Source organism: Equus asinus, chromosome 20, assembly GCF_041296235.1.
Source record: "Equus asinus isolate D_3611 breed Donkey chromosome 20, EquAss-T2T_v2, whole genome shotgun sequence".
Lineage (NCBI taxonomy): Eukaryota > Metazoa > Chordata > Mammalia > Perissodactyla > Equidae > Equus > Equus asinus.
In genome coordinates this window covers 31627174-32780606 of record NC_091809.1, presented here as the reverse complement: position 1 = coordinate 32780606, position 1153433 = coordinate 31627174, and the positions used below count along the sequence as shown (strand labels likewise).

General features: G+C 44.0%; 1 protein-coding gene, 1 long non-coding RNA gene and 1 pseudogene across 8 annotated transcripts; 2 read left to right on the top strand and 1 right to left on the bottom strand.

Annotated features, from left to right (window-relative positions):
• Positions 1 to 117354: 117354 nt before the first annotated feature.
• On the bottom strand, positions 117355 to 128180 carry LOC139041203 (uncharacterized). The gene is made up of 3 exons (XR_011496021.1): positions 128045 to 128180; positions 125309 to 125362; positions 117355 to 117851 (listed from the first exon to the last, which is right to left on the bottom strand). It is a non-coding gene; the product is annotated as an uncharacterized lncRNA (long non-coding RNA).
• Positions 128181 to 207164: 78984 nt separating this feature from the next.
• NTM (neurotrimin) lies at positions 207165 to 1121348 on the top strand. 7 transcript variants are annotated; one of them, XM_044752719.2, is made up of 10 exons: positions 207165 to 207559; positions 733201 to 733285; positions 948904 to 949136; positions 1009237 to 1009362; positions 1099690 to 1099824; positions 1101771 to 1101891; positions 1106269 to 1106420; positions 1109588 to 1109623; positions 1114986 to 1115018; positions 1119982 to 1121348. In XM_044752719.2, the coding sequence occupies exons 1-10, from the start codon at positions 207478 to 207480 to the stop codon at positions 1120080 to 1120082; spliced, it is 1104 nt and encodes a 367-aa protein (XP_044608654.1). In that variant the 5' UTR covers positions 207165 to 207477; the 3' UTR covers positions 1120083 to 1121348. The 7 variants fall into 7 exon arrangements, with proteins under 7 accessions (XP_044608654.1, XP_070346006.1, XP_070346009.1 ...); XM_044752723.2 differs by lacking the exon at positions 207165 to 207559 and adding an exon at positions 626399 to 626537; XM_070489905.1 differs by lacking the exon at positions 1114986 to 1115018 and having other exon boundaries at positions 207191 to 207559.
• LOC123279227 (U6atac minor spliceosomal RNA) lies at positions 222235 to 222346 on the top strand (annotated as a pseudogene).
• Positions 1121349 to 1153433: the final 32085 nt, after the last annotated feature.

Genomic DNA, 1153433 nt, shown 5'->3' with positions numbered 1-1153433 from the left:
CAGGTCATTCCTCTGCTAACAAGCTTCCAATGGCTACAGCACACTAAACACTCTGTTTTAAACTATCATCTAGTGGCTCAAAGCAGTATTATAGACTGAATGTTTGTGTCATTCCAAAATTCATATGTTGAAACCCTACCATCTGGTGTAATGGTATTAGAAAGAGGGACCATTGGGAAGTAATTAGGATTAGACGAGGTTATGAGGATGGAGCCCTCGTGAATGAGGCTAGTCAGCAGACAGCTTGCTTCCTCTCTACCAGGTGAAGCATAAAGAGAAGCCAGTGTCTGCAATCCAGAGGAGGGCTTCACCGGAACCCGACTGTGCTGGCTCCCTGATCTTGGACTTGCAGCCTCTCCAACTGTGAGAAATAAATTTTGTTCATTTATAAGTCACCCAGCCTGTGGTATTTTTGTTATAACAGCCAAAGCTGACTAAGACAAGAAGCAACCATTTTTTACTATGTTTCATGATTTTGTGGGTCAGGAATCCAGGCAAAGCTGAGTTAGGTGATTCTTCAAACATCGACTGGGATCACTCAGTAGGACTCATTCTGAGGCTGGTCTGTCTAGAGGTTCCAAGATGGCTTCACTCTCATGCCCAGCACCTTGGCAAGGAGGATTGAAGGGCTGGGCTCCACTGGGTGCCATTGGGCCCCTCTCCTTCACCGTGTAGTCCCAGGCCTCTCCAGCAGGACTTCTACGTGGTAGCTAAGACCAGAGACCAGACTAAAAGCTGGCAACTCTCGTAAGCCTAGGTCCAGAGCTGGTTCAGCATCACTTCTGCCATAGCCCACGTGGCAAAATTGTCTCAGGACAGCCCAGATCCAAGGCGGGGAGAAACATACCACTCCTCTCAACGGGAGGGGTAACAAAGGATTTGTGGCCACCTCGAATCTACCATGCTAAAAATGCAACAGATTCCTTTTCATGGAGTACAATGCCCTACAGGAGCTGTCTCTGGCCACCGCTCTAACCTCACTTCCTCTCCTCATTTCACTCCAGTCATTCTAGCTTCCTTGCTGTTTCTAGAATATTTTTCTGATTCAAGACATTTGCACTTGCTGGATAATCCCCTAAATATGCACGTCAGTCTCCTGTCTTCATTCGGGCATCTGCTTGAAGGCCTGGCCTTTGACGGCTTCATTCAGGCCTTCTTTCACCCCGCCTGGCCTGTCCGTTCCTGTGAGCCATGTGATTGCTTGGCGCAGTCCTAGTCATCCCCCAAGCTACAGTACCCACAGTTTGCTCTTTCCACTGGGATGGAACATTTTCTGTTTTGCTCACCATTGAATCCTCAGCCCCTAGAAGAGTGGAGGACACTTAGAAGGCCCTCAGAAAATGCTTGTTAAATGTTGAGGAAATCAAGCAACGCCTCTGCCTTCAAGGAGCTTCATCGTGAAACGAGGAGGCGTGGTGGCAATACGGTTGCTTTTATCTTCCCAGGCTCCTCGTTAGAAATGGCTTAACTTGGCTCGTATTTATTTCCTGTGATTACATGTGGGAAGCAAGGGAAGGGAAAGTCCCAAATGCAGGGCTAGAAAAGAGGCTCCGGAGGGCCTTCTTCCGGTCACTGAAGCTGGCAGCCCCCGGTGCTTTCTGTTTGGCTTAAGTACCTCAGTACAGTCGAAGCATATGCAGGGCTAGAATTCTGGGTTTGCAAATACTCTTGTCTTGAAACGGTGGTGTGTGAGTTGGGGTTTAATGTTCAGTCGGAGTGAACACTTCCTACTGAGACTTCCAGGAGAAACATGAGCTTAAAATACTATGGCTCTGCCAGCAGATTCATTCTTCTTTAAATTCCCAGCACAGAGCCTAGTGCCAGTCACATAATAGACACTCAATAAATATTAGTAAAATAATGAATTCTATTCAGGATGACATACGTGGCTTCCATTGAATTCAAATGTGAGACTCGATGCTATTGATAAGGATCCTGGCCGACTCTGAGTACCACAAAGCCACTGGCTGGAGGCAAAAGTGTAAAGGAGGTTTTCTGGAGAAGTCTCACAGCCCAGCCTGCCTAGGCCTCTGTAAGACCGTAAGATTGCTGTGGTTGAAAACAACAGAGACCCAATACGAGCCAGCTAAAGCAAAGTGGCCACCATGACGGAGGTGCCTTGGGGTATCTTATAGAATCCGTGGAGTCTGAATATCAGGTAGAGGTGGGAAGGCCAGGGAGGCAGCTGGGTCTCAGGAGGAAGCATAGCTGGTGCTTGAAATGCTGGCAGAAGCCTCTTCATCCTGCATCTCACTTTTTCCCTCCTGCATGTTGGCATCTTTCTCGATGCTGGATGTCAGTTTTATACATATGGTGTAAAACATGGCCACCTACACCATTCAAGATTTATGGCTTTGGTGAAAAGAAGGAGGATCATACGACTCACATAGACTCAACTTCAGTAATCGAGGAGAAGGGAATTGTTGGTCCAGATGGTTATAGGTGACATATCCTGAACAAATCAACTGTGGTCAGAAGGTGGAGTAGGTAAGAACATAGGCTCACATGGAACTGTAAAAATTGGGGGATGGGAAGAAGGCTCTCACAGAAGGGCAGGGCACTATGAGCAGACAGCCACATATCTGTCTGCCGCAACCACCTTGCAGGTGAGGCTAATAATCCCTTCTGAGGAACAGTAGCCATGCTTTCCTCCAAGTGGGCACACCTTCTACCTACAGATGCCTTTGCCCAAGGGCGAGACATCCATAGGCTTCATAACTTATGCACCAGTCCAGAAGGAAATATGGAATCTGATTAGATTATTTTCTAAGAAACTTGGAGCTAGTAAAGTTGGAGATTAAAGGAGTTAATAGTGGGAGCGAAGCAGAAATGGTACACTGGGAGATGACACAAGGTATATTTGGGCTCAACAGGATAGCCAAAGCCACATGCTGCTCAAAGTTATGAAGAATCAAAAGCCATATATAAGCACGGAAGGTGCTCAATGGCGTAAGGCTGGAACTGATACACAGGCAGAAGCTGACTGCCACGATAGAGATGAGGTATGCCGGGTGAGAGATGTGACAACTGAGAGAAGGACCAGCAGGTTATTCTCAGAGCCTCCTGGATTCCTATGGCCTTCTGGGTTCAGTCTCAGTCCACTCAAAATGTTAGAGTGAACTCTTTGATGGAAGTAAGCTTGAATAGGTCTTTGTTCCTTGAACCAAAGAAGTTCGAAGAAAATTTTGTCCTTATTGTTTCCTGAACCACATCTCTGGTTGTGCTCTCTGCCCCCTGCTCAGGCTGGGTTCTAGAGAACAGATTAGGAAATTAAGGGACTGGGTACTCACAGAGAAAGTTAAGAAGAGGAAGAAGATTTTTCCCAATTTAATAAATGAGGAAACTAATGATCATCTATTTGGACAACCAGCTGGAGGTTGTACTATGGCTGAAAGATTCCAAATCAGGTCCTTTAACTCCAACTCCAGTGGCTTTCATCCCATCACAGTGGCCTCACCTTTGGTTACTTGCACCAAAACCAATAGGGTCCTAGGACTCTAATAGATCTAATCAAATAACGTTTGCAAGAAGAACTGTACAGAAAAAGTGCAATTTTACTTAGGCACTAATAAATGCAGCATCCTGCATCGTGAAGTTTAAATTTACCTGATATGAGTCAAACACACACACATGCACATAGCTCAAGAGGAGAAAAAGTACAAAGTTCTACATTAAATCATTATCGCCTTCAAAAATATGTTTCTATTAAGACAAATTATTTTCCCTTCAGTGATTGATTGATTGACTAACTTTAATTAACACTATTGGGAATACAATTTAAAAAATTATCCTTTGAACAAAATTTCACCATTTCATTTAAATTTAACAATCATTGCTTAATCAATACCTGCAGTGGGTTGAATGGTGGCCTCCCAAAAAGATGTATCGTGTCCTAACCCCCAGAACCTATGAATGTGACCTTATTTGGAAAAAGGGGTCTTTGCAGATGTAATTAAGTGAAGATTTTGAGATGAGATCTTCTGGATGATCTGGGTAGACCCTCAATCCAAAGGCAAGTGTCTTTATAAGAAGCAGAAGAGAAGACACAGATACAGAGAGGAAGAGGCCAAGTGAAGACAGGGGCAGAAATGGGAGTTATGCGGCCACAAGCCAAGGAATGCCTGGAGCCCCTGGGAGCCGAAAGAGGCAAGGACGGATTCTCCCCATAACCTTCTGGGGAGCTGGACCTGTTGACACCCTGATTTTGGACTTCTGACCTTCAGAATACATTTACGTGCTTTAAGCCGCTTAGTTTGTGCTAATTTGTTACTGCAGCCACAGGAAATGAACACAGTACATGTCTTTTTTATTTTAAGAAAATCTTGACTTTCTTTTGCCTCTATTTCCTCAAGCTAATTCAAAATACTCTCTTTGTGATTTGGTCGTATTTTTAATAGCATTTATTGAGTATTTACTATGTTTCAGGCACTATGTCAAGCGCTGTACAGAATTATCTTCTTTAAACTTCACTACAAACTTGTGAGTCTGTAACATTACGATCCTCCTTTTATGTGCAGGAAACCTTTGTTAGAGATGTTAAACTATTGTCCAACAACCACAAAGCTGGAAAGTGGAATGATCAGGATTTGAACCCAGGCCATCTGAGTCAAGAGCCCACGAGGCACACCCTCCTTGCTTTAGTTTGCATCTAAAGACCTGCTCTAGCAGCTTCGAGGCTGTAGAGACTTAGGCATTTCAGGAAATCCAAGTCCGCCTCTTTGGCTAGTTACTTGCTCTCCTGAACTAACCTATAGAGGATGTTACCCGTTACCTGTCCCTTGCATCCAGGTACCTCCCTTGCTGCAAAAGAGCCACCTTCCTCCATGCACCTTCTCTCAGCATCTCAGCTTGTTTTCAGCTCACTTCTGTGACCCAAGCCTTTGCTCTCTTCTGAAATTGCATGAGTGGTGGATGTGGAGATGGGTCCAATGTGACACACACTGCCCATCTCTTTCCAGTTAGATCACAGTTATAATACAGCAACCAGTCGTCTAATCTCCCTATGAAGTCGCTCCTCTCAACTGACATGATAACACCAATTGTTATGGCATTATTACTTTTTGCATACAATACTAGAAATCATCCTTTAGATTCTTCAGTGAAAGGCTGCTGGCAATTGTATTAAAGGGTTAGGACAAGGCTTGCTCTTTCTCTCTCTTAAATCTATCGACGATTTAAAATGGAATTTGAGTAAAGGGAAACATTTGTCAAACACGCTTACACAGCAGTTTTCTTATATCAAACTTGGCTGGTGAGGATGAATTCTTAACTGATTGTTTTCTTAGCATAAGCCATTATTTCTCATGCTAAGTTGATACGAAGATGAACAGAGCAATTAAATTGTACCACCGCTTCCCTGGGACTCTTCCGGATTTGTTCATATATTTGTGCTGCCTAGGGACCCCTTGGCTGTTCTTGTCATTAACAGTTCCCTTTCTGCCAATGCCCTCTCAAGTGATATAAAAGATATTTGAAGACAACCTAACAATCTCCTAAAACATTGAAGAAGCAGGAGGGGAAAGTGGGCATCGTGGCTAATGTTAGCTTTAAATTAAAAACAGCCTACCGGCTCCTATCACACACACACACGCAAATTAGAAAAAAGAAGAAGTGCATATCTAGTCAAGGATTATTTATGTAAATGCTTTAAGGAATAGGCCTAAAGAGATTTTTCTTTTCAGCAGCCTTTTGAGCAGTTTCTATCTTTTTCATCTGTTTTCATCTAAGCTATACTTTAATGTCTTTTAACTGTATGGTTTTATGTGTCACCACTGATGCTAGTCGCCAGATAAATACAGCAGAGTGCTGGCATAGATCTTCTTTATGGGGTATATATATACAAAGTTGCTTCCACATTTGTACACGTGCTCCATATTTTTGGAACCTGAAGCTGACAGGAGAAATAATAAACCAACTTTGTAAAGTATCAGATTCCCAATAGTTTAAGGCATTGAAGAAATCTTGACAACCCTCTTTATTATGATGTATAGACAGCATTCATTCAGCAGCAAACATTCATTTCGTTGCTACCAAGTTCTAGGCACACTGCTAGGCATCAGGACCGCACCACGACCAAAACATGGGCCGCACTCGAGACTTTGAAAGCCCTGAGAGGCAGGCATGGGTGTAAATGAACTGGAACAAAGCAGTGGGATAATTTCAATAGAGCACCTAGGGAGCACAGAGGAGAGAGCAACCAGCATCTTCCAGGAGAATCAACAAAAGCTTCAGGGCACAACCTGAGAGCAAAGAGTTAACCGAGGCAGATGCGATGCTGAAAACAGCGTACCTGAAAAGATAGGACAGTAAGTGGCTGACAAATTGCCCTATGTTTATTTTTGTCTTAAGAAATGGAAATATTACAAGCCACTGTGAACAATTTTTTCTGCTTGTGGGAGAAGAAAATAATGAAGAGTAGCTATGAGAGCTGCCCTCAAATATTTGAGGTGCTGTCACGTGGAGAAAGAATAACACTTGCTCAGAGGTCCTCCAGAGGGTCATGGCTGGGACCCAAAGGCCACAGTTACAAGGAGGGAGATTCATGTGAGAAGGAAAACTGCCCCCCATGGGACTGGCTGCCTGGTGGGGCACTGAGCTCCCCATCACCAGCAGGATTCAAGCACAGCCAGATGATCATGCCTGGAGGAATAACCAAGCTCAAGTTTCTTCTAATCCAATGCTTTCTTCGTTGGATACGTGCATTTGGGCTGGATTAGGGAGCAGAAGGAGGTTTTGGGGAAAGAGAGATGCAACAAGGCACAACGGTGGCGTTTGGGACAAAGGGTCACTTCTTCCTCAAGGACTCCGAGTGGAATAATCTAGCTATTATCCACTCAAACTTCTTCACGTCTCTGGAGTGGAAGAGGTATGAACATTATCATTCCATCCTACCGCGGAGGACGCCTCTAACCTCGGTAGGGGTCAATCTACCTTCCATTAAGGTAGGAGCATGAGGCTTATTTCATTATAAGACGGCGGGGCTTGCAGATTCTCAGAAGAAGGGAACGCAGAAGGGCAACATAGTGTTTATTTATGAAGCCAGGTTTTGCATACAGTGCCCGCCAAGGATTTAGTGCCGTGCTTCAAGTGAATAAATCCCTCCCGTGTCAGAGACATGAGACATTGTCAAGCTGCCTGTGAGACAATGTGATCATAAAGTCCTAGAACTGAAATACCTCCAGTCACCTTGGTAAGAAAACAATCCCCTCTCAAGTGATGCTTTGCAGTTTAATGGAGTTCCTCCCTATCTAGTAGATGAAATCTGGAGCTGGCGGTGCCAGTGGTGTGCTGCTGCAAGAGGGGCTGCAAAGCAGAGGAAGCGCGTTCTTTCTGTCTTCCTCGGAGCCCTCCCCGGCTGACCGCAATCTGCTTTTATAGCTCTATTTCCCATCACTGTCCTACAGGAAACATATGCCTCACCCCAACCTGTCTACTCAGCCTGCTCAGGAAGGCCAGGGAGAAGAGTTCAAGCCAGAGGAACTACCTGGGTGGGGCAGGGAGGGCCCCATCTCTTGAACATGGGTTTGGTTGAACAGGTAGGATACAGTTAAAATGAAAGCCAGTCTGGATTTGGTTAGGTAGCCAGAGATGGACCCAGTAATCAGAAATGCATCTGGTCAGGTGACCAGGGATAGGAGCCTGGTAGAAGTGCCCCATCCTGACAGTTAGAGCCTGGCAATGTCACAGTTGAGTCCATGTGGTATGGGGAGTGGGACATGAGGAGCATGGCAATTAGTCTGAGGTCAGGAAAGGAGTCTCAGAGGCAGGAGATGGTGCATCAGCAGGCCCAGAGTCCGTGGCAGTCATGGGACTTATCCCCAGAGAGAGGAGATTCCCTGAAAGAGGCTTGCAACCAAATGCCATTTCAACGTGGGATCAGCCTACAGAGGACTAAGGCTCATTAAGAGAACATTCTGTGCAGAAGTGAAGGGCACATTCGGTCCTGTCGTTGCTGTGTGACAGAATCTTGACTCCAATCATAGGGAACGTTCTGACCTCACGGACCTGGCAGTTCTATATAACAATGGTCGGAGAGATTCTTTAACGTGGAGCTTTGTGAAGGTGACAAAAGGATTTAAGTGTGACAGAACTTACAACATGTAACGAGAACTATCCACAGTTCATTTTACATCGCTATATAGAGCAAAGGAAGAACAGGTGTTCAGTTTCTTTTCAAGAAGGAATCGACGATAATCCTTACTGTGGTTCAACCCAGTTTGCTCTGGTATAGTCCAGATCCCTCTTGAGTATTTCCCATATTGCCTTTAACTCAAAATATCTGTGATAGTATAAATAGCCCTTGCTTAAGGAGCTTATTTGCCAATGTACCTTTTCCAAAGGACAGTTTTTAAAGCCTGATTCATTATTAGCTGAGTTTTTTGGAAAGTTACGTTCCTCAAATAGCTGGTTGTGCTGACATGTCTCTGAGGTACACTCTAGCTTGAGCACCCTTTGACCCCTCCCTGAGATGGATGAGGCTAGATAGGTAGGACCAGATCAGAAGGGGCCTGTTGAACTATATGGAAAGCCTAGCATTGAGCTTTATACTGTGGGCAGTGGGGGTCATTGAAGACTATTAAGCAGGGCAGTAGATGAGTCTGGAGGCAGAACATCGAGAGTGGAGGGCAGAGAAAATAAGTCCTAGGAAACTATGGGCTTGTTATCTGATTTCTCTCTCTTGAGTCTGCACCTATTACACATATCCTCCAACAGGAAGTCATCTTTCAGGCAGAGTGGGATGATGATGGAAGGTTTGAGATAGGGAGATCTACTTAGACACCATGGGGTGATGCAGACAAGAGACGATGAATATCTGAGCTAAGGCCTTGGCCGCGGGCCTGGAGAAGATGAGAATGATTCAAAAATTAGAAAGTACAATTGGTCTGACTTGATGATTTTGTTAGTCAGGGTTCTCCAGAGAAAGAGAACCAATTGAGATATATATAGAGAGAGAAGATTTATTATCAAAATTGGGTCACGTTATTATGATGGTCGAGAAGTCCCATGATCTGCTCTCTGCAAGCTGGAGAACGAGGAAGGCTAGTGGTATAATTCAGTCAGAGTCTGAAGGTCTAAGAATTTGGGACCAATGGTGTAAGTCCCGGTCAGAGTCTGAAAGCCTAGGAACAAGGAGCACTGACGTCTGATGTCCAAGGGCAGGAAAAGATGGGTGTCTTAGCTGAAGCAAATCAACTCTTTCTCTGCTTTTTCTTTTCTATTTGTCCCTCAACGAATTGAGTGATAGCAGACCTCATTGGTGAGGGTAATCCACTTACTCAGTCTACTGATTTAAACGCTAAGCTTTTCCAGAGAGACCCCGACGTGCACACCCAGAAATAATGTTTACCAGCTATCTGGGCATCCTTTGGCCCAGTCAAGTTGACACATAAAAGTAACCATCACAGCGATGAATTAATATGAAAAGTTAGTTAGAGGGAGGAGACAAGGACGACTGCCACGTTTCTGGCTTGGATGGTGGGCCCATTAAGCAGATGACGGAACAATCAATTATGACAAGAAAATTAGGCAGAGAAGATAGTTTTGGGGAAAGAGGGTCTCTCATTTTTAGAAATGCTGAGTATGCGTTACTGTGAGACGAGCAAGATAGATATCCATCTGAAGCTATAGTAAGAAGTCAAGGCTGGAAATTTGGATTTAGTAAGATGTTAACTTATGGGTGGCAATGAAGATAATGAAAGTGTATGTGTTGGCTTAGGGAGGCCTTAAGCACATATGAGACAGGGGCATATGGTGATAGGGTGTTGTGGGCTTTGGGGATGCATTCCTTCCCTATTTCGACAGTTCAGCAAGATGCCAACCAGACAGCAAGATGCCAACTACCCTGAGTTAGTTCAGTGGAAGGGGCTGATATCTGTGGCTGAACTTCAGAGACTTTCTAATGATGCTATTTCTTTGAAAAGGAGGTTCCCACTGTTAAACTGTTGACTAAATGTTCCCTGCCCTCTTCTCAACTCTCCTGTAAAGGTGTAGGGTAATACAAAGTTACACGAAATGACGGGGTCTCTTTCTCAGAGGTCTTTCCACAGTGCATCCAGCCATGTCTAGCCAAAACATAGCCCTTTGTGGGAAAGCAACAAGCTGCATGTGCTCTGCCACTTTCCTCTCGTAGGTTTTTTTCTTAACTCTTTTTAAGATTTTCAATGCGTGACACTGGTGGTGGTGGTGGTGTGTGTGCCTGTGCCCCCTTTGAATGGCATCTATCCTTATCTGACTTGGGAGAGTGGACTTAGGTCAATGAAATGACCTGAAAACCAAGGTTCTGGCTAATATACCCAGGGCTGTCACTGGGAATTAGCTAGAAAGATTAGGAGCATGTGATTTATTTCAACCAGATGTCAGTGCAGGATTTTATGCAAGAGAATGACGTGGCTTTCAATTTTCTTTTAGAGTATTGGCATGAAATTCCATAAAAAAAATAAAGACCAGACCCTATAAGGCTGACTTTGAAAGGAGAATCTCATGGCGAGGAAGAGCTCCTGGAACTCGGGACACTGATCCTTCCTCTAGAAGCTCCTTTTCCTAAGTTTCTTCCTGACTTCTACTGTCTTGGACAATTTAAGCATGACGGGGACGTTTAAGACCCTTCCCTTTATACTTCTTTGATATGCCCCTGCAGCAAGGCCCAATGTTTTCATTAATTATTTCAAAATTTTATAAATGCTCAGTAACTCAAGTGAGACTTTACGAAAAGAGTTTTTTTAATGACAAATATTCTATAGCAAATAATTATTGAGTGTTTACTCCATGCGGCAATTATCCAGAGCGCATTACATGCAATAACTTACTGGATCTTCACAGCAACCCCAGGAGCTAAGTCCTGTGATTATTCCCATTTTAAAGATAATGAAGGGAAGCAGAGGGAGAGTAAACGACTTTTCCAAGATTGCTCAGCTACTTAGTAGTGGAGTTGGGATATGAATGAGAGCAGTTTGCCTCCAGGGCTCTTGTCCTTAACTCTGAGATAAAGCCTCCTAGCAGTAAACAGAGAATAGCACACAGCCAAGGAATCTTGCAATCTATGGCATGCCCTCCCAGGTTTATAGAGTCCTCTCCATAAATAGTCATGGCATGTGGGGAGTAATTCCTCCCTTTTTGCTCCTAGACTAGTCACTGGTTCTAGACATCAGTTCCACACCCACTGCCCAGGGGTACATACCTTGACCTCTACCACTAGAAGAGGGCTAGGGATCGAAGACCATAGTGACAGTTAAAAGGAGTCCTTTCCTCCCTGAGGCCTGCTTTCTATAGTCTGGAGTTCTGCCTAAGGCATCTGTTCTGTCTGGGAGATAGTCAACAGGAATTATGTCAGTTTTCTGTGTTGACCATACCTCCCCAAGGGAGCAGGTCCCAGCTCTGTATTTCCATCAACAGAGCAAATCCAAAATACACATAGGAATCGCCCACTAGTACCACCATTGGTGAGTTGCTGTGTGAGGTGGTTGGTGATTTCCTGATTCTTCTAGGTGGAACTCACTGCTCTCTCTGTGTCTTTGTGTTGCCATTGTAAACTGTTCCTGATCTAATCGTGGTGCCTGCTCTGCTTTCCTTTGGCTGGTCTGCAGGCCCCTTGAGCACAGTGATTTGCCCTCTGTTTCTGTTCCACCTGACTCCCACTTGCACATGGTGAATTCAGACAAAATTTGTGTGCGATGGACGAGTGAGTGAATGAGTAAACTTAATGTAGTTCCATTCTATTTTTTAGCATCAAGTCTCCTGCCTTCAGGTCCCTCTCTCAAAAGGCCTCCTGAATTTTTAACCTGTCGAATAGGTTTTAAAAACTGATCACAAATTCAGTGGTAACTTAATATATTCCTCCAGAATCTTCTATTAATTAACTTAGTGATTTAGCAACACTGGACTTTCTTGTCATTTTATGGGCTTTGCTAATACTTCATTTTTATTCTCATCTTATTTCCCCATCCCCTAATCTCAAATAATTTTTACCAGCTTCCATGCAGCACTTTTTATCCGTCATAATCAATATTAATTTCATTCTAAGATCATATTTTGAGATGGAGCTGTTTGCTTGGTTTAAGTTTGGAGATCAAGAGGTAGTTTGTAGAATCTGTGTTTTCAAAGAAAATTTGTTATCAAGATAATTATCAGCCAGGTTTGCTGGATAATTTCAACCCCATTGTTGCAGAACTCACACACTGGTGTATTTCTGCTTCAAGGTGACTGGGTCACTCTTCCAGAGAGGTTGCCACAGCTTGGGAGAAGCGGGCATAGAGGATGGGAGGGGAAGGAGTCCAACAAGCAGGTGGTGCTCGCCCCATCGCCCTGGATTTCTGTACAGTTGGCACAGCCGGCTTGGCGTTGGGAGCCTGAAGCACACCTCTCCAAGCTCTCGGAAGCATTTAACACTCGGTACAGAATGAAGGTTCTAGGAACAAAGCCATCAGTGGGAGGGGGCCAACAGGAAAAAAGGAGGGGGAGAACTGGTGAAAGGATATCAAAGGTAACATTTAGGAGAAGTACACTGATCGGAGAACACAGCTTTGGGTATTTGTAGGGAATTTTTGCTCCACTTTCTAAGTACTCTGTTAATTCAAGACACTCCATCTGTCATAAAACTTAAAACGGTTTTGGTAGAATTTTTTTTAATAAGATGAATAATAGGGTTAACTTTTTCATCGTTTAAAAAGCCAAAGAATTGCTATACAACTGCAGAACAGAAGCAAAATAAGAAATCATTTCTGTTCTTTCTGGAATTGGCATTCTGAAAATTCAAAATGAGATTTTCTTTTCTTGGCTTGTTTTTTTGTCAAGAGAATGTTATCAATCGAGTAATTATGCAAAGGTTCACACGGGGGGAAATGCAGAAAATGCAGATAGTTCTCTAAAGAGGTAACGTAAACGGCATCATGGCTTATTCAAAAAGGAGGCTTTCTGATTCATAAATAGATCCATGAGCTGATGGATCCAGAGGCGGAACTGACATCCAGAGGGTGGGCGTGGACCCTTCGTCTATTTTCTTCGTATTCACACATTAGTTTTTTTCTTGTTCCCATTCTTCATTTTAAACAGCTGAGGGAAAACTGCCCTGGCACCCTTTCTCCTTCTCCCCCCTCCCTCTGCCTGTTTCTCCCCCTCCTTCTCTCCTCTTGTCTTCCTCTGTCTCTCTTTCTTCTCTCTCTTACTCAACATCTGCTCCAAATCTCTCTCTCAGATACCTCCCAGCATAAATGCTAATTGTTAAAATTACATTATTTTCTTCAGGCTTTGTTTCTTTTGGGTGGGGTCACATACTTGAATGCTCATACTTAGAGTAGTAAGTGCTCACTAAACGTAGTTTAATAGCTTCTTTGTTATAAGATCCTATTATGGTATATTTTGTGTTTTCATTTTCGTTATTTAATTTGACCTTCAAAAGCACCCTGGAAGGAGGTAGGAAAGTGTCTTCCCCAGTGTTGTATGTGGGGGAACCCGAAGACAGCGCCACTGCTCAGGCTGCCTGGACAGGTAAGACACAGACCCCGAACCAGAGCAGCGGTCTCTTATTCCCAGCCTATTGCTCCCCGACCCTTTCTGGCTCCCGTGGATTACTGCGGTAGTCTCCTGACTTGTCTTGCACATTCACTCGTGCCACTCTGCAATTTATTCTCCAAGCAGGAGCTCAAGTGGCCTTTTTAAAATGCAGACCTGATCTTGCGCATCACGGTATAAATGACTTCACTTTGCTCATGGGATAAAGAACGACATACTCCACGCGCCCACAGGCCCTGCAGGCTTTGGCCCGCCTCTCCGCCTTTGCTTGCCTTTGCTTCCCCAGGCACGCTCCCCATTGCAAGCACATCTTTCACCTACTTGTTTTACTCTGCTCCCTCCCACCACAACCTCTTTGTTCCTCTGCATGGGATGATCTTTATCCTCATTTTCCGCCTTCAGATATTGGCTCAAGTATTGATTCTTTGAGAAATCTTCTCTGCCTACCTCCCCTCCACCTTCCCCACAGCAGATCCTTCTCTCTTCTCTTCTCAGGGCACAGCAGAAATTTTACGCTTATGTCCATGAAAAGTTGCATACACTTTACAAATATTTGATTAATATTTGTCTCATCCAATAGACTTTAAGTTCCATGAGGCCAAAGGCTGTCTTTATTTGCTCACGATTATATCTTAATAGATGCTCAGAAAATATTTATTGAACCATGCCTGTGATAATACAATTGAACTGTGTAGAGATCAAGAAAATATGATTTTCCTATGTGACTCATCATGGGAGGGTGTGACTTTGGGGCCTCGCCAGTTTAACAGTATCTTTAGGGGCTGGGTAAAACACAATGGTTAAGTATGAAATTTGAAGACAGTTTAAGATAACCTTGAAAAAGAAGAGACACTATTAAAGAAGGTAGTAGAACATAGCTCTCCAAGAGTAGTTTAGTTGCTATGTCCTAGGTGAGGTCTTTCCTGATCAACTGAGGTCCAATCGGACATTTCCTGCTCTTTTTCCTCTTACCACCGTGTACAGTCCTGACTGTTTAAGTGCCTCTATTTCCAGCTCAACTCTAGCTCCTCCAAAACAAGGATCATGTTGTATTTCTGTCTGCCTGTCCACCTCTACACATGATTTCTAACATGGTAGGAATTTAGCTAATATTTGTGGAATGACTGAATGGATTTATTACCGAAAACCAAACCACAGCCACATATAATCAGGAAGAAAGGATTAAGCTAGTGTTATGTAAGGATTGAAAGGGCAATAGTGGATCACAAGCCAACAGGGAGTCATTTGCCCTGTTCTTCAGCTCTCTTTCCCACCCCTATCTCTGCTTCACTGACGAAGGATGAGAATTGATCATACGAATCTTATTCTTCTTATTGTTATCATCCAGATTCGCTTTCTCTCTTCCATGGAACACTCGTGGCTTGGTGGAAAAATGGTAGGCTTCGTTGTTATACACACCCTGGTTCTAATTTTGTCACTCATTAGGTCTGTGACCTTAGACAACTCACCAGGGCTTCAGATTTCTCGCCATGGAGTAGAGATAATAATATCTTCTTCTCAAGGTTGTCATGCGGCTTGTGAGACAGGTACAAATTTCATTAGCGTGTGAGCATTCCCAGACTTCCCTTTCCCCCACCCGTCGGCCCCAGCCCACCAAAGAACATTTTGTCTTTGTCGGCAGCCTGCACAGCTTCCCTTCCTCCCTCCTCCTAAGGAGAATTCAGTCCCTGACAGCTAGTTCTGCGGTTTTTGTGATGTAGAATCAAGTGAATGAATAAAGAGAGACTGACTAGAGAGGTGGGAGCTAATAGAGAAAGGAATAGAAGACCGGGGCCTTAAGGCAGGAGCTCTGGGGTGCCTGGGGCAAGTGTGGGGGTGTTTAGAGAGGGCTCCGCCCCCACTGTAGCTGTGGGGCACGAAAGAACTGACGTTCAGAGTCAGGTGTTTTGATCGTTTTTTAGGAAATATTGCTCTATCTTGTGAATTGGATTCTCTTTATGTAGTTCAAGAGAGTTAAAATTATCATGCCTTTAAAACTTATTTATGAGTTTTGGACTGTGATCGTGTCAATGAATCACTACTCAAGACTGGGCCACGTGGTGGCCCAGCTCTTAGTGGGTGTGTATGTAGATGATATAATGTAGGCAAAGCCCTGTGAACACGGCTTAGAGCATAATAAGCACTTAATAAATTATTCCCATTCCCCCCACTCTATGGCCTTACTGACACCATCCTGGGTCAGGTAGATAAAGTGATGAGGCAGAGGAAGGAATTATTGATATAAGTCACCCCAAAGCCCTCTTTGCTTCAATTATTTGAGTATTTCTAGGGGAAATGTGTTTGGGGCTTGAATTATTTAGATAATTGATCCGAGTCTCCACTTTGCTTGCCCTCAAGTCAGAAAGCACTGCAGAGCTTGTTGCAAAGCTGGCTTCTGGGGTTTACTTTTCTTTCCTAGGTTGTTTATTGAACATGGTGAATAAAATCTGATGTTCTAGAGCCAGCTGTCAATCATAAGTGAGATCATCAGGTCCGATTGGCTGGATTTGAATTGACGTGCAGGTCAGCCTCTGGGGCCAAAACTACATGATGATTCCAACTGCCAGAGCCCGGCCGACCTTTCCAATTGACGTTGGCAAGTTCAGGGCTCTGCGGAGAGGACAGCAGCTCTGAGTGGCAGTTACAAAAAAAAGGAAGAAGAAGAAATCAAAAAAACGAATAAATAAAACACAAGTAGACAAAGGAGATTTCAATATCAAAGGAAATAAATGCTATGAAAGATAGGAAGAAGTTTCTGATGATTTAGACCTCGTTGGTGGCTCACCGCCTCTCCCTCTTGACTCTCTTGTCTGTATTCTGGGGAAAACAGAGGGAAACATTCTGATTTTTGTCAAGTGAAAGATGCTTAATATGGTAATCAGCCCCTTCTGATGAGAATGTGTGTGTAAGCGCAGGCCCAGCAGCAATGATTATACAGTCCCTAATTGTCTCTGGTGTCGGCTCAGACCAAATAAGATGAAGGAGAAAGGGGGGAACCACCAAAAGAAGACATTTTAATCATGCACCAAGGGGCATTCTGGACTTCTCAAACCATGGGGAGAAAAGCTGGTGATGGGGGCACTGTACAAGTCTTAGATTTTACCTTGATACTTGCTGATACTGACTTTTGATCATTACATTTGTCTTTAATTTCCATAGCTTGATTCCCCCTGAACGATTTGGGCACTTGCTTAGGAACCTGTGCTGAATCCTAATCTGCTTGTTTCCTCACATGCCCAATGAAGTTGTCGTTAAAAGGTGTGAGCGACAGCCTTTGAACAGGAGTGACTCAGCCCCTTGAGCTTGGCTCAGGTGACCTTGGGACAAGAGCGGCTGCTGCTCTTCCATTCATTACTGGTTTAGGGTTTTCTCTGGGTCGATAAGAGTAAGCCCTTACCCTCAGTGGCATTTTGGGGTGAGTCCCTTTAAAAGCAAACCTTGCTGAGGGGCCCTAACACGGTCTCTTGCCATTCATCCATCATCTGTCCATTAAGCCCTTTACTTGGAGGTGACAGGATCTGGTGAAAATGATGTGAGCTTTGAGCCAATGACCTGCTCAATTTCATGCCGCTGTATTACCTTGGGAAAGGGTGACAGTTCCTACCTACGCGGTGGCATTGTTATGTGGACTACATACCTGACAGGAGAGGTCAACAGACACGTAGATAGAGAAATGGAAAGAGAAGGAGAATGATAGTGCCCAGATCATGGCCCGGCAGGCAGTAGGCACTCAGTACACGGTAGGAGTGCTCGGCCGTCTGAAAACCCTGAGAGCCGACTCTGTGCTAGACACTGAGCTAGGGACTGGAGTCACGGGAGGAAAAGGGTACATCCCATAGGGAATGTTTGGCAACCTAAGATTATTTGTAATCTCTTGCATATAGGAACTACAGACCCCACTGTCAACTTCGGGAAGGTGGCAGCCAGGCCTGGAGATTGCTGTGCAGCACAAGAAGAGGCAGGTGTTTTGACATGTTAATGATATTCTCCTGCCACGAGCTGCTTCAGTGTGCCTCTGGGCTGGTTCACATCACTGGTGATTAAGGAAACAAACACATGGGCTTGTAATAAACAGTGTTTGTGAGTGCTGCCGCCGCAGAGTATTAAAAAAGCCCTGTAGGTGAGGAACAAGGTTTAAGGGAAAATCTAACTTTATCTTTCACTGAAGGTCTACAGAAGAAGTTTGAGGCCTGCAGAAGTGGGACACTATTGTGACAATGACTCTGCATTGCAACCTCCTTCGAAAAAACGTTTCCGGTCTTAACTGAGAAGTGTTAACGTATAAATTGCAAGTATCTCCAACAGAGCTTGATGGAAGGAGATGTTTTGGGGTGGGAAAGAGGATAGGGTCTTTATGTGTGTCCCGTATCAGGGCTTCTGAAACCATGTTCGTGTAGGGATCCCTCAGGAATCTTGTCAAAATGCAGACTCTGATGCAGTTGGTCTGGGATAGGACGTGAGAGACTGCATTTCTAAAGCTTCTGGGTACTGCCGGTCCTCAGACCACACTTGGAGTAACAAGGCACTTAACCATAAACTTTCAGTAGCTATCTCTGCCTCCGATGTTGAGAGAGTATTGCACCTCTGTGAGAGGCAGGAGGGGCCTGAGTCACTAAAATTCCTTCTTGGACCACTTGTTACATCCCACTGGCTCTGCTCCAGCTGGGAATCCCACTTGACCCATCAGGTACCTTCTCCCCGACCTCCTGGAGACACCTCTCTTGGAAAGACAAACAAACAGTGAATCCTTGGTGGCTTCCATGCAGAGCTTGGTGGGTGAGAGAGCGCACACTTCCCGGGATCTAGCAGGCAAGAACTCTATCTCCACTGGTTGCTTCTTTTCTCATGTTTGGACAATAATGATTAAAGGCCCACATGTTTCCAGCTAAGTGTTGGTGATTGGCTGGCAGGCTTGAAAACACCAGCTTTTCCAGAGGTCGATAAACATTGGGGAAATATTTTTCATGCTGAGCAGGACTACGCAAATTGCCCAGCGTCTGGAACAAATTGCTGTATGGGTACTTGGGCTGCAGAGGAGCAGGCAAGAAAAGGCTGCCATCAGAAAAAGAAACAGAGCTTCCTGACTCCGCTGGCAAGAGGGAGGCACCTGCAGGACCACAGGGATGCTGTGGGGCCTCCATGTTCAGAGGTGGGCACCTGCAGGACCACGGGGATGCTGTGGGGCCTCCGTGTTCAGAGGTGGGCACCTGCAGGACCACGGGGATGCTGTGGGGCCTCCGTGTTCAGAGGTGGGCACCTGCAGGACCACGGGGATGCTGGGGGGCCTCTGTGTTCAGAGATGGGCAGCAGCATTCCACTGGCAGAGCTGAAAGGAGTGGGGGAGCGAGTCCACTCACCAGCAACCTAGAGAATAAGATTTTGCACAAACTGTGGAAAATTGTGGACTCCAGAGTGGGGAGAAGGACTCACTATGGATTAGAGTGTATGGATCACACTGAGGTCCAAGTCCCAGACACAAGTAACATCAAGAGCCTCTGCTTGCCAGGGGCTGTGCTCTGAACCATCTATGCATTACTCCATGAATTCTCACAACAACCCTTTGAAGTAGGTAGGTTCTTGTTTATTCCCATTCTATTGATGAAAAAATCGAGGCCTAGAGAGGTGAAGTGAGTTGCCCAAGAACACCTCCCTGGGAGGTGGAGTCCATGGGGACTGAGGAAACTCAGCAGCATCCTGCAAATACAGCTGTTTGCAGATGGTGAAGAAACAGGTTGGGGTGGCACCAGTAGTCTCTTCCCTTGCACTGTCCTCCTCTTGGTGATGCCAACCTTCCCTCCCTGTGCACTCTCGTGGGGACTTCTGCTGCCCTGCCTCTGGGCACTTCCCTCCCCTCTCCCACCCTGCCATCGCAAGTCTGCCAAGGACTCTTGCCTGCTTCTCTCCCCTTGGTAATACCTCCGCCACCCTCCACCCTCTTACCACTGGAAATCTTCTCATCCGACCTTCATTGCCTCTTGTCTGTATCTTCTGAAATAATCAAGATGACAACTAGCAAGGCTGATACAATTGGTACATGCTGGTCTACTGCTGGGAATGGGCTGGCTCAGGCACCCCTGACTGCACCGTCCTCTTCCCCTGCAAAGGGCACTATGATGCAGGTCACACAATAACTGGCAAAGCCTTAGTCCTGAGTTAATGATACACAACTTCTGCTCCCACCCTGGCTCAACACGTGGCTGGAGATGACACATTCAATGCAGCAACAATAAAGATTCCTGCTCTCAGAACTTAGCACCACTCATCAACGTTTTTACTTTCTCTTGGTCAGTTCCTTCTCCTGACACTCCCCAATTCTTTTAGAATTTTTCTCTAATATTTCATCTCTTCCCATTTCTTGCATTATTTCTTTCCTTCGATTTCTTCTCCTCTACTTAGAAGTATACTCTTCCTCCTGTGGTAGGCTGAAAAAATGACATCCTAAAGATATATTCACTTTCTAATCCCTGGAGCCTGTGAATATTACCTTAAATGGCAAAGAGTGACTATCACCTTATATGGCAAAAGATGCAATTAAGTTAAATATTTTGAAAGGAGGAGCTTATCCTGGATTACCAAGGTAGGTTCTAAATCCAATCTTAAGCAACCTCATAAGAAAGACAGGGGAAGTTTTGAGAAAGATGCACAGAAGAGAAGAAAAACAGAGAGGAACATTTGTTTTAGTCAGAGTTCTCCCAAGAAACGGAACTAATAGGAGATATATATATATATATATATATCCTATACATATAGGAGAGATTCATTATGAGGAATTGGCTCCCATGATTATGGAGGCAGAGAAGTCCCACACAATCTGCTGTGTGCAAACTGGAGACCAGGAAAGCTGGTGGTATAGTTCCAGTCCAAGTCCAAGGCCTGAGGACCAGAAGAGAGGACCGGGTAAGTCTCAGTGTGAGGGCGGAAGAAGACCAGTGTCCTAGCTCAGGTAGTCCGGCAGTGAGAGTCAATTTTCTTTCCCTCTGCCTATTTGTTCTATTCAAGCCCTCACCGGATTGGATGATGCCCACCCACACTGGGGAGGGCAGTCTGTTTTACTCAGTCTTTTGATTCAAATGCTAATCCCACCTGGAAACATCCTTATGGATCCATCCAGAGATAATGTTTAGGCAAATAGCTGGGAACCTGTGAGTCCGTCAAGCTGACACAATACATTAGCCATCACAGCACTGGAATGATGCAGCCTCAAGTCATGGAATGCCAACAGCCCCAGAAACTGAAAGAGGCAAGGAACAGAGCTTTTCTTAGAGCCTTTGGAGAGAGTGTGGCTCTGCGGACACACTGCTTTTGGACTTGTGGCCTCCAGACCCGGGAGAGAATAAATTTCTATTGTTTTAAGTTGCTCAATTTGTGGAAACTGGCCGTGCAGCTCTAGAAAATGAATACACCCCACTGCATGAAAGCATCCTCTCTAAATGCTGTCTCTCCTCAGCAGCTGCTGAATTTCTTTCCTGCCCTTATTATCCCAACTTAATAGTCTACAAGCCTTTTCCACCTCCTCACTCCGTATACTGCTCCTCACTGCCCTGCAACCGGGCTCCCCAGCAGGCTCTGATAAGGTCACCAACAACCTGGATTGTCCAGGCCACTGGCCAGGCCTGCTGCATCCCTGCTTCCTTCCTCTCTGACATCATCACATCTCTTTTTGTCCATCCTTTCCGTGTGGCTGCTCCTTCCTTTTAGGCTTCCTTTCTTCTGCCAATCTTTGAAACACTGGCTGTCACCTGGTTCCCTCCTTGCCCTACCTCTCCTCTCAGTCCGCATGCTCCACTCCCAAGGTTTTAGCTAGAAGTCATTTGGGAGGGTTCTGCTCGTCTTATTCCCAACCTCAATTACTGCTCCTCTTCTGCTCCCAAATCACACAACCTCAGCTAGCTTTACCTCCTCTGGGTTTGACAGAATCAAAAGTAGCAATCACACACAGCCACTAAGCCAAGAAGTGTACTAAATTTATCAGAAGAGGCCATTGACACAGCAGGATTCATACACACGGACTTTAATCAGAGCCCTTGTTGTCAGCTGTCCTTGCTTCCAAACATTCTTTGTCCTGCACTGTGATGGCACAGCCAGAAGGGGGACCAGAAATAGCTTCTCTGCAGCTGGGGTCATGCAGGCCTCAGCCCTTTCACCAGGTAATTCCATGCGAGTTTTTCTTTTTAAACTCATTCAATAGTTCCTGAAGAAATGGGAGGCTGTCATTCAGCAGGAGCCCGGCCTGTCTGCCACTGGCTCATCTGACCACGGGGGACGTTCACTCCTCCAGCTGCTATCGAACAAGAAAGAATCAGCAGCAGGACTTTGAGAGGAACAAGGAAGGGGGTCAGCCGCTGGCTAGCGGAGCTGGAGAGGCGGCCCGCGAGCCTGGAAGCACTTATTCACAGCAGGCTAGGCTGGTGCCTTTACGTCTGCAGAGCCACCGTCCATCAACTCCTAAAGCGGGGAGTCAGAGCCCTTACCCTGATCACACTTACTTAGCCAGAAGCATTTTCCCACTTAAACAGGCTCCTTTCACCACGACAAGCTACCAGCTCTGGTCGGATGACCCCTAAGTGGCCACTCTTCTGAGCTCTGTCTTGCTGTCACACACATGGATATTGTTACTACCTTGGTGTTCCCCACACACCTCAAACTCAGGTTCCAAACTGAATTCATTATCTTTCTCCTCCTATATTTTAATTTTTTTCTAAATTAATTACTTTATCTGTTAGTAACCCCATCCCCTAGTGACCTATGGTGGACACTGGAGAATCACACTTGACGCCTTCCTGCCTTCCCACCGCTTATCCCACCACTCAGCAATTCGTCCCAGTTAGCCTCCTAAATCCTTCCTGCACTTTCCCTCTCCTTCATACAACTCCCTTGAACGAATGGACTTGGACAAGCTCTTGAACTCCTATACTTCATTTTCTCTTCTGCAAAATAGAAGTTTTAACAGTGCCTTCCTAATAGAGTTACTGTGAAAATCACATATGTAATATTTTGAACTTGAGTGGTATCTGGCACATAACAAGCCCTCGATAAATACTGGCTATATTATTATTAGTTAAGTTCTTCATCATCTTCCCTATGTGAGGCCTCTGTGTTAGTGACTATTGGGCTTTCTGCCTTATTTTGTCCTGCTCAAAACTATTCTTTCCAGAGCTACGAGGGTGACTGATGACCTAACCCACAAATCTAAGCACATCATTCCTCTTTTAAAGTCTTCAGTGGTTATCCATTACCTGCAGGATAAGACAAGAGTTTCTCAAGAAGGCAAACGAGCTCCTCTGTAATACGGCTACCATCTAACTCTCTAGCCTTGCCCCTGGCATTTTCTGACTCATACTTTATTTTCTGTCCCTGCTGAACTCTGTGTATAATCACTTCATCCCTGGAGATGGAGGAGGAGGCTCCCTGTGCTCATAGGATTCTTTTTCTCTGAAGCGCCCCGCCCTCATCTTTAACCCACACCTTTCTTCCCACGGCTAACCCTGGTGAACTTAAGACTTAGTTCAAGGGTGGCCCCTGGATGCCCCCACCTTTGTAGACTTTGTAGACCCATGGGCTCCGTACGTACCTAGATCATAGAACTCAACCAACTCCGTCTGTAACTGTGTGTTCTTTGTCTCCTCAGCATGTGGCACAGCACACAGCAAGCGTTCGAGAAGGCCTGCTGAGCTTCACTGTTTTTTCTGTCGTCTAGAGTTTAGGTCCTCTAAATGGGTCCAAGGAAACCACTGCTTTGCAACTTTGGTGAACTGGGGAAGCAGAAGAGCAGGCCTGCACATTTGAGGGTTTCCCTGCTGGCAGAACACAGCGTGGACAGTGGCTCTGGAGCCCTGCAGCCCAGCAGCCCTCGGGGAGAGGCCATGGCCGTGTGAACGTAATGATCAGGAAGCAACTGCTCTGAACACGATCGACACATAATGTCCGAGATCAGTGAAGGCAACAGGGCCAGGTGATGCAGCACAGAAGAGGCCTGTGGGGCCAGTCTTCCGGTCCCAGAAGGCGTGAACTTGAGCAAAGCAGGCAGCAATGCCTCTCCGTTGCTAGGTGGGGTGTGGGGGACTGTGCTCAACTCCTGCCGGGAAGGATAATCAGCCAGAACCAAGGGGAAGGGACTCAGGCAGGATCTCAGTCATCTGAACACGGCACAGCAGGAGTGTGGTCAGGGTAGACTTTAACAGTGGTGATGAGGATTCCCAGGGCCACTGGGCACTGTTTCCCAGGAGGGAGTGGCAGCCGGAAGCCACCTGCGGAGTAGGGTCATCAGGCAGCTGGCCTGGGCATCGGGGTCCTGGTTTGGGGAAGGTAGCTAATTCCAACTGCACTGGATGCTGCTGGCTCTGCTGATGTGCCTTGGTTTCTCATTCTTTGACGCAGCATCATCTCGGTGATAGGACGCAGCGTCGTTTTAAAAGTCGCTTTCAGGGAAAACGAGATACACTCCCACATGGAGTGAGCACACGGGAATGTGAAAGGTGCCCTGATTTCGGAAATATTCAAATGGAGAAGGACGGATTCGTCTTCCACCGAGAGGAATACAGTTGTTATTAGCTCTGTGAGGAGCGGCTCAGGAAGTGGGGCAGGACGAGTCCCACAGGTGGGCATCCCGGCAGATGAAGCAGAGGCAGGCAGCCCCCAGAAAACTGTGAGCCTGTGACTCAGCGGGTCTTACCTAAGTGGGGGCGAGTGGAGGAATGCAAAGGAGCCACTCCTGCCTCCTGGACGCTCCTCTATCCCTGCTCTGCTCCATTCTGAAGAATTTCTCGTCAGGCTGCCAGGCCCCAGAGGGCTTCTGCTCCGCCTCCCCCCCCCACCCCCCGCCTCCGATGCTCCGTGGCTTTGATGTTTTCCAGGATTTCCTAAGGAGATCCCATTCTTCTCAGGAGCCTGTCCAAGGGCTTCTTCGTGCCCTTCTCTGTCAGGGAAACGCATCCCTGTATCCCTTGGACGGGGTGTAAATTTGGTTCTCTCCTCTGAGGAGTGGCAGAGCAGCTGTCTGTCCCTGTTTGGGGGTGTTTTTATGCTGCTGCTTCGTCTTTTCCTGGGTTTGCTGCCCCACATGACAGGTATTCTATGAAAGCCCTCTTCACCCCTGTACACTGGCAGGGAAGCAATTTATCAGTGCATTTTTTAAAAATCCTCATTAAGGCAAATTAAGGCAGGAAGGCTGGCAACAGAAGGTTTTTGAAAAAAACAGTGTTCATGAAATATTTATTAAAACAGCCATTGCAATAAATATTTGAAAACCAGTTATTACGGTTAAATCATATCAGTGTCAAGCATACGTTATACACCGTCTGTTCTGCTAATTGAGTGTCGGGGTCGGACGCTCCGTCTCCCGGCAGGTCAGCAGGCGCGGCGTGTCCCTGCGCTCTGCCGGCTTCCTGGAGGTCTCCATCAAAGACGGTCCAGAATCGAGATCCTCCCGAGACCGAGGAGCTCCAGGGACGCGCGGGCCTCCAGCGGCTTCTTGTCCAGCTGTGCAGAGAGATGGGCGATTGGAGCAGCAGGGAACGTGGCAAAATCAGCATCAGGAGGGAATCACGGGATCCCTGAGACAGAGAACTGGATCTGCCAGCATTTAAGATTTCTTTGGAGAGGAGATTAGTGAACTCAGAATTATTGAATTCTAAGAAATATCAGAGATCACATGGCGTAAACCCTGAGCTTAGCCCAGCGTGATCTTCACTGCACCACACCTATTGTTTCTATTTGCTTTCCCTTCCTGGTGAACGTAATGTGTCCATGTGCAACCGCAGCCCGTCACAGCGCCTGTAAATCTTGCGTCTGCCCCACGACACGCACCGGGTGTAGGGCCCAGCAGGCGCCCGCCTACACAGCCGCGATGCCCGCTCCTCCGCTCAGCCCGTCCGCTGTCTGTCTGCCCGTACCTTCGCCCGCCGTTGTCCTTGCACGTGTTCTCTCATTTCCATCTTAGCTCTTGGTTACCTGTTTATTAGTCTTTTTCTTTAATGCAAAGAAACTGTGAAGAAGAAAATATGAACAATCCATAAAGTCATCACCCAGAACAAATGTTGCCATTTGACCCTGCTCTTTGGGTTTTATTGGTGTCGCCGGCGGCTTCCTGTGTTCTGACCCCTGTCCCATGTGCTCTCCTCTCTGCAGGCACGTTGATCCTCTATAGTTCTTTGTCCTCTCTGAGCTTCTTCTGGCGATGAGGCTGTTGTATATGCTGTTCCCTTGACTTGGAATGCTTTTCCCTCCATCTTTGCAATCAGCTCCTTTCTCTTCCTTCTGTCCTCTACTCTGGTGCCACTCCTAGGGTTGTATACCTATGACGGGCTTCCATGGCTCCTCCTCCCTGTTCTCATAGACCGTCACAGCTGTCGTTTTACATTTGTTTGTGGGACCATTAGATCAATGTCTGCTTTCCAACTTACAGTAAGATCCGTGAACAGAAGGATCCTGTTTTACCCCCTCTTGGAACTGTCGCACCCAGCACAGAGCCTGACACATAGCAGGTGCTGAATAAATATTTGTTGAGCAAGTCAATTAAGGAGAGAATGAACAGGTGGATCGCCCCATAACTATGTTCCCTCTAGACATTTAGCATAAACTCATACATTCTGATATTGTATAAACACATATTTATATATAAGCACATTTATGAACCTCTATACATGATGCTATTTGTTTAATACACAAAAGCAAACAATAGGCATGTTCCTGTATTATCATTCTTATTAAGACAGGACTCAGAGGCTGAGAGAGGTAGGTAATTTGTTTAGGGCCACGTAGCTAGTGAAGGGTGGGTTCCAGGCTTGTTGACTTCTGATTTCATGCTCTCTCCGCTATATCTTGCAGCTTCCTCTAAAGTTTAACTTCTTTGTGACGTGTTCCAGTGCGTAAGCCGTAATGACTGTATGAACACAGAGACGAGTTTTCTTGGTGCTCTCACTTCCTCCCATCACCCCTCGCTCACTTCTTATGACCGCCACCCAAGATGCCTTACCTCTGGGTCTAAGGTGGGTTCCTTGCATCAGTAAGAACACAAGCAAAAGGTAATGGTGGAAATTGGACCTGGGAAGTGGAGCACTGAGGTGCTTTGTCCTGTTGAAAGCAAACAGGGTTCCAAGAAAGCTGGGAAGCAGGGCCTTCACTTAAACGAATTCGGGTTTCTGAGACCCTAACAGTTCCGCAGCCTGCAAAGAAGCTATCGTAATGTACCAGCGAATGTAATAATAATAAAGCTGTTCAACCCCGATGAGGGGGCAAAGCCAATTATTATTTTTCAATACAATATAAACTGAATGATTTGCCAATGGGGTAAGATAATTATCCCATGAGCTTTCCTGAAAGAATAGAATAAATGTTCATTCTATAAACTACACTCTCATGCAAAGAAAAGCAAGAAAATAAATCTTAATGTCAGGATAATAACAGATACAGTAAAATCGATATTGATTATTTGGAGAAAAAGGCAGTAAAAATGTTAAGTTCTACGGCTAAAATTACACTAAAAAGCTGGAGTTTAAACACAGAGTATGGCTCAGGAATGCATATAAAGCATTTTCTGAGCACTGGTACAGATATTTTATCTCTAGTGTCATCACGCTCTGCTTTATGGGAGGACGAGTCTGTGTGTCTAGGGTCCTCAGGAGTGGAAGGCGGGAGATAGTCCTCGTGTTTTCTATTAATTGGGACTTTGCAGGGTCCATAAATCTCTTACCTTTGTTTTGGGCCCTGTCATATTTCTCCATGGCTGTGGGAGAACAATGGAGATATATGTGTCCTTCCACATTGATATAAGTGAAAAGAAGAAACAAAGAGCGGAACCAGCCAGGAAAAAGAGTAAACTCAGCTACTCCGTAGTCTGACGTATAGTATCGGGAGAGGCACTCCATCAGCTGCTGCTTCTCTGGAGTGGCGGTCTGTCTGCAGCTCACATGGGGACCATTTCGCCATGGAAGCTCGCCGGTCTACAGAGAAAGGAAACTGAAGACCAAGCAGAGGTAAAATGCAAGATAATTTAGTTTGTTTTGAAAGAGAAAGTGGCCTCAAGTAGATTAAGCATATCCATCTGGACAGGAGAAAACGCGCTCCAGGTCAGTAGGAGGGAACCGTGTTTCCTAAGACGTGCATTCTAGTCTGTGTTTTCTTTATGGTGCAGTTGAGGGAAGGGGATCAGGAGGAGGGAGAGGAAGGAGAAAGGGTACAAACAGCACACCTGCAGGGTAGGACAGAAGGAACTAGAAGGAAAAGGGAGGGGAGATGCCTCAATAGTGGGAGAGACGAGTCCTGCCCCTCTTCTAACTGGCTTTGTAACCCGAGGCAGCCTATCACACTGGCTCTCTGGCCCCAGCATCCTCTTCTCCAAAGTAAGGAGAGAGCGATGACGAGATGACACCTGAGGACTCCTCCACCCCAAGGCCCTGGAGGCTGCCACGCCCTGACCCACGGCCTGTTCTCCCCCGGCCTCTGTACCTCAGTGATGCTCTCCGTTATCAAACCCATTTTTACAGTTGTAAATTCAGTTTCTATCGCAATATTATATGCATATGGTGATAAACCAAAGTACAGAGTGGCTGATGATACAAGTAAACCGTCCCTGGCCCTACTCCCATCACCCCCTATTCCCAGTCCTTTGTTAGCCCTTTCTGGGCTGTGACTCTGAGCCTTGACTGCACATTCCAATCACCTGGGGACTTAAGAAGATTTCAGAGCTCCAGCTCACCCCACAGGAACAATCGCAGAATCTCTGGGCTGGGACCCGGACTGCAGGATTCTTAAAGGTCCCCAGGGGATTGTGACGTGGAGCCAAGGTTGAGACTCTCTTCTAATGTAGGGCCTCATAGTGACCTAGGAAGTAAGTTTAAAACTCGACTTCTTGATTTATCAATTTTAGTCAATATTAATTTATTATTAATTCAATATTATGAATGGTGAGGATTTAGTTTATCAGTGATTCCTTCTCACATACACACATTTCCTCTCCATATTTGAAATTTTTACTCTTGTTTTTAAAATTATCCTATTTGGTTACATTTAACATATATATACTTAAATATACTTAGCTCCTTATTTTTGCAGCCTCAACTTTCAACAGTATCTGTGGGATGCTCTCTGGTTGAGATGAGGATATTAACGCCTTAAATCTTTAGCCTTCCTTTTCTTTCTCTTCTATGTCATGTTCCTTTTCTCTCACACTGACTGACAAAGCTGATAAATCACTTCCTTTCTGGTCTGCAACACAAACAAGGCTTCTGTTTTTTGTCCACGGGTTTTCTTTAAAAGTTGAAAACTAATAAATGGCATTTACGTTATTGTGACCATGAAAAGTATTATTCAGTCTCTGGCGAAGGAGCGGCCTGGGATTACATTTCCTTCTCTATGGGAGTCCCCTCCAGGAGACGGCTTCTAGATTCAAAGTCAAGTAGATTCTTTTTTCTCACACCCTGTCATTTGCTTAAAAATCATGCCTCAGTTTTTACGTTGCTTCTCATACAATATTTTTTCATGAGGAATTAATTGCCTTTCTCTTATACCATTGCCTTTGTTGTGCCTTCAGTTATTTTTCGAGCTCTCACTCACACCACCCATCCTCCTAAGTGCCCATTTTCCGCTGCTCGCTTCCATTCTGGAGCTCCATCCTCCTCCTGCCGGCTCTGTGGGTGACTGTTTAGGCTTCGCACACAGCAGCTGTTGTGAAACGTCCTCTGCTGCTGTCTCAGATGAAGTCCTCTGTTGCTTGGATCACACATTTTCCTTCTCTGGGGTTACGGAGTACATTCTAAAGCAATTTCTTGTCAAAGGTGGTTCAGAAGTAAAGTTTTTAAGCCCTTACATTTAAAAAGTGACTTTATTTTACCCTTACAATTGATGAATCTTCTCTTTGTCAATGATGATGCGTCTTGATGTAGGTCTTTTTCTTTTAATCTAAGAACTCATGTCCTTCGGCTCTGAAAATTCTCATCTATTGTTTCATTGATAATTTTTTCCTTCCATCTTCTCTTCCTAGGGCTCACAATAGTTGGATGTTAGCTCTTTTGAATTATTCCTCTTTAGCTGTTAGTTTTCCCTCATAATTTCTTTGTCCTTGACTTTTTGCTTTATATTTGAGAGATTTTCTTAATTTTGTTTTCTAGTTATAGCACTTAAAATGTGTCAGTCGTATTTTTAATATTTACAAGTTCATTCTTATGCTACAATTATTCTTTTTTGTCATATTGGAGAAAGTATCTTCTTTCGGTATTTTTTTATGCTTTTTGGTGAGGAAGATTGGCCCTGAGCTAACATCTGTTGCCAATCTTCCTCTTTTTGTTTTTCTTCCCAAAGCCCCAGTGCATAGCTGTTTATCCTGGTTGTAGGTCAATCTAGTTCTTCTATGTGGCATGCCATCAGAGCATGGCTTGATGAGCAGTACTGGGTCTGTGCCCAGGATCCAAACCAGTGAACCCCGGGCCGCCGGAGCAGAGCGCTCAAACCTAACCATTTGGCCACAGGGCTGGCCCCAAAAGTAACTTCTTGAATCTCCCTGAAATGATGATGATGATGGTGATGAAAGTTCTTTTCTGTTTTCAAAATCATATCTTTTTCTTCCAAGGTCGTTTTTTCAGTTTGCTTATCTAAGCCTGTCTCTTTCCTGCTTCTGGTTCTCGTATTCCAAGCAATCCTTGTTCACAGATTAGTACTTAAGAAAGAATAATTTGGAATGCTGACCTTGGGCTCTGGGCAGAACCGTAACAGAGTACCAACGTGCTCAGCTGAAAGCCTTAACTCTCCACGACGGCTCAGCTTCTTTAGTGATCACTTTTTCTCCTTTGTTTTCAGTTTGACTTTTCTTCCCCTCCCTCCCTAGGTCTGCTCATGGCCTGCCCAGAACCTTCTAGGGCTCCATGGGGCAGGCGGATGCTCCTTCTTCTGTCTGCCCCTTGGGGGTGATGGCTTTTTGTACTTGCTTCATTACTCAGTTCTACTTTCTGTCTCCAAGAAATGCATTAGAATGTCTGTTTGTTAGCGACACCCCTCTTCTCGTAGCTATTACCTATTATTTTATTCCTTTTTACATTTCTCTACCTATGTTTCAGTTGTTTCTTAGAAGGAACCAGGGTCACGTGGGTGTGCACTTAGTCCACCCTTCTAACCCTAGAAGAGGACTTTAAGATGTCAAGTTATTGCTAGATGAAAGGTCCTGAGCTCCAGCTTATCCTTGAGTTTTCCGGATTTCTGTTCTGGATAGGACAGCTATCTGAGAAAGAAGACATTTTCTGGACTCAATTGTCAGAGATCCCAAAGCAAGAGGAAACCCAGTCAAGGACTATCTGTTCCTCTCCTCTGTAACGGGTGCCCACTGGTCATGACACCACAGTCCCAGAGAACCGATGGAATCAGACGGAATATCTCAGATTATCTGGTAATAGCTTCTCATTTTAGGAATGAGGAAGTGGCAGCTCAGAGAAACTACCTGACCTCCCCAAATCACCCAGCCCGTGAACCTAAATCGCCTCACTCTTATTCCGTTGTTCTGTCCACTACACTACTCTTAATTCTGATTAAACTGGTGTTGACTAAAATATAATTCAAATCTTTTAACTGGTGGTTAGAAGGCCGTATCTGAGTAGGAACAGCTCAAGAAACACAAATGTGATTATATCAGAGAACCACAGTGCCTAATGACAACTTTAAAATAAAACTCAAACCAGGGCCAGCCCAGTGGAGTAGTGGTTAAGTTTGTACTCTCTGCTTTGGCAGCCCGGGGTTCACGGGTTCAGATCCCGGGCACAGACCTACATACCGCCCATCAAGGCGTGCTGCAGTGGCATCCCACATATAAAATAGAGGACGATTGGCACAGATGTTAGCTGAGGGCCGATCTTCCTCATCAAAAAAAGATAAAATAAGAAATAAAACTCAAACTTTTTTGGTATGTTTCTGTGGGGACCACATGGTGGACTGAAGATGTCAGTGTGAAGGATTTCTCCTGGTTTTACCATGGCAGTTTTGGGCCCTGCCCCTGCAGAGTCAAGGTCAGCAGTGGCCTCACCAGAGCAAAGCAGTGTGGTCCAGAGATCCAGGCTGTGACCAGGGGGGCGCAGTGCCCAGAAGATAGCCAAAGGAGGCACCTCCGAGGCTGGTGGCTCATACCATCATACCAGAGCAGAGACCACGGGTCCCAGGTCTCCCAAGAGGTTTTCTCTAAAGGAAAGTGAATTCATTGTATTTACAAAGCAAAACATCTGAGTCGGCTGGAGACTACATTTTTTTAAGTCAAAAAAAAAAAAAAAAAGAAGAAGATAATGAAGCCCAGCCCAGGCCCAGCTCACATAAAAGCTGATGTAAAACAGATTTACAGCAGCACACTGCCGTGCTTTTATGTGAGGCTGAGCTTCAGAGGGGCACATCCATCTCCGAAGAAGCCAAAGTGAGTGAGATTTAAAAGGCAGCCTTTCTTTGTTCCATAATAGGTTGGACACTTCAGAGTAAAAAGAATCAAAAGGTGTTAAGCATGATATTTATAACGGCAACATTGCACACCTATTTTGGTAATAGGCTTTAAGTACTTAAGACACAGAATCATCTTATATTTCATGTGCTAGGCTGTGTCTCTCCTTTGTAAATTTGTCACATAGGAGTGATGTCAACACAGACTGAAAATAAATGGTTGTTAAACCTGTGAGCTGATGTCCAGGGCCTTAGTTAGCTGCGTATTCTAAAGGTCTTAAATTCCAGGGCTGATTCAGACAGCGTGTAAATGGACCGTTTCACAGGAGAGAGGAGCTTATCTACATAATGTGAAAACCTGGGGTAATAATTGCAAAGTTTATTTAGCCTTCCAGAAGTTTAGTCTATATATCACGAAATATTCAGAAACTGGATACATCTAAAGAGTTTCCCCCTCTCTATTTTTAGTTAATCATGTCAACAGAGTTAGAAACACCTGTGATGGTTTTTGCAGGGAGGTCATTGCATTATAAGTGGCAAAGGTGTCCAACACCTTTGGACACTTCAGTTTTCTTCTAGGTGACTGGGAGAGGAGAGGAGAGGCTGTTGGGTGCAGCAAGGGACCCGAGAAGTTTTTCCTAGCACGATGAAACAAGAGGAGAGGCTCCAGCGCTGCACCAATGTCGCGAAAGAAGCCAAGGAACATCCCCATCCCTGTCTCCCTGAGGAACTGCTGCAGAAACGAAAGGTGTGCTGTGCTGGAGGAGGTGAGAACGTGTTTCAGAGTCAGATAAGGGCACCTGAGCTTTGTAGAGAAAGTTGAAATGAGAACAATGTCTTTGTCCATATTGAGTGCAAAACAATTAGGTGAGACAGCAGAGAAGATAGAAGAAGACATCCAGGGAGGAAAAGTTGATTAATTTCCCCCATCTGGTGTGAAAAGTTCAGAACTGAAAAGCCAAGAGTGCATGAATAACTAGGTAATAATGCATTTCACTGTCATGATGGCTCCCGTAATTCATTCCTCCCCCTCCTACCCCTTGCTCCTGTCTTAGGTTTATAATATTAATGTACATTTTTTTGGTATCTCTTTGGATCCCAAAGTTTTTTTTATGAACTCCCTGCAAGGGTCAGTGGCAAGTTCCCACTGTTAGAAAGAGAATAAGAACCTAACACAGATTATAGAACCAGGCTTTCCTGGGTCTATGCTGTCTCACTGACCCCGCAGATCAACCTAAGAGAACCAAGGTAATCTTGAGGGCCTTCGTGGTCTCTTCACACCCAAAGAGGGAAATGGAGCTAATATTTTCTTCCTTTTTCTGTGAGAATCTTCAGTGCACCAAGCATTGTGTTTTCAACCAGAAACTACAAACATATGTTAATAAATATATGTATACTTAAAGTTTTTGCATAAGTTTCATGCTTTCTTCCTTCCTTGTGAGCTCTTGGATCCAATAACAGCAGCAGTGAGTGAAAGAACAATGTATGCATCTAGATGCAGTCACATCCTCTTTTTCTGGAAGATTTCTGAGTAGACAAGAGAGCTGTTAGCCTACCAATTTATGTGCATTTCTCTCCAGGGTGAACTAAGACCAGATGTTCATAACACCAAACTAAGTAGCATTGAGAATTATCTGGATTTTGTTCAGTGGGGACAACCCTGGACCTGAATTTCTCACCCGAGTCCCCCTAAGGGCTCACCCGCATCAGTTAGTGACTCATCTGTCTTTTGCTCTGGGCTGCATAGATGACCTCCTGCTTAGGTCATCCTCCCCCAGTCTCCTGAAGGCTCCATGTACACTCTCTGCAGTGTAAACGACAGGGGGAATTTCATTAGAGTGAGAGAATTTAATTATCCAGTTTTAGAATTGAGCAAGGATGCAAGGCTAACAGCTCAACACTCGCCAGAAGCCCCCAGGGACCATCTTCTCTGAAGATGAGCGTGTGCGGTGTGTTCAGAGCCTGGATTTTCAGGCTGCTTCTACAGACCTACAGAGACTCGGCCCCATTCCCCACTGCCAAGCTCACTTCAAACCCTGCTGGGTACTGAGCCCAGATCCTAGGCAGAGAATCCCAATCATTAGAACTCACCAAAGTTTTGTTTTGATCATGTTTCCATTTATCTTGTTTTTGTCACTTACTCTTTTATTTCCAGTTCTATATATGACCAGGTCATATATTGCCTTCTTCAATCACTGAGTTCTCTTTCTCTTTGAGTTATTTTTACAGTAGGATTAGCTACTTTGAGGGGGGAATAGAATCGTTTCTGTTCTGCCCCTATTTGAACTTACTTTTCGCCTCCGCACCTCCCACTGAAGCAGTGGGGTGATGCGTGGCATTTGACACTCAGGAACCCACCTCAGTCCTTCAGTCGGACGGGAGCTGCTATTGGCCCAGCCATGGTGCCACCTTGAAAAGCCTCTCCTGCCAACTTCCTTGATGACGTTTTCGGGCTTGTGCAGATGGAATAATACATGATATGTAGGCGCAAGGCATGTAAATGCGAGCACGCTTATTCAGAGCTTCTCCTTTTACTCACTTCTCCCTGACATTCACTTTGGTTCACCTTAGTGCAACCTCTGGGTCTTTCCAGGACAAAGGGGAAAGAAAGAGCCTTGAAGTATGCCAGAGTCCCTTTTGAAAATATCTTCTTCCCCCTTCTGACAGTTGAAATAACTCTTAACTTTATAGCTCAAAGCCCTCAACTCTCTCCTGAGCTCCAGATTGGTCTAAGTTCCTAATTGACATATCCACTTAGGGGTCTACAGGCAAATGTACACATTGAATGTATCCCAGCATCTTTCTTTTCCTCACCAATCTACTCCTTCCCCAGTCTTTATCTTATTAGATAGCACCACCATTGATTTAGTTGCTCCAGCAACTACTTTTAATGACTTCAGTGAGGATGTCTCCTTGCTGCCTCTCTTTTCTTAATTGCATCACCCCAAACATGAACTCTAACAGCAAGTCCTATCAACTGCTTCTCAAAAATATATCCCAAATCTGTCTTCTCTTCATCTCTACTTCTCCCACTCTAGTCTCAGCTACCATAAACTTTCATTGGACTTCTGCAGGAGCCGCTCATCTTTCTCTTGCTCTCTCATCTATCTATCAATCGTTTATCCTTATTTAAAATAAGGAATAAAAGAACATTCTCTCCTGGTTTAATAAAGCATAAAAGTACATACAGTAAAAAGTGCACCTCATAATACTGTACCACATCTATTCTGTCTTCTATAACAAATATTAAAAATACACACAAAAATTATAACTTTTAGGCCAAATCATATGCGATTGCAAGTTTTTGATAATTTTTTACTTCCAAAAATGACAATTGAATATGCTTTGATCTATTAGTTTCTCGTAATCCTTTTTAGATATTTTGCAGTGTATATACATGCAAATAAAACCAAGTATAATTTGTGCCCCCTCCCCCATTTTACGCAATAAGCGGCATCCTTTACAGTCTGGTTTCTACCAACTTCTTTTTCATTTAATAACATATCTTGGACATACTTGGTTAACATTAAGTAAAGAGTGTCTTTATTTTTTAAAAAAAACAACTGTTGAGCAGTCGCGTTATATGGATAGACTGTTATCAATTTCCTTTCTCTGCTATTGATGGAAATTCAGGCTGTTTCCAATATTTTGTCATTACACATGCTGCAACAAATGACCTGGTCCACACATTGCTTCATAAGCACTAAACTCTTAGCTGAGCTCGTTTCTGTCACTCTGCCCTCCCTCTAATCCATTCTCTAGCAACCAAGGTGATCTTTTTAAAACGAAATTCAAACTATGCTATCCTATGCTTAAGATCCTCCAATAACTTACCGTCACATTCAAAATAAAAACCCCAGTGTCTTGGCAGGCCTACATGGCCCCTCGTCATTCAGCTTCTGCCCATCTCTGTCCTCATCCTGTGCCCCTCTCCCCCATCTCACCGAACTCCAGCTTCTTTGTGTTCCCCAAACATGCCAAGGTGATTCTACATGGTGGGGGCCTTTGCACTAATTGCCTAGAATATTCTCTCCTGGATCTTCATATTGCTGGCTCCTTGCCATTCAGGTTTTAGTTTAAATGCAGTGGCGTGATGGTAAATGTTTAACAGCCAGCTCTCTGGAGAAAAGAAGACATGATTTGTAGTATTTGCCAATTTGTATAAATATTCTTCCATGACCTACTTAAAGCTACCAATGTAATGTCAAACAGCTTGCAGAATTTGGGAAATCTTAGCAATCTGTTCTTCTGAATGGTAGCTGGCTCCAGCATAACAGTGCTTTAAATATTGCTTTTCCTGAACATTTAATTTAAAGTAGGCCCCAATCACTACTAAATCTATTTCTTTTATTTTTCACATTAACCATATCACTATCAACCTAATCTTTTCTTGTTCATTTGCTTCTTTGACTATTCCTGCCCCTCCTCCCATCACACACACACACACACATACACACATGAAGCTAAGCTCTAGGAAAGCAGAGACGTTGTCTGCCTTTCTCAAGGCTTCTATTTCCTGTGCTTAGATTGGTACATAGAAAATAACATGTACTCAGAAAATGTTTGTAGAACAAACATGTGAATGAATGGATTTCAATCACTCATTAATTCCCTAGCCTAATTTTGACTCTAAACATTTAAACATTGTTCTTTCTAGTTTCTGCCTGAATGTGTTCTAAGAATTTGATGTGACTCTCATAAGACCAGTCACACTTAAATTTTCTTAGGATGTGGTTACTGTTTCTTTGATTGCTTAGATTGCAAACCTCTTTGTACTCTGACTCCCTGTGACCTGTCCAGCCTCACTCTCTGCTGTGCTCCACGATGCCCTCTGCTCGGTTTGCCACCTTGACTCAGTTACCACCTCCCACTAAGAGCCATATTGGCTCCCATTTCTGTGCCTTTGCGTATAATATTCACCTTCTCCTATTTGAACATTTCCTCCTTCTCTTTTCTAATATCAATTCTTTATGGTCTAATTCAAATCCTATTTCCTTCTTGAAGACTTCTCCTTGCTCTTCAACCATGCAGATATTTCCCTTTCTGAACTTCTATTGTATCTACAGTCAAGAAAATCTCAACTCCGGACCTAAAAACAGAAGGTTCATCATAAATATGGACTGTATACTCTGGCGATATTAATGAATTAATGAATTTTCTTAGGGGTTACAGAGAATGTCTTTATTTTTGGGAGATACGTGTGTGACGTGTTTAAGAATTGTTGTAAATAATTGCAAATTATATTTGATATGGGGGAAAGGAAGAGAAAGAGAGACAATGGGGGAAAATGTTAGTAATTGGTGTATCTAGATGAGGAATATGTAGGTATTCATTATTAAATTATTCTTTCGTTATGTCTGTAGGTTTGAGATTTTCAAAATAAAAAGTTGAGAGATAAATGATGCTTGAGAAATACCTATTAGGCTTAAAATATACAGTTTTCTTGACCCTCCCATGAAGATCTATTGATTCTGATCCAACAGGTCTAGGTGTTTAGGTCCAGGTATAGGTAGTTTTACAAAATTCCACACATGATTCCGATGTGCAATGTCTGGTTGAGCTTCCTAGAAGCTGGTGTGAGACCACGTGCTTCCTTGGGGAACAGCTCTCAGGAGAAGAGGAGTCAGGGAAGCAGGATAGGGCAATGGAAGAGAGCCAAGCAAGGATTTGGTCTCAGCTGGGGACTGACTTCAGGTTGATCCCATGGGAAAGCTCTGGAGCACAAGTCACACTGCAACTCATTTCATTTTGAGGCAAGGGGCTGGCCTTTTGTATCCCCGGGCCACTCAGTCGCTGCTGAGCTCTGGTCTAGAAGAGGGGCCGGTGGGGGTGGGAGGTAGTGCCCAGATGAAGGTTTGGCCAAGCGCATTGCTTTGTAGGAGACAGCTACGAGTTATCCTCCAGCACTTTGGGCACAGGAGAACTGTCCAGTGAAGGGTACTTGGGCAGGACACCAGCAGGCTTCGTTGCCTGTGCCCTGAGTGTTAAAAACACAGCTCTGTCGAAGTGGCTTGAATGAGAAATCATTGCTCCTTATTTTGTGTGTCCTATCTCCCCAGTCTGAGGAGAGGGACCATGTCTTCAGTTATTAATGTCTTCTACAGAGGTTAGCACAGTGTTGGGCATGTTATAAACAACCAATAAATTCTTGCTGGCTAATTGACTTGGCCCAGCTCCATATTCTTATAACAGCACCTCCCCAGGCCATAGAAGCAGTTCCCTTGGGGGAGAGGATTTCTTGACGCTGGCATGGTGAGGAGGGTGTAAGGTGAATTGTGTAGAGGGTTAGGCAGTATGGTCTATCACTTGTGCAAGAATTCCGTGGTACAGCTGCCAGCTCCTTCTCATTATCTGCTCTGTATCAAACACCGTATTTAGAGCAGTATATACCATCTTAGATGGGGTCTCCTCAGAAGCAAACTCTGAGAAAAGTATTCAATCACAAGTAGTTTATTTGGGAGGTGACTCCAGGATACGCCCGTAGGAGAGTGGGGACCGAGAAGAGAAGGGGAAGGCAGCCAATATGTGCATACATGGTGCATCATCAAGCAGGTGACCACTGGGGTGCCTGGAGCTGAGCCCCCTGGGAAATGCTGGACCAGGTATGGAACACACACTGCTGCATTTTCAAACCCAAAGGCTAGGGAGCTAAGATACTTACATGCCAATCGCATCAATCATTGCTTGAGGGCTCCTCGTGTGGGACTGGGAGACCTTGATTCGGAAGCTCCTCTTGCCAGCACTTGGTGGGGGCAGAGTAGTCTCTGGCTACAAAAGAAGGCCCTCTGCCAAAGCAATGCCAAAATGCGACACTGGTAAGGGGCAGCCCCTGCAGCACCCACCCAATCTCATTTTATCCACACAGCACCCCTTCAAGGGGGCAATAATATCCTTTTTGTAGACTAGGAAAGGGAGATGGGAAAGGTTCAGCAGTTTCCAGATGTTGCCTATTTCATAGTTGGCAAAGCAGGATCTGAACTCTGATGCCCTATCCCAGCAGCCCGTGCTCTTACTTCTGCCTGAAACGGCTCCTTGACATACAGCAGCAACATGGGTGCCAAGAGAGACTTGTGGATGGCGATCACAGCCTTCACTGCTGCCAAACGAATGGGTGGTCCGGGACGCTTGGCAGCTCTCTTCAGGCCAGAGCTCAATGGGGAATAAAAATCCATCAGGTGTCAGTAATTTGGAAATGAGCTTAGAGGCAGCACACACCCTACTAAGTGGCAAAGATCAGCTGTCTAGGAAACCATTCATGCAGGAGCCAGCTGACACTGAGTGATTTCTCTGGAATCATCTAAGCCCCTAGGAACAACTGTCGTTTCTCTGTCAGTCACAGCTCCAGCCTGCGTGGGGGTCCAGTGGCTGCCTCTCCAACCTTCACGTCAGGGCAAACTCCCTCACTTGCATCCTTCTGCATCTTCACCAGCTCTCCATCAGTGCCTCGACAGTTCTCTTCTGGAGGGGCAGCTCCCTGTGCTGACTGAAGACTTTCGCAGTTCATAAGCACAAGAAAGAAAACTAACGCAGAGGGGCTGCGGGCTGAAGGGAAGAACAGGCGCCTGGTGGATTCACAGGCTGGCAGGCTCAGGACAGGCGAGAGCTTTCCCCGGCATGGGGATTTCTGTGTTGAGGGTGCTCACGAATCTCTGATGTCTCCCGATTATTTTTTGCTGGCTTCCCCAAGTGTGCATGCCCTGCTGCCGTGTTGACCAGTCCTGGGCACCATTCACAGGAAGGTTTGTGTTCCACACCTGAGCTCCATTCTGTGTTTGCTGAGTCAGCCAGGGGCACAGCACTTCACTGGGCTCAGAGCTGGGATCTGTAGATCCGAGACGTAGAAAAGAAGTGCTTAATGTCTCCGTTGCCATGAAATATTGGCAAAGAAAACCACCTGGAGAGTTGCACACTCAGAGTGCTTAAGAGAAGGCTAGAGGTCAGTCCCGGAAATCCCAGCCAGGGCGGGCCGAAGAGGAAGTGGGATCATAGGTTCTCTACATTTCCCTCCCAATTCTAAGCTCCTACGATTCTATATCTCAAGGCAAAGAAGATTTTTGATCCCCACCTGCAAAATAAATTTGAGAAAGACCCTTTATTTATTTATTTATTTATGAATTATACATGTATTATTATACTAACGTGTTGTTTACATTATACAACTCATATATACATTTTTTCAAAGAGAGACATTAAATTACAAATAGACAAGCTAACATTTTCTTCTAGGTCCCTGTTGGCTAGATTTACAGCTCCCTTGAGGTGTGAGCCTTCTAGTTCGGCTGTCACTGCTATAGACACAGTGCTCCCTTTCCCTGTTTTACCTAATATGCCTTTGTAGGACCCAAGAGATTTAGACAAAGCAGAACTTCCAGGCGGGCAGTTTGCAGGGCGTTCAGAGCACGGGAACTCTGGAGTCAGAGACACCCAGGTTTAAATCCTGGCCCCACTAATTTCCAGCCACATGACCTCATGTTGGCCACTTAACTTCCTGAGCCTCATCTGTCTCACTCATAAAATAGACCTAATTATAGTAATAGTACCCACCGACAAGGTTGTTGGGACAAATGGAGATAAAGCGTGTAAAATGCTTAGAATCATGCTTAGCATATAATAAAGATACAATCAATGGCAACTGCCACTGAGATTTTAAGTTAGTATGAGCCTCCCCATATCAACCATCTCTTTCGCCAGCACACAGTCACTTGTCACTCTGGCTGGAAGGTCCCAGCGCCTCAGTGAACACTAACGCTCGGAGCTGCGAAGCCGACTGTGCCTGGGCTCAGGTGCCTGCTGCTTCTTCCTGAAGGCATTAGACCCCTGGAAAGTGCCTCTAGGACCAGTTCCCATGAAGATGCCTTCAGCTGTGGCCTCATCCTGCCCCTAGCCATCATCCTGGAATTCAGTTATGGAGAAGAGAGAAGAAAGCTTCCCAGTGTAAGTAATGGGCCCAGAGACACAGTGGAGGGAGAGAGAGTGGCCCTGACTCTGGGGCCCCCTGACAGTGTCCGCACTGCCTCCACTGCTCCCACTCTGATGCCTTTCTTCCCAGGGAGGGAAGTTGCCTCCTTTCCCTATCTTTTTTTTTTGGAGTATACATATTACAATTTTTCTTGGCCAAGGTTAAAAATTAAGATGTAGAACCAGAATTTGCCACTTATTAGCTGTGTGACATTGGGGAAATTATCCATCTGAGTATCAATTTATTTATCCATAAACTGGGGATATAAATTGGGATAAACATGGGTGTGATGTGAAGAAAAGTGCTTTGTATATATTTCCATACATATGCAAGGGGTTATTTTTGGTTCTTCCTCTGAGGGGAAATGGCGTGATAAAATTGTGAACAACAAAACAGAAACTCTATTTTGATGCTCCGTGCCTCCATGGATCCTACCACCATAGAGAGAGAAAGAACACATGAGAGAGCTACAGCAAGAGAGGGAGAAAAGGAGAGAGGGAGGGAGGGAGGGGGTCCTCAGTACACTGTGAGTAAGCGGCCTTTAGAATGAGAGGGAGCAAAATGAAGGCTGAGGAATTTAACTATTATAATTCTGATCTATTGCACCATCTAAAAAAGACATCTATTTGAACTCCTGTACAAGCAGCAATTACCTGGAAAATAAATGTAATAAGAATCTCCTCAGTTGGCAGTAAAATCAGCATCACTGAATTTTAATTAATAGTCCAGCTTGGAAGGAATATACTTCTCCTTCGATGAGAAGAATGGCCTTAAGCGTGGAGCAAGCTTACCCAAATCAGTGCTTTCAGCGTGTATTTTTTTCTCTCAGCTTCCTGGAGACTTTTTACACCCCCAACGTCACTGGGAGAACCATGAGTGTAAGAATATTATAGCAGCTCACCCTAAAGGATGATGGTGATCCTTAGCCTCCCCTGTGGGCCTCAGTTTCCTCATTTGTAAAATGGTGGAAACATGTGGGTGGGGAAGACTTGGGCCCATGACCTCTTGGGATCCTTTTAGTTTTAATGCTCTTTGTATTTTGATCCAGACACACGTTTCCAGGTTTCTCTGTTTTCTGTTTTAAACATTGCTGTAGTAGCAATGATGACGATGGTCATGAGGGGCGGCGGGGACTTATTGAAAATCCAGGATGTGCTGGGCACTGGGTGAGGAGCTTACAAATGTTATTAATTGTGGTCTTCATAGCATCCCTTTGAGACAGCTAATATTTGTATGCCCCTTTATAGATGAGGAGACGGATGCCCAGCACAACTTGCCCAAGGCCATCCAGCTGAGCACCAAATGGCCATGAGTGGTAACAGGGATGATAAAAATTAAGCGAAGTTTTCTTACTGCAGCTGTTAGGAATCCCAGTGTTGCTTTTGAGAATCAGAGATGTGTCCTGCTTCTGGAACTCTTAGATTTAGCAGGGCCAAGCCTCTCCTAAGACTCAGGAACCCCTAACACAACACATCCTCCTGCAGATTCCCTGCTCCTCCCATTTCCATCAAATGCAGTGCAACTATTTCTTATGCTGGTACCTGGGACATTCTGAGATCACCTTTGGTCATTTCTTCTACTTCTTTCTTTATATCCAAATATTCATCAAATTCCATTCTTTCATTACTTAATTAATTCAGTGACAATGTATCAGATTCTGCATGAGAAACTTAATCATAATAGCTCCTTAATTTATATAGTGCTTTAGAGTTTTCAAAGGGCATCCACGTACATTGTCTTATTTAATCCTCGCAATGGCCCCTGAAATAGATGATCTGTATTTTACAGATAAGAGATGGAAGGTCAGAGAGGACCCAAATCAGAGGGAGCACTGTAATGGAGCCCAGGTCCTCCCCCCAGTTTAAGCCCAGGGCTCCTGAAACATGGTCTGCCTCAGTATCTCCTATATTCCTTTCATTTTGTGCTCCCACAGTTTCTCCCCCAGTCTAAGTCCACATCGGCTCACCTCTGCTTTCTGTAGCAGACTCGGGGCTGTTGTCCTTGATTTCTGTCTCTCTACTTCAGTTCAGATTTAAACTCTAAGTCTTTGTTTTTAAATCTACAGCAGATCCGTGTTGACTTGTATCTAAGTTACACTCCCCTATAAATCTTTCAGGGTTCTCCATCATCTGTCCTTGTTCTACATTTGCAAGCACGTTCCACTTCCTCTCCTATTATGTGGATCTCCCTGTTGCCCTGCAAATATATTAGGCCCATTTGCTGTAGGTCTTTTTTTACACCTGTACTCACAGCATAGCTGGCTCATCTTTGTGTCCCCAGCACCTGGCACCATGCCGTGCACATGGCAAGCACTCAGCACGTTGAAAGAATGGTCATGACCTTTTGCATTCTATTCTCATCACTAAGAGTCTCAATTCTTAAAGGCCCAACTGCAGCACATTGGGATAACCCTAAATCTAGTTAATACTTATAGTTTGTATCTTTGCTATTCAAAGTATGGACTAGCAGGGTAAGCATCTCCTGGGAGCTTGTAAGAAATTCAGAGTCTCAGGGAAACTCAGACTTAATCAAGATCTACATTTTAACAAGGTGATGGGTTTGCACATTAGATCCCCAGAAGCATTGGACTAAAGGCTCTAGACAGGATGGAAGGGACCAAGCAGAGGCTGTAATTCATGAATCCCTGGGTTTGAATCCCAGCTCTGTCGCTTACTAGTTTTCTGACCTTGAATAAACTTGTAAAATTCTTTGAGCCTCTGTTTCCTTATACATAAATGAGCATAATAATGACTTACCAACTGTGAGTGAGTTATTCCGTATGCATTATTACTAATTGTCACAAACACTTACATCGTGGATGTTCTTAGCCCATTTTAGAGCTAAGAAAACCGAGGCTGCATGGTACTGGCCAAGTGACACAAGGTGTTAGCTGGCAGAGTTGCAATTCAAGCCTGATCTATTTGATGATAAATGCTGCTTTCACTCCACTCCACCATTCCATATTCTCTATTGTCAGGTTGGATCTCAGATTACGGCGAAGATCAAACAGGGTGATGTACTTTGTGCCATGTAAAGCTGTACATAAACGTTATTAGTCATCAGTTGTCTTACTGGTCAGATTGGCTTTTTTTTGCTTTGTTTCCTTGCAGTTAATAATGTTCTTCCTTAGTGCCTGAATATTTGATGTATTTGAGGTACCGCTTCTTGCTGCAAACAAGAAATATAAAATATTCTCTGAATGCACACGTGGATGTTTGCACAAGCTGGTTAGTGATGAGCCAGAGATGAAATGAATGGAGGCAGAAAATAGGGGAAAAGAAGATAAATTGGCATTTGATTTATCTGAGAAACAAGAAAATGTGAAAGAAAATTGATTAGAGGTTGGGCTGGTAAAGTAAAAAAGATGAACCTAGAGGGTTTTGGATTATTCAGAGATGAAGTTAGAATTCTTGAGAATGTCATAGCTTGCAAAAGCCTGGGAAGGAACTGGTCCTGGGCTTCAGACATGGATCTCTATAAGCTGTGGAATGAGTGTAGCATTTTTTTCAGGAAGCTGGGCTTTCTTATGCCATGCTATTTGTCCTTTTTTTATATTAATGTATTATTCACCCATCGCTGCTGCTGTGGGAGTTTTAAAATGTGAAGAATAATAGAGTGATCAAAGTAAGACTTTAGCAACATCTAGGAACTGGAGAGAGTAGGTGTTGCTCCTAGAAGTACTAGCACAATTTATAATATCACTAAACGCATGTACCATCCCCTCTGGGCCACCCTCCTGCCCTGGTGAGTGCAGTGGTCACCACTGTGTCGGGAGTATAGCCCTCAGAAGGGGCCTACCTTGTGCATTCTTCCATGGGCCCCTTTCTGGGAGACCCTCAGTCACAGGAGAGAAGCTGAAGTAGCATATTCAATTTCCAATAGTGCAGAGAGATCTAGAACCTAGGAAGAGAAAAGATATCAACCAGTTTGGAATGCCTGGAACTGCTTTTGATTTTAATCTAAACCCAAGGATTGTATATAGAAAACTATGTACGAAGCATGAATTTCTCAAGGAATGGAACAGAGAGAGAATTCTAGCTAGTCTAGACAGCTGAAGTCCTATGGAACTAGGGGAACATCCAGACTCTCTTCCTAAGCTGGGTCAAGCTGGACTAGACACCCACATTGTGTTCCTATAATTTGTAGATTTGCATGTAGTCAGGATTCTTAGGCACCTATCTGTGTCCAGCCGGTGGAAGAATGGCCCTCTCCTAAGGGCTGACTTCCAGAGCCCAGGTTAAGGAGCACACAAAGAGTGCTAGGCACTTGAGTTTGGGGAGGAACTTTGTATTTCATTTCACCTCTCAGTAAACTAATCATCTACTGGAGCGCAGGGTTCAGGACAACCAAAATACTATTGGAAAAATACTGCACTGAGAGTCAAAATACTTTAGTTCGAACTTTCAATGTTTTCATTTAATTGCAGTAGGCTCTGTAAATTCATTTAACCTTTATCCATAAAATGGAATAACGATACATCTCACGGTGATTAAAGTTATATGTAATGATGTTTGAGAACATTTTTATAACAACTGTTTTATCTGTTTTCATGTTTCTATACTGTTTGAAACTCAATTTTATATATAGAAACTTTGAAAATTAGTGATAGTAACTTACTGAGTGCTGTGTGCAGAGGACTACACTGAAGACATCATATACATATTGTCTAATCCTCGGAATATCTTTTCGAAATAGATACTATTTATCGTCCACATTTTACGGATGAGTAAATTAAAGCTTAAAGAAATTAACTAGCTGACCCAAGGTAACACAGTTGCTGGATGGCAGAGCCGGGATGGAAGTCCCATCCGTCTCTGAAGCCTGGAGCACCTGGGCCTTTTGACTCCAGCGTGATGAGGCACAACCGGTTGGCATTCTTAAAAACCTGTGGATTTGGTATCTGATAATGTGAGAGGAGGAGCAGAACGTTGGAGGAGCTGACCCTTATTTGTCCGAAAGTCACAGGCCAGCCTCTTTGGAGGCAAAGGCTCTTTCATAGAGGGGCTCAGCTAAATTTGAATTTAAGACGAACAGTGAGTAATTTTTTAGGATAAGTTTATCCCGTACAAAATGTGGAACATACTTATACAAAAAATTATTCATTATGTTTTTATTTGCTAAATCTAGCAACTCTATTATAAGAAAGCAATGGTCCCAGAATTGTTTAGAATCTACCAGAACCTAAACCTATGATTTGGTCTGTGGGCTTGGCTGGGATCTGAGAGTGTTTCTGGAAGTGGGAGAGATGAAGGTCAATGTGGTGCAGAGGGACAAGCCTGATTTGGGCCTCAGGACATCTGGATTCTAGTCCTAGCTCCACCCTGCTTGGACAGGCTGCCACCTCCCCTTGCCTGCTCTGTGGTACCTGCAGGCCTTGCCACAGTTCCTGGCAGCAATATACCTTTTGACTGGACTTTGGGGCAGAAGGCATTGGAGTCATTGCAGCGTAAACAGGTGTCCCTTCCAGAAACCAAATGTTTGAGCAGAGAAGTGGCCATGAAGCAGGGGGATGTCCCAGGACCATCTGTAGGAGTGAGGGGTGTGGTGAGAATTTACATGTAAGAACTGAAAACCAGTTCCTCTAGAGCCAATTTCAGCTCAGACCAGGGGAAAATTGCTATTCAAATTGGCATTTCCATTGCTGGGTTTATTGACAAAATGAAATGAAAAGAGCCTCTTTGTTTTATGAATTTGTTGTGGATTACAAAAAAGGGGGCGGGGGGATTTATACTCCCCAATTGATGGCATACTCGATTTTGACAGGGCTTTTCTTTTATCGGTGTAAAAATGCTTATGGATGAGCCCGAATACACCCCCGTTCCACAAAGAGCAGGATGACGGGGTCTTTGGATAAAATCTTTCATCTGTGCATGCATCAGTGAATTCTTCCCTCCTCCCTGGAGCCTGGAAGCTGCTTGTGCTCATTTCAAAACAGAGGAAAGCAGGAGCTGGGTAAGGGAAGTGACTTTTCCAAGGTCACATGTGGACAAAGGGGTTAGTAGTTGCTGGCAGAGCGAAGCAATCCTCTGCAGCTGGGCCAGGCCCTCATCCCCCCCCTACCAGCCCCCAAACCTCCTGCTGGGCTGATGAAGAAGCCCAGGTGACCTAACACCCCTGGAAACCTTTGGCACTTCCCGGCCCATCCTCACAATTTGACAACCACCTTGAGGCCTGGAAGCCTGCTCCTCTTCTCTGTTGCTCTGTCCTCTCCAGCCCTCTCTCACCTGTGTTTGCAATCCTTCTCAGCTTCACTTGGTCTGAAATGTGTAGGGATCATAACTTGTGGGGTCGTACAAGAAGCCAACAGCCCTACCATAATTGCCACTGACGTGGAAATACAGGAGCAAATGAGTAGCAATTCATATGTCGCTGCATGACAGAACAAAAACCTCTACTGAGGAATTAAAGCCATAAATATCCTACAGGGCTGCTACCTGTGAGCGTGCTCCTGACATCTGGAATGGCAGCTCTTCGGAGCCACTCTGCTGTCAGCATGCTGCCGCAATGCTGCTGCAATTAAGCTGTGAGAGCAGAAGGCACAGGAAGGGGAGTGGTGGGGGAAGGGCAGAGGGGGTCACCACTGGGAACCTGGTGACAAGAAGGCCCCTTTCCCCCATGGGGACCATAGTGACTAAGAGGCCTCCGCCCCCTGTACCGAGGCCCCCTGGAAGCCTGCCTGTGACAAAAGCCCCTGTCCTTGTGAGAGGCATTGGCAGCTTTGTGGCTGGTTTCCCGTCTGGTTGACAGGGATGTGACAGCTCCAAGTTTGTGCTCCTGGAGGGGAAAGTACTGTGGGCCTGAAAAGGAGAGAAGCCGCGGCTTGGGGCTGCCCGCACGGCTGTGTCTGGGCTCGCTCCAGCGGGCTGAGAGCAGCAGCACATCCCTGCCAGGGACCAGTGAAACGTGCAGCAAGCTCAGAAGAATCCAGTCAGTGATCCTTACAAGTGGAGAGTCTTGCTAATGGGGCTCTCTTTTGGCAGATGTTTGCTATTTCTGGAGGTGGGAGGGATGTTGGCGGCAGGGGATTGCATCCTGTGCTAGAAGCAGCTGGTGAGATGTGATTCTCCTGCTGTGGCGGGAATTCGCAGACCTGGTGCTTTGCCGGGACCAACAGTGTTTGCTGAATGAAGTGGGTCCTTAGCTACTCATGGCAATTTGCAGTGTTTTCAGATCTGGAGCTGAGCGTTGATTGGAGACCCCTCGCCTTTCCTCGCCTTTCCTCGCCTTTCCTGCCTCTGCCCAGCACTCAGCCTGTGGCCCTGCAGGGAACTCCTGCACACGGGCCCGTTCGAGGGAGCCACTCTTCAGAAGGAGGGCCTTGGTGGTCCTTGGGAACTCTCTCTTGCGCCCTTTGTGCCTTAGTTTTCCTATTTGCGAAGTGGGAGGAAAACTCTCTTCCGTATACCATCCTTAGTTACCAAAGGGGATGACTCAGGGTCTGAGATTTGAGATCTAAAGATCTGTCTTCATCCTCTAATTTCCCCAGATGGAGACGCCACAGCTGAAATCCTCCTGTTTCTAGGGAAATTGAGAAGGGTGCAAATGGGGAAAACAGAAAGGAGTCGCTCCCTACAATAATTTAGGAATATAATTGAAAATACAGTACCATCTTTGTCTGTATAAACCCATTTTGAGATTTTACGAAATGGAGATAAAAGCCAAGAGCAGGAGTCAAGACATAGGTTATCTGTTTTACATCCAGGCAAAAGCAGGTAAGTACTAGTTCCTCAGGTTCTCCCTCCTGTAGGTGTCAGGGAGCTCCCACTTTTCAGTCCCCAGGAGGACCCCTAAAGGGAGCGCGGTGCTGACCAAGGGTGGGGAACACAGGGCTCCCCACTGACTTGTCTACAGGGCAGTCTATGCGACAGTTACCAGACCCAGGTGACGTGCTGCCCGGCGGCTCATTGGCGGTAGTTAATACCCGGAGAAAATCACCTTCATTTCTACCTGTTCCTGTCTCACCAAGGATGGACTCCCAGAGGTAGTAGGATTACCAGCGTTAACTGGGTGTGTGTCTGTGGACAGTGAGCTCACCTGGTTAGGGCTCAGCCCCAGTGGAGCTGAGGTCTTGAGTTTGAACCACAGATGGCCACTCTGTTCTGGGGGCACAGGTTGTGCCTCTCGCCCTGATTAGCTGACTGTGAATGTGGCCAGCAGCCTTGTAGTTACAACCCTGGGTGAAAGTCTGATGAGAGCAGCATGAGTTCATCGCTGATTGGAAAGACAATTGGGGGTGGGGCAGGCAGAGGTGTCCCTATGTAAGGATGGAGGTAAATGGAGGCGGCAGCAGTATTGAAGATGAGAAAAGCTTGGGAAATACAATGGGACACTTGCATACAATGTTTCCCTATGGCAGGAATGGGTCAGCTAGAGGTTTCATCAGCAATCAATCATGCTCTCCTTCCATTTTCTGCACATGGCCCTCTTTTGTTCACATCCTTGATGCTTAGACTTTATGGCCAGGACTGGTGCAAGTACAACAGTGTGCTGGGGTGGGGATAGAGGTGTGGCTAAAATGCCCCTAGAAAGCTTTATTGGGCATTCAAACTAAATACCTGCACAGCTGTGGGGAGTCTTCAGACCTGGCATTCATTCCTCCTGCTTTCTGCCCAAGATCAGCACTCAGGTTGACTTTATGCACCAGGAAATTTTGTGAGGGTGACATGCAGGGTGTGTGTGTGTGTGTGTGTGTGTGTGTGTGTGTGTGTGTGTGTGTGGTGTGCATGTGTGTGTTTGGGGGGAGAGGCAGGATGAAAGAGCTTTACTTTTCTTCTTAGTACTGAAGGTTTTCTAGGTACCACCAAGGGTGGGAGCAGGTTGGGAGGAGGTTTCTGGTCCCTGTCTAACCATATCTGTGTCTCAGACGGTTTCCCATAGAAGATTCGCAGGCCCCCATAGTGTCAGCCAGTTTGGAATAATAGTTTTAATAACACACACTTGTGAAACTTTTTATATTTCTAACCCTTCTCCCATGTTAATTGTTTTGTTCACTAGATAGAACAAGCCCGTTAAATAGGCTCATCTCCATCTTACGGATGGAGAAACTGGAGCTAGCCTCAAGTGCTTTGCTCAACGTCAGGTGTGGAGACTCATCTAGAGCTCTCTTGATCCTAAACACAGCTACTTCTCAAATAAGAATAAGATGTATTAGGATGTTTGGTATTTATGCTTCTTGGTCCCATTAAAAAGCCATGAGGGCATGCTGTTGGTAGGAAGCTTGCTCAAAAATTAAATTATATTCCTTGAAGTAAGTTTTCATTAGAGCTTAGATGTAAACCAAAGTCCAGGCTAGTTCTCATTTCACCTAAACTTAGTCCTAATAGCCACCTGTTGATGTTCATTGGTGCTTACCTAGCAGGAAGTTATTGGTAAATATCATGTGTTTACCCAGTAATCATACACCCATGCAGATTACTCACTAATTACACTCAGCAGGTGCAAAAGTCATTAACACGACACATCACTGGCACTGGGGGTAGAGAAGACACACTGTTCTGTATTAATTTGATAATTGCATATTATTTACCATATCTAGGGTTATTGCACCACAGAAGATAACAAAGACCTGCGTGGTTCACCTGCTAAAGCCATTTGCCAGTGCACATCAAGGACAGTGTGACTGCTCCGTCCCATCCTCCTTGTGCGAACTCCAGGGACAGCCAGACTGGGAGGGACACTTGGAGGTCTCCGGCCAGCCCCAGTGGCAGAAGAGCTGGGCTTTAACATCTGAGTTGCCATTACCCATGTGTGTCTATCCTAAGTAAATTTAAAATCCTCGGCCAGCCTCCCCAGTGCCCAGCATGTTCCTGAGCTGCTGTGTGCTCAGGGAATTAAAACTAATTTTGATATTAGCCCTAAGCAAAGCATAATTAGAAAGACAAATCTTTAGCAGCTCTCTCCTACCCAGACCTTTCTACCGCCACCCCCCACCCTCGTCCCCCCTCCCTGCCATAATGCACTATGAAGCCGAATGTAAACGGCTTGGAGATTATCTGTAACAACACTAAACACATTTGTTCAGCTAATTGAAAACTGGTTCCAATGTCAGGCAGACACCAGCAGTGTGACACCTGTGAGGGTGGGACGGCCCTGCCTCCAGACACTAAGAGGAGGGAAGAGCTGGGTGTGGCCTCTCCTTGCTCATTCCTTCCGCTCCAATAACCAATGCGTTATTTGTTCCTGGAGCAGCTGCTTGCTTATTTGGCCACGAGAACCTGTAAAGCCAATGGTGACCTATTTCCTGCACTGAATGATGCTGCCCATCTTCATCTCCAGAAATAGCTGTTCATCTTTCATAGCTTTTTATTGACACGGAAAACTCTCCTTGTTCCTCTCCGAGGGGCACAGGCAGGTAAGCAGATAAGTGTCTGATGACTAAGGAAGGAGGGCCTATGATGGCGATAGGTTGGCTCTCCCCAAAGGCAGGAAGTGTGTCTGGAATGGTGGGCAGGTGGGGAAGGGGCTGCTGTCTACCCCCACAGGTCAGAGCTGAGCCCCAGGTAGACGTGAAGATGGCTGGATTCTCCATCATTGAGAGAAAAGAGGGTTCAGGATTTAGGGAGAACTTGGCATGTGAACTGGATACCTTAGAACGTTCTGCTTCACTCTGTTGAAAATGGGCTTAGCTAGTGAAAACAGGCCATCTTGGTTCAGAAGATAAAACTGTATTTCTCTTCTTGTTTATCTTTCTTCAAGGAATCGCTAAACAACCAGCGTGATTTGCCTTCTAATTCACATGTCTCACTGACTTCACTGAAGGCTTATGGAAGGCTTCCTCCTTTTAAAAGTGCTAAGTGCTTTGCTGACAGCATCACCATCACAGCCTGCAAAGTCAATACTAGAGAGATGTGAAGAAGGTGAGGCAGGAACAAAAGCCAGGCGGGCCCCGCCCCAGAGGCATCATGACAACTGGGGTCAGCCTCTTCCTCCCTGGGGCAGGGCATCGAAGGAGCATGTCAAAAATCATCGGAGGCTCTGCCCCCCACCCTGTGCCTCTGTCCCCTCCAGCCCCACACCCAGCTATTGTGGTTTTTCCCGTGGACCCCTCACGAGTTACTAACAGCAGAGCAGAATTCTGAGCCTTCTGTTCCTTGCATATTTCCCACACCTTTTTTACCCTACAACTGTCATCTTTGGCTTTCTTTTTAAATTTCTGCTCTTTCTATTACAAGGTGTCAAAAACGGGTGGGGAGGGCGGTGGATCACAGCTCCACTAGAGAACTATGGAGTCAGCTTGTTACCTTCAGCCAAGAGCCACCATTTCTAACTCTGCTCCAAGTTCAAGTTCTAAACATGGAGGGTTCCACCAACCCACTTACTAGCATCCTCTGTGGTGCTTACCCCCAAACCTTTACTCATGGATCACCCCATTATCCCCAGTTTCACGATCTGGGGTTCGTGCTGTGAAGAAATGCGATGCTCGTTGCCTCTGAGAAAGGCAGGCCCGTGAAGACGGTGGAGGCAGAAGCAGGGACACACATCCACAGCTTCACTGCTGCTCCCTGAGCTCTAGGTGCTCCCAAGGGATTTGCAAATAGACCACATACATGTATTCCTCCCTGCCTTTTCTCATGTTCTTTCCTCCTTTGGAATTTCTTTCTTTCTTCTTGTGGGGACTCATTCATGGATTGGCTCAGTGGTAGCCCCTTTTTGGCTACTTTCCCCGATGCCCTGCAGGCTGATTCAATCCTTCTCTCCTCTGAGTCCCTGCTGCCCGCGGGCACAGCCAGAGCCATCAGGGGGACAATTCTTCCCTTAGGTAGCAGGCTGCTTTTTGACATATGGACTCTAGCTCATTCATCTTAACATTCTTGGTGCCAAGGAGGATACCTAGGCACAAAGCAGGCCCCACGGAGGCCAGAGCAGCCTAACTTCCAAGATAAGCCAGACTTTCTAGCGAGCGAGGGTCACCTTGACCTTTCTAAATCCTTCTTCCCATTCTGCTGGAAGGGGACTGACACATCTTAGTACCTACTGGTGCCAATGGCTGTGAAAAGTCCCTTACATCTGTGACTTCATTTAGTGCTCGGAATAAATGAAGCATGTATTTCCATCCCCTTTAACAGATGAAGAAAGCCTTAGGGCAGTCAAGATATCTAAGCTAAGAAACGGCAGGTTCCTCTGCAAACACACACTTCTCTGGCATGTGTATTTCCCGCCCTGTGCTGCCTCCTCAGGGAGCGGAGCTGGGAGAGGCACTCTCTCCTCTTTACCAGGAGCACCCTCTTCTGAGACCTCTGCCTCCTTTCCAGCCTCCTGGGGATCTGTCCCTCTCCTTTTGCAGAGGCTCTCTGACCTTGCGTGAGAGAGATCAAGTAACATTCACCTTCTTTGTGTGTTATGCCTTCTGATTAAGCGTCTGACTTAACCAAACAATTTTTGACCAAGTTTCAGGGTCTCCCTTATGCATGGTTTTCCATTTTCCCACAGCCTCTGCCATTAGTTGCCTGGAGAAAGTCAGTGTGGCTCTGGAGCTGTGAAACCAGGAATTCACTTTGAATGTGGGGAATTCTCAAGTGCTGCTTGAAAATAGTTTAGTTTCCCCAACACACTCCCTCTGAGCTGCCCTCCTTCTTCTTGTTAAAATGCCACTTCGTGGGCTTTTCAGCCGTGAGCTATTTTATATAATCTATTATATGCTGCTTTAATTGCTGTTGTTTATTTATTATGATTGTATTTATATTGCCATGGAGAGCCAATAGTGACTTGGTAAAGGGCATCCAAAGACGATGTTACCATATTGTTTTCAGGTAGGCAGCAGGCCTGGCTTACAAAGTAGAGAGCAAGAAGGCAAGGGGTGGCCTTGCCGACTAGTGTGGATTGCGAGTCTGCACTGCGTTGCTCAGTGCTCCTAGAGTCAAGCAGCTGAAAATCTTCCTGAGTGTTGGATAGCATTTGTAGGATTGACTTAAGTAAAAGATACTGTACTTCCTATACCGAAACAATACTCCCAGCCCACTCTCAGTGTTTTTTCCACTTTGCTTTGCTGGGATCCAGCTACATACCCTCTCACTCAATCCACAGTGTGATTAGTGGCCAAGGACTGAGTGAAATAAAAATGTCCTATGTGGGCATCATTGATCTCTACTGGTCAGCCTCATGTCCTAAGTGGCCATCGACATGCAGGGTTCACCTACACTGAAACTCGATGCTCTGTGAAAGGGCTTTGCTAAGAGCATAGAAGCTGAGCCATCATAGTTCATTCATTCACAAATGATTTATTGAGCTTTTAATATATGCCAGTCCTGTGCTAGGTACTCCCTCCCCAGCCCCATCCTTGAGGATTAGGGGTAAGGAGTGGCTGGTAGTAGCTGCAAAGCCTTCTAAGATCTAGTTCCTATCTTCATGGAGCTCAGTGTGGTGGAGCAGTTGAGGGAGGGTAGATACACAAAATAACCAACAGTCACGTCACGGGGTGAGTGAGCAGTGTTGACTGCTCCCTCCCCTGTGCGCTAGCACTGCTTCACTACCAATGGTCTACACTGCTGTTCTCAGGTGTAGAACAAAAATGTGGAACGTTCCTTGTCCTCAGAGACCTGCGCTTGTTAGGAGGAAAGATGAACGACAGTCAGCTCTTTGAGGAAGCCGTCACTCCGTTTGTTCATTGTTTCAGAGGTGGCTAGGATCTTTCTGCAGTCACAGGAGACATCCCAGTTCTTCCCTCAGTAACTTGGGCTTTTTGGAGGAAAAAATACTATAGGAAGACAGCCTTTCTGCCTCAATGGGATGTAAGCGTCCGCAGAGGCCAGGGAGGAGGGAGTAGAGCAGTGGCAGCCTTCAGGAGGCGATGGGCATGGGGGGGAGCCAGGGCGTGATCTGCTCTGTGGAGAAATGCAGGAAGCGGGCCGTCTGTGTGCAGAGAGGCTGGGAGCCAGGCAGGCACGGGGAATCTTCAAGGGGATAAATACTAAGAGATTTCCATCCCTTTTGGGATGAGTGCCAGGGAAAGAGGCCAAGATTCCAGGGAACACAGCCAGGACAGGGTTATTATAATCCCTAGGAGGATTCATTTGCCAGCTACTGAAGCAAAAGCAAGCAGCACCCTGAAATGGAGACTAGCTATTTTGGAGCAATTAGCCATTGGTGCCTGCTGCTGCCTTTGGAGAGACTCCAGAAGCCAGCGGGGTAAGGAAGAGGGCAGGAAGTGTGGTCTGCTGAGGGGAGATGACTCCATCCTTGGTACCTCTTCCCACCTGACAGCTCACTGTAAACACAACACTAAACCTGAAGATTCTAGGGGCTCCTGCTCCCACGGGGTCCACACCTTGCCCCCAGGATGATTCTGTGCCATCACAGTCTCAGTACACAGGACATTCCACAGGACATTCCAGCTGCCCAAGACCAAGACCGATTCTCTGCTCACATCAGGGGCTCCCAGCCTGGGACCCAGGGACAGTTTAGGGAATTTGCTTGTGGGGAACAGTGTATCACCAGAAATTATTTATAAAAACAGAAAAAGGCTAAAGAGGTCCTTACTCCTCCCATACTGTCATTAACATGCTGTAAAAATGCATCTCCCCATCATCTTCTTTAAGAAGAATCAACAGTCACACAACTCAATAGCAAAAAAACAAATGTTCCAATTAAAAAATGGGCAAAGGACCTGGACAGACATTTTCCAAAGAAGATATACAAATGGCCAACAGGTACTTTGGCCTGTTGGCCAAAAGGTGCTCAACATCACTAACCATTAGAGAAATGCAAATTAAAACCACAATGAGACATCCCCTATTGCCTGTTAGAATGGCTGTATTCAAAAAGACAAGAGAGAAGTGCTGGCGAGGATATGGAGAAAAGGGAACCCTGGTGCACTGTTGGAGGGATCGTAAATTGTGCAGCCACTATGGAAAGCATATGAAGGATCCTCAAAAAAGTAAAAATAGAACTACCATATGGTCCAGCACTTCCACCACCGGGTATATATTTGAAGGAAATGAAATCACTGTATCGAAGAGGTTATCTGCACTTCCATGTTCACTGCAGCATTATTCACAATAGCCAAGACATGGAAACAGCCCAAGTACCCATCAGTGGATGAGTGGATAAAGAAAATATTTTATATATATATATATATATATATATATATACACACACACATATACACCACAGAATATCATTCAGCCATAAAAAAGAAGGAAATCCTGCCATTTGCAACAACATGGATGGACCTTGAGGGCATTCTGCTAAGTGAAATAAGTCAGACAGAGAAAGACAAATAGTGTATGATCTTATACGTGGAATCTAAAACAAACCAAATCATACAAAAAGAAATCAGATTGTGGTTGGCAGAAGTGGGGCGTGGGGGTTGGGGGAACTGGAAGAAGGTGGCCACAAGGTACAAGCTTCCAGTTACAAGACAAGTAACTACTATGGACCTAATGTACAACATGATGACTATAGTTGGCACTCCTGTCTGATATATTTGAAAGTTGTTCAGAGAGTAGATCCTAAAAGTTCTCATCATAGGAAAAGAACTCTTTTTGTAGGAGATAGACAGTAACTAAACTTACTGTGGTAAGCATTTCACAATATATATAAGTCAAGTCATCATGCTGAACGTCTTAAACTTGCACAGTGCTGCATGTCAATTATAACTCAAGAAAACTGAAAGAAAGAAAAAGAGAAGAAAAACAACCAGCAATATTTGGATATACTGGGGTTGAAGGCACGACGTGGGTATAATCTGCACTTAAAATAAGTAGATAACTGCTTAATAAAGAAGCAGTCACTGTGTTTTTCTCTCTACACTGTCTGTTCTGAAAGTCTTCCAGACTCTGGTCTTCCTGACTTCTACGTCTTGGAGTTTCTTTCCGGCATCCTGGGGGCTTAGAGCTCCTCGTAACAGCGTTAGCCCGTTTGCCTTAGTCAGGGATCCTGCATAATCCTGGGGCACACCTTGTGTCCCCTTCCCTGCCTGTCCCCCAGGCCTTCCTATGTGCTGTGGTCACTCCTTGGAAATAAATCCACTGGAGTAGAAAGAGATTAGATGCCATTGTAGTTGAATAAAACAGCAACTAACTTCCAACTTTATGAAGCAAGAGAAGTGGTGTGGGCTTTCTCCAGCATGCAGCCCTGCACTGAACCCAGCAAGAGCTGACCAGCAGGGAGCTGCTCCACCTGCCTAGATAGATGGACGCTGGGGAGGGAGAGGAGAGAGCATGGGGCGTGGAGATGGGATACTGTAGCAACGCTGAGGAGAAATGCAGGCATCCGCAGCAACTCTTTAAGGAAGAATCTCTTTTGTGCTTTGAAAAGTAACTGTCCAGCTCTTTCCCTTTTACACTGACCATTTTAGGTCCTGGTTCTTTTCCCACACCACCTCACTGCCAGCCATCTCCCCGAAACAGAGGTACTGCTCCAGCACTGCCAGTAGTGAGGGCTGGCATCTTGAGGCCCTTGCTCTGAGCTAAGAAGAGATGTATTTCACACTGTCCTTTTCCAGGTATTTTGTGATAGGATCATTGAGGTGGGTTAGCATTTAGCATTTGTTAGCCTGAAGTTGAACTTGAATTGCCTTTTGAGGAATCGCATCTCTGTGAATGTCTGCTGGGACCATAAGGAGGTAACAGAGAAGAAAGACCACGGTCCTAGCAATGTTCTTCAGGGAGCAGTCCCAGCAAGCGCTGTGCTGGGTGCTTACGTGGATAAGAGAGAACAGATAGCAGAATATCATAGGGGAGTTTGGATGGCTCATCCCAAAGGCAGCCCCCCTCCAACCACTAAAGAAACGAAGTTTCCTGCGAGGGAAACAGAGTTCTCTTCACTGAGAGGACAGGTTGGGAGCCAACAGTGTCTGGCAGAGGGAGCCTTCCGGCTCCCAGTGCACAGCTCAGTGTGGATGCTGGGTGTTTCTGTGTGCTGTCCAGGCTCTCAGAGATTGGATGAGGAGAGAGAAGTGGGCAAAGGGAGAGGAACGACTTTGCTTCAAGTCACTGTGACCTCTCCATTGGAAGCAGTAACCGACCATCGTATTTCTGACCTCCATAGGAAGCGCTAACCGTGTAGGGGACCCCATCTCTCGGTCATGGGTGGCTGTGTGTTTCTTTACTTTCCCAATCATGTTTTCCAAGGACTCACATTGAATAAGGTGGTATTTCCAGAGCACCCACCTTTTAGAAGGGAACCTCAGGAAGAGGCAGTTTGGGATTAGAGTTTTTCTTTCAAAGCCTAATAGAGGTGAGGCCTCTGCCTGAGATGCTGGCCCTTCTCTGAAACCCCTTTGCCTCAGGACCAGGTCATTCCCCCACTGCACCTGACACATCCTACCTGCACCACTTCTCTTTCTTGTGCATGAGCCTTGCCACCCCTGCTGGACCCCAGCCTCCTGGGTCCAGAGGCCTTGCCACACTCTGTGTCCCCATATGGCCTAGTGTAGAGCCCTGAGGGGGCCAATAGGCTCAGTAGCACGGGCACAGGGGTAAGTAATTCCTGGCCCCTGCTCTCCTCCCCACATGCTCCCTTCCCCCACAGCCCCTAGCATTCATATATAGGTCAAAAGATGATAAAGGGATACCCGTAGGATGTGTAGAAAGGAAGGAGAGCAATCCTATTCCTTTGCTTTAAAGATGGAAGAGCTTCTTGTATATACGTGGACATCCAGTGCCCCTGTGTCTATGGTAGTCTCAGCTGGTCAGCTGGAGCAGTGCTCCTCTCCTCCCTGGCTTATTGCCGATTCACCTGTGGTACATCTTCTGCCAGAGTCATAATCAGAAGACGACTCTGGCTCAGGTCATGCCTAAGACAGTCCATGACCTCCGCATGCTAGCCAGGGGGAAGTGTAGCTGCCAAAGCTCCCTGTATGGCATGGCCGTAGGCCAGAGAGGCGTCAGGCTGGGGACTCTGGGGTTGGGACCTGGAGCTCAGGTGCACCTGCATCCGCCTGTGCTCCCGCCTGCTCTGCAGCCACCCGTCAGCAGGGGGCCTCTGCTAATGAGAGGGAAGATATAGGCAGGCGCAGCTGAGCCCAGCTCTGGCGGACAGGCACCGACAGACAGCCCATGGGACAGGAGCCAGAGGGTAAAAAGGACTGAGGATTCAGAGAGGAGACTGGCGTGCAACAAAGAGGTCTGCGAGGCTGACAGGAAGTTGGGAGCCAACACAGGCGCAATCTGCCGGCCTCTGCGGGCAGGTGGGGGGTCTGGCTTCCCAGTGCGTGGCTGCACCATCTGAACATCTTGATTTGCTGTTAATTGAGCAGCCTGACACAAGCAAAACCACGTGACCCACGTGCAGCTGAGACCAGGGACTCTAGTTCCTGTGGCTCACTGGGGAGCAGGGAGAACCAACTGCCTTGGGCTGCTGAGAAAGCTGACAGTGCCAGGGAGAGGGGCTGGGCAGAGCCCCCGTGCCAGCCGGGATCCAGCAGCTTGGCGGCCATCCCGAGCAGGGTCTGGCTCTGAGGCTCCACTGCCACACCAGGCCTCCAGCTGGCAGGATGGGGAGCTTGAGGCAGGAGAGTGATAGCCGGACCAGCCGCGTGGTAGCACAGTATGTGCAGCGTCATGCGCCATCTTGCTAGTCCCTTCCATAACTCCACGGGGTGCATGTGTTATATCCTGTCTTAGGGCTGGTGAGACCAGGGCTCAGCAAGTCCAGGGAACCAGGTGACAGCTCACAGCAGTAAGTTTAGGATGTGACCTCAGTGGTACCTGGCTCCAGAGTTTAAGAATATAATCTGAAAAAAAAAAAAAGGATTTTTCCTTCTGTGATTGGCTTATTTCACTTAGCATAAGGTCATCCAGGTTCATCCATGCTGTCGCATATGGCAGGATTTTCTTCTTTTTTTAAGGCTGAACAATATTCTGTTATATACATATATATAACATTTTCTTTATCCATTCACCAGTCAATGGACATTTAGCTTGTTTCCACACCCTGGCTGTTGTGAATAAGGCTGCAGTGAACATGGGAGCGCAGATGTCTCTTGGAGATTCTGATTTCAGTTGTTTTGGATATACACGGAGAGGGGAGATTGTTGGGTCATACGGTAGTTCTACGATTCCGCTTATGTGAGGTATCTAAAATAGTCAAACTCATAGAAGCACAGAATAGAATGGTGGTTGCCAGGGGCTGGGGGAAGGGAAAAGGGGAATTTGCTAGTCGATGGGCATAGGATTTCACTTATGCAAGATGAATAAGTTCCAGAGATCTGCTGTGCAACATTGTGCCTGGAGATAGCAATACTGTACTGTGCACTTAAAAATCTATGCAGAGTGAACATCTCATGCCCAGTGTTCTTACTCTAATAAAGAAGGAAGATTTGGGGCACTGGAGAAATAGTTATCTTGTACTGAGCTCATGGTTTACAGCTAAACAGTGCTTTCACATCTGTCCTCGTATTTTGTCTTCATAACCACCCCACGAGGCAGATGTTTTCTCCTGTGGGTAAAGCAAGGTCCAGGCGATGAGGAGGCTCCCCCGGTAATGTAGCGGATGCCACCTCGGACGCTAGCTCAAGTTCTGTCCCACTCACCCCTGGTGTCATCGGCAGAATCAACGTGGGTATGGAGCACTGCTCTGATCCGTGCCTGAGCCCTGAAATCAGGCCCCTTGCTGCCAGCTTTGATTTGACAGATGCCAATGAGTCTTTTCTGACCACTGTGCTCACTTTTGTGGTGTCATGCTTCAAATCCACCTGCTCCATTATTGGATTAATCCAGGGGAGGAGGCCAGTGCAAGGAGGCTTTGACGTAGCGGAGGAGCATTTAAGTATCCGTCTCGCTTTGTATCTAAGTGCTTCTCCCTCCTGGTGGTACCGAGTGAGCGAGGGCAGGGCACACACAGGCGAGGGAGAGCATGTGTGCAAGAGTGTGTGTCCCTGCAGATGAGAAAGGCAGAAGAAATGAAGGCAAAGGTCTGGAGTCTCACATTTTTTTTACCGAAAGTAAAAAATCAATCCATGACCTTAAAGAAGTTTATGAATTCCTAGCTTAGGAATCAATGCACATTGATTTCTGTGCCTCTGCACGGGCTCCACACGAACACCATCAAATGGTGAAAGCTGTATTTTGTTTGACTTGGACTGGGGATAAGCAGGTGCCATTTCTGCCAGATTGCCAAGAGTAAAAGACAAAAAAAAGTTCATTCTGTGGCAGTCTCTGTCCAGAGCCTGGGCCTCTGTCTGTGACTTTTGCGTCCCGACACTGACTCTGATCAGGGAGACAACATCACAGATTCCTGAGCGTGTCACCCCGTCCTTTTCTTCACACCCCCTTCCTCTGCAGCCCCAAGCCTCTGCCACACACAACCTCCCTTTCCAGAGATGCTGTTCTAAGCTTAGATTTACAGGGTGAGGGATCACTAAGTAAAAGGAAGATGGGGAGCAGGACAGAGATAAGCACGGAAGGTGTAATGTACGGGCGGCTTAATAATTTACATTTGACCAGCGTATTCCATTTAAAAAATGCTTTTCCAGGGTCCAGCCCAGGGGCGCAGTGGTTAAGTTCTCACGCTCCTCTTCAGTTGCCCAGGATTCCTCAGTTCAAATCCTGGGCGCAGACCTAGGTACTGCTTATCAAGCCATGCTGTGACAGTGTCCCACATATAAAATAGAGGAAGATGGGCATAGATGTTAGCTCAGGACTATCTTCCTCAGCAAAAAGAGGAGGATTGGCAGCAGTTAGCTCAGGGCTAATCTTCCTCAAAAAAATAAATAAATAAAATAAAGAATGCTTTTCCATACTTTATGTCATTTGGTCACCCTATACCCCGGGAGTTGGTCAGAGTATGTGTCATTGTCCTCATTTTACAGATATGGGAGCTGATCCCAAGAAAACTGGTGACTTGCTTAAGATCATCTAGCTGGTGTCTAACACAGCCAACGCTTACAGCTCGGTCTCCTGCCCCCGGTCTCCTACATGGGACGGCTCCTCCACTGTCCAGAGGACAGAGCTCTGTCACGATGGAACCCATAGGCAACAGGAGAAGAATAATCTGTATGTATAGAAAAGATATAGACATGTGCACAAAACATTTCAAGAAGGTAACGCAACCGAGTTAGTGCAGAAGAAACACAAGTGTTTGGGTGACGCTGATGTGGAAGAATCTGGGCAAGAGAAAGAGATGAACTGAAGGTGGGGCTTGCGGTCCTGCTGCGCCCAGGAGGCGGAGCCCCCAGTGGGATACCAGCTTCAGGACTGCCAGCATGGAGCAGGCAGCTCAGCTGCTGGGATGGATGCCCGTGTGCATGACCCCTGGGCCCCTTGAACTCAACTCTCCCCAGGTGATCTCTCCCCGTACCATCCTCCATATTCCTGCTCCTGCAGTAATTTCTAGCTCAGTTGGTGTCATTGCCATTTGCCTGGTCCAGGAGCCCGTACCCTCCACCACTCATCAGTCACCAGCTCTTATTTATTTTATTTCTTACATTTTTCTTGAATCCCCTTCTTTTATTCCTCCTATCTCTCTCCTAGTGCAGGTTCTCATAATTTTTTACGTCAAGTATTGGTGTCCCCTCCTCAGGTATATATATTTATTTGATTTTTAAAAACCCTGTTGTGGTGGAGTAAGCCACTTTCATGTTAGCTGTGGTTTCTCTCCACCTCTCCACTTCCTTTTCCTCCTAAACAGATAGGTGACAAGCAGTGGCCAGGACCATGGGTATATGGAAGTAATGGGTATGGAGAAATGTCTGCCCACTTACCTGGACTTGCTAAAGCCCGCCTCAAACCTTGGCACAATCTGTGGGAGGGAGTCACCTCAAAAAGACTGCAGTTAAAGTTTTCTAGCAATCTGCTCACATAGGGAACTTGAAAGAGAAATTAAGGTGAGTTATAAAAAGATGTATTTTTTACACACGTAAATTTGTGGACTGTGATGCACAGACACTAGCCCCGTGGATTGCCAATAAATCTCAGAGACTTTCAAATTTCACATTAAAACAAAGCAATGCTTCATGTCTCTCCCTACAACTCTCCCCCCACCCCCGACACACACACACATGCACACAGCCGCCAGAGTGATCCAGCTGCACTGTGCATCTGAGCATTTCATTCCTGAATTTCAACCCATCAGTGCTTTTGCACGCCTGCAGGGTCAAGTCTAAACATCTTAGTAAGATCCTTTGTGATCTCTGCCCCCTCCCCCCAGCTTTCCAGGATCCTTCCTCACTACCACCTGCCTCTTATGTTCTATTCGGGTCACGCTAAGTGTTTATAAATCGCAGCACCTCCATGATGTTTCATGCCCTATCAGCTTTCCTCATGCTGTCCCCTCAGGCAGCATTTCCTCTCCTCTGCTTACCTGTCACCTGGATAATTGCCACTCAACCCTAAAACTCTTCTCCTCAGACATCACTTCTTGCAGAAAGCCTTCCCTGGCTCCCGAGGCTGGCTCCCACAGCACTTTCTCAGAGCACCCTTCTCACACCATGGCAGCCATCTTCAAATCCCCAGCTCCCTTGGGGGGCTTGGCATACAGAAGGCAAGGTGAAGGTCAAGGTCACTGGAGTGGAGAGGCAGCAGCAAGTGGTAGGAGAAGCCTTCCTTCTCCCATTACTTCCTGTCTCAAGGAGGACACGGGGGTGGAGCTGAATTTGAGGCTGCTTATGAGTTGGCTTCCACAAGGCTTTCAGCACTGAAAAATACAGACCGGTAGCTCAAAATATTACGTGAAATGAAAGATCAAGATCAAAGTGACTTCTAGCACAAAAGGCCAATACTTCAGGAATAAAATTTTCTCTATTTCTTTGGGCCTTCTAGGTCCTTCTTTTTACTGAAACCTAATTAGGCTAGACTCCTAAAACCTATGGGAGAGTCAGAGAAACAAGTCTCCCCCCCTCCACCTCTGTGCCCCCAAAGGGGTAACAAGCTCCAGACAAAGGAGAGGAAGGAGCCCCAGACTTCTGTGATTGTAATTGTCCTGCTGCATCACTCTTGTCCCTTATTCCCTCCCTTAAACTTTTCTGTATTGTCACCAGTTGATTGAGCCAGCACTTGGACACGGGAGTGGGAGGTCTTAAACCGGAAAATCTTGATCTGATCATAATTAGGGACCTGATCAGTGTCCATCACTACATTTGCTTGATTTTGCAGGGTAGATTATCAATGGTTGGAAATAGAGGCTGCGCAGCAAACAGCACAGAGGAGAGCTGGAATGGGGCGTCAGCTGGGGCTGATGCCCTGGAGGGAAGTGAAATCAGCTCTTTGAGCTCCCATTCTCAAGTCCTGCAGGCAGAACCAGCAAATAATCAGCCCTTGGGGGTCCCCGAAGCCAGAAGCCAGGCTTGCTTTGACACTGGCATTGTTTCTGAGCATCCTGCTCAGAATACCTTTCTTTTTCCTTTCGTATGTGCATGGATTTCTGTGTCTGTGGAAAGTGTGTGCTGTGTTCATACGCATACACACACATGCAAACATATATATGGGTGGCAAATCATGAAAAGAGGAGATGGTTGTCTCCTTTCTTCTCTCTCACAGGTTTGCATCAGTTGGAGGATGCCTGCTCAGAACAGTGCAGCGCTTTCTGGTCCAACTGTGTATACAGAGAGGGATAAGGAACAGGGAGGGGCTCAAACCCAATCTGCAAAGCTGACTCTCAATCAGAGAGCCCATTAGACAAGATGGTTTATACACGTGAAAAGATAAAAATCCCTTAAGGTCCCTGGGACTGCTTGCTGAGAACGCGCACCTGCTCTGCGGTCAGTAAACAGGCAGCTTTGGGCTTGAGTGGGGAGGCGGTGAAGGAATCGAGGAAGGAAATGACAGGGATGGTGCCTGGTCAGGACAAAAAGGCACAGAGGAGAAAGGGCGAGCCCAGCAAGATGTCAGGACTTCTTGCTTAATTTTGTGGAAAATAAAATTCACTCGAAAATATCGTAAAGAGGAAACATAAACAGCCGGGAGGCTAAATGAGACAACTCCTCACAAACTGGTCATTCTAATCATGGAGGGGAGGGAGTGAGAACTATTGGGGTTAATCTCTCCAGTCAGCAGGCAGAGGCTGTCCTTTGGGGTGGCTGTCTCTACTTAGGGGTATTCCTTTTAATCTGAATTCTGAGCAGGTCATAGGATAGGATAGGAGCTAAAAGGAGCATTTATCGAGCTAAAAAAGAGTTTTTCAACCTCAGCATCATTGACATTTTGGGCTGATACTTCTTTGTTGTGGGGGCTGTTCTGTGCATTTTAGGATATTTAGCACATCCCTCATCTCTACTCACTAGACGCCGGTAGCACCTCCCCCCGACCCCACGAGTTGTGATAACCAAAATTGTCTCCAAACATTGCCAAATGTCCTCTGGGGGACTACAGTGCCCCTGTTGAGAAAGTCTCTGTGCTGGGTGCTTCACAAATGTTATCTTGCATAATTCTCACCACAGACTGGCCTTTCTCCCTTCATTTGACAGACAAGATCCCAGATCTACCTGGGTCCAAGACTGGGGTCTTCTTGTTACACCACACTTCCACTGGAATGGAGTCTATTCCACGTTCGTTGACTGAGGGACAGTTGCTGCGCATGGCAAAGCTGTGGAGAGCCCTGATAGTAATGCCCTCCTGTGGTCTAGTTGACCTCAGGTGTGACTTTGCTAGCATTTGGAGGACCTCCTTTCCCTCTCAGCTCTTAACTTCAGCCACACCAGAGATTCCATGAGTAGAGTCTATCCTTTAGCTTAAGTTAAATCTTGGTCTGCTGGTGGGAGGGTAAGGAGTGGAAGAGGAAGAACATAGAAGGAATAATATGTTAAGCCAATTCATATCTCAGTGTAACCAATTCACCAGACTCAAATTTACTAGAAAGGAAATACCTTTCTCTGGTAGCTCCTATTTCAACTGGAATAGGACTGAAGTGGGAGACTGTAGGCAAAAACAGAGGACTCTTTTCCTCCTGATGTTAGAAATATTATTAAAGAATACTGTGTGCTTTCGTTAGCTTTCCCAGTGAGTTCACTGCTTTAATGCCTGTAGTAATACTGTCATTATGGTAAAATTAGCACCACCATTGATGTTCTTTGTGGTTCATTTTCAACAGAGAAAATACTCATAAGGATCGAATCAAAATACTTTTAAATGTTCGTTGTTGATATTTATTTCTATTCTTCAATTTAAGACCTCATCTATTCTTACCTGAAATTTTCTAATGGTCCCTGAACAGATCTCTCTGTCTCCAGCCTCCATCCTACCCATTTTTCCAGTCTCTATGCTCTATATTTATGAGACTGATATTGCCAATTATAAATCTGTCCATTCCTCTCCCCTTTCAATGCTCCAAAGTTTCCCTCTCAAACCTCAGGATAAAATTTAAATTCCTTGGCATGACTCAGAAGCCTTTTATTAAAATGAGTCAGTGCTATCCTTTGCCCCTCTGACACTGAGCTTACATTTCAATCACACAGAATTAGTGGGAATTCTCCAAATGCTCTTGCTTTCCTCGTTTCTCTATATACCTTTGCACCTGCTGTACGCCTAGCCTGGAATATCCTTCTCAGTTTTCTCCAGCTGGCTAACTTCTTCTTGTCCTTGAAGACTTCTCCCAAGGATCTCTTCTTTGTAGCTTCCTTAACTCCTGCTTCTATTGTCCACTCTGTTTGCCTTCCACAGTATCCCACACAGGCCACGATGATGTTCTATGTCATACTATATGAAAGTTACTTGCTTATTTCTCTGTCTCCTTCACTAATTCATGAGTGTCTGAAGGGCAGGGAATATATCTTAGTCATCATTTTATCCTCAGTGCCTAGCACAATGCCTGATATAGAAGATATGGAAGACATACTCAATAAAAATTTGTAAGATGGCTGGCTGGCTGTATTTATTAATCATTGGTGGTTCAGCCCAATCATTTATCTTCTCCTTTTGGCACTCTAACTCAGATAATATTCAACCTTAAAATCTATCAGAAACCCTCTCAACCAGATCTTCAGAAACTAGTAAACCATTTTTGGGGAGATCAGTTACTTTTTACTATTCCTCTGTGGAGTATTGAGTGATTGAGCCCTCAATGTTCACTCTCTTCCACCACTGAAATGCTCAAAAGCGAGGCCAGCCCAGTGGCGCAGTGGTTGGGTGCGCACGTTCCACTTCAGCAGCCCGGGGTTCGCCAGTTAAGATCCTGGGTGCAGACATGGCACCGCTTGGCAAGCCTTGCTGTGGTAGGCGTTCCGCATGCAGAGTAGAGGAAGATGGGCACGGATGTTGGCTCAGGGCCAGCCTTCCTCGGCAAAAGGAAGAGGATTGTCAGCAGTTAGCTCAGGGCTAATCTTCCTCAAAAAAAGAAAAGAAATGCTCAAAAGCCAGGGGGAGTGAAGTTGGAAAATATAGTAGATGTCAGGATTAAAGCAAAGGGAATTTCTTCTGCCTTTGCTGGATTTGAAATTTTCCTCTGATACATGCTCATTGTTCATTATTCATAGCGCACTTTACATGTTCAGGATGTTTAAGAATTCTTGTTGTTGGGTCTGGGCCATGTCAAGTGGTCTTTCTTCCTGATTAGCTACTTGTCTCTTCACCAACACCAAGACGGTTCTTTGCTTGCAGTAGGTGCTGGATCTACTACATGACCGACATTAGCAATGTGTTGTCTTGCATGAGGGCAGGAAGAAATCTCCTCAAGTTGCCTTATTCTGAGATGGCTCACGATAAGATTTCATGCTGTGCTGAACTGAGCATTCTACATGGAAACTATTTATTTATTTATTTAGCCTACCCACTCACCTTTCTTCACAGCTGCACATGCCTTTTGGTAACAACTGTGGATTATGAAAGGTGTTAGAAATGTGTTTGGAACAGAAGGTCTGGAGTTCTGTCCAGATGTTAATAACTTGTGATTAGTGTCAGCGATGCACTGGCAATAGCTAGTGCGGAGCTCGAGAAGTAGCAAAGAAGCCCTGCCCCTGGACCCTTACCCCTTTGGGCTCTGCTTTCACTGAGGGTTATCAGGGGTGCTGTCAGCCACCAAGGGGAAGCAGCCTGTGTGATAGGCTCCCAGGAGAAATCAAGAGCCTAATGTTATCTGAAGAAGGAAAGAAGTTTTCTTCTTTCTTGGCTACAGCAGATTTATTTGTCAGCCAAATGTAGTACCAACTTGGCAGTCCAAATGGTCCAGATGTGAAGGGAATTAATGAAAATGTTGTAATAGCATATTAATCTAATACACAAACTATTGATAAATGGTTGAGTTAATTAACATAAAAGTAACTGGATTTAATAACTTTTTTCCCACCTAACCCCAGGAAACGAAGGGCAGAATCATGCTTGTAAAGTTTTATTGAGGAAGATGGTGTGGAATTGTCCCTGAGTAGAAGGGCATGGACAGTGTGTTTGCATTGCAGAAGTAGAGACGGAGACGGAGGTGGAGCTTTCTCAGAGACAGGTAAGGGGAGAGACTAGCTCTTCAGCATGCCCTGGTGTGAGGCCTGAATTCTACAGGCAGATTGCAGCAAAGAACATAGTCAAGCCTGCCTGAAGCAGAATGCCCAAGAGGTGGATGGAAGTTGTCAAGAACAAGGGCCACTGCTGAGCAGCAGTGTCCACAGATGGCTGTAGCAATGGGAAAAATAAAGATTGGGACCATCGTACGATTCCATAGAGGGAAAAGGGGAGAAGGCCGCAAATTACTGAGATTGGGGGCTGGGATTTTACAGCAAATTAAGTCTGATTTTGAGAAGTAAAGTAAAGCGACCCTTACTGGACTCTGGTAGCATACCAGCTACTATTCTTGGAAAGGCTAGGAGCCTCATAGAAACATGGGAATAAAAATAAACAGATTGTTGATTAAGCTCCATGCTATACCAGCCACTGTCCGTGGTGCTGCCTGTTCTGGCTGCCTAAATTGTGCTAACACAATTTCTGCCCTTGAAGAACTTGCATTCTGAGAAATTCTGATCGTTCGTGTTTTTGTAGGAGTTTAGAATTAGTTGCTACCCTTTAGCACTTCTCGCTAGGAAAGAAGAGAGTGGGGAAGGTAAGTTGGAAATGAGTAGATTTCCAGGCCATTTTGGTTTGTACACTGAACCCACGTTCAAGCCTGACTCCCATTGGATGTAAACATATAATCTTAGAATCCATACCCCACTGCCATGAGGAAGGTAGGGGGCTATTATTGAGAGTGCTGGCTCTGGAGTAAAAGGCAGAACTGGGTTTCAGCCTCTGCTCTGTAACTGGAAGTTGCAATACCTTGGTGAAGTCCCTTAGCTCCACAATCTTACAGTGTCTCCATGTGCAAAATGCAATTCTTAATGGTACCTAACTCATGGGGCTGTTGAGGATTAAAAAGGTGATGGAACGTGCATCTAAACGGAGGAGATAGGCTACCTACAAAGAAATAAATATTATTCTGGTGTCAAGTAATGAAAATTGCCTTGAAACAGAAGCAGAGTGAGAGGATAGATGGTTGTGCAGAGGTCAGTGGTTCTTTTAGGTGGGAGGCCAGGAAAGGCCCACTCCCAGGAAAGGGCATCTGAACAGAGACTGGGTGGGGGCAAGCTGAGCGTGGGAGCTGATATGCATAAAGCATGTGCTATCTCTCAGACCCCAAACTAAATGTCCATAACTGCTTGTTACTCTCTTATTCAGATAGACAGAAGCCGATTCAGACAAAGTCTACTCATGAGCAAAGAGTTTGGTAGGAGAGACTTTACCTCTCTTTCTTTTATCTGAGTCTCTGAGTCTGCAAAGCTCTGGCAGTGACAAAAGGTATATAATTTTCTACCTTGGAAGATGCGTTAAGTATCAAGACACTACCCTTGAAAGATTAGTCAAGCAGATGTAAAGAATGAGATGTAAAAGAAACAAGGGGATACACACAGGGCAGATGAAAAGAAAGCATTCAGGTGTATGTGTGTGAGAGAGAGAGAGAACGAAAGGGAAGCTAACAGAAATGAGAACAGGTGTAGAAACGAAGAGATGCTTTTAAAAATTTTTTTAATAAAGGCTATACTTTGAGTTAATGGGTTTCAGTGGATTCTCAGGGGGTTTCTGAGCCCCAAGTTTCTTGCAGTGCATTAGCCAGACTGTATAAGGAATTGGCTCCCAGAAAAGCATGGCCATTTGTTCTCAGTTCCATGTGCTCCCCACTCTCCCACTGCTCTGATGTCAACTTTTGACATTTTCCATCAGGCAATTTATACACTCTCACCTGCCAGCCTTCCCATAGTACTCGTGTTTGTTTGATCTCATACAAACTCCCGTCTCCGATCTGTTGATGAAATAATAAATCTGGGGACCTTTGAAGATAGTGCCCTGTAGGAGAGCACAAATGGAAATCTTTTCCTGATACTTAAGCATTCTGGATGCTGAGTCCTCAGTGCTGATGGGGTCTACATTGTGCTTCCTTCCAGACACATTTAGACAAATCCATCAAGCAGGAGTCCCTAAATGCCTGTCATTTTCCAGGCAATATGGGACACACCACATTGGTAATGGAAGATTCTTGTAAAGCAGCGTGATCCTGAGCTAAGCTATCTATGTATTTGATTTAAATTGTTTTAAGCACTTCTGAGTTCCTGATGTGATAGCAGGAACCTCACATGATTTAACTTAAAGACATAGACCAACCCCCCCAAAACTTAAAGTCCCAATAGCATGCTTATTTAGGATATTAATATTTCTAAAACACTTTTTGAATATCTCATAGCCCTGTATGAACACCTTTAGGGACTCAATTGGTTGCTGAATACATTTTTGGCTCTTTAACCTGGAATTCAAAGTCTTTCTCAGATACTTTGCAGACTGTCTCCCACTTGTCTCCCACTTTTCTCCCATAAAAACGGTCTGTTCTGACCCAGGGCCTGACTCACAGCCCCTGAACCCTGCTGGGCATTGTAAATACAACTGCTATTCATACCCTACCCATTCTTAAGAACTTACTTGAAATCCCTCTCTTCCATTTCCTCATCAATCTTTTTTTTAATTGACTTTATTTTTTTAGAGCAGTTTTAGGTTCACAGAAAAATTGAGGAGAAAGTACAGAGAATTCCCATATGTCCCCTTGCCCCCACAGACCCACAGCCTCCCCTACTGTCAACATCCTCCACCAGAGTGGTACATTTGTTGCAGTTGATGGACCTACATGGACACGTCATTAGCACCCAGAGTCCATAGTGTACACACTAGGGTTCACTCTCGGTGTGGTTCATTCTGGGGGTTTTGACAAATGCATAATGACAAGGATCCATCATTATAGTGTCATGCAAGGTAGTTTCACTGCCCTAAAAATTCTCTGTGCTCCACCTATTTGTTCTTCCCTCCTCCTTAATCCCTTGAAACCAGTGATCTTTTTACTATCTCTGTAGTTTTGCCTTTTCCAGAATGTCATATAATTGGAATCCTATAGTATGTAGCCTTTTCAGATTGGCTTCTTTCACTTAGTAATATGCATTTAAGCTTCCTCCATGTCTTTTCATGGCTTGATGGGTCATTTCTTTTTAGTGCTGAATAACATTCCACTGTCTGGGTGTACCATACCTTACTGCTCTTGTCAAAATTCTGGTAGTTCTTAATGTCTAGACTTACTCTGTCTGATGCATGAGCCACTAGCAATATAAAATTTAAATAGTATGGCTATTTAAACTTAATTAAAATTCAGCAAAGTTAAAAATTCAGTTCTTCAGTCACATTAGCCACATGTGGCTGGTGCTTACGTGTCAGACAGCCCAGAGAGGAAACATTTCCGGTCATCCCAAAAGTTCTATTGGATTGTGTTGCTCTAGACTCTTGGTTGAGTCATTAAGCATGCTAATTTACTGAGGCTCTACTATAGTTAGATACCCTCCATATTAATATACATTAGCTAACTTGATCCTATTCCCGACCCTGGGAGGGTGGTGCTGTTACTATTCCCATTTTACACAGGAAAAATCTGAAGATCAGAAAGCTTAAGTGATACGTCGAAAGTCACACACTTAGTGGGGGGAGGGCAGAGCTGGAGCCAAGTGTTCTCGACTCCAGGACTCTGCTCTTACACAACCCACCATCCTACCTCTCGTTTGCTCTGTGATATCGCCGTGTAGTTGCCTTAGGTTTTACTTCATTTCCAATCATAAAATGCCTCCATTGAAAAGGGCCTGCAGGTCATTCATCCCATGTCTCTCATTTTACAGATGGAAAAACTGAGATTTCAAAATGTGAGTAACTTGTCCGTTGTTGGCAGAGCCGAGACCAGGAGTTCAAGCCCCCTCACGGCAAGTCAGGTGAACCTTTGTCCAGCTCTGTTTTCTAGAACGCAGGGGCTGCACACTTTTGTAGCCCCACAGCAGTCAGCACAAAGCCTTTGAAGTAGAAAGTTCTTTATTTGTATGTTTTCATTTGATGGGAGACAAAGGTGAACATGTGCTCTCACCGAGGGATGTAGAGAGCAGAGGCCATGGTCTGCTTTCCCAGAGAGCGGGGAGAGGTTTGTAAGAATGTCTTTCACATGCCTTCTTGGACTACGATTTGGCTTCTTCTGAAAAGGACAAGGACCAGATATGAGGTTGTGATAAAGAACGAGGTTGTTGGCAGTCAGGAGCAATAACTCATTCATTAACAACATTCAACAGGTATTTATGGAGCACCCATTGTATGCCAAACACAGAGACAAGACTAGGGGTCCAGATGTGAGTAAGAAAGCGTGGAATAAGATGGGATAAGATGTGCAGGTTCAAAGCTAGAGCCAGGAGACAGAGGACCCAAACAGTCATGGGATGGAAGGGAGGGGGCAGAGCGAGATGTTGCCTTTGCAAAGACAAACCCTGCAGCTGATGCAGTGGCCTCTTCAGAGAATGCCTGGTAAATGCTAACAGCAAGTTCAATTCCTGACTTTTTCTCTGTGTAGGAGAAGTCTCCTGACCTTAGTGGAGGCACCCCTAGCTGTAGAATCAACTGCGACTTCATATTTCCAGCTGGAATTTCCACGCAGTTCTGCCCTCCCAACCCTCTCAGAAGGCCAAGGTCCCCTTCAAACGGTCTTTGGAGCTCAGCCTCATCTTTTATATTCCTTGGGGAAAAGAAATAAAAGGGTTGGAAGGATGATGGCGGATGGAGGACGTGGCTGGCTTCATGTTGTAGAAGAGAGAATCGCAGGATTGTGACTATTCAGGGGTCCTGGACCACTCCCCCCACCGCCTGTGGACAGGTCCAAGACAAGATGGGAGGACAGCAGTTGTCTAGAAGTCTTTTATAAGCTCTGTATGGACTTCCGCCCCTGCCCCAGGAGCCTCCCACTAACAGCTGAGGAGCAGCCTGCTGGACAAGGCCACACAGTCCTTGGCTGAGTGCCAGGCCAGATGGGTGGCCCCGCCTGGGTCAGTCTCAGCTCCACCAGGCGCCCACTGCTGCAGTTTCTGTGCAGATGGGGGAGCCCCAGTGCCCTTCCTGCACTGGAAATGTGACAGCTGCTGGCTCCTTATGCTCCCCTCCTGCTGGGGCCCAGCCCTGAGCTCAGTCACCCTTTTGCCTGCCTTCTTTTTCTGTTCACCTGCTCCTTTGTGATTGCTCCTGCCAAGCATCCCTTCCCTCCCTTTTCCTAGGCAGCATCCCATTCCAGGCCCTTGTTTCTAACTACCTGGTGCCTCCTCTAGAGATAGAATCTCAAATAATACCGGCTGAAGCAAAAGTGTGTGGGGGGTGTTTATTGCCTCCTAACTTGTCTCCTTACTTTCTACCCTTGTCCTGCTTCTGTCTATTCTCAGATGCAGGGTGACCAGAGCGACCCTTTTAAACATCAGTTGTGTCATGTCATTCTTTAACTCAAAGCTCTCTAATGGCTGCCATTCATTCTGAGAGTAGAGGCCAAGCTCCCTTCAAGGGACAACAAAGCTTTCCATCACCTGACCCCCTGGCCTATCACTCTCCCTCTCACTCACTTGGCTCCGGCCACACTGGCCTTCTCGCTGCTCCTTGAACGTGCCAGCACCCTCCGGCCAAGGGCTTTGCTCTCACTCTTCCCTCTCTCTGGAGGGCTTTTCCCCTGGACACCCATGTTGTTCACTCCTCTGCTTCCTGCAGTGTAGACCAGCTATGCTAGGTGGAGGACGTGCAAGGAAATAAGATGAGAAAGACATCCAATGTCACCTTATCAGAGAGGACATCCCTGACCACCACTCCTCCTCCCTGCTGGCAGCCTCTAGCCTCTTTATTTTGTTTTTCTCCAGTGCACATATCAAATATGGCTGAATCCAGGGGTTCAGTCACTTCAGAAAACTTTCTCCCCATCTCTCGACTCTTCTTTCTTCTGTTTCAGTTTCATTCCCCTCCCAATAGTGTTGGAAAAATAGCTACTAGCCCCTCAGGGTTTTAGCCTCCAACTGGCAAACCCAATGCAACGAATGTGCTTCATTGCCAATGATTATGAGAGAAAATGCAAGGGCTGATTCTCACTGGAGGAACTTGAGACCTAGTTTATTTTTTAACTACTCTGTGTGGCCAGGGGAAAGGACCCTTCTGCCTGGCTAGGCCTGGGTCACACATCTGTCTTTGGAAAGGGAGTGTGGGTGGAACCAGCCCCACTCAAAGCGCAGAGCTTGAGACCAATGAGAAATGGTTCCCAAAGGGAAATTCAGGCACAGTTCTAGGAGACGCAGAGACAGGTACCGAGGAGGCAAGAGGAGCCCGTATGCTCTGGATCCCTGCACAAACTTCCCCCTTGGCTTCCCAGCCTCTTCCCCCTGGGGCCATCCTGCCTGCATCCTGCAATTGTCTTGAGCTCATAAAATATACCCCCTGATCTGTTACTCTCCTGTTTGTAAGTCTTTGGTGCCTAGAGATTAAAGTCTAAACTTCTTAGACTAGCATTAAAAGCCACCACAGACTGGCCTCTCTTTATCTTTCCCACCTTGTCTCCTTGCAAGCTCTCTGCCTAGTCCAGTGGGTCTCCTCACTGCCAAATCCTGCCTCCACACTTTTCTGTGTGTGTTGCTCTCATCTTCCAAAGTATAGTTGGTATTACCTCCTATTTGACAACTTCCTTCAATTCCTGGACACATTTTACTGAAACCCTATAGTATTTCTCATTTCCACCATTTCCTATATATTGTCTTCGCATTATTGGGTATTCGGGCGAGAGTTCTCCCTCCATTCCTCCCACTGTATTGTAGGTCACTTGAGGGTAGGGACCATTTTCCATCTTCCTTGGCAGCTGAATCAAGGCCTTAGCATATTGTGAGAACCCAATAAATTATGATTGCTTGTTTAAATGCCACTCTTCCCAAATTTCAGCCTTATTTTAAAGAGCTTGCTTTTTCCTCACCAAGTCTACCAGATGGATGTTGAGGCTGTGGGTTGTGTTTGACACTAAGGAGGAGTCAATAGGTCGCCTGAAGGAGTTGGAAATTTAAAGACTCTTCACATTCTTTATCCCCACTTCTCTCTCTCCTGGTCTTCTTCCTCAAAGTTAGAATTTCCTCACCAGGGATTGATATAGTCCCTCAAATCATTCCTAGTTGCCTTTTGTCTTCTGGAGACAGTTTCCATGTTCTCATTGAACCTCAAGAGGTCTGTGGCTGAATAACCACTTCTGTCTGTGTTCTCACCCTCCTGCACTCCTTGCCCACCCTGTGTCTCCAGAGCTTTGCTCTTCTGTTCTCACACTCTCTCTCAGATACTACTGTGGTTAGTGAGCATTGCCTTAGAGCCAGGGGAGCTAGCTGTATGATCTTGAGCAAATTATTTCACCTGTCTGAGTCTCAGTTTTCAAATTTTTAAAAATAGGGATATAATATGCATTTCGTGGTTATTATGTAGACCAAATGAATAAGGTATGAAAATGCTTCTAATTGTGCTAGATGTATAGTAAGCACTCAGTAAATGTTAATTGATCGCAATCTCTCTGTCTGTCTCCGACACTGCTTCTCTTTCGTGACAGCTGACATGAGGTTGCCATCTAGTGGGCTCACGCCCACTAGCTGTGAGGAGCTAAGCAGGTGCGGGTGCGCAGGCCAAGGCCCAAGTGGTGCCGAGACCCCCGTAGTAGTGCTGAGACGGGGAACTGGGATGTCTGCTCCGGCTCTGAAGTGTGAGCATTTGGCTGTGCCATAGCTCAGTCCCCAGACATGGGTGTCTCTTGTACCTCCAATGGCTTCCCTTACTGGCAGAGCAGAAATCCTAATCCGACCCCTACTTGGCTCCTGGCCACTCTTCCTACTAAGTCCTGCTTCGTGCCGTAGGTGGCAGGCAGTTTAGGGGCTAGGTTTGGCTTAGAGGTTTTTAGTTTTCCTAAACTCAGGCCAATGCCCCCGTCCATTTTTCAGCAATTTTCCAGATGGCCACATAGAATGGGTGTGTTGATGGGGACATAAGGAGTGCTCTTATGGAGCCAAGCACCTTTGACTGAATGGGAATAAAACAAAACCAAGAGTAGCTCTTTGGGACTGAAATTCTATGTCAAAGCAAGCCTTAGATCAGTTCAGGACCCTGTTCTGAACCACAAAGAAATCGAGAACTGGAGGCCACAGAAAAGGAAGCAATTCACCAATAGGCAGAACTCACTAACACAGCACAGCATTTCCAGTGTGCGTGCAAATGCCCCTCCAACGCTGACTTGGCGTGAGCTGCTGGGAGAGTGCTGCCCACGGGTCCCTTCACTCGAGCGCTGTGATGTGTGTCAGTACAGCAAAGTACGGAAGGATCGCCGAAGTCCTGAAGAAAAAAATGTGTCTGACTTAGCTGAGTGTTTATCAAATTAGATTGGTAGGACAATGCTTTTTTCTGCATAACAACTATTAAAACTCTGCACAGCTATTGTTTCTCAGAACATATCGTAATCAATACAAGGCTACGTACAGCTACGTGCTGGATTCTGTGTAAAACGTAGGAGTTCATTCATTCATTTAAAAATATTTTTGAGCACCTACTGTGCACCAGGCCCTTATGCAGCAGTGAACACAAAGAGGAAAATCCTTGTCCTCACGGAGCTGCCTTCTCGTGGTAGAGACAGGCAGTAAGTAAATATGGAGAACGTTCAGTGCTTCGGATTGTGATAAGTGTAGTGAACAATAATCCCTGTCGGCAGAGAAGCAGACAGGGATCCCAAGGGTGAGAGTGATGGACTGATACTTTAAGTAGAGTCGCCAGGGAAGTGTTGGAAGGAGATAAGCCAATGGCCATCATCTCAGGCAGAGGAAACATGGAAGGCCTGGCCCCAGAGGTCAGATGTGCCTGCTGGGTTTGAAGAACTACAGGAGAGCCAAAGAGCTTGTAGAGGGGTGGGCCGTGGTGGGGGCGAGTCAAGGGATAGAAGGAAGGAATGGCCAGAGTGGAGTGTTGAAATGATATGGCAGAGAGGTTCAGAGAAGGGGTAGGCCAGGAGTTCAGGAGTGGAGGAAGGATTTGAATCAGGTCTGGAGAATGGAGAGAATGTGGGTACTCAGAAGAAAGAAACCAGGGTAGTTCTACACATGGGAAACAGTCATGAGGGAAGGTGGAAGTTTGAGAGCACAGCATGTGCCCTGGACTTGAAGTCATAGGATGTGGATTCTAGTCCCATGCCTAGAGCTCGGGTTCCACAATTACAGGGCAAGAGAGCGGCACAGCCCTCCCCGTGATGTTGTGTGGTTTTATAGCCACACCAATAGAGCAAGTGCTAAAGAAAGGTACAACTCCCACAGCAACAGATGCTCAGGGACCTTGCAACTTCCGCTTTGCCAGAGGTGAGTGTGTGAACTGCTACTTCCCATCGCGGTTCCGGTAGAGGCGGAAGGCTGGTCTCTATGACATATGGCACACCTTTTTTGCTCTGAACACCTTCTCCCAATCCCCACCCTTCGATGAGATAAGAATTAGATACTATTGGCCATCATGTTTTGGAAATGAGGAACTGGGAGAGCAGTGGGTGTTTTGTCTGAGGTCTTCCAGTAAGTCAGTCAATGCCTGGAAGAGGAGCCAGGATAGGGCTCCACGGTTCTGTCTACTCTTCTGCTCAATGTGATTCCCTTCCAAAAGCTGGCCACACAGTCTATAAAAATTCTTAATTGGGGTAAAGTACACATAACATAAACTAACATCTAAACTCTTTTACGTGTACAGTTCAGTAGTGTTAAGCCCATTCACACTGTTGTCCAACCAGTCTCCGGAAGTCTTCTCGTCTTACAGACTGGAACTCTCCACCCATGAGACAACTCCCCCTTTGCGCCTCTCCCCAGCCCCTGGCAACCACCGTTCCACTTTCTGTCTCTGTGAATCTGATCTAGGGACCTCAGAGAAGTTGAATCATACAGTATTTTTCTTTCTGTGACAGGCTTGCTTCACATGACATAATGTCCTCAAGGTTCACCCGTGTTATAATACGTCCCAGAATTTCATTCCTTTTTAAGGCTTGATAGTGTTCCATTACATATATATTTATTTTTTATATATATTTGTAATCCATTCATCCATCAATGGACACCCAGGTTGCTTCCACCTTTTAGCTATCATGAAGAATGCTGCTTTGAAAATGAGTGAACAAATATCTCTTTGAGACTCGTTTTCAATTCTTTTCCAGAAGTGAAAGTGCTAGGTGATAATACGGTAATTCTATTTTTAATTTGTTGAGGAAGCAGCATACCGTTTTCCACAGCAGCTGTACCATTTTGCATTCCTACCAGTAGTGCACAAGGGTTCCAATTTCTTCACATCCTTGCCAACACTTGCTATCTTCTGGGTTTTTTTTGTTTTTTGTTGGTTTGGTTTGGGTTTTTTATTGATAGTAGCCATTCTAATGAATGTGAGGTGTGTCTTATTGTGGTTTCGATTTGCATGTCCCTAATGATCAGCGATGCTGACTATCTTTCCATGTGATTATCGGCCATTTGTATATCTTCTTTGTAGAAATATCTATTCAAGTCCTTTGCCTATTTTTTAATAGGGTTGTTTGTTTGCTAGCCAAGCATTTTTAATAATCACTGAGATAAGGCGATAAATATAAAGGAATAGCTCAAGCTGGGCTAAGAGTCTATCAGCTCTGACTCCACAATGCCAGCTGGCTGTCCTCCTCACCCACCCCACAAGTGATCAAGCTTTCTGCTCAGAGTGGCTGCTGACACTAGTGATGAGAAAGTCCCAACTCCAAAGAAATGACTGGTGAGAACTAGAGCTGGCTTTAGGGCCCTACCTTTCGTCCAAACAGATTCAAGAAGACATTGTGTGCTAAAAAAAAACCCCTCATTTTTTCCCTTTTCCCTTTTCCAGCCCAGTCTGAAGTTTTCCTACCACCAGAACGACCACACCTAGTACCACCTCCCCCAGCCACCACCACTGCTACTACCACCAGCAGCTAACACACATCAGGCGCCAGCTGCATACAACTGGCGCCCCCATGGCTAGAATCTATCAGTATTCAAAGCCCATAGGTAAGAAATAGCCAGCCATTCAAGTCATCTAATTGGCTACACATCCTAAGTGTCTGAAAACGAGAAGAAAATGTAGGTATTTCTTTCTTTCTTTCTTTCCTTCTTTGTTTTTCATCCACACCAGAGAATAATGAAGCTTGTGGTCAGGAATTTTAAGCAGCAGCTTCAGTCCGGCTGGGTGGTTTATAGAGATTAACTTACCCCCTTGGAGTGTTCAGCAACCAATCAGAAGGATCTCCCAAGCCAAGCAATTTTATAATTAAGTGATAATTGTTTTCTGGAGGTTTTTTTTTCCTGGGTAGCCTAGAGAAAGATAAACAGCTGCAGGAATCAATAAGCATCAAGGTCATAGGCTGAATTATTTACCGATTCTCTGCTATTTATCTCAAACTTTCCTCTGTACAAGGAAAAATTGTGTCTCCTTCACAGAAGATTTGGAAGGCACCTGGTTTAGTTGCATGGTTGTTATCACTGTCTTTAGGTCTTTAGGACAGCACCAGATTGTTGCCTCAGTAACAGAGTCTAGAGAATGGGAGCATGGAACGGTCTGATGACAAGGCTCATTCACTGAGCTGGGTCAAGGTGGGTGAAGCTGGCTAGGGCACCAACCTGTAGGAGGTACTGGGATTGGGAGGTGGGCAACAAAAGATGCAGGCTGCGTGTACCTAGTCCCATAACTGTTCATTTCCATGATGACTACAGTATCTGACCTTGTGCTTTGTCGTCCCCACCAGCTATGGATTCTGCAATCTGCAGCCAAAGTCACCTTTCCTAAACCCAGATCTGTCAGTTCTCTGTGAAGGAAGTCTTCAGGGGCATCCTTGCTCCCTAAGGATCATCTAAATCCCTGTACCTTCCTCATGAATTATGAGCAAGTTTTCCCTCTGTGCACACTTGGCCTCATGTCCTGTTGCTCTCTGCCTTCTCTAAACTCCTGCCAGATTTCTCCGAGTTTCTCAAACATACCATGCTCTTTCCCCTCAGGTTCATTTCAGCTGTTGGTCCTGCTAGAATACTCTCCCTCCGTTTCCCAGGGCCAGCCCTACTCATCTCGGTTCTATCAGCCCACACCTTTTAAGTCTAAGTGGTTGCCACGTCCTGGGTCCCCCAGAACACACTTCCCAACCACCAGGAGAAGTCTTGAGTCATTTAAGATGAAGGACCATGCTTATATGAGCATGTGTTATATCACTAATAATAGTTCAACGCCTAGCCTATAACAGATAGTCAATAAATATTTGTGCACTTATTGAAGGAATCGCATCAGTTACGTTGGCCACTGAGAAGGAAAGAGGGCTCAGGGAAAACATCGCCTGGTAGAATGTTGCTGTGAAATTCTGAGACGGTCTGAAAAGCATCTTGCTTGCCTTCAACTGAAACTCACAGGGACAGGAAATAATTGTAATGTTTTAAAGAAAGCACAATATATAAAAATTAATATTAAAAACATGATTATTGCGAGTTGGTTATCTGTGTAGAAGATGGTTATTCCTCTAAGTAAACCTGCCCATTTCCATATATTTTACTATTGAAGCAATTTGTATGCAACCTTCAAAGAAGATACCTGTCCTATAAAGCAAAAACACATCTGTATGAAAAAGATACACACTTGGTGAGCCACTGGCTCTTTCAGACCATTGGCGGACTGGTTAACAGGTAAGGAAATAGAAGGAGCTTCAGGGGATAGTCTGGTTAGATCTGCCTGACCTCCGCCAGCTCTGAATTGAGTTAGAAGCAGCTATACCACAAATTAAATTAACATTGTTATCTAATGTCTTTTACAGGAACTTTTCCAGTTTTTCTTCTTTGGCAGATAAGTCTGATAGATAACTTTGCGTTTTCTAAAACACCTCTCTAAGTCTGTATGGTGCCAAATATTTGGATGGAAAGCTATTTGATATGATGTGAACAAAATATCTGGATAAATAATTCAGATTTTCCTTTTTCTGTGGAGTTTTGAGTGCTTTGTAGACAAATCTAAAAGCACATGGTTTCCTATTTGGAGGTCCTTTGTCTTCTTCCAAGGCCTTGGATGTGGGTCCTGGCTCTAGGCCAGAGACCAGACTTTCGGCCCATGCTCTCGCAGGGCCAGGAGCAGCTTTGAAAGAGCTCCTTGATCTCTACTAAAGGTGTAGATACCAAGGATGCATTCATTTTCCCCTCTCCCTTTCTCTCTCCTCCACCCCCAGCAACTATTAATGATCTCAAAATCAATCTGTCCAGTTGCTGGGTGAGATTAGAGGAGCTTCGCTAGTCTTGCCCCTGCTCCCAGGAAACCGGATGCGGCAAGTAGTTTACTGTGAACTTCTCTTACTGTGAACTTCTCTCTCTTCAATTCTGCCCCGGGGCTTGTTTCTGACAAAGCAGCTTCCTAGAAAGCAAGGTGATGGGTCTCCACACAATCCTGGCTATTCTTCTTCTTCATCCAGGCACCAGAGCAGGGCTGGCTTAACTCAAGTAAGGCAACGCGGTGGTGCTAAGCAGCCCCTCCGGAGACCTTGATTTTAATCTGAGATAGCGTTTATCTTGAGAAGAGATTTTCCAGGAGTTAGGTGGGCCCTGACCTACATAGGGCTGGGCTGCTCTGGCTGTTTGGATACACTACTAGCTGTGAAAGGATTCAAATGACTCGATAGCAAGAACTCAAACTAGCTTTGCTCAATGTCCCAAAATCCAGTTCTTCACATTATCCTAATTATTCTAGCCTTCACATACAGAGACTGGAGTGTAACAGTGTCTCCATAATGACCACTGAAGGGAAAAAGCCTGAGAGCAAAAGGAAAGTGCTGGAATTAGGAGCAGCTGAAACTGCAGAAAGCCTGCAGCCCAGAAACAGCTGGGTTTGGGACCAGGCAAATGATTAGGTGATTAGGAAATCCCATGCATATGAGAGCAGGCAGGCTCATTCTCCTTTCGTGGACTAGACAACAGCAGAGGTGTAGAAGGGCGAGGGGCTCGTCCTGTGCCACACAAATTGACACTGGAATCTGTATATGTATACTGTTTTCTTTTACTGCAAAACTACGTTTAATAACTATCTCTAGAAGGTTTCTACTTTCTTAAAGACTATCAATAAACTGCCACGTTTTAAGTCACTCGATTCTATAATGGATAAAGCTAGCAAGCAGTAAAGCAGGCAAGCAGGAGTTGGATTCTCTTTTCAGAGTCCTTGTCCTCAGTTAAAAAGTGATAGCAATTTTCTGATTGTTTTCTTCAAATAGGGGAAACACAGGGATTGTATAAGAAATTTGAGTTACTATGCAAAGTTACCAGTTCTCTTGGGCAAAGAAAATTAAAGAGGTATCATATTAGTTAGAATTTATTCTAAGCTCTATTACAGAGATTCAGTCTATGCGGTACTTAAACAAGAATAAGAATCTCAGATCCTTTGTCAAAAGTGCTTCTCAGCAGTAGAAAGGTGGACAGAAGCATGGGGCACACACACCATCCCTTTAAGACACAACCCAGAGATAGCAGGCCTTTGTCATGTGGCCACACAGCCAAGCGAGGCTGAGAAACCAGCCTTCCGCTGAGTCCCAGCGTTCCCAGGTAAGAGACAGGAGTTCTGTTATTAAAGGAAGAAGGATCAAATGATACAGGCAGACAATGCGCAGGCTCTTCCACGGCTGCATACATAGAAGGAACGAAGACCACATGGAGCTCTAATTAAGAAACTGGTCTACTACTTGCACTGAGACAGCAATTGAAATAAGAAAGAGAAAGAGGAACTTGAGGTAGGTAAAAGGGGAGTCAGCCCAGATTTGGATAAAGAGGATCAAACATAGCTGTATATATTGGAAGGTGGAATTGGAACAGAAAAGGAGTGTGCAGTCTATTTTCTAGTTCTTTAAACTTAAGTGCAAAACTGCTTAAATGGGGCTTAACTCTAACCAGTTGGGGTGCTTGATAGTGGCAATCCCATAAGGCAGTTCACTTTAATTGGGCTGGATCTGCAAATTTGTAATTCCTCAGCTCTTTATTTTGAAATGCCCCTCTTTATTCCTGTTGATATCATTTGTTCTGAAGTCTGTGTTGTCTAATATTAATACAGCCTCTCCAGCTTTCTTATTGTTAACGTTTGCTTAACATATATATGTCTTTAGACATGCCTGTGTCTTTATATTTAAATAAGATTTCCTGTGGACAACACATAGTTGAGTCTTGCTTATGGATTCAGTCTAACAATTTCTGCCTTCTATTTGATGCATTTAGACCATTTACATTTAATGTGATTATTGATATGGCTGGATTCAAGTCTACATCTTGCTACTTGTTTTCTATTTGTCTCATGTGCTTTTCGTTCTTATTCATCATTTTCTGCTGTCTTTTGGATTACCTAAGAATTTTTTATTATTCCATTTTTTTATCCATTATTGGCTTATTAGTTATTTTATTTTTAGCAGTTGTTCTAGGGTTTATAATATGCACTTAACTTATCAAAGACTGCATTGAAATAATATTATATCACTTCTTGTATATATAAGATCCTTACCACAGAATAGTTACTTTCTCCTGCCCATCCTTTGTCCAATTGTAACCACATGTTTTTCTTCTACTTATATTATAAAATTCCACAATACATTGATTATTTTGCTTTAAATATTCGTTTATCTTCTAAAAAATTAAAAGATGAGGAAAAAAGGAAATACTGACATTTTAAAGTACTCTTTATTTCTTTGTGTAGATCCATGTTTCCATCTTTTGTCATTTTCCTTCTGCCCAAATAACTTCTTTCAATTTTTCTTGTAGGACTGATTTACTGGTAATAATTTTTTTCAGTTTTTGTTTATCTGAAAAAGGTTTTATTTTGTCTTCATTTTTAAAGGTTATTTTTACTGAATACAGAATACTAAATTGACAGGGTTTTTTTTCATTTCTTTAAAGATGTTGTTCTATTTTTTTTTTTAAAGATTTTATTTTTTTTTCCTTTTTCTCCCCAAAGCCCCCCAGTACATAGTTGTATATTCTTCGTTGTGGATTCTTCTAGTTGTGGTATGTGGGACGCTGCCTCAGCGCGGTTTGATGAGCAGTGCCATGTCCGCACCCAGGATTTGAACCAACGAAACGCTGGGCCGCCCGCAGCGGAGCGCGCTAACTTAACCACTCGGCAACAGGGCCAGCCCCTAAAGATGTTGTTCTATTGATTGAGGTTTGCATAGTTTTCTTCTCTCATTCTTCTCTTTGTCTGTACATAATATGACTTTTTTTTTTTCCTAAAGATTGGCACCTGAGCTAATATCTGTTGCCAATCTTCTGTTTTTTTTCCTTCTCCTACCCAAAGCCTCCCAGTACATAGTTGTATATTCTAGTTGTGAGTGCCACTGGTTGTGCTGTGTGGGATGCTGCCTCAGCATAGGCTGATGAGCAGCGCCATGTCCATGCCTGGGATCCGAACTGGCAAAACTCCAGGATGCTGAAGCAGAGCACACAAACTTAACCACTAGGCCATGGGGCCAGCCCCCAGCAGTTTTTAATATTTTGTGTTTATCACTGGTTTTAAGCAATTTGATTACAATGTACCCTAGTGGGATTTTCCTTATGTTTAGCCTATGTGGAATTCATTGACTTTATTTCATTTGGTTTATAGTTTTCATCAAATTTGAAAAACTTAAGCGATTATATTTTTCAAGTATTGTTATTCCTCATTCTCTTTTCCCTCTCTTTCTGCTACTTCTATCACACGTATGTTTGACTATTTGGTATTATCCCTTAGTCACTGAGGCTGTCTTCACTTTATTTTCAGTATTTTTCTCTGCTGAATTAATTTTGGATAGGTTCTATTACTATGTTTTCATGTTTACTGATCTTTTCTTCTGCAGTGTCTAATATGTTGTTAATTTCATCCAGTGAAAATTCACTTCAAATGTTGTATTTTTCATTTCTAGGACAAGGATTGGCAAACTTTTTCCGTAAATGGCTGGATAATAAATATTTCAGGCTTTTCAGGCCATACAGTCTCTTTTTCATATCCTTGTATTCAATAAAGATTCAAGGAGATTCATATGCAGATTTCTAAAGCTCTTCTTCTATATAGCCCCCTCCTGTTTGGAACACTTTCCTACAACTTCCAGCTGCCACAGGCTCCTTGAACTCTATTCTTCCTCTCCATAATTCATCAAGACCACTGCAGTCTGTTAGGGTTCCCCTTCCTGAACACATAGTTCAGAAACTGCCTCCAGAAAGAAATCTGGTCAATCATTGAGTTCACCTCAATGTTGTTTCTCTTTTGTCAGGAATCAAGATTTTCTCCTATCTATTGTACAATGTCTAAAAATGGTTGATTCATACATTTTGTTGAGTTTCCTAGTTGCTTATTGTGGTTACAGAAGCCCAATCATTGTTATCTCATCACCACTAGAAGCAGCAGTCTTTTCAAGCCCTTCAAAGAGGAGCTGTCACAAGGGGATCTTTGTCATATATTTACGTGTAGCTTCTTAACTATATTAACATGTCCTTCTGTGACAAAATATCTAAGTGTTTAGCTTCTAGCCAATAAATGAAAGAATGTTGGTAGGTTCAGTAAACTCTGACCTGTTTCATGGAGTGACATTACTCTGATTTCAATGATGTTTGACGTTATGAGATTGCACAGAAATAGTATATGAGGGGTTTTTTAAATTATAAATTGTTAATATTCACTAAAATGGGTTGGCTAAAATATCCTGCTGCACACCCCTGGCCAATTGTTTCATTACATGGCAGAAATATTGTTGAACAGAATAATTTTTACTAAAACCTCAAAAGGACTGTAGTAGATACTAATTGAACATATACTCATTCTTTTCACATTCATACCAGTTTGAATACAGTTATGGTCTACATCCTGGAGACCCTGCAGCTACAACGGACAAAGGAGGCATGCTCCTGGGTGAGGGTGTAGTGCGAGGATGCAGGGGTTCTAATTGAAGCTGTAGTTGAGGCTGGAAGCATGACTGTAGGGATTCTCCCATTGATAAAGATGTTGAAGAACCACTCAAGTTGTAGATGGAAGAATAAATATCTGTTCTACTTTGCCTTTTATTTCCTCAAGGTTGGAAAGCAGATAGGACTGAAAATTGTCCGGATGTGAAGTTAATACTCATGGGCTTGATGGTAAAGGAACAGACAGAGCATTAGAGACATTTTAGAAGGTCTCATTTTGGACAAACAATCAGGATACTTTGTTGGTCTCTCTCTAAGAGGAGTCACACCGTGGATAAACAGTCACATTAGGGCTTCCCTAATAGGGCATATTTCAGAAGTTTTACAGATGGGCATTATGTTGACAAATAGTGCATCAACAGATTAATTAAAAAGTCAAGGCCTTGGGGCTGGCCCCGTGGCCGAGTGGTTAAGCTCGCGCGCTCCGCTGCAGGCGGCCCAGTGTTTCGTTGGTTCGAATCCTGGGTGCGGACATGGCATTGCTCATCAAACCACGCTGAGGCAGCGTCCCACATGCCACAACTAGAAGGACCCACAACGAAGAACATACAACTATGTACTGGGGGGCTTTGGGAGAAAAAGGAAAAAAATAAAATCTTAAAAAAACAACAACAAAAAAAGTCAAGGCCAGAGTTGTCAAGCAGAGAAGCCAAAATAACATTAAGGTGCACAACCCAGAGACATGGTTTCCCAGTTGTTGTTGAGAGTTATGAGGGACCTCTGTAATTAGTAGCTAATCTTACACAGATTAGAATGAAAAAGACGATTATTATTCTTTATGGGAATATCTTGGACTGCCTAGAAATTAGGTAACCCTTGGTATTGTAGTCAGAAATAGTTGAGAGTTGAATAAGGCTTTATTTATCCTAAAGGGATAAGCTGACCTGGCACATATTTACTCCTATGCTTTCCCGCTCAACCAGAGTAGGAGGCTGTCTGTATCTCAAAAGCTGCTGCTATTGGAGATCACATTGGCAACCATTTGCTGAGGCCAGAGGAAAATCATCTTAATTAGTTTAGGTAAAGATACAACCATAGAAAGACAGCCCTGATTCAGCACAGGCATTGGAGGAATCCCACCATGATGGCTTGTCATCGCCATTCCTAGCACATAGACATCTACAAGAATCTGTAGAGTTCAAGATTATCTGTTCAACTTTAAAGAGTACCTTTATCTACTTGTGCTTCCCAACAAAGCTTGTTTTTTATTTATAATTTTTTTCTTATCCTGGAAAAAATATGTGCTCCTGTTTTGAGTTCATCTGAGTTCAAATTACCGAGGGAAATAGTCTTGTGCTGCTGCTTCTTTGTCATTAGCACACAGAATTTGACAGTGTGTAGACTGTGGGCTTTCAGTCCTGGTAGCAGAACTGGCACTGAAATGGCTTTGCATTCATCCCAGAAATATATTGAATGAACTAGTGACACTGCTAGATGATGAAGACACAGAGAAGATCGGGATGTCCATGATCCCTGCCTTCATGGAGCTCACAATCTAGTGATAGAGAAGATATAAGGAGGAATCAGACACATGTGAGTACAGTTGTGACAGTGCCTGTGGGGAAAACAAGCCTAAGGTGCTCACAACTAACGTTAGGGATTTAATTCAGTCAGAGAGGCTGAGAAATGAAAGATGAGAAATTAGAAGAAAAGGGACAAGGGTGGGAGTGGATGTGGAGGTCTAGAAGTGGGAAGGAGCTTGGTTACGTTTGAGGAAAGAGTAAAGTGCAAAGTGGAGGGGCCAGAGAGGGAGGGAGATTGTATGGCGGTGAGGCGCTGATCAGGGCTCAGTCCTGCTGGACCAGAGAAACTATTCTAAGGACTTGGAACTGTATTCTAAGATCAATGGGAAGCCTCTGAATCCTTTTAAAATATGATCGTGACATGATCAGATTTGCCTTTTCGAAGGAGAATGGACTGGAAAGAGGTAGGGATGGATGCAAAGAGAGGTTGCAGAAGGGTGAGAGTGAGCTAAGATTTCAACAATGTGCAGATGGTCCCTGCCATTCTCTAGTCCTTTTGAAGGCTCCAAACAAATTAAACACCCTTTTGTAACACTTAGGGAACAGAAGTCCATTTATTAGGTAAATGGACAAAGAAGAAAAGAGCGTATGGCACAAATGACCTGCTGTCCCACAGTCATTATGCTAGATCTCTGGCAGACTCTCCCTCACGGGGGACATGACTGATGGTGCTCAGGGCCATGATTCCTCTGCAGCACGGCCCCACGTTTCTCATCCTGGAGAGAGCCAGGGGCGTAGGTGTGGAGATCCAGGTATCATCTTAATGAATTTGGATATTATACCAACTTCAGCAGCCCTGGTCTGTGGCCAGATCTTTTATAATTCCTCTCCCACGTCTGCCTGTTTGAACAAAACTAGCTTTTCATTGGATCTCCATCCCAAGTTATCTCAAAAACAGGGGACTTGTCTCTCAGGACTTATCACGTCCCCAAGATCCAGGAGAGAGGAATGGGGGACATCACAGTAAATTTAAAAAAAAAAAACACATCAAACAAACAAACAAAAAACAGTCTTCTGTCAAGGGCGTATTAGTTAGTAAATTGTTTTGATTCACATTGTTTAGAAGCAAGCTTAGTGAATATCTGCACTTCAATATGATAGGGCCTGTGTATTTGTTTGTGTGTGTTTTTTGCTTGTTTCCTCTCACTTGTTTGTTTCAGTGGCAGAGATTAAGAAGAAAACCAATAGAGGAAAATTCCTGTCGAGAGGCTGAAGCACGCTTCATGATTTTCTTCCCATCATCCAGGGTTAGGTAACCACAAAAACGCTCTTTTATAGCACTTAGGGTAAAAGATATTTTAAAAATATCCTCTACAGGAGACCTTCTCTGTGATAGGATCATTGGAGACCAAAATTACCCCTGCCATACTCAAGTTTAGTTTCCGCTTCTCGTCACAGGAGATTTCCAGAAGAGTGTAGAGTAACACTGTTTGGGTGTGGTCTGTGGCTCGGTGCCAGGCCCTGAAATGCTTGTCACTGGTCTGCAATGAGATATATCTGCAAACTGAAAATAAGCACTTAGGAATTTTCATAACATTTCTCTGATTTTCTGTCTGCTCTGTTGAATCTAATAAAAACTATGGGCTAGTATTTTATATGTTGACAAATTTTTTTCAGTTTCCTAGTAATTCATTTCTGTTGTATTTTATAAAAGCATTTAATCCACAACAGATTGGAAAAAACTCAAAAACCTGGTCCTCCCTATACTATACTATTTTTTGCAACTTCTTATGAATCTGTAAGTATTTCAAATAAAAAGTGAAAAAAATGCAAAGGAGCATGTTAAAAAAAAATAGCTAGTCCTTCAGCACAGTTAGAGAAGCACTTGTCTAAAGCACTAGCCTTGGACTGAATATGCTAGACATGGAAAGGGTAACTTGAAAATAATGGTAAGTTCATGGTCAGTAGTTATGGCTGGACTCGTCAGGATGTAATCTACTGCTACCTTCCTATCCATATCTCCTACTATAATAACGCTGTGTAAGAAAACCAAACACACACAATGCCCAGTGGCATCAAGCAATGGATATCCATGTAGCTCACTGGCAGCTCCTCTGGGCTGGACTCACCCTGTGTCTGCAGTCAGCTGGGAGCTCAGTTGGCGATTGGCTGGTCTGGGATGGCCTTTGGTCCATGTAGTGTCTCAGTCTCCAGGAGACTAGCTTAGGCTTATTCTCATGACAAACACAGGGTTCCAGGAAAGCACATAGAAGGCTACAAGGGCTGTCCGGGCCCAGGTTCAGAACTCGCACACTCATCTTCACCACATTATATGTGCAAGTCACAAGGCCAGCACAGATTCCAGGGCTGGAGAAATAGATTCCATTTGATCAGACATTGGATAAAGAAAGGGAAAGAACTAGGCCTTTTTACAATCAACTTACCAGGTCCTGGCTAACTGTATGAGCTTCCCCATTTTCCAGGATATCAAGGTGATCTCAGACTTTGGATGCTAGTACCTGACTTCCCGGTGCTAATGGCTGTTGATGAAATACTGCCCTTCTCCCTCAAGTGACCAAAATAGACACCATTAATTGATTACTGCACTCTGCTGATGAACTTGGGAGTGACTTTAGAATCTTTCGGAATTGGATTTACAAGTTGAAGCCTATCATTCAACACTGCAATTACGGACAGTGGGGAGCAGCTCAGGAGCCATGGCCCCTCAGAGGGCAGTGCGTGTGCACCACACGGTTAGGAACAGGTGACTCGACCCCTCAGGTATTAATCTTAACTCCTCATGAGTCATTGTGGCACCGTTGTGAGGCCCATGGATATCTATCTACCAACGGAAAAGCGGAAGAACAGCCAGGCCTTTGCCAAGGACTGCCTATGTTCTCCCACACAGGGCAGGCAGCATTGGGCTGCATGCGGGGTCCTCAAAGCTTCTCTGGCTTAAGATACAGTGTAGTCTGGGGATTATCAAGGATAATAGATGTGGTTGTCATACTAGAAATTCTCAGGAATGGCACAAACAAAACCTGAACACATTAAGTAGCATACTGGGTCTGAATTCAGAGCATGGAAAAAAACATATTTTGGATGCTCCCCTTTGGTCCTCAAAGATAGAAGGAGAAGGCGGAGGGAACTGGGAGCTGCAAGGGAGGGTGAGGATTCCTTGCTGCAGGAAGGCTGTCCTGACCTCGCGGGTCAAAGGCCATGGCTGACCCAGCATGTTGAGACCCTGAGATTGGCTGGAAGCGCAGGCAGAATTCTTGACAAAGTAACAGGTCTCCTGAGCGTGGCATTAGCTGAAGCCTGTCTCTATAACAATGATAAAGCTTCCAAAGAACAATTATGGAGCCCTGAGGACTTAAAAGAGGCAGAAACTATTCATCAGCTTTTCTTCAGCAGCATCTCTGTGCTGGATACTGTGATAAAAATGCCACATAAGGAGCCGGCCCCGTGGCTCAGTGGTTAAGTTCACGCACTCCGCTTCAGCGGCTCAGGGTTTCCTCAGTTCAGATCCTGGGTGTGGGCATGGCACCGCTCATCAGGCCACGTTGAGGTGGCATCCCACAGGCCACAACTAGAAGAACCCACAACTAAATTATGCAACTAGGTACTGGGAGGATTGGGGGAGAAAAAGCAGAAAAAGAAAAAAAAAAGATTGGCAGCAGTTGTTAGCTCAGGTGCCAATCTTTAAAAAAAAAAATGCCACATAATCATATTGAACCTTTATGTCAATCCTGTAAGATTGTAGCCCCTGTTTACAGGGAGCTGAGAATGGTAGAGTAATTTGTCCCGGGTTCTGTGGGGAATCAGTTATAGCATCAAGATTCAACTTAGATACGTGACATTGAAACCTATATCCTTGACCACTATACTCTCTGACCTCTCAGGGGTTTGAGAGCTTTGAAAAAGGTGTGGGGTGGCCTGGTTTGTTCCAGGGATAAGGATGAGCTTCAGTGGTGGAGAAGCAGCGGAGACTTTGGATAGCAGGCAAGACTGAAGCAGCCATAGCTAGATGTTGGGCACAGCATGGATCTGAACCGCTTTCCTGTGGAGTCCCTCAAAAACAGGATAGATCCCCAGCGACAGTCCCACGTGCTTCAGTTGGCCAAGTAGGCCTCAGCCCACCGAAAGGCAGGCCCCAAGAGCAGCAGACTGGGAAGGGTGCTGTATCAAGCTTCGGGCTCAGACCCATAATGAACCTTCAGGAGCAGGATTTGGTCACATACAGGTGATGAGCTGCCCATCACACAGGTCCAGTAAGAGGGAGCTGGCGTGCACCAGAGCAGGAAGGGGAGGGGAAAAACCCCTGGGGAGAAGTAAGCAGGTCCTAAAAGTCTACTTGGGCAGTCAGTCTGGAGTGCTCTGACAGGCCTGAGCAGGCCCCGCCATGGAGCAGGGACACGTGGCAGGGCTGGGTTTTCAGGGAGGGGCAAGTCCAGCAATAAGGCAGAGAACGATCAGCACAAGGGGAGGCCTTTGCAAGATGCCCCCCGCCTCGGTCCATCTTCCTCAGTTCCCAGACCAGAGACAGACAATCAGAGGGGACAGCTGGAGAAGAAGTCAGTGTGAGGAGGCCACCCGAGGACTCTTCATTGCCCTCAAGGGAGGACTGATGGGTCCCACCCCCTGCACAGGCCTCAGAGTGATAAAATGTCACCTGCAGCAGAAGTCTTGGAGCAGGAAGCTGGGAAACCCTGAGGGTTTTCACAGTTGGCCCTGGGGAGAGACTTTATCAGTCTCGAGAGCCTTTGCGCCTCTGCCCGAGGTGGCAGGCCCTGCTTTCACACAGATCCAGGGTTTCAGGAACAGAGCCTGGGGCACTCAGCTGAAGCTTCTTCTCTGATGTTTTAGCATCTTGAATTGTACAGTGTCACAATCGCTAACTGGGCTGGTCCAGAAGAACACGAAATTGGCTGGAATTACAGGAGAGATTTGAGTTAGACACATCAGAGAACTTCCTGGTCTGAAGGGCACTGACGGGAGAGACGTGAAATTATTTCTGTCTCTGTCATTCTTGCTCTCTTCCTCTGCCCTTTTCCCTCTCTCTTTGGAGCATTTTTTTCCTCTTTCCTTCTGCATTTCGCTCGTTGATTTTAGCCAGAGCTAGAGGAGAGCTTCATTACTGTGATCTTGTTCATGACTGGGAGGAACTGAAATGGAGACACTGCGATCCTGTGTGCTGGGAGAGGCCGGATGACAACCTTATGTTAAATTTATGTGTTCTCATTTTTGTTGAGTATGACTATATTTCTGTACATTTTATTTCACCTTTTAAACATTTATGTTCCTGTGTTATGATTAATTAAGTGCAGTAAAATGAAGTGTTTGCAAAGTTAAAAAACCCTCACTTCTCTGGAGTCTTTGTACTTCACATTTTTTTACTCTTGCCAGCCCTCATTTCTCTATGCTCTTTTCTTCTGTTTGTCACCTTTCTTTATTTCTCCTTTCTTCCTCTGGGCCAGTCCTTCAATCTCCACTCCATTAAAGGATTTGTTGAGGCAGAAGACTTTCAAGACAACAGAGGTGTATTCTAACTAGAGAGTCAGCTCTCTTCCCTTCCCCCTCCTTCCCCGCCTTCCCTTCTCTTCTCTTTTTCTCATCCATTTCATCTCCTCCCATTTCCCCATCTCATCTGATCCCTCCCATAATAACAGTTTTGTCAAGAAAATAGCAGTGACCGGTGGAGTCAGTCTGTAATGTCACAAGCTGAGAGAAATTCAACATCAATGGTCAATGGATATCTCTCCAGCCCACACACCCAAGTCAGATAGGAAGATGAGTTATGGAGAGAAGAAGAACGTTCTGGGATCATCATCTCTAACCTGCAGGCAGATAGTCTTAATGAAGTAACTAGACATACAAGTAAAACCCACAAAGTAATTTGTCTAAAACTTCCGATACTCAATTCTACGTCAGTCAGAAGAAAGGCTTTGCAGAGCGCTATTTTCGGGGTGCCTCAATACATGGTTTAATTGATTTACTGCTGCCTTCTGAGAGGACTTGAAGGTTCTACTGGACAAATAATCATTTGTCTAAGTTAGTGGTTATCAAACTTCAAAGAACCCAGGCTCATTTGGTGGGCTCATGAAAATGCAGCTTCTTGGACCTCCTCTCTCGGAGCCTGGTTTGGTGTGTCTGGGAAGGGGCCCAAGAAACTGCATTTTAAGCAAGGTCCTCAGCTGATTCTAAAGTAGGTCATTCATGGACTACAGTCTGAGAAATACTTAGAAACACTTAAATGAGCGAAAGCTGGCATTGTTCTTGAGATGAGCGTTAGGAAAAAATTGTAAGCGGTCCTTGATATTACACAAGTATTTGAGTACTTGCTGTATGTACAGTTGTGCGCTGGGCACTGAATGGGAGGCAAGGAGAGAGCAGCCAGCCCCAGGGCAGCAGTGCCTCACCTGTCTTTGATTGCTCCTCCAAGTTTTGAACCTGGGGTAATTTATCCATGTCACCGTATGCTGGGGTACCCACTTCTGCATTCACTTTTCTCACTCTTCTCTACTGGGTGTTTGACTATTATATAAATACACAAACAAGTCATGAAAATAAGATAGCAAATATATTAATATCAGTCATAGTAATAGCTGAATGAAATTCTAGGGCTATAGCAAATCGGGGATGTCCTCCAGTCTATATGGAAATTATCCTGAGCACATTTCAGAGCATGGCCTTCTTCTAAAGTTCTTTGAAAGTGGGAAAGACATCATGCTTCACTCTTGCCTTTGATCAGAACGGTGTTTGTACACCTGCCATACTCCTTCCGATCATCCAGGATCCCAGGGCTGCACCTCCGAGGGTTGGGTGAAACCCCAATGCCCCAGCAAAGCTCCCAGTGGGAGAGTTGCCTTCCTAGGCCTTACAACTCCTCAGCAGTCATTCTGATTGCATAAGCTCTGCTTCTTTCCTTCCTCTCTTAATTACAGTCTAGAAGTCAGAATCATCCTGGTCGTGTATCCCAGGGCAAGATACTTTCCTTCCCTTTGCCTCACCTGTAAACTGTGAGCAACCAGCCTAGAGCAATGCCAAGGCCGGTGAGAGGCTTTGAAAGACTCACACGTTCCTGAGAGGCAGGAGGCTGCAGAAACACACACTCTTCAGTGCTCTGGTTCTCTGTAGTGTGTAGCTGCCATGGGGAACGTTAAGACTGGGGCCGGGAGAGTGTGTGTGTGAGTGTGCGTGTGTGTGTGTGAAGTCTGAGTGTGGGTGTGTGGAGTAGACCTCCACTTTAAGAAGACTGATTTCTGAAGGGCTTTCTTCAAATTAGCTTTTTAAAATTATAAAGACTATTGAAAAATTCTTTATGTAATAATCAACTTTGGAATTTTGTATATTTCAAATTGGTTTACCATCAGTATTCTATTTGCTATAAGCCAACTTGTCTTAATTTTGTTGTGGAGGATCACAAATCACCCCCTCTCCTGTCCCAATGAAAGCTATGAATGTCATCCCCAAGAATATGTACATGAACTTAACTCAATATTTTAAGGTAAATTTCAAAGGATTACGGACGCTGAAGAGTGATCTATGCACTCTGGGTTAAAAACCGCTGGTTGGGGTGGATAAGAAACGGCTTCATATTTCTTGAGTATAAGCTTGGGGCAAGACCCAGAAAAGGCAGCTATCTGCAAGGCGGGTAGCCAGTGTGGGTTACGGAGCTGATCTGGAGCGCCACAAACTGAACGTGGTGCAGAGGCCGGGAGCCGTTTCACTCGCTATTTTAATGCTTTCATTCTGGTCTGCCTGGAATCACAGCGTGGTGAGAAAAAAGAGGAACAGTTGTTAAGAATAAATACATGGATGATATTTAATTTTTGTGTATATTCAAATAGATATTACATGCTTATATTTTTAAAATGCCTACAGTTGTATTTTTTGTCACAGCAATGCTTTGATGTGTTTCTCCTTTTCTCCTTTTTGCAGTGAGGAAACAAAGCCTCAGGGAGGTGAATTACGGACCCCAGTCCGCACAGCTAGTGAGGGAGGCGCCGGCCTTGATTTCAGATCTTCCTGACAGCAGAGGCTGTGTTCTCCGCTCTCTGGCCTCGGCCCTGCTTCCTGAACCAACTTCTGCTTGGTGCCGCACGGAAAAACAGAGCTGAACGGAATGCAGCCGCAGAGAGGGCCCGCCGGATCCTCACGACAGCCAGCCGGACAGGCAGGAGCAGTCTCAGTCATTACTCCCTGATGGAAATAGGAAGGACTGCTTGTAGAAACCAAGAGAAGCTGTCCAGCCAGCGTCAGACAGCGCCAGCATCTGGGCCGTCGCTGGTCGCTGGCCTATGCTGTGCACGGTCCACCACCACGCTGCTTCCACGTCCCAGCGTGGACTTTTCTTCACCAACGCCCACTTCGGCCTTCACACCTGTCCCGAGCGCCCCTGTGAGCAGCCTTCTCCCACGGAATACTGAGCAGCGCCTCCTGTGCCGGCTGCGAAGCTTCCAGCTGCAGGCCTCCCTGGGGCCTCCTGGGGCTGGCCCCGCTTGGCAAGGCCTCCCTGAGTTGAGAGATGTCCAAGGAGGTAACACTGTCTTCACCATTTATCGCACAACAAAAAACTCTTTGGGAAAAAATAAATTAAATCCAGTCCAAAAAAAAGCAACCCTTTCCTCCAAGTTAATTAATTTGAGCACTATTTTCAGGAAAAGCGTTTTTTAAATCCCTATCGCTGGAGGCAATTTTCTTGCCACAATCACTCAGCGTTCCTGACAGAAAGGAGCATAATCACTCCTTGACAGAAGGTGACTGGCAGAAAGAAGGCTGGGAGGAAAGTAGATTTCTACAGCGACTGAAGGGGCTGCACACACCTCAGCGGCCCCCGACCATGCGGCCCCAGTGCGTGATGAACACGGCTCTCTCTGCAGTGAGTGGTGACTGCCGTGGGTGCGTGCGTGGGGCTGTGCGTATACACAGGTGTGTCTGCATGTGCACATACGTGCACATGTGGCATGTGTGCTCATAGCACACGTGTGCAAGCACACGCGTGCATATGTGTGTGTGGTATGTGCACGTGTCTGCGTGTGGTGTGCACCTATGTGTGTGCACACATCTTCCTGTGTGTATGCTGGTGGATGGAGGCAGTAGCAGGATCTTTGCATCCACTGGGACCCTGGGCACATGGTCACTGACCTCCTACAGGCCGGTCCGCCTGACCCATGTCTAGGCCTGTGCAGCGAGGCACTCCACAAGCACTGGATGGCTGCTTGTCTTAGGTTATCTCCAGACCTGCTTCTGTGCCTCAGCATCCTTCAAGGCCAGGTGCACTTGGGCTCTCTCTAGGGGACAGAGTTGACCATTAACAATGAGAAAACTGTGGTGGAGCTTTTTCCACTCCTGGAAATAGGGGTGAAACCTGGGGTCAGTGCCCCAGTTTCCTTAAGCCATTAAGAATAATAAAAGCTTCCATTAATCAAGCACTCAGGCACCAGGCTAAGCACTTTGTGTGCTTGCATACACCATCTTACAATCCTTCCAACCCTGCTGAGAAGTGGTCTTTGAGTTGCTGGTTTACAGCGGAGGAAACTGAGGCTCAGAGGCATGTGGCTCACTCAGTTCACACAGCACAGCCAGGATTTGAGCCCCAGCCCGCTTGACTGTCCAAGACCCGCTCTGAGCCACCACTGTCAGGAAGCCTGTTATATGGGTCCTGGGACACTCAAGCCAGTGTCTGGTGCCGAAAGAACTGTGGTCCTGACAACCTTGACTGGGATGGTGTCGGCACGAGGGGCTTCTTCCATCCTCCAGAAACTGAGGCTGCTTTGTGGACTCCCCAGCCGGAGGACGAATCCACTCCCTCTCTGATGAGAGAAGGTGATGCTGAGGATGGATAGTCTTAAAAGCGGCGAAGAGGCGGTGCCTGAACTTGCCTGTGCATGCCAGGGCACAGGGTCACGAGCATAGGCTTCGGAGCCGGGAGGCCAGCGAGGGCCCCCCTGGGGCGTTTGCTCCTTACCAGCTGTGCCCTCGCCTCCAGCATCTGTGAGCCTGTAATGATTCATGAGTAAATGGAGGATAAAATATTTGCCTCGAAGGGTTTTGTGAGCGTTAAATGAGATAACATATTTCGGTGGCTAACATGGTGCCAGGCTTAAAGAAGTGCTCAGGACACAGTAACTGTTATTACCAGTGATTTCCTCCCAGTGCAGCAGGGAGCAAACCTGCAATTCACGCTGCACATCTGCACCCAAGAAGCACCAGGGCTTTGAGCCCGCCCTGGATCTCATCTGGGTCTGATGCTGCTCAGTCTGAGGACGCCAGGCTTGATGCTTGTCCTCTCTGAGACTCATGGTCCTCATGTATAAAACAGGGAAGCTCATAGTAGCTGCCCCATGAGGGAGTGCACAAGACAAGGGGAGCAGGGGAGGGCCCGTCTGAAGCACAGAGGAGGTGCTCCACGAATGGTGGATGCTGTGGTTCACAGTATTGTTATTGTTGTTATTGTTTTGCTAATCTATCAAATCCTGTGGGTATTCTCCCAAGCTCCTGTGGAAACTCAGGCTGCACAGAGTATTTCCTGGCCTGGAGATGAGTGCATCAGTACAATTCACAGCTCATTAGAGCGGGTATGAGCTGCTAACTGAGTCCCCTCAGAGCTGAGGGCACTTCTGAAATTGTTTTAGGTAAATCTGTGGAATCTACAGCAATGACAGACAGAGCACGATCTTGTCCTCAGGCCTTGGTTTGTGCTCACAGTGGGTCAAGCGCCCCCTGCTTCTGAGAGGACGTCTCTCTTCTTTCTTTGCTGAACCCGGTGCACTGGAGCACGCCTCTGGGGGCCGCGTGAGCTGCGAAAGCACCCCGCTAATGGGGGGGCTCTCCTTGTCCTGCGCGTCAGGGCTTCCTCTATGTCCCTCAGCCTGTGTCCGGCAGACTGGACCAGGTCAAGGGTCCTCATGTGTTTAGTCTTTCCTCTCCTAAGTTTAGTTATTTGAATTTTATGTCCCTCTCCAGTTCTAACACACTTCTATTCAATCTACTCATCCACGATGTTTGTCTAACTTGGTGGCTCTCAACCTGGTTATAGCTTAGAATCATTTGGGGGAAGTTTTAAAAACTCCTGGCGTCTAGAGGCTGAGGGGTCGGGGAAGAGAGCCATTGATCAGAGGGTGCAAACTTTCAGTTAGAAGATGAGTAAGTTCTGGAGACCTAATGTGCAGCGTGATGACTACAGTTAATAATAACGTACCATATACTTGACATTTGCTAAGAGATTAGATCCTGTGTTCTCACCACACAAAAAATGTAACAATGTGAGGTGATGAATATGTTAATTAGTTTGACTGTGGGAATCATTTCACAGTGTGTACATATGTAACAGCATCACATTGTATATCTTAAATATATACAATTTTTATTTGTTAAAAAAAAGGTAGCTAAAAATCTCTACCTAGGAAATGGGAAGGGAAGGAAGGCAAGGTTTGCAACCTCCGAGTGTGGGATGCCCTGGGAGGGTGAGCCTGCAGGCAAGGCTGTGAAGTGGGGGCAGGGCAAGCAAAGGAGATGGAATGGGGGACAAAGAGATTTCAGAAGATTGGAGTTAAACATGGGTTGTTTTAAAGCAAAGGTCAGCCAACTATGGACTGCCGGCCAAATCCAGCCTTCTGTCTGTTTCTGTACAGCACAGCTAAAAATGTTTCTATGTTTTTAAATGGTCGGAAAAAAATCAAAAGAATAAAAATGCTTGTGACACAAGAAAATTATATAAAATTTAAACTTCAGTATCAATTAATGAAGTTTTAGTGTAACACACATATATATAAAAAAAAATACCAGCACCTGAGTCCCATCTCAGATCGACTAAAAAGGCATCTGGGTTGGGGGTGGGGGGGTGGGGTCTCAGGTATTGGTTGTTCTTTAAAAGCTTCTCAGAAACTATGTAACCCAAGTTGAGAATTGGTAATCTAGTTCTTGCTACATGCTGGTAAGAATCTCAACTTTGCAAGGTTGATGGGAAAATTCAAAACGCGATCAAGCCTGTGGAAATTCTTTGTGAACCAGATGGCAACATGTGTACATGTTTCTTGCTCCCTTTGGCTCTTGGACAAAGGTCTCGGAGCTGGCTTCCAGAGGCGGGTACCGTGGTGAGCAGTGAACACAGCTCCTGCCACGCGGTCCTGCCCTGCCCACCTGCGTGCCTTTCTGCTCTTCCGTCCTACCCCGCTCTCCCAGGCCACCCGTGCTGACCGGCCCCTGCCTCCAGGCTTCTCCTGAGCCTCGCTGCCTTCAGAGGTGGCTTCATGCCACAGATCTATGCGGCAGGACGGAGCCCTCAAATTCATGTCACTTGTAAACCAATAGGACTTGCCATTGGGTAGGAAGTGAAATGGTCCCTGATAGGGACTAAGGTGACCCTTTGAGCCCTAGCTCGTCCTCCTCGGGCACTGCCCCATGGAAGCAGGCCCTCGACCAGGTCTCCTGGGCACTTGGCACTTGTACAGAGAACCAGCGCTCAGCAGCTGTGCTCATCAAGTCAGACAGCACCGGTGGCAAATCCATTGTCGCACAGTGTTACCCTGTCCCTGATTCCATCTGTGAAATCAATTACCACACGTTAGGGCACGTTTAACACTTTAATGGGGCATTTTCCTGTACCATTGTTTGCATAGAGGGGGCAGGAAGAATCATTATCAAGTGACTGGAAATGGATTTTATATCAGCACTAAGGGAGGGGAGGCTGGAGCCGAGTTAAGTGAATTCAGAGTGTCCAAGGAGATTCCGTGGAGTCCCCGTGCTGAGCTCCCAGTGACTAGAGGGTTCAGATAGGAGCTCAGAGTGTCCAAGGAGATTCCGTGGAGTCCCCGTGCTGGGCTCCCAGTGACTAGAGGGTTCAGATAGGAGCACCGGCTGAGGATCCACCAGACAATTAGGAAAATGTGTGTTCAAACCTGGAGGATGAGCATAATTTCCTCTGAATCTTTTAGATGGGGACCTTGACTCTGGAGTCCTGGCTGTTGTCTATGGTAACCACCCCTCAGCATACTGCCCACCTAAGGAGGTATAGAAGCATTCTGGAAAGACTGGGCCTGAAATCAGACCACCTTATATGAATCCCAGTCCAACCACTTCATTGCTGTGGGGCTTTGGACAAGGCACCCAACCTCTCTGAGCCTCAATTTTCTTATCTGTGAAATGGGGTAATAACAGTACCTACTCAATAGACTGCTGGGAGAATTAGAACAGGCAAGTTGAGTCCTGTTGCTGGAACTATTTCGTAGGCCTCAACATCTTACTCTGTTCAGGCTGCTATAACAAAATACCATGCACTGGGTGGCTTATAAACAATAGAAATTATTTCTCACAGTTCTAGAGGCCAGGAAGTCCAAGAGTAAGGTACCGGCAGATTCTGGGTCTGGCGAGGGCCCGCTTCCTGGTTTATAGCGCTGCGTCCTCACGTGGTGGAGGGGGCGAGGGAGCTCTCTGGGTCTCTTCTACAAGGGCACTGATCTCATTTGTGGAGGCTCTGCCCTCATGCCCTCATCACCCCCCAAAGGCCCCACCTCCTAATGCCATTACATTAGGGATTAGGTTTCAACATATTGGGATGGCACATTCAGTCTGTAGCAACAAATCAGTGTTGCAATAGAAAAGTTTTCTTCTCCCTCCTCCTCTAATCACAGAGCCCCTTGTCCTTCAATCATGCTAACACCTCAGCAACATCATCTTCTGAAGCTGACTTTTCCTCTGTCTCCCCATCCTGTACGCATCAATGAAGGGGCTGGCCTTGCTTGTCTCTGAAACCCTTCCTACCTCAAAGTCCTAAGTGTGGCTGGTGAATCCACATGAACATCGTACACATTCACACATGCACAAAGACAAAGGAAACGGATAGAGGTTAATTTTTTTGGCCCCTTCTCATAATGACTCATCCATAACGATTTCCACTGGTTGTATTTTCTTCTGTGACAGAAACAATTTACTGCATTCCTGCAAAGCCCATTTTCTCAGCATGATCTAGTTGTGTGGTGGTTTGGGAAGTAATTTACAGATATTTTGCTGCAAAATAGCTTACAAAGACAAAGGGGTTCTGTTGACACCAAGGTGCACTCCTTATGGGCTGGAAAAATAGGATAAAACAATTTAAAAAGTAAAAGCATGGTATTATCATCTCTTTGAACTTCGGCTGTAAATCACACACCCTTAGTTGAGACTGGCCTCTCCTCCCCTTCATTTCTGTGTCTTGCTCTGAGCGCTGGCCGTGGACTGTGTGTTTGCATGGGCAAATTCCTGTTAGATCTTGTTGGAAGTGAGTTTTTCTGTTTCAGCATGAGCCCCATCCTCAGCATGCCAATGTGTGCTTTTCTTCCATGTCTTGTCTTTCACACCTATGGAAGGCAGGCAGCCATTACCAGACCCACACCTGAGGAGCATTGCCCTCCATCCCCTGGATGCTGTCCTTGGTCCCAGCTCTTTCTCCCCCTCTGGAACTTGCTGAGCCTGGGAGTGCCCATTCTAGTCCCTGATCCTTCTCTGTTCAAACTGCAGCCTAGAGCACTCTGAGGCTGGGCCTCGCCAGCCCCGACTTTGGGCAGAAGCGCTGAGCCTGTCCTCATCGCTGAGCTCTCCAGGGAGGGAGAATCCTCAGCCTCGCTCCATAATCCTCTCCAGCCCGAGCTCTCCAAATTAGACAGGATTTAGGCTTCATCTTGGTCTTAGAATTGGCACACATTTGTTATTAGTTTTGCCCAAGGTTTTACACTCCTTTTAAAATTAATAATGATTTTAGGATTTTATAATGGGTGAGGTTTATGATCGTCAGTCTAATCCTATAAGCCTAAATCCTAAACCAACATGAATTATGCTCAGAACAGCCTAAGCAGCTGCACAGATCTTTGATTTCCTGAGCAGTTGACATGAATGTGGAGAGAGAGGACCAGCCATTGTTAGTGCCACATTGTGTTCTCATCAACCAAAGGAGACTGTGGAAATTTATTTCTAATGAAGACGGCTTCAAGGACCTAACATAGATTACATTTTGTTAAAAATACATTTCACTTGTTTAACTTGCATTTATAAAATTAGAATGTGATCCTCACTATTTGTTAAAGGAAATGTTAGGCTACTGTATTACCTTTCTGGGCATTTTATAATTTACTCTTTAATCATTTGCTCATTCACAAACATCGACTGAAGACCTACTATGTGCTTGGCATTATGCTAGGGGCTTCCAAAAAGATTTTACAAGTGGTCTTTGTTTTGGAGGAGCTCCCAGTGTAGTGGGGGATGTCATCCTTCTCAAAACTTTCAGTAGCAAGATCCTTTTCTGTCTCTATTGCTATTTTTTGCTCCTTTAGCTGGCTAGCTGGAGCTGAAAAGTGACGGGGCTTCCCAAGTGCTGCTGATTTAATGTGTATAATGTTCCCATCCACATTCATTTCTGCCTCCCGACATCCTGACTGTTCCCTTCTTCTGTTCCTGCCAATGTGAGAAGAAATACATTTATTTCTAAACAAAAATAGACCCATGAAACTATCCTAGAAAAGGTCAAGTTTTACAAAAGTAGTCTAGAATCCTACCTGTCTCATTTTGTCTGTCCTGATCTCTGTTGAGTCCTAGGCATGTGCTAATTTGCAATGTATCATCACAGTGACAATTGAACTCCAAGGACAGAAAGTTAATTCTCTGCTTCTTGTCTCTGGAGCTATGCAATCAGGTAAAAAGTCCAGTGGGTCTTCAGATAGGATATTTAAGGTCCGAACTGTGGCATCTCTACTCCATATTCATGGTCAGCACCAATGCCCTTGAGTGGCCTTGGGGGGGGCAGTGCCAAGAAGACTCCAACTGTGATCACACAGTTATCATTGGGCCTCTCCCGGGCCACTTGGACAAATTAAGGGCATCATCTTCCTCATCCTTCCCAACTAAGCGGCCCTGGGACCCTGTGGAGGAGGCTGACAGTCCTCTGATCCGCCAGAAGCCCATGAGAGACACAGGTCTGGTTAATAATAGAATCAGCTACTTGACAAGCTTCTTTTAATTTATTAGAGGGATACTTCAAGTGGCAGGTGTTTGGAACCAGAAAGGAAAAGAAGTGGGAAAATAGTGTTTCCTTTTGCTGTGGCACCGGCTTCTGAAATAACTCCCACCCCCAATCTCATTGACGTTTCGGGGCTTGGCTGATCACTACCAACAGAGGAAGACTGAGTCAGAGCGCCCGTCGCCGCCTCTAGTGGAGAGCAATGCACTTTATCTAACTGACATCACCCCATGGTCTTAGGACTTCTAAAATTGGTCTTTATAGCCTTCCTTATACCCCAGGAAGGATTCTTGAGTCCAACCCAAAAGGGCAGCTTTGGCTGTTGAACAGGCAGCTCCATTAATTTGGGATGAACTGAGTGTCAGCAAATTGAGTTTCAAGGGCAGCCTAGGCCACTCGTCAGTGTGAAGGAGCCTGCCGTGTGCCCAAGAATCCTTCGTAGCAGGATTGGGAGGCTTGTTTACGTTGGTTTATGTAATAGCTACAATCCCCCAGGTAGATTAAGTAATTTCTTCATTTAGAACATCCGCAACTGTATGACAGTTGAGAGATTTCCTCAACCTTGTCAAGGGCAAACGCTCACTTTATTGCTTTCCTGATTCTTCGCTTAAAGACAACAGACTGCTCTCTCCCTCCCGGCAAGTGGAGGAGCAGAGGTGAGTGGAAATTACCACAGATGTTTGATGATGCTCAAGCCCTTGCAATTGCACTCCCCAAACTGGCTAATGTCTTGTCTCCTGTGTTTTCTCATTCTGTTTCTTGTAATTTTTCCTCCCATTTTCTTTCCAAGTCAAGATCTTTGCCCTTTACGTGAAGCATAATAATACTTAGCATTTATGCAACACTTTGCACTTTTAAGACCCTAAATGATCATTAATTAGTTAATCGACACAAGATAATGCTTATACAGCAGGCCAGCTGTTACCCCATTGCACAGATGGGCAAACTGAGGTCCCAGTGGACCAACTCACGACCCAAAGCCAGGTAATCCTTCTCCCATATCACGGCCTCTGGCTTCCAATAAAGGCTTCCTCCACACGTGGTTCCCAGGAGGAAAGTCAACAGAGAAAGATCAGAAGCTGTTTTCCCTACATGCTTTCTCTATTAAAATCCAACCTCTTCCCATTTTCAGCTATTTCCTCAGCAATCCGTCTGAGCTAAAGAGAACCCCAGGCCTGTCCCACACAGTGCCTGCACTGCACATTGGGGGCTGCCTGTGACTTAATAAGCCCGTCCTTGCTCTTATCAGCACATCAACAATGGAAACTGGAAATACTTCAAGACTCAAGACCAATTCCTATCCAATATCGCTTTTGTGGCTTCCTCGGAGCGCACCCACCTTCTAGCACAGTCACAGAGGCTGTATTTTATTAGCTTATTCATGAACATATTGCATGGGGCAGAATCAACAGGCTTGCTCTAGTCAAACTATAACACATCTATTGCTTCACTGTTTCTACATGGTTTATCTTCCTCTTTGGGATAGAAGTAATTTGGATTGATCAGACATGATACGTCCTTTTAAAGTCACATTGGTTATTACCCAACACCCACTGATCTTTATCCCAATTGTTTCTCTCTTGATTTATCTTGAGAGTCTTTCTCATGGGCAAATTAGGGGTTGTCATTGATCTTTAACTTTCCAAGTCCTGACCTTTCCGTCTTTTTAAAAGCATGCATTGTTTGGTCTGTTTCTAGTCTTCGGAAACCTTATTCAATCCTTCACGAGATCTCAAAAATGGGAGTTTTTGAAACCAAAATTCCATCAGTCAATTTTTAATGATGATGTCCACTAAGTCATAAGACTCTAGATGGCAGGGGCAATATTTTATTCATTTTTTTTTAATTCCCCATAGTGCTGAGCACTGTGCTCTGGCAGATTAACAGGTGCTTAAAACCTGTGTGAAATGCACCTAAACCCAAGATAATATACAGAATATATTATCTTGCCCAACCATCTAGGAATTTCAATTTAGGTGGGCAAACAAGTCTTACATCCATGAAACTTGTAGAAAATAGTAAATGACAATATGATCAAGGGTCAGAACAGACCATAAAGACCATACGTTTAATGCTTCAGCAAGTAAGATAATTAAGAATGGGATCTTACAGCCGACATGCCTGACAGTGTGCTCTGAGTACAGCTGGAGGCATTGGAGGCTGGGGCCCCCTTTAGGCTTTGGAGTCAGACAGGCATGGATTCAAACCTGAGCCTTCTGCCATTGAGTAGCTGTGTGATTTGGACGAGTTACTTGACCCTGAAGCCTTGTTTTACTCATCTGTAATACAGCAATATTAATTTTTCCAAGAATGCAGAGGAAAGAGAGTTTTGTCCATTTTCTTCACTACTGTACCCTCATTGGCTAGAAAAGGATCTAGCACATAGTAAAAGACCAATAAACATTTGCTGAAACAATCAACCTCAACAGGTTTGCATTAGTTTAGGTGAGACATATATGTTAAAAATTTGACACAGAATTAGGCATAAGTGCTCAGTAAAGTTTTTTTAATCATTATTATTACACCTGGCCTTAGGAGTGCAGAGTCTTCTGACCATGTAGTCCTCGAGTTCTATTTTTCCCGTAGCAATGAGGTGGCAGCCTTTCTGAAAGAATACCCAGTCTGTAGAAACTGTACACACATTCCAAGTTGCTCCGTGTGTTTCCTCGCTGACTTCACCTTGCTACACTACCGTTTGCTGACTGCAATCTTTCTGGATCTTGGATTTCTTTGCTATTTTCCTCAGATTGTATGACTCACTTGCTGCATCTCTTTTTCTGCAGCCTCCATCTCATCTGGATGGTTGCAGGTAATTTTCTTATAAATGACCAATGCCCAGCGTGAGTCCATGAGGCATGGTCTAAAGTCCTACTAACTCCTGGATAACTAACTGATAGTCCCTGGGGAGGAAAGTCCTCAGGCCTTTTGGGGAATTGGAATGACTCCTTGGCAGAGGTGAAGCACTTTCCCATCTACCTGAATTATTTGAAATTCAGAACAGGTCTAATCTACATTAGAGACACTATTTTTGTAAAGAGAGTACAGACTTGGGTTCCAGGCTCTGCCATTTGCTAGCTGTGCAATTTAGGAGAAATTCACCTCTTTGATTTTCCATTTCTTTTTCAATAAATTATGGTTAAAAATACCTACCAAATAAGATTGTGGCCAGTGTTAAGAAAAATGATCTGTGTAAAGCAATTTGTATTCTGCCTGGCATATAAGTTGCTTTTATTTTCCTGTTTCTTGTCTCCAGAAACGATGTCCAAGCTTTAATAAGTTCTCCAAGAAGGATCTATTGATCCAGAAGTCACTTTTCACACATAAAGAGAATGATGCTCAAAGAACTGACTTCTTGCAACTAACTCTGAATGTGGCCTGTACTTTCAGACCCTGCTGGGTGCTAGATGCTGCAAAGGCTCCAACGGCTGAGGGGGCACAGTCTCACCGAGAGTCTGGCCTAGCACAGCGCACAGGACTGCAGTGAGCAGCGCAAGACAGTGGTTAACCAGAGTTTAATTAGGTGGTGCAAAATCTCAGTGCCGGGGTAATTCAGAGGAGAGGAAGGCCAATGAGAGCCGAGTGAGCTTTATTGAAGATGCTCTGGAAACTTCACTGGCCCTTGAAGAATGAAGTTGAGACAGGGAGATAGGGTGAGGCTTTTGTTGTCAGCATATTTAGAAAGAAGGAGATTTTCCTGAACTAGACCAGTCTTAGGGGTAGTGTAAATATGAGGTTATATACACTACCTGGCAGTCAGGGGGGCCCATGGGCCCAGGAGAAGGTCAGGGTGAGAGCAAATGAACACTGAGCAGTGACCCCTGTAGTAGTCAAGACCCAAGGGAGATCCAGGACTCAGTGCCCATACTTCTAGTACACAGGGCAGGGCTATAGATAGCTCTGCAGATGGGGTCCTGGCCAGCAGGGGCCATTATAGCAGGTGGCTGAGGAGTGCATAGTCAGAACCACTGCATTTCACAACTCCAGGGGGCACCATTCACGTAGTATACACTGGGAAAGGTGCCAACTAAAGTCAAGACAAAGTGGCAGCCCCCAGTGTAGTCTATCCTATATGATGTGTCTTATGTACACATCAACGGACACCCTGGGAAGAAGCTATCTGTAGTGAAATAGTCCCACATACTCCACTTGATCAGCACAAGATGGGTGTTCAAAAAATAAGTTTATAAGGTTAATTATCAGGGCATTATATGCAGTACAGTAATTTTGTGACTATCACAACCTTTCACATGTCACATGTGACAACACTGCAAACTGCATTGTACATTGATCATAACTTGGAATTCCCTTCATTTCAAACTGGGCTTTAGAGGCACATGTCCCCCAGAGGCTGAAGAAGTTGAGATTGTTTTAAAAGAAGGGGCAGGGGTGAAGTTTCCCTAATTGTCTTTGCTAACTTGATCACTTTTTAGTTTATTCCTTCTCTTTCTTTCTTTTTTTTCCTTCTCCTTCCTCTTTTCCCTTCTCCTCCTTCTTTCTCCTTTCTTTTTTTCTTCTGTTGACAAAGACAAAAGGTATAAGACCCCTTTAAGGAGCTGTGGGTATGAGCACTAACTTCCACCCTAGAAAAAAAATTTAGAAGGGGGCAGCTGAAGACACATCTGGAAATTGTCTGATCCTTCTGTCACACTCTTCTCTCCCACTTCCCGTGTTTTATATCTAAGGCTGCCTTTAAATCCTGATGTAGGATTCTCCATGGATTCTGTATACACTGTTTTCTGGAGTCTCTCAAACTTTTTTGACTGTGAGATATAGTAAGAAATAGGCTTTATATCCTTGACCCAGCACACATGGATAAACACCCATACATACACATAAAACAAACAAAATCATTGTTACACAATATTTCACCTTGCTATGGGTGATGTACCGTGACATTTTATATTATATTCTGCTCTCTTCTATTTCATCCCATCCATCCAATTGCATTTAAAAATAATTCACTGGGTCATAACCCACTAGATTCATTTCATAACTAATTAATGGATCATAATTGGTAGCTTGAAAAACTATTTTAAATGATCACTGACTTCTGAATTAGTCCCATCTCTGAGCGGTCTTTTGTTCCTACCTGATTCGAGGATTGGATCATTTCCTTGAAATCTCAGCCAAAAATGATGAGACCAACAACATGTATTAAACAGTATGTAAACAACTTTGAAATGATTTTGTGGAAGCAACCACATGAAATTAGTTTAAAATCAAGATATCACATTTTATTCAATGTTTAAAATTTTTTTTTTTAATGAGAATTTTTTTTTTTTTTAAGATTTTATTTTATTTTTTTTCCTTCTTCTCCCCAAAGCCCCCAGGTACATAGTTGCATATTCTTAGTTGTGGGTCCTTCTAGTTGTGGCATGTGGGACGCCGCCTCAGCGTGGTTTGATGAGCAGTGCCATGTCCGCGCCCAGGATTCGAACTGACGAAACACTGGGCCGCCTGCAGCGGAGCGCGCGAACTTAACCACTCGGCCACGGGGCCAGCCCCAATGTTTAAAATTTTTTATATTTTATTATAATCTCTACCTGCATTTGGATGAAAATCCTGGTAGGCCCACGACATTTTGCTCCCTATTATATAGGTGTGCATACTGGCCAATCAGAATGGACACTGGCAGTAAGTGATCCATACGACTGTAATGAGGCTGGCTGGTTCAACATCAGATTGGTTCTTAAATAGCCAATCATCTATTTAAGTCACAAATGTAGTCTGAGTTAGGAAATGCGAATACGCAGTCTAAGGGTTTTATCACAGTTCTGAACTTGATTTAACATCATATCAATCTTCAGCTAGCATGACAGTAGCCTTCTCTCTCCACCTCCAGCTGGCAGACAGCCTCAGAGGGGGACAGGCATTGGTACTGGAGAGGGAGGAGTGGTCACAGGAACTGGGTCATGCTCCCTTTGGGGGCACTGGGACATGCTGGCTGAGGAAAAGGTGCATGTCCATATCAAGAGAATGACAGGAGAAGCCCAAGTGGTGGGAATTGTCACGGAGCCTTGCCGTTGGGTTCCCTTCACCCTCTGGCAGGAGTCCTCTTGTGCAGGATTCAAACTGGCTCTGGACCACCTCTCTTTCTCTGGCATGGCCCACGTCTGGCCACAGGAAGCTGCGAATGCAGGCTGATCCGGGGGTGGCCACCATCTGATTTATCCTTTTCCTGTGAGACAGGTGCAGGTCACTGTCTCTCACACCGACGGCCAGAAACCTAGCCAGGAGCCTTGGGAAAAGAAGGAAGCATACTCCTTCCCCCCAGGGCTTAAATCTGGAAGCATGGTGAAAAATTCCTCAAATCCTCCCTTGACCCTTTTATGTCTTGAAAGCAGGTGAAGTGCTCAGAGCTGTGCAATGAGTTTTCATTAATTTTCTTTGGTAATCTACATTGCTGTGACCACTCTCTTTGAAATTTCCTACTACTGCATCTTGGCATTGTGGGGGACTGGAATTGGTAAGCCCAAGATATGTCTCTGGCATGAGGATTATTTTGGGCTGGTTACTTTTAAAAACTGCAGACAGGAAAGAAACTCTGAAAAGTAGAATTTACTTACCCTTTGTGAAGAGACATTTACATTGTAAAGGAAATCTCCATCTGCAAAGGTGTCTCCCTCTCTGTACAGGAAGAAGGGGGATGACTTTATCTCTAGAAACTCTCATCAATGCAGAAGGCAAGGACTTAAATCTGCATAATAACCTAACCCTTGTTTACTGTACTTGTCTGGTAACCTCCCGTAGCTGACTCCCCCTACCCCCAATATCTTCTGCCTTTAGATGAAGGTGATATTTAAGGTGGAGGATTCAGCCATTTTGGCGAGTTGCTCAGCTTGCCTGAGCCTCTCCCATGTATACGTGTTATAAAGCTTTGTTTAACTTTCTCCTCTTATTCTGTCTCATGTGAGTTTAATTCATTCTCTGGCCAGAAGAACCCAGAGCCAGTAGAGGAAATGTCTTCCTCCCCTACAGAATCTCTGCTAAAACCTGTCATTTTATGAAAAATATTTAAAATGACATGAGATTATAAAGAAAAGGTAACAATTTTTTTGTACTGTAATTCTGTATTACTGTAACCCAGGTTGAATCAATCAATTTCAAAATAATCAGTTGCATTACTTAATTATGTCTTGCTTTACAACAGGTGTTTTTTCCAAAATTTATATAAACTCACTTTCTGAATAATCCTTTTATATTTAGAATTCATTACTAAAATAACAGCAAAAAAAATCTTTAACTTTTTCTGTCTTCGCAAATGGAATCTTAAAGCAGGTATTCCTAGGCAAAGAACATGGTATCCTTCTGCTCAGTTACCACAACACGACTTGGAAGGCCAAAGAAGGTCAAGGTAAAACTCCCCGTCCCCAAGTCATCCTCCACACCCCTCCTCACCATACGAAACTACGAAGCAAGGGAAGAGGGAAGACAGCCAAGTTAAGCCACGAATGCAGGGAATTGAGTCAGGAAACTAAGGGACACACCATGGTTCAGGGGCTCAGGCTGGAGAGAAGAGGGCTGTGAGGGGTATCCCTAGAGATGCAAAGAGAACCCTAGCCCTTCTGTGTTCCGGGCTACTGCGGGGGCAGTCGGTCTCGGGGTCCACTGCAGCTCGGCTTCTGCCAGCTCTATGTATCTAGGTCTCTCTGTTTCCTGCTTGCTCCTTCCCTCCTCAGGGTCTTACTGCCAGTAATGGGAAGATAATTGGCATTTGGCTTTGATCCAGCCTTCCAGGCAGCAATATTTTCCTGTTTTTACTTCTTTTGGTGGTGATTAGAATATTTTTACTATTGAGCAGCTATTACCTGAATAATGAGAGTTTCTGTCGGTGGATGGGGTTTGCCAGGTGGGGATTATGTGGAAACTCTTCGTGGATTGTAAAGGACACATATAATAAGACTAACCTGAGGGGAGAAGATTGCTGTTTAAAAAAAATAAATGACTTCATCCACTGCTGCATTGTAAGGGAGGGCAGGTTTTATCTCAGGGAAGATGGCTCTTTTGTTTAGGAAAGCCAGTTAATAGGCCTTTGGGTTAGGCCCCAAGCCTAGTCGGCAGTGGAGGATTGAGACAAAAGAGAATTAAATCTCTCTGCACAACATAGCAGAAGCCTTGACCCATGTGATCCAGTCCAAGAGCTGTGTCACATTGAAAGCAGCACAGTCCACACCGGAGCTCCAGGACGGCGTCTCCTGAGCCTTTCTTTGCCAGAGTCTAAGAACAGAGCCCGTTCTTCTTAATCACTCAGGGACTTTTGGGAGCCTCTAGATTCCCTTCTTCCAAAAGCTCTTTCTTTCAGCCAAACCATCCCATCTTCTCCATCTTGCAACCCGCTTTACCACTTTCCTCCTGTCCTCTCTCCTGCAGGATTTACTGCTAATGGACCAGGCCCATGGAGCAGCAGCTGGGGGGTACCATCTGTACCCCCCAAGTCCGGTACAGCAGTTAGGGGGTACAGTTTGTTCTCATCATGACAGTGGTTCTGAGTGATGAAGATTTTAGGCTGGTTAATTTTAAAACTGCAGATGAGAAGCAGGCTCCGAGGACTGGAGTTTGATTGCTCTTTGTTGAGAAACCTTTACATTTGTAAGGGAAACCTCCATCTGTAAGGATGCCTCCCTCTCTGTGCCAAGAAGAAGGGGGATGGCCTTATCTCTGGAAACTCTTAATGGGGAAGGCAAGAATTTAAGTTGGTTACTGTCTGGCAACCTCACGTAACTGATTTAGGGTGTTGGCTTCTGGCCTTTACTTAATCCGATTTGATTCTTATCTAAAAGTTGTGGGACCACCCAATGGTCAGACCCCACCTGCACTGATACCATTTTAACTTTTTTCGTGTTCTTTCCTTTGTCTTGTAAAGAGATGGCTCACATACCTACGCCTTAAATTTAGCCTTACTCTCCACCCATGTTTGCAGCAGAAGCGGCGGCAGCAGCAGCAATATGCCGGCAGCAGCTCTGCCTGCCCATGGGTCCTGTCCCCATGCCAGCGGCAGCAGCAGCAGCAGCAGCTTCCCATGCCAGCAGCATCTCTGACTGCCCGTGGGTCCTGTCCCCATGCAGCAGCTCTGACTGCCCATGGGTCCTGTCCCCATGGCCGCAGCAGAAGCTCTGACTGACCATGCGTCTGTATCCATGCTATTCCATACTATTCTCTAAATTAAGAGCACTACTGCCAGATCTTAAGAGTCCAAGAAACCTTTCTTTCGACTCCTCGGCTCACCGACCCCGCATCATGAGGACTCTCTCATATGGCTCTTGTCTTTTCTCACCCAGTGAGTAGAGGAAGGAGAAGCAGCTTGGGGAAAGAGCTGCCTAAGACAGCATCTCTTTACCATGGGAGTGGACACATCCTGTCCTCTCTCCCCTTCTCTTGACGGATTCATTTGACACCCCCAAGGCAATCTTTCACTCACAGATTTTTCTTAAACTCCCAATTTACTGTCTTCATTTTTAACTCTTGCTTAGTTCCTTCAAGAAAATTACTTTCCCTTTTTCTCCCTCCAGTCTCTCTCCTTCCTTTTTCTTCCCTGCCCCTCCCTGTTTCTCTTGCTCTCTTCTTTCAACTGGTGAGGGAAAAACAAAAACTGACTGTAATTATGGAGGATAAGTCTAAGTAGTGCTAGCTATTTACCTGTATCAAGCAAAAGGCAAGTCATAAGTTTTGAAGTGAAATGAGACATATTAAAGAGCCTGTGCCATCAGCCTCAACAGCCCTTGAGGCAACCTGAAGGCCGCCTTTAAGAGCATCACACAGTCTCCGTTTACCTCTTCACCTTCCTCCAATTAATCTTACCTTCTTCGAGAATGAACTTTGATGTAAAAAAAGGAGATTTCATTTTATTGTTCTACTGTTCAGCTTAATTACTGGAATTGCACAGTTGCGGTTTTCTACAAAGTTTTCGTGCAACTCCATAATACTGGACCCACATTACGCGTTAGATTAGCATCCGTGGGCTGGGCTGGATCACTATTTATAACATCGTTTCTATGGGAAAGTTTATTTCAGGTCCGAAGCAACTAACTTAAAGGTGAACTTTTTGATTGTAACTTGGAACAAAGCTTATGCACTGGAAATCGCTTGCTCGTAAACGTGTTAGACAGGTTTGTGATGGCTACATTAGTGCACGGTTCAGTTAGCACCCACAGTTCTCTTAAGCTTCTCTTACCTGTTCTGTGCAAACACATGGCTGTTGGCCATGCTTGGAGCGACTTTCTGGCTAAAATGCAGAATCTCTTGTGAGAAGGCAGGTGGATCCCTACCTTACATAGGGGCTCCCATTCATGTATAGAGCCCTAGGACTCTGTTTCTGCATGTGAAAGGTGAGTTCCATGGACACATTGTTTCTTCAAATGGCCCATATTCCGTGTGGGGGCTGGGAAGTCGATTCTTCTTCTGGTGGACCTTGGGAGCAGTGTTTTATGATTGGAAACACACAGATACTCTTTTGATGGCTTCTGTGGGTAACCTTGAGATAGTCAACCAGCTTTTCAGATCCCTTTGCAACAGCTATTTTGCAGAAAAAAATGTAATAATCGTGATACTCACACACAGCCCCTTTCATTTTCTAATGCCTTGTGATGTGTTGGTTGTCCCAGGGATGGCCGATGGAGGGTGTTTTCTGAGCCTAACAGGAGTTTGCCTCATGGATTGGGGGTTTTAATCTCCTAAGCATTTACCTCCAGTGATGACCATCTGGGGAAAAAGAAGTTGCCAGAGCAATGCTGACCCAGCCCCCACCTCCCAGAATGAGTCCCCTGTGCAGAGCCATTTACACTTAGGAAGAAATGTGATCACCTCACCGTACTGAGGTGTTGGGTGATTTGAATTGCAATGTGGTGTATCCAATCCACAGAGTAAAGAAATGGAACCGGTATCCTTAAAGCTCGAAGCTTGAAATAAGTGACCTGGGGCTGGCTGGCTTCCGCGGGGATGAAAGACTCATCTGGCAGCACCGGAATAAAAGAAGCCCTGCTGAAAATGGGCAGGCAGGGCTCTTCTCTGTGTGGGCATTCGTGTGTGTGTGTGTGTGTGTGTGTGTGTTTGTACATATTTGTGTGTGTGAGACATATATCTTTATATATTTATTATTTTTATATTATATATTTATATAATATATTATTAATTTATATTATTAATTATTATAATAATTAATAATATATTTTATATTATATATTTGTGTATTTTTTTCTTCTGGTCCCTGCTTTTTCTCTTTTAGATACACGATTTACTGGAAGCCAATTTTCCGTTAGGAGAAGAACCAATTTGGTTCCTCTCAGGGCAGGAATATTTGCAAATTCCTCTAAATTCTTTCCCAACTCCCCCTAAAAGGCAAAGAGCTGGTTTGCCTGGGGCTATTGCAAGAGGGTTGTGTCCACACAGAGTTAGTGGCTCCTGATATATGGGCACCTTTGAAGCTGCTGGCAGCACCACCCTTAATAACACTCTTCTTTACAAAGTGCTTGTTAAATATTCATGAGGCCTTGCCGGATGGGCCCCTCTCACTGCCCGGGAATACAGAAGCGCCGTGCTCTGGGGCAGCTCAGAGGCCTGCTCTGCAGAAGCGGGTGCAGAGGCTTCCACCACCTCCTCTGAATCACCATCTTTGTGCGGGGATGCTGCAGAGGTGTTGGCTACAGAGTCAAAGTGGGACAGGGTGGAGGAGGGGGTGGGGCAGATGGATATGACTGTTCCCAACAAGAGCCAAGGGAGGCCTCCACCATCACAATTTTTGAAATATTAATAGGATCCAAAAATATGTTCATAAAAAATGAACAAAACTGAAATAAAATGGAAAAGCAATAGATTGGGGGAAATGCTTGCAGGAGAGATGACAAATTAAGAGCTAGTGTCTCTTTTCTTAGCCCCACTCATCTCAGGTGGCACGGGTGTTCAGCAGGCAGAGCACAGCCACTGATGCCCTGAACCTGTCCAGACAGGGGCTGCTGAACTTGAATGTGTTTGCGCATCGCCCGTAGGTTTTGTAGTCTGAAGCTCCCCGTGCAGTAGCGCCAGGCTGGGGCCTGAGACTCTGCATTTCTCACAAGCCCCCAGGCCAAGCTGCTGCTGCTACTGCTGGTCCACCTTGAGAAGCGATGGTCTAGCTGTGCTCTCCAACAGAACTTTCTGTGATGACCGACATGTTCCATAGCTGTGATGTCCAACACAGTAGCCACTAGCCACATGTGGCCACTGAGCCCTTGAAATGTAGCTAGTACTGGCAAACCGAAGTTTTAATTTTACTCCATTTTAATAAATTTAAATGTACACAGTCATATGTGCCTAAAGGCTGCCTGTTGGAGAACTAAGGAAGAGGCTTTTGTCATTTGGCTTCATAGCCAGTTTGTATCAGTGAAAGATGCCCTCTGGAACTTGTTGGCCTCCTAAGTCGAAGAGGCACTGTGAGCCCAGAGTGCCGCCAAGCTGAGCCGTCCTCCTGGGCTACTGCCTTGCTTCCTGGTTTGTCCTCCTGTACTCCCGTTGACCAGTGCCAGCTTCGTGGTGTCGCCTTCCTGATGGCTCTGACAATTTACCTCTCTCTTGCGCACTCACACCCTTGAGGATGAGACCCTGTGCTGCGGAACTGCAGGTGCTGCCGGGGTCCTGCCTCAGGGCACACATTCTTGTTGGTATCGCAGCAGCATCCCCACAGAGCTGATGTGTCCCGTCAGCCCCCACAGCCCACGTGCACTCTTTCTCCCTAGACCCCACCTTGGGCCATTGACGAGGCCCTCGAGAGAGCGGTGTCAAGGCAATGGGAGCAGAGAGGAAGCTCAGGCCCTGACTTCAGACAAACAGAGAGCAAAACCTGAGTTTCTTCTTCCTACCTGTGCAGGCTTGGGCAACTGCAACTTTTCTGAGCCTCAATTTCCTGACCTAAAAAATGGAGTTCAAATAGTACCCACCTTTCAATACTGGTGGGAGGACTAGAGATAATGTTTACAATATATGTTTAATGAATGGTATCTGGGGCTGCTAATAATAATAATAATAAATTATATCCTTTATTGCCTCCACTGGGCCCACCGGCTTCACCTCACTTATTCCTAGTTTATTCTCTTCTTTCAACAAGCCCACAATAGATGCCCCCAAAATATAGGAGGACGATATATAAATTGCTAAGAGGAATTGCCAGATTTACTTTACTAAGTGGAGCACACACGAGCAAAAGTACAAATGGTAAAAGTAAAACCTGGGAATTCTTTTTAGCAATGCTAGTCATTAAATAAATGAAAAGAAAACCACTGCTCAAACTAGTAAAAACTCCGTCAGAGCGATATGATCCTGTCCTGGTGGCATTGTAAATTGGTGTCATAGTTCTGGAAAGCAATCTGGCAAAAGTTATTGATTCGGTGGACACGTATTGAGTGCTTACCAAACTCCAGGTGTTTCATTAGGCTCTGGGGATACAGAAATGAGCAGAGCCAGAGCCTTGTCCACGAAAGTTTACAAAATGGTGGGTGTTGTGCAACGTGTCCTCACAGAAATTCATCCTACTTCTTGACTCAGTAACCCCAAAGAAATAACTTTTTTTTTTTGAGGAAGACTGGCCCTGAGCTAACATCCGTGCCCATTTTCCTCTACTTTATATGTGGGGTGCCTACCACAGCATGGCTTGCCAAGGGGTGCTTTAGGTCTGCACCCGGGATCCAAACCGGTGAACCCCAGGCTGCCAAAGCAGAGTATGCGAACTTAACCACTGTACCACCGGGCTGGCCCCCCAAAAGAAATAATTTTTTAACATATTTTCTTATAATGATGTGCTTTGCTATGCCATCTATAATAGTGGAAAGCTAGCTACGCTCAAATAACCAACAATTAAGAAATGTTTAAAATTATAATAATTTATCAATAGAGTAAAATTTGTCATTGAAATTACAAATATGAGAACTAGGGACACATTTAAAATAGTGTCAAATGAAAAGAACACAAAATAGTATGCACAAAATAATTTAACTATGAAAAATTATTCATGAACAAATTAAGAATCAGAAACCAGCAGATTTTATAAATGAGTTCATGTTTTGAACGGAGCATTACATTGTGATAGTCATCAGAGCTGCTGATGCGTCCTGCCTCCACGAATCCTGCAGCCCACCCTTCCTACTTCCTGGACCATGGTTTCACGGTAGGATGGCAGGTCCCTGGTACCTTTGAAGTCAGGCAGGGCCATGGACTTGCTTTGGCCAGTGAACTGTGAGTGGGAGTGCCACACAGCTCCTCTGGGTGAGGGGTTAAGAGCCAGTTCTCCTGAGACGGATGACTCACCACATTTCTTTCCTCTGCCGCGGCAACCAGCAACACTTCCCAGGCTGGATGCTGCATCAGCGTCTGTCCTGGAGTGAAGAGAGACGCAGCAGAGCCCCAGATGACCTGAAATGTATATTTAGCATGAGTGAAAAATAAATCTTTGTTGTTTTTAGCCCTGAAGATTTTTTTTTACCAATATCCTGATCAATACAGATATGTGTATTGTTTACCAATTTTTAAATTTTATAGATCATTTATTAATTCTAAAGTGATAATACTATGTCCTTGCAGAGCTGTATCACAGATCACAGATGTCATGAACTTTACGCCCTTGGGACTCACCATCTAGGAGAGCTCCTTAGACTTTCATAAGCACTTATGGGGTTGAACACCAACTGGTAAGTTCTAATTCAGCAGTTCTAAAACTTTTTGGTTTCAGGATCCCTTTATGCATTTCAAAATAATTGAGAGCCTCAAAGAATTATGATTATGTGTAGATTATCACTATCAATATTTAGCATATGAGGAAAAAAACAAAAAATATTAACTAATTAAATAATTAATGTCGATTAATATAAAATAGTAATAATAAACCCTTTGTAAAATGTATTCATGAAAAATAACCATAATTACCTAAATAAAAAAATTAGTAAGAAAAACGTCATTATTTCACATTTTGCACATTTCTTTTCTGTTGGACTTTATAGAGTTCAGCTGGATTCTCATATCTGGTTTTGCATTCAATCTGTTGGATTAGGTTGTTTTGGTTGAAGTATATGAAGAAAATCTGGCCTCACACAGATATGTAGTAGGAAAAAGGAGAAGTATTATAACAGGCTTTTCAAGTTGCTATGGATGGTCTTCTTTGTTACTACACCAAAACTTGACAGGTGGCAGCCGTTTTTTAAAGTTTAATTGCAATATGGAATCTGAAACCATATCGGTGACCTTCTCATAGTCTGTTATATAAAAATTCATTGGTTTATCTTGCACTCCGAATTGAGCTTTTACCTGTGTGTGATTTCATAACATCAGGCAGTAGCCATGTGGAAAATACTGGTTTGTTAACTTATTCAGATCATCCAGAAGTTGACACATTTCATAATATGATATCAAAAAGTGACATCTATTAATACAACTACTGATCATATCAGAACAGTCTTTGAGTATTGGGAAGCTGTCAAGCTCACAGTGGCAGATATACATTTTTTTAAATTCTGATTTTTGCTCAAAAGCTCACATTTTATCACTGGCAACAAATACTCTCAGTTGTTTTCCTTTAAGTGACAGGCTCACTTTGCTCATTTTTGAGAAAATGTCTGCCAAATGCCCAAGTCTGAATAACCACGGTTTGTCTGGAATTTGTTCTTTCAAGCAAAAATTGTGTTCCAGGAAAAAAAGTGGCTAGTTGAGCTCACAACGTAACTGCACACAAGCTTTTCCTTGACATAACCGTCATCCCTGGTTTTGCAGCATCCGCGCTTTATGTGCACATCGGCCTGTCACGTAGAATATTCAAAGGGTCTGTATTTAAGGGTTGGTATTTAATAAAATTAAGCATTTTCACTGTTTAAGGGAATTCTTTTTTTTTTTTTAAAGGTTGGCACCTGAGCTAACATCTGTTGCCAATCTTCTTTTTTACCTTCTTCTTCTTCTTCTCCCCTCCAAAGCCTCCCAGTACATAGTTACATGTTCTGGCTGTGCTATGTAGGACGCCGCCTCAGCATGGCCTGACGAGCAGTGCCATGTCCGCACCCAGGATCCAAATTGGCAAAACCCTGGGCCGCTAAAGGCAAGCGTGTGAACTTAACCACTCGGCCACCGGGCCAGCCCCCTAAGGCAGTCTTTTTTATTTTCCTTACTGTGAGCCTGTGGGGGTAAAGAACAATACAACGGCTACTAGACAGTTTGGTGCTTCTGCCTTGATTCCCGTGCTTTTACCCACCGTTGTGTGTTGTACCAGGGCAACATCGACAGAGTGAAAAAGCCAAATAGCATTCTTAGTATAAGTATGAAAATAATATTCACCCCCACAGCCTCCCAAAAAGGAGTGGAGGATTCCCAGGGGTCCACGACCACAGTGTGCGCCACTGTTCCAGTCTATCGCAGACATGGCAGGCTGCAATAGAACTCGTGTTAGTCTTCCTCCCCGTTGCTCCTGAGTATGTATGTGACCTTGGGGAAGGTGATTTGTCTATTGGGCTTTAGTTTCCTTGTCTGCAAAGTAATAGCATTCATTCATTCAACAGGTATTTAACTATTATATGCACTGGGGTACAGCCATGAAAAGGCAGACAAAGTCTCTGAACTCATTTTATAGTATAGAGGGGACCAAAACAGTATATATGCAGGTGTGTATGTGTATTTATTTAAATAAAAACAATGTATAAATGTTTAACAAATAAATGAATGAGTGAAACCAGCACAGACAGTTGTGTGTCATAGAAATGAAATTAAGCATAGTGCTCTGAGGAGAGTGGGGGTGGCAGGGGGACCCAGGAGGTCAGGAAGCCTCTTTTCTGAGAAAGTGACATTCGAGCCAAGATCTAAAGGTCAGAAGGTGCCAGGCAGATACCTTTCCAGCTATCATTTTTCATGATCTTGACAGTGCCCAGTGGGGCACCTCAGCAACATCTTTGGGTTGGAAAAGGTATGGTGAAAGAGGAGCTGGGAAGGGATAAATAACACTGACATTAGTCCACAATTCTTAAGCATCCATCACCTGGGCAGCGTTTTAAGGCCTTTACTTGTATTAACCCATTTAATCTACTTTGTGGAAGATAAAATTGAGGTCCAGAGGTCACACAGGTAAGACGTAATAGAAGCAGCATTCAAACCCAGATAGTCTGATTCAGGAGGTATAAGCCATGGCCCGAAGTACTCAGGAAATATTTTACCATTTCATAAAACACACAGAAATCCCTTTAGATAGGGGTATCTATTATCACTATTATTGATATACATATGTTTTTAAAATACATGTATCTAAATAATACAAATTGAGTTGATTTTTTTAAACAGCTCACAAATTATAGGAGACGTTATCTGTAGATTTCACTAAAACTGGAAGGGTGATGAGAGGAATAAAGTCTGGGCTCCATAGAAGGGAAAAGGCACAGAAGAATCTGGGGGAGAAACCATCTGCTTTGGCCTGTTGTGGACCTGGAAGGGCAGGTTAAATGTCTGCGCCTGTGCGAGTGGGCCGTCTGCGGCTGCTCGTGCTTGAGGCTGCCCTAAGAACAAAGCACAGAGAAGTCTTCGAATGCTGAACACCTGGGGGCCAAACCGCAGGACCGCTCCTTCTGGTCACTTTTGCTCCGGTTGACTCTGAGCTCTGAAAGATGCTTCCACCCACCCCTTCCTGTAATCCTTTCCTGCTCCTTGAAAGAGCCTTCCCTGAGCGCTCGTGTGCACACTAACCTTGGCCTAAGGAGAGTTGTGCGCCGGGTCGGGCTGTCTTTCCTGTGACAGGCAACAGTGTCAGGAGCTGATGTGGAAACACTGAGTGACGTCTTCTGACTGAGCCCAGCACCCCTGTGAAGACCGAGCTTTCATTAGTGGGGGCTTCTCCTCTTGCCGGTACAGTAAGGAGATCAGGAGACATAGGTATGCTTGGTCTTAAATTCCCATTCAAGAAACCTCTTTTTCTTGGGCAGTGTGCTTTAAGTTTGTTCCATTTTTCCAGAATGGATTTATAGATTCCGCTTATTTTTTTAACCATCAGACAAGGTTCTGGATTAACCAAAGTAGGAGACAATCTGAACAAGATGGCTGAGGAAATAAATAATTTTCATAATGTCGGAGGTGATAGATGATGACGTGGACACATAGTAGGAAAAGGCAGGTGAAATTAGAGTCAGCACGGTAGGGGCTTTTCAGCCGTCGTCCTGGCTCGTTTTGACAAGCCACCTTATGTTTCCTGTGAGCAGAGCCAATAGGATTCCAAAATTCTGATTTGTCAGAGATTCCTGTCTCCTTTTCGGAGAGAGCACGGGGCAGACAAAACCCGAATTCGGATATTTCAATCCTGTTCTGCTTGGAGCTCCATCTCAGCCGCCATGAAGCAGATGGGAGTCAGTCATTCAATCAACCAACATTCACAGAGCAGCTAGGATACGCAGGCCTCATGCTGGGCACTGGACATACACAGTGAACAAGGTAGATGCTGTTCCTCTCCAAGGAGTGGGCCACCAAACTGCCACTGTGACATGTGTACAGACTTTAGTCCTGCTGACAAATATAGTGGAGCCTGTGCTATTAAAATAGATAAGAAAATTCTCTATGATAAAAGAGTTAAACACATGTCATTTTATTTTTATTATTATTATAGCTGATAGTGGGTAATGGTGGTAATAATTAAGCACCCCTATGTATATCAAAGGTTTTTTTGTGCCGAAAGAAAATGAGTATGGGTTTCTCATAAGAACATAGGAGATAAAATTGTTAGATATAAACTCCTTCCTCTTCCCCCTACCCAGGAACACCCAGTTTTCGTGTACCTATGACCTTTCAGCCGAGATTTAGGCAGCCGTTTCCTACAAGCACTGTCTTGGGGGAGGATGGACAAATACTAAAACAAAGAAGTCCATTGTGTCATGAAATTTATAATTTAAGGAACAGCAGAAACAATAGTCATTGAAAATGAACTTTTTTGATGTGCAAGTACTGGGCTTTTTAAGAGAAGGGAAGTTGGCAGGGCATAAAATGTATTCCATTGCAACAGTTGAATAGAAAATACACAATGGTGTAAAAGGTAGATTCCACACACCCAGAAGAGGTGATCAAAACACTTTCTGGTTGCAGTGGTTTCCAGAGAGACGTGGAAATGGTTATCAATACAACATCAAAGTTATGGACCCCTCTACAGAGGAGTCCCACCTGCGCACCACCACAGAGCTAACGGTGGGCGTGGGGGATAGGGGATGAATCGTCCATATAAGTTTAGTACGAGCGGAACGAAGGAGACTTATACACTCCGCCCTGGGTGTAGACTCACTGTGTGCAGGAGGGTGCCTCAGCTGCGGAGTAGCCAAGGTGAATGAGGTGCCTGAATAAAGAGGCCTGGGTGCAGCTTTACAGAATCCTGGCACCCCAGTGTGGTCACAGAAGAGAAGCTGGGGGGTCCTGAGCCCCAGGGAGGCACTGAAGGATGAGAGAGAGCAGACAGAATTGAAGTGGCCTGTGTTTGGGACAAAGACTATGCAGGGTGTTCGCTCTCGGCTATCACGGAAGACACCTGGGGAGAATGGCAAAGACTACAAGAAGTGGGTGCACCTCCAAGGTAACTCACAAAGGCGCAGGATGGGAATGGACCAGGTAACAACTTCCCAAGCAGTCCTGGAGGACACGGAGCCTGCCACGTCCCTCCTCTCCTCATCCTGGTCAGGGTCAGGGAGGGGGCACATGGAATGTGAGTATTTAGCAAAAAGACGTTGAGTTTTAAACTAAAACAAACAGACCAGCTTGAATGGTCCAGGTTGGGTTTTCCACAACAGAGTAGAAATGGGGGCTAAGGAAAGTTCAGTAATGGAGAAATAGTGACATTCCATCTTGGCACACGCAAATTTGTGACAGGACATGCTTGCGACAGTCAGCGTAAGGCTGCTTTCCCCATGGTTGGCATTGCATTAGAGTTGCATCTGAGGATAGTGTTAGATGAGGGCCCTAAGGTAACATGTTAACAGTAGGAGCTACAATCACTCAGTTTATAGGGGAGCTGCAGTAGGAAATCGACAAACAGACTGAATAATGGGCAGGATTTCTAAATAGTTAACATAGAAGAGAGATCATATATATAACATATATATATCACACACATCACATATATCAATCACTGATGTGATTTCTGTTTATAGTGGGGGAAAAAGTCACATCAGTTACCAGGCTAAATATATGCATTTTGTGGGTGAGTTGAAATTTTAAGCGAGTGCCAAGTTGCTTTGGATCATCTCTGCCAAGCTGATGCCTAGCATGAGGATGCCGTTCATGAGCCCAGATCTATATAAATATGGATACCCCTGCATGAATTAGGCAGGAAAAGTGGGGCAATTTGACAGCCCCTTGCTGAGACACAGCAGCTCCCATCCTTGGAAGGGGCTGAATAGCCGAGTGCAGCCCTGATGGACCACAAGGAAGAAAACAGCAGCCCGGCAAACGCAGATGCTTTGGAGATGTTCGCTTGACAGAGTGAAGCCTGTTTGTCATACGGGCTGTCACCTATCAGTTTTAAATAGGCGGCTTCTATGGGATGTTACATAACCTGCTGGCTCACAACGGCCCCAGTGAATGGAACGGGGGGGCGGCACAGAGGAGAAGCGGGCTGTGAGATGGAGGACAAGGCCCTGCTATTCTTCCACATAACGGATTCCATGCCTCCTGCATTGCCATGCTTGAACACACAACAAGGGAATGGAGACACTGCTCTTTAAGGGCTGTGTCAATCAAGAGAAGGAAATTAATCATGGCAAAGCTGGGAGCAGAGCTGGGAGAATGAAGCAGGTTGTCTGTGGGGGCAGATACTGAGATGGTGCCTTGGGAAATTTAGGGAGTTCCTCTTCGATTCTGTCCCCGATCTACCCGATTGACATTGTCCCTCCACACACCACTTGCCAACTGAAGTCTAATAGTTGAACTCAATTCTCCCCTTTTGGGAGAGGATGTAGGTTCAGTTCCACAAGTCTACAACATGAGACAAAATGTTCACATGTTTGGGATCATGTAATGGTGTGAGCTTTATAGATGTCCCCTGGGCACAGTGTTGCTGGTTTGATTCATACACTCTTCTAAGAAGGACAGTATCCTTTACTGATCCTTCTAGCAGGCAGAGGTTAAGTCAAGCAGAAGCAGTCAGAGAAGAATCAATGCAGGAGTACCTTACTGTATGCAGCGGGCATAGTCCCAAGAATTTACGTGTAAAGTCTGGCGATGAGTTTTAGTATAGAGGTCCTAGTGGAGCTGGCTATTTTAAAGAATCCCGCTGTAAGAGCAAAGATTTCTATTGTGATGGGGTGGGTCACTCCATGCTCCCTAATTGGTCTGTTCTGTAAGTTTGGAATTTTGCATATTGTTTTTCTTGCATTATGTACATTTCTCATGTACTGCTGAGTCATCAAAGGGCATGAAACACAAAGCGAGACTTTGAACATAAGTTTCACATAATCGTTGTTACCTAACTAAAAAGAAGAGCCTTGTTACTAGGTTAAGGGGCTGTACTAAAATGTGTAGAGTTTTTATACATCTGAGGTGGTCACCGTTGAGTTGTAGAGGGGTGACAACATTGTCAGACGTGACAGGTTATATATGGTGCACATAATCTATAGCTGTAAATTTATATGAATTGATTGTTGAGACTGCCATAATTGACTGGCAATGTGGTGACAGCTATGCCAATAGAAAAGCAGGTATGGCTGACCACACCCAGTTGTAGTATACTATGTACAAAATGGTAGCAACAATTTCTCTTGGTTAATCCCTTCCCACACTGTCTCTGGGTTTGCCCGTGCAACTTATTATGGTAAATGAGACAACAGCAAGTGTAACAGAAGCAAAGGCTTGAAAATTGCTTGTGTTTTATGGCTTACCCTCTTTTGCTGTTCTGGTGAATCCTGAGACCACACCATGAGAAGGAGTCCAGGCTGGATTGACAGATAACAAGAAATGTGTGAACAAGGCATATTTAGTGCTCCCGCAGACATCATTAATTAGCAAGTAAGGAAAGCCATCCTAGAGCTGAGCCCCTAGCTGATCACAATGATCAACCAAGCCATTCAGACAAGAACTACCTAGGCAACCCACCAGAACTCATGAAAAATCAAAATGTTTGTTGTTTAAAGCCACAGTTTTGGGGTGATTTGTTATGCAGCAAAAACTAACTGATATACAAGTTAAGAAGAGTAAGCTACAAGTGTGTTTGTATGTGCGGGTGACTAAGACACCAACAGCATGTAAGCCATCAATAAATTGATTATATAATGGAAGATTTGGAAACTAAAGAATTAGTTAAGAAAACTCACTCAGGATGATGTCTGAATTATGCAGAGGTTTATTAAATAGTTAACCTAGCTACATATATCAATAATCAAAGTATTTCTAACACAGGTGTGACGCTGTGTCACAAAGGGATTAGCACATTCTTGTAGCTGTGGATAGCTACCGGCAAAGTCTTTACAGGCTTCCCCTCGGACTCCACATTGGTCCCTGCAGGCTGGGCCTCCTTTTATGTGATAACAAGGTCTCTAGAGCGTGTTGGCTCACAAGTGCACCGCAATACTGCTCTGTCCTTATTTAGGTCCAATTTATATTGTTTCAAGCATTTTCCTTTAAAAGCTGCTCCTGCTACTGTTATGCATGGTTGGTCATCTTTGTCCATCAGCTCTTCCAGGCTTTCGCGTGTGCACATCTGCCCCTGGCGTGGGGCTGTGGGTGGGACACATTTGCTGCAGTCTCCTTAGGAAAGTACCCCTACTTCCATCCGCTGCCCTTCGTGTCTGAGGGAGAGCGTGGAGCTGAGCTGGTTTCGGCTTCCCTGAGCTCCAACAACAACTGAGCTACACTCACCTGTGTGGCTTTTTTTGGGCTCTTTGCACCCACTTCTCCATGCTGCAATCTCCCTTTCTTAGCTCAGGCTGCTGTAACAAAATCCCATAGACTGGGGCAGCTTAAACGTCATGTATTTCTCACAGTCCTGGAGGCTGGGAAGCCCAAGATCAAGGCGTCAGCAAGACTGTGGTCTGGCGAGGGCTCTTCCTGGTTTGCAGAGGATCATCTTGTATCCACACATGGCAGAGAGAGCAAGTTCCAGTCTTTCTCTTCGGATAAGGGCACTAATTCCCTCAGGGGGGCTTCACCCTCATGACCTCATCTAAACCTCATTACCACCCAAAGACCCCACCTCCTAACGCCATCCTATTGGGGATTAGAGTTTCAACATATGAATTTTGGGGTACATAAATATGTAGTCCACAATGCTCTCTTTAGTCATTTGCCTCCTAAACCTAGGTTTGGGACTTCCTTAGGTTAGGGACTCCGCTCTGCCTGCATGGCTGTGTGGTCATCCACCCCCCGGCCATGTAGTGTTCTGCTTGTGCTGGCCAGTTTAGCCACAATGACAATACTGACTACTGGCCAACTTGAGCCCTTCAGGAACAGCATTAGCTACACACTGAAGGCTACCACCTCTGGCTTCTTTTCTCTGTCAGATTCAGTTAATTTCTCCCATTGCTGACCCTCTGCTCAAGTAATTTTGCATTCTCCTCTTAGCCCACTGGGCTGACTGTGTTTCCTGTCCTCTTTGATTTGAATGTGAAGGCCAATGATGATCCTAATAACCCTTTTGTGATGGTTAATTTTATGTGTCAACTTGACTAGGCCACGAGGTGCCCAGACATTTGGTCAAACAGCCTGCCTGTGTCTGTGAGGGTATTTTGGGATGAGATTAACATTAGAATCAGTAGACCCAGTATAGAAGACTGCCCTCCGTGATGTGGGTGGGCCTCATCCAACCACGTGTTGCCTGAATAGAACAGAAAGTCTGACCCTCCCAGGAGCAGGTGGGAACTCCGCCTGCAGGACCGTGAGCTGAGACGTCGTTTCTCCTGCCTTCAACCTGGAATGTGCTCCCTCACTCTCCTGGGACTCCAGCTTGCCCACTGCACATCTCGGCCTCCACAATCACATGAGCCAATTCCTTATAATAAATCTCTCTGTGTGTGCGTGTGTGCTCGCACACACACTCACACACACACACACACACACTTCCTATTGGCTCTGTTTCTCTGGAAAGCCCTGACTAATACACCCACCTTTGGAAGCTGTTCGTCTCAGGAGAAAACAACAGACCCTTTTCTCCTTGTTTTTAAATGCTCCCCTTCTCTTATAGAATAAAGCATGCACACTCATGCTTAACATGCATGATCTGAGTCACACATTCACAGCATTACTGCTCTGGAAGAAACTGTCAACTAACATTTTAAAATTCTTTAACCTTTTTCTGACCTAAGATAAGTGAATTTTACTGAAATTTGACTTGAGAAGACACTAACCTGGCAATGGGTACTCCTCTCACGAGCTAACGATGGATTTTGGGGGGAAAAAACCCACACGACTGCCGTGAGACAAAGAGCGGGAGGTGGGTAAAGTAGGGAGCTGCACAGAGCACGAACACTGGGACAGGGCACTGCTGAGGGGACGCCTAACCTGACCCCTTATTCTGGGTCTCCACAGGGAAATAAATTTGATTCAGGGCAATCTGCAGTGAAAACTTGGTGATGCCACTGAGTGGGGCCTTGAGTGATTTAAAAACAGGAAAACAATCTAACCTGACATTAGGGGTGGTCCTGTGCCGTAAACAGGATGAGCTGTTCTTCTCAGGTGCTGAGGGAGCGAGGGAACCAGCTGCAGGCTCTCTGGGGCACAGATGAGAGAGCCGTGGAAGGGAGGCTCCCAGCCGCCGGCCAAGTGGAAACTGAAGGGAAGCCACACCAAACCGCCCGAGCTAACCTGCGTCCGGGCCCCTGCGGTTCCCCCATGTGCACGCAGTTCAGCTCCAAGAGTCCCTGCACTCTGCTGCAGCGGTCTGTGTCTCGTGTACTGACTCTGTCGTGCCTGAAAGGACGGAGTCGGGAGTCGCACCCCACCGGCAGCACGGAAAAGCCACGCCCAGAGTGTGGGAGAGGAACGCGGACCTGGAGGAAAGGCTGGCTCCGCGGCCTCGCGAACACATTTTAAGAGCCCTGCCCTGGTTGCCGCCGAGGAGCTCTCCACATCAGGTGGGCACTGCTTCAGGGGCTGCAGAGAGAAGGGCCTTAAGGGGAAGAGGCGTGCTCCTCTGGACGCTGGGGGTTTCCCGGCCCCGGGGGTAGAGTGAGGGAAGCAAAGCTTTCTTAAAAACTGGACTCCCTGTGCTCGACTTTTCTTTTTATTTTTCCATTCACATCTACCAGTCTCTCAAGTGCATTGTGTTTGGGTTCAATATGGAAATACTGGCAAACCCCACTCCTAGTGGATGCCAGACGGGGAGCTATCTGCAGCCAGGAGCTTTGTTTCAAGTGCTCTCGTGGTTTCGTCTCCAGCAGCATCTCCGTGTGGCTGAGAAAGCACTTTGGGTCTGTGCTGTGTAATAGGAAGGGGAAACCGTGTGGGAAGCCAAGAGCTTTGCTGCAGTGCCTCCTGGGAGAGCTTGGGGAACCACGGGCTGAGGGAGCGTCCGAGCCAGGAGGCAGCAGTGACCCAGGGCCGGCGATCCCGGACAGCCACTGCTCCCTGGGGCTCGGCCTCCCGGCTGGCACGCCCATCCTACATCCTACGCCTGCACTCGCAGAGGGGCTTGCCTGGCCCCGGTCAGGCAGTCCGCTGAGGAGGTTTCTCTTTCTGCAGTCTGGTGTGCGATGTATAACAAGGAAACGTTCTGAAAGAGATGGAGAAAGGAAACAATCCAGGCCTCCCAGGGGCTGCGGTGAGCAGGGAGCACCTCGGCCTCTTGTGTGACTCTTCCAGCACGTTCCAGCAGCAACATCCTGTTACGCCGGGCTAGTCTGTCCCCAGACTCACGGAACCACAGTGTGTTTGGGGATAAAGGAGCTTGTGAGATCATGCAAACCAACGTTTGTTTTCTGATTTGAGTTTCTTGGAACAATCATGTTTTGCAATATGTCAATAAATGTTACGTCAAGAAAAAAAATGAGTGTGCGTGTGTGGTGTGGGTAATGTCTAAATTTTGAAAAGGTTGGGCTAAAAGAGTTAAATAGGTGGTTTACTGCAGGATAATTTAGAGCTTTAACGTGCCAGTGCACAGTGCAGTGTTCCTGAGACAGGTTTGGCCAAAACTCCAATAAAAAAGACACACACACGTACAAACACACATACATACACAAACACTCACAGACAACTTAAACAAGAATTTCATAAAATGATATTTACCCTTTCTATACATAATGGTCTCTGGTATCTTTTATTCTAATTTATTTTTTAAAAGATTCATTATAACCCACTTCATTTCATGGCCTATTTATTAATTGTTCATGGCCGACAATTTGAAAAACCAGTATAGTATACAAATCCATGTGAAGGTGACATACTATTTTCCATTTCCCCAGTTTATTTGACTGTGCAATCCTTCTGGTGGAGAGAGTACCTACAGGACTGGTGTTCCATGGAATGTGCTTTTGGAAATGCTTAGCTAATTCAAGCTCTTCTTCTTCTTCTTCTTTTGGTGAGGAAGATTGTTCTTGAGCTAACATCCATGCCACTCTTCCTCTGTTTTGTATGGGGGACACCACCACAGCATGACTGGATGAGCAGTGTGTAGGTCCACTCCTGGGATCCGAACCCACGAACCCTGGGCTGCCGATGCAGACCACGGGAACTTAACACTAGGCCAACAGAACAACCAATCCCTTCTTTTCATAGCTCAGGGCATGAGGACTAAAAACAGTGCATGACTTGCCCACAGTCACACAACAGATTAGTTAGTTAGTGGCAGAGCTGGAGCCTAAACTCCAGGTGACCTGACTCTTAGATTGGTTTCCTTTTTCTACATCATAATGTACATACAACAACTTAGTGTCGTTTTGAAAATGAAATGTGTAACCCCAGTAAAACCCATACCCCAGGGAAGATGATGATTATAACAATTGCCATAAGAGGTAAGCAATTGACAGTCAATTGATACCTGTCAGATAGAGGGTAATGGAGAAAGAAGCACAAAGGTGATTAAGACACCGTTTCTTCACTTTAGAGGTGTACTTCCTAGAGTGGGAGAGACACATATAAGTACCTGAGATATAAGCCAGTCCATGATAGATGCTTAAATAAAGCCATGAGCAGAGGACGTGGGAAAATGGGAGGAAAAGTGTCAAATGAACATGGACTGGAGATCTGAGAAGACTTTTGGAGAGTAGAATTTTAAGCCATGAGAGTTGGCCTGGACTTTCATGGACATAAAAGGGAATGAATAAGTGTAGAGGTAATTGATGACACTTCAGGGGAAAAGAAAACATGAGCAAAGTGAGGGAGGTGCTCAAATGAGGGGCATTGGAGTAGAGAAAATGCCATGGTGGGAAGTAGCGCTAGAAAGGTGGACTGGCATTGTTTATGTAGGACCCGGGTTGCCAGGCTGTATCATTGGTATTATTTTGTAGTCCATATGGGACCAATGGGATTTTTTGAGCACTGTTTCCAGTAATATTTTTCTGGTATTCTAGAAGCTGGAATGCAGATGAAGATACAGAAGAGGGAGGATTAAGTAACGAAGTTGCTGCAATAGTTTAAGCAAGAGGTGATAAGGACCTAAACTTCCCCAGAGACAGCAGGGTTGAAAAGGAGGAAGTTTGGCAAAGAAATCTATTTAAGTTAGAATCATGGGGATTTGACAAGTAATGAGGTGAAGAAGAAGAAAAGAAGAGTGAGTTGAAGAGGTCTCAGCACTGGGGTGAGTAGGAGAAGAATGATGATGTCAACTGTTGTACAGAACCTTGGAAATGAGGTTTTGAGGGGAAAATGGTCATATCCTTGGAGGAGATAGGATTGATGAATTTCAACCCAAGAAATACTCTGAACAACTTAAAAAAAAAAATTGAAAATCCAGTACCACAAGGATCCTTTCTGGCTTGAAGATTGCCCCAAGATAACTCTGACATACCATGGGTTCAGAGGTAGTGAGTAATCAATTCTTTCTGACTAGATTTAATTAGTTACCAGAGAAGAGTTTTCTAACTTCTTTCTCATGAAGTCTTTTGCTCTGAGGTGTTTGTGCAATAGAGTTCTTTTCTCTGGTAGTCACAGACATGAGAGCCTTCATCCAGGAATGGAAGGCATTTTGGTATTCCTGCAGTATTTTACCTTAGCAGAAGAGATCTTTCATGTTGGGCATAAATGGGCAAATAGTAATAACGTCATGATGAAATGTCAATGACAATGAACATGAAACATACGGAATTTGGTAAATAAATCAGCCAGACTAAGGTGGAAAACTCATGATCGGTAGTCAAGAGCAAGTTTTCAAGATAGAGGGAGGTGAGATGATGGAGGAATCTTAATGTTGAGAAGAAAAAAGTGGATGTGGTAAGGTTGAAAATAGAAAATCATTACATTCTTGGGGAAATTATATGATGCGAAGAAGTCTTTAAAAAGGGCTGTCTAACAAAAATTCTTGGTGAATTAAAATTAAGGAAATATTCAAGTCAGGGAGATCTCTAAGGTTACTGCAATAAATTAAAGGATTTGAAGAGTGTTGTAGCTAGTATGAGGAAGCTGAATTGTTCTTGTCGAGTTATCAATAACCTCCACTAAAAAACATGATGTTCGTTTACTGTCTTCAGTTTATTTAATCCTTTAACATTTTAGACACTGTCAATCACTTTCTTCTTTCTGAAACATCTTTTAAGAAATTTCCTAATTTAAGTATGATATATATGAAGAAAAGTGCCCATATAAAAAGTGTATACATAAATCAGTTTTCATAACGTCAAAACTCCCATGAAACCACCGTCCAGAGAAAGAAATAGGATGTTACCAACCCCACAGGCCTCCGCTCATGTCCTCTCCTCTCTACCTCCCTGATCTCCTGACTTCCACCACCATCCGTCTGTTTTCCCCTTTGAGTACTCAGCGTAAATGTCATTACATATTGTATTCTTTGTATCTGACTTCTAGTGCTCATTAGCATATCTGTAGGATTCATCTATGTTTGCAAGTAGCAGTGGTTTCTTTATTCTCATTGCTGGGTAGTATTCCATTCCACAGATGTTATCATAATTTAAACATTGTAGTGTTAATAGATATTTGAGTTCTTTCCAGTTTGTGTCTACTATGAATAATGCTGCTATGAAAATTATCATACACGTCTTTTGGTGCATGTGTGGACACATTTTTATTGGGCATTTACCTAGGAGTGGAATTTTTGAGTCATATATTTTCCTCCAGGAAATACTGCAAAACAGTTTTCCAAAGTGATTATACCAATTTACATGCCCACAAGTAGCGCATGTCAGTTTCAGTTGCTCTCTCTCTTCATTGACACTTGATATTATTGATCTTTTCAATGTAACCCGTGTGGTGATATTTCAGTGTTTTAAAATTTATGTTTCTCTGATAGCTAATAAAATTGAACACTTTGTTATATGATTATTGGCCATTTAGATATCATATTTTGTGAAATGTCTATTCAAATCTTTTGCTTATGTTTTAATTGCTTATTTTTTTACTTATTGATTTAAAAGTATTTATATATTCTGTATATCAGTCTAGTCCTTTATCAATTACATGTATTGCAAATATCTCCTTCCACTCTATGGCTTGAGTTTTACTTTCTCAGGTTTGAAGACAGAAATTCTTTATTTTAGCAAAGTCCATTTTATCAATCTTTTTCTCTTGGTTGGTATGGTTTATATCCTTTCAAGAAATCTGCCTAAATCCAGGTAATGTAGATAGTGTTCTTTTTATCTTCCAGAAGCTTTGTTTTTCTTTTATATTGGGAACTAAAATCCATCTGAATTTGCTTTTGTATGTGGTGTGAGGTTTTCCAACATTGATATTAAATGTATTCAATATCATTTATTGAAAAAATTATCCTTTTTTCACACCACCACAGTATTGCCTTTGTCATAAACCAAATGACTGTATGCAGATTTCTTTCTGGATTTTCTATCCATTTTCTGCATAAGACTAAACTTTCTTATTGACGTAGTTTTATAGCTTTTTAATCATTCATAGTATCTAGCAATTCAATCCCCCAACTTTCTTCTTATTCTTCCAGATAGCCTTGGTTAGTTTTAGTCCTTTGTATTTTGATAATCTTAGTATCAAGTGGTCAATTTCCACCTGAAAGGGCTTTTGAGATATTGATTCAGATTGCCTGGAATTGGTGCATGAATTAGAGAAGAATTAGCATTTTCACAATATTGAATCATTGAATAACCAGTCTATGAACAGGGCATCTTTCTCCATTTATGTAGGATTTCTTTCATTTCTCTTAGTAATTATTTGTGGTTTTCTATGTAAAAGGTTGTACTTTTTTTGTTAAATTTATTTCTCAGAGTTTAATGTTATACAAAGCTGCAAATGGTTTTGTATTCATCTCATTGTTTGTTGGTAGTAAGTAGAAATGTAATTGATTTTTAGATAATTAACTTTATGTCCAGTGACCTTGCTAAATGTACTTATTAATTCTAATAGCTATTTTCCATAGATTATTTAAAATTTTCTAGGCTCACCATCATGCCATCTGTGAACAGTGATGGTTTTATTTCTTTCTTTTCAATCATGATACCCCTGTTTTTCTTGCCTTATTTCGCCTCCACTATAATGTTGAATAAAGATGGTGATAGTGGTCTTGTTCTTGATCTCAAAGGAAGTCTTCAAAATTCCATTAAATGTTATTGCTGTAGTTTTTTTTTGTTGTTGATAATTGGTATCAAATCAAGGAATCTCCCTTTTATTTTTATTTTGATAAGAATTAAAAAAATTGTAGCATAAATGATTGTTGAATGTCATCAAATCTTCTTTATCTAATGAGATAAACTTTTTTCATTTAGTCTACATACATGATAAGTTATATTGCTTATTTTGTTTGGAATTTTTGAAACTGATTTTGAGAATGATGGCTTGCACTTTTTGTGTGTGCGTGTAATGTTTTTGTCACATTTTGGTAGAAAGTTACATTGGTCTCATAAAGCTAGTTAGATCAAATCTGCTGTGAAATCCATCTATTGGATTTATAGTTTCACGGCTTTTTTCCCAGTTGAAGAATTTCTGTTTGATTTGTTTCTATACCTTGCATTCTCTGGTGAAATTCTCCATCCTGTCATCCGTTTTCTAGAATATATTAATTACAGCTATTTAAAGTCCATTTCTGTAAACCCAAGTCTCCATCATCTGTGACTGTTTTCTACTCTCTCTTTTCCTTTTGGTTTTGTCTTTTAGTATGTCTGATATACATATTTTTAATTCTAGACATTGAGTATAAAGAATTATACTGGAGGATGTTATCTTTCTTCAGGGTAGTTCACCTTACTCTCTGGCAGCCAACTAGCATAGAAACAGATCACATCGGTCCAGTCAGAGAGTGAGCTAACGAAAGGGGGATTGCAAAGCTACTTTCTGGGTACACCTCCTAGGGTCAGCCCTTCAAAGGTGCTGACTGAGACCTGGAACATAACAGATGTCTCCAAAATATGTATTGAATGAGTAAGTGGATGAATGTTGGGAATAGAGGGGAAGAGTAACTGTGATAGACAATTCAAAAAAAGAAATATTTCCAAGTAATAAGTTAGATTCCAGGAAAAAGGAGAAAGAGGAATCATAAATGGTAAAAAGTTTCTAGACTGTGTATGGCTTTACTGATGGAGCCAGTCATTAGGAGCAGGCTTAAGGGATTTGAAATGGAGACACGCAGAGGGAGGAGGTAGGACAGCTCATGAGTTCGGTTTTAAGTTAGATAACATTGTATGCTGGAGGACAATCCAAGTGCGGACTTATGATAGACAGTTAAAAATATGGGGTATGAGCTGAGAGGTCTGGGCTGGAGGAGAGAATGGCATCAAAGCTACCTTCCAGCCCACAGGTTACAGAATGTGGAAATTTCATAAGATTATATAGATTTCACAGCTATTTAGAGTGGCATTTATGGATATAGCAAGAGACATTTGGACCAAATGAGAACTAGAATGCAAAAGTTCTGCCTTCTGAAAAGTCCAGACATGATTTAAGTTCTCTCCTAAGTTCAGAGAGATTTTGAATGAACAAGCAGAAGACATTTGTTCATTTTTCTGGGGGGATACTCTCAAGGGGATATCTTTTTCTTCATCTTCCTGGACCTCTCATAATCTCAGGACCACCAAGCACAGTAATAGGGAGCACATTCCTTTATAAAAGAAAAAATCTCCATTTGTTCTTTAATATTCCCTGTATAGGCTCCTGGCTATTTTTAAGGTCTTCCATTGTTTAATCCACCTTCCTGATCAGTTAAATTGTTGTTGGATTTGTCCTTCTGCATATCTACATAGTGATAAGATACTGCATTCAGTACCAGAGTAGACAGTTTGGTTGCATAATTCACCTACATAGCCTAGTGGCCATTCTGTTTAGAAAGTGACTGAACCACACAAACCTATTAAGAAATCCATGATTTCCTATTGTGGGTCTGTATATATTCCTCGGGAGAAATATTCTAGACAGTCTCGGTGATAGCTCAGAACTGCATTTCTCTCCTTCTGGGCAGTGATAGAGCAGAGCTTCAAGTATTTGTGGTTTCGGCTGAGCCTCCAGCATGAATTATAGCACTGTGTTCCAGGACCCCTTTAGTATCCTATAGTCTGTAATAGATGTTTCTAGTTCTCATGAAAATATTGAACAAACATCAAGGAAAGATGTTTTACAACCTGAAGCTAATGCAGACGGTCATTAACATTGTTATTAGAGACAATCCAGATGATTTAGCCAAGACCTTTGACAAGGGTATACACCTGTCCATGAATAACAGGTGGCTGTTTATTACCCATGCTATTAATTAGACAGAGGGTAAGGATGGGAGGGAGTGTCTACTCCAGAGCGTGTTTAAATGGTGAGAGCGTGAGCTAAGGCACGGTGATAGGACACAGAGCTGCCAGGACAGGCTGTGGGCACAGGGACAACAAGACACTGGCCTCAGGTCACCTCATAGCTCTAACTCAAACTCAAACGGCATCTTCCTCCATAATTCTACGGAATGTGAACTCTAGGAGCAGCTTATTTCATTTCTACTATTGTGACGCATCCTTACCACTATCTTGGGTGTTTGAGGAAGACAAAAATCTATGCTTTCCTCTATTTTCCTATCACGATTATGACATTTCTTCTTGATAATATTGGGACTGTGTAACCATTACAGGAAGAACGTTAGTCTCAGGTTGAATCTTGCTTTAGTAAACAGAATGAGAAATTCTGAGTGATTAGCATGAAGCAATTTTTTTATTAAAAAGTAAAATAATACTTATTTAGAAGATAATAAAGTAACTAATTTACCTTAATTAACAACTTCAGGAGCAAATCAAACAATATCAAAATGTTTCATAAATGACCAAGAAGGAAACATACACGTAGACGACACAAGAGCCACATATGGTCTATCGCAGTGAACTTGTAACCCATTTACCTGTCTCTACCTGTTTAGCCTGTTCACAGGAAGGTTTGCTATAAGGCCACTTACATACTCTGGAACAGTGCAGCAAGTGTTCACTGTCCCCTGTGCCACCTCTTACACGTCTCACTCATAACTGGAATGCTGAGTCAATGTCCTGTCTCTTTTTCTTACTATACAATTTCTCCATTCTTGTAACACTATAGCTCATTCTTGAGCCTGTCTTCCCATTTCTTGGTGGTTGGATGATTATAAATATCAATAATAACTTACATGCTCACTAATCCTTTTTGAATTCTTCTTCTTATATGTTAGATCCATTTCCTAATGCTTTAAATGCATTATCTGGTTTAATACTCACAGCAGTTCAGTTCCTAGCTTTTGTATGAAGACACTGAGGCTTGTGGACGTAAGATAACTGGCCGCTCCCAAAGTGAGTGAATGGCACAGCTGGGGTTGAGGCACACCTAATCTTTTCTCTGAATTTCCTGAGATTCTAGCAAACCCTCAGACTTTGATGTGCCTGCAAATCACTAGCGAGTTTTGTTACAGTGCAGATTCTGATTCCCGGGTCTGGGATGGGGCTAGGACCCTGCATTTTTAACAAGCTCCCTTGGAGAGCTGATATAGCTGGTCCTGGGTCAACTTTCAGTGGCTAAGGCCAAGATGGAATTCTTTCTTCCTTGAGGAAGGGGAGCGGGGGACATAAAGAGTAGAAAAATTTCCTTACATCATCTAAAATCTGACAGTGTCTCCTCAACCTTATCTCATGGCATTTTCTGAGTCCCAAAGGGGAAATAAATTCAGTCTTTTTTCCCCTCTGCCTCCATTTCAATGGACAGCCACAGGGAAGGCTTTCTCTATTGCAGAGGGCCCAGGGCAGGCCATCGCCCCTCTGTTTTTCTGCAAACATCCCGGGATGGTGAGTTGCTATTGGGCAAGAGCAGAACTTTTGATCTTCTTAGAAAGTCACTCTATTGTTTGCTTCAAAAATGCCCCGAGGCTGCCAGTTCCCCCAGTTGAGGCTTTAAACATACGATGGCCATTTATCTATTTTCAGTCCTTTCAAATTCCTTCTCATTCTTGTGATTTGGGACAGGGGAGAGGGCAGCACCTGAATGGCCACCACTCACCATTCATTATCCATTAGATCTCTATTAAGCCAAAGAATTTTTTTCCAATTGTTTCTTTCCTTCTCGGGATAAAGACCTTTTTTCACGCATTAAGCCTCTGATCATTTTGCTGCCCTTTTCTGGAACTTCACTTTGTTGGCTGTGCTTTCTTTGAGGCAAAGATGATCAAAGCAGCTCTAAGCATGCCAGCAATTTTTACAATAAATAGCATTTTCTGGGTTATTTTTCATTCCTATTTTTAATGCAGCTCACTCACCTTGCTTGCTCTTTAAACTGTCCCTGTGCATTTTCTATGGCTTTATATCAAACAGAAAAGTCACTTCAGATTACATCAGAGTACTTGCCCCTATCCCAGATTCGCCTCAACTTAATATTGAGGTTGGAGAGAGTCAGAAAATTGTATTCTCCACAATGGTTTTCTTTTTCTTTTCCATTTTTTCTCCTTTTTCTTTTGGAGTTTATAGGGAGCACAGAGATCTGCCCTGGCCAGAAGTAAATCTGCAAAGATTTGAGAACTTAAGAGTTTTTCAAGCCTTTATCAAATCCTCGACATTCCCATTCTCAACGTGGTGCTCCCACAGCCTGTGTTCTCACTTTCTGAGTCTTCCTCACGGATAGTCAATCACCTACCTGTTGCATCTGTTTCTGCTTTTCTGACTCCAGCTTACTCTTGTTACTACTATGAGGACTACTTGCCGTGTACAGAGCAATTCCTCTTCACGGCTAAAATTTACTGAGCACTTACCGTGTGCCAGGCACATTTTAAGAATATCACATGTGTTTACTCATTTGGTGCTCTGTGCAACTCAGGAAGCAAGTTCAGTTATTATTCCATTTGACAGGTGAGGAAATCAAGGCACAGAGAGGGCCAGTGACTTGACTACAGTCACACAGCTATTTGGTGGAGGAGGCAAGACTGGACTCAGGCACTCTGGCTCTGGCACCTGGACTTTTTCACGCCATTCTCCTTCTTACTGTGTAAGAGGCAATGCATTAAGTGTTTTATATACATTATCTAAATTTCAGTAATAGTATGCCTCATTTGAAGAACTCCACGTTTCTAATACTCATTCAAAACAAACTATATCTCAGTCTTTTAGGAAGACTTTATTAACTAAAATAAAGGAGTAAGCAAAGCTCAGCAATTCCAGCTACAAATCGTAAGGTCAGTGCCATGCTGGTCACACTGGGCATTTATGGGTTTACATCTTCAAGCTTCCATATAGACACTGAGCACCTAGGGGGCGGGGGAAGAGTTTTATTCACCTGAGAATCAGATCTGTAATGGTCCCTGAGGAAGGGTTAAGCACTCTTCTCTCAATTGTTCGGGAACTGATTCAAAGCTGCATAGGCCCTGAGAGGTGGGTGAGTATGGGAGACGGGGTGCGGGAACCCTGATCGAGCCCCATCCCTCACGGCCAGCCCTCTGGAAGGTTGCTCCACATTGACACTGTTTTCTCTGAATTCTTTCTCTTCTCTCTGCACTTTGAGCACTCTTCCCCCTGCTTGTGCCTGGCCAATTTTGCAGCTGCTTCTGGCCAAACATTGTTGTCCTTATAGGGCAGAGAGCTGAATTCTGGTTTCTACGTGGCTGTTGACTGTGCAGGGCTGGGGGTGGAGCTCATTTTTCCTCAAAATTCTTTTCCTGCTATAATTCAACACCCTGTCACCATAAGGATTAAAAGACTCCCATTTGGTCCATCCACAAAATCAATTCTATTGACTTCATTTCTCGTGACCTAGTACCCTGGCTGAAGAGAGGCCCTCCCAGACTGCTTTATATTCCGAAGCTCTCGCAGGAGGCAAGGAAGGGTGCCAGACCCAAATAACCCACCTCAAGTCCCTGGTGGGCATGGGATTAGTGGGGACATCTCAGTTTACCCTGTCATCCCCCAGCGTGTCAGTCAGTACTCAGAGAGGATAATATTTACCTCATAGGGTCATCAGTTAAGGAGACTTCACGGGTAAGATGCCGAGCATAGTGAAGAACATAATAATCATTTCATGAGTGTTGAGCGCCTCCCCCCACCGCCACCCCTCCCTGGCTCCTTTAATTTCCTCTCCTACCTCTATTTCATTGTCACACAAAACTCTGAGTCGAGAGAGTGGACGTTATTATGTTAGAGTACAGGAAGCAAACTGAGGCAGAGAAAGATTTGCCTACAGTAACAGTTCTAACCACAGGCCCAGGACCTGGCTCAGTAACAACTGATCAGAGCAGGCTTTGTTCTCAGTAAAGCATATTCACTCACTATTGTGGGACTTGGGTTCCAGGAATCCAAATATAAATGCAAAATCATATCAGTAAGTGTTTAGAATAAAATAGTAACCATAATGATGATATTTGCATTCGTGTAGTGAATTTGTTTACTGGCAATTCTATAGAAAGTGTGTTTATACATCATCTTCTTCCAAACACACATCAGCTGAGTGCCATTTCACTGGTGCAGTAGAAAGTGAAATCAGTAGGAACTCTTTCAGTTACAAGTAATAGAGATTTATTTTATGTTTTACTATAGCAAAGATGTAGTGGTAGGCAGTGGCTCGTGTTGGTTTAATGATGTTAGGGCTCAAGTAAGCATATCTGTAGTTCTATTTACTTCCTCACGATCATAAGATGGCTGCAGCAGTGCCAAGAATCAGGTCCTGCATTCCAGTTAGAAAACAAAGAGCAGCACAGAGTATTTCTCTTATCTGGGAGAAAAACTCTCCTTGTTTACCTCTCATTGACTAAAATGAGATTAATGCCCACCCCTGGATTAGGGGCTGAGTTCCTGTTTCCTAAAATCCAAGGATTCTCTCTGATTTCTAAACAAATGTGGAGCAAGATTTTGCCTGTTAGCAAGAGAACTGGCTTTAAGCAAGGCAGTTAACAGTGCCTGACATAAACGGACAGTGGACTAGAAGTAAAATGAACAAGAAAGTCAGTGTTTTTCTTCCATTTGCTAACTGAAGCACACTGTAAAAATCCTTACGCCTCTGCTTTCTTACCTGTAAATTGGAGATAATAGTAGCCTATTCATCTCATAGGGATGGGGTGAGGGAATAGGCATATACGGAAATGCTTTGAAGATTATAAAGCACCGTGAAAAAGCAAATGATTATATTTAGGGCACTTTTTCATTTGGGGGGATAGTGCAAAAGCGTAAAACTGTCTCTTCCTAATGGAACTCATAACCAGGTGGAAACCCCAGCTGTTCACATATGAAATTTGCAATAATCTAAAGTTTATCAACTCAAGACAAAAATAGCAAAGTTATTACAAATAGTGTAAAGAGACAATAAAATGTAGTGGTTACGACTAAAGGATTTCTAGTTCCGCATACGTAGTTCCACACTGGGACTTCAAAGTCCCAGTGCCAGCACATCTTAGTCCTGTGATCTTGGGCAACTCAGTTATCTTTTGTCTCACTTTCCTCATCTATAAAACAGAAGAAAATCCTCACAATGCTTTTGAGAAGTTAACACAAGAAATATACACAAAATACTTCGCATAGTGTCTGGCTTAGGAGACGAACTCAATAATGTTAAATAACAAATAGTTATTATGCGATTGACTAGAAATTTCTCTTCCCTCCAAGCCTCCTGCATCCCTCTGGAACCATGTGCCCCATGTCCTTGGGAAATGACTGCCTTTTAACACGTTGAACAGGTCCTGAACGATCTCAGCCCTCACACAAGTTCCCTGAAGCTCCAGATTAACCTTTTCCGAGAGGGTTATTGACAATTTACCCTTAGAATTTGCTTCCTGTCTCTTAACTGGCTTTGGATTTGCAATGAGACTGTGCCTCAGCCCTGAGGTTGCAAATGAACTCATTCCTCTCTTTGCCTGAATCTTGGCCTTTTGTTACATTGAGTGAAAATGACCCAAACTGGATTTTCCCCGGGCTGGAATGAGAGATGTCGAAATGTCAAGAGATATCAGAAAAAGGGAGGCCCCTCAAATACGGTCCCCCCCATCTTGTATCGGGCTCCTATTTATCCCCATGAATATAGTTCAGAACTTTGGGAGAAAAGGAAGAAGGTGGCCAAACTGCCTTGTGGGATTTGGGCGGGATTCTTTCTGTCTTAAATTTTAGAAGTATTTAATATGTGAAGACTGTTATTTGGAGACTAGTCTGGGACTGTTTTGCTTTGTCAGAAGTGTAAACAGGAATTAAAGTGCTGGGTAGCAAATTGCGATTTAAATTAGAATTGCAAGAGGGCTGGACCACAGGGAAGGGGATTTTAACTTGACGGCTTAAAGGAAAGGCTTGTGTAGACCCCTTCACTGCTACAAAACAGGAGAGGATTTTTAGGTCATGTCAGTTGCTGTCCTTCTCAGCATCTCGCCACCACATTTCGGAACCTTAGTGCGATTCCTCCCCGCCTCCTAAGCTGAACCTGGCCGGAGAAGGCAGCAGAACAGCAAGCTCAGACTGGCTGCTAGTGGGGTCTGCAGAAACTTTGCAGCGATGGACTTGACATGGGCCAGCAGCCCACCAGGTGCAGCCTCCTCGCTCTCATCCCAACGACTCTCATGTGTGGTTCAATCCGGAGGGCTGGGTTTACTGCTTTTCCTCTTGGAGCTAGTGTGCTCTTCTGAATCACGATCTGTTTAACTAGGCTCTGTGCTTGCCCTTTCTTACCCACTCACTCCAGTGAAGGCTGAAAACGGAGCTCCGTTCTCCAGCACCAAGTTGGGCCCTACTGCAAGTGGATGGTCACTCCTGCCCAGAAAGCCCAGAGCCTGTGGCCATCCACTGCCCGTGCACCAACCTGGACTTTAAGGAGACCCTTGGACAGAACTGCGGGCCTGTTGGTTACCATTTTCCAGGGGTCAGTCCCAGAATCACATTATCCTCTTGCTCTCAGGCTCCCTTCTGTCATCCTCCTCCCTAAGACCCCCAAACTGAAGATTGAGTGTGCTTTGTGGTCAATCCACCTGAAGAATGAACAGTGATATTTTTGTACATGAACTTTCAGACACCATCTAGATCTGCTTTCCAAGCTGGGCCACCAGCCGCCTGGGGGTATGGGCCAGTGGCCTCATGCACAGGTGTTGGAACAGACATGCCCAGGTTCAAAGTGCGACTCTGCCATGTACTAACTATGTGTCCTTGGGTAAGTCACGTCATTCTCTGAGCACTCAGTTCTTCATCTGTAGATTGTAGGTGGAGATAATGAAACCTCACAATGAAGTCATTCTGGGAACACACTCAGAACTGTGCCTGGCACACAGTAAGTGGCAATACAAAGTACCTATAATATTATGATTAATAATTCAGGAAGGTAAACGTTTTCTTAAATCTGTGCCTTCAAGTAGTAAACTTAACTGCAATTTAAAACATGCTTTTAAACATTAAAATAAACGTAGACGCATTGTGAAGAGAGTGCAACATTCATATAAACTTTAAAGATAAAACAGGTGACTTCCAACACTTCCACGCTTGTTGTGTGCTACTTGAGGCTCCCCTCTGACAGCCTGGGGGGAGAAGCTCTTTTCTCTGCTGTTGGAGGTATTTCAAAGACTGGAGTGATAAACAACAAGGCTTAAGTCGGAAAGGAAAGAATACAGGAAATATATTTGTGGGGAGCAGATCAATGTGTTAGCTACAGATAGTTAATAAGGAGATTGAGGTTGCCCCTGGCTCCTTTAACAACAGACGTTTACCCCTAGTTCCTTCATCAGCTCCATCCAACCCTTCCTATCAGACAAATGGCCACAGAGAAAACTTTGCTCAAGTTGTAACCTGGAGGGAAGACCAGTTAGGGATCTTTGTAGCAGGGATAAGTTTCTCAAACTCTTTCCACCTCAGTTTCCTCATCCGGAAAATGGGTTTATAATACTTACCTCGCAGAGTTGTAGTAGAATTAGATACGTGTCTCTAAGTTATCTAGCACATTTCCTAGCCCTTCTCGGCATCACTAATCCTACCACCTTGGCCCTGGCCACCTCCACCACTGACCTGGCATATTGTGCTATGCTCTTGGCTTGTGTCCCTGTTTTTATTCTCTCCGTACCCCCTGCTCCTACCTCCTCTAACCACAGAGCACCCAGAATAATCTTTGAAGAACTGAGATCTACCTGGAAGGAAAGGTGGAAGGAGCTGAGGAGGCGGGCAAGTCAGTGATATTTGAGCTCCCACCTCACTTGACACCATCTTGGTGGACCTCCTTCCTACCTCTGTACAGGCCTGGTCTTGGCAGGGATCCATGGCAGTGATGGGCAAACCTCCATTCTGCAGAGAAGCCCAGCCTCGTCTATGCCTTGTTCTTACTGCACATGACTGGGAGAATCACATTAAAGCCAAGAATGAGATTTGCATACAGACATTAGGCAAAGAATCATCTCCCTAAGCAGGAACCACGCAGCCCGTAATTGCTCTCGGTATCTAAGGTGTCAGGCCTCTGCTACCCGGTGAGGCTGCAAACCAGCTTTTTCATCATAAAGGAATGAGCTGCCAATGATTTTCATAGCTTGATTAACGCTCTTCAAACCAATCTCCATTGGGTGCAGAAGTGAAGCCCGAGGAAGATGGATGTTTCCTATTACTTGATGTAATGACTGTGAGGCAGGCTAATGAAACCTTTACAGCCCGAGTTTACACGAAAAAAACCAACAAACACAGATCAATACCTGAGTTACAGTTCGAATGCATTGATAAATGGGTGACAGGCTGTGGGCCTGGCTTTGGCACAGGAAAGGAGAGCAGGCAAGAGGGGTTGGGGCGTGTTGAGAGGGAGCTGGAGACAAAAACAGGACGAAGAAGAAAGAGCAAGCCAGAGTTTGGACGGATGGGGCCCAAGGGCACCAAAAAGAGGTTGTGAAATCTGAGCACATGGGTGTCAAAAGAAAGAGAAAGACCAGACACTCTAGGGGTGAGAGTAGAGGGAAGGAGGGAGGCTGCGCCACCAGGTGTCCGCTACTGAAGGAGTCGGGTCCAGAATCGAAGAGGCGACCGGCTTTGGTAGTTGCCCTCATAATGAAAATGGGCAGCCCCTCTCCGCTCATTCTCCCCTGTGCTAATTAAAACCTCCCCCACTGTTTCCGTTCCGAGTTCTCATTAAGATTTTCTCGCGGCGATGCAGAGTGCTTTTGTTTCCTGCGTCCTACCGTCAGATCCCTGATGAGGAAGGAAAGGCTTGTGCTCAGCTTCGGCCTCTGTTCTTCCACCCTTCAGAAGCAACCCTCGGGCAAGGTGACACCAACTGCTGGCTAGAGCAAGCCAAGAGAGTCTCAGCTTCCGACAAACGCCCATTCATCTTCTCAGACACTGTTCCTGTGCACCACTTGTGGCTCAGGGTGGGAATGCAAACTGGAAAAATTCATAGCTTTAGCAGGATGCCCCTCACCTCCTGCAAGTCCTTCGACTATGCTGAAGTTCATGGGCTGCAGTGGCCGTCCTCTCCCCACGCCCCTCGCCGACTCCCTCACCTCACAGAACATGTCATTTACTTCTTAATTAGGTTCATTGTCTATCGCGCCCAGCTCTCTGCAGGAGAGGGATTTTTGTGTGTTTTGCTCATTGTTGCATCTCTGGCACTTAGAACCCTAGTAGTTCCATAGCAGGAACTCAGTGGATATTTGTTGAATGAAGAAGTGAATGAGGCCTGGTCACTGTGCTTTAGTCCTGGCCTCACAGTGAACTGGCTGAATGACTACTGCCTTGCATCTCAGTTTTCTTATCTGGAAAATGGGGATAATAATCCCTATTTTATTTTTAGGAGTTATAATAGGAAGAGATGGGTTCTTATGTGTAAAGAGTTTAAAAAATATGAAACATTCTATAAATGTAATAGGCCCACACTGTTTACGTCGCACGGGACATCCTGTCCTCATAAACACTGTAGAAGCATCACCAGCAAGCAGACCATGTTGATACGTGTTTGTTTCCCCTCTCCTTGCTGAAACTGCTGCCTGCTCCAAACTCCTGATTCACGAAGATTGTCCCTATGTCTTTATCCAAAGAGAAATTATTTTGGGGGCCTAGTGCCCCAAAATATTAGAACCCAGACCGTTGAACTCTGTCTGCAGGATCTGTTGTATAAGATGGGCACTTACCAAGTGGAAATTGGACAAAAGCCGCTGTGTATAGACTCTAAGTGTGGCTTTCAGGACCTGTGCTTTAAATAAAGGGTACGGCGTGACGCCGGCTCTCCAGCAGCAGAGCCAGGGGAAGGGTTCTCCGGGGAGCGTCGTGCCTCCGGTTTTGCTGAATCAGTAGGAACAGGCAAATCAGCAGTAGGCATGGAAAGTTCTGATCATCACAGTTTGCTCTGGGTGATGAAGAGGGGCTGGGACCGAGGGAAACAATTGGGTGTCTAACTAAGGCAGGCAAGAGGACCCCAGGAACTGGCAGTGAGAAGGACACGGGGCTTTACCTCCTTGTCGCTGGTCCCAGTGGGTCATTTGATTTGCGTGAAGTCGATTCATCGAATTCTAGTTACCCAGGCTGCTCCCTGAGTGTTACCGCCTTCTGGCAAATAGCTTGCGCCAATCACTGGGCCTCGTAAGGATACATGGCTAGAAAGTTCGCAGTGGCCAAGCCCAAGTGGTTTTCCATTAGTGCCTCTCTCTGAATTCCTAGCTCTTATTCTGCTCCCCATGATGCTGGTGTGGGATGCACATGCATGCCCGCTCCCCTGTGGTGGTAGGTGTGGCCTGCACACGCATGCCCACTCCCCTGTGGTGTTAGGTGTGGGATGCATGCGCATGTCCGCTCCCCAAGATGTTAGGTATGGAATGCAAACACACACCTGCATTTAGAACCCCAACTATCCCGATGAGCCCTCTTCCTTCCTCAGGAAGTAGTGGCGGATTGGGCAGGGAAGAGGCTGAGGGGATGAGTTTAGAGATGGGCTGGAAATGGACTGCCAGTTCTGCCACCATTGGCTATGTGACTTTGGAAATATTACCACAACTCTCTGAGTCCCATTTTCCTCCCCTCCATATTGCAACCATAATTCCTCTCCTGTGTAAGAACCAAGGGAGACCATGCAATGAAAGTGCCCACACATAGTCTGTGAGGAATACGTGACCTCTGAATAGCAAGAGGAGCTCTTCCGAGCTGCCTCTCTGCACTGGACCTTTCAATTCCTAACACTAGAAGGGAAAGAGAACCGACCTTGAATACATGTGCTGGACTCTCCTAGGAGCCCCCTGTATGTCATCATGTCACTCCTTACAATGGTCCTATGAGTTGACTAGAATTAGCCCCACTTAACAGATGAGGAAACCGCAATGCAGAGAGAAGAAAGAACCTGCCCAAGCTTAGGTTGCTGATAGAAACAGTGCTGGGACTCCAAGAATCTAGCTCTGACTCCAAAGACTTTCTCTATCACTAGGCTGCGTCCCGGGAGACTGAAGGTTAACCAGAGAAGATTCCAGACTGCACAACTAGTATACTTTCCCCACAGCCCTGGGCATGAGACACATGGCTCGAGAATTACTGCACACGCCAGTCGTCCACCGCCACCACCTCTCGACGCAATAATGAGAACCACCTGCTGCAAAACAAAGCAAGGAAAAGAAAAGAAGGCTTCACTGTGGGCTGAGAATAGCTGCAATTAGCAGCGGCGCTTTGGCCAAGCACACAGGCAGAACATGGGGAACGACAAGGCACAGCCCTCTGCAGCCAGAACCTCAGCAGAGAAACCCAGGAGAGAGTTGTTCCTAAGGACCTCCAGCCTTGGACCCGATAAAGAAAAAAATGAGCTAGTATTTGTTGAGCTTTTACTATGTGTCACACAGTGTGCTACATACCTCCATATGCTATGCTTTATTTCCACTTGAAATCATCCTGTGAGCTGGCTCTTACTCCCATTCTACAAATAAGGAGACTGAGGCTCAACAAATTCCCCCAACTGGAGTAGAGCCAATAGCTAAGTAAAGGAATGTAGCTGAGAACTGAGCAAAGGCGGAGTCCAGGGGAACAAGGGAAGGAGAGCTGTCGCTGTGCAGATGCTAGTTCTTCTTCCTGAAGGCGCTGTCTCCCCAACCCTGTTCCACCAAGAGCCACTGCTCGACTTTGAGAGTCAGGCAAATCATCACCTTTCTGAAGCCTTCCCCAGCTCCCCCTGTTGGACTCGTAATTCAAGAACCTGACGTCATACCTAGCGTGCCAGCACCCACCTCATCGATACTCACATATGTGATGGCTACACAAAAAGTCTGGAGCAGCGCCCCCTGACAGAACTCTCCGGATGATGGAGATGCTCTATGCTATGCTGCCAGTGCAGTAGCCACTATCACAGTGGCTGTGGCTATCGTATTGGACAACACATGTCTGGAGACCTGGGTTTTCTCTGCTTTCACCACTGGGGCCATCAGCCATTTTAACATGAAGACTTTGAGGGGCAAGGAGATGCAGCTGATTCTACACTTGGGGGGAATCCAGCCGCACTTCTAAGAACATGACTAGCTCATCTTGAAGCATCTTTGAGAACTTCCTCAACTTCCATTAGCTGTTGCTCCAGGATAGACACCAGGATAAGTGTAAGAAGTATAAGGATTTGGTTCTCCACGGGCCCCAAGTCCCTCTCTGACAATAAGAGAGACTGGTTAAACTCTTCAGAGGACCGTTTTGGGTCCTTTGCTTCTCAGTTCAGCACTGTGGGAAGCTGACAGAGTCAGACAAAACCTGGGCATTAGCAGCTGGTGGGGAGCAGGTTAGAGATTAGTGTGCAGAGCGGGTAACGTGCAGATGGAAGGCATCTGCTTGGGAGCATTTGAGTATCTTTCAGGACTCAAACACTAGGGCACGGCAGTAGCTATTCCAAGAAGTGTATCAAGAACACATTGATACTCCTTTAGAATGAGCCATCCTCCTTGCAGAGCACCTGGGGCCTACCCTAAAGGTGAGCAAGGGTCAGGGGCTGGCAGAGGTGGGGCAGGTGGCAGGAGCTTTGGCAGTCTATGGACAGCTTTAACTCAGAGCCATTAGACCAACTCTGAAGGAAGAGCAGTTTAGCTCCCTACTCTCCAGCGTGGTTGGGGGAAGAAAGCATGGCGGACCAGCAGCCACTGGGTGATATGAGGTCCCTGGTTGTAAGTGGCTGAGACATCATTTTCCAGTTAGGCTGAGCTGCCTTGGGAGGCACCAGCTTGAGGCACCTCCTGGCTTAGTTAATACTGTGACCTGGGAGCTTGCTCTTGCAGTAGCCTTTTGAACAAGCTCTTTGGGACGTGAAGTAGTTATTAATTGCAGATTTCACCCAACTCTGTGGGCCCCTGGATTCTAGGTGTTAGTGGTTTACTTGAATATTAAAGTGTAGTGGGGAGGGAGACTGGGTGGGCCATAGTCCTTTAGTGGTTCTGGGACATCAGACACAGTGGGGTCTCATTCTCCTCCATGAAAATCTGACCCCATCCCCTTGCCGCTACCTTGGGCCAGTTACGTATTGCGCCGAGGAGACCTCCTTGTTCTCCTTTCTTTCCTATTTCAGGCCTTCTTTCCTCCTGAACTGCGGAGGTACTTTTCCCTTCCAGTCTGGGTGGGTACAGGATTCTCTAAATCAGGGCACTGATTCTGGAAATGAATGCTTAGTGAATGATGGCCCACGGTTGCTAGGCAAATCTGAGCTGGCTGATTTCTGCATGGAGTTCCCAGGATTCTCCATGGAGTGGCTCAGAATGGAACAAATCATTTGGCCCAAAGTAATGGGTTTCTCTGCTATTAGTAGAGGCAGCTGTGCATAACGACAAAAAGCATTTTTTACTGGCTGTCAGGAGCTCTCTAGACCTGCCTCTGTCACTGCCTAACTGTAGCGCCATGGTCTCGGAGGGCCTCAGTTTCCTAATCAATAGAATGAGGGCACTGGACCAGGTCCCATGCTTGCCAAACTGTATTCCTCAGAGCCCATTGTAGAGATGGTGGCAGGTGGGATGCTGGAATCCCCACTTCTGCTTCTGCTAGATTACCTATGTTTTTATGTCTTTTACTGGTGTATATATCTCTGCATAAGATTTGGTTTGAAGAAAGTGTTTGGTGGTTAAAAATAATTTGAAATCCCTTGACTACATGATCTCTAAGGTGCCCTTTTAACTCTATAATTTTAAGGCAGCACCTGCTAATTGGATCTGATCATAAACCCGGGTCAGAGACTAACAGCTTGTGGTAGGCTGTGTTTCAACTAATTTTAGCAATTTGCTCACTTCTTTCCATTTGACACTCGGGGTTAAATATGTAGCTGGTTTTTTGTGTACAAGCGTTTTTGTTTTTAAGCTAATTCTCTGAGCTCTGGGAGATTGTAATGGGGGAGGCTATCTCTTGTCGCATTTCCCTTCTGAGGGGCCTCTAGGATGGCGGTCGGATCTGTGAAGAAGGCTGAGATTCTGCCTTTGCCCATCTCTTCTGGAGACTTCAGATGCCTCTGCCTCAGGACGGATTGGCATATGGGGAGTCAGAGTGGCTTCCACTCCTGGGTCACAGGAGAAGTTGCACCTTACTACCCTATGCCAAACATAGTGAGTCATGCTCTCTCACTAGCCCCAGAAGGTCAGCCATAAGGATGGATTCAATGGCTTTGTCATGAATACCCATCTTGTGCTCTAAAGCTTCAATTCTTCTGTCTGCTCCTCTGCTATTTGGGTTTGCGCTCTAGGAATCACACAGGGAAACCTGCTCTTTGAGATAGAGCTAAAGAACTCCTTTACCCCCAAAGTTGTTTTATTTTTTCTTTTTAAATCAACTTTATTGAGGTATAATTAACATGCAATAAAATGGACCCATCTTAAGTGTACAGGTCTACAATTTTGAGAAATGTGTTCCCATGTAAATATCATCCCAATCAAGACATAGTACATTTCCACCGCTCGTCACTTACTCTTACCCTCTATGTTGTACCATTGTTATGCCAGTACAGCATAGTGGAAGAATGAGTGGTGGGGTGATGGAAATGCTCTATGTTTGATTGGGTTTAGGTTACATGGAATAAATACATTTGTCAAAATCCATGCAACTGGACACTTCAAATGTGTCCAATTTACAGTTGAAGAAATTGAAGCTTAGAAAGATTAAATAAATTTCTTAATGTCACTCCCTTATTCAGTGGCTGACCCTAGATCTGACCCAAGGACCGTTGATTTCTACCCCATACTCTGAACTACCACCTTATTCTGCCTCCCTTTATTACCTTCTTCACACATGGAGATAATGCAGGCTGGGAACTAGCAATCTGGTTCAACCTTCTCATCGTCTAAATAAGGAAACAGAGACTGAGAGGTGAGGTGATGTATGCAGGAAATCAGTGGCGAGGCCCAGAGCAGAGCCCACACTCAGTCTGCTCTCCATCCTGTGATGGTGCTTCGCATGGTGATGCTCGTACCTTCATATCGATGATGAATTATCACATCACAGGACCTGCACCCAAGAAGAGCTCTTCATGTCCAATTTTATTACAATGACTAGTCCTATGAATATGAAGTGCTTTACAGTCAGACTTCCCAGACAGAGCCAGAAATACAAGTGAACCACGTGGGGATCTTGTTAAAATATAGATTCTGATTCAGAAAGGCTTGGGAACCCCGAAACATTTTTGAAGAATTCAAAAACAAAATGAAGTAAATTTAATTTAGACATTCCCTTAATTTTCCTCTCTCCCTACGGAGGAAAAACACCGTCACACACATACACACACAAGCACACGTGCACACATGCATGCACACACACACACATCGGCTTTGGTCACAGACACCAGTGAGCTTCTGATATCAACCTTAGCATGACCACCAAAAGCCTTGACCGTAAGACAAATTCTTGGACATGGATTGATTGGTCACACTCACAAACCACAACCGAATGTTTTATTGGCTTACATTTTCCAGCTGGAATTAGATATCGCAGGATTGAGTAGTTTGATTGACTTTGCATCTGGGTCGGTCAAAACTGCAGGTCTCCGAGAATGGCTGTGTTGCGCTGAGAGGTTTTCATCTTGTGCTGCCAGAAAGACTTTTGACTAGTGATTGATTGATAGATCCCGATCCAAATCCAATTGCTCATCCTTTCTGCCCAGAAGGATTTGGGATTTATTGATCTCTGTCCAAGCTCATCTGGGAAGAACAATGCTGCTACAACAGAGGGAGTGCCACTTGGGGTCCTACATTGTGCTGCTTTTGTTTCTCCTGCCAACTCAGACCAAGGCTTTATCTGCAGCACTTGCAGCAGCTGGCAGGCATGGTTCCCTGCCTCCGACAAATCTGATCCACCATTCCACTGCATGTCCTTTGATGGCAGGTTCATTCAGGCACGTTACAGCCGTACAGATGCAGGCTGACCCAGTTAGCTCTACATGCGTTGTGAATCCAGTTAATTGTATATCAACTAATTGCATAATTCATTTATTAATGGACTGAATTAAAATCCAAGTGTTGCGGCTCCTCTTCAGAGCATCAGGGTTAGTGAGATGCAAAGCCTTAAAAGAATTTCACTTTTCAGATCCGTGTTTGTCCCCTTCCCAAAACTTATTCTCTCTCTCTTTTTCATTTGGGAAAAGAAGTAATCTGTGAATTGAGTAAGTATGAGATTTTTTTTAAAAGTAGCTACATTATTAAAAATGTTAATAATCCCTCATATGTAGCTTCTTAATATTAGGGTACAGATATTGACAGATAACATCGATGCCACCCGAAAGAATAGTTTTGAGAATGCATATTCCCAGTTTAGAAGGAAGTCCAGGTTTCTCTTGGGTACCTCCAGCTACTTCCTCCTGGAATGACTGTCCGTTGCCAAATGGTCAAGGCTACATGAGGTCTCTGTTCACTAGGGGAGATACACTCTTACCACCCGTGGGCCCCAGAACCCTGGCCTTGGACGCTAATCTCTTCAGAAGGAGGTTGCATCTTGTCAGCTGTCAGCAACAAAAAGCAAAGATTCAGCATTGCTTCTTCCTAATGCCTGCCCTAAGCAGCTACCTTATTGTCCCCAAAGTCCTTCTCAGTACTGGTTTGGGGAACACTCATCACACTTATTTCTGCCCCTTTACCACAAGTATAGGAACAGCCTTCTCATTTACTCCGCGTCTTAGGTTGGGGTTCCCCAGCCGGAGACCTGAGATAAGAATTTGAGTGCAATACTTTTGGCAGGAAGTGAACTCAGGAAGCACCAGAAAGAGGAGTGGGGAAGTCAGACAGGAACAAGAAGGAACCCGAAAAGGGGCTTGTTATCAAGCAAGATATCACTGGGGGCAATTGGGCTCAGTCCACGTGAGGAACTCTGGGAGTTTGCTTAGAGCATTCCTGCCCAGAAGAAAAGAAGCTCTTGTATTTATCCTCCAATTCTCACCCGTCATGGTTTGAGGCTTCTCCTGGGAGCCTTAACTCCTTGGCATTTGTGGTAAGGCCCTCTCTCCAATGGCCTGAGAGAAGCCCTCAGGTGGACAATTACAGCTGCTTGCAATAGGATCCTAGGGACATGTGGGAAGATTGAGGGCCAAGGGGATGTGAGCAGGACATTGATAGACTAGAGTAACCCAATGGCTCTTACTAGGTCAACCTTCTTTTTTGTTTGTGGCTCCCTAGGACCTAAGGAAGCTCACACCAATCCAGTTTAATTGCTTCCATCTTGTCCATGCTGTGGGTCCAGAACTAACTGATCTCTGGCTCTAGAGGTAGAAATTTCCCCACCTATCCCTTATTTTATACTCTTTCTTATCTCCCAAAGGTCTAATTTCCTGCCTCAGGATTAAGTCTCTTCCCAGAGGGATTCTCAGTATGTCACATAAATTTGTTTCGGGGAAAGCACACCCATATCCACAAGTGTGTATTCTGTCCCCATACCCCGAGAAAACATTTAAAAAGTTATCTGAGAGTGGGATGTTTTTCAATATCCAGTGAGTAAGTGTGATACATCATTATCTTGTTATAATAACAATAATAATACTTTCCCTTTATATTATTTTTATAATTCCCAATGCACTTGTATTTTCTGAGTTGGTGCTACCCAAAACTCCTGGGAGAGAGACATTATTAGATATCAGCAAGAAGAAAACCAAATCCCTAAGAGGGTAATTCAGGCCCTGAGACAGTGTGAAATAGCCATTAAAAACTCAGGCTTCTAGGTCAGTTAACCTGGGTCCAAATTTTGGCTCCTTCATGTACCAGCTGTGTGTGCCCGAAGACAATTTGCTGAAGCTCCCTTAGATTATTTCCTCAAATAGGAAGTGAAATTTGTGAAATTTGGATTGTTTTGAGGCTTAAATGGGATGATGAGGTCAGGACATGTTGTTATTACTATTAACTGACTCAGTCAAAATCGCCCAACGCATGGGGCAGACCCCGTGGCCGAGTGGTTAAGTTCGCGCGCTCCGCTGCAGGCGGCCCAGTGTTTCGTTGGTTCGAATCCTGGGCGTGGACATGGCACTGCTCATCAGGCCACGCTGAGGCAGCGTCTCACATGCCACAACTAGAAGGACCCACAACGAAGAACATACAACTGTGTACCGGGGGGCTTTGGGGATAAAAAAGAAAAAATAAAATCTTAAAAAAAAAAATAAATGAATAAATAAATAAAATGATTAAAAAAAAATCGCCCAACGCAGCCCAAGCTGGAGCCCAAGTGTTCTCAGTGTTAGTCTTGGGTTTTTTCCCACCATTCCATGTTACTGGTTAAATCCTGAAAAATGAGCCCAAATCAGGCTTTTTGGGGTTGGGTTTGTGCTGAACTTTCCCTCAATTCTTAGAAAATGTGCAGTCAACTTTGGTGGGTGACTTAGGAGGAGGGAGTTTTCCCAGGCCCACAAATGAAAATAAAATTATTGAAAAATAGATCCATAGAGCTGCAGTCCACGTGGCTCTAAGAGAATGAATGTCATGTACCCAGCACAAAACTGTCTTAACCAGAATAAATTTGCCTTTTTATGCTGAGAGGAGGCTGAAATGAAGCTTGCAGGGTCTTGGTGTCAGCAGCATCATCTTTATATTCTTAAATGAATAACAGACAAAGGATATGCCTTATTACAGGAGAAAGGGCCAAATGTGTTTGCTTTCAAGTATAGAATAAAATGAAATGCATATTCTCAATGTGTAACTTCATTTTGATTACCCGTCTGGAGAAGGAGAGCAGAAAAAAGCCGCCCATATCCACCCAAACTCTCCCTCCCTTTTTTTTATTTGTTATTGAAGCAAATGAGGCCAATTGTTGGAAATTTCTGTGTAGCCCTCAATGGCTCAATGGTGACTCTCACTGAGATTAATGCATTTAATTTACCTCTTTGGTATATCTGAGACGCTATTCAGCAGCCAGTTGGGAGTTCCTGGTCCTATAAGCTGCTTCACGATGAGATGCGCTGTGGCTGTCTCTACATTGGCATGCTTTGTAGGGCTTTGCCCGTGCCGAGGAAGGAGCAGGGTGGGCCCTGCCTTTCGAGATCCCTGCCCCCTCCTCCGGAGATGGCCATAAGCTGACAAATGTGGGAAATGTTGAAATATGGGAGGAGACAAGCACAAAAGACTTGTGTTTACCATCTTTCCAAGCATTCTGTCCTGTCTTCTTCCAAAGTGTTCTCATCAGCAAAGAAGTCGCTTCCATTCAGGGCAAAGTTCCCGATCTGTGGGGTAAGGTAAGGTGACTAAGTTGTTTTCTCTGTGGCTCAAATCATTTCTGGCTCTTAGATGTTAAGTATCAGCTTTGGCATTGCTCAAGACTAATACAGTGAAACTTCCCCTTTTCCATTTATTCTCATATATTTAATGCTATCTAATTTATGTCAGGTCCTGTGCTAGGTCTGGGGGTACACATCCAAGAGGCACATGCTCCTCGCCTCCTGGTTCTTCGAGCCTGGTCGGGGCGACCCACTGTACACACGCAATCACACAAGGATCTGTTCAATTACAGTTTTGATAAATGTCATAGAGAAACACACAGGAGACCAAGTCTAGACTGGGGGATTTCAGGAAAAATCTTCCTGAGGAAATATGATTTACATTATATTTAGAAGGATGAGTAAGAACCAAGAGGAAATGAATATTTAATGACTGAGGTGAGAGTAGTACCCAGGCCTCCTGGCTTCTATCCTACAACTGGGTTGGTCCATTTTGCTGCATCTCTAGAGTCCAAGCTGCTTTGTGGAGAACATTCATGAATTCCAGACAGAAACTCTGCCTCTGTGGTCTTTTGGTCCCCAGTCTTCAGTATGCTTCCTTGTTCTGAGACCCCCAGTAGAATGAGAGACACTCTCCTATTTATATTCAGCATTTCCTGGGTGCCTATCCTCAGGCTGTGGTTGTGAATTGCTCTACCCACTCTCCCCAAAGGATAGGAGGACATTCAGCCACCCCTCACCATCTCCTCCAACCCCACCAGGAATATCTTCTGCAGGAAATCATTCCAAAGGACTTACCTTTAGAAGTTGAACAATGAAGCTTTGGTCCAAGACTTCCTCAGACAACTCTATGCAGGGTCAAAATAAGGGGAAAGTGCCTATATGGTCCCCTACTCATGGATAGATTTCCCCTTGAGACTCAGAAGAACCCTGAAGAGTCCACCTTGGATGAAATTCAGCAAGAACACGATAGGTTATCCCCGCAGAAGGTAAGCAAATCTTCTAGGCCAAAGCAAGGTCCCACATCCAATTTCCCCCACACAATATGGCATGGTGAGGATTCCTCCAGAGGACAAGAGCAAACACAGCCTTAGAAATTCAAGTCATGGATAATTCACGTAGAGTTTGGAACCAATGTTTATAAAGGAATGTGAATGAACATTTCAAAACCAACTTCCAGTAAAAATTGAAACTTGCTACCTGACTTCAGGAGCTCATTGCTTCTACTGGGGCCTCGGTCGTTCCACTTGTCAGTACGGGACAACTGCCGTCATGATACTCTTTTCCTCATTGTGATAAAGATGGGTGAGGTACTTAAAAATGCCAGAGGAGGGTACTGTCTGAACCAGTATTATTAGCAATTTGCCTCTCCTGTCAGAGAGAGTCGACTGAGGGTTGGGACATATAGGCCCTCCCTCAAAGTTCTTTAATGGCCTGACTGTGTGGATTGGAGAAAACCATGGCCCTCTCGCATTACTCCATAGGCTTTGTTGTCAGGCAGGAATTGCAACAGCTCTCTCTCCCTCCGTGCCATCCTCGTCCCCTGACTGCGGAGACAATGAGCTCTAAAGAAGAGAAACATCGTGTGGTGTGATGTGTGAGCCTCAGAAGGCTTCATCATTTACTCTGAAATGTTGGCACAGCATCAAGTTAGTTCTTATGTGACATTAAAAACCTCACTTCAGTGAGGAAAACAAACAGATAAAGAACACCAGCTAATGACTTTCGAAGGCCAGAGAGCAGCTGAAGTATTGTTTTTTTAAATGCAATAGATTTTAAACGGCATTTCCAATAATGAATAAGTCACCCAATTACTGCACTCTTCTCATTCTGAACACCTGTCCCAGTGACTCTCAATCCCCAGAGTGACTTTTATTTTTAACAATATTTATTATCATGAGTGTTATCACATTAGATGAAATCAGCTGGAGATAGACGCCGCATTCATTGATGGCATCGAGGCGCTGTGCGAAGATTGGTGAGAGTGTTTTTCATCTTCTTTCAGATGCCACAGCTGCTCTGAGCTGCCATTACTGACGGTCCCCAGTGGACACGGAGATAATCTCATAACCACCCTACAGAGGAAGATCACCCTAGGGTTCTCCCATGACTGTCACCTCAAAGGGGCCCTAAGTGTTTCACAAAGCACTTGCAGGAGATGAATCTAAGAACAGCTCTGCTCAGCAACCAGAAGCCAGTGCTTTGGGGAATGGGACAAAGGAGCTCTGACATCGCCACAGAGCACTTCCCATCTGCTCCTGAGGAACTGCTAGAGAAATCTCAGGAAGGCAAAGGGGCAACGACTCAGAGGTGCCTTTGGTGCATCCCCTTTGCTCTTTAGATGTGGCCCAAAAGTCAGGTAAAGGATGTTTACGTGGCTCCGACCATGTCTCTAGCACTGGGCCTGTCATGCGTGCTTGTGAAGGATCTAACCTGGAAGGGAAAACTCACCCACATCAAACAGCTAGAGAGCATTTTGTAAAAGAACATCCTTTTAGTGATTTATTCAACATGTATGAAAGCCTGCTCTGTATTTTTTTTTTTTAAAGATTTTATTTTTTCCTTTTTCTCCCCAAAGCCCCCCCGGTACCCAGTTGTGTATTCTTCGTTGTGGGTTCTTCTAGTTGTGGCATGTGGGACGCTGCCTCAGCGTGGTCTGATGAGCAGTGCCATGTCCGCGCCCAGGATTCGAACTAACGAAACACTGGGCCACCTGCAGCGGAGCGCGCGAACTTAACCACTCGGCCACGGGGCCAGCCCCGCCTGCTCTGTATTTTATATGTGATATCTGGTATGCCAATTTGAAGACAAAGACCCTGCATTAAGATAGTTCTGATCCTAGTTCCTAGGGAAGTGGACATGCAAACTAATAGTTTAGATGAGGATGGCAACAATAGTTAGCATTCTAAGGACTTGGTGAGTATTGAGCTATTCAATCCTCACCACAACCCCCATTTTACAGACAAGAATACTAAGACATAGAGAAATAACTTGTCCAAGTTTACACAGATGCTAAGTGGTCGGTCTGGGATTGGAATCCCAGAAATTGGTGTCTAGAGTCCATGCACCTGACCGCTATGCTCTACAGCTTCCCACAAAGATGGGTGACAAGGATGAAATAAGTACCGTTTTTGGCATACTTAAACTGTGGGCTAACCGGCATGATAAGCGTTTAACGTGTTATACAATTTAATGCTTAAAACTACCCAGCCAGGGTCAGGACTCTTGGTTGTAAGAAATAGACTTAAGTAAGAAAAGGAATTTAGCACAAATAGCTTATAAAATTAAAGATATCAGGGCAGAGCCCAGGACAATAGTAACTAGAACCGGAGGCATGAACATTGTCAGGACTCGCTCTGAAATTCACTCCCTCCCTCCCCTGTTCCTTCCTCCTTCTCTCCTCCTTTCTCATTCTCTCTCTCTCTCCCTCTCTCTCTCTCTCTCTCTCTCTCTCTCTCTCTGCCTTCCCTTTGCTCCCCTTTTCTCTCTCTTTCTCTCTTTTCTTTCTGTCTCTCTCATCTCTGCTCTGCTCTCCATGTCAGCCCTCCCTCTTATCTACTGTATACCAGCTTTTATTACATAGAGAAGGCAAAGAAATCTGACAGCTCCTGTCATATCCCCACATCTTTACTACCAGAGTAAAAGATACCTCCCCCAGCTCTAAGAAATTTCTTGGTAAGGACATTGGCTTCTGTCAAGTGCCTACTCTTAGACTAAACACTATGTAGGACTAGCAAAGAAAGGTCATAAAAAAACGCCATTTCCATTCTGGCCACATGTTAGAGCAGGAGGTGAGGGAAATGAATGTTTCCTCAAAAGAAGGAGTGAGAGTGGTGGCATGACCACTGAGAGAATCATTGGAAAGTTAACAATCAGCCCGAGGTGTGTTTATTACGAGTAGATTTGTTGATACCATTTGTGCAGGAAACTGGAATGAGAAACCGGGATGGAAAGAGGTTAACCAAGCATCACCTATTGTTCATAAGAGATTTGAACCTGATGGAATATGTTATCAGGCTCTGTGTGATGTGGCTTAGTCTCTAAGCCATACTGGCATGTCACTAGGCGTTGAACTGTTCACTAATCCTCAAGGAAGAGATAGTACTCACCCTGTTTACTAAAGAAAGAACAAAATTTGGGGAAGCAGGGAGGAAATTATTCCAGATAAGGCCAACAGGAAGCAGCAGCAAGAGCTAGGCTAACATGAAGTCCCAACGAAGTGGCAGTTTTGTGCCTGAGTCAGAATAATGTGAGTGATGACTGGTCCCTTCACAGAGGTCTGTGGGACAATGGGTTCTTTGTAACTCACTCCACAAATGGAGCCTCCTGGTTGGCACCACAGAGATTGGCTGAGCCTTGTCTGTGGCGTTCACACCTGCAGCTGGATGGTCAGTGTTACCTCAAAGAGCAGTTTGTGTTCTTGAGGTGAAGCTGTCATCACCCACTGGGAAATACAGGAGTAGTCACACTTTCGTCTGTACCTGGAGATCACGCCTCAGCCCACACTTTCTTTCACGTCTCAGTCCCTCCAAGGTTTAGAAATGAAAAAAGCCAAGATGCCCAGGTGAACCATGCCTAGCAGAATCTATGACTAGGCCATACATATTATCTGCAATTCAGGCACTAGCGTGCTTTGAAATTGGACTTCCCCAAAACCCTGGGCTAGTGGTTCTGTTCCCTGAATTATGGTCGTATGCACTTCAATCACTCTTCCCAGGCCCTTCCTGAGTTAATTTCTCTAAGAAACTTTGTTTTAATCTCAAGGGACTCTATCTCTCTCTCCTTTACTAGAGTTCTGATAGTCTTTGTTAACTACTGCTACTGCATTCTATTCCTTTCATCCTGTCCTCTTTTTCTTCAAGAAAGCATCTTCCCCTTCCTTCCTCTGCCCTCACCCTCTGCTCACAGCTGCATTCATACTTCCTGGCTCTTCTTTCTTCTGGTAGGAAGCCACTTTGTCCCGTAAGGGTCAGACACAGTTTTCTTGCTCTTTCTGTGGAGTGGGCTGGAATTATAGGAATGTGCCCAGTCTCTCTTGTGAATTTAACTCCCATGACAAAATCACAAGGGCCTCCCGAAAGGTGGTTCCCAGAATTCACCATTGTTCACTTGACTGCCTCCACTTCAGGGAACAGGAACCATTCACTTATTGATAAGTTTCTGCCTTGTATCCGACTTTGCTATCAGTGGAGTTCACCTCAACTTAACCATCACTACAGGAGACTTTTTAAACATCCCGTAGAATCCATCATATCTTACAATCTTTTTTGTGGTGAAGAGAAGGATTGTCTTTTAAGCGCAAAAGAGAGAAATCAGAAAAAAACCCAACTGGCACAAATCCTTAAGAATGCGAATTGTAAAGCCTATGTCTTTACTTCCTGTGCCCTCTTACCTCCAGGGCATAAACTGAACACGTCCCTAGCCCCCGTGGTGCAGTCGCCTTGCTCAATTGTTTCCCAAGAAAAAGTCCAGCATCCAAACAGTGACTGGAAGTTTCTACAATCTTTATTCAGTTCCCCAAACGAGGGAGTATTCTCTCTGATCCCCTTTGACTTCTCTTTCTGTCTCCATCTCCTTTACTCTAGGTTTTTATGATGTCTTCAGCCAGACCCTCTGACTCTATTTTTTTTTCCCCGCTTCTCCCATTACCCAGCTTTGTGTAACTAAGTAAAGCAGAGAGTTGAAGCAGCAGGAATTCCTCCCTCTAAGACACATGAGTGTGCGAGTGGGTGTGTGTGAGTGTGTGTGCCTACCAATACTTTCTTGACTGCTTTCCCTGTACGGAGGTCTACCTGGGTCCTTTCTGTGAAGTCGGCAGTTGAGTTGCTGGAGCGCCTTGGCCCAGGGAGACGCTTGCAGGTATGATCTGGGTCTGAGAGGCTGCTCTCCTGTGTTGGAAGCAGATTTGCACATTTTGACTCAACAGGCAGACAACTGTTACGGAAATTCCTAACCTGGATGGCAAGGTTTTGGTGCTTCTCTTCTCTGGACGTAAGGGATGGACTGGTTTTCATATGAGTTGCTTCAATTCACTTGTCAACTATTTTGTTAAAATTCCCCTTCATAGGAGAAAGATGCTCCTCTAGGAGTTTATAACATTTGTTGAGAGCTTCCTCTCTGTAGATTCCCAAGTTAGCCAGAGTAGAGTGAAGGTCACTAATGACTGTCCCTGCCCTCAAAGAACTTGGACTTTGGGGACGAAGTCTCTCTCTCCCTCACTTTCCCTTTCCTCTCCCCATCCTCCTCCTCTCCTCTCTTCCTTTCTGTCCCTCGCCCCCTTCCCCTCCCCCTTCCTCCTTCTCTCACTCAGTGCACACACATATTCATTCATACGTTACAGATACACTTAGAAACCTACACGTCAGCAGCAATAAAAGTAGAATTCAAATGAGTGTACACTTTAAGTATACTGGGAGATTTACTGAGGCTTCTTAGATGAGGAGATAAGTAAAAAGATATTCTCAAAAGGTATGTTTTATAGATATTTGTTTTCTCAACTTGAATTATATGTTGATTTTATCATGACAGAATGCAAAATTATCAGAATCAAATATGTAAGTTTCTTCTCAAAATTGCAGTCCAGACAATCCTCTTTGATTCATTCACTTCTCAATTATTTGTTGATTTCTGACTTTGTCCCCAGTCCTGGGCTGGAAGCCCTGGGTACAGAGACAACTGAGACCTGACCCCGCTCTCAAGAGCCCAACCGTCATCGAGGGAGCAGGACCATGCCATGCGTGTGGTGAGCTGACAGTGGAGGCCATACAGGGAACTACGACAGCACAGAGTAAGGACAGAGGGCACTGGGTAAAGGGGTGATAAAGAGGATTCTTGAAGAAAGCGAAGCCTCAGGCGTGTCTTCAAGGGCCTGTAGGGGTAACCAGGTGAAGAGCGGGTGGGGTAGAAAGGGCATTGAAGCAGAGGCCATGGAGAAGCAAGGCCCAGGGATGGGGCAAGGCAGGGATGGCAAGTATGTGTTTGAGTTGGGGGTGGGGTGAGTTGACCTCGGGTTGCTTGGTGCTCCTGCAGCATAAATTCCAAAGGAGGGCATGTTGAAAGGCCAGCTTATGAAGGTCTTATGAGCCACGTGCAGCATCTTGGATTTTCCCTGTAAGCAGAGTGGATGACGGGGCTGAGGGGTAGTTTTAGTCTGGGAGTAATGCCATGCGATATTTACTTTACATAGCTCGCTCTGTGCCATGGCTGGATTTAGGAACAATTAACAGATAGGGGGATCAGTTAGAGGTCTTGCACTAATCCAGATGAGAAACAATGGGTGGATAAATTAGGGAATTAGTGGTAGGGATGAAAGAAAAGGATTCTATAAATCCCTAAAAGAGAAAATTAGGAGGGCTTGGTAAGTGATTTTTTAATCATGAAGCATCACCACACTTGTCAACTCTGTTCTTCATTTGATTAGTCCAAAGAGCCTTGGGGTCACCCCGAGTCCATTTCTGTCAAGTTCACCAATGTATCCTCTTGGTGTCCCCATGTCCACTGCTGTGACCGTGGACCAGCCACCAGCACATCCTCCCGAGAGGCTCCTGACGGATCTCCCCGTGTCTGCCCTTGCCCTCCTCCAGGTTACTCTCTAGATGGCAGAGAGAGAACCTGTTAGAACATGCCTGGTCAGAATCCTCCACAGCCTCTCATCCCTCTCAGAGGAGAATACCCTACAAGCCTTTGCTGGCCAACAGCACTCCACATGCCTCTCCTGCCTGTTCTCCTGCTGTCCTCCCATCGTCCCTCCACTCCAGGCACGTGTGCCTGCCCTGCTCCTCTTCTTTGCCAGAAGTGCTCCCACATCAGGGTCTCTTAACTTGCCATCCCTAGTCCTGGGGTGCTCTGCCCAGTGGACGCACGGCTGGCTCACTCACTCACTTCCTGTAGGGCTTTATTTTCATGTCGTTTCAGCAAGGCCTTGCCCGGATGCCCCGTGTAAAATCACAATGCCCCCGACCCTCTCTCTCCCTCCCTGCTTCACGGCTCTCCTCAGCCCCCTCACTGTCTAATATCCAACCTGTTTCCTCTTCTTTACTCTCTGTCTTCACACCAGCACTGGCTGTTCCCAGCAGTAACCCTAGTACCTGGAACAGTACCTGGCAGATAGCGGGTATTCAGTGAAATTTCTTGTTGAACAAATGAATAAAGAAATGAGTTGATTGTCTGGAGAAGTAAAAGAAGGGGAAAGGAGGAAGAGCAGCAGCTGTTGCTCCTGAGCGAGGGTCTGTGTGGAGCGTGGTGTAACCAGGAGCACAGGGAGAGCGAGGTCCGTGCTGTGATGCTCTCCTTAGATGCTGTTCAGTTAGAGACATCAAGTCACAGGCTTTCCAGAGACGACTCCAGAGGACGACAGGATTATAAAAGTAAAGTTAACCGAATATGATAACAAATTGAGAAACAAAAACACAAACATGCCACGCCGGGCCATAGTCAGGACTCATGCTGGGTGATTGACTGAGTGGATTTTATGCAGCTTCGGAAGAAATGGAAGTGTGTAGATTGATGGCGAAGCCTGTCCAGGCAGGAGGGGCACCAAGGGGAAAAGGGAAAGAGTAGTGAATCACGCCATCTTTTTAAAACAAAACGCCCACTCTGGCGCTCTGTCCAGCAGCCCAGCTTGTTTTCCTATCCTGAACGAAAAGAAGATGTCCAGTCCTGTCCAGCTTGAAGGAAAGTTCTCAGAGCCCAGGCCCGCTGCCCAGTAGGCAACGACCAGCAGAACATCCTTGTTCCCCAAGACTTGCCGGGGCCTCTGCCAGTCACGAGGACAAACTGCCAGGTTTGGTTTAGGCTCCTGGTACTTACCTGTGTGCAGACACCCACACGGACGCACAGAGAGGCAGCAGGGGCTGTGCGTATTTGAATGTGAGTTTACGCTGGACACATAGCTTTACTTTCAGCCAGCATGCACTGAAAAGGCCCCCAGCACATGGACGCACAGCCGGCCCACTCTTGCCAGGGCCCCTGTGAGGCATTTGGAGCACCAGTTGCGAACGTTCCCACCACAATAGTGCACCCCCGCCTCATCTTCCCTTTCCACGCCCTGCTCTGCGCAACAGCGCACGGCGCGGCACCTCCTCTCTTCATCCTGCCCCCTCGCCTGCTGACCATGCAGTGTGTGCGTGTGTGTGGAAAAGACGCAATGTTGTTTGTGTACGTATATATGCATGTAACCTCCGTCATAGAGACGTGTGTGTGAGCAGGTGTGTGTTTTCAGAGACAAGATAGTTGACACAAGGAGAGCTGTATAACATAATGATTGACAGTGCGTGTTGCCAAGTCCTCAGATCTGGGTCAAATCTTCCTTCTGCCATTTACTAACTTTTGATCTGAAATAAAGGACACAATGTCTCTAAATTTTCCTTTCATCTGGAAAATGGGGATAGAAAATATGTTTTTCAGAGTTTTAGAAAGAATTTATTAGAATAAGTGAGATGCTGTAGGGCTAAATGTTAGTTGTTATTGTTAAAAGTGTAATATAACAACACGGGACACAACAATAAAGACAAATTGAATAAAAGACAAATATAAAATTGGAGAAGAAAGAAATACATCAAAAGAGAGGTGTCACCTGTCTACACGTCCCCAGAGAGGTCCCACCCGCCTCTCCTCTTTGCCTTGCCTGGGAAGACATTTGGGATGGTCTGGCAAGCTGAGTGCCGGCATTCAGCCCCGCTTCTCTCTAGGAGCTGGCAGGGGGCTGCCAGTCGGGAGCAAGGCTGTTCTGACTTCTTGTTCCAAACATCAGCTCTTCACCATGTCTTGACTCTGCATAAGAGGCCGAGGATAGGAGGCAAGGCAGGAAGAGACGTGGAGAGCAAACGTCCTCCGCCCAGCTCCAGAATCTGGCTGAGCTGGAGGTTGGGAACGAGTGCTCCACCTGACCCTCCTTTCCTAAGAGCCTCTGTTGGAAAGTAAACAAAAGGTTTGGCTCTCAGGGACTTTTAAGCCATGCTCTCTGGGAACCACCTTCACTCAAAAATGTTTAATTAACATGTTCCCACCTTCCTAAAAATAGGAAAGAAAAATCAATAAACACTAAATGGTTACAATCCTCGGATCAAAGTGGTTTTAAATAAGGTTGTCTGCAGCTTTGGCCCTTCTCTCACACTCTCTGACCACAAGCAGAAGATGTGCCCAGTTCTTCAGAGGGGACTGATGTGTCCTAACTGTGTCCTACGACCCCTGCAGGAGCTATCCCATGGTCTTGCCTATTTCAAGTGCAGGTGAACAGCTGGATTTTTAATAAGGTGGGAACATTTCCCACTTCCAAACCTTTGCTCCTTTATCCCTGGTGATGGTATTATTTGCTAATCTTAGCAATTTGGGCTAAGGAGGAGTGTGGATCCAATTAGACAACTATTTCCAACAATTACAGGCCTCAGGGCCTTTGCACTTACTCCCTCTGCCTGGAATTCTCTCACCCTGTATCTTTATGGCTAGTTCCCTCAGCTCCTGCAGGTCTCTATTGGAACAGCACTTTCTCTGTGAGGCTTCCCTGATCTGAAATTACAATGTTCCCCAGACAGTGAATGTCTTGTCCCCCTTCCTGCTTCTCTGTATTCCTTAGCACTGACCACTTTCTAAGATGCAGATAGTTTCCTGATTTAATTTCTTTATTTTCCGTGTCCCTCTCAAGGAGGTGGAGAACAGAGATTTCTGTCTGCTTGGGGCTCTAATGTATTCCAGGCTTCTGGAATAGTGCCTGGCATTAGAAGGAGCTCAGTCAGTGTTTGTCAGACAGGAGGCAGGGGTTGAGAACCCCGCCTTTCCAGGAATCGCCAAGGCGCAAATCCCAGCTCCCCCACTCACCGGTTCTTGACCTTGGCGATGCTTCCCTTAGCCTCCCTGTGCCTCGGTCTCTTCATCTGTAGAATGGGAAGAATGGCAGTGGTACTGCTCACAGAGTTGCTATGAATATTAACTATGCTAATATGTAAGATGTTTAACAAAGCTCAACACCTGATGTGTGCTTTAAAGGTGACTGTTGTTACTAACAACGACTCTCAATGATTACTAAGTCCTTACTATGTTCTGGGAACTGTGTGAACCGTTCAACTTTCATTGAGTGAACCATTATATGCAAAGTGCTTAGAATAGTACTTGGCACATATTAAACGCATAATAAATGTAAGCTATCATTTTACTTTATCTCCTTTAATATACGAGCCACACAGCGAGGTAGACACGATTACTGTTCTGATTCAGCGCCAGCCTGCTGGAAGGTGCCTGTCCCCAAGCTCCCCACAAGGCGCTGTCTCCCTGCTGCCGACATGCCACCGCCGTGTTCCAGGTGCATGAGGGACTGTTCACTCACAGGCTCGTCTCTTCTTCCTCCTGTTAGTTCCGGTGACTCTAGGGGAAACTCTGGGAGTCCTTGATCACCAACCCCACCAAAGTTCACATTCAATCCAAGCCTGCTCTCTCTTTACAAGGATGCGTTACATGCAATTTATCATATGGGGCCTGTTGGTTGAAATTGTTTAAATTGGCTCAGTTTAGACACTATAAATCCAGAGCACAGAGCTTCCGAACCGACCTGATTTGGGAACTCAGGTTGTGGCTTTTCCCCAAGGGCTTTCATCGTCCTGGCTGCCCTATAAAACCAAACTTCCTCCCACTCCTTTCTGCAGCAGCTGCCGCCTGGGAGAGTGCCCCCCTGCCTGCCCTCCCAGCTGGCGGGCGGGCTGGGGAAGCAGTCCAGCACAGACACGGCTGGCGGCGTGGAGCCAGCAGAAACCGCGCCGACATCATCTTAAGATCTTAGAATCAAGAAGAATTGTCAGAACTGAAGACAGGAGTGGGAGGTAGTCAGCAGGGGAGCTGGACAGTCCCAGTTCTGAGTGGCAGCAACTCCTCCGGGGACATCCCCAAACAGCGCTCACTAGAAGGGGTTGGTTTCTTTTTGGTTCATGGCCTGAAATATCCTCTTGCCTCAGCAGGAATGGGTCAGCCCTGCCAAAGGGCCTTGCTGCAGTTAAGGAAATAGTGCCTGGATGTGTAGCGGCCAGGTCCGGAGCTTGTCCCAGGAGGATATTGGGAAACGAGTTGCAGAAGAGCCTTTTGCATGAGGGCAGGCTACTGATGAAGCTCTGCACTGTGCCCACTTCAAACTCAGCGAGTGGAAAGCTGTTCAAGCGATTGGAGAAGTCACCACAGGGAGGACCAAGGAGGGGGAGCTGGAGAGGACAGCCCATCAACATGTCACTGGAGGGAAAAGGAAGCATGCAACCTGATGCGGCCCTGTTGACAGAAGGAAGAGAAGAGGTGCGCAGTCAACCAACAGAGCGGGTGCAGGGATGAGAGACAGACGGACGGGGTGAAGAAGGATGCCCAGAGAGGAGGGGGGCCCAGGTGGAGGAAAGGGAGAAGTGGCCCGCTGAACTGATGGAAGTGGGTGATGTGCAAAGACGACTTTCCTTCTCCTTGGGAGGCCTGAGTGCGGGCCCTTCCAGCACATTACTACCTCCGTGTGTCAGGAAAAGCCTACCAACATGCCAACAAGGGCACCCTGAGCAAGAGGGGGTGAAGATGGCAAGACCATCTGCAGGAGTCATGAAAAGACCCTTTCTACCTCCCTGTGTCCTACTTTCCCTTCCTTCCCTTTATTTTACTTAAAATGTTCAAATTTGGTGTCACTCTTGTGGGGTAAAAAAATGAATTGTTCTCTGGAGGGGAGTGACTTGAGCAGCATATATGACAGAAGAAAGCTGGTAGGTCTGGTTGCCCTCTTATGAGTGCCTCAGAACCTTGCTTAACCGTGCCATTGGAGGACATATGGAGAGTGAAGATCCAGGGCAGGAGGGGCAGATACTATCCCCTTCTCCTGGGGACAGGCGACACAACCAGACATGAGGGAGGGCGGGTAGGGCATCATAGTGGTACCCCTGGACAAATGAGGCCTAGGAGAGAGTGTGGGTGTGCCAGGTGAAGGAGGTGCCATGCATGGGTTGGTAGAAAGGCCCAGCAACATGAGAAAATATGGCTGTGCCTCAGGAAAGAAACATGGTGGCCTTTAGTCAAGCTATGGAGCAGAGCCATCTCTGGTCCTCTCATTCCTTGGCTGTTTCCCGTTGTGGATCAGGAACCTGCCTTTTTCACAGGCCATTCCTCTCCCTCTCGTCGTTCCTCTCTGCTCAGAATGGAATCTCAGAACTCCCAAACATCTTCTTCTTTTTTTTAATGAGGAAGCAGCTAGCTATTCTGATGTTTCTTGGAGGATAACAATAAAATATTGAAGAAAAGCAGAACAGCCTCATACATATTTTCTCTTGCCTCACAAATGTTCCTCCAAAGTAATGTATTGTAACACTAAAAAATAAACACCGTTTTATTATGCAACAGACACCTGAGTATTTGTGACACTGTGTGTCACAAGTGTTCCTCATTTCTCCCTTCATTTTTCTTTCTGTTTCCTCCCCTCATATTGGAGCAGGAAAGGAAGAGGAGAAGGGGCACAAGCTGGAAGAAGAGGTAAAGAGAGGCAGAGGGTGGAAATGAGGGTGAAGGAGAGAGAAGAGGAAGAGAGAAGGAAAGAGGAGGAGAGGAGAGGAGAGGAGAGGAGGGACGGGAAGGGGGTCAGGCTGTGGTCGGAGTTCTGGGAATAGCTTTAGTAAACTGCAATGTAGAAAATTAGACTCCTAGTCAATATTTTATTTAATTGGGATTCTTTTTTTCTTTTAAATAGAAGAATAGAAGAATGGAGAAGGAACTGTGAACATGGTGAGGTGGAGCTAAAGACAGATTTGGTTTGACTCATTACGTTAAGGCCATTTTCTTTTATTGGCAAATGAGATTCTGCTTTGGGAGTGGAGAGGATGGAGGAGTGGGAGGCTTTATGTATTCTCTAAGCAGAGTAGAAAGAGATTCCCAGAATTAGAAAATATGGAATAATCAGATTCTGTTTAAGGCCTGTCCTCGCGTCCAGAGGGATTACACCTAAGCCACTTAAGCTGGAGTCTCAAGGGCTGCAGTTGGTCCCGTTTCTATGAAAATCTCCCTGACGGGAGAGCACAGGTTTTTTTTAAGAGGGAAGAGGAAAAAGCTGAGGATGGTACTAGTCTAACTCTAAATGATACTAGTTCTTCTAATCACTCAATGATGCAGTATGTTTGCCATCTAATTTCATCCAAAACACCCTAAACTGAAAATAAAGTCCTGTTTAATAGGCATGCAAAGATGTCATTTCATTTTGCTGAATGTTCTAGCAGCAACTACTAATTATTTCAATGTATTTTTTTCCTGTAATTATTTGAAACAGACTATTCAGAGTTCCCATTAACTTCAAAAATATTTCGGTGTCCTACAGAAATTCAATAGTATAAATTGAAATAGCTTTTTCCCTCTTTTCTTCAGTTTGCTGGGAATACAGCTGCATGAGGTTGAGGGAAGAAATGCATCTTGTACAAACAGAAACAACCAAAGAAGAATAAGAAAGAAAGAAATCCCGTCCCTAAAGCTCTCCTTGTGCTTCTGGGCCCCTTTCTTGCTGCATTCAATTTCCGTCTGGTTCTCGTGGGCAGATTATAGAACTAATCCCCCAGATGCTACTGTACTTTCTGCTGACCAGAGGGAGGCTGGGTGGCCAATGGAGGGAAGGTAGACACAGGGGACGGAGCTGACGGAGGAAGCAGCGGAGAGGAATGGTGTCGCCTCCCTTGACTGTTTGCAAATCGACCTCCTCGCAGAACCAAGCCCCAATTTTATTGATATCATTTGGGAGGATGAAGGACCCAGCCATGTTGTGACCACCTGCAGCCACCTGAGGGGCTGCACTGCTGGGCTTGGACGATCCCTACAGGCTTTCTTGTGTCCCTCTGAAAAGGAGGGCAATCCCCTATCCCTTCCTCTTCCAGGGAAGCTTTCTACCCTGCTGGCCACAGCACAGCCACAACTTCAGCAGCAACGTAGAAATAAGAGGGAGCTGAGCTTTGACCTGTGCATCACATCTGAGGGACGGCAGAACCGAGAGAACCTCGTTCACAGTCTAGTTTCTTCATCTGACCCTCCTGTGGCATCAACTTTAAGAACAGGAGGTTTTCTCATAGCAAGTTGAATAAATGATAACAGCAGGTGCATCTCCCACTGGTGTGGGGGTTTCTAATCTGCTATGAGTGGGTTCATTGCACATGAGTCCACGACGAGCCTTGACTAAAAGCCACTGTACATAGAGCAAGCATTACCCAGACAGCCGTCATTTTAGATTGCCCTTTCACATACCTTCACCCACATGGGAATGACTGATGGGTGCAAGAGGGGGGATGCAGCTCCGTGCTGGCACGTCTCTGAGGAGCAGCTCAGCTGAGACCAGACTGAAGCTGGCCTCTGCAGGATCGGCCTCGGGTCACCTCCTGCTTAGCTTTCTCCCTTCCCTGTCCTGCTCCTCCACCCCGACAGGTCCTCAGGGAAGCATTTCCTTGATAGACCACTTGTACATGACAAAAATAAAAAGCAAAACATATTTCTGTAATCATTCTCTCTAATCTCTAGCTGTGTGGCAGAGATCAAGAAATGGATAGGGAAGTTACAGAAAACACAAGCTTTTGTTTCCTATAATTTGAATCCTCACTTTCGTGTATACATATTCCATCTCCCATTTAATCTTCTTAAGACTATCTAAAAGGAAATCTCAATTAGGCATAAATTAATCAAATAATATTTATTTGGGAAAATAAGGAGCTGCCCAAGGAATGGTCAGTTGATGAAGGAAGACCTCCAGGAAGAGGCCAGTCCTACCTGGAGGGCACAGAAAGGGCAAGAGCCAACTGCCGGGTGTCGCTTTGATTCATAGTATTCAGAGCAAGGTCCTCCAGGAAGATTCCCGCCAGGAAGTAAAATTAGACAGAAGGACTGAGCTCTCTCTTTGCGAGGTGTGCTGAGAAGCTGGGAAGAGACTTCCCTGAAGACCTTAGGGCGGGTCATAGCGGAGGTCCAAGTCAGATTAGTGCTGTCTCTGGGGGAACTTCCAACTTTAAAATGCTATGATCTTTTGCTTGTGTCTCATTTTTGCTGAATGAGGGAGTCAATAAGTACAATGTTACATTTACATATAACTTAATGGCATTAAGAATCCTTGCATGTCTGTTAATCCATGGGCCCCTCCCACGACCCTCATGTGCTCACTAGGTGGATGAGGAAATGGGCTCTGAGATGGAACGCAAGTTCCCAAGCTCATCCAAGCTCTTAAGTAGCTAAGTGGGAGGACCTTTCTCTTTTGATTGCCTCATACCACTTCAATTTCTTGGTCAACATCTTCAATTTCTTGATCAACACCTCAACCTAGATGCCCTATGGACTATCACAATCCTCACGTACATTGCCATTTCTCTAAGGCTGTTTATCCTTCTTAAGTAATCTCTCCTCACTGCCCCATAACCATCACCAAGCCGAAAACATGAAAGTCAGCCTGGATTCTTCCCTCTCCTTGATGCTATACTCACCCAGCTCATTAGTGGTCATTTTTACCTGCTAATAGCTCATAAATCTTTCCCTCTTCTCCATATTACTAAACATGTCATCTCTTCCTTGCATTCCTGTCCGTCATCAGGTTTGTCAAGTCTATGCTCCATACAGAGCAATCTCTGTAAGTTCACAATCTGGCCAGCTCAATTTCCACTTAAAACTCTGTGGTGGCTCCTCATATCCTTCAACATAAGTGTGGTTGGGAGCCTAGGGTCCAGACTACTCCCTCCTTTGCCCCTGAACAGTCTGCAGAGCCTTGGGGAGACGCACAGTCTGCAGAGACATACAGTTTGAAAGTCACTGGCTTATAGAAGAAAAAGAGCTTGCTGTGCGGTCAAAGCCCTCCATGCCCCAGGCCCGGCCTGTTCTGCAGTCTATTGCTTGTCACTCACTGTCTCCAGTTCATATTCTATAGGAAGATCATAAATACAATTTTTCTCGGTTTTGCAGATGAGACAATCAAGTCATGGCATGATTAAATAACATGCTCAGGGAGACACAGTGGACACATGAGGCAGTGTGAGCCTGGAGTCCACACTCCGCCTCACAGCTCGCTATTTCTACCACAGGTTAGATGCACGCCTGGATGGACATTTCCCCGAGTGGAGTATAGATTGTTTTCTGTTTAGCGAGAGGAAGCAGAATATTTAATCATGGCCTTCAGAGAATTCAGATAAAAATACTTAAGTACTCTTAAATGCACTCAAATAAAAAGTGCAATTAATACAGCTCTAAGAAGGAGAGATTCTGATCTATAAAATATTGACCTTATAAGGTTGTGAGGATTAAATACAATATTGTAGATGGAAGACCTCTGTAATCGTGAAAGCAGAGAGCAGAAGCACAAATGCTTACAGGAGCCAGGCAGGTAACAAAGAGGAGCTCAGCTCTCCAGGTGGGAACAGGGGTGCCCTGTACCGGAGGAGCACCTGCCCCATTTAAAGAGGCAGAAGCTGCTCAGTTGTAACAGACTGTTGCAAGAGATTCAGAAAGTAGGTGCCCAGTATTGCCATTTCTGAGGTTTTTTTTTTTTTTTTGGTGAGGAAGATTGGCTCTGAGTTAACATCTGTGCCAATCTTCTTCTATTTAATGTGGGACATTGCCACAGCATGGCATGAGGAGCAGTGCTAGGTCCACGCCCAGGATCCGAACCTGCGAACCCCGGGACGCCAAAGCAGAGCGTGTGAACTTAACCACTACACCACCAGGCCAGCTCCGAAATTCTCTATTTTTTAAAAGAAGCTTTCTGATTTTAAAATGTTGGCCAATTTTTTTTTTTTTTTAAATCATTGTGTGGGGCAAACAAAACACCAGGAATCTGGGAGAGGGTCTGGCTTTGAGGCTGCCAGTTTGCAGCCTCTGCCCTGTGAAAGGTTTCAGGGACACTGGCTTCGCCGTTAGAGCTGCAGAGGCTCACAGAGCAAACCACCAATGGGCCGGGGCACTTGGAGCCTGGAGAGGCGCCCTCCGCAGGAGCCGCGAGTCTAGGGGGGTCCAGAAGAAGGAGACCACAATCGTCTGAAGACAGGAAACAAACGTGATAGGTGCGAATCACCAAGCAGCAGAAAATTAGACACGTCTGACTGAATCAATGGGCTTTTTACAGTCACAGGACTCAATCAAGGTGGAAAACAATCAAGAGAAAACTAAAATCAATGAGTTCTAAACGGTTTGTTTTGAACCCTGGCTCCAAAAAGGAGTCACATAAAATGCTGCTAACATCTTCCCCAGGCACTCAGTTTGCTCACTTCCCAAAAGAGGGGAAAATAAAACACTGTCCTTCACATTGGGTTTTGTGACAGATTTGTAAATTGGATCCTGTGGCCCTCCTGCTTAGACCGTTTATGACTCCCCTACTATGCTCAAGGAGATACAAGCCAAACTCGAAAATTTCAACAGATAACCGGAAAGTATTAAAAAAAAAAACCCAAAATGATAAAATAGAAATTGAAACATAAAAAAGTATAATAAACCGTTTTTCCCCAAGTCTCTTATATCCACTCTTCCTCACCCCAGTGGACGGTAATTCTGTCTTTCTAATTGCTCAGGCCAAAAACCTGCAGTCGTGCTGTCTCCTCCCTCTCTCACACAGGATGCCTAGTCCATCAGGAAATCCTGTTGGCTTTACCTTCAAAATATATCCTCAATCTAAGCACCTCTGCCAGCTCCACTGCTAATCCCCGCGACCAGCCGACATGGTCTCTCCCCTGGATCATTGCAGTGGCCTCCTCGCAGTTCTCCTGCTTCTGCCCGTGCCTCCTACCTCAGTAAGAGCAGGCTACGTGGTGGTGCTAAGATAAATGTCATCAATCTCTCAGTGACTTCACCAGCAAAGTCCCTTCTCACACACTCCACAGTCAGCACAGGTCAGTCAGTGGAGGGGCTCTGTTCAGCACGGTCTCTTGCCAACCCGCACTGACAAAGCAGCCGCCGTTGTCAGTTACGTGGTGGAGCTTAAAGCTTCCGCTTGGAGGTGAAACATATGCCTTCTGGTCACATCTCATTGGCCAAGGCACTCAACTCACATGGCCATGCATCACTTCAAAGGGGCAAGGAAGTGCAATCCAACCATGTCCCGGGAGAGCTGGAACTCATTTGTGGACAGCACTAATGACCACAACATCCCCCTAGGATCCAACCTCAACCCAGCAGACCAAGTGTCCTTTTTAAAACATAAGCCAGATGGTGTCACTCTTCTGCTCTCCATTTCCTCTGAGTCAAAGCCAGAGTTCCTGGGATTGCTATAAGGTGCTACGTGCTCTGACCCTCTGACCCCACGTTACTTCTCTGCTCCCAGGTGTCGTAGTTCCCATCCCTTTGCTCACTCCATTCCTGTGCTCTGGACCTCCTTCCTGCTCCTCACACAAGCCAGGCCCACACACATCTCTAGGCTTTTGCACTGGCTAGTCTCTCTGCCTAGAACACTCTTCCCCAGATTTGTGCATCGCTATCTCCTGCAACTTTTTATCTCACCTCCCCAAGGTTTTGCTCAAATGTCGTCTTACTTAAAATTGCATCCACACATCCCTATGTTTGACTAGAATTCATAGCTTTCTAGCTGCATTGTTTTCAGAAATTTGCTTAATCTCTCAAAGTTTCAATATCCTCTCTTGTAAGAATAGAATGATACCATTCACCTTGTTAGGATATTGTGAAGATTGAATGAGGAAACATATAGAAAGTGGGAGACTCCCTGTTGTCATCAACTTGAGGCTGGTGCTCTCACCCATTTACAAACATAAAATAGCACAATGGCCAGTTAGTGGTCATTTGCAGAATCCTCTAACGTTGGGGAGTTGGCAAGAACCTTTAAGACGATCTGGTCTAATGTTCCCAAATTATCTTCAGATCTTTGTCAATGCTAACCAAAACATAATGAAGCAAAAATAAAACAAACCCCCAAAATTCTATGGCCAAATAAGTTGGGGGGGAAAGTTTCTCCTATTTATGGTCACTTTTTGGAGATTCAGAACTCACATTAGCATATTAAAAGCTCTGAGAATCCTTGCAGTAAAAAAACCTGTTCAACTTTGTTTAATACAACATTCCCCAAACTTAATTGACCAAAGACTCTGTTTTTTCCTTCACATTAATGCTTATTAACATGCTGTAGAACTAATGTCCTGTTGAACACAACTTGGGTAATGCTGATCTAGTCCAAATCTCACACTTACTTGAAAACTAAACTGTAGACCAGAGAGGTTAAGTGCTTAGCCCATTGTGACACAGAGATTGGACCCTGACTTGGAAACAATCCAGGATCAGTTTCCTCATTTTGCACTCCATAATAAATAAAGTCATCAAACATGAAAAAAGAAAGATGCTCTCTCCCCTTTTACTGATATTGTCAGACTCGCCCTTTGTGCCCCGGTTCAGAACTCAGGGCTTTCACAGCCCCTTTTCATTCCCTCGCCTGGTTCTTGCGGAAATGGATGCTCTTCCTTTTACCTCCAAGTTCCTCTATCCACTTTGGATTTCAGGGTGCAAAAAACCCACAAAACTTTGAGAACAATGTGTAGGCAGACTATCAGGTATTATGTATCTGTGCCAGTGTCTTACTAGACTGTATGTCTAAATGAGGGGGAAATTGCTCCATAAATAACGGCAATGGTCACCTGTGGTTCTACCATGCAGGAGAGCTGACAGATCGAAAGTTGCAGACAGCTGATCTGCCATTGCCTAGGCTCCCTTCCTGCCCTCAAAGCCCCCTGCACCATGAGTGGCCTGCCACATGCTCATGCATGCTTTATCATTTTCTCCTATTCTGTGAAATGGGATATCTCAGGTGGACATTTTCCGGGGATAAAAGCTTTCAGATAAGATGAATGGGCTGGGGCCAGGGACTGAACATATGTTATTGGAAAACATAGCTCCCGACTGAATATTATGGTATTTTCTTCCCCAGCATTCCTTGGTTTATTAAAAAACAGTGTATAAGAGCTATCTCTAAAGTCACATCTATATTATTATTTACATCTAGGAAGATTACGTATTTCAGTAATGTACTTTATTCTCAGACATTGCGATATTAGATGCAAAATTATGTCTCTGGGTGACTCATGGTTGTGTAGCACACCCTTTCTCCTCTGATCTTTACGAGATCTTGGTTCTCAATAGCTTGTTTGTGCCTCGCAGTCACACCACGTGATGGGCAGGGATGACAGGACGTACCCTTTCTGTAGGTGAGTAAGTGGAGGCACAGATCAGAGAAGGGTCTTGCCCAAGATGAGATATCTAGACATTTGAAGAGCCTGGATGTGAACTCTTCTCATTGGACTCTACATCCGGGACTGTCATCACATTCATGACCACTGACCTAGGAAAGGTTATTTCAAATACTCCTGCCTTGTTCCTGAATGGATTCCTGCTTGGTGACTTAGAAACCCCACATGGTGGAGGCCAAGGTCAGAGGCCACAGAGCTGTACGTGCCTGAGACCCCAGCTCCCCTTGAGAAGCACACTGCCATCACTGCCGCTCATAGCTGAGCAGATAGACTTGTCTCAATCTCTCTGCCCACCTAGGCTAATTTAGTAAGAGGAAGATATTATATCACCACTCTGCCAGTATAATATATTTTGTGTGTAAATATTTCTATGCCTTATTCAACAGAGATGTGTACAAGTAGTATAATACATTATTTCTCCCAAAATAGGAATAGCTCTAACGTGTTAGTTTTCCTGATAACAAAAGTAACACGTTTATTGTAAAAAATACGAAAAGCACAGAAACCTATGGAAAAGAATGCAAACATCACCCTCTCTTCCACTCCCCCAAAAGCAACCAACATTAACATCCTGGTGAACACTCTCCAGGGACGGGGCTCGCTCACCCCGCTCATGCGCCTGTGCAGGAGACAACGTGGGTCTTGCTAGCTCTACTTTTCTGACATGGTTGCTTCAGTGCCATCCATAAACATGAATGAATTTAATCAATTCTGGGAGGTGGCCTGAAAAACATAAAGTCCTGTCTGGTGTAGCTGTAAAGCATCAGTTCTTAACTTTTATGAGATCATAGACTTTTTTGAGATTTTGATGAAAGCCGCGGATACTTTTCAGAAAAAAAAAATATATATACCCACATACAAAGGATATTTTGCATAAAACAATAAGGAATTCATGGATCCCCAGAAACCCACCTATAATTCTTGCAAAGCCTTCAAATCGGAAAGATTCCTGTTGTAAAAGAAGAAAGAAGTGTTCAAAACACTTATCACAATCCATATTTATATATTTGTTTGTTTATTTCTTTAATGTTTCTCTCTCCCACTAGATTGTGAGTTTCACAACGACAGAGATGGTTTATTTTATTCAAAGATGTACCCCCTATGCCTGGCAGCTAATATATGTCTCAGTTATTTGTGAAATGAATTGACAAGCGAATGAATGAATGAGTGCTTATTGCTGATCCTTCTGTCCCCAGCAGCTACTGATGCATTCTGTAAAGAGGAGGCTTGGCTGGAGGAAGAATAGGAAGGGAGATGTTTGAATCCGCCTTTTCAATACATATATAAAAAAGGTGGTAGGGTGGGTGGCTGTTTTGGTAGGAGTTAATATTTATTGTTTGGTGGGAATGGGAGTTGTAAACTGTACTTCATCCAGGTATGGAGAGGACAGCAGTGGCCTGAGTCCTTGAAAACTCTGCCTAATGGTCTAGTCACAGGAGGATCTTTGCCTCTAGCTGGAGGAAGAAGATGTCTGAGCCTGATCCGTGATAGGAAGGAATTTTTTCAGGCTCTCCTTCCCATTTACATTGTTCCAAATTCCTATTTTTCCCTAAATTTAAGACCAACATGTTCGGGACCCAGCCTCTGTCTGCCTCATACTCAGTGTCTGGAAGATCATATCAGATTATTCGCAAACACTGAATTCCTTATTGGCTATCTTTCCATGGAAAACAATGCTCTTTGCTCCAAATCATTGGTGCTGCCACTTACCAGGTTTGCCTCTGAAGTGCTCCTCAGGCTGTGTTCCATTGGGCTCCTTCTTTGGATCTATGATTCAGACTTGACTATCTAATGTACCTGGGCTTCAGAGAGAGGCAGAGGGACGCCTCATCCTCCTGAGGTATTAAGCAATGCGCAGAGCCAGGGTGTCATCTCTTGGCCTTTACTGCATATCATTACCTTGTTCAGTGTACTCAGCACTAATCGCACAATAAACACAAATGTGCTTGGTGAGCTGAGCTGTGCAAAGCAATCAACTGGATGGGAAGATTAGATCACAGCCATGCTGTTGGGGGGAGAGGCACAGGCAGGTGGGTGGGGATGAGCACGGGCTAATGGAGTGGCACTGAGGCTGTCTGATGGGAAGCAGGTATAGCTCTTCCAAACAGGGCCATAGTCATGTTCTCATTCCTTGCCTCTCCCTCTCTTTTGACCTCACAGGACTTTGACACTTCCTAGCTTCTAATCCCAATTGTTAGAGCCAGAACACCTGGGACCTAGGAAGTAATCAACAAACACATGCTGATTTAAACAGAGAGAACCATCTGATTAAATTATTCAAACATTTATTGAATGCCTCTTTTCCAGGTATTGTTTTGGGTGCTGGAAATAAGAGGATGCCCCTGCCATTGTAGGTCTAGCCCAGAAGGGAAAAATTCACACATAATAAAGAAAACGTATAATGTCATAAGGGGTAGAATAGACTTCAGTTATCATTCTATGAAAGCACAAAGAAAGAAGTGACTCTCTTAGCCTATAGCATCGGGAGAACACATAAGAAGTGATATGTAAGTGTGTATTTACTTAACCCACATCTACTGAGCACCTATAACATGCCAGATGTTAGATAAAGCATTGGGAATAAAATGATGCAAAATCATTTTGCCCTAAAGGAGCTTACATTTTACTGGGAGAAACAGACAGATGAAAAGGCATTTGAATCTAAGGCTTGTGGTAGATTGTAAAATTGTTTACAATGATGAGTTTCCTCTCCTGTAGGAGTATTACACCTACCCATTCTTGCCCCGCCTGCCTGAGAGAGGAATATACTTTCCTGCCTCCTTGATGTTAGGCTTGGCCATGTAGCTTGCTCTGGCCTGTTGAAGTGAGTGTATGAGGCCCACACCATGTCCTGTGAGGAAGCTTACATTCTACTGGATTGTTCTATTCAGCCTCTTGTGTTCCTATGCCGTCTGCCATGAGAACAGCTTGTCTCTGAAGGGGACTGCCCCGTAAGCATGGGTCCTGCAAGATAGGCTACCTGGAGCAGACCTGGATCTGACCCACACCCTGAAGCAGAGGCTCATCAGCCAGCTCTTATCTGCAGGCATGCACCATCAAAAAGACATCTTTTGGGTTTTGCTGCAAGCTACTGAGACTTTGGAGTTGCTTGTTATGCAGTGTGACCTAGTGCAATCTAACTGAGACCGTCGTCTAGTAGAGGTAAGCAGAGACCAAGGTGAGAAGACATTGGAGAACTTCAAAAGCACCCCTTGGGCGATGGTCAGCAAAGACTGCCTGCAGGAAGAGGCACATCCAAGTTGGAGTCCTGAGTAGAGAAAAGTTGGAAGGAGAAGGATAATCCAGGAAGTAGGAACACCGATGTAAAGGCCCAAATATAAGAGCTAGTGTGATATAGTCAAGAGAATCTGGCAATAACTCAGTACAGCTGAGCTTAATTGTGAGCTTTTGTGTGTAAAAAGGAGAGTGTGGAGTGTAGATTGGGAAGCAGATTAGTGAGAGAGAAGACTGGAGAGGTAAGAAAAACCATCTCATGAAGGGTTTTCCATGCTGTGTCAGCAATGTGGACTTTATCTTTTGGGCCATGGTCACCAAAGGGATTTAAGGTGGGGTGGGAGATGTAACTTGGCACTTGAAAGAGATCATTCCGGCTGCAGTTGGAGGACTGACTGCAGAGAGAAAGAAAACTTGAAATAAGGAAGGCACTTAAGAGGCTTTTGCATGAAGGTGTGAGAATCGGGGTCAGTAGAGAGGAGAGGATGCAGAGTGGAGACACTCAGGGGCTGGGATCAAGACACTGGCAGCTGATGAGGGGCAAAGCACAGGTAGGAAAGATGGAAGACTTCCAGGTGTCTGGGGGAGCAAAGAACAAACGGTGATGCCATTCTCTCCACTTGGGAAATAGTACAAGGATTAGGTTTAGGAGTGGGTGTGGGGAGATTTGGGGTATATAGAATATTAGGTGCCTCAGAGGTGTCTAAATGAAGATATCCTTCAAACATTGGGTATTTGGGTCTGGAGCTCAGGAGAGAGATCTGGCTAGAGGTAGAGATTTGGGAGTCATTAGGATAGAGATGGTAATTGAAGCCTTGGGAACAGATTAGAGTGAAAGTCTATAAAATGGAAAGAAAACAGTGTTAAAAATGAAATAGAAATAGTGCAGAAACCTTTTATTTTAGGAACCATGGCTGTGAAGCAGGATGCAAGACAGAGGTCAAACCCTAGGTGCGTGTAAGTTTATTGTGGGTTGACTTGTGTCCCCTAAAGTTCACATGTTGGAATCCTAACCCCTAGCACCTTCAAATGTAACTTTATTGGAAATGGGATCATTGTCGATGTAATTAGCTAAGATGAGGCTGTTCTGGAATACAAGGGACCCTAATCTAATATGTCTGATGTCCTTATGAAAAAGGAAATTTGGAGAGAGACATGCACACAGAATGCCATGTGGATGTTGGAGTTAAACTACCACAAGCCAAGGAACGACCAGAAGCCAGGAGAGAGAGCTGGAGCAGACCCTTCCCTCATGCCTTCGGAGGGAGCATGGCACTGCCGACACCTTGATTTTGGACTTCCGGCCTCTAGAACTATGAGATAATAAATTTCTGTTGTTTTATGCCACTGAGTCTGTGGTACTTTGTTGCAATAGTCTTAGAAAACTAACACAAAAGATGAGGAAGGGATTTTGTTTTATGATTTCTTTTTTTAACATGACATATTTAAATGGCAGTTGGAAAGGCCTGGCAAAGAAAAGAGAGGCTGAAGATATAATTGAGGGAAGGAAGCATCTGAGGAGGAAGGAGGAAGGAAATGCAATGCAGAGCTTTGAGGAACGACAGCAGGTGGAGACCATGACTGCCGTGGTGGAAGCACAGGTGGGTGCGAATACAAAGATGTTTGTAGGCAAAGGACAAGAGCCAGAGACATGTTCAGGTTGAGGTTCCTTTGGAATCTCTACTCAGATATCACCTTATCAGTGAAGCGTCTCTTTACCATCTGCTTACAGTGTCAGCTTGCCCCTTCTCTGCCCCATCTCTGTTGTTCTCCGTGACAACTTCGCTATCAGACATACTCTATAGTAGTGAACTTGTTCACTTGTTTGCTGCTGTCACTTTCCACCAGAGCGTAAGCTCTACGAAGTCAGGGATTTTTGTCTCCTGTGTTTACTCCTGCTTCCGTAGTACACACCAGTGTCCCTGGCTTGTAGAAGGGGCTCGATAAATACTTGTTGAATGAGTGGATGAATGGATGATGACTTCCTTTTTTTTTTTTTTTCCAGTGAAATAGGAGGCAAGGTCATTTGCTGAGGAGGAGAAGAGAGTGTGACATTGGGGAAGAGAGGTGTCTCAGGAAAGACAGAAACATCACCACACAATGTTAGGGGCCGAGTGCAGGGTGGAGACCATGAAATAGTTTATGAGTTGTGATTTTCTCCAGAGGGTCTTAGCAGCTCTCAAGTAGGAGGGGAGAATAACATTTGGATGCCTCTAGGGGTGAAGCTCTTTCCAGGTCAATCTAATGGAAGGAAAGGGAGCAAGGATATTTTGGGAACTTGGCAGTAGCATGCTGGAGTATTAGACCGCGGAGTCTTATCTGGATGAGAAAAGGAATGAAGACAAGAGGGAACTGCAGACTGGGAAGGAGGAGGAAACAGCCCTTAGGACAATGAAGTTGAGAGTTCCAGGCACAATGAGTTGCACAACCTAATGAATGGAGGTATGCAAGGAGCCCTATGTAAGAAGGAGCTAAATGAGATGACTAGACAGAAGATGTGGTTAATCCCAGATGGAGAAGGGTCTTACATACCATATTAGGGATTGTTGTTATGGAAAAGGCTCTGGATTTGGAATCAAGACCTAGATAAAATTTGGACTCTGAAACTTACTAGTGTATGATCTTCGGTGAATTATTCTCTCTAAGTATCCGTTTTCTCACTTTTAAACTAGGGATAATAATAACATCTTTCTCATGGAACATTTATGAGGATTGAATGAGATAAGATATGCAAATGCAGCCAGTATATTTAAGAGAATAAATCAGATGACATATGATACTGCATATTGCCTGTTTAGAATAAGTGTTCAATAAATATTGGTATTCTATTTTGCTGTTTGTTTGCTCATTTGGTTTTCTTTTTAGACTAGAGGTTCACACCTACAATGTAGGTGTGAGCAGGGTACAGGAGAAATGGGAGCTATTACATTCATCTGGGAATTTTTTTATTAGTAGACATGATTTCAATATTCCCTTTTAACTTGATCCTCATCTTGCTAAGAACAGCTGCAGGAGGCAATGGGGTGCCTTTAAAAGCTTTTATGTCGATGAATAACATATGGATTTGCACACACAGCTCTGGTGGTTGTTTAGAAAATAGATGAGTGGCGGGAGAGACTGAAGGGTCTTGCAGAGAGGGTGGGTAATGTGGAGGTCAAGATGCTTGTCTTGGCAGGAGACTGGGGGAAGAGAGAGGTTTATTTGATCTCTGATTAACTTTTAAGTGTCTAAGGAATTAGACATTGGGAAAAATTACTTAGATTCTCTATGTTTGAAAGACTGGTCAAAATTCAAATCCTGACTCGCCACTATTGGGCATATGACTTGGACCAATGACATCATATTTCAGCTTTGTTTTTCTCATATACAAAAGAGAAAAAACAAAACTCACCACAGAGGCTATCGTAGGGATAAAACGAGCTAATGTACACTAAAGGATTTGCATGGAGGTCCCATCTGGCACTAAGTAAGTGCTCACCAAATGGCAGTAGTGGTTATTGTTGATTTTGTTATTATCGGTTTCCATGACTCTCTGGGGTGGGAAATTTCTGTTTTTTCAACAGGTGGATGATCATGAGCTCTGCAGATAAAAATAATGTTTGGCTAATATATTATTTAGAGTAGACACTAATCTCTATAATAAAGTGAGTGCAAATTATAGTGCTTTAAACAAAAGAGAAGTTTATTCCTCTCTTACCTAATGGTCCAGAGGTAAGTGGCACAGAGTCCATGGAAAAACTCTGCCATCACCAACATGTGGCTGTGCCTCTGAGTCCAAGGCAGCTACTCCAGTTCTCTCATCTCTAAAATTCATGGGGTGTTCTATTGCTAGAAGAGGAGAATGGATAATGGGCTAGAAAGAAAGGAGAACAGGGTGACCCTGGGCAAGGGAACTTGAGGGGGAAAAATGTCAAAGACACATCCACTTTAGGCATCTAGATGACTGGAAAATTCTTAGCAAGGCATGGTAAGCTCCTTATCTGCCAAAGCTGAATCAGATGTAGCTTGGTCCATATGACTGAGTTACGGAGGGCCTTAGAGCCAAAGACTCAGGGGGGTGATTACCATGAAGCCTTATGGGTGGAGAATCAGGTGATCTCCAGGTAGGACCATCATCCCAGTTTGCCCAGGACAACCTTGGTTTTAGCAGTGAAATTCCCATGTCCCAAGAAACCACTCAGTCTGAGGGAAACCAGGATGGTTGGTCAATCTATCTCCAGATTTCATCTGGAAAATTTATCTCCAGGGATGCCTCAGTTACTTCCAAGGAAGACAGCCTTTCTTTCTTCTATCCCCACAACAGCAACATACACACACACGCACACACACACTGCCCCCCAGAACTTCTCCACTGGATCAAAGTGCTATGCTCAATTTCTTATGGAAAAATAGAGATCAAGGAAAAATATAATTCATTCATTTATTCATAATTCATTCACTTATTACACACTAATTAAATATCAAGTACTATGTTAGGCACGCAACATACAAGGATAAATGAGACATGAACTCTGATTTTAAACTGTTCACAGTTGATCGGGGGCGAGAGGTCAGTAAGCTGATGATCACAATAAAATGTGGTAAGTGGTAAGCGCTGCAATGGAAAGAAGCCTAGAACACATAGAAAACAGGAATATGTAGAATACATGGAAATACAAGGGAAATGCACCCAGTCAAGCCTGAGGAGAGCTGGGCAAGTTTCTTGGGCTAGAGACCCTGAGTCCTTGCTTGAAAGACAGATATTAATGTCTAGGCAAAGTAAGTATGGGGAGGAAGGTGGAGCAGCAGTGTGGTGGAGGAGAGGAGGTTGGGGAGGAGGAAGGGGGAAGGGAGCTCTCCGAAGCAGAGGGGACATCTGAGTAGCTGGAACACAGATCAGGGCAAAGGCAGATTTGGAGTTGAGACTTAAAAAGGAAATCAGTTGGTTGAATGACACCCCAGCCTTCAAAAATCTCCTTACCCTCCCAACCCTCTTCTTTGCCGCTTCCTCCCAGACTGGGGTGAGCTAATTGTTAGAACTGTGTGTGCAGATCCTAATAAGCAGCTGGACAGTGAGGAGCCTCCTCTTTTTAGAAATTATTTTTTATTGTGGTGACATTGGTTTATGATACTGTATAAATTTCAGTTGTACATCACTATATCTTGATTCCTGTGTAGATTACGTCATGTTCACCACTCAGAGACTAATTACCGTCCATACCCACGCACATGTGCCTAATCACCCCTTTTATCTTCCTCCCTCCCCCCTTCCCTTAGGTAACCACCAATCCAATCTCTGTTGCTATGTGTTTGTCATTGTTTTTATCTTCTACTTATGAATGAGATCATATGGTATTTGACTTTCTCCCTCTGACTTATTTCACTTAGCATAATACATAATACTTAGCATGTTGTCACAAATGGTCAGATTTCATCATTTTCTATGGCTGAGTAGTATTCCACTGTGTATAAATACCACATCTTCTTTATCCATTCATCCCTTCATGGGCACCTAGGCTGCTTCCAAGTCTTGGCTGTTGTGAGTAATGCTGTAGTGAACATAGGGGTACACGTATCTTTACATATTCCTGCTTTCATGTTTTTTGGATAAATACCCAGCAGTGGAATAACTGGATCATACGGTAGTTCTACTTTTAATTTTTTGAGGAATCTCCATACTATTTTCCATAGTGGCTGCACCAGTTTGCACTCCCACCAGCAGTGTACCAGGGCTCCTTTCTCACCACATCCTCTCCAACACTTGTTTCCTGTCTTGTTAATTACAGTCATTCTGACCAGAATGAGGTGATATTTCACTGTAGTTTTGATTTGCGTTTCCCTGATAGTTAATGACGTTGAACATCTTTTCATGTGCCTGTCCCCCTCTGTATATCTTCTTTGGAGAAATGTCTGATCAGATCTTTTGGCCATTTTTTAATTGGGTTGTTGTTTTTTTTGTTGTTGAGATGTTTGAGTTCTTTGTATAGTTTGGATATTAACCCCTTATCAGATACATGGTTTGCAAATATCTTCTCCCAATTGTTAAGTTGACTCTTGGTCTTGTTGTTGGTTTCCTTTGCTGTGCAGAAGTTTTTTTAGTTTGATGTAGTCCCATTTCCTTATTTTTTCTATTGTTTCCCTTGCCCAGTTAGATACCGTACTTGAAAATATGCTGCTAAGACTGATGTCAAAGAGCATACTGCCTATGTTTTCTTCTAGAAGTTTTATGGTTCCAGGTCTTACGTTCAAGTCTTTAATCCATTTTGAGTTAATTTTTGTGTATGGTGTAAGATAATAGTCTACTTTCATTCTTTTGCCTGTGGCTGTCCAGTTTTGCCAAAACTGTTTATTGAGGAGACTTTCTGTTCTTGGCTCCTTTGTTGAAAATTAGTTCCATATAAATTTTGGCATTCTTTGTTCTATTTCTGTGAAAAGTGTTGTTGGAACTTTGATGGGGAGTGCATTGAATCTATAGATTGCTTTAGGAAGTATGGACATTTTAACTATGTTAATTCTTCCAATCCAAGAGCACAGAATATCTTTCCATTTCTTTGTGTCATCTTCAATTTCTTTCAACAATGTTTTATAGCTTTCAGTGTACAGATCATTCACCTCTTTGGTTAAATTTATTCCTAGGTATTTTATTCTTTTTGCTGCAATTATAAGTGAGAGTGTATTCTTAGTTTCTCTTTCTGCTACTTCGTTGTTAGTGTTCAGAAACGCAACTAATTTTTATACATTGATTTTGTATCCTGCAACTTGACTGTATTCTTTATTATTTCTAAACGATTTTTAGTGGATTCTTAAGAGTTTTCTGTATATAAAATCATGTCATCTGCAAATAGTGACAGTTTCACTTCTTCCTTTCCCATCTGGATCCCTTTTATTTCTTTTTCTTGTTCAATTGCTCTGGCCTTCTCCTTTGTCACTTCCTCCCAGACCAGGGAGAGCTGGTTGTTAGAACTGTGTGTGTGGAGCCTAATAAGTAGCTGGAAAGTGAGGAGGCTCCTTTTGAAGTCTCCACCTTTAAACAAAGCTCAATATTCTGGCGATCGGGTGGATTAAGTCAATCAGAAGAGGATCATACAGGAGCCAGATGTGTCCCAGCAGCCCTGATTCCCTGTCGTCAGTGCACCCAGCCAGGAAACACAGACATGAATAAAAGAAAACGTGAGCTCTCAGAGTGTAAGGGAAGCATTCATTAACTCAGCCTTCTGCTTCACAGTGTCTGACGTCGGCCGCATGTCTCTCTATCAGGGCTGTGTTAAGCTGTTCTAGGGCCCAGGGCAGTTATAAAGTTAGATCTTCCCATTGCTTTCCACAAATAATGCTTAAAATTTTGAGTAAAATGAGTGTTAAACAAATCACAGGTTGCCATGATTCAGTCCAATCAAAATCCTATTTGGCATTTACATTAACATGGGCTGGAACTTAAATTGAGCATCTCCTCCTGAAGCCACATCCTGGCCTGATCAAGGGTTAATCTCGTAGGTCTCTTCTGTCCCCGATACATTACTAGCAGCAGTAACAGGTGCTGTGAGAGACCCACCTGGGGTGCATTTCTTGGTCCTGACACAAAAAATAGTAAATTCCGCTGTTATGGACTGAACTATGTCCCCTCAAAATTCATAGTTGAAGCCCTAACCTCAAATGCGACTGTCTTTGGAGACAGGGCCTTAAGGAGATGATAAGGTTAAATGAGGTCATAAGGATGGGTCCCTAATCCAACAAGCTTGGCATCTTTATAAGAAGAGGAAGGAGGGTAGGAGGGACTCTTAGGAAGAAAATTAAAATAAATCACAATAGAGGAGAGCGCCGTGTCGCCACACCTCAGGCAGGGTTCAGGGATGTTTTGGAGACTAGCCTGGGTTATGTTGTGTGAAAGCTGAATATCTTTGCTGGAAAGATTTCTCCTTTCTGGTCTGGAGGCAAATGGGCACCTCTGTCTCCAAGGCCTCCTAGGGGGGCTTTTGCTCCAGAGAAACTAGAGCCCACCTTTCCTACCCAGTCCCCCTGCATGGGGCAGCTCCCACTTCTCAGCCAGCAGGAAGCATTGTCAGTGATGAATGTACCCCAGCTACCCACACACATGCCGACAGAGTTTAAGAGCAGGAGTGCCTGAGAAACGACAAAGAGTGCATCTGGAACGCATCATGGAGTGAGGACTGGAGGTGCCCCCTCGCCTGCACTTATAAATTTATGGCTATTCTTGCTTCAGCCACTTCATTTAGCCAGAACCCTGGCAAAAGAGACGTGCATAATTGAGAGGCCAAACCAGTGCCTCCTCTGTGGGAGTGGAGGGGCCTGCTCCGATGCTGTTTGCGCAGGCACACAGCAGTGTAGGGTAGGTGCTCTGACAGCATCTTCTGTGGCCTCAGCATTACTTTATATTTCGTGCCTCAAAATTCTATTCAGAAAATGCTGTTTAGTATGGAGTATTTTTTATCTAAGTAGATGGATGCTGGACAGTCACTATGGAATGGACAGTGTCGAGAGGGTATGTACATCTCCTGGGTGGTTGATCCAGAATCTAGATAACTATTTTCTAACCGTAAGTCATGCTACATCATGGGTCACAAAATCAATTTATTGGATCATGGTCAGCATTTTTTTAAAAGAATGGAGTAGAATAGAGTAAAAATTTTTAGTATACACACACACACACACACACACACACACACACACAGTGTGTCCTGATGTAAAATGTGGATTGCCATAAAAAATTTGAAAGCCTTTGGTGTCTATGACCTTTAAGTCCCTCTTTAACTTGAAATTCCACAATTCTCTCATTTCCTGCTTTGTGCTGAGCACTGTGCAAGGCATCGTGGGATGCAGAGAGGTTTACCAAATGTTCCCTGAACCGAGGACCTCGTCCAGGGAAGCGAGAGGGAGCTGACACTTCCAAGCTCCTACCCTCGGCCAGGCACTCTGCTGGGCTCTTGCATTTTATCTCTTTTAATCTCAGCAAAAATCCCGTGACATATGTTTTGGGGGTCGTTTTTCTTTTCATTTTCTGGGTGAGGCAACAGGTTCAGTGAGGCTAATTGACTCCATGTAGGTCACATAGTTATCGAGGAGCACAAGACTTCACATGAAATAATAAGGGACTGATACAATACAATGGAAGATGGCATTCCAAAAGTTTGATTTAGACAATGATGGTCACAGGGAATCCAGGAGAGGAGAGATCGTGAGAAATGTCCCATGCAAGCTGACCGGTGCAAAGTGATAACTTGTGGAGGAGGCCATTCTAAGTCGGGGAGCAGAATGATAAAGAAGCAGAGAGAGTTCAGACCAATTAAAAAACATGACTGCCTCCCAGGTGCTGTGTTAGTGACTGGAGCACAAGAAGAAGCACCAGTGCCCCTGTCCCCAGGGAGCTTAAACTCTAGAGTGGCTGCTTGCAGAAGGAAGCATTGGGGTAGAAGCTGCCTATCTTTTATCCAAGAGCATTTTTAGGAGACTTAAGCAATTTCCTGGTACCTGGAACTAATAGTTGTAAATAGATGGCCCATGTAAAAAATATTCTTTTTTCCCAGGCTACCAGGTTTCACTGATAAGAGAGAAAGAACCACTTAGTGAATGGCATAGAGGGCTGGAAGAGCCCAGTGCTTTCTCCGAGCAGCCAGGAATACAATCAGGGAGTTTCTCAGGCGTGAGTAGGGCCTTATTCAGCAACTCTGAATAAAACCCACCGTACATCCAAACAGCCAGGGAGTGGGTTTGGATAAGATTCATCCAGGATACGGTATGTGCATAGATAGTCCTGGGCATTTCTCCAAGGGCCCAATCATCCTTTGGGTGTCTCATCTTTGCCTCTCAATCAAATGCCTCTTATTATTCAGACTCGCCCTGCCAGGGCTAAAATCTCACCCTAATATTTAACTGGTACCCACCATCTGCTTCTCTCCAACATTTTCTTGTCTCCGCATCACATCTTCTATCAGAGCCAACTACTGTGGCCTGGACTTCATTCTTTGTCCTATTCCTCTACTAACTTTTCTGTTTTTGCAAAAGCTCAGCAAAATGTCTTTTTGTCCATCTCATCTCTTTCTGCCACTCACGTCATTCCCAATTCACGCCTCAAAGAGTGCCTGTGAGGCGCCCTTTCCACATAGAACGCATGCCAACTTCCTCAAACACCTGCTGTCTCTCACACTAAGCTCCTGCGGTAAGTTTTCCCTGACTGTGGATCAGAGAGACACCCTCTCACCTTATAGATGCATCCTTTTCATACCACTGCTTCTCAAAATGAATTCAATGCCGCTGAAACACAAGATCATGAAGAATGGCAGTCTCTTTATCTTTGCTACATGACCTTCTAACAGGTGTTTCCAACGGGGGAGTCCCTTGTCTTGCTCTTACCTTGTCATGTGGTGCCCGTGCCCTGGGAGGGTTCAGCCAACAGAGGCAACGTTGGGACAGACCAATCTATTCACACACAATTAGTGAATTTATTATGTGTGATATCCTGTGCTCAGCATACGTACTGGGCATATGAAAGATAAAATAGAAACTCCGTCCTTCAGTAGCTTAGGGTTGAGTTGGAAAAGGGGGGTGCAGACATGTTTGTAAAGAATTCCTGACAAAGGACACAGTCCTCAGTGGAAGCAACATGTGGGATTCCCAATGGCTCTGCTCAGGCGCTTTTGCCTGTTTGTTTCCTTTCTCTCAGGCCCACCAGGCCTGCCATCTTTCTGGGAATTATCGAACGGCTCCTCAGCCCTCGGCTTCTCCTGCCCCGCCGTGTGCCGCTGCCTTTCATCTGCCTGCCCTCCCCAGCAGTCAGGAGATGGCTCCCCGAGGACGAAGGAGAGAAGCGGATTTCATCTTCCGTGCACCATGCTCAGCTCTGGGAAGGACGTCCTGATGAGTCAGGAGCTTGGAGCAAGTGCGGAGGGTAATAAATAACACAAAACTCCAGATTTGTTTTTTTTAAATAACCCAAATAAAAGCAAAATACTTTCTATCTAATTTTTTCATGTGAATTTCTCAGCTCTTTTATTATTTTTATTACACAAATATTTCATGGTCATATTTTCAAAAGAATAAATGAATACAGAAATATGCAAAGTGAAATAAGAAGGTCACTACTCTCCCTCCCTTCCCCCCGCTCCCAAGATGAGCACTGTCTGCCCATTGGTTCACCTGCATTCCCCTCTCAAGATACATGCACAGGTGTATTTATCTTTTATCAGTGCATGGGATACTGCACTCATTGTTCTTTGATTTGCTTCATGTAATAATATCATTCAGAATCCTTTGGTATGTGTACCTATACCCTATTCTTTTAAACAATTGTATAGAATTCTGTAGAATGAAAGAACAAAAATGTACTTCAAAATATCCGTCCTAATGAGTTATCTCAGTGGTCCTCATTTCCATTGTTCCAGACAAGGCCAATGGTTGTACTTGTAAATAGTTCATTGTACCCCTGCATATTTCTTCAGAGTAGAGAACCAAAATGTAGAATTGTTGACCAAAGGGGAATGTACATTTAAAATGTTGATTGACACTGCCCAACAGTGTGTGAAAATGCTCTTTTCTTGCACCCTCAACAACTCTTCACATTATCAATATTTTTAAAATATTACCAATCTATGGCAGGGGGTGGAGTGGAGAAACTCATTATTATTTAAAATTGAATATCTCTGCTTACTAGTAAGCTTGAAGATTTTCTCATACGCTTATTTGTTTGTTTTTTGTATTTCCTTTCTGTGCATTGTCTATTTGCCTGGGGTGTTTGGGGGGTTTTTTTAAGGAAGATTAGCCTTGAACTAACATTGCTGCCAATCCTCATCTTTTTTGCTGAGGAAGACTGGCCCTGAGCTAACATCCATGACCATCTTCCTCTATTTTATATGTGGGATGCCTGCCACAGCATGGTTTGACAAGTGGTGTCATGTCTGTACCTGGGATCCGAAGTGGCAAACCCCGGGCCGCCAAAATGGAATGTGCAACTTAACCGCTGTGCCAGCAAGCTGGCCCCTATTTGCCTGATTTTATACTGGGATGCACTGCCCAACCATGGGAGGGTTGTCAGCCACTTTAGGTGTTGATAGCCTAAGCACCTCTCATGTATACTCCACCTCAGAGTCAGCTTCCCAGAGAATCTGACCCGTGGCAGGCTGCCTGTCTTTACCGTAATGATTCCTAGGAGTACCTTAGATATTCTGGATACCAAACAAATATTGCAAAAATAATGGGATTCGGACCTTCACAAGCTAGAAGTGAAACTCGCCTCATTTTTCTCTACCTTAATTTGATTTCAACCCTTTCCACTAGATGGCAGAAGCTGAATCTCAGACCCAACCATCATCGCCCCTTTCCTTGAGTTGGGGCCAAGTTCCTGCGGCATAAGAGTACTAAGGTGTTGGTGGCATGATTCATCTGGTCCTCAGTCATCTTTTGTCTACACCGCCGCCCCTGAGAAATACTTTATATCCTCTGGCTGTTGATCCAAATTTAAAGCTGAATCATCCTTTGTTCCCATTCAAGGTGACTTTACTTGCTACTTCAGCCATTATCTGATGCTCTGGGATAACTTGACTGTTTTTGCTCCCGTTGGGCATGAGAGTTATCTATGAGAACACGTCAAGCCTGTCCTCCTGGACACACCACACAGGTATTTTCACTCTACTCTCTCTCCCACAACATGGGCTGGGTTACACTGGGGCCTTGCTTGTACCTGGGCTCCACTTGGAAAAAGACATGTAAGACTCTTTGTTTCTGAGTTTTCTGTCACTAGCAACCCCCTCACACACACACACACACACACACACACACACACACACACACACACACATTGCCCCTTGCAACACCAGGCTCAGCCTGTGGCAGGGGGCTGGAAGCAGGATGTTTTTCTCAAGCACCCTCCAGTTTCTCAGTTCCCTTTATTTCCCTTCAACCCCTCTTTTTTCCCAAAGCCAATAGAAACTTGATTGAGAAGCGAGACAGTCAAATCTAGAGATTGAGAAGGTTACAAACATGTTTTCCAAATACTTTTTCTTTGCCATGTCCTGGGCTTTTGAAATTCAAACACTGAGAACTGACTCCTTTGTTCTCTGCATTTACTTCATCCTCTAGTCTCTGAGCGACGAACATAGAATACCCTTGCTGCTGCCAAAATGTGGAGAGGGCGATTGTGGGGAAAGGTGGCAGGATAATAGGAAGTTAGGGAAAAATCAGTTACATCAAAATATTATTCCACTGCACCAACATTTCTTTTACTTGTCTTAACTTTGTTTATGGAGTCTTTTGTCATGCAGACATTTATAATTTTTGTACAGAAAAACCTGTCAATCTCTTTCTTTATAAATTCTAGGTTTTGTATCTTACTTAGGAAAGCCTTCTGATATACAAATTAAAAATATATTCTCTGATATTTTCTCTAAAGACTTTAAGAATTTTGCTCTTTACCTTAAGCTCTTCATCCTATCTTCAATTAATTTTTTTGTACAAGATCACGAAAGGAAAGGTCTCTCTTTCTCTTCCTTTTGGATAGACAATTATCATTTTACTAATGCCATTAATTTGATAGTCAATTCCTTCCCTATTGACTTAAAATACCATCTTTATTATAAACTAAATTCCTGCAGGTACACAAATCTTGTTCTAAACACTGTATTCCAGAGTATCCCAAACCCAGAGGAAGAATGAGATGGGAGTTTGTAAGTATGTTGTTTTTCAATTGGTTTCTATTCTTCTGTGTATTTCATATAGATGAGTGTGATTCTAATGCCTGAAGATAATGTTTTCATGCAACATGCCTCTAAATTTGAACAAGTAGCTTCATTTTTGATCCATCTCTAAAAAGCCAGTGAACTCTTCCAATTCTGGAGGAAAAAAATTGGTTATGCTAGACTACTAAGAGATTTTAAAAGATAATTTTGACTGTATGTAGTTTTTGTTGTGGTTGTGGTTGTTTTTGCTGACGAAGATTAGCCCTGAGCTAACATCTGTGCCAATGCCAATCTTCTTCCACTTTATGTGTAGGTCACCACCACAACATGGCTGATGAGGGGTGTAGGTCCTCGCCCAGGATCTGAACCTGTGAAACCGGGCCACCGAAGCGGAGTGCACCAAACTTAACCACTACACCATAGGGCCGGCCCCTGACTATATATAATTTTGTATACCATGAGACTCCATTGTATCCTTTTAATATGCTGGTAGATGTATTTTGAAATGTATTTCATGGCTATTCTTCTATTCAGGATTTCTGTCTATTGAATCAATGTCACCAATTCCATAATCCTAAGAAATCTTTTATTTCATCTAGATATGCAAAAGTATTGGCTTAAAATTATACCTAGCATTCTCCTAATATTTAAACTTTAATTCATGTCTTCTTTTTTATTTCTAATGTTGCTTGTATTATATACTTCCTTTGATCACACTAGCTTGAGTTTTGTCTATTTTATTGGTCTTTTCAAATAACCAGATTTAATTTTTATTGATTGAGTTTTCTGTCTTACTGTTGTTTCTTCTATATCTTTCTCCTTTCATAGTTATTCATTTCTTCCATTGACTCTACTATTAATTTTCAGATTTTCCCCTGTAGCCAACATTGGCCATTTGCTTTAGTTCTGGCCAATGAAAACTACTAGAATTTTGAGAAAACCTTTGCTTTCCTGAAAAAATGGGATGGACAAAGACTAATACACTCTACTTTTCTCCTTCTTCCTGCTTGGTGTGTGAATTCAATGTCTGGAGAAGCAACAGACATCTTGAGAGAGAAAGCAAAGACTAACAGAATTGTCAAAGCATTGATAAAGCAGTCCCGATATTGTTTAACCACTGAATCAATGCAAGTGGCTGCCCATCTCTGGACCTAAGCAAAGGAAAACAGCAATAGCAACAACTTGTTCTCTTTTTTAAAAGACTTGCATTTGGTTTTTTGTTTGTTACTTGTAGAAATACTACTAACAGACATGAGTTTCTAGTGTTTCTTCTTGTCTGGTGATGTCATTTAAAGCTACGGATTTTCTTTTGCCACATTCCATATAATTTAATATATAATATTCTCATTCATTTATAAATATTTTGCAATTTTCATTTGAATTCCTATTTAAACTAGGATTTTCCTCTTTTCACGCAGTTTCTCTGATTTCTCTGTTAATTTCTAAGTTTATTGTATTTTGATTTGAGACTGTAGCTCTTGGCATTCAAACCATTAAAATATTTTGAGATTTTTTGACTTGAAGGAAGCTGATTTGTGAAAATTCCACTGTGTTTGAAAACGATGAGCATTCTCTATTTTTTAAATCCAAAGTTCTCTCTCTCTTCCTTATTTCTATATCTATCATCTATCTATCTGTCTTATTCATTTATTTACAGACTGTTGATTCTGTTATTAAAACCTTCTGAGTACATTTTTTTGCCTATTTGTGCTCTCATTTTTTTTGAGAGTTGTTTTAATATTTTTTACTTTAATTGTGGAATTGTCCATTTCCACAAATGTTTTTATTTTGTAACCATTTTGTTGGTTTCACTAAAGCTCACGACTACTATTTCTTCTTGGTGGATTGTAGTATTTATCCTATAAATACCATTCTTTCTCATGGTTAGTCTTTCCACCTGGATTCCTGTTCCTTTTGATATTAATATCATTGTTTTTGTTGTTTTTTATTGTTTTTATTGTTTTCCTGGTATGTTATTAAAACTTCTGTATTGCTTTATTTTATATGCATCTTAATTAAGTAGATTAAAATTAGATTCCACACCCCCCCGTCTGTGAATCTCTGTTTTAATAAAGTTAATATACTTATGTTTATTGGTAGTAAAACCTTGGTACTTTTTCAGGTCATCCAACTCTTTGTTTTCCATTTATAATTCTTTGTAGTTGCTTAGTAAGCCCTCTCTCGGATCTTTTGCTGTATTTTTAAAGTTGTCTGTGTCCATTTTTTCTTTTCCTTTTCATTCTTTTTAGTTTTTCTCAAATAGTTTGGAAGTTATACATTATCTTTCAATTTTTCTGCAGATTATCCATACTTCTTCTTCTTCTTCTTCTTTTTTTTTTTGCTGAGGAAGATTCATTCTGAGCTAATGTCTGTGCTAATCTCCCTCTATTTCGTATGTGCATTGCCACAGCCTGGCTGCCAACAAGTGGTGTAAGTCCACGCCCAGAAATTGAACCTGGGTCTCTGAAGTGGAATGCACTGAACTTAACCACTAGGCCATGGGGCCGGCCCCAATCCATACATTTTTAACACATGGAATTGAATGTATTTTTCTGAAAAAAATCTCGGGAATTATCATGGTTTTCCTTTCTTTAAGAAGGCGGAATCTCAGCTTGTTTCTTATTTTTCCTGGTTCTCTGTTCCACTGCTGTCCATCCATCGAAAGCCTCGGTCTCTCCCACGTTAAGAGCAGCTGACGTTTGAGTTTTGGATGTTCATTTTTTTTCCACAAAGCATAGCATCAATAATTATTTAGACTGAGTTATAAGTATTACTGTTTTCTACTGCTACTTTTACCTGCATAGCTTGACCCTTAGAATATGCTTCCTTGTCTTCTCGATTATTTTTCACCCTAATCAGCATGTCTAATAAAGCTGTCCTGGTATTGACCAGTATCTGGTGGAGACCCCATCTGGCATAGTGCCTTGTGTGACATGTCTCTGGAATCTGACTTCTGTTGCCATCTCCCTGCCGTTCCCTTAGTTTGGGCCCTCTCACTTTTTGCCTAAACTCTCCTTTTGACCTCCTAACTGGTCCCTCTGCGCCCACGTGAGACTTAGCATGAGCTTAAAAAACAAAACCTAGAAGCTCTTTTTTTGCCTTAAGCTACTGAGATTCTAGAGTTCTTCTTTTGTGTCAGTTAATGTGATTTATCTTGATTGATTCAGTATCCACTATGTTTATAACTGCTGGTCAGTCTCCCACTTAAACTGTGAGCAACATTAGGAAAAACTCCAACTATTTAGTAATAGTCATATCTGTAGCACTTGTGAATTGTCTGGCTCACCGTAGGCGCGCAATCAGTACTGGACCATCCATCCAGTGAATGATGGTGACCCCTCGATGGCAAGGATTCACCGTGTCTGGATAAGACACAGAGCCTATCACAATGCCTGAACAGAGCTGAGGCCCAATAAATTTTTGTTGATGGTTTGATTCATGAATACATGTCTTTACGCCTCTCTAACTTGACAGAGAAACATAATAAAGTACCATATTACATTTAAAGGAAATATAAACTTCCATATTCTTGCAATATGACCAATGTTCTTCTAAAGGGAGGACATCATTTGGAGTCAGTAACCGCAGCGTGAGGGCTGAGGTCAGACCTCCTGAGTTTCCTGTCTGGTTTGATTACACATACCTTGACTCCTTGATCTTTTCACTGCTCACTTTTCTCATCTGTAAGATGGGGAAGAAAAATAAAGGTGTGCAAAGCATACTGTGACAACCAATATACACATATTAGAATTCTGGTTATATTTTCAGTATTTTCACTTTCACACATGATTTAGAGTGTGGTAAATGAAGAAAACATAACTGGAAGGGAAGGAGGGAGAATATATTTGTTAACGTGCATGTAACTGTACTTTTAGCTGTTATTAAGGATCATACCTCCTTGCCCCATGGAAGTGCCTTACTTGTGCAGTGACATTTCTACAAACATTTCATTTCTAATAACATCAAATACAAACATACTTGTTAAAGCCAGTTTCCCCGTAGAAGGCTTTTCGACTGTATGATGGTATTTCTGGGTTGCTGTGGAAGGCAGGAACCATGTCCGTGTGCGCACGTTTCAATTAACAGCGACAGGAAGCTGTGCACTGAGGGCCCTAGAACCTCTGTTCCTCCAGGAACAGGTCTCCTGTTTGCAAGGACAGATGCAGAGAGCACCGTTCTGCCCGGAGTCACTTCTTCTTCCTTGTCTTAGTAGGCAATTTTAATGTATTTTGATATTTTGTCAATACATAACCCCCAGAAAGCTTTTCTGAACCAAGTGTAAGGAAGATGTACTGACGCCTGATTCATCTATCAAGTCAAGAATCTACTCTTAACTAAAAAAAAAACAAAAACAAAAAAGAAGTCAAAGATAGAGCCAATAAAATTCAAAAATTAATGTAAAATCAATTGTTTACTTAAAAACTACTTCTCCCCAAAATAATTATATTTGTCTACCTGATTGAAAAATAATGCTCTCCTAGTAGAATTAATATATACTCTGTGCCAACTGAGTACTAATGGCTTTACCTACAGGCTGCATTTAATCCTATGACACTATTTTACTCTCAGGTCACTAATGGGTTAGCTGCCACTCACACAGCTAAAGTGTCCTGTAAAGAAAAGCAGTGTGTGAGTGGCGCCTCAGGGGAGAACCCAGCTCGGCCTCAGCTCAAGGGCCACACCTCTGGACCTCTAATCTATCTTGCTACTTCCTTCTCTCATAAGGTGTTACTTTTGTTAGTGATATGATTATCACCATTACACCATCTGTGTGTGTATGTGTATATTTTCTTTTGCGCTCTGTACTGAAAATGATAACTGATACCTCAAAGAGCAGAACGAGGGATAGGAAGCCTGGGTTCCACCCACCTCGCTGCTGCCTCATGGTTTCGACTGGGAGCCTCTCCCTTCTCTCTCTTGAGGAAATCCACATCCTATTTTTAGTCCCATCACTTCTCTAAGATTACGTCCAGATCTAACATGGTATCGTTGTCTCCACCTCAGTCCGAAGCAAAATGACAATAACAAAGATTGCAAATATTTTAAGAAAAGATTATGAAATAGAATATACAAACATACTTTGAAAATAAAAATTCAACTTAGAGAAAGATGTACAAGTGTTAGTGCTGTGGATCTGTCCACAAACAATAGTTGCAGAACAATTCATTTGTAAGGGACCTCAAAATTCATTTATTAAATTTCCCTACCATTTAGCCCTTATGTCATCCTAATTGAAAGTTTATTCTACAGAATGGTGGGAATGACCTGAACACGTGGACAATGGATCACAATTCTTAGGGAGACAAAGGCAGAGTGTACGGGTGGCTGGCTCTGAGCTCTCAGGAATGATTCAGGCAACTGTCTCCGTCTTTTTTCTTCTGGACATAAATCAAAGACTCTAGCTTTCTAGCCTGCCAATTCAACACCTTTTATAGGCACTTAATTCACTCAGAAATTAAAAATATATACATACTCCTTACAGAAAGTACCATTATTCTTCAGCATGACACATGATTTGATTTTAAGCCTTTATATGTCTCTTCGATATCCTACAGGGGGTTAGAATCAGTCAAATGTCTATGATGGATAGCTATTGCTGCCTAGCCTACTCACCACCCACATTGACTCCATTGATACCTTACTCAAGGAATCTTTGTGCCTCCCCTTCCCCTGCAGAAGTCACCAACGCAGCTTGTGGAGGTAGCACACAGACAAGTCAGGTTCTTGTCAAGAGTATCACACTATGTCCTCTTACCATTAGACCTTGTGTCTCCCGTCTTGCAGAGCAATATTCGGACTCACTAAGAAGGCCAAGTCAGTTGTCATTGTTGGCAAACCCAGGCTCCCGGGTCCCCATCCTCCTCCTCTCCTCCCCTTTCCACACACTCATACCACACAGGCCCTCGTGTTTTCACTATCACTCCTTCTTTCATAACCTATGAAAACCTAACCTTTTCAAGAAGTTGAAACCCCTTCACCCTAAGCTTTCAGTGATAGACAGCTTAATTTATCCACTCTTTCCAGGTATGGTTCCATTTTTAAAGATTCAGAACTTTCAGTTATGAAGAACATAATTTGGGGGAAAAGAACAAGCCAGGGCATATTGCTTGAGCAGAGAAGTCTTCACAAGTAGTCATTCAATCAAACTTGAACTAAGGTATCCAGCTGCATTCTAGAATAAAAAAACAACAAACACGGGACAAGGAGCCAGAAGAGTTGATTCCACTCCTAGTTCTGCTTTTAACTTGTATGAATCTCAGCATGTTACTGCCCTTCTCTGGACACCACTTCTCACTGTAAAATGACACTGTGGGGGACTGACACAAACGTCCCCGGAGTCTGTTCACTTCACAATCTTCCCCAAATTCAACTGGTAGAGTTCAGCATGTTTTTCGATAGCATTAAGATAGCATGAGGCAACAGACTCAGAAATGTATAAATCCTTCCTCAGATCAGGTTCCTCCCCCACCAAAGTCTTCAACTTAGAGGTGCACATGGAGGGAAGTGGCCAAAAGCAGTAAATTGACACTTTATTGTCAAATTTGGCTGAGTCATCAGCCCTAGCATAGAGAAGTGGGGCTGTTCCATGTACCCCAAGAATCCTTCCACTTTCCTCTAGTTTCAAGCTTAACTCCCAGCGTGTACTATGTTCTGCTCAACTGCCTGGTGGGCAGCAGACTTTAAAGAAGAGGATGCTGGGACCCACGTGTGTGCCAGAAGCCCTCGTGTGTGAACGGCTAAGAGCCAGGAGCCTCTGTTCGACAAGCTGCCCGGTTAGACTAGGAGAAGCACAGGCAGTTGTCCAAGTCCAGAGATCTGCAGGGCCCCTCTGAGGAAGTCACTTGATTTACTATGCATTCCGCCATAATAATCTCCAGAAGTACCAGTTTTAATTGCTTTCAATTTCTTGCTCAGAATCAACAGCAGCTATGCCTATCAAATTCAGTTCAAACCTCCTAGACATTCAAGACCCTAGGGTTTAGGCCCAAACTACATGCAGTCTCAGTTCCTTGAACACACAGCCTCAGATCCACCCATTTTGGGTCATCTTGATTTCCACCGAGCTCCAAGTTCCCTCCAACCCTTTGCCAGGCAATTCTCCCAGTTTGAGTGAATCCCTAACTTCTCTTATTCAAAGCTGACAAAGGCCAATGTCTCATGCTTTCACTGACCACCCAAGGCTGCCCCGAGATTTTTGCTTTGAGTCTCAGTCTCACTTGAAGTGTAGCCAAGTGTGGGGGAAAGAGCAGGGCCTTGGGTGTGGTGAAGTCCTGGCCAATTACTACCTGTGCAGTGGTGAACAACTTAGTTAACTCTTTGCCTCCACATTAATGGTGACAGTATCCACGCTCTAGGGACACTGTAAGGGTTAATTCAGAAGATACATACAAAGTGCTAGCCCAGTGTCTGGCACACAGAGATGTCCAATAAATGGTGGTTTACTCCCTCCACCCCACTCTTTAGGAGGAGGAAGGATTCGTTCTATCTTGACTCCATCTATGACCTTATTTTAATTGCAATTTGATAATAGCACTGGCTATTTATTTTTTAAAAAATAAACGGCCTCAGATACCTATGTCTCCACCTAAGGCGTTCTCTCTCCCACAAGCTTCACAGAATGTCTCCATGCTTGCACTATATCAGGGAAAGTAACATGGGAGGGAGAGGGAGGCAAAGGGAGTTGGTATTCACCTGCCCTCACGTGGGCCCTTTCAGTCCAGACACTTTCAGTTGCAAGTGACAGAAACTCGATTCAAAATAACTTGAGCAAATAGGGAAGCAGGCAGCCTGAGGTGTGCGTCTGCCTTTAGGCATGGGCTGTCCTACTGTCAGTGAGGTCCTCTCCTCTTGGTTCTATTTTGCTTTTTGTTGACTTCATTTTCTTGCAGACTTTCTCCACCTGTTAGGAAAGTTACCCGCCTCCACCACCGCCAACCGTCAGCCGAGCAACAGAGCCTGTTTCCAAAAGCACCTAGAAAATTCTCAGGGAAGAAACTGATTGACCAGGCCAGGGTCATTTGCCTACTCCCATACCAAGAGTATGACAGCCCCAATCAAACCACGTGGAACTGACTCCCTGGGGGCCAAGGAGGAGGAACGTGTGCAGTGCATCCAAAGACAACAGCTCCCCAGTCTCCTCCAGAGCCCAGGGAGCACCTCCTGGCAATAAGCCTCCTGAAGGCAGTGACGCTGTGAAGTTCTTACTGAACAGTCTCCAGCACAGCGTTTGCTTTTTCAAGCAAGCTGCTTATAAAGACAAAGGTGCCGGTGCGTGTGTGAGATATGGGACAGGGGCTTTCCGAGGCTTCGTGTTGGTTAATCCATGGCAACTCTGTGAAGTAGATATCATTATTTCCACTTTAAAAATGAGATGAGGGGCCGACCCAGTGGTTGAGTGGTTAAATTTGTGTGCTCTGCTTCAGAGGCCCAGGGTTTCGCCAGTTCAGATCCTGGCCGCAGACATGGGACCGCTCATCAGGCCACGCTGAGGTGGCATCCCACATGCCACAACTAGAAGGACCCACAACTAAGGTATACAACTATGTGCTGGGGGATTTGGGGAGAAACAGCAGGGAAAAAAAGAAGAAGAAGATTGGCAACAGTTGTTAGCTCAGGTGCCAATCTTAAAAAAACATAAAAAATGAGATGGGAGGAGATGAGATGAGAAAATTGAAGATCACAGAACTGAAGCTGATAAACAGAATTAGGCTTAAGTCCTGGTCTTCTGATTTTAAATCTTAAATTCTCTCTGTTACAATACCGTGAGTATTGCTTCTTTTTGAGATGTTGACGATAATTCACAGAAATCAAGGTCAGATTACCGTGCCCATAATTCCACTGAAAACCCTCCTTTTGTAGGAATGTGGGTTTAAATCTCTGACCTTAATCTCTGTGCTGTGACGAGTAAGACTTTCGTTTTAATAGCAGCTTAGGCTAATTATCAATAAATCGAGAAAATCTCCTGCTCTAAGTCAAATACTCAAAATAGACCCACATAATTCGGATACTATTTGCACCCTAGACCCACTCCATTTACATGCAAACTGACCATCTACAGGAGCCACGTCCACCATGGCTTTCCAGGGAGAGCCCCTTTAAAAGGCAGGAGACTGCCTTCTTCCATTCCTGCCATGGCTTTCTCTCTCCCCAAAGTGCTATTGCGAGTCCTAGCTGGACCCGGCTCAGCCCAGGCACGCGGAGGGCAGGCGCCCCCTCCGCCCCCGTAGGCAGGGCTGTCCCCGCGTCGGAGACCGAGGAGCCGGGCCGAGGCGGGCCGCAGCAGGCGGACGGCCCGGAAGAGCAGCGGCTTTTGTTAAGTCCCGAACATTATTTCAGTGCCGCTCTTTAGATTTAAGCTCCCGCAGTTCTTTCCATAATAGCTGAGAGAAAGAAAAAACACTGCCCCGCACCCGCTTCTTCCCTCCCTCCCACACACCGCACCCGCCTCCTCCTCCTCACTCGGGCTTTCCCTCCTCCGGGCCTCCGGGCCTGGCCCACCGCGTGCCACATTGTCCGCCCCTCCGCCCAGGGCTGCTGTCAGGGTTCAGCTGGCGTTTGGACGGCGGGGCAGCCAGGCCCCACAGTGACCTCCCTGGACTTGCTGCTGGGCTCGGCGAGGTGACGGGTGGGCATGGGGCAGGTTACAGAGAATCAATCCCTATTTGTACTAGCTCACCGCACGCCAGGCGGCATCTTAAGCTACCTGATGATGAAAGGTTTATGAAACGCCATCCAGGCTGCCCTCTCCTCGGATGTTAAAGACCTCATCTGTTTCCCCTTCCTTATTTCTCATGCCTCCTCCTTATTCCTTATCTGCAAACAGAGCAATCGTTTTTGTAGTAAAGTTCTCTTAACTTCAAAGAGTGCAGATGGTGAGAGAATACCATTCTGCCTAGAATTTGAGGTCCCTTTCCTGTCATTAATTTTGTCTTAGGACCATTCTTCCTCCTCCAACGCTTGAACTGGGAAGTAAATGGTGCATAACATGCATCTGGCTAATCCAAGAGGCGGATTGAGTCCTGCAGACACCTGGTTAGGAGTACTCACGCCTTCTCATGCAGAGGAAGGAGCTGTGATTGTTGAGTAAGGAACCGAGATTTCAGTGTCCCCTTCCAGTCACAGCTTCCCCCAGTCAGGGCTTCTTTAGTCATTGCTCAGTTCCAGTCACAGAAAGCCCTAACCACAGCCACAGGCCGCACCACCACGGAAGGACCAAGACACCCACTGTTTGGGTCACTTGCAGGATTGAGATTCCCAGCTCTAAGACTTAAAAGACTCTGAGACTGAAATGGAAAAAGGAAAAGAACAAGGCTGACTTTATCGATGTGACCGTTTCATTAGGCAAGGGATGGGCCTGGCGGAACAGAAGCCTTCTGTAGACAGCCCGGCATCAGCTGTTCAATCTGTAATTACAGCAATGAGCTGCTGAGTGAGGCAACAGGCCCATACAGGTGACAGTGTGTTAAACTCCAAGACAAAGGAGAGGAGAGATGGCTCCTCTAGAAAGAGGTTAACTGTGTGCTTTTGCAAAACGTGAAGGCCACTGGGAAATTTTACTCTAGTGGTAAATCCAAGCGTTGGAAGAGATCTTCCTCTCTAGGTATTTCAGCACTTAGCAACACTCAGAGCCCAAGTTCGACTTTTGGTTTGGACCATCTCTAAGGACATGGTTTGCCTCAGTGAGGGCACAAAGCACCATTCTGAAACTGCTCCCTCCAGAAGTCTTAGTTCCCAGGCACGGATAGCTCTTCCCAGTGACACAGGGTACATCACGTTAGTCTGTTTCCTTAAAGTAGTGAAGCAAATGAAAATTAGTTGATGTTTCTGATGTATGGCAATGGTTGTTAGGGAGTTATAATTGCTGTTCTCCTTTCAGAGGTGGAGTTGAGATGACTCAACCAAAGCCTCACAGGCCCGAGGGAGCAGAGCTGGGGTTTGAACCAGCCAGAGGCAGCCTCAGTCCGTGCCCCACCATCAACCAGCCATGTTGATGATGACAAGTGTCTGTTGAGTGTCCCTGTCGTGTGCAGACGCGGTTACATTATCTGTGTGTAGACAGTAACTAACATGGATCAGACATTGTGCCAAATTTCAATTTTTTAATCTTTTAAAAATTTTATTGCAATACAGCAGGGCAAGATGGGGCATCTCAGGCAGGTCTTAAGAGCCCACAATTTTGGTGGTGTATTTCCGTGTCTAACTTTTAATACAGTGTCTCTTGCCTGCAGTGTTCTTCCCTCTGCCTTAGATCTAGTCTCCACCTCACTTCCTAGGTGTGTCATGACTTTCTTCATCTCCAGAGAACTTTTAAAAACCATCCTAGAAAATGCCCATCTATCACTTCTTTGTATTCTTATGAAATTACCTATGTGCACCAACCATTTGCAACTCAATTAATACTAAAAGAAGTATATGGGTTTCCTGTATTTCCTTTACTGACATGTGCTGTTTCATATAATTCGTAGTCTCACATACTACTAAAAATAGCAAAGAGGTTATATATAAGAATGTCTGGTGTCTATTTGAGGCCCTCACAGTATTTAACAGAGGATAGTATCTTAGGTGTTAGTCTGAGAGACAAATGCTTAGGCTCCAGTCCTGGCTCCATTGTGTACCAGCTGTGTGGCTGTGGACAAGTTTTCTTTGAGCCTCAACGTCCTCATCTATCAAATGGGGATGACAATGGCACCACTTCACAGGTTGTGAGGATTCGATGAGAAAAATGGAGGCAAACACTGACTGTCCCGCCTGGCACATAGCAAATACTCTATAAATCAATGGGAAGTATTAATTTATTATTGTCATCACACATATGGATACTTAATAAAAATTGTTAAATGTGCAGGTTCATTGCAGGATTGGGTGAGGACATTCACAAATGGCAGTGACTCTGCCTCTCCAGGTGGGGACTACAGACTTATAATGACCCGTGGTCTTCATGGGCACTCTGGAGAGAAGTGGAATGGTAGTAAAAGGAAGCCACCTTTCCTTCTGTACTGAACTTTTATCACCGTCACCAAAGCCATTGCAAAGGGTTTCACTGTGTGCGTCACTCTGCTGGGCACTGTGCAAAAAGACTAGTAGAGAGAAAATTCATGTCTGTTGGGAGCTCACAATATCAAGGACGTTTTGATGGACATGTGAATTAGAACATAGTGGCAGGAAAAAAAAAATCTGCTAACTTAAAACAACTTTACAATGGAAAGAGGCCCTAAAAGTTATTCCAGTTCTCTAATTTTATAGATGAGAGCAAGGTTCACAGAGGTGAACGACCTGCCCACCGTCTTTGATTTGTGCGGCACTAAGGCGAGGGTCCAGGTCGCCACAGCCCAGCGCTCCTTCCACTCAGAGCTACAGGCTGCACTGCTGCCAGGCCTGCCTTCTTCACGCACACACGCATGGGGAATGGTGCCGCGTGGACTTGTGCAAAGTGATGGAACTGTTTCCGTTCCACCTCTCTGCCCACAAATAGAAACAGATACGAGTGCTTTCTTTTTATGCAGTTGGAGAATATATACATTAAAATGATGCATGGGGGTTACTAGGAAGTATGATAATTAGCTGTGGAGATCTGGAAAAAGTATTTCAAAAATGCGTGCCGAGGCATCGCGATGCTGTGAATTTATTAGAATCGGCTCGGGAAGCTTCTGTGGGGGCTAAGTTTTCCAGAAGTTTTATTCCTCGTACAATTGCTTCCCGTAAGAGGAAACCAAAAACTAGAATCATCAACTTCCAGGGCCTTAGAGTTAGAAGATCTCTCAAGAAGTCGTTATATCCATCCGATTATTTCTGTCAGAGTTTTATTTTTACCCATCACCAAGAAGATAAATGTCTGCAACTTTCTGAGGACATTTTTTATAACCACACACAACGTCTACACTCAGAAAGTCCTACAGCATGTCTACCTGAAAGCTGACTTGCTGCACTTTAAACCACAAGTGCTTACATTGCTTTTTCAGTGAGAGTGTAGATGGGCTGAGGCCCGTAGAATAAACTCATTACTTGTTCTCTTTGGAGGAGCCTCCACGCATCCAGATGTACTTCTTCTCAGGCCTCAGGGGCCTCGGCCCTTTTCACGGTATCATTTACACATAGTTGACTTTAAGAAATAAATTAAGAGGATGGAAAACAGCAGTGATGCAGGTGTTCTGAAACAGTGGTGACAGAAGAAGAAAATAGAAGGTTATTTATTATTTTCAAAGCAACAAAGTAGGAGGTTGATTGGAGAAAGGTGAAAGATGAGAGAGAAAGAAATCTGTCATTGAATGATATTTTCATCAGAGAGGAAAATAGGTACCAACATATGAAATTTGACTCATCTTTGCAAGTTCCACTGAGCATGAAAATGACCCTTCAGAATTTCCTATAAGCTGTTGCTGGCTGTGGGATTTTCCAGGGCCAAGGGAATCTGAGTTCAGGAGGCCAGGGGATGCCAGAGAGAAAGGGATTTTTTGATGCTTGGGGCTCTGAGACTGTCACTTTAAAAAATGAAAGTCGCATAGAAGGGGCGAAGTGGCATTTATCATTCCATCTCTCCGGGCTCCTGTCTCTTTAATCAGCTAGCCTGATTTGCCCAGTAAATGATTCCTGAGTGTGTGTGCGTGTGCCCGCGTGCGGGGGTTGTAGCTCTGTCAATCCTTGGATTAGAACCAATGATTGCAGCTTGTAGGAGGGCTGTCCAGCGCCAGATTGTAGGATGTGTCTCAGTGCCAGAGTATGAGTAGAGATAATTACTGAGAAGTCACACTCTCTCACACCGTCGGCTTTCTTGTTGTGTCCTTCAGCAAAACAGTGGATTTAAACCTCCTTCCACGAGCTTGAGAGCAACGCAGTCTGTCAGGAAAGAAAGGAAGAAAAAACCGAACCTGACAAAAAAGAAGAAAAAGAGGAAGAAAAAAAATCATGAAAACCATCCAGGCAAAAATGCACAATTCTATCTCTTGGGCAATCTTCACGGGGCTGGCCGCTCTGTTTCTCTTTCAAGGTAAGAGCTTGAGATTGATTTGCCTACAGTAGACCCAAGAATTGTACAGTGTGCTTTATATGATTCTCAGACTCCCTGAGTCGGCTCTGCTGCGCGGTTTGCAGGTGGAGGAGAGAGCGTTTACACAGCATGGCTGGGACTTCATTCTCCCTACCAGGCTGTGAGAATATTGATTTGCTGCTGGCTGCTCCCGGAATGGGGGAATGTATATGCATAAGTAAAATGTGTCTGGTGCTCCTGTTAGGTTCGTGGCTATGTGCTAGTCTCCCTGGCTGTATGTACATTCTTGCACACATACACAACGGAGCACACATGTAAGCAGGGAAAATTACAAATTCGGAGGGCAGCAGGATTGCTAATGTGTTGCTTATGTTTCTGGGAAGAAATTACAAGACGAAACTTTAAATATCGCCAGTAAACTTGCAAAGCTTCTGAAAGGAGCAAACAGAAAATTCAGGCTAGAAATAATCAGGTAACTGTGCCTCCTACAAGCCTCTGGTCAGAGATCCAGCTTGAAGGGATGAATCAATTTGGAGCAGCGGTGGACAACTGTATTAGTTTTTAATGTGTTTGGGGGTGTGTTTGTGACTAGGGGCGGTGGGGGTGGGGTGGGAGGAGAACAAGCAGATAAAAGGAAGTGGGAGCAAGCAGGGGCTCTGAAATTCAGGAAACCTTATCTAAGTTGAAGGCAGAGAGGCAGTAGAGTCAAATGCTAATTTTCTGTTTATTTATCGGCCTGGAAGCCCAGCCGTGGGGGCGGCAGGGAAGGGCTGAGCTTGCTCCCTGGCCGAGGGTATGCTCTGATGTTGCCTGTGCTGTGTTGGGGTTCATTTGGAATCTGTTTCAACCTTGAGTCCATTTGCTGCACCATGTGGCCCCAAGCCCTGTCTCAGCTCTCACATTCCAGGAGCAGTCTTATTTGCCAACCTGCTTGCTCCCCCTACCCTGTCAGGGGGTCTGGCTTGCCTTTTTCATATTAAAGATGCCTGAACTCAGAGATGGAGACAGGCAGAGAAAGTTTCCCTGGGTGGTCCAGCAGGGCTCTCGGAGAGGATCCCATGCAGAAGCTCAGTGCTGTGCAGTTGTATTCTCAGAGGAAAGTTCCGTCTCATAGGGTGAGAAAGGATGGGGAGTCCCACCCACCTTGTTCTCCTCTCCTACTGCAGTATGGAGTTCGCATGGTCTCTGAGTCCCCACCTCCGATCCTGCCAACCTCTCTCTGAGGGTAGGCTTTGGGGACGGCTGCTGTCCCCTTGACATAGCTTCCAGAGGCTACCACGCAGGACCTCACAAGGTGGGCAGAGGGACCAGGCTGGCAAGAATCAAGGAGGAAGGCAAGGGGGCACTGGAGGAATCTGAGTCGGATGACAAGGAGGTGCACTGGGTGGATCTGGCAGGGACAGCCTTGATGTCGCCTGCTGCACTCAGCCTCAGAGGGCCACCGGCCTCGGAGTCTCTCCTCTCCCTTGGGGCCATTGGTGGGTGCGAGGGTGAAGGAGGCAACTTGGAGACATCCTTGACTGACTCTTCTTATGTAATATGGAGCAGCAGCCGCGCGCGCGTGTGTGTGTGTGTGTGTGTGTGTGTGTGTGTGTGAGAGCGTGCGTGGTCTCGCCCCTACAGGGGGTGTGCACACCCTGATTGTTCTGGTGCACAGGGGCTCACCCAGTGAGATCAGAGCCCCAAGCTGGCAGTGGGGGAAACTGAGTTCAGGGCCAGGCACCCTCCAGGAAACAGCTTCTATCATACTAACAACGGAAATAAAAACTAACTAGGCGAGGAGTGGAGTGAGGGGATCAGAGGAAGGGCAAGGCAAGCTCCCAAGTCCTCAATAATTTCCGTCTGTCCTGAGGTCTGTGCCTCTTCCATCCATCACAGCAAACTGGAGACAATGGCCAAACTTCCACCATCAACAGCCCCATTGGCAGCGCGCCAGGAGCCCCAGGGCCATAGCGAATTTACATATAAATTAGCATACGTCAGAAATAAATGCAGGGGAGCATAACATTTGCTCATACTTTGAATCATCCCTGAATAGATGAGTAGAAAGTGGTGGTGCAAAATTCTCCAGTGTGAAATCTGGAGGAGCTCCTCTCTTGGGGTGGAGGTGGAGGCGACTGGGGTGTCTGAGACCTCCTCTCATTCGACCAAGTCCTGAATTTCCTAGGGAGAATAATGATGGCAATGTTTGTGCTGCTCCCCTCGAGCCAGCTCTGAATAGGTTTCAATCGGTCCTAATAGAACGAGGCTGCTCAATTTTAAAGCAGAATGACCCCCAAAGACTCCCACACCACATGCCAGGTGGACCGGCAAAGGTGATGTCTGTTTTCTCTTTCAGGGGGTGAGAGCCGGCGTCTGCCAGCCACCTCTTATCAAACTTACAGAATTACTGAGGCAGCCCAGGTCTTGCCTGCAATAATCCACCCCTATTGCATTGACCCAGAGGGACTAGTTAGAATGCAGTACACATTCCAAGGCGATTTTTTCTTCTCCTCTGTTTTTGTTTTAAGCTGCTCTTCCTAGAGCGGCTACTTCCTGGCTTTTTTGCCTTCTTGAAAAGGTGTCCAGTGCTAGTTGCAGGTTATGAACCCCTCTCTGACTCGCTCTTCCCCCCGCCCAACTGGCAACCATGATCCGGCTTAGAGGGGGAGGAAATTTCTGAGGCATCAGCACTGATTAGTGCTGGGCGGAGGGAGGGGTGAGGAGCGCCCTGGGGCTCTGGCCCTGAGACGCACCAGGGTTGATAACCCGGCAGCTCCTCTTCCCCTGGAGCAGGAGCGAGGAAGCTGGATTAGGCGCTGTGCTGTCCTTTCAGCACACCGCCCACCTTCTGCCACTGAGAGGCTCTGGAAGGAATGGCTGGTGGTGCCGCAGCTTTTCTCTTTCTAGAAACCCGACCATTTCTCCTTCGAAGGATTAATGCTCTTTTGAACACCTTCCGATGAGCTTGGCTAGATTTCTGTCTTACCTTTCTCGTTTTCTCTCATCTCCTCCCACCCCACCTCAACTTTTCTGCCCACCTGAGACGCCAACAGGGTAGAGTAGAAGGGAAAGGAGACTGGCTAAGTTCACACTCTCCTTTGCTCAGTGCCGACAACACGGACACTGTTCAGCTGGGCAGATCGGCCAAGTTCCTGCCACTCACAGTCAACATCCGGGTGCCAGCAGCAGCCTGAGTTGGGCAATGCTTCTAAGGTGTGAGGGAGACAGATGAAACCATAACAATGTTTACTGGCAAAGTGAAAAATCGGTTTGGGAGGATGGGTCCCTGGGCCTGATGTAAGCGTTGTGAGCACTTGGAATCATGGCCAAAAGAAAAAGGGGAGGGGGACAGAGGGGCTTCACAAAGGAGCCCCTGGCTGCCAGGCTGGGGCTGCCAGCTTGGCCGAGTGTTGGCAAGTCGTGCATAGCGCAACAAATGCAGCTCTCTCCCTCCTTCCTGCTCGGGGACGGTCCTCTGAGCGTTGATCAAGGTGCCTGGAGAGGCGCAGCAGTGACCAGCCGGCCTTGCTGCATGAAGGCCATTTTTGGAATTGCAGCTTTATTTACCAGGTGCAAAGCTTAGTTCTGGTACTGGTTCTTCATTTTGGCACTTTTAAAGCCAAATGTAAGCCCAAGAACCCCTCCTTATCTGCTTCACTGCCTAGCCCCTGACTGCTGTCCTTTCTCAGTGAGCCTCTCTGATGATGGTGCTGGTGTTAAGGGTGCTGGGCTGTGTCCTTGAAGAGTCGCCTGGTTCTTGCTGGAGCTGCTCCTCTCGGGACTGTAGCAGTTCCCTGGGCTCTGTCCATGCATGCAGTCTGGCAGCCCTGAGATGCAGTGACCCAGGCTGGTACCAGCTACTTGTCAAGAATGAGACAAACAAACCGATGCTGGCTTCAGCCACGGTCTATCTCTTGGGATGAAGTGAGCTCTCTCAATATCCTGAGACATGGCAATATTTCTGCATCAATATGGAACACTTAATTCTGGCATTTGCAGGAAACACATGTTGGAAACATGCACAATGCTCTGGGCTGTCTACTCAGGGTGGAAACACTCCAGCTAGGATGCTCACGTCTGGGAATGAGCTCTGTTCCAGGGTTTTTGGTTTGGGGCTCACGGCCTGCTCCTGCCTGCCAACTAGAATGCTAAAGATGAAAAACAACTTTGCTTTATATCTAACCTCAGCAGAGGGGGAGGGAGGAAAGGGGAGAGAAAAAGGGGGGGATTGGGAAAGAGAGAATGGGAGGGAAGGGGGATGACTACAGACTCTTCTCACACTCTAATGAGCGTGTCTTCCAAATTTAAGACAGTGCTGGTGGCCTGAGCTCAGCTCACTGGGGACATCTGAGCTCAGAGGTCCCTATGTTTTCTGTAGGGGAAAATCTTTCCCTCTGTGAGCCTGTCTCCCCACCTGCCTGACGAGCCGGGGAGCAACTCCCCTGGGTGTTGTAAGGACTCATTAATGCTTGTAATACTCTAAACATGTGGTGCTAAGTGGAACTCCATGCTGAGATTGGTGTATTTATGCAGTTTACTTCCTTTCTGCTCTATTGGCTTGTTACATGTTTACTTTATGTCTATAGTCATTTGAAATTCAATAAAACAAATTAAACATAAAAAATGAAAACATGCAAAAATAAGGTAATCAATGGCATACAGGTCAGGTGGGGTTGTTGGCGCCGTTGTGGCAGTCCTCCCCAGCATCTCCTGGTGTCAAGCTGATGGTGGACACTTCCATTCCATTAGACAGTGCACTGCAGAAGGCCAAGGGGCTTTAGAAGAAGGATGCAAGGAGCACGCCTCCTATCCATTTGTGCAAGACACTTCCACATGCAGGTGCAATGCTGGCAGGGCAAGCGGCAGAGAGGAGGAGCATGGGGGAGGAGGAGATCAGGAGCTGGGAGTTTTACAGGGGGAAAACCCAGCTCTAATCTGGATTAGCAACGTGTGGGAAAAAGAGGGCTCTATTCTCTGCTTTGACTATGATTTTGGTCAGCAACCTCTGAGAGCTTTAAATTTTATGTATTTTTGTATTTACTTATGCAACCTTCTGGATTAAGCCTGCTCTTCTATCACTGCTTAAACTTAAAAGAGCTTAAACTTGAAAGACACGTGTTCATCCCCCTTCCCTCCCATTCTCTCTTTCCCAATCCCCCCCTTTTTCTCTCCCCTTTCCTCCCTCCCCCTTTTTGCCCTCTCCTCCCTCTTTTCTGCCCTCTCTTTTCTCTTTTCTCTTTCTTTCTTCCTTTCCTTTTTCCTTTTCCTCCATGGGAAAAATAATTGATCAGTTGACAGATCTAGGTCAAGCTGGCAGGGGTTGCTCTGCCTCATGCAGGCTTGCCTGGGAGAAGGAGGGGAAGTCTGTCCTCCCAATGCAGTAAGAGGGCGGCAGAACCAAGGAGCCGACGGGCGAGTTCAGCCATCCCTAGTAAGGGTGTCTGGGTCCTGTTGATTACACAGTCCCCAGCTATTTGAGTTACCTGACACTCTAATTTTTCATATCTAATTTATCTTTCCCTCCTTCCTGCTTTTTGCTCAGCTTCTATACCCTACTTGTTCCAGTTTTCCTCATTCCTCTTTCTGCTTGCTTCTCTTTTTCTCTTCTCCTTTTTTCCTCCTTCCCAAACCAAGACAGATCACAGAATCTCTTCCATTTAAGTTATATTAGAGAAATGGTCTTTTGTTTATTTGCAAGAAGAAAAATACAAACCTTGCCAGAAGAGCTCTGTAAGTCATTTGCAGACTGCAAACAGACCAACAAAGATTCACATTTTCATTGCTGAGAAGGAAGTATTTCAAGAAAGGCTGTCAAGCTAAGAAATCAAATATTGGAAAATACATTCTTCAGCTCTGTTACTAAGGGCATCTTAGGTTACTAAATTTGATTTTTTTTTCTTGGCTTCTCTAAGAGTATTTCCCTTCATAGTAATAAAAGGCTTTCAAAAGACTGGCTGGTTTTGGCTTGAATTGCTTATTCACATCCACTCTCTAGAGGTGCTTCCTTTGCTTTGTCTTGGTGGTGCCACCAAGCTCTAACCTCACACAGACTCTCTCTAGTTGTTTACTTGTTCATTGGTTCAATCACGTGTTTGAACCAGCAAGTGTTTATTGAGCATCTATTAGGTTCCATGTGTTGTTTTAAGTGCTGGGAATGTATCAGTGACCAAAACCAACTAAAGGATGAGGCCGGAAATAGAGTACAATCTCCCTGATTTGACTTGTTTTGCCATCCTTTTTAGCAGCATTCAGAAGCACCAACAGAAGTGCCAGCAGCAAAAGGGAGGACTCAATGACACAGCCTCTGGTTTCTCAAGCAAATGATCGTGGGTGGCCAGAAAGTGAATTTAACAAGTCTTCCATCCTTGTTTTTGGATAAGGAGCTGTGGAGGAGGATGCACAACCCTGACTGTGTTAAAATAAGTGAGAGGGGTTGCCTTTGCTGCTCCGTGTTGTCTCCTGCCAAGAAGGAACTCATGGACGTTTGATGTGCCCTCAGTTAGCATGCGGATGGTGAAGCTGGTGTAAGTTAGTTGGCTTTGTGACCATTGTCTCTTGTCATTCAAGTTATTGGTTGATTCTTGTCACCACTGCCATGCTGTCCAGCAGCCTACCCACCTCCTTTGTTTCGTGCCTTCTGCATAGAACTGGAGGGCCAAAGAAGGTAAGGGGTGAGCGGATGCCCATATAGCACCAGGCAGGGATTTGTCTCAGGCAACAGCTGTTCACGAACTTCTGTGAGGGATTCAGTTTCAGGGTAGATCTAAGATGATCTCCCACTGAGAGCCTTTTTATTTGCTACCCACTCATCACACCCTACTGTAGGGTTTGTGGAATAATAAAGATACATCATTTATTTATTCTCCTCTGGCACTATGCTGAGGAGGGGACACAAATCTTCTCTCAATCCATCAACTTGTGTTTTCAGCTATTTGTACCCAGAGGGAATATAGCTTCTGTTATGCTCATACCGTATACTACAGATGCCCCCGAATGCTTGAGGATGATTGCCTCCCTGGCTGCTTCTATCTGTATGTCCATAGTGTTGGTGATTATTCTCAGCTTTTCTCATGTACAAGAACAGGTAACTACCTTTCTCATGGATCCATGATCCTTCTAAGTCAAGCAGCCAGAGCGATCTACATCTCCTGACCCTATCTCAGAAGTCAGGAAGGTCCTCGCGGCAAGGGGTGTGTGCACTGTGTGTTTATTTGCAATACTCTCATTCTCTAAGCCAGTGGCTCGCAAACTTGGTGTCCCATAGAATTGCCTGAGGAGCTTTATAAAAATACCAATGACTGGACCCTATCCCAGACCAATTAAATCAGAATCTCTTTGTGATGGGGCCTCCTATCAAGATTTTTAAGAGCTAAGAAGTTCTAATCCATGATCAAGTTTAAAAACTCTGAAGTACCTCTGAAGTTATCTGAAAATGTTCTACGACTTTGGGTAAGACACAACCCATATGCGCCTCCGATTCCACATCTGCAAAATAAAGAAATTGGACTAAGAGATTTTCAAGTTTTGTTTCAAGTTCAACATTTTGCAATTCTGCCGATAGTCTTTTTGAGTATAATACTTGAAAGGTAGTGGTCCTAGAAGAAAATATTTAGAAACAGTCTCTGCTTGCAGTAAGCTGAGAGTATAACACAGTCACAGATGGATGACCAAAGTCACAGTGGGGTGTGTGTGTGTTGCATGCAAACACTACATATTGTATCATATATACTGTGTCCCACATCCCCACATACACAGGTATTTCTTTATCTATAAGGCATCCTTAGTTTAGGAGGAGGATTCGCTAGTCACAGCATTTCAGGTAGGGGGAATAAGGAATGATAATGACTCTAACTGATCAATCCCATAAGAGAGATTCAGGAGCCGTTTGAATGTGGGTCAAGAATGAATGTGTTAGCATTGGACTTAGAGACTGCGAAGTGGTAGTGGGCCTTGGAATAAGCTCCATTCATAAGTGCACAGATCTGCATATTTCTCTTCTCCCTAGCCTACCTCCCCCTCCCCAGGATCAGTGAGCTAGGCATCTTGCTTCCATTGCTCTCCTTCTCATGGGCAACCAAGGCTCAATGCCAAGAACCTCAATGGCAATTTTGCACCTAGTGTGTCAGACAGAAGCAATGCTGGTTCCACTCTCTAAGCCAGGCCAGTCCCTCTAGTGCATGTAGGAGGGAAAAGTTGTCTGTTTTAATAGAGTCAGCAGGTCTAGGAGGCACATGGGGAACAGGGCTACTGTGCAGATTTGTGCTGAGTGCAGTCACTGGGTAACTCACCAAGTGTTCACACTGCTGGCTCCCCAATGTGTTCACACTGCTGTGTCAGCCAACCCCAAAGTCACATCCAGCTCAAGCCCAGAGCAACTCTCAAGGTGATTTATTTCAGTCCCTCTCTTTGAGCTCCAACACATCAAAATGCAGCTGCAGTGGTCCCCTAGCTTCTGTCTCCAGTCCTTATTGGGAAGTGCATCTCCAGATTGTCTGTTGTATCTGACCATTCAGGAAAACAGAAAGAGGAAGACAAAGAAGGAGAATCTGTCTTCTTATAGATTCCAGCCATTTGCCTTAGGTCTGGAGAGAAATTGTAACATTGTGGCTAGATCACCTGGGCCCAAACCCTGGCTCTGCAACTTGCTACTTTGAAACCTGTGGCAATTTAATCAACCTCTGTGTGACTCTGTTCCCTCTTCTATAAAATGGAGATAATTATGGGACTTACCTTTAAGTCTGTTATGAGGATTAAATAAGCTTCTGCAGATAAAGTGCTTGGAAGGCTGCCTGGCACATAGTAAGCTCTCAATAAATATTGCCTAAGAGTATTATGGTGGCTGCTAATACCACCACCTGCAGCACAAGTCTACTGTTTCTTCAAGATGACTTTTCTTCAAATATTTGAAAACATGATTCCCTCAAGTCTCCTTTGCACTATGTTAAATAGTCCAAGCTTTTCTTCCATTTTCTATATAATCACCCATAGAAAGGGTGCTGACTGCCTTTTCTAGAGTTAGTCTGGTTGTTCCGTACTCTTCTCCCAGTGTGCTGGGAGTAGCCAAGAATATCAAGGGTCCAAATCCAGAGAGTGTGAAGTCTCAGGTCTTCAGAAAGGCATGAGAAATCCTACGGGTCTGGCTGGGTCTGTCAGCCTTTCTCCTCATCCTTTGTACTCCCTGTTCCATGGCCGCCTTGGGTGTTTCTGCTGTTCCCTCCTCACAGCTCCCGGGCACGCTGCTCCCCTCTGCTGAGTGCTGCCCTTGTCTACCATGAAAACACTTGTTAACATTCAAGACAAAATCCCACGCTCAGCCTCCCTCTGAAGCCTCTCGTTTCTTCCTTTCTGCCTCCGTTGCTCTCGTGCTGACCTCCATTCTGAATGTCCCCCAGGTGTTTGTGTAGTTACCTACTTAAACGTCTGTCTAAACTCTCACCAGACCATGAGTGCCTGGAGGTCAGGGACTGACTGCCTGATTTCTCTCTTCATTCCTAGCACAGCCAGCACAGTACCTGGCACAAATGTGACACCCAGTGTTTATGGACAGGAAGAAAGGAAAGAGGGGTTGGGGGAGGGATAAAGGCCTGGGATCCCCTTAGGTTTTTCAGGAGCTGTATAACTCTGTTGACTTATGGTAAGCTGTTGTGAGCTGCTGTTAATTCAATCCTTCTTTATCCTGTGCCTGTGTTGTTTTACTATGTACACAACAACCTGACCTCAGAACTTACCCTTTCTGAAGTCATCTTATTAGGTTCAAGAGATCTTTTTTGGACTCTGAATCTGTAATCCCATATATTAGAAACCCCTTGTGGCTGTAATCAGTCATAAACCGTAGTTATAGATACCTAGGTAGTGGTAGATGAGCTCAATATTTCTGGCTAATCTTAGCTGAGAGCAGAAAATAGTCACTCTAGTGGTCAAGAGATCAGATAAGTGGAGGAAGGCGTGGGTATCTGGAGCCGCGTTGGCATCAGAGGGAGCAACAGGGACAAGGGAAGTTTGACTCTAAGAAGAGGAGAAGGTGACTACATGCACTGATTGAGTTGAAGACGATGCAGTGGTCAGGTGCTTCTTATCTGCTTCTTCAAATCTACTCTTTCTCCTTCTTTCCCAAAGCTTTCCACCGGGGCATTTGATTGTCCTCCTAATGGTCAGGACGCTGGGCCCAGCCATGGAGAAGATTAATTGACAGCTTTTTTTCTCAATGCAATTGGTGATGCACAGACATCCACAGTTGGATAAACTGTTTTGTTAATTCTGAAAACAAATAAGAATTAATTAATTGATCCACATTTCTTCCTTTTCCATTTAAACTTTTTAATAGAAGAATCTAAATGCCTTATCATTATTTTTTTCATTACTTTTTTGCACTACTGAAGCCTTGTCCGAGGTCAAAATAATTTAATCATCAAATCCAAAGCTTTTTCACAGACTCCTAGAGTTGTGAGATGCCTTGGAATTTACCCATTCTCCCACCCAAGGCACCAATCTCACCTGAATGATGTTCACTAATTACTGTTCAACAATTCCAGAGATTTCCAGTGAGCAGACACTCACTGCCTGAGTTGCAGTCCCCAGTCTAGCTGGCTGCCAGAATCAACTGTGGAGCTCGTTCTAAGCAGATGCCCAGGTCTGATGCAAAAATTCTCATAGAATTTATCAGAATAGGGCAAGGTCATCTCTACTTTGCAGTAACTGCAGATCACTCTATCAGGTAGATATATCTGAGAGTAACTGGCATTAGCAGCTCTTTTCATAGTTGATAAATTGTGTGAGAAAACACTATCCTGGCAGGTACTTTGGATGCCTCCTTAAAAATCAATTCTATCCTTTCTCTTTACAAACAGTGTTCTAAATTTGTTCAGGGCAGCAATGTGCCCATTCAAAATACTCATCTCTGAGGTTCCCTTATAGCTGAGTATGGTCACGCAACACAATTCAGACTAATAAGATGTAAGCACAAGTTTACTGGGTATACTCAGGAAGCCTGAGCTTTGTAAACCTTACCATTCCTAATTCTCCTTGACTGAGAGATTGGCATACTACCTGGAGGTCCAGGAGTCAATTTGCAAACAGGAAGACAATGCACATCATGACTGGAAAAGAAGGAAGCTTTTAGGTTGAACCAAATAGACTTGCTGTTTTGGTAAATCAAAAATAGTTGAGTATAAACAATTTCATATGGCTCAACCTAATAGAAGGACCCAGGTTCAAGATGATATAACAGTTGTACCAGCTCTGGAATACATATTCTCGTACTTATTATTACTTATGGAAAAAAAAATCCCTGTTAATTAGTTTTCTATTACTTGTAGCTGAAGACAATCCTAATAAATCTATGTGGAGCAAAAAGTTGCCTCTTCCTAACTTCTGCCAATTAGAGCTACTCAAAATACAAATAATTTTGTGTGATCCACTTTCTTTCTAAGAGATGACCCTCCAGGACCCTGCTTATCTTGACATTCTTAGTTCCTTCTCATGATTATCACAGGCATAACTTCTGGACCACTAATCATCCTCATCGTTATCTTCTGAACATGCTCCAGTTTGATAACAATCCACTAAAGGCATCACCAGACAGAGCCTTCCAGATGTAGTCTGATTGGCAAAGTGGAGCATGAACTATTACCTACAACATTTTGGACGATATAGTTATGTAGGCCCACTCTATTATTCTGTTAGTTTCTCTTTTTTTTTTTTCCAGACATACCACACTATTGACTCATATTGATGTTGTACTCATTCCTCTGACAAAAAAGCTATTATACAAGACCTCTCCGATCCTTGATTACAGTTAATTTTGTTTAAATGTTTCTTTTAAGTATTTGAAACTTCACTGCAACTTGGGTCATTATTTATATCCATTGAGATTATTCTGGGACTCTGATGAACTGTCACCATCAGTTTTGTTTCATCCCCAAATGATATAAACATGTCTTCTCAACATCAGCAAGGTGAATGATAAAAAAGAAAAAAGTAACATAATAGATCCAAGGCCATGGCCAAGTTCTTTCTTTCTTTCTTTCTTTTTTTTTTTTTTTTGAGGAAGATTAGCCCTGAGCTAAATACTGACAATCCTCCTCTTTTTGCTGAGGAAGACCGGCCCTGAGCTAACATCCATGCCCATCTTCCTCTACTTTATACGTGGGACACCTACCACAGCATGGCTTTTGCCAAGCGGTGCCATGTCTGCACCTGGGATCCGAACTGGCGGACCCTGGGCTGCCGAGAAGCGGAACGTGTGAATTTAACCGTTGCGCCACCGGCCGGCCCCCAAGTTCTTTCTTACATTTATATTTCATCTACTCCAGAATGATCAATTCAGACCCTACTGCGTGCTAGCCATAAAAAACAAGACATACTTCTTACACTCAATAAGGAGACAACTCAATATAGTACGGTAAGTGCTAGGATGTTTGTCATGGCAGCATCTAAGAGATTTTTCAAGTCAGAGAAGTCTTCTAGAAGGAACAGATGGTAAAGCTGAGACACAAAGGTGACTAGATTTAGCCAGTTAAGAGGAGAGATGAGTGTCACAGGTAGAGGAAACTGTATATGCCAAAACCTAGAGGCAGAAGAGCATGATTAAGAATTCAGGAATCCAACAGCCAATCAGGCTAGATTGAGTGTGTCTATGTGGTTTAGAGGGGCAAAAGTGGAGGGGGAGGAAGGATGTAGGTAGAAAGACAAGAGGTGTAGGTAAAGATGGAGACAGACATCAGACCTTAGGTGGCCTTATGGTTCTTATTAAAGGTTTTATACTGAGGGAAGAAAAGTGTGGTGAAGGGTTGTGTGCCAGATAGCAACATGATCAGATTTGCAGTTTTAATCATTAAATAACATTATTTGGGTTACTAAAAAATGTTAAAATGTTACTCTAGTTACAGTGTGGGAAATGAATTAAAAGGGGACAAGACTAGAGGCAAAGGAGCATCCTAGGGATTGTTGCAGCCGATCAGACATGAGTTAACCAGGGGGAGAGTTGCAGAGATGGAGGGAGGTGGCAATATTCAAGAGTCATGGAGGTAGAAAGGTTCCGACTTGGAGATGGAGAAGACAGAGGATGGTAAGTGACAAAGGGAAGTGAAGAGGACTTCTAGCTTCTGGATAAATGGTGAATAGGTAGGTTTTCAGGAGGTGGTGATGAATTCGATTTGGGCCATGATGGGTCTGAAGGTGCGTGCTGAACATATATTAGGAGCTCTCCAATATGAAATTAGCTAGATAGATCTGGAACTCTGGAGAGACACCTGAGCTTGGACAAAGATGCTCAACACAGAGACAATTAATTACCCAGGAAGAGAGTAGAGAGTACACGAAGAGAGTAGAGAGTACACGAAGAGAAATGAGGGCAGACAACTAGTATTTAAAGATTGGGAAGAGATCTTGGAAAGAAGATTGAGAAGAAGTGGTCAAAAACATACGAGAAAGACCAGGAGAACGTGGTGCCATCGAAGTCAAAGGATGAGTGTTGGGGGACGGCAGGAACATTAGCAGTGTCAAATGCTGCTGAAGGATCAAGTAAGATTACACTTAGTAAAGAGAATATCTTCGATCACCTTGGGAGAACAGTTTTGTGGAGCGGAGCCATAGTGTGGTGGATAAAAGTGGGATGAGGATATAGAAAATGTGCACAATTACTTCAAAAGTTCGTGGGTTTCGGGTGAAAAAAGAGGGAGAAAGCAGTGAGACAAAAGGAGAGTGCACTTGGAGAGGATGTCGTCACTTTTGTAAGACGGGAAAGAGCCCTCTGAAAGCTGATGGGCAGAGACTAGTAAAGGGAAGCATGGAAGAAAGACACAGGAGATGACTGACCAAGTGGGGTCCCTTAGGGAGTATGAGAGGGTAGGCGGGGCGGTGAATCTTGAGCACAGGTAGAAGAATGAGTACTGAGAAAGAGAAAGACCAATTGCATCACTATTTAAAGTAAGGAAGGAGAAATACACTTAAGAATATCCATTATGTTTGTGTTTGGCTGCAAATAACAAAACTACATGATAAAAATGGTTTAAATAAGATAGAATTTTACCCCTTGGCTTACAGAACATCCCCTTTGTTCATGGCTGGTGCAGTGTTCCCTAAACTCAGGGACCAAGCCCTTTCTGTGGTTTGGATCTGTTGTACATAGCTGTGACACTACGCTACGATGGCAGCTTCTGTGTGCCAGGCAGTGAGATGAAGGAGGAGATGAAAAAGAAAGGGTGGAATGGCTAAGTGTACTGTCTTCCCAAGATGGTCCTTCCTGGAAGCCCTTACATGACACTCTTCCTCACAGGCCCGTGGCCGAACTTGGTCACATTGCCACATTTAGAGGCAACAGAATGTGGGAAATACGTTATCCACTGCCTAGACAAATTCAGGGGCCTATCACCATGGAAGAAGGGGAGGATGAATATTAAGAGACAATTAGGGGCTGGCCCCATGGCCAAGTGGTTTAGTTTGCATGCTCTGCTTTGGCGGCCCGGGGTTCCCTGAGCGCAGACCTAGCACTGCTCCTTAAGCCATGCTGAGGCGGTGTCCCACGTAGAGGAACTAGAAGAACCCACAGTTAGGATATACCACTATGTGCTGGGGGGTTTTGGGGAGAAAAAAAAAGAGGAAGATTGGCAACAGATGTTAGCGCAGGGCCAATCTTCCTAAAAAAATAAATAAATAAAAGGCTCTTTGCCTATTAGGAAAAAAAAAGAGTCAGTGTGTTGTACGAAAGGAAGGTTAGAACTCCCCTTGACCAGAATGGAAGAGGCCCTTGGACATGCATGGTTAAGGCATTGCCACCTCCTCTGTGGCATCTAACCATGGGTTTGCAACGTCTCTAATCATAAGGGAAATGCAAATCAAAATCACAATAAGATAGCACTTTGCACCCATTGGGATGGTTATTATTTTCTTAAGAAAGAGGAATATAACAGATATTGGCAAGGACGTGGAAAAATTGAATTAGAGCACTTACGCATTGCTGGTGGGAATGTAAATTGGGGCAATCACTGAGGAAAACAGTTTGGTAGTTCTACAAAAAGCCAAAAATGGAATTACCATATGATCCAGTAATTCCATTTATAGGTATATACCCCAAAAACTTGAAAGCAGGGACTCAAACAGATATTGCACGCCAATGTTGCCAGCAGCATCATTCACAGTAGCCAAGGGGTAGAAGCAACCATAGTCTCCATCAATGGATGAATGGGTAAACAAAATATGGTACAGACATACAATCAAACATTTTTCAGCCTTAACGAAATTAATGAATGAAATTTTATACGTGCTACAGCATGGATGAACTTTGAAAACATTATGTTAAGTGAAATAAGTCAGACACAAAAGGACAAATATTGTATGATTACACTCATCTGAGGTACCTAGAATAGGCCAATTCATAGAAACAGAAAGTAAAAGAGAAGTTCCCTGGGGCCGGGGGGAGGGCATGGGGAGTTGCTCAATGTACAGAGTTTGTGGGATGATGAAAAAGTTCGGGAGATGTATGTTGACGGTGGTTGCACAACACTGTGGATGTACTTAATGCCACTGAAGTGTGCACTTAAAAATGATTAAAATTTTATGTTACGTGTATGTTACTCCAATAAAGAAAAATGAAAAAAAAGAGGTAATTAGCTGTCCTTGGCACAGTGTGGATGCAGGTAAATGTTTAAGCTCGGTGGCAGGAAAGTGAAGCAGTTTGCATTTGATGGCTTTTATTTTTTCTGAGCATAATTCGGGGAGGATGTGTGTTTACACACATGTGTGAACAGCTTCACATATGCGTTTTTCCAGAAAGCAGAAAAGAATTGAACTGGTTCCTTATTTAATGGGTCAAAGAGCCGGCTGGTGAGGCCGAAGGGTCTCACGCAGGGTTCGGTGCTCCTTTCCTCAGGGCATTCTCTTTTCTCCCGATTTTTAAGATATAAAGAGATCTACCACTACCTTATTTTTCCATCTTTTTTTTCCAGTTCTGGTGCTACCATTTAGGAGATGGTACCAGACCACAAAGATAGAGTTTTACATTTGCCGTTTACAGAGCACATCCACATCAAATATATTTGTTGATCTCCACATCAATCAGGATATTCATTTCTCATCCCAGTTCTATTTGGAATTGATTTTTTTCCCTAAGCTTTTATTTTCCTCATCTGTAAAAGGGGATATTTAAAGTTCCTTGGAATGTAGTTTTCATGTTTAATTGAATTATGTTTATGAAACCTGTCACTCAATACATAGTGGGAAAGTGAAAGCCAACGATTTTACGAGGTTTTTTTCACAGCCCAGGTGTCAGTGGCCGTGCCTGCCCATCAGTCCTTCTCAGCTCCCCCCTCCCGTAATCACCAACTCAGCTCGGTTCCGCCTCTGAATGACTCCTGTATCTGCCCGCCTCCTGCCTGTCTGCCACTGGCTCAGGTGCGGCTTACGTCATCGCTTGGACCAACGCAGCCTCATAGTAGGGCTCCTGCTACCAGTTCACATCTCAGCTCAGCTCACCCTCCATCTTGCCAGTAATTGCTTATCTTGCTAAAAAATACATTTTGTCACCTCAGTACTTTACTTAAAGTCTCCACTAGCCCACCTGGCTTTCAAGATAAGGCCCAAGGTCCTCAACTTGGCACAGAGTCCCTTCCCTCTCTTGCCCCAGCCTCTTTCTTGCTGTGTCTCGCAGCATCCTCCTCATCTACTCTTTAGCCCCACTGACCCTGAGCACTGACCCCGGACACTGATGCCCTTCCACAGCTCTGTGCCTTTGCACACGCTGCCCTGTGCTGGGAATGTCCTTCCTGCAGGATTAGCACAGTGCAACACAGCACAGACTTGTTTTAATGTCGAGGATAAGGGAATAAATGAGGCCAGGAAAAGAATTTAAAAGGCTGAAAAAGGAGAACAAAACTGTTTTGAGACCTACTCTAACCCACCATTTCTATATCTGGCCTTTTTGCAGATCCCTCCCAACACTTTCTTTGTTTTTAGTCTGCCCCAGGGAAAGAAGGAGGGGTCCATGGCACATAATGTTATTAAAGCCACAGCTGTCCCAGTGTGGTCCCTGAATCCCAAAGTCTGGGGCTTTCTGACGCGCAGCTATCTGCGTTTTAAGAAGCCCCGCAGGCGATTCACAGTAAGTTTGAGAAGCGCTGAATTAAGGGGGTCATGAGGCACAGAGGGAGGGAGCTGATGGCAAGGGCTGCTGCTCCCAGCGTCAGGACGGTCACGGGGAGGGAGTCACCGGCCCTGCCCCCAGGGGAGACTGCTTCTCTTGAATACGCCCACTTCAGAAAAAATAGCACCAGAACAGAGCAAGCTTGGTGGTATGTAAACTATGAAAATATTTACATATTTTCATATGTAACGAAATACATATTACTATGTAAGGAAATGCATATTCCCTTTTGCTAGGGTGCCAGATTTAGCAAATAAAAATCTAGGATGCTCAGTAAATTTAAATTCTGGATAAACAACAAATAATATTTTATTATGCAAAGCACATACTTATACTAAAATATTATTTCCTACTTATCTGAAATGCAAATTTAACTGGGTGTCTTGCTCTTGTTCTGTTTTATGTGACACTCTACCTTTGTCCGTAAGTGTTAAATATGTGAGGGAAATAGCCTGATCAGAATCAGATGTCTAAAAGGCAGGAGTTAGTTTTAGTAACCGGTTTATTTACTCTTTAATGGAGAGGTATATGATTTGAAAGGGAAGAAAAATAACGGCTGCTTTTCCTGACTCATTGGATTATGTGTAAAATCTACATTTGGGGAAAAAAAGAGAGGAAGAGAGCGAGCATATAGAGAGAAAGAAACAAGATGTTGGTTGCAAGTGGCCCGCATGCCAGAAAGTTCCTTCCCTCAGTTGACATAAATGAGCACCGCCATGGGCCAGGCCCTGTCCCCACGGCCTATGCAACAGAAACGCGGAGCGAGCTTCAGAGTTGAGCTCCCTCCCCTGAGGCCCCAGCTCCTGGGCAGGTTGTCTACAGCCACTCCTTACTGCCCCAGGTGACAGGATGCCACTTCAGAGGGTGGAATGTGGCGCTGTGAGTGGGGAATGAATAACAGGCTTCCTAACAAGATGCAGCTGAGGGAGCAGCTTGCTGACAGAACAATTTGCTGGTGCCCGGAGTCTCCGCCCAGCCTCGGCAGAACTGCAGCGGGCGTCAGGAGAAACTCAGGACTTACCATTTGCCCAGGCGTCAGGTTCCCGGTGAGCCGGCATTCTTCCCACGGCGCTTTTCCAGGCCTGCAGCCTTGATGTGCGAGCCACCGAGGCTTCCAGAGCCCCAGGAATCACACGTACAACCATTCCTTCATTTTCCCCCCTCTTGATCCGCTTGTGTTTATGTAAATGGTTGGAAAAGCAGTTTTCGGCTTATTTCCGAAGCTTAAGGGCTTCCTGAGAAGCCTATTATTGAAAAATCAGAAACTGAAAAGCGACTTCTTAGACAATGAATTAGCAGCTCAATGACTGTGTGCAATGCAGAGTGTGCTGTAACTGGCTGCGTTACAACCGGGAACTCCCCTGGGATGCGGTAATCAAACACGTGCCAACAGGTTGTCTGTTTCAACAGAGAGTGAGTAATCAGAGGAGATTTGCAGTTAATCCAAATATTACAGAGACGCATCCAAGAGAAGGCCAGGAAAAGGAGAAACTAGAAGAAGGGTGTGGGGAGACCAGAGCTTTCTGACCTGGAGTTCCATGTGCAACTGAGAGAACTTCAGGGGACAAAGTTCATCCATCTGAGCACTGATGGCACCAACTACCTAGAGGGGAAACTGAGTCTTGGCTACACATTGAAGCAGACCAGAAAATTAACCTCAACACTTGCCTCTTCCACTTGACCAGTGATGTCAAATTGGGGAGCAAATTACCTAGCATTCAGTGATTTGCTGCAAAAGTCTGAGTCCTATACTGGTTTGAGGGCTAGGGGTAGGGTGAGGAGTGGGGAAGGACTTGCTCCATCTGAGAGGCGCTGGCTAGACAGTGGAACTATGCAGTGTTTCGGGGAGACGGTTCAGTTTGTGTGTCTATCTCTGTGGTTCTCACAGTGTGGTCCCAGGCCAGCAGCATCAGCATCACCTGAGATCTTGTCTGAAACGCAGATTCTTGGGCCCCATCCCAGCCCTATAGTCTCAGAAACTGAAGCGAGGCCCCGCATGCTGTGTATTAAGAAGCCCTCCAGGTGATTCTGACACTCGCAGAAGTTTGGGAACCACTGGCTAATCTGAGCACCTGCACACTGTGGGTACCAGCAATGCTCCACGTTCCTCTGCAGGCCTGTGGGTGAGCACAGCCATGGCTAGCTCGAGTCAAGATCCTGGAGCAATTCTGTGCTGAGCCGCTCGGTCCTGATCCCCTCACAGGGCTATGGAGTTTTTGGGAAAGAAATTTAACATTTATTAAACATGTACTAGTACTTGGTGCCAGGCCCTGGTAAATGTTTTATGTGTGATATTTTATTTAATCCTTTCTACAACCTTGTGAGCTAGGTGTTATAGGTAGGATTTTATTGCTGAGAAAATTTTGGCTCAGAAAGGTCAACTGGTCCAGGTCTGAATGTTTCCTGAGCCTATGCTCCTTCCCCTATCCCCCACAGCATCTCTGACAGGCGTCCTCTGCCCCCAGAATGCCTTGGGTGCCCCCTGCACAAAGCACTGCCAGCCTGGCAGGGCCCCAGTTCTACATTTCCATTCCTCCCCCACCCCACCCGACTCCTTGCCTCATGTTAATTTCCCACCTGAGTACTGAGTACTTTATAAATAGCAAATCTAAAATGAATTTTCTACCAGCGATCATTAGCTCCCTTGACATCCATTAAACATTCTCGCAAGCAGAGTGAAGTGACAAAAGGGATTGATTTTTACAGTATGCTTAATAGGGGAAAAGAAAGAAAGGTGTTGACAAGTCCTTTTTTTTCTGTCCTGATATCACAAGGAATTTGAAATCAGTCAAATGACTTTTATCTGGAAAAAAGAAGGCTAGGATTGGGGGTGGGAGGAGTCAGGGTGGGGAGAGAGAAGCAGCCTGCCCAGCACCCTGCTCAGCCCACTTCTGCATTTGTGACAGGTAAACGTGGAGTTAGTTAGCTCATGCCAGCCACCAAGATGAATATGTCAGAGTTAATGCGTCAAAATATATAGGGTCCAAGCCAGGGAGCGAGTGGAGGGCTGGGGGAGGCAGGAGAGCAGTGGTGGGGAGAGGCAAAGTAACCAATCTTCTGCGGAAACTACTGGAAGAATAAATGTGTTGATGCAATAGCTGAAGTCAGAGGAGGCTGGCATATGAGGCACTGTAGCTGAAAATTTAACTTTGATTTCAATTTTCATATTTGTCAGCAATAATTAGATTCACGAAATGTTTTGCCACTGTTCTAAAATACTAATAAGTAGAGGCCTTTGTAGTGTGGTTAATGGAGTCTTTTTTTCCTAGTGGTCTAGAAAAATTCCATTAAAGCAAAAAGTCATGCTATATTACGGCACTTCAACATACAGGCCTCTGCTGCCACAGTACTGCCGTCCCCGAGCCCGCCGCCCTCCGTGTAGCCACAGAGCCCTGGCTGGGGAGGGGCTTTGCATGTCATAAGCCTCAGCTGTCCATCATGTTTGACCTGCACAGACTTCCCCACATGGGGGAAGCCAGCCAGTCAGAGACAAAAGGAGACGCAAACTGAAGAAAGCATCGCCCTGGAAAGGACCCTCACCTCCTGGAGCAGGCTGAAGAGAGGACGGGGGAGAGGATGGTCGGGTGGGTGCCTGGCTCTGGCTGGGAAGTGCGGCTCCTGCCTGAGGACAGGAAATCCATCCCCGTTCATCACCAAACTGGACTCCCCGGGGTTAAGGCTGGAGCCCCACCGAGTGGCAGAGCCCACATTTCCATCTTCTCCCAGTGCCCATCCTGCACTGGGAAGGCTGAATTCTCTGGAGATGGAGTTTGGTTAAAAGGTCTGAGACCTACTATTTTTGAGTGACTTTTTCCTGGGATGTCTAAACCTCTCTCTGATATCCCAGGGTGCTCCCTGCAGGCCAATATGTGGTGGAGGGGTAAATGACTCCCTTACACAGTTAAGTGTATAATACAGACACTCTCCAGAGAGCCCAAGTGGATAAGGAAGGGTCTGGAGCACGCTCACCTCCCTTCCACCCTGCCTTCACTGGCACACCCCTGCAGTCAGGGATTCTCATGCAGGTGCGCTGGTGTCTCTCAGAGAGGCTCTCTCCTGCTGCTGCAGAGCAGCTGCCTGTTAGTGCATCTCTTGGAGTCCAGTGAACTCAAGAACTCTGCCATGATGCCCTTAATTTTCCTTCCCTAAGTTTTGAAGAGAATTCCAAGCCATCAGTTCTAAGTTAACCAACAGAAAAGAAGAAAGCTAAATGGAGCTGTGTGATTTCCATCACCCACCCCCAACTCCCCTTCCTGTCAAATTGTGGTTGCTTGACCTAGTAGTAGAGTGACTTGGAATTGACTAACCCTAAGCCTTAAAAGGGAAACGATGGAGGAATGGATAGATTGGCAGGGAGCCAGACTCAGACTGACAACTCAGCCCGGATAAAGGACAACTTTTGGAAGCCACTCATAGCAAAAAAACGGTACCTCCATCGCACCCACGAATGCAGGGCAACTCCTCGCCTTTGCCCTGCCCTTCCCTGGGACCCTGCTTTCCTTGGCCTTTGTCCCTCTGTGCTACGCCCTTGCATGCATGCCTATGTCTTCCAGTGGACAGAGAATGGCAGCCTGTGCTCCTTCCCCAAAGTGCAGAGACCTTCCTGGGGCCCAGGCCTCTCCCCAGCCCCTCCTTCCTTCCCTCTCTCCCCACCAGTCGCTATTTTGCAGCCGCCTTGCTTTTCCCCCGTGGCATGTGCCAGATCTTATCCCAATGCAGCACTTCAGGATGAAAGAAGGAGGGGATATTAAATCCACCAGTGATACGCGTGGCAATTGGGAGAGGCTTTTGTTGTGTCATTTCCTACCTCCTTCAGCCTATTAAGCAAACAAAAGTGCTTGTGGAATGAGAAATGTAAATGGCCAACGCAAGCCGATTAATCCTAGATGTACAATTCCATTAATAAGGCCGCTTTTTAATAGGCAGCTCCGGCAGCAGCGGTGGACAGGCCGGGAATTGATGTATTCTCTGTAATTGTATTGCAACTAATAGGATATGAAGAAAATTGTACTGGAGAAGCAGGTCTTTCAACACCATTTTCCAATCAGCTGAAATAATGACTTGCAGAGGAAAGCCTTGAAAAGTAACGACACATTAAAAAAATATAACATCATCCAGGAGTATCCATTATTCCCAATCTTAGTTTGGGAGATCTTTCTTTCATTCTTCTCCCTCCTTGCCCCCACCTTCCCTCTTCAACTCCTCTCTACCACAGGGAATAACCCAAACCCAGAGGAGTCCTGTCACTTGTCGATGAGCGCAAGAGCTGTCAGGGAGGCCGGCTCAGCCTTCGCCAACAGGAGGCCAGCTCGCAGGCTGCGGCTGTGTGTCTCCCTATTTGCAAGTCAGGAGGGAGAAGGAGAGAGGCAGGGTGCGGGGTGGAGAGATCACTGGAAGGAACCCAGTGCTGGATCTTAAGCCAGTCAGATGAGTGACTCTGGGCCGTCCCTTCACCTCCCTGGCTTCCCTTCCAGTTCCCAAATGCAGTGAATCTGAGTTATCACAGGGCAGGCTGGGAGGAAAGGCGGCCCCGCAGCATTCCGGGGCCAAAGATGGACGCCTGCGCTCAGGGGTGTGCTGGTTGCCTGAAGGCCGCCGGCCGACAGGCTCCGCGGGACCCGGGTGTCTCCCCATGGACTGCGACTTCTCACCGGACGCCTGGCAAGCGCTCTTAGTCGTGGGTAAATTCATCTGTTCACTCCTTCGCTCACTCCCTCATTCATCAGATACTGACAGGATGCTGAGATGCTCTAGATGCCGCTCCAGGTTCTGGCCGCGCAGTGGTGAATAAAGCAGACAAAAAAATTCGTCCTTGCCCTCATGACGCTTGCAGTCTATCAGGTGAGCATAGTTTTTGCGGAGCCCTCACTATATATTCTATCAGTCCTTAGCCTTTTCGCTGGCTGAGACCATCCCAGGACAAGCGGAAGCGCCTCTGCTTTTGTGGATTTCGCTGGGGGCGGCAGCCGGCCCCTTGCCAGCACCTCTCCCTCCCCGCTCCCCCTCCCTCCACTGCGGTCGCTGGGTCTCTTTCATGCCATTTGTATGCTGACTCTGCCCCTCCCTTGGTCGCAGGCTGGAGAGTAAATATAAGGAGAAAAGGCAAAGCACATTTCGGTTGAAATCCCCAAGGAAACAGATGTGATTGCTGTACAGAAATGGTTCCAATAAGGGCAGAAAGGAATATTGCTTTTATAGCTTTTGGGACATAAAACATTTAGAAAATGTGATTGACTGGCAGGGTCTAATTTATCATTTATCTCATTCCCTCTGCTCTCTCACTCTCTCTTCCCCACAACACGGGGGCACGTACTTAGAGGCAAACTTTTTTCTCCTCTTTGCTTTCCTTTCTTCTTCTCTCTCAGACTTGGATTTATCATCATTCTGTGAAGCAGGAGAACTCCTGTGGCTATTTATAATTAATGCTCAGAAACCTGCCAATCCATTTAATGACACTAGCAGGTCATGGCCCCCTTATAGCTCTCCATTAATCATCATTAGAACAGCTCTGAGTTTTTACATTCTTTTTAAATGTTAATTCACCTCTGTAATGCTCCTTTTAGTTAAAACTGTAAAGAGGCAAGTGGCTGGTCCCTCTGTGCGGCCTGCCAGGGGAAAGCCTGGTGGAGCTGATAAAGCCGGTTGATTTCATCTGCTCTTTTGTCCTCCACCCCGGCCCCACTACCAGATGCCAACCTAGTTTGTTCTTTGGTTGCCTATATTTCTCTTTTAAAAAATGCCTAGTGACTTAAAGTTCCGGGCCAATAAACCCACTCTGATATCTTTGGACTCTCAGGGCCCAGGTGACAATCTGTGAGGAGTTACTGACTCAGTGTCGTGATGTGGTTTTCTAGCTCCTTTAGGTGATGGATGGAGCATAAAGGGCTCCAGGGGTAAGTCGAGCTGAGAACTGCCCATGTGATTTTTCCAACACTCAAGAATATGCTCCAAATGAGCCGGCTGAATGAGGTCATCTAAAGAATTCTCCTTCTTGTCAAGAGAGCTCACCACTTCCCCCATTTTTGCCACTAATGGGCTATGAGACTTTGGGTAAAACATTTCACCTGCCTTCTCACCTACAAAATGGGGCCCATATCTGTCCTGCCTAACTAATATGGTTAAATCTCTAAAGACTAGGTGGAGTTGAAATTATACCAAACTTTTAAAATTAATGTATCGATGCAAGGTGTCCATATAAGTCTCATTTCTTACCTTTCTCTGCCGCTTCACGTACATATCTCGACCTCCTGCTAAAGCAGTGCTCTGTTGTCGTTCGGGCCCGTGAGTGTGTATGCCCTCAAACCTCCATCTCGGTTGTATTTATATCATATTCCTCAAGCCGGAAAAGTATAGTAGAAAAAAACATTGAAATGGCAATGAGGGAATCTGAATTTGAATATCAACTCTCTTACGTACTAACTGTGCAACTCTGAACAGCTTTCTTCAGCTCTCTCAGCCTCGTTTCCCTTACTTTTGGGCTTTATATTTCTAAGCCCCCTTGATCTAGTAAGTCCTGTGATTTTATGGCTTGCCTCATACATGAGTCTGCCCAAAGGGCCGTGGCAGTGACGCAGGCCTAATTGGGAAAACCTGTCCCTTTGACCATCTGAGCTCTTAGATTCTCCTTGTCTCGTCAAGCAACGTGCCCAAGGCTTTAGAACTCTAACAAAAGCAGACACAAATAGATGGGGAAAATAAAAAATAAGATTTAGTTCTTTTCCAACCCACTGTCTGACCTCTCGATACTACCCCTCTTTGTGCAAGGCATTCAGAGCCGTGGATTTGAACTTATTTTCAAAGTTGCCTCACATCCACACATTAAGTTGAGATAACTGCTCAGGGCCTACCAGGAAGCAGACATCTCCTATATTACATCATTTACTCCTTCTTAATACTTCTCTAAAGTAGGCTAACCTCGTTTTATACATGATTAAACTGAGGCATGAAGAGGTAGTGTTCCTGGTCTGAGGTTTGTGTAGCTTGCACATTGCGGGGGCACCGGTCAACCTAGGTCCCCTAAATTGAAGTCCAGACTTCTGTTTCATATAGTTTCATCTTGTTTTGCTCACGCTTCCGTTGTCTTTAGATGAGGATGAGGTAATACACTTTGGATAAAATAAAGACATACTGTATCAGCTGCTCCTGTTCTGGCATGAATTGTAACTAGTGACCTATGATTTGGGCTAAAAACCTACTTTCCTGGGTTGATTCCTCACTGTGCTTGCGTTCGCGTTGGCACCACGATGTATAAATGAGCTTCCATGGGATTTTCTACGGGGAGATCCACCAGCCACCCCGTTCGTTTTTAGTCTTCCTACCTGTGTGGTCCCAGCCCCCATTCTTACAGGGACAGTCATACCTCCTTCTCCTTCCTGCGAAGCATCACTGACACTCTAAGCAGACACCAGTCCCCAAGCTAGGCTTTGGCCATCTGTTCTGCCCATCACTCAAGAATGCAATAAAACCCACTTGACAATTATGTCAGCACAAAGGGCAGAGAGGGCTGCATAGCACAAAGCTGTGTAAAATTCATTCTTCCAAAGGTTGCCTCAAGAATATTCTGGCCAAAAAAAAAGCTCTAACAGCAAGTGGAGTATTGTGTCATCTGCCTTTTTCTCATTTCACTACTTTGCTTTATTAATGGATCTATGTTAGTTCTTGCTTGGTACAAGTTAATAATAATAAGACCTTAAAATCATGCAATGCTGTACACATTTGAAAGGACTTTCACTAATCTATTATATCTTTAAATCTTCCTGACTGTAGTTGAATTTTCGAACTGAAGGGGCCTTAGAAAACATTTAACCCAACTCTTCCAGCTGATTATTATGGATGTATTTTGTTTAGTTTAAGTAATGTATCCTTATTAAATATAATTTGGAAACCATACAAAAGTTGCTTTAAAAAGATTTAAAGTCACCCATGCACAATTACATTTAATGTATTTCCTTCCAAGTTTTTTCCTTATTCTCTGCCGTGGTTTTTATTATATAGTTATAATCATATCATTTATATCTCATTTTTTCTTTTAAGACTAGATCAGAAGCAATTTTCCATGTTGTCACATAGTGTTATTGAGCATAATTTTAATTGGTTTTATTGCATTACATCAAGCAGGTGTATAATACCATTACCCTATGTTTGGACATTTATGTTGTTCTAACTTTTGGCTGTTATAAATAATGTTTCAGTGAACATCTCCATGAGTATAGCCTATCCCAGTTTTACAATTGTTTCCTTTAGACCAGATCACTAGAAATCCTATTATCACCGATTCTCTTATTTTACTCAGGGGAAACTGAGGCATAGAGAAATGAAGTGACTCCAGGTACTGTGGTCAGTTAAAAGATCAGCATGTACACCAGAAGTCAGGCCTTTTGTCTCCTGGTTTCACATTTCTTCCACTATCTGGTGGTCCTCAGAATTTTTAAAAAGGGCTTGAAAAACGTCTTGGTTGTCCACGTGAAGTAATTTTGTTTTTAGTATCCAAAGATTGAGAAAAAACACAATAAAAATTGCCATAAATTCCGTAGCCCTTCTAAACAATGTGCGTGAAATTAAATACAGCAGTGTCCATATTTATTTAGGAACAACACGAGCGTGGATGTTGAGAAGGATCCATTCCATCTGTTGACAATGCTTGATGTGCACATGGATCCTAAACCCCTTTTAAAAACTTTTGCCCCCAAACTAGGCTCCATTCTCCTTTAAAAAGAAGACACCTTTGGGGGCCTCCCCAGTGGCATAGTGGTTAAGTTCATGCGCTCTGCTGTGGCGGCCCAGGGTTTACAGGTTCAGATCCCTGGCATGGAGCTACACACTGCTCATCAAGCCATGCTGTGGTGGTGTCCCACATACAAAATGGAGGAAGATTGGCACAGATGTTACCTCAGGGACAATTTTCCTCAAAAGAAAAAAAAGAGGAAGATTGGCAACAGATGTTAGCTCAGGGCCAATCTTCCTCACCAAAAAAAAAAATAAGAAGAAGAAGAAGAGTGTATCTTTGGTTTTCTGTCACGATGTTCATTCCAAGCTAGAACCTGTGGGAACCACAGTTCTCTCCCACTGGACCTTTCCTGCCCTCTTTAATTTATAGGTAGAAGAGAGATGGAGTGACTGTTCTGAATATTGACAGCTGCAACAAGCCTGCACCAAGTTTTATGTAGACTGCACAGCTTTACAACCTGAAAGATAGTCTCCAATAATAACAATAGCTTAAATTTATTGACCACCTATTAGGTACTAGGTACCATCCTAATTGCTATGTATGTGTAATTTCTGTTGATTTTTACAATGTTCCTATTAAATGGCTGCTACATTTATCATGCTTTTACAGATGAAAAGGCTAAAGAGGACAGGAGTTCAGTTCACACTATCTAATTGGCATGCAATATCCTATTAGTTTCAGGTGTACAACATAGTGGTTCAATATTTATATACATTATGAAATCATCACCACAATCAGTCTAATAACCATCTGTCACCGTGCAAAGTTATTACCACATTATTGACTATCTTCCTCATGCTGTTCATCACATCCCTGCGACTTATTTATTTTATAACTGGAAGTTTGCATCGCTTAGCCCCTTCACTGACTTCACCCATTCCCCTATCCCTCTCCCCTCTGGCAACCACTGGTTTATTCTTTGTATCTATGAATTTGTTTCTGTTTTGTTTTTTAGATTCCATGTATAAGTGAAATCATATGTTATTTGTCTTTCTCTGTGTGACTTACTTCAATTAGCGTAATATCCTCTAGATCCATCTATGTTGTCAAAAATGGCAAGATTTCCTTATTTTTTATGGTTGAGTAATAGTGGAATTGTTGCATATATGTATCACATCTTCTTTATTCATCTGTTGATGGACACTTAGGTTGCTTCCATATCTTGGCTATTGTTAATAATGCTGCAATGAACATAGGGGTGCATATATCTCTTCAAGTCAATGTTTTGTTTTCTTTGGATAGATACACAGAAGTGGAATTGCTGGATCACATGCCATTTTTAATTTTTTGAGGAAACTCCATACTGTTTTGCATAGTGGCTGCACCAATTACATTCCTACCAATGGTGTATGAGGGTTTCCTTTTCTCCACATCCTTGTCAACACTTGTTATTTGCCATCTTTTCAATAATAACCATTCTGGCAGGTGTGAGGTGGTATCTCATTATGGTTTTGATTTGCATTTCCCTGATGATTACTGATGTTGAGCATCTTTTCATGTGCCTGCTGGCCATCTATGTGTCTTCATTGGAAAAATGTCTATTCAAGTTCTCTGGCCATTTTTTAATTGTGTTGTTTGTTTTTTTTGATATTGCATTGTGTAAGTTCTCTATATATTTTTGATATTAACCTCTTATTGAATGTATGATTGGCAAATATCTTCTCCCATTCAGTAGGTTGCCTTTTCATTTTGTTGATGGTTTCCTCTGCTGTACAAAGCTTCTGGTTTTATGGAGTCCCATTTGTTTATTTTTGCTGTTGTTGCCTTTGCCTGAGGATACTGGGCCAAAAATATATTGCAAAGACTGATGTCAAAGCCTGACTGCCTATGTTTTCTTCTCGGAGTTTATGGTTCCAGGTCTTACCTTTAAGTCTTCAATCCATTTTGAATTTATTTATGTATATGGTGTAAGATAGTGGTCCAGTTTCATTCTTTTGCATGTAGCTGTCCAGTTTTCCCATCAATGTGTATCGAAGTGACTATCTTTTCCCCTTTGTCATAGACTAATTGACCATATAAGTGAGGGTTTCTTTCTGTACCCTGTACTAGGTTCCATAGATCTATGTGTTTGTTTTTGTGCCAGTACCACATTCTTTTGGTTACTTTAGCTTTGTAGTTCAGTTTGAAATGAGGGCATGTGATACTTCCAGCTTTGCTCTTCTTTCTCAAGGTTGCTTTGGCTGTTTGGAGTCTTTTGTGGTTCCATATGAATTTTAGGATTCTTTGTTCTAGTTCTTTGAAAAACACTTTGATGTTTTGATGGGGATTGCACCAAAGGGTAGATTACTTTGGATAATATTGACATTTTAACAATATTAATTCTTCCAATCCATGAACATGGTATATCTTTCCATTTATTTGTGTCATCTTCAATTTCTTTCATCAATTTCTTATAGTTTTCAGAGTACAGGTCTTTTCCATCCTTGGTTAAATTTATTCCTAGGTATTTTATTCTTTTTGTTGCAGATAGGGTGGAGATTTGAGCCTTGGAATCATGGCCACCAATTGTACACTCTTCCCCTGTGCACACACAGCTTCCTTCACCCCACGTCCTCCAAACATTTGAGAAGTGTGATGAGGCGGGTCATGGTCCTTATATGTTCAGCTCTTGCTCTCATCCTTATCTCTCATTCAGAACCCACTTATGGAGTGAGGGACAATAAAGGACTCTCAGGACTCTCCTCTTTACTGGCTGGCTTTCCAGAACCACTGAGACGGCTCTTCTTCCTGAATAGGAATTTGCTGTGGTTATCCAGGCAGCAGCCACATTTGACCGAGGACTCTGTGCTCTGGCATGATTAGGAACAGATCTGTGGATGATTGTGATTACAGTATTAGATTGGGACACACAAAATGGCCAGTTTTCAACCATTTTGATGTCCAATAGCATCATTTTCATAAGGCTTATTCTAGTACATGTATGGGGCCTGATTGCCTCAGCAAGCTCATTCATTGGTTGATGACATATTGCAATAAAGGGAGGAAGATGGATATCTATCCACTTTGCCCACCCCTCAGCCAGCATAGGGAAGCTACAAAGGGACCCAAAAAACTTAGAGTATTGTAGGATAAGGAAGCTGTAATGAATAGATGATTAGGACATCACCTATCCCTTCTCTCCCACCTCTCTTCACATCACCTCAGGTTTAACCAGCTAGCCTGAAGAAATTACAACTCTGTTTCGGTTCCTACTAGCTTTCATGTGAACTTGTGTTAGGGTTCTTACCCCCTTATGCTGAAGACCATATTCCTTTTCTGAAATGTAAAGCACCAGAGGAGCTCACTCCAGATGCACAGTCCTTATCCCTGGATAGTGTCTCTGTTCTAAATTCCTGCAATGTTGATCAAAAGCATGGGATTTAGAACTAGAGAGGTCTTGGTTTGAATCCTGATTCTACCATTTAATATGTGACCTTGAGAAATTTGTTTATTTTCTCTCAGCTTGGGTTTTGTCAACTATAAGATGATTTTAATGGTTAAATTCTAGAATATACGTAAAAGTGCCTGTGCATTGTGGACATGGAAGACATTTTTGCTCCCCCTTTTTTTCTGAATCTGGTGATCTGGGATAGATGCCAGAGGAGGAAGTATGAAGGTTCTCTCTTCATAGAGAAACACTATGTGCTGAACTGTAAATTGTCCCCTAAGTTCCACCAGGTGTAGTCATGCTTCTGTAGACAATGGACCATAACATTTCAAATATGGCATATTTTAGGAAATCTTGGACATGTTTTTTATTATTTAATTTCTTTCCTTTGAGATTGAAGTAAAACCAATTTCTGCTTCCTTTCTCTAGACCTAACCTTGGGCCTTCTGAGTTTTTGGAGTCTGATACTGAACGTCCCTAACAAACAGCCCTTTCTCCCATAGCGAGATACAAAAGAAATGAGACATGCATAGAGACAGACAGAAACTTAGAGACAGAGGGAGAAAAAGAATTGATAGATAAATAGATAGATGTAGATATTTAAACTCTTAGAATCCCAAAAGTCAAAAATATTTAATCATCAGATAAACCTTTAATTAAAAACAAAATCTTGGGGTTGGCCCAGTGGCCCAGCAGTTAAGTTCGCACATTCCGCTTCAGTGGCCCAGGATTTGCTGGTTCGGATGCTGGGTGTGGACCTATGCACCGCTTGTCAAGCCATGCTGTGGTAGACATTTCAGGAGATTTGATCTTCATTCTTATTGATTCTATAATTTGAATAATATTCTGAATATGTCAAGCTCAGGGACCAATTCCTATTGTGGAATCAAGAACTGTTTGCATTAGTCTACTTTGAGTGAGAGTGAATAGCCCAAGCAATGACCTTCCTCCACATTTAAAGTAGAGGAAGATGGCCATGGATGTTAGCTTAGGGCCAGTCTTCCTCAGGAAAAAAGTGGAGGATTGGCAGCAAATGTTGGCTCAGGGCTAATCTTCCTCAAAAAAATAAATAAGATAAATAAAAACAAAATCTTAGAATTACCTATCCTTCTCAAACTCTTTCAAAACATTGAAGAGGAAGGAACACTTGCAAACCCATTCTACAAGGGCAGCATTACCCAAACACATAGACAATACAAAAGACAATACAAAAAATTACAGGATAGTATCCCTGATGAACATAGATGTAAAAATTCTCAACAAAATATTAGCAAACCAAATTCAACAATATATTAAAATATATATACCACAGTCAAGTAGGATTTATCCCAGGGATGCAAAAGTGGTTTAATATCAATGAATCAATCAACGTGATACACCACATTAACAAGATGAAGGACAAAAATCATACAATAATCTCAATAGATGCAGAAAAGTCATTTGACAAAATTCAACATCCATTTATGATAAAAACTGTCAAAAAGTGGGTATAGAGGGAAGGATCTCAACATAATAGACACCATATATAACAAACCCACAGCTAACAACATACTCAATAGTGAAAAGCTGAAAACGTTTTCTCTGAGATCAGGAATAAGACAACGATGTCCATTCTCACCACTTTTATTCAACATAGTACTTGAAGTCCTGGCCACAGCAATCAGACAAGAAAAAAAACAAAATAAAAGGCATCAAAACTGGAAAGGAAAAAGTAAAACTATCACTATTTGTAGATGACATGATACTATATGTAGAAAACCTTAAAGATTCCATGAAAAATATTAGAATTAATAAATGAGTTCAGTAAATTTTCAAGATATAAATATACAGAAATCTGTTGTGTTTCTCTAAACTAATAACAAGTAATCAGAAAGAGAAATTAAGAAAACAATTGCATTTGCAATTGCATCAAAAACATAAAATACCTAGGAAGAGATTTAACTAAGGAAGTGAAAGACCTGTGCTCTGAAAACTATGAGACATTGATGAGAGAAGACGAGGATGACAAAAATCAATGGAAAGATACACTGTGCTCGTGGATTGGAAGAATTAATCCTGTTCAAATGTCCATGCTACTCAAAGTAATCTAGATTCAATGCAATCCTCATAAAAAAAACCAATGACATTTTTCACAGAACTAGAACAAAGAATCCTACAATTCCTCTAGAACCACAAAAGATCCTAAATAGCCAAAGCAACCTTGATAAAGAATAGCAAAGCTGGAGGTATCACACTCCCTGATTTCAAACTATACTACAAAGCTGTAGTCAGCAAAAGAATATGGTACTGACATAAAAACAGACACATAGGTCAACGGAACACAGTACAGAGTCCAGAAAAATACCACGCTTATATGGTCAATTAATTTATAACAAAGGAGGCAAGAATATACAATGAGGAAAAGATAATCTCTTTAATAAATGGTATTTAGTAAACTAGACAGCTACATGCAAAAGAATGAAACTAGACCACTTTCTTACACTATGTACAAAAATAAATTCAAAATGGATTGAAGATGTAAATGTAAGACCTGAAACCATAAAATGCCTAGAAGAAAATACAGGCAGTCAGCTCTTTGACATCCGTCTTAGCAACATTTTTATGGCTCTGTCTCCTCAGGCAAAGGTAATAGGAGCAAAAATAAACGTATAAGACTACCTCAAACTAAAATGCTTTTGCACAGCAAAGGAAACCATCAATAAAACAAAAAGGCAACCTACTGAATGGAAAAAGGTATTTGCAAATGATGAGGGTTAATACCTAAATATATAAAGAACACATACAATTCAATATCAGAAAACCAAACAATCCAATTAAAAAACAGGCAGAAGACCTGAATAGATATTTTTCTGATGAAGATGTATAGGTGGCCAACAGACACCTGAAAAGATGCTCAACATCAGTAATCTTCAGGGAATCATCAGTATCAGGAATGATCAGTAATCCTCTGTGATCATCAGGGAAATGCAAATCAAAACTGTAGGAGATACCACCTCACACCTGTCAAAATGGCTATTATCAAAAGATAAGAAATAACAAGTGTTGGTGAGGATGTGGAGAAAAGGAAACCCTCATACACTGTTGGTAGGAATGTAAATTGGTGCAGCCACTATGCAAAACAGTATGGAGTTTCCTCAAAAAATTAAAAATGGAACTACCATGCAATCTAGCAATTCCGTTTCTGTGGATTTATCTGAAGAAAACAAAACACTAATTTGAAGAGGTATATGCCCCTCTATATTCATTGCAGCATTATTTACACTAGCCAAGATATGGAAGCAACCTCAGTGCCCATCCACAGGTGAATGGATAAAGAATATGTGGTGTGTAAATACATATATACACATATATGTATACATACAGTGGAATGTTACTCAGCCATAAAAAATAAGGAAATCTTGCCATTTTCAACAACATGGATGGACCTAGGGAGTATTATGCTAAATGAAATGTCAGAGAAAGATAAATACCATATGATTTCACTTATATGTGGAATCTAAAATAACCAAAAAAATGAAAAAACAAAAAAGAAGCAAACTGACGGATACTGAGACCAAAATGCTACAAATTTCCAGTCATAAAATAAACAAGTCATAGGGATGTAATGTGCAGCAGAGAGAATATAGTCAATAATATTGTAATAACTTCATATGGCGACAGCTGGTTACTAGACTTATTGTGGTGACTATTTCATAATGTGTATAAATATTGAAGCACTATGTTGTACACCTGAAACTAATATAATATTTTATTTCAACTATACTTCAACGAAAAAATAAATAAAAATAAAGTTACATTAAGAAATGAAACAAAACAAACTCCTATGGGCCTTATAAGCATCTCCAGGCCACATAAAGAATAATCTCCCAGGTCATCTAGCTTCACCTATTCCCACCAAAGGTCGAAATCCCATCAAGCTACCTGTAGCATTTGAGAAAATGTGTTTGTCACCTTCTTTTGCTCAGGGCAGACTATTGGGCTATCTCTTCTCAGTGGTTTCCTTTAGTTAAAACATGAATTTTGAAAACAAGCAGACAAGGGTTCAAATCCCTGATGTGCCCTCTGCTGGCTGTAAGTTCTTTAGCCTCATTAAATGGAGCTATAAACTTTTGTCTGAGCGTTGTTCTAAAGATGACAGCACTTGATATTGACAAATAAAAATGGCAAGCAATAGGATACATTGGAGAATATGAGGAAGCCATTTGGTATAAACCTAATTCGGCCTGACCTTGTCTTTCCAAAAGGGCCTGACCCTGGCTGCTGAGCATGCATTGTATATCTGCTTTAGATATTCCCTATGGCAAGAACAAAGGCCCTTGAGATAAAGGTGCAACTTCCCTCCCCCTCCCAAGGTTGGCATTGTCGTCTCCTTAAGGATTAAGCATCTCTCCTTAGGCTAGAAACTGATTGCTGAGCTCACCTGTGACCGCTAAGCTCAAGACAATAGACTTGCCTCCTGCTACTCCCACCGAGATAGCAGACCCACTACCTGCTGTGTCCATCAAGCGCTGTGCCGACAGGACAATCTTGTGACTATTGTGGGAGGGACATTTCAATCATATGTGAAACACCCTGTTTGGGGGTATATAACCACTCTGTGCACCCCACTTCTTCGGTGCCCTTTCTTCCTTTGGAAAGAAAGGCCCTGGGCCATGGTCCTCAGATTTCAGCTCAGAATAAAGTCACCCAAATTTTCATTTATAGATTGGTTTGGATTATTTTCGTCGACAATATATAGCAGGTATTCAAAAAGTAGAGACACCGTGTTTAATTTCTGGTGTTTAGATGTGTCAGTAGTGGCTATTTCTTCTTTCTCCATCTTCCATTGAATGTCCTTAATGCTCACCAGTGTCCCTGTCCTCTCTCAGGATATTGGGCATTTGAACAAGATGTTCTAATTGGTGCAATTAGGAATGGTAAGCTAAAAGAATTTCCTTCAGATGAATTTTATCATCAAAATCTTCTTCATCACCCCATAATTATTCTCATCATCATTTGAGTCAGACCATTAGATTTTCTTTTTTTATTTAAACTAGGAGTTTCACCAAGAAAGGGACTAAACTGTGACTGATGGCCATGGCTTGCTCTCTTAGTTGCAGGTGAAGGAGAGATCTTTAGCTATGCCTTGCTCAGCCATCAAAGTCTTGGCAGAAGTTACCTTGCTACTGAAGGAAAATGTGCCCTGTGAGCTGAGAATCATTCTAAGATGGTTTCTGGATATAGTGCCAACTTTGGAAAGACAGCTGACAGGAACTGGGTAAAGGATCTTCATTGATTTGTATGGGTGGGAGCATTTGGCTTCACAGAGCCCTACGCATCGATTATATTCCAAAAATAATATTATGGATGTAACAGTATGAAAATCGCATGTCATGTCATAACTACAAGGATAAAATATTGGATCCATATTTAGCAATTATTGTGATCTCTGTTACATTACTCAGTTCCATACATAGAGCATTTCTAGTTTTCAGCATCTTGTACTGAGGAATTCAGAAAAGAATGGTCAATGGAGACAATTTCTTCTCTCCACAAAGAGAGATAACTAGATCATAGAGAAAACAACCAAGTGTTGGAGGATCCTGCTTGCCCAGTGGCCAAATGGAGTCTGGCAGAAGAGATCCCCTAGGAAAGGTTAAAGAAATGAGAAACTAAAGGATAAAAGGGGCTACAGGAATCCCATAGAAGATGGGCCCCATTAATGGGGCTTGTGGATAAGAAGCACAAGGCAGTAAATGGGTAGAGTCAATCTAGATGCAAGTTATGCCCACAAGGGATGGACAGATACTCAGAAACAACCAAGAACTAAACAGTAGCCTGCAAGAGGATGCTAGTATCCAAAAAACAATTATTAAAACAAAGCATGTAATCTAGGGTGGAAAATATAGACACAATGGGACATCCTCTGGTCATACTAGTACTATTCAAACCTTTATTAAAACTCTTATTAGAACCCTAGGACTTTTATGGCATGTGCTATAGGACCCCAGAGGCGCTCTGTGGAAATGATCAAAAGGCCATATCACAGGGCCTACGAGGACTGTCACATGGAGATAGGGTCATTCAGCAGGAGAAAGAAGTTAAGGGGTGACTCAGTACCAGTCCACAGTTAAAATAAAGGATACTCCAAGTGGATGACAAGCAGCTGTTCTTCGTTAGGCTTTGGAAACTCAAGAAGGTGAAACCTAATTTAATTGCAGTAGGAAAAGCTTAACTGCATAAATGGAAAAGCCAACCAACCCATTTACACTTCTTCTAGATTCCTAGATCTTTGGGCCTCCTGGACTGTCATCATTCTCCGAGAAGAGACACTGCTTGTTCTCCAGTCTCAGATGGACAGAGACAGATGTTTCTGTCTCTTCCATGTCAAATAATGAGACTCTCCATTGCTCACCAAGAACACAGCCTACCCCTTGTCCCAAAGATTACAGCACATTCCCTAAAGCATGGACCCCACAGTTTTTCACTCCTCTGCTATTTGTACTTTAGTCTTTACTACAGATGCTTTGGTTCTATAATCACTCCTTTGCAAACACCCTCAGCTCTCTGGATCTCTTTCCTTTTGCTGCATTTCCCTGGCAAACCTTAAGGCTGGTTGAAACCACATACCCACTTTCTCTGATCCTGGACTTCTGGAGCTAGACATTGCTAGAAAAAAGCAATTTGATCTGATGTCTTTTTAAATCTCAGTGAGTACTTACTACTGCCTAGGAATCCTACTGTGAATTCCTAGAAGGTTTGTTTTCCTTTCCTTAAGACATCTAATATGTACTTTCTCCCCTCTCCTCAAAATGTTTACAGTCTTGCAAAAATCTCCTTTCTCCCGTTTGTAGTGCATGACTCATATTTTGTTGAGATAGAAGCAATCAGAACTAACGCATCTTCTAGATACCAAGTTGTCCAATATACCTGCCTCTAAGTTGTAGACCCATACCTTACTCCTCTTATAATATAAAAAAATCTCTTTCCATTTTAGAGTTAAACTTCTCAATTTATGTTGTGAGGCCTCTCTCCTCCTCTCTCCAGGATTTCAATCCTGCGATTATCTTCCTTTTTCTTCTGCATCATTACTTCTTTCCTCTCCACTGGATCATTTCCATCCACACACACACCTGCTCCAGTATCTCCCACCTTTAAAACAACAACAATAACATCAACAACTTCTCTTGACCTCACATCCTCCTTCAGCTACAGACATATTTTCCTGCTCCTGTCCCCAGTAAAGCTTCTCAAAGGAAAGGTCTTTATTTACTGTCTTCACTTTTTCACCTCTCACTCACTCTTCAACTCTCCTGTCTGGCATTGGTCCATTCCACTCTACTCTTCTCATCAACATCATCAGCAACATTGATATTGCCGAATATAGTGGTCCATTTCTAATCTTTAACCTACCTCTCAGCTGCACTTGATATCATTGGCCCTTTCTTCCTTTTTGAAAATTTTCCTCTTGGCTGCCCTGGCATTGCACTCTCCTGGTTTGCTGCCTACCTCACTAAGCACTCCTTTTCCGTCTCTTTTGCTGACTTCTCTTCCACCTGATCTCTACATGCTGGGTTGCCAAGGACTTGGTCCTCAGGCATTTTCTCTCTCTCTTCACTTTTCTAGGAGATTTCATCTAGTATTGTAGTTTCCAATATCTCTATATACTGGTGATTGTCAAATTTGTATCTGTAGCCCAGACTTTGCCTGTGAACTCAAGATTTATAAAGATAGCTTAAACTTAATATGTCACTTCATTCATTCCATTACCCATATTTTCTCACATTTTCATATCTCTGAAATTGGGATGCATCTTACAGTCAGTGGCATCTTATAATCTCTGTCTGCCAAGTGGAGACTTCGAGCTGCCATTGCCTGCACATGCACAAACTTGGTCACATTTTCTTGATTTCCCTCGGTGATATGCATTGTTGCTACTACCTGTGTTAGTTTTAATTGTCATTTACAATTTCTTTAATAAATGATTCTTTGAATCACACAATAATTCAGCATTGAAATAGAAATGATTGTGTTCACAGAAATGCGTGGAAACAGAATAGCAGGGTGTAAATTTGATTATAGGAAAGTACATATTTGTCTATGGAAGAATGACCCCAATTCCATATTCTCTTACAAAACAACAATCAAATGCTTTACTGAACCTAAGATGGAAAGGAGGCCCTCAGTCGACAATCTGGCTGTTTAGATACACAAAAAATGTTGCCTATCACACACTTCATCTTAAGGCAGAGGAAACTGACAAGTCCTGTGCGATAGAAAAAAGACTTTAAATCTAGAGAGGCTGGTATGACCGGTTAAAAGTGATTCTGAGGTTTTTTTCCCTTTCTTAGTAGTACTTAAGTTATGTGTCTTAGAATAAATGGCATCTGCCATTTGATGTGTCCAAAATGGAACTCGTTATTCCCCCATCTTGCACTCCACTGAGAGGGTGTTCTTCCCTCAGTCATCTCTAACTCACTTACTGGCACCCTTCTAAACATATTACTCAAGCACAAAACTTAAGAATTACAATTCAAAGAAATTTATGCACCCCTATGTTCACTGCAGCATTATTCACAATAGCCAAGATGTGGAAGCAACCCAAGTACCCAGGAACTGATGAATGGATAAAGATGATGTGGTAGATATATACAGTAGAATACTGCTCAGCTATAAAAAAAGACAAAATTGTCCCATTTGTAATGACATAGATGGACCTTGAGGGTATTATGTTAAGCGAAAGGAGCCTGACAGAGAAAGACAAACACTGTATGATTTCACTCATATGTGGAAGATAAACAAACATGTGGATAAAGAGAACAGATTAGTAGTTCCTGGTGGGAAAAAGGGTTGTGGGGGTGGGTGAAAGTGGTAAAGAACACATATGTATGATGATGGATAAAAATTAGACTATTGGTGGTGAGCGTGCAGCAGACTATAGAGAAACTGATATATAGTAATGTACACCTGAAATTACACAGTTATAAACCAATATGACCTCAAGAAAATAATTGAAGAGAAAAAGTTATCTTTGTTCCTCCCTTTTCTTCACACTTAACATCAAATCTGTTAGCATTTCTTGTTAGTTCTCCCTCCAAAATAAATCTCCAATCCATTTTCATTCCCCTTCACTCAAATGCCTTCATCCAAGGGATCGTGACTCTTGCCTGGACTACTGCAGTAGTCAATTTTGCTGCTTCCACACTTTCCACTCATCCTTTACCTCAGGCCCCCTACAATCCATTCTCCAAACGGCAGCCTATATAATACTTCCCAGCATAAATCCAATTTTGTCACTCCTCCTTTACACTTAGAATAAAATGCACACTCCTCCTCACGCCCCCGAGGCTCTGCAGTCTTGGACCCTTGCCTGCCTCCCAGAGGTCCTCACGTGTCACCATCCTCCTCAGCAGTTTTGCTCCAAGAACTCTGATGTCCTTCTGTTTCTTAAATGTGCCAAGTTTTGTCTTACTTTAGGGACTTTCCATTCAGTTGGTTTTCTTCCTAAAGCTTTTGTCCTCCAGACCTTCCCATGCAGTGCTGTTCACTACACTTCAAATCTCACAGAGGCCTTTCTCATCCAGTCTGTTTACACGTGTGCTCCTTCTCTGTCACTTCACTCTGTGCAGCTTCCTGCAGAGCACCTACCAATGCCTGAAGCTTTCTCGTTAATTTGCTTACTTGTGTGATGTTTATTTCCTCCAACTAAGATACTAGTTCAAAAGGGTGGGGAATTGGCTCGTTCATTATTGTGTCTTTAAAAGTTAAGGCAGTGTTTGGTTACTAGTAGAGGATAGTTCAATAATGTCAGAATTAATGAAGGAAGTGGCGTCGCTGAATCTGAGAGTGACACCACCCTTCCAAAACATGAAATATAACTCCTTTCTAGAAATTAGAACAATTTGTTAAACCTCATTTACCCTGCGTTTACTTATTTACATAGTGGCCAGACAGAAATCCTTATCTCTCTGGAATGTTTTAAGAACTAATAAAATAACTTATGCAAACAAATATTTTGCCAAATGGGAAACCTTAATATATTGCTCTCTGAGAATCAGATAAAAGCTCTTGCCTCACTCCCAGAGTGACATCTGTGGTCTAGGAAAATGCCTAGATGTGCATCGGACTCTGCACTGAACAGCCCCAAAGATCACAAGTAAAGACACCTTCCCCCACGCAAACATTAATCTTACCTTGGTCCACATTCAGGCAGTTTTCAAGCTGATTAAAACAATTTGGAAATTAGGATGTTTGCTTTTTACAGTTGATGAGACAGGATAACATTTGCGTTGTCAATATTGAAGACCTCGGTGTGTCACTGGTTCCAGGCACTGGCTCACTGAAAGGCCCACACCACTTTCTGTTTATATCAGTGGCCTAAGGGTTTCTAGAGAATAGTTACAACACTGAATTTAAACAAAAAACAGGACTCTCAGGAGAGGACCTTAGTGACTCGACGTGTCTGTCGTAGGATTTGGTGTGTTTTCATCCTAAACAATCTGTTATGTGGCCAGAAAAAAAAGTGTCACAAAAGGGAGCCCTGTGCTCGGTGCTGTCCTTTGCCTGTCAGTTTTTATCCAAGGGCTGCATTCAGTGCCCTGGAAACCTGTGCCATGGTGGAATTGTGAAATATTTTATAGCTGCATCCAGTCTGAACACGCGAAAAACCCAGTGACCAGGGACAGAAATGTGACATGCAAAATTTATGTGGGAAACATACCTCAGGCCCAGGAGGGCTTACAGAGCAGCCAAGGAGGGGACATCGGAGAGAAGAGCCATCAGCGGGGTTGGAAGGTGGGAAGGAAAGCTTTGAGCACCTTCTCTGCCCTGGCTCGGGTTTTGTCACACTTTCACCTTAGCTTGAATACTATGCAAGACGGCCCGTGACTGGCTCTTGAGGGGAAGGAGTCCCGTGGTCAGGACATCGCAGGACTGGACTGCCTGGCCTCCAGCTCAGATCCCAGTGGTTCCTGGGCGGGGAGAGAAGGCGACTCCTGATGAGGTTTGGACCCGCCCCTTTCTTTGAGCAAATATGCCAGTAGCATTTGGGTTAATGAACTGTGCCTTTTAATAAATGGTTCTTATCTCGCCAGAGTGGTGCTAAATTGTCAGGGTTTTAAATTAACTTAATAGTTTCATAGATGGTACTTATTCACTGGTTACTTGGAAAGTGAATGCGGCCCCCAGCCTGGCTTCTTATTGAATTATGCAACAGTTAGTTATTTCATTTGGGTTTAAGGGGAAATGTTTAAGATTAATGTGCAATGCCTCAACGCCCCCCTTAATGGGCATTTCCAGGCCTACCCTAAACTAAAAGCCAGTTATTCATCATTGGGTCACTCAGTGCTATGCAGGCTTCAAGAAGAGGCTGCTCTGGCCCAGGAATGGTCCACAGACTCCTGAAAACACTCCCCTGCTGAAGGAGGGAGACCAAGTGCCTGTCTTCTCTTCCTTTTGTTCATTTGTGCAAAATATTTACGGAGATGGGTCCTTTCCTGCCTGTGAGAAACTTATAATCTCTAAGTCAGAAAGCTGTAAATGCTATAAAAGAGGTAAGTTAGGAAATTCTGGGACTTCTGAAGAGGAAGGAGAAATTAATTCTGTCCAGCAGAGAGGAAGAATTGGGGTGAAGTTTCTTGGAGGTGACAGCTGAGTGGGCCGTGAAGAGATGTATGTAAACACAGCGACGTGAGAGCATTCCAGGTAGGACATTCGGCTTCCGGCTCTCTACCTCACAACGATCAGCCTGTGGGTAAAAAAGAATTGCCACTTTTGGAGCATTTACTGTGACACTAGTATAAATTGTTAGCAAGAACTTTATGAGACATAAAGCAGCACTGTTTCCATTTTAGAGATGCGAAAACTGAGCCTCAGAAATGGTAAACACCTCGCCCAAAGCTACGCAGCTCTCGGCACACACAGATTCCAACTGAAGCCCAAAAAGGTTGGTAATATTGTTTTTGAGGCAATTTCTTTATACAGAAATTTACACCAGTCGGATCGTCATCACCATGAAGCAGAATCATCCATCATGCATTGGAAATTATGTTTGGAAAGAAGGAAACAACTTAGCATGTAGCTAGTGCCAATTATGTGCGAAGCAGAGTGCCTGGCAGGTACTGTGGCAGGTACCGCGGTGACTAAGCCACTATCTGACCCTCCGAAGCTGCCAGGACATGCAGAGGAGGAGCACCATCCCCACCAACGAGAGACCTGAGTCCGTGACAGAAACCACTGATGTTGGCAAGCAAATAATGAGCAGATGTGCGGCCGAGTCCTAATTGCAGAGCGAAATGGAGTAAGACTGCAAAGCGTTGGCGTCCAACTCTGTCTGAGGAGCAGAAGGATTCGAGGAGAGTGTATAAGGGCGGCTGAGAAGGGGCACTTACCTGTGTGCACTTTGAGTCCTCGTTCGCGCTCCCCTGAGGGCTGCATCTATGGCCCAAGGGGGTGGTGGGGTGAACTGGAGCTGGTTACACACAGCCTTGGGGCCTCCTTCCACTGAGTGGGGCACACGTCCCACAGTAGCCAACTGGGATGGCCCTGCTGGGAACTTCAGGTGTCTCTGCCCCCGGGCAAGGACTCTGCTGTGACTGAAGAGAAACAGAAAACAAAACCTGGCCCTTTCAGCTCCTCCGCAGGTCCCTGGGAGAGGCACAAGGGGGCCTGCTGAGCAGAGTGACCTTGAGAAGGTCGAGCGGCGTCTGAAGTGGTGCAGCAGCACTGGGCAGGTGGAGCCGCGCGCCATAAAGGGAATCTTGTATATAAAAGATCCGTTTTTCCTTTCTTCTGGAGCAGACACAAGGCTCTGACTTCATTTTGCATTCATAAAGCCTTCCTTTGGAAGCGCCTTTAATACTACTCAGGAGGCTTGAAGAAGCATGTTGGAGGGTCAAATACACATCTCCTTGGGCTTGCTTTCATCTGCCTTAAAAACAAAAATCTCTCCTTTTTTAATCGCCTCCTCCTGTAAAAATGGCTAATCTTTTGTTAACAGCAGCCTCCCATGGCACAGAGTCTCAGCAATTAATACAGGAGAGCAAGGGAGAGACAGGTGGATGGGGGCCGCCAGTGGAAGGGGAAGAGGGCCAGTGAGTGAGAAAGGAAAGTTGAAGGACAGGAGGGTGGGAGCTGGCTGGCCGTCACTCGAGGAGGGAAGAGAAGAGGGAAGAAGGATTGTGAATGCAAGATGCTGATTGGGTTGGCCCGCGCATCGGAGAAAGGTGCTTTCTGGGTGCAAGCCTGCAAATGTGGCCAGTCAATGCAAACTAGTTCCTTCAATGAGGGGCCTGGAACTGGAAGGATTTCAGTTGATCGCAGCCTTAGGACTTCTTCCTCCTGTCACCCTTCCTGTGATCCCTCATATTAACTTATTTTTGGTAATTATTAAGCAGATTCATTATTTTCGCAGTTTCTGATTATGATTTTTGCTTTAGAAATACATTTCTAAAAAAAAAAATACACAACTACCCTGCTTAAAAACCTTCAATGGCTCCCCATTTCTCCTGGGATAAAACTCCAAACACTGCAGCATGATTTGAGGTTCCTGTGCCTGAGTTTTAGAAACATTTGCATCCTCATTTGCTGCCAGGCCCCTCTACTCGTGCCCTGCGTTTCTGTGCTCTCACACAAGCCGTGTTCTGATGGGACTTTGCCCCACAGTTTCTCTACCCATGTACCTTCGCTTCCTTCCCACCTGACAAATCTCTTCTTGTCCCTTAAAACTCTGCTCAAAGGTCACTTCCTCTGTGACACTTTCATGAACTCTTCATGGAGTTTTTAACCATTTTCTCTGAGACACTTGCGCGGCAGTCCGTGTGCGCCACCAACAATGTGCTCGTTCTATGAGCTTTAAATGATTTGTGCATGTGGACAGATTTTACCGCCAAGAGATGTTCAGAAGCATGGAATATGCCTTATCCTTCTTCCCAGCACAATGCCTGGGACCTAGTTGGCGCTGAACACATCTAAGCTGAAGACTGCCAAGGCTATAATAATACAGTACAATAACCTACTCCCCAACATTCAGTGCTGGGAAGAGAAAGAGGAGGAAGAGGTTTCTGGATTCTTGGGACTTTATCTCATCAGGCAGGAGTAGGAGATACAGAGAAAGTCTGCTGGAGGATTTGGGGGGGTTGCCTTCTGTGTGTGTGCATGTGTGTGGGGGGTGTGTGTGTGTGTGTGTAGCTGGGAGCTGATGAAGCCGATTCCCAGTGAGGAGATCACAGTGAGCTACTAGTGGGGTTCCTGAAATCCAAGGGAATGATGCTTTGTTCCCAAACGTGGAGGAGAGAACCTCCAGAGGCCCCAAATCTCAGCTGCAGGTGGGGATACCTTCCCGCCTACCGTGCCAGATTCGCAGAGCACAAAGAGCATTTTGGGCATCTCAGAGCACATGGCTGTCACTTTTTTATTCTTCTTCCCCAATTACGTGTTTGGAACAGAGCCCTGAGGACAGTTTTATGCAGCAAAGGGAACAAAAGTATAAGCAGCATTTGTCTTACTTATGTGAAAAGAACTGTTGCAGAATTCCCTGCATGTCTAGATCTGAAAACATAGCTGGCTCCTCTTTGTCTTCAAACCGGGTGATTCCTCCACCCAGAGCTATGAGTTCCCTGCCCCTCTTTCTGCGGAGTGAAAGCTGGGTGCCAGCCCAGTAAAGTGTCATTTAGTGTCACTGCGATTCTAATAGCAAATGTCCCTTCAGTACATTGTACCCTAAGACTTAGATTTTTACCTCCTCTTCTCCTGGCCTAGGTTAGCCTGGACACTCCTGCCAGAGAGATGTGAGAGCTAAGGAGCAAGGACAGCATTTGTTTTGAGCTCATAAGCCTGTAGACTCTGATCACGGAACAATGATGAACTCAGCAGTCTGGACCTCTGAAACTTGTCAGGAAGGACCAACTCTGAGCTTCAGCATGAGTCACTTTTTGAGTGTTTCAGTTTCATGGACATGATACTGTGTGGAAGGATGGAAGAAAAGGAAGGAAGGAAGGAAAGGAGAGAGGGAGGCAAGAAGGAAGGATGGAGGGAGGGAAGAAGGGAAGAAGGAAGGAAGGATGGCAAGAAAGAAGTGGGGGAGGAAGGAAGAAAAAGAATGAGCTAGGCACAGAAAGCAAATAGACAGTTTGGGTATTTGTGCATTTTCAATCCAAAGCACATATTTGGGATCCTAATATTCACCTCTATAATATCTATCATCTCGACTTCTAAGTAACAATCTGGAATATTAAGACAAAACTGTCTTCCCTTCTCCTCCCCACTACACAAGTTAGACGTTTCGATACTTAGCAGTAGACAAGTTTGTTAGTTCCCAAGTAGTTGATGATAATGAATTTGTTTGTGGAGTGGTGTGGTTTATTGATGACACTTGTGTCTGATCTGCTCTCTGCGCTTATAAGTACAAGATTTGTGCTTAGCTTGTTGAGATAATAAAATCTACAAAGCAGTTTCAGAAAAGAATATGTACTTGAACGTAATTCTCGGTGAAAGCAATGCCTCTTTGTGGGGCATGTGTGTGTCTGTTTCTGAATCATCACTAATCATGAGACAGGGGAATGTCTGCTTTCTAGTGGTTTGTTTAAAAGGAGAACACCTAAGACAGGTCACCTATGATGATCCTAAAATGGTTTTAGGTTCTGAGTGGAGCTTTGGCCTGGCCCAGTTACAGAGGCCTTAGGCCAAAGAATCTTCAAGATCTAAGGAGAACTTATGGTAAATTTGAGAGAAAGTGAGCCAGAATCCTCACCCTTGGTTTTGGGAGGCCAACACAGTTCTTTGGTCCCCTGGTACCTCAGCTCCTCCCATGTGCCTATTGAATAGATAATGGCTGTTTTTCCGAAGAAGAGTGAGAGACCCCAGAATAGAACTGGTGCCACCTTGCAGCCTCCTCAGAGAAGCCACTGCTTGCAAAAATATTGTTATCAATGTTAGAGAAGTAATTAAAGTGAACTAATCATTTCCCAAAATATTTATGTATTGAAAGTAATTCCGACTGATTGCCTTTAAATAGCATTTTATTCTGTTTCAGTAATAAACAGTGATGTGTGTGCTTCTTTCTGCTTTCTGAGCTCCAGCCCACCCACGGTGGGAAGGACCCCGGGGTGGTGTGTGCCCTCCTTTTGAGTACAAGGTGCGAAGAGTACCTCATCAGTGACAGGCCCAGCCTCCGTCCCGTCCCGGGAATAGCCCCTGGGCCACCCTCTTCTCCGGCCGCAGCTCTTTGGGCAGGAGCTTTGGGCAGAGAGAGCCCTGTCCTGCAGTTACAGACGCTATCTTCTCCCAAATCATTGTCAGTTCTGTGCTGCTTCCTTCACGCCTCTGGCTGAAAGAAACGGGAGTCTGATTAAATTAAGGCAGACACACAAACAGCTGGGGTGCCAAGACCAAGGATTTCATTGAAAACAATAGTGTTTGTGGCAGTGTTGTCTTTTGAAGGTGCATGCAAACACACTGTTTCTGCAGTAGACGTGCAGACTCCTGGCAGTTCAGACCCTCGGGGGCAAGCAAGAAAACTTTAGAGGATGAAGAGGCAGGAACGAGGAGCCAGCATGGTCTCTCGGTGGCCTGGCTGTGAGCAGGACAGGAGAGGCCACAAGGTGAAGGCCTCGTGTGTCAGGAAGGCGGTTGGGGGACCTGGTTCCCGATTAGACACTAACTGGCTGTGGACCTTTGGGCAGGCCCCAGACTCTCTGAATCTCCATTTCGTCTGCCGTAGTGCAAATGGTCGGATCTTTGATGTTCTTTCCTATTATGACATTCTTGAATTCTGCAGAAAGAGTTTATATGCAAAGAAAGGTAAGAGCAAGGTATTCTGGTCAAAGGTGGGATGACATGAAAAACATAAACCCTGGAGAAAAATTTTACAGTGGAGCTCCCTTCCCAAATACTGGGAGACAAAGGGAGCAGAAGTACCCAGGGGGTGGCATTCCTCTGGATAGGGGCTGAAGAGCTGAAGGCTCTTTCTTCCTGTCCAGGACTGAGCAGATTATCTGCTGCTCAGGCCTCTGGCCCACCACTGTGGAGCTTGCCCTCTGCCAAGGCCCTAGATCACTGAGCCCCATGGAGGGGCCAGTGGCGAAGGCCAGACAAAGTCTATCCAATGACAAGAGATGCTGTGGCAGATGAGGGCAGCAGGCTGAGACGGCCACTTCCCTCATGCATTTTCTTTGTGAAGTTCAGGAGCACTCAGAAGTGCCTACAGTTCCCAGGAGGAGGAAAGAGCACGGCTGATGCCCTGTGAGGTTACTGGGACGCTACATGACTGCCTCCGGGCGCCACCCTGGCCCTTTGCCCAGAGTCCATGGTTTTGCAGGTGTCTGCATGTGCCTTGGCCTGTGATGGACAGAGGTGCAGGTTGTGTTCCTCATTCCTTCTTTAACTTCACGGAAATCTGCCTTACTTACCCATCAGAGTACTTGAAGTTCCCTCATTTCTTGCAGGCTCTTTCTAACCCTTCTCAGGCCTGCGTGTTATTCCCTCAATCTCCAAACAAGATTGTCTGCACAATGCAGCTGCCCAGGACTTTGGAAAGCAAGTTATGCATTCCTGAAACCCGCCCGATTCCAGTCTGCCAATCCTGCCACTTGGCACCTAGTATGAACACTGCTGATGACTTGGGGTGCATCAGGTGTAAGCCAGGAGCTGATTCTTCCCTTGAGAATGATAGGACCATTTATTGACAGCAAATCCAAGGGCAGGCCATCTGGGAAAATAATAGCGGATGGAATTGGGATGGAGTTGAGCTGTAATTATAGACTCTTAGAAAAGATTCTAGGTGATTTTCTAAGTCATTGGGTTGTAGACATTTTTTTAAACTAGTGGCACCTTTATAAAAAGAGAATCTCCCAGCACACAAAGCAGATAAAGAGGGCCTGCTTCATGGAGGCAGCTCAGCGTGGAGCCTGGTTGCAAACCTCCCAGATCCCTGGCCATGTGAGTGCATCCAGATACTGTCCATCTAAGCCAAGAAACTTCCTGCAGACAGGACACGAAGGAGAGTGCTTTAGTACCTTATTTGTTCCCATATTGCTTGATTTTGTATTTCCAAGGATATAGTTATGTACTCTATTATTAAACAAAAACAAATAACTCCAAATAACTGTAAATAGTTGCACATCTGATGAGGAACAGTGCAGAACCCAGAAGTGTGGGCACCCGCCTTTGAGGCCAGTCCTCCTTCCCCTAAGCTAGAGGCCAGGCCAGCAGCATGACAATGGCGGGAAGCCTGTTAGGAAGGCAGAGTCCCAGGCCCAACTCCAGGCCTACGGAATCTGAAATACGGGATGGGGCCCAGAGCTCTGCATGTTAATAAGGCCTCCAGGTGATTCTGATGCGAGCTGAAGTTTAAGAACAATTGCCATGGCCTAAACCATGATGCTCCTTGAATTTTTGCAGCAACTTAGAATGTTTTTGGTGTGATATGGGTTAAGGCTTTGGGTGTTTCCCCCTTGGCATTTTATGTGTTAATTTTGGTAGTGGGTGCAGGAGGTAGGAGAAAAGATTTAAAATATACAGGATGCCCCACATTAGTTACCTTGTGATTAAGGTTGCCAGATTTAGCAAATAAAACTATGGGATACCCAGTTAAATTTGTTGTTCAGATAAACAATGAAAAATCTTTTAGTACAAGTATGCAATATTTGGGACATACTTATACTAAAAAGTTATTTGTTTTGTATCTGAAGTTCAAATTTAATTGGGCATCCTCTATTTTCTCTGTTAACTATATTTGGAATAGATCATGAATTAGGAAAATATCCTTTTTTAGTGTATTTTCTCCTCCTTTCTCTACACCCCAAGTCAGACACATCTCAGTACTGTGCTCTGATTTCCCCAGTCCCTTTCTATGTTGGTGAGAGAAGCCGGGAGAGAGAGGAACGTAGTGGTAAAGGAACTCACCTTCAAACTTATCATTTTTATTATATTATTTCACTTTCACATTCATCACATCATAAAAACTGCTGAGTAAGAGGCCAAGAAAACCTTTGAGGAATCACAGGGCAATTCTCGTGCCCTTCCTCCCACCAGCAAACACCCTGTCTGCCACCTCCAATGTTTACTGATAAACTCACCACGCTGGCAAATGAACTGCTCTTGGCCTCAACTAGACTTTACCAGCAAAACAGAGTCCATGTTTGTAAGCCACAGAGTAAGACTCAGCAAACAGACTCAGTTTCTCCTGTGGGTGGGAGCAGGAGTGGGGAGCATATTGTAGGAGGCAAAGAAACTATCAGGGGTTTTACCATAAGATTTCCAAATGAACTTGAACCTCCAATAGGACTTGACTTGAAAGTCAAAGGGAACAGGTCTGCAGTCTTGTTTTTGATGTACTCCTATTTAACAGAGCTTGAAGTAGGGAGCGGATTGGGAGATTGGGAGAAATATTAGCAGAGAAGTGCAAATAGAATGGAAGGCAAAAAAAAAAATGTTTTCTCACCATATCTCTTGCCTGATTTCCTTTGGTGGTGGAAAGAGTTAGGACTGGGAGTCAGCTGACTTGTTTTCTAGTCTCAATTCTATTTCAATATCACCGTGTGACCTTACGTGAGTCACAAACCTTTCTTATTCTCAATCTTCTCATTTGTAAAGTGAGGGTATTTGTGAAATTAGAACCACCTCAAGTTCAATGACTAAAAAGTTATACCATTTCTCTTAGGATCTGCTAAACTATTCCCCAGATCTCCACTTATCTGAATGGCAACTTAAACCATTGCTGCCCTGGCAAACTGATGAGAGGCAAGAAGTCAACTGATAAGATAGCAACTTATTTCATGCATAAGATTGTGCATTAAACACAAGGAAAGAGAAAAGACATTTGATAATTTTCCCCTGTACCTTCTACAGTGATAACAGCAAGGCCTCCTCAAACTGTGGGTTCAGGGCAGACTTTAATGAAATATGATTTTAGAGTAGGGATCCCTTTGATCTGATCCGTGTAGCCTATCCTCAGTGGGGAAGGCTTTCCTGGCTCCAGAAAGGGCTGAATTTTGTTAGACATTAAGGGACTTGTTATTTGACACTAGTGGGAACTGGAGAGATAAGTTCATTGGTCTAGAGGAAATTTGAAAGTAGTGTACAACCCTCTGTGCACAGGTTAAAAACTTAATCATTGAGGGGACAAAAAAATGTTCCAAGACAGAAGGCTTTGCAGGGGACTGGAGCAGGTGTCTTTAGGCTCTCTGGTGTGGCTGGATGGACTTGAAGCTGGTATTGAGTTCCTGCCAGCTGCCACAGACTATGCCCCTTGTCATGTGCACATCTCCTCTGGGCAGACCTGCAGTGCAGAAATAGGCGTGACACCTAGCCATGCGATTGCCTAGGGCGGTCCCTGCAGAGGGCAATGGATGGGCAAGACATTTTGAAACCACAATAACCCAAAGGCCCCCAAGTTCGAGTTCATGCAGGATTAGATCAGCATTTCATTTCTCTAATCCTCTCGGGGCTCTTTCCCTGGAAGAGAAGGGTCCAGCAGTTAGTTCTGACCTGGATGTTGGGTTGTTCTCAATACAATTTAATTCTCCAGAGAATTTATATTAAGAAACATTAGTGCTACTATTCTAGGCCGAAATTTTGTTATTTAGACGGAAAACGGCATGCTCATTATTTTATTTGAGGTGCTCAATTTGGCAATTGAAATGGGGGCTATGTAAGTTATCAAGAAAAAGACAGAATTGAGGAACCTTAAGCAATCATAGCCCTCTAAAATCCGTCTGGCCCATTTGTTTTCATATAGCAAGATGGGGCCAATCCTCCCCAAGAAGGAGGTCAGTCAATGGCTTTCCTTCCCTTGATCCATGACACATACAGTCAGGGAGCTGTATCGTATGTCTCACCTAAAACTCCCCTTTGGCTGTGCAAGTCTTTTGGAAAACAAACAGTCCATTGTGGAAAATGTCCTAAGCTTTTGGCAGTCTCTTCATAGATTTGGTTACAGGTTTCATTTGCTCTTTTAATGGGATTTTCTGTGAGTAATTGGCAGTCAGTAGGGTTCAGACAACTGGCTGAACAGGAGGCATCATAGGATCATAGAATTTTAGAGCTGGAAGGAACTCTTGGGCTTGCCTTCCAGACAGCAATTATTTTGTCTTAGGTTGAGCTAGGAGGTAGTGAGGCAGGAGGGATTGGATCCAGTCCTTTCTGCCACACAACTAGACTGATGGAGACCTTTAAATGTCAACAAAGCCATTTTGAGTGGAATTCAGAGCTCACTAGGAAACTAGTCTCAGATCTGTGCTGTTAGAGGAATCACAGGAACCAAATGCCTTGTTGTATCCCAGTGGAAGCATTCTGCCTGGGCTGCAGCCTGCCACAGCTTTATCAGCATGCTGGAAAACGGCCGATTTGAAGCAGTGCAGGCTAGGCGCTATCGGCGCGGATCGCTATTACTATTAGTATTATCCATCTACTATTATCTACCATGACTATCACTATTACTATTACAGTATCAGCAGAGGTCAGACACCACCTGAAGATACCCGGATCTCCTTTGTTTCCCGTCTCCCACTCACCAAGGAATTGGTGACAGCTCTTTCGGAGACTGGCCTTTGGGGGAATCAGAGCAGGCAGAGAAGGAACACCTCCATCTGAGCTCACCCACAGCTGCAGATGCGGAGCGAGCGAGGGGGCGGAGGCTGGCACAGGGATGAGGCGGGCCGTGATTGAGTTGGCCTCCCAAGCCTGCCCGTCCACTCACAGACCAGATGTGATTATGTTCCTGTTTGTCTCCTGTGCAAAGCCAACTGCTGTACCCTGGCAGGAGTCACTGTGAGTTTAGGGGCAACGAAACCAACATAGAGATTTTCCCGGTTAGTCCATTGATTCTAGTGATTTGCAAGAAAGCAAAACAAATCACTAGGGTTTTGTCTGCCTGTCTGTTGATATTTCTGTGTCACATGTGTAGACATATGGACAAAGTTTGAAAGCCAGGAGGGTCTACGCCCTACACCCACTCCCCCATATGTTAAAGTCACAGCATGCTTTAGGAACTCTTCAAGTTTTGTACTTTCACCGCCAAATGGGCAGAAGTAATCACCAAGGCATGCACACATTAGACCAGTACACAGAGACCCCACAGGTCAGGGTGAGTGGAGTGTCTCCTTTGGATTAGCTTTCACAGATCCATCTGTCTTTCCATTCATCTACCCAAACATCCACCGTCCATTCATTTTTCCATCCATCCAACAGATGGCCCAGCCTACTAGGTAGTGGGCACTGAGCTAAGCGCTCAGTGTACACTGAAGACAAAAGCAGACCTGTGCTTGGTCCTTGCCGTTAGCTTGGAGTCTACTGGGGGAGTCATGGGAGTCATCAGTCCTAGAAAGAACAGCTAAATTGCTAGCAAATTATTTTATTATATACATGTAAGAAAATCTGTTATTATATGCAAGTAAGTAAGTATAAGATTATAATTTGTGGTAAGTACTATGACAGTGTACAGAGCAAAATGAGGGAGAACAAGCCAGTGGGGGGCAGCGGGATCCATAGACAGAATGATCTAGAGAAGGGCTCCTGAAGGAGTGACATTTAAGTTCAAACCTGAAGAATGAGGAGAGACCAGTAGTGAAAAGAGAAGGCGGAAGAAGGAGGAGCATGGGAGAAGCCTATCAGCTGGGAAATAGCTCAGCACATTTCAAGGGACTAAAAGAGGCCATTGTGCCTGGGTTGGATAGGTGAGGGAGAGAGTGGAACCAAATGCAATGGAAGGAGAGAGAAGCCAGATCATACAATTGTTTGAAGGCCATAAAAATGTTGATTTTTATTCTGAGTACAATGGCAAGACTTTGGAGGATGGATAGGGGTACAAAAGGATTCTTTTAGCTACCGCGTATAGACAAAATTGGAGGAGGGTAATAGCAGACATTGGGAGACTATCATAGTAGCCTAAGCAAGAGATGCCAGTGGTTTAAACAAGAGAGAATGTGGGTCAGGACTAGTGGCACATCATTCTTAGAGACTGACGACTGAGCCGTCCGTGCCCAGGAATGTCACTGGAGGATTCTACTATGGAAGCCTTCATCAACCTTCTCCCTTCCTTAGGTTCTTATAGGTAGGTGATCAGCACCGGGGACAGTGTCCTACTCTCACTTAACAGTTGCTCAATGGGAATTCTATAAATGACTGTGCAGTAGGCTGAATAATGGCCCTCCAAAGATGCCCATGCTAGGGCATCCCTGGAATCTGTGAGTATATTACTTTACACGGCAAAAGGAACTTTGCTGTTGTGATTAGGTTAAGGATTATGAGATGGGGAGATCATCCTAGGTTTCCCAGATGGGCCCAATGTAAAGACAAATCCTTTTAACATTTTCAGAGGGAGGCAAGAAGGTCAAAGGCTGTAGCAGGAGATAGGACAATGGAAATAAGAGGTTGGAGAAGTACAATGAGGGGCCATGAGCCAAAGCACATGGGCCACCTCTACAGGCTGAAAAAAACAAAGAAATGGGTTCTCCTCAGGAGCCTCCAGAAAGAGACAGCCCTGCTGACACCTTGACTTCAGCCTGGTGAGACCTGTGTTGAATATCTTACCTGTAGAACCAGAAGATAATAAATTTATGTTATTTTAAGCCATGAAGTTTGTGGTAATTTGTTATAGTGGCAAAGAGAAGTTAATGCAAAAGGTAACAGCGGTGAAATCAGATAAGCTCAAGGCCCACTTAGTGTGTCAGGACCTGTTTGCTGCACCCCCCAGGCTCCCTGTTTTAGATACACTGGACTGACACTAGCCTCCCACTGTGATGCATCCAAAGTTTGCTTCCCTTAGCAGAGCAGCCAACTGAGGACATTCAAGCCTTGGGCTTCTGGAATTGGATAGGCTCAGGAGACATAACCCAGGAAGCCAAACAAGGAATGTATTTATTTTATTTCTTTTTTCTTCATAAAAGTCAATTTTAGTAAATATATTGAACAATGGCAAGAATGATAGCTTGTTAGAACTAGTGAGTGTTTGTTGGAAAATGCTTGGGTCTAATTGTCCTTAATGATGTAAAGCTTTTTCTATTCAACCCTATACCATGCTCTTGAGCCTCTTACCCATTCTCTGGCACTGGCTTTTCTCTCTTGTGCCCTCATCCCTACCTTTATTCTCTCTCCATTCTGAGTCAAAGGAGTGTGTCTACCCTTCAAACTCAGGAGCAGAGCAGGCTGATTCCTGTGGGGTGTGAGATAGGCTCGAAGCTTGAAGAGGACTCCACCAGAAGATACTCCACCAAAAGTATCCCAACTTTTAACCAAGATTTTACTTCAAGAAATCAAGCATCTGCCCTGAAATAAACTTTTACACCTATCTGGCATCAGCTATGCCTCCTCCACTGGCACCCACCACCCAGGTCTGCAGATGCCCCTCAAGTCCATTGGCATGGCTGGCCCATGAGCTTCCTGTGCTGGCTGACCAAATGCCCATGGCTAATCTTTTTCTCTGAGAAAGCAACTGGGCTTACCAGTCAAGAAGAGGATAAAGACATCTAAGACAGACTTAGAATCCCACCCTGCCTGATGGGATAGTCCCTCCCTTGCAGAGGCTGCCCGCACGCAGTCCTGCCTGGAGGAAAGAGAAGGGATTGGACAGTGCTGAGGGTTCTTCTGGATCCTTTGACCTTTTCCCCACATAGACTCTTTCTTTGAAACCAAGACTAATGATCTGGTATCCCTCCAGACAGGCCTCCGGGAACAAGGGCTTAATTAGGGCTCATTTATAGAAAGTTACTGCATATGCAGTTCCAGGCGACTTCACCAAGGGCTTAAGGCTAAGATGACAGGGGGTGACATGGGTCAAGATTTAGACTCTCTTTCCCAGAACTGTCACCTCTAGCCTGCCTCATTCAGGCTTCCCACATGCTACCTCAAATTTAAACAAAGCAATTGCTGCCTAACCTATGTATCTTTATTAAGAACGCTCCACCTCAGCCTTGGAGAGACGCATATTTAGCAGTGTGATTATTTGGGGTTAGCTAGTTTCTTCCTCTTATGAATACACATGAGGATTCTCCTTTCCCTCCTAACTTTGTTATGATGACTGCCTCACTAATAAGGGTTTTCCTATAAATGCATTTTACTTTCATAATTGCTGAGGAGTTTAAATGCTCTCTAGAGATATTAGCTGTTCCTATGTCCTGTGAACAGGCAGTGGTCATCAGCATAAGCTGTTGAAGAATCAATGGATCGAATAACCCAGAGCATTCTCACGTTCAGATCTTAGCCCCACGTTTTGGCCACAGTGTAGTGAACTTGTGAACAATGTAAGTGTCCTGCTTTGTCCTGATGGAGGAAGGGAAAGACTTTGGTCCATCTCGGTTGAGCAGAGGATAGCTTAGGATTCTGATAGACTATTCAGAGGGATAGGAGTGACATCTGATAGCAGTCACGTCTGAACATTTCTTATCCACTATTTCAGATCTTGATGTGTGCCCAGCTCCAATCTGCTACCTCCCTTCTGCCCCCGCTGCCAGAATCTCCATCTAGACACTTGTCGCTTGTCTCTGGATGTCTGTTTCCTTCTCACAAGGTTTTCTACCTTCAGCCCCTTGTCCTGTCCAATCTGGCTGAGGAAGTTGCCAAATTGCCAGTTCTCCTGGCATGTTTACCACCTCCTTCCTTCCAATGAGCCCTCCTATGGCACTTTCTGTCCTTCCGGACTCGATTCAGGCTTCTGACCATGGACTTGTACTGGTAGTTACCCTCCGGAACTGACACTCCAGTTTAGGATCTCTAATTTTTTATACCCCTGGCCTACGCCAGCGAGATACCGAAAGAGAGTTGATAAAAGATGTATTAGCTTGCTCTGACTGCCATAACAAAATACCAGAGAGCAAGTAGCTTAAACAACAGAAATTTATTTTCTCACACTTCTGGAGGCCGGAAGTCCAAGATCAAGGTGTTGGTAGATTTGGTTTCTCCTGAGATCGCTCTCCTTGACTTTCAGTTGGCCTTCTTGCTGGTCTTCATATGGTCTTTCTTCTGTGTATGCCCCCTTGGTGTCTCTATGTGTGTCCAAATTTCCTCTTCTTATAAGGACACCAGTCAGATTGCATTAGAGCGCACCCATATGACTTCATGTTACCTTAATGACCTGTATAAAGACCCTATCTCCAAATAGTCTGAGGCCATATTCTGAGGTCCTGGAAGTTAAGACTTCAACATGGGAATTTTGGGGAGACATAACTCAGCCTGCTACTTGTAGACATGAGAATGGTAACAATAATAATAATAACTCCTAAAACATAGTAAATGCTTACTGTACGCCATGCACTGTTCCAAGCTCTTAAAAATATCTCAGTCGACCTCCACAACATCTCTTTAAAGTGGGCATTATAAATATTCCTATTATTATCTGAGGCCCAAAGAGCTTAAGTAACTTGCAATAGACACTCAGCCGGTAGTAGATACAGGACTTGACCCCAGGAAGTTTGGCTCTGAATCTGTGCTGTTAACCTCTCTGCTATACTAATATTGCAACTAATGATCACATTTATTGAGAATTCATATGTGCCAGGCAGAGCATGAGAGCTTCACGAGCATTAGCTCAATCACTTCCACAACCCTTTGTAAGGTCAGCGTTTCAAAATCACCCTCTTACAGGAGAAAATAGATGTTGGCAAGATAAATGAGCTCACGTGAGGTTACAAAGCTAGTGAAAATCAGAGTCAGGATTTGAATGCGGTCTGTCTGACGACACAAAGTGAAGTTCTCACCACCGCAGGCCGCACGGTGCTGCCTCCTGATGCTGGCCTAGGAGGCAAGAAGTCCTGGGGCATTTCTGAAGGTAAATAGCGATCTTGATTCCACTAACTTGGCTCTGTTTGAGACACTTTAAGCAAATACCTTAACTTTCCATGCCTTGGTTTTCCTGTTGGGGAAAAAGAATTAAATTGACAAAAGATAAAGAAAGGAACAAAAAGCTTTTCTTGTTGGAAATGCTGAAGAAAGGGTAGTTTATCAAATATCATCTAATTTTGAGTTTTACTTTGGGAAGAAGCAGTTTGCCTTGGCTTTTAAAGTGACAGGACGTTACCCCTGGGACTGGGTGCTTGGAAATCAGTGCTAGAGAAGAAATGGCTGTCAAATACCTGAGTCATTAAAAAGATCATTAGTTTTTGATCGGGCATGAATTAAATAGAAAACAAGAAGCTGTGAGGTCCTTCTGAAACCCACTTGGTAAGAAATTTCTTGGGTAATTCTCAGAATCCCCAAAGTTTGCAAGTATCTTCCAAAGTAAATGGCCCACCTCCCTCCTCCAGATCATAGAGAAGCTGAGCCATTTTAGATACTAGTCTGGGCAGGAAATCTCATCCGAACCCCTCCCCTCCCCTGCCCTTCAAAGGAATGTATTCTGGTATAAATCAAGGAGGCAGCACGCGAGAACTCATTGCAGATGGCTAATTTTACTCCTTCCTCCTACACTTTAAACCCACTTACTTATTTGATGCATTTTACATGTAAAATTTATTTCTCCTAAATTTTAAATAGTTGTTGAACATTGAATAAATTGTCAGCTTAAGATCAGGGACCATCTCTATTACTGTCCTTGTTTCCACTTTCTTTCAGTGAGTGAAGTGACAGCAAGCATCCAACACTCGACGGTAGGATCTCTGTTTGCTGGGCATTGATTATGTGCCAGCATTGTCCTGGGTGCCTTGCATCTTTGCTGCACAAAATGTGGTGCCAGCACCAGCAGCATTTTCTTTGCTTGGGAGATTTTTGGAAATGCAGGCTCTCAGGCCCCGCTGCAGACCTCCTGCGTCAGAATCTGCACTTGAACAAGACCCTTGGGTTATCCATATGCACGTTTTAGCTTAAGAGGCACTGGTTTACATCATTTCATCTATTCCTTACAGAGACTCTATGAAGTAGGAATTATTGCCCCTATTTTACAGATGAGAAAAATGAGGCTCAGGAAAGTGAAACGAGTTGCTTGAGGTTATGTTTATTGAATAGGTGAGAGACCAGGGGTTTCAACTCCATTTTCTCTGTCTCTGTATTCCATGCTTTTTCTGCTCTGCTGTGCTGACCTCAGCAGAATCCGTTTACAGTAAAACTGTAGCTTCAGAGATACCTAGCTTACCGAGTTTTGAAATTTTCTGGGTTAAACCTGCTCTGGTTAAAACATCTAAAGGTGCTGACCAGTGGACTCTCTGTCAGTACAGTCCATTCATTCATTCGTGGAGAAGGCATGTCGTTGTTGCTGAGCTTCTCTCGGTGCCCGGCAGCACCGTCGTCACTTCCCGGGCACAAGGACCAAGGGGCTTAGTGCCTGCCTAGGGGGAACGCTTGTCGCTGAGGAATCACGAAAGCGCCTGCTGCTCGGAGACCACAAGTACTTTCTGATATCAACCCAGAATCCCCAAAAAACACAGGCTGCCTGGAGATCAACATGTCCAACTTACCTCTAGGTTATACAGTATCTGGTTCCTTCTACGTTGCTGGTCAGGGTGTGGCACCTTTCCCCTTCCAGTCTCAGAAGGGAGCTGTAGAGAGCAGTCTGAGTTCCTCAGTAAAATCAACCATCAGTCTCTGTATCCGCAGCTCAGATCTTTCACGAGTAGGGCATTCCCATTTTCCTGAGGCTCCTCCATGAAGAAGCTAGACGTAATGTCCACCTGGCCAGCTGGTTAGGGAGGCGGCCCTGCCCATTGACACCCACTTCCTACCCAGAGTGGAGAATGAGCTCAAAGCTGCCATGCAAATAAATCCTAATGGCTTTCCTCCTGCATTTACATTATTAGGAGTCCCTTTGACTGGTGTTATGATGATAAATGAAAAATGCTTTGCACCATTACACCAAGCACTAATGCAGAGCGGAAAGAATTTCTGCCTGTTTTTTTGCTTTGTTTTGTTTTTTTAAGAAAAAAAAGAGAGAAAATAGCAGATGGGAGAGCAATTGGCTCCTGGTGTCCTGCTAAATTATTTGCACACGGGCCTGGGGGGAGGCTGCCTGGAGGGTGGAGCCATTCACACTGCACTGAGCCATGCCCATGTGGGCTGCCTGCCTTTTCTATGCTGCAAAAGTTTTGCCAGGCTGAATTTTCCATTTCTTAGGATTCATTGACACTTAGGCCCATTTGATAGGCGAGTGTGCTGAGTTATGCAACTTCCTCAAATCATTACAGATAAATGCCTGATGCATCTAACTGGCCCGTGGACCAGCGTGTCTTCCTCAGAAGGAGCACCGTGAGAATTTACTGTCTAGTTTGTAATAGATTAGTTTTATTTTGTAACTTCTTTCTCTTTACATGTTTATCTTCTCAAATTTAGGTGCACTTTGTTGTTAAGATCATTGGACTAAGAGGGAAAAGGCCTGAGCTGAAGTTTTCATGTTCTCACCCGTCGTCACAGCTCATGGAAGCCTTTCTGGGATTCGGTTTTCTCATTTTTAAAGTGGAGACATTTGATACTTACTTCTTGGGGTTATTTGTTTGGTTTGGTTTGGTTTTTTGGTTTTTGTTTGGTTAGGGGGAGTTGAGAAATAATTTAAGTGAAATAACCTATGTTCAAGGTTTTGTACAACGTAAGGTGTAGGGGGAAGAACTATTCGTTTACTCTCTAGGTCCTTCCGGCTGGTCTGAGAATTAGATCAACACGAGACAGAATAACAGGAGAAAGTCAAACAAAGTTTAATAACGTGTATACATGGGAGAAACCTAGGAAAACTGAGTAACTTACCAAAGTGGCGTAAGCCACCAACTTAAATACCATTTTCAGCTAGGGACAAAGGAGGATATTGGGGATAGCGGTTTGGGACTTCAAAGTGGAGGAATGTAATTCACATGTAAATAGAAATGCAAATGTTTGGTAAGCAGATGTTTGGTAAATAAATGTTTGCTGGGCCACCTATAGACAATGTGACAACAGAGAGAGAGAGAGAGGGAGAAAGAGAAAGATAGAGGGAAAACTTTGATAAGCGGGCTTAGCAGGGACCCTCCCAGTCTACCACGCCCAGAGTCATCTATGACGATGGCCTGTCCTGGGAAGCGCCTTCTACCTTAAATTCTTTTAGGCAGTTAGTGGGAAGGTTAAGAGCATTTTGTTCCTAAAAATAAGCCAAAGAAACACATTTTGGGGTGGCAAATTCTGATCCCCCACAAAGGCCATAGTTTTTAAATAACTTCCCATAGTTCCTTGCTGAGTGTTATGCCCCGTCATGCCTAAACAGACCAGGGTCAGTGTCTCAATCAGTAGCAGCCTTTTGATGTTAGGGCCCACAGACGCTAAAGTAAAAAATAAATACATTAAAAACCCAACAACACTATAAAGAGATTTTAGAAATCTGAGTGGGGAAGGCATTCTGAACCCAGGGTGGAATACTGGCTCTTCTCCAAAACCAATCAAACAACCTGTTAATATGGCAAAGCCGAGTTCATCGCTTCCTGCGGGAAGGAGAACACCAACTCCACATGGTCTTCTCTGTGTCTCTGAGGGAGAAATGCAAATCTGGGCTACTTACTGAGATGTCCTAGTCTGGTTTAACTGGGTCTTTCAATGCAAGGGCTAGGGAGAGGCTGATTAGAATTCATAAGGATCCTGATGTAAATGGTTACAATTGGTGGACACAAAGAGTCTTAGGGTAGAAACTGTCCTTTGATATTTTTTATTGGTGACTTAATGCTCTTTCAGGAGGCTCCTGAAAGGAACAATAACGTTACTTGCAGCTGTAATCTTCTTGAGCAAGAGTCTTGTGAATAATAAAGTTGTGATAATAAATGACAGTGGAAGAGCGAAGACAGGATGGTATGCAGAAAGTTTGGCTTCTCACCAGGTAGGACCCTATCAAGGCTGATCACAGCAGAGACTACTGCTGGTAGATGGCAAGTGTCATCCTCTTGGAAGCAGTCATTGAGGGCCTGGTGAGTCCTGTCGCTGTATTCTGCTTCCTCCTTGTCCCTAGAAGGGTCCTGTTTGGCCAAGAGGTCATGTTTCCCTTTAGATCCTTCTCAATCTTCCAGAAGACTCTGAGTGGCCATAATTTGGGTGTCAGGATGAAGTGCGGGAACTGAGTGTGCAGGTTCTTGAATTCATGTCCACGTGTGTCTTTGTGGGTCCTGAGTAATGAGGGCAGAAGTCCCGTTCCAGGATGGGGGTTGGACGCATGGCAGTGGAGTGGCGAAGGGCCCCGGGAAGCCAACGCGTCTCCACACTGACGTGCTCCTGTGTTCCTCAGCCCACCTGAGGAACTCCAGCTTTCTATCTCAAAGTAACCCAGTATGCAGGGAGGGAATTTCTCTGCTCCCAGCTTCTAAGGAGTTGTATTGAACAACTGCAAATAAAAAAACAATTAAATTTGCTAAAGGTCTGCAAAATCAGATCTAATCTCTTTGGGGACTTGGGAAAAACAAGCAAACAAAAGAGCTGGGTTATCGATTGCTGCATTTCAGCAGCTCTTAATCTGAAATGAAATCAGCCTGGACTGGGGCCCAAAGGCTGGAGACCCTGATATCCATTCTCCCCTTGTCAGAGGCCCACCTGTCAGAACTAGGGCTCCTTGTTCAACGACTAAATTAGTAGGCAGGTGGCAGGTTACAGAAAGCTGTGGCCATTGGGCTTTCTTGGGGCACAAAAGGCAGAGGAAGAACTGGAAGATTTTCTTAAGTGTAGAGCAGTGGAGCAAATTGAGTTCACAGGGTCAACGTTACTCTTCTTCACCATATCGACAGAAGCACCTAATCTGGCTGGCAGCGCTCTACCTCCATCCTGTATTTCCCTTTTATGAGGTGCTGTCACTCTATTATCTTCCCCGAGTTGGTCTTTACCCCTTTGAGCTTCAGAGGTGGGGGCGGGAGGGAAGGCAGCAGACTGGTGGTCGGGGGATCACCAGAGAGGAGAAAGACTTTGACCTTAGATAAACTAGGTGTGTAGCTTTCCCTGAGTTCAAGTTACGTCTGGGATGGAGTGAGAGGGAGCTGGAATCTCACTGGGCACGTCCAGTCCTGAAGCAGATGACTCACACCTGAGGAGCCAAGGAGCTAATCTGGGTTTGTGGCGCTTTGAGGTTTTTTTTTTGGTAATTGTAAGAAAGATCATTTGACATTCCCCGAAGCAAACCCAATAAAAGTCTGGGGTAAGAAATGTGGATCTTTTGGCAATTATCCTGAAAAGATCAACCAGACAAGTCAGAATATCTTAAAAGTTACAGTTTCTCAGTTTACTTCTTCAGATCCAGGGACAAGGAAGAAGAAAAGGGCCAATACCTCTATTTTAGTGAGACTCTTTGTCTTAGTCCACTCAGGCTGCTTTAACGGAATGCTATAGACTGAGTGGCTTATAAGCAACAGAAATTTCTCACGGTTCTGGAGCCTGGGAAGTCCAGGATCAAGGTGCCAGCAGATTCGATGTCTGGTGAGGGCCCCCTTCCTGGTTCATGGAGGGCCACCTTCTCCCTGTGTCCTCAGGTGGTGGGAGGGGCGAGGGAGCTCTCTGGGGTCTCTTTTATAAGGCACTAATCCCATTCATGAGGGCTCCACCCTCATGATCTAATCACCTCCCAGAGGTGAGCGTTTGGATTCCCTAAACCACGCAGTAGAGAGATGGCCGGGAGAGGGGCAGCCTCCTCAGAGAGGACCGTGAAGAGCACAGGCGAGACTGAGAGGACACTTCCAAGATTTTCCCAAGGACCTATGGAGCCTCCAATTCCTCTTTGTAAGTAGGGATAAGATACCCACTCTACAAGGATGTTATAAGAACTCAGAGAATGTCTCCAGTGCATTCACAAGTCATCCATGAACCCAGATTTTGGATGTCATTACTTTCTAGAGTAAACATCTGTGAGGCTGATGATAATGATGATTATGAAGAAATATGAGTAATAAAGACACAAAGCGACACAAAAATAAATAGCTGTATAACTTACATGAGAATGTTGGAACAGATTAAGAAATTGGAGAACACTAAAGCCACTTGAGTCAACAGCTCTGGTATTTCCATGCACGCTCCTTGAACTCATCCAACTAGGTGTCTCTCAGGTAAAGACATGCCGAAGAATGCCTTTTTGTCTAGTCTCTGTATCACCAGGGTCTTTTACTCACATAGTGCTGCTCTAATGCACTTATTCAGTAGGATTTATAATGCAATTATGAATTCATGCCGTAAAACTTGCCCGGTCTCCAGAAATAGCTTGCACTTCCCTGCCATGTGTCCCAGGCGCTCTGCTCTTAGCCTCATCATGGCACTGACATTGCAATCGTTGATTTACTTCTCAGTCTGTCTCAAATGTGATTTGAGCTTCTTCAGCACAGGGACTGTGTCTCGTTTGCTATGCTCCTGGTACCTAGAATAATGTACAACACTTAAGTTGTGCTTAGAAGGTACTTGCTGGCCTTGCTCACTCATTAGCACATGTTTGTGGGGAGCGCCTTTGCTGTCAAGCCGCAGGCACGCAGAAGTGTGGCCACGTTTACTCTGGAGACTGCAGCTGAGCAGGGCTCAGCCAGAAGGAATTACTGAGTTAAATTGTGGTAAGTGCTGCAAAGGAAAAATACAGTGTGCAAGGAGAACGTACGAGGATCCCCAGCCATTTATGAGGGTGTGGGGAAGCATTTATGAGGAAATTATATTAAAATCTAAAATGTGAGGAAGAGTTATAATACTGAGAGCGTGAGGGGTGGGGTGGTGAAAGGTGAGTGAGAAGAATAGTCCTCTGAGAGGACAGAAACCTGTGAGGGGAAGGTGTCTGGATCTTCGAATGTGCAAAGCACCAGAGAGCCAGACAGATGGGAGGACTGGCTTACTCCTGGTTGCTGGGTCAGTTGACGGCAGAGCAAAGACTGGAATCCAGGAGTTTTTCTCCCAGACCACACTGCACAACATAGCCGTGGTCAGGAGAATGAGAGAAAGCCTTGAGCTATTTGAGAGTGACAGCGGGCAAAGATCCAGAGTGATTACAGAAAAGGGAAATAACAAGTTCATCCTGAAAGTCACATCATGTTCATTGGGACTAATGGTTCCTCCTAAGCGAGACAGCAGTCCTGTACCTTATCACAGCGCTCAAACAGTGGGGTGGATGACGGGTCCCTGGCCCCGCAGCAGCCCTGCCCATTTCCTCTATCGAAATTCTCCCTGCAGGTTACAGCGCTAGAGGCCTCGCTGCTGGGTCGCTCATCCTGGAGAATCTGCTTCCCCAGAATGCTATCTCCCAGCAGGGTCCTGCAGGCTGCCACCTTAATAGCCTGTCTGCCCACAGGCCCCCTGATCCTGTTGCTGGATCCCAGTCAGTATCTTCTCCACCCACTGGGCTGTCCCCAGAGGCATGCTGCAGGGAGATGGGCTACGAGATTCGTATTAGCTTGATTTGCAGCAGCCCAGTGCAAAGCGTCTCAGGGACCTGCAAAGACCCCCACGGCCTTGACTACATTGCCTTTTGCTGTTTATCAGTGGAACCTGTCTGTTTTCATAGCCACTCCTCCGCCATGCTCAGAACTGCAGCTTTCCTGATGGGAATCATGCCCTGGCACCGTGGGTTTCTCATTTGGGCATTGTGGGCAGTGGGAGGGGTGAGGAAAGCAGAAGAGAGTGCAGGAGGGGAAATAGTCATTCAGCATTGTGAGGGCTACTGCCCTGGCTAAGGCCCAAGCCCCTCCCACTTCCTTTCTGCCCCAAACACCCCACTCCCTATACCTGCTCATATCCTCACACTGACTTGGGGGGAGGTGGAGGAGAAGGACCAGCAGGTAGGCTAACAAGATACCTCTAAGCAAAGACGAATCTAGGTTCCTGATCTGCTTTCCTGCATCCCCCACAGACGTGTTGCTCTAGGACAGTAGACTCCTGTGCTCATGAACTACCCTTGGCCCCTAGCTCGCAGCTGACACTTCATCTCCACTCATTAATTCAGTAAATATTTATACTCTCATTTGACTCCCACAACCACTGTAAGATTTAGATAAAGTAGTTTTGATTTCTCCATCCATTTCACAGATGAAGAGGTGACCCTCTGAAGGTTACACAGAGTCTGGAGCCAGGTGTGCATCTCCAGATGCAGCAGGCTCTGGATGAGGGTCTGCTTCCCCAGGGAGTTTCCACACAGTGAGCAGAGCCCAGGGTGGGACAGAGCCCAGCAAAGAGCGCCCCCCATGACACACTCACTCCCCACCCCCATTCCCATCACTCCTCCCACCATCCCTGCCACTTCTCACCTGCCAGCATCCTCCATCTCCTCCTCTCCCCTCACCCGTCCCTACCACCCACCACTCCTTATCACTCCTGAACTTTCTTGTTTTGAGTGGTGGAAAGAAGGATGATGAAAGGCATCTACAAAATTAAGTTTCAAGAAAGAAACACTTCTCTACTTAAGGGTCCTCGTTTGGGAACTTAAAGCTTAGTGAGCTCAGGAGCTTTTGAATGTACCTCGAGTGGAGGGAGGACTTGACCCTCTGCGCTTCCAAGGCCCTATCTTTGACCAGTGCCAATTCCTACTGCTGATAACACTATAGCAGAGAGGGGAAGCACTGCATTCCTCTTTAAGGAGAGAACTACCATTTGGGATGTGAGAAGGTAGTCTTCAGGATGAGCTTGGAAGTAGACAAATTCTTTCATCCTTTATTCTCTCCGAGTTGAGGAAATAACGGTTAACAAACCAAGACCCATCCCTTTATGGACTCCACAGTCTAGTGGATGAGACAGATATTAAATGACTAATTTTCTCATTAAAAATTTTGGACAGCGCTCAGAAGGAGAACAATTTTCTGTGAGAGAAACTGACAGAAGACCTCCTTTATTTTGGAGGGTGTCAGGGAAGACATTTTGAGGACGTCATAGTTAAACTGAAGTGACGGACCATATTCTTTGTCTGGTTAAGAGAGGTTATGAATTGTTCAAGGTCACATAGCTAGCAGGCAGTAGGCTTAGGACTAGGGGTCAAAGGACCTCAAGTCCATGGCTTAAAAAAGAATCCTATTTTTATCAAAATAATTATCAATAATACTACAAGTGTAATTTTAAAAAATTGGCGTCACTCTCCTCGCCCAAGAATCCCATTCTCCAAAGGCAGCCATTTTCAACTCCCTTGGGTTTACCTCCAAATTTCTAAATAACATGCTTGGAAAGCTATTTTATCAATGCTAGACATTTCTTTACTACAGAAAATGAAGTCCTATTAAGTGGATGTTGTATTTTTTTATATTTTTTGTCATCCTATATTTAAAGTTAATATTACTTAAAATTTTTTTCAGCTATAACATTTTTAATTTCCAAGAGTTCTTTATTATTCTCTACTTATTGTTTGTTTTCGTTTGAGAGGTAAGTGCTAAGAAGCTCTTTGGAAAGTCTCTATGTGAGCATGTTGACTAGAGGGCCTCATCCTGAGTTCATGGCGAGGAGCCAGACATTTTGTTGGGGAACCTTCAAGTATCAACAATTTTGCTCTGTTCTTGTGGGTGCATTTTCCAGAGAAAACTTCTCTGAAAAGTCTTGGAAAAGTCCGCTTAACTGAGAGTTATCTTCGACTCTGCAGTGATGTATTCCCAAGTGGTCCTCACCTGGAGTGAGCATCAGGGTCAAGGCAGGGCTGGTTAACCAAGGACTGCTGCCCCTCCCTGCCCGTTCAGGAGTCTCTGACTCAGGAGGTCTAGGGCGGGGCCCGTGAATCTGCATTTCTAACAAGTTCCCGGGTGATGCTGATGCTGCTGACTTGAGGACCACATTTTTGGAAACCACTGCTCTAGAGAATAAGCTTTCCATCTATCACCAGGATAGAAGTTTGGTGCCCCAGTCTGAGCGAGGATTTAAGGAGCATGACTTTTCCTCAAAGAGACTTTCAACAGTCTCCTTGTTTCTCCCCCCATCCATTACCACAGTCTCCATAAATGGATGGTGTCTCAAATTCATGAGCATTTCTAGAGTTTGCAGCCTGAATCAGCTTGCTTCTCCCATCCAGACATTTCGGTTTTAACTTTCCCAACTTGGCTAAATCAGTTACTATTCATTCCTCTGCTTTCTGTCCTATACAATTTTCTCTACATATTCCATCTGCCGATGTTTTCTCTCATTTAATTTGTCTATATGGATTTTTTCATTGCTGTTATTTTAGAGAGGTATTGGAAGGAAGTAGAACTTAACACAGTTCTTCAGGCCACTATAATTAGTCATGTCAAGAGTAATTTCGATTGCAGGGCACTGCCTCCCTTCCCCGTGTTAAGAACAACTCTCTCTGGCCATACGCTTACAGTGAGCTGATGCTGTCCCCAACCAAAGCCCAGACACTGCAAATGTGCCATTATCCTAATCACGCAAAGCACTCTCATTTCCACTCCTGCCGAGGGAGGAATGCTTCCCAGAACTAAAATCCCAACTCCAAAAAGAACAGGCGGTTTGACATTTTCTTGACTGTTTGGAAATTTTTCTAGCGCAACAAGCTGTTTATCCTCCACTCTGGTTCTTATTGAATTAAGGAGGAAGAAAAGCAATCAATTCACTCTCCATATGCTGCACGGTAAAAACCACCACTCACTAAACACTATGGAATCCTACATATGGAATAATATGTAGGAAAGGGGAAAAAAGATAAATCCATCAACTAACAAGATAAGTGCCTTGTTCCTCCATCTGTTACTGCTGTGTCCTTATCTGGGATAGGAGCATGGCAGCCACGATATATCTTGTGTCAGGTATTATATTCCAAAGTCATATGAATGAATTTTCATGCTAGTAACCATGATCTAGCCCAGCCACAGCTAAATTTGTCCAAAGGCACCAACTGTCTTTTTGCATTTGGAAGTCCATTGAATTCACAGGCAGGAATAGGGTTGACTGCTGCTGTTGAGCGATGATATCTGTCTCAGAGCTTTTCCAGCACGGCTCTCTCTCTGCTGTGCATGGGCTGGTGGTGATGACTTAATGGGTTCACCTCTGAGGAAGTGCTCATGTCTTTGTGGGATACAGGAAAAAATTGGAGGCTTGGAGAAAAAGTATATAGAGGTCCTGTGTCTGGGTACATGTACAAGGATTGAATCATTGATTAGATGATTGGTTAGATGTGCTCCTTCTTAGGTCACTGGGGAAAACTTCAGATAGTCTTCAGTTGGAATGACATCTCAGGCTCTTTAGCAGCCCCAATTATACTGTGATGATTTCCTCATTCAAAAACAGAGTTTATTTTGAGGACTCAGGCTTAACTGAGCATCCAGGTGCAGTAACAGAGATGATGACACGTGGCGTCGGAACCCGTGATTTTGGCATTTCTGACAAGGCTGAAAATCTCAGTAGATAGATATAACTTGTTTGCATCCATGGTTGAGACTGAACCTGGCATTTCATTATAGAGATGGTGTAATTCATCTATATTATCATCACTGTCATCATCATCCTCACCGACGATAGCAGCAGCAGCAGCAGCAGTGCTACAGCAGAGGGTACATTACAGCTTTCAGCACTTGGTGAAAATCTTATCTGTGTCCATCTCTGTCTTCATAACCTGACAGTGTCTGATTCATAACAGGCAGTGTGCAGGACAGAGGTACTTAGACATAGTGTTCATGAGCTAGATTTGCTTCAGGAGTCCAGGTGAGACACAGCGAGCAACTGAACTTTGTAAGTGGTAAAGAGTTGGAAAGAAAAGAAACAGGTTGAAAATATGTAGCAAATAAACTCAGGAAATGAAGACTGATTATATTGTGATAGAATAAAGGATAGCGAAAAATGAAGTTTGTCTTCCAGGTTTTTAGCTAGGATGCCTGGGTTCATGGTTGTACCATATTTGAAGAATAGGAAAGAATAGGTCAGATTTATAGAAGAAAACAAAATGTTTCCTTTGAAATATATTGAGATTGAGATGCCTGTGGGTCATCCAAGGAGGGCTGTCGGGCAAGAGTAAGTGTATGAGTCTAAAACTCAAGGGAGATATCTAGGGATAGAGATATAGACCTGGGGTCTTCAGTGCACCTGCAGTATGGTAGGCAGCCTCTAAGATAGTCCCCAATGATCCCCATCTATTAATCTTGACACCCTGCATGTAATTCCTTTGCCTTGAGTGTGGGGTGGACTTGTTGACTCACTTCTAAAGAATAGACTGCAGCAGAAGCCCTGGGATATTACTTGCAAGACTATATTATAAATGTGCAGTTGTGCATCACTTAATGACAGGGACACGTTCTAAGAAATGCATTGTTAGCTGACTTTATCATTGTGTGAACATCATATGTGTACTTACACAAACCTAATGGTATCGCATACTATACACCTAAGCTATATGGTACTAATCTTATGGGACCACTCTTGTATATGGTAGCAGTGACATTTTGGTCCATCGTTGACCAAAATGTCATTATGGGGCATATGACTGTATTGTGGCTTCTATATTCTATCTCTCTATCAGTCCCTCTTGGATCACTCACCTTGGGGAAAGCCAGCTTCTGTGGTATGAGGCAGCCTTGTGGGGAGATTCAGCTGGCCTGAAAAAAACCATGTGAATGAGCTTGGAAGAAGACCTCTCTATTCCCCCAATTCCCCCAGTTGAGCCTTCAGATGAAACCATAGTCCTGGCCAACTGCTGACTACAACCTCATGAGAGATCTTGAGCCAGAGGAACTCAGCTAAACCTCTTTCTGATTCTTTAAACACAGAAGTCAGAAGATAATAAAGATTTGTGGGATTAATTTGCTAAGTTTTAGGGTGATTTACTACATAGCAATAGATTACTAATATAGGTAGTTAAAATTATGAGAATATTTGAGCTCATCCAGGAAGAAGGTGTAGAGAAAAGAAAGTAGAACCCTGATCCTCACCAGTGTCAAAGGATAAGAAAACAGTAAAAGGAGACAATATGGGGGACAGAAAAAACTGTAAGGGTAAAATGAGAAAAAACAGGCCAACTTGGCATTATAGAAGACCAGAGGATGCATTTTACAGAAAGAGAGAGAGATCAACAGTGTCAAATGCTGCAGAGGACTCCAGTAATATAAGATTTGAAGTGTCCTATAGGTTTGGAAATTGGGATATGGTCTTGGGTGATCTTATGAGGGCAGATTCAGTAGAGTAGGGAGAATAAAAACCAGATAGCAGTGGATTGAAGAATAAATGGTTCATGAGGAAGGGGAAAAAGAGATCATAGACCATGTTTTTTATTTTGTTTTTAGACTATGTTTTGAAAGGAATGATTGAGGAAGGGAGAAGGATTGGATGATAAAGGAAGATATGACATAAAATAATGGCTTTTCATGCTGGAAGTACTTGGAATGTGTTTAAACTGCAATAGAGACAGAAGAAGAGAAGAAGTGAAATTTCAGGATAGGTTAAGGATCACCAGTGGAAGAAAGACAGAGAAAGTGGGAGAAGGTGCAGTCATGGACACAGGTGGGGGCCGTTGGTCTAAATATGACCATAGCTCATCAGCTAAGACTGGAGAAAAGATATAAAGGAAGACTAAATGTGGGTATAAACGTTTCTGGGAAGGAAGAAGAGAAATTGTGAGAGATTATACTTGACCTTGATTTACTTATCAAAGCAGGAAAGGGTGCATATCACAACAGTGCTTCTCCAACTTTTCCATTCAATATTCCTAATAAGAAAGAAGAGTTCATGTACATCTGTAGCAACTTGAAGCCATAGCACAAAGTGATCAGCAACAAGCTTAAAAATTAAAAATAATTATTAATACATACTATTTATATTATATTCATATTAAAGCCATGTTTTAATATAAGATGTTTCAATTTGTTTTAATATTTAACTTTCCTCCAAAAATTATTCAAATAAAATCTATGTTTCTGAAAGCTGCATTATATTTATCCTGCAGTGTGTTTGTCTTGGCACATTTCCCTGAACCCCTAAGGGTATTTATAGGGCAGTTTGAGAGTCCCAGCATTAAACCATTAGCACCCACTGGCACATTAGCTCAATCAGATTTTGAAATTCATTCAGTTCTCAATGGTCACCTTGGGAAGCACAGAGCTTCATTTGAGTGAATGAATGAGAAAAATGAAATTTACATTTACTAGAGGAGATGAGGTGAGAAAGCAAAGAGAGAAAAATCTTAAGCCTGGGGTGACATTGCCAGAATTGGGCAGTTCTCTTTGGTGTACCAAGGGTAAGGCTGTGTCCTCGTGGGGCATAAGGAAGGAGCTTATCTTTGAGGTGAGGCATGGCATATGGTAATCAGCCTGAATGTGGAAGTAGGGTATGGAGAGGTGGAAGTTGTTGAGAGTTGTAATAGAGTAAGTGACAAGGACACACTTGACCTCCATTTTTGCAAGTGATGAAGCTGCCAGGCATTAACGTTTCTGCAGGATGGGACTTATATATACCATCCAACCTGCATTGCTTTTTGGGGAGCACCAGATAAATTACGAGCTCAATATTTTTCTTTTGTCTCAGGGCTTGGCATACTAAGGCCCACTAGTCAGACCCAGCCCATCACTTATTTTAGTAAATAAAATTTTATGGGAATATAGCCATGCTTATTTGCTGACATATTGTCCTTGGCTGCTTTTTCCCTATAATGACAGACTTGAGGAATTGTGACAAAGACTTTATGACCCACCAAGCCTCAACTATTTACTATCCAGCTATTTATAGAAAAAGACCCCTGTTCGAGATTGACGTATCTAATGAGATAAAACTTAATTTCTGCAGATCAGTCCTGCTCATTTTCAACAATTCCGAGTTTTCAGGTGTTCAACTTAAGCCTCCTCAGCCTGCTGGAGGAGAGGCTGTGTTACACGTAAGAGATTTCTCAGCCTTCACCTGAACCCCTTCAAGTTTGGTAGTGTAAGCCCGTTAGAACTCTCTGTGCTTACATACAGTTTGCCTTTCAACAGAACTTCCTAGGTCCAGCTCAGTCTTACAATAGTCTCCCAAATTCTCCAGTTTGCAGAATTTCTGCTGGGAATTAGCCTTTGTATTATAGTCTCCTTTCACCCTTCTCGGCTATACTCTTCCTTCCAAATGTTACTTTTTTTCTCTTTTAGAACTTCCAAGCAAGCACACTCAGAGTTCTGGACTCAAACTCTGCTCTTTCCCTCTTCTTTGATCCTCAGTAGAGACAGTGAACAGGACTAGTTAGTGTACTTTAAAAAAATATCAATTCTTTATGTAAAAGGATTTACTCCACCCATCACATGGAGGCATGCATTCATGCACCTTCTTCTCCTTGACCTTTGAAATCCAGAGCCCCTGGAGCCAATCAAAGGGGGTGCTTATGGCCTCCCTTATAGCATTGGACCCCACCTGCCCGCCCAGAGCCTTCCTCAAGTCATAAATGCTTCTCTGATGCAGCGTTTGGGATGAAGTCAACTCTGAGTGTAGGTACATACAGCCAGTGCTGACTACATGTGATCTGTAGTGGTTAATGCAGTTTGTAGGATGACTGACTTGTGACACTCAGTGCGATTTGGGGCCTCCATCTTCACTCTTATCCAGAGTATTCCCAGGAAACATGTTAAAGTTTGAGTAGATCCCAGTTGTTACCAGGACCTAAGCTGAACACTGGCTGTGGAACTTCACAGCCAACAGACTAATTGCATTTGAAGGCATGTGGCAAATTCAGATTTAATTATGGCTGACTTTAAAAATCACTGAGGTCCAACCCAGCACATAGAGTCAGCAACAGGGATACAGACACTAGTGTCTGGTTCTAGAAAATCGATTTATCTATAGCAGAGTCCTACATGGTGGCATTATCTGGACCCAGTCAGTCCAACCGGGGTTAGGGCAGGTCCCCAGCACCTGCAGGTCCATTCTTGCATTCTAGGCCATGAAAGTGGAAGTTCGGGGAAGGCATAATTTGCTGGGTTATGTGGATACACAAGGCTCTCATTAGACACCTTCTAACAACTTAGAGCAATTCATTGTAAACTCCACCTACTCCCAAAGCAGTTCCTGCCTTGGGCTGGATTAGGGGATCAGGAAATGGAGGCAAGGACGGCAATAGCATTTGCAGAGCACACACGTGGGAGAAACTGTTCCAGACTCCTAATGCATGTTCCCTACGCTGCCATGGATGGAGCGCCTTCGCGTGGCAGGTAGCTCTGGGCTCTTTGCATCCATTAGCTCTGTGGCAGGAGGGTGAGCATGACTGACCAGAACTGCAGCTCTGCTTCTCCCGAGAGGAAAAGCAGTCCTGCTGGGAACCACAGACAACTTCCCAGACGTTACTATGCACAGCTGAAAGCTTCACGTAGCAGGACCCAGAGCTTTGTGTGGTAAGAGGTGGTGGCATAACATGTCACAGTGGGGAAACCATGTGAGGCGCCATGAGGGCGAAACTTTTGAGAGAAAGCGATGTGCAGTGAGGATTTTTAAGGAAGTTTCACTGTGTAATACATGGTGTAAGTCCTCTGCTGTCCCTTTAAATAAACCTTCATTCTTTTTCACTGGAATTCGGAAACAGCACATTGCACCTGGCCGGGAAGGGCTCTTGCTTTGTACAGGTTACATGTAGCTACCTATATTGAGCAGCCACCAGGTGCCAGGCACTGGCCTACGTACTTTATACACATTTTCTCATTTATTCTTCATAAGAGATCTCTGCACTGGATTATATTGCTAAACACATAGACTCGGAGAGGTTAAATGAATTGTCCAAAATCACACCGACAGTACGAGGCAAAGGTGGGTTTCCAAACAAGTCAGTCTCCCCGCAGTCCTTCCCCTCCACCCAGGGCACGCTGCTGAAGCTGACAGCCCAGGAAGCACGTTTGAACAGGTGAGGGTGAAGAAGCTGATGGAAAGCAAGTGCTTTTAACTATTGTCTTAACTAAAAATAATGTCAGGAAGAATAGACAGTAACAGGATGTGAATAAGAATGTGTAATGAACACCAAAGCCAAACATAATTATTCTTGCTTTAAATATTCTGCCCTTTTATGGGGTTCCTGCTGAGGTTCTCCCTCTCCCTGACACGGGCCGCTGAGCTGTGTGTTCGGAGGTGGATGTACACTCTGGTCAGTGATCGCTTCCAGGCTTTGGTGAATTGCATGTGGGGCTATTACAGCCTGGTTTGGGGATGACCACGAGGGCTGGTGGAAGACCCCTAACACGCTTCTTACCACTAAAAGTGAAGGTTAGGAGCACTTCCTTCTCCTCGTGACTGTCCAAGACTGATGATTCAGTTTACATTTCTTCTTTTCAGAGCTCACGTGCTCACTGTTGAATTAAACAGACGTCCCTTCCCTTTGCTTCCCGCTGGGGCCCTGATGGATTTGGGTTGTCTCTTGAGAGGCTCCCAAATCCCTGTTCTAATTTCAATTAGATGCTCTCTGTGGTGGTGCAGGCTGGGCTGAAGAACCGACTCCTAATCCCCACATTGGTGCTGATTCATATCTTTCCTGAGCTCCTTCATTGGCTGCTCCTGGGGGAGGGAGGGAGTGAGAACTGAGCAATCTTTCAGAAGAATAAATATGGTTTGTTTGTATTTGTTTCCACACTGAATTCTGATTGCATCCTGTGCCTTGACACCACAATTATTATCAATTTCCCCCGTCTGCTCTTTGATTCTTGCTGCCACAATGACGAGATGATGGATAACGTTAGATGTGGTAATTGGTTGAGTTGGGGGAAGGGAAAAGAAAGGAAAGACAGATGTTTCATTATGAGATTTTCGAAGCTCAGTTTGAGCCTCCAGAGCAGAGGCCTAAAATGAAGCTGCATTAGGGCAACTAGGAGGAGAGGGGACCCGTTCTGATGCTCTGCACACCTGTCCTAGTTCTGCATCTTTGCTTATTTTCCTTGCATTTTGTGTCTTGGGATTTCACACCATTTATGGTAAATGCTAGAAAGCAAATAAGATGGAGTGTGGAAAGCTAGACCACCCCGATTCTTCAGACTGTTGCATCCCCACTTTGTGGTGCAGTGGGCCACACGGCCTGGCTGAGTGACCAGAGCCAGACTATGTCCTGTTGACTGGTGAAATCAGGTCACTCCTGCCTGCAATATCTCCTGATTTGTGTTTACAAATGGCAGCTTGGCAGCCCCTGCTGAGCTCCAACTCTTAGAGCTGAAGAGGTTGGTCTCAAATAAGAAGCAGCTCAGAGGAGCTGCTGTGCCCTGGGCCCTCCCCCGGCTCAGGCTGCCTCGGCCCCAGCTGAGCATCCAGTGACGAGTGAGGTGGTGAAAAAGCCAGTTCTGCGGCATCACTTTCTTCCCTGCCTGGCGCCCATTCTCACCCTGCACCGTCTGTCCTCCCACCAATAACTCTGCTACCCACGCGGGCTCATGCTCATTCAATTTGCTGCCTCTGCTTCACAAACACCAGCTTCCCCTCTGATGTAGTCTGGATGGCAGGAGAAAGCCGTGTCTCTAGAATACACACCTGTGTGTGGTATGGCCCTCCCTGAGCCTCTAGGTGTGGTATTTCCCAGACAATCTGATAGAATCTGAAAGCCAAGAGAGGAAGTTGGACTCTGCCCTCTCTGGGGACCAGGAAGACCTTACAGGTGCTGACAGGAGCCTGCCCTCACAAGAAGAGCAGCAGAGGCTGCCACTCTCCCAGCATGATCGGTGCTGTGTTGTTCTGTCTGTCGATACAGGCCATGTGGAAGAAAAGGGGAGCCCTAGGCCCCAGTAGCCCCTTCCTTGTTCCCATGTGTTTTTTGAAACCACCAAGCAGTTGGCCAGTTCTCAGTGGACACTGACTGGGCGTGCCATAAATGTAACTCAATTCTGACGCTATTTACCTGAAGAGAGCATCAGGTCTCACAAGTTAAGGGCTCAGTCCTACAAGACTGCTCCCCACTTCAGATGCCAATCGCAAGTCCAGGTTGTCACCTGTGCTTCTGACTGGCCGGCTATAAATTGGAGGTTCCCACAACCCTCTCCTCAGGTTCAACTAGTTTGCTAGCAGGGCTCAAAGAACTCAGGGAAACATCTACTTACAATTACACACAGTGTAATTGAGTGCACATTACAATGTGCACTCAGTGTTATAAAGGATATTATAAAAGATACAGATGAACAGCCAGATGAAGAGGTAGTGGGGGGATGTCCAGAAGGATCTTGAGTGTAGGCACTTTCATCCTCTGGAGTTGGGGCTCATCACCCTGCTGGCAGTAACCCAGAAGCTCATAGGATCTCGATGTTCCAGAGTTTTCCTAGAGCTCAATCTGCAGCCCCCGCTTCCCCTCCCAGGAGGTTGGTGGGTGGGGCTGGAAGTTCCAACCCTGTAACCACGGGGTCTCTCTGGTAACCAGCCCCATCCTGGGGCCATCTGGGGACACCACCCTAAATCACCTCATTAGCAAAGGCTCAGAAGGGGCTTCTTCTGAATGACAGAAAACAATCCTATTACTCAGGCAATCCCAAGAGTTTGAGGGTTTTGTGCCTGGAACTGGGACACAGACCAGATCCACTTCTTAGTACACCGCGCCTGTCGTCGAGGAGCTCCTCTCACAGTGCAGCCTCCACGCGGGGCTGAGGCTTCCTGTCCACCCTCTGCCATCCCTCTAGCGGTAGCAGCAGGGCCTCCAGGACACATGTACAAAAAGAAAGGGGACGGAACATTGTAGTGAACAAAAGACTGTGCTGGTCACTCCCACGGAAGGGGGGTAGGGAGTCCTCCAGGACTCTGGGCTGTAAATCGGCAGTCACATTAGGTGCTTACATTTATTTTTTTCTCATCAGCACGGACGCTGTTGCTGGTAATGGAGCTGCCGTGCAGTAACTCATGCATGAGATTAGCAACAGAGGAGGGCCAGCCAGGGAGCTGCCGATTGCCGAGCAGGCACGGGTGAGAGGAGCCTGAGGGGGACCCTGTGTGGCTGCTCACTAGTGGGCTCTCACAGGGCCGAGGAGACTGGGCCTACAGTTTGAATTTACAGACAGGGAGGGAACCCTGGAGATAATTACAGTCCAGCCTCTGCATTTTATGAATGGGGAGCAACAGCCCAGATTGATGAAGGGACTGGCCTTAGGGCACACAGCAAGCTAGTGGCAGAGCCTGGGCCAGTATTTAGAACAGTAAACTTTCCTTTACAGCGTGTCTTCCCTCTCTGAAGTCTTGCCTACAGAGGGATTCTCAGTGCAGGGAGGAGAGAGCATCCAATGGGTGCACAGCCATATGGCAATTCCAGCATCACCACATCTTTGTCTCCTTCATCTTCCCCCAGCAAACCCTCTCTCCTCTCCTAATTAACTCGCTCTCTCTCTGTCCTTGTGGTAATTTCCACCAGCTGGCCCTTCAAGGGAGCGTGTGTGTGCAGAATCGCTGGGGGCCCCAGGTGTGCTAGCTAATTGTGTACTCCCCACGAGGGACTGGAAAGTCCTTGGAAAACCAGCTCATCTCTCTCATGTGCGCTCAGTGTGGGAAAGTTTGTCTGGACAAACAGGGCTCTGTTGTCAACTCACACTGGTTGCCAGACGGGAACTGGGTCAAGGAGAGAGAGCTCCTGCCCCTTCGGTTCCAGGCACTGTCCCTGCATTTACTCAGCCCAGCGCTGGATCTGGAGACCAGGACTCTGAGATGCTCAGACACGCCATAGTTAAGGCGTCAGTCACCTCAGAGGGAGCTGCTGTTCCAGGGCCACAGCTGGAGACCCTACATCTTTGCTCTCCTTCTCTGCAGGCCTCAGGGTAGGATGCCTTGTTCTATCTTTAAGTTGCCACCACTTACTTCATCCCTCAGAAAAACTTCTCAAAGGCTAAGATTCCATGGGATCAGTCTTCCCAGGGACCACCTTCCTCACCACCTCCTTGTCTTTGCTACTCCTCTCTCAGGCCTCAGGTTCCTTTCCGTTCATCCAGTAGATGCGGAAAAAAACCAAGGTTCCCGAGCCAGGCGCAGGGATTCACACAGGGGCCTCGGGGCCAGACCCGGAAGCGGCGCACGGCTCCCAGGGGTTTCATCCGCCGGAACTGCATCGCGGCTCCACTGCCCTTGGCATCACCAGCTGCCTGTCACCTCGCTCTGTGCCACGCAGCCTGGACCCCTTCTCCCTTTTTCATTCGACTAATTCCTACTCCGTCAGCTTCTAAGTCAGGTTTGGTTTTACCTCCAGGCAGCCTCCCCTGAATCCTTAGCCGGGGAGGTTGGCCTCCCACATTCCCTGGGGTGCCCTAATGTGGCCCTAGAGCGTCCATGGCAGTGTTAACTCTGCTCACCCCTTTCTCACTGCGCCCTGACCGTCTCAAGGCATAAACTGTGCCTTTGTTTTTGTTTTTAGGTATTTTTTCAGTGGTTCTTAATAGAAATTATAACTTGGAATCACTCTGAGATCTAAAATATCTGTGCTTTGGACCTACCTACAAGTAATTAAATCAAAATCTTTGAGTGTGGGGTCCTGATAATTTTTTTTGAAAGCTCAAATATTCATTCAGGGTTGAGAATCATTATAGTAGATGCCTCAGAAATGTTTGCTGAGTAAATAAACTCTTTTTTTCCAGCATTTAGGAATGCAAAGGAGATGGGGCAGCACAATGGGAGTCTCTCCATTGTCCAGTGGATGGGTTATGCTCATTTCGTGTGATCTTTACACACAGAAACCAATCCACGTTAGTTATTTTTTAAAAATCATTCGACTTGTTCTGGATATTATAAATTGAACCCAATAAAGTCCCTTTCTTCTATTTACAGAATTATGGGGAAAATGTGTCTATGTAGAGAAAGAAAAATAATTAACAAACATTTTATTTTAAGCACTTATTGAGTGCCAATTATATGCCTAATCTCAAGTGGGACTGTGGGGACATATACAGTCTAAGGCATGGATTTTCAATGTCAGTCGGGAAACCAAGCAGATGCAGAAGACGGAGAATTATAGATGAATATTTTCTCTAGATATTTGTAAGGAGTACATTACTTGGTACAGATAATTAGAGAAGAAGACAGTGTACCATCAGGTGCTAATTATGCAGTATGGAAAATAATGTGAAAGGTGTAAGAGGAGAGAGAAGTCATTGTGGGCTCATGTTTCAGAGAAGGCTTTGCAGAGGAGAGAGGCTGTGGGTTCAGCCTGGACGGGTGGCCCACACAGCACCTAGTGTGGGCAGAGGGAAGCCATGCAGGCCAGAGGACTCATATGCGCAGATTCAGAAATGGGCGGGTGTACCTGGACATTTTTAAAGAGACAGGTCTGGCTGGGACAGAAGGCATTTGGGAGAAGGAACATGAAATCCATGTGCTTGAGGAAGGCGGACCGAATGACGAAGGACTCTGACGAATGGGCAGAAGAGCTGAGACAAACTGGAGATGATGATAAGTATCGTTGGTGTGTGATCTGGGGACACTGTGGTCATCATATGCTAGAAAACTGATTCTGACAAGGTGTGCATGAAGGTGGGTGTGAGAGGAAGCAGCAGCTCAGAGGCCCATAAGCAGCCCTTTGGGTCATCTGAGTGTGATGTCATTGGGCTCCTACCCGTGGTGGGAGCGGAGGGAGGGCTGGGTGTGCTGCTGCGGTGGGTGCTCACAACCGAGAACCTCGGCATCTCCAGGATGGTTGCCGGAGAAGCCCAAAGCACCCCCCACACAGAACACGTCTGCTCCTCTGGGCTTTGGTACTGTCTCCCCATTTCCTGTGCCCCTCACATCATATCCTCATACAGTCAGAGGTAATTTGGGGCCCCTGGATGTGGACCTGGGGTGGAGCCTCACTTGGAAGGGATGGGGCCAGTGGCATGGTGAGCTTGACGCTATTTTATCACTGTTGAAGCCTTCCGAATGTTTGGAGTTTTCTGAGCCTAATGGGCTGAGAAATGGAAACTCACTCAGTTGGCAACTCCTGCCCTCCCCACCTGCTGCTGTGCTGCTCGAGCTCTCGGGCAGCCTCCCTGCCAGCAGGCCGCACTGCCTCTCAGAGATTTCCCGTGGCACGGAAGCCCTTAGCCCAGACACATTCTTTGCTCAGCCCACGGTCTACTGGGGGTCTCAGGTGGGGAGTCTCCCTGCTTTAAAGGCATCCTCCTTTCAAAACTTTGGGAAAGACTTCTCCCTTCTCTGAGCCTAGAACCTTGGCACAGGGCTACTCATTTCTAGTGGTGTACTGAATTTAAATGGGCTGGCAGGAAGCTCTCTGAACCACGTGATGTGTGTGTTTTCATTTGTAGAAAGGGGCAAACAATACCTTTTTTCAATCATGTAAAGCTAAGTGATGATCTAGGAAAATATCTTCTGCATAGTAAGTGCTCTATAAAGCAGCTATTATCAGCGTAGACATTCATTTTCATCCCTGTGAAGACACTGAAGTTTGAGGGGCTTCTTGGCTTTCCCAAGACCGCCCAGCTGGTTAAGGTCCTTGGTGTAAGCCCAGCTCCTCTGAGATTCCTGAGAGCCTCACCTCCTCCTCCTTCAGCACAATGATTAGAAAAAGGCTGAGCGGGTCCCTGTGATGCCTTTGGGTGGGATTCTTATCACTAAGGTGACTGTGACTGCTACTTTATTCAGTGACCCCTCAGGAAAAAAAATAATAATAATAACCACCTCTGTAGTCCAGCTCCCCTTGGGACTGTGCAGTAGTCAGTGTCCTGGATGATAAAGCACACAGGACTCTGGTTTCTTTTTTCTATTGGACCAGCTCTCCCAAGACCGCATTTCTACCACATTTCCATATCTCAGTGGGGCTGTCTGTCCTAAAAGGAGACATATTTTGGGAGCATAGATACTTCCTGAATCTCTGAGCTTCCTTTCATGCCCACAACATGCTCTCAGGTCCCTGGTCAAGGGCAGAAACACAGATCATCAGCCCTAAACCCCCAGAACTCATGGCAGGAGGAACTCCTTTCAGAACTGCACGTGGAAAGAGACCTAGTTTGGGAAATCGGGAAATAGGAGAGGAAAAAATGAATGCCTTCTGTAGAAACCCCAGCTTGCATCTTCCCAACGTGTGCTTTCAAAGAGAGGAGACCTTTTGTGATTATAATTAATAATGGTGAGTCATCTGAAATACTTTTCATTTTAAGAAGGCTTGAGGGACAGTAAATAATTGGTGCTAACAATCCCACTACGAATCAGGGAGCAACTTTTCTGCTTGAAGGGTAGAAATTGCTTTTCTCTAGTGGTAAAGAAAGAGGAGACAGAGAGAGAGGGAGAGACAAGTACAAGGAAAAAGAGTAGTTTTATTCAAAAAACAAAGCAAGCAAACAAAAGGAGAAGAGCTTACCCAGGGATTACCAGGCCCGCAGGGGCCTTACAGAAGATCCACATTTTGGGCGCATCAGTACATCGTGTGTTGGGCTAGAATATGTGCGCTAAAGCGGAATGAAGCATCTAACATTTCACAACCCCTCCACCGAGTCCTTATTGAAAACAAACTTCTTGCTGGCTCTCACATTTGCCTGCATTTGCTCCAAATATCTGCCTGAGGAGGCACGTGATGACTGTACCATCAGGGGAGAGTGAGGGAGTGTGTCCCTCCCTCCCGCGGGGTGGGCTGGAGGACAGGCAGGCTGGAGGGCTTCCCCGGCACGGGGCCTCCACACCGCCCACACCAGCAGGCCCCACAAGGCAGCAGGCTGGCAACACGAGCGGGGCTGAAACGCCTGTCTCCTCTCCTCTTTCCAACTCTAGGACTTCTTTGGTGGTGTCTCTTACAGTCTCCATCCGGGATCCTTTCCCCATCACACGCTGGCTGCTCTGAATCTCAAAGCACATATTTATCTTTTTTGACTTTTTATGAACAGACACCCCTCAGTTCATCTGTAAGAGGATTACTCTCTCTTAAAAACAAAATTTTTCCTTTCTTCTTTCATCGCTGTGTCTGAAAGGCCACGTGTGGCAGTGAGAAGCCTCCCCTAACACACCCTTTCTCTCTGTGTCTAGACTGCAGTTCAGGACGCATGGCAGCTTCCTGCTTCTTTTCAGGGCTGGAGCCAGGGCTGGGGATCTTGTGGGTGGAGGCGGGGGAGGCAGAGGCAGAGTGCTTACATCCATCGGAGGAAGTGCACGATTTGCAGGTGCTATAAATTTTAGGAAGTCGCCTCCATGGGCAGTATGTATGCATGAAGTGGAGGGGGATGGGTGGGAAGCAGGGAGAAAAGGGCCAGAGACTTAGAAATTAATGACACGCGCAGCGAGCCACCGCATCCTGACTTGGTAATAAGCTGGGGCCACAGAGAGAAGAAAAATCACCTGTATACAGATCCTGTATTTGGCATAGTTTAAATAATTTTAAATGAAACTGTCAGCCTTAACCTCTGAAATGTGCCTCCAGCAAAAGATAAACACAGAGAAGAGAAGACTGGGGTCTCAAGGGAGGGGGGAAGACATCACAATGTTTAACATTTTTAATCATCCTGTCTTCGCAAAACAGGAAACATTGTTGCAGATATCCTTGCAGACTATAAATTTTCTGATTTTTTGTGTGCTGTTCAATGCAAGCATGATAGTTCCATTTCAGAGGCTCAGCAAGACTTAAAATCTCTGCTCGGCAGCCCCTGGCCCAGTGAAGGCACCAGGTGCTGTCAGTGGCTCAGCAATTGACCTGAAACCTGCAGGTAGCGGCAGCCAGCCCCTTGGGTGCAAAGGGTTGTCGCAGATTGGAGTCAGGGAGGTGCTACAAGCAAGGCAGAGGGAGAGATGGCCCACCTGAGAGCTGTGCATCATCTAAAGTGTCTCTGTGCTCAGGCTGCTATGGGAATTTCCACCATCAGGCTCCTATGGGAATTTCCACCATCAGGCTCAGACCACTGAGATAAACCTCCGCCTTCGAGCTAACACCTTACTGAGAGTCTTAGCACAAAGGAACAGAACCACGTATCAGGTCAGGGGCTATAATTTTGTCGAGGAAACTGTTCCTTGGGAGGAAATCGGGCCCCTGAGGTAGGAAGAGAGGCTGAGAAGAAATGGAGGAAGGGTCTCAAAAAGCATAGGGGAGAGGGACTTAGCAATGGTGCTCAGAGTCAGATAGGACTTGGCTGAAGTTCTGGCTCAAATGGAGGATTGAGCCCAGGAGCAGAGAGAGGAGCTATGAGGGAGGTCTGGACCTCACAGATCAGGGTTCCAGAGCAAAGCAGTTAGATGCTAGTGGGTATGCCTGGTCTGGGAGATGTCTTGGCAAGGAGAGGCTCTCTGACCAGGGCGTCAGGCACTCCTCTGCTTGACACATGTCCTTCTCTGCTTTGGAAGCCGGTTGGGACTTCCCTCCTCGGTCCTCATCTGGCATGCCAAAGTCCAATGTTCTAGCATAGCTCCCAAGATGGAGGAGCCCAGAAAGCCAGCATGGCTCCTTGTCTGAGGGAGGTGCCCAGGATAGACAGCATGAAAGTCAGAGGTGAAGTTGGGCTCCGAGTGAAATGGAGCTGAGAAGTGAAAGTGGAGCTCAAAAGCAAATCTTAATATCATGCATATTAACTTGGAACCAAAGAACATCTTTGACTATAGGGAAAATCCCATCTACTTGCAAGAGCTTGTGGGCAGTTACATTTGAGTTGAGTCTGGAGCAGGTGACTCTGCACGTTCCTTTGTCCTTTTTTGCCCTCTCATAGGAACCTCTGCTCCTGCTAAACTAGATTGGATCCCTGTGCTTTCCTATCTCTCTGTTTATGTTTAAGCTCTTCTAAGACTTGAAATGTCTTCTTTTCAATTCACTCAATGTAACATGCCAGGCACGGTGTTAGATGATGGAGGCCCATTGTGATATAAGATGCTTCAATTACACCCAAGGAGTACAACATTCATTTTAGGGGAAGAGGACATGTAGTGTGTTATAAACCAATAATTCAGTGAATATTTGCTGAGCATCCACTCTGCCAGGAGTTGTTCTAGATGCTGGGGATATAGTGGTGAAAAAAGCAGAGCCTCTACCCTCCAGGATCCATGTGAAGAAAGAAAGCAAAACAAACAGCTGTGGTAAAGAAAAATAAAGAAAGCTAAGTTGGATAGAGAGTATGAGGTATACTTCTTTAGACAAGGTGGCCACAGGTAACTTCTCAAATAAGGTGACATCTGAGCACAGATCTAAAGAGAGTGAGGTTATGCAGATGGTTTAGGAGGAAACACGCTGCATGCAGTAGGGACTCTCATGTGCAGAGGTCCTGAGGTGAGCAGAAGCTTGTGAGCCCAGTGGGCTAAAGAGGAATGAGGGAAGGGAGGAGAGCAGAAGATCAGGTCAGAGAGAAAGGAGGGGCTGGATCCTGCGGGGCAATTAGGTTGACATTTGCATGTGACTCTGAGTGAGATGAGAAGCCATTGGGAAATGGATAGTGAATAGGTCGAAAAGCTGAGAGTGGGCAGATTCTGCGATTTCAAAGGTCACACAGAATTTGCTGACTTGGATATGGGGTTTAAAAGAGTAAAGACAAAGATAACTCCAAGTTTTTGTCCAGAAGTTTGGGAAGCATGTAGGTTCTTTTTACCAAAATGAAGACAATTAAGTGGGGAGGAGGTATGCTGGAAATGGGAAACAGTTATCCCGGAGTATGTGAAGTTTAAGATTCCTATTAGATAGCAAAGAGGAGATAGGAAGTAGGTGTGTATGTGAACCTGGAGTTCAAGGGGAGGTCTGGACTGGAAATTTTGCAATCATGTGAGTATGGAATTTCACTTATTTGAGATTGCTTTACCTCGGGAATGAGTGTGGGTTGAAAAGAGCAGTTTGAGTATTGGGTCCTGGGTCCCTCCAACACTCAGCTGAGGAGGAAGAGCCATTGAGGCAAGAAAGAAGAGAGGGTAGATTCTTGGCAGGCAGGCGCCTCCTGCGGGAGAGCCGTCACGGGTGCTAGTGCTGCCGGAGGTGGGGCAGCGCAGGCTGGGAAGAGGCCCTGGGGTTCAGCTGTGTCGAGGTGGTCGGTGACCTGACAGGAGCTTTCCTGATGGCATGGCGGAGATGTGCAGATATGCATACTTTGAGGGGAGCCCCATAGTAGACATATTTATAGGGCATAGGGAGTACAGAGAAGGAAGATAGCGTCCCACCATCCCCAGGGAGCTCCTTCCACAACCTCTGTCGACCAAACCCCAGCCATCCTTCCAGGCCCATCACAAAAGCCATCTGCTCCATCGCAGCAACCCTCAACTACCTTCCCTCCCATCCTCTCCCTGCTCAGTTGGACTGGTTCGCTTTCTCCTTCACCACACTGTAGAATTTGTGTGACATCTTACCTGTTCGTCCCTGTATACATTGTAAGCAACCTAAGGATGCGGGCAGTGCGTTATGCCTCACTCCCAGTTCTCTCTCACTTCTAGCACCTAGTGCATTGCCTTCAGGGAATGGCCACTCGGAAAATGATTGCCGAATTAAAATCTGAGAGTTGTTACCAACCTCAGGCTGCCCCTTCCAGGGCAGTCTACACTGGGTCATCAAACCCTGAAGCAATGATTCTCAAACTTCTTTCCCCAATCACTTGGAGACATTATTAGAACACGCGTTGCTGGGCCTCAGCCCTGAGTTTCTGATTCAACAGGTTTGGAGTAGCCCAGAAGTTTGTATTTCTAACAAGCTCCCGATTGCTACCAAGACTTCTAGTTTAGGAAAAGCACTTTGAGAAGCACTGCCCAAGACCTGAAATGTGATTTCTTTCAAGCATGTTTGTTACTTAGCTTCCCTGGAGAAGCTGGCTCGGTTTTTTGTGCATAGAGGCATTTGGTCTGGGTGCATGGGAGGATGTGAACGCCACCTCTCCAAGCTGTTCAGTGGCAGCATGGCACTGTGCATTAGCCTCCTGCATGGGGCAGGGAGCAGACATCTGCACAGCCATCAGAGACCAGGCCAAACAGCTGCCATTCTGGACCTACTGAGACTGAGGGCCACAGGCCTCTTGCACTCCCCAGCAAGAGTGCCAAATAGACAGGTACAGAATCTCCTGCACCTTCTTCTCTACAGTTTCATCACCTAGGTTCCAAAAGGGCTTGGTGGCTTCCAAGGATATATCTTAAACTATCTTATAGATTTGTTCGTATGCATATCATTGAGGCCCTAAATTCTGCGTGCATCTATAAGGTTGTTGAGGACAAGAAATGAGCCATATTTATTCTGGATAATCAGAACTTTAGCTGTTGCACAGTGTCTGCTTTTAAGAAGAAAGACTATAGAAAGGACGAATTACTAGGATGATTATGAGCAGCTAGAATGGAGAATGGCCCTCACTAGGAGCAATCACTGGTTCACGACAACCAGCCCTAGCCGTCCAATCTCATTTCCTTTTTATAACAAGTGATTTGGGAAATTTGGTAGCCATGGTTTTCTAGGTTTAAGCGTGGCGTTTCTCGGGGCTCCTCATGGTGCTCCCGGGCGGTGGGCGGATTTGTGCCTGTTGAACGGCAGTCTCCATAGTGTTCTGAGTAATGGATCAGTGTCAGCCGGAGGAAGGCCTTGCTCTTCGACCTTGTCCAGTTTAACAATTTTTATCAGCATTAGAGGCAGACACAGCAGGCACACAGATCGCACTTCCACCTGATTCAAAACCAAGAGAGTTAATAGTCAGAATGGCAGAATTGAGTTTCAAGGGATCTTGACAAGCTCAGCAAGTGGGCCAGGTTTTAAAAAAATGGGACAATTATCAAAGCAGTAAAGAAAAACAAGGCTCAGTAGTGGAACTTAAAAAAAAAATGTTTAGGAATTTTGGTTGCTGGAAAGCATAACATGTCATTAGTGCAGTGTAACTTCCCAGAAGTTGATATATGGGGCTATATTAATAGACCAACAGTGCCCAGAACAAACTATATTTGCAGCATTATAAGTGGTTAGGGATTCACAGACAAACAGAATTATGTCCGAGCGGCCCAGATGATGAATAGACTGGATAATGTGTCTTATGATTCTTATGATGAGTCATAGAAGGACCTGAGAGGGCTTAGCTTTCGGCCTAGAGAGGAAAAGACTAGAGGAAGACACAGTGATTATCGTGTTTGAATATTTTGAAATGTCTCAGTGAATACTACTTATTTTGAATGGCCCCAAAGGCCAAAGGTAAGATGGATGGATGAAGTAATAGGGTTACAGATTTTGACTTAATACAAAGATAAATATTCTAGAATCCAGAATCATCCATAGGTGAAATAATAATATTGATGATGACGATGATGAAGTGAGCAAAAGCTCTAGCAACTCATGCAGGTTCATAAAGCACATGCTACTCCAAATACAGGGCTTGATTCAACTAGACTATCAGGACGGCGAGCGCATTATCACTGGGAAAATGCAGCCATTGCAGAGGAGATTCAAGCATCAGATAGGAGGTTGAACAGGATGACCTTTATTTTGGAAATACTGTGACTGTGCTTTTCTAGGCCTGTGCACAGAAAGAACTGTCAATACAAAATATTTTTATTCTTCACATTTTTTATATTATTTCCTCTGGATGCTTTCAAGTATGACAGAAATTGTGAAGATGAGGATATTGGTTGCAAAATCTGCTCTTGCCGCAGATCTGAGTGGGAGACTGCCTGTGATCCAGGATTTGTGGGCCTGTCTGCAGGGGATCACTGTTTGTTTTATTGCTTATAAATAATCAATGTATTCGTTGTTGACGGCCAATCCTGTGCCAGTATGACCTAAGTTGGCCAGTGCATTACAATTCCAACGCCCTACTGTGATAAAGAAGAATGTCTACCATTCAATCACCAAGTTGGGCACCATGCAGACGTGCAAATCTTTTCATGCATGTTTGTATCTTCAGTGCCAGTGTGGTGCCTGGCAACCATCTATATTCAACAATTTTTGGTTGATTAAAAGAAAATTAGAAAACAACTAAAGAAAAATCTCTGTATAACTGAACTTAAGAGATGTGAGAGATGAAAAACAAAGAGGTTCAAGTTGAATGTGCCCTTACCTTAAACCCAGCGAGCCCAAGAGAAATGAGGACGTAGGTTCATACACAAATCTTCACGTGAATGTTTGTAGCAGCTTTGTTCATCATTTCCCAAAACTGGCAAGCCCAAACGTCCTTCAGCTGGTGAACAGATACAAAACTAAGGTACCGTGGGATACTGCTCAGCATTAAAAAAGAACATCCATGCAACACTGTGGCTGCCCCTCGAATGCATTATGCTAAGCCAAAGCTGCCGGACAGAAAAGGCTGAATCCTGTGTGATTCCACTCACACAGCGGTCTCCAAAAGGCAGAACTGCAGTGACAGGAAGCAGCTGAGGGGCTGGAGGGGGGAGGAATTGACCACAAAAGAGCATGAGGTAACTCTGTAGGTGCTGGAAAGATCCTGTATCTTGATTACAAAGTTGGTGACATGATGGTGTGTTTGTTAAAACATGTCAAACTGTATCCTAAACATGGTGAATTTTACTGTATGTCAATTATACTTCACTTTAAAAAAAATAAGCGACAACAAAATAGAGGCTAGAGAGGACTGGATCAGCCTTGGAAGAGGTAAGATAAAAATGGGGCTTCAAAGCTGGTGAATTAGATTTAGTGGAGAAGAGGGAGGGAAGGTTGCCACCTGAAGGCTGTGTTTCTTTATCCTGAGTTCTCTTTTCCGTAGTACACAGCTGCTACTGTTTCTGTGGAGGGACTTTTTCGTTTCAATGATTTCCTTTTGTTCTGCAATGAGGCAAACACCACGCGGATCCTGCCCCTTCGCAGCAGTGGACCGCAGCTTCCACGAGGCCCTGCCGTCAGGGCCCCTCTCCCGGGGCAGGAGCCTGTGAGCTGGACTCCAATGAGACCAAAGGTTAACCTTGACTTACAAGGGCCGCTCATCTACTCAGGAGAAAAAGGCATGGGTAAGTAGAGGCTTTAGGGGCCGGCCCAGTGGCGCAGCGGTTAAGTTCACACATGCCGCTTCAGCGGCCTGGGGTTCGCCATTTTGGATCCTGGATGCAGACCTAGATGGCAAGCCATGCTGTGGCAGGCATCCCACGTATAAAGTAGAGGAAGATGGGCATGGATGTTAGCTCAGGGCCAGTCTTCCTCAGCAAAAAGAGGAGGATTTGTGGCAGATTTTAGCTCAGGGCTAATCTTCCTTAAAAAAAAAAGAGGTTGTAACTGTTCCAAAGGTTCAAACACAATGTCTCCTCGTCCTCTTTAAATGTAGTGGAGAAATGACCGACCCAGGACGTTAGAGCACTGGGTTCTAGGGCCAGGTTTGCCTTGAGGCCAGCGACTTCACCTCTCTGGGCCTCAGCTTTCCCTTCCGGAAGAAGACTGTAGAAAGATGACAAGGTGCCTGCGGTCCTTCCCCAGTGCTAGCATTCTGTCCTGTCGTGCTCCCATCTCTCAGTGGGAAGCGGCCAGAGGCTGCTGGATCTGAGCGTGAGCCCTGCTCTTGACGTGCAGCTCCCTGGTGTTCTTCTGAGTGCAGCCGCCAGGCGCACACGCCAGGATCCCTGGAGCAGGAGACATCCAACACCAGGAGGCCGCCAACCAAGCAGAGCGGCACCAGGTGGCCTAGAACCCTGGCTCTACCCCTTGCTGTGTGACCTTGGCAAAGGCCTAAGCTCAATTTTCACAGCTGAAAGACGTAGATATTTATCTATTCCTGAGGACTAAGCGTTGGAGATTGGTGTACTAGCCAGGCATATTGCGAGTATTTACTAAATAACAGCTGCTAATGTATTATTATTATTATTATCATTGCTATCATTAACATCAAAGGTGTAACAGTCAGCATGTGAAAAGCAGTCCAACACACCAAGATGCAGTTTATCATCTACCTTCAGATCTGACCCTCATACATACTCTCCTTTCTGACCCTTTCTTCATGGCTAAACCTGTCCCTGTGAGATCCATGCTGGGGGCATCCACCCGATTCCCAGCCTCCATCCAAAATGGACTTGGCTCTGCCTCCTGGAGGCTCTGGGCTGCACACTGCTCAGGCGACGGCTCCAGGAGAACCGAGCCTAGGAGGAGAGGCTGGAGGGTGGAGGCAGCGCTGTGGCAGCTTCTGGCCTCTGGGGATTTATCATGATTTATGCCCAGGTTTCTGATGAATGTGTGAGAAACGCAGGGTGACGAAGCAGCACAAGTCAAACAACAGTAACATCTTTTGTTTTTTAAATGCTGTTGACCCGGAGCTTGGCTCTCTAGGTGATTTCCTCCTCGTCTCCCACGTTAGGACAGTTTCCTCCCTCTAGAGATGTTGATGAGAGTGCTGCTGAGCCTGTGAGGAAAGCACCAGGGAGTGGGGCAGGAAGGATGGACACTGCTGCAGGGAAGGCGGCCCCTCGGTCCCCTTGATGAAAGTGTTGGGGAAAAAGCACATCCTCGGAAACCTGACACCACGTGGACACCTCCCAAGAACAGGGAGTTGCAGACACACTGCAGAGCCTGGGAACTTTAGGGTATCAAAGAACTTTGTCAAGAGGTAGACTGTCTCTTTCCAACGTCAGCAGTAACCGATGGGAAAGGGGAGGGAAGCCACATCATCAATTCCTTACTAAATCTGCTCTTTCTGGCAGCCATCTCCAACCCCAGTGTATATTTCACAGGGTATAAATTAATGGTGGCCCCACAAGGATTTTGCCTCATGACACTAGTCCCACTCTCTTGGTTTTCTTCTCTCTTGCTGGCTCCCTCCTCCTCTCTTTCACTCCTTTTTCTTGCTGCCCCCTCCCCTGCTCCCAATTTGGCAAACATCCTACAAACTGAGACACTGTGACACCCCAAACAGGCACACAAATCAGGGATGTCATTGACAGAATTCTGGGAAACAGCTATGCCCTCTGAGGGGTCAAGATGTCCTTCTGCCAACTAAGAACCACATTCTGTCAGAGACTCTGACAGAATTTCAACTATCAGTGTCCATCCTGGGCTTCCAGGGGTCAAGGATAGCAATAAGTCACGCTTAAAAAGATGGTCAAATAATTTGCCTGCTTCTCCTAAAAATCCCTAGCTCCTGAACATGTCATACTGGGTTGATACCCTTCTTGGACAAGGCCTCCAATTGTCGTTTTTACTCAATGTCGTTTTAATCAGTGTTTCTACAACCTTGATGGAAGGACAAATGGCATTCAAATCTAGGGGGAAATCGCACATATACACACACATACTGCTGTAGATCCAGCCATTTCCCAATTTCCCCAATGGTGGATAACCCCAGAATGACTTATATTTAGCTTTGGTGTACATGATAGGTAATTAATGCATAGTGGCATCACCTTCCTAATCGGGCTTTGCTCAGCTGATAAATGAGTTTGAATTCCTTGAATACATCCCAGCTGGGTGGTGAGGCAGAGCTGCTCAGGGATGAACTACAAACAGACGACCCCACAGACAGGCAGCCCGCTGGATTGTCACCTCTCTGGGATTGCTCTTCCCATAGACAGTTATTGCTTCTATCACAGCCCATTTTTTCTGTGCATTCCACACTGCAAGAGGGAATTAGAAACTCTGAATCAGGCTGAAATCTGAGAAAAATGCAGCGGGCCATGGACTAGGAATAATAGACCTGCGGAAGCAGGAAGCTGTGACAGAGGTGATTGCTGCGGGAGAGTCATGCCTATGATTTCGTCCACAGTGCCAGCTTACTACATGTTTTTCTATACACAATTAAAGTCCTTGTCATGCGTGGGACCTACTGTCCCCAGGTCCCAAGGCCTAAGCCCTTGGGACTTGTATACTGATCTGAGGTTTCTTGGGTGCTGTAATTTCACAAAGCAGAGCACCAACTCTGATTGAAAGTCAATAAAGTATTGAATTCCACAGCGAACACTGTCTCTTTCTTTCTCAGAATTCCAAACCGGGCTATCATTAGCACAGACAGAAAGGACTGGGTACTCCCGTCTGAATGCGCCAAAGGAATCACAAACTGTTTCTGTGGGTCTGTGTAAGAGGAATTGAATCTGTCTAGGATAGTAGAAAAGGTCTGTGGTGGTCCCCTTGCCATTCTTGGAGCCACAAGGCCCTTCTCTGTCCTTTAAAGCCACAACAGGATGCCCTGATGGTTGCTAATATCCAACAGATGGCAGAGGACCACCAGGGGCTGTGGCTCTTTGAGCTACTCATCAGGGTAGAGCTATCACCCAGCAGGGGTTTCAAGCAGAGCAGGATGTGTGTCTAACAGGATCCTATAAGCTTTCGCCTGAAGCCCTCACCTTTAGCATAGTCAGCAGAGATACGAGCACCTGGGGAGCAGGTACGTGATCTGTCTCCTCCCGGATATCACAGATCCTCCAGATGCCTCTGCGGAGCCCTCCTGGTCCTGACAGCCAAGGATTATGCCCATGAAAGGGTCCCGGGGAGAAAGCCATGGAGAGAGGAAGAGAGGGAGAAGAGAGCAGTAAAAGAGAGTGGGAAGACGGGGCAGGAAACAGAAACAAGATATGTGGGGCTATTTTCCAGCTGATAACACAGCCGTGATGCACTGAGTACTTCCTAAGGGCCAGGCCGTGTGCAAACTGTATCTCATGTAATTCTTACAGCAATCATATTACAATAGGTGCTATTATTAGCTCCAATTTATAGCTGAGGAAACTTACTCTCTGAAGTCTAAGTAGCCTGCCCTAGGACATATAAAAATAGACATTCCAGCTGGAATAAGACTTAAGAAATTGTGAAGGTTTGGGATGAGTGACGTCTGAGTCCTCGTCTCAACTCCTGCCGTGGAGTCGTGCAGACTGTGTGCCAGCCCTGCCTCAGTTTCTCCTGAGGCAAGAGCCACTCCCCTTGTCTCTCTCTCAGATGTTGTGCAGCACAATTAGTTACTGGTTATAAGGCAGGGCAGGTGCCACTCAAGTTCACAACATTGCTGACCCCTGGTGACTGTGTCTACGAATTCCCTCCTTTCCGTGGGAATCGGGGTGGAGTAGGTCACGGCTCCAAACCCTGCAGCTGCTGACCAGACGCTAGAATCAAACCTGAAACAAGAGCCTTTGGGAAGGAGACGGCGTTTGTGGATGCAAAATCACAAAGCAATGATTTCTTCTCTCCTTTTAAATTATTTTCTTAGTGTTGGGGATTTACAGACTTATTCTTCTCTCAACGCCCTGCTCTCATAGCCTCTCACACAGAGGAAATGAAATCATTGGCCTACTCTCCAGCTCTTCATACGTGCACACACATGCACACACACACACACACACACCACACGCTCTCAACCCAATCCTTAGTTTTCTGGCCTACCAGGACTTTGAAGAATTGCTTTAGCCAATTGTGAATGATGAATGATGAAATTTTAAAAACACGTATTTATTATTGGTAAAGTAAAGATAGGGAAGGGAGAGGGTAAAGCCAGGCACAGAAGAAGAAAAAGGGACTAAGGATCAAGTTGGGAAATCAAGCGGAGAAGCAGAGAGGTCCCAAGGGGAGCTGAATTGTAGCTCAGAGAAGCCCGTGACCTTGATGAGCATGCCCTTGGCGTCTGCATTTCACAGGGATATGTATAAATTTCTCTCCTTCCCATTATAAGTCAGGGGCAGTCAGGAGCCCGGTCCCCACCGGGAGTGCGTGGGAGCACGCTGGACTTCATCCGCCCGGGCTGCACTGCCTCTAGGCATTGCTTTTACACCACTGAGGAATTCAGCCGTGCTCCAGAACGCGTTTACAGGGCCGAGTTTAGGCCACTGGGAAAGTTTCCCCAGATGTTTTTGAACTGTGTCTTTAAGGTAGCTGCCTTCCTGGCTACAGGTCTGATATTTTCATAAACCTGCAATACGTAATTGTTGGACTAAATCAGTGTTATTCAAACTGCAGGTTTTGAGGTTATTAAATAATTCAGTCGCTTCCACCTGTGATTTAAAAAAAATGAAATAGGATTATCAAAGTGCATGGCATATAGTCGGGATATTTCATGAACATTTTGTTTTGGTGGTGGGGTGCATGTGGAGGCTGTGTTGTGATAAACAATGAATTTGTTACTGTGAATCACAGTCAGAACAGTTGAAAGCCATGGGAGCAAGTGACCCAGCAGGCCCACAGAGAGTCTGTGGGCCTCTGACCCTGAGCCACCCCATGAGACCACTTCAATCCAGAAAATGGGGGCAGAGAAGTCTTCTAATGACAAGCTATGCTTTCCTCTGTCTGTGGGACTGAATATTTGAGAAGATTCTAGCATATCTTCCACACCTGAAAGTTTACAGAAACCTCTTGAGTCAGCCCTTTGACCAGTTTTGGATGAGTACACTTAGGGAAGGGGAGGGGTTGGGGCGGGTGTAAGCTGCTGTAACAGGAAGGGCATCTAATGCGAAGGCTGCTTCTAGCCTGTGCACCTCCCTCCCGCCCCGCACTTCACCCGCCTCCCTTTCTTGCCCGTCTGCTCAGTCACATCTGATTGACTGGCTGACTCAGGCAACCTAATGAGAGGTAACACCCACATGACGAAGCCAACGCTGTGTAATGGGTTGATTGACATCTCTGGGATCTGACTGTGTGCACAGCCCTACTTGCAGATAATGTTAATGGCTGAGGAATTAAAACGTTGCTTGGTGCCTAATGAATGCATCATGTGCCTCATATTAGCACATGCCAGCTGCATCGCTGGGAACCAGGAAGCAGCAGCAATTTCTAAATTATTTATCAGTTTCCTTACCTCTCCCCCAAAAGAGAGTTGGTTTATGCATTTATTTATCTCATGGACCAATATGTAGAGTAATTGCTTTGGGTTTTTGTGATTTTTTTTTGCCTATGGATTTTCTTTTTCTGATTCAACAGCAGGGGGAAAAAAGAGAGAAAATATCATGTCAGTGTCATTTGAATCATAATAGCTACAAATTCACTCCCTTGAATAAATAGAGAAGCTTATTTATCAAACACAGACAAGATGTCTGTCGAGTTGTTAACAGAGGGAGAGAGATTTGAGTAGGCAGAAGCAATTGCAAAAGTTTGCATATCTCCAGAGCTCCCTCAGGAGGAGCAAGCAAGCAGCTTCTTCCCTGGCCTGAAACCTCGTGTTTGGCAGCTGATTGGCCAGCCAAACGTGACTGTCAGAACCCTTCAAAGGATGAACTGGGAGGCTGAGAGGACCAGGCACGACCTGAGGAGTGAGGCAGTGCTTGTCCTCATTCAGCTCCTGGTCCATTTAAGGCAGACGGAATGGGTGAAATACCAAGGTATGGGAGCAGATAGAAAGGGTTAGGTTGTCTGTGGCTCTAGCCTTTTTATTCTATTTTATTTTTTCATCTTTATCCTGGAGGGGCCCCTGCTGCTCTCTGTTGCAATCACAAGCTTCTGGTGCATCCTCCCTCTGTCTCTCTCCTCCCGCAAGCAGCCCCTCTGGGTCCCCCACAATGCTGCCATATGTCTCCTCTGTGAACCCTCCCGGAAGAAGCAGCCCCATGCAACAGGAATGGCCACTATCTGCTGAGTAGCTACATCCAGGGGCTCGCCCAAGTGCTTTACATATATTGTCTCATTTAACTCACAATAAACTGTGAGAAACATTATTTTATGACAATTTTATATAGACGAGAAAACCAAATCCCAGGTAGGCAAATGACTTGCCAAGGTCATTCCCACTACCACATGTCCAGTCAGGATTCAAGCCACCAGGTAGACAGACAGACATCTGGACTGTGGATCGGGGGACCTTGTTTTGATCCCTAACTGCTGGGTTATCTTAGGCAAGTTGCCCATACCTCTCTGGACTCAGTTCCTAGGCGGCAGGTGGCTGTAATAGTGGGCAGAGTCTGTTCAGGACTCGATTTTCTGGGGTTAGACCCTAGTACTGCCAACAAGGTCACCTTGGAGGGTGCTACTTGACCTTAGTTTTCTCATCTATAAAACGGAGGTGATAATCATAGTGTCTCCCTCCTGGGAATGGTTTTGATGATTGAATGAGTTACAGCACAGAGAACCCAGAGCTGAGCTTGGGGCACAGTAAGCACACACTGCATGTCGGCTACCATTCTTTAGCTTTTGTCTGTGTTCATATTTGTAACATGAGAGGATTAGATGCAATGATCTTTAAGGTCTACTTTGGTTTGGAAATTCTATGAATCAGGTCTGTGTTTACACTTTCTTAAAGCTCTGTAGCTATTTATGGTGTTATGCCAATGAGAACAAAATTAGAGGGTGAAAACTGGCATGACTGTGAGCAGCACGCACAGCTTGCACATGAAGATCTCTCTTATTGGCAACGCTTGCTCGTGTCTCCATCTCATTTCAGATGAACGTGAGAACCTCACATTATCCCCTGTGGGTAGGGCAGGGAGTACTTTCCCCATTTTAAAGAATTATTCAGCGATTAGCCCAAGGTAAGAAAGGTTAGTGGAAAAGCAGGACGCCCGTCCACAAGTCCTGCTTCCCAGAGAGTTCTCAGTTGTCCGCAAGGCAAAGGGATTTGAGATTCTGAGTTAAACCCCAAGAAAGGAGGCGCCTTAGAAAATGAGCTTTTGTCTAACTGTATTAGGCATTTTCTATTCCAAAATAAAAGACTGGGCAAAGCGTCTTGGCTGTATTTCATCAGCTCATCTTTCTCTAAACATAAAAATTTACCACTTTTCCTTTTTCTGACTAGAGAGCAATTAATCTTGTCCCCACTAGACCCTCGCACTGGCACACATTACAGCTATCTTGAAAACAGACAATTCCCTGGGAGAGGAGAAAAGTGAAATAACCCAAAGCAACAAGAAGGATTGGAGAGTCCAAAGCCTGGCCAATGGGAACCAGTGAAAGTTGCCTTGGGGGCTCCTCCAGTGCCTCGGGGTTTGTCATCTGGGGAGACAGACCTGCTGCCCAGGCTTGCAGGCAGGAGTGAGCAGGTCAGAGCTCCAAAGGAACGCTGGTTGGCGGGTTGCATGCAACAAAGCTACACAAGGTCCTGAGGGAGAAAGAAAGGCCAGACCTGTGAACTCAGAAGAGAAAGCAGCCAGTGTGCTAGGAGATTTTGTTGAGTGAGAAGCAAGCAATGCCTGTTAACACGTGCATTTCTAAACTCCCACAGCCTATCTTATCTATACCATGTAACCCGTTCTGAGCTCCGCTGTGCTCCCTTGCTAAACTCTTACCTCCCTCAGGAGATCACAGCTCAGAGTTGACAGGAAACCTGCCGTACACTTTTACATCTTCTCTCTCACGCTGGGAGCATAGAAGATGCTCAGTGAATTCCTGAGAAGTCAAACTGGATTGACCAAACTGCATCCCACCCAAACATCACTCATGCAGGAGTGCTGTAGTCTCTGAATCAGCGGTGGGGTGGGCACTCTTGACCTGGGGAACCCAAGAAGAGTGGCTGATCCACAAGACCTCTAGACACACTGTATAGTTTTTTGTATCAATTGCCTTCCCAAAGAAGTTTTTCCTGGCTTGATTCATTCACTTATTCAACCAATATTGATAGAGTGCATACAACCTGCTGGCATGGGACTAGGAAATACAAGGGTATCAAGACAGCCACAGCCTTTGTCCATGCAGAACCGATCATATATGGGGAAATGTCGATCATCATGATTACACGAATTGTTTAACTGCAATAATTGCATATGCTACCGAGAATTAGTGAGTGTTCTAAGCGTGCATAACAGGGAGCCCCACCCAAACCTGCCCAGGGTGCAGGGTGGAGGCGAAGGAAGAAATCTTTGAGGACAGGCTGTTTGTATCAAGATTTAGGGAAAGAGTGTGCAGTGCCAGTGTCACCTCACATGCAGGTTGAGGTGCCAACGTTAAAATGAGTTTGTCTTTCCTGAGGACTCCCTAACTGATTGCGGGTTAGCTGGTGTAGAAGCAGGCCAGGAAATCCACTCTGTTCTCAGAGCATATGCTTGCTCAAGGGTCTTCAGGACAGCCTGCCTTCGTTCACGTGTTACAGAGCACAGGAGCTGCTCCTGGAGTTCTAGCTGCTGGACGGGGACGTGGGAAGTGATGCAGAGTGCCTGCACCTGTCTTTCTGCCCTGTGTGTTCAGTGGCATCAGCCTGGGAATCAGCTCTTCTCCCCAATGACTTGAGAAGGGGAGAATCAAAATTTGCTAGCCAAAGATTTCATTGGGAACAAGGGTATCTGCCCGGTGTTGAGGTGGCTGGGAATTCCAACCAGTTTCCTGAAACTAAGACATTTCAATTAACGTGTGGCACTTCAACGGCAATCTCTCTCTTCCTGGCTTCCCAGTCAGAAAGCTGTGTATTATAAATAACAATCAGCCGGCCCAGTCAGAGGCTGTAATTGTGTCTCTTCTTTCTGCTGACATCAGCAGGATCCCCTTGAGTGAGTTACTGTGTGGGTATTTAATTGGGTGACACATAGGGGAAGCCAGCTCCGCTCTGTGTAATTGCCTCAGGTATGCCCCACTGGTGTCAGTGCGTACCCCCGTACAAAGGCTCTTGGACATCACTCATGTCCCAGGAAGCTATTGCAAAGACATTAGGGAAGACCAGGGACAAAGGGAATCAGCCTAGGGGCTTGAAAAATGAAGGAAAGTAGATGGAAAAGAAGACTAATCTCATGTACAAAAACAGTTGCCCTGGTTTACAGATTGAACTTGTTTGGAACCTAACATTTATTAATTGTGTGTGTGTGTGTGTGTGTGTGTGTATGTGTGTATGTGTGTGTGTGTTTTGGGGGGCAGAAGATAAAGGATGGGGAAGAACGCTAGCGTGCACATAATCACAAAATACAAGGGAGCAAATGTTAGGTGCCAAAAGAAAGGCATAGTCATTTATTCAAACAATTTCGGCACCACTTCCTTCATCTAGGAAGAAGGAAACAGGGGAGGGTTTAACTTTTTTTTAACTGATGAGTGTCTGGCAATGAATATATGTCATTTTACTCCTTACAATAGCCCTCTGAGGTAGTATTTAATGTGTCTGTTTGACAGATGAAGAAGCCGAGGCTAAGAAAACATAGTTAATAGGTGGGTCTGTCTGACTCCAAGTCCCGTATTAATTCCACTACAAGCCAGGGAGTCATCACCTTTCAGTCCTTTCTCAAGCTTCTTGAAGATCACAGTGATTAATTAATGTGCAAAATATTTGAGTTTCCAATGTGTGCAGGGAATAGCTTTTGATCCTGTATGGAATATGAGGAAGAGTAATAATACCCATAACAGTAATAGCTAATGTTTACATGGTAATTACTATTTTCTAAGTTTTGTTCAGAACATTTTACAAATATTAACTCATTTAATGAGAAACCTGCATCTAGACAACTGGCTTCCAAGCATATCATCTCCGTGCTCCAGAACAGTGAGCCTCTCACACCCGGGCACTCTGGCTCAGGAGTCAGGCAGCAGGCAAGAGCGAGAGCAGGCTGTTAAGCCGCTGCCCAGGCCAGGGCAGGCAGGGGCACCTTGTGCTGTGGCACAGGGGCTCCACGCCAAAAAACAAATTCCCCATGCTTTGCCAATTGTACCAAGAAATTTTCCTAATGGAGTCCATGAGCAAAATGTATGGATCCCAGACGGGGAAGGGAGGGGTTGTGAATCAGTGGGTGAGGGTGTGTTCACTAGCTATTTAATCTTTTTCCCATTCCTTACTAGGGGCTCAATTCCTCTCTGCAGCACCTAGGGAGGCTGCAGATAAAGATGTCCTTTATCCTCTTAGCAAAGAGGCTGGGATGGGCAGGGTTTAAATCATATCAGAAGAACTAGAGATTAGACGTTACTTAAACTATCCTAGCTGCAAGGTTTTTGAGAAACTTGGAAGCATAATTGAATTAGGGAAGGGAAAATGGAAGCTAACATCATTGAGTGGCCGCTCTCATATATCATGGCAGTGTGATAGAGTGTGTTCAGCTCCCTTGCCCGTTCCCACTGTGCTTATTCCAAACCCAACCTCTCCTGCTGCCTAACCACCATGCATAGCTACAGCTGGCTCCCTTCTCCTCTCAGAGGACGCCGTGTCTCTCTCCCTGCTAAGGGCTGATCCTGCCGCTTCTACCACACATTCCACCTGCTCCCATCTCCTCTGGAACTTTAATTCATTCATCTCTTCCTTCTCTCTCGAGCATCTTTAACCTCTCCTTCCCTTTGACCACTTTTTCCCAACTTACTTTTTTTCAATCTATCAAGTTTTCTTTAAAAATTAAGAATAACAGTAAACATTAAACATCTGTCCCCTTCTAAGAATTGCTCTCTCTCTCCTTCCATTATCATCCAGATGGCTTGAAAGAGTAGTCCACACCCCCACTGTCTTCATCTTATTACCTCACATTCAATTCTCAATCAACTGTGTTCTGGCCTCTAGCCCCACTATTTCACTGAAATTGCTCTTGTTAAAGTCAGAAATAATGACCTACATATCAAAAACTACAAAGCACTTTCAGAATCTCTCTGATCTTTCTCAGAACATATTCACATCTCACATATTTGTAATGTTTGACGCAGCAACTAAATACTACCTCTGTCCTGCAACTCCTCCTCCTCAGCTTCTATGGTACCTGCCTTTCTTTTCCAATTGTCATTTTAAATGGTCGGTTTCTTTGGGTTCTACCCTTAGCTCACTTACTCTTCATGTTCTCCTTGCCAATTTCATTTATACTCCTATTTTAAAGTTCTACTTCTATGCTACTAATTCCCAAATCTTTATTTCTAGTCCATGAGTTCCGTACCCACATATCCAACTGTCTGCTGGACAGTCACCTGGATACCTCTCAGGCACCATATGCTGCACACTCTTTATATCCAACCTTGAATTCATCATCTTTATCTCCTACCCTGTTTTCTTCCGAATTCTCTTTCTCGATTTGCAGCATCTCCATATGCTCAGTTGCCCGGCCAGGAGCCTGGACTTTTCAATATTCATCTTTCTCCAGAGCTCCATTTACAACCAGTCACCAGTCCTGAAATTTTTATTTCAAAGATATTCCTTTTTTGTCTTCCTGATGCCACTATCTTAGTTTAGCTTCTCTTTATATCATTCTTGGATGTTTACAGCAGCCTCCTATCTGTTATCCTTACCTCCACTCTGCCTATCACCTCCCCTGCTCAAACACATCCTCCATACTGCTCTCTGAGCAATGTTTCCAAAATCTTGAGATGACCATATGAGTACTCATATTCAATTGGACAAAGTTTGAGCTTTTTTTTGTGTTACATAGAAAGGTTTAATATATGTGACCCCAGCCCATTTCTCTAGCCTCATGGCCTTCCCTTGCTCTTTATGTTATATCAATATCATGCTACTTTCAATTACCCCAACCTATCATGGTTAAATCTCTTCTAGCGCTCTGCCCAGAGTGCTCCTTCTGTCAGCAACATCCCGCATTCTCCTCTCTTCCATCATGTCTTTGGCTCCATTAGCTCTTTAGTCTGTCCTCTCAGTTGACAGAGCACAGTCCTTCACAGACCCAAGGGAATAAATTTGGCAAGCCAAGTCCAAAATTATAAGTAGATAGGGTAGGTGCCCATCCACATGGTTTGAATGGCGGGGCTTTGGAAAGCTCTCAACTAGTGATCTCCCATTGTTTAAAATTATTTTTATTATTGAGTCATTCCTTTGATCGCCTTTGTCTTCTAATTTTTGGAGAGTCCTCTATAAATTTCTCTGGGAGGAGGTTAATCTCTTAAATCTTTATCAGTTCCCACATATTATGGGAAGGAGGTCATAGTTAGCTGAGGATGAGGCCCTTCGTGAAATGGGACATGGGATAAAAAATTGCAATGTCGGGGGGAGGAGTGTTGCTCTACAGAGAGCTGAGATAATGTCAAATATGACAGTCCACATCACAGATCTAACTTGATTGAATCATGTGGATGGCGCCAGTAAGTTAGGATTCAGGTTAATACCCAGGTCACCAAGAAAGAGAAGAGATAAAAAGATTTCCTGAATAATACAGAATCATTACTCATGTAACCGTATGTTCACTTCCTCAAAATAATGCTGCCAAAGATAGATTATTTATTTAATGGGATCTTGTGGGATGGGCCAAAGTACGTCTGAGTTTTAGAAATGAAAGATAAAGATAATGAACTCAGTACCCTACAGGTTGTTGGAGCTAGAGTGAGAAAGAAATTATGTTACGGTCAAAAGACTGGGAAGAGTGGAAGAGAGGCAGGAAGAGAAAGACACATTCAATAAACATGTGTTGGGCATCTACTACCCAGACACTGCTATGCCACTGAGATTATATTGGTGATCAATATGAACACAATCCCTACTGTGAATATCTGCTTGGCACAAGGTAGGTCTCAGTATACATATTTGTGGAAGGAAGGAAGAAAAAAGGAAGGATGGAGGAAAGGATGGAGGGAAGGAAAGAAAGAGCGAAAAAAGGGAGGAAGGAAGGCAACAGGTGCTCTATTTGTTGGTCTAGGATAGCTTAAATTAAATGAATCTGTATTAACAGTTTACTGTTTTACTTTTTACCCTATGATATGTTCTTGACCATGGCATGTTCTTCTAGAAAATTCATACTAAATCCATTCCCCATTAAGGTCAGGGAGCACTTTATCAGCCTAACCTGTGGACTGTATATCAATTCAGCATGTTAAATTTGATGAGTTATTAAAACAGATAGCAAGTGAGTGGTAGTTGGGATTCTAAAACCCGGTGCCGTGAGGACCCCAGCTGATCATGTACGTGGGCCCTGTAGCCATGCTGGGCATCAGAGAATGCCTCCCTGCTAGTCTAGACCACTGAGTGGGCAAGCCATCCGGCGCATGCCCGGAAGGGGAGAAGAAAGGGGTACAGAGCTCAGGGCTATGGCAAGTCCAGTCGTTGTTTTCTAATCAGTCTTAGTTATTTACAGGCCCCAGAGCAATGGGGGGAGGGCAAGCTTATAACTTTTGATTAGAGGGGTTTATATGTGTTCTGGGCCAGTTTTGTAAGAAAGCTACCCCAATAAAGGATTTATCAAGACAAGAGAGACAAAAGGCTAAAGACCCTCTAGTGAAAACAGCTCTTTTATATTATGAGAGTCTAAGAGGGAAAACTTCAAACAAATGCCAGGCTTTGTCCATGCCCACCCCACCCATCCTTTCTCCTGCCCAGGCCAACACAGAGGCAGACGAGATCTCTAATCTTCACCTCAGGGTCTAAATACTATGGGTACTTGATTCAACCTCAATCATCTTACCCCAGATAGGATTTCCTTTCATTAGAAATGGGTTTCCTGTTTGGGCTATTCTTTGGGACCTCAAAGATGGCGAGTTCTAGCCAATGAAATAGTTGTGAATTGAAATTGGGCATTTCAACCCTGTGAAAGCCACAATGTGTTTCTCCAGGTAACCCACCACCTACATTTCAATTCAACTGGGCTCTTTATTGAGCGCCTACCCTGCCCCACACATGTGTTGGGTGGGAGGGGTAAAAGGCAGATTCCAGGCAGCTCCGGGACTTGTGGTGTGCACTGTGAACACTCACTTGCTGAGGCCAGCACTGATTATTAGTGCCCTGCACACCGCCTTGCAAAGCCAGGAGCTTAATAAAGGCTTATTTATAAGCATTCTAATCATGATGATTCAATTACTCAATTATTTATAATTCATTTATATAACCATCAAACTTGTTTTGAGCACCTGCTATATGCTTTCAATATAAAGATGAATTAGAAACAGTCTCCTTGCCCTTGAGAAGCATTGTAGAGCTTGGTGGAGGAGACAGATGTACCAACAGACAATTACAGTGTAGTGGGAAGTGAGTTCTAACAGAAATCTACACAAGGGGCAAGTTTTCCAGACAGAAGGAAGAAACAAGTATTCTAGGCAGAGAGAAGAGCTCATATAAAATGTGAGACAGGTGGAAGGGAGCATGAGAGCTTCAGGGAATTGTTAGAGATGAGGTGCAATGCATCACAAAATGATAGTTGATGGATTATTTGAGGAGCCTGGAAGAGGACACGTTGAGAACTAAGGCTAGAGACGCAAGTTTAGGGGTTGCCTAAGGCACACCTAAAAGAAATGAGGCTGCGGCCGCTACAGGCTTGAATTCCTTACTGTGGACCCCTACGGTTCTTAAATGGTGGGAAAAGTGAGATCACAATGTGGAAAGGGGCAGTTCTGGAAATGAGTGAACCAAAATAGAGGACTATATATTAATGCAGGAAAGAGATGATGAGGAAATGAACTGGGCCTGTGACAGCGGGTGCGGAAGGAAGAAAGTGATTCGAAAGGTAATTGGGAGGCAAAGGTGAAGGTCATGATAAGCGGTTGTGTGTGGGAACAGGGCAGGGCCTGGGGAGGGTGGAGGAAGTGCGCCATTCCCCTCAGAACAGGGGGTAAGAGAGAAGGGGAGTTATCAGGAATGATTGTCAAGCAGGATGCACGGAGGAACAGCCACGGTGGCTTGCTCCATTGAAGGACTACTCCATCTGCTTCTAAACACGGTTCTCTTCCTTGTATACCTTTCCTCTACCCACCGAAGGTTGCCATTTTATGCTAGGAGTTTTCACCAAATGCAGATATCATGCAGACCCTGCGTATTGCTCTTCCCTGAGCAAACTGAGTTTGGGTCTCCCATGATGAAACTCACATACAGCTTGTGTGCATCTTGCCTGAATACCACAAATGCTTTGGAATAAGCATGGAAATTGGTTTCTAAGCTCCAGCAGTTTCTAAAATAGGGGTGGTTTAAAATAAAGCAGTACTATAAAAGGGATTCCTATAGAGCAGATTGTGGGAAATAGCAGTGAGCCTCCAAAATGGGAAACCTGGAGAAAGAGTCATAAAGGGCATCCAGACATTCCCGGGAAAGGGTGGTGCGGGAGGGAAACGTGTGATAGGCCAGGGAGAGCAGTCAGCTCTGTCTTCATCTCTTCAGTGTGGTGAACCTCATTTCTCTCCATCCCCTGAAGCTTCTTTTCACTTTATATCCTAGCTTGATGCAGATGTAATATATCCTGTCAGTGCAAAATTTGGGCTGGAAAATATTGTGGCCTTTGGAAATCTAGGAGGGAGTTGGGTGAAGGTTTTCCAAATGAATTGCAATGTGTAGATGCAGTACATTGGGGATGGGGAGGCAGAAGAGGGGAGGGTAGTGACTATCAGAAGGCTGTATGTGTGGCACTGCTTGGCTGGAGAAAATGGTAGACTGGATACGAACAGGATTGATGTAGAGAATTTAATGATGGAGGGTGGATGAAAATTTGAGTAGAGTTTGTCTGATAGCTTCAATTTCCTTAGAGAAGTTAGAGAAAAGATTGTTTTCCGACACTATAAGGTTGGAGTGAATATTTAGCAGGATAGTGAAGGTTAAGAGAAGTGGAGAGAGAATTGACCAAAGATAATGAGTGGATTTGGGAGCTTCCCTCTCTGAATTTGGAGAGCATGAATGCACATGACTCCAGTCTACATGGTTGCATGGTCCTTATCGCTGGCCATGCTCGGCTTTCTGGGCAAAGGCTTGGAGTAAGCGGGCCAAAGGACTGGCTCCAGGTTGGGAATATATAAGACATGTGAGTAGTGAGGGAGCTGGTGGTGTAGAAGAGGGAGAATTTGAGAAGTAGCTAGCATTGGGGCAGCCACAATGAGACCAGCGATGAAGTGATGGCAAACATGAGTCTCGAGCTTCCAAATGTTATGTCACGTTTTCGTTGTATGAGAAACGGCTAAAGGATCTATGTGATCACAGGTCCTGTCTCAGCAGAATCAGCCCTACGTCAGCAGAGGCCGCTATATAGCCCACACTTTATAGCAACTGGGGTCCCTTTTGTTATCTTGGCTTCCCTACAATCAGTATGAACTCTGCATCATTAACAGTACTATCTCCTCTCTTGAAATGCAGCCATGCAGTCCCCTCCTAGGTAGAAGTTGTCTTATCTGCCTCTCTAGAACACCATTTAGGAACAGGGCCGGTAAAGAAGACATTCCCTTAGCAGCACTGAAAGTCCCCCCTGGTCTCCTTACTCATAATGAAATGGCTAAAATATGGGAGTTGATAAGGAAGGCAACATCCTCAGGTTGATAATGAAGATGGATGCTGCTAACATTTCTTATAACCACACTGAATACAGCTGTCAGGGCAGGAGGGATTTGAAAAGGTGGTATGTAATTAACCTAGTTGGAATTGGGCCAAGGAACCCAAGGTTAATGGCCCTGGGAATGGGAGCATTAATGACCACTAATAGTCAAGCCCCTTTTCATGTCTTACTCATTAGAGCTACCTTTTATATTCTATAAGATCATGGCCTTTGGCCCTGGGACCAAGGGTAATAGAGAGTGGCCACTCCCCCAGACAATGTGTTATGTGTTCTGACAGCTTCTGTCCAGCTCTTGATTCCCTCATCACAATATTCAGGTATAGTGTGTAGCAGATCTTAACACATACCAGCCATCTGCTGAACACTGCTGATGATAGCTAAGACATGTAGATGATGCATATTCATGGATAAAAATTGCTTCAGATTTTTATCCAACAGACTGACAAAAGCGTGACATCCTCTTGCTTTCACCTGTTTGGTGCTGGTATTCCATTTTCTAACACTCCTGGGTGAGCTGGAATAGAATCTTTAACCACTCTGGAATGTGTCCTCAGTCATATTTGACTGTGACAGGAATTATTAACATGTGAATATTCACAGTCTTCCGCCCTGACTTGATTGACAAAGAGAATGCTATTTTTGTCCATTCCATTTCTCCTTTCCTCTTATTCCCTTTACCCTCCAAGAGAGAATTCTACCTTTGCTATAAGCTAATCTTATGTGATAAGCTTTTGTGATGCAAATTTGGGACACTGGCTAGAAAGAGACAGAACTGGAATGGGGAGATGAAGGTATAAACTCAGGGGAGAGAGGGAGAAAGCAGACACAGAGCAAAGAGAAAGGGAGGACAGTCTAATTCAATACAGTCATGATTTGTTGGGGGAAAGTTCATCACGGGGCTTAGAAAGAAAGAAGCTTCAAGGTAGCTGTGTCGTGTGCATGAGAGAGAAAAAGCACAGGAGAAGTAGGGGAAAGTGAATTTTAAGAAGTCTGGTTGATAATTATCAATCAGATCTCTTTTAGTATTCTTAGAGGCTTGCAAACAAACACTGGAATTATTTTAATTATGTCTGTGTGTTGGGTGTGGGAAGACCCCCTGAGACCGGGTATGTGCAGTTCTGGCATTATCCAGCTCACACGTTTAACTGGAAGACTGAAATTGATGCCCTGAGAGCAGCTCAAACCTCATTCAAACCTTCCTTCTCTTGACCTCAGAGTCAGAAACAGATTTTGTGGTGCTACCTTCCCTAGTGAATTTTAAAAAGCAGAGTGTGTTAAAAATTACTAACTACCAAGCAGCTGCATGCCGCCTGCAGTAACATGCTTTACAGAAGGCTCCATGGTTACACAGCAATTCCATACAATCTTATTGAAGCTTTACATAAACTCTCTGGAGTAGATATTACTTTCTGATTTTGTAAACATGATAACTGAGGTCTAAGCCGCAGAGTGACTTACTTGTCCACGGTTACAAAGCTCATAAGGAGCACCTCAGCCCACAGTAGAAGTCTGAATTTTTATGACTTCAAATAAAGACAAGAATTCAGTGAAAACTATGAGGCTTTTCTTAGGTTTCAAGGGCCAAGCTCATTTGGGTGATTCTCTACACACAGTTACTTTGAGCCCTTTGTTGAAAGAGTGTGATCATCCGGCAGAGAAACAGAACCGCAGCTTTTCCTGCTGCATTTCATCCTGCATCATAGCTTCAGACGGTTGGTGGGCTCTTCCACTTACCTGGCCCTTTTCCTTGGACCCAGCAAAAGGGCAATGAGGGATGCAGAGCCTGTCTCCTGCCCTTGGGAACTAAGGACTGGGTAGAGACAGGACAAGAAGAAGATGTCCTCATGGTCCTGACAGCCTTGGCATTTCCTCCACAAATCTGCAAGATAATTCAAGCCGTTAAATCATCCAAAATCTTATGCAGTGACTGTCATTTTTCTGTGTGAACATCTCACTGGCTGAACACAAGCATCTCAGTAGCTGTGGTGTCCCAATTTTCTTTGTTGGAGATAACAAAACCAAATGTAATGAGTGGGAGGAGGGACTGAGTGCCAGGGGCAGACTGAGGAAGGCTCTCGGGCTTAAATACACCTAAAGCAGATCCAAAAGAAAGCAGTGATTACAGGCTAATTTTCTGCCCGCGTTATGTTGTGTCCCACCGTCTCCACAAATAGCAATTGCTTTATGCCAGAAATCTTTCTACTAAAATTCTCTTATTGGTAAATTTTGTGTTTGAAAAAAAGGAGACTAAGGGAAGATTTTTCAATTTGAAGGTGAGACTATCAGGATACCACTAAAAGATACAAGGCTGGCACACACCCAAGAGTTGATTTTCCTTTTCAAATGCAAATATTAGAGAAGGAGAAATGGTTCTGTTCTTTAATTTTGCCAGTTAAGGATGTGGGAGGTCCAAGCTTTTAGCTTTAGGAATGCACAGCTCCACCTCGTGCAAACCCACTTGGTTTCCTGGCAAGAAAGCTGATGGTGGGCTGAGGTGGGGAGCATAGGTGAGAAGAGGCTGACAAAGTTAGTCATTCCTGAGTCGTCCCAGGTGGCCCATTTGCAGGGAAAGTGAGAGGGACACAGGAGACCCTTCTTTCTCCTGCATTGATCCCACCCCTTTCCCAGGAGCAAGGAGAGTCAGCTCAGCCACTTCACTGAGACCCTCTTACTCTTCCAGTCTCTCTCTCAAGTCCTAAAGGTCTTCTTATGATATTCAATCATTCGCTCATCATCCATTCTATGATCATTTACTGAGCATCGTCTATGTGGCAGACCATGGGCCACACCTAGGGAATTAAAAAACACGGTTAAGAAAAGGAAGCTGAAAGCAGGATAGTCAAACAGAAAGTGGAACATGGGCATTGGAATCAGATCTGAATGGCAAATTTCACCAAAACCCTTCTTGCCTTGGATAAATTACTTATGATCTCATACTTGTAAATTGGGGTAGTGGGGAGTAGATTATTGGTACCTACCTTAGAGAACTGTTTAAAGGATTAAACAATACATGCAAAGCAATTATCACAGAGCCTGTCACCAGATCAGGGCTCAATAACTGTGAATTGATTCCACCCTTCTTCTGAATTCTCAATGGGGACCTGAACCTTTTTTTCTCAGGGAAGCTTCTGACTTACAACCATAAGGGCATCAGGCCCCCAGGCCAACTTCAAGAGACACTTTCTTGTGCCTGTCAGGATCCAAATCTACCATCCTCTTGACAAGGAAGCTGGAAGGAAGGATAAAGACTGTGACATGTATAGTGGGGCAGGGAGAATTTGAGACAATTCCAAGGGAAGGGTACGTGGACTGGTGAGAGGCCCTTCTGTGCCAGGTACGATGTTAGGCATTTTATATAGATTATTTTGCAGGCCTGTGTGTGGGGTAGGAATCCCTGCCCCATCCAGTCTCAACAACTCCAGGAGAATGCCACCAGAGGGGTCGGAGAGAAAAATAAGGAATGGCAACTTCCCAGAGCCCCAGAAGATCGCTGAGCCTTGGCCTTTTACCACCATGGCATGTGCATTTCTGAGGACACGTGGCAGGATCATTAAATCCTAAAAGAAATAAAGATTTGCATTGCAGTTGGGAATAAGGTGTAAATTAGCAATTAGTCAACTTTTTATCCCATGTCCCCCGCAGACAGAGTTTTGATACCAGGGAAAATCAGCTTACCCTCCAACCACCCCCAGTGGGAACCTGGGGCTTGATTTAAACTTGTCTTCACGCGTCACGTACCAGTGCTGAGGGGTGTACTTACTTTTCTTGAACATGCTGACCCCAAGCTCCTGCAGCGCACATATTGTTATGGAACCTTAAAGTGACTAACGACCTTCAAGTTTGAACGCAGCCTCAAGGGCAGGATTATGAAGGAGAAAAGGAGAGTGTTGGTCCCTATTTCTCAGAGAGTCTAGGCATGGATTATAATCCATACTTTGCCTAATATGAGCTATGTGACCTTGGGCAAATTATTTCTTTGAGCATGTTATATCTTCTGGAAAATGGCGATTGTAACATCTGACAGGGTTGTTGTAAGGCTTAATTTAGATAGCGCAATTTAAATACCAAGCACAGCAACTGCCATTTACTGGAGGCTCAGTTAATATTAGTTCCCTGATACGGAATACAGAACGAAGGACATTTGGCAAAGATTTAGTGTTTGATGATGATGATAATGATAATAGGAGCATCACTGTGGGTATTCAGACAGGAAGACAAACATGGGACTCTACTGCCTCCAGAACTTGGCAGTGAGTCGGGTGCTAGCCGTGGAAACGGGGGTGGATGCAGCTTTGCCGATTCATGCTACCAGCAGGCCCTGAAGTTCCAGTCCAGGCAGCGAGCCGTCTATGGCCAGCATGACACCAGGGTGCACGAGGAAATCGATGGAGCTGCTTGATCACTCATCTCAGTCTTCTACATCTCAGGTTCCCAGGGCCAACCACTAGTTTGTGCCCCTTCCCAATGGTAAGGACACTCTCAGATGGGGTCTCTCTCAGCTCCCTGACTTGTAGCCGCCCAGCTCTGCTTCTGATTAACCCTTTGGAACCTGGCAGAGATGGATTTCCTAGACCAAGTTTTGCTGGTCAGGAATTGGCAGGACTTAAAATAACGGAACCCCACACCATCCCTTCTTCCATATCCATTGTCATTTGGTGCTAGTTTCCTAAAGCACTAGGTTCTCTCACGATCAAGTCGAGCAACCCCAATCACCCATGAACGACTGTCAGTGTCTTCCTTTTTCTTCTTTTCCTTTCTACCAATATTCTTCTCCAACTTCTCTTTCTCCCTTGTCCTCTCATTTAGCCTTGCTCAAAATTGCTGAGTCAAAGATTCCTTTTCCTGCTGCCTCTCTCAGAAAGCTGACAAATAGCAGGATGCTAGCACTGGATGGGCCATAAATAATGCACGGTGCATAGAAACAGCTGGAGAGGCCCTCTGATTACAAAGAAAAGATCTTTCGATAACATATTATCCTATTTACTCTTCTTAATGCCACCAGTTCTTCATTCAGCAGTGGCGCACACCTACTTGTTCATCAATATGAAACCTCAGCAAAGGGCCAATGTTTCTCCTGCTGTCTGATCCCAGGTCCACCACCAGGAAGGCTTGTCTGACATCCTCTCCTGATGTCTGCCTTGCCATTCTCCAGGCCACTGGGAACCTGCCATAATGGTGGCCAGGCTAATTTCAGCTCAAGGCTTATGCTTCATTATTTTAGTCTTGTTATAGTCTTGATGTCTTGATACTTGCTGAACTCTGGAAGGGACAAAGACCTCTAACTCAGTCCCCTGATGTTTTTTTAGTGCCTAATAAGTTTCATATTCAGGACTAAGGGCTTGGTGAATCCTGGATGCCCCAAACATAAACCTGTAAAGTATGTTATTATTATTTCCAGCTTCAGTTGAGGAAGTTACAACTCAGAGAGTTAATTGATTAGTCTAAGGTCACTGAGCTAATAAATTATAAGTCTAAGATTGAAATCTAGTATCTATGACTTCATGTTCCACATTCATTTTTCTTTCTGCTGATTAAGATTCAGAATTTGAAGACTAACATAGGGGAGTATTTTAGTCAGGGTAAGAGCAAAAAACAGAATTCCACTTGGTTCAAATGAAGATATGGTAATGAAGAGATGAATTACAGAGTTTGTAGGCAAGGTAAAGAAAATCCTACAGGAATGTTGAGGCCCCCAGTGATTCACAATCAGGGGAAGCTGTTACCATCTCCAGGTCTATAGCGAAAAGAGGAAGAGATGATGTAGTTGGAGCCAAGTGAGAGCTGGAGCCATGGAGAAGAGTCTGCCTGCCAGGATTTGTGGCTCAGAAGACTCAACCACTGTCAGGATGGCAGCCCTGAAGCATAGAGAGAACAGGAAAAAGACCACTTTCTTTGTGATGCATTTGCCAAACACAACTGGAACCAGCTAGCAAGGGAGAAAGTGATGTAGTCGGTGGGGGCAGCATTCTTTGACACAGAGGAGAGCAGAGAAGGGCAGAGAATGTCTGTCAGGGGTTGGACCATGAAGAGTCATAGCACATAGAGCGAGCACGAGATCCTTTATCATATGGCTGGCTGGCATGTAAGAGAGTCACTGCCTTCTTCCTCAGGCTCTATATCCAGAGGTGGATTTTCCATGAAGCTGATGAAATTTAATCTTCGAGGTCTATTTCCATTATGTCTTGCTGCATAATGGACAACCCAGAAACTTGATGGCTTAAAACAAAAATGATTTGTTATTCCTTATATTTCCGTGGGTTGGCTGCATGGTTCTTTTGCTTTGCATGGTATCAGCTGGAGCCACTCATGCAGCTGCATTCAGCTGAGAGCTCAGCTGGGTCTGAAACATGCAAGACGGCTCCACTCGCATGTCTGGGGTCCTCAGTTCTCCTCTGCATGGTCTCTCTCTCCCCACTCGATCTCTCATCATTCTCTAGTCTAAGTTGAACTTCTTTCCACGGCAGCTGGCTTCCAGAAGGGCAAAAGCAGAAATTGTCAGACCTCATAAGACATAGATCAGGAACTGGCACAGCATCACCTCTGCCTCGTTCTATTGGTTAAAGAAAGTCAAAGACTAGCCCAGATTCAAGGGGAAGGAAAATAGATTCTACTTCATGATAGGAAGAGCAGCATGCACACACAAGGTGGGAAGAATTGTTGGGGGCCTCTCTTCAGACAATCCAGCACAGTTTGCCTTCTCACTAAAGAAATTCAAACCATCTTGTGTGGAAAATATATTTACTCCCTCACAAGGCACCCCTAATTTTCATCCCACTATGGCATCAAGCTCAAAGCCAGTATCTCATGGTCTGTATTGAGTGGAGATGTGCATGTGTCTCCTTGGGTTCAGCACCTCTTGAGCTGAAGAACTGTGAACTGAAAAATATGAGTAAAATTCTCCCACATTCAGCAAATAGTTGTGATGTGTGATCACAGGAACATGATAATTTGATTAAACACTCCCATTCAAAAAAGAGAGATATGGGAAGCACAGAGCAGTTACTGGTCCACAGTAATCCTAAAATCCAGAGGCATTTGCTGTCCACTCACCCTTCCTGAGGCCAAGACTTTTCTTTACTTAGGGGCTCTGTGAGAGTCTCCCAAGCCACTGCTTTTGTTTCTACCATCTGACACTTGGCTTTGCCCTCCAATTCATCCTTCCTTTATCATAAGAAATAGCCCAAGCTTACACCTGAGTAACTTTCTCAGCCTGCTTTCGTCCCATAGGAAGTTGAGAGTTCCAACGCCTATTGCACTTTGAACTTCCCTATTCCTTTATCCAATCTGGCAGTTCTGTCATTAGGACAAAGCTCTTTAAACTATCCTGTGTTAGCTATCAATCTTGTTGGGGTTTGCCCCAGGCCTTAGCATAATCCTTTCTGAGATTGACCTCTTTCTACCTTGGGAATGCACAGCTGCTGTGGGACAACACCCTGATGATTCCTAGGAGTCCTTTTGTCTTGCTCAGATAGCCTAGGTCATTGCCTTAAATCTTCTAGAGGTCTTAAAACAGGGTCCTCTAGCCACAGCCTTGATTTGATCTTTTCTCTAAGGCCCCTACTTTCAGAGTCTTTTGCCACCTGGAGAAACTGTTCTGGGGCCCCTATGTTTTCTCTAAATTCTGCTTGAATGCTGCTCAGTCTTTCTCTGGTTACCCTTTCTTTTGCAGTACCTTAACTTACACTACTAAAAGAAGACACTTGACATTTTCCCTGGAAATCTCCTTAGCCACGTTTGCAATGTACTCACCTCTCTGCTCTTCGAGCCTCTACTAACACTCTCCCCTTCCAGCCTTTGCCTGCTGCATCATCGCAGAGCCAACGCCACACGTCTATGGCAGCATCACACTTCTGGGTGCAATTTAGTTGTCTATTGTTGTTTATTACTGAGCAGAAAGCCTTCCCAGAACTTAATAGCTTAAAACGGCAAGCAACCATTTACTTGCTCAGGATTTTGCAATTAGTGCAGGGCTCAGCAGGGATGGCTCAAGTGTGCTCCAGACAGTGATAGTGGGGGTCATTCATGTGGCTGCATTCAGCTGGGTGCTCCTTTGGAAATGGAACATCTAAGAAGGTCTCAACTATGTTTTGGGACAGTCTATTACACAGCAATAGATAACAGAAATAGAACCCCTCACTTCTACTGGCTCCTTACAAGGCCCTGGACGAGGCACTAAAAAAAATAGTCAGCTGGTCAAATTATTTTCTAACTATAGAAAAGTAAGACATTTTAAGTGTAATTAATCAGGACTTCTATTACTTAAAATTTGACATAACATTTATCCTACTTCCCCTGTGTCAGGTGGCATTTGAATGGCCACAAGCATTTTTTGGACCCAGTAAAGAGGAATTTGCATTGGAGATACCCTTATTTTGGGTTTATTCAGCTGTACTTTATGTACTTCACAGTCACTTTCAAGCATATTCTATTCTTGCTAGCTCTTCTGATGTAGAGATGGCTTCCCAAAATGTTCCTACTGCCTGCACGAGACACCCAGCGTTACCCCAATGTGACACTGCAACAGGAATGTGTCTTCTGGGGCCTAGCACCGGAAGTGTGTGGGGAGTGGAGGAAAAACAAGGTTTGAAGGGTGAGGAGCCTGAGGATAATCTGGAAATTTCTTCCAAATATCTTAGCACACAAATGAAAGGAATTTGATAGAGTTTTTCCAGATTTGGCCAAAATCCTAAGAATTTCTATGTCATTACCAATCCTGATTTGGGAAGCTGAAAAAAACCATTCTAAATTATCAATTTAAAAAATCAACCATACTAGCAGACACACTGAATTATCTTTCTATTCTTTCTCTAGAAAATATTATAAAATTATTATCATGTGAAGAAGTGATAAATGTGTATATATATGTATATATATATATATATATATATATATATAGCTGAGAATGTAGGAAAAATATCACTGAAATGTAAGGGGAGATAGTTAATAATAATAGGTTATTTTTCTAGAGTTTCTGATGTCGCGATATTTTTCAGCTTTTAAAAATTTACGACTTGTGATTTCTTATCTTAAATAAATATTCACATTCATACTTAATTTTATATTTGTAATTTCATGATGTTTTCCTTAAAGAGGACCTCAAAACTATGTGAGATTCAGGCCCCACTGAATCTGGGCGATGCCTGTACCTAGAGCGGAGAGTTCTCTCTGAAAGGCAATGAATGGTGGGACAGTAACTAACAAAATCCTGGAGTTGGTGCTCTCTCTCAGCATGGAGGAATCATGCTCAGTGTAAAATGAATCATTTGGGTTGTGTTTCTGGGAGGATAGAGAATCAGAGGATACTAGAGCAAGATAAGACAAGATGAGGGATGGAGAAAGCAAAGAAGAAGGTCACCTCACCTGGTGGCTGCCAAGACAGATGGAAACAGCACCTTGTGGCCAGAGGGCAGCCTCAGACCTGGTCAAGATCTGGGAGCACAGGGAGAATAGTAATGCTGCTAACAATAACACAACAATAACAGCTTAGTTCTCTTATTTAATTACTGTTTCAGGCATTGTTTTGAGCACTTTGTATGTATTAACTCACTTGACCCGTTTAACATCCTGTAAGACATTTTCCACTCTCCTATCCATTTTGTAACCAAGGAAAGCAAGCACAGTGAGGGGCAGGAAGCTGCCGTGGGGCACGCTGCCTGTGTGTGGTGGAGCTGGGGCGGCTTCTGCAGCAACGCGCAATGCAATACCTTGCATTGGTACAGCAACGTGCATTTTATCAAGCAATTTTACAGACAGCATCTCACTTGCAATCCTAGTTGTCCTGGAAAGTTGGCAGGACAGTTGCTGCTAGTCTCATTTTATGGGTGATTAATTGAAATCTAAAACTACAAAGTGACATTTTTAATCACACAGCTAGTAAGTGGTGGTATTGGATCTGAAAACCAACTCCTGTATGCTTTTCATTATATCACACTGTGGATTAATATACTTCAGCTGTAGTACTTTTCAGTTTCTAAAACATCTTTACGTATAATGCTAACTCAATAACTTCCCCAACTTTATAATAAAAGTATTGTTATTATCCCGGTGTTACCAAAGAGAAATATGTGAGTCAGAGAGACGGACGAAGCATAGACTGTACCTGGCTTTTGACTCCTCGGTGGTAATAACTGTGATAATGAAGATGACGATGATGGCAGCTCAGACGGTGCCTCTGATGCAAAGCCGATCTGCAGGTTAGACGGAGGCCCCCATTTCACAGATGAGGCAGTGGGCCAGAAACATTGAGACTTTTTCAAGAGGCAAATCAGAATTAAACCAGGTTTAAAAGAATATAAACCCTGGCAACTTTTTCTTACACTGTACCTCCCTATTCCTTTGCCCAGAAACCATTACTGGGATTCTATTTTCTACTCCATCAAGGCTGAGCAACTAACTTTTATATTCATGGCATCCACGATTGAGCCTAACCTACATACCCATCCTAATTTTTTCTTTGTAGCCTCTTATTTCAACTTTATTTCTTACCAAACTTATAATCATTTCTCCTCAAATATCTTTCATTCTTGTACCACTAAGAGTCTGTCATCCAACAAGTTCTATTTCCCTACTTTTTACCAAGTACTACACTCAACACACACAATTCTCTCTTTCTCAAATGTGCTTCCCCCACCTCTACCTTTCAAAACCTTCTATGTCACTTAAGGTTATGCTCTCATGTGTCAGGAACAGAGTAAATATGAATAAATGATTACTATTAATATTATCACTATTTTCATCATCAGTCATCCAATAACTATTTGAGTGTGTGCAATGTGTCCAAGCACCGTGAGGTGTTAGAAAAACAGTTACAAATAAGACACGATATTGGCCTCCAGGAACCACGGTGGGTGTGGGGAGGGTGGATGGAAGGAAAGCGGGGACACGCGATGAGTATGAGAGGGCAACTGACGGTGCCGTGAATCACCAGCCCGCTGTGGCGGCATTGAGAGCCTTTCAGAAAGGGCCGGGCCGCCTGGGGAACACGACAAAGTCGCCCAAGCGAACACAGAGTCACAGTGAATGGATGGCTGTCCAGTCTGCCTGAGACCACGGGTCTTTCTGAGTCACTGATCCCTGAGAACTAAAACTGCAACAGTCCTGGCAAACCAGGACTGTGGTCACTCTGCTGCCTGGCAAATATTTCTGAATGAATGAATGAGTAAATCATGCATGAATACACAAGAGGAATAATCCACTACCAGTTGACCTCCCTCTGAATATTTGCAAACCCAAATCTGACCTGAGGGTTCGCAGCTGCCCCCTGCAGGGTCCTGTCCACAGTGATGTTCATTCAGAGGCTGCTGTCCATGGCACGATTTTAATAAGGAAGAAGATGGAGCTGTCACCAGAAGGTGGGTGAAGATAGCTCTGGAAATCTCCCCTCCCCAAGCCCATGTGTTTCATTAAAATATGTATGACAACATTTCTCCTCCTATTATTGTATTACACCATCCTTAATTGCATAATTCAACATTTTCAAGGGTATTTGGAGGAAATTTGGATGGTTCATTGACTGGTATTTGAAGGAAGCTGAGAATTAAATTAAAAAACATGAGAGGAAATTAGTAGTAAAAGAGACTGATTGAAGGGCTGACGTGGCTGACTCTGCGCTCCCGCCCCGGCGCCGAGGCACCAGTTTGGGTCTTTGGCCCTTCACACATCGCGCGGTGCTCCCAGCCCGGTCAGCAGGGGCCTCGCCTTCAGTCCGGGCCGGCCCGCGGCTGCAAGAAGCCTGCTGCGGGGTCCTCCCTGCCCTCGCCCCTCGCCCCTGTTGTTTGCGGTGTTTGTGATTTTTGACACGCGTTTTGCAGATTGCGTGTTTTCGCCTGCTCTGTTGTCTGCGCCCGGCTCTCGGGCTGATTGCAATCACGCTGATTAGGAGGTGGCGCCGGCCGGCGGCCCAGGCCGGCTCCGCCGCTGCCTGTGCGGTCGTCCTGGGCTCCTGGCTCCTGCTCCCTGCCCTGCAAACTTCCCTCTCCCACCCAGCATGGGTTCCCCTCCTTCCCTCCTCCCGGGTGCTGAGATCTTGCGCCGCAGCCTGGGCCAGCAGCCAGCAGAAGCTGGCGTGAAAATGAGGCTGGGCGGGGGCCTGAGGCTCTGGGACGGCCCCCAAGCTCCTGGCAGACATTCCAGCCCCAAAGCCGTTCCTGTCGTGGGAGCGCCCTCCTCCAGGCGCAGCAAAAGCCCCAGGTTCCAGTCGGCTTTACATGCTTACTCCCAGAACGGCTGCAAATCAACAGAACTAGCAAACTGATGCTTTCCGCTTCACTGGTGGGTGGTTTTGCTAGCAAAAGAGAACGCTGGAGGGTGTGGGAGGTGTCAATTTATCAAAAGGGATGCAAGGAATTTGAAACGTGATTGCAAGAAATCTGAATGGCCTTCCAACTCCAGCGAGAGGCAGACTGAGATCTTTGGCTGAATTCAAAACTGGATGCCTTTGGACTGAAGGCACGTTGAGTTCCGGGGGAGCAAGTGAGTGGTCTGTGACCGAATGTTCAAAATGATGCAGATCCCTTCCTTGCCCTTGTCAGCACTGGGATTGTCTGGGTGAAGCTCCCACTGTAGGGCTAGGGAGGAGGGGGCCTTCTGGGGTCCTTTCCTGCCCTGGGATTTAGGGTTCATGGCTGAGAATAACCTAGGCAATGGCTTTCACACCCCTTTGCCCCAAAGAATGATGCTTTCGCAGTCCTGCTGGCAGCCAGGTGGGGTCCAGCCTCTGTCTGCGAAGGAACAGGCCTCCTGGTGACCTTGCATCTGTGCTGCTGTCACATGGGCAGGGTTCCTGCAGACGGGCCCCTCGCCCTCAGGGCAGTAGTGTTCAGCTTGGAAAGGACCTTCCTGAAGACAACTGGCAGCATCCTTGCTTGCAGACAAAGCAGGGGAGCGAGACCCCAGCAGGCCAGGGGCTGGCACAGCCAAGGGCAAGGAGCGCTGGGGCCTGGGCCACAGCCACATCCTATGACCTTATGGCTCTCCTGGAGGGGTCCCAGGAAGCTACTGGGAGCTGCATGCTGAGGGGGTAAAGATTAGCAAAGCCCTCCCTACTGGGGGCGTCATCTTGACCCAGCATCTTTGTCAGCTTATTTGAGAGCATTTAGCTTGTTCCAGTTCAATAATTCATTCAATAAAACTGTGAAGGCCTGGCATGATCTCGGATTGGAGTGTGGCTACAGGTACAAGGCTGCCCCAACTGACGGCCCCTCCCAGCACCTCCACCACCCACCCTCGAAGTGAGTACCAGGTGATGTTAACATCATTGGAACTGATAATGGGAATAATGACAGCAACCTGGGAATAGGCAGGGGGGTCTCTGTGAGGCCTTACCTGGACAACACAACCCCCACAGAGCCTAGCCCAGCAGTGGTCCCGCATGCCTCTCCCTCGCAGCTCGCTCCTGAACAGAGACAGATTTCTGTTACTGAATTCTCTCCAGCCCGAGATAGATGCTCAGAGGCTGGGCTTCGCTTCACAGCAAGGTGCTCAGGCTTTGGAGGAGAAACGTGGCTCCATGTGATCTCTGGTCGGCGAGGAGCCACGCGTTTCCATCTCCTCTCGCACCAACTCCTGGGGAATGGGGCCCCCATCTCCATCCCACCTACCATTTTGTGCCAAAAGTTGCTGCTGCCAAGAGGCCCTTCCTGAGCCCATATCGCGCTTGGTGCTGTGGATGGTGCCACCATGTTAAAACTGCTGAGGACAGAGGCAGCTTTGACTAGACGTTGGGAGTATGGGCCCTGCAGTCAGACAGACCCAAGTTCAAGTCCTGGCTTAGGCCCCACCGCTCTTGTGATGTCAGATAGAACTGTGTTCAGTTTCACTTTCCTTAGAATAGAGGTGATACTACTACCCGCCTTGAGGAGTGGTCATGAAGAGTGATGCACGTGTTGCTTGGCACGTGGCTAATATTTATTGAATGCTCACTAACAGTTACTGAAATAATATTAAATATTTTATATTGTCGTTTTATTGATTCTGCTGTTATTTTTATTATGATTATCATAAGATTCTTCTGAGTCCTGCAAATGGCTCCAACCTCTGCCCTGGGGCCAGGACCTTTTTCGTCCTTTTGCTCTGAAAAAACCACAGCAAATTATTGCCCATTACTTCTGCATTTTCCCTGTGGTCTTGTTTTATTAAAAATGCTAATTCCCCCAGCCTGCCTTCCCATCTTGGCATTTGCATATACATGAGCAGCTTGTCCCCATTCTGGAGTGGGGCTGAGCTGGGGCCTGAAAGGGAGCTCTGTTGGAGGGGCTGGCTGAGGAGCCAGGGCCAGAGCTGCCAGGAGGGGTGCCCACTTGCTCTGCTCCTCATTTGACCTCCTTTATGCTTGCTGGCCATCTCCTGGAGGCACCTGCTGGTAAGCAGGAGGATGCCGGCTCCTGCCTGGGGCTCTTCTAACTGGCATGGTCTTGCCAGTGTCAGTTCCAGGCAGGAGATGCGACCTGTGCACTCTGCAGTGGCGGGAGGCTGGTCCTGGCCATTCACTGGGCCAGGGAGCAGTGTCACTTGGCCAAGTGGTCCCAGGGACGTTCCGTTCCGGCACTCGGAGGCCCCCTCTGGAATCCAGAAGAGCTGAACGATAAAGCACAATGATTATTACAGCTCAGGGAAGACATGGCCGCTAAGCAGGTGTCCCTGCTTCCCCAGGAGAATGTCGGGGACCGTGGATTCCATAATTCTGTACACTCTTTATGGAGTGAGTGAGGCAATAGGCGAAGAAAGCATTCGTGGGGTCCATAGACGTGGGTTCAAATCCGATCTTGTCACGTAAAGGCTAGGTAAGTGAGGAGCTCACCTGCTCTGAGCCTCAGCTCTCCTCATTAGAGTGGGTCAGTGGGAAGCGCTTCATAGAGTTAGGATGGCGTCCAATAGGTCAGGGCCTTGCCCAGGCTCATTCAGTCCCCTTTATCTCCTTTGTCACTGCTGTCATCCAAGCCATTCTAATCTCTCACCAGGACCACTTTGCCTGCCTTCTAAAATCTTCCCATATTCCCTTTTGCTTCTTTCCAACCCGTTCTCCAAACCATGCCAGACTGTCCTTTCTAAACACAATTTGGATCACATCACTCATTTGTTTTAAACTCTAAATTGGCTTCCCCTTTTTCTTGGGGAAAGAGGTTCCCAAATCTCTAATTTGTCCTTTGTGCCCTTCCAATCTCGTCTCACACACTGGCTTTTTCTAATTGTTTAAAATATGCTAAGTTCCTTCTGCATCAGGGCATAAAATCTCCTGAGCCCCCAAACCAGATTCCTCTCCACCTGCGATGACATGCTCTGAGAGTGTCCTGTGCTTTTGATGTGCACCTGTATGTCAGCTGTATACATATTTCCACTAATTTGTTTATCTTTTGTTATTTTGTGAATCGTTTGCGCTCTTTGAGAAGCTATATCACTGCAAATGAAACCCCTGGGTGATGTGTGTTCTGGCACCAGTCACGGGATGGAAGAAGCCCTCATCCAGTCTAGGGCTTTAATGCCATCTAAGCGCTGATGTCTCCAGCTGCCACCCCTCCCTTGAACTCCAGACTCGTAGATCCAGCACTCCATGACCTCTCCACCGGAAGTCTGACAAATATCTTAAAATTAACATATTCACAGCGAAACTCTTGATTTCAGGCTGACCCATTCTACACACAGGCACACAAGCCCTCATACATACACACAAACGTGTTCCCTCTCTGGTGGTCGCCATTTTAATAAATGATGTGACCATCCAACCAGTTGCTCAGACCAAAGCTCTGGTAATCTTCATGGATTCTGCTTTCTCTTAGCCCCTGTCCCACATTCAATTCTACAGGAAATACCATCATAACTGGACCATTGCATCATCCCACTTCCACATTCTCTCTTATCTGGACTGGCAAAACCCTGGTAATTGGTCCTCCTGATTTCACTCTCTAAAATGCAGCCAGAAAGACCTTTTTAACACGTGTATCAGATCTTAGCATCCTTCTCTTAAAAACCCAGTACGCTGGAATAGAATCCACGCTCCTTCCCTGGCCTGTGATGTCTTGCGATGGCCCTGCCTCTTCTCTGAACTTCGTCTCCTGCTGTGTCCCTCCTCACTCCCCATGTTCCAGCACAAGACTAGTTCCCAGCAAGACAAGTCCTCCACCTGATTCTCTGCCTAGAACGTTCTTCGTCCAGATATTTACACAGCCAGCCCTTTTCATCTGCTTAAAAGTTGCCTCCTCAGAACAGCCTTGACCACACTATCAACAACTGCCACCTCCCCCCACCCAGGTCACTCTGTATCCCCTTCCTACCTTTATATTCTTCACAGCACTCACTGCTCTCAGACCAATACGATTTGTTCCCTGTCTTTATTTACCTGTTTGTTGTCTGTCACTCTCATCAGAATGGAAACTGCAAGAGGGAAGGATGTTGAGTGTCTGGTTGTATAACTCGGCAGGTCTAGAAGTCAGACTGTCTGAATTCGATTTCCAGCCACACCACTTACTAACTGTGGTGTCTTAGGCAAACTACGTCCCCTCTCTGTGCCTCAGGTCTCTCATCTGTAAAATGAAGGCAATAATAGTAATGCCTGCCTCGTGGGGATGTTGTGAGAGATGATAAATAGATATAGAACACGTGGGGCAGAGCTTCATGGGAGATATTCGCTCAATAAATAGTTGTGGAATACCTAAGTCCTCGATCCCAATGCTTTCTCATTCCCGGCACATCATTGGTGGCTGTGAGTTCCAAACTTCACAATCCCTGTGGCAGCCCTGCCCCCTCCTGACCTCAGTGGACGCTGGAGAGAGAATAAACCCGCACAAACTACGATCCCGGTAGGCTCATGCTGAGAGAGGCCTCCACGCTTCCTTTCTCTTTCTTTGGCCAAGTTACTCGTTTTGCTGGCACAGACAGGAGGAGCCTGTGCAGTTTTCCTCTGATTATTCCCAGCTCCTCAGAGGTAAGAGGCGAGGTCTTCACCTGGGAGAAGAGAAAGAGGTTTGGAGGCTTGGGGAGAAAGCAGGAGCTGTGGGGTGGCCAGCTTAGAGGAAAGGAGAGCAAATTCCCTTGGAGAAAGAGTACTAAGGTCATGGGGCAATTCCAGGCCCACTTGATGTTTGAGGTCAGAAACTGAAACAGGCTTGGTGGCATGGTAACGCATTTTTCTCTAACCCGTTTAGCTGCTCTGTTAGAGGTGAAGTTAACTGGAATAGGGATTAACGCAATGCTGTCAACAACCCCTATGCCAACCACAAAAGGGCTGTTAGTGCCTCCAGAGCAGGTGGGTCTGGGCAGGAAGGCCCAAGCCACAGGCTTGAAAGGGAATTGGGTTCCAGCAAAGGCGCTACTTGGCTCCCTTTGACCCAGGCACCTGAGGGCCACTCAGATCAGAGCCATCTGTCCCAGCTGGCTGCCTCCAGGTCCCTGCTTCTGATTCCACTCACTGTAGACACTGTGGCATGTCCCTCCCCACAGGGCCTGCCTCGCGCCCGGCCCCACCAGCTGTCCCTGTGCTCGCGCTTCCTCTCTGTCCCCCACAGTTCCGCCCTGCCGTTGGCCTGTTCTGGCTGCCTGGTCCATGGCTGACCTCAGAACAGGGACTCACTGGACTTAGGTTCCCAGGGGCAAACATGGCCACCTGCCCTCTCCTGACAGGGGGTCCCCTCAAATCAGGTGGAACGGCAGCCACCCGGCTCACCCCTGGCTAGCCCCTTGGGGCTTGACAGGGGCTGTCTGAGATCCTGTTTCTTGGCAGAGAGTCAGAAGGAATTTTCAACAACTGAGCACCACCATAGCACCCATTCCCAGCTCCAAATGGAATCGAGAGCCCATTTCCCATGGCACAGGGGTTCTCTCATCCACAGATGGTGTTGCTGAACTCACATGTACCACTTCTATCTGTCTCTGGGCTTTCGCACCTCTACCTAGATTTGCAGATTTTCCAGACTCCGCCTGTCTGTGTACTCTGTGGCCATCTGGGTGTTGGTGCACCCCCACACGTCTGTCAGCTGTCAGACTCCCCCGGTATCTGTCTATTTATTGGGCTGTAAATTCCCTGTCATGGCGCACCCTGTCCATCTGTCCACCCGCTTCCACTTCTTCTGCCTGCATCCCACCCCAGCCCTACCGCAGCCTTCTCTTTTTTGGCACTGGGCGCTCATGTCTCAGAATCAACATACACGCAGTTGAAAACAGTCCGCAGCAGTAGCATCGCTGGCCTGAAACAGGCCGAGGATGTTAATGCAAAGGCAGGGTGCCGCTCTGTACCCAGCGGGATGGCAACACGACTGGTGTGAGATCGCTAGCCCTGCCTCCTGCTCCACCATGGCGAGGGCACTCAGCTCTCTGAGCCCCGTTCACCACACTAAGCAATGGGGATAATGCGACCTGGGGTATGGAGGTCGTTGGAGGTCTAGACAACAAGATGTTACTGTATGTCCAGCTAAGTTTACAGCACATAGTAGGTCTTTAAAAATGCTCTTGCATCTATGGCATATGGTGGAAACCTCAAACATGTAATATTAACAACTACCATTTAGGGAATAATTATTCTCACCATGTTAGGGACTTCGTATGCTTCGTTATGTCAATTTTTACAAAATCCAATGACTTTGCTCATTAAAGTGTGGTCCCTGAAACAGCAGCACTATTATTACCTGGGAATTTTAAAAAATGAAGAACTTCCTCCTCCATCCCCAAACCTTTTGAATCAGAATTGGCATTTTAACAAGATCCCCAAGATGTTGAAAAGTGACATAATACCATCCTGTATCCTCATTCTACAGGTGAACAAATGGAGATATAAACCGGATAACTAATTTGTTCTGCGTCACACAGCTAGCACAGGCAAGTCTTGGGTCCTGCGGCTGGCCTCTCTGACTCCAGTCCTCTCCACCACAGCCTGGGGCGCAGGAGGATGTAGTCACAATCGTGCACTCTCCCGCCCGCAAGAGCAGGGGGACGGCCCCTGAGTGCTTTCAGAGCCCGTGGCCCGAAATGCCCAGAAGTCAGAAGCCCAGACAAGCTGAGAACTGTCTTCCTTCCCCTCACTGGAAGGAGGTGTGGTGGCAGGAATGCCAAACTGGGGAGGAGGAGACTTCAGTTTAACTAGCTGTGTGATCTTGGGCATGTTGCTTTACTTCTCTGAGCCTCTGCTTCTTCATTGATAAAGTGAGATGATTGGATCAGATATTATAACAATATTCCTCTGTTATTATCCTTTTATTCTGCAAGTGATTATGTCCTGACAATCCATATGCATGAGAAGTTTGTCTGTGTTTTGGTCTGATGTCAGTCACTACTCAGGCGATGGAGTTGGCATGGGGGGAGAGGAAAAAAGGATGTAAGAGGTTGTGAGAGAATGGTTGAATTCAGAAATCCAAACCTGGCCTCCCCTAGAACCACTCATGCTCAAGCACAGACAAATCAGAGGGCCCTGTGTCAATTACTCCTTGTGATTATTCTGGAGCTTGTTTGTGGGACTAGAGACCCTTTCATACATCATTCCTAGGACTTTCCTCAAGGGGTTTATGGACCAAGGACATCTGGTGCCTGAGGCTTTATGTCTGTTGGTGTGATCATCCAAACGGGGAAGAGCCTATAACACTCCAAATGCTGGTGTCCGAATATCTTTAATTCCTTCTGAAGGGTCGGGGTTATTTCTCCATCGGGAGTGCTAATGGGATTCTAATACCCTGGCAAATGGGATTTTTTACAACTGCCATTCTGCAGTTACTGAGATGGCGTGTCGCTGGGACAGCCCTATAAATCCTGCCGGGTCGCCGTGAGGAGGAGGCGGAGAGGGGACCATAGGGAGCAAGGGCTCACTCCTGGTGCCAGCCGTGTGGTGGCTCGCGGAGGGGGCTGCTCTGGATCTGGTTCTCAGGGTGAGTTACTAACTCTGCTGGAGAGCTGAGCTAAGCCCTGAAAATACGCCAGGGTCCACAGCCCCAGGGCCTAAAACAAACCAGACTGAACTTGAGGGAAATGAGGCAATGGGTCTGTAGGAAATAGACTTTATTCTTTGCCTCTTGCTCTTTCTCTTTGGTTTTCTAAGGCATCTGTTTCTGAGGGCTTGTGGGCAGAGGACTTCAGGATGTTTGCATAAAGCAGGTACCTCTGTCTTTCTGAGCCCGTTGGAACAAGACCCAGAGAAAGGCTCACGGTAGATTTTACAGAGAAGGAACACACAATAGGTCCATCCTGATGTTGCGGTAAAATGGATGCCTCGGAGTAAAAGCAGTGTTTAAAAAGATAAATATTTTGATAGATAGATAGATATGTAATGTTCAGATTAATTACCCTCTGAGCACAATTCCTTGTGAAGCCAAGTCACTTACGTCAGAAAACTGTTCCCTGATAGCCTGCACCACGAGAGATGAGAAAGATGGGCAGAGCAGGGTATATTTTTTCCATTTTAGAGAAGAACACTACACTCGAAAACCTAAATAGGTTGTTCCAGGACACAGCAGTTTAAGTTGCTGAGTTAGGACTCAACATAGATTTTGTGATTTAAACCCAACCTGCTCCCCAGCCCCCCACGCCGTGTTGCATTCTCTAGAAAGGTATTTGGCACAGTCCCCTTTCCTCCTCAAGGTCAGCAGTCTCGGCGGACAGCTGCCCTAAGGAATGATCTTAGACTGGGGGTGGGGTTGCTTATGAGTTGGACATTTGCCCGAGGGCCACCTAACATTGCATCGTGACTACTTGGGCTCCAGCTCCCCTTCCCTCTGTCCTCGCAGCACATTGCTAGGCTCTCTCTGGTTGTGCATTTCTTTCCCTATCTTCACTGGCATGCTGCCTTCCTCCGGCTGATGCGAACAGCTCATTCAGTGGCATCACACCGTATCGTGAGCATGCTTCTGTCCACAGCAGAATGCAAGCTTCTCTTGGTGAGGCTTCAGCAAGCATTTACTGAGTAAATAACATTTGCATAACTAGATCCGATGGAAGATATGAAAAAAGATAAACCCCAGTTCTAGTTTTCAAGGAACTCACAAATTTCCTAGGAAGACAGGATATATACATAAGTTAAAAATCAAAGTAATTTGTTGCCTTTATAATGTGCACCACTTTCACAGCAGTATCTTGTTCCATCCTCCCTTTAGTGAGAGGAGGCTAGGTTTTAATTCCTTCTTTAAAGATAAGGAAATGGAGGCTCAAAGAGGTAAACTGAGGCTTGCCCAAATTTATGAAGCTAGAAAGCTTTTTAGCTAAAGCTCTATCTTAGGCCTGTTGCTTCAAGTAGCTGAGGGTGGTAAGAGGATGACGCCTATTTGGGTGATGTAGATGCAGATACCACAGGCCATCAAAGGGAGAGCAAAATCATTAAGCAGGAAGGATTGGAACAGACTTCACAAAGGATGTGATGTGTAGACAGGTCACGTTTTCAATTTCTCTAGAATTTCCACATGGCCATCACAGGGATCGAAATTCACAAGTTGTATGAAGCCATCCAGACTTTGCCACCTGGGGCAAAGCCATGCCGTCCCAGTGCTGGGAATGAGCCTGCCCATGCAGCTCTCCTCACCCGTGATCTCAAGCTTCACACTCCCCCTGGGTGGCCGCCAGCCCCAGGAGGCCTGCCCCTCTGGACCCTGGCTCAGAGCCCTGCAGCTCCAGCCTGGAGGAGCAGAGCCAGTTAGGGTGGCATTTTCCAGGTCAAGGAAGAACCTGCTTCTGACACCACCCAGCACCGCTGTCATTGTCATTCTCTGGGTATAGATGGGGAATGGTCAGATGGGTCTACTTGCCTGCTGTCCTTGCCAGTTTCCTAGCCCTTCAAAGAGTGGAGCTTGGAGCCAGACAACCCTCAGTTCAAATCTAGCTCCACCTCTCACTTCTTGTAGGATTGCAGTCAATGTAGTAACTTCTTGGTGCCTACTAACTTCAGCCTCAGCAATTCCTACCTCCCATATCCTCTTATTATCACTTGGTTATTCTTGCTTTTATTTTATTATCAGTAGACCTTTCTAAAAGTCCCGGGGACCGGTGCAGCTGGAGGAACTAATGTTCTCCAGGGATGGCTGGCGCAGGGCTCTTTCTTCTGCTCATCCCTGGCTGGGCGGGGTCCACGCTGACCGCTCCACCATGAGAGGAGCTCTGTCCAGCAAAGCCTACCTCCTGATGGCCTGGAAGGAGCCATGAGCCATCTGCATGGACCGAAACTGGCATGTTGCGTCCTAACCTAGATTCTGCCCGCAACTTACTGTGTGGTTTGGGGAAGTCACTTAACCTCTCAGAAACTCCAGTTCTTCAGGTTGAAAACAGTTTTGAAGAGAATAAGACCTCTCCAGGGCTGTTAGGATCAAGGTAGACGATCCCTGTGGAAACACCATAAACTGTCGGTCCTGTGCTCCAGGCCATGTGGTCTTCAGCTGGTGCTTTTGGGAGCTCGTCATATGTTCCTCTGAGACCCACACACACAGAGACGTGTCTGAGCAGAGATGCCAGCTGGTTGGTGGCACAGTTTCCAGGGACCAGTAGCAGAAGTTCAGGAGGAGCCAAGCCACCCACTCAGGTCCCAAGCCAGCTGGATGAGCCCAGCAGGTGAGGCTGAGACAGCAGTCAGTGGGAAGAGCACAGTGGTCCCAGGCCCTAAGTGAATCAAAGCGAGGTCGGGGTAGCCTGGCAGCCAGCGACTCTTGGTTTTGGCCTGCCTCTGGCCAGGGCTTCCATGATATCTGTGCTGTTACCCTGTAACCTCGAAAACACTCCTTCATTTCCCTCCCTGCTTGAGGATGGTTTGAATACACCAGTGCCAGTGCCTCCAGACTTCAGTCTGAAACCTAGGGCCTCACGTAAGCTTGACTTCAGGCCTGCACTTAAAACAACAAAAACAAAACAAAAGCCCCAAGGTTATGCATATTACATGACTGCATCCAATCTCTGCTTAGGATTGATTTTTCTCCATCCCCGATTGCAGGAAGCCAGAAAGATGGGATTATTGTCTTGGGCAATCATGAGCTGAGACACCTGGCAGCTGAGCCCTCTACCTCCTCCTTCCAAACACTTGTAAATAGGCAACATCCAGCTCTATCCTGCCCCCAGAATCCTCAGCTCCAATGGCACAGACGGAGGCATTTACTAAATCCCATTATAACTGGAAGCACTTTGCAAAGCCACTCTCTGTGTCCCAGGGTGACCTTTCAGCACATGAATGCAGAAGAACCTGACCCAACCAGGGCTGACAGGCACAAGGCCCCACTCTAAGGCACAGGATTTCCAGTCAAGCGAAGCCAGACCCACCTGCTGTGCAAACAGATTCCATTGATCCAGGAAGGGAACAGAGACAGACAAAGGGCCAGAGAGGTAATCGCCCACCAAGTACAGAGACCCACAGGCTCCCACTGTGGACCCCACATGTGACGCCAGGCCTGGTCACCAACTCTCTCTCCAGGGAAGAACGGAGCAGGCTGAGGGCCCTGTGGACGCCAGTGGACCGAACTGCTGGGCTTCTTGTTTTGTGACAGTGCCCCTTGGGGCACACACACTGGAGCAGGGGTGCTGAATTGATCGCAGAAATAATTTGTTATGTGTTTGTTCATTTGTCTCTCATTTGTTCACCTTCTGGATGTATGTAAAGTCTCTGTCCATGTCCTTGCTGCTCAGCTCCAATCGCAGGGTCTCAGCGGCCCCGCCTGCTGCTCTTGCTCAGTCCAGCCCAGGCGAGTGCTCTCCTAAGGACGCAGGCCAGTGCAGGGGCAGCAGACTCAGGCGTGGTGCTCTCACCTCGATGGAGAGCCAGCCGCGAGGCCGCTCCTCACAGCCTCAGGCTTTGAAGAGCGTGGGAGATGGCCAGCGCTTTGCTCCCTCCGTCTCTGTTGGTCTGAACCTTAGCCAGACTTCTGCAGGCTCTGCCCTGCTGCAGGGTCAACCCAGCTCTGCGTTCCTGAGCTAATGACATCAGAGAAGATTGGACGTAACCGGGGGGGGGGGGGGGGGGGGGGGGGGCAGGAAATAGCTTCAGAAGGTGCTGGCCTGGGGCCGGCTCCATGGCCGAGTGGTTAAGTTCGCGCGCTCCGCTGCGGCGGCCCAGGGTTCGGATCCTGGGGGCGGACATGGCACCTTTCGTCAGGTCACGTTGAGGTGGCATCCCACATCCCACAACTAGAAGGACGTGCAACTAAGATATACAACCGTGTACAAGGGGAGTTTGGGGAGATAAAGGAGAAAAAAAAAAGATTGGTAACAGTTGTTAGCCCAGGTGCCAATCTTGAAAAAAAAAAAAGGTGCCGGCCAAGCCACAGGCTGCTTTGCTTTGCTGTCTGCCCGCGCCATCTCCTCAGCCACCTACCAGACCCGCATCCACGACTGGGGGAGAATGCAATCCTGTCACGTGTGCGGTCCCTGAAGGGACAACCCCGCACTCTGTGCCCTCCCTCTGTGGGCCCAGGTTTGCCTTCTGGAAGGTTTCCCCTTCCTCAGTCTTGACATACGCCCAATTTAGCATTCAATGCTCAGCCGTGCGCTTGGCATCACTGAGACTTGGAGCCTGGTTCTGAGGCTGCACTAGAGGCAGCTCCTGATGCCCCGTCTGGTCCTTTCCAACCCTTTCTCCAGCTGCATTCAGTTCTTGCTCTGTTCTGTGACTGCATCGTTTCTGCCTGTGATGCCGCATTCTCCACGCATTCTCAGGGAAGCCTCCATTGCGCCTCACATGTGGGATGCCACGAACGGTGCTGCATTAATGCATGAATGCAGGGTGTTGTCCACTGCTGCGGGGCAAAACCAAGTGCAAAGTGAGGTCAACACTTTGCGTGTGGCACCGCCTTTCTAGAAGGAAACTACTTGACCCGTCAGTGCTGTCACCAGGAAGGCTCCCTTCACCAACGTGCTGGGGGGAACTTTGTACTGAGCCCCCGAGAAGGAGTCGCGGCTCACACCCAGCCTCTGGGGTTTCCATAGCAGGCAGCAAAGATGGCAGCAGACCCTGGAGAAGGCCAAGCCAGCCGGACCAGAAACGCTGAACAAAGAGAGAGAAAGCCCTTTGAACACCCGTCAAGGGGCAGCTCCTCCCTGAGCCTGTGACACAAGGGGAAGGTGAGCAATTTCAAGTTTGTGTGAGACAGGATTAAGGAACGACAGCAGCTTCCTTCCTGACATCCCCCTTCCACTGTCAGATGTGGTGAAGATGGGACGAAAGAATAGATATGAAAGTGCTTTGAACTTTTTTAGGCTCAAAGGAGCTTTAAGGATCTAAGGCATTATGATTATCTTTGTGTGTGTGTGTGTGTGTGTGAGGAAGACTGGCCCTGAGCTAACATCTGTTGCAAAGCTTCCTCTTTTTGCTTGAGGAAGATTGTCGGCTGAGCTAACATCTGTGCCAATCTTCTCTATTTTGTATGTGGGACACTGCCACAGTGTGGCTTGATGAGCAACGTGTAGGTCCGTGCCCAGGATCCGAACCTGTGAGCCCCAGGCCGCTGAAGCAGAGTGTGCAAACTTAACCACTACACCACCTTGCCCGCCCTACTGATTATCTTTTAACCGGATGGTAGCATTGATTTGTGGGGATATGGTGGGCTGTCTCTGGCTGCCTGGGCAGAGTCCTTGGAAGCTGAAAGTATTTATAAGTCTTGTTGTGTAAAGGTCATTGGCAGGCTAGGATTCGGGAGACATTTACAAAGGTGGTGGAGGGCTGGAGGTTAAGTTTTATCTTAATTATGTGTTGCGAAGTGGCTCTCTGCCAAGTCAGAGCCCAGCAGGGAGAGAATCCGGTTTCCCCTTCCTGCAGCACCGTTGCCCTCCTAACAGACACATGACTTCCAGCCTCACCCTGCCTCCTGCCTCAGGCACTTATGCTCCCAAGCCCTGGCATCAGGCATCACCAAGAAAAATGATTATTCGTGATAATAATAATAATAGTAATGGTAAGTCAGCCGACACTATCACTAACGTCCCAGGGAAGGAGGCCTCAAGATCATCGCCCGCAGCATAAACACTTTGATTTACTCTCCCAAGTTAGGATTCTGCTGTAGCTGATAAAGTGGAAAGAGCCCAGTCAGAGAAAATGGGGCCTGAACACCCACCCTGACAGGTGCTAGCCTGTCGTTTGATTTTCTGAGTCTCGGTTTCCTTATCTTTAAGTGTAGATAATGCTAGTATCTCCTGTAATATTGATGCAAATGTCACAAGAGGAGGAGCCTGTCTCAGCTGGCTGTTAGTGCTATCACCAGTCTTTGAAACGCCTCGGAAGATACGGGAGCCCATTCACAAGCCTAATGAATCAGAATCTCTTTTTATACCCAAAATCAGAAAATCAGATTCACTACCGAAATCAGAATCACGGGCCTAACTCGGAGTTTTTGTGAGGGTTACTGTCGATGCTGCACGTCAAGCACAGCACAGCAGCCAGCGCGCAGCCCGGCTCAGGACCTGCTCTCACATCCTGGGGCCGGGGGAATGGCCGCCGCCCTCCAGAACCTGAGCAGGAACACGGCTCTCTGCCCGGGGTGTGTGGCGCTTCCTGCCTCCCTGTGAACATTTACTCACCCGCTGAACAGTTTGGTGCTGTGTATCCTCCTCTGCCACTAGGACAAGCCCTTAAATATTGGGGATAATTACAGGCAAAATGGGAGAGCTGGATAGAGTCACCCACCCAGAGAGCAGGTAACAGATGAGGTGGGAGTTCTCCATGAGTTCAAGGTGAGAATTGTGAAGATCATTTTCTGCTGGTGTCAGGCACATTATTTTAGGAATGTGCAAATCTGGCCTTGGAAGCCAAGCCTGGTTCAAAACAATAATTCACAGTTAATGAACTTATAGAGTTATGGCCCTAGGATCAGAGCGTTCTTCTTGCTCATTTGGCCAGTTTGGCTGGATCAGGTGTTCAAGTATAGAAATGAGAAACATTTCATAGAGATTGCACATATAAAGCCTCCTCTGAATACCCAGGCTAATTTACAGTCATTTTTGTTTAATTATCCTATGTACTGCCATAGCAGGGCTGAACAAATGAGTCTATTCTCTACCCAGTTTCTAGGTCGGGAAGTAGTCACGAAGAGAAGACCCATATGGAATTTGGGTTTAGAAAATATGCACAACTTGCTAAACTTGTAACTTTTCCAATGAGCTAAATAGAACTTATTCTTCTATCTTTTAAAATTTTTTATTGAGGTAACATTGGTTTATAATATTAAATAAATTTCAGGTGTACATCCTTATATTTCGACTTCTATATAGACTGCATTGTGTTCACCACCGAAAGTCTAGTTTCCATCCGTCACCGTACACATGTGCCCCTTTAAGCCTTTCACAATCCCCCAACTCTCTTTCCTCTGGTAACCACCAATCTGTTCTCTATATCTATTTATTTGTTTGTTTATCTTCCACATATGAATGAAGTCATACGGTAATTGTCTTTCTCCATCTGACTTATTTTGCTTAGCAAAATATCCTCAAGGTCCATCCATGTTATTGCAAATGGAAAGATTTCATCTTTTTAATGGCTGAGTGGTATTCCATTGTATATAAACACCGTATCTTCTTTATCTATTCATCCTTCGATGGGCACTTAAGTTGCTTCCAAGTCTTGGCTTGTGAATAATGCTGCAATGAACATAGGGGTGCATGTATCTTTTCAAGTTAATGTTTTCGTGTACGTAGAACTTAGTCGTCCCCATTGATAACCATGTGTATTTGTTCATTTGCTTGGTTTTTCAAAAGTAAGTACACTAGATATAGAGAAGGCACTGCTTGATTGAATAGATTTCCTTTAATCAATGTTTTATTTCTGGAGTGTGCTTTTAATCTCTCAAAGTGCTCTTACCTGTATTATCTCATTTGATCTACACAATGGTCCTGTGTAGCAGGAAGCAGGTATTATTTTATTTCGTAGAACAGATGGAGGAACCAAGCCTTCCGCTCCTGAGGCAGTTAGCACAGGGGATGTGGTGGCATTGCTGGAGCTGGAACCTCAGGCTTCAGGATCTCCAACCTGTGCCCCTTCCATGGGATGACCGTCCCTCTTGAAAAGTTACACCTGCATTGTGAGAAAATATTTATTGTATCAACTTGACACGGTGTGGGGGGTGAGAACTTGAAAAATGGCACAGAGGAATTTCTTGTGTGACTGCTCAGGGAGAAAGTTGTCTCTGTCTCTCTCTATCTTTTTCTCTTCTGCAATGTGAAAAAGAACCTTCTTTCCTGCTTCTGGGCCCTTTTAAGTGTTTTCCATGGAAGCGGATATACAGCCACTTTAGAGTGCGTTTCAGGGTTGGTCGCTGAAGCGGGAAAGGTGACTACGGCAGAGCAGGGGGCCATCCATCTGGAGACGGACGTGGCGTGGGCGTGGGAGGAGGGTCGCCGTTGGAAGACGGTGTATGTTTGCTCAAGACGGCTCAGCAGGCCCCTGGGGAAGTCTCCGGTTTTGGCACAGACTCAGGTCTCTTGGGTGGTGATCGGCAGGTCTGCCTTCTCATCGTCTCTGCTGTGGCTCAGGTCTGAACTGCTGTTTCGGTCTCAATTTACAGATATCCCAATCGTGCCCCGCAAATGGATGCTTGATTGTCTGCACCCAGGATGTCTGTGCAAGATTCTGAATAACATGTGGAACAACCAGACTCTGGCTGCCTGTGCCACATGTCCAACGAAGACTCCAGGCTCACTGTACTGGGGACCCTTCCTCTTTAATGTCAGCTATACCGTTTCTCTGTTGCACACTCTAAATGTTAGCATTAACTGCACCCCAGTGGCTTAATCACAAGAGTCATTATCAACAGGCAAAAATAATACGCAGGCCAGCAAATGGTGGTGCAGAGACCTGATCGAGCCCTCCTTTATTTCACTTACATGGGAAATCCTGTGCCTTACGTATGCCCTGTCTATATTCTTCCTAATTGGTTGCCCAAGCATCACTCTATTTTTTCTAGCCAACTAGAGTCTAGCTCTTCTTTATTTACGCTCCGGCTCAGGCAGAATGGCCTTCTGGTCCTTAGCATGGTCCTTGAAGAGACTTTACAGGACCCCTCTATCTGCGTTCACCTGCCATCAGGCTTTTGGTTCAATTAGCCCATTTTCCAGCCAAAGTCCCCACACGTAACTTCTCTTACTTACTTTCCCATTACCCAGCCCTCCCTCTTGCCTGAGCCCCTGCTGCTACTCGAGCTTGCACAGCCCATCTGTACCGCTCAGTATTCTGGATATCGGCTCAGCTATTTGAATTAGCACTAACACAAACATCCTCATTTACATGGAATGCACAGAAGGTGACATTCTGTCTGTAACAATAGGTTATAATTATCATGTCTCTCATTTGTATTCTATTTTACAGCTTCTTGAATTATTTTCACATGCGTTACCCCATTTGATTCTGCTTACAATGCTCGGAGGTAGGCAATTATTCATTCCTTCCTCACTCACTGAATGTGTATGGAGGGGCCAGGGAGGTGATTAAGACAGACGTGGTTCTGCCCTCGTGGGGCTTATATTCTAGAGAAAGTAGGTGTTATCTTTTCTGTTTTACAGCTGACCCAACTGAGGCCCAGAGAAGGTAAAAGGCTCATGTCCCTCACATGGTAGGTGCAGGAGTGAGGCCTAGAGCCCAGATCTGGACATCTACGCTCGGCTTCCTCTGCTTTACCTGGCCGTGTCTCAGAGAACAGAGAAGTCCTCATCAGAGGCAGAGGCTGTCTTTCACAAGTTGAGCACTTGGAATTCAGGACACACTCTCCCTTAGAAATTATGTTATAAATGGTTACTATGTTACAAGGCCATTCAACAAAAGCCCAGTTAACCCGTTTAACCCATAATGTAGCTAAAGTGTGCTATTAACAGGACAATTCCTTCCACTGCTACACGTTTGGGAGGTATTTCATCTGGCTCATTCAAAATTGATGCTGTGTGAAAAAAAATCAACTTTTGGCCTTTGGATTTCTTTAGTTACTCACTGTAGGCAGGGTACCATCCCAGTCTAACAGGTCCTCTTTCCTCCATTTGTTTATTTTCCTCATATTTCTGCTCTCTCTATTTTTGCATGTTCTGCAAGGAGCTAATGTTATAAGAACTAAGCTTAGTTTGTGTGGATGGCATGCTATTAAATGAGTAAGTGATTATCTGGCTTAAGGACAAATATATGGCTGTTTCCATAGATACCTGATCATAATAGCTAATTAGACCAACATGTTTTCCAAAACCTATTTCAGGGGCATTTCAGAAGTAACATACTCCAAATGTAACATACGTCCAAGTATGTACCAGAAGGAATCTGCACAGATGCGAGCTGAAGCATGCTTACTCCTCCTCTGAATGTTAAGACCCCACATTCATGCCTCGCTGCCTCCTGCTTCCCCTTCGTAATTGCTGAAGACATTTATGCCTAGATTTTTCATAAATCAATGTTTCTCTCATTTCTAATATAACAATAGGTCAAACTTCTCTTGGAAACATAAGCAAATTAAAATTTAAATTGATGTGATTTATATGGAAGGACAGCCATGAGGATATAAAAGACAAGACAGCAATGTGGAGTGGCTCCGGGTGCTTGGACTAGAGGAATGAGTAACTTTATGACTGCTAATCGAGCTCATGGCTGTGTAATGATTAAGTTCCGGGGTCCTCCACCATGCCCTCTTTCCAAGTTCAGCACCGACAGGCTGACTTTCGAGGAGTCGCCTTTTTCTTGGGACTGGTGATAACTGCAGTTACTGGAAGAAGGAGAGAGTCAGGAGAACCAAGACCAAGCCCTGTGCAATCTCAGCTGACGCAGACATTAGGTGACCAGATGTGCTGCTAACAATGTTTGCAGGACAACACAGAAAAGCCCCCTGTCGGTATGCGTGGTGTTTCATTTTTAGCTAATGTCAGTGTCGAAATAAAATAGGATGATCTGCTGAAATCTTGACTGATACGCATTTCATAACAACTGTGCAATTCACAGTTGAATTGATGAGCTATCAGGGTTCCGTGTTTCTGTAAAACAGAGACATCTAACTTGGAAAAGCTTTCTCCAGGGAAACAGACCTATCTGAGCTAAATCAAAACAAGATTAAAGAGTGATTAAAGTGCTGCGAATAAGAACGATTTGGAAAGGTCGGAGAAACTGGTCGTATTTAACCTGGGACAGAAAAGCTGTACGGAGATTTCAGGAAAACTTCAAGTGTTGTCCAAAACCTTCTCCAACCAGTGCTTTCCTCTGTCTCCATGGAGCACAGACCAAGGGAACCATCTTAAGCTGTATTATTAGGGATTTAGGTCAGTCAATGGTCCTGAAGCCCCAGCTGCCTATTTAAATCACTTAGCCACCATTTAAAGCATACTGACGCCTGGGTCTTACCCTAGACTAGCGCGTCTCCAGAGGTGAGACCCAAGCATTAGTATTTTTAAAAGCTCTGCTGGTGATTCTAATATGTAGCCAGAGTTGAAAACCACTGGGTTAAATGAAGCAACAGGTTTCCTGAATACGTGGGTCCTAGGAACTGGTCATGAAAGCATCTGTAGATGTTAAGTTTTAAAAAAACTCAAGAGAGTCATATTTGAGCTGGATTGGTTATGGCTATACCAGTCAATTTAGTATCCCCATTTCTGACTTGGCCGCTTTTTCTGCTAGTAAGTGGCCTGGGATCCTCAAGTCCCAGAGAGCATCATAGCATGGGTTTCTCAGTCAATATTTGTTGAATGAATAAATTAAGAAATGAATGCTAAAAGACCTCAGAGGAGGGCAACTGTCAGTTTGTAAGGCTGACCTGCAGAGGTGAATTTCAAGAGTGGCTTCCCCAAAACAAGTGGTGCTTAAACTAAGAAATGGCTGCTAGACATTGTGATTCAAAAATATCTGCTGGGGCCAGCCCTGTGGTGTAATGTTTAAGTTCCTGCATTGGTGGCCTTGGTTTGGATACTGGGTGCAGACCTAACGCTTCTTGTGAAGCCATTCTGTGGAGGCATCCCACATAAAATAGAGAAAGACTGGCACAGACGTGAGCTCAGGGGCAATCTTCCTCTCTCTCTCTCTCACACACACACACACACACACATCTGCTAAATTGCAAGACTTTCCTATCAAAAAGTGGTAGAGTTGGAAGTCAGAATTCAGAGGTCAACAAGGAAGACGGTGGTACAGAAGTGGAGGGAGTATGAGTTGATCACTCATTTGTGACGCTTGGAAGTAAAATGAAGAAGAGACCGTGAGGGACACCTGGAGGTGAAAAAAGGTGAAAAATTCTCTGTGTGAGTTTGAAGGTAGAGAGGAAGGATGGTGGGAGGAGGTTTAAGATGCTGGGCAGGGCAGTGTAGCCAAGGAAAGCAGGCTCCAGAGGAAAGAAGATTGAGGACACAGCTAGAAGACTTCTCAGAGTAATTCAGGTGTGCCTCTGGTCTAGTTAACCGTTGCTAAGCAACAAACTTCCCTAAACCCAGGAATTTGGTCAGAACTCGGCTGAGGGATCTTCCTGCTCCGTGTGGTATCAACTGGGGTCAGTGGGTGGCATTTGGCTGCTGACTGTGTTGGTCTAGAGGGTCGGAGGCAGCGTGACTCACATGCCTTGTTGCTTTGGAAGCCATACTCGCTTGGGCTCTTTCCTTCTCCATGTGGATGCAGCACTTTTCTACCTGGTCTCTCCAGTCTGTTTGCTAGCCTTTTATGTGGTAGCCTAGAGCTCCCAGGGACCAAGATGGAAGCTGCCACTCCTCTCGGGCTGGGCCTGCACAGGCCTAGTATCACTTCTGCTGTGCTCTTTTTGTCTAGCAAGGCACTGAAGCTGGCCCACATTCAGAGAGAGGGGAACGGAACCCACCTCTCGATGACAGGACTATCAAACAATTTGTGGCCATCCTTACTCGGGCACAGTCACTCTCTAGAAAGAACAAATGAACAAAGAATGAACAATTCTGAGGTAGAAAATAGTGAAAATTCAGTAGAACATATATTGAATGGCCTGTACATGTCAATAAAACAGAGATTGAGGCAAAAAAGTATATGTGGGGCTCTGGCCTTAGACTAATCTAGTTTCTAACCTTAGCTACTTATTAACTAATTAGTCTTGGACTGTTTCCTCGTCTGTAAAGTGTGGTTAAAGTAGGACCTACCTGAACGGAAACTGAATTCCTCAGGAAGCAGGAACTGAAACACAATTTAACAAAAAGTTGTTGGTTGGGAAGTGCCCTTGAAACCCACACCAGTGGAAAGGTGGAGAAGGAAGCAGAATTGGACAGAGGGACAACTCAAGCTCTGGTGCAGGCCAGTCGTCACCTTGGTGGACCCCACAGTGGAGCACTTTGCAGTGAGAATGGCCCTTCAGAGTAATTCTGAGTAGACTGAGTGTCAGGTCTCTATTCAGTCATTGATTGTGGCCACCTGGGAAAGGGCCAAGGCCCTTGAGCGAGATGGCTCTCTCTAGCTGAGGGGATCCCTGAAGGGGCTGACAGCTGAGGGCATCTGCTGAAGCACCCCCCAGCAGCTGGAGCAACAACCCCTCACTGGAGGGGGTCTGGGCAGTACACCTCAGCGTCCCCCGTGCCATGTTAGTCAACCTCTAGACCCCGGCACAGCTCTTGTACACTGTAAGCACTGTTTGAATGTCAGCTTTTGTTTGCCAGTAGTGGTTGTGATAAAGGGTTTGTAGGCTAGAGGGCAGTTTTCTGAGCAATGATGTGGAGAGGAACCAGAGGATAGCTAGTGAGACCATAAGGGCTGCATCAGCGTTTAACACAGTCCAGGTGGGCAAGGAGTCAAAGGTAGCCAGAAAAAGCCCAGCTAATGGACTGGGCAAATTTTGAAAATTGCTAATACATTCCCAGAGCAGTGTTAGCAGGTAGCACTCTCTTCACCATGTGAATGAATGGAAAGGGAAAGGTCATGGGACCCACTCCTTCTCTTCCCCACAATTTCTCAGCATCACTGGGGCATGAGGTTATGGAAAGATAGTGGCCTCTGGGTTCAGATTCCAGCTCTACCATGCACCAGACATGTGAACTTTAGCAAGTGAATTAATCTCTCTGACCTCAGCTTCCTCATTGTAAAATGGAGATCACAAAGGCAAACTTGCAGGCTTGCTTAGTGGTCATGTATATATAAACTGCCTGGAAGAAAGGCCTGTGATCAACAAGTAAAAATTCTTATGACAGATGGGTTACTTGTGAATTGCCTCCTTTCTCCATTCAGAAATTACCAGGCTAAATCCCAGAACATTTAGATTCAGCTTAAACATTGATTGAGCATCCCCTGTGTCAGCTCCGCATCATGCACTTGCACATGTGTGCTCTCACCAGAGCCTTACAGTAGTACAGTAGTACTGCTGCACAGCATTATCGCCCAGTTTCGCAGAGAGGGCAACTGAGGCTCAGAGGAGTTAAGAGCCCAAGGGGTTAAGTAGTGCAGTAAGCAGCCTTGAACTCAGGTCTCTTGACCCCAAGTCTCCCCTGTGTACCGTGTCACCATTACCTGCCCTAAGCTGAGGCACAGATTAAGTCTTTCTCTGCACCCTGGTGTTTGGCAGGGGTCCCGGGTCTACAGCAGGGCTCACACGACCAGGGGTCACACATTTCAGGATGGTTCAGCACCATAGGCTGGAGCATGCATCTCCACCATCAGCTTGGACTGTCAGCTTTCTTCATAATGATTAAAAGAAGGTAAAGGAGGAGGAAAAGGTCTAAAGAAATCGTCTTTGTACATTTTAATCTGAGCCCTTTTGAGCAGCGTGATAAGGCAGGTTGTGGAAATGTCAGCTTCTCCTTATCTCTAATTGACTTAAGTAGAGGCGGCTCTAATCCTTGTGTGCACAGGAGCCTGGACTGGAGAGATGAGGTCTATTGATTTCTACTTTTTAATTAACATATGAGCTGCTTAAAAACAATAGTATATTGGGGGCAGTTTGGGAGCAGAAGGGAACGTGTAGGAGGTGGCTTCCACAGCAGTGACATTTAGAGCAATATCGACAAGTGTCAGCGTTTGATTAGAATCAGGCTGGAGCAGAGCTCAGAGTGTGTCTTGTGCTTGGGCCTGGTCACAGAAGGCTGCTGCCAAGGCGACAAAGCAGTTTGTATTTCTAGAATGCACTAATGGGGAGACCCTTTAGTTTACTAAGCATTGTGCATACGTTGCGGGGGCGGATCTTAAGGTTTGCATTTGTGCAAATTGCTCCTCAAACTGTCCTCCGTGTTGGTGCTTGTCCGGGGGCAGTGAATGAAGTTGCTGGTTTAAGTTCTATCTCGTCTACGTGTTAGAAGGTTCATCCATGCTAATGAATAGCATCTGTGGTAATTTTGCCCATAGCATGGCTGATGTGCCTATGTGTACACCCCCCTGTGCACCCAGAGCTTACCCCACTCACATCCTATGTGCCTGGGTTAAATGGATAGGCTTTTGTCCTCATTCCAGTAGTCTCCTTATTCTGAACTCCAGACTGGTTGACTGCTGCCCCAGTTTTCTATAAAATCACTTCTGTTCTCCCACCCCTGAGAGCTGGAGTTCATGCTCAGCACTCTCCTCCCCTTCCTTCTTCGCTAGTCTTATATCAGCTCGATCAAATCTGTGATCACCATTTATCTTCTGCATTCAATGAACATCACCACCACCTGGATATTCCCATTGCCACGCTCAATCTATGCCCAAAATTGGTTCCCTGGCATACTGTTTACCTGTAAGTCTGTGTAAGAACTAAGACTTGCTTTGTCTCCTGGACATCGACATTTGAACTCTGCTCTGTTCCAGTCGGGGATAGGAAAGGAGGGAGAAGCCTCATTGCTGAATTAGCTTCCCAAGGCCCATCCCTGTAAGAGCATTTCTATCGTTTCTTTCTTCTTTGTTTATTTTCAAGATTCCAGCACTTCAGAGTACTTCAGGGCCAAATGACCGTGGGTCCTGATACTTAGAACATTATTGGAGCGTGCGCTATAGGATAATAGGCTTTTGATTAGTGCTTTTAATATATTAATAGATGGGAGACAGGGGCATGGACTAGACGGCCTCTGAATGTTTTCTTTTCCAGGATTTAAAGATCTGACTATTCTGTAGATTTGGAAAGCAATAAATAAAATGATTGTTCATAGTATTCTGCCCATTCCATCATATAAAACTTTTATCTCTCTCTTAGCTCCTGTTCTCATTCTGTTTATTTTCGTTTTACTTTTTATGTCTTCAAGAGGACACACTAATCTGGGAATATGCTGTTCTTCTCCATTAGAATTAATCTAAGTTTCTTAAGGATGGGGACCATGTATTATCCATTGAGATAGCTCCATACTAATAATAAAAGCTGACATTTATTGTGTACTGGCTTCGTGTCTCTGCACTTTACCTGTTTACTTTCTTTAATGCTCACACCCCTTCCATTGAGGAGTGAGGTTATTGTCCACGTTTTATAGTTGTGGAAAAGGAAGTTGGGAGATGTTAAGAAACATACACAGGTTCATGCAGCTAGTTAAGTGTGGGAGATGCTAAATCAGTGTGCAACACAGTTTTTCTGTATCCCTCCCAGTGCACAACACGCAGTAGATTCTTATTTAGTGCTAGTTGAATGATTGATGAGTTAAGACATGGATTCTATTTCCAGTTCTGCTACTAACTTGAACATTCCCTCTAAGTAACTGAGCTTTTTCTTCTACCCACCACCTTCCACAGGTCTCAGTGCATAGCAAGTTTTCAGTAAATATTCAGTAAATGAACACTAGCTGAATGGGTGAATGCATGGTTGATCCTGGAACTCTTTTCTAGGTCTAACAGTCTATGGCTGAAGCTTACGTTGCTTTCTCTCTTCTCTGACCTCTCACACCCACTCTATGTTTAGACATTTGATTATATTCTATCCTTTGTTAGTTCTAAGTGTTCAATGTGTGTGTTTTGTATTCCCTAATAAATCGTATTATATTTCCCTTGTATCCTCCATGGTGCCTAGCCCAGTTCCCAGAATATAACCGTACTCAGTAAATATAGATTGAAATGGAATTGAGTATTGCCTCAGCACACTACAAGCCAAAAGAAACACTGAAATAGCAGTAGCCTCCTGGGCAGTTGTTTTAGTCTTCAGAGAAACTGCCATGTGGTTTCTGCTGAACAGATGTCTTTGACAGGTCAGGGAGCAGTGTCCAGGCTGCTGGCTTAAGGCACAACTTGACACACTACCACAGGGTACTTACTATCTGCCCATGAGTGCTGGTCTCCCGAGAGAAAGGGTGTTATGCAGGTTTTCGGAAATCTAGAGGGCAACAGTCTGAGAGAGAGACCCCAAGGTAATTGATAAAATTCCGCTAACTGAATGAATGGTGCCCTGAGACGATTGCAAACACACACACACACACACACACACACACCCCTACCTCAACTCTTTCTGATCCTAAAGCTACTTTTAAACTTGTGGGCAAAATTAGCCTATCAACCATGCTCCTTCCTGGAAGCGGGGAGAAAAAACAATTCTCAGAGGGCAATAGGGCGGGAAAATGCCAACGGGTTCCCGGTTCCCCAGGAAACAAGAAGAGCCCTGGTGGTCAGCGTCAAGAGCAGGTAGGGAAATCCTGGCTTCTTCAGCACCCCAGACTCCAGGACTTAATGAGCACCAACCTGAAATCAAGAATGATTGATACGCATGTTGGCGTCATGGCATACATATTTATCCAAAGATCATAGATTCTCTAGGAAGTAAGTAAAAGAAAAGTCAAGAGGATGACAGGAAAGTCCAGGCCTTGAGTGTCTGCCTATCCTTAGTTATCCTCCCTGCATCTAACCAGCCTGGCATTCTTTGCAAAAAGACATAAGCATTCCTGTTTTGTAATTCCATGAATAACCTACTTTTGGAAGGAATGAACTCTTTTATCTTATTCCGCCCATGCCCTAAGTCACCTCCCCGTCTATATTCCCAGGACTCTAACTCTCCACCTCACACACTGTTGTAGAGTTCCTCGAGGAGTGTGAAAGTGAGTTTCAGAAAGGAGCAGAATAGGAATTTGTCCATTCTTGTGCATCCATCACACACCACTGGACCCATCTGCGAAAGCGGGATTACTTGGTGCTGCCTCTGTACCTTGAAATCCCTCTGCACATCAGACATCAAGGCACCTTGCAGTCATATATTCGCTGGAGGCTCTTTTATGGCAAGGACCATATCCCATCGATCTAGTACTCTCTGGTGCCTAGCACAGTGTCTGGTGCATAGTAGGCATTCAATAACCATTTGCTGAATCTATGAATGGAGGAAACTTTAGATGGGTTTCAGATGTACCTAACCTGCTATGATGGATGCTTTATATCCCCTATTTTAATCTATTTTTTTTTTCTATAAGAAGGTTGAAAGTATGAGAATTTAAGGGCAAAAAGAAACAAGAAAGAAACGCATTTAACCATGGAAGGCATCCAGTAAAGTTTAGTGCTTTTCACAGAGAGAACTTACCAGTTACTTAATTGGGGGACTTGAAAGCTCACAAAAGAGAAAGGAGGGTGGGAAAATAAGAGAGAAAGAAAAAGCACTTTCCTCACTATAGGGAGGGCTGGGACATGAACAAAAGCCCTGTGATTCACCCAAGAATGGAAACTTAAAGCTCTACAACTACGTGCCAAGGCGCGAGAGGTCCTGCCAGCCTCAGCTCATGTGGGGCGTTTGCTCTTTGCCGCAGCCAAGGAAAGGGATTGAAGCAGGCTAATGGTGACCCTAGAACAGCTGTGCTGGAAGCCCATTTTGGAAAGAGGAAGCACCCTTATCCTGACCCTTCCCCTAATTCCCTACCTCCTAATTGCTAAAGGAAGCAAAAGAAAGAGTTAATTACTAGGCTAGCAAAACTAAGATCATGTTGCTGATGGAATAATTTATGCAGAAAAAATATGGAGGTAATTAAGCAAGAAATCTGAACTAGAGGTGGGGGAGAAGAGAGAAAAGTAGTGGGAGGGAGAGATGACCAATGAGCAAAGTTACAAGGAAAGGCCCCTGCGACAGACAGCAGTGTGCCTTGAGCAACAGTCACAAGCAGGGGCTTCCACATACTATCTTACTGAGTCTTCACCATCGACACTGAGTGTAGCCCTGCTATTCCCATATCCTAGACGAGGAAGCTGGTTTCAGCCAGGTTAAATGACAGGACCAAGACTCCGCCACCAGACCAGAGTCGGGATTTAACCCACGTGGGTCAGATAACACAGCAATGCTGTTGAAGCAGAACCGATGTAGGGGGTGCGGCCGGGGCTGGGGGTGGGGGGTGCCGAGTGACATATTCTTATCTTCCTCCTTGTTTCTTTTCTGTGTTGCAACTGTAACAACTTTCTCTGAGCGGTTGAGACTGCCTGTCCCCCCACGGCATAGAATTAAACAAAACACGTCCAAGACCGACCAGTGTAATAAATATTTATTGAGCTCTTACTATGAGTTAGGAATGCTACTATGTGCTGGGGATGCAAAAATGAGCAAAGCATTGTCCCTGACATAGGAAACTCCCAGTCCACCTAAAGGGATTATCGTAAAACAAGGTAGGGTGACTTAGTAAGACATGTGTAAACGCTTGAAGAAGTAAGTGGGGACACATTAAGACCTCTGATGCGAGAGGAATTAGCGAAAGCTTCTGTGATAAGCTGATTTTTTTGAGGTTAAGCTGGGAAAAGCATTCCAGACAGAAGGAAGAGCACGCACAAAGGCCCAGACCATGAGAGGACCATTGCATTTGGGGTGCAGGGAGTCATCCAGGCTCTTTCATGGGGGAGAAAGTAGAGATCATAGTCAGTTTTCAAAATCTGCTGCCTTAATGTATGTTTGTTTTTAGGAGCAGGCTATTGTGGTAAAATAGACATAACATAAAACTTACCATCTCACCCATTTTTCAATGCACAATTCATTGACATTAAGTACATTCACATTGTTGTATAAGCATCACCACCATCCATCTCCAGAACTTTTTCATCATCCTAAACAGAAACTCGGCACCCCATTAATCAATGGCTCCCCACCCGCCTCCCTCCAGCTCCCACCAACCGATATTCTACCTACTGTCTCTGAATCTGTCAGTTCTAAGGACTTCATATAAGTGGAATCAGACAATATTTGTCCTTCTGTGACTGGCTTATTTCACTTACATAATATTTTTAATGTTTGTCCATGCTGTAGTATGTATCAGAGTTTCGTTCATTTTTGTGGCTGAAAAGTATCCCATTGTGTGTATATACCACATCGTGTCTATACATTCTTCTGTTGGTGGACAACTGGGTTGTTTATATCTTTTGGCTGTTGTGAATAATGCTGCTATGAACACTGATGTCCAAGCGTCTGTTTGAGTCCCTGATTTCAATTCCTTTAGGTATAGACCTAGAAGTGGAATCGCTGAGTTACATGGTGGTTCTATGTTTAAATTTTTGAGGAACTGGTCAACTCTTTTCCACAGTGGCTGCACCATTTTACATTCTCACCAGCGATGTACAAAAGTTCCAATTTATTCACACTCTCAACGACATTTGTTGTTTTCTGTTTTTTTTAATTGTAGACATCCTAATGAGTATGAAGTGGTATCTCACAGTGGTTTTGTTTTGCATTTCTCTAATGATTAGTGATGTTGAGCATATTTTCACGTGCTTATTGGCTATTTATATATTTTCTTTGGAGGAATAAATATTCAAGTCCTTTGCCCATTTTTGAGTGGGATTGTTTGTTTTTTTTGTTGATGAATATATAAGTTTTGAGTCTCGGGGCCTATGGAATTGGAACTAAATATAACAAATAGAGTTTTTCGGCTTCTGCCAAAGGCACAGCTCTGCCTTGCTGAAATGTGAGACTGGAGAAGTATTTTAAAAAGTCCTATTGTTGTCATTGTTATATATTTTCTTGTATTTCTTGAACAAGTAGCCCCTCCACAGTCTCCCATGGCCAAAGGTAATACAACTCAGAGCAGATGTGGGAATGCCAAGCTAAACGAAAACCCAGAAGACCACCAGGAAACAATCTGAGGATGTAAATCATACAGCGTGAAAGCCACTGGATTAGAAACACATTACCCTTGTCTGATTTGCTAACACTCACATGTTCCAAGTAAACTTCAAGTGTGATTTACATCCCAGCATTTAAGGGAATGGGGAAGGGTGATCCAGCTCAGCCTTGATGAATGCCTCTCTCTGTGTTTGTAACTGCAGCCCTGGAGAAGAATGGGGTAGATGTCTCCGATCATGCAAATGGGAGACCTGGGCCCAGCAAGACCTGTGTCCATCAGTTTAAGGGCTTCTCTGCCCTGCCCTGACTTGATCCTGGATCATCAGTTACATCAAAGCAGCTGTGTCCTCTAGCAGATCTAGTCCAGGATTGGGGGTCAGAACTCCTGCCTTCGAGCCCAGCTCTGCTCGTGTTCCTTAGAGCTTCCCGAACCTTAGGCTTTCCTTCTGCAAAATGGAGAAATGGAGCTGTCACTCTAGAACTGTAATAGGATTCATACAAAACAAAGCATGTTCTGCACATAGGCAATCTGACAAGAAATACACTCTGACAGTGGTAGAGAAGAAGAAATAAACAAGGCGAAAAAGGCGACAGCAGCAAAGCACATATGCATAGAAAAACAAATGGCAATTTTTGTCCAGCGTCAAAAGCAGATGTTATCTAACAGTTGGAAATTTTATTTGTTGTGTTTTCCTGTAGATTTGAAGGCCCCTCTCCCATGGCTCAGAACCTCTCCTGTGCCTGTCCCCCACCTGGTGCTCCCAGAAGGCATTCTCCCCCACACATGCTCTCTTCCCCTGGGCTCTGAATTACCAGGCAGTCCTGCTCCACGAGCTAATCCCCAAGGTGCCTCTCCAAGGGAGGTTCAGCTGCATGCATGGATTCCGCGTTAAATCCCTCGTATCCACCCATCCAAGTGAACAGCTGGTAGTGGATACTGATAGCAAGGAAAGAAGTCATCGCTTTGCTGGGGGTTTCTCTGAATAATAAGTGAACGGCCTATGACATTTCCAAGAGCGTCTAGAACAGCCGTCACCAAGCTGCTGCCACCGCTTTGCCCTCTGTGGTTTGAAACATGGGTAGAGCCTTTCCTAATGCTTATGGGAAATTTGTATGAATGGTGACATCAGACCATAGCCCTAGGGACAGCAAGTGAAAGACACACATGTGCAGGGGCATTAGAATCAAGTTTTCATTTTTGGCTTGTGACCTTGGGCAAGTTGTAAAGCTTCTCCAAATCTTGCTTCCGTCCTCCATGAAATGGGGCTAATTTCTTACCAAAAATCTGTTGGGATTCAATATAACAGCATAAGAGAGGGTCTCTGGCACATCCCGTAGGCGCTCAATAAATGTTAGTTCCTTAGTCCCTAACCCAACATAAAAGAAAATCATATACTTATTTCTTTGTCCAAATAAAAAGCTTTGTTGTGATATTTCTGGGAAAAAAGAAACTTTCCCAATGATCACCCTGTATCCTTGTTGGGCACAGAGCCATTATTGAAAAGTCACTTGCAGAAACGGTTGCACCACGGCCTTGGCAGGAAGAGGGCTGTGCTAGACTGGAGCCGGCTGCCCGAGTGTCTGGAGCACAAAGCCCTTCAGTCCGTGCTGAGTCTTTGATGACTGGTGTGCGCTCAGCCGCCCCCAGCTGCAAATCCCTGCATTTGCAATGGAGGGAGCCGCTCCAGTGGCACTGAAGTGAGAAGGAGAAAAAAAGCTTTCCTTGCAATCAGGCTTGTTCTGCAACCACCACTGAAGGTGTTTTTAACATTCACATTGGTTTTGCCTCTCAGGGTCCTTGATGCTGCTCATGAAGGGAAGGGAACTCATTTGTCTATGTGCCCCTGTGGCCAAGGGTGGTCCAGGTGACAGCTGTTAGTTCTCAAGCATGAAGGACCCCAGGCAGAAGCAGGACTTAATTAATCAATGCAGTGATTGAGCACATCCTGCGAGCCAGGCACTGTGTTAGGCACAGTGGGGGGTAGAAAATAAGGCACAGTCTTGCTTTCCAGTATCTTAAATTCTAGCCAAGGGTGATAAAATATATGCACGTGAAAAATTAAATAGTGATTTGAGAAATAAACAACGGCTCAATTCAATGATATAGGAGATGTCACGCAATACTCCGGTCCATGATTAATTACCAAATGAAAGGTATAGACATTAAGTGCTATGGGAAGAAATCAATCAGTGTGTATTTATTGACTGCTTCTTACACGCCTGTGACCATGAAACAAGCAAGATATTTCTAAGGACCCTTCCCTCACCTCCTCATCTAACACTATTTTGAAGTTCTTGGCAGTCCATTAAGTGCTAGGCGAATGACATAAAGGTCTTTATCCGAATTCCCATCCCCTCCCTTTCTAGGTGCTCAGCCTCTGCGCTTAAGTCCCCAAGGGGAAGGAGGCCAGGAGTGCAATTTCCCCATCAAGAGGTTAGCGCCCACATCTTCTGGTGTGCATCTCCCTTGGAGAAGTCATCACATGGCCTTGAAACTGTTGGTGCATCTGTCTCCCTCATAAGAGCACAAACCATCCAAAGACAGGGCCTTGTCTTATTTGCTTTGTAGCTTCCTCTGTGCCACTGCTTAACATGGTGACTGACACACAGAAGCCACTCCCAAAGCGTGTTTGAATGAACCCTTACAGCATGCTACTGACAAGGTATTGCTGCTGCCAGATATATCTATCTATAGAAGAACTGTTAAGAGTAGATAGTGCTTTACTGGAAAGAATGACTCTTTCCTTGTCAAAAAGGTAACACTTGTAACAAAAGTATGGATTCAGTGGTTGGGTGGCAGCACTCACCTTATTTCCTTTTTTCTTTGATAGAGAACTTGGGGGAGTGGGTGGTCTTGCTCAATTATATCTTCCCTGAAGCAGTCCCAGGGGCAAATAGGTCATTTGCATCCTACTGGCTGTAGGAGCATGCTGGTTCTCCTTCCGGTTGGAGCAGAGGAGATGGGCAGTAACCAAGAGAGTAAGATGCAGTATAGCCTGGGCGCCTGAACTTTCCCAAGCCTGCTCTGTGAATGTTGCCCAACCCTGATGGCAAATCAGAAAGGCAGAGGCAGGGTGGAAGGTCAATCAATGGCACATGAACAGATTGGACTGGCAATTAGCAATTATTTACTGAGCACCCAGTAACTTTTCTCAGCATCAACCTGGTTATTAGAGGGGACAGTCACATAGATATGGAGCCCAGAATGTGGTAAGCACTTCATAAGTATTTACTGAATAAATAGATTAACGAATAAAGCAGAAGATCAGAAACATTTCATTTTTTTCTACATTTTTATATTAATGTTATCCAACATACAGAAAAGATGAAATAATTCTACAGTGAATACCCACTGTAATTGTATTCTACAATTAACAGTTTACTCCGTTTGTCGGAAGTTAATCTGTCTATCTGCTATCCATCCATCAATCTGATGATTTTGATTTTATAAAGGCTATATTCCGCTTAAGGAACAAGGCATATCCATGTGAAACACTTGCTCTGTGTTTCACAAGACAGTGCTGAATAGTGAGATTTAAGCACGCATCTGGTTGGAGCTGAGAAGATGATCTTCCATGAAGGATAGGATATTCAGAGACCATTTCCCGGAGGGAAGCAGGGCTTCTGCTGGGTCTGGAAGACTGAGTAAGATTGGGATGGGTAGAGAGAGAGAGCACAGTGTTTCGGGAGTGGGGTTCCAGGGAAAAGGTGAGAAGGAACGCTTTGACCAGCACGCACCATCTCTTCCTTCCTGCCTGATGTTGTTCTGGGGCCATCGTCATCCTCAACATCATCAGTACTGAGGACGAAAACTCGATGTGAATACCTGGGGGCTTCAGACCCTGAGGGAGCTGGCATTTTTCTTGTTGAGAGTATTTCCAGAGGTTGGTCCAGAGGGATGAGTCGTTTTCACCCAGAATGAAGTTAAAGAAAACACTCGATCTGGATATTGTGGGATGTTGGAACTTGAGGAAACGGTTAGGAAGTAGGTGGGGAGTTTGAGACTCCGGGCAGCTGGTCTGCCTGCCTCCTGAGCAGGGAAAGTGACAGAGACCTGATGGAGGGGAACACACTGGTGGAGCACATGCAGCAGTCCCAGCATAGGGTGGAGGCAGCTGGAGGGGAAAGCAGGAGCTGACAGACCCATTCAACACTAGCCTTCCTCTCGGTGTCTTCTTGGGAAGAGGCTTCTGAAGATCAGCTTTAAAAGGCTCTTATTGCTTAGGTCCTTCCTGGGACATTTGCTGGTAACGGGAGACAGACAGGATCCCGGCTTGTGCCCAAAAGGCAGACAGAGAAGGTGCAGAGCAATCTCCGAGCACGTCTGCATGTCTCCACAATTTCGACAACTCGTTGCCTGTCCCCTGGCAGGAGAGGCTTTGGCCCCAGGCAGCTGGAACACTCTGCATTGCCTTTGGTTTTTCTCTTTTCCTCCACTTTCTCCCAGAACCACCCTTGCCTTTCACCTGCATTGTTTCCATCCCCTTGAATGGGTTTACTGAGCATGGATTCAGTCCACCTGGGGCTCCCTGGCGAAGGAACACAGCGCCTGCACTCTGTGGAGATGCTCGCCCTGTGCGGCATGGGCGGAGCAGGCCAGGCGCCTGGTGTTCACAGAACAAAGGGCACCTGTCCTGTGAATGGTCCAGCCACGCTCGCCGGGAGGAATTCAAGCCAGCACGGGGGAAGCAGAAGCCGGTTCATTTTGTGACCACGCCTCTGTGTACTCTGTCAGCAAGATGGAGAACACTCACTATTTTTTCTGGCTTTGAGGATTTCCATGTTTATTGCTTGTTTGCTACCACCAGGGAGAGGACAAGGGGAGAAAACAACAACTTCCTCAATTTGAAATTTTAAACATGAACGTATGAGGTTTCCCCTCCCTCCCTGGTCCCCTGCAGTTCCAGCAACACATGGAACCGGAGAATGTCAGAGCTGGAAGCACTGGAGAAATCCAGACAACACTGCCTCATTTTACACACAGGGACACACAGGCGTGGCATACAGGGACGCGGTCAATGCCACATACCTAGTTAGAGGCAGCCCTGAGACCAGCACTGATGTCTGCAGAATCTGAAGTTAATTTCCTACCACTACACCATGCAGGCTCTATTTCTATTCAAGTGAAAAAGCCAGCCTTGTGTAGGAGACCCTACTGTGCATTCGGCACTGTGAGAGAGCCCCGCGCATCAGCTGCTTTACTCTCACCAGGCCCCGGAAGGGTAGGCATTTGTCCCGATCTGTTCAGCTGTTGAAATGCCTGGATCACAGAGTGTGTGATGCAGAACCAGGGCCAGAGGGAGAGGCAGTCACTGTCTCCAGGACCTTATCTACTTGTTGAGGTGATGACAGAACAAATGTGATGCAATCAGGAATGACATTCGCTGTATGTTGGAAGCACTCAGTGCAGGGCACACAGTACATGCTAGATGTTTGTAGAGGACAAGAAGGGACTATCCCTCATCAAGGGGCCAGAGAAGTCTCTTTTTTTTTTAGGAAGATTAGTCCTGAGGTAATATCTGCCGCCAATCCTCCTCTTTTTGCTGAGGAAGATTGGCCCTGAGCTAACATCCATGCCCATCTTCCTCTACTTTGTATGCGGGATGCCTGCCACAGCATGGCTTGCCAAGTGGTGCCATGTCCACACCTGGCATCCAAACTGGTGAACCCCAGGCTGCCGAAGAGGAACATGTGAACTTAACCACGGTACCACCATGCCAGCCCAAGAAGGCTTTTTGAGGGAGCAGCACTGAAGTTTCCTTCTGGAAGAATTTCAGCTGATGAGAAAGAAGGCATTTCCAGCAAAAGCAAGAACGTGAAATAGGATGTGTTCAGGGAACAGCATGCAGGAAGGTGTGCATGGGGAACGAGCAGCCGTGCAGGGGTGGTGGAAAGTGGGACTGGGAGGGACTTCAGCCATTCAAGGGGCAGATGTTTACTGAGGGCCGGCTGTGTGACCAGCCCCCTTGTAGGCCTGTGATTTTTGCAGCCAATAAGACAGAGAGGGTGAGGATGGGAGGCACATACTCACACGCAGATTTTGATGTGACAGCAAGTGCCTGGGAGCCTAATTTGACAGGGGCCATCTGAGGTAAGACTTGAGTGACAAGGAGAAGCCAGCCGTGGGAAAAGCAGGGTTGGACAGGCCTCCAGGCAGAGGAAAGGCAAGTGGAAGGCTTTGAGGCAAGAACAAGCTTGGCACATTTGAGAACGAGAAAATAAAAGGCCTGTGTGAAGTGAATTTTGGTGGAGTCTACCAGTGCGAGAGGAGTTTGGGCAGCTGAGCGGGAGTCAAATTATGCAGAACATTCTAGTCCATGGCTTGGAGACGGAATTTCATTCTGAGTGCAATAAAAATAAAGTCTAATCTCCTCCCCTGCATTATCTGACCTTGGCCTCTGTCTCTGTGGGAACAACCCACCTTGGTTTGCCCAAGACTTCCCTCTGTTTCAGCACTGAAGGTCCGGCATCCAGTGGATGCCCTCAGAACTCTGGGTTGGTCACCTTACCTCCCACCCTCATTCTTGCTTACTACAGTCCTTTCATGATTGTCTGGGGCCATGTTGTGGAGCTTCTCAAAAACTCTGGTTGATTCATTAGAAAACAGATGGCCATTCATAATTTTTGAAAATGATGTTAATATAATTAAAGCTATTTCAGCATTTTTAAGATACTGATAATTTCTAGGGTCATCAATTTACATAAAGATGCCTTTCTGTGGAAATTTGGGGATTCATTTGGATGTGGAAAGGGTAATGGGCCAAAAGATGTGGCTTCGTTGGGAATGAAAAAAGACGGTCTCCATCCAGATGTTCCCGTCAACATCCTCTCTTGCAGAATTGATCAGACTATTTAGTTCTCATTCTTCAACTTGAAAGTAAGAACTCAGACTATCTATCCACAGTGAGCAAGACTTAAAGAAACAGGCCTTCACATGGCAGCCCCAGCTGAGTCTGCACAGGTCTCTGGGATTACCTAAAGCTAGTTGTGAGAGACAGACCGTAGCCTCTGTGTTCACTGCCTCTGGAATTGTATTTTCTAGCTTCTCATTAGTTAGGTGTGAAATCAGAATAGGAACTTGCTTCTTTAAGAATCTTTACCAAGATAATGAAATTCATGATCTCACAATCACATAAATCACTGCCAGCCCCCTTAAGTCAATTCATATTTCTGTAGTTCGTTAGTGGCTCGGGAGGAAATTGCATTTATTATAATTGCCTCTAATTGCACCAGATTAGTGATTACAATTATTGATGGCAGCTGATTATTCATTAGGCATCAAATCAATTCCCGTGCTTCCTCGTTACTTGAAACAGTAACTCTGATGAGGAGAGGTCTAAAGGAGGCCACGTCCACCCTCTTCCCTGTGGCAGGCAACCTCCCAGTGCTGTCTCTAAATAAGCACCTGAAAACAATTAGGACTTAAAGACACAGAGAAGCATCCCTCTCCTTTCCCATCCAATGCCTACTGCCAAGCCCAATACTGACTGACGAAATTACGGAGTCTGTTCAACATCACCAAAGGCTATTTGGAGGCCCCAGAATGCTCCAGAATTGATAGCTCTTCCAGGATGCCCTTCTTCGTTGTATAGTGGAGACTTCAGAGTCCCCTGGCCCAACTCTTCTGGAATATATATAGCCTAGAATGTGCAAAGAGGATGGCCCTTAGAGGCGCACAGACAACACTTTAAATTCTGGCTGAACCCTTGTGCGCTATATAAAGCCAGACAAGACACTAACCCCGTCTGAGCTGTAGAATCGTCTGTAGATTGGAAGTAAACAAGTGACGAGATCGTCTCTGCTTCCTCGTTCACACTGTTCACTACCACCTGAACAGCGCCAGCGAACATCTGAGGAGTGAATGCCTGAGGGCAACCACGCCTACCTGAAAGGGTTGTGGGGAGGCTGAACTCGATTACATATTGAGAGCTGGTCTTGCACCAGCTTGTTTTGCACTAGCTTCTAGATCGGGACAGACTAGGAAGAAGGACATGGCCACCGACTTCTGAAAACATTGGCCATGAAAACTTTATGAATAGCAGCGGAGCATTGTCTGATACAGCACTGGAAGATGAGAGGATGGTGCAAAAAGATAGGGCAGGACTCAGCTCTGCCGTCCACAGGGTCTCCAGGAGTCAGAACTGACTCAGTGACACTAACAAGAACTTGCACCAGGTAGGGATTAGTTGCTCAACAAATGTCACTTCCCGCCTGCCTCTACTTCCTCCATACGTTAACATCTAAATTATCTTCAAAAGCTTTATTCCTTTTCTCTAGACATTGGCTCAATATTAGCCGTAAATCTATCATTCGCGTATTTTCTTGTCAGTGAACACCAGTGTATTTGCAATATAAAAGCAGCTTCCAGAAGACTTGCATGGTGGTTTTTGTTCTTTGGCTCTTACTTTGGTACCTACAGGATGCCAGGCACTGGATCTAGAGAAGTTGAGAGACAAATAAAACCTAGGTATTGACCTTGAACAGTTCGCAGCCAAATGGGAAAGACTGTCCATTCTGTTTCTGTGCTTTGTCTGCATTTAAGGAATGTACAACCATAGAGGATGGAGAAAGCCAGCTCAGCTGGAGGGTCAAGAAGGCCTCATAGTGGTAGTATTTGAGATGGGCCTTGAAACTGCATGAATTTCTTCAAACGCCTAATGGAATGATTAGATTTCCAAGAGAGCAAATAGCACCTGAAAAGATAGGAAATCAGAAGCGAGCACCTCTTCAGAGCGGCACTGTGCACTTCAAGGTGTTTGATTCATGACCACTGTGACAATTGTAAGTGCTGTTTGCCAGATGTCCCCACGGGCAAAAAGTCCATGACTGAGGGGACTTTCCTCTCAGCGGCTGAGATGTCAGAAATGTGGAATTGTTGGAGGGTTTTTCCCTGCAGGCTTCTTTGAGACCATATGTTGCCTTTCGTGACACAGAATCCTAACCTATCCTTTCCCCAAATTTCCAGATCAGCCATATCTCTCCCCATTTCAGTGCCCTTGTCCATCATCTCCCCACTTTTCACAATCCCCTACTTCCACTCATGATTCAGTTCAAAGAGCGTTAAGTGTATTTAGACATGCTGCTGCCCATGCAGATGCAGAATCCTCTGCATGCCAGAGTGGGAAGGAGGGAGGCTGCGGTGAGAAGGCATGCAGCCCAGCTCCTGGTCGCGCCTTGTCCGCATGGGAGCTGCTGCTGGTTTCCTCTGTTGCTCAGACTTGAGCCCTGCAGTGGGTCCGACCTGTACCCAAACCTCTGGGAAAGGAAACAGTCATGCTCAAAGCAATCCAAAACACAGGGCCTGGAGCCGGGAGGATGAGTCCTGGTACCCTTTCTCTTGAAGGCCATACACTCAGTTGCCAACACTCTGCCTCTTTCAGGGAACCTGAAGGGGCACATGCAACCTCTGTGGGCAGGATGAATTTATCTCCTACCTTAAGTCTCCTGTGCATCCTACTTCTGAGTCAGTTGAAACTTCACCGTTTTGTCTTGAGACCTCCCCCTCCTACATCTCAGGCTGCTTATCCAGGCAGGAGGAAATTGACCCTCTTCTCTAGCTGACATGTTCCTCTACCTACTGTCTTCTAAATGTCCCAGATAGTGGCAGTCTCCTCTTTTAGGGGAGGAAATACATAAGTATAACATCTCTTCCAGAGAAACAAGAGAACATCAGTATTGTACGACAGATCAGACTCCCAGACAATGCTTTCCCTTTCTTGGCAACTGCACCCCCTTATCGCTTTCACAAGACCCATTGGAGGGTGGAGTCTTTCCTGAAGGGCAACAGGACACTCGCCCATGGACTGGTAAAGGAAATCGTATTCAGTGGTTTTCTGATTGTGGAGAAAGCTGCTGTGGTCAGAGCCAGAGGGAAGTTCTGCCTGGTGACTGAGAACCGTAGGGGTATGCCTGGGCTGCTCTGGGAAGCCACCTGGAGTCTTCTAGCAGCTCCCACATGAGCTCTGCTCTAACAGAGCTCTCCCAAACCCTAAACTTCCAGAGAAATACAGGGCCAAGCTCCATTCCCCGCCCACCCCCCAACTTCTGCCCAGTCCTCCATCAGCCAGTGCTGCAGTCCTGCAGCATCCCGGTAACAGTTGGTAAATGACTCCCAGTTTAGCTGCTTATGCAGGATGGTTGTGCAGTAAGAGCCTTCATCCTTATGGCAGGCACATTAGTGCCAAATTTGCTCATTCTAATTAATAACAGTCAGTAAACACCAAAGAGAGCTAATGATGATTACAGGCCACAGCTCCTGCATGTTAGCAAACACGGCAGGCAGGTGGCCTCTCCTCCCTTCCCAGGAAAGAGGCTGGGTCTGTTTCTTGAGGAGCTGCCATGCCTCCTCAACGCCCCTACTGCCACATTTAGTAAATCTCAGGTTACTTCTCACCTCAGTTCCCGGCAAACGGGAAGAGAACAAGGTCCATGCAGCCCAGGCAACGGAGAGGCTCTGGCTTCGAGAGCAGAGGGCTGTGAAGCAGGTCCTTGGGTCCATTCAGGTTCTGAGACAGCTTGCCCTGGAATTTGGGATTAAACAAATTTTTCTATTTTTCCCCTTATTTTTTAAATATTTTTTCCAATTTACAAAAGGATGCAATTTGCTTTGAAAAATTAAAATACTAGAGAAGTCTGTAAAGAAGGAACGGAGAGCCTCCCTCAGTCCTACTCCAGAGGTAAGACTGAGTCACTGGGTGGTCTGTGCACAGCCCTGGCTCCTCCATCTCCTCTTCTTTCACCAGTTCCTCCTCTGATTTTATTCTCCTCTATTCCTGTGCACACGTGGTTTCGTTTGACTACTGAATTATCCCAGTTATGAGCCCCTCCCTCCTTGTTCTGCAAAGCTTTTCCCCACTCTCTGTCCCTAGACTTCTCCTGACTCAAAAATCCTTCCCATGATCATATTCTAGGCTCGAGAAGGCAAAGAGGAGGAGTCAGCTGCACGGTGCCCCTAGAACACCTCGTCTGGGATGTTTTCTTACTTGAGTCCCTGGGCTTGTGACAATTAGATATAATTAGAGAAACAGCCTCTCACTCAGGTCTGCATCTAAATTTGCAGAATGTTTAACTTCTCAAAACAGTCCCTGACTCCATGCCCCCGGGAGCGTGGGGGTTGAAAGAACTTACTTGCTAGATTGTTGAGGAGGCTGACACCTCCATGTCGTGAGCCTTCCAAGTGGTCCCCAGCTGAATGATAAAAATGGATCTCTGGCCACCTGGGAAGGGAACTCTGTGGCTGTGGGAAGGGGCGTTTTGAGGAACAGAGAAGCTTGCTGTGGTATCCAAATCTCACCCATGGTTTCACCTTTTGCTGGAGGACCCAGACCCTCTCAATCTGTCATTTTCCCTTTGCTAATCCAATCCTCCTTCTTACAGAAATCAGTTCATTTGGCTACAACGGTAACATTTCTTCTATCACCATCACTGCAATTCAGAAAGACTCTCTTCCTCAGTGGATGGACTGCCCAGTCTATCCCACCCAGAACTGATTCTCTGAGGGTTTAAGAATGAGGGGAGTGTAAGGAACTGCGAAAAGTGATGAGGGAGCATTTCTAAGGATGTTAATGAACAGATCCAAGTAAATAATAGAGTGTGAGTAGAATGGTTTATCTGATTGTCTTTTTAAATGTATGGGACCTTATACTCTGTTTCTTTCTTCTCTTTTTTTCTTTTAAGTGTCTCCCTTTCTATGGCTCTTCGTCTTTCCTCTATTTTTTCTCTACTTGACCACTTTCTTTCTCTCTCAGCTTTCTCATTCTCTCTTCTCTCCTTTTGATTACAACAAGGAGTTGAAGGGCATTTCTAAATTTAGTTTGATATACTTAATGCATTTATTCATCCATCCATTCACTCATTTCACCAATACTCACTAAGTTCTTACTCTCCATCCATCTCTTTACTGGTTCGCAGAATAGAGAGATGAAGAGATAATCTCTGCTTTCAAGCAAGAGTGAATCAGTTTGAGGAGAAAGATGCAAAATCAAATAAACTGATAAATGGATGCTGGATATTATGGGAGTTTAAAGAAGGTGATGAGCAGGTTTACGGGGTCATATCAGGGGAAGTTCATAGAGAAAGTGACGTTTGGGCTGAATATTGAACTGTGTTGAAGGTATCGCCAAGGACAGGGTGAGAGGCAGAGAGCAGGTGTTTGAGAAGAAGGGTTTGAGGCCGCAGGAGCCACCTGAGCAAAGGCCCAGAGGCGTGCGGCAGTGGAACATTTGAGCATCAGAAAGTCGTCTCACCCGGCTGGAGACAGTGCGACATGAAGTGGTCCGGAGATTAGCTGCTGAATGTGATCATCAAGAAGTGGGCAAGCTACTGGAAAATGCAAACAGTGTTTCCCGTGGGTCATCAGCTGAGGGAGTAGGGATGGTGACATTTACATTCTACCTAACAGCTGGCTGTAGTGTTTGAATTTTTATACCGTGAGCATGTTTATTTGTTAAAATGTAACAATAATAATTTTATTAAAAGTATTAAAAAGTGACATGAATAATTTTATTGAAAGTGTTAAAGTGACAGTAATGACTGATAGCATCGTGTGCCATGGTAAGGTGTTGCTTCTCCTCCTTTCTGAGAGCAGGGAGAAGGCAGGGTGACAGCTCTGAGACTAACGCTCTTGTGTTTCCTATGCCCTCACTTTAACGCTTTCTACATTTCTTTAACAAACTAAACCAAGTGTTTTTTTTTTACCTCTAAGTAACTCTTGGTTGACTTTATTTTTCTGTTGCTCCATGACCCTCGATACAAACAAGGTTCCCCACTGCTCCGTGAGCAATTCCACTTCATCCCTGGTGATCGTCCCATTTCCCTGTCACTCTGTTTCTAGACACCTGCCTCTCCTCCTCCATTCTGCACAGCAGGGATTTCTGCTAGGGCTGAAAAGTTGCCTATTAATCGCTGAGCAAAGTCAGCTCCATCACGTTTTCCAGACTCAGGAGGCCGCCTGAGCTTCTTGCACCAGCCGATGCACCAAGCTGCCCGGCTCCTCTCATTTGGAGCTTTTCCATCTGGTACCACCACATTCCCCAGTAGCAAGAGAGCCCCAGCAGCTTCTGCAGCCGCCTCAGCCACTTGGGGAATGTGAACAGAAATTGCATAAAGCAGGAGTGACAGGAGCCACACTGGTCTTTCTGCAGGGCTGCCAGGGACCCCAGGAGGAAACGAAAGATCAGCTGTCCTTGGGGTTTGCGAGGAGATTGGGAGGCCCAGATAAAGAACCCTTCCTCTTTCTTTTCCCTGCTTCTCAGGCTGTGCCTTCCTTCTCCTTTTGAACCCCTCTCCGAGGCCTCAGGCCCCTCTGTATGCCCTTCTCTCCCCTTGGCTGGTCTTCCTCTTCCGGGCTGGGCTGCTTTTTCCATCCCTAAATCCCTGGTCCCATCTCCGAACTTTGTGCCCACCCCTCTTCTGTGAGGTCCTGCTCCAAACCACCTCCTCCAGGAAGACTTCCCTAGGACCTGTGTTCTTATTTATCTCCTGTCCTCTCAATTCCCGCCTACTTCACATCTATCAGGGATTAGGTGCCCCTAGATTCTGTACGTCGACCCTATGTCCCTTTTGGAAACTCCTTGAAGGTGGGAGGCAGGGTTTATGTGTCAGTGATGCTTCCCAAATCTAACAGCACAGTGCCAGGCAGGAGGCAGCTAGAAGCATCGAGATAAGATCACAAATTTGTTTTCAAGATCACAAGGAAAAGAGCAAGAACTTTGGAAAGAGACAGAGAGGTTGAAACTCAGCCCCGCCCCCTACATACCCCGTATTAATTCAGAGATCTTGGGCAAGAGCCTGAACGTAAAGGGGCTTCTCTTTCCATTACTATAACATAGAGACAGTGATCCTTCTCTGGGAGTTTTAGAGACTGTTACTTTAGGTATGTAAAGCAAGTAACTCAGGGCTTGGATTTCAATAGGTGTTAATAAATCTTAGTTCCCGTCTTTCTTTGCAAGAATCTTTTCCTTTGGCCACAAGCATGTTTTGCCTCCACTACCACCCTCTCCTTCTGCAATTTTCCAAGTCAATCCCACCCAGGCAAGAAATAGCCCCCAGGCAGTACATCCAGGTGATGCCTCAGGAGTGAGTCAGGAAAAGAATCAAAGGCAAATATATATATATATATTCTGACTCCCTAAAAGGGAGGGGTGAGGCTTGATCATCTTCTTTTATATTCATGGTGCTTTTCCTCTCCCCAGAGACTCAGTGCTACACAAATGTGAAGTTATAATAATTATGGTAACATTCAGATTAAATGTGATACTGACAAGCCTTCAGGAGATACAAAGATTTGCTGATTCCCACTGGAATGGGTAGAGCCAAGTCTCTTTCCTCAACCTCCTCTATTCTGATCCAGCGGGACTGCCTAGGGGTGGGGGGGTGGAGAAGAGAGGCTGACCCTTTGGAGCTTTATTTATTTATGTGATATGTATCAAATGCACCTGTTGCCTCCAGGCCTCTTAGTATATCTAAATCCAGTATTTAGCATATACGTCAAATAAAAAGAAACAAACCAACAGCAAATTTCCACTATGGACCAATAATTTGAAGTCAGTTGCTGATACCTGGCAATTTGGAGCAGTGATACAGAAAGCAACAGTAATAAAGAGCTTCATGGCCGGTGATCTGATTGCCCTCCAAACTAGGGGTCCTTGAAGGGAGAATCCAGGTATGAATGAATGAATGAACACTCAGAGGCAGAATTCCTCCTCGTCTCCACCATTCCCTACTCTTCTTAGTGCCCCAAAAAGGATGCCAAGGAAAGTGGTAACAGATCAGAGGCAGATTAGGGAAGGAAGCCTTCTCCTTTTCTGAAACATCTTCAGATCTCACTCTCAATTTTGACAGCAGAGGCATGGAGGTGCCTCTGGGAACTCTGCTCAGCAGACTGCAATCAGGTGAATAGAAATATATGTCTGGGGTCACATCCCAGGTAGGAGAAACTCCAGGCAGAAAGGGACAGAGGAAAAGAGAGATTAAAGGGTTATTGACTGTCCTCAAGATGTCAGGAGCTAAACTCAATGTTCATGCGTATTATCCTACAATAAGCCATAGGGTAGTGATTACATCCTTAATTTCTTAGGGAAAAAAACCAAAACAAAATGAAAAACAAGCCAGAAAAAACACTGCCATCCAAAGATGGAAAATAGTCTTCCCCAAGTCACAAAGGGCTGTGTTTTCTGCTACCAAAATCTTTTATACCCCACGTGCTCATGTGCCTTGGACACTGAGAAAGGGTTTTCAGTCAAGGACACATTCTGTTGGAGGTTATTCAAAGCTATTCCATGCAGCCTTTCAAAAATCTTCACTAGTGGAGAGTCAGGGTGGGGGGAAATAAAATATTCACATGAGGAAATTAAATTCTGCCCCAAAGATGATTAACATCTCCTAACACTAAAAACTAGGTTCCATCTTTCAAATGATAACACACGTTTTAAGGTAGCATCCTTTTCATGTGCATATGTGTGCAGAGTGAACAATGGTGACATGGTCAAGCATGTGGCGATGTGCATTGCGTCCCACACGGTGGACTCCTGAGCCACGGGAAGTGCTTGCATTGCCCCAGGGGAAGCATGTGGCGCTGGATCTGGAGAATTAGGGATCCACACTGGCGAAAGAAGCAGGAATGATAACAAGATAATAATGAGAACAATAGATAGCTACATTAAACATTTACTATGTGCCAAGCACTGTTCTGAACACATTACATGAAATGCATTAATTAAGGCTAAAAAAAAAAAAAGGAAAGCCCTATGGAAAAAAGAAAGCCCTGTGAAATAGACACTATTCTCTCTTTTTTTAGATGAGGGAACTGAGGCTTAGATATATAAAGTAGTTTGTGAATGCTACCCAGCTGGCAGTGGGAGCCTGGATTCAGACTCCAGCGCCCTGGCATTGAACTGACTCTGTGCTCCAGACCCTTTCGAGGAGAGGAGGGACTCAGGGGGATATTCGAGTCAGAGCAGCAGCTTAGAGGGAAGATAATGGCTTGTAAAGATAAGACTTCTAAGGTAGCCAAGAGAGTAAGTGAAACTGTCAGAACTATATGAACCAAAAAGAATGGACTTTGAAGGAGGAAGGAACACATCTAGTGTGGAAATACTGTGAGATGTTCCTCAAAGAAATAAATAAATAAAAATAAAATCTCATGATTGCAATGGTCAAAGTTTAAGAACATGATATCTGCTATTATGGCTCTCTTGGAAATTCAGTTTTCAGTGTACACAAAGGCTCCAGAAAGTCTTGCAGCTGAGAAACCAACTGAACGTTGTTAAAACCAATGTGTTTCAGACACATGGAACCATGAACCAACTCATCCACCATTTTATTTTGTATCTTCTGTTACCATCCTTGTAGAAGTGAAGAATCCTCTGTCCATGGGACTGCTCTGTGGGTAAAGTGCTTATCCCCATGTCTCTTTCCTGCCTGTTCTGCCCTTGACGGGACCCACAGATGTCCTTTGCAGACTTCCTCTTGGTTATCAGAGAAAGAGACCCATGCCAGAAGCTATGGCTGCGATTGCAAACCCTGAGTCCCCAGGTGCAGAAAGAAAGCAGGGAGCTACCGCCAGCCAGCCGATGAGGCGTACTGAAAAATTAATTAATGTTTTGAGGTTAAACTCTCACCTCCCATACCGAGACTACCACACACAGGGTAGAGCAGAAAAGAGGGCCAAGACCTCTTCAGCATCCATAGCAGTTATACAACGGGCAGGGGAATCGAAGCTTCCTGTTGTCTAGGATCGCTACAAACACCTTTAAAGAAAATGTCACTCAGTTTACATGTTTTGATCAAAGTCTAAAGTTTTAGACAATCCAGTAGTCTCCAGTGAGCAAAAGACTTAAACGGGTGTTTTACGAAATATGTCCCAGATAGCCAATTCAACATCATCAGATATCAGGGAGAGGCAAATTAAGACCACAGTGACATACTAAGGCACGTGCCCCAGAATGAAGAAAGGAGAGGAGGAAGGAATGGAGTCAGGAGGGGAGAAGGAAACGGACAGGGAGGAAGATGAAGGGAGAAGTAAAAGGAGAGAGAGACAGAGAACAGAAAAGAATCCTGCCAATGCAGTGTTGAAGAGAATGTAGAGGAATGTACGTCTCACTCACAGCTAGAGGGACTGTAAATGGGGGCAGGCACTCTGGAAAATAGTTTGCCTTTATCCACCAAAGTTTAAGATGTGCACACCCTATCAGTCAGAAATTACACTCCTAGTTATAAGAAATGCGTGCACGTGTGCATCAGGGGCTGTACGCAGGAATGTTGCTGACAATGTTGTGTAAAATAGCCTGAAGATGGAAACAATGGAAATGTCTATCATAGTAGAATGAAGACACACATTGTAGTGTATTCCTTCAATGGGATGTCAAATAGCATCGAAAATTAGTCAATTCTAACTACACACAACAGGCTGACTCACACGAATCAGACCGAGCTGCAGAACACGTAACGTACAACATTCCAAAACAGACAAAACTGAACTCTTACGCACTGCTTTCTTAGGTGGGAAAACCAACGAAACAAAAACAAAGCAAAAAACCCAAGGAAGTGGTTATGATAAAATTTAGGATGAGGTTACGATTAGTGAGGAAGCAGAGTACATGAAGGGCAAGGGGCTCATGAGTTCTGGGGTGTTGGCTATTCTCTTTTTTGTCTGGGTGGTGGTTATAAGGGTATTTGGTTCACAATCATTCATCAAGCTAGATATCTATGTTTTATGCACTTCATGGGTATTTTATATGCAATTAGTAGTAGTAGTAGCTTTTGGTGAGGAAGAATGGCCCTGAGCTAACATCTGTTGCCAGTCTTCCTCTTTTTGCTTGCAGAAGGTTGTTGCTGAACTCACGTCTGTGCCAGTCTTCCTCTATTTTGTATGAGGGATGCTGCCACAGAGTGACTTGATGAGTGGTCTGTAGGTCCGCGCTTGGGATTCGAACTCGCAAACCCCACGTCACTGAGGTGGAGTATGTGAACCTAACCATTATGCCACTAGACTGGCTCCTTTACATTTTTAAAACAAGATTTAAAAAATCTCAATGTGAACACAGACCAATTCCACTCTCCTGAGAGCTATATGAAGACTCCCGACAGCCTGCCAGACAGCTTCACCCGGGGTCCAACAGCCACCCTTAACTCTAAGGATTGTAATGAACTCATCCCTCTGGCCTCCAAGTCTGTTCCTTCCTTTGTGTTTTCTGATTTTAGTAATGGCAGCACCATCCTGTTCTGGAAACCTGGGACTCATCCTCTCTCCTCCTCCCACATTGTTTACATCCATTTAGTTCCTAACCCTGACTTATTTCCACCTCTCTCACATTTAAAATTTTATCTCCACCTTTCAGGCCCACTGCCACAATCCTGGTCAGAACCGCATAATTCCTGACCTATGCGATAGTGACACTTCCCAATATTTTCTGTGTCTATTCTCCCCTCCATGTGATGTCATTTGCCTCACTACTCTCAGAGGGATCTTCCTCAAATGCAAATCTTATTAGGTCGGATCATAGTTTAAAGGTCTTCACCATTTCTCTATCATCTGTAAAATCAAGCTCGGATCTCTCCATGTGGCACACACAGCTATCTACAGCCTGGCATCTACATATATTTTCACTCCTGTTTCCAGTGAACTTGACTTGCTATTTCAAGTTCTCTTAACCTATGTACCTGTTCTTCTCGCTGCTGCCAATAGCTTTATTCCCACTCTTTGCCTAGTCAACCTCACTCATTTATCAATTGCTCAAGGCCCAAATCAAATGGCACCTCCTCTGTGGATGCTTCTCTTCCTGCCTTTAGGTCTTGTAAGGGTTATGCTTCCCTCTTTTTTATGCTTCAGTAGCTTGACCTTAGTTTTATTTTGTTACTTAACATTCTCTTTGGCTATTATGTGTTGTCATGTCTGTCTCCTTTTCAGATCAAGTGAACTTCTAAAAGACTTTGTCACATTTACACCCACAGCTCCAAGGACAATGCTTGGCACAAAGTATGATCTCAATAAAAGCTGCTGAGCGAATGAGTGAACAATAAATGACTCACATGAGACCCTGTGGCAGTTTGAGACATGGCATACGGTGAAGCAGCTCAGCCCCTGCAATGTTTAGCAGCATGTCAGTTGTTGACTAAACACAATGTTTAGCCACTTAGGACTTTTGACAAGGAGAATCAAGATCCTCAAGGATGCAACAGCTTATAAACAAGCATTGCTACAAATACTCTTTCTTTATATACAAAGTTTCCTTAGGTCACCTTCAAACAGCCACAAGCACATGCTCATACGCATCTACAAAGGAGTAACTCATGAGTACAAAGGAAGAGAGGATGCTACTTCTTATCACTCTATTCTAGTAGTTTCCTGGCTTTTCCATTGCTTTGGACTGCTAGCTTAAGTAATTCACAAGTGCAGAGCAACAAAATCTCCAGGATTAAGTTACATATTAACACCACTTTGCTAGGTATGAAAAGTAATTAGGTTTCAACAAAGTTTTTTGAAATCACTTGGATGTTTTTTTCCTCATTATTTATTGGAGAAACCCAACCTCCGCTCAGATGCTTTGCCTTGCCTTGTGAAGAGCACTGCCTCCTAGCTCTCCTCCTGGTCGGGGAGCAGAGGCTGCTGATGACATGGCATCTAAGCCCACTGCTCTTTCTGATTAAACTGCTCAGCGTGTCTCTGGGTGACCAGCTCAGCAAGACACAAGAACCTGGCTCTTTTAAGGAAGTCACACATTTTCTAGGTCATCAACATGTATTAAATACAGTCAATCTGCATGTCATAAATATAAAACAAACACAAACATTTTTCCCAACTTGTGGTCGAAGTCAATTTATACTCTGTACCATTGTTGTTTGGTCCTTTTTTGGGTGGTTCTTGGGGGAAGGATGGGATAAACTGACCAGAATTCCATGAGACAGGGTGATCATTCAGTCCTTACCATGAAATCTGTAATGAAGACAGTCTTCTAAAGGTAAAAATGCTTGAAACTCATTGGGAGTTCCCCAAGTTTTCTCTTGATGAGGGAATGGATTGTAGAACAGAGCCCTCCAGTACTAGAGAACTAACTAATGGCCCTGAATTGCCTACATAGCACCCAAAGTTTCCAGCCTGTGGCACATCCAGTTACGGGTCGATTAGGAATAAGCGAAGCACAGAGCAGCCTAAGAACATTTTGGGGGGCTCTTTTCTTGCTGTCATCAATCAGACCCAGCCCAGTTGTCAGCTTTGGTTTCCAGATGGTGTCTGGGGAGCGGAAGGTTCCTCGCTCTTCCCCAGGCAGGAGAGGTCCTGCAGCTGCCTTCTCTTTCCTCTATCAGTGCGGTCCTCTAGGCAGTGACAACTCCAGAGGGCACAACACCCGCTTTCTCTGACAGCGTCTGTTCCCCAGAGCAGTCAATTCCCTCAGGGAACAGGCTTAATAGGACAATTTTGAATGCCCAGAAGTGACAATGCGCTTCGAGCACCGTCTCAGGCCTCCGGGGTAGCAAATAAGGAAGAATTACATATGACAAAGGGGCAAAGGGGCTGCCTTTGTTGATGGCTGGTGGCCTCCAGCTCTGTGCACACGCCTCGAGGAAGTTAACCAACCTCCGAGGAAACAGTCAAAGGAAAGCCTTTTGCTTTTGCCAGGAAATGAAGGTTTAGCATCTTGTGTTCTGAGAGCTGTCATGGTGGAGAATATGTCCTTGGAGCTGAAGGCAGCAGGTGAACAGAGATGGAAGATTGGAAACAAGAGTGAAAGACAATACAAGTGACAAAATTACAAACCACTATGACTCTGATGTCAAACTCTTATTGATGTCCAGTCCCCAAGTCACCTTCCCATATCAAGAGTCAGACCATTAAAACCAAAAAAGTTACCAGCACCACACTTAGAAAGGACAGAATATCACCAATTACTATAAAGTTGGAAAAACAACCTGTTATATCTAGATTACATGAAAGGCAGAGTTTTATCATTTAATACTTCACGTTACACTCTTACTGGGAATGGCATTTAACAGTGGATAAGTCGGGGGACCTGAGTTTAGAGCCCAGTTCTGCTACTTCCAGTTTGTGAGTTTTGGGCCAATTGCTGTAACTCCGTGCCTCAGCATCCTTCTATATAAAAAAGGTCATAAAAATTGCACCTATCTCAGAGGGAATTTTGATAAGTGAAAAACATAAATCTCTTTATCTATCTATATCTTATAGCTACCCAGGTATATATATATATATATATATATATATATATATATATATATATATATATAGCTATCTATCTTAGAAGACCGTCCTGTAAATGTTAGCTAGTATTGTCACTTATAATCATCCCATTCAGATGCAGAACATTAATGATGGGAAAACTTGTACACTGTCTTGATGTATGCATGTTTGTGTGTATGTGTGTGTGACTGAAAAGGGGAATTTCAGGTGATTTTTGACTTCTTTTTTCAAGTCTGTTATGACATGCAGGGGCAGCTCATCCTAGTGTTTTGAAGCAAATATTGGTTGATTGATTGATTGATTTTCCGGGGTTTCCCGGGAAGGGAAGCAGGACATGGCTGGAGTCCTCTGGGTGTGCTTTGGGGCTTCAGGTTTGTGTGTAGCAATAAGTGTGGAACCAGACAGACGGGCAGGGTGAGGGTGGGCTGGGATGCGCTGAGCGTCGGAGGCGGCTCAGAGGACGGCAAAATCAGCCCCAAGATGCTGCTGTGGCTGCCATTCTTCTTGAAGCAAATATTTAGATGAATTTTCTCCTTCCAGCTAAGCCTCTTACCTTGGGGAAGAGGAAAGAAGCTATTCTTAAAGTAGAGTAACTGAGGCTATTGCATGTGCCTTTATGGTTAAGGTGTGCTCTGAGCCAATGAGTGGTTCTGTGACCTGGGCAACTTGGCTCCAAGGAGTGGAAAAGCAGAGCAAGATTCTGAGAGCACTGGCCGTTCCCTCCATCTTATCATTGACTGCTGACCCTTTGAAAGCCACTTCACCTTTCTGTGCTTCAAGATCCTCCTTGGAAAGGACAGTGAAGACAAGAATCCTTTTTACACACGGGAAGGAGATTGGCTCCTTTAGTCATCATGACTGAATCATAGCGTCAAGATCTTCCAACCTTTTAATGCTCATAACACCCTCTTGGTTCAGGAAGCCTTGGATCCCTGACCTAAAGCCAGTAATAGGTTTATCTTACTTCTACCTGGAAGACATATTTTTAAATCAACTTGATCATGTTTTCTCAGCCCTATTATGTGGCACATAGGAGTGTGTGGGTCTTTGCTTTGGACTGTCACCTTCCTGAATGCAGTGGATTCTGTCGTTGATCCAATGTGCCTGATCAATTAAATGCTTCTTAGACCGTTTTGATGATGGGGCGGGGGAGGTGAGTGATGGTCTATTATGCCTGAATCTCTGAGCAAATGTTAAATGTAGTCTTAAGACTGGAACATCAAAAGAGCTCAGTGCCAGAGCCCCACACCCAGCTCACTTTGCAGCATGCAGCTTGGCTTTAGGGGCTGACACCACTGCTGCTACCTAGAGATTCTGCCTCAAGGCCACTGAAAAGAGAACAGCTACCCACCAATGAAGCCCCATCCCCTCCTGTTGACTTGTTTGGTCCTGACATACACAAACAGGAACCGCCCTAATGAACTGGTCAAGCCTTTTATATGCTGAGATTTTACCCTCTGAGAACATCCATTTAGAAATAGAAACCATCTATGTACAGAGACGGGCTGGCCTGGAACCGGGGTGGCATCTTTGTTTCCTGCATTTCCTCCACTTGCTGCTGCAGAGTCCCCTGGCCCTCCCCTGGGCTAGCTTGTCTAGCCCTCACTCCTAGGAAGACCCCTGCCCATCTGACAGACCCATTCTGGCGGGCTTAAGACGCTGGGATTGGAACCATCCATAATTGTCCAGTAGCTCATGATTACTCAGATCGTCAGGGCATCAAAGAACAGAGAGATCTGTTCCCTATACCTCGGAGTTTTATATAAAAGTGTTGCTGGTTTTACAATTCCAAACCTCAGCTGTGTCTCTTCTTTCCCTAGAGCTGAAGTCTGTTTTGTTCTCAAGTTTTGAGGATTTCTTCTCTTTTTGTGTATATACCCATCCTGTTATTGAAACAGTTCCAAGAAGATCCCCTGAGATTTTGAGAATATCATTTGCTAACGGGATTGGCAAAATCCTAACGCTCCAAGCAGTTCCTTTCTTGGCCTGAAGAGTACGGTATTGGAAAGGCAGCCAAGTACCACCAGGATCTCAGGACGTAGTTTCATGTCTTTAAGAGGACGGTGGTCAATCTGAGGGGAAGGGATGATGTTCTCTGAGTGGCTGTGCAGACACTGACTAGAACTTAAGCTTGTGGGAGAGAGAATTCAGTTTCAGATGTACCATTCTACTTGTATGTGGCTCATAGTGAGCTCAGAAAATGAAAAAAGAAAAAAAAAGAAAGAAAGCAAAAAGGTAGATAAGCAAATGTGGCAAAATCTTGATAATTGTTCATTCTGAATGATGGATACATGGGGCTTATTTTGTCATTTTTCTGTGAATGTTTGAATGTTTTCTTAATAAAAAGTAAAATCAAAATGTAATTGAAGGGATAATGATGAAATACATATTAGGGTATGTAAAACAAAAAAGAGCAAGAATGAGCATTTTTTTGTTTATTTGTTCTTGTTTTTGTTTTGGTGAGGAAGATTTGTCCTGAGGTAACATCTGTTGCCAATCTTCTTCTTTTTCTTCTTCTTTTTTTTTGCTTGAGGAAGATTAGCCCTGAGCTAACATTTGTACCAGTCTTCTCCCATTTTGTATGTGGGATGCCTCCACAGCATGGCTGATGAGTGGAGTATGTCCATGCCAGGAATCTGAACAAGCAAACCCCAGCTGCCAAAGCAGAGTGCGCAGAAATTTAACCACTCGGCCATGGGGCCAGCCCCCTTGTTTTTGTTTTTGTTTATTGCTCAGGAAGATTCTCCCCGAGCTAAAGTCTGTTGCCAATCTTACTCTTTTTTGTCCTATATGAGCCACTGTGAGAAAATGGCCACTGACAGAGGAGTGGTGTAGGTCTGCATCTGGGATCTGAACCTGGGCTGCCAAAGCATGGTACACCGGGGCCGGTCCTGAAGACTGTTTCTGTTTATTTCAGTTACCAGCATGTCTTCTGGCTGGCCTGGATTTCTCTCAATAAGCCAACCTCCACTTTTGTGCCTTCCCAGCTGTATACCCAAAGGCCTGATCTAACTTTTCTCCTTCTCTTTAGTGAAACTTGGCCTTTACAGCAGTCATGCTACTCCAGAAAGGCCCATCAGCCACATCTAGCATCTCCACCTGGCATTCCTGACAGTTCTCTGGGAAAACAAGGAAGTGGCTCTATTTTCTGCATTAGGGATTCTTCTCTGCTTCTCCTGTCCTTCCTGTCCTCCTGCCCCTTAGCATCCATGGGAAGAGTGTGGTGTGTTTACTTCACAGGCTCCAGTTTATGAGATGTAGTCCTGACTTTAAAGAAGTTTGTGTTTTAAACAGTAAAGTAATGTTTTAGTTCCAAAGGAGATTATAATTGAGTTTTGTATTATTCAAGATATAGGCTTCAATGCTTTATTAAAGGCAACTCCAAATATGGGGCTTAGTCAAGGTGGAAATGTATTTCTCTTTTAAGTAGGTAGATAGTTTAGGACTTGTGCAGTGATCCAGACAGTCATAGCTTTCAAATCTGGTTCCAAAGCAGCTGCTTCAGTACTTACCATCACATCTGTAACCCGAACAGCGAGGAGGAGTAAGGGAACAAGAGAATCACACATTCATTCCTTCCGAAGGCATGACCTGAAAGTGGCACACATCACTTCTGCTCTCATCCCATTGGTCAGACAGTGCCACATGCAGACCTAGCTGCAAACGTGAATGGGAAATGAAGACTGGCTATTAAAACAAGAAGAGAAGAAGTTATTGGTAAAAATTAGAATTTTCTGCTACAGTTAGCTAGTGGCCCACCAGGACTCAAATTCAGGTGTTCTGACATTCCATATGGTATTATTTAAGACATGAAACAGAAAGTTAAAAAATGATTTTCTCCCCAAAATGAATGCACACAATTTGCTACACCCCATCTTTAAGGGACCCTGCAGGTGAAGGTCTCAGACAAGACCTGAGATGCAGCTGCTCTTTGCTAATCCTAGGAAGAAATGACTTTGCTGTTCTGTTGCACTTTTTGCTTCATCCTATCTTTCAATGGAGGCCAGGGAGTTTTCCAGTTTTCTGCGTGGGAAGCCACAGTTTTCCCTCATGCAGAAATTACAGAGAGAGCTGCAACTAGCATATATCTATCCCCATAGTGGCAAACACAGTTGCAGAAATTTTGATTAAAAAAATCTGTTATCCAGGGTCAGGGCTGGAATATATGTTCCAACATGCCATAAATTTTCTAGTAATCATATAGTACTTTTTAAAAAAAAATCAGTAGCTTGAAGTCAGCCTGTGGTAAAACATCCAAGGAAGAGAATCTTTTGTGGAATTTATTTTCCATTACATTTTTCTCCGGGGGGTTCCCTATATTCCAGGAGAAGTGATCAGTTACTTACCTTCTTCATTCATTCTGCTGGCTCCCCCCATCCTCCAGTCACATCTTTGGAATATGAAAAGCTATATTCAATGCTTAATGTATTCCTCCTGAAGAACCTTTAAGGCCATCTTCATAAACACAACATTTCTCATTTAATAAACAATCACTGTCTCATTAAATGTAAATTAGTTCTTTATCCTTAGCTGTATTTGTTGAATCTATTACTTACTGTGTTTACCAATTTTGTTTCCTTTGGCTGGAAAGCTTTCTGTAAACTCCTCATAAATATAACGTTGAAATGAAGGCACTCTCTCTCTGTTTGAGCACCTGCATTAGCAGCTTTGAACGGCCCTTTCCTTAAGGCTGCTGTCTTCCCTGGGCCCCTTATGCTGACGGTTCCAATCACCTGGAAACAGCTCAGCATGATTGCTGGCTCCAGGCAGCCAACCGTGGGCCTTTGTCTCTCAGCAATGTCCACGTCCACCTTCCTGGCACAATGCGGGGGATGTCCGAGGACTTGCTGTGGGTGGGACACGTATGATCTTTGAGAAGAATAAGGATAGTCAGTCTTTTGCCGAGTAGAAAAAGAGTTCTTTGTAGAAGCAGCAGCATTTGGCACTCTGACTCACTGGGTTCTAACAAGTCCAAGTTTCCCGGCTTATAGGGCGCAGTGTAAGGCCCATCTGTTCCAGCAGGCCTTCCCTGATTAGATAGGATGCTTGGCAAACAGGGTCTCAGATAATGGATATTTGAATATTTTTGTAATTTCCATGCTTGTGCCTAACAGCTTAGCAGTTGGCCCTATGTTTAAAGAAAATGGGTAATAATCATGACTAATGTGGCAATTTCCATTCAAACATTTCAAATGGCGCTTAATTAAATCTCCCGGTAACATTTGGAAGCAAAGGTTCACCCTGCCCACGCAGTTCATGAAGGAAAAAGAGACAGGACAGTGGACGGAATCTTCAGGAACTCATGGTAAGACCAAACCACGCCCAAAAGCTGTGACCACTCACTTCATGGCAGCCCCAAAGAGAGCACTGTGCACAGCCCAGCACTTTCCATGGGGCTGCTCACTGGCAGCCTGGCTGGGAAAGCATCTCATGACTGGCAGAGGCCCTCAGCCATCATCGCTCATTTCCACAGTGCCTGCGAGAATGGAGCGACCGCCGCTGGTTGAACTCCTGAAGGTGTGGTGACAGTTCTAGAAGGCTGTTCTTCTGACCCTGTCCTGGTGAAAAGAAGGCTTGCTGCTCTTCGGGTCACACGGACGGCTGCTGGCTGGCCAGTTGGCTCATTCAGAGCATGTCCTGGACTGCAGAGAAGCCCTCATCAGAATCTTCCCACAATGGATGCTTATTCTGATTTTGAAAACCTTGAATATAACAGCTTCCCTTAACTCTCCTTGGTAGCTTTTAATGTCCAGAACCCTGTTAATAATAAAATCTAAGAATCCTAGTATTTGGAGAGGACTTAGTAGTCTTCTAGATGGACCCTCTCATTTTAGAGATGAGAAGCTCAGCCCCTGCTCTCCCACCTTCCCCAAAGGCTAAAGACATATCCAAATTCATTTCAGCAGTTTTCATCCTATTGGCCTGGGACCTGGGTCTCCTGACCTCCAGCCCAGTGACCTTTTGCTTCAGTGTTACAAGTGGATTTTTCCTCTGCTGACATCTGCATCTATTTTTATTCCTTCAGTGCCCGTTGGGGCTGGGCAGGAGGTGGAGTGATAGGAAAATTTATCAGTACCCCACTTGTATTCATTATTCCCATCACACATGGCCAGCACTGCACTGCCTCACTGCCCGCTCCTGGCTCCTTTGGCCTTCCTTCCATTATGCCTGTCTTCTTCACCTCCTTTTGTCTCATTTTCCCAACCTGCAAAATCAGACAAATAGGATTTACCCTCTATCCTCTAGGGATGTTCGAAGATTGATAACACATCAGGAAAAAGACTGGATTTTATTAGAATTTCACAATATCCTATTTAAACAGAAAATAGTCCACTGAGAAAAGAAATTTGAAAATAATTTTCTCTTACATTATTTTTAAAACTTACTTTCTTCCTCTAATTATTATTGCTTTTTACTTTTCAGTCTGGTACTACCACAATTTAAAGTCTCTTATAAAGGTCCTGAGGGCTCCTGAGAAAGCAGGCCATGCACTGAAGCAGGGCAAAGAGAAGGACGATGCAGGGAGCCAGGCCTGGGAGCCAGGCTGTCATGCTGACTTATGATGGATGAGGGGAAAGTCCATTTCTCATCTGTAGTGGGGGAGGCGAGGTGTAAAGAAAGATGCGCCAGGAGTCTCTGGGCGACTCATCTCGCGGCAGATGAACTCTCAGAAGCTACAGAGGTTTTAGCAGAAGAGAGAAAGAACTGAAGAATCAAATTCATTATGTGAAGTATAATCTCACGAGGAAATATCAAAACACGTCAGCAGCACCCAAGATGGGAGGGTGGGAGAGGGTGGGGAACTTGCTGATGGTTTTTGTCAGCTGCTAAACCAGGCGTGGTGGCAGAGAGGGCCCGGGCTCCCCTGCTCACGCTGCAGACAGCCTTCCCACCAAACTCCCAAGGAGGCTGGCACCGCCGGGGGCGTTTCACAGTGAATGAAATCAGGAGATTCAGCAGGCACACGGGAGACCTCTTTGAAGGCCCTCCTTCCCGGGATAAAATTCACCTTCCCCAGCCCTTTGCTTTGTGTTCCTCCCTTGTAGGCTCTGCAGACGTGGAATCTGGAGGGTAGGTCTAAACAAGCCACTGGAAAGTGTCACATGGAGCTTTCTCGCTAGAGTGCTCCCTGTGCATTTCCAAATTCTAGCAGAGCTCTCCCCACTCACAAACAGCCTGAATCTTGCAAATGAAAATAGATAGTTTAGGGAGCCTTTCCCTGGCCCTTTAAACATGCTTGGTGGACTGGAATTCTCTTAGTCCTGCACATGCATCAGGCGCCAGCCAGCTCCTTTCCCACACTCTTCTGCAAACTCGGCCCCTCCAGCACCCCAGGGGGAGAAGCGGCAGAAAGCTTTGCCAACTCTGAGCATGGGGCAGGTTTTGCAATTTCAATCTCTGCCCTGCTTCTCATTCCCAGAGTGACCTTGGGCAAATCACTTTCACCTCCCTGAGACTCAGTTTCCACATCTGGAAAGCTGAGATAATAGCTACCTGCCTCCTGGGGGGAATCTGCGAGGCTTAATTAATTAATGTTTGGCAAAGCTTCCGAGACCTTTGCTTGGAAGAATCCGTGTGAGTGCAAATTATTATTATTATATCACTGGAGCTTTAACTCCAATTTTGCTGCTGAGGTTAATAATTATTTCTTTTCTGAAGAAAAAAATATTAATTTTAACTCTAAGTAATTTGTCAGGTAGCAGGGAAAAAATTTACCATTTGTCAAGGACTATGCTGTCTAAATGGAAGTTCCAGCAGCCCCTCTCAGTGAGCATTGCAAGAAAACTTTCATGTTTTCCATCCTCCGGGGCATCTGCTCTGCATGCCCCTTCTCTGGTCCCTGCTCTCCTCTTGCTCTCCACATGGTCCAGGTGTTTGCTAGGTGGGCCAGGGCCATAGCTCTGCTGAACGTGCTTTTGGTTTCCCTGTGCTGAGGGGCCCTCGCCCCAGCCCCACGTTCCACCAACTGCCCCATCCTCCCAGCTCTCCACACTTCCTTTGGCTCATCATAGAAGCCAAATGCCAAGTATTTTTAAGGAACAAGACTTCATACAATACCCTTGGAATGATTTCAAATAACTGGGCACCCTCTCCTGTAAAAGCGTCAAACTAATTTTCTGTGTCAAATGAACCACCTCCCCCAAGACAATGGCCCGTGTTTTCCAGGGGGATAAAAATAGTGCGCGGTGTTGGCAGTCATTTTCTCCCTTTCTTATTCCTGTTCCTGAGGCTTAATGGACCACCTGGCTCCCCACGCCAGGTTCTCTTCAGTCCCCCAGCAAACTTCCAGGACTTCTCCTTAGCTGTTTCTCAAAACAACCTGCAACACTTATGTTGCTGCATTACCGAGGGACAGATAGGTTTCTGCTGCCCAAGCTTTGCCCTGACCCTCCAACCTCAAGCCACACAGAAAGTCACATGAGTCTGTGTTTCTCGAGGAACGCTGTAATTGCGCATTAGCTTCCGAGCCAGGAGCAGACATTTTGTGCAAGGCTTTTTCTCTCGGTAGTTTATGCTCCTTGTTTCTGTAGGAGTTTTTGCAATGTAAAGGTTAGTGTAGACTCCATTTTACTGAGGAAGAAACTGAGGAACACAAAAATAGCTTTTCACTTCTCTTTCCTCCCTATGGCAGCTCGTCCCTATGGCACCATCCCTGCCCCAGGCTTTAAGACTCATTTTCTTGTCTGAGTCTTTCTTCTCACATACCTCTTTTCAGGAATATTCTCACCACACACACACACACACACACACACACACACACACACACACACACATGGAAATGCACACACACATTTCTCTTCTGTAACCGAAATCCTTAACTTTCTCTGGGACCACTTCCTGTGTGTATTGCCCAGGCCACAGCGGTCTGCTCTCCGCTTGTACCGTCACAGTGTGTGAGACTCTGGAAGATGTACACCAGCTTTGGTGCTTCTCAGGTCTCACGTGTTGGTAAGACGGCAAGCGTGACGAGAAGATGATGATTCTGAGCGCGTAGCAGACGTCTGATTGCTGCACGTTGGCTGTTGTGATTATTTCCAACACTGTTCCCTCTGGACAAGAGCAGCAGGACGGACTTCTATGCTGATTTCTCATCTCATCTCCAGTTGTTTCTCACCTCAAAGTCTATCTCCAGTCTCAATGAAACATCGGTCATTTCCTGAACGTGTCATGTTCCATTCTTCTGTGCCTTTATTCATGCTCATCCCTCTGCCTGGAATAGCATTAACTCCACTTTCTGTCTAGAAATCTCCAACCAATATTCTTGGCCCAGGCCGAGCTTCTCGTTGGTGAAGTTTCTGGGTCTGCTCCCTGCCCCCTCCCTCTCTTCCCAGGTAGTTGGAGCAGGTCACATCTTCCTGTGCGCCATCATGGAACCCTGTGGGTAACTGATTGTTAGCATGCTCTGTGCTGGGTGGAACATTCTTGTTTTCATAGCTAATTCTCCTCCTTGTCTAGGAGCATCTTGAGAACAGTCCCTAGCCCTTAGCTGGCACTCAATAAATATTTAATGAATGCATGTGTGCACAAATAAGTGCCTCTAAATTCCATGTTTTTAGAGCAAAAATTAATGATACATTTGGTTTATTTTGCTTATGTGCCAGAAAAATACTGAGGAATCTGCATAGGGCCCTGATTTTCTATGGGAACTCTGCATACTACTTCTGATAAATGTGCTCCAACGCAGCTTGCTGAGACCATCAAGTCGCTCTGTTCTAGCAAAATCATACACATATTTCAGCGACTGCTCTATCGGTCCATATTCTCAAGAAACAATCTTGATCTTTATGCCAATCAATCAATGTCCTCAGGAAGTCCTGCCTTTGTTCAACCTTCAGTCCTATCAGCCCCGAGCTAGGAAACACTGCACTTTAGAGCAGGATGAGTAATCTGTGTGTACACACCAAGACTGAAGTGATTAGCAATGAAAATGTGATGTCGATATGAGATGATATTATTAGAAACGTGTTAAATGCATTCCTGGTGTGTGCTTTTAATGTCTCACCCTTCAAGAAAACCGCCCCACACCGTGTCTCATTTTGTGCAGTCAATACGATCCTGATAAGACCTATCACAGCGCTTGCGGGGCTAGAAGAAATTAGACATTTAGGGGACTCCTCTAGCGCCACACTGATTGAGATCAAATGATGCTGCTAAATTGACAGATGCATTTGTCCTTGCAAGCTACTAAGGCTTCTTTGCAGAATGGGTATTACAAATTCCTTAACAGCAAGGAGATAAAAACAAACCAAGAACTCCTTTATTCTACCTTTATGCTGCTTTCTCCAGGAGGGAGTCTCGGTGTCCCTGCCTGTGGTGTGTGTGTGTGAGTGTGTGTGCGTGTGTATGTGTTGGATGCAGGGGGAATGCAGCAGGAGAGCCAAATTGTTGCTCAACTCATCATACACGCAGTGTGAGTCTTGAGCTTTCCAGGGCTGACCCTCTTTTCCTGGCCATTCTGTTAATTGAGCCAATCGTGCCAACTCCTGAAATGCGAGGACAGTCTTGTCAGCAGGGGAAGGCACCTTGCGCCTCCCAGCCAAATGTGGCACAACTTTAAACCAATTAATAAAACTCTTAAAAGGATAATACTGTTGGGCAAAGTGCTAAGGTTTCCTGCTCTTGCTTGGGTTGTATTTTTATTAAGCTGTAAGCCATGTTTTTAAGAAAAAAAGAGAGGGAGAAGAGGAAGTAGGAAAGAGACTCTTATAGCCTGCAGGCTCTTGTTTGCAGATTATTTTCTGAAGATGCTCAGTAGAATATCAATTGCCTGTGATTAGAAGTCCTGCCAGGTACTGCCTTGAATGGAAGATGCTTTGGAAGTGAGAGCAGTCCCTCAGAGAAGCTGCACATTTTAGCTTTGGAAGATGGCTCAGCTGGAATTTTGCCCCCACAGCGGGCAGAGTTGGGCAGGGGGCTTGGGAGGCTGGCGCTCTGCTGGGCGATGGGCAGGGTTTGAAAAGAAGCCTTCGTACTCTGCTCCAATCCGCCTTGGTGAGGAGCAGGCGGTGTCCTCATTACCAGAGAGCTGGTCTGGGGGGCCTGGGAAGGGCTGGGCTGGGGCAGGGGGCTTAGGAAAAACCTGGAGTGAGGTCAGAGACACTTGAAAGAGCTCTGACTTCAAAAACCTGAAAAAACTCTCATTGGAAGTGCGGCTGTTCAGGGCCATTCCATGAGTCCTCTCAGATTATAAGTAATCAAATTCACCCAAACGTTAAAAAAATGTTCTTTTCTTTTTTTAGAAACAATGATAATTCTAAATGGAAATGTGCTTCTGCATCAGCTCAGTTGTGTAAATGCTGATGTTTCTGCACCAAATAACTAAACAAAGATGCTACCTGGATCCATCCCATTTGTCCATCACAATGAGAAAGACGGTACCAGCCATGGCCAGGGGGTGGGGAGATGGAACCCCATCTGGGGTGGGACCCAGGGACTCAAATTCTTACAGATGTTTATAGTCACAGAGGTGCTGTCGTAGCACATGGTCTGCGTTCAATAGTTACTGGTTGAATGAATGTGCTAGTAAGCAATAGTAATGCCTGCTCTGGATATTTCATCTACGTGGAATCAGACGCTATGTGGTCCTTCATGTCCGGCTTCTTTAGCTCAGCACGGTTTTCCACGGTCGTCCGTGATGTAGCAGGCATCAGTCTTCATTCCTGTTTATCAGGTGCTTTCTTTTTTCCCAGTGTCTTTTACTGAAACTTCTTCTCATTTCTACCTATGGATCCAGGTTTTTCTCTCTCTCATGTTTCAAGGTCCCAGAAACCTGGGCCTTCTTGGCTTAAGCTCTGGGTTCACACTTCTCGGCCTGAGAAATCGTTCTCCTTGGCACTAGCTGAGCTTCTACTGGGTGCATGGTCCCTGTGCAGGGCAGCTGCCGGGCTCCGAGCTCAGCTTCCCAGCTTGGCTTTCCTTCTGTTAATTCTTGCACTCCTCCCGACGTCATTTAGTCTGTCTCACTCTTCCTTGTCCTCTGATCTCTCTGCTCAAGGCTTCTGACCTCATGCTCCTCCAAATGCGAATGCAAAGAATCACCCGAAGCTCATGTAAAATGTCACTTCTTGGACCTAAACTGCAGAGGCTTTCATTCTGTTCATCAGAATCAGCATTTTTTAACAAGGTTTCCAGGAAATTCTGAAGTGGGTGGTCCTGTGTCCTTCCTTTGGAAAACTTTCACTCCTTTCTAGTATACTCCTCACAGTACTGGAATACTCCTCATCCTTCTAGAACACTCCTCACCCTTCTGGTACACTCCTCACCATTCTAGTACACTCTTCATTCTTCTAGAACACTCCTCCCACTTCTAGGACACCCCTCACCCTTCTAGGACACTCTTCACCCTTCTAAACACTCCTCATTCTTCTAGAACACCCCTCACCATGCTAGGACACTCCTCACCCTTCTAGAACACTGCTCACTCTTCTAGAATACTGCTCACCCTTCTGGTACACTCCTTATCCTTCTACTACACTCCTCACTCACTCTTCTAGAATACCCCTCACTGTGCTAGGGCACTCCTCACTCACTCTTCTAGAACACTCTTCACACCTCTGCTACACTTCTCACTCTTCTGGCACACTCCTCACCCTTCTAGAACACTCCTCACCCTTCTAGGACACTCCTCACAATTCTGGTATACTCATTGCCCTTCCAGAATGCTCCTCACCTGGTTTCTAGATGCCTTCTCTTTCCCCTCTTCTGTCTCTAGTCACCAACTTCTTTTCAGGGACAGGAATAGCCATTTTCCATCTAGCTCACCACTGCCTTCCCTCCCACCCCCACTGTCAAAAACCTCAAACTTTCCTTTATTCATTCACTCCTTTCTAGAAGCATTTCTTGACTTGAATAATGCTAGGTGCAAGGCCACAGAGGCAAATCGCTGGGACCCCTGATCTCAAGGAGCTCACCCTCCTGAGATGGATCCTGGTATGTCACTAACTGCTCCATGCATCCCCCCACCATTTATTGCGTGCCTATGGAATGTCCTGCGTTCTTTGAGCACAAGCCACAGCAGTGAACAAGACAGACAGGATGGTTAGATATAAACACACAGACACAGAAATAAGTACGACATCCTCAGAGTGTTGAGTGCAGTAGAGAAAACTAAGGAGGGTAAGGGGTCAGGGGGGCCTGGGAAGAGACAGCCCCTCACACAGGGAACCAGGAGAGGGGTCTCTGAAAAGGTGACGTGGGAGCCAAGCCTGCGAGAAGAACGACCCAGGCCCTTGAAGATCCACCGGAAGAGCAACTGTGTGAGAAGGACAGGCCAGCACTGGCTCCAGAGCGCCATGACGCAGCTGAGACAAGGTGCCAGGGCACGAGGAGAGGAATGCCTTCCATCTCGTGGCCCTCGTTCTGAGCCGCTGGCCCTCTTTTGGTTGAAGAAGAGCTCGTCTGCCGCTGATGCCAGGGGCCTTCTTCCCTCCACCAGGCGGAGCCCCCAGCCTCACCTGACCCTGGATGAGCATGCCTCTATGAAAACAGGCCAGGAAGAGGAGCAGAAATGATCAGTCCTTAGACTGGGGTGCTAACTAAAGTTTATTGAGACCCTTCAGGGTATAAAGCGGGCCCTAAGCAGGCGGATGACACAAGTCCTCTATGCCTGAAGGGTAGAGGGAGCTGGAATTATTCACAAATTCTGAGAAATTCTAAAACCCAGAAGTGCTCTATGAACCTTGAAAGAAATGCATTTAGAATGAATTTAGTAGGTCATGAATTTGCAGAGTCCTTCACCCACAGGATATAGTACAGGCTGAAATAATAATTTAAGAATAATAACCATTTGTTCAATAAACAGGATTGCTTATTACGCGCCAGGCACTGCAGACTCAGAATGAACGAGAGCAATACCATCCCAGCTCTCCTAGAATGTACAGGGTAACAGAGAAGACAGCCACCGAAGAGTGATTAAGGCCACATCAGTGCAGTATCGTGGGAAGAGCAACAACTTTCAAGTACATTTCTTCTGTGTGGCCTTGGGCAAGTTACTTAGCTGCTCTGTGCCTCAAGTTATTGATGTTTAAAGTGAGGATACTAGTAGTACCTCATTGGGTTGTTGTAAGAAGTAAAATGTTTTGAATGATGCCTGGCACACATTAAGTGCTCAATAAGTATTATCCATTAGGTAACTAACTAACCATATTTTTGATAAATGCTAGGCAGGGGAAGTGGAATCAGTAGTGTAACAGGAGCTCCTTGCTCCACCTGAAAAAGCGCCCCTGACACAATGACTTTGCAGGGGCCCCAAGCGCCGTAGCTGACGACGTACATATATTGACATGAATCCAAAGAAGTCCTGCAGAGTAGGTATTACACCTCTTTTAATTTACTCAGGAGGAAACAGAGGCTTTTCAGGAAGTTTGAGCATCCTGCCCAGGTCGTCTACCTGGGAATGGAACCAAGTCCCACCCAAAGCCCAGGCACATTCTTAGCACTTCTCTTGGCGAAGACGCAGTTCTGGGAGGGAAGCTCCGTACTTAGTTACCGAGGGGAGCTGGGATGTTTGGGACCGCCGTGCGTCCCGCCCAGTGGCTCGTGGTATCAAGGTCAGAGGAGAGGGCTGGGCAGAAGACACTGTGCTGTGTTCCTGGGGGGCAGGTCTGTTCTTCCGTTTATGTTCTTCGTTAAAGAGCACGGTGTGGAAAGATGAAGGGGGCCCTGGTTCCCGTCTGCAGCTGACCCGGCAGCAGGGGGGCCGCCGTCTGAATCCTGTCCTTCGTAATCAAAGCTGTGCAGGTGTCGGCCTCTCAGAACTAGGTCACAAACGGGCCTGGCGCAGACACTCCTTTTTGGTACCATGGGCTTTGGGAGGAAGAGAGCACACACGAAGAGGGTTGTCTGTCTTCCTACGTGGTGTGTTGTTCCACAACACCAGCTTCTGTCTTGGGTAGGTCACAACAGGCTGGGCAAACAACCTTAGACAACAGTGTGAGATGCTGGTTGGGCCCACTAAAATAACTTTGGCCTATAGCAGTTGATTCATGGCCACACCTGGGTGCTCCGGCTTGCAGGGAGATATACAAGTGTGCGCCCTGTGGCCTGCAGACAGAACAGGGGCACACGCGGAGCTGCCTCTCTCTCAGCAAGGATGCTCAGGCCCCAGGATTTCCCTACAAGGCAGGCGAGTCAGAGCTGCCCCCATGGATGGGACAGCCTGGCTCTCAGGCTCTCCGTGGCTAGGCCCCAAGAGGACCCCCGCCAGAGCCAAGGATCCTTCTGAAACACAGAGCAATTGAACACGTTTGCCCCGAAAGAAAGCTCTTGTCTGTTCTTCTCCAGAAGATAAAAACTAAACCTGAAACGTTCCCACTCCCACTGCAACCCTCCATCCAGTCTGGGCGTTCCCACTTCCCCCATCTCTGCTTCCTTCCCTTTGTCTCTCTTTACCTGGCTGTGCTTTGTGATCTTCTGTGTGACAAATTTCAGCTGCCACCAATGTTCATGTCGAGCATGTTTCTCTTTCCCTTTGGATGACTGCGTGCTCGGTGAATGACTTCTCAGAGACGGCTCCCTGAATAGAAATGCACAGGAGACAGACAAAGCGAGCAGCGCAGACATCCCCACCATGGCTCGGGGAGTTTAAAAAGGCCCCATTGCCCTAGAAATGAGGCTATTAAGGTGTGACACGATTCTCGCTTTCAGACAGAGGCTTTTTAAACTGCTGTAGAGCCCAATCAAGAGGAGATGAAAACTTCAGTGTTTCAAGACACCCAACTCTTCTGCTGATGAAGGAGAACATGGCTGGACGCACGGAGAATGAGAAGCAGGCTCCTGGCACACGGTCAGCAGCCTGGCTGGGACGGCTCGCAGCCCCCGCCTGTCACCTCCTGTCTATCTGCTCGTCCTTTCCCCACAGCCTCCAGAGCCAGCATGAGGGGTGCAAAGGGGGCTTGGGATCCAGGAAAGGTCTCCGCTGGAGTCGAGCAGGGGGCGCCACCCCACCCTTGCACCCCCTCTTCCTCCTGGGGCCGTGAAGAATCCTGAACCGGAGCAGGCAGCAGCAACAGCCTTGTGACCCGCTGGGAAGAGGGGTGAGAACTCCGAGTAAATACCCCCCTGCCGGCTTGAGCCCAGGCTCTTCATTATCATTCCCAGAAATAGCATCTGACCCACGGAGTGACTTTGGCACCAGGAAACCAGGGTTTAAATCCTGTCTCTGCTAATTTATCATTGTCTCGCCGAGCCTCAGTTTGTTTATTTGCACAATTCCTGCCTTTCAGAACTGTAGAAAGGAACAGATGAAATGTTTCATATTAAGTGCCTCACAGTAGAAAGCCAATATAGATTAGCCTGTGCCGTGTTCTTAAATGGCAAGGAAACGAAGGCAAGGAGTCCCACCCAGCAGGTTAGGGCTCAATTCAATTGAAAGTAACTTTAATTTTCTCCAATTGTTGAGTTGAAACAGAATTTCTGCTCTTTCTCAAAGTCTCACGTGGTAGATTAATGCCTCTCTCAGTCAGGTCCAGTTCTGCCAAAGCCCCTTCTCCTAAAGCAGTTCCCTCTCCTAAGATTACCAGGAGAAGCAGGAAGGAAAAAAACAGAGATTATTTTAGCCAAAAGAAGTACCCTTGGTCCTGCCAGCAGGGACCCAGAACCCCATCCCCAAATGTCTCCTGAATCAGGGTAATACCCAGTAGTGCTTCTTCACAGAAAGGTTGGGGACCTTAATCTTAAAGGATCAGATCCTACTGACAGGCTACTCAATCATCTCTGGGGTCTTGGTGATGAGGATGAGCCTACCCCTTTCTGCGGGTTTCTTCTAAAGTGTCAGGAGTATTTTCCACCTGGAACGTTTGAATCCCCAGAGGTTTCGTCTTTGAGCCACCCGACGTGGTCGGGTCTTAGGAGGCCATGGCAGGCTCATGCCAGGTTGGATGATGAAGGCCTGTGGGTTCTCTTCCTTCTTTTGAATGCAATTTTCTTTATTCCCCCTCGTGGCTCCAGCATATGAGTGTTAGGGCTGAATTCAGATTTGGGGGTGGGGGAGCCAGATGTCCTGTGTGTGTGCGCCTGGGTTATGCAAAGTTTCTGTCAGGTGCTTGGAGAGAGAGATCCAGCTCAGCCATTGGAAAATGAAACAATCTGGAAACGGCAACGTTGTTCTCTGCAGTTGCAGGTGAAGCATCCAGTGGTGACTGCAGTTTAGGAAATCATGTCATTGTGTTCCCCACTCTGTCGAGGGAAACATGAGCCAAAAGCAATCCCGAGTAACTGTACACCATATTTTTCAAGTCCCCTCATGTCCACCACTCCCTTTAATTCTTTCAACTTCCTAGGAAAAAAGGATCATTCCTATTCTCTCTATTTTGCATAAACTGAGCCCTGGCTGGTAGAGATGTGTTCTGGCCAAAGTTACTCAGTGTCAGAGAGGGAACTGCAGAATCCATGCACCCGCCGGGCCACACTGAGAGATCCAAGAATGCCCGTTAGAGCGCGTGAGTGTGTTTGAGGGGGTGTGCGCAGGTCTACGTTCCCTTAGCATTTGTTGGGCTCCCTTCCTATGGTCCATCGTGGTGGTCAATGCCAGGCAGAGGTTCCCTAGGGGAAGGAGAAAGAGAAAGCAAAGGAGAGCATCAGAGCAGAAGGAAGGGGACAGACCGAGACTTTGTAAAGGAAGCCATATTATCGCTCCTTAAAATCCTTTTTCCTCCCTCAGCTTTGCATGAGGTCACTCAGCACTGGTCTCCCAGCAGAGAGGAGGAAGGCTCTCCACCCTAATACGCGCTGAGAGAGCCTCCAAGAGCTGGAGCCGCGAGGGGCCGCTGGGCTGTTTGATAGCAACCCCCAGGGGCGGGCCTCTCCTGCTTGCCTGCCCTCTTCAGAGCCCTGACTGCCAGGGGCCTGAGCTCTCTCAGGCTTGGAAGAGACCTTAGAGAACATCGATCTCAATCTGCACTTGCTACAAGAACACCTTAGTCAGCAGGCCTTCTCAAAATGCTTTCCCAGAAATCCAGTCCCTCTGGATGTTCTTTAAATACAAGAGCAAAGAGGGCTCTATAGTTCACCAGTCTGTGAAATTGTTGGACAACTATCTTCGTCTAAGGATTCACATTGAACCTTGGCATACAAAGGCTCTGAGAAGGCCTGCAACAAGGAAAACTGTCAAATTATGATAAGACTAACAGGCTTTTATACAGACATGGTTTAAACAGCTTCAGTGACAGAAAGTCCACCAATACATTAAAATGTTTTCCTAAAGTGTTTTTATGGTACATATATGTCTTTGGGCTTGTGGACATATTTTATTTTCTCTTCTAGTTGAGATGTTTCTGGAACACAAAGACTATAGACCATATTACTTGCATCATAGTATACAACATATAGAGATGCTCAATACTGCTTTTTCCAAAAGGGTGTAGAAGAACATTGAATAAAGTAGTACGTCCAAATTGAATGGCATTTAGTGACGTAATCTTGTCGCATTGTCCGGTTGCTGTAACCTTTAGAGCTCAGACAGTCGAGCTGGAGCCTACCTTTCTGGAACTCTCAACATATCCCTCCTCCTTTTATCCCATTTCCTCCTGTGATTTAGCTGAACGTCTTCAAGAAAACAATTTGCTGGTGTTCAGAAGCAATCACTGGGCTGGGGGGAGGGGACAGCGATAATGACAATGTTGGCTTACCCTTCCCCAAGTCCAAGACAGTCCAAGGTGCAGGAAACTTTGCACAGACCATCCCTGGACCACATTTCTCCCTTACTAACTCAAATCCTCCCTCTGGTACCTGTATGCTCCTGCTTTCTCCTGGCTCACTGGGCACTCTGTGGATTCCAGTCGAATTATCTCGAGTGGCAAATATACTCTAAAAGAAGGCGAAGTGCAATGCATCTTACATTACCAGGGTTAAAATTTCATTTCGTTCCTTGTCTGATGTTATTCGGGACTGTTATCTTCCTTCGTGCTCAGTAGGCAATAGAAATATATTCGTCGGCAGAAAGCCAGCCTCCGACACAGTATCTAGAAGATGCGCTGGAAGGAGGGGGTCATTGTGATTTGTGCTCCCTTCCTTCCACTCTGCTCCTGCCAATTAGGGGAGGGAGAGAGCTGACCTCCAGACCATAAATAACAGCTCCGCCACTGAAATCCCCCTGCCAGAGCATGGTTCTGTGCACATTGGCTACATATTCTACAGCTTCGTGTCCCTTTCAACCATTCTCCAGCACAGCTGGAAAAAGATGAGAGGAAACAGCAGGATGTGGATATTTGAGGGGTCTTCTGTCAAAAGGACCAGGATTGGTCTGTAACTAAACGTGCTGAAGGTAAGGCCTGCCTCGGTAGCCTCTGCCCTCCCATGATGGTGCTCTGCCCCCTCCTTCCTCGGGCTGTGACCCAGACCTGCCTCCACCCATCGTCGGAGCTTTTGCCCTATTCTTCACCCCTAAGATTATCAAAGCTTACCTATCTTTCTGTCCTTTTCTTTCAATGATTTACTCTCAACTGGACACATTGGGCGAGAAGCTCTACTTCAGACCAAACCTTAATGACTGACGAAGACAGTTTCCATTTAAATAGAAGACGATGCCTCCCTCCAAGGAAAAAGAGCATCTCTAAGTGTAGGTTCACGTAGGAGCTCGGGGAACAGATACAGCTTCCAGGACCCTCCAAGAATGGCCAGTGAGCACCTGCCAGTGTCAGGTTTGATAATAAGATGAGCCCTGATATAAATAATACCATGATGGTAAACAGCAGACTCCGGAATCAGGTTATGTGGGTTTGAATTGGACTTTAGACAATTTGCTTCCTGTGTGACCTTCAGGAAGTTCTTCATCTTCATCTACAAAATTGAGTATGATAATATTACCAGCAGTGTGACTCTTGTGAGATTAAATGAGATAATCTGTGTAGACCCTTAGCACGGCGCCTAGCTCAGTGTCAATGCTCTAAAGTATCAGCTCTCAATGTACCGACAATAATAGAAGCCCGTGTGGTATAAAGGCAAATTTCAATAATTTGGGGACCAATCAAACCTGAGTTTGAATTTTAGCTCTTTTGATTACTGGCTGTATGACTATAAACAACTTATTTAACCTCTTTATAGCATCAGCTTCCTCTTTGGTAAACAGAAATAATCATGTGTTTGAAAATACCTTGTAGCTAGGAGGCATTCAATAAATGTTCGGGGATGAGGAAAACGTCTTCTGAGCAGACCACTCAGAAAATATGACATGGGTTCCTCCGGGCATTTAAATGTGTGCATTTCAATAATGGGCTTGCTTTGTCACTTTGTCCTGAGGCTATCTATCAACTCTCATAGCACTTCTGTGAGGCACAGAGCAAATGTGGATAGCGGTGTGTCGACTGTATTAACAAGTGAGTGTCCCAGGCACCAGTCAATACAGCCCAATCAAGCATGACTCCAGACAGACAGGTTGCTTTCTCCCTTTGAAGCAGACGTTTTCAAATTATATTTTACATCTCACTTTTTCAAGAAGGATCTAAAATAGAACATTATTAAAATATACAAAATAGGGGCCCATCAGGTGGCATAGTGGTTAAATTTACGTGCTGTGCTTCGGCGGCCCAGGGTTCATGGGATCAGATCCTGGGCGTGGATCTACATGCTGCTAATCAAGCCATGCTGTGGTGGCATCTCACACACAAAATAGAGGAAGATTGACACAGATGTTAGCTCAGGGCTAATCTTCCTCACCAAAAAAATAAAATAAAATAAAATGAAGAAGAAGAAAAATATACAAAATAGTGGAGCTGCTCGGAGTGAAGGGTGTGGGTGCCTGCTCCATCTCCCCCTCAGCCCCTTCAGCAGCCTCTGAGCACCTCTAAGGAAATCTGGGACTCCACGAGAGACAGTTTAGACCCCAATGTGCCAAAGCCATGGCATTTTCTTTAGACTCTTTCAATGCATGGTGTGCGTTAATGGTGATTCCCACTGTCTTAGATTTAGTCAGATTAAGTTGTGTCAGACAAGTCTCCTTTCCGACTTTGACAGTGTTTTCCAGGGAAGTGCAGTAAGCATAGTGAATTGGTATTTCAGGAATGCATTTTACAAGGCCTTTGTAATAGCTTTGTGGAATGACGAAGATATTTACACTGAATACTAGTAAAATTAGGTATATTAGTAAGTGGATGAACAGCTATAGCCAACAGATGCTGAATCCCTGATTGATCAACGTCAAGCACTGGGCTGCAGGATGCAGTATTTAATGCTTCAGCTACGTCCTGAAGCTTTAAACGTTTCCATTGGCAACTTGGATGAAGACAGAGAGATGACAGTTATCAAATCTGTGGATGACATGATCATGAGGAAAAGCAAATTTGTCAGGTGATCGAATCCAGAAAGATCTTGTCGGGCTGGAGGAATGGGCCAAATCTAAGATGATGAAATTTAACGGTGGGGGGGAGGGGAGGAGGATGCATACCTTATAATTAGTTTCAGTAAGTGAATTATTGAAATAAAGGTCTGTGTCACCCTTGTGTTAGCTTCAGGCGAGCCCTGGTAGCTGCAGGAGCTCCCCTAGGCTCAGGGCCCTTTAGGACGGCCCTTCGGGGAGCCCGAGTGCCAGGAGACGGCAGTGGAGGCAGGCCGGTGCGTCAGGCACAGCGTGGGTTCTGAAGAAGTCATGGCTGCAGGAAAGGGTGATGGGTCAGAGCTGGAGCCATTCCAGGCTGCGAATGGTGACAGGAAGCCAGGAGCATAGAATGACTCTCCAGCTCGCTCTCTCCAGGCATTCTCATCTCGAGGCCTGGGCACACCGTCTTTATGGGCCCGGGCTCTAGACTTAGACGCTGTGGGATCAAATACTGGCTTTGCTACTTACCAGCTGTGTGCCTTTAGGCAAGTTACTTATCTTCTCTGTGCCTCAATTCCTTCATCTATAAAATGGAGATGTACTTGTAGCTACCTGCCTCGCGGGGTTCTTGCGCAGATCCAGCTCAATAATGCATAGAAAGTATTTGTTATTTCGACTGCTGCTCACTGAGTGCACAGCTTGATCGAGGGAGGAAGGGCAAGGCCCACTACTTCTTTGGGGGGAAGCTTAGCAGAATCAAAGCAGAACACTGAGCGCTGGAGATCCCGAGGCCCAGAAGCTTAGCAGGACCATCACAGGAAGCAAGACAGGGAGCCAGTCGCCAGAACTGGATAACAAGGAGCAAACTGGATTTGGGGGCCAAAATGGAATTTAAGTGATCAAAAGAAATGCAAAGTCCCAGTCAAGGTAGCAAGTAGTGGAGAGCCTGGGGCATTAGGCGGGTACACTTTAAAGCCCTGGTGTTTGAGGTCAGGATTGATTGTAGACACAAGGCAGAGTGGACACCGTTGTGGACAGTTCCTGCTCTGGACCCTGTTCTGAGGAACAACGGGGCACAGAGGCTGGAAGTTAGGAAGAGGCTAATAGATTGGAGAAGTTTCGTTTTAGCAGAGTGGAACAGGAAGAGGAAAATTGTGCCGATTTTATGGATTGTCAGTTTCCTACAAGTTACAAGACTGAGGTATATGTTATATAAAACAAAAACATTTTTGTGTGCCGCCTTGCCCTGAGCCCATCAGACAATGCCCGGGGCTCCACGCTAACCATCGCTCCACACTTTTAAAGGTTAGAAGCAGCCCATGCTGGCCAGGATGGGGAAGCGACACGAGTGCACATTGCATGAACAGAGGACAGGAGAGCCTGCAGTGTGCCTTTGAGGGAACCACAGCCAAGTCCACACACGACCACGCGGCCTCTTCGAATATTCGCAGGCTGTCTCGTGAAGGAAGAGAGGCTAGTCCTTGCTCAACATGTTGCTGAGGAACAAAGGATGGCAGGTCCAGGGAAAGAACTTTACCTCTTAAATTCAAAACCAGTGAAACGCCCAGGATGGAAGCCTCAGCCTGGAGAGGGGCATGCTTCCCGAGGGCTGGCAAACACACGGGGGCGTCAGCGCTGCTTCAAGAGTCGGGCTGATGGCGGTCTTTAAAATTTCTTCCCAAACATAGCGTTTTATGTTTTTACGAAAACTACGACAAGACAATTGAGTAAATCCCAGGATTTTGGCTGTGGTTCCAGTGCATGAGTGCCATCTTTGGAATGGCTGTGCTGGATGTCGTCTTTGCCTGCTGTCAGTTGCGGAGGTCCTTATTAAGCAAGCTGTAGTTCTCTGCCGAGCCAGGAGGTGGAGCCGGTCTATAATGTAGCTGGAGGGCCCCCCAGGGAGGGCCGAGCGATGAAGTTGAGCACTGGAGCTATCTGTGTGGATTGGCAGCCATAAAGGAATGTGAGAGCTAATCGGCCGCCATCTGTCTTCATTTTGCTAACCCCCTCTATTGGATGCCACAAGCAGCTCACTTCCTATATTTATAAACATCCCCAATCAGTCATTTCTCTGCCCGCTGTCACATATTTGTGGCATTAATGCTAGCTGCTTTATCACAGATTGGACTTCATTTCAAGCATAACTCTCCTAGACTGTGGTTCTGAGATCTTTATAGCCACATTACAGTCTACGGCTGAGCTGTGATTACACATGAGCACTGCAAGGCCACAAACAGTGATCTGGCCCACACCCACCCACCTGCCAGCCCTGCCTTCTGCGGGCAGCTCTAGATCGTGCTATAGACATAGAAAAATTGGACCTTGAGGGGGACTTGGAGAACAAAGGGGCGGGCACACTTTCACGAGGACTCAGGGCAGATGAGGGCTCCTCCACAGGGCTGAGAACTCACAGAACTGTCTCCTCTTGGCAGAGTCCCAGCAGACGGACAGAGTTAATGGAAGGAAAAGAGAGGTGAGGGAAAGAAGTTTACAACTGAACTGACCTTTCTTGGGAGCCCCCAGATTTCAGAGCTGACAATGGGGCCATAGGTTTTCTTTATCTTACATCTGAATCAGGAATAGAACTTAGCATTTCTTCTTGCTCTCTGCCTCATGCTTGCCACGTTTGTAAGACTGCTTTTGTTACAGAAACAAACAAAAATCATCTTTTTTTTGTTTCATTGCACTTGGGTTCTTGTGTGTCTTGTGAATGAAGCCTTGGAACCACAATGACGGGCGAAGTAACAAAAGTTCCCTATCTGGAAGTCATGGCGGCCATGAAGAGGTCAGAATGCACAGTTATTCTTGGTCAGTAAACAAACAAAAAAATGGGAAGGGGATAGTAAAATTTTAGAGAATTGTGGGCCTCTGAGTCGTTGCTAGAAAAGTATGGGATATTGGGTAATAAATGCTTTTTTATTCTGAAAAACCCAAATTTTCAGTCCTTTGCCATGCTTCCTTCTTACTATTCCCAGTAGCCTGGAAAAGCTCTCCTCGCTCTGGTGGGTGGAGCCTGCTCTTCCTCCCCAGCGTGCTTGAGTTTTGGAGGCTCTTCCCAGACCCCCACAGGTCTCCTCTCACTGCCCGTGGCTGCTCAGGCCTCCTCAGGCAATCTTGTCACCTCTTCACTATGTCGTCCCACATCTCTGTTCCTCTTTATCCTCAAATGTAGATACTGTTTCTTCCTTGTTCCCCAAAGAGGCATGACCACGTGATGGTAGCAGGGGGTGTTGCTTCAGGGGAGAGGAGAAGTCTAATTAGATATAAGACGCCGCACAGTGAAACCGTCACTCACGGCCTTTCCCTGGCGTCCTCCCGCTCCTCCCGTGCCCGGTCCTTCGCTGAATCCCAGGGCCCTGACCTGCCCTCTACTCTCCCTGCCTCTTCTCAGGGGAGGGACATCAGTGCCCCGGCCATCCTCACTCCCCAGCGTTTGCTCTGCCCGCAAAGAACACGGGCTTTGACATCGTTATGTAGAACATTTCCATCCTGAGGGTCTCAAACTCCCCTTCCAGACTGGGCTCTGATCCTCAACTCTCCAAACCAAGAGGCCCGCTAAGGTCCTCCTCGCCCTGCATACTCCCACCCTCCTCATCCCCCCGACAGCCAGCGCTACTCGGGACAGGTGGGTCCTGCCCCCGTCCCTAGAAGGCAGAAAGTGCTGCTGCTGTGGCAGTTCCACCCCTTGGGGGGTTTCCTATGCTGGCGAAATCTGCTTTACGTGAACACCAAGAATAGCCTCGCGGGGGGAAGTATGGACTAGAATCTACACTGACTGGCACCAACCAGCGTATGAGAAACATGGAGCAGGGAAAAGCGGCCAGCTCTGCCGCCTGTCAGCCGGGCCCTGGCTGTATGTAAATGAATCCCCCGGTCTTTTTTTAGAGCCGTAGCAGTAACTGCATGTCTAAATTTAAGTGGGATGCTGCTCAAGTTAGCTCAGCGGTGAAGCCGTGCGGCAGAGTTGGACGGCCTGCATTGCCAGCCCAAGCTTTACCGCTTGCTAGTTTTGTTTTGTTTTGTTTTCCCTCTGGACAAGCTCCGTTTTCTCCTCTGAAAAGGGAATAATATTCCCCTCCGAGTTGGTAGGAGGAGCAATATTCACCTCAATGCCTTCAAGGCACTTAGGACAGTTCTCAGTATGAAGTTAGCACTCAACAGCTAACATATTGATATTATTGATAACAACCAATGTCACATTCCCCAACTACCACTTTTCTGTCGAACAGACACCTCAAAAATCAAAAAGCAGGGGGCTGGCTCCGTGGCCGAGTGGTTAAGTTCGCGCGCTCCGCTGCAGGTGGCCCAGTGTTTCGTTGGTTCAAATCCTGGGTACGGACATGGCACTGCTCATCAAACCATGCTGAGGCAGCGTCCCGCATGCCACAACTAGAAGGGCCCACAATGAAGAATATACAACTATGTAACAGGGGGCTTTGGGGAGAAAAGGAAAAAAATAAAATCTTAAAAAAAAAAAATCAGAAAGCAGCCTCTTCTCAGACCTACTCAGCTTAGGGGTGCTGCCACTGCATCGGGTCGGAGCTGGGCAGGACCAGAACTCTTGCGCTGTCAGAACTGGGGACTGCTGTCTCGAGCTCCCGCCAGCCGGTCTCATCTCCTCCCGGCTGTGGATCAGGGCCGCACTGCCTTCAACTGAGGCTCTCAGGAAACCTCATGGACAGGACATCCTTCAGGACGAGGGCTCCAGCGCGCTCTGCTGTTCCTGTGCCCCGCTCCCGCGTGGAGGCCCGTCTCTCTGCTCACTGGGAGGACCCCAGCGCTTTGCGAGCCTGTTTCCACGGAGCTTGGGAAGCAGTGACGGAAAGTGCTCTCACAGCCTTGGGTTCCAACAGAATGGATCATGGTCTGGTTTTGCAATTGGATTCAGAGTCCTGAGCTGAAGACCATCCTGTTGGTCCTCGAGAGCAGAGAAGGTGGTCTCTCTGCTTCTCGAATTTAACTCATTTCAAAGAAATTTGAAGTCTCATAACAGTGCTCCCTCCCTATCCCCCCACTACATCCTCTCCATTATCTAACTCTTTAGCCCTTGTGGCAAATAGATATTAAAATATTAAATCTGTCCAAGATATCTTCTTCATAAAATATTAAGGGAAAATGTCTGTGTTAACAATGTTTTAGCATGAAATAATAAACAAACTGCAGTAATTGGGTATTTTTCTATTTTTCTTCTGAAGGTCATATGCCTCCACAAAAATCACCCTGGCAAACGTGCAATTCAGAAGAGTAATCGCACCTCACATTCAGAAACTGTGTTTTTCCATGTTCAAAGAGCTTTCTTAAACATCAATGAGTTCTCCACCAAATACCCTGGGAGGCGTGGATTGACATCTGCTAGTGCGGACGGAGACTCACAGAGAGCAACGCTGAGTCCCGTCTCACATCACACCAAATCCTGGGGCGGGGATTCTTACCTCAATCTTCACGAATGGACCAGAAACAAGCCACAAGTGGGGCTAAGGGACCGACGGTTATTTATCTTGAATTTCTTAGGGGTTAATTCTTCTCCTCCATTCGCGTGAACCTGACAGATGAACTCCTGAGAAACGCTTTCATCTCTCCCCTTAAATCAGATATTCACTTGTTCCAAGAGTCCTCAGCTGGAAGAGGTCCCCCTGCCTAATAGAATGGGGACTACATGATTTTGAGGGACCATTTCAGCCAAAAGTGATCTTTCCTAAGTGCCAAAAATTAGAAGGAGGAGGGCTGCTATGGGAGAGCACAGATCACAGAGGTCCCCCGCATCTTCCTGGGCTTCCATCCACTAGGACCAGGACAGGCGGAAAGCTCAGAGATGAGCTGGCTGCAAGCCTTCTTTGGCTAACACCCTGCCCGAGTCAGGAGTGTCTGTCCCCAGGTCCCTGCTCCATGCTTTCTTATGTGCCCATTGCATAAAACCTCTTGCAACCATTCCCAATAATTGCAGCATAAAAAGTGAGCTGATCAGCATCCGACTTTTACGGCCAGCTACTAATCCAGCCAGCGTTTTCTAATAATACTTTGCTTTTATATCCCAAGATCGCAGAGCAATTTACAAAGATTAATTAGAAGCACCTCAGAACTCTCCTCCTTGGTGGAGGCCAAGAGAGGGGAGTTCAATTAGTCTCCCCCTAGAGTGGGTGTGAGGATCCTAAGTGAGGGCTTGTCTGGTTCAAGCCAGGGCTGTATGTGAGAATAAAACCCTCTGTCCCATTTGCAGGCAACAGAGAAACAGTGTGTCATTTGATATTCCAAAAGGATTCAATCGAGAGGAAGTAACCCAGCTATATGTGTTTATTTTCTATTTGAAAAATAATGTAAATACCCAAATTTGTTACTACCCCCTGGTTCCTGGCAGGATGCCCAAGATATCTGCTGTTTTTCAAGATTACAGTTCGCGCCACCCCAGGCTGGCCCATTTCACTTTTTGCTCTTCCCTGGCCCAGAGCCTGCATTTCCCCATTCCCTGAGAGGTCAAGGGTAAAGCTGGTGTAAATGTGACCCTTTGAGGTGTGGTAGTACGTGGGCTGCCTTCTCGGGCTCCCCCTCCTGGTGCACCATTGGGCCTGGCTCTGGAAGAATCAGCTTGGCACAGAATAGGCAATGATGGTGGAGAAAGGACTCTATCAGGCCATTGAGGAAGCGCAGCTGTCGAGGGGCCAAGGGGAGGGGCCGGGGGAAAGCTGCAGTGACGTTCTGTTTTGTTCTTGCAACCAAGGCACAAATTAAGGCAAAATTAGAGACTTTCTTTGGGAGATTGGACGGATGGGAGGAGGAGGAAGACGGGAGAGCAGAGCTTTTAAGGACAGCAATTTGAGAACATCTGAGACAAATCTGTGGTTGATTTTTTTTTGCGGTTAGTTAGTGACTTTCTTTCTGAATTCCGGAGAGGTTTTCCCCCCTTCCTTTCCCTTTTTGCACCGTGCACATGTAAATGTGATTGAGAATTCTTTCGTCAGATCTGCTGCCTTGGCAGCCTTCCTGCCAGCTGGCCTGGCTGGGGGAACCCACGCTGGTGGCTGATTGCGATTGACAAGTCCTCCCAGGCTTCGTGGGAGGAAGTTTGGCTTGGCAGACCCTGCCAGACCCTCGTCTGGGCTTTAGTGCCAGGAGGGAAGGAGGGCAGAGGGGACCCCCAGCAGGACTGAATTTCTCTCTGCCCAAGGAAGGTGCCCAGGCCACCACCACCATTTTGTCTTTGTCCACACAGCACACGTAGTGGTCGGTGCAGAATGCTTCTTATTCTCATCAGGATACCATTTGGTGCAGAATCTCTGAGGCCCAAAGTCCAAGTGCATCTTGAAAGGGTATGTAATCCGCACCCCTTCCTCTGTCTCCAACTCTGGCACTTCATCAAAGCGCCAAGATATTAGAGGTGTAAAAATCTTGCCCACGCAAAATCACTGTAGCTTATGGCCAATTCTGCCTTTTGCTTCTCTATTTCAGCTCATTCTCTTTTGTGTCCCCTCTTCTTTCCCACCCTGGCTTCAGGCCATGTCATTTCCTTGTGTTTTTTCTTACTATCTTTCTTTTCGTCTCCTTGGCGAGCAAATTCTCACCAATTTACCAAGACCTACCTCAGGGCTTGTATCCTCCACAAAGTTCTCTCTGGCAACTAAATGGGGTCATGTTTACAACCTGTTGAGCGCAGAGCCTGGCATATAGTAACTGCTGTCTAAAAGGTCAATGAGATGATACCCTATCATAGTTCATCTCTAGTGTGTGTGTATGTTTTAGCTTAGTTTTTTTAAACAATATTTCACTTCTTCCTTCTTTGTCTCAAGTTCATAAAGCTACAGTGTGCAAAGACTCTCTAGAGGTCACTTTTTCTATAGGTGGCTGTGGCAGTTAGCCACTGAGAGGGCTCCCGAGATCCTCTCCTGCTGGCACTCACGCCCTCGTGTAATCCCTTCCCCCTGAGATTGGGTGGTACTCGCTGACTTGATTCTGACAGAAAGACCACAGTGGAAGTGCTTGGATGGCGCTTCTGAGACTCAGTTATAAAAAAGACTCTGGCTTGTGCCTTGGGCAAGCTCTCTCCCGCTCCCTCAGTGCATTCACCCTGCGGGGAGTCAGCTGCCATGTTGTGAGGCCGCCCTGTGGAAAGGCCCACCTGGCCAGGGCCTGAAACCAACGGTCGTGTGAGCGAGCCTGAAACAGGTCTTCCTCCTTCCAACCAAGCCTTCAGTCCAGACTGCTGCCCTGGCCGACGGCTTCACCGCAGCCTCCTGAGAGACCTGAAACCAGACTCTGGGCCCAGAAGCTGTGAGATAAGAAATGTTCATTATTTTCAGCTGCTTAGCTTGTTACATAGCAATAGATAACTAATACAGCGGGGTCTCAGGCCACTATAACACTCCATCCTCCTCTTATGATGCTTTAAAGAAAACGACCGTAGGTTCTCAAAAGGAAAAAAATACACAACCAGCTTTAGCATTAAGGGACTATTTTTTAAAGTATTTTTACCTCTTTGGAAAAAACAATCTAGATTACTGATCTCACACTGGCTGTATCTCAAACCAGAGCAACTTCAGCTATTGAAAGAGATATCAGACAATGCTGTCCATCAAATTCAATTCAATTGACTTAAAAAATAAGTAAATGTTCAATTGGGAGGCTATGGAAGAAGTGGAATTACTCAGACAAGGGAGGGACACTAAATAGTGCTAACTGTGCAGGTGTTATTTCACATGGCGTACGTTCTGTTGTCTCATTTAACCCTCGCATTCGTCCTATGCAGTGCATTCTATTATGAGTTCCATTTTACAGATGGGACAGCTAAGGCACAGACAGTTTAAATAGATTTCTCAATGTGATATAGCTGGTAAAAGTCTGACTTCAGAGCCCCTACTCTTGGCCTCAAATGCAAGTTATTAAATACAATCAGGTCTTAAAACTTATAAATTAATTGGTTGAAGAATTGATGAATTACCTAGACACGAAATGATTTCGATACTATAGTGTATATTTTAAAACTCCATATCATGTATGGAAGATCTTATTTTGCCAGTCATAATACACACCCACATGAGTAGAATTGTCTCTTTAATGCTCCAAAGCACCCAGTACGTAACTCTATTCTTTCGTGACTATGCATCAGAAACAATGGGAGGAAGTAGGCCAGACAGGGCCCAGCACGGAGAGAAGCATGGTAGTTGTCAGTCCTAAAGGAGAGGTGGCCAGAGATCAAAACAAGTTCAGGGTTGGTAAAATAAAAGTGAGAGAGAGAAAAATCAAATCCCTGTCTTTAGGAAGAGGTCGACGAGTAAGGGTGACCCAAAATTGATGAGTCAGACAAGGATGCGGAAACGCAACAATGGGACGCTTGTTATGTGCCAGGCACTATTCCAAATGATTTACATGTCTTGTCTCATTTGATCTGCATGTCACCATATGGCATGGTTACAAAAATTATCCCTATTTTGCAGATGAAGAAACTGAGGCATAAAGAGATTACTGTTAATCCCAAGCCATATTAGTAAATAGAAGGGCCAGAACACAAATCCAATATCGCCCAAGTCCAAAACCCTTCCTCTTAACCACTACACTAAGTTTTCTTGACAGTATAGTTTGAGGCAGTGGCGCTAGTAAGCCAAGGCCCTGAAGCAATTTGAACTGAACTGAAGAATAGGGATGTTCATCTTATGGTGTCTTTTATAGATGTTGGACCTGGGTAATACAGGGGAGCAAAAACCCCCTGTAGCCGGAGGGATGTGACATCCTGGCAACCTGATTCCACCTAGAACTAGAACAGACAATCAAAAGGAATAGGAACTGTGGGAATAAATAGTCAGTCCTGGTAGGATTTTACCAAACATCAAATATTTACACTTTTTATGTATCTATTATGGGCAAGGGCCCGGGGTTGGGTGCTATGGGTAGATAAAGACATATAAGACAAGGTCCCTAGTCTGTTAGGAAGACAACACATATCATTCTATAACTCAGGGTGATGTGCAATCATTGCTAAGTGAAGTAAAGATCTTAACTGCTGGATGAGTCCAAGAGACAGCTCGCGTGCTGTGATTTGAGTTTTGAGCGAGAGCCCTTACTGAGCCAGTGAGGGAGAAGGGGAAAGGGCCTTAAGGAAGGCGCGACTGCACGAGGAACGTGGAGCCGGGACAGCGCTGCAGGGTCCCGCAGCGTGCGCACATTAGAGAGACGGGTGGCTTTTTGTCCTGTAGGTCGTGGGTGACTGCTGAAGGTTTTGACAAGACAGGCAACATGACGGAAGCAGTAGTTAAGCGAGGTTAAGAAAGCAGTTATACCAGGAACCATGGAGTTAACCTGGGAAAAAACTATCTAGGCTCTGGGGACAAGGGAAAGGCACTGGGCTGGAAGTCAGGAGAACACGTTCCTGTGACTATCCTGCCGTTAATATCTGAGAGCCCAGCACCTGCAGACAGGGCTGCCCACACCAGCTTCTGCAGGGCCAAGACTGGCCTGTCCTCTTCTTCCTTGCACACGAGCACGAGGCCAAGGTGATTTTCTCCTCTCGGGGTTATTTAATCCCAAATCACAATTGTCATTTTGTGTTTAGTAACGTGCGTGCAGTAAGTTTGGAACATGCCATATACAGGACAGGGAAGCACAAACCCACCCCTTCCTCATCACATTTGTTGAAACATTTTCACAAACACACATACACACACCCCTCACAATGCCAGCTAAGCGCACTGGTGTTACTGCCCTAGCCTCACTGCTGAGGAGAGAAAAGCCAAATTTCCAGGTAACTTGTTGACCCCTGCCCAGTGTTTCTTAGCTCGGGGTATAAGGCTGGTGTCACACAAGACAGGGTGATAGGTTGATGCCTGTGTGAGCAGTATATTCCTCACCTCAGAAAGTAGGGAAGAATAGCTCTCCTAAACCAAAACGCAGCAAACAAGCAAGAAATCCTCTCATCTACAGGTATACCCAGGGTCCGAATAAATGCAGATATTCATTAAGGAACTAACATGTTCGAACCCCAATACTGGGAATGTTATTCTCAAGATGATCTCTGAATATAATTTTGCAATCTTTCAGACTATTTTGCTAAGCCCCTACCACCAGCCTGTCCTCGCTATCATTGGCAGGGTTCATTCTCATGAAGGGGCAACCTTCTGTCCTGCCCCAGAGGGCAGCCCTCTCTGTCCTTTCTGTTTTCAGGGCCAGGATTTTCCCAGCAGTGCTGGCTCTGAGGGCTTCTGTCAAAATTAAACTCTCAGGTCTGAGGTGGAGCCAGTGGGAGCAGAGTTGCCTGAAGTGACTAGAAGTGGGGTTGACCAGGAGCTGAGTGCAAACAGCAAACAGGTTGATGCCAGAGGGGCAGAACCAAGGTCGGGTGGGAAGGCCACTTGTGAGCTGCAAACAAGGGAAGTGAGTAAGAGCCCAGGAGGGCAGGGGCAGGGACAGAGAGCAGCATTAAGGGGGCCCGATGACAGGGCTCTGAGAGAGTGCCACAGAATCCCTTCTCTGGGGCCCAGGTGTCCTCTGGGTCCCCAAATGAAGACATTTGGATGGCCACTTAATGTCCCAATGTCAGGTCACTGTCAGCACTTCCATGTATTATAAGAATAATTTTCATTCTTTGAATGCTTACTCTGGGCCAGGCACTGAGTAAAAGCTTTACAACTTTATCAAAATTGATCCACATGACAATCATGTTGACATGAAGGCCATTTTACCATTTTATAGATGGGGAATTGGATCCCCTAATGGAGCTTGAACAATTTGTCCAAGATGTGTTGGAGTCAGTGGCAGACCCAGGGTTCGAACCCAGGTCTGACCCCAAGGCCCATGATCTTAACCACTGGTTTTTGCTGTCTCCACTCACTCCGAGGGCATGAGGGTGAAGGTGACAGCCGAGCAGCATTTGGACAGTGCTCCGTCACCTGCAGTCCAGCTGGGGTTGGGAGAGCAGGCTGTGCTCCATTGCTGTGAGCACGGGAAGCTCCCAGGAGAAGGCTGAAGTGCACGAGGAGACAACAGCAACAAGCAGGCCAAACGAACCCAAGGAGATGTCTGGGTATGGTTTTGGTTCATCCGTTCCAGGAGCCAGCAGCGTGGATCCAGCCACAGCTTCAACTTCTTAGGGAAATTTCTTGCCAGCTCAGCCATTAAGTCTCAAACACCTCACGTCCTCCCAGCCCCAACTTTACGGCTCCAGGTTCCCGTCTTCCCAACACCATTCACTCATCTCAGGCCAGAAGACCTGGCAGAACACTGAATGGTCCCTGGGGAGGGGAGGTCCTCCTGTGGGAGTCCAGATCTGTAACAAACGACTTCCTAGGGAGACAAGCTGTGTTCAGAGGCCCTGCTGAGGAAAGCTGATGTCTCCCAGTGGGCCTGCCTGGCCTGTTGACTGCTGACAGGCCATGGAGCTGAGCCTGGGGAGGTGCACCCATAGGAGACCGGGTGCCACACTCTGCCCCCCCGCTGGGTTTAGGACCCAGCCTGCTAAGTTCCATCCCATCTGACAGCCCTATGTGGAGATGCACGAAATCCTGACCAACAGGACTGTCTGCTGATGAGCTGAGCCAGGAGTTGCCATTGTGCATAAGGCAAGGCCAGGGATTTGGTCCCCATCAAAACCACTGATAGAGAAAATGGCCACTCTGCTGCCTTCAGCCTATCTTGTACCAGGTAAACATGTGGCCTCAATCACATGAGGGAACAGGTCAGTGTGGATGGCTCGTCCCTGCTCATCACAGACAGTGGAGAAATACCCCCAGTACATATGTAACTGGCACTGGGGGACCAGCCCGGAATGGAGAGTGGACGTCTTATTCATAGCTTAAGTATGCTCTCATGTGTCTGATCTAAGTCCCTCCTGTTGCAGTTAGTTCTATTTTCCCTTTTGGTTTCATTGGAAAAGTACGCTTCGTGTTACACTCTGGGGATGAACCAGCACTAGTCGTTCCTCAGTGTCTCCAACTCTCTGTGAACCCAAGACTGCTCTTCTTTCCCTCTACTTGCACAAGTAGCATTTTGGCTCAGGTCTAATAATGATGCTCCTTGTGATAGGAGCTTGTATTGGTCAAGTTGATGATGAAGGGAAGAAAACTATTTTTTATAGAGTGTCTACAATGAACTCATCAAATTTTATCCCATTCAATTTAACATTTGACAAAACCAGAGAGGAATTTCTGGGGCTTTCATGAAATATGTAGTAGAGGGTGCTGAGTGCTGGCTTCAGACCTCCACCGCGGTCTTCACGCTGCTGTTACTTGTTGAGAAGCCCTAGACATGTTACTTAACTGCTCTGCAACTCAATTTTCTCATCTGTAAAATGGGGTCATAATATCTACCTCTTTAAGCGCAGTTGCTGTACCCTTTTAACCTAGAATTTGCGATCACTAACCCAAGGTCTGGAGATCACAGAGGCTCAGTGATTACTTTAGTAATAGGTCAATGCTTGAATGGTTGTGAGATGCTTGAAATAGCATGTTTAAAATGCCTTATGGAACTTAGCATATAGTAGCTTTCCCAAAAAAGCTAGTTTCTTTTGCCTTGCAGTGGTAATGGGAGTCATGCAACCAGGGTCTGAAATTTTCTCTCCAGTGCGCGCCCGCAACACACATGCACATGTGCATGAGCATGCATGTGCGCACAGCACACTCCCTCTTTTGTTCAAAATTGACATTTCGGTGCTCTCTCTTCCTTCTCCCCTGCTACCTCTTGCTCCCTTGCTCTACCTGGGGTCCTTGCCAGCCCTTGATGGCCACCCGTCCCACGCCGCAGCCTCCAGGTCCTCTCTCCCTGTCCCCGTTTCCCCACCGTCCTGGGCCTGTGGCAGATGTGCAGCCTCCTGCCTCTTCTCAGCCAGCGTGCGTCCCTGTCAGTCTCTGGCCATGCCTGGCAGCTGGAATTGCAATCCCCTTGTTTACAATGCATTGTGATTGCAGACACAGGCTGTGCTGTCACTTGTAATTTTATCTCGTCCTGTTCTCCCTGCGCATTCTCTTGCCTAAGTGTCAAGCGCTTGCCCTTGTGAGAGGTACTATTGGCAGGAAATGTGCTCCAACATCTAGCAAAAAAGCAAACTATTATTTATTTCTCTTTCTCTCCCTCTCCACTCAAGAGATGAAATAGGCCAAGAACAGACCTGCCCTCCTGCAGCCTCCGCCCGCCCCACGCCTGCTTCCGCCTCTTCCCTCCGGTCCTCCAGTGGCTGGGGCTCCTGCTTCAGCTTGGACTTTGCTTCAGTGAGCCTGCAGACTAGGGGGCACGGCGAGGAGCACCCCCCTTGGAGCACTCCCAGCAGGTGGTGTCTGGGCTCTCCAGAGGACGGCTGTGGCTACACTCCTCATGGCGGAGGGCGGAGCCTCCCTGGAGTGCCGGGCTCCATCAGGGTGTCTGAGACAGGGTGGAGAGAGCCACCCGCGTGCGTGGTGCTGTCCTAAGCCGTTTGCGCAGGGACCCTGGTTAATCCCCTTTACAGCTCTGCAAAGAAAGCACCATTATCTCTGTTTTGTAGATAAGAAAACTGAACCTAGGCGCCCAGTCCAAGGTCACCCAGCTATGGTATGTGGGGAAATTGGGACTTAGAATGAACACCATCTGGTTCCAAATCCCCCGTGTTTTATTGTATTTTGTTTTATTTTGCGTGTTTATCTGTGTTTCTGGACACACTCAGTCTCTGCAGTTCCCGTCTTGTTTTATGATCACCCATTTGCCTGTCCGCCTGCTGCTAGACTGCAGGGGCCTGAGTGCAGGGCCGGCGTCCTTTCCTTTTCCCCCTTAGCACCTAGCGCAGCGCCCAGCGCCTGGCGGGTCTTCTTCATAAGCTGGTTGAGAATGAATGTATTCAGAGGGTCGACATTGCTTTGTTTAGATTGCTGTCTGGCAATTGCTAAATTCTCTGCCCCGGCCTCATATACTCTTGTTTCTGCTGAACGTGGAGAATTCTTTGCCTCCAGATGCATAAGGTTGATTGTTTTAGACAAAGTTAGAGGGCGGGACAATTCAGAGCCTATACCTCATAACAATTCGATTCAAGAAGAAATCCACCCCAGTAGCCCCACTTGCATGCTGTTGAATTTGGCACTCGTAAGGACTGTGGAGAGGAACTCTGATACTCCTGTAGATTTTTGAAATCTACGTCAAGTCGCCTGTCCCTGTCCTGACAGCGTTCAGTTTTGGCAAGGAGAACCAGGGGTGGATGTCCTCTGAGCTCCCTCCCCCCAAGCCTTTCGTAATGCTCTCACGTTACATCTACAACGAAAAGAAAGTTTACTGCTTTAAGAAACATTCATAGCAATCCTCTTTCCAAGGAAAATATTGCAGCAGCTTGAAGGGAGGGAGAAGGAATGAGAGGAGCTCTGGCTTGTTGATCGGCATTAAGACCTAAAGAAGTTGATAGGAAGGAAGAGTGAATCATTACGTTCTCTAAATGTCACATCAATGATTTCTCCTTCTTCCTGCCTGGTGTTCTGTCCCTGCTCACCTACTCACGAGCTGTGTGTCTTTGAGCCACTTACTCAACCTCTCTGTGCTTCCATTTCCTTATTTATAAAACTGGGCTTATGATTCCTCTGCCTTATAGGATTTTGCTGGGCATAAATCAATCATAAAATATACGCAGGGGCCGGCCTCGTGGCTGAGTGGTTAAGTTCGCGTGCTCTGCTTCGGGGGCCCAGGGTTTCGCCGGGTGGGATCCCAGATGTGGACATGGCACCGCTCATCTGGCCACGCTGAGGCAGCATGCCACATGGCACAACCAGGGGCTCTCACAACTAAAATCTACAGCTGTGTACTAGGGGGCTTTGGGAGAAGAATTTAAAAAAAAAAGGAAGATTGGTAACAGTTCAGGTGCCAATCTTTAAAAAAAATTGTATGCAGAACCCCTAGAACAGTGGCTAATACACAGTAAGCTTTCAGTTAAAGGGGGCTCTTAATACCATTGCTGTATTCACACTGGGAGTAAGGACAGTGACCTGAAAGAGCTGGGCGGCTGCAGCTGAGTGGCAGCATGAGACGGTTTAGGCTCTGCATGGAGCAGGCAGGGGCTCACACCGCCGCCTGGGCAGGGCCCTCCAGCTGATCACCTGCGGTGTCTGTACCCTCCCTCCACATGGCCCTGCGCCTCCGCCAGCTGAAGGCAGCCAGAAAGCGTTGATGAGATCCAATTAGGAATACAGATTCTACATTCAAGAGGGCCGAGCGGTTCATGCAGAGGGAAGAAAAGACCCTGAAATTAGTCTAAGTGCTCTGCTCGCAGATCCTTACAAGCTAAATGGTTAAGAAAGACGCACCATTCAGCAGCACTGACCCTGGGGGTGTCTGCCTCTCATCAGCTGGGATGCTATTATTGTTTTGCAAATGACATCTCCCTCTCAAGTGACTGTGTTCCCCCTCACTCTAAAAAACACATAAATAAATGGTATTTAGAGAGCCGCTGACTGTGGATGCAGCATGGCTGAGATGCAAGCCAGGGGCCAGCCTTTCCCATGACACCCCCTTCGCAAGCCCTAGGATGGGCTGTGCACGCCTGCAGGATTCGGGGTGACCGAGAAGGCGCATTGAACCGCACAGCCTCCTCTCTGAAGCCACTCGGGCCTCTGTCCAGGAGTAGCTCAGGAAGACCTCAGAAGCAAACTCCAGATGCTTCAGGGCAGACTCAGAGCCAGAGCCAGCCAGAGAGTGGTGTCTCCTGCCGGGCAACAGCAGAGGAAAGAGGCGTGGGCATCCACGGGAGGACGAGAGCCAAGGACAGAACACACCGGAGACCGCGCCCAGGCTCACGGCGTGCCTGTCAGGAGCTGGTCCCTTTGCCTTCCTCATCCTTGTGGTGGTGGGGAAAGCCCTGCTCTGGCTGGGCCCAGGCCTCTCTCAGACTATCCCTAACCGTGAGATCGGAACACCATCCCAGGACTCAGCCTCCTTCTCTGTGAGGAGAACACCCACCTGGGGACTGCGCCAACCTCGTGACACTGAGCGGAGGGACTCTCCTTTGACTCAAAAGTGCCCCGACCTGACTGCATCTCCCTGGGTGACGGAGATGCCTCCCACTCTACTCAGCTTAATCCAACGTTTGTCTTCCTTTTTCAGTGAAATTCAAGATTATTATTTAAGGGAGAGAGCAGGGATCAGCAAACATTTTCTCTAAAGAGCCAGATAGGAAATATTGCAGGCTTTGAGAGCCTTGGGTCTCTACTGCAAGTACTTCATTCTGCCATTGTGGCAACACAGGTAAGGAATGACAGCGCCTGTGCTTCAGTGAAACTTTATTTATGAAAACAGGCAGCAACGAGAATTTGGCCCAAGGGCCATAGTGTGCTGACCCTTGACGTACTCCATCTGGGTTTTCCGACTCTGCCTACCTCCTCGTGCCCTTGGTTCCTCTCCTGGTTCCTCTCCTTCCCCCGTGCTCTGCTGGCCAGGAGGGAGCAAGGCCCTCCTTTGGGATTCTGGTGAACCCATGGGAACAGGAGGCGTGTCTGAGGACTCCAGAGAGGCAAAGGCCCTCTGTCCTGCACCCGCCGGCCTCCTGCCTGCACCCGTGCTGCAGCCCTGCGCTCGGCCAGACTTCCTCTTGGGGCTAGATCTTGATTTACTCTCCCAGTTAATCTGAGGCTCAGTTTGGGCACTCAGAAAATTTAGGGACCCCTTTAATACCATATGGGAAGTTCCATCTGTCTATTGTTCTCTCCCTCTCCCTTCCCCTTCACCTCTCTTCCAATCCCCCTTGTTCTCTCAATCTGACCCCCTTCCCCCTTTGCCTGCTTGCCCCTCTCCTTGCCTCCAAAGTCACTGCTTTCCCTGCAGTCGTTGGTGGTGAAGCCCCCGCAGGGGCTGCCCTCAGCACACCTCAGCTGGGAAACTGTATTCCACTTCCCAGCCCAGCCCTTCACTTCAGCTCCTCCATTCCCCAGGAGGGATCCTCTCCCACGCCAACTAGAAAGTCCAGCCCTAAGTCAACGAGTCCCTCTTCCTACTTCTGTGTGAACTGCGCCTACCCTGCACCCTCTCCCTGGGCAGGAGTGGGCTTTGAAGGGAATGGTCCAGCCTCCTGAGCTATGCCCTCAGTAGTCTTCACAGTGATTATTCCACTTTTCATGTTGCCCCCAGAATAAGGGGGATGAGACAAGTAAGCAAGCGGGGGAACATTCCATCAAAATGTCTCATTCCTAAGGTTGGCACACAGTGAGGGCACATGAATCTCCTGGCAGAGCAGCCGCTCCGTTGTTGGTGTCCTTTATGATTAGCTTTAGGGAAACTTAATTCAGAAGGATTCAAGAGTCCCTTTGCCCAGGGTGAAGAAAATGTTCCACGGCCTATCAGGAAATCCTCAAGAAAGAGAAGCCACAAAGCTCTACATGCTGCCAGCCTGGGTGGCTGGGGACCACACTCTTCCACTCCTTTCCTTGTCGTCTAGTTCTGCTCCTTGGAGCTCTACCGATGGGAAGCATTCAGGGTCTGCTTGGGGGCTGATAGTGCAGGTCAACGTGTGTGTGTGTCTGGTGTGTGTGTGTGTGTGTGAGAGAGAGTGTGTGTGTGTGTGTGTGTGGTGTGGGGGAGCTCTCCTCCACATTAGCCACTCAGAGACCCAGGCTGATGGAGGTTCCTCCTTCTGAACCCACACCATCTGGGACACGTGGCCTCCAAAGCTATCACCACAGCAACAGAAGGAAGAACTAGAGAGCCACAGACCTGCCCACGAGCGTTCCATGCCACTTCCACACCCATCCGTGCACCGGAGCTAGCCACGTAGTCCTGTCCAACTTCAAGGGGACTGGGAAGTGTATGGAAGCACACGGATATTCAACGAGCAGTAAGTGGTTCTGCCACATGGATCTTTAGCGTCTTTAGACCTTAACAGCCACCTTAGAGAGCAGCACCTGGTTGCCCATACTATTTGTATATCTCCTCAATCATTACAAATAATTATTGAGCACCTACTTTATGCTGAATATATTCCTAGGCATTGGGGTTATAATGGTGAGCAGAAGAGAGCCTGTCCATTCCTCAAATGGCTCACAATTAAATAATATAGTGTGACAAATGCTGTAATAGGAAAGGCACAGGGCACCATGGAAGCACCTGGCAGGAGGAGTTAATGTGCTTGGGGAGCTGGAGTTATCCACGCAAAGAAAATACTGGTGGTGGGGCGTAATGAAAACGCAAGTTGCTCCAAGTTAGGTCCTCTATCTGCAGAGAGTGAAACCCAGGAGTCCCAACTCCCTGGTCAGAGTTGTGCCCCCAGTGTCCTCCCTTCTGGAAGAGGGACAGTTTGGAAGCAGAGAGTAGAGCCCAGTTGCTATAAGCAGATAAGCAGGGATTGTCTGCGGCTGACGATCTCCCTTGCCTTCTCCCAAATGGCACTCGTCCCCTCTCTGAGCCAGCACACCTCTGGTGGCCAAAGTTGAACAGAACAGAGGGAACCCCTGAGTCTGCGTCTCTTACAGATGTGAAACTACGAACAGCCCAGGATGCAGCTGCTCACGTTAGGACTCCTCCTCCAAGCAGCCTTCTCGGGGAGGTTGGGGCGAGGCTGTGGGGAGACACCTTGCTGTTTAGTAAATAATAGAAGAGATTCATAAAGTGCCGGGGAAGCACATTCCTCATGCAGAAATGTTACAGAATAACACAGGATGAATAATAGACAAGGTTATTGAAAAATTCATAATTTCCAAGTGCCAGTGAAGGGCAGCTCCTGTGCTGTCTATTTGCCTGTAGAAAAGTGATTAAAATATATATTATTGTCCCATCTATAGGAAAATGTATTATTAAGTGGATACTAGCGTGACATTTGAAAAATCCATTTTCTTCCATTTAGCAGCAGAGGGATTTTGGCTGCAGCTTTGTGTTGCAGGTTTCACAAGCATTTTAATAAGCCATTGAAAAAACAAAAAGGAATTTTAATTATGGCCCCCTGCCTCACAGCCATACTATTGCTTTGCATTTATAGTTCTTTTGCCAAAGAAATGTTGAAGCACGTAATAGGGAATGTAAATATCCTGCCTACATTTATTATGTCACTTGCCAAGAAAGCAACCTGACCATTGACCAGTACTTAATGGGCAGAAAAAAGAAAGGCTGGGAAATGGATTTGCTGGTCCAGGCACAACAAGAAACAAAGCCTCAGGCTAAAGGCCTGCCATCTCTGAGAAACCTGAAGTCTGACTACCTCCTAAGCAGACATTCCCGATGCTGTCCCCGTGAAGCCAGGAGTTACTTCTGAGGTGTACTTCCACACGCTTCGTATTTCTGAAGAATGACTTGAGTCAGGGTTAGGATCACCTGATTTATCCATCTGCTTCTGGGCAGGCTGTAGCTCCTCAGCTTGAAGATCCTCGTGCCCAGTAAAATTCAGAGCTGGGTTCTGAATAGATTCAGATTCAGGGCTTGGGAAGAGCACCTCTCTGATCCTCGCTCAGTATTAATTTTCTCCTATGAGTTGAGGAAGAGTTGGGGACAGGAGGGGATCTGAGAGGAGTGGGCCACATCCTACCAACCCCAGGGTCTGATTCAGCTTGGACAGCTCTTGCGGCCGCTGGTCTTGGGCTAAGGGTACTGCAGGGTCGGGGGGCATGAGGTCGTCCAGCAGCTAGGGCAGGAATTTAGGCAGAAACAACACGCTGTTATGAACAGTACATTCACAGTCCCTTCCTCTTCCCAACAAATTGTGTAATTTTGCCAGAATCACAAACCTCTCTGGGTCTCAGTTTAATGACAAGAATATAGAGCAATTTGCATTAGATCATAATTTTCAATATTTTTATTTAAAACCAGTTTAAAAAATAGATAATTAAACCTTTTGCTCTACTGTAATTTCACCTGGGAGCAGATGAAGTGTTTCTCTAGTTTAAGGATGACCAGGGCATCAAATTGCCCCCCACCTCTTCCCTCTGCCTTTTCAAGGCACTCCCAGGAAGCCCAGAGCTGGGAGCTCTGATGCCACAGGGATTCCTGGAGCACAGTGTGGAAACCAATGTCTCTGGTGATATATAAGTCTCTTCCAGCTGGAAGTTTCTTATACTGAATTGTGGCCTATGTATGACTAGTCGAAATGAGAGAACGGCTTCTTCTGACCTTGTTTTTACTCCTCCTTATTTCAAGTCATCATGTATTTATCCATTTATTCAACAGACATTTATTGAGAATTGCACATGCATTGCAAGCAGAATACAATACAAGGACTGCCTGAATACAGAGCGTGTGGAAGAGGTGGTCCTTGCTCTAATGGAGCAACAGACATCTAAACAACTTGCCATCCTTCAAAACACAGGAAATAAGAGTGATATTGGATGTACAAGCAATTTGTTTACTGGTAAAAACTATGAAGTTTAAAAAGAAATGAGCTAAATGTCTCCATAGTTCATTTTTTTAAGGCCACTTCATTAATTAAATTCACCATGCTGCACCAGGATGGCTATCCCCGTTGTTAAAATATTGAAATACTGCCCTGTGGGCTGGTGAATAGACTCTGCTCACGTTTCCTGAGTGTCCTCTACTGCCTTCTAGCTTGTACCCACTCATCCCCGACTTTCCCTTGATCCAGCCACTCTTCTAAAATCTAGGAGGAGGGGAAGGGGTTCTGGACCCTCGAAGGCTATGGCCAGAGCCCGGCCTGAGTGTTTAGTGCCAGTACCTTATCAAATATTAAATATGTTGAATAACCCTCTTCCCAAAAAAGCCATGCTATGTCAATGCTTCTGTAGATTCTAAGTTCCCAGAAGACGGCTTCCACTTAATATTCACTCCCCATAGATTTCCTAGCGTTTCTCTGGCTTGAAACCAGATAGTGAAACTAATATCCCTCTTTAGCATTTTAATATTGTTTTGCCTTCTCTGTTCTCTCCTAGATGATCTCATTTAGATAGCATCTTTGCGTTAATGACTCTCAAATGTCTATCTCCAGCTCAAACATCCTGAGTTCTAGATGCACACATGCAACAGTCTCCTCGAGCTCTCTGCTTAGACACCTTACAGAAAACCCAAACTTCATCTTCCCAAAACTGAGTTCCTTTTTTCTACTGTGTTACAAACTCATCCCCCATTTGGTTGTCACTATGGTCAGTAAAGAGTACCTCTATCCATTTAAGTGCTTATGTCAAACACCCGGGAGTCCTTTCCTTTACCATCCACCTCAGTCATCAGCCACTCTTGTCAGTTCTGCCTCCAAAACATGCCCTGTAATTATCCCTTCGTCCTTCTGTACTAATATCATCTTGGTTCAAGGCACAAATATCTCTCCATCCAACAACCAACTAGTCTCTCAATTTCTGCTTTTGCTCCCTCCTAGTTACTATTCCACATAACAGCAAGTGTGGTAATACTACCCCTATGCTTTATAATCCTTCCCAATTACAGTGAAATTCAAACTTCACACCCCAGACTGCAACGTTCTGCAAAATATGCCCCAGGCTTACTTCTCCCCACCAATCCCGTGCCATTTCTCCCTCTCTTCCGTGCTAAACCATCCTGGCCGCTCTCAGTTCATCCACCATAACAATGTATTGGTATATCTGTCTCACTTCAGAGCCTCCGCCCTCTCTCCCTCTCTATCTAGAACAGTGCTTCTCAAACCATAATGTGCATGTGAATAACTGGAGACCTTATTAATATACAGAATATGATCTCATGTGTCTTGGGTGGGGCCGGTAATCTGCATTTCTAATAAGCTTCCAAGTGCCGCTGACCATTCGTCCATGGACATAATTTGAGTACCTTGCCAAGACAGATTTGGACTACTCCTTCCCAGCTTATTGCTTGGCTAGCTCTTCCTCAATTATTTTCAAATAGCTTGATTGAGGTATAATTCACATTCCTTACAATTCACCAATTTAAATTGTACGATTCAATGTTGTTTAGTATATTGACAGAGTTGTGTAACTATCACCACAGGCAATTCTAAACCATTTTTATCATCTCACGAAAAAAGCCTGCACCCATTGACAGTCACTCTTGACAGCCCCTGTCACCTTCAACCCTAGGCGACCACTAGTCTACTGCTGTCTCTACCAATTTACCCATTTTGGACATTGCGTATAAATGAAACTATGCAACACGTGGTCTGTGTGACTGACTTTGTTTACTCGGCGTATTTTTTTTCAAAGTTTATGTTGTAGCATGTATCAATACTTCACTCCTTTTTACAGGCAAGTAATATTCCATTATATAGACATATCACATTTTTTCTATCCATTCATCAGTTGATGGTCATTTGGGTTATTTTCACTTTTTAGCTATAATGAATAAGGCTGCTGTGAACGTGCATGCACAAGTTTTAGTGTGGAGATATGTTTCCATTTCTCTTGTGTATACACCCAGGAGTGGATTCTGTGGGTCATATGGTAACTCTATGTTTAAAATTTTTAATAATTGCCAAACTTTTTTCCAAAGTGCTCACATCATTTTACAATCCCATCATCAATGTATGAGGGTTCCAATGTCTCCACACCCTCCCCAACACTTGTTAATATCTATCATTTTTATTATAACCTTCCTAGGGAGTATGAAGTAGCATCTCATTGTGATTTTGATTTGCATTTTTCTGATGACTAATGATGCTGAGCATATTTTCATGTGCTTATTGGCATTTGTATATCTTCTTCGGAGAAATGTCTGCTCAGATTCTTTCTTCATCTTTTTTTCCTTTTTTGAGGAAGATTAGCCCTGAACTAACATCTGCCACCAATCCTCCTCTTTCTGCTGAGGAAGATTGGCCCTGAGCTAACATCCGTGCCCATCTTCCTCCACTTTGTATGTGGAACGCCTGCCACAGCATGGCTTGACAAGCGGTGTGTACGTCCACGCCCAGGATCTGAACTGGCGAACCCCGAGCCACCAAAGTGTGAACTTAACCGCTGCAGCACCAGGCTGACCCCCCTTTCTCCATTTTTTAGATTAGATGTTTGTTTTTTGTTATTAAGTTGTAAGAGATTTTTATATATTCTGTATACCAGTCCCTTATCAGATATATAATTTTCAAACTTTTTTCTGTTCTGTGGGTTCTCTTTTTTTTTATTGAGTTATTGATAGGTTACAATCTTGTGAAATTTCAATTGTACATTAATGTTTGTCAGTCATGTTGTAGGTGCACCACTTCACCCTTTGTGCCCATCCCCCACCCCACCTTTCCCCTGGTATCCACTAAACTGTTCTTGGTCCATTGTTTTAAATTCTTCATATGAGTGGAGTCATACACAGATTATCTTTCTCTTGCTGGCTTATTTCACTTAACATAATTCTCTCAAGGTCCATCCATGTTATTGCAAATGGAATGATTTTGTTCTGTTTTGCAGCTGAGTAGTATTCCATTGTATATATGTACCACATCTTCTTTATCCATTCGTCTGTTGATGGGCACTTAGGTTGCTTCCACGTCTTGGCTATTGTAAACAATGCTGCAATAAACATTGGAGTGCACAGGACTTTTGGGATTGCTGACTTGAGGCTCTTTGGATAAATATGTGGGTTCTCTTTTTACTTTCTTGATGGCGTCATTTGAATCACAAAAGTTTTTACTTTTGACGAAGTTCAATTTATCTGATTATTCTTTTTTTAATAATGTTTAGTCTGGAGATTTAATATTTTAGCAATATTAAGTGCTCCAACCCATGAACATGCACTGACTTTCCATTTCCTTAAGTCTTATTAAATTTCTTTCAGCAATGTTTTATAGTTTTCAGAATACGTTTTGCATTTCTTTTGTTAAAATTATTCCTGAGTATTTTATTCCTTTTGATGCTACTATAAATAGAATTGTCTTCTTAATTTCACTTTTAGATTGTTCACTGCTAGTGTATGGAGGTATAATTTATTTTGTGTATTTATCTGTACTCTGCAACTTTGCTGAACTCATTTCTTAGTTCTAATAGTTTTGTTGTGGTTTCCTTAGGATTTTCCCTATATAAGATCATGTCATCTGCAAATAGAGTTTTAATTCTTCCTTTTCAATCTGGATGCCTTTTATTTCTTTTTCTTGCCTAATTGACCTGGTTAGAACCTGCAGCACAATGTTGAATGCAAGTGGCAAGAGTGGACATCCTCGTCTTGTTCCTGATCTTAGAGGGAACGCTTTAGTTATTCACCAATAAGTATGATGCTCACTATGGATGCTTTGTAGATGCCCTTTATCATGATGAGGATGCTCCTTTCTATTCCTAATTGGTTTTTTAAATGTTTTTATCACGTAAAGGCATTTCTTCAATTTCAAGTCAGCTTAAATGGTCCTTCCTTAGAGATCCCTAAACTCTTCCCGGACAATCTCATGTCAGCTGATTTTATAATCAAGTTTCAGTCCTGTACTGCCTCTTCTATATTCCTTATTAAATATTATAATTTTTTTTACCTTCCTTGGTCTTATTTTTCTTTCTGTACCCCACCACATCCATGAAACTCTCCCCAGGAAGGCAGGGACCAAGTTTGTCCTGTTCACTGCTGTATTTTCTGTGTCTATCACAGTTCCTGGCAGATCAATGAGTCAATATTTGGTCAATGAATAAACATTTGTTGAATGAATTAATGAGTGTTCTGTGTAGATAGGTGCTGAGTGGTCACTCATTAGATGGAAGTAGAAGAGACTGATGGCCAATTATCCACCTTTAAGTAGACATTACAGTAATGAGTCTGAAAAATAGCAGAAAAACTTTTAAAGTGGAAGATTTCAAACAATGGCCAAGACAAAAAGAGAAGAAAAGGATGTGGGAACCGACCACAAGAAGAGCTCTGTGAGGGTGGAACGCCCTCATCCCCACACCCAAACCAAGTACATTGTGTTCAGTAGTCTGGGTTGTTAACAAGGGAGTTTTGTTTCTTTCCAGGGTGACAAAGAACGACAATAGCTATTACACTCTCCCCAGCAGGCTAGCATTGTAGGCACGGAGCCAGCCTGCTTTGGGGGTTTTCCTATCCCAGCCTGCTGCGGCTGACAAAGGAAAAGGCCATGGCAGAGGAGACCACATGGTGGTTGGCTAAAGAAACCTCTAAATGGACCTTTATCATCAGTCTCATCTCATTCCTTTTACCACCCTGGAGTTAAATCTGTCCATGTCTCAGCCTCCTCCTCCTCCTGAGTCCCATCGTGATCATCTAAATTAAAATCTGTTATCGGTTTCTGGGTAATCCTCTTTGATGCCCTGAGTACTGCAGGATCTGTCTTGCTCAGACCTAGCATGTAAGTGCTGATAGCTTTGGAGCAGCTGAAATGGCTTTGTATATCTCACACAAATGTTTGCATCGCTCACAAACAGCCAGGAGCTGGCAAAAAAAGACACAGTCATGGCTGCAAGTTTTGTGAAATTGGGAATTGCCTTTCAGGACAGCTCAGAAGGGCTCCTGGACATCCTCTCCCTTGGAGAGAGGGGGACAGGGCCCATGCTTCTCGGCTGCTGTCGTGACATCGTCCTCCCCATGGTTTATTTTGTTTGTATGTTGGTTGTTCATAACAATCTTGCTCCAGTAGGTTATTCCGGTTACTTCAGTGGCCAAATTAGAAATGTGAAATTTTTGATGAGCACATTCTAACTTCTCCTGGGCCAGTCAACCTCAATCACGACATGACACAATTTCAGTTTAGTTGTTTTCCCATTTCTGCCTTCCCTTGCGAATGACCTTTCTCTCCTGGGGGAAGAGAGGTGGCTATCGGGTCCCGTAGGAAGAGTACGCGTTTGGCGTAAGCAGACTTCGGTTTAAATTCTGCCTCTAATGATTACTAGCTGCAAAATGCTGCACGAGGGACGTGAGCCCTCTAGAACTCAGTCCCATTACCTAAAACACGAGGACTCGAATACTCTTGTAGCACTTACTAGAAAAGAATGTACTTGACGACTGTTGAACTTAGTTAATTATTGTCATTCTCCCAAGCTCTACAGTAAACCAGATTGTAGACTCCAGGAGGCCAGGGAGTGATTCTGCTGTGCTCCCCGTATTGGCAAGACGTGTTGCACATTATTCGCTTGGTAAGCACATGCGAATGAGTGAGTGCTCAATGCTCAGGGTGACATGGTACATGTTTATAAAAATAGTTATTTCTTTCAGTTTGAATGGTTCTCAGATTTTGTGTACAGATTAGCGCATTAGAAAATCTCAGTTAAGGAGAAAATTCCTTCCTTTTGAGCCTTCTCTCTGTGACAGTGTCACACCATTTTTCCTAAGTAATGGGCCCTGATAGTCTAACACTTCCTGACCTGGGGACCTGTGCCTTGGTCAGATGCAGATGACTTTGCCCTGGTGCCCAGGCCTCGTTCCCTGGACCGTCTCCAGGAACTTTGTGTACACCACTCCCTTTTCGCTTCTCAGCCTGCCAATTATTCCTCTCTCCCTCTTTCTCTCTCTTTCTTTTGCTTCCTCCCTCCCTCTCTCACTCCTTCCTTCTCCCTCTCTTTGTGCTTTGATTCTGAACCTTCTCTGGTACTATCTGGTGGAGTTGCTTCATTTGTTAGACAAGACCACTTCTTCAGAGACATTGGGATTTAATAGTGTCCCACGAAGCTGGTGGCAAAGTCATGATTAGATAGCAAACTTTTAATCCTGATCTTTTTGGCACTCCTATATTTGTGCTACCTATATCAGCTGGAAATATTTGTTAAAATAATAATTTAGAACTTTAAAAAAAAAAAATCAAGCGAACTCTTTTTAGCAAAGGAAGTCTATGTACATGACCAATAGTTAAAACTAAGAAAAGTGGAGGTGCTCAGTTCAGGGCATGGACAGAAACACACATACTCAGCTTTCCCCTGAAGTTTTAGGAGGCTGACTGTGCAGAGACTTGGGGTCTAAAGACCACTTTCCTATGAGCACTGGATTTGGTGAAGGGCGACTGTTGGGGTTACATTCTCTGGGTCATGCTGCTACAGTAGTCCCCCCATATCTGCTGGGGATACGTTCCAAGACCCCGCATGGTACTGGGCCCTCTATATACTATGTTTTTTCCCATACATACATATTTGAGGTGCAACAGCAAAACCAGCATGACTTTCTTTTTCCTTCTTCACAATTTCACAGATGGAAGATTCGTTCTTACCGTAGATCTTAGAGACCTGAGCACACATTTTTTTTCTTTCCTTATTAAGTAGAGAACTTCCACTTTTTCACTTAAAGGAGGCACTTTATGGTTTCTCTTGGCATATCCAAATTGCCAGCATCATTACTCTTGCTCTTTGGGGCCATTCCTAAGTGAAATAAGGGTTACTTGAACACAAGCACTGCAATGCCGCGAGAGTCCATCTGATAACTGAGATGGTTACTGAGTGTCTAATGGACGGGTAGTGTGTACACTGTGGATATGCTGGAAAAATATCCTGGGTGATTCATGTCCTGGGTGGGACAGAATGGGATGGCGTGAGATTTCATCACTCTACTCAGAATGGTGTACAATTTAAAATTTATGAATTGTTTATTTCTGGAATATTCCATTTAATATTTTCAGACGGTGGTTGACCACGGTTAACTGAAACCATGGAAAGCGAAACCACGGATAAAGGGGTACTGTACCAAGGTTCTGCCTTTGGTTTGTCTCAGCCACAGGGAGAGCTTAGGCTTGGGGTGCTTGGCATAGTGGGTTCTCTCTTTGTTATCATGCCTGGCTTCATAGTAGGATGTTGAGGTGTGGTCAAAGCTCTATTATTTAGTCAGTTAAACTCAGACAGGGCCTAGTCTGAGAAAACACACTGCAGGAAGCACCTTGCCCACATCTGGTAATGGAAGCCGTGACCGACGCCCTCTCCAGCTCTGATTTCAATCTCCTCCATATTTGTTTTCATGCCGTGTGGTCCCCTGATTGTGACTCAGTTTGGGTTTCCATCAACAGGCTTTGACTTAATCCGGAGAAGATCGAAGACTCCTTGATGGAGACAAGGCACTGGAAAAGCAGATGATGCTTTGTGTTTGAGCTGGATTTATTTCTGGGTTTTTTTTTTTCTTTTTGTATGAATAACAATGCCAGTCCTTGGTCTGGCACTTAATAGATCCTTATTTGCTGGATGAGTAAATAACTACTCCCCTTTATTCACTCCTCTCTAACAGCCAAAGCAAGCTTCTGTCTTCAACCCTCTTACCCAGTCCCTGGTTCACTTCATATAAATGCTAATTAGGATGTGGGCTTAAGGTCATTATTCTCTCTCGGGGAGAAGACACCAAGGATAGGCTTTCCCGTTCCAGAGGAGGGCAGATCTCAGGATGCCTGTCTTTCTCTTGCTTCCATCCCTTCATCTAAACAAGGAGGTGGGAGGCTCTGCCCTTGGCGAAGGAGAAATACATTTCTTTGTTTCAGTCATTTGCACAGTTCTGTCATTATCACCCTAGCAGCATCTTGTGGAAAACAAAAATGTACAAGCACAAATTACTCCCGCTTCCCACAGTGGGCAGCCCCAAACAAGACACTTGCCAATGGTACCAAAAACAATTGCTAAATTGTCAAACAATAAACAGGGTAAACTGAGAGAGAAAATAAACCAAACAGAGAGAGAAAATAAAGCAAACAGAACGAGGGCATCAGCAATGGCAGAGCAAGTGAGTGTCTCCTCTGCTGGGCGGGATGCTGCCAGGCCCTCACTGACACAGAATCAAGTGTTCCAGGTTTAAACCATGATGGGAAACCCAGCTCTTTCCACCCAAAGTAGCTATTGAGCCAGATGAAGAAGAAAGGAATCCATTAAAAACCTTGTTCCTGGGGCTTTTACTGGGGGTTTCGGCTCACAGAATTCACTTTTGTAAATAAGTATTGAATTCTTCTCAAATGTGGAACAGTGTGCTCAACCCAGCTGGGTGGAGAAGACCCACGGTCTTGTCTACAAGAAGACTGTTTTTAAAGGAGTTCTACACCAGAGCAAGGAGAAACTGATTTTAATACAAGGTTGTACACTGGGGCGAACGAGCAGAGTGGACAGCAAGTGGAACTGGAGATTAAGAGAGGCAGGTTCAGGAGGAGCTAAAACACTCAAAGAAGTGTGATGGGAAGACGGGGAGCACGAATGGGTATAATTTGGATGTGCAGGGGCAAGGCCATACCAGGAACGGAGGCCAGCATGAGCAGAGGCATGTGGTGAGAGGTCTCAGATTGGGTAGGAGGGAAAAGTAAGTAGAAACATACTTTGTAATAAATGTTGAGGATTTTATATGCTAGGCCAAGGAGTTTAGACTTCATCCTGACATCAGTGGAGAACTAATGGAAGGTTTTTTCAGCCAAAGAATAAAATGATGAAAGTGGCATTTAAGAAAAATGGATCTGGTCAAATCATGCAGAATCGATTGGATTGGAGGCGTTAACGGTGGCCAGACGACCTGGGATACTAATGCAAATAACGTGTTGAAAGGTGATAGAAACACAGAATAAGGTGGCTGTAAGAATGGAAAACAAATGGAGAACAGAAACACTTCAGCATTGGTCACTGTGGGTATAGACAGGGCACAGGGGATCAGGGTAAGCCAAGGGGATGCTGAAGGTTTTAGCCTTTGCGCCTTTTTTTAGGTGGAAACATGGACAGAAAAATATCAGTTAGGAGGGAAAGGTGACTTTAGGGAGATGATGAATTTGCCTTTACTTAAATATGTTAGGCGTGAGAGAGTAGCAGGATACTCCAGCACAGATAGCTGGGGAAACTCGATTAGAACTTGAACTTCAAATGGCACCTTGGATCTGTGCAGAACTAAGTCCTGCTTCCTGCGTGTATGATAGCATTTTATAATCACATGCTACGCTCCGCGTATGTAAATGAATTTGGTAATTATAGGATAAGTCCTGTGGCTCTTTGCCTCTCTAGCTCCTCTGCATGGAATCATATTGCTTTGGGACTGTGAGAACAATAGATCAAAAGGGAATCCTCTTATATAAGGAGAGAGGAAAAGAGCAAGTAGGAATGACAAGAAGTTTCTAATTCAAATGGAGCTGAAGACCTAACACACATCCTGTTCCTGTTGCTAGTGGTAAAGAAGTGGAGTGAGAAGCAGAGTGGAACTAAAGAGAAAACAGGTGTTAGGAGAGAAGACATAGTGCTGGAACTGAACTGGACTTGGGTGATGGAACAGAAGCTGCCAGAACCAATGAAACACACTAAAACATGTCAACCAAGGTGGGAAAAGCTGGACTTTTCCCATGTGGAGCTATAACTGTCTACCTGCATGTCTGTATACATGAAGACATGATGCCGAGGATAGTGTAAACGTGGATTCCAAAGATGAATTGCTGGTTGTGGCAGCCAGCCTTCAAGAGGACCTTCAATGAGCCCCAGCTCCTGGAATACATGCCCTTGTATAGTACCTTTCCACAGCAAATCAGGGCTGGCCCTATGTGACTAAAAGAATACGGGGGAAGTGATGGTAGGAGACTTTAGAGGCGTGGCCATTTTTGACTTGATCTCTTGTATCACCTGCTGGGGGAAAGCCAGCCCCTGCGTCTGAAGCACATTCAACCTGCCTCCAGTCAACAAGCAGCACCAACCTGGCAGCCTGTGAGGGAGTCACCTCGGATGTGGGTCCTCCAGCCCCAGTCAAATCTATGGATAAATTCAGCCCCAGGCTGCATCAAACTTCAGCCTCAGAAGTGACCCTGAGCCAGGCCTGCCCAGCCATGCTGCTCCTGAATTCCTGACCCACAGAAACTGTGAGAGGTAATAAAGTCTTCCTGTGGTTTAAGCCACTAAGATTTGGGCTGATTCGTTATGCAGCAATAGGTAACTAACACACTAGAGTCATACGAAATGTACTAGAACTGTTTAGAGTGCTCATCTCAATTTTAATGAGAAAACATTTTGGCTGCTGTAATGCATCACCAAGCTATTGAAATTTATGAATAAAATGTTTTCAGCCCAAGGTCTATCCAAAAGTACGCAAAGTTTCGTGCAGGGAAGCAGAGCTCAGGAAGAGAAATGGATGCGTATTAGATGTCAAACACGTGCTTATTGAGTTCAATTGAATTGAAATTGCAGACGGTTACAGATGAGGCACTTTACATTGTCACCTCACATGTTTATCAACTGCTGAACTCCTGACAGCAGTGTGCCGCGTGGAACGCTTCCGTGTGAAAGTCACTGTGGTGGAATGCAAGCTCAGCCAGCCGCGCCGAGGGAAGGCGGGCAGGAGGGCTCCGCCAACAGGAGCAGCAGCTTCCCTCTGGCTCAGGGCCCATGTGCAGAGCCACAGAGGCTCAGCCCTCGCCCTCCTGTGCTCCTCAGTGGCCTGCCCTCGTCCTCTCCCTTGGCCTCTGCTGCGGGGGTCTATTTCTGTGACACCCACAGTTCAGCCTCGCCTCAAAGTAGGCGAAATCATTCCAATCTGATGCCATTTCCCTAGGGTGACTTGGGGCCAGGCCCTTTTGAGAACACATAGCCTTGGCTGTCCTCAAGTGAGCCTCCTGGTCTGTCCCTCCCCACGTCGTCTTCATTGAAGCTTCCGCTCCTCAACGCCCGCTTCCCTTACAGATTTCTAGCTTTCCCACCTGGCCCACTTCTTGCAGTCTGGTTGGGAGCTTTTCCCTGGGCGCTAGCCATCTGTCACATGCCTGTGCATTGTCCTTGCCTTGAAGCTCATAGGTCACTCTCACAAGCTGACCCCTGGTGGCCTCATTCACCATCCACCGACTGCAGACAAAAGCTGGTTCTTAGTCTGCCCAAAGCCTGGGCTGTCACGCTGAGGTCTCTGCAGTGGCATTTCTAATTATTCCAAAGTCCTCCAGGGCCCCCTGGATTTTTCTTCCAGGCGGTACCATTAGGATCTTTCAGCACCCTTCCTCAGGCTGCCCCTCTGGGGTATGCTGTCCCCTCCTTTCTAACATGGAACCCCAAATGCCAGACTGAGGAGGGAATCCATGATAGAGTGGGCACTTCATCCAAATTTAGTAAAAATTTAAAACTTACCACGACTCAAGTTCAATAGTCTAATCTGAAAATACTCATAATTACAGCTTCCGCTTATTGGGCCTTGGCGAAGAGCCAGGCACTGTGCCGAGGAGGTTATATACGTGACCACATTTAATCCCCACCACACCACTGAGAGTTACTGTGATCATTGCTAGTTCACAGAAGAAGAAACTGAGATGAGAGAAGCTAAGTATGCAGCCCAAAGTCACACAGCTGTGAGACCTGAGGTCTGTTTAGTTAGCGGCATCCCCACTCTGAGGTGCTTGGGCACGCCCACTCTCATAACGCTGGAGGGATCCTGAGAGACCGTCCCCTGCAAGCCTTGACGCTGAAGCTGAGGACGCAGAGGAGCTGCGGGCTCCAACTCCTCGGCCCGGCTTTCTCCTACCCTCGGCTGCCTCCTTTGTCGGTGAAAATCTGTTTCTTCCACTCAGACTTGCGTCGTGCATTTCCCTCCTTGCTTTGCAGAAAACTTCAAATGTTGGAGTCGTAAAGGGACTTCGAGTGACCTCTTAACCCCGGGCTGCGCAAAGACTTGGAGATCTCTGTGCTTGCCAGGTGTGCGCAGGATGCTGGCCGTCACCAGTCCAACTAGAGGAAGGCGTTTTGAGGAGCAGCCTTTCTACCTGGGAGCTGCCCTCCGCTCACGCCGAGAAGGGCCTCTGACTGGCCTGCGAGTGCGCTGGGCCGGGTTCCGTTTCTGGAGGTGTCCCTGGTGCCCCCTGACAAGAGCCCAGTGGCCGTGCGGAGCTCGGGAGGGGCCCCTACCCCACCTTCATGGGGACCCGCTCCCGCGGCCCGCTCCAGCTCTATTATTAGCAGTTACAGATCCACTCCGGAAAGTGAACGCTTTCCCCAAAATGGGTCAGTTCTTTTTCTTCTGATCTCTTATTCTTCCCAGAGGGAGCAAACTCGCTGATGTTCCCCAGGGTGAGGGGCCGGCGTGGAGGCACGGCTGGCGCGCGCAGTGCACACCCTGCGAGGACGGCAACTCCGCGACCGCCCGGGAAGAGAGCGGCCCGAGGACGGCCCTGGGGCGGGCGCTGCGGGGCCATCCCCCGAGGCCAGAGCCGGCTGCAGTTCGACGCCCGTGTAGCCGTTTTCTAGGGCTAGCTCTGGGTGACTTTTTCACTAAGATTGCCACTTCTTTGTCAGTTCTTATTTAAACGTCCCCTGGGTTGTAAAACTGCGTCGTCTGTCCCAGGTCTCAGAGCGCAAAAAGCTGTTGCAACTGCATATTGTCCACAAGACGATGAGGCTGGAAAACGTGCTTGGGTGGAAGTGTTCTTAGTGGAAAGTGAGACACTGGGCGGCCTCCCGTCACTTGACCGGCCCCAGCACGGGGTCCCCCCGCGCTGGGTCCAGGTCCTCACCTTGTTACAGCTGGCTCCGCCCCACCCTCCTCCTGCCGCGCCTCCCTCGCCCGTGAGCCGTGTGAGGTGAGGGAAGCCGGAGGTCTGGCAGCCAGCAAGGGGTCTTCACCTGAAGCCCTCCTCTCGTCCCGAGATGGTAGCAGCGGATACGCTTGTGGTCAAGGCAGTAGCCCAGCTTCCCGAAGGCGGCACGCACAACGGTTGTGAGCTCGGACTGAGAACGGGCGTCTGAGAGCGACCAGGTTCCAATTCTGCCTCTTCAGAACCTACCCGCTCTGGGACCTGGATCAAGTTACCAAGCTTCTCTCAGCCTGCTTCCTCCGCAGCAATCCGTGGAAGATGGTATCTGCCTCTCAGGGTGAGGAGGCCAAGTCAGAAGCGCAGCACTCCGCCTGACTCACCGAAATCTCTGCATCAACAGGAGCCCCGCCTGCACTCGGATGTTTGGGCTGTGGCCCCTGGCAGCTCGCAGCTCCCAGGGAGCAGGGATTTGCGCCTTGTGCTTCTTCTCTAAACCCTTTGGCACCTAGCACGGTGCTGAGAATGTACACACCAGGCGCTCACGGAGTACCTTTTGAGTCAGCTGATGGACAACCGAGTCCGGGCAAGTGAACATGGCAGGACCGCTGCCAGCCGGCTGGCTGCGGTGACCTAGGGGATGGCTGGAGTCCTCCCCGAGCCTGTCCTGCAAGAGCTAAGGTCGAGGGTGTTTGCAGCACACCCGGCTGGTCAGCCATGAGGAGTACAGAGTGTGGCACTTGGGTGAGTATATTCAGCAGACTGGTTTTTTCATTTTATTGCTTGGCCTCCAGTGGAATCCTACAAGCTGACCAGTGCTGTTGGCTGCTCTCGGCTGCTTCCTCTGTCTCATGCACTTCCAGGGCCTCTTTCTTCCCGGGTAGCAAATCGTCTACAAGTATCGATTACCGGCTCCGCTCAGGAGAAAGTGGCAAAGGAGAGACTGTATCCGGGACAGGACGCGGCTCCCGCCTCACCCTCCTCTCCCAGGCCGCTCTCCCATGGCCTCTTCTCCTTCTTTGACCAAGGCAAACTGCTCAGTACAGATCCCCATCGCCCAGGAACAGTATTTGGAGTTGAAGGACAGAGGAAAAAGAAATAGTTCTCAAAACTAGGGAGTCGGAAATCACCACGGACAGAGAGCAGGGGAGAGGCAGACCATCACAAAATAGAGGAAGCCATCTGACAATGAGGTGAAAATTGCCACTGCTGCTGCTCCCTGACACCCTGAGCTTCACTCACGGGCTCAGGAAAAGGAAAACGTCCACAAGGAACCATAATAGTTTAGTGATGACCTGCTGACTTGGAATGAGATGGAGGCTGCTGCTCTGCCGGGGGAGATCTCTCCTGTTTTCAACCCACGCTGACAGGATGTGGAAACAGCCTCTTCCCCAGGCCCACTCCTCCGGTGGCTGAGCACAGCCGCTCAGAAAAGCCTTGGGGATGGAGAGAATGTGGAGAAGAAACTCATGTCAAGACAGGGTTTTAAAAACATGCAGGTCGAGTGTGTGTGTGTGTGGTGGTTGGCTTTCCTACAGCTGTTTTAATGAATGTGCCTTCCCTTTTAGAGGCCCTCTGCCTCTCTCTAGCATATCTCTACTTTATGGCAAATGGGCTTTGATTTTGAAGCAAATTGACCTTGAAATAAGTTCCAGGATCTGAGTTCTTATGCCCCAGATGCTGGGTTTGAAATGGAAGCTGCTCATTCAGCAGATAGCAACTCCATCATATGAATCTGGAGGGGAGTGCCACACTGTATCAGCCTGGCTGGCGAAGGAGCATTGTGGGCTGGAGGCTGCTGCAGGCGAGGGTGGAAATATCTGGGGTGTGTGGCAGACGCTGGTGCTGCCTTGGTTCTCCTTTCTGATTGAACGCATGCATGTGTGTATGTAATCGAGGCTGTACTTGTATTTTGGAATTGTGCCATGAGTGGTGGGAGTGGGGACTGTAAGAATCTGGGATTGCATGGTGGCAAAACTGATCACAAATCTGTCATGTCACTGGGAAACTGAATATGGTTTATGGAAAAAAGTGTGTGTTATGTGCATGCACCTGTGTACACATGGAAGCCAGATTTTTATGATGCTTCTGATTAAGAAGTTTATCTCAGCCTCCGTTTTGCTGCGCTCCTGACCCTCTGTGTTCTAACGTGTCTTTTGTATTAATAGGATATCAGCATTACTCTATTGAGATTGTAATTTGGGGTTTTGATGTAACAGAGTCAGAGACAGCAAATATTTATCGCGCATCTGTCATGGCCTGGCAACGGAGCCACTCTCTAAAGTGAAAGCAGAGTAGAGCAGAGTTGCGGGAACTGCTTGGGCTCAGCGTACCGCCGGTGTGCTCACGGCCGGCTTTGGAGTGTTGGACGGTACAGGTGTCAGGTCTAGTTTAAAGGTGATTTTTGATTTGTGTTGCTTTAATGCGTCCAAGTGCTACATTGTTCATGAACTGAACTGGCAATATAAGGGCTCATGTCACCAGAGCAGAGATGTTCTCCTCCCATTTCCAGCTTCCACAACACAAACTGTCATTGAAACGAAGCGTTTTCCCCAGAGGTGGTTGTTGTTGAGGCTGAAGAAATGAAACAGCTCACTGCAAAGACAGCCAGATGCCTTTTACAGATTATAGAGGTGAATCTAGACCAGAAAGCTGATTGGGAGGCAGGGGGCGAGGGCACCGGGCTGTCCAGTGTGCCGTTTCACCTTGAGATGGAGAGTGATGGAGCCGTCTTAGAAGAAGCAGGGGCCGTCAGCTTGGCCCCTCTGGGCCGGATCTGGGCTGCTCTGATGTGGCCCGGAACCAAGCTCTTGGGATGCTGGACAGAGAAGTAGGAAGGGAGTTAGTGCCAGAAGAGCAATCCCAGAAAGGCTGCAGGCTGCTCCTTTCTCTTCCAGGGAGGGAGACCTGTGGGAGAGATCTGTATCGAAGCAGCAGCTGGGTATAACTCTGGTGACAGTAGACACTCTGCAGATCCAAGGCCTCAAAAGCCCCCAGAGGTTGCTTAGTGCAGCTCCCTCCCCTCTCTGGTCTGTGTCCACAACCATTCGAGAACAACGGCGTTTCATTTTAAATAGTTCTCAAGAACGTTTCATAAACTCCCTAAAGCACAGGTACCAAAACAAAGCCCAGCAGAAAGAGGACCAAATTTCCTCTGGACCATAGCCAAGCACAATCCAAGATGGATACAGATGTTTCAAAAGCAGGCAGTTAGTCAGTAAATGTGCCAATATACCTCTTCTCTGTGCCCTCTGGTGACATGCTTTCCAAATTAAATTAGCTTGATATTGCTCAGGGCTCCTATCTGACTCTGATTCATTCTGGGGGGAACAACATTTTCAGTTCAAAGAAGAGAGGTGAGCAGAAGTCTTTGTCCCTGATAACATAAGAATGTGGACCCTGGTTCTGCCTCCCTGATGTTCAAGTGAGACAGGCAAACTGGAATTTAATTGTTAGTTGCTTGCATTCCATAGTCAGCTTGCACTTTTGCTAGTTCGGGGATAACTGAGTAGTGAAAAACCAACATGTTCTGGAAACAGAAGGCTTAGAACCTCTTCCATGCATGGATACAAAGGAGCTTCTTCTAATGTGCTACACAATTGCTCATATGTATTAGTCACCAATTATTTGTGCTACAAATGCAAGATGGTATTCCTAAGGTGATACTAAAGAAGAAGAAATATTTTCAGAGCATATGAAGACTGATGAGATAGGATAAAAGTCCTGTGGATAAAAATATGCTGAGAATGGAAGGATTAATGCTAGGCTAAAGAGGTATGCAAAAAAAAAAGACGGGGGAGGAAAATGTTAAATGTTAAGAGTTTTGCCCTTGGAGAGCGTAGGTGGAGCTCCTGGGATGCAGTATCGCTCCGTATGGAATGAGCTCAAAAGAGAATGCACAGGCGTCTACTTCTGACGACAGGAAAAGACATGTTTGGCAGTGGTTGGTAATACCCAAAAAAGAAAATGGAGGTGAATAAATGGAAACCTGACGTGACTATTTAGGAAGTTTCCTCTCTTCTTGGGCCATAAAATCATATGGAGAGGCAGCTAAGATGCACCAGTCCCACTACTGCTCCCACTCTGATTTTATGTTAGACATTTGACATGGACAGAAGACCCTGGAAGATACGTGTCTCTAGTAACATTGAAGGTTGGGGCGAGAAACCACAGTGGGAGCACAGGGGATATCTTCACCCTTTCTACTGCTTGAAGGTCAGGGATAAAAAGCAGAAAGGAGGAAATAAAGAGTAGTTATGTATTTAGTACTACAACACAAGAGTTTGTCTCTGAAAATGTAGTTTATCAGACTGCAATGATGGGCAGCTGGTGATAGACACGGTGTACCCGTGAAAGACAAAGAAAGTCAAGAGGGTCAAAAAGCAAAAATTGCATGAAATGGAGGAAAATGTCCGTATGGAACTATAACATTAGACCTTATAGAGAACAGCAGGTGTGGTATAGAATGGACTGTGGAAGGCGAGGTGTCCAGGAGAATAACAGTGAAGAACGTAGAAGCAGTATTTCTACCCCAATTATCTATATACTAAAGCACAGAATATAGATAATAAATAAAGGTAATATGAGATTTTACCCAAGGAGGTAAGTTCTGTGACTCTAAATTTAGACCCATCAGGACTAATTGAAATTTGGTTTCCTTTCCTTATGCTTTTTCTCATTTCTTACCACCTTCTGTTACCCCAAGGATCTCCTAATGTCCACTGCTAAAACCCTTTCAATGTCACCATCTTCTTTAGAAACCTCTTATCAGTCTTCCTGTTTCTACTCTTTTCCTATCCCTCCCTCTCTCCTGTTCACTACTCACCAGGCAGAGTTATCCTTTTAAAACATAAATCAGATGATGTCGCTTCCTGCTTAGAATCTCCCAATGGCTGCTCATCTCATGCAGCATTCAATTCAAATGCCCCAGCCTAGCTCACACGCCTTTCATAATCCAGCTCCTGGCTGCTCCACAGCCTCCTGTCCTACCACACCCCTTGCTCGCTCATCCCCAGCTACCTGGGACTTCTCACTGTTCCTCAAACCCACCAAGTATGCTTCTGCTTCAGGGCCTTAGCACTTGCTGTTCCCTCTGCCTGAAATGTTCTTGTCCCAGATATTCACATGGTAGCACAGTAACTTCATTCAAGTCTAGGCTCGCATGCTACCTCCTAATATAACACACCCTGTGCCACCAGCCCTGCTCTATCCTTCTTCGTAACACGTTGCTCACTGTAAATCACATATTTATTTATTACATCTGAGCTCTTTCCTAGGCTAAGATGTAATTTCTGCAGTAGCCGTGCTTTTGTCTGTTGGTCCATTAACATACCTCAGTGCCTGAAGAAGCACTTGGCACGTGGAGGATGTTCAGTGACTATTTGTGAAATGAATGAACTAATAATGAATCATAACTAGAAATGATGCTAACCAATGACTTCAATCGCTAATGGTAATCGGGCATTGCCAGAACACAACGCTCCATAAGGTGTATGATGCAAGAATACAAAAGACCCAAATGATGTAACATACAAGAGCACAAAGGGGATTCAGAGCTGATTGAGCCCACTCCCTGTTAGAATAATGAAACTCAAAATGTCCTATTTATTAATTTTCACGTAACTAGTACGTGGTGGTCCACACAGGAACTTAGGTCTCTACTGTCATAGGCCAGAGTATTGCTTGTTTACACTATTCAGTAAGCTATTTGTCCTCTAAAGACAATCTGAGTCTCCTTGGGAAGACCAGCTGTTTGGATTTGACAGTCACTTAAGAAGCCCTGTAAAGTACAGTAGGCAGCGTGGTGGGAGAATCGGGAGACGAAGGGAGGAGAGGAGAGATGTCCGTTGACCACCTCTGAGGGAGCTTTGTGGGTGCCTATATGAGGGGTAGACATGGGTGAATGCAAGGGACAGAGTGCTGTCTGTCCTTAGATGCAGACCTCAGGTCAAGAGTCACCCCTGTAGACAAGGGAGCTACAGACAGGAACTGAAAGGAATATTTCCATGGGGACTTGGTGAGACATGCAGCCCATATTCAGGGGCCTAAACAGCAAAGAACAACATAGAGTCAGGGGCAAAACTTCCTTTCAATGCCTCATTGGAAGCAGGGGGAACAGCGTGTAAGCCATGAAGCTGAGTGTCAGAGGGAGCATCCGGAGCTGTGGGCGTGGCAGGTGCTGTGCTGGAGTCGTCTGCAGGCGGTAGAGGCTAACAGGAGGCCAGGGGTGAGGGCAGGTGGGGCCCATTTCTAGGGATCCAAACCCATCGATGGGGAAGATGTGGCCAGAGATTAAGTTCCTGTAGTTAGGTAAAATGGGTAGAAAGCCAGCAAATTTTATCTCCTAAAAATAATGTGAGCTCGGGGACGGCCCCGTGGCCCAGTGGTTAAGTTCCCAGGCTCTACTTCGGCAGCCCAGAGTTTTGCTGGTTCTGATCCTGGGCGCAGACATGGCACCGCTCATCAAGCCATGCTGAGGCAGCATCCCACATGCCACAACTACGAGGATCCACAAATAAAATATACAACTATGTACTGGGGGTATTTGGGGAGAAAAAAGCAGGGGAAAAAAAGGCAACAGTTGTTAGCTCAGGTGTCAATCTCTTAAAAAAAATTAATTAAAAAATAAAAAAATAATGTGACCTCAGGGGTACCCACAAGCTGATGAGGACTGGGGAAAGATGAATAGAAATAAAATAGGTGAATGTGTGTTTTATTTATCTCCTAGTTTGCACAGTCTCATGTAAACAAGCATGAAAGCTGAGACTCCGATCCCCAGCACACGTCCAGCTCTGTCATCGGACTGCCTTACACAGGGACAGCATTCGTTTGTATGCATAACATAGCCTAGTATTCAAAAATGGTTTGAAAAGAATGAACAAATAATTTATTTCTTGCTTGAAAAGTTAATTCATTTATGTTAATATTTCATTTATTACCTCTAAGTTGACCAGATTATTAAATTAACCATTATTTGGTATAGCCAAAATTTTGCTGCACAAACAGTACAAATTGATTGTTTCTGTCCTGCAACAACACAGTTGAGAAAGAAGTGAAGAATAAGGGAGGGAAAACAGGGCATAAATTGGCTTCAGTTCTGCTTCTGGGCCCCTATTCTTTTCGTGTAGCAGAAGGAAAATGTAGGCACCCCGGCCTCCAAGGAAGTCCACACCCCAAGAGCTCCGCATGGACCCTGTGTGTTGGGCCCTTGAGTTAATAAGAGAAGAAATCAAATGAGCTCTCTGGGAACTGTCAGTCAGTGGGCATCCATCTATTAAAATTACGTGTTTGTGTTTGTCACTAAGACATTGGTTGCCTTCCACTCAGGTGCTCCTGTTGGTACATTGGCCTTCAGATTGGAGTTCTCCAGAATAAAAAAGAAAAAAAAAAGAGAAAAAAAAAAAGGGCTCTGAAGAAACAGCTTATCTCAGATGATCTCAGAAAACTCACCCCCAGCATTGAAGAGGTGGGGCCCCATGAGCACACAGGCGCCCCTCTAACTGGAATTTTACTCTGTAAGTTCCTTCAGGATGAGCCCACCACGTAGTGGACAGCCCCAGATAAGTGGTAGTGTGGGCACAGTGCAAAGAGTATGAAGTTTACAATCAGAAGATGGAGATTGGGTCCTGATCCTACCCTGTGATAGCTGCATGACCTTGGGAAAGTCACTTCACCTCTCTCAGCCTCAGCTCCTTCATCATTGGTATATATGGCAATACTACCTCCCAGGACCGTTTTGAAAATCAAATGAAAATATATGAGAAGAGACTTTGCACTTGGTAAAGCCATATACAAATACTGGTTATTATTACAATGAGATCCTTTTGGTTGTTCAATAACTAAAAGCCTTTCACTAAAGACTAAGACAGACACCATGTTGTACGCCAAATTCCACTTTATACCAAATCGTGTTAGAGAGTCCGAGTACTTTCATTTTAAAATTCCATCTTCCTCTGCCTGCATATTTAAATGAAAATTCACTTGGATGGCAGCATGCTTGGAGCAAGACAGCGGTAACTAAATAAACAAATAATCAGCAATGGATTAGGCCCTGATACGGATGCGAATGCAGAGCACCTGCAGTGACACCAGCCTGCGAGTGATCAGAGCTGGTGCTCCTCATGCTCCCGCTTGTCACCCTCTGGGCCAGGACCTGCGCTCCCTCCCACACAAGAAAGCACGCCACACGATTAAGCACCTAATGTGTATGTAGGGAGTGGGGAGGAGTTGATGGTATGTTTGCTTTTTACCTTATCTTGTCTGTGTCCGGCTTTTCCTCTGCTGTAAACCTGAGAAAAGCCTCATGACTCTTCTACATCCGGCATAAAATGGAGGGCAGGCCCTGGGAGACCAGCGTTTGAATGCCCGCATCAACTCTCACCCAGCAAAAGCGGTTGCTTTGACAAAGGTGGCTAAAGATCCTTAATTCTTTCTGTGAAAAGAGCTGATGGGACCTGTCGGGATGTTTTGTCCCAAGCTCTCTGTGGGCATCTTGTGCTCTGCTCAGAGGACCGGTGGTCCCATTTGTGCTTGAAGAGGCAGGCAGTTGGCAGGCCCCAGATTCTGTTTTCCCAGCTCATGGAAGTGATTTCCTGGCAGGTACTATAGTGAGGTCTGGACTGGGCGTCCGATCCAACGGTGTCCCGTTCGTTTTTTGAGGACCAACTCACCCAACACATCTTCTAGCAGCAACATGCATCGTGCCTCTGCGCTTGGAATACTACTGACCTGCTCAGTGATCTCAGGCACGTTGCTTTAGTGTTCTCGTCCATACGATGGACCCACTGCCAGTCACCTCACAGAGCAGTTATGAGTACTCATGTAGTCCAAACACAGAGCTAAGATGCTCTCTGTCACCTTGTAAACCACGGACACCACAGGAAGTCTCCCCTGGCTGCTCCACTACTCTTGACTGCTCTTCACTGCGTCGCCACAGCACCCTGCTGCATATTTGTCCTGTTTGTGAGCTCCTTGTGTTATTGGCTATTTCAGAGTGCTGCCTGTGAGGGTGGGAAGCATGCATGCACATACCTTTGTAGCACTTAGCATCTTGCTGAACGTGGGGCGGACATTAACAAATGAATGATTTGTTAGCTCAAGTCTGTTTTGCTTCATGAATAGTAAAGTTAGAACACCCATTCGTGCTAATCAGGAAGTGCTCCGTGGCCCAGGGAGAGGGCAAGCCACTCTCCAGCTTACACTTCAGTCTGCTGGATGCATTCATTGGTTCTCCCACTGTACATGTCTCACGTCCTACTGAGTGCCGGGCCCCTGGGGCTGGTGGCCAGGAGCTGGGCAGCCGTAATCCCCATGGAGCGTGCACTTTAGGGGCTTCAGTTGCTGATCTGCTTGAAGCATTTTTGTCCCTTCAAAGAAGAAACTCTCAGTGATTCAAAGTACTTAGAGATCTCCATAACCTGAAAATCTTGGTGGTGTCTGAATAATAACCCACACCTTGTTATGTTGAGCTGTCATCAAACTAGAAACAGAGTTACCACGTCAGACACCCTGCAGTACTGGTGGAGCTTATTTCCTCTGCTATACGGAAGGCACCCGTATGGAGAAGCCACCTCATTTTAAAAACACTCGTGTTCTATTTAAGTGTGTTAAATTATCATGCTCTTTGGAGAGGAATATGTCCCATCAAATCATATGGATACATCAGAGGCCAAGATGCAGGTGTGGTTGGTCACCCTCCTGAGGTCCTCCCCTGGGGGGTCACGGGGAGCCCCCTGCACAGGGAGAGGGACTTTGGTGTTCCATTCCTGTAAATGGCAAAGGAAGGATCAAGAATCTTCAGGATTCAGAGTTGACCAAATGTACAGAAGGCAATTCAGTCACTTCTTGGGATTCATAGAAATTAGTCTTACATAGACTTTTCCTAGAGAAAGAGAGAGAGACGTGGGGTGAGGGAGGATGGAGGAAGGAAGACAGGAAAGAAGGAAAATTTCATATAACTTTTTAATTTTTTCAAAAATTGCCTTTGAGTGTAACATACATAGAGCCAAGTTCACAGCACGGCAGCTCAGTGAAGTGTCACAAACCGAACTTACTCAAATAGTCAGCCTCAGGTTAAGGAACAGAGCAGCCCAATCCCACCCATTTATAGTCACCGTTCCCCTGGCCTACACGTCAATCTCCCGCTGACCCCCAGCCCCTGCGGTGAGTGCGCCTGCTCTTCAACTCGTGTGAACGAACCGGCTCGCAGAGCATGCTGTCCTCTGTGGCCGGCTCCTTCTGTTCAGCACCGTGTTCTGAGATTTGGGCATGTTGTTGCCTGTGTTTTTGGTTGCCATCCTCAGTGCTGGGTAATATTCCCTTGTGTGAATAGGCTACACTTCATGGAAAGTATTTATCAAAGTTTCCTAGAAGAGGAAAAGTTTCAAATTTTGAATACACGTAGAGAATATAGCTATTACATCGTGGTGAGAAAGACAGCTAATTGCACTAAAGCATTTATACTTGTTCAAAGATTTCTTCGTAGTAATTAGTAATTATTACAGTGCTAATAGTTAGTAGTACTACAAAATGGATATGAATTATTAATCATTGTAAATGCCAATGTTTGGTTGTTTGGTAAAGAGTTCTATTTTGTCACCAAAATGAGTAGGAAGTGTGTGAGAAACATATGAATCACTGAATCACAGCTGTAGGACACTTAGCTGTTCATCCCAACAGTGGCAGCTTACCTCAGTTGCAGGCAAAGTATTCCTCAATAAGAAATGATCAGCCTGTAAAGTACTAGTCTGGAAACTTCCCACGTGTGGAGTGACAGCAAATGCCGCACGCTGCCAGGCGACGGCAGAGGGAGACGACGGGCACAATCCGGAGATGCCTTTTACTCGCCGAAACGAGCCAGAGAGTCAGCAGAGAGATGAGGGCTCCTGGACGGTCCGTGCTTATTCTCCACCCTGACCTGCAGAACCTTCTTCCAGGGTCGGTTCTCCTCATGGAAGCAGTTTTCATCCTCTGCTTCTTAGTTTGCTGAGAAAGCATAAATAAATAAAAAATAAACAAACAAATAAATAAGTAAAAGATAAAAAGAGCCCAGCTCTCCTTCCCAAAATTGCTTCTTCCTCCTGCCTCTTCCCAGGGAACCCAGCTTGTGAATGACAGCTGCTTGGGCAGGAGCTCTGAGAAGTCTCTGTGCTTATCTCCCTCCCATGCACCCAGTGATAAGATAATGAGATGCAAGCTCCTGTGTGTCTGACAAGCTGGTCTCTCCAGCAGGAGAGTTGAGAGGCTCAGGGGCTGGGATTGGAGATTAATTAATGCTAAAAGACACAGTTTGATGTGGCAATGAAATTTCGATTATAATAATCTCTAATTATCTTGTAGCATGAGCGCCCTGACTCTCCCAGGTGTTTCTTCCTGGTTGGGAATAGCGATTTGTACATGAAATAAAGCAGACTGTATTTTTGGAGGAGCAGTAGGGAGGGGGTGTAGGTGGGACTGGGAAGAGAATTTGCCCCGTCCTGCTCAGAAGCAAGGGGGTGCCTAGGGTGCCTCTTTGAGGAAAGTGTAACATTTGAGGAGAGTGAGGTTGGCATTATTTTACAAGTGTAACTGAGGCAAGATGGAGGGAAATGTGATGAAGGAGCCAAGTGGAGCCAGAATCCTTATCTTTATTTGACTCCTGAGTGCCAGGCAAGGACTCCCTTCTGCAAGCCTGTGCCGCCTCCATGACTACGGGAGAAGCAGTCCCCTGGTGGAGGACAAGTTAAGTCTCATCTTTCCAGGTACATCAGGAGTCCTTTTTATAACAGAGATTTCCCCGTGGGAAAGAAATACAAGCCCTAAAGAGTTAGTGCTTGGACCAAGGAAATATGACCTCGACAGGGGAGAACAAGAACCCCTGGCTCCAGCTGCAGAAGCCTCTGCCCCAGCCCCTGAGCCCAGATATCTGTGGCAGGAGCTGTGTTTGCAGAAAAAATGTGGGCTAGTCAAGGCTGCGAAACTTCCATTCTGCTTCAAGATTACTCAGAAAGTTTGGAGGGCTTGTGAAGCCAGGTGAGGGAACTGACAAAACTTACCTTCTGGAAGAACACATAGGAGGGAGGAGACAAAATCTCTCACATCTACATGCTCTGAAATCAGCAGGAATTTACAAGAAAATCCTTCCACTTATTCGTGGATTCTCCCCAGGTGACCCCTTCCCCTCAGTGAGCCACAGCTGGGAAAGCCGTGCCATCATCACTGACCATAGATAAGGAAGGATGGTTTAGAGCCTGGCCGCACATAAGCTGTGTGGACGTGAGTGAACTTCTTAACATTCTAAATCTGTTTCTTCATTTGCAAAATGTGGGGAATAGTAGTTATTAGTAATTCACAAAGACTATTTTAATGAGGTAATGTGTTTGGCATAATATCTGGCATATGCTTAATAAACATGGTGCTAACAAGAATATTTCAAACATACCCAGATCTTTTGCCCAAGTGCATAGACATCTGAAAAGCTTTTAGGTAGAATCGTTGAGTGTGTGTGCCCGTGTGTGTGTGTGTGTGTGTGTGTGTATTGGAACTAACTGCACATCGGTTTTATTTGGGGCAGGTCTGGTAGCCAAGAGTCAGATATTCAAATGGTACTCATGTCTCTCATCCTCATGCCCAATACTAATTATCCTGCTCTCTAAGGAAATTACTGCCTCTGTCTGAATCTCATTATGTGTCAGGAGTGTGCTAGTCCATCCAGACCAAGGGCTACCTAAGTTGAAGACTAGGCAAGGGCTTCTCTCACTGGAGACTAAGAGAGGATGCTGACGTACTGCTGAAGTTTTACAAGAAATCCAAAGGGGACCTTGCTGTTCCCCTGGGATAGAGGTAAGTATCCAGCTGGGATGATGAACCGTGTGATCAAGAGCCAGGGATATGGGACAAAGGCAAACAGAGTAAAAGGAGATGGACACAGTTCCTGGAAAGAGGCAGTTGGTTGACTCATTTTGGGGGGCATCTGCTGCATGGTGTGTGAGGGGCAGGGATCAAGTTGAAGGGAGAAGCAGTAGGCACAGCGCCTCAGCCTGTTCCTTAGATCTCTGCCAGGCTCATGGATTCTGAGCAGAGAGATCTCAGACAGCATCCTTGTAAAGATTGTAACTCAGAGTTTGGGGAATTTTTCTATCATCCCTTTAAATGAAGATGACAGAGGTCTTCCCAGGAACTTAATAACAGATTCAATGAAGAGTAAAGCTGTGTGACTGCAAATACATTAATGATTTTTTTTTAAATCTTTAGAACCATTACAGAATGCCTAAGTCATTTCATACAAGGCTGTCTTAGTCTGATCATTTCTAGTCATGCCAGAATGGAGTCCAGTTTCAACCCAAGCACAAGGAAGCTATATCACTCCTTACCTTCCATTATTCCAAGTCTGCATGTCTGTCGAGCCTCTGAAATGGTCTTATACTTGGAAAAATTTTGCATCCTTACCTGAGGGCATCCCATTTCTGAGCGGAGGGCTCTGAGAATGGGCAGCTATATGATGAGGATGTGCCTGCATGGGTATCCATACATTGAATAAGTGGCTGGCTGGGGAGAGTGGGACACTCCGTTGCCTCTTGCTTACACTTATCTGCTTAAAATTGCTTCTACTGATGGAAGCCCCGAGAAGAAAGCAGCTGGCTTACAAGAAATACTCTGGAGGATGCACAAATACACATACACAATTTCAAAATGGGAATATTTACATTCGGTTGGTGTGGTTGAACAGAGGACAGAACCTCATTTGTTTTCTGTTAGACACACAATCTGTGTGCAAGAATAAAGGATCCAAAGTTATATTTTGCTAAAGGAGATGTATCATAGCTGGGTTTAGATTTAAGAAATAGAAACCCGAAAAATAGTGACTTAAATAGTATAGAAATCCCCTTTTCATGTGTAAAATGCTAAAGATAGGCTGTTCAGGGATGGTTGCATGGCTCTGCAGTCATCCAGGACCAGTGCTCCTCTGCACTAATTTTAGTGTGACACTTGGCCTCATGGTCTTGGTCAGAGCTCCAGCCATCACATAATTCACCTTCCAAGTGGCATAAACGGAAGAGGAAAAGTCAAAGCACATGAATCAACTATATTTTAGGACAATTCTTAGAGGCTCCCACACAACCCTCCTGCCGGCTAGAACTTAATCACATGACTACATCTAACTGCAAAGGAGATTGGGCCACTGTTTCACTAAAAATTGAAGATTTTATGAAGATGAGAATGGATATTGGGACAGAAAGTTAGCAATATTCACCTTGGATCAGGATAAATCTATAAAATTTAATATCCAAAAATCTGATATCCCCAGGAGGAGATGCTTCTCAAATATTTTTTCTCTCTTCCAAGCGCCAACTTAATCTCTTATGATTAATCCTGGCTTCAAAGATTTGGATAAGCCCTTTTAAATTGAATCTAGGGAAAATCTTGGAAATTTTTAGATGTGCTTGGCTCTTCCGAGTTCTCAGTGTTACCCTTTTCCATACTCCACTTGAGTTGAATAAAAATCTGTGTGTGGTAAGAGTTTACCAGGATTGATGACCATTTCTTCAATTATCGTCTCACTCCTCAGCATTCATCCTCCATGCCTGGACCATACAGCCAAATGATGGAAATGAGACTTACAGTCAGAGATCAAGTCAAGAGTCAAGGACTCTTAACATATGATCCAATCAAGACCCAATAGGCTCCTTTAGAAACTTGGCTTTACTCTTTGTTATAGCCCTCCTGGGTCAGATCAGGATAATCACCTTCCGCGCTGGGAGCTCCTGGAGGTTAATTAGTTATCTGTATTGCAGATTGAGCCTTTTATTGAATATTTTCTCTCTGGTATATTACATGAAATTTTAACTAGGGTTTGTTAGGTTTTAGAATTATTTTTTTCTGAAAACCTAATATTTAATGATGTCTTTGTGACATTCTTCAGAGCAAGGGAATAAGTTTGGACGAAAAACACTAAAAGTAAAAGCTGCTTTCAGAAACCAAAAGCTTCCCCCAATTTTATTGTTTATATGTTCCACAATCGCTAACCTGCTTTTCAATATTCTCCAGTAAACTGTTCTTTTGGTCAGGGTGAAATCAAGTAACTGTGGAAGTACCGCATAGTGGTTAGGAACTCAGGGATGTCTTGAGAAATATATGGATTTCAGTAGGGCTCTAACCCCTATTAACAATTTGCTTACCCTCTCTGATTTTTAGGTTTTTACTTGTTAAATAGCAATAATAACACCTATGGTGGGGTATTGTGAAGAGTTTATGAGATAATGTACGAAGAGTGCCTAGCTGACTGAGTTCAATAAGTGCATATGTGTGTGTGTTCATGTAATAAATAAACTTACTGCCTAAAGTACCTAGACAGAGGAAACCATCCAAACCACAGAAAGTACCCAAACTGACAACATTTTCAATTAATCTAATTCTCAATTTCAGTCTCTGTTCCTGGTCCACGTTATTGTTAAGATATTTTCAAAGCCAGGATGGATTTTTAAATCGCAATGTGTATTATTTTCTAAAAGTTCCCTCTAATGTTAATAACAGAGATTAAAACTACTAAGAGAGTGGAGTATTTTTTTAAACTACATGTTTTTACTATAGACAGTAGCGACTGACTCACGACTCAGAAGGATGTGGGAATAGGCGTTGTAATGCTTCCTCCACTTGACTGTGGATCACGTTGCTATTTTCCCATTGTCATTCACTTTTGTTACTACAATTTTCATAATTGCTTGCTCCTAATTATAAATTTAAATGCATTTAAGTTTCAGAACCAACAAGTCTTTTCCTCCCTCCCCTCCATTTTGATTGGCTCACACATTCTTACACGTTTGGGAATGTGCCCTGTGCCTTTAAGGCCACTCAGCTGCCATCATATTTTTTTTGGTGGGGGGTCACATGTTATTTCCCTCAAATGTTGGTAAACATTGCTCTCACATCATCTAGCATTGAATGTTATCTTGGAGAAGTCTGAGATTAGCTTGGACTTATTTATTTAATTTTTTCCGGTGGCTTTTTTCCCCCCCAAGATGCTGGAGAGTTCTTACCTTCTCCTCCATGGCATTTCATGTAACAAGGTTCTGTCTCAGCACGAATCATTCTGAAACAAGTGTTCAAGGATGTGGAGCACTCTTTTGAGCTGCCGATCCAGTTATTCCTTAATTTCACGGCTGTTCTCCTGTACTGTATACTGGAATACTTTTTCAGTGTATTTATTAGGTATTTTGGTTCAGAGATGCCACTTTTTCTTATGTTGATTCCCTCCATATTCATCATCTTCTCTAAGGATATCTCAGGAGTTTCCTTCACGCCAGCAATTGAATTGTCCATTGTGTCCCCTCTTTTATTATTGGTTCCCAATTCATTAGTCTTGAAATCATCCTCAGTGTGGGCCTCAGATCCAGTCTCACTTTTTCATCTCATTCTATTGTTTTTCATCTTATTTTATTTTACATTCATGCTCTTATCAAGTCATTGTACAGGACAGAGCACTCATGGAGAATATTCTTATGGATTTCAAGTTAGATTTTCTTCCAGTGTTTTTCACTGATGTTTGCAAGCAAAGTTTCTTCCTTTATTTCCAATTTGTTCTTCCCCTTCTTTCTGTAATATATTTAAAGAGTTGCCATAGCACTTCCTTGCATCCGGATCATTCTTGGGCAGCTTTGTGCAGTCCGTCCAACTATCTGTTCTGATACCCTCTTCTCACTGCGTCCCAAACCTGTTCCGAGAGCCAGGTGCTTGACATTGTGTTCCACTTCATCACAGCCTGAGGGCCAGCGAGGGGGAGATGTCAAATGAGTCTGTTTGAAGTATTTCTTAATAATTGGGTTCCGACTTATCCTCTCATATTTTGTTAGACGTGCATTCCCAAGGGGGCTATCCTCAGCTTGGGAGTCTGTCATTTTGGAACACGCAAGACTTCACTTCAGACAGCGGGAAGCCAATCCTCTTTGAGAGGTTGTTCTGTTTCCTCTTCACCCATTTTACCAATCTCTCCTGTCCCGTGAACCTCAAACAGAATTCAGTGTCTGATGCTTTGAATTGAAAGTGAGGCCCAGCAAAAGTGAATATTATGGTTTGATTCAATCTCTGAACTCAGAGTTTTCTCTACATGTATTAAGATTCTCCTATTCTCGGGCTGGCCCCGTGGCCGAGTGGTTAAGTTCGCGCGCTCCGCTGCAGGCGGTCCAGTGTTTCGTTAGTTCGAATCCTGGGCGCGGACATGGCACTGCTCATCAGACCACACTGAGGCAGCGTCCCACATGCCACAACTAGAAGAACCCACAATGAAGAATACACAACTATGTACCGGGGGGCTTTGGGGAGAAAAAGGAAAAAATAAAAAATCTTTAAAAAAAAAAAAAAGATTCTCCTATTCTCCAAAATGTCAAAGAAAGAATTTGTTTGCTGCATATCCTTCTCAGTGTATCACCCAGGGTTCTCTCTGTCTGTCTGTCTGTCTCTCTCACACACACACAGACACACACATAGACCCACAGTCACTCACTAACAGCCATGCGATTTAGAAGAGCAAACAGCTGGACATAAAACCTGTCTTGGTCTTAATGAAGCAGAACTCCTACCATGGAGATCAATTTCAGAATTACGTCAGGAGGCGTTCTGTTCCTCGTGGTGTGATGTGCTCAGTGGAGGCATCTTAGGGGTAGAAGGAGAAAATGAGACAACCCAAAGTCATGAATATCCAAAGCAGCTCAACTCCATCTCCTCAAGGCTATGTTGAACCAAAACCCCCTTGTGAGCTGTTTTGAGTTGCAGATCTGTTTGCAAATGAGCTTGGAGCACACTGGGTAAACGGGATGGTTGGTAAATTCTATTTCACTTCACCAGTGAGCTGAAAAAGCATTGGATAATATGTTATGACTTGTAGATCTGTTTGATTGCATTGTTGCAAAGTGGGAATTGTTTTGCAACATAGATTCTTAATCACTGAGGCATCTATGATTGAATGCGTCGAAAATTGGCTGAAATTGAAAGTTAACTATACTGCAGACGGCTTATTCTGGTGTATAATTGAAAATAAATTCTAATAACTCTTCTCGAAAGAGCTGCTCAGAGGAAATTTCAAGCCCCCTGAAAAAAAAATGCTTTCTCAAAGAGACTCTTCCTCTGCATAATGGAATAATGAAAACAAATCTCTCTTCTAAGCCTGAACTAGTTTTCCTGGATTTGAATACACTGACCAAAAAAATGTTGATATTGAACACTTGTAAACTTATTTTGTAACGTACATCCCAAGCTTTTATGCTGGAGAGGTCTTATCATTTCCCTCTGAAGTCACTTTAGGATGGTTTTACACAAGGACAGCCCAGCAGGAAAAAAAAGGCATGAGCTTTTTAAATCAAACAGCCTTAAATTTGAACCCTTGCTCCAGTCTTTACTAACTTTGTGACATTGGCAATTAATTTTTTTCTAAGCTTCAGTTTCCATCTCTGTAAAATTAGTTTAATTATATGATCTAATTTTCCCTGCTTTGTATAGTTGCTGTAAATATGAGAAATAATACATTTATTTGAACAGTATCTTGTACGTAGTTGGCACTCAACACATTGTAGAAATTATATATGGATATGTGTATCTATACATAAGGTCTATATATCCATTCAGTTATCATTCATACATTCATATTCTTGCTTAAATATTTATTTACTCATTTCTGCCCAACCACAGGCAACAATTAATAAGATAATCAGGAAGAGACACCCAGCCCCATCCAGGAAGAAGAGTTTAACTCTGGTCTAATTCAGAAAGATTGGAGTTCCAATCCTGTCCTGGATATTAACCTCTCTGAGTCTCAGTTTTTCCATCTGTAAGACGAAAATAATAACTTTATATATTTCATTAGGTTGTGGGAAGTGTTAAATAAAATAATGCAGATTATCTGTCACACACTGAGTTCTTTTTAAATGTTCACTTGTAACAGCAGCGACTGTGGCTGCACTATCTCTGCGCTGCCCCAGAGTCCAGTGGGTGAAGCATGGGCTTCAGGATCAGACTGCCCTGGGCCCCTCTGACTCCTCCACTAAGGGGCTGTGTGTCCTTGAGCAAGATACCGCATGTCTTCTGTGACATCATAGTCCCATACGTAAAATGAAGATGCTAACATCTCCCAGTGTAATGAAGAGGTTTTACTGAGATAACACACATGGTGAGCACTAACTCATGCTAGTTGTCTCCTGAACGCCTTTCCAATTATTGTTGGTTTAGTTTGGACAGAGTTGGACTTTGACATTGCTGTTTTCATAGTGACTTCTGCTCAGAAGTGGCCGAAGAAATTGTCCCCTGTCCACCTCCCAGCTTCTGAATAAAATGTCTGCCTCTTTGTATAAGGCAGTGGATGCCCACTCTGTCTCCTGGTTAGCCTCCACAGTGCTGTGCTCATTTCCCTTTCAAAACCTAGTCCAGGGAGGCCTGCACCGCATGGCCAGAACATCCACCTCTGACTGGCTATGGCTGCTGCTCCTGAGCTTGTTTTCTCCATGGAAGGCCAGAGTCTCTCTCCACGGAAAAAAATAAATTAAATATTAGATAGCCAAAAAGCAGGAGGAGAGACTCTTCCTCCACCTGCAAGGGGAGCAATCTTTAAGGTCTCAAGCAACGTGTATGCATGTTGTATGTGCTCTCAGGCCCTCTGCACACGACTACGTCATGTCTCCTTCCTGGTTCCCATTCTGGCTTCTCTGGCCCCACCTGTATTCTCAGCTCCTTCCCTCTGGCCCAGCTCAGGACGTGCTATCTGTTTCCTCCGCTGCTGCCAGCCCAGCAGCTTCACTTACGAATCCTGTCCTTCCTGCTAGAGAATGAAGCCTGGCCCCAAATCGATGCCATAGAGCAGCAGTAAATGACTGGCCCCACTCACCATTATCAAGGGTGAGTCTTACCTGCCCCTCATCCTGTTCTCTGCCCACCTCTGCCACCACCTACCTTCCCTCCAGTTCCTGTGTCCAAGCCAAAAAGAATAACAATACACTGTCCTTAAGTAGATATTTTGCATGAAATCTTACCTCCCCAAAGTCAAGCTAGCCCTGGTGGTGCACGAGAGAACCTATCTTGTAGAAAAGTTACAAGGATTAGACTCAAACGACAGCACAATCTCAAATCTTGGAACAATCTCAAAAAACGGTAGAATTTTCTCTTTGCTTCCCAGATTCTGATTCCAGTCTCTTCCTGTGGTGCAGCTTCTCTGTGGACTGATGGCCAAGAAGTAACAGTCCCCCTCAGTGGCCCCATGTCCTCAGTAGCCATATCCTACCAGGTCACACGGCGGCACCTGGCACAGCATGGCCTCGATGGTGCAGCCGCCGTTATCTGAGGAGCTCCCTATGGTTTGACACATCCTGCTTCTCAGGTGGCGCAAGCTTTGCTGGAAGGAAGAGTGTAGGTGTACCAGTTCATGGAAATTTCCAGTTACAGGAAAATTGTGCCCCTATAATAAGGTTAGGAACACTATTGTCACAGGAAAGTCGATGGAATCGTCTACTAAGTTTAAGAAACTTAGGAAAACTTTCTTCAAAAGCACGTGTAGAAAGATGCCTCATAAGTAAGTTAGATAAAGCAGGCGTTATTCTGAGATTGCTGTGGCTAAAATGGGATGGGCTGGCCTCAAGTCATACCTCTTACGACAGTGGGTTTGCATCCCCTTTGTGTGGTTTGGAGGCCATATGACATACGGTTTACATTCTGGAAAGCTAGATCCTGGTTCCAGGTTTTGCCACCAAATAGCTGTGGTGTCTTCAACAATCTCTTTGGTCACAGTTCTATTTCTAGACTGAAAACAGTATATTTCTCCCTTCATGCCACATGAAAATATTTCTAAAAGTTAAATTTTAGAATAATTGTACTACTAACAACAACAATCATAGCTCAGACTCACAGAGTGCTCTCAGGTGCTACTCTAAACTCCTTCGCATGAACTAACTCATTAAATCTTCGCAGTCACCTTGAAAGGTTACTCTTACTATGCCCATCTGACAGATGAGAATATAGAGGCACAGAGAGGCTGAGTAACTTTCCTGATGTCACACAGCTAATGAGTAGCAAAGCTAGGATTTAGAACCATGCCATCTGAGCCCACACTGGCACTGCAATCTCAGACTGCCTTCCTAACACATTTAAGAAGGTGGCAGTCACAGCACTACATGGAGAGGTTTCCTAGAATGTTAAGATGTTAGCAAAGAGATCTTTGAAGTCATACTATTTGGAATGGAAAATGATACTGATACTATTTTTCTCTCCCGGCTTGGGGATTTCCTGAGAAGTTGCTGACTAGACCTTCTCTTTGCTGATAGCATTTATTTTCCAAAGAAAATTGCTGTTTATCAGATAGGACTTGATAGTTGAAGTAGCGATGCTGCTTTCAATAAAGAAGTCTTAGAAGTCTAAAACAAATGATGGGTGCTACTTTTCACCGCACACCACAGACGTCCTCCCTCGGAGGCTGGATCTGGAGTCCCAGTGTGGTTGGGGCTCACAGGCCCTGCCGATCTTACTGTTCGGTTAAGAGTGGAATGGTCTCTTTCCAGAGAACCAGCTTTTCCCTGTCCCACTGGGCAAAGCCCTCTCCTGCAGCCTCTCAGGAGGGGTGGGTAGCCTTTCCAAAGGGGGCAGCCATGTTCCCCTCTGGTTCCATTGAGCTGGCGAAAGACGGCTGTCCATCCTGGGGAAGGACAGAGGCAGAGAAGCTCCAGTTCAGAAGGTGTCTTCTTGCTTTCTTTCTTCTGTGATTTTGTGCTGCTTCTGTAACCTCCTTACAGCTGGGAAGAATTAGCCTTCAGAGGGCTTCCTTAAATCTGGAAAAAGTATGAGGTCAAAGTGAAAGAAACAGTCATTCCTCCTCCTGGAAGGATAGACATATGCAACTTATCATTATGCCAATAAGACAAAGACTGAAAATGAAAACGGGCTCAAGAAAGGTTTAGATCCACAGACCTCAAGACAGATTATTAACAGAGCGTGTCTCCTCCCGCCTTTCGAAGGTGAAGCTCAGGGAGGACAGCGATCTTTCCCGACAGAGGTTCCCCTGCTGGCTCTCGTGAGCTATATTTTGGTGTCACCCGAACCATGGGATTGACCTAACTTGCCATTTCTTGTCTTGTTAATGAGGCTAACGCTACCCCGACTGCTTTGGAAAAGACCTTGAAAAGTGAATCCAGAGGCTAGACTGCAGGACGTCACACTCCACAGGTGACTTCAATTAAGCGCTGTGACTCCTAAACCCACGCCGTTCCCACAGCTCACTGTGGAAATTATCTGTGAGGGTTTCTAACACTTGCGCATGCCTTCGGCCCACCCACCCCACAACTACTAAATCAGAATCACCAGGAGGGACCGAAACGCCAGGATTGTTTGAAATCCTCACAGGTGATTTCGATGCACAGCCGCCGTGCAGAAGGACTCTATTTGACACACAGTTTCTGCGCGTCGGTGACCAAAGGCTGCCAGAGTCTACCTTCTGCTTAGCTGCCGGGTTATGGTATCAAACAAGTTATTTTCATTTCCCAGGCACTAAAATCAGCACTGCGTGTTTGCTGTCGATATAAACAGCAAGGGAGTCATTGCCCGAGGGAGCGCCATTGCTCAAGAGACCTGAAATTGGTCTACACAAGAAAAACGGATTCTTAGGAGCTGTCCCTCTCTGCTTGTTTGCCATTTGAGGACAATTGATGGATGTCCACACTGTCACTACTTGCTAACCTCTCTGGTTCAACTTACATTCTGTACCCAGATTGACATTATCATTATGATGATGATGATCATCATCATTATTATTTTACCCATTTGCTACACTGAGTTCTGTGAAATAATAGGCGTGACTTTGAATGGGGCGTCAGTTTCATTTGATAGCCCACCGGTGTGACCTTGGACAAGTCACTAACCTCCCTGGGCCTTAGGTTTTTCATTTACAAAAGGAGGGGAGGTAAATTAGGTTGACAGTTTTCAAAAGATATTTGAGAGGGAAACCCTTTTAGAATAAAACAGATTAAAGGCGGGTTTCTCTGGCTGCAGGCAGGGGTCAGTTGGTGGGAGCCAAGCTCTGCCTCTGTGAAGCTCCCTGAGACCACACGACTCTCTGGTCTGGGAGCTCGGAGGGGGAGAAGAGCTGCATCTCACCTGTCATCGCTGAGGACAGCCTCAGTGCCCTGCGCTGTCATCCTGCCTACCTTCCACTGGGAGCCGCCAGCTGCCAGCCCCTCCTTTCCGGGAGAGACGAGGAGTGAGAGCGGACGGTGGCCACGTGGAGTACCCCAACTTGTAAATCACAGCAGCAGATAATCCCCAAGTTTTCACAGTTCTGATATTCTGAATTTTGAGACTCTTGATTTTTAAAATGTCTCCTAAGTAAATAGGAGACAAAAAAGAGATGCCCATCCAAATTTTTACAACAGGGCTATTTCCCGGCACAAATTCATCCATTTTGGAACAATTGCTCAGGTGGAATGGACAGTGACAAGCATGCCGAAGGAGCCTGGAAGCCGGGAAGGACCAGGAAGAGGGTTCTCGGGGCAGCCGCAGCAGGAGTCCTCAGCACGTTAGAAGGTCAGAGCTGTCTGGAGTTGAGTCAGTATCCCATTCTAGAAACTGGGCAGAGATGCGGAGTTGCTCATCAAAAGAATAACAATTGGGGAAGTGGGAGAAGTGACTTTGAAACAGATGAAACAATATAAAACTCCAATAAACTCAGGTATCACTCTGGAATTAATGGAGGACAAATTGGATCTGCTGTTAACTTAAACACCCATCTGCTCACATCCCTGGAGCCCGTAAATTTGTGGGGCTAATTAGTCGTTGCCATCCTGAGAGCAGCAGGGGGCTAAGCACGTTCCCTGGGGTTTTGTTACACACACAGCCCATTCTCCCTGCCTCTTCAGACGCCTGAGCTGGAGGGAAAGGGAGAAAAGTGAAGACGGCCAGTCCTGGAGAGATCTAGAAAGTTTGGATGAGTTGCCCATGTACGCATCTTGACCTTCCCAAAAGACAGAGTTGGAAATCTCCAAACCAATTAAAATTTCCCTACTTTTTTTCCACCACTACAACAAACATTGCTTTTTCTCCTCTACCCAATTATCGTCCTGTCCCCTCCCTCAGTACCCCTCTGCCGCCCGGCTTGACTTCTCTAACAGCAATTGTGCCTGTACCAGAAACGTGGAGGCTTAGCATAGGCTCTTCAGCATAATCACTCCTTAATTAAGTCAGGCTATGGCTCGGTTTCTCAGAATCGCTTCCAGAGGGCTTAATTTTACTTCTGCTCAGAATTAATATTTTACGTTTTACTCTTAAAAGAAACCAAAAAAGACTAAAAAGGAATTCCAGAAGAGGAGAATGAGAAAATGGTCCAGGGAAAAAGAGAGATCATATTTCAACTCCCATTGCAGAAATGTTCAAGCCTCTGTCGTTATTTTCAGCAAGTAATACTCAATCTGTGACATTCACTTTAGCAAAACAAAGCACGGATCAAGGTAATTAAGCGGCACAGCTCAGAGTGAATTAAGGGATGATTCTATCAACAGGAGACACCTGCTGATCCGGCACTTTCCACGTGCCTGCTTTGTCCTGGCTGTGCCTGCGCTGGCCCAGGGCTGGGGGAAGCCTGCTGACTGTTCCAGCACACAGGGTACCTGGTGCACCTGTGCTCCAGCACAGTCAGAGCTCCGTGTGCTCATCATGAGGATGAAAGATGCGAGACATGAATGATACTAATGACGTTATATCTTCTTTCTCAAGAGCTGGCCAACTACTCTCCTGTGCCCTGGCCTGAGCACTCCCTGGGGGCTCTGCCCAGCTCTGCACAAACCTGTGGACCATTCATCCTGAGATTGCAGGGAGTCCATTTCCCACAAGAAGGTGCAGCACTGCTGGCCCTGGCCAACAACCCTGTCTGTATCCATTCAGCCACTCAGTGACCCTCCACATACCAGATTGTGTCCGGCTGCTGGCGCTACAACAACAAAATGCAGACAAGAGTGTTGCTTCCAGCAAGGCCGCAGGTCTGTGTGTCACAGCACATGGGGCAGGCTGAGAGTTTGCTTGCACAAATTCACTCTGAGTGTGTGTAGCAGAGCTGTATGAATCCTCAAGCAAGGACCAGAAGTGTATCCTGAGGGTATATCCCACCTAAAAATGGGTCCGGTGTGGATTTTTGCAGTACGGTCATAATTGCATGTACACAAAAATTCTGTGTTTCTGCTATGATCATCCATCGCGAGACTACCTCTGCACGGTCTCCCAGGGTGCAGAGCTGTCGTGCAGGGAATCCATTTGGAGGCCAAGGAGCTGGAAATGAGGTGCTGTGGCTCTGCTGAATGTGTGGGAGGTTAGATGCAATCTCCCTGAGAGATTCCTTCTTTTCATCTTCAGCCCTCCCTCCTCTCTGCCTCCCAGCTAAGATTAGTGTTGACATGGGGGCAGTAGAAAGGGGTGGAGAGAGGCTGAAGATGCTCAGAGGGACCAGTTAGACTGGGTGCCTAACCATTTATCTAACTACATGGCATATGCAAATCTATGTGAACAGACGTGATAACATTTGTATCTGTGATCTGTGTGATCACCTGAAATTCCGGTTGCAGTCGAATGTGGTAGGATGTTGAGAAACTTCATCCGCAGAGCTGTGACTGAGGCCACACTCTTGATTTGCGTGACTGATTACTAGCCAGATGCCACCCTCAGTCCCGGTCTCATGGGCCACAAACAGTCCCAGCAGATGGGATTTCTCCTACCTGACCTGCTCTTGCCGAGGGAATGCCCGAATTCATTAGCTGCCAGAGAAGTTTATTGTACCAAATACTATATCAGATAATTTTGCTGTAAAACAGCAGGGATTCAGAAATCCTTTCCTATATGGATTTTCTTCATAACAGTATATACCTTTTAGGAGCAGACTTACAACAAGGGGCTTAGTTTACAGGATTTCTCAATTTCTTTCCCTAAATATTTCATCAGCTTGAGATATTTGTCTTAATAAGATTGAAAGATACATTTTCCACTGTCCAAATTGGATAAGAAGGGAAATGATTTGTTTTTTCCTGAAAAAGAACTTAGGATGGCAGTCAGCCCAGGTATGTCCAGGTGCTATATATGGGAGCAGGGACTTCATCATTTATCCCATTTTGTGCATTGTTACCAAATGCTTCTTCTGAAGAGGACAGGCTGGAAACATTGGCGAGTGTGTGCTCTGCCCAGCTTCCCAGGGTCAGGTTGGGGGCTCTGTGCTCTTGGTCCACGTGGAAAGGCCCTGACTCCACTGCTGAGTCAGGCTTCCTTTATAATAAGTACACCTCACAACAATCACAGGAGGCAGATACCATTATTAGCCACTTAAAAGTTAGGTAAATTGAGGCACAGAGAGGTGAAGTGACTACCCAGGGGGATAAGGAAGCCAGGGGGTCTAATTTCCTTGACAAGTCCTGTGCTGGAGAACCGTGTCATGCGCCTGCTTAGTGAGGCCCACCCTCGGAGCCCCTCCTTCTCCTCTCACGTGTTCATCATTCTCAGCCTTTCCACAAAGCACCAAGTCCTGCCGAGTGAGAGCCCAGTGGCTGGAGAGAGGGCACAGGCAGAGCATTCTGGGGAAGTGGGGAAGGAGCGTTCCATTTCAATCACGCCTTTCACGGCAGACCTACATGCTAAGTAGGGAAAGGAATTCTGTGCATTAAACCCAACCATGTGAAGTCTTCTCTTCTCTATCCTCAAGCCGTGTCTTACTCTTTCATAGTCACCCAGTTTTAAAATTGATCTCTTCCATGGAGATTTCTTCCAATTGCTTATTTTGGCATTCTTCTAGTTCTAGGTATAGAGAGCTAGATTTGCAGCTGCACTTGCATATGTTTATTTGTGTGTTTGTTTGTGCATGATTATGTTGTGTCTTGTAAAACACGTATGTATGTTTCTTGTTGCCTCCATTGGATTGGAGCTCCCCTTGGGAAGGGTCAAATATTCTGTCTTTCATACCATTTTTCCAAGAGGATTTTGGAAGATCTGTAGATACTGGGTTATGTGGAGTGCACAGAATGGATGAACAGCTAACGTTGGAGACTGGATCATGATCATGACCTTGACACCATTTTACACCATCAAAATGTCCATGATACTTGGCCTTTTCAAGGAGAAATGCAAAGCTTAGCTTCTAACTATTAAGAATATGAAACCCCAAGACCAATCTCAGCTATAGATATGTACGTATAGAAGCACACATGTAAAAGGTTAAAAAATGCACTTGCACAGTGAGCTCAGAGAAATAGACAAGAGGGGAAGTCTACTTCATGGATAGACTTCAAGGGCAAACACACAGTTGATCATCTAAGATGGGTCAGCGAACTACGGCCTCTGGGCCAAATCTGGCCTGTGACCTGCTCTTAAAATAAAGTTTTATAGGGATGCAGCCACACTCATCATTTGACTTGTGGCCAAGGGCTGCTATCATACTGCAGAGTAGAGGTGAGCAATGAGGCAGAGACTGTGGGACCCAAAAGCCTCAATATGTACTGCATAGCCCTTTTCTCTATTTTTGCTGCATATGACTCTCTTCTAAACTTCACATGGAAAAATTCCTGGAAGTCCAACTTTTTCACCCATACCTTAACCCGTTTCCCTTCCCTTCTACAAATGTCATTTTGAAAAAAAGATGTCCAGAACGTCTATCTCTGCAAAGGAATTATTTCTTCAGAATATTCAATGCTGCGGTCTATTTAGATACAGATTTTAGATGAGGTTCCACATTTTTTATTGTACTTTTCCTTTTTAGAGTACATTTTAGCATAAATGGTACTAAAATTCTTTGTGCATTGTCTCACACGTAGAATCTCTTTGCCAAATCCTGCAATTTTGCCAGGAATTTCTGGAGTAGGTGTGATAACCATCAGACAGTTCTTGACACCTCCAACCAGAAATGTATAGTGGGAAATTGAAAAGAAATGAACTCTAGAGGGGGTTTCAATCTCAGCTTTTTCAACATTTGGAGTTTTGTTTCAATTTTAACCTACTATTCCCAGTAAGACATATTTCCTGGTTTTCAGTATTGATTTTTATATTATAGAAGAAATACAAGAACGTACTCACTGTTTCTGGGCCATGTTCACACTTAATATGTTTACTAAGGAATGTGTGAAGCCCTAAGTCCAGAATTATAGAGAGCCAGAAAACGTGAAAGCAGGCGTGGATTCGATATGCTGCCTTGTGGGGCTCCCAGGCCTTAGGCTGTACATAAAATGTTTAGCCTTCAGACCCAAGCAGTACCACCTGACAACTCTGGGTTAACCCATCTTAAATCTCACACATTTATCAGTGGGATTATATCCCCCACCAACCTTCCTTAACTAAAGGTCAAGTGGATCATGGAGAGGGGTCCAGAAATAGCAAGGCAAGTCCTTGAGACTCAGAAGCATTTGATCCAGGGAAAATATGAGCCCTAAGCAAAGAAAGAAATTTACAGCTTACTTCAGACTTGAGAGTCTCACCATCAAGGATTTTCCTAAGTGCATGGATGGACCTGAATAGGTTATTAAAGAGAGCTGGGGATGGGGAGTACATCTGTAACCTTGAGAATAGGGTCACAGAGGGTGGCCACCACACTGTCTGTGGTGCTGCAGTATAGAATGCTACAGTAGAGACCTTTCGAAGAAGCTTGCTTCCAATACGAGGAAGGGCAAGCTTTGAAAAACAGGCGTGAGCCATCCGACAGACTGATCTTATCGGATTCCTGCCAGATTTCTGAATTCTATAAATCAGGCTCATTTAATAAACGACAGAATTAAGCCTTAGTAGTGTTAAACAATTTGTACAAAGTCATATAGTTTGTAAATGATGGAACTAGATGCAAATTCTTATCCAATTTTGCACTACACCGTGCTGAGTGAAAACTGTTGTCCCCTGATCTCTTGGAATCAAAGCTGGGTGAACGAGTTGACTTTTGTGTAGCTTATAGATAAGTTTGGTCTTTTTTGACTCACTAGAAATGATGAGTTTAGCACAATTACTTGAGGTAATTTCCATTAGGTATATATTGTGTCCTAGGCTGAGTCTAGCTTAGGACCTAGTTTCTTTTGGTAACATACACTCTGAACAGCCCCGTCTCTTTGAACACTAAAATACCCTAATGATCATACTAGGAGAAGAAAAGGGGAAAAGTGTGGATGGTGGCATGTAAGCCATCATCCCACTCCTGTCCTCCCATCATACTTCATTATAGGGTGCAAGGATATAGGACCTGAGATTGTTGCACATTTCTCTTGGAGGCCTTCTTAAAGAACATTCAAGAACTACTTTTTGTGATATCTCCAGAAAGAGGAAATAGAGGAATAGAAATCACCCTTGGTCACATGAGTACAAATGTAAAGCAAAAGGACCTGACAAATATTGAAGCATGAGCCAGAGACAAAAGTGGGCCTGTGACATTCCCCAATGCTGTGCTGAGTGTACATTTCATCACATCGTGTGCCAGGTGCATGGAAACAGGTTGCGCTGACAGCCACAAGTGCTCAGTTGAGGACAGCACTTCCTCTATGACATTGCAGGGGAAGATGGAAAGATTTCTTTCTCTAAATCCTAAGTAATAATGATGGTAATTAAAGCACTGTGCATGGCACCAATTAATGATAAGTAGGGAATTTACTTAAATCAATTAAATCTAAAGTCACTGCTTTGGTAACTATATTTGAATACAGGCTAGAAGGAGCTGGTGGGGCTCCCAGAAACAGAATGCAGCGTCTGTGTATGTAGTGGGGAGCGGGAGTGGGAATAAGTACTTATGGCACAGGAAGAGGTCTGGGCATTCCCAAGGCCTTTCAGCACCTGGAGAGCACGCCGTAATTCACAGTCCTGAAATGCATAGGCTGATAATTGCCTTAATCACTAGAGAAACATGGCTGAAATGTACTGAAATAAGCCATAAAACTCATTACAAGATAACAAGATTCTATCTATTCTCCGAGGTCACGTTAGAGCTCCATAAGGTCAAGGAGTTAATCACCTCGCTCAGTAGAAGGCCTAGAGATAAGAAACTGGTGTGTGTGTGTGTGTGTGTGTGTGTGTGTGTAAATCTTCCCAGATTCCAGGACAATAGAGATGGCCAGGTATGTGGAAGTAAAGTGGATGACAGTCTAAAAATAGCCAGTTATTTGTGCTTTCCTTTCCTAACTTTTGGAGTGAAAACTTTTGAAGTATTGGTAATCACTAAATGGACTTGCTTTGCAAAATTAGTCTTCCCCAGACTGATCCACCCTCATACAGTCAAGCTGTCGAGGGTCGGCAGTGGCGCAGGACTGTAGCTTTCGCATCTGAACAAACTCCTTTCCCATTGGCCTGAGGAAGTGAACCACAGACAGTTGGACAGGAAAGAACCTTCGGAAGGAATCACCTGCTCTCACCTCCTAAGTCTGTCAGATGAGAGAAACAAGACCTGGGAGATGGAGGGCTGTCCAAAGTCCCAGGGGTCGTCCGTGGTGTGGCAGAACTGTGAGGTGGTCCAGGGTGCTGTCTCACCTAGAGATCAGGTTCTTTGAGGGGGAAAGGCAGACGCAGTGGGCAGCACACGCCCTTTCCTGAAGATGAAATCTCTGCATTCCCCACTAATGCCAAGTACAATGCCCTCTTAAGCTGGGGGGACGGATCCTCACACCCTCACCCCTGTAAGGGGTGGTCTCAGAGTTATGGGTAAACCCGGTCCACTAGCCTTTGCTGCTTCTGCATTTTTGTCCTCATTTGATGAAGGCGGCCCATGCTCATCTTCTCTCCAGGATCACTCAGCTCTAACTTTGCTCCCCACTCTTCTCCATAGCTTCTAAGAAGCTAGGCCTAGATCCACAACTAAGACTAGATCTAAACTTCCTTGATTTCTCAGTAAAAACTGAAGAACAGCAAAGATAACAGAACTGCCAAAAGGATGGTTATGAAGATGAACTGAGATTACGTACCTGGTTCATAGAAAGTCCTCAGTGAACAGTTCTCATTGTCCTCATCACCGTCAGCACCATCCCTCTAAGAAGGGCTGTGTGAGAGATGTGAGGAGAAGAGTGACTGACTAGTTTTCATTACCGCTATGGCCTCATTAAGAGAATGGGCTTAAACTGTAGCCAAAAAAATATCTAATTTTTTAAAAATAAAATCACTGAAAGATTCTATTATTTGATTCCAAGGAAATATCTAAAAATCCACCTGCCTTCTTCTTGGGATGATAAACGAGTTATTATCTGGAGATGGGGTGACTTCAGCGCCAGCTCCAAATGTTTTCAGGCATTTAGATACAGTTAATCATCAATAAATTACATGTAAATTTAAATCTACTCGTCAAGAATCCTAGGTTTTTGTTTGTTTCTTGTTTTTTGGTACATGTAGTTTCTAAGTCTGCAGATGAAAAAGATCAAGAATGCTGTCATTTTTTTAGAACAAAACAAGAAACTCTAGCTCCTGGCTTCTATGACTGCCAACTCCTCTTGAAAGTATTTCCTTTAAGTTCGATTTGTAGAAACAATTTAAACTAAGCTCCCGAATATGCATTTATTGAGGATTTACTTTGATAGATCCTGTGTAGGTGGTTATTGCAGAACTAATCCTCAGTAAATATGTTTTTGATAATCAGTTGACTTTCATTTCACACACAGTAACCAGCACAGAAACCTTAGGCATAAATATCTAGTTGAAAAACAAGCTGAATAAATACCAACCAGTTATTAAAACCAGTTATTGAGGATTGAGTCCTTGTTACTGTCTGCACCCAAATCAACTGGCCACATTCGATGGGAAATTTTAGGTGGGATTTCCTGGTAGAGGCCGTGGAATGAAGCTCGTTCACCGACACTGGTAGGATGCTTGGATATACATTCAGCTTGGGGCTAATAGGTTTAAATGTTTGCTCTCTGGGCTGAGGATAAACGAAGAGAATATAAAAACCAAATGAGTCCGCTGGGAAGGGAGTGCCTGGGGCAGGTTGTCAGCTGTGCTGGTCCGCGAAGCTCTGTGGGCGGTGGGTACAGGCTCAAGATAGCGAGAGTGGATCTCCGGCAGTGCTGCATCTTGTCCAGGAGCTGACAGCCTTCCATCTGAATCCTTAGAATATGGCACAGGAACTGGGGTCTGCTGCTGAGTTCCAGATCTGCAACAATAACAACTTGTGACTTTGGGCAAATGATGACCTCCCTAACATCACTTTCCTCTTTTGTAAAATGGGAACATAAAATAATATTGACCTCATAAGACTTCTTATCAAATGCGATAGTAAGTAGGACACGCGAAAGGACTGTTAACTGGATAGCACACGAATAGAGATACTGTTACTGTGATGTGTTTCCCATGAGAAAAGGCTCGGTATGATATGCTGTGGTCCCTGATTAGACTTCCTTGGAAACCAAATGCATTTATTGGGAAGGCAGGTGTCCAGATGATACCCAGATTTCCAGTGGCCACAAACCAAAATTATGCAAGCTGGTGCTCCAGTCTCAGTTCCCTTGGCATGGGGCCCAGAGCCAAGTCCACCCAGTTGGTGGCTCACCTTCCTAAGTGCTCGACCTGCTATCGCTGTCCATCTCTTTGGAGGATTGCTCCCAAGTGGTGTTGTCAAATATATAGCAGTTCAACTTGGGGCACAACAGGTAGCAGTTAGCATTTAGGGTGAGCTGACTCACCATAACCCTGGAGGGACTCAGAGCAGGTCCTGGCTTGGGGAGAGGGTCCATCCCTTACCTCCTTAGGGGCTCCATGAAGTCAGAATTCTGAGCAAGAAGCTCAGGAGCGTGACTCCGTCCAGCACGCCCTCCCCTCGCTGCTCGTTGGCCTGAAGGCGAGAGGAAGGAACCAGACTCACTTTCTCAGTAGTAGACAAGCAAAGAGGTGAGGGTGCCCCACACAGTGTGTTTGCTCCTTCCTGTCATGGGGCAGGAATCTTAGCATGTGGAGGGCATCAGACCCTCGGAGGGAAGGAAGCACTGGAACACGTACAGCTGGTGGCAGGCACTAGCCTTCAGAAAGTCGCTTGGAACGCAACCTGTGCAATTGCCTTCATCGTGCCTGCTTTGCCAGGCTGTTTACTGGAGCAACCTTATTACCAATCTCCTAAAAATCCCCATAAAATCCATAGATCACAGGCTATAGCATTATTACAGCCACCAGCCTACATGATGAGCCTCTGCAGTTACTAACCAGGGGCTGGATTGAGCAGACCTTGGTCACCAGGTCCTCAGTGGCATGCACTGTGTGGACCCCAGAACCAGCTCCAGAAAGAAGGAGAAGGACGGAAAGAAGAAAGAGCCCTTGACAGTCTCTCTTTTAAATTCTCCCCTTTTGATGGATCGTTTTCTGAAGGTGTCCTTTCTTTCTCCCTTTGTTCTTTCTGTCTCACAAATCTGCCTCCACCTACCATCTCCCTTCGCCCCAGGAAACAGATGTGGGACATTGGAAAGACAACTTCACAGTCTCCCTGCTCAGGCTGGAGGGATGGCAGCAGCAGCGGCCCCGGGGGAGGGCGAGGCTCAGGCCTGGCTGGCTGCAGCTGTGGGAGAAATCTCTGATGAATTTCCAAACCTGCCTTTGCTTTGAATGTGATCAACAGTCACAGCGGGGCCTCTGTGTTTTACTATATGAACAAGCTCAGAGGGAGGGAGGCAATGCAGCCCCCTCCGCTTCCTCTTTCCTCCCCTGCTGCAGTGTGGCTGCATGGAGGGCACAGAGAGACGTGTCTGCTGCTGTGCTGTGGGCGTATGCCCGCCCTGAACGGAGCCGTCCTGGAGAAGGTGGAAAAGGGTGCTGTGCAACAAGCACACGCCCGCTGCAGCTGTCCCCAGTCCTCCTCTGGAAAGTGCGAGATTTTCAGCAAGATGTAAAGGTGGGGCCTACCCTCGGCTCCTGCCAGAATGTCCTGGGCAGAGAGCTTGGGGCACCCACATCAGGGAGCCTGGAGCCACTTCTAGGAGGAGAACACAGATGAGGACACACCCACGCTTCCCCTCTTAGGGCCCTGCCTCCCCAGCATCTCTGTAGGCTCCCCTGGGACGTGGCTTGTGGGATGATTGAGATGTATTGGTGATAAAATGTGGCTGAAAAGGGGCTGTAAATTACAAAAATTCATGCAAATAGAAACCCATCTCACGTTATTACATCCTCCAGCCTTATCAAAAGGTGGATGCGAAATCCATAGGCGTTTGTTAGATGCTCGCTATTGAAGCCTACATCCAACTCTCTACCAGAAAACTGTGTGACTGCCTCTTGGCTTTCTTGCCTGTCCAGTTGTCGTTCACTCATTGACTTAGCTGACATGTAACCCGTGTCTCCTTGTGCACACAGCAGTACTTAGTGGTGGCCCTATAAGACAACCCCATTGCTGTCCTCAGAAGGCTATTTGGTGGGATCATGGGATCTCTTTTTAAAGGAACAAGATCAATCCTCTGACAGTAGAAGAGATGGGAAAGGGGAATGCTGGCCTCCTTTCCTTTCGGCTGTGGAAGCTCCTTTCACAGAAAGCAGTCTTTCTAAGTGCAGCCCTAGGAAGATAAGGAAAAGCCAGGTGGACCCCTTTCTCAATGGCAGAGCCAGTGTCCTTATATCTGTTCCAGGTAAGATACACTTGAATATAGGATGTGCGGGGTCCTCGCAGCCCCAAGAACTGCAGTTGTAATGGGAAGTAACTCCTCCGGGCCTTTTTTCTTTCAAAGAGCCTCAGGGATGAGCTAATGCAGTGTTTCTCAAAGTCTGGTCCCCACCAGCAGCAACAGCATTGCCCGGCAGCCCCTCAGAAATGCAGGTTCTCGGGTCAGATCTCGGACCTGCTCATTCAGAGATGGGGCTGGAGCTCGGCAGCCTGGCTTTCATGCCCTCGGGGGCCTCACACACATGCCAGCATGCTGCTGCTCAGATTTGGCTGCGTGTTGGAATCAATCGGACAGCTTTCAAAAACTCTGATACCTGCGTCCCACTCTGAGGAATTCTGATTGGATTGGACTGGGATGAAGCTTGGGTACCAGGATTTTTAAAATCTACTCAGGTGATTCTAATCTGAAAAGAGGAGGACCGCCACTGACATAGTCATCTAAAAGTTCAGCCCTTGAGAAAAGGCGGCCTCAGATCCTTACCCTAGCCCAGAACTTTGGCAGCTATGCTCCCTGTTTTCTGGAATTCTCAGCAATTTCTGGACGTTTGCCCAGTCTTTAAGGAGAAGATGCTAATTAGTAGCATCTAAGCTGACTCTGATCACCTTCCTTTCTAGAGATATCTCACAGATGAACGGAATGTGCCATGAGGTGAGGTCAGTAAGGGTTCCTGAAGCTTCCTGGAAACACAGGGAAGTCACTGGCACAGCTGGTTTTGCACAGGTGGCATTCTTTAGCACTTTGTGTCAGAGACACAGAGGGGACAGAGGCTGAACGCAGTGAATGGGCTGGGCTGCAACCCTGCTCATAGTCCCAACCCCCTCTCCTGATATTACTTTCCCTCCAAATCCTCACCTCGTCGTGGTAGAGAAAGAAGGGTGAGGGTGGCAGGGAGGAAAATTGAGATCACCTAGACGTTTAGCACACTGCTATGTCTGATTGTGAAAATCAACAAATACACTCACTGGAAAGAAAAGGAAAATCTGCCCAGCGAAGTTCTGTGTGAAGCAACCAGAGGAATGGAAAAGCGTTACTCAGAGGAATTCTGGTCTCCCATGGGAGCCTCAGAGCAGCATAAAAATGGTTCCATTCTTAGGGCTGGCCCCTTGGCATCGTGATAAAGTTTGTGTGCTCTGCTTTGGCAGCATGGGGTTCATGGGTTCTGATCCCAGGTGTGGACCTACACACCACTCATCAAGCCATGCACATATAAAATAGAGGAAGATTGGTACAGATATTTGCTCAGGGCAAATCTTCCTCACCAAAAAAAACCCAAACAAAAAACATGGTTGCCTTCTGAAATGCTGGGACCAAATCCATTGCCCATGTTGGCCTCAGCCCCATCTCACCATTAGACATGTTGCCTGGCTCCTGGGAGGCCCTCCATCCTCATCCTAGGAAAGAATGTGAGGGCATATGAGGGACAGCCAGGAACGTTGTCAATTCTCCCCTTTCCTCCCATTATTCCCCTGCATTCACCAGATTCCAGCTGACATCTCCCTGGGCCTCGGTTCTCCTACCAACAGCATGTCAGTACCAGACCTCTCTCTAGAGTGTGGAGAAGCTGTGGGTAGGAAAGGCAGGAGGTATTTGCGTTTCAAGAGTGTTCTGCAACAGGGAAGAAGAGAACGTGGGAAGAAGTGCGAGAGAATCCACTCCATCCCCATCCCATTTGGGGGTCTAGCTGGAGAAGAGGTTTTCAAGCAATCCCTCTGCCTATAGAATACTTGCCTAAAAATACCATACCTCTAGATGATCCCACGTCATTTCTCCACCTAAATAGACTCAAAAGCAATCCTCATTTCTTTTTCTTCAGGCAATATAGCATGGGCTGTGACGTGATACCTCTAAATCAAGGGAATAACTGCAGGTCTTTAGGAGTCATCCTCCCAATGACATGGACAGAGCTGGGAGTTGACATAGAGCCTTCACAGATGCTACAGAGGAGGAGTTCAAGGCTTGACCACATGTGGCCCGCTACAGAGATGCTGTTGAAGGTCACAGCAGCATGGATGTGGGAGCAGAGCTCCTGTGGATGGACTGTCACATTCCCAGTTTGGACAGAGGAGGAGTGTGGGTGTAGGAGCAGAGAGGAGAGGAGGGATACTCCCAAGCCCTGGATCCAAGCTCTTGCCTTTTCATCCTGTCTCTTTCCTTGAAGGCCCAAAGGCCATAAGACAGAGAGTTAGAGGAGAGCTAGTCTTGGCTCAAGACTAGAGCCACTCTCGGGCCAGGTTTGGAGTAAGTATGCATTTGTCAATATAAATGCTCCCCCTGGGAAAGCACTTGCACTGCATTTGGAATATGCACATTTTGAATTTGGCCAAGACCTTTGTGTTCCATAAGCCATCCTCATGGGCAGCTGTTCTTCTATTTCTTCTTTTTTTCTGGTGAGGAAGATTCACCCTGAGCTAACATCTCAATCAGTTGCCAATCTTCCTCTTTTTCCTTGAGGAAGAGATAACAACTGTGCCAATCTTCCCCTATTTTGTATGTGGGTCACTGCCACAGCATGGCTGCCAATGAATGGTTTAGGTCTGAACCTGGGAACTGAACCCAGGCTGCTGAAGTGGAGCACACCCAATACCAGGCCACAGTGCGAGCCCTCAAGTGTCCTTCCTTATCCCCCAAAGGCTGAGGAGCGTCCCTGGCTGTGGGAGCAAATGGGTTAACTGAGTTAAAGTGAGGAATGGAGATCTGGAGAAGAACCTCTTCAGCTGAAACTGCTTTGAACAGTTGGGCTGTCACCATTTTTGGTGTTACGTTGGCCCTATGAAAAGCAGCCAAAAAATTATAGAAACACATCGGGCTTGTAGTGCCTTGAGTGGGGACTGAATGTTGAGTTGGCCCCTCTAGGCCCTGAGCCAGGCCTTAGATTTCGGGGCAGGTCAGTGGGAAATCCATCACAGAAGAACTCTGCAGTGCAAGATGGGAGAAAACCAGGCAAACTTGCCCTTGCCATGGAGGGATGGAGACAGATGGTGGTCAGTGCATTTTTAAGGCAGCATTGCAGCAGGACCTGCTCAAAAAGGGCCAGCCTCTTCTGTGAAGTTTTCCCTGACAGCCTCCACCGAATTCCAGGGTTATTTTCTCTTTGTATCATCTCAGCACCCAAATGAAAGACACGACACTCTGTCCTCTCACACACCCTACACCCACCCCTGTGTGTCAGCTATGATGCTACGTTATAATTCTGTGTCTCCTGTTGGTTTTCCCCTTTAGACCACAAGAAGATAGAATCATATCTTTCATCTCTGTAGTCCTAGAGATATCATAGTATCTGGTGTATACAGACCCACAATCCCTTATCTGCAATTCCAAATTCAAAAAGGTCTGAAAACCTAAAGGTTTCTTATAACTTATTTTGTAGTAGAACCTGGGCTAGGTGTTGTCAAGTTTGCAAAGTCTAAATGTAGTAGCAAAGTAGAAACAATAGACTAATAAACAGCAAAATGGGAGAAGTGCTAAAAGCGAACGCGAGCAGCAAGCTGTTGGGTACACAGGACAAAGTAACACCTTTTGGGGTGAGCCACAAGAAGGCCTCCGAGACGACGTGGCACTTCAGCTGGTTTTAAATCTTAGAAATGATTCCCTAAGATGAGGAGGCAGGGTGGGGGGGTAAACTTGGGATGGTAGTTATAGTTTTCTGAGTATTTCCCAAACTTATTATATTTCTATCTTCCTGTGAAGTTTTCAAGCTTTCCCAGGACTGGGACATTATTTCCATTTTTTTCATTCTTTCTATACGGCCCAGTAAAAGGCCTTGTGAGCACTACTTTTGGGACTGTACCAACAAAATACGGTCATCTCCAGAATTCTCCTGCTCTGCAGGAAATATAGGCCTTGCACATAGTTTATGATCAAGAATATTTTCTTGAATAAATGAAAACTTAAGGAGTGCACCCTTTTTTAAACTAGCAAACTATTTTTTTTTTAGTTATTATTTTTTTTATTGAGGAAGATTGGCCCTTAGCTAACATCTGTTGCCAATCTTCCTCTTTCTGCTTGAGGAAGATTGTCACTGAGCTAACATCTGTGCCAATCCTCCTCCACTTTGTATGTGGGATGCTTCCTCAGAGCATGGCTTGATGAGTGGTATACAGGTCTGCACCTGGGATCCGAACACAGGCTGCCGAAGTAGAGCACATGAACCCAACCACTATACCACCTGGCTGGCCCCTAAACTTTATTTTTTAGAGCAATTTTTGGTTCCAGCAAAATTGAGCAGAAAATATAGAGATTTCCCACATACCCCCTGCCCTCACACACGCACAGCCTCCCCCATTATCAATATCCCCCACCTGAGTGGTCCATTACTTGTAGTCGATATAGCTACACTGGCATGTTATTATTTTGATGCTCACTTCTCCTTAAGAGTAATAATGAAGACAGACAAGGCATTGCTTACCCCACCATCTGATTTAGCACTTCTCTCTCCCTTCCCCGCTTAGAGGTTCGTGGTCTACTGAGAAACTTGCCCAGCTGCAAAGCCGCAGAGCAGGATTACAAGCTTTGAAAGGTGTAAACACTGAGAAGGCACAGAAATCATTCCTGTGCAACAGCAGGAAGCTCATAGGCATAGATATTAAAGGTGGAAAAAGACCCACGAGGTCAATCCCTCCCTCCGAGTCTAAACCGGGAGAAGTAATCGGGCATACCAGCTCCTGACTGCTCATTCACTGGGGAAACAAGAGCACATCTTCACCAGCTCCCTGGTCCACTGATGCACAGTGTTCTCTGTCTTTCCAGAATGTGGCCCAAGGACAGCAGTGCTGAACACCAAGCCCTTAAAACTCTTTACAGTTTACAAAGCCCATTTCAAGTACCCCTGCAGCCTCATACATCCTGACGGAGTACGCAGACTGCAGAGAGCTCCCCCTCTCAGAGATGAGGGCGCAGTGGGAGAGCGGGCGGGGGGATTCCCACACTGGGGGAGGGGCGGAGTCCTGGGCTGTGCTTCCCACAGGCTGTGGCAGGAGGCGACATAGCTCTCAGGATCCCTTGGCCACAGCCTGTGATAAGACCCAAACAGTTATTCTTAGTGTAACATCCGTAAAAACAACAAAAAATAGCCATCCTTCTGAAGTAGAGAAGAGTGTTTTAATTTGTGCGTAGGGAGCAAAGTTTCTGAGAGAAATAGTTTCAGGAAGAGCTTAAGTGTGGCTCTTCACTGGGGACCTTCTCCAGCTCTTCAGTGTACTACTGTGGTCATCAATCTCCAAGAGGTGAAGGAAGGTGAAGCGTTTTCTGAAAATATTTGACCATGATTCCATTTTTGGCAGAGCACCTTGAGTGGAAAACCCTTTGTGGAATGCAGTATGAGAATCAGTCAAATGGGGGACACATGGTTACTTTTTGAGTCAACTCAGCTCTGGGGTGTCCTCCACAGAGGTTCTCAGAGGAGCTTGAGGAGAAAAACCAGAAAACTAAAATCTCTAAGAAAAGGCTAAAAAGAACTGAGTTACTCAGGCAGAATAAGGAAAAGATACTGGCAGTACACTAAAGTTGATTCTAAACTATTTGACGTGTTAGGGGACTTGGTACATGGCGCAGGGTGGGGCTGTTCCCCCTCGGCAGAGGGAGGCGGGCAGCCATTGGGCTGTGAGGAATCTGCTGTGCGAAGGGTGGGAGACTCCGAGGCCAGGAGCAGGCAAGGCATGGACTCAGCATCTTGGAGTTCCCAGACAGAGGGTCTCCTAGGACACGGATGAACCAGGTTGGATCCTACCTTGAGGCAGGGGACTGGAGAAAATTACCTACACACGTCTCAGTTGGCCTTACGGTGTTGTGATGAGCTATTTCTGTAGAAGCCTGAACCATGAGCACTAAGATGAAACTATGGCTGCTGTGTGACAAAGGGGAGGATGGAGACCTTGGGTGAGCTCATCCCGCCCTGGAGGACTGAGGGGGAAGATGGGCAAGGGAGAGCGAGGAGGAAGACTCAGAGCCAGAGCCATTTGAAAAGGTCCCGGAGCCTCAGATGGAAAGTCACCCTGTGGAGAACTATGACCTGCCTCCTTCGTAGGCATCGGCCAGCACTGACCCCAGGTCTCCGGGGCACCCGCCTGTGAGAAAAAAGGCTCCACGCGCCTCACAACTTCAGTGCCTGCGTCTTAAGTCTACCTTGATCTCTGTGGTCTGAGTGTCTTCCCTCTTTCCTTCCTGACCTTTCCTCAGCGAAGAGAGGGAGCAGGCAGTGCAGGGCGAGGCTGGTGAAGAGGGACAGTGAGCCGTAACAAGACAAAAGGAGAATCATGGAGGGAGGCTCAGCCCTGGGGATGCACTTCTCGCAAAATCCGAGTTTCATTAAATATAGAAAGGTAGGATGAAAAAATAATACTCACTCATTGTTACAGTTTCAAAGTCGGAAGCTGGCCTTGATTTCAAAGAACTTGCGTGTAATGTGATGCATGGCTTTCTCTTCTGTCTCTCTTTTTATAGGTAAGTGACATTTCATTCTGCTCATCCCCAAGGCAAAGTTGGATGTTTTTAAAGTGGAAAAAAAAATGAGCGGAAAAGGAACAGGGAAGGTGGGAAGAGGTGGCAGTCGCGGGGCAGCACAGGTAGGTGCCCCTGAATTCATCGTCCTTTCACAGACAGGCGAGGGGGGCTCTTCCCCCCAGAGGCCATGCTGAATGCCTGTCCCCAGGACGAGAGGTCCGGTCACGGCTGTGGCTTTTGAGATGGAGATGCCTTTGCTCTTGGAAAGAGGTCGGTTCAGTGAAATGGATGGCTGGTGCTCTGGCCAAGGGGTCTCCCTTGGTGAAGTTTCAAATCTGAAATGAGGTGAGGTTTTGAGTCCTGGTGCGATGTATCTGCTTCTTTGCTGTGGATTGGTGGAAGAGCAAGTAGGGGAAAATACGTTTAAATCTGGAGATATAGGATTAAAATATTCCAAGGAGGAAAATTAGGAATGTGGAAGATGCCCTGATGGAACTGCAAATGGTATGGAAATTTCTAGACAGAAAGGAGATTTGTGGGGAAACTGAGATCCTCTGGTACTGGTATGTTAAGCATCATTTACTTAATTGTAGGGTCCGTCTCATCACTGGGATGGATTTGTCTGTGCCCACCTGGTCGCCGAGGCTAGAGTACCACTTATTTTCTCCTCAGCTGGGATCAGAGTGGCTTTCTAAACTTGGAGGATGATTTGTCATTATAGTCACCTTACCTCTTCTTGGTCATTGAAGGAAGCAGTTCTGAAGTTCAAGACTAGTTTGGGTCTTGGGTTCAAGACTGTTCTGAAATTCAGTTGCTTTCCCCTAAATCAAAGTGGAAGTGCTTTGAGTTTTCTTATAATTTGCAAACGATCCACAGAAATAATTGACTGATGGCTCTGCCCACATGTATTTGTTATTTTCCTTGAGAGAGAGAAATGTAAAACATTCTACTTAATAGTCTATAAATCTAGACTGGGAACATAAAACTCAATTCAATAAAAATATTTAAACTGTGCAGTCCTATCTTACATCCAATTAAGGAGATAAACAGAATTGATTGAAGGGTGGGTTGTTAGAAAGGGGAGAAACACTGGAACAAAGCCAGACTCAGCCGAACTCTCGGAGGAGATCTCACCACACAAGAGACCAATCTGTGGGTGTTAGAAGTTTTAAAAGAGACAAAAATACCAGAATTTGTTATGAAAGTTGTTTAATTCTGTTGCTAATATTTGATATACACATGTTCTTTAAAGTCTCTTTTCCTCAATTTCAACAAAAAGGAAAAAAAAAAAGAAAGCTCAAAATGCAACTTCCTCCTCTGAAGTGGGAAAAGTTTTATTGTATGTGGAAAACCCCAAAATACCTCTTTTCCTGAAGTCATCTCCCAATCTTGTGGTCATTTATCATGTTTTCACGGAAGACACAGTGCCTTCTAGTGCATGTTCATGGCTGCAGACGGGCCCAGGGACGCTCTCAGCATCGCCCCGCAGCATGGGGAAAACAAAGCTGCCACCTCTCTGGGTTCCAGCCCAGGCCAGGGCTCAGCTCACCCCCACACTGCAGCCAGAAAGCCACCCCCGAACCTTGCCCAGCAGATGAATTAAAAAGTGGGGTTCCTAGCCATAGGCAGCCCCTGTGTCACCCCTTCATCATAAAACGCAGATTTCTTGTTGCTGCCTTTGGATCAAGGCTGATGGAACCATTGACTTTGTTAGAAAACGCCTCTTTTTTGGAATTTGTCTGCAGAATAAGGGCTGGAGGCTAGATTTTCCTTGTCTGATAGGCTGCCCTCTATGTAGGGGCAGGTGGTGGAGGGGTGGACAGGGCAGCTGTCTCTCCAGGATTCTCCTGGGACGCCGGAGCTTGCCTCGTCTGCTCAGAGGCAGGGACGTGGGGAGGCTCTGGGGACTGTGATGGAGGAGGTCAGAGCCTCAGAATGTCTTATTAATAAGGAGGTAATAGAGCATATGTTAATTTTACAAGAAAAATTTCCACAGAGTATAGAAATACATGGGCTTATCTGAATAGTGTAAATATGCTACAATTCTCAGAACTATGAGAATAAAATGCTATTTGCACCTACCTTATAAACAACACATTTTCTGGCATTACCATGCCCTGTGGAGTAGGAGGACAAATGAGTAGTGCTTGCACACACATACATCCCCAAACACACGCACCAGCACTTGCACATACAAACGCATATTTTTAGATGCAAATGCACAAAGCTATGATTTTGCCTTTGGAAGGTGACAAGGAGCAAAGACATTTTTCAGAATCAGATCTGCCCTCTCACTGTTGTTTCCCAAGATATATGTGCCTGTTTTATCTCCCATCACTTACCAAACACCTTGCCCAGTCACTGGATTTAACTTCCTGGCTTGGATGCCAAAAGCAATAGGTTCAGGTTCTTCCTTTGCTCTGGAACCCATTGATCTGGCTGCTTTCCCAGCTTCAGCACCCCAGGTTGGTACAGTTCATCATGTGGGGTCCACCACTGATCTTCTTCCCTTTGTTTCCCTCTCTGCTCTGGATCCCGTGGCCTTCTTTGACTCCTCTTTCTGTCTGCACCAGTCCCAGCCTGGAAGGAGGCCAGGCTGCTGTATGGAATTTGCACTGAGTGCAAGGTGGTAGAGACTGAAACAAAAGAATATATGGAATTCCACAACTAGCCCAACCTTCTGCCACCCTTGCAAAGCCTGCTTTGGGGACTGCTGGAATCCCTACTCTTTGGGCAAGGACCATTTTGTCATGTTTTTTTAAAGCTAGCCTTTACTGGGTTTCAGATACCATGCTAAACAATGCACAAACAAACTCACATTCACACATATTTTATTTTTTAAAAAATCCTATGATGTTGGTTTTACCATCTTCTTTTTACAAACAAGGAAATCAAGGTTTAAGGAGATAAGATAATTTGCCCAAGGTTGCTCAACCTTGAAGCCTGACTTTGAACTTGTAACTCTCTTACTATGACATCCATGTTCTTAACTGCTTGTATATAGAATATACTATCCCAGAAGAGCGAAGGGTGGCAGGAAAGGAATGTCTTCCAACAACACTGGACTTGCTCCTTTCTAGCTGTTTAGATCAATAGAGCTCTTGACCATGAAGGTAGCCTCTGCACAGGCTTTGGAGGAGCCAGCACAGGTAGTGAAAACATGCAGGCTTAGAAGAACTTGGGTTTGAGACCTGCATCTGCCATTAATTTGCTGTGTGCTCTCCGTCAATTTATTTAATTCTCTGAGCTTCTTACATCATGACAAAGGCAGATGCAGGATAATACTATTTCATAAGCTTAATAGGAGACCAAATCAGAGAATGATACCTATGAAAGGATGCTCTACCAACATGCACTTGTTATCATTACCTGAGATGTTCCATTGCATCCTGGTTCCCCAAACCTCTAAGTCTAGTTCTTGATTTTTCTGATGAGATCTACAACTTTTGCCAAAAGCAAGGAACAGTTCTTGGCAGCTTTCTGAGTCTTTACTTCCTTTTAATACCAGGCCTAGTGGAGAGCAAAATTGCCTGCCAATCACTCAGAAATGTGTGGGCCCCAGGAAATTAAATTCTCCCTCTCTCCAGCTGTCTACTCCCAAGTGCCAGGTACTAAGTGAATACACAGGCCACATGTTTCCCTTCCGTTGTCTCTTCCTCCTGTATGTTAATTTGATCATTTTAGTAGAACACATCAAACCAAGAAGATTTGAGATGTAGTTCATTATCCCCGAGGGCCAAAGTTTATAGGATGTAGTCAACGGGAAGGTGATTATTGCTCTCTTACATTATTCTCTTGGATTTCAACATTTTCTTTTTCCAACAATATTTAAAAGCCACCCTTTTACATTGGTCACCATCTTTTAACGGCATAGTGAGGGAAGAGAAGCTGAACAAAGGGGCCAGGGCCACTCAGCACGTCCTTGGGGCACGTGTGGCTCACTCTGAGCCGCTGGAACTCTCTGTGCATCTATGTGGCACTGGGGACAGAACGCACAAAACTGCTGTCTGCAGACTGTGTCCAGGTACACCACACGCAGTTGGGAAAACAACTCTCCAAATGCCTCCTGTGCTTGCCAGTGGCATTCACACACTCTCTCCTGTCCCTCAGGGAAATTAAGAAAGGAGCTCCTCTGAAGACTGATACCTGGACAGAGCACTCGTCCTACCCCTCCTTTCCATACCTCATCTCTGGAGTGAGGTATCTTAATCCTTACATTTGCCCAACCATTCAGAGTAAAAACCTTTTTTGTACTGTAGGGTGAAAAATATTTTGGGTACACAGTGATTACACTGATGTGAAAAGCCAAGTGTAGAGCCCACGGCAAGTGAAAGATAAAGAGCTTTGTCTAAACTACTTGGTCAATGTTATAAGCTGAATTGTGGACTCTCCAAAATTCATATATTGAAGTCCTAAGCCCCAGGGCCTCAGAATGTGACTGTATTTGGATACAGGGCCTTTAAAGGCATATTTAAGGCAAAGTGAGGTCATATGTGTGGCCTTCCTCCATTCTGACTGGTGTCCTCATAAGAAGAAAAGATTAGGACACAGAAACACACAGAGGGAACACCAGGTGCGGATGCAGGGAGAACATGGCCACCTACAAGCCAAGGAGAGCGGCTTCAGAATGAAACCAACCTCACAGACACTCACCTTGGACTTCTGGCCCCAGAACTATGAGGAAAGGAGCTGCTGTTGCATAAGCCATCCAGTCTGTGGTCTTTATTATGGTCGCTTGAGCTGACTAAGACAGTCACAGCATGGGCACATCAAGACTCGGCCCCAGTGTCGAGAATGTGCAGAGACTCCTAGGGGTCATGCAAAGAAGGCAGGCTTATCATCCAAATTCCTCCTCTGCCGTATTTTGCTTGACCTATGGTAAGTTACCATGTTGATCCTCAGTTTCCTAATCTGTACAATGAGTATGACACCTATCTCACTGCCACTTTGAGAATTAATCGAGATGATGAGTAATAAATATTATAAGACTCTAAGTGCTCAATATCCACCTCTCTAACTCTAGCTATTTCTCTCAGTAGTGATAGGAATAAAAAATAATTGTACATATAATGTTGTAATTTTTAGCATGTGCCAGGCATTGTGCTGAATATCCACCCAGGATACTTCATCTAGTTAGGCCATTTTGTCTCCTGGTAATCAAAGACAGCAACTCTGTTCTCAGGACTCTGTGCTTGGGCTTGTTGAATTCATCAGCCTGTAGGCAGGGGTCTGAGTGGAGGCCTCGAACTTTCCACTCCTCACCCTGCCTGACTGATATTTGTCAGCTTTCAGCCTCACTGGCTTGGGAAGTAGGACTGCCTTGGGTCACCGCTCGTCAGAAGCCCACAACCCATCCCTGGCCTGCCTCCCCTCTTACTATCTCCAGATGTCCCTCTATATTAATGACACTTACAGTTACAGACAACTGTGGCCAAACTCTAAGGATTCACTTACAAGGATTTACATCATTGAGGTTGAGATTACGGACTGTGAACATATAATGCGCCACGAACACACAAGACATTGACAGGGCAGGGGGATCAACTGTCCTGCCCAAGGCCTGGTCTACTTGGACATGGAGACTTGCCTACAATGTGCCCTTCCCAGAACAGAGGATCTCAGAATGAAAAAACATAGTGAACACACACCAGTCTGACATCCTGAGAGAAGAGAAGCCCATGACCTCCAGGCATAGATTGACTGGAAGCCAAGAAGCACTGGATGACATCCCCATTGTGTGTTCACCAAGGACATGGCCTTCAGCCTCTTGGGTCTACAAACGGATGGATGAAATCAGTCTAACAGACATGGCCAGACTCATGGTGACAGACTCACAGAGCTACACTCACAAAAAGATGATGAGCACCGCAGAATTCCAATGGAACAGTTTACCATGGAAGAGGGCATGCCTTTCCAGAGATTGCTGCTATCAACATTTCTAGGAGCTGAGTTATTGATTAGTTTCTTGGTGGGTAGAAATCCGAGCATAGATTTGATCTGTGAGATAGGGCCCCACGCATCGGTGAGCATATCTGGGCCACTGCAGTTTTCCATAAGGGGCTGACCAGAGGGCCTCAGCAGGGTGGAGCGCTGTGACTGGCCCCTCACACCCTGCCATCACTTTGGCCGTCAGGACCGGAGTGCTATGAAGTGAGTTGGCTTGAAGGATGACTTATTCCATCCCGCCATCCCTCCTCTTTGCCCCACTTAAAATTCCTCAGTTTAAGAGCGTCCTTTTGCCCTTACATGGAGGACCCAAATCCTCAAACATCTCCAAGGCTCTGCAGCTCTGCCTCTGCTGCTCTCAGCTCAGCTCTTCCCCGTGCTTCCGTTGCTCCGGCCACATGGGCTGTGCACTGGTCTTTGGTCCTTCTGCCTGGAAAGCGCTCTTGCTCTCTCTTCACGTGGATGACCTTAGGCATCCTTTATAACTAAACTCAAGATCCTTCCTTGTGAAGGCCTTCCTGGTCCCCAGGCTGGGTCATGGCCCTGGGATCAACCTTCTTCCCCGAGTGCATTTGTTTTGGTTTGCACTTAAGCATTCACTGGTGATTTAATTCCAGCTCCCCAGTGGACCAGCTGCCCCAAGACAGCAAGCTCTGGGGCTGCTTTTATTTCCCATGGTCTGCCCAGCACCTGGAACAATGTAGGCACTAATCCTGCTCATGGAGTGACCCAGGGAAATGTCCCTGTCCTGTGCAGTGAACTCCTTTCTGGAACAGGCTGGACCAGGAGCATAACACCTCTAGGGAGCCCATTCAGAAAGAACACAACTGGGTTACTCTCTGTGCTTGATCAAGGTTGAAGGAGTTCACTGCCAACCTCAGGAGGCTGAGGAGTTCTCAACCCTGACCTCTCCTTAGAACAGCTGGGGGAGGTTTTAAGAAGCACTGATGCCCTCCCTTCATGCCTAGAGATTCCTACCCAAATGGTCCAGGAGCCTGGGCATCCTCGGGTGTTCCGTGCGCAGCCAGGCTTAGGAGCCCTGCTGGAAGGCGCCCTCTCTCTCGCCGTGTGAGTTTGATTAGTGCATGTTTCTTCCAGGTTCTTAATAGTCGTAGCACACTTTGCGAACCTCTTCTGGAGCCTCTCCCAGCTTGACCCTACAACAGTTGTTAATCCTATTCTGTGGATGAGAAAGCGCAGTGCAGGGAGACTAAGCTTCTCCAGTAAGGATATGCAGCTCCCACAAGAAGAGGCAGGATTTGAACTCAAGTCTATCTAACCCCTGAGCCCAGCCTATAGATGCTATATCATATCACCTTACATTCTCGTGGTGCCGGACTTCGGGGACACTGTGTCATAAACATACATGTACATCTCCAGCATTTCCTCTTGGGATGCTGGGTATTCCTAAGGGTTCCCAGGTAGAACATGTTGAGAGTTGAGGTTAAAAAATCCCCAAGAACTTGATTATGTTTCCGAAGCGTCTAAACCCTGTCCTCTGTCCCCTCGTCCACCACTTAGAGCTTTGAGCTGAGAAAGAGCAGGGCCTGCGTGGCCACCAGTACGAGCTGTCTGGGCCCCGTGCTTGTTAAACAGGAGTGAGGTAGAAAGTATGACGAGGCAGAAGCAAAGTCTTAAGATACCAATTTTTCCCCCTTCTAGTCCCCAATTTTGGACAAACATGGGGCCCACAAGTGAGTGAGGGAATTAAATTAACGAACACAATTTCTCCCTGTCATTGAACTCTGACTAATGAGTCTATTTCTGGGTAATAAGAGGAGCAGGAAGTGACAAGGCAGTGTAATGAATTAGTGGCCCAGAACCTCGTTAGTCAGAATAATCTTTCCACGAAAGATAAATGATGCAAACATTAATTATAAAGCCAGGGTGGAAACGCATCCCATTATTTGGCTTCCTAAGAAATCTATCCCAGTTATTATGAGGCGTTTCAAACAACAATGATAATAATAAAGTAAAGGCTCCGTCAGAACTCTAACCCTGGCGAGACCCGCTGGCGGTGGGAGCAAAGGGGACAGCTCTGATTTCTAAAGGGGCCGATTCTCGATCTCTTGGAAGCCACTGTGCGCTCAGGGTTTGCCCCAGGACTGGTTCCCCAGCCTCAGCCTCTCGGCGACCTGCAGCCCCCCGTGTCTCCAGCTTGGTCGCTCAGAGCCGTCCACTCAGGGCCACCAGACCCAGGTGAGGCCGGGAGTTCAGCAGGAGCCTTGCCCCCTCAAAGAAAGGACAAGGCCACGGGTTTTGCCATGAACTCTAGCATCCAAAAGACGCAGCAGAGGTCAAAACCACAAAGGAAATGGAGGGTCAGGGGTCAGGCTCTGGAATCAGCTAAATTCAAACCCTGCCTCTGTGTCTGAAGAAGTTATTAGCCTGTTTCGTCACCGGAGAACTGGTGACAGCAAAGGTATCTAGTCAAGAGGGCTGATTATGAGGCTTAAAGTCGGCGGCGCAAGGAAGATGCTGGTACCCATTGCGCGTCCCGTGGATTCTGTTTCCTGGCGCCAGGTGAAGGCGGCAGAGCCGGCCCCGGGGTGGGGCGCCCGAGCCAGGTCCTTCCCACGAGGAGGGCGGCGCGCGGGGCGGGGCGGGCCCGCCAGTGTCGCGCGGGGGTCGGAGGAGCGCGCGCCTGGCCTCGGTCGGCTCGGGGCTCTGTCCTCTCAGGATGCTCGTCGTCGCCTGGAATTTTGGTAGAAGCCAGGAGGGAAGGCGGGGGAGGCGGAGGAGGACCTCGCTCGGAGCCCAAGTAGCGCAGGCTGAATCAGTAATAAATGTGGCTGCTGAGGCCATTACTCCGGAGAGTAAATAAACCGGAATTAAAAACCATAAAAAAGAACTCGGCAGCGTCCTGGTAATAAACTCGTCCGTGACTTCACGGCTCAGAGGTTCCTCCGCTTCTGAAGGTCGGGCTGTCTCTGCCCCAGGGTCGGAGGGCGCTCGGTGGAGGGAGAGGAGTTTGAACTAAGGCGGGGACGCCCCCCAGGCCCCGTCCGGCGGCCTCTGCCCGGAGTGGAGGCTGCAGGCTGCTTTTGTTTTTAAGCCTTTGTTGTTATCTCACTGGCAAACCTTGGTAATGAAAGAAGAAAAAAACCAATTAATTGGGAATGAATTTTAATTGTCTCTGACTTCTCATTTGTAGACTATTAAAATGAGTTCCCTATTAAGTGATCACATTGGGTTGAATCACTCTGAGAGACGGAAGGCACCCAAAACTGCTCCTCCAGGCCCCACTCCAGCCTCTTCCTTTTGGGCAAAAACTGGGCTCTTGGGTTTTAAGCAAAATGATGCAAATGGGAAAAAGAAAAGAAAAACTTGCCGTCAAAATCTTTTTTTTTTTTCTTCTTTTATGTGTTTTTTTGGCTGAAGAACAAACGCCTGCGTCGGTTATTCCGTGGCGGTGCGTTTCTCTCCCACTTGGGGAGTGCTCTGGGAAGGTGGCTGGGGACAGGGCCCAGCCAGGCTTCCGTAGCATCTCTGTGAGCCCCTTCTCTGCCACCTGGAATGGAGACTCCACAAGGGGCTGCGCGAGGCTGTCAGGAAACGGAGCCCAGGGGGGCAGGACAGGGAGGGGCTTGAGAAAGGACCACCGACAGCTCTGCACCCCGCCCACCATTGCTCTTAAGCTTTACTGAGGTATAATTGACAAATAAAAATGGTACTCATTTAAGGTGTACAATGTGGTGATATTGAATACATTGTGAAATGGTCTCAACAATCAAGCTAATTAACGTATCCATCAGCTCATAGAGTTACCACTTTCCTTTTTGCGTGTGATGCGAACACTTAAGACCTACCTCTCAGCAAATTGGAAGGACACGAAACAGTAATGTTAACTGTAGTCACCACGGTGTGTGTTAGCTCTCCCAAACTTATTCCTCTAGCATCACTGAAACTGTGTCCCCTTTGACCAACCTCGCCCCCCTCCACCATTCTGCTTTCTGCTTCTAGGAGTTCGACTGTTTTAGATTCCACATGTGAGTGAGGTCATGCAGAATTTGTCTTTCTGTGTCTGTCTGGCTTATTTCGGTTAGCATAATGTACACTGCAGCACTATCCTCAATAGCCAAGACACAGAAGTAAACAAAGTGTCCAAGGATGGATGAATGGATAAAGAAAATGCAGTCTATACATACAGTGGAATATTATTTAGCCTTAAAAAAGAAGGAAATCCTGCTATTTGGGCCAACATGGATGGAGCTGCAGGGTCAGCAACGTTTCATTGCTCCGACATAGGCTGTCCAGGGTGCACGGACCCCTCTTCTTAAGTATTCTCAGAAGAATGCTTGTCCTGTTCCCTCACTCCACGTTTTGCTTTTCCAGGCGAGGCGTAGGAATGTTGTGTCCCTGAGCCACTGAGGATGTGGCAGGTCGTTCGATGTTGCTGAATTAAGCCCAGGTCATGTAGTATGGGAGTGGGAGAACCTTTCTTTGGAGATGGCACTTCCTGCCTCTGTTCCTCCCTGTGGGGCTGTGTGAGTATAGGCTAGCTGGACGCTAAGAGCCCAGGGCCCAGGAGGCCCCAGGGATGCCAGTGCCTCAGCCTCGTCCCTCAGCCCTCCCTTCTCAGGCTTCCTCCCCCCTCCCTCCTCTGACATGTCGCTCTTCATCCTTGTCTGTGCCTCTTGCTCCCATCCTCCATCCTCTTTGCCCCATCACCCTCTGCTCACCCTTCCTCTTCCCCTTGTCTCTTTCTATACAGAAGGGCCATGAATTCCTCCATAGAAGGCTTAGCTCAGGTATTTGTAGGTGGCTCTTGGCTTCTTGCCTTTCTAGGTAAGCTCTACACTCAGCAACTTTATGGCTGTCAAGACGCAGCCATTTCTGTCCCCCTCGGGCAGAAGCATAATCAGCCTGCAAGGCTGGTTCCACCCCCTCTGCTCCCTGGGGCTCCATCTGGCTTCCAGCCTCACCCACACCCCCACCCCCTCATGCACAATTTATTTATGGAGGGCCAGCGGCACCTGTCTCCTTCCATCTAGATTACCTGCATATTCAAGGGGATTAATTCGCAGCTCCTGCTTACACTTGCCTTATTAGCTCTGGGCTTTACAGAGAATGCGGTTGAATCAAGTTAACTCTGGGTCTGTGGTGCGGTGGGCCCCAGCAGGACCCTCAGCCTCCTCTGGAACCCATGCTGGACTGGGCAGAGCTGGCAAATGGCTTGGAGCCCTGTGAGAACTGTCAGAGTCAGAAGTGTAAGAAGTTAAGGCCTGGTGTAAATCTGCAGGTCACCAGAGGGTGACAAAGTGCCAATCAACATGGGTTAATCAAATGGATGGCATCAAAAATGGCAAAGAGAACTGTGTCTTCTGAGCTCGCTCCAGAATGAGGGCCTGGGAGCCTGGTTGAGGCAGTGATACTTCTTGGTTTGGGATCTGAGGCCCCTTTGAAGGTCAAGTCAAGGTTGGGGTCTCCAGAATATGGTGTCTTTGACAGCAGCAGTTACCCAGCTCAGGAGCAGAGGCCTCCCCCCTCAGTCTCGGAGAGCCAGGCCGGCTCTTGGCTGCCCCTGCCAGTGCCTCCACTGGGCAGCAGATGGTGAGAGGCGGGCTGTGAGCACTTCTGCACTCCTCTCAGTGTGCCCCAATCCCTGTTTCTAAACAAATGGTCTGTTTTTGGAGTGGACTAGACTTTCTGACCCCATGGGTCCTGGATGATGAGCCTTCCTGGCAGAGGCAGGAGGACCACGTCTGAGCATTGCTGGCACAGGCGTCCCGCTCCCTCCCTCTCTATCAGAGGCCCCAAGAGCGTTGTATAAAAGAGGATGCTTCATGTGCCCTCCGTTTAGGAGGACTTACAACAGGGCAGGCTGTCCCAAATGCCTTCAGGATCCAGGCAGGGCAAGTGAATGAGCAGAGCCCGCCTGGATGAGAAGGATGGCGGATGGCGGCAGACTGGACCAAATCCACCTCATCTGAAAGCATTCAAAGCTTATTTTAAACCCTGAGAATACTTAACGAGACAAATGTGCGCCAACTTCGGGCTGCGGTCCATGCAGCTTTGCAACCCTGAGGAAACTACACTAGATGCACCGGCCATCCAGACGGCTTGCGTCCCCACCCCTACCAGGTACCACGGACCCTCGCTGGGACATGTGTTTGCTCAGGCTGTTCTGGATTCCTGGAATTTCTGTTCCTTCTCTTCAGACTGGCTACTTCCCATTCATCCTTCAAGACCCTGCTGAAGCCCCCCATCTTTGTTCCCATTGCACTATGATGGCATTAACGAGAAGGCAGTGGAGGTATTTATTTTTCTTTCCCAGTGGACTACTGGTACTTATAGGAAAGGGACACGATCTTACTTAGGTTTTGGTGCTCCTGGCTGGGAAGGGCCAGAGGATCGGAAACCCACGTTTCTGATGGTGACTGTGAGGCAGCAGTGAGACCAGAAGGCAGCTCCACTGCCCTTCCTGGCTGCCCACCAGCTGCGCTGCTGGTGAACCCTGGGGCAGCCCTCACTCAGGGCCGCTGAGGGCTCCTCACTGAGCGGGTGGGGCTTGCAGTTGACCCATTGGATCTCTACTGACCTGTGAAGAAGCCTGCCTTACAGGACGCAGTGAGGCCAGTGGCCTTCTCTGAGCAGGGCAATTGGGCAGGCTCGGAAGGAGTGTGTGGCCCTTTAGACCAGATGCAACTCTGATGCTTCTGCCAGGCTCCAGATCTGCACTTTGTAAGAGCTGCAAATTGTTTTCCCATTGTGTGAGTGTTTGAGTGTGAACATGTGCGTCCTTTATTCCTATCCCCTCACCATCCTTGTCACCCGCCTCTGGACAGGGCCTCCATTTAAACATGGCACCCAGCTAATGACACCCTACAGTTTGGGTGTCTCCTCACTGCCCCAGTTTTCTCCTCTTTCGGGATCTCTCCATGCTCCTCCATCCTCCGCCAGGAGTGGCGCTGGAGAGGCGGTCCGATGCCCGGGTTCCCAGCCGAGCCTCAAACCTCCCCTGGACGGCATCCCGGCCCTGCACCCTCCGGGCTTTCCCCTTTGGGGCTGGAGAACACAGGCCTTACGTTTGCAGACTGCCTTTTAAAACAAAGAGCCAGAACAGGCAACAGGGATTTCACATCTCCAGTCAGGGAAAAAGTTGCGTGCTTGCCACCCGCTCTTCATTTCTCAGTCTGTTGGTGTCAGACTCTGATGTGTTGAAAGGCAGCGCAAGAGGAAGGAGGTGGGGAGAACGGCGTCTCAGGGAGATAATTGACTTCAGAAAAGCTATGTCTGAGATGTAGGAAGAAAACAAGTGAAAATATGTTATTTTACAACCTTGATACTCCTGACCTCATTGAAAATAAATATACACACGCTGTACGGGCGATCAGGTCGACTGAAGAGTGTCCTAGCACGGGGTACTGGCGCCCTCTCGCGGCCATTAGAAATAGTGCCACATCCTGTGTTCTGTTTCCCAGAGAAGCAGGCTGTGGCAGAAGCGTTTGGGCACTGCCTGAAGCGCAACCAGAAAGCGCCTCAGAGCGAACTGAAAAGCAGCTCCTAAAGGTCTCCCTTCTCCACTCACGACATTTTTGTGACTCCTAGGGCTGGCTGGAATTCTAGAAGAGAAGAGGTAGGTATAGTAGGAATACAATTCAATCCAAGAGCTTGGTTTGGTCTTTATCTGCAGCTTATCACCTCCAGATCCTCTGTGGGTCTCAGTCTCATCACCTGCAAAATGATAAACTTGAAATGGACGATGCTTCCGGTTCTTTCCAGCTGGGATAGTCTGTCAAGTCTCAGCAGCCCTTGAGGAATGCTGAAGCACCAGAGAGCTGGCGATCACTGATATTAGTCTGGTGGAGGAACTCTTAGTATGGGGTTGCTTCGTTGCATTTAAAGTGCTACTATTATAGCCTTTCTCTAGCTCCGATGAATCTCGTGTAGGCTCAGTGTAACAGAACCAGCCCTATTGTTCCCATTCCCTGTTAGAAGAATATCCCCATTGTTATTACCAAGCCTGACTTCCCTGTCTGGTTACTTACAACGCTGCCTCTCCCACACTGATGAGAGAGAAATCCTTCCCCTGGGGAGGTAGATTATCAGGCACCTAGACTCACTCCAGCTCCCAGGTCTGCACCCACAGGAGGCTCATGAGCACATGACTCCCTGAGCTCTGAATTGTGGACCAAAACGTGGAGCTCACAATTAGTGATATTTCGTCTTAAATTTTCCCTTTCATCTGAATCTTAACACAGTTCACTCACTTGCTGCTAGAAAAGAAAGCTCCCCAGTGTGCCACATGTGTCCAAAAGAGTACCGTTTTCTGCATTAACCCCTCATAGCAAGAGTCTGTTTGCTGTTAAATGTTTAACCCATGTGAGCAGACTTTGACCCTCACCCACCCCGCCTCCTGGTCTTGGATGGACTTCCCGGTACCCCAGTGTCATATGTTCTGCGGCTCTTGGATAAGATGCATAGAGTCATTGATCTTTCTGGTGAAGCCCTTGGGAAGTCTGTTTAGCAAGGGAGTGATTTCAGGAAGCTGACTGTTTCATTAAGCGTATGAAACAGCAGAGCGGCTCATCTGTTGGCCACAGTTTGTCGCCTGGTTGTCTTGGCTCTAGCCCAATATATCATGGGTTGTTTTCCCAACACATTTTAAAATTTTTATTACTGACTATGATGTGATTTCACTGCTGTTATTATTATAATTAATTTGTTTCTTACATAGCCTAAAACAGAGTAGACCTTTGCCAAATGTATCATTATAACTTTTCTGGAATGGTGGCCACATTAATAAATAATTAGTCCTCACTGAGTGCCTACTCAGGGCGGCTGAGCTTTGCACTGATTTCTTCTGTTTTTGCTACAGCTCTAGAGGGGAGACAGTGGTATCTTATTCTACCGGATGGAGACACTGAGGCTCAGGGAGGCAGAGCGGCTTCCTCAGTTGCTCACAGCTACCAGCTCCTGGAGGAGACCAGGCTCACACACGGCTCTGGCGCCCACGCCTGTGCTTCTCTCATGGGACCCGCTGCCCACAGCCACCCACAGCCACCCACAGTCGCCCACAGCCGCCCACAGCCCCCACAGCCCCCACAGCCCCCACAGCCGCCCACAGCCCCCACAGCCCCCACAGCCACCCACAGCCACCCACAGCCCCCACAGCCCCCACAGAACCCCACAGCCACCATACCCACCCACAGACACCCGCAGCCCCCACAGTCACCCACAGCCACCCACAGCCACCCACAGCACCCCCCACAGCCACCCACAGCCCCCACAGCCACCCACAGCCCCCACAGCCACCCACAGCCACCCACAGCCACCCACAGCACCCCACACAGCCACCCACAGCCCCCACAGCCACCCACAGCCCCCACAGCCACCTACAGCACCCCACAGCCCCCACAGCCACCCACAGCCCCCCATAGCCACCCACAGCCACCCACAGCCCTGGCCCTGCTGACATTCTGTCTGGGCCCTGGTTCGCCAGAAGGTCATCTGGCCAGCACATTGACTGAGGCTCTGTGTGTCTTCTCGTGTGAAGGTGACTCAAAATCCAGGGCAGTGTGTTTTCAGTCTGAGCACCCTAGGAGACACTGGCCCTGTCCTTGGAGCAGAGGGAAAGCTCAGGCATCTGCTTGGATTGCAAGGAATCTGGGGCCCAAATGCAATATGCGAGGGCCTTTTATTAAATGTGAAAGTATTTAGTGCAGGGCGGGCAGGCAGCTCAAGCAGAGAAACCTGGTCATTGGTCTGACTCTTCAAAACTTAACCAAGCTGGTTTGTGTGCCCTTGTCTGAGAGGAACGACGCTTAGCCAAATTCTGACACAAAAGAACCTTGGACTTGAAATCTTGTCTTTCTCGTCTGGAGAATCTGAGTTTTGACGGGAGACTGTGAGAGGACTCAAAGTCCACCTTGGCTCTCAAATATGTGAACCTGTGGAAGAGGAACTGAAAGAGAGGAGTCTCTGAGAGCAGATAACCGTTTTCAAATATTTCCGTGCGGTGTGGTGGGAAAGGAGTGAGATGTTTTCTATAGGATCACATAAAGCGAAACCAAAACCTTGGAATAAGCTTACATTGATTGGGAACAATCAATCTAGTATAAAATAAATTTAAAGGTCTGAGGTGCCCGAAGAAGGAAAGGGCTGCACTGGAATTTTCTGGCACAGGAGGGTTGTGCGTGTGTGTGTGTGAACACCCATTGCACGTGCTCGTACGTGCATACGTAAGCACATGGTCACACGCAAACAGAAGATAGGAGATTTAATCAGATGACCTTTACAATTGCACATTTTCTGGACTTCTATAATTAAATTTTCAAGATGGGCCTTTAGGTACCACATTGGTTATCAGAGAGAGAGATTTGCTCAAGAAGTCTGCCTGGTGCACTTTTTTTTTTTCGAAAAATTTCAAATCTTGAAAAAAGTAACAAGAAAAGCATATTGAATGGCTTTCACTCATATTGGCCATGCATCTTCGAAGAACAAGGCATTCTCTTGTATAACCACAGCAATGATCAGTTCAGGAAATTTGACACAAATAGGATGCTGTTCTTTTATACGTGGTCTGTCTTCAAGCTTCCTCAGTTCTACAAATAACGTCCTTGACCACATTTCCGGCCACGGGCGCAGTCTGCTCAGCCATGCTCACTGGACACGCCTCTTTAGATGCCTGCCATCGGCCGTGGTGCTGCAGCCTTTGTCTTCCCGACACTGACATTTGTGAAGTTGACACAGACTGTTCGGGAGTGCAGGGTGCAGTTCAAATGTTGCTCAAATCACCTGCAGATAGTCCCACGTCTGGCACATAACATCTAGTAAGAGTTAGCGACTGGAAGGGAATCTGTGAACTGGGGGCACAGGCCCTGGAGCCCGGCCTGCCAGCTGGATGACTTACCTTGGAGACGGCAGGCACTGGGGAGGGTGCCTGAAGTTTGAGTTCTGCTCTGCCATTTGAGTTTGCGCAAGTCACTACCTCCTGTTAACCTCGGTTTCCTCCTTTCTAAAGTGAGGTCCTCCCACGACAGTAATGAGAATTAAGTGGCATATTGTAGGTAAAAGTGCTTAGTAAACTAGAGCAAAGTGCTGCACCACTGCATCATATTATAATTTATTATTAATACGCCAGCGAGGCAGCCTGAAGCCAGAATAGCAGAGTGAGCTGGAAAGGTCTGTAAGACGCGATGGAGAGAAGCAGAAGCGGAGCTGATGGGGCGGGCTTGCTGGGCGTGCAGCTGGACGTGGCGCTCAGGGCCCTTCTCAGGGTGCCCCGTGGCGCCTTCTCGCCACTACCAGGGGCTCCAGCACTAGTCATGGCCATGGCGCATTGAGCATCTACTGAAGGTCAAGGGCATTGCCAAGAGAAGCCAAAATGCTCATAATAACTCTGAAAGGTCTTATGACTTCTATGTTAAAATGCGGAGTTTCAGAGAGATTATGTTCTTCACTCAACGTCACAGTCACACAGTCAGAAAATGGCAGAATCAAGAAGCAAACTTGTAACACCTCCCGCAGAGGCATTGCTGTGTGTGTGCATGTGTGTCTGTGTGTGTGATGACTGTCCTCGAAACTCTTCCCAATCCTTCCTTGGTGGCTCAGTGACATAGAGTCACGTGACATAAAGCTTGTCAGCAGGCCCAACTCTAAAGTAACAGAGTTTATTTAAATCTGTAGATCAACTCTCTTTAGGCAGGACCTTATTTCTTCATTGATATGCAGATGTATGCTAATAAGCTCTGGTTCCAAGCAGCATCTGACGACCTCCATTTCATTTACTTATTGACTCTGTGAAGTGGTGTGAGTCTGGAGGACTCTTCAAGGAGTTCCTGGAGCTCTGCAGCTTCCCGGGGCCCTTGGTAACAAGCAGCCTGTCTCCCTTCCCCTGCCTGGGGGCCAGACCAGGATTTGGGGAGGCAGTAAACTCAGGTGCCCTGGGTCATGCCAAGACTGCTCTCCTGGACATCTCTCTGCAGCTCACACTCTAGGCAGTCATGCTGGTTTCAACAGGGTCGATGCATATGCCATCAGGGTTTATGGAACTGACATTGGACGTTAAACTTGGAAATATCAGGCTTTGCAGTTGGCCAGGAGACTGTGCCCTCAGGCTGTGCACACCTTTAAGTGGCTTTGTCCACTTGGGAATAGCGCCCATCACTCGGAATTCTGCTTCCCCCTATTTTCTGCACCAGCTCAACTGGAAGCCAGGGAGGCAGTTTGGGTATGTGGGCAAGGTCTCCTGAGTCTTGTCTGGGCATGGCACAGAAACAAGAAGCAATGTGAAACGGATGCCCATCCCCAGTCTCCTGCCTACCCCGTCCTGGAGCCGTGTGTGTGGGAAGGCTGGCTGGGGAGCTGGGTTAGACATCTAACTGTCCAGATGCCCCTTCATACCACAGTTCTTCAGACCCTCTTGTGCTGAGTTCTTCATTGCTCTCTTTTCTTTCTCTCTTTCTTTGTCAAGAGACTTTCAATTAACTGTTTGTTTTCCAGTTTGAGGGAAAGGTTGTCATTAGCTCTGTCTGCCTTCCATTACTGACCTTTCGTCTCTGACCTCTAACCCTCCCCACAAAGCTGAAGCTTGGGGCTGCTTCCCACAGCCTGTCCCGCACCACGGGCACTTGGAGAGAGTGCATTCCCAGAGCCCCTGGGACCACCCTTCCCAGTGCTTCCTCTTTGGCAGGCACACAGCTTCTTCTGACACCTTCTGTGATGGTTATCGCACCTATCATGTTACATAATTGCTTTTGAAATGGGAAATATTCCACTTTTGGAGAAAGTGCTTGAGGAGAAGAGCCACTCTCCTTGTCTTCCCTCTCCATGTGTGCCTGGACACGTACAGCGCACAGCTGGTGACTGCATGATCTGTCCACAAACAAAAGTCGCCCCACTTCCTTCAGGTTCCTCAATCTGCCGGGGGCTCTTCCTCCATCTCCTTTTCGTTCTTGGGTCCAGATGTCCCCTCGTGCTCAAAGTCAGAAGGAAACGTTTCATGCACGAGAGAAGGAATGAGCAACGGGGATGGTGCCTGCAATAGTGTAGTCCAAAGTCTAGATCAAATATAGCAAAGAGTTTTTGTCTTGCCTGCCAATTGCAATCAGTTTTAGTGGCTTTCTGGATTAGTAAATTGAGAAGGATTCTGAAGTCAAGTCTGGGCTCAACAAGAAAGAAGCCCGTGATCGATTAATAATGCCTGCCATGGGCATGGACATAGGAGTATTGGTGTTTAGTCATCCAAGAGATGATGCCGTACCTCTGAGTATGCTAGTCCTTTTGCTATTTGTGTCCAATTTCTGCCATTTCCTCTGACAGCTTCTGGGGCAATTAGTTTCCATAATAAGGCAGTAAGAAATGTTGTAAAAATGTTACAGTATCAATGTCACCTGAAACTTCTTAGAAGTGGAAGCCTTGATCCCAAGCACAGATATACTGGCTTCAAAACTGAGGTGAGACCCAGAAATCTGTGAAATCTATGCCCAGCCCCTCAAGTTATCCTGATACAGGTGAACCTGTGAGAGCTACTGTGTAACAGAACAGGAGAAATGGGGGATGTGGGAGTTGAAATGGAAAAGGCTGGTGATGGTTTTTGAATATCTCCTTTCTTTCTTTTAATAAAGTCATGGCAAGGTGAAACTACTGGTTTAGGCGTCTCTGGGTGAAGCCGCTTGAGAAGGACCTATATTTTATAGCAATTTTCAGCGGCAGACTTTATCGAGCTTCAGTGAATCCCTCCCGGGGCGGGGGGGGGGGGGGGGGGGGGGGGGGGGGCGAAGCTGTCCGGCAATGGCGTCCTTCTCTGGTGTTTGCACCGCTGCCTTGGCTCCGTACCACCTTGCCTCACTTCTCCAGGCATCCCTGCTCATGGAATTGGTGTTTCAGATTTCACTCAAGCGAAGCAGAGCAGATACCAGATGTGCTGTTGGAGGGAAAAGGGAATACTTAGTGGCATGAATTTGTGTGTGTGTGTTTATGTGTGTGTGTGCGTGCGTGTTTGTGTATTTTCCCTTCTTCAACACTATAGCTAGAGAATGGAGGTAAATGAAAATTAAGTAGGTTGAGCTGGCCCATCTTTCCATTCTCAGGTGATATCTCTGGAAATACCACATCCATGGTCCAGACCACAGGGCTGGAGGCAAAACCTCTGCACCATTGGCACCTCTTCCCTGGCCTCCGGGGCTGTGGCTGGATCATGGCTGAGACATCTCCCAGGCCGTGAGGGACACTGGGTTAAAAATTCTGCATTGCTCCACCAGGTTCCTGATTTCAAATCCCTCTTCTGTCAGCTGCTACAGGAAGGGTGTGTTACTGTTGGCATGCTATCTACCTGAGCAGCCTCAGGTTTCTCACCTGGAAAATGGGATAGTACCTGTGAGGACTCATCCAGAATCTGTGCACATAAAATAGCTATGCCATTGAAGGCACTTCGAGCCCTGCCTCTGGGAGTATTCTGCAAGTACCAGGGAGGACAGGCTCAGAAGTTCCTTCCCCTCTGGGCTCTCCTGACTCCTCAGTGGCTGGGAGCCCCAGCAGGCTGAGATGGGCTATGGCCCATCCTACCTTGCCCAGACTCCACATCATGTGAACAAACTGTAGAATTAGGAAGCACTGACACCCTCTTCTCTGCCTGTGGTGCTCAGCCTGTGCCCCCTGGTGGAGACTGAGGATCCTGCAGGCCCTTAACACTGCCAGGCTGGAGGAGGGAGGAGGCCAGCCACTCCTCCTCTTGGTGCCCTGACTCAGGAGATTCAGTCTTTCCTTCTCGCTCCACGGCAAGTGCACCCTGCTCAACCTGCTCTCAGTATCTACCAACCATCTAGGTGGAAAGCTCAACCCAAGAGAGAGCTTTCTAGAGATTAGAAGGTAGGGGGTTAGCTATCCTTTGTACCTTACACAGGAGTCTCATTTAATTTTGACAACATCCCTGTGGGGAAGGATTTACAGTGGCCGTTTTAGAAATGAGGAATCAGGAGCCCAAGAGCTGGGTAACTTGAACATCACCCAGCTTGGGAAAAGGCTAGGACTGCCAAGCAAACTCAGCCCTTCATCTGCACCGTTCCTGGGGACATTCACGCCGTGGCTGGAGGGCTCCCAGCCAGCATCTAAGCAGGCATAATGGGTATTGAATGGAGAGTGAGGCTGGCAGGCCCACAGTCCCCGGGTTCCCAGGACTGGCCACACTGTAACGTAATGTAGCCTGAGCTGCGTCAGCACAGGAAAGGAGGTGCTCCCCACACAGCCAGGGCACGTGCAGCCTGCTGTGCCCTGCAGGGAACGCCTTCTCTGAAAACCTCTCTCAACTTCTGTTGCCAGTTGATATGCCTCCGACCCCTCCTCCTGCCCTCACCCTCCGCTCATCCGACTGCAGCGGCACCGGTGTCGTGGCTGTCCCGCTCGTGCATTAACACACCCTCGCTTCAGGACATTTGCAGTGCTGCTTTTCTGCTGGCAATGCTTGGCCCTGGTGTATCAAGTCGACTACTCCCCCACTTCTTCAGGCCTCTCATCAAACGCCACCTGATCAGAGGCCTCCCAGTCCCCCTGCATAGTAGAAACACGGCCATTCCACTCCATCTCTTTACCTTTGTCTATTGTTTTTTCTAGCCATTTCAACACCTGACGTATATTTACTTGTTTATTTGTTTAGCGTTACTCTTTCCCCATTAGAATGACAGCTCCATATGACTGGGGACCTTGCTCACGTCTCCATCCACAGTGTCAAGAACACTGGCACAAAGAAGGCACGTAATGAATCAAGGTTGGGGATCTAGTCCTGGTGACTCGAGGGACTTTTCCAGCCCCGAGACCCTAGGACCCTATGCTGCATAAGTAGTGCTGTGCGTGGCACCAGATGTTTACAAAGAAGTCTGGGCTTGGGCCGGTCCCCCAGAAGCTTATTACCACAGAGGAGAGGGGAGGAGCTCACGAAGGTGGTGAAGAACCAGGGGACCACAGAGACCTCAGGAGGCGGGAGCCGCACTGTTTCTAAGGAGGCAGCCAGCCTGGAGCCGGCCAGGCCTACTCAGAGACCCTGATTCAGAGAGCCCTGTCTGCAGCTCTGCTGGCCGGGCCCCACCCGGACACCACAGAGAGGCTGGCCGCGAGGCACAGATGAGAACAGGCTAATTTCCTTTGATGTTTTCAAAGGTAGAAAAGAATTTCTGTCGCTTCTGAGAACAGGTAGCTGTAGGCTGATGTGGGTGGGGATGCTCCAGCTGCAGGAAATGCTCATTAGAAACAATTACACCCAGACCTGACCTGCCGGCATGCTTGGTGAAGCAGCCTGAGCTGAGCACCCTGGCCGGAGGGCTGTGGGCCAGTGGCACCAGGGCCACGACCGTGCTCTCCAAAGCCGGTGCAGACAGCCCCTTCACGAATGACCTCCCCTACTGCTGTAGAATAACAATTTGACGAATCCAGTGTTCCAGGGGAGAGTACCAAGTGTAACTGCATGAAATATGACAAAACATGAGATATGGTAATTAATAACATGAACCACTGATGCGCTGGGAGCTCGGTGGGTGTCCAGACATTCTGCCTCTCCCAGGTCCCCTCCCACCTAAGTAGTCTGAGTGTGACATTTCTGCCCCTTTCACCTTGCGTCTCCAGCAGGAACGCGGGCCTTCTCACCCCCTCAGTGACCCTAATGAGGGCTACAACAAGGGCAGGAGTTTGCATCCTGCTGCGTCCTGGACTTCCAGGGTCCCAGCAGACCCCTGTGCTTCCAGCCCCTTCAGCAGGCTGATCACCAGGCTTGGGGGCATCCAGCCTGGAGTGGGCACTTGTTTGCCTTGCCCATCTCCCCAGGTGTGACTGCAGAACAGCGCAACCACGATTCGCTTGAATTAATGCTGCCCAAGTGCCTGAGAAGCCTGTGTTAGGCGCTGCGGCTGGAAGACCGGGTGTGAGGGGAGTGGGCACAGAGATGAATGGCAGAGTACTCTTCTCAAGGAGCAAAACAAGTCGACCTTAGTGCCACCGGGGAGAGAGGGGCAAAGGGTCACAAGGAGGAGAGGGGCACCCTGAGTTCGGCAGCAGAGGATTGTGAACCGCCCCCTCGTGGCCTCTGCTGTGGATTCTTGGCGGGTTCCCAGCCCGCACGTGTCCTCCCTGCACACACACATCCCCCAGTGCCGAATGTGCTCTAGCAAAGCAATCAAGTGAACGTGTTTTTAAAAGAAAACTCATTTACCAAGCAGGCCTCTGGAGCAGTTGATGGAATAGCCCTCCTCTGGATGGAAATAGTGGTGTAATGGCCTTCCCGGGGCTACCTGTGCACTGACATTACAGCAGGCTAATAAACCCCAGAGGGGTGCCCGGTGAGCTGCCAGCCTCTCCGCACATCTGGATCCGGCGCCCGCAGCTCCGGAGGACAGCCATGGGAGGGCGCTCCGGCTCCCCTCGCGCCGCCGCAGCTGCGGGGGTCGGCGCCGCCACCCGGCTCCCCCTTCCCCGCCCCGAGGGCTCTCGCAGCAGGCTCCGTACCCCGAGGGTGAGCAGGCTGCGTTGGTGCCGCCCTCCGTACCGCCAGCTGGATTAACGCAGAATGGTTAGCAAAGCCAACCCTGCAGACAGGATTGGAAGGAGGGTGGGTAGCTCACATCACTAAATCAGAAACCAGCACGTTAACATAATTTATGTGTCAAGCCCGTGGACAGTGCTTTCAAATCACATCAAGATGTATCATTTCTCTTTGGGATACATGAGTCTGTGAATTGAGCTCCAAAATCACAAAGGCAAGAGTAGTCTGGGCTCCCTCTCCCCCCAGCTTCTCTCGGATGCACCGGGCATGGGGTCTGCTCCCCCTGCCGCCTGTTCCCTGCGGGCTCTCCTGCAGCGGGGGCAGCGGCTGCGTTATTGACCTTTGTGTCCCCAGGATCTGGCCCATAGCAGATGTGTGCACAGTTCACGTTTGAGTTGAACTCGATATTGCTGCTTCTGCGGTGGGAGCGATGCTCGTGCTTATGGTATGGCAACCAAGTTGTCGATCCTGCTGTCAGACAATGTGACATCATTGGGATCCGAAAATGTGGCCGTCGGTCCCACAGACTTCTGGGCAAGGTGCCCAATCACCATGGGAGATGGTCGCAACCAATCTCAGAGGCCTGTGAACCCCAACACATCTTAGAAGTGTTTCCTCAGGATTTCTAGAGCACTTGTGAGCACCGCAAGGCACATTTGATTTATTTAGTTGGTCTTTAAAAATGTATTTAGTTAGTTTTAATTTTACATAGCATACCCTTCAGTAAGAGCAAAAGCTGGCAAATGAGTTGGACGTTTGTTAAGGAAAATCCCGGGCAGCCCCCTGGTGGCCGTGGAAGGGAGGACGCTGCAGGCGGGCCTCCGAACCCTGAGCCGGGCTTGTTGCCGGGAGGAGGAGCCCTGTCTCCCCTCCCGGCTTCTGCCGTCGCCTGGGCTCCGCGTGCGGACGTGAGGGAGAGCCTGGGACCAGAGGCAAGTAGGAACATAGCCGGCGGGGAGCTGTCCTGGCGCTGCCTCGGCCTCCCTGGTACAGCTGAGCCCTTGGAAACCCAGGAACTCCTGACAGGACCGCTCAGGAGGGGCTGGGAGGACGACGGGCAAGGAGCGGGGTGGGGGAGCAGGTGGAGAGCGCATTTGCTCCCCGGCCAGGCCCAGCGCAGCAGGAGGACTCTTTTGTTTAACTTGCAGGACTTAATTCAAAGGCTAGCTCAGTCCCTAGGCCAGACCTAGGAGATTTATCTTGTGATGTTGATTTTAGCCCCATTCCCCTGAAAGCATTGGTTCTTTCTGAGAACAGGTGGAGGGAGAGTCCACGAGGAGGGGCTGGCCTGGCCTGTGGAACCCCAGTGGGAGGGATGAGGTTGCACAGGGCCTTGTGCAGGGAGGGGATGGAGCCCCATCAGCAGGGAGACCTCAGCTCCTCCTTTTCCCTGTGCCTCCTCCAGGCAGCAGGTCACCCAAGGTTCATGGGCTCACCTGCTTGCATTTTGAGAAGCCTGTTTCAGAAAACACTTCTTTAGACACCGCGTTCATCTTCTTCCAGGACACCTGCCTGTAATTTCGTTACGTAGCCACCTGCCTTCCTCCAGCCTCCCACTGCTTGCTACGAGAAAGAAATGAAGTGGGAAAAATCAGGATATTATTACCTTACTGGCACTTTATTCTCTTGTTTCCTTCATGTTCATTATCAAAAGATAACACAGAATACTTCTACTAGAAATCACTGCTAGACCTTGAGGACTGCCCGGTGTGAGCAGTGTGCCAAGCACTTTACTTACACTCATGGGCGAATTCCTTTCTCATATCCTAAAAAGTCAGTGCCATTATGACCCTTATTTTGCAGATGAGGAAACTAAGCCACAGAGAAGTTGCAAGTTGTCCTGGTCACACTTCTCATTTGGGCAGCGCCGGGCCTCACGTCCAGCCCATGCTTTGACCCCGAGGCTGGGCTGTTGCACAGGCAGAAGCCACTGGAATGGCCCAGTAAGGCGTGGCAGAGGGAAAGTCACTCCCCAGCAGGATACCCCAGTTCTAATGTGCCCTCACTGGTTTGAGAAGTAGAGAAATGCCACTCTATTGCTTTCAGTGCTCCAGTGATGAAATGTATACAAAATAGAGATGTAGACACCCCCAGGGGTGGAAAAGGGAGGCAGGCAAGGGTGACATGAGTTCTGCATTCACCCTGTCCAGTCTCGCTTCCCTTCCCCTCCCTCCCTTCCCCCAGGCTTGGACAGAACACCTCCGAAGGCTTGGACCAAGGCCTGCCTCTACCCTTCCTGCAAGCAGCTCACACCATTCCCCAGGCCACCCCTCCCACCATCACCACTTGCCAGCCCTCTAGAAGGACTTAGCAGGGAAAAGGAATTATTTGGCTTTGATAGTAAATACCAATTATTAATGATCATATGCTATCACCTGAGACAGAGGTGTTTTCCTTGACGTTGTTGGCTCCCAGGTCTGCATGTGATGAAATTCAACTGTATATGAACCTAGTGGTCTTCAGGCTGGAACTCATGCTGTGACGTCCACGACGAGGGAAACTGGCTCCACAGTCAGGACTTGAGGCCACAGGGTCCCTCCCCTCGCACACATCTGTCTTTGAGCCATCCATTCATAGAACTGGGTACAGGAGTGCATGGAGCCGGCAAGGAGAAGCCTGGATCCCAGGTTACAGAAGAAGGAAAAGGTACGACACAGTGAGGTCTTCCCGCACATCCTGGCCCAGTTCACATGTCCACAAACATTTCCTCAGGAATGCAGACAAAGCTACCAAGGTCCTGGGAATTGAGGAGTAGGCATTCTCCCAGGGGAATGCCATCGTACATAGAGCATGCGCCTCTACTACCCAAGGGATGGGCAGGACACACACAAGTATCCAGGCGGGAGCCCAGAGGCCAGAAGCTCTGGAAGAACATATTTTGCAGGCTGAATGCAAAGTTTCAAAGATATATCCAATAAATGAACCACTTAGTGGAGGTGGCCATGACTGCCCTCTCCCACCAATGCAAAATCAACCACACAGAAAGCAGAAATGATAGGTATTGCTATCAGGGACTCGTCTCCCCAAGTAGGTTTATCAACCTAGCCCAAGGAATCTGGGATGAATATGATGTTTAAAAACTGGGGGACAGGGTGTGTTGGGGGCTGACACACATCACTGTGCCTTGAGGGGTCGTTTGAGGCCCAGCCCTCTTGTCCCCACCCACCCACATCTTCTGAGTTTCTGGACTTCATGGACTAAGACAGCAGCAGAGAGACCCAGAACCTCCATAGGGTGCAAGAGAGCCAGCTGAGGGGGCTGAGGCAGAGCAACCAGTGGCTGTCTCCTGGCACCTGCAGATGGGCTGTGTGCAGGGCTCCTCCACAGCCCAAGGACCCAGATGAGACCTCTCTACTCCATGCTTGGGGCCAACCCAGATACTCCCATCCCGACACTCATTCCGCAATTGTCTGGGCAAACTTGCCACGTCTCTTCTTTGGCCAGAGCCGGGAGGGACAGGCCATGGTCCTTATTCTCCCTCACTGGCCAGTTCTGGGCCTCCAGGGGAAGAGGGAAGGGAGCACAGGAAAGACCCACCTGAGAGCCAGAGTGAGAATGCTGAGAGGCCATGGGACAACTCTTCAAGAATTTCTAGTGTGCCCAGAAAAGGGAAATGGAATCTTCCTTTGGTCAAACACAGTCAGGGAGAAGCTGCTCGTTGGTGTGTGTGACTGGCTTTATTGTGAGATTTGCTTTACTGCAGTGGTCTGGAACTGAACCTGCAGTATCTCCAAGTTATTCCTGCAGCTCACTGAACTTTCTTTCTTTCTTTCTTATTGCAGTAACATTGGTTTATAACATTATATAAATTTCAGGTGTACATCATTATATTTTGATTCTTGTGTAGATTACATCATGTTCACCACCCAAAGACTAATTACCATCCATCACCACACACGTGCCCTGTCACCTCTTTTGCCACTCTCCCTCCCCGCCTCCCTCTGGTAACCATGAATCCAATATGTTTCTATTTGTTTGTTTGGTGTAGTTTTTATCTTCTACTTATGAGTGAGATCATATAGTATTTGACTTTCTCCCTATGACTTATTTCACTTAGCATAATACCCTCAAGTTCCATCCATGTTGTCACAAATGGCCAGATGTCATCATTTTTTATGGCTGAGTAGTATTCCATTGTGTATATATACCACATCTTCTTTGTCCATTCGTCCCTTGTTGGGCACCTAGGTGCTTCCAAGTCTTGGCTATTGTGAATAATGCTGCGATGAACATAGGGGGCGTGTATCTTTATGCATTCATGTTTTCATGTTCTTTGGATAAATACCCAGCAGAGGAATATCTGGGTCGTATGGTAGTTCTAGTCTTAATTTTTTGAGGAATCTCCATACTGTTTTCAAATAGTGGCTGCACCAGTTTGCACCCCACCTGCAGTTCATGAGAGTGCCCTTCTCCCCACAGCCTCTCCTACACTTATTGTCTCCTGTCTTGTTATTATAGCCATTCTGACAGGAGTGCTAAGACTGATGTTGAAGAGAATGCTGCCTAGGTTTTCTTTTAGAAGTTTCATGGTTTCAGGTCTTATATTAAAGTCTTTAATCCATTTTGAGTTAATTTTCGTGTATGGTGTAAGATAATGGTCTACTTTCATTCTTTTACATCTGGCTGTCCAGTATTCCCAACACCATTTATTGAAGAGACTTTCCTTTCTCCATTGTATATCCTTGGTTCCCTTGTTGAAAATTAGCTGTCCATAGACATGTGGGTTTATTTCTGGGCCCTCAATTCTCTTCCATTGATCTGTGTGTCTGTTTTTGTGCCAGTACCATGCTGTTTTGGTTACTATGGCTTTGTAGTATATTTTGAAACCAGGGAGTGTGATACCTCCAGCTTCGTTCTTTTTTCTCAGGATTCATTTGGCTATATGGGGTCATTTGTTGTTCCATATAAATTTTAGGATTCTTTGTTCTATTTCTGTGAAAAATGTTGTTGGGACTTTGATAGGGACTGCATTGAATCTGTAGATTGCGTTAGGAAGTATGGACATTTTAACTATGTTAATTCTTCCAATCCAAGAGCATGGAATATCTTTCCATTTCTTTGTATCTTCTTCAATTTCTTTCACCAATGTTTTATAGTTCTCAGTGTACAGATCTTTGACCTCTTTGGTCAAGTTTATTCCTAGGTATTTTATTCTTTTTGTTGCAGTTGTAAATGGGATTGTATTCTTAATTTCTCTTTCTGCAATTCGTTTTTAGTATATATAAATGCAAGTAATTTTTGTATGTTGATTTTGTATTCCTGCAACTTCACCATATTCATTTATTATTTCTAAAAGTTTTTTGGTGGATTCTTTAGGGTTTTCTATATATAAAATCATGTTGTCTGCAAATAGTGACAGCTTCACTTCTTCTTTTCCAATCCGAATTTCTTTTCTTTCTTTTTCTTGCCTAATTGCTCTGGCTAGGACTTCCAATACAATGTTAAGTAAGAGTGATGAAAGTGGGTATCCTTGTCTAGTTCCTGTTCTTAGAGGGATAGCTTTCAGTTTTTCTGCATTGAGAATGATATTAGCTGTGGGTTTGCCATATATGGCCTTTATTATGTTGAGGTACTTTCCTTCTATACCCATTTTATTCAGAGTTTTTTTTCATGAATGGATGCTATATCTTGTCAAATGCTTTCTCTGCATCTGTTGAGATGATCATTGATTTTTATTCTTCATTTTGTTAATGTGGTGTATCATGTTGATTGATTTGCAGATGTTGAACCATCCCTGCATCCCTGGAAGAAATCCCACTTGATCATTGTGTATTATCTTTTTAATGTATTGTTGTATTTGATTTGCTAGTATTTTCTTGAGGATTTTTGCATCAATGTTCATCAGTGATATTGCCCTGTAATTTTCTTTTCTGTGTTGTCTTTATCTAGTTTTGGTATCAGGGTAATGTTGGCTTTGTAGAATGAGTTAGGAAGCCTCCCCTCCTCTTCAATTTTTTGAAAGAGTTTGAGAAGGTTGGTATTAAGTCTTCTTTGAATGTTTGGTAGAATTCACCAGGGAAGCTGTCTGGTCCCAGACTTTTATTTTTGGGGAGATTTTTGATTACTGTTTCGATCTCCTTACTGGTGATTGATTTAATCAAATTCTCTATTTCTGCTTGATTCAAATTTGGAAAGTTGCATGACTCTAAGAATTTATACATTTCTTCTAGATTATCCAGTTTGTTGGCGTATAGCTTTTCATACTATTCTCTTGTAGTTTTTGTATTTCTGAGGTGTCTGTTTTAATTTCTCCTCTTTCATTTCTGATTATTTGAAACTTCTCTCTTTTTTTATTGGTGAGTCTAGCTAAAGGTTTGTCAATTTTGTTTATCTTTTCCAAGAACTAGCTCTTGGTTTCATTGATTTTTTCCTATTTTTTTTTTCAGTCTCTATTTCATTTAATTCTGCTCTGATTTTTATTATTTCCTTCCTTCTACTGATTTTGGGCTTTGTTCTTCTTTTTCCAATTCCTTTAGGTGCACTGTTAGATTATTTGTGATTTTTCTTGTTTGTTGAGGTAGGCCTGTGTTGCTATAAACTTTCCACTTTTGCTGTATCCCATAAATTTTGGCATGTCGTATTTTCATTTTCATTTGTCTCCAGGTATTTTTTGATTTCTCCTTTGATTTCTTCATTGACCCAATCGTTGTTCAGTAGCATTTTGTTTAATCTCCACATATTTGTGGTTTTCTGATTTTCTTCCTGTGGTTGATTTCTAGTTTCACACCTTTGTGGTCAGAAAAGATGCTTGGTATTATTTCAGTCTTCCTAAATTTATTGAGACTTGTTTTGTGGCCTAATATGTGATCAATCCTGGAGAATGTTCCATGTGCATTTGAAAAGAATGTGTATTCTGCAGTTTTTGCATGGAATGTTCTGTATACACCTACTTAACCCATCTGGTCTAATGTGTTGTTTCAGGCCAGTGTTTCCTTACTGATCTTCTGTTTGGATGATCTATCTATGTAAGTGGAGTGTTAAAGTCCCCTACTATTATTGTGTTGCTGTCTATTTCTCCTTCTGTCTGTTAATAATTCCTTTACATATTTAGGTGCTCCTATGCTGGATGCATAGATAGTTACAAGTGTTATATACTCTTGTGGGATTGTTCCCTTTATCATTATATAGTGCCCTTCTTTGTCTCTTGTTACAGTTTTTGTTTTAAGGTCTACTTTGTCTAATGTAAGTATTGCTGCCCCAGCTTTCTTTTCATTGCCATTTGCATGGAGTATCTTCGTCCATCCCTTCACTTTCCGTTTGTGAGTGTCTTCAGGTCTAAAGTGTGTTGTATGCAGCATATACGTGGGTCTTGTTTTTCATGTCTAATTTGTCACCCTACGCTTTTTGATTGGAGCATTTAGTCTATTGACATTTAACATAGCTATTGATAAGTATATACTTATTGCCATTTTGTTACTTGTTTTCTGGGTGTTTTAATAGTTCTTCTCTGTTCCTTTCTTCTTCTCTAGCTCTCTTCCCTTGTCGCTTGATGGCTTTCTTTACTCTTATATTTGGATTCCTTTCTCTTAATTTTTTGTTATATCTTTATTATAGGTTTCTGGCTTGTGATTACCATGAGGTTCATATATAATAACCTATATATATAGCAATCTATATTAAGTTGATGGTGTCTTTAGTTTGACCTCTTGCTGAAAGCTCTACTCTTTTACTCCCTTCCTCCCACATTTTATGCTTTTGGTATCATATCCAACCTCTGTGTGTGTGTGTGTGTGTGTGTGTATCCGTTAACCTCTTATCATGGAAATAGGTAATTTTAGTACTTTTGTCTTTTGACTTTCATATTATCTTCATAGCTGGTTGATCTGCTACCTTTACTGTATTTTTGCCTTTATCAGTGATTTTATTGCCTTTTTTTTAAAAATAATTTTCTTATTCCTACTTGTGGTCTTCTCTTTCCCACTTAAATAAGTCTCTTTAGCATTGTTTCTTGGTGATAAACTCCTTTAATTTTCGCTTGTCTGGGAAAATCTTTATTTCTCCTTCCATTCTGAATGATAACCTTGCCAGGTAGAGTATTCTTGTGTGTAGGTTTTTTCCTTTCAGCACTTAAATATATCATGCCACTCCTTTCTAGCCTGTACAGTTTCTGCTGAGACGTCAGCTGATAACCTTATGGGGTTTCCTTCGTATATAACTTGTTGCCTTTCTCTTGCAGCTTTTGGGATTCTCTATTTATTTATTTATTTTGTAAAGATTGGCACCTGAGCTAACATCTGTTGCCAATCTTCTTTATTTTTTTTCTTCCTTCTTTTCCTCAAAGCCCCCACTACATGGTCCTATATTCTAGTTGTGAGTGCCTCTGGTTGTGCTATGTGGGTAGCCACCTCAGCATGGCCTGATGAGCGGCACCATGTCCACACCCAGGATCCAAACCTGTGGAACCCCGGCCCACTGAAGCAGAGTGCATGGATTTAACCATTCGGTCTCCAGGCCAGCCCCTCTCTCTTTATTTTTAATTCTTGACATTTTAATTATAATGTGTCTTGGTGTGGGCCTCTTTGGGTCATCTTGTTTGGTGCTCTCTGTGCTTCCTGTACCTGGATGCCTGTTCCCTTCCTCAGGTTAGGAAAGTTTTCAGCTATTAGTTCTCAAGAAGACTGCTCTTAGTGGGAGAAGTACTCAGACAAGCCCCTTGGAGAGGGGAGGGAGAGTAACAGGAGCCGATTACTAAGTGGAAGGCCCTTCACTTTCTAGAAGGGTGTGCAAGCCTGGAGCTGAGCTGCAGAGCTGAGACAGGCAGAGGAGAGTCGCTGCGCCTGCCCTGGGGTTCTCCTCCATTGCCCCCATCCGGAGCACTCCGTCTCTCCTCTAACAAGCATTGAGCTCCTCCAGAGGATTCATCACTGCCCGCTTGGTGCACCCGGTGCACCCACCAGTCTTGATCCGGCTATGCCTCCTCCCCACCCTCAGCATTAGGAGCAGTTTTCCTTCCATCGCTAACCTTTACAGAATTCCATTCACATCTGAAGGTACAGTGATAGCCCCTCTGTCCAGTGGCCTGGGGGTAGAAAGCTGGCAAGTGGTTTGTTCTCCCTCTGCTGGCTTTCTCCTTTCCTATGTGAAGCTCAGACTGCCTCCCACGTGCACCTCCTGCGACCGCCCATGTTGACGGTGGCTGCTAGGGTACTTTTCCCACAGAGGGGTCTGGTAGTGTCTTTTGTGGTTGTTCCCTTCCTGCTGTGGGGTCTACAAGATCACTTTATGTGGCAATCTGGGGCCCAGCCTGGCTGAGAGGAGAGATCAGCGCCAAGGAGGCGGCAGCAGGCAGTCTGTCTGTCCCCTCTGGTCCCCATCACTCCTCCTCCTAGGTCTCTCCATAGCTACTCAGTGTCAGCCCCCTTGAGATACCCTCCTTCCACCTTACTCTCTCTGGAAGTCTTTCCCCCACCCTCCCTCCCATCCCTTTCATTTTTTTCTCTTCTCTTTCTTCTCTTTCATTTCTTCCTCTCCTTTAATATAAACCCCAAAGGGGACAGTATAAGGACTACACCCCCAGAGGCTCAGGCACCTGCTCAGCTTCGTGGGGGTGCCATGGCAGTTCTGAGCTCAGGCCCTGCTCCTCCAGGTGGAGCTGGTGAGGTTTTCTAGAATGATCTTGGCCGAGATGAGCTAGCTGCTGCAGGCAGGCTTTCGTGAGTGTCCGCTGAGCTTTTACTCCGTGTGAGGTATTTTTAATATGCCATCTTACTCGGCACTCAAAAAAACCCACAAACTCTTGTGCAAGGTAGATATCATTAACTTTTCTTTCTAAGCAAAGAAATTAAAGATTAAGATGCTTGAGTAACTTGTGTAATTCAAATACTGAAAATGATTGCAATGTGGATAAGATTCTGTCATCTGGTCCAGAAAGAAAGGCGCTGGAACAGCTCCTGGCAGCACCTGTGGGTGGAGTGTGGGGGCTGTGACCCCCCCCAAGGCACACCCCCCCCAAGGACCCACAGAATGCAGGAGGGAAGGGAAGAGCACAGAAGAAAAAGGGGGGCAGAAAGTCACAGGATACACTTCTGCAGTTCTTTACAACCCCCACATTTCTCTCTTCCATCTGGGAGGGGCCTCGAGCTCCCCCAGGGTTTCCTGGGACTTTCCTAGAGGTTGGCTTCGAGAGGAGCCCTTCCTGCAGAACTCTGGGGGGTAAGGTGCAACGTTAGTCCCGTTTAAAGAAAGGGAGAGAGAAACAGAGGAGAGAGGAGGGCAGAGAGAGAAAGGAGGGGGAGAGAAGAGATCAGAAAGGAAGGGAGGGAGGGGAGGAGGGCGTTTCCATTCTGGCATCTGGGCCAGGAAATGGGGACATGGGACTCTTAGCTGAGCTCTGATGTGGCCTCAGGGCAGAGAGTGCCTTGCTGAGTCTCCTAAAAGAAGGCAGACAAATGCAGAGAATGGGGCAGGAAGCCAAGAAACCCCAGTGTGACCCTGTCAGGGTTAAAGACACTGAGAATAAAATCCTAGGAAAAGAAGGGGTTAAAACAGAAACTTGATTAAGGTTTAGTGATTCCAGGAAGAAATCAAAGGGAGGAATGTCACTGAGCATTCAGGGTTAGTTTTAGATGCTTTTGCTGAAAAATAGAATGGCAGGTCATTAAATGAATTTAGTTGGGATTCTGGGTTTTTATATTGTGGTTAATTAATCTATGTAAGTATTTATAGTGGTAATGGCAGAGCACCATCAGCCAAGACAAGTCATGACAAGGCAGTCAGGCCAGGCCCGGCACTGGGGTGGGAGGAGGCGTGGGACGGGGGCTTGGCCTTACAAGGGATTGCTGTGTTTTAGGTGTGCTGGGTGGGGGCAGAAGTGGGCTGGGGGAACCAAGCAATAGTCTCGGAGCTCAAGGGTCAACGGGCTGGTCAGTGTGACAGCGAGTGGGACAGAGCTTCATTCGGGGGCTGCTTTTCTAGTTCTAAGACGTTCTGTCTCAGTGAGGGATGGGGAAAAAATCTCCAGCTGAAAGATGTCACCTTCACCCTGACACGGGAGCCAGAGCATTTACAAATCTGCCCGTCACCGTGACAGCACGACAGATTGCAACCGCAGCTGGGGCTGAGGTAAATCGCCCTATAAGTCTTGCAAAAAGTTTTGGCTCTTAAGATTTTTCTCATGGAGACAGGTTAAGGGATGGGGGTGCAGCTTGGAAACAGGAAGGAGACTGAAGCTGAAGCGCTGTGCCCACGTGCTCAGGAACTCGAGCAGCTGCAGGATTATCTGTTACCTGAGGGGAGGTGACAGGAGAAAATTACCCCGCATCAGCCGCATCTGTTGCTGAGCACCGTTTATTTCACCTGCACTAATTCACTTGGTTTGTCATTTTTCCTTTGTCTCCATGTCATCCACCAAACCCTACCTTTCTGTGCCCTTGTGTCCCCAGCCGGGCATCGTGGCTGCAGAAACAAAGCCTCAGGTAGCTTTGCAATGAACTGCAGTCACTCTTGAGTCTCTCTCCTCTCCCTTCCTTGTCATTTCCTCTATAATTGATTAGGAACTGGAGGCGAGAGAGGAGAAGCTGTGATTGCTTTTACAGCCTGGGTCTGCAGGCAAAGCACATTTCTCTGTTCGGCTTGGTCTCCTGGGATCTGCCTCTGTCAGGAAGAGGTGGCAGGGTATTAATAAGGGATAGCACTGGGAGAGGGCTACAAAAACTAGGCGAAAGCCCCGGCTCTCCCATTATCCTTGGGTGCTTGGCCAGCAACCTCTCCCCAGCCTTCGTCCTCTCACCTGCTACACAGGCCTGATGCCTGCTCTCCTGGGGCCTGCGGGGGTTGTGGTAAAGACTAAGTGAGATAGTATATGGGGAGCGCACTGTGCCTGCTGAATGAGAAAATGAATTCAAAGCACTTAATGGTGCCTTGCCTATAATAAATGTTCCATAACTACCATTATATTATTATGCAAATATAAGTAATTGTGATTTTTTTTTTCTTTGCCCTTGCAGCATCTGCCATTCTTTTGGTTCCTAAGCTAGATACGTTTTTCATTCAACATTTATGGAGCAAGTTCTATGTGCTAGGCACTGCACCCTGTCCTGAGGATATGGGAATTTTTAAAATGCTAGCTCCCGGATCTGGGAGCACAGAGACTGGTGGGAAGAGTGGTCGCAGAGTTGAGAACAGGGGCTTCCAGCGCCTGAATTGGAAGGGCTCCGGGGGCGAGGTGGTGTGTGTGTGCCAGAGAAGGTCCTGATTGAGAAAGTGACATCGGAGCCTGGTTTGGAAGGGATTAGCCAGCCGAGCTGGCGGCAGGAAAGGGCATTCAAGTGGGAAACCAGCTCAATAATACCTGGGGCAGGACGGGGGAGCAGGGCCCTCTGGGGGAACGCAGGGCCCCCGGTACCCTGGAGCACGGGCCCCAGATCTCAGAGCGCGCAAGGGAGACGTGGGCAAGGGAGATACCGCAGAAGTGCATATTATTTCATGCCAAGGATCACAACCTTTCCTGGAGGGCAGGGAAAACCATTAAAAGCTTTTAGACAAGGAGCGACGGGATCAGATTTGCCTAAAAATCACTCTGGATTGGAAGGAGCCTAAACAGAGAGGAAAGATTAGCTAGGCTGACAGCACAGAGATCCAGAGCCTGCGAAGAAGCTGCCCGCTTTGGGGAGGGGCGGGAACCCCCCAGCTGAATTCTCTCAGCGCGGAGGAGATGCTCCCCAGGGTCTAGGGCTGGGTTGGGGCCAGGAGCCGGGAAGGAGCCGCCGAGCTGGCAGTCCGGAAGCCCCGTGCAGGAGCGAGCTGCGGCCAGCAGAGGGCAGTGGCGGAAGGGTTTAGACGCGGCGGCGCCTCCTCCTCCAGTTTACGCCGCAGGGAGCGGGGCTGGGAGGCCTGGCCGCGAGGGGAAATGCCCTGTGTTGCCCGGACGTTTTTCCCTGAAAGCGTCTGGGGTACGGTCCGGCCAAGGATTTAGTTTAAAAGAAATGTCTGTGATGCTACTGACAAGATACGTTGGACTTGGCTGAGAGGCCAGGCCCCCCCCCCCCCCCCCCGGAGCACCGCCCACACGCCCCTGGTCTCGTGCTTATTGTGTTGCGTGCCCACCTGTCAGCCCCCACCCCCACGAGATGGTGTTAAAGGTTGGACGGGGTTAGCCCGAAGCCTTCCTGAAAGATTGACCTCATATGGCTCCATGCATATTTCATACACATCATCTCATTTAATCCTTAGAGCAACCCTGTGAGGTGCGGATTAACATTTAACAAATGCGATTCAGAGAAGTTACATGAGTTGCCAGGAAATGGTGTAGTCAAATTTGACTCAAGAGCTCAGGCTGTTTCTACTATTTAACACCAAATCCTCTCAATATCCTTTGTCCTTTGAAATAGGATGTTTCTCTATTTCATTGGTGGTAAATCTGTGGATAGCGAGTGACTGAGAAGCCTGACCTGCACACCCACCTTGAAAACGGTGGGGGACCCTGCAGGAGAGAAGGATGGAGGATGCCAAGTGCTTGAGCGTTAGCTGCAGCTGAGTTGCTTACAGAGTCATTTCCCACTTAATCCTTGGGGCAGCCCCACGGGTAGGATTATTATCCTTATTTTCAAGTGAGGAAACTGAGGCTCAGAGAGGTTAATGGCCCGAGGCAGCACAACCAGTAACTTCCAGCAATCTATGCACCTCCACAGCCATGCTCTCGGCTCTGCTCTTGCCCTGAGAGGGACAGGAACTGAGGTCTGTGTGCCCACTTGGATGGGAGGGCTGACGTCCATTAGGAAGGCTGAGCTTCCAGCCCAGAAAAGTGCTCATCTAGTTAACGTTCCAATAAACTAGTTTCCTAACACAAAGTGTTGTTGATACAATAGACTTGTGATAATCCAAAGCCAAGGAGAGCTGGCCCCTGTGGGGAGAGCAGCTAATTCCATTTGGGACGAAAAGAGCTGTGATCCTCAGCAAACAAGTTTTCTGAGCTGCCTTGAGTCTTGGAACTGTGTTGAGTGCTTGTTGTTGTGAGCAGTAGGAGAAGGGAGACACAGTGCAGCGCCGGACCGCCCAAAGGAGGATATGGGGCCACCAGGGAGGAGAGAGGAGCGTCAGCCCAGGAAAACAGCCCTGGTGACACAGCTGGATGCAGCCTAAATGGTCTGTGTAGGAGTCGTAGTGTTTCTTGGGTTAAGGCTGTCTGGGATACACGGGTTAGCCCGGCACAGTTACTTGCTGGCTCTAAGGAAGAGAGCATCCCAAGTCCCATGGACCTCCCATTCGCCCCACACGCCTAGATCAGACCACACAGGTTGTGCTTCTGTTTACATATGAATTCTGGATTCTTTCCAGCACATTGCTCTCTCTGTCTTGTTGTTCCTTTTTCCTTTCCTATAAAATTAGTCTCGTAGCTAAGTAACCCTTCCCTGTTACGGAACCTCTCCGAGCCTCATCCTCCTCATGCGATGAATGAGCACGATACTCTCCTCGGTATCTGATTGCCATGAGAATGGAAAGAATTGGCTTATGTGATAGCAATTAGCTCAGGGATGGCACATAGTAAAGCTAAGTAAACATTGGTTTTCTTTCTCCCTTCACCCTTGCGTCTCAAACATGCTGGCATGTGCACACACAGGGCAAACCACAACCTGGCCAATAAATCTATGCTCAGTCAGAGTTAACTTAGAAATCAACATGGTGCAGAGGCTTTTAGAGGACTGACATTCCTCAGGTTATAGAAAACAATAATAATAAATCTTAAGGAATGTCACCTTGCCCCTGGCACTGAAGACAGGAACTTGAAAACGTTAGTGCAATAGCCTTGAGGGTGTGGAGAAAAGCGTAGACACAGTCTGCTCACAGCAGGCGGGAGGACGGTTTTTAGAGGGAGCAAGCTGGGGGCGTGATGGACTGGCCACTTACTTGTCAGACTCTGTACTTGTTAATCTCTCAGATTTTATTTCAGGATGAGGATACAGGATAAGACGGCAGCGAATGTGATAAATGCAGAGGTCACAGTCATTGAAAGTTTGTAATGAACTTGAAAATGTGCCTACATCCATCCAGAGCCGAGGAGACAGTACACTACTGCCACTGCTGGCGTGGTGGCCATCGTGAGGGTTTGCTGGGCCTGCCACTGCAGTCCCATCAAGCATGTCACATGGATTGTTTTACAGATTGGCTGATTATTTTCAATGCTTAGGGCCTTTAGTAATTTTGGAGCATTACTAATCTTCCATTATCTCTTCAAATACTATTTCTTAGCTCCCTCTGAAGCTCCTACTAGGCACGTGTCAAGTCTTCTCACTCTTAATTGCAATTTTGTATTTTTCATTTCTGTATTTCTGAATGACTTCCCTAGATTTATCTTCCATTTTGGTAATTTTATCTTCTCTGATAATGCTCAACCATTCACTGAGATTTTTAAATTTTCATGACTTTGTTTTTTTATTTCTTTTCTTCGTTTTTATTTCATCTCTTTTGCTCATACTGAGATGCTTCCTTGTTTGTTGGCTAATTTTGGATTGTGAGCACATCTTCAGCAGGAGAATGCGGGCATTGGAACTTCTGTGTGGCCTGGGGTGAGTGCATGTGCCTCCCAGAACGTTCTGTGTTTGCTCTGCCAGGGGCCTCAGGAAAGAATCAGAGCCCCAAACCCACAGGCTGCGATTACAAATTCCTGGGGAGACATGGCTGTTCCACCCAGAGCCCAGGTCAGGACACACAGAGTTCCCTGCGGTCCCCATGCTAATTTTGAAATTGTTTTCTAATTCAACATTTGGAGATTTTCAGGGGCTCCAATCCATCCAGTTCCAGCCTCAGTTCCCAAGCCCCTGCTAAGACTTGGCCCCTTCACTTACAGCACCAGGAGCTGCACCCTCCCCTCCCACAGCCCCAGGCAGCTGAGCACCAGCTCACATCCCCGCCACTCTATGTCCTCACTTCGTTGTTGATCCTTGGAGAATTTGCTTATTTTCTTGCAATCATCATCATCATTAGCAACATCATCATCATGGCTAACATTTATTGAGCCATCGTAATACGTGCAAGCTCTGTTCAAATTGCTCTAAGTGGATTAACTCATTTAACCCTCATAATGACACTATGAGGCAGATGCTATAATTATCCCCATTTTACAGATGATAAAATTGTAATTTCCTTGAAAGAACAAGCATTCCCCATTGAAAAAAAATAAGTCCTAAATATTTGCGTAATCATTTTCTAGCAGAGAAAGAAGAAATAGATTCATAAAGGAAAATGATTTTCCAAGGTTCACATAGTTAGTTCTCATCAGAGTCAGAAATGGCAAATTTCCCTGTTAAGGGTCTTCCTTTGATGAAGTTCTATTCCTTTCTTATGTCACAGTTAAGATTTGATTTGCTGAGGGATATGGGAGAGGACGGTTATGGCATCCTTTCCTAACGGTCGGCCTGGTCGCTCGTCTCCGATCCCTATATTGCTGCGGATCTGTCTAACAACCTTGGCGCTGGGGAAGGGCTTTGCATCAACTGACCACAAAATCATTATAAGAGGTGGGTGTTAAATTTTCCATCTTCCGAGGAGGGTGTTTCTTATAAACCCAGATAGATTTATAAGTACAGATAGAACATCTCTCAATGAAAAGTGTTACGGTTGATGTGGACCCCCTCCTTTAATATGAGTTGTTTTGGGAAAAATAATCTATCTGCTGAAATCAACTAAGCAGCTTCTGAGTTATGCTTTGAAGTTATATTTCTACTTCTGTAGAGAATTATGGTTAAAAACCAAAAGCAACAGTGAAACATAGGCTCCTCCTCTTACCTTTAGTCCTGAAGGCTTCTCTCACATTGTTCACGACGATGACTGGGCCTGGAACACAAGATTGGGCAAGTCAGAAAGTCTGGGGCTGGAGCCCAGCTATTCTTGGGACCTGACTGGTCCGATAAGCCAGGAAACAGCAGGAGGTGGTCTGAATTAACAGCCCTCTGAGTCTAAGAAGGCAAAGAATCAGCCGGAGTGGATGGGTGACTGCACCTCTTAGGAGAGAGCTCTCAGCTCCCTATGCTGCTTGGTGTGGCCTACTGACTGCATCATTAAGAGGGCAGAGGCCATGAGGAACTGTGCTTCACCAGGGCAGGGCAGGCATTTGCCAGGAAGGTCATGCAATGCCTCCGACATGCCCCACTTGTGTGGAAACCTCTGTTCCTACCTCCATCACTTCCTATCTCATCAGCTGCATTGATTGCTTCCTCCTGACCCAAAACCTCTGCTTGAAACCAACTACCCAAGTTCAGCTTCCTGCCTTCCTGACTGTGCCAGTGTGTTTTCTACCAGAGGTATATTTTTTCCCCTTTTTTTTGACACCAGCCACGTATTCCACCTCCCACATGACAGCAGTCATTCCAATAAACAGTCATTCATTCCCTTTATAGAACCTGGGATTGACCCAACCCCATCTATTCTATACATCAAAGCTTCCAGCTTGAAGCATAGTTCTTGGGGCCATGGGTGGAAAATTAACTGGGGAAATATACAAGAAGGCCCTTTGGGTTGATGAAAATGATCTGCGTCTTGATTATAGTGGTGATTATACAGGTATATACAGTTGTCAAAATTCATTGACTAGTACACTTAAAATGTATGCCTTTTATTGTTTGTAAATTATACCTCAACAAAGTTGACTGAGAAAACCGAACTCCCATGTTGGACAAGGAGGCACAGAGGTCCAGGAACCAAATCCTCACAGATTCTCTGAGTCTCATCTAGGAACAGAAGTGATGCTGGAAAACACAGACGATGCTGAAATTAAAAATGCACTTTCGAGGAATGAATGTTTTAAAATGAGAGTCTTTGAGGACCTGTGATAGTCAGGCACTATGCTAGATCCTGGGACTGTGACTAAAATGATCTCTGATGTAAACTTACAGTCTACCAGGGAAGACAGAGAAAGAAAAAGTTTCAATTCAGAGGATAAGTGCTATGATAGAGGCAAGAATAGGAAACTGTGGAGGAGCTTCAAACCTAGATGAATGGCATGAAAGGCTTTCTGCAGGAAGTCCATACTGAGCCCTAGAGATCAGGAGAAATCCTCCAGGACCACTAGCAAAAGTAGCAGTCAGAAGGTACTGAGCACGTGTGTGTGTGTGTGTTCAGTGTCTTGAACTAGACCCCCCCTCTTGAAGACCAGGACTCTCAGCCACATAGAAGGTTGGATACCGCATTTGGGTGGAAGGTCACTGAGGGGCTGGGAAATTATCAGTGTGTGATGGCACTGGGCATAGACTCTGGTGATCGTTCTGTTCAGGCACTAAGCAGAGCAGCTGGGTTAGCTGTGGTATCCTTTCTCTAGGAGTTTGGTTTAATCTGATTTCATTTGTTATTTCTGATTATATTGGTTACGATCCAAGCAATTATCTTTCTTGGTCAGAGACTCAATGCTTTATCGCATATATAAAGAAATGTTTCCCTTTTCTTAAAACTTCAGAAACTTTCTAATGACCAGCTTTTATCCAATGCCTCAAAGACAGTTTGAATATCTATCAGGATACTTGCTTCCTAAGGATCTCTTCTCTTTGCATTTTACCCTTTCTCCTTAAGGGATATCCTTTTCTCCCATGGCTTCCATTATCATCTGTAAGTTCAGAACTCTTGATTTTATATCTCTAGTCAAGATCTCTCCCCTTAGCTCCATTTGACCCAGTTGCTTACTGAGTCATAATAATCTTCTTAGCTCCACAATGACCTAGGTGTTTACTGGGCCATAATAATAACAAACACTTATATAGCACTTACTCTCTGCCTTGTACCGTTCTAAGGACTTCACATGTGTTAACCCATTCAATCTTCACAGAAACCCATTGAGGAAGGCGCTATTATTGTATAGCATCCTCTTGGATGCCTTCCAAGCACCTCAAACTCAACAAGTCCAAAACTGATGTCACAGCCCTTCCCCTAAAACCTACACTCAGCCTTCTGTATTTCACATTTCATTAAATGATACCATCTTCCCCCCAGGAGCTCAAACATGAAACCTGGAAATCACCTTTGACCTTTTCCATATTCAGTCTGCATTCCATCACCAGGTTTGCTCTCCCCTACCTCAAGGGGCAGCATCAGATAATGGCTAAGAGTTTTGTCTTTGGAGCCAGTCTGTTTAGGTTTGAATCTTAGTTCTGACGCTAAAGAGCTACAAGTCTTTATTGAAGTTACCTAAGCTTTCTGAGCCCCAGTTTCATCGTGAGAATTAAATGAGTTAAGGATGTAATGCATTCAGAATAGTGCTTGGAATATAGTCATGAAATGTTTCTCCATCTGTCTCAGTTTCCAGTTGGTGGACAGCATATTACACTAAAAAGAACAAGGCAATTAGTGACAGACAGACCTGGGATTATGTCCTTTTTTACTACTTACTCTATGTGTAACTTGGTCTTGTTGGTCAATTCACTGGGCCAAGTTTCTTTATCTGTAAAATGGAGATAATACTCCCCACCCACAGGGCCACTGTGAGGAGGGGATGAGGAACCCTCTGAAAGAGAAGTGTCTGGGCCTGGTGGATGGGAAGGGAAGAGGGAGCAACTCCGCAGAGTTGTCAGCTTTGCCGTAAACTAAAGGATCCAGAATCATGGGCAACAATTGTGCCTCTGACACCCCATCTCTCTTGTTTTTTATCCTTTTTTTCTTACAACGTGAGTGTCGAGTTAGTGAGTTAGTGTGTAAATCATGACCTATATCTTAACTGTACTCCAATGTTCAATGCCCATGTTTCTGAAAAAAGTATGGTCTCCAGGTCTTCCCTCCTCTTTACAGCAAGTACACTGCTGAGCACATTTTCATTTCCTAGTTTAATGGTGTCTCAGCCATGCCCCCAGGGATAAGGACCTGGATGAACACAGATCTGTCCCCACCCCATTGGATGGAAGGCCGGGCAAGTCAAGAAAGGGGCAGGGTGGGAGAGCTACACCATGTGTGGGGCCCATTGTAAAAGGCAGATGTAGGACTCTTGTTCAAAACTTACTCAGCATTTCAGGATAGCAACAGACGGACATGAAGCCAAAGTCAGGGCTCTTCTGAGCTATGGGACTGTACTGGGCACACACTCATGAGGCCAGCCCTGGCGGGGAAGACCGAGCTCCCTTTCCCAGGGCTCCCTATGGCCTCCCCTTGGCTACTGTAAGGGTCCTCAAACCTTCTTCCTCAGCCATGGCTTTGTCTTTTCACCCTCTGCCCAACCCAAATGTCAGATTACCTTAAGAAGCAGAGGATCTCACACCAGTTTTCTGATCTCTCCGTCACCAGGAATTAGTCTACTCTTTGGACCCCTAGTTTGTCAGACTCTGCTAATCCAATGATCTCCACTCCTTGTCCCTAAAAAGTGAAGAAGGCAACAATAAAGATGTGTGATTTTTGAAAGTCAGCATTTAGATAGTGTCTATTGAGTTCCACACAGTGGGCTTTTAACATCTTTTTCCTATTTAATCTTTAAAACCGTCTATTCACTAGTTACTGCTGTCACTCCAATTTACTGATGAATTTACAGATTTAGAAAGATGAAGCATCCTGTTCAAGTGAGCAAGTGGTGGAGCTGGGGTGGGACCAAGCTCTCTGATTCCCGAGCAAGGGGAGAGGGTTTCTAGAGTCTGGAGAGGTGTGTAATGGACGAAATGAACAACAACCACCACCACCACCAAACAAAGAAAGGAGAAACAAACTGTATTTTTGACAAGGAGATTGAATATTATTAAGATGTCAGTTTTCCCTAAGTGACTTTATAGTATTAAGGCAATTCCAAGCAACATACTAATAGTTTTATTTCATTTAGTTGGAATAGCTGTCAGGGGAGAATAATGTTCACTTTTAGGCATAGCCAAGAAAACTCCAAAAGACAAACCGAATGGAGAGTAGAGGAACAGCCCTGCCTATTTTAAATCATTCCACCCAACTACAGTAATATAAACTGTAGGGTTCTGGCATAAGAATCAATAGATTGATATATGTAACAGGATCAATTGCCCAGAAACACTTTTATGAAATACAAGAATTTTGTGCATGAATATGACAATTTCAGAAATCAGTTAGGAAAGAAAAGGGTATTCAATAAGTGAAGTAGATTTTTCTAATAGTGAAAAATCGATATAGAGCCCCACTTCAAAATAAATTATAGTTAGATTACAGAGCAGAAAGTAAAATACAAAACCATTAAAACAAGAAGTAAATGTAAGTAAATCTATCTGAGGATTCCAGATGGAGAAAGTCTGTCTATGTCCAAAAGCAATGACATAATAAGGGAGGAAAGACTGATGAATTTGGCAACCTTAAAATGAAATCCTTCTGTATGTCAAACATCATACAAATTTAAAAACAAAGGATCAATATGAGTAAATATTTTTAACAATACTGTTAATATCTTTAACACATAAAGAACTTTGACAATCAATATGAAAAACATGAATATTTCAACAGCAAAATAAGCAAAGGATCTGAAGAGCTAGTTAAACATATGTTAATGATGAAGAAACATAACAAAAACTGCAAATCACTTTCATCAAAGAAATTCAAATTAATGTAAGATGGAGATGTGCCTCATTTTGCCTCACAAATTGGCAAAAGTTAGAAAATGTTGACTCTCTACCTTACTGGTGTCTATTCTCAAACACTGCTGTTGGAGATGTAAGCTGAAGGCAACCTGGCTGCATGCAGCAAAGATCTTAAGATACCCATGCCCTTTCACCCGGCGTTCCCACTTATAGGATTACATCCTAGGGTGATAAAATTATAACTCATAAAAGGTTTTCGTAAAAGGTTTTTTGTTGCAATGATCTATAAAACAACGAAATAGTGGAAACAACCTAAATGTCTAGCCTTCAGAGAATGGTTACATACAGTAAATAGGATGCAAATTATGAAGTCACAGGTTTCCTTCATTCATCACAAATCGATTGAGGAGCGTCTAGGTGTTAGACATGGTTCAAAACCCTGGGAATATATCACTGAGCCAAACAACAAAAATCTTTGCCCTTGAGGAACTTACGTTTTTGTGGGGAGAAAATAGATAAAAAGTATAACACAAACAAATTACAGCAAGTGCTGGAAGATAGTAAGTGTTAAGAAGAAAACATAGGTAGGTAGGCGATGGGCAGGGCCAAAGAATGAGGTGGTGGCGTTGCAATTTTAAAGTGGATTATCACAGTTGGCCTCACTTGGCAGGTGTCATTTCTGCAGATGCATGAAGGTAACAAGTGAGTCAGCTTTGTGGACATCCATGGAGACAAAAAAGCATTCCGTAGACGGAAAAGAGGCTGCAAAGGCCCTGAAATCGGAGCTTGTCTGGTGTGTTCAAGAACAGCAAGGAACCTAGTGTGGCTGGAGCAGAGTGAGCAAGGGGGAGCATGGGAGCTGATAAGGACAGAGAGGTGAAACAGGGGAGGAGAGGATGAGAGGTACCTACCTAAGAGTGGGATTGTGTAGGCCATTGTAGATGCTCCTGCCTTTTCTCTAGCTGAATGGAAATCCATTGGCAAGTTATGAGCAGAAGAGTGACATGAAATGACTCATGCTTTTGAAGGATCACTATGGCTTCTCTGTTGTTTGTAGACTCCAGGGTGGCAAGAGGCAAAGCAGGGAGACTTGTTTGGGAGACTATTCTGCTTAATCCAAGAAAGAAATGATGGTAGGAGCAGTCGAGGTGGTAAGGTCCATGTGAGAGCAGTTAGTTTGAAGGCAAAAGCAACAGGATTTCCTAAAGGACTGGTTGACAGCTATAAGTGAGAGACAGTAGTCAAGTTGTCCTAAAGGTTTTTGGCCCCAGCATCCGGAAGGATGGCTCTGCCATTAACACAGATGGGGAAACTTTGGTTAGGAGAGACCAGCAGTCACCCTCCGACATGTTAACTTTGAGATGTGTGTTAGCCATTCAAGCAGAGATGTTGACTAGGTAGCACGTGGTGTGAATCTGCAGTTTAGAGCAGAAGTCTTGCAGGATGGACACATGTGGAAGTCGTCAGCGTATAAATGCTATTTAAAGCCATAAACCTGGATGATATCACCAACAAGAGCATAGATAACAGATGAGAATCTATCCAAAGTGTGAGCCCAGGCACTCCACCATTGAGGGAGTAGGGGAAGCAGAAGATCTAGCCACAGAGGTTAAGAGGGAGCAGTGCTTGTGATAGAATGGAAAAAACAAAACTAAAACACAAACAGGACAGTTGGTGTCCTGCACGTTAAGTGAAGAAAATGTGCTGTGAAGAGTAAATGATCAACAGAGTGAAATGCTGCTACTAGATGGAGTGAGATGAGGACTTAGCACTGGACAGGACATTGGATTAGCAACGTGGAGCTTATTAGTGACCTTGACAAGAACAGTGTCAGTGCAGTGGTGGGGGCAAAGAGAGAGATGGAGAGGGAGGCAATTATATGCTGAAAGTCTGAACTAATGCGTCCATGAATGCACAGAAATCGTCTCCTTTCACTAATTCAAAGACAGTTCTCACCTCTTTCTCCCGTAGCATCAGTCTTCTCCTTTTCCTGACCACTCTCATCAACATACAAATGTTCTACAATTTCTCTTATCTCTTCTCAAAAACTGCTTAATGACGTAGGATAATGCTCAAGATATCTTGTTGAAGAAAGTACATAACACCAAATAATATACTCAATGTGATGCCACCATCTACCCAACATGGGATTCAGTCTCCTTTCCTTAGTCTCTAATCCAGTGGTTCTCAAAGTATGATCCCCAGACAAGCACCATTAACACCATCAACATCAACATCTGGGAAGTTGTAAGAAATGCAAATTCTTCAGCCTATCCTAGACTCAATGAATCAGAAACTCTGGGATCAGGGCCAGCAATCTGTGGTTTATAAGCCTTCCAGGACATTTTGATACACTATTCCAAACTCTCAACATATTCTAGGCTGTGGTAGGTAAAAAAAGGTTTTTTCCCCCAATTATTTTATTGAAATCATAAAGGTTTATAATGTGTAATTTGAGTGTACATTGTTACTTATCAATTTCTGTATAGACTGCATCATACCACCAGTACTCTAATTTTTATCCATCACCAAACGTAAGATGAAGGCATTTGTGAGTTACCTAGAAGGATCACATCTCATGCCACAGTGCAAACAACATAAAAATGACTAATAGATGTTTCTTTTGCTAGAAATCCTTTTGCCCACCACCATATCATGGAGTGTTCCTGGCCACTTCCCTGATTCCCTTCTCTCCAAGGCCTCCTTCCTTTTCATCCATCTTCCCACTTCTCACCCTCTCAGGAATAGAAACAACACTTTCAATTGTCTTGTATAAAGTAGTTTAGCCGCACATAAATTTTATTGTGTTTTTTCTTCTCAACATTTTTACGTTTGAAATATCCTACCAAACAGTCTTTCTTAAGGGGAGGGATTCTACTGGCAACAATTAGGATAAATATCTTATCACATATTTGCACGGGTGTATTTGTAAATGTGTGTGTGTATATTCATACACATATTTTATAAGTACATACAGATCATTATTCATATCTATAGGTATCAATATAATAAAATGTAAACAATTGCCCATAAGTGGCGAGATAGTAGATGGCTTTTGTTTTCTCCTTCTCCTTCTTCTTTTGCATTTTCCAAATTTTCTGCAGTGGGCATATTTCACTTGTATGCTAAAAACAAGTGAAAATCGAAAACAAAGAAGGGAAGAAAGAAATAATAATGAATTAATCAATGAAGGAAGGAAGAAAGAAAGAATAGAGAAAAGAAAAGAGAAGCATGCTAGCTTCTTTGCAATGTTGGGCAATGCGGTTTGACTGCATGGGGAGTCCATGGTGTGGCGGGGGAGGTGGGGCCCAAGGCTGGTCCAGGGCAGAGGTTTAAGAATGGCTGTGGTGATGTGTATGTTCTCAGTATTCCATCTCGTCCACTGTAGCTGCTGCCAGTGCCTCTTTAGAAAAGCATAAGGCTGGGAATTTAGTCTGGCTTTGTATGGAAAACAAGGATATCATGCTACACACCGGCTTTGTAATTATAAAGAAATGGAAATTTTTAGAGCAGCAAAATAGAAAATAGTTGAGCACATGTTCTAAATATAACTACACAATGCCATACACGCAGTAAAAGAGAGAGAGAAAGATAGAGATCCAGCTACGCACAAAAGGGTATTGTTGTCACTTAACTGTGATAAAGTTCTGTTTCTAACCATTTACTTTATTGTCCTGCTTCTATCTACATGGTTCAGCCTAGTCTGTCTCAACTTAGCCTCAGCCATTAAGTGAAGTCCAAATGTTAAATGCCTCATTAACACTTCCTGCCACCAGGAGCAATTGTGTCTCGAGTGATTTTCTTAACTTCTCTGGGGCCAATTCATTTTTTCTATTTTTTAGAGAACTAGTCTTTGAAAAACCTTCCTCTCTTCCTTTCTGCATGTTTTCTTTTTCTCTTTTATCCCCTCGAAAGTGTGCACTACAGGCAGGAAACCACGTACTCTTCTCTTTGTTTCCAAGTCTTACTCAAGCCTACTCCCCTCATTTTAGAATCAATTTCAATGTGCTATGTCACAGATTAAGCAAATGCCACCCTTAAAAGTAGCACAGATGTAAGGCACACATCTTACATCTTCATATAGCATTGTCTTTCTCTAGTCCACTGTTACCCAGTGATGTCTGTGACACGCTAGATACCACATTGTTCCTTCTCTCTACAGAGACGTGGCCAACTTCCACAGCCTTTGCTATTTCCCATGACCAAGAAACATGCTATTATGGTCTGAGTGGTGCTATTTCGTTTGATTTATGGTCATTGACATTTATTGAAATGGACTCTTTAATTCTGCAAGCTGAAGCAGTCCTAGAATAATATTTGCCTAATAAATGCTTTTCTAATGATAAAATAAAGATCTGTTTGTACACAAAGATCTGTTTGCACATAAAATTATGCCAGGTGCTTCAGGAAGATTCACAACACAACAAACACTATCTCCTAAGAGCTTATGATACAAGACAGAGAAAAGCATGGTTATTAGATATGTGGTTGTTAGGTAGGGAACAGGCCACCCCAAATACAGTGGCTTAACTAAGATAGAATTCTACTTCTCTCTCACCTCACAGTTCAGAAGTAAGTAAGCTAGGGCCCCACAGCAGCTCTGTCATCTCCAACGCTTGGTCTCCATGATTGTTCCAATTATCATCAATGCTCACTTAGAAAGGAAGAAGGAAGAATGCAGGGCAAGCAATGGACACCTCTTTTGCTCATATGCCATTGGCTCAAACTTAGTCACATGACCACATCCACTCAAAGAAGACTGGGAAATATAGTCTGTAAGTGCATAGCTGGATGCCCAACTAAAACAGAAGATGGGAGAAGCAGTTTTTATTACTGAGAGGAAGAAAGGAAACATGGTTTCCAGGAGGCTGTACTGGTTTCCTAGGGCTGCCATAAGAGATTACCTCAAACTGGGTGGCTTAAAGCAACAGTGTTTTCTCACCATTCTGGAGGCTGAAGTCCAGAATCAAGATGCTGGCAGTGTTTGTTCCTTCTGGAGACTTTGAGGGAGCATCAGTTCAAACCTTTCTCCTACCTTCTAGTGTTTGCTTACAATCCTTGGTTCTCCCTGGCTTATAAACATATCACTCCAATATCTGCTTCCATCTTCACATGGTGCTCTCCTCTCTGCATATCTATCTAAATCTCCCTCTCCTTTCTATGATAAAGATACCAGTCACTGGATGTAGGGACCACCATAATTCAGTATGACCAAAGATCAGGGGTTGTCAGAGGTTGGTTTCCTCTGAGACCTGGTTGCCTGGTTGTAGCTGGTTGCCTTCTTGCTGTGTCCTCACATGGTCTTTCCTCTGTGTGCATGCTGTTGGTGTCTCTCTGTGTGTCCAAACTTCCTCTTCTTATAAGGACCCCAGTTAGGTTGCATTTGGGCCCACCCTAACAGCCTCATTTTAACTTAATCACTTCATTAAGGGCCCTATCTCCAAATACAGTTCCGTTCTGAGGTATTAGGGGTTAAGGCTTCAACATGTGGATTTTGCAGGGACACACATACACAAAACCGTAACATCATATCTTGACTTGATTACATCTTAAAAGACCCTATATTCAAATAAGGTCACATAAACAAGTACCAGAGATCAGGACTTGAATAGAGCACAATTCAACTCACTACAGAGGCTATTAGACCTATTCTGTATATTATGTCATCAGTAAATGCAGTTTTGTTTAAAAGATAGATTCACGTGAGGGAAAGAGGCAGTGCAAAGAGGGAGGCGGTTACAGAACTCCTATTCCTATCTGTAGTCAACTGAGTCAGGGAAACCATAGGGTCCTTGTGTAAGAAATCCAGCAATACTTCCCAAACAGAAATTGGTCTGCTCAGATGGGAAAAACCTAAATCAACGGTGAATAGGGGACAAATAGGTGGGAAGATTTTTTTGGCATTTCAGACTATTTCCTCCACCAATCATTATTTGCTGTTTATATTGAACAGCTTATGAAGTATAAATGATACAGAATAAGCTGCACATGTTTAAGTGTGAAGTTCGATAAGCTTTGAGCTATCTGTAGACTCATGAATTGTTGAAGTTTAATCACCACAACCAGGGTAGTGAACATACTCTCCCTCCTGTCAGTGCCCTCCCCACCCAGGAAGCCACTCATCTCCTTTCTGTCACCAGAAATTAATTGGCCTTTTCTAGAGTTTCATATATTTGCAATCACACAGTATGTATTTGCTTTTGTCTGTGTTTTTACTCAGCATAATTATTTTGAGATTTTATCCATGCTGTTGCATTTATCAATAGTTTATTCTTTTTTATTGTTGAATAGTATTTCATTGTAAGAAGATACAATAATTTGTTTATCCATTCACATATTGATGGACCTTTGGGTTGTTTCTAGTTTTTGTTTGGTAGAAATAAAGTTTCTATGAGCATTCATAAGATGGTGTGGTCATATGGTTTCACTTCTCGTGAGTAAATACCTAGGAGTGGAATTGTTGGACCACAAAGTAAGTGTGTGTTTAGCTCTTTATGAAACTGCCAAACCACTTTACATTCCCACCAGCAGTTTATGAGAGTTTTAGTTGCTCCGTAACCTAGCTAACTGTGGAATTTTAATGACAGCCATTCTAATGGGAGTGCAGTGGTATCTCATTATGGTTTTAATTTGAATTTCCCTAATGACTAATAATGTTCAGCATTTTTTAATGTGCTTGTTTGCTAACTGTATATATTCTTTGGTGAAGGCGTTGGTCAAATCATTTGATAATTTTCATTAGATTGTTTTATTTTTTATTATTGATTTTGAAAGTTCTTTGAATATTCTGAATACAAGTTCTTTATCAGATATATGATTTGAAATATTTTTTCCCAGTCTGTGGCTTATCTTTTTGTTTTCCTAACAGTGTCCTTAAAAGAGGAGAAATTTTAAAATTTGTTGAAGTCCAATTTACTATTTTTTTCTTTTATAGATTATGCTTTTGGTGTCATGTCTAAGAAACCATTGCCTAGCCCAAAGTCGCAAAGATTTTCTTTCATGCATTTTTCAAGAAGGTTTTACGTTTAAGTCTTTGATCCATTTTAAGTTGATTTTTGTAAATGATGCAAAGCATGGAATGAAACTCTTTTTCTTTGAACCTGTGGATATTTAATTGTTCCAGCACCATTTTTGTAGAAAAGATTATATCTTTTCTCCATTCCATTGCCTTAGCTCTTTTGTGTAAAAAAAAAAAAAAAAAAATCAGCTGTTCTTGTAACAGTGGGTCAATTTCAGGACTCTATTTTGTTTCGTTGATCTGTATTTCTATCTTTATGCTAATACTACACTGTTTTGTTTACTGTAGCCTTACAACACATCTCCAAATCAGGTAATGTTGAGCCTCCAACTTTGTTTTTCTTTTTCAAAATTCCCCTCTGGATTTTGAAATCAGTTTGTCAATTTCTACTAAAAAGAGCCACTAGCGTTTGGATTGAGATTGTAATATTAAATCTATGGTTTAATTTTGAGAGAAAAGCCATCTCAACAGTGATGAGTCTTATGACTGATTTATCTAGTAGGTCAGTATCTGATTTACCTATCTAGCTCAGTAATTTATCTAGGTCTTCGTCAATTTCCTTCAGTTATGTGTTGTAGTCTTCAATGTACAGGTCTTAGATATCCTTTGACAAATTTAACACTAAGTATTTAAATTTTCAATGTATTTTGAATGGCGTTGTTTTTAAATTAAATTTCAGATATTCATTGCTGGTATATAAAAATTCAATTGGTTTTTGCATAGAATATTTTATCTTGCAACATTGCTGCACTCATTAGTTGTGGTGGCTTTTTTGTAGATTTCATCAGATTTTCTAGAGTGGCAATCATGGCATCTGCAAAAAGCAGTTCTACATCTTCCTTTCTAATCTGGATGCCTTTTATTTCTTCTTCTTGCCTTATTGCACTGTCTAAAACCTCCACTACAATGTTGAATAGAAATCATGTAAACAGACATCCTTGTCCTGTTTCTGATTTTACAGGAAAAGCACTCCGTCTTTTACATTTAGATATGCTGATAGCTGTAGGCTTTTCATAGATGCTCTTTATCAGACTGACGAAGTTCTCTTTTTAATTTGCTGAGAGGTTTTTTTTTCCTTAATCAGAATGGATGTTAGAATTTGATTTTTTTTCTCTATATATTGAAATAATCATACGATTTTCTTATTTTAGTTTGTTAATATTATGAATGATATTCATTTGATTTTTTAAATATTAAATCAACCTTGTTTTCCTAGGATAAAACTTACATGGTCCTGAGGTATTCTTTTTATAGATTGTTGGATTCGATTTGCTAAAATTCTGTTAAGAATTTTGCGTATATGTTCATGAGGGATATTGATCTGTAGTATTATTTTTTTGTAGTGTCTCTTTACACTTTTGGTGTCAGGGTAATGCTGGTTCATAGAATGAACTGGGAATTATTTCTTTCTCTTCAGCTTTTTAAAAAAGTTTGTGTATAATTGAATTTATTTCTTCCTTAAATGTTTGGTGAAATTCACCAGTGAAGCCATTTGGGCTGGCATGTTTCTTTGTGGGAAGGTTTTTATCTACAAATCTAATTGCTTTTGGATCTGACTTTTAAGATTTGTTAGGTGGGATCAATGCAATGTTTGGTGTTGGGCCCCGCTACTGATGCAACCTACTTATGAGTACTCAATTCAACGTCTCATGAACCATAGGTTTTCCAGTCTGGCTGGTAGGAACAGGCACTGTTCCTGGCCCTGTGTGAGTGCTGGTCACTGTTTCCTCCAATTCTCTGGATGGCTCGTTCCCTAGACTTTGGTCATTTCATCACACACATGCGCAGACAACTCTGCTGATACTCAAGGAGACCCTCTACAGATCTCTGGAGTTGTCTCTGGGCAGGTCTCTTCTCCCTGGTATTCTGTTCTGAGAACTTTGCCTTCATCTCCCTGGTCGCTCAGCTGCTCCATTCAAGGAGTCCTCTAGGCCCGTGTGATTATATCTCCCTGCACCTTGCCTGGAAACTCTGTCCAGGCAGTCAGCTGGGGCAGTTTAGAGCTCACCTCATTTATTTTCCATCTCTGAGGGATCACTGTCTTTCTCTGCTTGCTATCTAGTATCTGAAAAACTACTCTTGCGTATATTTTGTCTCTCTTGTTTCCACTGTTATTGTTTCGGATGGGTGAGTACTCTGGTGCCTGTTACTCCATCTTGACTAGAAACAGAAGTTGACAGTTTGTATTTGAATCTAGGGGAAATCATGCAATGTCCTCCTGGAGAGACAGATGTCTGGCTGTGCCAGGTCCATAATGTCAGAGAGAATATTCAGGGAGAGGGATAAAGTTGAGCTCTTATTGTAGTGCGATGCCTTCCTCACGTGTGTGGTGATGCTGGTGTAAGAAACCTACTGTGCTGCCAGTCATATAAACGTATAGCACATACGATTATATACAGTACATAACACTGGATAATAAATGACTGTGTTACTGGTCTATGCATCTACTATATTATACTTTTAATCATTATTTTAGAGTGTACTCTTTCTACTTATAAAAAAAAGTTTACTGTAAAACAGTATACTGTTACTCTGACAGCAGCCTCATCCATTTCATGTTTACTGTGTCTCTTGATTGCACCATTTTCTCTTGTGTTGAGATTTAACCTCATGTTGTTTTGTTCATCGTGACCCCTAAGCATACAGAATTCACTGCTAATCCAGTAAGAGGCCACATAGAGTGAGTGACCTGGAAATGAAATTAAAAATGATTAAGAACTATGAAGGTGGAAAATCAGCAATAGTTATTGCTCACCAGTCAGGTATGTCCAATTCCACCATAGGCACAATCTTGAAGAGCAAGAACAAAGTGATGGAAGCTGTTAAAGGATCTGCTTCATTGAAAGCAATAAGACTAACAAAAATTCAAGAAGGGCCTGCATCAGACATGGAGAAACTTCTAATGACCTGGATTGAAGACCAGACACAGTAGCATATCTCTCTCAGCACCAGCACGATCACGGCCAAAGCAAGTTTGTTTGTGATGTTGAAAGAGAAGGCTGGACCTACTACAATGTTGAATTAACTGCTAGCTCTGGGTGGTTTAAATGATTCAAGAATTGTTATTCATTATATAAGATGAAAATGAGTAGTGAATCTGTGAGTCCCGATGTGAAGGCAGCTGAAAAATTTTTAGAAACTCTAGATAAGCTGAATGTGGAGGAAAATTACTTGCCATAGCAAATATTAAATATGGATGAATTCTTCCTATTCTGGAAATAGGTGCCTAAAGGACTTTCATCCATAAGAAGGCGAAATCAATGCCAGATTTCAAGGCTTTTGAGGACAGGATAACAGTCTTGCTTGGGGGCAATGTTGCAGACTACAAATTGAAACCCTTTTTGATCTGGCACGGTGAGAACCCCAGGACCTTCAAGCATATCATTAAGCACATTCTGCCAGTGTACTACAGGGAGGATGAGAAGTCAGATGACCCAGCTCCTCTTCCAAGATGGCCTCCTGAATTGCTATGCCAGTGAAATGGAGAAGTACTGTTTGGAGAATAACATACCTTTCAAGATTTTGCTCATTGTTGGTAATGCTCCTGGATATCCTCCTTTTATTGGTGATCTTCATCCGAATAAAAGCTGTGTTTCTCCCTCCAAACACCACCTCTTTGATCCCACCAATGGATCAAGGAGTTACAGCAGCTTTTAAGACTACTCCCCGGAGGACCTTTGCCCAGGCTATTGCTGCAGCTGACGAAGACACTCAGAAGACACTGTTACAATTGTGGAAGGATTATGACGTCTATAGCTCCGTTAAGAACCTTATTTGGACTTGGGGTGATGTCACCAAGGAGTATAAGAATGGCATCTGGAAGAAGACACTCAAGAGATTCATCTATGACTTCAAAGGATTTGCCAAGGATGAGGAGGTTACAAAAAATCAACAGGCTGTGGTTGAGATGGCAGACAGCTTTAACCTGGGTGTGGATGAAGCTGACACTGAAGAGCAACTAGAGGTGGTTCCTGAGGAATTGACTGATGAAGAGTTGTTGGAATTGGGACAGGAATGCATAGCTGAAGAAGAGGAAGAGAAAAGGAAACTGCAGAAGAAGAACCCCAAAAATGTTCACAGAGAAGATTTGGCAGAAACCTTTGTAGACCTCAACAAGCTCCTTAAAAGGTTTGAAAACATGGACCCCAACACTGAAAGGTTTTCACTAATAGAGAAGAATGTTCATGGTGCTTACAAGCAAATCTATGATGAAAAAAAGAAACAAACCAAGCAAACCACCATGGCCATATTTCTGTGAAGAGTGACACCTCCTCAAGAAAAGCCTCAGGCAGGTCCTTCAGGAGGTGTTCCAGAAGAAGGCATCGTTATCTTAGGAGATGACAGCTCCATGCATGTTATTGCCCCTGAAGACCTTCCAGTGGGACACGGTGTGGAGGGGAAAGACAGTGATATTGATGGTCCTGATGCTGTGTAGGCCTAGGCTAATGTGTGTGTTTGTGTCTTCGTTTTTAACAAAATGTTTGAAAAGTAAAAAAATAAGATAAAGAAGTTTAAAAATAGAAAAAAGCTTATGGAACAAAAATACTAAGAAAGAAAATATTTTTGTACAGCTTTACAATGTGTGTTTCAAGCTGTGTTATTACAAAAGAGTCAAAAAGTTAAAAATATTAAGATGTTTATAAAGTAAGAAAGTTATAGTAAGCTAAGGTTAATTTATTATTGAAGAAAAAGATATTTTTATAAAAGTAGTGTAGCCTAAATATGTTTCTAAAGTTTACAAAGTCTGCAGCAGTGTCCAGCAATGTCCTCGGCCTTCACATCCACTCACCACTCACTCCCTGCCTCACCCAGAGCAACCTCCAGTCCTGCAGTCTCCGTTCATGTAAGTGCCCTGTACAGGTGTAGCACTTTTTGATCTTTTATACCATATTTTTACTGTACCTTTTCTATGTTTAGATGTGTTTAGATACACAAATACTTACCATTGTGTTACAATTCTCTACAGTATTTGGTACAGTAACATGCTATACAGCTTTGTAGCCAGGGAGCAATAAGCTATACCGTACAGCCTAGGTGTGTAGTAGGCTATACCACCTAGGTGTGTGTAAGTGCCCTCTGCAATGTTCACCATGCAAATGGTGCATCTCTTAGAATGTGTCCTCATCATTAAGCGATGCGTGACTGTATCGTATGCCTACATTGTGCCAGGAATGTGCTAGGCGCTTGACATAAGTTATTGTTTTTAATTCTCATAACAAGCACGTGTGACAGCATGGTGTCAAATTTATGGAGAAAGAAGTGGAGATTCAGAGATGCCATACACCTTGTTGGATGCAGTGTTTCTACCTTCAGATCTGAAGCTCTTTGCCTATCCTGCCTGAAGAATCCTTAGCTTTGGACAGGTCTATGTTAATTTATTCTCTGAAGTAGTCCTGGAAAACAGATAGCTCTTGGGCTTTGGAATCTGACAGACATATGTAGTTTGTAAGACTGTCTCCATCCCCCAAAATCAATCAGTCATTCAACAGGCATGTGTTGTAGACGATGAAGGGGATGGGGGAAACAAATCAGACTAGATTCTTAGTCTGATAAAGCTGGCAACCTAATGATGGCGGCAATGTGGAGATTCAAACTCAGCTTTGCCTAACATATAGGCTTTTCCACAACATCATTCTGCATTCCCAACATAATTTAGCACCATGCTGACCACCATCAGGCTAATGAACTATTTTGGCTCCAGAGCAGTATATTAAAGTAGTTAGAAATGTGGACTATGAAATAGGCCTCCTGAGTTCACATCCCATCTTCACTACTTATTATCTAAGAGATCTTGGGTAAATTACTTAACCTTTCTTTGCCTCAGTCTTCTTACTGATAAAATGGGGTTGATAATAAGTATCTACCCTATAGGGATTTTGTGAGGGTTAAATGAGTAGAGCACTGAGATGAATGTTTGGTCCATTTTAAATACTTAAATATTGCCAGCATAACTGCGTAATGCTCATTATTACTTTCTCAGTCATCTGCCTTCCACTCTGTCAGTACTATTTATGTGCTTAAGTAACACTCTCCAAGTTCTAGACATGCAAACCAGCTCACTACACTGGTGAGCAATAGGGGTGTGTTCTGGATCTCCTGCCAGTCATTTTCCCCCCCACAAACTACAGTCAGTAAGAGTGACCTGCTTGACATTTAAAATGACCCCATGCCTATTGCCTGACTGCTGAAAGGAAAACTTTAGGGAGATTCCTTTGATATGGACTTGTTATTATAGAGCAAGATTCAAAGGTTATTCCTCAAGCATATAAATAATTAAGTCCGTGTTTTAATTTAGAAACATACAGAGTTCAAGGTCTTGCACAACTCTTACAAAGTGCGAAGGAGAAAGATGAGGGATGACTTAGGGATTAAAGCAAATATGCCAACGTTGGTGTTTTATTTTCTACTTTCTCATATATTCTAGTGGTGAAGAGGATTACAGTGACAATCACGGAAAGACACTTGACCCCTTTGGTTTAGCTTCTATAAACTTGGAGGGTGCTTCAGGGCCACTAGAGAGTGATAGGGTCACAGCTGTAGTCAATAGGTCCCAAATAAGCACACCACAAGGCCAGTAGAGCTGTTTCTTCTCTCCCATTATGATTTTGCTGGTCTGAGATAGGAGCTTTTCTTTACCCCTTGTTGGTATCACCCAATCACAATATCTATATTGTGCATCTTTAATTTCTAATTTTACCAATGAGGAAATGATGACCCCAAAGAGTGAAATGTCTAAAGTCTCCCAGTTGGTTAGTGGAGAGGAAGGACCAGGTTCTAACCCTTTGATCATAATTTATATTATTATTATCTTAAAAATCCAATATTTAGCATTCATTACTATTTTCTAATTTTTCAGAGAAGAACCTCTCTGCCCAGAAAGGTTAAGTGACATGCCATCCAGGGTCACACAGCTATTTAGTGACAGATCTGCAACTGGAATCCAGTTCTTCTGATCCTCAATTTGCTATTCTTTCCACTACAAAAAAAGAAAATACCAAAATCCTCTTTTCAGAGTCTGGTCATTGAAAGTTATGAAGCATTTTCTTCTCCTTCACATTATCCAGTGGTGTTTTAAGCTGTTTGCCATGGCAACCATCACAATATTAAGCCCCTCAAAGCAGGATTGGAAAGGCCACTGCAGCTCTGCTATTGTTCCCGGTGATGGTAATGGATGGAATAGAGCAGAGCCCAGAATCCGTTGCCTCTGATCCTCTTCCACTCAAGTGATGTCGACCACACAGTCGCTGGACCAGAATTCAGTCTTCTCCATGATGGTTTTTCTGTATGGTATCTACCCCATGATAGGTTTATGTTAAACACACAGCAAAAAAAAAAAAACAAAACAGGAATAAAAATGGTAGGTTATAGAAGACCACTCCTACTCTCCCTCCCTCTTTTCCTCCTTCCTCTCTTTCTTTTTGTGTCAACAATAACACAGCCCCCAAATCCACGTCAAGTTTCAAATGGTTTCAGCTGAGCAGATAGCTTCCCCCATCATGCCCTAGGCCCCTGAGAGAACAGACACTGGTCTTAATGAGAATATAATATAAATATATCCAGATCTGCTACTGCTTCTTGCCATCCTCCTTTATCTCATTTTCCCTCCTCTGGTATCTTCAGCAAAAAGATGTGTGTGTGTGAGAGAGAGAGGGGGTTGTGAAGATATTGAGTATACTTGCTACAGACACGTGGTGTTTGAAAGGTGTTTTGCTCTCTGTTGACCCTGAGGTGGCAGAAATCAGCAGCGGGAGGTGGCGGGGGAGAGGGAGAGATGGCTGAGGTGGTGGTAGGGAGCAGCAAGAAGGCCTAGGGGCCAGTGCAATTCCTTTGAACCAAATAAAGAATTCACAGTCATGTGATGTTTCAAAATAATTTCCCAGTTTGACATTATTTATCAGGCAGTACATCTTTTTAAAGAGGTCATTTGAGCAAGTCAGAGGAAGGAGGGGCTACACTTTTTATAGCAGGGATTACAAACCAATCCTGTAGTTAGCGCTAAGCGGACAAGCGGCGGGGGGAGCGGGCACAGGTGTTTAGGCCATTGCTTTGTCCTCCTGTCCAGATGCTGTGCCAGCTGCAGCGTGCTGAGGGAGCTCGTGGACCTCACCTTCTCCACGTGTCTGATGCATAGCTGGAGGCGTCCTCTTTGGCTGCCCATCTGGCTCCTGGCACCAGGAAGTAAAATTATTATTATTTTTTCCAAATGAAAGGCTTTGAATCACAGCTGTTAATTACCAGATGATTATTAACAACACATATTGCCTACTGAGGTTTGAGAAGACAACTCACGCGTGCTGTCTGCCTCTCAGAGGCTCTTAGCCTCAACCATTGTACATGTTTCTTCAAAGAACAAAATCTCACTTTACTATACATTCAGGCAAATGCAAATAAGAAGGGTAGTGAAGAGATTCCAGGACACTATTTAAAGTGAAGAGTTTTTCTTCCTGCACAGCATGTTCCAGAATCTCAAATTGCTTGTCTTAGCCCAATGCTTGACTCGGATTACTTCCATTTGGGGGCCTTTCAAACACCTGCAGCCCCTCTGATGGTGCTGACTAAGGCCTGTGTACCAATGATGCCTGAGAAAAAGAAAGAAAGAAAAATGCCCAGCAGAAGGGCACTGATAAATTATAGATCTCAGCTGTCATGCTGGGTCGCTGGAACTTGGGTGAGGGACAGATGGAGGCTGCCTGAGCAGGCGCAGCCTGGGGGTGGAGAGAGCAGCCAGAGAGAGGTGGATTCTTTGCATGTCAGGGGAGATGGCTGGAAATTATGACTGGACAAGGAAGGGGAAGTGGGCTGAGAGCTTTGAACCGTGTTGGAGTGGGAGTGGGGAGGGAGCTCCAGATGTTTATGGGCATTGCATGGGCATCCCAAGTCCAGGGGACAATGTGGTCAGACCTATAATCCAGGAATATCTTGTGCTCTCTAAATTCTCAGCATGGTGCTATGTACCGTGGGAAGGCAGGCATGCAAGGTGGGGTATCTTTTTTTTGTGGAGCTTACAAGCTAGTTGGCAATAAAGACTACAATGGACGGGGCAGTTTATGAAAAAGGGGAGACAGAAAATAAGGGCTAAATTCACACATTCAACAAATATTTACTGAATACTCATCACTACATGAATCAAGTACTGTATCAATGAAGAAAATAGGAAAGCCTGAAATAACATCTCTGCTTTCTTGGAGCTTACATTCTAGCAGAGTGAGACAGACAATATAAAATTTGAGGAAGTGAAATATACACAAATCAGAAAACAAGAACGGGTAGTCTTGGTGGGCGGGAACCTAATTACAAGCAGCGTGACCAGGGCAGGCTCCATAGAGGAAATGACTTGAGTAGGGGGAGGGACTGAGCCAGCCAGACACCTTGGGAAGAGTGTGCCAGGCCATGGAAGCAGCCTCAATAAAGGTGTTGAGGCAGAAGCAAGCCTGGCACATTCTCTAGTCAGTGGCCTCAGTGACTGGACTGGAATGAGTGACAGGGACAGTGGAGAGTGGGGCAAATGAGATCAGGAAAGTAAAAGGGGAACCATGTGGGACTTGAAAGGCTTTTACTGAAAGCTTGCTGGGTCTGGAGAGTGATAGCATAGCACAGAACAGAAAATAACTTAAACTGAGGATGAAACATCACAGTCCTAAAAATTCATCAGCCATCCCCCATGCTGGGAATGTCTTGTTGGCTGTTCTTCCAAGCCTTGGTCTCCAGGTTTGTAACTAGACCCGCTACACTCTCCCAAGAATCCACTGCTCCATTGCTCTTGAAGCTGATTCCCATGTCACCTGGGCAGCTCCTAAATTCCTCTTACTCTTTTGCAGAGAGCAGACTGACTCTCTTGTCTCCTTACTCCTCCTCCAATACACCCTTGGGGGGCTTTGCCTTTTATCACCACAAAGAGCCCAGCAAGGTCTTTTCCTAAAGGAAAGCAGAGTTCTCTTATGAAGACAAATTTCGTGGTCCTCTTGGGGCATCTGATTTCAAAAGCAGCCAATTTACATACTAATACACTCAGGTAGTACCTGTCCAGGTACACACTAGGAGAGTGGAGGGTAATGCAATAAGATGTAGGATAATGTAGTGTAGGGTTGGGTAACAGTGTGCAATGATGAAAACTATCAATTTAGGAATCAGACTATATGGATTTGCAATCTGAAATGTCCTGGCATTTACAAGAGATGTGACCTTAGGCAATTACACAACCTCTGTGCCCTGAGTTTTTCATCTCTTCAGAGGGGTCGTTATGAGAATGAAATGAGTTAATACACGTAAAACACATAAAAAAAAAACCTTGAATGGGCTGAGTGCTCAGTAAATGTTGGCTATGAGGGCCACTGCACACAGTGGACATTCAGTAAATATTGGTGAGATGAAATCAGGCAGATTGGTGTCTGAGGTGACAGGGTGTCACTATTGAAGACAAGAGAATGAAAAGAGAGTTATTTTGTGAAAACAAATTAGTTTTAACAATATATTAGTTTCTTTGTAATTGAGATATAATTCACATACTATAAAATATACCCTTTTAAAGTATATAACTCAGTGGGTTTTAGAATAGTGACAAAGTTGTGCAATCATCACCACTAATTCCAGAACATTTTTATCTCTCCAGAAAGAAACCCTGTACTCATTAGCAATCACTTCCCAACCCCTCCTCCGAGTTCCACCAGAGGCTACTACTTTCTATCTTTATGGATTTACCTGTTCTGGACATTTAATATAGATGGAATCATTCAATATGTGGCCTTTTGTGTCTGGCTTCTTTCATTTAGTATAATGTTTTCCAGACTGATCCAAGTTGTAGCATGAATCAGTGCTTCGTTCTCTTTTTCTGGCTGACTTCTCCATTGTTTGGATATATCCCATTTTATTTATCTATTAATCAGTCGGTGAAAATTTGGAATATTTCTACTTTTTGGCTATCACTAATAATGCTGCTATGAACATTCATGCACGCGATTTTTGTGGACATACATTTTCATTTCTCTTGGATATATACCTAGTAATGGAATTGCTAGGTCAAATGGTAATTCTGTGTTTAAAACTTTGAAGAACTGCCAAATTGTTTCCCAAAGTGGCTTCACTATTTTATTTTCCCACCAGCAATGCATGAGGTTTCCAGTTTCTCCACATCCTTGCGGATACTTGTCAGGGCTTCATTTTGGTTAGAGCCATCCTAGAGGGTGCGAAGCAGTTCCTGTGATTTTGATCTCCATTTCCCTAAGGACTAATAATGTTGAGCATCTTTTCAAATGCTTATTGTCATTTGTATATCTTCAGCTCATTTGTTTTTAACATACTGCATTTGAGATGGGGATGGTAAATCTAAATAAAATTGTCCAGAGGGTAACATATGCCTTATAAAGACATGGGCAAATACGTGAGCAGGTGAGACAGGAGTTAGAGTTTTTGTAATAATCATCATATAGGTGGTTGCTGAAGTCATGAAGAGGCATGAGTTCTAGGAAAAACAGAAGATCAGGGAATCCCTGAACTTCTAGAAACATCCACTCTTAGTGGGAGAGGAAAAGAGGGGAAAGGGAAGAAGAAAGTAAGGGGTCTGCAAAAGTCAGGAATGGATCTAGGGTGCCTATTTGAGAGCAGAATTCAAATTTCGAGGAATTTTATTGGGATCAGCAAACTGCTTGAGGTCAGTGTTTTCTCTCTGAAATAAAACAGTCCCCAGGAAGATCATTGCCAGTTCCAGAACCCAGTCAGTAAGATCTCATCAAGTTTTATTACAACAAAAGAATTATAGTTGGGATATTATTACCAATGCTTCTCATATCAGCCTGCTAGGCTGCTTTTTAAAAAGATCTATGAAGTACTTTACAGATTCAGAGTATATTCCCTTATAGTTTCTCAAGCCAGAAAGAAAATGACCATACAAAGGAAAACACCTGATTGACGGTTCTAACGTTTTGCACGGCCCACAGCCTGCCCCTCCCCCCAAAGTGTGCTCTCCCTTTGCTCCTTCATGTTCACTCTCTAGACCCCAATTTTGTTCTATTTAGAAGACTCAGAGGAAAATCGCAAGCATTGTGAATCTTTCTCAACTTTGTGCTCACCTATTTCTTTAGATCAAAGATATGTAGATCAGCTCCCATTTTCATGTTGCTTAAAATAACTCATTTGGTCTTGTTGGGTAGGTCAGTGCTTAGTTTTGATGCTTATCTCCCATTTGTGTCCAAGATCAAAGTGTTTCCTTGTATATAGTGTTATTTAATCAACTCCAAATTCCTCTAGAAAAGGCCTGTCACTGTTCCTGTTTATGCCTCTTATTTCAGTTCATTTTATGCAGCTTCAAACACAACTGACACTAACCCAGGTCCATTAATGGAAAATAAAGGTCATGGCTGCAATGCCAGTCATCACCTTTCCAGACTTCCACCTGGGCTTGTGCATGCGTATGTCAATCGTTTCAATTTTCTTCTTGATTTAGTGGAAACAATCAGAACAGAACTGGCCCTGAATATTGACTGCAAAGTTTCCTTGAAGAAATTCACCAACAGGCATGCAGCTGGCTGACTGGATCCCATGATTGAATTCACCAAAATGCGTTTACAGAGGCGAAGGCCTGCTCAGCCCAGTCTCAGAGATGGAGAATCCTCTTCTACGGAAAATGCTTCCTGGGCTGGGTGTGCCGGTTGTTGTGGGTATCTATTCTGTGCCTTGGTGCTCCCTCTGCAGACCGCCCACCAATGCTTCTATCTGTACATGCACTTGTCTATCTGGTGTCCTGCTGTGTGCAGTATGCATAATGGTTAGGAGGAGTCATGCACTTTCAAATTCAACTACCCCTACCACTGCTTTGTGTGGTCTTGAGCATATTTTATGTAAATTTTCTGGGCCTCCACTTACTTGTCTGTAAAGAAGTTAATTAAAGATCCTGTTTCAAGGGAATTAATGAGATAAGCTACAGCAGTCCTTATTACAATAGGAAGTGCAAAATTCATCTTGCATTTTGTTATTTATTAACCTAATTTGTTATTTATTTACCCAATTGAACAAGATGGAACCTCTCAAGTCTTTGTAAATATCTACTTCTCTCCTCAGTCCTGCTCTCTTATCTAATTGGTTCCTTTTCCTGTTGGCTGTATCACAGAAAGTCTCAAGAATCCATCGCCTTCTTTCTATTCCCACTGCCATTGATTCTTTCAGGCTCCACCATGTTTCAGTGATTCTGCCTCCTGTCCTCCGCCATCCTATTCCTCTTCTCTTTCCTAGTGTCTTCAGAGTCCTTTTTCTTAAACACACAGTCGCCATGACAAATTGAACAACTGACTTTCTCAATGGGAGATTTCAGTGGGAGAAATTTTCAGGCAATCTGTCAATTGTAATTTTGATAAAATGCCCCTATACTTTTTACTTGCATGGGTTTTTTGTTTATACAAAGTCTTATTATCTCAAGCCTGGTGGTATAGTACTCCATAGTGCTTGCATTGTTAGTTTTATGCATTCTTAGAGGGCACTGAGGTAGCTTTTGGTGATGTCTAAAATGTATGGACATTTTTCTTTTGCCAGGATATATGATCATGGTCTATAAACGATATATATTTCTCCATATGTGTATATGCATTTTTTAAGTTTTAAAAATACTATTTTATTTATACTCATGTATGAAAAAATGGCTATACTATCATGTTTACATATGTATCAGAATTAGAAAGAGTTTGATAACAACTAACATCTAAACTTTACAAAGAACACACAAACAATGAAACACTGAATGTTTATAGAGAGCAGAGTGGGGGCAAATCGTTAACTACAATTTTAATTTTCATTAAAGATCAGCACCCTCTGAGAAGAATCAAATCAATTAGTAATATTCAATTAGTAATAATCTCCACCACGAAACAATATACACGTGGAAAAGTTAAAGTCTCACACGCTGTAGTCATTTGTTCCCAATGATACATTTCACTTTCTTTTTGGATTGATTCTGTTGTTATAATATAATGTTTTACATTAACTTTATTACAGTGATAATCATTTATTAATTTATAGCATTAGCATGATGAATATAATTATTACCCAAATATTAAAGTCTTGTTTTAATGAAAAAATTTGTTTTCATGTCAGCTGACAGCTATGGTACTCTCCCATGTAGAAATTTTGCTGTTTCCCCCATTTGCATGACTTAAATCCAAATTCCCTTAGCATGGCATTCAATGTGTGTTATAGTCTACTCACCCAGCCTCCTCTTTCATTGCTCCACTGCCAAGAACCTTGACCTCTAGCTTTCTTTCTGGCTTTTTTCCTCATTTAACATCATCCTAGTTCTCCACTCCCTTAAAATTACTCTAGAACATTATTTCAATAGTTGCGTAATAGTCTATCATATGGATAGGCCATAATTTATTTAACATCCCCATGTGGTTGATCACTAAGATAGTTTCTAATTATCTGGTATTATGAATAATGTTATAAAGAACATTGTTGTTCAAATTTTTTGTCTACATCAACAGATATTTTTTTGAAATAACTTACTGACAACCTGAAAGTACGCTTAAAATAGTGACTGGTGGCAGACTCCTGATGGACTTAGACATATCTGACAACAAAGGGACCCTACAAATGAGGCAGTACAGGGAGAGAGACAAGGAAAGATGGGGACAAACCTATTAGTCATTGACTTCCCATCCACAGATCTGCCACCTCATCCTCCAGCTCAGAACTGACTTCCTGGGTGAATTGAGGCTTGTCCTTTTAGTAATCATTCTGGAAATGAACCTGGTTTTGGAGTGGCTGAATAGCCATTACCATTATAATGCAGTTAGAATACTTGATAAGTCCCACTTAAGGATCCACTAAATCCCCCTGGTTCTTTTCTGACTTTGATTTACACTTTTCTACTTTAGTGAGCTCTTCCTTCCTTCCTTTCTTCCTTCCTTCCTTCCTTCTCTCACTCCCTCCCTGTCTTCTTTCCTTCCTTCCTTCCTTTCTTAATTCCTTCCTTGCTGCCTTCTTTCCTTCTTCCCTCACCCTCCCTCCTTTCCTTTCTTCCTTCCTTCCTTTCTTAATTCCTTCCTTGCTGCCTTCTTTCCTTCTTCCCTCACCCTCCCTCCTTTCCTTTCTTCCTTCCTTCCTTTCTTAATTCCTGCCTGCCTTCCATCCTTTCAGTAAGCATATATTGTAGGCCAAATATGTGTCTGGTAGTGTGCTAGGTAGAGGGACCCAGAAGTGAATAAGACGTGGCCCCAGCCAAAAGGAGTGAATCTCATCATTTGCAGGATATAGAGTCAAGAATCTTTACTCTTGTCCCTAACTGTAATATCATTTCAGTGACTCCCAACTATTCTTTCTGCTTGTATTGGCCTGTTTTTCTTACTTTAGGTTAAAGACATTTCTAATATCCAGCCTCCTGCCCTTTGCTTTATTCCAAGATGTGTGATTATGCACAAGTGAATACTTCTCTAAAATGCTCTGAGCTTCTGAGATGGAAATTACTCTTCTTCTTGCCACTCTCAGTATCTTTATTAACAATCCCAATAACAATATGAGTATCACCAGCAGCACAATATCCCCCTGAGTCACTATTCACAATCATTATTATAATACCTCTTTTTATTATTTCCCCACTATCAACCAGGGGCTGCTCAGAAAATCAAAATCCAATAATAAGAATGAGGAATAATTAAAATAACACCAAGAACAATAGAAATGAGATGACAAATACTGAAAAAGCCAAGAGAATATAACCAAGGGGCTAACTTCACTGTGACAGGTGCTAATAAGATCAACTAGGAATACATAACAAAATCCTTCCTGGGAACTTGAAAATTCACTCCTTCTTGCTCAATGGCCTTTTTGCCACTGAGGTCTCAAGAGGTACTAGATTGTATAACACTTATTTAGCTGATCCTGCCAAAAATGTGCTGCAAGGGGGAAAAAAGATGAAGAAAAGAAAAGAAAACTCTTTCATTATGAGAGTCACACTGAAGAATATTTCCCCTCTGGCTGGATGCTGGCAAAGCTCCTGGGCACCCTTCACAGCTGCCCAGCTCCTACAGAAAGCTTTTTGGAGCTTTAGGGCGACTTGACATTTCATTTCCCCCATGTTCTACCCACCCTTGCAGGTTTTTACCCTCAGATAATGCATCTGAAAAATAGATATAATGTTCAGATGTACAGCTCATGAGAAAGCCAAGTAACATGGCTGCTTCTATACAAAACATTTACGATAGTAATGTGAAGTCATTTTGATGAAGCATATGAGTATTAAAAATTAGAGGGGATGGAATTTTACTGTCTGAAACAAAATCAGCTGAAAGAAAGAAACAGTTCGAATAGGCAAGTTCTGTTTTATGTATACATGGGTAAGGTTTTTAACATTGAACAGAGAGTATGTCACTGAGCTTTACCTTTAATAGATGATAAGTTGTCCCCTGTGTTTGCATGCTTGGCAGTTTCTCTGGGTGCTTTCATGCTCTGTAACTCAGTTGCTCCTTCTGCTAATTTTATGCTGAAGGTCAATGTTGCTAGGCCAGACACATGTGTAGTGGAAAGAGCACTGGAATGGGAGCCAGAGGCCTTGGAGACTCCTTAGGTTTTTATTCATGAGATAAATATCCTTGACCATTCTTGAGCCAACTCTGTGTAAATACTCAAAACAGCATGATGCTCCACGAATCACTCCTTTCCATGTCTCAGTATTCTCATATAAAAAAAAAATTAAGGGCATTGGGCAAGTTGTCCCTCCCAACTCTGACATTATTTCCATTGTTTCAAAGATGAGAAACTAAGATCTGAGAAAGTTGATTTGTCCAAGGTCATATGCCTCAAGGGATGTTTGACATCTAGAATCTAGTACAGCCAGTTTTAGATTCAAGAGTCATTTCCACATTACCAAAGCTACTTTGTATCCAGAATGCCATGAAACTAGTTACACCTCTCCTTTACCGATTCACGCACACCTTTACCTGTCTTCCACCCATTTGCCGGGTCTATTCTATTGCTCACAAGTTCAGAAGTACTCAGCATGCATTCTATTAGGTGACTCTGGAAAGAGCATTGTCTGTCTGAGACACAAACTCTTCTCTACTTACAAAGCACTATGGCACCAGTCAGAAGGGGCCGGGCAGCCCCGCCCACTGCCTCCTCCCTCTCTCCTCATATCAGTCAGCCCAGCGTCTGCTGCCTCCTGAAATGGATTTCACTTTCTGTTCCATCTCATTTGACATTTTATCAGCTGGAGATGGCTCAGAGACGGTGTTCTGTCAGCTCCTGAGATACATTCCATAGCTGCCAAAAACCTCTCATTCCATGGCAAGGCAGCTGAGGACACAATAAAGGAGAGAAAAAGAGGTGGATGATTAGCTTAACTCAATGTTGTTAAAGTAGTGCAAAAATCCCCCTGACTTCTCCTAGGGTGGCATAAAGGGAGAGGAGGGAAGAGGCAGAAGAGGAAGAATGAGCAAAGAATTGTCATTCCTGCTTCCATCCTGGAAGGAGGTTTGTCCATCTTAGTTGAGAATTTAGTGTTGATCCATCACATTCTCATGGATTATTGTGAACGTGTTTGCTTTGTAAATAAGTCATATTAACAGAGGATTCTTGTATGGGGAGCAGTGTCATTACAAGATTCTTGTGTATAGTGACTGTCCCTAGGGAGCTTAAAATCCTATCTGCTTTTTCATACACATGATAGTGCTCTCCATTTATTTAGAAAGCTGCTATGTCTGGATGTCAAGTTGTCAGGCTGACGGTGTCAAGGAGAGGAACGGAATGGACATTCACTAGACTCTGATGTATCTAGCCTTGTGTAAGGCATTCCTCACCTGGTAGCTCATTTAAGAGGGAACAATTGGTCACGTGAATTGAGCCCAACCACTGGGTGAAACAAGGGCTAAGAAAGGAAACAAAGTGACTGGGAGGGTTCTCAGTGGATTGGAAGGGGAGGGGCAAAGCTACAGGAGCAGAATAGTGGATCTTACCTCTGTCTGAAAAGACCCACTCCCGTCTGGACCGCAAACAGCAGAGATCAAGGAGAACCTTTGTTCTGAAGTTCAGTTAGCATATTTGTTCTGCTCCACTTCTCTTCTCAGTAGAAGAGAAACCATCCATGATATTTGTTTTACTGTACCACTATTTTTATCTGGTATAAAATGTGTTGATTTTTCAGCATTTTCCTATTTGTTATTTCATTTGCCCTCCAGAGCTCAGAAAAGAGCATCAAACTCGCTTTGTTTCTCCCTTCCTGATCCTAGGGGAAGTTTAATAGATCCGGGTTTTATGATGTCTATGCTCTCTGCTCCCTTCCCCCTTATCCTTTCTCCTTCTTTATGTGCCTTCTCCTTCTCCCCTGCCCTTGCTTCCACAAATATCTTCCACTTGGAATCTGATTCTTGATTTCTGCCCTGAGGGGAGGCGGGGTGGGGAGAGTTCCCATTCTCCTCAAACTCTACCAGAAATATGAATGCCCAGTACCAGGCTGACATCCCAGACCCTGGGTTACCATCCTGGGCATTTTCTGTCCCTTGTCCAATTTAGTTTAGGAGGTTAAATGGTTTCTTTTTTGATATAAAAATTAATTTTTGGACAAAAAGAAATATGCCTGCACAGGGGCCAAATTTGTGTTGTCTCACAGCGCGGCTGTAATTGCACTGTAGATCAAACTGACTCCTCTGTTTTCAGTGGCTTTTTCCGTCTCTGATGTCCCTGAGGCTGCCAGGAGAGCCAGCAGCAGCAGTTTTCATTAGCTGCAGAGCAAGGGCATGGCGATGGATGGGCTGGGTTAGCCATCATTCGTAGCTCTCTCCTCAAATTCTTTTTCTGCATGGACACGTACATTGCAGAGAAACACAGATGGACCCAGCATTCAGGTCTCCTGCCACAGTGTGGCGGTGAATGGTGGTGGCAACGGGAAAACCCTTCAACCTGTTGGTGGCAAGCACTACGACTCTTCTGCTTTTAGATGTCAGCAACAAGAAGGGTTTGACCCATTTCCCATGGTCTCTACACACTTCCCGTTACCATCCTGCCTACCAGAAGCCTGTGTCCACCTGCTAAAAATGGCCACTGTGAATTAACATCAAGGTAAGAACTTGTGAAATAAGGCAACAAGAAATGTTCCAGAGTAATGAAAGTGAAGTGGCTTTTACGCTGTGTTCAATATTGTGACTTCTAGGAAGACCATGGCTTCTCTTCATATCCCAACTCCCATAGCTAATTCTAAACTGCTCATACATAGCTCCACCGTTGTTTGTCTGGTATAACTAGGCACCAAGATCTATGGCCCTCAAGCCAGCATCTACTCTGCCAAAAAGCCATGTATTACTCCCCAAAGAAACTTATGGGATTCTGACATCTACAAGGTGAATGCCAACTGTTTATTCACAAATATGACTTGCATTCCTTCAATTTTCCCATAATATGTTGGGGAATGACTTGTGTGTGGAGAGAGGAGTGTTCAGACATACTCTGTACTTAGACAGAACATCACTCTAGGTGTTCACTCCTAGAGTGTGAACAACTCCTTCAAATGAGCCAATACTTGAGAATGAGATTATGGGGTCCTCTGATTAAACTTAGGGCCAAGGGGTGCGGTCTTGGATCCCAGCAGCCGCACCACTGGCTGGAGTGGCCATTCACCTACTAGCTGCCAAGTGAGGTAACAACCCCTGCCCTGCCGTGCTCACAGGAGCACCTTAGAGATGACTGAGCTGCAAGGCCTCTGAGAAGGAAAAGTTCTTTCTCAAACCCCTTCCCCCACAGTTTGTTAAAGGAACCACTATTAACTGCATTTTCCTTGCTTTTGAGAAACCAAAACAGCTCACTTTGTTGGAATGGAATAAACAAAAAAGAAGGGTTTTGGAATCAAGTGTTTTAAGGTTTGAATCCCAAATTTACCACTTCTTACTATCATGGATAAGTTACCTACTCTCTAGGAACTTTATTTTCCCAACCTAAAAAGTGACGATAGTAATGCCTCCCGTGAAAGGCTGCAGGAATGACTAACTGTCTTCGTTATATCAGTACGTTTCCAACATGGAGAGACTTTGGTTTCTCAGGTGCTTTATAACCTATGGCATGCTTCTCATGCCCCCACACTGGTCACCCCTTGCCTGCCTGTGTCCACTCTCCTGTCCTTTCCGAGGCCTGTGGAGGGCTTTGAAAGTCAGGGGTGCTCAGTGCCGCCTGTCGGAACCTGTCAAGCCACAGAGTAACCTATCGTTTGCTTCCCATCCAGGGAGGGCAGACAGCTGTCTCCCAGGACTGCGCTCCTGGTCAGAGTAGCAGGGCGCCAGCGGGGGAGGAAGGATGCTGCAGCGTTGCCGTCAGTCACACACGGGGACCTGCGGTTGCCAGAGGCTGCCTGAGGTTCTGACTTCTGTTCCGTCTTCACCTGCAGACAGATATACAGCAGCTGGCTGAAGGCCGGGAGCCTGTAAAAGCCATGAACTAGGAGGCCCAAGTGAGGGGAAAGCCTGATAATGATGAAGGCGCTAGATGCACAGCCTCTGAGACCGGGAGAAGGATTATCTGACAGTTCGGTTTAATGGAAAGATCAATGGTTTGGGAGTCAAATAGGGGTTTGAAGCCTCTCTGACACTTTCCTCAGCAGAGCGCTGAGTAAGTTTCTTTCTTCATTCACTCTCAGTTTTCTTATTTACATCGGAGAGCCATACCTCCCTCACAGGGCTGCCGAGTAAGACTGTGTTCAAACAGCAGCCCCACCCCAGTTACCCAGTTACCACCGGTGGGGCTTTGGGAAAGCTGCTGACATCCATACGCCTCAGTTTCCACGTTTGTGAAGGCTGCCTCCAAGGGTGTCGTGAGGATTAAGTCATGTGATGCACGTGAGAAGCCTACGACATAGGACCCGATAAAATGAATAGGCAGCAGATCTGCCATCTTTCTCTAGTAAGCGGCTATCATTGACGTTATTATGTAATTGATTTTAGCTTATTATACACAAAAATAGATAGTCTTACCTACTAACTGGACTGGAATAAGACACTAGTTAAATTGTGTGTGTTTTTTTAAATGGCTTATACTAAAATCCCTAGAAAATTCTCATTTTCTGAAATTTTTTTCTTGACTCTAGAGTTTCCTTCCATTTAATCCATGATTCTCTCTCTCTCCTTTTCTCTCTCTCTGTCCTCCATGTAGTAAAACGGAGCTCCAGGCAGTCAATTTCGAGCCAGTGGGCTGTGAAAAGCGGTTAGAATAATAGTTTATTGACCCTGAATGTGGCAGCTGGAACTGAGGGCAGGCTAGGTTCAGGCAAAGCATAATCGTCACAATGGAGGTTTGATCATCTTTGATCATTTTTGTGACCTTTAAGAGATAGGATGTTTACAGAGAACCAGGCGGGCACTGTCAGAGCAGCAGAGTCCTGGGGAGAGGCCCAGCCCAAGGCGGGCCGGGCGTGGGTGGAGGAGGCAGGCGGCCGGCGGTGGGGTGAGGCCTGTGATCTGCACTCACCTGTGGGAGTGGACTCTGTGTCCTCTGACCTGAGCGTCTGAGCTCTGAGAAGTTACCGAGGTCCATTGGTGATGCTGAGCCTCGATTTCAAATCTGTCAGCGCCACAGGAAAACACTCCATTTCTCAGGTCATCTTTGGCTCCTGGGGCTTTGCTCCTAAATACTGACTTGCCTTCTTCATTCACTGAGGTGATCACAGACTTTCTGATGGAAACACAATTAGGAACTGAAAAATATTTAAGCTAATTTAATATTTCAATATTGTAAGCAACTTGTTTGCAGCTGGGATTACAAATAAAAAGATAGTTGAAAGGTGAGATGAAGGAAGAAACTCAGAAAGAGGAGGGCATGAAAAAAATGAACGAATGATGCCTGCATTTTGCATAATTTGTGAATTAAATATAGTAAAATAAAAAACAAGGATTTATAGCTGTATAATACTATAAATTTAATAAAGAAACAAAATATCTAGGTTCTGGGCAAATTTTCTTGTGAACTTCAGAAAATATTTCTAAATAATAACACGTTACCTCATTCTATAAGTGACATCTTTACTTCATTGGTTGTCTTTAGATTTATTCATTTTGTGAGCCTTTGGTTCAACTATTTATATTGAAAGGGACATTATGTACATGATGATTTTTTGTTTTTTTTTAAGAGAATATGAGTATCTTTTGGTATCTGTAATCTGAATTATGTTGCAGTTTTTCTCTTGGGCTAGAGAAATAGCCCATGTGGATTACACAGAAACTGATTTTAGCCAAGCTGCTTCCCACATTAGACAAAAGGGCACTTAATGTCAGTTTAAAGATGTTGTGAGCGCTGGGTGAAATATATGAGAGGGGGAGCATAAATTGTTTCTTTTCATTTAATTTCTTTTCATTTTAAGCAGAGGAAATCCTGGTAAACAAGCTGGTCAGCTAAAAACCAACATAAGTAGAATTGATTGCTATGGGGGAAATAGAAAAAAGGGACCACGCTTTAAGTAGAATAGAATATAGGTGAAGGGTGAGAACAGAGAAACGAAATAATCTTTTGTTTTTCCCAGCAACAATTCAGCAAGTGCACACGTTAAATTTGCATGAACTGAGTGCCGAAGTGCTGACTGTCTGCTAAGGGCGTGTGTGAAGAGGCAGCTCTGAGGGTTGACAGGAGAGGCTGGCAGATTCAGCTCCACGTTTTTCAACTGTTTGAGCGTGTTTATCAACCGTCGAGGTCTCAGCTTTGTGTCACTGTTCAGTTCGGTTACTGCAGAGGGAGTTGGCAGAAACCATCCTCGCCTCCTTTCCCTCCTCTCATAAAGGATGCCATTGTTTGAACAAGGCCTGAGACTTGGTGGCACCTCCAGGCCTGGCATGTGTTTATGACTTAACTAGCTGTGTCTTTATCATTAACCCCTTCCTAGTTGTGCATTTCACTGGTTATTGTTAATATTGCTTTTTTTTCATATTTTAAAAATATTAACTCTTGGTTAGTATATATCTGTTTCTTGGGTCTGGTAATTATTTAAGAAATAATTTTGATAGAGTTAAAATGGAAGAGAAAATAAAATGTAAAAGCCACATTATGAAGTCTACATTTACAAAATTTCACTTTAAAATCAACATGCTATTTTCTAGAGACAAGGTATGGCAAGTTTCCACAAAAACTGTGAAACAAAATAAAACTAAGCCAAATATAATGCTAGGACTTTCACAGTACTCTTTCTCAGAGGGATAATTTGCTATGTGGATTTTAAATGCATTCAGGATTATGGATTCAATTAAATGTAATTGCCATACGTAGTGTTCCTACCAAGTGTTTTGGCCAGAAGGAAGGTATATTAGTCAGAATGATGACTTATCCCATTTTCCAAATCTATTTGCCAACCACTGCCCCTTTTTGTGCACATTCCCTCCACATCTCAAGGAGAACAAGCAAAAAAGCAGTCAGACTGGAAAGTCACGTGAAATAGTGGAGGCAGCTGTTCTTATTTCTCTGAAATGTGTACGCCCTTCAGCATGATACCGATAAGCTAGAGTTTCATCTAGAGTTTCTCATCCGGTTCTCTGGGGCAGAGCTGCGGTGTCCAGGACGATTCTCGAGTGCTTAAGGCCCTCTACCATCCTGTCTGTTCATTCCCGCACCTGGACCAAACACACCCTCGTGGGCGTTTCCATTTTCCTGTCCGTCTACTCTGACTCTAGTAATCCGCCAGCATCTGATTGGTTCTTAGGAGGAAACTGAGTGTCTTTTTGCACTAGAAGCTCTTGATATTCCAAAATTAGCCCTTATCCAAGGAGCAAGTCTTCTGCTTCCTATCTTTGGAGAAGCCGACTTTCTCTGTAACTTGAAGCAAGTCTCTTAACCTTTCCTGATTTCCCCATCTGTGAATCAGAGGTAATTATTCCTCACTTTAAGGAGCTATTGAGAGGATTAATTTGTTAATGTTTGTAAAGTACTTTAGATATGTAAAGTGCTAAGTGTTATTAAATTCCATATAAATAAATTGCAATCTGGACTCCAAAGGGACTGAATAATTGACTTCCTCCTTACGAGTTTATAATATTTTAGAAAAACCCCCAAAAAGTGGTTTTTTTCACCTAACGTTTATAAAGAGATTATTCTTCTTTGTATACAGAACATGCAAATCAACCTCTCCTACCTGCTCAAGTTAATAAAAACATAAAAGAAATGACTGTCATTAGAAGCAAACTGAGTCCTGGGGGAAAGTCTCTCCCATTTCAAACACTGCTGCAATCCCTTCCTCACGCAGGCTCAGGAAAGCTGGCGGAGAAGGTAAAGGAACAGAGAGGTCTATTAAGGGATTGGATATGGATTAGACAATTAAAGGTAAAAAAACAAGAAGAATTTCCTAATTGGGTTGCTTTCTAGACTTTGAAACAATTTTGGTAAATAAGCATAACGTACTTGCCCTCAGGCCTAATTTCTTCAGGACACAGGAGTAGATTGTGGAATTGGTTGACCTTCCTTTAGTCCCAGATCCTAATTGTTGTATATTCCTCTGACGTAATCGCACCGCAATGGTGGGTCGACTCCAGCCTCTGTGTCCTGCTATATCATGCTGTGTCACGCTGGAGACTACATGGACTACTGGCTGCACGTGTACTTATCTCCTGGGCACATGCAAGCACTTTGCATACTGACATAGTCCCCAAATGATGATTCAGCTGAAGCCATTTCCTGTATTTATAAAGGGTGATGCTCTTTAAACAGACGCTGCACACAAAAGCAGGGACCTGCATTGGTGTTGTGCTGACATACTCTCTGATCCCTGGTGCTACCAGAAAACACTTTGTAGAGTTGTAGCCTTGGGTGACAATGATTATTGCCCATGTAACTGGGACTATATTTCCTGGAGCTATCCCCAGAGGACTGAAGTCCTCCTAAAGAGAACAGAGTGTCTGTGTCCTACAATGGGGATTAGGAGGTGCCGCCTGGGGGGCCTGGTGCAGTTCCCGTCATCTTTCCATCTTTCCTGGTGCAGTCTCCTCATCTTTCAAATGGGGGGATTTATTAAAGCTACCACCTGCCTTATGGGATGCCGTAACTCTGAAGGTGTTGCAAAGTTTAAAAGCCCTATGCAAATACAATCAGTGCTATTAGAACCACTATTTTTGCTATGATCCGAGCCTTCTCCCTGGTTTAATGATGCCTCAGGCTCCATCACTCTGTCCTCATCTGCTGTGGTTAGCTCTTAGGGAACCTAACGTCCTTACAGAGAATAACTGAAGTAATAGCGCTGAAAAAAAATCCCTCTCAGTGGGCAAAAGAAACTTTTTCTGTTTTGTTTTTTAATTTCACCAGAGGAAGCATTTCAAGGGGAAATGCTCATTCTGTAATCTGTGCCCCTCTTTCTGCTGCACCTCCTAACACCTGGGCTGCTGGCTGGCTGACGGCAGAAGGACAGAGTGCTGTGTGGGAGGCTGGGGCCGCCCAGCCCACTCAGCCTGCATTGTCATCCATCAGGGGATGTGTCGTTCGCCCTCTCTCTGGAAGTCTTTATTCTCTCCTACTCCTATGGATAATTAGAAGGACAAGGTAAGTAGATATGGTGGAGAACAACAAAAAATCTTCCCTCAGAAGGTCACTTTCAGGGTTGGCGGGATTTAATTTATTTCTCTGTGGCAGCCATCAGGGACAGACATCTTTCCCAGAGCTGATTGGGTACGTTTCCTGCATGCTGGTGGGACTGGGAGACATGCTGCTCTTTTCAATCCTGGAAAACTGAAACACCGCTCAAAGGAGAGCTCTTCTTGACTTGTTCGTAAGGATATGGTGCAGCCAAATTGGTGTGGTGAAGTTTTACAGACAGCAAAGGAGGAACTGCAAAGAGAAAGAAGACAGATGTTCACGAATGCACTTCTTCATTATGCACCCAGCCTCTAAGTTTTCCTTTCTGGATCCTTATGGCATAATTTTCCAGACCAGGACGAGCGTTAAGCATGTTGTCTATCTCCTCCTGTGCAGTTTGCAGTTTCAGGTCATACTCAGGTGGATAGATCTGTGCATTTGCAGAGACATCAATAAGTTTGTGCATTTAAATGCCCTTTATCATCCAAGAAGCTCAGAGTGTTATAAACGATGGGATATTGCTTTTTTTCTCCCTGCTTCAGACACCTAATTTTCTTATAAAACTTCGAATTTGGGTGTCATCCTTCATGAGTCTAGGGTACCATCAGAAAAAAATGACAACAATATCAACAAATTATTGTAACAAAGACTTAACAATACATACAGGAAAGAATCAGAGGACTGGAGTTTAAGTCCTGACTCAGCCACTTACTGACTTGCTGAAGTAGTTTTGTTGCAGTAACTTAATCTTAGAGAGTCAACTTTGTTGTCTGTAAAATTGGGGTAAAAATATCTAACCTGTAGTGTTGTGATGGGGAAAAAAATGAGATACCTATTTCATTGTAAAACATTATACAAATCTGAGATGATTATTATAAACATTTCTTAGAAGCCACTACATCCCTTAGGAGCAGTTTACTTTTTATATAAATATGCCAGAGGGAAACTAAGTCACAGATGGAAAATGTACTTTTTCCTACTGCAATCTTTAAACTAACAGCTCTGAATCTATTAATGTGGTAAAAACTACTATGAGCTTAAAACTCCTACAGCAAGATGCCAGCTGGGTAACTCACAAGCACCCAGCCTCAGCATCTCTTCTGAGCTGTCCCTGCAGACCTGTTCCTCCTTGCAGTTGCTGGCACAGCTATCTGTGTACTTCCTAAACCTTTCTCCCATCAGTCATCTCCTTGCTATTCATACGACTGATGTCTCAGTGAAGCCCCTCTTGTGTTTCTACTAAACGCAATAGCTTCATAGCTGAGCTCTCTGCCTTTGGTCTTTTCCTCACCTCTGAAATCATCTTCCAAAATCTTGCCAGAGCTATGTTTATGAAATGCAAAACAAACCATGCCAATCCTAAATATAACTCCTCCCCTATGGATGCCCCTGGATGACAGAATAATCTCAAGCTTTTATTCAGGATAAAGAGGGCTTTTTATCACATGACCTCTCAAATGCTGACCCGCCACAGTCCTACTTCTCATTGGAACCCTCAGCAACACCAAATCAGTTTTCTGAAAGCCCCATGCGATTTTCATGTCTGTGAACATTCTGTTTTTCTTGCATAGAAGCCCCTTCCCAGGTTTCTTCATCTGGCATGATCATCCTGTGGTCTCAGGCATGCCTCCACCAGAACACAGCCAACACATCATTACGGTGTCACTGTGATAGATCATGGGCCCCCCACTGCACTCCCAGGACACCCCATGGCACCTGTTACCTCTCACAGAGGTTGTAACTTTACTGACACATATTTCTAAGCACAGACCATTGGCTGGGTTCAAGAAGTTTTGATGTCACTGTTCCTACAAGATTGAGATGCCATATGGGCCAAATCCGTTCAGTTCTATAGTAGAGCTGTGTGCATTTGGTCATACAGTCACTCAGCCAGCTTTGTAAGGGTTTTCTATGTGCCAGGTACTGCAGCAGTTCTAGGTAACACAGCGGTGAAGGGGTTCTTGGTCAGGTGTCCGGGGTGTGTGCCAGATAGTATATAAATGGGACACAGCCTTCCCCCATAGCCCGCAGAACCACGGACAGTTCCGAAAACAGAGGACTGGAGCAGCAGAGAAGGATTCTTACCAGCAGGGGTCACTGCAGCTAACCAGACGCCCAGACGCCCCTGTCGCAGAGGCATTAGGAGCTCTGTCTTGAATTAATAACATTTTAAACGCTTTCTATTTATATGTGAAAATTCACATTTCTTTGCCTTTTGGGACTAGACTAGATCTATTCGTTTCCTTTAATGGCTTTGTAAACACTGTGCTGCTGTGACCCGCCCCTCCTCCCTCTCTCCGCGTGCGTGCAGTCTCCTGCCTCCCACTGCATGGAGCGAGGAGTGGTTTTTATTTTGATTGCATTCATTTCCTATAAAGAGAGAGGCTGTGAGTGAAGAGTACATCGGTTCAAACGACTTTCTGTTTTGAGAATGTTCCCAGGGGGTGCAATTCTTTTAATTTATTTAATCTGATGTGCTTTTTCAGCCTCACTCTCTTCTGCAAAACAGATGGGAGGGACTGCCCAGCCCGGCCGCCTCTCCTCCCGCCTGGAGACCTGGGCCCTTCACCGCGGCGCGAGGGGCCTGGCGGAGCCGCGTGCTGGCGGAGCCTCGTGCTGCCGTGACACAGCGCGTAGCGGGGCTTCTCCAAGGCCCGGGGCCTTGACATCAGGAGGGCCCTGACTTTTCCCTCCTCTGGGGCCTTGTCCTTTTGTTTGGATCAAGAAGAAAGGACACAGAGCAGCATGTGTCCTCCGCACTCAGACCCACGGCCGTTGCACAGGAGTCCTAGCCCTCCGTGGGCCCCACAGCAGATCAGCAGTTGAAGCAGGATCTGGCGCGGGAGCAGGTGTAATATGTGCAGACGGCTTCCTTTCCCACTGAAACGTGTTCGGAATAAACAGCATCGACTGCCACATGGTTATCAGGCACACAGGCTTCTGGGTCACACAGGTCTGGGTTTGAATCCCAGTTTGGCCTCTTGCTAAGAATGTGACCTTGGGCAAACTGACACGTTTAAGCCACAGTTTCCTAACGTGTAATAAAGGAATGACGATAATCTCCAGGGTTGCTCCGAGGAGTCAGTGGCATAGAGCTTGCAAAGTGCTCAGCCTTGTGTCTGGCACCGAGTAAGCAGCCAGAAGTGGTAATAAGCATGAAAGGTATTGCTATTAATTGTACAGAGTTAACACTATGGGAAATCATTCTCTTTCTTTTTCCGTTTGAAGGAACCAGGCTTGTTCGATGCAACCCCTAGGACACACATCTGTTGCAGCACGTACATCCCGATGTTGTCATTATTTTACATGCTGAGCCACTAGACTTTTTACCGTCAGCTGTACCGGGCAGAGGCTGAGTTGTTAGCATCTTATGTCTGTCGTGTTTGGACAGGGTTCTGTCATACAGCAGCAGCCCTATGAGTGTCCAGTGAAAGACAGCCAGGGAAGCTGTCCCATGGTCACTTGCTCCTTGATTTGTTTACTTAAGGTCCCACTTAGGTGACAAACCATTAGGCACCTGCTTACATGCGACAAGGAAAAAGCACCAATTACCTTAGTGTTGCCAGTTCTCTCTAAGTTTGTCTTTCAGAATAACTCTCTTGCATTTCTTTTTGAGAGAGACGTCTTTCTCTTTTATTCATGAGACTAGGTGTTAACTTTGTCTAGGGCTATTGTACATGGCTGTTCAAGCTGGACAGTGAACCGTCCACACATCTGTATGTGGTGGCCCTGCGTATTGAGTTAGAGAGAGACTTCTAAGGCATTGCATTAAGTCACATGCATATTGCCACGTACTCATGTATTTTTACTGTCTTTATTTTTACCGTCAGGAAAAATGTTACTCTGGCAACAAGATTATCACCTCCTTCCCTGTAGCTTGCCACTCCAGCCTGCAATGCAAGTTACTGTGACAATTACAGGGCTCCTGGCTCTGCTGCCGCTTCCTAACTCTCTATAGGTGCCTCTGTCAACCTGACTGCTCAGGACAGAGACCCGGTAGCCTCCAGACCCTCCCTTCCTACAGTCCTGTCATCTCAGTCATCACCAAATCCTGTTGATTTCACCTCCGAAATTCATCTTGGACGTCTCCATCCCCACTCTCTCCATCAAGGCCAATGCCTCGGTCATCTGCTTCAACTACAGCAATAGCCACTGACTGGCATCTCGCTTCATTCCCAGCCTCATTCAAATCATTCTTATCACTGGAGTCTGCATGAGACTTTGAAAGCATGAGCTAGCTTATGCTGCTCCCATTCATCTATCAGTGAATTTCCTCCCGACTTAGGGTCAGATCCTGAGTGCTTCCCGTGATCTGGAGAGCTCCACTGGCTCCAGTCTAGCCTCCCTCTACGTTCCCATCACATTCTCTCTCCCCCTGCCTCAGTGTTCTCAACTACATGGGCCTTCCTGCAGTCTGAGGAAAAAGTACTGAGCTCCGCCCCATTTCAGGATCTTCACATGTCTTTCCCTCCATCTGGAAGACTCTCCCCACTTCCCCAGCCTCACTGACTTCCTAACTCTTAGTCAGCCTTCAGGGTGTTCAAATGTTCTCCTTCCAGAGGGCTCATCTCTCACCTCTCTAGGCCACCTAAACTGGGTGGCCTCTGTCATTGTCTTTTAGTACACATTATTTGTTTGTATTTCTAATGATACATACCATTTGCAGGTATGTATTTATATCTGTGTGTTTGTTTAACATCTGCTCACACACTGGATGACAAGCTCTGTGTCTGGCAGGGATCCTGTCTGTCCTTTGCCATTTTATGCTCAGTGCCTGTAGCACAGCAACTGGCAAAAAAAAAAAAAAAAAAAAACAGGTGCTCAGAAAAGTGCCCGATGAAAAGCGCAGCCAAACTTTACTTATTTTCTGAGTATTCTAAAACTCAATTGACTTCAGGAAAATGCAAACCAAAGTACCACGTGATAGCACGGCACCCCCCCCCCCAACAATGACTCTCAGTCAAGACTGACCACAGCAGCTGTAGGCCAAGATGTGGAGCAACTGGAACTACCATGCGCCGTTGCAAGGGATGTCAAGTGCTAGAACTACTTTGAACAACAGCATGGCAGCTCCTTGTAAAGTTAGACATATACCCACCCTATCACCCAGCTGTTTCACGCCTTGGTATTTATCTAAGGGAGATAAAGCCATATGTCTATGCAAAGACTTGTACACCAATGTTAATGGCAGCTCCATTTATATTAGCCAAACTTGGGAACTATCTATGTCCATCAGTGGGTGGGTGGAGAAACAAATTATAGTAAATGCATATAATGGGATAGGACTCAACAATAAATAGAAATGAGCTATTAATATAGGCAGCAACATGGATGAATCTCAAACTATTATGCTGAGCCAAAGAAGGCAGATACAGAAGAGTATAGGTGGTACAGCTTTATGATTCCATTTATATGAAATTATAGAAAAAGCAAGGTTAATTTATAGTGACAGAAAGCAGAGCAGTGGTTGTTTGGGCCTGGAGTGGCATGAGGATTGACTGCAAAGGACGGGAGGTAACTTTCTGGGTTGATGACAATATTCTCTATCTTGATTGGGGTGGTGGTTACACAGAGGTACATATTCATAAACACTCACTGAGCCACACTCAGTGAGTCGCACATTTTATTGTATGTATGTATATGTATATAGCATACATACATATACGTAGACACACACATAGATACATATATGTATATATATGTAAGTATGTGTAGGTATAAACTTTGATAAAGTTGGTTTAAAAAGTTCAGTTGGGGGCCAGCCCGGTGGCACAGTGGTTCAGTGAGCACATTCTGCTTCGGCGGCCCAGGGTTCACCAGTTCGGATCCCGGGTGCGGACATGGCACCACTTGGCAAAAGCCATGCTGTGGTAGGCATCCCACATATAAAGTAGAGAAAGATGGGCACGGATGTTAGCTCAGGGCCAGTCTTCCTCAGCAAAAAGAGGAGGATTGGCAGCAGATGTTAGCTCAGGGCAAATCTTCCTCAAAAAAAATTTTAAAAAAAGCTCAGTTGGCATATCAGGGAGCATAAGTTTTCATTGGTCATATACAGAGGTTTCAGCCTTGGTATAGGAGGGATCCCAGCAACCCCAGAGAGTGGAGACTGAGCGAGGTGGCAGAGGAGAGAGCCATTCAGTTTTCCTTGATGGCATTTTCAGTTTGCCACAGCAAAGTGAAGCAGGGGCTCACGCATTAAGATATAGATGGACTACATTTAGGATTGCCAGAAAAAAATACACGATGACTTGCTAAATTTCAATTTATGATAAATAACTAATAATTTTAATATAAGTATGTCCCATGCAATATTTGGGACATATATGCTAAAAAATTATTTGCTTTTCATCTGTAATTCAAATTTAGCTAAGTGTCCTGCTTTTTTACTTACTAAGCCTAGCATCTCTCCCAGCAGACCATGTTATCACCCAAATGTTTGAAGTCATCTATGGAAAGATTGTCTTTTGAACATGTTTTGCATTTTGTGATGCTACTCACATGGAAAATTGGAATCAATACTATTTGGTGAAAATAATGTAGATTTTATAGTGAGTCAGACCTTGATTCTAACCTCAACTTTGTTTCCTAATTCTGAGAATTTGGCCAAGTTGTTTTAACATCTGTGAAATGAGGATAACAACATCTAACTCAGAGAGGAGTGGTAATGGGAGGATTAGATACTGCTTTGGCCAGGAGAGGTCAGTGTCTCAACTTTCAGGAACTATAACACTGTGGTGCCTGGACAGGAGGCAAGAGCTGCTCATTGTTGGCAGTAACTCTAATTCTAAAAGGGATGCTGGGTGGTCATCTTAGTTATCACCATCAGCATCCCACTCCCGGTGGTGTTCCTGAAGAGGTCAGTATCGTAGCAGTGGTGGCAGGAACTGGACTAAGATGTCATTTTCACTCTGCTAATGCATCTTGAGAGAAAGGAAGAGGTATAGCATTGAAGAGGAGTAGGGAGGGGTCTTGATCTGCTCTGGAGAAACTGGAGGGGGTCTCCTCATGTTAAAGACTTGCTAAAATAGGGGATTGTTTCATCTAAGGAAGAGAAGAGGCAGGGCTGTTCCAGGGGATAGTGAAAACTACTCGCTCTCCTTACTTACCTTACCTGACAATAACACAAAGACCTGAGGGCACTGGTGAAATTTATGGCCAGTAAATTCCGAGCCATTAAAAGGAAATGCTTCTTTATCTGCTATGCAGTTGACTGCCGTTGGAGGTCATTGAAGCAGAACCAGGGGCTATGTTTAAAAAGAGGACCCAGGAATTTTATGATCCATAAAATCTTGACTGCTAATGCAGATTGGAGCAGGGGCAGCTTGGAGCCCAGGGTGACAGAATGACAGCTGATGCCTTCAGCAGGGACAGGCTATCTTTTTTTTTCATTTTGAGGAAGATTAGCCCTGAGTTAACTGCTGCCAATCCTCCTCTTTTTGCTGAGGAAGACTGGCCCTGAGCTAACATCCATGCCCATCTTCCTCTACTTTACATGTGGGATGCCTACTATAGCATGGCTTGCCAAGTGGTGCTATGTCTGCACCCAGGATGCAAACTGGTGAACCCCGGGCTGCCGAAACAGAATGTGTGCACTTAACCGCTGCACCACTGGGCCGGCCCCAAGGGACAGGCTATCTTTGGGCTCACTTTTCCTTGTTCAATACATTCCTGGGCCCCACTCTTGGCACTGGGAACATCTCTCCTTTTACCTTTCAGTCCTAGGCCTGGTAGAGACTTTCTCTGGTTGCTAATCTATAGGTTCCCTCATCACCTCCTCTTTCACTTTTCCAAAAACTTTATAACTAGTGCCCAGTATGAAATTCCTTCTGCTGGAGTGCTATCATGCATGAACTCTGTCTGACTGGGCCCTGACTGATGATCCTGGATGTGCCATTCTCCCCAGGGTTATTTCTACCTGTCACACTCTATCTTAATAAGATGTATATATTAGCTATGATCAATGTGGCTGCATGGTCAAGGCAAAATTATATGGAAGAAAATCTGGGTACTGACTCTCTTCCCTCTCTTCTAGGACCCATGTACAGGGATGTGCTAGTTCCATAGTCAATGCCATGTGAGAGGGGTCAGATCTGGAGATAGTCACCTTTCCCCGGGGAAGATGGAAGCAATGCCAGGACTTGACGTTCTGGACTTTCACTCGTGTGACTTAAAATTCAATCAGCAGGTGGTTATTGTTGTTATGCCTGACTTTTTCTTTTCTTAAGAGGAGGTTATCCCTAAGGTCTTCATGCAAAATCAGGATTCAAAGTCATTTAATTATTTTACAGAGGAACTTAACCGGAACGGGGGCAGTGGGAGAAACATCAGTAAAAATGTACCCAAGGTGAGGAAAGAAGCCTCTCCAACATTAAAATGCAAAGAACATTTTTAGAAACACAATTATAAAAAGTGCATTCTAGGGATAAGATGTGGATAAAGGCTTTGACGTTTAGCTACTATTCTACCAGCTTCAAATTTTAAACAGACCTCCATCGAGTATTCTATGGGTTTAAGTGGGTTGTATTTCAAAACACCCCCAGCTGGTCACTGGGCAATGCAAGATGCTGCTGAAAGCAAGTGGTCTTACTTAAGGAACAAGCAGGAAAGCCCAAGATTTTAAATCCAAGATACGCTGTTTACCTAATTTCACATTGTTCTAGTTGATGGCCAAGAATAAGCTTCATTTAAATATATAGCTATGGATCTTATCATTGTTTTCACTTCCATCTTTGATGTCTTAATCCAACTTCTGTCTTTTTTTTTCCTACTAGCTAGTTGTAGCAAACTCTGATGATGAGGAATGATGTGAGCTTGTAATATAGGCATATTTCATTTCTGGACATATGTGGGAAATTGAGTGTTATTTACATTTGAAAAAATTGAGTCATACTTCACATTCACTACAAAATACTGTCTTTGAAGCAACATCTCCAGAGCTCTTTGAGAGAGAGAGAAAGAGAGAGAAGGAGAGAAGGAGAGAGAGATTCTTTCTTAGTAGGAGATTATTAGATTATTGCCCCCAAATCTACCATTTTGGTGCACTTGAAGATTTCTGAATCATATTTTCTTAAAACATCTGCCTAGATGAGTTCTAATAGAAGCAGTGACTGCTGGAACATGAGTGGATCACCCATCTTCATTGACATAAGGAGCCAACCTTAATAACTCCAGGCATTTCATTTTTGAAAAGTTTAGTCTATGACAATCCAAAGAGAACAGGAGGCACGCTTATAGCTATTTTTTGGAACACATTCTTTGAAAGCCTTCACACCTTTATGACTCCACTTAGAACATGGCAACCATAACGAGAAAGTTCACAGCTGTGCCATCCTGGGGCAAAGGAAGGGATTGGAAGCAACAGTCTCACTACGCTCTTTATTCCTTAGTACTGTTCATTGGCATATTTATAAATTCTCTAAAAAAAAAAAATGCTTCAGGCTTTTTAGGGAATGAGAAAATAATTCCATCTTCATGGTTCCAAGTACAGTCTTCCTGGGGCTGCAAAACTAATACTATAGAGGCTAAGATTGCCTGGCGTTCTGGAGCCTGAGAGCAAACAGAAGTCAGTATTCACTTTACGCAGCTCTGCAGATCTTCTTCAAAGAAGCATTGGAACCTGGACCTTTTCACTGGCTCGTCAACTTCCCTGTCATGACTCCCTTTCCCTAGCTCTTATTCCTTCCTCCTTTTGTTTCTAACTCATTTGTTTGGAGAACACACACTTAGGTATTTAACAACAATTTTATTTGCCTACGGTAAGAAATTCACAGCCATATAAAACAAATTTGTAAGAGGTTAGAAGAAAGACCTTCCAAAGAAAGCCAGTTGCCTGCAAGTGTTTAGGACATTTTCCATGATTTTAATACTTGGGCTCATTAGGGCTTATTTTCATTGCTGCTACAAACTTCATGGGAAATAATATGCTTTATCCGGGTCACTAATTTAGCTTCCTGACATTGATGAGATGGGAAGCAAGAATCCAATGAAAGCTCGATCCCAAATGGATTTATCTCTCCAGGAAGAGATCCAAGTTTCATCTTTATTTTTAGTGCTTTTTAGGTATTCTTTATAAGAGGGAGAGAGCGATGTCAGAGTGTTAATGAAAAAACTAAATAACTTTCTGAACATGAACCCATCATCTGAAAAACAGAAGCTAATTTTGAATTATTAAAGGAGGCTGGATCACAACTCACCACTGAGAAACAGAGGGAGGGAAAATGGTGTTTGGGAAGTCCAATTATTTCTGAACCAGAGACAGTCTTATTAAGTTGGGCAGAAAATTAATTAGGCTAATTAGAAAACCTCATTGGAATTGAGCAAGGAGTTATGAGAGGAAACATGACAACACTGGATGTGGTGGGAGAGGGAGAAGGTTCTGGGGAGAGTGAAATGAGTTTTTCAGGAAGCAGTTGGAGGGTGATTCACGCGCATGGCAGTTGATCACTGGGTCACTTTAGAGGGAGGCAGCGGTGTTTTTATAGACTTTCTGTTCCCAGTTGTGGGTCTTCACTGAGTATTAAAAATGACGTCTGGTGTATGTTATAAGAGAAAAAAGAAAAAAGAAACCCTAAGATTTATTCTGAGGCTTCAGTGGGATTTTATATTTATTTTGGTATTTCCGATATGCTGGTTCATCAGCATGGCGCATTGTTAAAAAGTGCTGGGTGGGTGGTTTTTTATCTTCACGGATTTATGGAGTCCTTAAAACATCTGTTCCGTTCTGATTCCCCTGCTCAGTACAAAGATGTTAGTCAGGGGAAGTGTCTAATGATGCCCTGTTTCAGTGTACTGACGTTGGCAGCAGCTAATAGAGATAACCCTGATGAGAGGATCAGTGGTGTCTGGGGCTGGGGAGGGGAGGCCAGGGGATTCCAGCTCCAGGAAAAGTCTCAGGGAGACAGGGCCCTGTGATGGGGCTTGGTGCTGCAGACACTGAGACTTAAGGGTGAGGCAAGGGGGGGCCAGGAAGGGGACACACAGGATGGTGAGTGGGTCGAGGAAAACTGATCTCAAGGAAATCATGAGAATGGAAAGTGAACTCCACACTTTTCTACAGCCCTATTGCGGAGACCTCTTCCTTGTTGGGTCCGCTGGCGCCCATCTCCTGGCTCCTAGGGGACAATTCTTTCTGCTGTTGTTGTTTTCTGAGAAAGTAAGCTGCAACCCAGCCCAACTCATCAGGATGGAGAGAATTTCAAAGAGGAGATATTTTCCATGTTGGGTAGGGGGTAGGACAGACCTCCCGATGAAAACTGATGGTACTGTAGATCAGAGACTCTGAAAGAGGCAAGAAGGAGGGACCAGAACGGAGATTTTTGATACCTAGTATATGTCAGAGGCTTTTTCTGCATTAACTCATCTTAATCCTCATGGCGATCCAATGTAGTAGATATTGTTAGTCACAGGGAGGTAATGGACTTCTGGGCATGAAGTCATATAGGAGCTGTACCTAATGAAAGAGGAAGCAGAAATTCAAACCCAGGTGTTATATGGACTGAATGTTTGTGTGCCCCCCAAATCCATATGTTGAAGCCCTAACTCCCAATATGATCTTCTTTTGGAGATGGTTCTTTGGGAGGCAATTAAAGTTAGAGTAGGTCATGAGGGTGGAGCCTTCATGATGGGACTAGTAACTTTATCAGAAGAAGGAGAGAAAGAGATCTCTCTCTCTCCATGTCTGGGAGGAAAGGCCATGTGAGGACACAGCGAGAAGGTGGCTATCTGCCAGCCAGGAAGAGGGGTCCCACCATAACCAGACCATACTGGCGCCCTGATCTCGGACTTCAGCTTCCAGAACTCGAGAAAATACGTTTCTGACTGAGTTGTTCAAGCCACTCAGTCGATGGTCTTTTGTTATGACAGTCTAAGCTGACCAATACACCAGGTTTGTTCCTGTTTGAAGCCCCAGGACTTCCAACAGCACCTCCAGGAAGTGCCTCCAGGAAGCCCCTCAATAGTGATTGAGGACACTGACCATTCTTTGCATAGGTTTCCACATGGCTCAATGTAACAGTGGTAAGGAGAGCCCTTGGAAAAGTTCCTATAATCCCAGGATGATAGACGTTTGCCCTGCTTACCTAGAGAGGGACCCTGCTTTCCCCTTCCTCTGGGTAAGGGTAAAAAGGATCTTAACAGCAAGATTTAAAGGTGAGATACTGGAGGATGGGGACAAAATGATGCCAGAGGGTCTGAATTCTGAGTGTCCTTCATCACTGTAGCTCAAGGACACAGGCAGATGGGCAGCCTCGTCTCCCTGTAGGCCAGGGGCAAGTCAGAGCTGCATGTTTGAAAACTGCGACCTGAATCTGTGGGGCAGACACTGGGCAGTCCGCTCGCACTCCCCCAGGCGCAGCTGGTGCAGTGGCCTCTTGGCCCTTCCTTGCCGTGGGCCTCTTCTCAGGCCATCCTTTTCCAATCACTAGGTTTGCTTGTCAAGCTGAGCCAAGTAATGAGACAGGAGTCAATTAGCTCTCCCCAATAGACTGCTCCCCTGTCTATGCCCAGCCTCCCAGGTGACCCCATTATGATAATGGCCCAACCTGGCTGCTCTCAGAACAGGTCTGATGGAGAAGTGAGAGCCTCCTTGAAATGTGAATTACAGAGAGGCTGGCAGACTATGCCTCTGTTCCCTGCTGGCTCTGGACAGGAGCCTTCTGCCTCCCCATTGTCACCACTGAGCGATGCCATGTGCTTATTCATACCGCACGCTGCTGGCATCCCAGGAACATCCCATCATGCCATTCATTCCAACAATGGGCTCGATCTGCTGACACGCAGGGAGACAGGTGGATTCAGAGTGCGATATGTACTGCTATCACTCTGGCATCCCAATCCGAACTCAGTCTTTAGAGCAGGTGCCCATTTTTATATCCTCAGGTATATAATGGTGCCGCTCGCTCCGGAGCTCAGTAAACACACCTTCACATAAAATCTAAGCAGCTTGACTGCAAAACCTTAGGGGAAAAAATTAGCAAGTCAGTCAGTCATCTGGATATGTGATTTAACATCAAGCAACTTAGTCTTTCCAAATATTTGAGTATGTTAATGTTGTGATAACACAACCAAAGAAACATTGTGATACGGTGATCGAGTGTTTCAATAATCTCAAATAATTTTCAGAATTGTATCATTCTCAACCTCTGGCAAGCAGTCCATCCTCTATGTACACACTAGTCATTCAGTCAGAGCGGGTAGTTGAAGAGTAGGTACATAATATTTAGCCAAGACTAAAGCTAAATTTTGAGATAATTTAAAACACAGAGATTAAATGTATGTCACATGTGATAAGGTGTTCAGTTAAGGGGATTATATTATCCAAGTGATTTATAGCCTTAAACAAATTACTTTGTGTTCTAGGGGAGATAAAATCCACTCACAAGTCTGAGTCTAGAATGGGAAACTGGAGTGCCCTTTGTACTACAAACCCCAGGGCTCCTCATTCCAGAGCCCTTGGTGTTTTGCTTCGTATCCATAGGCAAATCTTTTTTTTTTTGTATTGCGTAACAGTTTCCTTTTCTCCTCCCTTCTGTCAGCTGCTGTATATAGTGCTGTCCCTGTAGTTCTGGGATAATTTATTATTTAATTATGTAACCATTACATAATTCTTCAGCTTCAGCCTTCAATGTTTCTATTGTTGTTAATGTAACTGCTACGGAGGCATGTAAATTTTATTTATTGTTTCCATTCCGGAGCAATAATTATGTAACTTTGCAATTCGGCAACAATTATTTCTATTTGCTTAATTACATAACTACAACAATATTAAGCCTCTAAAACATTTGGTGATAGATTTATGTGGAAGATGCTAGGAGACAGCAATAATAATGATCTATCAGGGTAATAATAAAACTAAATAATAGTATTAATATTAATATTAATGGCAATAACGGTAATAAGCAGCAACATCACCATTTGCTTTTTCTTCATGCTGTATTTGGTCTCCTTAATGGGTTCCTTCCCAAGTCTCTGTGGTTAATTAGCTATATAACATTTGGTACTCAGCAGTGGGTACAATCTCATTTCCAGACTTTACCTGGCAAGGCTGTGCTTTATAGAATACCAGATGGAATGGGTCTGTTCTATCCTTTTATATAAGGCTTGGAGTGGGCAGATTTCTTTCTTCTGCGTGTCACCTGGGGCCCTTCCATACATAGGATACCCTGTACTGAGAGACACAGATGCTGCAGAATCCTAAGAACCTGAGATTTGTTTGAGATCCAGGTGTGTGCTGTGGAAGAGCCATTACGGTGGAAAGAGCATGGGGTTTGGAAAGAGACAGATCTGGATTGAATTCTGGCTCTGCTACTAACTAGGTGACCTTGAGTAAGTTACCTAACTCCTTTGCACCACAATTTCCTCCTATCCAAAATGGGGATAATGATATCTACATTGCAAGACTGTTGTGAGAATGAAATAAAATAACAGGTATCAAATTCTAGGCCTGCAGTAAGCGCCTGTTGGTAGCTATTGTTTTGAAGCTGCCAGTCAATGAGATTAAGAGGGAGAACATGACTTGAAGTTTCTCCTTTCTATAAATCACCTTGTTCTAGTCTTCTCAACTTGTGACCAGGAGTTCCCTCCCTCCCAGACCCCCGAAAATCACCGTAACAGTTAAAGAGCTAATATTTAGCCAATAATCACTGCATGTCAGATTCGTTACATGCATTATCTGATTAATCATCACAACCGCCTAAAAGGTAAGTATGATTATTACCACCTAGTTGAGAAAACTGAGACACAGAGAGATTGAGAGACATGCCAAAATCCTCCTAGTTCATTGGTAGTGGTGCCTGGGTTAAGCCCAGCCAGGCTGTCTCCACAGCAGGTGTTCTTAAGCCAAACTGTGTATTCCCTCCAGGTGCATATCCCACAGCCACATAAAGAAGCAGCCATGTGAGTACCTCCCCTCTCTGAGGAGCCAACTTTCTCCTTCCCCTCTCGCCCCTCTCCAGTCCATTCTCCACAGAGCAGCCTACCTAATCATCTTAAAATGTAAATCAGATGCCATTATTGCTCCTTTTAGACCCTCCAATGGCTTTCCATTACACTTAATATAAAACTCAACCTCTTGCCAGGGCCTAAATCTAAATATGTCTATGACTTGACCCCTGCTTACCTCTCCAATTCACCTCCTCCCCATCTCCATCACATGCAGGCCCCTCGACCTTTCCTGACTATACCAAGCTCCACCCCCATCTCTCTCAGGCTATTGTGCTCACTTTCTGATGCCTGGAGTGCTCTCTATCTTCTCATCCTGTAGGTCTCAGCTTGTGTATAATCTCTCCTAAGAAATTTCCCCCAAAAGCCTTTCCTAAATTAACCCTGACCCCACGTCCTCTTGTTCATTAAGAAAAGTCTTGTTTCATGTGTTACATGTATTATCCCTGTAGTTATTTTATTTTTCTGGTCATTTGGTTTTTGCAGTGTGTCCTCCACTAGGATATAAACTTCATTTGTGTCTGGCTTGTTCACAGTCCTACCCTGGCACATTGCTCAGGACCTGGACCTCAGTAAACATTTGCCTATGGAAAGAACAACTATCTGCCTTTGTGTGGTCATATATGCCCTTGGGGTTTAAATAGTTCATGCGTAATGGGAAGAAAGGAGGTTGTATTTTCTCATGAGGAATATTGATTAACATCCAAGAGGTGATACAGCTCCCATCTTCAAAAGTTTAGACCTAGATGAGACTATTTTGGGGCCAGGAGCTGGGAGCAGAGAAGGACGGTAGTGTGGTCAGCCAGGAGGCGGGATCTGTCAGGGAGAAGGCAGCGAAACCAGAGGCACTGGGGAGTGTGAGGAGAGAGCACCTCCTGCTTCCATAAATGTGATGGAAGTCAGGGCTGTTGTTCTAAACTGACGTTTGAGTTGGAACTCTGGGACTCAGAGCAGCTGCGTTTCCAGGGGTCAGACAGCAGGCCCCCATTCTGCCGAGAATATCTCTTGTTTGTACAATTACCTCCAAAGAACTCAGACAGACCAAATGCCATTATTCCACCTGTCCTCTAGTTATTATTATTCTATTGATGCTTTTTTCCTTCCTTGGGATATATATGTGTGATCTTAAAAATATAAGTGATGTTATTTATAGCAATGCGTTCTTTCTCCTTTCCACTGACTATTTTCGTTTTCAATCAGACGCTGTTCCTTCTTACACATCACATTTCACTCACTGCCACATTAATAACAGAGAGTATAAATATTCAGATCCAGGCCTCTGTGTCCCTTTTCTAATTCCCATTTTTCTTCTCACTTCACCTTCATGAGGATATTCCTCTCCCTTTTTCCCCGTAGCTTTGTCACCATAACTCTATCTTCTTCAATAGTCATCACTCTTATTTATTTTATTTTTAAATTATTCACTAATGTGACCAAGTAGGAATCACTTAGCTATTTTATGTCATCTCTCTGCATATGTTTTCTTTTGTGCGCACAACTACAGGGACGGTAATAAAGATTATGGAAGGGTCAACAGTCCAGAGTCCAGAATCAGTTGGCCTGGGCTCTATCTCAGCTCAGGAGCAAAACTTTTGGGACCTCAGTTTCTTCATCTCCAAAGAGAGTTCAACAATCTCTTCTCCTGGGGTCGTTGTAAGAATTAAACAAGATAATCCATATAAAGAGTTTGGTCATTTCTCAATACATCTTTACATTATTATTATTGTTATTATTAATTATAGTAGTAATGAGAGCATTTATGGTCCTAATAGCACCCGTGTAGAGACTACATCATGATTCCCATTCTGTAGGAGCCAGACCCCTGGGCACTGTGGGCTGGGTAAATAATATGACCTAGACGTTTTTGTATTATTTTTGAAAGTGTGCAGTTGCTATTGTGTTTAGTAATATAAACTCATTTAAATGCTACTGATTTCATGAAAAGTAAACCTGAATAGGTGAGGTGGAGGGTCTTGATAAGGTCTTGATATCTGAGAAAGTTGTTGAACGTTGACAGAAGGTAGCAAGTAGAGAGACCAGGCGTATATCCAGCGCTCCAGCAGTTTCCTGTCAGAGAAACACACAATTAAGCCTTTAATGACTTCCGTTGCTGATGTCGTCTCGCAGAGATTCTCTGCTATATTTTCCTAGTTTGAATATTTCATACCCAGTTCTGAATCCCCTATGCTTTTTTCCATTCCATCAGTTCTTATTTTATTCTCCAGTGATTTGATATTTTTAGTTTTTTAAGGTAAAAAGTCTCCGATTGAAACTATTCTTTCAATTAGGAAAGAAAGCCCTCAGCACTCTTCGCGCATTATGCCTCTGCTGAAAACGCTGGCAGAGAAGCCCCAGCGTGGCAACAAGATGAGACAGAAAGCAAGAAGGAAGGAAAGAGAAGTAAATTACAGAACAAAGAAGAGGAATAAGTGCTCATCAGTAACTAGCTTCTGGTGCCCATAAAGCATTCTGTCTCCTTTTTTCTGGGAGATCAAAATATGTTGAGTTCATTAGTTACTGCATTGGGATGCCACTGTCCTATGGAAGCTCCTCGGCACACCCTGCCTGCGGAGCACATTTCATTGACTCTTTTTTACAAGTGAGGCAACAGAGATTTGGAGCATTGGTGAGAAGTGCTCAAGGGGACAGCCAGTGACCTGAATCAGGCCTTGAGTTCCAAATGCTGTGCCCTTTCCACTTGTGCATTAGGGAAGGCTGGAGGGGGGCACCAATCACATGTCTGCCCTGCATGTCCTGAACCAAATGAGAGAGAGACCAAGAAGTCAGATGACAATATTGGCTTTGTCACTGGTAATAAACACCATGCAGTCTCAGACAGACTAGCAATGCGACCTCAAGCCTCTTGCTCATCAGCAGTCTGCTCTCCGCAGGGTGGAAGGGGACACACGGCATCCTGAGGCACCCAGCCAGCCAGAGCACACGTGCTCAGGATGGTTCCCAGGCTCACCAATCAGCCAGGTCTCTCCTCCCCTCAGGGGGAAGAGTGAGTGAGAGTGAGGGGCCAGTAGCGTGATTCCAGCTCAAATTTCCTCATGGAATTAAGACGATCAGGCAACGCCCAAATAGTCCACTTTGCTATTTTGTTTGTTCACTTGTTTGTAATTAAATCCTTCATGCAGCTAACTAGGCAGCAGGATTCATGCTCCCAGTCACCTGATTTGCCCCTCTGCCTGACAGGGGAGACCAGATGGCCAGGGATGAGCATTCTCACACTTTTGCTTCCCTCCTCCCTCTGTACAGAAGGTGGAGAACCCAGGGCGTTTAGGTGAAAGGGAAAATGAGGCCGTAAATCTCCTTACCCAGCCTAGCTTTCGAGAGCTGAAGTGGTCGACACGGTGGGAGCTCTCTCCTTCTTCCATCAGCAGCGAAAGTACTCACGTTCCAAATGGTCTCGGCATCCGAGGACAGTCAGTGCAGCTTTCCCAGCACAAGTTCTTAGGCAAGTCCGATTGGAGTTAAGTGTTGACTTTGTAGGCTCCAGGGTTATGACCACTTCTGAGCCCTGGCTTCGTAAGTCATGAAACTTTTCTAATAAGAAATAAATCTGCTAAATTAAATCAATAGCCTTTGGGTGGAAATGATAGCTTCCACATGCAGAAGTTCCCAGATCCTAAGCCACACAAAACTCAATTGGAGTTTCCTGAAGTCTCCTGTTCATTGTTTCTTTTCCAGTGCTTTGCCATTGATCCCTGGAACGATTGGGAACACTGGCTCATCACGACTTTACTTTGCAACTTCATGGTCAGTGTGATGAGTATCACTGCCCGCTGCTCATTCTCCTCAGCCAACGTTTCTTGAGTCAGAAAGGCCCATTACTGAAGAGACACCATCAGTGTCTGTCCCTACATCCAGAGCCTGGAGATCTTTGTGGGTGGTACAGGTGCTCTTTCTGCTGCTGTTCTGAGCACTGGATGCTGGTTTTTGCGGATGCTCAAATTCAGGATGATGCTCCTTTTCACATTTTTTGTAGCCCTGGTGACTCGCATGAAGAGGTCCTCTAATCATGTGCCTAGCAAAACAGAGACCCACCTCTCTGAATGAGCTGTAAAAATCAACCGCCACCAGCTATAAAAGTTATGCAACAAAAATAGCAATAAAAAATATAGTTTCTTGATACAAGCCATCTTGGAAATTCTCAAAATGCTACATATTCATCTCACCATAAAGCTTTTATCAATTATGTCACTCCTGTTCATGGTCACAGTAAAATGCAGTTGGTTTTTATGTGATTCTGTAAGCATACTGATGGACACGAAGGTCTCAGGGTTCAAGCTCTGAGCAGCATTCATTAAGTAGATGACAAGGTTGGAAATGAAGATGCCAGGGCTTCATTCATGATGGCCCCAGGGTCTGGCTAGGCTAAGACCACGCTCTGTCCAGGTGTACCAGTCAGGACTTACTCGGGCATGTGCTGGGCCTTTAATCCTCTTCATCACCCAACTAAACCTGAGAGTAGTTTAAAGGGAAGTTACTAGACCTCCTTTGGGTCCAAGTCCATACTGTTTCATAATTACTTTATAATTCAGTCAGAAATGTCAGTGTTTTCAAGAAGAGGAACTCCTTGTTCTGCTGGGCCCACGAGGTGAGCAGCCTGGGCTCTTCAGGTGTCGGTGGAGTGTTTCTAAGGGTTATTGTCCCAGAGGCAGCCGCCGCCAGCACCAGCTGCACACGCACTTGAGCCTCAAGGTCCTCCTCACTGCTCTGAAACTGGCATCGCCATCCTCCTGCCTTCTCCGCCTCTTTCCAGGGGAAGTGCCCCAAAGCTCTGGGACGGGGGAGAGTATAAGCTGATCCCTGCACATCTGAGATGGACATGCTGTTTCTCATTGACTTTAAAAAACAACTGAGGGGCCGGCCCGGTTGCGCAGTGGTTAAGTTCACATGTTCCGCTTCTCGGCGGCCTGGAGTTCGCTGGTTCGGATCCCGGTGTGGACATGGCACTGCTTGGCAAGCCATGCTGTGGTAGGCATCCCACATATAAAATAGAGGAAGATGGGCACGGATGTTAGCTCAGGGCCAGTCTTCCTCAGCAAAAAGAGGAGGATTGGCAGCAGTTAGCTCAGCGCTAATCTTCCTCAAAAACAATAAAAAATAAAATAAAAAATAAAAATAAAAAACAGCTGAAAACTTTGATGATTCTGTTGGTAATGGTATAAAATAATGTAGGCCTTGTGAAGAAGCCTGGAGTGGAACGTGTAGGCTGGACTGGACATACTGCCAGAAGATATCTTCCTTACTCTGCAGAAAGTTTTCTTTTTCTTTCCATTCTCTACCTTCTTATACCATTTCCAAATCTATTTTTCACTATTTCCCCTCAAACCAACCCCAAGTTTTGTGGTGGTTTGTTGTTTAAATGTTGTTTTTCTATTGGTACTTAAAAGAAGTTATCAAATACCTATTCTATTTTTGGCATCATGCTAGTTGCTGTGGATGCCGATTTGACAAAGGCATGGTCTCTGCTCCAGGGGAGCTTACACTGAAGAGACTGTGCATATATATATATATATATAATCTCCTAACTGTAATACATGTGATTATTATACCACAGGTTGACTGTTATAGAGGATGGTAGGCAGAGTTCTATGATGACCCTCAAGTTCCTCCTCCCATTTGAATAAAATCTGTATAACCTCCTCCCCTTGAGTGTGGGTGAGCTCAGTGAATATGACAGGAGAGCACTCCTGTGATTAGGTTATTAATCAACTGACTTTAAATTAATCAAAAGGGAGACTATCCTGGGTGGGACCCAGCTGATCAGATAAGCCCTAGTAAGGCAAGGCGGCTGTCAGAGAGACACTCTCCTGCTGGCCTGGAAGAAAGCAGCCTGTGGAAGACTCGATGTCTGGAGCCTGAGGATGGCCTCCAGGCCTTGAGAGTGATCCCTGGCTGACAGCCAGCAGTAAAACAAGACTCAATCTTTCAGTCCCAAGGAGCTCATTCTCCCAGTAGTCGGAGGGGGATTGAAAGTGGATCTTTCCCTGACTGAGTCTCTAGGTGACAATACAGCTGGCCAGCTCCTCAGTCTCAGCCTTGCGATATCCTGAGCAGATCACTGAGCTAAAACATAAGAACTCCTGACCCATGGAAAACATTAAATAATAAATTTGTGTTGTTTTAAGGTGGAAAATTTGTGGTGGTTTGTTCTGCAACAAGAGAAAACTAACACATGGTGTTTATACCAAATACCAGGGGATCACAGAGGAGGGAATAGTTAATTCCATCTGGGAAAGAGCGGGAATGTTACAGAGAGAAGATGCTATTTGAGATGAGACCAGAAGGGAGAGTAGATTTGCCAGACAGACAAAGGGGAGAGACATTTATGGCTGTGATATCATCCAAGATATGTTTGTGGAACAACTGGTCCGCTGACATACCTGAAGGGTAGGGTACCTATGCTTATTTAGTTCTTTCTTAGTACAGCCATTTCACAATGATATTCACGGACTTCTCCATGGGTAAAGAAGTGGAGTCACCTTCATCTTAGTTTCGCACATCATTGATGTCCCTCATATGCTATTGGCCAGCATTTTCTGTATCCCTCTTTTCAGCATTAGTCTCATATTGATTTATTTTTAAATCAGAAACATTATTAATGCATGCAGCAAATAGTTGAGTGGACATCTTTACCTCGTCTCATGACATTTTCTCTTCTTTCTGACTACCGTCAATCTCATATGGCTAATGTGCTACCTCAAACTCATAACCTTAGCAATCCAAAGTCACACATTTTCTTGTCAAATACAGTCTTTATCCAGGGGCGGTAAGAAACCTGGCTGTGTGCCAACTTCCATGTGTCCTATGTCTTCACTTGGGGTGACTAGGCACTGCATGGGCTTCCTCTCTTTTATTATGTGCTTGGGGGTCCTCGTGTATCATTCTGTCAGCTACAACTGCTGGACTCACAGTACAATTCCCATAAGCATTTTAAAGCCTGAATTCAATAGTGTTAAGGACCTCCAAATCCTGACATCTTCTGTTGTGCCATTTTTAAACAAAATAGTCAATAGCCATGGTGTCATTGACTTTGCCTTCTTCCGTTTTTCCAAAATTGCTCTGAAACCTTCCACTGAGCTTGGAGTACTTAATCGTCAGTGAATTCTTCATAAATGTCAGTGGGAAACCTATCTATTCCGAGAGCTTTCCTTTATCTCAATAGCTTTTATTAAGCTTCCTCCCCCTGAGGCACTGATTTTTGTCCCTCACAACCTCAATTTCTTCTTCTGAAGCAGCATCCTAGGGAGGACATTTCTTCCTTCTCCCCTTTCTGTCCTCCTCTTGGGGATGCCCATTCTTATCACTCACACTAACCCTTGACTCTTCACAAAATTACACATACTTCCTTAAAGAGCTGGAGAAATTATTTTCAAAAGTCACTCAACCATAATTCCTTTTGGCAGAATAATATGCATTTCCCCACCTTCTGCTTTCTAGAATGGTCTCTAGTTAATATCATTCCAGCTAGGCCAATAGAGCATCTCCTTGTCACAGATGTATTCATGGCCTGTGGAATAAATGAGGAGGTCATATTTTTAGCTCCAAATACAATTTTCCATCTCTGTTTTAGGTCTTGTGTGGTCGCCAAGAATTGTGGCAAGAGTCTTTTCTATTGCTTGCCATTAAGGGACATACCTCAGAGCTGTTCTTCTTGTGGTTTCCAGGAAGGCATTAAACTTAAGGTGAAAATAATTTTGCCTCAGCATTCGATACAAGGGTATCATTAATGATCTGAGTGCTATTGCGGACTACTTCCTTCCTAAGATGTCTGTGGCTTCTAGAGCAGACTCAGAGTTCCAAACCACTGAGAGAACTCAGCTTGCTGGAGAAATCCTGTAATGTCTCAGGAGAAAAAGGGTATCTATGTTTCCTTCCTCTTTCTCTTCCTCTCCCTTCCCTGCACATATTCACAAGGCTTAACGACACCTTGGAGTTTTGTTTTTTTGGGAGTTGAGATAATCACTCCAAAGGTGAATGCTTGCCCAGTTTACAGGCGGACTCATCATTGCTTCTTTCCAGCATCTCTGGATTGTAACACGGCACAGCGCCCGCCAGGGGAGAGCTGCACTTCCAGCTGATCGATAATTTACAAAACACACTCAGCCGCATCTTAGGAAAAATACATGGAAACACTTTGCATGAGGCCTGTCCCCTGAAAATATTGGATGTGGAGCATTAATACTCAACTGCTGTTGGCACCTTTATTTATTAGTTCACTTGGTTTATAGTTTAATATCAGGTCGCTTTTTGCTGTGTACAGCAGTTGCTTAACCAGGAAAAAGGCCACATGTTCCCTCCCTGGAGGTGAGCTTCTCTGCCAGGCAAAGATGAGATGAAATTTTGGCAATTTTTAGGCAGCAGGAATCAACATAACTGAAAATTTTATCATTTTAGTTTTCCTTACTTGGTAAATCCCCAAAGGAAAAATTTGCCCTCATGATTTCCCCCTTCTCTCCATTGACACCACCTGAAGGTGTGCATTTGGGGAACGTCTGTCCCGGATATAAGCTTTGATCATCTCTTCCACCCAAAAGGAATAGTCATTAAGCAACTCTTGGTGCACGGTGCACATTATAGTAGTTCTGTCTCACTTAGGCACACCATGAAAAGAATTGCATATACTAGGTCTGTCTCCTCCAGGAGGCTTCAATTTAGAATAGACAGGAATACGGGAAATTCAGTCAATATGAGGCGTATGGCTGAACGAAGCCTTCCATGCCAAATAGGCAATGGTGATGCGAAATTGATGTTGAGCCAGGACAATTTCTGATGGGAGTTAAGCACAGAAGTGACTATTTGGGATGGTGGCCTGGTTAGGGCAGAATAAGCACTTTTACAAAGATAACCCACACCGCTCATTGTGTTTCCAGCCAGTTCCATGGGCCAGAAATTACACTGAAAGTTCTTTTCTGGAGCAACATTGGTGCCTGCTTTATTTCTCTGCTTACACCTCTGCCCCGTCCCTCTCTGTCAGGGCAATGGTCAGCACCTTGAGGCTATCTAGAACACCACGGGTGGAAGCCCCACTCTTAGTCTGGTCTCAGCTGCAGGGCTGTGTCATTTTGCTTAATTGAAAAGTCTTAATGGGTCTGCGAGGCTCAAAGGTTTAGCCATATTTCAACTGTTTGTCTTCTAAAAGCAGTTTCAAACCTGTGCGACTCCAAATTTCTGATACTTTTATTCTGTTTCTTTTTGTCTGCAAAGGAGCTCATTTTTTCTTGAAACACCTTGCCAAACACAGCAAGAGAAGATCAACATATGCTAGCATTCTGGCTCTTTCCAACCACTTTCCCGGGATGCTCAGGCTCAGTAGGCACTTGGTCTGCCTTCCACACTAACAAGGGTGACCGTTTTACCAAATGTTTCACTGCAGCAGAGCAGGGATTTCCAGCTTGCTTGATCTGTTTCCTCATTGCCTACCACAAAACTGCTAAGCTCCTGTCAGCTATTTCAGATGTTTTTTACGGCAGCATCGTCTGCTTCAAGACCTTGATTTCTGTATTGTATCGGATAATGCTAGCTGTTGCAAGAAGCAAATTCCCACATTTTAATGGCATAACAAAGTAAGTTTGTTTATTAACAAAGTAAAGTTTATTTTCCCTCCATGCAAATTCCAGTGCAGGAGTCCCTGCTTCACGGAAGGCTGGCTTTCCTCCACATGGTTGGCGCAGGGACCCAGGTTGCTTCGGTCCTGTGCCTCCTCGCGGTCCTATGGCCTCGAGGTCTTCAGCCTCCAGCTAGCAGTGGAGGAAAGAAGGCGGGCTCTTGCGGACCCTCCTTGGAAGCGGCACCGTGTTGTGTTACTTATGATCAGGCTCTGTTCCACTAGTTCTCAGTGAATGGCTGTGCTCAAGTGTGAGGAGACTGTTAAACGTGGTCTCCGTGTGCGCAGCCACTTCCCAATGACAACAGGACACTAGAAAAGGTGGAATCACAAGGTTTCGGTGGTATGAAGCTGCTTCTTCCATAAGTGGAGAAAAGTTTTAGAAGAAATTACTGAGTTCTATTCTGGAAGGAAAAGAAATATTCAGTAATACTTATGTATATATTATGTCATATATACGCATAAGCATATTCATCCATATACTTATGTATTTAAGTATTATATTGGTATCATATATTATGTATAATAATACACAATAAATATAACATTTCCACCAATACCCTCCAGAGGTAGGGTACCCTCTCTTTGCAGTCCTGAGTTAGAGAGCCTTGTTTGGGAAGAGTTAATGTCAATGAGAAACACTAGTTTCCATGAAGAAAATACACACACCGTAACACACACACACGCACCCCTCATAAGTGAAGATCTTTTCGTGAGCAATATAATTCCAATTCATCCTTATGACACAAGGCCTCTTTTTTAAAAATTTTGGAATATATAAACCATAAATTTCCACACTCGGTTTTTTATGAGTAAACACTTTCCTGCATGCAAGCTCGGTGTCAGCCGGCACTGAGGCAAGCAGTATTGGATCCTTCTCTCATGCTGACCACTCTTAGGAGGTGTTTGAAGTAGACGTTTGCTCTGCACAGTCTGCTCTCATATTGTGTTCTTGCTTCAAATTATGATATTTAAAAACACCCAAAACCTTATCCTCGTTTTTGCAGAAATGGCTCCCAAAAGCATTGTCAGTAATGCTGCTAGTTCACTCTATTTTCCTGGCAGATTGACCTCGGATATTACAGTTGCTACCAAGTTCCTAGTTGCTTCAGGAATTTTTACATTGTATTAGTGTAATGACAAAGTTTATCTACAGTATATGACTATGAATGTTCCACCATGCACTTCCATTAATAGACACGCCATAGTTTTTACATTAATCATAAAGGGAATTAATTGCCTTTGGGGGTTTTTACCTATGAGCAAAAATGTTTGAGCCAATTATGCTTTCATGGTAAGGGATGAATACATTGAATTATGATACATAGATCACTGGTGGATTTTGGGAGAAGGGAGGAACTATCCCAGGAGAATAAGCCATGAGTGAGCAAGTATTAAAAAATTTAAAAACTGGTAATACTGTCATTACATCACCTGTCACGGCTCAGAAGTTTAATCCCATTCAATGCAGGAGATGAAAAGGTAAACCGGGTCTGCTCAGTAACAGTAAGCGCCTGTCATTCAAATCCCAGCATCCAGATGGATTTGTAGAAAAGCAACATGAACCTGCTACAAGGAGCCAAAACCTGCAGTGCTAGCTGGTGACTGGCTTTCCAGAAAGTTAAACTGAAGCTAATTCAACTGGATCCATGCATCCCCGTGCTTTGCAAAAGGATAAGCTGTCAGTATTACTTCAAAAGCCACCAACTGTATTCTATAGAAGTTTAAGAAGTTTAAGAAGAAATAGAAGTTTAAGATTCTATTTAGAGTCGATAAAGCTGAGCAAGAAATTTGAGTGGCTGATCAGACTTAATACACAGGAAAGTCATTTTTCACACATGTAAGTATTCAAAGGCTGAAGGGTTTTTGTGTGTCTGTTTGCAATGACTTGGAATAGGAGGTAATTACAGGGTAGAAGAAAGATCATTTTAATAGTAGTCAGGAATGCTGCTTCTACCACAAAGTACAAGTTCCTCAAATTCTACACTCATTTATAAAATGAGGAATTTAACCACATAACATTTTTTTTTAACAAAAACAGCATATCATGATGGTAAAACTCATATCTTAATTCTATATGTATTTAAGTCTCATTTGTTATTTCCCCTCAATATTGGCTCCCTTTTCCAGTCTCCCAAACTCCTCTTGAGCGCTTGAAGTTTTCCCGTTAACTACGACAGGAGAACTCAAAGACGGCCCCCAGATTCTTACCCTCTGGTATACATGCCTGTGTAAACCTTGAAATTTGAGTGAGAGCAAGACCTGTGAGCATGATGAGATAGTCTCTTATTGCTCTCTGGGTTGGGTTATGCTATTTGGCAAATGTGATTATGTTACATTATGTAAGTTTCCATCATAGCAGACAGGGGAGGGATAGAAAGTCAGACAGATGTGCTCCTGTTGGCCTGTAAGAAAGTGAATAGCACTGTCATGAATGGTTTATGAGGGCTACATGCCCAAGATCCACAGTTAGCCTCTAGGAGCTGAGAGTGGACCCAGCCAACAGCTAACAAGAGCACAGGTACTTCACTCCTACAGCAGAGGAAATGCATTTCGGCACAGCCAGTGAGCTTCAAAGAGAGAATCGCAGGTGAGATTCCTCAGACAGAGAACTCGGAACCTCAGGTGAGATCACAGCGCTGGCCAACATTTTGATTTCAGCCTGGGAAGACTCGGAGCCGAGGACTCATGAACCTCTGACCCATGAAAGCTGTGAGATAATTGTAAAATTTTGTTGTTTAAATTGCTAGGTCCATGACAATTTGTTATGCAGCAATAGAAAACTAAAATGACCATATGCAAAATTTCAAATTAATGTTCAAGTCATTTTTTAATTTCATTTTATATTCATTCATTCTTACAAAAGATATTTATTAAGTAGCTGCAATATGAAAAATGGCGTGGCAGGTACCAAACTAGTAGGATATAGGTTAGTTAAGAAAAGTTAGTCTAGGTTATAGACTAGTAAAGAAAATAGGTATATCAACAAAATCTGTTAAGAATGGTTCACATGTGTTCTAAGAGTAGCTCATATCTGGTGTGGCCAGGACACGAAGAAGAAGTAAATAAGTCTACTTATGGGTAGGGGACATATAAGAAAAGGTTCTATTATAAAATGTAACTTGAATTAAGTGTTAAAGAAGAATAGATGTTCTTCAGGGGGAAAGGACAGAGAAGAGCATTCTGAACAGAGAAGCTATATGACCAAACACACAGCGATGCTTTTGTAGGCCCTCTAAGTAGGTAAGTAGGTGAAAAGGATAGGCTGTGGTGGAGGAGGAAGAAAGAGAGATGAGTCTAGAGATAAATCTGAATAGAGATGTGCTACCCAAAGTGTGCTTCAAGGACTAGCAGCATGGATATCACCTGTGGACTTCTTAGAAATGCAGGCCCCAACTACATCTACTCAACAGACTCTACACCTCCTCAAGTGATTCACAGGTACTTTCATGTTTCAGAGAGTCCTGATGCTGGTGAGTCTGCACCCTCTCCTTTAGATAAATGAAATGTTTTTAAGACGGGTAACACAATTAGATCCATCTTTTAGAAAAAAGCATTGGAAGAAGTGAGAAGGACTGTTTACAAGAGTATGGGACAGAAACCACTTAGAACTTTATTCTAATAGTCCAGGCAAGAGAACAAAGCAGGAACAGTGGGCACAGAAAGGAGCAGATAAATAAGACGGATTCTAAGAAGACAGAATATCTAGAATTCGAACAACAGACTAGATGAGGTAACTGAGGGCAACTGAGTTGTCTAAAACAAACCTCAGGTGTCTGGTTAATATGATTACGTGGATGGAGTGGTCATTTTAAAATGTAGGAAATATAGAAGAAATGAGGAGTTTCATTTTGGGTATGCTGAGTTTGGTAGGCCTGTGGGACCAAGGTGAAAATGTTTGGTAGGAAGTGGATATATGGGTGAGGTCACTAGGAAAGTCTGGGTCATGAATTTGGATGTCAGGGACTTGGAGTGTACATGACAGGGAGAAAGTGTTTCCAAGCTGATAATTCCTGCTTAATGTTCTCTTCCAAAATTTTTTAAGACTTCTAGACTTAAGATTTCCACTGGTACTTGATTTCCTCTCTTCCACTTTATTAAAAGAACACTTAGAAAAATACATATGTATATCCAGTATTAAAAGGTTTGAAATGGGCTAAGCACATCCAGCAGCCCTTTAGATTCTGATGTGAGAGGATTCTGACTGTTCCAGGTGGGAAGTGATGCTGGTATGGAGGAAAATCCACCTACCCATCAGCTTTCATTCACTTCCTCATTCATGAATAAATCCAAACAAAGAAGTTATAACTGTAAGAGACTCGTGAGAAGATGCGGTGGAGAATTGTTGTACTTACAAGACGCATGTTATCACACCCAAGATCTAAGGGAGGAAACAGAATTTTAAAAAAGTTATGCTACAGAAAACAGAAGATAGCTTTAGAATATCTTATATATATTTTCCATAAAGGCAAAAAAAAAAAAAAGTCACTAGCTCTGTGGAAAAAGCGATAAAATATCAGATGCTGTGCTAGCAGATTGAGTTAAAAAGAGAGTTCCATTATATCGAGAAATATTTAAGGAAACTACAATTTAAGAAGAGGAGTATAGGAAAGAAATAGCAGTCTAAAATTTAATCACTGGTGCAGAGAACACATTTGAGAATATTTTTCAAAATTGAAATGTGAAGAACAAAGAAATGAAAAAATTAGAGCAGAAAGAATAACACTTCTTACGTAAGGAGAACGTGCATCCTACAAGAACATGTCATACCAATTGAGAACAACATACATAGAATACATAATTATTTCCTAAGCTACATAGACACTTTAACTTACAGAAAGAAAACATTTGGTCAACACTAGGAGAAATAAATGAAAAAAAAAGAACATAGGCATATATGAACCCAATTTAAATACATTATATTATATATTAATTCATATTGTTAAATACTTGGCACCATAGTAAATGCTGAATAAGATTCTGTTGAATGGATTTATAAAATATTGCAAAAAAAATCAAAAATTTAGTAATGAAGCTTCTAGAATTTTGCTTCCGGCCAAGAAAGATTAATTGGTACCAGAATTCCCTCCTGCTGTAAAAAGAAAACGGAACATAATATATGAATCAATATTTTTCAGATATTGGACAACAATCAGTGAGGACCATGATCCCTGAAAAAATGAAAACAGAGGAGATGAACCCTATGATCTGCTTGGCACTCAGTCTGGAAGCACTTTCGGGAAGCACATTAGTCTTGCCGAGTTGAACAGACTAGAGATCAGTGTTCAACGAAGTTGAGGAGACTGGCAGGAGGGAGGTACACGGACAAAGAGCTGCAGAAATGGGCATATGGGGCCCCATGATTTTACTGGTGAATACTAAGAGGCACATCCATCAAGTAAACATGCACATGGCCAGGAAAAGAACCATCAGGGATTTCTAAGATGGATCACTCCTAGAACTCCACAAGAGTTGGAAGAGAGTCCAGTTCTGACCAGCTAGACTGGAGAGACCTGACTGAACGTGTGGGGTGCTCAGTAAAGATGACAAAAGGATCACAAAACAGAAAATAAGTGAAACCAAAAGTTTATTATTTAAAAAGATTGTTAAAATTGATAAGCCCCAAGAAGATTGATCAATAAAATACAAAGAATTCAACAATTACCAAAATAGAGATGAAAGAGGGAGAATTATTACAGCTCCTACAGACAGGAAAAGGATAATAAGGATGTATAATAAAATTGTATGAGAATAAATCTGACAACTTAGATAAAATGGAAAAATTCCTTGGAAAACAAAAATTACCAAAATGTCACAAGAATAAATAGAAAATCTGAAAAGCCATATATGTATATATAAAATAAATTAAATAAATGCATAGTTAAAAATATTTCCACAAAGAAAACTCAAAACCAACTTGGCTTCACTGGTTAATTATATCAAATAGTTAAGGAAGAAATAACACCAACCTATGGAAACAATGTCAGGAAATAGAGAACTAAGAAACACTTCTCAGCCAATTTCATGAGAACAAAATGGTTTTCAGATAACAAAATGGTTATCATTTTGTTATCACAACCAAAGAAATTACAAGATTTTTTTTAAACTCTTTAAACCAAAATCACATATAAACATAGATACAAAAATTCTTCACAACATATTAGCAGATTGAATCCAGAAATATATGAAAATGATAATTCATTATGACCAGTGGATTTTATCCTAGGAAAGCAAGATTGGTTAAACATTTGAAAATCAATATAACTCTCCATACTAACAAAATAAAGGAGAAAAAACTCAATAGATGGAGAAAAAGCATTTGACAAAGTTCAACTTCTGTTCCTGATAAATACTCCCAGCAAAATAAGTTGAAAATGTAACTTTCTCAGTCTGACAATGGACATCTACAGAAAATCTATCATCATCCTTAGTGGCGAAAGACCTAGTGATTTCCCCCTAAAACTGAGAACTAGGAAAGAACGTCTGCTTTCACTACTATTTATTGTTGAGCTGGAGGTTCTAGCCAGAGCAAAAATATTAGGAAAAGAATAAAATGTTACAAATTGGAAAGAAAGATGTTAAGTTGTCAGAATCTGTGGATGACATGATTGTATTCTTAGAAATCTGAAGGAATCTATGAAAGACATTGGTACTAATAAGTGAAATTAGCAAGGTTGTATGATACAGGATCAATATACAGAAAATCAAGTTTATTTCTGAATACTAGATGAATTGAAAAATTCAGTTAAAAAATCCCATTTACAGTAGCGTCAAAAACATGAAATATTTAGGAATGAACTTTTTCCAGCTTTATTGAGATGTAAGTGATATATAACATTGTGTAAGTTTAAGGTGTATAATATGATGGTTTATACATGTAATATTGCAAAATATTTACCACAGTAAGGTTGGCTAACACATCACCTCACATAATTATCATTTTGTTGTTGTTGTTATGGTGAGACCATTAAAGCCCTACTTTTACAGCAACTTTGAAGTGTATGATACAGAATTGTTAACTGTTGTCACTGTGCTGTATATTAGATCCCTGGAACTTATTCATCTTGTAACCTAAAGTTTGTACCATTTGACCAACATCTTTCCATTTTCCCCACCCCTTAGCCCCTGGCAGCCGCCATTCTATTCTTTACTTCTATGTGTTCAATGTTTTTCGATTCCACGTATAAGTGAGCTCATACACTATTTATCTTTCTCTATCTGACTTAGCATAATGACCTCAAGGTCCATCCGTGTTGTCACAAATGGCAAGATTTCCTTCTTTCTCAGGGCTGAATAATATTTCATCATATATATGTATCAGATTTTTAAAAATCCATTCATCCATTGATGGACACTTAGGTTGTTTTCATGTCTTTGCTATTGTGAATAATACTGCGATAAACATAGGAGTACAGATATCTCTTCAAGATAGAGATTTCGTCTCCTTCAGACATATAATCTGAAGTGGGGTTGCTGATCATATGATAGTTTTATTTTTAATTTTTTGAGGAACCTCCATACTGTTTTCCATAGTTACCACACCGATTTACACTCCCATCAACAGTTCACCAGGGCTCGCTTTTTTCCACATCTTCACTAACATTTGCTATCTCTTGTTTTTTGAAAATAGTCGCTTTAACAAGTGAGGTGATATCTCATTGTGGTTTTGATTTGCATTTCTCTGATGATTAGTGAAGTCAAGTACATTTTCCTGTACGTGTTGACCATTTATTTGTCTTCTTAGGAAAAATGTTTATTTATTCAGCTCCTCTGCTCATTTTTTAATCAGATTGTTAACTTTTTTGCTATTGAATTTTATGAGTTCTTAATATGTTTTGGATATTAACCCCTTATCAGATATATGGTTTACAAATATTTTTTCCAATCCTGTAAGTTGCTTCTTTTGTTGGTTGTTTCTTTTGCCAATCAGAAGCTTTTTAGTTTGATGTAGTTCCACTTACTAATTTTGCTCTTGTTGCTTGTGCTTTTGTTGTTGTATCCAAAATATCATTGCCCAGATGAATGTCAAGGAGCTTTTTCCCTGTGTTTCCTTCCAGGAGTTTTACAGTTTCACTTCTTATATATTCATCTTTAACCCATTTAGAAATAATTTTTACAAGTGGTACAAGTAGAGGTCTAATTTCATTCTTCTGTATGCAGTTATCCAGTTTTTCCAATACCATTTATTGAAGAGATTATCCTTTCCTCATTGAATATTCTTAGCTCCCTTGCCATGTGTTAGTTGACTGTAGATACAAAGGTTTATTTCTGGGTTCTTGATTCTGTTTCATTGGTCTATATACTTATTTTTATGCCAGTATCATACTGTTTGGATTATGATAGCTTTGCAGTATGGTTTGAAATCAGGAAGTGTGATGCCTCCTGCTTTGTTCTTCTTTCTCAGGATTGCTTTGGCTATTTGTGGTCTTTTGTGATTCCATACAAATTTTAGGGTTGTTTTTTCTGCTTCTGTGAATAATGTCATTGGAATTTTGATAAGGATTGTATTGAATCTACACAGGGCTTTGGATAGTATGGACATTTAACAATAGCAACTCTTATGATCCATGAACACAGGATATCTTTCCATTTATTTTTGTCTTAATTTCTTTTATCAATGTCTTATAGTTTTCTATGTCTGGATCATTCACTTCCTTAGTTGAAGTTATTTCTAAGTATTTTATTGGTGTTGATCCTATTGTAAATGGGGTTTTTAAATTTCTTTTTCAGATAGTTCATTGTTATTGTATAGAAATGCAACTGATTTTTGCATGTTCATTTTGTATCTTGAAACTTTACTGAATCTGTTTATTAGGTCTAACAGTTTTTTGGTGATGTCTTTAGGATTTTCTATATACAAAATCATGCTTTCATTGAACAGATTTGGATGCCTTTTATTTCCTTTTCTTGCCTAACTGTTTGGGCTAAGACTTCCTGTATTATGTTGAGCAGGAATGGTGAGAGTGGGCACTCCTGTATGGTTCCTGTTCTTAAAAGGAAATCTTTCAACCTTTCACTATGAGTATGATGTTATCTGTGGGTGTGTCATATACGGCCTTTAGTATGTTGAGGTATGTGCCTTCTAAACCTAAGTTGTTGAGCATTTTTGTCATGAAATGGTGTTGAATTTGTCAAATACTTTTTCTGCATCTATTGAGGCGATCACACGATATTTGTCATTCATTCTATTTTTGTGGTTTATCACATTTATTGATCTGTGTATGTTGAACCATGTTTGCATCCCAGGGATAAATCCCATTTAATTTGGATTGCTAGTATTTTGTTGAGAATTTTTGCATCTGTGTTCATCAGAGATGTTGGCCCATAGTTTTCATTTCTTGTAGTATCCTTATCTGGCTTCTGTATTAGAGTAATGCTGGCCTAGTAAAACGAGATTGGGACTGTTCTTTCTTCTTACAACAGTTTAAGAAGAACTATATTCATTCTTTAAATGTTTGGTATAATTCACCCATGAAACCATCTGCCCTTGGGCTTTTTTATTTTGTTAGGAGGTTTTGAATTAATGATTCATCTCCTTACTTGTACTTTTCTGAATCATGTTTCATGATTCAGACTTGGTAGCTTATGTGTATCTAGGAATTTATCCATTTCTTCTAAGTTGTCAAATTCATTGGCACATAATTTTTCATAGTAAGCTCTTATAATCCTTTGTATTTCTGTGGTATTAGTTGTAATAGCCTCTCTTTCATTTATACTTTTATTTATCTGAGTTCTCTTTTTTCTTGATAAGTTTATCTAAAGGTTTGTCAATTTTTGACTCAAAATCTATTTGTCTGATATAAGTATAGATACTCCTGCTCTCTTGGTTGCCATTTTGTGTGGAATATTTTTTTCCATCCCTTTACCTTGAGCTTATGAATTTAGCAGAGTTTTATGTTACAGGATCAATGTACAGAAATCAGGTTTATTTCTGTATACCAGAAATGAATTGGAAAATTCTATTAAAAAATCCCACTTACAGTAGCATCACAAAACCATGAAATATTTAGGTGTGAACTTTTAATATTTGTAAGACTTGTTCAGTTGGAACTATAAAACATTGCTGAGGGAAATTTTTAAAAATTAAATAAAAAAGAAGATATACCATATCTATGGATTGGAAGACAATATGCGTAAGGTGTAAATACTTCCAAAATTATATATAGGTTCAATGAAATTCCAATAAAAATTTTGGCATTAGTTTTCATGGAAATTGACAAGCTGACTTAAAATAGCCATCCACATATGCTCAATTGATTTTCAACAAAGCTACCATGGAAATTAAGTGGGGAAAAAGATTGCTTTTTCAATGTATGGTACTGAAAAAACCTGGATATCCATATGGAAAAATATAAACATCTATCCTTACCTCGTATCATACACAAACACAACTCACAGTGGATCATAGATCTAAATGTAAGAGCAAACTATAAAATTTCTAGAAAAAAATAGGAGGAAATCTTTGTGACCTTGGGGTAGGTAAATATTCCTTAGATCTGACACAAAAAGCATAAACCAAAAGAGAAAAACTAACAAATGAAAATTCATCAAAATTGAAATCTTTTACTCTTTGAAAATGTGAGAAGATGGCAAGTCAAGTGACAAAATGGAAGCAAATATTCTTAATGAATGTTTCTGACAATTGATTTGTACCCATAATCTATAAATCAATCTTGAAACTTAGTAAAAGGTCAAATAACACAATGTTTTTTAAAAATGGGCAAATGTTTAAACAAATCTTTCACAAAAGAATGTTAATGAAATGTTGATATCCACATGAAAAAATGTTCAACATCAAGCAAGTCAGCAAGCAAACACAAATTAAAACCACAAGGAGCACCACTTCCCACTTTCTAAAATGAATGCAATTAAAACAACTGTAAAATAAGGTGTTAAGGAGGATGTGGGAGCCGGTAGAACTGTCATGTTTTGCTGGTAGGAATGTAAAATTGTACAATCACTTTGGAAAACATTTGGCAGTGTCTTATAAAATAAAACACACACTTGAAATATAATCTGCAATCCCTAAGCATCTACATAAGATAAATGAAAATGTGTCCACACAAAGATTTGCACTCAAATTCTCATAGCAGCTTCATTCACAATAGCCAAAAACTGGGGATAATCTAAATATCCGTGAAAAAGAGAATGGATAAGACATTTGTATTAAAGCCATAAATTGGAATTCTATTGAGTAATGAAAAGAAACCATTGATACACAAAACAGAATGAATGAATTCCAAAAACATTATGCTGAACCAAAGAAGCTAGACACAAAGGAGAACATAGTATGTAATTCCAACTGTATGAAGTTCTACAATGGGCAAAACCAAGCTATAAAGAAAGAAAAACAGAGCTGAGTTGCCTGGGGTCAGAGTTGGGGTTAAGGTAGAGGGACAGTTGGTGAAATACACTGCAAAGGGACATGAGCTAACTTTGGGAGGTTTAGGAAATCTTTTAAAGCTTGATTGTGGTGGTAGTTACATGGGTGAATAAAATGTCCAAATTCATTGAACCATACACTTTATAAATGGTTTTAAGTTTCTCCTTTTGCTCTTTCTGTATTTTTCCAAACTCTCTCTCCAAATTCATGTTTTAATATTTTCATCAAAAATAAACTAAAAGATTATTTGTATCCACTTTTATTGCTCTTGCAGGAGACATTGTGTAAGTACTCTTTACAAGCAACCTAGTCAACTCTACATACTATAATCAGAATCTACAAAAACTACAGTCCTTTAAATCTTCCTTACTGCACATATACAAATGTAGGATTTCTTTTACCAAAGATGTACTGCATTCATCGTTAAAAAAAAAAATATAAAACAGCAGGAGTTGATCAGCCTTTGCATTGGAATCAAGACTTACAATTTTCTTCATGAGTCTTTCTGGAGCTCACCTGTACAATCCTCTGGTCTTGATACATAGGAGTGTGGGCAGTGGCAGGTGTAGGCAGTGGCCCGTGGGAGCCGGGTAAGATGACCATACACAGAACAAGATCTGTGGTGAGGCCAAAACAAGATCCAAAGCAAAAATCAAGACTATATGAATTTTAACAAGTGAAACACAATGTAAAGTGAGACAGAGATAAGAACAGATCAGAAATAGTCTCAAAAATGAGAGAATTGATTCTTCCAGATAGCTGGGAAAGCTAATTTTACAATTGAGCCCGTGGCACTAAGGCTAACAAAGAAATTACGTAGTATTACTTAATTATCCTTTTCCACTGAAAGAAAGCATGCCCATTTTCTGATAGAAAATGTGTTCCTGGAGCAGAACTGAAGACAGCATTTTCTGGGGGGACAGTGAGCATTGGGTAATGAGGTAAATGATATCTTCAAGAGAATTTTTTTTTTTTTACCTCTTATTTTCCTCATTTATTTTTTTTATTAAGGTTATAAAAGTTAACATCCTTGTGAAATTACAGTTGTACATTATTATTAGTCATGTTGTAGGTACACCACTTCACCCCTAGTGCCCTCCCCCCGCCCCCCTTTCCCCTGGCAACCACCGATCAGTTCTCTTTGTCCATATGTTAACTACCACCTATGAGTGGAGTCATACAGAGTTCGTCTTTCTCTGTCTGGCTTATTTCACTCAACATAATACTCTCAAGGTCTATCCATGTTGTTGTGAATGGGACAACTTTGTCCTTTTTTATGGCTGAGTAGTATTCCATTGTATATATATACCACAACTTCTTTATCCAATCATCTGTTGCTGGGCACTTAGGTTGGTTCCATGACTTGGCTATTGTGAATAATGCTGCAATGAAGATAGGGGTACATGGAGCTTCTGAAATTGCTGATTTCAGGTTCTTAGGATATATACCCAGTAGTGGGATGGCTGGGTCATAAGGTATTTATATTCTTAACTTTTTGAGGAATCTCCATACTGTTTTCCATAGCGGCTGCTCTAGTTTGCATTCCCACCAACAGTGTATGAGGGTTCCCTTTTCTCCACAGCCTCTCCAGCATTTGTCACTCTTGGTTTTGGATATTTTTGCCATTCTAACAGGTGTAAGGTGATATCTTAGTGTAGGTTTGATTTGCATTTCCCTGATGATTAGTGATGATGAGCACTTTTTCATGTGTCTATTGGCCATCTGTATATCTTCTTTGGAGAAATGTCTGTTCATGTCCCCTGCCCATTTTGTAATTGGGTTATTTGATTTTTTTATTGTTGAGTTGTGCAAGTTCTTTGTATATTATGGAGATTAACCCTTTGTCGGATAAATAACTTGTGAATATTTTTTCCCACTTAGTGGGCTGTTTTTTTGTTTCAATCCTGTTTTCCCTTGCCTTGAAGAAGCTCTTTAGCCTGATGAAGTCCCATTTGTTTATTCTTTCTATTGTTTCCCTCATATGAGGGGTTATGATGTCCGAAAAGATTCTTTTGAAGCTGATGTCAAAGAGTGTGCTGCCGATATTCTCTTCTAGAAGACTTATTGTTTCAGACCTAATCTTTAGGTCTTTGATCCATTTTGACTTTGTTTTAGTAAATGGTGAAAAAGAATGGTTGATTTTCATTCCTTTACATGTGGCTGTCCAGTTTTCCCAGCACCATTTGGTGAAGACACTTTCTTTCCTCCATTGTAGGCCCTCAGCTCCTTTGTCAAAGATTAGCTGTCCATAGATGTGTGGTTTTATTTCTGGGCTTTCAATTCTGTTCCATTGATCTGTGCATCTGTTTTTGTACCAGTACCATGCTGTTTTGATTACTGTGGCTTTGTAGTATGTTTTGAAGTCAGGGATTGTGATGCCTCCAGCTTTGTTCTTCTTTCTCAGGATTGCTTTAGCAATTCGGGGTCTTTTGTTGCCCCATATGAACTTTTGGATTCTTTGTTCGATTTCTGTAAAGAGTGACATTGGAATTCTGATTGGGATAGCGTTGGATCTGTAGATTGCTTTAGGTAGTATGGACATTTTAACTGTGTTTATTCTTCCAATCCATGTGCATGGAATGTCTTTCCATCTCTTTATGTCATCGTCGATTTCTTTCAAGAAGGTCTTGTAGTTTTCGTTGTATAGATCTTTCACTTCCTTGGTTAAATTTATCCCAAGGTATTTTATTCTTTTTGTTGTGATCGTGAATGGGATTGAGTTCTTGAGATCTTTTTCTGTTAGTTCGTTGTTAGCATATAGAAATGCTACTGATTTATGTATGTTGATTTTATACCCTGCAACTTTGCTGTAGTTGTTGATTGTTTCTAATAGTTTTTGTATGGATTCTTTGGGGTTTTCTATATATAAGATCATGTCGTCTGCAAACAGCAAGAGTTTTACTTCTTCATTGCCTATTTGGATTCCTTTTATTTCTTTTTCCTGCTGAATAGCTCTGGCCAACACCTCCAGTACTATGTTGAATAAGAGTGGTGAAAGTGGGCACACTTGTCTTGTTCCTATTCTGAGAGGGATGGGTTTCAGTTTTTGTCCATTGAGTATGATCTTGGCTGTGGGTTTGTCATATATGGCCTTTATTATGTTGAGGTACTTTCCTTCTATACCTATTTTATTGAGAGTTTTTATCATAAATGGATGTTGGATCTTGTCGAATGCTTTCTCTGCATCTATTGAGATGATCATGTGGTTTTTGTTTCTCATATTGTTAATGTAGTGAATCACGTTGATTGACTTGTGGATGTTGAACCATCCCTGTGTCCCTGGTATAAATCCCACTTAATCATGGTGTATAATTTCAAGAGAATTTTTAAAAAGCAGAAACCCTGCTCAAAGACACAGTCATTGTGCCCAAGAGGGCAGAGGAGGTGATACTAAGATGGAGATAAAGATGGTCAATTTGGGACACAAGGTTAAGGCATTGCTTTCTGATAATCTAATTTAATACAGTGGTGATAGCACTAGGAGAGAATAAAAAAATAGATGCGGAAGATATTATACAGTCTTCCTCAAATATCAGATATGTTCAGAGGCTTCTGGCTGATGCTGGGACTCAGACAGTTTATGATTGAATCCTCTAACAAGTACCTATAGTGCAGGCATTCTATGTTGCTGTGATGGCCATATGCTTCTGACACCAGATGGAGAGGAAGATGTCATTCTGCTGTGAAAGTTGAGGAGCCAGACAGAAGGCTGTCTCGCTCTAGAACAGGTGGGGACAGCAGGGTTTCTCTCAGGTAAAGCCAGCATTTTCTTCAGGGAAGGGCTCTCTGTCTTCTAAAGCACTTAAGCATGTGTTTGGTTAAGACCTGAAAGTTTTACACAACCTGGAAAAAAATGGCTTTAGCTTAAAAAATTTTGAGATAACTGTTATATCTGACAACCCTGTCCGTCAAAGGAGCTTCAGTGTTCACACTATGGAATACCTATTTTTTAGACAGGCTACATCTTGATGTGTTTGCCAAGACGAGTAAGCTACAAGGTGAGTCGAAAGCTTCACCTGTGTATTGGGGTTATGTATGTTTTAACATATTTGTGCTCATGGATGCCTTACAAATGTAGTGTTTGCAACTTTGGTAGAAGTGATGCTGACACTCTCAGATTCAGATTCTTCTGGAGGCTAACTAATGTCAAACAAAGAGTGGAGGAAGACACAATTTAATTCAGCATTATTTCACGTCCCGGAATATTACTGAGTACCCTCCAAGACATCAACGAGATCAAGAAACAGAAACAACGACATCAAGGCACTATAGGGGACTTTTTAAAAAAATAAATAAAACACTCTTAAAGTACCCGAAACGTACAAAGACAGAATTGATCTTTTAGACTTATCATGTTATTTAAATATGAAAGGAGACCTAGAAAATAAGTTAAACTCTAGCTCCAGCTGATAGAATTTAAATTAGAGATTACACCTGCAGGAGTCTATTTCCACCCCAAGACTGGTTAGCAATAGAGTTTAGATACAAGTCTTAAGAGGCATTCATAGAGTAGATCTGTTGGTTGCAGACTATTCTGTCCATTGAGTTAAAGACCAGTTTAATAGATACCGCAAATAGACTAAACTTGTCATATGCTTATAACACGTAATTGTCACGTGCTTATAGCACATTAATTGTCATGTGCTTTTTTTAATGTGATAGAATTATATAAATAGAATTATAGAAACTCTGCATTTCTGTAAACGTCTATGCATATGCCATTCTATGGGCAATGGTATTACTTAGTCTCCACTTGCTATTGATAGCTAGGATGAAATCTCTGATTAACTACAGATACTACACTCATTAAGATTGAGAGATTATTTTTCAAAGATCCTAAGCTGAAATAGCTCTCGACCAGCTCTAATATCCAGTAACCTCTTGATTCTATTCCAGTTTTACTTAGACTTCCACCACCCTCTGTGATTAAGCCATATTTTATTATAATATTTTTAAATTAATTGCTCAATTGTATTATTAATATTTTTAATGAGCTATTTGTGTCTGTACGAGGAGTGAAAATGATTTTGGTATTATGTAATATCAGATTTATAAAACAAATTTGGAAGTTTTCTTTTATCTATGGCCTGGAATATTTCGTATGTCATTGGAATTTACAGGTCAGCTAAACCTCAACTGTGAACCCATCTGGTCCTGATTCCTATTAAAAATGACAGGTATTTAATTTAATCTAGTCAGAGTTTCCAGTTCTCAAGTGAGTTTTGATAATTGGCATTTCCCTGGGATTTTATCCATTTTGTCTATGTTGCTATTGCGCTTCATGTAGTATTCTTTTAAAATGATTTAATCGGCCTGGAGTCAATGTTTGTTCTTCTTTCTTTTTCCCTTCTTTCTCTTTTCTCACTCCTTATTGTGTCTATATTTGTTTTCTCTTTAATTAGGTTCACAAAGGAGTTTTCAATGAACTGGACAGTGGATGTTTTCCCCTTCTCTTTTCTTTTTTTTTTTTTTTAAATTAATTCTTGAGTGCATCTGTGTTAATCCTTCCTTCTTGATTGGTTTGCTTATTTTGTTGTTCTTTCTCTAATTTCTTGAGATGAATATTTGGTTCATTCACTTTTCACCTCTTTCATTATAATAAAGACAATTGGGGATACACTGATTTATCCTGGTGTTCCATAGACTTGATGTGAGGTATTTTAATTTAATTTGCTTCTTTGGTAAGTTGCAATTCCTTTTTTTGACCCAAAGATGATCTGGGATATATTTCTTGTTTTCTAAGTAAAGGTTTTGCATCATGCTTTTATTATTTATTTTTAATTTAAGGAATTTTGATAAGAGAATGTTGCTGTAAAATCTTTAACTTTTAAAATTTCATGAAGTTTCCATGTAGCCTAGTGCAAGATTAACTTTTAAAACTATCCCTTTTAGATGGTATAAATTAATACTATCTGAATATAGAATATGAGAATATGAGATTACATCTGAGGTCAGTTTTATTGACTATATTCTTCAATTATTTTATCTTCTTATCATTGTTTTTTGTCTACTAAATATGCCAATTCTAAGGAAGTTGTATTACTGTTTCCTATTATAACTATTCTTTTAAAGATTTTTTTCGCATTATGGATAATTTTGTTTTACATAATTGACTGTACATTGTATACTATATAGAGATTTTTACCTATGTCATCTTAATCACTATTCACCCTAAGGCTCCCCTTTTTGTACTTTTAGAAGTTCCATTCTGTTATCAATGGTTATAGTCTTCTCTGCTGACATACGTATTCTTTCCCTATTATTTGAAAACAACATAAAATCTAACCTCCCCACTACACTGACTTTCATCTACAAAGATGTCCTATTTTTCTCCCAATCTGCCCCAGGTAGACATGATGCCTGGGAAAATTGTGTTCCTCCTCCTTCTTACCTCACATCAAATCCTTGATATTCTTTAACTTGCTTCTCCCACTTTCTTTCCCCTCAACCTGAAGTTCTAGGTTTTGATGCAGAATTCTGGACAATTTTTATCATTTCTTTTTTAATACAGGCCTTTCTTTTCAAGGGTGAGTTTAACACATTCTGGGGCAATTCATCCTTATCCACTCTGAGAGGAATGGAGAGGCACTCATTTCTCAGCCCTGTATCACCTTTTCTCATCTTACTCTCCCTGCAGCCTCTGTTCTGCTCATTCCTTGATTACTCTGAGTTGTTCTTGAGTATTTTCTTCAGAGGGACTGTATGCATGAAGCAGTTTCTGAATTATTGCCTGGTCTCAGTATCTTTCTTTTTCTCTGACAGGTGAATGATATCTTGATGAGCATAGGATTCTAATATTGCAGTGGTTGGCTCTCAGTGATCTATGGATGTGATGTCATTGTCTTCTAGCTTCCTGTGCTGCTGATGAGCTCAATGCCTGTCTTTTTCCTTTGTCAGCCACTTATTCTTTCTACATAGGAATTTCTAAGACTATATATTCATATAGAATTCTGGAATTTTGTTGCAATATGCTGAGGCATGTGTTTTACTTATCAACCCAGCCTGGAATAGAGTAAACCCATTCAACATTCAGACTCAGGTCTGTCAGCTCCCCCAAACTTTCTTCTATTATTTGTTCAGATTTCACCTCTTTTTTCTCAGTTCTTTTCCCTGTGTTAAACAATTTTTATTTGTTTATTAGACTGTTGTGTCTATCCTCATGATTATCGCCTCTTTATCCTTTTAATATGTGCTTTGAGAATACTTGGCCCCTGATGTTCCAGGCAACTAATTTGAAACTCAACAATGGCGTTTTCTCTCTACATTCACTTCAGAATTTTTTGGTTGAGAAATTGTGCAATCTCTCTTTTTTTTTTTTTTACTGCAGAAATACCTGTGTGCTAAACTTGAGTACATACATACATATATATATGTATACATATATATATATTTTAATTCCATTTGTCATCTCTGGGAGTCCTGTTTCCTTGAGCATGTGCCCTCTTAGTTTTGACAGAGCCTTATTCTCTAACTGCTGATCCCCCATGAATAGATTATTTTTCTTTTTTCTCTTTGGGATTCAGGTCATGTTGAGAAATTACTGGATACGTGCTGAAAGGTGAAGAGGGCTCTGCTCCTGGTGATCAGCAGAATAAAAAGTGAATTTGCTCCCTGCCCCCACTTCCTCTTACCTTTCTGCCGTCAGGAACAAGTAGGACTCAGCTTGCCTGTTCAGTTCTTTTTAAGCCTCCTTAGGACCTAGGAAAATCAGGCCACTCACACTAGGGAAATGTTAAGATGGTAGTCTTCCTCCTAGGAGCACAGATTGATGTGGGATAGGCTTATCCCAAGGTCCACCACTTTTTGGTCTGGACAGACTCCCCGAAGGCAGTTCACAGAGAGCAAGTCCTATAGAAATTCTCTTCATAGCAATTCCAGCAGTTTCTTGCATCAGACTGTCCTTTGGCCCCAGATATGTGGCTCAAGAGGCACAGATTAAAGTTGGAAATGAGGAGAAAAGAGAAGCATTCAGGTCATCACTTTACCAGGTTTGTTTTACTTATTCAGAAATATCTTTGGAGCGATCTCTATCAAACCCAGAATGCAAGCAGCAGCAACAGCTGTTATTAATTAGTAGTGGAATTTTAAGGTTTACCAAACACTTTTGATCCTTGAAATCACCCTGTATTGTGGGTGTTAGTGTGAGAAAAGAGGTTCAAATTGTTTAGTGCAATGGCTAAATTTACAACTGGATAAAGAATGACACCAAGGCTTTGTCTTTCTAATTCCATTGATGTTTACATAACCGTTTTAACAAGCAAGAGAAAATCAAGACTAGTTTTGTTCTATCTACTTTAAGCTAAGTAGATAATAATGTAGTACAGTAAAGGAGAAGTAAAGTATATAAAAAAATGAACAACATCCAGCCTCAATATGAACAGAGTACTTTCAGATATTCTGGCTAAGGAAGTTATTTTCTTTTATTCGATGCGCTGTTAACTTTCTAAAGCCACAGACAGTATCTTTTTTGCTTGTTTATTTGTTTTTGTGTGTGTTTACACTTTTATTTTATCATTTGTGTGTGTGTATGTGTATACATACATAGATATGTATATACAGAAAAATCCACACATCCTATGTATACAGCTTCATACATTTTCCAAACTGAATACATCTATGTAACTAGCAGCAAGGTCAAGCAGCAGAACATTACTCACGTTTAAGAAGCCCTCCATGCTCCTTTGCAGTCATTACCCAAGCCTCAAATGACCATTACCCTGACTGCCAACAGCCTGGATAACTTTTGCAAGGACAACCTGATTTACCGTTCTATATCCAGCATCTAATACAGAATGTTTCCTGTGCTTGGTAAATATTTGTTGAATGAGTGAATGAATGAATGCGTCAATGAATAACTGAGTCAAGTAGTAAGGGAAGAGAGCCTTAGAAGGTGAAACATTGCCAAATATGGCTTTGGAGCCAGAGATGGAAGAGAAGGCTCAATCTTAATCGGTTGTGTAACTTGAGGCAAGTTATTTAATCTTATTGGACATCAGGTTCCTTATCTAAAAAGAGAAACAGCAATGTCTATCTAATAGGGCTTTTTGTGATAAGCCTTAAAGTTAATGTATGTAGAACCAGTGCCTGGCACCTAATAGGCTATTTATTATTGGTACCTAATAACTGTTGTCATTATTTGAAGAAAATGGATCCAGCTTTCTGTATTTGGGGCATGACTAATCTCCTTACCTTGATCTTTTCTGTCTTAAATAACATTCAAATCCTAGAAAAAAAAGAAAAAGTAATCAGCAAATAGGGAATATCATGGGGGTAATGCAGCTAGTGTGTGTCGTGGAATAAGTTGAGGCCCTGATCTGGGTTTCTGCTCCTCTGCCATAGTGTCCTCTGCTCATGGTATGTTCTCACGGTTTTCTGACCCTCCAGGCCTTGGCTTATTCCTGGTGGTGGAGCCCCAGCCCAGCCTGGTTAGAATTAATTTGGTGTCATGTCAAGCCCAAGTTCCAACCCCACACCTTGATTGTTTGAGTCCTACAATAATCTAGCCTCACATGACCCACAGCACTAGAGTTCATGCTCTTCACATCTATGCTGTGCTGCCACCACCTCTGCACAAAGTTCCCTCTATCTGACCGCCACCTCCAGCCATCTTTGCCTCCTTGCTGCTCCCTATTCCATCTGAGGCAGTAAAGGATGCAGATAAATGTCCATAACAGATGGACACGGCCTCTTCACATGACTCCTCCTGAAATGCAATGTATGGCCCTTGTTCTTTAAATTAAAAGAATTTCGTTTTGTTTTCAAGTTAAAAAGAGCAAGCATAGAGGCAGTTGATTTGATATGTAACAAGAATGATCAGGTTATAAGAAATGGTTTGTTTTCTGCATATCTTGTCAAATATCTTTTGAGTAGGTCCCTGATTATCAAATGATTTGTATTTACTTTAGATAAATTGTTTAATTTCTCTTGCTAGCAGTTATCTCTTGTCAGAAAACAAAATTCAAGTGAGTACACTTTAAAGATATTATTGGATTTATTCAGAGATTCATGAATTGGGCAGCATCCCATCTAGTGGGTAGAAAGTAGCTCGGAAGAACTGTACAAAATGGAAGCTTTTATAGGTAGAAGGGGATGGGGAAAGGAAGTTACCAGCAAAGAGCGGGTTGTTTCAGGCAAGGTCACCTTCTTTGCGGGGATGGCAGGGTCTATCAGGCAGATCACCTTGCTAGTGTTGACCAGGTAATTCCAGATTGGCTGGTTAAAGATCACATTCCTGGAGGAGGCTGAAATTGCAATTAAGTTAGGTATTAAGTCTTGGTTTGGTGTCATGGGCTTAGCACAAGTGACTCCATTTGGGGCCTGTTGTCTCTTTTTTAACAATTCTTCTCTTTTGATCAGACTTTCAGCTTAAGTGAGAGATGTGATGAAAATTTAAGGCATTAGTGCCACTCCCACCTACTGCTCTGAAGCTCTCACAGTTTTTGCTGATCCTTTGTGTAGTATTCACAGGTCATGACATCTTTTTGATGAATCTTGGTGGCATTCACAGGCCACAACTTCCAGTTCACAATTTTTTTAGGTTGATCTTTCTCTTTGTTCCCTTTCTGACGTTCCAGTCTTAGGGAAATCATTCGCTTTGTGGTTAGCAGCTGTGAGCATGCATTTAAAGCCTTTGATAGAATACAGTATACCAAGGGGACTACTATTATTATTATAAGCAGGATAATTCCCAAAGTCTGGAGTGTACTTTGGAACCATCGTCCTCAAGACCCAAAGCAGTCAAAGTCAAGTAAGTCCAAGAAAAACCCCATTGAAGGAGTCACCTTTTTAGGCCAAGTGGCTTGCTTAGTGATCTTATGAACTGAGATTCAATTTCCTTAGAAGTGTTAATCTAGATGCAGCAAGTGGTGTTGACCACAGCACAGACTCTTCCTTGTTCAGCTAAAGATAATCAAGGACTATCTTATTATCAAGAACACTTTGGCCAGCGAGTCTAAGACTTTTCTTGGGCAGCTATTACTTTAGCAGCAGATTCTGCAATATTTTCTCCTTTACTAAGGAGAGATTCCTGCTTATAACCTGATTTGTATTCACTCCTAAGCAGAGAAGTAAGGACCTGCCAAAGGAAGTGAATCCTGAATTATGATTGCCTGGTAGGTTCTTTCTAACTGGACAATGTAAATTCAGGGGAGTTGACCAACGAGGTGTCTCAGTTTGTTTGTGGACATTTAGGGAACTTAAGAAGCATCGCTCGGTTATGTACCATCCATCTAGGCATTTACAGATTTAAGGAAAATGATTACCACCACAAATCCTGTCTGCAGAGCACAAACCACTCCCACTAAGGTGGCATGCTTAATGGACAGGTAGGAGTTTTTGAGGATGAATCCAGCAGTCTGAAAGGCAAAGGCTACCCCCCTTAGCAATGGCCTGGGAGATATGGATGATGATGCTATCTTTCCAGGTCAATACCAGAATAAACAAAAGAAAGAATTTCATGTTTAGTTAAAGTATGAAGTCTTGATCTGGTGTCCTGGGTGGAAGCCATCTATCTCAATGTCAGCTACTTTTCTTCTTAGTCAATTTGACTTGAAGTCCTCCAGTGTTTGCAGAGGACTAGATGTCAGGTGGTGACTTCTTCAGCTGTGAGATGTGTACCCAAAGGTTAAGTCCCTGGAGTTTGGCTACCACCTGGATTGTGAGGAGGGCCTGGTATAGCCCTTTCCAAGGAGATTCAAGGGAGTCTTTGTTCTTAGTGATTCCAAATCAGAAGGGTGGAGAAAATTGGAAATGTTAGTTTGGAGAGTTATAGCCAGATGTTTGAGGAAACTAGAAGAAGTCAGGATCCAGTTCAAATTACAGGTATATAACAAAGCCTCAAAGACTATTAACAGGACTAGAATCTAGGACCTATAAAAGTGCAAACATAATTTTTCTCTCTACAATTATTCTCAATTTTTTTACCACACATAATCTTAGCAAGGCTAACTTATTTGCATTAAATTTGCTCTGATTATTTACAGCAAGAATAAAGATTGACCATATAAGCTCTTTTTAAGGCTGCTTAGCTGGAACTTTTCATAGAGAATTTCAGTTTAAACTCTTAAAATCCTCTGAGGCCAGGAAACAAAGCCAAGGACTTGCCATCAGATTTTACCTGCAATATCTATAGTTTGGGTGAATTCTTCTCTTCTTTAGGTCCTCAAAAGCATCCTGAGGTTCCTGGGCTGGCCAGAAAGTAACCTTCCTCACTCACCTATTAAGTCCCTGGAGTTTGGCTACCACCTGTAAGCAAGCACCAGGCTGAATTTTCCAAGCAGTTTCTTAAAGCTGTCAAGTCATATTTGAGTCTATGCATGTTTCTCTCAAATCAAAGCCAATCAAAGCTTTGGTAATATAACCAATGTTTCCAATTTTGTCTTGTTACAAGGAGAACAGATGATTCTTATTAAACTTATGTTAATAGCCAATGATTTTGCCATGACAATAATACTCAAGAGTTTCTGAATCCCCACAGTTAGTTTAAGTCAAAAAGACTTCATTTAGAATTTGATTTTTGGGAAGTTCATCAAGAATATTAAAAAGTTTTTAAAACATTAATTAAATAAGATCATAGGTCACTGTGAAACAATACTTAGTTGTGCATTTAGCCAAAGTGACAATTAGAGATTTCCATGCAAATTCATAAAGTTAAATAGTTGAAAAAAACTTAGCTCTTTTTATAGAGAAGACTCAGTGTTCTTAAGTAATCAAAGACCTGATAAAGGCAGGAAGAAACACAGAAAGTTATTTTGATAAAACACAGAACCTTTGTTTTCTAGGCAGATTACTTAAAATGTAAAGAAACACCTTTATCTACAATTTCTCATTAAGAGCAGACCAATAATCTAAGAAAACCTGTCCTTTCAGCAGATCAAAGAAAATTAAGGTTTATTTTTATGTACATACCTATTGATATTAAAACTTATTTTTAAAACCCTTATAACAATTCATTCAATCTTATCTAGTTTGACCATGTATAAAATTCCTTTCCCAAGGTTTCTTTCCCACAAACTTTCTGCAACTTTCTTTTACATTCCTATGTTTTGTCCTATGTTTTTCCTCTTTCCCATTGTGAAATAACCAGTCTCATGTTAGGACAAATTTACTGTCTTTTCCCTCAACAAAATTCATCTCCATGTCTCATACCTTCTTTTACCATACTAACATGAGAGTCTGATATTTAGATGTCCCCATGCTCTAGTGGCTTTAAGAGCTCCATCTGCACCCAGCAATTTTGCAGCTTGTTTTTGGCTTTAAGATTCCCATTATCAATAGACTTCACCTCATGTGCACATTAACATGCCAGCAGAAACAAACAAGATCTTACTGTGGACTGACCAATAGAAGGCGCTGTGCACATCGCTGGCAATTCCCAACATGGAACTGGGGATTGGGGAAAGGATTGAACCAGAAGACCCCATAGAATGGGGACTGTGGACTTATTCCAAACAAATGGAGAACTGTAGCTCCCACCAGAGGTTCCCAACATGAAATCCGGGTAGCAGGGGACAAAACCAAAGGCTGGGGGTTTCCAACCAATGGAGGACTGTGGACTGAAGCAAAGGCTAGAGGCTTGGGCTCTGGGTGGAACCATCTGCTAGCTCAGGTTGACCTGCCCTAGACTAGAAAGTCAACTAGATCAGAAGCTCAATGCAGAAAGACTGGAGCACAGAACCTAGAGGAACTTAGCCATGGCCTTCAGAAACAATGAGAAAGGCAGAGTACTCAAAAAGAGTTTGCTGGTGCCACACCTGTGTTTCCTGTTGTCCTTGAATGCTTTCAAAAGTTCACTTTGGATCCCACTGCTGCCACCAAATCTGTTAAAAACAAATTCAACTGAGTTGAATCTTATTGACTATATTCACTGATTCATGAATCAGGGAGCATTCCATCTAACAGACAGAAAGATGCTCCAAAGAGCTGTACAAAATGGAAGCTTTTAAAGAAAGGGGGGGGGGGGCAAGGAAGTTATTAGCAAAAGAAAGGACTGTTTCAGGCAAGTTCACCTTCCTTTGGAGGAAGGTAGAAGAAAGATTACCTCACTAGTGTTGACCAGGTAACTCCAGATTGACTGGTTAAAGTTTACATTCCTGGGACAGGCTGCAACTGCAATTGTTTTAGGTATTAAGTCTTGGTTTGGTGATGTGGGTTTAGCACAAATGACTCCATTTTGGGCCTGTTGTCTCTTTTTTAACACTCTCCTGTGAAATGGAATGGTCTGGGACAGATTCCTCAAAGTGCAGTTGGGCAAATGAACATATAGTAGGCAAGTCAAGAGTATCATTAAAATGCAGGCCTTGGGAACTCTTCTCAGCAAGAATTGCCACTGCTTAGAAGGACTTTTCAGTACTTCCATTTTCCATCTCCATCACAAAAACTGCAAAACATTGAGAGCTACCTGGGAATGTAGTCTGAAAGGTTCATATGGAGCCTACCATGTTTGCAGAATAGTTTTCAGAGTAGTAATAATGGTAATGATATTACTATTTGGCTGCTACTACTCCTTTCGTTGTTATTATTATTAGTGGTAGTGATAATAATAATTATGCTAAGTATCTGCTGAACTTCATGAAATGAAAGACTATCTCTGTCTTTTTATACCCTAATGCCAGCGCTGAACATCTGGCACAGACTAGCAACTCAATATATATCAGTTAATGACTGAATAAAGGAATACCAGATACTATACCCAATACTTTGCTATGTTATCTCCTTTAACTTGAAGCAATCATATATAATAGGGAGCATTATCTCCATTTCACAAACAGAAAAACTGAGTAGCAGAGATGTTAAACAATTTGCCAAATCACAGCACCTAAGTGTTTCCCTCCTGGGTCAGGTTGATTTGAGTCTGTACAGTACCTTCCACTATTCTGTAATTGTGCCAGCTTTTGGAACCACAAGGCAAAAGCTTCTTTTAGACCAGGTAAAATCCTCATATTATGCAAATCTTACATCATGTTTCCTGCCTCCCACTCTATTTTTCTCAAAAATGGGAATCAGCGTGCTAGGAAGAGATGCTGGCAGAAGATTCCTGAAACAGGGATACGAAGTCTTGAGGCCTCTGCTTTGGTCTGAGCATTAGAACATGGGACCGAGGTCAAGCTCTACCTTCCAGATGCTGTGCTGGGCTCTGCTTCTCATCATTTCTGTGTGTGAGAGAGATAGACAAATGGAAAGGTTGTTGCCATAGAGCAACAAGAATGATTAGAGGGCTGGAGGGATTGACTTGTGAGATAAGATTAAAAGGCCTCAATATTCATCATTTGTCAGAGCTGTGACTGGGACAGACAGGATAACCATCTACCAATATTTGCTGGGGGTAATCATCTCAGACCACTGCACTCTCCACGCAAGTAGATGCTGGTTGTCAGAAAGGAACGAGGGGTTTGGGAGGGCGTGGACTGTGGCGGCACACACAGCCTGCTGAGTGCCACGCTGCCTGCCTGACGCCACCTTCACTGTTCAGGGGCTCTTCTGCACCTGTGGCTTGGGAGGTAACTGCATCTCTGCATCTGCCCTGTGGGCAGTCACACCAACATTTTGGGTACAATGCAGTCTTTAGCGCTGGGTAGTCATTTTGCTATGGCCTCCTTCAAAATAAGGCAACAGAGGGAAAAGGATAATCCTTTAACTCCAGTGATCCTCGGATCCATTAGCCAAAGAAGTCAGCTACTGTCTTCATGATCTTTAGTTTCTGGTATAAATTAATACTGTAACATATGTAGTCTGCCTTTATTTCTCATCCACAGTTTACTTAATCCCTCAGGAGTTATCCCAAGGAAGACAGATTTTCACTCCTTGCTGCTTTTTACCAATCCATTCATTGAATTTCACAAGTGCTTGAATAAACAATGACAATAGACTGCCACAAAATAGGTACTCAATGACTATTAGTTGAATGAATAGATGCATGAATATATGGCCAAACTGCATATATGGCCAAAGCTGCACCTTTTCACAGTCATTTTTAAGAAAGAGTGTCCTAGAATACATTGGCATCTAAAAGCAGATTGTGTAGAATTTAGAGAAATAAAGAGTTCCTTGAGACATGTGAAAAAATTCATGTTCTTTGAAAGCCCTCACCTGGATTGCTCTACATTAAATAAAATGCTCATCTCAGACAGCTACAGTAGGTACTGCCCTCTATAGATACACAGTCTGCCCTCTGTATCTGCAGGCAGATTCAACCAACCCTGAACCACTAAGCATATTCATTGTACCACGCCATTTTATATAAGGGGCTTGAGTATCCACAGATTTTGGTATCCACGAGGGTTCCTGGAACCAATCCCCTGCGGATACCAAGGGGCGACTGTATATCATGATCACCTGGCCATGTAGTAATTGGTGGATAATTAAGGTTTTGGAGTTAGGGAGACCTGAATTTACAGTTCAGCTCCACATGTCACTGGATGTGTGACCTTGTGCAAGTTACAGAAGCAGTCAGCAGTGCTGCCTTGTTGGATTCTGAGACCAAAGGGAAAAACCAGCAATACTAGTCTTTGTTTAAAATTTTCATCTCTCATTTACTGTCACTTTTTACATTCATTTTGATTTTTTTAAAAAAATGTACTAAAATATGTATGATGATTACTGAGTTTTTTGTCACTCCCTTAAATTTTCCTCCCAAGGTGAAGACCTCACTTACCCCACCCTAGTATCACCCTTTCAGCATCACTTTTTCTTCATTTTTAAAATAAGACAGCAATTTCTCCCTCAAAGGGTCATTGTTAGAATTTAATGAGTGCAGTGTCTAGGTGCTCACAGCGTATGCTCAGTAAGTGGTGGATATTGTCGTTATTAGCTGTTGGCTAAGTATCACTTAAGAAAAGAGTTGTAATGTTTTAGGACTGTTCTTAGATAGACTACCGGTACTAGGTCAAATGCTTAATATATAACTTGAAGAAATGGTACCAGTTCACTTCTAAGCTGCCTTTTACCCCCCTTTATATGATTCTTTATGATAACAAAACACTGTATGTCAGAATACAGCAAGGACATATTTATCCAGTATTATCCATGAGAATCCTGGCCTCACCAGTGCAGAGGCCTAGGATTCTCCTGAGTTCAGTTGGCGTTTAGGCCAGTATGGTGTCAGGACAAACAGTACATATTCGTGATCCTTCCTCTATACACTGGATGTGGTCTGAGGTGTGGTAGAGGCAGTGACCCATGTTGTGACATTGCCTTGGGGGGACAATTGGCTGGGGAGACAGGGCCATAAAAATATCTGAGTGATAGAACAATGAGCACAGTCACAAGAATGTATGGGGCGCTCTAGGATTATAGAGGGTGGTGCATAGTCTAATGTGGAGGGAGAGGTAACTTTCTTGGAGTAAGTGATGCGTGAGCTGCGTCATGAAAGTTGACCAGACAACTGCATGTGAGGAAGGGGAAAAGGTGTTGCAGATGAGAGGAAGTCATGAGCAAAGGCTGTGAACCAGCACTTGTGTGCAGAGCTGCAACAGTCAGGACTGGGCAGGAAAACGTAACCCACCCTACACTAAGTGGGGTTACCAGAGATTACCTCATATAGGGAATTGAGCAAGAAGATGTTGGAAGATTGAAAGGACAAAAGGAAATACTGAAGCCCTCTGGGAGCTGGGAGAACGACGGGAAGAAGTTGGGATTGTCAGAACCCAGAACTTGCAGACTTGAGGAGGGCCTGCCGAACTGGGACCAGTCCTCCGGCGGGAGGGTGCTGCCGGGCTGACGCTGGGGTCTCAGGAGGCTGTAGGAGGCACTGCGTGCGCAGAGCTGGCAGTTAGGCCTCTGGGGAGGGGGCATTGCCACTGCCTGTGCTGTTTCCTGTGACAGCAAACAATGAACTGAGTTGGGGATGTGGAAAGAAGCAGAAATGGAACCAACTGCTCCTGGAACTAAGTGCTGCTGCCAGAGCGAAGGGCCATTGCTGGGGCAGCACTGAGGAAGAGCAAGCCAACAGAAAGGAGCAAGTCCCTTCCACATTTCCTGCCTTTCATCCTTTCTTTATGTCCTCTGCTGAAAAACCTAACAGGAAGCCAGCTGGAAAAGAAGAAATGTAGTTTGTTGAATCCCAGCCTCAGCGTCACAAAGCAGAGTATAGAGAGTCCATGCGGAGCTGAGAGACACAGTGGTTTATAGTAACAGGAGTGACTTTGGCATCAGTGGATGAGACGAAAGGCTGGAGCTGGAGCTAGGTAGAGCGCCCAGGGAGGAAAGTCTCAGGATTACCCGGTCCCCCTGTAATGCAAGGTCCACTGTCGACATTGTGCCTTATGGGGAGGATGGATCCCTGTCTGCCTTCCTCCTAGAGAGGGTGACATTAATAAGTCAGCGAGGGAGGAGCTGAATGTCACACTTACAAACAGTTGGAAATGATCCTCAGCAAGTCATCAAAAATATTTAGAAATGATTAAATGGAAATACCTTCCTTCCTTTTGTTTTCTCTTGGTAAAGCACTTCATTGTTCAAGGAATAACTAAAGGAAATTCTTAGCAGGCTGTAATAATGTAATTCTAATTAAATGCTTTTTAACATAAAAAAAGATTCTGAATAATGTGTTTAGTAAGTAATGGTGTTCTTGAGTAATCTTTACACCAAGCAAATGACTTAAGACCATTTATTAGAAGCTAGGAGGATCATTTTTTCATTGTTTTTTTCTTTGTGGTTTCCAAGGATGAGCACAAGAGCATCAGCAAAACAGTAGAAGGCATTTTGTACAGATGAACGACTGTCTCTGTCCACATCTTCATAGAATGTTGACTCTCGATGTGATTCTGTAAGGAAGGACAGGAGCCTTGGAAAAAGACCTGGTTCCTGACCCAAGGAATTTATAAGCGAAATGAAGAGATACAGTGGACAAACAGCATTTGCCTATGCCTGTGGCAACATGTTTGTTTGTCATGGATAAAACCTAAAGAAATATGAGACAAACGGGACCTGTTCAATATACCTCTCCCTCTAGCTGATGGCCCACGGTGGGAGTCGTTGCTTACTTTTTTGTTCTTTTGCTGATGCAGGCAAGAATCTCTCAAATATCGAAAAGTAAAAAGACAAGTACAGTAATGTCTGTAAATCAATAATGCATTTTAGAACAATTACTGATGTAAGTCCCAGATGTCTTTTCTCCTGGACAGATTTTATATTTGCTGGAAAATAACAATCACTTTAGTATGTATCACTAATTAAAAACTGTTGAATAATTTCCAACAGATATTAAGTAATTATTGGCAATTCCATGTCAGCACCGGTAAATAATCATCTCACCTTGTATCACATAATTAAAATTACAATGCCCCCCCAACAAATATTAAGCAGTCATAAATAATTCCAATTGTGTACAAGTAGCAGCCACACATTCGACTCGGTTGTGTTTGTAATTTAAAATGACATTTTTCATTTGACTGCTGATTTATGAAATTTTAAAAAATCAATTTGCCTTTCTTAATGGGCTAATGCTCTTTGGGGACACACCAGATGTTCTTCTGCCCAAGGTTGGCAGCTGGGCAGGAAAAATTAGCCAAGCATATTGATAAGAGACCTAAACAAGAAAAGGGTAGTGATAACGGGTGGCAGGGTAAAATAAATTAACTGAACATTTGCTACGAATTGGTTCTTGTGGTCCTCATTTTTATGATGCACGTGGATGTACAGGCTGCAGTCTGCAGATTCTCTCAGCGCCTGTCTGTTCCTCTTCCTGACTGTCATTGTTGGCGTATTGGTGTCAGCGGCCAGGTCAGTACTGCAGTTCTCTTCTCTTCTGCTGAGGAATGGCCTCTGAGTGCAGGGAGGAGAGGTACCCTCGTCCCGGTGCTTCATTGCGTCTCCCTCCCACAACCTTGCTGCCACCACAAGAAGGGCAGGGTGCAGAGTTGAGAACGAGGAGTGCAAAGCCTGATTCTTTTAGAGAGATCACAATCTTTCCATTGATTTATTTAACAGATATTTGATGAGCACTTACTTTGGGTTATGTGCTACAGTTGGTGCTGATGTTAGGGTTTCTTAACTTTTAAAAAGAGAGGCACTATACTTCCTTTGGTCTTTCACCTCAAACCATATAAGGCCTGTGGATCTATATTCATAAAATGATACATGTTCTTTGTCCCTTTCTTCTAATGTGCGAATGTCAGAAATGATGTAGATAGATGATCTTTGACTTTATGGATTCTGAGATATTATTATGGGTCATTTAGGGTATCTGCAATCTCGTTCTGTGTAGATGGAAAATGACCATCTGTAGTTGCCCCTGCCCTGGGTTACTGAGGTGCTTTCAGGAAACAGATGGCAACACCCAGTGAACTTCTAACTGCCTATTCAATGACCTCTCCCCTACTAGACCATTAAGTCCAGGGAGAGCAGAGTTCATGTCTATATTAATCAACAATCCATTCCCTGCAATTAGCCCAGTACAAACATTTGCTTTATTAATCGTTGATTAAAATTCTAAAACATTAAAAGGAACAGAGAACAAAATTGCCAACACCTTGCACCCTTTATTGTCAATTAAGAATAAATATTCATCTTGAAAGACAAAAATGGCTACATATACTATACCCCACCCCCAACCCCATGTGACCCCAATCCTGACTAACATCCTATTTAATTCTTTTTTCTTCAATTTATTTTTTTATTGTGGTCATAATAGTTTGTAACATTGTGAAATTTTAGTTGTACATTATTATGTGTCAGTCACCATATAACTGTGCCCCTTCACCCCTTGTGCCCACTCTCCACCTCCCTTCCCCCTGGCAACCATTAAACTGTTCTCTTTGTCCATAAGTTTATTTACGTCCCACAAATAAGTGAAATCATATGGTGTTTGCCTTTCTCTTTCTGGTTTATTTCACTTAATATAATACCCTCAAGGTCCATCCATGTGGTTGCAATGGGACGATTTTGTTTTTCTATGGCTGAGTAGTATTCCACTGTATATATATACCACATCTTCTTTACCCATTCATCGATTGATGGGCACTTGTGTTGCTTCCATGTCTTAGCTCTTGTGAATAGTACTGCAATGAACACAGGGGTGCATAAGCCTCTTTGCATTGTTGATTTCGCCTATATGACTCTTAATGGAGTGTGTGCTTCAAACTGTCCCATGCTAATGCACAGAGTCAGGCTGGGGTGTTATTCTTGGCGCGGCACACTGGGACAGTTCTGAGGACCACATAAGTAATAGTCTGATCTGAGTTAATGGGTATCTCTGCCCTTCGCATCAAGAAGAAACATAGCAGCTGCACAAATCAGATCCCAAAAGATTTTTTTATTTGTTCTACATCCTCAGGTAATGCGTGGGCCATACATAGGGTAGGATTCATTAAGAATTCTAGGTTGGAGGAAGGGAGTGGTAATTAAAGGTCACTGAAGACATCAGGGAAGCCAGGAGGTCTTCAGGTTCGGAGCCCAGCATGATACATCCTGGCTCAGCGGAGATTTGGTTTCTGTCTGTGCACCAGAAGTGAGGAGGCAGGTTCTGGAGCTTTGAATCCAGTGACAGCTGATCAAAGGAGTAGTTCTAAGTGGAGGGTGACCCCTTCTCTGATGTGGGCACAGAAGAGCACCTGTGAAGAGGGGAGGAGAAAAGAAATAGAGAATCAGTGTATTTGCAAGTGTGGCTTGGTCCCTGGGTTGGCAAAGTATATTCTGATATTCTTAATAAAATATTTGATCCCTATAGAAAGTCACTTCTGAAAGCTTTGAATAAGTAGATGGGTGAAAGTTCAGGAGGGTGGAGAAGAATACAGAAAAGTTTGAAAATTATGGTTGCAGTAGATTCTATTAAACATCTGGGTTGGCCATGTTGATAATCGGAGACAATGATATAGGACAAAAATGTATTGATTTTGTGAAAAAAAAAAAAAAAAAAGATTTCTGTGGATAAGACCTGGATTCTCAAATAGCTTTGTTTTGGACTCCCATAATGGTTTCATTAAAACTTAGTGACATATTCAAGAAGATGATGTTTAATGAATTTCTAAATTTGTTAAATTCCCCAAGGGTACACAGTACAGAGCATTTTGGCAAGTGGTAGAAGGATGCATGGAACCCTGTGTCTCCGGGAGTTCTCTCTCTAATTCCTCAGGTAGCTCTAACATAGGAGCATCTAAACAGGCACTTGCCAATCTACTTTTCTCTTTAAAGGAGGCTGATTTGATGATTGCTTTATATAATGCTAAATTCCAGTAATTTAAATGATGCATCATTTTCATCCTTTCTCAGTCTTTATACTGACACTGCTTCACACTCTGAACCTTCTATCAAGGATCGAAACCTTTCTAGTGCCACTGACTTGGTACGTCTTCTTCCTCAGCAGGGTCCTTAACTGCCCTCAAGTCAACTACGACAGCAGTGCCATATAATAGAAGGAATTTGGACTTGGATGTCATGTGATTTAATTTGCATCCTTAGTCCACCTCTTACCACTTACAAGACCTTGGTCATTTTTTTTTAACTTTTATGAAACTTATTACCATTCTTTAAAAATTGGGAAACAGCAGCCATCTCCAAGCTTATTGGTGGATTTAATGAGGGGATGTGCATAAAGCACCTGGTGTGGATCTTGACACATTCTAGATCGTCAATAAATCTCAGTTTCCCAAACACTCAGCACCAGGCCTGGCAGAATGGGCAACAGTGAAGGAATCCAGACACTCCTGTAAATGCTTACACTTCAGATGCAAACAGATCTACCGACATGAAGGGTTTAGGACTTCTGGAATGTGAGAACAGGGTTTGTAGGAGTGATTACGGTCGCCATCGCCTTCTCTGGTGGAGCTGACCTAAGGAAGTGGTGTTGCTCATTTACTGAAGACAAAACAAGCAGGCTAGGAGGTTTCACTGCTATTTAGCTCATATTTCTGTGTTTGTGTTGGCAGAGTGTGCTTTAAAGCTGTGAGCTTCAAATGCTGTCCTTCCTTGGTCCCTAGGCTCTCAGTGGGAATTCTGAAACATGGAACCACAGGTGTCCCCAAAGGAGGCTACATATCTTTCCTTCTTTCTGCAAAAGCGTCACATGGGCTAAAGAAATTGGATGGGTACATTTTGCTTTGTTTAAATAGCATTTGCTTTTGCTGCTTTTAATCATTGGTTCCCCTGAGCATGGCACGCTTTCTGCAACACACACTGACTGCATACCTAACCGATATTTTGAACACAACAGCTTGACTCCCCTGCTGCTTGGATGATAGCAACTGGCTAGGTGTTCATCCTCTCCCTTCTCCCCCCTCTATGGAGGCAAGGAGATTTCAAGTGCAATTTGGCCTTGCACATCAAGCAGCAATTTTCCTGCAGAAACCAGAACCTCCAAAAACTCTACCCTAATCAAATCTATCAAGTCCAATTTAGAGGCGAGTTTGTGTCTGTTTATCAAGGAAACGGAGTTGAAATTGCCCCCTTTAATGGAATCACAGCTGCCCACCATAATCTTTCACATGGACGTTTGAATTAATGGCAGGACATGGCCCATGCTCTCCAACCTTGGAATTTGTTTCCAGTTATAGGAAATTGCTGTAATTTGTGTTCTGGGATTCTCAGGGATGTTGAGGCATTTTATGCTGGGGTTAGAATTAATGTGTCAGAGGAATTAAATAATTCAGAAGTGGTTGGGGGAAGATTAGCACTTTTATACAACACCCAATGAGTCACCTCTGCATCAAATCAAACCTACTGTGACCCACACGAATGACTTTTACCAAGGCAAGGAGAAAAAAATAGAGAAACGACTTTTTCTGAAGTTGAGATTTTAAATGAGAACACCACAGCTAAGGGTAGAATGTATTTGTCCTTCTGAACGTAGGGCAGCTTTTGGTTCAATTGCATGTCAAGAGTCACCACACTGGCTGGGCAGAGAACCCAGCTAAGACATCTAGCTGTTCCCCGAGCCAGGGAACAGGCCATCAGTGGAATGTAGTGCCATCCCTTCTCCTTACCCACTCCTGCAGTAACCTCAGGATGTTCAATTTCCCACTGAAGTTCCGGTCTCCTCTTAGAGATTGTGTTCCATTCAGCACGTGGAGATAGATACTATGGCCATTTTGTACAAGGACAGTCATTTCATTTCTAAAATGTCCTTACCAAGAGACATTCTATTCCTCTTTCAAGTATAGTAACATCTTGTATTTATATACAACTATTCTAGCCACTTTTCCTGCACCTTTTCCTGTTTTTATCCCATTTTATTCTCACAGTACAGAAGGGAGGTGAAGTATTTATAATGCGCTATCGTAAATGATGAAACCAAGGTTAAATGACATATCCAATTAACGATGGCACTAGAAATGCTCTCTCCTGACACGCTTTGACATCATTAAACTGTCTCCCGCTCCCTTTGCCTGACTGTGAGCCGGGCACATGCTTCCTGATGCAGTCAACGCGCCCCGGCCTGCTCTGCCCCCCTACTCGCCGCCCCCCCCCGCCCCCGACACCTTCTGCTACACCTCTTTTCTCCTTCAAGGAAGTTTCTCCTCATCTTCACCCTTCCCTCAAGAAATAATTCTGAGCATTACAATAAACAGGTAATAGAGACCCTCTCCTTGTGAAATGCACCTGAAGTTTTTCCTTTTTCTATTGAAAATAAAAGACTCTTAAATTAGAGAATCATAGAAATTCAATAAGTGTGGGGAGAAAGCCTATTCATTTTCTTGAAGAGTGGCTAATGCCTCTCAAAAAAATCTCCCATTTGGAGTTAATTCAGCTTTTCTCTTGCGTCTTTTCTTGTTCCTTTCCCTCCTTCCCAGGCCTGCCTCTTTTCATTTTACTTAGGGCCATTTGCATGAAAACGCATTTCAGCTACCTGAGGTTTTTATCTGCTGCTGTTTATTCGCCCTCAGAATTCATAATCCCCTGATACAGCCTTCATTTCTGCACCAAGTGAGGGTTCCTTCAGGTAGGAGGGTACAGACCACCGTGGAGGCCTGGATGTCATAGGAGGGTCCTGGCATCAACAAGAAGGACTGCTGGTAAAGTGCCTGGTGTGGGGACAAAGTGATGCTGGCGCGCCGCCAGGCTGTCTCTCCTGTGGCATCGGCAGCTCTGCTTGTGATCTGTTGACTGACTGTCCATCATCGGCATGTGTTGCAAGTGCAGAAAGCAGTGGCTGGTTTCCTGTGCAGGAAAGTGCTGTGCTGACCTTCCTTCCTGCACTTCTGATGGCTGACTAGTAGCCTGAGCAACTGCGGAAAGAAAGGGGAAAACAAAAACGCGGTGTTATTTTCCCCCACTTTATAAAATTGCTTATCGGATTATTGATTGAGGTTTATCCATTCTGTTGTACAATACCCTTTGCTGCTGTTGAGAGTTGTGAAAAACTGCCTCTCTCTTAGGAGAGAGTTTTATATGCTGCCCACAGGGCCGGGAGGATCTGGGCAGATGCAGACCCAACTCCAGAGCAGTCAGGAATGACACCCATCACTGACAGGTGCAAATAATTCTAGCACGTTATTTACCGGGCATCTTGAGCTTCCAGACATTTCACAGAACTGCAGAGTAGCAGATAAGGCAAAGGTAAATCACTTTCCCTCCTGTGGCTGATGGGGGAGCTTCATTTTGTGGGGTATTTTCCTCCCTCTCCCTGACAAACTGTGTGAGAGAACACCACGCACTTAGAGTTCCTGCCATCTCTATGCAGCTCCATACTTTGCCACCTGTTTTTCCCATAACACTGTTTTCCAACTCCTCTCTTGAAGTTTAAACTGACTTATTAATTATCAAGTAAGCTGGCTGGGTCTCAATTCCCCCTCCTCCCTCCTGCAACATTGCACTCGGGCATCTACGTCTCAGACTGGCCTTCCTGCCCTTCTCCGTCTTCTGTGACCACTCATCCTCTGTACCCTTGGAGGCTCCACCTTTTTTTGTCCCCCAGGCAAAGGTATTCTCCAGGGTTAAGTCTGTGGCCCTTTTCTTTTCCATATTTTCTTCCTTGGCATTCTTATCACCTCCCACTGTCCAATTATCACCTCTGTGGGAACGATGCCTAAGTCTGTCTCCAGCCTTGACTCCTATCTTGAAATCTAATTCTGCATTTGTAATTGCCTGAGGAATATCACCAGCTCTCCCCCTTGCCCCTACATAAGATCTGTCTCTCGGCACTGTTGATCTGCTGATTCTAACTTTATAATGCTCCACCCCTCCTTTTCATCTCCACCACCTCCATCCTAGTTCATTATTTCATTACTTCTCACTTGAACTATCAGAACAACCATTAATTAATCTCTCTCCCTTCTGTCTCTACCCTTCATATCTCTGCTATATTAATCTTCCCAAAGCACAGCTCTGACCCTGACACTCCTTAGCAGAAACCATTAATGATACCTCTTATGCCAGGAAAGTTAAGTCCAAATTCTTTTCTCAGGCATGGGTGAGGGGGCAGTCAGCCAAACTCGTAAGCTGGACACTTATTGTTTCCCGTGGGTGCTCTAGTCCCCTCAAACCCTCGCCTTCTTCCTCTAGCGTGCACAAGCATTCCATGCCACACTGGACAACTGGTAGTTTCCTGAACATGCCACACTGGATGATGCCTCTAAATTTGATCATGTTGTTCCCCCTGCTGGGATTATGATCCCCTCACCCCCCAATCCCACCCAACTTCACTCCATCGCCTCCACCTTGACAAACTCTTTATTATCTTTCAAAACTCAGTGTAAGGATTATGTTCTCTGCAAAGTCTTCTTTCACCTAACTTGATGGGGCTAGCCATTCCCTTCTCTCTACTCTCATCATGCCTTGTACATCTCTATGTTATAATATCCACTTCTATAAAGCTGGGTTCACCTTGACCATCTTATTTGTCTTTATAGCCCCAGCAACTACCCAACATAGAATAAACATGGGATCATGTTTATTCCCTCACCTCCTAACCAGTCTGGAAAATTTGTTACTACACGACCATCACTACGATTTCTTCTCTCTCTGCTTTTTCTCTGGTCCTTCCAGCTGGAATCCCTCCTCTATTATCTACTCACCAAAATTCTACTCATGTTTATAAAGCTCAGGGTAAATACCTTCTCCCATAAGAAGCCTTATTTGATCTCTTTTTACAAAATGTCCTTGTGTGTGTGTAAACTCCAAATATGGAAAGATCATGATTCATATTTATCAGACTTGAATTAGGATTTTGACTCACACAAATAGAAGTTTATTCCTTCATTTTTTAGAAGTTTACTCTACACTACTCTAATATTACAACTCCTCTTTCAAGGACAGTAATACTTATGAGAGATCCTACGATGGCACCTGGAACACAGCAAATGATCAATAAAGATTAATTCATGTTCTTCTTTCTTTGAGGCACTTATCATTTTATGACTTTTAGCACAGACATTCATGTCATTTTCTTATTGTCGATAATAGAACAAAGCTCCCAGTGGAAGGACAATATCTTATTCACATTTCTTTTCCCAGCAGTGACTATCAGAGCCCCTTATATAATTTAGTTGTTTAGAATATGTGTTGAATTTAATGGAGTAAACCGATTTAGAAAACTTTATGCTTCAAAAAGAACATAGTTTTGTTATCTGCACAAAATTAAATATGTTTATGGTCATGCCTCTAAAATGTTGGACATTACACTTCTGGTGAGGAATGTAACCTACATGATAACATATTTCTATGGGAAAATCAGATTAGGCACCCATCATTTCAATTTAGTGTCTTTAATAGAAATATTGCTCATTCTCTCTGTGAGGACTGCCTATTATATCTTTATAAGCGTGAAAAAAATGAAACAGCATTGACTTGACAACATTCCTTTCAAAGGTGGTCAATGAGGTAAATTAGATTACCTGGTGAATTCCATGCAGTAGTTGAACTATCCTATAAATCTAAGTGGAAAATCTTTAAAGAACTTTGTTCTCAACTATGGGAAAAATAGAAAGAATTGTTTATGTGCCTTCAACTACTACGTCTCAGAATCTTAAGAATATCTGGTAACCATCAAATTTAAAGATCTCTTAGTTTCAGTTTTCTCTTTTGAGAAAGAAAGCAAGGTCAATAATAATCTCTTTGCTTAGATCACAAAGTTGATATGAGAACCACATGTGAAGTTCTTGATTCCAGAGTGTGTCTTTGCTTGCACATCCCTAAAGCCTAATAGAGTGTCTGGGACAGAAGAAGCGCTCAAGAAAGATTTATTGACTACATGAAGAAGATGAGGAAGATTTTTGAGGATTTTATAGTGTAATATATTAGAATTCCTATTATGTAGTGCCACTCTCTTATTTTAGATAAGGTAATGAGACTCAGAGAGGACAAGGAATTTGCCCAATGTCACACAGCAAGCTACTGGCAGAGCAAGGAGCAGATTCTAGATTTCATGTTTCCTGATCCAATGCTTTTCACATCTGTCACACCATTATCAGCCATGTCCCAGATGCGATAAACTCTTTGAAGATAGAAAAAACCAATTCATTTCAACTAACGTTTATTAAGCTTTTAGTATGTTCCCGGGATTACAAGATGAACTACATGGTTTCTGCTTGTCAGGTCACAAACTTTCATGGAGGAGGAAAACACATAAACTGCTACTAAATACTTATTAGAAAATAAGTACTGTAATGAAGATACAGAGAAAGTGCTGTGGGCTCACAATGAATGGAGTTAATAAATAGGATTATAGGGTGGGCAAAGTTGAAGGCTGCGGAGTGGTTTTCATGGGAAAAGTGATATTTTTGGCTGATCTTTGAAAGAAACACAGGGCAGGCATTAGCTAAGAAGAGGGGGAACAGTCTGGACAAAGGAAAAGTCCGGGAGCATGAAGGAGGAGGAGGGTGGCGGTGCCGCTCCCACAGCTGTGACTTGAAGGAGTCACAATAGGGATATGGAACAAAGACTGGAAATGTCAATGTGGCCAGATCACTGAGGACCAGGAATGCCATGCCTTGGAACTGGGACTTTGAGATGTAATGAGGAGCCATTGAAGGTGGATGAAGGTGGCCACTATCCTTTTGGGAAAACTCTTCTAGCACGATTAGAGTGGAGAGATGGCGGCAAGGAGAGCAGTTACAAGCCCCTTTCAAAATCCAGAAAAAGTGCTCTCCAGATAGGAAAATAGTGTTAAGAATAGAAAGAAAGCAACAAATAGGGGAACTGTGATAGAGAAGAACTAGCATCTTGAGCTCTGGATTTGACTGGCTGTCCCCTTTGTGTCCTCATACAACTTCCTTAAATTCGCTGTGCCTAGTGTTTTGATCTGCAAAGTGCCCACTCATAGTATTGCAATGGTAAAGTGCTAAAAAGGGTGCCTGGCTCACAGAAAGTTCTCAGTAAGTATTAGTGGTTGTTGTTGGTACCAAGATGTTAACATGGAATGTGGGTCTCCTGAAATCAGACAGTTTCACTCACTACTGTATTCCCAGTGTGTAGAAAAGTGTCTGACACATATTGAGCATTTAATAAATATTTGTTATTGTGTTTGTTATTGTTATCAAAGTTTTTTGTGCTTTGCACCTTCTCCCTGTATACCCTTCTGATATGATTTTATATGAAGTTATTTACATAAGGATTATAACTGGCATCTTCAGATAGTAAGCATTGATAGGTGGAAGATTATTAATGGTATCACAATCTTTTCTAAAACTATCACTTTCAATTTATTCAGCAGAGGGCTTGGGAAACAGAAGTTGTAAGCTGAAGATGAACATGTTGGAGGCATCATTCCTTGAATTGATTTAGAGGATCTGTGAGCTGAAGTTAAGCCGTAGGGATTCAAAAGGCGAGGGTTCTGTTTGGCTGCTCAGTGGACTCACTGGGTCGTGAGAGCTGAGCCATGCTCTTTCTAAGACTTACTTTACTTGTCTTTGGAATGGGATTTATGAGCTGACCTCATAAAACTTTGCGTTTATGACTGGATATGTGTTGCTAGTGAAGGACGATGACGGCAGTAGATGGAGAGACTTCATAGAGCATGCACGGATTCCTAATGGTAACCAGGAATTGCCAGTCCAGTTCTAAGTCTTCATGGGCTGGAGTTCTCTTTGCACTTCTGCTGTTAAGCATATGCATTTCTTTGATCATAATTCACTTTTCTTCATTAAAATCTTATTAGTGAAAAATATTCTTCCAGCCACCTTCAACAAACACTTATAAAGAACCTACTATGGATCACACTCTGCTAAGTATGATGCAAATAAGTGTAAATAAAACAGAGTCCTTGTGAACCGTGAACACAAAGAAATGCTACCTATAAAAAAATAAGTTCAATAAAGAGAAAAAAGTGCTATCATAGAGATATACACAAGATAGAAAACAAAGAAACATCAGCTCTGTGGAATGGAGTTGGCGCTGGTCAGGGAAGGTGCTAGAGTCATGAGCTGGGTGTCCAAGTGTGAGGTGGATCACGGAGCGGGGTGGTCCCAGCTTTGGTAAACAGCACACGCAAAGCTTGTACTAAGTCACTACTGTGAAGCAGCCCACATAGAAGAGAACATATCAAGAATTAGATTGCAAAGGGAGGAAGGCGTCAGGTCTACAGAAGTATGCTCGTGTACACACATACGCACACCAAGTGGCTGGTGGGACAGAAGAAAATGCGTGGCCAATGAGTTCAGACAGATTTGGAGCAGAATCCTAGCTTCTTGAAGCTTTTGAGTCTCAATTTCCTCATCAGTAATTAAAGATTCATCATATCTGTTTAGTAGTGATAATGTGAATAGAGATATTTAACATGTCCTATGTCCTAGAAAATACATATAAAATATAAAGGAATTAGTGAATACTTATATGGTAAGTGGATACATATGCCTAACGTGTCCACATATACATATATAAAATGTTTGCAGAGAGAGATACTGATTGATTTGGTGATGGAGACTCAGTGCTTAACTTTTTAAGTTCCTTCCTCAATTTCTAGAAAGACTAGTATAGTCATTTAGATCAACATGCAGCAATGGCACTAATTCCTTAGCAAATAAGCGATCCTCTTTAAGACACTCCCGGCCGTCTTGGGATAGCTTGGTTGCTGATTAATACCACCTGTGCCTGATTTGTTCTTCAAGTTTCAGTGTTGTGCTGCGCATCCACCCTCACCTGTCCCAGGGGATTTGCTGCCATTAGTTCATGCCCGTGCCTTGTGGAGCAGCCAGTCAAGCTATGGCCTATGGAGGACATTAGTGTAAGATGGGGAACTGTGGAGAGCAGAGAAACTGTGAACAATCAGCACCAATGGGAGGCAGCTTTTTGAGTCACGTCCAGTACCTCAAATTGTATTTGAGCACAGGTTTCAGAATTTCCTGGATATGCCTCCACCCCGTTTTTATGTCAGCTGCACTCTCAGTTTTGTTGCTGTGAAATCTCCTCTCTCCTTTTTGGGGAACTCTCCCTGATTTTGATCTGAGGCAGTTGTCATCTGGTGACAACCAGCAATTCCTGTTTATGGTACCAATATAAATCCTTGGCTTCCCCCTCAGTTCTCCTCACAAACCTGGGGGCCAGGGTGCCAAATGAGACAGTAGCTTCTCTGACTGTGTCCCAAGGTAGGTGAGCTATTGGGCTCCAGTGGCTGTCCTTCCAAATCATCTACCAGATTTGTTTCCAAACCCCTGCCTTGACATCAATGTGTGTTTTGATAGAAGGTTAATGCATACGTGAATACACAACTTTTTGATTTATTGTCGTTGTGAGCTCATCACTCTTTCCTTTAAATTAAAACTCCCTCCAGATGGGGATCTGTGACACAGATTTATCGATCTGCAATAAAACCTCACTCATAATCTCTACAGCTGCCCATTCATCTTCTCCAGAAAGAGGGTTCATTACTCTGGATGTCCCAAGAATGAAAGCAAGAAGCTAACTTTCTCCTTTTGTTCCCATCCTGCCCCTCCTTTGCTTTCTGCTTCTCTCCTCCCTCCTGCTCTCTGCCCACCCCTTCCTTTGACTTCATGCAACCAACTGTATCCCCAAAATGGAATTACTCCATCCCCCATCTCTGTCATGTTCCCTTATATTTCTCTTCACTCCCTTGCCACCCACCCCAAAGATGTTCTTTATTGTGGGCATCCTGGAAGTGTTGTGACATTGAATCTGATCTGTGGCTGTAATCAATAGCCCAACACTCCACTCTGCTCCTTCCAGATGGGTTTGTACTCCCTGGTTTGGACAAACTGCTATGCACTCAGGAGATGAATGAGATCATTAGAAAAAGGAGACCTAAGCAGCCAGATTGATAGAAATCAGAACGAGTGACAGGTGGGAATGCACTAAGTCTGTGGCTGAAACGGGATAAATGTAGATAAAGAATGCTTACCTCTGTGTGTTTTGTTGGGTCCAAAGAGCCCTCTGATTTATTGCCTAGGAGATATTCTGGAGTGCACGCATAATTGAGGCTGCTTCCACTGGTCAGCAGATGGCTTGGTCAGTGTGCCAGGATGCAGGAGAAGTAGCTGTTATCTCAGACTCAACAGAAGGAAGGGCAAAAGGACTTTTGGAGTGATTAGATGGATTGCCTAGTCAGTTCAGTGGAGTATCTCTTTATCTTGCTAAAATTCTCTTGGATTTCCCTGCTGGCAAAAAAAGCCTGGGTATCGTCTAGTCTAGTGGATTTCAACTGCAGTGTCATGATACCCTGGTGTGTTGCAATCAGCTGTATGGTGCAATGCAACACCCCAGCATGTCACAAGTAATTTGTTACTTCCAATAATAAAGTACTGAAATTTGCAAATGAACTTAAAACAATCAATTAAAACAGATTCAAGGTTATACTTATAATGTCATTTTCACTCATATGAAAATGATACAATTTCTTGAATAGGGATGGGATGTATTTAGAGGTAACCTGGAAGAAATTACACATTGTATATAGAGGTCTTGTGTGCATGTGGGAATTGAGAATTACTGTCCTGGACTGTCTCTCTTACCTAGGCAGGAGGACTGTCCTTAGAACTCCAAGTACTCATCTCTTGCGTCCTCATGGCATGACAACAGATACCGTTTCTCATTCTCATTTTAAAATAGCAAATTCATAACTCATTGCCAAGCAGTGATTGCCAAAGTCGGGATTTGAACCCAAATGTATAAACTATTGTTCCAGTGCACTCTTTCCACTGACCACTGCCTCCTCCAACAGGCAGGTGTGAAGAGCTTGGGGCAGAGGCGAGGAACAGGCAGAGCAAGAGCGATGGGCAATGAATCACCATTTATCACTGTAATCAGGAAGCTACCACAAGCAGGTTTAATCACCCCATGCGGAGAGGGATGCAGAGCAAGTTTATGGTTTACAGTGAGCAGGCTGACACAGCTGATTGATGTCAAATATGTCATGATGTATATTGTAAAGCAGGGAGATTTAATGGTGTAACTCCATGGCAGGCTTGGAAGTGAGATGCTGCAAAGTAAGGAGTGATGGATGGGCTCATTTACATGTAAAATTGCCAGTGGCATTGACAGCACTGGTATGTGAGGGGAAGATAAGAGGCACATAGCAAGATTCACTCTTGTCCTAGAATTGGAATATTAAAATACAGCTGTGGCAGCATCTGGAATTTGCAATGAACTTTAAAGATATAATTATTTTTCACCTTTTAGCTCTGAGATAATCTACGTCTTTTATAAGGTTTTCTAAAAAGCCACCATACCTTCCCTGGATCAAGTGCTTACAGTAGATGGTGATGCTGGTATGAAATTTAGTTGTGTGGAGGTTGTTAGCACACCAAAATACTCCGTGGCTTTTATCTATCCCCAGTCTAACAACTTTAGGGTGCTTGTAGAGTAACCATGTGAAAGACTGGAACACACATTTTAAAACTCCATTTGCCTCCCCCAAACTCTTGCCATCCTATGGTTTTCTCCATCCTATGCTAGGAAGAGACTCTCTCTCCTCTTATGTGTGTGTGTCTCTATTTAATTTTCCCCTAATAAGGCCGCATTATCAAGTACTGACTAACGTCTATTACATTTGAGAGTATGGGGAATGGATTTATCCTTTCAACAAATAATGATGTTTGAATCAACTCCAGCTAAACATTCAGCCACAAGGATAGACTGCTGGACCTAAATTGATGGATGAAGAGCACCTCATATTTGTCCTCCAACATTCGAAAAATGACAGTATAGCATTAGAGTCTGCCCACTTGCCTGTCCTTCCTCTCCATTCCCTGTCCCTCCTTTCTCATTTCCTCTTCCACACAATGTACACCAGGTACTGTGCGAGGCGCTGGAGACATAGCAGCAAATGAGGTGCCAGGTTAGAGCACAGGGCACAGAGAAGAAAAGAATCTCATGACAATACTTCACGATGGCTGCTACAAATGCCTGGGAGGGATCACGGGAATGCACAGGAATATCTCCATGGGACAAAGGGAGGAACATGGCTGTCAGATAAACAAGGAGGACTTTTTGGAGGAATTAGCATCTGAACCAAGACTGAAGTTAGCAAGTTAGCAAAGTAGGGAGGAGAAATTCTACCCCCCAAAATGGTGTATATATGACTAAAGCAAAAAAGTTTGGAAAATTCGAGGACCTGCAACTAGTGCAATACACGAGAAAAGAAGCACTCAGGAAGGGACAGTTAAGAGATGAGGCTAAAGACACCATCTGTATCCTGAAGAGCTTGGCTACACCTGTCTAACGGTGTGGACTATGAGACACAAAGGATCCCTTGGTACAGACGATGATGTGTTAGATTCGCCCTATCCACGTATTTGCCTCTAACAAGCTGAGTCTTTTCTGGACATGACTGTCAATTGTGTGGCGAGGAATACCTGTCGACAATAGTAAAAATTATCATCAAAGCTGTGCCTTTGGGGATGCTCACTGCTTGTAATTAAGCACATAATATTTAGAACTAAAAATTTACCAAACATTTGTCAATTCCGTTTAATGTATTTTATGTACTTCTTCAAAAACCAGATGATTGTTATCATGACAGCAAGTTAATTTTAAATGTTAATAGCATCCATACCTTATCATCCAACAATTCTTTCATTCCTTCAAAACACATTTATTGAGAATCTACTAAGTTCAAGGCATTTTGATAGGTGCTAAGGACACAAAGATGAATAACATAAGAGTCTTCATAAACTAATGAGGAAGACGCACACGTGTATATGAAATGATTGCCAACACCTCGTAAACTGAGCTATTATGAAGAATGACTGGGGCTCTGGGGAATAGAGGAATTTATGGCCTTTGCCAGACTCTGTGACACACAACAGAAGAGATATTTGAGCTTTATCTTAAAGAATGTTTAGGAGTTTTCCATGGGCAAATTTTGCAGATGACGAAACTAGGGAGTTTTGATGTAAATAGTTCACCCACATTGAGTTTCATTGAATTTCACCAAGAAAATCAGAATTATGTTATTAAGTTCATTGAGCTCGACACAGTAATCTTTTATTCTTCTAAGGACTTGGTTGCAACATTACTTCTATGATTCTCCTCGGAGGGTAAGGTCATGGTTAGGACTAGGACCTCTGAAATCACAGAGACGTGAGTTCTCATTTCATCTTTGCCATTTACTATGTGAGATCGTGGATGAGTCACTTGATCTCTCTAACCTTCATTCTCCTCACTTGTAAGAGTGCCTACTTCACAGAGTTCATAGAATATTAAAAGAGATAATGTACTTAGCTCGGTGTGAAGTACATAGTAAGAGTTAAATAAACGTTAGCCATGTATGATTAATATTATTATTATTATCTGTCATTTAATGCCTAATGAAACTTTGAATGAACCAGGACACAGTAACTTTATGGAGCTAATGTACCTCCCAGAAACCTTACTAGAGCTCTCTTCAGAAAGAATGTGGTCCTGTTGTAATAAATCAACACCACAAAAGTGGGTACACATGGCCCCTATTCTCTGCTAGTCGCTTGGGTTTTGCTCCAATTATTCTGCTATTTTCCCTAGTGTTTCCTTTTTTGCTACGAAGCTGAAAACTTCCTGAATGTGCAGTTTACTTGTTCTTCCAGATCATTAACAAAGCTGCTATGAAGGCTTGTACCTGGCTCTCTTCCTTCAGCATCCCTCCCTCTAGGTGCCTCCCCAGCTGGTTCTCTGCTAGCCCAGATTGTGAGTCCACACAAATATGTTCTTCTCTCACACACACGTTGTTGTGTGAAAACAAAGGTACTGGAACCTTTTCATGCAGTTTCAGACAGTAGTTCGTTTTCACTCCTCCCCACACCTTGTTTTCTTAAAAAAATTATCCAATGCTTGGATCCTAAAAGACACTCCTAAACTTGGTTCTGTTCTTAATCAATCCAGTGAAAAGAAAAAGTGAGAAAAAACCTAAAACCCTCAAAACAGAATGGGGAAGTGAGAGGGACCCACATTTAAAACCATTCTAATTTCTTGCCACTTGTTCTGCGCTGGACCTCCATGTTTCCTGGCATTGCTCATCATCTCCATATTGTTTCCACAGCTGCCCTTTGATCTGCACTGCTGCACCCACCCTGGTGCCCAGCCTAGAAACCTAGACTTCTGATTCCTTCCACCCCCTCACCATCACATCCAGACAATCGCCAAGTAAGGCCTGGCAATTCAAACTTCCAAATGTCTCAAAACCAACCACGTCTCCTTAGCTCCACTGCCACCTTCTATATCAACACACCATAGGCAATGGCTTTGGATGATGTGCCTCCATTTTTACTCTTCTGCAGTATTTCTTCTACTCAGCAATCAGAGATCTGTTCAAATGCAAATATGATCTTATTGTTCTCCAGTTGAAATACTTCCATGGCTTTCCATCACTCTCTGGATGGGATCAAGCTTGCACTCCTTTACTTGGGTGAGAAGGATCTTCTTAACCTTCATGACCCTTCATCCCCAATGCCCTCTTTGTTCCCCCAGACCCACCTTTCTGCTGGCACTATCTAGAATTTACCTATTGGTTTAGAGTTTAAATATGACCTCCTTCTGGGAAGCTCTCCAACTCAACTATACTCTGTTCTATGGCCCACTTACGTGTTTCCATATCTTTCCAAATCCCTGGAGCATAGCACTTACCATGCGGTGCTCTTTTGTAGCTGCTTATCAAACTGCTGTCTCCCTTGCTAGGCTGCACTCTGTGAGAGCAGGCACTACCTCTCTTGCTCCTGGTGATCATGCACAGTACCTGGAGCACAGCAGGTACTCAATATACGTTAGTGGAATTCTTAAGAATCCTTTTGAATATCTTTGAAGGATCCTTTTTGGGAGGTAGGGAGAGAGGGATGAAGCCAATCAGGGATGAAACTAAAACTATCCTGGGAGTGGGAATGAGAACCCCCTCTGCACAGGAAGGGGGATGGCTTAGGTTTCTCCCCACCATCTGCCCCCCTGCCACCTGTATCTCTCTCCAGTCCCTCTCTTGATCAGGATCCAGTCTCTCATTTCTCTCAACATGACAGTCAGCAGAAGGGCCTAAATTGGGATATTTTCCAGAGGCAGGTTGAGTAAGCACCCACTGAGCTGACCCTGATAGAAACGCTTAAGAAGCTTTGCAGGAGGATTAAGCAGCTGCCTTTAATCTTGCTTCTGTCCGGGTGGTGGGAGCAGATTCCAGCGTGTGGGCAGGGCTGGGCTGCAGAATGTCTGAGCCTCTGAGTTGCAGGCTGTGGGGGGTGGGCACTGAGGAAGCCAGGAGTTCGGAATAGAGAGAGAAATCTGGCAAAGAGGCAATTGTTTCCATTTCAACACTTTAAAAACCCAACTGAATTATCTTCTCTTATCTACTCCTTTATTTACAATTCAGAAAGCTTTCCTGTTTCTAAATGTGAGGTGCTCTCATTAGTGACTAGAAGATTCTACATTTGCGGATTATGTAACAACCAAGGCTAAATCCAGAGACACAGAAGCAGAAGAGGATTTATTGTGGATCACATCAAGTGAATCCATACAGGGAGATATCTGAGGCTCAGTCACTCATCCTGAATGCAGTGCACCTCAGATGCACTGATCCCCAATCATCTGCTATTTTCACAAGTGTCAGGTGGTGTGGCCCTGGGTATAGTATCTTTCTCTCAGCCCCCAGCACTCTCCAAATAGTAGACAGTTGCCCCCAAGATTACCCTAACTGTAGGGCATGATAATTTCTTAAGAGCCCTGAAAAAGGAGAGTTAACATTTTTGCAAAATCTGGGGTATTCCTTCTTGGATACTCCACATTTTAAAAGCCTTGTTAATATGGATTAAAGACAAAAGCAATTATCTCTAGATGGGGAAATAATTTCATTGGATATTAAAACTGGAAAAAGAGTTTAAAGATTATTTAATCCAACTCATCATTGACAGGTGAAGAACCTGAGTCTTTGAGACTTGCCCCCAAATCATGCAACCATGTATTGACTGAGTTGGCTTAGAATTAGGCCTGGCCTACTTTTAGCCATATCACAGTAGAGGTTTAAGAAGTTAAGGGTTGGGTTTTCTTTTTTTTAGGAAGGTTAGCCCTGAGCTAATGTGTGTCAATTTTCCTCCGCTTTATATGTGGGTTGCCACCACAGCATGGCTGACGAGTGGTGTAGGTCCATGCCTGGGATCCAAACCAGCAAACCCAGGCCATCAAAGCAGAGCATGCCGAATTTGACCACTCTGCCATGGGGGAAGCCCCACAGGTCTTTGATGGGAGCCTTACACAGAGCTAAATGGCGTCATGTGCCATTTGAGTTTCCTTTTAGTTTGAAGGCTTAGAGTTGAGTTTCTAGGTCAAGTCCACACTTAGTATAGTCTAAAACATAGGAGGCACTCACTGAACATTAATTGGATAAATGCTGAATTTGTACTGTCTAGTTTCATGTTCTCTGAGTGAGTTTCTGAGTATCTGGAACTTCCAAATATTTCACCTAACCCTCCCTGAGATCTTTAACTATTTTCCTTTTTTCCTATGGCACAACATCTATTTCCAAATATTCCTTATTCAGGCTGCAGGCTGCATGGGCATTTTGAAATCCGGGCACTTGAGGATACATTCCCTGGCTTTGTTTCACCTGGATCTATTGTTTCAGGTTTTAATTTCAGTATGTTAATGTCATTCTCTCCCAGAACTGCTCAGTCTCTCCTTGCATTCACTTCCAGGCTGTTCTGAGCACCTGCAAGCCTGCGTGAATTTCCCTGAAAGACTCAAGTGCATCATTGTACTTGTGTATTAATAATATATCTGATTCATTACTACTGCACCCCAAGCAACACGACCTCAGGGTATATATGACATTTAAGACTAAAAATTATTTCACATAGAACAGATCTGCTTAAAAAATAAAATCATCTTTAGGGATTTAGGGAGAGTGAGAGTTTAATGGATGGTGCTGATTTTGAAAAACAAATAGTTGACCCTAAAACAGCTTCTCTTAGTCTTTTCTTTCACTGTGACCAGGACACTATCCTCAGCCTGGCCTCAAACTAAGGCTTTTGCTGGGCAGCTCAGTAGCAGCTCTCCAGCAGGGGTGCCACCCTCAAATTCACAGCTGCTCTCTCATCTCTTAGCCAATAACATGAAAAGGCAGGGCACCAATTGGAATATCCCAGGAATCCTTAGTGTTTTATGTGCAGCATGCACTGGGTCTTTTCAGTCTGTCCTGGAAGGGGGTGCCGAGCTTCTGTGCTGAAGATCTACATGCGTCTTTCTACGGCTCTGGCTCTACCTTTCTGAGCTAACTCATTGTCTAGCATTGGAGCATTGGCCACACCATTTCAATTAACAATAACCCCCAGCCCTTGTGTGCACTGACTCAAGACTCAACGCTGCCTGTTTATGTCATTGGTTTATACTGAAAGACTTCCGGATATTTTCCTGACCTTACAGGGACTGAGAAGTAGATGGGCTGATGCCGGCTACTATTGCTGGCTTCGAATTTTACCACTTATTGTCTTTGCAAATAAGGGTGAATTCTCTCGACTGTGCTTTCTTCCAAACAGATTTTTCATCACCAACACCGAAATGATTGGCTGGGGAGCTGGGGTGTTTACAATGAGCATTCTGCACTTGCTTACTCTCACACATTAGCAGATTTTTGCACCCTCCAGTCATCAGCTGAAGGAGTCTGAGAGGGACAATGACCTGAAATCTCCCTCCTTGCTTCAGAGCCGACCTTCACGCTGCAGTGCATCCTTCACGATGATTTCCAGGGAATTAATTTAGAATGGCTTTCTACTATCCTGCTGGTATCTCTGCAAAGGGCTCCCTTTGCCCTAAGCCTGCCTGATTTCAACCCATTCTCTCGCCTACTGACTTCAGTAAATGAGGAAAACATATTTAAATAAAACAGAAGCCAAGTTTCTAAGGAGTTATAGAGATCTCTACCTAGTGACATAGACTGAAATCTCAGCAGGTGCAAACTTATCCTTCCTGGAGGAAAAACTATATCCCTCTTGGCTTTAAAGCCATACATTTGCATATTGATAGACTCCACGGACTTGTGGAGCCGGGTTGGGATATTAGAAAATAAAAAACACAACTCAGGGAAGCACTTTGCTTCTTGGAAAGTTGTGGGGAAGGTGATTATTTAATATCTAGTGAGACAGAAATATTCAATTTCCAAAGACAAGCCGCACTTTGATTCACCCATTAGAGGCACCGTCCATTCATTTATTCATTCACTCATTCAACCAATATATAGTTACTGAATACCCTCTGTGTCAAACATTGTCAGTAACTGGAGAGACACTGGAGGGAAATAATAATAGTGTCAAAGTCTGTTGCTATATAGCTCTTTTCTCTACTGCTTATCTACATTTACCACTTGTCTGTGTGTCTGCCTTTTCATCCAGCATCCATGCAGAGTAGAGCAGGAATTATAGAGTCCTATCTCTGCTTCTTATCAGATGCATTTCTTTGATCTCCCCACAGAGATTTAATACACAGAAAAGGCACTCAGGGAACATTTGCACTGGTTGTTCTACATGAGTTCTGGGTCATGGGGTTTTAAGGTCATGGAACTGGCAAACCCAAAGGGACTGCAAAAATGTCTAGTTATCAGATAATCCTTTTTTAATAGATGAGGACGCTGAGACTTGGGGAGTTTAGGTTACTTGCCAAAATCACGAAGTTAGTTATTGGTGGAGGAGAGATCAGACCCCACTTGTCCTAATGCCTTCTCACTACTCTTCCTACTGTGTGAGTTTGTGACCAAAACCTGTAAATCCAGCTGAAGACTATAAGAGACCATCTGGTCCAAAGCTTTGGCTGCAGATTTAGAGTCACCCAGAGGAGCATGTAAAACCACTGCAGATTGGGTTCTACCCCAGGGAACTTTAATTTATTTGATTTGGGTCCAGGTTCGGATGTCTGAATTTTTTAAGGATGTCCTAGATGATTCTTATATATTGCTTTTAGAAACAACTCAAGTGGTCCATTCACCCACACATTCTACTACCATGTTCATTCATGCATTTCATTTCATATATTTCCTTAGATATTAATTTAACGAGAAAGATGTACATAGAACATCTCCAAAGCAATCCATATCCTGTGTCAGGAAGATTCTGCCAGCCTCCCAGCATTCCACAGGCACCTTCCAAATCCCGTCCCCCAGTTACTAAACATCACTAACAAGCAGGATTAGCCAGCAGGCCCGTGAAGGCTTTCAGCTGGTCCCATTTTCCAAGCTTGCCTCACACAGGAGCCGCTCGAGAGCCCTGCCATCGTCTGCTGGGACCACGTTCATGTTCAGGACCATGACAGAAGGTACCAGGGGCTCATTTCCCTTTATTTACTTTTAATTATAATTTTCCTGCGTGGCTCTGCCCTCCCGTGAGAGCAGCAGCACCCTGTTAATGGGATTATGTGGTGTGGATGCTGCTGTGTGCGTGTGCGCCGCTCCTCCTGTCTCTGAATTTCACCCAGATAATTGATTTTGGTCTGTTCCCTGACACTTGCCTTTGCAGCAAAGGGTGATATTAGGGCCTTTGTTCCATTTTTGAGTGACAAAGCCTTTACAAGCCAGCCAAGCAAAAGCAATTGTTGCATCTCTCACTTTTCTTATTAACTAACAGAGAATTGCAGGCAGCTTGAAACCCGCTGAGAGAAATAATAACATAAGCGGCTGCTTGGGAGCAAAGTGGGTCCTTTCAACCACAACAGCCTGGAGAGATTAACAAGGGCCCCTCCTCTCCCTCATCCGCTGGATCCGAGCTCTCCGTCTTCTGTCTTCTATCCTCTCTGTCTTCCCCCCTTACATCTCTATCTGCTCTTGGACACTTTTCCACCCCCTAAAGCAACACAGTGGTCTATGGAGAAGAGGCATCGTGCAAGATTCTGAGGGACCACAGGATCCCCACATGGACACTGGGTCTGCTCGGTGCCTCTGTTCCCTGCGGAGTGGAATCTCCCATCTCAACCATGGCTGCTTGTTGGTATTTAGGAGTTTCTGTGCTTGTTCTTACATATTTTTCACCTAAAATATTTATTACAAAATATTTTAAGCATATAAAAAAGAGAGAAAATGAACATTATTGTATCTACTGCCCATATGAACAAAAAAATGTCAGTCATATAGATGAGGACTCTTGAGAACCCATGTCTGATCTGTTCAGCCTCTCTCCCTCCCCACAGAGTTCAACACGATTCCAAATTTAATATCTGCCATTCCCAGGCATTCATTTCTATCTCTACCAAATATGTGTGCCACTAAACAACGTAAAATACTGTCGGCATGTTTTTAAACTTATAGAAAGTATATCATACCATGTGTACTTGACAATCGGAAAGTTTTATATGTGACATTCTTCTATTTGATACATGAGCTAAAGTTCCTAAATTTTTACCATTGAGTTCTATATTTGTCATATGATAAACCCCAACTGTGTACTTATCCATTTGCTGGAGGACGTTTCGTTGCTTCCATACACTTTGCAGTTACAAATGTTGCTGCCATCGTATCTGGGTGCACATCTCCTTGCGTACATACACAAGACTTTCCATAGGCACAAGCCTCCATGTGGGATTGCTGTTTGTTAGAGCTGTGCATCTTCATCTCTTGTGGATAATGCCAAGGTGTCTCCAAAGAGATTTTCTCCTAAAAGTGTAAGAAAATGAAAATTAGGGATTGTTAATCACATTTCACATGTGAGCACAGAGAAATGATCTCTCCCTTTGTTTGGCCAGGAAGACAATAGCATTGGGGAAAGGAAAACCACTTGCCCCAAGTTTTCATTTTTGTTCTCCCCCCATCCAGGGTGTCTTAGCTTAACAGAAGCATCACTATCCTCCCAATGGAAGTGGAAACTCATCCCTTGCTTTTGTTTTCCTTGGTGACTTTAATTTCTGTCCTAGAGCCACGGCCAGGTAGGAGCCTTAGTCACAGACATACTCTTTCTTGTGGCAGGATGGTCCCTGCTCTGCGACAGAGGCTCTGCTCAATGACCAGAGCTGCATGTTGCTTTGCATGCTCTCCAGTTGCCATGAGCCTCAGCAAGTCACGGGAGCACACCGGCAGAACTGCGAGTTTGTCTTACGACTCTGTCTTGAATTTGAGTTCTCACCCTCACTAGTTTTGTGATCACAAACAAACACATCTTCTCAGGTTCTGTTTCCTCATCTGTAAAATGAGATGATCACCCTAGCCTTGCAGAGAAGTTGCAAGGATTAGGGAAGAAAGCACAGCAAATCAAAAAGCACAGTGCTTGGCCCCCGGTGATCTCCCGTTGAACAGCAGATGTGGTTTTAACGTATGCTGTGCTCTGCATGTCAGGTGTAAGGTGGCCTGAATACCCCGTGGGGGGAAGGGCTCCTTGCAGGGAAGACTTGCCCCCACCTCCTTGCTTTGGGCTTCCTTCCCTTCCCTGGGCCGGAGCACACGGGCGATGCTGACCATGACGGTGATCCATGACAGTGTGGGGACAGTGTGGTGGACTTCAGAGGACTTTCCTAGACCTACCCCAGACCCTACCAAGGAGACTAGGAAAACCAGTTTCTGTGTGGACAAAAGGCTCAGATAGGAGTGGCTTCCATCTTGACCCTCTTCCTCGCCTCCGTGTAATTGTACTTTGGGGAGGTGTAAGAGCAGTGTCCTTCCTCTCCAATAAAAACTCGGGAATATCAAGACACTGCTCAGATCCCCTTAGAGGTGGGAGAGAGGACAGGGTCAGAATCCATTGTACACTATAGGGCACAAAGCTATAGTATTTTTACGTTGTTTACTTCTTCACAGTTCTCCTTGTTTTCTCATGCAGTTGTCACCAATTTAATTACCCCTCTGCCTTTGTTTCTGTCTTGGCTCCCGCTCCTCCTGATGTACTTCTCTCTCACCCTCTCCTCGTGTTTTCTTCCTCATTCTCTCGACTTCCTGGCACCTCCACAATTCACCTGCCTCTCCCCAATGACTCTCTTGCAGCCCTCTTGAATGAATGATTACTGGAAGGAACAGAATTGTTTAAAAACGACAATGTTTTCTGTGCACCAATGTGTAAAATTTACAATAATAAAGCAGAACAGCACTAAATGAATTATGGTTTTAAAAAAACAAATTACCCACCTGTCAAATACTATTAACGCTAGAATCAGTAGGAAGAATAAGAATGGGTGTACAGAGGGAGCTTTTCTTTTTTTGTAAAGCAAATATCAGCCCCTCATAACAGCTGGTTTGAGTCTATGAATGAGCAACTGATAAAAAGAAGGAAGGTAGGAAACTCGCCATTGAATCGTTTTTCACCGTGTCAATGAAATGTGTTACATTTGTGTGGAGTTCAGACGTGTTCCTGTATCTAAGTAAAGGGCTCATTGCCTTTCCCCAAGCTTAACGATATCTTATGTCATAGGAGAGGGAAGATGGGAAAGGGGAAATTACGAAAACTAAAGTGGGTGTGGAGGTGAGTTTTCGACATCCAAGGACCAATTTGATTCTCAAAAAAAGCAGGTTTAAAAGAAAAGCCACATACACAAGAAAATACCTTGTCTCTGTGAGTAGACTAAAAGGCAATCTACATTTGGGCAGAGAGCAGTAGTTTTTTCTTTTCTTTTCTTTCTTTCAATGCTGAAAGTCTGGAGACGAACTGGATCTTTAATGCGATAGGAGTCTTGCTTTCACAGAGGAACTTCAAAGTTAGTGATAGGAATGGGGAAGAAAACCATATTACTTAGGAGGTGAGTGGTATCACTGGTGATAAGCACAGGGCATCCCGAGACCGTGGAACTTCCTTGTTGACTCTCAAAGGGTTATTTTCTTCTCTAACGTTGGATAAAAGAAAATTTGGCCACTGGAGGCAAAGTCCAAATAGATTCTCAGCTTGCAGTCACTTGCAACTTCTTTGAATTCATCTAAATCTCTTGATTTTGTCCTTCAGATGAAGATTAAATGACCAAGACATTAGTTGAGTATGAAATTATAAGTGGGAGAAACTAAATTACGAACAGATTTAGCTCATCTGGCCCGCAGGAGACGCACATTATATCTCCATTGAATGAAGGAATTTGCTATGAAACACCTGGACGGCCTGTGACAAGAGTTCTAATTAACAAGGATCTGGTTTTTGTTCTGTTAACTATAGATAATGCTTCTTGCTCAACTCTAACATAATAGAATACAGTCTTTAACAGTGTCTTAGGAACTTTAGATAAAAAGAAATATAGAAATAGAAATTATTATTAACATTATAGTAGCCTAAGTGAAAAGAACACTTTCCTATCATATTCATAAGATTTTTTTATATCTTCTTCAAATTACCCTGATGTACATTGCTTTAAAAAAACAACTTTGAGTTAGAGAAGTAATTGTGGGTATATTATTTCAACTGCAATTAAAAGCATTTCAACAACTAAGCCCACATGTGAAAGGTTGGTGCTTTGGTCTATGTTTCCATTTAAAGTGTCCAGTACAAGAGTGTGAGTCAGGAAGACACGAGGGTAAGCAGAAGACTTTCCAGTTTCTGTGTGTTCTTTGTGCAATTTAAGACTGTGTGTGATTACAGTGTTAGTTGCCTTTAAGGGCTTTGTTTTCCCCTGGGTTACAATATCTAAGGGAGGTGGGGGGAATAATAGGGTAAAGAGAACTGAAAGGAATTCTCAAAAGGCATTGTGGAACACATCAGCTGAGGCACAAGTTATAAGTGAATCTGAGGGAGAGACAGTTAATTTCCTTCCATGCAAGCTTGAGGCTGAACAGAAGAACTTACTTGGCATAACTTTGTTTAGCAGGAGCAGCAAATTTTAAAAACTCCTTAGTGTAGGAGAAAATAATTCAAGCCATTTGGTAATAATTATGCCTTAAATTTGTTCAGATATTGCAATCTGTTGTTCCCTAAAATTTCTATATCATTCAGTTCTGATAACATTTGTTCAGTGCCCATTGGGTTTCAGATTGGTGCTGGGAACTTAAGGCTCTAAGAAGTCACAGTATTCAATAAATTACCTGAGAAAGTCAACACTTTATTATAAAATAGGCTTTGTGTTAGATGGTTTTGCCCAACTGTAGGCTAATGTAAGTGTTCTGAACATGTTTAAGGGAGGCTAGGCTAAGCTACTGTGTTTGGTAGGTTAGGTGTATTAAATGCATTTTTGACTTATGATATTTTCAACTCATGATTGTTTTATTGGGAAATAATCCCATTGTAAGGCAAGGAAGATCTGTACAGGAAACGATTACTTATACAAAAGAGTGAAGGGAAAATCAACACTACCAGGTTCTGGAGAAAGCTGTAGGGGATAAGACCCAAGTGAGATGATGACAGAGAGAGTTTAGCTAGGAGGAGCAATAACTCTTGTATTCTACTAGTAGGGAGGAAAAAGAGAATGTGCTCTGATATAGGGATGATAGTGGGTATACTCAGTTTGAGTATAAACACAGAATTGTTTTCTAATAAATTCTGTCAACTTTTCTGAAAAACAAAATCCCCTTTCCTCTTTGGCCAGCAGGGATTCTTAATAATATCTATTCAACTCCATAACTATTCAATCAATTAAATTTTTAAAACTTGACCACTTTCGTTTAATATTGTAATTTCATGTTTCTTCAAATCTACTTCCCCGCAAGGATTCAGATTTTTATTTGAATGGCTTGGAATGTACGTGGGGCTGTGGATATGGTCTGCTTACTCACTCCTAAACCCTTTTGCCTTCCATTTAGAGATGATGTTCATGCAAGGAAGAAAGCAAATGCGAAAGGACAGTCTCTGAATCATGTCAGCTTTAAGGACATGCCTAAGCTCAAAGTGAAGGGAGGGAGAAAGATATTCCATGCAAATAGAAATCAAAAGAGAGCAGGGGTAGCTCTACTTATATCAGACAAAATAGATTTTAAGCCAAAAATGGTAACAAGAGACAAGGAAGGCCATTATATAGTAATAAAGGGGTCAATTCATCAAGAAGATATAATAATCATAAATGTTAACAAACCCAATATCTGAGCACCTATTTATATTAAGCAAATACTAACATACATGAAGGAATAAATAGACAACAATACAATAATAGTAGGGGAATTCAATACCCCACTTTCAACAGTGGACAGATTATCCAAATAGAAAATCAAGAACAGAACATTGGACTTGAATTATACTTTAGATCAAATGGATCCAATGGACATATAGAGAACATTCCATCTAACAGCAGCATAACACATTCTTCTCAAGTATAGATGGAACATTCTTCAAGATAGATCATATGATAGGTCACAAAACAACTTAGCAAATTTAAGAAGATTGAAATCATATCAAGTATCTCTTCCAACCACAGGGGTATGAAACTAGAAATCGATAACAGACAAGCCCACAGCTAACACCATACTCAATGGTGAAAGGTTGAAAGCTTTTCTGCTATAATCAGGAACAAGACAAGGATGTCACTCTCACTACTCCAATTCAACATAGTACTGGAAGTCCTAGCCAGACAAAGGAGCGAACAAAAAGAAATAAAACAAATCCAAACCAGAAAGGAAAAAGTGAAATTGGCTTTGTTTGCAGATTATATGATCTTATATATAAAAGTCCTAAACACTCCACCGAAAATGTAGTGGAACTAATAAACCATTCAGGAAAGTTGCAGTAAGTATACAAAATAAACACGCAGAAATCAGTTGCTACACAGAAACAATAAAATATTTGAAAAAGAAATAAAGAAAACAATCTCATTTACAATTGCATCAAAAACAATGAAATAGGAATAAATTTAATGAAGGACATGAAAGATCTGTACACTGAAAATCACAGACTTTAATGAAGGAATTGAAGAAAACACAAACAAATGGAAAGATCTCCCATGTTCATGGATTGTAAGAGTTAATATTGTTAAAATGTCCATACTACCCAAGCCATCTATAGATTCAAGGCAATCTCTATCAAACTTCCAATGGCATTGTTCACAGAAATGGAAAAAACAATCCTAAAGTTTGTGTGGAATCACAAAAGGCCCTGAATAGCCAAAGCAATCCTGAGAAATAAGAACAAAGCTGCAGGCATCACACTTCTTGATTTCAAACTACACTGCAACGCTATTGTAATCCAAACAGTACAGTGCTGGCATAAAAACAGACACATAGACCGATGGAACAGAAGCAAGAGCCCAGGAATAGACCTTTAGATAGATGGTCAACTAACGCATGACAATGTAGATAAGAATACTCAAGGGGGAAAGGATAGTCTCTTCAATAAATGGTTTTGAGAAAACCGTATAACCGCATGGAGAAAAATGAAATTAGATCCCTATCTTACGCCACTCTAAAAAATTATCTCAAAATGGATTAAAGACAAAACATAAGAACCGAAACAGTAAAACTTCTGGGAAAAACCTCCTTGATATTGGTCTTGGCAACAAGTTTTTGGATATGACAGCAAAAGCACAAGCAACAAAAGCAAAATTAATAAGTGGGACTGCATCAAACTAAGAAGTTTCTACACAGCAAAAGAAACAATCAAAAAATTGAGGGAGAAAATATTTGCAGACTGTATATCTGATAAGGGGTCAATACCCCAAATATACCAAGAACTCATGAAACTCAATAACAATAAAACAACCTGATTCAAAAATGGGCAGAGGAACTGAATAGACATTTTTCTAAAGAAGACATACAAATGGCCAACATATACATGAAAAGGCACTTGACATCACTAGTCATCAGGGAAGTGCAAATCAAAACCACCATGTCACCTCACACCTGTTAGAATGGCTATCATCAAAAAGACAAAAGATGATAAGTGTTGGTAAACATGTGGAGAAAAGGGCACCCTTGTGTACGATTGGTGGGAATGTGAATTGCTGCAGCCACTATGGGAAACAGTATAAAAGTTCCTCATAAAATTAAAAATAGAACTACCTATGATCCAGCAATCACACTTCTGGGTATATAGCCAAAGAAAATGAAAACAGAATCTCGAAGAGATATCTGTACTCCCGTATTCATTGCAGCACTATTCATAGTAGCCACAATATGAAAACAACCTAAGTGTCTGTCAACAGATGAATGGATACAGAAGATTGGTATATAAATACAATGGAATGTTTTTTAGCCCTCAGAAAGAAGGAAATCCTGTCATTTGCAACAGCATGGGTGGACCCTGTCACCATTAAGCTACGTGAGATAAATCAGACAGAGAAAGACAAGTACTACATGATATCATTTATATGTAGAATCTAAAGAAAAAGCCAGACTCATAGAAACAGAGAGCAGAATGATGTTTACCAGGAGCTGGGAGATGTGGCAAATCAGGAGATATTGGTCAAAGAGTACAAACTTCCAGTTATAAGAGTAACAAGTTTTAGGAATATAATGTACAGCATGGTGATTATAGTTAAATACTGTATTCTATACTTGAAAGTTGCTAAGAGAGTAGATCTTTAATGTTCTCACCACAATTGAATATTGTAATTACGTAGTCTAAAGGATGTGTTAGCTAATGCCATGGTGGTAATCATTTTGCAATATATAAGTGTATCAAATTGACACCTTATATACCTTAAACTTAGACGATGTTATATGTCAATTACATCTCAATAAAACTGGAAAAAAGAAAACGAATGGTTTCTGCCCAAAGAGAGTTGGCTGCACTCTAAGTTGTGGATCTTAACTACTCAATTAGCTTACTATCTATAGACTCTGGGGGGGGCAGGTGGAGCCCCAAAAGGCCCAGCTAGTGGAGTCTCAACTCCCAGCAACTCCTCTAGTTGATGTTAGTTCCTTCAGAACCAAAAATCAATTACTTCTTCCAGTTGACCCTCAGCTGGCAGCAACTCATCACTTTATTGGATGCTCTAGACTCTTTGCTCCAATCCAATGAAGTTCCCAGAAAATCTCAACCCCACAATCTCATCCACTCCTATTTCCTCATGGCCCATGGACACTGTTAGAAATATCATGTGTAAGTTTCCAGTATTGTGAACTCAAGTTCCCAAGGAATAGTCTCTGATGTCCTTTCCCGGTCATACCCCACTCCATTTCTTCAGAGTGCTCATCTCCTCGCTTCAATAATACAAGTAAGCTCAGTAGACCTTGCAGCTCAATAGACTATTAACTGAGTGACAACTGTAAGACTTTATTATTACAGGCAGACATCAACTTCATGAGAAACCTTTGCAGCAATCCTGTTCCCCTTGAGAAAGGAGAACAAGTCAAGAGGCATTCTCCCTTGCTTTTCCTGTCCCTCACGAATAGTCCTTTTTTCAAAAATCCTCCATTCTAGCCTTCTATATTAGGTCAGGATAGAGGGATTGCAGAGCAGAAACCTTTCAGTCAAACCTTTGAGGAGGTGATTGGTACCACAGCTGCTGTTTCTCTGAACTGAGAATGTGGGGTAAGCAGTGGTTGATAACTTCAGAAAAATTGGGAAAGATCTACTTAGCACTTTATCCCATCTTATTATTGGATAAGATAGCAGGAAGCTGAGAATGGGAGACAGTTGGAATACAAGTTGGACAGAATAACAAAGGAGAATTTTCAAGCATTAAAGGGGATTCACTAGAGGTCAAGTGTTGGGGGCCAAGCACTCCTGGCAGAAGTGGGAAAGAGCAATAGGGAGCTATTGTGGGTTGCACACAATGGAACGACAAATGATCACCCTGACTGTAGCACTGAGAAGGATTTAGAAGGCCAAGAAAGAGAGGAGTGAAGTGGTTAGGTGCATTCAGAATTCATGCCTATCAGTTCTGAGGTAACTTATTGCCATTGAGAAAAGCCTGCCTGACATTTTACCCCTAATTGACCCATTTTTCAATGGCCTGTGTTTTCTCTATAAATCTGAAACCTTGGAACCACACCACTTCCCCTTTGTCACACTCCTCTACTGTGATTATGCAGCATAACCCAAGCTTAGTACATTAGCTAAGAGTGAAAATAAAAATTTAGTTTTACATTTAGTGGTTATCTTAAAGTTCAAATTATATACAGGTAGGTAAATGATAGATATCTGGTGTCATGTCTCAATTTAGCTTGTCATACTCTAAAAAAATGCTCAAATTTTATGGACAGTTATCTCTCTAATTTCTAAGTCCATCCTTTTTCTGCTCTTAAGATTATGCTCATCCGCACTTTAAGCAATCCCATAACATCATTACTTGATAATATTCTCTAGATCTCCCATTTCAGACATTGTACATAAACCAATTCCCCATTGGTATAAATTTATCTCTGTGTTGGGTCCTTACTTTTCTGTCTTTTCTGGGCAGAATTGCAAAATGGTCAGGTTCATGGCTCTGGAGTCAAATTGCCTGGGTCAAATTTCTAGCTCAACACACAGCTATGTGACCTTGAAAAGCTATTAAACTCACCATACCTCGTTTTCCTCATTTATAAGATGAAAGTAATAAAAGCCTCTCCCTCAGCAGGCTGTTTTTAGGTCTAGATGAAATGATTCATGCAAAGCACTTATCACAGTGTTGTCCATAGCAAGTGTTCAATAACTGTCACTTGTTATTATTGTTTGCATGATTATTACCACCATTACCACCATGATCACCATCACCACCATCATCACCACCATGATCACCATCACCACCATCACTACCATCACCACCATCACCACCATCACCACCATCATCACCACCATCACCATCACCACCATCACCACCATCATCACCATTACCACCATCATCACCATCACCACCATCACCACCATCATCATCATCACCACCATCATCACCATCACCACCATTACCACCATCATCATCATCACCACCACCATTACCACCATCATCACCATCACCACCATCATCACCATCATCATAACCACCTCTGTTACTCTCTCTCTGTCTCTTCCTTTCTCTCTCTCTCGCTACAAAGATACACATACTCATACACACACATACATGCTTATCTCCAAAACTCAAGGTTACACAACTTCCTTAATCATCCCTTTACCTAAATCTAGATACTAGTGATAAGAACTCCCAGAGCACTGATCCTCACTATCATGTCAAAGGAAACCTTTGTCCTATTTGGGACTCATTTCTTTAATTGAAAATAGTAGCTTCCAAAATGTTGGAGGGCTCCTTTTCATGTCTACATCTATAAAAATTAATAAATGACTGAAATTGTTATGGTTTGCTATTGTTTACAAAGCATACTAGCAAATTTGGTCTCCTTTGAAGACCCAACATGGCTCTGAGGAGGCACTTGTGTCCCATTTTACTGATAACCAACTCTGCCATGAAATTAGGTGATGTGCCCAAGTCCACACAGCTGGAAAGTGGTAAAGCAGAGCCCTCAACCTCAGCCGTGTCACCCACGCACACCAGGCCGGGGCTGGACTGCGTGTGAATTCTGACAGGAGTCCCTGCTGCAGTCTGGTGACTTCCCTGAGTCTCCAGGAGGGCAGAACTCTGGGCTGTTGTCACAGGGTTCAGGCCACACTTAAAACCTTCCCACTCAAATTTGGGAATGTGTAACTTTTCAGGAGACTTCACAGCTTATGTAGCAAATAACTTTCCATGGGGAAGCCATTCCTCGAACTCCAGAGGAGACTGGAATTGTATTCATACTATGGCTTTGCAGTAAAAATTAAGTAGCAGATACTCTCACTCTGCAACCTAAATTAAAGAGAATGAATTTTACTTGACTACTCTCAGAACAGCCCCATGCTCAGATTACCTCAAGGTTTATAGAAGACCCTTACATATTCATGAAAGCACAAAGGATGCCAAATAAGTCTGCATACTGAAGGTAGAGAGCGGAGAGGTCTGATTTCCTAGCACATATATATGTGAAAAGCCAGTATTGGTCAATTCTCCCACAGAGGAGGGTTCTTCTGCATACAGATGGATAAACAAAGGGAAAACACTTTGCTTCAAATCTACTTCAACTCCCAAATCAGCCATCAAAACAAGCCACACACTCAAACACAAGTATAAACACTCACGTCAAAGTCTAGATGTTAAAGGAGGAAAAAAGCAGAGGTCATATGTATGCATGATGCTTTCTCTTTTTACTCATGAGTTCAGAGTAATGTTTTCACCTGCTAACTCAATGTCAGAGTCTGAGAGACAGAACTCAGACTAAACAGCCAGGGGAATGAGCACGTGATGTTTGGCAAAGCAATCATTACAAAGAAACCTCACTTCTAAGGAAAAAAAACATGGATGCCCTAAGGAGGATTTGACCTGGATATCTGTTCTTTGATGGTAAAAAGGAAGCATGATTCTGTAGACTCACTAGCAGTAAAGAATTTACCATGAGCTTTATTTATTTATTTATTTATTTATTTATTTTGAGGAAGATTGGCCCTGAGCTAACATCCGTGCCCATCTTCCTCTATTTCATATGTGGGACGCCTGCATAGTATGCCGAACCCAGGCTGCTGAAGCAGAACGTGCAGACTTAACCACTGCGCCACTGGGCCAGCCCCGATGAGATCTATTTTTAATCCCCATACAGGACAAATTTTGTTGTGACAAATTCCAATGGCCTATGAAAATTACTCTTGACTTCACCCTCAGCTTGGATACGAGGCAATCTAGTGTAGGTAAGCCCGCAACAGGATCTGGTATCAGACTTCCGGACTCATCACTGACTTATTCTGTGGCCTCAGATGAATTACTAACACTTTCCAAGCCCCATCTTCCCTGCTGTAAACTGAGGAACAAAAACACTAACTCCTTCTCAGGGTTGCTGTGGGGATCAACTGACGGAAGTGTATGCCTGTATGTAGGTGTCCATGTAAGCCCACATGCGTACACATCCACACTCGTACAGATACACTTATACTCATGCATACATGCATGCAAACCTATATGAGAACACTCTTTGAAAACTAAGTGCTATCCAAATGATAAATGAATTTTAAAATATAATTTAGGGTGTTCCGTTGTAAGGTATTTGTTGTAATAATATTTTCTCCTTGGTAATTCTGGACTAATTTGCTATTGCTCATAAGGTAAACAAAATATGTATGAGACGGCAGGATTAGAATTGTAGTTAATACCTATAAAATAAAGTTTTTCTCTGTGATATTAACTAGTCCAGAAAATATTAAGGTCATAAAACTTATTCTACCGGTTGTGTCTTGAACAGGAGTTTGCAAATATAATTCTTACCAAAACATAGGAGATTACACCTATTCGAATGTTCTCCTTGGGTATCTTCCCTGATTTTCATATTTGAGGATTGTGACACAGTGGAAAGAAAGGGAGTTTTCAAATAGACCTGAGTTTGACCCTTGTTCCAGCACCTCCTAGCTGTGTCAGCACGAGTAACTCACTCTCTATTTCTATTATTGCTATCAGTAGCTCACATTGGCCGACACTTAATATGCTCCAGCAGCTGCGCTAAATGCTTCATACACATTATCTCGTTTAATCCTCAGAATACCCAATGAAGTAGATACTAATTTTATCCCCATTTTAAAGGGAAGGAAACTAAAGCACAAAGAGGTTTATATGACTTGCCTAAGGTCATACAGCTAGCAAGTGACAGAGGGATGTTTTGGATCCCATCTGATTCCAGATTCATGCTCTTAATTGGGAGAGAAGGTCTTAAAATTACATGTTATACTATGATAACTTCAACCACTAGCAATCGTCACCACCTGTGAGAGCTGCCTACGACCAGGCACCTTATTTGGTGTTGTAAATGCAATGTCATTTTTTACCCTTATATCAATTTTATAAAATAGTCATTATTTTTTTTGTTTTATAAATAGAAAATTAATAATTAATAGATTAGTGTCAAAAACTCACCCAGGTCCCACAGGTCACTAAAGGTAGAGCCAAGATCTGGGCCCAGATCTGCCAACCTCCACATTCCAGGCTTTTCCAATAGGCTTCACTTAGCAGTAAAGGTCTTACCTCTCAGCATCTCAGCTCGGTTTCTGGATTACCCATCCCTAGAGCCTTGATTTGATCTGAGATTCCTGGAGCCAGGCCCAGGCATGGTGAGGCAGGCCTAGGTGTGGACTGTAGAGGGAGCAGGAAGTGAAGACAGCACGGAGCGGGAAAGGCTGAGTTTAAAATGAAAGGGAGAGTCTGAAGGAAGGAAAAAATCAAAAGAGGACTGGAAGGAGGTGCTAATATCGATCTCAGGTGCACAACCGTGGCCAGTCAGAGAGGAAGGGCTTCTGGAGTTCCCTGAGGCAGTGGGGACTGGAGCCGTCACTTGAACACGCGTGGGTAAAGCCAGCTCAGGAGACCGAGGGCATCTCTAGCTTTACATGTGAGTCGGAAGGTGGCGGTCAAGGCTAAATGAGACTTAAGAGTGACTTGAGGTCTTTACAAAACCACTCAGTGAAGTGAACACTCAGTTGGTTCCCAGCTGGTGCTCTTTCCTGCCCCACCACCTTTTCCACTCCAGCCTGTCCTACAGGAAGGAGCTCTGTCTCCTTTCTCCTGAGGAGGTGGTACAGCCTGGCAGTTACAGGGAAGGTGGTGTGACGTGCAAGGACACAAGCTTTGTTATACAAAAGGGTAACTTTTTTCTTCCTACAATAACTCAATTTCTGTTACAGGACTCCATTTTGCTCAAAGACAGAAATTTTCATCTAACTATTTCCAAGATTTTTTCCTCAGCGGTTTTATAAACTCCTCTTGCTCCCTCCCCCACCCTGCTGTATTCTCCCTTCCTGCTTGAGATTGATCTAAGTTCTGGAAAGTTTGCATAGGCTCATGGCGTGGGGGTGGGGTGAGGTAGGGAGAACATCAGTATACGAATGTCTCATTTCTATCCTGATATCCTCTGTCTAGTCTTTGTTCATTGACTTCTGTTTCATCTCACTTTATTTCCCTGCCTCTGTGCTACTCAGAGCAGGGGGCTCAGAGTCCTGCATCCTCACACTCCTTTAGCAAGCTCTGAAAGGCTGAAATTCCTTATGGCTTGGGCTTCTCACTCCGTCTTCTCCCATTCTCCAGTCTCTTCTACACCCAGGGTCTCGATTATGACCAGAGACCATGGCTTCGTGTGAGACGATTTCATGGTTTCCTCCCCTGAGTAATTACTCATTCACCTTTCATTCAGTTAACAACTATTTATTGGATCCTTACCATGTGGCAGGCACCATGCTCAAGGTTGTAGCTTTGAGTAATACAGTTAAGGTCTGACCACATAGAGCTTCTGTTATGATCTTCATTGTCAACATTATCACTGTCATCCCTATAAGAATCGTCATCATCACTACTACCTAGTGAGCTTTACTTGGATCAAGTTTCCTTGAAAAGGTTCACATGCATTAGTTTATTTCATCTTCTCAGCAACACAGTGAAATAAGCAATATTATTATGTATGCTTTACACACTAAAAACCTGAGGCAAAGAGAGATTAGGTAACTTAACCCAGGCCACACAGTTACTTAGTAAAGAACCAGGATCCAAACTTAGGCATACATGGTCTATAGTCCATGATTTAAATTACCTTGCTATACTACCTTCCAAATTGGATATATGACCTAAAATGTTGGTTTCTTTAATATCTAACAAGTAAGATGGGGTTTATGTATTATCAGCGGATATTAGGCAGCTAAAATCCTCTGAGGGACGTTGCCTCCATGGTGACCCTGGCCATTATTTCACTTAACAAAATCTTTTGCATTCTTACTATGTGCTCAGTATCGTTCTCAACACTGAGGAACACAGCAGCAAACAAGATCCGCAAAAATCCCAGCCCTCGTGGGGCTTACTAACCTGGAGGTTAAATGTATTATAAGAGGAATAGAAGATTTCAGGGGATGGTAGATACCTGTCCTTTGCTTTTTACTCAGGATTCCCACATCTCTTTGGGCTCAGAGCTGGAGCCATTTCTCTTTTTTTAAGGTCCAGGTGATAATGCAAAGTTTAATGCACAGCTCCCACCCTAACCATTCAAAACAGCAAATGAAAATCGCCAAATACATGAGTGTATGAGTGCCTTGGAGGCTATGACTTATGCCGTCCAGAATGTTGCTGGGGATTGGTTTTAAGCCCCCTAGTCTGAGTGATTAAAATATTTACAGTATATATAATTGACAAAAGATTTATATCTAGAATGTATAAACAAGTCCTACAAATCAAAAATAAAAGGACAGGCATCCAATAAGAATGGCCAAAATATTTAAACAGGCACTTCACAAAATGACCAATAATTTGTAAAGGAACTCCACCTCACTAATCATTAGGGAAACGTAAGTTAAAACCGCAAGGATATATTACGTAGTGTGTATCCATCAGAATGGAATGGCGGAAGCTAAGAGCTTCACGACACCAGGAGCTGATGAGGGTGCAAGGCAACTAGAACTCTCGGACGTTGCTGTCGGGAGTCTAAATTGGTACAAACACTTTGGGAAATTGTTTAGCACTGTTAACTACAGAACCTCACATTATTCCTTCCAACATAGATTCCCCAAGTGTAGATTTATACATGCCCCAAAAGACATTTTTACAAAAATGTTCGTAGCTGCACTATTTTATCTTCAAACTAGAAGCAACTCAAATGTGAACAGTCAAATGGATATCCGAATTGGGATGTATTCATCCAATGGAATATTATAAACTGCTAAGACCGACAAACCATGCGTAACGTGGATGAATGTCACAAACTCAATGTTGAGCAAAAGAAGCCGGACACTGCAGAATTCATAACAAGTGATTCTGTTTATATAAAGTGCAAAGCAGGCAAAAGTGACCGGTAGACAGAAGTCAGGATCCTGTTACCTTTGGAGAGTATGGATGTGGAGGGACCAAGAGAGGGGCCTCTGAGCTGGGCTAATGTCCTATTTCTACAACTGGTGGTAGTAATACAGTTGTGGTCACTGTGTGAGTACTTATTATGCTGTAAACTCCGATGTGCTCATTTTTCCTATATGTATCTTATATTTCAATAACACTTTTCTTAAAAATAACTAGGATATCTACCACTTTCCATTTCCTGGTTCTTCCTCTGTTTTCCAAGGTTTCTCACGGAATTCTAATTCTGTAAACTTGTTTGAGAGCTTCTCCGGGGAAGAATTCTTGTTTTTTCATCTTTGTAAACCTCCCTTAAATCTTTTGGACTTAAATAGTGAATGAATTAAAATATTTGTCGAGGAACTTCTCATTTTTTATGCCATCGTACAGCACAGTGCGTGGAACGCAGTAAGCAGAACATGAATACTGGAATGAAGGAATGAATTCATGCTTTGTAAATTACATTAATACTCTTTTTTAGTATCTATACTAGTATGCAGTTTATCTAAGCCTAGAAATTCAAACTTATTTAACACGGCTTTCCAGTGAGCATGTGTGCTTCTCCCCGTTTTGTGAGTGGCTGGGCCTTGCTGAGTCATTGCAGGAGTCAGGTACCCAATAATGGATGCTTTGTTTACTTTAAATATGTGAAAAATGCTTTCATTCCTCAGGCGATTATTAATTACTGGTTTACTAATTACTCTGAAACTGTTTTTAAAAGAGAAGTCTAGGCAGTTTGAATGAATTCTTATTTAAGTGAGTAATTAGTTGGATCAAAATAATTGACTAAATTAAGAAATCCTTTAATAGACATTATTTAGGTGTCAGTTTGATTGTGCTACTGGTGGTGTGTAACAAATTTGTTGTGTGATTAGCAATAAATCAGTCACTCTTGAAGGGAGCCTCTTCAGAACAAAAGGGAAGTCTCTTGTGAGGCCTGTGGAAAACCTAAGTATTCCCTACTTATAAGCTACGACATATTTTGCATTTTGTTTTTAAACTTTAGTTTACTGACAAGACTTAAAAGAGTCAGGGTACAGAAGAAAGTACATATATATTAACATGAAAAACTCTGATGGGGAAGGAAGGTATTTTTTGAGCCGTGTCAAGAGCAGGGCGGGTGGGCGTCCATTCGTAGATGAGCCCTTCCACACAGGCTTCTCCGAAGCTCACCCCTTCTTCAAGACCGTTTGAAAAGGCACTTATTCTGTCATGCCTTCTCTGACCCTCACCCCCTCAATTAAGTAGTTAGTGACTCTATAAATTGGGTTTTCTAACAGATTGTTCAAATCCTAAAATACTGTTCTCACTATGCTGCAGGCGTTCGCTGATAGACTGTGACCCGCCGGGGTGATCATCTTTGTAATCTGAGAAATCAGCTGAGCTAGTAAAGAGTGAATCAACAATGCACGAATGAGTTAACATTTAGGAGATTCACATCCACTTGGGTCCTTGCCGAGAGCCTTTTTTCTGCTTTGTGAGCGATGTGGTTTTCCTCACGATGAAACGAACAGATTCCCGCTAAGTAATGAGAATTCTTCTGCCACGTTTGCCCAGGATGGTCCTTAATCGTCAGTTTGAAGGCCAACCCAGAACAAGCCCAGCGAAGGATTTTTAAACTGGCACCAGCTCCTGAATGGAAAAAGTTACTGTGCACCCACGGGCTATGCATAATCTCATAGGGGACCGTCCTCATTAACCGCCGTGATGTCAGGCACCACAGCTGACAGGGGAGGGGTGATCCCCGTTCTATGGGGGGAGACATGACTCTTGGTGGTAGCGCTCCCTGACATTGGAACACGTGTTCTTACTGGGCATGACTTTAACCGTGTGAGCTAGAAAGAGGTCGTGTATAATACCAGGTTTTATATTAAACAAAAATAAATTTTCTCTAACGCGAGTTTTCAGACAGGTTGTCCTAATATATTAACTTCTGTCTGTGTTTTGAATAGTCAATTTCACGGTGAAATGAGTTCTTAATAATATATTTACCACCTGGGAGAAATCTCCCAGCCATCTGGAAAGGAGAGGGGATTTAGTGCCTCCAAACGAGATTGGATTTTTTTTTCACAGTTATTTATTTATTTTTACCTCCGGTAGCGGGAAGGAAGACCTGGTTCCAGCACCGCCGCTGCAGTGGGTGGGGCGCGGCCTGCACCCGTCTATGCGCATGCTCAGCCATCGCCTAGTTAGGAAGGCGGGCTGTGTCCTCCGTGCCTGCAATCTAGACCTTTAGAATGTCAAAGATCCTGAAGGAGTATCCAATGTTCTATTATGCTGGTGGGAAATACGGAAATAGTAAACTTTAGTGTCTAGACTTGTTTATATTGTGCATTTTTATGGGGCAACAGAAGGTAGAAGATCAGAACAATGGCTTTAGACTGGAGAATACTGGATTCAAACCCTGATTCTATGATTTGTTAGTTATGTTACAGGTTAATAAATCCCCCTGAGCTTCGTTTTCTGCATATTTAAAATGAAGATAATTATATCTGCCTTTCAACGTTGTTGTAAGGATTGCAGATAGTGTAGAGAAAGTACCTAGTACAGTGCCAGGATCAGCGGTCAATAGGAAAGTGGTCAGTGTGAGAATATGGAACAGGTGAAAGAAAGTTAAAAATATATGACTCTGTGTGTCTGTATCTACATGTGTGTGCACACATACACACACACCTCAATACAAAATATAACCTCCAGTTTGATGCGGGGTCGGTGAGCCGAGGAGTCGAAAGAAAGATTTCTTAGACTCTCAAGATCTGGCAGTAGTGCTCTTTTATTTAGAGAATAGTGTGGAATAGCATGGGGACAGGACCCATGGGCAGGCAGCGCTTCTGCTGCTGCCCCCGCTGGCATGGGGACAGGACCCATGGGCAGGCAGAGCTGGTGCGTGGGCGTGGGGACAGGACCCACGGGCAGTCAGAGCTCCTGCTGCTGCCCCCGCTGGCATGGGGACAGGACCCATGGGCAGTCAGAGCTGGTGCGTGGGGACAAGACCCACGGGCAGTCAGAGCTCCTGCTGCTGCCCCGAGTTGAGGGTTAGGGCTAATTTTATAAGGCATGGGTACGTGACTTATTTTTACTGGAGAAAAGAAAAGATGATGTAAAAAGTCATTAAATGATTTCAGTGCAGATGGGGTCTGGTTATTGTGCGGTCATATAAGGTTACATACGAATCTGGCCATATAGATCGGCATGCAGGTGAGGATGCCCCGGGCTTCTCTCCCTGGGGCAGTCCTAATTCATACCATAAAAAAAGTCCACTGGGTCGTATAGTTTGGCATGTAGGCCAGGTCACCTTGGGCTTCTCTAGCTTGGGCAGCCTTAATCCACATCATAAACCCCCCCTGAACCCATTTGGCCCCGAAATCTTTTGGGGATAAGGACGACGGTCAGTCTTCTGTAACTACTTCCGGCTGTACAAGGTCGTAGAGCTGTCCCTAAATGGGGCCATAGGTATAGGTAGGAAGTTCAGTGGACCGGAAGGCTGCACCCGTGGAGTCCAAGCCTGACAAGGTGTACAGATCCTCTGGAGACGAGAGAATCATTTGACGAGAGGTGGTCCAGGAGGTGAAACTTTGTTGACATGCGGAAGACAAACAATGAAACAAACAAATCATAATAGGAAATACTAGCAATATGATTAACCTAATGAATAAGGTTTTGATAGTAGTCTAGAAACCTGGTCCTGACCAGGAGTTAAACCAATCGTTTAGAGATAGGGGAGGGTCAGACATGGACTTAATTTGGTGGCTCATATCAGATAGGAAGCCGGAGATATTTTGCTGGAAGTCAGGAATATAGACACAACATTCAGTTTTTATAATGGCACAGGTGCCCCCCTGTGCTGCTGTCAAGACATCCAGTGCCATTCGGTTTTGGAGGACTGCCTTACGCATTTGGGATACTTCTAAATCGAGCAGCGAAAGGCTATGTTGTGTATCATTTAATGCCTTCATAGTAAATTTGTTTAGGACTTCCATGTGCAAGATGACACTTTCAATTCCTAATTGGGGAAGGAAAATTGAGGAAAGATGGTCATACCAGTGGAAGACAGAGCAGGTCCAGCGCTGTTGCAGGTTGGGTAGGTTAGCAGGAGGAGATATAGTAAATGTAGTTCTACCTTGCATCCAGACAAAGCCTAGAGTGCATCGTCCAATCCATCCAGGTGGCAGCCAAGGCCATAAGTTGGAGCCACATAGCCACTGAGTGCCATTAGGGGCTAACCAACGCGTGCTGGGCCGTCTATCCCAGTCAGTCTCAAACCAATCAGTATTTTTTAAGGTTATGATATGAGAACACATATGACAGGGAATTTTCCCATAGGTCGGGTGCTATTAGGCCATGTATCACAGGTGTGATTGGTTTGTTCCCAACATAGAGTGGACTTTTACTGAGTTGATCACTAGCAGGAGTGAGCCAAATATATTCGTCCCAAATTTGATATAGTCCATCCTGTGTGTATCAATAAGTTGGGGACTTTACCTTTGGAACTTGTCCTTTATGATCCACCTGTGACAAGGCAAATCTAGTTAGTATTTGGGCAGTAGTGTTGAAGGAAAAGGTTTGCTTGTGGCAGGGAACTCCCAGGTATCAGAGATGGATGGCCACAAGGAGACATTGTGATTAGTAACAGATGAATCTTGCAGAAGAGAAGAGCTAGAATCTAATATCCATGAATGCGTACTATAGCTTCTACTGAAACGTAATTTTTTCTCTCTAAAATCACGCTCATTTTTATAAAAGATAGCCAAATTAAGATGAACTGGTCTGCCAATTATTTACATAAGTGCAGCAAGAATACCAATTGATTATACAGGCTTTTTAAATCTGCTCTGCTGGAATTTTTATGAGGAATCTCAGATTGAACTGTAAAGGCCTCTCGAGGCCAGAAAAGCCAAGCCAAGGACTTGCCATCAGATTTTGCCTGCAGTACCTCCAGATTTGGGTGGACTCCTCTCTTCTCGAGGTCCCCCAAAATATTCTGAGGTTCCTTGCACCCACCAGATAAGCAAGCTTCCTTACTTACCGGGTAAGATTGCCAGAATCTCTGTAAACAAGGTACCAGGCCCATGTTTCCAAGTGGCTATATTCCAGAATGTCCAATCTTTGTTCCTGAAAAGCTGTGTTGTCATATCTGAGCCTGTATGTTTCAAATATGACATTCCAGTCAAAGCCTTGGTAATATAACCAATGTATCCTGTTATAAGGAGAATAGGTTCTTATTGAACTTATGCAAATAACTATATTGCCACGAAATAACCATGCTCACTCACAGAGTTTCTTAATTCTTAATTCTGGAGGGATCAGGTAGGGAGAAAAAGATAAATGTTTCAGTTTTGCTCATAAATGTATTTCACTAAATTGCTGTAAGTCATAGTTAGCATAAGAGAAAAGAAAGAAAGATTTCCTTAAACATGAGAAAACAAAACAAAACATCAGCAATATTTCAAACAGAAGTCATAAAAAAATTATAATCATCCTCACCAGTTCACACAGTCCTGTATAATCAGTTCTTGAGCTTAATCTTCTGTTAGCAGATCTATGAGCTTAGTTTCTGTTAGAATTCTGTAATTTCTTACCCAATTCAGTTTTACAATCTGAAAGTTTATCAGAAACCTGTAGTTTAGAACCTTTGTCATAATCCTTTCCAGGAATTTCTCTGAAGATGAAACATATTTGCAAAAGCAAAAAGCATCACAGTAAAACAGCAACTATCTGCAAATGGACAAAAGACTCAAAAGGGCAATTGACAAAGAAACTTGGCTATTTCTGTGACATATAACACTTTAAGATAATAACTGGAATTATGACTGATAACCAGAACAGATTAGAATTTTAGGAATGCTATATAATGTTAAGACACGTATATTAATAACATTCACCCACGTAATACCACATAAGAAAGTTTATCATCGCTTATTTGACAATGCTTCCCATGTAATTTAGTAAACCAAATAAACCTAATTAATTTAGTATTTTCCTCCTTATAGGAAGAGAGCAAATTTCTTTGAGAAGTCTCAGGAGCCCTCTGAAAATCCTCAGAGAAATTCTTCTTCCATCTACCAGGTCAAAAGAAAGCCTTTATTCAGGATTTGAATATTTTTGAGGGAGAAGCTTGTCAAAAATATCAAAAGTTTTTAAAATACTTGTTCAAATAGGAAACAACGCTCACTGTTCAACAATACTCAGGCATCCATTCAAAGTGACAACAGAGACAGTCAAGAGCAAATAACATCGTCAAAAAATTTTAGAAGAGACCTCTTTCTTTCTGAATATAGGAAATTATTTTAACAAAACATAGATTTTCTGTCTTTTAGGTAGAGTTAGAGCAGGCCAAAAGTTCAAGAAAATTATGCTTTGAGAGAAAACCAAATTTTAATTTCTGTACCAGCTTATTTTTAACATTAAAACTCATTCACTTAATTGGATTTACTCTAATCTTAGTCTACTTGACCAGGCATAAAACTCCTTTCAGAATTTCTCCTTCACAAACCTTCTACAACTTTCTTTTTGCCTTCAGAATTTGTCCCAAAGTCTGTCTTTTTTCCTTTCTAGTACTTTAGGACAAACTTATCTTTCTTAACCCATCAAACAAAAATACTTCCATTCTTTATACCCTCTTTACTGAAAACATACATTTTAACTTTCCTTAGATACAGAGCTGTTTTCCTTATTAATTTCCAGTAGCTTTAATTATATAGGTTAATAAGAACTTTTAACCCTTAACAGACCATAGTAAACACTAAAAAGGTAAGCAATTATGAATTGTTTTTTATACCAGCATTCTAAACACTTCATAATTTCTAGAAACATGCTGCTTTACAATAACAGACCCAAAGACTTTTAGCCTCTCTGCAATAAGAAGCCAAAAGTAGATAACTTAGATAAGTTTAGCTGTAATGCTTGTGTGCTATCCAATCCAAAAATGACCCAGATGCTCAGATTTTTAACATTTAACTTAACTTGGCAAAACTCAAGATTGTTATCAAAACAATTTGGAAGCTGGTTTTTTTTTTTTTCAAGTATACAGACCATAAAACAGTTATTGTACCCACAAAAACTTCATGAGACATTAGACAAAACTGGTCATCATTTAAAGCTATTATTTTGCTGACGAATTTAACAGACAATGTGAACTTATTTAACTAGTAAACCAAGGCTGCATGCCTCCATCATATGCAAATACTGACAGCTCTGACAAGAAGACTATTTTCAATCAAACCAACAAACTTAAACAAGCTTTCATTTATCAAAAGTTAATTCACATCAAGTTAACTTGAAAGACATTGGATTAATTTCTACTACATTTAGAATTTATGTAAGCGCTTACTTGAAGCCAATTAAACAGAGCTCTTAATTTTGGTAACACCATCCGGAGGTAAAATATCACACATATAACGTACACATAGACACACGTACGCAGAGACTGCACAGCTATTGTTACAGCTATTGTCTTTTACCAATATTTGTGGAGAAGATACTCAAGATGCTAGATTTTTTGCAAGGGCACGCTTATGGCCGTTTTGCCTCTCCCCTCCTCTTTCTTTCTTTCTTTCTTTTTTTTTTTTTCTTCAGTCTTAGGAATTAGTGATGGGCTAGATAGTAGTTCCTGGAGAGGGGAGATGATAATCCTTTCTGTGATAAAGGAACTAGGTGGAATCTGAACTGCCTCTAGAGCTGTATTTCCAGTCTTGCAAGGATTTTCTAAGGACAGTTGCTCTTGATTTCCCAGAAACTGGATTGTAACTCAGATTACATTCCAGGTTGATCTACCTGTCCAACTGCATCACAAAGGCACAGAGAAACCCCTCAAATTTTCTCCCAGATGGAGTTAGAACGCATCCACAGGGTGGTTCTCTGGGGATGCTTAGGAGCCTTCCCCGTGGCGGTAAAGCCAGTGTCTGACTGACAGCAGCTGGAGAAAGCATGCAGAGGCTGATTGCGGGTGTTGACATAGTTATAAGATTTATTCAAGTCCCACTCAGCCTGGGCACTTTGTCTCTGAGCCAGCAAAGTTGAGGTAGGGAAGCAGGAGGCAAAGGCCTGGAACTGGCTGGAGGCTGTGGCTCCCAGAGACAGGTTTGAGAGTTAAATCCCTGGCAAAAGGCTTATTTTTCCAATTTTACAGAAGGTCAAGGTTCTGCTCAGGTCTAGCCTGAACTTAACCTCGACTTGGTGACAACAGAAGAGATGATGAGCAAAACAGAAAAAGAAAGGAAAAGAAGAGATCAGACCTCACCCTCATGGCCTCTTCCAAAGGGTTATCAAGATAAGAGTCACACAACATTTCCCGTGCTGGGGCACACTACGCTAGCACGACAGTTCACAGAATAAATCACAGGTCTCCTACCCTCATAACCGACTCAGTAGGTGACTAAAATACTCAATGAGTCAACTGTCAAGAGAGGGCACCCCCACTTAGGGTTGCTGGGGTGATCAGGCCCAGAAACCCAAAGTTGGGGCTCCCAGGGGTGGAGCCTTTTACTCTTTAAAGATTTCTTTGTTTCCCAGTCACAAAGCTCAAAAGGAGATGAAAATGACCATTGTAACTTCAAGAGAGACAAAAGAAACGGGTCCATTACCATGAAAAATCCCCCCTGAACCTAGGGCAGCGTCCTACCCGTTGTTCCTACTGTGGGGTTCCTATAGCAAGGGGTGATGGGGGCGTCCCCCGGCATTGCATCCCTTGTATACCTTCCCTGTTATGCCTGGCAGTAACAGGTGCCTGGTGCCTATTCTGCCTGACAGCATAGGCCTGGTGAATGGTCCCCGAGAGAAAAGGAGAAAGAAAAGGAGCCATTACCTTGAAAATCCCCCCATTGGGGTTCCTGTAGCAAGGGATGATGGGGGCATCCCTTGAACATCTTCCCTATTCTGCCTGGCAGGAATAGGTGCCTGGCGTATGGTCCCAGAGAAAGGGAGCCATTACCTTGAAAATCCCCCCAATGGAGTTCCTGTAGCAAGGGATGATGGGGGCATCCCTTGAACATCTTCCCTATTCTGTCTGACAGTAATAGGTGCCTGGCGTATGGTCCCCAGGAGAGAAAAGGACAAAGACAGTGAGAAAGAGAAAGACAGTGAGGAATTTTCCGCCAGTCTGGGGGACATTCTACCCAATTGCATCCTGGAGCCATTCTCCCAAGAAGGGGTTCCCATACTCCACCAAAGGTTAGAGTTTGGTACTTCCCTTGAACTGGAGTCCCGAGTGGGACTTTCCTCGCAGTTCAGAGCGTGGTCAGGTGCCAGAGGGAGGGATCCCAATCCAGCCTTAGGAAAAGAAACCTTCCACGGGAGTCTTGGAGATTGGCGGCCGTCCTAATGACTTAAGTGGCCGACCCGCACCCACGTAAAATTTGTCTATTAGAGATAGAGTCAGGAAGGAATGGATTAATTCATTCTCCATCACCCTGAGGCTTAAGGTACTGAATCTCTTCAAGCTGAATGCCACAATTTGCCCCATAGAGTAGCCATGGGCAGCAAACGTGGATTCATACAGCTGTCCGAGAAAGTTCCCGATGAAGCAGTGAATCTAGATCCATCCTTGAAAAAGAGCAGGAAGGAATGGATTAATTCATTCTCCATCACCCTGAGGCTTAAGGTACTGAATCTCTTCAAGCTGAATGCCACAATTTGCCCCATAGAGTAGCCATGGGCAGCAAACGTGGATTCATACAGCTGTCCGAGAAAGTTCCCGATGGAGCAGTGAATCTAGATCCATCCTTGAAAAAGAGCAAGGCACAAGGAAGAAAAGGGCACTTACCAGAACTCGAGCTCACAAGCCGATGAAGCAATCCCCGTACGGGCCACCAGAAATGATGCGGGGTCGGTGAGCCGAGGAGTCGAAAGAAAGATTTCTTAGACTCTCAAGATCTGGCAGTAGTGCTCTTTTATTTAGAGAATAGTGTGGAATAGCATGGGGACAGGACCCATGGGCAGGCAGCGCTTCTGCTGCTGCCCCCGCTGGCATGGGGACAGGACCCATGGGCAGGCAGAGCTCCTGCTGCTGCCCCCGCTGGCATGGGGACAGGACCCATGGGCAGGCAGAGCTGGTGTGTGGGGACAAGACCCACGGGCAGTCAGAGCTCCTGCTGCTGCCCCGAGTTGAGGGTTAGGGCTAATTTTATAAGGCAAGGGTACGTGACTTATTTTTACTGGAGAAAAGAAAAGATGATGTAAAAAGTCATTAAATGATTTCAGTGCAGATGGGGTCTGGTTATTGTGCGGTCATATAACTTTAGATACGAATCTGGCCATATAGATCGGCATGTAGGTGAGGATGCCCTGGGCTTCTCTCCCTGGGGCAGCCCTAATTCATACCATAAAAAAAGTCCACTGGGTCGTATAGTTTGGCATGTAGGCCAGGTCACCTTGGGCTTCTCTAGCTGGGGCAGCCTTAATACACATCAAGTTGATCTGATAGAAGATATTGGAACTGGATGGATAAAAAGAGGGGCTTAAGTTTTGAGAAGAATTTTCCAGAATTAAAAAAAAATCTATTATTTATTCACTCATCAAATAGCTACTGAGCACCTACCATCTACGAAGCACTCTTCTAGGTGCTTTGTAGTGTCCACGAAGAAAACAAATATTCCCGCCCTCTTTCAAGTTACTTTCTCAAGGGGGAGAGTGGACAGAAAAGGAGTGGTAAACACAATAAGTAAGTAAATCTTATATGTTTTCAGCTGATAAGGGCTCAGAGAGAAAAAACAGAAAAGGCTTAAGGCTTGCGAGTTTCAGGGCTGAGGCAGGTGGCAGTTTTAGCAGAGTATTTGGGGTAGGCATCGTTTATAAGATGACACTAGAGCAAATATTTGAAGGAAATGAGGAAGTGAGTCATGTGGACATCAGCGGAGAGAATAGTCCAGGTGAGGAATCAGCCTGTGCCTTAGCCCCAGGGCACCTGCCAGGCCGCTCAGTGAGCTGCAAGGTAGTTAGTGGCTGAGGCGAAGGGGTCCCAGGGATGTTGTAGAAGTGAAGGTAATAAAGATAACAGGAAGCGAGAAAAGGAGAGCCTTCTAGGTCATTGTAAGGACGTAGGCATTTATTCTGTGAGAAAATGACAGCCACCACAGGTTTTGCACAGAACTTACATTTGAAAAGGATCAAGAAATTCTTGGCTGCAGTGTTGAGACTAGATTTGGGTAAGCGCGGGCAAATGTAGATGTAAGGAGAACAATAAGGAAAACTATTGTAGTAACCTGTGGAAGAGGTAGTGGTGGCCAAGGCGGTGGCAGTGCAGCCATTGAGAAGTGACCAGTTTGGAGGAGGCATGTACAATTGCAAAGCATTTGACCTGGACGAGTGGAAGGATGCACTTGCCATCAGTTGAGATGGGGAAGGCTGTGAGTGGGTCATGTTTGGGAGGTCAGGTGAGGAGTTCCATTTTGAAGATACTGAGATTAGTGTGTCTGTTAGGCATAGGTGAGGTTGAAGGGCAAGCAATTGAATATTCATTTCTGTAGTTCAGATTTGTACCAGAGATATAAATTTGGGTGGTGTTGGCATATAGGTGTTATTTAAAACCACGAGATCCTCAAGGAAGTGGATGAGACTAGAGAACTCCGATATTAAGGAGTAGGGGAAGAAATGAGGATACGGAGAGGGAGTCTGTAAAGAAACAACCAGTGAGGCAGGAGAAAAGCCAAGAACGTGGATGCCACGTGAAGCAGGCGTAGCACGGAGGGTGGGGCGATTCGCTGCTCCTCATAGGTCAGGTTAGACCAGGCCTGAGAAGGGACCATTGGGTTTGGAGGCAGGGATTCTAACAGCAACCTTGAGAATATTTTCAGACGAGTGGTGAGAGCAAAAGCCTGATTGAAGAGAATTTAAGAGACAATATGAAGAGGTGAAAAGGAAACAATGAAATATACAGATTTTTTGAGGAGTTTTTTTCCTACAAAGGGGAGCAAAGAAATAATAAAATTAAGGTCAAATAGTAGGCTTTTAAAATTTTTTAAATGGAATATACAGCAGCACCTTTATATGTTGATGGGAATGATCCAGAAGGGAGAGAAAACATGACCTGAATGAGTGAGTGTGAGGCCAGTATGAATGATGTCTTTGAGTACATTAGATGGAGAGAAATCCTGTGCTCATTGGAGGCAGCTGTGGGTACTGATGCTGGCAGGTAGGTGGAGGGGTTGTGAGTCTATAGAAGTGCTCTTCTGAGCAGTTTTAATTTTCTCAGTGAAGTAGGAAGTGAAGTCAAGAGGCGAGTCTGAGGATGATGGAGGGAGCATTAGAGGTTGCAGAAGAGAGAAGGTGTGAAATGATCCTCTCGGTGAGTGGAACACTGAATAAACTAGTGGGATGGAATGGTTGTCCAGCAATACAAAGCTCTCTTGAGGCTTTTGAGGATTAATTTAAACTGAGATCCTTCAATTTATGGTCAGTTAAGTACAATTTTTTGAAACGTTTTATACGTCGTGAACTGTTCTTGGCTATGGAGATGTGAAAATGAATAGGATGCAGCCTCTCCTTTCAAAGAACTCACAGTCCTGCAGGAAGAGAGACTGAAATGTAAAATCGATAACTATAACAAATTGTGGTAATTCTAGAAATGAGTTATACTCATTGTTTTGGGAATTACTGCCAAGTGGTGTTGCCAAATATAGTGACATAGCAAGCTGGTGGGTATTTCACATCTGAATCAGAATGTGGTGCTCCATAGTTACCTTCCATTTACTCAATAAACGTTTATTAAATGTCCTGCACCATGCTACCTGTTAATGCTACAATGGCAAATAAGATAACTTCTGCACTCAAAGAGCTCACCAGCTAATGCCGTGATTTCCAACCTTAGCTACACATTAGAATCACCTGGGTGCTTTTAAAAATACAGATACTCACGCCGTAGCCCATATCAATAAGTCAAAATTTTTTAAGTTCCCCAGTGTTTCCAGTATGCAGTCAAGGAAGAGAACTGCTCATCTAGTGAGAGAGACAGATAGGAAAATAGAAAATGAAAATATAGGTGAGATAAATGCTATAAGATAGGGAAGCACGAGGTACTAGAGGAGCCCAGCTCAAGGTTCACCACCTCAGGCACAGGGATCGGTGAAGAGTTCCCAGAGGAAGGGCCACCTGGGTAGAGTAAAGAATGAAAGTCAGTGTGGGAAGTGAGGAGGCAAGAGTAGTGCAGCTGAAGGAGCAGAAGTGGCAAAGCCCGAGGGATGAAAGAACATGCTCTGTTCAGAAATCCGTGAGTGGTTCAGTAAGTTCAGAGCAGGGGGCATGAAGTAGGAGAAAAGTGGCAAGAGATGCTGAGTGACCGGTAGGCAGGAGCCACATTGGAAAGGGCAAACAACGAGATTTGTCCCCACGCTGTTGCTGAATCTTCATTCAAAGATGGCCGGGGAAGCCTGCCTATCATACAAAACTGGGTTCATTAATTTGCTGAGCAGGGAGTGGAACACCTGCAGGACTCGCAGAAGGGTCAGGAGTTCGGGAAGGGCACTTTACAGGGCTCTTGGGGCTGGGGTCAGCCACAGGGTGGTTTTAGGGCAAAAGTGAGTGAGCAGGGGCTGAGCAGGGATTGGTTCGGTTTTGTAAACCATGTGAGTTGCTGGAATGGTCAGTGGTCTTTTCTCTGGAACGTATGAGTTGATGAGAAGTTACTATTAAATCAGTTTGGTCTATTCTCTGGTCTTATTTTGAAACATAAGGGTCTGAATGAACTGATATTCAAACAATTTGAGCTTAGATTCTTTGTGTGGTGTACCATGGTTTGGTAGGGCTTCTCTGCTTTTTGGGTTGTGGTCCAGTTTTGCAAGCTGTGATTTCTGTTTCATTTCTCACGATTTACTGTGTTAAGAAAATGTGGCGTGGTGAGGAGAGCACTGAGAGTCAGGAGCGTGCCGTAAAATACTGTCCACGAATCTGCTGACACCTGGAGGTGACCTAGAGATGAACCACAGCATCTACTGAGCGTGTTCAAGGCATCTAGAGGAAAACAAGTGCATGGAGAACTGACCATTTTTTAAAAGACACTGTAAAAGAAGTGTCTGATTGACTATATCAGCTATCAAGTAAGGAAATTTGCATACGTTTTCATGCAAACACTATTGAAATTATCAACATTTATACATGAATATTCCAAATATATAGAAAGCCATGATGAACAATGAAACACAAAAACATGTGCTAGCTACCCATTTTTCTCACGTTATCATTTTTACCAAATTTACATTTTTACCAAATTTACTTCAGACCTCTTTGTGAGGGAAGTAAAACATTATAGTCAAACTGAATCGCTCTGTTTATCCTACTTCAATTCCATTCTCCTCACTCCTTTCTTCTCTCCCCAGACGTACCCCAAATTTAGAGAATTTAGTGGGATTTCTTTTCCTAATTGTAATGCATTTGTGTGTGTAAGTAAAATATAATATTGTCCTCCATGATTTTGAACTTTTATAAGTGATCTCAATCTGGTTATATCCTTCTATCTACTTGCCTTGTTTATGCAACTTTATGTTTCTGAGATTTGATTCATTTCCATTGATTATATATATCTGATATACATATGACGTATATATGTATATATTATTCATTTTAATTGAAGTGTAGTGCTCCATTTTATGAATATACTACTGTTTTGGCTCTCTATCATTTCAAGACAATTGGGTTGTTTCCAATGATCACAAACAACGCTGCAGTAAACATTCTTGTATGTGGCTGTTCGTGTATGCGTGAGAGAGATTTACTGAGTGTTCAGTAAATCACCTTCAAAATCTCTAGATATTGCCAAATTGCTTGATAAAGTGGTTTTACCAATTTACAATCTCACTAGGGTGCATGAGAGTACACGACTTGCTGAGTGTATAATGATATCTTGTTGTTTTAATTTGTATTTTCCTGATTACTTTTGTTGTTGAGCGTTTTAAAATACTTACTGGCCATTTGGTTTTTCTCTTACTGAACTACCCATCTTTCCTATTAAGTCCTTTTTTTCCCTTTCTTGGAGGTAAATATTTTTTTTCACACTTTGGTTACTAATTCTTTTATAGTTATATGCATTGCAAGTGCAAATTTTTTTTCTCCAAGTCTATGACTTGTGTTTTCATTTTATGATTTTTAGGGGATAAAGAAGGGGTTTTTTTGTTTTGTTTCTCTTTTAATTAACTAAAATTATATTCTCCTTTATGTGTGTGTGTGTTTGCATAAAAAATCATTTCCTACAAGAAGCACATAAAAATACTGTGTTATATTTGTATGCTAAAAATGACAAAGCTCTGCTTTTCATATTCGGCTGTTTTGTCTGCCTGCAGTTGATTTTTGTGTATGGTTGAGAAAGGGGTCCCAGCAATCTTTATTGATTCACCAGGAACCTGCAGAGTCACTGCTTTCCTAAATCCAGTTTCCACATAATGCGGTCTGTTTCAGGGCTTTTATCCTGTTCCACTGGTCCATTTGTCTATTCTGGACCCATACCACATGTCTTGATTACTCTAGCTCTGAAATACATCTTGCGATCTCGTAGAATGAGTCTTCCCATTTTGCTTTTCAAATTCATCTTGGTTATTCCTGACTCTGTTCATTCTCTTAAAATTAATGTCTAGAACCACCCCAGATTCTCTTGGGAGTTTGATCGGAGTTGTATTAAATTAAATTTGTAGAATAATTTGGTGTGAATTGACATGTTTATGATGCTGAGTTTTTCCACCCCTGAATGTGCAATGTGCTTCCATTTATTTAGGTCTCATTTTTTGGTTTTCACTAACGTCTTATTGTTTTTTTTGTAAATCTCTTACACATGTTTTATACTGTCTTTCCTACAAAGCTTGTTTTTGTTGCCATTATATATGGTTCTCCTCTAATTAATTTCTTATTTGTGTGCTGCTTGTGTTTAAAAATTTAATTAATATTTCTATATTGATCTTATATTCAGCAACTTTTCTAAACTTACATATTAATTCCAGTTAATCTTTTGATTTACTTGGATTTTCTACTTAGATAATCATATCATTAGAAACCGTTACAAGGCAGTTTGTTGTCTTCATTTCTAATGCTTCTTTTCCTTATTTCTTTGTGTTCTCTCTCTGTGCTGACTCTGACCCGACTCACTGTTGAACCAAAGCAGTGAGAATGAGCATCCTTGCTTTGTTCCTGACCCTTAAGTGATTGCTTCTAATAGTTTCATTATTAAATATGATGTTTGTCATACGTTTTTGGTAAATTCCCTTTCTCAAATTAAGGAAGTGCCTTATATTCATAGTTTTCTTTGAGCTTCCATCACAAATGGATCACATTTTATTAAATAGTTGTTCTGCACTTATTGAAAAGAATATTAGTGGGGGGTTTTTTCTCCTCAGAATTGCCCAACCATTCCAGAAGTTCACTGAATGAATCCGCTAGTTGTAACCCAGAGGCTGGCTCAAGAAAAATACAAGAGACAAAAGCAAATAGGGATCACACAGATGGTGTCCACCTTCTAGAACGGAGCTGGGAAGAGGCTCCTGACTCAAATGGAAATCTACTTCTTCAAAACTAGTCATCTACATCATTGCTTCTCAAAGTATAGTTGACAGACCAGTGTCATCAGTGTCACCAGGGAACTTGTTAGAAACGCAGAGTGTCGGGCCCACCCAAGCCAGACTAAATCAGAATCTGGATCTAATGAGATGCCCAGACACATCGCATGCCCATTAAAGCTTGAGAAGGCTTCTTAGACAGTGTCCTTCAAACACCAGAGGCAAATTCATTTGTGTAACCTAGTTATTAACACATTTTCTAAAATTACACCAAATTTACATTCATAGGACAAAATAACTTGATCGTTTAAAGAAAAAGACATCTCTGGATTTTGCATCTCTATAGGAGAGTGACCTATAATTTTCTTTTTCTGATACTATCCTCTTCTGGTTTTGGTATCAAGACTATTCTAGCTGAACAAGTGATCCGGGGATTCTTTCCTCTCCTTATCCTCTCTGAAACAGTTTAACTTTTGAGTTTTCTGTATGTTGTATTTTTGTTATAACTTATCTGTAAATTACTTTATGCCTAATGGTGGTTATTAGGTTTTTTAACTTCTGATGACATTTTGTTTTAAATGTCACATGTCTAATTTGATTTTCCATGTTTTTAGTCAGTTTCTTTATTTGTTTTCAAATTTACCAGTAAATGTTTGTTCCTATTAATAAAAGATTCTCCTGAATTTATCATCATATGCTGGTTTGTTGTATTCCTAATATTGCATATTTGTGCCTTGTCTTTTGTTTTTTTCTTTACCTATGTTAACAGAGGTTTAAGGGTTTTGCTGGTATTTTTCAGAGAGCTACTTCTTGACTTTATCAGTCCTCTATAATTTTTATTTGCTTCTATTTCAGTAGTTTCCTCCCTTATTTTTGCTATTTTCTTTATTTATTCTGTTGTTTTCTAACTACATGAGTTACATGACTAGCTCATTAATTTTCAGTCTTTTAAAAAATGTTTAAATCTCCCGTTAGTATTGTATGGTTTTAGCTATATCCTCTGTTTGATATTTCATTATCATTTAGTTCCAAATATTTTTATTTCTTATTTGATTCGTAAGTTGAAAGTTTCATATACATATATGTTTATATAAGTAGTGACTTACTCTATGGTCTAAATAGTAATCTGTGATAAATATTCCGTGTGCACTTGCAAAGAATGTTTATTCCCTAATCCTTCTCTAATTTGTTAGGTGCAGGTTTCTGTAAGCATCAGGCCAGGCAAGGCCGAGTCTCTGAAGAGCCTGGGGACAATAAGGATCCGAGGCTGGGCTGAGGAGGCAGAAGGACTGGTAGTAGTTCTCAGGATGGGACAGAGCCCAAGTCATGGATTAGGTCTGAGTGACAGAAACCCAGTTATTTTTGGGGGAAGCTAACAACAGAAAAGTAGAAAATGGGATATGGAAGGGCAAGGCATAAGATCAGAGCTGGAGCAACCAGGACCTTGTCAGTTTAGCAAAACCTGCATTGGAAAAGAACCAGGGACTCGGTGCTACGATGTTGGCATAAAAATCAGTAAAATAGGAACTTGATCATAAAGTGATGGTTAATGTTTCTAGTTCTGTGATCATAGATTTAATTTCAAATGTACATCTTTCATTTGGTTGTAGGGACTACAGCTGCGTTACTACCGTGTTCTAACCTTGGCTTTCTATTCCATAAAATAGGAATAATAATAACATTCATCATGTTGAGTTATTGTGAAAACTAAATAATAAAATGGTTAGTTTGGTCTGTGAAATCTAGTGGCTACTCAATGAATCTTAGCTATATTTGTATTTTAAAAATATTTTAATTCTATAATTTCATAATATGAATACCTATACTCACTGACTATAATAAGGCAAAACAAGATGAGAGAAGGTACAGCCCTATGCTGAGCAGGCATAGGGTGTGCTCTCAGAGCCTAGGCCACAGGCAAACCCACGGTGGGAGTCAGAAGGTCTGGCTTGTGTCAGGGCAGCTTCGGCGGGTGGAAATCATGCAGTTCCTGCAGGAATGGAGGCAGCATCTTTGCTTCTCATGTGCTTGAAGTCCAACAACATTCTCTCCTCTTCTCCCCACTTGCTGGGGCAGTAACATCAGGTCAGACATCAGTCTAGAGTTAACCAACCATTTCTTAACTTCAAGAATCATAATGCCTCAGAGCCTGGCATTAGCAAAATGCCTGAGATCAAAAACCAAAATTGGGGGCAAGGAGTCATGTTAACGTTCTTTAATGGGGGAAATGGTATGCTGTAAGGAAGTCCCATTACTTCAGTAGACTGTCCTTCAAAAGCCAAAGGCAAAAGCATACAGGCCTTCACTTTAATTGTATTTTAGTCTAAGTGAGGAGATTTAAAATTATTTTGAACAAAGCCTTCTATTTGCCTTGCCTCTCATTCAGCGGGAGATATTTTCCTACTCCCCCCATTATTATTCTTACCTTTTGGGTAAGAGTTTTGCTGTTATCTATACTACTGCAGCCTTCCACCAATGGCAGCAAGCTCCACGCCTGGCCTGTGTTGGCTTCCGTAGAGAGGTTGCCACACACAGGGGACAAGTGTACTTACACCAGCATTTTTGTAACCTGAGAAGAGTAGTCTAGACCTCACTTGTCAGGTTGCTTCGAGATCTAAAAATATACTACTTGCTTGCCTTACGAGTCAAGATGTTGGACACATTGCCAAGAGTTGGTTAACACCTACCATCTACAAGGCAGCTACCTATATTAGGAAGCCAATATGGTCCTTGTTGTTCCCAAATCATAGAAGTCTCACCTATCAAAGCCACAGAAAACAATGATTGAGGTTCCCTATCATAGCCAAGTTAGCCCCCCAGTAGAATAAAAATGCCTATGTAGGAAATCTGACTGACTGGTTCTCCCAAGACCCAATAGAAAATCTGTGGGATAGACAGTTTTTCAGGTAGAGGAATGGACTACCCCATCTGTAAATTGTCTAGGTGCTAATCTTGTTGCAATTTGTTCTATCTGCTTTGTGGTAATAACCCCAACCTGACCATTACTCCCAATGAGCTTCAGAGTTAGTGCTGTGCTTTTGCTTGGGATCATATTTAATATACTCTAAATATGCTTAAGGAGTGCCAGTCATCCCTTCATTTACCCACCCAGCACGTGTTCTATCACATCTGTACTGATAGATAAGACAGATGCTAAGAATACGTGATGAATAAGACATAGACCCCTTCTCAAGGAGCTCAGAGTTGAAGCACAGAAATAGACACAGGGGAACACAGCTCCTATAAATGTACATGTAACAACACCAATAAGCCCAAGGTTGTATGGGTACCCAAAGGACTGCCACCTAACTCAAACTGTGAGGATCAGGGATGACTTCCTAGAGAAGCTAGTGTCCTCTCAGGCTCCTAATGGATGCATAGGCTTTCTTTGTGTAGAGCTGGAGGTCAAGAGAGCAGTGAGGGAAACCCAGATGGATAGATGGTTCAGAGTAAAGGCATGTATTTGAGAAAATGTCTTCTTCATTTTTAATTAAAAATTTTTTTTTGCTTTATTGTAGTAGCATTGGATTATAACGTTACATAGCTTTCAGATGTACATCGCAATATAATTCGAATTCTGTGTAGATTACATCATGTTCACCACCCAAAAACTACTTATAGTCCATCCCCTCACATGTGAGCCTAATCACCCCTATTGCCCTCTCCCCTCCCCCCTTCCCCTCTGGTAACCACCAACCCAGTCTCCATTGCTATGTGTTTGTTTGTCATTGTTCTTATCTTCTACTTATGAGTGAGATCATACGGTATTTGACTTTCTCCCTCTGACTTATTTCACTTAGCATAATACCGTGAAGGTCCATCCATGTTGTCACAAATGGCCAGATTTCATCACTTCTTATGGCTGAGTAGTATTCCATTATGTATATATGCCACATCTTCTTTATCCATTCATCCCTTAATGGGCACCTAGGTTGCTTCTAAGTCTTGGCTATTGTGAATAATGCTGCAGTGAACATAGGGATACATGTATCTTTATGCCTTTGCGTTTTCAAGTTCTTTGGATAAATACCCAGCAGTGGGATAGCTGGATCATATGGTAAATCTGTTGTTAATTTTATGAGGATACTCCATACTGCTTTCCATAGTGGCTGCACCAGTTTGCACTCCCACCAGCAGTGGACAAGGGTTCCCTTCTCTCCACATCCTCTCCAACACTTGTTTCCTGTCTTGTTAATTACAGCCATTCTGACCAGAGTGAGGTGATACTTCATTGTGGTTTTGATTTGCATTTCCCTGATAGCTAATGATGTTGAGCATCTTTTCAGATGCCTGTTGGCCATCTGTATATCTTCTTTGGAGAAATCTCTGTTCAAATCTTTTGCCCATTTTTTAACTGGGTTGTTGGTTTTTTTGTTGTTGAGATGTATGAGTTCTTTGTACATTTTGGATGTTAACCCCTTATCTGATATATGGTTTGCAAATATCTTCTCCCAATTGTTAGGTTGTCTTTTCATTTTGTTGATGGTTTTCTTTGCTGTGCAGAAGATTTTTAGTTTGTTGTAGTCCCATTTTTTCATTTTATCTTTTGTTTCCCTTGCCCGCTCAGACGTGGTACTTGACAATATGCTGGTAAGACCAATGTCAAAGAGCGTACTGCCTATGTGTTCTTCTAGAAGTTTCATGGTTTTTGGTCTTACATTCAAGTCTTTAATCCATTTTGAGCTGATTTTTGTGCATGGTGTAAGGTAATGGTCTACTTTCATTCTTTTGAATGTGGCTGTCCAGTTTTCCCAACACTATTTATTGAAGAGACACTTCTTTCTCCATTGTATGCTCTTGGCTCCCTTGTCGAATAATAGCTGTGCATAAATGTGTGGGTTTATTTCTGGGCTGTCAATTCTGTTCCATTAATCTGTGTGTCTGTTTTTGTGCCAGTACCATGCTGTTTTGGTTACTATGTCTTTGTAGTATACTTTGAAATCAGGGAGTGTGATACCTCGAGCTTTGTTCTTTTTTCTCAGGAATCCTTTGGCTATTCGGGTCTTTTATTGTTCCATATAAATTTTAGGATTCTTGTGAAAAATGTTGTTGGAACTTTGATAGGGATTGCATTGAATCTATGGATTGCTGTAGGAATTATGGACATTTTAACGATGTTAATTCTTCCAATCCAAGAGCACAGAATATCTTTCCATTTCTTTGTGTCTTCTTCAATTGCTTTCAACAATGTTTTACAGTTTTCGGTGTACAGATCTTTCACCTCTCTGGTTAAGTTTACTCCTGGGTCTTTTATTCTTTTTGTTGCAATTGTAAATGGGATTGTATTCTTAATTTCTCTTTCTGTTACTTTGTTGTTAGTGTACAGAAAAGCAACCAATTTTTGTATGTTGATTTTGTATCCCCTAACTTGACTGTATTCATTTATTGTTTCTAAAGGTTTTTTAGTGGATTCTTTAGGGTTTTCTGTATAGAAAATCATGTTGTCTGCAAAGAGTGACAGTTTCACTTCTTTTCCAATATGGATCCCTTTTATTTCTTTTTCTTGCCTGATAGCTCTGTCTAGGACTTTCAATACTATGTTAAATAAGAGTGGTGACAATGGACATCCCTATCTGGTTCCTGTTCTTACAGTTATAGCTTTCAGTTTTTCTCCATTGAGAATGATATTTGCTGCGGGTTTGTCATATATGGCCTTTATTATGTTGAGGTATTTTCCTTCTATACCCATTTTATTTAGAGTTTTTATCATAAATGGATGCTGTATCTTGTCAAATGCTTTCTCTGCATCTATTGAGATGATCATGTGATTTTTATTCTTCATTTTGTTAATGTGGTGTATCACATTGATAGATTTGTGGATGTTGAACCATCCCTGCATCCCTGGAATGAAACCCACTTGATCATGATGTATGATCTTTTTAATATATTATTGTTATTCGATTTGCTAGTACTTTGTTGAGGATTTTTGCATTGATGTTCATCAGTGATATTGGCCTGTAATTTTATTTTTTTGTGTTGTCCTTGTCTGGTTTTGGTATCAGGATAATGTTGGCTTTGTAGAATGAGTTAGGAAACCTCCCCTCCTCTTCAATTCTTTGGGAGAGTTTGAGAATGATAAGTAATAAGTCTTCTTTTAATGTTTGGTAGAATTCACCAGGGAAGCCATCTGGTCCTGGACTTTTATTTTTTGGGAGGTTTTTGATTGCTGTTTCAATCTCCTTACTGGTGATTGCTCTATTCAAGTTCTCTACTTCTTGGTCCAGTTTTGGAAGGTTGTATGTTTCTATGAATTTATCCATTTCTTCTATATTATCCAATTTGTTGGCATATAGCTTTTCATAGTATTCTCTTATTATCTTTTGTATTTCTGAGGTGTCCATTGTAATTTCTCCTCTTTCATTTCTGAATTTTATTTATTTGAGCCTTCTCTCTTTTTTCCTTGGTGAGTCTAGGGTTTGTCAATTTTGCTTATCTTTTCAAAGAACCAGCTCTTTGTTTCATTAATTTTTTTCTATTTTTTTTTTAGTTTCTATTTCATTTACTTCTGCTCTGATTTTTATTATTTCCTTCCTTCTGCTGATTTGGGGATTTGTTTGTTCTTTGTTTTCCAGTAGCCTTAGATGTGCTGTTAGATTGTTTATTTGGGATTTTTGTTCTTTGTTGAGGTAGGCCTGAATTGCTAAAACTTCCCGCTTAGAACTGCTTTTGCTGTATCCCATAGATTTTGGCATGTTGTATTTTCATTTTTAGTTGTCTTCAGGAATTTTTTTATTTCTCCTTTGATTTCTTCATTGACCCAATCATTGTTCAGCAGCATTTTGTTTACTCTCCACCTATTTGTGGCTTTTCTGGTTTTCTTCCTGTAGTTGATTTCTAGTTTCATACTTCTGTGGTCAGAAAAGATGCATGGTATTATTTTGATCTTGTTAAATTTATTGGGACTTGTTTGTGGCCTAATATGTGATCAATCCTGGAGAATGTTCCATGTGCATTTGAAAAGAATGTGTATTCTGTGGTTTTTGGACAGAATGTTCTATATATATCCACTAAGTCCATCTGGTCTAATGTGTAATTTAAGGCCAGTGTTTCCTTATTGATTTTCTGTTTGGATGATCTATCCATTGGCGTAAGTGGAGTGTTAAAGTCCCCCACTATTATTGTGTTACTATCTATTTCTCCTTTTATGTCTGTTAATAATTGCTTATATATTTAGGTGCTCCTATGTTGGGTGCATAGATATTTACAAGTGTTATATCTTCTTGTTGGAGTTTTTCCTTCATCATTATGTAGTGCCCTTCTTTGTCTCTTGTTCCAGTTTTTGTCTTAAACTCTATTTTGTCTGATATAAGTATTGCTACCCCCACTTTCTTTTCTTTGCTATTTGCATGAAATATCTTTTTCCATCCTTTCACTTTCAGTTTGTGAGTGTCTTTAGGTCTGAAGTGTGTCTCTTGTATGCAGCATATATATGGATCTTGTTTTTTTATCCAGTTGGCCACCCTATGCCCTTTGATTGGAGCATTTAGTCCATTGATATTTAAAGTAGCTATTGATAAATATGTATTTATTGCCATTTTGTTACTTATTTTTTTCTGGATGTTTTAGTAGTTCTTCTCTGTTCCTTTCTTTTTCTCTTGCTCTCTTCCCTTGTGGTTTGATGGCTTTCTTTAGTAATATGTTTAATTTCTTTTGTCTTATTTATTTGCTTACTTATTATAGGTTTCTGATTTGTGATTACCATGAGGATCCTATATAATATTCTATGTATATAACAGTCTATACAGAGTTGATAGACTCTTGAGCTTGACCTCTTTCGAAAAGCTCTACTTTCTCAACCCCCTCCTCCCACATTTTTAATTTTTGTAACCATATCTAATCTCTTGTTTTGTGTGTGTCTATTTATTACCCTCTTATCATTGAAATGGGTAACTTTAATACTTTCATATTTTAACCTTCATCTTATCTTCACAGGTGGTTGATATGCTACCTTTACCTTTTTTATCTTTTACATTTACCAGTGATTTTATTGCCTGGTTTTTTGGGGAGGTTTTTTTTTGGATTTTTTTTATCCTTATTTGTGGTCATCACTTTCCCACTTGAATAAGTCCCTTCAGCATTTCTTGTAGAACTGGTTTGTGGTGATAAACTCCTTTCATTTTTCCTTGTCTGGGAAGCTCTTTATCTCTCCTTCCATTCTGAATGACAACCTTGATGGATAGAGTGTTCTTGACTGTAGGTTTTTTTCCTTTTAGCACTTTAAATATTTCATGCCATTTTCTTCTCACCTATAGGGTTTTGGCTTAGAAATCTGCTCATAGCCTTATGGGCTTTCCTTTGTATGTCATTTGTGGCCTTTCTCTTGCTGCTTTTAGGATTCTCTCTTTATCTTTAATTTTGGACATTTTAATTATAATATGTCTTAGTGTGGGCCTCTTTGGGGTTATCTTGTTTGGAGCTCTCTGTGCTTGCTGTACTTGGATGTCTGTTTCCTTCCTTAGATTAGGAAAATTTTCACCTATTATTTCTTCAAATAAATTTTCTGCCCCTTGTCTCTCTCTTCTCCTTCTGGGACACCTATAATATGAATGTTAGTGCACTTGATATTGTCCCAGAATTCACTTAGACTGTTCTCATTCTGTCTAATTCTTTTTCTGTTTTCTGTTCAGCCTGGGTGATTTCCTCTAGTTTTTTGTCTAGCTCACTGATTCATTCTTCTGTATCCTCTACTCTACTATTGAGTCCCTCTAGTGAATTTTTCATTTCCAGTATTGTATTCTGCATTTCTGATTGGTTCTTTTTTATATTTTCTAGTTCTTTGTTGATGGGCTCACTGTGTTCATTCAGTCTTCTCCTAATATCTGTGAGCATCCTTATGAGATTTTGTTTGAAATCTTTGTTGGGTAGGTTGCTTATTTCTGTTTCATTTAGTCCTACTTCTGGTGTTTTGTCCTGTTCTCTTGCTTGGAATGTATTCCTTTTTCTCCTCATTATGCCTCTTTCTCTGTGCTTATTTCTATGTATTAGGAAAGTTGGGTTTGTCTCCTGATCTTGGAGAAGTGGCCTTATGTAAGAGATGTCTTTTGAGGCCCAGCAGTGTGCTTCCTTCTTGTCACCAGCCCTAATGATCCAAGAGTGACCCCTTTGTGCGCTACTTGTGTCCTTCTGCTGTGGCAGGGTTTCTCCCATTGCAGGTACCCAGGGAGTCTAGTCTTTCTTTCCCTGGCCAGCTGTTTATAAATCTGGTTTGGGGAGCCTCAACACCATTGGCTAAAAGGTCTAACAGCACACTCCTGTTGCAGTTTTACTCTTAATTGGGTAGGTACTCAGTGTAGCTGGTTGCTAGACTCAGGGGTTTACAGTTGCTATAGGCCTCAGGCCTACAAGGCTGTTGTCAGTTCTCTTAGGAGTGCAGCTGAGTGGGACTGGCCCTAGGCATGGGAGCACTCAATTGTTTCAGGCTTTGGAAGGTGGGGCTGATCATTTTTATGGCTATTTGTGAAGCACAGGTCTTCTGCACTGATAAGCCTCAAACCCCCCCCCCACACACACACACACACAAGATGACGCACACTATCAACACAGTCCTGGTCCCTGCACACTTCCCAACCCCCTGGAGCGTACCCCAATGCCCCATTGCAGAGGACCCCCCTCCACCAATGCCCCCCACAGTTCAGCTGGTCCTCACACGGGCCCTGCCCCACAGAGGCGGACACACTTGCCTGCCTGTAGAAGATCAAGGCACCCAGTCAATGCAGGCCGACAAGTAGCCTGAGGGTTTGCTGTTGGGCAGGGCTGGTCCCTAGGGCAGGCTGTCTTCCCTGGCTGAACTGGATTAAATCTGTGTTCTAGTGGGTGTGGCAGACTCTTGGGCTAACAGGTTAGGGGCAGAAACTCAATGGCGTCCAGTCCACTGGGGTCTGTGTCAGCACACCTTGACCAGGTCAGAACAATGGCCCCCACCAATGTCTCAGTCTCTGGAGAGGTCCCTCCTCTCACTGAGCAGCCCCTAGAGCCCACCAGGTGAGTCTCTTTTCACCACAGGATTGTCAGCCTTCTCTCTGGTGATTTTAGGTTGCTGAGATGGGTGAGTTTGTGCCTTGGCCCTTTAAGACCCAGGTCTTTTTGGCTTTCATCTGATAGCTTTTCTGGGGGTATCCCCACTGCAGTTAGTAGCCAGCAAAGTCAGATAGTAAGACCCTCATCTCAGTTGTGCTGAGTCTGAATGATGCTTATAGCAGTATCAGCCCCTGCTCTGGACCTCACTCCTCCAGGGAGGGCTGTGTACCTTAGGGTGGCCAGCTGAGAAACTCCACTGCTCCCGAAGGTGGCTTTTTTCTTTCCAGCAGGAATTTATGCCTCTTCTGCCTTAGTCAGGACTGTCCTTTGTTGTGGGGGTTCTTTTTATCCAGTTTTCAGTTTTCTATCCAGGGTAATTTTTCCAAAAATAGTTGTAACCTGGTTGGGTTCATGGGAGAAGATGAGTTCAGGGTCTGCTTATACTGCCATCTTGACAAAAAGAGAAAATGTCTTCTTGTACATGGGAACACAGGCAGTTCAATGTTGCTGGAACACAAAATGTTACTATAGGTGGTGTGGGATGGAGAGAAAGGCAGGAATCGGGCACAGCTGGCTTTGCACCATGGTGGTAGGTTTGGATGTTTCTCTGTACACGACAGAGAACTTTAGTAGGCCCTGAGCAAGGAAATAGACATCTGCAGATTTGTGTGTTATAGAAAGTTTGCCATAACTTTAGGACAGAATATCAGGCAAGAAAAAGCATTAGGAATCTTACAAGCTGGCACAACTTTATGGACCACTCAGTGTAGTGTCTGGCACATGGTATATTAGTTATCTATTTTTGGACAGCAAATTGCTCAAAAACTTAGTGCTTAAAGCAACAGACATTTATTTTCTCACAGTTGCTCTGGGTCAGGAGTCTGGGCAGAGCTGAGCTGTTTCTCCTGGCCCAGGATCTATCATAAGGCTGACATCAAGGTGTCTGCTAGTGCTATTGTTGTCTTAAGTCTCTACTGGTGGTAGATCTATTTTCAAGCTCACTCACATGTTGTTGGCAGGATTCATTCCCTCCTGGGCTCCTGGCAAGAGGCTGCCCTCAGATTCTTGCCACATGGACCTCTCCATATGGCAGCTCCCAACGTGGCAGCTCGCTTCATCCAAGGGAGCAAGCAAGAGAACAAGAGACAGAACGTGAGCAAGAGGAAAGTCACAGTCCTTTATAACCTAATGTTAGACAGTGATGGTATCCCAATCCTTTTGCTGTGTTCTGTTTGTTATAAGCAAGTCACTAGGTCCAACCCACACAAAACGGGAGGGGATTTATTTACCTAAGGGTGTAAATATAGGGGGAGAGAGGAAGGATCATTGGCACCATCTTGGAGGCTGGCTGCAACACATAGGACATGTTTGTTATATATTAGTAAAATGTTTACTGAATGAATGAAACACTTTTTCTCTATATTCTTTGTTTTCTTTTTTTGTAACAGTTTTCTGAGGATCATATAGATGTGTTGTGCTATTGAATGGAATTTTCTTTAGGGATTCTAAACTTCAGATAAAAAGTTGGTATAAAAATACAAGATATCCTGATATTTTTTTTCTTAATCTCACTGAAATGCCCTTTCCTCCCTTCAGGCCTAACTTTTATCTTTGCCTGTGGATTTCAGCTAAACAAATAATTTAATAACTGCAGATAAAGACATGGAACCCTCCAGGTAGCCATACTCTCCAGTGGAAGTTTATTTGATTATTCTTATTAAATAGTTGATTCCCTTTCTTCTCCTCTAATAAAGTTAAACTGTGGCCATCTGGAATCCTTTTCATCCACATGAAAGTCTCTTTCCTGGTGATGTGATAATATCAATAGTAACGTAGCCTTCAGATGCCTTGAAGGCTATGGGGAAGGTCGTGATGGATGTTATCACACAGAACGCAAGCATCCCATGAAACATACCTGCTATGTCAGCTTCTCCTTCAGTGTCTCTTGAAGAGATCCACTTCCCTCTGACCTTTGATAGTAGCATTCATTGCATGCACATTTTCAGAATACTCCTGATAACTAGCATTTAGATGGTCTTTACATTTTGCAAAGAGCTTTCATATCAATCATTGCCTTTGGTTCTCATCCTAGCTCTGGAGAGTATCAGATGGGCCTCAGATCACACTTCTAGGAAATATCAGAGCCAGAACTAGAACCCAAATCTTCTTTGAGCCTGCTTTTTAAATTACATCATGTTGCATTGTGAAGTTCCAACTTTTTTTTTTCATAAGTTGGAGTCACTAACTTATATTACTCTTAAATGTTTCCAGGGAAGGGTGCCTTAAACAATTCCTTGCCAAACAGCTGATTTTTCTTATACAAGCTGTTTTCCTGCCTGTAAATTTTTTTTCTCATCTATGAAATAGGTATATAATCATTTCTTCTAATAATGATAATTATATGAGACTAAATGAACTCAACATAGTTAGGTTTTCAAGCTTACTTATTTTGGTTTACCAATGACGTGTTTCAAGCAAAGCCTACTGCTAGACAAATTAAGAATTTAGAGGGATATGGAGACACAGATCCTCTCCCCAGGAAAGATTGTAATTTAGAGCACTTGTTCTTATGATGTTCTGAGTCAAGTAGTTGTTTGGGTCCTCTGAGGACTGTGGCCCTTCCATGAAAAATCTTCATTGACAAAAAATTATGCATAGAGTTCCCGAGGCAATTATAGATCAGTTAAAACTCATCTTTGGATGTGAGTTAAGACCTCTGATCTAGATGCATGTGGTCTGCACACGGGATGCTAAGTGTAGGCTACAGTAACCATTAGTAGTAGGCTAATGCCCAGGATTAGCTTTAATGGCTTGCTAATATTAGTGAAAATGTAAACACTTGAAATCATTCCATTGACAGGTAAATGCACTTTCACATTCTCCATTACAGCTTTAGGTATTTGGGTTAGCAACCAGACTGTCTGAAGTGAAGGATTGCTGCACAATTCGTAATACACAATGAATACTCACTTAGTCCATTCATTAGATTAAATCTGCATCCTAGCAGCTATTAAATGACACTAGCCCATTGTAACCACAGAAAAAATAAAGCTGGTAGTATTCCCAAGCCTTCTCCACTTTACTTGGCTCTGAGGTCAGCAGGTCTGATCATACACTAGCAAGTCACCCTTTTCTCCACGACCTTGTAGCATACACATTTCTACTTGGGAGATGCAGAGCAGGGAGGCTGGTCAGAAGGAGTAGGTTTTCTCTCCTTGTCCTGAGACTTTGGCTTGTCCTTCAAAATGGGAGGTCATTGTTCTCAACTCGCTTAAAGAAAACCAAGAAACAAACAAAAAAGGGATTAGCGAAATTCCTTTGGGTAGGTAGAGCTGCAGAGGAGAATGGTCTGATGAAGTGAGCAGCAACAATCGATGTTCAAACGGAGGTCAGCAGGTCAGGCTGTGCCATTGGATTTGGCCAGGATTGTTTAGTCAATAAATGACCTGGCAGGAAATTCCTATAAACAAACTGCCCTGTGTTTAGTTCGGGAGCCGACCCACAGGGTTTCCTGATCAGAAGCAGCGGCCACAGGCTGTCTCTCACACTCCTTTCAGCAGACGTATCTGCTGAGCTGAGCTGCGTGTACAATGTCCTCCCTGCCCTCCTGCTTCGTCTCCCCATCTCTGCAGCTGTCGTCCTACCACAGCTGTCTTGCTATTGTTAGTGGGTGAGCACGTGTCCTCCTGAGTGTCCACCTCTAAGCTGAGTTACTACTTGCTGTAGGTCAAGGAGATCCACATTTTAATATGGTCATTTTTTTGCTTTGCCAAGTCTAAAGGAGACTATTTGAGTTCAGGTTGTACATAATTATTGGTGTCAAATAGATCTAAATAAATTATTAAATGTAAGTAAAAACTATGGCAGCAATCCTGATGTTTGAAATCTTTGGTTCCATACAGCAATAGGGTCTTAGGAACATAGACCTGTCAAATATTGGGCAACAAAGGGGCTGGAGGATATACAGTCCAGCACCCGCATTTCACAGACATAAAACTGGAATCCTAAGTGATTAAATGATGTGCTGTCCACAAGTCAGTCCTCTTTCTTTCTTCTTTTTTTTGTTTTTTCCTGAGGAAGATTGTCTCTGAGCTAACATATGTGCCAATCTTCCTCTAGTTTTTGTATGTGGGGTACCACCACAGCATGGCTGATGAGCAGGCTGTAGGTCTGCACTTGGGATCCGAACCTGCAAACCCTGGGCCACCGAAGTGGAGCAGAAGAACTTAACTGCTACACCACTGAGCCAGCCCCAGTCAGTCCTCTTTGTAATGAAAAAATATTTTTTATTACTTTTATTTTTTGGCTAACATTTCCATTCAGCATGGTTTCCATCCCTTAGTAAATGTAAAGAATAGCATTTCTCTTCAAAATTGGAGAGAGGGCTGGTTTTTAATATGATTATCCCTAGGACTGCCTGTGTCTCCAAACTCACTTGCTAAATTAAAACTTCCTTCAGATTCCAGCTGCTCTATAACTGTCCACACTCCGGAACAATGTGGCAGTGTGTCTGGCGCTTGGTGGAGGCAAGTTCAGGAGAAGTCCTCCCACTTTTCTGAAATTTCTCCTCATGCTTCGTAGCAGGACTTAGCATCCCTCTGTTGTGCCACTTTCCTTATACAGCTCTCTAGTAGGCACCATTCAGGACAGAGCGCCATTCTGTCCTGCCAGGCAATGATCCGTGCGAGGGCAGGAACCATCCACCCCCCGCACAGAACAGCCGTAATTTAATAATTAAAAATACCTTTGTCAAATGACAGATGTAAGAATGACCCATACATTACTCAAAACTTTTGTAAAAGAAAAGGAGGGGAAAGAGGGATATAGAAGAAGACAGAGAAAGAAGCAAGAGGGAGGAAAAAGTCCTCATTTTCGTGAGAGTTCTGAGGAAGGTTTGGGTCATTTTCATTTCATCTCCTAAATCAATTTGCGTGTCTGGAGCCAGGGCCTGGGCCTCTCCTCATGTTGGGAAGGAGTGGCTTTATTACCAGCCGCTGGACTCGCTGATAGACTTGTCCTTGATGTTCTGGAATGGAGCGACAGGCAGCGGCCGACAGAGAGGCAGTGTGAGGAAGGCTCCCGCAGGGATGGAGTGTTCGAACCTGCTGAGGCGGCTCCCCACGGGGCCATGAGCTGTGTGCAAATGGCAGTCGGTGTGCGCTTTGAAGCCTCCAGCCTTGGGAACTTCAAACAAGGAGAGGACAGACGGATGATCTATGGGAAATTAATATCTAACGGGGCTCAAAACTACTCTCCCTGTCACCTTCATCTCCCGCGCGCTCGCTGACAGTATTTACTTTCTGAACATACTGAACATTTAATCCAACAGAGGCTCCCTCACCCTTAATTTTTCTAAAACGGAAAACCTTACATTTCAATATCATCCATTTTAACTATTTTGCTTTTTGGCTTCACTTTGAACTGTTCCTTTCTCTAGGTTTTGGAAAGTTCTCTGGGAGCAGAGGAGTGAACAAGGTTTGAGGAAGGAGCTGGACTGGCAGATGGAACCCCTTGCCACTGCCCTGCCCTGCCCTAAAGATGCTCATGGAATCCTGCTCAGAGTCAACCCCCACTGGGTCAGGAGCAGGTCTTCTTGCTCACCTGCGTATAAACCCACATACCCTAGGATTTGTACTTTGATTTGATTGCTGGAGTAGATAAGCTCACCTTGGACCATACCTGGAAAAGACATGGTTTGCCTCCATTCATCTATCCATCTCTTACCCATTCATCTATCTACGCACCATCCATCCATTCAATCATTCATTCATTTGAACATTCAGGCAAATAGACATCTACAAACATTTGTAGAGCATCTACTATGTGCCCAAAACTATGCTAAATGCTGGTAATACAAAGAGAAGAACGTGTGGTGCTGCCTTTGAGGAGTGTGTATTCTACACTGGGAAAGACCCAGAAGCAGACAGTTCTTTAATGCCACCCTCCTGTGTTTGACACACACAGGTTAACCTGTCCCTCAAGTCCCCCTTGAGGGCCCCACATAGTGTTGTCTTTTCACCATCTTTAGGATGACCAACTCGTCCAGTATTGCCCAGCACTGCCCAGTGCTTCCCTAGCTTTAGCACTGCAAATCTCATTTCCTAGGAAATCCCTCAGTCTCAGGCAAACCAGGCTGGTTGGTCACACAGTGTGTCCAGTTCCTACCCATCGACTCACCACCATGTACCCACCCGTTCTCAGCATCCCCTGGGAACTTGTCAGAAATACAAATTCTTGGACTCTACCCATGACCCTCTGAATCAGAAACTGGGAGTGTCACAACAATCTGTATTTTAATAAACCCTCCAGATGACTCTGGTACATGGTAAAGTTTGAGAACTACTGCTCTAAACTGGTTCTGACTTCTGACCCATCAATATCTTTCTGTCCTTAGGGGTTCTCAGAATCCTGTAGGTGACTGCCTAACTGATTTGATAAACTAAATATAGCCAGGTGCTAATGATGATAGTATATTCCCTGAACTAATAATCATTAATATAGAAATAAACAAGCAAGCCAGTAAGTAAATTAACTATGATGGGGAAATATACTTAGGCAACAGCAGAAAGCTGAGACGCCACATCTGGTAGCTGAGGGATGTCTCCCCTTGAAAGGTCAATGTGTGTGAGAGGCTGAGGTAGAGCCTCGCTGTGTGTGGGCTGCCTAGAAGATCACCCCCCTTTCTAGCTCATGTTTTTACAGAGTTCTACAGTGCTTTTGTGTGAAGTCTCTGCACTGTTTGCCCCGCTATATCTGGAGCAAATATTTGGAGAAGTGCATTGCCTGTACACAAAGCCAGCTCCAAGAACAGTGCGAGGAGTCAGGGAAGCTGGCTTGTCGTCTCAGCCTGGGCATTAAGTGATCTTGAATAAGTAATTCAGCCATTCTAGACTTCACTTCTTTTACTCACTAATAGATGTGATAACTGTGCGCCTCTTCTTCCAAGGTCCTGTGAAGCAGGTTCTTTTGAGAACTATGTCATCATAAACTGTCGTTTCTGTGATGACTGCTTCATACACTCCTATGTTGTATATAAATGTATAAATTCGTACAATATGGGAAAGATTTATACACTCCATATTGAATGAATAATGTATTTTTTTCTTGAATTCTGTAGAAAAGCATGCCAGTAATAGAAATTACACAGTGGAGGGGTCTGGGGTAGGGGCACGTGGTAAGTTAGGAAAGCACCCAGACACACTGCGACACCTTGTGCTAACTCTATTTCTTAGGCTCACAAAGAAAACATTAGTAATAATAAGAGAACATCACCACTGAAGTTGTCTCAGAGGAAGATATGTGTTTTCTAGTGTGCTCCAGGGTGTAAAGGCTGCGAGGGTCCTAGCCATGGGACAGGGATGGTCTCTGACCTGTCTTCGTGGTAATGGCGGCTCAGGCGTGAGAGATGCTGAGCACAGTGATAAACAACATGCACCACGTCCTCTCCTAGGAAGCTATCATTTGAGTGAAAAGTACGGCACTAAATAACAAATTTAGAAAATAAGGTTACGTCTATCACTCTTGAGCGCTGTGGAGGCACTAAAGATAGGGATGTGATTATGGGGAGGGGATTGCTACCTGAAGATGGTATGGTCAGGGCAGGCCTTTCTGAGGATGTGGCATCTCAGAGGAGCTCTGAAGGAAGAGAGGAAGCCAGTACTCAGAAAGCAGAAGGAACCGTATTCTATGCAGAGGAATCACCAAGTGCTCGAGTCTTGACATAAGCCTGGGCTCGGTGTATGGGGAAAGCAGAGAAGATCAAGTATGGCTGGGGCACGGTGAGTCAGGAGAGGGGAGAGGTGAGCTCAGGGAGATGGAGGAGGAAAGATCCGGCCAGGAGCTTTAGAGTTTGGATTTTATTTTAATAGTAATGAGAAGTCACTGGAAGTTTTAAAGTAGGGTGAACCTTTAATTTATTGTCAGTGGGATTGCTTTTGAAAGTGAAAGGGGCATTCTTAATAATGACACCTGCACAATGGTCTCACAGGTAAATAGGGGCTTACGTTTTCCCTGATTTTGAGCAGTATGGTGACATGATTTCTGTCTGTGAAAGATCATTGCAGCTGCCATGTAGAGAATATACAGCAGGAGGGCAGGAGTAGAAAAGCGAGCAGTGGAAACCAATGTGACGGCCATGGTTGGGGGGGGGGTGCTAAGAATGGGCCTGAGACTCAGCCAGTCACAATGCAGGTCAGGGAACGCAGATGCGATGGCAGTTCTAGAGCACCAGAAGGAAGAGGCACCACATGCAGCTTAGAATTGGTAAATTTAGAGCAATTAAAGTGAATATTTCTTTACCCAGCAGGTAGTAAGTATATGAAACTTGTTACTCCAAGACATGGCACTGGCTGACAATCTAAAGAGGTTAAAGGAGAGTGAAGGGAATGAGTTGCTAAGGGAAACTAGGTTATTTTGGATACATCCACGATGTTGAGATATTAATTTGAAGGAAAGTAACGGTGGCCTCTTCATATCAGCCTCAGAAGTAATAGAGGACTGAAAATCTTCATTTGTGACGCTGCTTGGCAATTTTCACACTTTAAATTCCCCGCTGCCCACCAAGAAGCTTAGATCCTCCTCATCCTAATAGCAGCAACAACAAAAATAACAGAAAACAGATGAAACCAAAACTTTCTTTTGACCCTGCCATTCCTCAACCTACTAACCCTTTTTCTTCTTCCTGTTAGTGTCAAATCTCTTTACATACCTGTACACACTTTCTGGTGTTTATCTTTTTGCCTTCCATTTCTCCTTAAATTAATGCTTTTTAAGTTTCATCCTAACAACATTCTTAAAGGTCTCACTCAAGGATGGTCCAAAACCCCTAAGACCAGATGCAATGGAATCTCTCTTCCTATCCTTTCTTTCTTGTTTGCAGCCCTGGGAGATCTCTGGGCTCCCTACAGATTTGGGACCCTCACCTCCCTCAGTGAAGTTTGGCCTCTTGGGGATGAGGACTGTGCCTTATTCATCTTTGTATCTTAGTAGTTAGCTTAGTGCCTGACACAAAATAGCTGCTTCTGAAATGTTGTTTAACTGAACTATGTATAAAATGGTCCACCATGTACACTGCCAGATCCTCACACCTCACAGACCGTGGATGCCCAACAAAAGTTGGTTGAATGAATGAAAGAAGGACCTGTTGGATTGATGAGACAGTCAAAGCATATTTATCGTGCCCCTTTAGGGTGCAGCTCTGCCTTAGGTGCGCAGGTGCTTGCAGTAGTGGGTAAAATGAGGAAGCTCTGTCTGTGGTCTCAGTTTCCTCGTCAGCCATTCACTGCTTAGCAGCGTGCAGTGCTGAGGCTTTTCCCCATCACACTGCTGCTGCAGATTCTCCGTCTCTGACAGTGTGGCAGTGTTCCTGACAATATCAAATGCAGTGACTTTTTATTAGGTCGCGAAAAAATTGTATATCGTGTAATTTTATAATTAAGAAACATTTAGAGTTTATCTATATCAACGCTCTCCAAATTTTTCAATGTGTTACTCATTCTTTTAATCCCCATGACACCATTTTCAAGTATGTCTCCCCAAATCTATTTTCAGCAACAGCTCATTTTCTCCTTCAAATAAAAGTATATGTATCTGCCATTCAAAGCAACTGATCAGCCTTAATTCATAAACTGAACAAATAGTTATTGAGTTACTGTGTCCCCAGTGCTGTGCTGGATGCCAGAAATTAAATGATGAGCAAAACACAGGCTCCTTTTGCTCACAAACCTTATGATCTAATGTAGGAAATATCCAGTGTTACCACATTACTGAGTTTATATGATTCCAGCCAAAGTAAAAGACATTTTATTTAGATTCAACTGCCTTTGAATATGTATTCAACTGGATATATGTATTCTCTTATGTATGTATTTGAAACATTGAACATGGGTATGACCATCTTTAGATAAATGTATTCTTTTACATTTATATTTGAAACTGAAAATAGGCATGGCCATCTTTAGAGGCTCGAATACACCGGGGGAGGCTTCCAGTGTTAAGCCATCCCACTGGTGGAATAGCCCATTTTATAGACAGGCATATTAAAACCCACACAGAGTTTTAGTGGCTTGCTAAGGGTCACACATCTACTCAGTAATAAAGCTGGGGCTAGAGCTGAGACATGGATTTCCAATCTTGTGTTTTTCTTTTCTTTCTGTTTTGATTTCTCTGATCCTCTTTCTTCTACTTCTTTGTATATAATATTAAAGTATCTTAGAAGTCCATTAGTAGTGGAACCTGTTTAACTTAGTTTAATCCAGCATTTTCCAAACTTAATTTAACCGCAATCCCCTCATTTCACAAAGCAGTTATGAACACCTCCTGGGACACAGGTCCTTGCACAGAACAGACTTAGGGAAATACTGGCCCAGATAAGAAGTTCAAACTCTTTAACCTGTCATTTAAATTCCTTCACCCTCTACTTTTCCATCTTTATCTTCCATAATTCCCAGCTTACATCCTATCCTAAAGTCAAAGTTCTGAGTTATTTTATTCCCTGCTCAGAGTATGCCTTGCTCTCCACTGTTGCATCTTTTCTCACCCATATTCTGGGCTGTCCCCCTCCTACTGGCTCATCTCAATTCTGCCCATCTTTTGAGCTCTGCATACAGCTTCCAGTGATGAGTGCAGCTGGAAGCAACCATTTCACCTTTCTCTCCCTTCCCACGGTACTTAGAGTCTCTACCTTAATTTGGCAGTGAAGACATATGACTCTTTGCTGTTTGTTGTCTTTGCATGATTTTGTATCCTTTCCTGTGGATAGGCATCTTGTCTTGTTCCTTATAACTCCCATAGGGCAAGCAGGCAGGAAAAACTGAGAAATTTGAAAACCAGTCAGGATTTCTCCTTCTCCCTACCCTCACTAAATGACATCTTCAATGTGTACATCTCTTCCATTCTCATTGTTAAAGCTTTAATCCAAGGCTGTTATCTCTTGTCTAGGTCATGTTATTGTCTCCTAACCCATCTCCTCATCTCCTGGCTCACCCAGCTTCAATCATCCTCCGCCCTCCTACCAGATGACCTGTTTAAAATAGAAATCGCATCAAGTCATTCCAAAGGCACCCCATAATCTGCAGGAAAGAGCACCAACTCCTTCACGTAGCATAAAGCCCTTCACTGTCTGGTTCCTAAAAGCCCTTCCATCTCTCTCTCTCTCTCCCCACTCTGTCTCTTCCCCACCCCCTACCCCTCACCTTCATTCCCAGCTTGTTTTGCCATACTGAGCCCTTAGAGATTCTGGAATATGAAAATTGTTTCGTGATTTTCGTACATGTGATTGCGTTTGCCTTGAATGTTAACCCCCACCTGCCCATACACTATCTTTGCTATCTATTGCAGTTCTTAATTTCTCTTTGTCTGCCATGCTTCTGCCAGTTACTATGCTGAGATTCTTGTGAATATTATATGATGAACAGATTGCTCTCTCTCTCTCTCCCCTTCCTCCTTCCCTCTTTGCCTCTCCCCATTCTCACACACACATACCTTTAGACACACTGTTTTGCAATTATTGAATTATTTATCTATTTCCCCCGTGGGGTTACAAGCAGATAGGGATCCTGTTTGAGTTATCATTTTGTCTATACTACCTACAAAAGAACCTGGCCTATGTAAGGAGCTTAGTATTTGTTGAATAAATTAACAAATGCATAAATGGTTGCAGTTCCTGGTACCAATGAGGCTACTGTACACTGGTGGGCTACATGCATCTAAAATAGGACACCAAGTTAAGTAAGAAGAATCCTGCAAGGGAGGCCATAGCAGTTGCAGGTGCTTTGTTCTATTCTAAACTGACATCTTGGCTCACTGACTTCCATTAAGCAGGCTCTGTAGAAAGTTGAGCCCTAGCAGCTAGGAACACATGCTTGAATCCTCCCTTCAGAAATAGGGCCTGAGAGACTGAAAGACTGGCAAACAGGCTGTGGGGCTTCATTCTTCCTTAAAAATCTCCAAATCAGTTGAAATTGGCAAGAATCCAGACAACTGCATTCCTCTTCCCAGTGTTTCTCCATCGCTGCTTCTTTATGGGACTACCTCAGGTACTTCAAGTATAAAAGGGGATGGAACGGTAGAGAGAAACTTTATTCCTCTAACCTAATCAATTATTAGTATAGAAAACTTGGAACATAAAGATCACACTTCACCCACTCAGGGATTTGCCACACTTCTATTCCTAGGAAATGATTTCAATTCTTCAAAGTCTATTTTCACCTTTAACATCCGCCCATCCATCCAACAGTCCATCCATTCATCTATTCATCCACCCATTCATCCATCACTTATCCATCTGTCGATCCATTCACCCACCCATTCATCCATCACCCAATCATCCATCCATCTACCCATCCATCCATCCATCCATCCACCCATCCATCCATCCATCTATCTATCCGTCTAACAGATATATAAGGTGCCTGCCTGATGCCAGGTATAATTTTCAGGGAATACAAAGATGTGTTCTTTGAGTTAACAATTTGTAAATATTTTGTGTTATCTTTGAGAGTGCTCTGTAAATCTATAGTCCTGACCAGTAGAAAAGAGAAAACATTCAAAAATTAAGGTTTCACAGAAACTCTTATTTCTTTAAAATTGTATAGAGGACTGAAAATCTGAAGCTAATAGAGAACATCCTTGATATCTTGGATGGCTTTCTCCACATTGTGCTACTGGGAATCCAGGTGTGTTAAGGGACAATTAGAGGTAAAACTGATGCTTGTCTTTTTCAAACAGTGCCATTAAGGGTCACGTTCTGGTTTATCTTTCTCCCCTTTCAACCACATTTTGCAAGTCGCACAATATTCAGTAAAAAGGTGTTGCTATGTCTGAGACTTCTCTTGTCTTCCTGAAGAGTACACCTGGATGAGATCTTGGTTCTATCATTTACCAGTTCTGTGACTTGGGCACATTACTTAACCACTCTGTCCCTCAGTTTGCTCATTTAAAATATAGGGATAATAATATTACCCATTACCTATCACATCCCATTGTGAATTTTAGCTGAAATCCATGTATGTAAGGAGCTTTGCATATGCCTGGTGCACTGTAGTTGCTCAACTAACAGTGCCGAAGAGGATGATGATGTTGCATGATGTTAATGATAGTCTCTGAGACATTCTGCATTTCCATTTTAGAAGTCCCCCACTGTTTCTCTTCTTCTCTTTCTCTCTTTCTGAGACTGTTAAAGGTTGTTCTTATTTGTAAGCGCTTCCCGCCCCCCCCTTTTGCCCTTCTTCCTCACTCCTCCTTCTTCTCTAGGTTCCCGGGGCAGGAAGAAACGTGTTTTTTACTGTGAGTAACTCTCCTAGCTATGAGAGTCCCCTGAGTGCTGAGAGAGCTTGGGCACTGCTGGAGGTGATGCACCTGTACTGGGTGACAGCCCATATCCATAGCCACCACCAGCATCAAAAGAAACCCCAGGAACAGATGTGAGATTCAGGATTAAGCATAGGACAAAAACCAGCAGGAGGGTTTTCACTGGGAGAGGATGTATCAGGAGTCCTGCAGACCACCCCACATTTGGAGGTTCTCTAGGAAGACTCATAGGACTTAGCATGTAAGTGTACCCATGAGTAAGATTTATTACAGAGGCATAGCAAGGACATACAGCCAAATCACGATGGGTAAAGACACAGTTAGGAGGAACCCGTGTGAGACTTTCTTGTGCTCTCTCCCTCCCAAGAGGGGCTGCACAAAGCTCATTCTTCCTGCAGCAAAATGTGTGTGATTTTTCTGCCCAGGGAAGCCCTTTAAAGACTCAGTGACCAAGATCTTAATGGGGGGGCTGGTCATATGAGTACCCTCTCCCTAGCACATAGCAAAATTCCAGACTCCCAGAAGGAAAGCAGGTGTCCAGCATAAACCATATTGTCTGTACAAACAATGTAGACACAGAGAACCAGGCTTATCAGCTAGAGAAGCGTGAGAACCCTTCCCAAATCCAAGTTCCCTGGCACCAGCGAAAGACCAACCTTGCAAGCAGGCCCTTCTAAGGACAGCAGCCTCAGACCTGCTGTGTTAACTTCATTCTGCACAGAGGGCCATTCCGTTCCCCAGCTAACAGTACTGTTTTCCACTTGTTGACTCAGCCCTGTGTGATTTCTGAGCCAGTCCCACCCAGGGTGGGAAGTTAATTAAGAGCTCTGTGGTCTATGTAATTCATCTTGCACTGATGATCCAGTATGAACTCCAGGGAGCCTGTGCCTTTCCCTTATCTTTTGGCTGAACCTCAGCCTCCCTCTTTCACACACTCTGGTTCCCCGTTAGGCCTGGATCTCTGCCTCAGCTCCCAGGCTGTCTTCCTTGTCCCCCTCCTGAATTATTACCTCCTCTTTCTTAATAGAAGTGTTGATGAGTCTGCATCCTCTCCATGAGTTTCACAGCCTTCATGGACACACGTTTTTCTCCCCCTATCTTACTGGTTTCAGACTTCTGAGAAGGTCCCGGGAGCCAGAGGCCATGATAATCCCAAAGTTAACTAAGTTAATGCTGATTCTGATGCTCACTGCTGGCCCTCACCCAGTACACTGGCCATCTCCCTCTGATTTAACATGACCTAGAATTGTCCCAATTTGCCATGGGCTTTTGGACCCTGTCCATTGATGTCCCAAAGGGTGCAATCTTAGTACTCGAGGATTTCTTCCACCCTATGCCTGGGTCTCTGGCTTCTCCATGGGTACCTTTTTACTGGGAACTGAGCATGTCTTTGGTGAAGAAGACAATGGAGTCAGAAAGAAGACCCACGTCAGCTGCCAAGAGAAGACACTGCCTTCTATTCATGTGAGCTCTCCTATGTGGAGCTGAGAAAGGCCTAAACAGTGACACCAAAATATTAATAAAGAGAGGACTGTGCTGTCCTATCCCCAAGTGTTGGAAATACTTCAGACCAATGTGACCTGTAGCTTAATTGCACATTTTCAAACAGCCTTTCTAAATTAAAACGTAATCCCCCAGCAATAAGGGGCGAGGTTGCCCCTCTCCCTCGCCTGGCACTTCATTTCTCTCACTCTTCTCTTCTTATCTCACTCCTGCTTTAAATCTCTTTCCTTCTGCTTCTCTGTTCATCCTTCTATGTCCTCTATCTATCTTTTCCTTTCTTGATGAAAATTAAGGAAAAAACAACTTGATAGATTTTCCGATAACCTTCGCAGAAAGTCTCACCGGGTTACATTTTGCTTTAATAGCATTTAAGCCAATCTGCCTGATGTTGCTGTAAAGGTCAATTAAATTCACCCTAAAAATTTCACTCCTGGCTCATTATACAATTGGAAAATGAATTAGAAGCACATGCTGCCCCTGAGGTTTCTGATATTTCACTAATGAATATGTCTTAGAATGCAAAAAAAAGGTGTTGTAGGCCACACAGCTGCTTGCAGTGTTACTGGCCTGGCACAGATCATTGGCACAGGTAGCAGCTTGAGACAGTGAATGCTAGTTAGTCCTGTCTCCACTCCACTTTAGGAGATGTTCACACTTCTTTAATGCCTGAGGGTATGATCAGCTCTTCAGCATCCCTGTCTACGTATCTGGAGCCCATTTTTAAACCCCAGGAGAGACATCTAGCTCACCTTTCTCCCCTTTGCCTGCTCTTAGTGTGGGTTCAAGGACTGCAAGTTCAGTCTAGATAAAATATGATTCTGAAGGTAAATCTATAAGGAAGTTTGGGGCCTGGGGCATGTGTATTTCAAAGCCAGTTATCAGCTGATGTGGGGATTCTCAGATTCTGATGATAAGGAGGGACATGGTAGCTGTAAGTAGAGAACAGTGTGTGGGGGAGGAAATATGCATTTCTGGCTTAACTGGAGCCAAGGGTACAGGGAACAAAGTCAAATATGGGTCTGACTTAAAGAAGTAATTTTTAACTGACCTTCCTCACTGCTGGAAAAAAAAAGTCACCAGACAAGATAGCAACCTCCTTGTCCCTGAGAGTGTCTTCAACAGAGCAAAACAAGCCTGTGGCTGCCTTCTCTCCAGGGAGTTATGTTTCAGGTAGAAGCCTCATTTATTTATTCATTTATTTGTTCATTCAACATATTTATTGATGTGTCATAGACAGAACTAATCTTAGGAATGGCTACAGCTGCCTTATTATGTATTGAGTTTTTTATGAGGGTAAAGTTATTTATTTTTTTCTTTTGGTGAGGAAGATTGTTGCTGGGCTAACATCTGTGCCCATCTTCCTCTATTTTGTACATGGGATGCCACCACAGCGTGGCTTGATGAGCAGTGTGTAGGTCCACACCCGGGATCCGAACCCTTGAACCTAGGGCCACCAAAGCGGAGCATGTGAGCTCAACCACTACACCACCAGGCCAGCCCTGAGGGTGAAGTTACTTTTAAAAGAAGTTTCCATATCTAAGTATTGAGTTTAAAACCTGTCCTGACATTCAGGTTTTGGAGGACTTTCATGTTCCCCAGACTGCCAAGGCTATGACTATTCTGCTTGCGTGAAACTGCAAACTGGTTTGCTATTTTAAGGCAAGATGGCTCCAAATCTCACAATATGCGTTATTGGATGTCTATCTTAAGGTTTAACTATAAACCTAGCTAAACGAACTAAAATATATAGAGACAATCTCTCTAGTCCTTCAGGAAGGGGAAGGGCAATCAGTGATGTTCATCCTATATGTTTCACAAATATCCATACAGGATTTCAGTATTTTAGAGCTGGAAGGTACATCAAGGTCATCACGTGGAGTTTTTCACTTCTAAAGTGAGGAAACTGAAGAGGCTTTCCTCAAGTAGTTAGCATGAGAATGAGCCACACTTCACCCAGGGTCTTTGGACTCCAAAGCAATGTTCCTTCTTCTCTGTTTTTCTACTATATTGGCTTTCTCCATTTGTAAAACCCTGTTCCTCATGTAAATGGTGTTCCAGAAGATGGAAGCCTTCAGGATGTGTGTTGAGGGTGGCCAGTCAGGTAGTAAGGAGAGGAGGGCATGGGCATGCAGGGCTGTTGTCTCTGAACCCCAGGGGGTGAGTTCCCTTTGCTGTACTTGGCCTTGGAGCCAGCCTGCCTCTGAGAAGGATTTCATTAACATGCTCTTGATGTTTTCATTTTCATCTCCTGGTACCAGAACGTTCGTGTCCTTTATCTCAAATCTAGTGTTAGTAGATGCTCTTGGAGTCCTGTTGACTCCATTGTGCAGCAAGCTGAGCCTATTCAGAATGTCCCCAAGAAGCACCATGTCTTAGATCCAGGAGGTGATGATCAAAGGCACTCTGCCGCTCATTAGCATCACTGACTGTCAGCAATCTAGCCTTGGAGCACAAGAAATAGAAAACTGTGCAAACTAAGGGCTGGAGATTGATGATGGCATGAGGGAAGGGTTTTCCCTTTCCTTCTTTCTAAACTCAGTCTGCAAGTCATAACTCTGAAGGCACAGAGCCTTCCTATCTGACTTCCACAAAACCAGGACACAGCCTCAGGTTCTGCTGCCTCTTCCCTCCCTCTTCCTATCTGCCTTCTCTTCTCTAAAAACCCTTCAAGAGCGCAGAATCTCCTGTTGTCCATGAACATGAGCTCAGGCTGCCCCATGGCCTGGGAGGGCTGGCCAGAGCTTGTGGGGCTGGCTAACTTTAGAAAGCATTTTGTCACAACTAGAAGGACCCACAACTAAGATATACAACTATGTCCGGGGTGGTTTAGGGAGATAAAGCAGAAAAAAAAAAAAAAAGATTAGAAAGCATTTTGATGCATTCTTATTTAAAAGTCAGAGCTAGTTATACCAATATGATTTAACACAATCAAATTTCAGATAAACCAGTGCTGGCTTTGAGAGTAAGCCTGATGTATTTGGGGTTCCTATGGGAATGGAATTGGCAAAATACAAAATGAAATGCATGGGGCACTTCAATTTGTGATGCTGTACCCAGCCAGGGAAGTCAGAGGGAACAGAGAAGAAAGAGAGAAGCGGGGATGGAAGGAAGAGAAGAGACAAGGAGGCAGACCAGGCGATCACAGAATTACCCTGACGACAACAAATGGAAGGACTAGATAGTTTAGAATGCTATGTATCCTTCTTGGAGTGTAAGCAGTCAGGGAAGAAAAGGAGGGAGAGAGAAAGGCAATCCAGTGAAAGACAGAGTCAGTCAAAGAGGACAGAGCACATCAGGAGGGAAAGAGTCCAATCACTCCTCTGCTGGACACAGGGCTTTGGCCATTGAGTGTTGTCACATGAGGCCATCATTCTAGGGCTGCTGCGACCGGCGGGACCCACCCACCAGATCCTCTCCTCGGACTAACCGTTTTCAATTAAGACTATCAGAAAAGCTAATTATAATTTTAAATCTGCCTCTCAGACTCACTCTCCCTCTTGCTCTAAACGGATTGCTTAATGGTCCCAGTGCAAGGCTCTGAAACACTGGAGGTTTCCTATTATTTCTTTGCCTCCAGCAGGGACCAGGGAGTTCCAGAGCGTTAGATTTCAAGGGAAAATTGGAGTAGCAATACTCTCTTTCTCTTTTACAGAAACAAAGACTCTTAGCATTGGGAGAACATTCGATTTTGATTTTGATATAGTTGGACCTTCTACTGCATCAAAGAGTTTCCCTGCATGCCATCTGTGACCAGGATTACCTGGCTTTGTTTGAACACAACTGGTGACAGGGAGCTTGTTACCTTAGGTCCTTTGTTGGGCAGCTCTCATAGTCAGAATGTCTCTCCTAGTGTTGAGCTGACATCTGCCTCTTGCTAATTTCCATGCTTCAGTCTCAGTTCTGCCTTGTGCTCAAGATTTCTGGGCTTGGACAACCCAGTCTTCTGATCTCAGCAGTACCTGAGCTTGGGAAATAGGAAAGCTGGTCCCTCTCTCCACTGAGCTTTACTCCGTGGGATCCGCCACCTAGAGTGCCGTTCTGTGTTGGGGGTACTAGCTTCTGAAGCTGTCCCTCCTATCGCCTGCATTTCAGATCTCCTAGATGAGCAGGGAGACAAACAGCCGCACACTTCAGTTATTATGCTGTATCATATACGATGTGTAAGTACCCTGGAAGGTAGGTGTTAGTATCTCCATTTTTAAGTAAGAATTCTGAGGCTTAGAAAGATTAAGTGGCTTACTCAAAGTGATGTGACCAGCAAATGGCAAAAGCCAATGCTCAGGCTGGTGCCTGTTAACTCCAAAGCCTGTTTTCCTATGGCACGCCCAGCAAAAGTCTGGGACACATGGTTTACCATGTAAGAATGTGCTTGGGAGTATATGTTACAAATAGCTATTTGAAGTTGGGAGTGTCCAGAAAGATCCTGAATGTGTTATATGTATATGGACTAAATGGTTGTCTAGCATCAGAGTCATTCCAAAGGTCACCCCTCTACTTTGCATAGCCAGCCTCACACGTCCCTCCCACTCTGCACTTGACAGCTGGTGGAAACAGACAGACAACAAACAAAGGCAAACAGCGCTAGCGGGGCCTTAGTCCAGTCACGTCCACGTGCGTGGCCTGTGGACTGCCTCCCTCTGCCACACCTGCCCGCTCCCTACACACACACATTCTGCCTTTTCATTCTTTTTTCCTATTCAGTCTTGTCTTGAATTTACATGGGCAAAAACAAAACGAAACAAAAAACACAAGCACCTATTAGGAGTGAGGGACCGAACCCCTCAAGATCACCAGTGGGTTGCTGGCTGGTGCTTTGGAACTGCCAGGCCAGTCAGTTGTGATGGGCAAAGCCCATTTCTTAGAGGGGGCACCTGGGGGCTAGGAGCCCAGCACGAACCCCGCTGAGCAGGGCACCAGGGGCCTGGACCCATCTGTCTGCAGGGACAGATCCGCTATTCCCTTCAGATCTCCAAATCCGGAAGGAAAATTATTAGGAACTAAGAACGCACCTCGCATTAATTTAGTGTGTGTGTGTGTTTCCCCTGCAAATCTGTAGGGACTAAAAATACCTGTGCGCTCCACGGCCCCGGAGACCGCTGACAAAGGAATTTGCATTTGCAGTCAGAAACACCCTCCGATTACTTTTGAAATAACCTCCCTTACATTTTAAACAGGTTGGCGGATTCATCATTTAGGCTACCGCCAGGAGGCAGCTATTAAGAGATGTGGCAGGGAACAGCATTTTTCTTAAAAGGTTAAAAAAAAGTGGTTATTTTCATTACAGTGTCGTGATTTTTCTGGTTTAAAAATAAAATCCATTTGAACTTGGGATTCTTTAGGCAAACTGATATCTTTAGGGAAAGTAGGTTAATAGGAAATGTTTTTGGAAGAACCAGGCTGTCTTCCCCATTCCTCTGGAATGAGAGCAGGACACTGTGCGCTGCCACCAAGACAGAGAGCAGGACGCAGATGGGCGGGCGGAAGGGCCTGTCTTTTCCCTTCCAGGTCTCTTGGACTAGGGAGCAGGGTAGGAGGGAAATGCAAGATCACTTAGCAGCCTGCAAGTAAATTAACCAGCAAATTAACTTTTCAGATCTCCAACTGTTTGCCCTCTCAAATATATCAGTCCTACCAGTCTATTGTTTCCACTTTGCAGCAGGGCTGGGAACAGTGTGGTTCAACTCAAATTCCAGGGCCTGGGGAGAGCAGACCTCAGGGGCTCCAGAATGCAGGATGCAAGGAAGCAGCGGAGAGGCCACAGGCACTGGAGCAGAGAGGCTGTGCATTTGCAGAAGGGGCATCAGAGAGGGAAGGAGCCAGGCATGTGTGTGCGTGTCTATGTGTATGTCTCTATGTATGTGTGTGTATGTCTGTATGTGTGTTTACATGTATGTGTCTGTATGCGCATCTGTGTATGTGTGTCTGTGTGCATCTCCGTGTGTCTGTGTCTCTATGTGTGTGTGTGCGTGCGTGTGTGATGCAGGGGATGGGGTGTGGTGAGGGAGTGTTAAAGGCACAAAATGAAGATTTTGCACAGGACCACAGGCCTCAGGATCCCACACCAGCAGATGGTGCTGTAGGCACAAGTTTGAGAGAGGCAAGGCTACAGGTTTGCTGGAGACCTCAGAAGTAATTACCATGTTGAATGCAGGATTTAAGGGAAGATCACACCCCGTCTGCATGGAAAGCAAGCAAACCCTGAACATACCTAGGAGTTCTGCTTCCTCACCAAGGAGCCCGTGTTGTTTAGACTCATTGATTGAATTGCAGGTTGCAACTAAATGATGCCTCATATGGCTCCATCTTTGATGACGGGCTCGCTGGCTCCCTCGCGCCACCTAGAAGGAGCACTTTATAGTTTGGATATACGTTGGAGGATAAGGCACCCCTTTGTTGTACAGCTGCGGGAACGAGGCTTCAACCCTGGAGCTGCCCTCTCCCTTCCTCTCTCCCACCGAGAGAAAGAGATCTTTCTCTTGGCCAAGTTTTATCAAAACATCTCTCATATCTCTTATTCCCCCGTCCAGTAAAGCCTTCCATTACCTCACATCTGAGCTCATTTAATCCTCTCCTACCAGCGTCTCTGCCTGCAGTCATTCCCACTCCCATCCGTCTTGCATGCTGCCACGAGGTTAATCTTTCCCAAGCACAGTTCTGATTACATCGCTCGGCGCAGACACTTCAGCGTCTCCACTGCCAGCTGTGGGGTCCAGCCTAGTCTCCAGCCTGGCCTCAGTCTGGGAGTCACACACAGCGCCAGCCGCACTTCGTGTTACCTCTTGCTCTGCTCGTTCCAGAGCCAGAGCTAGCTCCTTGCTGTTTCCCACATACAACCAGAGCTCTGCCTCTACTGTGTTAGTGTTTTCATTTTCAATTTCATTTCCAAATGCCCCAGTCTCCTCAGATCTCCCCATCATACGCTACCTGCTCCATGAAGCCGTCCTGGTCACACCAGCTTGAAATGCCCACTTGCTGCCCCGCACCCCCAGCCTGTCCCAGCGCCTCTCTTCTGCACTTGGCCTCGTTCACCCGCTGTGGGTCCCTGCCCCCCTGGCCCTGCCTTGCAGGTGGCACATCTCCTCCTGTTCCCACCCTTGCCATACAGGGGAACTCAGCAAAACTGACGGGGAAGTGAGGCCAAGAGTCTGCCCTAATGTGCTTTTTTCTCAGCTAAGCTTCAGTTTGAGGCAGTTTGTGGTGATTTCTTTTCCCCAGCTTGGAAACAGGAGGCAAGAGGACCCTGTCTTCCACTGCCCGGCCACCATGACCATGAGCACTCCCTACCCCTGCCTGCTCCAGCTCCCTCACCTCTTCATGGGGCATTAGTGGGCATCAGGAGATTTGATTTTTAACTTCTACGCTGCCCCCAAGTGGCAGGCCCGTCTACCTTCTGGGCCTTCTCCCCTCCACGAGGCTCAAGGAGGAAAGACGGGGCCTTGGCTCCTGCCACAAACCCCTTGCCCTCTCCTCTCCCACAACTCATTTGAAAACCACCGTTTCAGAGGAAGAACGGCCTTGCAGCTCTGTGCTCACTGTGACCCCAAGGTTGCCCTCTACCCTTCGCGTCTTGAAGCTTTCCTGCCCTCCTGGGGTGGCTGGGGAAGCGCACCAGCAGCCGAGAAGCTGCCGCTCTGGCATCGCTTACCCTTCACGAGCTTCCCCAAGAAATTGGCCTGTCCCTCCCTTGCTCGTCTTCCGAACCAAATAAAATTTAGAATTATTTCAGATGGCCTAGTTGATGCCAACTTTCAGCCTCCCAAGTGCTATTTCTAAAAATTTATGCTCTTGTTTTATTTTATTCTTAGTAAGATTATAGACTTTTTCAAACAGAAGGAACCTTTAGTGATAATTTGGAAGACTTAATTGTGAATCTCAAGTCCGTGGCTGCTGTCACATCCCTTCTCGCCGTCACTGTCCTTCCTCATCCAAAATAGCCCCGGCATTCCTTTTGGGATGAGAGGGAACCTTAAGGCTACACTTTGGGCTGTCCAGCTCTGAGCCCTCACGCGGTGGGGCACTGAAGGCCGGAGCTCACTCCCTCCCCTAGAACCCGAGTAACTTGGGGGTCGCACGGCTTTGAATCAGCTGGCACTTGCTGGTTACTGCGTATGTGCCATGTGAATGTCATCTCATTTAATTCTCACCACAGCCCTACAAAGTGGATCCAATCTCACAAGCTGAACAAATGGAGGCATGCAAAGTTTGAGTAACTTGACTAATGCTCCAGCCCTTAAGAGGCGACGCTAAGACATGAGCCTAGGAATTCTGACTACAGAACCTTTGCTTTTAACTCGTCCATTTTACCGCGCTCCTGTGAAGGCAAAACCCTCAGGGCAGGGAAAATAGTTCCACGGTGAAGTCACAGCAGAACGGGAGAAGATGAACTTTGGGTTTGGACTGAACTGAGTCAAGTCCTGGTTTTACCAATTGTTGTATGATCTTGAGACGGTTATTTCAATTTTTCTGAGCCTTTGTGTCTTTATTAGCAAAATGAGATGAAAATGCTATTTCAAAAAAAAAGAGCACAGTAACTGAAGTTCTAGGTGTGGAATTCCTGGCAAGGGTGCCTGGGGAATCGCAGGTTCTCTCTGAAGGCGGGTTTCTCCCTCTCGGGGTAGAAAGTTTGGAAGTCCTCGCTTTGCACGGGATGAGCCAGGGCCAGCTGCGCCTTTCCCTGGAGCCCAGCCCCGCTCTGACACCAGGTTGGGAGCCAGTTCTGGCTCTCTTCTTTCAGCAACGCCCCTTTGTAGCTTTGAGCAGGATCTCTCCCCTCCCCGCTGGGGCGTGAGCTACATTACCATTTCCAAGGTTGGAGGTGTTCTATTTCCTTGAACTTTCAAGGTGAGAAAGTGCTGATAGAAAGACACCAACCTGAAAAATTTAGAAGCCAATTCTCAGAGAGAAAATGATTGAAATAAAATGCTTTCAGCCCAGAGTATGGTGTTTCTCAATCAGGAATGAGCATCAAAAATGCCCTGTGTGTAGCGTCCAATTATTTAAATTTTATAAAGCTATCTTTGAGGCCCCTACCCCACTGACTCCTAAAAATTCATAATAGCTGAGATGAAAACTCAGATCTGTGTTTTAAAAATATCCCTGTTTCAGAACCACTGAGCAGGAATGGTGCAAGGTGCCGGATGGGCCTATTTAAGCACCTGACCTAGCCTAAATACAGAATCAGCAAGCTGCCGTCATAGGGAGCAGATGTAAAAAGCCCATCTGAGAACAGTGTTACATATTTTATAAAGTATAGCTGAAGATATTGTCAGTTTATTATGTGTTGCTGCACATGCTAAACAGGGCCAAGAAAGAGGCTGCGTGATCACGTGAGCTGGTTTGTTTCTGTTTTAATCAGTGAGAACATTAAAACCAACATACGTTGTCCCTCTGTCTCGGCAGCTCAGAGCTAAATTTGGGCTCACTTAAGCTCAGTTGCCCAGCCCAGGTGGTGCTTGATACCTTTCTTTCCCTGTTCGTTTCAACTGGTTTGTGTTCCTGTTTTCATTTTGAGCTATTCTGTTTTATATGTATTTTAACATCGCAAGCTGTCTCAGACCCTTTTTCTAAGTAGGTGGAATATAAATCATGAGTAAATAAATAAAGCTACTGAGGCAGTGAGTGACTTCTGAGAAAGGAGAGGTATCATAGGCAGGCAGACACAGCAGGACTGGATATTATTATAATGAGTTTTTATACTTTGATGATAAAACTATAGCTATTAGCTTTGAAATATTGTTTATGCATTGTTGCCTCTTATATGCTTATTAATTGATTTGTATAAACTTACATACATAGTTTATCAATATGAATACTTTACATTTATGAGCTTGTTTTCTTCCAATTAGTCCAAGGAGAAACCCAGTGACAGCATGACACCCATCCACTGTTCCCCGACCCTCCCTCTGGAGCCCTGTCCACCCTCTCCTGCTCCTGTGGGCCGTCCTGCCCTGGGTTCGTGGGAGACTTTCTCCCTTTCCCTCCCTATTTGCAACTACTGGTCCCCTAGGTTCTTCCTTTCTCATCGCGTACTTTGTCTTCTTCCACTTGTTTCCCTGCAGCTTCTGCAGTTTCTCCCAATTAAGAATGAAGAAGTTCAGTGAATTTCAGTCCTAAAACTGGGAAAAACTGTCAATGCTTTTAAGGGATTTCAAGGCTCTTCATGAAGACATGCTGTGTACACCTACAGAACTCCCTTGGCACTTTCACAAGATTCATTCATTCTTCCATGCTACTGGATTATGTTTCAGTGCATCTAAGACATCCCATTAGCAGATCATTCTCTGCTAGGCATAATCCCGCCAAATCCCGGATGTCCTCCAACAAAAGTGGAGTAGATTCTGGCCGATCTGGCCAAACTGGCCACAAACAGGTGAGCAAGCAGAGCTCAGATGCTTGGGCCAACCCTCGATTAACCTTGAGGAAGTCCTTCCTTAAGTTTCACCGGGCTCAGCAGTATCTGGCTTTCTGGTAGAAAGTTTTAGAAAGATTATGCACAAGGAGGAGCAGATATCGACATACTTAGGGATGCCCAGATTCATCAATTTCTCAGCGTCCTTCTACCTTGTTTCATTTGTCTTGATTCCCCGAAAGGGCCAGTGGCTGCCTCATATATTGGCTTGTTCAGCCAGGATCTATGTTCATCAATTCTCCTTTTCACAACAGTCATCCGATTGGTATTACCAAATAGTTACGTATTGTTTTCTGGCTTTCTTTGTCAAATTTCAGTAAATTTGAAAAAAGCTCACTAGTTGGTATATCTATGTGTTGGAAGGATGGGGATGATGCATATAATGAGTACAAAACACAGTTGTAATATGTATGAACACATCCAATCTGGTGATTTGTATTCTTCCATCAGTGGATAGTGGCTATACTGAAAGCTGGTACCATTAAGATTTGATTAATGAATTATGCTATCATATTGTTGGATACTGGGCCAGATTTAGAATGGGTAGTGTTGGCACTTAAAACCAGCAACAGAGTATTTAGTACCATATGCCTTGATGGTTGCTTCAATGTGAAAAGAATATAGAGAGAGACCTTCTTGGCTCCCACAGTTGATGTAGGTTGAGGAAAATGGGGCCCATCACCTCTCCTTCTGCACACAAATGGTGTCAGTTGCTTTCACTGAGTCCAGCAAGACAAAGAATGAGAACTGTGAAAATTTGGTGTGTGGTGTGCTGCATATAACCATATTTTTCATCCTAATTTTATTTCTTTCAAGATGAATTGTTTTCATCATGATGCTTTGTTTTTCAGTTACCATTATTAAAAATGAAAACTACAACAGCAGCAGCAAAATAACAGTAGGATATTTTCTATTAAAGAAATATTGCTAAGCATCATATGAAAAAAATTTAAATCTAGAGTTTTATATATCTAATGGGTCAAGTTTCTTAACCGTAATATTCAAATCTTACAGGCCCTGATTAGGGGGTTATAGTTAAATCTTTACTACTTTGCTGCTTCTTGTACATTCTTGGCCTAGGTCTGCCAATTAGTTTAATGCAAAATCTGTTTGTTAGATAAATCTCTCTCCATTCCTTCTAAAAATGCCTAAATTGTACTGTACTACTCTAAACTAGTTCATCTATATGAAAGAAATACTTAAGGTCTTTATGGTTTAGCCTATCAAAGTCTACGAAATGATTGATCAAAACCTTTATTATTGCCAAAGTTCTCCTTCTGACCCAGGGAAAGGGTCGAAAAGCCCATTCTCAATCCCAGTTTGGATTTTCTGAACCACTGACAGAGCTGCCAAAATGAGAAACTAAGTTGTGAATTGTGATGGGAGAAAAGTTGATATTGTCTAACTCAGCAAAGGACAAGCTCGCTGAGGCCAGGGCTTTCCCTTCCTGGGGCCTCTTTCTATTTAGGACGCAGTAGGGCAGCAGCTGGAAAAATGGCAAGAACACAGATTTGAGCTCCAACAGAAACATCGCCACATCGTGGATTCTCTACCGGTTTCCTGTGAGGTGGAAAAATTACCAAACTTTCTGGAGCCTGGTTTCACCACACGTGACGTGGGATTAATACTTTGTCCTTTAAAAGTTTTCTCCTCATCATCCTCTCCTCCCCACCTAACCAAAAACACCTGGTTTGTTGATCTCATATATTGGGCCTCCTGGAAACATTTTATGTAAAGATCGTTTTCCCATACTTTAAAAGAAAGAACGACTGAATATCACGGTTTACAGTGGTCTGGGAGATCCTGAGGGCAGGACCCATGGTTTGTCCACTGCTGTATAGAGCCCAGCCAAGGATCTGGTATATAACACAGGAGACTCTGAATTGATTTTGGAATATCAAATGAATGAATGAATCTATAATAATGGGAAAACCGCTTGTCCCATGTCCCTCAGGCAAGTGCTGTTGTGGTTGCTGTTATATAATAGAAGTAGAACAGAAAGAAAATCAGGGAAGCTTTCTGTTGGACTGTGAAATATGTGACGGATTTTAAGTCACGAGAAAGCAGAAGTATCCGTGTATACTTCCCTGTCCACAGTGACCTGTACATGATTTCGCACAATTAATCATTTAATACAGCCTTTTGATAATGATGACACTGAAAATGATGATAACTTTCTCTTATGTGGTCTCCACGGACATTGTCCCAGAGATGGATATGGCCAGTTGGGCAGAGAAAGTTCTCTTGGCGACTCATTTCTTTGTCCCTTTGTTCATTCTCTATTATTCCCTTTAGCGAAAGGCTTTCCAAGGGCTGTTTTTCGGTTCATCCTCCTTTGCAGAACTGAGAAGTGGGGTCCTGAGGGGTAAATGGTGGCAGAGGCAGTAAGGCAGCTAATGGGCAGAGGAAGAAGAGCCCTGTGTACAAGGGAGAGTCAGGCCAAGGGAGTGACACTTGACAATTTTGTTTTGAACTTCTGTGTTATTTCCAGTAAAGCGATTTCCTTGACATTTTCCTGTGGCATTTGAAGGGGGGAGAAAGTAGATTTTTTTCCTTTGTCATCTTTTTTCCTTTTCTTCCTCTCCAAAGTGATTTATTTGGTCTTTCTCCAAAAGTCAACACTCCTCAGAGTCTAATAAACAGTGTGAGTGTTGTAGAAGGATGCACGTTTGTTCTCCTCTGTCTGCATGGGGGCCTGTGTACAAGGACGTGTGTGCATGCATGTTGAGCCAACAGCTGTGGCCCCATACAGCTAAATACTGTCACATGAAGCTTGTGATTAAGATCCCAGTAACTAAACAAGCTGCTGGATGCGCAGTTAGAGGTGCACTCCACTCCCCTCTACCATGTTCAGACTCTGGCTTGTGGATTACCCAAAACCTATCTTTAATGTCTAGCTTGTCCTCAGGTGCCTGGCCCTATTACTCACCTGATGTGTGAACATGAAAAGACCAATTAATTTTAATCTTAGCCCAAGCAAAACATAATTAGAGAAACCTGCTAGAAGAATAACATATGAGACTTTCCAAAGCCAAAAGCAGGTCAAATTCCGCTGTGAGGAATGTCAGGAGACTGGGTTTTCATCCCCTCTGTATACCAGACCCACCTGTAAAGAGAGATTGCTTCGGAGTGCAGCATCGGCAGGAGCTGAGAGAGACCTGCTTACAGGAGTGAGACGTCCTCATTTTCTCCATCAGTAGAACACACATAACTATGGCTATTCCAGAGGGCTAGTGTAAGATTTCATGAAAACACATGTAAACTGTAAAGTGCCATAGGAACACAAAGGATAATTTTGCTGAACTGATGCCTGATATACTGGAACGGTGCCTAACTGCCTGTTCCACAATGGCCCCTCTTTGGCTTTTCCTTCTTGCACTTTTCTCTTGGTTTGGTCTGGGGCTTTGAAGGGACAGGCTGTCTTCAAGTTCAGTTCCAGAAGGAGTCTGGCCAGAATTCCAGACTTGCAAAAACCTCATAGGAGTGTTCTTGATTACCAAAGACTGCACCCACGGAGTCCCAGAGAGACAGCAGCTCACACCTGCGGCTCTGAGAGGGCCTCCGTTCTTCCCCTGGGATGCAGCAGACACACAGCAATAATGAAATACACCCATGCCAGACCTGCTTAAATCTCCGTTGGGTCTCCATCTTTCTTTCTCTAAATGCTTATGGAATAAATGGAATTTATAATCAGAAACCATAAACTGTCTGATTTATTACTCATCTTGAGGACAATATTTAATAACATATATTTTATCACCTCTTTCTAATGCTTTGTTGTGGAATTTTACTTAGAGGGACTCTATCCTCTATATCAAGCTATCTTTGGCACCAAAGGGGACTAAGGGGTCCAGAGGCTTTGGGAGAACATTCAGCTGCCCTCTGGGTTGTTTGGGAGGTCTCGGGTTCCGCGGGCTGGGCACCTCTTCTCAGTCTCACCACCTGAGAAGTGAGGCGATGTGAGGCGTGTAGGGGCTCATTATCCACTCCCAGCACCGGAAATTCTGTTTGGGGATTGATTCCTTTGAGCCTTGAAGGCATTGCCTTTACAAGTGTTCCCTATTCAAGTTCTGGAATCCTTGGAAGGAAAACTTGTTATCAGGGAGCTTCGGGATTATGTAACAGCCAATTTTAAAAAAGCATCCCATGAGAAGGAGATATGGGGTAGTGGCTAGAGTTGGGGAGAGGAGAGGGCTCAGGAGGAAATAAACAGAAGTGGGAACCAAAGTGGATTTGGCACACTTGACCATTCTGCTTGGTGGGATACACTTAGCCTCTTAAGCTCCTATTCCTTTCTTCTGGGCCCAGTCTCTTAAAAGAAAGAGAGAGGGCACTAGCCTCTTGGCATAGTGATTATTAAGTCTGGCACACTCTGCTTAAGCATGGGTTCAGATCCTGGGCACAGACCTACACCACTAGTCAGCCATACTGTGGTGGCCACCTACATATAAAGTGGAGGAGGCTGGCACAGAAGTTAGCTCAGGAATAATCTTCCTCAAGCAAAAAAAAAGAGAGAGAGAGAGAGGGAGAAAGAGATCTTTGTCTTATATGAGGCCCCATCACCCCTAAATATTCCAATGTTTATCTCCCCCAAATAAGAATCCTATCTTCTACCAATATATAACCCTCCCAATCAGGAAATCAATAAGACGCCAATGCAACCTTCCAACCCACAGAACTCATTCATGTGTTGCCAATTGTTGTAAGAGTGTCTTTTTCCTTTCTGCCGTGGATCTTTTCCAGAGCACACATTAAATTCAGTTGTCATAACTCACAGTCTCCTTCAATCTGGGGCAGTTCCCTGGTCTTCCCGCATCTCCCGTGTCCTTATCAGACGTCATGTATATCCAGGCTTTCCGTTCTGCAGGGTGGCCCTGAGCCTGCCTGGTCTGCCCCACCTTTCTTCATGACCAGCCGCAGACAGGGCACTGCTGGCAGGAGTATCACAGACACGAAGCTGCACTCTTCCCAGTGCGACGCATCAGGCGGCACAGTGTCCGCCTGTCCTGGAGATGTTCGGCTTGATTCCTTGGTCAACCTAGTGCCTGCCAGGCTACTCTCCTGTGTGGACAACCTTTCCTGGAAACAACTTGAGAAAAGTCTAAATTTGAAGTCATCCTGATGCCAGACCCCACTCCCAAACCCATCTTCAGCACTGTTGCACTTAAACTGAAGTAGGTCAATGAGGTTGATACAGCAACAGAGGGCAAAAAAGAGAGTTTCAGCAAGGTGGGAATGGGAAATGTTCTTACCTGTCAGCTTAGTCCCACCGTCATGTCTTTGGAAGGATATGACAGGCTTCAAATTCAAATATTCTCAATTTTATTTTTTGAAAATTTATTTGAAAATTATTTGTTTTATTTTTCACCTTCTGAGTCACAGAAGGAGAAGAATGCAGCTACTTGAGGTCTTAAGGATAAACTTCAGGGAAGATCCTTGGCTGCAGCTGTAGCTCTTATCTGACAGTCTTTTAAATTATTGTTTTAAATTCTCTTCTTTCTAGATCCCATCCATGGTCTTCTTTATGGTTCAATGGTCTGTGGCCTTAGAATCTTGAAAAGCTGAAAGAATTATCTATGTTACAAGGGGATGTTTCAGGATTTTTGTGCTTGTGTGTATGCCGTTTGTAATTTGTTTACTGTTTGGTTTTTGTTTGCTTTTTGGTTTTGCCATTTTTAAGAATTACAATAGAGAAGTAATGTAGAGCCATAGTGGGCCAGAGAGATAGAAACTGGACACAGGAAAATCAAGTTCCCTCTTTCCACTCTTATTTCCTAGCCTCCCCCACCATGAACAAAACATCCCTTCTGGGCAAATCTCTAAATCTCTTCTAACCCAATAGACCAATCACAGAACTCTTGATAGAGGGAACCAAGAGGACCAATTCTAAGAGCAACTTTTTTCCTCTTCTGAACCACTGCTGAATCCTTAACAAGGCACCAGTCCTCCCTGGCACCAGCTCTGGCAGCAGAACTCCTGGGCATGCCCGTTACCAGCGCCATGGCTAACATACCTGGGTCTATGCTAAATTACAGTCTAGAGAAGGGAGGACTGGAGGGCAGGCAGATGATCACAGGTTATAAATACCTTCAAGGTAACAATGCAAATGAGGGAAGGGAATTATTCATCTGCTTAGCAGGTGCTAGGACAAGGAGCAATAGCCTGGAGCTGAGGAGGAGAAAGTTTAGGTAGGGGATTAGCAGAAAATCTCCTCACACAGAGAGTTTTCTGCCCAGGGCTCTAGGCCTGGGAGTCCTGTGCCAGGTACCCGGGACAGAGCATGATAATAGGCATCGGGAAGAATTCCTGGCGGATTCAAGAGTCGTGGGGGCTAACCCAAAGCTCTCTGGTTATCATCTGCATTCCTAGGTTGGAATCCACACAAACTTTGCCTCAGGCATTTACTTTCTAATGTGGCTGTTCAGGAAACAAATTCCTTCTGTTTGATCCTTTGTAACAGCTGAAAGCCAAACTCAGAGTCTCACTCTTTCCCTTTTGCCCAGGATGCTGGAGGTACCTGTAGCCCAACCTTGATAACTCGGGTCCAGCCCCGAGAAGCACTAATTCCATATGCAAAATGTAGGGCTCTTGAGCCACATTTGGTGGGTAAGGAAGTGATATAGTAAGACACTTAAAAGATAGTAGGAACAACAGAAAGAACATTCCAGTAATAATTGTTACTGATGAAATTATTACTTGACTGCTTTCTGAATGTGTCTTATCTTCCCAATAAAAGTATTAAGTGGAACAGAGGAAAAAATAAGGACTTGAATGTGAGACCCATGTGGTTTTGAATCTTAGCTCTCTCAAATCTAGATGAATGACATTGAACAAGTATTAACTGAGCCTCTCTCAGCCTCAGTTTCCTCAGCTGAAAATCTAGGATAATAACGCCCACCTCTGAGAGCTGGTGTGAGATTTAGGTAAACCAATTGGCACAGGCCTGTTACGCAGCAAACATAGGGCGTCCCCATTTCTCTCTCCCCACGTTGCCACCCAATTTTTCCACCTTCCATTAACAGTACAGATTTGCCAAATTTGGGTTCTAAATGATATGCGCACACACACGTGTATATTTATATATATATGTAAAGATAGATATAGATATGGTTATGGGTTTAGACATATATTATTTGAATTCTCTTTTCCACCCATTCTAACAATACCTACGTAGTATAGGTTAGGCACATGATAGGTGCTTAAAAAGTATTTATTGAGTTATATTCCATTGGGTGGTTTTGTTGACATCTCCCAAAGCATCCTTAAACTGAAGGTTCTTGCTTTCTTTCTGGTCATCTCTGCTGTTGATCAATCCAGAAAATAGATTGGTGGTCACAGTTATCGCCATTGTTAGATGTAAGCATGAGTCTAAACTTTACTGATCCCAGTATCCCAAGACCTCTGAGAGCTGCGTTAGCGCAGACACTTTGGACAGTCCTCTGCCTTGTGACAAGTCTCAGGGCACATGACGGACACACAACTTGGAGCTACTTAGCTTAGTCCCAGAAACTGCTTAACAAGTATAATATCTACACACGTCTTTTTTAGTTCCAACCATTTTCATCTGAAAGCCAGCTCTCCGTTCTCTTACCCTTGTCCTGATTCAGCCAGGTCTTTCTTTCTGGCATCCAAAAGCGCTGGAATCGCTAGTGGAAATTGGTAATCTGCAGCCATCTGGCGCCCCTAACTAGTTCACGGCTCCATGGGATTCCATTCTGAGAATCCCCTCATTATGGCCTTTTCCCCAGGCTGCTTCTTGTCCTAGGAAGTGGCCAACCATAAAAGGCATCCGTTAGTCATGAACTGAATTTCCTGAGCCTCCGTGGAACTTGTTAGGAATATTCTTATTGAAAGGATTCAGTATATTCACATATGATCTGCTTTCCTATGCAGATTTCCTGTATTTTCAGCCCTGATTCCACTACTTTCGGATGTCCTATGAAGGCCTGTGCTTAGCTGTCCAAGTGAATTTGGGTCTCCATTGTTTGCTTGTTATTGGCCTTGCATTAGATTGTCATTGTTAACACTCACTGAGCACTTACTATGACAAATTAAAACAATATGAACAAAGGCGAATATAATTTCTTTTTTACAATCCTTACTAGTAAGACTTGAGGAGGCCCTGCAGTCCTAGAAAGTATGTGGATTTGGAGCCAGAAAAACTGGGTGTGAATCCTAGATTGGTCACTTAACTGTATGATCTTGGGTAATTCACTTGATCCTGGTGAATTTCACTTTGGGGATAATAAAACCTCTCCAAAGAATAATTGTGAGGTTTCATTACACATGCATGCATGCGTGTGTGTGCGCGTGCGCAGTCTCTGACAGAGAGCAGCCAGTAAGCAGTAGACACTAGCACCGCAGGCACATTAAATATAGCATACAAACAGCAAGAGCTGTGGCACCATTCGCCTCCTCCATTAATAAAAGCTAAAAAAAAGGCACTAAGAAAGTTTAGAGGAGAGAAAGATTATCCCCAAAATTCTTTCAGGGAAGACCAAGAAGGCTTTTAGGCTTGTCATATTTTCAAACTATGATTGATTTCTTTCCAGTCACTGAATACCTTGTCTCTGTGCTTTCAGGGCTGGTGATGGGGCGAGGAACCCGCACCTTCAAATAGACGGGGCTGTGAGAAGCGAACGGCTGTTGAGTGAACACGTGCCAGCCTGGGCAGGGCAGGCAGCAGCAGGGTGTGACCAAATGGTGTGCTGTGCCTATCTCCATGTCTCCATCAATAGCAGAGAACAAGTTCAAGCAGCTTTCTTCTCTTTGCCTAAGTTGAATTAGCCAGCATTTAGAAAATCGGGTAAAATCCAGGAAAGCTTTATAGAGGAAGGATACACTTCAACAAAGTGCCTGAGAGAACGTCTTGCCTATAGGCAAAGGGTAACATCACACTACACATATCACATGTGTATTAGGGTTCCCTGGAAAACCAACAGGATGTGTGTGTGTGTGTTACATATATGCATGCATATATAGAGAGAGAGACAGAGACAGAGACATTTATTTTAAAGAATTGGCTCTCTTGAAAGTAGAGGCTGGTAAGTTTAAAATAGGGCAGCCAGCAGGCTAAAAGCCCCGGGAAGAGTCAGTGCTGCTGTTCTGTTGGGTCTGCAGGCAGAAGGCCTTTCTCTCCAGGCAGAGTCAGTCTTTTTTCTATTAAACCGGTCAACCAATTGGGTGAGACACACCCACATTATGGAGGGTAATCTGCCTTACTCAAAGTCTACAGATTTAATGTTAACCCCACCTAAAAAACATTTACAGAAACATCTGGAATATGTTTGCCTAACTATCTGGGTGCTACGGCCTTGTCAAGTTGACACACAATACCAACCATCACAACCTGACTGAAATTACTTCATGACACATATGCTAACACCACTCCCTTCCTTCCTAGAGTGTCTCACAGAAAGTGGGGTTTGGACTGAGCCACGCATGAAGGGGGAAGTGAGGGGAAAGGCAATTCACAACTGAGATGAGGAAGTATGTGTTTGCAGAATAGAAAAGGAGAGGGAGTAAATATTCTCTGCCAATTTGTGATGGTTGCTGAGGCCGGTGATTCTTGGCCTAATTATAGAGAGCCTTGAATGACGCATTGGAAAGTTTAGGCCTGATATAATAAGCAATTGATAAGAGTTTCTACTTCATTTTATTCCCCCTTTTTTTCTAAGAAAACAGAAAGTGGGTGAGAAAAAGTTCAAGAAAATCATGAGTGACTGGGTCAGGCTGTTTTAAAGGCACAAAAGCTATGCTCCCTGGGACAGAACTGTATGGCACATCCTCAGTCCACATTCCCGCTGAGGATGGGAGGTGGCAGTTCCTGGGAGGAAAGAACTCCTCTGTTCTTAGCCTCTCACCCGGGAAGTGGCCCAGGCAGTCCCCATCAATGAGAAAATTAGGGATTTCTCTTTGGCTGTTTGTGGCTTGTCAAGACCTATACATCAGCACACAACCTTTTTATGTCAATTACAGTGCATCTCAAACAATTAAAAAGAAAAAGTCAAAACATTAATATTTCATATTGAAAGGTCATGATATCTCCTATCTCCTTTCCAAAGGTGGTGATAAAGAGCGTGTTGGCTTCCCCACCATAATACTATAAAACACAAACAAATCAGAGGTGGACACATCCGCTTGCAAGGCATCAGGCAGCAGAACCTATCCAGATCATGGCCAGATTCTCAGAGACCTTTGAGTTATGGCCATGTTCAGAGAGCCTCAGAACTGAAAGAGAACAAAACAGCATCTAGTATACTCCTATCATTGTTCAGATGAGGAAACTGAGGTCCAGAGAGAAGTATCTTCTTGGTGGTACACAGCTAATTTGTGGAAGAATTAAGACTGGAACTCAGTTTTTCTGAACCCCTGACAGGTGCACATTCTCTTTGGCTTAAGTTAGAAACTCAGAGTCTGAACTATTAAAGCAGAAAGGTGGTAGGGAGAAGATGACAGACCGGTGCCAAAGAGTGTTGTTCAAAGGTTCTTCCTTCAAAGGTGCTGAGCTGTGATGGATCTTCAAGGTAAACCTCATTTTCACAAGAGAAGAGAAGGGGCAGCATCCCACCTTTGTACATGAGAATGATCCATAGATAGATGACATAGAATGTGAGGAGTCTTAACCTTAATTAAGAAGCTGTTTGTGTGTGTTGGGAAGGTGGAATATGGTGGATACAAATAATAATATTTAACATTTATTGAATACTTAATATGAGGCAGGAGCTATTCTAAGCCTTTCATGGGAATCAACTCATTTAATCCTTACAACTGTCTTAAGTGCTGGATCCTATCAGTGTCCCAATTTTACAGACAAGGAAACTGAGGTGTTAGAAGTTGTTAATATGCCCAGGGTCTCATAACTAGAAAATGACAGGGCTGAAATTTTGACTCTGGAGGGAGGACTCTAAACTCCTACACAGTGGTGCCCATTTGGCTTTGGCTACCTACAGAAAACTTCATCTGTGAAAGTGTGGCCTTCCACAAATGAAAGATCTTTGGGTCTAGTACAGGCAAACTATGGGGTCCAGAAGGCTCCAAGAAGAGAGCACAGTGTGGGAAACATTGGCAAGAGGGGCAGGAAGGAAAAAGGTAACGGTCTGATCTGAGTTGGTGATAGGATCATGCCTGCAAGAGGTAGATTGACAAATGCTGGAGGAACTTTACCTCAGTAGGTTCCTGGGACAAAGCACTCAAATATGGGGCAAGAAGATTAAGGTCCTTTTCCAGAATTTTATAGTGAGTGCTTCCTGTGTGCCAGGTCCTGTTCTTAGCCCTTTACAGGTTATTTTACTTGACCTTCGCAGCAAACCACGAGGCAGGCACGGTTACTGTCTCTATTATTCAGAAGGGGAAGCTGAAAGGTTTAGTGTATGAGGCCAGATTTACAGCCAGATAACAGCTGAGTTTACTTGATGCTGAGACTCACAGGGTTGGGTCAGAGCTGTGTGCGTCTTCATCCTAATGTAAGTACTAGTGCTCAGAAGTGGACCAGGGTTGACGGAGTCTCAGCTTCAAGGAGTAAGCAGGTCTGTAAAGACCGGCCACCCATCATGCATAGCCTGGGAAGCAGGGTGCACGGGATTCATTCATTCACCCATGTTAGCACCCAGCATGTTCATGGCAGAAAGGGCTCCTGCCCTCAGAGAGCTTACAGCTTGACAGCATTCACTCCTAAGGAAAGGAGAGGAGAGAGCAGGCCTATCTGTGACAAGCAGTCTAGCATGGCAGAATCACTCCTTCAAACCAACACTTTTTACACTATTCCAGGCAGGTGGGGGCCCCCCACAGAGAGCCAGCTGACACATAAAAATGGCCTTCTGCATTTCTGCTGACACGTCGTCTGTATCTGATGGAGTAACATCTTCATTATGAAATTAGATGAAAATCCTGATGCACAGACTAATAGATAACATCCCACGCTTTTCCTCAGGAGCCGAGCAACAGAAACAGCAAAGACCAAGGATTGGGGCCAGAGTCATCCCCTACCCCATCCGATTCCATTTTCATACCCACCTGTCATCTCCCCACAAACGTCATTAGCTCACAGAGGGGATGGTGTCTCATTACATTATCAGCCACCACCACAACAGAAGAGCTTTTTGTATTGAGGCTGCAGTTAAATTATGGATCAACTAGATAAATTTTACACAAGAAGTTCCCTGTGGTGCAGTGCTCCCTATGCATTCAGGACCCCTGATTTCCAGCACAAGAGCAAGCAAACTTTCTATTTACGAAGTCTGCATGTACAGGCCATTGAAGATCAGAGAGATGGAGTTGATGGAAACATGAGGCACGACACCCTGAAGACTCTGGATTCATTCTCTCCTACCAGGGAGGGAGCGGAGTGGGTTACTCCCTTGAGAGACTGAGCAGCTGGTTCTCTGCCTTCCTTCACCCTCCCTCGTCTCTCCAGGAGATGCCTGTCTTCCAGGATGGCTTTGTTGACCAGGACGGTTTCAACCCGACTATCGCAGGAAGGAAGCTAGGCACAAGCAGGACTCAGTGCAGCCAGGGAACAGGTGCAATTTCATCCTGTTTGGTTCACTCTGCCCTGGTTAAATGCTTCCTTTCCTGCAATCTGTGCCACCTACCTGTTTGTGTTAATGGTCCCACCGTGAAAAACACCAGGTTGCCTTGCATAAACCCAAGCCCCCACTCTCCTGGCTGGCCATGGAGAGGGAATTTCCACATGGGCTGGAAGGGCTGATAGATCCCCTGGGCTGTCTGATTCCTGGGCCATCATTCTCTTTGACAAGCCCTCCTGCCCAGGTGTGCAATGGGAGGAGAATCTCTGCCCTCGGGTAGGGCTGTACTAAGGGAACCTCTCAGCTGCCACCGGCGCGGGGTTTTAGGTGATGGAGCAGACCACTTTCCAGTCCTGGGTTGAGTTAATTTTGCTCATATTTGGGCTCTACATCAGAGAGAATCCTTTCTGCCTGAGTACTAGGCGTGCTCCATGGGTTTATAGAGTGAACCGTGTTAATGTGGTCCCCTTTTCTTGCCAACTAAATGGGGAAGGATTTCTCTAGAGGATTGTTGATTGTGTGTCCTCTTCTCCTTACCAGGGGCAGGGCCATGCTGGGGATTCAGACAAGATCCCTGTACCCCAAAGGTGAATGGGGCAAAAATAGGTCAGAGATATTGAGGGGTCTTTCCTACAAAGCTCTGATCATGACTATGGTAGAGCCAAAGTTTGCTACAAGCTATCCTTATACTTTCCTAGCAAGGAGGAAGAGTCTCACACGGGCCCCTGGGCCAGGTTCCCTGGAGACTGCTCCCCATTCTGCAGTTTCCATCCGTCCCCCCTGAGGATACTAAGACCACTCTTTTATGGCATACCTCCTGTGTGTTAGGCTCTGTCATGGACATTATCCTCACTTTGATCCTCATGATAAACCTCAAAGTGGGCACAATTTTTCCATTTCACAACTTGGGAACCTAAGTCTTAGAGTGGTTAGGACGCTTGCCCAAGTTCAACTACTTGGTAAAATCTACATCAATATAACTCCAAAGCCCCTGATTTTTCTACCACATTGTATCTGGGTCCTTATATCTACCTCCTGCCTACTACTAATTCATCCCAGTTTAATCCCGAGTCGATTGTATTGTTCCCCATCTCTACTTTTAGACTTTAGGTTGAGGCCACAGCTCTCTTCTTCTAGGCCCTTCTTTAGCTCCTCAGCAGCCTTCCATTCAGGCCCAAGGGAGCTGCCTCCCCTTTGACCAGCCCCAAACCAAGCTATTAATGTTATGTAGGGAATTATCTTCCTTCTTCATGTGAAAGACACATCCTTGGCCCCCAGCGATGTGGCAAACATTTAATAGCCAACATTTATCTTCTACTTTTCTCTCTGAAGTCAGTCATACAGAGGCTGAGCCTTTGGCTTATAGGGAAATTTTTCTTCATAGGCTGGTAGGAGATCTACAATTAACACCTGACAACAGAGAAGAATTTAGGTTATGAGTCACTAACATGCAGGGAATATTGGTGAGATATGGATCCTTTATTCCAAATGCCAAAGAGAAGCTTATTTTTCTTCTGATGTGTCAAACAGCTGTGCCTCAATAGCAGTGTACATTAAATGAGGCATTTATCTACACGGACCCCTGATATCAGAGAGTGCATTCCACTGCAGGTAACAGAAACCCAAGTTCATAAACTTAACCATAGGGCATGAAGTCCAGAGATAGGCAGGCTCCATGAGGAGAAGCATCATGATGTCACAGCTTCCAAGAATCTTCTTATCTTTCCTTTCTGCAATCTTCAGTGTGAAATTCTTATCCTTATGGTTAAAAGATGGTTGCTTCATCTCCCCCTTCACTTTGATTTCCAAGCAGGAAGAAAAAGAAGTTAGAAGGGGAAATAAGTAGTGCGAGAATCAAGAAACTAAACTGTCCTAGACATCTCTGGGAGGTTTCCATTTTCAGACCACTGGCCAGATCCCCATCATGTGGCTGCCCCTTGGGTACAAGGGGAGCTGGGAAAGGTAGTTTTTAGTTAGGTCCACTGGTGCCCTAAACCAACTCAGAGATAGCTGAGAAAGGAAGATGAGGAGACACATATTACATAGACGGCTAGTAGTTTCAGATATCTTCTACTATGTAGACTTTTCCGGGAGAGAGAGGAAGCCACTAGAAGGGAACTCTAACATTCTGTACTTATACTAACTATACTATAGTTATATACTATAGTAACGTTCTATACTATTCTTTCTTAAAGACAGAGCCCTCTGTTGCCTCTCACGTTGTTTATCACGAGTCCCTTAAGGGTGTCCACTACTTCTTGTCTCCCAACCCATCAGTCAATCATCCACTGATGCTCAAAACATCTGTGTTGTTCTACTGTCATTTTTACAGTTAAGGAAGGATGACTAATTTTGTCTATTATATAAGGAATTCATAATGACCGTAGAGCAATTCAAATAAGGATAATAGTGGGTAGAATAGTCCAAAATGGATCATGTGTCTACCTTTTATTAAAAGCTCCAATGAATCCCCATTTCCAACAAAATGGAACGCAGACTCTTTAGCAAGCCATGTGGGGTCCTTCTTTCCAGCTTCACCTCTCACCACTCCTCAGCCAAGAACAACTTCTCACTTTTTCTTAAACAAGCCATGATCTTTTAAAACTTAAATTTTTTTCCTGTTCTTTGCTGGAAATAATCTGATCTCTCTTCCTCAGTTGGTAACTTTCCCCCTATTCTACAAAACCTGTCTCTTCTGCTAAGTGTTCCCCAACTCCTTTGATCCTCACCTCCAAGATTTCAGACTTCCTCAACATCACTATCTTAGCTCTCATCATCCTGTTGGTAATTTGTATATGTGTTGTCTCCTCCATTAAGCGATGAGCCACTGGAATGTCAGCACAGGCTCCTATAGACCGCTGCAGCACCTGTATCTACTACAGCATTTGCTACATTGTAGTTACTTATTAGGCCATTATAATAGCACTATTCTAGGCACTTTGTATGAAGGAGGTACTATTATTGTTCACCCCATTTTACAGAGGAGAAAACCAAGGCAGGAAGAGAGTAAAGGGCCACATTTATACCTTTAGCAAGTGAGAGAGCTGTGAGTGGAACATTGGCCTCTGGCTGCAGTGCCTATACATTTAGTCATTGCTCCACACTGCTTCGCAGTAAAATACCTGATTAGAGAATGAATGACAGCACGGATATTGTCCAGCCTGTTTTGGAAAGAATATCTTATACTGCAGAGAAATATGTCGTTCATTCCTTTCCAGCTTATGACTCACTTTTGATCCACTTGCTGGCCCAGCTCTCATGCCTTAAGCAGTGAGCCTGGCATAGGTGGGGGCTGCCCTCCTTGAGGTTCAGCCCCAGGGTCAGTCCCTTCAGATGGAAGGTCACATTGCAGCATCTTGACATGGCTCTCTTGTGTTGCCTGCTCTCTCTCTCCCTCTGTTCCTCCCCTTTACCCTATGGTCCTCTCTTGCTCTCTGCCCCTTCCACTTCCCTATCATAGATGTAAAATGCGTGCAGCCATCTCCGATGCTGCTGCTAACCACAGGCGCTCAGGAACAGTCTTGCTCCAAATCCTGCCTCCTATTTTCATATTTCCTGTGGCGTTTCATAGAAATAGCAGAACAATTGCTCATCCACAGGGGGTAAAGGGAGCAGGATTTTATATAATTAAATGTTAAAGTGACAACGTTTCAGCCTATGGGGAAGTAGAGGGAAGGGAAGATGGGATTGGGATGGTCCAGGGTGAAGGAGAAGCCTGGGCTGTGATTCAGTCATGCAGAATCCAGCCTTAATCCTCTTTTTCATCTGTGACAAGGATGATGGACACAATGTGAGCCCTCGGTCCTGTCTTTCCTTCCACCGAGTTGTAGCAGCAGACTCCGAGCGGGGAATGGGTCTCTGCCAAAGGCTGCTTGGAATCACCTGCTTCCAGAGACACCTCTGGATTGTAGAAGCATTAATTTATTTCCATCTTCTGCTTTGGTGGGAGAGACAAAAGTGATGGTTCATCTCCCAAAGGAACATTCTTAACACAATGAGGGACAGAGACGAGAAACATCTGTAGGTAGCAAGCATGCTCAGAGTTTCCTCATAAACACAGGTTTCCATGAAAACCAAACAAAGGAACGTAAGAGAAAGGCCAGACACATTCCCCTGCAGCTCCCAGATTTAAAGGAGTCACACAGCCGCACTCCTTTCAAGGGTGGGGGACCAGAGGCAAGCCTGGCCCAGAAGGCTGCTCCAGGCTGCACCCAGGGCTGGCCGTGCACACGGCCCCCTTCCCGCACACATGGGTGCACATGGACATGCTCTCCAGCCATTTGTTCCTTTGATGTGCACTAAGTGAAACATAATTACCCACTTTGTCACACTGCATGTGACTTTGACGGCCCAGTGTGTGGGCTTTTTTTAAAAATACATTAGAAGGTCCTCAAGGGGAAACAGTGTTCCTTTTGGGGTTTGTTTCAAGGACTTCTACATGGTTCTAAACAACAGAATCACCAGAACTGGTCTTTCCAGTAAAAAGCAGTTGCCTCTTCCCCACCGCCTTCACCTACAAATAGATAGAAAGGACAGAGAAAGAAAAGGGCACAGGGCAGGGAAAGAGAGGCACATCTATGAGGCTTTGATGAAGCCAATGGGGGAGGACAGGAAGGGAACCGTCGGAGCGGAAGCCCACTGGAATACACGGCTTTTGCGTGTTAAATCATTTCCAGAACCAAGGATGGATGTCCCTGCACGAACCCTCTGCCTCCACCTTCAGAAACGTCCTACTTAAGCATGCGTTTAGTAGCTTTCCCAAATCCCTTGTCCGCCAAGTCTCATTTCTCTTGCTCACACAGGCTCCTCCTTCCCAGACATGCAAAACTCATCTCTCCACAGCAGCACTCACCTCTTTTCACTGGACCCTCCTCCCTGATCCAGGTCCCCTTTCTAAAGGAAGGCGCCTGGCTACTCCAAGATAGGGCACATGTGTGCACATGTGCCCACATGCACACGTGCCTGCACACACACACACACACACATACCACACCCCTAACTCTCAGAGCCTTCACATCTTTGTGGATACACACACTATATCCCCTGGAAACAGAGCATCCTGAACACATTTTGAGTCTATAAATGCTGTTAGAGATGAGGCTGTGAGTTTCCTTAAATGTGAAGCCTGCTCATTACTGCAATTAATGGGCATTGCTGTGCTAACCGTTAAGTTGGCCTGCCTATAATAACCAGCAGCAGCAGCCTGCTGTGTGTAGGAGAGAAGCAGTGGTGGGGGCTGAGCCCTGTGCAGTGTTTACAGTGGAGGATACAAGAAATCCATAAGCATTTTCCTTTTTTATAAAGCAAGGTTGCACTATTGGATTTATATTAGCAATTTTCAATCATCTTTTATTAGGCCAACATTGATTTTCTGTTCATTTTTTTACACATTAAAGCATAATAAGCTGAAGAACTTTCATTCTTGGTCAGCTGATAAAAGCAACATCACCACCCAATTGCTTATTAAGAGCTCAAATGAGCCCCTCATGAAAACTCCTTTGGATGGAAACAGACACGTGCTAAATGAAATGGTTATCTCTAAAATGAAGTTGACTTAAGGATTCCATATCAATTTATGTGTCTCTATCTGGACCACTGTTGGCCATGTGATGGCAGGTCTCAGGGATTTGTAAGAATCATTCATTCATTCAGCCTTTCATCCTGGCGAGTACTTCACTGAGCTAAGGGTGCAAATGAATTCCAGCCCTACTCTGGCCTAGCCATGTGAACTTGTTTCTACTATGTAAGCTTTCAAGCCCTTCATTCCCTCATCTATAAAATGAGGACATTGACCTAGACGACTTATATAGGCCTTTTTAGCTCTAAAGTAAATTGATCTAATGAAAAGAAAAAAACCCCTTCTAACAATGAGTTAAGGAAGATAACCATGTGTTTCTTGTAGGGAAGATGCCATGTGTTTATACTCAACTATAAGACAGGCAGTATGTTGTACATGCTATAGGAGATACCAAATGTTACAGGAATTCAGAAGAGGGAGATCATTCCTCACTGGGGTGACCAGAGGGGACTCTGTGGAAGAGGGGGTCATTCAAGTTGTGTCTCAGGGAGTGAGTGTTTCATTGACAGAGATGGGGTAGGGGATAGGGCATGTCATGTGATGGGAACATCTCACCCTTGGGAAGAGCGGAAGGGAAATCTGAAAGGTATGTTGTCTTGAATTCCAAGGAAACAGGCCATTTCAAGAAGGAGGAGACTATTTCAGGGGGGCCACATGCTGCCAAGAGATCAAGGAGACTAACCATTACATCCTGAATGAACACTACTCCCGATAACAGGCCTCTGGTCCTCCTGGTGTGCTGGATGGGGTCTACTAATGGCCAGCTGTGAAACCACCCCATGGTGCTCTTCATGGCAGAAACTGGTTTCGTGCTCCCCAAGCCTGTGGCATCTGTAAATCCTGCTTATTGTTATATGGGCAACAAATGCTGCTTTTCCAGACACTCAGAAGTGACACACTGGGAGATGAATGGCAGGTCTGTTACATTGCTCAGACATTTTGGATTGTCTTCCTTTTCTTTCTCTGTGTCACATTCTTTCACTATGCCTATTTCTTGACAGTGGTTCTGGTTCTCGTTCCATCTGTTCCTGAATTGTCATCTTCCTTTTGTTCTTTATAAATTACTCCCATTGTCCTGTGTAAGTACTCCTCAGCCTCCCCATGGGCCATGGCATAAGGACTATTCCACAAGGAGCGAGGCTGGAGTCTTGTGTTTATCAAACCGCAGTTGAGTAAAGCGAGTCTTGACTTTAGAGTTCAAAGACTGGATTTGACACTTAGATCTTCCACATTCTACCATGGGGATTTGTCAGCTGCCTTTACAAATATGATTCTTGGTTTACTCATCTATCAAATGGGGACAATGGTTCTTCTGGACAAAGTAATTGAAAGAGACTCAAATTACATGGCAAAAGCTAATTTATTTTGCAGGTGCAACATTTTGATCTCTATTATGGTTATTATAACTGCACAGAGAGAGGGAATCTTTATCATTTAAAAAAATTCATCAACTATTCTATAAACTATTCTATAAAAATCATCATCATTCTACAAGCAAAATAATGTATATGACTTAAAATTATGTGTACATTTTGCATAGCTTGTCTCAACCAGTGTGCAGTTTTCTTTCTCGTCAGGAAATCGTGGCCGATTTCTGATTTAAGTCAGGTACATGGCTTTTTTTCACCTGTTTTCCTCCAAGCGTTTTCTACTGGACGTGGAACTCCTCAGGTGCCTCTACTGGGCATTTGGATGCACAGGTAGACCGTGTCAAAAGGTTACCACGTCCTGCCCTCTGGTTGATCGTACTCGGGTGGTGAAGGGACTTTAACGGTCCTATAGTGTCCAAGCTCATCTGTCTTCTTCTCAAGGAGCAGATCACATTGTAGACAGGACCGATAGAGAGCACTTGGTCCTTGCCCAGGACTGTCAGTGGCGCTCAGGCCAGCCCACACCCTCAAGGAGCAAGAGTGTCTTTCTCCTGACTGGAGTCCACAGAAGGCTGGAGCTTCTCACAGAAGGCAGTGTGCAGAGGGGCCGCCAGCCTGCCCGAGTCCATCGGCGGCACTTCTGCTTTCAGACAGGAAGCTTTTCTCTTGCCCCCTGCTGCTCCTTCTCTAGGAACAGTAGTGGCATATCTTTTCTCTCCCCTAAGGCAGAGCTCCGAGTGTCATTTTTGGAGCTTAGAAGTCACTTTGAACCTTCAAGCTCTATGCTGGAGGATTCTTCCTTATCTTAAAGGATACCGGGAGGCAGAAAAGGCCAAGAACATCAGAGAAGAACAGCATATTTGTCCAAAATCGAGGATGTGGGCAGCGTAGTCTGGGCTATTTGTAGGGATTTGTATTAGGGTTAGGAGTTTTAAAAATATGCATTTGTGTATCAATTACTTTGGAGGGCTCAATTGTTCAGGTGAAGGCCCTTTAAAATCGCATCACTGCTGGTCTAAAATACATTTGAAAGTGCGAATGCTGGAGGTGGAGAGGGGGAGCCAGAAGCCCACTTGTGCAAATATAGGGACATAAATGACTCAGTTTCCTTCTCCATAAAGAAGAAAATAACGCTGAGTTACTTTCCTGGCAGGTTAGCTAATGTGTGGGTGTATGTTAATTAACATCTTAAAGAATTGTGAAAGCATAAAAACTTGAGAAGTACCCTGGTGTAGTATGATTCTTGGCGCATTAACCAGCTTGTGCATGCCAGCATTTATAAGAGTGAGAGAACAAGAGAAAGCAGGGAGCAGAAAGCAGAAGACATGTGCCCACAGAGCAAGACCGGTTCAAGGCTGAGCAAAGGAATCTAAAGTAGAATACCATCCTCATAGTGTACCTCAGAGAGCACCGTCCTCATAACGTTAGCTCACCTTTGCTGAGGAAATGGGAATGCAACACTTCAGATGCTTTGGGCTGCAAATAATCGAACCCTTACCAACAGAGGCTTAGAGTATTAGGACAACAGAAAGGCATGGAGGGAGGCTATCCAAAAACTCCATAACAGCCTCTGGGATCCAGGATCTCACAGTCAGTCTCCATCATGCTTGAGATGTGGGGTCTTCATTCCATGGATGGGAAGTGGCTGCATTTCTTCAGCCCTCACGCTGTCACCTGACTATGATCAAAGACAGGAACAAAGCGGGCATAGAAGAGTGCACCTGCTTCTTTTTGATTGGGGGGGAATATCCAGCCCATCTACTGAGTCATGTGGTCATCCTTCAATGCAAACAGACGGGAAAGTGACTATCTGGCATTTTTCGCTTTTATTGTGAGAGACAGCCTCTGCCAGTGGAAAAGAAAGGAAGGGAGAAAAAAAGATATTTTATATAGATGTAAGCTCCTAGTGCCTTTGTAAACAGTGGACTTGTAGATAAAGATCAGGGATTTGTTGGGAAATATTCACTCTCTGAACACCTGAGACAATTGCGCAGCTTCTCTCTAACTGCCAGCAATATGCTTGCCTAATTAGTTTCTCTACGGTCCCCGCCTCTCTGTGTGTTCAAGCTTTGGCCTTGCGGTGCCTTCTCCTACCCACGGATCATCCCCAACAACAGACCCTACTGGATATGCATATGGCGCCTGCACTGTAGACTAGATGCCTCTGTTGTAGCCCTTCCACACAACAGAGAGTATGTAAATGAGGGCTTTGGGACCCCAAGCAGCTTTGCATTCCTGGGAAGTTCACTAACTCTGCAAAACTGGATACAGTAAAATATGTGTATGGCAGCCCTGAAAACCAGTACTGAATCCTGGCTTGGGCCTGAAAGAAATGGGGGCAGTTCTATTGAAAAACCAGGCAGAAGGCCTAATGAGAAATTAGTCAGATGTTCTGTGACACTGCCTAACCCACAGGCTTCCATCTGCTTGCACCCTTCTCTTCCAAATGAAGTACCAGTTGTGTTTGTTCAGTAACCAACTGGGCATCCTTCCTCTCATCTCCTCAAATTGCAAACCAGCAGCAGCAGCAGAAGTTTCCTCCCTATCAGACCAGAGCAGCACATGAAAGTTATTCATTCTCCTCCCTCTTTCCTGATGCATTTTTCATCATTAAAGGGAAAATGTCATTTTGGTGACAGATATTAGTATGATTGGTGTCAGGAATGAATCTTCCTTTCTCTGTCAGCCTTGCTTCACACGGTCCTAAGACAATGTTCTGTTAAAAGGCCACTTCCTTTCCAACTCCAGTGCTGTGCGAGAAGGGCAGGCTTCGGCTGTGATGGATGGGCTTAGTCAAGGCTGGAGCGGTGCCAGGGAGCGCAGCTGGAGCCTGACCCTTCCACCACCAGGCGAGCCTGAGGAGGTTTCTAGGAAGCCCATGTCTTATTTCTGGCTGAATTCTGTTGGGAGCAATCTTAAAAAGAGGAAACCTCCAGCTCTATTTGGTGACAAGGTTTTAAGAGATAGAAGATTTGCCATCATCAATGGCATCTAGAGAGATATAAATCCAAACCCTTCTATTGGAAAGCTGACCTAGAAATGAAAATTTTTGTTTTCTTTCGGCAAAAATGTAGGCCAACCTCTGCAGATGTTTTTCTAGGTGCAGCTCTGAGCCTTGCATGAGCTAGAGGTAATAACACGTTCGCCTCTGCAGCATACCTCATCTGATGCTCTGCAGAAAACAACCCTCCAGAATTCATTTAGAGTTCAGTTTCTTTATGCGTGAAACACAGATAATACTACCGAGGCTGTCTCTCTCAGCTACTGAGAGGCGGCTCCTTCAATGCAATGAAGGTTTATTGAACTCACACTCTGGGCCATGCGCTTTGCTCAGCCTTGGGAAATAAAAAAAATAAACGGGAAATAGCACCTGCCTTCAGAGAGCTTATAGCCTGGTAGGTGAGATCAGGCAATTATACACAGTCAACCATAAGTCAGAAATATATGTGTTTAATAAATTAATATATATATGCACATATTCTAAAAAGAGTTTGATTTTAACTAGTGGGGGGAGGGGCAGGGAGCATCAGTAAAAGTAAAGTTTCAAGAAGGAAATGGAATTCTAACTCATCTTTGAAATCTGAATGGGACTTAGAAATCTGTGGATGAAAGAGAAGAGAATCCTGGCAGAGCAAAAATCAGAGCAAATAGTTTGGGATACGCAGAGAGGCTGAAGAGTCACAGGATGGTGGATGAGCGTGGAACAACAGAAACTAAGGCTATAAAGTTAGCTTAGGGTATTTCTAAGGGCCTTGGCTGTCAAACTTGGGAATTTGAACTATATGGCATAGGCAGGAGAGCCACTGAAATTTCCTGTACAGATAAAGAACATTACGGAACTATCCTTCAAAAACGTAAAGCTGGCTTCTGTGATAGAATTTTTTATATCAGGAGTTATCCACTTTTTCTGATCCAAATCTCATTAAAAAATGTTTTGTAACACACTTATTACTATGCAAAATTAAGTTGATAATAAAATAAGCTACTTATACACTTAGTTCAAAAAATGACCTCTTTAATGTCCTAACTGGATCTACAAGAGAAATAAATAGAAAATGATTGATAACCAAATAAGTATAAAATAAATCTTCTGGCCCAACTACACATAGGCTGTATTGAATATCTGCATGTAGAATCTCCACGAATGTGATGGCTACAGCACAAGCTGATACTGGGGTGTATGTAGAATTGGTGACTTAAATACCATGAGAAGTGTTACCATCGGTCACGTGATTTTCCAAGCTAGTGAATGATTCTTGGTGAAGATCTGAACAAATCAAAGCACAATCTTCCCTTGGCTTATAGGTGCTTGCCTTCCTGGAAGATTAGTGAACATGAAAACCTTGCAAAAATATTTTGTGTTTATATATCAAGCGGAGTTCATTTTAGGCTTATCGAAAAAAAAAAAAGGTTTCACTCACCCAAATGTCTGACAAGCATTCTGCACCCACGACTTTGCTGAGTCTAGCCTCTCTGGCCCCCATGCACTAGGGGGCAGGAGCGTCTCCACAATTATAGTGACAACCAAGTTCCCCTGAGAAGTCTGCCCAGCCCCTCCAAGAAGCAGCAGTTTAGGTAGAGGCAGCGTTGGAGGCAGAGAGATGAGTTAAGATTTAATTAAAATAGTAGAGAAAAGAAACAAGGGGAGCCTTAGCCTTAGCCTTAGCTGTGGAGTCCTGGAAAGGAGGAAGAAATGTAGGAGACTTCCCTACACGAGTGAGAGAAGGATGGAAAGGTCCGCAGGAAAGTTTGAAGCTCCATGCAAACATTGTTGCTGCTAGAGTTAAATGTCATCATATCACTTCACAGAAAGGAAATCTGAAGCCCTAGAAAGGTGCAGCGACTTTTCCAAAGACACAGAACAGTCAGGAATTGCATTAGACACCCAACGCCTCAGACCTACCACTTCGCTGTAACTACTAAAGCAAAAGAGCTTCCGCTCAGCATGGAGAATTATATGCAGAGAACTAGAGCAGAGCAAACGCAAAGATAGAAACAACTTCTGGAAACAGTCAAATTGCAAGTGTTCTACTTAGTACCTTGTTATTTTATGGAAAGCCTGGAAAACTCTAGGATTCAAACAAAGATAAAGATTCTACAATCCATCCACTTCTGTTTGCTTATGCTTCTAAATATTCATCAGTAACATTTAAGACAAAGGAAAGAGATAATTACAAGGGGAGTTTTTTCAAGATAGTAAAGGTTAACAGGATTCTTGGCATTTGTGTCCTGTCAATTTCCATGTAATTATGCTCAATTCCCAGAATTCAGAGTCGGTTGTGCCTGTTAATGCTTAAAGATGATATCCTTGGAAAATAATTTATAAGATCGTTTCTCACATTTTTCAGGTTCAAACCAAGCACCCTGGCTAATAGTTTGATTATTATTAATGTTATTCTTGGATGGAGAGTGCTAGGAGGTCATAAGTTGGATTTGGGGATTAGAGTGGGTTTTTATGAGAGCGTGGTAAGCTAGCTTTCCCAAGAACAAAATAAGAGCACTGAAAATATTTATATAACCTGATTTATAACTTCTCCTATTTTAGTTTGATAAATAAGAACATGGGAAGGACACCTCAGTTCCCTAGAACTGTACTACCTCTTGGAAGGAAGAAAGGAGTCTGGTAGAGACGTCTGTGCAGGGAGGTACAACCAACTGGCCTCATGGAAAAAGATTAAGATGTTAGATTCTAGATGTTTTTACATGTTCATTCATTCAATCATCCTTCTTACATTGATTTATTATTGAATATATTTTATCTCTTTCTGTGCTAAGATAGAGTGATTATTAATAAGACACTGTCCTTTCCCTTTCCTGTTCTCTTGTAATCTTTCACTTTCCCTTTGTAATATATATTCCGCTTGTGATTCATTGATTATCTGTACAATTTTTCTAACGTTTATCTCTTCAGTGGGAGGTAGCCTTGGGGGCTGGACCAAGGATATGACAGTCCCTGGTGTATCGCATTGCCTATCCTAGTACATACTTGTTGAATACATTTGAGAAGGGTGCTCTCATCCCAGCTGGGCAATCAGAAACCATCTTTCCAACCAGCTTACTTGAAACCTGATTTGGAAGAAAATTTTCTAGAGTCCTTCTGGTCTTAAGCCTGCCATTCCTTTAGATCGCTGGGGCCCTGTGCATGTTCTTCAGCTATGTCTTCTGGAAAACAAAGTGACTAATATAGCTTCCCAAATAATGTTATAGTTAGACACCTTCTGGGGAAGCAAATCATGTGGAGCATAAACTGCAGGCCCGGGCCTGTGCATTATCTATTGTTCTGGATGATGGCCGTCATAATGCTCTTCCACTAGAATGGAAAATGAAGAATTATATGTAAAACTGATTGCTTCCCATCATGCTCTGGAAAGTAGGCTGATACAGGGAAGCAACAAGGCGGAGAAGAAAGAGCACGGAATCAAGAGTTTAAAGGCACATGCTGTAATCCGGCTCTTCTGGTCATTAAAAGTTGAGTCCTTGGGGCCAGCCCCAGTGTCCTGGTAGTTAAGTTTAGTGTGCTCTGCTTCGGCGGCCCTGGTTTGGTACCCGGGTATGACCCATACCACTCTGTTAGCTGCCATGCTGTGCCGGTGACCCATGTACTAAAAATAGAGAAAGATGGGCACGGATGTTAACTCCAGGCAAATCTTCCTCAGGAAAAAAACAGTTGAGTCTTTGGAAGGAATGAGCCAAGGGAGGTGAGGAAAGTGCCCGAAGTACATCAGGAGGGAATGTCCAAGGAAATAGTGAGTGCAAAGAGAAGTAGGCATCCCAAGCCATTGTTAAGAGGGGAAGTCAGGAGTCAGACATGGAGGAAATAGTCAGGGGAGTGGAGGATAGGAACAGAAGGCACTCCGACTAATTCTACCTAAAAAGATGCTTTTCCCTTGCTCAGGGTTCATTTTTCACACAAATCACACACTTATTTTCTTGGAGCATTCCAAAAATACTCTTACAAGTGTATACAAAAGTTCTCTAATGGGTTGTGCTATATTGTATGCAGGGGGAATGATAAGCATAATTCCATTATCCCTGGCAATGTAGACAATAGAATTACTGGGTAGATGAGAACGTGACATTAGAAAGGTCACACCAGGTCACATCAATTCAGATGTCCTAGTCACCTATCTTGGACAGTGGCAATTTTGCACGGGAATCATACTTCAAAGGTTAGAAATATATATCAGACACCCTAACCTAATAAACCAGTATGGGTCTGTCACCCATTAATTTATCCAAATCTTCCTTATCCTATTTAGATATTATTTTTGCCTGTATAACCTTTTATACAGAAATGCTTGTTCTTATCCTTAATCTATCATCTTTCAATTTCTTGAGATTCTTTTTTATTTCTAGTTGGAGTTCGCTCATTAAGCGTGTGTACACCCTATCCTTACACTTTATGAATACCAAATGTCCCCATCTTCTTAATGTCTTTTCATTTGTAAGTTCCTGCCAGAAAACCATTTTAATTTTTGAATTTTCCCCGACTGCATTATTCATTTAAATTCAGCAAATATTTATCAAAAACATATTATGTGCCAGGCACTGTGTTAGGCTTCAGGAACATAACAGAGAAAAAGACAGAATTTGAACTATTACACATATTACAAATGTTAGAAATGCTGATGCAGTGGGCATTTACCCCAGTTGAATGGCATAGTTAGGGTAAGGTCTTTATGAGGAAGTCAGAACTTAAAAGGATGAATAGACTTACCCAGAAAGATGTGGGGACAGTATTCTAGGCAGGAATGCAGCATACGCAAAGCCCCTGAGTTGAGAAAAAGGAACCTTTGAGATATTAAAACAATAATAAATTAAAATAAAGACCAACACGGATCTATAAAGGAAGAAGTGACAGGAGAAAAAGTTGAAAATAGATAAAGGCAACATCATGAAGGCTCAGAAACCACATAAAAGATTTTGGGCTTTATTCAAATCGTTGTGTGGCGTCACTAAGGACGGAATGGGGAGAGTGACCTGGTCAGATTTTCAGGAAAACTTTATTCCAGTGTGGATCCTGAAACAGATCTAGAAAGAGCAGATGGAGAAAATCCATGTAAGAGGGAATTGATATGCCAAGGAAGAAAATAAAGAGAGATGGTGGCTAAGGCCAGGGTGAGGCAGTCGGGGTTGAGAAAAGTGGCTATCCATTTTTGGATGAAGAACCCATGAGAGAGAGAGAGAGACAGACAGACAGACAGATTGGATTATGGGGAGGCAGGCAGTGGTGAGGGAGAAGGAGAGATTGAAAGTGACTCCCCCCGATTTCTGACTTGAGCAATTGGGTGCATGAAGTTCCTGTATTATTTGTGAGCTATGATGATAACTACTATAAACACTACTGAAGAATTTAGCCATCGTAATTTTGAGTAAAGGTAATATTTCTTTCTTTGTTTCTATTTTTCCCAATATCCTGCTAATAGCTTTCATAAAACGTTTGGCCCAACCCTTCATTTTTGACAAAAATCCTGATACCTCAGACAATAATCTACAGTATCATATTCCAAAATGTAATATGAAGACCATAACCTAGGAACCACTGGCCATGACTGATTCCAATGTTGTTTTCCTGGGATATAAAAGAGTAATTACTGGCTACTGTTTCTGGATTTTGTACCACATGCCAGGTACTTCACTGGGTACTTTCCACATGCCATCTCATTACACTCACAGCAAACAGACGAGGTAGGCGATATTCCTATTTAATAGAGGAGAAAATCGAGGCTCTGAAGGTAAGAAAATTATCCAATGTCAAGCTGGCAATTTACGGAGCCAAAGCCACTAACCCCAACATCCATGCTCGGTCCACTCCTCATCACTGTCCCTTCGTCCACTGCCCGGAGTCCAGCATTTTAGACACACACTTTAGATGATTTTTCCTAAAATATATTACATCACGTTTGTCCACTTCTCTGCACACACATGACTTTATGGATCATTTCCAGCTCACGTGTGTCAGCGAAAGATTTAATCACTTAGGGAACTTCTTGACTTCTGCAAACTTGGGAGAGTTTTCTATGCATTCCCTCTGACAGGTCATTGACAAAAATACTACGTTTGGTTTGTCCTAGCAACATGCCCTTTGTGAACCTAGTGTTAATACTTTGCTGTATAGAAACATGTCAATATATCCTTGATTTTTGTCTTAGCTTTACGCTAGTTCTCCACTTTTGAAGAAAAGAGTCCCCTCATTACCCACTTTGTTATTTTAAGGCATCTTTGATCCTGACACCTTGTCAAAACTGTTGTGAAAGCCTAGTTAAATTATTTTCACGTGTTGTCCCTTATTCACATGCATACTCACAACATTTTCCCCATCCTCCCTCCTACAGGTTCGAAGCTACCTGAGCACTGTTCAAGGCCACTGTCCCAGGCCACTCTCAAGTTTCTCTGACTTTCTCACTACCTGCAGCTGCACCTGTGGCTTCTTGGTAAACTAGATGGAGAAAGTGTATAAAAGGCTTAGGGAAGTCATTCCTGTCCAGGAGGGAAAGCCCATATCGACTCCCAGGCTGGGAAGGGTGTGGTACTCTAACTGCAGCCTTCACTGTTCAATGGGAAAGCCCCTGCACTTCTAGTGGTAAGACGTAGAGATGGACCGGACGGTAAAAGGAGGAGGATGCGTAAGCTTACAGAAATGTGTTCGATTATTTCTTGAGTTTCTAAGACTCAATAAATAAAGACGCTTTGAATATGGAGCGTTTTTTTAACTGAAGATGCTGTAAGGATTGTGAAGTGTCTCTAGTCTGACTTGACAGAGATTGAAATAAAGGAGAAAAAAGGAAGTGGGACAATTTGTGTATTAGTTTAATTAGAAACACAAAGAAGCAAGGCTTCCACAGGAAGTACAAATGCAAGCCTTTCACAAGCAAGCAGTGAGAATACGTTTAGTTCTCTTAGAAACTTGTGGAATGCCTTCTCCTGGATGCTTCCATATCCCCTCCCCATGTCCATCTCTGACTCCATCCCCTCCCCCCTCTCCAGGGCCTGTGAGGCAAACGGTGAACATTTATAAATCTAACTCCGGAAACTAAACCTCTGAAAACCTTAGGGTCAATTATTTTAGTCTCAACCAGTTTCCATGTCTTGAGAAAAGTTAACTCAGCTTGAACACTAGCCTATCTGATTATGCGTTTATCTTTAACCCACGTCTCGTAAACTGATTTGATGAAACCAGAGAGTGAGTGTGTGCTTGTATGCATGCGTGTAGAAATTTTGTAAATGTATTATAATCATAGCAGAATAACGTTCCAGAAGTTCAGCCAGGACAACGTTTATAATAAAAAATATTGATTGATTTCAGGGAAAGCAAAGATCAGTTCTCCCCAATTACACTCTCGCTGCCCCTTCTAAAGCAGCGTGACTCAGGAATTATTTCACAGCTCTTAGTCTTTTATATACAGCTGCTCTTATCGAATGTTCCTGATGGCATATAAAATAATGCATATGTACATAGAATTTGTTGTGTGTCCTAAATGGCTTATCCTAAGAAACTCAGGAAAGACTGAGACAAAACTGCATCAGAACAAGTCTAAAACATGAAGTCCACATGCAAAAATTGCTAACAGAAAGGAGAGAAAGAGAGAGAGAGACCGAGAGAGGAATTGAAAATAAAAGTAAGAAGAGGGAGAGAGATATAGGCAACACAGAATAAGCTCTTACTGAAGAGATGGCAAAAAATAGGTCCCCAGAAAGTCAAAAGACACAGTATAAAACTTACTAGTCCAGTTGACCTCTCAGGCCCTTCCTACTATGATATTCTAATAGTCTAGTCTTAAAAGGATGGTTTAAATATTTTCTCTATGGCTGGGTGCCTGGCATGGACTATGATCTAGGCAGCCATGTCCCAGCTAGGCTTTAGGGGAAGATTCCCAAATGGGCAATTAATTTAGATTTAATAGGACAGTTACCGTAAGCTTAAATAAATGCCAGTTAAATATTAACAGCATATTTATTGAAGATTAACATTGCTGGTTGCATTGTGGGATTTCCTTTTCCTTAAAGAAACTCTTTATTGCAAGACTTTTAATCATCTTGACTCTTCTATCGGCTTGCCTTAGATCCAGGGCTGCTCACTAATTACTTCGTAGAACACTTTTCTGAATTTTGAAGTGGATATCTTGATGAATGAGAAGAGTGGAAGAACATGATGATGGGGGCTATTTCCCTATGAGAGGAACTGGTAAGAGAATATGAACAATAAACTGCTTTTGAGAAAAGTGTGAAAAAGCGTTATAACCATAGGCTGTTAGAGTTGGAAGGGTCCTGGAAGTCATTTAATCCAAACTCCTCATTTAGAAGGAAAGTCGAAGCAAACTGGGCAACTTCATACATCAGACTTGGGGCTTAAATGCAACACTCTCAACCCCCAGCCCCTCTACCACGTTGTTGTCTTACTCTGGAATAATTCTTCTGTCAAAAGTATGTTAGCCCATTTGGATGCATTAGGCCTAGATGTTCTCAACAACACACCTATCATGAAGATGTTGGTTCTTTTGACAAATGAAGAAACCAAAAATTCAAAACAGCAAGTGACTTATCTAAGGTGACATAACGATGGCCTGAGTTGACTATAGAACCCAGGTCTTCTGGTTTGCAAAATGATACTTACAAAAGGTCATCTCCAGTAAAAAGGACAATTGAACCCATACGTTACTGAGCAAATTCTTGTCTCACTAAAATTTACTTCTGTTGCTGCTCTTGGCTGGGGAACAAGAGATAAAACCTCTAAAGAAAATGCAGAGAAAAGGTTAAAGAGAGACATGAGTAAAAGACAACTGTTAGAGAGAAAGGTGTGCAGGGGCAGAGGCAAGCCAATTCCTTTGACGGTAAATTTGGGTTCTTAGCTTCTGGTTTGGGGCTGTGAGATTGCCATTCATGAGACTCTTTCCATATGAGAAACCACTGCCTGACTCTGGTTGGTATGCATCTTGTAAACCTTGGAATTGCTGTCTGTCTATGCATGTAGATGAATGTCTGCACGTAACCCTTGCTCCCTTGCACAGAGGTTCTGATGCTAATCCCGAGGCACTGCTCTGGGATGTTCAATGGTAGAAATTAGGAGAGATGCGGCAGACACAGGATCTTATCATCTAAAGACTAGTTTAAGATCCAGAGCTGAGGAGGCTTTGGATTCAGCCATCAGGCAGACAGGAGCAAAGAAGGGCTTAGAGCTTCATGGGAGCTGCTCAGAGGGCATTGCTTATTGTCTGATGGATGGAAGTGTCTTGTCTTTTCTCAGGTTATTTTGCTATGTTTCAGATATACGTGGGAGCATGACAGATAAAAGTTCTCAAGCTGCCGCAGAAAGAGAAAACCATATCCTCTTTCTCAAGCGCAGGCTGTTTCCCAGAGACCTATATCCTGTGTACTTTTGGAGAGCACTGGGGTGGTGACACGGGAGGGGAGCGGGAGGGTCACCCTTCTTCCTGCCCTGACTTGGAGGCTAAGCTACTTCCCCTGTCTGCCCACATCTCAGCGTGAAGCTTCTGCTCTGTCTCTGGGATGCAACCCTGCAGGATGTGCACACTGAGAGTGCTCATAGGCCTGCGCTCAGAGGGCTGTTCCTGGGGTCTCTGAACAAATGTCATACTTTGACCTCCTCTGAAGGAGGGAAGCCTATCCACTGGCCATCACTTCTAGTCCCAGTGCAGAAGCACAGTGGCTACTGTGTGTCCAGTCCCTGCTGTGTAACAGGCCCTGTGCTAAACTCTTTACATCAATTGTCTTATTTAATCCTCACATCAACACTTTGTAGTAGGTACCACTGTTACCACCACTTTACAAACAAGGTCTTTCTCCTGAGATCACACAGCTAGTCACGGGAAGATGACTTCCAGTTTGTGTGATCCAAAGCGTATGGTCATTCTTAATCAATAAATGTGTACTGAATGAATCGATGAATGCATAAACACAGAACGTTGAAGCACTTAGAGGTTTTCAATTGGACAGAGCACGTCAGACGTACCCATCCTCAGTTTTAATAAGCACCACCTGTGAATACAAAAGGCAGCTTCTGCTCATGGGCCTTCTGGGCTTGAGTTGTGTCACTTTTGTCCTGTCTGCCTGCAACTTGATTCCTGCCCACATGCATTGCCTGCCCCTTCACCTCCTTCTCGCTGTTAAGTCCCAGCTTAAAGGCATTTCCTTAGGGAAACATCTTCTGATCCTAATTGGATCCTACAAGAAAATTCTGTTATATGCATTCTTCCATTCCCTCCCCATAGCTCTATCTAGTGCTTTTAGTATCTGTCTCCCTGCCTGACAGTGGGAGTTATGAGGGTAAGACCCCCGGTGCTTTTGTTTTTGTCCCTCTCATCCAGTGTGAACCCACCACCCAGCACATAGCTGGCATTTAGGGTGCACTAAACACTTGTTTGTTGAGTAGATTAACTTCTTCCCTACATTTACAAATCCTTGAGAGTACCCTTCCCCTCCCAATGCCATTTTAAATGAACTTAAAAACCATCATTAGTGCTTGGAAATCTGGACAAGTGTAATGGGGCAAACAGTTCCCAAGGGGTGGATGGACCCCAGCTCAGTGATGAGGATGTCCTCAAGAGCTGACATGGAGCACAGGGTTGAGTTCATTACACCTTCAACATTCAGGAATGTAAATACAAATAAACTCCTGACAAACTCATTAACACTAGACTATAAACAAATTGAGGGCAGGAGCTACGTCTTCCATCTTTGAATCTCTAACTTCCAACACAGCTTTTGGTGGATAGGAGGAGCTCAAAATCTCCTTGTCAACGTTTACTGAATAAACTGAATTCAGATGAATAAGTGGATACCCAGAGGGATACTGGACAGTGATAGTATCACTTCTTCTGTGGTTCTCTCTCTTGTCCACAGGTAAAGGAGATGCTTTATTATTTAGCTCTTCAGTAGTTTCCTTACCTGACAAATGGAGTGAAAGGAACAGTGGAAAGGGGCCAGGAGTCCAGAGTTCCAGTCCTGATTTACCAGTTATTGACTTTGTGTCCCCATGACAATGATGCCTTCCTCCTGGGCTCAGTCCTCCACTTATGCAAAGAGCAGTCAATACTAAACATCTCCCAAGGTCCCCTCTTGCCGTATCCTTCTGTGACTCTGGGGATCCCGGGTCTTGTTATGACTGGAAACGTAGGTAAGGAGAGACCCCGCCCTACAGACCCCTGGCTCTTGGGATGCTCCCTTTTGGGTGTCTGACTTTGGCTCCTTTGGTTCTTTGATTTCGATCATTCCTTCTTACTTTTCTGTCTACCTACCAACTGTTCTACCGACCATCTCTCTGCTTTATGCATTTCTGATAAAGATTTATGACTTTCAAAGTCCATAGTAGCCTAACCTTTGCCATTTCTCCCTACCCTCCTTCTTGATTCTCTCTATTGGTGACCTCTTTTTCCTCCCTGGAGGCTTCTTCTCTGTCTTCAAGTTGCTTTTTTGCTCTTCATGCTGAAATCCTAACATGCTGCACTCTAGCCCAGATGAACAATGGTTTTATTTTGATCCTATATTCATATAGGAGAAAAAAATAGCACGTATTTTTCCAGAGTCCAGCCCTTCCTCACTCTCCTGGAGGCATCTCTTTATCCAGATGGACACTGCCATTTCTGATTAAACCTTCCAATATCTATGTGGTGCCATGCCACTCTAACTGCCTTGCATTTCTCATCTTCTTGCCTGTGCTCCTATTTGGAATCTCCACCAGGAGAGGGGGGCCTTTAGCCTTTTTAGAAAAGAGGAAGCAGAACTGGCATTTCTCAAGCTAGTGCTCTTCTCTTGGTCTCTTGTGTGTGTGGAAAAGTCATGGCTCTTTAGCTAACCTGGCTTGCTGTAGGTAACAGAGAGTAAAAGCAAACAACAGTTGACTTCCCTTTCAGTGGGAATTCTTCCCTGTTCCAACCCTGCTTTAGTGTGTAGATGCTACACTGCCAGAAGTCTCTGTCTCCCATCTCCTCACCTGCCCGCCAGCCCTCTGGAGTCTGCACAGGGAACCCCTTCTCTCCCCATCCTCTGTAGTCATTGGATTATTAAAGAGAATATGATTGTTTTCTTTTGCTTAGGCAGAATATGTGTGTGGGTGCGTGTGTGTGTGTGCGCGCGCGTGTCTGTGAGCTTGAAAGGCATTGTCCTATAGATATTTTTATAACCTGAAGCAATTACAGCTGTCAGCACAGAGACAAGCTGTGACAAGTTGATTTATGTGTACGGTATATGTGTACGCAAGAGGGAAGGAAGGAAGGAGAGGGAGATGGGGGAAGAAGGTGGAGGTGGGCGCTCGTTAGGAATCTACTTTCCAGGAGGCAGAAAGGAAGTTGTTTCTATAAAGAACACAAATAATGAAATTGCTCTGACTGTCATCCCTTTTTCATTAACTCGGATACGCTGGGAAAAATAAAATAAATCCAGCAGTTTTTATGAAGCAAGAGACAGGTTAGAAGATAAGCCACTAAGTGCTGGTTATATTTAGGGATTAGGAGATGGGAAGGGAGTTGACATATGATTTTGATCTTCATTATTTAAACCACTTCAATAAGGAGTTTGAATAAAATGGATTCCACTTTGTTAATTGAGCAGGCATCTCTGACCTTTCCCCACTTTCTAAACTTCCATTTTTGAATAAAGTTTGGATCCCTGGGTCCACAAAGAAGCCACGAGGTTGTGGGTGGCTTTTCTTTGTCCACCCTGAGCACTGCCTGAACTCGGCGGGGTTTTCTGCCGGCCGCTCCTGGCCAGGATGCTGCAGCGCAGCGCTGTCCCCTCGGCCAGAGACAAAGGTGGGTTGACCGTTTTAGATCAACTGCATGCAGACTACTACAAATGGAGCATCTTAAAGGGCCCATAAAAAGAATTATTTTTCTGCCCAGCCATCATAATGAAGCAGTGGCAGGCAAAATGTATTAATAAAGCATCTTCCACCTTAAATGGATTTCTAAGTATTTTACTGTAGAGTTAATCATGTCTGTAGGCCCCTCGGGAAGGCCTGCTGTTGCCATTATCCACATTCCTAGATGCAAAAACTAATGCTCATTTGTACCTACCTTGGAATTAGATGCAAGAGCCAGGCTTAGAATTTATTCTGAAAGGAATCATCACTGACATTTTCAAGCCCATAGGGAAATGACTCCAAAGCCCAGGATGAGTCCCTTCCCCCCATGACTGGCCTTTGATTCCACTTGAGGTGGTGAGGATGGGTTTAGGAAGAGGGGTCGGTGGGGGAGCATGAAGGATGGTTAAAATGGACAGGTGGATGATTAGAGATAATTCCTTGGCTTTGGGGGAAGAAGAATGCCAAATTCAGCAGACTGAAAGCACACGTAACCTCACGCCAGGCGACTGCTGTCATACAACATCTTAACTTGGTGATATCATTCAACTTCCCATTTTCACAATTTCTCATTGTAAAACGGAGATAAAATAGGGTCTTGCAAGAATGGACTGGTGCTAAAACAGGTTAATCTTTCTCCTTTTCTTCCAAAAATATAAACAAAAGTCTCCTGTTCTCCATAGACATCATATTTTTTCCTGATAGTAAAGTCGTTTTTTGTGGCCATAAGTTGACAATCGATTTTTTTGGTGCTATATATCAAAAGGTCCCCACTGGCCAAAAGTAGCAGATGGGTTTCCCGGAGAATTTAATATCAGGAAAAGTCACCAGAGGAGACGAGAGAAGAATGGGCCTAATGATGGATTAATTGAGATCTTCAGTGTAAAGTTGCTCAACTTTTCACGGTCGACCACTTTCTAGTCAACTGTTAAAAGAGAAAGGCAAGCCTGCTCAGGCTTTCTTCGTCACCCTGGAGTTTGGCTTTCACATCTGTAAACCCTACCTTCACCTCTAGCGACCTAAAGTAATTAGAGTGAGGGGGATATGACGAGTGAAAAGTTTGTGTCATCCCTAACACGCGTGTCAGCCACATGTAAGTGATGGTTATTACTTGCAAGGCACAAGGACTTTTATGACACCAGGACTCTTAATAGTTATAATGACACAGTCTCTTTGGTGTTGGCAGGATAGTTTTGGGGAAGAATTTTCTGTTATTTAACAGTTGTTTAAAAAAAAAAAAGCTTCCTGGTTGGATATGATCGAAAGTCGAGCAGAAACAACAGAGCCACTGTTGCTTCCTCTCCACCCCCAGGGAGAACTTGCTCCGTGCAGGGAGCTCTGATGTGGACGTCCCTCAGGAGAGAGTACTCAGGGTTAGGGGTCCTGTGTAGGCTGGGCTGCCCTGGGCTTCCCCCTCCTCAGGGCCCAGGCCCAGGAGGGAGCAAGCATTCCACTCTGTCACAGCCGAAGTTAAGGGAGAAATAAAAATGTGGGTACAGGGGAACCCACAACAGCCAGAGAGGAGAAGTGACAGGAACTGAGGCAAATCCAGTTTATCCTGGGTTTCAAGAATTTGAAAAAACACTTCTTAAAATGAAACCAGCTCTGCAAGAGTGTGAAGCCAGGGAACTTGGGAGTCAGCTGTATAAATAAAGCAAGGGGCTCGCACTCGGGTCGTCTGAGGGGGCACTTTGCAGGCTAGCGTCTTTTAATGTCGACAAAACAAGAATGAAGAATGTAAGTCAGTGTCGGAACTTGACCAAAATTTTGATGCGATTTTGCCAGTTTCGCACACGAAGAGGCTTCTTTGATGTTGCGTTGTTTTATATATGGAAGCTCTCTGCTTAGAATAGTGGTGTTGAGTCTCTGGCGTTTGAAAGTAGCTTTTGGGGGGGCTGTCGGGTGGGCGTCAACTATTGAATAAAAATGAGGTTATTCTAAAACCTCCTCCCCACACTCTAAAATTACCCCAAATGCTAACGGAATTAATCTGATAATTTTAAAGGTGCATGTATGCATGCTGCAGGCTTTTCCTGTCCTAGTTAATTAGTTTGTGACCCTTATTAAGATGTCTCGGGCTTATGAACACTGGGTGGTAACTTTGCCTTTCTTCTCAATTTGGAAGTGACAGCTCTTTAAGGGGGAAATGGTTAAACTCGTGGCCTTGGCGCCCGCACCGCCGTTTGCGGCACGGCGCGGCGCGGCGGGGGTTAAGGTGGGCGCCCTCGCCCCGCGCCCGCCCGCCCGCCGGGATGAACGCGCAATCGGCCCGCCAGCTCGCGCCGGCACCGGAGAAAGTGGCGGTCAGTGATGGAGCCGCTGCCATGACAACCCCGGCGGTCGGGGCCCGCGCGCGGCGGGGCTGCTCCCGGGAGGAAGGCGGCGCGGAGGCCGGGGGCGGCCGCTGAGCGTGGCGTCCGCGCGGCTCCGGTGCTGGCTGCGCCTCGCCTTCCCCAGCGAGCGAGCGAGCGCAAGAGCGGGGGCCGCCACGGTCCGCTCCTGCCCGGCCGCCGCCGCGGCGACTGCTCCCGCCGAGGCCGGCGCATCGCAGCGGCTGCGGCGCCCAGTTCGGCTCCGAGGAAGTTGACCGAGGCGGCTGCGGCAGCATCCCCGGTCCGGATCGCACGAAGCCCGGCGCAGCCTTCTCCTCCTCGCACACCCCCTGCCGCCTCCTGCGTGCTCTACTTTCCATCTCCGCTATTGTTACAGATTATTCTCTGCTGGCAAGCCTTCCTCCGAAACTTACAGAGAAAGTGTTGGATTTCCCCTTGTTCGAACAGAGGAATTGCAGACCACCTCTGGGTAGCCGGATCTAACCCAACCCCTGTCCCCTTCTGGTACCAAAGTGCTTACTCCACTCCAAAGTGCCATGTCTGAACTGTTAATGGGAAGAAGGGGCTCCTGAGCCGTGCCCACACCTTTGCACCTGCCTTGCGCTTTCCCGTTCTCGGCCACCTTCCTCGGCCGAAGCAGCACCGAGGAAGCCCCCCTTAGGATGTCCTCCGTGGAAACTGGTTCTCCGAGGCTGGAGCACTGAAGCTGGATCTGGGGGAGGAATATTAGACTTGGAGGAGTCTGCGCGCTTTTCTCCTCCCCGCGCCTCTTGGTCGCGGCTAGTTCACTGCTCCGTCCCTGTGCTCGCTCTCTCACCCCACCCACTTCCTGTGCTCGCCCGGGGGGCGTGTGCCGTGCCGCTGCCGGAGTTCTGGGAAGTTGTGGCTGTCGAGGATGGGGGTCTGTGGGTACCTGTTCCTGCCGTGGAAGTGCCTCGTGGTCGTGTCTCTCAGGCTGCTGTTCCTTGTACCCACAGGAGTGCCGGTGCGCAGCGGAGATGCCACTTTCCCCAAAGCTATGGACAACGTGACGGTCCGGCAGGGGGAGAGCGCCACCCTCAGGTAGGGAGCTGCCATTCTTGTGTGAATTATCAATGATTTGTCTGGGGGTGTGGGAGGAGAGGGGCAGGGGTGCAGGTGTGTGTGATGGGAGCCGCTGGCACGGAGGTCTCTGGGCTGCACAATTCATGGACGAGCTGGGTGCTGCGACCCGGGAATTTGGTGGTCATAGGGAAATGCTCAGAGGTTCTAGACATCAGCCGTTTCCCCAAAACTGGCCTCCTTGGCTCAGGACTTGGTAAGCATGAGGGGTGTCTGGGCAGGAAGCTGCTGAGATTGAGGACAGTGGCCTGGGCACTGTCTTTGCTGGGACCTGGTGGCCATGGTGACTAGTGGCCTGGCTGGGGCTCAGCGTCAACAGTCTTCTCTGAAGTTAATGAGTCCCAAAGGGCGGGTCTGGCTTCCTGTGAACGCCCTCACTCTGCCCATGCCATGGGGAGTCGCCTGCCTGGCTCCTCTACTCTGGTAGGGCTGCTCTTTTGTCCTGGGCCTGAGGGTGCCCGGGCTTTCCTGAGCGCCTTCATGCCATGAGCTAGCGGGCAGAGGGATATGCTTTCTTCTGTCGGAACATGGCTTTCTGAGATTGATGTCAGGGAGGTGAGTCTGAGTCTGATTTGTCCTTGGAATATCAATTTACTCTGGTTAACTGTGCTCTCTGGGTGCTGTCCACCAAAGCAACACGTGCAGAACTCGTCTACCCAGCAGAAACGAGCTGTCAGGGTTGGGTTCGGTCCCAGTTGGCTTCTGGGCTTGAGGCTTACAGGCGCTGGAGGAGAAGACTTTTGGTCATGTTTTCCTGAGGCAGGAAGAGTCTGTCTCCCTGATTGCCCTGCCTGCTGAAACGCTAACTCGATTTCCTGTGTCTGCGCACTGAGCCGCTCACAGGAGAGCAACACAGAATTAGCGGCTGCAGTGGGAAATCTTACTCTCTGGAATGTTATGAGAGACTCAGCATGAAGTAGACGTTAAGAAGGTTCATGGGAAGGATGATTTCCCTGCCTCTCTTTGATTGCATATGCCCTCTTAAATAAAGTTTTCCAAACTAGGTCGTTGAGCTAACTGCAAGGCAGCATGGCAATATTCCCATTCTTTGCACAGGAAGATTCTTGGAAAGATAGCCTCGGAGCTGGTGCCCACTGTTTTTCGCCCTGGTGACTGTTCTTCTAAGATCAGATTCTTTGTGGATGGTACACTTAAGGCAGTACCCACGGGATAGAAAATGTTGAGGAGGGGGCACTGGCAACACAGAGCTGACTTGTCGGGAGATTACCAAAGGAAGTGTGTGATTTAAGGACGCTTGCAAGGCCTGCAAGCATCCCATGCTTCTTTGTCTTTGGGGAGCTAACCCCTATGGCTCTGGTGAACTAGTAGTTACTCATTGGTTCAGGAAATGCACCTCTTCCACTGAGCCCTTTAGGGACTATTTTGAACAAAGGTTGAACATCTAACTGCCTCCCAACCTGAAATAACTAGGTATCTGCTTCATAAAGGGATTTCACAGGAGTTCCGAGTATGCCATGATTTCAGACTTTTAAAGAGAAAAACAAAAACAAACCTCTAAAGCAATATAGTGGATGGCTTTTAAGGTTCTCTGGATGTCCCTTTTGTCCCTAACCTTTGGCTGCAAGGAGAAGCCTCCAAGAGATAAACTGGACATTCTCACATGGAGAATGTTTTAGAAACAAATGGGTTGGTATTTTCAAAAGGAGGGAGGAAGGTAGTCAGCGCTGTAGAGATTTGGAGATAAAGAAATAGCAGAGGGGCCCTGACAGAAGGTGCTCCCATGTGATAGGAGCAGTGAGGGGGGTTGGACGGCCAGGATCTAGTCTCCAGAAGGCAGCCCCCAGGCTCATGAGAATCAGGGCTCTCTAGACAGTAGCTGAATTAGCAGATGCTCAGCCAGGGGATGGGCCTGGGTTAGGAGCAGCTTTCCTTTTAGTCACACTGTCATGCCCTAGCTGGCTTCTCTTTCTTTGTCCTTCCTTCCGCACCTCTTTCTTTCTCAGACTAGGGTCACTCTCCTTGTCTTTTTCAGGCACTAATGTTTGTTTGCATTTTCACATGTGCTCTAGACTCACTGGTCTTGTTTGGGTGTAGACAGGAGGAAGTGAGATATGGTGGGACACCTCTCTACACCCAACCCAGCCATGTCATAAAAAGGTCCTCCTGGAACCCCTCCTGACTTTCTGTGCCAGTCCCTGGGGCTGAATTTCCTCCTGATATGCAGGAGGAAAACCCTCCTAGTGGATGGAGCCCTCTAGGGCAGGGATTAGAGGAGCTAGAATCTGCTTGACATCAACCTGTTGCCCGTGGGCGTGATTTAGGATGTGAATTGGGCAGCAGGTGCATGAGGCAGCCTGCACAGAGGCTGCTCTTGTCTCTGCAGGACGACCCTCATTCTTCTCAGGCTCTAATGTACTGGAAGAAGGAAGTGCCGCCATGTTGGGGTGGACTTTTGTGGAGTGGAAGCCCTTGAACTCTCAAATACAAGCTCTGCACTTTGTAATTCGGTGTGCAAAGAAGCAAGTAGGAATTCCAGAATGCATTTTGTTTGCATGAAAAGTGATAAATTTGCACATAACCTGATTCCAGGTTGCAACAATCTAGTAGTTCAGAGCTCTGGGTCATTTTGTTTTTGCTTTTTATTGTGTGTATGTGGGTCTCTTCTTTCCTTTTTATTCCCTCCCTCTCTCTGTTCCTCCTTCCCTTCTTCCTTCCTTCATTTTTTTGTTCAGCAACTGACCAAGCTACACAGAACTACAACTAGAGAGGCCCTGAGCGCCTCTGCCCTACCCTGGAGAGCCACCCTGTCCACATCGCTGTGGGTGATGATGGGCATGACGCTTGTAGTTTTCTTTTCAACCAGCAGAGGACTTTTTGCTCTAATTTCATTTTATTCTGCTTTGTTCTCCACCAGTTTCATTTTTGAGAATCTTTTCCAGTCCCCAAAGAATGAATGCTTTTTCAGTGGCAGATTCTAATGTGAGGCAACTGTTTTTTAAGGTTTTATTTCATCCAATTAGCACTAACAATCCTTGCAGAGGTATTGGGGAACCTTTCCCCTAACATGGCGTTGACAGCCTGAAAAGAATTGCAAACAATTTGCATTCTCCCACTCTTTCTGCCCTCCTGCTGATAGTCTCTATGCATATTCTTTTAAAAGGATGAGGTTACATAAAACAGAATGTGCAGTAATAGTAATATTAACCAGGGTGTATTGAGAGCTCACTGTATGTTAGGGAGTGTTCTAAGTGTTTCATATATCTCACCCATCATCCAACCTCATAGCATTACCATTTAACCCCAATAAAAACCTTGTGATGGAGGTGCCATTATTATCCTCATTCTACAGATGAGGAAACTGAGGCATGAAGAGTTTACATCATTTGATTAAGATTGCACAGCTAGGAAGTTTTGAAACCAGATTATGAGGCACTAGTAAAAATAATGTTTATAAGATGAATACTACTATCAATTATTGGTCAGTTACCGAGTTAAACATTTTGTATACATAGTAACATTTAATCATCACAACAACTCTGAAATAGACTTAATTATCCCCATTGTGTAGATGAGAAAGCTGAGGCCCAGAGAGGGAAATTTAACTAAAGTCACACAAGTAGCACAGGGCAGAGCTGGGATGCTGGTTTGGGACTTTGCTCCTTGACTTTGCACACCAAGGTTCCCTCTTAAATTCTGTGTCCTCCTAATTCCTCGCTGGTGCTTAAAATCCCCTCCACTCATTTCGGCTTAGCTCCTGTGTTGCAATGTTGCTTAGCTCTCTGTCTTCTTTCTCCGTGGGGATTGGCGAGCAGTAAGCTCTTGGAAAACAACGATCATGGCTTGTAACGCCGTGAGCACTGTGTGCTTTCAAATGTTTACTGAACTGATGAAATGAATGAAAACAAAACTAAAATATCCCCCAGCCTATATTCAATTTATCTCTTTACCACACTTCTCTATCATTTTAGTTTAAAATGCAACTGTGGTCAACCAACAAAGATTTATTGAGCGGTTCCTACATGAAGGGAACTGAGCAGAGTGTTGAGGTATGAAAAGGTATGAGGTGTGGACTTCTCACTCCAAGGCCTTGGATTCAGCTCAAAGGGCTGGACTTGGACAAAGAAGTAGTTAGCAGTTGAGGGAGAGTATGCCCATTCACAAATGGGTGATGCGAGGTCAGAGGAGAGCACCCTCTCTCCCAGTGTGGTGGGCCCAAGCTCCTCTGATGGAAATGCTGAGAAAGCAGTGAAGAGCAGTCCTACTGAGATGTCCAACTGTGTGAGTGTCATTAATTAGAGAACTTTGCTAATCATTGTGTTACTTGGCAATTTTGTTTTTTTTGGTGAGGAAGATTGGCCCTGATATAACATGGATTGCCTGTTTTCCTCTTTTTGTTTGAGGAAGATTGTGACTGAGCTAACATCTGTGCAAATCTTCCTCTATTTTATGTGGGATGCTCCCACAGCATAGCTTGATGAGCAGTGCGTAGGTCTGTGCCTGGGATCCGAACCTATGAACCCCAGGCCACTGGAGCAGAGCACGCAAACTTAACCACTATGTCACCAGACTGACCCCATCACTTGGCAATTTTGATGAATGCGTTTCATAGATTCCCCAAATATGGCAGCAACTAGCAAAGTGAATTTTTCCCTTGGGATCATCTCGTGAGTGTCAGAGGCTGAACTACACCTCTGCAGTCTATCTAGATGAGAGGCTTTGCACTGCACCATGTCGTTTTGGGGGGATGAGTTAGAAATAAAAGGTCTGAGAAAGGTACAAGATTGAAGTTGCATTTTGATGTAACAGTTCCATGGACTAGCAGAGAATAATGTGGTTTTGATACTTGAGAAAACCCAGGGAGTTCCCTTCGGATGTAGGAGGCTGTGGCACTTTCCTCATATCCGGTACAGCTCTTAGCCTTCGTTCATCAGCAGATGGAGTCTCTGTTAGTCTCTTCGGCTGCTCCACAGCCTGCGGAGGGAAGAACCGTGCCTGCTTCAGGTTTGTATCCCATACCTGGCACACGACTCGGCCCATGGTTTTTGCTGGTAAAGTCTGAGTGACTGTGTTGCTGCCCTTCCCTTCACTCCCTCTGTCGTAGGCACCTTGGCCTTCTGTCTGCTTCACGGAGGCAGAAAGCTGCTTCTAGCTATAGAGCCCTTACACTCATGACTCCCCATGCCAGGACAGTCCTACCCGCCATCTTCCAATGGATGGCTGTCTCTCATTTTGGCTTCAGCTCCAATGGAGCCCCTCGCGGAGGCCTCCCCTGATGCCCAAGTGAAAATAATCCCCACCCGCCTCCCCCACTCTTCCTCTGGTGTGTCGTCCTGGATTTTGAGCTCAGAGCCGAGATCTGCATCCCAAGTTTTCCCTTCATTTATTTCATCATGTGTTTATGACCTGTGTACCTCCAACTGGACTGTGATTTCCTGAGGAGAGGCACTTTCTCTGTCTGCTCTGCACTATGTAGTCTTTCTGGCCTGAAGAATGTGCTCAGCAGACGGTTGTAGTGTGAGCGAGTGAAGGATGAATGTCTGAGACCACCATATCCTTCTCCTCGCTCATCTCTGTCCTTTTTCTGGAGTTGTCTTTGCTCTCCTGGCCCTGGACATGTTACTGGCTCCCTGTCATTTCTGTCTAGGTCGTGCAGCCGTGTGAGGCTTTCCTGTGTGTGAGGTTGCTCTTGAGGAGGTTACGCATGCACATCAGGACGAGCTGGTGTCTTTCTGCTCAGGACACAGATGGACGGTGTCAGTTATCTGTTATTTCATAGCTGCACCCATGACACTTGCCCTCTCTCTGCCAGGTCACTTCCCTACCCAGTCCTTGAGCCTCTGAAGAAGTGCTGTTCTCTGATGATGTACTCAACCCCAGCTGGACCTTAGGGAAATTAGCATTCTCAAGATAAGGAGGGGCCAAGAACCCCGCCTCTCTGCCCATCCTTCTTTCTCTCTATTTGGAGTCTGCTGGCAGCGTTGTCTCCTGGTGTAACTATCGATCCGTTGTTTATGAGTTAACTTGTTCAGAATAGCAATGCCACTCAGGCGGTGTCTGCTGCCCTGACCGCCCTGCCCCCTCCCAGGATCGAGCACTGCGGGCTCACCGCTGAGGCTCGCCACGCGTCCAGCCGGTAGACCATGGCTCCAAAGAGCATGGACAGATGGGGCTGCGGAGGGAGGCTCCTGAAAGCACACTCAGCCTGTTGAGGAGCCAAAAACTAAAATGGGGAAACTGAAAACCCAACCAACCCTGGGGCAGAAGGAGAAGGAACATGTTAGTTGTCACAGGAATCTAGGGAAGGGTTCGGAGGGCCAGTCAGTTCTCCGACACTCATCACCTACAAGTATAGCTGCTTTGCAGACATATTTCTCTTTTCTTTTGAGTTTGAAAGGATTGCAGTGACCAGGGAATTCAGCCACCTGGTTTTACAGATAATGAGGCTAGTGATGATCAGTCTCTCCCAAGGATGCCTTCTTGCAAGGGTGACAAGGAGCTGATATCCAGCCCACATTCCATCACCCACGGGAGCCCTAGCTCAGGGCTACCTGTGCCTGAAAGAAGGCCACCTTTTCCTGGTAAGCGCAAATGTACCCTGCTGACAGTGAGGGCTTCGGAGGCCACAGCTGTCCATCACCACGCTCTCTCCCACCCGCTGGCCTTGTCTGGTACTGAAGCCTACCTTCTCAGTCCTCAGGCTCTGCCTCTGATCCTTTAGGGACAGCTCTGTTTACTATGCATCAGGCGCCAAGCACTCTCCCAGCAGTCTTCTTTAATCCTCACAGCTGCTCCACGAGCTGGGTGCAGTTATTATTCCATTGTACAGACCAGGAAACCAAAGCACAGAGCGGCAAAGTGTGGCATCTCCCAGATCACACAGGCAGGCGTGGCTGGGACTCGGAGGCCCCTGGTCTGCCTCCTGGGCCAGCTGTCTCTTTGTGTCATAGGGCTCTTCTCTTCCATGCCTTCTTTTCTTCATTGCCAAGTTCTCTTCTCAGAAACCAAGTGAATTTGGTTGTTCCTTCTTGTCCTGGAGCACAAGAACCTCCTTTCTGGAAGTATTTTAGGAATGGGGCCCAGGGGTGTTTAATGTTTTCTGTAGTTTATGGCCTGGAGATGCAGAGAATGACCCAGCTGGCCTCTGGAGCTCCCATCTCATCAGAGAATCCTAGAATCTCCATAGTTTGTTCAGTGTAAGACTTTTATTCCGAGTTCTTCCACCAACGTCTTGCTTCAAATTTCAGCAATCTTGGACTCTTACACAGAGAGTTAACAATTTCTCACATGGCCATGTATTCCTCTGGAATGGGATATGGAACAAATCTAGGTGGGAACACAATTCTATGAGGATTGGATGTGCTGGCAGTGGGAGGTAGAATAAGTCAGACTTTGACCTATAATTTTCCTTCTTTGTTGTACTAAATTAGGACCATTGATGTCTCTCCTGGGGAATCTTGAAAAAATTTATAACTATTATTACTAGCATATTTATTCTCTTAGGTTCAAAGTCTCCACTGATGGGTAAAATATAACATTATCCTTCTATTATTTGAAGTCATTTTACTTCCTTGGGAACAGGTTGATGGGTTCCCACTCTGTGTAGTAGACTACTGATAATAAATAAATAAATAGTACCATTAACATCATATTGATGGTCAAATAATACTATTTTTAGGAAGTCAAGAATTGATTGGGTTTAGGATGCAACTCAAATTACACGTGTGAGCCAAGGGAGAGGAGGGAACGGTCGGAATGTTTAATGGGAGTGCAGTTGATGGAGACAAAGATCGCCAACAAACAAGACCTTCCTAACTCATAATTTCTTGAGTTGTTTTATTTCAGAGGGGGAGTGAGAAGAAAGGTAATTCTTTATTTTTCACAAAAAGATTGTCGCATAGCAAGTTAGGACGGTTCATGGCTCTGAAGATGAATTTTCTACCAGAAAAAACCATATGGAAGATTCTGTTGAGCCAGGTTATCTGAAATGAATAGTGTGATCAGGAATTCGTGTATAGATTTAGGATTAAATCTAGACCTTTTTTCCTTTCAAGACTGATTTTTCCATGATAATTCCACCGGAGTCAGCTGGCAAAACAGGGGTAGAGATGCCACTCTCTGGCGGGGCGGGTGGGTCTAAGCTCTCCCAGCTTTAATGTTCTCTGATTGTATTTTCCCTTCATTCACATCTCCTATTGATTCATTGAGAGGCGAGCTCAGAACTGGCACAGTGACGGCAAAAATAGAAAAAGAACTGTCTTTGCATTTGGTAATTTTTCTTCTGTGTGAGTCTAGGGCAAGACCCGTGTGTCTGGCATTAGAAACTGATCTCGGAATTCACTGATAGAGCCACAGGAACAGTCCTTTTCACTTCAGCCCTATACCAGGGGCTTAAATTAGTTTAAATTATATACAGCAGTCTCAATCTTTCATGATACGTTTTTCCCAAAATTCATTGGTTCACATGGTTCGGTTATTTGGGTTTATCTGGGCATATTTGGCCAACTTTCTGTCTTGTCAGTGTGAGAACTTTTGGCTTAGAAAGCTTTTGGGAGGTAAGATTTGTCATAAAATGAACATATGAATTAATCTTATAATCTTACTGATGGATTTTTAAAAATAATATAATTTTTAATGAAAACAGCATCAACCTCTAGACTGATGGAAAACGGCAAAGCTGAAATCAACCTTCAGATAAAGCTTTGTTGGCCCCGTGGAGGAAAAGGAAGATAGGTTTGTGTGAAAATAATTTCTTGATCTTCTCTGGCTTTCAAACAGGCTGTAATGTAGTCGATGAGTAGGAAAGTGCTCTTGCACTCAGAGTAATCAGTTTTGGACAAATTTACTCATCCAGAGAGCTCAATCCAACGGTATTCTAACTGGTCAGAAGCTATGAGGAAGAAAGTAAGAAAAAGAAGATGTGCAAATGATTTTTAAGTTGGTGTAGTTCTTATACATGAAAACTCGAATGAGCAGCACTTTGGTGTTGTGGGTTAAATTGTGCCACCCCCCTCCACCCTTCCCAAAAAAGAAAAAAATATATATATATCTTGAAGTCCTAACATCCAGTAACTCAAAATGCAACTTTGTTTGGAGACAGGGTCATTGAAGATGTAATTAGTTAAATAAGAAGTAATTAGCTAATTAGTTAATTAAGTGTAGGGTGAAGACCTACACGGAGAAGGCCATGCGATGATGAAGACAGATGCTGGAGTTGTACAGCTGCAAGCCAAAGAATGCCAAAGGTCGCCAGTGGAGCTCCAGAAGCTAGGAAAAGGCACGGAAGGATTCTCTCCTACAGGTTTCAGAGGGAGCATGCCCTGTCCACACCTTGATTTCAGACTTCTGGCCTCCTGAATAAATTTCTGTTGTCTTAAGCCATACAGTTTGTAATGCTCTGCTATAACAGGCCCAGGAAACTGATACACTTGGGTATTAATAAAAAGTTTTCTTAAATAATCATCACATATAAAGGACCACTGAAAGACATGGTTAGACCATTTCATCACCCGCCATGACACGAGCCACTGCAGTCCATAGAACTCTGAAACGCTCAGACGACTGTTTCTCTCCCAGTCATGACCCCCCAACCTCTCCATCACAAATGTCTGGGAGGCTGATGGGGAGTAGGAATATAATTAGAATTGATTACCCTCTTTTTCCTAAGAGACCATCAGGACAAACCCTATTGTATCTTACTTCTCAGTTATCTTAGGCACCTCAGAGGTCAAAGGCCTCCCCAGGCCACGTGTCATTGTTTAGATTCTTGTCACCACATGGTCTTGTACATCCCCTAATCTGACCCAGCTGCAGACCTCTCCCTAATCCTCTGAACAGTTCTGCTCTCTTGTCTTTAGGATCTGCCATTAGCAAAATGCCTCTGTCCTCAGCCTCTTCTCTGACTGTTCCCGTCTTTTTTTTTTCCTCAAGCTGAAGCTTAGCTGTTTTCTGTGTTATTTCCACTCCTAGAGTCATCTCAAAAGTGACTGTTTTTCTCCTATATCCTGCTTCCCACAAGGCCTGAAAGACAGATGTTCTCCTTGCTGTTCGTTGTAGCTTCTGGACATTTCTTTTTCCATCTTTCTCAAACTCTCCAGTTACATTGGGGCACATGCCATATTCCCCACAGCCCTTCCCTCGCTGTGGTCTTCTGCTGTCTATCCTGACCAGTCTCCCTCACTCCGTGTCCTAAAGTGAATCTGCCTTAGGACTCAGACATTTCCACCTCGATGCATCCGAAGCAGTGCTCTTGATACCAGCCCCATGTAACTCATCACTGTCCACCACCAACCTGGTCTTCCCTCAGCCTGTCCTGGCCTTAGGAATGGGCACCCCCATGCTTTCATCTAGCTGCTCAGGCCAAAAACCTAATACATAGACATTTTTTCTTTCTCTCTTATGCTACATCCACTCTGTCAATAAATCCTCTTTGACTTTACTTTTAAGATATATCCTGAGTCACACCACTTTTCACCATCCGAACGTTACCTCTCTACTCAAAGCTACCATCAACTTTCTCCTGGACCGTTGGTAGCATCTCCTCCGGTCTTCCTACTTCCACTTCTGCTCTACCAGAGTCCATTCTCCACCTGAGAGCCTGAGTTATCATTTAAGAGCATCAATCAAGTAGCAACGCTCTCTGCTCAGAACTCGACAGTGGCCTCCAGTTACATTTAGAATGAAATGCGAACACGTCAGTGGTGCACAAGACTTTTTGTGCCTGGTACCAGTGTTCTACTCAGACATCTGCCTCTGTCATTCTTGTCCCACTCACAAGGATGCAGCTCCCTGAATTTCTCTGTTGTTCCTTGAGCCCACCTGGTCCATTCTTGCCTGAGGAAGTGCTCTCTCCTCTGCCGAGACCCACTACAGTGCTGTCTGGCAGGATCCTTCATGGCGTTCATGTATCTGCTCAAATATTGCATCCTCAAAGAAGACTTTCCAGACCATGCTTTTTGAAAAAGTCATACCCTCGGCCCCCACGTCACTCTATTACCCCACCTCGCTTTAATTTTCATCATAGCTGTTAACACTTAGAAAATTCTGTTAATTATTTATCTATTACTTATTTATGGCCTCCTCCACTAAAATGTAGGATCCACAAGGCCCCTGACTTTATTGCTGTCATTTATGGTAGCTAAATTACCCCCTGGAACATGGGACATATCAAGGAATGTTTGTCAAGTGAATGAAAAGTTTAATAGGAATAAGAATGAGCTGTTACTGGTAAAAATTGTCTCCCTTTTATCCGAAAGAGGAGGCTCGGCGGTCTCTGCGTTGGCAGAGGTCTGGGTGTCCTGGCACAGAGCTCTGACACGGTGTGTGTGACCGCCCGTTGCGTGTCTTCTGGGACAGTGAGTGGACCGGGCCCTGGAGGAGGGAATCGTGGGGACGGTGTGACACACTTCGTAAAATCTGCATGTGCGGAATCGAAAGGACCTTTACATTTCCACTTTCACAAGAGGTTTTATAGAATATCTGATAAGTGCTTAAGTAAGGATTGGTTTCTAGCTCAAGGCCTACAGGCTTAGGGGAAAGGAAGGAAGTGGCAGTGAGGCAGACATTGGGCTGCGAGCCTGAAATTCAACACATTATTCAATGTCCATTCTATTATTGTAAACTTTCTGTATTAAGAGAAGTTTACCTTAAGGCTCTAGAGCATAACAACTAAGCACCAGCTCTGGAGCCACCTCTCCCTGGGTCCAAATCCTGGTTCTGCCACCTCCAGGTATGTGATTTCTGGCACGTTGGTTAACTGCGCTCCGCCCCAGCTTTGTCATCATTTAAGGGAACTTAGAGTGTGAGTACTGAACCAGGAGTGAAATAGGAAGCATTTAGATCAGTGCCCGGCACTAAGTAAGTGTCAAGCTTTGTACGGCCAGTGAAGCTCCGAGCAGGGGCCAGTAGTAATGCTGTGAACCTCGTGATCCTGGGAGCACTGTGGAGACATACAAAGAACAGGAAGGGGGGCACTGGGGTCATGGCTGACAGGGGTGCAAATCCCCCAGCGACGTGGCTCTCTTTGTGGTGGGATGATTTCGAAACCTCAAGTTTCCTTGTTTGGGGAGTGTGAGTAGTGGTCCAGGGCTAGAGTGATCTGAGTTTCAGTCCTGGATCCATCACATCGTCATGGAATACTGCTGAGAATACTGGCGTGCCCTCAGTCTCCCTGTGTCTGAAGGGAGAAGAAGCAGGGCGTGATGCGTACTGCTCTGTTCAGCTCTTTACGTTTCAGGGAGATTGTTAGCTGTTCAAAAATACGTCAGCTGTTTATTCTCCTCCCGGGGCACAGAGCTGGACTGCATTTCTCAGCCTCTCTGGAATTCAGGTGTGGCCATGTGACACTTCCCCAGGAAGGAGTGTGAGCAGCAGTTATGCGTGGATTGGCCCATCAAAAGATCCCAAATGCAGTGCTTCATGCTCTTTCTCCTCATGCCATCTGGATGCTGATGTCCAAAATTACCTTGGAAACCTGTGTCCTATTTCGCAGAAGCTGCACGAGCCAAGTCACTGAAGGCCCGCACAGAGCAGGGCTTCTGCCCCCGCCCTGCCCACTGACCCGGAACCGTGTTCCTGAGGTCATTGATGAAGAAAAATGTGCTTCCTTCAGAAAAGCCTTCCGTGATTTCGGAGTTTATTTGTTGCAGTAGCTACAGTTACCCTGTCTAATGCAACACAATGTTCTAATTCATATTTTCTGATTTCACCTGCATAGAAATACATGGATATATTTTTTAAATCCAAAGTTAAGCACTTATTAAAATTTCTTGGCAAGCCTTTTGATGGTTTTTGCATGTGTCTGAAGGTGGGAACCATGGCCTTTTCCAACTGAAGCCTCAAATGTTTGATTTTCATTTGCTTGAGTCTTTACATCTCCAAACCGAGTAAAATGTGTGCTTTCCTCTACAAGTAGGTGAAGCCAGTGACAAAGAAAAGTTCTACCTCGAAGTAAATTAGCACATGTCCGTAATGGATACCACTCAAGACATACTATAATTAGTGAAAATCCCTCTCAGATGACAAATGGCTCATTAATGGCTGCAGGTTTCTTATTCGGTGTAACCTTTTGTGCTGGAGATAGTCTAACGTTCAGTGTTTTAATTGACACACAGTAAAGAGACAGATGAGATGATTTGTAGGCTTGTTCTGAAAATGTTGAAGAAAAAGGAGAGAAAACCTCTGTCGGAGGAGGTCAGATTTCAGAAGAGCACGAGCTGGGGGCTGGTCACGCGTGCTGCTGAGTAAAGGGGTGGGAAGGCAGGAGGGGCATGCAGAGGCAGCCTGGTGACAGCTCCCGAAGAGCAGAGGCAATGCAGAGACATCGGGACTTAAGGCAGCTCCGCTCCATGATTTCCTGGTTCGGGGTCAGGGATGGTCTTACTTTCATTGTCGCCTCAGTATGACGCAGAGTGCTGGCACGTAGTAGGACCTTAACATATCCTTGGAGAGTAGATGGACCAGCTTTCATGTGTCACTTCAGCACGACTCACTGCACGTCTTGTTTGTGCCAGGTGGTGTTCTAGGTGCTGAGTTCCTCCTGTGGAGCGATTGTCAGTGAAGGGCAACCGGGGCTGCAGCTTATATGCATTGAAGACAAGGTGTCCTCTCCTAGCACACAACTTCATAGACCAGTCAGGAATCCATGCCCTTCCTCCAGTCTGCCAACTCATTCACTAGGGCTCCTGGTTGGGTGAACAGGGTCCCAACTGCATTCTAGGCGCCTCTTCAATGTCTCGAGCCCAGTGCCCTGGAGCAGTGTACAACCTGCACAACTATACCTAGCAGGCACCAACTATCAATGGATACATAAGAGACAAACAATACATTATGTGGTGAAAAGCATTATGCCAGAAAATAAAATGTGGGTGAGGGGCAGGTTAGCTTGGGCTGCAGGGAGAAGGGTGTTTACAGGGTCAGGAGCATGACCGTTGGGGAGAGCCCTGCAGGGGTCAGCAGGAAAAACATTCTAGGCAGGGGAATCAGCAAGTTTCCTGCCTATTAAAAGAAGAGCAGGGCAAGAAGGAGGCGGTCTCGGGACTGGAGAAGGAGTAGAGTGAGAAGAGACAGATCCGGCCTGAGTGTCTGTGAGAACTAGTGTAACACACCAAAATCAAGGAGCAAATGGTGAGAGAAGCACGGATTTTAGCAAATGAGAAAAATAAAAATGCCACACAAACAAATGCCACGGCTGTGTCGATTCTGTTTGCTGCATGTGGCTGCCTGAGAGCTCACAGGTGGACGCTGGGCAGCCGTCACAGCCAGGTGGTCGTGTGGCAGGCAGCCGGTACTGGGTGCCTGGCCCTGCCTCACACACCTCAAGCTGTGAGGGTCTAGTGTTTTCTAACTGAAAGATCGTCCTTCCTTGGTCCATTATTCTTTGTCGTTTTCATTTATCACATCTGAAAACTATAAACATTTAAAATCTGCATAATATCCGATTTGACGTTTTTCCTCTTGCCATTTCCGGGATATTACATTGTGAGATGAAGCCGGCGTTTGACGATCGTGTGTGGATGTGTGTGGATGTATAAGCAGACACATATTTGGAACTAATGGACTCATAGAAATCAGAGATGGATTAGGGCTAATGAGCTGTTCAGAAGAATTATTTAGCACATATTTCATATCTCTATTCAGTAATCAAACCTACACACTGCGTATGCTAAGAAGGTGAGGTTTTTGCCTTTTTTTCCTTCTTTGGATCCTATGTATTTGTGTCTGAAAGTTTAGCATTGTGCTCCCCCCACAGCATTTTGCACTGACTTTATTAAGCATCCAGCTTGACATTTTCCTGCCCTTAGGGTTATCTTTGGTATTGAAAAAATAGTTGCTTTGCTTGTTACCGTTAGTATATAACTAGTCATTGGTGCCAAGCTCCAAGGACCCACTGGGGCGCTGGGCAGCTCAGCGCAGGTGGCAGGGAGTCGGCAGGGACTGAGTCCTGCCCCTCCCCAGTTGCTTCTGGTCTTTGGGAGGGACGGGCCTGACTCAGAGTGCGCTGGCTGGAAGATGTGGAGAGTTAACCTAGGCAAGAGCGTTAGAGAAATAGGTTTTTGAATTTTTATCCAAAGCACCTGATTTCCTTGCTGCCTTCCATTCTCAGTATGGTAGGAAATGACCTTCCTGCTGGAGGAGCAAGTGCACTTGACTGTTGCCCACGCTGGCTTGTGCTGTTCCTTCAAGCAGAGATGTGCAGCAGACCTGCAAATTCCCATTCACAGCATGGCTTTCTCCTCCAACCAGAAGGAAGAAGGAGTGCGAGGTGGGATGCTTGATGGTCTGGCATTTTACCCTGAGGAGGACTGACTTTTTGAAGCTGTCACAGAGACATGAAATTATGGGATTTAAAGAAGCCTGGGAGATGGGTTAACACATTGTCAGCTTCCCAGAGTTGAATGCCTATCCTGTGAACTTTCTTTATAGCTTGGTTAGATATAATACATAAACGTTGATCCTAAACATATATGCTCAACTCTTGTTAGTCTATGTAAAACGTGCTAATTGAGAATGTATTCTCTAGTGGGAAAAAAAAATAGACTCTGGGGTTGGGACAAATTGGAGCTCGAACTTGATTTGTGAATTTATTAACCTCTCTTAGCTTTTATTTTCTTATCTGTGAAATGGGGCTAAATAATACCTTAATACCTACCTGACAGAGTTGTTGTAAGAATGCAATAATAATAATAACAACAAAACACAACATCATTAGCAGCACGTAACGGGAACCTAGCATTACATGATAAACGCTTTACATGGGCCATCTCATTTAATGATCATAATTATTTATAATAATTATATAGGATAATAGGCAAAATCTCGATTGTGCCTGGCACTTTTAGGCATTAAACATTTTCTTTTCTGTTAGTAATATGTTAAATTAGCAAAAAAGGAAGCTAAAACTGTTTGTCATGGATGGATGATGATGGAAGATATGTTCTCCCATCCATGTCGTGGCTCTTGCCAGACTTTGTGGATGTAAACCTCTTCTGTGCCTCTCATCTGTGTGATGTCCCGCCACAGAGGTGCCTTCAAGTCCTGCAAAACACCATTCTCTGTGGCTTCCTCAGTCCGATTGCTTTCTCCATCCCTTCTCCCTTATTCTTTTCTTCTCTTCTGTTTCCCAGACACCAGTCCAGTGGAAGTGCCGCAAACGGCACAAATCTCAGTCTTTCCTTGATCTTTCCAAATGGAACAAACTTCTTATTCTCCTATGTTCACATAGCATGTTATTTATAACCATTCACTCATGTGTTCAACAAATGCTTCTTCAACACCTGCCGCGTGCCAAACCCTGTTCTAGACCGTGGGACACGAGAGTCAATGACAAAGAAGTGGTTACCTTATATAATGTCAGGTAGTGATAGCTACTCTAGAGAGCAAACCCATCAAGGAATGGAAAATGGAGAGTAGGTGGTAATTTGAGACCCGGTGGATGGGGGAGGTCTGTCGGAGGCGGGGCCTTTGAGTGAGGTCTGATGAGGTGAGGGAGTGAGCATGTGCACATTTGGGGGAGGGTGTTCCCGGCAGAAACACAGCAAATACAAAGGTGCAGAGGCGGGAGCATCCTTGGCTTGCACAGACAGGAGAGAAGAGTGGAGCCAAGGCCAGGCCGCTTGGCTGCGGTAACAACAATGACCACTCGGGATTTCATTCTTAGTACTGTGGAAGCCACTGGAGCAGTCTCATCATTTTAGCTGCTGTATATTAACATTTAAAAAAGTTTTTCTGTATTTTATTATTGTTTTCATGTCCTACCCTTGTTCAATTTTTAGTTCTTTAGAAGCAAAGACCATATTTGATTTGTATCTTTGTATCAGCGATGGGACAGAGCCCTCAGCTGGCTTAGTGAATCTCCTCTGAGCTCTCACAATTACCTGAGCCGCCGCCTCTCATCAGCGCTCACCTTAATACACGGAAAAAGCTCTTTCTCTGTCTCTCTCTCTTTGGTTCGGCTCACACTGACTCACAAAGTATGAAGCCACTTCCAACTGTTCCCTTGTGAGGATTTCCTTGATGGATCGTGAAATATCCCCGGAGTACGAGTCCGTTGGCGTCCTTGGGTGAATAAAGAGTATGCCATCTCTAGACTTTCATTTTCATTGATGATCAAAGGCTCAGCCACATTGCCAGGCCCCTATTGCTCATGGTCTTACGATGGTTGAAATTGATGAAATGTCCTGAAAGAATGATTTGTAATAAATGCTTCGGCAGAGTGGCCATAAACTGCTATTCTTATTTTATTATTTAGTTGAAATTTTTTTCATAGCTTTTAAAAAGCACATAATTACTGTTCATTTCACTTTGTTATTATCGCCCTAGCTGGTGCCGGGTTGTTTGTTAACCCTACAGTGTGTGCCAATGGTATTTTTGGTCTGTATTTCCCAATAACTACTGCTGAGTTGCAGAAAAAATGTTAATTAAACATACTCCTATTTTTAAAGGAGATATTTACATATACTTCCTGTCAGAAATGCATTTTGAACTTTTCTATTATTTCTTTATTTTTATCACCAAATTCTTGTCTGCTAGAAAATGGGAAAGAACGGACAGGTGGTGATGCGGCTATGGTCCGGGCAGATGGGTGGTGATGAAGAGTGGGCGTCACTTGTTGCCCTGTGATTGGTCCTTCTTTCTCCTGACTCATTTTGGATCTGCTGCCACCTCTTGGTAAATGTTTGCTGAAATGTTTGTTTGAGTAGCACAATATTTAATGTATACTGGGAGCCAAATATGTATTATTTTCCTTTTTATTATGAAATATGTTGTATATCAATGTGCATATAACATATCTATGCATTAAAGCATAACAAGTTGATCTCCTGTGTGCCCTCTGTCCACTCTAAGAAAGAGGACCTTCCGTCACCTGAACCTCCCATGCTCCCACTCTGTTTTATGCCCTGTCTCCCTGAGGAGCTGACCACTGCCCTGATTTTTTCTTTTTTATTGTTTCCTTCTTTTCTTTAGAGTTTTACAAACTATGTAACTATTCTTAAACAATATGTTATCCAGTTTTGTTTGCTTTTTTCCTTTATATAAAAAGAATTTTTATTTATTATTGTGCAAATGTTTTTAATTTAATATTATGTATTTTCTAATCATTTGAAATTAATATCATCCTGAATAGGAATAAAGGCAGAATTCTGTCTAAGTCATTATGGATAATTGTCTGGTTTACGACTCATCAGTTTAAAGTGGGTCCCTGCCCTGTGAGTGTGAGTGTGTGTGCACACACACACCTGCCAAACCCTGGAAACACCAGAAGGCTCTTCTGTCAACACAGTAACGCTCATAAAGTTTCTGAGTCATGGAGTTACGTGTCACTTTGATTTTTCTCCTTGTGTTTTCTATAATTATTAAATTTTAGTTTGCTAAAATCAAAAAGAGATCAGTGTTATAAAATCTAATAGAAGTAAAAATAGGTTACCCATCCTACTGTGTATGGGTCACAGGGCTTTTTGCGCACATGCTACCCTGGAGGGCATTCTGCTAAGTACCACGTAGGCTGCACAGATGAGTGAGGCATGGTTCCTGTCCTCATCCAGCCTCCAGTCTGGCCAGGTAGGAGAAGCTTCAGAACCAGGACTTCAGAAAGAGGTTTAAAAGGGTGCCACGGCTGGTCTGGTCTGGTCTGGGAGGCCACTTATAATCTGCAATATGGGAAGGGCTGGTTGGAGAAGCACAGAAGGGGTCCTGTGGGGTGGCAGGAGAAGGCAGGAAGGGGCCTGGGTGTGTGAGAGCTGAGGGTGGCTGGGCTGGCAAGGCCAGAATATGCCAGTGGCCTGGAGCAGCAGGAGGTCACTAACTGAAGTTAGCTAGTTCCTAGAGGGGGAGAGGGTGGCAGAGTTCTGGGCCACCTCAGCTAGTCCTGCCCCCACGGCCACGCCTTAGTCCGTTCCAGAGCTGAGCCAGGAGCAGTTAGGGTCTGTCAGAACACAGACTGATAAGTGCATGCTCTGTGTGGCTATGTTAGACTCAGTTTTATTCCGCAAATATTTATTGTTTGCAGACCATGTGCCCATCACTATTCTAGGCACTGTGGAATACAGTAGTTAACAAAACACACTATGTTCCTGTCCCCACCAAACCTACCTTCCAGCAGAATGAGACAGACAGTGAGCAAAATTCCTACAGAAAACGGAGGAGGTGAGCTGCTGGTGCGTACTGTGGCGGAGAACGAGGGGCGGGGAGGTGGGAAAGGAGGATGAAGTCTACTTTGAAATGAGGCACCTAGAGACTCTTTGCTTATTTGTATATTTTAAATTGTCAACAGAAACAGATATTATTTTAACATAAGAAGAAACACATAGAAAAAAAATTAAAGACAGTAGTTTAAGGCAAAAGAGTCATCCCTTGGTATCTGAGGGCCATTGGTTCCAGGACATGCCCCCTGCCAATACCCAGACGCTCAAGTCTGTTATATAAAATGGCATAGTATTTGCATATAACCTATGCACATCCTCCTGTGTACTTTAAATCATCTCTAGATTACTTGTAATACCGAATACAATGTAAATGCTATGTAAATAGTTGTTATGCTATATTGTTTAGGGACTCATGACAAGAAAAAGTCTGTACGTGTTGAGCTCAGATGCAGCCATCGTAGGCCTTTCGACCCACGGTTAGTTGAATCCAGGGCTTCTGAACCCACAGATACGGAGGGTCCAATGTATATACTTTTTTCAACATTTGAGGAAAAGAGATTGTACAAGCTATATCAGGAATATGTTTCAGTCCAAAACCCTTACAGCCACAATGTTGATCTTTATTTATCACCTACGTTCTTCTTCCTCTATCTTAATTGCCCCGTCTGAAAAAATAAAAATGAAAACACTCTGTCCACCTTCATCACTGAAAACTTGTCTCTGATCAATGGATGAGGGATAACAAGCTGCTGCTGATTATGGTGATTATTCAAAGCTTAATGAGCATGCGCTTATCATCAGTGGGCACTGCAAAGAACAGGACGGGAGTTACACCCTGCCCTCAGGAGGCTTTCTGGAAGGTTCTGAGCACTGAATCAGAGCTGGTGCAGATACAAGAGGCTGGTTGGAACAGCCAATCCTCAGGCAACTTTTAGCCCAAGGGCCTTTGGAACCAAATTGCATGGAGCAGTTTAACTGCCTGGACACCGCAAGCCTCTTAAAAGCAATGGCCGGTGAATAAGCCAGAAGTCGTAAATAGATAAACTAACAAGCAAATAATGGAATTAATAGATAGAGGAGCAGAACCAGTGCTGTGAGCGCCCGCTAGATCAAGAAATGTCAGCTTTTCTCTCAGCTTTTCCTCCACAGCGCCAACTGTCAGTAATTTAACTAACATTTTGTAAATAAATGTGGCACTCGGACAGCTGTCAGCGCGCCTGCTATAAACACTCCTTTGTCACTGAAAGCTGGCAGTGCCGCGCTGTTTCTCCTGCAAGTGCGGCCGGCACTGCCAGTTGGCTCCTGGGCCCAGGACTGTCAGGGAAACGCATGGAGACAACGGCGGAGGCCGGCCCGCTCCTGTAGACCCACAGGCTTGTGCGGCTCAGGCCTTTTGGTTACACTTGGCCAGTTGGTGAGGCGTTGCATTTTCCTGCCTGTCCTGTTGACCACAGGTTGTTTTCCAAACACCTTCGTGTTTCAGTTAGGAATTCCACCTCCCTGACCCTTTACCTTCCCCCAGTGGTTATGCTCTTCCTAAGATATTTATTTATCTGGGTCAAAGATACTAAACTTGCTCTTTCCTCCTCTAGCTGCTAGATGGTTATCTAATTCTCCTCTGCGTAGTTTCCTCTGTGTGTAAGACGGACGCCGGGACCGTGCATCCACTCTCAGAGGTTTCACCCCCGAGCTTGAATAAGTCAGTGCTGTGGTGTGCTCCGTGTCCCTGGTGCACTCTCCTTGCAGGATTCTGAACCTGTACCCAAACAAGAGCAGAGGGGGAGGAAGATCTGTCTTAATATAAAGGTCCTGTGGGTAATACATTCGGGTTATTGTAATATATGTAATCCAGCTTGGTGAGAAAAAGGGTGTACTGGGTAATTAAGTCGTCAGAAATATATTTAGTAATAAGAAAACATAAAATGGTCTAGCGAACATTTACTGAACTCTCTTTTTGGCCATGTTCCTTTTCCAAGCCATCTATATACTATCTCACTTATCTCTGGGTGATCTATTATCATCCCTATTTTACAGATGGGGCCCTGAGCATGGAGACTTTAGGCAACCTGCTCAAGGCCTGATGCCTAGGTGTGGCCGAGTGGGAGTCTGATCTCAGACGACTAATTCCAAGGCCTGTGCTCCTGGCAACCACTCCACGTCCCTATTGTGGTTACTGTGTGCGCCTGGGGTGGAATTACCAATTTCAAAGAAGTTAGGACACAATAAACCCCACAGTAAAACTAAGGAACCAGCTTTGATCTTTCTCTAATGAATGGGAAGCCTTTTTATAGGATTGTGGCAACTCATCAGGAACATTATTCCCTGGAAGATATCATGGTGTAATATAGAGAGAATATAGGGGAGTGATTAAGAGAACGGACTCTGCTGTCAGCTTGGAAATCTACTTAACCTCGCTGGCAAAATAAGAATAGTAATTAATAGAAATTACCATGTAGGGATGTTTTAAAGATTAAATAAAATAACTCATATAAAGTATTTAGCAGTACGTGGCGCAGAGCAAATATTCATGCTCTCATTGAAATATTTATTATGTGCACATGATGTGTTATGGATTCTGTGGTGAATAAGAGAGACATCATATATTCTTGGAGCTTATATTCTCCTGAAGGGAGATGGTGAACAAGCAAGCAGACCTATACAATGTATCAGATAAGATGAAGTGCTGTGATCCCGGCCACCTGGGTGGCTGCTCTAGAATGGCAGGTCAGTGACATTTGAGCTGAGATCTAAATGGAGGGAAGGATCTGGGAGTAGGGCACTCCAGGCACAGGGAACAAGCTTCCTGTGTTGCAGGAAGAGAAGAGAGACCATTGTACCTGAAGCAGAGTAGACAATGGGGAGGGACCTGCAGGATGTTGTGGGAGGGATGCGACGGGCAAGGCTCTGCGAGCCAGGTAATGGATTTGGGTCTCATTTCATTATATAAGAGGAGCCATCAGAGCATTTTCATAGAGCAATGACATGGCCTGAGTTACTGGGTTACAACCAGAGGCTGCTGGCTGGCCATTTGGGGAATGGTTTATAAGGCTGAGAAGTGAAAACTGTGACACCTGTAGAGATTATGCAGAATCCAGGTGAGGGCTGACAGTGGATTTGACCATGGTGGAGGCAGGAGAGATTGAGAGATGCTTGCAGATATGTTTGATGGTTAACCAGACTAAGCTGATGCAGTTAATATAAGGGTATTAGTGATTGTAATAATTGTACTCTGTGCTATTTTTAAATAACACTTTACTGGTGGTTTTGTTGGACTATCATTATTGCGGTATTTACATAATGAATTATTTACATCTTGAGATGTACCCATAGAATTATTTGCCACAACTGCACTTTGAATCAAACATGGATATTCTAATTTAGAAAGCACCGCTACCCGCCTCCTCTACTTAAAACCCGATCAGAGGCGCCTCCTTTTTGCTTTTACTCCCTTTCTCTACTTATGAGTCTGAGATTGATTTCTCTTGTTTGTTAAAGTTATAAATATTCTCCCCAAGAGTCCATTTGTATCCAAGTCTGCATCCGAAGTTTCCTGATAGTTATTTTGGATTGAAGTGCTGTGTGTCTGCTGCCCACAGAGAATTCAGCAAAACAAGGGAGGTGTCACGGGGGCCCGGTGAGGAGAGGAAAGGGGGTGGAGGGACCCTGACCTAATCCACCATCTCCCTCTGACCCCCTCCCGCTTCCTCCCAGGGCCAGGTATGTTTTCTGTGGACCTAGTTTCGTCTTCCATAGAATAACGTATTTTAGTTAGGGCCTCTTTCTCTAGTCTTCTTACCTGTAGAGTTTTAGCCCAAAATGACAGAGGGATCTTAGTCCTGGATTCAAGCCCTGTTTCTTGTAGAACGAAGAACAAAGACTGTGCAGATGAAAACAGTGACATATCTCACCTTTTAATAAAATGCTGGCATTTGCTATCGTTAATAATGATGTTTTGTTCCTATGCAAAATCAACATTAAAGTATTAGTATTATAATTTTACTCAAGTATTGCAATAACTGGGAATGATAAAAAGAGAGGAATCAAGGAAATCATAGGTATGTATGCATATAGAGAGCAGGTTCCTAAATATCTTATTAACTCCTAAGCGTATCAGTATAAAAATTGGTATTCAGAACGATGAACCTGAGACATCATTTTAAAATATATTAAATTACATTCAGCATATGCAGTCTCCCAAGGCATTGAAGGAAGCTGTATATTTTAAGCAATTTGTCATCAAAGTTGGTTAAAATTAAGGTGATAATTTTAGGTCGTATAGAATTAAACTTCAGGTTTGTCTCCATATTTATTTATATGATATGTTGCGTTCCTATATATAATACCAGAAAACTGACATATCACTGGAAAAATGCATGTTTTCTATTTATCTTACTGTAAAATACTTGTTTCTTACTTATCTTACATTTTGAGTGTCTTTAAGAAGGTATTGTTTCCTTGGGTGTATTTTTATCGCGCTGTGGATATAGCTAAATGATGAGGTATCAAACCCCTGGCCAAAGGGAACTGGTTCGTAAGATCAGCCACCGCTCGGAAAAAAGACCCTACCTGTGGTACCTCAGTGGAGGGAACTGAGGAGCATGCAGATCTTACACAGTTAGTACCAGGATTCATTCGTCACTTGTTATGTACCAGATAGTGTTCCAAGCGCTTACGTCTCTCTCTTAACAGCAGCCAATGAGATAGATTCTACTGTTAGTCCCACTTAGCAGGTAAGGAAATTGAGGTCCAGAAAAGTTAAATAACATGACCGAAAAAATATGACTAGTAAGTAGTGGAACCAAGTTTTTCGTTCAGTTCCAAAGGAGACTTTTATCCTAGATCCGAAAGAAAAAGTCCAACCTACCTACTGTTTTAACTTTTTAGTTTTCACCTGTGACAATATAAAGATAAGAGACAAGAGGGTATTCCTCCCTGTCTGTAACTAGCCAGGACGTCTGCTCTGTTATTCCTGCAGAAACACAGGCTCTGCACTTTCGCTCAGGAGTAGAGTCAGCAGTTTATGTGTGTTTTTTAATACCCTCTTAGCAATTAATTATTCCTTTTAATAAACGCAATGAAAAAGAATTGGTATTGGACTCGTACTTTAATTGAATTAATAATTTATTCTGGCTATTAATGTTTTTTTAATATTCTGTGTATTATTTCTTGTTCTATTAGACAGATATGGCAGGGAGATAAAGTGTGAGGCTGCCTGGCCTGTGTGCGCGGAGCTCTTTGTGTAACGCATGGGCCGCTGGCAGTGGTCGGCATTAAGTGGGCGCTTGTTGCAGGGAGGGGGTGAGATACAGTGATGCCTTCTCATCACTGCTGAAGTGACTGAGGTCTTTTGGATAATTTCCTGGGCAAAGGTGAATGAAATAGCAAAGTCACTCATATATGATGCCAAATTTTTCATCTGAAAGTGACTTCTAGAGTCAAGTCTGTTCCCATTTCTCTAGTCATAGACTGATCTAGGCCAGGGAATACTCTGCACTTAATACCATGACAGTCTGGATCTGGGCCTAACTGTAGAAATAAATCATAATTTCTTTATAGCCAGTATTCCATTTAGAGAGGCAGCCCCTATGTTAGAGATATAATAAAGGGCATGAGGTACGGACCAAAGCTATTTCCTAGGGGATGTTCAGCAAAATATCTCAAAGGGCAGAGAAAAGATGAAATTCTTTTAGATTGTACGTAGCCTGTCCTCTGTTCCTGACTGTTTCTGTCTAATGTTACTGAGCCTGACCTCAAAATAATGTTGTCTGTTATGTCTGGGTAATAATAGGCGTGCTTGCTGTCAGTTTAGCTAGGACACCTGATTTGTCCATTCATTGATCTGACATACACTGGGTGCTAACTACGTGCTGGGCATCATTCTAGACGGTTGGGATACACAGTTGACCAAGATAAAGTCCTTGCCTTCATGGAAGGTCACAGTTTTGTGGAAAAAACTGATGATAAACACACAATTAAGCAAGGAAATTTTTGATGATAAGGTCTGAGAAGAAAAGGAGCAGGTGAGGTGATAAAGAATAATTGGAGCGGGGTGGTCAGCAATGGGCTGCTGAGGCGGTCATGCTTGAACTCAGCCTTGAGGGATAGAAAGGAGCCAGCCAGGAAAAGAGCGTGGAAGGAAGTAGAGAATTCTAACAAGAGAGAAAACAAGCACAAAGCTCGTGTGGCTACAACCATCTTGGCATGTTTGGGAAAGTCAAGGTAGTCATTGTGGCTGAGCATAGTGACAAGAGCAAGTGTGCAATAAGAGAGGTCAGGAAGGTAGGCAGGCACAAGCTCATGCCCTGCCTTGCTGGCCAGAGTGAAGCCTTTGCATTCTTTGTGTGCAGTGGGAAGGATTAGAGGTTTTAAGCAAAAGAGTGTCTTGGCTGTGTGTGTGTTTCTAAAACGCCCGACTGCTTTGTATACAGCAAAGTGTGAGGGTGACAAGAACGAAAGACCCCTTTGGAGGTTCTTGTGGTCAAGCCAACGTGAGATGATGGCGGTAGCTTGGATGAAAGTTGTGGCAGTGGATATGCAGAGATGTAGTTGTGGAAGCCTATATTTTGGAGGAGAACTATAGGACGTGATGCTGGAATTTGTGATAAGAGAATAGAAGGAATCGAGGATGACTTCCAGGGATTTGACTTAAGCACTTGATGCTTCATGATTCTCTTGACCAAGAGGGAAAAACTGGAGAAGAAGTGGGGTGGGGAGTATGAGGAAGCAAGATGATCTCCTTAGATATACTAAGTTTAAGATTTAGAATCAAGAGGAGTTTTCAAGTAGGTTTATGATCGTGGAGCTCAGGGAAAAGATGAGAGTTGGGGATATAAATTTGGGAGAGATCAGCTTGTATTTGTTGTTAAAGTCTTGAAACTGGATAAAATCACCAAAATAGGAGAGAGTGTAGCTAGAGTGCAGAATCAAGGATTGGAGCTCCGAAGCGACACAGCATTTGAAGATTAGAGAGAGGAGGAGCCAACAAGAATACAGAGAATCAGCAGCCAGTCGATAGGGAAAAAACCAGGAGGGCGTGGTATCCAAAAATGCAAGAGAAGAAAGAGTGTTAAGGAGGGAGTTACCAACTTTGTGGAAGGCTGCCCCAACCAGGAGTTCTGGAAAATGAGAGAAATGTCCGTGAGATTGGATAAGATGAAGGCTTCGTGATCTTGGCAATAGGTATTTCAGAAGAGTAGTAGGGAAGAGGAACAAAAAAGATAATAGTAACTGGAGAGGGAAATCAAGTCAAAATAATTGTGTGTTTGTATCTGCGATCAGACACATGCGACCTGGAGCCTGATTGCGTGCTGATGAGAAGGTTCCAGTAGAGATGGAATCTTTATGATGCAAGAGAGCAGAGATGAGAAGCAGAGCAGAAGTCGAGGGCTGGCCTTCGCAAGAAGCAAGGGCTCACTCTCGGTGCAACAGTGCTTCTGTTGCTTGCTTCCTAAATTTTTCTTCTTTTAGAACCCCCTTATTCTTGTAAACCACTCAGCTGGGACGATTTGATAACATATTTTTATGAATTTTCCAATAGGCTAGTTGAGAGTATGAGGAATTTTGCATATGGAGATGGATGAATGAGTGATGTTTTGCGGGCCTGGGGGAATTGAGAGCAGTGGGGATGGATGCCAGATTGGAGTGGGAGACGTGTGGCCCAGTGCTGGAGCACATGGAGAATATCATTTGGTTTGAGGAGCCCCAATATGGGCTACTTCATCACCCTTAAGTTTTACCTATATCTTCTCTCTTGTCTAACTGGTTTTGTTCTACAGATCTGAGCTGAACCAGAAGAATCTGGTTTTCTTGTGAGGAAGATAGGCCCTGAGCTAACATCTGTTGCCAACCTTCCTGTTTTTTTTGCTTGAGGAAGATTGCCACTAAGCTAACCTTTGTGCCAGTCCTCTATTTCATGTGGGATCCTGTCGTAGCATGGCTTGAAGAGTGGTGCTAAGTCCTTGCCCAGGATCCAAACCTGCAAACTCCGGGCTGCTGAAGTAGAGTGCGGGAACTTAACCGCTACGTCCCGGAGCCTTCCCCCAGAAGAATCTGTGTTAAACTGTCTGTGTACATCTCACCCCAGAGAACTTTCCTCATGATTTTTAGCTTCATTGTGGATGACCCCAAAATGGGATGGACAATTTTGAAGCCATCTGGTTTGTCTTGACTTCCAGTCTCCACCCTGAGAGCATTTACCAGACACTGCTTGATCGAGGTTTCTTATTTTTGCTTTTGACCTGTGCAAAGTGCTGCGTGCAACTCCTGTGCAATCCCACTGCTATATAATATAACGGGATAGCAACAAATGCTGTCGTCTGCTCCCAGGAACAGTTAATCGTAGAGGAAGGGGAGTGGGGAATGCTTGTTGGAGATCAAACAAGTAAAGACATTAATTGGTGTAATTTACTGGATAAATATGTTAAAGTTTACTGGAGGGGGTCTATATTTGCTTGGTTGTCTCAAGTGTTTTACAAATAGCACCAACTATATGCACAAGCAAATTTCTGTGCATGGTGCCCATAGGCCTGCCTGCCCTTCCTTCATTACAGAACACCTTATAGACCTAGTTCGTTTCCCTTGAGTTACAGAACTTATAGACACTTTTGTTGCAAATGATTGTCCCGAAGCTTTCAGGAATGTTTCTTTATTTTACCTCTTTAAATAACTCTTGGTGTTTCTCAGGGTCAGAGTGTCCTCCTCCTGATTGTGGGTAAGTTCAGTGGAGTAACTGAGCACCTAACACCACACGTGGGTCTTGTCACTCTTTGTACCCAACAAGTGTTAAGTGCTGGGGAAGGATTTGTTGCTGAATTTCGCATGTTGTCCCAATGTTGCTACATCCTTGAAACATGAAAATTATTTAAATACACCAGCCTTGTTTTGATGACATAATCAGTTTATGAGCTCACACAACCAGTGATGTTTTTAAAATGCCATTTCTGAATATGGGTACACATTACCAAAATATTTTATCAAAGTGAACCCATCCCACCAAATATACATTGTTTCCTTTTAATTGACTCTCTTGACCAGAAGGGAAAGTTCACATGGCAGTATGAATGTCCCATGTGGAAGAAGACAAGGGGAGAAGGAGGATATTATGGTGGATAAAAGAGAAGAGGCACATTTTACAATTTCTCACACATCTTATTTGTATTTACTTTTTTGGGTTTTTTTTTGTTTGTTTGAGGAAGGCCAGCCCTGAGCAAACATCCACCGCCAATGCTCCTCTTTTTTGCTGAGGAAGATTGGCTCTGAGCTAACATCTGTGCCATCTTCCTCTATTTTATATATGTGACGCCACCACAGAATGGCTTGATAAGCAGTGCGTAGGATCTGAACCCAGCCAGCCGGCCCACCCCTGTATTTACATATTTTTTTAAAGGACCATAACTCATAAAACTATTGCTTTGATTCCACTCACTCACTGGCATTCTTCTGTTCTGTATTTGTGGGCAGAGTGAAAACTCATTAGTCTGGAGCTGGAGTTGCATCCCTGAGCGCTCTTCACTTCTCTGCAAGCCCCAGCCCCAGCCCCAGCCCCCTGGGGGAGTCAGAATAGCACAAAGAAAATAGCCCTTGGGATAGGAATGCAAATCCTGTCTTTCCCACTCCATAGCTGGGTGTGATCTTGGGCCAATTAATTAATTACTTAGCTTCCATTTTCTTATCTGTAATCCTTTTTGTAAACGAGGATTAGAGGAGATAATGTTCATAGTAGAGGGCTGGGTGCAAAGGCAGGCAGCCCATGGCATCCCCCAGCCCGAGAGCTGCACATCCATTTCCCACAGCTCCAGGTGATGTCATTCCCTCTGGTTCAGCCATTCTTTGGCCTGGGGAAGGGAGGATGCTGCTGACAGTGGTTGGACCCCTCCCATGGGGCAGGTGCTGTGGAGGCACTCTGTGGTATGTGACCTCATGACTGTGACAGTCACAGCTAATCAGTGCTGCCCTGGGATTTGAACCCAAGGCTATCTGCCTCCTATGTCCTTGATCTTTTTCACTAAACTGTTCTGGGTCGCCAAACTGAACATGGGCTAATGGCTCTTTCTACCTGTGAAGTAGTGCTTTCTGGGTTATAAAGCATTTCCTCATAGTCTCTTTACTCCTCTCTCCCTGGAGACTATAAGCACCTGGAGAGCAGGGAGTGTCTTTATCTCTGCGCCTCTACAGCCAGGCATGGTTCCTGGTCCATAACACGGTGGAACAAACAGGCGAAGTGAATGATAGACTTTTATTCACTCCTGTCTCAAGCCTGGGAGGCGCCAGGAGGATTGGGATAATGCTTGCAAAGCACCAAACACAGCTCAGCAAATGCAGGTTCTTATCGCTATTATTGGGGAACAGGTATTATTCACTTGGAGTGATCAAAACAAACCCCCCCAAAAACGACTAAATAATGGATTTGAGCTCTCAACCCAATTCTTGTGTTTCCAGTTGACTTTATCACCTTTCAATCTAGGTGAAGTGTAGATGTATTCAAATGGGCAAGTGTTTGCTGCATAATAATCCACATTAAAGAGCACACTTAAAATTATTGAACATCATCTCATATTACAACTGATTTTCCTTCCTCCACTTGCTTCCTTTTTTCCCTTTCTTCCCCTTCCTTCTGGAGACATCTATTGATTACCTATTTTATGCCAGGGTTTTGTTATTTGCTGGAGATTTAAAAAAAAGAATTAAAGAGAACTGTAAAGCCATGGGAAGATGGGTACTTCAACAACTCACTGCAATGCAAATGGAAAGCGATATAGCAGAGGCAGGCGCAAACTGCTCTGCAGAAACAGAAGGGAGAGTGGATTAGTGGGGTAATTGTTACTCGCTGCTGTACTAACAGCTTCCAGATCCTAGCAAGCCACAGGATTCAAGTTAACTTCTTACTCATGCAGTGTCCACTGCAGGTGACGTGGCTGTCCCAGTTGACCTCCTCAGGGAGTGATTTAGGGACCTGGGCTCTTTCCGTTGTATGGCTTTTTTATATTGGAGCCCTTGTGTCCATGCAGGTGGAGAGGAGAGAGAGGATAGAGAATCAAGCAATGCCTTTTGGGGTCAGGCCTGGTAATGGAGCCTAGAACTCTAACATGTCCCCACTTAGCTGAAAGGAGCAGGGAAAGGCATCCTGGCTCTGGTTCTGGGAGGAATGACAATGGTTGTGTGGACACATAACATTTTCTCTGCACAAGGAACAGTTATGCCCATTGAGAGCAAGAATGGGGCCAGGGAATCCAGGAGGACTCTGCAGAGGAGGCCACCTTTGCCAAAGCTCTTGAAAAACGAGTAGGGGTTAGCCACGTGGGAATGTTGCAGGGCGTCCCAGGCAGAGAGACGCAGGAGGACTGGGCATGCACCTGTGGATCTTTGTAATGCAGTCAGGGGCGGGGAGGCATCAGGGGAAGGGGCGTTTCAGGCAGCACTTTGCTGTCACTACATCCTCACGTCCTCTTCCCAGCCCTCTGTTGACCATCTCACCTGGTGGTGGGTATTTACCATTTTGGTTACCCAGCATCCAGACTCCTTTCCTATTCGAGGAGATTCTCTGATATGTGCTCCCGGAGGGGCCATCTCACCTATGGAAGATCTCCACATACTTGCCTTGCTAATTTCCTGGCATGTAGGGTTTGGACATATGAACTAGGCTCATCCTAACCAAAGCCACATCAAAGATGTCAGCTCTGGGCTAGTGACACAAAGGAGAAGGAGTAGCCAGAGGCCAGCATCACTCTAGGGGCTGGGCCAAGTAATCTGTGTTTCGAACCCATTGTGCTTCTGATGTGTGCTATGTTTGAGAATCACCACTTTCACCTGTTTCTCCCTGCTGAGCCCACCCTCAAAATTTCTGCTTCAGTGGGCTTGGGGTGGGGCCTGAGAATTTGCATTTCTGACAAGTTCCCAGATAGTGCCGATGCTGCTGGTCTGGGGGCCGTACTTGGAGAGCCTCTGTGCTGTCGTATTACCTCAAACATATACAGACTAGGAGAGACAGGAGGGCCACCAATGGAAAGACTCTCAGGCAGAATGAAAGGGACGGAGGAAGGAGTGCACCGGGGTGACTCTTCCGCCTCTCTTTCCCCTCTGCCCTCTGAGACACTACGCTCATTGCTGCCCAGCCCTTCCCATCACATTGGCCCATGGTGCATGGGTAAAAATTTTAGAAATGCAACTTCTTTTTTCCTCTACAAGTGCTGGTTCTGTCGTTAGAAATGTCTTGCCAAATTAGATCACAAATAAGCCAAGAATATCCTTCAAAATGCAGATAATCAGATGTGCGGCGTCAGAATCTGATCCTTCCCTCACACGTCCTGGTGCCGGCCCAGAGCTGCTCTCTTCACAGCCTGGCAGACATTCTCATTCTCACTCACATTTCTCTAAAAGAGAACGGGTTACCGGATAGACTGATAGTCCTTAAAGAAGATTCTTTCTTAGAGGGACTTTATAAAATCCAGATCTGGGCATTATTTGCATGTGAAAATTCTGCTCTTCTTGCTCGTAAACTTTTCTGACTCAGTTGTTTCTTTTTCCCTTTTTTATGAGAGCTTACAAAGGACTGGTAATTTTAAACCATCATATGCCACACTGATATGCTATTGGTAGCAGATAAATGCCACTGGCTGATATGAAGACAATTTGTCTGGAGAATATGAAGTTCTGTATATCCAGAATTACTAGGCACAGTGTAAAATTCTCTGTAAAAAAGAAAGAAGAAAAAATCGCCAGGCGCTCGCTCGCAGTGCTGGGTTCTGTGCTGTGCTCTGTGGATCTTCCTCCTTGTCTTATGTTAGACACAGAGGCGGGGGCTGCTGGGGAGAGGGGAGTCCTCAGTGAAGAACTCCTGTGTGCCGGAGGGAGCTCAGGCAGTTCTCTGATCCACGCAAAAGACATAGGGAACACACCCCGTAGTCTGAAGGTCCACCTCCTAGTCCCGGCTTTGCTTCCACACAAGGAGCAATGATATCAGCATGTCGTCTCAGCATTTTGCCCTTGAAATAAATTTCTGCCTGCTGCTCTGATATCCAGTGGCTCACTCCTCACTAATTCAAAATAGGTCCCAGTGGATTGGCATCCCCTCCATCTGAATTGCAGTGTGCGCTTCATCTCCTCCCGTTTAAAATGAGGATGAGCAGGCTTATAGTGTTTAAGAGTGGGAGCTGCTTCAGGGTTAGGTATTTGTAGTTTCATGAATTATTTATTTAAGCACATGTATACGGAGCATTTATGTGTTGGAGTAGTTGCCTGATCACACTCGAAGGGGTGTCGTGCAAATGTGCCATGCCACAGCATCCCCATTTTGACATATGTGGTGTATAGAATCAAAACACTGCTCCTGGGATAGAACAGGATTAGTTCGGTTTGGAGTCATTTGGCTCTCATGATGCAAGACTAAGTAAATGCGTTTGATCAGCTCCCCTGTTGGGTAAGGATAAAGCCCAGCCTGGATCTATTTGGGCTTCATGCCTGGAGTTTGAACTAAACACACTCCCATTGGTGTGTTCTAGAATTTCATTGTTTTTGTTTTTGTTCCCCCTTTCACCAAGAACAAACCTAGGAAAGCAGCAGTATGTGCTTTAAAAGTTTATAGCATTTTCCTTATAGAGAGATTCACAAAATAGTATAAATCAAGTCCAATTTTTAAGTATTTATGCGACACAAAGTCTTTGCTTTCCCTGTTTCCTTAGCATCTCCCGTCACCCGGAACGCACATGCACAGCGCCCAGAGGTCTGCTGTGACACTTAGTGATGCATTCAGGTGTTTAATTTGAAGCCGTGTGGGGAGTGGGATGCCTGCGCGTCTCTCGTGTGTGGGCAAATCCAGCCTCGAGCTCACTTGGAACCCTTTACTCCACCAGTGTGGCTGGGGGCAGCTTCTTGACCCCCAGGGTGTTTTCACCTGCTCCTTTCTGGTCCATCGGAGGATAAAGATTAAAGTCAGGGAATCGAGAATGAGTCCCTAAATCATATGTAAGCGGATACTCTTCTCTGAAAATAGTTAAGAGGTGAAATATCAAGAGTAAAACGACTAGGTATTCAAGTTTTTAGCTAAATATTCAATATTTCTAAGATTATTTGAGGAATTAACCCAAAAGTGAATCATTAGCCAGCCAGTGTTTGTCAGAAGAAAGGGCAAATTGCGTACATTACTTGGTTAATAGCCCCTGTGGGGTAGTGTCTGAAGTGTATAGTGGCCTCCTGCACCCTTACTGACACCCTCCCAAGGTCCCACACGGAAGGGTAGATGTAATTGCTGGCCGTGGTGCGTCCATCCTGAAATCTCTGCGAGACAGAAGTATTAAAATGAATAGGCGGCGTCTGGCAGGTCGCTTCCTGCCAGTGATAAGCAATCTTGCCTATTAAGTGTCTTCCAGTGCAGGCAGACACTTACATTCCGCGCACGGTCACCAGCACGGCGTGGGGTGATTGATGGAATATATCTATACTTTGTATACAGCTAATGAACTGGGGATGGTTGCTTAAAAGGAAGACTGATAGAACCCAGAAGTCTATAGCCACATTCTGTCCAGAAGGAGAATGAGGAAGCAGTCCAGGGACTCAGCGTAAAGGGGCAGATAAATCAGGCGGATAGACATTATAAACAGGCCTGAGAGGCTGGGGCTTGCCGGCAGTGAGAGACTTTGGAGACCCAGGGAGAAATGAGGAAATGGACCGCTGAAGAGCGCCTTGCAGCTTTCCATCCTTAGCACGCTTGGGGTGGGCAGCCATATGTGCTTTTTATAAAAGCATCTTCTTTCTCAACCCTAGAAACATTTGTCTTAAAAGACATTAGAAATTGTACCAATGCCCTTATTTTAGACGGGAGAAAGCACCTAGGTAAAATAAATTGCCTCAAAAGTCAAACAGGCAGATTTACTTATCCTTATTGTTCTTTAAAAGGAAAAGAAAAAGGTTGTTGTTTAGAAAAAGAAAAAGAAAGGGAGAAAAAGAGACAAGCTCATTGTAAAAGCCTAAACGGTTCGGTATTTTAAGTAGAAAGGAGACGTTTCCTTGGAGAGGTCTTTCTCCTCATCCTCCAGAGGATTCCATACATTTGCATATATTTTTACATTCATTTCTGCCCAAATACAGTGCATAAATATGAGCTGTACACTAATGAAACATGTTTCACGTATTGACCTGTGGCTTTTTAATTTACAAATAGTATATTGGCAACATACATCCTTGTCAGTATGAATAAATTAATCTTGCTTCTTTTACCTAGATGAATAATATTCTATTTTCTAAGATGCCATAATGTATTTCACTAGTTCCTTATCAATTCACATGCAAATTATTTCCAGTTCTTCTGCTCTGCCAAGCAAGCCCACCGTGTGTGTCTGGGTGCATGCATGGGAGCGTCTCTGTAAGGCGGACTCCTGGACACAGGATTGCGGGACCAGTGTATGCACACTGAAAGTTTGAGAAATATTGTAAAATTACCTAACAAAAAGGTTATTGGAATGTGCCATCCCGCCAACTGTGTATAGAAGTTTCCAGAAAACCTAGCCAGTAGTGTGTGTTTTCAAACATTTGACATTCGTCACGCTGGTAGGTGAGAAATGTTTAATTTATATTTCTTTAATGATGAGGTTGACTGTCTTCATATATTTGCTGGGCTTTTCAATTTCATTTTCTTTGTATTGCTTGTTCATGTTACTTTCCTATTGTTGTTGTCTCTTTTTCTCATTGATTTGCAAGAGTACATAATGTGTTAAGGTAATTTGACCATTGTTATGAATGTTATAAATTACTTTCGAGTTTGTTGTCTCCAATCTTATTTTGTTTATCAAACATATTTTTCTGTATAAAATGTTTCATTTTTATGTAGTCAAATAATTTTGCCTTTGTGACTTCTGACCTCATGGTTAAAAAGATCTTTCCTTTCCCCATCCCCAGATTTTGAACAATATGAATTATTTCCTTAATAGTTTGTTTAATTTTCATGATTACTTGTTGATCCATCTGAAATGTATTTTATGCCAGGTGGGGCGTCCAGCGTTTTTCTTCTGTATAAACAAGCTCATAGTCCCAGCATCATGTATTGAGTGGTCTGCCTACTCCCACTGAGTGGAAATGCCATCCTTATTATATAAAAATAACCATATGTATCTTGAACAAATTCTAAACTCTCTTTTATTCCATTGATTTGTCAGGCTCTTACTATTAGAGCCAGTACTATGCTGTTTTTAAGTATTACTGTTTTGTAAACTCTTTCAATACTTGTCAGGGAGAGTTCCCCACATTAAGTATCCTTTTTAGATTTTCCCTAATTGCCATCTGGGGAACAAGATGAGAGGAGAGGCCGTGAGACTCCATCGTGCTGGTGCCTCCGTGTGGTCCCGATGACCCTCTTGGCTGTCCTGGCTCCTTGGAGCCTTGCTCCTCTCCATCTGAAAGTCTGAGACAGTGGACATTCACCTGTCACTCCCAGAGGGCTTTCTCTGACTTTCTTGGTAACAGGCCCTCTTGTTGGGAAAGCTGTGGGGGCAAAAGGCAGTGCTCTGTTGTGTGGCTTCTCTCCTGCCTCTGGCAGCTGGCTGGAGAATGGCTTCCTCCTTTCAATTACGGTGGGCTTGCTTTTTTTACACTGTGCTCTCTTACATGATTTCCTCCCGTGCTTGGCACTGACGAACCAGCTTTATCTTCACGCCTGACTTTATTGTCCACCCTCACTTCATGTGTTAGGTATGGGGGAGCCCCAGGGGCTGCTTGAGGAACTGCCTTTGCCTGTGCAGCCGGTGTCCACCCTCATAGTCAGGTCAGCAAGTTCTGCATTCCTGTCAGCCTGCTGTCTCCTCGGGACTGCGTCTGTCTGGCTGCAGTGAATCCCAGCACCAAGCAGAGCTCCTGGCAAATAGAAGCACTCAAAAAGTGGCTGATGAAGGAAGGAAGAACTAAGAGGAGGGTGGGGGAGAGGAGCAGGACGATACAAATATGCACCAAGAATTTGGGATGAATATAACATCTGCCAGACACAAAGGCCCTGAGGTCTGTCTTTGATTCTGACTCTGTGATCTTGTTTTACTGCGTTAGCACTCTGGGGCCTGTTTCCTCACACATTGATACCATTCAGTTACCCATATGGGGAGTAGTTAATATACCAGTTAATAACATTGACTTTGGCATCAGTCAGATCTGAATGTGAGTAATGGCCATACCACCCACTGATTTTGTGATTGGTTTAATTTACTTTTTTAAGCCTCAGTTTTTCCTCCTTAGGCTAGTAGTGAGGTTGAAATGAGATCATGCATTGAAAGCACTTGGCACAGAGCCTGATATGAAGTTTGCTGTTACTGCCGTGGAATTGATTCTGACTCCTAGTGACTCTGTATACAGCAGAGCAGACCCTGCCCAGTCTTGTGCGCCATCCTCTCCCATTACGGCGCTCTATCAGAGAATGCTCTGCTGCTATTCATAGGGTTTCTGTGGCCAATATTTTTTGGAAGTGGGTGGCCAGGTCCTTCTTCCTAGTCTGTGTTAGTCTGGAAGCTCTGCTAAGCCTATCCACCATAGATGACCCTGCTGGTATTTGAAACACCAGAAAACAACTGGGCCATGGCAGTAAGAGCACCCAAGCTTAACCAGGACCAGCTTGATATGAAGTAAGCACCCAAAATATTAGCTCTTACCAATAGGATTTCTGTAATTTTATTATCATTATTACTCCTATCTTATTATTATTAAGTGCAAAGACGATAAATGCAGTTATGTCTTTGGCCATAAGGCCATAGGTGCTACCCTGAGCAAGACATTCTAAAAAAAAATTAGCACAATGGTTATTATATCCAAAGATGTGTTTTTGAGGAATTAACAAAACTTAGCCATTTTTGCTCACCAAAACATTGCTGTTCCTCTGATGATGGCTTGTTATAACAAAGGAGTTAGTGTATCTCAGAAAGTTGACTTGCTTTGTGTCTAGAAAGAATGATTGCTTAAATGAAAATTAGCGCTTCCCTCAACACTCTAGTCTTAGGACCCTTGCACTTGCTGTTCCCTCTGCCTTCCCCTGGATATCTCACTGGCTTCTCAAGGACATGGATCAGGGTGGCCTTCGCTGACCACTGGTGTAACAAAGCTCTACGGCCCCAACTCTGGGCAATTCCTTAGCACTTACTACCACCGGACATGTCCTGATGTTTTTATTTTTTAAATTTTATTTAAAGAATAAGAACATCTAACATGAGATCTACCCTCTTAGATTTTCAAGGGTACAACATAGTATTATTAATTACAGGGATGTTGTTATCCAGCAGATCCCTAGAACTTACTCATCTTGCATACTTGAGATTCTGTGCTCGTTGCTTAGCAACTCTCCATTTCCTCTTCCCCCAGCCTCTGGCACCACCATTCTACTCTCTGATTCTGAGTTTGACTGTTGTAGGTATCTCATTATCACTAATGAGATAAGTGGAATTACGAGATAAGTGGAATCAAGCAGTATTTGCCCTTTGTAACTGACTTATCTTATTTAGCATAATGTCCTCTGTGTTCATCCATGTTGTTGCATATTGTGAGAGTTCTCTTTTTTAAGGCTGAATGCTATTCCATTGTATACATATACCACATCCTCTATATCCATTCATCCATCAGCAGACATTTAGGTTGTTTCCACATCTTGGCTGTTGTGAAGAGTGCTACAGTGCACACTGGAGTGCTAATATAGTTTTGTGTATTTATTGTTCACCCGTCTATTCCCTGTCATCCCCAACCAGAACCTAAGAGGCATGAGGGCAGTAGCTTTGTTTTGTTCACTGCTGTTTTCTCAGAGTCTAGAACAATGTACTGTCCTAGACTTAGATCCAAGCACCTATTTCATTTGTCCTTAATATTTACTAAGATGGAAGGCAATCTCAGTCCAAGTTTTAGGCTTTGAACAAAATGAAACTCCCAGAATGATTGGAGAAATGATCAGCTCTGACATCCTTGGGAATTCAGAGTCTTGTGCCTAGTCTACTCTCAGTACTGGGCCTAGACCCAGAACAGTGACCCACATCCCCACAGTCTCTGAAGAGCATCCGTTTGAGTCATGAGAATGCCCTGTGTGAGGCCTGAGTCACTTGTAAGCCTGGTTTTAGTTGAAGATCCAGACCCACTAAGAACTAGCACTGTCAGCCTTGCAGATCATTTTAAAAAGTCCTGGGAGAGCAGAAAGCTCTGTTTTGATGTAAGACGGACATTTCTCATTCCTTCTCATGCCCCATTCCCTATTTTTCCATCCTGTTGAGACTCCCATAGCTACTCTTATTTCTCTCTCCCAGCACTTTGCACACTTCCTATTATTTACTATTTGTAATTAGTCTGTTACTGTTTTCCTCACTAGAATATAAACTCCATGAGAAATGCTTCCCTGTTATTTTGTTCACCACCCTGTCCTGACTACCAAGCATAGTGCTTGACCATATTTAGAGAGTAGTGACTGGACGCCGATTGACGGTTTAACTTTGTTTCACCTTCTCCTTCACGCTGCATCCCACGGGTGATAGGAACGGGATGCCCAGCCCTTCCCAAACCTGCCTTCAGTACCACCTTCCTAGGTTGCTCTATGGCCTCTGTTGGGTCTGTTTTTCTCTAGATTCTTCACTCTGCAATGTGTCCTACACAGCAGGGATCTCAGAAGGATGCTCCTGAATATGGCCCAGGGCAGAGCACGTTCCTCCTTTCTCCACTGCACACAAAGCTTTGCTTACCAGACAGCATCAAATTCCCTTGCCCAGTTTTCTGGCATCTGACACGCTGACTTCAACCTCCCATTCTAACTTTTCTCCCCTGTATCTGCACTTTGCTTCAGCCAAGCCAGACAACTCACCTTCATCAGATAGAGCCTGCATTTTCTCTCATAAACTTTGTTCACACAGCACCCTCTGTCTGAGGAGCCCTCTCACTCCCCTTTCACCCCGTCGCCTTCTTTGTATGTTTAGGTCCCACCTGAGCTTAAAAAGAACATAGAATCTGGTTAAATCCTGACTGTGTTTGACCAGTGGATAACTCCTCCCTGAGCCTCTGTTTAATTTCTGTCAAGTGGGGCAAATAATGGTACCTACCTTATCAGGACATTGTGAGCGTTCAATTATATACTGTATATGGACTGGCAAAGAATAAGTGTTTCATAAATATAAACTATTATTTCTCTTCAAAGCCCAACTCAGAAAAATTACCCTCTGCCAACTTTCTTCTAATCTTCCCGGGCGTGGTCTCATTTCTTCCTTACCGTCTCCTCGAGGTTGTGGCCATGTTGGCCATGAATTAGAACTCTTCACACGCATGTTCTGTCTTCCCATCTGTCCATCTAGGATGGGAAACACCTTGAAGTCTGGAAGCCTGTCTTGTGTTCTCCACAGTACTCTACGCTGCAGGTGTTCTGTATATTTTTTAATGGACCCAATCATTTTGCTGCTGCCCAGACTTGATTCTATGACAGTATCCTGTGGGTCAGGTAAGAATAGTCTGATTTTTATGTTGGTAATGGCCCTGCAGCTAGGCCCTGCTTTTGAGCTCTTAATATGGTACTAGGAAAATCATTAGTTTCGAAAGAAGTAAGATCAGAGGGTGAATACAAAGGCATTTGATGAGGCTCTTAGTGTAGCAGTATGTCTCACTCATCTTTTTTCCTTAGCCTTTGAAATAGACAATGGCCTGGAGCCTTCTCGGCAGATGGACCATGTTTGTGCCTTAGCCACTTAACAGCCATTAGCCTAATTCCATACACTGCAGCCAAATTAAATAATAAGTAAGAGCCTATGAAAAGCTGGTTTGGAGGCAGTGTTACTGCCTTTCGCTTGATGGCCTTCTCTGAAGCAGATGTTCCCTCTCTACCCTGTTAACTAAGTCCCGTGACAAGGAGCCTTCACACAGAAACAACAGTAGAGGCCTGGAGGAGTTTCCTGAGCTCTAGAGATAGGTGCAAAGTCCTGTTCTAAAACTGAAGATTCCACCACCCCTCCCAGCCTCCATGCTGCCTGCTGAGAAGACCAGGATTTCAACCCGAAGTCATAATAACACGATTTCTGCTTTGATTGGTCAAGAGTTGCTGTTTGGGTTTGTAGATAGTATATGACCTATAAAAGTGCACGACAAGGAAGTAACACCCTGGTCTTACTCCTAACAAGTCTGATAATAAATTCTCCTTTATTATCCCTGTTTTCTTGCATCCATGTCCTTGCTTATAGATCCCTCCTACAGGAATGCCTCCCCCTACCCCCAAATCCTACACATCCTTCAAGGACCCACCTAAATGTCCCATCCCCATATGAGTGTCTCTGATTCTCAACTTCACTCCCTCCCAGGGGTGACCACATCCTCCTTCAATCCCCCTTCACACTGAATCGGAACATAATTTTTCATGGTATTCACTATTTTCATACTTGTAGTATGAATGTTTGGATATGTGCTTTACCACCAGAATCTAGGTTCCTAGAAGGTGGGGACTTTATATTGTTCTTCTATGTATTTCCTAGAATTTAACCTTATTTGCAATATATCTGTGTGTGTAGATTTATGTACATTCACATACAGTAAATATTTTTGAATCAATTCGTGCAAACTCATAGCAATTTAACCTTACCTGCTGTCTCTCAGCTTGCCCTCAGTGGCTTCAGATTCTCTGCATGTAGGCGAAAGTTCTCTGTATATGCATGTCTCTGTCACTGTCATGCTCATTGCCTGGCTGGCAAGGGGTTAGAATCAGATATCTTCTAGAAAGTGTAGCTGTATTTCTCAACTTAAATTTTGGCAGAAAATAAAGGAAAATTTTATTAATTTTCATTAAAAAAGAGGAAATTCATTACTCTAATACAAAGATCTTTGTTGGAATAGTTGTACCTTATAAATAAGCACACGTGGTTCTTAGGTGTGGTAGCTGCCAGGTGGCCAGCACATCACTTCTATTCTCTCTTCCTATCTTTGCTAAAAGTTCCTCCAGACTCCAGAAAAGAAAGGCAAATTAGTTAATTTGTTGTGATTCTGCTAGTGAAGTGGCAAGTACATTTAAAGTCCTTGACCCTAGTAACACACATCAACTTGTTTGTTTTGGGTCAATTTTATCAATTTTGCAAAATCAGAAGGTAGCCACTCATCATGGTTCCTGGACGGAAATCATCAAGCCCTCCAGCTGCTGGCAAGGTGGAGCCTGGGGAGGGAAATCAGATGCTCGTTGGTTTTCAGGCATCAGGAAAAGACTGGATGGTCTGTTGTCGTGGCAACATTTCTTTGATGTTGCAATAAGCGTGGAAAGTGAGGTGCTAAGTTGTCCAAAAATAGAGACACAATATATCCTTTTCCCCTGATATTTTTATAAGATATTTTCACAACATATTTTGGGACTAAAAATTAAGATCCATTTTCCTGGTTATGAGGGTAAGGTGGATATGGTACCCAAGGCTGTTAGAATGGCAGAAGCCAAGTTTGTGTGTGTATGTGTTGGGGGGCGTGGGGTATGTGTGGGTGTGTGGCTGTGTGTGTGGGGGTGTGCACTGTTAGCACTGATAACAGGCATTTGCAGACCAGTACATCTACCTAGGGGCATGAAATACAGAGAAATGCAGTATTAAAGTTATGTTAATTTTTTTGGGAAAGTAGACACTCTTACCACCTAAACCAGAGGAAGGAAGGAGCTTTCTTTAGGTAAGTAATTTCATCGGAGTGGTGGTTTTCTGTGATTGGTTTTCTGTAGTCATACTGGCTTGAGCAGCGTTAAGTCTGGTTGAGGCTCAGTGTTGGACAAAATACAAAACGGCCACAGGCTCCCAGACTTCTGTGGAGCAGTGGTTTACTTTCTAATGAAAAGGGAGGAGGAGAAAAGAGTAGGGAAAAAGGAAAATTGTTGGTAGACTAACAAGAGTTTAATAAACCAGGAGAAGGAAAGATAAAGAGATCAAAGATGAGAAAAAAGACAGGGGAAAGGAATGGTGTGCCGTAAAGAGAATGGAGACCTTGAAAGTGAGTCTGATTAACCAAGCCACTCTTCAGAGACAGAGAAGGCATCACATTCCTTGATCACCTTAGCAGCCACTATCTTTCATAATATCAGTTATCTGTCAGGTCGAACAAGTGAGTTCCTTTTAGTAATGATTTGTAATTAAGTAGGTCAAATCAGAGGGATGCAGCAGCATCTTCTGACACTGTTTCCCCGGGTAAGATGCTGACAGAGCTGTGATTTAGGATAGGACCTCCTTTTCCCTACAGTAACCACCTGAAGGATGCCTCCTGGCACTGAAGGGAGTCTGGGAATCAGAGGTCAGCGGTTTGGGGAATGAGACACAGGCATTGCAAATAGCCTAGGAGGCTTCTCTCCCCAGACCAGGCAGGGAGCCTCAATGGACTGGTGGCAGGGACAGGAGGTGCAGGACCAGCCTGCTGTACTCTGACCCAGGCTCCGGGAGGCAGGAGGACTGCTACAGCTCAACAGCACCCAAGCTGCCGGCCACACCTTTGCCTGGATGGCGCGGAGGCTCCGACTCCGCAGGGAGAAGATGACCCGCTTTTCTCTATGGCACGGAGTCCACGGTCAGCCAACAATTGGCTCACTCAGGGCTCCTGGTGCTGCCGTAGGATTGTATAGATTCTTCCTTTCCCATCAGCACCTCCCGGGAGCCTGTGCGCCTGGTTGAAGCAATTTCTCCCCACAGTGCCTCGCATGAAGTGTGTGCTCAATCAACTTTTACAGAATAAATTGTTTTTTTAGAAAACAAATCATTTTATGTTTGTTAGGAAAGTTTTAAGAAACACTGATAAGAAAATACACACACACACACACACAATTAAAGCCATCTGTAATTCACCACCCACAGTTCATCATCATTAACACGCTGGTATATATGCTTTCTTTACTTTATACAGTTATATATCTGATTATATTTTTCATTTATAAAAATGAGTCTCTATATTACACAATCTGTTGTTACATGTATGTATATAGACATGGAAAGGTATTATGGAATATCTATGTTATATATGTAATACCTTTATATGTTATTAAATAGCTTATAAATTATATTTTGTGTCTACGAAATATTCCATTTTACAGATGGGTCATTATTTATTTAATAATCCTCTATGATTGGACAGTTGGACTGTTTCCAGTTGTTTGGCTGCTGAAAATACCATTCAGATGAACATCTTTGTTGTTCAGTTTATTTGCAACCATGATTATTTCTTTAGGATGATTTCTTACAAGTGGAATTGTAGCAGAGAATACACCAACATCCAGTGCTTGTTGATACTTGCTGTCAAAGTTCCCCTGATGGGTGACCCTGTGCACTCCTAGACGGAGTACATCCTCATGCTCGCTTCTCTACTGGGTCCCTGCCCACCCCCAACATCAATGACCAATGTTGACTGTTATAATTCTGTTTAGGTTTGCTAGTCTGATAGGTAGACATGCCATGCCATTGTTTTAAATTGCATTTCTTTGAATAGTACTGAGTTTTAACTTTCCCCCCACAGAGTGATTGATTGTCTGATTTTTCTTCCCAGATACCTCCGCACATGGATCCCGGCTGCACTCCTAAAAGTGGCAATATGGCAACTTTTAGGCTTTCCTTTTTATTGGAGAAGCATTAGATAGAAAATATGCTCCATAAAATGCGTTTCAAAAAAGATTTTAAAACTGTAAGGGGAGAAATGTAGATGATCAGAGAGGCAAATTACAAACTGAGGGCAACTGTAATAGTTTTTAAGAAAGGCAAAAACTCAAAAGATAATAAATGGTAAAAGAACAAAATATCTTAGGAAATCCACTGGTTGGGTGAGAATCCTATACTGAGTGTGTTCCAGTATAGGAACAAGTGCCTTCCTCAAGGGAAGTGCCCTCTCCCAGCACCACCTCCAGTGTTCCACTATAACAGCGTGATTTTGTACCAGTGTCCCCACCAGGGACACATCCTACTGTAGCTCACTGATAACAAAATCTTCCTCTCCTAAATATAAAGTCCATGCTTTAGCTTTTAAAAATAACAGCAGAAAATGACCAGAGGGGCACTCTGCGACGTCTAAGAATCCTAGGGCAAGACAGCCTGTTCTTAAGATAGCTCCGTCCTTGTCTTGCTGAATTATTTACCAAACCTGTGGGAGCAGAGGCTGAGTAAAGGCACTTCCTTTCTGAACATGCCCAGGAACTCCCAGGGCCTGGCGGGGAAGCCGGTGTCTCTAGGATGTCTGATACCTGGAGTCTGGGAGTCTGCCATTGATTTTCTTGAGAGCGAACCTCTCTGCAGACGCCACAGCCCTGCGTTAGCCAGCATCGTAGAGGCCTGATCACAGGCAGGCAAAGAGAACGGGGAATCCCGTGCTCTCATTTCACCTCTGTCCTGCACTGCTGCTCTGCTTAATTTCCATATCTGAGTGGAAGGAGAAGACAGGGGTCCCCACCTCCAAGTCAGAATAGTGACCTTCAGCACTTGAAAGTCCTAGTTATTACCGATACCATTAGAGCCGTCCACACTAAAAAGGCCTTTGGGAGTGGAAGGGATATGGGAAAAGATGACAAGCATGATGTCTGCATTGATTTCTTCTTGACACAGGTGATTTCAGCAGGCTTCCCAAGGAGGTTTATGGTCCTTTATCATCCCTTTGGGTCCCTCGCCAGATTTGTCAGTTTCTTGGGCAGGAAGGCTCTTAGGAATGAGGATACCTGGAGAAGTCTCCTGGCCTTCGGGCTACTGCTGGGCATAGTCTCCTCTGAATGTGTCTCCGGGTCGCTTGGGCCACAGTGCAGAGCAGTGCTCCACACAGGACCTTCCTTCCAGCACCGGGACATGGTTCTCTCCTTCACATTTATTAGCTTTCTTCTCATCCTCTTAAAATTTGCATTTCTCTTCTAGCAAGGTGTCTTGCCATTCACTGATGGAAACTGGGCAGGAGTGGCTACCCCTGCCCCTTCTCTCCAAGGTCAGCCTCCATCTGTGTGGGACAGTGTCAACCAGAAGCAATGCTGGCAGCCCTGAGTCATGTAATAAAAGGTGTACGGGGGTGGGGATTGGCAGAGAGAGTGAATTCAAAGCTCTTCTGTTAACCAGCTTTGTGTATGAATCGGATTCCTGAACTGTCCAAAAGGATGAGTGAGCACACTTTCATTCCTCAAGCATCCATTTTGTGCTGTCCACTTTGTGTCTTGTCAGTTATCTTGTTTAATCTTGTTGATCGTATGTTAACTAGGGAGTCTCATCCCTCATTTGCATACTCAGTAACTGAGGTTGGTAGTAGTCTAAGGTCGTATAAGCTACTAAGTGGCCATGCTAGGATTTGAACATCAGTTTTTATTTTAGTGCAAATCTTGTTTTCTTTCCAAGATGTTATAGTTGCCTTACTTCACAGGGCTGTGTTGAGGATCGGATGATTATAATATATATGAAAGGTAAAAGAAAACAGTCTAAGCATTTTTTGGTCGTGTTCTTCTTGCTTTTATATTTTAGTCACCTCTCTGTTATGAAAAGGCAAGTTTCCAAAGGTCCTGGCTTTGAAAGGAAATAACACAACTTGGAGAAACAAGGGGAGAGAACTTACAGTCTCTCTGCTCATCCCAGGAAATCGGTTCTCCTACAGCGTCATTCCAAAAGGTCCATTTGTCACCCTGGAAACTCAGCCACAGCTCTGCTCTAGGGTCCACTGCTCTGGACTGCAGCGGGCCAGGCTCTCCTGAGCAGGCTCAGCCTCCCGTCCTGCAGATGTCCACTCGTGCTAGCACATTCTGAAATATCTCCCTGCCTCATCCCAGGGCTCATGCATCCTTAAACCCTGGAATCCAGTTCTTACTCATGATTTTTATTGTCACAAACAATATAAATAAAAATAAAAGTAATAAATATAAGAGTATTTTAGTTGCCATCCCACTAGTTTCCGCCATCATTGTTTATGTCCCTCTCCCACCATGGAGCATTTTGGAATAGGAGAGATTAATTTATCATCTTGTCCTAGTTCCCTAATCTCAATTTAGAAGGTGTGGAGTTTTAATATGAATGTAGACTTTTTAGAATCAGAAAATTCTTCCAAGGGATGTAGCTAGGCGTGTGTGTATATATATTTATATTTCTCCCATGACTTCATGTAATATGTTTAAAGCTCCTGGAAATTTTGCTCTAGGAATGGCAGCAGAAGAAGCCGCAGGCTTCATGGTTGATTGCTTTTCTGATTGGTGCCGTAAAAAAAATGCATTAGAGAGAGAATGTTTGATTTAAAGAGCGCCTAGTTGCCGACACCACCTCTGTTTGTTTTCCTTCCTTTAGCAGAAACCTTGTAAAATTTTTATGAAGCATTAATGGATCTGAGATTTTCTCAAGGAAATTTTATGTGGTGAGCTTAATCCCACACATCCGACCCAATTTAGCAGTCTTTAGAGACATAGAACATAAAAAGCCCTCGGAAAGGACCCTGGGTGCCTCAGTGCCACAGAGAAAGTGGTATCGCGCAGGGAAACAGACTTTGCTCACGCACGATCCTTTAATATGAAGTTTCAGGCCCTGCTGGGTGGTAAAAGGAATAACCAGGCTGGATAGAGTAATGAGATATCCCGGCCGCAGAGAACACAACACAAGTAAGTCAAAACTGCAGGTATTAAATCTTAATTCATAATTTAGCACTGACTTCAAGAACTTCCCCTATATAACTCTACTCATCAATGAGAAAATCACATTAGGAAAAACAAAAACTTATTTGTATCAACAACTCCTGTGATGTCAACCTGAAATCAATGGCTTTGATCTCAGAGAAACATACACACTCACACACACACACACAACTCTTGCCTCCAATTTATTTTCTATATCTGAAACCAAAGAGCTTTGAAGAAGATAAATTAAATTTTGATATATGCTGATGAGTGAAATCGCATTCTGTAATGTGAAGCTTGGTATTCCATAACCGAAGCAGCTCAATGCATCTTAGCATACTAGTGAAAAGTGGGCATTTAGAGGAGCCCCTCACTTTCCTGTTCGAGAGTTCTTGTCATTTATTGGGGGAATTCTATTAGATTTATGATCAGCATAGTAGGGGGAACAGTGTCTTTTGAGAGAGAGGAGCTCTCACCTACTAAGACATCTCAGTGCCCTATTCAAGGACTGTGAAGGGTCTGAGATTTTACCTGACTTCAAGCGGATAAGGTGGCCTGCCACTGTTTCCTCAATGCCGGCAGAAGACACAAGAGCCCTGGGTCAGAGACAAAAGACTTCATTACTCATGGAACAGCAAGTGTCATGAGCTTCATGTTCATGTCAGTCCCTTTTGTCCTTCAAGTCCCAAGAAGGTGATGTGTGTGGCTCAGGTGGATACTGTATACTCAATTTGAATGACTATGGGAAGGGAATGGGGAAGACAACTAAGGATGTTGGCAGATGTTTCCTGAGAGAGTTCCAGGAGCTGGGGCCATCCCTTACTGTTTCTGATAAACTTTTCAGTGAGGTTAAGGGGAATAGCGGTCAAATTATGGTCAGAGCCATCAAGAGTGGGATGGCAGACCCAGTAGTCAGTTAAATTAATGTGTTCATACAATTTTAGAGAGCCATACTGGTCATTTTCCTTGTGAAAATGGTTCCACAGGCAGTTCTAAAAGACAAAAGGTGATTCATGTCCCTTCTACCCTGTAATTCCCAGGGTCTGAGGGGTCCCTCCCCAGCAGCCTGGGCTTTTCTTCTCTACGTCTACAAGATTGGTATGTCACATCCAGCAGCTATAACTTTACCTTTTCTAGCCTACTGGAATGTAGATCTTTGTACCTAGATCTTTTATCCAGAAGAGTCAGCTGCAAGAGGGTCAAGGGAATTTTTAGAAAACTTAGAGAGATGCATTATGTCCCCACTTTGGCCTGTGTGGGCCACTGTAGAGGCTTTTAGACAAGAGTGTACTCAGTCACATGACCATTATCCTTTTGATCTAGGACCATGTCAGTCCAACAAGAGAATCCAGGGGGCTGAGCCAGAATTAAGTTTGAATCCTCTAGATCACCTTTTGATCAGGTTGTCACCTAGAGGGTGAACTAACCAGGCTGGTCTGGGGTTTCTGTTAGAGGAAGGAAAGAACATCATCCCCAGGAATGGTCAGAGTGAAATCTTGAATTTTCAGACAGGCTTTTATAACCTCCCATTTGTTTTGTCCTGTTCATTATCCAGGAAGTGGCTGAAAAGAGAAGATCTTTTTCTTGGAACAGCCACACTCAGCAACCAAAGTGACATATGAAGGTGCGTAGACTGGGAGGAGATGAGGGAAGCAGAATCAGAAATGTTTTTGATCCAATTTTTCAAAAGTTGTTCCAGCACTCAAAAATATCAAATGCCTATGGCTGATAGGAAGAATAAGTTCCATCAGATACCTTGACTATCAGCTCTTTGTTGAGTTGTTTTAGTGATAAAAGGTGCAGCATTGCTAGATTGCAGAGGTTCTAGAAAGCCTAACACATGACCTAGATTCTTTTCAAGGGCCACAGAAGTGTTGGCTAGAATTAGCGGATTATGCTAGAAGAGCAGTACTCTGCTGTGAAATTGTGTCTACTGCAGCGAGGCAACAACAATAGGTCTGAAGTGGGGGAGTCAAAGGTCACATGTAGGCAGTGGGCAGGAGCAATGCCCCGTGCAATGTGGCCTCCCTCACCACAAGGTAAACAGGTCACCTTCGCCAAGAGTCACAAGTGGCAGTCCCTGTGTTAGACACATAGAGTCCTTTACTTTGTGCCCAGTCTTGGATGATGGATGTTTTGCCACATCCAGGACAATGATGGATCCAGGCATCAATGGTGTTCATCAAGGTGATGTGACTTGATTTCAATTGGTCTCTTGAGAGAACAGGCCATTGCTGTGGTCATCCTTATGAGTGACCTAGGAGGTTTGATTAGCAGCTCTGTGATTTGTTTCCATAGATCATGGCCCCAAAGAGGGGTATCTAATCTTCCATTCTGTAGTTTTCTAAATTGCACACCAAATAGCTAGGCTGTCAACAATAGTCCAAGAGTCAGTAAATATGTAACAAGATTCATAAAGGAGAATGTTAGCCAGAACTATGTGAATGACCTTGAGTTCTGCCCACTGAGTGGAATGGCTATGTCCATTTTCGGTTCTAGTCTGCTGGTTCTGAGATTGAACAGCTGCAGCAGTGTAGAGGACACTATTGGGTTTCAGCTTAGTTGGAGCATCAGTCAGCCAGGTCCAGCATTTAGGGGAACCTCTGTGAACTGATGGCCCTACTGAGTCAGTGGCTTTGATTCAGGCAATGGAATTGGGGATAAAGTTTCTGCAGAAGTATAGCTGACACTTTTCATGTAAAGCTGAGATGCCACTGAGTTAGGCAGCCTGCATTCTTCAATAGAACATTTCCACTGACACGCAAGGCTTGTTGGGTTCTCCCACCTTGACAGTCATTGGGTCCTAACTGAGCCACCTCAAAATGGGGATATCAGGCCAGAGAGTCTCGAGGCCTCCAACAGTCAGGTGCTCAGTTTTTACAAGAGCCCAGTAACAAGCTTATGGCTGCTTTTCAAAAGAGGTGTATCTGGTAGACATGTCAGGGAGGTTAAGAGTCTAAAACCCCAAGGGAGACCTCTGGATGAGGCTGCTTCTCTTTTCCAGAGGCTCCAATCAGCAAAATAATCACTCACAGAGCCTTGTAGCTCAGAAGGGTCTTTAGGGTTGGGGCACCCCAAGAGTAGAGAGTATGCCACAGGTTGCTGGGCAGCTTCCAACACAGCCTGTTGGTTTGGGCCCCACTCAAAGGAAGCTGACTTGAGAGGCAGTCAGTATAGAAGAGCAAGTAGAAGGCTGAGTAAGGCGCATCCTTTTTCCATTACCCAAAGAGTCTGTTGACGTGCCAGACCTTCCTCTTGGTGGTGAGAGGCTGAAGAGACAGGAGTTTTCCCTTGACCTCCAGGGAGATTGAACATTGTATATCTATATACATAGTCCAAAGAAACTTTATGTGGCAGGCAGGGCCTTGAATTTTGCAGGGGTTTATCAGCTAGCCTCTTCTGCTGGGGGAGGTGTGAAAGAATTGCATTCAGGGTCATTGAGACTGAGGCTTCTAACTTGCCAATCAATAGAACATCATCTATGGAGTAAAAACTTTGGACAGAGTAGAAGCACTAGTGCTAAATCTTGATCCAACCCCCTGGTGACACAGGTCAGGGGAGTTTGTCCCACTAGCATTTTTCTATCTATAGCTCTTCCTAATTGAGAGGATCTCTGTGACACTTATGGGATGTGAAAGTACAAGCATATAACACATCAGATCCTACTGTTGATGTAGAAGCAACAGTGGCAGCAACAGTACATTGAATTGGCTTAAAGGGCCCAGCCCACAAAGTTACACTAACTTCCCTTCTCCACTGTGAGCCCTGCTCAGGCCCCATTAGCTGAATCTAAGTACCCCTTCACAATAGGGACAGGTAGGATGGTGACTTAGGATTCTGTATCCAACAGATCCATAACATTTTGATTCCTTCCCCTCGTCGAGTTTCCCTAGCATACTTGGATGGGTACACACAGCCTTCAGTCCGCCTTGGGGACAGGGAGATCTCATGCCCCCTGCTGATCATTTTTCTGCTCAAAGTAGCTGAGGTCAGGGCAGAGGGGGTGAGTAGGATCAAGGGGTGTGGAGGTAGAAAGCACTTCTGCACCAATAAGCCACGCACAGCCAACCAAACAAATTTCTAGTGTTTTCAATCCTCTCAAAGTTCTATATTTCTATATATCTCATTGCTGATGCCATTTATTTCAGCTCTGGGCTGATTCCTAGGCTCAGCAGCCACAGCCATATTATCTTTCTTATGGGGCTGTGAAGTTTGCTGCACCACTGTCATGATAACATCCCTTCCTCCTCCCATCTGGAGGAGCATAGGCAGCAACCAAACACCACTGAGGACTTGTTTCAATCCTCCCTGTCACCACTCAATCTCCAACATTCATTAATAGGTAGGACAGCGGGAACACTTACTCACTGCTCCACCCCCACCACTGGGCAATGACATTTGCTACAGGATCCCAAAGAGTTGTTTTCTATCCCTTAATGCAGCCGATGAAGCCTACCTTTTTTCTCTTCCAGAAAGCTCTTTCTCTGTTAATATCCTACTCTCATCATTGAAACCTATCAGGAAATGTGGAGGGTCTGAGATGCTACCATACTTTCAGTCTAACAAGGTAGCCTGCTACTGTTTCCTGGATGCTGATAGAAGACACAAGACTCTAGGGTCAGAAACAAAGGACTTCATTACTCTGGCACAGAAAGCAGCACAAACTTCAGTTCACATCACCTCCTCATGCTCCCCAAGTCCACAGATGTGATGGAGAGCAGCCAGGTGGGTGCTCTGCACCCAGTGGGTTTGCATTGCAGCTGAGTAACCCTGAGTTTAGGGAACCTGAATCTTTTATAATGGACTTCAAAAAAGCCTGCTCAACGTGTGCCTGGGAGGGAGACATTGTCTTTATTATAGTGGGCACTAAAGAAAACATGTCCTCTGCTCTGAAGGGAGATACTATTATCTTCCAAGGTTATTTATCTACAAACATCTGTGGAAAGATTATTGGGTCTTTTGCTTGTAAGATATGCAGAAATGCAAATGACCTATGGCAAATTTTTCCTAAGACGTTGCTAAAAGGATCCAAGCCAGAAGCACTGGGCCAGGTGACTGTCACACCTCTAATCCTGGCTTGAGAGCATCCCTTGATTCAGTAAGTACTTACCAGAATGTTCCAGGTTCTGGAATAGACACAGAATATATGATAAATAACATAGTAATGATTTCTTCCCTGACAAAACTTATATATAATAATGGTGGCATCTACACTTAGGTAGTGCTTACTATGTCCTAGTACTTTTCTAAGTAATTTACATTTTAATTATCAAAGTGACACATTGAGATAGATGTTATTGTTATTATTCCCATATTTACAGATTAGAAAACTGAGGCACTGAGAGGGAAGCAGATGGAGTCGGGATTCAAACCCAGGCATTTTCTCGAGTTTGTCTTTCTAACTACTCTGTCTTAGACTGCTTCTGGATTACCACACAGTATCATGAATTCAGTGACTTTCTAATACAAGAACAACTGGGGTCATCTAGGAGGAGTTTCTAAGCCAGACTGAAGGGCATACAGAGGAAGTGACATCTAAGAATGATCCTGAAGGGTGATCGGGTATTAACCAGTCGAAGGTGGTGAAGAGATTTTCCAGTAGTGCAACTGCATGTGCAAAGGCAGTGGAGGTGAGTTGGGATGGCTCATGATAATATCTACTTTGATGGGTCATTTACTCTAAGGCACACATTCCTTTGGAAAGAGTAAGCTTGATGAAACTTTCCCCAGACTTCTAATTCACCGCTCTCTATTTCCTGTGTATTTGGATCTAGAATATTCCATACATTTATTGTCAGGATGTCAGAGGAGCCTCTAAAATGTCAGTAAAGTAAGCCAGAGCATAGCAGAAGTTATACACAAAACCCACCATTCTCTGAGTTTCTTTTGATTTATGTAGGACTCATAGACCCCAGGTGCCTAATTATTTAGCAAGTAGAGAAATTAAGGCCGGTTATGCAGAGGATTATGGAAGAGAAGAAAAAGATTCAAAGCCCAGAAGACTGTTTGGATGCTAATAGCCTCTTTAACAGTCTCTCTTCCTTATGGGATTCTATTAGGCATCATTTTTCCCATGACCAATGGCTGGGTCTTACCTTTATTGTCTCCCTCCTGGCAGCAGTGGTGGGGTTCCCTTGGTTGTGAGTACTAGCATAGTTATATTGGTCTTCCACACACTAACCTTCCGTGTGATCACCCAACATGTTCCCACTTAGTGTCACCAGATGGAGAGTTCCCTGTGATCTGACAGTTCTGAATAATTGATACTCACTTATACTGAAGTTGAGTTTAGGTTTTGTGGTTCAGCAGGATGCTTTACTCTTGTTGACCTTAACCTTCAGAAGCACTCGGGCATTACCGAGAGATCAATAAAACTTCCCCCGGCTGGTCTGAGAGGACAGGAGCCTGACAGAGAGTGATGATGGAGAGGAGAGGGAGGAGAAGATTGTGCTGTAACCTGGGGAACAGGAAAGGGAGAGAGTGTGAGCCAGGAGGGCGGAGGGAAGGGGTAGCATGGGTCTGGAGAGGAAGAGAAAGATAATTTATAAGAAGGATGAAATGAAAAATAGAGTGATGGAAAAAAAGGGGTTTGACAAATAAGGAAGAGAATTGGAAGGATAATAAACAGAAGCATGAGAACAAATGAGGGAGATGCAAGAAATGAGATTTATTCCTTAACTCTTGTGAATGGAAGGCTACAGTATGCAAAGGTATATACTACGGGGAGTTCTCAAGAAACACAACATCTCATGGGAAACAGATGACTGAATAGCTTATAGAGTGAAGCAGAATAAAATAAGGGTTGTAATAAAGGAATTAGGTCACTGCTGGGCATGGGAGGGAGGCGAAAGGGACTTCATGCTTGAATGCCAATTGTATGCTAAAAGAGCATCTGCACACTGTAGTTTAATTATTTATCATTAATTATATGTTATATTGTAGAATATGTTGTATAGAATTGTTTATGAGTTATTATTTAGTGTAATTATCAAATAGCACTTCAAGGTGGAATTATTGTCCTCATTTTAAAGACGAAGAAACAGAAGCTTACAGAGGTTGAGTGTTTTGAGTGAGCACATTGTTAAATGGGGAGCTGGAACACGCGCCCATTTCTTATGACTCTTACGCCTGTGTGTTCTTCTCACCCTCTCAGGCTGCCACCCACAAAGCAAAGCATTCCGGTGATTTATTCGTACGGAGGCAGTGAGGAAGTCTTTGGTGGACTATAAACTAATTAAAGGCTGGGGCTGTGTCTGATTTTTTAAAACTTACCATGGCTAACATAGTAAATATTGCATAAAATATGTTAAAATATTTGTGGAAAGAAGGCAGAGTTGGAGGGAGGCAGGGTGGAAGCAAAGGAGAAAGGGAGAAATGAAGGAAGGAAGGGTGGGAAGGAATTGTATTTGAGCTGAACCTAGAAGAATAAATTGTATTTTTCTGGGGATGGTGGTGGGAGGAAGAGTATTTGAGGTTGAGTACCATCATCAAAAGTACAGAGTGTGTATGTGTGTGATAAAAGAATGACAATTCATTCCAGCAAGATTCTAGACAGAAGAAAATAGTGGGAGATAAGGTTGCTAAAGCAGAATGGATCTTGATTGATTGATTCATTCATTCATTCTTTCCTTCAACAAATATGTATTGAGTGACTACTTTGGCTGGACATTGCTGCGAGGGCTTAGGACATGTCAGTAAATGAAACAGCTAAATACACGTGCCCTTATGGATCCTACATTCTAGTGATGAGAGACAGGTAATAAATATAATACACAAATAAATAATAGAGAATGCAAAAAGTAATAGTGCTTATGGATGAAAAAAAGAGCAGAATAGTGGAGTGAGATACAGGACAGGCCCAAGTAGCATATTTAGGGTAAATCATTAGGAAGGTGATATTTGAGTAATATCTTAAAAGAGGTGATGGAATGATTAACGCATTTGTCTAGGGGATGAATTCCAGGCAGAGGGAACAGTCTGTATTAAGGCTCTAGGACAGAAGTGAACTTGGAGCATTCATGGGCAGCCAGGAGGCCACTGTGTCTAGGGTAGTGTGCATGCCGCGAGGTTGGAGGACAGAGAGGCGGCAGCAGTCTAGATTGTGTCAGGCTTCGAGGACTGTCTCACTCTGAGAAAATAGGGAGCCACTGGATGATTTTGAGCAGAGGAGCAGCTTATGTTTGAAAAGGATTTCTCTGGTGGCTATGTGGGGCAGACGCGGAAGCAGAGGACCAGTTAGGAAGTTGTTGAAGTCATACAAGCCACAGATGGTGGTGAGGAAAGTGGCTTCAGAGGGCAATGCTACCCAGGGCTGGATTTTGGAGAAGTTTAGAAGGAAGATCCAATGAAATTTGCTAATGGACTAGATGCAGAGTTTAGAGAAATAGAGGAGTCAGGGTAACTCCAAGGTTTTTGGCCAAGTTGTCAATATCTGGGAAATATTGTGGGTGAGGCAAGTTTGTCGGAAAAGATCAGGAGTTATTTTGTGCAAGATAATATGAGATGACTATTAGACACCCAGGTGCAGATGTCAGGTGGGCAGATGAATATAAAAGAGGCTGGAACGTAAGGGAGATGTCCAGGTAGGAGCTTACACTGGGAAGTCATAAGCACGTAGATGGTATTTAAAATCACAAGGTCAGAAGAGAGCACTAAGAGAAGAGGAGAAGTCCAAAAATCCTAGATGGTCTCAACTGCCTTGCCAAGGTTTGGAATTGTTTGATCGATGGGGAACTATTGATATTTTTTTGAGAATAGGAGTACCAAAATCTCAACTGGGCTTGTTTTGTTGGTGCTTTTGTTTGTCTGTTTTATACAGATGCCACTCTGGTGGTCCTGTGCAGATGGCCCAGGAGGACCACTCAGGAGACTGGCACGGAGCTGTGTGAAGGATAATGAGGACCTGAAGTGGAACTGTGGCAGTGGGGATGGAGGGGCCGAGATGGGGGAAAGATAAAGGGAGGAAGGGAAAAGACAGCAAAACCAATTGTCCTTTCACTCAGTTCAAAACAGAAATCACCAGATCAATAGGAAAGAAAACATAATTTAAGCCTGAAAAGAAGGTTTTTGTGTTTTCTCTCTCCCTTTTTTTTTGAAACTGCTTGAGGCATGGCTATGGTTTATAATGCGTTGCTTCCTGGGGGCATAGCTGACAGCAATAGGAAAGGAAAATAGAGATAGAGTTTTCAGTATTTCAGAAAACCGGTTTCTGTCTGAACTGTGGAGGGTAAGGAGCTCGCTCTTGTCATTACCTGTTTAGCACGTTCAGAATCTGGGAGAGAATTTGTGAGACAAATAGATCTGTGTATATTTGGATAGAAAGATGGAAATGTCACCATTCCCCCAAATCTCGTGGTCTTTTATGTGATTGCAATCATACCGCTTATATAGCAATAGATTAAAGGTACGTATATAAAGTAGCTAGCCATGTGCTTAATGCATGGTAACTAGTATTTTACCAACAAGAATGCTTTACGATTTAAAATCACTTTTATATACTTTATCACAATAAAGTCTCACAATGATCTTATGAAGTAAGTAATGAACATTCCCCCCCCCCCCCCCCTTTTACTAATAAAGAAACTAAGCCCTAACCAGGTGAAAGTGACTTGCTCACATCACAGGGAAACGGAAGCAAGAATCAAACCAGTTTGCAAGCTGAGGTCTGCTTTTCCACAGCATGAGCTGCCCGGAAACATAGGGCCTATGCCACTGAGTACCCTGGATCCTGAGTCTAGAGCCTCCTCAGGCCCATTATGTGCCATTAGAGGATTCATTCATGATTCTCTAAACTCAGCACCATCTTTGACAACTGTTTCCTGAAAATGTTAAGGTTAAAGAATGGCAGGCTACTGCTGCCATCCTCAAAGGCACCCAGAAAAGGTAGGCTCTGGGGCTCACAGAGTAGGTTAAAAATGGCCGCCCACTTCTTTGTCTCTTCTTCATGAAGTACCCCATCTTGCCTGGTTAGGGTTTATGTCTTCCCTACTCTGTGCACTGTGCTTCTGGATCTTGCTGGCTGCCCCATGGTTTGTAGCAAGAGTATAGTGGGCTTTGGAGCAGTGAGGTTGTTGGTGGGATAATTGATCCCCAGTGGAGCACAGGGGTGGTAATTCCTTTTTCATTCTTATCCATCACACATATCCTCTCTAAAAGGCAATTTGAATAGAGCTTTTAGGTGACTGAACACAAACAACTTTCTACCCCGTTAATTCTCCTGATGATTATTTCAACTATTTCCCCACTGACTGTTTCTCTTACTGCTCCTTACGTCTATTGAAGACCAGTGGTATTTAAGACCTACCTGGTGAATTCGTTTGTCAGCAGGCAAGGGGACTCTGCCTCTATCTCTGAAACATCTGTAATCAAACACAGTTAATTATAGGGCAAATACAATACAGCAGCAGGGCTTTTAAAGATCAATTAGCATGCAATTCAAGATTAAAAGCAGAAGAGAACTAATTCTGTTTTCCATTTGGGTGGTAGGCTGCTTAAGGAATAGTTGTACAAAGGCCAAAGTCTTGGCAAGAATATTTAATCAGAAGTAAAGAGAGTTTACCCAGGTGTCTTGGTTACTCATAAGAAGTGGGGGACTCCATGGGAGAGGGAGGCGCTGGAAGGCAGGCTACATTCTCCAGGAGACCTTTCATGGTTTTCTCTCCTCCTAACCTCAGATATACTCTATTCTTTTAGTCATCCTCTGTGTGAGTTATTTGTACTTGTTCATGTTTTTCTGTAATTATTCATAACTTTGTCTTCTTGACCTACACCGTTTGTCCATCAACTCTGGAGAGCAGGGACCTTTAATCTGTTGCCTTTGGAGGCTGATAGAGGTGGGGCATGCTAAGTTCTCCATGCCTTTTACTATGAATTAAAGCCATATAATAGATATCGAGAGTTTCATTGTTTGGGGTTTAGTGTCACAGGATGTGACTAGAAGTATTTTAGACACTGGACAGATCTGTCCCTTTGAAGTCCTTCTATTATGTCTAATTTTGAGTACTATACAGAATGGACACTGTATACATTTTGAAAATGGTAACCTGCTCTCTAAACTGAAATTTTTCTCTAACCCCAGTGAACCCTTTGCCCTTTCTCCCCTTTCTGTGTTTTCATCTTAGTATAAGGAAAGAAAGATGATAATTCATAGATAAAGGCAATGAAAGTTATGCAGGTAGAAACTTCACCCACACCTTATCACAACCAAATCATAATTGTCCTCATGCATCCAGGTCAAGAATGACGATGTTAAAAGACACTCATCATGGCTCTGATTTCCTTGTATTTTACCTTAACTCGGCTTGAGTTAGTCATGAGATTCAGCTGTGTTTCCTGGCTGCTTCCATGTTCTACTGGCTAGTGAGCCTGGGCTGAGGTTCATTTCCTTTGAGCCTCTCTCCACTTCTGTGCAGGGTAGACTGCAACTCCACATGGACCTTCCAGATTGGTAAGCCCTGTTGTCATTCATTTGTCAAGCCTAATGTCATCAGTCCTCTTCTGCAGACTTCATCCTTCCCAAGCTGGCGGTTTGATTTTTACCTGCAGATTCACGTCTGTTCCCAGTTCCCGGGACCCTACACTGAGGCAGCAGTTTTCTAAATTGTTCGAGTCCTAAATTCTGGGACTTAACAGCATCCAGCTTGGCAGCTTGTCTGACCACAGTTGGCACTGCAGTTCTCACACCTGGGCTCTTCCTCATTCTCCATGCCGAATCCTACTCGCTGTTCTTCATTATTTACACCACAGATGCAGGATGGTTGAAGGTTGTCAATCACATTCCTCAGTTCATAGACATTATTATCTCTGAAAAGTGCTCTTATTTTTCCTCTTCCTCCATGATCTAACTCTTGTTCCCCTTCCTCCGTGGTCCTCCACACAAATGTGTCTCATAAATTTCATTGAATGTGCTTATATCTTCATGAATCACGATGATGTATTGTATGTATATGTCACTGATTTGTCCATTCCTCTAATTCATGAGGGCCATTTCCAGTTTGCCTCTATTCCAAACAATTCCACAACAAACATGGCTTTATACACCAACACGAAATTTCACTAGGAACAGAGCTAGTGGTGGCATTGCTGGCTAATGGGACTCCAAATGCTTAATTTTTATTAAGAGCTTCCATATTCTGTTTCAACATGGCTTTACATGTCGACACTCTCCAGTAGAGTGTCAGAATTCCCGTCTGCACACATCTTCACCAACGCTTAGTTTTATCCACTTCCTGATTTCTGTTTTTTTAGAACTCTGTTCATGGGTGTACAATGCTAGCTCGTCGTTGCTCCCAGTCTCCTTTCATCGTTTGCTGTGAGTGTGAGCGCCTAGCATGGCTTAGTTTGTCTTTGAGGCTTTTCCTTCTATGGATAGCAGATTCTTCTCTTTTGCCTATTTTTTGATTGAAGTGCCTATCTTTTTCTTATAGATCTCTAAGAATTCTTTGTATATTCTAGATATTAATTACTTGTCAGTTTTAGATGTTGAAAATAATCCTTTTTTATTTTTTGCTTTATTATCTATTACCTTTGTTAGTGGTGCATTATATAATGATTAAAAGCATATATGCTGGAACCAAACTCTGTGGGTTCAAATTCTAGCTATGTGGCCTTAGTGGTGGTCTTTAGTTTTCTGTCTGTAAAATGGGTATATTAAGGTTACCTTCTTTATAAGGCTCTTTTTAGGATTAAATGAGTTAAAATTTGTAGAGAATTACAACAGTAGCTGGCAAAGAGTAAGTTCTATACATATTTTTTTCAATGAAAACAAATCATTTCTTTTTTTAGCTTTATAATTTCACCTTTCCCATTTCGGTAATTAATATGAAGTCCACTTTAACATAATATAATATAACCTTAATGTAACAGAAGGTAGGGATCTAGCTTTATTTTTCCTCAAGTATGAACAAGTTTTCTAGTATCATCTGCTAAACAGTCAATCACTCCCTGTTGCGTTGTGGGGCTGCTGTTTTCATGTCGAGTTCCTATACATTCACGGTTCTCTTTCCGAGTTCTCTTGTCTCTCCCCTTGTTCTGCTGTTCCCGGGTCTGTACCATACTATTGTGTTATTCTAGCCTTACTACCCAGTCGGATGGTTTTCCTTTTCCTCTGCTTTATTTCTTGTGACTGTGTTTCTGCCTGGATCTCTTCGTCATTTTTCTGTCTACTTGTACTGACAGAGCACATGATATGACCCTCATGGTTTCCTTAAGAGTCTCAGAGGCTATCCTGGACCAAAGGACTCTTAATGTATTTTCTTCCTGTATTGTTAGAGTATAAAACCCTAGGAACTGCAACATTGGTGCATCTTTCATTTATTTGTAGTTTGCCAGCTATAGTGTCGGGGGCAGTTAAGATGTTTTTAAGGGTAAAAAAATAGCACCACTTACCATCTCGCCATATCATTCTAAATGAAAGGAAGTCTAATGATTTCTTGTGCACAGTTGAGTGAATTGTGAGTCAGCTTTTTCCTTTTGAACCCATCTCATTCAGAGAGGTCTAAATCACTGTATACCTTCTAGCAAAGCTAAACAATTCAAACCAACAAATAATCAGACAAATAAACAAGTAAGCAAACAGACTAACAACAACAAAATAAATACTATGTGCTGAACAGTCAACTTAACTCATGGGTCTTCAGGACTCGCGAAGAACTCTAAATTCATTAAAGTGGACTTCAGGTTCCCTAGAACCTCCCCTGGCCAAGGCTGCCTCTTCCTTCTGTTCCCATCTATAATTATATCACCAGGGAGGACTACACAAAAGGGAAGTGTAAAAAACAAGGCCAGATCGCATATCCCTTCTAATCCATTCGGTTGATTCAGTCCTTCCGGAAGGATACAGAGAAGGTTGAGCACAAGACTCTACTGTGGGAACTCAGGGCTTTTGGGAATTCCAAAGCCTAGAATTCTGAATATGGGGACCCCAACTTGGCCCTTACTCCACAGCGTGTGGATTCAGTTCAGCTCCCCACCATCCAGAGGAAGACTTTTGTGTCTTTATCTGTGCTTCTCCTGGGAAGTATCCGTACTTGCCCGTCCACTCCATAGCGGTGGAGTCTTTAGGTCAGGAGTCATGGGCTTTGTTCTTCTACGTCTTGCATTATTTAGAAGAATGACTGACACAAATAGGCATTTTAGACATATTTGAATAAATGGACAAGTGAATGAACTGTGATAAAACTGTGTAGTTGATAATTTATTACTTGTCCCAAGTATATTTAGCCTATCACTTTTAAGACAGGACTCCTTTTGCATCTTGCTTACCACCCCCAGATGTTTGTCCTATAGGTAACTTGAACTGTGATCAGCATTAACATGCTTATCATTTACATGTGAACTCATACCTCTCTGTTCTCAGGTTAATTCAACAAACATAATTTAACATCTACTCTGAGCACAGTATAATGTCTGAAAGGTGCATGAAAGATATGTATAAAGTGAAAATAGATTAGAAGGTGTGAACACGAGCTCTTGGGTCAGATTGCCTAGGTTCAAATTTTGACCCTGACCCCTATAAGAACATGATCTGGGATAAATCACTAAAATGCTCTTTGTCGTAGCCTTCTCATCTGAAAAATGTTATTTTTCTCATAGAGTGATTGTGAAAATTCAATGAGATAACATGCATGCAAGGCCAGGCACATTCTTAACATATCATAATTATTAGATACTAGTGTTATTGAAAAACTCTCAAATTTAGATGGGAAAATAAGACATGGTCTGGGGCAGTTTACACTTCTGAAAAGGCTGAAGCGTATCACAGATGTTCTAAGTTATTTATGCCTATACTGTGTCTCCGGAGTCCCCACCCCATTTAGTTTGCAAACTCCTTGAAGAGGTCTCGCTACCTTGACAGGTAAGCATTCTGCTCTCAGTGGATGGTTTTCAGACGTGTAATCTGACCCATTTTATGCCTTAGAAAAAATTTAGATCATATAGCTCCCTGTTCTCTCTGTCCATTTCCTGTTTCTTGCCAGCTTCTATATCTTCAGATAATGGGTGAGACCAGAATAAGGATTTTTCCTGCTTATGGAAAGTCTGGTCTCCTAGGTTTGTACACCACAAAAAGTTAAGGAAAAAAAAGTCAAACAAATAAACAAAAAAAGCTTAAAGGCTTAGACTCCTATGTGAATAGACTTGTCATCATTGGAAGCTCCCTTTGCTTGAACCACTCTGCAGGGGTTATGGAAAGGTGATGTATGTGTGTATCTGGCTCACACACTTGCGTGATAGAGTTGTTCACCACCGGATTTCCTACTGTGGCTGTTTTGTGCTGTTTCAGCCTGAGTTCATGTGAATCTTTTCTCAACAGTTTCCTTCTTGTGAGGGAGAATGTGGGTTGCATTCGAGAGCCGTCAGCTTACTGCTGTTACACTTGAAAGGAAGAGGGTCCTGAGGGGAGTGGAATTTCAAGTTTCCATGGGCATCAGGAAAAGGAAACAGTTCTGCCCAGAATTTGCCGTCATTTATTTTGGAGAGCTTTGTGGTGTGCTCTGTGCAGGATCAGGGATGCGATGAGCTGGACTCGGGACCCCGGGGGCCTCAGCAGAGAATCGGGTACCTCCAGTACCAGCAGCCAAGCATCCTTAGTGAAGCCTAAGCTGTGTTCCCTGGGGTCTTGATACCTTTTCAGAAAGAACTAAGTGGCCTTTGAATGCATTTTAGACATGTGATTGGTGCAGTTTGATTGCTGTTTTCTTTCTTCTTTATTAATTTGGAAAATCTTGAATGCAGTTTAACTCAGTTTTCAACATAGTTAATAGAATAAAGTTGACGCGATGAGAGGAGGGTGGTGCGTGGACTTAGAGCTGAGAATGGGTGAGTATCAGAGATGAGCTGTTTTGATTAGTCTGGTTCCCTTCTGGCTTTGGCTGCCAGTTGGCCTGGTGGGAGGCAATCTGGTCCAATGGACAGCCATCACTCAGCTCTACTTATAAGCTGCCTTTTACATTTGACAATTTTCAATGTTCTCTTCACATTTTCTACCCTAAGGAATCGTCTGGTATGTTTGTGTTTTCTTAAATTCTTCCTTTCTTGCTTCCCATTTTCTTCTTTTGACTGTAGGAGATGGGTACACTGGTTAACACACAGATAATTTAGAAGGACGTTTCAGTCAGTTTTCTCCTCTACCCCCATTCAGGAGTAATCACATTTACAAATGAATGGATCCAATTAATAGTATAAATAAAGTCCCATATGCTCTCTGGAGTTCCAAGATCCATAGGTCAAGGGCATACTCTCAGTATACCAAGTCTGTCTTCTGCCTCTGTTTCAAATTTTTGTAGGAAAACAGTCCGCTGTGGTGAGCCCGTAGTATTTTACATGGAAAAGAATCACAGCAAACGCCCCACGTGATAACAGCTCTCATTTCCATAACTCTGCTCCCTCTTGAGCACAGGTACATTTAATTCTCACAAGTGTTACCTAAATGAAGGAAGCAGCATGAGGAATACACAGAGAATGAAAAATATCCACGTGTGTGGGTAGTACATGGCCGCTAATCTTTCCTGACATTTACTTTCACTCATGAGCACAGGGGTGACCAGCCCCACCAGTCCTAGATGCTGAAGATAAATGTCAACCCCATCTATTGGAAGCTTTCTATGCATACATGCATATTGGAAATCAAATATATTTGGCATATCACACACTGAGGCTCGAGTGCCCATCCTTCAGAAGAGCATTGATTGCTCTCTGCCACCCACTCACCACTGCCATTTGATAGAGCTGAGGAATGGAGGACTAGTTTGCTGCATTTGTAATGGGAGAAAAATCCAACTAAACTTAGCAGTTTTCACATCATGTGCTTTCAGTACCGTGCTTTGTCTCCCCACGTGTTGTGATGCCAAATTTCCCAAGAGCATCTGCTCTTCCTATTGTGAAAACAAAGAACTCGTGTGTGTCATGCAAGGGCTATTCTAGCCCTGCCAGATAGTTCTGTACATTTTAATTGTCCTCAGATTGCGCTTCACCAGTCACTCAGGTGCACACCACTTCTTCAGCCCCAGGCAACTGAAGTCGTCACATTCATGAGCACTTGCTTCCCTCACATAAAGGAAAAAAGGGTTTTGGTTTTAAGGTCTTGCCAGTTCACTGACTAATTTACTCTTAACCTTGAATATATAAAGCCATTTGAACATCGTGCTTGTATGACATGGTTAAAGGCTTGTGTAAATATATCCAATAAAGGCTGGGATCTAAAATAGTCAGAAAGAGCAGACTTTGTTTCTTTTGACTAGATGTGATAAAAATCTAATGTCCAATTAAGATCTGAAGCAGAAACCTTTGTAACCCAAAGCAATGTAAGTTGCTTTCAGGAGAAAAAGGGGAAAAAAATCTCCGTTCTTAGGGAGCCATTAACAATGCAGTATAATGTGGCCTCTGATACATAAGAACAGCCTAAAGTAATTTGTGGAGAAAATCAGTCACAAGCTAAAGAGAAAAGACAGTTGTCCAGATTGATTACAAAGTCAAGAGGGACTGCCAGTGGGGGCAGCTGGAGTGATAGCCAAGGAGGAGGCCCTTCCTCATGGGCTCTCCATGGCCAGAAGGAAAGAAAGGAGCCACGTGAAGTCAGGCAGCCTTAGAGGTAACTTCTGGAATCTTAAGAATGAGAGCACACTTCATTTATTCAGTTGAGATAAAAAGCCTGCTTCAAAAATAAAGGTGTATCTCATACTTTTGAAGACAAAGTATGAATTGGTGATAGAGCGAACAACAGCGTAGGCTGGAAAACCTGGAACAAAATCATCGTAAGTTGAGTTAAGAGATCTCAAGGAAACTACTCATTTGAATATTTTATCTTATCATCTGTTTTTCACCAAAATAGTAATAGACTCCTAGAATGTTTGCAATGGAGGTGACTTTCGAACATCTAGTCCAGTGGTTTTCAAACGACTTTTGTCAGAGAACCTGTTCTTCTGAACGAATCTTTCCAATTTAAGAAAATAAAGCAAACAAACAAGATCAGAAGAGAAAAAGAGTAGACTTGCTCATTCTAATGAGCTGAAGAGGTCTGAGGCTCTCCCTGCCTGGGTCTGCTCTGGAGGCCCCGAAGGAGAATGCCAGGGCTCCGTGAATAGAATTGGAACCTAAGTTTTTCTGGTATTAGTTCTCAAACTAGACTTGTGCATATTCTGCCAAAACATGTTTCCTTAGTTTAATAAGTTTTTAAAATGCTGCTTATATGATCCAGAGCTTGGAGAATTGCAAAGCACACCAGTGCATTGAAGGCTGTGAGGAACCCTTTGGTTTTGAAATGTATTAATGTGTGTTTGATCCGGTTTTTTACCTGCATACTTGAGTGTACCTGACTAGGGAACCCTCTCATTAGAATCACCTCTTAACATCTGTGGCAAACAAGTCCCCTACAATGCAGTTTAGAAAACACAAATCTTGTTAGGGTCCTGGTCTAATTCCTTCATTTTTCAAATGGGGATACTGAGGCTTAGAGAGCTGGTAAACTAACCTGCTCTGGCTGACACCATTGGAAGCATAGTTAGAAACCAGATGTAGCACTCTTGAATCCATGAACCCCAAGGGCGTTTCAGATATATTCACTTTAACAGGTCCACACAGCTGTGGGCAGACAGCGATCATATTCTGTTTGTCCGTGCTGTACACTGAGACACGGAAAGTCAGGGATACCCAGTCTAACTCAAGTCTAACTGTCCACTTGTGCCCTGGTTTGATTACAGGGGTCTACATCAGTCCGTCTCCCTGATGAAGGCGAGAGGTAAGGCTGTCCAATTGTTTTTTGTTGTTTTTTTTAGAATTCTTCTCTTTTTTTTCTTTTTTTTGAGGAAGATTAGCCCTGAGCTAACTACTGCCAGTCCTCCTCTTTTTTGCTGAGGAAGCCTGGCCCTGAGCTAACATCGTGCCCATCTTCCTCTACTTTATATGTGGGATGCCTACCACAGCATGGCGTGCCAAGCGGTGCCATGTCCGCACCCGGGATCCGAATCAGCGAACCCTGGGCCGCCAAGAAGCGGAACATGCGAACTTAACTGCAGCGCCACTGGGCCAGCCCTTTTTTTTTTGTATTTTTTAAAGATTGGCACCTGAGCTAACTAACAACTGTTGCCAATCTTCTTTTTTTAATTCTTCTCCCCAAAGACCCCCAGTACATAGTTGCATATTCTAGTTGTGAGTGCCTCTCGTTGCGCTATGTGGCCGCTGCCTTAGCGTGGCTTGATGAGCCTTGCCATGTCCGTGCCCAGGATCCGAACTGGTGAAACCCTGGGGCGCTGAAGTGGAGTGCGCGAACTTAACCACTCAGCCATGGGGCCAGCCCAAGGCTGTCCAATTTTTATATTAGGACATGCTAAGTCTGAGACTTAAACTAAAGGAAATATGCAATGACGTTGTGTGCAATTGACATAGTAATTTCTTAAGATTCAAAGAAACCAGTGCACGCTCACAACTGTTTATAGTGATTTAAGTTGTTTTGCTATGTTGGCATTAGAAAATTGGGCAAACCTCTGGCCAAGGTGGAGTACAACCCATATGAGCTCTAGAGTTGCAATGAAAGGGAGTTATGGAACCCTCTCAACTGTCCAAACTTAATTAAGATATGATCGGGCAGCCTCTCTGTGGCCATTAATTCATTGTTGGGTAATCCAATAAGGGGATATTGTTAGAAGCTGTTTGAGAGATACTTGCCTCATTATTAACTCAAAATTGCCCAGTAGGCAGCACTAAGATGTCATCTTTTCTGCTCAGAAGAGGATTTAACATTGAAAGACATTTGACATCCACTTTTGACAGTACTTTCCACTCAAGCATTATGGTTGAAACATTCACAAGTCTGTGGATATGATAATGGAATGGTGACATCTAATTACTAAATGGCAATTAATGATAATAGCCCTTTGTGAATATGTAAGGTCATTCACTACAAGGAAATCATTGCTCTTTGCACATATTAATTAATATAGATAAGCAGGTGGTGACAGAAAGGTAGCTTTATAACTTTATTGTTGCCGAGTAAACTTAGTCATATTCACTTTGCCCCTTATCGATATACAATTAATTGCTTGCTGACTTGAAACCACATGGAATATAGTTTTAGAACTAATTGAAAAGGAATAAGAACTGTAGGGAAGTGGAGGGAATGGATATCAAAAGAAAATTCAGGGTATTAGTAAACTACTTGGATGCCTTAGTTACTTCTACTCATATTTTTGAAACAGGAATTGGTAACTTTTACCAGATTGGTAGCCAGACCTTAAACAGTAGGTAAACTTTTCGCAACGTGGTGTCTGGCATATCCAGAATAAAGTTAATTTGTTATCTCCTCATAGAATCCCAAAGGTCTGGATTCTATTGTCAAGTCAAATTCAACCTGGTAGTGGTGTTCCATCAGTCCTGGTGGATATAGCCAATATCTGTTTGCCAAACACCTGCTTGAAAATAGAAATTTTAATTAAAAACAAGAAACTGAATTCTGTTATCTCTATTGATCCCCTCCAAGCTCCCCAGATTGTTTTATGATGATTTACTTGTAGAATTTCAAAAAAATAAGTTTTTTAAAAAATGGACAATTAGTTGACTTTTACAGTGTTCTGTGTAGAAATAGAGTGAGTTTTCACTACGTTTCCAAAAGTGAAAGGGAGACAATACCATTATTTTCTATATTATTTCATTCCCATGTATTTAATGAGTACATACTATGTGCCAAACACTGGCCTGAGCCAGGATTTGTTAACAGAAGAAGCTTTCATTGTGGCCCTGAAGACACTCAGTTTGGTGGTGGAAAGGACGGCAAACAAACGATTATGACGCAGAGTAGTAAATTCCACAGCAGATGTATAAGCAAGTTGTGAGGGCTTATGGGAGCAAAGAAGAGCAAGAGTTGACTTTGCATGTAACCCATGCATCTACATGCTCGCAGTCTGAATCAGAATCTGTATCACTTATGGGAAGTACTTTGTTCTACAGACCTATCCCCCTGTCATTACTTCAAGTGCTTTCATAGTTCTGCAGTTTGGACCTGTGGGGAGAGTCTGTGTACATGTATGTGTTTATAATAAGTTTAAATAACCTGATCCTTTTATGATCTCACCAATCCCTATTGGGATCGATTTGTTTTGACATAAGGGAGGGAGATGAGATTTGGCATGTGGTAGGTGTTTTAGGTGGACAAGTCCTGAACGATTTGGGCAGTTTAGAAATGTCCTGCATCTTTTTACTCTGAATTGTGTAAGGCTGCCTGTTGAGGACTGGAGAGGAGAGAATTAAAGTGTTCTGACACAGTATTCCACATTGCCTAGGTTTTAAATAGGCAACAAGTTTTCCACCTAAGAAACTCCAATGTGGCTCTGTTTGACCAGCGAGCTTTCTGATTAACTGTGTAATGACAGCTGGGTGGCCCCTGAAGTCGTTTCCCTCCTCTCTCCAGCCATGGGCAGGAGTGGTCTTGATGAATCTCTGCAGGCACTCCTTCCTCAACCAAGGGATGAGTCATTGGCATTCAAGCTGTTAAGTGGTTAAAATAAAACATTTTCATGGAAATGTTCTGCTTACCCTGTATTCCCTGGCACCTCTGCAGTGTGTCTGTGGTAAGAGAGGACCAGTGGGGACACACATCACCCTTGTTTTGTCTCTCTTGTTGGAATAGCCAGTATTTCTGTGCTAGGATAGGATTTGAAAATTGTTGTAGTTCATTTCAGATCACCCTGCATGTCTTCTCCGGCTCTGAAAGTAGAAGGAAAAAAACCTCAAAAGCTACAGTTTGAAATTAAGTTGGAGACTGCCTATCAGCCTAAAGGCAAAAGAAGTCTCTGAGACACATGCTGAGGATGGCGGACGCTTTCAGACAGCAGCACAGTGTTACCATGAAAAGGGAAGGCTTTTCTGTTGTTTATACACAGGAACTTGCCCTGATTGGAGAAGAGTTTGTGATCCTCACCAGTGTGGGGTTGCTTTGTTAAAATGACTAGGGGAAGGCACAGAATTGAGAGTGTAAGAGAAAGAAGGGGCAGAACAAAGATAAAATGAGTAGGAGGATGGAAAGGAAGAGCCATTGCCTGGACATGGATGGAGGGGGAGGGGCAGTGGGGGTGGGTAGGAGGAACAGATGAGGAAATGAAGCAGATAACAACTGCTTCTCCAATTGCAAGAGCAGCTGGGGACACTGCAATCGGACCCGCCAGAGGAGAAGGTCCTTCCAGCCAGGGTGACCTCCTATGGAACGCAGAGTTTCTGCTTCTCTAATATGTGCCCTTGAAAGCATGCAACATTGGGACATATAAAATGAAGGGAAGGGAGGGTGGAAAAAAGGGGAAAATTATTATAATTCTTAGCTGATTTTAAAAAGCAGTGATTTGGGTACTTTTATTCATTACACATAATAAAGGACTCAGGCTGTGTTGCCCATGACTTTAAAATCGAGAACCCTATTAAAGCCTTTTCTTGTTAGTAACTCAGTGCTTTGGAAACTCACTAAGAAAAAAAGCCAATTTAATCAAGGCAAGATTTAACACAAAGGAAGAACCTGATTTTGCCTTTCTGCAGAAAAACTTTGAGGATCAAATGGCTTAAGATTTTCATTTACCTTAAGAATCCCTGTGGAATCAGCACTTGGGGGAGGGGCTCCTTTCGGTAGCTTGCCAGGCACACCCAGATTCTGTTTCTTCACACTGAGTCCTGACCGCTTCCTTAGCTAGTGAAAGAAAAGTAATTTTTTCAGTAGTGCTATATGGAGGAAAACCCATGACCTAAACGAGGGGGCAAAAACAAATCTACCTAATGTCCAAAGGTAGGGAAAGGTTGGTTGGTTTCTCTTGACCCCAATGGATCCCTTTCTTAATGACTAATAGCGTATCTTCCATTGCCAAAGGATAGTGTGTGATATGATGAACGGAGATGCTGGAATTGGGGAGACATAGATTTGAAACCAACTCTTGCATTTGTAGTCTCTTTAAATTAAGTAAATTAAATTCTCCAAGCCTCATTTTTCATATCTGTAAAGTGGTGGGTATAGTATTGTATCTACTATTAAAAAAACCTCAGAATTTCACTGGGTCAACTTCATGTAAGTTTATGTTTTGTTCACTTAACAGTCTGAAATGAGTGTTTCTGATTGTGGTGAGGAGAGAGCTCCTGCTCTGCACAGTCACCCAGGGACGCAGGCTAACAGAGGCTCTGCAATCTTGGACACATGCCATCCAAGGTCACCCTGAGCACTCTCTTCCAGCCAAACAAAGAGGAAAGAGCATGGAGGAGCACACCTGGGAGGTTTTGAAGGGTCATAACGGTGCATATCAGTTCTTCTTGCATCCCTTTGGCTAAAATGCAGTCCCTTGGTCTACCTGGCTGCAGAGCCTGAGAAGAGGAATCAGCCTAATGCCAAGAAAAAATAGGAAATGGATTTTGTTGTGTAGCTAGCCATTTTAGCTACAATATTTTCAAAAATATCCATTTGCACTCTTCTTCACATATTTAGAACACACATAGCCTCAAGTTAGACAAAACATTGAATCTAACTATTGCATCCAGCTCGAAGTCCAAGATCACTTAATAATATTTACTCATTTTTTTCATGACCAGACATGGCTTTTCATGGAAAAGTGGCTTATAAAACTAAAAAGATTGCCACTCCTTGTTCCAATATCCTTTTTTAATTTAATTTTTTATTGAGATATAATAGACATATAACAGTTTCAAGTGTATAATATGATGATTTGGTATTTGTATATATTGCCAAATTATCACTACAATAAGTCTAGTTAACAGTCTGTCACTATACATAGTTACAAGCTTTTTTTTTCTTGTGATGAAGACTTTTAAGATTTACTTTCTTAGCAACTTTTAAATATGCAATACAGTATTATTAACTATATTCACCATACTGTACATTACATCCCACTAAGTGGAAGTTATAAACGTCTCTTTAATGGGTTGAAGGACAGGATTATCACAATAAAACATTTGGACGTTTTGGAGTTTGGCAAGAGAGGAATTGGAGATATAAAGCAGTGACTGGTCCGTGGTCTGGTGAATGACACCTCTGTCCTGGCAGTTGGAGACATTCCTCACCTAGAGTCTGATTCTGCTCTCCAGCAGGAAATTTTCTATCTATTGTCCCCTGGGAAGTTCACCCACTGGGTAATTCTTTTTCGTTCAGTGTCCTCCATGACCCCATGGACAGTGATCATTGTTGAGCCCATCCTCCTTGGGGGCTGAGTGCTTTATGGAGCTTGTTTTCTCTTAGTGCATGTGGGGGACATTGGCAGTTGTTTTACAGTCATGGGCTCTTTTAAAATAGACCCATGGTTTCTTTGGCTACACGCTTCCTTCAAAAATGCCATAAGCTTCTGCTCTGTTTGTTTTCAGGCAGATCCATTTGCCATATGCAAAATATCAAAGGCATAACTGGCATAACTCTCAAGCCTACATTATGTCCTTCCTTTTGTGCCCCCATGTTACTGTCTCTCAACTTAATAGGGCTACACTGAGCTCTTCTAAAGAAAGGGCTTGGTAAGGAAGGCAGCAGCTTTCATTTGATAATTGCCACAAAGGTGAGTCCTTTTATCCAACGTAGAAGTCTTAATGGGCCTTTCCTTGCTTAGAGCTGTTTTCTTGCTTCCTGACATTTGGGATCCAGGTTCAGTTGGTTTTTCTAAACCTGGAAGGCCTCCAATTTCTGGAATCAATCTCTCCTTCTCTCCTCCTCTCTAATTTTAATATCTGCTTGAAAACTGGTACATTCTTTCCTGAGCTCATCTCTTCTTTGTAATCATTGGTGTAAAAAGAGAGCAGTAATTAATACACACAAATACTTCGGCTCTTTCCATTGTAGGGGAGGAAGACATTTCCTCTTCCCAAAGGTGGGTTCATCTGGCCGAAGAACGAATTACATTCACATGAGACAGAATAGCAAGAGAAAATTAAACAAAGCTTTATGAGGAACCATGGCCCGGGGCCTCTCTTCCCGTAGGAAGAAAGGGCACCGAAGAAGTGGGGTGCACATAGTGGTTATATACCCCCAAACAGGGTGTTTCACATGTGATTGAAATGTCCCTTTTACAACAGTCATGAGGCTGCTCTGTCAGCACAGCGCTTGATGGAGGCAGATAGGTCTGCTGTCTCAGTGAACGCGGCGGGGTGGCAGGTGTGTTGCCTCGGGCTGGGGGGGGAGGTCACAGATGAGCGCTGCAATCGGTTCCCAGCCTAAAGAAAGATGCTTAATCTTTAAGGAGATGCCAATGTTGGGAGGGGGAGGGAAGTCAGTTATAGGAGGTTACCAGAGAAGCACAATAAAATGCAGATTTTAAGTCCTTGCCTTTGGTATTGATTAAGAGTTTCTAGAGAGAAAGTCATCTCCTTTCTTCTTCCTGGTACAGAGAGGGAGGCACCTTTTAAAGATAGAGATTTACCTTACAAATGTAAGTGTCCTAACAAAGGGCAAGTTCCATTCCTCAGAGCCTCCTTCCCTGTCCCAGTTTATCAAAAGCAGTCAGCCTCAAATGATCCTGATGCCAAAGAGACATATCTTGGGGTGGCCAATTTCAGGTCCCTACACCATCCATTTCTTGTAGAGCAACAGGCTCAGTAGGCACTTGGTTTGCCTTAGAAGTTATCAAAAGTGACAGTTTTACCAAATATTTTGCTATTTCAAAACAGGGAACCCCAGCCATCCAGCCCACTCTCTCTGTTTCATTGGCATCGATTGCCCAACCACAGAGTGGTGCTACTGATTGTAAAGTGTGGGAGGCTTTGCCTCTTGTGGTCTTCAGGGATGCTGCTGTATGGAGACTGCTATGTTCAGTGTGTGACTTCCAGGTCTGCCATGAGTATCAGCTTCTGGCTGGGGGAGGGGAGAAGCTAGAGCAGCACGTGAAGGAGACTCCCAGGGCCGGGATTGGTAAGTCCTAAGTGTCTCTTCTACCCTCATCCCATTGGGTCAAACTCGGGCCCAGTGTCACATGTAATTTCAAAAGTGGTTGGAAAATGTCATCTCATGAAGTGCCTAAGAAGAAGAGAAAGCAAGTTTTGATGACTAGCCTCCAATCTCTCTCATAAATACCCACCACATGTAATTCTTGTAAGGATTGAAACAGGCTGTGTAAAGCGCCTAGGGTGAAAACACAGCATATCATATGTACTCGGTGAGTGCTAGTCGTTTCAGCTCCCTCCTCACTCTAGATATTCCCCAAAATAGCCAATAAGCACTGAATAAACGTGGAGTAAATGATTCCGTATCCACAGTTATTTCCCCTCTGAATTAGGGACCTTTGAAATCTGACCCTGTTTTAGACTGAACAATTCTGAATCTCTTTGGGTCTGATTCTTCTTAGAATTAAAAACATCTCTCCGGAAACCTAGACTATTTCTAAAGAACTCCATCTGTCTGTTGGAAACTGTTTCAGAGTTGAAACATCAAGCCTGACAGGTCCTTTGGCCACTAAAGATGCAGCCCCTGGGGACATGCCTATGCTGGCTATTAACATAAAATGGCAGAGCAGAGATCGGATGAAAGTCATCTGCTATGCTGAATTTGGCATCCTCCTTAAACACATTGCCTTTGAGTGTACTTTGCACAAAAGCTGGATTTTCTTTTCCCCAGATTTTAAGTCACTTTGCAGACTACAGAAAGAGTTGTAAAGGGCCTGTTTTGTTTCCTTCCATTTCTACACTTGTTTATAATGTTTGTTGCTTTTACCCTCTCCTCGTTCTATTTTTTTCAGTTGGTTACCTTTTTCCCAGCTTTATTAAAGTATTATTGACAAATAAAATTGTAAGATATTTAAAGGGTATAATGTGATGATTTGATAAACGTACACAATGTGAAAAGATTCCCCCATCAAGTTAATTAACACATGCATCACCTCACATATTTACTCTTTTTCTCTGTTGAGGACGGTTAAGTTCTACTCTCTTAGTGAATTTCAACATGCAATGTAGTGTTATCAACTCTAGTTACCATGTCTTACGTTAGCTCCTCAGACCTTATTCCACTTGTAGCTGAAAGTTTGTACCCTTTTACCAACCTCTCCGCTTTTCCCCCACCCCCCAGCTCCTGGCAACCACTTTTTTACTCTCTGTTTCTGAATTTGATTATTTTTGTATTTTTTTAAGATTCCCCATTTAAGTGACACCATGTAATATATTTTTCTTTCTCTGTCTGGCTTGTTTCACTTTGCATAATGCCTTCCAGATTCATCTATGTTGTTGCAAATGAGAGGATTTCCATTTCTTTTTAAAGGCTGAATAATATTCATATATTATATATATCTCTCACATGTTCTTGATCTATTCAACCATCGACAAGCTTAGGTTGTTTCCATGCATTGGCTATTGTAAATAATACTTCAGTGAACATGGGAGTACAGATATCTCTTCAAGATAATGATTTCATTTTTTGGATATGTATCCAGAAGTGGGATTGCTGGATCATATGATAATTCTATTCTTAATTTCTTGAGGAACCTCCATACTGTTTTCCATAGTGGCTGCACCAGTTTGCATTCCGTCCAACAGTGCACAGAGCTTCCCTTTTCTCTATATCCTTCCTAGCATTCGTTATCTCTTGTTTTGTAATAATAGCCGTTGTAACAGTTCCTTTGCTCATTTTTTAATTGTTTTTTTCCCCATTGAGTTGTATAAGTTCCTTGTATATTTTTAATCTGAACACCTTATCAGATATGTGGTTTGCAAATACTTTCTCTCATTCTATATGTTGCCTTTTCATTTTGTTGATGGTTTCCTTTGCTGTGCAGAAGCTTTTTAGTTTTATGTAATCTTGTTCATTTTTGCTTTTGTTGGCTTTTCTTTTGGTGTCAAATCCAAAAACTCAAGATCCGAGATCGAAGTCAAGGAGCTCACTCCCTAAGTTAGCTTCTAGAAATTTTATGGTTTTAGAGCTTACTTTCAAGTCTTAATCCCTTTTGAGTTGATTTGTATATGGTGTAAGATAGGGGTCCAGTTTCATTCCTTTGCATAGTTGATCAATTAATTAAACATTTCTCGTGTCATGGTGTATATGGGACATGTATAAACATAACTTCACCAGAGTGAGACTTTCCCTAACCATCCTATCTAAAATCACAGCACTTTCTTCCTCTCACCTGTGTTTTAATGTTTTCCTTAACATGTTAGATACCAGCATATTACTTACTTGTTTGCTTTTTGTTCATTTTCATCATCTAGAATAAAAGCTTTATGGGGGCCAGGATTTTTTATTGATTTTGTTTATAGCTCTATCCTCACTGGCTAGAACAATGTCTGACTAAAAAAGGAGTTCAATATGTATTCATTGAATGAATAAATGATTCTTCTTCCTTGCTCTTAAGGAATTTAAATTCTAGTAGGGGAATTCTGACACATACCCACATAATTATAAGGCAAAAAAGATTATATTAATTACCTTAAAGAGTTATAGTGTTAACCAAGAGAAAAAAAGGAAAACAAAGGGAGAAATAATTTTTGTTAAGGATCTATTATGCCTTAATAGCTTTGCTTACATTATTTCATTTATTTTAATCCATACAGTAGTCCTGAAAAATAGGTCACAAATCTCCCACTTAACAGCTGAGGAAACTGATGCTCTAAACGGCAGAGTCATTTGATCAAAGTTACCAAACTAGCAAGTAGTGGAAACAAGATATTAATCAGATCTATCTGGCATTTTAAATCTGTGCCAGTGATTTATAAACTTCTTCATATCCCCCCATAGAAATAAACATATCTTAATTGTAGCATTTCACAGACAAGCTCTCACACATATGGGCATGTGCAAACACACACACACACACACACACACACACATACACACAGATGCATGGAAGTATTTACTTTATATGCGAAGCTTTCTAACATTTTCTATCCTATTTATTCTATCCTATCTATCCTATCCTATCTATTCTATACCATCCCATCCCAAGCCATTCTATCCTATTTTTTATTTTGATTTTGACCCATTAAAGAATTTTTACAACAAAACAAATGGGTTACACAGCAGGATTTGAAAATATTTGCTCTTTGTCATGTTACCAGGTATTGAAAGAAACCGGAGACATAGATCGCATGCTGAGGATTAGGGTAGACTTTACTGAGGGGTAATGTTTGAGCTGGGCCTTGAATGATGAGTTGAGTATAATAAAAATCTTAAAAGTAATACAAATTTCACCCATTCAGACAATAGTACTCATATAATTTAGGCTTCTATCAAATAATCCAGATGCTTTGCATTTTGTGATAAGGCTGAAGAAAAGTCAAAACGCTCTAATGCGTTGCTTTATTTATTTAGATAATCAGTCAGTCAATCAACTGATCAGTTATTCTCATTCACTTAGAGGTAATTATTGAGCTCTGGTTGTATGTCAGGAGGTGGGTTCAGCACTGGAAACAGAGATGTTCCCGTTGCTGTCTACCCTTAAGGAGCATGTGTTTGTACTTCACTTTCCAGAAGCTGACCTGGCAACTAACCCTTTGCACTGGGGCTTTCCCACTCTAGTCTACTGTCCGCAAGGAATTGGCATTCTTCCTTGGCTGTGTGCTAGCCATCCTGGGGATACAGCGTTGCTCTCTCCTTTCTTCTTTCTTAAAATGGGATCTCTAAGTTAAACTGGAGCTATTCCTTGCGGCCTGATGCCGTGCATTGGCAGTGGTGGGCTTTCTCTGTAAAAGCCTTCCACGTAAATGATGGATCTAGATGTGATGAGGTAGGTTTATGGGTTTTTTCATCACCTCTCTTGCCTGAGATCAGGTTTATTCCCCAAGTCAGGGAAATGAAAGTTCCCTCATCCATTTAAATCAGAGATTCTCTGGAGAAGTCGTTCTGTGTGGCTCCCTGGGCAGTACCTTCTTCTTTACGGTTTTCCGGGTCTGATGAATCGATTGCGGGTAAAGGCAGTGAGGCAGCTGAGCCTCACAAGGCCTTTGACAGGAGAGCCTCTAACAGGGCCCCTGTTTTGAGTAGGCTTTAGATGACTAAAACATAGTACCAAAAATGTTAATATATATTTCCTTAATGAACTTGTGTTATTTTGGAATGGATAAAAAAACAAACTAAGCTATATAAACATCAAATACAGTAGAAAGAGACATCACCTTTCTGATCCTGTTAATCCAGATTTAGTGGGCCTGGAACGTTCTCCACCGTTTTCTGTTTGTTTGTCTTAATTGCTCTACTAGAGGTTATTGGTACTGTGACCAACCACTGAGATGTGTTGTGAATGTGCTCCTCCTGATGTCCTCTTGCGATGCTCTGGGCTGAAGGTCCTTCGAAGGTAGTTCTGCGTTATGTGCCTCACCTTATTCCCAACATGGAGTCTTACAAAAAGAAGCTGCTCAAAAATGTACTAATTGACAAATTAATATCAACTAATATACCAACACAGCAATTTGTAATTTATAAAACACTTTCATATACATTTCATCATTTGATTTAAAAAAAATCAACAGCAATTTATTTAGTGATTTGTTCTTATCAAGTTTTTACAAAGTATTTAACTTACTTTTCATAGAATGGAATTACAATATGAAATTACAGTAGTTATACATGGCATAAAAGAAACTGATTCTTGGTAATTATTCACCTAACTTGTAGGATCAGAAAAGTGGTAATATACTAGTCTAATAACTCTGGGCTTTCAGTGTGTTTTACAGAAGAAGTAGAGAGCATCAGCTAATCTGGTGGGGTATTTACTGAAAATTAATTGAGGGGTTCTGATGTGTATCAGTCAGCTTTTGTGAAGTTATGTTGCAATAACAAATGTTCCCAATATATTAGTGTCCTGCAACGACAAAGATGGCTTGCAGCTCTGTGTGCATTCTCTTTCTCTCTTTCTCTATCTGTAGATAGTTAGATAAATAGATTTATTTATATATGTTTGTGTGTATCTGTGTGTGTATATAATATATATTTATTTATACACATGCATACACGCATACACACACACTCACATTTATTTATTTAATTCCTAGACCAAAGTTGGAAGGAGTAGGTTTTATTTGAGATATGCAGTCTTGCTCCAGAGAGAAACAAATGGCAAAACCACAGGATGGCTCCTAAAGCTTCCATTTTATAGCAGCACGTGAAATTTCTGTTCCTATTGCAAATGACCAAGACTGATGTCAATGAGGTGCAATATATAGTTCTTTTTATAGAGAGAAGCTGCAAATACTTAGAACAATAAATATGCTCCACACAAATATAGAGTGAGAATGTTGAGATCTGGGTAGAGGGATCCATCTTATATTGATTTTGATCCTCAAAAGTAACCATAAGTTTGGCAGGATAGATTTTATTCACTACATTTTATAGACAAAAACCCTAAGGCTGGGGTTATTTTTTTTTTGTTTAACATTTTCAAGTATCTTAGCTGATAAATGGCAAATTATAAATTTGAACTGAAATAAAAATCTGACTCTTTTCCTAACCTAAATCTGATACTCTTCTTGAGCATGCTACATGTGTGAATGTTTGATGTCAGAAATTAGAATGAAAATATTCTGGCTATAGAGTGTTGGACAATTCATTTTTAAATTTTCACTCATATATTTCATTTTCTTCAAAGTGATCAACATTAAACCAAGGTAGTTTTCTTTGTCCATGGATATGATCATTATTTTTAGCTTATTTTATTAAGATTCCAGTTTTGGCGTATACGTATATGTGTGTGTGTAAAGTCAGGTTTCTTTAGTCCTCTGCAGGACCTCAGCAAAATATTCTTATAGATCCTGCTAACGTGTTGACTTTCAAATCAGAAATTAGATTTCGTTGATGCAAACCTAAACAGAGAAGAGAAACATAATCCACCTTCCTGCATTATTAAGATTTCAGATATACAGTTTTGATAAAAGCTTGCAAGTACAAAATTTGCTGTCAAGTCTAATGTAGCATGGAGGATTCTGTCTGAGTTGGCAAAGGATCACATTTTCATCTCCTACGAGGCAGGGATTGAGCTCTATAAACTATTTTCCACATGCATGCTCTACTCAAAAGAGAAAAAAGACTATTTCATTTTGCATCTTTGTCTGGTTTTAGATTGGGTGGGCTCTAAACCCACCTGATAAATTGCATTGTGTGTGTGTAATATACATACTCTCTGACCTAAGCGAAAACATTGACTTCAGGTACAAGGAAAACCAATGCTGCACAATAAATGGACTAGATGACTCATTCAGTTGGATTCATGTTTGCTATACATTTAGTACTGTGGTGTGTACTATAGAGAAGATGCAGTGCCCTTCTGGCCGCCAAAGAGTTCTTGCTGAAGAGATGAGTTATGTGATCTGGGGGAGATGCTCTTGAAGCAGGATTTAAAAAAGGCTGTTTTCGTCTGACCTGCTTTGTTTTCCCTAAGATGGGGGAAAAAATCCATCTACTCTACTGCATAGTTGAGAACGGTAGTTCCATAACAAGAAGGTCTGGTTTGGAATTCAGAGATTGAGTCATTACTGGACATAGACAGTCACTTTTCTGACCTTTTCTTCATTTGGCACCCTCTTCTGATTTACTAGTAATTAATAGGTGATTCATTAATTAAATTAGTTCAGCCCTTCATTTAATAAACATGAAATGAGGTCATTGTCTGTGCCCAGAACTGTGCTAACTGATAGAGAGCCAAGGTTATAAGCATTGCCCTTGCCCTTCATCTGAAAGTCCAGTGGGAAAACAGACAAGCCGAAAACAATTCCAGTGCTGTGTGATAAAAGCTATGTCAGGTATAAGCACAAGCTGTTTCAGGACATGGGGGAAGAGTAAATTTTCTAGATTCAAACATCTTGATAAGAGTTTCTAGAGGAGGTGGTCCTTGAGATGAATCTTCATGGATGAGAAAACTAATTACCCAGATAATGAAAGGGGAGAGGGCATCCTGGACACGTTGTACATGTCATAGCATGCACTCAAGAAGATGGGCAAGAAACGGCCCATACAAGTACTCATGACAAGTAGTTAAGTTTAGTGGAAGTGTGGGGGATTTGGGAGGAGGAGAAAGGTTGGGGATGACAGTAGACAGGTAAGACAGAAGTCAAATTTATGAAGCACTTGGGGCTGGCCCCGTGGCCGAGTGGTTAGGTTCGCGCGCTCCGCTGCAAGCGGCCCAGTGTTTCGTTGGTTCGAATCCTGGGCGCGGACATGGCACTGCTCATCAGACCACGCTGAGGCGGCGTCCCACATGCCACAACTAGAAGGACCCACAACGAAGAATATACAACTATGTACTGGGGGGCTTTAGGGAGAAAAAGGAAAAAATAAAATCTTAAAAAAAAAAAATTTATGAAGCACTTATAGTGCATGTTTATGAATCTGTGTTATTTTGGACTTATGTGCAGAAGCCAATCAGTCTAGCTTAGGCAAGAACTTGCTTAAAATTATTGGATGCTCTCCTGGAGTGCAAACACAGGGCCACAGCTTGTCTTCAAAAATAGACTACCACTGAGGACAGGAATGTGATCAGGGACCTCAATTTTGCTGTTCTCTTCATGGGTTCTTTATTCTCATTATACAGAATTGCTCATCTGCTTTTATCATTCATGTGATGGAACACAGATGGCGCATCATCCAAGGGTGTATCTCACATATACAACCACCAGAAAGATTGAATGCCTCTCTGTGTTCATTTACAAATTGTCTTTGAAAGGAAGTTGGTTTGATCTGGTGCCTATACTTTCACCACTTTAACTGTAGCTAGGAGGCAAATTGTGTTGTATGAACGTCATTTGGCCTTGAGGCTGCAGGGGAATGGTTGCATTGGAAACTCCCAGAGAAAAAGATCGGGAATTTTACAAAATATCCCTATTATATAAGTGGGCTCCAATGACAGTCCACTGGTAAGTACATCATAATGACTTCTGGAGTTTTGGAGACATACACCACTGAAGATTCTGATTCAGTAGATCTGAGGTGGCGTCTTGGGATTAGTGATTCTATTGCCTATTTAGATTGGGAGCCATTTTAAGGAATTTAGATTTTCTCTCAAGGAAGAGAGGAAACCTCAGGAGGAAGAAGGAAGTGTCACAGGATAGGAGAGGGTAGATTTGCATCATAGTTCATCCATGCGGGCCAATTGTTTGGAAGGGAGAGCATGAGAGTACGGTGACTTCTTAGGAGTTTCTTACATTCATTCTTCTGAACGAATGTAATAAACATTCATCCTTCTTCCTTATTCATTCTTCTAGGGCAGGAGTGATGCAAATAAAGAGGCGGAATATTTAGAGAGTTTAACTGGCAGTTTGTTGTCATCAGTTATATCTGGGGGAAAAGGAATGCATCTAGAGCTACTCCCATATTTTTGGATGGGTAATGAGGTAATTAGGTGATAGAGGAGGAGAAATGGGATTTGTGGTGGGAATTGATGAGCTGAGTATTGACATTTTGTGTTTAAAATGCCTACGGGGCCTCTAGTTGTGCAAATCCAGGAAGTAGTTGGGTATATGGGAGTTCTGAGCTAAAGATAATGCTTTTGTAATCATGTTTGCAAATGATAGATGAAGACATTGTGCGCGGATTTCCTAGGGTGGGTATAATTAAGGACAAAGAGTCTATGAATTTTGGGGACAGCAAGAATTAAGAGGGAGTGAGAAGGCTGGAAAGGAGTAGCCCATAGAGGAGACACATCAACAGAAGTATAATATAAATCAGGAGAGACTAGGGAAAGATTTTAAAGAAGACAGAATTGGCCAATAGCCTGAAACATTGGTGTCAAAAGTGTCTACTGCGTTTTGCTGGGAGCAAGTCAGTTATGACCTTGAAGAGAGCAGTTTTATCCTTTAATATTATTGGCATATATCTGTTCTACCCATCTCATGGTAAACTTTATTCATGCATTTGTTGAGTAAACATTCTGTGGTAATATTGGTAAGTACACAGAAAAAGGACCAGCTAATGTGGGCTGATGTGTTGGCAGAAGTTTGCTAAGAAAGGCAGAAACTCCTCTGTCTTTTTTTAATGTTCATACTTTTCAAGATTTTAGCATAAGCTCACTCGTCTCTCCTGGCTCTACACAGACACCAAGGACTACTTCATTCCACTTCAGTGATTTTAGCCTTCGGGCCAGTGGCTCCCCAGTTTATGTTTCTGGCCTTTGCTGGATATCAGATCTAATTCTCCCACCACCTGCTGGGTATTTTCACCTGGATGTCTCACATGTACCTCATATTTAACAAGGGCTGAACTGGACTTCATTTCCAGCTTCATATTCTGAGTTCTTATTCCTAAACTAGTGATCTACCTGGTCACCCAGAGCAGACACCTCAGGGTCCCCCAGCCTCCTCCCTCTCCCTTATTCCCCGTTGTCTGCTGAGTTTATTTTTGAATGACTTTTATCTCTTGTCTGCAGTCACGCTGCCACTGTAGTAGGTCAGATTCTTGGTGTTTCTTCCCTGTATTATTGAAATAAGCCAGCCTCCCTGCCTCAGGTCCTCCACCCTCTAAGGCATCCTCCTCCACTGCATGGCCATCGTGATCCTTCTGCATCCTTTAAGCCAATGCCCTGCTTCCACCATTGGTGGCTGTGTGCTAACTATAGGTTACCATCTAAACAATTTAGCAGGTCATGCAACACCTTCTTAATCTGTCTCCATTCTAGGCCTATCCAGAAATTTAACACAATTTTATATTTTCATGCGGTCTGCCAGGTCCTGAGCTAGGTCCTGTGATAACAGTGTCCTGCTCTAATGGGGCTTACATTCAAGTATGGACGACAAAAATGGAATGGGGAATTGAGAATCTAATGAGTGTTTGAAAAAAGTGCCTGGAGTGGTGTGACCGTGTAGCTATGTGTCCCTGTTAGTCTGAGTGGTACGGGGTACCTGCCATGGAGGCTTCTCAGAGGAAGCCATGTCTAGGCTGAGGCCTGGCTGAATGAGGAGGAATCAGGTAGGTGAAAGTTGCAGGGAGGAGAATGCCGCTTGTCAGGATCCTGAGTGGAAGAGAGCGTGGCGTGTGGAAGATGGCGACTTGGATGGAGAACAGAGAAGGGCCAAGGCTAAGGGATGTGCCTGGTTGGACCTCAGCAGGAGCCAGATCATGCAAGACCTCATAGGACTGCCTTAGGGAGTTTGGACTTTCTCTTATGGGCTGCAGGAAACAACCAACGAGTTTGAAGGGGCAGTGACACGGTCAGTTTGTGCTTTAAGAGGATGACTCTGACTACTCTGAGCAGAATGAATTGGATAATGCCAAGGGTCAAGGTAGGAAAAGCAGCCACCTTATTGTTCATATCCTATTGTCTCCTGGGCCCACTGCCTGACACCTTCCACACCCAGCACAGTGCCAGGCACCCCTGAGCTAATGTCTTAATATCCAAACCTTCCCTATAAGGAGTGAATGAATGGTCTAGACATAACAGATGTCTTACTGTACCTCAAGTATGGGTGGTTCTTTTGCATCGGCTGCTACTGCACAGGTTTCCTTTACCAGAAAAGCCCCTTGCCTTTGGGCACTGCAAACTCCTAGGCACCCATTAAGATGCTGCTCAAATCGCACCTTGCATACCTTGTCTGCTTTAGTCCTTAGAGCAAGCATATGAGACAACCATTTTATCTCCACTTTACAGATGAGGAAAAAGAGGCTCAGAAATATTAAGGACTCGCCAAGAGTCACATAGTGGGGTTTTGGGATTTACAGCTGAGTCTCCTTGTCTTCATATCTGTTTTCCCCACTCTGCAAGGCTCCTGAAAACATGAGTGATGGAGGATGGATAATTTCCGACTCTGGGTCATTGCTACAGCCCCAAGGTAAACCTGACTCCCTGGGCCTATATTTGCCCTCCTCCAGGATTTCCGATCACACCCTCTGACTCATCACCTCCCTTGCTCTGTCATCCCCCGTCCCTCTAGATGGAGGGACTCTCTCCATACAGCAATAACTCATTCAAACCTATAATTTGCTTTCCTAGCTTTCTGTCTTCTCTGATCTGGAAAACTCAAAGCCTCCCCAGTCAGTCACACTTTATGAACACTGTCATCTGATCTGGATGCTCTGGGGGCAAAGCAACAGCAGTGCCCAACTTCAGTGGAGGCATTTCAACATACCATCACCCTTGTTTCTTTGATATTCTCTTAGGTCTAAAGTCAGCATCCATCACTTCTCCTGCTTCCTTGGGTTCTGTGTGTGGATGCCTGAGCGCTCGAGTGGACCGGCTTGGAGGCCATCCCCCTGCCCCACCCAGCTCCTCACCTTACCCCTCTGTGCTTCCACCAGGAACACTCAGGGTGCCTTCCTCCAGCCTCTGTCCCTGACTTCTGCAGGATGATGCTGGCTCTTTGTGGGGACATGTAGAACACAGAGCCTGGATAATAAATTTGGAAGACTAAAGATTTCAGATCAAAGCACAGGATCAGGTTGTCTCCGTCACAGTGACTCAGAAGGGGCCTCCTGGGCCTGAGCGGAGAGCCCCGCTGAGGACTGGGAGCATGCAGGGTTTGCAGCCCTGGCCACGCTCCAGCTGGGTGGAAGGTGTTCTCACCCTAACTGACAAATTTTCTCTGAACTGCGTAGAACACTTAAAGTGCTCTGAGCTGGGTTTCTGGCTCCTATTCTTTCTCTCTCTCTCTTTTTTCCTTTCTGTAATGCAGGTGTCGTAATAATGGGAAGATGTCCTTGAAAAAGTGCTATGGAGCCTGGGATTCCCTGGTGGCTTCATTTTTTATCTTTCCGACGAAGGTGCTTTCTTGCCCAGCCCCTGTTGGTTATGAATCTGTCTGCCGAGTCTTCAGTTCCCACTGTGTCTGGAGAACACTACTGAGATTTTGGCATTTTGGTGCCCCGAAGTGCTTGAAGAACTGCAAGGCCATGTTCACATGCATTTCTCATGCCTACTTCCTACCTCCCCTTGCTCTGCTGCCCTTCCCTCCCCCCATTCCCCAGTCCTTCTGCCCCACAACCTGCCTTCTTCTTTGCTCAGGGCAAACCCTTCCTGGCGGTGTTTGCTCCATCTTTCCTCGAGGCCTTGTAAATGTACAGACCATTTAGACTTTAAGACAGTGGGGCCACTTTTCATCTCAGGCCAGGCTGCTGCCTGGTTTTACGGGGTCATAAAAGTCCTGACAGGAGTCATAAAAGCCTCCAATTGCACTGCAGAAACCCTTGGAGTATATTTTAAGGGCCCCTGAGTTTTCATTTTGCTGCTTTTATGGGGACTCGTAAAAGCTGCGTGAAGCAAGCCCTCTGATTGGCTGCTCAGCACGGAGGTAGTTAAAATTACAGCTTTAGACAAATTGTTCCAGTCCCAATAAATCAGCATCCGGCATGTGGCAGGGGGAAGGCTTCCGGTTCTGCTGCATTCCCTGTGGCCTCCCTTGTCCCACCTCCCAGGCAAGGCTGCGCGTGGGGCCCGCCCTCTCAGGGCCGCCATGATTGCTAGAAACCATTCCTTGCAAAGAGAACACTTGTTAATCACCCAGCTGTTTTTATGCAATTTACTGAATAGCTGGTTGACTTTTTTACCTCCATAAACCTGATTTTTTTTAACCAAATTGATTTACTTTTAAATCAATCGAAATTAAAGGGATACAATCTCAGACTCTATCCATCAGCATGGCTACAGTATACCTGCTGAGTATAACCTGCTTTCTCCCTGCGGATCCCCTCACATCCCGTCTCCCAATATGCCCTTCGTTTCTCCACCTTCTTCCTACTGTTGTCTTAGCATATCTGTCCTAGCCCTCCGATGGGCCAATATAGGGACACTACAGGGCCAAAATGATCAGTGGGACTATCATTCTCTGGATCCAACCCAATTTTCCACTGGTTGTACGTGATAGAGAGCCAAACCAGAGTATTATGGGAGGCTGCTTGCCCTTATTAACTTTTTATTAGCTTGTGGCACAAGTATGTTGCCAGTCTAGAGAAGTCTCGAGATATTGAGTGGAGAGCCAGACATTGTTTCTTCCCTTCTTTCTACACCCAGAATCAGTCAGGCCCAGCTGAATTACCCTGCTAACAATCTGAGGCTCAATCAATCTCTTCAACTGAAATTTGGAAGTTAAGAAGAAAGGGACTAACCCTTCACCACCTTGGACCCTCTTCCTTTTCAGGCAAAGAAAGCTTTTAGGAGAGGCTCTGATGGTGGAAGAGGCAAGGAGGAGGGTCTGCTCATGCCCTCTTGGGAGAAATGTGCTACTCCTGTTTGTGTGGCTGCCTCTGTTGCCATGGCAACCACCTCTCTCCCCTGCTGTTTCTGAAGAGCACGTGCTTGTGGGAGTATCATTCTGAAAAAAGATGCTTACTCCTCTTTCTCTGAGGTTAGCTAAGTCAACACCTCCAACAGTATGAGGTATTTTATTACTTGGGAAATGCCCAACTAAGTGTAGATTGGTGGGAAAGCAGAGTGAAGCAGGGAGAAGGGCTTGGGGAAGGGGAGGAATGGAAGGGAGTGCTGCCAGGCAGTGGATTAGCCTGAGAAATTAGAGGAAGATACATGTGAGAAAAGCTCCACCACCATTGGTTCACTTTCAGAGTCATGGGCTGGCAGATCAGCCCATCTAAGGCAGGGAGGCAAAGGGAGGCAGCTGTTGCCGCAAATGTCCTGCATAAGTCAGAGGAGCAAACAGCTTCTCTCCTGACATATGCCTCTGTTTTGAAGGGCCTTATTCTTTTCTTAAATAAATGAACTAATCACAAAGGTTACGGGCTACGGGAGAGAAAAACACATCTTATTTCTGTCTTGCTCTAGTTTTATATAATTATTCTATCAACTGTGGCTGATCAAAGCATTCATTAGGGAGAAACTATCTCTCCTATGCTTTTGTTACAGTTTGGAGAGATTTGACAGGCTTTATATGCCTCTGGCTATATTTCCCTTTTTCTTTTTCACGGTTGATTTCTCTCTTCTTCCTCTCCTGCTCCCCTTTCTCCGTACTAGTGATTTCTAACATGACTTTTTTTTTCCTCTTTTTCCCCTCCCCCTGGCTTAATCAGATCTCTCTTAAGGCATCAGGGGAACCATGAGCCAAAGCAGTTCTGGGAGTTCTATCTGCGTGTCTAGTGGGTGAGCACTGCGGCAGATCTTCAGTGTCAGAGAAGCGATTGGCCACATGGAGGTGCAGAGGGCCCTCCGCTAGGCAAGCGCCCCCTATCCCTCCCTGCCTTTCTTGTGTCTTTCTCATGGACGCCGATTCTGTGCTGAGCTTACTGCTCTGTTCCAATAGCCTCCTTCCACAGACAGGCACATAGCTGACATCCTTTTGTTAAACCGAGGGGGAATTCTGTGCTAGCAAAGGATTTCGGTATCACCACCTCTCTGTCTTTGCAAACTCTCATCTTTCAGCGTGGTTTTTGCCGCTCCTCCTTTCATTATTCCAGTGCTATCCTTCCCGTGGAGGTTGCTCCAGTTTATTTACCATAAAGGGTTTTCCCCCGAGGATTTCAGCAACCCAATAAATTACAGGAGGATGTGACTTGAACTTGGAGAGCATGCGAGTGAATGTGTACAAGTACATTTTTCATATTAACGTGCCTCTGTATCCCATTGTGTGGCATAATTTTATCTCATTCTCCACTGGGCTAATGACAGACTCCTTCACAAATTTATGAAAGTGCTTTGGTCTTCAGTCTGTATTTCATCCTTCATTTATTCACTCATTCAACACACGAAGCACAGACTGTGTACTGGGTACTGTGCTGGTGCCTGGGGACATGGAGATAGATAAGAAACAATCTCTGCCCTCTTGCAATTCAGAGACAAATAGGGCAGGAAAAATGTAATCAATTACTTACTAAACATTGTGGACAATGCAGTGATATATAAGGAGGAAGCAGGAGTAAGCAATGACTTTCTGGGAGTGTTTAATCTTATCTGGATTTTCCTCCAGAGGAAAGAATAAGGAAAAGGCATTCTAGGTAGAGAAAGAAACGTAGGAAATTCCCAGAAACATAAAACAGCATGTTTGCTGCATTCATAGTTCTCTGCTGAAGAAGACCAGGTGAGAGAAGCCTTGAACAATAAAGAGGCTGAAGAGGAACTCAAGGATCAGATTTTGAGGGGTATCAGTATTGCAAGATACAAAACGTGGATTTTATATTACTAAAGAAAAAAAACAGCATCACATGTTTCCATATCAGTGTGGGGCATTGCATGTCCCTTCAACTTAGTAAATACTTATTGAGTACCTGCTGTGTACAAAGTAGTGCTAGGTGGGGCAGAGTTACAATGATGAAGAGATACAAAGATGATGTAATGATGTATCTTAGTACCAGCCTTCTAAGATTCAGCAATGTTTTTGCAGAGACAGGGCATAAACATAAAAAAGCTGACTAATAGCAACACACACATGAACACACACACACACACACACACACACACACACACACACATCAGACAGCAATGGAAAGTGAGATGACAAGATCATACATCATGAGTAATTGTCGAGTAATCTTGAGGACCAAGTTATGGAAGTGGAGGACATGGATGGTCAAGGAAGCCTGCACAGAGGAGGTGAATTTAAACTGAACCCAGCAGGGTGGGAAGGACTTGGAAAGGTGGACTCTAGATGGATAGAAAGATGTGACTGAAGGTGTTATGGCAGGAAAATCCGGATCTTAATTAGAATGCAGGGAACGCAAGAGGCCTGCTGGGAGGACAGGGATGGAAGAGCATGGTAGCTGGCACTGGATGTTGTTGCCTGAAGATTGTGGAGGGTCTTCAAACGTCAGATAAAAGGTACTGGACTTCCCCCATTGGCAGAAGGGAGTCACTGAAGGTATGAGCAGGGAAGTGACATGGTGCTCGTTACCCTTCTCTTAAAGGGTGTTTGTGGCACCTTTATTGTACAAAAGCCATCAAATTAATAATTCTTGAGTTATCTGGAACATTCCTACGGCAAGATATCATATCTTTTAATGGAAATTCAGGAATAGGAGGTTACGATAAGCAACTGAATTAGGAGGATATTAAAAGGGAAAATTTGGGGTGAAGAGGATAAGAAGGTGAGTTTTGAGTGGCAGTGGTCCTAGACAAATCCTACTATATCAACTTCTAAGAGAGTGCAGTTTATACTCTGAATCAGCATGCAGAAAAATGAAATTGTGCTTTTGTGTTTGTTCCCCAAACTAGGAGGCTTCTGGTTATTGCTTGTACAACTTTCTACCATTAATATGCACAGACTTATGTTTTTTCCCTTGTTTTTCTTTTTTCTGAGGAAGATTAGCCCTGAGCTAAGTGCTGCCAATCCTTCTCTTTTTGCTGAGGAAGACTGGCCCTGAGCTAACATCCATGCCCATCTTCCTCTACTTTATACATGGGACGCCTACCACAGCATGGCTTTTGCCAAGCGGTGCCATGTCCGCACCCGGGATCCGAACCAGTCAACCTGGGGCTGCTGAGAAACAGAACGTGCGATCTTAACCGCTGAGCCACTGGGCCGGCCCCCTCCTTGTTTTTCTTCTAATACTCATGATTCTTCCCAAGAATCTCAATCTATGTATTAAATTGTATGGCATCAGATTGGACCCAAGTTCTGCCACTTCCTTGCTCTGTGATCTTGGATGAGTTATTAAAACTTTCTGCGCCTCAGTTAAGTCACGTGGAAAATGGGGGAAATACTAGTAACAGTTTCGTAAAGTTGAGGATGAAGTGAGTTTTACACATAAAAAGCACTTAGACCAAGTCCTGCACTGAGCAAGCTCTTAACCGTTGTTGCCTTTCCTGGATCCACTGCTTGCTGAGCTAGCTTCACTGAGATGTTCCCTGTTTAGAATTTGGTTCTCCCTCAGCCACACAGATTCTCTAAAACCTCAAGGCTCTCTTGTAACCTTTTTTTTGAGCATTCCTTAGCCCCTGGATGGCCCAGCTCCCCTACCTTCATTTTGCAGATTTCATAGTCCTCTTCATTAAACATTAGCATAATGTATTAGCATATCTTTAGCACAATTATATTTTGATTACTCTAGTCCCAGTCAGACTAAAAGATGCCTTCAATCTAGGTATAAATAATTTAGAATGTTTATACCAAGGGGAATTACAGAGGAGGGAAGGAAAGGAAGGAGAGAGAATATGTATGTGTTTGTATGGGTTTGGTGGACATGGGGCATGATTGTGGCAAAAGACAAGTTGGATTGCCACTTTATCTTGCATCTCTTCGCTGAGCTATGCTTAAGAATGCATACGTGTATGTATATTCTAAATACAGGCACCATTTTGAATTACTTCAAATCCTTTCCTTTCTTTTAATCTTATTAAATCTGTCAAAAATGTTTCTCATTTGTTAAGGAAAACATAGCGGTTTTGAGCTTCTGTTTCTTCCTTAGGGCCAGATCCCTGTGTGAATGCACCCTCTTCTGATTCATCTTTGGAAGATGTCTCTTCCCTCTTCCCTCCCCTCATCATCGATGTCACTTGCCTTTGTGCTACTTTATTGTCAGTTTGGAGACCTATTTCCCTTGATTGGTATCCTCGATAACAGGCTAAAAGAAATCTTCCTATGTTTTGGCTCTAAAGAAGTTTCACACACACACACACACACACACAGATGGTTCGTATCAGCTGGAACTTGAGCATATCTGTGGCAGGATCACAATCATTCAGAGCCTGTAAAGTTCCAGCTACCTTGGAGATTGATTCAGCTTTCAAGTAGCTGTGGATGGTAAGATAAAAGGACTGCTCTCCTTGGGAACTCTTAAATAATGACATTATTGGTTAATATCTGAGCAGAATGGAGAGAAGTTTAAGGTCTGAAATGAAGACAGTTTTTATAGTGACATTTAGAATGGATGACATATGTCTAAACCCATCCTTGAAAATTGTTACTTCTGTCCCTTCCCACCCAGAATGACAACAAGATACTTGGGAGAAGTAGATCTAAGTATTCTTTTGCTTCTGATGTGAAAATGCTATTGATGATGGCTGAAATGGGGTGGGGGTGCTAAGGAAGCAGGGGACGACTCTGTGAAATGATAGCATTGGTATAGCTGTCATTAGATTAGGTTCACCTTGGGAGTTTTCAAAAAATACAAGTTCCCAGGCCTCTAGCCTGGAGATTCTGCACATGCAGGGATGGAATTTCATCAGCTGATTCTGACAATCTGCTATATTTGGGAATTCGGGTTTAGATGGTGTCAGAAAGGTCTGAGATTGAATCTTCTCTTGGCCAATTAACATCTACAAAGCCTTTGGCAAGACACATTCTCTCTGAGTCTCAATTTTCTCATCCTGTGGTTATTTGTTCTAACCCATCTCCTCCCTAGATGGTAAACAACTTAAGGGCAGTATCTCTGTTCTCTCTTTTTATCAGCTCTTGCATAGTGCCAGGCAGGGAATAGAAACCTAGTTAATTGTTTTAGATTGAATGAATGAATGAGTGAATGAATGAATGTTGGAAGGAAAGGATATATGAATGATATCTCAGACATTTCTTGTGTGTATTAAAGAGATAATAAAGTGCAATACTCCTTACATATAGTGGGGATTCAAAGAAGCTTCTTTCCTCCTTTTCTATTCTTATTTTCTACACCAGTGTGCTCACTGTGTTTTGTTGTTTTCATATTCCTTTGCCTTCTGTCTCCGTCTTTCAGAAGGGGAACAAAGTGCTCAGACTGTATTCCTCCTGTTATCTATTTCACTTGCCTCGACCCACAGCAGGTCCCGTAGTTTACATTATTAGCTCACCTAGACAAACTATCATTTTGACTTAAATCCTTCTTGTTTCCCTAAAGAGAATGCTTCCTTTTATTAGCATTTTTAAAACAACATTAAACAAATAATAAATATTTTTGACGAAATAAAAAATAAAGGATTTTAACCACATCTGTGTATTTCAGTTATTAGTGTTCATCTGTGCCCCATGAATGCGGATAAGTGAGACATCTTTGCATTATCATCCTGTCACAAACAGCCTCTTTTCCTTCCTCTCTTCTCATTAGGTATTCCCTTCTTTCAGAAGCCTCGTCCCATTTGGCTAATGCATCCTGACAACTGCCTTAATGAGAGTGCTTGGTGTTAGCATTCAAGGATGTGTAGGAGTTGACAAAAATCTACCTTGCAATCCTTTTCTGGCTTGAAAACAAACCACTTCACCCAGGGAGACCTAGCATCTGTCTCTCTCAACCTCAAATGCTGAAAAAGCTTGAGAGGAGAGGAATGGCCACTGATTTAACAAAGACAGTTTGATTTGTTTGTCTTTCTTTTCTTCCTTGTGAAAAGGCTAGAGGCAGGAGGAGAAATTTGGGGAGTAGAAAATGTTTCAGTCTACCCAAAAAAACAGGAAAAACTCTAAGAACAAGAAGAGTTGAGAAAATGTGAGAAGACAGTTTCCCTCTGATATACATGAAAGCCTCTATTGCAAGCCCATCATAAGACAAACGTATCTCTTCAGGACTGGAAACCTCAGCAAGACCCAGAAGACCTGGTTCTCGCACCTAGACCGCCTGTGGAGGTGTCCCCCAGGGCGGGTGTGAGCAGCACCTCTTCTGAATTCAGGGGAACTCTGCAGTCATTTCCTTTGGGGACAAAGCTTAACGGGCTAGTGATTTAGGGACACAACTAGGAATCTCTTTCTTCCACAGAACTAATGTAGACCAGGTCATCTAGAACTCCCTTCCTGCGTTTATTCCCCAGGGTCCCCAATCTGAAGCTGCTTGTCCTCTGTGGTCATAGAATAGCCTTGGGCAATTGTTGGTGCTACTCGCTGAATATTTTGCACTCTCTGAATCCTAAGCACTTCCTTTGGTAGGATTCTACTTCCTTCTTTTGTTGGGGGAGAGCATGTGACTACTTCTGGCCAGTGAGAGGCAACTAGAAGAGACAAGCATCACTTGGTGAGTGGGTTACACATTTTATTTCCAGTAGAAAGCCCTCTAGAGCACTTTCCCTCTCTTATGACAACCAATAGCTTTAAAGGTTGTGACTGGTCCATCAGCCTGGGTCCCTGAGTGACTGGATGAAAAGAGCCCCTGGGCATCCTCCTGCAGGCTAAACTGTGATGAGCATCTAGAGGGAGAGACAAATAAACTTTTATTGTTTTAAGTGACTGAGACTTTCAAATTGTTTGTTATTTCAGCATAAGCTAACATAGCCTGGCTGTTACAGACTCTGATTCTAATGCGAAAATAATCAGGAATTGAAGCCTGGCTCTCTACAGTGGCTGCTTACTTTTGATGCTCAGCTTTCTGCAGGGTGAAATGGAAATAAAATAATAGTGGCAGTTCATACCAGGATCACTTGTGAACACAGATAAGACTGACACCCAAAGCCAGGCTCTGAGCAGCAGAGGACCACTAGGAGAGTCGGTAGGGTCTAACTCCCGCTAAACACTAGGAACACAACAAGTGATCTGGGGCCTGGCAACAGCTGAGGGCTAAATGAATAGGCCCAAAATGTTAGTTCTCCAGTCAAATATTTCTGATAATCCTTTTCATTGCAGTCTGCTTTGCTTTATTTATGCAAAGAATATATCCCTGGGGAAAAAATCAAGTCATATCATAAATGCATCAGAGGAGCCTACTATTTAAGGAAGTCTATGGTGAATCCTTTTGTGAAGGAATAATCATCTACCCTGATTTGCATTTGCTTTGCAAATTTTGTTTTTGTGTGTGTGTCTCAGGTTTTAGGAGTTTGAGGCCCATCATGATGCATTCTGTCAAACATAGAGTCCAGCGGAGCTGAACTGTCCTCTCAGGTCAGCTGAAGCACAGAGCTTCACGTCATGATGCGGGCAGAGCTGGGGGACAACTCAGTATGAGCTTTTAACTGAAAAGCTCTGCAGCTGGAGAAGGTGGGTTCAAGCTAGGTGGTGGGGTTAGATTTGATATACAGGAGGTCAAAGGAGGTAAGGAACATGAGGAGGAGACAAGAAAGCATGGAGTGGACCAAATTTAGATTATAGAGGATGGCATGAGGAAATTGTCGGCATGAGGCACCTGGGGAGAATCCACCAAGCCCTCGGTTAAGACCCTCAGTGAGGAGAAACAAGAGGACACGTCTGAATGTACTGAGTGTGAATAAAGAGGCCACTGGGCTTAGATTTGCTTTGCCCACTCTGCCTTGACTCCACTGTGTGGAGCCATGTAATAGTGAGAGAGCGTGCACTGTGGTCAAGGACAGACGGGAGATTAAATTGCAACTCTGCCACTTGTTGGATGGATCTCTTTGGGCAAGGTTTATATATTTTTTAAATTTTGTCATTATTATAGTATTTCTGAGCCTCAGTTTTCTGTCCGTATGCAGAATGTCATTATCCGTCCTTGCAGGACTGTTGTATGGATCAAGATCCCATGAATGTCAAGTACTTAATATTATAGCTGACCTCTGATAGGACTCAGGAAATTAAAACTATCAATGTTGTTGACTGTATATTTATTTTTTCCTCAGATCCTAAATGTTAAAGTGTTAGTATAGTGTCGAGTCCATGATAGGGCTTTTATAAATGTTCGCATAGATAATGAACCATCATGGTAGCACACAGAGTATGGAGAATGAAAACTAGATGTGAGTACTGAGGGGTAAGGAGCCTCTCTCTGTATGTTGTTTGCCTTTCCTCCCAACATTACAAATGCCCCCCCAATTGCCCCGAAAAACATGTCTATTTGACAGAATCCACATTGCTCAGAAAGATTAAAACCATGTTCAATGATTCCATCTTCTTTTTTTATCCTTTCTATCTTACCACATCAGGTTCTCTATTCATTTGATTTCAACAACTCAAAGCGCTCTCCCTTTTCTTTCTTTTCTTTCCCTTTTCCTTTTCTTTTCTTTCTTTCCTTGTTTTTTTCCTGTTGTCAGAGCCCTAGGAGATTCTTTTCCCTTTTTAATTAAGAGCGAATGAAAGTAACAAAGTGTTTTATAACTGGAGAGAATTCACCAGCGGGACACCAAGGTGGAAATCCACACGGTGAAAGAAAGGCAGACAGACACTACATCAGCGCGGTGGGAAGGTGGCCTGCACTTGCTCTGCATCCTGCTGTCTTATTGCTCAGCCCTCCCTCTGCCCATCAGTCTGGAAGCTTTACCTCTGGTGAAGTCCCCCTGTCTTTTGTTAGGAAAAGCTGCAATTGAAAGCTTGGTTTTTTAAAGCATTTTTAAGCACACAGTGTGCTCTCCTGAAATACGCCTGTGCCTGCAATGGTCCTGCAAGTTAATTCCTGCTGCCCAGGGAAGTGTCCTAATTTTCCCTGACTTTCACTGACCTACTCCTCACTGTGTCCCTGGTTGTCTTTAAACACAGGTACAGCTTGGGATTGGAACAGCAAATCCCACGGAAGTGTCTGTCAGATGTATATGCGTGTGCTGGTGTAAAACAAAGATGGTGGCTAAGAGAAATTGTGTGAGCAGAGAAGGAGAATAAAAAGCTATTGCAGAAAGCCATGTGGAAAGAGAGACGCTTTCTGGCACAGAGGCAGTGCCCAGTCCAGTGTTGTGCCGTGCTCTCCAGGCAGCTCTGGAGCGTTCTGATATTGGGAGAATGGAACGCGAGCCCTCGGTGATGTCTTTGGAGCCCTGAATCTGAGTCCTTGTCTTCCGGAGCTATGTTTTGCATACGGCCCTTTGAAGACGGCATTATGAGATTCCTAATGAGGAAAACATGCTTTTATTAAACTCCTGGACCAAATTGCCTCCCTGTTGCCCTCTTTCTTTTTCATGAGACGTGATGGGTTATTACATTTGTGATTAAAAAAATCTGTCATCGGTGTGTTTTGCCTTTTCAGTTTTGTTGGAAGGTGATTGTGACTCCAGTTCTCAGAGGAGCAGAAGGATGGAGCAGGGAGGGCGTGTTTTGATGTTTAAGGAACTCGCCCTGAAGAGAGGGTTGGCTCTTTCTTCTGTGTTCGCTGCTGACCGTGTGGTTCAAGGGGTTGCAGAAGGTCACTGAGCTGATCACATGCACACTGTACCTATTCTGCACAGCAACAGTGAAGAAAAGGGACAGTCCGATTTCTTAAGTCAGACAGCAGATTGTAGATGCCCATAAAGATAATTCTTGAACTTTTAGAAAATCCAAATGCTTATCCTCACCATGGCTTTCACATGATACCTAATCAGCTTTTTACTTCATGTTAGCTTTGTACTACATATCTATTTGGATCTAAATGTTTCAGAAATGACTTCTTCCTAGAAAACATTGATCACACAACTGAGCATTTGAAATTCAACTAATGTGTGATATAGCAGCAGTCCCAGACTTTCAGCTCACCTGGTTACTGGGCTATCGAAGGAGGATGAGCGTAAGGATTCTGTTCCTCTGTGGTTTGACCACCTGCTTAGGGATCTAGATATCAAGTTGTGGGGATAACTACTTCAGTACAAAGGTTGATTTTCTTCAGAATCCCCTGCTGCTCTTCCCAATGACTTGACACGTACTTAGACTACTAGAATGGCCTTCTAACTGGTTTCTTCATTCCCATCTCAAGCCTCCCATCTGTTCTGTATTCGGAAATACTTCTTTGTGCTAAAAAAGTGCCTTGATCATGTCAATAGTCTCCTTGAACAAACTTTAAGGAATTTTCCCTTCAATGGCCATTCCTGTCTGATCCGGGCATCTGAGAGTCTCTGTTACATTACCCACCTCTACTTCTTTATGTGTTATCTGACAACAGACTCCCACAGGAACCCTTCATGGTAACTGAATGATATTACTAGCTATCATTGAAGGGACTCAGATTTCTCCAGCTCACGATGTTCCCAGTATCCTTTTGTCTCCCTGTTAACCTTTGCCACCCTTTATTTTCACTATCAAAATTGTACAGTTTTCTCAAGGCCCAGCCACATGCTATCCCTCTTAAGATTTCCCTGATGAAAGTATGATTTACTTGATGCCAGATGAGTCAGGTTATATCCTCAGCTCTTAGATAAGACACTTAGACTTCTCTTCGTCTCAGTTATATTTCTATATATAATCTCTAAGCTCTCTTGAGCTTCTTTCTGTAATAGGACGCAACCTCATCCTTGTGTATTTCCTATGGGCATTACCACCATGTGTGGCTGTGAGTTGTTTGTAAACATGTTTAGTTATAAGCCTGAGCAAGCATGGAACCAGTTCTTAGATGATTGGCATCCGCCATAGCAATTAGTTCTATTATTTGTAAAATTTCTTTCATAATTATGTGAAGATCTGAGTGAAGCCACCTCCGGTGAAAACTCATACTTTATAAGACAAAATAAATCAAGATGAGGAACTCCTTGAGACGAGTTTTTTGCAGTGTTCCTAACATTTTCCTGAAATATAAATAAATGCATTTTAGTAAGCCAGCCTCTCTTTGAAGTGATGTGAATTCTAGCAGTGCTTCAGAATGAAGGGGATCATCAGGCCTCTCTGTTAAGAAATGCAGAATAGACGATGGCGGGAGATCAAATCTGTGCCTCACCACGAACTGGAGGAGTGATCAGTAAATGTCTGTCCTGCTATTTATCAGCAGGGGTGTTTATACCTAACATGTTCTTTTTTCTTGTAAGAAAAAGATATTTGCATTTGTGATTTACATTTTTATTACCTACAATATGCCTGAGCTTTGTAAGCATTATCCCAATTAATTCTGATAATAATACTATGACCAAGAAATTATGCATTTTAAAGTTGAGAAGACTAAGATTCAGACAGTATAAGTAACCTGGCCAAGGTCCCACAGCCAGGAGGTGGCAGTGGCACTGCTCCCACCCTGACCCTCTGAGTCCAGAGTGCACGTTCCTTCAGGGCATCACGTGGTTTCCGTATGTGCCTTGCCTTTTTCTGCCTCTGTGCGGGTCATTCCCAAGCATGTACTGCCTCTCCCCATCCCGCATCTCTACAAGTGTCCTCCCTTATCCCCAAGCCCTGTTCTCCATCAGTTTGGAAGTAATCACTTCTTTCATGGGAATTCTCACGGCACTTTAGATTTCTATCTAAAACCGCTTGATATAATTAATCACTTTCGTCTATATAAAATAGTCATTTATGTACTGATTTCATCTTCCTCCCTGCACAGGGAGCTCCTGGAGGGCAGAACTGATGCCCTTTGATTCATTTGTACTCTTCAAGAGTGACTAGAACCGTTGATGCAGTGTAGTTACTCTGTGCACGTATGTGGAAGATGAAGTCGGGGAAGGAAGGAGAGAGAGAGGAAGAAAGGAAGGAATTAGAGGACAATAGAAGATGGTGTATAATTAAGTGCTAAATTGTGTGGTTCAGACTAATTATAAAGCCTTTTAAAAGAAATTCAGTTTTATTACTTTCAAGACTATAAAGTAAAGTTAATTAATGGCTAACAAAACGTTGTCAAGTAGCTGTCTTGTCATTCCCACTGTAATTAATCAATGCTTTTTGCATAAATGCAAAAGTGGACTTAAACCCAGCCCATATCCAGATTATTGAGAATTTTAAATTAGCATAGTCTGAAATAATGAGTTTTTTAGAGGGTTAGATAGAAGGCTAAAGAAGAAAACATAAAGAAGACAGAGGATGCCTCTAAATATTTTTTCTCTTTAACTAGTTCTAACCAGGGCCTTTATAATTGTTGAAGCACATATAGGACCTTATTTGCCAAAATTATAGCATATTTGCTTAGAATTTTGAATTATTTTTTCTTCCTCTTCTTTTGATTAATTGAATGATTCATTCATTCATTTAAAAAAGGAGGATCCAAAATGACTATTTTAAGGGTATACCAAAAATGCTAAAATGATGCAGTAATAGAACAGATTAAAACAGTATCAGAGGGAGGAGGAAAGGAAAAGATAGAATAAAAACCTAGAAATGATAGGATAGGACTTATGAACAGTGCAGCATAAGAGTGAGGAGAGAAAGAACTGTTGGATAACTTCCAGAGTTCTTGCTTAGGTACTATTTGGAAAGGCTTAGGGAAGACAGAAGGAGGAGAAAGAAACTCGTGAGGTAGAATGTGGAATTTAATGTTGGATCTACTGTGTTTGGGGTGCTTATGAGATGTCCAATTAGTGTTATTCAGAGAGCAGAAGGGAGGGTCACCTGAAAGAGAACCAATTTTGGAGTCATTGGTAGATGCGTAGGTCAAGGTGAAGCTTTTCACAAAGGAGCAATGTATAAAGTCAATAGAGAATAGAACAAGGAAGGGTATCACAAAGATTTAAGTAAGATTCAGAGAAGTTATCTAAACAGTGGTTTTGAGGAGTTTCCAGAGAAGTCAGAGAAAAACCTGGAGAGAGTGATATCAAGGAACCTAAAAGGAAATATTTTTAAAAAGAGGTCTTTGAAAGAAGAACTGTAAACCATGATCTATCAGCTGCTGTATTTAGACTGCCATAGTTGAGTGCAGGCTTCGTCGTGGTAGAGAAGGGAGCTCCACTGGAGCTGACTGTGGAAGGAGAAGTATTATTTTAAGGAACTTAGTGGTAAAAAGAAGCAGCTAGTGGAGAACTTGGAGAAACAAATGGAGTTGGGAATAAATGGGATCTAGAAAAAGGGTGATGGCAGTAGTCTCGAACAGGAACAGCATCATCTCCTCCACTGAGAAAAGAGTGGAACTGTGAATATCTGACTTTAGGATAGAGCTGAATGAAGAGTTCTGTTCACTGTTGTTTTTTTTTCCTGTTGTTGTTTGCTTTTGATAGCTTTGTTAAGGTATAATTTACATACTATAAAATTCACCCATGTTAGTGTAAAATTCAAAGTAAATTTATAGAGGTGTGTAACCATCACCACAATCTAGTGTCAGTTTTAGAATGTTTCCATCACTCCAGAAAGTTCCTTTGTGCTTATTTGCAATTAATCATCACTTTTACCCCCCCCCCCCAGCTCTAGGCAACCATTGATCTGCTTTCTGTATATACAGATTTTCCTTTTCTGAATACTTCATATAAATGGAATTATACAATATGTAGTTTTTACATTTGGCTTCTTTCATAATGTGTTTGAGGTTTTTCCATGTTGTAGCATGTATCAGTAATTCATTCCTTTGTATTTCTTAATAGTATTTTCTTGTAAAGATGTGACACATTTTGTTTATTCATTTACAAGTTGTTAGAAATTTAGATAGTTTCCAGATTTGAGATATTATGAATAATGCTGCTATGAACATTCACCTCCATGTCTTTATGTGAACATATGTTTTCATTTCTCTTGTAGAGATTCCTAGGAGTGGAATCACTGGGTCATATAGTAAGTTTATTTTTAACCTTAAAAGAAACTGCCGACCGTTTCTCCAAAGTGGTTGTAACATTTTACATTTCCACCAACAATTTCTAAGTTCTCCATCTTCTCCACATCCTCGTCAACACTTGTTTTTGTCTCTCTTATAGCGATCCTAAGGGATGTAGAAACCACAAGGGGATCTCCTTGTGGTTTTAATTTTAATTTCCTTAATGACTAATGATGTTGAACATCTTTTCATGGCTCATTACTCTTTGTAAATCTTCTTGGGTGAAATGTCTATTCAAATATTTTGGCAATTTCTTAATCGTGTTATTTTTATTCTCATTTAGTTGTAAGACTTCTTTGTATATTCTGGATACACGTCCTTTATTAGATGTATATTTGCAAATATTTTCTCCCTGTCTCGGGCTTGTCTTTTCATTTCCTTAATGATATTTCTTAAAAACAATAATTTTTAATTTTAATGAAGCCCAATTTATCTTTTTTTCCCCTGTATATATCATTCTTTTGCTGTTGAATCTAAGAACTTTTTGCCAATCCTTGGTCAAGAAGAGTTTCTCCTGTATTTTCTTCTAGAAGTATCATGGTGTTTTAGTTCTTACATTTAGATCTGTGATCCAATTATAGTTATTTTCTGAGTATGATATGAGTTCAGGACTTAAATTCATTTTTATTCATACATATATTCAACTATTCTAGCTTTGTGTGTTGAAAATACTATCTTTCTCTCATTAAATTGTCTTATCACTTTTGTCAAAATTCAATTGACCATAAAGGAACTTATGGCTTTTCTTTTTTTTTTTTTTCTTCCTGTGAATGAGATTTATTTCTGGAATCTCAATTTTATTCCAGTGATCTAAATGCCCATCCTTGCCCAAATACTACACATTGTTGATTATTGTGACTTTATAGTAAGTTTCAAATCAGGTAATATAAGTCCTCCAACTTTGATCTTCTTTTTCAAAATTGTTTTTGCTTTTCTACATCTTTTGCATTTCCATATATAGTTTAGAAACAGATTGTCAATGTACACCAGCCTGCTGAGATTCTGATAGGGATTGCATTGAATTTATAGATCAATTTGGGGAGAATTGCCATTTTGACAACATTGAGTCTTCAAATCCATGAACATGGAATGTCTCTCCATTTATTTAGATGTGTTTTAATTTCTTTACACACTGTTTTATAGTTTTCCATATAGACATTTATTCCTAAGTATTTGATTCTTTTTTATACTACTGCGAATGGAATTGTTGTCTTAATTTCGTGTATGGCTTATTTTTTCTTAGTATACAGAAATACAATTCATTTTTGATTATTGATGCTATTTCCTGCAACCTGGAAAAATTGTTTATTAGTTCTAATAGTTTCTTTGTGAACTCTAGAATCTTTCACATCCAGGATTATATCACCTGAGAATAAAGACAGTTTCATTTCTTCATTTTCAATCTAGATGTCTTTCATTTCTTTCTTTTTTTCTCTCTCTCTTTGCACCGAGTAGAACTTCTGGTACAGTGTTGAATAGAAGTATCAAAATTGGATTTTCTCATGCCAACAAATTGGACAATCTAGAAGAAAGGGATAAATTCTTAGACTCTTACAACCTCCCAAAACAGAATCAAGAAGAAATAGAGAAACTGAATAGACCAATCATAAGTAAAGAGATTGAAATAGTAATAAAAAACCTCCCCAAAAGTAAAAGTCCAGGACTAGATGGCTTCTCTGGAGAATTCTACCAAACATTCAAAGAAGATTTATTACCTGTTCTTCTCACACTATTACAAAAAATTAAGGAAGATGGAAACATTCCTAACACATTCTATGAAGTCAACATCACCCTGCTACAAAAGCCAGACAAGGACAACACAAAGCAGGAAAATTACAGGCCAATATTGCTGATGAAATTAGATGCAAAAATCCTCAACAAAATATTGGCAAAGTGAATACAGCAATATGTTAAAAATATTATACACCATGATCAACTGGGATTCATACCAAGGACACAGGGATGGTTCAACATCCACAAATCAATCAATGTGATACATCACATTAACAAAATGAGGAAGAAAAACCACATGATAATCTCCATAGATGCAGAGAAAGCATTTGTCAAGACCCAACATCCACGCACAATAAAAACTCTCAATAAAATGGGTATAGAAGGAAAGTACCTCAACATGATAAAGGCCATATATGACAAACCCATAGCCAACATCATACTCAATGGGGACAAACTGAAAGCCATCCCTCTGAGAACAGAAACAAGACAAGGGTGCCCATTCTCACCACTCTTATTCAACATAGTACTAGAGGTTTTGGCCAGAGCAATTAGGCAAAAAAAAGAAATAAAAGGATTCCAAATAGGCAATGAAGAAGTGAAACTTGCAGTGTTTGCAGATGACATGATTTTATATTTAGAAAATCCTAAAGAATCCATTGGAAAACTATTAGCAATAATCAACAACTACAGCAAAGTTTAAGAGTACAAAGTCAACTTACAAAACTCAGTGTCATTTCTATCCTCTAATAATGAACTAACAGAACAAGAACTCAAGAATACAATCCCATTTACAATCACAACAAAAAATAATAAAATATCTAGGAATAAATTTAACCAAGGAAGTGAAAGACCTACACAAGGGAACTTTGTGTAAAACATTACTAAAAGAAATTGATGATGACATGAAGAATTGGAAAGACATTCCATGCACATGGATTGGAAGAATAAACGTAGTTAAAATGTCCATACTACCTAAAGCAATCTACAGATTCACTGCAATCCCAGTCAGAATCCCAAAAACATTCTTCACAGAAATAGAACAAAGAATCTTAAAATTCATATGGGGCGACAGAAGACCCTGAATAGACATAGCAATCCTGAGAAACAAGAACAAAACTGTTGGCATCACAATCCCTGACTTCAAAATGTGTTACAAAGCTGTAGTAATTAAAACAGCACGGTAGTGGTACAAAAACAGGCACACAGATCAATGGAACGGACTGAAAGCCCAGAAATAAAACCACACATTTACAGAAAGATAATCTTTGACAAAGGAACCAAGAACGTACAATGGAGAAAGGAAAGCCTCTTCAATAAAGTGTGCTGGGAAAACTGGACAGCCACATGCAAAAGAATGAGAGTAGACCACTATCTTTCTGCATACACAAAAACAGACTCAAAATGGACCAAAGACTTGAAGGTAAGACCTGAAACCATAAAACTTCTGGAAGAAAATATAGGTAGTGCACTCTTTGACATCAGACTTAAGAGGATCTTTTTCAAATACCATGTCTACTCAGTCAAGGGAAACAAAAGAAAAAATAAACAAATGGGACTTCATCAGACTAAAGAGCTTCTGGAAAGCAAAGGAAACCGCAATCAAAATGAACAAACAACACACCAACTGGGAGAAAATATTTGCAAATCACATATCTAATAAGCAGTTAATCTCCATAATATATAAAGAACTCACACAAATGAACTACAAAAAAAAAGAACCCAATCAAAAAGTGGGCAGAGGATATGACAGACAGTTTTCTAAAGAAGATATACAGATGGACAATAGGCACATGAAAAGATTCTGAGCATCACTAATCATCAGGGAAATGCAAATTGAAACTACAGTTAGATATCATTTTGCACAAATGTGGGAGAGGGTGTGGAGAAAAGGGAACCCTTGTACACTGCTAGTGGGAATGCAAACTGGTGCAGCCACTGTGGAAAACAGTATGAAGATTTCTCAAAAAATTAAAAATAGAAATACCATATGATCCAGTTCTCCCACTACTGAGTATTTATCCAAAGAATTTGAAATCAACAATACAAAGAAACTTAGGCACCCCTATGTTCATTTCGGCGTTATTCACAATAGCCAAGATGTGGAAGCAATCCAAGTGCCCATCGACATTGGATAAAGAAGATGTGGTACACACACACACACACACACACACACACACACACACAATGGAATACTACTCAGCCAAAAGAAAAGACACAATCGTCCTGTTTGCAACCACATGGATGGACATTGAGGGCGTTATGTTAAGCGAAATAGGTCAGACAGAGAAAGAAACATGCCGTTTGATGTCACTCATAGGTGGAATATAAACAAACTTACTGACAAAGAGGACAATTTAGTGGTTACCAGGGGGAAGAGGGGTGGAGGGTGGGCACAAGAGGTGAAGGGGCATTTATATGGTGTCTGACAAATATTAATGTACAACTGAAATTTCACAATGTTACAAAATATGATCACAATAAAAAAAAGAATGCAAAATGGTACAGCCACTTTGGAACACATCTTGGCAGTTTCTTATAAGATTAAATGTTTACTTACCATATAACTCAGCAATCCTACTCCTGGCTGTTTACCTAAGTGAAATGGAAACTTTATTAACACAAAAATATAAATTAAAAATATAAATACAAGTGTAAAAAAAATTGGATTTTCTTGCCTCTTTCCTGATCTTGGGGGAAAGCATCATTCAGTCTTTTATCATTATTGTATGATGAGCTGTGGATTTTTCAAAGATGCTTTTCTCAGGCTGAGGATCTTTCTTTCTAATCATATTGGTTGAGAGTTTCTATCACAAAATAGTGTTGAATTTTATCAAATGTTTTGCTTCATCTATTGAGATGATCATGCGGCTTTTCTTTTATTCTATTACATGGTGTGTTTGATTAATTGATTTCCAGATACTAAATCAAGGTATCACTCCTGTGGTAAGTCCCAGTTGGCGCTGATGTAAAATGCTCTGTATACATTGCTAGATTCAGCTTACTAATACTTTCTTTGAAAGTTTGCATCTGTGGTCATGAGGGATATTTGTCTGTAGTTTGGGTTATTTTTCTTGTGATTTCTTTTTCTGGTTTTGTATCTAGTAATACTGGCCTCATAGAATGAGTTGGGAAGTGCTCCACCTTTCTGTATATTTTGCAAGAGTTTGTGAGGTTTAATATTTCTCTTTTAAAAATTATTTGATAGAATTCACCTGTGAAATCACATAGGTCTGGATTTTCTTTGTGGAGACTTTTTAATTATTAATTTAATTGTTTGATTTAGTTCTATTCAAATTTTCTCTTTCTTCTTGAGTCATTTTAGTAACTTGTGTCTTTCTAGCAATTTGTCTATCACATCTAAACTGTCTAATTTGTTGTCATAAATTGTTAATATTTCCTTCTAGTGTGTTTGTAGTCATATAATCTTAGCATCTGTAGGATCATGTCCTGTTATTCAATTTTGATGGTTTTTTTCTTCTCTCTTTTTTCTTCAGTACTCTAAAGAATTGTCAATTTTGTTGCTCTTTCAAAAAACTAATTTTTGTCTCATTGGCTCTCTTTGTTGTTTTTTCTCATTCTATTTTATTAGTTTCCCCTCAAATCATTATTATTTCTCTTCTTCTGTTTGATTTCTATTTATTTTTTTCTTTTCTATTTTCTTAAAGTGGAAACTTAAGTTATTGATTTGAGACTCTTCTTCCTTTGTAACACTGGTGTGTATAGCTGTAAGTTTCCTCCTAACACTGCTTTTGCTGCATCTCATAAGTTTTGATATGTTGTGTTTTCATTTTCATTCAGCTCAAATTATTTTCTAATTTTTTATACCATCTTCTTTGACCAATGCATTATTTATGTGTATTTTTAAATTTCCAAAGATCTGGGGACTTCCCAGATTTCTTTCTGTTATTGGTTTATAATTTAATTTTCTCATTATTGAGAACATGCTTTCCATGATTCAATCCTTTTAAATGTTGTCACTTACTTTGGTCTACCATATGTTCAGTCCTAGAGAGTGTTCCGTGTACATTTGAATTAGATCTGCGTGCTACAGACATGGGCGGAAGTCGTCTGGATAAATCAGTGAGGTCCAATCGGCTGGCAGTGTGGCTTCAAGTCTTCTGGTTGTTATAGCAATTGTTGAGAGTAGTACTGAAATCTCCAGCTTTAGATATTCATTAGTCTTTTTTTTCTTGCAATTTTGTCAGTTTTTGCTTGCTGTATTTTGAGTGTTTTTAGGTGCTTTATACATCTGCAAGTTTTATATCCTTCTGATACGTGAACTTTTATGAAATATGTCGTATATGAACTTCATCATGAAATGTCTGTCTTTGTCTTTGATAATATTTCTCATCTTAAAGTCTATTTCATGTGATATTATTTCCAATCTGGATGTTTTCTTTCTTATGGTTACTGTTTAACTGGTATATATTTTCAACCTTTTACTTTCAACCTATTTGTAGTTTTGAACTTAAGGTGTATCTCTTTTAGATAGCTTATAATTGGATCTTAGATTTTTATCCAATCTGATCATCTCTGCCTTTTGATTGGGATATTTATACTGTTCAGATTTAATGATAATTATTTTTATTATTTGGTTGGATTGACATTTGACATTTGTTATTTGTTTTATGTATGATTCCTGTCTTTAAGTTCTTCTGCTTCTTTTAGATTGACTTTTTTGTGTTAAATAAATATTTTTAGTGTATTATTTTAAATTCTTCTATTGACATTTTATCTATATATTTGAGTTATATTTTATTGGTTGCTCTAATGATTTTACTATATATATGGTAAATACTACATATATATGTATGTGTATATATATATACATATATATATATATACTACAATGTAGCTTATCACCATCTACTTTAGATTAATGTTTTTTTAATTGAGTTAATGATAGGTTACAATCTTGTGAAATTTCAGTTGTACATTAATGTTTTTCATTCGTGTTGTAGGTGCACCACTTCACCCTTTGTGCTCACCCCCCACCCCACCTTTCCCCTGGTATCCACTAAACTGTTCTCTTAGTCCACATTTTTAAATTCCTCATATGAGTGGAGTCATATGCAGATTATCCTTCTGTCGCTGGCTTATTTCACTTAACATAATTCCCTTAAGGTCCATCCATGTTATTGCAAATGGAATGATTTTATTCTGTTTTGCAGCTGAGTAGTATTCCATTGTATATATGTACCACATCTTCTTTATCCATTCATCTGTTGATGGGCACTTAGGTTGTTTCCATGTCTTGGCCATTGTAAATAATGCTGCAATGAACATTGGGGTACATAGGACTTTTGGGATTGACTTCAAGCTCTTTGGATAGATCCCCAGTAGTGGGATAGCTGGATCGTATGGTAGTTCTATTTTTAATTTTTTGAGGAATCTCCATACTGTTTTCCATAGTGGCTGCACCAGTTTGCATTCCCACCAGCAGTGTATGAGGGTTCCTTTTTCTCCACAATCTCTATAACATTTGTTACTATTAGTTTTAGATATTTTTGTCATTCTAATGGGTGTAAGGTAATATCTTAGTGTAGTTTGATTTGCATTTCCCTGATTATCAGCGATAATGAGCATCTTTTCATGTGCCTATTGGCCATCCGTATATCTTCTTTGGAGAAATGTCTGTTCATGTCTCCAGCCCATTTTTTGATTGAGTTGTTTGATTTTTTGTTGAGTTGTGAGAGTTCTTTATATATTATGGATATTAAGCCTTTGTCAGATATATGACTTGCAAATATTTTTTCCCAGTTAGTGGGTTGTTTTTTTGTTTCAATCCTGTTTTCATTTGCCTTGAAGAAGCTCTTTAGTCTGATGAAGTCCCATTTGTTTAATCTTTCTATTGTTTCCCTTCTCTGAGAAGAAATGGTGTCCGAAAAGATCCTTTTAATACTGATGTCAAAGAGTGTACTGCCTCCGTGGCGCAGCGGTTAAGTGCATACTTTAGATTAATGTTAACTAAATTCTGATGAAATATAGAAAATTTGCTGTGTTACAACTCTACTTCCTCTCCCTTTTTTTGTGCTATTATTGTCAGATATGTTATATCCATATATGTTATAAACATAGCAATACAATATTATATTTTTTCTTTATTCAATTTTATATTGTAAAGATGTTAGAGAAGAAATGAGAAAAATACTTTTGAATAATTCCACATTGTTACCCTTTTTTGTGTTCCTCATTTCTTCCTGTGAATTCACGTCACCATCTGGTCATTTTTTTTCATCCTGTAAGACTTTCTTTAGTATTACTTACTTGTAAGGTAGGTCAACCAGCAATGAATTGTTTATCTGAGAGTGTCTGTATTTCACTTCATATTTGAAGGAGAGTTCAAATCATTTTGTTTCTACTGGAAATAGAATTCTTGGTTAACAGTATTCTTTTCCTTTCAGTACACTGACTGTGTGATCTCACTGCCTTGTTTTTCATCATCTTTGGGAAGCCTTCCCAATTATTTCTTTGAATCCATTTTCTGCCCCTTTCCCTCCCTCTCCTCTCCTTTGAGACTCCTGTTATGTATGTGTTGGTACTGAGGCTCTATTCATTTCTCTTCTGTTTTTCCCCTCTGTTTTTCGTTTGGATAATTTATATTGATCTCTTCAAGTTCACTAATTCGTTTTTCTGTCATCTCAAATCTGCTGTTGAGTACTCCAGTGAAATTTTCATTTTCTCATTGTATACTTTGTACTCCAGAATTTGCATTTGCTTCTTCTTTGTAATTTTTGTTTCTTTGTTGAAAGTCTCATTTATTGTTGTCATACTTTTCTTTAATTATAAAAACATAGTTTCCTTCAGTTATTTAAACATACTTATAAGAGCTGCTTTGTAGTTTTGACTGCTAAACTCAAAATGTGGAGACACTCAGAATTTCTATTGCCTGCTTTTTTGTAAGCATAGGTCATAATCTCATAATTTTTTTCTTTTTAAAAATTTACTTATTCATTGGAGAGTTTAATACATTCACATGGTACAAATTCAAAAGGTACAGAAAAGACAAACAGCAAAATGTCTTCTTTGTCACTCCTGTCCCACAGCCCCTTAATTCCCCTTTCTGGAAGCAATTACTGTTGCCAGTGTCCTGTGTCTCTTTCAGATATAGTCTGTGTGGAAGCAAATACTTTTTTTAAAAAAAAATTTTTATTGATAATCTCATGATTTTTTTAAAGTGGGCATTTTAGATACAATATGGTGGCAAATCTGGATCCTACATTCTACCCCTCTGCCCTTGGAGGAGGTGGTTGTTTTTGCTATTTTTGTTTGTCTCTTTTTGTTTAGTAAATTGACTAGAATAATCTGTGAAATCTGTTTTCTCTGCTGTGCAGTATGCAGTCAATATCACTTCTCAGAATTTTTTTTAACATCCGTGTTTTACTTTTTAAGCTTAGTCTCTAATGGGTTGCCCTGGGTCTGTGAAGCTAGATTGTCAGCCAGTGATTGAACAGAGGTTGTGCTCCAACACCTCAAGCCAGTACGCCCTGTGCTGACAGATTTGTGTGTGGGTAGGGAGCACATTCGAAGTTTGGGCCATTTTACAATCTATCCATCTTTTTACCTTCTGCCAGGGTCTTTCGTATCCTTTCTTCACATGTTCACAGCCTCAAAGTCAACAAAGCCGACTCGAGGCCTTGCCAGGCTAAGCTATACATGCATGCATATAATGCGTGCCCAACCCTGAGCAAAACCTCCTGCTGGTGGAATCACTTGCCCTCCCTCCCAGCCTTTGAGAGTGTCACTTGTACCCACGACACCAACACCATCACCTATAGCTCCAGCTCAACTGGGCATCTTAAACTGTGGCAGCGGAGCAGCTAGTCCTCCTGACCTGTCCTGCCCTGAAGACCCTCCACATTGGCTGGGCATGGGGTGGGGTCAGAACTCTACAGATCTCCACATTCTTCACCAAAGCTCAGCAGTTTTACAAGAATATATGCATCTCAGACAGTTGTATGCTTTTCTCAATTTTCATGTTGCCTAAATGGCTGTTTTTGTTAATTCTGTTCAAATTTATAGTCTGTTTTTCTTGGACAGAGTACTTGCCAGTCTCCTTTCTTTGCCATAGCAGACGTCCCTGGGTTTTATTTAGCACTGTTCTCAGACCTTTAAATTTGTGATTTTGGGTGATGTTTCTTCAGAGTCCACATGATATTTGTTATCACAGCTCTCTAAATTTGTAAGTAAACTTTTAGTCCCATGTGGCCTTGCAAAAGACACTGCCCTCACTTTCTGTCAGTTGCCATGAGCTCACCTAAGAGCCTTGCAACACTTAGTTTCCAAGATGTTACCTCTGACTGTGGAGTAAAATTAGAGGCTCATATTCGCTAAGGAGACTACAGTCAATGACAGTCTCCAATCCAGGCTTCTCTTGAATTTGCTGGTTAAACTCAGGACAGATATTCCATAGGTAGCTTTAGGCCTGAAATTATCATGTGGACTGGATGCCTGTAACTGCACTGAGTAATGTACAGTAGGAACAATCTAAGAGAATGTGTATCGTGGTTCTTAAAGATTTGAAAGCTGCTATTCAAGGGCTGTTAAGACCTTCAGCTGGTGATAATTGGATTTGTGAGACAGTGCAACATGTGATAAAAATGCTCCTGTTGGAAGGGATCCCAGTTTTCTTCTATCCTTCCTATTAATGTGATAAATGTTGCTGTCTCAGCTGATAGGGCCATGTTGGATAATCAGATTGGAATCAAGTGTGAGTTGCTCGGGCTGGCTCCATGTGAAACTCATGGGAAGACTTGAAAAAAAATACTGTGGAGAACAAAAGAGGGCCCTGGGTTTGCAGAGGGAGCATCTTACTTTCATCATGAGGCTCTTTGGTGCAGGGAAGACTTATTAATCATAGACCCGAGTCACGTGCTGCTGCCTCTGCATGCCAGGTCCCGTGGGAGGCTGTGGGAAAGGCTCTCCAGTGTTCCTAGGCAAATGCTGTAGTGGAGGCTCGGAGAAAACAACAGCATCTCTTATGGGGGTGTTGGGCCTGGGAGGAACCAAAATAATGTTGGAAAACTAAACTTTTCTTAATTAAAGCTGGTGGCAAATAAACTCGAGTAATATGGCTCTACAACCGGGAAACAGAAGTACGATTTGAAGCTGATGGCTGTGAATCTGGGGCCTCTGATCATAGCTGGCCCTTCAGGAAGGACAGAAGCCTTGGCAAAGGTGTTTCCCCTGCCTGGAGGACTGGCTGGGCTAGGGACAGGCAGCTAGAGTGGCTTGCTCTCTGACTGTTTTTGAAACAGTATTCCCCACCAAGATAGCTAGCTTTCTGGGTTTCTAGACTCCTGGAATCTGCTCATGAAGACCAGCCCTCTGTCCTATAGGCTTGTTTAGGATTTTTCCTGAAGTGAAAAGCATCATTGTGAGTGCTGGAATTGAAGAGATGAGGCTCAGAGAGGGGAGGAGAATAGTATTTGTTTGCTTTTCTGTTTTTAAACATTTTTATTTCTTCATTTTCTCAAAGACCCCCAGGCTGTGCTCTTCATCATCCATATGTTCCATTGGACAGCTCCTGGTGGTCTGTTCTTGACCATCCATCTTGAAAGCCCTGTATAGGACAAACCCATGGCTGCTACCTCTCCTTCTTCTATTTATGCCTCACTAACAGCAGACTGTTTGAATAGAGTCTGGCTGCACTTATGCTGGGTGGGTATTTTCCAGGCTTTCCCTGAAGTTGTTAACTTCTGGCTCAGTCACATTCTTGACCTCTGAAGCATGTGGCTACAATTTTCTTTTGAACATCTTCCTTAGGCCTCTTTCTCACTTGTCTGTGAAATTTAGTCAATCTTTTCACAAGGTTAGGAACAACCCACAACACTGTACATTGATCATCATGTGTGCGTCAGGATGGGCTAGACTATGCTGCGGAAATAAATAAACCCTCAGATCTTATGGGCTAAACACAATCAAGTTAGTTCTTACTCCCTCTGTTGCCTGGAGCTGATTGCACAGACCCACTGAGGGTGTCTCCCCTGTCTGTGACTCCTGGATCTGAGTTCTTTCTGTTGTGTGGCACTACTGTCTTGGAGTTCCATGGCATCCAGCTACGGATGAGAGAGAGAGAGAGGGTACAAGCCTGAGCAGTGGGAGAGCATGGAAGATTGAGCAGGAGGTTTTATGGCTGGGCCTGGGAGTGGCATTTCTGCAAGTATTCTTTTTTTTTTTTTTTGAGGAAGATTAGCCCTGAGCTAACATTGACCACCAATCCTCCTCTTTCTGCTGAGGAAGACTGGCCCTGAGCCAACATCCGTGCCCTTCTTCCTCTACTTTACCTTTGGGACGCCTACCACAGTATGGCTTGCCAAGCAGTGCTGCGTCTGCACCCGGGATCCCAACCAGCAAACCCCAGGCCACCCAAGCGGAACCTGTGAACTTGACCGCTGTACCACTGGGTCGGCCCCTCTCCACATATTCTATTGTCTAGTAGTCAGTCATATGGTGTCAGCCTCCCTGTAAGGGAAACTGGGGAATGGAGTCTTCCTGTGTGCGCAGGATTTGGCCAGTCTTTACCACACCATGACTACTAATATCAGTCTGTCAGTTATCGAAGTCTTAGTGCCTGGGCTTGAAGGGATCTTTGGAAGCAATTTAGTAATTCTTCTATCTGCATTTAAAATACCTTGGACCAGTGCTTCTACAACTGTGGTCCTGGGACAAGAGTGGTCCTTAGCATCACCTGGGAACTTGTTAGAAATGCAAATTCTTGGGCTCCACTCCAGACCCACTGTATCAGAAATTCTGGGAGTGGGGCCAATCCATCCGTCTTTTGATAAGCCCTCCCTAATGTTCTGAGGCTCCCTAAGGTTGGAGAGCCACTGTCCTAGACCAGCGGATCTCAATCAACCTTGGCCACCCATTGGGATCATCTGGGAGCTTTTCAAAGTACTGATCTCTGGTCCACACCCTGGAGATTCTGATTGAATTGGCCTGGGGCTATGTCCTGAGCTAAAGAGGAGAACCATTGCCCTTGAATGATTTGTGAGAAATGTTTTTCCCCCCTGAAAATAGATCCCATGTGGCTTCAGTGGCACTTAATAACCACTCAAAGGCTGTGGGAGTGATGAAATTTCATGTCGCAAGCACTCCCCTATCCCTTTCAACTGGAAGCAGCCATCAAGCTTTGCATAGTATAAAGACAAAACAGAGATTTGAGAACTTACAAATGGAATCCTGATTCTGTCACTGATCATCATTGGCCTTGGGCAAGTCAGTTAATTTCACTATGTCTTGTCTGTCAGACGGGAGTAGTAACACTTGCCCACAGATGTTTCCAGCATTATCTAATTAATGAGCAGCGAGTGTTTGGGAAATATGAAGTACTGTACAAACGCTAATCATTATGATGAATGCAGTGCATTTTGCAGATACAAAAGTGCTGTGTATATGCTCATAATTATTATAATTATTGCTAATACCAATAATATTGCTACTACGAACACATTTCCCTTGCAGTGGGAACTGAGTTTGTCCTTTGGGTTAACAACTTGCCCTACATTGTCAGGAAGTCTTGCTAAGCAGCTGTTTAATGACCATTGCTCTCTGCCTCCCCAGAAAGTGTCACTCATCAGGAGTGCAGATAGTCATGTATGCAAACCATTCTGGGGTCTACTTATGAGATGTCCCTGACTGTTAGGTCACTGCCAGATCATGTTACAGAAGCTCTTCTTTAGGTTAAGGAAATGCCCAGAATATAGAGTTTATCCAGTCTTTCTAGTATTTTCATCACAAGCATTTATTTTGTCCTTCTACACTGATATTTTATCTACAATATCTTTGCCGTCTGCTTTCATATTGTGATAAATGTGCTGAAGAAGACCCTAGTGTGTGTTGGTGAGTGTGAGTAGACTCCAACGCTGACAGTTCACAGATATTATCAGCAGCAAATGGTGTTGAGAACAGGACAGACGTTTTTGCTGTGGTTTTGTTTTGTTCAGTTTTAGCTTGGATTTTGACTGGGAGGAGGGGTCAAAGGCAGCTGTGTCTCTCTTTTCACTTCTCAAGAAGGAATGGTACTGAGAATTGTGGGATTGGTTTGGGCAAAGCCGATTGGAAACAAACAGGATCAATAGATGATATTAAGATACAGAAAGTAATTAAAAGATACAGTTAGCATTTCCCCCATATTCATGTTCATTCTGACTTTCATTTCCTGGTCATAGGATGTAGAAGTCTGAATTACTTAAGCTTCATCCACATTCCTGCTTCCTGATTTATTCACAGAAAAATAGGAATGAAGCTTACAAAAACTCATCCTGAGAATTATCCTAGATTAGCCTGAGACCTTGGGAAAAATATGGAGTTGCCTGATGGTCCCTCCCATAGACCCCTGCAGGCCCTCCAGACATCATCACCGTTTCAAAACCCCAGTGGCTATCTTCATTTTCCTCTTGGTGAGGCCACACATGATAACTGAAATGTCAAGTTTTTTTGCGTTAGCCTGGGGCTATATTAACTCAATGGGTTAGTGCTGATTGTCTTATGCTGATCAGATGTTCTGACTGGCAGAGATGACTTGAATAAATAAAACCGGGGAAACGTAATTATTATCACTTTATGTGGATCCAAGTTTCTGACCTACATCATTTTCCTGCCTTCTGAGGAACTTCTTTTAACATTTCTTGCAAGGCAGGTCTGACAACAGATTCTCTCAATTTTGATTACCTGAGAAAGTTGTTATTGCTCTTTCACTTTTGAAGGGTAATTTTGCTAGCTACAGAATTCTGGGTTGGTACATTTTTTCTTTTAACACAAGCCATATAGGTTACATGGGGTAAAAGGAACTAAGGTAAATAGATCTTTAGTGTGAGGTTTTATGCTTACCTGGCTAGGGGTTAAACAGTGCTTACCACTTGTTGTAGCTGTCGGTGTCAAAGGCTAAAACTTCCTCTGGTATCCTTGTTTTTGCCTACTCTGTTGTCTTTAGGTTTTCCTAAAGACTCCTTAAATAATGTCTGAGATGCACACTTCTTTTGATTGCATTCCCCTGTTATTACTACACAGGCCCCCTTCTGATGTGGCGGCGAGGCATGGGAGGAGGAGAAACATTCTACAGTCAGGTGATTAGGTCTTAGTATTTTAGTGAGCCTGTGTCCCTGGCCTGTGACCATTACAATTGTGTCTCAGTTTGTGTTGCTTTTCTCCCTCCAGTGAGACGGGATGGCTAGGGCAGGCTGCAGTGGACTGTTTCCCTTTCCTCAGGTCATTTAGACTCGGGCAAAATAATTTCTCTTGAAATTAGGCCTTATGAAGAACAGAACACTACAAGTGTGTTTCCATATGGCAACCTTTCCTCTCCTGCTATGAAGTATGAGGGGATTTTTCTTTGGTCTTCACTGTGAGAACCGAACCTGGTAGGGCTTCTGGAGATGTTATTTGCAAATGTGTGTGGGAGCATCTCTAAAGACTGGGACCCCCTGGAGTTTTTAACTCTCGAACTTGTCCACATGGCACTTCCAACGATCTGTGGATTTGTTGTTAACCATATTCAGTTTTCGTGTCCCAGTACTGGACCACAAAGACTTTTGCTCTTGGCTTCAGCCCCTGTAAGCTGTGATTCTCTGTATCCCCCTAACTGTCTCTTCCATTTTGGGGGTAGTGGTTTGCCCTGTGACTTGCTTTCTGTTGAATCTAAGAAGCTCAGTTTCAGTTTGCTCAGCTTCATCTTGTTGAGTGATGAGACTAACGACTTCCAAGTTACTTACATACTGGAGTGGAAACTCTGTTTGCTCCAATAATTATCACTTAACAAATGCAGCCTGTGTAGTCTGTCAGGCAGGAAAATAATCATAATCATGTGGGTCTTTCCTGTGAAAAAGTGGGAAATGGAATGTACATTGACTTATAGCTACAAGTATTTGTTTTTACAAACTGCCTTTTTAAGAGAAAAAGAAGAAAACCATAGAAGGGTGGGAGGAGGTGGGTCAGAGGAGTAGGTATAAAGCCAACTCTGCCTATTCATGGGGAATGAATAATCAGCAAATTCATTACAGATCCTTATGTTTATATAGGGAAGTCTTATTTATGAGGCACCAGCAGCGTTCCATATGAATGAATTTGTCATATAACTGATCTATCATCCTTTAAATTGAACTTAAAACATTACAATCCTTTTTGATAGAATTCTTTTTCTAAAATATATTATTGTTCTGTCTTATTGAGCAAAGCATAGAGAATATCATTTATCTTATTTTGTTACTGAGGTCATTATTGTAAACATCAGTCACAGAGCAACTCTGTTGTATGCGGAGCAGCTCTCAAGGGCTCTGGAGGTGACAGGACTGTTTGCAGGAAGCACACTACCTGCCTTGCTTCCTGACGCTTATCTTTGCCCTCTTCACCAATGACTCTTAAAGCCCCCAGCCCATCTCCTCAAAACAAAATAAACTATATTTTACTTATATAAAATCTGTTTATCTCCAAAAATCACCTCATATATCATTTCATGATGCACATGCAACCATTGGAAAAACACCGTTGTAGGATAGGGAGAATTGAAAATCAGCAGTGGAGGGTCTGGCCTGGTGGTGTAGTGGTTAAGTTTGCACGCTCCTCTTCAGGGCCCAGGGTTCGCCAGTTCGGATCCTGGGCGCAGACCTATGCACTGCTCATCAAGCTGTGCTGTGGAGCCATCCACATAGAAGAAATAGAAGGACTTGCAACTAAGATATACAACTACATGCTTGGGCTTTGAGGAGAGAAAGAAGAAAGAAAGAAAATCAGCAGGGGAAACTAAATTTATGTTTATTTAATTACTAAGCAGACTATATGTACCAAAGTAAGTTACAGGCTCTGGCCTATATGCTAAAAAATAAATAAATGTGTACCATGTCAGTTGTATTACGCAGTACCATGGAGAAAAATAAACCAAGGCAATGAGCTAGAGGTAGGGGTGGTCATGAAAGAGCTCTTTGTTAAGATGATATTTGAGTAGAGACCTAAAGGAAGTGAAGAAAGAAACCATTTGGATATTGTGGAGTAGGGAGCGGGAACTGCATGTGCTAAGGCCCTGTGACAGGAGTATGCTTGGGATCAGGAAAAAATAAGAGGCAGATGTGTTTCTGGCAGGGTGAGGGAGGGAGAGGAAGAAGGAGATGAGAGCTGAGAGGTAGTGGAGGCTAGATCATTGAATTAGCTATTGCCACCAACAGTGCTGCAAATAAAACTCGAGGGCCTACAATAGCATTTTTCCCCTCACTTTTGGATTTGTGTATTAGCTGCAAGGCTGTAGACTGCAAATTAAGCTCAGCCCTCTTTCACACCTGTTCATTTTGAGGCCCAGGCTGAAGAGCCAAAAGTTACTCCCAAATCTCTTCTCCTGGTAGAACACTAGAGTGCAAGACGAAAGCCCAATCACTCATGCACTTTGCAAGTCTCAAGCCTGCTCACCTCCTGTCTGCTAACATCCCCCAGGCCAGAGCAAGTCACAGGGCTAAGCCCACGGCCAGCAGGCAGGAAGTTACACCCTGCCCCCTGTTGGGGGGTAAAGAACTGTGCCCGATTATTCACTCTCCCTCAAACAGAGAAGGATTTATAGACCATTGGGAGTCTTTAACTTTTACTCTTTATCGAATGGAAGTCACTAAAGAATATTGAGCCAAGGAGTGACTTGCTCTGACTTTTGTTTTCAAAGAGTAACTCTGGGAACATGAGGAGAATAGATTCTAAGGGTCAAGTTGGATGCAAGAAGAACGGTGAGGAGACTGTTGTCATATCCCAGAGCAGAGATGATGGTGTCTTTGACTGTGGTACAGAGTGGGCACAACGTGGGATAGACGCCTCCTGGATCTGTTCCACAGGTAGAGCCGTCGGGATTGGTTGAGAGATTAAACGTTGGGTACGCGAGAAACAGAGTGATCCAGGATCAAGTAGGACTCCAAGACTTTTGCTTGGAGGACCTGGAGCAATGAGTAGGAAGACTGGACCAAGAACAGGTTTGAGAGCTGGGGGTGGGAAATCCGGAGTTCTATTTTGATCGTGTAAGGTTTGAGATGTCCATCAGGCTTTCAAGTGGAGATGCCTAGTAGGCAATTTTATATATGAACCTAGGACTCGGAAGAGAGGTCTGATTTGGAGATAGGATTAAATAAAAGTTTATGATAGATTTACACCTGTATTTGTCTTGGATTTTGAAAATAATATTTCACACAGAGCCAGACTGTCTTATATAATCATTTGTGGGTGGGAGATTCTAAATCCTCTTGTTCTCTACTGGCTTTTCACCCAAAATATAGCATGCCCAAGCCCTCTGCTCCCTCTTGCTCTTCCTCTCACTCTTTCTTTCTTTTTTTTTCTGTGAGGAAGATTGGCCCTGAGCTAACATCCATGCCAATCCTCGTCTGCTTTGCATGTGGGATGCTGCCATAGCATGGCTTGATGGGAAGTCTACAGGTCTACACCAAGGATCTGAACCCGCGAACCCTGGGCAGCTGAAGCAGAGCACGCGAACTTAATCACTATGCCACCAGGCCGGCCACCTCCTTTCTTTCATTCCTAATTGACATTTTTAAAGAATAATCTACTTCTTCATTTCCATCTGTTCTTTAATCCACTGGAATCTATATTCTAACTGCTACATCTATTAAAACTGCTGTGACCAAAGTTCCGATTGTGCCAGCCCCGCCTCTTCCGGAGCTCCCTACAGCTTTGGCTTCTGCAGCACTGCCCCCTTGCCTGATTTTCTTTATGCTGCTCCAGCTGTTCATTTTTTCTCCTTGTGTACATTTTCCCTCCTATTCTAACCCCTTACACATTGGTTCTGTCCGTGACCCAAAGTTGTTAGCCCTCTCCCTGGGAGATCTCCTTCATTTCCGGCATTTTCACAGCTGTTTATGTAGAAGGGCTGGCTAATTGCCATCTCTGACTCTGATCCCTCACTTGAATCTATTCAAGATATTTCCAGCTCCATGTTGAATACATCCAAATCCATGTCTAATAGGTTCCTCAATTTCGAGTCTTCAAATGAAATACCCCTGGGGATTAGAGAGGTAGAGGCTCTAGTGACACAGAACGTCTGCTAGATATCGTCCTCGCCAGTCCCCAGGCCGACAGCCATTCACCTCTGAATTTGTTTGTGACGTTCCGCTGGGGAACCATCCCCTGCCGAGCCATCCTTTCCTTTGTTTTCAGTTACTCTAATTTAAAACATCTGATTCAAATGGTATCTCCTTTAAGAAGGTTCCTCTGAGTTCATAACTAGGATACAATGTTCTTCCTTGGTACTCCGCCAACATCCTATTTACATGTCTCATCAATTATGTTGACATTGCGTGTACATCTTTTCGCCTAACTTTCTAAATTAAACTTCTCCAGGGAAGAATGCTGTGTTCATCAGTGAACTTCACATACCTCCATCAGTACTCAGCACTTGGCAGGATCTCGATAAATGTTTTTGAATTTAACAGAAATGACACTGGGATCGATGAATCCAACTAAAGATAAGCAAGACCCAGATACAGCCATAGACACATAGTCTTTTAGGCGTCATGGCTTCTCCTCTGGAATTCGTAATAACTTTGGTCCATTCAAAAGCTTTTCCTTCATGACCACTATACACTGTAATGAGAGTGTGCTCATGACTGTAGGCAAAGGCACGGGATGATTTACATGAGTTCTGACAACTCCTTAGAAAGAGAAAGTAGCCCAATCATGCCCGGCCAGATGATGAGTGTGTCTCATGTTATTTCCAGGCACTGTAGGGTTTTATTTTTGTCATGCACCAAATGGACTTGGTGTCAGGCAGTCAAATGTCTGGCAATCTGCCTCGCTGAAGAGATAACATGAGTAGCGAGTAGAACATTATTGTGTGATAATGATTTCCAGCAGCTATTGAAGATAAATTCCAATGCAAAGTAGAAAGCTTTATTTCCAGGGGAGGAGATATCGATCCTGTGGCCACTGTAAATAAAATGAGAACTGCAGGTGTAGAGAGAGGTCCAGTCCTGTCATTGCCACCGAGATCTGACTAACAGAAGGAATTGCCCTGTGAAGCCAAATGAAAACTCACTTTCTATGGGAAGTTTGATGTTCCCCTGATGCTGTTACTTTCTTGTAGGAATGTGTCACAGGAATCAGATGGAGCATGTGAAACATAGGAGCCACCAGAGAACAATTACCAGTACAATTCCTAAATGTGGAATCACACAGAGACCTCTGAGGATCAACCAGGATTTGTCACAGTACGGTCCCTAGGATCTTGCTTAGTTCTTTGAGAGGAAATGTTTTATGAGTTGGCAATATATTGGGAGCCTAGGCTGCGGAATTGTTTTATAGACTTAATGGCTGGTTAACACACTAGTCTCTTTTCCTTTCCACACAGGTTGAGATTGATGATGTGATTATTCTTCATTAGCTTTTGAAGAACTGATCACGGCAGCCTTTCTAGTTCATAGACTGTTCAATCCAGGGAGGCCCTTCAGGATCATCTAATCCAATCCTTTTACTTTTCAGCAAGGAAATGATGACCCAGAGATAAGGAACATAGACAAGGTCACATAGTTAACTTGGACTGTTTTTTTTAAAGCATTATGAAACTGTGTGACTCTTTTTAACCTTACTAGACTTCTGGTGATTGTAGAAGATATTTTCTTTGGAATAGCCTTAATTTATTCCAGAATGAGAAAATCTTCACAGAGACCTTCCAAATTCATAAGCATCTGGAGGAGAGCTCCCTCCCTCTTGTTCCCAAGGCTGGAGGGCACATTGTTATGTCCTTCCACCCATAAATGCAGACTCTCTAGTGCCCTGCTCCTCCTTATTCTCACCCAGACATCAACTACTAGTGGGCCTATGGATCTAAAGTTGCCTCTCCAAGACCTCTGGAGGGCCCTGAACTTCACTGTCACTAAGTTCAAGATCTACGCCGTGTGGATCCATGCACCTCACACATCAGTGAAGAATGTTCGCAGGGTAAATGTTGTTGGAGATCTGTGACTGAAGGTCAGCAGTCGACAGCTTGCTCAAGTGGTGATCAGACAATGGCAAATAGATTTACGTTAAATCCGTCTAAAACCCAAGAGGCCATTTTTATCAACCCTCAGCCACAGGGGCACAGTAACTCTCTCACGTGGCTGTTTCCATGGCACCTAGTTATCAACAGTGATTAGAAGGTGGGAGTTTAGGGCCAAGACCCTGGAGAGAGGGGTGGGCTCTTCTTCCCAGTCTCAGAGAAAGGCACCACTGATCCCCAGCGAGTTGTGTCCCGCGTTGACCACAGCATGGCTGCGTGCTTTGATTAAGGCTTTTGTACTTTCTTAACTTGATGGATGTAATTCTCCAGGTCTTGGTCTGCTTGCTAATCCCCTGTGTTGTTAAGAAAATGCTCCTGCTGCCGTGCACCGATGATCTCCATATACACCTGAGTTACAGACACTCAAATGCGAAAGGGATATTGAAGGTTTGGGCCTGTTTCTAGTCTCCTGGCACTTTGGTTATACACAATTTTAAGCTTGTTTATGCTCATGTTTCTGATATTTTTCTTCCAAAGGTTTCTGTTTTTCATTCATGAAGAAAATCTGTTGCTGTTTTTCTTTTTTAAGATTATGATAGTTTACAACCTTGTGAAATTTCAGTTGCACATTATTTTTAGTCATGTTATAGGTGCACCACCTCACCCTTTGTGCCTACTCCCCACCCCCCCTTTCCCCTGGTAACCACCAATCAGTTCTCTTTGTGTAAATGTTAACTTCCACCTATGAGTGGAGTCATACAGAGTTCGTCTTTCTCTATCTGGCTTATTTCACTTAACATAATACCCTCAAGGTCCATCCATGTTGTTGTGAATGGGACGATTTTGTCCTTTTTTATGGTTGAGTAGTATTCCATTGTATATATATACCATATCTTCTTTATCCAATCATCAGTTGATGGGTACTTAGGTTGCTTCCACATCTTGGCTATTGTAAATAATGCTGCGATGAATATAGGGGTGGATGGGACTTTGGAATCACTGATTTCAAGTTCTTTGGATAGATACCCAGTAGTGGGATGGCTGGGTCATAAGGTATTTCTATTTTTAATTTTTTGAGAAATCTCCGTACTGTTTTCCATAGTGGCTGCACCAGTTTGCATTCCCACCAACAGTGTATGAGGGTTCCTTTTTCTCCACAACCTCTCCAACATTTGTCACTTTTAGTTTTGGATATTTTTGCCATTCTAACAGGTGTAAGGTGATATCTTAGTGTAGTTTTGATTTGCATTTCCCTGATGATTAGTGATGATGAGCATCTTTTCATGTGTCTATTGGCCATCCGTATATCTTCTTTGGAGAAATGTCTGTTCATGTCCCCTGCCCATTTTTTGATTGGGTTGTTTGATTTTTTGTTGTTGAGCGCTGTTGTTGTTTTTATTTGCTTTTGGAGAACTGAGAGGACTGTGGATCGAGAGAAATTGGCAATGTCTCTTTCTAACGGACCTGAAATGAACTTGATATTGCAGCTCTCTTTGACGTTCATTTTAATCTGTAAGAAGCTCTATTTATGACTACAGCACCCCACAGCAAAGCTCCCTCTTTTCTACTGCTGTAGTTCATGTCTGTACCAGTCATTTGGCAGTTAATTGTATACTGCTTTGTGGCATTGTAATTTCACTGTTTATGTATCTATACTATTTGTGTGAGTGGGCTCAGATCCTTGAGGGAGAGAATTGAGTATTACACTTCTTTGTCTCCTCTCTAACACCTAGCAGAGTGCTATATGCACAGTTGGCTGTCAAACAATATTTGCTGAATTATCTACCACACAGAATTTCTTAATGCCTCTGCATAATGGTCCCAGAGAGAATGTTACATAAAAAGAGACAATATTCTTCCTAGTATTAAATATTCGGTGAAATGCTACAATAGTGATGTTTCAAAGCCTTGCAGATTAAATGTTTCAGGGAGTGTAAATTGGCTGTTGGTGTGTGTGTGCCCATGCACATGCGTAGCATTTTTACGTGCATGTGTTGGGGAACCTATTCCTTTCATCTCTAATTTTGAGAACCTTAATCAATCCCTCTAGTTAAGGATGGAGAACATGGGCTGGGTAATGGATATCTTGCTATGGATGGCAAGGCAGTAATGCCTCGACTGGAAAATAATTAAACCCCAGATTTCAGCCTGTCTCTCTATCACCTATCAGCAGCAGCAAATCTGCCTTAACAGCCAAGAATTCCCTTATCTCTCAGTGACTCTGGACCATGTGCTGCTGCTTTCTGTAGATGGCAGATAGAGCTGTATCGCTACCCGGAGGTGACAAGAATATAATTTACAGGCTCAATCAGTTCTGGTTACCATGTAATTACAGAGTTATTACATGGTCATTTGTTCCTGATGGACACCGGCAATCTCTTATCCTATTCTCCTGTGGTCTGCTTCTTGTCTTATGCAACCAAGGACGTTTAGTCTCTTCTGCATGGAGTGGCAAATGGTGTGCTAGGGAGGAAGGACAGAAATAATTTGGGATAAGATGTTGATTATGCTGGGATGCTATTTGTTCTCCTCAATTGGCCTGGTGATAATAAAACATCCTGTGGCTTTCCTCCCCTAGGCTCCAAGTTCACATTTTCTCCGTTCAGAGAGGATGGAGACAATATTGTACTTGGCAGCATGGCGGAAGTTGGGTGTAAGGAATATTCTGACCCATCCACCCAACAACGAGATGGCACTGTCAACCTCAAGATTATGTCATTGCCGCTTGTAATTTGAACCTCATGTTAAAACAGTACCTGTGGGAATAAAAATTCCTTCTTATAATGAAAAGAGGAATACATCTGAGTGTGTAATTCAGTATCATAGAGAAACCGCGAGAAGGCTCAGTAACCTGCCCGGTGGCACCAAGTGAGTAGCATGTCTGGACCTTGCATGACACAGCTTTGCTCCTTCCACTCTAACACATTTAAATGAATTCCTGTCATTAGGAGGCAATGTCCTTTTAAAAGTACAAGTACTAGATCCCATGTGAAGAAATTTGAATCTTACCACATATTTGCTCAAATGACTTGGAATAAGCTCCTTAACTCTATGTTTTTGTATTAATTATCAGTTGATGCGTGTGATACCACTTCACTTTCTGAGGGGGTCTAACGTGTGAATTTCTAATTTGGGGCAAAATGGACTGAATGAGGCATTTTTGTCACCATCAAACAGTGTGATAGCCATGTCGCGATGTGGGCGGTGTACTGGAGGCAGCATTGGAATGCAGGTCAGGAGATCTGGGCTCTGGTCTCAGTTTTTCCAGTGAACTATGTGATTCAGAGTCTACTACTCTGCCTGCTCAGGCCTCACTTGGCTTCTCCGGAGAGTGGACAGATGGACTAGATAGTTGCTGAGGTCCTTTCCAGCTCTGACAAGTCATCTATGACTCCATGATTTAAGTCAGCCTGCAGGAAAGGCAGAAAGCAGCTTGGCATCTTTGGGCAGAGAAACACAAGGTCACAGGAAGAAAATATTCAGTATTGTTATCAGAAAAGCTTCTCTGTATATGGGGTAGGAAGGTGCCGGGTGCACGTCACATTTTAGTTGATAGAATGCTGTGACTCATTAACACACTCTCACTTCTCTCGGTTCAAAACACCTTGCTGATTTAATTAAAATACTTTTTTTTCTTTTGAATGGCTTAAAAACAGCACTAATTATACTGTAACTGCTATGTAACTAATATGTGCAGGTAATATTGTGATTATATATAGACAGCCATATGCTACTGTGCAGCCATTCTCAATGCTGTTAAACTGCTGAAGCGGATAACTCCATGTCCGCGCACAAAGTAATTGCACCAAACTAATTTGTGTTTGCAAACAGATCCCAAATTAACTATGTAAATAGGCAGATCTGCAAACAAAATATTATAGTGTGCATGTGTGCACAAGCATGGGGCCAAGTGGAAGTCCTTTCCTACCTGCATGAGTGATGTTGTCGGAGAAGGACGGGGGGTTTGCCTGTGGCCTGTGTTGCCTTCCTTGCTCCCAGGTTCCTCTGAACTCTGGTCCTGTGTTAGCAATTCTGAGTCACTCTGTTTGAATGTAGGTGACTGAAGGCGATCTAAATTTGTTTTCACTAGGAGTAAAGGGTTATTTTCATGAATCCACCTTTCTTGACTGCTGGCTACCCTCCTGTGCTCCTTGACCAGTGATGTTTCCAAGATGGCTGTCTCTGGCTAAGTGGTTAATATGGAGTGAAAGTTTTCTCACTATAAAGAAAGGAGAGTTGGTTCTCTGACTTGGCAGTTGTTAGTGCCCTGCGGACAACATGGTCTTCAAGTCAAACAGGGCTATTTGAAATCCGGCTTCACCTCAGCAATCATTTAACCTTCTGAGCCTCAGTTTCCTTGACTGTGAAGGACAGGAGGATGTTACACTTGCCTCGTAGGGCTGCTGGAGGATTAAGCGAATGTGTGTGTGGCATTCAGCACGGGGCTGGCAGGTGGACAGTGCTCAGTCAGCACTTGCTGCTGCCCTTGCCGTGTTTGATGCCACCATGGTGGTGGTCATCCTGGCTCTCCCCACACAACTCCCTGTGTGCCCTGTCAGCAGAGTCAAGATGGATTTCAGATGGGCTCCCAAGCTGGGATGTCAGCACCAAAGAAGAAAGCCCATGGCATTGGTCAGGGATCTCCAGAGAAGCAGAACCAATAGGCTATGTGGAAATACGCAAGAAGAGCTTCGTTATAGGCTCTGGCTCATGAGATCATGGAGGCAGAGGCATGCTACAATCTGGTGTGTGCAGACTGTAGAACCAGGAAAGCTGAAGGTATAATTAAGTCTGAGTCTGAAGTCCTGAGAACCAGGAGCGCCAATGACCGAGGGCAAGAAAAGATGGACGTCCTAGCATCCTAGTTCAAGAAGAGAGAGAATTCGGCCCTCCCTCTGCCTGTTTGTTCCATTCAGGCCCTCACTGGGTAGGATGCTGCCTGTCCACATTGGTGAGGACAATCTCCTCTACTCAGTCTGCAGATTAAAATGCAGAAACACCCTCACAGATGCACCCAGCAATAATGTTTTGCCAGCTATGTGGGCACCCCTTAGCTGAGTCAAGTTGACACATAAAATTAACCAACACGCCCACTTTAACCAGGGAAGGTGAGCCCCAAAAGGAAGTCAAACGTGTCTGTCTTTTTCGCATCTGCATCCCACCCTGTACTCAGCATCTCCTCCTCCAGTTCCGGGTTAGTGGGCTCCTCCACAGCTGCCCTCCACCTAGGCAAACCTTCTGTTCTTCACTTTTCTGACATGCTTCTTGTTTTGTAAAGCCTGGCTCTCCTGAGGCCCTTCTCTCAACACTTGCCCCATGCCTGGGTAGTTATTTTGAGCAAAGGCATTAGTAGGGTACAGTAACCATGCTGGTCTCCGTGGGACCCTTGCTCCACTGGTACCTCTGCCTGAGACACTCTTCCTGGAGACCCGCAGGGTGCAGGACCTCCCCTCCTTCAGGTCTTCACTCAAGCCTCACCTTCTCCAGCAGGCCCACCCCCACCTGGTTGCAGAGCAGTCGGCCCTCCACTCCCACCCACAGTCTCCATTCGTCTTACCCTGCCCTAGTTTTTCTATTTTTTTATAGCCATCATCTCCTTCTAATATTTTATGCATTTTACATATTTATTTTGTCTGTTTGTTTCTCCCTGCTTACTTATAAGCTCCTTGAAAGCAGGGTCTTTGTCTGTTTTGTTCATTAATGATTGTCAAAGACCCCAGTCTGTGCCTGACATGAGGAGGGCTGCTCATCAGTTTTAATCAAAGATTGCTGTTTGGACTCCTCTGCTTGTCATCGCAGAATCTGTGTGGACTGGAGGGAGAAGGACCCTGAGACCAAGACACAGAGCAGAGCAGCCTTCGCGGGGGCCTCGGAGGTAATAGAACTGAGGGACCAGATAGAGCCAGCGGCCTTGTGGGCAGGGGGCCGGAACCAAAGGGAGCAGAGGCAAACCTCAGTGCAGGGCTGTGGGGACGAGACAGCAGCAGCGCAAATCCAGCGCGCCCTCGTGTTGCATAAGTGACCAGGTGAACCACTTGGTCTGTCTGCAGCTTAATTTTCTCATCTGCCAAGGACAATAATATCTGCCATATTCACCTTATATGTTTTGTGTGAGGATCAATTAAGGCAACCATGAAAGTAATTTCATAAATATATATACACACACATATATATATATATCACTGTTCAAATATTAGTGGCTTATTATTATTTATGTCTGTCTCAGTTTACCAGTTTGAGAAATGGGCCATACCAGGAATGGCCATTAATTAGAATGGAGATTGAGTGGGAAGAAGCATATTTCTGAAGGACTGTAAATCATCGTTATTACTTATGGATTGCTTTTATGAGCCAGCCAATATAGAGAGCATAGGTGAGATGGACTAGCTTAAAAAGCCAGAGGCAGACTAGACATTTCCAAAGACTCACCTCAAGGGAATAATTAATATGAGAGTTACACACACCAAGAAACGCGCCAGCTTGGGAGACGCTTTTCAGGAGAAGAGCTTTCGCCTTCCTCGGCACACCTGGGGCATCTCTTATTTCATGTTAACCTAAGATTAGCAATACCCTTGTGGCACAAAACAGTGGGTATTTTGATTAGAACAAATAATCGGTCCCCAGGTCCTAGGCATCACCTCTTTCTCCCTGTGAGCCTTCTTGTCGTATTGATGTGTCTGTCCATCCACCACCCCTAGCCTGCAGCACAGGCAGTAGGGCGTGGTAGACGCTATAAAACTCGCTAGCCATTCAGGTTTGAGAACAAGGTCTCCTGTTCTCTCGTCTTCTTCGGCCTCCCTGAGAGTCCTTTCTTCTGCCAATGGGTGATCTCCTTAACCTCTGCTTGTTGTCGCAGAGGCGGGTCTGGAGAGAAGGAAAGAGATTTGTATCTGTGCATGTGCTTTGGTTTCAGATTTCCGTTTGGATATCAACTCACCGTTTGCCAGCTATATGACCATGAGCACATCACTTAAGCACCCAGTTTCCTTACTGGCATAAAAAAGGGCTAATAACTAGTCCCACGGTTGTTGCAAAGACTAAATTGGTTAATATATGTGGATGTACCTAACACAATTCCTGGACAATTCCTGGCATATAATAGACATCCTGTAAATGTTAGTTTTGCTCTTCTGTTCACACAATAAACAAGCTGGAGTCTTCCATATCCAGTATTTAAAAAGAGAAGGGTTTCAGTTATATTTACCTAGATTGGAGCCTTGCTTTGTTTAAAATGCACATATCAGCCTGTATCTCTTTGTTATTTTTGCTCTGTCTATTTTTTAAGGTGTGTGTGTGTGCGCATGTGTGTTGGTGGGGGTTTGTTTTTCGAGGAATCATTTTTTGTTTCGTGTTTTTGGCTTTTTTGGTTTTAATTTGTAGGCAAATGGATGGGAGAGAACTGCAAGAGAAGCCAGGTATAGCTGAAGATGAGAATGTGGAAATGAAGGATGTTCACTAGACTCCATCTAAAGTGCTGATGGCAAAGGACTTTAGTTCATCAAATCTCTTCAAATGTATTCAGAATAACCTTAAGCATATTTTCGACAGTCATACATTTTATTTTTGTCTCTGGGCGTTAATGTGCTGACTTGTGGGATTATTAAACTATAATTCCCCAAGATATATTTCTGTCACTCAGTGGGCATGAATGTGCAATCATTAGCAAACCCAAGATTTAGGATTCTTGTGTCTGCATGTTAAATGGGAGCAGAAAAAAGAGCATGACTGATGCCAGAAGTGAGGGCAAACACCCACCACCCTTCCTGAATCGCTGGCAAATTCTGAGTGCTAGTGGAAGGATTGTGGGATTTGGAACCAGAAGACATGAGGACCAATGCTGGCACTGCTGTTGGTTAGCAGCATGGCTTTGGGCAAGTCACTGAGCCATTCTGAGCCTTAGTTCCCTCATCTGTGACATGGAGAGAATATCTGTCATGTGAAGATCAATTAAATTACATATGTTAGCAGATTAATAAATTGTAAAACGCTGGCCACTGTTATGTTATTTATTGTTAGTCATCCTGAGTTATTGGGAATATTCCAATTTGGGAAATGAGTACCAGGATTATAACCTGATTATTACAAGGGTCTGCTTTTCTGTCGACCATGTGAGGTTCATAGTTATGCAATGTTTTAAATGCTGGTGAGCAGTGGGTCACTCACCATGTGTTCTCTCTTACACTTTGAAAGGTAGGTAAGCATCTATACACTTTACTCTAGAACCAAAATGAAGAATTCAATTGGCTCAGAACTTAGAGTGGCTGCTCTCTTATATACCAGCAATGAACAAGTGGAATTTGAAATTAGAACAAAATTTCATTTACATTAGTGCTTCAAAAAATGAAATACTTGGGTATAAATCTAACAAAATATATGCAAGATCTATATGAGAGAAACTATAAAACTTTGATGACCATAATCAAATAAGAAGTAAATAAATGGAGAGACATTTCGTTTTCATGGATAGTAAGACTCAATATTGTCAGGATGTCAGTTCTTCCCAACCAGATCTATAGAGTCAATGCAATCCCAATCAAAGAGTTTATAAGGAGAGAGACAAGACCTAGAATACCCAACACAATATTGAAGGAGAAGAACAAAGCTGGAGGACTGACGCTTCCTACTGTAAGTAAGGACTTCAACACTTACTGTAGAGCCACAGGCGTCAAGACCTTGTGGTCTGGAAAAAGAATCGGCAAATAGATTCATGGAACAGAGCAGAGCTTAGAGGGTGTGTTGATTTTTATCTTAGATGTCAAATAGCATGTCTCTCTTTCGTGTTCTGTAGGAAAGAGCCAAGGCCTCTGCACGGCCTGTGGGGAATAGCCATTTTTCTAAAACAAATATGGCCACTGTAACTGGAAATGCCCAAGGGAGATTTACACTTCCTGCTGGTCAGTCACTTCTCTGCAGGGCCTCCAAATGTGTTTCTCCCTGCTGAAGAGGAACAGTTTTACCAAACAAACAAAAACTACATCAAATAGCCATAGGGCCAGCCCCAGTGACCTAGTAGTTCAGTGCAGCGTGCTCTGCTTTGGCAGCCCAGGTTCAGTTCCTGGGTGCGGACCTACACTACTCTGTTAGTGGCCATGCTGTGCTGGTGGCCCACATACTAAAAAATAGAGGAAGATCGGCACGGATGTTGGGTCAGGGAGAATCTTCCTCAGCAAAAAAAGAAAAATCTCCATAGGGACAGGGTCCATGGCCTTGTTGTTCACCTTATAGCCTCAGCACCTAGGACTCTGCCTGGCACAGAGTTGACGCTCAAAGCAAATATTTCTGAGCATTATTCCACTCATTGAGCTTATTCCTACACTGGGCTAAGGTACTTAATTTATGCCTCTGTTATGTAAGTAGAAGTATGAAGAATCCTCGATTAAAGAGGAGGAGTTCTAGAGGCTGGGGCTGCTGTTAGGCTGCTGGAGCATAAAAGTGGAATTCAGAAATCCTTTTACATGACTCTATGGGCCAAGGGAGAGTTGAAAGGGATTTCTTTTGGCAGGATGCTGAGGAATCTTGTGTTTACTCTCATGTTTTTGCTACTGCTTGTTTTGGTTTGTATGTCTCTCAGCTCCTACATGGCCACTAAGGGTTTGGGCTCTGTTTTAAGATTTGACCTCATTCTTCCTCCTCTAAACCTCATGGATGCTGCCTAATGGGTGTGCCAAAAGCAAAAGGAACTATACTAACCACTTATCACTTAACAGATGACACTTTTTAAAATAGGAACTACATGCATTTCAACAAAGGGGGAGGGTGCTCTCAGTAGACTGTCCAGACGTCAGCACGCTCCCTCCTCTATCCTCCATTGCCGTACAATTACTGAAGCCCAGTGTGTAGCGAAGCAAGGAGCTCAGGAGCATGTGTGGCTCTACGTGGAGCCACGGACCCTGACTCGGGCAATTTTCACAGTTTGTTGATTTGGGTTCATTTATAGTTTCTACATGATTGGAAAGTGGTCACCCATTATGGCCCTTGACAACTACTTCTGGGTCAGTTCAAGCATGTGATTTAATTATTCTCCCCATAGCTGGATGGCAAGGAGAAAACAATCACAGCGTTGGATATTCAGGGAAAGTCCGGGATTATTGTTGTCCTAGAAGTGTCGATTGATGTCAAGAGGAGAGAGAAGAGAAGGTTAAGTTTGAAGAATCATGCAAAGAAAAAAAAGTTCTGATCTAGTGAAATATGTATCACCTGGCCAGCATCACTTTGTCCTGGAACCATTCTCCTGGTTAAGGAAGGCCCAATCTTAGTGGGATAAGTGGCAGTGCTGCCATTCTACTAGTTTAAAAGGGCAGAGGCCGACTGTGGGGGTGTGTGTTAGTAGGTAGTATGCATTACCTACTATGAAGCTCTGCTATGCTGGCGACCACCAAGTCTCTCATAATCTCGGCCCGTAAGCAGGGCTCCAGCAATGATGACTTTGCCTGTGTGACTCTTGCTTTCAAGAACATATAAGGCCTTTGCATGTTAAGATTTACGTTACTACTGCAGTACATGGAAATCAAATCACATGGGACACTTGTGTTTCAGAGATGGGAAATCTGAGGCCAAAAGAAATATGAATTGTGGAAATCAATAAGTACGTCAGCTTAGGAGAGAGGATGCCTCTCCCGAATATTGTCATTTCATGGTATCTCTTTTGTGCATCTTCCCATGGATCAAGATATTTTTTATTTCTGTGTCCCCAAGGTGGCCCACAGCTATGAGAGAAGATGAACAATACAGATCAAAAGGGCCGAGACACAAGAGAATAAGCTGTCCCACTTGCTATCCTGAGTGTTTCTGGGGCACAAGGAAAATCAGCCTCCACCACGGCCTTCTAGACAGCACAAATCCTCCTATGAGACTGTGTTCCAGAGCAGCCTGTGCTTTCTGGAGTAGAGCACTGCCTGGGGGCCTGCAGTGAGCTGAAGGGGAAAGGCAGTTTTCATTTTGTACTAACAGCTTTAGAGTTTCTTTCTTTCTTTCTTTCTTTTTTTTTTGAGGAAGATTAGCCCTGAGCTAACTGCTGCCAATCCTCCTCTTTTTGCTGACGAAGACTGGCCCTGAGCTTACATCGTGCCCATCTTCCTCTACTTTATATGTGGGACGCCTGCCACAGCATGGCTTGACAAGCAGTGACGTGTCTGCGCCCGGGATCCGAACCAGTGAACCCCAGGCCGCTGAAGCAGAATGTGCACATTTAACTGCTGCGCCACCGGGCCAGCCCCTAGAATTTCTTATTGTTTGTTGCATTCTGTTTGTTGTTAGGACCCACCATTTCTGTGATAAGCAGTCACACATCTCTTTGTACTTATTAAAGGGTTAAGCGCTGGCAGCTCCGTGAGGCAGTTGCAGATCTCAAGGAAGGGGAGTCAAAGGTGACATTGGCTGACACTGTTGCTGGGGAGGAGGAGGGATGGAGAAGGAAGAAGCCAAGGAGAGAAAGGAGGGGATGGGACGGGAGTCATGGAACTTGCCCTCGCAAACGTACTGATAATTAGACTACACTCTTAACAATTGATAACTTCTCTTTTTTCAGTTTATAATTCTACACGTAGAGATCGTTAAAGATATTCTTCTGGTACATTTTCTTATTTTAGCTTCTTTTACAAACATAGTGTTATGATTCCCTATATGAGTAATTATTTTTCAGACACATGATTTCAATAGCCATTTAATATCCTATTCTATGGCTAGTCTATCATTTCCTTAAATACAAGTCAACAAGAAAGGCCTGGACTGTACCTAACTCCCAAGTGTGAGTACTCTAGGTCAGAGACGGGTTTCCTCTGTGCACATTTACCAGCGTGGGCCAGTAGTGGTAGGGCTGAGGCTTTCTTTCCTGGGCGCTTCTCTTTTTCTATGTTGCCATGTGGCAGCTCTGCCTCTTGATATCCCTGGGTCACCAGCTCACTTTCTTAGACTCCCTGAAACAGGAGACCATTTTTTCTGAGCTCTTTCTGAACTTCCACTATTTCTGGAAATCCATCAATGCGTTCACAGCAGTTTTTTGGATGGGAAAATAAAAAGATGAGAGAATACTGCTGTCCTGGTTTTGTGCAGGTTATGTATAATAATATAATTGCTTATATAAAGTTAAGAAACGGAAATGGCATTTTACCTGTGCAGCTGTGTCTCTCACCTGACTGTGACCATCCTTACCGCATGAGCTGGACAGGTTACTCCACCCATTCCAGCCTCCATTTCCACAAAATAGGGATAAAAACAGTGCCTACTTCATAGGATGGTTCTGAGGATTAAATGAGATAAATAAGATACTGTGCATGAAATGCTTAGCACAGAGAGTGGCACCTAGGAAGTGCCCAAGAAATGGTGACAATTCTTGCCATTTTGTCATTATTGTTATTCTGAGCTTTTCCACATCAGAGACTATATCGCATTTATGTTTGTCAGAGACATTTGATAAATGTTAAATTGAACCAACTGTTCTAAGGAAAACATAAAGAAATAAGAAAAAGAAAAAAAAAACCTATTCCTTTATATAACAACACAGCACTTCTTCTGGCCAATGGAGAAAACACACATCCTTACTGCTGTGAGTTATTATAGACTCTGAATAAACATAAGCCTTTCATGTGACCTAATGATTAATGACTTATGCAAAGAAATTTTAATACCATTAATAAAAAATTAAGCAGCAAGCTTTCCCCACTTTTTTGACAATGTCTGGCTTTCACCTGTTCTCCTGGGGACAACAGGTTTCCAGGAACATGCTGAGTACAGAAAATAGATCGTTCCCACACAGTGCTGCCCTGTGTTCCCCATGTCTTCCTGAGCAGCATGTGGGAGGGATACAAGGCACTCGTTAGAGAGAAGAGAGGGGCCTTTGTGGCATGAAGCAGAGGGCCGCTGAGTGTTCTGCCTGCCTGCCTGCCTGTCTGTCTGTCTGTCTATCCACCCATCCATCTATCTCGTATTCTTTAACCTCCTTTACCAGGTCCCGTCTTCTGTGCTCTTAAGGACTGGGATCTGCAATGGACATCCGTCATTCGAGGGAGAATGAGCAAGGTTATGGCACTGAACGCTCAGGAAGGAGACTTACCCAATTAACTAAATAATCTTTCAGTGTTGAGGCCAAATTTCAGTCAGTGTATCCAGGCCAGCCTGATGCTGATTCCTGAATATCCCTTATGAATATTTTGTCTCCAAGCCTTTGGACAGCATCATTTCCACCTCAGATGTGATTTTCCTCTTGCTTCAAAGGCTTAGTCTCAAACCTCATTATTCATTTTGAAGCAAAATTTCCCAAACCGGAATTCTCGGACTTCAAAACCAGGGGAGTCTGCCAGAACCCAGTCATCATTGAAATTCCTGAGAAAACGCTAGCTACCTAGCCACAGCTCTATTCTTGACCCAAGAGGACTGGGTTGGCCAATATGCAAGCTCAGCTAAAGACTGACGTCTTTAGCAAACTTCCTTCTCTTGGACCCCACTGTCCCCTCACATACTGTCTGAGGCCAAGAGAAAACTCTGTCTTTCCCAGTGAACTTATTTTCACTATGGTATTGAGGGCTCCATTCCATCCTTGACCCTTGTGAGAGCTCCCCTTGAGGTCAAAGTCGAGTGGACCAACCCTGTGATGTCTCAAGTATATGAATGGATTGCTCTTGTAGCCTTAACACCCTCCCTTCCTATACTGACCTAGCATTTCCTTCCTAATTAGTTCATATTATTTTTTTACAGCTGTGTGCACCTGTGAGTGTGCGCACCTAGGTTTATGCTTGCACACCTACTCTTATTAGCTACATTCAAACTCTTAGGAGTGAAAGGTCATTCCTTCTTTGTCTGCCTTTTTGATGAGCTCTCAGAATCTAAGTGCGTACACGAGGGTCTCAAAACACACTGCTGCCTGACCAGCATGCGGGCTGCCCCTTTTCGGCCAAATCTGAAGGCACACTGTGGAGCAGCATAGCACCCCCATGGGCACGCCTACCCCTGCCTCCAGTTCCCAGGCAGACCCCACAGCTCCCTCGAAGATCAGAATATCTTTTGTGCTCTGTCAAGATCTCTGGGTCCACATCACACACAACCCTGGCCCCTGTATGGGGAATGTGTGCGCCATTCTTTGGTGCCAAGAAGAGAGGGGCCAGTATTGTGTCCTAGGGGTGAATAGTGGGACCGTTGCAGCCCTTGAAGCTTTCCTTGTGTTCACCTCTGCAGCAGAAAAAGAAGAGGCTTTTCTCACTCATCAGAATGGAGAGTGCTGCGTTTCTCGTCATGATTCCAGAGCCCCTGTGAAGCTGTGTGTGAGAGAGCAGTGTGAACGTGGTTGACGTTTGTGGATGGTTGGGTCCAGATGGCAATGACAATGGCTCAAGTACCTAGGAGTCGAGAAATCCCAGCAGAAGTCACTTTGGCCTCAGCATTAGCATCTCGACATCCTCAAGACAGATAAACAAACAAACCAAACCCAACAACAGCAGCAGCAACAACAACAACAACAAAAAAAAACAAGAAAAGCTATTGTCCCCAGAACTAAAGAGCTGTTTCTTTTTGAGCGATGACTAAAACCCGCAGCAGCCAGAGCTTCTTTCCTTCAGCAGCACTTGTTAGAGTCAGGTGGGGGGCGTCTGAAGAGTGAGCCCACGCCGTGCAGGAGGCTGCAGCTTCATTTACCCAAGGGAGAAGCGCTTTTGTCTTATGGCTCAGGACTTTTGTTTTTATTTTGTTGTTAATTATGAGCACAAAAGAAAGGACATTCAGTTTTTCATATATGACCAGGTCATAAGAAAAGTAATTGAAGGAAAATATAATTGGAAGGTGATGTAACCTCCTGACTTTATGGTTAAACACCTCAAATACCAACTGTCAACAAACAGAAAGAACAACTCAGGCACATCTGACAAAAAGGAGAAAATCAGACCACAGAGTACGTCTGAAAAAAAATTCCCAAGTGATCCCTGGAGGAAGATGTCCCCAGATGGCCCAGGAAGGGGGACCATGGGGTTGACACGTGCACAGGGCATTTCGGAGGAGAAAGGGCAGTGAAAGTCTTCCCCTTCACCTCTGCATCCCGCCACCAGGCCCGCTGCAGGGACTGGCTATTCATGAGAAGGTTCCCCGGGTCCTTTGATGCACGTCAAGCTCCTCCCTGGAAACAGGGCTGGGTTGCGGCATAGACGGAGATTGCAAAAAAGAGGAGACAGAAGGCAGCACTTCCAGTGAGCAGAAAATCAACTCCCCCCTAAAAACATTGTTTTTGAAGTCAATAAAGTCTCTCTTGCAGGGCAGTCGGTGGGCGGAGCGCACGCTTCCCTTGTGACCTTGCTTGTTATCAGCACTGCTGGAGATGTTTATTGCTTCCATCACACTACCTGAGCCAAGGTTTCACTGCTGTCAGTGGCGGCATAGCGGGTGGGCCTGTGACTCATCTGGGAAGCCTGCACAGTGCTGTGTTCAGCTACAGGTGCAGCGGGGGAAAATTGGAGTGGCAGGGGGAATTCGACCAAAGGAGGGGCACACATTTCTGTTTAACGCAGTCAGGAGGGCAGCCATCGAGGCTCTTGGCTGTTGGACGTACCGTCTGCTTGGTGGAAGAGGAGCTGCCAGCTTAGAAGGCCTGCCCTCAGGGGAAACTGAAGTCCCATTTCTGAGTCTTTCTGTGGGGCTCTTCCAGCAGCGTTCACTGGGTCTCTAGCTCATCACCAGGTTATTTTGAAAGATGCAGTGCCTCTCTCTCAGCTTTCCTACTGATGTTTTCTGAATTTCTGGGTTGGGCTATCCCAAAGGCCATTGGAAACTTGCTCAGTGACATTTACCTAACTGAGGCCACTGGCAGTGTGACACGGTTGGGTGACTTTAGGGCTTAGAGAGAAAATACTGGCAGGAGAAAGGGAAGGGCAGTTAGGAGGGAGGGGAGACATGGGTCCTCTTTCCTGTAATGCCATGCGACGCTGGAAGGCAAGCTGGTTGGCTAATAATTATCCAGCCAGGAGCCAGCCCAAGTCAGGGCTGTTGAGGAGAAAGGCAGAACCTGGATCTGAAGCTGGCAGGGCTCCAAGAGCTGTCTGTTTCCACAGCCCCTGGCCTCCTGGAGCAGCAGAACAGTCCACAGTTGGTCCTCCCAGCCAGTGTGAACAAGCCCTCTTCTTCCGGATTCGTCCAGTTCCCGAGATTCTGGAAACAGATCCATAGGAGACAAAGAAGGAAGGAGAGGTGCCCAGCAGTTCTGTCCTGGGAGGAGATGTGTTCAGGAATCATTTGTTTTGTATACCAGGTACCACTCACTGTTGGAGCAAGAGAGAAACTGCCCCTGCCTTTATGGATGTTATTATCAAGGGAGGGGACAGACGTAAACACCAAATCATACTGATAGTTGCTTACTGTTGAGATCTAGGCTTCAAAAGAGAAGTATGTGTTATGGGAAGGCTTATGGGAGACAAAGCCTAGACCAGAGCGTCTAGAAGCTCCACGAAGAAGGGCCCTTTCAGCTGAGACTCCATGGATGAAGAGGAGTTGGCTAGGCAAAGGGGAGGAGATAGAACCGTGAGCCAAAGGTCCCGAGGCCAGAAGCAGCCGAGCGTGTGCACAGGCACTGCGAGGCCCGTGTGGCAGGGAGCGAGGCTTGCGTGGCAGGGACATCAGCAACAGAGCGGAGTTTGCAGGGGCACTGGCCTCTTCTCTTTTGGGTTTATTTGCCTGCTTCTGTTGTTTTTCTTTTCATATTTATACGTATTGTTTCCCCACAGGTACTGTAAGGAACTTAACGTTGTCTCGTCCCTCTTTTGCGTAACTGTGCCTGACTGGTGGTAGGAACTTTGTCCATTGGACTTGATGAATTCAGAGCCTGCTATGTGTCAAGGGACGGGAAGGACGTCTTGAGGCTGGCTGGTTGGCTAACCTTGATGAGGGGAGGTTTTGTGGTTAAGAGTTTGCCTTGCGGAGTCGGGTATGTGTTAGTTCACATCCTAGCCCTGGGACTTTGGCCAAGTTACTTAATCTAAGTCTCAGTCACCTCGGTAGAAAAATACAGATAATACTCACCAAAGTCAAGTATGAAATTCATCAGCAAGTAATAATGATGATGATGATAATAATAGTGACATTTTTACCCAGGCACGGTTCTGAGTGTTTCACAGATATTAACTCACCCAATGCTCAGAGTGACTCTGTAAGCCAGGCACTATTATCATCCCCATTTTACAGATGAAGAAACTGAGGCACCGAGAGGCTATTACATGGTTAATAGGAGTTAGCATCTGGGTTTAGAACCCATGAACTCTGCATCCTGAATCTGCCCTCTCGACTACCACGTTTTCTTAGATTTTCAGTCTGTGTGGGATCTCGAATTGCTGGTGATGCTGAGTCCACAGTGCCCACTAAGGGAAGGAAGTGAAGTGACCACAGTGAGTCAATTCTCCCTTCTTATGGAGGGGCCACTGCGAGTCAGCTCTCCCTTAAATAATGACATACAAAAAGGAAAATATCATTGTATATTTTGTATATCGTTACTGCATATCATTATTTTGTATAGGGTCATTGTTTGCCTGCCATGTTGGTCTCTTGTGTCACCGGGGTGAAGATGGAGGAACCCGAAGGGAAGGTTTCGACTGCCTGGACAAGCAGTCCCTGCTGATGGACGAGCTGACAAGCTGCCAGCAGGACTGGCACAGGGAGCCAGGAGCTCCCCTCTTCCCCCAGAGGACCCATGCAGGACGAGTTCCAGCCAAGCCCTGGCTACTCCTCATTGCTCACCTAACTACCTCCGTCCATAGTTTTGATCTGAGATGTGAGGAGCAAAGCCATGCATGAGCTTTCTCAAGCGCTGATCTGTTTCAGAAACCATTGTCAGGAATGCATGGATGCCAGTTGCTTATTGCTCTGTGATCCCAGAAGATTGGATTCAGTGCTGTGGAAGCTGGCAGAGTAATGGGCCTGACCTTGCCTGGGTGGGTGGGTGGGGATTGGGGGGTGGTTACTGACTGATTGCACCAGTTGGCCCGGTGCTCATCTCCCAGGTTGCATAGATGGTGAAGGGAACAGGATCAATTAAATTGGTGGGGAAAGTTTCAGTTTAAGATGTGGGAAAAAAAAGTCAGACATTTTAAATAGCCAGGTAATTATTAAAGGAAAATAAAAACATTGTAATGTTAAGAAAATATCCAACTGGCTTAGAAAAGTGTTCTGTAAATCCTCAATAGACGTTTATCCAGAGGAGGAATATTCACTACGCCAAAGTTGCTCTTAATCCTTAATCCACAAAGCTGTGATATCAGGATTTCACCAAGTAAGAAGTGGCGTGGCTGCTGACTGGAACCCCCCATCTGTCCCCTCTCCCCTCCTTTGTTTTTAGGACACCAGCATTCTCTCTAAGTTTGGGAGTCCTGATTTATTCCTGTGTTTGAATACCACACCCTACCACTGTCTTTGGCATTCAAAGTGTAAATGGCACTTTATCGGGGAAAATGTGAATCTTGTCAACAGCCCCCAGCTCTGCCATGCTTATCAGGGAAAGAGAGAGGGAGAGCGAGATTCAGAGAGATGTATCTAGTCCTGTTCATTCCAGAAGAGTGATAGATAATAACATTTCCAGGCAAGAAATGGCAGGAAATCTGGTGGACAGGAATTAAGGCACCAAATGGAAAAGTCAATCGCTTATTCAGCTGCAAGTTTCATATTTGAAGTTAATGTTATTTGACTTGGAGCCTCCCTCCTTGCCTGCTTCTTTCTTCCGTGAGGCAGGCGGAATAGCAGTTAATTCTCTCTGGCAATCATTTTTTCCAGGCCCAATGAATTTGTGTGTGTGTGTGTGTGTGTATATACATTCTCATTTAAATTTATATTGTTTTGCAAATGTATATTTTTCAACCATGTTAGGTATTTCAAGGCTCCACATAAGTAAAAGGAGGAAACTGTGATTGCTTTTCTTATGATGCCTCTTGCCACCTCTAAAATAGACCTAAAGCAAGAGCTAAAGTCATAAAAATAAAAATAACAATACTGCTTTTGTAGTGTTTTCCATCATATTTCATAGTTTCCTGCTGCATTTGCATTGCATTTGATGGAAATCACTAATGGCAATGATAAATCAATCACAACAAAAATAATTGACTAACCACTGGGCAGCATGATTTAAGTTATGCCCACACTAGTCCTCTGAGGGAGTACCTGTTAGGGTCTTCGTTTACCAATGAAGAAATTCAAGCTTGGAGAGGTTACCTAATGTGCCCAAGGTCAGCCACTCGAGAAGTGGTGGAGATGACAGTTGATCCCAGGCATGTCTGACTCCAGCACCTGACCTCTTCAAAGGTTCACTCTGCAGATGATGAGAAGGAGGCAAAGGACTCGTGAAGTCACAGAGGAATAAGGGACAGATCCAGGCACTGGATTCCAGTCTTGTCAATTCTTACAGCTGAGAAGAAAAAAGAGAATCTAGTCACCCAAACAAACTAATTCTTATAGGGCGGGACCTTCTAGTCCCTCTCTCAATGCAACAGAAAAGGGTTGTGGAATTCTCGGCCAAGCCTATAGCTGTTCTCTTGGGATGTGGGAGTTAGGGGGTTGAGTGAGGGTGGGAAGCCAACCTTCCAAGGGTGAAGTAACATCAAACAGAGAAGAAATACTCTCTCCTCCCCTGCCATGAAACCTTCCAAATGAAATTTTTGCAAAATTAAGCAAACACTTGTCTCAAAATCCAAAATGGAGGGTTCGTCTTCTCTAAAGCTGTTTCCTAAAACAGAAGATGCTTAATATGTGTTCGCTCTTTTCCTTGTGCTGATTTCCCTAATTGGTGGGTTTCCTTCCAGTAGCAGCTGACTATTCCCCATCGGAGTAGAAGCACTGAATCTTGGGGTCTATTTACAATAGCAAATATGTGGTTACCCAACAAAAACCAATGAAAAAATAAAATAAAAAAACCAAAACCAAATAAAACACTGTGCTTCAGCCTCCCGCTGGACAAAGGGCCTGAGTTTTGGGATATAGCTGTGTGTTCTCCATAGAAGACTGGGGATGAGCACCTCACAGTCTTGACTTTTCTTCCCCCTTAAGCAAAGCTGTAGCTTTAGCTTCAGCTTCAAAGCCTTTTGTCTATACCTTCTTTGGATGAACCCAGTTGATTCTGATTTGGAGTCATAGTCACTGAAAATAGCCAAATAATTTTGAATACACTTCCATGTGACGTTCTTTCTCTGAGGAGCTCAAAACAACTTTGTGTTTATTATGTCAGTTCTACTCAAAATATCCCTTTAAGATGGGAGGGTGACAGTGGTGATTTTCACATCAGAGAGAAGGAAATAGATGGAGGCACAGGTAGTTTGCAATAAGTTAGAGGAATTTCAGCATCCCCTTGATTATGCTGGTGGCTGGTAAACAGACGGAATAGAGAATGTTGCACCTGGACCCAGGAGTGCAGCAGAAGGAGGAGGAGGAAGGGGCAGGAGTGAGCACAATAGCTTGTGAACTTGAGATTTAGGAACGTTATCAAATCTAGCTTGAACGGAAAAAAGTGGATCTCTTTAGGTAGTACTAGAAACCTTCCAAAAGCTAACCCAAGTTTTTATGTAATTTGTGACCAACTGAATAATTCTGTTAGACGCTGGAATTGAGATGGAGGAAGTGGAAAATGATCAGAAGCCCTGCCTGCAGGTAGTGGAGCTCAGAATTATCCATAGTATGGGAGGAGTGGAGGAACAAAGGCAGGTAGTCCTCCTGAAGCATTCAAAGGGCTTGGTGTCGGGGGTCTGGTAGAAGGCGTTGGACCTGGGTAGGAAGCAGAGCCTGAGTGGTCTCTGAGGAGCTGGAATGTAGGTACACGGGTATTCTCTTAAGGTGTTCTGCACACAAGGGTGAAATACTGCTTTGGGGAACATGCCTGCTGTGGACATTGCGGTATTCAGCTTTCCACTGGCAATGCAGATGTAACAACATTGTCGCACCAAATGAATGTCCTCTGTGTGTTGATTTGGTTTGGGTTTGGTTTGGTTTCTCCAGAGTCCTCTAAAAGTCTTGCCCCCAGGTTCTTGCTTATTCAGTCATGTACATCAACGATAACAACTGAGGGTACCACTTATTATAGGCATTAGTCGCTATGTCCAAGGGCTTAACTGAATTACCTCATTCTACCTTCACAGCTTGTTATCATCACCCCATTCTGAAAGTGAGGACGTCAAGGCTCTTAGAGATTCAATAACTAATCTAAGGTCACACAGCAAACGTGACTGACTGCAGAGCATGGGGATTAAGACTCTACATCAGGCCTTTTCTCATTAATTTACTCAGAAAGGAATTTGGAACTCCCATGGATTGGCTTACGGGTCTCAGCACATGTCTGAAAAGAGGGTCCTTTGGCCAGTAAGGACTGTGGCATTGTGGTTTACTCTCAGTTCAACTCCTGGATCCGTTCTACACTGGCTGTGCAATCTTAATGAAGTCATTTAACTTCTCTGCACCTCAGAGGACGGGTGCAAAGATTAATGAATGAATATTTGTAAATCACATAAAACAATGTCATTTGACATTATAAGGGTTTGAGGAAAGCTGGCAGGGCTGGTGAATGAAATTAACGGAGGTCTGATTTCCCTGCTAAGCTTTAGTATGGAGCGAGCCATATTGCAAAGGAAGAGACTGGCTTTGAGTTGGGATCAAATGTGGCTGTATCTTTGACTGTCAATTTTCATCCTCAGATCTTCTCACTTGAACACCTTTTATGGGCACTAAATTTGTTTTAGGATAATGAAAGCAGATGTTCCGTTTATGCCCTCACCCCATTCACCTACATGTCTCGTCTCAAAGACACTTTCTCTCCCTCAGGACTGACTCTGAGCACGGCGGAGCGCATGTGTGTGGGTGAGGTGGGCACTTCGAGAGCTTGCTTCTGAAGAGCTGTAATCTCAGAGGGGTTAACACATTATCTGGGCATACTCAAATAGGATGAGCCATCAGATAAAGAAACAGACCAACTCACGAATGAATAGAACGTGTTTATTAGAGTGGAAGGAAAACAGCTTTCTGGCACCGCTAGCACTATGGCATCAGGAACAGCAGCTGTAGCCCGGGACAACAGGCAGCGAGAATAAGAAAGTACACATGTATTTTCAAAGTGCTTAACGTCAGGAGTGGGTATTTCCAAGCGAGGAGGAGATGCTTGCCCGTGTGTGTGTGTGTATGTGTGAAAGAGAGATGGGAAGAGATGTAAAGGGACAGGGACAGAGTCAGAGCAGAGTGGCACAGAGGTAACGAGGCAGGAGCGGGTGGACGTAGACCCAGGGGGACCTGAGTTCAAATCTCATCTCTTGCACTCAGGAATTGGGCAGCCTTGGCTTCTTTACTTGACCTCTCTGAAACTTTGCTTCTTTATCTTCACAGCCCAATCATAATCCATCCTTGGTTGTCTTGTATCTCAGGACCACATGAGATGATATATTTGAAGTGTCTAGCACAGGACCCAACACACGGAAGGTGCCCAATAAACGCTAGTCCTCACTGTGGTTCTGCGGTGGAGTAGTCCCAAAAGGGCACAGTAGGTCTTCTGTGGTTCCTGAGCACAAAGACAGCTGTGCTTTCAGGAGAGGAGGAGGAAAGGCAAGAGGCGTGAGGCAGCGAGGAACCGTAAAGAGCAGATTTATGGTTTCATTTTTGCAGTGGGTGAAGAAATACGAAATGACAAAGTCCTCCTCTTTTAAAATTAAGAATTATAATTGTCCTTTTTAATTCAATAAATACAAAATATGACTAATCTATATCCTTGTTCCAAACTTTGGCAATTTAAAAGGGAGAAAGAGAAGAGGTGGATGGAGGGGATGATAGAAATGGCTCTGAGAACGAGCCCTGCACTGCAGTCCTGGGTTCCTACGCATCCTCCCATCCCAACCCCAAAAGAGGGGCTCAGTTTTTATAACCTGAATTTTCAATATAGGATTTCCTTGGCAGACAGAGAGGATTCTGCTTCCTAAAAAGTTTGATAGTCACTAATGTATATTGTTTGATGTATGTTTTTCCCCCTACAAGGTCGGGTCCACCAGTGCAGGGATCAATAATGGTGCATCTAGTCTGATGTATAGGATGAGTCCATGAATGAGAGAAAGAAGAGGAGAGAGGAGAGGAGAGGAGGGTTGAGGCGGGGAGGAGAGGAGAAGTAGACTTTCTTGGATGTAGGAAATGTCCTGTCCTTGAACACTGAAATTATTTTTCAATCTTGTTTGCTCTTCTGAAATTCCTCAGCCTGTAGGCTCTAAATCAGTACATTTGGTCATTTCTTCATTTGTTATGCCCCTAATCTCATTGTTAGCCAAGTTCTTACATCCCCAGACTTTGTGTGTTCAACTTTTGCATAATCCACAAATTCTCCAGTATGCTACACTGAAAGCACTTTGCAAACACCCATGGAGACTCAGGTGCCCCACTGATGAAGGCGCTACCTACCACCCAGCAGTGCTGCACACCAGCCAATAGCTCAGTTTCAGGAGTGCTGCCCGCTTTGTCGGTAGAGCAGTGTTTGTACAATTGAGTATTTTATTGCATTCTTCCCTCACAGAAAAGTGAAAGTGCTGAGACCAGTGATAAGAAGCATAGGTTTCATAAACTGAACACAGTTGAGGCAAAGATGGAAATCATTAGGTGTGCACAAAAAGGCAAATGGTTAGCCTCAGTAGGATGCGTGTCACACTTGAGCTGTCTGATTGTGTGTTCAGCTGTGAAGGAAAAGAAAAAGGAAGAACACAGTGCAGCAAATATTGTCAAAGTTTAATTCCAAAATATGGTGTATTTTGGCGTTGTATGGTCTCTGTTAGGTTTCTAGGAATGCAGATATAACTCTGGTCTTCCACTGTCACGCATGGTTTTAGCCGTGTCCCGTGGTGTGTGAGAGTCCCCTCCTGGATTCCCTGCCCTCCTTCTCTCTGCTCCAACTCAGGATTCATTTGTACTAACACCACCTGAATCTTCTCTCCTATCCCTCCTTTACCATAAAGTTCCACAAGGTCTCCTAATTGTCAAATAGACTACACTGTGTTTCATTTTCAAGAATTCTAGTAATGTCTTCTCAATTGTCCAGTTTTTAGGAAAACGTCCTTGAAAAAAATGCTTGCCATTTCTCCTACTTCTCCCAACATTCAGTCTCCACTGTAGGCTGCCCTTTCTCCAAAGACGCCATCAGCCTGCCTCTTTCTTTCCTCTCTGCCTCTAGATCCGGCTAGGAACTCACATTTCCTCTTAAATTTGTTCTTCTGGATCAACTCCAGAGGGGAACTCCAGACACTTATTTTGTATAAGGCAACCTTGCTTATACGGTAGATCCTGAATAAGCAGTTTAATTGAATTTTGAAGTAGATCTAGAATCCCTATGTTCTTTCTTAGCTTTTATCCTTTACCAGGAGTGTCCAGGAGCCAGGGACTGTTTGCTGCTTTGTTCTGGGTTTTCTCTCTCGTCTTGCGCTACCTCATCTCCTGATCAGTTATTAAATTACCTAAGACCATTGCCCCATGTCTTTGCTTCTCATTTCCAAGATCTTTAATTCATTCTTTTTTCCATAACCTTCTGTGCTGATCTCATCATTTCTGTTCTTGTTTTTGCATGCAATACTTTTCTTTATCTTTCTGTAGATGTGAAACTTATTTATAGAGTTCTATTCTCATTGCTCTTTTAGCTCTGATTCCTCTTATTTAGGTTTTTCTGTCTGTCAAGCCCTTTTCTTTTGCATCTTCATTTGATTTCTGCAGTCCCTGCCTTGGTGAACTGTTTGGTGATTCTTGATTGCATGCTCATCTTTGTAACAGTGAATGCCCATTAACTGCCTGGGGCACGTCTTTGTGCCTTCTGATGGAGGAGGTGGGCAGGAGGTGCTACTCGAGGGATGTGCACTGTTTTCAGTGATCGTGGGGAAAGAGAGGAAGGTCTTATCAGCAGTGTACCTCGTCCTGGCTGTGGTTGATCTCTGATTCTACCAAACTCATCAGCCTTGGGAATTGCCCTCTATATGGGACTCCATCTCCCACACTCATTCCTCGAGCCTTATGTCAGACACTCCGTGTCTTACTGCTTGGTATAGAGATTCAGTCTGTCTGGTTCCCACTGCAGTGGAATAACTAAGGCCAGGTTGCTTCAGACATTCTCCAGATCTTCTTCTCCCTCTAGACAGGAGCACTGTCCACGGCTGAACTTGCTCACACATACCCTGGTTTGGAGCTTCTCTGTGGTGGTTGCTTTGCTCTGCTTTATATCATTCAGGGATTATTCAAGTTCTCATTTCTAGTATATTTCTTTTTTCTCATTTTCTGGAGGTTTTTCTTGGGCAGAGGGATTCAGACAGGGAGGGAAGACTGCAACAAGCCATGTAAAACTAGAAGTTGCCCCCTTCTGTGAGTCTGAGATGTGCTGACTCCCAGAATGTCACCAAACCAGGGTTCCACTGCACAGGACCTAGATTATGTTGTTTGAACCCTGTCACCTGTCACATACACGCAATCTGTGCATCTCAAATGGAAGAGGCAGGGATGCACAGTGGATTCTTGCTCTATGTTGCATGAAATCAAACCAATATTCCCCACAATTTCTGTTGTAGATATTGTAAAAATATGAAATAAAGGAAGAGTGAGGGAGGAAATTAAAGAATGCTGCTGGGGTTATGGGTAGTTCAAACTATTTTTTAGGACTCTTTTATACATATATATAATTTATGACTCCGTATATATATGGAATACATCCCCCACCCCCGCCCCAGCCTGGTGCTTTCTACCTCCTAGCCTTCCTGCCTTGACCATTCCTTCTCATAGTCAGTGTGCTCCAAGATCAGGCTCTTGACCTCTAGCCTACTTTTCAGTTGTCCACTTGACTCCTGTCCAGCTCTTGCCTCTTTGTAGACATGGGCTGGTCTGATATGTTGGTAGCATGGGCCAGATGGCTCACCGGCCTGACCACACAGAGCCTCCTGACTCCCTCTTCCTCATGGCTGCCTCTGAGAGTCTGCATTTGATGCCTTGAGAATCTGGTCTCCACAAAGGAGAAGTGAAACACTGGAGAGGCTTTGCTGCCTCTAAACCACAGTGCTTTAGGTGTGCTACACACTGAATTGTGTCCCCAATTCCTATATTGAAGCCTTAATCCCTAATGTGGCTGTATTTGGGGACAGGACTTTTAGGAGGTAATTAAGTAAGGTTAAATGAGGTCATAAGGGTGGGATCCTAATCTGAGAGGATTGTTGGCCTAATAAGAAGAGGAAGAGAGAGAGAGAGATCTCTCCATACACATGGACTGAGGAAGGGCCATGTGAGGACCCGGCGTGAAGGCAGCTCTCTACAAACCGGAAGAGGGTTCTCACCAGGACCCAACCATGCTAGTACCCAGATTCCAGCCCCTAGAACTGTGGGAAATATATTTCTGTTATGTAAGCCCCCCAGTCTACGGCATTTTGTTATGCATCCTGAGCCAGCTAGAACAAGGTGTGGAGCCTTCTTTGAGTCGTAGAATGGGAGAACAGGAAGAGGCCTTAGGGATCATGTGATGATCACTTTACACACGTGCTTTAGAAATGAAGAAACAGAGGCCAGATATATCAAGTGACTTTCCCAGAAAGTTGGTGGCACTGGCCAGACTAGAATTCAGATCTTAAAATGACAGCCCAGTGAAGTGGAAGCCAAGCCTGACTTCCTAAGCCAGGCCAATGTCTACGAACACTGAGCGTCCAAATATGCCCCAGTGCAGGTGCTCTGTAACTAGTTCCCATGGGAATCCATCTCTGAGCCCTTTGAATTGCTTCGTGAACTTTACTTCAGCTTTAGAGTCTGGTTTGTTTCTTCGGAGTATTCACGTCAAGGATTCCCACCCTTTTTGTTCCCTTCCCACCCCACTGATTCCCAACTCCATTCCCCAGCCAGACCCAAAGCTGCACACCATCTCATGGGCTCTCTTCCTCGCTGAGTTCTCAGGAGCCCATTCTGCAGTGTTGAGATCTGGATACATACTTTTTCCAGGTCAGAGTCTCTCCCAGACACCTCAAGCCATTCAAGATCCCCAGACAGGCATCCCACAGTCACTCCAGACTCCTATAAGAGACCCCTAGTTCCAGCAATATGGATCGAGGGGGAGTTCTCCTTCCTCATGAAACCGAGGCCTCTGGTTCAGTGGTGGAGCTGCCTCCACAGGCCACGACTTAGTCATATCACTTCTCACGAAGACCACACTTGGCTTTAAACTTCTTCCTGAAGATGCAGTGCATCCAGCACCTCCACTTGGGCTCTCTGTTAGCTCGGTGTTCTTCTACACTCTGTGTCTTATCACAAGTTCCCTGTTTGTTAGGACTGACAGTGGAGCTGTGTGAAAAGACTCAGTTTACCCAGTACATTCAGGGCTGATGACCTAAGAAAGCACGGAGAAGGGAGGCCTTGTCTTCAGAGTTCTCATTTACTTAAGAGTTCTCATAGACTTAAGAAGTGAGTCTAACCTAGAGTGAGGGCTTCCTAAATTTTAAATGCTAATGTGCTATAGATGGAGGGGGTGTCCAATTTTAATGAGACACAGGCAATAAGGGAAAGTGAAATATTTGAACTGCTGTCCTCTACTGATGTAAGGTGGATAGAGATAGCTTTTTGCTACTGATAAATCAGTAAAGTAAATACAGAAATGTGGAGCAAAGCAGAAAACATTTCACTTGTCAGATGTTATTGGTGGAAATTGTTCATAGAAACCAAAGGCCAACTTTGACTTCCAGTCACAGAAATAATATACTGCATTGGATTTCCTTGAGAATATACAATCTCTTGTGCAGTTGTAGGCAGCTAGTATTTTCCTTCCATGAGGGTCTAGACCTGACATTGCAGAATAATTTTAAAATCAGTGCATTGCCTGCTTCATATGGTGTGATTAATCTTTGTTTGATTTTGCATGTCTACAAATGGTGTTAGTGGTCATAACTGAAAACTATTGCTATTTTTATTGGTCTGGAATGTGAGTGTTTGTGCTAGAGCATCTGTAAAAGCAAACACATTTGCTATGTTGAAAAAATAATGAAGATCCAAGTGATTTTAAGATGGCGTTTTGTGAATGAACACTAAAACGCTGCTAGATTTCTATTTGTTTTACTGTTAATGCTGCGCTGAAGATACAGTGACGCTGCAGCACATTTCTTCCCTGTTGCTTCTTTTCTTTTGTCTTTCGACACATATCCATCCTAGTTGCAATTTTTACGCAAAAATCAAGATAGCCATGCATTAACTTCGTGATCTAAGAAGCAAATAAATGTAAAAGTAAAGGATCTCGTAGCAGTGCCAACCCTTCTGTGTCATATGTAAGTGACATTTTGCTTAGCCTTTGCATATTTTCTGAATACATTATAATATAATGGCCAATATATCACCATCATCTAAATGTCCATATCAACACATTAGGTGTTATGCTCACTGATGTTTAGCTTGTTTCATGTTGCAATTACAAAGGTCCCTCAAACTCTGGCTGATGAATTATTTTCGGTTCCTTGTGGGGAGGGGTTGTGTTTAATTTCCATACCCACCTTTATTTAATAGAGTGATGTGGCTAATGGATACATTGAATTAGATTGAATTGAATTGAATTGAACAGAAATAAACTGAATTGTATTGAATTATAAACCAGAGAGTGAAACTACAGGGTGATCTAATAGTATCTGATAATAACAGAATACAGAATTCATATGCCCAGCTTAGGAGACATTTGATAACTCACAAGTGAGAAAATTGCCCTCCTCCTATGTTATTGGGTATCCTTGCCAAGTGGAGATGAATGTCACATGAGAGCCAAGGCAATTATATAGTTCAAGCATCTTCTGTATTTGTGTGGTAGCAGTCTGTGCCAGGAGGGTTACAAACCTGCTTTATTATTCTATATGTCACCAAGTAGGAGCTCCAATTTTTATAGAATTTTTAAAAAAATTTTCCTTTTGTTTAGCAGCAGTTGGCCCTGTGCAAGCACTTAGAATAAAGTGATGTGAGTGTGTGTGTATCAGATAGGGGGTATCATTTGCTGGTTTTAATTGGTAGATTCAACATCTTCCACTAACAGTGCAGAAGCCACTGGCTGAGACGTTACCATGGTAAATCAAACCGTGGTGTTTGATTGGTAGCCCTGAAGCAGGTACAGTCATTTTCATCAACTCCAGGAAAGTTTAGGCCATCTGGTTTTGCCTCACCTGGAAGTAATTTGCCACCCCAGGTGCAAAAAATTACCCTGAGGTCAGTAAGGGTGAACCTGCCTCCGGATGCTCCAGCGGAGCCTGAGAGAGGAGCAGTGTCACAGTAATTTTTATCTGTTTGTTTTTATATTTTCGAGCTTGGAGAAGTGAGGGCTAATTATGCAAACCAGAGCCAGAAATAGACTTGGCAGGTGCTGACCCAGCTAGTTCCAAACAGCACCGCAAAATCCCTCAAACTCATTCGACAGCGACTGTTTTAATGGTCCAGCTCTGAGCCTCGTAACAAATTTGGATTTTATAAAGGGAACTTTTTCTATGAATCAAGTTTCTCAAGAATACAGCTGAAGAGAGCCGTGCACTTTGGCAGAGTAAGGAGTGAATGCCATACATTCGTAGGGAGGGAGATCTTTCAAAAAGGCTTCTCCCTCCAAAAATGTCTTTCGAGCATACACATTTTCCATTGCACCTTAGTATTTTAGAGAATCTTGTGATCACATAGGATGTAACCAGACCTAACCCAAATATAGACAGTGAGAAGACTACAGAATCATTAGCTCTTTGGAGTAGTTAGAAGGATTTATTTGGCTCATGTGACATTGATTTGTTTTGGCTGCACTTGAAATGTGTGGTCTTTGCAAGTCAATAGAAATGAAGTTCTTTATTGAATAGGAAACACTCCATGGAGTGAATTATACAAAGAAACAAAAGGCAAAGGCTCTGAGTCTCTTGTGTTTGTGTGGGAGTGGATGCCAGGGAGGCTGGGCTGGGCTCTGGAAAGGAGAGTGCAGGGGCTTGAAATAAAGGGGGCAGGTATGAACTGCATAGTCGACTTAAAGGGAAGCCATGGAAAATCTTGGTTTGGAAGTTGGCAGGATGAAACATATGATCAGGGAAGCCTGAGAGAAGTGGGGGACCGAACACCACAGTAAATCGCTGCTACAGCGTGCTTCTGGCAGAGGGCTGGAATTGGGAAGGCCCTGCAAAATCTTTGAGGGTGACGCTTCGTTTTATTAGTGGGGACTGCAGAGACTGGCCTAGGGTAAAACTGAGAGGGGGTGGTCAAAGCAGACGTGACCCCAGTTTTACAGTATCCTCTTGGGGAATCTACTGATCCAGCAAAGCCTGATAAACTAATGGAATCAAGTCTCTCCCCACCCCTCCATGCCCTAATTGTTCACTTACTTCAGAGCTGGACTTCAGTCATTCGACACAATTTTAATATTGCAAAGATTGCGTTGCAATTGCTTGTTGTGCAGATTCTCTTTGATCATTGGCTCAGTTTCATCGAGGCCAGAGCAGCGGAATTAAAGTGCAATTCCTTGTCCTGCCTCGCTGGGCTTTGTCTGGAGAGGAAGCGCAATTAGAAATGCTCTTTACTGAGCTATTCTCCCACTCTGCCTCCTCGCCAAAAGGGGCGCAGACATAGCGCTTGGATACACCAGCCCCTCGCACAGTCTTCACCCGCTCTGACCTGCTAGTCCTCCCTCCAGCGTCAGCCTCAGTGAAAGCTCACTTCACTTGGCCTAAAAAACAATGCGAGTTTGGGGAGCAGAATGTTCTGTCCCAGCGCACCGTAGGTACAGCACAGTTCGCTCTAAAAGCTAACTAAAATGTAAGGGAAATTGAGGAGGGAGGTCATATTCAAAAAGCAGTGTGAGGAAGAGAAGAGAGAATGAAGGGGCACAAGGAAGGAGAAATAAGAGAAAGAAAGGGCGAGGAGAAAACAGAGGACGGGTCCTTTCTTAGGGGTGGCCTTTTGTGAGCAACACACTATTTTTAAGAACCTGGTAAAAATGATGATCTTTTTCTCCAGGAAACCAATTCCATCTATGGATCTTTGGGTAGGAGATATATTTTTATATATATATAAACTTGTGCCTAACTTAACCACAATTTTGCAAAGTTACATATGTAAGTGTGTATATATACATATGTCTATTATATGTGTATATATATGAGTGTCTGTATGTGTGTGTATAAAACATAATATATATCTCTCTAATAAATTGCAGTTAGGTTAAGTGTGAGTTACCCAAATGGAAACAGACATAGATATCAAACACAATCCTTCATTCTCCAAAAGGTACAAGAGTGAATAATGAGGGGGAACTGAGCAAAGACAATTTCAAGGTGACTGTCAGGAATGAAGAGTTAATAGTGAGGCCTCCCACAATGTAGCGACTTCTTTAAGGGAAAGAATTTGAAGACACGGGTTTTGGGTGATTTAAAATGAGCTTCACTAAAGCCCTGGATAATACAGTGCAGGAAACAAACCTGAAAATAGCTAGAGGAGCAGGCAGAGAGGACTAACAGATCTTTACTCTTTGAACCCCATGGTTTCCTTCCATTTCATCTTTCTTCAAGCTTTCCACAGGGAAGGCAGCCTAAGTGACCACCACCTTGGATTATGGGTCAGAACATCTTACCTTGCTATTTCAAATGGATGAACGTTTCATAAAAATACTACATTTCAGTTGTTTTCTAGAACGTGATTTGTTGTATGTGTGTTTCTGCATTTCTGCTTAGTTGTGAAATGCAATGTAATATAATGGAGTCATTGTCACACCTGCAAAGATGTGCACATATGTTAAAATTCTAAGAACACTTTTGTCTCTACTCTCAAAGGAAAAGGTTGGGGAATTGCATGTTCCCACTGGCCTATCTGCACACAAGAGTGTATGATTCTTGGAGAAACATATGCAGCTGGCTGTCTGGATCGTTAGGAATTATGAAAGGCAGGCTTTGTAAACATTGCATACATTCCCAGCCATTGAGCACTGTGACATTTCATGACCAGCTCCCTCAGAAGAGATGCCAAGCTCAGATGTCCTTTCTGCAGTAGACTTGCATAATTAGGCTGCCCCCAACTCTTCACCGGCACAAACACGCATGCAACATCTTTCTGCCGGTGAGTAATCATATGTATCTGGCCACTTTTCTGCCTCCTCAAAAATAATTTCAAGTCAGAAAATCACAGTATTTGAAAATGTGCCTTTTGTACTATCTCCACCCTTAATTGGGTCCTCGTTGTCTCCTTCCTGCAACCTCTTGCAGCAAGTTCCAAGCTGGCTCCCTTCTCGCTGATGTTTGACTGTTCATGTCTTTCAGCACCAGACAACTGTCTATAACACAGCAAAGGTTGTGCTATTCCATATTTTAAAATCTTTCTATGGATTCCAACTCATATCATAAAGTCCAAAACCTTTGCTATGCCATTCAGGAACTTCACATTCTGACTTGAACATAAGTTTTATAGCCTCACAATGGAAGAATTAAGGGCCTAAGTCTAAGTGGTAGTCTTGACTTTCTCACTTGCTTACTTAGTGTTATTGGGTACTGAATTAAATTCGAGGAACTGTGTAGGTGTTCCTTGCTAATTGTTCTAACAGCATTTCCGTTGGTTACATTGAACTCAGAAAGGTCCACTAACTCATCTGTGGACACATGGAGGTGCCTCATTTGAACTCAAGTCCATCTGATGCCAATGCCCGTATTTAACCACCATGCTATAATGTCCTTCTTTACCTCTGCCTATGTGTTCTTAGGAAATGTCTCTTTCTTTTCTAACATAAAGTGGAGAGTCAGGAGGTAAACTAGGCCAGCAGTTTTCAATGTTTTTGAAGTTCTTCATGTCTCACGTGAAGCACAATTTGAAAATCACTAGAATACCTCTAAGAGGATATCTGCTCTAACATTCTAATTTTCTCTCTGGGTTGGTATTGGTCTATCTCCACCCCTCCTCGGCACTGTGAATCTAATGGTCCTTCCATGTTGAACAGCATCTTCTCAGAAAATGCTGGTCATTTCCATACCTCTACTTCTCCCACTCACTTCACTTGCTCTGCTCTCTGTGAATCCTTTTCAGTCCTCTCCACCCAGAGAATGGTTTTAACTACTTTATATTTTGAGTCTTTGTTGTTGTCTTTATTGTTATTTAGAGTTGTCTAATCGTATTTAGAGTTAGTCTTCCACAGATTCTGAACTCTTGGAGGGAGAATCATAACTTTTTCATCTTAGGTTTCTATAGAGTCTGTATTGGTTTCCTGTAGCTGCTATAACAAATTACCACAAACTCGGTGACTTAGAATGACACAAATTCTCTTATAGCTCTGGACCCCAAAGATCTAAATCAGTTTTACTGGGCTAAAATCAAGATGTGGGCAGGGCCACACTCCCTGCAGGGGCTCCAGGGGAGAATCTGTTCCACGCTTTCTCCAGTTTCTGCTGGCTGCTAGCATTCCTTGGCTTGTGGCTCTACCACTCCATTCTTTAATACCAGCATGTTTAAATCTCTCTGCCCATCTTCACATTGCCTTCTCTTCTATGTGTTTTCAAATCTCCCTCTGCCTTCCCCTTATAAGCATACATGTGATTACATTTAAGGCCCATCTGGATAATCTCCATATCTCAAGATCCTTAACTTAATTACATCTGCAAAGACCTTTTTTATTTGTGCTTTTTCATATAACCTCACATCCACAGATTTCAGGGGTTGCAATGTAGGTACATTTGGGGGCCACAGTTTTTAACCTACCACAGTTTGCCATTTGCCCCCAAAGATTCACATACATTCCACATGCAAAATACATTCACCTTATCATTCTTAACCCATTACAGCATCAACTCAAGTCAAAAATCTTATTTAAATATAATCAGCTCCCAAAGTCCCCAATTTCATTATCTAAATCAAGTATGGATGACACTCTGGGTATGATCCATCCTGAGATAAAATTCCTCTCCATCTGTAGGTCTTGAAACTAGAAAACATGTCTGTTTCCAAAATCCAATGGTAGGACAGGCATAAGATCCCAGTTCTATAACATTCTTACTCCAAATGGGAGAAAATGGAAGGAAGAAAAAGTTCATCAGTGCAGAGCACTTTCAAAATCCAACAGGGTAAATTCCATTAGAATGCAAGGCTTGGGGATAATCCTCTGTGGCTTATGTCTTCACCCTCTGGGCCCACAGCTCTGCTTTCTGGCCCTAGACTTCTGGCCTCTGGGCCCAAGTTTCAGCCCTCAGAGTCAACTTTCCTTTTTTCTTGAGTTTGCAGCTCAGAAGTTTTATCAGCCTGTTTCCTGCCTATAGAATTTTTGGAGTCCAACAGTTTTCTTTTATTTTGTCATATCTTCATCCCTTTCAGTCCAAGCTGGCAATATTTCAGCTTTATAATGTTCTTAAAAACTTTGTGGGTCTCTTATGTATATCATGGGGATTCATACCATTAGGCAAAAGGGTCTTCCACAGAAATTTCCCAGATAACCCCATCTCTAGTCCTGTCTTTTGCTGATATGGTTGAGTGAATCCACGTGTCATACATCTAATATCTTCAGTGCTAGCAAAAGGTTGTCAAGCCACATTTTTGGGTTTTTCTTCAGAGCACATTTTCCTGACAGTAAACCTCCAACCTTTAGCATCTTTTGTAATTTAAGTAAGCTGAGAATTTCCCAAAATTCTCAAAGCGGAGTCCTTTTTGTTTAACAGTTCTCCCCCAATTTCTCTCTTTTCTATCATATTTTACTCAAAGTAGAAAGAAAACATCAGGTCATGCCTTCCACACTTTGCTTGGAAATCTCCTCAGCTAAATATCCAAGTTCATAACTTATAAGTCCTGCTTTCCACTCACTGTGGGGACACAATTCAACTACATTTTCTGCTACTGTATAACAAGGACCATCTTTGTTTCAGTACAATAACGTGTCACTCATTTGCTTCTCAGCCCTCACCAGAAGTGACTGTACTGCCCATATTTCTACCTTAATCTATTTAAGACAGTCTAGAATTTTTCCATCATACACCTAAGAATTCTTCCAGACTCTACCCTTTATCTAGCTCCAAAGTCAATTCCACAATTTTAGGTATTTGTTCCAACAGTACCCCACTTCGTAATACCAAAATCTGTATCAGTCAATGTTCAAACACAGAAACAGAATGACTAAGAGGTGTACATTAAAGGATTTATTGCAGGAACTGGCTTACATGATTGTGGGAACTGGCTAGGCAAGTCCAAAAACCATAGTGCAGGCTGTGAGGAAGGGCAAGCTAGAACTCTCTGGCATGGGTTGAAGATGCTATCTGTGGTGGAATGTCTTCTTGCCAGAAGACTCAGTTCTGCTCTTAAGGCCTTCCAACTGATTGGATGAGGCTCTTCAAAATTATGTACGATAATCTGCTTAAAGTTAGCTGATTTTAAAAATTAATCATATCTATAAAATGCCTCCACAGCAACAACTACATTAGTATTTGATTGAATACCAAGGCATTATTCCCAGTTAAGTTAACGTGTAAAACTGACCATCACACAGCTGCCACTGGGCCTGCTTGTACAGGGTGCTTGATGCATGTGTACAGATTAAAATTAAATGCTATGTTAGGAGACTGTTATCCTCATACCAGTGAGGAAATCACTTCCCTGAAGTACAAGAAAATAAAAGTCATTAAAATCCATTAGACATGGTTATAATGGGAATGTGGGGAAAGAGCATGCTAAATATTGAGAAGAAGTTAAACTTCTAATAAGGTGAGATCTCCTAACCTGGGGCTTGTGGAGCCAAATGAGCTTTAAGAGGTCCATGAACTTCCCTGAATTATGTTGAGGGCGTGTGTGTGTGTGTGTGTGTGTGTGTGTGAGAGAGAGAGAGAGAGAGCACATTTGTCTGAAATTAGAGTCCATAGTTTTCATCAGATTCACAAAAATAGTTAACTGTTTTAATATTTAATATAAAACAAAATACTGCCTCATTTATATGGTAGCCAGGTTCTCCATCTATAGAATTAGGCCTCATTAGGAGTCTGGGCTATGGATTTAATACAATCTTCTTGTGTTCATGAACTCACATCTCCCCTAGACAGTCTGGAGTCAACTCATGGAGAACTCAGAGGTAATGCTAATAATCGTACTCATGGGGATTCATCAGGGCAGAATCAGTAGATACCTATTACCCCAAAGCCTACGAGTATATGTTTCCCACTAATAACTGATGCCTCCTGGCCCCAGATCAATGGCTAGGTAAAGTAAGAGAGCAGTAAGGCAGCATAACTCCCTGAATGAGCCAACCCCAGCCCCTCCCCTGACTTAGAAAGGAGTTAATGCACACAGATGGCTGCAAACCCCCTAAGCAGTCAGCATACTGTAAAACAATATTAACATCACTGCCTTTTGAATACCATGTCTTGTAAACCCCAGGATATGACAAGCCTCTTTAGAATCTTCTTTGATTGTGTTACTCAGTCTCCCGTAGGGAAGTAAGGAGGGGTAGGGGGTAGATACCAGAGGAAACATATAATTAAGAGTCTCTTAGAACAATAAGGGTTCTCAAACACATATGCATGAAACTGATTTGTTGCTTTTGGTATTTCTGTTGGTGAGTAATTAACCAAGTTTTGGGAGAGCTTGTGCTAGCTTGGGCAATCTGATTGTTGCGAACCATGGGGGAAGAATAGTTCCCTTTAGCTATATGTTTTCAGAGATACTAAAAGGAGATGTGAATGGAAAGGAAAGAACAGACTTTCTGGAGAGATGCCATTATGGTAATGTCAGAACTTCTCTTCAGACTCAGATAAATCTTTCTTGTTATCATCCTTATTTTTAGTTTTATAGGAAACAGGAAGCCTACTTCAATGTGAGAATGCTGTGTAAAGGGATCTCCTTGTCACCTCCCCAGGAGAGATCCATGGTTGTCTCCCTGGGTCTCTGGTTCTTTCTTTTACTGGAGCAATTCCTCACCACGGCAGCAAGTGTGTGTGGATTGTGGGGAGAGGGTGCTTTATTCTGCAGCTGAGAGGAATAGAGGTTTTCTCCTGGGAACCCTTCTGAGAGAAGAACAAGTTTCTGAAGAACACTTTGTGCAAGTTATCATATGGCCAGATCCGAAGAGATATGAAGATGGTGTCATTTCTGAAAAATGAGGCTGGTTTAAGAGTCCCGCCCTCTGGCAAACTGCCTGTAGCCACTGAGTCTCTCAGCTTAGAGATGTGCTAACTCCACTTTTTCTGGGGACCACTTGGGCTTAATAAGAGAAAGAGTTTGGCGGTCATCTAGGCTAAGGTTTTCCAAATGAAGTGGCTTCTGAATTAACAACAGGGAGCCCAAATGGGAATTGTCGTATTGATGAAAGGAATCTAATGAAAGTAAAATATTTTGATTTACTTTGGAGACCTTGGGCAGTTAGCTCCCTGAGTCTCAGTTTATCCAACCAGAAAAATGGGAGCAGAGGTGCTTCCTTATCCATAGAAATGTTATGTGACTTAAGGAAGTAACGCTTGTGTAATGATTTGTTAATGTAAACGACCCCACCAGTGCTTTGTATTACTTGTAGTAAGTTTGCAAAGTACCTGGCCCCTCCGATAAAAATGAGCTTTGGAAACGGCAGGCTGTGAATATTGGAAAAAGGAGAAATGGCTTCCCCTGCTTTCCAGAAGGGTACTTGAGGAATATAGGGCCACTTAAGCAACATGCGAAGACATTCAAAATGCCCTGGCCTGGAGCAGTCTTTAAAAACTGCCACCCAGAACCCCAGGACGAAATTCACCATGCTGGCCATTAAGGCAAATTCAGTTTGGAAATAAAGTACCATCAAGTTATCTGTCCAGCAGTCTAGGCTCCTGTATGGCCCAGGGTTGCATTCAGAGGCCAAAGTGTGTGCTGTGGCTGAGAGCCATTCCTCCTATAAAAAGCTTCTCACTGTCAGCGGTCTCAGGCTTCCGTTCTCTGTTTCTTCAGTCAGTTCTCATCTCTGGCCACAAACCTGTTCTAAGGGTGATAGATCGTCAGCCGACGTACACACCTGCTCCCTCATCAAGTCAGACTGCAGAGGACACTGTGGGTTTGTTAAGGGGTTTTTTTAGGGACTTTTGGGGGCTCAACCTGATTTGAATGTGTGCTATCGTGCCGCTGTCACAGTGGCAGTTCTAATTGGCTGAGGATGAGTCTTTAAATGTCACAGAAAGATTTATCTCTCAGCACAGGTTCTTCCTCAACTAATTTTGCAATAGGCCACTGGATAATGGGTTGTTTGGAAAACAGTGCGCAGTCTCAGTGGCTTTTTGTTTTAGCGTGAACTCGGGAGGCTTCTGGAAGCAACGGGGCACATGGGAATGAAAGCCTGACTGGCTCAGAGACCCTTCGGCAGTGGGGGCAACAGGCCTTGCTTGCCAGGGACTTCTCAGGGTGCTGTCGCTGTCCTTGTGGGAACTCGCCAGACAGGTGGGTGGAGAAACCTGCCTTGGTAGTGAGGGCTTGTGAAGAAATATGGGGCTTGACATCTTGGACCTGTTAGATCTGCAGCCAGAATTAATTTCAGAGAAGATAGTTCATGAAAAATGGACTTCCCCTACTCTCTTTTGGTTTCCCAGAAAAATATATTTTGTTGATCTGAAGGTGCCATCAACTGCGAGGTGCTTGTTGATCTAATAACAGCTTTTTAGGGTGGGGAGAAGAAGGAAGATGGGTAGCGTGTCACATGCACATACGGCTTATAAGATAAATTTCTAATTCAGAAACTTTAAAATCGGAAAACGTATTTTTTTAAACTGGCATAAAACAGTGTTTTTGGTGGCCCAACAGCGAAAATCTGAAATACATTTGCTCTGGAATCTCCTTCCCATGGAATTCCCAGTTTGATTTTGCATTTATTAAGATAGTGAAGGACTGGCTTTTATTGGTTGTTTTATACGTGTTTACATCTAAGTTAGAAGAGAATTTCTGAGGATCTCAGGTCCAAACAAATCCCTCTCATCTCCAGAAAGCTCTAGATCTTCTGAGCTATTATTAGCCTGGAGAGTATAGATAATTGCAGTCTACACAGAAATCTAAAAATAAAGTGTTTCTCCATTATCTCTAAAGATTTTTTTTAGCACATAGCCTTTTCCAGAAAGGTTTACAAGTGCTTAAAGGATGGCTCTTTCCATTCCCCACTCTTCCCCTGGAAATTTGAAGAAAAAACAAAACTACCAAAAAGCAGAAATCAGGAGAGAAAAGAAAGTGCAACAAGGGTCTTATTAATCTGCCTCAGAATGATTGAGAATTGGGTGAAAATCTAATTCTTCTTATGCAATAGGTAACCTTTATCTTGCTGGCATTTACCTGAGCTAAGTTGGTGGGTATGTAATCAATGACATGATTTCATCATTTATTTTTTAAACAACAGACACAATAGTATTGATCACCCCATACATTTCATGCTAAAGAGCTGCATTAATCTGACTTAATCAGTATGTGCTGTTGAAACAGTTGTCCTGAAACCTGTTTTTAGCAACAGTCCTGCTTGCTAAATATTTCTTTTCTTCATCTATAACTTCTACTTAAATCTTGTGAACTAAGGGCCAACAGCCTTTTTCTGTAACGAGTCAAATAGTAAATATTTCAGGCTTTGTGTCCCATGCTGCCTCTGCCACAGCTTCTCAACTCTGCCATGCAAGCACAGAAGCAGCCATGTATAATGTGAAATCAAATTCGCATGGCTGTCGCCCAATAAAACTGCATTTGCTGAAGCAGTCGCTGGCTGGGACTTGGACCACAGGCTGTATTGCTAACCACCCTTGTGGTCCACGGTTGGAGAAAGAAACTGTAATCACCACCATGACTTGTTGAGGGCCGACTATGTAGAAAACATTGTTCAACTCCACGGTGGCCAGCTCATCACCTTTCCTGCTCTTTTGGAGCTGACGCTCACATAGAGAGTAGAGAAGCATAAAAGCTAGTAAGTGAGTAAGCGGAAATAAGTTCAATTGGCAATAAGTTGTATGTGGAAAAAAGGTGATTTGATAAAGAATAACTTACACTTGGGGGAACATAATTTGTGGTGAGGAATTAGAGGGTTTGAGTATGAACCCACGTTTTCGAGACCTGTGCCAATATTTTCTAAGGAATCGTGCATTATCTCCCTCAGCATCAGCTTCCTCATTTACAAGTTAATTAATTGCAGCGCCTGTCTCACAGGGTTGCAGTGAAGACGAGGGAGATTCGTGAAAGGTCTCTTGTGAACCTGCAGAGCCGACTGCGTGGCATTCCCTCTCATTATCAATATTGTTTTTGATATTGTTTTTATCACCTATATCTTTATTGTCCCTCATATTTGCTTAGAAGTTTTGTTCCAAAACATAACATAGATTCTTTAAAGAAACTGGGTGGACTACAATTCTGTGCGCTTCACATCTGCTTAAGAGAGGACTTCTCTAAGTCATTGACAAGTTGAAGCTGCTCTCTTCGTATTCAGCTGACGTGAGAAACCAGTTTAACATCCATACTTTATCCCTACTAGAATATCTGTCATTGTCAGCAGCCTGTACTACGGACTTGTTGGTAACACATGAAAAAACAAGGTGAGCTGGTCTAGATCCTTAGAAAAAGAGCGTGAAAAAACTTAGAATTGTTCTTGCCCATCAGAAGCTTTATGAACATCTATTGATAAGGGTGATGAGGGACAAACGTTGATAATTAAGCTCTCGCATGTTCAATCCTCTCTCTGATTCAAAATGGCCGTCTGAAATGTATACTCTGTTTCCACTTACTGGAGGAAGATTTCAATAGAAGTTCAGAATTCTTAGAAAATGCATGCCTACAGAATGGAGAGAGCAAGAAGAAAACACAGTAACAGCTAACCTTTGCTGAGCCCTTATGAGCCAGGCACATTGGATTTGACTGTTTCCCAAACCCCACAATGAACTACCACAGCCTTCACAGGTAGTACAATTCTCATGTTACAGAGGAGGAAATGGAGAGTTAGAGAATCTAAGTGTCTTCTTCAAGATCAGCTGGCTGGTAAGTGGCAGAAGCAGAATTCCAGCTTGGACCTGCCTGACCCAAAGCCAACCCTCTGTTTACCAGATGGTGGGCTCTAAATTTTTTGATTGCTAACTTCCACCAACAGAAAAACAAACCATACAAAATAAAGCAAAGAACAACAATTAAAAACAAAAGTCTCACTCATAATATATGCATATTTATTAACAAGTTAAATCCCTTTACCATTATACTAATATATATGGAGCAAATTCTCAAACATTCACAAAAAACTAAAGGTAAAAAGGATGCACTACAAACATAAGTAGAGGGGCTGGCCCTGTGGTGTAGTGGTTAAGTCTGGCACGCTCCACTTTGACAGCCTGGATTCACAGGTTTGGATCCGGTGGACCTACATCACTCGTCAGCCGTGCTGTGGCAGCGACCCACATACAAAATAGAGGGACATTGGCACAGATGTTAGCTCGCAGACAATCTTCCTCACCTAAATAAGTAAATAAATAAATAGAAATAGAAGAAGCATATTTTCCCCCCATGGGAGGGGATCACCACCTGCTTTGAATGACATATTCTTTGTATAGCACTTCACTGGACGACCCTGGCAGGCCAAATAGACACATCAGGTCTAGCAGTATATGTCTCCTGGTAAATCTAGTTTAATCTCTGTATGTAGCCCTGCCTACAAAGGCTTCGTCTCCCAAGAATTCCAAATGAGGGCTGCCTGGCCTGGGGAGGATGGCTCAGGCTAGGCAAGCCGGTGATTATTCATGCAGGGCCTTTCCCCCAGCAAGTCAATGGCAGCGGCTTTTCATGTCACTGGGAGCAGAGCTTAGCCTCCCTCTGAGCTCCTCTGGCTACTGCTGCAATGTGCTCACCACCGGGGTACCCAGGTGAGTGCCGCTGGATGACCCAAGCAGTAAGCTCTGGCCATTTCAAAAATGAACTGCTTCTTCCAGCACACAAATATCTTGCTAATTAGCAATTAGCCATCAAGGGAGAAGAAACGGAGGGAATTGGGGATCTGAAACAATCTCCTAAGAGACATGGAAAAAAAAGCAGCACTTAAAGTAAGCCAGATAGAAACTGGGAGCTGTCTCATTTGGGCAAGATGACTCGAGCTGTTTTTCTAAATGTTTTAGATTCAGCAAAGGACCCCAAAGCATTCTGCCAAGTGCTTTTCCCTTTAATTTTTAAATGCATTCAAATTTCAAGGGGAATTTAATCCGTATGTTTCTGGTTCTTTTACACTTAACTCATCAAAATGTTGTTCTTTAAGAGCTGTTTGATCTGTAAGGCTTATGAGCCTTTGTTATAAGCCTTTTCAAAACCTCTTTCCCCCTTTTGAATCAGCAAATGGAACTGTGCCAATTCTGAATGGGATTTGAATAAAGAGAAGTCCAACTTTAGGATTAAATGCAGACCCTCCGGGGTATCTGAGCTGACTTTGCAGAGACACACACTTGACCCTGGCGTGGTAGCAGGGCCAGCAGCATCCTGGGCACACTCAGCACTGGCAGCGGGGCTTGGAGAGAACCCAGAGGAGAGAGGCGATGCAGCTCAGAGGGCGTGCACTTCTGCTAGAGAACTAGGAAACCTTAAAACTGAGCCTTCAAAGTCATCTGGCTCATCCTTTCAGTCAATGACATCTGCGACACACAGTAGTGGAAATAATGATGTCAATAGCAGTAATAGCTAATACTCAGGAACACTACCTAGATTGCTAGCTGCTTTTCTCGTGCTTTATATGCATAATCTCTCTTAATTCTCATCACAACTCTGTGAGGGAGCTGTGGGGGTAGTAAAATTTAGTGGATACGAGCTTAGGATTCTGAATCGGCTGGCCTGCGTTTGAGCCCCAGCAGCAGCATTTATAAACTCAAGTAAGTTAGGAAAGTTCTTTAATGCTCCCAGAGTTGTGCTTCTATTTGCTCTTGTTCCTGTTATGATTGTTGATGCTGCTGCTCATGGTGCTGTCGTTGCTCCACTGTCTTATGGGGCAGCCATTTCTGTTGTTAGCTACTGTTGGAAAGTTGTCCCTTTTTGGTTTTTGTCTCTGTTCCCATGTCAAAATCTCCTATCTTACAAATTATACCCACTAGTTCTAAAACAGAGTTAGGCTAACTCCTTGTCTACGTGGCAGGCCTTCATGTACTTGAAGACAATTAGGATATGCCCCCAAACTTCTCTTTTCCAGGACTAATAACCCATATCTGACCCACCATTCCTGGCTGGGACCTGCTTCCTGACCTCTGTCTTCCCCTGGCTGCCTGGACACGCTAGAATGAGCACAAAGCGTTAGATGAGGTCTGACCGGTGTGAAGCACAATGGGACCCTGCTCGCTTTGTGTTGTATTTTATCCTCCTGTTAAGATGGTCTTAGAATCTTTCAGCTTGAGGAAGTCACATTATCCCTTTTCCTTCATCTAGAGCTAGTGTCAGTAATATAAGATTTTTCTTTTTATATGTGTGCTGGTTTTAAGGCAGTGCTTCATCTTGTATATATCTGCAGTTGATCTTTTGTTTCAAAATATGGTGCTTTGTTGTGGACCCTGTTGAATTAATAAAAATGAATAAGGATTTAATGGGAAAAATACATATCATCCTGAGTATTTAGATGTTAAGTGGGGGTGTGGTCAACAGGAAGAGTTTCGTGAATTCCTGTTCATATATTAACTAAATTCATAGCCTCCTGATCCCAAAACTTCACAGCCTCATCCTTAAGAGTCATTGAGAAGCTCAAGTAAGTTTTGTCATGAAAGAATGCTGAAAAAAATATATTGTCCTTGGCCCTCCCATTGAGTAAGCAACTGAGTGAGCTTACACCCTGTGTAGGACATCTTTTAATTTGCCAAGTGACTAAATGTGCAGTCATTGCAGCTGGCGTCCACCAGCTGTGCCCACATGGCCCACTCAGCTGGACTGCTTTTCAAAGAACAGACAGGGCTCATCTACCTTATCTGGGTACTAAAATCATCTTTGGGTTGGAACATTTGCATGAAATCGCCAGCAGCCGAGGGTAGACAGCTTCCCTTGACAAAGGCAGCTCTCGTCCTCCAGGCCAATGGGCAACTTCTAGGGAGCACTCTGCCTGCGGATGAGTGCTCTGCTAAAATGGCCAGGCCCAGGGCTGCCTGTCAGTCCTGCTGTGATTCTAGCCATCTGTCCACTTACCTTTTACCTGCATTTCATCTTTGGAGTCTCATGGGCTCTGGTAAGCTCTTTAAGCTTCTCTGACCTATTCTACCTCTGAGCTGGGCAGTCCCTACAGATCCTTACTTAACCTGAGAGCTTTTCAAATGCATCTCCATGGAAATTTTTCCTCTTGCTAACAGTCCTTGGTTTGGATTTTAATCTCAGAAAACTGTGAAATGTACTTGTTTCATATGATGCTTTTCTGAGAGGTTGCAGAAAGATCTAATAGCTGGGTAGCTTATGACAAGTGGGAATGAAGAGAATTGATTAAGCAACAGCGCCTGCATTTCTAATATGTAACCAGCCCAGTGACAGATACAGGAAAAACATGAAACTTTAAGACAAGCTCTCCTGTCCTCTACCCAGTCTTGACAGTTATTTAATATTGCAGGGGGTGGGGGGAACACGACCCATGTAAAGGAAGTAGTATAAGTATATGAGAGAATATACAAGCAGTGCTAAAGAATTTGGTACAGGCTCTAGATTCTGTGGACACTCAAATGAGGAAGAGCACACTATAGGCCCGATTAATTCAGAAGGCAGGACAGGATCTGAGCTTGTTAGCTGGATAAGATGTAGGTTGGTACAGGAAATGGTGAGATTTTGGAATGAGGGTGGATCACTGGAAAATTATCTTGTACGTGGAAACCAAACACCTGCACACACACACACACACACACATACATACAAACATATATACAACACAGAAACGATAAGCCAACATTTCATCCCCGTTTAATTTCCTAATAACTAAAAGCTACATAACTGCTGTTGCCAATAGTGATGTACACTGGCATATTTCTAGTAAGACCTTTCACTTCCCAATAGGATGGACACTATCTCTTTTGAAAGCCGGAGTAGCTCTTTAAACGTACTAACACTTGTCTAAAATAACATCCGAAATAACCATCAAAATAGTGTATGAGATAACCCAATGACTGGCACACAGAAGGTGAAAAACACCTGTGTTATTTATACTTTCTAGAGCCCTTACTTGTGTGCTAAGCAGTCTCCCAAATCCTATATATATATATGGTTTCATGTCGTACTTACAACAACCTCTGAGGGTAGGTAATACTATTATTCCCATTCACAGAAAAAGAAAATGAGGGCCTGAGAGATTGAGTAAGTTGCCTGAGGGCAGAGTGTTAATAAATGAACCAGGCATTCTGACTCCAGAGTCAGGTGAGCATTTAAACAATGTGTACGTAATAAAATCATCTGAATCCGCAGAGCAATGAACCATTTGCAAATAACCTTCTCATGCTCATGCGTTGTCTCCTTTGTCCTTCACAACTTTCCTGTGGCAAAGAGAGTATTGTGCACATAAGAAAGCGGAGGCCCGAGAAATTCCTCCAAGGGGTTCCAGTCTCCCCTCTGCTCAGAACTCCCTCATGCTGCTCTGGTGGTGACTCATCACACACTGTCCTTTCAGTATTTTTACCTTCCCATCCCTAGCGAACTTCCCTTCCTTTTAGCTTCCCATCGCATGCTTCTCCCCTGGACTCTGGGATCATGCTCAGCTTCGCCAACTCCTCCATCACTAGGTCAGATGGCCTGTGCTTTCTTTGACCACAACCTCCTGTCCTTTCTCAGCTTGCCCATTAGTTATTTCTCTTCTCTGACCTCACTGAAACCTAAGGTTCTTTGAACACGCCACTTTCCCTCATCTCTCAGCTTCATCCTTTTTTCACTTCCTTCCCCATCCTGCCTAGATGTAGAGATCCGTGGCTCCATCTCTCATTGCCAATATCCTCAATTCCACTGTCCTTGTATCACACTCTCTTGCAAAACTTAATTCCAGAAAGAATTACATCTTAAGAGTTTACACTGGTGCTGCTGGAGAAAAATCATAACGTTTTTTACAGTGCTGTCTCCATAAATTCATGAGCTCTCCCCTCACCTAGACCCATAAAAAGCCTGGCGATTCTGTTTCCCTGTTTCGACATCTCTCCAGCGTTCATTCTTCTTCTATGAAGAAGCACTGTGTGCTTAACCCTTACAGTCCTGCCTTTCTCTCTTCTTCCCAGAGGATTATATTGCCTTGAAATTGGCATTTCCTCCTTTGGGAAATTCCTTTTAAGACTCGTCTTAAACATCATTTTTCTCAGAGAGGTTCTTCCCGCTACCTATATCCCTTCATGGTTTCCTAATCCTCCCAATTATAACACATACCACATATTTTTATTACTTGTTTAACTTTACTATCATCCGTACGTTTCAAAAGGTCAGATCCCATATATTGTATCCCCAGCAAGTACACATTTTAGTAGGTGTCCAGTAAATATTTGCTGAAAAAAATGGATGAATGAGTAAATGAATGAATGAAGAAAAATACACATATGCCATCACGTAAGAGCTTTCATAACCTCCTGCCCCTGAGGCTGTGAGTCCTCCCTTTTTTCATCTTCTGTCCTCTTAGAAAGGGAAAGGTGTTCTCCTCCCACCCAAACCTAAATCTGCCAGTGATGCCAGGGACCTCTTCTACTCCCGTCTTCTTGGCTACCTTGCTTTATAATTTTCCTTCTCTTTCCTCTACTCAATCTCTTACTATCTATTGTCTCCTCAGCAATTAAACATGATCAAATATATTTCATATTTACAATCAAATCCTTTTCTTGATTCCATGTCCAACTTACGTTCTGTCTCTTTCTAGGCATTGTTTACAGTTGCTGTCTCCACTTCTTTAGCTCACATTTAGTCCTCACAGTCCCTGACCTCTGCCCCCATCACTCCACTGAAACTGTGCTCTTTGTGGCTCTAATTGCTGTGACAGTCATGGAAATGTTGGTGTCTCCCTGAGGTTCCTTCGTGAGTGTGTCCTTTCTTCTGGGTTCCAGTGCCATCTATATGCTCATGACTCCCTAATCAATAGCTGCAGCCTAATCTCTCCCCGGACCTTCAATTCATTGTCCTCTGGACCTTTGCATGTAGAGACCCGCCAGCACCTCAAACTCAGTAGGTCTAAACTGATTGCATCATCTTTCTCCCAAATTTACTTCTTATACAGTGATCCTCTACCCAGAAGATGAAGCCAGAACCTTATTATCGTTCCAGTTCCTTTGTCTTTATTTTCCAAATCGCCCTCAAAGCTGACCACTTTTCTTTCTTCCACCACCACCTGGCTAATTCAAGCTGCCTTGATCTCTCATTGGGATTACTATAGCACCGCCTACCTGGCTCTCCCACCTCAGACTGGCCCTGATCCAATTCATTCTGCCTGCTACCGCCAGAGAGAGCCTTTGAAATGGAAATCGGATTCTGTCCTTTCACTGTTTAGAACTTTTCATTGGTTTCCCCCTTATGTTCAGCATAAAGTCACACCTCCTTAAATAGGTTTAGGGGGTCCTAAGTCTTTCACCATCTGATCTCTTCACATCCCTCATTTCTACCTTCATATCTGTACCCACCCTATCCCTTCCAACATATTCCCTACAAGCTAATTCTATTCTCTGCCAACACAGAACTGATTCCAGCTTCCTTCCATGCTCTCTCCTGCTTCTAGACCTTCGTGCATGCTGCTCCTTCTGCCTGGGACACTGTGGATCAGAGGTCTTCGTAGTGACACATGCTTACTGAGTCCACAAAGAGCATGGTGCACTAGAAAGAGCATAAGATTTGGAACCAGCTACCTGGCTTACAAATTTATTCTCCCATCTGTCTATCCAGCCATCCAACAGATATTAGAGCAGGCGTGCTTCTCAGCCTTCCTTCCTCCAAAACACACTTCACCTGCCTATCTTCTACATGTCTTCATGCTGCATCTTAGGCATCCACTACTCCAGAGAACCTTTCTACACTCACTTCTCTCTTTTTAGATGTTGCATTGTACCCTAACTTCCTGTACCATAGAAGCTTCTTTAAGTCAACAAATATGTGTTGACTTCCTCTGTTGTCCAAGGCGTTGTGGTAGGCACCAGTCGCACTAGACTTTGCTTGTTTATTTGTCTGTATCTCCAGTAGGATGGTATGTTCCATGAGGGCTATGACAGTGGGCATTTCACAATTGTATTCTGCCAGTAACTAGCACTACTCCTGAATTATGGTAGATTATCAAAGCGATATTTGTTGCCTGGCTGGCTGGCTGACTGGGTAGAAAGATGGAAGAAAACATTGGCAAGCCTAGTTCCAGATCTTATGCTCTTCCTGGTGCACCGTACCTTCTCTGTGGGCTCAGGAAGCATGCGTGACTATGACAGACCTTCTGATACCCCATAGGGCGCACTAGCTCTTCTCAGTGGGGCTTCTTCTCCCTGGCTCCTCCAGTGTCTCTCTACCTCAGTTCTCTCTGTCAGAGTCTCAACCCTTAAAGATCTTAGTCCTTCTCTTTGGGAAGTCCCCAAAAGCAACTTAGAGTGCCATATATCTGAGGGATGAGGTTGACTTAGGAAGAGCTGAATTATTTGGTTGGAATTTGCAGTCCATTGAGGACACTGGATCGAGGTGTTGGTAAATAGAAGCCCCTTTCAGCAGAAGAGCAGCAGGCTTTTCCTCCTCTTTTATTATGATGATGATGATTATTTTTGTGGTTCCCATGGAAACAACCAGAGTGAGAGAACAAAAAAGTCAGGGAGGTTAGAATGATGAGACGGCCCCCATATGCTTAAGAACACTGAGTGTGTGTGTGTGTGTGTGTGCATGCGTGTCTCTGTGTGTGTGCGTGCACTGCACTCACTTTGTTCTCTAGCACTCTGTTGGGTCAGGGGAAATTGTGATATTTATTCACAGCATTTGTTACAATCGGGCTCAACAAGGAGACAACTATCAGCTTTTAGCAATTAGGGAGCCTTTGTCATGACAGCTCCATCAGATTAATAGCAGGGGGAGAGACGGCAGAGATGGAGACGTTCAGAACGTGAGCCAGAAGAGTGTCAGAGAAGAAGATATAACTCAAAGATGGAATCCCCAGCTCGGCAGCGTTCCCCTGGCGTTTTTAGCAGAGCGGGATCACCCTCTGTGCCTCCTGTTTGGTTTTAACGGGGCATATTAAAGGCAGCTGCCTAGCAGGCCTGAGTCCTCGAGCTCTTCATCTGCTACTCCACTTTTTTTCTCTGGCTTTCTTATTCTTTACCTAATTTGGGGCTTGAAAGAAAAGCCAGCCCGGGGCCCCTTCTCAGCGTGGTCAAGCAGAGTGCTAACATCTTGAGCCAACAAGAGAGGGTCACAAGAACCTTTCCCAAGTAGGCCTTCCAGCCACTGTCTCCCCTGTGGCTCTGGAGGGACTGGTCTGGCTACCTTCTGAGTCTCACTGTGGCTATAATCATCAGGAGGCACTAGAACTATGTAGTATCTCAACCACGAAAGGTGTGGAAAGAAACAGACTTGAAATCCCTGAACTGGGAGTGATTCATTTTGATTGGCATTTGAGTAGAGAACACAAAAGACAAGAACCAAAGGGGGCATCCATGTCAACGCTGGTGAGTTAGCCCCTTCAATTGGTCTTCCCTCTTCATTCATGGGCAGTTGTGTCTGAAAAGTGAAGGACTTCCTTTCCCAGCCATCTTTGCATGTGGGTGTGGCCAAGTGTCTGCTTCTCACTCATGTGCCACTTGCAGATCTTCCACGAGCTATTTATCAACAAGTAAAGCAATACAGTATTAGAAGACTCATGTTAAAAGCAGAAGAAACCTCATCAGCCTCGGCCACTTAAAGACTGCTCAGAGCAGAGCCCCAGCAAACCAGGCCTGTCTACTGACCAGGAACACCCACAGTGAGCTGAAAACACTCTTCTTTTGTGTTAGCCACTGAAATTTTTGAGTTTCCTAGTAACAGCACTTACTACCACCCTAGCTAGTTGTCCAGTGGGAGGAAGTGGGACGTCATTTCCTAACCATCCCACTATTGCTTTGTCATCCCCCAAATTTGCCATAGCTCCTCTCTGACAAAGTGCGGTGAAGCCTGAGTGGCAGCTTCTCTCCCACAGCCCACGCCTCCTTCTCCTTCAGCACCACTGCCAGGGACGCGTGCCCCATATCTTTTAGGCTATGTTTTTATCGGAATGATTTTTTTTTTCTTTCTGACCAGCGGCCTTTGATTGCAAGGAGCGACTCAGTTAGACATTACCAGAGTAACAGAGTGTGTTGTAATTGGCCAGGAATCAGTCTTGAAATGTCAAGGAAAGATTTATTTCCTAGTGCAACCTCTCTAGGTGCTAATTTTGCTATAGGCTGCTGGATAATGGTTCCCGCTCACAATGGGCGAGAGTTCCTAATCAGAATACAGAGCTGTAATTGGGTTGAAGGGATTTTAAATCATTAAAGTTGCATTTAGAAAGGGGAATAGAAATAGAACCCCAAGATTGAATGACTCACTTAGTATTTAATGAGGGAGTCATGGAGTATTACTTATAATATTCTCTTAATGACCTTACAAGCAATGTAACTCCCCCCGCCCTCCGGGGTCTGGTCACAAGGCACAATTCTGCAGTCTCAGATCCAACACTCCGGAGCGATTAATTACTGACCCATCAAGGAGCAATCAGGCTCTGCTCGGCCAGCAGAAGCTCTGAATTCTTCCCCACTGTCTCCTCACTCTTCATCTCCCTGCCTGCCCTGTTCTAGTGCTGCCAAGAGGGGAGTCGACACTTACCAAGCCATAAATCATCATGCAGTTGTTGGAAAGCCCAGTTTACCATGAGAGCAGGAGGGTGTCAAAGAGTAAGATGTGGAAGGTCCGGGAGGAGGGGGCGTCAGAAGCAGGATGGAAGGCTCTGGGGAGCGCACGGTCTGCAGGTCTCAGAGGATATTCTCTGGTGCTTCCCTCTGAGCTGGCACGTGCCAGTTTATCCAGTCTCAGTCACTGGTTCATTAATGACTGAATCCCCATATTACTGGGTAAACTCACTAGTAACCACCAGAATCAGAGAACAAATGGCATAATGGGAAAGAGAACAGATTTTTGAGTCCTAAAGATCAGGCCCTGCCTCCTTTGAGTCATGTGACCTTGGGCATGTTACTGTCTGGCACACAGTAGGCACTAAATAAATAGTAGCGTCCCTTAGTATCATTGTGACTGAGGGTCGCTCACTTCCCCCGTTACCCCCAGTAAATCTGTTTTGGGTGATATGAAGCTCCAGCACTGATTTTGGATTTTATCTCTGGGTAGATCTGCAAGGCCCCCAGATCCATAAGTGGAATTCTTTAGAACTTAGTTTAAAAAAGGGCTGCTCACGGCAGATGTACCTATAACTTGTGCAGATTTAGAAAGGACCTGACCGTCTGGAGAGAGCATGTGCCTATTGTTCGTATGTTGGCTGCATCGTTGCTAATGGCCCCCTCCCACTGATGACACACAGTCTGGAAACACGGTCTCTTATAGAGAGCGCTGTCTGAGTGGCCCTGGAGTCAGAAGAGTCCAAGTTGGCCTCCGTTGGTCCTTGGCTCCATGTCAGCCAGGCTGCTGCCAACATGGCTGTCCTGTGCGCTGGCGACCAGGATGAGTCTGGGCAACAATGGCCTGGGGTTCTAAATCATCAGTAATGTTACTTGTTCCATCCCGAGTCAGGCCCTTAGGGAAATGACTTCACTTCTTCTAGTACTTAAAAATAAGTCTCTGAGTTTCTCTTAGTCTTCAATTGTAATTCCTATTATCTTGACACATGATTGAGACATCATGATGAGTAACACTTACTCCAGATCAGGCTACCAGATGAGGCCAGGGTGAGAAGATCTGCTATTTGAGAATGTCTCTGACCAGTGCCCTGAAGGGAGGAGGGGCTTCTTTAACACCTGGGGGAAGAATGGGTGCCTGGGGAACACAGGCTTTTCTCTTTAAAATTACAGTCTTACATGTTTCATCTGAGTGATCGTCACGAGGCCCATTCCCCATAAAAGGGCGAGAGGGAAGGGGTACTGACAGTGTTGGAGTATCTGCTCCTGGGCAGGTGGTGGACCGGTCACTGTGCGGACACTGTGCAGTTGAGTCAAACCTTCCACTGCTAGCGCCCTGGTGACAGCCTGAAGCTTCCGCTCTGCCAGTCTGCCTTTCCTCAACTCAGGCAAATAAAGATGCGCAGCAAATAGTTTGTTATAATGTTTGTTATTATTAACATCCGTCAGGCCTACTAGAAAGAAATGTGTCATGATTCGGAAAATTAAAACAGCTGGGATATTCTTTAATTATGAGGTGTTGACTGATTTAAGTTTAGTAACTGTGAAAACATCAGTAGTAATGTAGGTGGTTTACCAAAAATTAAAAATAATACCCATTTCATACAAATTAAAGCCAGAGCAAAGTAACACTGTGTGAAAGAACATGCTGTACTTTGTGCAGTTAGTCTCTTCCCCCAATTGTGACTCATTTATAATAAATCTAATAATGTTTTAGATGCAAAAATGTGGTCCATTATTTTAGACTCCTACGGAGATGCTTTTGTACGAAGATTCTTTGGCATGGCCGCCGTCATCGGCGGATGACGCGTTAAGTCATCGGTTCTGAAATGTCCAGTGTCTGTGCTTTTGCTTTACCGAGGCCACCTCTGCGCGCTGCGAGCTGGACTGTTAGAGCCCCGGCTCAAGGGCGGCAGTCGTTACTAAGCCAGGCGCTAGAACGACCGATGACGGAGACGTGCGCTCCAGTCACACACCTCGGGTGCTCCCAGAAGGTGGCCCTTTTCTGACTCTAATGCGACTGCTTTGGCTTTGGCTGTTCAGTCTTCAATTTCAACTCCAGCCAGGGCTGGCCACTAGCCAAGAGGGCACCTTTTAAGAAGTAGAAAACATGCCCACGTGGGTAAACATAGCCCCAGAAGTACAAGGCTTTGTAAACCTACAGCATCTTTGCATGATTTACATCAGGAGATGAGACCCCAACCTGGGGCTCATACCTGGATTTTAGTCCTTTATTTGCCCTTGGTCAGGCTCCTTTGTGCAGTGAACAACTGTGCAACTCATGCATGGCAACCCTGCTCTCCTACAACCTGGACTGTTTTAATCACTGTCAGAGCAGTGTTCGAGGGATCTGCTAAATGTTCACGCGGACTTTCTGGTTATGTTTAGTTGGGAACCATACATAGTTTTGTCTTCTCTATAAAAGCAGCAAATCCCCAGAAGCTGGTCAGGAGCACCAGCTGTTTACTGCCTGCAGAAGCTGCTGCTTATCTCCTTGTAACAACCTGCCTTTTAGAGATCATGTCTTAGTTAACTCAGTGTTATCGAAACTGAAACTGTAGCAACATTGTAAAATCAAATTGTAAATGAAAGATTAAGGGGACGAGCTCTGCTGACCTGGGAACCGAGCGCAGCCTCTCTCTCCGGAGTGGCGGCCGCTGGTCCAGGCCGGTGGGGGCGACCTGCCGAGAGTCAGAATGATCAAACCATGCATGGCTCCATCTGGAAGGGGTCTTGGATGGAGTTTTTATAATCCAGAGGCTGTCACATGTTTTCTATTTCGTGACAAAGAATTTATTCTTCTGATGTTTAATATATTCTGATATATTCTATTCTATCTTATTTATTTCATTTTTAAAATTGATGATTAAAAATCATCCAATTGATTTCATGACCCACTAGAGGTTCACAACATGAGGACTGAAAAGCAGTGACCTAGTCCAATTCCTAAATTTTAAAGTGAAGGATTGAGGGCCAAGATGTGAAGTGATTTGTCTCAGGAGGATCACCGGTGGCAGAGCTTGTTCTTAAACTCGGGTCCGCTGACTCCCGGCGGCTCTGTGCTGCGGTCTGGTCTGCTGAAGCTGTCCCTGCGGGCCGCTCCAAGAAGCAGGGTGCCCTTCCTTCCGGTGTAACATGGGCTGAGCACATCCCTGACGTGCCCTGGGGAGATAGGCGCTTTCTCTTACATCGCATGGGTAAGAACCGCTGGTGCTCGGTGGGCAGCTCTGTGCTCCCAGGCCGTGGCCCCACGGGGGCAGGATTCTAACCGCCCGGTCTTGCTGTGGCTCCTTAAGACGGTGTGCCCGTTGCCACAGCACCCTGTCTCCCTTCCGCCCCCTTCCCCCGCGTTGCCCCAGCTAGTTCCGTGTGGACTCCCCTGCCCTTGAGCTGCTCCTTCTGAGCCCTGGCCTGAAAGTGCAAATAGAGTGGCAGTCTCCTGGAGACTGTAGCTCTGATTTAAAAGAAAATATTTGGGACACCATGACAGGCATTTCTTAACTTCTTTTCCTATGTTTGCGTATATTTAATGTACTGAAAGAAGTTTTCCAAACGAAAGCCTCCTGTTTGATAACCACACCCATTTGCCTCATCTCTATCTGTCTTTGAAGCAATCTAAGGACCAAAATAGTTTATTTACAGTATTGATCTGCGTTGTGGATAAAACAGGCACTCAGTCTCCTTTTCCCTGCCCCGATGGCTTGGGAAGCTGGCTGGCTGGCACTCACAGTGACGCCACAGACAGGCATGGAGCCAAGTGATGGGGAATGAGTTCATCCCAACAGCATGCAAGTTTCCTTCCTATTTGAAGCCTGCTTTCAGTCTCCCTCACTGGCACATGCTTCTGTGACAATTTAACTACAATGTATAGAATTGGGGCGTGGGAGGGGCAGGCCATCTCTCGGGAGTTCTTAGCATTCCATTGCCTCCTTTCCTGTGGCCCCGGGCACATGGGCACAGACTTCCTTGAATGGCTGCATTCACAGATGCACAACTTTCTACACACAGCGAGCTGTTCTTGACCATTGCTGCCTTGCAATAGCTTTGTTCTCTTTTTGCTGAGGGAATCCCCTCCTTTCTTTTCTCTGAAAGCTCACAGCTGATCCCCCGCCCCTCACATACATAGACAGATGCTGAGCTGTGTTTAGCTATGTGAGGTGGGCTATCAGCTGCGATTTAATGAAGAGTATCACTGTCAGATTTTACAAAATGAAGTTTCATCAGATGGGGAAGGAAGACGTCTGCATAGAAACTACAGAGGAAATTTGACAGCTTTTTCAATCCAGTTATCAAAGCATTTGCAGTTCAAAGCGGGTGAAACAATAATGTAATTTTAACACTGAATGTTCATTTGTATCTGAGTGTTTCAATAAATAAAATGGTGGGGGGAAATGAGTGCAGACCTGTTGTCTCCGATCCACTAAATTTAATATCCAGAGTATTGACTGACGCTTTTTATCACCATAATTAGTATGGATTGTTCCTGAGGCCATTGATCAATCTTCCCTACCTCTCTGGACTTGAGTTGCTGTTTTTTCCTCTCTTGCCCTCCCCACTTTTTATTTTAATATTGATTCTTGCCAGTTGCATTCCACCATAGCGAGGCTGCTCACTTAGACAAAAGAAACCTCAGGGGGAGGAGAGATGGCCGCTGTTCCTAAGTTGTATTCCACCTTTGACATCAGTCTGCCTCATCCACCTGATCTTGTGGACTGACCTTCCGCGGCCCTTATGTAACCACGCACACTACCTCCCCCACTGGGTGCAGCTACATGAAGACCAGCCACAGAGACACTTGTTGATGAATATCCCTTCTTTAATATTTCCAAGCTAAATAAAGGATTTTGGATAGACTGATGAACTCAGCCGTGTGAGTATGTGTGTGTGTGTGTGTGTGTGTCCATGCATGTAATCTGTTCCACATAATGTGGGCCAGAAACCCAAGACCTTCTTATTTCTTACCAAGTTTCTTCCAGTTTGCTACCCTAATTCTTTTATTTCATTCCCTTTTCCTTACCTCTTTCTGTCTCTCTGCCTCACATTCACCAGTGATGGAGTCGTGTTTCTCACTAGCGCTTCCCTTAGCTATTGTCAAGATAGTGACTGTCTCATCTCCTGCCTCCTATCGTTTCTTGGCTAACCTCAACCTTCCATCCTCAAACCCTCCACACAGAGGACAGTGGGTTTGGGTTCATGTCAATACACACTCTTATCATGTTTCATGTGCAGGCTCCTGGCCAGAGCTCATATAGCTTTCTGTCACCTGATCCTTCCCTCCCTCAAAGCCCCACTTCTCACCACTCTCCACGGGTCCTCCACACTCGAGACTGCACTGCCTGTCTCGCATCTTCAAGTCTTTGCTCACATTGTTAATTTTGTCTGTAATAGTTTTTCCATCCTTTTTCCCTTTGACTACTCTTTCTCATCACTCAGGAATTAGCTCAGATGGCATCTTTTAGGAAACATTCTTTTAGCTGTCAGAGTACCTAAATATGTCTTCCTTCTGTGCTCTGAGGTTTTTGTGGAATATGCATACATTTTCTTCCTGTGTGTCTTTATCTCACAGTAGAAGTAAACCTCTTGTGGACAGGGACTGTGTATTTTTCTTCGTTCTAGCCTCCATGCGAGGAACCACACCTTGCACCTAGATTGTATTTTTTAAATACTGGAAATAAGTACCCCTAAGAAGAGAATCAGCAGACCCCAAGAGCTGGGGATCCCCTGTGTCCAGTAGGATATGTTCATAGTGCCTGTAACATGCTGTAACATGCTGTGCTGGAGAGCAGTGTATGAACAAGAGCTAGATAGAGTCTCACTTATGCTCAGAGTGGGGAAGAGAGATGGGGAAATACCCCTTCTGCAGGTAAGGAGACAGCAAAGTATCTTTCTCGTACCGTAAAGAACCAAGGCATTGCAGATTGGTTGGGTTGTACAGTATGAAAGCTTATCAGCCTGCACATTAAAATGATGTTTTCTCATCGGTCTTCCTAATGGAGTTTCTCTCTGTCCCACTTTGTGGTAGAGATCACGGATCAGCATCACTTTTCTGAAGGACATTTCATAAGGGGAGTAAATGTTACGCATTTCTAAAGCTGCCCAGATGAGCCCTTATGGACTAGCACGGTTTCCACACTGTCTGGAAGACGGCCCCTACTTCCTAGTCTTCCTGGCTGTCTGGAGCCTGGCTTCCCCACATCCCTGGCACAGCAGCCCACCCCCACAGTTACAGGTGCTGCACACATCTTACGCCTCATGTTGAGACATTAAACTAAGTGCAATGCTCCTTCCTAACTGAGCATAACAGAGCCAAATTGGACTGTAAAGGCCACGGTTCCTGAGGGCCCCAGAGAGCCTGTGGCATCTACAATGCAAATTGGCCCCATAGAAAAGCAAAACAGCGCCAGGGCTGGCCCTCATTTCATCCCCATCATGCCTATTGTGGAACATCAGCCGCAGATGTTTCTGGAGGTGACCCCCAGATGCACGCGGACACAGGCAGCGCCTCCTCCTCAGCTGCCTCTATCCAGGCTTCTATCAGACAGATTTGACAGACTGATACCAATTGGCACATCTTCCCTGCCAGATTGGAATCAGGCCCTTCTATCATCTTTGGGTCCATTGTGGCTTCAAGGAAAACGTACAGAAGGAATGTGATTCCTAGCTAGGCAGCCAATTTTCCCTTTGCTACAGTGCTGGCATTTCTAATCTCAGGCATTTCACTGCTGCAGAGCACATAGCTACAAATACAGTCTCCAGCTCAGGAACTTTGATATTTGCAGGCACTGGAAAATGCCTTTTTGTGTTCATACAGTTGGTCTGCTAAATTTCTTTTAAAGCAAAGTATTAAATGAGCTTCAGATGTATTGTTACCTTCTTCCTAATTCTGTTAAATGTGCTGAGGGAGTGACAAAAATCAAGGAAGACACGTACTATCTTTCTTTACCTGAGATTTCTGCGGCTTCTGCACATGTGTCCTTTAGGCCGGAAGGCATGTCGGTACTCCTATTTTGCCTTTTGGGACCATGTCCTGACTGCACCACTAACCAGCTGTGAATTTAGGCAAGACACTTACTTTTTCTGAGGTTTCATTTGCTTGCCCCTAAAGTTCTTTCCAGGTTGGTGTGAGGGTTAAACGAGGGAACATGTAGGAAGCAGCCTAGCACAGAGCCTGATATACAGCAGGAGGTCAATCAATGTCATTTCCCATCCCTTCGCAGGCCATTGGGTGTCCCTTCAGATGGCTTTCCTATGGGCACATCCTTATTCCACAGCACCTTTGAACTTAAAATAGTTTATTAATAATAAATCCCATTTTGTGCTGTGCATATAATGCACACATACATGTATATGTATGTTATTTATGAATGTGTGTGAGGATATGCACCAAACTATTTATAGTAGACGTTTCTGAGTGAGGAGATCATGAAGCACGGTTCCTTCCTTCTTTCCTTCCTTCCTTCCTTTTTCCTTTCCGCCTTCCCTCTGCTCTTCCCTCTCTCCCTTCCTTCCTCCCTACATCTCTCCTTTCCTTCCTCCTTGCTCCCTTCTTTCCTTCCATCCTTCCTCCTTCCTTCTCTCCATTCCTTATTTCCTTCCTTTATCTTTCTCACTCTTGTTCTTCTTTCTTCCTCTTTCCTTTCTTCTTCTGCATCTGTTTTTTCCTATAATGAACATTTTATAAAATAGTAAAAGATAGAAAAATATTTTGAAGGGTTCACCTGAGGCTCTACCAGAGCACAGATGCAGGAACATGATTTGGGAGCAGAGGTCTGAGCAGAGCTAAAGATGTAATCCAATTTCTGGAAGCTGTGCCCCATTTAGTGAGGATGAATGGCAACTTGGAGCATAGAAAACTCCCAAGGGAGTGGGATGCTGTAAGTTCAGAATAAATAAATGTGTCTGCTTATTAATTTAATATGTACTGTTAGACCAGGAATCCATTTGTATTCAAGCAGAAATGAGAGCTATTAAAAGACATCTCAGGAGAGAAACATGAGAAATCAAAAGAAAAGAGAAAGGAACGGAGTAACAACGGGGGCATTAGGGGTGGGGAGGGAAGGAAGAGGCAGGAGAAAGGACCAGGTAGAAGACCTTATGAAGAAAGAAGAGTGGAAAGACAACACAACAGAAAGAGACAAGGCCAAGGGACCCAGCAGAGAGGATTATCCTAGTTCCGGGGTCAGGATAGAACTCAGGGACCTGCAGCAGCCTGACACGTGGCGAACTGTCCTTAGTTATCGTGAGTTGACTCCTTCAGCCCCCAGGCTGGGGATTTCAGGCAGTTTCCTCTGGTGGGCTGGCTGGCATTGCAGGTTTCTGTCCTCATACAGCCATGATGGGGTGGCCACTGAGTGCTGAGCTGACTGCTTCATGCTGCGGGACACTGGCTTTGGGCCCACCTCCACCAGACCTATCTTTTTTTCCTTAACCTGAAGATTTTTTGCGACCTGGGAAGAGGGAGTGTTCTGGGTGGCTCCTGTGCATGCTATGAGAGGAGGTAGGATAGAGTGCCTTGAACCTGGCTACGCTGACCTGCAAAGTCCTTGCTATAAACCCAGTCCCTCCTCGGCACGGGAATCTAGAAGTGGAGTCCCTTGGACGGGGGTCTGGCAGCACATGCTCCATGGCTAACAGGGCGGATGTTGGTCTGTAATAAGTCAGTGAAATAGTGAGTTTCAATTACTTACATGTTCCCTGAAGATGGAACAATTGCCATTATCCTACATAATATTGCTTGACCTACATTTTTACTTGAAAGCCTTCAGCTAATAATTAGTTTGAATGTTGAGTTATAAATAAACACATTCATGTTGCAGAAATGAAAGGGGATAGGGCAGTGACACCCCACACTCCTCCCTCTCTTCCTGCTCTCTTTCCTTTGCCTTTTGTTTGATATTTCAACTTAGCTTTTCCAAGGTGATAGTCACTGGGGAGTTCTTGTAAAGAGGAGCCCCTTTGGAAGTAATGAGGCAACTGGACTTTATTCGGGAAAGCGGCAGGATCATGAGTGCCGGCGAGATTTGAGCCATCTGGATAAAAAGGGTCAAACTATCCGCTGGCAGCAATTAAGCAGCTCCGTGTGGAGAAGTCACGTGACCATGCCAAAGGCACTGCCAAGAACAGGAGATTAGCAAACAAAAGTACCCACCAGAAGGTGTCCAGGTTGGCTACTGCTCTGGCCACTTGGCATTTGCGCAGCTTCCTTTCTCTCCGGTGGCCCATCTGTCTGTGCCCACAGCCCACCTCTAAGCTGTCTGCAGAGATTTTAAACAAACTCAAACAGAGCTGAGTTTAAAATGTTGCAAGTCCAGAGCCAAGTGGATCATGATGATGAATCTTAGACATTTACAGCATCTCTTCTCAAATGTGTTTGTGTTGCCTCCGATGTTTTGGTTGCTCTTCGTTGCTTCATTGTGGTAAGTGGAAAGGTGTGGTGTAGGTGAGAGTGATGATTAATTCTCTGATGGTGAGTGTGATAGCTTATCCATAGATGTTTACAATGAGGTTAGGGAACATGTGCCTCGATTATTTTAGCTCTTTGTGAAGCCTTGAGAATAAACTGAGTCACTTTCTGAGTTCTGGAAATCTTTGATAAAAAAGTCCATAAAAGGCATGCAAAACTCCCAAATGTATACACTTACTCATTCAACAAATATTTATTTGCCAGGTACTGTATCAGTCTCTGTGGCTAGAATAGGGACCCGTTCTCACCCATGTTACCTCTTGGTAAAAAGAAGGATGAACAGGCATTGTGACTGTAGACTACCCCCTACCTAGAGTCCTCTTTTGGATTTCTAGTTGAAGTCAATGACACAATAACTTTTCCCAATGATTTGTAACACCCTAAGCCTTTCTTGTCCTCTGTGCGTGCCAGTGTGGAATGGCAGTTCAAATAAAAGAGGCATGCTTTCCCCGAGTTAAAGCTGACTTTCTATGCAGCAGTCTATGATACAGTGTCATTGTTCCTCATTTTCTTAGTTTCTGTGACATAGCTCTCCCCGAGTTGTCTTTGTCCCACTTCAATAGACACTGCTTGGTCCCCTACACCATCTTGGATATTGGTGTGCTGAAGAACCTTGTGTCCTCTCCTGTACTCTGTCTGCACATAGACTCTCAAGATTTCTTTAATAAATTTATATTTTTGCCTCAACCTCTCCAGTAAGCTCTAGACTTACAGGAGTGAAAATCTGATGGACAGTCCATGCAAACATATAACGATATGGTAATCATTACTGTGATAATACTTACTATGGATTCAAGGGGTGATTCTACCAGGCCGTTGTATGTAAATATCTAAAAGAGAATGATTGATTTTTCTCTCAAACCCTGATAATCAAGCCCACTCCTTCTCCATAAAGAATGCTACCTTCCACCCTGTTGCTAAGACCAGAAATGTAGGAGTCAAACTTTATTCCTCTTTCATTTTTCCTCCCAGCTCTGCTATCTCCGCTGTTTCCAATCCATCTCCAGGTTTCCTTGAGTGTACTTCCAAAATATATCCCTAATCCATACTTTGTTCTTTATGTCCACAGCCTCTAGTTAAAGCTGCTCTCATCAAAAATGACAGTAACTACGTGAGCTTCCTAACTGGCCTCCTTCTACCTCGAGATTCCCTTTATGCTCTGTTCTCCAGAAAGAAGTCAAAGGCATCATTTTAAAACATAAATCAGGTCATATGGCTTCTCTGCTTAGAACCCTTCAGACCAAACTCTTCGCACTTAAAATCCAATCTCCTTACGAAGGTGTCAAAACCGACAAGATCTGGCCCCTGCCTTTGAAGGTTTACAGTGTTCGCCTGGGCCACTTGGCGTGGCCACTCTGGTCTTCTCTCTGCTCCTGGACTACACCAAATTCTCTCCTTTCTCAGCACATTTGCACTGCATCTCCTGTCCCTTAGATTTGCACTTGGCTGGTTCCTGCTTGCTATTTAGATTTCAGGACAAACGTTACCTCCTTGAAATGGACTTCTGTGAAGACGTAATGCTCTCCACCCCTCTTCCCAACTCTCTCGTTATTCTCTAGTCCATTGCCCTGGGCATGGTCTTCAGAACACTTGTTGCTGTTTGAAATAAATTCAAACCTTGTTTTAGTGTCTCTTTCCTCCAACCAGTGGGAGAGGAGGAGTCTTGTCTTTTGCGTGTCATAGCCCAGTGCCAGGAACCGCGCTGGCTGAAACTTGATGCTTGACAAGTATTTGCTCGCTAAGTGAATGAATGATTGAATAAATGAATAATGAACCTCTCTCTCCATAATTTTGGTTTTCCTAGTACTGGCAAACTTAAAAATGGAGAAATAATATGCTCTTCGAAGTTTCTGCATGCCTCATCTTTATCAAGGCAGTTACCTCTCTGGAGAGCTGACTTGTCAGCCCATGGCTGAAGTGTGATCAAGTGGACTGTAGGCGTGCACTCAGTGTATTCCTTATATCGTGTATGCTCGTGGTGTGGGGTTTAATGCCTTTTCCATTTTTGGTTAAATGGCTTCACTGAAAATGTTTTTAATCATGTTCATGTTTAGTTGAAACTTTGTGGCAAGAAGTAATTTAAGGAAATATGGATTTTTTTTAAATTTGAAAATTACATTAAAACATATGATTATTTCTGGGTTTATTTTAAAGATTTAAATGAGTAAACATAGGGTTGTTTCTTGAATTTCTGTATTCATGTAGAATATATTCACATGCTCTTTTCCTGAAGAGGAAAACTAGGATGTTGAATTCTCATTTTGTGTTATAAAAGAAGTGAAAATATGGCAGGAAGGTATATATGTATGTAGATGCACATATATGCATTTGTTATTTATCTGAACGTTTTGATCTCGTGACTTTTTTTCTCCTTTCTCTTTGTGTTGGAAAATTTGGGGTAAGAAAACTTCAAACCTAAAATTCTTTCGAGCAGGGTAAGTTGAACAGAAGGAACATATTATCCCGAGCTGCTTTTGGTAAGCTTAAACACAGCTTTGATACAGCCTAGAGAGTTAAACCCAAGGGCAAACACCAGGAACCCATATCTAGTTCTTAATGCTGCTGTCCTCTGCAGTCCTAAACAAGCCACTGCCCCTCAGGGCCATGGTCTCCTAGGTGTAAAATGTGAATTGTTTTTGGAATATCAGTGAGAGTTTAATGAACTGACCTTTTAAAAAGATACGTAGATGCCTCAACATCAAAGTCAGCTAAAGGAAATACACACTAGGCTTCAGATGTGCTCTACTGAATGACTTTCTTGTCTAAATTCTTCAAGAGGTAAGATGGAAAACATTTTTTCCCAGCCAGTCGACACCAGCTGGGATTGGAGTCTGTCTCCATAATCACGATTATTAATACAAATTCTTTAGTGCAATTTTGCATTTGTTGGTGAGGTTGTCAGTGATTCATGCTTGAGGCAGAAGACGTTAGTTTGATTCTAACATAGGCATTTTGGCAGAGGAAGAGGGAAACTTTACTTTTTTCAACAGAGGATAGAAATGACTCAGATTGCAAGTAGCTGCTCTACCATACAACAAAAGGTCACTCCTTCCCTCTCATTTTTTCCTTCCTCAATTGTCTGGAATGAGGGCCAAGCTATTCTTCCCCCTCCCTTCTTTCTCGTCTCGCAATGCATGGCTTTCTTTATGTAGTGCATTCTAGTCTGTGTGTCACCCAGGCTGAGACAGTGCTATGCAGATGGATGCATTTTAAACAGACCGCAATTGAAGCAGACTTGCATCATTTGGCCTATCCACTGAATCCGCATTGAATGGTAAATCAAAGAAACCAGTGTCCCCTAACATTTAGCCTAGTTAAATGTCTTGAAAAACAAGTTGCGTAGAAGGGTGCGGCTAACCTATTGGGTGGAAGAAATACAAAAGAAGAAAGGAAATGAAAAAGAAAAAAGATATTTTCAGAAACCAGTAAATAATGGGACTTCTTAGAAAATCCCCTGAGTTTCTCTATCAATTGATAGAAAATGGTGTTTCAGTCTTGATATGGTGCATGGCTGGCTGAGTCAACAGCAAGCCCATCGAGAGAGCATGTGGCTGTAAGTACCACGTGGACACAACTGCACCCAGCCCACGGTGAATCCTCCCATTAGAGAAGATGCCCTGCTGTCTAATCCTAACTTCCCCAGGTTCCTGGGGGGTGAGGTTTGGACTGGAATGCCTGTGTTGGTCTAATAAACATCTACTGGTACTGGGAACCATGTTCCCTTCCACACAACACACCGTGTTCCATGATGGCGGTCTCCCAGTTTAGGAAAAGTCACCACTATCAACCACATCCCCGGGCTTCTGTTCAGGTTAGCTTTGACTGAAGCGATAGCAACTCTATGTTCCTATTTTAAGATTGCAGGGATAATCCTCCTTGGTCACAGTTGGTGAAACAGCCAGAGGAGGTCTTGTTACCTCCAGAAAAGCCCTGGAAGCACTTGAATTCCTGCTGGGCCTACCGGACCATCTTTTATGTTTTTAGACAGAAGGAAAGCTTATTCTGGTAGAGATCTTGAGAGCTATTCCTCCCGGTCACCCTCTCCAGTCGTTCTTTATATTGTATCAACATGCCCATCCCTCAGAGTATGTTCTTTTCGTACACATTATGCAGTTTTCCTGGTGGCTTTGATTAAGTTAAGGATGACAGTGGCTCCCTCCTTGCTGTGTTCTCTGGATGCTTCCCATGCAGACCTCACTGAAACACTTCACCTGGGTGGTTGGTAAGATAGTCAACCACTGACTTGCTTTTTAAATAACTTTGGAATCATCACCACGGTTGTAATAACTGCCTCTGTGATTTGCATTTAAATAGTGTTTTCATCCACAGATCACAAAGAGGAAAGCTATCTTAACTCAACGTCATGACCTGAATTCTCTTCTTCTCAAAGCCAGCCCATGTGCACCAAGTACAAATTTTTCCTCCGTGTTTCATTCAGATCTGTGTACTCTACCGATCAAAACAAGTGTTTGCTTGCATTAGGATGGAAGTGCCCAAACAGCTCAGGCATGCACTGGGTTCCCTGCCTTGCTTGTGCCTCATCTGCCCGGATCCTAGTGAGCTGTGACTGCAGCGCCTCCATCCCGGGCTGGGGTGTGAGAGGCAGGAGTCAGGGCTTGGCTTTGTCAACTCCCAGATGGTGTGCTGAGCACCAGGCGGTTACAAACATTATCTCTTGAGTTGTCAGTGGAGCCAGTTTGATCTGGAAGTGATCGAGAGGCAGTAAATATGGAGCCCCCAAAGTCACTTTAGTGTCCCTCTCCAGAGTGCAGTTGCACTTTGAAGGGACTCTCCCTGCAGTCCTTTGGGTTCATTGACTTTTCAGTTCCTGGGGAAGGCTGAAGAGACAAAGAGCTGGCAGAGCTCGGGGACAGCAAAGGAATCTGAAGTGAACATCAGGCAGAAGACTTCAGCCCGATTTATGACAGTTCCCTCCTGATCACCCAGTTTACCCACTGCTGGAGCCTTTCTCACTGGCCTCAAGTCTTTTTGTTCCTTTTCATGTCATTCTTCCTCATCTTTTGGCAGGAATTTTTTTTCATACTGTACACTTGAACTTATTTCATCATCAACACATTTTTCTCTGTCCCATGGATTCTTTAGAAGGCATCTTTTGAAGATATGTTTCTATTCAGACACAAGCTTTTGTTTAAAAAAATAAAAGAGGTGTAAATATGGAATGTTATTGAAAAGGTCTTATCTTGCTTTAGACATGACATCTAAAAATGTGTTTAAAATAAAGAGCAAGTGTTGTACAAGGCATGTGTCAAGGCAGTTGGCTTCCTGTAGTGAGAGCTGGGTCTGCTTTAAACACATTTCTGCCCCTGCACAAGCTTTTTATGTGTTAGGTCCCTGCGACCCCAATTCCTCTTTAGTTTGCGCCCCTTCCTGATCCACCACTAGAGGGACATGCAGGGCCCTTGGTGTGCTGCCTTGTTCAGTTACCATAAGGAGACCACTCTCGATGAGGTAGAAGTATTTTCCCCAAAATACTGATATTGCCCTTATAAGAAGCATAGCCTTCCTCACCTGAGGGATGCTGCCCTCTTTCCTTCACTACCCCGCTTCCCACACTCTGCATTGCCCTTTTGCTTTGCATTTGAATGTAACGAATTCATAATTCTGTAGGGCAGAGAAGAGTATGGGCAATTAAAGTTTGCTCTTTAAGCCCTAAACTACAATAGTAGATAATTGCAGGGGAAGGCTCTTGGAGGTCCTCTAGTTTAGCCTCTTTAAGATGAGGAAACCTAAGTCCAGAAAGGTGCGCTGACTTGCTCAAGGTCACACAATAATTGCTGGCAGCCCCTGATTGAAATTGCTCACTAGGGCATCCTGAATGTCTTTTAGCCCAGAGCTCACCTCACAAGGCGCACGGTGGTCTGATTTCACGTGTGTCAACTCCGGTGCCTGGAAGCTTGAGGTGCATTGCCCTGTAGTTAAAAGTAAGGGTAGGCGTACCCCTATACAAACTCCAGGAAGGTGTTTCTGAAGGAGTAGGCAGGCTCGTCTTGTAGGGGGAGGGACAGCCGTTCATCTGGCCTCGGTTACATTCCACCACTGTCGGTAACCGGGCCATGCAGGCAGCCTCGGAAACCAGCTCTGGGCCCAAGATCTGTTGCAGGCACCGTGACTTAGTGTTGCCTGACCACTTGCCCTTGTTGTTTTAATGTTTACTTAATTTACAAAACGATGATGTTGCATTCCTCTCCCTTCATTGATTAGCACTCAAACCTCCAAGGAGCCAGGAAATGCAGATCATTCCACATGCTGCACAGCAGAGGTAGTTGAGCTCAGCTCCTCACCACCTCGAATCTGGAAAGGTCCGCTGTCTACCGCTGCTCAAGCAGATAAGCAAAGCAACCTCAGATGCTTGTACACATGCTGACCCTCCTCCTGCTATGTGCTTTCCCCCATTCATCCTTTGGTTCGCTGCTATAGTGTCTTCCAAATTCAGCTCAGGTGTGGTCTCCTCTGCTACTCTCTGAGCATTTTTCCTCCCTCCTCAGTTTGGATTTGGTGTCTGTACCAGCCAGAAACCACTCTTCGTATATCAATAAACACACCTGGTTACACTGGTGTTGGAGGTGATAGAAGAACTGAGAAGCCAACAAGGGGATGACAAGACAACCAAGAGATTAAACAACAGCTGGTTATACTATCCTCCTCCCCATCCTCAGCCATCTCCAGGGCTGGAGGGCCGAAGGGTGACGCACTGGTTTGAGCTCAGTGGCCAGGCCCAGCCAGGAGGGGCTGCACAGTGCAGGGAGGGCTGGAGCCCCTGGGGAGACAAGCCACTGCCTAGATCTGCCTAAATAGAAGGGGAGGGAACCTTCTCCCCCTCCTGCCCTTCCACTGACCCAGCCAACGCTGCAGCCAGAGGACCAGGAAGCCTGGGAAATGTAGAAATGCGGTTCTCTGGATACAGGGTAGAGCAGAGGAGATCAGGAAATGAGCCAGAGAACAGATGCATGGATGGCGCCCCTTCGCTGGACTCACAGCGTCCTGCACCTACTGCCCTCGCAGCAGTCACCACATTGTATCCTCGTTGTCAGTGGGATAACTTCAAGGCAGGGATTGTTTCCTATACCATGAGCGCCCAGCACAGTGCCTGGCACAGAGAGGTACTGAACAAATGCATGCCCAGGTCTGGGAGACTGTGGTATGCCCTGGAAATGCACGTAATTGTTATGAAGATCAAGCCAAAATTATGAACTCGGCTAGGAGGACTGAGGAATAGGGCTTTCTTCACCACATGTGACAGACAGATGGCTCGGCCCTTTTCCCTGATGCCACCCGCGTTTGTAGACTTCAAGATGAAAATATAACGCAGTTAATTAAAATACTGTGGATGAATGAACTGTAGGTTTAGGGAAGAAAGAGAAGTGCTGTGCTGAGCCCAGTTACAGGACAGTGAAAGAGACTTGCAGAGGACAGAGCAGAGCTCTTGGGGATGCGTCCTCCGGGGGTGAGGCTGTCTGTCTTCTGGCATGGACTGATCAAGGCAAAGGCTCCCCAGCCCTGACCAGTCACAGAAGTCCAAGGCTCCTGAGTGACTCATGTTCATTTCAAATTCTGCATTAGAAAATTCTATTAGAAATCGAGTGTTCTTTTAAAATTGCCTTTTTTTTCCAATTTTTGAGGAAGATTAGCCCTGAGCTAACTGCTGTCAATCCTCCTCTTTTTGCTGAGGAAGCGTGGCCCTGAGCTAACATCCATGCTCATCTTCCTCTACTTTATACGTGGGACGCCTACCACAGCATGGCGTGCCAAGCAGTGCCATGTCCGCACCCGGGATCCGAACCGGGGAACCCTGGGCCGCCAAGAAGCGGAACGTGTGAACTTAACTACTGTGCCACCGGGCTGGCCCCTAAAATTGTCATTTCTTTGTATGGGAACTCTGATCTACCAGTCTAGTAACACCCTCTAGCAGCACAAATGGTATTCAGTCTTGCTACATGAAAACAGAAGGCATATTTGCCAAGCTGTCTGTGAGGGAAGGGAGCATCGTTTTTGTTCTGTCTGTTGTTGAGACTGGAAAGGTTAGAAAGGTATGTCAGGCTCCAGAATGGGGATGGTGAGTGTGGACCCCTTTCCCTGGTCTTTGTGCCTCCTGTCTGTCTTATTGGCTGTGTCACATATGAGCCTTTGGCTTTTTCAAGCTTCTACTGGTGGAAAGACTGACAAATCATTACTCTCAAAAGTGGAGGGCTGTGATTTGCAAAGCAAGGGGCTTTGAAATACCCTGATACCTAAAGCATTACCATCCTTAGTGTAACTAATACTGAAGAAATAGTGCTATGAGGCCCTTTGATTCCTCCCAGGAAGAAAATCCCAAAGGCAGTAGGCTCTAATCTGCTTGGCTGACATGATGCAATAATAACCAAATAGCAGAACAGCACCGCTGTCCACAGCTCCCAGCCTCCTTACACTCCTTTGTTTTTGTTCATTGCACTTATCATCTGATGTATATGCTTATTTTGTTTTTGTTTGTGTCAGCTCCGTGAAAACAGGGCCTTTGTCATTTCTTTTTTAATTCACTGCTCTATTCCTGACTCAGAACAGGCACGTGGTGGGGCCTCGATAAATATGCATTGTGGAGGATAATACGTATTCTAGACACCTGTGCTACTTCAGGGCAAAGCTTAGCCAATAGTTATAGGCGTCTGTCTAGTTCCTTGCCCCTCCCCACACCCCCAAGTACCTAATTCAAAACAGAAGAAGATCTTCATCTGCTTTGGACCCAACCGTGCTGGACTATCTTGAATTAAATCAACCTTGTCACTCCATCTGCCCGCCCCTGTGTCAGTGTAGATTAATTACTACATAATATAAAACACATTTGTGTAGCATCGTCACAATAGTCTCAGGGTCCGTTGCAGTCTTACAATCTAAAGTGTAGCTTCAAACATGAATTTCTTTAGTTTAAATGCATAAGCTAAGCAGGCAATCTTTTTTTTTTTTTAACCTCCCGATTCTAAAACTAAAAGACCAGCTGATTTCAAAGTCCCTGAGTATTATTAATTACCAGTGGCTCAAATCAATGCACAGGGTTTGTCTAGAAAGCTATTTCCTCCTTAGGTGAATGGCTGGGAATACAATATGTAGTAATCAACAATTTGAGATTGTTGTAGACTGAGAGTGTAGATTGAAGCTGAGAAAAGGCTGCCGCTTGGCTTGGCCCCTCCCCTGCCCTGTGCAGATGGCAGAGAATGAATCTTGACTTTGCAAGGAAGACAAAGCAAAGTGGAGGTGTTTGCCTCGCAATCACAAGGCAAAAATGGCAGAGAAAAGATAGAAACCCCAGAACATGGGCTTCCTCTCCGAGCACAGCTACTTGCAGTTTGGGCAAGCTGATCCACTCTTCTCTCACCCTGGGAAACATGCCCTCCTCAGGAGCGGCAGGGTGGGGGCTGGAAACAGATGAGAGTCCACCAACGAAAGGAATGATGAAGTGGCCCTTTAAATATAAATCTCTGGAGCCCCAAACCCGGTGGATGTTCCCTTAAGTATTCAAATGAGATTGCAGCATCAGATTGGTATGCATTAGGCTGGTTTCAATGAAAATTAACATGTAATTGCTTCAAATGAAGTAAGTGAGGAGGTAATCTGTTCTTAAATTGGATTCCCAGGATTTTGTGGTACCATAATGCAGCTGTGAAATGAAATATATTTTAAGGATGATGTCCTCAAGGGGGTGAAGGGGCTAGGAGGGGGAAAGGAGTAGATAGAGAATATAGTCAAAGCTCCTCCCTGCCCACCCCCCCCTGCCCCCCGGCCTGCCTCCTTCTTTCTCAGTCTCATTCTCCAACTGCCAATGGATGAAAAGATATTTTCCCACCCATGGGTGGTTCCCATTTTCTGCTCCTAAACAGATGCAGTCTCCCCACTAGGCATCAGCTGGTCCTCTTCACCTTCTTACAGTGGCTGGAGCTGATTCCCAGAGGTATTGAACGCTCCTAGTTGCCGTAGCTCTGTGGTCCCTCAAAGCTGGATTTATGGGCAGAAGATGCTCATTCGGCATATGGCCTCTATTGAGGCCATCCGCTACTGCCCGAGTTGGTCATATTGTCCAAAGCACATTGTGCAGTGGTATCAATCATTGCTCCTTGTACTCCTGCTATCTGAATGTGGGGACATGCATGCTTGACCTCATGACTGACACTTCTGATATCAAAGACTTGAGTTTGGAACTGCAGCAGCAACAGCAGCCAAATTCATTACTGCTACTGTCTTCCAAAGCCTAGGTCCAGCCAGCACCCTTCCCCCCCAGACACACACACTGCCCAGCAGCCATGATATGGTCTGTGAAGTCTGAAAATGAGCCTGGGAATAATTAACCTTCTTACTCTTCCATCAAGATGGGAAGCAGCTGGGTGAGGGGTCAGTGCAGGTTAATACATTAAATTGTTTGCCTTTGCCATCCTAGGCTGAAATGGGATTTTCACTCACAAATGAAATGAGCTGGCAGTGCTCTGGTCTTGTGGCACCACTCCTGTCTACGAAAGAGCCATCTCTGATGGACTCTTGGGACCTTCTGCACCAAGGCCACCTAAGGGTAAAGCTGTTCAATGAAATGAATCACCTGGCCAAGCTGGGGTGGAGGTTCACATGGCAGCACTCCTGCGGGTCTGGACCAAGTCCCTGTCAAGGGGCTGGCATCGCAATGGCATGGCTGACTGTGCCTTAGCACATGAGGAGATAGGGATTTATAGTACGCTGTATAAAAAACGTGTGTTTCAATAAAAGAGCCCCCATCAGAGCTATCGAGCAGGGAAATGAATAGGAAATGGAGAAGAATGTGATTCTGTGTGTCACTCCTGCACCTCTGCACCCTGCCCAGCCTGAGCCCTGCCTGCCTTTCCCCATCGCAGCTTGGTTTTACAGCTTGGCTGGTGATGTTTGTAATTCCCGTCTTTGGTTCTCCCTCTGTTGATGTTGCTATTTTCTTTCTGCACATGTTGAACAGCTCTGGCTTTAAAACTGATCAGAGCTAATGGCTTCTTCAAATGTACATGTTGTATTTCTGGAAATGTCTGAGTATATGTGATCAAGAAGATCTTCAAAAGAATGCCAGAATGTTTCCCTTCTCCCCAGGGGTTGGTGGACTAGTGAATTCAAAGAAGATAAAAGTGAGGAGAACGGAGTGAGGGCAGGTGACAATACTTGGCTTACCCTGCTGAGGTTAGGTCTCCTGAGAAACGATGGACTGAGACCCTGAAGATCCTGGCTGTGGCTTTTATTTCCTACTATACATACGGTCACAAGGTTGTAAAGAAACTCCTACACAGGATCTTTGCTGTGGGCAAGAGAGGGACTAACCACCATGATGACCTTTTTAATGTCTATATAGGGAATCGGGCCCCTGGCTACTTTTTAAGATAGAATTTCTTTACCACATTGGGCAAATCATCTATGTTGATTGGTTTCTTTCTTCGTCTGGTAATGGGAGGAGAATAATATTTGCCTATCTGCCTAGGGTTTTGCAAGGATTAATAGCTGTCTTGCCCTCCACATCCCCAGAGAGAGGCCCGCCAACAGCAAAGAAAGAGACCTCAGCGTTCTTTACTAGGTGGCTCACAGGTGTGGTATCTATTTCATAGTTTATTTGTAGTCTAAACCCCACTGCACCCCTTGACAGAATCTGACTGGACTGCCACAAGCTGAGCTAAGTTAGAAGAGGCTGGATGGAAATGGATTTTCTGGTGTGTGTGTGTGTGTAAGCATGTCCACTAATCATTATTTTTGGATGATCTAATATCTTGTATTAATCATTTTGAACCATTTTCTGCTCTCAAAATCTGTCAAATGATCGCCTTGATTTGCTCTCCTGGTTTAACTCTCTGCAAAGTTTGCAGTGTTCACAGGACAAAAGTAGAAAAGGCCAGTGGTTTTGTTCTCATTTTAGAGATAGAGAAGGAGCATTTCAGTCCATGAGCCTGAGGAACTGCAATTCATCTAATCACAAAGCTCCTCTCATGTGAGGACATCGGTCGGTCCTTCTTCCCAGGGCCTCATCTGCTTTGAATACAAAATCAGGTCATGGTGTTAATTCCCTGCTCTTAAAACAGAAACCAACATCAAGGTCTAAGTATAAAAAGTAAAATATAAACCCAAATGCATGACAGTAGCAACAGCAGATACTGCAGTCTGACATGGAATACCAAAAAACCCCTCCAGTCATCTATCAGACTGCTAGGGTCAACAGGGGTGTGATGAAATGCAGGGATGAGGGAATAAATGGAAAATGCCCGACTCCATTTATTTAAGCAAAGAAGTATGAAGTACAGAAAATATAAGTGGAAAGCGGGTCCATTACGGAATCTTATTCCGAGCTCTATTCTTGTCATCCCCCGTTTTGACCTATGAAATCCCCTCCTGTTCCTCTCTTAAATTCTACTCCAGAAGCTTTAATTCTCATTTTATTTTCCTTCCCCACTTGTAATCTATGTCCTCACACAGCTCTATGGCCCACTATTCCGAGTGGCAGCCCCACCCCTTTTGTTCATCCTCTCTCTCTAACAAGCCTAGACTGACAATTTTGCCAATAGTTTTCATACATAATAACTTAAGTGCATCACTTTTCTACAAACATGTTATCATTAGAGTTCAATTCTTCTTCTCCTAGCCTTTGTGCCTGGTAAATACAGTCCTCTGACGCGTGTTTTGGAAGATGGCTTCGTTTTATGCATGTGCCATTAGTGCCAATTGCACAAAGCAGAAACACAAATTACCTGCATTCTGCAGACATATCTAATAACCTAGACACCATGGGCGACACGCGCTGCAGCCTCCGCCTCTGTACGCGAGACTGAAAGGGGAACACCTACACTGCCTGTTGCTTGGAAATGTAGGTAAAGTGCTGTAGCGCTGATGAGCAGGTGTAGGGAAGTCATGGCATAGCCTCGTGCTGGGAGCTGGCCACTGGGCGGGAGCCCTCGCCCAGGAGAGATGGCTACATGCCAGTCTCTGGGACTGAGGAGCTTCAGACCCTGCCAAGGCTGCGAATTAGTATTAAAGTAATCCCTGCTGGAGACAGGAGCAGGAACAAGGTAAACAACAGGGGAGGCGAGAGAAGGGTGCCTCCTGGTGTAAGGGACACCTAGGGAGGTGTGTGTGGGTTTTTCCCACTATAGTGTTCTGTAAGATTCTCTTCCAACTGGTTTTATTTAGGCAACTCTGTAGTCAGCAAATCAGCCTCCCCTGGGGCTGTTAACGTCAAATCAACAGGGTTTTCTGGGAACAAATATTTATAACAAAGAACCTGGGCTCCACCAATGCCACCTACTGTCAGACTTCATGCATTTGTTAAGGGAGCCTAATGGAGAACCTCGTCTGCCCAGGGAGAAAGAAACGAGGGTCCCCTCTGAACATGGGCTCTGGAGCCTTTGCTTCTAAGAACAGCTGTCGGCAGGTATCAGCACTGCAGCCTCAGAAAGGGACAGGGTCAACTGGGGGACCTCTGGGGTCCTGAGCAGATCAAGCCATTTCCATGGCAGACCCCCCACCCCGGGCAGGGCTGGAGCCCTGCCTGCCCAGGACTCAGTCCTCCTGATCCAGTCTCATGACCCCCCCAGTTGGCCTGCCCCTGCTCAGAATTCCTCCGGTTTGGAGCTTGTCACAGTGCTGCTCAGAAGTGGATTCTTGATGCCTTGTGACACACATGTGCTCACAGACGCATGTGCACACACACATGCATGTACACACTCATTCATCCAACAGGAAACAAAAAAGAACTGAGAAAATGGAAATAGCTGTCTCTATGTTTTCTCTTTTCTCCCCGTTTAAAAAATATTTTCCTTGCATTCTCCCTTTCTGGCCTTCTCCTATGATTTTTCTTTCTCTCCTGTGCCCTGTCCTGTCAGCCTCCCTGTTTCTCCATCTTGACTCCCCGCTCTGCTTCTCCCTGTCCCTTTTCTCTCATTTGTAATGAGGCTGCTCAACTGCCAGAGGGTCAGTGCTGTATATCACTGAGGGATCAACGTGAGGGCCACATTGACAAGGAAAGCTGTCATCAAATTTTACAGCTTCATATAAAATGCACTGTCCATGGCAAGGACAGAGAAGGGGCTGGAAGGGCACAGAGGGTGGTCTGGGGAGAAGGAGTGGACAGAAGAGAGGTTCTTTAATGGCTGAGGGGGGCAGGAAATCTGTGTGCTTTCCACACAAGTATATTCATGGAGACACATCTGCTATCTCTTCTAAACCGAAGCATGTTCCCAGAAGACTCACCAAGAGACCCAACAATTAGTAAAAGCTTCTGTGATGGAATGTTGGTGGGGTCCATTGTACAGAGCCATGGAGAAAGCTGAGCGGAGCGGTCTGAGTGCAAGGAGCCATGGGCAGCATTGTGGATGTGACCTACAGCCATTCTTCCTTGAGAAGTGCCCTGCCATTGGTCCTTCCTGTAAAATGCTGTGTGCACATTCTGTACATCAGTCGACAGGGGTCTGTGTACCTGCCATGCAACCAGCTGGTATTAACCACCACTGACACTTAGTAGAAAGGCCTCTGTCCTGAAGGCCTTAACAACCTGGGAGGGCAAGTCAGCCCAGCCCACATGAATCAGTTAGAGAGCCACATATGACAGTTCATTACCCAGACTGAAGTTCCTGCATTCCCAAATCCTTCCCTCAAGTTCCATTCCTTCTTCTGGGCCCTGCATGCATCCACTTACCCAAGCCAGACACCAGGAGGCAGAATAGGTCCTTGCTAGATAGAGTATGGCCCCCTTGGAGAGAGACCACGGGGATTCAGTACCCACTCTGTAATTTATCAACGATGTGACCTTCAGCCATTTATTAGGCCTCAGTTGCCTTGTGTGTAAATTGGAGACATTTGTGACAGCCCCGTCACTAGTGGTTGTGTGGGTCAAATACGATAAAGCACGTAGCACTTAGCCCAGTGCCTAGTGCATGCTGGTGATCAGTACATGTTCACTCCTATTATTATTGTGTGCTCCATCCTTCCTTAGCCCTCCCACCCCTAGATTTTCAGTCTGGGGAAGCATGTCTAATCCCTGTCCCCTCTGCTGCAGCCCTGGGGCTCTGCCCGTCCTCAGGCCTGGAGCCCTGGCTGGGCTGGACCACTGGGAGGTCTTGTAAATGCTGCCTCTGCTTCTCCTTGTTTGCTCTCCTGTGGGTAGCGGTGATGTCTCGGACCACGGATCTGAGCACATCCCTGTCCTGTCTGAAACTCTTTGTACCTACGCGTTACAGTCCACATTCCTTAGGGTCACTAACACGGAGGCCTTTCGTGAAGATGCCTTTGCTCACCTGTCCAGGTTTTTACACATCTGTTTCCTACCCAAATCCTACTCTCCAGCCCCTCTCAATAGTGCCTCTCAGCTTTATACATCAGGGGAATCTGGGGAACTTATTCTGAGTATTGGGTGGGAAAGTCTTTATTTATAAAATACAGGTTTTGTTTTTTTTATTTACGCAAGTGTGTCTGATGTGCTTTTCAAGCTGGAAAGCACTGACAGTGCCCCAGACACTCCCTGCCTTTGGCCACACAACAGGCAGACGCCCTGTCCTGTTCATCTTTGTGTATCCAGCCCCTAGTGCATTTAGTGGCACACAGTAGGGATGCAAAAAAAATTTTGGTGACTGACTGAATCAATAAATAAAGGACATTTCCCACAATACCGAAGGGAGTTAGACTAAACCACATACATCCACAGGATACAGGGAAGGAGAGATGAGGATAGCCTGCTGGTGTGCCTGTGTGTGTGTGCACGCGCATGAGAGAGAGAGATTGGGGTCCAGGGTGGGGAGGGAACTGGGGGCTGTTGGCAGAGGAAGGAACACAGTCCAGGAAAGGTGCAACATCACATTTTGTAAACACTAGGAGTGCCCCTGGCACCTTGCACCATGAGGGGAGGGGGAGACTGAGCGTAAGCAGGGTCTGGCCATCCGTGTGCCAGTGAACGTATGTTGATGGGAACAGAAATATAAACAGCCAGGATCAAGAGGATCCTGAGGCCATCAATTCTTCCCTGAAGAAAAGTCTGATGGATCGAAATTGTCGTACAAGAGCGCTGTGAACAATAGCAGGAGATAGAGTGTCTCTGCAGCCCAGCCGTGGCGAGTGACTTCTTAATGGCGAGGTGGTAAGGTTCAGGGACAGTGCTGAGGTGACAAGAGATGCCTGCGCCAGTCATTCATTGTGGGAGACGACGGTGGTGCTTTCCTTTTTTCCTTCCATCATCCCCTTCTTTTCTGTGATAGATGGGGGCCCAGCCATTTGTGGTATGCAGAGGCTGACAAAATGAGGAGATCAAATTGGAAATCAGAGCTCTCACCACTGCTGGTGGCGCGGAGACTCGCGGCTCCCTCCCACAGCGGGCAGTGGGGAGGGAACAGCTGCTGTCATTTCTCCCTAGGAGTTGTTTTGGGTTTTACTTTTATTTCTCCCAAGACAGAGGCGCTGGAGAGGGTAGCCAAGGCAGCCAAGAAAGGAAAGGAGAGAGGGGAGAATGGGGACGCACCAGGAAGGGAGCCCTAGGAGGGGGGCCGCATGGGCAGGAAGGAAGCCTGCTGGGCGCCTTTTCTCTGTTTTTCGCCCATTGCACCCTGGCATCCTGTCTCTGCCAGCTGTCCCTGCTTTGTGGTCAGAGATGCCCTTTGTGATCTGTAAGATGCCGTTTAACCTACAGGGTGTGTGGGAAATGAGCCACGCCACTGCTCCTTTGGCAGGTTGGGAAACTAAGGCACAGCCCACTCCGGGCACTTTAACTTGCTCCTGTTTGGTTTTACTCTCAGTCTTCAGTCCTGAGAGTGTCAAAAGGTATCATTACATCTACCTTTGGATGGATGAAGAATTTATTCATTTCTTTGCTTTTCTGCTCCCTTATCCCAGGACTCCTCCTAGGGCAAACTGCCCCCAGGGTCCCTGAGGCTGTCTTATGGGTGGATTCTGCCCTCTGCTGGATCAAAAGGTGGAGAATGAGGCAGAAAAGGGGACTCATTCCAGAATACGTACCTTGGCATGCTTCCCAGGAAAGTCTTTGGTTAAAGCAACCTGAACCCTAAATGAATACAGCTCAATATGCCTGTGATGTATTAATACCCTGATAAGCTGGTCAGAATGTGTTTCCAAATAGACCTATTACATAAGTGGCAATAAATACTAACCATCTCTCCCCTCTCTGCGGCTTGTGCATGGAGAAGGATCTACAGTGTAGGATCCCGGGGCCATGCAGGCAGACTGTTGGCAATTCCGACCTTCTGACTGATAGGAAGTCCTGAGCTGCTCATTACACAGGTCCCCTGTGACATCCACATCGCACAGTTGTGCCCTTTGCCCACCATTTTAATGACTTTCTATTTTGTTTTACAACCTGCACTCTGCTGCATGTCCTGGTCAACAGTATCTATCTTTGCTGCTGTTGGTTGCTGCCCCGATGCTTTTATGGGCATTGATTCCCTTCACTGGTTCCCCAAAGAGGTTCTTTTCCTTGAGCTGGAGCGTCATTCCAGCAGATTACGGTGTCTGCCACTCTGCGCTCCAATCTATTGCTGCCCTGGGTTTTATGCTGTCCTACACATGCAGCCAAACCTCATTCATTTTGTTTTCTGGGGCAAGCAGAATGGAAGAAGTTGCTATTAATAGGAGAATGGATGTCATGCTGGCAGGCTTAGTGATGTCCAAGTTTATGGTCTGCAAATTCCAGAGCTCGGCTCTGGCCTTAGATCCACCCTTCTTCCTCTAAGTGACTGAACCAATCAAGATTCTTGCATCGGAATTGACTCTCTAAGAGTTTTACCCTCTTTTCAGGCTTTTGTGAACAAATGGTATTCTTGTATCTAGGCAAGCTCACCCATATATCCTCCTCTCTTCTCTGCTTGTGACCATCAGTTTGCATTTGGAAGAAGGATGGCCAGGGTCGCAGATCAGTCTGAGTGTGGAGGGGTGGGCAAGAGGGAGATGGACAGGAGAATTACATGGCAAGCAGCACACCAGGGCCTCTGAGGAAGCTCTGCTTCACAGGTTTCCTGGACACTAATGGATGTGAATCTAACTGAAGTCACTCGTGTATTTACTTTGATCAACTTGTTTACTAATCATTTATCACAAATCAAATAGTAAAGCAATTTCTAAACAATGTCCCACAGATAAGAAGCCTCTTTTGAATATGCATACAGAATGTTCCATCTCAACTATTCCTAGGCCTGCCTACTCTCGGCAGTGGATTGTAGAAACTCAGGGACTGCAGAGAGCAAAACCTCAGAGGCTGCTTCTCCAGGGACTTTCCTCAGGTCATTGTGGACTGGCCCCAGGCTGTATAGATTTCCCCTTCATACAGGAACGGGAGCCACAGAAAATCTTCCAGTGGGTTATAGTTGTGGGTGTAGGAGTTTACCCAACTGAACTCACATGCCAGGAGATCACATAGATGTAGGCAGTTGGCAAGGCTGGGAATCACCATAGACAGCGCCTGGAAGTTTTCCTTGGGATGGATGGTGTTAGGGGCACAGAAGAGTTCTCTTGACAAAATGCTGTTGGGAAAGTACAATTTACAAAAGCAGCATGTGGGGGTAGGAAGGTAGTGTCTATGTGGCCATGTATTCTGAAAGAGAAGTTTGGGGCTTGCCATATAGGGACTTGGTATCCAAAACTATTTGCATTTTTAGAAAGAACAATTGTCTATAATGCATATGACTGTGTAAGCATTATTGTTACTATTGGGTCTCTAATGACAGTTTGAGAGCCAGCTTAGAGGGACTTTTCCAGCCTCTTGCACACATACTGATCCAAAGTGTTGGACTTTACCTCCAGTAACACAGCAAAGGGGTAGCAAACAGATCCCAGAGGCTGAGTCCAGGGGTTGCCATTCTTAAGAGAGCCTACCTGTGGGAACTCTGGGAAACTTGACCCAATAACCTAGACCCACGGGGGTTCTATCTGTGCTTTTACAATAGGAGAAATATATTTTTGATGGAATTCCTAAATATAGACCTTAGGTGGGTTTTCCACGCCTTCCTAGAAGCAAGGTCACCTTTGTGTTAATCTATAGCTTCCTGTCTTTTTTTCTTCAAAGTCAGGGAAGGAAAGACTTGTTAGGAAATAAAAATAGGATTTTTGTTGTCATTGTCTTTGTTTTTCTTCAACACACACACAAAGTAGTTGTCTCCCTCCACCAATCATTTCAAATTGGGGTTTGTATGACTATATCAGAAAGACAAGGAGGAGGAATGTAAAGGGTATTGGAGGTAGCAAAAGTTCATGGCCTCAGCACTGGAAACAGTGGAAGCTATGCTCAAACACTTGCACTTCTGCTTCTTGCCCCCTTTCCTCTGCGCTCCTTCCTGGTCGCTATTCCTCCCCTTCCTGAATTCTCTGGTGCAGTTTAGCTCAGGCTTTTTATTAAGAATAATCTTCATTCCTGCAGATAACTGTATAGTCATTCTGTTTCTCTCTGGGTGTTCTGCAGATCATGAACATTTTAAACAGGTTTTGACGAATCTGAAACTACTAACGTGCAGCCTATCCTTAATTAGAAGAAGCCAATTCCAGGGACAGTTAGGTCTTTGGGAATAGGAGCTTTGTTTCAACACTAAATATTCTCAGAAGGAGAAAGGAGCCCAGAGATGACCAGTAATAGGAGACCATCTTGGCAGATGGAACGCTTGCGTCTAGAAATCAGTTAATCAGTAGGGTAGGGGGAAGAGACAAAATCTCAAAAATGAGATCTGGTTAGAGTTGTTAGGGAGATGCAGGGAGAGACCATATCAATCACATAAAGTCATAAAATTAGGAGAATGGAATGTGTCTCCCAAGTGGAAGGAAGGAGAAGATATGCATTTTCAACCCTCTGAGTTTTTAGATTCTCTTGATAATTACAATGAAAGGAGCAAGCATGTTTCTAATTTTACTCCATGCATTTAAATTCTAATTAATATTATTTGATCCTTCTGTGTCCTGCTGAGGTGAACTAAAACATGCTCTCTTGCTCTTATATCCCCCTTTCTCTAGAGAATTTGCATAAGAAGTGAAGGCAGGCTTGCGTTTACTGCATTTGAGTAATGGGCATCCTTGCCTTCATGGCTCTACTCCGCTTTCTATTCTGACCTCCTAACCTTTCCTCTCTGTTCAGCTTGGCAAAGAGGGGGACAGTTAAGGGTTTCAGATGGCCCTGCGCATCAGGGAATAGGTGGCATGTCCTTACCGAGGTGCACGCAGCAGACCTGGGAATTCTTGCAGACCTGGAGGTCTCTCAGATATCTCTTTGTCTTATATAGAGAGGAAACTAAGGGCCAAGGAGGTAAGGTGACATGCCTGCCATCACTCATTTTGTAGTCCTAGGTCTGGAGTTAAAGATTTGCCTCTGCCCAGCTTTGATTTGATGATTCCATGAGATATAATTACATGTGAAAGAGTTTTGCATGCTGTCGTGCACAAGGAAAGTTTGAGTTATTCTTTTTCTGGTTAATTAAGAAAAAAAACCTCTTATGAAATGTCTGCTGCATCCTCCCTTCTCATTTTGCAAGCTTTCCTGGAGCGTCAACTGTGGCTTGGTGACTTTTGGTGTATGGTGCACCGTGCCACGTGTGCAGGCATGTCAGGCTCCTCGCAGCCTGGTGTGAGTAACCATGGAGAAGAGTTGGAGACATTCCAGTATTTGGGCTGTGCCTGATGCCGGCTATTGTCTCGGAGACACCTGGCTTAGGATAGATGCCTGCTGCAGTTGCCTTAGCTTCAAGCAACAGATATTTACTGACTGACGGTAATAGTAGACTAGGTATCCTGGGAGGCACAACAGGTCTGGGGGGGGCGGTTAAAAAAATAAAGGAAAAGAAAATATACCAGCCTTGCCTTCACAATTGCCATATGGGCTGGTTAGTGATGTGACAGAGGTGTGTGAGGTGCTGTGGAGTGGTGGATGTCAATGCAGATACGGTAGGTCAGATGGAGCCTTGTAAAGGAAGGTGCATGTGGAGGAGGAAGTGGGGAGAGAGGTGTTTTAAACAGAGAGAACGCATATGAAATGGTTTGGGGTCATGGGAGAGCATGCCACATTGAGGAAACTGCAGGAAAACTGCAAACACATATGGTGATATGGCTCCCACACAAGGCGGTGGGTCTGACTGAGGCTCGGGGCATCACTGGTGTGTTACTCTAACTGTTGGAGCTTCATGCTGAAGGCTCTAGGAACCACTGAAGGGTTTTGAACAAATGAGCCTCCAACAGATTTGCTAGAAGGATCCTTCTAGCAGAAGGAGAGGGTGGACTAGAGGGGTTAAATTTGGAGGCAAGAGACCTGTTGGCGAGGCCGGTGCAGTGACCATCTAGGTAAGGTGACATTGGATTCCCTCCATCCCTCCCACCGCTGGGTGTTCAGAAGGTAGCTGGTTTGAGTAAGATGAGGGAAAAATTTGAGCATGCCATTGAAGGGTCAAGATCAGAGAGTAAGTTATGCAGAGAAAGAGCTAGCTCTCCTATAGTCCCACTAGAACCCCATTCTGCAGAGACGAGTTAATCGAGAACATCACCAAAGGCACTGAGAGTTTTTGTCAAGGACGTGGATAATCATTTGCCCGGTGTGTTGAAGGGAATTACTTTGGAAGGAGTGGCTGATGCAGCTCCAGTGCTGAGAGGACCCATTCTGCTGCCTCACCTTTTTGCATCTGCACAGATACAGCCTGCCCCTCCGTCTGCCCTTGGCCATCAGCGCCGTGCTTGCTCTTACTGCCAGCTTGAGGGTGCGGGCCACATGGAAGGAGCACATCCCTCTCTAAGGGTTACTTGCCTTTTGTTCGGGGCTGGGCATTGTAGTTTCAGGGTTAGAATCAGGCTTATTCTTTTCTGCATCTGCCCATGTTTGTCATTGAATTGCCTGTGTGGATCCCCTGCTTCTTTTCATTTAAGTAGCTATTATCTTCTTTGTATCATAAGCTCCTAACACATAGGGAGTAAGGAATCTGTGTTGTTCTGAAAAGTGAGCACTGCATCTCCACAGGCAGAGAAGCGCAGTAAACAAATGTTTAATGTTGAGCAGGTCATATAGGCATGCGTTTGGTTACTTGGAAAATAATACTGAAGGGAGGGACAACTGTATTTTCACAGAGGAATTGTAAACATTCCACCTCCTTGTTCTTGTAGAGTCCTTTATACTCCTCCTTGAATACTTACTTTGACCCTCATGACGGCCATAAGAATTGAGTGGGCAGAAAACTTTTTCCCCGTTTGATGCATATGAAAACTGAGTCACAGAAAGTCTAGGGACCCAGGCTTGTCACAGCAGATTAGATAATAGAACAAGGACCCGGCTAGCTCGACTCCATGGAAATCAGGCCAAAAGCCCTGGGCATGGTCGCTGCTTCTCTTCAATATGGACAAGCAAGCTGAAGTTATATCTGATAAGATACACTAATTCATGGCATTGTCCAGATGGTAGAGACCTTATTAAAATCTGACTAACACCCAGTGCATTGTCAAGCTTTCAGAATATTCATTATAGAATCTCTCTTAGAATTCGCTAACCCAGGAGAACACTATTATTTTATCCCAGGTTAAGGGAGCAGCAGACGTGGATTCTCATCCCCAATCTTTTTTTTTTTTTTTTTTTGGAGGAAGATTAGCCCTGAGCTAACATCCGCAGCCAGTCCTGCTCTTTTTGTTGAGAAAGATTGGCCGTGAGCTAACATCCAGTGCCCATCCTCCTCTACTTTATATGTGGGATGCCTGCCACAGCATGGCTTGCCAAGCGGTGCATAGGTCCACACACGGGATCTGAACCAGTGAACCCCGGGCTGCTAAAGCGGAGTGCTCGAACTTAACCACTGCACCACCTGGACAGACCCTTATCCCCAATCTTTTTTGAACTAAATAGTTACAGAGCCATAAGCTTATAAATGAAGTAGCTGCACAGACTTAACTTCTCTAGGCTCCTTATCTGTAGGTTGGTAGATGATCTCTCAGGTCCCTCCAAGCACCAAATTTATACTCATTTGTCAAGTTCTCAGCAGACAGACTACTTCTACAAGACTTTCCCCGGCCCCTTGGACTAGAGTAGGTTCTCCAGCACTCGTCTGTCTTCTGTGCAACACTCCAGCGTCCTGTGAGAGACCTTGCACTTCACTACAGTCGGTCTGTCTGCCTCTCTTCTGCATGAGCAGAAGGTCTGTCTGTGTCTGTCTTGTACATCCTGCATCACCTTGCTTAGGTGCTGGACAATGCATGGTGCACGGGAGGTGCTCGGTGAACATTTGTCCAATAAACGACCAGTTCAGTAAACTTATTCTTACACACCTCTGTTCATCCACATCTGTGGAGCTAACAACGAGAAGTGAAGTGCAAATACTGAGAAGGAGAAGGACAGGCCTGGTGACAGGATCCTTTTGAAGGGAAAGGTCATCAAATGGGCTGAAGAATGGGTAGGAATCCTGTGACCACAGACACCCCTTCACTCACGTCCTTCCTGCCAGCCTGTTGAAGCTGATCCTGTCTCCCTAACAGAAGAGCTGTTTAGATGTCTGACGGTCTGAAGAAGACTCAATATCTCATGGAAGGGAAAACCCTTCTTGGAAAGGGAAACCTCAGTGTTAATGTTGTTTCTGGCAGTGACTGGCTCCCGCCCCCGTTGTTCTCTCTTGCATTGCTCTCAAATGAGGTTTTCATCTTGCCCTTCGGCACTCCTAACCCCTTAAATGGCACTTCACTGCTACAGGTGAGAGCAAACCACGCTCATCTTCTAGAGCCTTCTAGGGCCCCTACAAGCTGACTGTAGTCTTCCTTCTCGCACTTTGTTCCTCTGCATCCTCACAGAAACACCCCTTCTGTCAGATCACACCCTAAACATGTGCCACATATCCACACCTGTATCTTTAGAGTCCATTTTCTTCTTACTGAGCACACCCTCTCATCTTTTCTCTGTTGATGCAGATGGAGTCCTCATTCAAGGTAGGCTCAGGCTCACTCCCTCCATAAGATTTCCAGTCCACATGCTCTTCTCCCCCGCCCACCACCAAAACTCCTGAAATCCTTGCTAGGTGTCCCTTTTAGTACTCACGCTTGATTAGGTTGTATTCCTCTTGGTATCAGTATCTCAGAACCCAGAAATGGTCTTGCCCTCAGAGGCCTCTTTTAGCCCTTGATGGCCCCCTACCTTTTCCACTTTTCTTGGCTGCAGGCTCTCCTCAGCCCCATCTCCTCTCTCCCTGGAGCCCGGGACACTGGCTCTGCCCCCCGCCCAAGCCTGACTACCGAGCAGCCTGCATCTTTCCCACACCTGCTCTTCTTTGCAGTCTCCAAAGCATCCCAAGATCCCTTTCCTTTGGGGTTTCTCTTTCTAATCACAAAACGTTTGTGAGAATTACAAAGAGGATTGTCTTAGTTCTGGAGGCCCAGAAGCAAGCCCTGAGATGCGAATTTGGGTGAGAGTGACTTATTAAGGAAGTGCTCCCTGGAGAAACCAGACAGGGAGTGAGGGAAGCAGGGCAGGGTCGGGCGAGAAACCAAGTGGAGAGGCTCAACTTCAGGAATTTACCCACGACGGTGGCCTCAGCCTCAGCACAGCGAGACTCCGCAGGCACAGAGAGCAGCTTTCACGCTCCCGCAGGCATCCCTCTGCTGCCAGCGGGGCTGGGGGGTACGGGGGGAGGGGACGGATGACACATGCAGACTCCCAGGCACTTGCAGCTCTCTGTGAGCAGCCCCCAAAGACAGGCCTCCAGAGAGAGTCAGAGGCATGGGCTGTTGGAGGAGAAGCACACGGAAACCTGGGGAGCGGCACAGATGTGATCAAAGGGACCCAAGGGGGCTGGGCTGAACAGAGACTACTGCCATCTTCCACACAGGTGGGGACATTACGGTGGATCTCAGACCAGGGACCCGTGGCCGCTTGCTGCTCCCTTCAGAGCAGCTTCCCTGGCTCCACGCTGGATCCCCGTGGCGGGCTCACGCATCTCCCTTTGGAGGCCTGCTCTAGCATGAGCCCACACCCCTCTTTCCTCCAGGCCTGCCCTTTTTGTCATCAGCTGAGGCAGAGCAATAGGGGCATCCTTCTCTTAGGGGAACCCACCTGTGAGACTTTTTTCTAGGCCTTTCCTTCTGGTCTAGGAAAGGTCCTTTCAGGGCTTTCCACATCCTTAGTACATGAGACACATGGAATTGGCTGGGAGTGCCACTTGCTGTCCCTCTCTGTGGTGCCTCCGTGTCACCAATGTCCATTTTATGATGGACACAGTGGGGGAAAGACAGGGGGCTGGAGCTGGTCAGTAGCCACCTTCAACAACAAGCTGGTCTCAGAGGTCTGTGTTCCTCGGAGAACGAGTTCTTCAAACCACCAACTGCCACAGGGGATGGATGAGGAAATCCGACAGGAAATATGCCAGCGGCGAGGTCTTTACCCGGGATTGAGCAGGATTCGGGACGGCAGCGAGCCAAAGGAGGGCGGTTCCCCCCACCGGGAGCTTTGTCTTTCTGAGGGGTGCATCGTGCCCCCCAAATTATCATGCCACCCAGATTAACTCTGGAGAGGTCCAATTCCCTCTTCTGTGCTCAAATATTCTTGTGCTTACTTGTCATAGTGAGCCCTGTTTTCCTGGACCCTGGGGACCCTCTCTCCTCACAGGCCACCAAGGATGCACAAATGGAGGAGGAGCTTTGCCACCACTCCAGTGTGCGGCCCTGTGCTGGTCTGCTCTCCTGTTCCAACTTTGTCTAAACCTCTCAGATGTACAGGTGGCACTTTGTAACCGGGCAGCCGCTCTCCTGGGAGGAAGCCACCAGCTTACCACTGCCCCTCACTGCCTGCTGGGCCCCGGACAATCACTTTAGACACAGTGGCATCACCAAGAGGTGAAATAATGTGTGGCCAAGGTCATTCACCAGGAAATGGAGAAGGCCCCCTCTAACCCAGGAGCCCCCCTTGTCATTCTGGAATTCTCACTTTAATTGGTCTGTTCTTCCTTCCCACCGGTGTGCTGTGGGAGTTTATGCAGCAGACTGTCTCTTCCTAGGGAAGGAAACGAACAGCTGTGGCTTTAAGTGGATTGCTTCTGTCCCGACCCCTCCCTTCCCAGTCAGGGTCATAGGTGTTCACAGTCTCTGGGGTGGGGACCAGGTAGAAAGGCAGCCTGTCTGCTGATTGGTCAGAACCGCCTGTCAGGCTTCACGCTCGCTGTGAAGGAAAGTCAGCTGCGATGGGTCTAGAGGGTGGTTTTGGTCTCCTAACCATGAGGTTCTCCCCATGCCCGTGGTGTTCAATCCTAAATATAGGCGCTCCTTCAGCGATGATAGGAGGGTCGTTAGAGGCAGGATCCAGGCCTGGGAGAAGGATTCAAAGTGTGTCTAAACAAGGAACTGGAGTTAGAACTGGCCCCAGAGTTGGGGCCCGGAGTGACACACATGCTGGCTTCACCTGAGGCTGACTTGGAGGCGCCAGCCCGCCAGGCTCTACATCTTTCTTAGCCACTAGTAGCCCTGGGCTGAGAGGAGCCGGGTCCTTCCAGAGCCCTTTTCCAGCATGGTCCAATGTGCCTGATGTGTACAGCCCATCCCAGTTTACCCGAGTGAGTTCTGGTTTTCAAAGTGTAATTGTAAAAAGGATCTGGACTAGCAGTGTTCCCCTACAAACACTCTGCCAGGCTAGGTCTACCGTCTCCAGGATGAAGCTCCATCCCAGGCGTGGGCTTTACATGGTCCGGATGATGAGGACAGGAGAAAAAGTAAAAAAGAAAAAGAGATTGCAGACAGATTCACTGGCTGGAGTCTCATTTCTTCTTCTCAGCCTCCTTTCTGCAAGGGAGACCACCCACTGAAGAAGAAAGAGACAAGCTCAAGTTATGTGCCTTTTATAACCATCGGTAATTTTTTGAGGCAGCTGCTGCAAAGTTCATTTTCATTCTCTGAACTTCAGGATAAAGCAAAAAATCTTTCACATGGCGTTCTGCACAACCTGCCTGCAACAGCCAGGGTTCCTGCAGGGGAAAGGCGGCGTGTGCAAATTGGGGCATTTAAGGAGGGTTTAATAAAATAGATATTTACAAAGATGCGGCTGAAGTGTGGGAAATCCCACAGGGGATAGTCCTAGTCAGGACCCTGGGGCTAGTATAGGAGGGCATCATTAAAGCCTGTAGGCCTGAAGGGATAAAAGGCGGAGGTCACAGCACCCACAGGGAGAGAGGGCTGTGTGGAGAGGGCCACTGGCCAGCTGTGCTCTTTGACACAGGGACATAGCTAGCCTGTGACAGCCCCTCTCCTACTTCCTCCACCCCATCTCCTGTCCCTGCTTGCCATCAGCTGAACCCAACGGGAAGCCGGAGGACAGGGGAACTTGTTGATGTGATCCTACGTGTCTGTCTCCAGTGGATTGAGGGGACATGGAGAGAGCAGTGCGCTCGCTCGCTGGCCTCATCTCCCGTAACTTTTCTCTTCTGGCAAGGCCTGACACTCCATACCATCCAGATCTCCACCCAGCCGCCCACATGCCAGTGCTATTTCACGGCTCTGTCGTTCTCGGCTGGCTCATGCTCTCCTTCTGCCTGAAACGCCATGCCCCGCCCTCTGCTATTTAGCAAGCTCCCTCCAACCTCAAAGGCCTCCTTAGCTGCTCTCGCAAGACCCAAATTTCCCTGAAAGTAACCAAGAGTCCTTGGAATAGAGAAATAAATATTATATACTTCCTGCCTTCCCAGAGCTCCACATAGCACAGGAAGATGGAGCATGAACACACTGCTATCAGTACATCCACGGCACCAGTATATCTGGAGAACATTCATGGGGGATTAAAAATTTTGCAGAGGAAAGGTAGATGGGATACAAAATAATATTTAAAACTGGCCTTGATAGGGAAATAGGAGTTTGTCTAACAAACAATGGGGAAGGGCATTCTAAATAAAATGAGTCACTGAATCCTAAAAGTGAACAGAGAGCTTGAGCGACAGTGAGAAGAAGTCCAGTATACCCAGTACCTGGCTTGCCTGGGGCAGTGTGTGTTGGGGAGAGGTGAGGTGGGGCTTCGCAGGGGGCCATTCACTGGAGCCCAAAATCAAATGGCAGATAAAGTCCAAGGTGAATGTCTGCTGAACTCTCCCTCAGCACTTTTGGACTCTCTCCTCTAGGAAATGTTGGTCTCCACAAAGGGGTTCAAGAGGCCCTCATCTGTATGTGGACTGTTTGAATATGTTGTGGAAAGGAATGGAAAGAGAAACCTGTAGGCTGCCTGGCTTCGGTCTCCTGGAGATGAAAGGCCCCATTGCTTTTTTCTGTGGTCATATGACAGATCAAGATGCTGCCCCACCCAGATCATCTTGTGCTGGAGTTTAGAGTCCTTCCTTGCCATATGGATGTAGCACATAGTTATTGAATAAAGAAGTGGCTTGTGGGCGCTATGGCTTACAAGTGTGATACGACCTATCGAGCAGTTCTAAGCCTCCTTCAGCATTTGAATTAGTATTGGGTTTTTGTCACCGATACAAATCAAAATGTCGTGCCATTCATTTCAGAAAAGTCATGGCCCACCCAACTCAGCAGTTGGTTTTAAGATGATGCTACTTCACTTGACGCGGACAGGAAGAACGGATGGATAGGTGTGCTTATTGCGACCCCTTCTCAGAGGTCCACAAAGCCAAGCCTTCTTGATTTATCCCCAAGACATTAGAGACGTGGAAGGTGATGGCCTCCACTGTTCTGATTCCCTCAAAGGGTGAGCATGCGTGGAGGGAGGTGTGTGCGCTTTGTTGGTAAAGGTAGGTTGGTGCTGACATACAGAGCAGTTACCCTCCCAGCCTGGGCCTTTGCTGCACACCAGCCCCACGGTCCTTTACTTCTCAGGAGTTTGTGAAAGGTGGCAGATTTTAATCAAAAAATTAATCAGTCAACAGATATTTATTGAGTGCTTACTGTGTACTCAGTACGGTGTTGTGTAGGGGCACATGAGAAAAATAAGTTACCATCTAGCGAGTGATATGTATAGACCTAGAGTGAGAAAGAGTATATATAATGGATTGTATAATCATATTGTTTGTTGGGTTTCTCCTACATACAAAACAATGCATTTACATGCATGATTCCATTTAATCTTCTCATTAACCCCACGCGGAAGGAAAAGTTATTTCCATTGCAGACGAGTTAAATGAAACGCAGTGATGTCAGATGGCTTGCTGAGAGGCAACAAGAACAGAGCTGGACTTGAATTCCAGCAGTCTGACTTGAGGGCCTGTTCTCTCTCCTCTTCTCTGCCTCCCTCAGACTACAGCCCCCTGCAGCGGGCGCTCACAGTGCAGTGTGTGCACAGCTAGGTTTGTCCCCTGGTGCTTTGACCTCTATCATAAGAGCTCCTTGTGCCTTGACCCAGGCATGACCAGCCTTGTCATTATTTTCATAACTAAGACAGACTTCATAGCACGCATCCATTTTTAATGTAAGGCAAAAAGTGGCTGAGAGATGCGAGGCCAGTGTGCACTGAATGTAAGTTCAATGTTTTTGTCTCTAGACGACCCAAATCAATTTTATAAGTATCCCCATAAGTTTATATTCCAGTGGAGTCAAAATTAGCAACCCCACTAGTAAGGCCTTCTCCTACAGTAAAGAGCTAAGGTGCCAGTGATGTCTGACTTTCCCGCGGGTCAGTGATGAAGCGTACTGGTTTGTGTGTTTGCTGCTTCCCCCAGAAGGAGATCTGGAAGATGCACACGCCAACCCCATGGAATTAGGTGTCAGTATTTCCGAGCTGTCCACATTGTGGTGTTTCTCTGTGAAGCTTGAGGAGAGGGGCAGGCACAAGCAAAATGCTCAGAGGAACCCAACTTAGGGGCAGCTGGAACATTTCTGTGTGATAAGAAGAGACTGTGACCAGGTGCTGTGAAGGGCGGAAGCACTTATTTCGCTGCAGTCGTGAGTGTTGCTTGAGACGTGTTGCTTTTCAAAAGCAGTTAAGGGACCATTTGGTAGAAGAATGGTTGGATTACCCACTGTCTGGATCCATTATCATCCTCGGGTCTTTAGGCAGGCGCGTTTAAGAAAGGCCAAGTCTGGATTTCTCCCTCTTTCTTCAGTAATCCTTCTCTTTATTTCACCACTTTCTTTGTCTGTCTTTAGAAGGTTCCAAGTTCCAAGCAAATATATTTTGCTCCATTTTTCTTCCAATTTCTAGGCCTCTCTCTCTCTTGTCTCCTCCCAAATCCAAAAGTAGCGTGAGGCCCGAGTTCATACTTTTATGGTTTTATCTCTGCAGTACTCATCCTGGGCTTGCTTAATCATTTTTTTTTTTTTTTTTTGCTGTTCCTCTATGTATAACTGCAGCAAGTGTAATAAAACCACTATTCATCAGCAAGAGATTAAGGACATAGAGGGCTGCGTTTTTAGAGTGTTGGCACAATCGGCACAGCTGCAGAAAATTACAGGTATGGCAGCTTTCTCTACCATACGCTGTGCTCAGGTGCAAGGTCCAGCATGGGCGCATGGTGCTAGTCCTCTTCCAGTCAACTACACATGAGGCTATTTATCATCGAAGACAATGCATTGACTATCCACGCAGGCCAGACACTCTTGATAAGCTGTGTTCAAATAGACCAGACCTATTCTCTTTAAGGAGAAACTTCTCCAAGAAAAGAAATAGGGTGCAGGCAGACACACAGACTGAGAAGGGCATTGTGAGTCATCAGTGAAATGGTACAAAAGCATCCTTCCTAGGTTCTCCCACTCTGAATATTGCCAGGATGTTGCATAGACCAGGCCATGGGCTGTCCATGGGGGCTGCGCATTGGAGGGGAGGGCGGCGAGCCTGGTGGCAGGGAAGGGCCATTCACGCAGACAGTCAAATCTGCTGGCCACTTGCTGGAGGGCTGGAGGGCTGGAAATAAGTAGAGGCGGTGTTGAGGCTGGGGGACAGGAGGCGTCCACCACAGTTGAGAGATGTTTGGAGTTTGGGGAGTTGGGAGTGCCAGGGTTCATTCCAGAAGCCTTACATGTGTGAAGGTTATTCCTCTGTACTTGATGTGTGCGGCAGGATGGGCGGAGAAGATGCTCGAGGTGGGAGCTTAGTGCCTCTCAAGATTGTGGGGGAAGCTGAGAGACTTCCAAGGTTTGGCAGGGCACTCCACCCCTTTCCACCTCTCCATTTCTCTTCCCAGCCAGCCTCATGCTGACCTGTGACTGCTTCCCCAATGGCAGGTGGCCATCTCCAGCTACACTCCCCTGGATTAGTCAGGGATAATTGACATTGAAAGCTTCCTCACTCCCAGTTAATCATATAGTTAATTACCTTCCTGAGGGAGTTGGAATACCGCGGTGTATTTTAGGAGTGATTTTTTGGAACTATGTTAAAGGCTGTCTCTGAAAAAAGGAACCTGTTGACTGCATTTCCCACCATAATCTTCTACTGACTCCTCACCAACCAGAGTGTTCACTGTGGCTGAGAGAGCAATTATGCTCGTTTTCACTTTTTTTTTTCTCGAACCTGAGAGAATTGTCTCCTCTGCATCGTTGTGGAGACTCGATAAATGAGACAGATAGATGGGGGCAGGTATGAGGAGGTGACAGGAGCTGGCTGCCAAGTTACCTTTGTGATCCATCTCTGCAGAAGCCAGCGTTAATTCCGTGGAGCCTCAGCAAGACTGATATGCAGCACTGACAGTTTGGACATCTAAACATGACCTTGGATGTGCCCAAAACCATAGCTGACGCTATGCCAAGTTCCCAGTGTAGTATATCACAGGGGCTGCATCACCGTGCTGGCAGCTGGCTGCGTGCAGAGTGTCAGCATATCTGCACATGAACATCTTTGGCCCTATAAGTGTGGTGTGGTGTGGTGAGGCTGCTTCCGTTTCAGCCAATTTCCCATAATTAGACAGTCACGAGGAAGCCCAGGATAGTCACTCGTGTTCATCAAGAGGCTGTGCAGTGCCCCTACTGTGGGCATCAGAAACAGTTATTCGAGCAGTTTAGGGGTTGTTGATCAGCATTTCCTGCACCACGGCCGGCCATTCACCTGATGTCTGGTCAAATTTCAGCTGCTGGAGAAGATAACTAGGACTGCTTCTGGCTTCCAAGAACATGTTGGCTGTAAGAAAGTTCTCTCTTGTAAAGTAATGGAAAGCTGTTTCAAACAACAATCAGTTCCTACTGCCCACTTGCTCCATTGTTTTCATTTCATCAGTAACCAGATGTCTAACTTAATGGCTTTCAAAGTGTGGTCTCTTGACCAGGTAGGGGCCCAGCAATCTGTATTTTCTCAGGGCTTCCTGGTGATTCTGATGCACAGTGAATGTAAATGTTACAGGGCCTCTTGGGAGGCCCTATAAGGACACTCAAGAACACTGAATTTGAACAAAGAAACAAAACTGGGTATGAATCTTGATTCTGCAGCTTAATATTAGCATGATCTTAGTCAACTTAGATATTTCTAAGCCTCAGTTAACCCCATCTGTAAATTGGCAATACTAAGTGAACCCAACCAAGTTTTTGAGATGATGAAGTAGTGTATATAATAGACCTGGACAGTACCAAGCATGTATGTAATATGTGTTCAATAAACAGCCGTGAATATGAATTTCACCCACTTCTCTGCTTGGATCCAAGCAAAATTTAGAGCACGGACTGCCCTTAAGGTTATTAATATGAATAACATCCCAGGTACATTACTAGCAAAGCAAGCTGTGGAGTGTGTTGTTCTTAAGGGATTTCAGCCCACTCTGGTTCCATAGGCACATCTCAGGTGGGGTAGCCTGAGAGGAAGAGCATCAGCTCTACAAGGAAGGTAAGGAAAGGGAGGACATGAGGTGCTTCTTCCGTCGGCTGCACTTCTCTCCCTCTCGTTCACCCTCAGAGTATGTTCTGGGCATTGTCATCAAAGCCAAATGGAAGTCTCGGAGTATACTCTAGACCAGTCCAAACTTCATGTGCATTCTAGTTCCCCGGAGATCTTATTAAAGTGCAGATTCCAGTTCATTATATCTGAGATGTGGCCTGAGATCTGCGTTTCTGTAAAGCTCCCAGTTGACGCTGATCAGCTGGTTTTCTCAAACCCTAATGGCCATACAATTCACTTCTAGATTTATGTTACTTAAGGAATGGTCTAGGGGCCATCAGCATTGGTGTCACTAGGGGGATTACTAAAAATGCAGAGTCTCGGGCACCACCCCAGACCTACCAAATCGGAATGTGCATTTCAGTAAGATCCCAAGGCAGTTCGTAAGCACGGTGAATTTTGAGATCCCTTCAGGGTGTGTATTTATTCACACAGGGCCCTGCACTCAGAAGGACCCTTGGTTAAATGCTGTGCTCTCAGCATCCTGAATTCTTAATAATTCTTAAACAAAGGGCTCTGCATTTTCATTTTGTGCCGAGCTCCACAAATCATTTAGCTGGTCCTGGATACACTGCTCTACACCAGTGTTTGTCAAACTTTGGTGTGTCTATGACCCAAGTGGGATATTGTTAGAAATTCATATTTGTGGGTTCCCAAAGATTCTGAATCGGTGGGACAGGAGGTGAGACTAAGAATCTGTAACAAACCCTCCATGTGATTCTGATGCGGGTGGTCCATGCCCACTGCTAGAAATACTCCTCCACTCTTTCCCTAGTTAATTCTTCTGTCATTGCCATCCTGTGTTGTCCAGAAAACACAATAAGCAGCACAAAACTTGCCGGACACCAGAGCAAAGGTGTTTCTGGTTGAGGGGTTTTCCGTAGCTACGGGAGCTCTCAGCAAGGCTTCCCACCTGCCGCTGAGTGGCCCTGCAGTGATCGTGTGACATTTACACAAGTACAAGCAGAAAGGATGCAGGGACAGGATATCTCATCTCGAGAGGGACTGCCTGGGGAAGCTGGCGTGCTCAGCAGCAGTTCTTAGACTTTTTATGGTCACAGACCATTTTGAGAATTCAGTAGAGGCAATAGTCCCTCCCCACTGAGAAATTCACCTTTGCATCTTCTGAGGAGCACAAAGGACCAGGAATTAGATGACCAGGCTGAGAGGTCTGACTCCTTCACTTGTTAGCTCTCTAATCTGGGGCAAGTTGCCAGACCATTCCCACCCCTGGAGTCCTGGTCTTTAAAGTAGAGAATGAGTAAGATCATCTACCTCACAGATTTGCTGCAAGAATCAAATGAGACAGTCTGGATGTAAAAGTACTTTGTACACTGAAAAAGAATGTATAAATTTGAGGCCTCATTATACATGCCGTGCTACATTGCTATTTCCAGCATTATAGTTAGGATCAGGACACTGTGTTTGTGAATTTAGCCTAAGGCCATAGAACATACTTGGTGTGGCGAGAGAGGGAAATGAATACAGACAGATATGATGAGTACTTGGCGAGAGTAGATGGGAAATTTGAACGTATAGGAAAAGAGAAGGGAGCTTACACAATTTGGGGACTCCAGATGCAAAAATAAAAGAAAGAACATCTATTTTTACATGTGCAAACGGTTTTGAGATTTTGGAAAATGACTTTAGTCTAGCAGTAATTGAACATTTCTGCCCCTAGATATAATGAAGATAAATAGCAATGGTGGTGGTCCATATTTAGTTTTGACTTCAGAAGCCTTCTGTCGGAATTTGCTATTCTGAGATGAGAGGAATAATGTTTAGTAGTTAAAATCTGGGTCTCTGATCTAGCACATATTATCTGTGTCACTTGGGAGAATTATTTAGTCTTTCTGTTTTTCAGTTCCTTTTTACCAATAGAACTTTCCTCATAGGGTTTTCATAAGTATTGAACACCTTAGTATACCCCAAACACCCAGAGGGTAATGTGAGGGATTCTTATCATCCACATCATGGAAATTCTTGAGCAAAGGGAGGGCTGGTAGTGTTCCAAGGCCCAGCCATTCTTGGTGAGGACGATGCCTCCAGGTTGTAACTATTGACTAGTTACTACTCAATAGTCAGTAGTCCTGTGCTTAGGTGGTTGCAGAAGCCCTGGCATGCTCAGGACCCAGAAGTCTGACATAGCCAATGTTCTGAGACTGTAATCCCATAAGACCTCTGCCACCAAATTCCAGAAAGTCCCACCCATGACAAATCAAACAAAGGAAATGTATGTGGGCAGGGAGCGAAGGCAAGGCATGATAACAAGTCATCCTAGCCTTGCCCTGAAGACCTCACTCTGATGGCTCCAATTTTCTCTCCAATCCCTTGACTTATCCATCTGATCTTCCCTCCAGGTGCACAATTGACAACCGGGTCACCCGGGTGGCCTGGCTAAACCGCAGCACCATCCTCTATGCTGGGAATGACAAGTGGTGCCTGGACCCACGCGTGGTCCTTCTGAGCAACACCCAAACCCAGTACAGCATCGAGATCCAGAACGTGGATGTGTATGACGAAGGCCCATACACCTGCTCTGTGCAGACGGACAACCACCCAAAGACCTCACGAGTCCACCTCATTGTGCAAGGTAGGCAGGGCTTGAGTGGGCGGTCTGGGTGGGGAGCAGGGAGAACCTGTATTGGACACTCCTTCTGTGCTTCTCAACAGAGACGTGTTCTGTTTGTTCCATCGGACCAGGACATCTTCCTTAATGCCATTTTGCCATTAGATGCTGAATTTTCAAATAATTTTCCCACTCAATAGAATTAGGATCTTTTCTTCTTCTTTTTTTTTTGGGGGGGGGGGGCTTTTGTTCCAATAATATATTTTCTCAGAAAATTATCTTCTAATTATTGCTTTCCTTGGCTTTTCCTCCTCTAAGTGTTTTTAGGTTCCATCCAATTCTAAGCTTGCTTTATTTTAAGATCAGCATTTTAGCTCTTCTGGCACTACACATATGCCGTACCCTCACACAGCCTTCACGGAAAGCAGAGCCGACCACAGATGCTCCAGACACCTCCCTGGGATGCATCCTTCGCAGCCGCCTCCATTGTTCCCAGTTTGCTTGCATCTTCTCTCATCTCCCAGCCCAGTTTCTGATACCACATCTCCCCTTTAACACCTGGGTCTGATTGCCATGTTTTCATTGCACCTCAACTCCCCTCCTCTTCCTCTGTGCTGCCCCCTGCCCCACCCAGTTTTTGAGGCCTGTGTATTTGTTTTGTTTTTGCATCTTTCCTGGTTCTGTTCTCTCTGGGTTTCTGAGGCCCTGAGAATGGTGCTCCCTTGTTCTCCATGAAGCAGAACTGGCCTGGAGCATTCAGACAACGTTTAACCCCTGTGGACAGATACCTATTAGGGAGGAAGAGCTCAGAGTCAGACTTGGCCACTTTCTGGCTGCGAGACGTTGATCAAATTATTAACTGTGCCTCGTAGTTTCCTTCTGTAAAATGGGAGTCAATGTTGTGAGGATTAAAGTTTACATGTACTAATGTGTCATATACTTAGAAGAGGGCCTGGCACACACAAGTGCTGCTTAAGTGTTACCTACTGTTATTATTTTTAATATTGTTGTTACTTTTTAACTTTTCTCTAAAATTAAAAAAATAATTTTTTTTTTTTGAGGAAGGTTAGCTCTGAGCTAACATCTGCCGCCAATCCTCCTCTTTTTGTTGAGGAAAACTGGCCCTGAGCTAACATCTGTGCCCATCTTCCTCTTCTTTATATGTGGGATACCTGCCACAGCATGGCTTGACAAGTGGTGCATAGGTCCACACCCGGGATCCAAAGTGGCGAACCCCAGGCTGCCAAAGTGGATTGTGCGAACTTAACCACTACAACACCAGGCTGGCCCCAATTTTTAACTTTTTAAACATCTTTTACAGTGGACCAAATACCTCCTTTTATTGTCTCAGAAGCTTAAGCCCTGAGCAATGGAGCCCGGCTCCTGTTTGGTGTTTCTTTTCCACTCTGATTCCCAGATCCCATCGTCCAGCTAAACGGCAGGTCCAGGGCAATGGACTCCTGTTCTGGAGGCTCCTTCAGCGGCCCCTCCTTGTCAGTGCCCAAGGGAAGGGCAGAGTTGTTGGCTGATTTGTCAGAGAAACAGTGGGCAGGAAGGTGGCTCAAGAAGGAAGAATGCAAATGAGGCTGGAGAATTAGGGAAGGCTACCTGGGAGATGGCTTGATGGTGGCTGGGAACTGGGAAGAGCAAGGGCGGGCAAGCGACGATGATACGATGATACGATGATACACCCTGACAAGAACAGCATGGGCTCCGGCTCTGGTCAGGGTTTATGCCAGCGGGATGGTCCAGCACCTCATGCTGTGGCAAAGCTTGTTCATATCAAGTTGTTTTTATTTATTTTTTTTCTTATTCTTTCTTTCCAAAAGGAAATTATGATGGCTTTTTCTTTTATTGGTTCTATAAATTAATATTTTTGAAACTGCTGGATAAAAGCAGCATTTCTTAAAAGAAATGGGATTCTATTGAAGGTATCAGAGTGTATTACAAACAGCAGAGTAGGTATTGTTAGGTGAGATTTTTGTTTCAGTGTGTGCAAGTTTTTATTGTAAAATACATTTTTAATTGTAGATAGTGGGTCAGAAAGCGTTTGAGAATCACCGTTCTAGTGAGGAGGTGTGGCGAGTGCTCTAGTGGCGTCAGCCACAGTCTCTACTAGTGGCGCTTTAGAAGCCATTCCCCGCATCCGCTCTTGCTCCATCCTCCCCTTATTCTTGAGAGCATGATATGTAGCAATAGCAAAGAGATATTAGGATCTATGCACTGTTACAAACATTTGCTTTAGGAAGCAGAACCTTTATGGAACTGGAAAATGGAAGGAAGAGTGAAAAAAGGTGAAGCTTCCTTGAAAATAAGGACTGTGTTTTTGTCATTCTTTTTTCTTAAGCCACCCGCACACACACACACACCCCCACACTCCGGCCCTAAGTACCTGAGAGAGTGCCTGATACAAAGTGAACATTTAATAAATGCTTATTGAAGCAAAGGCTGGAATTATAGCCCAGAGGGCTTATATAGGCTCAGCGAGAGAAGGCTGAGTGTGGGGGGGTGGGGGGGAGATGGGAGGCAGTGAGAGGAGGGGGTCTCCATACATCTTCGCTCATGTCCCAGCTAATGGAAAATGTCTGCTCCTCAGCTCGGTGCTTACATCTGTGATTTGGCTAGATGCCCTCTTAGCATGACATGCTACCTCAAGTATTGGAATCTCATCTTGGACTAATTTTCGAATGCTGATGGGTATATTGATCTGGAAACAAGCTGGGTTAAAAAAGGCCCTGGTCTTGTACACAGACTCAGCCCAAGCTAATCTGCTGTCAATATGCCTGGACTGAGCATTATTGACACTTTAATGAATAGAGGATCAGAATTTTTCAGAGCAAACCTGTCCCCACTCTTAAAAGCAATCAGACAAACTAAATAGAGCCACACTCCTGTTTCTGTATTGGAAAGAGGATACATCACCATCCAGGATTAAAAAAAGAAATATATTTATCTTGGGATCAGTTATTGTACTGAACATAAACACTAATTCCCCTAGCAGAAGCTGACTGTCTGGATTTTGTTGAAGTTGCTAGTCAACCCTGAGCAGAATGCTACTGGAATGAAGTTAGGCATATTAAGTGTTCAACATGGTATTATGATCATTAAACACACACACACACACACACAAACACACACACACAATAGCAGCACCAGAAAAGAACTAAACTGATATTCTACCCATGAGTCTATGTATTTACGTGTATGTGGTCAGCTTCATATATAAATATGAAGGAAAGTAATGGCATTTCCATAGAGTCATGCCAGCTGCTTGAGGTCTTGCTTATGTCTTTGCCCTTACCATCAAATACCCCTTTGACCCTGTTAGGTCTTTGTACTGGATCTTCTCTATGACTGTGTTTCAACATGTATAGGTTTTGCTGACAGCCTTAATGACACCTTTGCATCTGCCTAAGAATCAGACTCTTCAGCCCTTTGTGCGTGCACTCATTCATGCCTTCATTCATTCATGCAGTAAATCATCACTGAGAACCAGCTCTGGTTAGCAGTACCCTGGCCGAGCACTTAGCACACGAAGATGAGTAAACGGCTGCCCTTGAACAGTTAGTTACGCTCGTGTGGCGAAGTGGAGCTGTATGACATTTACCCAAGTCATCCCCAGGAATCTGGCTTCTGAGAGTATAGCTGCTGTTGGCTGAATCCTTCCTGGGCACTGACTTGCTCCATGCTCCTGGAAATATCTGCAATGTCGGTCCTCTTACCCCCATGTTATCTGACTAGATGTTTTAATGGAATTCAGAGGTAACCTTTACAAAAGTCAGCCTGGTCCATTTATGTGGCATCCAGATTTCCCAGTGCTGCTGTACACTGGTCTGTTCTGTAACTCAAGCACAGGGTGAAGAGCTGGGGGCTTCCCTTGGCTCGTGTTTCCAGAGCTTCAGCTGTAAGCGTCGTCTTCAGTCTTTCCAATCCTCAGGGCAGCCTTTCCCTGGTGGCAAGTTCTAGATGTGTGCTTTGTCCTCTAGGATATTTTAAAAATGTGCTGATAACACTTCATATCCTTACAGTAAAAGAAAAAGGGAAATGCTCATAACTTTTTTTAATGGGTCCATCTCTTCTTTTCTCACTACCTGTTGCTGTTGGACTGTATTCTCCTTTGTTCTTTTAGGAAGATAGCTCTGGGGCTACCTAAATTCTCCTAAAACTTTCCCATGCTGCTGGGGGTGGGGGTGGGGGTGGTTTCCAAAGGTCCTGGCAGGCTGTTCAAGTGATTGGAGCGTGGACTGGGGCGTGTCTGTCCTGGGCTGGAGAGGAGAGTCCTTGCAGTGGGCAGTATAGGGGTGGAGGAGCAATTATGAAGTAGAGCCATAGAAAGCACCAGGCAGAGTAAGGGTGAGTGGCCCAGAGAACTCAGCCTGCTGTGTCAAGGATGTCAGACCAGCCTACAGGAAGAAGGTGATGGTACTTCTGATTTGCATTGTCCGAGGTCAGCGTGGAGGGAGGAACAGGCTCAGGGCTGCAGACAGAGCCTAGCTCATCGTGTGAGGCACATCTCTTAGGCAAGGCACGAACAGGGGACAACCTTGGGGAGGGGAGCGGCCCTGGAGCCAGTGTGGCAGGGAAGTGGAGGGAAAGGCACGAGGGGCTGGAGGCAGGAAGGTGGAACGGAAGGAAAGCTGAGCTAAGTAGCTACTCACCACAGTCACTACTTGAAATTAAATTTTATTTAGCTAAAACCTACCAATGGGAGAAAATATTTGCAAATCATATATCTGACAAGGGGTTACTTTCCAAAATAGATAAAGAACTAGCACAACTCAACAGCAAAAAAATCAAACAACCCCATCAAAAAATGGGCAGAAGATATGAACAGACATTTTTTCAAAGAAGATATACAGATGGCCAACAGACACGTGAAAATATGTTCAACATCAGTAATTATTAGGGAAGTGCAATCAAAACCACAGTGAGATATCACCTCACACCCGTTGGAATGGCTATAATCACCAAAACAAGAAATCACAAATTTGGAGAGGATGTGGAGAAAAGGGAGCCCTCATACATTGCTGGTGGGAATCAAACTGGTGCAGCTAATATGGAAAACAGTATAGAGGTTTCTCAAAAAATTAAAAATAGAATTATCGTATGATTCAGCCATCCCACTGCTGGGTATTTATCTAAAGAACGTGAAATCGACAATTCAAAGAGATTTATGTAACCCTATGTTCATTGCAGCATTATTCGCAACAGCCATGACTTGGAAGCAACCCAAGTGCCCATAAACAGATGAATGGATTAAGAAGATGTTGTGTATATATACAATGGAATACTACTCAGCCATAAAAAAGACAAAATTGTGCCATTTGTGATAACATGAATGGACCTTGAGAGTATTATGCTAAGCAAAATAGGTCAGACAGAGAAAGACAAACACCATATGATTTCACTCATTCATGGAAGATAAACCTGTGGTTAAGGAGAACAGATTAGTGGTTACCAGAGGGAAAGGGTGTTGGGGGAGGGTGAAAGTGGTAAAGGGGCACATATGTATGGTGACTGATAAAAACTAGACTATTACTGCTGAACAAGATGCAGTCTATACAGAAATGATATATTATAATATACACCTGAAATTTACACAATGTTACAAGCCAATATGACCTCAATTAAATAATTAAAAAAAAACAAATAAAATTTAAAATTTACTTTTTCAGTGGCACTAGCTACATTCCAAGTGCTTCACTAGCCACATGTGACCAGTGGTTATTGTATTGAAAGGTACAGAAGTAGGATTTTCTTAGCATTGTAGAAAATTCTGTTGGACGGTGCTGTGACTACCATGTGAACCAGCACGTGTTTGAGGAAGAGTGGATTTCATTGACCTGAAGGATCAAGAATGGCGTGGAAAAGAGAATGGAATTTTGGAGAGAAGATGGAAATAAGAAAAGATGGTGGTCTTTTAAAGACGAGAGAGAATAATTGAAAAAATGGAAGACAGGAGTTCTTCCATTAGCTAGGACAGAGAAAAAGTCCAGAGTCTGAAAACATACCCAAAGGAGAATACATAGAATTGAAGACTGGGTAGCTGTGGGAATGGGGGTGGGGAGTCCATGAGGACATTGAGATCCCTGCTGTGGAGCCCTCGGGGAGGGCGATACTAACCCATGGAAAACGTCATGTGGTAAAGCGTCACGTGGCAGCGGAGGTGGAGGAATTCAGACACTTGGACTTCTTGATTGTAAGATGTCTTGAACCCTCCATTGAAAATGAGTTTGTGAAAAGTGAGAAATGCCACTCAAGATTTGCATTCCCACTTAGGCAGCCAGAACATAATCTTGTAGGCCAGGGTGAGGGAGATCCATCTAAGATTTATTAAAATTCGGGTCTAGTGATTTCCATCCCTTTGACCTTAGGGTGTTCTGCTTTATGAGTGTAATTAATAAGTGGCTGCTTCTGGAGTCTAGCTGCATATTTTAATCCTTTCCCCTTCTTGATCTTGCTGTCAAACCAAGCTTCTCAGACTACCTAAAATGGCCATACCCCTGTTTCCATTATTCCCTTGGTAGGGGCCGCATCTTGGAAAGCACAGAGTGAATAAAATGCTTCATGGGACTGAATCGTTTGCCAAATTAAGGGCAGCATGGAAAACATCTCAGAAACCTTAACTGTATTTCTAAAAGCCCTTGTGTGGTGTTGCAGCGAACTGCTCTGTGGTCTGCACAACACCAGGGCTGGCCTCGTCATTGAGCGGGGCCTGGGGCTGCTCCCGCGCGGCTCTGCTCTCACTTACAGACGTATGTGCATGACAGTAACCAGGAGATTACAGTGCTTATAAAAGTGGAGATTTAGTCAAATAATAATAATAATAATAATAATAATAATAATAATAATAAAAGGTTTTGTCTTCTTTATCAGTTTTCCAGGCCTTAGTTCTCTCTTTTGTCACTGGAGCATCTAATCACCCCCTCCCTTTTGTTTGGTGTAAATGAGATTTCCTATTTCTTCCTAGGCAGAATTAATCTGAAAATCCCTGCTATTGTTTGATAGTTAATTACCTGCCTTTTGGAGTCAAACAGCTCTGAAGCTCACGTGAAAGGAAGAAACACTAATGTCTGTGGGTTGGGACAGGAATGAGAGGAAGAAGCCAGGACACTGCCATCCATTCTAGAGAGGAAGGGACCCCGCCAGGGAGATATCCAGCACAGGCAGGTGACTTGCAAACAGTAGTGCCTGAGCGGTACCAGCCCTGCATTTACCTTTCATTTTCTTCCTGTTCCAGACACTCTCCCCTTATCTGCTTGATGTGTATAATCCTGTTGCTTTCTAATCCTAAATAAGTAATTGACCTTGTCTAGCCAAACTCATTATTACGATTAAGAGAATAGGAACAATAACTTTTAATTTCGAAATGGGTACACTCCATAGCCCCCACCCAACCCTGAACCTGAACAAAAGGAAATTTGAAATACAACGTATCAAAGGGAGTAATGTGCTCTAATCCTTACATTGAAAGCAAAGGTTTCTGTCTCTCCAGCGGCATCACCCAGAACGCAGCATGCCCTCTTGGTACTGCAAGGCTCCTGTGGAGCTGAGAAGACCTTTGTACCAACCATTTTCCATTCAAGCTACGTCTTTGCTGAGTCCCTGGTGGAGGAAAACATCCCCATCCAGCTCTGAATCAACAGAAGTCACCTTCTGAGTACATCTGTGTTCTTCAGGTTTCAGTAGCCCTGTGTGACAGTAGATCCCGTTTGCCATCCCAAACTACTTACCAGATTCTCTGTCCTCCTCCTGCCCTATACAAAAAACAGGTGAAAATGCACATTTGGTCTGGTCATAAGACCGTGCATCTGAATTTGACAGAACTTTCAAAAAGTCGAGAAAGTAAATTCCACGAAAAAATAGAGGGTTCTCAAAACACCCTGGAGAATGACAAGGAAGTAGAGCGTTTTACCTGACACTGACTTACAGGATTTAGAAAGCATGCAAATGAGGCAACTGGGTTCTACCTGGTGAGTTTTTAAATGTCTTGATGCAGTTTCTGACGATGAAGGGACAAAATTTGTTAGTGGGTTAACTAACATTTCAGTAAACCCACTGAAACATCATCTGTCTGCAAAGCCGAGTAGGGTAGAGTCCATTAAACTAAAGAAATCTGAACAAATCGTTATAATAAAAGTCATTGGTTTAGTGAGGGCATTTTCTGTGCCTTCCGGTAAGGCTGGGGAGGGTCCTCATCTTTCTAAGCAGTATGGGAAACTTCACATCTGCCTCCTGGTGCTTCCGGGTCAGAACAGTAAATAAAAATATGGTCCTCCTATCCAAGCCCTTCACACCACTCACAGCTTTAAGGAAGCAGAAAGCTCCAGTGACGCTATTGCTTCTCAGCAGACACCTAGAGGAGTCAGGCAGTATCCCTGCAGGTAAGCAGTTGGGAATCCCAAGGGAGGCTCTTTAAGCACCCACAGAATTCTTATCCCTTAGGTGGTTTTCCCCAGCGAGTCTGAGCTGCCTCAGGTTCCAATACCACAGAACTGAGAAAAGTTGCTCTGATTCCTCCTGGACCTTGTATAGCCCTGCAGCTTCCAGGTGAGACAGGTTGTCATTTTACTTGGGGAAAAGGCAAGCATCAGATCCTGATTAAGCAGCACTTCCTAGATACGTTCCTTTAGACTCCCATTCCCATATCAGAAGCTCCCTGTGGTTTATTCAAGCTGAATTTGAAGCAAATAGTGTCAATTAAGGATTGCATGAGGTCTCTTTGTGTCCTCATGACCCACTGGTACAAATCTGGCTAATCCTAGAATATGTCCAAAAAAACCCTCAGTACCACATTCCTAAAGGTTTCAGTAGGTCGCACCTATAGGTTGTATCTACGATGGTATCAAGGAGAGCATCATTGGTCTGAATGCCGTGATGTTGCGAGAAGACTCTTAGTACACACACAAAAAAGCCCCTCAAAGTCTCTGCCAATTCTTCTCTCCTTGCTAAAATTGAAATACCTAGTTTCTTAGGGCATGAGGAGAAGTTGGTGACTAAGCCTTAGTCTATCTGTAGTCCAATTGAGGATTGTCAACTGACACCTTTCAATTCCTTTTAATAGTATTTCGAAGCCAGGCACTGGGGGCACAGAGATTCAGAGAGAGTTTCTGCCGTGTCTAGCAGAAGAGACCACTATACTAAAAATAACTCTCTCATGAGGTAACATGGGTTAGGATGCTTATACAGATAAATGCAGTGAATACACTGAAAAGGAATAATTGAATTTATATGCACAATCAGGCATAACTGCAAGGTTGCATTTCACCAGGGTCTTCACTGGTGACTGGGATTTTTCAGGGGATGCAGAGAGGAGAAGGCATCCCAGGCGGGAGCAATGGCATGTGCAAAGCTAGAAAGTCTGAAACTGTATGACATGTTGGAGGAAGAGTGAAGATGCTAAAGTGTTCACTGGGCAGGGTTCCTGGGGGGAAATCACTGGGCACATGTCCAGAGAGATAGGCTGCCTCTGCGTTGGACAGCCTGTGAGCTGAGGAAGGGGCTCACTGAGAAGCAGTTGGCCGTGGAGTCAGGTAGATTTTCAACACAGGCTTGGTTTTCCTTGATGTTCATAAGAACATTGCTTTTCTTCCTCAAGGAAAGTTACATTAGATTGTTTTGGCAAAGGACAAACATCCAGAGGGCTATCTGAAATAGAAATATGACCAGGTCAATTTACCAGGTCAAAGTACCAGGTCAAATTACCAGGTCAATGTACCAGGGTCAATAAACCTTGGGAGGAAGGAAGAAGTATTGGAAGGAAAGAGTGTATCCAAACCCAACAGGGTCTATGTCCTTTGCATGGTAAAGATACAAAGGGGAAAGATTGTCAAAGACGCTTCTTCCACCAGGTCAATTTTTTTTGAAGTATAATTGACATATCAACTAGGTCAGTTTTTAAAAGCACCACAATAGGGCTGGCCCCGTGGCCGAGCGGTTAAGTTCGCGCGCTCCGCAGCAGGCGGCCCAGTGTTTCGTTGGTTCGAATCCTGGGCGCGGACATGACACTGCTCATCAAACCACGCTGAGGCAGCGTCCCACATGCCACAACTAGAAGGACCCACAACGAAGAATATGCAACTATGTACTGGGGGGCTTTGGGGAGAAAAAGGAAAAAATAAAATCTTAAAAAAAAAAAAAAAGCACCACAATATATGTTTTATAATTGCAGTCACAGTAATGATTCTTTTTCCACAGTATAGTTAAGGTGCATTTCTTTGTACACTAGCAACTGGAGTACACTGTCCTGGGGGTTTTTGCTCTGTCATCATGATTATTGTAGTGGAGAGGGCAAGGATGCCGCTAAGGATAAATGAGACTTGCAAGAAGGGGTCCACAGCCCTTAGGAACTGTGAGGCTGGCCCATCGCCTGCAGCCACCTCTCACGGTTACCTAAGAACCCATGTGCATTGAGAAGACTCTGTGTGTCAGAGGTCTGCAGGCTAATTTAGGCTTTGAGGTGTCACCACTTGGAATATATCTTAGGACTTACATTCTCATTGAATGTCGTCTGTGTCTAACGTTGGTATGAAATCTAATTGGCTTCTGCTGGAGTTCAGCTCAGTGGTGAAATGCTCCTGGAGTTGTTGGAGCACAACGTTTTTCTTTTGAGAGATCTTCCTTTCATGTTATTTGAGAAAGAATTTATTGATTTAAAATTAGGACAGTTTAATTTGGTGGCATGTTTTCTTTATGTCTCAATTATGTATTCATGTCTTTGTGGTAAACTCAGCTGGTGGAGGGATTAAGAATTCAAAATAGAAGATTTGCACTTGGCAAATAATGCTTTCTACTGTGATTAATTGGGAGTCTGTACAATGAACCCAGTGTTGGCTCCGCTGGGGATTGAATAGCTTAGTAGAAAGAAGTAAATTTCGGGATTTAGGAGTCCTAGATTCCAATCTGAATCTTGACAGTAAGTACCTGGAAAAATGACCTACTGCTTTCATCTATTTCAGATTAGATACACTTTACAGAAACTTTTTGATATATAACATAATCTAATTTGGAGAAAAGTACCAAATAGACGCGAGGACACTGACCGCCACTACATATTAACGTTCTTCATTTTTGTACTTATTTATTAGCAGTAAAGATTTTTAGGCTGTTACTTCTGTTTATCTCCTTTAGGCTCTTTAAACAGACCTGATCCTCTATCCCACGAATGCATACATGTTCCCGGTTTTCTGATCTCACTGTTGATGGTCCTCTGCTCTCCTGCCGTCACCCCCTTTGCTCTCACAGTTATGTTTGGACATGTTTTGTGGTGGTCGTACTGTGCTGTGAAACTGGACTTTAGAGATGGGCACTTGCACTAATGCTGCCCCTCACTCTAAGGACCCAAGCCGTCCGTGCCTTCTCTTCCTTCTCTGAGAAAGGAAGATCAGAAATTGTGATTTTCTTTTTTCCCTTTCACTCATGCATAGATTACCATGTGTCAAGCACTGGAATACAGATTGAAATAGATACACAGGTGAATGAGACTGGTTCCTACCACCAGGATATATAATGGGGATGTGGGCAGCAATTAAATTTTAAAAGGGGAGCTGCTGTAACAGAGTGATTCAGGAGAATCCTTGGACTAAGGGAGAGGTACCTCGGCAAGCTTGGGAGCAGGCTGGGGTGTCCGGGAAGGCCAAGCAAATAGAAGTCTTTCAAAATGGATAGTCTGACGTTTTATCTGTCCACTGTTAAACTGAAAATAAAATAGCTAGTCTGCCCACACTCACTCTGTTCCTCACCACCTGTTTTCCCAGTGGACTGTGAGCCTACTGAGGGCAAGGAGCATGTCTGCTGTGGCATTCTATCCCCAATGCCTGGAATTTAGTAGGGGCTCACAGGCTACTTGTTGCATAATGATTGTACTGTAAAGCTTCTTTTTTTTTTTTTGGCTGAGGAAGATTGTCCCTGAGCTAACGTCTATGCCAGTCTTCCTCTATTTTGTATGTGGGATGCCACCACAACATGGTTTGATGAGTGGTGTGTAGGTCTATACCTGTGTTGGTGTGTAGGATCCAAGCCTGTGAACCCCGGGCTGCCAAAGAGGAGCGTGCAAACTTAACCACTATACCACCAGGCCAGCTCCCTCTGTGTTTTTAATCATTAAGCAACATGATTCATCGTGTGTTGGGACTGGCAGTGGCAGGCTGTGTAATGGCCACCCAAAGATACTAGGTCCTAATTCTTGGAATTGTGAATGTCAGCTAATATGATGACATCTTTGCAGATTTGAGTAAGTTAAGGATTTGAGATGGGGAGATTATCCAAAATTACTCAGGTGGGTCCTAAGCGTAACCTCATGTGTACTTATAAGAGGGAGGCGGAGGGAAGTTTGATACAAACACACACAGATGAGAAAGCGATGTGAAGATGGAGCTGAGAGAGATTCAAACTTGCTGGCCTTGAAGATTGAAGTGATGTGGCCACCAGCCAAGGAGTATCAGCAGCCACCAGAAGCTAGAAGAGGCAAGAAGACAACTGTCCCCTACAGCACCCTCAGGAAGCACGGCTCTGCGGCACCTCGGGTTCAGCCCAGTGAAACTGGCTTTGGACTTCTGCCCTCCAGAACCGTGAGAGAATACATTCCTGTTGTTTAAGCCACCAAGTCTGTGGTGATTTGTCACAGCCACCACAAGAAACTAATAAAAGGACCTTCAATGTTTTGAGTCCCTAATGTCTTAAAGTCAGAGACAGTTGGTATTTCAAATCTGCCAGAAGTTTGGGTTTGTTCACTGTGAGAATTGAACTCACCTTTGGGGCAGACCGTTTTTCATCAATTCGTGTTTAAAGGAACCTTTTTGGAACCACCCTTGTCAGGTAGATGTAACAAAGTTCCTTATCTTTGGGGCACCTGCAGGAGATGATGAAATAATCCAAATGCCAAAACTTGCAGCTCCCTCTGCCCGTACCGCGCGCCTGCGTGTCCCTCACGCTCCCCTCTCTTCCGTAGGTCCCCTTGTGGGAGAGGCCTTTCTGACCCCCTGCATCAAATCACCCACTGGGACTCTCTTGTTTGCTTTTCTTCATGACATAAGCCACCTGTTGACATGATGTATATTCCCTGGCCAAGACTGTAGTTGGTCTCACCCCAGCAGACACACGCGCTGTGACGGGGGCTCGGCCAGCTTTGTTCACTGTTGTATCCCAGTGCTAGAACAGGGTTTGGCACATAGGAGGCCCTCCGTAGATATCTGTTGAAGAAATAAATAAAGGGAAATGGGCCTGCCATTAAGTGAACTTGATTTTTTTTTCAGCATTTATTCTGTTTCTTTGCTTGAGTGTGAAAGCGTGAACTTTTCTGTTATTTCTGTCCAAATGAGTTGGTCAGCCTGTTCTCAGACCAGGTGCCATTGCACTGAGTGTTCCAGGGTGGATTTCCTCAGCAAGGGGGGAGGGGCTGCTGCTCCAGGTGAAGGAACGACACAGACGGAAGGGCTCCAGAGACTCCCCTCGGTGGGCTGGAGAGAACGCTCGAGCTGTGAAGGGAGGCCCACAGCCTGGCGAGGGAGAGGGCCAGATCTCTGCCCGCCAGAGAAGTTCCCATTTCATCGTGGAGGGGATGAGGAATCGCAGACAAGTCTCAAGCAAGGAGATTCCATGAGTCATGTTTTTGAAAGAGCTTTGCTGTCAGAGTGGTGATTGGGCTGGAGGGGGAGTCCTGAGGCAGGAACACTGAGAGAGAATGAGGACATGGCTTATCCCGAGTCATCCTGTGCTCCTGACCTGAGGAGACCCCCTCCCTCTGTGGGGGAGACAAATAGCACTTGAGAGCCACTGAGTGAGGCTGGAGGGTGTGTGCACTCGTCAGGGTGGGCTGGGCCCAGTGTCCCCAGATGATCCTCTTCCAAAGAGACTTATTGAAATGAAACCAGCTCACCAACAGGAGCTAAAGTTTACACCAGGCCATGAAGAAAGGGTAAAGCTTAAAATGAGGCAGGAAAGGGTAAGATCAAGCACCAGGAGAGCTGTTTAAACAGAAGATTTTTGGAAATAGGAAGAAGAGCAGATTCAGAGACTACCACACATGAGGCACCAAAAACTGCCTGTCAGACCCCTCATTCCTGCTGTCTACCTCAGGATCTCATGAAGAACTTTCTAGAAAAAAAATAAGAAGATGTATGTTGACTGCTCCCCAGACGGACTGGACCTGAGTCACTCAGGTGGAGGTTGGGTGAGGAACTGGTGTAAGGGGGTCTGGGAATCACAGGTCTGGGGCTCAGCAGAGCCAATGGCCAGAGGCAACTGAAAGTCAAATTGAGAACATTTTTTATATAAAATACTAAATTATATTCTGGCTCGGTAGAAGGAATTGTATCAAATCTGGTGTGTAGGCCTGTTGTGTGTTTCTAATTATAGTGTGGCTGTCGTCTTCCTGAGCTTGTTGCTGTGTTGTTGTTCAAGTGAAAAATAGGGAACAGAGACATAAAGAGGAGCACATCAGCTACATGGGCCTGTATGGTCTTTCCCCATATTCTTCTACTTTGTTTTACTGTCGTTTCTAGAGTTATTTGGCTTTTGTCTTTCATTGCTGCATGCTGAAACATCTGCAGCCCCTTTTCTTTCTTTGGGCAGGGCAGCTTCCAGCCTGGTTAGGACTCAGGAAAGGCATATTCTGCCCTCTTCTGGAGCTCAGAGGCTGTTTTTCCCCTAACCAGGACTCACGGGACCAGGAAGCGAGGGGTGGAAATGTCAATGGCACCACTCACTATTCCCGCTAGTGACCGCTAGCAAAATGTTTGCTTCCTGTTCCCTCATCTTTATGCTCTGCTGGTCTGCAGACCTTAGTTGCAAGCGGGGGAATGCTCCCACCCAGTGACACAACAATGATTCCATTCAACTGGAAATTAAGACTGCTACTAGCCTGATAAATGATTTACAAATATTTTCTCCCAGTTGATGAGTTGTCTTTCCATTTTGTTCATGGTTTCTTTTGCTATGCAGAAGCTTTTTAGTTTGAGGTAGTCCCATTTGTTAACTTTTTCTTTTGTTTCCCTTACCCAAGTAGGCATGGTGTTCAAAAATGTCCGAGTGCACTGTCTATATTTTCGTCTAGGAGTTTTATGGTTCAGGTCTTACCTTCAAATCTTTAATCCATTTAGAGTTAATTTTTGTGTATGGTGCAAGGAGTTGATCTCCAAAATATATAAAGAACTCATACAACTCAACAACAACAAAAAACAAACAACCCGATCAAAAAATGGGCAGAGGCTATGAACAGACATTTTTCCAAGGAAGATATACAGATGGCCAACAGACACATGAAACGGTGCTCAACATCACTAATTATTAGGGAAATGCAAATCAAAACTACAATGAGCTATCACCTTACACCAGTCAGAATGTTACCAAGACAAAAAACAACCAATGTTGGCGAGGATGTGGAGAAAAGGGAGCCCTCATACACTGCTGGTGAGAATGCAAAATGGTGCAGCCACTATGGAAAACAGTTTGGAGATTCCTCAGAAAATTAAAAATAGAAATACCATAAGAGCCAGTTCTCCCATGACTGGGTATTTATCCAAAGAAGTTGAAATCAATGATCCAAAGGAATTTATGCACCCCTATGTTCATTGCAGCATTATTCACAGTAGCCGAGATATGTAAGCAACACAAATGCCCTTCTACAGCTGAATGGACAAAGAAGACATATATATATATATATATATATATATATATATATATATACACACACACACACAGGAATACTACTCAGCCATAAAAAAGACAAAATCGCCCCATTTGCAACAACATGGATTGACCTTGAGGGTATGATGCTAAGCGAAATAAGCCAGACAGAGAAAGACAAATACTGAATGATTTCACTCATATGTGGAAGACAACAAAGGCATGGATAAAGAGAACAGATTAGTGGTTACGGGAGGGGAAGGAGGTTGGGGGCTGGGCAAAAAGGATAAAGGGGCACATATGTGATGGATAAAAATTGGACTACTAAGGGTGAGCATGATGAAGTGTGTTCAGGAATTGATAAACAATAATGTAGACTGGAAGTTACACAATAGTATAAACCATTATATAAGCCCAATAAAATTTCTTGAGGGGGAAAAAAAAAGACTGCTACTAGCCACTTTGGTCTCCTTATACCTCTGAATCAACACACAAGGAGAGGAGTTACATATTGGCTGGGGTGATTGATCCTGACTACCAGGGAGAAATTGGATTCCTGCTCCACGATGAAGGTGAGGCGGAGCATGTTGGGAATACAGGAGATACCTTAGGGCTTCTCTTAGTACTGCCATGCCCTGTGACTAAGGACAGTGGAAAACCAACAACCCTATCCAGGCAGGACTGCTAGTGGTACAGACCCTTGAGGAATGAAGGTTTGGGTCACCCCACCAGGTAAAGAACCGTGACCAGCTAAGGTGCTTGCTGAAGACAAAAGGAATACAGAGTAGTTAGTGGAAGAAGGTAGTTATAAACACGAGCTACAACCACGTGACCAGTTACAGAAATGAGGACTCTAATTGTTGTATTTCAATAGTTCCTCTTTATCTTGTTATGAAGATATTTGTGTGCATATATATACATTCATTCAGCAAATACCTTTGTTTCCTTTCCTCTCTTATTCCCTTCTCATGTAACATAAAATGCATTGACTTTGTATCAGTATTTGTGTTGTTAATTTTACATCATGGTATTTAAGTTACAGGATATTAGAAGAGTAAAGACCCCTCAAGAACTTTCCCTCATCTTCTAGGGAAGGGATTAGTGCGTTTTTGGTTATATGCAGGATAGTTGTATCATGCTAGGTAGAATCGTGACCTTGCTATTGTTTTTATTTGGAGAGTAAATGTAATTTAAGAAGATGGGTATGGGTGCCAAGTTAACAAGAGGTGGACTTGTGATGATTAATTTTGTGTGTTAACTTACCTGGGCTAAGGGATGCCCAGATAACTGGCATCCCTTATTTCTGGGCGTGTCTGTGAGGGTATTTGTAGAAGAGGTTAGCATTTCAGTCAGTAGCCTGAGCAAAGAAGAGCTCCCTCGTCAATGCAGGTGTGCAGCATTCAATTGATTGAAGGGCTGAATAGAACAACAAGGCAGGGGAAGGGCAAACTTGCTCTCTGCTTGAGCTGGGGCATCCATCTCCTCCTGCCCTTGGACATCGGCTCTCCTGGTTCTCAGGCCTTTAGATTCAAGCTGGGACTCACACCATCAGCTCTCCTAGATCTCAGGCCTTCAGACTAGGACTGAATTTCACCAGAGGCTTTTTTGGTTCTCCAGCTTGCAGCCTCCATAATTCTGTGAGACAATCCTATAATAAATCTCCTCATATATATATATCCTGTTAGTTCTGTTTCTCTGGAGAACCCTAATATGGATGACAAGTGAGTTTTTCATATTAAAAATCTTTCTTAGATTTAGAGTAAGTTTAGCCCTATAGCTGATAGCTAACGGCACTGGGAAATGTAGGCAAGGGTAGTCCATAGCACTCAGAACAACAAGAAGCCCATCAGCCTGGCAATAGAAGGTAAGTTGAGTTAAGGGTCATTACCACCTCTCCCTCCAAACACACAGAAACTCCTGCCTCACCTTTCAACCCAGGACCTGGTTGAGGAAAGAAGCATTTATAGCACAAATTATTTCCTCCTTCATTCATTCACTATTCAAATATTCATTGAGTTCCTTCTATGACCACACATCATGCTTGTCTCTGTGGGTAGAACACGAAGACCAGATACTTGTCCCCAAAGAAGTAATATTCTATTGGGTGACAAGAGAAGTAAATAGTTCATTGTAATATAGAGTGAGAGTTGGGGCCAGTCCTAGGGCCTGTGGCAGTGCCCCAGGGGACTTCCCAAAGGAAACTAGACTTGGTGGAGAGCTGAGTAGGGCTAGTAGGTGAAGTAGGGTAGGTGTACCGTCAGACAGACAACAGCACGTGCAAAGACTAGGACATGAACGGGAACTTGGCCAATTTTGAGAACCAAAGGGCATCCCACAGGCGGGCCTTGAGAGGAGGAGAGAGGGCTGAGAGGTGAGGCTGGAGAGGGAGCAGGAGCCGGATAACAAGAGTCTTGTAAGCTGTGCTACAAAGTTGGGAATTTTTCTGAAGAGCCAAAGGGGCCCAAATTAGGGGAGAACAGACCCTGTTCAGGAGGATTTCTCACAGAGTTTCAGTTTGGAAAAGAGGACATCTGGGAGCAAAGCAAAGGCAAAAGGGCCCTCCGTGGTTCACCGTCCTTATCCAGTCTATGCTTTACCTGTGCCCACTGGAGCTGCCCTGGGCAAAGAGGAGGCCAAACCAAGCTCACAGCCTAGATTTTATCCTTGAGCAGGGATTAAATTGCTCACTGATTCTCCAGTCGACTTCAGCGGGCCCCTCTCAGAAGGTCAGTAGAGTTGTTGTGTAGCCGTCCCTGTCTGCTGTGGGCAGTTCTCTCCCTCTCTGCCGTTCTCCATCTGTCTCTCTGAGGCTGTCCAGCTACTTGTTTTATAGCCGTGTGTACTTTTTGTTGTCTTCTGTCAGTTGCAGTTTTTCATCGTTCTGGTTTCTTTTTGATCTTTAATCTTTTTTGTTTCTTTAAAGAGTTCTGTTTTACTCTTCAAGTCATTCTCTAGGCTGATCCACCATTCTCTCACTTGTCACCAGCACCCTGCTTCCTTTTGACCTTTTGTTTTCAGACTGTGCCCTCTTTTGCTTGCGTGCTCTTTGTTCTAATATTTGCCAGAATCTTCTTTCCCCCAGCCTCTACCTTCTCTTTCTGTCCCTTCCCCCTCTCTCCTCGGTCCCTTTATCCTTTGGTATCCCTCAGTCTTCCCCGTTGTCCCCTTCCCTCTCAGTTCACAGCTCCTTGCTCCTAGCATGCTGCCCCCTCCCTGCCCTTCAGTCTTGGCTGTCACCTGCCACCTGTCCCTTAGGGCCGTTTCTCCTCCATATGTCATCCATAGTTTTGCATCCAACACTAAGAGCTTACCTTGCTATTGTGGAGAGGATAAGATAATCAAATGTGATTATTTATTTATTTCGTTTTCATTTCACTTAATAAGCGCATCTTGAACTGAGCTGCAGTTTTACCCACAATATATCATTTCCCCTGGGGAGTCCACACGCAATCTCCGTTGAAGTTCTCTTCCTGCGCAGTGCAGGGAGGGAAGACAGTATACTTAAGATTTCTTTGTTGAGACTCAAACACATGTCTGTGTACTTTGTCCCTAATGCGATATGTGTGTATATGCAATTGTGTGTGTTTGTGTGGGGAGCTTTCCATCTGTTTATGAGCCAGAAGGAGCTCACAGCTGATCATGGATGTAATGGACTTGTAGTGTTTATCCACAATGGATATGAAGACCATAGAGGGAAAGCAGGCTCAGCTGGGGGCCTGGGGACTGCTGAGATAACTTGAGCAGAGGGGCCTTTCCAAACAGCCTGATGCTTTACTCCACGCAACTCCCCACTCATCTACTCTAAGGAATGACAATTGTGGAAGTACCAATCATCAGAAATGTCATGGCCATGCCTCCAGCCACCTGGAATCCTTCTCTGCAGAGAGGCACTGCCTGTTGTCAGTCCTAGCCTGGCCACAGGCAAGAACATCAGGAAAGAGGGGTTTCCTGGAATGGAGCAGTGGCCACAGTACAAAAATTTTGCCTGAGTTCCAGGTGCCTTCTCTGACTCCTGCTGTGCACAGAGGCCTCTTTTGATCCAGGCTGGGATACTTCACTGGGGCACAGTGACTCTGATGTGCCCACAGATAGTTGGGTCATAGAAGATTATGATCATAGCTTCTCTTCTCACAGCACTATTAGAGGCAACTGTAGGAACTCAGTAATAGGCAGGCTTTTGTCATGCAATGATAGTAGTATTTATAGCTACACCTTATTGAAACCTTACTATGTAGCAGCCAGGAATTGGAAGAAGCACTTTACGTATATTATCACATTTAATATTCCAAACAACCATATGCCACAGATGCTATTATTAGCCTTACTTTAGAGATGAGGAAACTGAAACTTACTAATCTGGGTAAGGTCACACATTAGTAAGTAACAGAGCCAGAATCTGTGCAGTCTGACTCTACCTAGGCCACCGCCAGGCTATACTCCCCTTTATGAACACAGACGCAGGTTAATCTGACTCAGAGGACCGGATCCCAAGTAGGAATGGGCTTTATAAACATGGGTCATGGGCTCAAATCACTTCAGAGCTAGAAGCCACCTTGAAGCCCACCTAGCCAGTGATTCTCACCTTTCTTGCCCATTACAATTACTTGGGGTATTGTTAAAGAGGAATGATGTTGAGGTCCTGTCCCTGGAGATTTTGATTCAATTTGTTAGAGATAAGGCCATGGCATGATTGTTTTTTTAAAACTCCCTGGGTGCTTGTATTTTTCACTCATGTTGAGAACCATTGTTCTAATATTACAGATGGGAAAACATGAAACTTAAGAGGTTAACTGACTTGTCCAAGGTCACAGTCACACCACTGATTAAGGGCAGCTGTGAGGACCAATCCCAGCTCTCCTGGCTCTCATCCAGGCCTCTTTCCCTTGCCCCTGATCAAAGGCAAATCTTTACTTATATGTGTGAGAGAACACGGTAAAACATGGTGGGTAAGAGTTTGAACTGAGACCTCACTAGGTTAGAATAAGAGCTGTGTAACCTTGGGCTTCAGTTCTCTGTGCTTTGGGTTTATCTCGTCTGCAAAATGAGGATAATTATAAAGTCTTTCTCAAAGAGTTGTTGTGAGGTTATATTGTGAGATGATTCCACTAAAAGGTTTCATAGTCCTGCCCAGCATATGGTAATTTTTTTACTGCATGGAAATGACTATTCGTTAACCATCGGCCTTGCCAGCCATTCTCACGGTAGTCGTCAGTGATGTCAACTTTGATTTTTTTTTAAAAAATGTAGAATATAAGTAAAGAATGTTTATTCAACTAAAACTCACTGAAGATGACATGTGTTCTTAAAATGTACCTTGAGCATTAGATATCACCTGTGGATCCTCACTGAGTGTTTACTGGTCGCGTGTCTGGCCACTGGTTTGGCTGAGGGGGGCCTGGCATTCAAATCTAGTGCTCCCATATTGCCCTCCCGCATGTTAGCACAAATAGGGGTACTGTTCTGCCTCCCCAAGTTTTCCTCAGTCCTATCACCCGAATAGAAGTAGAGCATTTATAGTGGCGATGACGGGGAATAACATTAGCATTTACCCTATAGACTAACAAGGCCTTTCCCTACGGAATTATTACTGTCAGGAGGCATGCTTTTCTCCTTTTAAGTTCTATCCAATAAAGAAGCCATGATAGAACACACTTAACTCTCTAAAGATCTTGTCCCTTAGCTGAAGTAAGATTTTCTTCCCAAGTTTCCTCTTACCTCACTAGACATTTCCTATATGACTGTTTTATTCTCTGCTTCCTCTCACCTATTGGTCTCCACATCTTACCCTTCTGTTCTTCTCAGTTGGGCTACATCAGATCCAATGATCCACCAGGGCCAAGCCTTCAACTGCTGTGGTGTCACTAATGACGGCCACATCCTTATATCCAACACCAGCAAGCTGTATCTGTAAGAGCCCATTGGATTCTCCTCTTGAAAGTTCCAAAATATGTTCAAAATTAAACAACTCATCTTACTCTACTGCCCTTGCCACCCCAAATTCTTCCTGCTTGTGTATAAACAATCTTGAAGAATGGCAGATCTATATTCCTATCGCCCAGGATGGAGAACGAGAGATTATCCTTGATTCTTTCCTTTCTGTAGCACGACTCATTCAGTCAGTCACCCAATCCAATAGATATCCCATATTTATCTCTCTCCATCTTTACTGTCGCTGCCTTGCTTCAGGCTTTTATCACATTTTACCTAACTGATTGCCTTACATACTGTCTCTGTCCTCCACAATGCATGCTCTGGCCAGTGATCACAGTGATAATAATAGCAGACATTTATTGAGTTCTTACTTGATGATGTGTATCAGCTTAGCACTCACAGATTCTCATTTAAATCCCACAACAACCATAAGCAGTAGATAAGAATCTGATATCTACACTGTGTAGATGAGGACATCAAGGCTAAGAGGGGCTGAAATCTTGCTAGTGATCATAAAGCTTCTGAGTAGAAGTTGAGACTTGAACCTGCATCTGCTGTTGAAGGAATGCCCCATGGTGGGTAGGCCCTCCTTAGGAGGTGGAGCCCTTGTTCTGCTTTCTCACAATCCTCCTGCTAAGTGCCGCCTCCTGCCGAGAAGTCTTTTTTCTTCTATTTTTTGGGGGTTTCCCTGTCTCCTCAGCAAGGTTGATTTCATTGCATTTTCGTAATATTTCATGCTTTAATTTATTTAGTGCTATTGTACAGTGCCCTGAGCATCTCGGGAGAAGCGAGAATTTTATAAATAAAATTATTATTACAGCTGCTCTGATAGCAGCCCCTGAGCTATTTAGTAGATAGATCAATTACTCTCAGTGTTGACAATTTCCACCTAAAGCCCTTTACGGCCCAAGTTTTTCTTGTCTTTTGCTGCTCTGTCCTGCTTGTTGTGGCCCTGACACAGTGTGCAGCATTTCTCCTTCCTCATCAGAATTGAACAGAGAGCATCTCAGCCGAAGTTCCATGTAATGTATTCTAGAGAACATGACCTATTTCTTCAACCTTTTTGAATCACTGAGGTTCCAAATCCCATTTGCTAGCCCTGTAATGTCAGTTTTGCAATAGGTCCACCCTCCTTGCCCACCTCATGCTAAATAAGACGTCATCTATTTGTCTGTGTCAGAAATCTCTTCCAGGGTACCCCGGAGCTGGGTACGAACTGGTCGCAACGTTTATGTGGCACCTGGGATTTCAGGACTCTAAACTTGGAGACTTGTGCAGACAAAATTTTTGTCAGTCTTGGAAGGAAGTGAAGCCCAAACAGGGGGAATAAGGTAAGAGTCACTGTGTTATTGACCATCATTTCTAGCATCAAGACTACTTTCTGGAACATAACTGCTACTCACAATCTCGTAGCACTTTATTAGCAAGAGATATGAAAGTATCATTGTCTTCTATTTATAGAATGCCAGTGACATGGTGAGGAATTCACAGGATAAACCAATGGCTGAGCTGGGGTTTCTCCCTGGACATCTCCTAAATCATGCTATTGGACTTGACTTTCCCTCTCCTGGCTCCGCACATAGCATGCTCCTCTTTCATTCTTTTCGACACAGTTTACTCAGTCATTCACTCAGTAAAAATTAACTGGGTGCTTACTACGTACCTGTTATATGGCAGGCCTGCACAATGATGAACAAGGCTGACATAGTCCCTTCCTCCTTCTGGAGACTGGATTCTGCACTTCTCCTTTCATCTTGAGTTGCCTCCCTCTCAAGCATATATTGTCTTCATAATTTATGATTGTTTTAAAGATGTCTGATGAAGTTTCATAATTAACCAGGAGAAATACACTGTCCTGTCTTCATTCTGTGTTTTTTTTTAGAAAATAAATGGAAGTAGCCAATCTGTCCATTACAAATGAATTCATTCCTCGTCAAGTGGCGGCTGTCTTGTACCTCGCCTGAGGCTTCTTATGTTGTGAGCAACATATTGGCTTTAGTTGTCAGTAGTTCTTCCCAGCTGCACTGGGAGCCCTAAATGATGGGTAGACACAATCACTTGAAAGAATTTATTGTATTATACGTGGCAGCCATGAATAGTAGCAGAAAACACAATGAACTTGTTTAAGGTGGAAGTGTATAACCCTTTGTCCTGGCCAGTCAGAGGTTGTTGGATATGTAACAACTATATTTCCTTCTAGCCAAATAAGAATATTAAATGAACTATGACTCAGATGTCTAGGTCAGCAAGAAATAGACAGGATGAAGCCTGTTTTGTCTCCAAAGGGAAGAATTATTTCCAATGAAAAATGACTAACTGGAAATATTCAAATTGCTATAAAAGATGCAGCATAGAAAACTGTCTAATTCTGTTCAGTTTTCCTGCAGCTCAGAAATGCCTTGCAATCCACAAAGCAGTCAGAGAGAACCCAAGGAAATTTACTTTCCTGGATTGTGGATTCTCAAGATACATTAATCACTGAGTGACAGTTACATCCCTACTAAGTGCAAGCTACTGTTGATGATGCTGCTTGTGCTGACTAGGTACATTCCACCACAGTTCCCCATTTTATGATGAGTTAGGTGGGAACAACTCATCATTTGTCACGTCTCTGGAATACATCTAAAGAAGTACAATTCTAGGCCCTTCCTCCCCGTTTCTCCAAATAGATGGTGAACTTCGGAGGTCCTCTCACATGGGTCAGGACAATCCTGCATTGCTAATAGAAGGCTGGCTTGGTCCATTTGTCCCTTCTTTACTGGGTATCTCATATCACTCTCATTGTAATTCTGTGTTAGTCCCTTAATAAAAATGGCCGGCAAGCCCAGAGATAACAGAATAGGAATCAATGGGACCTGCAATTGTCTGCATGCCAGATTCTCTTGTCAGCCTAGTCTCCAATCCATTCTGCCAACTCAATCTCCTCTGGGACTGAGACGTTTGAAAACAGTGCAGCAGCCTCATCTCCCGGGCAGTGTTTTCCTCCATCATTTGCTTTATTAAATATTGATTTTCTGTTGCATTATTAAACCTTAAGTCCAGAGCATAAATTCTGGGCTGATACTTTAATCTGGCTTTCCCCATTTTTTTGGCGTTTAGAACTGATTTTCAGGCTAGTTCTCCTGGGGAATCTTTAAGTCAACTCAAGGCCTGAGAGAAACCTGCCTGCAGGAAGGGGAGGAGTCCAGTCTTTCAAAGTAGCCTGCCTCACCAGTGCACTGCAAGAATGACTGAGCTTGTGTCAAGCAGACCTTCGCTTTACACTTGTTGTAGACACAGAGCCTGTCCCCATTGGGATTCAGGTGGTTGAACAAGGAAGGTCTTTGGATTTGCACCACCAAGCCCATTGACTAGGCAAATGGTATGCTGAATTGATTTTAGAGTCAGACATCACAGAGATCTTCAGACATTATCTAATCCATTAGCCATTCACCCCCTTTTATTTTGGTCTCTATTATTCCTAGGATTTGCGTCATCGGTTCTAATCACACAGGCCTTTGGCTTTTCACTTATTTGAGGCCTCTTGTTCATTCTTATTTCCTCTTCCTCTATCTTCTCTCTAAGGGTCAGTGGTTGAATGGTCAACTGTCTCAGCCCATTGTGGGATGGAGCCATCGCACACTTGCTAAAATGCTTTCCTGAGAGATGCAGACACCTCCAAGCAGCCATGTTAGCTGAGGTGATCTCCAAGTTTGATTTGCCATCCCTTGAATAGCCTCCTAGACTGGCACTATGACTGGCCTGAGCCTGAAGGTCAGATGCGGAAGGGATGGTCATGCCCTTGCTTTCAACACTGACAGACAGACAAGAGAAAAATGAAAGTAAATACTGATGGAGTTTCTCTGACAAGACTGAGATATTTCGCTGTCTACATGGATGTTCGTAGAGAGCTGTGACCATCTCCCTGTCTGGACTTCAATCAGTCCCATCTTTCTCTCAGTGCCCTGTTAAGTCCTACATCTCCAGAAATCAAGTGTTAGGAAATTATTCCAGGAACTGGCAGAGCCTCTGGAAAAATGCCAGGGGTTAGGAGAAGGATGAGGACACTCTGGGACAGAGAGGGAGCACAGCTAACTCAGGCCAGCCACTGACACCTGCCAAATGTGAGCCTTCAGATGCCGTGGGCCATGGGCTTACTAAGCCTGTGTAACCACATCAGATGAGATTGAAAAAGATCCTTGGGGAATATGTCACAGAAAATGTGTGAAGTTCAAGGTGGAAGAGATTGTCTACTCCATTTTCTCCAACCTCCCTCATGTCACCAACGTCCGTAGGCTTCCAAAGAATGAGACACGTGCTGTTAAAGATCAGAGAGATACCAGGGCCGCCCAGTGGCACAGTGGTTAATTTTGCACGTTCCACTTCAGCGTCCCAGAGTTCACCAGTTGCGAGTTCGGGTCCCGGGTGCAGATCTACATACTGCTTGGCGAGCCATGCTGTGGCAGGCATCCCACATGTGAGGCAGCAGAGGATGGGCATAGGTGTTAGCTCAGGGCCAGTCTTACTCAGCAAAAAGAGGAGGACTGGTGGCAGATGTTAGCTCAGGGGTAATCGTCCCCCCACAAGAGAAAAAATAAAGATCAGAGAAATCCCAGGTCATAAATCTTCCCACAATTCCTTTTCCCAAACCTGAATCTCTCCATAATAAGTAGGTAGGTAGGCAAGTAGTGCCTACTAGTCATTTGAACACTGTCACTGATGGCCAACTAACTACCTACTCGTACGTAGGTCCTATTTCCTCTATAAAAGCTCTAGCTTTTATGTATGTATTCAAAATTTGCCTCACTCTAATGTCTGCCTCTTGGTTATTTCTGCTAGAACTGCATGGAATAAGTTAAATGTTTTGTAGCAATAAAAAGGCTTGACTTTTAATTAAGAGATACGAATTTTGAATCTTACTATCCATGTAAATTTCCCCAAGTTATAGGTCAAAAAATGGCTGAATATTAGCAGTTGTGTATGTTTCAATCTGATGCTTAATCTCTCTGAGCTCCAACTTTCTCATTTATAACAGCTTGAGTATAACCACTCAGCAGTATATTGTGAGGCGGGGGGGTTGAAATTAGGTGAAGTGCCTTAAATTAAGAAGCATTCAATATTTTTTTAATTTAACTGTATAAATATTCGTTAAACTCCTACTGTGTATCAGGCACTTTGGTAAGTGCTGGGAATAGGAAAGTGAATCATAAATGGTTCCTGACCCCACGATGGTAATTACAATGTGTGAAGATGCCTATGATGTTCTTTAAGTCTCCTCTTTTCCCCTAACTAAATAGTTTAAGCATTGAATATGTCTATCGTTGTACACACCTCCTTATATTGTCATTATCTCTTCATCCAAAAGATGTAACTCTTTTGGGCTCAAGAGTCATTCACCAAATGTCACATATTTTTCTCAGTAAATTTGGGTTGTTGAATGAATTTCTAATTCTTCATCATTCCTTTTGTGATAGATTCTAGTGTCTTCACTTCACTCTCAGATGTTAGCTAACCTTCTCCCAGGGCAGCACAAGCTCACAGAGGCCAAACAAGCTCTCTGACTGTCATCTAGTCACTGCATGCCCTGTTGCTGATCCTTTATTGTCCTTTCATGCCCTTTGTCTCCCTCTGTGTTCCCTTTGGTTTCCTCATGGACAATGTTTACCAATCTAATGTGTGTCATGGCTTAAAAATCCATTTTAATTACATGAATTCACTCAAATAGTTAAAAGTTTATTGGAAAGATGGGGCAGACTTTGTAGAAATAAGAGGAGCAAGAACAGGTAAACCCTGTGAGAAGGGGCTGCCCTTGACAATTTCTTTCTGGGTTTCTCTTGTTGGCGCTGTGTGGTCTCCTTATTTGTGCTTCTTTCTACACATCTCCTGTGGTCTCTTGAGTCTCTTTCTTAGGATTTCTCTGATCCCCACTAACTTCCTCTCACGTGTGGCCTTGGCCTGCCTTGGCGCACATTCAGACAGCTGGAGAGATCGCAGCCCAATAACTTGGTTTTGGTGCCTGCAGTCCAAATTAGCAGGAAATCGAGTCCGACTGTCTTTGTTTGAGTTAGGTGACCACTCTTGTTCCAATCAGCTATTGTTGGGGTGAGGGTAGAGATCATCTGATATATTATGCTGTCTATGTCTATTTGGGGTTCTGCTATTTCAGAAAGTTTATAGGGGTAAGAGGTGAGCAATTGACAGCTCTAATACAGAGATGTTTTGTAATGTGTGCAAGGTTAAAAACCAAGAATGATCTCCTGAACCTTTTGCCTCCCTCTAGTTTTTCTCATTTAACTTACTCCGTTTATGAGCACTGCCAAGGTTATGTTTCTCCCTGAGACATCATCGGAAAATGTGTCTAGGGAATACAAGCCTTCTCTTCAAAAGATAGGACTTGGAGATAATGTGTTCAGTGGCTAGAAATCACCCTAACTTGAAATGCTTTATCCTTCTAGAAGGATGAGACTATTAAAGTCTATTGAAATGTCAATAATTAAAATCAGGAACAGTATTGGGAAAGCCAGCCATGTTCCATGCCACATCTTGGCTCTCCCCAGCATGGAGCCTCACAAGATGCCTAATTTCCCATTTGTACATGGTGGAGGGCTCCAGGTCACACAGGAATAATGCAAACGGGTTGGGGACCCAGGGTCTATGGGCTATTTCTGTCTCAAGTTATTTGGATTTTTCCATTTGATGCCATCAGAAACTCAGGAACTGATCATTTGTGCTGGAAATAGCACAACTCCTGCCCTTCGTTTCGATCGCTTTTGCCGTGTTTGATTGGCGAATTTGATTGCTGGCCACAGAAAATTGCATTTGTGTCAAGAGCATTCTGAACAGATCAATGTAGAAGGAAATCAGGCAAGATCAATTGCAATACCAAAGGACTAGTATAAAAAGTCATGCAACTCACATGTCATCCTGTAACTCTCAGTGTCTAAACATTTCCCACGTTCTTCAGCACAATTCATTGGTTGAACCCCATAATACTCCAGGAGGTCAGTTAGTGTCTGATGCTAGGCATCTAGAAGAGAGGGAAATAACACTATGTCGACCCAACTGTCCTTACACAGAAAACTTGCCAAAAGTAAGACAACATGTAGTAATACAAATAATTATTGTAATTACTCCATATATTTTTGAGGTACTGTCTTATGTTCTCTAAGCATATTTCTAATTTAAACTTCCAAAGAAGCTTATGAGTTAAATCTCTTTATCATTACCATTTTATGTCTAAGAATGAGACTTAGAAAGGTTAAGTGATCTGTTTATGATTGCCCATGTTTGAACAAATTCCATTCTTTTCACTATCTCCATTTGTTTTCTTTGTATTTTTAAGCCACAGAATTCTATACCAACACGAATAAGCATTATGATTGCTGCCCCTATTCTTGTTATTTTACTAATTCCACCAGACGTGTAGCAGGCTAGGTAGGCACTTCCTCCTCTCCATGCAGGGGCAGTGGTATCCTTGGAGGACAGCCACTCAAACTCTTACTGCATCTATAATAGTTGTATGCATCTGACCCTTATAAAGTAGTTTCCCTGTCTATTATCACAACCAGCTTATAAAGTAAGTAGGGCGAGTATGATCCATTCCATTTTCTAAGTGGAGTAAGTGAGACTCACAGAATGTGACTCGTACTTAAGTTAGTGAAGAGTGGAGGCCCCTGGCTACAGAGCTGCTGGTCTTTCCATGTCCTTGCTCTTCTATAAGATAAAGCATTTACTTTTAGAGAGCACAACTTAAATGGTATGCACCTTTTTCTTAAATATTAGACTGTCTGCACCTCCACTCCCTTGAAAACATGAAAAAACAACAACCACCAAAAATCAGTTCAGAATGCTTTAGCCAAACAGTGTGTCTTATGTCTTATAAACCTGTTTGGTCGTCCCCAGCCCTTCACGGACTGCCTTCAACAGAGAGATGCATTGGAAAGAGGCTTTCACTGGTTACTGGAACACCAGAAGCAGGACTTCAAGATACTTAATGATTTAGTCTTGTCACTCTTCTTTGCCAAAAAATGTTTATATTGATGGCTTCCTGCATTCTGTACCCTCTGCTGGGCACTGAGTAGCTGCTGGGCCTTGAACAAGTCACTTTGCTTCTCCAGGCCTCGATTCTGTCATCTGCAAAATACACGTAATAATGCTCCTTTCCCCACTTCAAATAGTGATTGTAAGAATAAGATTAAATCATAAGTGGTTTATCAATCAAAACTGGTTATATTAACTAATGAATCCCTGTACTTATGTGACGTATTGTTTTAAGGACTCGAAAATATTTGCGAATGGATTGGCAAATTAAGAATGTACTTTTCTGCATGCCCCGCGGGTAACAAAACAATGCTGAAGAAGTGACACCACCTCAGGTGTGTTGGACAAGGGGCAGAGCAAAGGGAAGTCCCCGTGCCCCCGTCGTTTCCTCTGGGTGGAGAGGGCTGTCTTTGGCAGGATTCAGCCACTCATCTGTGCTCCTGGAACTGCCTGCTCTGAATGGTGTGATTTCTGTGGCATTTTCTTTCTCTTCCTGGCAATGACTCTGAAGTCTTATTTTTGCCGCCTCGACGGTAGGGCTGTGTAATTGACGGCCTCTCTGCGTTGCTGGAGCTGTGCGTCTAAACCACGCTTGCCTCGGCTCCACCGCCACAGAGTTCATTACTTTTTGAAAAGCTTCACGTTTGTTTGTGTTCAGATTATTGTTGCTCTACAGAGGGAGGTTATTGTCAGGCAGGAGAGGAGTGTGGAGCAGAATTCATGATAATCAAACTCTCTCTTCTCCTTAGATGAATATTTCTTGATAACAGGACTTCACATTTTGTCTGATCTGGCTGTTCGGAACCAGGGGACCAAGGACCTTCACTTTTCCCCTGCAGCATGCTGGAGGGAGTTCAGCAGCATTCAGTTTTGGGATGTGGGAGGCTGCTGCTTTGCAGATAAAGGGGGTAATAAAAGTGCCCAGCTCTGGTACTAGAGAATGATTTCGTGCAGAATATAGACACGTCAGATTTTTAATTAAAGGCATACAGTACACTTGGTCCCCAGTGACAGTGTGGGTGCAGGGCACGTGTCCTCTCCACTTGAGCTGATGATCTTCTCTCAACTCTGCGATGATCACCACATCATTCTCAGCCCTTGTCTTCCTCTTTCAGTGCGCAAGTCCACCCACACTCTCATCACTCACGTATGTCCACACCCTGTCTCCTGCTATGCACCTTGCATCAGCTCCATAAGCATTAGAACCTCAAACGTGGTAAAGTCAACCAAGATTGTGTAAATTTAGGGTATACCGGAACATAGTCTTTATGCAGACAAAGAATAAGTTCTCTGCTTTCTCAGAGATGGAGTTGCAGAGGCTATGTGTCTGGAGTGGTTGTAAGAGATATAACCAAAACCTTTTAATTGGGATTCTGCCATTCTCTGCATCTTCCTTCTCAGTCTGAAAAAAATTCCTACCCCAATCTTTAAGACTGAACTTAACTACCTTTTCTGAGAAACCACCCTTAACTATTCCCACACTCCTCACCCCATCTCAAGAAAGTTGCTGGCTTCCCCCCTTGAACTTGTAAAGATTTTTATTTGTATCATTACTGTAGCATTCCTTACGTATTTGTGATTATCCATCTTGTGAGTGTTCCCTTTGCCCTCATTGTCTCCCTTGAGGACAGAGCCAGGTTTTTATTTATTTATGTATCATCACCATCTAGTGTGGTCCCAACATATGTTTGACACTGAAGAAAGGTTCACTGGATAAATCCATGAAAGGATTTTGCTTGATCAAAGCGCATTGCAATTTTCCTTCCAGTTGAGTGTTACTGTATGCAGAAGAGAATCCATGTAGCGCAGAAGGCTGGCTCGTCATCTGTCCTCGGGGAACTCACAGAGCTTCTCATTCCAGGGCAGAGGTCGTCAGGTGCAGTGCCTCAGGTGGGGCTGTTTGCACAAGGCTAGGTGAGAAAAAGTAGCCATTTGTAAAAGATGAGTTTTTGGCATTTTGTTTGGAGAGATAGAATTATCTTTCAGAGGGAAAAAAAACAGAAAAAGTCAGTTTCGGAGAAAGTCTTCATCTCTATAGAAGATGAAACAGTTTTATATTGAAGGCAGTTTCTTTCCCTTTTGCAATATAACAAGTAGAAGATATTGTCACATCTTGTCATTTGAAGAGTGTGAAACTGGGTTATATAAGTAACAAAAGCTATCATGAGTATGCTGCTGTTTAACAAATGATAAATATTTGAGGGATTACTCTTTATACATTCAGAAGGATTTTCTAAATAAGACACCAATGGGTAGATTTCCTCCCCGGTTATGCGTAATATAGGGTATCATGTCTGTAGATTCCTTACTATTCTGGGAATGGGGAAGGATTTTAGCCTCTCTGAATCCTAGTCAGGTATATGAGCATAAAGTATTTTTTGTTTCTTTGTTACTCAACCTTATCCTTGATGCCTTCCATGCTACATTGTGTGGATCATTACAGCCTAAAGCACAGCAAAGTGGAGGTGATTATCAAAATTTGAAATGCTGTGACATTTTGCTGCCTAAAAGTAATTGATTTATTAGAGACATTACAATACATGCATGATTCAACATAAGAGGTTTCTTTGAACTTGTTCAGTATCAAATCCTGTGGGAGACTATTTGTTTCCAGCATCTCAGACAGAAACTCTCTTTGATTTCGATTCAGTTGGCCTTATACAAGTAAATATTATAGCTCAACAGTAGCACTCCAATCCGGTGGACACAGTGTGATCCAATTTAATAGCTTTAACAATTCCAACTGGTGAGTACCAGAATATTAATACATTGTTTTGCACTTCTTTTGCCACATAGTGGAACGAGGGAAAGGATCAGATGACTTTATAATATATTATTATCATTACTATCATAATTGTTGCTAAAAATAAAGATAATATTTCATAACAAATCAAATAAAATAGAGAAAATTTCAGATGACCTTTGATTCTTTCCTAGCAAGCAACTTCTTAGTAATGCTGTACTTCAAAACTGTGTGCAAGGACCTATAATTGTGTTCAGTGGTTCCACACCTGAGCAAAGAACCAAACAGACTAACAAAATGCCTAAAGCTAATGAAAATCTTGTTGTTGAAAGCAGTGAAGCCCCAGTGGGGCATGGGGTAAAATACTGGGAAGATTAGAACCTCTGCCTTGATGGCTGTGAACTAATATACTTATCCTGACTAGGTAAACCTCTAGTTAATTCCCAATTGCTTCAGGCACCTGTTCAAAACCTTTTGAAATAGAAACAGTCTTAATCCAGGATACTGTTTGCGTCCTTATCCAGTATTTGTTGGTTATAAATGTTCCAAAGCAACTTTATTACTCCTCACCCTCATGAGAAAAGATATGAAAATGAATAATGGAGTAATTCAGGGGCTTTGCTTACTAACCCACGTTAAACAGGCTTCTAGAGTGCATACCCACGATGCTGCCTGAATAGGACATAAGATGATGTAGGTCTTGGATAGCACATAGTCCAGGTCTAGAAAGGGAAACTGTCTCCTTGTAGATGGGGAAACTGGATCATCAGAATCATATCACTTGATGAGGTCTCAGGGAGACACGTGGCTTACGCTTATTTGTTTGAAAAAAAAGAAGTGAGGATAAACTTTATTAGGTAAGTTATTGTTTGTCCTTTGTTATTCAGAAAAGCTGCAATCCTTCCTTCTTACTTGTCAAAGCATTCATATAACTAAACATCATTTTACTCTTTCTGTCAGGAAGCTCCAAAAGAAATTTAAAGCTTACCATCAAAATTTATGTTGACATTTATGGTTGGCATTTGAGGTGTTGTTCTTGTTTTCCTTAGACCTTATTTCCTGTGTTGACTTTACTCTTTTATTTTGTGTTTTCATTGTAAGATACCTCAAATTTATTGTGGACATGGTGGAATATAAATAATTATGAATAACTTGATAAAGAGATCTTTATATATACACATATATATAAAAGATATATGTATATAAAATTTAATATTGTTTTAAATAAGCCCTGGACAATTGACCACTGTGTTTTCTAGGATGTGGATCATCTGTCCATTCTAAAAATTGGGGGTGGCAGAGGAATGCTCATCGCTGTCTGTCAAAAAAGCATGATTGCAGAGAAAGGAAGTACAGATTGAATTAAAATAATAAAAATTTCATTAGTGTAGATATAAACCTTTTAAGAGAGGTAAGATTTTTATTCAGAACAAGAATGTTTTTAAAATATTATGGAAAAATGTAGATTATAAGAATTTAACATTTAACTTGTCATTTGGATTAATGGATTCAAAGCAAAGAAAAACTTGGGCGTTTCAGTTATTCAGTTCAAACAATTACATTAATTAAGGAAACTGAATTCACCTTTTATTCCTGATTTTATTTATTTTCCATTAATTTATTGAGTACTTGCTATGTTTCAGGCACTCTGTACTGTCTGAGTACTCAGAGATAAAGAGAATTGCTGTCCTCACAGAATCTTCAAGAAGCTCCGTCCTCTATTAACATGCAATACAATGAGCTGTTGTCAGATGCTAGAGAAACAAAAAAGAAGGTCAAAACTGAACTGCTTCTTGCTAGAGTGCAATCAGGGAAGGCTTCCAGATCTGAGTCTAGATTTAATGGGCTGAGAGGAGTTAGCTACACAAAGATGGCGAGTCTGCCAACCAGGAACCCAGAAAGTATGCACAGGAGAGAGTTCTGAGGAAAGGGTGATGGGCCAGAGATCCTGGTCCAGTTTACAGGTAATAATGGGTGAAAGTTGGGGGTGGGTAGCCAAGGGCAGTGAGTGCGTATGTGTGTGAGAGAAAGAGATAGATAGAGACAGAGACAGACAGGCAGAGACAGAGAAAGAGGGAGAGTGTTTGGCCACATCACAGTAAAGGATGAGATTGGAGAAGTGTAAAGCTTCAGTCCTGGAGGTCAGAGGTCTGCACAGCTCAAGATTTTGCACACTGCTAACCTGAATGAAAAGCAAATACTTTAAAAAATTAAAAGCAGATGAGATTTGCATTTCTGAAAAGATAATTCAGTCATTTTGGAAGATGATTTGGAGAGGGACCAAAACTGGCCTCATCTAGTATAGTACTTTCAGGGGAGCAATGAGAATGGCCTAAATTAAGGTAATCAGCCATAATGATGGAGAAGATAGAGAGTTGAATGGTTTTTCACCAGTGAGAATTCATGGAACTTGGTGATTGATGTGAGAAGTAAAGAAACTGAAGAAGAATGAAAAAATTTCTTGATTGAAGGGTAGTATAGCATAGTGGTTTAGCATGTGGCCACTGAGAGCAGACTGGCTGTCTTAAAATCTGGCTGTTCAACCATGATATGTTTCTTAACCTCTCTGTACCTCAGTTTCTTCACCTGAAAATGAAAAATGATAATAATGATAGAAAGCTATTGGGAAATCTGATACTCTTTCTTGAACCTCTTTAAAGGCCCATGCACACCAGTTTAAGAGCTCTTGGAACATAAAAGAGGGCATTAGTGGATTTGGAGAGACAGGTGATTCATTCAGTATAGGACTTCACATTCACTTTGTATCGTGTGTTCACAGTCTAATGAATTATTACATAAACTCTGAAGATGAAAGGGAATAAGAACATCCTTAAAGAGAATGAAATAATCCAATAGAGAGATGTTGGAGATGATTAGCAAGGGCATTCTGAAGGCAGAAAGAAGTTGACAGCCATGTTAAGTCAAACATGACTTTTAAAGAAGCTACTAAACAGTGATGGGTTATTACTAAAGGCAGAGATTAGCCAAAAAGTAAAGCAGACTACTTCAAAGGGACAAGGAAAATGGGGAAAAAGGTTCAAGGCCTTAAAGTAAAAGGACAAATCATAGAAATTTTATACAGCTGAATAGCTTCTCCTAAACCGGTAGTTCTAGTCTGTCCTTGATTCCAGAACTGCAAGCTCATAGATTTCCAAGCCCGGAGAAGACAAAACAAAAAAATCCTCTCAGACTTTTCTATAATTCGCTTTCCGGGAAGCTGGACACAAACACAAGGACCAGAGTTACTCTATAATTCTGATACATTTCTAGTCACTACACTTGGTAGTTCCCCTCACCACCTGTACTCCACTTTTCCTTAGAGGATGAACAATTAAAATCTGGTGGAGCTCTGTCATCAGGTTTCCTTTCTATTGTTTCCTGTTGCTACCAGCCCCAGGCCAACATGGGCCCCTTCCTGGAAAGAGTTTCAGAAGGAAAAAACAAGAAAAGAATGAGCAGAGAGTAGAGGAAAGAAATGATAAATTTGGTCCATCACTATGTGGATACGGTCTATCATCCAACACTATAAATTAAGGCTACGTATTTTACTTGAAGATCTCAGAAGGTTGCAAAAAAGTAAGGTATGCTGTTCTTCTAAGGGCATCAGGAATTTCTTATTGTCCAATCCCATAACATCTTTTCAGTATTCATTCTGCTGAAATTATAGTTGCTACCTCTCTTCCTCCTGGTATTCTCTCTTTCCTAATTCTTCATGAAACCACTCTCTGCTGACTTTCACCCAGCTCTGATCCACTCCATCTCTGTTCCCTTTGTTTAATAACCTAGATTGTTCTCATAAATCCTAAGTGCTGGCGTTCCAACTCTGAGTCTCTTCCCTTCATGTCTTTCCCAGGTGAGCTACTCGGTTGTGGCCTTAGCGTGGAGATATTGATATGGCAAGCATCAGGGTATGCTCTGCCTCATCTCTTTTCTAAGTTCCCAAATGATTACAAGTTATCTCTTGAGCATCTGAACTTGTAAGTCCTGCAGGCAATTTGAACTCAACATATTCCAAACTTTTCTTATTATCTTCTGTACCTAATTGGGTTCTTGGTTTCAATCAACAGAGATAGATTCAGGTTGACCTAGCAAAAAAAGGAATTTATTGCAAATATGTTGTAGAACTCATGGAATTGACCGAGTTGATTCAGAAATGGAAAAGAGGTCAATACATACACAAAAAAACCCACAAAATAAGAAGAGTCCCTCCAGGGCACGGCGGCCACCACAACTAACATAGGCACCATTCCAAAGTCTGTAGCAAGAGCATCCAGTAGACAGAGACCAGTTCATCTGCCTATTCTTCAGCTGCTGGAATGTAAGAATGCAGCTCTCTGACCTTACCAGGTTTCAAAGTGGGCCTGCACTATCTAGGGTTTCTTAAATATAGGAAGAGGGCTGAGATTCTGGGTTGTAGCCCAAAAGAATGGCAAATGCCCACTGCATATTCCATGAGGTAAGTCTGTTCTTCAACTGGTATTTCTTATCTCAAGAAATCACACCAATATATGTTCACAACCAAGCTAGAAACCTCAGAATAATCTGCAAGGTTTTCTTTTTCTTAATGGTACACATCTGTTTTGTTGGTATTGTCTATTTAAGTCATTAAGTCTTACAATTCCATCTACCAAATGTTCTTTAACTCTTTTCCACTCTACTCTTTCCCCTCTTAGATCAACCCTATGGCGTTTCTAACAAGGACTTTGAACGCTTTCAAGCAATGACGAGGCGAAGGGTGTTAAGGTTGTGGGCTCCAGTGTTAGACCACCTGTGTTCAAATCATGCCATTCACTAGCTGGATGACCTTAAGCATTTTACCTAACCTTGCTTTATGTCATATGTAAAATAAGGTTAATAATAATACATGCCACGTGGGGTTGCTGCAATGATTGATTGAGGCAGTATGTTTAAAGCATTTTGAATGCTCACAAATAATAGGCATTCAATAAAGGAGGATAATGCTAAAAATCAAAAGTCGTGGGGATGGTGAGGTGGTGAAGATGGTAACAACGGTGGTATGAACAGGAGTAACTGCCTCCAATCAGTACTCTCTTGGAGATGCAGTCTATATTGCTGCCAACATTATCTTTCCAGAACATAAATTTGATTTTTGTTACTCTCTTACTCAGAATCATTTGATGGCTCCCATTTCCTATGAGATAAAATCGAACTAGTAAAACATATGAACTCCTGAAAAATGGGACCCCACATTATCTCTACCACTCATCACTACCCATGTTACCATAGAAGAACATGGACCAACTCATGCCTCAGGATTTCAGAGATTTTGCTTCTCGTATCCTACCATGTGCTCTCTCTGCTTCCTATAACACTCTCCATTGCAGCCTTGGAACTCCTACATTTTCTGTAAGACCAAAACACATGGCAAGTTTGTTTGCATTTCCCCCCGGGCCCTTTCCCTATGTTTCCATCACACTTGGTATATACATCTCAAATGGCAGCACTGTGAAGTATTTGTTGCATATATTCTCAGCTTCCTCATCTACTGGTGTGCCCTTGCAATGAATGTTGCTGTTTTATTCGTTTCCATCTCTGTGCTGTGGGACTGGCACATGGTAGGTCCTCAAGGAATGGTTATTCAACTGCTGCCTTAATTAATACATTTGTAATGACTCTGTGAAGACCCAGAGAGTCCAACTTGTCCCAGATGAGTGCACCATGCCCCACTGGCTACATTTGGCAGTGAAATGAACAGGCAGAGCATTTGAGGGTCTTCAAGCTTTGCTTTAATGATTTCCAGTTGAATTATTTCCTGCTTGGCACCAGGCACCTTGCTAGAAACTTTAACAGAATACTGGGAAGACATGGTCCTCTTTCTGAAGGAGTTTTCATTCCAGGATAAACTCTAGGTTAATGGACGTCATACTTATGGGACTCTGGAGCCAAGTTCACAATCACCATTAAGGGGAAGAGCCAAAGGACTGTGCATGTCCTAGAACAATATTTTAAAGCAGAATCTACTACCCTTGCCAACACAGGTGCCCTTTGAAAAAGCTCCATGTTCCTTGAGAGAATCGGGACAAGTATATTTTCTCTAGATCTAACAAGTTGTAGAAACTTTAGATCCCTTCTCCAAAAAATAAAATAAAGTCACAAACTCTTGATCAGGGTAACTACTACTTGCTCTATTGTATTTGAAAATAAAAGGTGCTATTGAATGAAACTAAACTATTTAATTGGGAATGAGATGAAGAGACCATCTGAATTCAAAAATAATTCTCACAAAGTTTAATTATTGAAAAAGAATAATTTTATTAAAATACATGAACCCTCTTTCCATCTGTAGAATATGCCACACTACCCAGAAAGAATTCCCATGTGATGTTAAGTTCTGGAGACCAGAGTTGGGAAAACACTGCTTGAAATGCTTCCATCCCAGTCACTATGCTCTGATTCAAAAACAAAGGATTTTCATGGGTACTTGGAAATGATCAGTCATTATCTAATAAACAAATGAGTGTGCAACAGTAAAGCCACAGCACCTTCATTGCACTGATCTAAAGGATCCCACTGATTTCCCTGTAGTCAGAGAAAACCGCACTGAGTTCTCCAGATGGCAACCATTATTGCCTTAGAATCTGATGCCCACACCCCTTTAACCTCTTGCAATGCCAACAGCCCTTACTTATGAGTTACTTGGGGAACGTGACCGATGTTATTTCTGTGGAAAATCATTTAATCTCTGCACCTTCTATACATACAGTTGAACTAAAATAAGAAAGAGAGAGATTCTGTATTTGAAATATTTTATTTTGTTTTTTGAGAGCCTCTCTTGAAAGGACGGAGTTCAGGGATATCCACTGTTCTTCCTGCCCCATATCCTGTGTCCACTGACAGAAGAGGGGAAATTCCACCCAAACTTCTGCCCCCTTGCTAGGGCTGGGGAAAAGGTTTCCTTTCTTCTCTCTCCCCTTTGCTCTCTTGGAGAAGACAGGATGAGGCCGGGCTGATCCAGTTAACTCAGTGATGATTGACTACTTCCAAAGCAGACTCCTCTCCCCAGCTCATACTCTTTGGATCCTTCCTTGCTTAAGCGTAGAGGGAAATTGCACTTCCGGGGTTCCTGCGGGACACAGACAGGTGGGGCTCTGCTCCCTCTATTTAGTCTTTTCTACCTGCTACTGGATGGGTACATCAGATTGGCTTCAGGCAAAGAGCTGCTGCTTTTCACTTCAGGATGAAGGGAAGAGGAAAATCATTTTCCTGCAGGCCCTGACTCACTGCCCGTCCAACTGTCCTGGTATTAAAGCTGATGGAGCCCTTTGACCCCACCTGAAGCTTCGCTCTGCCCCTCAGTTGTTTGCACCTTGAAGGAAGAACCAGCGGACTAAAATTTCAATGCTGCAGTTTTTGAATTTATTCTACAAATGGAAATTACACATTACAAATATGTAATTCTACCAAATCAATTTGATGATGAATTAGCTACACGTAGTCTTCTGACAAAAAGAATATTCAGTTATAGGCAGTTGACCTTCAGTCAGGTTAACACAGCATTATTAATATACCATGTCACTGTGATCCTATGCTTCGTGTCATTGGGTCAGATTTTGCAATTTAGGAGGCAACATTCTTGTGAAACTGTGTGGCTGGGCCTTCCATTTTCAGCTCGTCTTCTTTGTTGTTTGAATTTCTGTTGATTTGGATTATTACTGTGCTCTGCCTCAGCCCACCAGATTCTTTTGCCGAGACTGTTTATACCTTGTGACAGCCTTATGATGTTATCTGATCTGTTATTCTTCCAGTTCCTCTAAAACGGTCTCATGTCTGTGTTTAGTGCTATAGAAACCGAAGAACTTTTTGACAAAAATGGAAAACAGAACAAAACACTCTCAGTCCTTGACGTTGGAAGGCATTACATGCCTAAACATCAGATTCTCTCTGTCCTCCTCTCTATTCCTCTCACTGTCCCTCCTTCCCCAGTGTGTATGTATGCGTGTGGCTAGGTACAGAGATACGTGTATATAAGCCTGCAAGCATGTAGACAGGCATATGTATAAACATATATGGACGCATTTTTTGCAAGAGAATCAACACTTTTGTTGTTTCCTTTAATGCTCTCTTTTCACTTTTCTTTCTCAAGAGAGAAAGTTTTCTTCCATCAGAACATTGCTCTGAAATAAGCCTGCATTTATAATGCATGTTGAGTTTTTCCAGTGCTTGTATAATGAGAAATGATACCCAAAATTAGAGCTTGATGCCTTCCAATTATCCCATTGCATATGATTTTGTTATACCACAAATAGTTATTTTCTTCCTTCCCAGTAGCTACATAAATGGGCCATGGTAATCCACTCCAAAACAAATGGCCAGGCATTGCTAATTTTGCTGTATATAGTAAAAAAGTAATCTTCATCATTAAAAAATAGCATATCTGCTTAGTGTCTTCTGGTCACAGTCACAAGGCAGGCTCCAGATCTTCGGCGTGGAAGGAGGGTGGAAGTTGGTTCTCCAAGGACACAGCTTCTCTGAAAGCTAGGACAGAACCCAGGACAAGGTAGAAAGGGGCTACAGGGCTCTGTAGCGTCAATTACGCTCACTTTATTTTGGGGCTTGGATTTGCTCCTGTTGACCCTGCTTTGTGCTCAGGCAAACAATGGGTCAAGGCACTTAAAGCAGGCAGCTGCACTGGACTCGATTCATCCTAATCAGAAATAATGGCTGTGCTCGCCTATTAATCTCTTTCCACCCTGGAAATGGGAGATTAGGGGAAGAGCGAAGTCAAGTCTAAAATGTTCTGCCTTAGATGGGTAAGAGGATGATTGAAATCAATAAAGCCAAGGCTTTTGGGAAGCCTACTTGATTCCAAATTTACTAAAGACAGAAAGAAAGAAAGACCCAGCAGGAGCCTTTGGTGACTAGAGCTTGACCACTGAGCTATTGTAGCAGCCCTCTCCTCATGGAGACCTCCCAGGAGGAGCTTAAGTTTTACTTGATTCCGCCTCATTCTGATGTTCTTCTTGCATGAGGAGTGGAAATCAGAGTGAGGTCAAAATCAAGCAAATTGGGAAACCGAGTAGCCGAAGCTAAAGGAATCAGTCAACGGCCAGCAGACCCCGGAATACATTAGTTTGTCTATTTCTACTAGCTCACATCTCCTCAGTGGAAATCCCATCAAATCGTAGGCCTCTCGGGCAGCCTCCCCTTCTCACTTTGGCTCTGGGATCACAGCACCCTGAGGAAGCTTCAGGCCACTTGAAATTCACGATGATGGCGACAGCCAGAGACACCATCTCGTCATCCACATGGCTGCTGCGTTGGCCAGCTTGGCTTTTCCCCCGTGAAGTCTTCTGGCCTTTAGGCTGTGGTAACCCAGCCATATTTTGTATTTTTTTCTTAAGTGATATGAAAATACTTTCAAATAAATTGCCTACTTTGGTTCTCAGAAAAACTCTGTAAGGCAAGGCAGTTGTAATACTTTCCTTTTTATAAATGGAGCCAATAAGTCCTGAAACATCCACCCTTTGGCCCCAAAGTGTACCAGGGCTACAAGCTCTGCGGTGTCGCCCTGGCTCCAGCACCCTTTGCACTGCTGGTCGGGTGCCTCTGGCTGGGGCTCCCTGTGACCTTATGCGTGAAGGTCTGAGTGCCTGGCTGACTGCATGTGGGATGCACTTGTGGCATACTTTCAGACTGGGGCGAGTGGTGATGACAGCTGTGTGAACATGACTGCTCTCTTGACCCCATGTCTAGGAGAATGTTGTGTGTCCCTGACTGCCACCATCCACACATGTACCATCTTAAAGTCTCCACTGTGTGCATGATGGAAGTGGAGCCAGCGGGATCTGCAGCCTTTCTCACCTCACCGTGCAGTTCCACAGGGAATGTGCTACTTTGAGGCCCTTTTCAGTCTTGCTTCTCTTTTCTTCATCCTCCCTGGAAAGGAAGTTACTCAGATGGTGTGATATTTTTAAGGCTTGAGTGCCCTGAAAAAACAAGATGAAACGTCTAGAAGTATGTTCAACAACACCATATCTGGCTTCTCTGCATACCCCCCCACTTCATATTTTTCTTAGCTGTTCTGTTTTAGTTAGCGCCAATATAGTGCTCCCCTCCCACATTTCTCTTTAGGGTGAAATGCCTGCTCAGTATGCTTTGGAAAGGCAGTATATTTTAGGCAGCCTGATAAAAGACTCTAATAGCCCCAGATTAATGCATTCATTCTAGCCAATTGAAGGATTCATTACAGTGCTGAGGCTGAGGCTCCTCTCTGACGAATTTGCCCTGGGTAATGAGCCATTCAACAGCTGCTAGCCTGCATTGCTGGTACCCTGCAGAAGAGGGCAGTGAGTGGAGCTGAGCAGACGGAGGTACAGTGCAAAGAGCAGGGGAGCTTCTGGGCCTCTCCAGGCACTGGAGAGCAGCTGTGAAAGCAAGAAACGACTGGTGGCCACATCTACTTGTGGTGCTGGAACTGAGAAGCACCTGATGGGGGATGTGCTGAGGAGTGGGACAAGGTGTACAGCTCCACTGTATCTTTACAGGTTGAGAAGTGAGGTTCACAGCAGACAAGTATGGCTCTGCTTTGAAAGTGAACCCTGATTGGGCAACTATAAGGACAGTGAGATGTGGGAGAAGCTTCCAAACAATTGCAATCTGTGCCTCTGACTAACATCTCTACATAGTGATTTCCAAAGAAGGAAAAAGAGACAGAGTCAAAGAAAGGGAGGACTCTCTAAACACTAGCTAGCCCAGTGATTCTGTGGGACAGGGTGGGTGTATGATGGTGATTTTACCCTCAGGGGACATTTGGAGACATTCTTGGTGTCCAAGCTTTCAGGTGGGGAGGAAGTGAGATGCTACTGGTATCCAGTGGGTAAAGACTAGGGATGCTGCTAAGGATCCTACAATGTACAGGACAGGCCCCCACACAACAAAGAATCATGCAGCCCCAAATGTCAATAGTGCCAAGGTTGAGAAACTCTGGCTAGCCCTAAGCCTTCCTGTTATAGACCAGAAAGCTGAAACACAGCAAAAGTGCTTGGCCCAGGGTTACACAGACAGAGAATGGAGGAGCTGAGGGCACAGAAGCCTGTGTCTTTTCTCTCTCAATGCCATGCCCTTAGAACTGGGAGGCCTGCTTTCAAATTCTGCACTGATAAGTACTTTCAGGAATGAAGTTGTTCCTTCTCTTCCTGGACTCCAGAGCACCCTTCCCAGCCCACATCTCCAGGAAGGAAAATTCCATTGCCTGCCTTTATGAACTCATGCTGGTCCCTAACCACTTTGGTCTAGGCAGATTTCTTCTGGGGGTTAGCTTATTATCTTTGTTATGCATTTTAGAAGTGGATGGTACTGCTGATAAAAATAGGAGTTGCCAGAGGAGCTAGCACCAGACATTATGAGATGCCGTATGTGCAGTGTTGTTGCAAACAGTTTCCCATGAGGGTGGAAAGGAGACCCCTACACATACACATAACTGTATCTCACAATTATTAAACATTGATTCCTCTCCGCGGGGGCCTGTGCCTAATTTCAAATGAAGGCAACTGCATTAACTTGTGCTAATCTAATCTAGACCAATAGCATTGCACCCATGGCTGTCTCTGCTGACCCTGCTTCTCTGATTGACAGTGTAGATGCCAGCTGATTCTTTGCCAACCATTTTCACTCTAGAAATGAACAGATATGAGTTTATATTTGAAGTTATAGGATGTATGGGGTGTGAACACTGGAGCTTAATAAAAAGAAAAGAAGCCTCCTTCATGATGGATAGCAATTACAGAGAATTAGATTAGCATCAGTGTCTGGAGTAATCGTAAACGTTTGCTGGTGCGGATGTTTGATGGCGTTAGGAAGGGGTGGGGAGTGAGGGATGATAGGAAGGAAGAGAGGCCAAAGATAAGAACAAATATGCAAGTCCATAGTGTGGGCCTAATGGAACTGAGATTTATTTTTCTGTGTGTCTTTTTAAGCCTCTAGATAGATCACAGAAAATACAGCCAGCCAGAAAAGAAATAGCCCAAATGTAATTTAGAGGACAGCTTTTTAACCAACACTTCAGCTTGGAGACACCTGTCCTATGTTCCTTGAAGATGCCCCGCTCAGGGGAGGAGTATTAAAGTTGCTGATTTATCTTCAATAGCGCAGATCTATTCCTAATTTATTGCCTAGAGACAGGGTTTTGTTTAGCTTTTCTGTGTTACTCAACATAACCTTCTCAGTAAAAGAAGAACAGCCTATAGACCATTGTTTTTTTGATTTCCTAGTGCTCTAGAAGAAGAAACTGAACTTGGACTTCTCAAAAGCATGTTGACACTTTCTCTGGCTTAATGACAAACAGCCAATTTTGCAGTAGGACGTTTGGCTGTCCTGCCCTCTGATTCCCCATAGAAATGTGTGTATACATGCACACATGGGACACTTGTGTAGCTTTTGGGATGTGTGTGGCAGTAACAGTCATTCAAGTGTCAAAAGTTAGGCCATGGAAGGGGCCAGCCCGTTGGCACAGCAGTTAAGTTTGCACACTCCACTTCAGCAGCCTGGGGTTCTCCAGTTTGGAGCCCAGATGTGGATCTATGCATGGCTTAACAAGCCATGCTGTGGCAGGTGTCCCACATATAAAGTAGTGGAAGATGGGCATGGATGTTAGCTCAGGGCCAATCTTCCTCAAGAAAAAAAGAGGAGGATTGGCATTGGATGTTAGCTCAGGTCTAATCCCGCCCCCCCCCCCCCCCACCCAAAACAAAGTTAGGCCATGGCAACCTTTACCAGAAATATGTCTTTTAATACCTTGGAGGGACAGGAAAGATAATGTGTATGATTCCATTCAGACATACAAATGAACAGTCTTTGGTTGTGCCCCTGTAATTTGCAAGGAACACTTACATGCTGGGGGAGATAAAAGTGAAGCATAGGAAAGAGATAAAAATACTATAGACCTTTCCTTTATGAGCCTCATATTCTAGTAGGTAAATACACCAACAATTCTAAGACGTGATGTCATGCTGTATGAGAGTGGTTTGAACAAAGGACTACAAAAGGGCAAGGGGAGATTAATTCTGACCGGAGAGTTCATGCATTCACTAAGTACTTGTTGAGTTCCTACTGTGTGTGGGACACTGTTCTGGTGACAAGGGTAGAGTGGGGACGTATGGATATGATTCTGTTCTCATGGAGTTTACCTTCTATTGAGAAGAGAAAGAGAACACACACTAAACAAATAAATGAGAACTTCAGAGAATGGGCATGTGCCCTACAAACAAGGAAGCAGAGCCATAGGATGGGGCAGGCCACATGGTCAGGAAGGATGAAGGGCAGGTGACAACTGAAATGAGAACTAAATGATAAACTACTAACCATATGAGGATTTGGGGATTTGGGGGAAGAGCATTTCAGGAGAGGGAACAGAAGCTGCAAAGGCCTGATGGAAGAACCAGCTGGGCACCTGTAAGGAATAGAAATCAGGCCAGGGGACCTGAACAGAGTGAATTCTGGGCAAAGCGGTCCGCGAAAAGTCAGAGCTCCTCAGGGCCCACTATGCTGAGTCACAGAAACACAGGTATAAACTTTGAATTTCATTCTAAATGTGATCAGGTGCCAGTGGAGGGTTTTAGGCCTGAGATGCTATGATCTAATTTATGCTGTTATTGATTTTAATTGCTCCAGCAGTGACGCAGAGAATGGGATGTCTAACAGTAGAAACATGGAAAGAGGTGATGGAGGTAGGTAGTAAGAGGGAAGAGAATGATGCTAAGTCAGGGTGAAGGTTATTTTTGAGATAAAGTCAACAGGACTTAATAACTGGATGTAGAAATAGAGGGAAAGAGAAAATAAAGGATGATTCCTATGTCTTTGTCCTGAGCAATCAGGTAGATGATGGTGTCATTAACTAGGAAGGGGTACTTAGGATGGGGAGATGGAGAATCCAGAACTCTGTGTGGGACATAGCAAGTGATTCGTCTATTGAACAATTAAATCAAGATGACAAACAGGCCAAATAATTATCCTTTATTGAGCACACACTACATGCTCAGTATTGTTCTAAGCTCTGTTGTGTATGGACTCATTGAATCCCCAGGATAGCCCTATAGGAAAGATAATTATCATATCATCTTTCTCACAGAGGGAGAAAATGAGATCCGTGTCCATAGAGCTAAAAATGTTGAATCCAGAATTTGATATATGAGAGTCAAGCTCAAAGGGGAGGTCAGGGCTGGAGGCATGGGTTTGGAAACCATGAGCCTCTGATAGTCATTAAAGCTATGGATGACATGGGAGAGGATTTTATTCAGAAAAGAGGGCCAATAATCTAGCAATAGATCACTCCAATATTTAGAGTTTGAGATTGAGAAGGAGTGCCAGTAAGGTAAGAGGAGAACAAGGACAATGTGATATTGCCAAGCCAAAGAACGAAGTATAGATCTGGGTCAAATGCTGCTGAAAGAGAAATAAATACGACAGAAAACTGGCCATTAGATTAAATAAAATGTGGCAACTTGGATTTCCTTACACAGAGGTTAGGGAAAGCCGCTCTAGTTGGAGTAGTGAGCATGTATGTTTGCGTGTGTGTTTCTACTTTTGACCACTTAGAGTGTGCTAAGTGTTTTACACGAACTCTCTCAATCATTCCTGTCTGTGCTATTAGGTATGGTTTATTATATGCTCTTTGCAAATGAGCACACAGAGAAGCTGACTGTTTAAAAAATAAATGGCTAATAGAGAGTAGATCCAGGATGGGCATCTGAGTCTCATTGGCTATAAAACCTGAGCTCTTGGCTACAGTGGTATTCTGGAGATTTCCAGATGACCTTAATGCCTATTAAGTCATTCAGATAGACATGTATAATGTTTGATCGAGAATAATTATAGAGAAGAGTAGAAAAGCGAGTGGGGAGAGGAAGGTCTGATGTCTCAAACCAGAGACTTTAAACCTTATTCCCTGGGGAGTGGGAGCCAGCAAACTTTTGAGCTTTTGGATTAATTCATTCACTATCAGTCATTGAACCAATATGCGTTCAGGGTCTGTCCCATGGAAGGCACAGGGCCAGGGACAAAAAGGTGAGGCCATGATGACAGACCCTCACAAACTAGTGGAAAAGGGAAAATTGCAGGCCCAAATAATATGCAAAACGTGTGCAAAGATATCAGTGGAGTACAACGGACAGAGAGACAGTTCCAACTGCACAGAGGCAGTGGTGATGAATGGCCTAGTTGGGGACAGGTGTACTTCTCTAAGACCTACAGGACGAGCAGTGTTTCAGAGAAGTGGAGCTGAGAAGCAAGAGTCTGGTAAGAGGCAGAAGAAGCCTCATAAACAAAGGCATGGAGTCAGGAAAGTGAAAGAGAATGTCATTGTGCGACAGTCATAGTCTGGAGGGCTATAGGAATAGTTCTAAATAGAGGGCCTTGAATGTCAAAGTATGGATTTTCTAATTTTGTTCTGTGAACAACTGTGAGTAATGCAACATAAAATATCACAAAGCATCACAGGAGGAATTGAAGAAAAGAAATAATGTCACATCTAGAGAGTTTGAATGATTGGGAAGCATAGCGGAATACAGTTGTTCACATAATTTGTATGGAAGAGGTTTATTCCACAGTTGAAGATATCAAGGACCTTAGGTTCAGAGTGTCTGTCAGGCATGAGGCACAATATCTGCTTCTATATGCTTTTCTGTGATTGGACATATTTTGGACAGAGTGGCCAGGCTCCTTGATGTTCACAGATAAATGAATGTTGTTCAGAGATACACGTCTCTTGCAGCTCTTACGGGTAAAAGCAGATCCTGGTATGAAGACCATACAATTGCATTTCCCACCGCAGGTGGTCAGGTGCTCGCCACCCCTCTGTCCCAAGGAGGGAGAAATCCCTTCCCGAGTGATGCTGGGGAGCAGATGGCCTCATGTCAAGATCCATGGACACCCTGATGGGCCCACTTCTGCCTGCTGTGAACTGATGAGGGAGAAAGAGAGTTATTGTCAAATTCCCACCTTGCCCTTTTCCATATAAAGTTAACTTGCAATATATATATATATATATATATATATAAAAAATTTTTTTTTGCTTCGGTTGCTAATGCATTTTGTTCTCCAGAGTGCAAGAGACCCAGCTTCCTGCGTAGCCTTTAATTAGTTTCTGGATGATGACATCTCCACCGAGAAGCCACTGGTTGCGTCCCTCCAGTCTCGGGGGGAGGTAACGGAATCTAATAAAGACATTTGGTATTTCTGGGTGATGTGTTTGACAAGCTTTGTATTAACAAGAAGTCATGTTGAAACTTTTTTCTTTCCCCAACTGCACTCCCTCACGTGCTCCAGCATGTGACATTTCACAGGGGGATTAACAGAGCAGCAGCTCGCCCGGAGAACTTGTAGCTTAACGCAGACCAGCCTGCATCTCCACCCCTCATGCTAGAGGGGAAGAGGCTTCTCCTTGATCTGTTCACCGACCGTAACCTTTATGAGGGATTTAGTGGCAATAAGGCCTTGGAACAAAAAATCAGTTTAAAATCAAGTGACAGGTTACTTTGGGCAGCAGTGGGGCCACTTCGTGGGCTTCAGGATTCCAGGCCAGAAAATGAGATGTCTCTTCCACTTGCCTAAGCTATTCCCAAAGAGGGTGGTCACAGGGAATGTGGGTATAACTCAAATTTTCATTTCGGCATAAGCAACATCGGCATAAGGTACTCCAGTGAGGCAGAAACTGCCCGGGGGGCTGTCTGCTGTCCCCTGAACTTGATCTTGCAGGTACTTGAGCGGGAAGAGAACAACCTGTGGAAGTATTTGTAGCATACCGCAGTCAAGGTGGGGTGATGAAGACTTCGCCACAACCTTCCCACTGCAGCCAGCACGATTCCCTGTTGCGGTTGGTTTTATGCTTGTATTTGAGGGCATACGCTACCAGTGCTTTTAGGCAATTAGGAATTAAAGTGCCAATGGCGCCATCGAGGCAGCTGAGAATGTAAGTGAGCTCGGCACAGTTGGCAGCCAGCAGATTGACAGCACAGAGATGCAGGCGTCAACAGAGCTGGGCGAGGGACACCTGGGGACAGGGACGCCATCTCTGCCCTGAAAGGGGCAGCCTGGGAGAAGGGAAGGATTAGTACCTGCCCCCTGGAGAGTGTGAGCAAAGAGAATCATGGCCAGAAGTTCAAAAGATTGTGGTGACATGTACATACATGCTTACATATTTGTTTAATTTGTACTATCTGAAGATAGAGAAGTATGAACTTCATCCTGGGGTCGAGTAACAGCACTGACTCTTGTAGAAAGACCATTTCTCTCTCTACAAGGTGGGTTTCTGAGCAGAGGCAAGAACACCCAAGGGGCAGAATTAGCCAACATCTTCCTGAATTTGGAGAAAACTGACCCCTATTGAGAATGAAATAGCCCCACAGGAAGTACAGGCCCTGCAACTGAAATTTATCTAAATGGTGCCTCCGGCCATGGCCAGGGCTGCTGGGGGTGCCCAGCCCTGTGTCCTGAGCCACACGGGGTCTGTGTCTTGTTTCTCGGAAAATCTTTTGGCACTTGTCCAAAACATCTCTCTGGTGGATGGGGTCTGTGATCGAAGCAGCAGTCACAATTGCGTACCTTTCCTTAACTGGTCGCTTGAGTTCCATGGACATCAGCTGCATTCTTGCTTTGGGAAGAGAGAACCATGGTAAGATGCCAGATGCCAAGGGAGCAAAAGAATCATCTTAAAGAAGCCTCGTGTCCACGTTCAAAGAATATGGTAAGGCTATGGTGGTGGGGGACGACAGGAATAGACAACTCCTGGTGAGGAGAAATTAGAAACGTGAGGGATCGGAAACTTCCTGCCAGCCGCTCCCTCTGAGAGTGAAGAAACTGTGTGTGTCAGAAGACGTGAGAGGTGTGCTATGGTGAATCGCGGTCAGCAGCTGCGGATTGGCTTCTGCAGCAGACGATTGCGCTGTTTCCCACTAAGTGACTGAACTCTGCATTGTCTCCATCCCAGTAGCATTCATCAGTGGGGCGATTAGCAGTTCACTGAGTGCCTTCAATTGCACCTACACATTTCATTCCATCCCAAAACCCTCTAGGAAGGGCTTGGGTCTGAAACCTGCCACTTTCTAGCTTAGTGGCTTTGAGCACATTACTAGCTATTTAAAGCCTCAGGCTTCTGGATTAAATGGGAAAATATATGGGAAGTATCCAGTATTTATTAGATGTTCAACAAATATTATTTCTCTTTCATGAGGAATAATGTTAAAAAAGTAATATTGTCCTGGGTTTTCTATTTTGTTGTTTTCTTTTCCTCATGAAATCATGTAGGTGGATCGGGTTATTAATTGATTTCCGTTTTGGTCGCATCATTTTAATTTGTAGGACCTTTCCTTTGTGTGAATTTTAGTTGATTTTTTTAGGGACGCCTTATTGGGGAATCTGAAATTTGTCTGACTTCCTGCTTGATGACCTTGGGTTAGTTGTACATCCTCTCTGAGTTTCAGTGTATTTACTATTCAGTGAGGATAATGCCTATGAGTTACTGTGAGCCTGTAAAAGGAAGCAGTAAATGTTAAGCCCTCGGCAAAGTGCTTGGCATAGAAGGTGCTCAGTGGTTCTTCCCTTCCTATCGCATCCCTCCTCCCTTCCTGAACCGGTCCCTAAAGAGCTCCTCCGGTGGGCAGGAAGTCATGTGCGTTCAACCCAAAGCATATGCCCTTATTCTAGAAGCTGGAAAGCAACTAATCCTGTCTGATGGCAGGTCCATTTCATGATTAGCAATAATTCCCTTATGTTCCCACATTAAACAATTGATGAAGAGATACTTCTTAGCAATTTCTTGGATGTTGCCAAATATAATGGAGCACTTATGGTTACAGGTAGGTTGCTGTGAAATTCAATTTACACTAATATGCCCAGAGGCAAGAAAGCATGGAGTGAGGAGTGTGTGGTGTTTACTTTATTCTCCTATGTCTCTATCAGGAATGACTAAACTGGGTCAGGGAGCAGAGTTCCTCAAACCTTCCTTCCGCCTTTCAGCTCATCCTGAAAGGAACAAATTCCAAACTTTAGAACCAGTGGTTTATGACTAATCCCCAATAAATCACTAGCTTTTCTGCCAGGGCTTCATGATTCTCCAGCAAACATGAGTGGTTTTAATATGGAGAGAGAGAAAGAATAAGATGTAAGAAATGACAAAAGGGTTCTGGTGAAAGAAATAACAGTTTGCCCCAGGCTGTGTCATTAAGGAGCTCTGTACATTTTCAAACTCTAATTTGGGATTCTGAACATCTGTAATCTGCCCTTTCCCTTCTCAAACTTAGAGGCAGCAAGCATATTTTTGGCAAGAACGTAGGATCTGTTGCACATCCCCATCCCAGGCTGCATCCTGTGTCCTCACTCAGAAATGCTGTTCATCACAGAACCAGTAAGTCCGCCTCTGAAGGAGTAGTTAGCATCTGCTTTGTGGAGAACGGGCGTGTCCATCTCAACCTTAAATCAAAGCACATCCAACACGACACCTAACATCTGTATTTCTCCTCATTTTGCCTCTAGAAGTATACATTTTTAGTAACCCTAATAAATCACATTTTAATAGTACTTTATGTTTAAAATATGATTTCTCACAGTTTTGTCTGATCCACAGAACATCTATTTTGAAGAGGCGAGACATTCATTAATATAAATAAAATAAACGCAGAGTTAAATGATTTACATGAGTTCATACAGTTTGTAAGTCTTGGGTCTGAGCTTAATACCTAGTCTTCTGATGCAAAGCTTAGAGATCTTTTTATCAAAAGAGACCCCACAGATCCCACATCACTGGAATACATATTCTATTCTACAGATATTTCTATTGGGAAGAAGGAGGAAGGAAAGATGGAAGAAAGGAAGGAAAGGAAGAAATAAAGGAAGGAAGGACTGACTAGTTTTTTCAGTAAAAATAAGCCAAATAAATACCTTTCTCAGTGGACTCAGCAGTGGGTTTAATTGTCATTTCTCTGTCAGGCATAGAGACAGCTGGGAACACCTGGTTTCAGGAAGCAGCAGCCACAGCACTGCCTCCAAAGGCAGCTCTCCTGGAGGCTACCACTCTTGGGTTCAGCACATGCTGAGAGGAAGGTGAATGGGAGGATGACGATTAGGAATGGCTGGTGATGGAGTAGGGAGGAGGACAAATGTTTATGCAAATGTGGGAAGGTCCAAAAAACATGTTGATGAAACCTCCCACCCACTCTTCTGATAGAGAATAACACCAAATAGAAATAAACAGAGAAGGCTCCCTTTCCCAAATGTACTATGGACATAGAGATGTTCACATGGAGATGTGAAAGAAGATGCTGGGTGAGGAGCAGATCTGCATGTGGATGGATGAATCAACAAGACTCAAAGGAAACGATTTTGGGAATCTGCATTCTACTGTACTTAACTCTCTGTATGAAAAGAATATATTTAGGACAAAACATTATCTGCATTCAGGTACCATGCTCTATACTTATTATCTGGGCAACCTTGAGCACATCACAAAAATCTCACTAAGCCTTAGTTTCTTCATCTGTAAATAGGAATAATAATAGTACTGCCTCTTAGGATTCTTATGAGATTAAATCAAATAATGGAGTCAAGCTCCCTGTAAAATGTCTAATTCACAATAGAGATTCATAATGTGTCAGTGCCCGGACACACACACACACACATATATATATACACACACATGGTTAGTTTCTGTTTATTTTTCTATCTATGCATCCATGATTCCACATGCATCTGTTACTTTTCTAACCTATCTACTCCCTCATTAAAGAAAACACTCTAAACCTCTGCAATTTTCAGTTGTATGTACTTGAACAAATTCCATGACTTCTCTGAATACTCATCTGTGAAATGTGAGAAGAGAAACGATTAGGGTGACCAGTTTATCCCCATTTGCCTGGAAATTCTCTGGTTTCAGCACAGAAGGTCCTGTGTTCCAGGAAACTCCTTAGTTCCAGGTAAATCAGGAAAGTTGGTCATTTTAGAAATAGTATCTGCTTGTGAGGTTAACACAGGGGTAAAATAGAGGTAATATATGCAAAACACCTGTTCTATAGCAGATATTTAATAAATAGTAGCTGTCAACATTATTATAGATGCTGACAGTCTTTGGGGGCTATTTAAAGATCTTGAGGAAGTTCAGTCATTTCACTTTATTTGCATTTTCATACAGCCTTGTAAAAACATTCTAATTCATTCATTCAAAAATATGTGTTGAACACGAACTGTGGCAGACATTGTGGTTTGTGCTGAGTACTTCAACAAACAAGACAACCGCTGGGGCTTACAGTTTATTTGGTAGAGCAGACAATTATGCAACAATCTAATATGGGGAATTCTGCTTCGGAAAAGATGATCAAGGAAGGCTTCACAGAGGAGCTAGGATTTAAGGAAGACAGAGCCAGCCAGGTGAAGAGCAGGGAGAAAGGCAAGCCTAAAGGATCTGAGTCAAGGAATGGCTTGAGGTGATCCAGGAGGAAAGGAGGCCAGTGGGGCGAGAAAAAGAGAAAAGCGTGGGATGGGTGTGGAGAGGGAGGCAGGATCTAGTTCTTGACAGGTCTTTGAGGCCACGGAAGGAGTTTGTCTTTATACCCCATGACTGACTCATCTCAGTTTGCAGTAGCCTGAATCCATAGCTTAACAACTCAACTTTGCATTAGACTTTGTCTTGGTCCACAGTGGCCAGTGTGAAAAGATGGATTAGTCCACAAACCAGCATCTGCTTGATTGAATGTTTAAGAGCTTTCTGATCTAGATTGAACATTCATACACCAGGCAATTGACATAGGCCTGTGTCTGTGTGGGGTCTGGAAACCAGGAAAGTTGAAGGCACTCCAGATTGGTCCTTTTAATTCTGCAGAGACAAAGGTTCCAAGGCCTTGGCAGCGATGCAGCCCTTGCTGTGAAAACTGTCTTGAGTTGCCGTGGACATCTCAGATCTTCAGTACAGAGAGGAGGCAGGGGAAGTGCCTCTGGCAGCAGAAGAAGCCATCTGGGATGCATAGATCTGCATGTGTCGTGGGGAGTAACCTGGTCCAGGCAGCTTATGTGCATTCTCAGCCCCACAGGACCGTGCAGTGCTTAATAAAGCATCTTAATTTGGATTTAATAGGATATCTACTGTGTGCTAAAAACAGCAAATTGCTATTTATTAATGACATAATTATTAAAACTTAACACCTGGGCAGTGGAAGCTAAACCAAGAGTGGAGAAGTTCCCCAGAATACTGTTTTAATAATTATGTTATTTAACTATTTGCTCATTTGAATTAAAATCCAATAAGATCAGATTAAACCTTAACATAATACATTAAATATGGAACTGTATCCAAAGACTGTGGCTTATCGGTCTTCTGCCTTTCTTCCCAACTGTAACCTAACCACTTCTTGGTCTTTCTGTTTCCATAGTGGTGTGTCTGCTAGATTTAGATCTCAAAAGTCAACAGAGATGTCTCATATATCTATGTGAAAACAAGCTGATGGCCCTTTTAAGCATCCGTGAACTCTTAGCAGAGCTCAGACCTCACCACGGACCTTTGATTATATAACTTCAGCCGTTAACAGGATGGTTCTGCCTGCCTGCATGTCCCTTATCATCTCACCATCAGCATGTCTAAAACAGAATCAAACTGGTCAAACTAATGTTCTCCCCAAAAGTAGTTCTCTCTGCGACATGGAGAGGTCTGCTAGCTCTGCCATCCAGCTGCTGTTGAACAAAATGGTGTTCATATTTGACTTCATATTCCTAGCTCCTCCATCCAGGCAGTCCTCAACTGCCCATACATTTTTCTTGGCATTACTCTCAAACCCATCCTTTTCTTTCCATCCTTAGAGAGTCAGCAGTTTAATTCATGCCTTGAACATCATTCATACAGATTGATTTCTCTAACTCCAGTTTCTATCTATTCCACTCCCTTTGTTACCAGATTATTTTGCTTAAAGTACATTTTTAAAAAAATTATGGCATTCCTTTTTTTAAAAAAAATTCAAATGCTTGCCATTGCCTATAAGATAGAGTTAAAATTCAAGACCTAGCTACTGGGGCTGCTCCGTAGTCTGGTTCTAGCTTACCTCATTGATTTTTGTATCCCATTCTTCCTTGAGTCAGTTAAAATTTATCTAGGGTTCACTCTGTGTTGACACTCACATATGTATTTGCCAAGCACACACAGTATTAAAACTCACTTATTGAGTACTTCACGTTTCTATGAGCTTCTTTAAGTGCATTTTATAAACTTACCCCTTAAATCCTCAAAGGAACCCTGTGAGGTACATGCAATTACTAGCTTTAATGCAGAGATGAGGAAGTGAGGCACAGAGAGGTGAAGTGACTTGGCCAGGCTTACCCATTTTGGCTATAGGAGAGCCAGGATCTCAACCACCACTCTCTGTTGCCTCTTATAGTAAATAGACTTTGTATCTTCACACACCTCGTGGATTTCTGTCTTCCTGTTGATGTCCATATATTGTGCCCCTTGAAGCAGTTTCCGTCTATGTGACTTTTTCTGCCTATGTGACTGTTTCTCATTTGTTGATATCCCAAATAGACACTATAGCTGAAGTGAAGTCACTCTGACTCTCCTACTCGCCACGATCCTCTCTCTTACTAACTCACCAGAACTCCAAATTTGTACCATTCATTTAACATTCAAGCACGTGCAATGTTGTGACAAATTTTGCTTTATTAGTCAACTCTCTGGGATGTAGGTATGCACTATTTCACCAAACAGATTGTAAGTTCATAGAGGGCTAAACAAAATTTGTGTATTTCTGCACGTCATTCATATACCCAACCACAGTTGTATGCACAGTAGGTGTTCAGTAAGTTTTTGTTGAATGACTTTTGTCCCAGCCTCCTTTAGCAGCTATTCTTCCATGAATGATTATGCCTGGCAACAAAAAGTCTTAATAAGAGTATTTTTCTTGTGTTGTCTCCATTGCCTAGAATGTCTTTCCTCTTCTCCTCCTCAGAACGAATTAAATTTACTTAAGTTCTTGGGCTTAACTTAGGTGTCCCATATCTAAGAAACCTTGCATGACGTTCATCTCCATCTGGCTTAGGTGTTTTGTCTTCTGTATCTCCTCAACACCTTATGTATCCTTCTATGTCACAATTCATTAAAGGAATATACTTCTTATTTTATATCTCTAGACTGTGAACTCCTTGAGGACAAGGACTGTGTCATTTTGCTGTTATATTCTTAGTGCTAAGCCCAATGCTGGTTATATGGAAGTGATCAATGAATATTCATAAATGAATGAATAAATGAGTGAATTAATGAGTGAAAGCAAAGAAATCCTATTTCTAACAGCCTGCATGGTGAGAAGAGGAATGATGTAGAAGGTATCCGTGGAAACGATATAAAAATATAAGTGACTATCTCAGTTGGCCAAAACTTCCTTATGAACATGGATTAGTTAAGATCACAGTGCATCCTTATCAATTCAATTTAATTTTAAATTCTGGCAGTGTGCTAGAAGTTGCTACCTAGAATATGATATTCCTAATCCCCTGGCATCTTAGGCACTATGCCAATTTAGTTCTGATAATTCGGATTGCATCTCTGGTCAAACCACCTCAGCTCTATGCCATGAATGGTCTGCCTTTCAAATTCATCCAGGAGCAGTTTGCCACCTTCGAGCTACACTCTTAGGCAGGATTGAAAGGACAGCAAGCATTTCTCCAACTTCCACGTCATGAGTTAGGCAGGTTCCAGTTGTTAGTTGAGGGAGACAATTCTAGATGATTCTTCCAAGCATGAGGTGTGATTGTCTCATTTAATATACTTACTGTGCTGACAGCTGTGGCCCAAACTTCCTTCTCTTCGACTTGAGGACTGTCTGTTGTTCTCTAGTGTATGATTAGCAGATTAGCTATCATGTAAAAAGCCAGGAAAATGAACTTCCAGTAAGCCCTTCCAAAGCAAGAGTAATTCATTACCCAGCCTGATTTCCACTTAAAATGTACTTTAAGCACACTTCCAACTACAAACTCTAAATCACCCTGTGTTCACAAAGTCCATCATTTTTTATTTTATTGCATGGCATTGGCGTGACATAATCCCTTGCAGAGCATCTCAGAGTGCTTTACAGATCAATAAATTACTTACCTGCACAGTTGAAGCAATGTCTGCAAGGCCAGCACAGTCATTCTGCAGGCAGCTTGTCCTCCAGGAAGCGGGCAAGGCTGTGTGAGTGCCAAGGATGGGCGGCAGTGGGGGCCAGGCAAATGTATGGGCTGGGGAAGTGGAGGTTCATGAAGTGAATGTGCCAGTGAAAACTCCATGAATAAAATACATCAAGTTTAAGTGATTCTAGAACTAAGAGAGTTTAGAAATTTGGGTCCTTCAGACAGTCAGCAAATCAAGTGTTCAGTCATAACTTAGCAATTACCTTTCTGTCCTGGAAGATTCAATCAGCTTTTAAAATGATACAGCCATAAATTGCAATCTTGTGTCTTGGAAGTCCTAGATAGTAGGACCAATAGTCACTCCTCAACCCTCACCACATTGAATCTTCATTGTTTCTGTCCTACCAAATACCTGTGAGAATGCAGACAAGTGTGTGTGCAAGTGGACACACACACACACACACACACATTGCCTTTCCATCTGAAGGTTGATGTGGACTTAAATCTAAAAATGGTTAATTCATGCTTACTCTGTGGAAGACATCCTGTTCAGGACAGCAGAAAATTTTTAAAAAGTTGGTAAGATTCATGCTCAACATCTTATACTGAGATAATTTATAGCATAGACAAAAGATGAGACAAATGTAACGTAAGAGAGTTCATCTTAAATGACTTACAGGAGGCTATATGATCTCCAAGAAGGAGAGGCCACATCCTCTTAGAGACCACCTGGGAGACCGTATGGAAGAGGTGGTAACTCAACCAGGCCTTGAACAATTCCTTGGGTATAGGTGGTTGGAGAGAAGAGCCTAAGTGACCGAGATCAGCAGCAAAAGTGCAATGCATGCATATGAACGAGTGTTCCCAGGCAGGTGGAGCACGAGGAAGGAGGGGAAGACAATTTTAAGGAGAAAGAGGTACAAGAACAAAGACTAAGAGAAGGTATCAGCATGATACTCTCTTTTTGCAGTGGAGAAAGTCCAACACAATCAGGAGGGAGTGATGAATGGTTCTGGTAGAAGAAAACCCAGCATTGAAATTTCCAAGCAATCTGATTTTCATGTGAGGGTTGTACTCTGGAACAAGGAACAAGGTCAATGTTCAGCTCCCCTTGGACCTCCAGCAGGCCAGATGGCACTGTGGACTGGATGGATGCTGTGTCCTGAAACTGCACACTGCTGGCTCAGAGGAGTACTTTTTCAAGGAAAGAACCGAACAGGAAGACCACTGAGAGAGCCTGATGGAGGGGCCACTTTATTTGCGAAGAACTAATGTGACAAAACCAGTGTCAGTAAAATTGAAATGACATGTGTTGATGCAATTCTGAGGTTTTACAAACATTTAGCAGGTTGGAAAAGTGGTTCCCTTGAACAACCATTATAAATCCATCATATAAATATTTATTGTTCTTTTACTATGGGCATAAATATAAGTAAGCCATGGCTCAGGCCATCAAAAAGCTTGTGGTCGAGTGGGTGAGAGATACCAAGCAAATAACTGTAACATAGTAAGAGAAATGCCAAGAATTGGAGTTTGGGGGCCCCCAAAATAGCACCCTAACTTTATAAGCCAATTGGCAGACAAGACAAATGAATAGTCAAACACGAACCAAATATCACACTCACTGGTGGTAAAGATGATACTGGAGGATTAGGTGTAGATGTGCAGCAACGAGCTTCTAATGCTGCACCCCAGAACGAGACGGGTGCACGCAAGCAAATGCAATTGTGTTGCTGGATATACCTGTCCCCATGGGATGCGGCCCCTGTGAAACGTGCACGAGGAAGAACACAGCAGAACGTAGGCTTCCTCGGGGATGCCTGGTTCCAAAACAAAGGACGAAGGAAGTGCAGAGGGAGTCCTGCTCCCAAATTTACCAATTAGAATGAACCCCTCCCCGTTTTGTGGGGATTAAATTAGAGTATAGAAAGAGAAAGACGCCAAGTGTGTTAAGGCTAAATGACGTTCCTTTTGACGGTTCATCAGTCGTGTGTTATGTACTCTGGGAACACAGATGAGGAGGAGCAGTCATTTTGAGCTATGCAGGAGGGCGAGAGGAGTAGGGGTAGGAAAAGCTGCAACAAAGTGGCATTTGATTTGAACCTTAAAGGATGACTGATAGTTTTCCAAGAAGGACGTGAAGAACAGTAGAGATCCCAAGCACATGATGTGTTGCGGATGGAAAGCGGAGTAAGTAGAGGTGCAGTCACTGGGAATGACAGTGGCAGCATAGGTTGACGGGTGATTCTGAACGGCCTGGGGTGCTAGGATAGGAGCTTGGATATTATCAGGTAGGCAATAAGGAGCAATTGGAGGTGTTTAGGCAGAGATGTGATATGATCACAACTGCATTGTATAAAGACGACTCTGAATGCAGTGTGGAGAATGCCTCGTGGATATGTGTCGGAGACGGGTGGGGATGAGAGAGGAGACAGGAGGAGGGTGGAGGCTGGGAGAATAGTTATGCAGTTTTGCAGTGGAATCCATTCCCATTCCGACTCCCTGACTTTGTGATTAAATAGGAGGGAATAGAAGCTAAATTCAAGGGAAGATATTTCTTTCATGTTTAAGGTAATTCCTCTAATTTCTCATGATTTACTTCTGTAATTCCTATGAATTTCAGTCTCTGGCTATTCTGCCACCTACCATTTTAAAACAACAAAAAAATATTTCAGCAGGATTTTAATTTTCCTTCTACCTGTTTTGTCTCCACAGTATCTCCCAAAATTGTAGAGATTTCTTCAGATATCTCCATTAATGAAGGGAACAATATCAGCCTCACCTGCATAGCAACAGGCAGACCAGAGCCGACGGTTACCTGGAGACACATCTCCCCCAAAGGTAAGAGAAGCAATTTGGTGTATCGTGTCTTGAGAGGACATGGGAGAATTATTGGTCACGACTAGGAGGTTATGGTGATTTAGTCTAAAGGCTCCTACATTTTTAGGAGTTTGATAACAGCATACTCATGGCTTTGCAGAGAATTTTGGTGTTCTCTGCAAGATAGGTATATCCTATGAAGTTTTAGAAATCATATTTGAGGATCTCTCCAATCCCTGGGAAATTGATCCCAATTGTTTCTGGATGAAGTGGTGGCAAGAGGCTCTGAGTGAAGTTACTACTCGGGTTTGATGAGGCGATGGTCAGCTTTGGTGGCCTCGTCCCGCTGGTGTTTTAAGAGGTAGGAAACACTGACACACGATGGTGAATGAGAGCTTTGAATGGCCACATTCCTAAAGGGAAAATTTCCACCTCCGTACTCCTTCAGCATGGCCAAACATCTCGTCTCTAGTCTATTAGTTGTTTTGTGGTTTTGTTGTTGTTTTACTCTGATTAATCCTAGGTAACAAATAGAACTTAATGTGTGCCTAAAGTGGAAAGTTTACTTTGTCTACATGTCTAGCTGTTTTGTAGACCAGAGTAAGTATTGTTTTGTGTTTTCGTGGATTGAACGTTAAACATTTAGAATTCAAGGCAAGATATCATTTACCATTAAGCTAGATTTTATGCAGGGTGCCTTAAACTATTTCGTTTGTTCTTAAATATCTACTGAGTGCTTACAATAATCCAGGCACTCTTCTAAGTACTGGGGATATTGTTTATATTATTTGTATATTTTATGTATACAAAATATATAATATATTATTGTTTATTTATGTTATATTTATATTAAACAATAAACTAGGTTTATTGTTTATTTTAAGCAATAAACCAAAACATATAAGTTCCTGCTCTCACGAGTTCACCTTCTTACGAGAAAAATGACAAAAGGAATGAATATACAATATAACAGGTGGTGATAAGGATGAGGAAATAGACCAGCATACATTGACAGAAGGACAAGAGGTTTGGTCAAGGAAGGCCTTTGAAAAGGTGATTTTGAGCAGAGACACAAATAACAATTCTTAATTCATTACTTATTGCCAGTTAACGTGAAATATGTTTATGTAGGTATTTATATATATGTATGTATGCATGTATGTATGAAGGTATGTGTATTGTTGATAGTGCAGGATTAAAGATTCTAAAGGAACCATAGTGGTGGCTGTTTGCTTGGTGTTGCACGGTGTGTCCCCCAAAGGCAGACCCTGAGAAGGTGACTGGAATGCAAGAAGTTTGTTCAAGGTGCTCTTGGGATCAACCCTTTGGAAGGGAAGGGAAGGGAAGGAAGCCAGGTAGGCAGAAGGAGGAGCTGAGTTGCGGTGCAGTCCAGTGGAACATCTCAGCTGACCCTGTGGGGAGTTCTGAAGCTAGGATGACCTTTCAGACATGTCCTCTGTTGAGGTGAGGGGGCTAGCCTTCTATATCAGCACAGTGGTCAGTCCCTGAATTTGGGCTGTCCTCAGAAGGGCTATGACCTTGGGCCAGGCCTCTCTCTTCCCATGAGACAATCCCCATAAAGGGTGGCATCTGAGGGCTGTCCACTAGCCGCATGTCCACCCACTGGCTAGACGTCTTTCATTCCTGAGGGTGACAGAGCATTACAGTGTCTGCTGCACTGGGACATTTCAAAAAATAAGTTTAGGGCAATGAATGGGCCCTAAATACCAAATTCTCTCTCTCAGATAGTGTCAGTTTGCCCTCCAAGAGGTTCTCAGAGAAGACATGAGATTTTCAATGTGTTTGGCCTAAATTCCCGGCAGCTGCCCCATGCCACCATTCCTGATGAGCAAGGGGATCAGAGAGAGCTACTCACATGTCTACCCATCTCTTGATTTGAAATGACCTTCACATGTGGACTGACCTAAACTCTGAGAGAAGGCTACAGCTGTGCATGTGATGATTAGTGATGTATTGTGGCCCTAGGGCACATGCGAAGGAGGGGCCATCCAAATGGACAGACTTTCTAAGTCCATGGTGCACACCATTCATCACTGCTTACAGCAGAATCCACAGTAGTATTGGATGCCAGGGTGGTCTGTGCCTTTAGCATCTGCAGACATTCATCATCCCAGGTAGACCCACTTCACTTTCCGTCAAGAGGCACTGTGCCCCTGCCTTTGACAGGTCTCCCTCTGTCTCCTGTTTGATGTCTTTTCTCATTGCCTCCCCCAGCCTTCTGCTCTTTGTCCTAGTCTGGGTCCTTTTTTTCCTTCTCCTCCATACATTTTCTCGTTTTGTCTTGCCCTTTTATGCTTTCTTTTTTTGTTCTTCACTTTCCCTTTCTCTTACAGCCTAAATGTTTCCACTTTAATTGCATTTCTTTCTACGTTTTCTTTTCTTTTTATTTTCTCCTTCTCTTTCCTCTCCTCAGTTCCTTTTGTCTCACCTCTGCTTTGGAGCCCTCTTCCGTCATCTTGCTGAAATGCATGCCTACTGTGTGCCCTAAAGTCCTTTTCTCTCTTTCGTGACCATCGAGCAGACTCGTTCCCCCAGGGGACTTTACCTGAGCCTGGGCCAGATGCTTGCATTTTCCTGGGGTTTCAGCTGCTATGGAAACAGAAGATGGATCAAGGGGAGAGGAGCAGGGTAATGAGAACCTACCTATGGATTAGAGTAATTTAGATGAACAGCTTTTCCAGATCCCTGGTCCAGATTATCTCGCCCAGATTAAACTGATGAGACACGCCAAGCAGTAACTAATCGCCTCGGGCTCACCAGGGGGCCGTTTGCCCAGTGACTGATTATTTGGAGATCAGAGATGTCACTGGACTACTGCCAAATCTGAGCTGAAGCTAGAGACCCTTAGCAGTCAGACCTTCGTCTTTCCCACCTAAATATTTCCAAAAAGGTGCTTATTTTAAATCAGTTGGGACAGGCTTGGGGTTCCTTGGAGAAAAAGATATGCCACACCTTCACAAAGGCTCCAAAGGCAGAGAGCTATTGTTATCTTTTGTCTCATTCTGTGCAGGTAGATCATGTTTCAGCCAAGATCATTCTTACTTACACACCCATTAAATCCTCGAATGGATAGCTGATGGAGGCTAAGCACTTTTGGCAGCCCTGATGGCTTCATTGCGTTTTCTCTCTCCAGACTGATCCGTTTGTTCTGTACATTTCTGAAAAATTCTAGTTTCCTCCACCGTAAGTCATATGGTGCTACTTGCAATAAACTTCTATAAACCTCCTTAGAATGTATGTTTGTAGTCTTGATCACCTTTTGTGTGGAAAAGAAGTACAACAATGTTAACCACCATTTTAGCAGCGGTGGCTCATGCATTTTGATATACAGAAGCTAGGAGTTACCATCTGGTAAGAAGGGGGATGGAGGGGCCTTGCTTGTGAGGTTGTCTGCCTAGCACTTTACACTAGATGAGGAAAATGTCAGTTGTCCATATCCAAGGTGGAGGGACAGTAAGGCCTCCCAAGCTACCTCTCGGCACTGCTGTTGATCATGAAAAGTAGATTTTAACTTATTGTTACTGAGGGTGTGTCTTCTTAGTTCCCTTCCTGAAATTACTGTGCCACAGAGTTCAGGGAGAAAGTGCACTAGCTTGATAAAGATACCTGCCCTCATTCTGCACCCCTGTTTTGGAGTGCATGCACCTGCACAGGCCTTGATATTTTCATGAGGAAGAGCCCCCATTTCACTTTCTTACACAGAAATGCCACCTCAATCTGCGTGAATGTTGTATAGCCTCTCACCAAATTCCACGTAAGTGTTAATGTTCTATCTCAGGTGCTGAAGTACCACCCGTGGGCCGACGCGTGCCTCTAGACACACTTCCCGTTCATGACCCTGTGCCTCTTCTTTTGTCCTTGTGTAGGCAAGAATTTATTTCAGCATAGCCCTTAAGTTCTAGTCTTTCTATCTCCAAAAGAATGCCTTTAATGCTCTCTATTCTTCTAAGACTGCCCTAAGTAAACAGAAGTACTATCTCTTTCAGTGTATCCTAAATGATGCTTTTTAGGATCTCACTCTCATAGAAAAGTATCCTCAAAGCCCAATTTTTATGTCTCAGCTTCTGTTGGATTGTAACAGCTTTAGAGAGAAGGCTGAGGTTCCTTACTGCCACATTTCTGGGAGCCCAACATGAAACTCAAGTGAAGGTAAGAGTCTGGCCACTGGTGTGCTGGTTCCACCGTCCATGTGGAATCAGGGATCACTGAGGGTCCTAATGGAGCTCTCCTCTTGGGTGCACCTGAGGTGGGCACTGCTCCTTTCTCCCATCAAGCAAAACACTGAAAATAAAAACCTCACCGAGTCTCCTGAAAGAACACCTTTTCCCCAGATATTGACTCCAGCTCAGAAAGAGCCAGTGACCTGCTCATCGAGATGTCCTGGTTTCTGATTCATGAGTTCTTTGAGACCAGGGCCTGTGTCTCACTTGTCTTTGATTCTTCACCTCCTAGCACAATCAATGCCAACACCTAAGAAAGCATCTAAGAAATGTTTGTTGATTCAGTGAACAAGCACTTATATTTGCCAGTGCCCCAGAGGGGCTTGCCTGTTCTCCCAGTTCAAAGACTTCAACTTCCTTAAGGAATTCTCCTCTACTTTGATGTCGCAGTCCAGACCTGTCATGTGCTCTGCTGCAACTCTGCTAGCAAGTCTCTAGGACATTTTCTGTGGTCTTCACAGAATCTTCTAGCCTTTCCTGAAGTTCTCCTCATGAGGAACCTGATGTGGCAGGGCTCAACTTCCACCTGGAGAGACTTCTTCTGAAGTTTTCTTTTGCAAAAGTTGAGAAGGCTCACAAGTGACTCTGAAGGTGGGTCTTCTGTGAGCTCCCTTCTGCCTTCATCGCTGCCTCACTGCAATCACTCTCCTGATGTGTGTGTTTCTCTGACCTTCTCTTCATCTGGCCCTTCTGGGGCACCTCATCCTTTTGGTGACTTACTGTCCCCAGCCCTACCTGTGCCTAAACTCTCAGTGATTGCCAACAGCTTTGTAAAATAATCCTGGATGTTGCCAGGGAGAGTTCATTCAACAGTATACAAAACATTTGCTGTTCCTCATGGGTTAAGAAAATAAAAAAATATAAAGAAAGAAATCAGTACAAAAAAGAGAAATATTATTTAAAAATCTCCCCCTACCCCCGCCCACAGTGTGTGAATGGAGGTGGGATAGAGATTGATTGGTTGTTCTTTCTCAGGGCCACACAAAGGCCATGGGGGCAGAATTAGAGAGGACCATATGTCCACTGAGTTCCAAATCAAGCCCATGTTATGGAAGCTTTCTCTCTCTGCAGCATGGGGTGGGCCATTCTGCATGCCCTCCACAGCCGTACTCGTAGGACTGAGCAACCTTTCTCAGAGGCCAAATCTCTTCCCTTCCCGGCTCAGTTCTCCTGCCGTGTGAGAAGAGGCCCAGTGGGCAGTTGGCTGTCCTGGCCCTTGTTTCTCGGTTTCAAAAGGCACCAGTTGGTGAGGACAAAGAGACCCTCGAACAGGAGCTCTTGTACTTGCCAGTGCCCTGAGCCCTCCCCTTGCCACACGCCCACCTATTTTCCCATTTGTCAGCACTGACAGGCCTTCCTCCCCAGCCAAGCAGGACACTGAAGCACTAATTGGCACTGGAGGTATCACAGCTTGAGTTCAACCAGAGCTGGCGTGCGCCATGACTTCGGTGACAGCTCTGTGAAAAAGTGTCAGGAGCGGAGCTCTGGCGTGCCATCGGCTGACTGCAGCACCCTGGCACTAATGAGCAGCCTGTCAGCACCAGCATCAGGGGCCCCGTGTGGCAGAGAGATCATTAGGATGGCAGATGAGAAAAACTTCTCCAGCAAAGAAGAGCCCGGGATGGGAAGGAAGGAGGACAAAATGGAACTAAAGGCATCACCTTACCCACAGATGGTAAGCACCCAGCAGGAGAGGACCAAAAAAAACAAGGAAAGAGAAAGATATTTCTAAAAGATCTCTATCTACGCCCATTTTGGACAACTCTTGGAATCTCGTTTTGGTTGGGGTGGCCTGTAATTAATCGATACAGGCTGTAAATCTTGTCTGCAGTAAGCCCGGGGGAAAGTCAATGACTAAATTAACTCTCTAGTCATGGCTTCTGAGCTCTGAAACCAGGAAATCACCTAAGTTCCCAAGGAACAGTGTGGGAAAAGGAACGGAGGGAGGAGTGTGGCCTTGGGATCTGTGTCTTTTTGCTCCCTGCCCAGCGGACTTACTGAGTGGCCAGCTGCCTGCCTACATTCTGCTGGAGTGTTAGAATCCAGGAGAGGCAATTAGGAGCGGGAGCCTTTCTCTCTGTTGTTTCATACCAGATGTGGGCTGTGGAAATGGCCAGTGTGTCTGCTCTATGTATCTGCTTCCTGAGGGCGGGTGTGAATTTTCCAGCTCATCCATTCTTCTGCTTCAGGCTCAAGCCTGGGCAGTTCTGAGCTTTACGGAATGCCTGGCCCTTCTTCGTGGCTTTGGCCACCTGCAATGACTCCATTTCCATGAGTGGAGGCAGCCTGATAGATGGGCTTTGAGGGCAGGTTCAACTGGATTTGAATTCCCTTCTACTACTCACCAGCTGGGTCATGCTAGGGTAGTGAAAAACCTCTCCAAAGGTGCACTTCTTTATTAATTTTCTTCTTGCTTCTTGGCATGACACATAGAGTTTTCATGATTTGGTCCTGGACCCCGATTGCCCCACACACTGTAGTCACACTAACAACTTGACATTCACCACATACTTAGCATCCTCACCTTTGCACATGCCATCTGTTCTCCCTAGGTCATCATCCCACACCTTTTGGATAGAGTTCTACTCTTGTTTTGAAACCATGCCCAAATGCTACTGGTGTGAAAATGTTTGCTGACTTTCTTCAGTCAAATGAGTCACCTCTTCCTCTCAGATCCCACAGCACTTTGCACACATTTCTATCGATGGCAATTCTTGCAGTTACTCGAAGGCTCCTGAGGTCCTCCTCCTGTCCTGGGGCTCAGGGAGGGCAGGAACAGTCCTTACACGGTCTTGTTTTATCCTCAGTGCCTGGTACAGCACCAGATGATTATTGGCCCTACAAGTGATTTTTGAACAAAGTATCCAATACCCCTAGATGGAGTATTTTTCCTCTCTTTTGAAAATTAAGCCTTTCTGGTGCATAATTTAAAACAAAATCAATTTTAGGGAGTAAAGGGTCAGATACAGGAGTTTCATCTCTTCACATCTGTCCGTCATCTCATGCTTCCCAAACCAAACAAAGGGATTCTTAAGAAAAGGCTCTTCCCTCTGGTCTGCCCCCAGGACCAAGCCTTAGACTCTTCATCTGCAAAGTAGAGATAATGATGCCTTCCTAACATGGATGTGGCCAGAATTAAAAGTGCTTGGCAATCGGAGCAACCAGTCCTGTGACAACGCACAGGAGGTGCCCATCGACGTCACCCTTCGCTGCCTCGGCCAGGTCCCTCCTCTTCATACCCACCCATGTAACGAGAACAAATGGAGAGGAAATTAAGTTCTTTCCTCTGAAAAGGTTGAATCCTTCCAAAAGCCCAAAGTCGGTCAGTTGCCAGAATGGATGGACATTCAAATATGCGTAGTCAGCCCTCTCCTCACTCCCACCATTTTCTAATTAACAGAGGTGCTGGATTAAAATTCCCAGAGTACTGCAAGTAGCCATCCCAGGAGGGCCAAGTAATTGCTATTGCAAAAGATATCACAGTGGTCATTGACGGTGGGAGAAAAAAATAATTGCACCATAATGGAAAGTGGCAGATCTCCTGTCCAGAGAAGCAGCAAAGCATACGGTATTAGGCATCAGGCCCAACCTAGACAGAGAAAGCGATTTATTATGATAAAGAAAACCAGTGGCACAACCTCAGGTGTGGGGCAAAGTGAGCCAAACGGTTTAAACGCAGTCGTGCAGACCAAGGTGGGAAAAAAGAAAGCGGAGGAAGACATGTATAGATCATTCTTTAACTCCGTAATTCTCTTTAACTGTAAAATTACAGCTAGATAGATGCAGTTAGGGTAAAATTTGCCAATGTCAATAAGGGTTTTTGTAAGTTTAATATTTATGATCTGGTTTAAAGCAATATTATAGCTGTACAGCTTCTCACTTCAAAGAAGAGAAAAATCATAAAAAGACTAGTGGGGAAATTAATGAGTTCAATGTGCCTGAATTGAGAACATATGAAATCAAGCCTCGGTCTAGAAACCAAGGGCAGGAGTGCATACCACAGACACTGTTTGTGGTTTTACCCAATTATTTTAAAACCCTTGAAAAGTGTAGAATCAGACGTCTGCTGAATTCAGACATTGCTAACAGCATCCTCCCCTACACTCTCCTGAGTCTTAGGCTATTTATGCCTGTACTTGGTGACCGTTACCATGCAGAACTCTTTTGATGGAACAAAAAAGGAAGCATAAAAGCAAGGAGATTGTATCATCTTCCCTACAGATGCTAACCAGCCCCGGCTCAGTGAGGTGCAGAGGCTTGTTAAAATGGCAGCCCCTCCAGGCCGGGAGATCCTGTCGCTGACGAACACCCATAACAGGCAGCTCTACAGGGAGTCCCAGAAGGGCCTCAGCAGGACCTCACCACCCACCACAACCACAGTAACCTCCTCCTCTTCGCACCCCTGCAGATCAGCTAAAGGCTTCAGGCGTTCCATGTCTGGGCTCCAAGAAGAACTGCCAGGAGAGCTGGGAGAGAGCTTCTATTCAAATTGGCCTTGTCACTAGGACTTGAATATGTAGTTCTGACTTTGCACCTACTTTTGGATCTTGAATCGTGTCTCAACCTGTGATGACTGATTTTGCCCTTGAGTCTAAATTGCAACCAGAGTCTCTATTATCCGATAGTAACAATAACTAAGAGTTTGTGGATGCTTAAAAACATGCTAGGCACTCTTCTAAACGTTTACCATAGTGGTGTGTATTCTTCACAATAGCAGCGTGAGACAGGTCCTGTGATTAGCCTGCTTTAACTGTAAGAGAACTGAGGCTGAGAGAGGTCAGGTAAATGGGCCAAGGTCACACAGCTCCTGCTGCAGAGCTGAAATCCAGCCCCTGGCAGTGTCTCCAGAAGACCTGCACTTAACCGCTGTGCTATATGGTACCATTATAAAGGGGGATCCCTGGCCCAAAGCATCAACACCATTTGCTTTATATCCTAGACCTAGGGTGGCACCTAGAAATCTGCATTTTAACAATCCCACAGGTGTGTGTTGCACGCTCAAGTTTGAGGATCCTGCTGGACAGCATTTGCTACGTGCTGGGCACTCTGCTTCACATACGTTGTTTCACTCAATGCCCACAAATGCCCTAATAAGTAGACATTATTTTCATTTTAGCACAAAAGAAATGGAGATTTCAGAGGATACTTTGCCCATAAACATCAAATGGCCAAGGTGAAATTCAAATCTTAGTCTTTTTGACTCCAAGATCCATATTCTTAATGCATATTGATTTCCTGCCTGCTTTCTGACCCTTTGCTGCTTCTAGATCTCTGGGACATGTCAATTCTCTGGTTTCAGACCTCGTGCCAACCCAGGGCCTAGGGTCCTTGGGCTGTCCACTTTCTCAAGGTATTCTTGCAAATTCCTCCGTACTCTTGACCAGAAACTGGACTCCAGGTCGGGCACTGCACTTGGCCGCAGCATGCCATCCTCCCCAGTGATGTCAGGCTCCTTCCGTGGCTCTTTGCGTGAATACCTGTGAGCAGAGGACAGAGCCCCCGCATGGAGGATTGACCTCTCCTCAGTTCTCCAGTGAGTTCTCTTCCTCCCACTGAGCCAGGCTTTATGACTTAACAGTCTCTTCCCTCTCACCTCCACCTGGACCATGCAGCATGGCAGTGATGCTGCTCCTCTCTGACTTGGTTTATTGTCTCCTCATGTTAAATACTATCATTCACTCACACAATGATATGTCTTCTGCTTTGGTTGTCATTATTAGGTTGTTTTATACTTTAACAACTTTAGATATGAAAAGAAATTGTGGGATTCCAGGGTATGTTTTCATTGTCTGACTCCATTTAGTTTCACTACGTGTCCTTGTGGTATTTGGCATACTTCATCTTCCTAGTGGTATAAAATGCTTTTCCTACTGGAGCCAGGACAGTTGGAGAGGAATGAGCAGAATATCAATTCAGTTCCTCTGAGATCAGGCTCCAGCCTCCCTCCTGGCTCAGCCGTGCAGGTTCTCCAAACACTACTGCACAGTCAGTCTGTTCATTGCCTTGGAATTTGGGGTCACGAAGTTGTAGCCCTTCTTTCCCTAGGAGGATCATCTTGCCACCTTGTTTCTCTCCAGCAGAGACTGACTCCTCTCTACTCCCCCTTCCCTTTGCACCGAAAAACAAATCCCTCTTTTCTCTTGTAAGGGAGAGTTAAAAAGAATGACATTGGACTTTATCATTCCTCCATAATGGATTCAGGACTCCTCCTGTTTAACTAATCTGCAGCCCAGGAGGCCTTGTATTCCTTCTCTAATTCCTCGCATCACTGCTTTGCCCTTTATGCAATGGTTCACTGAGGTCACTGTGGTTGAAGATATGTGGCCAGTCATCTGCATGATAGAGAAAGACAAATGGCTTTCTCCCTCGGTTGATTTATTTATTCTGTCACACACCATTCCAGAAAAGGACTTAAGCAGAGAAGGTGACGTGGACTTGGCCCCACAAAAACTCCTCAGCAAAACAGTTTTGATTGTTCATACATTAATTCATTTATTTACTCAATAATCACTTATTGATCACCTACTGTGCAATAGGCAACTATCCCAGGCATTGGAAACATACAAACGACAAAGCAGATAAAATCACTGGCCTCACAGAGCTTATATTCTGGAGGGAGAGACAGGAAATAAGTCCATCGATAAGTAAACCTTATAATGTGTTATATGGTAATTATTGTGTAAAAATTAATCAAGATAAGAGGTGAAGAGATTATCAGGCATGTGTTTGGGGTTATAATCTTAAAAACAGTATGTAGGGGATGAGTTCATTAAGAAGATACCCCATAGAAGTTGGGGAAGGAGACATTTGGATAACTCCAGCAGAAGCATTCATGGCAGAGCTAACGGCATGCAGAGGCCCTCAGGACACACTCGGCATGGCCAAGGATCATCAAGCAGGCCATGTGGCTACCAATTTATTTAGTACCTGCCTTCCTCTCCATAGACTAGAAGCTACATAAGGGCATGCTTTTCCTAACACTGTGTGCACCAGTGCTTAGCATGGTGCCTATCAAATTATAGACATTCAATAAGTATTTGTTTAATGAATGAGTGAATAAAGCAAGTGTGGGCTTATAGTGTGAGTAGTTGAAGAAGCACGCTTGAAAGTGATGAGGTTCCAGTCAGAAATTGTGGTCCCTTACTTAGCGATTTCAGGTTCCCGAGAATGACATGCTCAGGCCAATGACAGTGCTAGTGATGGCTGAGACGGCTGAGACAGAGAAGAAGGTCCAGGGAGAAGAGGGGTCCAGTCCCTGTGTCTGACAAATCATGAGGGGACATTGAAGTCACCCCAGTTAGTGGCCCAAGTTAGTGACAAGTCGGGGTGTGAGCCAACTGTGAAAGCCCTCATAGAATCATGAAGAGTTTGGGACATCAGTCACTGGCAGCAAAGAAGAGGAAGTGTACATGCAACATTGCCAAAGGGCAAGGGCTTCAAAGGAACAGGGGTTTTCAATGAAAGTGTGAAAGAGGAGTAGTCTCCAAGTGACGAGTCAGGAGGACCATGTCCCAACCTCCGGATGCCAAAGCAAACAACCCAGCAGTTTCTTCAGAGAGCTACTGAAGAAGCACTGGCCTCAGGAAACAGCTGGGTTTTAACTAATAAAGGCAGTTCAGGGAATGCTCAGCCTAGAGGCTCAGGGCCTAGGGGAGGATTTTGCTCATATTGTGAGCGTTCCAGAGGGCACAGTGATCAGACTTGGAAGGTGGGGAGAAAGAGGAATGAAAGAGCTGCAGGGCGTTGATGGCGTTGGGCGGGGGTGTTACACAGTGCGGTGCGTGGTCAGCCCACCAGTGAGGGGTGTGAGGCACAGTGGACTCAGTCCCAGTGGTCCCCAGTGGAAGACAGTGAAACCACATCCACAGGTTTGAGCTGCAGCCTGTATCTGTGGTAAGGGATAGAACTCCCTTTTCTTTCTGAGCCTGAAGGTGGGGTTGTGACGCTGTTGGCAATGTCAAGCCTTCTTGTGATCCAGAGCAAGGAGACTGACCTCTAGGTCAAGGTCAGAGATCATGAGATGGCAAGAGTAGAGAATACAGTATGGAGTTTAGAGATATGTAGAGGCCAAAAGGATAGAATCTGGTAATGTGTTTAATGTGGGGTGGGTATGAAGGTGGGGACTAAGCTGACAAGGACTCCCACACATCTGGTTTGACCTCCCCTACTGCCTGTTTTGGGGGACTGCAGATTATCTGTCTAGCTTTTCTCCCATATGGCAATAGGTAGGAAATTAGGTACTATTTAGTGTCTGATTTATTTCTGCCTATTTGATCTATGTGGGTTAGCTACCTTTAGTCCAAAAATGATTGTAACGACTTCAGACTTATTTATTTATTTTTTAGAGAATCAGGATTTATTAGATTGAACAGAAATGATAGAGTACAGCAGAGATATGATAAATAGGCAGAATGAATCATCTTTTATTCAACAGATATTTATTGAGTACCTAAAACATGACAGTGCATATCTAGGTGCTGCCTGTGCGGTGAACACAGCATTCAAAGCCTTTGCCCCATGGAGCTGCAGTGTGGGAGTATAGGTTACATTTAATAAATAAATATGTAACCTAATGTCAGGGAGAGATAGTGTTTTGGAGCAAAATGAAACAGAGATGGAGTAAAAAGTGATAGGTGATGCTCCTTTAGGTGGAGTGTTGAGAGTAAGCCTGAGAAGAGACCTAGAGACCTGAGTGAAATGCGAGGTGAATGGGACATATCAGGAGAAGGTTTCCAGGCAGAAGTACCCAAAAGTCCCAAGCCCATGAGTTAAGAATATGTTTGGTGTATATAAGGAATAGTAAGAATGTTGACACAAAGAGAAGTGACATAGGATGATGTAAAGAAAGCCAAGAGTCAGATTATGTACTGTCTTGAAAACCATGTTAAAAATTTTGGCATTTGTTCCAATAAAAAACACTGGCAAATTTTAGGCAGGAGAGTGAAATGATTTAATAAATGTTTTTAAAGGGCCATTTTAACTGCTTTAAAAGAAAGATGGGGTCAAGGTGGGGAGTGCGTAAGGGTAGCAATCGAGATACTAGTTAGGATGCTGTTACTTTAGTCCATCAAGAAATGATGATGTCACGGACTCTAGTGGTAGGGCTGAATATAGTAAGTTTGTGCTTAATCTGGAATATGTTCTGAAATTAAAGCTGACAAGGTTTGCTGATTTATTAGATGGGGGTTGTGAGAAAGAGTTAGAGATCAAAGGTGACTCTAAGATTTGTGGTCTGTGCCACTGGTGACTAGTGATATCATTTCCTGCTATCAAGAACTTCAAGAAGAGCAGGCTTGTAGCGGAAAATAAGGAGCTTGGTACTTTAGATATACAAGTGGAAGTGTTGAGTAGATAGTTGGCTATGCAAGGTTACAAGGACTAGAAAAATAAATCTAGCTATCATCAGCATTCATATGGTCTTGAGAGCCATGAGGCTGGCTATCACCAACAACAGAGTGAAGACAGATGCAAGAGAGTTGTGTGGACTGGGTCTTGGGGCATTCCACTATTTAAGTGTCAAGAAGAGGAGGAGGATGCAGCAAAGATGATTGTGAGGAAGTGGCCAGAGAGTTGCAAAGGAAATCTGAAAGCCGAGTGAAGAGAGCACTTCATAAAAGGAGGGCATGATTTATAGCACAAGTGTTCTCAAAAGTCAAGGGAGATGAGGCCTGAGAATTGACAAAATGCACTTATATGAGACAGTGGCGTGAAGGTTCTGGTGAAAGATGGTAGACAAAAGATTAACTGGAAAGGGAGAGAATGGGTTGAAGAAGTGGAGAGAGTAATAAACTTTTTTGAGAAGTTTTGCTATAAAGGGTAACAGAATATGGTGTTAGTGGTTGGAGGAGTCTAATCTGTAGCCTGGATTCCTTTGGCCATTCCTCGGTCATTGTTACTTGTCTCTCTTCCTCAGATGAAATAAAAGAAGGAATTAGCCAAGACTGTTCTCTGCTTGTTGAACAACCTATACATTTTTATCTTCAGCCAAGAGACCTCAAAATTTTAAAGAAATTTTGAGTGCTCTGGGAGTTTGGAGCCAAAGTCACCATGTTGCTAAAGCAACTGACTCTGACACTGAGAAATATCGTCTGGAGGTGAGACTACCTGTTGTGAGGTCTAGCAAGGTTTCCGCTGGTTGAAGCACTTGTAGGAAACATTGCTTGGAGTGTGAAACAACCCATGAGAAGGGGCATGGATACCGAGGATGATTTCTGTTATCCTCCAACCCCTCCTTAGAGACCAGGGCAGAAGTTCTCAATGTCCTTAATAGTTGGTACTCCATGACCAGATACTCAGCTGGAGCAGGGGTATCTGAATTCTTCTTTTCCTCCAAACCAGAGCAAGAACCGAGTTAGCCTGGGGTAGCCACCTCTCCTGGCCACAGATAGTTATCCAGGTGAAGCCCCCTCCGTGCCTAGAGCAGGCTCCAAAGGGGATGGAAGCGGAAGGCCAACTAAATACCCTAGAAGTGCAGACAAACACAGCACAAGTGCTGTTTTAGGAGAGATAGTTGTTTTGGGCAATTATAGATCTATAAAGATCTACGTCCTGGAAATTCTGCAAACATCCGTGCTGCCCCAGTGTGGCTGAGTCTAGCTCAGGCAGGATAGAGGAAGCAGAGAATCTTAGTGTTTAGTCTAGAATATTAGAGATGGAGGAGAGCTCACCAACCTGGAAGAAATTCCCACTGGGACAGGTGCTGACATCTTCTGCAGCTAATCCTGGCTTCCAGGTCGAACCTGAGTGTCTATCCAAACCGTTTCTCCTCAGAGTCCTAACAAACCCGTTCTCATTGTCCCCATTACCCCACAGCCACTTCTTTCCTCTGAGAGGAAAAATCCTTGATTAATAAGGCACAGTGTATAAGATGGAAGGATGGGAGGGAATTGCTTTTATCCCTCTCTGTACCTCTGTTTCTTATGGCCCTTGAGCATTCAGGGCAATTTAGTGAGTGTGCCCACAATGTTTTCTTCAACATCATTTTGCTTCCCTTCGCATTGCTTTCAAGAGTGCAGCCTGACCAGTCCCTGTTCTGCTCTTGAATAGTCACAGTCTTCTGTGTGTTGATACGTTTTCTCTCTTTATCACAGCACTTTCCTAGGCCTCTTGATTTTGGTCACTCAGGTGTTGTCATGGCAATGACATCCTCAGTAGAGTGGTGCTGCTCATGTTGTCATGGTTATAAGGACCTCTTGCTGAGAGCCCTACTTCATTGTCATCCTGCAGACAGCAGTAAGGTACCCTACGATCACTTGGCAAGCCTGACTTCTTGGGCTAAGAGCAAGTGGTGTTGTGCCTGAGAATGCAAATGGCAGTAATTAGAAAAATAGCAGCAGTCTGAAATGGTTAAATTCTCTCCATATGAAAAGGAGGAGATTGAAAGAGGGATCGTCGTCGTCACTACCATTATCATATCCTTCTCCTCCTCCTCTTCATTATCATCAAGACCATAGCTGCTAATATTTTTATTGTAGGTTGGCTATGTTCTAGGCACTTTTCTCAATGTTTTACATGTATGAACTCTTTAAGACAACCTTATGACATAGGTGTTGTTACTGCTCTTTTGTAGATGAAGGAACTGAGATACAGGGAGGTCACTTAGATAACTTGTCAAAGACACACACTAGTGTGTCCAAGACAGGTGGCCAAGACTTAAACAGCATTTTGGTTGCAAGAGTCCCTACCCTGAACCCATTACTCTATTGCTTACTATTGTCCTGTTTTATTATTGATAGCAAAAATCAAGATGAATCAACCCAGCTACCGAAGGAGTGGCTAAGTCAGATAATCTTTTTTTTTTTTGCTATAATTCAAATAGTTTATATTTTTATACCAGTTGTAAATATTAAAATATTTTCATTTGATTCTCTAACAACCAGATTAAGTTAGCACTGCTAATAACCTTATTTTACAGATGAGAAAACCCACATTTGGAAAGTCTGCAATTTCCAAAGGAAATTTGGCTGCTAAATTGCGTGTCAGACTAGGTCTGAACACATGACAATGTTTTGATTCACAATGCCCTACTATCTATCATATCATATTATATAGCCCAACCAAAGCTCTGGGGATGAGAGTAGCCAAGCCATCTAAAGTGAATAGTTGCCAGCACTATTGGTGGTAGAAAGAATAAATGGCAGGTCTTGGCATGTCATTCCGGTAGCCATTTGTCCTCCTTTGCCCTCCTTATTCTATGTCTAATAACTCCACTATTCCAGTAGCTACTCTTATCTATCACAATATAGGCAGGAGAGCAGCAGCCTTTCCAACTACTGTCATTGACTCTGTGCTGCTTTGAGCAAGTCATTTAACCTGTGTGGGAGAATCCCAATAAAAGGTTAATTACAGCTCTATGTCTATGCTGATTTTCAGAAAATGACAATGGAACACAAATAAGTTACTTAGCAGCCGCCTCTAAGAAAGTACAGCTTTTAAGGCAGAAAAAGCTCAGGCCTAAGAGTTGACAGGTCTTCTCATTTGATTACAAGGGGCTTGGAGAGAGAAGTGCTTATAAGGTTAATAAATGTGGTAAAAACAATAGTATCAAAGGCCTATAGTGTTCTTATTGTATGTCAGCATTTTACCTATGTCAGCTCATTTGATCTTTGGAACAACACTATGAGTTTGGAGACTATTATTATCCATATTTGACAAATGAGGAAACTGAAGCACAGAGATGTTAATAACTTGCTGAAGGTCGAGTAGCTAGTAAGAGAGCTGAAAACTGAACCTCGCCTTCTAGGTCTGTTTGTGGACATCGGCCTGCTGTCTTTCACGGGCATGGGTGGTTCCATGGGGCCTGAGCCTATGCAGAGGCATGACATGGCACACTTTCAAGACTTGAGTTCTGATTATATCACTTTCTTACAGTGTCCCCTTGACCACATGGCCTGCCCTCTGTGAGCCTAAGTCATCTTCATGTCACCTGTAAAGTGAGCATCACGATAGGATGCATATTCTGGACGTATGTGAGTTTTACATGAGATAACACATGGAAATGCATGCCCTGTGCCTGGTATAAAATAAATGCTCAATGAACATTTGTCATGGGTGTGTGGCATCAAAGGTGGTGCAAACAGTGAGCATTAGAATGTGTAATCATGCTTGTCCTTGATGATAGCATCTTCTCTTATTTTTAAAAAGGAACAGGCTGCTTATAACACTTGAGTGAGGTGTCATAGCTCACATGCGACAAGTAAGATTTGGATGTCCAGCTCCTGTGCCTTTGCACCACACCTCATTTCATCTGATAGAGTCTGGCCTATACTATTTTATATGCCCTCTTGGCGCAAGGGATACCATTTCCTTTTCACAGCTGTTGCAGAGCCTCAGTTTCCCCCTGAGTCAAACCTACAGCCTCTTAAGTTTCCTAGTGGACATCAGAGGATCCTAATGAATGTCTGTTGAATGGAGATACTGAATGACTGACTGCTAGTTGTCTCCTTACCATCCTTTCTTTCGGCTACAAAAAAATAAGTTTAAAATTAGCCGCATCTGATTTGGATAAGAAGTTTAATTAAAATAGCAGAAAGTGACTGAAATTTAACCAAAAGTAATGTTTTGTTCTAGGTTTTAACAAACGAAAACACAAATAGAAAATCATTATTTCTACTTTAAACAGACGCTTAACCGGGCATTTAATGATCTAGCCTTGAACTGGGATGTGTTCTTGTCATTTCTCTGTAAGCAAGATTCTATCCGTATTAAATTAAGTGCATGTAGCTATCAGCTGGGATACCAGTCTTCAGGGATGGGAGGCCTGACAAAGAGCCTCCAGCATTACCACTCTGAACAAAAGTAGCTTGGGCATAGGGTCGGTACTGCCACAGGACTTGATACCAGGTGCTTGCTGCTGTCCTCATGTGATACTTATGCATCGGCTTGGAGGATGTTTCCATGTGCCTTTTAAAAGGAAAACCCTCTTCTCGGCCCAGCTAATCGATAGGGCAGCCTAGTAGGAGGAGGCCCATCTGCTGCCCTCCCCGAGCGCCATGGCTGCTGAGTGAGTTGGAGGCAAAGTGAGAGAGGGCCAGGAGGGTCACAGCAGTGTCTCTTTCAAGATACAAGTCAGATACAAAAGGGAATTAAAATCTCACGTTGTGTTGTTGTTGCCTCACCCGTGTCTCGCCTCAGAGAGTTCCGCAGCTGGGGAGTGCTGAGAAGTCAGCCTTTTAGAGCTGTTGCAACTCATACTGACTATAAACTTCCCACTGTGCGAATAAAGGAAGGGCGGTGCTTGCCAAGTGCTCAGAGGGGCAAATGTAAGTTCTTTCACCATCTGATGATGTACACCATGTTGGGAAGCATTAGGGGGAAGAAAGAAAAGGAGAAAAGAAAGGAAAGAGTGTGTTGGAAAGCTGGCAAGTGGTGATCTGGTATTCATTGATAACTCTTCGACTGAGGCACATTGGTGAAGAGGAGCAGGTGCCCAGGCCATCCTGTGAGGCACGCCTCTTCAGTAATGAGGCTCAGTTGCCTCTGGCCTCTACTCGGGAAAGGAAAACCTTCAACACACAGATGCCCACCTGACATCCTGGGGTCACGTGTGATGAGAGGGGTGGCAGGGGATACTGGAAAGTGAAGAGCATTATGTCAGGACACTTAGTTTGAGTCTTTGCTCTGCCAGTTACTAAGTGGGTGACCCTCAACAAATCAATTAACTTCTCTGAGCCTCCACTACCTCATCTGAAAAATAGGATCAGAATATGGAGATTAGCTATCCTAATTGCACATGTTTTATAAACATGGAAACATTATGTGCATTGTCCTTCATTAAAAGTTCTGTATTAATCATGCCTATTCTCCAGGGCAATGTCAAGAAAGTCAGGAAGACAAGGAGGAGACATGTGAACCCAGTACGGAGCAATCTTCTCAGACAAAGATGTTTTCACATTTTTGTAACACAAACTCAAAAAGCAAATGATGTAACCATTGTTTATGACCGTTGTTATAACAGCAGCAATTATCATTTGTTCCCATTATCTTTGTTAAGTCTTACATTTATTTATGTAGCATAATTAATTTGAAAGTTCACTTAAGCATTTCACAAATGCTCCTTAGAATGTAGCCCAAGTGAGTGAGGAGACTTGAATATGGAACATGTTTAAAAAGAGCAGAACAATACGCACAACCGTGGAGAACAGAAATGAAAAGGGAGATCCCAGGGCCAAAGGAAGATTTATAATGGTCCTAGTTTCAGAGTTGGGCTGGCATCTTGGACTTCCGAAGGATTTAGGCCCTCGAAGCCAGTGCTGGTTCTCTTTGCCCTGTATCATGACGCCAAGGATCGGCAGACTACAGCCGGGGGCCAGGTCCAACCTGCCAGCTGGGTTTGAACAATCTGTGGGTTCAGAAGGAATTTTACCTTTGTAAATGGTTGAAAAAAATTAAAGAAGAATATTTCATGATGTGAAAATTATTTGAAATTAAAATGTTTTATGAGAACATAAAACAAAGTTTTATGAGAAAAGGGCCACATCCATTTGCTTATGGCTGCTTTTTTCTTATAGTGTCAGAGTTGAGTAGTTGCGACTAGACCATATGTCCTACAAAACCTAAAGTATTTATTATCTGGTCCTTTAGGGAAGAAGTTTGCTACACGAAGACTGACTCTTGACAGTTCTGCTTGCTACTATTAAAATTCTTTTTTCATCTAAACTCTCTTCCTTGGTTCTCTTTCTCATCCTTCTGTGAACCTGCAATTATGGTAGTTCTCATATACATTCGAAACCCACTTCTCTGTCTTTCCAAGAGTGGCTCCGTGCCATTCCTTGAGGGCTCCTCTCTGGCTCACAGATGTTAAGCTCCACCTGACACCTATATCTAACCTTGGTTACCAACGTTGTCCTCTGCTACCACAAGATACTTATTTGCCTGGCCCCAGAAGAGTACTTCCCTGATTTTCAAACTACTCTGTACTCTACCCACTTTGCCTTTTGGAGAGTCACTTTTTTCTGGGGTTTCACAAAAATGCAGCACTAGCCCAGGATCTTTGAACTTGTCAGCTGAAAACATGCTCTCTGATCTGGTGTTGATTCTGGTTGTGCCCCTGGGGAAGTTTGTTCAGATGTTGTTGCTGTCTTTCTTTTTCACACAGCATCTTGTGGTAGCTTCTGAACCCGCCTTCACTAGTCGTCTTAACAGCGGGCACCATCTTCAGGGAGAAGCATGTTTTCATTAAATCAGTACCTTCCAACCATCCCGTGTCATTGCAGATTCTTCAGCTCTTCTGGTTTCACACCCGTATTTGCCCATCGCCAGCGCTAGCCCCCTCCTCCCTGATTCTGTCTGAAATGTGTCTGTAGCACTGACTTTATTATTTGTGAAGCAGAGGTGACAGGCCTTACGTGTCCTGGATGATCATGGTCGTATGTGCTCTACTCAATTTATTACATTCCTTTTGAATCCCTCAGGCATCTCCAAGATGAACAGTCTTTCAGAATCCCATCATTATGATTTCATAGTTTCAAAAATACTTTGCACATTATAATAATAATAATAATTTGACCGAAGAGAGAAAAGCATCATTCTGTCAAAGAGATTTCTTTTCTATTGAGATGGACTTTGAAATCCTGTCACTCATTTTCAAAAGTGAATCCAAGTTTTATATCAGAAAATTAATTCGTGGTTATTGCTAACTGTTGGAAGTACAGTGTTATTTATATTCTTCTTTAAAACTCTTCTACTTTTCAAAATGTTTAATATGTTCTTGCAACAATTTTATTGTCATGAACTTAAGCTTTATAAATGCATTTTCAATTTTAAATTCTAGTAAGATATGTTTGAAGACACAAGACATTGAATTAGAAGGATGGATCTTAGGGGAAGTACCAAAACATGCACATATGCCGTATGTGAGACCAGTTCTCACCTACGACGAAGCCTGGATTTCTTCGTTTATTTCCGCCTTGTCTGTGATTCATAGAGCTTCATGTGATCGTAAGATTCTGTTTTAGCTGAAGTCAGAGTCGTGACATTCCCTAGTTGTTCCCAGAGGGAGAAAGCTGACACAGTCCAGTGTTGGGTGGATTTCCTGAGAGAGTTCCCAAATGCTATATGGGCCTGCTTATGATCTCATCATTAGGGTTTTTAAAGTGAATGCCCTGGGAAAGCTTGCAACTAATTAATGTTCGCCTTTGCATGTGTAGTCCATTGAACACCGAGGTGTGGTTGACAAACACCCGCCGTGGTGCTCAGTGGCATCCTCTGTCCTCGGCGCTGCTGCCAGAGCCGAGGACCACACTGAAGCCCCTCTCCCGGAGGTGCCGGGTTACAAACCAACCAGCAACTGTTTTGACCACAGTAATAGATATATTCTCCTTTATATGATAAATGTGTGTGAGTGTGTGTATATATAATGCATATACCATAGCCTGATAAGATTTGATATCACACTCTGTTCCTGTTTTCTCATTGAACTATATATATGTACATATAAATTTCCGTTAAATTTATATATATATAAAATTTTATTGCTCATTTAATTCATGATACTTTGATCCGAATGGCTGTTTACAAAATAAAAGCTAGGCTTGAAGAATGATTTTGCTTTCATTAAAATTATTAAAAAGCATCCTTAGGGGGGCCGGCCCCATGGCCGAGTGGTTAAGTTCATGTACTCTGCTTCAGCGGCCCAGGGTTTCACTGGTTTGGATCTTGAGCGCGGACAAGGCACCGCTCATCAGGCCACGCTGAGACGGCGTCCCACATAGCAGGACTGGAGGGACCTACAACTACAATATATAACTATGTCCTGGGGGGCTTCGGGGAGAAAGAAAAGGGAAAAACTAAAAAAGAGAATTGGCAACAGATGTTAGCTCAGGTGCCGATCTTAAATAATCATTAAATAATTTTTCTTGAGCATTTATTATTTGCCAAGCCCTATGCAAAGTGCTCTACATAGATGATCACCTTTAATCTTTGTTACAGCCCAGTGAGGTAGGTACCATTATAATTTCCATTTTACAGATAAGACTATTGAAGCTCAGAGAGGTTAGGTGACTTTTCCAAGGTCACACAGTAATAACTGCTGTGGCTATTTTTCATTAGCTCTTATAGTATCTGATGAGGATTTTTAGGCTGCTTAATTTTAAAATGGCTTATGATGAGGAATTTTAGGCTGGTTAGTTTTAAAACTACAGATGAGATTCAGGCTCCAAGGAATGGAATTTGTTTGCACCTTTGTTGGGAAACATTTACATTTCTAAGGGAAACCTCTATCTGTGAAGATGCCTCCCTCTCTGTGCCAGGAAGAAGGGGGGATGGTCTTATCTCTAGAAGCTCTTGGTCAATGCCAGAGGCAAGAACTTAAGTTGGTTACTGTCTGGCAACCTCATGTAACTGACCCTCCCCCCCCACAAATCCTCCTTTGTCTTTAGCCGAGGATAAAATTCAAGCGGTGACTTCTGCCATTTACTCAATCCGGTTTGATTCTTATCTAAAAGTTGTGGGACCGCCAAATGGCCAGACCATAGGGGCACTGATACCATTTTAACTTTTTTACATATTCTTTGTCTTGTAAAGAGATGACTCACATACCTATGCCTTAAATTTAGCCCTAACCCTCAACTCGGGGCAGCAGCAGGAGCTCACCGCCCGTGGGTCCTGTCCCCACGCACCAGCTCTGCCTCCCTATGGGTCCTGTCCCCATGCCAGCGGGGGCAGCAGCAGCTGCTCTGCCTGCCCATGGGTCCTGTCCCCATGCTATTCCACACTATTCTCTAAATAAAAGAGCACTACTGCCAGATCTTGAGAGTCTAAGAAATCTTTCTTTCGACTCCTCGGCTCACCGACCCCGCATCAGTATCTACAGAAACTCATTTTATATTGAAGGAAAACAGCACAGTGGATAGAGCATGGACTTGGAATCACACAGACCTGTATTTGGCTCTTAGGACCTGTGTTTATCCTTTGTCAGCCTGTTTCATAATTTTAAGTTGAAAATAAGGTATATCTCTAAAAGTAAGACTGAATAAGTATCCTGGGTCAGTTATAGGCATAAACGAGTATTTAATCATCAGCAGCAGCCATGATTACTAGTGTTGTTATGAAGAGACGATGGCAGGAACTCATCTATACATGAATCAGCTTAGGGGTGGATGGAGCACTGAGGAAGCTCTGAGTCAACATCAGAGGCGGAGAGACCAGGGTGCCACTCTGGACAGGCGGGGGGCAGGGACGTGCCTGTGAGCCGTGCTGGTGTTACAGTGTGCCCACAGATTCCTCGAGACCCCCATCAAATGGAGCCCAAGCCCCTTCCCTGGATTACGGGCCAGTTGCCACGACTCCCTCCTATTGAATGGAAGGAGCTGGAAGCGAGGTGCTGTGATGTCCGTGGCCAGGTCACAGAAGGCCAGGACGTGCTGCTGGTTCCTCATGAGACGTTCGCTGGGGAGCCTTGGGACACCATATAAGAAACAATTACCTAAGACTGCCATGTGGAGACTCCTAAGAGGCCCTGGGGGCCCATGTCCCCAGGCTCAGCTGTTGGAGTCTGAGTGACAAGCCTGCAGAGGACCCCGACTTCAGCCCTAGCCACCAGCCAACTCACAGCCTTGTCCAAGAGCAGGTGAGCGCCTGGCTGAGCCCATCCCCTCCGGCCTCGTGAGCGGACAGCAGGCCTGCTGCTGCTCTGAACCTCTCTTTGGGGCGGTTTGTTCCTCAGCAGTGACTTACCGCAACATGGCACCAGGCATAGGGTGACTGACTGTCATGTCATCCTGCTTCTCACCCTGGCTTCCTCTTCCCTCTGCACTGCTTCCCTCTGCTGAAGACAGCGGGGACCTAATGTCCTGGGCCACATGAAGGCCTTTCCAGGGCTCGAAGTCTGTGGTCTGATCTCAGAGTTTTCCTCTCAGATTTCAGTAATCTCTGGTGAGCAGGGTGTCTCTATCAGACTCCAGGGAGCTCCCAGAACCACAGAAGGTAAGTCAGGCGCTGTGTCCTGAGAATTAGCTCTCTGATCTCCCTGCCTTTCGCTCAGAGCACCCTTAAAAATGGCGAAAATTTGGAGGTCTGTCATAGAAAGGTTTCCAACCCATAAGGTTGGACCCTCCGTCTCTCGGGCTGTGGGCTTCTCCATGGATCCAAGGCCATTCCCTCTTTCTGGAATCCACAGGCAGAGGCCTGAAGCCGCTGTCCCTGTCATTCCCTCTAAACCAAAAGCAGGGCAAGTGGAAGCTTGGAAATCTGTCTCCCCAAAGGCAGAGGACATCAGAGAGCAGAGAGAGGTCGGGAGCACGTGAGCAGGGAAGGAAAACGTCCCCCCGCTCTCTCAGCTGGCCCCAGGCCAGGCCGCAAGTACATTAGCTGCACCGTTTCAACAGGCTCGAATTCTGTCCGCAGCTCAACCATCCCCTTGTTTACTGTTGAAATAATTACTACTTTGCCATAATATTAGCTCTGAGCCGTGACTCCATTACCATTATCACCGGAATATTACCCATTTATTATCTCCCAGCAACCCTGGAAGATGGATACTGGGCTTCCGAGACCAATTGTTCTGCAGCGGATGGGATCTTGGTGCACGCTGCTTAATGAGGTAAACTACATTACAGCCAGCGTTAATTTGGCCGCCCTGCACCCCGCTACATCGCTCTAAACCTGTAAATCTGCCTCTGTTTTTGATGTGCACTTAATCAGCCAGGAGGAGACATCCCGTGAGAAGGGGGTCGAGCTCGGGGGAGAGGAGAGGAGAGGAGAGTGAAAGTAAGCAAGTCCTTGTTACTGGGTGTGTGTTCCAGATGAGGGAGACTGCGGAGGCTTGGGCAGACTTGGGAAGCAGGCAGAGCGAGCAGGCAGAGGCTGCACATCCTCTGGTCTTTGGGCCAAAACTGCTGAGAAGATGCAGAGCTGCTATGACCGTTTCGACGTGATCAGTGCGCCTCCCCTCTCACAGCTCAGCACTTGTGGATCCACAGAAACTATTTCCTGATCACTTTTAACTTTTCTCTTCTATTTGACATCCTCGTTATGACCACAGCAACCCACAACAGACGTATTAGCAGAAGCAGAAGACAGAGCTAGACAATGAGACTGTCTTTTGGCAGGAGGGGTGGGAGAGACCCGGGAAACACGCAGCTCTCCTGGCTCGCTGAGCACACGGGAGCCTGTATGTGGGCGCACAGAGCTCACTGCTGTGGATGAAAGGCAGCTGGAAACACGTCAGGTGAATGGAGCCGCAGATGGCAGGCATTTCTGCATCAGGCCTCCCTTGTCATCTACATTCCTGCTTCTCAAACTGTAAGGTGCATATAATCACCTGTGGATCTTGTTAAAATGCATATTCTATTCAGATTCAATAGGTCTGGGGTGGGGCTGAAGATTCAGCATTTCTAACCAGCACCCAGCGATGCTGACACTACAGGCGCACAGATGGACCACACTGAGGACTGAGGACCTGCTGAAGAGTGAGGAGCCTCTTCTAGCAGAAGACACTTTGCGTCTAGAAATGCCAGTACTGGCTCGCTTCTGAGCGTGCTCTGCTCCGAGCAGTCTGGTAAAACAGCAACGTGGTCCCCATTTCAGAGGCAGATGAATGGAAATGTGTTGCTTTTGCTCCATCAAATGTTGGCAACTTCCACACAGGTCCTGGGGTGAACAAGGCGCTAAAACATCTCAGAAATCATGTTCCAAGTACAACAGAGAACAGGAAGACTGCCAGAAAGTGGTGCCTTTAGTTTTTAGGTGGAGAACCTTGTAATCCTGAAGTGTCCTAAGAGGTTTCATGTTACAAATGGAGGAAGAACCAAATAGGCTTGAATACAACGTCGAACTCTTGAAACCTCAATCTAATCCTCTTCTCTAAAGAGAGATGTTCTCTGCCATGCCGCTTGTGAGTGTCCCCAAATCCTCTATTCTTTTTTTATCTTAAAAAATTTTCTCTCCACACAGCCTAAATAAACTTGAAACCTAACCTATTATCCCATATATCCAGCCCAGGTAATCGGGTGAAATTAACAAAACTGCTTTTTAGAAAGTTCTGTTGTTCTTTCTTTAAAGAGTGGAGCTCACATGCTTCTCAAAACCTGTCTCAGTTTACCCTCCTGTCCATCTTCCCAAGTACCATTGAGTTTGAGAGAGAGGGAGCAGGAGCGGGAGAGGGCGAGAGGTCTTTGTGATTGAATGGGTAATCTCGGAGCACCAGGAACTGGCGGGCAGTATAAATTGGGGATATGTTTTACTGCAAATCTTCCCTACCAAAGCTTTTTGTTACATCCATCTTTAAAACTCATTATTGTTGTTATCTCAGAGCATACATCGGAAGTATAGCATCAGAGTGTGTGTATGTGTGCTTATGTTTGTGTGTGTTTCATTCTTTACAACACTCAAATAACAAGAATAATTTTCCTTTTAAAATTTAATTACAATTGAAGGGAAAAAAAACGATGGCAACTTAATTTCCTATTGTCTACCAAACTATTCTACTAGTGGTTGGATAAAATTTATATGGCTTGTGAGCATTATGCCTTCCCTGGTTCCTTTGTTCATCCACCCATCCATCCATCTTTCCATCAATGAACATTTATTTAGCATCTACTAGGATCCAGTAAAGCTGGAAATACAAATATATTAGAAAAATAAGGATGAATTAGACATAGTTACTGCCCTCAGGGATTTCACAATTTAACAAGAGAGGGAAATTCATAAATAATTTATTGTGATACCTTTTGGAACATTCCAGTTGTTCTTGCCTTCCTGCAACCCTGCAAGCAGTTTGCTTTGTTGAGATCATCTATAATTCTTTTTACTGAACCAGAGGCAAAAGGTTATGTAGAAGCCAGCAGAACGCTGAGGGTGTCAACTTGGGTCTAATGTTGAAATAGTGTGTCTAACTGTCTTCTGGGGGGGTTTCCAAAACAACTGCAACGCTAGCTCTTTATCTTGAGTGCCCCCATTTTAAAACGGGGTTGCACCAACTTGATTTTCCATCTCAAGACTGTTTTGATATAGTCCAGTGAGAGATTGGCATGTTCCAAACACGCATGGAGCCCTCAGCATCCCTTTCTGCTCGGCCGTCCACTGTTGACGCTCCATGTGTGAGAGGACAACACCACCCTGCTGAAGGCGCTTGGCCACTTGCCTCCTTCCAAGAGGGGAGCCTCTGCTGAAGAAAGTTGCCCCAAAAGAGCCTGAGAGGCAGTGGCACGAAATTTGATGGAGAAAAAAATCAGCCTTTGAGAGATATATCATCAATAGAAGGCACTTTGGCATACCAAACTGGTGAATTGAGGCAGTTAGTCAGGAATACTGGGGGAACAGGAGAATCCCAAATAGTTCTGTTAGATGTGTTAGGATATTTGCCTCAGAGAAAATTTAATCATGAATCAAATATATATGTTTTCTAATAAGAAAAATTATAATACATAATACATATAAATACATATTATGTTAGTAGTATGTGTGTATATATGTGTATTATATATTGTATATTATGTATAACATATTTTGGCACATGAAGACTTTGCTGATTTGGTTGATAATCAGTCACGTGGCTAGTGTTGATCCAGATTTAACCGTATTTATTGAGGTTAGCATGTGTTGGATCCAGAAGTATATACTTAAGTTTAATATCATTTAGTTTTCATCCCCGCTGGCAATACCATTCAGTGATGTCTAGTTACATGAGCCAAATTAACGAAGAGGAGGATTTGGCCGTTGAGCAGGGTCATCAGTCAGAGTGGTTCATGCTGGAAATGCAGTGTCCTTGTGGAATGCCTCTGTCCAGGACCCCTGGCCTCTTGCCATGACCTATCACAGTTTTCTCTACAAAATGAAGCTAATAATGAGTTACTCCCTACTGTTAACACTCAAAATGTCTATGATATAGATAAAAACTTTGGGGCCCTACTTAAAAGCGATCCTGAAAATGCAAAATTAGTTTGCCTGTGTTTGTACACAAGCCTTTACCATCAGCGCATCCTCCTGTCGTTCTCCCTGATTTCTAGGACATCCATCAAGCCCAATTGCCCATAAACAGTAGAAATGCTCTGTTAAGAAGCAGCGTTTGGGAAGGAAAATGTAAACTAGCCTTTGTTGTGATGGTCTCAGTGAGTGTGTGCTGTCTTCTCTCTCGCTGAGAGGGAAATTGCTCTGACGACAGCCTGTGTTACCCTATCAGATGCCATTGCAGCCCTTGTTCAGGTGTGCTTTGCAGAGGCTCAGCCGCTTCTGGTGGTTTGACCCCTTCTCTTTGGTTTCCTTCATCGTGTGTGTCTCTCAGCTCATTGGCAGAAGTCAGAGGTCCTCAGCAGGGCTCTCTGTCCTTAGCTCCAAGTCCGCAGTCAGGCCTTCACCATCCTGGGGGCCTATGGAAATCAAGGCCTCTTTATGTGCATGATTATTTTTATTTATCCACTCTCAAGGGAAGCACCTTCTTAGCAGTTACAGTGCATACAAGAAGATGACTGAAGCTTCCTTTTGATTTCCATGGAAATGGGGGATCATCCTCAGTAAATTCTTCCAGATTCTCAATTCGTAAAGACCAATGCTAAATTTTAAAAGGTCTTGCTTAGCTAAAAAAAGTTGGGGGGGAGTGGGAGAATGGGAACTAGCGAGGAAAGAAGAGGCCGGCATCTGGGCTTGCCTTTCCTCTCCTCTGGTTATCACAAGAGCAAAGAATCCCGACTGGCTTCCTCCCTTCCCACTCAGCCTGGGCCGGGCTTGAGGCGGGTTTCACAGGGCCCAAGAAGACACCCTCTTTGAAAGGAAAACAAGAGCAGCCGCAGAGTATCTGAGATTCGTGAGATCACTACACAAATTAAAACCTTTTATCAGCCTCTAATAGCTGAGCAAACTAATTATATTTTGGCCAAACTTTGCCAATGACTCCCTCGAGATATTATTATAAAATTTTGAGCTTGGAAATGTGTCCCCATTCTGTCAACATCAGGATGTTTCAGCTGCAGGAATGAGGCTCCAGCTCGTTTTAGCTGCCATGATGTGCTTTGCATAAACTGTGGCATTTGCACCCGGGTGTGGCTGGGAGGGCAGCACAGCTGTGTTTGAAAACACACAGAGGGTGCATTTCTAGCAGTTAGACTTCAGACACAGGGGCTGAGTGTCAAGAAGAATCCATTTTGCCCCCCAATTGTAAGGAGATGCTGCAGGGTTCTTAGCTCAAGATGTAAACGCACTCACTCGACATCTCTGTTGGAACAGTTTCTAACTTCGGGGACACTTGTCACCTCCATTCTCCATACCTCCATTTCTTCATATGTAGGAACAGCACTTCCCGATATGTCACTACTTAAAATCTTGGAGGGTCTTAGAGCAAAATCTAGAGGAGGGGCACTTTCTCGAAGACTTTGATGAGAAGACAATAGACCCTGATTTGTCTTGGATGATTTAGGTTTACAAATAATAAGGGTTCAAACCCTATGTGGTTCAAGTAAAAGTGAATTTGTCAGTCACCAAGTGTTTATCAAACACACTAGGGCAATGTGGCATTATTCAAGGTCCATGATGGCATTCATTGTGCCTGTGTACACCAGCAGATCCCTTCCCTGTCCTTGTACTTCCGAATAATTCTCTGTGTGGCCTCAGAGAGCAGAACCACCCTGTGGCAGATGCGGCCCTCCTCATGCACAGAGTCCCGTGAAACAATCAAAATCAAAGGCAGCTGGAGAAGCCTGAGGCTTTCCCTCACCCTTAGCCTACTATTGGAGCAAGAGCCAGGGACCAGGGGCTGCTGTTGGTTTCCTTTGCTGGCTTTGTTTGGTGCAGCTGAAAGCAGAAAACTGAGCGAGATGACCTTCCAGTGTACCCAGGCACCTTAGGACAGTATGCTCAGGTCTGCCAGAACTGACCATCTGCTTAACTTTTTGACCAACATGGGCCACCGGTGCAGCCAGGGAGCCTGGAGGGTCAGGAGAAGTGGGAGGCTCTTGGCCACTAGTCCAAAAGAGAGTTTTGAGAATGGCCTACAGGGACACAGAGCCTCCAGCCCTGCAGTGTGGCCCAGAGCCCTCTCAGGCCCAGAGCGAGGCAGGAGATGTGGAACAAGGAGACTGCCAGGGGCCAGACCCCCCCCCCCCCACCATAGGGTCCCCGGTTCATTTTTGTCTCTGCCATCTGCCCTCCCATCTCAAGGGCTCCCAAGATGGGTTCATCAGATTCTTGAATTCTTTCCAGTTGTCACTAATTACACTGCAGCTCAGTAAATCATCCCAAGCTAGAGCTGACAGGGAGAGAAGCAGGCCCTCTGCCACACAGAGCTGGGGTCCCTGCCACACCTGCGGCAGGCGCCTCTGACGCAGCCACCCCATCAGTGCTCCAGGCAGATGGGATGGAGGCCAGTCACCCATGCCCGGGTGCCCCTCTATCCCTGGGCTGCGCCTGCGTATGCGTTCTCATCCTGGTACCTGTCTCAGGCAGTACAAACAGACTGGGAGAATTTAGGCGTGTGGCTCTGACCAGAGGTTGTGATTGCTGTCTGGATACGGAAGGCAGCTGAGGCGAAAGCTATGTTATCATTTCATCTGGAGTTTTGTGGACTTGGGATGGCGCTTCTCAGATTTCATTACTAATGCAATGGACTGATTCACTGGATCCAGGATGTGGTGTAGAGATCTGTGTTATAAATGTGTACCCTGGTGGCCCTTGGGAAGTGACCTGGTACCCACTTTAAGAACCTCTGGACACTGGATTACACTGTACCTCTCTCTGGCTGTCGGCTCCTAACTGACCTCCTGTTTCTGGATGGGGTGGTCACATCCTCTTTTCAACCTTGCTGTTCTAATAAGGACACAAATTCCTTCTGATTCAAACCACACTCGATGTGTGTGCACACTGGAGCTACACACACAGCCCAGGTGCACAGACCCACGGCTGTTGCTCTGAGAATGCCTGTGAGCTCTCGGAGTCCCGGAGCCTCGTGTGGCAGGCAGGGAGGGGGCGCCCCGGAGCCCCATTGCCCCGCCCAGTGTCCCTGCCCAGCCCCTTCGCTGCACAGACCACTGGCTAATGGGGTGGAGCTGGCTGAAGTGCCTTCTATTAATGGAGCAGAATATAAACAGAATAAAGCCTTCATTTCCCAGGCTGTGGTTTCATTATTAATATACTTTACAGTTCACAGGTTGTACGTTTGCGCCCGTGTTTTCTCAGCTGGCGTAATCTGCAGCTCCGAGTGAGAACAGTCATAAAATTTTCATTTCCAGTTGAATGTGCGTCCAATTCGCCGTGAAATGTTCTATCTGTCGTGAATATTAAGTGCATTGAAGCAATGGCTGCTAGATTAGGCGAAGAGGTTCCTGGCCCCTCCTAGGCCTGACAGAGGACACAGGTTTGCAGAGCTGTGGGGCACAAAGCCTGTGGTTTACAGGCTGCCTCCCTGAGCTGTGGTGCAGGAGAGAAGCGTGCCACAGAGGCGGCTGATGGGTCAGGAGTAATGGAGAATGTGCCCCTTGGGGCCAATGAAAAGCAATCAGACAGGAGGTGAAAGGGGACTGGAGGTTCAAGTGCAGAGAAGAGGGTAAGGTTATACTGGCCCTGGCTGCTGCTGCTGCAGAGTGAGGGGTGGAGGGGAAGGAGGGAGCGGATGGCAGAGGGGAGAGCAGGCCTGAGTGGAGAGTGCACATGGGGAGGCTGGGTGGCAGGCATAGTATTAGAAGGAGCAAATGAGCATTTTAGGCACGGTGCCTCTGTGGACACATCAGTAAAGCAAAGCGGATGAGGAGAGAGCATGCTGGGGGAGGTGCCGGGACAGGCAGCAGTGGCAGCAATTAGGAAAGGATTTCTGTCCCATGGCCTGCAGATGTGGAGCAGGGCAAGAGAGGCAGAGGGGCTTGGTCCTAAGAACACACGTTACCTGCTGCCCTCTGGCCGGGACTGGAAGGGGTTTGTCTCCCAGCACTGAGTTGTCCTTGCACCCTCTCATGCCGTTACCTGCGCTCTTCCAACTAGTTCTCCCTTCCCAGTCCCTCCTCTCCTCTTAGTTGTTGCAGAACTGTGGTTTCAGGGTGCTTCAGGGAGCACACCCAAACAGGTGGGCAGGGGGCAGGGACGAGAGAACAGGAGGGCTCTGGGCACCAGGTTCCACTAGGTCATTCCAGCTGCTGCGTCAGGTTCTGTCCTCCCGGTGGGCCAGTGCTGGTCCTGTAAGGTTTGATGTGATGGCTGCCCCAGGCTGGGGGCCGTGAGAGGCAAATAGGAAGACGGAGGGAAGCAGCGGAGTCGCCTTGCCTCAGCCCAGCCTTGCCAGCGATTGAGGGAGCTGGCTGTGCCCTACAGCAGAGTCCAGGGAGACAGTGGCGTCGCTGTCCCAGAGCTACAGTGCTGATTCGGGCGGCGCCCAGCCCGCACCTCCTCCCAGGCGATGACTCCTCCAAGTCCAGCCAGCTGGCCCAGAGAGATAGTGCGCGTGTGTGCATGCACATGTGTGGGCATACATGTGTGTGTCTACGTATACTCAATTATACATCCAAATCCAGCGGCTATACAACCCTTGGCTGTTTACAGTTCAAGCTCTCAACAGCCCAGCAATGGTTGTTTCCCTCTGTTGTGGTTAAGGAGTAGGCATGGGAGGCATTTCTCCACGGTCCCAGGGTGAAGTCATGATGGTGGAGGTCAAAGAGAACAGCCCTGTTCTAATTTGGAGCCGTGTCCCCCTCCTTCAATATTTATTTGACTTCCTCTCTTCCGTTTCCAATTGTTTTTCTTTGGATAATGTTCAAATAATTTTGTGTTTCTTAAACACACATCTCCTGGGAGGAGTAAATTGGGAGGCAGAAGCTTAAAATGAGCTGGGCAAAGATGGTAAAATGATCAAAGATGAATAATATACCCCACAAAATCCTACACATATAACCCAAGGATGGATGGTCTCTTCTATCTGTAGCCCATCTTTCCTCATACCAGTCACACACCTACTCACCTTAATCGCTTAACCTTGAGAACATACCCGGAAGTGCTCTTAGGGCACATAGGACCCTCTCTGGCCCCTGTCTCATCCCTGTCCCTGCTCACCACTGCTCTGCAGGGTGCCCAGAGCAGAGAGGCTGCACTCATGTCTCTGCAGATGCTGCTCCTTCTGCCCTCTCTCCCCCAAACCTTGTGCTCACCCCTGTAGTTGCTCCAGGGTCCCTTTAAATGCCCCTCCTTGGGAAACCCTTCCTTGGCACCTATTTTGACCCCCAAAGCACAGCCCCGCCCCCTGAGCTCCCTAGGAGCGGGAGCTGGATATACACACACCTCGGTTCCCTCCTCCATCACTGGGTGGTTTGTCATCTGTTTGCACATTCAGGTTCCTCCAGGGACAGTCCCCCTTTCAGGGCAAGGACTATAGAGTGACCACCCTTCAGCAGACGTCCTGCCCAGAGCCTGGAGCACGGGCACTGGAATGAGAACAATTTGAGTTTCAAGTGCAGCACAGCCACTTACATGCTATGAGACTTTGGCTGAATCATAAAACTGACTTGTGCCTGGGTTTCACATCACAAAAATGGGGATAATTAGCTTCCTTAGAGGGCAAGACATAAGAAAATAAAAATGCATAAAGATACATGCACCCCTATGTTCATTGCAATATTATTCACAATAACCAGGACTTGGAAGCAACCTAGGTCCCTGTCAAGGGACGAATGGATAAAGAAGATGTGGTCTATATACATAATGGAATGCTACTCAGCCATAAGGAGGGACGAAATCCAGCCATTTGTGATAACATGGAGAGACCTTGAGGGTATTATGCTAAGTGAAATAAATCAGAGGGAGAAAGTCAAATGCCATATGATCTCACTCATAAGTAGAAGATAAAAACAACGACAAACCAACACATAACAAAAGAGATTGGATTGGTGGTTGCCAGAGGGGAAGGGGGGAGGAGAGAGGGCAAAAGGGGTGATTAGGCACATGTGTGTGGTGATGGACTATAACTAGTTTTTAGGTGGTGAACATGATGTAATCTACACAGAATTTGAAATATATTACGATGTACATCTGAAAGCTATATAATGTTATAATCCAATGTTACTACAATAAAAAAAAGAAAACTTGTAAAGATAGTGCACAGTAAATAACTGCTCAGTAAATGGTGGTTCCCTTTCCTTCAATAAATATCTCTTCTTCCCCAAAAATGTTTATTGAGTGACTATATAAGAAAAATATATAATAAGTGGAAAATTAATTCATTAATTAATTTTCGGATTCAGATTCTACTAGGGATTCAGAGGGGAAAGATCCAGGGCAAGTGTGGCCAGGGTCTTCCAGGAGAATTTGGGCCTTGAAGTAGTCCTTGATTTAGAAAAAAGGGCCTTTTCTTCTGAATGTAAAAGGCTAACCCTGTACACATTTGTAGGTGTGCCTCTCTCTCTCTCCCCCCAATCCTCTGATTCCTTTCCTTTATTGGAGCTGAACATTTTGCTTACACTGCCTACCTCATGGAACTTTACCCCATGTGTCTCTTTAACCTTAAATTTGAAATTGTTAACCTCTCAGGAGGGTCTCCTCCAACTCTTAATTCCTGGGATCTTCCAAGAACTTCACTTTCTCTTCACAGGCCCTGGAGAGAGAGGGGTCTGAATTGGCCATCAACAGTCACAACTCAAAGCATCTACACACAGGAGGAAATGGAGAAAGTGCTCTCAGAATATTCATGCCTGCCCAATCTTTCATTCTACCCGTCGTTTCTCAGAACTCCTGCCCTTTACCTGCATTCAGAATGAATTCCACCAATGGCCCATTCTCAGGGAGAAACGGAAAAAAACTGTACATCCTTCTCCTGGCTTGTCAGTGTAGAGTTGAGATAATAATAGTCTTTTTCTGATCCCCTGAACTTTCCCATCTGCTTCATAAAACAATGGCAATTTTTTTCCCTTGCTCTGTCTTTCTCTCTCTCTCTTTTATTTTTATCCTCCTACACTATAATTTAAAACTGTGGCAGTGCTATAGCCCTCAAGTTTTTTTTTTCCCCTCTCTTCTCCCTTGCTTTAAACATGACTGTTATTTAAAATGGCCTTTCATCTGAGCACCAGGAAGCTGGCCGAGCAGGGAAACTGCCTTGTGCCTTCATAGAGGCGGGTAGGGCCAGTCTGGCCCCTGGCCTAGCCCAGGACCTAGTTCCCTTCAGGACTGCCAGGAAAATCAGAAGTGTTGTTTGTGTGCTTGTTCCATTTTCCCCCAAGGCACTTTTTAGAAGACATCAGAAGCCAAGGTCCTAGAAATGCCCTTACCTCTGAAAGGGCCATCGTATCAAGCTGGTGACCCTCCATGGTCTACCAGGCATCAGATCCAAACAAAGGGATTTCAGCTGAATGCAGTAAGTTCAGTGTGCCCAGAGATGCCAGGAGGGGGACATTTGTCAGCCGCCAAGTGCTGAGACTCTCAGCTGTTGCTATGCAAGCTTTTCCTCAGCTACTCTGCCAATCACACCCACCCTCTGCATCTCTGCCTCGGCTGATGGGCGATGTGCATGAAAGGGAGATGGCCAGGGGCTGCTTTCCACGGGAAATGCCATTTATTTCAGGTACCAGGAAGGAGGGCGATGCCCCTGGTGTTTCCCATACCAATGCTACAGCACCCTCTGCGTCTGATCTGAAACTCTGGCTAGTTATCACTCTGCTGGAAAATTCTTGACACACTGCCTGTCTGTGTCAGTTCATTTCCATGTATGCACCTGTACCTCCAAAAGCAATGTTGGTCTTGTCTTTTCTCTCCAGAGCCCCCTTTGAACTGGCATTGGCAAAGAAATCATGTTGTAAGTAATCTTTATGAAAGAGATGCCATTGCAATAAAATACAGTGGACAGTACAAGCTTGAAAATAGCGTGTGTGTGTGTGCGTGTGTGTGTGGTGGGCGGGCAGGTGTGTCCCAGCCCTCATGGAGATGATTACTCCACTCCTCAGAGTATGCAGCCATTCTGCCAGCTGGAGAAGGGCCTCTCTGGGGAAGACGTGTCTGCCTGTCCCCAGCAGGTCTTTCCCTGGAAATGGATGGGGTTTTTATCCTGGCGAGAGGGGGCTGTTTCCTTGGCTGTGATGCCCGAAAGGACCCATGGCAGGAGGAAGTTCTTGGAAGTCTAGTCTCTCATTTCAGGTTGTTGGATTAGATCCTAGATGTCATTGCTTCCATCTCTTCTTCTCTTTTGGAAATCTCCCTTCTCTCAAACAGCGGACAGGATCTTTAAACCATATAGAATTATTCAGATAAGCGAGAGCCTGTGGACCCGGAGCCTGGATTTACTCAGGAATGTGACGCCCAACCCGGTGGTGGTGGCGGAGGTTGAGGCCTGCCTGCCCTTTGTCTTTCCTTTAACTTCTCAAAGGGTCATTTTCATCAATATCTTTTCCTTCTTCTCTGACGGCCCAAGGATGTCAGAATATTTTAAATTCATCTGTCCCATTCCGACTTCATTGCCATTGCTGGCCTACAGTTTAATTAAGAATATATTTTAAAAGTATTATTTTACACAATTTTCATTTATCACATATTGATCACACCCTGTGCTCTGCATTCCCTTCTGCGCATCCATCTGGGATTATTTTTTATTTTTTTCTGTTTAAAGTGCCTCCTGTAGGGTTTCTTCTAGTGTAGGTCTGCTGGTGGCACATTTTTGCTTAGTGAAAATGATTTATTTTTACCCTGATTCCTGAAAGGTACTTTTCTGAGTGTAGGGTTTTCAGTTGGAAGTTATTTTCCTTCAGCGTGATAAGGGTCTGTGGGCTGCAGTGGGCTGTCTGCTTTTCCTTCCACAAGGATGCTTCCACCTTTCTCCCCAGCTTGCAACAATCCTGGTTGCTTTTAAGACTTCGTTTATTTTTGTTTTTGTTTGCAATTTCACTATACTGTGTCTAGGTATGGATTTTTTTTTGTTTCTTTATCATGCATTGGATTTGTTGGTATTCTTGAGATTATGGATTGAGGTTTTTTATTAATTCTGAGAAATTGTCAGCTATTATCTCTTCAAATATTGTCTCTGATTCCCTTCTCCCTTTCTCCTCTCCTCTGAGATTCCTCGCTAAATGTACGCTGGCCCTTCTCCTTCTGTCTCTGTCCCTTATTCATTCTTTTGCTTTCTCTATCTTTTTGTGTCTTCATTCTACTTACTGGGTAATTTTTTTTCTTACTTATATTATAGTTATTTAATCCTCTCTGTAGCTGTGTCTCATCCTTCAAACCTTTCCATTTTTTTAAATCTCAGTTATATTTTTCATTTTGAGAAGTCCTATTTTGATTGTTTTCCTCAAATGTGCTATTTACTCATTGTCATTTTATTTTCCATGAAGATTTTTCAAGTTTGTCATTTGTTTGTTTATATAAAGTAAGTATGGCTGTTTCACAGTCTGCATCTCATAACTTCATTATCCGACATATTTGTGAGTCTGTTATTTGTCATCTATTTAATGCTGCTCTCACTTTTGGTATCTTGTTTTCTTGTGTGTCTGGTTATGTTTTGCTGTATGATGTTCATTGTGTTAAAAAAAACGTGAAATAATTTGAGATTTAGGATTATAGTACTGCCCCAGGATTACAGTACTGACCTGGGATTGCAGTACTGTCCTAGGATTACAGCACTGTCCTAGGATTGCAGTACTGACCTAGGATTGCAGTACTGACCTAGGATTGCAGTACTGACCTAGGATTACTGTACTGTCCTAGGATTACAGCACTGTCCTAGGATTAGAGTACTGTCCTAGGATTATGGTAGAGACGTAGGATTACTGTACTGTCCTAGGATTACAGTACTAACCTAGGATTATAGTACTGTCCTAGGATTAGAGTACTGACCTAGGATTACAGTACTGTCCTAGGATTACAGTACTATCCTAGGATTACAGTACTAACCTAGGATTACAGTACTGCCCTTCAGAGATCATTTGGGTTTATGTCTGCAAGACGGCTGGGAGACTCTCTGTTCAGAACTACTATAAACTAAATTAAGGTCTTCTGGTTCCCCAGATAACCCACATAATTTAGACCATAATGCTGTTTCTTAGAAGAAATGTTCAGCTTCCAGTTCACTCTCATCTTGGGGACACAGCCTTCTGAGTTCTCAACTTACTGTAGGTAGGTTTTCTCATCAGACACCTCCATTTCCAAAGGCTCTTGGGCTTTGTTCTGTTACTTTGGCCTTTTTCAGTTGTCCAAGATTTAAATTTGCCTAACTCAGCAAACGCCCTCAGGTCAGGGACCATTTGACTGGATTCCTGTTTGCCCTTCAATTTAGGGTTTGGTAATTCCATACCAGGAAGGAAGCTCTTTGGTGCTTTTAAGAAGGATGTAAACTATGCCTTATCAAGCTTATTCAGTCGTTTTCAGTAGGAGGATTGGCTGAATAATGTGATCTGTCCTTTCCAGAAGTAAGAAGATGGGTATTTTCTTAACCTACAACCCATTTCGGCTTTCCATCCACACACTGAAACTTCTTTATGTGGTGATGGCTGTCTTCATGGGGAAAGAGCAAGGCCTCTGGATTCCACTCCAGTATTCACTGGCTCTTTGTCTTTGTGAGTTTTTATCTTTCTGAGTCTCAGTTTCCTCAGATGTGAAGTGAGGAGACCCGTAACCTGTACTGCCTACCTCTCAGGGTTATGGAAGGCTTAAATGAGCTCATGAGTGTTTGTTGTTTGGTTGACTTGATGGTGTGTATGAAAGTGCCTTGTGATATGCCAAGCCTGCTACATATTTACTAGGTTTGGAATTTGCTGGCTTCTTAAAGAGGGTAGAGTCTAAGGACAAAAGTAGAGTAAGGAGGAGGGCAGGGCCTCCACAGCTGCTGGCCCTACCCAAGAGAAGAAGGCCTTCCGGGTAAAGGTGACAGAGCCCTGCATCACGAAAGCATGAAATGCCCCGAGCCTGAGGGTGTCGCCTCGCCTGCCCTCTTCCAGATCAGATAGAGACTGTGGGGGATGGAGGAGCTCTGACCTGCCCAGGGGAAGGTCTTGACCGGTGGGTTCCACTCGGAGCCCTCAGCTGTCCCACAAAGGCCCTCAGCCTCCCTCCCCTCACCTGCCCTGTCCTCCCCTCTTGGCCGGGCTGGTCACTCAGTGGCAGTTCTACTTTGCAGACCTTCTTTTCCTCATCTTTATTTTAACATTTTTCCCCATCTTATGAAAATTAGAAATTTATCTACAATCAGCCCGTCGCCTCCCTATCAGCTGCCCCTGCTCCTCACTTCTCATTTATTTCTGACCGGCATCATGTAAGGCATCCTTAATTTAATGAGCTAGAAACTGCCCACAGGCAAAACAGTGAGCTGACGTCAGGGCTGGCTGCAGGTCCAGTTAGTGATCCTGGATGTCTCAGATTGTCCACCTGAGAGCAGAGTCCCGGGAAAGGGGGTAGGGTAGGGTGGGCGTGGAATGAAACTCGGGAGAAGGGAGGCGGGAAGCAGGAAAAGAAAGCCCCAACAAAGATCCACAGTCTTCTGTGGGGAAGCCTGGATGGAGGGTGCTGGGTTTGAGCACATGAGACCCAGCATGTGCTGGGGAGGTGGCTATGAACAAGAAGTTCATTGCTGGTTGAAAAAAAGAGAGAAAGACTAATGACAGCTTCGGGATCCTCTTTGCTAAAGACGACGGTGAGAGACGTGGCCTTAGTCACATGGCTACCTGGGTCTTTTCTTGACGACACCTGGCTAGGTAAGCAAGGGATGCGTCTATGTCCACCCCTATTTCTGAAGTCATGTTCAGAGCAACATTGATGGTCTCTGAGCGGTTCATAGATATTTTTGTAGGGAGGAAAAATGGACGTTGGTCAAATAAGTTTAAAAAAATTGTGCGTGCCCCCTTCCGCATTTGGCCATCTAGGGTGTGTAAGAACCTATCAAAGATTCTGAGGAGCCTTGCACTTAATCTATTTAATTCAAATTTTCCCCAAACTTGTTCGATAAAAAAATCTTTCTCTTGAGAATGCTGATTTCAGATGCATCTTGCAGGGCATTTAGAATTTGGGGAAAACATTAATCCCAAAGCAATAGTCATCTCCCTTTTACCTCTTCTGTTCAAGGACTTTCTGTCAAACAATTGCATGTTTCCAGAAGGGTCTCTGTAGGAAAACTGTCTTCCTGGAGTCCTAGGAGCTCCCTGTCTGGCAATGATAATCATTGCCTTTTACTGAGAGTCTGCTGCATGTCCTGTGTGCGCTGTCTGTGTGCTCTTCAATCCTTGTGATGCACCTGCAGGATGGGCAGTGTTATCCCCATTTCACGGATAAGAATACCACGAGTCAGGCTTGTTAAGTTCAGTGCCCACGGCCAGTGACTAAGCCAGGTTTTCATCTAAGGTCTGGTTGACTCTAATGCAACATTTTCCTACCATACAACATCAATTATGAAAATGGGACACATTTACAGAACAAAACAATTTCAAAAAGCGAATGCATTTAGCAACATTTCTAAAGTTATATATAAACCTTTCCAAAGTTATATATAAGTACCATTTAATGCTAGCTCCAGAATAAAACCTGAACATTATCTAGCCTTATTTTTCTTTTCCATTTGCAAACAAGGAAACTGAGATCCGGAGAAAGTGAGATCACATGGCCAGCTGGTGTCACTGTCAATATGATCACACAATATGATCACTCTGGCTCCTGGCCCAGAGTTATTTATACCCGTGGCAATTCTTTTTCCTCCTCTTCTCGTTGAGATGAGCAGACACTTTTCTTCATGCTAAGATTCCCCAGTGTTCAATGTGCAAAGAGAAGATGAGGACCCCTCCCCCTCAGCTCATTCCTTACGTGAGAGGCATCGAGAACAAGACCCTCCTGTCTACCTGCATGCTGGGGCCTAGCACAGTGCCTGGAGTGGGGAGAGAGGAGCTGAGTGAGTTACTGTCCAGGCTGCTCCTGGATTCTCCTCATGTCTAGAAGCTGGGGAAATGAGACAGTTTTTGCAGGTTTAGCTATGAACTCAAGCCAAGGACAGGCTGGAAGGCAGCTCCCGTGCGCCTTACCCAAAGCCTCATTGTCACCTGTGTCCTTGGCTTTCCAGTCCGCCTGCCTCCAGTTCACCAACTACCTCTAGATTTGAGCTGCTGAATAAAGCTGACAGCGGGGCACTGTTAGCTCCCGGGGCTGCCAGACAGCGTGCAGCTCAGCTTCTGCCTACAGACTGATGCTATCATCTGCCCCGCCCCTTCCCAGGGAAGCTTTTTTCCCACCTGCCTTTAGCCCTGCTTTCTAAACTCTCCTCAGTCACTTGTCTCTTCCTTGCTTTACCTACTGCCTGTGATTTTGCTTCTTCTCTTGTCTTTGTCTAGAATTCTTATAGTCTTTTCTCCTTACTTTCCCCGGTGTTTCTTAGAATGCCAGTCTTACTCTCCTCGCCATCTCTGTGACAGCTTCCCCATAAATATACTTTGTGCTCTCTCTCCTGAGCACGTCAAACATCCTCACGGCGTTTCTTCATGCCCCCGCCCACAATGTCTCCCTGGGCTACTTCCACCATTCTCCCTTCCTTCAACCATTCTTGCCTCGTTTCTCTTCATTGTTTTCCCCTCTTTATACACTGTTCCTCTTCCAACTTCAATTTTCTTTTAAAGAGCATCCATTTCTTGCTGCACATGCTCCCCATTCCTCTGCCATTTGTGTGGGAGCCCCTAACCTCTCCTAACCTGTGTCGTTGTCCTTGTTACCAGAAGACAGGGCAGCTCTGTCCCACAGACATGCCAGTGACTGGCGGGCTGAAGGGAGCCAGGACTTCCTTTCCCCATGCATTTGGAGAGATTTCTAGTTGGGGCAGCATCCTCTGGCTCCTGCTTGGGTTCTCTGGCCTGGGGTTTCTCCACCTCGGCACTGTCAACATTTTGTTCTGGGTAATCCTTTGTTGTGGGGGCTGTCCTGTGTATTGTGGGGTGTTTCGCAGCCTCCCTGATTTCTGCTAACTACATGCCAATAGCATCTTCTTCTAGTTGTGACACCCGAAAACGTCTTCAGACATTGCCAAGTTGGGGGCTCAGTCACCTCTGATTGGGAACAACTGCCCTTGCCACAGCCTGCAGCCCCACTTCTGGAAGCTGGTGCTGAGGTGAGTACACGAAAGAAGCAGAGGTTGGTCAGGATGACTTGGAGCTTGACTTTTTGCTGTTCCTGTTTTATTGGTCCCTTTGCCTCTGCTCTGACCTTTTCTACTCCTTCTTTAATCTTTTTATCCATGTTCTTTTTAGCCTCCCTTCACTATAATCCAAACTTCTTTCTCACATGACGACATGACACTCTTGAGTCCCAGTCTGCTAAAAATGGCCCTGATTAAACCCTTTCAGTGATTCTTACATAGGAGGCTCTGCCGGGGTTGCATCTGGAGCTTCAGAAGGTCAAGGTGTCACTCGACTGCTCAAGGGAACGGGCTCTTTGGCTCCCAGGTGGCTAATGTCTGTTTGATTAGCTGTAAAACAAAATCTAGAAAATGCCAAGAGGCAAATCTCAATTCACCTTTCAGAGTAGAGCTCACTGCCCAGTCAGGGAGGGGAGAGTTAGGGTGGTGAGTTCCACAGCTGTTAAATTTGCAACAGGTAAGCAAGCAAATAGACTCAGTCTAAAGTGGCTTCTCTCGCCTGCTGTACCACCTGGGTCACCTTCATCTTGCAGCTGATGACTCCCAGCTGGAAGACAGCTCAGTGTTATTTGCTGCCCTCTCTGCTCAGCTCTGCCTTCCCAGTTGGGTCCCCGCCTCCATTCCAAGCAGGCTCCCCCCTTCACTATTCTGGTGCCATCTTGTTACTCAGGTGCTAAGCTCACCTCCGCAACCAACAAGCTGGTCTCTGGTCACATGTCTTCACTGCACATCTCTATACATCTCACTCCTAAATCTGCTTTAAAAATGGTAAACCCAAAGAACAAGAGAAACCAGACACACCCAATGAACCTCCTCTTAGATAAAATACAGCACTCTCCAGCTTCTCTTCACTCTTGCTATACCACATTTGTGCATACTCATAGTCCATCCTGGAAGGTAAATGTGGAATATTCAGTCAAGGCCATGCATGTGGTGGGTTCCCACTGACCATCTCCTCATATGATGCTCTCCTGTGCATACACTATGCTTCCCACAGGATTGTTGCCTTGCTTGACAAACATCCTTTTCATATTCTTTTCCAAATCAAACATGGTGCCCCAGGTGCAGCCCCTCTCTCAGGATTACAGCACTACTGACCTCACAGAAATTATTATTACAGCGTCAGGAATAGATAGAGGCGATTGTCTAGTGCTTTCCCTGGTCTGCTAGTGATCACAAAGGTAGAATGCAAAAAAAATTGACCAGGATGTAGGTGATCAGTGGCCCAGGCCACTGCAATTTAGCGCCTCTGTAACGTGTGTGTGCTTACCTGGCTGAGCCAATCCATTGCTTTCCACCTTTGAGTTATATAATTCCGCCCCTTTCTCTGACTCTCTGTGCCTTTCTGTGCCTTCGCCTCACCTGGTCATTTTCACACCAGATCATTTTTCAGTCAGGATGCTTTCTTCGTTCAGCCTGACCCCTGCTGTGCTGGCTTTTCTCTTGGGCCTGTATCGACAGGCATGGCCTGTTCTCAGATGGGGAATGTGAAAGTGGTGTGAATGGGGCGTGTTTTGGCTACACAAAGCCCTTTCCGACGCTCTGCAGTGACTACAGGAGAGGCCAAGATGGGTTCATCAACCACAGACTCAGACTCCGCAGCCCAGTGCTCTCCTGGGCACCTGCCGATTCGAGCCGAGTGAAAGTGGGCCTGCCTCCTACGGACCCGTGTTGTCCCCGGGGCCCCCAGTTCCCACAAACAGGATGTGTGTGTTTGTCTGGCTGACTTTCTGCAGGAGGCTCTGTCACTCTCCAACGTTCCCTTTATCATTGCAGCAAAGTATTTAAACACTACCTACTGAACCCCATCTGTCACCGCGCCCCGTCGCTGTCAGGGCCCTGCCTCCCCAGGTCTGTGAAGAAACTCGCTGGCAAAGGCTCTGTGCCAAACAACAGGGCAAATTAAATCAAAGCGCGCTCTGGCACCCAGGGGGAAAATGCACATCAGCTTTGACTTATTGCATGGAGCACGCTTACAAGAGAGAAAGCAGCGGCTTTTGTCACTGCAAGGGGCCATGAAAAATGAATTAGGGCCTCTGCTGAGAGAGGGCATGGAGGAGAATCTTTCATTCTGAGACGATGTCCTCTCTCACCTTGCAAGAAGGAAATAATAAAAGAAGAACTTGCGGTGGGTCTAAGTCTCTCCAAGCTTTGGCTGTATCCTCAAGCACTCCGGGGTGTAGAAAGGAAGTGAGGAGTTGGGGAGAAAAGGATCTTGAGAGGCGTGGTGACAACCTGGGTTGTGCGGCGCTCCCAGAAGGCAAGAAGTGAGCAGGCACGGTTGAGAGAGAGCAGCGCCCTGCGGGGGAGGGAGCTGGGACGAGGAGGGGTGTGGAGAAGACACCGGGTCTGCTCCTACCTCACCCTGCTGATTAATTAGACCACAAACCCATGGGAAATGTGGCCATGACATTTCCCAACCCTTACTACAGGCCACTTACGGGGCTGACTCTTCTTCACACTTGATCTCTTTTAATCCTCACGTTCCCAAGAGACAGGAATTATTTTTGCCCATTTTACAGATGAGGAACCTCAAAAAGTTTAAAACAGTTGCTTACAATCAGCCAATTTCTGTGTGGCAGGGTCGGGATTCAAATCTACATGTTTCTTACTTCAAAGTGCATTGCCTCCCTTTATGAAAGAATTTCTCCTCTGTCTTCTGGTTCCCTGTGAGACACAGCTCATTTATTTCCTATGATGAGGGAGGGGCCTTCGATCTCCTAATAGATTGCTCACCTGCCATACTAATGGAGCTGGCATTCACTGTGGGTTTAGTCTCAGAGTCTTACCCACCAGACACATTTGTACTTCGTGACAGCGTGGAGCTCATGGACAGCTGCTCGGGCATTTCTGCTGCAGCCCTTCACAGTAGAGGTCTTGGCGGCAGACAGCGTGACCTGCGTCTTCTGGGCGAAAATGAGCCCACGGACCATGGCTAATTAGATGCCAGGCTGGCCGACTCGGCCCCATGCGCCGGAGCTGGAAATGCATGGCGGGGTGTTCGTTGGTCTGGCAGAAAGGACGTAGGGTGGAGGGACATGTTTTCTCTGTTCTGTCTTCATCTCAGTTGTTAATCATCTTTTGCCCTGTGCATCCATCTATGGGTTATTACACTCTGCAAGTGTGCATTTGCAGATCTGGGCTTGTATAAAATATATTGGGCATTGGTTTAGATGGCAGGTAAGTTTTCTGATTTTCTTTGAGAGGATTGCTGGATGTCACCAAATGTTTGGGCAATTCTTAGACCGCTGATGCATTTCAAATGGAATGTGCCACGTAAGTGGTGCCTCTGCTTTTTGCAGTCTTTCAAAACCGGTACTCCCTAGGCCCAGTCTTGTGTACTCTGCTAACCTTGCGCTGTGTCTACATATTTCTTAAGTGTTGGGCTTACATACTTTGGCCGTCTTACACAGATCACTGGGCATAGCAGGAAGAGCAAACAAGTGCAGACCTAGGGCCACGGTGTAAACAGACCCCTGATCTAGAATGAGCCTTTTATCTGACCTCCCGTCTCCACTCAGCACAAGCAAACAGGGGCACCACCTGCGATGGCTTTATCAGAAATCCACGGGCACATTATTATAGTGAACAGGCGTTCATTCACAAGACAGTGACACACATCCTTCATACATGTGACAGTCAAACTGACTGGTTGAATTCAGTCAAAATAGGCCAATTCAGTAAAAACTCAACAGTTCTGTTTGGAAGCTTCTTCTGTGCTTAATTCCATAAGTTTTCTATTTCTAGGCTGTCGCCTGATGTAACGGTTTGAAATATTAACCATCTCTTCAGGAAATTAACATCAGCATTGACTGCCCCCTGTGCCTCATATCTCTTTGAGAATTATTGCTGTTGGGTGGCTGGTGGGTCGAGGGGGTGATAATATGTAAGAATATTGTATCAATAACCTCTCTCCCTCCGAATATCTGATTTTCTATTACAATCCCACCTTTAGAATAGTTACCATCCTAAATATGGGTGCAAGTTGTGGTGGGATCAATCCCGTAAAGAGAGTTAAGTTGCACTGCACAAACTGAAAGAGAAGGAGAGGACCCTGGGGGAGGGAGCCCTCCCTGAGGGGCCCAGATGAAAATCAATGAAACATGGCAGCTGGACCTCATAAAATGGTGCCGCTGCGGATCGGCCAAGAAACATGCCTTTGGCTGGTCAGTGAGAGGACAGTTTCAGAAGTTTTGAGTAGAATCGGTTGATGAAGGGGTTTGCCATGGAAGACTCACCCCAAGAAAAGCATGTGAGTATTTTGTGCCTGGGATGCTGGGAGGGAGAGGGTTACCATTTGGGGTGTTTGGTGACTCTCTGCTGGCACACAACTCATGTTGGCCCTAAACTCACGCATAACGTTTGGGTGAAACAGGCAGTCTTTCTTCCCTCAGTTACTAAGGGACTTCGTAGATGAATCCCGTGTTAACTCTGAAAGGAATTTTTAAAATCCCACAGTGTAGTCTTTTTTTTAAGGCAAGAGAACAAGTTCAGAGAAGTTAAGTGAATTTCTCAAAGTCACACAGCTAATTAGTAGCAGTAGCAAGACTAGAATCCAGGGATTTTGACTTTTATTGTCATGTTTTTCCTACAATGTCATGATGTCTCTTTGTATCACCATGGCGATATTTAATTTTTTGTTTGTTTTTAAGAAAATTCTACAGTTTTACTTTGAATAAAGGTGCTTCAAAATGTGGATGATACAGTTAGAAGCTAAAGAAACTAGAAGATGAATAAAAGATGCCCATACATATCTTTAATATGGCACTCAGTGCTGAGCTGAAAATTTGGTGCAAATCCGTGTCCTCAGATTTGACTCGTCTATAGATTGCACAACTAGATAATAAAATATTTCAAAAAGCAAATCTATTCACAATCTGGCCAAACTGACTTGTTTTAGCTGAAGACCTGCAGCAAAAGAGGGTCAACAGGTGGGAAAGTCCTTGTCTGCAGAGCATGGCCTGAAGCCTGGCTGAGTTGTAGGTGTTGGCAGCAGAACACCAGGGGACCTTCTGTTCAAAGGTGCCCCAAACCCAGCAGCGCCTAGTCCTCAGCCCGGTTTGGGAAGTGTTGGTAGGAGTCCTGTTGTCCTTTGCCCCTGAGCACCCTGGGAGGCCCAGGTTCCTGAGGAGCAGGAAGTGGGAGCCGTTGCAGCGTCCGTGGGAATGGCGTCGTGGAGAGAGCTCCCGCTCAGGAGCCGGAGGATTCGCGTTCGGTCGCTGGCTCTCCTCGTCTTCGCCGCACGGTCTTGGGCATGTCTGTTAACTGGATGTGAAGGTGAGATAGCTCATCTCATTAGTCGGCCTGGTGCACGAAGCCATCATCACTTCCTCACCTGGAGAAAAGGGGGCGTTCCATGGAGAGAACTGTTGTTTAACCCAGGGGGCACAGGCAGCTTCATCTACCTGCTAGAGCCACCACACGAGCTCTCGGGAGCCTTCATAGATCGCCTCGTCTCTCAGAGCCTCGGTTTCCTCTTCCCTGAAGTCAGGGTGGTACCGATGCCCACCCAGTGAGTGGGGAGCACTGCGGGGATGAGTGGAGGCACCCTGACACTTCTGCAGTGCAGACATCGGTCCACCCAGTGCCCACAGAGCGCCACTCCCGTGCTGCCGCTCCTCCTCTCACGGCAGTTACACTACTGTGAAAAGTCAGTTCCACCAGCAGGGTGAGTGCCAGGGAAGAGGGGGACCCGATCTTTGCCTGTGTTTATCAGAGCTGGTAGCTCACCAGCTCACCAGTAAATGCAGAACCAGTAGTTCACACTGCCTGCATTCGGGGACATGGTGTAGATGGAGGCGTCTCTGACATGCCTTTAGCATTGAAGGTTTGGGCATCCAGGGCCAGGCGAGCACAACAGGGGATGGAAGGCTTGCACGTCACTGTCTGGACAACGGGCGGCTGCGGCTCAGTAGGGTGGGAGCTGCCAGTCTAGCAGTTTTAATAGAACAGGAGCAGATAGATTTCAGTGCAAGAAATGAGTATAAATATTGTGAGTGGGGGAAGGGAGACAGCAGAGAGATCGTGTGCGACTGGTCACAGTGGGGAAACTTCGCAAGAACTGGAAACCAAAAACACAGAGCTGAGGCAGGTGACTGGGTCGAAGCCACTGATAGCTGTGAGCCCAGAGCTTGCTCCGCGAGGTTCGGACTGGAGGGGGGAGACTCCAAACTGGTGGGGCTCAGCCCCGACCGAAGCCCACCCAGGCACATGCAAGGAGCAGTCAGCTCCCTCCTTGGCCTCCCTGCGCCCTCCCTGCACGCGTCCTGGGAGCCCTGCCTGCCTGCACAAGGTCTGCAGCCCATGCCTCACCACCCAGGGCGATTCCACATCACTTCCTTTCAGGTTTCCTGAAGGGCAGCAGCCCCTGCCACCGTAGCCCCACAGATTTCTTCCTCAGCAGCTTCCTGATTTGCCCCACGTATGCAAACCTGCTCCGTGGCTCCTTGTTCTGTTCTCCTCTGTGTGCCGGGTTCCCGAGGTTTCTCTGCGCCTGTTGGTCTGAAGCCCCAGGGTCAGCAGGATCCGTGCCAAGGCCCTGTCTCCGCCCCTGCCTGCCTCTGCCCTGCCTCTGGCCCACCCTTAGGTGCCCTGATGCCTAGACTGCACCTTACCTTGAGAACAGCTGCTCCTTCCATCTGAAAGCTGCCCCCTGCCATTCTCGCAGCTTCCATATGGATGTCTCCTGGGTTGCCGACCTCCCTCTTGGACTTAACCTGTGGTTTCGGACTCCTTCCTGCAGGTGCCCTTTCTGCCCTGGCCTTGTCTGTCACTTTTCTCAGCTCCTTCTCTCTGGTTCTGCCACCTCCCATTCCCAGTGTGTCACAATCGAGGCTCGTGCTACTGCAAAATGTGTCTCTGCCCCTGGTGGGCGCCAATGCTAATTCGAAGGCTGTGGCTTATCCCAACAGGATTTATCTTACATTTTGTGGTAGAAGCATGATGACATGGACCACTATGGATCCCATAGAACTAAAATTAAAGAGAACATGCTATCCTCTTGATAAGGAACGTGGAACTGGTATTCACTTAATACTTACCTGGTCCAAGCCACTCTTTTTGTCTTGCTGGATTTGTGCTACAGCCTACTAACCTCACCCTGCTACACCTTAGCCTTGCTTCCGCCTCTTTGTGGCACAGCACCCAGAGTGATCTTTTGAAGCTGCAGCTTGCTGCTCCACGGCACAAAATCCTGGAGTGGTTTCCATCTCATTCAGAGAACAAGCCTGCGTGATCTCTCTGGCCTCATTGCTCTATCTGTTGCCTTTGAACATTCTGCTCCAGCCACACTGCCTTCCTGCTTGCTCCTCAAATGTGCCATGCAGATCCTGCCTCAGGGCCTTTGCACTTGCTATTGCTTCATGGACCAATGCTTCCCCAGATGTTTACATGGCTCACTCCCTCATTTTCTGTAGGATTTGTCTCAAGTGTCACTTCAGTGGAACTTCTCTGAGTTTCCTGTCTGCATTTGCCCTCCTATCACATAACCCCTATCTCGCTATGCTGGTTTCTTCCCTCTCAGCACTTTTCACCATCTATACACTGTATATTATTTATTTATTCTATCTGTCTGCCTCCCCACTTTGAGGTGTGAGCTCCTTAAAGGCACGACTGTGGTCTGTTTTGTTCACTACTCCATCCCCAGTACCTAGTACAGAGTGTGCCATGTAATAAGTGCTCAATTAATGTTTGTTCAATGAATGAAAACTCTCATTCACCCCTGCTCACAGTTGATGGCTATCCTTCTAGAAAATCTGTTGTACATGTATACATATGTGCATGCAGAACCCACGTCATACATAAACAAGGTACCACAGTACTTAAAGTTCTAGAACTTCATGTTCTAAACTTAACAATACATCATAAAAGTTTTTCATAGGAATCAACATAGCTAGATGGCACTCAGTTTAGCACTGCACAGTCCATTAAATCTGTGACACATAGTAATTTCTGGTTTACTCTTTCGAAGAGTAATTCCCCAAGTAGCCTTAGACATACAAATGTTTGTACATATATATGATTATTTCCATGGCTTGACTCCTACAATGAAACAACTTGGTCATAGGACATGTTTGTTTCAAACTCTTATATGCCAGCTAGATTGCCCTCCCAAAGGGCTAGGTCAGTTACAACCTCGCCCACCCGTGCAAGCGCCCGTTTCCCCAACTCTGAGCTCAGAACAGATGCTCTCAATAGTTTCCATTTCTGCCAGCGTGATAGGCAGGACATTGCACCTCATTTTAATTTGCATATCCCTGTTGCTAGGGAAGTTACCATGTGTATTTTTTCATACTTCAGATGTTTATTGGATATTTGTATTTCTTCTGTGAACTCCTTGTTTATGTTCTTCATCCATTTTTCCGTTGGGCTGTTTATCACTTTTTACAATTGGTTTGCAGAAGTACCGTCTATGTTAGAGATGTTAACCCTTTGTTTAAACGCTGCGATGTCCTTCCCTGGCTGTCTCTTGTCTTTTACTTTATTTTATCGTGTCATTTGTCATACACAATTTTAGATTTGTCTGTAATAAAACCTGTCACTCTTTTCCTTTCTGGCTTCATCATCTCGAGCTTTGCTTAGGCAGGCTTTCACACACGCGTGTACTGTACTGTGTATCTTCGTAAGCCATCTTCAATCCCTTAAAAAAAATAAAGGGAAGACATAAAGAAATGAATGAATGAACATCAGAAGCGTTCCTCCCAGGCACGTCACATGGAAGACAGAGGGATCTTGCATTTACCCAGCACTTTTACTTCCCAAGCGTTCTCAACTTTATGATCTCATTACTCAGGTCTGCAGTGTATCCAACAGACAGAACTGCCAACGGCTCCCGGAAGCAGCGGCTCGTTGTATTTACCTCCGTTCCTTCTGCTGCCCCCGTGGAGGAGTGTACGGTCCCTTTAGGTTTGGAGCTTGGGGGCGGCAACCCTGGCCCACAGTCCTCGACTGCCTCCCACAGCCCCCATCGGGAAGTAGATGCAGGGGCGGGCCAGAGGCGCCTGTGAGCTATCTCGAGTGCCCCACTAAGTGCCGAGTGGTCATGGGCCCTTTGCCCTCCATCCTTTGCCTTGCTGGTTTCAGCTCCCGGCAATTTCACCCAAGACGGCAGGAGTTACAAATGCTGTCTGAGTGGGCAGCTAAGAGGCAGAGAGTGGGGAGGGGGCAGCAGGTGAGGGAGAAACTTCCTATCCCCACTGGGGTCCACGCAGCCCTGCACTTCCCTGCTTGCATACCGCCAGTCCAAGCAAAACCCTAAACTGTTAAACTGAGGCTATGCCGAGGGACAGGCAGGCCGCCCGGGCGCTGGAGCCCAGAGGCTGAGGCTGGCGCATCAGCTCCACTGCCAACCGCTGGGGAGATGCGTCACATAATTTTACCTTCTTCATCATGGTTGTCTTCCATTACTGTGACACTAGAATCTACTCTTAGCTCCCGCAGTTGTTCTCAGAATTAAATAAAATTGTACATCTGAAGTATTTTAAACATAGTTAACACTCAAGAAAAGCCTGACGTTTTTATTAAAAAGTTACAGTATATATAAATATAAAAACCTCTGGTGTGGGTTGAAGGAGGATGGCTTTTGTAGGCAAACCTGGATTTTACTTCTGGCTCTGCCGTTTTCCAGCTGTGTGATCTTGGGTAAATTACTTAACTTCTCTGACAGGCTGAAGTTCGTTCACGGCCCAGAGGGGACTGCAGCTCTGCTCTGCCTTTGCTCCAGAACCCACCCAAACTCTCCATCGCCTCCTGAATCCTAACCAGCAGCTGGGCTCTCCCAGTTAGGATTCTTGGCTTACAAAAAACCTGCACCGATTCTAACATAAGCTACAGAGAATACAGAGTCAAGAATTTGGGGGCCCACAGCATGTATAGCAATCTTGGCAAGAAGCAGGATACATGACAGCTGAGGAGGACATTATGAGAATGAAGCAGATAAATAATGATGATGATGACGACGACCACCACTGACCGAGTCTCACTGTGTGTCAGGCACCGAGCACTGTACACGTAAGGACTCATTCGGTTCTAATAACGACTGCAATGAAGTATGTATTGCTGTTGTCTCCATACCGTTCTGATCTTTTTGAAGCTGCAGCTTGCAGCTTTCACAGATGAGAAAACTGAGGTAGGAATTAAGTAAAAAGCCCAAATGAACACGCTCAGAAAGTGGCAGAGGTGGGCCTCCACTCCCGGCAGCAGGCCCCAGCTGCAGCGGCTCACACCCAGGAACACTGTCAGGATGCTCCACCGGCCCCAGCTCAGGGCTCCTGGAACACCAACCTTAGGCCAATCTCTTCTGCTCACTCTGTGTTCAGGGGTGCAACCCAAGGAGGAGCAAGGGCAAACGTGCAGGAAGACGGAAGAAGGGGAAGCCGACACAAGGGGCTGCCTTCTAGCGCTGGCTGCAGATTCATAAAACGGTCCCTGCCGACCTGGGCTCCAGGATGACTCTATAGAACCCTATGAAACAGCTGCACTGGGATGACGATGCATCAGCTCGCTCCTTGGCATCTCCAGTCTCTGTTGGTCCATGCCCACCCAGAGGAATGTTAACTCCTCGTGTCTCCAGCCGTGTTACCCCATCTCCCAGGAAGCCGGAGACTCCCTGGGATCGGTCTGGCCAAGGTGCAGGCTCAGACGTCCCTCTTGTCATCTGAGTGGTGCGTGGCCACTGTGGCCTTGTGGTGACAGCCACAGCACAGTGTGCCCCCGGGCTGGGGTCATTGCAGCTAAAAGTACAGCGAGCACCCAGAGCAGCCTGGGGTGAGGCAGAAACCGAATCCCATCCTCCATCTAAATATTATTTCACATGAAGATCATCCTATCGGGGCCAAACAGAAGGCACACGTAGTGAGCACAGAGGCCTTTAATCTCTTCCTATGAGAGGCCAGCATGATGTAAGTTTTAAAGATAAAGAATTCCAAGGCTAGAAGGATTTTGTGATTTGAAGGGGGTTTTATAGCTGTTTAGAGATTGGGGTGGAAAGAGAATCCAGGTTCCCTAGACCTTTCTGAGTAAAGACTTTTGAATTTCTGATTTTTCTTGGTAATATAGATCTGATATGCCCATACAGTCTGGGGTTGGGTGGGAAGAGTTACAGGCAGGAAAGCTGGAGATGTGTGTGCGGATGGATTATGGCCACCTGTTTTGGAATAAGTATGTGTAATGGTTGAATGACTAGTTCACATCTGAACCAGAGAAGTTCATTAATAGATTCTGACTGTAACTGTTTCATTTGAAACCAAACGATCTTTTCAGAGATTACAAAAATTAGATGCTGTTAGTCCTGATGAGTGAAGGTTGGCTTATCAAATAGTGATGAAAACATCTAACACTGATGCTCTGGTGACACAAGAGGAGAAAAAAGGGGTGCACTCACTGCTTATCACACTTTTCACGTGCCAGCCCCATGTGGTAAGGACAAGCAGCATCTTATATGTATGTACTGTTTCTCCTTACCCTGGAGTAGCTAGATCAAAGTAGCTTTCCTTGAAAAGGCTCATTTAGTCTCACAGCAAAGGTTCAGTGTATGAACGACTAGACGTACAGCCCAGGAGTGCAAAATCAATTAATTTGAAAAATAGAATGTAATGTCATAAGGCTGATTACTTAGATGCTGCTGCTAAAATATTGTAAAGATCCCTGGAAGACACGCTGTCATTCAGGTATGTACATTTCTCACCCTTTGGTTATACCACTCTCCTTACATCTCCTGGAATTTACATAAGCTTGCTCACTCACGCTGTCTTTGCCCATATTCAATGGGTTTCAAATACACATTCAAGCCCTTACCTTAGGCATTTTCTTGGAAGGATCTTTCATCCTAACTTTGCCCAGATCCCTTTTTTTCACTTTACTTAAAAATTCATGGAAAATCATGCCTTATCTATGAAGCTTCCCCATAGAGTCCAAGTGGGTGTGTTCTTCAACATTTAGGAAAGAAGCTAATAGGAAGGAAAGAGAGGTGAACACGCCACCAAGAACACTCTTTGTCCCTCTTGTCTCTATTGGGTACAAGGCTGGTAAAAGTCAGAGCCTGGATCTTAGACTCTTAGCACAAGTGTTCACACCTGCACTATTGCAAATCATGAATTCAGTACATATTTACTGAGTGCTCACACTGTGCCAAGACCTGTGCCCGTGTGGAGCAGAGGGACACAAATGGAGAAGACCGAGACCATGCCTGTCAGCTTGTATCTACGTGTTCGCTGGAGCTAGTTCCAATAAGGTGTGTCTTATGAGGTGAACATTTGGAATCTATATTTTTCTGACTAATCACAAATCTAAACTAGGTCCAGGCGACTAAAAGGAAAAGGAAAACATGTATTGAGTATCCCTTTGTGCCAGGCACTGTGCTAGTTAAACGTACATATTATTTTAATTTCTACCACAAACATGCAAAGTAGATATTGTCCTCATTTTTCAGAGAATTCAGCCTCTATGAATAGTTCAGTAAAAATTTAGCAGCACATGTATAATAATCAAACATCTCCTGCATCATGTTTGTTTGCTGTTTGTGGGGTGTTTTTTTGTGTGTTTTTTATTTTGGTAAGGAAGATTGGCCCTGAGCTGACATCTGTGCCAATCTTTTTCTATTTTGTATGTGGGGCACTGCCACAGCAAGGCTTGGTGAGCACAGTGTAGATCCACATTCAGGATCCGAACCCACAAACCCTGGGCTGCTGAAGTGGAACATGCAAACCCAACCACCAGACCACAGGGCCGGCCCCAATCATGTTTTATTTTTGTTTTAGAAGACTGGCATAGGATCCCGTTTGGTGAGAGAAGAGGCTGTCCATAGGTTTAGGGTTGGCTGATGGTTGTGATTACTAATTCAGGTCTGCATGCACGCATGTGTGTTTGGAATGGAGAGATGAATTTAGGATAAACTTGCACCATTTTTAAAGGTAGGCTGGGCTAATGCTAATTTCATAGTTCAAAAAATGGTCCAGTTGCTAAAAGGACAGCAATATTGACAATGACATCTCTAGCAGAAAAGAAATAGTGGTGAATCTGGGTCAGAGGTCTGATGAAGGTCAGAGAAAGCTGGCTACGTCCCTGAGTGACCCGCAGTGATCACCCAGCTGTGGCCAGTCACTATGGCTCAGCCTCACACATAATTGAAGGGTCATAAGAATCTCGGTTCCTCCTGACGCCTCTATCCCCTATATTCCAGAGCAGAAGCAGCATGGCGGGGGGAGGGTGGTGGACAGAATTGAATCTGAAGGCAGGCGCCACGTGTCCAGTTTAATTAAGTGTAAGAATGGCTGCTGTGAGAGGCAAAGGGGGAAACCCAGGACAAAGGATGTGATGTTGTTCTGAAGCAGGGAAGCTGACAACATGCAATAGGACAAGAAATAAAATAAGGAAAAACCACTAATTATTTCATGTGCTTGAGAATCTGTCATCTATTTAGAATTATGTTCCATTGCAGATCCAGAGATCTAGAGAGGAGAGAGAGGGCAAAACTAGTGACAAACTACTACATGTTTTTTAAATTAGCGACCAAAGGTAACTAAATTTTCCCTTTGTGTTTCAATGGACATAGAATGAGACAAGCTCTAACCAGCAGGCTGGCATGCTTCCTGGGCTAGGAGACCATTGCTCCAGCTATCCCACTAAAACACTGCACACATTTTAGTAGAGTGTGGTACTTCTCCCCGTAGACTTGTGTTAATAAAATACTTAGCAATAACTATCCTGTCTAATGTGGCAGATGGTTATATAGATCTTACATAGTTCAATTTGTGCAACAGCCCTGTAGAATGGGTATTTCACAGGCCAGGATTTATACCAAAAATTGCACAGCTCATAAATGATATAGCCAGGATTGGAATCAAGATTCCGGACTTCTAATTTAGTGTCCTCTGCATTACACAATACTGCACTGAGATTACCAGGACACTGCTGCTGACCTAGGAAGGTGAGAAAGCATAGTTATTGTGTGATTTGGCGTCCTGGCAAGCCAACAATCCAAAAATGTTCCTGAAATCCCATCACTAAGGAAGAAATCCTGTAAACACATCTGAGAGATGCGTGATTTACTCCATCAAGTGATTTGTTTTTTTGAAATCAACTTTACTGGACTATAATTTACATACAATAAAATTCAAACATTTTAAAGTTGATGGCTTTTGACAAATTGTATACAGTCATGTAACCACCCCCTTAATCAAGATATGAAACCTTTCCATCCACTAAGAACATTCCTTCACACCCCTGGACAGTCATCCGCTCCCAGCAGCACCCAGCTCCAGGCAACCACTGATGCGATTTCCAGAACTATAGACAGAATTTCATCTATATGAAGCCACACCGTGTGTATTCTTCTGGATGAGGCTTCTTTCACTTAGCATAACGTCTGTGAGATTTATCTGTGTTGTTGCAAGTAATATCACATGGCGTTATTATACCGTAATATTTTATCCATTCATTTGTTGAAGGGCATTTAGATTATTTCTGGTTTCAGGCTGTTATGTATAAAACTGTTATGAACATTTGTATACATGTCTTTCTTTGGGTATATATTTTTATTTCCCTTGAATAAATAGCAAGGATTAGAGAGGCTGTGTTCCATGTTGTGTGGTTTAAACTTTACAAGATATATCAAAACAGTTTGCAAAAATTGTTGAGCCTCTCAACTACCAGAAATATATGAACCTCCCATTTGATCCACATCCTAGATATTTGGAAGTGTGCCATATTTTTTGTTGTTACAATTAATTAAAATATAATAACAAATGTGGTTGTCAGTATTATTGAGATATAATTAACATAGTTAACAATTCACCCATTTAAATGTGTACAATTCAATGATTTTTTTGTATATTCACAGAGTTGTACAAGTATCACTTTTTTTATGTAACGCAATCAGTTTTAGAAAATTTGTATCACCCCCAAAGAAACTTGTATCCTTTATAAGTCCCTCTTCATCACAACCCCCTCCTCATCCTCTCTCAGCCCTAGGTAACCATCAATCTACTTTCTGTTTTTATAGAATTGCCTGTTTGATATATTTCATACAATTGGCGTCACACAATATGTGATCTTTTGTCACTGCCTTCATTGACTTAGCATGACGTTCTCAAGGTTCATCCATGTTGTAGCATTTATTAGTACTTTGTTCCTCTTTATAATCAAATAACATTCCGTTCTATGGATATACCACGTTTTGTTTATCCATTCATTAGTTTATGGGCATTTGGGTTGTTTCCACTTTTTAGCTATTGTAATAATACTGCTATGATCATTCGTGTGCAAGTTTTTGTGTGGATATATTTATTTCTCTTGGGCATATACCTACAGGTGGAATTGCTGGGTCATATGATATCCCTGTGTTTCACCTTTCAAGAAACTGCCAGACTATTTTCCAAAGTTGCTGCACCATTTCAAATTCTCATCACAGTGTATGATTTTCCCATATCCTCACCAACACTTATTATTATTGTTTTTTTTTTTTATTATAGCCATCCTAGTGAGTGTAAAGTGTTATATCATTTGCATTTGCCTCATGGCTAATGATGTGAATATATTTTGACATGCTTCTTGGCCATTTGTATATCTTCTTTGTAGAAATGTCTGTTTAGAACCTTTACACATTTTTAATTGATTTGTGTTTTTTAAGTGAGTTGTAAGAGTTTTTTATATTTTCTTTATATGAGTGCTTTATCGGATTTATGATTTACAAATATTTTTCCCATTCTATGGGTTCTCTTTTCCCTTACTTGCTGGTGTTCTTTGATATTAATTCTTTAAAGCTTTAAATTTTGATGAAGTCTAATTTATGTATTTTTTTCCTTTTGTTGCTTGTGTTTTGGTGTCATATCTAAGAAACCATTGCCTAGTCCCAGGTTGTGAACATTTACCTCTATGTTTTTTTGTAAGCATTTTAGTTCTTACATTATCCATTTTGAGGTAATTTTTATGTATAGTGTGTGGTAGGGTCCAATTTCAGCCTTTTGCATGTGTATATCCAATTGTCCCTGCATCACTTTTTGAAAACAGTATTCTTTCCCCTGTGAATTGTTTTGACATCCTTGTCAAAAATAAATTGACCATAAATGTGGGGATTTGCTTCTGGGCTCTCAATTCTATTTCGTTGATCTATATATCTATCTTTATGTCAGTACCACATTGTCTTGATTACAGAGGCTTTGTAGTAAATTTTGAAATCTGGAAGTATGAGTCCTCCAACCTTGTTCTTCTTTTTTAAGATTGTTTTGGCTATTCTGGGACCCCTGAATTACATGTGAAATTTATTCTCAACTTGTCAAGTTCAGCAATGAAATCATCTCAGATTTTGATAGCAATTACATTGAACCTGTAGATCAATTTGAGGAATATTGTCATCTTAACAACATCTAGCCTTCACATTCATGAACATGGACAGTCTACCCAATTATTTAGATTTTATTTAATAACAGCCAACAATGGTTTGTAGTTTTCAGAGTATGGGTTTTGTACTCTTGTTAAATTTATTGCTAAGTAATGTCATTTTCAAATTGTTCATTGAAAGTGTACAGAAATACTGTTATTATTTTGTATATTGATCTTTTACCCTGTAATATTGCTCAACTCATTTATTAGTTTTACTAGTTGTTTTAGTGGATTCTTTAAGTTTTTCTATATATAAGATTATATCATCTGTGAATAGAATTAGTTTTACTTCTTCCTTCCCAGTCTCAATGCCTTTTATTTTATTTTCTTACCTAATACAGTGCAATCTTCAAAAGAATTGGTTGATAGTAGACATTCTTCTCTTGTTCCTGAACTTGGGGAGAAGCATTCAGTTTTTCACCATTAAATTTGATGCTAGCTATGTGTCTTTTGTAGCTTCACTTGATCAGGTTGAAAGCTCCCTTCTCTTCCTAGTTTGTTGAGTGTTTTTATCAGGGAGGAGCATTGGATTTCGTCAAATGCTTTTTCTGATCTATTGAGATGATCGTGTGTTTTTTTGAGCTATATTCTGTTGATATGGTGCACTATATTAATTGATTTTCAGATGTTGAACCAATCTTGCATGCTGGTGTAAATCCCATTTGGTCATAGTTTATAATCATTTTTACCAATTTCTGGGTTTTGTTTGCTAGTATTTTTGTTAAGGATTCCCACATCTATAATCATAAGAGATACTAGTCTATAGTTTTCTTTTTCTTGTGATTTTTTTTTCTGGTTTTGGAATCAGGGTAATACTGGCCTCATACAATGAGTTGAGAGGTATTCTTTTCTATTTTTTCTTTTTGAAGAATTTCTGAAGAATTGATATCAATTCTTCTTTAACTGTTTGCTAGAAGTTACCAGTGAAGCCATTTGGGTCTGGGTTTTCTTTGTGAATAAATTTTGGTTACTAACTTAATCTCTTTATTGTAGGCCTATTCACTGGAAGTTTAGGTTATTGATTTGAAATCTTTCTTCTTTATTTTAATGTGGACATTTAGAATTATAAATTTCTTTCTAAGTCCTGCATAAGTTTTGATATATTGTTCTTCATTTTCATTCATTTCAAAGTATTTTCTAATTTCCCTTTGACCCACTGCTTATTTAGGAGTGAATTATTTAACATTCACATATTTGTGGATTTCCCAAATTTCTTTCTGTTACTGACATTTTTATTTCAAACTTTTAATGGTCTGAGAATGTACTTTGTATAATTTCAATCCTTTTAAATTTATTAAGACTTGTTTTATGGACTAGTACATGGTCTATCTTGGAGTATATGCCATGTACCAAAGATGTTTATTGGGTAGAGTATTTATCGGGTGGAGTATTCTATGCCAGTATTTCAAAAATTTTTGCCAGTCTAGTGAGTGTTAAGTATTATTTCACTGTGGTTTTAATTTACATTTTTCTGCTGAATAGGATGTTGAATATCTTTTCATTTTTATGGGAAATTTATGTATCTTTTATAAAATAGCTTTTCAAGTTGTTTGCTCATTTAAAAATAAATGCAGGGGCCGGCTCCGTGGCTGAGTGGTTAAGTTTGTGGGCTCCGCTGCGGCAGCCCAGGGGTCGGATCCTGGGCGCGGACATGGCACCGCTCATCAGGCCACGTTGAGGCGGCGTCCCACATGCCACAACTAGAAGGACCTGCAACTAAGATATACAACTGTGTACGGGGGGTGGTTTGGGGAGATAAAGCAGGGAAAAAAAAAAAGATTGGCAACAGTTGTTAGCTCAGGTGCCAATCCTTAAAAAAATAAATAAAATAAAATGCATTTTGTTACTATTGAGTTATAGGTATACTATAAATTTGGGATATAAGTTCTTTGCCAGATATATATGTATTACAAAGATTTTATTTCCATTCTTTGGCTTACATTTTAATTTTCTTAAGATGTCTATTTAAGAGCTAAAAGTTTTTCTTCTGATGAAACCCAAATTGTCAACTTTTTCTTATATAGCTAACTTTTTCTGGCTTTTGCAACCACTCTAAGGATGTTTGTCCTACCCCAAGGTCATGAAGATGGCCTTCTAAGCTTTCTTTAAGATATTTCATAATTTTAGCTTTTATGGTTAGATATTCAATCCATGTGAGATCATTTTTATATGATATAAGGGGAGGTTTTTTTATTCTTCTGATTTTGATATCCGGTTACTCCAGAACATTTATAGGAGAGAGTGTCTTTTTGCCCATTGAATTATGTTGGTGACTTTGTCAGTTAGCAATTGGCCATATTTGTGTGGGTATTTTGGAGCTAACTGTTCTCGTTCATCAATCTCTGTGCCTGTCCTTTGTTGATACCACATTGTCTCGATTTTTGTAAACTTTGTAGTAAGCCTTAAATGAGATAATATGAATCTTTCAAGTTTATTCCTCTTTTTTTTTTAATATATATATATATTGGCCACTGTAGGTACTTTGCCTTTTCATTTGTATTTTAGAGTAATTTTGTCATTTAAAAAAAAAAAACAGTGTTTTTTATTGTTAGATATTTGTTCTGAAAGAGTTAACATGGCTGACCAAGACTGCTATCTTTAAAGAAGACCACTTAGAAGGTTGGGCCTTAGGTGGTGTCTTGGAACTTGGTAAACAATTTCCTACACTTGTATAAAACTTACCCTAACTGATAAAGGAAGCTCACTGTACCTCGACTGTTTGTACAATGTGGTTTATGCTACAGACCTGCTTTCCTTCTGGGATTCTGGAATCTGGGGACACATTAGGCAGAGGGTGACTACGTGACCAGCCCTCCATTAAAACCTTAAGCACTAAGTATCTAATGGGCTTCCGTAGGCAGAAATATCACACATGTTGCTGCGTATTCTCTGCTGGGGGATGACTGTGCTCTGTGTGACCCCTCATGGGAGGGAGAGAGCACAAGGAAACCTCATGTGGATTCCTCCAGACTCCTCCTGTGTCTTTGTCCTTTATGACTCAGCTGTGTATCCTTCCCATGTCTCTGTAATAATTCTCAGCCATGAGCACAACTAAATGCTGAGTTTCACGAGTTCTTCTAGTGAATCTCTGAGTATGAGAGAGGTCTTAGGGACCCCTGACACACTATTCTATTTCAATATGTGGTTGCTAGTATATAGAAGTACAGTTGATGGTTTTTGTATATTGACCTTATATTATATGACCTTGATAAATTCACTTATTAATTATAGCAGGCTTCTGAAGATTCCTCATATTTTCTACATGGGTAATTATGTCATCTACAAGTAAAAACAGCTTTACTTCTCTTCTAATCTATTAGCCCTTTTACTTTTGTTTCCTATCTCATTCCTCTGGTTAGGTCTCCTATTGAACAGAAGTCGTAGGAGTATACATTCTTGCCCTGTTTCTTATCAAAGGAGGAAGACATTCATTTTCTCATTATTAATTTATTATTTACTTGTTCACCTGATTTATGACTGTACCATTGCTTGATATTTTTCTAAGAGCATATTTCCCCTAAACAAGAGATAAGACCATAGCATAAACTGTGTGGGTACCACGTGAGCAAAGATTGAAAGAGAAGCCCTTTACCGAGGAGGAGAAAAACAATCGAAAAGTGACAATGTGGTATCTAAAGAACTACTTAACATGTTTGCCGTTTTTCCTCCAACTTGCCTTTCTTCTTCACTTATATATCTCTTAGTTCCTACTCCAATGCCTACATAGTAGGTTCTCAAAAAAAATAAGGCTTTTAGAATACTTGAATCAAAAATCAATCACTAAGGGGCTGACCGAGTGGCGTAGTGGTTAAGTTGACACACTATGCTTTGGCAGCCCGAGATCCACAGGTTCTGATCCCAGGTGTGGCGCGCGCACACACACACACACACACACAATCAATCACTATAAGGGATTATTTTTAATTTTGTCAGATGCTATAATTGTATTTGGTAATGTATTATCAAAAGTGTTACTTTTTAGGATAGATTCTGAAGTATTTCCAGGGAAAAAGAAATAACGTCTGGGATTTACGTTAAAATATTCCAGCAAACAACAATAGTAACTAAAATGAGATTGTCAGAATATTGATAATTGTAAAAGCTGGGTGCTATGTATATCATACTAAAGAATATTTTTGAAAAAATTAATCACTTGTGCTAAAGTTTTGAGATAAATAGGAAATTCTGTTTGGGTAATATTATTTTTCAACTTTCAAGAAATTAAAGGCATGTTTGCCAATTAATTTTTCGTAACAGATTATTGAGAACTGTAGCAGATATTGGTACAGACAAGGCATCAGTCACTGACAGATAAGAGAAGTGCTTGTAGAAGGAGCAGTCTGCTTTTACTGTCTCATCTTCCTCGGGCCACACCCACTGCTGACTCACCAGGATCGACTTCTACAGGCACCGCTGCGCCACGGTACTCAGACCACCATGGGTCTTCTAGTTGCCAGATCTAATAGACACCTCCTCATCTCGCTTCGACTCTCTTCCTCCTTTATATTGTTTACAGCCTGCCCACTATTTCTTTCAGATTTCTGTTCCTTTACTTGGCCTGTGTTCCAGTTAGCTAGTGCAGTGTAAGGAGCCATCCCCAAGCTTAGTGGTGTAAACTAACCATTTTAATCATGTTCACAGATACCTTGACTCAGGGATTTGGACAGAGCACCATGGGGACAGCTTATCTCTGCTCTATGACATATGGGGCGTCACTTGAGAAGACCTGAAGTCTGGGGACACTAGACAGTTTGGGAGATGGAACCATCTCCAGGCATCCTCACTCACCGGTGTAGCTGCTTATACTGGCTGTTGGCTGAGGCCTCTGCTGGGCTGTCAGCCAGACTCCTACACATGGTCTCTCTGAGTAGTCGGTCTACATGGCCTCGTTTGGGCTTCCTTACAGCAAGGTGGCTGGGTTCCCAGAGAACAAGTGATGCTGTGATACAATCCTCCCCAGATCCAAGGAGAAGGCATCACAGAGTCCACCCCAATGGAAGGATTATCAAAGTCAGTGGGGCACGGGGACGTGGTTGAGAGATCTTTGGAAAACACAGTCTGCTTTAGCCTCCTAACACTCTTTCATGGTTCTCTTTCCTCTTTGAAATTTCTGTCTTATCTTTATTTTGGGCCCTTTCTCAACTTACTACTTATGACAGTAGTCTCCAGGGTGGGTCTGACATGGATCCTTTCCTCTTTTCACTCTCCACTTTCTCCTTTTGTCTCATTCCAGGCCCCCGCTTTAACTACCACCGATGTGTAGCTGCAACAAACAGCATAACAAGCAGACCTGCAGCTCAGACTTCACTCCCGAGCTCCAAATCCGAATATTGAACTATTTAGAAGACAGCTCCATTTTAATGCCCTACAGCCACGTTTTTTTGGGGGTTTTTTTTGCTTGAGGAATATTCGACCTGAGCTAACATCTGTGCCAATCTTCCTCTAGTTCGTATGTGAGCCACTAGCACAGCATGGCCACTGACGAGTGGTGTAGGCCACACCTAGAAACCAAACCCCAGACACGGAAGCAGAGCATACCAAAATTAACCCTTAGGCCACAGGGCTGGCCCCTAGCCACTTTAAACTTATATTATCCACATGGAATTCATCATTTGTTTCCTGTATTCCTTCTTACAGGGAATGGCACCACTGTCCTGTTGCCCCAGACAGAAGATTGTCAGTTATCTTAGACTCTTTCTTTTTATTCCACATATCTTTTCCATCAATTTCCAAGTCCAAGTTCTTTAGAATGATTTCCAATCCTTTTAAATATCCTTTCATTACCTTAATTTCTCTCCATTTTCACTGCCACTGCCTGGTTGAGGCACATATTATCTCTCACTGGGATCATGGTGCTATTTCCCTTACTAATCTTTCTATCATGTAGACTTGTGCTTCTCTACTTCATCCTCCATCTGCTCTAGAGGGCACTGTATATCATATATATCTGCTTATGTTAGTCTCTTGCTTCAATTTCGGAAATGATTTCTCATGCTTCTCAGGAATATCCTAAAACCTTTTTGCTGGTCATATTTAGATAGCTGCCCAAGTGCCCACGCTTAATTCTCACCATTCTTTCCACAGCTGTACTTTAAACCTCAGGCTCAACAAATTACTTATAAAGATCTCTTAAAACACCGTATTCTTCTATGCCTCTGAACTTTCGCACACACTATCCCCCTTGCCTGCAATCCTTTTCTCCCTTTGTCTTCTAGGCTTTTTGTTTATATTTGCCCTCTTAAAATCTGAATTTAAGTGCTACCTCTTCCATGAATATTTTCTTGGAATATAAGCAGCCCCCTTCACCCACACACATACACATGCCCACCGATACTACCTACAAGAACTCTGTAGATGTGTGGGCGGGATGGGATACTCTGCGTTGTTCCCTCTGCGTACCTCCAGTGTAAAGTATCACAGGCTGGTATATTGGTTGTATCACATAACCCTCTGTAGGCTGTAAGTCTCTTAATGTGAGAACTCTGCTCAGTAATGCCTTACTTGTTAATTCTATCAACAACATTGACTAGTATCTCCTACTACATGCCAGTCACTATTGTCGAAACAGAGTGCCATGGTAAACAGTATTTTATTTGCAGCCTATCTCTAGCTCGTGGAAGGTATTCAGAACATCTGTGTTGAATTTTTACACAAATCAACAATGAACTATTGTAGGTGCTCACTGGTGTTGTTAAACGGTTGATGAGAAGAAATGCTCCTCCGTGGATCTCAGCTGGGGTCGTTAGAGAAATCCTTCTGTGCCAATAGGGCAGGAATTGTGATTTACCAGTTTACATAATGCAAGTAAGTAAATTTGAAGTTTGCTGTCAAAGCTCCCTTGATTTATCTTAAAGTATGTTGACGTCTGTATCCCAAAGAAGAGATGGTAACGTAGCACCACACAAGCTCGGCATCCCAAGCATGCAGGCGTCCTCATGTTCCCCTGGGTGCCCACAGCTCTGTGGCACTCAGACCACACTAGCCTGCACTTTCCCAGAGTACAGCTGGAGATCCTCTGAGGCCTCATGCTCTTCTCAGTCTTCCTTTGGTGGGTTCTCTTGGGATTTGCTTCCATTTGCTTCTAGTTTGCAGACCGCACCCCGATTTTAAAGTAACAAGTAAGAGTTCTTCCTCACCCTAGAGAATTGGCTGTCCTTGCCCACAGGGCTGCAAAGACTCTGGAGGAAAATCACATGTGAGGCAAATGACATCATTTCACTTTTAGCAGCTTTTATCTTTTTTCGGCCTCTGTTGTACTGTAGACATTTTTATAATGGGCATAAATCTTCATTTAATTTTATTCGACATACACTGCTTTAAAAGTGCCACAGAGGCACTGAGTATCACTTGTTTAGGAACTGAGTTCTGCAAATAGCTATAAAGGATCAACCCCGGGTGTGACCAATGGTAATTTAGAGCATGGCCACATTTTGATTGGCTGAAGTTTCTGTTAGTCCACTTAGTCCACACACCAATTGGCGAAGCATAATTACAAGCCTGAAGCGCGCAGGGACTTTTCTTACCGGGAGGACTATTGCTGCCTCTCTCAGCATGTTAGCATCCTTGAGTAAGTATCTGACAGTGTCTAGGTAAATAAATTCTGCATACACAAAAGCACAATGGATTCCTCCAACATAAATAGAATTGAAAAACGTATATATATATATTTTTTTTCATAATTCTACTTATGCAAATAACGCAGAAACATTTGTTCACTTTCAATTGGGACTGTTTATGGTGCCCTAATAGATGATTGAGGTCCTTACCCCCATAGTGGTCATTGACTGTGGCAGAACCTTCTTTCATTAACAGAACCCCAGTCTATTTTTATTAGACATCTGGAAATAGAGAAGCCTGATGCCCAGAAATAGCATAGGAAGCCTGATTCCAGAGCATGAAGCATGAAGCATGAAGCCCAGAGAGCGACTGACAGCAGGTGCTCACTCACAGCTAGGTCGAGCACTGACGTAGTTTTCCTTTAGGTTTGGAGCCAGGGTTGATCACATACTCTAGGACGCATCCAGGAATACAGCCTTGCGAATTCTCACAGTGACGGCTAATATCAAAAATTAACCTCACACATGATGAAAAGAACAAGAAAGCTGATAATTCTTTTAAGTATTAAAAAACAGTACTGATATTAATAACAGGTGAAATTTATTTTTATTAACTCCTACTTGTAAAATTTCAACCAGGGTGCTTTAAGCCCAATCTCCTAATACTGCTATGTTTATTGCCAAAAGTAACTGTATATTGATATTTCAGAAATGCTGCAGGGCTTTTACGTAACTAGTTGCTATTTTACCTCAAAAAAAATAAATAATGCTTCCTGTTTTTGCTTTTACTTATCTGGAATAAGTAGCTATTGACATCTGCTAAAGTCTGTATAAAGATTTATTTACTTGAGTGCAAATTGTGACCAATAGGGAGCCTGGCTCCATGTTTATATTGAAGGACAATAAATTATGATATTGACTGGGCTGAGACATCAATATTTGCATTGTTGTAAACATTTAAAAAATCTCTATGAAATATTCTTCAGAAATTCTCTTGTCATCAGAGTAGCTGAGCTAGGGCTGTTCGGGGAATAGCTTGTGTCTGGAAGCAAGTGGGCAACTTGAAAGAGCTATAAATTGTTCTGGTTTCCAAGTATACACAAAGACACAGTTTTTATGGTGATAGATAATGGTTATTATTAGGAGCTTTCAGATGACAACCCCAAACCCCACCCCCAAACAGAGGATGTTTGTCTAAACCAGCTCCCTGAGCAGAAATATTCTCCATGACCAGCTTATGTCTTGAAAATCTCATGTGTTCCAAAGAATGTCAATGCCCAATACAGTGAAACATCATTAATTCCAACTAGACTAATTCATAACTTGATATATTTAGACTCAGCTAGGATGAACTTTTCCTTTGTGTTTACAGTGGAAAGAAGAAGATGACTTAAGACAAATTAAAGCAGGTAAAATGATCAACTAAATACTTATTTAAGAAATCTATACAAAATATTGTAACTGCCTATGAATGCCGATGTGTTCACTTCTAACATCTTATGTACAAGAGGGGTATGTGTGCATTTATGTGGTATATGTAATTTTTAACTAATTGTATGGATAGAAATGTGGTTACATAATTTGTCAACGTGTTCATATTATTGTATGCATTTGGGAGGGATAAGGCACAGGCAATTCCTATTATATCATGTATAAATTAAACTTCTGGGTCATTCTTAATTCCTAATCATCTCCAACTTGGCATCCTAAGCTCCTTTGTCCAGCCCAGTGACACTGGGTAAGTGACTCAAGGTAATGAGCCCTACGTTTTGGAGAGGCATGGACTGAATGTCCTAGTGCAGAGCTGGATGCCCATCATCTTTGTAAAGAAAGGCAACTGTGGGAGCATCCTGATCAGAGATCAAAGAGCTTGGAAAGATGAGCAAAATATGATGCCTATTAAAGTTTGAGCATGAACGTGGATGGAAAATTTGGCATTTAAAAAAATATTGGCATCGTGGGTGTATTCCTAGAGGGTGAAAAAGAAAAGAGAAAAGAAAAGTCTAATACAGTCTGCAGTTGCTTCAGTCTCTTCCCCAGGCTGTTCATCACAGCGCCCTGTTCTAAGTTAGTCTCAAGGACTGACAGTGCTTTCAGCTAAGAGAGTTAGAAGGGGAGGCCAAGATGGGCAAGAATAAAAGGGGCCCTTCCTGTTAAATGAGGGGCTTCTGAGGGAAAGTGGAAATTTTCCTGCCAATAATGATGGCTGCAAATGAAACTCTCAGCTCTTGCCCAGTCCCCTGGCAAGTCCCTGTTCTGTCAACACCCCAGAGACTCCATCTCCTTCTCCTCCCACTCCTTTTCTGGTCTTTTCTTTCTCCCCTCCTCCCTCCCTTTGGAGAAGCTGCCCAGTGCAAGTGGGAAGGGCTGACTTAACCAGGTAGGCCTGTCCCAGGACTTCCAAAGGCTGACCTAACCTCCCAGGGGGCTGCAGTCCAGCCTCCAGCTTCATAAAGGAGGATTGTTGTGAAGGTGAAATAAAATGCAACATTTTTGGCAAGTAGAAAGGCCCAAACAGGCGAAAATTTCCCTCCCTCCTCTTGGCTTTCTGTTTACCCGGAGATGAGCAGACAGACACCCAGGGCGGTAGTCTGCTGGGGATGCCACCACAGAGTTCCACAGACTGGTGGCTTAAGCAGCAGACATTTATGTTCTCAGAGTTCTGGAGGAGAGAAGCACAAGGGCAAGGTTTTGGCAGGGCTGGTTTCTTCTGAGGCCTCTTTCTTTGGCTTGGAGACGGCCGTTTCTCCCTGTGTCCTCACATGGTCTTCTTTCTGTGTGTGTCTGTGTCCTCATCTCCTCTTCTTAGGAGGACACCAGTCCTGTTGGGTTAGGGTCCACCCTAATGGTCTCATTTTTCCTTTATAACCCCTTCAAAGGCCCCTTCTTCCAATGCAGCCGTATTATCAGCTACTATGGGTTTGGGCTTCAACACGTGAGTTTGAATTTAGGGGGGACACAATTCAGCCAGTAACGCCCAGTCACTCCCTGCCCTCTGCCTCCTCCAGCTCAAGGACTGTGCCCCGGGTTGGCTGGGATTCCTCCAGGGCCCTGGGAAACTGCCTCGAATAGCAGAGTCACCAGCTCAGAGAGACTGGTGCATAAGTAACTCAGGGTTAGAGCTCATGGTTCTGCCACAGCAACACGATGATGAAAGCACAGCTTGAACCTAAGTGAGGTGCTCGCTCACCTGGGGAAGCTGTGAGGGGAAAGAGCAAGATTCCATCTGGGGGCTGCACTCCTGGTGTCACTAGCAAAGGGAAAGCTGCTCCTGCTGGCACTTTCCTCTCCAGACTCATCTAAGCTCCTAGCTTCCCTGCTTCTCACTTGCTCCTGCCTGGGCCCCATCTCTCTCAGAGCCATCCCGGGATATAGTGTTCTCTCAGCCCACCTGCCCTTCAGAGGACTGGACCTTAATCCTTGCTGTTTTCATGCCTTCACTTTGGCGTTAACTAGGGGCCGTCCTGGCTTGACAACATCCCTCACCCAATGCCTTCTCCACTCTGTGATCACAGGAACATCAGAAGTCACTGTTATGAACTCTTTTTGTGTCTTTCTCTTCTCACCTTTTGAGCCTTTTTGTTTTTTTAATTGCCATGTACATCTTAAGGAAAGAGGAGTGACAAGTTCATGGTCTGGATGACTCTGTTTTCCTAACCATCCTTCTCCACGGCAGTCCTGACCCAGCTGGCACCTCCTCTCTCACTATCTCTTCCTCCACCCACTCCAGGCCTGGGCCACACTTACTACTGTTCAGGAGCATCCACGCATGGCCATGGTATGTGCCTGGGCTTGCCGTGTAGCATGGCACCACCCATCTCACTTACTCCTGCTTCTCCTTGAGCCATATCTTCAGTGCTTCCTTTGGGGTCAAATTCACAAAACATGTTCAGCTCTTAGGTCCAAAGGCCGCGCAGGAGATAATTTATTCTTTAGAGCATGCCCCCTTTCTCAGGGAAGGAATGAATCTTCTCCACCACCCCTCCTGGCCCTGTTTGCTACCAGTCCCCGAAGCTGTCTGCCTCTGTCCCAGCCTTGACAGATGAGTCTCACTCCACCAGGGTCTTTATGATTCAAGGTACAGTCTACCCTCTTGTAGATGGTAATCTTGTTAAAGTAACCATTCTAGCTTATCCCACTGCATCACAAGACCAGTGGAGCTAAACTCAGGACTGACTTCATAGGTGGGCAGAGTTGGCAGACACCTGCAAACTAAGAGTTGTTGGTTGTGAGCAAGACCCACTGCCCCGAGTTTTGTCTCAAGAGGCTTGGCTACTAGCTGGCAATTGACCGTTAGTATCTTTAGTGTAAGTTTGGTTCCTGTGAAATAATAGCTTCCAATATCTATGCAGTATTTTACAATTTACAAAATGCTTCCATATATTTAAGATATTTAAGCTAATCTGTAAACTGTAGAGTAGATATTAATTCCTTCCAATTTAAAGGGAATATAAGATAAGCAACTTTCTCAAGATAACACAGTGGCAAGCTCAAACTTTAACTAGTCAGGTCTATAATGCAAAATCTCTGTCTATTACAGCAGTCTGCTGCTCTGTAAATTGGAAGCGTTTTTAACTACTAGTAGTTCTTTTCAAATGGGATTGTGTGTCTCGTCCTATCCTGGAAGAAGGTCTTGTTTGATGGATTGGAAGAAGATACGAAGGAAGGAGACTTAGAAACAACATGTAAGTGCTGCTAAGGAAAAGGCTGGAGAGAGAGAACACGAAATTACATACACTTTACGTTTCTCATGACTACTATCATCACTGCAAGGAGCAATTTTGGCCCACTTCTTTTTTTTTTTTTTAAGGAACGTTAGCCCTGAGCTAACATCTGCTGTCAATCCTCCTCTTTTTGCTGAGGAAGACTGGCTCTGAGCTAACATCTGTGCCCATCTTCCTCTGCTTTATATGTGGGACGCCTACCACAGCATGGCTTGACAAGTGGTGCCATGTCAGCACCCAAGATCCGAACCACGAACCCCGGGCTGCCGAAGTGGAACGTGCGAACATAACCACTACGCCACCAGGCCGGTCCCTGGCCCACTTATTCTTGACTCTCTACTGTATCATTGCTGATGGAACTTTTCCTACTCCATCACTGTGTCTGAAGAAACTCAGCATTCCGTGGTTCTCAACTGGGCACTATTGCTAGGGGATATTTGAGTATGTGTGATGGTGTTTTCGGTCTGCAGAATGACTGGAGGACTCTAAGGGCATCCAGTGGAAGGGGGCCAGGAGTACCTAACATCAGCACCGCGTAGAACAGTCCCACATAGTGTTGAACTCACCTGACTACTGCGACTACAGTGTCACCACGGAGAAACTACACTGGAGGGACACACGAAATTCATAAAGCTCTGGCATCTGTTCATCAGGCCCCCAAGAGCCCAGACTGAGCGCTCTGCTCTGCCTTTCCTCGTGCTTTTACCTTCCTTTGAGAGGTTTTTCTTCTTTGATGTTATGTCCTTCTTACTCTTGAAATGACTCAACCACAGAAATTCCTTCCCCTGACACATGAACAGGGACTTCCTCCTTTAAATTCCTTCTTCGTCTATATTTATTCTTCAAAATATTCTCTAGACCAGTGGAGACCCCTCAGGCTGTTGATGACAGAGAATATGCTGTCTAATGCTCATCGATCATTTCTCCTTGTCTCATCTGTCTGTCTAACCAGTTTTTAAGCCCTAGAGGCAAGGCCCATTCCAGTTCTGTTTGTTGCAGAGCTGAATGCCTTTCCCATGCACAAATAGTGGTGAAATAATGGTGCTTTAGATCATAATTGCAATTTTGGTAAGTGGAATATGCTACTCTTTTCAAATGCTTATTTTTCATAATGTATAGAATGAATAATAAAAGAAACATGGAGCCTATGGTTCAGAGGTTCTGTTTGGGGACCTTTCCCCCTAATAATTTGAGAGGAGCCTTCTTTCTTCCAACACTGGCCCATGTGTCAGCCTGAGTGTGCATGTGACTGAGCAGAGGGCCCTTGAGCTGTGTATGTGTCAAGCTGTGAGTGTGTGTGAGTTTGAAGTTCTGTGAATTCCTGGGGAAAGACATCTGATTAATAAGAAAAAATAAAACACTAAAAAGACTTGAGAAGATGGTCTGGAAGACTGAAAAACCCCTAGAGAATATGATTATAGGAAGTCAAGTGCAAATGAATCAGGGATTTGTGATTCCATGAATATTTCCCAGTATAGAACATCTGAAAAATAGACTTAAGGGAAATAAATGGCAAATCCAAGCATTCTCCTAAATAGAGAGGGAAAATAATGTGGTACCATATGTGCATGTGTGAGCATGCATGTGACTGTGTCTCAAATAAGCTTACAATTTTTTGAGCTTACAATTTTCAGTCTGTGTGCATGGCCAAAGAGAGTATGTTGGGTGTATGTGAATAAAAGGAAAAATGCAGTGTTGTGGGGATGTGTTTGGTGTGTATGTATCTATTTTGAAGAATATTGAGGAATAATTAAGGCTATTCCCTCAATAAACATTTATTGAGACAATGTATATGACCCCTGGAGACAGACTATTTAGAAGTGAGATTTTAGTTACTTTATATGCTTTTGTGAAATATAATCTCCTCTCTTGTCAAAATCCTTTAGCATTGTGCGCTACACACAGAACGTAGAGTTGGTGTTTCTCTGGGAAGTGAGGTAGTCAATTCTGCTAACCAGTGTGTGGGGAGACAGCCTGGATGGGACACAAAGCGCAGAGTGGAGAATGTGATTCTCAGTGGAATCCAGAACCAGGAATGATGGAGGCCAAGAGGATTATGAGTTTCCCAAAAATCTCCAAGCTATTTGAAGGAACATTGAGTTTCTTGGTGCACAAAAGATCCAGATTTACTAAAACTGAAAGGACAAGTAGATTTTTTAAGAAGCTTTAAAACTTGGGGACATCCAAGATTCTGACATTTGAAATACAATTTGTTTGGCACCTATGTTGCACCATATACTGTGTTAGCTACTAAAGTTAGCTACTTTTTTAGTGTACATTTCTATCAGTTTTAACACATGCATAGATTCATGTATCTACTGAACAGCATACACAGCAGTCCTGTTGCTCCAACGTGTATATATGATGCCCTTTGTAATGAAGCTCTTACCTCTCTCTTAATCTCTGTTGTTCATATAGGATGATTTCTATTCATCTGTCTTCATGTTCACTGACTCTTTACTCTGTTGTCTCCTTTCAGCTGTTGAGTTCATGCAGTGAATATCTAAAATTGAATTCTAAATTTTTTTGTTTCTTTCTTATGACTTCTCATTCTCTGTTGAAAATTTCTGTCTTCACATGCACTTCAAAATTGTCCACCTTTACTTCATGGGGCATAGTTATATTAGCTGCTTTATAGTCTTTGATGATTGCAACAAATAGGTTTTCTTAGGGTTAGTTTCTCTTAATTGTCTTTTCCCTTGTGAGTTGGTTAACTTTTCCTTGTTCTTTGTATGATTGGTAATTTTGCATTATTTCCTTCACATTTTGCATATTATGTTAGTTGACTCTAGATCCTGTTAAAATTCTTTGAGAATATATCCAGAGGTATACTGTCTAAAACAGCTAATTGGTCCAGTCAGGTTCATATCATAAGTCCTGACCATCCTTCTGATTGTGGTTCCAGTGCCAGTTCCATTTTCAAAGGCAGTGTTATTTAGATGTGTCCTCTGTTGGCCAACTAGGACTCTGGGTGGTAGTATGCACAATGGTTCGGTTCTCAAAGCCTTTGGTACACTGTTTTTGATGAAATTCCACACACATTCAATGGTGAACCTGGGACTTTATACACTGTTTTATGTGATCCCTGTCTTGAGCTTCCTTCTGTCTGTGATTTCCTCCCACTCTCTAGCTCCTATGGGCCTCCTTTCTCTACCTTCTACCTAGAAAGAAAAGCTGTTAGCCTCCTTTTAATGTTTCTCGTTTTCTGTGACTGAGTCAAACTCTAGGGCAAAGCAGTGAAAGACAGCAAAGAAGGAACAAATGTAACAGAAATTTTTCCACATTTTTCAGACCACAGGGGCCCTTTCCTAGTTCCTCTGGTCATGAAGAGGATTTGTTTTTTTGAGTTTTAGGTGTTTGTGTGGCAACTCTGCTACTGCTCTTGCTGCTGCAGGGCTGCAGATCCAGGATTGAGGCTGACCGCAGGGCAGAGACAAGAGGAAAAAACCAGAAAACAAGGAATGTCCCTTACTCTCTGCATCTTACAAGTTTGCCCATTCTCAGACCCACAAGAAATGGTTTATCTGGAAGCTTTTTCAGTTTGCATCTACCACATAGTTTCAGGATTCTGAGTGTTCTGAGTCTAAGCCAGGAAAGATAAGGGGGAAAAAAACACAGGCAAGTTATCACTATCTTGTTCTTTCCTTATGTTTTGATTTCCCTCCCAAATCTGCCTGCTATTGTTTACTGAGACTAAAGTCCTGAGATAGTTTTTTTTAATGTACACTGTCTCATTGTAATGAGTGGGAGAGTTGGAGAAAGGTGTGCTAACTACATCTTAACTTGAACAGCAAGTCCTACAGAGAATTAGTAATAACTGACTAAAATCAGTCTCATTTCCTATCACTATGCATGTGTAATTTTAAACAATATCAGTGGATCAACATCCCTCACTACCTGCCCTTGGTGGACCACTGATGTAGGTAAAAGCTGGGAGTAATAGGAAATTATAGTCAGGTATGTGTGTCATGCGTTGTCAAAGAATTTAATAAGGGTGGACCCGTTCATTTTGTGTCTCTGAATATGCATTTGAATATAGAGTGGATTACTTTAATAGACCCTTTTTATATGAGTATAGACAGAAAATTAATGCTGACTTAGTAAACTATAAATTCATTGAGAACAGGGAACATATCAACTTTACTTTTATTCATTCATTCATTCAGTTATTCAGTAACTATATTGTGTATAACTTTATGCTACAGATGCAGAAATATTATCTACCCTTAATATACTATTAGTCTGAAAGGAGAAATAAATAACTAGATAATTTAAATATGATGTAGTAAGTGTTATCATGGAAAAAAGCACTGGGTGTTTAGGATGTACAGTGAAGGTGGAAGGCAAGAAGGCATTATCCCAAGAGTGCCGGAAAGATTAAGGGAGGATTCTCATAAAAGATGAAATCTAAACTGTGACCTTAACCAAAAGGAAGAGACAGCCTGAGAGACAAGATATTTCCAGGTGATAGCATGAGTAAAACCAGAGACAAAATATAAGGTGATGTTATTCCGGAATTATAAGTTTTTTCAGTGAGATTTGAGCCAAGTATGGAAATATATGATGGAAAATAGGTTAAACAAAGAACAAGAGGTTAGGTCATGATGGGCCATATAGGAATTTATGCTGAATATGTGCTGACTGGATCAGATGTCTATACCTATTGCAAGAAGTAAAATAGATTATATCTGAAAACATGTTTTGTAAATTAGAAAGCCCAGAAGCTATTTAGTAGTCCCTGATGTGTAAGGTGATAGAGGTAAAAATAGATAGCAGAAGATAGATTTAAGGCATATTGCACAGGTAGAATCAATAAGACTTGGTGGTTGATTCAGTATTGTATTCAGGGAGTGGTAAGTGTCGAGAATGACTTCCAGAATTTTAGGTTTAGCCATTTGGGCAATAAAGATGCCCTTTGTTAATAAGAGAAAAATTGAAGGAAAGGAAAGTTTGAAGGAGAAAATCGAGAATTCTTTGATGGAAATATCAAATTTGGGATGCCTATGAGACTTTCAAATGACTCCTTTAGGTAGGCCATTGCATATATGATTCCAGGGCTCATGAAAAATAAATAAGGTAGGGAGATAAATTTGTGAGTTATTGCCATATAATTGGAAGTTCAAAGCCATGGAATAAATGACATTGACTGGGAAATGATCGTATAGTAAGGAAAAAAATGAATGCCTAATGCCTAGGACCTGGCTTTGAAGACTCCCAATGCGTAGAGGTTGGACAAAATAAGAGAAGCCAGTAAAGGAGATTTTGAAGGAATTTCCAGACAGGTAGATGGATAATTAGGAGAATATGTCATTACAGAAGCCAAGAGAACTCCATTTAAGGGAGTTAATTGTCAACTGTGTGTGTTGCTGCTGAGAAGTCTCTCAACAAAACGCTAAAATGAGTGCAATGAATCTGGCAACTTAACAGTCATTCAATGACCTTGGTGTGAGTAGGTTCAGTGAAGAGGTGTAGGCGGAAGCTAGATTGGACTGATTGGAGTATTAAGAAGAAGCAGAGAATTCTAGAAACATATTTGGACAATAGTTTCAAGAAGCTTGGCTGTAAAAAGGGGCTGTGAAATACAGGGTCAGTGGAGAGGAGTGGTGTTAAGGAAGACATTTAAGGGGTGAAATAAATCTAGGTAGATCACAACTATGAACTAAGACTGGGATAGCAAACTGATTTTTATCTCTTGAGCAAAGTCAATTGGTGTGATTATCTAGAATGATATGTTTAAAAATAATAAAAAAAATTGGAGGTATAAGTAAATAAATAGTAAGAGAAAAACATTTATGGAAATAATCCAGTAGAATAATAGCAGATGAAGATGTAGGAGCAAGTAGAGGAAACTGAGTCCTTGAAAAGGTGAGAGGGGAAGAAATTCATAGATCAAAGCGACGAATTGGCGTTTTGATATCAGGAGAGACAGACGGCTGTTCTGCTGGAATCCTAGTATCACCCAGGAATAGAGGTGAAGGGTGTGAGGGTATCTTCCAGTGAAGGATTGCAATGAGGGGTCATAAAATCTAAGTTTTCTAAAACTTAGAAGACAATGAGATGACAAGCACAGATGTAGAGGTTTGCAGATCTGATCATGAGAAAATGAATGATGCTTGTCTAGTGGCTTCTTGGGCTTTTTTTCCCCTCAGTAAAGCAAGAGACAAGGTCATCAGCAAAAGGTGGCACCGATGGAGAGAGAGGATGATGAGGTAGTGAGATGTTTGAAGAGAATGAAGAAAGAAAAAATAAATCTTGAGAGTGGGGGAGTGTGGTTATCAGAGAAACATGGTAGAATTCCAGGGCAGTGATGAATGCTTATTTGAGGCAGGTAGTCATGAATGTATGGCAAAGCCAAACTGCTGGTTCGCGTACATTCTGAGAACAAATACAGAGAAGACAGATAGTTAGATCCATCTGGAGTGGGGTTTCCTCAGACTAGTGGAACATACCGATAGAGATGAAGAAGCTATGAGTATTTTCCAGTTGGAGATTACAATGATGGAACATAAAAATCTAAGTTTGATCAAAAGGGATACAAAAGTAAAAAAGACTAAAATGTGTTGGATGAGTGGATTGGAGGCCTCAGTGAAGTAAAACAATTGTTTCCATAAAGTACTGAGCAAATGTGATGGCAAAGCTAGGAAGCCATGGATAGAGGGAGATGCTCAAATTCATGACTTCTGAGGTGGTCCAGTTTCTGAGAAGTTCTGGTTGTGAATGTGGAGTAGATCACTGAAGTGACAGAGGAAAACACATTGGAGCTAGGGAGATGGAGCATGTGACAGTCAGGTTTCTGACAGATCATGTTTCTGGATGACAAAGTCCCTGAGAGTGATGCTGGAGTTGGGATGGAGATGGAGCCTGAGCCAAGAGCAGAGGTGTTCAGTGAATGGGAAGCGAGGACCAGGAGGTCAGCAGAGAACAGAAATGTAGTGAGGAAGAGGAATGTGGAATTACTTTGATGATATCAGCCTCAAAGGTACAGGATTTTAAAAAACTGGAGTCTAGAAGTTTCACTGGAGAGCAAAGATCGCAACCAACAGTAAAATGAATCAGTAGCCTCCACCTGACAGGACAGGTCCACAGTGGAATCCAGACTCCCAGACTCGGTATTACTGTGGGTGGGGGGGGCCCTCTCCAAGAAGAAGGAGAGGATATGAGGAGCTCCTGGTAATGCTGTAGAGATTCCAGAGTGCAGAACGAACAAGTGTGGAAAGGAGAGGAAGCGTGTGGCGGGGAGTCAGATGACAGGTGATGTTAAACAGTGTGATATGAGACTATAGGAAATAGGAGGTGGCTGGAGAGATGGAAAATTGTACTTCAGGGGTCAGCAAACTACAGCCTGTCGCCTGTTTTTTGTTTTTTTGTATATCCTGAAAGCCAAGAAAGTTTTTTTGTTACATTTTTAAATAGTTGCATATCAATCAAAAGAAGAATAATATTTTGTAACATTTAAGATTATGTGAAATTGAAATCTCATTGTTCATAAATAAAGCTTCCTTGGAATGCAGCCACACTTATTTCGGTCTCCTCCATGGCTGCTTTTATACTACATCACAGAGATCAATCATTGCTGCAAAGGCTGCATGAACTACAAGGTCTGGAATATTTGCCACTCTGCCATTTACAGAAAAATTTTGATGACCCTATTCTAAAGGATTGCTTATGAGGGTCTCTTGGAGAAGAGTGGTTATTCTAGCCAATACTGGTGTCTTCGAAGTATCCAAGGATGCTCCAGTGGTGTTCAGACCAGCTGTTCCCACAGGCTTCATACAAAAGAGTGGTTATGGCTAACTACTCCCAAAGGAGTGACAGTGGCTTTGAGAACACAGTAGTCATGGGAACAAGTTTCTGATTTACCTCAGCAACTGGAGAATTGCCTTTAGCAAACACTTGCATTCTGCTTGCTTGCTTTGTTTGTGTAATTTTATCATCTGCATATGCTCTGGCTCTCTTACACTCTCCTCTCCTTTTCCTCTCTCTCTCTCTCTCTGTCTGTCCTTCTGCTTCTCTCTCCCTCTCTCTGGCCTGCCTTTATGAGCTGCTGACTCCATTGGTTGATTCATGAGCTTCTGCCCATTTCTCCACTGCCCCATGGAAGGTGCCAGTCAAGTCCTAGATGTGGCGGTTAGTCTCCCGAAGTTGATAATTAGAACAGAAATAGAAAATATCTTGAGGCCCATCAGTTAAGGTTGTTACTTTTGTCAATTCAAGGACCAATAACATTTTGGGTGGTGATCAAGTAAAATGTCCCTTTATCTTTCTCTTGGAATTGTGGAAAAGGAAGAGAGTTACTAGGTTTGAAGAAGACCAGAGCAGTGGGAGTTAAGACAATTTAAGTAGAGCAGTTGAGGACAGGTAGAGGTAAAAAGAACACAGCACTGTCAGTGGCAGGCAGAGTTCCTGGGTCCTAAGAAGGAAGGAGGGCAGGGTAGTCACATCAGCACATGTGTAAGGATGAGGACATTTGTCCTATTTGTGCACTTTAGGCTTCAAATCTATTGAAGCAGGTGATGGGGATTGCTCAGGGTGGTTCTGAGCTCCGGCTTGGTATTGCCCTGTTAAGCTGAGTTTGATTCTTTGTGAACAGAAGCAGCTGTTGCTTGAAACCACATCCCAGTTGCCGGCTTGCACAGCGCTGCTCACTGTAGTGCTTCTTGTTGTTAGTGTTTCTGCTGCGGGAGCTACCCCTTCTTCTGCTGGGCCCCGTTTTGTGTTGATGGCAGCACTTTTTTCCCTGCCTGCCCCGGGAAGGTAAAGAGCCTAATCACATTCCCTGCAATCATTCCACGACTAATTACAGACAGAGCTGAATCACCAAGCTGATTCCACTCAGAAAAAATTTCCACCGAATTGATGGTGACACAAGAAAGCTCTCTGAGACACTTCTGATTAGGGCACGCGGTGTCCTAGCTCATTCAGAGGAAGCAGGGACGCTAGCTTAAAGAGCTTTTAACTAAAGATATTTGTGGAGATGGCCAAACCTGGCTCTTTTCTTAGTCACTCCAGGCCTAGCTTGATGAAGGCTTTTTTAATCCCCCTTAGGAAATATGGATTAAATTCTTTAACCTTAGGAGATTTGAGAGGTCTCTTTAGGTGTCCAGCCCTTTATCAGTAAAAAAAAAAAAACAAAAAAAAGGGAAAAAACAAACCTTAAAAGATAGGTATCTGCTGTTTTCTTAAAAGTCACCAAAGAAAGTTTTAAATAGTTCATTATGACAGCTAGAACAGCCATCAAAATTATAGTCATTCAGTTCATTCACTCAATCGTTGACCAGAGGGGCCTTCTATGTGTTCAGCACTGCTACAGATATTGGAGATATAGAGACAAATGAGTCCCTTCTCTCTTGGAAATTCAAGTCCAGTGGGGTAAACATATGTAAATACATAACAATGCAGTGTGATTAGTGTAACACTACAAACAAACAAAAAATAAACTGGGTAGAGAGGAGGTAAGGAGGTTTGAGTGTCAAGGAAGTGCTCCCAGAGGACTAATACCCAAAATGGTTCTGAAGGATGTGTAGACATTGCAACGTGGACAACGGGCATGCAACCCCAGGCCGAGAGGGAGAAGATACAAAGGCACAGATGAATAGGCTGGTGTTTAGGAGCTGTGCTGGTGCACCCACTGGGTGTGGGGAGAGAGAAGTTGGTAATAGAAGAATCTGGAGATATAGACGAGAGACAGCTCGTAAGGAGCCTTTAGATACCATGTCAAGGAGGAATGTGGAGCCATAAAATGATCACTGTGGCCGCAGTGGTCTTGGGTCTCTGCGGGAATGGTGAGAATTCTGAACCCTTCATTCCTTTCATCCTAACTCTTGGTGGGAAAAGAACTCTGAACTCCCCTCTTTCAGTGAAAAAAGAACTCCTCAGATCTATGTATTCCTAAAAAGGATTATTTATAAGTTACTTCCTTTCCCATCCTCCACAAAATATTTAGTGAAATATACACAAAGCTGTGCGTTACTTCTGGAGTCATGTCCTTCTCCCCATCATCAGTTATATTTTGAGCAGTTTTTCTATTTTTTCTCTGTGGGCCTGGGGGTTGATAGAGATTTGATTCTGTACCATCACTGGGGGATGAACCAAAGGAACATAGAAAGCTGGTTATAATCTTTTTGGAACCTAACCTCCTTTCAGACCTTTTTACAGAAATGTATAGAATCTCAGAGGAAAACCACACACACAGATCATAATGTCATTTCCTGAGGTTCAAAGACCCCTGGGGTTGAGTTCCACAATTCTCAGATGAAGAACTCCTGTTCTTAATCTAGAAGGCATCTTCCTGGTCAATTACAGACTGTACACACTGCTCTGCTTTTCCAGAACCAGATCATTAAGGTGACTCGCTGCAAGGGGACTTCCCGCCCTAGGGGGTGCAGAGTCAGCGGAACCTTAGCCTGTTAGGAGCCTCTCAAGGAAAAATAATTCCCTTAAGTTAATCTGGGCAAGGAATTTCAAAGCAAGTGAATTCTTCACATCTCAGCACTCGGTACTGGCTTATATCTCTAGAGATTTAGCAAACAGCCAAGATACTGAGGTAATATGACACCGCGGAGTTCTATATTTATCCCCTATCAATGTCTTTCAGATCAAATTGGCTGAGTTTACAAATCAAAAGCTGATTCCTTTATTTCTTTTTTATTTTTTTTAGCAGCCATCAGCTGCACTACTGCAAGTACCCAGGTTCCAGACGTCAAGCTGCAAACTCGAAGCATCCAGCTGTGTGCTCTCTGACTTCATCATCGCCTGTAATGGAGGGTCTGCATGCAAACCACGCTGACAGCCCTCGCGGAAAGGCACGCAGCAGAGAGCACACAGCTGCCAGGGCCTAGCTGGGGGGCTGAAGCCAAACCTGCAGAGAAAACTAGTGTCACATCATCAAGGGGAAGGATAGGCCTCTGAGACACACAGGGCCTGGCTCCGTGGAGGACAAGGGCTCCTTCTCATATAATTACATCTGGGCTGCAGCTCCTCCTTAATATAAAGCTAATGATCATTCTCAGAAAATTTCCCAATCAAAACATTAAGGGAATTCTTTTTTTCCTTTTAGCTATCTGTAAGTAAATATATTACACTTCATATATGCATATTCCTACATATTCAGACGTATACATATATTCAGTTTCAACTATCAAACAAGTTCTTAATATATGCTAGAACCTATGCTAAGTGTTTTGCTGTTATCTTTATAGATAGATGGATAGACATGTAATTTATAGTTGGCATGAGTATGTAATATTTTTATTGGGTCTCTATCCATCACTTCATGATGGAATCAGTTTAATAGATTAATTTTAAACTATCAGTTTGCATGTCCTTCTTAAGCAAAGAGGACAGAGAACATTGAAATTTTCTGGGGAATGGTATCTTGTATGTGTGGGACATAATGCAAGAGAAGCTGTGATGAGCTGGAGGATACCAAAAACAGGTCTTAGGAATCTGACCGAAAGCTGAGGGAAACGCTGAGGCAAGTTTCCCAGTATAAGAAGAGTCCATATGAAATAGATACAGTCTGAGGCTGGCAGGAAGGTAATGACATGGGACATCGCACACATTGTACACTCTATGACTTTAACTCTTGGCTTGCTAGCAACCAACTCTAGTGTGTTTAAGGAGGATTCCTCTTATATAATGGAAGCCAGCTATTTAGAACAATTCAACCTGTTCCATTCCCTGAACATGGGACCTATGTTTGATACCAAACGTCGTTTTCTCATTGACTGAGGCTGTACCTCAGTGCTACGACAACCCAAAGCAAGTTTAGGCCTCCAGAAGTTTTTTCTGAAAGAGATCTTGTAAATTTGCCCCTTCTTGGAGAGATCATCAGACCCACCTTTCCGCCAGCCACGCTATCTGTATCCAAAGGAAAGGCCATGGCAAAAAATATATGTATAAAAGATATTTATATCCTTTTCTTTTTGTTGTGGAATTAGACACATTTCTCAAGCCCTCAGCAGGTTTCCTATGAGTTATCCAGCTATATCTGCTTTCTTAGAAGAAATGACACTAAGAAATGTTATCCCTTGTAAATCAAATCCTATTTTAAGTGAAGAGAGTAGAACTTTCTAGTTAAAGGATCTGTGGTGAATCCTTTGTAAAGTTTATTATTAATTTTTACTAGAAAAGCAGAAATTTGATTATTCTTTCATTTCTTGCATTGAGATTTTCTTGTATCAAGGATCATCTGTATTAAAATGTGCTCACGCTGAGCTGTGGCATCAGTGAGAATAATGGTTATGGCAGCTACTGTTGATCGCGAGCTCACTATGTTCTAAGTACTCTATGCACATTTGCTTATTTAATGCTCACGATAGCCCTATAATATAGTGTTATTTCCCCCATTTTACAGAAGAGGAATCTGAAGTATGGAGAAGTGAACTATCAGCTAGTACCTCCTGCAGGGCCCACTGTGAGGGCATTGGAACTCAGCAAGGTCCCAGTGCAATAGGGGCAAGTGGTGCTGAGAGCCTCAACCAACTCTTTGGCCTTTTGGCTCCAGTCTAATAGCAGATCCTCAGAAGCTATTCTATGTAGATAATTCAAAACAGATATCATGTTTGGAAATGCTTATGAACTTTGGTAGTCTCAGCTTGTTGCAGCAGATACTGCTGTCCGGCCTTTGGGTAGAGCCCCCGTGTTCCCAGCCTGATGTAGCCTCCAAGGATTGCATCAGTGCCATGTCAATGTGGCTATTAGGAGCCATCGGGGTGCCTGGAGACCCTCAGCTCTCCCTCAGAGTTGCCTCTAGTTAGTTCTTGGAGTCCCGACGATGTGCTCAAATGCAAGTCTTCTCATGTTCTGCCCCTTGCCCCCTCGATGAAGGCCCTCAGCTTTGCCTCTGCTGGCATAGTGAGAATGAGGTCTGTTCTGAATGGTTGTGGGCTGTGCGCTCACAGATCCAGGCTGCACAGAGTTCTCAGCTGGCAGGGGATGAGGACGGCCTTTCCCAGACCACTGGCAGGTGTTGACACTGGATGTCACATCCGCACTGCCCACCTCTTACATCTTTCATGAACACATCTTCTGTAGTTTCTGGCCCTAACCACCTTCTCCATCAGACCTCAAACCCAGTCTCTCTGGCTCCTAGGGATTGGTATTCAGGAACAGCAAGCACACCTCTGTCACCCTGTTCTTGTCCATTGGACCTCCCAGCCTCTGAACAAAACCATGTCTTCCTCCATCAAAAACACAAAGCCTCACCTGCTTGTCAGCTTGTAATAAAGGCACCTGGAGGGACACTAGCTGCCCTGTCCTGTAAGCAGCTGTCCCTGAAGCTCAGCCTGAGTCTAACAGGAACATCCTCATGCTAACTGAGAGGGAGACAGCCGTGGTGAGTCCTGGTCTAGAACGAGACTAGTCACAGGATTTGAACCAAATTTTAAAAATAATGCCGTCCAGCTCTCAAATTCTGAGAGTCTATGTTCCATATTTTTTTCAATTTCTGAGGTCTAATGATTTTTTATCTCAGCTGGTATATATGCCGTAAAAATATTAAACAAGGAGACAGCTGTGTCTTCTCTTCTCCAACAGCTACAGCTGTTCTCCTGACAAGCTTATTCTTGGGTGTGATAAAAATGATAATTGTGGCTATTATTATTTTCACTTATAAAGGTTTTTAATGTCCAATCTGTGAACTCAGAAACTGGGATTTTCTTTTCCAAAGGGATATTACTTACACAGGGCAGTTCTGTCCTTCGGTTGGTTTAAGACTGCTCAGCTCAACCCTTGGATGGTGTGAAGCTTCTTTGGGGATTTGGGGGCAGGTGTGATCACGTTTCCAGCTTGCTTCATTTCACTGTTGGGTTGTCAGATTTCACTTAATGAAATAGCTGTGTTCCTGAAAAGTTGGCTGTAAAACAAATTCTGTTAGATAAATTATACTTCCTTATTGATCTACATTTTTAAATTAAGGATGCATACCCCAGAGGAAATAATTGGCCCCAAGACTAAATATAAATTATACTAAACACTCAATAAACCTTTTAAAATAACATATTTACAGAAAATCTGTTCTGTTAGAACACTAATGGCAATGATATTTTTTAAAGTCAGGAAATACAAATATTATGCTAAGAGCGATTACCAGAGTGGCACTGCCTTGGGAATAGAGCCACAGGAGTAACATGAAGTCCATGACTTTTTTTTAAATTGAATTCAGCTTGTAGTTCTGAGTCTATCAGTCAATCAGTATGTTAATAAGAAGGTGACAAATTTCAAATTATATAAAGTACTTTCCTGGTTGCCTTGAGACCCAGAGATGTCCAAGACTCGGTCAGCGTTTCAGTTGCACTGGAAAATGAAAGCAATGTGTATAGCATAAAACAACCATTAGAAAAGGCTGTTATAGTTGCAGGAGCTGTGGACTGGGCACCAAGAGACTGGCGTGCTCTGTCACTAACCAGACATGGATTCCTCTAACCTGCAGTTGCCTTCATGAAAAATACGAGGATTGGACAATATCACTAATTTCCAAACTTGGCTATACCTGAGAATTTCCTAGCAAAATTATTAAAACTCTTCATCCCAGGAGATTCTGATTCAGTATGTATGGGTGGGATCTAGAAATCTATGTGGAGACCACCATTCTAGGGAATTCCCCTGAAGGCAGACTGTGTTCTAGCATGGCAACTGTAGAATTATAGGATCACTAATGTCCCTCTAAGCTCGTCAATTATTTTATGATTTCAAAGACTGGATGACCTCAGGACAGCCATAGACAGTGCAAGTTAGGAGGTAGACCAGACTGTGTTAGTTTCTAAGGGTTTCCATAACCAAGTGCCGAAAGCTGGATGGCTTAAACAACAGAATGGCCTCATCTCATGGTTCTGAAAGCTGGAAGTCCAGACTCACGGTGTCAGCTGGGCCATGTTCTCCCTGAAACCACAAAGGAGAATCTGCCTTTGCCTCTTCCAGCTTCTGGTGTCTGCCAGCAATCCTTGGCTTTCCTTGGCTTGTGGAGGCTTCCCTGCAGTCACGTGGCCTCTGTGCATCTTCACATCATCTCCCCTCAGTGCACGTCAGTCTGTGTCCAAATTTCCCCTTTTTATGAGGACATCAGGCACATTGAATTAGGGCCCACCCTAATACCTCATTTTAATTTGATTACCTTTGTAAAGACCCTATTTCTAAGTAAGGTCATATTCTGGGGTGCTGATGGTTAGAGCCTCAATATATCTTTTTGCAGGGACACAATTCAACCCATAACAGGGAGTTTTTATGGAAGAAATGGAATTTGAATGCTAGGTGGTATTTTCTTAGGATGACAGAAAAAGCATAGCTTTCTAAGTGATAGAAGCAATCTGTGAAAAAGAAATACTCATGTTTGTCCAAGATGAAAAATAGCACAGCCTGGCTTCAGAAATGCAGTAGTGGTGTGGTGATGATAATGATAATAGATGGTAGCTAACACCTGTAAAAACTTAACTTGTGTGGGGCTGGCCCAGTGGTGTAGTGGTTAAGTTTGTGCACTCCACTACAGTGGCCTGGGGTATGTAGGCTCAGATCCCAGGCATGGACCTACACATTGCTCATCAGCCATGCTGTGGCCGAATCCCTCATACAAAACAGAGGAGGATTGGCACAGATGTTGGCCTATGGCCAATCTTCCTCATCTCCCCCCCAAAAAACCAAAAGAACCCAAAAACTTAACACGTGCCTTTCACTGTTCCAGTTGCATTCCATGTGCGTTCCATCCTCAAAGTAACCCTAGAGGTAGGTACTATTATTCTAAGTGAGTTGTAGAGATGAAGACATGGTGGCACATAGGAGTTAGGTAACTGAACAAATCATGAAACATGAGGGCAGAGGACTGGCTTTGTCCAATCCCAGACTCTGGCTTTTTGCCGCGATGATCTGTTGCCTTTCCCCCGGCACTCACGTGAGGTCAGTTTGGACGAGTAGATTGGGGCCACTTCATGAAGGGCTTTGATAAGCAAGGGAGTTTGTGTTTGATGTTACAGAAACTTGGGAGCCATTTTTAGGGTCTAAAGAGGCGTGGCATGATGATGCGGATATTTTAGGAAGATGAGTGTGTCATTTCCACCTGATGATGCATTTTCTTTAGAAAAGAAAGATTTATAAATGAGAAGCTATTGACCAGGAAGACTTTCTTTTCATAGGGTTTTGTCAAGTGATTCGCCTCTTTCCCACTGGTAGCTCTTAATCAAGAGTTTCCCTTAGCACTTTAAAAAGTCTGCTCTGTTGATCTGGTTTTTCTTCCCCTCCAATATTCTTTGTGAGTTCTTCATAGGAGTGATAAAGCATTGATCATTTCACAGCCAGAGTACAAATGCTGTTAAAGGAAGACTTTCCTTGAATCATTAAATCTATAAATTCAGATTTCAGTTTTGTGGGTCTTGTTTGTTTATTTGTTCATTTTAAGCAGCCCCTATAGGAATCTCATTTGTGGTGGTTCAAAATGTAATTTATGTGTGTACTGATTGTCTTTCTCACTGGTTTTCCCCTGTATGCTTCTGGTAGAGAAAAAAGTATGTGAGGAGAAAGGGGGAAATAATGACAATGACAGCCAAAATGTATACAGCATTTCACTAGATACAAATTGCTTTTCCTATGCCTTACCCAATTTAATCAGAAGGTGTGCATGTAGTAATTGGTGAGCAATGGAGTCATTGTGATTTTTCTATAAGCTACATTTGGTCTTGGGAGCAGATGATAGTAAAACAAAGCCTCGTTGGTTTTTGCAGGATGACTTAAGAGTAAATCCTCCCCTCCGTCTGGATTGGTGGAGACATATGCCTTCCCCACGTCTTAAACCACCAACTTCCTTCCCTATGTAAGATCGCCTGATATTAATAAATAAAATTACACATCTACTAACACATCTCCACAGAAAACTTGATCAGTTCTTGCTTGTGATCACCCTAATATTTGTGTACTCGCATTTCAGTCCATGGCTGTAGTCCCCCCAACTTGCTTCTCCATTTAGATGTCCATACAACAAGCTCATCCAAGCTTGGTCCCTGGAAATCTTACTCTGGTCACACAAGAACATATTTGGATGGTAGAATTAAAACAGATGCATGGTCTCTAGTTGGAGAGAAGAGCAAGAGAGCCAGAGAACTCTGTGTCTTTTTGTTTCCCTGCTTTGATGGTGTAGTACACAGCCTCCCAGGAGATCTGAGGTCCTACCAGTCACTGCTCCGACACTGGAACTCAATCCAGAAACAGCTGTCCAGAGCTAATTTATTTCCTAATGCTACGGCACTGTTAATTTATAAATTACACTAGTAATTTGAGCTATTATTAATTTCAGATGGTGTAGGGCAAGCCTAATTAAAATATGACACCAATTGCCACACATATGTACCAAGGACTACCATTTAAAATTAATGGGAATATTAAGTGTGACACTGGTCTCCGAGATGCTTTGCACAGTAATTATAGCATTCTAGCAGGGACAGATCTGACAAATGTAGGCTTGAGGTTGGTGGCAAATAAACAACGGCAACATAAAAGGAATCACAAATTCTTCATTTAAACCTTTTCTCCTCATTTCTTCCACCCTTCCTCAAATCAAGGTTAGTACTTTTTCCCCCAAAGATGTTTAGAAAATAGCAATAGTAAAGACTACTGTGACAATTAGAAGTTTCTTAGGGATTGGGAGTGTAACTTTGTATGGGTTAACGTTGCTTGTCCTCTCCATATCCTGGATCTGGGGCCCCGTTTTCTACTTAGTAGCATGTTCTTGGTTCTTCTTGTGAATTGAATAACTCTTGCCTTTTTGTTGTAATAGATACAGGCTGTCTTTTGCTCTTCCATAGGTAATAGAGGTAGGAGAATTTCTGCACAAATATTCTAGGTTCCATATGGCATGAAGATACATAAGGGAATGCTCAGACTGGGCATATTGCTAGATGGTGGCGTAGACTTATGAACAAAGAGTGGCGGCAGAGTTGGGCAAGTAGTGGCCCTTCTTTACAAGATAGTTGTTTTGTTATTGTCATTGTCATTGTTACTGTTATCTTGACAAAAATGGTTACTTTAACAATGTTACAGTACAAACATAACCATAACTTACATACCACATATATGATTCTTTGTATTATGTTAGTTTCTTACTGTTGTCATTTACACCCTTTGGATCAGCAGATACATGTGGCGTCATGGAGGGGTTTCATCACCTGGAGAAAAATGTGCCTTTCTTCCCTTTCCACTCATGTGGGGCCACTCATGTTATTGTAGCTTCATTCCACCTGAGTCTGTGCCTACAGACAGATTACAGGATTACTAACTGAGGCAACAGGTGGGCAGCACATAAGAGTTTTCAAAGTGCTTTCGTATATATTTCTTCATCTGTTACTCCAAACAGCCCTCTGAGTTGTGAGGATTGTATGCATGTTATGTCTAAGAAAATGTCTCTTAGTTGCCAAGGACAGTGTCAACTTATGCTTATTGTCCCATAGTAACTATTAATAGCACCCCTTTATTCTTAAAAGTATACCAGTTTGTGTGGTAAAATATATCATCAGGCTAATTATCTTCACTTCACAGAGGAGGCAGGATAATCCCGGGATGTATGCAGTTACTTTCGCTCTCCGTCTACATTCATCTGCCCGCAAGGAGGCTGAAGCTCAGGGTGACGAGGAGAGCGAACGGTGAAATCTGCCTTCTAGGCTCTAACGTCATGGTCTTGCCATAATTGAGTGCTCATGGCCAGACCTCAGGCAGGAAGTCCAGTAGGTAGAAAGCTGTTATTATGATTCATAATTTTTGAGTAGAGGACTGAGTCTTAGGATGGTGAACCGACAAAGCAAGATTTGCAGCCATGTTTTCTTGCTCTTTACTTTCTGCTGTGTTTGAGGTTAGGGTGTGGAGTCTCTGTTGTTATCTGTCTTCAGGATCTTGTACCCAAGTGCTCCAGCAGATTGAAGTTAGAAAATTGATTTCTGCTCCTCTAAGTGAGTGTCTAAATCTAAAAACAGAAACTTGAATTTATTTTATTAGTGTTTCCACTGCCTTTTGTGGCTTGTGTGTGTGTGTGTGTAAATACTAGTGTGGTATTTTTAATTGATTCGTGGTCTGGGATGCAGCCATCAGCTCTAAACTTCAAGGTTCAGGCTAAACAATATGTTGAGATCAGAAAGACTTAATATTCTCCTACGATGCCTAACTCAGATCCCAGAGCCTGACTGCTTGGTAAGATTCGGACAGTGTAAATGTCAAGATTATTAATCACTTGTCGAGTGCCAGTAATTCTCTGGGCACTGTGCTTAGTCCAGGTAGGAACACAAACATTTCAGCTGGTCCGCTGGGGAGCTAAAGAAGGGTCGGCGATAGAAGCCACAGAAGAGCAGGGGGAGGGAGAGTCAGCATGGTTCCTAAGAATCTGAACTTAGAAGCGGCACAATTCTCTGCAGACACAACCAGTCCCATCCTTTATTTTCTAAGTATATACGTTTGGTGTCTTTTCTCCTACTTCACCACCTCTTCTCCTGCAGCGGTGGGCTTTGTGAGTGAAGATGAATACTTGGAAATCCAGGGCATCACGCGGGAGCAGTCGGGGGACTATGAGTGCAGCGCCTCCAATGATGTGGCCGCACCAGTGGTACGGAGAGTGAAGGTCACCGTAAACTGTAAGTGGTCCCACGAACCCCCAATCTGCATATGTATGAGGCTGGCTCTTGTCGTGGCCACAAGAAAGAGCTGGATGGCAGAACCAACTTCTGACTCAGGATGGGAAATAATGCAGGGTCATTGTCCATTCTCTGCTTTCAAGAGCAACAATTCCAAACTGTAGTTAAAAAAAATTGTAGCTCAAAGTAATTTAATATAATCCCAAACTTGACTTGCGTTCCTAGAAAATCATTAAATGGCATTCAGTACATGATTTATATAAACGTGTCTTTGAATCCCAGTTTTTCCCACACTTTACTCATAATGTCTCCAAGCTTCTCACTCACTAGACAGTCATCTCAATAATGGGGAGAAGAAAAACTCTGTGTATGAAGGAAATATTACAATTTCTACTTATAGTATATTTATTTTATCTCATTCTTTTACAATTATATATGTTTATGTACATGGTGTGCATTCATAATTTGCATATAAATAGATAAACATGCACATATTAGAGGGTGTATCTCAAACCTAATTTTGGCTCATAGAGGTACAGAGTCCAGAAGGTTTGGAGGCCACTAGACCTCTCATTCTTTATTGACCATCCAAATGGTCTCGGACGTTGATTCTACTCCGCTTTCCCACCTCTCTCTCACCCTTTCCCCTCTTGAGTCCTTATTATGTACGTTGACTCAGTTGTTTATGACATTTTGAAAGTTTTCTCTGCTGTGCCCACTCCAGGAAGTCTTATAACCGAGTAGAACCCAAGGACTAAACCAGCAGACAAGAAGCCTTTCTCCTTCAAAACTAGGGTGGGTGGAGGGAGAGGGAGAATATTGTGTATTTTGTTGCTCATTCTTTCCTTTAAAATTTTGGTTTATGTTACAATGTGAACCTAATTAGTACAGGGCTCTTTAAGAAGCAAGGAAATAGATATAACAGTGCTACCATTTTTTGTACCTACCACAAATTTTATAAAAAGGGACTTAAGATGACTTACAGTTAATAAAGACTAACCTAAAAAATACGGAAATGTAAGCAAAGAGAAAACAGATTTAGGAAAATAAGTGAAAGCTAGGGATAAATCAGTGTATGAAATATATACCACAAGGTGGTTAGATGTGGGTCCAGAGTTTGGCTTTGAGTTGCTGAAGAAAAAAGGGGACATATCATCTGCTTTAAAGTTTGTGTCCATAGATAAAAGCAAACTAGTTTCTTGGGAGAAAGACTGCTTTTCCTAGTACTAAGACCCAAGAGAAATTTCTCTTTAGGATCTCCACAAATAGAGCTATTTGAGATAGTCAACAACATCAATATGATGTTTCCACCATAAATAGAATTGCAAGTCTATTATGGCTGTTTTTCATAATGCTCTTCAATGAAAACTGTTGGAATTGTCAACGGTAGTCAGGTAAAGACTTCGAATGAATGCCGACCAAGTGTATAGGTCTCATTTGGTCTGGCTTGATTCAGGGATCCATTTTAGAATACCTAGAAGAATGACTGATCTGTATATCGTTCAGGTAATTCTCCATGAATATTATTTCTTGCAACTGAACCTTTGATGGGAATTGAATAGTTCGAGGTTATATACTCTGGCAAGAACCTGGTGTGCAGAAATCCTGTAAGGCTGATTAAAGGTTCTGACTGGCAACCCCTGGAGTGTAGGGTTGATGGATTGGCATTATCCTATGAAAGTTAAAAAGTTTAGACAGGAAATATGCCTGAATACCTGGTCATTCCACCTCTGTATGGAGAAGAGAAGCAATACATGCCAGGGAGACCTGGCTTTTCCTTAGAACGATACTGAGTGGTTTCATTCTCTGGCACAATTTGTATAGCAATTCATCAGCTCAAGTAAGCAGATGTGGAGCAGGGAGTGGAAAACAAAATCAGTGACTGAGGCAGACTGCCTCATTTCAGAATGCATTTCAAAATGCCACAGGACATCTTCTCTCTGCAGATCCACCATACATTTCAGAAGCTAAGGGTACAGGCGTTCCCGTGGGACAAAAGGGGACACTGCAGTGTGAAGCTTCAGCAGTTCCCTCGGCAGAATTCCATTGGTACAAGGATGACAAAAGGTAAGGACTCCCTCCCTCCCCCACTGCTCCCCAGGAAGAGGGAAGCTTTGCAGGTTGCTGATTCCAGATGGTTGCCAGTGAATCCCTGTAAAATCCTCTTCGGAATTCCTCCTACCTGTAAAACGGAAACAATACGCAAACCAGTCTTTTCTTAATATTAATGAATTTCAGCTATGCTTTTAATGTGGCCATGCAGACTTATCACTTGCCTGCCAAGAAGCCTGAAAGAAAACATTTTTTTAGGAAAGTAAAATCTCAAAGGAAAGGCCACCAGGACATTGGAAGGCTTGTTAATGTTTTATAGGCCAAGAAAATAATATGTTCTGCCTGAAGCTATTTTTAACACATCCTCAGTCCTGCGTGAAGGCATTAGGAATGCTCACGGGTGCTGGGAGTGGCTTACAAGCTAGCGATAGCCAGAAGTCTCCAGCGCGGTTGCAGACTCTGTCAGTAGTTGGGTACCAAAGAGCCCATGACCCGATTTAGCCCACCCTTCGTGTCCAGGTTGTTCTTTCCCTGTAGGAGAAAAGAGAGGTGACCATTCCCTTCCCTCCCATGTTGCAGCCATCATCAGGGTATTCGTTGTGATTCACGGAAGACTGTCATTGCGAGGAGTTCTCAAATGGCATGTTAGCACAGGGTTCAGCAACTCAGTACAGCCAGGCAACATGACAATTACTGTTATCAAAGAGCTATTTTAAGGTGGATGAACAACAAATAAATGTGCAAGAGCTGTCCATGTTCAGAACACTTTCATAAAAATGAGGACGGGTGAGGCGAAAGAGTCCTGCTGTGTATGTGGGGTGGATAAGGAGGAAGGCATTACGGAGGCTGAGAAGCTGAGAAGGGAAGACAGCAAAGAGGGTAATTGTGAGAAGGGAAGCAGTGTGAGCAAGTCCAGGACAGGAGCCACCCAGCTCTTGCCACACGACTTAGGACATCTTTAAGGTGCCTTACGTTTCTTTCCTTTTGAGGTCGGTTAGTCACCAAAAGCTCACCAGTCTCTGAATCAATCGCTGAATTTTGTTTAGAACCAAGTCACTTAGTCACAAGATTCGTTGTGTCTTATTATAATCCTTCCAAATACGAAGCAGTGCTTGTTCACCTTTAAGTACAAGTTCTGGCAGCCTCTTATGTGTATTGTATTCATCCAGCCCGTTTTATAGCTGAAAGAACTGAGGCAGAAAAAGGAAAAGCAAACTCATAAGAGATAAGAAGAAGTAGCTGGCTTTCCCCGTTTTTCCAGGAATTCAGAATCAAGCAGAGGGGAGTAGTATTTCCCCAATAAATAAACATGGTTACCTTTCTTAGAAACCATGCTTCACTGGTCTCTCCCTCCGTTCTCATGCTACCAGGAGGAAAAGTGAGGCCTGAAGTTCCAGTATCAGAAAAATCAACAACAACGAAAATACTACTGAGCTACAGGGCCAGTTCCTTAACCTTTGACTGTCCAGGTTGTCATGAAAATTAATCAGCTGTATCCTATTTTTTAATTATTTATGGGAGAAAAGTACAAGCAAAATGTAGGGGAAAGCAAGATCTTAAAATATGTGGAGGAAAGTAGAGAAGGTCATAGGCAAAAGTGGCCAATGGTGAGAAAAAGGGAGAGAGAGCTGCGCTCTGCAGGGCGGTTGCATCATAGGAGGGGCCACAGCCTCTGCCAGTATTCACCCAGGAGGAGAAAGGCAGACGGCATGGCCAGGGAGGGTTTCAGAGGCCCTGGCTCAGGCAGCTTTGATGCCTCCTTTGTCTGAGCTCTTCTCCTGGCAGCTCCTTCTCTCCCCTTTAATTGATTCTGGTCAGTTTTCCACTTGCTGCTCATTTATTTATTTCCAGTGTTCTCCATTGAATGGAGTTGTCTGTCCTCCTGGCACCCAGCTCAACAAGAACATCTCTGCCTCTCAGTCCTTGTTGCTGCCAGTCCTTCTCATGCCGCCAAGGCCGGCAGGCACCTCCTCCAGGCAGGTCTCAGATGTCACATTGCGTCTGGCCTGGGGGAAGCTCTAACCCAGCTCATATTCCCAGTGAGATAAGCAAAGTTCTGAGGCAAATCAAAGGAGTCTATGTGATGGGGACAGTCAGTTTTCTCAAAATTTAGGTCTAAGGTAGACCTAGATGCTTTGACTGCATAGTTGCACCACTCAACTGCATGCCACTGTGTGTCATGAATCATAGGGAGAGGAAATGGAAGGCTGTATGCAAAAGGGCCACCCATCCACGGGAGCATGATCCAATGAAAAGCCTACCGGTTCATTAAGAAACTAAAGCCTAGTGGCAGTGTGGGATGGGGATATGGCACCACATGGAAAAAAGGCAAGCGCGTTGTCAGAATCTGCAAAGTGCTGCAATGCTGCCGGCTGCCCTACGCTGCTTTCAGCTAATGGTGTTTCAGAGATGTCAAGCAGGAACCTGCTTTCAGTAAGTGTCTGCCCAGTGCAGAACTGAAATCTCCTTCACAGCTTGGTTCTGACGTGAAGGCTTCCTTCCCAGCCCAGGAATGGCGTCAAAATGGCAAATGGGACCAATATGCTTGAGGAGCTCTCAGAAACCTCCTGGTGGATGGGTGTACAGCCTTCTTGGGACATCACCCCCTAGAGGATCAGTGTCTACATGACAAGCTGGAAATGGTGGCGTCTGGCTGCACAGCCAGGTGCCTCATTCCATTCCACAGTACTCACATTTTAATGAAGTCCATGGACTAAGGCCAATTCACTGCCCCTAGCTTAGAGAGAGAAAGGCTACCAGAGGAAAATCTAAATAGCAAAAACCAAGGCAAGTCCCTCCAAACAACCTTCTGACTTCCCTGGAGACAGATGTTGAGTGACAACTCAAACCAGAGCCTGGCTCTCTCTTCTGGTCACTGATCTCGGTAAGTTCTGGCGGTAGAGAGAATCATTTTGTGTGGCTACAGAGACAACACCTTCAGATAATGACAAAGCAGCTGCCCTCTATCCCAAAAACATACTGTGATGCAGGGCCAGGATGGAGTTCTCGACAGCTAATGCCATAGAAATATATTAAATAACGTTTTCTATTTTACAAAGCATTTTCTCATCATTATCTTGCTGGGCTTCGCTTTCTGCTTCTGCCTTGAATAGCCTTTCTTGGTTTGATGACTCTGATACCAACCATTTGTCCCAATTCATGTCCCCTGAGTCTGTTCCAATGTGCGTCCACCCTGACATTGTTTACTCTCCATGCGTCCTGCTCCAGCCAGGCCATGAACAGGGAACTTAGGTTTGTGACAATGTTCCCTGAGATCCTCCACTGAGAAGTATTTTTTCCCACTAGCATTCATCTTTCCCGAAGCATGGACTCAACTTCTGGACAAAGAAGACAAATTATTGCAGGGAAAGTAAATTTTGGCTTAAAGCCCATTCTCTGAAATAGGACATTCCAGAGTTTTTAAAAAGAAGAGAGTTGGTCTCATAATTTCCATAGAGACATGCAATTTTAATAGGAATTGCTGCTATCAGCTTTTTACGATGGAAGATATGGCCCTGCCAAGCCCTAAAGTAGCTTTCTTCTTACCTTCTGCAACTGCCCAGGAATGGTATCCATGGTTCTAATAAGCATATCCATCCTCCCCACTAACTATATGTGGCATTTCTTTAGTGGCCCCCACCACCACTATGTACCCTTGTGGCCCACTGGACTGCCATGGTGGCTTGCTCAGGGAGACTGTCCTGGCTCTATAGGGTCATATGCTTGGGATTCTATCAGCCTTCTCAGACTGAGCTGCTATGATACTCTGGGCAGATCACCTTTCCCAAGCCCTTCAGAGTCCCTGATATTAAAGTGATCCCTGATTTTTATATCCTATCCACAGCCAAAAATTAGGTATCATTTGTAGAATGGATCAAGTTTTAAGGGAAAATTTTATTACTCAGGTGCTTGAAAAATATTGTTCCTTAAAACCTCTCAGGTTTTTCTTCTCTTTGAAGATTGAGCTTTTCATTTTCATGGTTGTCATCATCATCGCCATCATCATCTTCATTGTCACCAGCAGCAACATCAATTAAGACCACACTTTTGAGTACCTACTGCATCGATAATATTGTTCTGCATGTTACACAACTGGTACATCATGTTTGTTGAAGGCACCTGCCTTCAGAGAACTTAAATATCTGTATAGGGAGATGATTATCTGTGTAGTGCCACAAGTATCTCCGGGCACATACATAAAAAGAGAGAAATACAATTATATGTATCATTGTGTGTGAACTTCTTGTATACTTGAATGGAAAAAATAGTGATTATAATGATGTCAGAGCAGGGGCAATGAGAAGATCATTAATTCTAGAATCTGTCTTCTTCCTAAGAGAAAAATATAACCATCTCCTTTTCTTCTTTTTTTGTCTCTCTTGTTTGTCTCAGACTGGTTGAAGGAAAGAAGGGGGTCAAAGTGGAAAACAGACCTTTCCTCTCAAAACTCATCTTCTTCAATGTCTCTGAACATGACTATGGGAACTACACTTGTGTGGCCTCCAATAAGTTGGGCCACACCAATGCCAGCATCACACTATTTGGTAAGACTGAGCGCTGAGCTGGGCAGTGAAAGAGGGGAGGGTTCATATGGAGGAAGAGGAATTGGGAAGGAAGGCCCAGAGGGGCAAGTCGAAGAGCGTTGGGAATTAGTCAGGCAGGGGCGAATGAGAAGAGGGAGAAAGAGGAGAGAGAGAACTAGAACATGTATGAATGTAGATACTGGCAGTGGGAAAAGAAACATTCCTGTTTGACTCTATAACAGGAAAAATCCTGAGACAGGAGAAAAGGGCTTTGGGATGCCAAAGTGACATTTAATCTCTTCTCCTCAGTGCTATCTCCTAAACTAATTGTGGGGATTATATTTGGGTATAATAGTAAACGGCCCAGAGAGGAACATTTACTATTTAAATACTTTGTTCATTGGATTGGTGTAAAATGTTACCATTTCTGAAACTTTTTTCTGGCCAGTGGTTCATAGAAGAAACGAAATTATATTTATAAAAGTGGAATCGTGGGCCTAGGGATCCTGAATAGTATTAGCTTCATGGGGAGAATTAATACAGAGAATGGGGATGTCCCTCGTTCTCCATTTGCATCAAAGGGTGCTGTCTGGCTGGATTGAGATGGATTTATTCAACCAAGCCACCAGACAGAGTCACCTAGTCATTCATGCATTAATTCATTAAACACCTATTTATTGAAGGGCTAGTGTGTACAAGGCAAATTGCTATGTCTTCATTACATATCTGGCATCTATATTGGTGCCAGAATCAAGTAAAGGAAACAAAGAAACGAGCTCCCTTGTAGACCCTGGATGTCTGGAACTTGCATAGGAAGAACAACCACGCAGAAGGGAGTCTGGATGCGTTTCTCTGTCATCGGGCAGGAGTGAAGGCATCCAGTGATGGTGTCCATCCCTTGATGGGTACACATTCTCCCTATGGGCTACAGGGTTAATTTCTGCTTTCTTTAGGGGCAAAGCCCTCCATACCACAACAAATTCAGGTAGCTTGGAATTTTTCAGATCTGTTCTCCTAGTCTTCCATGTTACCAAGCACTCTTGAACATGGTGGGGAGGGAAACGTGAGGAAGTTAGCAGATAATTGGCAAGAACATGAATCCTTTTATTCTGAGAACTCCCAGATACTCCATAGCTTCAAGTACCTCACCCTCCCCCCCGGCCCTGCCACTTCCTTTCTGTGGCACAGTGAATCCAGCTTGCCCCGAATGACCTACCTGTGGGGCTCCATTGTCCCGTCTCTGTTTCCAAATCACATTCTATCCCCCTTCTATCTAGCACATAATGCCCAGCTTTATCCAAGAGGGCTGGGAAGGGGAAGTCTGCCCTTGATCCCAGAGCTGGTAGCTCAGAATGGGCAGAGCTGTGATTAGAGTGATTGATCTGTCTGACATCTTTCACACAGGGATGGTCATAATTGCCCCTCACATTTGTCAGGCCTTTTTGGCTTTTTGGCAGGTGTCTGTTTGTATGCACAAAAGGGTCAGAATTCGAAAGGAATGGACCCCCCTTCCCGTGCCTTGCAAATCTGAGGCTCTCCCTAGCTCTCCTTCCTACCCCTCCCAGTTCCCCCCTCCACCCACAGCAGTCCTCATTCCTGTAAACAGTTTTCCCCTACCTTTGACCTCCTTGCTCTTCTGATTTGGATGCATGAAATGGTTTTGCAATTGGCTTTATCACTACTGTCTAATTCCCTGGCCTCTTCCCCTTAAGCTATCTTAAGATGAGAATAGGGAGGAAAAGCAAACTTTAAGAGTGAAATAGCTGGCATTTGTGACAAGGAATAAGGTGAAGCTTGTGTCATAAATCTGCTCTTTTCAGCAGACATATGTGTGGCAGTTAACAATCCCCCATTGGTCTGTCAGCATTCACCCTGCATCTTTTGGGGTGGTCCTGCAGTTGCCAGCTTTCTGGAGTTCAAGGTTCTCTAAAAAATTACATTCAAAAGTGGTTGTATGTATTCAAATTAGAAAGATGGAGTCAAAGAAAGGTGAATGGGGTACGCATGGGGGTGTTCTTTAATGCGGAAGGCTCAGACCCTTTACATGCTAAATCTCTAAGAGGGAGGAAAAGTTTGGAGCATTTTCCAAATTTAATCAAACAGAAACCAATGTTTTTAGCCTCAGTTGAGAGACCGTTTCTGAGGACCCCATCCCGGAAATGCCTCTTGGGTGACAGAGTTCCGTGGACAGGACAGTGAAATCCTGTCAATGCACACGGTGGGCCTTTCCACCCCCTTGGCACCCCCTTGGCTCCCTCTGAGGTTAGACCAGACATTGCAGCCCCTAAACTCACTATTGAGGCCCACTGTCGATAAGGCCGTTTGACAAATATAAACTTATTAGGCAGTTGTTCGTGTCGTTTCCCATTATCAGAAGACCCCTCAGCTCAGAGCCATCAAGCAGACGTGCGAGTTTGGAAAGGAGCATTTACTTTATGCAAATATACAAACTGTGTGATGAAGTTCATAGCATCACAGAAAGCCAGCTAAATTATCTTCATCTTGCCATCAACTTGCACATAAGCTGCACACCCTCTGCACATGATCTGAACGTTGAAAAGTGAGGACTGGTGGTGCTGGGAGGCTCCCATCCTGGTCGTTATCTGTGAGGGTACTTAAGCCAAATGGGGCAGGGGTGAGCCTTCCTGTCGTGAACCAATAGGTTTCTGAGCTCCTGATCCCTGAGACTGCAGAGATTGTAAGGGACTCGGAGAGTACTGCTCCCATGATCCTGAGTCACCGTGGTTCCTGGGGAACCTTCTTCCTGCCATGCTGCCATGGGATCAGAAATTCCTAAACTTGGTCTCCCAGAGTGAAACAATGGGGATGGGGATGTGGGACAAAAATCTCATCTGGAAAGGGACTTTTGTCCTTTGTTACCAAATCAGTACCCAAACTCAGTACAAGCTAAGAGTAAATCCATCTGCACTAAAAAATATGCAAGCGACCAGCTCCCTCACTTCCCAACCGTGGCATCCAAGTATGGACGCATAAAGCACTTTGGTGCTTCTCATGCTGCATCTTGTCCTACCACCTTTGGTTTTTGTGTCTTTCTTTATTTATCCATTCCTCCAAAAATGTTTGTGAAAGGCAGTATACAAACTATATATGACAAATATATAGCTACTGTATATAATATATGTGTTTGTTTTCATTTTTCTCTCCTGTATGTCCCTCACCCGATTTAGAACTAAATGAGCCTACAAGCTCAACTTTGTTGCAAGGTCAGTATCCCCATTGCTTTATGGTTTCTCTCCCCTCCCCTTTCTCCCAGAACCCCATTCCCCTCCCCCTTTCCCCGCTGCTATGCATTACCGGAGAATCCTATCTATAAACTTGCTTAGAGGATGGCAGTGAAAGCTAAGGAGGTTACTGGGAGCTGGCGAAACTCCAAGGATAGCTCCATTTTCTCCGCTCATCCCTTGCCCACACTTCCCCAAGAGGACTGGGAGGGGGAAAGGAAAAGAAACATCATAATTATTGCAAAGCACAGAGACCTGTGTGAAGGCAAAAGTTTGAGAGAGTGAGTCTGAACTAATAGGAAGAGAACTCCAACCCACTAAACAATTTTCATAACAAGAGTCCTATTGATGGCCTTCAGCAGCAGAAGCAAACACTGTGTGCAGAAAGACTCAAATATTCCCTAAAAATGCACCACCTGGTTCACTCTGAGGTTCTCCAAGGGAGGAAGGTAGGCATGGTGCCACAGGCGTGGTAGTCAATAAGCGGTGATCTGGAGTGGGATGCAACTGAGTTCTAGTGCAGAGCCTGACATTTAGTGGTTCTGTGTTCTTGGACAAGTCACTAAGCCTTATTTAGACTCAATTTCCTCTTCTATAAAATGGAATTGATCTGCCTTATCTACCTTAGAGTTGTTCCAACATTCAACTGAGAATGCATATTAAAAAGGCTTTGAAAACTGCTTGGTACATTTTGAATCACTTAAGTCCCATTTCCAGATGCAAGCTGAGAGACAAGGACTTCCCTCAGTGTCATGTCAGAGGGTTCACTAAGTCACTTCTCAAGCCTTTCTCCCCAGCCCTTTACATCCTTTTCCACTTCGGAGCCCTTCACTATGTATGACTTCTGCATCTCTCACCTCTATCTGCACAACTCTTCAAATTTTCCCAAGGCCCACCAGCCTAGCGTGAATGATTCACTAAGACCATAACTAAGCATTTGGGCAGAAATGGGCCCAGCTAAGTGGTAGAATTGGATGCATGCTGCCTGTGCTGCTGTTCCTCTCCTAAGGACAGTGCTGACCATAGGATAGCCCAACAAGAAGGCAGCTGTGATAACCATGGGGGGAATGGCTTTGTCCACCTTTTGCCCCAATCCCCTGACCTTTCTCATCCCACCTCTCCCCACACCCATCCTGTTCATCCATTCACCTCTGGCTTTGCAAACAATCATCAGAGGATGGCAGACTTAGAAAGTAGGGGAGGAGATGGAAGGAAATGAATTATATGGAAAGCTGTTTGACAGATGAGAAAAATATTTTTATCGTGAAAAGATTCAGGGCTGCATTATTCACCTTGGTGATGTAGAGTGCCATGGTGATGAACTACAAACAGGAAAATGAAACAAAGAAAAAGTGAAGTCAATGGAAGCCTTCAGGTTCAACTTATGATTCAACTTATGTTTACTGAACCCCTTGCAAAGCATATTCATGGATCTAAAATAGAGAGCCTTAGAAATGTAGCTAAATAAATGGTAAAAGGGAAATTTGAGAGACTGGAACTAAGACAGGCGATGCTGCAGGATGTGCTTTCAGAAGTGACTAAGCTCATTCTGATCACTTAGCTCTTCATTCTCAGAGGGAATAAGAGGTTTTAAAATGGGTAGCGGTTGCTAAGGAGTTAGTATTTAACTGAAGATGTACTCAGCTGATAGAGGGAGCATCGTCCCACTCCTAAGCTGACAATAACAGTCCCGACCAGAAACAAACAAATCACTACCTGACTGCTGAGCACGGGGCCAGGGGCAGGCTCCACATGCTGAGATGAAGATGGCCTCCCTTTCTCTGCTCTCAGCTATGAACGAGGGTGAAAGGATCTCTATGCCAACTTTCTCCTCTGATTCTTGAGATGCTCTCAACCCCTCACCCTTCTTATTGAGCGCAGGGCACTGGGTCAAGGCCAGAAGTTGTAGATTGTAGACATGTAGAATGATCTAGGATTTGGATTAGTGTGGTCTTCAGTATAGCTCTTGGACTCTGTACAACTAAGAAATATTTTAGAGGAAACAGACCTTGCACCTGAGGCATTTCCCTCATTCATCTGTGTTTTTTATTTTCCTCCTCCTTGGCTAGTCTCCCATACAATAGAGAGCTACCCATTTTCTCAGGGAATACCCCCAAGTTATGTCCATCTTATGTGACAAATACCAAGAAAAATTTGCATGAATGTGTGGTTTTCCACTGACAGGGAACACTTGGCTTGAAGAGTAGTTCCAAGATATTTTGCTACCCAATATCTGGATGGAATAGAAGGATTCTGATAAGAGAATTTCATTCCTTCTCAGCATTTTCTGCCACCTTGAAATATTTTTCTGCTCCCCTTAGCAAACACAACAGATTGCATGTCACCCGTGTATTAATATTTGGTCGAGCAGGACTCCTGCCATGATGAATAAGGACTCAGGGACATGTCAGCATCCCCCACTGAACTCCCTCATAGGCAAGTGTGCCAGGCCCCATGCTGCAAACTCAGCGGCTTAGTGGCTGTTCATTTCCCATCCACTGGTCCTTTGTCTTTTATCTCCTAGGCATTAAGTCAGATTTGATGGTATCAGTGGGCAGGGAAAGGTTGGCTGATTAATGCCTGTGAACCTCACAGTGACTATCAAACCAACTTATTAAAGAAGGGAGGACTAAAGTAAACTGATTCAGAATGAAAAACTTACAGTAGGAGAGATGATCCATTCTTCCCTGCAGAGGATTAAAGACAGTTAATTAGGCCCAGCTATCCAGCAGTTAGCATTTCTATGCCACGTGTGTCTAAATAACAGGAGATGTAAAAAGAAAATTCCATCACCCTCTTTCTAGAAGGTTCATATATCCATCCTGACATGAGGCCAGCCTCCTGTGCCCACTAGAACCAGACAGCAAGCAGCCCTCTGCTTACCTCAGTAGTTGAATTCAGTTGGCTTTGGTGGCAAAAAGATCACTGTATGGGTTGACCAGAAATATTGGCTTGGAAGGTTGGGGGAAAGGATTCTTTTTTGTTTTATTTCATTCTTCCTTTATTTTGCATTTTTTTTTTCCCACTCTACCTGGATTCTCATTGGCAAAAAGATCTCAAATTTCAGGCAAGCTCTTGGTGAGGAAAATACACGCTTAGATTTTCAGGGATTGTTTGTTTTCTTGCTAGCTAAGCATTAACGCGAAGACTTGAGCGTGTAGCCAGTACTCACTTTGGAAGCTCAAGCAAGGCTCATACTTCTGGAATCTGGACCCAACAGCGATAGCACAGCAAGCAGGATATAGAAGACAGTGTTAGCATTTCTACATCTCTTCTTAGTACCAAACCAAAGGGAATGTGCTTGAGTGCAGCATGAGGGGCTTAGAGTAAATATAAAGACTATTTTGGCTACATTCCCCACCTCACTGTGATGAGATATGAGCAGGGGCACATTATAGTCAACTAGAAGAATTGAAATATTGCTACCTGGAAAAGGCCAAGGATAAGTTCTAGCTAAGGTCAAGGATGTGTGTCCAATAGTCCTTTAACTATGTGGATGCTAAAGAGCGTTGATATTCTTTCAAGTGGCATGTGTTGGAGAGTCAGGGGAAAAAGTAGCTGGATGAGAACAATTAAGCTGAAGTTCTCTTCATATCTTTGCCTTATGGAAGATAACTTCTGGTATCTGGAGCACTGCAGGAATGTATGCTTTCAATCTATTTCTCTTTCTGATAGTTCCAACAACCCAAACTACCAAACAGAGCCCTTCCCTGTGTCCATCTGCCAGCACTTCTGTCACTCTATGGGCTACTGTCCCCTCAATGCACCCTACATTTGTATTGTCTGTGGTTTGGGGGTGAAAGGCCTGTGACTGCTTTATTCCTCCAAAACTCCCTCTTCAGACTGTCCTCCCTCCTTCCATTTACCCTCCGTCTTGGTACAGAAAGATTCAAGTCAGTGGTACCTTAATGAGACAATTCATGAAAATAGCCCCTCCTTAGCTTCTGGACCGGTTTCGAGGGCCCAGAAATTACTCCAAGGGACTGTCCTTGTTAAACGCACAGACAGCACGGCACCAGCACTCCTGGCTTTTCTCTACCACCTGGACTTTACATCAGATCTTCTCTGAATCACCCCTTTGATCTTTGAGCATGGATCACCTCTTGCATCTTTTTCAAAGTGGCTTCTCAAGGTTGCTAATGTCCACTGAGATCAAGAGGGATATTTTATCTCAGCTCCATTTAAAGAATAGATTGAGAGCTTGAATGCATAAGTACATATTCAACTGATTTGGGTCAATTGTTTTAGTTAAGGTTAGGCTGAGTTATATCTAGATTTTCTTTCCTTCTGCACGAGGACCTTTGCACAGAGAATTGTATCACTTCGATGTAAAAAATTTTAAAGTCATTTTCTTTTTTTCTCAGCTTTGTTGAAGTATAATAGACAAATAAAATTATAAGATATTTCAAGTGTGCATCTTATTGATTTGATGTACATATGCATTGTGCAAGGATTTTCCATCTTCTTTATATCCAGGGTGAACAACCGCAGAAGCCCCCAGCTAAAGAGGGAAGTAAAATATTAGGGATCATTCCACTTCAGGCCAGTCAGAACATCTGCTATCAGCAGACATGGTTTTGTGAATTGCTCTGAGAGCTCAACGTTTGTGAAGTGGGATCTTTCATGGTCCGGTCATCAGAGAGGAGCTGGCGCCCCAGCATCTCCACAGGCGGGCAGCAGCATGTGTGAGTGCAACAGGTGCTCATTGCTGCAGGTTGTCCAGAGAGAGAAAGTCCTAGGGGCCAGCTTGCTAGTCTGACACATCAAGAGAAGTCAAATATCAAGCGTCTGGGCTCCTCTGGTACAAGTAAGCTAGCTCCCCAGTATTTCTAAAATGTGTAGATAAATGCCACTCAAACTTTTACATCTCAAACATAGCATGGGCACTTACAGTCAAATTGCTGTTGTGTAATCCATTTGTATCAGCCAATTTTATACTTAAGGCCTCTAGACTTCAACTAATTAAAGGATTGCCTGGTGACCAAAGAAAGAAAGTTCTACAAAGAAGTATTTATTGGCTTGGGGCCTCAAGCTTGACGTTCCTGAGTTCCCTGCTCAGACAAGGTGGATGTGTGGCTTTCGATGGGTCAGAGACCCGATCTGACTGTCATTCCTATCCTCCCCTGGCCCCCAACTCAACCTTATGGCAACTGACTTCTCATCAAACCACAGAGGGGCAAGTACAAGGGCTGGTCTGTGGTCAGGACAGCAAGAGACCAGTGTACCAGGGCTGGAGAAGGCCCTGGGCCAGGAGCACTGGCTGTTCCCCAAACTGTCTGAGGGCAAAGCGAGTGCCTCCGACTGCTTTCTACCTTAACAGTGGCTTGTTTTTAATTTCTTTTAGAAGTGAAAACTACAGCTCTGACCACTTGGAAAGGTTGGTATATTTATTTTCCAGGCAGCTTCTGCCTTGGTGGGAATGGGCTATACAAAACTCTTGACCTTCTTCCAAGATGCCTTCTCTTCTAAGCTAACCCCAGGAAGCAGCCCAGTGGGCACCTTCCCTGACCTTGGGCTGTCTCTATGTCAATTTAGATTATTAACCTGTCTCCAAAGACATCCCACTCTCCCTGGGTGGCTTCCACTTGCAGACATCTAACTTCTCTTTACTGGCAGCACTAATGAGCACCTGTCAGTGCCCAGAATAGCTCCATGTCTGGGCTCCTCTGTACCAGGCCTGCCTCTTTCCTTGCACACAGATGCCCTAATGTGACAGTTTCTTAGATCTTGGCCTTGCATGCTGCCCTTTGCTTACCCCATTCTCTCTCTCTCTCTCTCTAACTTGGAGTTGGAAGGGAAGTGGCTAGAGGGAGGGAAAAATCGAAGGAAGGGGGTGGTTCTTGGGTGAGTCACTTGGCTACGAATAAAATGCATCTTATTTGAGGCTTTCATTCCTGCCAGATGTTTCCGGTGGATAATTGACACTCGTCACAGTTCTCTGAGACCCTAACTATCCTGGTAATTGGTCTCTTTAGGCCTTCTCAGCTCTCTAATGAGATAGAGGCAATAAAGGCATCCATGCAGAGTGGAGGCGTGGCGAGATGAAGGGCAGAGGCCTCTTCTGTGTGGCCCATGTCACCAGGCAGATGGGCTGAGTTGTCATTCTGGCCAGCACAGGCTCTGGGAGGGCCTTGCTCCGGGACACTGGGACTGCACCTGCCTGGGCAAAAGGTGCTCATCTTGTAGCGTTCTTCCATGGGCTGGCGAGTGTGGTTCTCCGCTTAACCAGAACCCAGAGGGCAGAGTGCAGGGGCAGGCCCCAGGCTTCACTTTACTCTTTTACCCTTCATTCTCTGAAGACGCTTGAGTCACACAAAGCAGCAGGTCCGAGTTAGTGGAAAGAAAATTGCATTTGGAGATAGAATTCAGGGGATCTTGGGGAAGTAACTTAAGCCCTCTAAGGTTAAGATTTTACCTATTAAAGTAGGAGATAATAATCCTTATCTTGTACATGAGCATCTTTAAGGGACTGGAGCACCTTTCCAACTGCAAGCACTCTGCCTGAAATCCCAGTCGATATGATTTTACTTCTATGTATACTGTCCCTCAACCACAGGAATTTTCAGTGACTTTTATTGGAAAGAGTTAGAAAAAGAGGGGAAGGGTATTTGGAAGAGAAAATTGAGGAAGAGCAGGAGACAAGGCAGGAAATGGGTTTTTTGTTTTGTTTTTCTCCAAGTAGAATCTTAAGAGAAAGAAAAACACAAAGTAAATATGGGCATGTCAACATGCATCACAATGTTCCTGCTCTTTCCTTCCTTCAAGAAACTTTCATTGAATACCGGCCATGGGCCCAGTTAGACACAGGCCCTGTCCTTAAGGAGCTTACAGCACAGAGGAGGAAATACCTAAGTTAGACAAATAAAGAAAATTACAACACAAGGTGGTACTTATTTTAATAGCAGGATGTACATGGTGCTGTGGAAGGAAACTAGAGCGAGTCACGGAAGGCTGCCTAGAGGAGGTGACTGGGGGCCAGAAAAGAACCTGCAACAAGAAATGGGAGGGACCTGGGTGAAGAGTGTTTCAAGCAGAGGGGCAGAGGGTGTGAAGATGGAAAGGAAAGAGAATATGGCTGGAGGGTACACACTCTTGTTGCATGGAGTCAAGGGCATGGAGAAACCAAAGAACGTGTGGCAGGAAGAGAGGCTAAGGGAGCAGATCGTGAGCCGTTTATGAAATGTAGTGGGTGTTTCTACCAAGCAGCTGGGAAGGCTGCAGAAATCAAATAGTTTAGTAGTGCGATCAATATGGAATTGTGGAAACATCACCCTGGAATTAGTATAAAGAATAAACTCAAAGGGTCAAGGTCACAGGTGGCAAGGCCCAATTTGTGAACTTTTATGGACATTGAAAGGAGAGCTGTTGCAGTCTCCTCTTTGAGAGGTTGTCTGGGGTGTCCCTACCTCACTGTTTCTCCAGAGACCACCCTTGTTTTCTCCTCCTTCTGTCCAGCTTTGTCCAGGTCAGTTTTCCTGGACGTGCTCGAGGAAAGGAAGGGGTGGAGTGAGGGGAGAGTGTGTGGAGAGGGCAAAGGAAGGCTGGATGTGACCCTGCACAGTGAGTGACAGCCCCCCAGTGGGCCTGGGGCAGGAGACAGGAGCAGCAAAGAGGCCCCGCAAGCTTGTCCAGGGTAACAGCACATTCAAAAGGCAGCTCTGGTGTACTCAGTGGCCTTTTCATTTCTTCTATGGGCGGAGTTTTCTGACATACCAGGTCAGGATCCCCTGATAGGCTGTCTGTGGTGCTTCCCAGCAGGCAGCAGAGACACAAAGGCTCTCTGAGGTGTGCAGCAATGAGACCTAACACGGTGCCCAGAGAGAGCACCTGCAGAGCTGCCCAGCCATTGTGAGGTGCCCTGGGGGTTGTTTGCCAGCTCACAGCCACCTCCCTTGTGGCGCTGCCGAGTCCCTGGCCTGCAAACAAGGTTTTCCGACTTTCCTTACATGGTAACCAAGCCAGGTCCCTGCTGGGCTGCACGCCTGGCTTGTGGCATTCTCCATTCTCCTCCCTGGAGGCTTCCACTGGCTGGGCAGCCCGAAAAGGAGGAAATGCAGGGGAGAAGCAGAGAGCATTTAATGCATGGAACTGGCATTTGTTTCCCTTCTCTTTTCAGGGCATCTTCTTAGCCATGGCCAGGGTACAGGGATGGGGGAGGGGATGCGCTGGGATGAATGGAGTGGTTTCAAAGCTGTGAGTTTAAGCGATCAGGACAGCAAAAGAGATGAAGGAGAAAAAGAGCCATGTGCCAATGGATGTGTACCTGGCCAGGAGCACAGTGTGCCAGGTGTGCAGAACACATTTGGAATCACTCTGCAGTGCACACATGGGAGGAGAGAATGCAGCCACTAACTCTGCCCAGCTTAAACATGGAACCAAGCCCCCACAAAGGCCTACTGGTCCAGTGGACTCAGAAACAGCCTTTGTGTCTTAGAGGCAGCCTCAGGCACAGGCAAGGGTCTTGGTGTGAAAGACCTTGCCGTGGCCCAGAGCAAGAAGGGCTTCCTCATAGGGCAGAAACATAACTTCTCACCTGAGAAGGCATCGAGGAGGGGCTTCTCTCCTGGCATTCCAAAAGATGCTGTGTAATAACAGAGTGAGTGCATATCAAAGAGGGAGTTCCTGGTGGTGGTTGATATAGAAACATAGTAATTAGATTTTAGAAGATACAACCAATTAGTGACCAGTAGTAGATAGTAAGCACCTCTGAAATTGAAATGTAGGTCATCGAGAACTTTACCGAAATGCTCCTTTATCATCTGTATCCCACCATGGACTGGGAGCAGGAGGGCACTGCATGGCAGATGCCTTCAGTTTTGTGTTGCCCAGAAGGTCACCTCCCTTCAGGAGGGAGAGCAGAATAGGTGTCTCTTCTGCTTCTCATCATGAGAACTTGCACTGCCAGGAAGTCCTGGCCTTGGAAATACTGAAAACCAGACATCAGAGATGCATGAGGTTAGATGACCTGGTGTATTTCAAACTCATGACTATCTATTTAGCCACTGCCCCAGAATGACAGATTTGTCCCCAACGTCTAAGAAATAAAATCATATGGACAGCATTTCCAGGCCAAGAGTTCTAGGACATGATGGAGTCATCCCATGTGGAATCAATGAAGCTTGGTTTGATGCTGATCTGCATTAGCCAGAAGTGTCTCCAATGCTCAGCATCCAAGTCAGGCAAGCAGGTTCTGGCTTTATTCCTTCACCCCAGTAAGGACATGGACTCAAGGAGGACACCAGCCTTAAATACCTTCATTAAATTCAATGCAACAGAGCATGCCAGAGCAAGTCCACTCTGAGAAGGTTCCCTGCTTCATTAGGTACCTAATTCATCTGGGCATCCAAACTTGTGGGTATGGTTCATGAATCTTAGCTCTGTTTGTTATGGGTGTTCTTGGCCATGGGGTCAAGGTAGCCAGAAAGCTTATGCTTCAAATGATAAGGAAGCTTCTGGGGAGTTTTATGACCTCAAAGTTTTTTGCCTCCTGCCTTTGGCTCCATCTCAGAGTATCTGTTTGCAGGCCAGATTGGTGTGTGCCTCTTAGGGAAAGGTGTCATCCATCTCCCACCCAAAGGCATACACTATGGTGGGTTCTGCATCCAATTGTGCACATATATTCCCTTACTTCCACATACACAGCAAAAGGCCTCTTATTCCTTCACTTGATCCCACCTCCACTTCACGCAGACTGGTTTTGGCTCTTCAGGCATGTAATACTTGAACTAGGTCTGCTGTTGCCTCGTCCAGATGGTGAAGAGGTCAAGTGCTCCAGGTGGAAGCCCAGTACACTGCCCTGAGAAAGAGTGATTGACATAATGGACAGTGAGCCCATGCAGCAGCAGCAGGGGGACAGACTGCTGTGTCCAACAGGTCCTTTCCTGCATAACAGGTTGAGCAGCTGGAATGTTGTATGAATGTTTAAGTCAGGCAGTGCTCAGAAGTGATTGGATGGTGATGCAAACAATGCAGTCGTCTTACTTTATTGCAGCTCTATGTAGGCTATTAATTAAACTGCCGCCTTCTTCTTGAACTTGACCCTGAGCCCTGGCCTTAGCATGTTATGACACAGTAAAGGTGTACTGGCCACCATCCCACCTTGACCCTAGCCTCATGTTCTCTCTTTGCATGGGAACGCTCCCTGTTATAGAGTGTGCATCCAGGGGATTGAAGCTGTAGAAGGTTAATTTCTAATGCAGCCCCTATGTAAGCAGCTGGAACACCAAATGCTCCCAGTTAGAGGGATGCTTTGTCAGAGGCAAGGCCTAATGAGAGCAGACCAGGCAACAGAGGTTCCATCTTATACCAGGTGGCTCCTGACAAATGTGTTCTCTCCACAGGCCCGGGTGCAGTCAGCGAAGTGAACAACGGGACGTCGAGGAGGGCAGGCTGCATTTGGCTGCTACCTCTTCTGGTCTTGCACCGACTCCTCAAGTTTTGATGTGAGTGCCACTCTCCCGCTGGGGAAATGCTGCCGCCACTCCACCCACCAACAGAAGAGCAAAGCAACTCCGACAGCAGCAAGAGCAAACCCGTTTCTAAATACACCACCATCAAATGAAATTCCAAGAAACAGAGCCCAATGGGACACAAATTCGAGGGAGGGGACAAAGAATACTTTGGGAAAACAAGTTTAAAAATGAAATTCAAAGTCGCCTTGCAGATATGTAGGTAGAGCTGAGTTTTCTTTCTTTTCCTAAATGGAAGAACGCACACCTGGCTTTGGACCCACCTGCAAGCTGCATTGCGTGACCTCTTTGTTACCAGGTGGGCGAGGGCTCAGCCGCTCTGCCCGCTAAAGTGCCCCACCAAGGAAAATTTTGCAGTCGGGCATCCCAAATTCAATCAGTCCATAGAGACGAACACAGTGAGACGTGCGGGCCCACATGTGCCCCTGCGGCCCCTTTCGTAGACTGTGCACTATTGTGTGTGTTACGAAACGCAAAATTTAAAAAAAATAAAGAAAAAGGAAACTAAACAAGACAGCCTGACAGCTACAACAATCCCACAATCAACAGTCACAAAAGATGTTGTTAAACTTTTTTTTTCATTTTACTACATGGACATCGTGGATAATAAGGGATTCTGATTCATTATTAATTTTATTAATTATATTTTCTGATATGAGTCTAGAACTTAGTGCAAAAACAAGACAAAACTAAAAAAATACACAAATGAAAGGAGTGAAGAGGAGTATGTTTGTTAAACATTAAAAATGAATAGTGTACTTCTTAACTAGGTTTACAACTGGTGGACCACACACCGGGCATTAACCACCTGGTGAGGATTTGGCAAATCCACCAAAAAAACACATGCGATTTAACCAACATCTCCACCAGCGCTACAGATTTCTCCTTATTCTGGCATTTACTGCAGACAATACTATGCTTCCTCACGCTGTTTAGAAATGGAAGGGTGATCTGCACTGTATCTTCAGTTTGTTGGCTATGCTTCTTTTGATGACATATATTATACAGTATATAGACACATATATTTTTTTTGTTAGAGTTCTAGCCATTTTATTTCTCAGCAGGGTCCTTTCTCAGACATTACTGCATGCTGTATATGGCGTTAGCTGTGTGTTGATCTTTTAAAAGATGATAGAGTTTACTGGTAATTGTGTAATCAGCTCCTGCCTTTTTATTTTCTTGGGTTATTTACATGTCAGAGACATTTATAAAAAGTGAAAAGAGAAAAAAAAACAAAACACTAATACCAGGCGCAGCATCTTTTCCAGGTGTGGCTCTCTCAAGGCAAAGGCCGCCGCAGGAGGCCTCGCTTCTCCATCGTGCCTCGGGGCGTGAACAAACAGCAAGCACCTGAACAGCTAAACAGTCAGTAACCGCTTGTTTCAGCCCATTATGGGAATCTCTGATGCCTTCGTGACCACTGGAGAATTGAATCCTCTTGGTTTATTTTATTTAATTTCCCACCTTTGTGTGCGTGTGTATGAAAGAGAAGAAAATGCAGTTTTTAGGTACCCTTTTTTTCCTCCCCTGAAGTCTGGGAACCAGAGAGGCCTCGGGGAGGGGCCCTGGATGTGATGAGGGAAAGTGGGATTGGGGGCTGGGGGAGGGAGGGGTTGTCTCTGACTTGACATTAAAAAGTGTTCCATGTCCCTCTTCACCTGGTGTGGTACATCATTCTCAAGTGGGGGGTGAGGGGAGCAGAGCCTGCCTGGCTCAGGTGTGAAGACCGTGGAGGGGTGGGCTCCAGACTCAAGCTCCTGCTCTTTAGGCCCCTCCTGGGGGTGGAGTGGGCCTGTTTCTGTGGAATGTGCGCTTGTGACAGACAGGGGTGCGGGAAACCACCTTCACCCTCCTAAAGGAATCAAGGAGGGCGTGTCTCATGGGGACTGTGTCAGAAGGTCCTGGCTGAGGCCGGCAGCATCCTGCTTGAATCCAAACACCTCACCTCGTAACCTGGGCTAAATGTCGAGTCCAGTTAGGGAAAGGCTTTTACATGTGATTATTTCAGGGAGGCAGCATAGTGCAGCTATCACAAAAAAGAAAAAGCTTGAAATGTTGTGGGTTGGTATCGAGTAATCCTAAATCCCATCAAGCAGTGCTCTGGGGAGTGTCTTCCCTCCATGCCTGTTCCCCAAGCCTGGCCTCCAACCACAAGTTAAGAGGAAAGGTAGATTTTAATACAAAATAGTATTCAAATAATTCTAAATTGTTCTGATTAATTCTGGGAATTAAATAAGTAGCCGAAGATTCACTGAGAGGCAGAAATGAGGTGAGAGCCAAAACACTCAGGAATTACTGAATTTATGTCCTCAGGGGTCAATTCCACCTGAAAGTAGGAAATGTTTGGAAAGGAGTAATTTCATTTCCAGCGGCTGCTAGCAAAGTTGAGAAAAGATTGTTGATTTCATGTTTCTCTGTGCCCTTCTGACCTTCCACCCCCACTGCCAGGTATCAGATATCCCAACTCCTTCCTGGCAGCATGCTCTGGAACACTGTGGCCAAGCCTCACAGATTTTGGCTGTGTTGGTGTCATTCCTCCCTTACGCCCCGGAACTGCTAAAAGCAAGAAGCTTTGAGTCTCCTTAGAATGAAAGTGGGTGGGTGAGAATTATTAGCTCTCCCATGCCTCAACTTCTTCAGACACTGACCAGAGGATTTGGGTGAGATCATGGTTCATTGCAATAGCGTGGGGAAAACACAGGTAATTTCCATATTGCTAAACTTGAGCCCAGAGCACCTCTGAATAAAATATACCAAGGCGTCTGCAAAGAGACACTTCCTATACTTTACTGGGACGGGAGAACATAGCAGTGCATCACCTCCATTTGAGTCAGAGCTTTCTCTTTCACATTAGTAAGCATGCTTTAGATCAGTCTATCACCATCCTGCTAGGAGTAACTGGTCAGTCATGGCCAGCTCTGTAAAGTGGCATTTATGAGGAAGACTTCGCTTTCCCTGTTTGCCAACTCAATTGTCCTTCTTGTCTGGAGGTTCTTTAGAGCTCTGGTTATTCAAGAGCATGTCTCTTGTAGAAGCTTTGCCATGACTCATGGCTTCAACAGATCGGAGAACTCTCTATCCTGCCCCAAGAGGGGTTTCCTCTCATCTCCTGCGTAGGGTACCATGTGACCTCCAATCTGCTGAGTTTCAGTCTTTAAAGGGAGCATCCAGGTGCCCACAAGAAAGGCCTTCAACCAGATCTAGAGTTCCATGTCCAGGAGGATATGGCTTTGGTAAGAGCTTATAGGGACAATTCTCAGGCCCATATCTTCTCAGGAAACAGGAGCTTGGCAAGAGTGTTCATTACAGCGAGTGAAGAAAGGCATCCTGAATAGTGCCTACAGTTACTTTTCTTGACACAGCTTGTGATGGAAGACCATTAATACAGGCTGGCCTGGATTGCACATGTGCTAGACTCCCTGAGACTCAAGTCACTGTCATACTTTAGGATTCATTCAGTACCCTAATTTTAGGATGTTTCTTGGGGGAACAGTGATTTAGGTTTGGGAGATTTTATCCCATAATTGTCTCTCATGTGTGTAGGGCTGGTAATGGGGGATTTTCAAGCCCTAGCCACTCCAAACATTGCTGTAGAATCCCAATCATCTTCTGTCAACAGAATATCTGCTTTCTAGCCACACAGATGTGAATGGCTCCAAGTTCCTGCAGTTAAATCGCCCCCATAAATCCTTCCACACAGTGGGCTCAGGTGTCTAACCTGAAGACTTGTCAGTACTTGTCCAAGGAACGCCTTCTGATGAGTGGGACTTGCAAAGCTGGAGCTATTTTCACAGTCAGTGACCCATAAATTTTCATTTTTGTTGCTGTGGATGGTGATAATGATGGTGATGATGAATGGCAGTTATTGGTTCTTCAAGCTGGAGATAAGTTAGCAAATGAATTAACACTAAAATCTGATTGAGATTTAGCTCACTCCTTTGGAGTGGCCCCATCTTTATCTTACAGCTCTGAACCATGAGTTTAGAAGGGAAGAGAGTCACCCTGATCAATCACAGGATTGTCCCTTTAATGTGTGTATTTGTTTGATAAAAATTGTAAAATCTGGCATCAGCAAAACATCCACATTTTTTATTCTCACAATGGTAAAAATTTGAGGTGCTTCTCATTAGAGGAGAAAAACCTATGCAAAAGGAGAGATGTGGCAGAGTAGATGGTCCCTGCTTATGACGAACCTACACGCAGTCGTGCTGCTACTGACCAAACACATCTGCACATGCTAATCATTTGCCCTTCTTCAGACAGGGAACTTAAAAGAATTAAGATTAGTGGTATCTGAGAGAGGAACTAGGTAGTACCTCTTTCCAGCAATTTTTTAAGTTTTAAGCCAAATTCCAGAAGTAATTTGGTTCAGAACTTGCTCCTTGGGACATGACTGTAAGGTAGTGTCTCTTTTGTCATCCCATAACTGCCCAATCAGGCCACTCCGAAGCACCAGTTCTTACATCTCTCTGCGCTTAATTCAGACTCGTTGTCCATGAGCGTCCAACTCTGTCTTCCTCCAAGGCAATAAATGCAAATTAATATCCCCATGATCTGTGAGTAACGAGGTCTCTGACTCTGGCATCTTCATTCTCATTTCCCTGTCTCCTACAACTCCATATCTCTCCCATCATATCTATATCATGTGACTAGAACAACATGGCTTTCGGAAGGAAAGATTCCTCAATTCCTTAGCTCAAGTTAAGATCACTTCTTGCAATTTATGTTTGATGCATTTTGGTGCATCATCCTTTATGATGAAGGCTTGGTTTCGCTTTAGTGTTTTGAGTGTCGATTTTGCTCCCATGCAAGCCTCCATGTAACTTAAAACACCTGCCTCTGGCATGTTGTGAAAGTATGTGAGTGCGATTCCATGCTTTGGGGATCACTAGCAGTATTTGAAAATGGATTATTCCTCTGCCAGAATATCCATTTGATTAGAGCTTCCTAGAAACATAACTTGGCTATGGCCATAGCACGTATATGGCTTCTAGTGAACCTGATTTTGGAATTTCTTAGTGTCAATGCAGTATTTTGGATACAGAACTGAAGTGATAATCAGTAGAACTAGGTTCTAGTCCAGATTCTATCACTAGCTGGTGGGGTTCCCTTTCTTTATCTTTTATACAAGGTGTTATGATGGAAGATTGTTCATCTTTTTCAGTCTTTAAAATTCAATATTCAGGTAATTCCAGATTTTAGAAGATTTCTGCAAGAAACAATTGAGAAAGCTGCATTTTTGATAAGTGACAGTTGAAGGTGTGAATCTGGGCAAGTTCTATAGCCAATGCATTTGTCTTTGTTTCCAGAACGGCTCATGAGAAGGGAAAACACATAATCAGAGCTGCCGTTTCTGCAGGTTTTGAAGTGACTCCTTAAGGAGGACTTGAGGGATGGAAGCTCCAGCCCTCGGAATGGAGTGTTGTCTGATAAAAGACAGTGGCTTTTTCTGGAACAGGAAATGATGTTAGCCCCAAGCTGCTATTCAGTTTTGCTCTCTGTGTGACACAAGTAAAACAGGAGAAAATAAACGGCCACACATCATAAAGTCTAGGGGACACGTTGGAACTAGGAAAAATTCTCCGAGTTCCCACGAGGAATGTGTGTGTGTGTGTGTGTGTGTATGGTATCTACTGTAATTACTTAATTACTTAATTATTCAAAACAGATGACACCTGTTATTCCCAAGATTCATCTTGAAAATAACGGGAGACAGTAATGAAAAGAAGAGTCTCCAGATAAGGTTTTTAATGATCATATCACTTATCGTCCTGATAAGCATTCTGCTCGAGGACCCAGAAAGGTTTGTGCAGGTCTCATTTGACGTACTTGTGTATTTTTGGTTCCATTCTAAGTTCACCGTGTCCCCCTCACCTTTCATCCTGCCCCCTAGACTCTGTGCTTCATTTTTAATTCCTCTGTGAAGAGCATGAGGATGGAAGAAGCAGTAGGCAGAGCTCAGACTGAGTTTGGCGTTTGAAGATGCGTGAGCCCTGGTCCCTTCCCCCAAATGTTTGTGCCCGGCCACTCTCCTAAGCTTCAGTTTCTTCTTAAGCATCACTTGCAGAGCTGATGAAGGACCAGATGGGGCCATGAAGCCACCTATTCTGCACTCTGTAAACTCAAAAGGGAAGAAAAGCACAAGCCATGTAGCACACGTGTGGGTGAAGAGTCCTTGTCTTCCCTTGGAAGGATGAAGGGGAAAGAGGAGGACAAAGAAAATAAATGCTTGATCAAGTCATCGATTCAAGCCAGCACATGTCATTTTTTTCACTCTTGTCCACAATTTTTCTCATTCATATTGACCACTTGGAAAGGAAGACAGACAGGAAGTAAAATGTAGAGTAATACACGCTGTTTGTTAGATACAAAATTCTTTTCTTTACGTGTCCATCTTAGAGTTTAACAAACAAGAAAAATGAAAATAAAAAGATAAAATAGAGAAGAATGCAAAAAAATAAGACATCCTTTAATCTGTGTGATGGAGTCTATGTATACATACATCAAGTGTGTTCTGTGGTGCTGAGAGTTAACTTCTCAGAGTGGAGAGGAGAGGCCCTTCCTGCTTACTCACTAGTCGCTGTGAGCACCATTGCGAGGCACGCTCTTGACAAAATACAATCAGATTTCACGTATTAAAAGTAGCATGTGCTATTGCTTGCCAATGTCCCCTCATCTTTTTGAGGAATGGGTATAGGTAGAGTAGCGAGAAAGTGAAACCAGCAGCCAAAGGATGAAGTCCAGCCCAAACACAGCCTCAGATTTGCTGTGGGATCTGCACAGTTCATTGCACCTTCCAGGGCCTTGATTTCCCAGTTAGTAAAATTGATGTTGACAAGCTGGTCTCGGAAAGTCTCCCAAGGTCTGAAATCCTCCTTCTGCCTTCTTCTGTAGTTCATATCTACCTCTCGAAATAAGAATATTCCATGTTTGAAACCAAGGCAAAGCCTTTGGGCAGGCATTGGCCATGTAGAGACATGTAAGGGATACTATTCACACTTGACTAGGAAGGGGCCTGTTTTTTCTAGCATGACATCAAGATTGAAAAGGCTACCATTCTCAAACCTTTGGATGTTAGGCTACTCTTTGAGAAGAAAAATACAGACACACTATCAAGACCAGAAATCCGAACAAGTACAAATGCACAAAATGCTCTAGAAGATCTCAGATGGTTTGTGGGCTGTTCCAGACATGCCAGTGAGCTCCATGTTAAAACATCCCACCGTGAAGTTTCATCCTGGATTTTTTCTATAGGCTGCTTATATTTCTCAAATATACTTGATAAGAATTATGTGCTACATGCTGTGATTTTTAACTAAATAAACAAAAAGCAGAGCACACTCTGGAGTCACCCAGGGAGTCTGATATAGATTAGAGCCCATCATCTAGGAATCAAACCCATAATGATCTAACGCACAAGCTCTTTGTCCCCAAATTCTTTTTGCTAACTGACTCTTCTCACTGTATGTTCCTTACTCTGACAATTATACCAGTTTCGGTAAAACCAAACCTGTTTGTGATTTTATTTGTAATAATTAGTGATTCTGACTCCTCCTGTCAGCCAAAAAGCTCATAGCCCACAGTGAGCCAAGGAAATCAACTCAGCACTGTTTTTATACTATGCCTTTTAGGACTAAGGTGGTCAGGACATTTTACTTAATAAAACCTAATTCACCAAACGCTCAATGTGTTAGGGTTCCAGAATATCCGGATAATTCATCTTTCTCGCCAGCATTTTCTTCCTCATATTCAGGGTACAGGATGCCCCCCTCCAAGGGTGAAATATCTTTTTCATCTACTAAGCATTTGATTGAGCCAACACGAGCACAGCATGTGTATAAGAGGGTCAGGCAAACCATTTGCCCAGCTCTAGTTCTGAACAAGGAAATCAATATTCCATGGCATAATTCACTAGTAAGAAGTAATCGTCCTCTATCACAACAGCACAAGGGCAGTAAATTCATTACAATGTGTTTGCTGTCACTTCTCTCACGTATCTCAACACTGCTGTTTTACAAACCCTTCAGACACCCTGGCCTCCTGATCATTTTCACATTAATACATGTCTTTTTTCCCAGCCACATACAGAATCATTCTTCCAAACGTTGCATACTAGGAGCATCTATATTAATGACTCATCATTTCTTGTCTTTAAAAATATTAAAGGATAATCAGTCAGGTAAAGTCCATGACATAGGGTGATCTGAGCTCCAGAACACTGGGAATCAAATTGGAATTTATGAGTAGAAGCATAGACTATTTTCATTAATAAAAATAGCAGTGTTAAGGCAGGTTCCCAAACTGTCAATGAGAAAGTCTTTATGACTAAATAACCCCACTAACCTAGCTCACCCGTCTTCTTTAGTGGCATTTTTTCTATACAGTTCCCTGTATCTGCTTTCCCTCCCCCATTCCCTTCCTCCAGTACAGCCTACCTTTGCACAAATAACCTAAGAAACAAGCTACCTAAGAAGAACCAACTTGGAAACAAAAACATTCAGTTATACAAGGTTGTTCCAACACCTCTCTGTTTACACTAAGCAGTCAGAGAGTAACATTATGGCTTTGATAAAACAATGTGATCTGGTTGGGCTACACCTGGGAATATGCATTACCAATACTTTGAATTACATGTACAGTGCCCTGAACTACACATCAGCTCAGATCATTATCAAGGGCTTAGTTGACATCTGAGGCAGTTCTATGCTACCAGTTGCATCAACTGATCCTAGTCACTTGGTTAACATTAGTCAGGAAAGATGGTTGGACTCACATATTTATTCAGCTTTAGCCATCTTGTGAATAACCCAGATTAGCCACATGAAGAGAACAATTACCAAAGAACTCCTAGGTTCCATTATTTCAAAAGTTCCTTAAAGAGTGATGTCCGCAACATGGCTAATAAGACGTCCTTGTCATATCCCCTGCCTCAACAACAACAATTTGGCATCCATCCATGGAAAATAGTGGCTTTGTGGGAGCTGTGGGATCAAGTACTATACATCAAGGGACCAGAAGGAGGCTTGACCACCTGTGCATTGGGTAATAGTCATACAGACCTCAATCCTGGCTGTGCATCTTGCAGGGGCCCATGACCCAGATTCAGACCCTCTCAGCCACGTTCCAGGAGCCCCTGGAGGACACTGCCTTAAACAATCAACCAAGAACTTGAGAGTCTTTGTGGAAGTATGGGTTTCCAACAGAGAAGTTCAAGCACAGCATTAGAGTTAAAAATATGATGCATTAAAGAGGGTAAAAGAAATAGTTTGACTTTACCTGTGTAACCTCTCCCCAAAGGCAGCACAACTCAGTGCCGAGTGAGACCTTCTTATCCCATGATTTCTTCCACAGGGGAAAGTAAGTGTGTATAAGTGAGCACTCAGCTCCCATGATGTGTGCAACATTGCCAAAGAGGCCCAGTTCTCTCTTGCTCCATCCAGAGTACTAAATCATGAGCTGCGTGACTTGGGGTGCTGGAAGAGGCTGGGAGAGAGCCAGATAGGACTCTAGGAGGGCATTAAAAAGACACAGATCCTACTAACTAGTTGCAGGCTCTATTAAGAAGCTTTCCCTTGAACTGCTGATGAATCTTCACCCACGGACTCCCCCACTGGCCCACAGCCATCCTCAGCATTCCATGTCCCTCACCCACACACCCACATATCCTATGGCCAGCTCTCTGGGCATGCTCCTAACGTTGGCAAGAGTGAGCTTTGATAGATGGCTAGAGAACATGTGGAGAAAGCTTTCCCAAGCTAGGAGAAAGCTCTCTCTAAGGGTCAGGGAGAGACCACAAACTTGAGCCTTAGTGCTGCCCTTGGGTAGGCAAAAGAGAGGTGTCACCACTTGGCCTCATGCATTGAAGAATTGAGAGAAGGCAATCAAGCTTAAGAATACTGCCACAGGAGACAGCATGGAGCAGGCATATCCATAGATTGCCTGAGAAAGCTTCAGAATGCCCAGCAGAGCTGATGGAAGATATTTCTTTTCCAAAGTCAGTTATTAAAGACTATAGGAGATGGCTGATACTATAAACATGAAGATACAATGCAAACTTCCAAAAACAAGAAAAATCAAGGAAATATGACACCACCAAAGAATCATGATAATCTTCCAGTAACCTACTCCAAAGACTTGGCGATCTGAAATTTACCCAATAAAGGGTTCAAAATAGTTATTTTAAGGAAGCTTAATGAGCTACAAGAAAGCATAGAAAGGCAAGTCAACAAAATCAGGAAAACAACAGAGGAGCAAAATAAGAAGTTTAATAAAGAGCTGGAAATCATAAAAAAGAACCAAAGAGAAGTGCTGGAGCTGAAGAACACAATGAATGAAATTTTAAAATGCAGTAGAGACCATCGACATCAAAATGAATCAAGCAGAAGGAAGAATCTGTGAATTAGAAGACAGGATCTTTGAAATTATTCAGTTAGAGGGAGAAAAAAGAAAAAAGAATGAAGAAAGCCTATGTGATTTATGGGACACCATCAAAAGAAAAAATCTGCAAGTTATTGGAGTCCCAAAAGGAGAAGCAAGAGAGAAGGGAGCAGAAAGATTATTAAAGAAATAATGGGTGGGCTGGCCTGGTGGCACAGCAGTTAAGATTGCATGCTCTGGTTCAGTGGCCTAGGGTTCACCAGTTCAGATCTTGGGTACAGACCTATGCACCACTTATCAAGCCATGCTGTGGCAGATGTCCCACATATAAAGTAGAGGAAGATGGGCACAGATGTTAGCTCAGGGCCAATCTTCCTCAGCAAAAAAAGAAATAATGGTGGAGAACTTCCCAAATCTGGGAAGAGATATGGATATCCAAGTTCATGAAGCTCATCAGTCACCAAAGAAACTCAAAGAGATTTCCCCAAAATACTTATAATTAAACTTTCAAAAATCAAAGACAAAGAGAAAATATTAAAAGCAGCAAGAAATAAAAAGCTTGTCACTTAAAAGGGAACCCCAATAAGGCTATAGGAGAATTTCTCAGCAAAAAATCTTATAGACCAGGAGAGAGGGGGAGGATATATTCAAAGTGCTAAGAGGAAAAAATCTGCCAACCAAGAATACTCTATCTGGCAAAATTGTCCTTCATAAATGAAGGAAAGATAAACACTTTCCTTGACAAACAAAAGCTGAGGGAGCCCATCACCACTAGACCTGTCTTATAAAAAATACTGAAAGGACTTAACCAAGCTGAAATGAAATGACACTAATTAGTAACATGAAAACGTATAAAAACATACAAAACACTGGTGAAGTTAAGTAGTCAAGTTCAGAATACTCTAATACAGTAATATGGTGGTGTGTTAATGACTTTAGTATAAATTTAAAGGACAAAAGTATTAAAAATAACTATAGCAAAATAACTTGTTAATGAATATAGAATGTAAAGAAAGGTAAATTGTGACAACAAAAATATGAAAGAGAGGAGTAAAAGATTAGAGTTTTTGTAGGTGATCAAATTTAAGTTGTTAGCACAAAATAGACTGTTATATCTATAAGATGTTTAATGTGAGCCTCATGGTAAAAACAAAACAAAAACCTACAGTAGATATCAAAAGATAAAGAGAAGGGAATAAAAGCATACCACCATGAAAAATCGTCAACTGACAAGAGAAAGCAGCAAGAGAGGGAAAAAGAAATAAGGAAACTATAAAACAGCCAGAAAACAATTAATAAGATGGCATTAGTAACCCCTTACCTATCAATAATTACTCAATGCAAATGGATTATATTCTGGAAATCAAAAGGCATAGTGTGACTGGATGGATTTAAAACAAGACCCAACTATATGCTACTTACAAGAGACTCACTTTAGGTTTAAGGATGCACAGAGGCTCAAAGTGAAAGGACTGGAAAAGATATTCCATGCAAATGAAAACCAAAAGAGAGCAAAGGTAGCCATACTCATATCAGACAAAATAGCCTTTAAGCCAAAAACTGTAAGAAGAGACTAAGATGGTCATTATATAATGATAAAGTCATCAATTTATCAAGAGAATAAAACAATCATAAATATACATGCACTCAACATCAGAGCACCTAAATGTATTAAGAAAATACTAACAGATATGAAGGGAGAAATAGACAACAGTCCAATAATAGTAGGGGATTTCAATACCCCACATTATACAATGGATAGGTTATCTAGACACAAAATCAATAATGAAACATCAGATTTGAACTATACGTTAGATGAAATGGACCTAATAGATATATACAGAAGATTCCATCCAACAGCAAAAGAAAATACATTCTTCTCAAGTGCCCATGGAATATTTTTCAGGATAAGTCATATGATAGGCCACAAAATAAGTCTTAGCAAGTATAATAAATCATATCAAGTATCTCTTCCAACCACAATAATATGAAACTGGAAATCAATTACAGGAAAGCTAGAAAATCCACAAATATGTGGAAATTAAACAACACTTTCCTGAACAATCAATGGGTCAAAGATGAAATCAAAAGAGAAATAAAAAAAAATCTGAATCCAATGAAAATGGAAACACAACATACCAAAATTTAGGGGATGCAGCAAAAGCAGATCTAAGAAGGAAGTTTATAGTGATAAATGCCTACATTAAGAAAACAGAAAGATCTCAAAAGAAACCTAAATTTACACCTCAAGGAACTAGAAAAAGAAGAACAAAGACTAAACTTAACATAAGGAAGGAAATAATAAAGATAAGAGAGGAAATAAATGATATAAAGGACAGAAAAACAATTTAAGAAGTCAATGAAACTAAGAGCTGTATTTTTGAAACGATAAACATAATTGATAAACCTTTATCTAAAATATCTAAGAAAAACAAAGAATACTCAAATACGTAAAATCAAAAATGAAAAAAAGAAATTACAATGGATATTACAGAAATATAAAAGCTCAACAGAGACTACTTTGAACAATTAAACACAAATAAAATGGATAATAAAATAGATAAAATCTTGGAAACATACAACCTACAAAGACTGAACCATGAAGAAATAGAAAATCTGAACAGATGAATAGTGAGTAAGTAGATTGACTCAGTAGTCAAAAACCTTCTAACAAGGAAAAACACAAGACCAAAGGGTTTCCCTGGTGAATTCTACCAAACATTTAAAGAAAAAATAATGACAATCTTTCTCAAATGCTTCCAAAATATTCCCGAAATCATTTTATGAAGTCAATATTACCCTGCTACCAAAGCCAGATAGGGACACTACAAGAAAAGAAAACTATAGACCAATATTCCTGATAAATATAGATGCAAATATTCTCAACAAGAGATTAGCAAATCTAATTCAACAGCACATTAAAAGGATCATACTTCATGATCCAGTGGGATTAATCCCTGAGATGCAAGCATGTTTCAACATATGCAAATCAATGAATGCAATATGCCACAAAGTAAATTGAAATATAAAAATCACATCATCTCAACAGATGCAAAAAACAAGTAGACAAAATAGAGCATCTTTGCATGATAAAAACTCTCAACAAATTGGGTATAGAAGGAATGTACCTCAACATAATAAGAGCCATATATGAGAAGCCCACAGCTAACATCATATTTAAGGGCCAAAGGTTAAAAGCTTTCCCTCTGAGATAGGAGCAAGACAAGGGTGCCCACTCTCACCACTCCTATTTGACATAGTACTGGAAGTCCTATCCAGAGCAATCATGCAAGCAAATGAAATAAAACAGATCTAAATTGGAAAGGAAAAAGTAAAATTGTCTTTGTTTGCTGATAATATAATTTTATATATATAAAATCCTAAAGCCTCTGCCAAAAAATTGTTAGAACTAATCAATAAATTCAGTAAAGTTGTAGGATAAAAAATCAAAACACAGAAATCAGTTGTGTTTCTATACACTAACAATAAAATATCAGAAAAAGGAATAAAGAAAACAATCCCATTCACAACAGCATAAAAAAAACCAATAAAATACTTAGGAATAAATTTAATCAAGGAGGTGAGAGGTTTGTGCACAGAAAACTGTAAGACTGATGAAAGAATTTAAAGAAGACTCAAATAAAAGGGAAGATATCCCATGTTCATGGACTGGAAGAATTAATATTGTTAAAATGTCCATATTACCCAAAGCCATCTGTAGATTCAACAAATTTCCTACCAAAATTGCAATGGCATTTTTCACAGAAATACAAAAAGCAATCCTAAAGTTCGTAAGGATCCACAAAAGACTGCCTTAAAGCCAAAACAGACATGAGAAAACACAAAGCTGGGCATCACATTTCCTGATTTCAAACTACCTTACAAAGCTAAGGTAATCAAAGTAGTGTGGTACTGGCATAAAAATAGACACATAGACTATGGAACAGAATTGAGAGCCCAGAAATTAACCCTTGCATATATCATCAACTAATATTTGACAAGGGAGCCAACAATACTCAAGGGGGAAATGATAGTCTCTTCAATAAACGATGCTGGCAAAACTGGATAATCATATACAAAAGGATGAAATTGTACCCATATCTTAAGACACTCACAAAAATAACTCACAATGAATTAAAGACTTGAATGTAAGACCTGAAGCCATAAAACTGCTAGAAGAAAACATATAAGAAAAACTCCTTCACATTGGTCTTGGTGACCTTTTTTTGGATATGACACCAAAAGCACAAGAAAGAAAAGCAGGAATAAGCCAGTGGGACTAAATCCAAAAATTAAAAACTTGCATAGCAAAAGAAACTATCAAGAAAATGAAAAGATAACCTAAGAATAGAAGAAAATATTTGCAAACCATATGTCTGACAAAGGGATAATATCCAAAATACATAAAGAACACATACAACTCAGTAGGAAAAAACCAAACAATTTGATTTAGGAAAAAAACAGACAGTTAAGAGGGGCTGGCATAGTGGCATAGTGGTTAAGTTTGTGCCCCCTGCTTTGGTGGCCCAGGATTCGCTGGTTCAGGTCTCAGGCACAGACCTACACACCACTCATCAAGCCATGCTGTAGCAGCATCACAGATACAAAATAGAGGGAAATTAGCACAGATGTTAGCTCAGTAACAATCTTCCTCAAGCCAAAATAGAAATATTGTCAACAGGTGTTTGCTCAGGGCCAATCTTCATCACCACAAATAAAAAAGAGCAGAAGAAATGAACAGATATTTTTCCAAAGAAGACACACAAATGGCCAACAGGTACGTGAAAATGTGCTCCTCATCACTAATCATGGAAATGTAAACCAAACCACAATGAGATATCACTTCACATCTGTAAGAATGGCTATAATCAAAAAAGATAAGAGAGAACAAGTGTTGGCAAGAATATGAAGGAAAGGGAACCCTTGTACACTGTTGGTGGGAATGTGAATTGGTACAAACACTATGGAAAACAGTATGGATGTTTCTCAAAAAATTAAAAATAGAACTACCATATGATCCAGCAATCCCACTTCTGGGTAAACATCCAAAGAAATGAAATCAGGATCTCGAAGAGATATCCTCACTCCTTGGTTTATTGGAGCACTATCACAATGGCCAAGACATAGAACCAACCTAAGTCTGTGTCTATGGATAAACGGACAAAGATGTGGTATATATATGATGGAATACTATTCAACCATGAGAGAGAAGGAAATCCTGCCATTTGTGACATCATGCAAGGACCTTGAGGGTATCAAGCTAAGTAAAATAAGTCAGACAAAGAAAGACAAATACTGTACAATATCACCTATATGCGGGAAATCAAGATCAAGATGGCAGAATAGGGAGATCCTTAGCTCACCTCCTCTCATGGACACACACAAACTACAACTGCATAGAGAAAAACAATCACTGAGTATGACCTGAAGACTAGCAGAGCAGATTTTGCACAACTAAGGATATAAAGAAAAAGCCACATTGAGATGGGTAGGAGGGGCAGAGACATGGTCTAGTCAAGACCCACACCTATGGCATGGTGACCCTCGAGCAGGAGGGATGTCACAACTGCAGAGGTCCTCCTGAATGACCCAGCACCTGAGGCCCACATAGGGCTCTCCAGCCCAGGGGAACTGCCCCAGGAAGACCAGCCCCAGTAACATCTGGCTTTGAAAAGCAGTGGGTACATCCAAGAGAGCTGGAGGGCTGTAGAAAACAGAGACTCCACTCTCAAAGGGTGTGTGCACAAACTCACTCTGAGTCCCAGTGCAGAGGAAGCAGTTTGAAAATTGCCTGAGTTACATGTGAAGGAGATTCATTGACTAATTCTAGGGTGTGTGCTGGAGGCACAGAGATCTGTTGGAACTTTCTCCAGGGATGCAAGTACTGGTGGATGCCATTTTTGTTGCTTTCCTTCTACCTAGCTATCCCAGCCCTGGCAGGAGTCATTTCTGACACTCTCCATCTACCTTGCTAGCACCACTCACCATTCCTCTGCAAATCCACACCAGCCAGGACTGCTCCAAATTGGTTCCTGTTTTGCCCACCAAGAGGGCAGCCTCAGCACTAGATCCCCTCCAAAGGAGCTGACCCCAGGTGGACAACCTTGAACACCTGCATCTCTATAGCAATAGCAGCCCAGGCACAAGAGGAGGGCACACTCAGCCTACACAGGGGACACACCTAGAGTACCGAGTTCTAATGACTAGGGTGTATTGAACTACTAGCCCCACAGTACACCTTCTAGATAAGGCCACCTATTCAAGATAAGGAGACATCATTGGTCTACCTAATGCATAGAAACAAACACAGAGAGTTAAGCAAAATGAGGAGACAAAGGAATATATTCCAAATGAAAGAACAAGGCAAACCTCAGAAAAAGAACTAAACAAAATGGAGATAAGCAATCTATCAAATAGAGTTCAAAATAATGGTCATAAAGATGCTCAGTGGAGCTGGCCCTGTGGCCGAGTGGTTAAGTTCACGCACTCTGCTTCAGTGGCTGGGGGTTTCGCTGATTCAGATCCCAGGTGTGGACATGGCACTGCTCATCAGGCCATCCTGAGGTGGCATCCTGCATAGCACAACCAAAGGCACTCACAACTAGAGTATACAACTATGTATGGGGGGGCTCTGGGGAAGAGAAGAAAAAAAAAGATTGACAACAGATGTTAACTCAGGTGCCAATCTTTAAAAAAAAGAGGATGCTCAGCAAACTCAGAAGAGGAATGGATGAATGTAGGAGGAACTTCAACAAAGAGATAGAAAATATAAAATAACCAATCAGAACTGAAGAATACAATGGATGAAATAAAAAATACACTGGAGGGAATCAATAGCAGATTAGATCATGCAGAACAGATAAGTGATCTGGAAGACAGAATAGTGGAAATCACCCAACTAGAACAGCAAAAAGAAAAAAGAATTTAAAAAAACACACAAGGATAGCTTAATGGCCCTTTGGGACAACATTAAACATACTAATATTCACATTGCAGGGGTCTCAGAAGAAGAGAAAGAGAAAGAGACAGAAAACCTATGGAAGAAATAATTGTTGAAAACTTCACAACCTGGCAAAAGAAACAGACATCCAAGTCCAGGAAGCTCAGAGTCCCAAATAAGGTGAACCCAATGAGAACCAAATCAACACACATTATAATTAAAATGTCAAAGTTAAAGATAAAGAGAAGATCTTAAAAGCAGCAAGAGAGAAACAACTAGTTACAGACAAGGGAAATCCCATAAGACTATCAGCAGGTTTATCAGCAGAAACTTTGAAGGCCAGAAGGGAGAGGCACAATATATTCAAAGCGCTGAAAGGAAAAACTTACAATTAAGATTATGCTACCTTGCAAGGTTATCACATAGAATTGAAGTAGAGCATAAAGAGTTTCCCAGACAAGCAAAATGTAAAGGAGTTAATCATCACTAAACTTGCCTTAAAAGAAGATTTAAAGGGACTTCTTTAAATGGAAAAGGAAGAGGCCATAATGAGAAATAAGAAAATAATGAAACAAAAAATAAATCTTACTGGTAATGGCAAACATATAGTAAATATAGTGGGTCAACTGCCTAGATAGCTAGTTTGAAGTTCAAAAGATAAAAGTAGTAAAATCATCTATGGCTACAATAATTAGAAAGGGATGTACAAAATAAAAAGATGTAAAATATGATGTCAGTGGCTGGCCCGGTGGTGCAGCAGTTAAGGTCGCACGTTCTGCTTTGGCTGCCTGGGGTTGCCCGATTCAGATCCCATGTGCGGACATGCCACTGCTTGGCAAGCATGCTTTGGAAGGCATCCCACATATAAAGTAGAGGAAGATGGGCACAGATGTTAGCTCAGGGCCAGTCTTCCTCAGCAAAGAGAGGAGGATTGGCAGCAGTTACTTCAGGGCTAATCTTCCTCAAAAAAAAAAAAGCACAGAACTGCTTTAAAAAAATGATGTCAAAAACAAAATATGTGGGCGGGAAATAAAAACTAATTGCATTTAGAATGCACTCAAACTTGAGCAACTATCAACTTAAAATAGACTGCTGTATAAATAGGTTGTTATATATGAATCTCATGGTAATCATAAACCCCACAACCTAGAATAGATACAAAAAAACCCGGAAAGGAATACAAAAACAACTCTAAAGAAAGTCATCAATCACAAGAGAAGAGAGGAAGAAAAGAAGAAACAGAAGAACCACAAAAACAACTAGAAAAAATAATAAAATGGCCATCATTATAGGCCTACCAATAATTACTTTAAATGTAAATGGTTTAAATGCTCCAATCGAAAGGCATAGGGTGGCTGAATGGACAAAAAAACAAGACCCATATATATGCTGTCTGTGAGAGACTCACTTCAGATCTAAAGACACACAGACTGAAAGTAAAGGGATGGGAAATGATGTCCTATGCAAATGGAAATAAAAAGAAAGCTGCGGCATCAATACTTATGTCACACAAAATAAGTTTTAAGACAAAGATTTTAACAAAAGACAAAAAAGGGCATTACATAATGATAAAGGGATCAATTCAACAATAGGATATAACATTTGTAAATATCTATGCACTCCTCAGAGAGAGGGGACTCTCTGGGGACTTAGACATTGGTGGCAGCCATTGTTGTGACCTAGTGCATGTGTGCTGACACAGTCGCTGGCAGACACCATTGGAGATCTTCCCCTGGTCTGTTAGCCTAGAAGTCTGCCACACCCACTAGAGTGCAGACTTAATCCAGTTCAGCCAGGGCAGACAGTCTGCCCTAGGGACCAGCCTCACCCAACAGCAAGCCTTCAATCTAGTTGTTGGCCTGCATAGACTGGGTGCCTGGATCCTCTGCAGCTGGCAAGTGTATCTGCCTCTGTGGGGCAGGGCCTGCATGAGAAGCAGGTGAACTGTGGGGGGTGTTGGTGCAGCGACTGGGTACACGCCAGGGGGTTTGGAAGTGTGCATGGGCCAGAACTGTGTTGATGGTGTGTGTGGACCTCTGGGGGCATGGGGCTATTCAGTGGCAGAAGACCTGTGCTTCACAAACAGCCACATTTGTGGGGATGGCCTCACCTACCAAACCTGAAACTATTGAGTGCTCCTGTGCCTGGGGCCAGTCCCACTCAGCTGCAATCCTACGAGAGATGACAACAGCCTTGCAGGCCTGAGGCCTACAGCAGTTGTAAGCCCCTGAGCCTAGCAACCAACCACACTGTGGATCTACTTGCTTAACAGCAAAACTGTAATAGGAATATGTCATTAGACCTTGCAGCCAACTGTGCTGGGGCTCCCCAAACCTGATTTACAAACAGCCAGCCAGGGAGAGAAAGCCTAGTCTCACTGGTACCTGCAGTAAGAGCAACCCTGCCATAGCAGAAGGACACATCTAGCCCACACAGGGGTAACTCCAGGAACATTTAGACTGGTGACAAGAGAGAAGGACACTGCTGGGCTTCAAAAGGCATCTCTTACATAAGGCAAGTTCTCCAAGACCAGGAGACATAGCTGACTCACCTAATACTTAGATATAAGCACAGAGAAAGAGACATAATAAGGAGGCAAAGGAATACATTCCAAGCAAGGAAACAGGACAAAACCCCAGAAAAAGGACTAAATGAAACAGAAATAAGGAATCTACCTAACAAAGAGTTCAACCAACAACTCGTAAGGATGCTCACTAATCTTTGGAGAAAACTCGATGAACACATTGAGAACATGAACAAAGAACTGGAAAATATAAAAAAGAACCAATCAGAAATGAAGAATACAATACCGGAAATGAAAAATTCACTAGAGGGACTCAATAGCAGAGTAGATGATACAGAAGAACAGATCAGCGAGCTGGACAAAAGGCCAGAGGAAATCACCCAAGCTGAACAGATAAAAGCAAAAAGAGTTAAAAAAGAACAAGAATAGTCTAAGGGAACTCTGGGACAATATCTAGTGTGCTAACATTCATATTATAAGTGTCCCAGAAGGAGAAGGGTGAGACAAAGGGGCAGAGAATCTATTTGAAGAAATAATAGCTGAAAACTTTCCTAACCTAAGAAAGGAAACAGACATCCAAGTACAGGAATAACAGAGAACACCAAACAAGAGAAACCCAAAGAGGACCACACCAAGACACATTATAATGAAAATGTCCAAAATTAAAGATAAAGAGAGAATCATAAAAGCTACAAGACAAAGGCAACAAGTGACATACAAGGGAAACCCCATGAGGCTATCAGCAGACTTCTCAGCTGAGACCCTACAGGCGAGAAGAGAATAGCATAATGTATTTAAAATGCTGAAAGGAAAAAACTTCCAGCCAATAATACTCTACCCAGCAAGGTTATCATTCAGAATAGAAGGAGAGATAAAGATCTTGCCAGACAAGCAAAAATTAAAGGCGTTTACCACCAAGAAACAAGTTCTACAAGAAATGCTGAATGAATTTATTTAAGTGGGAAAGAGAAACCCACAAATAGGAATAAGAAAACTATCCAAACAAAACCCCATAGGCAATAAAATCACCGTTAAAGGCAAAAATACAGTAAAGGTAGCAGATCAACAATCTATGAAGATAATACGAAAGTTAAAAGACAAAAGTACTGAAATTATCTGTTTCAATGTTAAGAGAGTAATGGATAGGCATACACAAAATAAGAGATTAGATATGATTCAAAAACATAAAACGTAGGTGGAGGGGAATAAAAGAGAAGACCTTTTAGAAAGATGTCAAACTAAGGAGACCATCAACTCAATATAGATTGCTATATATGTAGAATATTATATATGAACCTCGTGGTACTTCAAACCAGAAACCTAAAATAAATAAATAAGAGAAAGGAAATCAAACATATTACTAAAGGAAGCCATCCTGCCACAAGTGAAGAGAGCAAGAGAAGAAAGAAGAGGGAAGAACTACTAAAACATCCAGAAAAAAAGTAACAAAATGACAATAAATACATATTTATCAATAGCTACTTTAAATGCCAATGGACTAAATGCTCCAATCAAAGGGGATAGGGTGGCCAATTGGACACAAAAACAAGACCCATATATATGCTGCATATAGGAACACTTCAGACACAAAGACACTCACAAACTGAAAGTGAAAGGATGGAAAAAGATACCATGCAAATGGCAAAGAAAAGAAAGCAGGGGTAGTAATATTTATATCAGATAAAATAGACTTTAAAACAAAAACTGGAGCAAGAGATAAAGTAAGGCACTACATGATGATAAAAAGAACAATTCAACAAGAAGATGTAACAGTTGTAAATACCTATGCATTCAACATAGGAGCACCTAAATATATCAGCAATTATTATCAGATGTAAAAGGAGAAATAGACAGTAACACAAAAATAGGAGAGGAGTTTAAAAATCTGCTTACACCAATGGATAGATGATCCAAACAAAAGATTAATCAGGAAACAGTGGCCTTAAACGACACATTAGATCAGAGAACTTATTAGATATACACAGAGCATTCCATCCCAAAACCACAGAATACACATTCTTTTCAAATGCACATGGAACATTCTCCAGGATTGATCACATATTAGGTCACAAAAGAAGTCTCAATAAATTTAAGAAGACTGAAATAATATCAAGCATCTTTTCTGACCACAAATGTATAAAACTAGAAATCAACTACAGGAAGAAAATTAGAAAAGCCACAAAAATGTGGAGATTAAACAAAATGCTACTGAACAAGATTGGGTCAATGAAGAAATCAAAAAATTCCTGGAGACAGCTTAAAATGAAAATATAACATGCAAAAATCTATGGGAGACAGCAAAATCAGTTCTAAGAGGGAAGTCTATAGCAATTCAGGCCCACCTCAACAAACAAGAAAAATCCCAAATAAACAATCCAACAGTGAACCTAATGGAACTGGCAAAAGAAGAACAAATAAAGCCCAAAATCAGCAGAAGGAAGGAAATAATAAAAATTAGAGCAGAAATAAATGATATAGAGACCAAAAAAAAAAAAAAAAAAAAGGGAAAATATCAATGAAACCAAGAGCTGGTTCTTTGAAAAGATAAACAAAATTGAGAAATCTTTAGCTAGACTCACCAAGAAAAAAAGAAAGAAGGCTCAAATAAACAAAATTCAGAAATGAAAGAGGAGAAACTACAACAGACACTTCAGAAATACAAAAGATTATAAAAGAATAGTATGAAAGCTATATGCCAACAAATTGGATAATCTAGAAGAAATGGATAAATTCTTAGAATCATATAGCCTCCCAAAACTGAATCAAGAAGAAATAGAGAATTTGAATAGACCAATCACCAGTAAGGAGATCAAAACAGCAATCAAATACCTTCCAAAAAATAAAAGTCCAAGACCAGATGGTGTCTGTGGTGAGTTCTATCAAACATTCAAAGATGACTTAATATTCATCCTTCTCAAACACTTCAAAAATATTGAAGAGGAAGGGAGGCTTCCTAACTCATTCTATGAAGCCAACATTATCCTGATACCAAAACCAGACAAGGACAACACAGAAAAAGAAAATGAAAGGCCAATATCACTGATGAACTAGATGAAAAAACCCTCAACAAAATATTAGCAAACCAAATTCATCAATACATTAAAAGGATCATATACCATGACCAAGCAGGATTTATCCCAGGTATGCAAGCATAGTTCAGTATATGCAAATCAGTCAAGGCGGTACACCACATTAACAAAATGAAGGATGAAAATTATATAATCATCTCAACAAAGGCAGAAAAAGCTTTGACAAAATTAAACACCCATTTATGATAAAAACTCTCAACAACAAAACAAAAATTGGGGGGGGGGGCGCCCGGTGGCATAAATTTAACCAAGGAGGTGAAAGAACTGTACTCTGAAATCTTTAAGACATTTATGAAAAAAACTGAAGATGACACAAATAAATGAAAAAATATACTGTGCTCATAGATTGGAATAATTAATATTGTTAAAATATCTGTATTACCCAAAGCAACCTACAGATTCAATGCAATCCCTATCAAGATACCAATGACATTTTTCACAGAAGCAGAACAAATAATCCTAAAATTTATACAGAACCACAAAGACCCCAAATAGCCAAAGGAATCTTGGGGGAGAACACAGCTGGAGGTATCATGCTCCCTGATTTCAAACTATAATACAAAGCTATAGTAATCAAAACTGTATGGTATTGGCACAAAAACAGACATAGATCAATGGAACAGAATAGAGGGCCCAGAAATAAACTCATGCTTGTGGTCATTAAATCTATGACAAAGGAAGGAAGAATATACAATGGGGACAAGACGGTCTCTTCAATAAATGGTGTTGAGAAAACTGCACAGCTACATGTAAAAGAATGAAACTAGAGCTCTTTCTTACACCGTTTACAAAAAGAAACTCAAAATGGATTAAAGACTTAAACATAAGATCCTAAACCATAAAACTGCTAGAAGAAAACATAAGCAGTAAGCTCTCTGACATCCATCTTAGCAATATGTTTTTGGATCTGTCTCTTCAGGCAATGACAACAAAAGGAAAAATAGACACATGGGACTAAATCAAACTAAAAAGCTTTTGCACAGTGAAAGAAACCATCCAGAAATCAAAAAGGTAACTTACTGAATGGGAGAAGATATTTGCAAATGATAAGGGATTAATATTCAAAATATATAAAGAACTCATACAACTAAATATCAGAAAACCAAAAAATCCAGTTAAAAAATGAGCAGAGGACCTCAATAGACATTTTTCCAAAGAAGACATACAAATGGCCAATAGACACTTGAAAAAATGCTCAACATCACTAATCATCAGGGAAATGCAAATTGAAACCACGAGATATCGCCTCACTCCTGTCAGAATCAAAAAGACACCAAATAACAGCTGTTGGAGAACATGTCGAAAAAAGGGAACCATGTGCACTGTTACTGCAAATGTAAACTGGTGCAGCCACTATGGAAAACAGTATGAAGTTTCCTCCAAAAGTTAAAAATAGAACTACCTTTCAATCCAGCAATTCTACTTCTGGGTATTTAGTGAAGAAAGACAAAACACTAATTCAAAAAGAAATATGCATCCCTAAGTTCACTGCAGCTTTATTTACAATAGTCAATATATGGAAGCAACCTAAGTGCCCACTAATAGATGAACGGATAAAGAAGATGTGGCGCATATATATATATATATATATATATATATATATATATATATATATATATTTATATGGAATGTTACTCAGCCATAAAAAAAAGAATGAAATCTGGCCATTTGCAATAACATGGATGAACCTAGAGTGTATTAAGCTAAGTGAGAAATCTCAGACAGAGAAAGACAAATACTATATGATTTCACGTATATGTGTAATCTAAAAAACAAAACAAACAAACAAAACAAAACAGAAGTCAACTCATAGATATAAAGAACAAACTGCTAGTCACCAGAGGGAAGGGGATTAGGGGGTGGATGAAACAAGTGAGGAGGATGATGGGGTACAAACTTCCAATTATAAAATAAGTAAGTCATGGAGATGTAATATACAGCATAGGGACCATAGTCAATAGTATTGTAATAATTTTGTATGGTGACAGATGGTTACTAGGCTTGTCATAGTGATCATTTCATAATGTATATAAATCTCGAATCAGTATGTTTTACACCTGAAACTAATATAATATTGTATTTCAACAATACTTCAATAAAAAAAGAAAAAATATATCACTTATATGTGGAATATAACAAAGCTGAATGGCGGTTTTCAGGGGCTGGGGGTGGGGAAATGGGATGTCAGTCCAAGGGGACAGATTTCCAGTTATAATATGAATAAGTTCTGGAGCTCTAATGTACAGCCTGGTGACTATAGTTAACAATACTGTCTTATGTACTAGAAAGTTGCTAAGAGAGTAGATCTGAAATGTTTTCACAACAAAAGGAAATGATAATCATGCGAAGTGAAGGAGCTGTTAACTAAGCCTACTGTGGCAATCACTTGGTAATATACAAGTGTATCACATCAGCACATTGTACACTTTAAATTTACACAGTATTATATGTCAATTCTATCTCAATAATGCTGCAGGTGGGGTTCCTTAAGGGAAGAAGTCTGTCATATTAAACTCCAGTTTTTCAGTGGCTAGTGGTTTCTGGCGTGAGAGGTAGTGAACAGAGGCTCACTGAGGGTCCTCACTTCAACACTAATATCTTAGAAGAACTTCAAAACTCCCTTTTGGAAGATTAGCACTCCATAGACAGTTGAAAAAGGAATCCAATAGATATTTGCTGTTGTTTGTGACATTTAAGTTTATGTAAGGATTTTTTTTCAGTCCAATTATTTTTTTATATTTCTGAATCATCTTATCTTCTTTCTGGCACACTTCTTCCTAAGAGTAAACAAGGACCCTTCTAGAAATCAAAGAACTGCCACCAGTGAGGAGAAAACTAGTTACACTTGGGATTGGACAAGAAACCACATATATTCATTTATTCCCTGTTATTTATTGAGGATCTACTATATTCCAGACACTGTACTAGGTGCTGGGGATAAAATGGTGGGCAAATCAAAACCAGTTCCTGCTCCTGACACATTTCCAACCTAGTGGGTGACAGAGTCAAAGATAAAATTATCGTACACACACACACACACACACACACACACTATAAACGTGTTCTGCACAGGGTGCTGTGAACACATGGAACACGAGGAGCTATCTAGGAGTCCAGGAAATTTTCCCGATGATGTGACATGTGATCTGAGCTACCAAGGATGAGAAGGAGTTCCATGTGTAGGTTGGAGGAGGGAGGAAAGAAGGACACAGTAACCACTGGTACCAAGGCCCTATAGTCAGAGAGAAGACCAGCATAACAGAGAAAACTTTCATCTCCAACTTTATTCTTCCCATATACATTATTTTAATTGATTACTGTTTCTTTCAGGTACAGAGAATCTCATATGTATAACCGAATGCAAACCAGTATGACTGTCATTTATCTTACACACAATAACTCACCAGTGAACCTTCTGTGTTAGAAGACAGAGTATTCTCAAACCTGAATGCAGCACATCTCAGTTACTGGGGGAGATACCTATTAAATTAGAATCTCTAGGGGAGGGCCATGGAATGTGTCTTCTAAAGAGGTTCCCCAGCTGAACTCTCAAAATGAGGAAATCCAAAACAGGACATGTGGTTCTTCCAGTTTTCTTTATCTCCATAAACGACACCATGAAACTTGGCTCAAACCAAAAACCTAGGATTTATCTTTGACTTCCTCTCGCTCACCACCTACATCCAAGCCCTCAGAAAATGCTCTCATTCCCAATGCGTATCTCATGTGTGTCCAGCTCTCTTAGACTTTGCTCCCACCTTCCTCCAAGGCCCCATTCTTGCTCTGTCTACTCTACGCTAGCCCCCTAACAATTCCACAGCAGCCCCTAACTGGCCTCCCTGTTTCTTACATTCTCCACACAGCTGCTAGAGCGACATTAAAACAAACAAAGAAAACCTATCATTCTACAGCCTATTGTAGCTTTTGACTCATTTTAACTCAATTAATCCTGACAACTCTCCCTTGGGTATCCCTCTGACTCTAATTTTCAGATCCCTACATTCAGACACAGGGAGTGCTCAAGGTCACTACAGGTGAAACCAGGATATTAACTCAGGGGGTCTGACTCTGGAACTTGCAAGCTCAGTCTGTGAGCTATACTACCTTTAATAAATATCATTTTTATTCAATTCTAAGATACATTTTTTTTCACTTAAATATCTTAGAAGTTGGAGACGTGTCTTGGCATGCCATGGTTTAATTGTCATCATTTTTTTGTGTGTGTGTGGAACATAAAATAATGGCATATCATGATGGTGCTTAGAATTGATGAAATGCAGTATTTGTTGAATGAATGGATGGTAGTAGGAGGTCACTGGAGCTGCTCTGGGCATCTCTGCTTTAGTCTTTGCATCAGGGGAACAACACATACACATCACTGAGACCTGTGTAACTATTCTTATTACTATCAAATATTTATGGCTCCAATTATATTTTAACTTATTTAAGAAAAAGAACTTAAGGGAAAGTCACATTAGAGTAATCCACTCTTTGTTTCACATTTCTTGATGACAAGTAAGAATTTAGACACTCAAATATTCAAACTGCTATTATGAGCCTTTTTTTTAAGGCATAAACTCATCTCGTTTTCCATCATTCTAGGTGGTTTGACCTAGATGGTCCTAATTTTGGTCACCATTTTTCTTCTTCTCTGTGAATCACACACCTTTCGACACAGCCCAATGTTTTCTTGTGTTAGAGGAAGACAAAACCCCACCAGGTAGATAGGACGCTCACCTTTCTATTCGTTTGCCTGTATTTTATTCATTCCTTTAGATGGATGCTTTGGATGGGACATCTGGGTGTTTGCAGCACTATAATCAATGAGTGTGGATTATCTGCCTAAACAATCATACACTAGTAATAGTATTAAAAGTAAAAATGTATACTCATCTGTTGTTTTCAATTTATAAAGCAGTTTTACATACTCTATCTCCTTCAATCTTACTCTAAGCTCTCTGTAACTACGTAAGGAGAGACACTGCCTCTCATACTCTGCTTCTTAATTGTCTCTCTCTCTGAATGCTCTCAGGGCTCGGAAATGACTACTTTAGATAGGTCCAAAGTCATGAATTAGACATGCAGACACTGGGTCAAGAGTCTCAGCAAATTCTGGAAGTGCTCTTCAGAGTGGTAATGAGCCTGTAACTTCAGACCAGAGCTTACTACGTGTGTTCCATGGCACTTGGCGTACCTTGGTATGGTTAGATTCGGCTGGAGAAAATTAACAGAGCAGGGCCTGGGCAGCTGGAACCCCTGAGCCTGTAACATCCAACCATGAACAACTTTGTCCATTTCACATTGTCTATTCGTCTACACTATACACATGCTCTATGAGTGCCATGATGCAAAATGCTGGAAACACTGCAGACTTCATAGCAGATTAAACCTTCCGTCTGGGCCCTGTCAATAGGGACATACTCCACTGCATAAATTTTGGGGGTGCCATTACCTCTAGTCTATGTAAGGGAGATGCCACAGAGCTGTGGATGGAGTGCACAGCCTGCATGGCTTCCTGCTGGGGCCCTGCATCTCTCTGCAACATAGATGCTAAAACTAACACCATCCAAGTTTGGACATTGCCTCTTTCCCAGAGATTCCATGCCAACCAAGGGGTTTTGAAAAAGTTTTGGGCTTTGGAAAATTTCTAGGAATAACCTGATGATCTCTGGGGAACTACAACTATAGAGTAAGAATGTACTGTGCAACCTCACTCTGTCTGTTTCTCATCTCCCAGTGACTTGAAAGGACTTTCTCGGACTTCCCCCTCTGCTAAGATGAATTTCCTAGGAGAGATTTCCTAGTGGGCCGGATAGTGCTAAGATTAGGACTAGCACGGCTGGAACACATCCTCTGTGGTTAACCCAGCATTGTTCAGCAAGAGCATGTGGCCAAAATCCATCAATACAACGTGGGTACTAGCCCTTCTTGCTAAACAGGATCAGCAGCCCAGCCATTAAACAGAGCTGGAATGCCTGGGGCTTTAAGACCCTCCAGGAGCCCACAACCTCTGAGAGTTTCTACCTTCGATTCCATTTGAATCCAAGAGGCTTTCACCCTGCTGGCAGCTCCAGAATTACTGCTGTGGATTAGGGAGAAGTTGTTATGAAAAGTTGAGGTTGTTGCTAAGCGAAGGAAGTCTCCCAGAGGCAACAGACAGAGTAAAAACAACACCTGGTTAAACTGAAATTGACATGAGAGCTCCTCTTGGCTTTAAGCTGCTTTGGTAAGGGTTAGAGTTCCATCTGCCTGATATTGAAAAGGCAATAAGCATAGAAAATAGTAGTTCCTCCTGACATGCATTTCCCCAGCAATGGGGGGACACAGGGAGAAATATGGTAAACCATAAGGACCAGCAAAGAGTTTTTGGATATTGGGGTATGAGAGGGTCCTCAGCACGTCTTCACTACCCAGGTGCCAAGTGTCCTTTGTTGGGGAGGAGTGTGCTGTGTGAAGCAGGCAGGTCCTGCACTTTGATGTTCTCTGCCATCCTCACCCAGAGAAAGGAATCTATAAGGAGAAATGGCTTCCTCCTGTTCAGGAGGCCTTAAGACCCTGGTTGGTAAGAGGGCAAGGCTCCTGACATCTAGTGTTTAGGTGGTTTTGAATGAGAGGAGCCCAGAGCAGTTGGCCAGCAGGCCTTGTCCTTTGGGGGCCCTTACCATGGACTCAGTACTGTGCTGGGTGTAGAGAGATTCTGGGAGATCTGCTCACGGTCTCACCCTCAAGGCAGCCTCCTCGCTACAGCACTGCTACACAAAACAGAGACTTATTTCAAAAGACAGCAGAGGGGCCCGGCCCCGTAGCCAAGTGGTTAAGTTCACGTGCTCTGCTTTGGCGGCCCAGGGTTTCACCAATTTGGATCCTGGGCAAGGACATGGCACCACTAGTCAGGCCATGCTGAAGTGGTGTCCCACATGCCACAACTAGAAGAACCCACAACTAAAGATGTACAACTATGTACCGGGGCACTTCGGGGAGAAAAAGGAAAAATTAAATCTTTAAAAAAAAAATGACAGCAGAGTGTGAGGTCATGCCAAATGGTGTTGCCTAGATTCTAAGGATGGGAAGTGTTCCAAGGAGATTGTGATGGGGGGATGGCTCTAGGGGTCAGGATAAGCCATGAAGTAGGACTTGAGTAGGGGGCAGGAAGACAGGATTTGGACAGCAAGAAGAGGCGGCCTTCCAGCAGGGAAACCACATGAGGGAAACTCCAAGGTGGAAATGAACAGAGCAATTACACCTTTCTCTAGTGAGAAGAGACAGTAAGAGATGGGTGAGACCTGTGTATTGCTCAGTTTTTGCCTTTCTGTAATGCACATGAGCAAAAATCATAGATAAAGGACACATAAACAAATGGACTTAGCTTATTGCTGTAAAGCTTTGACTGCAAGCACCCAGGTAGAACCCCCAGCCCTGGAGCTGAGTTGGCTCTCCTGTGGGTCACAATTCTATTGTCTGTCACTTAAAGATTTTCTACCCTAAGAGAAGTTGCTTCCTATTCTCCTCCTTAGGCTTGACTTGACTCTCTTTTGTCTGCTAGAGTGGTAAGTTCTAATGGTATGAAAAAATATAATGAAAACTAATACAAAGAGGAAAAGGGAGAGTTATATTCTAAGACCTTGAGCTTTAATGAGAACCTAGTGCCAGGGAGGAAACGAATCCTTTATAGTTAGTATGGCAGTGACATCAACAGATCAAGACAGACTACAGCCCAATAGGAGCTCACCTGGGAAAACCTGATCTTCCAGGCCTTAAATGCTTAGTGTTGAGTATCTTCCTTTTGCCCCTCTAAGCCAATCTTCCTCTTCCATCCTACTCTGTACCCAGGAGGCTGGCTTTAACTGCCGGCCTCAACTAAGCCCCTTTTTTATCTAGGTACAGGCTGGATTTGGCTGGTGGGGGGCCACCAGCAGGAGAGCGAAAGGGAGAGGAGAGACTGGGCTATTCATTTCCTGGGCTCCTCTCTACTGGCCTGAAGTTGGCAGTGGCTATGTTCCTCCATAAAGGCCTCAGCTCCCATCAGTCGGCTCTCTCCACAGCTGTAGGCCTAACCAAATTCTCATAGCCACTCCATGACTTGACCTTTCAGGTCCAGGGATGGTAGTAGTAGCTTCCCACTGTTACTACACCTGAGGAGTCTCCCCATCCCTTGATGGTTTTCCTTAACCCCAAACACATCATTGTAACTGAGCCCTCCATTCATCTCTCTGCAACTGCCCTTTTGGGTATGCTGCGTGCTTCTTGCAAAACCCCTGAATGATCCATACATTGCTCAATCTGGAGAGCTCCAGAAGCCTCTAGGGGAGGTGTTCAAAAAGGACTGGCGCATCTGAGGAACTTGCACCAGGGCTATGTACCAGCCAATACAGAAGCATTTCCATATTTTAGGAGCCACTGTAATCATACAGGTAGTGCTGGCTGCCTATCATCCCCGTCCTGAGCATTAACTGCTTGTCTCATTTTTCAAATAAAGAAACCAAGACTCAGGGAGGTCAGATGAAGTGGCCCGTTAGAATTTTCCTGTCTGCAAGGGTTTTGGGCTTCAGCTTACAAGTCCTTTTGGGATGGTGAATGCCACATTCTATATATAAAACCATGACATATAAAGGAAACATGTAAGAAATTCTTTCAAAAGGGTCAGAACCCTGACTGCATTTATGTTCTTTACCTGTGATTTTTTTTTCACCACTCAATGAGTTTAGTTTTTCTGCTCCCTGGGAAGAGCCGATATCATAGCAGAGACCTTCCCTAATTCTTTGTTTTGGTACAATGTCTAACATGTTTTTGGCATTTAATGAATGTCTATTAATAGCACATATCCATGGGGGGCTTTGTGCTCAGTGTGATCATTTGTCCTTTCATACACAGACCTAAAATACAAAATAAGGGATTGACTTCTTTCCGTATGAAATCCTAGATCAGCTCTTGAGAGGGCTTTCAGAGGTCGTGTAGCTCAGCTCCTTGTCTCCAGCCAGGACTGGGCTTGAACTGTGACAGTCAGGGCACTGTCTTCCACGAGCACCTCTGCACAGATCCCAGGAGGGCCCTTCCCCAGCTCTAACAGCCCAATGGCATGAAGATGCCTCCTCCTGACTGATCTAAATTCCTCCCACCAGAATCTCTGCCTGCAACAGTGTGCACATGGTGGAGAAAGGAAACCAGTTACAGGCCAGGCAGGAGGAAGCAGAAGGAAAATGAAAGCAAACCAAGTGGAAAGTTATGGCAAAGGGCTGAGACGCAGTGGGCTTCTTCCTCTATAGTCAAAAACAAAAGCATGTCCTAGTTTAAGATGTTTTGGGGCAGACATGCATTCACCCACCAAAGAGACAGATGTTGAGCGTCCACTGTGTTTCAGGCACTGCATTAGGCACTGAGGATGTGGGAGAGGATATGGAGACGAATGTAGGAATATGGATATAGGAACAGGACAGAGGAATGAATCTTGACCATGAGGAGCATTGCTTTTAAAAAGGATGACAATTAGAAAACAATACTATGGTTTGTTGTTTACTCCCTCCCATTTTCAGAAAGGACCCAGTCCTAGGAGCTTGAGATATGAGCAAGACAGTTTCAGGATGTTTACTTTTCAGCAGAAAACTGGAGTGAATCAATAACTGTTTCTGATAAGTATCCAAATACTGTAGTACCCATGACATTGGGTTTTGTTAGAACGAAATGAGTTAATATGTATATATATATAAAGCACTTTGACCAGTGCCTGGAATTCATTATGTCACAGAGGAAAAGTACAATGTGAACTGAGAGAAAACTAGGCACCTAATCTGCTCTTGGGGATCAGAAAACACCTCCTGGAGGTAAAGGACATTTAAACAGAGATCTAAAGCCTGCGTCGGAGTTCATCAAGCAAAGGTGGAGTGAAGGCTGGCAGAGAGCCTTCTAGGCAGAGGAACCGGCATTGTGCAGATACTGGGGAGCAAAGAGCTTGGGACAGGAAGGGCGGGCTGGGGCGCAGATAGAGAAGAGGAGAACCAGGAAGGGATGCAGCTAGATCGGTCCTCGGGGAGTGGATGGTTCAGAGCCCCAACCGCTGAGCAGCAGGTGGGCTGAGTCAATCAGCCTCCCTGGAGCGGGGCAGCCCTCCTATTGCACACTCAGTATCCTGTAGTGCTGAGGACCAGATTTCAAAGTGGGGTCCACTTTGGCTCAGGCCTCTGTTCATGTGCTTACTCCAGGATAGGCCTTGGAAGCTGAGTGGAGTCTGCCTGGGTCAAGTCACATCTGAAAACAAAGCTATACCAGTGGAGGTTCCCTGTCAAATCATCCAGCGTCTTCCCATTAAAACTTCTTTCCATCACCTGGAGAATGAAGCTCCCAGACAAATAGGGAACTGAAAGACCTTGAAGTTAGGATCCCAGGACTGTCACCTCCC

Bases quoted from the DNA above. Each gene is read 5' to 3' on its own strand.
- NTM (XM_044752719.2), top strand. From the start codon at position 207,478: ATGAAAACCATCCAGGCAAAAATGCACAATTCTATCTCTTGGGCAATC. The intron at 207,560-733,200 runs GTAAGAGCTTGA...TTGTACCCACAG, and splicing joins CGCTCTGTTTCTCTTTCAAG to GAGTGCCGGTGCGCAGCGGA. The intron at 1,101,892-1,106,268 runs GTAAGGACTCCC...TGTTTGTCTCAG, and splicing joins TGGTACAAGGATGACAAAAG to ACTGGTTGAAGGAAAGAAGG.